General features: G+C 46.7%; 9 protein-coding genes, 1 long non-coding RNA gene and 2 pseudogenes across 19 annotated transcripts; 8 read left to right on the top strand and 4 right to left on the bottom strand.

Moving 5' to 3' along the window:
- Positions 1 to 4,475: 4,475 nt before the first annotated feature.
- Positions 4,476 to 37,152, bottom strand: TRIM62 (tripartite motif containing 62). Of its 2 annotated transcripts, none has more exons than XM_081224606.1 (6): positions 36,851 to 37,152; positions 35,889 to 36,413; positions 21,674 to 21,769; positions 16,718 to 16,974; positions 15,761 to 15,876; positions 4,476 to 6,270 (listed from the first exon to the last, which is right to left on the bottom strand). In XM_081224606.1, exons 2-6 carry the CDS (start codon positions 36,294 to 36,296, stop codon positions 5,720 to 5,722), a joined length of 1,428 nt encoding a protein of 475 aa, XP_081080732.1. In that variant the 5' UTR covers positions 36,297 to 36,413; positions 36,851 to 37,152; the 3' UTR covers positions 4,476 to 5,719. The 2 variants fall into 2 exon arrangements, with proteins under 2 accessions (XP_081080732.1, XP_081080731.1); XM_081224605.1 differs by having other exon boundaries at positions 36,857 to 37,152.
- A 52,761-nt stretch (positions 37,153 to 89,913) lies between these two features.
- ZNF362 (zinc finger protein 362) lies at positions 89,914 to 126,873 on the top strand. Of its 5 annotated transcripts, XM_081225616.1 has the most exons (9): positions 89,914 to 90,238; positions 103,532 to 103,657; positions 109,075 to 109,138; positions 109,305 to 109,551; positions 112,724 to 113,045; positions 113,764 to 113,988; positions 123,044 to 123,122; positions 123,239 to 123,397; positions 126,433 to 126,873. In XM_081225616.1, the coding sequence occupies exons 2-9, from the start codon at positions 103,620 to 103,622 to the stop codon at positions 126,547 to 126,549; spliced, it is 1,251 nt and encodes a 416-aa protein (XP_081081742.1). In that variant the 5' UTR covers positions 89,914 to 90,238; positions 103,532 to 103,619; the 3' UTR covers positions 126,550 to 126,873. The 5 variants fall into 5 exon arrangements, with proteins under 5 accessions (XP_081081742.1, XP_081081743.1, XP_081081745.1 ...); XM_081225617.1 differs by lacking the exon at positions 103,532 to 103,657; XM_081225619.1 differs by lacking the exons at positions 89,914 to 90,238; positions 103,532 to 103,657 and adding an exon at positions 90,395 to 90,414.
- A 4,406-nt stretch (positions 126,874 to 131,279) lies between these two features.
- A3GALT2 (alpha 1,3-galactosyltransferase 2) lies at positions 131,280 to 141,856 on the bottom strand (the record flags this gene model as incomplete). The annotated part of the gene is given in 7 exon segments (XM_081215397.1): positions 131,280 to 131,943; positions 134,738 to 134,872; positions 135,170 to 135,259; positions 135,461 to 135,518; positions 135,521 to 135,537; positions 141,683 to 141,719; positions 141,775 to 141,856. Coding segments are annotated over 7 exon segments (1,083 nt in total).
- Positions 141,857 to 142,610: 754 nt separating this feature from the next.
- On the bottom strand, positions 142,611 to 192,573 carry PHC2 (polyhomeotic homolog 2). 3 transcript variants are annotated; one of them, XM_081225832.1, is made up of 14 exons: positions 192,349 to 192,573; positions 189,291 to 189,449; positions 188,127 to 188,204; positions 187,514 to 187,678; positions 185,301 to 185,453; positions 183,868 to 184,180; positions 170,644 to 171,062; positions 170,208 to 170,373; positions 152,533 to 152,735; positions 150,704 to 150,833; positions 149,753 to 149,867; positions 148,527 to 148,668; positions 147,291 to 147,567; positions 142,611 to 144,041 (listed from the first exon to the last, which is right to left on the bottom strand). In XM_081225832.1, the coding sequence occupies exons 1-14, from the start codon at positions 192,520 to 192,522 to the stop codon at positions 143,887 to 143,889; spliced, it is 2,649 nt and encodes an 882-aa protein (XP_081081958.1). In that variant the 5' UTR covers positions 192,523 to 192,573; the 3' UTR covers positions 142,611 to 143,886. The 3 variants fall into 3 exon arrangements, with proteins under 3 accessions (XP_081081958.1, XP_081081959.1, XP_081081960.1); XM_081225833.1 differs by having other exon boundaries at positions 185,301 to 185,387; positions 192,349 to 192,553; XM_081225834.1 differs by lacking the exons at positions 170,208 to 170,373; positions 170,644 to 171,062; positions 183,868 to 184,180; ... (3 more) ...; positions 189,291 to 189,449; positions 192,349 to 192,573 and adding an exon at positions 165,723 to 165,945.
- Positions 192,574 to 213,629: 21,056 nt separating this feature from the next.
- On the top strand, positions 213,630 to 221,562 carry LOC308612977. Its single transcript, XR_014015197.1, has 3 exons — positions 213,630 to 214,763; positions 220,332 to 220,409; positions 221,186 to 221,562. It is a non-coding gene; the product is annotated as an uncharacterized lncRNA (long non-coding RNA).
- A 54,665-nt stretch (positions 221,563 to 276,227) lies between these two features.
- On the top strand, positions 276,228 to 276,862 carry LOC308612252 (large ribosomal subunit protein mL42-like). The gene is given in 2 exon segments (XM_081224604.1): positions 276,228 to 276,665; positions 276,668 to 276,862. Coding segments are annotated over 2 exon segments (390 nt in total). The 5' UTR covers positions 276,228 to 276,307; the 3' UTR covers positions 276,700 to 276,862.
- Positions 276,863 to 290,722: 13,860 nt separating this feature from the next.
- LOC308605403 (toll-like receptor 12) lies at positions 290,723 to 294,398 on the top strand (annotated as a pseudogene). The gene is made up of 4 exons: positions 290,723 to 290,747; positions 291,109 to 293,037; positions 293,526 to 293,593; positions 293,767 to 294,398. The product of its transcript is annotated as a toll-like receptor 12 (transcript).
- A 3,428-nt stretch (positions 294,399 to 297,826) lies between these two features.
- Positions 297,827 to 324,344, top strand: ZSCAN20 (zinc finger and SCAN domain containing 20). Its single transcript, XM_081223376.1, has 8 exons — positions 297,827 to 297,869; positions 303,813 to 304,337; positions 309,690 to 309,876; positions 310,298 to 310,374; positions 310,652 to 310,736; positions 312,156 to 312,842; positions 320,139 to 320,567; positions 321,142 to 324,344. Exons 2-8 carry the CDS (start codon positions 303,864 to 303,866, stop codon positions 322,398 to 322,400), a joined length of 3,198 nt encoding a protein of 1,065 aa, XP_081079502.1. The 5' UTR covers positions 297,827 to 297,869; positions 303,813 to 303,863; the 3' UTR covers positions 322,401 to 324,344.
- Positions 324,345 to 346,617: 22,273 nt separating this feature from the next.
- On the bottom strand, positions 346,618 to 1,022,033 carry CSMD2 (CUB and Sushi multiple domains 2). The gene is given in 71 exon segments (XM_081223918.1): positions 346,618 to 346,802; positions 346,992 to 347,130; positions 348,541 to 348,628; positions 350,702 to 350,814; positions 352,295 to 352,456; positions 353,685 to 353,747; positions 361,566 to 361,745; positions 362,319 to 362,430; positions 365,221 to 365,294; positions 365,624 to 365,797; positions 368,786 to 368,959; positions 369,345 to 369,524; positions 370,732 to 370,908; positions 375,016 to 375,198; positions 378,493 to 378,666; positions 389,306 to 389,494; positions 392,804 to 392,977; positions 399,129 to 399,309; positions 399,311 to 399,374; positions 400,914 to 401,091; positions 401,688 to 401,882; positions 402,916 to 403,101; positions 420,633 to 420,821; positions 423,510 to 423,656; positions 426,616 to 426,804; positions 442,195 to 442,308; positions 442,803 to 442,883; positions 449,723 to 449,868; positions 450,893 to 451,070; positions 454,731 to 454,919; positions 461,549 to 461,758; positions 464,636 to 464,752; positions 466,671 to 466,740; positions 467,245 to 467,363; positions 471,115 to 471,219; positions 472,333 to 472,429; positions 473,298 to 473,422; positions 473,797 to 474,000; positions 475,219 to 475,314; positions 488,133 to 488,246; positions 491,100 to 491,216; positions 492,228 to 492,422; positions 502,736 to 502,923; positions 506,671 to 506,809; positions 512,010 to 512,201; positions 517,496 to 517,698; positions 542,386 to 542,512; positions 547,949 to 548,140; positions 549,944 to 550,100; positions 559,639 to 559,808; positions 565,496 to 565,684; positions 567,138 to 567,353; positions 580,918 to 581,034; positions 581,227 to 581,415; positions 582,103 to 582,290; positions 583,203 to 583,341; positions 595,048 to 595,242; positions 599,386 to 599,712; positions 630,595 to 630,777; positions 648,220 to 648,332; positions 651,566 to 651,669; positions 666,858 to 666,979; positions 676,300 to 676,424; positions 677,124 to 677,211; positions 682,407 to 682,484; positions 697,140 to 697,252; positions 767,915 to 768,122; positions 786,473 to 786,667; positions 908,828 to 908,940; positions 958,646 to 958,862; positions 1,021,720 to 1,022,033. Coding segments are annotated over 71 exon segments (10,908 nt in total). The 5' UTR covers positions 1,021,919 to 1,022,033; the 3' UTR covers positions 346,618 to 346,642.
- On the top strand, positions 717,222 to 717,788 carry HMGB4 (high mobility group box 4; the record flags this gene model as incomplete). Its single annotated transcript, XM_081225358.1, has 1 exon — positions 717,222 to 717,788. The coding sequence occupies one exon, from the start codon at positions 717,222 to 717,224 to the stop codon at positions 717,786 to 717,788; it is 567 nt and encodes a 188-aa protein (XP_081081484.1).
- LOC308612706 (serine/threonine-protein phosphatase 1 regulatory subunit 10-like) lies at positions 821,690 to 825,840 on the top strand (annotated as a pseudogene). The gene has a single exon. The product of its transcript is annotated as a serine/threonine-protein phosphatase 1 regulatory subunit 10-like (transcript).
- A 1,310-nt stretch (positions 1,022,034 to 1,023,343) lies between the features above and the next one.
- Positions 1,023,344 to 1,072,179, top strand: LOC308605401 (uncharacterized protein C1orf94; the record flags this gene model as incomplete). The annotated part of the gene is made up of 11 exons (XM_081215379.1): positions 1,023,344 to 1,023,353; positions 1,023,542 to 1,023,606; positions 1,023,652 to 1,023,731; positions 1,034,860 to 1,035,015; positions 1,035,535 to 1,035,861; positions 1,052,712 to 1,053,409; positions 1,056,745 to 1,057,005; positions 1,058,058 to 1,058,233; positions 1,062,861 to 1,062,938; positions 1,066,593 to 1,066,789; positions 1,072,104 to 1,072,179. 11 exons carry the CDS (start codon positions 1,023,344 to 1,023,346, stop codon positions 1,072,177 to 1,072,179), a joined length of 2,124 nt encoding a protein of 707 aa, XP_081071505.1.
- Positions 1,072,180 to 1,153,433: the final 81,254 nt, after the last annotated feature.

Here is a 1,153,433-nt window from a genome sequence, read left to right as displayed (position 1 = left end):
GGCATTTTGTAATAGTCAGAAATATGATAGAACTGTCAAAATTTTGAAAGAAGATGGAAGACTGTTCTTTTCTCTATCTAGAGTAAACAAAAATCCACATAATTTAATCCAGATAGAAAAGAAAAACAAAGGAAAATGAGCATATTTCAGAATAAAAGTATCCCCCCCCCTGCTATTTTTTGGAGGCTGTGCTTCCGGAATGCATCTCTACTTCCCTCTCCTTCCTCTCCCTCGCCCCTCCCTCCCCCTCCCCCTCTCACTCCCTCTACTGATTTCTGCTCTGCTTCCCATCACCCCTTGTTCCCCAGAGACACTGGCTAGAATTGTAGGTGTCCCAGAGTAAGGAGAAATTATCATGCCCTGGTGGCCAATGACAATTCAGCACCTTGGCCAGCACACCACCCCTCCCCCAACCTCACCACTCCTGGCCACCTGCATTTAAGCCTGTGACATGGTCCTTTGCGACCGACATTCTGGTGGAGCATTTGAGGATAGCGAACAGGGCAAGACTCAGGCAGGAGGGGAAGAAGCCAGGAATTCTGCCCAGGTGTGAGCAGTCAGCCTCCCGGGATGTCCTCTCTGGCAGGAGGGAAGGCCCATCACTAGAGCCCCTGAGCTGAGACTGTGCTGTCAAGAGACCTTATCTCCTCTCTCCATCTTCTTCTCCTTCTCTCTCTCTCTCTTTTCGCCCACCCCACGTTGGGCCCTCTCCCCCTCTCCCTTTCAAAGCTGAGCTAACGGGAGACTGTTTAACTTCAGTGCTTCTATAGGAGTCTGTTGTAGTTTAACTCCTGCACACCAGTAGCTGAGATGAACAAAGGAGAGACTCGAGGTCCAACTATTCATCCTTTCTTTGCACTTAAAAAAAAAAGAAAAAAAAAACACACAAAAGAGACCTTATCTCTGTTTTTTGTTCCTACTGCCTGCTGCCACCCCAGAGAGAAAGACCCAGAGCTAATGGCCTTGTTAGGTGCTGAGCAGGCCAAGCCCCGGGACCAACATTAGACTTACAGAATCCTGGATCATCAGAGCTAGTACCTTGGCAATCAGTTAACTAGATCCCTAGCCCCTCCCTAATAGAGATGGAGAAACAGAGGTCCAGGAAGGGAGAGGGACCCGCTCAGGGTCACATAGTGCCTTCATGAGTCCACCTCTGACCTGGCAGGTACCTGAGGCGGAGTCTGCAGATGAGACTTGACTCACAATTGTGTAATACTTTTTTTTTTTTTTATGGCAACGAGTGTCATCTACATTTATTTTGGTGATCATTTTGCAATATATACAAACTTTGAATCATTATGTTGTACAGCTGAAAGTAATATAATGTTTTATGTCAATTATACATCAATGAAAAAATTATTGGTTTCTCAACCTCATGACAACTAGGTTTAATAATCTTAACTATTGGCATGAATCAACTATACCTAACATTTTAAAATGTCTGTACATGAGCAATCTTTAAAGCTATATTAGTCAGGCTCTGCCTCCAGTATTCATAATTAAAACGATGAGCAAGATCTTCAAAAACTAGGAGGCCCATGTAAAGCTCTGCCTTTTACTAAATCTTTGCTGAATATTGGAAGGCTAGCACCAACAGGCATACCATTCTCGACAGGCTTCTATTATGAGAAAAGGACAACGGAAGTAAGGCCAATCTTTCAAAAGTTCTTTACATTAAATAGATGAAGTAATCTTAATCGAAATAACAAACACTAGCTCTGCCCCCATATGGGCTTGTTAAGGTAGCAGAGCCTGGTACAATTGTGTAATTCAATGGTGTGGAGCCTGGGTTAAGCTCCCACCTTGAATCCCAGGGGGATCACAGTTCTGGTGGCTGCTGCCTGTCGCTGAAGCGGTCTTCGAAGTTGAAAAGCATTTCCAGGGAGGTAAGTGAAGAACTGGGTTTCAGCTTTGGACAGGCCTGGGTCTGATTTCCAGTTCTGCTGAGTACTGGCTGTGGGTTCCCAGGCAAGTAGTATTTCCCAGCTCAAACACTGAGATAATGATACCAACCTCATGAGCTTGTCTTGATGTTAGAGAAGGTGCAAGGAGTGCCAGCGCTTTGCTTGCTGACCACAAACAGGGATGCAAATGGGGGTTTCTGTCATTCTATCAATTCTTTCCTGCCCTGGGGAAGATCTCTCCTGATCCCTCCTTCCTCTCCAAGGCTGTGCTGCCTTTACCTGCCCTCTTTGCTTACCTGTTAAATGTGAGGTTCCTGGTATTAGCCTGATAATCCCAGATTCTTTCATTCAGGATTTCTCTGGACACTTCATACCTCTTAGAGGTACCCTGATTTCCCAGAGTTCCCAGTTGTGTGTTCAGATTAGGTCCCTACAGTTACTCCCAGACACTTGGAAACTGGGAGTGAAGACTGGGCAGCGACCAGCCTTTCTTGGACCTGGTGCTGAGACTGAGTGGGGGAAGGCGAAGGAAGGAGCGTGGATGGGGTGCTTCTCCTTCAGAGGACAGATCCACTGAGCAAAAATAGAGGGATGTGGCTTTGGGGGAGTCACAGGGATCTGAGAGCATGGAGCTGGGGGGTGGAGATACTCTAGTTCCAGTATCAACCCCTACAACTTCTCTGTGAACTGGGGTGTTCTCCATCAGCCAATCAGAGACCTCTCCCTCTGCCCTTGCCAATGGCCCCTCCCCCTCCTTGTTCATGTCCCTCTTCTTAGAACTGCAAACAAATCAATGACTGGGGTAGTTCCCTCTCTTCCCTTTCCCGCCTCCTGGTATAGGTGAAGGTCCACCTCAGAGAGCATCCAGTATAACCTCCCTCATTCTGCAGGTGAGGAGATTGTGGAAGGGACCCTCACGGTACAAAATGAGTCAGCACAGAACAAAGACTAGGCCCAGGAGTCCTGTTTCCAAGGCTGCTGCAGTGCACAACTGCAGGGGGTCCCAGTGGCCTTTCTACTTGCTGTGTGAACAGCCTTTGTGTCCACATGCAGGGCCCTGTCTCCTGGCCAGGCTGCTTCCCTGTGAGTCAGAGGTGGGATGGACCTCCTTCAACACAGCAGACCTGGGGACCTTCCTGGCCTAGGTGGTCCCACACCCCTCACAAGGCACAAGGAAGAAGATAGACTGCTTAGGGGCAGAGCCAGCCCAGAGGTTCAGAAAACCCACAGTTCCAGGCACTGATTCTGGGTGGCAGCTGGTGTGAGACGCAGGTCCTCCCTAAGTGCACTGCACTTTGCAGCTTCTCCTCCAGAGGACAGAGCCACTGAGCAAAAATTATGTGAGATTGGTGTGATTATTATCCCCATTTTCCATGTGAGAAAACTGAGGTCCAGAGAGGTTAAGTCATTTCTCTAAAGGCACCCAGTGACGGAGCCTGGATTTAAGCGTAGGTCTGTGGGGTTCCAGTGACTAGGCTCTTGCCACTGTCTCATAATCTCCCCTCTGTCTGCTCCCAAGGCTACCACCACGCCCTCCTCCAGGCAAAGACTGACAGTCTTCCCTGGCTGGTAAGTTCTGACGTGAGTGCCTTGGGCTCACTCAGTTCTAAACTCAATTACCAGGTGTGGGACATGGGACTGTAGGCAAGTCATGTCCTCTCTATGAACCTCATTTTTCCCCCTCTGTAAAATGGGCATAATACTTACTATCTACCTGGTAGGGTTGCTTTGTGGTTTAGCTATGCTGATGTATGTATGCTGCCTGGGCCAGGATAGATGGGCCTCTGTGTGTGTCAAAATGAATGGAACTGACCGCTCACAGCCTGTAACTTTAATTTAATACAAATTCATCATAACTCACAAAATGGGCAACATTTAAAATAAAAATACTGCTGGGGGTGGCCCAGATTCTGGTAGCTGAATGGGTGGGGTGAGACCGAGGATTCCTCCTGCCCAAGGGAGGCCCCAGTGGGCAGCAGTTGTGAGGTGGGAGCCCCCCAAGTTCAGCTAGTCTGGCTCCTTTGAGATGGGTGTGGTCAGAGACCCCAAGTTCAGAATCTAGGCCCCAGGACTAGAAAGAAAAGCTAAGGCCTCGGAGACATTTCAGCTTGGTCCTGCAGGCCCGCTCCTGGGGCTCCTGTCCTGGACAAGGACAAAGCCACAGAGCAGGGCAACTAGAGGCTCTGCTGCTTCAAAGCCAAGGCCTAGAGGTGGATTCCAATGGCAAAAACCGAAGGTGGGCTTGTTCAACATCCATTCTAACTTTCTTCTATTGTGCCTTTTTGTACGGATGAGGCTGGAAAGAAGAAAAGTACATTTCCCAGACTCCCTTGCAGCCCAGGTTCTGGATCTGACTTAAGTTTCCCCACACAGAATCCCTCGTAGACATTTGTTTTTTTGTGTTTTTTTTTGCGGAGCACAGGCTCCGGACGCGCAGGCTAAGCGGCCATGGCTCACAGGTCCAGCCGCTCCGCGGCATGTGGGATCTTCCCGGACCGGGGCACGAACCCGTGTCTCCTGCATCAGCAGGCGGACTCTTAACCACTGCGCCACCAGGGAGCCCCCCCCCCCCGCCGTAGACATTTGGATCTGGAAATTGAATTGAATGGGAGGCGGCCGCCCTCAGGACAGCCACTGACTGGTGCGGACAGTAGCAGAGTCAGCGCAGTTCTGCAGCCAGCGGCTTCTTGATGCAGGGGCTTCCTGCAGATGGGAGCAGTGTTCCTGGTCACAACAGACATGATGAATTTGGCGGCTGGGAGCTGTTCCTGGAAATTCAGCAGAGTCTGCTCCTCCAGCCCTTCCAATGATTTTACAAAGCCACTAGGGACCTGGTAATAAATCCTTGTCTAAAGCTAAAGCAGCTCTTGTTTTCTGCAACAGGATCCCAACTGAGACAGATGCCAAGATTGATGAGGGGGGCCCAGCTGACACCCACCCCAGTGCTCAGAGCCTGACTAAAATACTGCTCCCCACAGCCTCGCTACACCCTAGCCTGGTCACAGAGGCCTGGCTGGACCCTTGTTTGGAGCTGCTGGGGACCTCCACCATCCAGTGATGCTTGTCCTACGTCGGGGTGTGCCATTATCTGGCCTTAAGACCTGTGGGCAGGAAGGTGGTGGCACAGTGACTGTAACATGTGGGCTTAACTACTGACAGTCTTCCCTGGCTGGTAAGTTCTGACGTGAGTGCCTTGGGCTCACACAGCCTGTGCCTGTGGCTTCCACAGGCCACAACTGCATTTCTACCTGCAGATAAGTGGGGAAATCATGAAGCTCTTGGTACAGGGATGGAAGGAGTAGGTGGTTCTCAGGCAACCCTGGGACTAGCTACCGCCTGTGTCCACTGTGGGCTGGGATTGAGGCTAAAACGGCCCATCACTAGCTTGATCAGGGGCAAGTCTTAGGCCTGGAAGCATAAGAGGGTTCTGTGTCTCTTTCAGGCAGCCAACTGCTGGCAACAACTGACACATCCTGAGCTTAGGGCATGTGGGCAGGAGGGAGACATAGGGACGCAGTCCCCTGCCCCTGAGAGGAGGGGGATGAGGGTTGGGCAGGGGCTGCCCTGAGGAGAAGCCATGTCACACCCTTGGACCAAAGCTGCATCCCCAGTAAGGTCAGAGCTACAGAACATCAGTGCTGGAAGAGCTTCGGAATCGTGGAGCACAACCTCCATTTTACAGACAGGGAAATGAGGGTAAACAACTGGCCTGAGATCTCAGGTTGGCCCGGCTGGGCTGGAGTCCCGGCCTCCGCTCTCCGGGGCAGGGCTCTCGCTGGTGGCCATGCTCAGGCGTGCGGTCTCCCTCCGCAGCACTAGATGCGGACCGTGTTGATCCGCAGCGGCTGCACGTTCTTGCCATTGGCGTGGCTCTGCCCGGGGCTGAAGTAGGAGCAGAGCTTGCCGGGGAACTTCTCGCGGAAGGTGTACAGCCAAGACATGTCATCGGCGTTATAGAAGATGAGCAGGCCTTGGTCGTAGTCCAGGAAGACGCCCACCTTGTCGAGCTTGTCGCGGACGTTGAGCCGCGTCCAGGGCTCGGTGCAGGCGCTGTACTGGTTGCCGTCGTGCATGACGATGCAGTAGAAGCCGCGGCTAGGCTGGATCTGGATGCTGCCCTTACGGCTCGCGGCTTCGTGTGCCAGCCCGATCACCCACTGGGTCTTCTCCGCCACCACCACCTCCCAGTAGTGGACGCCGCCACTGAAGGCCTCAGAGCCCAGCACCGACACCTCCACATCGAAGCGCTTCGGTGAGTCCTGCAGCGGCTGTGGGTGCAGGTTGCCGTAGGCCACGATGGTGCAGTCGTCGGACAGGATGAGGCGCTGGTGGGCGGTGCCCGGGTCCAGGGTCAGGGCGGCTGGCACTGCCGGGGATGGAGGAGGAAGAGGAGATGAGTGGAGAGAAGGCGGTGGACCCACTCTATGGTGCCTCCCTGAGGACGGGTTCGGGTTGGCCCCCAGGAGGCTGTGTGATGCTGAATACAAGCCTGCCCTCTCTGGGCCTCAGCTTCCTCCTCTGTAAAATGGAAGGGTGACAGCTAAGGTCCTTTCAGATTTTAACCTGGCTGCAGGGGACAGAAGCTATGGCTGCTTGTTCACTGATGGTGTCCTGGGGCAAGGCATACAGTGGGCACTCCACAAAATTTGTTGAATAAATCTGAATAAATAAATCTCTATGTCCTCATAGAGAGGACATGACTTGCCTACAGTCCCATGTCCCACACCCAGAATTGGGTAATTTCAGAGCTGGGAGGGAGCTTAAAGATTATTCGGGGGTTGGATAATCACCCTATGGGGTGCTTTGGAAATTTGTTGGGGTGTTTGTGTTGTCTCAGTAGGTGGGATCCAGGGATGCTAAATGCCCTGTATGAAATGCACAGGGCAGTCCCATGCGCCCACCGATGAGTTTCAGACGCTCCACCAGATATTCATGTGGATGAAAAATCTTCACAATGACCTGAAGCTACAGCTTAACTCCAGTTTACATATAAACGTGAAAATTTTTTTTTTTTCGGTACGCGGGCCTCTCACTGTTGTGGCTTCTCCCGTTGCGGAGCACAGGCTCCGGACGCGCAGGCTCAGCGGCCATGGCTCACGGGCCCAGCCGCTCCGTGGCATGTGGGATCCTCCTGGACCGGGGCATGAACCCGTGTCCCCTGCATCGGCAGGCAGACTCTCAACTGCTGCGCCACCAGGGAAGCCCATGAAATAATTTTTGTACAGTTTTAATATATACTGAATGTTTTGAAATGCAATTACCATATAAACTGGGGGAAGACTGAATTTGTTTTGTCTGGAATGTCACTGAGAATTGTTCACTTTTTTGGAAATACATCTCTAAGAAGAACACCATTGACCAGTAAAACCTACCTATTTAAGACTGCATTTGAGGCAGAATGATGTTTTAGCTATGGTGTGAGCACCTGACTCGTTCATTATGTTTTCTAGGGTGGTTGTGAGTGAGCATCTACATATTGACATATACAATATTTTATTATAAATAATTTCCTTCTATTTTTCCTTTATATCATAGAGTATATACACACATATACATATATATGTATATGTGTATATATACTTGAAATTGTGAAAAGGCCATACTATCTTTGAGACATTACAAATTATTTGTTATAAAAAGTAGATGATGGGTCTGAAAAAGTTGAAAACCACTGATTCTAGGCCAACTCTCCCATTTGACAGATGGGGAAACTGAGACCCAGAGAGGAGATGTGACTAGTCTCAGACCACCAGGCAAACACTGGCAGAGCCAGGTCTAATCAAGACCATGTGCAATCCAGCTCTAGCCCTCTCTTCCTGCCTACCTCTCACTCAACACCCGCGACCCCACTCAGGCCCAGAGCCTTCGCCCAGACTGTTCCCTCCACCACCTCATCTCTGCTTGTTGTAATCACACCCCATGAGGCTCAGTTCCAGGTCCTATCCTCAGGGAAGCCTTCCTGGTTGCCCAGCAGGTATGCTCACTCCTTAATCTGAAATTCCTTAACCTTGTTTGTGCCCCTCTCCTGATACGTGGGGTAGTCTTCTGTGCCCATATCTTACCCCCATGTACACCAGGAGGGCAAGGACTGTGTACTCTCCCTGGTGGGCCCAGTGCCCAGCACACGGCCTGGCATGCGAAATGTTTCCAGAAAGGCTCACCAAATTAAAACTGACCCCACTTGTGTTGGTCTTTGGGCAGGCAGCACAGGCTGGGGCACCCGGCCACACTGGCTTAGCAGGTCTGGCTCTCAAAGTCTCATGAACTCTTGTCAAGGACTCTGTTTACTCCTGCCTCCCTGAGGGAGCTGATGCTCAGCCAGAAGGAGGAACCTAGAATTGGCTCTCATTAGCCTGGATGAGCACTTCCAGGGCAGAGTAAGGCAGAGGGGAGAAAAGGAGAAGGAATCCTGTCACTAGTTCCTTGGAGCAAAGAAAGGACTCCTCCAGCTGGCTCTCTGGTGCTTTCCTTATCTGGCGGAGCGGAGGCAAGATTATACATGGCAGGAGCATCATCACCTCCTATTTGAGCCACGTCTGCTGGCTGCATATACACAGAGAAGTAAAATGCCTCAACGATGGCAGTCATCAATAACAGGGGGTGACAGCCAGTCCCTGAACTGTGCTCCTGTTCACAGTCCACTGACAAAACTGGCCACTGACTTACAGCAAGCTCCTTCCATGAGCTCTGTCAGGAATAAATTTAGTCTTGAGTTTTACACTCTTTTTTCCTGTTCTTAGAAGTCAGAGGGCTGTATGGAAACAATTAGCCCTGTGACTAGAGGGGTCAATGGAAACACAATTTTCTATCCAGGGACATGGAAGAGGGGAGGCATGAGAAGGAGGACACTGAATCAGTGTATGAACGTTTCGCCCTGTCATCTGGTCACAGTGCAGCCTATCAGACCAGAAGGCTCCTGCCATGTGGAATGTGGGTATTCCCACAGTGGGATCCAGAGGTAGGAGGTGGAAGGGATGTAGGAAGTATGTGTGAGGGGGAGCCCGGGAGAGAAGAATCATCTAATCAGACACACATGGGGCCACTCCTACTGACTGTGGAATGTGGGTCATACTCAGGTGTCTATGGCAGAGGAGCAAGAGGGACAAAGCGGGCACATTGCCAAGGTGTGGGCAGCTGTGGTTGAGTGCCCCATGGGAAACTGGGCCTTATGTCTGAGGTGCCCAGGATGATTTGAGGAGACCAGCGACAGGCAGAAACCGAGGTTAGAAGGACCAGTGGGGAGACTAGCACGCAGGCAGGAGGGCTCAGCCCCATACTCTTAAGCCTAAGTAGGGCAACGTGGGCCCTTCCAGTGCCACTAATGAGTGGGGAGGACACCCTAGGAGCCAGGCAAGTGGGCTTTCAGTGGTTCTGAGATTGCGCCTGTAGGACGGAGGAAATCCTCACTGCACTGAGGGCTAACTCCTTGGCGTGGACCCACAGGCTTGAAGCCCAAGGGACTTGCCAGAGAGAGGACCTGCCACTCATTGGGTGTGCTTAGGGGCGGGGTCTGCCATTCATTGGTCAGTTCTGGCAATAGAGGCGGGGCTGGGGGTGGTTGGGACCTGATCCACAGGGGGCAGGGCCCAACAGCCCATAGGGTGAGGCTAGAGGCAGGGCCTGGCATTCTTCTGAGGCAAAGGGTGTGGCTTGATTCTTAGGAGGCTTTTACACCCCAAAGGGTGGGCTGAGGTCCACCTCCTCATAAACAGAGGTCCTGTCTTCGGGCCTCTCTCAAGTCCTCCCAGGGGCTAGGGCTGACAGGAGTAACAGCCTTTAGACCAGAGAGGTACCCAGCTGGGGACATGGCAATACCTTTTCCCCCTCTGAGAAGTCAGTCCCTGTGCGGGGACTGGCAATCCCTCCATCCATCCTTTATTCTCAGGAGAGGTGACAGACTCGTCAGACGCAAAACAAATCCCGTCCCCTGGGGTTCACAATTTTACAGGTCAGAGCTCTTTTCTAGGTCCTGGGACACTTTTATAAAAACAGAAAGCAGGCACTGAGGCAGTCCATCTGGTCTCCAGGTGTGCTCTCCAACCATTTAAGCCTCTCTGAGACCTCAAGGTCAAAAGGCAAGGAGCGTGGACTGCGGGGGGCCCAGGAACTGTCTCCTGGCCACCATCAGCCACATACTGCAGTGGCCCAAGTGGCAGAGAAACCCCAAAGTCCAGCACCATCACTTGGCAGCGAGTGGCTTGTGCCTCTTTGTTCTCAAGGACAATCAGCTCTTTCCTCTGGCCAGGCCTTTAAGAAGTCTGGCCCCTCAGTCCTCCTGCCTACTCAGGCCCTCAGCTGCACAGTACGGGCATTCGAAAAACATTTTCACACCCTCTAGCTCATGGGACCAGTACAGCAGCTCCAGGAGCACAAATTACTCTACCCATTTTTCAGAAGAGGAAACTGAGGCTCCAGGGAGATTTCTCTGAGTTAAGTGGCTTGCTCAAGTTGCCACTATGGGTGGAAGCAGAGCTGGCACTTGAGCTAAGATCTTTCACACCATGTCCTTTCCTTTATGTGGCCCTAGAAAGCCTGTTCAGCAAGACTGAGGAACCATCTGATGATTCATGATAATCATAAGAAACAGGTATCAAGCATTTACTAAGTTCCAGGATTATTATCACAAATAAATAATCTTATTTAATTGTCCTACCTACCCTGGGAGACAAATCACACCTTCCTCATCCCTGTTTTACAGATGAGGAAACAGGCTCAGAGAAGGCAGACATTTGCCCTGCGTCACACAGCTAGGCAGTGAACATGCTGGAACCCAGAATGATTGGATTCAGATAAGCAGGAGGAGGAGAGAGCAGCCCAGGAGAGGGAGGTGGCTGGAGCAAAGGAAGTAGTGTCTGGTGTCCTCTGGACAATGGCCACCTGGCCTGGGTTGGGAGGAAGTTTGTGCCTGGGAGCTGGGGCAATCAGGCCAGGCAGTTGGAGGAGAGTTTCCAATGTCAGCTGAGAGGTGGGGCAGGGGTGTGGGTGGTGGTGGAGAGTGGAGGTTCCAGATCACGGGAGTGACAGGTGCTACATGGAGTTCTCAGGTGACCCAATAGGAAGGCTGAACTGGAAGGGGAGCAGGCAGGAAGCTGCTAGAATCCAGGGCTAGGTCCCTGGGGGCACCTGCCCCTCCCAACTGGACAAAAGAGCCTTGGTTTTGGTAGAGGAGCCAGAGTGACTTCACAGGCCCTACAGACAAAGGAAGGGGCCCAGCTAACCAGGTCACTGTTCTCTGAACCCCCAGGGGCCGCTGTCCTTGGCAGGATGTTCAGGGCACACCCTACTGCTCCCTCAGCCCCTCTCCTACAGGCAGCTTTCCCTGGGGCAGCGGTTCTTAACTGGGGCTGATTTGCCCCATAGGGGACATTGGGCAATGCCTGGAGACGAATTTGGGTGTCACAGTGGGAGGGGGTGTGTGTGGCGTCTAGTTGGGTAGAGACCAGGGATGCTGTTAAACGTCCTACAATGCACGGGACAGCCCCCAAGACAAGGAATTATCCAGCTCCAAATGTCAATAGTGCTGAGGCTGAGAAACCCTGCCCTGGGGCAATCAGCAAATTCCCACATCCATTTGTTCACTTGTGAGGGAGTCAAGAAGGGAACACTAGCACCCTTATAATACAGAGGAGAAAACTGAGCTTCAGAGGGAGGAAGTGACTTGTCCAAGAATGTGCAGCAAGTTCCTTCCTTCAACAAATAATTATTGAGCACATACTTAATGCCAGGCCCTATTCTATTGGGTTGGCCAGAAAGTTCATTCGGGGTTTTCCACATGTAACGGAAAAGCCTGAACGAACTTTTTGGCCAACCCAATAGTAACAGAATTGAGAGCAGGACTCATTCATTTCTTTATTCATTCATCCACAGACATTTACTGTGCTGGCTGCTGGGGATGCATAGTGATGAATCAGACTCAGCCCCTGACCCTTCAGAGCTCACGGTCTAGTATGAGAGACAGCCATGCAGACATTAACAAAACAGTGAGACCAGGAAAGCCCAGGGCTACCTGGAGAAATCCAGGAAGGCTTCCCAGAGGAGGTGTTTATAAACTAAGATGTGAAGGAGAGTAGCAGTTAGTCATCAAAGATTAAGGTTTGTGTCGCGTGTTCTTGGCAAAGGGAATAGCATGTGCAAAAGTGTGGAGGAGAGGGAATATGGCTCGTGTAAAAACTGAAGATGGTTCAGTGTGGCTGAGTGTGATACAGAGGGGAGAATGAGAGAATGGCTGGGCCCAGATCTCATAGGGCCTTGACTGTCAGGTTGAGGTGCCTGGGTTGCCTCTGTGAGCTGTGGCAGCTGAGGTAAATAGAGCTCCTGAGACCATCTGCCTGAGGGGCTTCCCTGGGTCACAGGAGGGGACAGGACCCTTGGAGGGGCTTCTTGCCTCCTTCAGTTATGCTGCTTCACCCATGTGTGGCCCTCACCCTGCTGGGTCCCAGTGTGCAGGTCTCTCCAAGGCTGGGAGCACACAGAGACCCACAACCCCAGGAGGAGAGCCAAGAGCCCCGCCCAGTCGGCTGGGAAGTGGGCCCTTCGCCCAACTACCGCCCCCTTTGTCAATGAGGGCACAGATCCAGATTTAAGGGTTCTAGGAGATGTCCCTTCACTTTTGTGCGATTGGTCATGATGCATCCATCCAATGAGGTCTTCAGTCACCTGGAGGGGAGCCCCATCCCTGTTCAGCATTCACACCCTCAGTGATTGTCCTCAGTCCTTCTCCATCTGTACCTGAAGGCCAATCGTGAACATCCTGGGATCATTCATGCCCCTGCCCTCCCCACCGCCTCCTTTGCCTACACAGTTCCCAATGCCGAGGATTGTCTGAGGCACCTCCAGGCCCCACCCTTTCCTGAGTGGGAAAACCCTCAGTTTTCAGTGCTCAGTTCAAACATCGTCTACTCAGTGTTCCCCTGGCTCCTCCCTCGCCCCATCCAGAGCCTCCTGTTGTCCCTCTGGGCTCCCATGACCCCATGTAAGTCCCTCATCATGGCCCTGGTCCCACTGGACTTTCAGGGTCTGTTGTCCCATCTGTCTCCCCTGATCCTGAAAGTGCCTCGAAGGACTTTCAGTATTTGTAGATCAAAAGAATGAATCCAGATAGGTGGAAAGAACACTGATTGCTGTGTGATCTTGGGAAATCAGTGAGCCTCTTTGAGCCTCAGTCTCCCCAGCAGTCTTCCTGGGTTGGTAGTATGAGGCCAGAGAATGCCTGGTTAGTTTAGTAGGTAAGGGCACAGGCTCTGGGGTCTGACATGTCTGGGTTTAAATCCTGGCTGTACCATTTACAGGTTGTGACCACGACAAGTTCCTAACAGCCCTGTGCCTCAGTTTCCTCATCTAAAAAATGATAATAACAGTGTCTACCTCTTAGGGAGAAGTCTCCTCTATATCCTTGTCTCACCTCTAAAGGACATTGCACCTGACTCAGGAGCACAGAAGTTTCCCTGCTGCCAATACGTTCCACTCTGATGCCCTTGTGGGTTGTGTGATCTCAGGAAGGCGTTGACCTCCCAGTCCCAGGGTCTACTAACTACTAGAAACCCATTTCAGGCTTTCTCCTCTCTCGGCAGATTTCCCATGACCTCCTCTAGCCCATCCTCATCTCAGCGGATGACCTTGCTTCCTGCCTTACTGCGAGAGGTGAAGAGAATTCCCAGGAGCCCCCACCACTGCCCCCTCGGCTTCGGGGGGGCCATTTATTCTACCTTCTCCTGGCTCCCAGCAAAGGCAGAGGCAGGTCCCACTGGCGGTCACCCCGACAACTCTCCCTCCTTCACCCTCAATTCTGCCTTCTCTACTGGATCTTTTCCATGCCCCCCACCCCTCCCATATATGCTGCCATTTCTTCTATCTTAAACAAATAGCCACTGCCACATTCTCTCTCCTTCCCTTATATAAAACTCTTTGAAAGCACTGTCTCCACTTCCTGTCTCATTTTCTCTTGGACGGTCTCCAGTCAGGCTTTTGCCTCTATTGCTCCACCAAAGCAGCTCTTGTCAAGGTCACCAAGACCCGGAGAACAGTCAGTTCTGATCCTCCCACACTTGGGGTCGCAGCTTTGCCACCACTATCCACTTTCTCCTCCTCGAAACACTTTCTCCACTTGGCTTCCACGACAGATGCAGGTCTTCCTCCTATTCTCTGGCTGTTCCTTCTCGGTCTTCTTGGCTGGGTCCCCCTCCTGTCCTTGACTTCTAGGAGTGGCCTAGGGCTCCATGTGTTAGAGTGGCCCTCTCTCTTTTCTCTCTACCCCCACTTCCTAGGTGACCTCATCCCGGCTCATTCAATACCATCCACATGTAGACAACGCCAGCCCTGACCCTCCTCCCGTACTGCAGACGTGTCATTCCCACTACCTTCTCCATGTCTGCACTGAGACTTCTAACTGGCATCGCGAACCTCACATGATTACAACTTCATCTTCCCAGTCACCTCAGCCAAAATCGTTGTAGTCTTCCTTGTCATTTTTTTCCTCACACCTGAGATCCAATCCATTAGCAAACCCTGTTGGCTCTCTGTTCAAAATAGATCCTAAATCTGATCACTTCTCACCACCTCCACTGCCACCACCCTGCTCCAGGCCACCATCATCTCTCACTTACATTGTTGCAGTAGTCTCCTAACCTCCACCCTTTACCCCCTGCAGTCTATTCTCAACCCAGCACCCAGAGGGATACTTTAAAAACTTAAGCCGGGGGGCTTCCCTGGTGGTGCAGTGGTTGAGAATCTGCCTGCCAATGCAGGGGACACGGGTTCGAGCCCTGGTCTGGGAAGATCCCACATGCCACGGAGCAACTGGGCCCGTGAGCCACAATACTGAGCCTGCGCGTCTGGAGCCTGTGCTCCGCAACAAGAGAGGCCGCGACAGTGAGAGGCCCGCGCACCACGATGAAGAGTGGCCCCCGCTTGCCACAACTAGAGAAAGCCCTCGCACAGAAACGAAGACCCAACACAGCCAAAAATAAATAAATAAATCAGTAAGTTTATTAAAAAAAAGAAAACAAAACTTAAGCCGGCTTATGTCACTTCACTGCCCCAAACCTTCCCATCTCACTCAGCATAAAATTTAAGGTTTTCATATGGGCCTCCAGGCTCTCATGGTCTGGCTACTGCTACTGACCTGACCTCCTCACCTCCACCCTCCCCCTCACTCATTCCACTCCAGCCACGTGAGTCTCCTTACTGTCCCTTGAACATCCCAGGCTTGCTCCTGCCTCAGGGCCTTTGCACTTCCTATTCCCACTGCCAGGAACACTCTTTCCTCAGATACCTACATGGCTCATTCTTCTCTTTCCTCCCTCAGGTCTTTACTCTACTGCTTCCTTCTCAAGGAGGTCTTCTAACTGGATCCCCTACTAAACGTTCAATCCTACTTCAACATCCCTTAGCCCCTTTCCTTATCTTTTATCATTGTCTAAAAAACTATGTATTTTACTTATTTAATTTTGTTTTCTTTCTCTCTCACACCCTAGGATGTAAGTAAGATGCACGAGGGTAGGGATTTTTGCCTGTTTTGCTCACTGCTATATCTCTAGTACCTAGAATAGTGCCTGGTGTGAGGTAGGTGTTTGATATATCCTGTACTCATAGAGTGAATGAGTGAACCACCCAGGGCCTCAGTCTCTTCATCTAGAGAATGGGTACACTAGTAGAACCTACCTCCTCTTGTGCTGGTGCCCAGCACAGGCCCTGGAACATAGTAGGTGCTCAGCAAGGCACTCTTCTCATCCCTCTGCCCTGCACCCATGTCATGTGTAGAGCAAGGGGTGGGCTGGGCCGGGCCCCATCTAGCTCCAACCCATGATAATCCTTGCCTCTTCCTGAGCCCTACTGGAGAGTGGCAGGAAGGGCCTTACCTGGGTGGATGTCCTGGAACAGGGACTTCCAGATGGTGTACTGCAGGGGGCCTGTGTACTTGGAGGTTGGGAAGTCTTCGTAGGTCAGATTGGTCTCATGGATTTTCCCTTTGAGCCTGGAAGGAGAGCAAGAGAGCAGGCCACATTGGGGGCTGGATTCCTGTCCCAGCACCTCAGGGCAGCTGGCATAGGGTGAGGTCATGTGTGGGAAGTCTGCTGGACCCAAGTGCCGACTCAAGTGCCTGCTTGTGCCACTTCCTAATTCTCTAGCTATTGCCCTCAGTTTCCTCATCTTTAAAATGGGTACTATGATAACACCTTCTTCCTAGGCTTGTGAGGATTACATGGCATAATGTATGTAAAATGCTTAGCATGGTACTTGGCTCAAGGTCAACACTGAATACATGATGTTAGCTATCAGTATTGGTCATTAACGAACCAATAATTAAGTGTTATTATTATTAAAGGCAGGTATGGAACGAGAGAGACCTGGGCTTGAATCCTGGCTCCCCCACATACTAGACGAAGGGCCTTGGCCAATTGCTATAGCTTCTTTGTGTCTCATTTTCTACATGTGTGAAATGGGGATGGCAGTGGTAACTACCTCCAAGGGGCTATTAGGATTATAATAATTTACATATTATTATTTATTATATATAATATCAACGTTATTATAAATAATATACTAGATAATATAAAACACATATTTGTAATATAATATAAAGCACATAAAACAAGTAATATCCTATATGATTATAAGTATTATATATAAAATAATATGAATACATAAAGCTTTTACCCTAGGCTCTGGCACATAGCAGATGTCCTGTGTATTTGATGGAGATTTGAATGAATGAATTCTCTGCTAACCACCCTATCTGCCTCCAATCCCAGCATCCCACAAGGGCCAGGGAGGGGACACCCCCTGGAGAAGATCCACAGCAGGCGGGTACTTACCGCTCAGACAGCGAGGCCACCCCGGCCAGGAAGGTGTGCCGGTCAGTTTCAGCCAGCCGCTCCTGCAGGATCTGGGCCCCCTCCTGCACCTTGCGCAGCTGCTGGCTGTAGCGCTGGACTTTCTGCTCGATGTCAGTCAGTGTGCGGGCCGTGTCTACCTCTAGCTCCTCCAGCATGGCCTTCTGCCGTTCCCGCAGCAGCCGGTGCAGCCGCTCAAAGACCTCCCCAATGGTGGTCCGCAGGCTTTTGGTGGAAGACTGTGGAGACAGTCATCAGGGGTCAGTCAGGGAGAGTGGATGGAGTGATCCCTGGGTGAGAGGAGGAAACCGAGCATCTTGGCATGCACAGAGGAAAGGGTGGGAAAGGCATGTCGGTGAGGGGATGGCACATGCAAAAGCATGGTGGCAGGAGAGAACTGGCATAGCAGGGACAGCAGATAATTGTTCTCCATTAGGAAACCAATGAAATGGTCCAGGTGAGACAATGAGGCTTGAACTAGGGGAGCAGCAGATGGACACGGCTTGAAAGACATTTGTAGGAGAGCCTCTTTGACCCCGGTGACCAACTGGCTGGCTGTAGGGGTACAGGAGAGACAGGTGTAAGGATGATGTCCAGATTTCTGGCTTGGGGGTGGGAGGGATGGGGAAGCTGGCAGGAGACGTGGGGGGCAGGGAGAGGATGCTGAGTTCAGTCTGGGAGAGAGTGAAAATTTTATTTATTTATTTATTTGGCTGCGCCACATGGCTTGTGGGATCTTAGTTCCCCAACCAGGGATCGAACTTGGGCCCACGGCAGTGAAAGCGCCGAGTCCTAACCACTGGACTGCCAGGGAATTCCCTTAAATTTTTATTTTTAAAAAAGTCACTCATGGGGCCCAAGCAAAGATGACGAGATCACAGATGTTAAAGAGCTTTATAAATGGCAACGTGCTGGGCAAAGCTTGGTGGTCACTTGCCCTGTCCCGCCACCCCGAGACCCTCTGGCCAGGGAACAAGAGCTGGGGGGTTAAAGCCATCGTCACAGGAGATAAGCATGGACTTCCGTGTTTCTCTCTGCCCCGAAGGGCACTGCCAGGCCCAGGAGGGGTTGAGTGGTAAAGGGCACAGCTTTGGTGCCCAGTGGCTCTGGGTCTCCAGCTGTGGCAACCTTAGTTGCCTGATATCTCTGAACCTTAGTTTTCTTATCTGGGAAAAGGGTATACAACGACATTGCAGGGCTATGGTAAGTGAGGGAACATTCACAAAGTGCATGGTATTGTTTGAGGTGCAGACCCAGAGCCTGGTTATTAAAACACTGGAACAGGCACATCCTAGAAGTCTTCGTGGAGAGATGACTTCTGAGCTGGGGCCTGAAGGACGGGCAGGATGTCAGGTGGGGGGTGTGGGCAGCGGGCCGAGGGGACAGCAGAAGGCAGGATGACACGGGGTACACAAGTGCGGCTCGGCTGCAGCAGCAGCGTGTGGGGCCTGCCTCTGCAATTTGACTTTGTGGGATCCTGGCTGGGAGTTCACGGAGTCAGAGACCCTGCTGTGTTCAGTGCCCAGGGCTCTGTGGGAGGCTCCACAAAGGCTCAATTAGGGCCTGTCCCCTCCCAGTCGTCGTGGCTGCCGGCTGCCTGAGGCAGGAAGAGCTGCTGGCAGTGGGCCAGCCTCCCTGCGCATGCCCACCCAGCACGCAGGGCAGACAAAGGGGGTGGCGGAGAGGCTGGGGATGAAGGGCCAGGCTGCCTGTGGCCTCCCGGAGCGCCCTCACCCAGGGAGGGCCAAGGCTGTGGCAGCGGCAGGTCACAGTGGGGAAGCTGGGGCCTGCCCTCCCTGCACCGTCCGCCACTGCCCTCCAAAGAGCCCCAGATCTCATGGCCACCCCTTCCGGCTGCTCTTTGGTGAATCTGCAGCAGCATTTGGCCCAAGGGCCACCCTCTACTCATAGAAATTTCTGGTTTGCCTCACACCTCTGTGGCTGCTCCCTCCCTGCCACCCCTGTTCCTGAGGACTCGGCCAGGCTGGCTCCTTTTGTTCACACCCTGCAACTCCCACCGCTTTGAGGATGGCTTCCAAGGCCATTTCGAAGGTCTTACATGTCTCCTGAGCGCCACATTCATCTCTCCACCTGCCTCCTCCACACATGCCCCTGGGTCCCACCAACTCACTGGTTCCACGTGTCAACTCCACATCTTTGCCAACAAACTTGCTGCCAGAGTGATCCTTCTAACGTGCAAACTGGGTCACAGCCGATCTCGTCTTTAGGGACCCTTCTTGGCTCCTTGATGACTAACTAGTACAGGCTAAATTTCTTAGCCTGGAATCCAAAGTCCTTAATCTGATCCCTGCTTACCTCTCTAGTGCTGCTGCATCGTAATTCCACCTGCCTAGAGTGGACCCCTCCCCCAGCAAATGCTTTATTCAACTGACAAACTCCTACTCATCCTGCAAGACCCAGATCAAAAGCCACCTTCTCTGTGGTACCTTCCTTAACTTTTCCAGGCAGTTAAATAGTTAAATGTTCCCAGAGCATTTTGTAAATATTCTGAATATACTGCCCCACATTTTATGTGGCTTCCCAGTTAGTGGATGAACTAACGGACCGGTAGTGGATGAACTACTGGTCCTCCCGGTAGGAATGACATCTTCCTTAGCCCTGCATCCCAGAGCCTGGCACAAGGCTGATGGTCAGGACCTGCTTGAGAGGTAAAGGAGGGAGGGGTCTTGCCCAAGATTGCTCTGTAGAGGTGGGTGCAGACTCCATCTTCTCTCTCAGGTAGGGGCCCAGTGTCCCCAGGACAAGAGGAGAGAAAGAGGCTGGGAGAGGGCAGCTCAGAAGTGGAACATCAGCCACCCCAGGAGCCCGAAATATGTCCCTGATGGGTTCTCCAGGCCTACCCGGCTTGCAGCCCACAAAGCCAGAGATCTCACTGAGGACATTCCAGCGTGAGGCTGGAATATGCACTAGGCTCAGACAGAACTGGACAGTAAGGTCTCAATTAGCTACTTATTAGCTGTGGGGCCTTAGGCCTGTCCCTCAACCTCTCTGGGCCTCAGTTTCCTTGCCAATAAAATGGAGACAACAACTATTCCTACCTCAAAAGGTGTATCTTTTTTCCCCACTCATTTGTTCCACAACTATTTACTGTGTGCTAGACACCGTGTAGGTTCTGGGGAATCCTGCAGTCATAGAGGTGACATTCTGTGCAGTTCGGCGAGACAATGAATGGGGAACACAGTTCCCAGCACAGAGAAAGCTTCAGCTAAACTGGTGTGTCTCATTTACTCTAGTTTTTTCTAGGGCAGAGCCAGCCCCGCCCCACTCCCAATCCCTTCAGTCACGACTGGGAGAGCAGCTCCCATCCTGACCCACCACATCCCTGGGAACACACTGGGGTTGGAAGAGCTGGGGCCATTTCAGAACAACACCCTGCCAAGAATGCGTCACTCGGTCAGGGCCGACCAAGGAAAACATTGGGCTGGGGGAGGGAGATCAGACGGGCCCTCAGGCCGGGCCATTGGAGGGGCAGGCGCCACAGGAAAGCCGAGTCAGGCACCAGGTGAAATATGACCTCCAAAGCATCCATAGGCATTTCTTGTATAAACATCCCAGTCCAGACAGGAAGCAGGGCTGGGGGAACTGGAGGGGAAGGTGGCCCCAGAGGACAACCGAGAGGTAGACAGATGGACAGGAAGGCAGGGGAGGAAAAGGTCAGTGGAGAAAAACAATGCGGGTAGGGAGTGGAGAGAAGAACAGAATGCTGGGGAGAAGAAACAGACCATAATATTCCCCTCTCATACAGACAGAGGCTTCCATTTGCTTCTCTTCACCTGAGAGGTGTGGGATCACCAGGCAGGTGGGGAAAATGAGGCTGGGAGAAGCAAAGAGGCCAGAGTCCTGTGACTGCTTCCCATCTGATGCCCACTGAGGGTCCTGCCCGGACGCACTCCAGAGTGTTCTCTGAAGAAATGTTCGTCATGACCTCCCTAAGACCCCACAGTGTGTTGGTGGCCAAGCTGGGTCGCAGGTCTGGATCTCCAATGGCCTCTCCAGGCCCCAGGGGGACCTCTGGAGGCCCAGAGCATTCCTAAGGCTCTGCTCCAGCTGATGCTGGCAGTGGCACCCCTGCAAATGGAGTGGAGCCACACTGAAATCACCCAAGAGCTTAGCAGCCAGGCCTGGATCCCCAGTGCTTGGTTCCAGAAGGACAGCAGAAATCAGAGCAAGCCTTGCCCAGTTAGAGGTATCTGTGGGGGACTTGGAGGGAGCCCCTTGGAAGTGTGCTAGGATCTAGAACATCACGGCTGGAAGGAGCCTGGCAGAGTCCCTACAGCACAGATGGGAAGACTAGGGGCCCAGATAAGTGTGCAGTTTACCCAAAGTCACACAGCACGGTAGTGGCTGGATCAGAACCCAGGGCTTTCCTCTCAGGTCAAGAAAAAAGGCTTTTCTTTTCAAACCACTGTGGCCAGAGCCTGCAGGGTTTGACGCTACTTTTCAGAGTCTATATCTCCACAGTCCGAGTTGAAGAGGGGAGCTGATACCAGGGCTGAGCCACAAATCATCAGGAGGGCTTCGAAGGAACATTCTCAGGATTGGCTCCTTGGGCAATGCGTGTGTTTAGCAACGGGAGAAAAAAAAAGACTAGGTACATTCTTCCAGCCCCGCAGGACGCCAGGGTTTTCCAAAGGGTCCCTGGTCCCACCTCAACTTTCACCCAAAGCAGGAAGGGAGAAAGGATCCCACTTGCCCTCAGTCATCTTGGAGTGGGTCCCCGCCCCATTTACCTTCAGGGAAGCCCCAGCCTCCGCCCCACCCCCATGCCCCGGCCTAACACCTGGAGTTTGGACCCTCGAAGCCCCGCCCCCACAGCAGGCCCAAGGCCACGCCCCCCAACTTCCCAACTGGTCCTGCCCCCACGAAGCCCCGCCCCCACCACAGCCAGCCCCGCCCCCACGTCCAGGCCGGGCTCACCTTGGTCTCCGCCAGCTGTCTCTTGAGCAGCTGCAGCGCCTCCGTGTGCTCCCGCTCACTGTCCTGAAGGGCCTGAAGCTGCTCCTTCAGCTCCCTCTGGAACACAGACAAGATCGGGATGGGGGCGCGGGCCAGATCCGGCCCGGGTATTCCGTGGTGATGCAGAGCCCAGGCCCGTCCACTGCGGGCACTGGAAGCTATCCTGGCCCCGTCTGTCTCCTGCCCCAGCACCCGCCTCCCTTCACAGTTTAACAACCACCACGTTCCACAGAGTCTGTCTCCTAAGTATCTCCGGAGTCTGTTCCCATCTTCCATCTGGAGTCTTGCAACAGCCTCCTCTCTGGCCATCCTAGGGGCTCTGGTCTCCCTGTTTCCAATCTACCTCCACACACTTTCTGACCCACCCTGATTTGCTGGCCAAGACTCCTTGCTTAGAATCCTCTGGCAGGAACCAAGGCTGTACTGCTGTCCAGGGCTACGACTGACTGCCAACATCCTCTGAGCGCTTCCGGTGGGCTAGGCACTGTTCTTAGACCTTGGCTTGTCATTTAATCCTCTCAATAACCCTGAGGTAGGCACTATTATCAGCCCCCTTTTCCGATGGAGACACTGGTACAGAGAGGTCAAGACACTGGCCCAGAGGCATACAGCTAAGCATGCAGGGGTAGTGCCAGAAATGGAACTCAGGAAGTCTGGTTCTGGAAACCATAATCATGACACCAGGTGACATGTTTTCTATAGTGATGACACCCATGATGAACAACAACAAAAATCCATGATAGACAACAGGTCAAATTTTTAAATAAGGACAGGACCGGTATTACTCGTTTTTCCTTTGCATCTGGTTCCTATACGGCTCAGCATGACACTGCTAGTCATCTTGTCTTTATTTAAAAATTTGATATTTTGTTCATCATGGGGGTTTTGGCATTAATTTTGATTTTTAAAAATTGCATTAGGGCTTCCCTGGTGGCGCAGTGGTTGACAGTCCGCCTGCCGATGCAAGGGACACGGGTTCGTGCCCCGGTCCAGGAGGATCCCACATGCCGCGGAGCGGCTGGGCCCGTGAGCCATGGCCACTGAGCCTGCGCATCTGGAGCCTGTGCTCCGCGGCGGGAGAGGCCACAACAGTGAGAGGCCCGCGTACCGCAAAAAAAAAAATTGCATTAGATATTATCTTGATTACTCAGTTTTTGGGCGCCTGCTTCAATTTTGCAGCTGAAGCAAGTGCCTCAGTCCCCTGTCCCTAGTCCCACCTCTGTCTCCACCATCCTTCCCCCATCACTCCCATCCAGCCAAAGCGGTCTTCTTCCTGTGCCTCACGCTGGGCTTGTTTCAGCCTTATGACTTTGCACTTGCTGCTTCCTCTGCCTGGTGCACTTCACTCTCAGATTTTCTCCCTGTGATTCCTTTGTAGCATTAACGTATCAACTCAGATGCTGCCTCCTCGGAGAGGTCTTGCCTGACCAGCCCATGCACAGCAGCATCCCTTCCACCCTCCTGTTTAGTGGTCTCCATAGCACCTCCTGCTGTCCATGATCTTGCTTATTTATTTGACATTGTGTTTACTGTTCATCTCCTCCATTGGCGTGTGAGTTTTATGAGGGCAAGAATCTTGTCTGGCTTGTCCACTGTTCCATCCCCAATGCTTAGAATAGTGTCCAGCACACAGTAGGGCCTCAGTAAGTATTTGCCAAATGAATGAATGGGATAGGGAGGCTGGTGGCCCCCAGTAGTTCTGGACTTTTAGCCCATTGTATCACAGCTCGTTGTTCTTCTGGCTGTCCGTTATCCATCCCCATGCAGGGCAGGCCCTCCCTACCGTTTTCTCTCTATATCCCCCATACCCATCAATGGCCTGGCACTGAGATGGGGCTCAAGGAAGTTTGCTTTGGGAGTGAATTTCCGTGGAAACAGCCTCTGAGCAGGGCCCGGGCTCCCTAGTCAGCCTGGGCTGTGAGTGATGCCAGGGAGTTGACTTCCCTGTTCACACTCACCTCCTGCCCACTCATCTCGTCAGAGCAGGGAGGGCCCTCAGAAAACATCTAGTCCAACTAATTTTACAGACTAAATAGCAACATGAGAAAATGGTCATGATGACACACTAAGGGAAACATGTAGAAAACAAAATGATCTGTGTTTACTATCCCTTATTCACTCAACAAGTATTTATTGAGCAATTATGATGTACCAGGCACTGTTGAGGCACTCGGGACACAGCAGAGAACCAGACAGATGCAGTCCCTACTAAAAGGGATCTTCCAGTCTAGTGGGGAAGACAGATAATAACAAGGAAAATAATAAAAGAATCAGAGAGCTACCCATTATGGTCTATGCTCTAGAGAAAATAAAGCCAAATGGGATGGGTGGCGAATTTAGGTAGCGTATCAGGGAAGGCTTCTCTGTGGAGGTCACACCTGAGATGACAGCTGAAGGATGAAGAGGAGCCAGCCTTGAAAATACGAGTCAGATAGAAAAATTGGAATAGCTGGTTTTGTGAGAGCAGAGAGCTTACATAGACATAATGACTGGAACTCTGGTAGCCATCTCAGGCTGTAAGGCAGCCAGAAAGATGGATGTGACAGGCTGAAACCAGAGAAATAGAAGGAAGATGCAGCCTGGGTCCCTGATGGGGTAGCCACACCATCACTGCACTCAGTGATATGCGAGGAAGCTTGCCCTCTGGAAAAAAGAAAAACAGCCCCAATTTATAGTGTTGGCCAATTTCCTTGGTGTAAAGGTTCCCCCCAAAGCCAATTTGAAGCTCTCCATGTGAGGTCACCAGATGCAGAGCTGGGAAGAGATTTGCACAACTAGTTCTCAGGAACTCAGGTGTGGCTCTGGCACACCACTGCCTGGGGTCCTGTCCTATAGACCTGTGTTACATGGGAGAGAAATACACCCCTATTTAATTTCAGCTACTCTGGGCAGCTCTCTATTACTAACAGCTGGAACTCATTCCTAATAGATTCATGTGCATCAGAGCCACTGGAACAGACGTATCGTGTTCACCTAAGACTACTCCTCTCTGACTGCCTGGGGTCTGTCCAGCTTAGGACATAGTCTGCTCGAGACACAGATTTTGAGGAGATGAACCAAATGCTACAACCCTTCCCCTTGGTAGTCCTCATAGACCCAGCCACCCAGGCAGCTCTTCAGAGTCTCCGAGAAAACTGCCCTGGAGGCCATGTTCCTCATATCACTCAGGGCACCCCAGGGACACGGTCAAATTCCTCCCTGCTTTCAGGGCCAGGGAACAACGGGATCCCGGGAGTAATGGAACACTCATTCGTCCATTCCGCAAACATGTGCTGAATGAGGCCTCCTTGGGCCCCACGTGCTGCTGTGTCAGCGACAGGGAGAGGGATGGGGTACGAGTCCCAACCCATGATGCCTCAGGAGGTGTGCAGATGGGCTGGGGGGAGACAGGGACATAGACACTCACATCACAGTGGATGCTGGAATAGTGGTACGGGACCCCAAAACTGCCCCTCCTCCACATTCCCCATCACAGTGAAGGGCACCCCCCACCCCCGCTGCCATCCAAGCCAGAAATCTGGGGGTCACCCTTGACATGGCCCACGCCCCCAATCCAATCAGTCATCAAGCTTGCCCTGGAATTTATTCTCTCCTCTCTATACCCACCACCCCAGTTCAGTTTTCATCACTTCTTTTCTGGACTGTGGCCCCAGGCTCCTCCCTGCCCCACAGAGCAGCTGGGGTAATCGTTTGACAGGACAGATGTGTCCCTGCCTCTCCTCCCTGGGCCGCTCTGCAGGATTTCTACATTGTCTGGGAGGAAGGGCAGGAAGCCTGAGTGTGGCATTCAAGGCCCTTCACTACTGGCCCCAAATTTCTTCTCCAGCCTTTTCTTTCTTTTTTTTTTTTCCTTTTAACATTTTTTAAAATTAGTTTCTGCTTTATAACAACGTGAATCAGTTATACATATACATCTGTTCCCATATCCCTTCCCTCTTGCGTCTCCAGCCTTTTCTTTTCATCCAGACCTGTACTGTTCAATACAGTAGTTACTAGCCATATGCGGCTATTGAAATTCAAATGAATTTAAATGAAATACAATTGAAATTCAGTTCCTCGGTTGTACCCGTTGCACCAGGTTGCACATTTCAAGTGCTCAATAGCTCCAGGTGACCAGTGGCTACGGCATCAGCATAGATGCAGAACACTTCCATTATCCCAGAAAATTCTACTGGACAGCGCTGCTCCAGATGCACTAAACAACTTGCAGTGCTCTCCGCCAGGCCTTTGCACATGCTGTTCCCTCTGTCTGGAATGCTCACTCACATGGTTTTCTCCACTTGTTAGGCTCATGCTCATCTTGTAAGGTCTAGATCAGACATCACCTCCACTGTGAAGCCATACCCCAAACTCCATTCTGTCCTCAGACAATCCTCTGTGTACAGAGCCTTCCCTCACACTATCTGGCACACACTGTATTTTAACAGCAAGGTGACCTGTCAGTCTTCTCCATGAGATATGGGCTCTTAGGCCAGGGACTATGTCAGATAGATTTTCACACTATCAGTACCTAGGACAGGGCCAGGCACAGAGTTTGCGGAATGAATCTGCCCACAGAAGAGGCTGGGCTGGGTCAGAGCTCACCTCCAAGAGGGTAGGAGGAGATCCCAGGGAGGCAGCTCTCCTCAGGTGGGCTACTGAGCCTGAGGGAACAGCTAACTTAGGAAAAACAAAACCTAGAACCCACAGAGCAAGACCAGGAGGCAGCCTGCTCTTTGTCACCCCCTCTGCCTTCCCTCCTTCCAGGCCTGGGACCAGACCTGATTCCCTGGGTTAGGAGACTGGCTTTGCCACCCACTAGCTTTGTGATGTTGGGCAGGTACCCTAACCTCTCTGTGCCCCAGTCCCTCGTCTGTGAAATGGGGATAACAATACCTCCTAGGGTTGGGAGGGTGAAATGAGATAACAGTAAGAAGTGTTCAACCACAGTGGAGAGCCTGGCCACACTGGCTGCTCGGGAGACAGAGAGGTCACCATGTCCCCCATGAGGCTCCTGGGTCACTTCTCCACGTCCCCACCGTTCACTATGTCCTGGCCCCTTCTTTCCTCCTCAGATGGCCAGAGCAGGAAGGAGCCCCAGGGACCATCTGGTCCAACAATCTGGATTTCTAGAACAAGAAACTGAGGTCCAAGAAAAGTGACTGAGTGGCCCATGGCCACACAGCTTTACAGAGAACCAACTGGAAAATTTCCTCCCAGCAAAGACCGACAGGAAACAGGAAGCTGTTGATAAACTCCTAAGCAATAGAGCTAACTGTGAGGAAGGACACTGGCCATGCCGGAGGCTCAGAACCATGTCTGGAGGTGTTATGGTTTGGGTTTGAACTTCACAGGCATCATGTCACTTAATTCTCACAATTCTCACAACACCACTTAATTCTCTTAATTCTCACATGTCACTTAATTCTCATCATGTTACTTAATTCTCACTAATTCTCATGAGGTTAGTGCCTTTATCACCTCAGTCTTACAGAGAGGGAAATGGAGGCTCAGAGAGGTCAGGCAGGTTGCCTAAGTTCACACAGCTCATAAGAGTCAGAAGTGGGGATCTGAGTGACTCCAAAATCCATGCTGGAAACCACTCGGCCTCTCTGCCTCCCACTCAGTTCAATACAGCCATCATGTCCGGGCACCCACGGTCAGGCGGAGTGCCAGCCGCTCCGAGTCTGCAGGTTCTAGGGGAGGCAGAAATGCAAATAGGTAGACTGTAAGGGAGAGCAGGACAACGCGGAGGGAACACCAGGAAGCCGGCTGTGTGTGTGACACCCTCCCTCCCACCTCAGCTTCCAAACCTGTGAAGTGCAGCTAATGACAGTGCCGGCTCTGTGGTTGCTGTGAGGATTAGGTGACTTAATACCTGACCTGAAGTGAGGCACAGGAAATGCTCAGTCACTCGTAGTTATTGTCATTAGCATCACGATAATTATAATTGTATGTGAGGGCTTCCCTGGTGGCGCAGTGGTTAAGGACCTGCCTGCCAATGCAGGGGACACAGGATCGAGCCCTGGTCCGGGAAGATCCCACATGCCGTGGAGCCACTAAGCCTGTGCACCACAACTGCTGAGCCTGAACTCTAGAGCCCGCGAGCCACAACTACTGAAGCCTGAGCACCACAACTACTGAAGCCTGCGCGCCACAACTACTGAAGCCCGCACGCCTAGAGCCTTAGGCGCGCAATGTGCTCCGCAACAAGGGAAGCCACCGCAGTGAGAAGCCCCTGCACCTCAACGAAGAGTAGCCCCTGCTCGCCACAACTAGAGAAACCCTGCGGGCAGCAACAAAGACACAACGCAGTCAAAAATAAAAAATTTTTTTAAATAAATAAATAATTGTATGTGCAATAGGGACTAAGAACTGGGAGTTTCTTGGAGAGAGTTTATTTCTGATGAGAGGATCAGGGAAGATGGATGGATGGATGGATGGATGGGCACGGTCCCTTCAAGTCTCCAGGGCGGGGCCAGAGCATTCCAGGTGGAGCAACAGGGGCACACCTGGTGCGTGCAGGAAGTGGGGTCAGTTGGGGATGGTGGGAGCCAGGTATGTGGGTGGAGTCACAAGTTGGAGAGGCCAGTTGGTCTAGCAGGGGTGAGGGCAGTGTGGGTGGGATGGAGGATGCCTTGGAAGTCAGCCTGGGGAAGCTGGACTCCGCAGGCCCCATCAACTCTGGGGCAGGGCAGGAATGAGGGATGGGAGGAGGGCCCTTCTGAGGGCAGACTCATAGCTCTGTACCCCTCCCTCTGGAGAGAGGGCAGAGTCAGGGCTGGTGCAGACCTAAGCACACAATTATGCAAATATGTCAGCTGAGAGGCTCTGGGGCTCCCACAGGCATGGACAGGCCAGGACTCGGGCAGTCACTGAGGGGGAGAACAGAGACCCAGGGCCCACATGTCCCAAAGGCCAGACCTCCCCCCCTACAAAGCCATCCCTCTCCCGGCCCAGAGGAAAAAGCTGTTGCCGGAAGCCATCTCCCCTGGCTTCAGGGACCAACACCCCCTCCCCCCGACCCCCAGTCACTAAGCAGTGCTGCCCAGTGGAAATAGCATAAACTTGGGCGTCAGAAAAACCTGGGTTTGAATCCTGCCTGCGTGCCCTTGGGTAGATCATTTCCTCCCCTCTCAGTGTCCACCTCTCAGAGCCTTACCTATAAAATGAGGACCGGAGCCACTGGCGAGGGTGCGATCAGGATTAAATGAGAGGACACCCTTGAAGGGCCCAGCATGGCGTGGCACACAGTAGGTGCTCAAGGCCCCTCCCGTTCTCCGTGCCCAGTTACCGCCTTCCCTTCCCCTCTCTGCCCCAAGGGGACGCCAACTCTTCATACAGCAAACTGAATTTGCCTCTTTTCTCCTTTCCCCCAATCTCTCTTCTACTCGCAGCCCTCTGATGTCCTGGTCCTCCGACAGACCTGAACTCTCATCCATCTTCTCTGCCTCTGAGCCCCAACCCTGTCCACACTGAGCCTCGCGGTCTCTGGCAGGCAGCACCTCATGGCTGCTCCCCCTCCTCCAGGCTGGCCCCCACCTGTCCCACCTGCACGCTGCCCCTCAATGCACACCGACCAGGCCAGCCTCGCCTGCTCCAACCTGTTCCTGGCTCCCCCGAATCTCCAGGATCAAGTCCAAGCTCCTTGGGCAGGGGTGGCACATTCAAGGCGCTTTATGAGCTGGTCAAGCCTCCCTTTCCCACCCCTTCCCCTGCAGCTACAAGGAACCACTGGCTCCTCTCCATGCCTGCCCCTGGCTGACTCAGATCATCTGAGTCTGAGTTCTAGCTTCAGCGACACTTATTGGGTGTGTGATCTTAGGCACAGTTTCTGAGCCTCAGTTTCCTTATGTATAAAAGGGGGCAATGAGACCCACCTCCTAGGGCTGCTGTGAGGATTAAACGAGAAAGGGTGCCTGCCCCTGGCACTCTCTGCACCCAGGCAGTGGGGCTGTGGATGTTGTTATTCCCTCTGTCTGTAACGTCTCCTTTCTCTGCTCTCAGGATTCAGCTCAGTTGTCAGTTCCAGGGGGACCTGGGCAACGCTGACTTATGGCCAAAGGAGCCTAGGACATGACCTTGCAGCTTCTGGGCCTATCCCCCAAGAACCACTGCAGGGTCAAGCTTGTCCTGCTCTCTCCTGGGCCCAGGACCTGGCCCTCAGTTAGCTACAGCAGGAGTGTCGACTGAAGAAATTATTGAATGAATCCCTGAATCCAAGATAGAACCATCTCCAAATCCTCCACACCTGCCCCAGTGTTCAAGCAGAATTCAAGGTCCGGAAGGTAAATGATGCTGTGAAAATAGCACTGGACTGAGATTCCAGGGAGCTGGGCTCTGGACCAACCTCGGGCAAGTCAGTTTCCCCATCTGTAAAGTGGGGAGAGGATGGAAGTGGACGGTTTCTGAGGTCCCTCCCCATTTGGATGCTCCCTGAGGCAGTTAGGGTTTTGGTGAGGAGGTTGAGTTCTGAGCCAGACAGACCTGAGTCTGAATCCCAGCTCTGCCTCCTGCTTGCAGTGTGACCTTCGGCAAGTTACTGAGCCTCAACGTCTTCTTCTGTGAAATGGGGCTGATCCTAGTCCCACTGGGGCAGTAGGGAAAGGGAAAACGGCTGCTGTGAGGATTCAATGCCCGTAACAGCACCTGGCACATAACAAGTGTCCAATACCCTCTGACTACTGTTTTCTTTAGTGTTGTTACTGTTTCTGTTGTCACTTCCTACCAGATCCTTTTCTCTCTAGAAAATAAACATCCTGGGTCCCCAACTTCAATTCTGAGTTTTGACACCGTGGCCTGTGCTTAGCCAAGGTGTCCTGGATGAACAGGCTTTCCTGGCTGCTGACTGACAGACACCTGTGAAGAGGGAAGTAGAGATGCTAACAGCAGCCCAGGGTCTGACTCATTGCCAGCCTCGCCCCCATGGAGGCTGCTCTTTGCACACAAATCCTGCCCTCTCTTGGGAAAAGTAACATCAGAGGCCACTTCCCCAGGACACAGACAACCTGGCTGCCTCCCTGTCCACAGTACAAAATAAAGCGCCTTCGCATCAGTTGTCTCTGGATAGGCAGCAACTCTCTCTCCCTCTTTATACATTAAGTGGACAGTTCTGTTCTTATTTCCACTTCCCAGGTTGGGAAAGGGTGCAGAGAAGGCAGCACCTTCCACTCAGCTGCGAGAAGCCAGCGCCAGGATTTGAATCCAGTCCCCCAGCTCTGTTCTTTCCCCGTGTGGCTGCCTCGGCGCCTCTGGATCCCCCTGCCCAACTCCCCAGGGCTCCCATCCCAGGCTGATCCACTGCTGTCTCCCTTGGCGTGAAGGAGGCCTTGGGAAGGGCTCCAGTGGTCACATGAGACCTGGAGAGGGTGGCTGGGACTGCATCCAATCCCTCCTCTGGAGGTTAGGAAGCTGAGATGGCCAGAGAGCCGGATGCCATGCCTGAGCAAGATGCCATCCAGCACCTGCCCTCGGTGCATCAGCTGGCACAGGCAGACTGTGTCCTTAGCCTGACCCTGTGCTGAGTACACTTACAATACAAAGACAGGCAGCGTGCGGGGGAGACAACCACCCAGCCCTCAGAGGCAGCTCGGAGGCCATGTGTGGCCTGTTAGCTAAGCTTAAAATCCTGGCCCTGCCATTTACCAGCTGGGTGACCAAACAAGTCACTGAATTCCTCTGAGCCTCTGTTTTCTTATCTGTAAAAAGAATAAATTACAGTACCCACTCGACAGGGTGTTATGAAGATTAAATGAGGCAATACCAGAAAGGCGCTTAGTATAGTCCCAGGCAGTGGGCTCAGTAAGCATTGGCCAAGAAGCCCCCAAACCCTTCTGAGATGGGGCTCCTTCCATCCTCTTTGCTCTATGGTCCAGTGCTCAGCAGTGAAAAAAAAGGGAAGGTACATGCACACACACACACATACACACTCACACACACACACAAGACATGCTCACAGGCCGTTTACACAACAAAAATTCTGTAGAACTAGAAAGCAAATCTTTAAGAAAAAGACCATGTTTTTCCAAGGGGTAGAATTATGGGGGGATTTTAACTTTTACATTATATAGCTCTGTTTATTATGTTAATTTTATAATCAGAAAAAATAAAGATATTTAAAAATTGTCTTGTGCTACTGTGTGCCAGGCACAGCATCAGGCACTTTTGATACAGCCTTCCTAACCCCTACAACATCTGTCCCAGGAAGGTCATGTTATCCCCATGTTCTAGATGAGCAGGTGGAGGCTTAGAGAAGTGAAGTGATCTGACCAAGGACACACAGATTATCAGTGACGATGCCAGGATCTGACCCCAGTATTGGAATCTGGGGTACAAAGCGATTCTGCCTGGCAGGTCAGGGAAAGCTTCATGAAGGAAGTGATATCTGCGCTGAGCCTGGAAAGCTGAGTAGGACTTCTGTAGGCCTGGGTTCTCAGCCAGGGGTGAGTGATTTTGACCCTAGTGGACATTTGATGAAGCCTGGAGACATTCTTGGTTGTCAGAGCTTGGGGTGGGTGGTGCTACTGGCATCCAGTGGGTGGAGGCCAGGGATGCTGCTAAACATCCTACAATGCACAGGATTGCCTTGCATAACAAAGACTTATCTGGCCCCAAATGTCAATAGTGCCAAATATGATGTAACATACTAGAGCTGTCATTTATCGAGTGCTTACTATGTGTCAAGTTCTGTACCAAGTTCTTGCAAATGTCATCTTACTTAATTCAACCCCATTATTCCCATGCTGTGAACGAGGGACCTGAGGCTCAGAGATGATAAGGAACTTCCCAAAGGTCACACAGCCAGAAACAGGAGTGCAAGATTCGAGCTGCCTGAATACAAAGCCAGAGCCTTTAACCTTTCCGCTCTGCTGCCTCCAGGATTTATAATAAATGAAAAAAGCTCCAGGCCAACTGCTAAGCAGCAGGGTGTGAGGAGACTCGGGCTGAGCCAGGAGTAGCCTCCTCTGGCCGCAAGGCCTTGGGAAAGGTCCCCCCCACCCCAGGGCATTTCCCCATCTGTTAAATGAAGTTTGCATCAGGCTATCTCCAAGGCCCTGCCGGCTCTGAGTCTGTTATTCTCCAGGAGAGGGGTCCAAGCCCAGGCTCCAGGAGCCCTGGGGACAAACCACCAGCTGCTGGGAGAGGAAGGGGTGTGATGGGCAGGCTCAGCCTCATTTCCAGTGCATAACTAGCTAATGAGCCCCACTTCCCCGTGAAGAGAGGGGGTGGGATGGTGAGGGTGGGGAGTGGCTTGAACCTCACCCAGGAGCTTACTTCTCCAGTGGGAGGCATGTTTCTGTGCTACTTTCTTGCCAAGCCCAAAGGAGGCACCAAAGCAAGGCCTCCTGCTCAGGTGAGAGGCAGGTCTGGGCATTTGCCCAGCTGGGCACATGAGTTCTCAGAGGTAGAAGGAGAAAGAATGGGAGCACTTGCTGATCCAGCCCCTACCAAGTGCCAGGCATCTCAATAGCAGGTTCATCTCAGGTCAGCCTCATGAAAATCCTGGTAGGAAAGAATCATCCTGACCCTGGTTTACAGGCGAGAGAATCAAGGCTTCCATGAAGACATGTGCTGATTACACAGACAGTGCTAAAGAAAGGTTTGGAACCCAAGTGTGACTGACCCCAGGACAGTACACTAGAGGGTAAGTGAGTGGCAGTCCTCTTTTTCTTTTCACCCAAGAATGACAGCGTTTCAATAACGTTTGGGGAAAATATATGTTCAATTTCTCCTGCCTGCCCCAGGTCATGGAATGGACTGAAAAAAACCACAACACAATAATTTGGATTTCCTGGTTTGCAGACAGGGGAACCAAGCCTTGGAACACAGAGCTCTCTCCAGCTAGCAAGTCAGACAGGGAGAGGAGGGGGTGAGCAGGAGGGGTGGGATGCAGCCAGGGTCAGGCTGAGCTTTCTTGGCCGGCACTCTCACGGTCTGGCAGTGTGGCTTTGGGTAAGTCACATCACCTCTCTGGACCTCAGTCTCCACATCTACATAATGAAGACATTGGGCAGATGGTTTCAGAGAGAGTCCCTTCAAACTCACGACCTGCACCTAGTCCTGTCCAAGCTTCTCTCCTCTTCCCTGTTTATGTGATTTCATAGACGGGGAGATGGGGATACCAGTGCCTGGCACAAGGGGCTCTGGGGGTGGACGGTCAATGCCAACCTTGTACAAGCTCCCAGAGCCCCCAACTCTTGCTCTCCATCCTCAAACAGCCAAACTGGAAGGGAGTCAGTGGTGGTTGGGGATTAAAGGGGCAAGGAGTGGGTAAGGTGAACATGGAGTCATTTCTCCTAGGGCCAGGGCATCTGCTGGTGCAGGCTGGCTCACAGAGATTCATGTATAAGCGGGGGGGGGGTGACCCCCTACAACAGGGAAAATAGTTATTTAGCTCCTGCTTAAGGAGTCAAAAACCTTCTTCTTCCGAAGGCTCCACAGCCTGGGCCAGCTCAGGTCAGGACTAGTCATTCATTCAGCCTTTACTGATGTTCACTGTGGGCCAGGCCTTGTGGCAGGCTTTGGGGCCATAGATACGATGACTAAGAGACTTCTCTTGGGGACTGTGTGCTAGCCTGGTATCCCAAGGCCAAATAAACGGGGCTGCTAGATTTAAATGGTTTAGCTTGAGAAAAAGATTCCAGGCTCAAATAACCTTGGGAATCATTTTATTAAACACAGCAAAATGGGTTTCTTTGCTACAAGATTTCTCCAAGCCTTTAATATACAAATGTACATTGAGAATCCTCCAAGGAGGGTATAGAGAATATACTATATTTCCCAAATATAGCTAATCTTGGAACACTGTTTTTTTTAAAAAACATTATACTTATTAATAGAGATTGGGAAGATGCAGCTCTAATGCTATTGTTTTGGCCAGTGGAGCTTAGAGAAGGCTTACACAGAGAGGGCATTTGAGCAGGGCTTTGAGAGTTGAGTAGGAGTTAGTCCGTGAGGACCGGAAGGCTTAAGGGAGACCAATTACAGTCCTAGGCTGACTATGTTCAGGTTACCCTGCATGTACTGTTTCATTTAGTCCTCAAGGTCCTGATGCGGGTGACAGAGCTAAGGGGGTCACCAAAAGTCCCTGGAGACTTCTAGAGGTCCACCTCCCTCGCTTTTCTTTTCTTTTTTTTTTTTTTTTTGCGGTACGCGGGCCTCTCACTGTCGTGGCCTCTCCCGCTGCGGAGCACAGGCTCCGGACGCGCAGGCTCAGCAGCCATGGCTCACGGGCCCAGCCACTCCGTGGCATGCGGGATCTTCCCGGACGGGGGCACGAACCCGTGTCCCCTGCATCGGCAGGCGGACTCTCAACCACTGCGCCACCAGGGAAGCCCCCTCGCTTTTCTTGAATCACCTCACCTTCGGGCCTTATTCTCCAAATCTGGAGTCTTTAAGTCCTGTCCTCACTCTCAACCTGGCCTCTACTGTGATTTAAACCCAGGATGGTCTTTACAGTATCTGAACTTGATCCCAGCCTTAGCCCCTCATACACCTTGGCCTAGCCCCTGGCACCCAAACCTGCTCTCTCAGTAGTTTGCTGACACTCATTTAGACCCTCTCTTAGATTTAACCCTGACCTGCCCAGAGCGATCTAGCCCAGGTACTGCTCCCCAGGCCCTGCTGCATACCTGATTGAACCCCAGGTCAGCATGCCCCAAAGCCTGTAGCTCAGCTACTCCGTGTAGTCCAGACTCATCCTCGGATGGCGGCCCCACCTCCTGTCTAGCCCCGACTTTGTCGCATTCCCCATCTGTGTCTTTGTCTCCAACTCAGTCCTGAACCCTTCTTAGGTGGGTCCTGTCTCCAGGTCTAGCCCCATGACCCTTACAGTGGCCCTGCCCTTGCCCAGCTCTGATTCAGCTCCGTCCCTAACCTTGTCCAGGCGGTACCTGGTTCAGCTCTGATCTCATCTGTCCCTGCAGTTCCACTCCATTGGTGATCTCTCCCCAACTATGGACCCACCCCGCCCCCACTTCAGGTCTCTCTGAGACCCCGCCTGGTGAGCACGGACCAAGGCCCCACCCTCAACACCGCCTCCTCGCCTCGGCCCCGCCCCGTCCTAATTCTGATAGGGCCCTGACCCTGCCGGCGGCCCCGCCCCATGGCAATTCTGACTGGGCCCTGCCTGCGGTCCAACCCTGACCCCGCCCCCGGGCCGGCCCCGCCCCCGCCCCAGGCCCGCCAAGCGGCTCACCTGCAACTCTTCGAAGGCGTCATCGATGCCCGTGACCTGGTGCTGCTCGTGCAGCGCGGGTTCATCGCAGAAAAAGCAGAGCAGCGCGCGGTCCGTGAGGCAGAAGAGCTTGACCTTGTCGTGTGCCTGGCAGGGTCGCGCGGCACGGCGTGCACTGAGGATGGCGTCCAGCGGGAAGGCGCTGTAGCGCTCCACGATGTTGGCCAGCTTGAGGCTGGGCGCGAGCGCGGGCTCGGCAAACGTGCGCCGGCACTCGGGGCAGTCGCGGGCGCCCTGAGCCTCCTGCCTCACCCAGTGCTCGGTGATGCAGCGGCGGCAGAAGTAGTGCTCGCAGCCCAGGCTCACCGGGTCCTGGTAGATGCTCAGACAGATAGAGCAGAGCAGCTCGTCCTTGAGGCTGCACGCCATGGCGCCGGGGACGGCGGAGAGGGTCCCCAGAGATGCAGGGGGCCGGCTGGAGAGCGCGACGCTGTCGGGGGCAGCACCTAGGGATGGGTGCGGGGAGCAGGCCCGGAGAAGCAGGACCTACAGGAGAAGGAATGGGTGCTATCTGGGAGTGGGGTAACGCGAGTAAGAGGTGTGGGGTAGAGACTACCCGGGAAGCGAGCCCAGGAAGGTGGTCTCGAGGCAGAGGGTGACCCGGAGCGATGGGTGCTGGAGGAAGGGAGCCGTGGGTGTCTGAGGGAAGGTGCTCCTAGCAAGAAGCTTCTAGGGAAAGGGGCAGTCAGAAGGGACGTGTGCTGGGAGAAGGGGATCTAGGAGGGGGGCGGAGGCCTTGGGGGGCTGTAATACCGGTATGGGTGCGGTGGGGGGAGGGGGAGAAGCTGGGGATGGGGAGTTCAGGGGGAGGGGAAGCCAGGCAGAGCCTCACCTCGGCTGTGCCTGGCAGAGGAGAGGAGGGCTGTGAGCACGCTCAGCTGCCCGATCCCGGCCCCAAGACCCGGCCCCGCGCGGCCCCTTACCCCTACCGGCTCAGCGGCCACTGCTCCGGTCCGAGCGCAGCCTCTCAACCCGGAACCAGCCGAGCCTGAGTAGCCGGCGGAGGTGGCTCCCTCCCCGCCCCCGAGGGCGGGGCCTCAATGACTCCGCCCCCGCGGCGGGCGGGGGAGAGGAGGGGCGTGGTCCGGCCTGCAGCCAGCTGACCCCCCTCCCCGCCCCCACCATTCTCCAGCTCCCGGGGGTACGAAACCCAGCTGTTCCTTCAGGGTGTGCACTTGGAACAACATCCAGGTCTCGCTTGGGGTCCCTGCGGCGCATGGGGGCTGGGGAACAGCTAATTTGAGAGGATAACGAATAAAGGAGGCATATCTTGTTGGGTCATCAATGTGAAGATTTGGGAAAAAATATTTTGTATTAAAACAAACACGGATATGTTGTTTAATCTGCATAGAATACAACTTTTGCATAAAATATAAAGATAAAACTCGAGAAATACCCTGCTTGCTTAGAGCAATTTCAAGTCCCTCACACTCCGAAGCCCTGGGGTCCCATTTCCTCTTCACTTTCTTAAGGAGTGCTAGCTGGAGAAGTTGGAGAGCCCTGGCCCTGACTAATGTCTGACCCAAGGAGTTGTGTCCACTCAGCAGACATTTCTGGAGTGCTATATTGTGTGCCTGGCGGTGGAGGTAGAAGGGGGAGGAGGGAGCAGGAGAGAGGGAGGAAGAGTAATAGGAGACCTTGACTTGTATGCCAGATGGAGAGGGGATAAGGGATTTCTAGGCAGAGGAGGCAGCATGTGCAAGAGCATGGAGGCGTGAAAGGGGAAGGCACATTTGGGGAAGTGCAAGTGGTTCTCTACTGTTGGGGGTGGGGTGGGAAAGGGGCTAGGGTGAGGTGGAGGACATTGAGGGTCATGGTGATGGATTTCCTGAAAACAGTGAGCTTTCAAGCAGGGGAATGACCTGGTCTGATGTGGGTTTCAGGAAGCAAGGAGATGCTCATTATCCCATCAGCAAGATGAAGGCAGGGATGCTTTCTGATGTGTCTGCATATGTGCAGCGCTCTTTGAACAGTGAAGGTGTGTCCCTGAATAACAGTAGCAAAGATGTGGATTTCAGGAAGAGAGACTGGGCACCAGTAGATTACCATTGTCATAGTGCCTGCAGGAGACGAGACCTGAACTGGGGCCATGAAAGTGCATAAGGAGCGAAAACCAGGGCACTGAAAATATAGACACCACAAAATTTTGTAATGGATTGAATACGGGGTGAGAAAGAAGGAGGCATGAGGGTGGCTCCCCCAAGTTTCTGGCTCCTCCAGCAATATTCACTGGAGTTAAACTTTATCAAGGCATAATTTAAGAAAAAGCTTGAGGTTTATGCCTCTGCTATTTATGTGTCCTCCATCACATCATTATCTGTTTCCATGTCTCCATCATTGCCAGAAACAAGTTGGTAGCTCATGCAGCAACCATTCATTGACTTTTCCTTGCAGTCAGAGCCTTGATTTTGTTCAGGTGGCCCCCTTCCCCACGTGACCAAGAAATGGCTGACCTCAGCCCAGCTCTAGCGGTAAATCCCGTTTGGTCCAAGTCCATCATGGTGGTTGCATTCCTCTTACCAGTGATGGTTTGCATTTAGACCTGTGATGCAAGTCTGGCCTGAAAAACCAGAGGGTAAGCCTGTGGCAGGGAGGTGGCTTTTGCAAAGGGTCTTTCCCCTTTCAAAAACAGTCTGCCCCCTTGGCTGGATGTGGATGTGTTTGGTGGTGATACTTGGAACTGCTCCCAGTCTGAGGATGCAGCCAACACGTGACAGAGGTGGGGAGAATCCTGGGAAAGAGGAGCTAGTGCACTGATGCAGAGCCTAGACTTTTGGATATATAAGATGGTCCATCTTATTGCTTAAGCAGGTTTAATATCAGTGTGCTGTCTCTTGGCAAACATAAGAATCCCAAATGATGCACTGATATGCATGTCCAATTTTTTTTTGTAAAGAAGGCAGGGTCTAAATTATTGAAGCATTTGAAATGAAACGAAAAAAGGCTTGATGTTGGATGAAACAGTGGGTTTCATTTAATTCAACATGTAATCCATCCTCCTCTTCTATAGCAATATAGTACCTGGAGAACTGGCTAATCCACTAGACACTGCATTTTCCAGCTGCTCTTGCAGTTCAGTGTGGCCAGATACTGCACTAGGTGCTTAGTGTCCGTGGCTTTATTTAATCCTCACAGCAGCCCTCCAGACTTGTCATTTTTCTCCCCCTTTGCAGATGAGGAAACTGCAGCTCAGAGGAGTGACGTGACTTGCCTAAAGCCAAAGCAAGTAAGAGGCACGGGCTTCTCCACCCCCAGCTGCTGGAGAAGATTCCACAGTTGTGGACCTTGGAGCTGGGCCAAATCTGGGCCCTTGGCTCCATCCAATGGTCTTTATAAGCCATCCAGCTCGCCCCCCTTCCTCTTTCCCTTCCCCATCATGCCAAACCTTCGCCTGTCCCCTCAAGCCCCATAGACACACCCCTGCTTCTTTCTCAGTGGGGGACCTTGTGTCCCACACCAGGAAGAAAGTCCCTCCAAGGGGACTTCTCAATGGCCACTCCCCTTCAACCTGTCAATCCTTTGTGAAATGACGCTGAGTGTAAAATAAACAAATGGATGAAGTCAGTGCATTTATAACTTTATTCCTCCTCACCTCCCTTCCTCTGGTTTGAGGATGAAGTTGACTTCTGTTCAAAACGAATTCCTCCACCTGGGTCTGGGTCTAATCCTCTCAGGCCTCCTCTGGGACCTGACTTCTTCAGTTCTCCCCCTCTCCACTCTGTATTTTTGTTTCCTTCCTTGGCATTGGCTACTTGCCCTCAGCCTATAAACAGGCTCGAGTTTCTCCTAAAACAGCCCTCCCTCCACTTCCTCCTGCTTCAGCGACCACCTCATTGCCTTTCTCTAGCCCAGCCTCTTGAAAGAATCGTCTACACACCCTCCCCTGACATTCATCAACCACAGAAGCCTGGCCCTGCTCCCCACCACTCCACTGAACTCATTAGTAATCTCCTAATTGCCAATTAAATATAGTGGCTAATACATAGTGGTCGCTGCAGAAAAACGAAACACAGAGACAAATTAAAAGGAACTTTGAAATATTCATGATTACACCACCCAGAAAGAACTAGTGTTAATACTTGGTTTATATCCTTATAGGCCCTTTTCATGTATTATCCATGCTTGTGCGCGCGTGTCACACACACAGGGGAGGAGGGGAGAAGGGAGGGGGAGGAGGGAGGGGGAGGGGAGGGAGAGAAGGGGGAGGGGAGGGAGAGAAGGGGGAGGGGAGGGGAGGGGGAGGAGAGGAACACACAGAGGGAGAGGGAGAGAGATTTTTTAAAAATAGAAATGAGTTCACTCTCTAAATCATTGCTCCTTTTGAACCACATGTGTCTTTAGCATAGGTCCTTCCAGGAGCTGACCTGGAGAAAATAGCGTATTTGGGAGGTGTAAGTAACACTGCAGAGAAGTGGGAAAGTGATACAGGGAAGGGGGAACCAGCCGCCTAAGGCTGCACTATTAAGCCAGCTAGCACAGAGGGCAAGTGAAGATTTCTCCCACAGGGAAGCCCTAGGAAGTGGGATAAAACACATGCCTCAGAAGGATCCCAGCCAAAGGACAAGGGAGCTGGGCATTTATACATCACCTCTGAGTGTTGAGGCTGCTCCCCAGCACTTGTGACCTGTGATGTATGCAGTCAGCTTCCTGCAGTTCTGGGGAAAAGATCCCTCAGCCATGATGCAGATGCTGGCAGCTGGAAGTCTTGGGGGCACACTGATGGGTTTGAAGGATAAGGGGAAGGCAATGACAGTATTTGTTTCGGTCCTCCCTTGTACCTGCTCTGATCAACTTGCACCCCACATTGAGTTTCATGTCCTTCCACTGCTTCTTCAAGGTGGTGGCCAGTCACTATTTTTTAAAAAGAAAGACAATAGTAGGGTTAGTGGAACAAGCCAAAGTGCCACTGCTATAGTTGGTCCTGAGACTAAGTGATGTTCACCATCTTCCTTCTCTACCACCCATTCTAGATGCCCCTCACCTGGGCCAGCCGGGATCACTTACCCCTGCCAGTTCTGTAACCCCTTTCTTTGCCTGCTGGTCTCCTGGCATGAGAAGCTCAAAGTTGCCAGGAGGCACATATAATTTTAGATTTAGTAAAACCATTATTGTGTCCTCTGGAAGCAGTGTTCTCCCCTTACCCTCTGGGAACTAGGATCTCTAGTCTAACAGAGACTAAGGATGTGGGGAGAGGAAACATACATTTACCAAGTGGGACACTGGGATTAATGGTGAGAAGGGCCACTTCCATGGTTCCCAGAGCTGTATAGTCTACTGATCAGGAATACAGCATGTATATATATAATGGCTATTGGCTGAAGGTATATAAATATATCTTAAGGACAACACCTCGACCTTACCTCCTAGCTGATGCCTTAGTTATACCTTCAAGTGATTATTCCAAGATTTTCTCAGGATGGCAGCTTCTGGTTGATATGGCATATAGGAGGACCGGTGGATAATATGGTCATGCCCACTTCCTCCATGGTCGTATTATTGGGGGAATCCCATGATGAGAAATTAGACACTCTGGAAGCCTTCAGATAGTAGTGCTAGCCAAGACATTATGAATTGAGATGACAAACCTGTATCAATCCCATGAAGTCATAGAAGAATCATGGCCCCTCTGGAATGGTTGGGTTCTTCGTAATGAACCTGTCACCCTGTGGTTGGGTGCTCTCCTTCAGGGGTGGTACCGTATCAAGAGCTTGGCACCAGTCTTTGCTCTTACAGTCTGGACACTGAGTAGTGGTAATACCTAGATCAGCTTTAGTGAGGGGAGCCTATGCAGTTGGGCCATGCATGGTTTCCATCCTTGCCGCCATGGCTGCTTGGTCCACCAGCCCATTGTGCGTGCTCTGAGATGAGAGGATGGCTCATTTCCGTGGGATGAACCATGCTATCTAACTGGCTGTTCGGCGCCTCCTCTGCAGTGGGCACTGTCTGATAGACATTGAAGTGAGACCGAGATCCACACACTTTGTACCTACCCTCAGAGGTCAACCCACAAGCTTCTTCTCCAGATTTCCTTAACTCCAAGTTTTCAGTCTTGCCCTCTGCAGGTTCCTGATTAATCAACCAAACCACCACCACTGCCCAGAAGTGTCCTTTACTTGGGCCACTTCTCCTTTTGAACCAAGATCAGAACTCCAAGGTTTATTAGCGAAGCTTCAGATCCCTGGGTAAAGGCTCTTTGGTAGACTTTCCATCCACCTTGCCTCTGATGGTTAAGTGCTGCCGCCTGGCCTCTGCAGTTCTGGAATCCCACTGTCACACCATTAACAGACATGCGGGGGTCCATGCGCATAGCAGCCTCCCCTACTATCCTCTTAACTTAGAAAGGATAGCCACCACTGGGCTGCTCCATGATGCCTTCACACGCTCAGTTCTTATTGCTCCAGTGAAAGGAGCTTGCTGAGAACATCTCAGTTGGAGGGTCCTCTGGTTTTAGGTAATACTTTTCTTCTAGAGAGTCGACTTCTCTGAACCTTTTGAATGCTTCCTCCAGTCCTGGTAGTTCATGTGTTGCTACATCATTGATGGTAGCTATTCTTTCTGTCAGTTGTTAAGCTATTGCCTAAGTGCTATACCCTGTTGTTTAGTACTGGAGCCAGGACTCAGAAATCATATTTCAGCATCTCCAGTTGCTCCCTGTTATGTCCTGCCAATAAGGAGTGCAGAAGGGAGTTGATAAGGCTAAAGCACAAAGGAGGGACTTGCTTCTTCCTATTGGCTTCCTGTCGGCTTTCTGTTCCCACGAGCATCACCCCAGTGAAGCTTCTTCACCCTGGCACAGCAGTGACTTCCCTTCATGGCAGCTGAATCCATTTTGCAGTTTTCCCAGTACTCAGCAGCACCAGTTTCCAACACTTTGGTGCCCCTCCTCAGAGATTGGAGTTTCAGTTTCTTGGAATCCCTCCTCTAAGCTTTTCAATTTTGGTAATTCCACCCTCTTACCTTATTTCACCAGCCCTGGGTATGGCATCTGCTCCTGTAATTGCTGCCTTTGTGATAACTTAGCGATCACTCTTTTTACCTTTTCAGTTACCTAGTTAATATCGTTATACCTACTTAATACTTTACATTAGATTCTATTTAAATTAGTATTGTGGTTTCTGTCTCCTGATTGAACCCTGATCTTGTTTTTTTTTTTTTTTTCTCCAAGTTTAAAGGGGTCATCCCATCTCCAGGTGCCCTTGCCAGGATGATAAATCGAGAGACCCAGGAAAGTACCTCCATCTCAACAAACTTCTCTAATCCAGCCCCATGTTCCATTCCTCTCCTCACTCAACACCCTCAATATCCATTCCCAGGTATGCTCTCCAGCTTTCTCTTGCTACTTATTAGTCAGATCCTACGGTTCTTTTTGTAAAAATCCAATTTCTCTAAGCAGAGATAGTACCTCCTCAGTGGTGCCATGCTGGGACTTGACCTTAGTGATTAGTCTAGGAGTCACAGGAGAACGTAGTAGCAGGCCTTGAAGAGAGCAAGTATCCTCTCACAAGGTATCTGCCTTAGGTGAGGCCTTGGCCTGTTCTCCAGGCAAGGAGGGGGAGCCTCTTACCCTCCAACAAAGGGGAGTGGGACACTTCTGCCACTCTAATCTTTGGGTCCTGGACCTGGTTTTCAGCCCTTTCTTCCCTGCAGCTGCAGGAGATTAGGAGATTTTTTAAATGTTGTCATAGAAGTCTTCTGGTTTTCATGCCATGACCTAGATTGGTAGTTGGCTAGTTACAGCGTATCATTTTCTTCATTTACCACATTAATGGTACTTAACAACAACCAACAAACTCCACAAGTTCTTTTAAGTACCATTGCCTCCATATCTCTCAGATGTTAGAGAGGCTATATAAACCATCACATCCCCTTACACTTGTCTCCTAACCCCCATTCACCACAAGTGTCCTTATAACAGAGCTTCTATGACATGTCAAGGACTGTCAACAACAGGGTCTTGCTGCCATTGACTGGCAAGTGACCCAACTCTAGAATTCCATCGTAAGGACCTGCTTCCTAACACCACTTTTGGTACCAGCTGTCCAGATTTGACAAGGATTTGAGTTCACTTCGTTTATTTGAGAAGTGTCAGTTACTTTGGGAGAGAAGTGGGAGGTGACGAAGGAAAGGAAGACAACCAAGGAGAGTGTACTATTAAGCCAGCTACCGGGACTTCCCTGGTGTCGCAGTGGTTAAGAATCAGCCTGCCAATGCAGGGGACATGTGTTCGAGCCCTGGTCCGGGAAGATCCACATGCCGTGGAGCAACTAAGCCCGTGCACCACAACTACTGAGCCCACGCGCTGCAACTACTGAAGCCCACGCGCCTAGAGCCTGTGTTCCGCAACAAGAGAAGCCACTGCAATGAGGAGCTCTTGCTGCAACGAAGAGTAGCCCCTGCTAGCCGCAACTAGAGAAAGTCTGCGCGCAGCAACAAAGACCCAATGCAGCCAAAAAAAAAAAAAAAAAAAAAAAAGCCAGCTACCACAGTTGGTAATCAAAGCTTCATCCATCAGGGAGTCTCTAGGAAATGGTACCAAGCACATGTTTCAGAAATAACCCATGTGAGGGGTGAGGAGGGAACTGGGGTGTTTATATACCAACTCTGGGCATCATTGGTTAGGTGTGGAACTGACAGCACCTACATCTGAGCCACCTGATTACTTGGTTAAAATGCAGATTCCTGATTGGGGGAAACTATGAAGAGCGTACATGACTTCTCTGCAACGTCCTGAGGATCTATAATTATTTCAAAATTAGAAGTTAAAAAGATAGATAGGATGACCAGAGAAACCAGTTAGTTATATGCAATTAACAGACTACATATACTTAATGTGTGTTTTGGGGTTTCCTTTCAGTAAGTATGAGATACTATGGTGAAGAAGAAGCCCCTTTCATATCCTACTGTAGATAAATAGATAATGGTGGATAAAATATAACAGATGTCTTTTTAAATATATAGCTGAGATCAAAAGCTGTAGGTAGAAAAGAGTCACCTGAGAATAATTGTGATCACAGTTTGTAATAGTGTGGGTATGAGGGTCAAGTTGGTAATAAAAATACAGTGGTGGTGGTGGTGGTGTTTGGGGGAAACCTTAGCCAAGAAATTGAAAGAAAATTTGTCATGTAACAGGTTGAGCAAATGGAGCTTCTTGTGAAACTACCCATGGCACTCCTCTGCAATTTAGGGCACATGGGACTTCTTTAGAAACAACTCCCACTAGTAAAATATTACAAAGTATGAGAAGAGAAACACTTCTAGGAGATAAAGTCAGAAGATGAAACAACTTGGATAATTCACATGCTGTGTTAGTTGGGTCCTCCAGAAAATAAATGCAGGGATGGAGTTAGGAGTGCAAGGGGTTTATTGAGGGGTAATGCTTGTGAAGGATAAGAGAGGAGGAAGCAAGACTGGGCAGTGAGAGCCTTGGACGTGAGGCAGATCTGACAAAGTCTTAGCTAACCCAAAGGGGAATTACAGAGCAAATATTGCTCATTAGAGAAGTCCCATGTTGAGCAAAAATGGCGAGACTCTAGTACCCTGTTCGTAACCAGTCATTGCTTGGAGACTGTCAAGGAAGAGCTTGGCCTCAACGAAAAAGCTAAGGCAGATCCTGAAGGTACTAACATCCTTAGGTTGTCAGCTAACTGCACCCTTGTGGCTGAATGGCAAGTTTTTTAATGAAGGGAGATCTGAATGGTGCACAAGCCAAAAATTAGGGTAACAGAAGAATCTTAAAGACTTTAATAGAAGTATGTTTAAAGAGATAAAATTAGGAATAGAAGGCATATGGCTTATGAAAAAAAGAACCAAATAGACATAGTAGAAATAAACTATCAAAAACTCATTTGATGTTTTGAAAAGTAGACTAGACATAGGCTGGAGTGAGAATTAATAAACTAAAATTGGTCTGAAGACATCACCCAGATTGCAGCACATAAAGCAGCACAAAAAGATGAAATTATGACAGCTAGTATAGAATATTAGCGGAGTGCATGAGCCCTGAAGCCACACACCTAGGATTAAATTTCAACTCTATTACTTACTAGTTATAAGGCCTTAGGTGTGTTTTTAAACCTTTTTGGGTCTCAGTTTTTCCAAAGGTAAAATGAAGATATACTAGTACCTACCTCATGGTATTGCCATTAGGTTTAAATGAGTTTATAGCTCCTATCAACAAGTTATAGTTCTTATAGCACATAGTAAGTACTCAGTAAACATTATCTAATATTATAGAGGAATGGAAAATTTGAAAGATAAATTAAAAGTCATGGTGGAGAAAACGAGAAGTTCCAACACTTATCTAATCAGTCCCAGAAGGAGACACTAGGGAAGAAGGAGCATTTGAACAAATGATGGGGGAGAATTTTCTATACATGAAGAAAAATGAGCCCCTAAAATGAAAAACACTAAGCTCTGAGTAGGTTTTTAAAATGTCATCCCTAGAGATGTTGTAGAGAAATTAAAAAATCATAAAGATAAAGAAATAAATCTGAAAAGCTGCTATAGATGAAACAGATTATGCACAAATGAATGACATTTGCCTGAAGCCAATTTCTCATCAGCAACAATAGATGCCAATGGAATAATAGCCTCAGAGTGATCAGAAAAACAATTAGAATCTACATTCAGCTAACCAGCATGTAGGCATGAGTGTAAAATAAAGAAATATTCAGATATACACAGACTGAGAGATAAGGGAATCTTATCTCAGACTTTTGCTCTAAAAATGTATGAAGGATGAACTTCAGCAAGAAGAAAATTAAACTCAGAGGAAAAGACTCCTCTACCAGTCAAGATGGAATAACAGGAACCAGACTTACGTTCCTACCTGGAACAACTTAAAAAAGAAAAGAAAAGAAAAAGGACAAAATATATGAAACAGTGGTTCTCAAGGCATTGGACATCAGACAACAAAGGGCAGTGATCTCTGAGAGATGGGAAACAAACAAAGTGAGCCCTACAATTGCCCTAGCTTACTGCCTAGAGAAAGTTTCCTGGTCACAGTGCAGGGAGAGGGAACTCAGACAGACCCTGGAGGTCTTCCTGAGATAAGGAGACAGAGCTGGGAGTCCAAGGAGGCCAAAGAAGTTAGAGTTTGCAGGACAAATTACCAGGTGGGGACGAGATGCACAGTACTGCGTATGAGGAAATGACCCAAGGCTGGGGAAGAACCTCCCAGAAGGATTAGAGGAAAAAATTCTCAGTGTTCACATATAGCCAGGAACTGTGCCATTCCCACCAGCTAGAGTGGAAAATATCACTGAGTAGAGTAGTCAAAAGGGTTTTGCCTCAGTAGTGGGGAAAATTATCTCTAGACTAAATGCTACTCTGGTCCTGCCAAAAAAGTTTAAAAGCAAGACTTTTGAAAGAGTCAAATTAGTCCCAAGTAACTTAACCATATCCAGAACAAAGCTAAAGAATATTTATAGGAATACAAAACCTTTTCAGCATCCAACAAGGTAAAATTCACAACGTCTGACATCCAGTAAGAAAGTATCAGGCATGTAAATAAGCAGGAAAATGCTACTTATAAGGAAGAGAAAAATCAATCAGAACCACCCAGAAGGACTTCCCTGGCGGTCCAGTGGTTAAGACTCCACACTTTCAATGCAGGGGTTGCAGGTTTGATCTCTGGCTGGGGAACTAAGATCCCACAAGCCATGCGGTGAGGCCAAAAAAAACAAAAACAAAACCACCCAGAAACGACACATGATAGAAATAAGAGACAAAGACATTAAAACACCTACTATAACTGAATCCCCTATGTTCAAGAATCTAGAAGAAAGATTAAGCATGTTAAGTAGAGTCATGGAAGATATAAAAAAGACCCAAATCAAATTTCTAGAGATGAGTACTATATGTCAATTATATCTAGATAAAACCCGAAAAAAAAAGTTTCTAGAGATGAAAATTACAATGTTTGAGATGAAAAATACACTGAACAGGATTAATGACAGTTCTGATGTTGCAGAAGAAAAGATTTGTGAACTTAAAGACATAGCTATAGAAACTAACCAAAATAAAACATAGAAAGAAAAAAAAAGGACTGTAACAAATGAAATGAGCATAAATAAGCTGTGGGATAACTTTAAAGCAGCCTAAGATATGTATATTAGGAGGGAAAAGAGGGGAGGAGGGACAGAAAACAATTTGAAGAAATGTCTGAAAATTTTCCAAATCTGATGAAAACTATACACTCACATATCCAAGAAACTCAATAAAACACAAACATAAGAAACATGAAGAAAAATACACCAAGACACATCATATCAAACTGCTTAAGACAAGCGATAAAGAGAAAATCTTAATAGCAGCCAGAGTAAGAAGACGCACTGCATGCAGAGGAAAAAGAATACTGACAGCCAGTTTTGTATTTGGAAACAATGCAAGCTAAAAGACAATGGATCTTCAAAGACATTTAAGGTACTGCAAGAAAACTCTGCCAATCTAAGTTTGATAACTTAGATAAAATGGACAAATTCCTTGAAAGATATAAACTACCAAAGTCCACTCAAGAAGTAACAGATAACACAAACAACTCTACAAGTTTCAAATAAATGGAATTTGTAGTTAAAAACCTTTCCACAAAGAAAACTCCAGATCCAAATGGCTTCATTGAGGGATTCTTCCAAACATATAAAGAAGAAATAATACAAATTCTACACAAAATCTTCCATAATATTGAAGAAGAGGGAATACTTCCCGACTCAATTTATGAGGCCAGCAAATTGAATTCAACAATATATAAACAGGATGCTACATGATGGTCAAAAGAATAATACATCCCAGGAATGTAATCAATATAATTCATCATATTAACAGAATGAGAAAGAAAAGCCGTGTGATCATCTTAATATGCAGAAAAAAAAACATTTTACAAAAGCCAACATCCATTCTTGATTAAAACTCTCAGTGCTCTAGAAATAGTAGTTCCTCAACTTGATAAAGGGCATTTATGAAAAACCTACCATTTCTATCATACTTCATGGTAAAGGATTGAATGCTTTCCCCTAAGATCAGAATCAAAGTAGAGACGTTAGCACGCATCACCTTTATTGAACATTATACTAGAGATTCCTGTTAGTGCCACTGGAAAAGACAACTGAGTTTAGTAAGGTTTGACACAAGGTTAGTATGAAATAATCCATTTTATTTCTGTTTATTAGCAACAAATAATCAGAAATTAAAACTTAAAACATTATTTACAATATAATAAAATATATGAAATACTTGGAGATGAATCTGACAAAAGATCCATAAGACCTGTACACTGAATGCTGCAATGCATTGCTAAGAGGAATTAAAGAAGACCTAAATAAGTGGGAAGCTATGCCATGGTCTTAGATTACAGGACTCAATATTGTTAAATGTCAATTCACCCAAAATTCATCTGTAGACTCAACACAATCCTAATGAAAACCCTAGCAGGTTGTGTGTGTGTGTGTGTGTGTGTGTGTGTGTAGAAATTGAAAAGCTAATTCTGAAGTTTATATAAAAATACAGAGGACATAAAATAGCAAAAACAAGTTTGAAAAAGAAGAGGAATGTTGGAGGACTTACTATAAAGCTACAGTAAGCTAGAGAGTGTGGTATTGGTTTCAAGAGAGACAAATAGATCAGTGGGACAGGAGAGATATTCCAGAAATAGAGCCACACTTAGACAATTGGTTTTTGAAAAGATATGAAGGCAATTCAGTTGAGAAGGGATTATCTGTTCAAGAAATAGTACTAGAACAACTGGATGTCCATAGGCAAAAAACAAGAACATGAATCACAGACTTAAATGTAAGACATAAAACTATAAAACTTCTAGAAGAAAACATAGAAGAAATATTTTGTGTGTCTTGGATTAGGCAATGATTTCCTGCATACAATACTGAAATTTAAAAAAAATTGGATATAACACACAAGAAAAAATTGATAAATTGGATTTCATCAAAGTTAAGAAAAATTGATTCTTTGAAAGACACTGTTACAATAATGAAAAGACAAGCCACAGACTGGGAGAAAGTATCTGCAAATCACATATCTAATAGAGGACTTTTATCCAGAAAAGAAAGAACTCTGAAAACTCAATAATAAAAAAAAAAACATAGCTCCCCACCAAATGGGTAAAAGATTTGCACAGACACTTCACCAAAGAATACATGTGGATGGCCAAAAAGCATGTAAAAAGATGTTCGACATCGTTAGTCGTCATTAAAATGCAAATTAAAACCACAGTAAGATACTAGAGTGCACCTATTGTAACATCTAAGGCCATTCAAAGTGCTGGTGAGGATGTGGAGCAAGTAAACCTTTCTTATGTTGCTGGGGAAATTGTCACATGTACAACTATTTTGGAAAACAGTTTAGCAGTTTCTTAAAAAGTTAAACATACACCTACCACATAACTCAGCCATTCCACTCCAAGGTACTTAAGAGAAATAAAACCATCGTTGCATAAAGATTTGACCACACATGTTCATTGCTGCTTTATTTATAATATCCCAAATTGGAAATAACTCAAAAGTCCCAAATCAACAGGTAGATGGATAAACAAAATGTAGTATATCTCTACAATGGAATACTACTCAGCAATAAAAAGAATAAGCTATTTATATATGCAGCAACACAGCTGAATATCAAAATAATTATGCTGAGTGAAAGAAGATAGACAAAGAAAGAGTGCTTACTGTTATGATTCCACTCAAATAAAATTCTAGAAAATGAAACTAATCTATAGTGACAGAAAGCAGATCAGTGCTTTCCTGAGGATGGGGTGGGGCAGGGAGTGGAGGGAAGGAGGGAGAAATTACAAAGAGGCACAGGGAAACTTTTAGGGTGATGTTCATTATCTTGACAGTGGTGATGATTTCACAGGTGTATATATATGTCAAAACTTATCAAAGTTGCTCACTTTAATGTTTTTTTATATAAATTTATTTATTTTTGGCTGTATTGGGTCTTCGTTGCTGCTCGCGGGCTTTCTCTAGTTGCGACGAGCAGGGGCTACTCTTCATTGTGGTGCGTGGGCTTCTCATTGTGGTGGCTTCTCTTGTTGCGGAGCTCGGGCTCTAGGCAAACAGACTTCAGTAGTTGTGGCACATGGGCTCTAGAGCGCAGGCTCAGTAGTTGTGGCGCACGGGCTTAGTTGCTCCACAGCACGTAGGATCTTCCCGGACCAGGGCTTGAACCCATGTCCCCTGCATCAGCAGGCGGATTCTTAACCACTGAGTCACCAGGGAAGCCCAAAATTGCTCACTTTAAATATGAGCAGTTTATCACATGCCAATTATATTTTGATAAAGCTGTTAAAATACAATCCCAGAAGGAAAGTGTGGGAAGCAAGAGGTAATGATGAACAAAGAAACTGGCAAACGTGATAGTGAATCTAAATAAGCAATAATGATAATAATTATAAAATGGATTGAAAACATCTGATTTTGTATTGGTTGGTAGAAGTAAGGCAAGGGATTTTTACTCAACTCTCAATTTTAAGTGCGCATTATGTATGCTTCACTTCCATGCTAGCTGAGAGAACAAAGAAAGGGGATTTTTGAAAAATCAATTCAAAAGAAGATGTGAAATAAGAAAAATGAAGTATAGAAAAAGCAGGAAGTAACTGAAGTCACAGGAAAAGAGGTAGGAATAGTTTAATGCACTTCCTTAAAAATTCTTGTGGGAGTCCAGGAAGGCTTCCTGGAAAGGGGGACATTTATTTAAGATGATGTTTTAAAGAATGAGCAGAAATATTATAATACATAGAGGGGGTTGCATAGCAAATGCACGGGGAGGTAAAAAGACATGCTAGAGGAACTAAAAAAAAAAAAAATTCTAGAGTCAGCACATAGGCTGTGACCCCGGGGGAGGGCTGGAGGGGATGGGCAGGAGGCTGCAAACATGGTTTGGGGCCACTCACTGAAGGCCTTGAATGAGGGCAGTAGGGGACCACAGAAAGATTTTCCAATCAGAAGTGACTCTGTTTGAAGGGGTGTTTTTGATGCATCCCTTGAGGGCGGTATAGAAAATGAACTATCGCGGCTGTACTGGAGGCAGGGAGGGCGGTGAGGACAGTTGAGGGGAGGCCATGGGGACAGAGGGAAGAGGCCATTTCTCATTCCCCTACAGCTGAGCTTCCTGGTCACCATCAGTAACAGGCCTTTTGGTACAAAGATGTCCCCAGGGAGCTGTGACTTCCAGACTCACAGATGAGACTAAGTTAAAGAGGATTGTTCTCCCAGCAAATCAGTGGCAGCACCATATCTGTGGAAACATGTTGTTTAAAAGTGACCTAACTTCTGGGAATTCCCTGGCGGTCCAGTGGTTAGGACTCAGCGCTATCACTGCTGTGGCCTGGGTTCAATCCCTCGTCAGGGAACTAAGATCTCACAAGCCACGTGGTGTAGCCAGAAAAAAAAAGGTGACCTAGCTTCTGACCTCCAGATATGCTTTATGAAGTGAGCACAGCCAGCAAAGAGCCCTGGCCTTGAGTCTGAAGGCCTGCAGTCTGGTGTCTGAGTCAGCACTGGCTCACTGTCTAACCTTGGCCAAGTCCCTTACCCTCTCTGAACACCACCTAATCGATCAACTCCTGCCTCAAAGTGAGGGTGTTAGACCAGCAGGCCCTCCTTTGACCTCCACAATGGGCCAGCCGATCTGACCCCGGTTCTGTCTCTCCTTAATGTCCCAACCCAGTAGCATGCCCTCCTAGTAGCAAGACCCTCTCATTTCTTCCTTTCCTAAAATGAAAATAGCATTACTCTTTTCATGATAACAATGACATGGGTTCATTGTTAAAAATTTAAGCCATAAGAGAAGTATAAAGGAGAAAGTAAAATTCAAGTGCAATTCTATTACACAAAGTAGTTACCTTTAAGATTTTGACAGCAATCTTCCAGACAATTCCCTCTGTTCACACACACACACACACACCCTTTAAACACCCACACACATAACTATGTGTAAATGAGATCATAGTATTGATATTTTAACTATGTTGCAATCTAATCTAAAAAATCTAATTTTTTTCATTTAATAATGTCATGGATCTATGTAAAAATATTTTGTTATTAAAGTTTTAAAAAATGTTGATTACATACTCACATACATATATACCATTATATTTATGCAAATGCATAAATGGGATCAGCCCGAACATGGGCGAACCCTAGTCACCTCTTTATTTTTCGTGGCTCCCTATTTTTCTCTGTCAACGAATGGACCATGAACACTACTACAATGAACATCTTTAAACATATGTCCTTTTGCATTTTTAGGAGAAATATTCAGATGTGGAATTGTTGGGTCCAATATGTGAACATTAAAGTTTTTTACGTATATTGCTCATCTATCCTCCAAAAATTAGTACCAGTTCTTACTTCTACCAACAATATGAGTGCCCATTTCTCAACACCCATTTTTTTGGGTAGGTGGCAGTTTTCGTAAGCAATGGAACTTACATACGAGTCTTGCCTTGGTCAAAACCCTTTTTTAACAGAAGGCATTATCCATTTCTAATCTAATAGGTGAACATGTCACTTCATTGTTTTTATTTTCATGCCTTGGGTTATTAGTGAAGTTGATCATCTGCTTATTAACTATTTGGATGGTTTCTTTTGTGAAATGGCCTGTTTATGTCCTTTATCCATTTTTCTGTTGGGTTTGTCTCTTATTGTTTTTTAAGAGCTCTTTATATATTAGGGATTTAACCTCAGACCACCTGGTTTTTCAGGGTCCCTAGAGGTGGGCAACATGGTCCCCTGCAGTCAGATTCCCAAGAGACTGGAGCAATTCTGCCTCTGGTCAGTGGAGGGCAGCAGTGGGCAAGATTCACTTCCAGTCTGGACACACACACACACACACACACACACACACACACACACACACGCTCTCACACACCAGGAAGACCCTTCCAGAGAACTTCTTGGTCCACTGACTCTTAGGGGCCCCCCAACACAGATTATTTCCCCTCAGTCTCTGGAGACAGCTGTGAACACTGAAGAGAATCAGTCTCTAAAGACTGGAGTTCCAAATCCATCTCTGTCACCTCCCAGCTGTAGGTTGGGTGCAACCTTTGTGACCTCCCTACCTCGGTTTCCTCATCTGTCAAATGGGTCCAGTGATACCCACCTTCCCAGGGTGTGGTGAAGGAACAGTGAACAGAGGAATGTTGTAGTCTGGCTCGCGTAGGTGCTGGGAGATTACAGCCCAGCCCACCCAGCCCACTCCCCCCAATCCCCCCACCCCCACCCCCACCCCCACGCCGGGCCCATTCGCTCTCTGGCTGAACAAAGGGAATCACTGCCTCTTGCTGTCACGGCTGGGTTTGCTTCTTCCCAAGCCTGCCCCATGTTTGATCAGTTCTCTGTCTAAGGAAGATCCCCCGTGGGCTGGCTGTGTGGAGAGAGACTGCAGGAGAGGAGACCAGTGAGGAGGGGGAGAGCTAATGAGGACCCACCCCAGGGCAGTGGGGAAAGACTTGTGGGCAGGAGGGACCAGTGAGAGAGAGGCAGAAAACCTCAGCGCCTGGCAACCCGTGAGATGCGCTGGCCAGAGGAGGGGTGGGGTGGCGGCTCCCAGGTGTTCTACCTGAAGGACTGCAGTGACGGCTGGGGGAGGTGCGGTTTGGTCATAGAGGAGAAGAGTCCTGCTTGCATTGTGCTGAGTTTGAGGTGCTAGAGAGACTTCCAGGACCACCCCCACAAGCAGTGGGAAATCATGGCTCTAGCCTCTCCCCTCCTCCCTGCCTTACCTCCCGACCCATCAGGCCTGAAAAATCTGGGTTCATCCCTGTTCTAGATCTAATTCAGGCCAAGGGAGGGAATCATCTCCTTCCTTGCTTCCTTTCCCGTCTCTCCCCTCCCCTTGCTCTCCCAACTTCCTCTAGGTCCCAGGTCTGGGGAGAGGGATGAGAGGGAGACCTTTATTTGACTCAGGGTCCCGTACCACTCCCTTATGCTAGGAGCAAGGCAGGGCCCAAGGGGCCCCCAACTCGGGAGGGGAAACCGGAAAAATGGGTTTCTGATGGGAACAACTATGGCCTGGAGCTGGGATGAATCATCAGAGTCATTCGGCAGAGAAGGCAGTGAGCTGGAGAGGGCTGGACCCAGGCCCCTAAGCAGCTTCTGGGGGAGGACAGGTGGGCAGATAAGAGGCAATGAGGTCCTGGGACTCTACAACGGCGGCAGGGTTGGAGGGGGTCTCTTCAATCTCCAGCCTGGTCCCACGGCTGAGACAGGAATTACAGACTCTTATTCCTTTGTTTCTATTAATGATGATGGCAATAACATCATTTATAGATTGCTTACGATGTGCCCAGCCTCCTTAAACTCTTTACAAACGTTATTTTATTTAATCCTTGCTTACCTTATTGTCAATCTCCATTTTACAGATGAGGTCACCAGAGCTCAGAGAGGTTAAACCATTTGCCCCAGGTCACAAGTGCAGAGTCAGGGAGTTAGGGCACAGCCCTCTGTTTGACCCCAGAGGCAAAGAACTCCTCTCCTCTTTCCCCACCGCCCTCCACAGTCATGGTTGGACTGTGTCCTGCACCCATCAAGATCCGTGGGTTCCCACCTGGGTCCCGGGCATGCAGAGTCCTCGGAACTATCATCAAGGTGAAGACGCCCAGAGGGTGATGGGTACATTTGTCCACCATTAGGTCACACTAGGCACGGTTTCCCTAAAGCCAAAGGATTCTGAGCATGTTTTTAAAATATGTGGACTTGGTGCGGAGGAAAGGATGAAGCTGGTTGGTGCTACCTGGGGAATGTGGTGAGGCCCCCCCTCCACCAGATTGGCAGGGCCAGGGTCATCTGAAGAAGGGTGCTGGGGGCTCTTTGGGGCTCCTTAAAGCTGCACTGTCTGTGGTTCTGGGAGGAAGGGGCAGGGGCATGTGCATGTGGAGGGGCGTCCTGGCCAGCAGCCCCTGCTATGTGGAGGGGGAAGGCCTGTGCTCCTCTCTTATCCAGCCTGAGGTAGGCAGTGGGTGGTGGGCGTGGCTTCCAGAATCCTATCAATGCCTCAGGAATGCATGTGGCTTTAACAAGCCCCAGCCGCAGGCAGAGGAGTAGGGTACAAGCCTGGGCCTGTCCTGGCTTAGGGTGGGGACCCTGGAGAGTGTCCCCACCAGGCAGGCTTGGCCTGAGGCCAGGTTTGGGGTGGGGCTGACCAAGGAAGCTGCGCAGTGAGCATCAGGCATCCCTGCCTGCTGCCCCTAACTGGCTTCCCTCCCCTGCTCCCAGGCTCCACTCCAGCCTCACATCTCCCCACCCATTTCTCTAAAATCAAACCCAGGGTGGGTGCTACAGCCTTTGTTATGTCCTCATTTATCAAACCACAGAGTACTTGAACTATACCAGGCATTTCTCTTCAAGATCTTATTTATACATTTTTAATTATTAGATGAGGAAAAATAAGCCTCAGAGAGGTTAAGTGACTTGTCCAAGGCCATACAGCTACTAAATGTCAGAGCCTTGTGGCGTCCAGGTGTCTGACTCCAAAGCCGATTCACTTTTCATTTTACTAAGCTAGGGGTTCAGAGGGAATAAGATGTGGTCCTTACCCTTGAGGGCTGTCTAGTTTGTTCCTAGAGGGATAAACAGATAGGTAAGTAATCTCACGCAGTGTGAGCGATTGGGCAGTAGAATACAGTGATAGGAGCACAGGCAGTGTGATGGCTTCATTTTCTCCCGCTGTAGACAGTTTCCTCAGTGAGAGGGGCATGGCTGCAGTCACTCAAAGCTTAAATCATCCCTCAGAAGGAGGGGGAGGAAGAGGGAGAGGAGAAGGAGGAGGAGGAGGGAATAGAAAGATGGAAAGTGTGTGTGTGTGTTGATGACAGAGTGTCTGGATCCAGCTGTTCATGAGGGTATATTTCCCCAAGAGGGTCAGCCAACGATTTCCTATTTTTGCTTAAGCCAGTTTGATACTTGCAACCAAAAGACATCAACTTAATGCCAGTTGTATAGCATGTAAATGGCTTCAAAATGGAACTCTTGACTTTTATCCCACAAACCTATGCCTTACCTGTACTTCCCCATCTTGGTATATGGCACCACCATCCACCCAAGCCCTTGTCCTCCCACCCCATACCTAACCCAGCAACAAACCCTGTCAATCCTACCTCCAACATATATCTCAAGTCCATCTATTTCTCTCTATTTGCACTGACACCCTAGTCCAGGCCACCATCATCTGTCACTTGGATGACTGCAAATAGTCTTATCAGTGGTCTCTTTGCTTCAGTGCTTGTTCCCTCATATATAGCAGCCAGGGTAATCTTTCAAAAATATGAATGATCATGTCACTCCCTTGTGTAAAACTTTTCAATAATTTCCCATTGCACTTGGAATGAAATCCACTCTCTTTGCCAGGGCTGCTAATATCTGACACTTATCTACCTTGTAATGTCATCCTGTCTTCTTTCTATTTCACAAAGCTGCCAAATTCATTTCTATCTCAGGGAACTTGCATTTGCTTCTCACTCCGTCTGGAAGGACCTACGTCTTCACATGGCTGTTTCCTTCTCATCATTCAGGTTGGGCCCCAATATCACCTTTCACAGAGGCCTTCCTTGAGCACCCTAGCTAAGGAAACATCTACCTCTCACTCCAATCCCAAATTGCTATCATTCAGTTTACCTCCTTCATGGCATTTTTCATGTAATTTTGAGTGAATCAGAAATAGACTAGCCATCATAAGCACTGTAGACTATCTTTGGGTAAGCTCAATCCCTGATTGCATTAAGGTGATCTGCCTCTACTACTTGTCAAAATTGAAAGTATATTCTTTCTTGAGAAAGGTAACATGAGCCAGAACTTCAAATTATCTCTACATTTTTTATACATGATACCAATTTTAATAAAAAGTTTCCAAACATACAAAGAGATATGAATTGACCAACAAAATCAAGAGAAAAAATGTATATTAGAAAGAGACCCACAGGAGACCCAGTTATTAGCATTATCAGACTTTTCAATAACAGTGATTAATATGATCAACAAATTAAATGAAAAGATAGAGATATTCAGCAGACAAATGGAAAATTATTAAAAATAAATCCTATAACTTAAAAATATAAAAATTGAAATTGAGAACTCAACAGATGGGTTTGACAGCAGATTAGATGCAACTGAAGTGAGAATTAGTAGGCCAGAAATAGGCAAAAAGAAAACATCCAGACTAAAGTAAGGAGAGACTAAAGGATGAAAAAATACAGAAAAGAATGTAAGAGACATATGAAACACAGTGAAAATGTCTAAGTTATGTGTAATTAAAATCTCATGAAAAGAAAGAGAAAATAGGTCAGATGCAATATTCAAAGAAATGATGGTTGAGAATTTCCAAAACTAAAGAAAGACATCAAGTCACAGGATGCATGAAGCACTATGAACTCTAGACAGAATTAATACAAAGAAAACTGAATTCAGACACATAATAGCAAAACTTCTGAAAACTAAAGACAAAGAGAGAATGTTAAAAACAGCCAGAGGAAAAAATATTTTATCTTCAAAGAATATGCAATAAGACTTATAGCAGACTTCTACACAGAAACTATGGAAGCTGGAAGACAGTGAAATGAATGAGAATCTCAAATTGCTGAAGGAAAAAACTGCCAATCTAGAATTCTATATCCATTACTACTATGACCTCATCTTCTACTCTCCCCTATACTTATTTAGTTCCAGTCATACTGGCTTCTTTGTTATTCCTTGTATATTCCAGACATGTCCACACCATAGGTGCTTTGCATTGGCTGTTTCCTCTACTTGAGTCATTCTTCCATTAGATATTCATATGGCTATTGCCCTTATCACTTTCAAGTCTTTTCTCAAATATCACCATTTCAATGAGGCCTACCTTGAACACCTTATTTAAAACTGTAATCCACTTATTCCTGATCTTTCTTTCCTGAATTATTTTCTCTATATATTATTACCTTCTGACAGATTATATATTTTGTTTATGATTTTTTGTCTCCCTTGACTTAAATATAAGCTGACAAATGTAATTGATTTGTTTAAAAATATATTTAAAATAACTGCAGCTTTTTTTTTTTTTTTTTTTGCAGTACACAAGCCTCTCACTGTTGTGGCCTCTCCCGTTGCGGAGCACAGGCTCTGGATGCACAGACTCAGCGGCCATGGCTCATGGGCCCAGCCGCTCCGTGGCATGTGGGATCTTCCTGGACCGGGGCACGAACCCATGTCCCCTGCATCGGCAGGCGGACTCTCAACCGCTGTGCCACCAGGGAAGCCCAACTTCAGCTTTTTTAAAATCAGGAGGGTCATTAAGGATATTTAGTATGTCATGATGTCAGAAACAGAAGTCTCCCTTCATTGCTTGTTTACCCTTGTTCTGATTTTTCCATGTGTCTTTTATTGTAAGATAAGACTAATCCTCTCTGGAAGTAGATGGGAGAGATAGATAGACAGATGGATAGAAACTGATAGGTGTTTAAGTATGGATTTTTTCAGTTGCATGTTACAGGAAACCTAGCTAAAGTGACCTTAAAGAAAAAGGATATTTATTATCTTACACAAGAAGTCATCCAGAGGCCAGCCTTCTCCTGTGTTAGTTCAAGACTGACATCAATTTGCTTTCCATTTTCACATTTGATCACATTTAGCAGGCTGGTTGCTACAGTTTCACAAGAAGACATGAAAATATCTTGCTAAAGAGGGATAGTTTCTTCTTCTCCATCTCTTTTTAAGGGCTAAGAAACTCATCTTCTGCAGGACTCCCAGCAGGCCTCTTTCCTGTTTCATTGACCAGGACTGCATCACTAGGCCATTCCAAAACCATTTACAGCGAAGGACAATGAATTATTGTGATTGGCTTAGACTGATCATGATTTGTCTGCTATGGGAGGAGGGGTCCAGACTCATGAGGCAGATCGCTGCTTTGATACCTGATGAAAATCAAGGTTCTGTCACCAAGAAAGGGAGTGCAGTTGGATGGGCAACCCATAGGATTCCTTACATAGCATCTTTCAGATTATCATTTTAATAGTCACTTTACATCCTTGTGCTCACTCATCCTCACCGGTCCAGGGGTATTTTATCATTGTATTTTGCAGATGAAGGTCAGAGATGTTGGGTGACTTGCTGAAGGTCATAAAGCTAAGACATGTCAAGATCCTGTTTGGGGTCCACAGATGGATGTCCTGTCTGTGGGTCTGTGATGGTTTAAAAAATTGGCCACAAAACTCATAAGTGAATGTTCATGGCAGTATTATGCATAAGAGTCAAAGGTAGAAACGACCTAAATGTCCATCAGCTGATAAATGGATAAACAAAATATGGTATATACATATAATGAAATATCATTTGGTCATAAAAAGAAATGAAGTTCTGATACATGCTGCAACACAGATGAACCTTGAAAACGTTATGCTAAGTAAAAGAGGTAAGTCACAAAACACAACGTATGTGATTTCACTTATGTGAAATGTCCAGAAAAAGCAAATCCACTGAGACAGGAAGTAGATTAGTGGTTGCCAGGGGCTGGGTAGAGGGGTGGGAATATTGAGTAAAGTGAAAACTGAAGGATATAGGGTTTATTTTTGCAGTGATGAAAATGTTCTAAAATTGGTTGTGGTGATGGGTTGAACATATACTCAAAGCCAATGAATTTTATACTTTAAATGAGTGAATTGTATGACATGTGAATTTTATCTCAAGCTGTTACTAAAGAAATTGGCTGCAAATTGTTTGAAAAATCCTCCTATGGAAAGGTGGGGTCTATGTCACCTACCCTTGTGACTGCTTTGACCAATAGAGTACGAGGGAAATGACAACACGTGACTTCTGAGGCTCCACCTTGTAGCAGTTTCCACCTGGCTCTCTCTAGACACTGGTTCTTGAGATGTTCCCTCTCAGAACCCAACTGCCATGCTGTGAGAAGCCCAAGTCACATTGAGAGGCCACATATAAGCCCTCCAGGTGGCATTCCCAGTTAAGCCCAGCCTTCAGCCATCCAAGGCCAGGAGCCAGACATGTGAGTGGAGGAGCCTCCAAATGATTCCAGTCCCCAGCCACTGAGTCTCCCCAGTTGAGGCCTCAGACATCCTGGAGCAGGGACAAACCCTTCCCACTTGCTCTGTCCAAATTCCTGCCCCCGGAATCCATTAGCGTAATAAACATGTGGTTTTATCCTACCAAGTTGGGGTGGTTTATTATGCAGCAATAGAAAACCAGAGAGCCACCTTCCTCCTCCCAACTCTACAAGCCCCATCTCTGTCCCATCTGATTCCTTCTAGGTCCCTCAAGAGTCCCTCATTCAGGTGTCCTGGAGAAGCAGATGGTGCTCAGAACTGGGGAGGGCAAGGGTCCTTCTTTTCCCCGCACCCAGTTCTTTCCTGAGAGCGTTTCCCTCACATTTTGTATGGTTGACGGCTTCACCTGTGGGTTCAAATTCTTGTTTTAATCCCCGGAACACCGGCATTGACACCTGTTTGCCCTGGCTCTGGGAATTGGGAAAAGGGCTCAGGTTTGTATAGATTTGCATTATTTTTTTTATTTTTATTTTTTTTGCGTTATGCAGGCCTCTCACTGTTGCGGCCTCTCCCGTTGTGGAGCACAGGCTCCGGACGCGCAGGCTCAGCGGCCATGGGTCACAGGCCCATCCGCTCCGTGGCATGTGGAATCTTCCCGGACCGGGGCACGAACCCGTGTCCCCTGCATCGGCAGGTGGACTCTCAACCACTGCGCCACCAGGGAAGCCCAGATTTGCATTATTTTAATGTAAATTTACCGGGCTTCAGTTACCCTCTGTCTCTGTCTCTTGCCCAGACCTCTCTCCTGAACTCATGACCTCAAGACCCGACTGCCTGCCAGGCCACTCCCCATTCCTCGTGATGTCCTAGAGCCACTCAGACTCAGTGCATCCATAGAGAACACATCGTCTTCCCTTCAAAATCTGTTCCTCCTCCCGTGTTCTCCATCTCTGAAAAAGGAAAACCATCCATCCAGCAACCCAAGCCTGAAACCCAGTAATCATCTTCTCTATACTCACTCTTGGACCTTCTCATCCAGTACTTGGGCTTTAAACATCACCTGCACATTGACAACTCCTAAATTTTTGCTTCCAGCCCTGACCTCTCCTCTGAACTTCTTTCCAGCATGTTCACCTGTCTCCTTGACATCTCCACATGGATGTCTGAAAGGTATCACAAACTTAATGTGTCCAACAGCTGCTCCTGGTTTGCCTTCCACACATCGGGTTCTCTGGTAATGTCAACTCTATTCTCCCAATTGCATGGGCCACAAATTTGGACTTACCCTTGACTCCTCTTCTGCACCACACATCCAGTAAGTCAGGAAATGCTGTTGGCTCTAATCAAAGTATATTCAGAATCCAACGCTGCTCAGTGTGACTCTACCACCCTAGAAGCCAATGTCATCTCTCCTCTGGATTATTGCAAAGGTGTCCTAACAGGTCCCCTGCTTCCAACTTTGCCGATATCCATTTCCCACATAGCCGCCTCATCATCCTTCTGATGAAGGCCAAGCCTGTCACTCCTCTGCTGGAAACCTCCACTGGCTTCCCATCTCACTCAGAATAAGAGTCCAAGTCCTGACGATTGCTGACATCATTTGGGCCCCTTATCTCTCCCTCCCATCGCCTACTGCTGTTTTCCTCCCTCTTTCCAGCCACCCTGGCCTCCTTGCTTTTCCACGACACCCAAGACGCTCTTGTCACCAAGTCTTTGTGACTGCTGCTCCCTGTGAAAGAATGGGTTTCCTCAAGATATGTGTAAGGCTTCTTCTCTCGTTTTTCTTTCATTTCTGCTCAACTGTTTCTAAAAGAGAATCCTTCCCTAGCTGCCCCACACCCCACCTTCGCACTCTCTGTCCCCCTCGCCTGGCTTTGCTTTTCTCTGTAACACTTAACACCTGACTTCTCAGGCCCTGCTTGTTTATTACCTTCCTTCTCACAGTTGAACGGAAGCTCCATGAGCTTAGGGTTTTATCTGTCCTGTGCAAGCTGGTTCCTAGAACAGCTCGTAGATCACTAGTAGGCGCCTTAATAGTCATCTGTGGGATGAAGGAATGATCCCACCAGCTCCGTCACCCATATCCAGTCAGCCACAAAGTCGTTTCTATTCTCCTGGACCCACCGTTTCCTTCACACCCCCGAGTCAATGCCCTGGTTCTCCCCCGTCAACAATTGCAACTGTCTATTAACCAGTGTCCCTCCCTCTGCTCCCCATCCATTTAGGCTCTTGCTGCAGCCGCTTAAAACATTAATTTTGATTATTTTCCCCCAGTATAAAAATAATACATGTTGCCAATGGAGAACTTAGAAAACCCAGATCAATGAAAAAAGAGGGGAAAAAACCCCACCCATATCCCTACCATTTAGAGATAAGCACTATTTACATTTTGAAGTGTTTTCCTGCCAGTCTTTTTTGGTGTGCACAAGCGATTACATTTTGGACATATAGCTGTGCTTCTGCTGATTCTTCAGATGAATGCTCTACTTTGAAAAAACCTATCATCATGACAGCTAATTTAAATTTATTGTGTAACTTTTTTTTTTTTAATTAATTAATTTATTTGTTTTTGGCTGTGTTGGGTCTTTGTTGCTCTGCGCTGGCTTTCTCTAGTTGCGTCCAGTGGGGGGCTACTGTTCGTTGAGGTGTGCAGGCTTCTCATTGCGGTGGCTTCTCTTGTTGAGGAGCATGGGCTCTAGGCACGTGGACTTCAGTAGTTGTGGCATGTAGGCTCAGTAGTTGTGCCTTGCGGCTCTAGAGTGCAGGCTCAGTAGTTGTGGCACACAGGCTTAGTTGCTCCACGGCATGTGGGATCTTCCCGGACCAGTGATTGAACCCATGTCCCCTGCATTGGCAGGTGGATTCCTAACCACTGTGCCACCAAGGAAGCCCTATTGTGTAACTTTAAGCATGTTATTTCACCTTTCTGTGCCTCAGTTTCCTCACCTGTAAAATGGGAATGATATTAATACCTACCTTCTTGGTGGGTTGTGAGGATTAAATCTGGAAAGTGAAACTGGCAAGTGCTCAGTAAGCATTAGCTCTTATTATTGTTGTTGTTTCTGAGTGCTTATTCTGGACCAGGCACCTTTCCAAACATGCTGCAGGCACAAACTCATATAATCCTTACTCTCACCCTATGAAGTAGGTGTGGTTATAACATAACACAATTAACTAAAGAGGCTTCAGTGGCTTCACAAAGGGAAGGGAAAGCAAAGATGGTGAGGGCTCTCTCCAGCTTACAGGAAAGTCTGATGCTCCCACCATCTGGAGGGTATGTAATATCAAAAACAATAGCTGGCGTTCCCTGAACAGTTAACGTCCATTGGGCCCAGTGCTACGTGTTTGCATGAGCAAGCATCCCTCCACAGCGCTGGTTTTCATAACCTGAGCTGCGCGTAGCTTGGTGGATCAATTAGGGAACACAATTTGCATCCCGCGGCTTGCGATTGGTTGCACACCACTGCAAGCTGGAAGCAGCCCGGAAGCTGCAGCTGCGTCTGGCTGCTGGCTGGGTCTTGCTTTGTTTATCCTAACAATGGTTGCTTCTCAAGGTGTGTTACTGATGGTGCTGGAGGTGATAGAAATAGGAAGGCCAGTGCTCAGGAGGAATATCGGGATGTAATCAAACCCACAGATGCTCAGGGATGTTTAACATTCACAGCCGTACACATACTGCTAGGACAAACACCTTTATCATTAAAATATCAGTAAGAAAAATGACTTTGCATTGCTAGACTGAAAATCTCTAATCTGTCCATGTTTTCACATTCGTTTTTATGAGTAATTTCAAAACAACAACACAATAATAATAATGATAATAATAACCTTCATCAACATTTTTTTTTTTTTTTTGCGGTACGCGGGCCTCTCACTGTTGTGGCCTCTCCCGTTGTGGAGCACAGGCTCCGGACGCGCAGGCCCAGCGGCCATGGCTCACGGGCCCAGCTGCTCCGCGGCATGTGGGATCCTCCCAGACCGGGGCACGAACCCGTGTCCCCTACATCGGCAGGCAGACTCTCAACCACTGCGCCACCAGGGAAGCCCCATCAACATTTCTTGAGCTTACTATGTGCCAGGCCCTGTGATACGAGCTTTATATACATGATCTATTTAATCTTTACAACAACTCTATTTGTTATTGCTATTTTCCAGATGGGGAAACTGAGGCACAGAGAGACGTGGCAGTTGCTCAACGTCACACGACTAGAAGACGGAGGCAGAGCCGGGTTTCAAACACGTGCGGTCTGAATGGAGCTGGAAGCTTCAACCGCTGCTGTACGGCCGGATAGTTGAGAGCGTGAGGTTTCTGCATTACTGCTTGATGGTCGAAAGAGGCCACAGCATCCCATTTAGTTTTCCTATCCATCCCAGGGGATGGCCATTATCTCTGGTGTTTCCCAATGAAGACCAAGGCCTAGGGATGTCAAGCGAATTGCCTTTGAAAGTCACACTGCCAGTAAGTGGCTGAGCCTGGGCTCAAAATGACACCCGCTGAATCCAAAGCCCTTGACCTCCCTGCCTGGGTCAGGTCCTCCTGCTATTTCCTCTCTAGCATCATGTGCCTGAAACAGCTCACAACTGGATCGTGGTCGTCATTTTACACACACCTGTGTGGTTATTTGATTGTCTCCCCATCTAGAGGGTAAGCTCTGCAAGGGGAGGGTCTGTATTGAGTTTTGCTCATTATTTGTCCCACCACAAAGCAGGTGCCCAGTTAATATTTGTGTATTGAATGAATGAGTGATGGATTCTGGAAGAGGCACTGAGCTGGATGCAGGGGGCACAGACCCACTGAGGCTGTTTCTAAGACTCAGGGCATTGGGCTCAGCCTGTCCTGACTTCAGGAGTCATAAAATGATCTCAGCACCTGAGCCCACCAGCAAGTGTGGCCTGGAATTACCTTTTTGGCCCAGAGCTTGGACCCAGGTCCTTGGAGTCATGTTAATGCTCATGGCCTAGCCAAAACCATCCCTACTTCTTTCTTGCTGGAAAGGTCTGTTTTGTTTGGGTGCCACCCTCTTGAGGCCAAGCACTCAGGAGACAGGCCCCTCCTCAGTCCTGGGGCATGAATCATGATTGGCCTAAGCCAGTCGTGGTGATTATATTCCCTTTGCCAGTATTGGCTTAATGAAAATTATGTGATCTAATCCTGGCCAATGGGAACTGAGGGGAAGTCTAATGGGGGGCTTCAAATAAAGGTTTTCTTCTTTTAAAAATGCATAGGAGGAAACACCTTGTTCATCTAACACTGTCATGTCTGCAGATGATGACAGGCACTTCTGCATCCATTTTGCAACCATGAGGCAAGCCATTGCCAACAGGGGAAGGAGGCTGATGCATCTTTGAAGGCATCACTGAGCCACTGAATTTCCAAACTCTAGAATATCTCTCCCTTTTTATGTAAGAAAATGAACTCCTATGGCTTAAATCATATTTAGTTGGAGATTCTGTTCCTTGCTGTTCAAAGTCTCCTGATTGGCACTCAGGGAGCCTCTGGCTCCTGTGGCATTTGCCTAGTTGTTCAGCTGCATGTCTGCACATTGAGTCCTCATTTAGGGGGTGGAAACTAACATTTTTGAGGTTCCTACGACAAATGCATTGTCTCATTTATTTCATCGCAAAGTAGATTCTTTTACTTCTAACTTACTGACAAGGAAACTGAACTGCTGTCTGGTAAAATGACTTGTCCAGGACCACACAGCCAGGCTCCCTACTGCCCATGGGATAAAACACAAACTTCTTACCCTGGCATTCAGTGCCCGTCAGGATCCTTGGTCCCTCCACCCTCATCAACTTCAAGTCTCACTATTCTGCACTCCCCACCTCACTCCAAACTCTAGCAAGCCGAACATCCTTCAGTTTCGCTGGTGTGCCCTTTGCCCATGTTGCTCCATCTGCCCAGGATAATCTATTTCCTTTCTGCATGATTCTTTACTCTTTGGGCATTCGTTTTGCTGTCAGAAGCCCTTCTTGACCCCCTGAACTGGCTTTGGCCTGCCCTTTCTCTGCCCTCTCCTCACACTTTATAGAATGGCCTGGAGTCATGTTTGTCTTCCCATGAGACTGTGAGCTTCTAGAGGCTTAACAGGGCAGTGCTGTACAATTGTCATGAGCACTGACTTTGGCACCTGAGTATGACTGCCAGCTCCATCACTTCCTAGTTATGGGACTCTGGTACATCCCTTCATCTCTCTGTGCCTTAATTTCATTCCCCATAAGATGGGGATATTTAATAGATTCTACCTTGCACAATTGTGAGGATTCAATGAGTTCATTCACGTAAAATACTTAGAACAGTGCCGGGCACATAGCAAGTTCCCAATAAATCTTGTCTATTTTCATTACCTCTGTACTCAAAGCACTTGGCACCTACCAGCTATTCATCAGGTATTTGTTAAATGAATGAATGGAGCAGTTGTGATGGTGTTTTGTGTCAGCTTGACTAGGGATGCCCAGGTATATATTTAGACAATATTTCTGAGTGTGCCTGTGAGGGTGTTTCCAGAAGAGATTAACATTTGAATCAGTAGACTGAATAAAGCAGATTACTCTCCCCAATGTGGGTGGACATCACCCAATCTGAGGAGGACCTGATAAAAAAACACAAAAAAGGCAGAGGAAGAAGCAAATTTGCTCTCAGCCTGAATGCTTGAGCTGGAACTGTGGTCTTCTCCTGCACTCAGGCTAGGACTGATGTGATTCGCTCTCCTGGATCTTGGGCCTTTGGGGTTGGACTGGAAATGCACCATCAGCTTTCCTGGGTCTTCAGCCTACTGGGGAATTTCTCAGCCTCCATAATCCCATAATAAATAAATAAATAAATAAATAAATAAATCCCTTATAATAAATATCATCTGTCTACTATCTATCTCTCTCTCTATCTATCTACCAGTTCTGTTCTTCTAGAGAACCCTAATACAGAGGTGAAACTCAGGATACCCAGAACACAACCCTTTGGGCACTGATGTGGCCTGAAGTTAAACACTGCTAAGGCTCTTGCATCAGACACACTTGGGCTTCAATCCTAGCTGTGTGACCTCAAGCAAGTTACTTCACCTCTCTGGGCTCCATGTCCTCATCTGTAAAATGAGGAAACCAATCCCTACCTTGAAATGCTGTTATGTCTATGAAAGATTTGCCTGGCACAGAGCCCAGAATATAGTGGTGGCTCAAATACCTGAAGTTTCCTTGCCTCCACCCCATGTCACGACTTTTGCCAAGGGCCACATCAGAAGAAAGGATGTTAGGAAGTTGGCTCCGGGCCACTCAAAATCTCAGAAGATACAGTAGTCTTTGTGACTTAAAGACCCACTCCCCACCCTGTGTTGTCCAGGCCCCCCCAGCACCATTCCAGGAGCCTTTGAACTTACTCAGCTTTGACAGGAAATGGACGCCCACAGCAGAGAGACTGGAAAGAGCAGGCCCTCCCTGCTTGCTTCCCGCTGAGCTGGAGGAAGCAGGAGGAGCTTTGAGGGGCTGAGGCTGCCCTGGGTGAGCACTGTGTGACCTTGACCAGGGCCTGCACCTCTCAGGGCTCCACTGGACCCATCTGTCCAATGGGGTTGGGCTCCGTGACCTCTGAGGTCCCTTCCAGAGCAGGCATTCTGGGATGCAGGAAGTGGGACCCCTCGGCTGCCAGGGAGATCAAAGGGTGGTTCTCCAGAGGAGGCCTCCCAGCTGCTTGCCCTCTGGAGCAGCTCCTGGCTTCCTGCTCTGCACGGAGCCTGCAGTGCAGCCCTGGGAACTGCGGAGGCCTCCGCCCGAACATTGGGCTTCCTCACCCCCCTCCCACCTCCAGTCTTGAGTCATGGGTTTGAGATACTTGACTCCATTTTCCTCTGTTAGCCACCTGTGACGGAGTCACCATGCTGTGTATTCTTCAAGTATAATTCATAGGAAATGTCTGTCTGTTCCTTAGGACACTGGGGAACTTCCCACTTCACCCTTTCAGAACCTCCCAAGACTCTGCATGGGTAATGGATCCCATCCACACCCCTCATCTGGCCTTTGAGGCCCATGACACCTGCCGTACCTGGCCTCCCATCCTCTGGTTCTGGCTGGTTGATTTCACCTTACTCTGCTCAGTGTCACCTCTGTACCTTTACAGATGCTGTCCCTGCCCTGCACCACCCCATACCTCCCTCCCCAGGTACTCACAGCTAAGCACAGGGTTGGTGCTTTCCTAGGTCACCTCATTTCTTCCTGGCAAAAGCCTCTGAGGGAGACATTATTGCCACCTTTGTTTTCCAGTAGGATGCAGCAGAGACTCGGGAAGGTGAAATGCCCTGCTGAAGGTCTCTGGGCAGCTCCAGGCTGAGCCCAGTCTAGGACCCCACCTCCTTTCTCCACATCCAGTGCTCTCTCCATGCTTTCTCCTATCTGCTTCCATTGGTCAGGGCTCTTGGCTTTGCATAGCACCGAAATCCAACTTGAAGAAGCTTAAGCCAAAAGGGAAGTTATCAGCTTATCAGAAGGATATTAGGGGAATTCCCTGGTCCCTAGTAGTTAGGGGGACCCATGCTTCCACTGCAGGGGGCATGGGCTCGATCCCTGGTTGGGGAACTAGGATCCCGCATGCCATGTGGTGCAGCCAAAAAATAAAATTAAAATTAAAAAAAAAGAAGGATATTAAGGTACATTTTAGAGTGAGACCAGGAGCCAAACTAAAGGGGTACAAATATTGACTATGTCACTTCCTAACAATGCAACCTACAGCAAGTGAGGTCACTTCTTGGTGCTTCAGTTTCTCCATCTATAAGATGGAGCTTATAATACCTCCTTCAGTGGGTTGTTGGGAAGGGTCAAAGAATTAGAGGAGTAATTAGACTGCAACCCACAGTAAGAAAGATATTTTATATCATGACCCAGTACACACATACTATGAAACAAGTCTGTAAAACAACATTTTCTGTTGTAGCTTAGTCTAGTTCCAGTTCTAGTTTAGTCTAGTCTATTTTGTTTATTGAAAAAATAGTGATACCAACTCCTTAAAATGATTTCATGACTCCTCCCCTTGCCATGGGTTGTGGTTTGAGTTTGAAAATTATTAACATCTATTAAGAACTTAGCAAAACATCTGGCACATAATAAGGCCTCAATAAATGTTAGTTTCCTATTATTGTTGTTATTCATTGCAGACGAGCAAGACTGGAGAAGGACAGGTTTGACTGTAGCAGCACTTTGGTACAATCAGGGGTCTCTCTCTGGCCTCTGTCTCTCACCTCGGCTCCTCTTTCTGTGTGTCGGCATCTCTTCCTCACTCCGGCTTTCCCATTCAGTAGGAGCCATCACTGCAGCTGCTCTAAGATGACATCAGTGTGGCTTTACTACAAGTAATCATAGCTGACATTTATTGAGTGCTTTGGAGAGTCAGACACTGTTCTAAGTCTTTAAGGTTTTCTCTAACTCAGTCCTTATCATAACCTGGAGTCCAGAGCAGAGATTGGCTGGATGCTCATCAGATCCAGTTTCTCTTCCTTGACCCACAAGTGAACTACATTTCCCAGAACCCCTGCACCTAGGTGGGGCCACGTGACTAGTTCTTGCCAATGGAATATTAGTAGAAGTGACCTGTGGTCTAAGGCGGTTAAGAGTGAATACTCTTCTGCGCTCTCTCTTCCTTTAATTTGCCAGCTGACTGAAGACAGGGCAGCGTTGAAGCCGTGTTAAAGATGGTGGGAGCACATGGTAGAATGAGTGTGGGTCTCCGAATGACTTCACAGAGCAGAGCTGATACTCACTGTGCCACCCGTCTCTGACCATCAGCAGTGGACTATGAACAGCTTAAGAAATAACTTCTTTTTTGTGCTAAACCACTGAGATACTGGGGTTGTTTATTACATCAGCTGGCATTGCCCAGTCTGATTAATACAAAATTGTGTTTTTTTGTTCCATATTTTACAGATGAGGAAACTGATACACCAAGATGATAAATAATATACATATTTTTGCAAAGATAGCAGATGATGAAGTCAGGATTTGAATGGAGAAACCACATCATGAGCCCACATTTTATCTATCCTTCTATGCTGTAGATCAGAAGTCAGCAAACTCCAGCCCACCATGGGCCAAATCCAGCCAGGACTGTTCCTTTACATATTGTCTTTGGCTGCTTTCACCTGCAAGGACAGGGTTTAGCACAGATTTAATAGTTCTGAAGGCGACCATATCTCCCTTTCCCCCAAAGCTGAAAATATTTACTATCTAGCCTTTTATTTAAAAATTGGGATCCCAGATCCAAATTGTAAAATGAATTCCCTTGGAAAGCCAGTTTGAGTCATGTGCCTATGGATGGACCAATCATCATAGCTGAGGAGAACAAGGCACTGTGATTGGCCAAGCTTGGATCAGGTGCTTGCCCCTCAGCCAATTGATGCAGCCAACAAGGCAGGGTTGTATAAAACGTTATGTAGCCAGAGCAGAAGGAGGTGTTATGGACTGAAATGTGTCCCCCTAAAATTCACATGTTGAAATTCTAACCCCCTGTGTGACTGCTTTTGGAGATAGGGCCTTTAAAGAGGTAATTAAGGTTAAGTAAGGACATATGGGTGGGGCCCTAATTCCATAGAACTGATCCTTACAAGAGGAAGAGATAATGGAACTCACTCTCTCTTTCCATATGAAGTCAGAGTGAGAAGGTGCTGTCTGCAAACTGAGGAGAGAGGTCTCACCAGAAGGCAACCCGTCTGGCACCTTGATCTTGGACTTCCATCTAGCCTCCTGAAGCAGGAGAAAATAAATTTCTGCTGTTTAAGCCACCCAGTCTTTTTTGTTGTTTTGCTGTGGTAGTCTGAGTAGACAAATACAGGAGGAGTGGTTTTCCAAATGGTGTGTGTTGGTTGGGGGCTTGGGAACACAAACATGGTGAATTAGCACTGGGAGAACCATTGTGAGCCAAGTAACACCCACCCCATCCCCCCAGTCTGTATCTGTTGCATTATTATCAAATACTATTAACAATAGAGTATTATAAATGGTGGATAATTATACCACTGGGCAGAACAATGGCAGCAAACTCACTCTGGGGGGGACTTGCAGAAAAAAATTGAAAGGAGATCTCAGATTTGCTCTCTCCTGCTCCAGTATCCTTGGCAGGACCCAAGTGAGGGTCCCCAACATCCTCTCCGGAGCCCCTTAGGTCATTTTCCTAGTCCTCATACACATATTGGTACATAGACACCTAATGGTATACATACACATATTGACATGCATTATACATATTGTTACACAGAAAGTAAGGAAGTGCTACAAAGAATGAGGAGACATATCAAAAAGGACACAGGAGCTAACTTGAAGAGGTTCCCACTGGCCAAATCAGGGACAATCTGAAAATCAAAATAATAAATGATAGTAATGGATTATACATCATCGAATAAAATAGCAATCTATGAGTCTCTATTGATATAAATGAATGAATGGGTGAATGAATGAATGGGAAGGAATTTTTTTTTCTTATCCAGAATGTCAACTAATAAATTTAGAAAGAATGAGACATAGAAAATCATCAAGGGATGGTTGAACTAGCAGGTGAAAGTCTGATGAGGAACAAGAAACTAAACTAATGGGATCTCGGAGTATTTCCCCCATGTTATTTATTAGTTACAAAAGGAAACCTGGTAACTTTACAGTGGCCTCTATCTTCACCTAGTGATTGAGGTAAACTTCACTAATATTGGGATAAGATGACATGGTATGCTCTCTGATATGATGCCCTGGATCAGTGGTGTACCAAGGGTGGGGCTGTGTGGTGGAGAGTCAACTGCCCTGGGTGCAGGCAATAAAGGAATCAACTGTATTTCTAAAGAATTTAAAAATAGGAAAACTGATTAAAATTGATTCACTCTTTGTGATGACCATGTGCCAGCAATTTGGTGATGAAAATACCTAAGTTATTGCTGCCATTACTTTTGAGTTTTAATTATATATTTAGTACACACACACACACACACACACACACGGGTTTCATGTGAGCATATTTTAATTACTAATCTTTTAATAAATGTTGGGTTCAAAGCAGAAGCGTATTTGGAGAATTCCCGGCTATACACTTGACCCTGGCATATGTGGCCTCTGAAAAATGTGAGGTTTTTTCCACTTTTTTTTTTTAGAGTAAGTCAATATCAGTTCTTAACCATTCAAGCTAACTTTGGAGCAGTTTGTGCCTCCAACCTCTATATTTCCCTGTTTTTAAATAGTAGACTCAGAATAAGCAATAACAGAGTGATGGCAAAGAAAGTGATCCTGAGTTAGTTTAACTCTGACATTCTATGTGACTACCTGGAGTTTTTCCCACATGTGTGACATTTTTTTTGAACTTTAGAAAAAAATGTAGTCATCCTTTTCAGGCTCACTTCATTGATGGAAAACGCTGCAGAATGAGGAACAGTGAAAAGGTTTTCCCAGACAAAAACGATTGCTCCACATGAAGCTGTGCATGCAGTAGAAACAACGATGGAAAAGCTAACCTCAACCTTTGAAGAACTGTGCGATCCAAAGGAGAACCAGTTCAGATTTTGCTCTCTGCTATGTGTGACAATTTTCCCCTGAGTTATCTTTGATCAATGTGAAGTTTTCGATGAGGTCCATCAGACACAAAAATATTTTAATCAGCTGGAATCAGCTTTCATCCCTGTATAGTAAAACATCAAGCTTTAAAATTGCTTCTTGAAGGTTGGTGGACAGAAATGGTGGAGAAACTCATTAACTATGTAAAACAAATGTAAGGAAGTGAACATTTACATAGAAATTATCATCAGATTTCTAAAAAGAGAGCGGGAGAAACAACAGAAGATCTTCTTACCCTACCAGAAGTTATAAAAGGGAAATGTTTGAATGTCGCAATTGTTTTCACGAAGAATTGGATAGTTTTGAAAAACAGTGGATCATATAATGTCAATTTTCAGCCACTTTGTCTGTTTTTGCAAAAGAAGAAAAACTTTGGAAGTTGTTTTTTTTTTTTTTTTTTTTTTTTTTTTATGGTACGCGGGCCTCCCCCTGCCGTGGCCCCTCCCGCTGCGGAGCACAGGCTCCGGACGCACAGGCTCAGCGGCCATGGCTCACGGGCCCAGCCGCTCCGCGGCATGTGGGATCCTCCCAGACCGGGGCACGAACCCGTATCCCCTGCATCGGCAGGCGGACTCTCAACCACTGCGCCACCAGGGAAGCCCTGGAAGTTGTTTTTTAACCAAGTATAATAGAAACATTTGATGAATTTTCTGGTGAATATATTTTAGTGAAAATTTTTTTGACTATGGAACTTTTAGAATCAGTATCAATCTGAAAGAAACAAAGCCACGAGCAGCAGTGAAATTTCTTGGATTTATTGTGAAAGGGGATTTTTATGAGTGTCTCCAAAACTTCGCCGTTTTTCTATTTATTTATTTGTTTATTTGTTTGTTTACCTTATGTTTTGGCTGCGTAGGGTCTTAGTTGCTGCACACAGGATCTTCCTTGAGGCGTGCGGTCTCTTTGTTGTAGCGCTCCGGCTTCTATCTGGTTGTGGCGCGCGGGCTCCTGAGTGCTGAGCTCTGTAGTTTGCGGCACGCGGGCTCTCTTGTTGAGCTCAATAGTTGTGGTGTGCAGGCTTAGTTGCCCCGCGGCATGTGGGATCTTAGTTCCCCCACCAGGGATCAAGCCTGAGTCCCTTGCACTGGAAGGCGGATCCTCTACCACTGGACCACCGGGGAAGTCCCACCCCCACCCCCCGCCCCGCACCCCCGTTTTTCTGTTTATCTGTTGATTCATATGAAAGAAACTTTTCTAAATTAAAGTTAATAAAAACTATTCTTGGATCAACTATAAGGACAGATTTATAAATCTAGTTATGCTTTCCATTAAGCATGAAAATATGAATAAGATCAATTCTGATGAAGACATGAGAAATTTACAGCAGTTGAGACACAAAAACATAAAGTTATTATGCATTTCAGTGACAGACCAATATGTAGGTATAGGTTTTACTCCTTTCTTCTAAAAACTATACCAGTGTAATTAAAAATCATTAATCCATTAATTTTTTCTTTTGTCCTAGAATATTTTTTAATATTTTTATTTCCTCATATTTTCACTGGCATTTCTATGTTTCTTTTCTGGGCCATTATTATCATTCATACCATTTCATGAATATTTCTGAAAAGAATGGTGTCATATACAGGAGGAGAGTCTGTTCTGGGTCTTGGATGCCCTAAGTAGGACACTGAGAAGGATACAACCTTCAGTAGTATTCCTGCCCAAAATGTATAATCTGATTCTGATCATGAGGAAACATTAGACAAACAGAAATTGAAGCCATTTTACAAAATAATTGGTCCATGGAATCTATAAAAATGTCAGGCTCAAGAAAAACAAAGAAAGGCTCAGGAATTATTTCAGAGTGAAAGAGACTTAAGAGATATGACAGTTAAATGCAATGTGCCACTGTGGACTGGATCTTGGACTAGGAAAGAATAGTTATAAAGGACATTAATGGAATAGTTGACAAAATTTGAACATGGACCATGGACTAGACAACAGAATTGTATCAGTACTCAATTTCCTGGATTTGATGATTGTATTGTTGTTCTTTAAGAGACTATTTTTGTTCTTCAGAAATATACTCTGAAATATTTAGTGGAAAGGGGGCAGGATGTCACTATATGAGTGATTGTGTGTGTGTGTGTGTGTGTGTGTAGATATATGTACAGAGAGATAGATATAGAAAGAGATAGAAAAACAGAGTCAATGAGGCAAAATGTAAACAACTGGCGAACCTGGCTAAAGGATATTTGGGAGTTTCTTGTACTATTGTTGTAACTTTTTTGTAAATTTGAAATTATTTCAAAATTAAAATTTACCCCCCACACCAAACCAATAATACCTAAACAGGTTGAGCTGGACTCAGTGGTATGTGGTGTAAAGAAAAGCCAATGACACTGAGCTACCTATTATGGGTGAATAGAAAAAGAGAGAGAGAGAAAGACAGGGGGTGGAATATATCAATTCAGCAAGAAGAATTGGGGGAAGGTGATGAGGAGGCTGTGGACCAGTGGAATCTCAGACTCCTGAAGGATAGAGCAAGCTGCTGGATATGTGGTCCTGGTGCTGGAGGGACCTATCAGGGTGGAAGGAGTAACCTTGTGCAAGTCCTGGGAAGATGGAAAAAATTACACGGAGAAGAGAGAACTAGGGACGAACCCTAAGGAGACCAAGATTTAAGAGCTGGCAGAGGAAGAGAGGTCAGCAAAATAAATAGGAAAGGAGTGATCAGAGAGGTAAAGGGAGAGTTAAATGGCAGAGGTGTCACAGAAGTCAAGGGAGGTGAGAATGTCAAGCAGGAGAAAGTGGTCACTGGGGACAAATGTCATGAAAAGTCAAACAGGATAAGGACAGACTTTTACAGCGGATTCCAACAAGCAGTTACTGATGCACTCACGAGCATACCTATGATAACTCAGGAAAGGACAAAAATTCATTAAGACATCAAAAACCAGGATTGGAAATCAAGCCATGATTGGAATCAAGACTGCCTATTTATTAGAAAGGGATGGAGGTGGACTTCCCTGGTGGAGCAGTGGTTAAGAATCTGCCTGCCAATGCAGTGGACAGGGGTTCGATCCCTGGTCTGGGAAGATCCCACATGCCGCGGAGCAACTAAGCCTGTGCGCCACAACTACTGAGCCTGTGCTCTAGAGCCCACGAGCCACAACTACTGAGTCCGCGAGCCACAACTACTGAAGCCTGCACGCCTAGAGCCCACGCTCCGCAATAAGAAAAGCCACTGCAATGAGAAGCCCGCACACTGCAACGAAGAGTAGCCCCGGCTCGCTGCAACTAGAGAAAGTCCACGCGCAGCAACAAAGACCCAACGCAGCCAACAATAAGTAAATAAAATAAATACATTTATTAAAAAAAAAGAAAGTGACGGAGGTGGATTAAGAAGTGGGATTCGCAAGCCACAAGTGATATTTGATGGGAAAAGGTAAACCGTAAATATCCTTCCCTCTCTGTCCCTGGGTCAGGCACTTAAGGTATGTCGTAACAAGAAAAAAGGGGCAGCTGTGTTTCTAAGGCATGAATGCTGCTTTTGGGGGAGCCAGAGTGCTTCTCCCCTCCTCGAAATCAGTCCTTTAAAACAAATCCATACAAAAACTGCAAGTCCTAGAAAATGATCAAGTAGGGAAGTGGAAGGAGGGACCTGGGAGTGCATTGTTTCTTGAATTGGGGGATTCTGGTTAATACTTTTTTTCTTTCTCTTTTTCTTTGTGTGCTAATTTTAGTCATGTATTATAATAAGAAAAGAGGGATATTAAAAATAATTATACGTAAGTTTGGTAAAACGCCTTTGTGAAAATGCCTGGGCAAAAAAAGATTGGAGGAGCATACATCAAAATATTAGTTATCAAAGGAGATTTTTCCCCTCTTCCTTCGACTTTTATGTAGATTCAAATGTTTCTATCATAAGCATGCATTGCTTTTATAATGGAATGAAATAAGCATAAATTTTTAAAAGGAGAAGGAAGTTTAAAAGTGTCTATGAATTTGGAGATTGGTGAAAGAATTGTTAGTCAAGGGATAGGATGGGGGAAGCAGAAGTGTAGTTGCTATGAATAATCGCTGACATTTCTAGAGCACTTTCTGTTTTGCAAAGTGTTTTTACAAACATTATCTCACTTTGTAGACTGTGCTGGCTGGCTGTGCCCCCGGTCAACTCCATCACTGCCGCACATGGGAGACCTCCCTTGGGGTCTGCAGTGGGTGCTGCAGTGGGTGCTGGCCCAGCTCACGTATTGATAACAATAACCACTAAAGTGGCAAAAGTGCCTGGTACTCAGCTCATCCTCACACAAGTCCTGTGAAGTGGGACATATTATTAAGTCATCTTCCCGTTATGGATGAGGAAAGTGTGGCACAGAGAGGTTAGGGAACTCGCCCAGTGTCGCACAGTACAAGGATTTGGGCTCAGAGAGTGTGGCTCCATAGCTCTTCTGCACTCCGTGGATGCTCTAAGCCTCAGTAAGGCCTGCATCCCAGCACCTTCCTAGCCCCCCCAATCCTCCCAGCCCCTCCCTGCCCTGCTCTATTCCCAGGTTGTGCAGTGGTAGCCCTGAGGCTCTATTTCGTCCCCATCTGCACCATGCAGGGCACCAGGAACACCGGGGTTGCTCACGTGCCTCAGTTCTCAGATCCCAAGATCTCTCTGGGGTTCCCTTCTCGGGGGCCCTTAGCATTCTAAGCTTTGTTTTTGCTGCCCCTCTATGTGTCCTCTCCCTCCCCTCCTTCCCGGGGTGGTGGGTGCAGCAGGGATTATCACATGTTCTCTTAAATCTTTGGTCTTAGGTCTGGACCTAAGGTTTTGACACAAAAGTCCAGAACTTAAGTCCTTGTTATCCCTGTTATCACGTCATCCCTTCCCGGAGGCACTAACCACAGGAGTGCCCTAGCTAACTGAATTATTAAGCGCGACAAATATTTATCAAGTGCCAGCTATGTGCCAGGCACTGTTTTAGGTGCCAGACTTACAACTGTGAATCAAAATCTGATGGAGGAAGGACCGAGGGCACAAGGGCATTTTGGTGGGGGAAAACCCCTCAGTTCATGCTTCATAATGCTATCCCAGGACCTCCGTGGTGGTGCAGTGGTTAAGAATCCGCCTGCCAGTGCAGGGGACACAGGTTCGAGCCCTAGTCCGGGAAGATCCCACACGCCGCAGAGCAACTAAGCCCGTGTGCCACAACTACGGAGCCTGCGCTCTAGAGCCTGTGAGCCACAACTACTGAGCCCGCGTGCTACAACTACTGAAGCCCACATGCCTAAAGCCCGTGCTCTGCAACAAGAGAAGCCACCCAATGAGAAGCCCGTGAACTGCAATGAAGAGTAGCCCCCGCTCGCCACAACTAGAGAAAGCCTGCGCACAGCAACAAAGACCTAAGGCAGCCAAAAAAAAAAAAAAAAGAATGCTATCCCACCCTGCTTCTAAGCACCCCATGCCACTGTGTGTGGTGGGAAGAGATAGGCAGAGCTAATGGAGTCAGACCAGGCCCCACCATTCTCTTGCTCTGTGGCCTTGGCCACTGACTTCATCTCTCTGAGCCTCAGCAACTTTGTTCATAAAATGGGGATCACCAAAGCTGCCTCATGGGATTGTGGTGAGGATTAAAAGGGGTGGGGGGTGGGTCAATGGCCTGAGTGTGGAGCCTGGTTCGGAGGAGGCACTCAGTAGGGAACAGCTACCAATGTTGTGTTTTCCTTATCTCTGGGATTTCCCCCTGTGGCTGCAAACCTCATTTAATCAGCCTTCGGATTCCTGTCCTTCTACAAGGCTGACGGTCTTAGCAAGAGGCTCTAGCCCTCAGCTCTGCAGGAGCAGAGATTTGATTTTGTCAGGTCCCGGGGGTCACATTCTTGGGACCCCGATGGATAAACCAGGTGTTGGGCTTCCCTGGTGGCGCAGTGGTTAAGAATCCGCCTGCAAGTGCAGGGGATATGGGTTCGAGCCCTCGTCCGGGAAGATTCCACATGCCGCAGAGCAGCTAAACCCCTGCACCACAACTACTGAGCCCACGTGCCACAACTACTGAGCCTACACACCTAGAGCCCGTGCTCTGCAACAAGAGAAGGCACTGCAATGAGAAGCCCGTGCACCACAACGAAGAGTAGCCCCTGCTCGCCGCAACTAGAGAAAGCCCGCACAGAGCAATGAAGACCCAACACAGCCCAAAATAAATATATAAATAAATAAAATAAACCAGGTGTCAAGTGTCTCCTCCTTTGTGGTGACCTGCATACCGTGTCCACCATCAGGCCTGAGGAGACAAGCTCATGTGGAGTGTTAACTGTGGGGCCGGGTCTTGCCTGTGTCACTTCAATCTGCTCAGCCTCCCTGTGGACAGACAGATGGCCCCAGGTTTACAAGCAGAAAACAAACACTGAGGCTCCAAGAGGGATCACACTCCTCAAAGGCCTTGGAATTAGTTCTTAAAGTGTTGTTCAGAGTCCAGGACCAGAACAAAGGGAGGAGGACTGATCCATGGCTGACCCGAGGCACATATGAGTGAGGGTTCTTTTGGTTACAAGGACACAGGCCTGCTGTAATGGGTTAAATGGTAGCATGCCCAAAAGATAGGTCCCTGTCTGAATCCCCAGAACCTGTGAATGTGCCATCATTTGGAAAAAGGGTCATTGCAGATGTAATAAATTTAAGACTTTGAGATAAGATCATTCTGGAGTACCTGGAAGAGCCCTAAATCCAATGACAAGTGTCCCTATGAGAGACAGAAGGGAAAGAAGGTCATGTGAAGACAAAGGCAAAGATTGGACATCTGTAGCCACAAGACAAGGGATGCCTGGAGCCACTGGAAGGTGGAAGAGGCCAGGAAGAATTCTTCCCTAGAACCTGAGGAGGGAGTGTGGCCCTGCCCACATCTTGATTTGAGACTTCTGGCCTCCAGAACAGTGAGAGGATAAATTCCTGTTTAAGCCACCAAGTTTGCGATCTTTTTTTTTTTTTTTTTTTTTTTTTTTTTTTGCTGTACGGGGCCTCTCACTGTTGTGGCCTCTCCCGTTGCGGAGCACAGGCTCCGGATGCGCAGGCCCAGCAGCCATGGCTCATGGGCCCAGCCGCTCTGTGGCATGTGGGATCTTCCCAGACCGGGACACAAACCCGTGTCCCCTGCATCAGCAGGCGGACTCTCAACCACTGCGCCACCAGGGAAGCCCCTGTGATCATTTTTTACACAGCTCTACAAAACGAATACACGTGCCCAAGGGGAACTTGGTTCCCTGCAGCCAAACCAAGGGAGGGGCTTGCAGTTAGGCCAAACTTTGGGATGGTTTGGTGGAGGCATGAGGGTGCTGCCAGCACCTTCTTCTCTGCACTCTGCCCCTCTCAGCATGGGATTTCTATTCCCTCAGATGCCTTCTTCTGGGGCCATGTCTTTAGGTGCCCAAGGATAGCCCAGGAGAAGGCTCCTGATTGGCCTGGTTTGGGTTATGTGACCCTCCAGTCCCCACTGGAACCACCTGGTTGGAATAAGAGGCACAGCAATTCCCCCAAAGAAGGAAGCTGTTGCCGCCTGTGGAAGGTAAAGGCCTAGCAGGAAGCATGAACTGATGTCCACGCACAGGTATTTCATCCAGGCCATTGAGAAGCCTGGAAGCTGCTTCTCCCCAGGTGGGTGAAGTGTCCAGATAGGACTGGGTACCCAGCTCAGCGGGCTGGGGTCTGAAGTCAAGCCTGTAAAGTCTCCCCACCCCCTCCCGCCTCTAGTATTTCTGCATTCCTGGGGATTTATCCCACTGCTTTGGTTTAATGACATTCCTCCCCTTTCACTCTTCTACAGGCCATGTGCAGGGATTTTTGTTTTTAGTGAATGACCATGATTTTGCCTGCCTAGTGTCCCCTACTTCTCCCCGGGGCAACTTGCCCCTTCTCTTACTGGCTCTCTAACGCTCCCCTGGGATGCTATAGGTGCCGCCTTACTGGCTGCAGTTGATTGGTCCAAAGGTGGCCACCTGACTCAAGCAGGGCCAATGACAGCCGACTCCCTTAGGAGGATGAAGCTCTGATCTGCAGGCTGGGGTAGCTGCTGGTGCCCTTGCACTCTGGAGAAAGATTAACGCTTATGTGAGGGAAGCAGAAAGGAGGGAGGCCTGAGGTATTCTAGCCCCTGGTTTGATTGCTCCTGAGACCTCTGCTTCTTGTACAGCTTGGCTGTTCAAACTTGTCTTGGATTCTGTGAGCCAGTAACCCCCTTTTCCTGCTTATTTGCTAGCCTGAGGTGGAGTTCTCTTTCTTGCTCGCCGAAGTGTGCAAAAATAAGTGCTCGATATTATATATGAACAGAATAAAGCCTAGAACAATAGACTCACGTCAGGTCACGTGTTGACTCTGTCTCATTTTACCTATGGGACAACTGAAGCCCAGAGAGGGAAGTTAGCTACCCACAGCAACAAAGCATGTGAGCAGTGGAGCCAGGACCTCAAACACAAGCCCCCAGTGGTCTGCCACTCTGAGTCACTTCTTTAAGGATTTTTCCATGACTCTGGCACCCTGATTTGTGAGTGGCTTAGAGTGGCTGGCCTTATTCCTTTCTTTGTCTCAATTTCCCCATCCCATCCCTGTGGGCACACAATTCCTGGCAGAAGAGAAAGGAATCAGATGTTATCCATGTGGACTGCTTTGTGTTCTCAGGGCCTGCAAAAGACTATTATTATTTAATTTACTGCAAATGGTAATTATAAGGGAAGGTAATTGTCTGCCCTTTCATTATGGCCTGTCTGCCCTTTCCCCCTGGCAGCCCCTGGGTCAGTCATAAAAAAAGAGCTGTGTCCAGATCTGCTGTGACAACCCATCTCTGGAGGTTTGTGGAGACCAGCTAGGAGGAAGGGCTGAAAATAGTAACTGCCATCACTTTCTGAAGGTGATTTGTGAATGACAAGGCCCTTCCATATCCATGAACTCCTTAGATCCTGTAGGGATGGGGGAATTAACACTCCCTGAGCCCCTGCCAGGTCCTGGCCACTGTGCTGCATGCCCTACCTTCTTCATGTGAGATCATGCCTATAAAAAAAACCCAGCAAGATGCCTCACTTATAGTAATGCTCGGTAAATGGTGGCGTATACAATTTCTAATCCTGACACACTGCCCTGTGAAATAAGGATTATTATCCTCCTTTGATAAAGCAGCAGGCTGAGATGCCCTCAGGTCCTAAAGCTCCTGGGAGCCAGTATTTGAACCTTGTGTGTCTGCTCTCAAAGCACTCATGCTTTTCACTTACAACTTGCCCCAGGCACTGTTGACCCATTTCACAGTTGAAGAAATTGAGGCCCAGAGCTGCCATGTGGCTTACCCAAGCTCACTGAGGTTAGTAACAGAGTCAGGACGAGGATCCACATGTCCTGCCCTGCCTGGTTGGGGCTCTGACTTGCTTCTGGCTCTGCTCTCCCCACCCCCCCCACCCCTACTTTTCCTTCTGCCACCTCCCTCTATCCCACAACCCCCAGCTCACTACTGATGGTAGAGACACATAGACGACTAAGTCACAGTCTTGACCTCTGGCTAAGCAAGCACTAAACTCAGTTGCGGACCTGGAAACTCCTGAATAAGGCTGGCCCTGCCCATGACAGTCGTTACTAATGAGTCACATTCTTCCTGTTTAGAGGCCAGATTCCTGATCCTTTGAGATTTAAATAAAAATCGACTGGAATTTCCTACCTCACATTTGGTGGAAATCCAGTGATGTCCCCAAGGTTTCTTTACATTCCAGTGACTTACAGGGTCCTGGTCATTTCCAGCTCCGACTTTCTCCTCCCAGTGCACCTTCAAGCTCTCTCCTCTGCCTGCCTTTCCTCTCTGCTCTGTGCCAATCCAGGTAACCCAGAGCCAACCTACCATTCAGTATGCATCTCATCTTACTAAAGGCTTAAGGAAAGAGAATGGGGGTTGTATCACAGAGATGCAAAGAGCAGAAAGCTGAATAATAGCTATCACTGCTTTTACAAGTCCTGCAGCCCCCCCGTTCACTGGTCACCTCTCTCCTCAAGCTCTTGCATTTTTCTGATCATCCTCACATTTCAAGACAATGCTCATATATTTCATTTTCTGAACCCCCTCACCTTCAAAAATTCAACCCCCATCCTTTTTTTTAAAATATGATTTTTAAAATAAATTTATTTATTTATTTTTGGCTGCGTTGGGTCTTCGTTGCTGCGCCTGGGCTTTCTCTAGTTGCGGCGAGCAGGGGCTACTCTTCACGGTGGTGCGTGGGCTTCTCATGGTGGTGGCTTCTCTCGTTGCGGAGCATGGGCTGTAGAGCGCGCGGACTTCAGTAGTCGTGGCTCGCGGGCTCTAGAGCGCAGGCTCAGTAGCTGTGGCGCACGGGCTTAATTGCTCTGCAGCATGTGGGATCTTCCCAGGCCAGGGCTCGAACCCGCATCCCCTGAATTGGCAGGCGGATTTTTAACCACTGAGCCACCAGGGAAGCCCTCAACTCCCATCATTTTTAATTGAATGAATGAATGAAAAAATATGTATTGAGTATCCAATTTACCATCTGATGTCCACTGAAAGGATTAGCAATCCGAATGCAGAATTACAGCTGGGATAAGTGTGCAAAAAAGAAGAGGTCCATGGAGTTATGTGATCATCCTGAAGATAACAGAAGTTCCTAGTAGGGGTGGGTGTTCTCAGGGAAGATTTTTCCAGAGGAGATAAGGTGAGAGTGGGTCCCCGAAGTACAGGCAAGCCAACATTGCAATGGCCTAACCCACACATGATCTCATTTTGTACTTCCCCTGTGAAGTAGGTATTACCATGCTCTATTTGCTGATGAGAAAACTGAGGCCCAGAGAGAGAACAAAAACCCCAAAAACTTGCCTAGGGCTTCCCTGGTGGTGCAGTGGTTAAGAATCCGCCTCCCAATGCAGGGGACACGGGTTCGAGCCCTAGTCCAGGAAGATCCCACATGCCGCGGAGCAACTAAGCCTGTGTGCCACAACTACTGAGCCCGCGCACCTAGAGCCCGTGCTCCACAACGAGAGAAGCCACCGCAATGAGGAGCCCACTCACTGCAACGAAGAGTAGTCTCTGCTCACCGCAACTAGAGAAAGCCCGTGTGCAGCAACAAAGACCCAACGTGTGGCCAAAAATAAATAAATTAAATAACAAACAAACAAACAAACAAAAAAAACTTGCCTAAAACCACCAGCCTATAAGATACAAAGTTGAGGTTCAAACCTAGCTCTGTTGAACTCTTAAACCTAATCTGTTAACTCTAAGCTCTACAGCCATCTTGAGAGAAATAAAATAGGCAAAGGTAAAGAGAGTGAATGGGCAGAGAATTCACATGCTCATTCATTCATTCATTCACTCAGCTAACACCACATAGCACCCACCAGGCCCTGCAGCAAACAGAGCTCTGGACCAGGAGTTGGAGGACCTCAGCTGAAAACCTGGCTCCAAACTTAGCCAACCATTTTCCTTCTTTGGGCTTCAGTTTTCCCACCTGTGAAGTGGAGTATAACATCCCTGCCATCCGTCCTCCCAGGAATCCTGTCAGGGTGCAATTAGAAAGTACATGTGTTGATGCTCGAGGTTGTTTTTAGTTCTGATGGGAGGTACACCCCAGTCTGTGGGATGAAGAGGCAGCTAGCTTCAGCTGAGGGTAAGGAGAGGAAGATGGAAATCTCTTGGCATCAAAATCCCACTGTGAACAGGCTGGGGATGCAAGGCTATGAAGCCAGCCTTGTGCTTGCCATGATGGGGCTGCGGCACCTGGGAATCACCTGGACACCTCTTGTTTCTTCACTCCCCACATCTATTTGTCACCAAGTCTGGTGACACGGAGTCCTTAATATGTCACACATTTGTCCAGTTCTTTCCACTTCTGCTAGTGCCACCCTGGTCCAATCCATCACCATTGTTCACCTGGCAGACTTTGAAAATCTCCCTCCTGTCCTCCCTGCTTTCCTGCTTTGCCCCATTCCAGTCCATTCTTTCCCCAGCAGTCACAGGGACCTTTTGAAAAGGAATCTGACCACTTCTCTGCTTAATGCCCGCCTCTCCATGACTTCCTATTGCTCTTAAGCTAAAATGCTAAATCCTTGCCAGAGCCTGCCTGGGACTCCTGGCCCTCAGCGTCACTTTGCAACCCCCCTCATTCCATTTGAGCTCCACTGTCTTTTTGGCCTTGCAATACAGCAAGCTCCTCTTTGCCTCAGAACCTCACGTACTGTTCTCTCTGCCAGAAATGCTCTTCTCTCATCTCTTCTCTGGTCTCGGCTTACGTGGCCCTTCCTCTGGGAAGTTCTCCTTGATTTTCTCTTACCCCCTCCCCAGACACCTCCAACCTCCCCTTTGAAGCTGTTATGAGATGAATTACTTATTCGCTTGGTTATCTATTAAATTCTGTCTCCTGGAACAGACGGTGGGAGAGCTCACTAAGGTCCACTTCTCTTTGCCTTCCAGAGGAACACTGCTTCCCAGCCTCCCTTGCAGTTGGGCAGGACCATGTGACTAGTGTTGGCCAACGGATGGAGAGCCTCTAGCCTCTCTTCTCCTGCCATGGTAACTGAGAAAGCCACATGTTCCAGTGGGTGCAGCTTCAAGATGGCAGGGACTCCTCAGCCTAGGTCTCCAAGTGACTAGAGCAGAGGACCCAGGATGAGCATGTGGCACACGGGAGAGATAAACAACTCGTGTTATGTCACTGAGGTTTTGTGATATGTCACTGGAGTTCTTTGTTACTGCAGCATAGTCTGGTTTATCCTAACTAATGCTCTAACAGAGCAGAGCCTGGGTCTTGTTCACTGCCGCTCCAGAGTCTAGACCCTAGTGGCAACATAGAAGTAGGTGCTTTGTAAATACTTGTTGAATGAGTGGAAAAGTAGAACATGTAAGACATGGTTTCTTCTTCAAAGCATTTACTCTAACCCAAGAGACAGATACTTATATACACAACAGTTAGAATATAATCAGGCGCTAAATTGTAAAAATTAAAGAAGAAGGAGGGAGGTCAATGGGTTGGAGTGGTCATGGAGGGCTTCCTGGAGGAGAATAAGGAGGATTTGAAGAACTGGAGAGGGTAAGAGTGGGTTGCTGTTCACCCGATCATTTGTCCATCCATTCAGTAAACATTTATTCTAATGCACCATGATAAGTGCTTTGCCAGCAGTGTGGCCAGAGGACTATGGTGCTCTTGGAAACCAGAGGAAAGTGCCTCTCCCCACACAGAGGACCTGGAATAGCCTCACCGAGGAGGTGATGTTTGAGCTGAACTTTGATAAGTAGGTGTTCACTAGATAGATAAAAGATGGGTGGAAAAGAACTGAGGATCCCAGGCAGAGGGAACAGCATGAGCAGAGGCCTGGAGGCACGAAGGTGCACAGTGTGTTCAGGGAAGGGGCAATGTCCAGTGTGCTTGGATTTGGGGTAGAGGGGTCTGGGTGGCAGTGGCAAAGAGATGAGTTCAATTTCTTCACCTCTGGCTTCTTGCATCTCAGCCCACACCAATTCCATTCAGACCATATTAAAAGCCTCTTGGATGCTCCCGAAAGACTTTTTAGAACAGCTAAGTTAAGACCTGAAGGCTGAGTTAAAAGTGACCAGGAAAGGTGGGATGAAAGGATAAGGAAGGGTATTCCAGGCAGAGGGAACAGCACGTGCCTTGGAAGGTAAAGAGCCAGGCCTGAGACAGCAACTCACTTAGTCTGACTGAAGCATAGCTTTCCACGTGGTTAGACAGGAGGCTGGTGAGGCAGGGACAGATCATGTTACCCTCCCCCATAAATCCCTTAAAAAGATTCCAGCTCAGCAGCAGTCAAAGCCTTCGGGATTCTGTCTCCCATCTCCCTCTCCACCCTAAACTCCAGTGCCTTCGCATGTGCTATTCTAAGTACTTAGAGTTGCAATGATGATGATCATAATAACATAATAACACTCGTTGGGCCCTTAGAATGCGTTAGGTGCTATGTCAAGCACTATTTCATTGAACAACAATGATATCAACAATCACATGGGTTGGTGAATTTTTAAAGTATTTTTTTTCCTATTAGATTTTATTTTTAATTTTATTTTTTTTTAATGTTTATCTTTTTAAAAGTATTTATTTATTTATTGGCTGCATCAGGTCTTAGTTGCAGCATGAGGGATCTTTCGTTGCAGGGCGGGCTTCTCTCTAGTTGTGGCACGGACTTCTCGCTAGTTGTGGCACGGGCTTAGTTGCCTCGTGGCCTGGGGGATCTTATTTCCGCAACCAGGGATCGAACTGGCATCCCCTGCATTGCAAGATGGATTCTTAACCACTGGACCACTAGGGAAGTCCCTAGACTTTATTTTTTAGAACAGTTTTAGGTTTATAAAAAAATTGAGAAGATATTACAGAGCTCCCATAAGTTCCCCCACCCTCCCATTCAGTTTTCCCTATTAGTAACATGTTAGTATATTTTTTTAATTTGTTGCAATTATTGATGAAAACTTTTATTGATTTATTACTGTTAACTAAAGTCCATTGTTTGTTAAGATTTCCTTAGTTTTTAGCCTGACACCTTTTTTCTGTTCCGGGATCCTGTCTAGGATACCACATTACATTTAGTTGTTATGTCTCTTTAGGCTTCTCTGGGCCGTGACAGTTTCTCAGACTTCCCTAGTTTTTGATGACCGTGACAGTTTTGAGGAGTACTAGTTAGGTATTTTTTTCGGATGCCCTACTGTTCTATTTGGCCTGATGTTTTTCTCATGACAAGACTGAAATTATAGGTTATTGGGAGGAAGACCAGAGAGGTAAAGTGTCATTTTCATCACATACTGTCAAACGTACATACTGTCAATGTGACTTGTGACTGTTGATGTTGGGGTTGATCACCCGGCTGAGGTAGCTGGTGTCAGGTTTCTCTGCTGTGAAGTTACTCCTCTTTCCCTCCTTTTTCATACTGCACACTTTGGAAGGAAGTCACTCTATGCAGCCCACCCCCAAAGAGTGGAGAGTGATGCTCCACCTCCTTGACTATCTGCAGAAATTATTTCAAATTCTTCTGCATGAGAGATTTGTCTCCTCTCCCATTTATTATCATTTCACTGAACTTATCAACAGTGGGTTGCTATTTACCACCCCCATTTTCCTGGAAACTGGAAAACCCTCCCTACTTCCCAATCCGGCTCACCCCAGAACTAATTTCTGAAGAGCTTCTCCACCTCCCTGAGGGGAAAAAAAAATGGCCTCCTCTGTGTCATCTACATCCTCTTCCCCTTTATAATTCCACCTAATTCCCACTGCACATAGGTATTGTGCTCTGCTCTGTGCCAGGCACTGTGCTTAGCGCTTGAACACAAATGGTCCACGTGGGCGCTGTCCTCCAGTTGCTCACAGACCTGACATCCTGTGCTAGACTGGAATCTCCAGGAGGGCAGGGATTTTGTCCAACTTGCTCATAGCTGTGTTTCCAGGCAACCAGCACAGCGTCTGATAGGAGGTCCTTAATCACTATTTAACGAATTGGGAAATGCTTCCCAGAGGAAGGCAAACACTGGCAGGTGATTGTTTATGTGTGTGTCCTTCCCCGGGGGACTGGGTGCTCCCTGAGGGCAGGGCCAGCCTTGATTCATCGTGGCCTAGAGGCCAGCTGGCAGTGAGTGAGTGTCACAGGAGGTCTGAGCCCGGTGAAGGGACCCAGGGACTGGCCGCCTCCTCAGGTAGAAGTGAAGTTTGGAAGCTGACACAGCCCGGGAGGTCGAATCGGGAGGACTTGGTGACTGATTGGCTGGGGAGGGTGAAGCGGGAGGAGGAGTCACACACAGATGGCTCTGAGGTCTGGAGCTGGGGGACAGCCGGTGCCACCTCTGAGAGACTCGGCGAGGACAGCCACTGACAACCTCCGGCGGCCCCACCCTTTGGGGGCTCGGGCCTAGGGCCAGGGAGCGCCGGAGCTTACTGAGGGAGGGGGTGGCCTGGCCTGTACAAACTTCGCCCCCTCCCCCCATCCCCGTGTCCTCGACTTAAAAACAAAAACCTCAGCCTGGATTTTGAGCGCGATCGTTGGTTATCAGGTGTGGGAGCCCATCCTGGGGGTCCCCTCCTGCCTGCCGTCTGCGAGGGAGACCCCCAGGCGCGGCCTGGCCCCGCGCGGGCTCGGCCTGGTCGGGGCCGCGGCCCGCCAGGCCCAGGTCCCCAATCCGCCGTCGCCGGGGAGGGGGCCTGGGCGGGACAATGGCCGCGGCAGCCGGGGCCCCGGGAGCCCCCCGTGCTGGGGAAGGGGCTGGCCTAGGGCCGGGCGCCGGTGCCCTCCCCGCGCGGCTCGGGCGGGCGGAGGGGGGCGAGGAGTTCCTTTGTGGCTCTGCCTCCGGCGCTGCGCGGGCGGGGGGCGCCGCGCAACTTTGAGAGGCGGCAGCGGCGGCGGCGGCGAGCGCGAGACGAGGCCCCGGGGCCCAAGCGGGGCCCCCAGCGCGCGGCCCGCCCCCGCCCCCCGCCCGGCCCCCTCCCCTCCCGCGCAGTCGCCCGCGCCCGGCGCTGCCCACTCGCGGGAGCCCCCGGGGCCGGACGGGCTGCGCAGCCGGAGAGGCGGGGGCCCGACGCGGCCCCCCCGGAGCCGGGCGCCTGGCGCGGGGGCTCGCCGAGCGCACGGGGGGCCGCGCGGCGCTGCAGACCCAGCCTCCCGCCGCCGCCGCCGCCGCCGCCGCCGCCGCCGCCGCCTCGGCGCTTGCAGAACCCAGAAGTGAACAGCAGGCGACCCGGAAGGTTTGCGCGCGGCTCCGCACCGAGCCGGAGCCGGAGCCCGGAGCCGGAGCCCCAGCCCGGCCCTACTCGGGCCGCCGGGCGCGGGGCTGCGGCCGCGTCCCGGAGCCGCCGCCAGCACAGCCAGGTCCGTGCGGGCCCGGAGCGCGGGGAGCGGGCCCGGCGGCGGCGGGCGCCCGCCCGCGGGAAAGTTGCGCCGAGTTGCGGGCGGGGGGCCGGCCGCGCGGGCCGGGGCGCTCAGAGGGCCCGGGGCCGCCTGCACCTCGGGCCCGGCCCGGAGCGGCGGCGGTGGCGGCGCGCGGGGTAGGAAGTGTCTCCGGCGGTGTGTCTGGTCTGCTCTCCGAGTGTGCGTGTGCGCGTGTGTGTGTGTGTGCGCGCGTGTGTGTGTTTTCTTAAGCCGGGCTATTCAAACCTGCTGCAATTCTCCGGTAAACAATGATTCATGGGGCTTAATGCAAATAAACGGATTGCAAACGACGCGGTTCGCGCACTTTGCAGCCGGCCGGGTGGAGCGGCCAGTGCCGGATTTCTCCCTTTTTTTGCAGATCTGCAGAATATGGCGTCCCTGTCCTGTTTTAAAAATAAGCCAGGCTGCCATTTTTGTTTTTCTTTTGTCTGAAAATTTTAATAAAACTGTCTGAGAATGTGGGAGAGGCGGCTGGAAGCAGAGGGGGCACCCGAAGGGTTGGCTTTTTTCCTTTTCTTTGGCGAGAGCCGCGAGCCTTTCGGGGAGGTGAGACACAATGCAATTGCACTTTAAAGAGAGAGAGAGAGAAAAAAAGGAAGCCGCTGGGCGATTTTGGGGGGAGGGTTGGGAATTTAAAGTTAACTCCGAAAGTTTTCTTTTTTTTTTTTAGTTTTTTTTTTTTTTTTTCTTTTGGAAGGCGGTGAAATGCCGCGAAAGGATCTCGGGGCGCATTTCTCCCCCAAGCCAGCTGCCTCTGCGGGATTTTTGGGAAAAAGTTAACTGCCGATTTCCCCAGAGCTGCGGGGGGGGGGGATGTGGAGGATTGGGGACGGGGGTTTCGGGGGACTAGGAAATGTCTTTTGGAAGAGGCCGCGTAAAACGGCATTGTAAGGAACTATATTCTCAGATTTGGAGGAGAGGGTTGGCAATAGGGGCTCTGAGTGGGCCCTGGGTTTCCAACTAAGACCCTCGGCATGAGGAAGTAATCCTGCTCTCCCCAACCCTGCCCTGGAGCAGTGTGGAACCTTCAGAGCTCTGAGCTGGGGGTGGGGTGGGCCTGTCTCCTTCATGGGTGGCCAGGGCCCCACTGTAGGCGGAAATCCTGCCCTGGGTGCTGCGGTAGCTCCCTGAGCCCTTGGGCAAGTGTGCTCGGCAGTTGGAGAGCCCCTTCCCCGACCTGGTGGGCCTCCTGGCCCTGGTAGGTGGCTTCTGGTGGTGAATGCCCCCAGGTGGTTGGCTCTTGGCTGGGTGCAGGCCGGCAGCCCCAGTGGGACCTGTCTGAGGGGAGGGGCCAGGAGAGGTTGTCCGGTGGTGGTCGTCTGAGCCTCTTCCCTGGGGTGTGCTCTTACCCCCTCTGCCGCCCCTGCCCTGCCCTGGAGGCTCCCTGTTGGAGGCAGTTTGGACTTGGGTGAAGTTCCTGAAGTATTTCTCTGGACAGGTCAGGGCTTGCTGGCTTTGAGGCTACAGAAGTGTTACGAAGGCCAGGCCTGCGAGGTCTGGGGTGGCTGGCGCTGTCCAAGGCACCTGGGCAGCCTTGGTTGGGTGTGGTCTTTCCCTTTTGGGAGAGTTTGTCTGTCCTGGGAGGACCCTAAGCCTGTCTAACTCCTTCCTCAAGGTCTCCTGGAGGGGAGACCCCTCCAGTCACTCCTGGTCTGTGTCCTGGCTCCACAGGGCAGGGTGAGCTCACTTCGGGCAGAGCCAGGGGTTGAAGCCTGGGGCTTAGGGATTCAGGGCTGCAGAACTTGGCATGTCTGTGCCAGAGGGTACTAAGCCAGGCATTTTTCTGATGGTGAAACTGAAGTCTAGAGAGGGAAGTGATTTTCCCAAAGTCACACTGCCAGTTAGATGGAGAGCTGAGACAGGGACTCAGATTTCAGGTTTTTACATCTGGGCTCTCTCCACTGTTCTCTTTTGGGGGTCTGACCCCTGGAAGAGTCATTTTGGACAGAACTGGACTGGAATGGGACAGCATGTCCACCTTCACTCCTACCCCTGCCCACTGCCATCATAATCCTGCCTGGGTGAAGGGAACTTTACAATTTGCACAGTGTAGTGCATGATTGTTATCATATCAGGTTCTCCCAGAAACTCAGGTGAAATTGTCAAGGTGGGGGATACTTAACCTCATTTTAAAATTTAGGAAACTGAGGCTTGGAGAGGTTGAGCCAGTGATAGAGGAGGGCTTAAACTCAAGCTTCCGGACTCCTTGTCCAGGGAGCCTTTTCCTGGGTGGACTTTGGTACTTGTGGACAGGTGTCTTTCCCAACTTCTAGGTTTTGATCTTTCAAATTCTTCTGCTTACCCCAGTGACTGTGTAAAAAATCTAGAATCCCATCCCTTAAAGAATGTCAGATCTGAAAAGGCCCTGAGAGGTCACCTCGGCTCAGAGAGGGGCAGCCACGGGCTTGAAGTCACCCAGCAGTTTGGGTCCCAGCTAGGAGCAGAGCCTGTCTCCTGTCTCCTTTTGTCTGTGAGACACTCAGAGGGAGAGTGAAGCACTCTACCTCCCACCAGATTCCACTGCTTGCTGGTGGTTTTGGTGATGGGACCACGGGCACTATAATGGCCAGCACCTGGCAGAGGCGTGGCTTTGTCCCTGGGGGCTGAGGAATAGGCTGTTTGTGGTCTGGGGGATGGGGGCAAGATGGCCCCTGGTGTGTGGGTGAGGTGTGGACTGGGTCTGAAGCTAACCTGGCTCCAACCCTTCCCTGGGCAGACACTTCCCTGCCTCTCTGTAAAGTGAGAGTCCTTCCTTCCTTCCTTCCTTCCTTCCTTCCTTCCTTCATCTCCATCCATTAGTTCATTCATTAGTTTGCTAGATTATTCTTTTATTCTTTCATTGTACATTCATTAGTTTATTGGTTAGTCATTTCAGTAGTCATCCATCTGCCCTCCCATCCATCCATCCATCCATCCGTTCATCTGTTCATCTGTCCAGCCAGCCAATCCCTAGCTTACCTCCCCAGGTTGGACAGCCATGTGAAATACAAGGACAGTCCTTCAGGGCTCCAAAGCTAACAGGGTGCAGAAAGCACTAGCTAGGGCAGTATCCATGGGTGCCTACATGAGTCCCCGGGGAAGGTCTCTTGGAGAAGCAGGGGCTTGAAAATCCCACTACCATGATGGTGACTCTGGGTGCTGGGACCAAGATCCATTTGTCTTTACAGTTTGTACAGTGTGGTGTATGGCTCGTGTGGCTTTGGGCACATTCTTCCCCTCTCTGAGCCTCGATTTCTTGATCTTTAAAATGGGGTAATCTCTCATGGCTTGTTGGGAACGAACACAAGAGTGTCTGTGACGTCTCCCCGCTGTGGCCAGGCATGTAGTAGGAGCTCAGTGTACACCAACTGAATTAGAAGGATTGTTGATTACCACCTCAGGCCCTACCTTGATTTTGAAAACCATTGTGCTGGTTTCAGAATGAGCCCAATGATCTGGGGACCCTGAAAGCCTTGTCTAGCCTTGTCATTCCCCTGCTGAAACTCTTTTAATATTTCCTAGGCATTTTGAAGAACAAGAATCCAAAGTCCTTTAGGGGCCTACAAGGCCCTTTATGGTCCGGGCCTGCCCACCCCTCCACCTCAGCTCCCCCTCTACCCCCCAGTCTCACCACTTCCAGCCACACTAGCTTCTTTCTGCACCTCGAATTTACAAAGCCTGTTGGCAGGGCCTTTGCACATCCACCCCCGACCTGGAATGCTTGCACGGCTTCTTGTTTTACAGGTTTCGACTCAGCTGGGGCTTCCCTGGCCACCTGCTCTGTGATAGCGTCCCACTGTCACTCTCGGTCACATCAGCCCTTGCAACTCTTATCAGTATCTGAAACTTCCTCATGTATTTGTTTATTTGCACTTCTTGCCTGTCCGCACAGCTGGCACATGCTTAAACCCCATGCAGGCGAGTGGGCAGGTGGGTCCAGGACAGGGTGGCTGTGGCTTTAGTGGACGTGAGGAGATGCCGGGGAGCCCAGGTGTGGCAGAAGCCCTGGCTGCAGGGCAGCCCCTGGGAGATGAAGTGACACCAATCTCTGCCCTCTCCTCCCCTGGGAGGCTCCGGGCTGTTGTCAGGAAATAATGAGATGATTAAATCATGGGATCTAAGACTCCTAGTCTCTTTCAATCTCAGAACCTTAGCATCTAAGAAGATTTCTGCCTCAGAACCTTTGACACTGGAGTCTGCACTTGATCCAATCTGGGACTTAGACCCTTTACAAAGAGCTCTCATTGTGCCAGGCCGTGTTCCAAAAGGCTTTATAAATGTTGACATATTTAATCCTGATTGTTATTACCCCCATTTTACAGCCAAAGAAATGGAGGCACAGAGAGATTAGGTAACTTGCCCAAGTTCACAGAGCTCAACAGGCACATTATGCGATTTGAACCCAGCACTCTGGGACTCTGCCTTAGAATCCCACAGCTGGTGAGGGGAAGCCCAGCCTCACCTGATCCCTGCACAGAGCGGGAACTCCCTTCCCACATCCTTGACAAGAGGGCCTCTGATCTCCGCTAGAGTGGCAGGGAGTTCCCTCCTCACCAGGCCCCCTAGCCTCCCTTTGTCAGACAGTTGTCATTGCTGGAAAGGTCTTCTTTACACGGTGTGAAGTGCTGCACCTCCCCCTGTGAATAACACTTGGGAAGTGATGTTAGTGTGACGGTTTCCCAGTGCTTTTGACCTTACAGTTTCATGACTTCAGTAGCTTCTTTCTCCCCACTGGGTTGTGAGCTCCCTGAGGGCAGGCCTCCTTGGTGCCCGGTGTTGAATGTATGACCGGGCACCGAGCGTACATGCATCCCGAGCTCCTCCTGTCTCTGTAGCACCATGCTAGGCCCTTGTCCAGGGTATTGGAAAGGCTTGGTGTACTGGGGGAAAGAGGACAGTTATCTTTCCATGTAGCAGCATGTATACCCAATTCGTGGAGAACCATTTGAGATCTAAAGTCACACACTAATTGAGGAGAGGTGGACCTCACAGATTATCCAGCCAAACCTCAGTCTGTCCATTGGGGAAACTACAGCGGGAAAGGAGAGGAGTAGGCCTTGTCCACACCTCCCGGCGCTTTGCCTGGTGGGCTTTCCTCTCAGGTGCCGACAGGCTGCCACAATATGTGCCTTGGGGTTCAAAGGCAGCGACAGCCCTGGTTGGGGAGCTGCTCCCTCTGTTGCATCGGCCTCCTCGTCTTCACGATGGGGGTAACACTCCTTGAGGTGCAGGGCTGCAGAGGGCCCAGCGCCCCACCTGGACTTGGGTGGGATTGAGAGGTGGGTGGAGTGGAAGTGGGTTGGGGGCTGTGGGTTTGGCTTCATGGAACCAGGGCTGGCGCCGGGCTTTGGAAGCTGGTAGGATTCGGGGACGGGGCGGAGCGGTGTGTTGAATGGATAAGGTGTGGGGAAGGCCAAGGGATTTGGCTCTGGGGCCCAAAGCGTCCTCCCTTGTCCCTGCCTCATCCGTGTGGCAGGATATCCTTGGGGGGCGGTCCCTACCATTTGGGTCCTTCTCTGAGCTTTGGGCAAAGGCTTCATGTTCCTTGAGGGGACAGTTTAGCCATTTCAGGTTCTGGGGTTCAATGGGAGGACACCTGGCTGGGATGGGCACACCCCCGCCAGACACACTCAGATACACACACTTGCACATATTCATACTATCAGCCATTCCGCTTCCACCTTTGACCCTGCTCCCCCTGCCCCACTTTTGCCAATTTGAGGTGTTCCCCTGCTATTTCAGAAACACCACCAGAGGTGCCCCAAACTGGGCCTATAGGAGCCAGAAGTTCAGGAGACAAGTCCACACACGTGATACACACACATCACACAGAAGCACGTGTATGCACTCCTGCCACCCACAGCTTACACACATGTTCATATACCCGTGTGCACCTGCCAGGAAACAACACACAGCTGCCTGCCTGCCCCTCCTCCGGTACTTCCACACTCTTGTACACGCCATATTTATCACCTGCACACAGGCATACTCATGCACACGTGTGTTTTACACGTAGGTGCCTCTTACACCAGCCTCATGTTCTGGCCTTGCACACAGTGCCTCCTGCACACCCATGCAGCTGTGTGTGCCCACACCCTGCCCGGCTCTGCTTGCAGCCTGCCTGGACCTCCCACCTTCACTTAGCATGACTTCTTGAGCATTTACTATATACCAGGGCCCATGCTCCATGCTGGGGACAGAGGTGGGGAAAACTGATACCGTTCCTGCCCTGGTCGGGGAGACATTAGACAAACACAAGTGATGATATGATTACAGACTCTGGTAACTGCTGGAAAGGAACCACTTTCCTATGATGAGGAAAGTGGTGCTTTTAGATTTACTGTAACCAGTGATGATAATCGTGTGTGTAGGGGAGAGGGGCTTCTGGGAGGACGCGATAGCTGAACTGGCTTGAAGTTTTCCCGGTGAGGGCATTCCAGGCAGAGGGAACAGCTGGAGCAGAGGCCCCGAGGTGGGAAACCAAGGAACATGGAGAAGGCGGTAGCCCTGAGACCTGGGGGAGGTGGGCCTGGCCTGCCAGGACCTGTAGTAGGTCTTCCCTGGCCTCGACCCCGACCCAGGGGTCCGCATCAGGCCCTCTCCATCTCTCTCTCTGACCAGCTCAACCTTCCTTTTGCTGCCTTGCCCTGCTCAGGGCCCACTCTACCTGCTGGCCTCCACCCCGGGCCTGAGCCCTGTCTGTCCTGCCCCACAGGCTGCCCACCCCAGGGGTCCTGAGATACAGCATGACAGGCTCTGACCACCTGCTGGGGGTTCCCGGCCTGGGACCCCTAGGACCTGTCTAGAAAGCTCCTGGGGGCCAGGCCACAGCTGGGGTTCAGCAGCTGGCTCTCTTCCTTTGTGTAATCCCAGACTTGCCTCTCCAGTGGTCTGCCAAGCAGCCCCTGTGGGGTCTGAAAGGCTCCCCAAGCTGCTGCATCCACTGCCCCCCAGCCCAGGGGATGTCTCTGGTTGGTCACATTTCCATGTGGGTCTTTGAAATGTTGGGAAGGTCTCCCGAGTGCCTTGGGGAACCTAATGACAAAACAGCAACGACCAACACTGAACCCTTCCTGTGTACCAGGCACTGTTCTAAAGACTTCTTACGTATTCACTCATCGAATCCTCCCAAAGACACTGAGGCCATACCTTTATCATCCCAGTTTGGTAACAGTCTCTGGGGCTTTGACCCAGCTTGTCTTGTTCCAGAATCTTTACTTTTAACCCGTCAGTGGCCACATCGCCCCCTCAGAGGGTCCAAGAATCCAGGCTGTGATTTAGTTGAATCTCTTTGTTTTATAGAGGAAGGAACAAAGGCCCAGAGAGGAAATGGACTTGCTCAAGGTCACACAGCGAGCAGATGGCAGAGGCGTCCAACTCCTTCTGCCCTCAGCAGCCACACGACCTTGGGCAGGTTACATCTTCTCTGAGCCTCATTCCTGACCCCAAGCAAGGGAGAGATTGCCCTGGAAGCCAGCAGGGTGGGGCCTTTGGGGGATGCGAGGACTGCAATCGAGAAGGGACACGGGTGGGGGCTTTTGGGCCCCCTGGATGTGTGCTTGGTAATAAGTCATGGAGCTGCTCATTTTTGTTCCAGGCATCTTTCTGAATGTGTGTTGTATTTCGAAATGTTCACAGCATCCACCTCACAGGGTCGTTAGGAGCCTGAGAAATACTTGTAAGGCACCTAATAGTGCCTGATATGGAAGAAGTGCTCAGTGATGTATTATTATTGTCATTTCACCCTGGCAGAAGGAGTTCCCTGTGGGGATGGGAGCTGGGGGACCCAAGGGAAAATGGAAGCAGAGAAAGGCATGTGTTCAAAGCCTGCAGAATGTCCTCTCAGCCCTGAGAAGGCGGTCATGGCCCGTTCCCTGGTGAGGGCACTGGGGCTCCCAGAGAGGGTCACCTCCGCGGGTGTCTCTGAGTGGCTGGTGGTAGGAGAGGGGAGGGACAAGGAGGGGAAGGGACAACATCCCAGCTCCCATTGACCAGGGTGCACACAGCAGCCCCCTCCCGCTCTGATCAGCCCCGTCATCACAATGAAAATGGCCCTTCGCAGCCCTGCAGGGCTGTGGAAAGCCAGCCTAATTGGATCCAGGACCCTCAGGAGCCTAGTTCCTCACAGGAAGTTCCCAGGAACAAGTTTCCGAGGCTGGCCTGGGTCCTGGGGATGGGGTGGGGGGCAGCAGCTGGGACTCAGGGCTCTGGCTGTGTGGAGTTGGGGCCGCATGGAGGGCAGAGGGGTCATGGGAGGAAAACTGAGCATCTGGGGTCTCAAAGCGCTGGGAAGGTGGGAAACCTCAGCTTTCCTCTCCTAGACCATCTCCTGCTTGTCCCTTCCAGGCCATCCTTCTGGGCCCCTGATGACCTGTCTGTTGAAAACCTTGACCATGGCCTTTCCTGGCTCAGGGACCCCTGAGCATGGCCCCGCATGGCCTTTCATCCAAGTGCTTTCTCCTGGAACTCTGGCCCGTTATGAACGGCCCCGGCAACTTTTCCCTCCTTCCCCTGTGGATTCCTGCACTGGGTCCACACCAGACCAAACAGGAGGCCACATGCTTTCCTGCCTCGGGGCCTTTGCACGAGCCTTTCTTCCCACCCGGCCTGCCCTTCCCTGGTGTCTCTCTCTTGACATCTCCCCTTCCTGCCATCAGTAAGTCCCACCTTCATGCAGTCTTTGTTCATCCCTCAATGGGATGAGCTCGCCTTCCCAGGAGCACCCCCCGCCCCTAGCTCAGCCCTACCCCAGCAGTGCCTTGTTGCCCCTCCCTGGGGCAGGGGGCATTTTTGAGAAAGCTTTTCTGTCCTAGGAAGCTAGCAGCTTTCCATGTCTTTGCACACATGCCCCTCTGCTCTCTCTCTACCCTCTTGCTCTCCTGGCAGACTTCCCCATCTTCAAGACCCGCGTGGACAGACCCCCTCCTCCCATGGGTTCCCTCAGTGAACATTGTCGAGCAGCTAGGGTGAACTAGGCACTTGAGCACCTACTATGTGGCCGGTGCCAGGCTCTGGGGCTGCAGCAGTGGCCCTATCCTTGAGGGTCATGGCTGGAGGCAGTGTTTAGAGGCGTGATACAGAGGTGGGGTAGGGGGAATGCAGGGGGCCACAGGCGTGTGTAACAGGAGAGGGTCAGAGAGTGATCTTCAGCTGACACCTGAAGGAAGAGCTGGGTGAGCTGTGCCACTGAGTCTGGATGTAGGGTTGTAACCAAGCCCTGATCTCACTGACACCTGGGGGATTGGACAGATAAGTTATCAGGCAATTCTAGGGTAGGGGGATGCGTGTTTAGGTTAGGGGAGCCCAGGAGGCTGTGGGAGCTCAGGGGAGAGGCTGCAAATGTAGCCAAGGATGGGGCTGGCGATCAGGAAGGTTTCCTCTAGGCAGTGACACCTCAGCTGACTTCTGATGGCTGATGGGCATCTGACAAGTTTCCAACTGGATGATGGTCCCCCACGTGGAAGAGCATAGCCTGTACAAAGAAAGGCACGGTGGCATGAGAGCAACTTGTTTTGGGAACCTGCAGGTAGTTTAGTGAGGCTGGAGGGAGAGATGCATGTGGCCAGCAAGGCCCCCTTAGGAAAGGCCCTGGGCCACCCTGGGGAGTTTGAACTACACCCCAAAAGTTATGGCAACCCAATAGGGATTTTAAGCAGGAGAGTGAGTGAGTGGGCAGGCTTTCCTTTGTTTGTCTTTGGCCCCCAAAGTCCCCAGATAGGCAGGGGAGTCCGTCTCTGACTGCACTCCTGGCTGGGGTCTGGGGTAGGGCTCGAGGTTCACTGTGGGACTTTGAGCAAGCCCTTGACCCTCTCTGAGCCCCTCTCTCCTGGGTAAACCTGCAGGGCCTGAGGCCAGGATCCTAGTGGGGCCGTAGGCAGAGGCTGGGGTGTCTCTCTTGGCCAAAGCTGGCTGAACCTTTAGTTTTATTAAAAATATTCCTTAAAAAATCATGTAGCCACGTTTCAGAAAAGTCGGAGAATAGGGAAATGAAATAAACCAAAACCCACCCCCATTTCTGTCCCCACCCCAAGCCTGAAACACACCACTGCTAGCATTTTGGTGTTTCCTTCCTGTCTTTTCCCTCAGCACCCGGTTTTTATGTAGATGTCATTGCTCTATCTATACAAATAATTTTAAACTCTTCCCTTCCCCCCCCGCCCAACTAATGTTGTAATCATGAGTATTTCCTAAATGACTGCAGGGTGGGTTGTTTTTTTTTTTTTTTTTTTTTTTGCGGTACACGGGCCTCTCACTGTTGTGGCCTCTCCCGTTGCGGAGCACAGGCTCCGGACGCGCAGGCTCAGCGGCCATGGCTCACGGGCCCAGCCGCTCCGTGGCATGTGGGATCTTCGCGGACCGGGGCATGAACACATGTCCCCTGCATGGGCAGGCGGACTCTCAACCACTGCGCCACCAGGGAAGCCCTGCAGGCTGGTTTTAATCCCTCTTTTTAATGGATGTGGTGTCAGGGTGGAAAACATGGGCTCTGGAGCCCGACTTTCTGAGTTCAAATCGTATACACACTGCTTGACTTTGGGCAAGTTACCTAATTTCTCTGTGCCTCAGTTCCTTGTAAGGTTGATATGAATGTTAAATGAGTCATTGCAATGCCAGTAAACATTGGCTATTATCAACGACTGTAGACTATCACTGTGTAACATGATTTACAGAGCCATCCCCCTATTTAAAATTTTGGCTGTTCCAGGTTTTTGCTACTGTAAAAAAACCACTGAAGCAAACAGCTTTGTGCATAAAACTTTGTCTATATTTGGGGTATTTCCTAGGGACAGATGACCAAGAATAGGATCACTAGGCCAGGAAGTCTGAAAATTTTTATAGAGCTCATGACACGTTATTGCCAGATTGTTTTCGGAAATGTTTGTTCCAGTTTACACTCCCAGAAATAATGCATGGGAGTGCCATTTCACCATACCCTCACCAGCATTGAGTATTATCATTTTCTTATTGCTTTTTGCTATTTTAACATGTGAAGCTCATTTAATTTTCACTGCTAGGGAAGCAGAACCATTTTCTGTGTTTATTAGCTGTTAACAACTTTTTTGGTCTGCTAGTCTTTACAGCACACAGCCTCTTCTCAGATCAATTAAGAAGATAGGGCTTAGATACAGAAAATAGGGAAGAATATAACACAGGGGACAACAGTGCCAGAGTGGCGGGAGGGGACTTTCCTCTATCTAGACCATGACACTTTCAGTTCCCTCTACCTAGACTATTCATTCATTCAAACATTTATCAGGTACTTTTTGGCTTAAAGATAAATGACTCAGCCTTGATTGTGCCCTGACAGCATGTCCAACAGCAGAGATGGACGAGAAAACAGGCAGAAAATGGACTGCCAAGGGTCTGATGAGGAACATGCAGGGCACAAAGGGAGCAGAGAGGAGAGGCACCCAACATAGCCTAGCAGTCCTGGAAGGCTTCCAGGAGGAAGTGGCCTGTAAACTGGGGCCTGAGGAATAAGTTGTAGTTAACCAGTGAAATGGGGAGGGCAGAGGGTTCCAGGGAGAGGTGAGGAAGTGAGAAGGGAAGTGGAGCACTGGGGGAGCGCTCGGTCTGGCTGGGCAGAGTGGAAGGCAGAAATAACCACTGAGGCCAAAGAGGTCAGCAAGGGCCAGGCATGGAAGGCCTAAGGAATCCAGAGCTTGTCTGGAGGGAAGGAGGGAGCCATCAAAGGTTTTCAGTAGGGGAATGTTGTGATCTGATTTGTATTTTAGAAATATCACAGTGACTGCAGTAGGAGAATGGAATGGGTCGTGTGGGTAGAGGTGAGGGACCCTGGGAGGAGGCTCTTGGAATAGCTGAGGCCAGAGCAGAAAGGGGCCCGGACCAGGGCAGGGAAGGTGTGGAGATAATCCCTGTGGAACCCTGACCAGCTTCAAAGTGCCATTTGAATTTCATCTCAGCCAGACAGCCCTTGCCGACATCTGCCATGACCCACCAGGTCACGTGTGCCTGGAGGATGGGGCCTGCGCAGGGCCTGGCATGCGACGGTCAGTTGAGGGCCTACCATCCCTGACCCTGATCCCCCCTCCTCCTCCCTGCCTCCAGACCTTGCATCTGTTACCCCCGTCCCCTTGGCTACCAACCACTTTCTTTCTCTTTTTTTAAGAATAAATTTATTGTTTTCATTATAAAAGCAACAACAACATTGCAGAGTATCTGAAAATTAGAGAAACGAAGACAAAAACCCAGATCAGCTCCAGCTGCCTCCCCTAGCGCTCCCAGCCTCCCTCTGGGCGTGGTTCCCTGCAGCTTTTTCTGACGCAGGTTTTTATTTTTGCCTCCTTGTAATCATAGTATCCGGACAGTTTTGGGTCCTGCTCTCTCCCATTTGCTTTGTCGGGAGCTAGTCCCCCTGTGGCCATGGGGTCTGGGCAGATCTCATTTTTTAATGTCTCTGGGCTGGTCTGGGGATGTGGTAGGTGGGACAAAAGTTGCTGTCCTGCAGCGGGCAAGGCTAATCACATTCCCCTTTGGGCTGTTCATTTTCTTTTGTGTCTGTTTGTCTAGGCCTGAACCTCCCCAGGTGGCAGGGCCTGGCACCTGGTGTGCCCCTTCCTCAGTGCCCCTGCCCCTTCTGCCCCTTTGTGGAGCTTGCTAGGCTGGCCTCAGAGGCCACCGTCCTGGGAAAGGGTGATGGATAGACCTGGTTTCCAATCCAGACTCAGTTCTGTGACCTCAGGCAAGTTACTTAACCTCTCTGGACCTCAGTTTCCTCCTATGTATAGTGGGTCTATTGCAACAATAAAATAATGGCTGTAAAATGCCCTGCTGCCATTCCTGGCCTATTTTAGGTGTTCGGGAAAAGGTAATCGGTATTATTGTGCTTTTTCATTCTACAAAGAGTTTCTGAGACCCCCTTGGACTAGATGCTGGAATGGCAGAGGTGAATGAGCACCACTTCTACCTGTGAAGACCTCACAGTCTGGTGGGGAAGTCACCCAGGGGAACATGACCGCACCAGGGTGTGATCAGCCCTGTAGTGCTTCACCAGATCTGGGTGGCGTCCTAACTCCATCACTTGCTAGCTGTGTGACTTTGGGCAAGTTGGTCAACCTCTCTGAGCTGCAGTTTCCTCTTCTGTTAAATGTACATCTCACAGGGCCATTGGGAAAATTCAGTGACATGATGCGTGTAACATACTCAGCACAGTGCCTGGCAAGTAGTAGGTGCTGAAACCAATGGTAGCTGCCATTTATTATTATTATTGTTATTGTTATTCCCATATACAAGGTGCTGTTGGGAACACAGAGGAAGTGACTGACTGGGGGTTCAGGGAAAGCTCCGTAGAAGAGGGAACACTTGAGCTGGGTCTTGAAGGATGAGTAGAAGTTCACCAAGTGGGAAAGGACACTCTAGGTAAGGAGCCTGTGATTCCAGGTTGAAATCTGTCAATGAGGGGTTTGTTCTTTGGGGGAATAAGGCAATTGTGTTCATCCCAACTTCCCCGAGTGCCCCTCACTGCCTCCTTCCAGGTCTGCCTGAGGGCTGTGTGCGCTCACCCTCCTGTAATAGCATCCACCTGTGACTCTGTCCCGGTGGCTGTGGGGTCCCTTGCCCATGGGAGTTGCCATGTCCCCATCTGTCCATGTTTGGGACCACAGATCTGGCCTGTTGGAGTTTGGTGCTGTCTGTCTGCATGTTCCTGTGACTCTGTCTGTCTGCATCGGTGTCCAGAGGACCTCCTGGGCCACACCTTGGAGGGCAACCTGCATGCTTCCTTGGCCTCCAGCTCTAACCAAATAGCCAGGCCTCCTTGGTCACCCCTTTCCCTGGCCCAGGGTAGCCCCCGCCTCTCATCTCCGTTCCATCCCTGGGGGCCTTCGACCAGTTCCCTCTCACTGCCTCCTCTCCTGGCTTCTCCAGGCCCGCCTACACTCAGCAGTCAGAGGGGCCTCGCTAAACCACAGATTCTGTCCTGTCACCTACTGCTTCAAGTCCAGACTCCTGGCCTCAGATTCTGGAACCGCCTTTCTAGGTCTGACCCTGGCCGTTGGCTCGAGCCTCATGTCCTGTCTCCTGGTCTACACTGATCACTTTAGCTCGCCTCACACACTGTGTTGCTTCTCACCCCCTGGGCCTTTGCGCAGGCTGCTGCTTTTGCCAGGAATGCTCCCCACTCCTTCTTTGCCCGGCTAACTCCCACTCATCCTTTAAGACCTAAAGCACGTATCACCTCCGCTGGGAAGTCCTCCCTGATCCTTTCTTTCCATCCTGTGCTCTGGGCTGCTCATCCCTGACTTGGCGGGCAGGAGCAAGTGACTTGCCCAAGATCACACAGCTGGTGTTTTGGAGCCAAGATTTGAACCTGGGTGCACTGGGCTCCAAATAAAGCAGGTTGTTCCGTGGTCCAGGTGAGGGGATAGTAGCTAGGACTTGTGAAGATGATGGAGTGGATTTGAGAGAGAGTTTGGAAGTGGAATCCCGAAGACGTGGCTGCTGGTGTATCTGAGCTGGGAGGGGAGGGAGGGGACGTGCTGTGGATGAGTGTCCGTGGCAGGAGCATCTGGGCAGATGGCGATGCCCCGCTTAGAGGGGATCGCTAGAGAAGTACATATTCTAGGGGAAGAGCAAGCCCAGCTCAGGCCTGCTGAGTCTGAGCAGCCCATGAGTGGTCAGGGAGGTAACTGGAAGGTGGGCCTAGAGCTCCAGGGGGCAGCCTGGTCTGGGGGTGGAGACCTGGGAGTTGGCTGGTATTTAAAGTCCTAGAGTGGATGGGCCATCCAGGGACTGAGGCTAGTGGAAGAGAGGAGCTCCCGCCCACCCTGAGGAGCCCAGGCTGTGTGGGGTGGGAGCTGGGAAAGAGCCTGAGAAGATGAGGGACCCAGGGCTCACGGCACACAGATCTTCTCAAAGGGCCCAGGTGGCCGGGAGGCCCTGAAGGACAGGACTGGAAGGTAGCCCTTCGGCTTTGACCGCATGGAGGTCCCTGGTGGCATGTGGCAGGCCTCACAGGCAAAAGTTTTTTGCAGAGGCTTGCGGGTCACGTGTCTGCTTCCTTCCTTAGCTCAGGGCTCCCAGAGGGCAGGGCTCTTCTCTTTGCCTTCGGTTCCCCAGCACCGGTTCCCAGTTTGGCCCAGAGGATGTATCCAGAACGAATGGATGGGCAGATGGGGGTGGGTGGGCGGCTCTAGGAGGTGTTTCATTCATTGACCCATCCAACTTTTTTCACCTTTTAGAGCAAGAAAGACAGAATGACAGCTTGCTCGCCCTACTGCAAGGATCAGGGCTGTGAGTCTCGAGGCTCAAAGCACAGTCTTGGCTTCTGTCTGGGGCATGAAGCCCAGTCTGCATGGCCTCCCCAGCCTCCTGCACGTCTCCTCTGCCTGTCCGATGTGCACACTCAGCCCAGCCGGCCTGGCTCCTCCGCCCTAGGCGCTGTCCTCAGACTCCTCCCTCTAACCTCGGGCCTCCAAGCTTCAGGCTCCCCGGCTTGCACACGGCCTGATGCCTCCTCACCAGCAGCATTCAGGGCCCTGCTGGCTGGCCTCAGTCTCTCACCACTCTCCAGCTCTCTTTGGTGTCAGTGGGTGGCTGCCCACTGTCCCAAACCTGCCTTATACTTTCATACCTCCATGTCCGCTCAAACTGTTGCCTCTGCCTGCATGCCCTTCTGCCCTGTCCATCTGTCCTAAACAGACACTGACCAGTCTCTCTGCTGCTTAAAATCTCTCCCTCAACACGAGGTCTGCGTGGCTTAGCCCGGCCCCGGCCACCCTGTCACGCGGGTCCCAGGGCTGCACAGGTGCACACCCACCTAGAAGGCTCGTTGGGGGCTCACGTGAGATGCTCTTGATGCACACCTGGCAATGTGCCTGACACTCAGTAAGGGCTCAGCAGACGCTCCCCCCTGCCCCCACCTGCCTTCCCTGCGCTGACACAGGGTAGATGTACACCAGTACCTGGGTCACTGACCAAATCATTAAGGAACTTAAGCCCAGCCAGAGAAGGACACAGAGAAATGAAGCAGAGGCTGTGCGGATTAGATTATGTGACCCAGGGCAGACCCTTCCCCTCTGTGTGCCTGCTTCCCCAACCAGGGTTAGGGGTGGTCCCTGGCTGACCAGGGGCCTGATAAGTGGCAGAGAGGATGCTCTATCCCAGCTCTGGGACCCCGTACCTCCCTGGCCAGGGTGGAGTTTGGGGAAGCCTTGACTTGGCATTGAACTGAAGAGGAGGAGAGGACAGCTCCCCCAGAACTGTCTGAGGAACAGTCGGGTACAGTGGGCAGAATCCTGGGCCAGGGCAGGAATGAAGCAGCGTGGCCTGTTTCAATCCCATTTTACAGATGAGGAAAACCGAGGCTCAGAGAGCCGATGCCCAGCACTGCAGTGCAGCACTCCCTCCTGTTTCCCCATCTGTGTGGCCAGGAGCAAGTGCTTCCCTCCTGGTGCCCTACCTTCTTCCTCTGTGAAATGGGGGTGAAGATTTTCCCTGCTTCCTGGGGCCCTGGTGAGAATGCTGCTGGGTACTGAGGGCTCTGTACACTGTCCGCAGTGCTAGGTAACTGTGTGGGACTGTCTTTAAAATAATTCTGATTATTTATTTCTTCATTTATTCATTCTGTCACACAACTCATGTTGATCACCTTCTGGGCCTGGGTGCCGGGGATGCCAAGCTGGACGAGACAGATGTATCCAATTCCCAGGCCTCTCTGAGGCAGCTCCCCAGCTCCTCTTCCCCTCAGCCCTGGAGCCTCCTCACCCTGGCTTTACAGCTCAGACCCCTTCACGTTTTCCCCAGTGGACAACAGCAAGGGAGGGACAGGTCTGAGGCTGCTGGGTGGATGGGCAGTGGGTGCTATGCCATCCTAAGACAGGACATATTCACAATCCTACAGTCAGTATGCTTTGTCCTTCCCCCTGAACAGCTAAGGGACTGGTGAGCTGGACTTTGGAGTCAGGCAGATAAGAGTGAGAATCTCAGCTCTCTGCTTACTTGCTGTGTGACCCTGACCAAGTCACTCCACCTCTCTGAACTTCAGTTTCCTTAGTAGTAAAATGGGGATGATAAGAGTACCTGCCTCTTGGTGTCAGTATGCCTGGCACAAGGTGGGCACTTAGTAAATGGTAGCCTTCTCACGATTTTTATTGTGTTGAGGTCTTTCTTTGAAAGGAGAAGTTCCAGGGATCTGGAGCAGTCAGGGAGAACTCCAGGCAGGAAGTGCTTCTGGTATTGGGTTGTGAAGGATGGGCAGGGTTGGATGGGTGGAGAGAAGTGCAGCTTGGTCTCTGTGGGTGGCGGGAGCAGGAGGGCTTTTAGAGCTGCCCCAGCCACCCAGAGGAGGATACTCTTGAGTCCCAGCCTGGCCAGGCTTGGACCCCAAGCAGGCCCCCAGGCTGGGAGTGAGAGGCAAGGACTTTTGCATACAGTTATTGAGTCGTCTGCATGTGGATATTTGTTCCACCAAGGACTGGGGTTTGCAAAGCAAGTTCCCCAGAGGAACTGGCTTGAGCAAATCTGATTTCTAGTCTTGACTCTGGCACCCTAGCCCTACGGTTTTGGACAGGTCTCTTTCCTTCTCTCCAGGCCTCAGTTTCTTCACCTATAAAATGGGATAATACCTCCTGTGCCTACTTCTCAAGTAAAGATCACGAGAGATAACTTATATAAAAGATCTTTCTTAAAGTGTTCTGATTAGGTTGTATCCTTATTGAAGGCTTTTTCCTGAAACCCTCTGCCTGCGATTCCAGTAGGGGCTTCTCCCACTTGTAGGGCTAGGAAAAAAGCTTAAAGCCACTTCATTTCAGCCTTGCCTATCATAAGAAACAGTTCCATTTAAGCAACCAATACTAGTAGGCATTTAGTTAGTAATTTCTGTAAGAGAGAGATAAATAAGAGAAATTTGATAGGGAGCAAGACTTAATGGAATGCCTCTGTCCAGCATGGTCCCTATAAGTCACTTCTTGACTTGCTCTAGGGTCACAGAAAGACTTGAACCCTATGGAAGACAAAGATAGCTTTGAAGGCCCACCCTTCATACTGCCCTGGTTGAAAAGCCCTTTTAACTGCACAGGAACTTGCCAGAGGTGAGGGCTACCAGACGGATTTTCACATAACTTCTATTGAAGAGCCCCAAACTGCCCTAGCCTCAGGCCTCCTCAACCCCCTCCTTAAGCACAGTGTTCCGACACATCCTTGTAGGGAAAATGTTTCTGGCCATGCTTGTTTCTTGAGGATAACTTTCCAGAGGTACGGTTTCTTTGGTCAAAAGTCAATACTGTAATCATTTGGGTCCCTGTAAATCATCCTGCCAAATTGCCCTTCAGAAAGGCTGTATCTGATGACCCAAGTTGCCCCCTGTGTTTTAATGGGGCCAGAGGGCAGGGATCAGGGAGGGGCAGTTGCCTCTGCTCTGTGGCTATTTACAAAGTTGCCCCAGGACCTCTCAGTTTGTCTCTGGACAGCAGGCTTCTGTGTGGAATCCATAGGGTTGGCTCTGCAGCCCAGGGCCCTTGGGGGGCGGGGGAATAGGGATTGGTCTGCGGGCATCACGGTGATGGGAGCGGGGGGTGGGGGGAGCTGGGAGTACTCTGTTTTGGATATGACTTTTGCTCTCTGGGGCCCACCGTGGGACACCTGAATTCCAGACTTTTCAGCCTGGAGATGTGGTTCTCTGGGCCTGGTAGGAGGCCTGCTCCGCTGCGGGGTGAGGGTCCCACGGGGGCAGGGATCCCAGACGCTGGCCCAGACTTGAGTGGGTGTAGCTGATGGGGGCTCGCCCCTGGCCGGTGGGGAGGGCCCTCTTCCCTGTGACAGTCGCTCTCTCCCCGCAGGATGGCCGAGCCTCGATTTAACAACCCCTACTTCTGGCCCCCTCCTCCAACCATGCCCAGCCAGGTAAGACGGAGCGTCGCCCCTCCCGCCACCCTCCCTCTCTCTCGGAGCTGCTTTGCTTTGCCCCGGGCTTTGGCTGCGGCCTGCGGGGCGAGGGGTGAGGGGTGAGGGGTTCGCGGGTGGCCCGGCGGCCCAAGCGCCGTCAGTACCTCTCCTCTCCCGCCCGCAGCTGGACAACCTGGTCCTGATTAACAAGATCAAGGAGCAGTTGATGGCGGAGAAGATCCGGCCGCCTCACCTGCCGCCCACGTCGGCCTCGTCGCAGCAGCCGCTCCTCGTGCCGCCGGCGCCGGCCGACAGCAGCCAGGCCGTCATGTCGCTGCCCAAGCTGCAGCAGGTGCCGGGGCTGCACCCCCAGGCCGTGCCGCAGCCTGACGTGGCGCTGCACGCGCGGCCGGCCACCAGCACGGTCACAGGTACCGCGGGGCCGGGTCGGGGGTGCTCGTGAGGGCTGGGCGGAGACTACCTGGGAGGGGCGTGGCCAGTATACCCTGCGGCGGGGCGGGGCGGGCAGTCAGGGCCTGGGGCGGGGGTGGAGCTTCCAGACTTCCTTCCATCCTGTACCCTGACGTAGCGTCCGGCTAAGCCACCTGGATGGAATGAGGTTGGGTCACTGCCCGTCGGGGGTTCACCAAGGAAGCCAAATCCACGTAGCTATTTCAGGAATCCAGAGGAGAGCCCTAACCAGACTTGGGGGGTGAGGGTTAAGGGAAGACTTCCTTGGAGGAGTCCCTATGCAAGGAAGGGTTGGTGGTTGACTAGGGAAACGGAGCAGCAGGAGGAAATAACATGTGCAGAGCGAGTAGAAAGCAAGGGTAGGACAGTGTCCGGGTCGGGAAGATCAAAAGATGATGATAACCGTCATAATATGGCAGTTAACTCCAGGTGAGCACCTGTTTATGTTCACCAGTATCCAGTTATTACTCCCAGCCGTTCTGTGAGGTGGCTACTGTTAGGTTGACTTAAAGAAACAGTCGCGTGTGGTTCACCCTAACGTTTCCATTGAACAGATGAGCAAACTGAGGCCCAGTTTCACAGCCATTAAGAGGCAGAGGCAGGCAGTGTGGTTCCAGAGCCCATGTGTGAACCCTTTTGCTCTACCGGTTCTGCTGAGGCTGGAAAGGAAGCAGGCGCCAGACTGTGAAGGGCCCTGGGGGCCACCTGTGCAGCTTGGATTTCACCCTCCGGCAGTGGGAGCGTGGAAGGTGTTTAAGTAGGCGAGGGAAATGCTCAGATTTGGGTGAGAAAGCTGGGGCTGGCTATAAGGTGGAGACTGGCTCGGTGGCAGGGAGAGCTGCAGGAGAGGGTGGTGGCCTGGACAAGGCAGCCTCAGAGGGATGGAGAGAAGGGGACAGATGTGAGGTTTGTTGAGGGGGGAGAGCGGACAGGGCTTGGTACTGGGCTGGGTGTAGGGGGTGAGGAGTGGGAGGGGGCAAGGGAGACTCCCAGGCACTGCCAGTGAGATGGAGTCGTAGGAGGGGGAGCGGGGTGGGGGAAAGATGTGAGCCCAGTCTTGGATAGATTGAGGCTGGGGGCTAGGGGGACATCCTAGGCAGTGTCACGAGGCTGGGCTGCCTGGTGCCCACCTCAGAGCCTGGTGGACAGGCTTTCTCCAGTGGCCACTGTATCTGGGCTGTGGTTCCTCCTCTGGCTGGCCCCGCCGCCAGCCAGATGCCTGTGCCTCTCTCCGCCTCTCCCTCCTGCCTCTCGGAGATGCCCAAGAGCCATGGGGCCCCGTGAGCCTCCCCACCAGGCCACAGCCACCCTCTGCACATCCCTCCTTATTATGACCTTATTAAATTTATTGTTTCATTATAAAAGTAATATTAAAAAAGTAATATAAGCATATTAAGGGAAATTTGGAAAGAAGAGAAACTAAGAAAAAAGAAAATCACTCATAATCCCCAGCTCATAACCCAGCAGCTTAGAGAGCCTTTTAATCTATTTCCTTCCTTTTCCATCTTTTTTGTTTTGTTTTTTAACATGCGGACGTGTTCTGATGAGCTCGTGGTAGGGCTGTACCCATGACTTGAACTTTCTTTTCCTACTCACCATTCTATCGTAAACATATTTAGTGCATTTTTTATTATAAAGGTAACTCATAGTCATTATAGAAAATTTAGAAATTGCAGACAAGCTAAAAGGAGAAAAAAATTTAACCCTCGTCCTACTGTTGTTAGCATTTTCATATGTTTTCTCTATAATTTATTTTATTTTATCCTTTAATCACAGATGTAAAAAATGGATGAATTCACCAGGTAAAAAATTCAAATAATATGGAAGCAGATAAAGTATGAATATCTCCTTTTACCAACAAATTCTTCTCCCTCCCCACAGAGAACCACAGTTTATACACAGTTTACTTTGGCGTGTCTCTTCTCTGATCTATTCCTGTGCTTTCACACACACCTACATTATCTGTATATAAATATGTAGTTTGGATGCGTGTTTTTTTAAAGAGGTGGGTTCATACTGTGTGTGTGGTTTATTACTTTTTCACCTGGCAGCATGTTTTGGCATTCTCTCTACGTCACTGCACATCTCTCTTGTTTTCATGGCTTCCCTGTTCTCCGTATTGAGGATGGACCACATCTCTTTACATAGTCCCTGCTGAGAATAGCAGGTTGTGTCCAGTTTTGTCTGATCACAGTTTTGTATGGAAGGTCCAAGTACGCAGATCTTTGTGCTCATGTGCAAATAAATATCTATGGGTGATTTCTAGAATTAGAATTGCTTCGTCAAAAGTTTTGTACATTTGAAATTTTAATAAACTATTGCCAAACCACCCTCCATTAAGGTTGATAAACGTACACTCCCAGCATGTATGAAACACACACAAAATACTGATGCCAACTCTGGATATTATCTTTTTCAATGCACAAATTTTGGGTTTCTTTTTTTAAAAAAGCATAGTTTTAACCATGTGATAGATATCATTTTCATCTTTTTGTGTACTTTACCTGATGTTGTAAATGTTTCTAGTCCCCTCGTTTTTAAAAGAATAACTTTTATTACAGAAATTTTTAAAAAAGGAAAAAGTTCTTTGTCAAAGAATCAGCAAGTACAGTTAAGCCAAAAAAATTGTTTTAAAATTACTCCTAATTCTACCATCCATATCACATTTTGGTGCATCTCCATCTCCTACTTAACTTTTTCTGCGCCTTAAAATTTTCCTTTCTTTTACAAACATAATCTCCTTTTTAATGGGCAGTTAATGTTCAGTAGAGGAGATCACAGTTTATTGAGCCCTTCCCTAATATTGCATACTTCAGTTGTCTCTAATTTTCGCTATTATAAATAACACAGTAGTGGACATCTTTGTGCCTCAGGGTTTTTTTTGTTTGTTTTTTGTTGGAATGATTTCCAAATTGCCCCCGTTACAGATAATAGGACTCAGTTTAGTCCTTACGTATCTAAGGAATCTTACACATACACAGTTCTCATTTGTACCCCTGAGTAATAATTTACAAAGGGAAGGGGAGGCTCAGAAAGGCTGGTGACCTGCCAGAGTCACACAGCTGGGTGATGGGGACTGAGCCAGCCTCTGCAGCTGCCCCTCACCCCTGCCCCACCCCCGTGTCTTCGCAGGTCTGGGGCTCTCCTCCCGGACCCCGGCTGTGAGCACGTCTGAGTCGAGTGCGGGCACGGGTACCAGCACCCCATCCACACCCACCACCACCAGCCAGAGCCGCCTCATCGCCTCGTCCCCCACCCTCATCTCAGGGATCACCAGCCCCCCCCTCCTGGACTCCATCAAGACAATCCAGGGCCACGGCCTGCTTGGCCCCCCCAAGTCCGAGCGCGGCCGAAAAAAGATCAAGGCGGAGAATCCAGGGGGACCGCCTGTCCTCGTAGTCCCCTACCCCATCCTGGCCTCGGGCGAGACTGCCAAGGAGGGCAAGACATACAGGTGGGGGTCTCGGTGGGAGGGCGTCCAGGTGGGCTTGGGTTAGAGGCCAGTGCCTCAGGCTGCAGCAGGGGCCCAGCAGTGGGGCACTGCAAAGAGGGGCCCCACAGGCAGAGGGTGAGGGCTACGGTCCAGAGGGGCGGGGTCTCCTGGCTCGCCCCGCCCACAACCCTTCAGAGGTGGTCTCTGTCTGGGGCCGCCCTCACCACAGCCTGGGATGTCGAGAGTCTGTTTCCTACACTCTTCAAGCAGTGTTCTGAACGCTCAACGTTAGAATCATCTGGAGAGCTTTCCAAAAATGCCAGTGCACCCCCAGAAGTTCCGATTTAACCTGCTGGGGGTAGACATGCGGAGGCCCCCAGGTCAGGCTTTCTTGAAAGCTCCGCAGAGGATTCTAAAGTACAGCCAGGGTGGAGAACCTCTCATCAGGAGTGCTGGAGCCCCTCCCCCAGAACCATGAGTCACCAGCCGCTCTTCCCTGTGAGGTGTAAGCCTGCTCCCCAGCCTGCTGTAAATCTGTCTCCAGGGGGAAGAGCTTTGGCCTCCAGATTGGAGGGTGTCCAGGCTGGGGGCCTGCCCGTGCCCCCTGGGCCCTCCCAGGAGAGCTCTGTCCCTGGTGCAAGGTCTCTCTGACGTAGAGGGTCTCCCCTGAGATGTCCAGGCACGGGGCCGGGGGCGGGGGCGGGAATCTTCCCGGTATGAACCTGCCTCTTGCCCACAGGTGTAAGGTATGCCCGCTGACCTTTTTCACCAAGTCTGAGATGCAGATCCACTCCAAGTCGCACACAGAGGCCAAGCCCCACAAGTGCCCGCACTGCTCCAAATCCTTTGCCAATGCCTCCTACCTGGCCCAGCACCTGCGCATCCACCTGGGCGTCAAGCCCTACCACTGCTCCTACTGTGATAAGTCCTTCCGACAGCTCTCCCACCTCCAACAGCATACCAGGTGAGTGGCCGGCCTCGTGCTGCCCCGATGCAGCCAGTTTCAGCTCAGCACCTGCACCTGGTGCATGGACCTGGTGCAAGGAGGGACAAGGACCTTCTCTAGGTGCCCGTTGCCCTCAGGGTCAAGACCAAACTGCTTTGCTTGTCATTCGAGGCCTTTTATGATATGGCCTCTGTGGACATCACTTCCCTCTGTTGCTCACCTGTAAGGTCTTTGCACGTGCTGTGTCCTTTACCTGAAACACCCTCCCCCTCCTTTGTCCTGTTTTCCTGGCCCTCTCCTATCTATCTCTCAGTAAAGCTTCCTCCAGGAAGTCCTCCCTGGCCCCCCTGAGCTGGTTCCACAGGCCCTGGGCTTCCCCATCCCAGCAGGGGTAGACTGTCTCCTACTTGCCGGGTTATTTGCCCACCACCCCCAATATATTGAGGGTTCTTGAAGGCAAGGGCTTGGTCTCCTCCGTTTCTACATCCCCAGTGGGTGGCACATAATAAACATTGAGGCATATGTTTAATATTTGTGGAATAAATAGAACTGGCTTTTACAGGGCATATGATTCATCCATTTAACAAATATGTGCAAGAGATGAATTGTAAATATGTATGCCAGACACGCCCCTAGGTGCTAGGGCTACAGCACTGAACAAAACAGACACAGATTCCTGCCCTCTTAGGGTGTACCGTCTAGTCGAAAGCATGAAAGGGGGATGCAGAGATAGACATGCTTTAAGGAAAGAGGTTTTTGCAGGGGAGTACAGACATCAGAAAGACTGGCTCGCCAAATAAAAATACCATAGGTATTTAAATAAATAAACTAAAGGTTACCGAATTACAGTTCATCTCTTCAGAGGGGAAGAAACACAGCAGTTTTCTCACATGATGGTTCTCATATCTATAAGCACGGCTGTGTGTCTGCCAATATCAGCATTGGCAGGGATAAAATTGTTTTTGCTGTGGAGTCTGTAACTCACAGAAAGCGCTCAAGGCTTTCTTTATTTTGGGCACTAAGGCTAGACACAGGGACCTTAGGTTTTGTTTGGTGGTGTTGTTATTTACTCATTTCTCTCCATTGTCTTTGTTTGCTTTACCCCAGGGGGCAAGATGTTTTGTCTGTTTCTCTGACTTTGGGGCATGATCAGTAGGTTTGATAGTAAGGAACAAATGACAGGATAGCGGGCAGGGTGGCATCAGTCTGATTTTCTCCATGCCTCCTGAGGCATGGATTTGACCACGTAGATTTGTTTCAGAAACTTTCTGATTTTGTCATGAATTTATTTTTTGAAGTTTGGCTAGTTTTATGGACATAGGTGTGTGTAATGAGGTGCTGATCAATAAACAGAGTCCTCCTGGTTGTATAGGGCTTCCCTGGTGGTGCAGTGGTTGAGAGTCCGCCTGCCGATGCAGGGGACACGGGTTTGTGCCCCGGTCCGGGAAGATCCCACATGCCGCCGAGCGGCTGGGCCTGTGAGCCATGGCCGCTGGGCCTGCACGTCCAGAGCCTGTGCTCCGCAACGGGAGAGGCCACAACAGTGAGAGGCCCGCATACTGCAAAAACAAACAAACAAACAAACAAACAGAGTCCTCCTGGTTGTATGGTTACTAAAATTAGAGCAGGCGACCCCAGGGTTTGAGAGTTAACTTCTGTCAGGAGATTTTGTAAAGCCCCCAGGTCATAATTTTAATCTGTATGTGTGAAAAAATTTCTCTTATCATCTTATCTAATCTAAGATCTATCTAAGTTCCTATCTAAGATCCATCCAATTCACCTCTTGTCAGGTTGTGCCTATACAACCTGTAACGGGAAGAGTACCATCTTTCTGGAGAATCCCAAGTTTGTCAGTGTTTCTGGGCTAGCAGGAATGACTTTCCCCATAACCTGAAAGGCAAGGATTCCACAAGCCATGGAGTAGATTCAGTTCAGTTTCCTGGAAGCCTGGGGAGGCTGCATTCCCACTTACAAAGTACAGGCCTTGTTTCTTACTATCAGGCTTGTCATGCCTAATTAAATCAGATTTGTCTTTAAATGTGACATTTCTGGCATGGTCATGGTTACAAATTTGATTTACCCAATTATATCCTGTTAGGAAGGAGGACAGATTCTTAGTGAACCTATTTACAGAAACTAATGGTCAGAAAAAGGAAAAGGTCTCAGTAAAGGCACTTGGAATATTTTTTAGCAATTGTTCTGAGTAGTTTTGTAGACAAGGCCAATAGTGTTTTCTCAATAGGACCATTATTTAAAAATTTCCTTGGTAATTCATTAGTTTATATCTATGTTAAATTTGTATAGTCCTCCTGCCGTGCCCCGCCCCCCCCCCCCCCAAATTCTGAAGGTTTAGCTGGAGCAAGGCACCATTTAAGGAATATCCTATTCCAGTTTGTTCAAATATAGCTTCCTAAATTGAAGATTAGGGATAGATCAAAGAAAATAAAAAGGGGCTTTCTCACATGCCCGTTAGAAAATAGAACATTAACCACAATTAAATCACTTCCATCCAGTTCTAGGTCATAATTCCTGTTCCCCAGTCTTGGGGAAGTTAGTCTGCTCTGCAAAGTTGCCTGCTTCTGGACTAAAGACTTGGTTCCTGCTTTGGCCTTGCGCAGTGTCTGGTCATGGTGATGGGTCATCTTGGAAGCCTGTGCCCCATGTCTCTTCCCAAAGTGTAAAGAGCCAAGTGTACTGGTACAGTCCTCTGCTGAGGCTGTCAGCTCTTGATGTTTCTTTCAGAAGACTCCATCTCTGACCTGAAGCACAGGCCTTGAGGCAAGTGTGAGGGAGGGAACCAGACCTGTTGATAAGACTAAATGACTCTGGTCATTTATTATATAACCAACAATATCAGAGTGGAGGAGAATAGAGGCCTCTATTAAGGTATAATGTATGACCAGTTGTTCAGATTCAGAGCATATTATAGGCAGCAGGGGTGTTGACACATTGTCATGGTCTTTTAATTGATCTCATAAAGCATGTGTTATGATTGGCACTAAAAAGCATAGTTAAATCTAGAAAAGAAATCTTTTTAAAGACAGTTCTCTGTGGATACTAATGGTACTAGTCCCTGTACATGAAAACAAGTTGTTAGGTTTCTTCCCTCTTAAGAAGTACACATATATATTATATGCAATTATATATTATATATGATATTACTATATATTATATTTATGTGAATTATATGTAATTACATATATACACACACATAAAATTAACTCAGGGAGATTGAGCTTCTTTTCTTTTGATCTGCCAACCTTCTTATGCTAGACACTTCATAGGCCAGCTCTCATTCTAGTGTTTCGCTAATTCGGATGTGGAGAATACAAAACATGCCCTCACTGGGAGCTTTTGTAAAGCAGGGGAGCAAATCTTTGGTGTTGCCCAGTGGCCAGCTGGAAACTCCAAACACATCTGGGTGTAAAAGTTACCTTGATATTTTATTATTCTGAAGGTGGGGCCTGGGTTTGAGAAAGGCTATAGCACAGAGTTGGTAGAATAGGCAGAACAGGAGCATCAGTCTGGTAGGAAATAAACAAACACAGTAGCAAGTAATAATTAGTAAGAATCCCAGTGTTTTCAGAAGTAGACATTTGTTTGAAAATATTATTTAAGACCATGACCAAACAAGCAACAAAAAATTAACAGGCCCTTGAGGGGAGAGTGTTTTTACATTTATTTATTTAATTTATGTATTATTTTTGGCTGTGTTGGATCTTCGTTGCTGTGCGTGGGCTTTCTCTAGTTGCAGCAAGTGGGGCTTCTCTTGTTGCAGAGCACGGGGTCTAGGCATGCAGGCTTCAGTAGTTGTGGCACACGTGCTCAGTAGTTGTGGTGCACAGGCTTAGTTGCTGCGAGGCATGTGGGACCTTTCCGGACTAGGTCTTGAACCCGTGTCCACTGCATTGGCAGGCGGATTCCTAACCACTGCGCCACCAGGGAAGCCCAAGGGGAGAGTGTTTTATCAGAACGTTCCTTGTTCAGGGATTGCTCTCTGTTCCTGAGGGCACAAATTTTTTCTCCCTCTATTTTTTTCTTTTGAGTGAGTTGAGTTCATAGCAGTTGGAAACCAAACAAGCAACATAAGAGGGTCCTATCAACATTTAGAGACAAATTATTAGTCATTAGGCAGTGGCGTATATAATTAAACCAATGTGTCCTAACCCAGTGACAAAGAGGCTGGTGTCCCTAGTGCCCACAAGTCCCAGAATCCTTAAGACAAACAAACCAAAAAAAAACCAAACATAAAGAAGCAACCAGATTCCAGGTTGCTTTTCTCCCATTCCACAGAGACTCCTGTTCTTTGCCCCTTGACAGAGAACCAGACAGGGCATATAATCAAATCCATTTTCTCAACGTTATGCCAGTAATAAAGGGGGTAAAAGAAGGTCATGTCAAAACAGAACCAGCCCCGGTCAAGTAATAAAAATAGAGCTAGAAGCAGGTTGAGCAGGATCCCCCTAGGAGTCGAGACAGATGTGCCTGGGAGCACGTGGCGGTTCACGTAATTGAACGGCGCTGGCAGTTCTGGAGCATCTTGGTGGGACCTCTGTCTATGAACGGAAGGCAGCAAGACAAGAAAAGCAGGTGACTTGCAAAGTGCTTGCAGAAATCCAGACTTCAGAAGGATCGGCCCTGTAAATTATAAATACATGTATTTAAGGGGAAAATTAACAGGAATTTGTAGTGAGTCTGTTCACGGTAGAGATACAGCAGTAGTCTCGTGCAGTTAGCATCTGGATAAGATCACACATCTGTAGATATCACGAGGCCGAAGTCAGGGGATAACCCTGTGTTATGAAGGAGTTAGTAAGGTATAAGAAAGGGCTCAACGTTTTACCTGTTTGGGGAACGTATGTTAGACAAAGTGATCCTGGATTTGTTTGTTTATTCAGGCTGCGGAGTGGTTTTTGCCTGTGTTTTCCTTCTGGCTGTACGATGTTGTGTACATGTGTGGTGATAATTGTGGCAGGGGTAGGTTTTCTCAAGTGTGATGATGGTGAAAACATCCTAGCGACAACTGTTCCTTGTCAGAGAGCTCCTAAGTGCCCAGCCCTGTAAATAAGGTGTTTACATATGAGGTGTCCATAAAGTCCTTACAAATCTGAAATAACAAATCTGAAAAGTGCCACGGAGAGGCAGCCATCTCGAGGAAGGTCCACTGTCACTGTATCTACCATCATTTTAGTTACAAAGCACAGTGGGACTGAAGCCATTCAATATAATGTGCCGCTTATTACCTGGAAAATAAAGGATAAATGATAACTAATGAATCCTCGATAATTTTATTTAAACATTGAATAAATTCCCCCTTTGTGTTTTTCATAAATTGTTTGTCTTAAAGAGACATGAGTGTATTAAAAACTAACACTGGGGGGACTTCCCTGGCGGTCCAGTGGTTAGGACTTCACGCTTTCACTATCGAGGGTGCGGGTTCAATCCCTGGTCGGGAAATTAAGATCCCGCGAGCCGTGCGGTGCGGCCAAAAAAACCCAAACCAAACCAAAACCAACAGTGTGAAACTGTCTTAGGAACGCCCTTTCAGTGAGTTACAGTCCTTATTATTATCCCCGTCTTAGAGGTGAGGAAACTGGGGCTCGGGAGGCACAATCGCTTGGCCAAGGCCACACCACTAAGAGGAGGCAGAAGCGAGATGTGAGCCAGAGCACCGACGAGCAGCCCCGCCTTGGAGGAGGGAAGGGGCTGGGGATGTTGGCTGCAGAAGAAACTCAGGTGGGAGCGAGGTCCAGGCAGGAGAGCAGGGCTAGTCTTCGGGGCCCCGGGGTAGGGCTGGGACAGTGGAGGTGAAGGAGCAGCCCAGGGGCCCCGATTTCAGCTCAGCTTCCCTGCGCCTGGAGTTAGTGGTGAGCTCCCCGTCACTACAGATGTGGGAGTCAGGCCTGGGTGCCCCCCTAGTGGGGTGATGCCCTGCAAAGAGAGGACTCTGATGTTGGGATTGAGGGCTTGGCCTTGACTTGAAATTCAGTGGTGAAGAGCTCAGGGGCCAGTTATCAGGGGGGAAACTTTGCTCCCTGAAGCCCTTCTGAGGCCCAGTGCTGGCTGCCATGCATAATGACAGGTCAGTGGTCAGAGGCTGGCTCTGGGCCAAAGGAACTCCCACCATGCACCGGGAGGCTGGTGGATGTGAAAACTTCCATGAAAGGGGGAAGTATGTAATGGAGGTTGGAGAGGATCATCAGAGTTGAGTGTTGAAGGGTCCATAGCCCTCTCTCATGAAAGATGGGAATGGTGTTCCCAGCAGGAGGAGCGGCACGATCAAAGGCTCAGAGACTTGCTGGGGGGTGTGGATTTGGATTCTGTCCTGGAAAAGGGAGAGACAGTGGGGGAGACCATGACAAGGTCAGGTCCCTGCGCTGCTGCTGTGGTGGAGGGGAGAGGCTGAGGCCGGGAGCTGTGGCACTTGGGGAGGAGGCCAGAGGAGCAAGGTCCTGAGGTAGGGCCTGATGTCCCTCGAGAACCATCCGTGGGTCAGTCAACAAACACTTGTGAAATACCCTTGAGGAATGGGCGTTGTTGATTATGTGGAACCTATTACTATTGTCAGTAATTGACTTCAGGGGGAAAGAACTCACCTTCCTATGTACCGAGTCCTCTCTGCTGAGCCTGTGCCAGGCCCTGGGATGATGGTGGTGAACGAGACCAAGGGCATTCTTGCTCTCAAGGAGGGAGGCAGCTTAGAAAACAGTGACTAGACATTGACAAAATACGTGCCCACGCACAGACTTCTGCTCAGGGGTGGGCTGCAGGGGCCAGGTCTAGTCTGGGGGGTCAGGAAAGGCTGCCACGATCAAGGGGCTTTTATACTGAGGACAGGAGTCTGGGTTTTAGCCAGGCATTAGCTGGGGGGAAAATGTGCCTGGAAGAGGATCGGCCTGGATACCAGACGGAAGGTAGGAAGGGACTTGGAATGCTGGGGCGGGGGGTGTGGAGGGAGGTGGTGGGCCTGAAGCCTTGGGGCAGGGAAGAGGCATGACTTGGGCAGCAGTGGGAGGCGAGGATTCTGGGGTGGGCGTTGCGGAATTTAAAACAAAATCAGCACATGTCCCGGGGTCCCTCGGTCCCCTCCGCCACCGAGTTCCACAGCCCTGGAGGGGAATGAGGATGGAATGAAATGGAGGGGTTCTGGCAGCAGGCGGAGCCGGTCCAGATGACCCTTAAGGTCCTTCTGTTGTAGAGATGGGGTGCCGTAGCCTGGGGTGATGTCCCCAAACATGTGACACCCCCAAATGTGCAGGTAGAATGGGGTCCTCAGAATTGGGCCAGCCCATTTCCACCTGGCCTGTCTCCATGCAGCCTGAGATGAGCCATCCCTGCCCTTGGGGTTCCCTGTCTAGTAGAGGAGACAGAGGAGGGGCAGCCTCGCTGCTGAGGATGCAGCCAGGGCACAGGGGTGGCGGGCAGAAGCATCGATCAGCTGTGGTTGCCAGATGAGAAATGGTCCTCTGACCAGGACGCAGGGTGCAGGAGCAGGGAGGTGAGGCCGAACCACATGTGAAGGGCTTCGAATGGCACACTGTGGAATTCGGACTGTCACTGCTCATAGTGGGCAGTCAAGTTCGTGGGCTTACCGACGGCAGGGAGTGTTCTTTATTCCAGCCTGGCCAGCACGGGGCCTGGCCTGGGGGACCTTAGTTTGTCTGACAAGTCTGTTGATGGGCGGAGCAAACCCAGGGCGGGCTGTGGCTTTAGGGAAGGAGCCAGACCAGGTGGTCAGAGCTGGATTCTCCCTCCACCTAATGCTGATCGGCAGCTTAGGCAAAAGAAGTTCAGGTCCAGTCTGCATTTCATTACCTACCTGCTTGGCACAGGGTTTGCCAAAGCAGGTGACTGAAGACAAGCCTAGGAGAGCAGGGAGGGCCTCCCGCCCCGGTGTGTGCGCCTCGCTCCCAAGCCCCATTTCCACACCCCATCCCGATCCTCCTCCATCCTCACCTGGCTGCTAGATGAGCGCAAACCGCAACAGCCAACAGAAAACCCGGCCATCAGCCTGTAAGTCACTGCTCCCAAGTCTCCTTCTCAGTGAGGACCCCGACCACCCTATTTAACATTGCACCCACCCCATGCACTCACGACCCCCCTCACCTGCTCTGCTTTTTCTCACAGCACTTTTTACCTTCTACACGCACTTTACTTAACTTATTTCATGCTCATTGTTTCCACAGGGCAGTGGGGTTTTTTGTGTTTTGTTCACGGATATGTTCCAAGCACCCAGGGTGGTGCCTGGCACATGGGTGCCTGATATAATAATTGTTAAATGAATGAATAGTAGTAATACTGGCAAGTGGTGATGGAGTCCTGACTCTGTGCCAGTACTTGGCTAAGCCCCTTCCACATATTATCTAATGGAATCTTCACAAAGCCCAGTGAAGTAAGGACTGTATTTTTATACCCATTTTGCAGATGAGGAAACCGAGGCTCAGTGATTTGACCAAGGTCACCCAGCTAGTAAATGGTAGAGCCAGTGTGAGGACAAAAAGGGGCTCACAGGAAGGACACAGAGGCTGACTTTCAGGGCCACCCTGTCCTGCATTCTCTCAGTAGCTGGGGTGATCACGTAGCCATGTGGGGAAGAGGCAGGAAATAGAAATGGGGGGCCAATTAAGAGGGTGATGTCTCCTGAGAGAAAGAGGCAGGGTGGGCAGGGAAGGTCCTGGCAAAGCTGTGAATCTGCCCTTTTCAGTGGGTGGTCTGCAGGTGGCTTTTTTAGAAGAGGGGCAGAATGCTGTCAAAGCAAGACTGCCATGATTAGCCGGGGGCCTGGGCGGGCTCTCTTGAGTGGGTGCTGGCGGAGGGCCAGGTTCAGCGGGGCCCTGTGGGGAGCGTGGAGGCTCTGGTCACAGAATGGCTGTGGGAGGCCAGAGAAGAAAGGACACGGGTAGCCTTTGAAGTCCCAGCTCTTGCCTGGGGCTCACTCTGGGGAGAGTGTGTGGAGCGGGGAGCCTGGGAGGCTTGGGGGCCAGAGGGGTGTGCAGGCTAGCCGAGGGCTTGGGGCTGGAGCTGGCCTGGGGGACCTGTCAGGGACGCCACCTCACTGGGCTGCCTGTTGCAGAATCCACACAGGCGACAGACCCTACAAGTGCCCACATCCTGGCTGCGAAAAGGCTTTCACTCAGCTCTCCAACCTCCAGGTGAGTGCCAGCCTGCCTCCGCCAGGTGCACAGCCCCTCCTCCCCAGGGGAGCCTAAGGAGGGGGTGGGGCTGGGGGAGTCCAGCCAGCTCCCGACCCCTGCTGTGCTCCCTGCAGTCTCACCAGCGCCAGCACAACAAGGACAAGCCCTACAAGTGTCCCAACTGCTACCGGGCCTACTCGGACTCCGCCTCCCTGCAGATCCACCTCTCGGCCCATGCCATCAAGCATGCCAAGGCCTACTGCTGCAGCATGTGCGGGCGGGCCTACACCTCGGTGAGTGCGGGGGCCCCCGGGAGCCTCTCCCTCTTCCCGGCCTGCTCAGACCTGTACTGACGCTCCCATTTTCCAGACGAGGAAACTGAGGCCGGGAGAAGGGCAGTGACTTCCCAAGATCACAGTGAGTGGCAGAGCCAGGGCTTCTGCTTTCCAGTTCTGTTTTCGGCTGCCTCAGGCCGAGCTCTCCCCAGGCAGCCTTTCGCCTGGGTTCTGGAGACGTGGTTTCTTCCAAGCAGTGTGGGGTGGTGGGCGGGGAGGCGCTGGCAACCTGCTCCCCAGAGCCAGGGAGGGAGAAGGACCTTTCCTCACTGGGGAAGCTGCAACCCCCGTCATGCCCACAAGGTGGCACAGTGACCTGGCCCAGAGCCACCTTCATCTCCCAGCAAAGGCCCAAACAGGGCCAGAAAGGTGCCAGTCCTCCATCCCTGGATGGGAGTTTTCCTAAACAAGGGCCTTTCACACCCAGGAGAGGGAGTCCAAGTGAGTCATTTTTGTGTGTCCTTCTGGCTATGTGTATCCAAATATTCTGGTTAACAGACCCCCACGTGTACCCAGGCAGATCACCAAGCCTCAGTTTCCTCATCTGTAAAATGGAAGAGGTAATAGTCCTTAACTTCTAGGGCTGTTGGCTGGCAGAGTCAGCGCCTGACAGACCTTAGCTAACACAATGATTTATTCACCCAGCGTTTGCTGAACACTTGTGCCAGGCACTTGGGAATCAGGATGAATCAAACAGACATATTCTTTGCCCCCAGGCAGGTTAGAGTCCACTGCTGGAGACAGACATTAAACAGGTAACCACATAAGTGGATATGTAATGACAAGTCGTGGTAACTGCTCTAAGCAGGCTTTCTCAACCTCGGCCCATGTTGACATCTTTGCCGAGGGGCGCTGTCCTGTGCGTTATAGGATGTTTAGCAACATCCTTGGCCTCTACCCACTAGCAACCCCTCCCTGAAAATGCCTCCAGACTTTGCCAAATGTCCCGGGAGCGGGGGGAATTTGCCTCTGATTGAGAACCACTGCTGTAAAGGAAAAAAGGGAAACATATGTTTTGAAAGGCAGCTGCAGGGAGGACAAAATGGAGTTGGGGAAGGGAGGTGGGCTGGGATAGGTGTATGAGGAAGTAACATTTAGAGGAAGCCTTGAAGGTGACTGGCCAGGTGAGCAGGCGTGGAGCGGGAAGGACTTCCCATGCAGGGGAACAGGGAATGCAAACACCCCCGACGTGGAACAGTCGCGGTATGTTCCAGGAACTGAAGGAAAATTAGGTCACACGAGGCTGTCGGTCCCTGTTAGGGAGTCTGGATGTTTTTCCGGGTGGAGTGGGGACCCATGGGGAGGGGACTGTCCAGGAGGGTAGTTTTGAAAGTTCACTTTGGCTGGAGAGGGGCGCGTGGATTGCACCTTCCTCTATGCATCCCCTCTTAGAGGAGGGGCCGCCAGCGGTCACAGCCATGGTTCTTAGAGGGGATCTGAACTCTGGGGGGCAGGGGTTGTCACATCTCACCTGGCTTGAGGCCCCACCCTGAACTGGGCCTGACTGGGCTCCACACAACAAGAATAATTACCTTTTTTTAAAAAAAAGACATATTAATGGATTGACCTTTAAACTACTTTAATACATAAAAGAAACATTTTAGAATAGTGAGCCCTCGTGTTCCCATCAGCCCCCAGAGCCTGGCATCAGTCTATCCTGCCTCATCCATATCCCTGTGTTTTGAAGTAAAACTGACATCACATTGTTCCATCTGAAAATTTTCACTTTGTGTCTTTAAACATAAAGACGCTGTTTTGAACTTATCCACAATACCTTTATAATACCTTAAAATGATTCGCCCTAGTCCTTAATATCGTCAAATACCCAGGTGGTATTCACATTTTCATTTGTCTCATGGATGCCGTAATTTATAATTTTATTATAAATTTTATTTTTTAATCAAGATCCAAATAAGATTCTCACATTGCACTGGGTCAATATATCTTTAAACTATTGGTCCTCCACCCCACCTCAACAACACTGCCTTTATTTTCTTTGCAATTTACTCATTGAAGAACAGTTTCCTAGTTTGGATTTTGCTGATTGCTGCCCTTCGGTGTTGTTTGATAGTGCTTTGCCACCACATTTGAGGGCTTCCTCTGCCGGATTCTGAGCAAGCTGAGGTATGAGGCCAAGGAGTGGCAGGTGGGAACCAGAGCACCACCTTAGTGTGAAAGCCTGTGGGCCTGCAGGTGAGCCTTGGGTCACCTCGCCCACCCAGACTTGGGTGCCTCAGGTCAGACTTAGCAGAGTCTGTGGCAGTGCTCAGGGCATGAGGTGAGCATGCCCAGTTTAAGCTTCCCAAAGTCACCAATCAGATCAGGCCCCACTTCTTCCCAAAGGAGGATGGAGCATGGGGGTGCAGAGGCTGGGGCTCCCATCACCACCTAGAACGAAATGTAGAGACAAGGGAAGCAGTGGTCCCCTCAACCCTACTGCATGCTAAGAGCTTTACCCACATCACCATAGCAACCCTTTGAGGTTGTTCCTTCCCCATCCCTGGCTGCAGAGGAGGAAACTGAGGCTTGGAGGGATAAGATGACTTGTCCAACATTCCACTGCTGAGAAATGGCAGAGCCAGGGTCAACTGAGGCCTACCGCTTCGCCCCCACTGGGAGAACCAGCCAGATGGGGGCAGCTATGCTCAATCGGACAGGACTCCACTGCAGCCAGTTGGTAGACAGCAGCTGGCCTGGCCCTAGGGAGTTTTAGGTGGGCACTGCTGCGGGGTGAGCCTGGTGCCTGCCAGCTCTCTAGTCAGCACACTGTGGGCTCGGACTCTGGTAAATAAGCCAGCCCCCACTGCTGGCAGAGATGCAGCATCCCTAGAACCGATGCTGATGCCCATCTGACCTCCCAAAGCTGTGGCTGTCCAGCACTAGCCGGCCCACCTACCAAGGAGCCCTCCAGTGGCCGCTTGTGGGAACTGCAGCTCCCCCTGCACCCCTTGCCAGCAGTGGGTTGTAAGTTCGGAATCTCACCCCGCCCACAGGAGACCTACCTGATGAAGCACATGTCCAAACACACGGTGGTGGAGCACCTGGTGAGCCATCACTCGCCCCAGAGGACGGAGTCCCCCGGCATCCCGGTGCGAATTTCCCTCATCTGAGCCGATGCAAGGCGCCACCCCGCCCTGCCCACTGGCAGACACAGACCCAGGCAGCACCAGGCCCCGACTCCCTCCAGGGGCCCTCCAGGAACAGCCGAGCTCTCTCATGACCTTCCTGACCTTCCAGAAAGCCTGGGCCGCAGAAGCCCTGCCCAGTCCAGCTCCAGGGGCGGCCAGGCCAACTGCAAGATTCTGGACTGTTTTGGTGGCATCCAAAGACGATCTCAGAGCACTTTGAACCTCTCTGCTGGGTTTTCCTTTTGTTCCCCACCCTTCACTTGCTTCACTGTTCTTTTTTTTTTTTTTTTTTTTTTTTTAAGTTTGTTTTGGAAATAACAAAAAAGATATTTATTGGCCAAGAAGTTGGTGCTGCTAAGACCGAGAAATTAAAAGAACCGGACAGATGGACACAGAGAACCAGAGGGCAGCGTGGGACCTTATCTTGCCACGGCCTCAGGTCTTGAGGGGAAGGCTCAAGCCTGGGTTTCTGGACTGCAAAGGGGGCCCCCAGGTGGGAGGGGCAGGAGGCAGCTGGAGTGAGCCGCTTGCCCCTGGGTGCCAGCTCGAGCCTCCAGAGCTGCGCCCTGGGCATCACTGAGCAGAGGGATGTGGCAGCTACCAGGGCTACCCAGTCTTCAGGAGACGAAATGAGAGGGGCCGGGAGGTCCACAGGACCAAAGGGTGTAGTGTTGGCTGGGCTGGGTGCAGGCCCAGGGAAACGGGGTGGGGTGGGCTGGGTAAGACCTGGCACCCCTGCTGCCCTGAAGACCACCCCAGTCTACCTCGGTGCTGGCCAAGAAACCTATCGGCTACCTCTCCCACCATCCCAGACTGTGGGCAGGGGGAGGGAGTGGGCCTGGGGCAAGGACCCCTCTCTCCAGAATTTCCTCCAGATGGGGCAGTGCCCAAGGAGGGCTTACTTGTCTTCCCTGCCATGGAGGGGAGTCCCCAGCCCAGGCCCTAAGCCCCTGGGCAGGGAAGGGATCCTCGGGGAGGAGGGTCCCGGGAGCAGACCCTGCCCTCAGCTCCCACAGACACACCCCAATCTGAAAGCCATGCGTGTCCGTGTATATAGGAACCATGTACAGAGCCCGGAGAAGCCCCCCTACATCCCCTGGGGAAAAAAAAAAAAGAAAACTAGACAGAAACTCATCTATATATTCTGTATCTGGAGTTCCGTTTTCAATATTAACTGTGTTATTTTTATACACTTTTTAAGCCTTAACTCGCCATTGATTTACCAGTTTAACGTCTCCTGGGGTTTCTTTTCCCACGGGGTTCTCTGCCCCGCCCCCACCCCTTTGTTTGACTGGCGTTGTCTGATACTCAGTATTGTAGCTTTTTGTCCGCATGTTACTACCCTGTAAATACGCTGTTATACATACTGTTAACACCCCTTTGCTTTTTTCTATGGGACCTCCAGGCCACCATATTTAGAACTAGTTACCTTATTAAAAAAGAGAAAACAGTCTGTTGGCTTCTCAGTCTGCATCGTGATGGCAGGGAGGTGAGGGCAGGTGCCCCTCAAGGCTTCAGGAACGAAGTGTGCGTCATATTGAAGGAAAGGGGTGGGGAGCAAAAAAAGTCAAACGTGGGGGAAGACACTAAAGGGGGCAAGAAACAAAGGAATTCCAAACCCTCTGCTCTTTGTATTTCTCTGTTGTGAAGAATAAACTGTACCTGCAGCCGGGTGGCGGCGGTGTGTGGCGTGCTCTGTGCGAGGGTGGGGCTGGGGGGCACCTTTCCACTGCTCCTCTCCCCTCCCCCGCCCCCCCCCCAAGACTCAGGGAAGAAGGGAAATGGCCCTTCCTGCGTCCATCACTCGCAGCCAAGGACCATGAGGGCTCAGAGGAGTGAGTTCCCGATGGTGCTCATGGCTGAGTCACTTTCTCTCCCACGAGGCTGCTAGCACAGGAGCCTTGATAAACTCTGGGGGAGTTCCTGCATCTCCCTCCTAGGCAATCAAAACAGTGACCCCCTTGGGGAAGATGTATGTGCAGGGGACTTCTTGGTCCCCTCGATCACTGGACTAGCTGGAGGTTGTGAGGCTGGAGCTGCTGCTGCTGCAGGAGCCCGAGGATGAAGCTGAGTCTGAACAAAGCCAGGTGGAGAGCCGGAGACACATCATCGAGCCCTGAAGCTGTCCCGACCCCAGCACCGTCCTGTTACGTAAGCCAGTAAATCCTTGTTAGGGTTGATCTTTCGTTTTCCTCAAAGAGTCAGTTGCTAAACCTTTACTACACCACCACTGGCTGACTCTCCAATCAGATTCTTCATTCAGTGAGTTAAGAACAAGTTAGGCGACGGTGGGTACCTGAACAGGAAAATCCTGTCGTGGGGGGGAGTGGGGGGGTGCATGGGGTGCTGTGTTGGGCCAGACACAAGCAGAAGGACAAAGGAGGCAGAGAGAAGCGGAGACAGAGGAGACTGAGGGCCAGCCAGTGGCAACCTTAGCTCCTGACTGTCTCCATCTTCTGGCCCGCTCTAATTTCCTGCTTGTTCTCACATCAATGAATTTATTTATAAGTTACCGTGTGACCTCGGGTAAGTTAATTAACCTCTCTGTGTCAGATGTTCTCATAGGTAAAATGAGGGAAATAATAGTAACCAATTTATAGGGTGGATATGAGGATTAAATGAACCAATAGATATCTAAGGCTTAGAACTGTGCCTGGTACGTAGTAAGTACCCAACTAATGTAATTGTTATTATTTGATGTAGCCCTGATGGATCTATGTCCTTCATGACCAAGGAACCCTGACTAGACAGCTGGTGATGTTTGGGAATTTTGGGGGGTGACATCCGAGCTGGCATGGCAGGTGGGATGGCTGGACAGGTGAAGATTTTGCATGTAGCAGTGATACTCGGGGGACTGGGAGTCTGATTTTCACTGGCTCACCTGGAAGCTCTCAGGAGCTTACCCGGTCCCTGAGGGTCCCAGCGTGGGTGCTGAGGATACTGTTGATTAACAGGGACACTGATGGAAGCAGCGGCAGAAGGAGCTTATCCCCTGTTATTCCTGCTGCTGCCCTGAGTCTCTCTACACCTGAGCCTGCCCCACCCCCACCTTGGGCCTCTGGGGAAGACAAAGGAGGTCCTCCACTCTGTTCCGCTGTTTACCCCTCCCCCTCCTCAGGAAGGTCTCGACCCACAGCAATGAGGCTCCCCCAGCCCAGCACCTGGAAACCCCTGACTCGTGCCATCATTTCCTCTTTAAAACAGGAAATGGCTGTCCTTTGGCGACTCCTTTGCTCTTCACGGACTTGCTGGAGAAGGGGCAGGCAAGGAGAGGGAGAAGGCAAGTTATTTTCTGCAGCATCACAACCCCTGCAAGGAGGGTAATTGGCATCCCCACTTTACATATGAGAAAACTAAGATTCAGCAAGGGTAAGGAACTAGTCCACAGCCACACACAGAGTCAGAAGAGGAGCAGATTTCCATCCAGATCTTACTGGCCTGAGCTCAGGTCTCTGCTGGCCCAGGGCTCAGTGTGTGTGGCCCTTGGTGAATGATGCAGGCAGTGTAAGGTGGAGGACAGTCTCCCACCAGAGGAAGGGATGTCAGCCTATAGCCATCAAGCAATAACCTGTTCTTAGGCACACCTAGCCTGTTCTTAGCTCTAACCCAGAGTCCAAAAGGTCTTCTGGGTTCTGCTAATCTAGTTTAGGCAGGAGACACTGGGACCTTGGAACTGCTTGGGAGAGGGGAGATATCTCTTACATCATCAACAACTGGAAGTGTTTGTAAAAACTGTTACTATGCGAAAACCATCACAGTTGGTTTATAGCCAGAATTGCTGTCCTACCTGAAAACAGTGGAGCCTGTTAAAAATGCAAGGTCTATGAGAACTCTACACAAATGGGTCAGAAGACCTGGAGTTTAAGTCCCACCCTCTCCGGGCCTCCGTTTTTCAACTGTCAGACAATATCTCAGGGACTTCCAGCAGATAACTTGCCCGTCCCCGCAGCTATTTCCCGGAGGGAACCACCTTTCCTGGACAGCCTGATGACTTCACGCTTCTGTTCGGGCCATGTGTCTTTCCCTATTGAGGATCAAGAGTCTGGACAGCAGCCATGGATGAGGAAATTTATCTCCCAGACACTGTGGCCAAACAGCCATATGGGTCCCATGGCAAGGAAATGTCATTTTTTTATGGACTTGGATTCTCTAGGAGAAAGGGCCATAGAACACTTCGGAAAAATGTATGTTATTATCATATTACTTAAATATGTACAAACTTTGCCGAGGGCGGCGGAGGTGAACCGGATGCCACTGTGTTTCTCTATCTGGGGCTCCTGCCCAGTGGCAGCTCTATTTGACCTGAGGGCCAGTCCTGGCTTTCCAGCTGCTGACCTCACAGACTGACTCACAGATTCTCTGGGTCCTTACGTAGTTATGTTCCCTTTTTGTGCCTCAGTCCCATTAAAAAAAGTCGGGGGATATGGGGAAGGGGCTAAAACGTCTCTTAGGGGGCCTCCACTGAACTCAGTAAGGTCAGAGGTGACAAGTTTAAAGGCAGGTGGCGGTATCTGGGTCGCCGTGGAAAGTCAGGGAAGGGATGGATCGCCCGCCTCGGGGAGGCGCTCCCCAAAGGCCGGGCCTCCTCCTGCCACCCCGGGCGGGGGGGGTGGTATTTACGCAGTCTCCCCGCCCCCCCACCCCACCCCCCAGTGCCACGCTGCTTCCAGAAGGGCCCCGCCGGCGTTCGGGCCTCCGGGCCGAGGGCGTCGCTAGCCGCGCAGCAGGGCGTACTCCTTGGGCGCCCAGAGCAGTTTGGGGCGGCGGATCTCGGCCCGGCGACCGACGTCGGGGCTCCAGCAGAACTCGGGCGACAGCAGCCTGGCGGGCTTGTGCAGCCAGAAGGACTTGTTGAGGTGGCTCTCGTCGTGCCAGCGCGCCTCCAGGCCCCGCGCGCAGTAGACGGTCAGCTGCCGCAGAGCCGCCACGCTGCCCCCGAACACGGCCGCGTGGTAGTAGAAGTCGCCCTCGCCCGGGCCCAGCGCGGCGGTCGAGCGCGCGTCCCGCTCGAAGGGCAGCAGCCGCCTCCGCCAACGGTAGTGCCAGGCGAGCAGCTGCGTCACCGACTCGGCCAGCGCCTCGGACCCGAAAGTCCCGCTTAAGTGCTGGTCCACGTCCACGCAGAGCACGAAACGTGCCTCCCGGCCCAGCCGCCCGCCCAGCGCTGCGTGCAGCGCGCGCACGCGCGCCATCGACACGTCCTGCCAGCGTCGCTCGCGCGCCACGCACTCCACGCGCAGGCGGCGGCCCGGGCCCAGCGTAACGCGGGGCACGGCGGCCGGGCCCTCGGTGAACACGTAGTAGACCACGCGCTGGCCCACCATGAAGTGCTGCTCGGCCGTCTCCAGGAAGCGCGCCAGGTACTTCTCCAGGTAGCTGTCGGGCGGGGCGGGGCGCGGCCGTCTTGAGTCAGCCGGGCCTCAGCGCACTCCGCCATCCGCGGAGACGTCGGGCTTCTCAGGCCTCTCCTCGCCCGTACTTGTGCCCCTGAAACCCCAGTCCCTGGAACTCTGGAACTGTCCAGCCCTGGAATCGTCCGAGGTGGACTAAAAATAATTACCCATTGTTTGCCACCCCTGCCCCGAGAGGCCCTGTGTTCTCCGCTTGAACGTGGCTCTCCCTGACCGCTTCGATCAATAGAGTCCCGAGGAAAGGATGCTGTGCTGGCCCTTGGGAGGACCGGCTCGTTAGCCTTTGTCTCTTTAGAGCTCTGACCCTTCGCTTGAGAAGTCCCAGAGCTCACGGCTTCCCTGGTGGCGCAGTGGTTAGGAGTCCGCCTGCCAATGCAGGGCACACAGGTTCGAGCCTTGGTCTGGGAAGATACCACATGCCCTGGAGCGACTAAGGCCGTGCACCACAACTACTGAGCCTGCACTCTAGAGCCCGCGAGCCACAACTACTGAGCCCGAGCGCCACAACTACTGAACCCCATGCGCCTAGAGCTCGTGCTCTGCAACAAGAGAAGCCACCGCAATGAGGAGCCTGCGCACTGCAACGCATCGCAGCAACTAGAGAAAGCCTGTGGGCAGCAACGAACACCCAACGCAGCCAAAAATAAATAAAAATAAGTAAATTAAAAAAAAAGTGTCAGAACTCAGATGCTGCCACGAAGTGAGGGAGACCAGGCTAGCCACGGAGAGAGGTGCCCGCCAGTCATCCGCAGGACTTTTGGGAGGAGGGAGGGGTCCCCCCTGCTGCTGAGCCCTGTCAGAATTCCTGAGCCACAAAATCATGAGCTATGGTAATAATGAACTGTTTTCAGCCACTAGGTTTGTGGTGATTCCTTACATAGGTAACCGGGACGTTCAGAATACTGGAAGCTTTGTATGAACAGGCTTTGGGATGCCAGGGTTCTAAAATAATCGTACTAATGCCTGATATTTTGGAACATTTGTCATGTGGCAGATAGTGGTCAAAATAATGTGCATTATCTCATTTAATCCTCACCATTATTATCTCCATCTCTCATGTGAGGAAACTGAATCTCAAAGAGCTTCAGTAACTTGTGCAAGCAAGCATACACATAGTTGGTAAGTGAAAGCCAGGATTTCAACCCAGCTTGGCACTGGAGCCTGTACCTTTACCTGTATTTGCTCTATTCCGGGTGGAACTGTGAGAAACTGGAATCAGAGACCTTGGAAGCCTCAGCATCCCAGGGTGTTGGACTCATAGATCTTTGGAACTCAGGACCTCAGGACCCTGGAATTTCTGGACTCAGAGACTCTGACCCCTGGGGCTGGTGCAGGAACACCCTACTCAGCATCCAGAACAGAAGTGGGAGCACCAAGGTCCTGAAGAGGCCAGCAGTCCTGTTTGCCCCCGGCCTCTCAGGCGCCCTCCTGGCTTTCTCTCCCTTCTAGAGTGTGAGGGACGGAGTTGGAGGAGCCCTGAGCAGTTGTCTGGGGCACAGGTCCCCACCCCCCTGGGCCAGGCCGCACAGCAGGAGGTGAGTGTCAGGTAAGTGAGCGAAGCTTCATCTGCCCCCATCGCTTGCATTACCACCTGAACCATCCTCCTCCCCCCTCCCCCACCCCCTGGTCCGTGGAAAAATTGTCTTCTTGAAGCTGGTCCCTGGTGCCAAAAAGGTTGAGGACCGCTGGTCTGGGGTCTCTGAAGACAGAATTCCTTCCCCAGGCTTTTGGATATCTTTTCCTGGATGCAGAGCTCTCAGTGCCTTCCCAAAGCAGCCTGTTCCATTATTAGAAACTCCTCCGTAAGTTGCCTTGAACTCTACCTCTCTGTACCTTAGGACTGTAGGATCTGATTGCCACTCTAAGTCAGGAGTCCCATTTGCATCACTACTGGAAAGTGAATACCAGTTTGGACACCCTGACATCCATAATGGGGAGATGGGCAAGTCAGCCCCCTGAGGTTTCTTCTCCACCTCCCACTCTGGGTTCCTTCTTCATACCTGGGGCCCCCTTAGTTCCTCGATTGGCCTCCTCTCCTGTCGTGATTCTGTCTTCCCCGCTCCTCAGTCACTTGCCCCCATGGCCTCTCCCTCGACTTGGTCATCATCAGTCTGCCCCCCATCCGTCCCACTGTCTGAGCCCCCATCCTTCCAGCCCACTTCCTGTGATATCACCCCCAACAGTCCTTCCTCACTGACTCCTCTCGTCTGCTCACCCTACCACTCTCCGCATCCTCCTTTCTTCACATCCCTCTATATCCAGCCCAGATTCGCTCCCTTGCAAAAGCCCTCAGCTCCCCAGCCCCTCTTCCGCCTTCAGACTTTCTTGGCGAACCTCCCCCCGCCCCGCCCTTTCTGTGTGCCTGCGCCTGAGCCGCTGACCTCCACAGACGCTTCTGCAGCCGGGCCATCCCCTCTGTTTACCCAGTTCTCACCTCCTCTCACCTGAAAGACTCCATCATTTTCTCACTGCAAACCCAAGGCCTCCAGATGATCAGCCCCAGGCCCTGGGCAGGTTCCTTCTAGGTTGTGATGCTGAGCCCTTGGCTGTCTGGACTGGGTGGACTCTAGGGAGGAGGGGAAGGGAAAGGATGGTCCTGCCCTTATGCTGGGAGTCTGGGAGAAGGGGTGCTGTCTTTGCTTCTCGCTTTATCTTGGGATCCTACAGCCCAGGAGAATGGGCTGCTCCACCCTTACATCACGTGCACACCCCCTCCCACTCCCTGCTTGGATAGCACCGCTCCCCTCCCTGGGCCTTACCTGCCTACAGCAAAGACGGTCAGACCAATGGTGAGGTTCTGTACAGCCTCTTGCTGGGCCACATCTGGGTCAAAGGTGCCATCCCAAATAATGGGGGCCCCCCAGCAGGTACAGGTCAGGACTTCAGGCTGGGCCCTGGCCAGGGCAGGGATGGAGAGACAGGTCCATTCATCTACCTGCTTGATGCATGGTCACCGCCACCTCCCCCGTCCTGGGCCCTAGGGACCCACAGATGGGTCACACCCAGGCCCTGCCCCTAGAAATCTCTTCCCAGATCCAGCAGAATAGGGGGAGGTGTGTTACCTGATGGGGCCCCTGGGTAGAGTGCCTAGCCCTGCCAGGGTGGGGGATGTGAGGAGGGCAGGAACGCTGGGGCAGAGCTCTGTAGGGTGTGTGGGTGTCCGCGGAACGGGAGAGATGGCAGCTCCTTACCAAGGATGCAGGGGACCTGTGAAGTTACCTCTCGGCAGGGGCATTCTGGCCAAAGGGCAGACACCCATGGAGGGGAGGACTCCCAGGTGCCTGTGGGGTGGGAGCAGCGGGCATGCTGGCCTGCCCAGGAGCCCTGTCGCTTTGCTCCTTACAAGGAGGGAGAGCCCCCAAGGACGCTTGTGCGGGCCATGACAGGTGCCACTCTCCATCCCTCAAGGAGGCACTTGGAAAGAGCCACTTTAACCCTGCCCCGCTGGTCCCATCGTGAGTGCTCGGAGAAGGGGGTTGTACCTGACTACAGGGAGCCCCTGCAGGAGCAGCCCTAAGAGGCCAAGTGCAAATAGGGTCAGAAGATTCTCTTCCAGGCCCTGGGGGGTGGGGGGGTGGGGAGTGGGGTCGGCAACTCATTTCTGCATATATTTTTATACACACACACATATATATGAAAAATGAGGTAATTCAGTGTTTCATTTATTTGTTCGCTTTAATGTGAATGTATTATTCTGTTCACTTGGCACAGACATTCAAAGGTACAAAAGAGTATAGACAGTTCAGTCCTTCCTGTTCTCAGCCACGGCCACCCGGTTCCCCTGCAAGGGGATCGTTTACGCACATACAGGCAAATACAAATATGGTGGCAAATGCTCCCTCCCTTCCCTCTGTCCCTTCCTCTAATTTTCGCCCACAAATGGTAGCACAGTGATATGCTGTTCTCCACTGACCATTATGTCCTTGAGGTTATTCCACCTCAGTACTTGAAGCGCTTTCTCACCCTTTTTTCCAGCTGCCTAATATGCCATTGACTGGAGGTGGCATCATTTACTTGACCAGGTCCCTTGTGATGAGCATTTAGATGTATAATTTTTTGCTTTTCCTGGCAGCAAACTTGGGGGACAGTAAGTTAAGGGTTGGGGCACTTAGCTTGGGTAGGATTGACCTCGGACAGGGGAGAGTCTGGGAGGGGATGCAGGGAGGTTTGTGGCTTGGTGGCTGGGATTTGAGAGCGTCTGGGACTTAGGGATGAGTTGCTGGGCTGCCCGGAGGGCCGGCTGCGGTCAGGGACCACGTGTCTATGGCGGCTCCAGTCACAGGGCCGGGTCCCTCCAGCAGAGCTCAGCGACCCCACTGCTGGCTCAGAGGAGGTGGACTTTGGGATTTGTCCATGGTTGCTTGTTTTCCAGAAGGGCCCTAAAAGTTGAGAATTTTAATAAGCTCCTCTGGCGGGGGGGTGTCTCCTCCAACTCTCCTCAGCCCTTCTGGGTGCTGGTGTCTCTAGACAGACAGGACCCATATGGTGAGAAGCCTGGCCACTGGGGCCAGACCCCCAGGTTCGAATCCCAAGCCACCACTTCTTAGCTGTCTGACCTTGGGCAAGGTTCTGGGCCTCTGCACTTTAGTCTCCTTGTCTAGAAATGCAGATAATAAGAATACATACCTTAGAGGGCTGCGGTGGATATTGAGTTAATACCTACTAAGTGATTAGAACAAGGCCTTGCACACAGTAAAAGGTCAGTAAGCTTTAGCTATTGTTGATTATCATTAGTAGTATTATTCCTAAACAAGCCCTCAGGATTCTCTGCACAGCCTCCCAGCTCCCCTCCCTGCCCTATGAGTCCTTCCAAAATCTGCCTCCTCTGGTCTCTTTCAAGAAGCCTGCCTGATCAGACCCTCCCGCCCCTGCCTTTTCTGCTACCCCACCTCACCGTTCCTCAGCAGGTGTATCCAGTAAATAGCTCAGAGAGGCACCTTGCGGTTGTGTGTGTACGTATCTGCCTGTGCATGTCAGGGCAGACACCCCTTCTGTTCAGCTGGTGAAACCTGGGTGCACTGACCCCTCCCACTGCCTCGCCCACTGTCAGTCCCCAGGGATGGGTGGTTGGCTTGGCCTCCTTGATCTCCGTCCCCCTTTGCCCCTCCTAATTCTCCGGACCCCACAGTGATCCAGCCTGCTCATCCCCCACCTGGACCATGGCAGCAGCGACCTCCCTGCTCCCAGTCACTCCTGACACAGCCCCCAGAGTCAGCTCATAAAATGCCACCTGCCTTAACTGTCCATATCACATGAACAGGGAAATCCTCGAAGGGAAATGCATTTAGTAGGCAAACATGTGGAAAAATGTTCACCCTCACTAGTAATCAAAGACTTATAGATTAGAACTAGGTGGGATGTTTTGCCTATAAAATGAGCACTTTTTAAAAAGAAAGAAATGAAAATAGCCACACTGGGAGAATACAGCGAGACAGGCACTCTTACATCTGCTGGTGGGATGTAAATTGCTACAGCTTTTTTGGAAAGCTACTTAGCTGTGGGAATTGAAGCTTTCAATAGTCATCCCCTTTAATCCAATCACTGCAACTTCTGGGAATCTGTTCAAAGGAGATCATCTTCAGCATGGGAAAAGTTTATGCATCAAGATGTTCACTAGCTTCTGCTCATTCATGCGTTCAGCCTATACTTATTGGTCACAAGCTCAGAATCAAGCACTGTGCTAGGTCAAGTATTCAGAGGTGAGCGAGACACAGACCTTGTCTTTAAGGGAGCTGGGGTCAGGAAGATGTGGGTGGCCAGGAAGGGAGGGGAATGCGGTCACATGACAGACTGCAAACAGATGAATGGAACACAGCACAGCAAAGGCTGTGACTAGTGTAAATACAAGATACCATTATCTTGCAAATGGCAAGATACCATTGGGGAGAAGTCAGGGAGGCTTCCTGGAGGAGGTGACCCTTAAGCTAGGTCCTGAAGAACTAAAAGTTACCCACACAAAGAAGGCAGTGGGGCTTCCCTGGTGGCACGGTGGTTGAGAATCCGCCTGCCGATGCAAAAAAAGAAGGCAGTGGAGGGGAAAGGGAGGTCCATGAAAAAGAAACAGCACTGTGTAAAAGTGACGAGGTGAGAGTGCTTGGAAAGTAGAGGAACTGCAGGCCTGCCGCAGGGGCGGGGTATAGAGCGTGGATAGAAAGTGATAAGAGTTGAGGCTGGAGATGAGCCTGAGCCAGGTCACCCAGGGCCCACGTTCCAGGATAAGGGGTTTGGGCTTCATCTCGAAGGCCACGGGGGCCCTGAGAGCTCTTTCCCTCAGGGACTGACGCTGTCACGTGTTTACTTGGAAGATACTCCAGCGGCACTGTTGAGCCTGGACGTGGGGCAGGGACCGGGTGGAGGCGGGAAGACAGGTGAGTGTTGGCAGTGGGTTGGGGAGGAGTGGGTGATGAATGGCTGTCAAGGAGGTTGATGGGCAGGACTTGGTCACTGATGAGAGGCACAGGGCTGGGGGACCAGGAAAGGAGATGGTGGCTGATAGTCTGGTTGGGGGTAAGAAGCTGGAGCCCAGAAGGCAGGCAGGCAGGCAGGCAGGCAGGCAGGCAGGCTTGGGAGAGAGTTCTGGGATTCACCAGGAGGGCAGGGACGCTGTGGGAGAGGGAGAGAGCAGAGGAAGGAGAGCCAGCGCCCAGGCACCGAGGACACGGTTGGGGACGGGCAGGGGACTGAGTGAGCAGAGGAGGCAGTGGAGGCTGGGGTGGTGGTGGTGGAAGCGGCTCTTTCCGGAAGTTTGGCTGTAAAAGGAAAGGGAGAGGATGGTAACTGGAGGGGCTGAGGGCTTGGGATTGATGGAGGTACGTGAGTTTCTTTCACGCAGGGAGACTTGAGCTTGGTTGAACGTGGGCTGGAGGGCACCAGTGGAGAAGGCATTGTGCAGCCCTCTCAGATACAACTGAAAAAGGCCCCAGCGTCCAGCCGAAGGGACTGGCTAAATAAACTTTTTATGAAGAGTCTGCAGTCGCATGGAAAAAACTTGCACAAGAACCGTGAATGAGGAAAGCAGGATCTAAAATTGATGGGCACTGTGGTTACAATCTAGCAATGAAAACATGCCTCAGCAAATAAGACTGAAAGGAAAAACTTAAGTGACTGTGTCATAAGTTATGGGAGGGTTTTTCCCCTTTATTTTTACTCCCAGTTGTCCGTAATGTGCTTTTATTGCTTTTTTAATGAAGGAAAAATACAGAGTTAGCCATTTAGAAAAAACAAGTGTTTTTAAGCCTTTCTAGTGACTGCAAGGTGAAGTCCACCTCTGTTAGCCCTGCCTGAGGAGCCTGCAAAATCATTTCAAGCACTCACACCAGACCCAACTTTCCCACCTCTAGAAACGGAGACTTCACAGTGGGCAGGCCAAGGATGCTCTCCTAGCATTGCTGGAAAAAGCAAATGGAGATAAACAACCCCACTGTTCATCCTTAGGGAGTTGGATGAATGAATTATGCATTTCTATACAATGGAAAGCAACGTGGCCACTGAAAAGGATGAGGTAGATTTGTATGTGCTCTCGGGAAAAGAGGGCCTAAAGAATCAAGTGGAAGAGGAAGTAACAACTGTACCTAGAGGCTGGCTGCACTTCTGTGAGGGGGGAAGCCCCTATACCTGTGTACCTGTGCATTTACAGACATGTGTTTCTATGTCGTTTTATAAAAACGTAGGAAAAAATCGGGAACAGCATTGCGCAATAGAAGTATAATGTGAGCCAGGAACGTAAATTAAAATTTTCTAGTAGTAGCCATGTTAAAAAAGTGAAAAGAAACAACCGAAATTAATTTTAGTATTTTAATGTAACCTAATATATCATTTCAATATGTAATCGATATAAAAATTATTGAGATATTTTACAGTCGCTCCTGGAAGCGAGACTGCCCCCTGGAGGGATGGCATGGGAGGTGCCAGGGGCAGGAGAAGGCTGCAGCGGAGCTCTCTCTGCCCTCCCTGCCGTCTGACCCTCTTAGCCGGCCCCTCCCAACTAGGGCAGCCAGGCAGAGTTGTCCCCAAGTGGTCCAGGTGGGCTCCAGCTGTCAGTCCTGGGAGGGCGCTGACACCCAGGCCTGCAACAGGCTCCTGCCGCCCCCTCCCATGGCCCAGCCTGGGAGCCCCTAGTCCACAGAGGCACCTGCCTGACCCATTCCTCCCAGTTCCTTGCGATATTTTCAAAAGGATCCCCTCCCCTCCACCCCGCTTCCACCTGCAGAAGGTGGTCCCGCAAGGTGGCCTCATGCCCTGCTCCTGTACTCTCCTTGCTTTCAGGAAGAGGGTGAAGATCAGTCATTAGTTCCTAAGTGGGAACAAGTTTGCAATCCTGGACAGTCACTCCTGGTTGGAATAGAGGGCTCACAGTTGCAGCGGAAGGTGTGTCCCAAAGTCTTGTCCTCTGCTCACCAAGGGGGCTCAGAGTTTAGGGCAGCAGGAAGAGTCGCCGAGCTCTTCACGGGCTACGAGGTCTCCCAGGATGCAGCCTCCCCCCACCCCACCCCCCCATTCCTTGGACCGTCTCTACCCCTTGGGCGATGTCCTCCAGTCACCTTCTCCCAGGACCTGTATGGCTCAGCTGGTTCTCAGCAGGCCAGCCTTGGTGCCTCCTCCTTGACTGTTCTGGCCACCAGGCTGGACTCCTCTCAGGACAGCTGTCCCGCCTCATCTTCCCCCTGACACTGGCAGCGTCCCCGCCTCACCTGAGTCCTTGCCTGAGAGCCATGACAGGAAGCTGGTGGGACAACCTGCCAAGAACCTTCTCAGCTCAGAGCCGGGGAAGAAATGACCCATTCTTGGTGACTGGGACCAAGCAGTTTCAGGCCATCTGCCAGAAACCACACCCACAGGAGCAAGCAGGGATGAACTACCTGGAGAGGAGCCCCCTGGGGCCAGTCACCTGGAAGAGGGTGGATGGAAGGCCAGCTCTGGTTGGCCAGAGGCGCTGAGACATTTTGTACTGACTCTTCCTCCCCAGGGCTCCTCGTGCCCCTCTTCAGTGTCTTGGTCCTCGGGCCAGACTGTGGTGTTTGCCACCCAGGGAGAACCTTGTTCTGCGCAGAGCTTCAGCCAGATCTCAAGGGTACCGGTCACCTGAGTGTGACCTTGAACAGTTCACCTTGAGGAGCCCTTGATCTCTTCAGTAAAACAGGTATGTGCACCAGTCACACCCAGGACAGGGTAAGAGCCACACAAGGTAGTTACATGGAAAAGTTCTGGAAAGTTTGCACTAGGCAGGGTTTTTTTAAAGTGCAGGTTATGATCCAGCAGAGGGCCATGAAATCAATCTTACGGATCATGACTGAGATTTTAAAAGTATGAACAGGAAGGGAGTTGAAAATATCAGAATGTATTGTACATCAGGGTGGGTATTGTTTTGTGATTGTTTTGTTTCAGTTACATATATTCAAGTACATATACGAGGGTGGGAAACTTTTTTAAACTGTCGGTCATGATCAAAAGTTTTTCAAAATTCTGTGTAAGGTGTAAACATCAGTAGCAAACGCGTGTTGAAGGAGGCACTCTTCAAACTGGGGCCTTTCACCCAGAGTGAAGAAACAGCACTGATACTCACCTGTGTCAGGCAGCCCTGCAAATCCACCATATCCTCTTTCAGGAGTTTTAGTTCCCTTCTCCACCACACATATAAGGACAAATTCAGTTTGGGCCGGCGTTGTCCTCCAGAAGGGGGAAGTGGAGGTCCAGCGTGGACTCACCGAGCTGCACAGGCCACGGTGGGCTGGCCCGCCTGGCCTGGAGAGGGGAGGGCAGCGCAGGGGGCTCCCGAGGCGCCCTCTCCACCAGGCACCTTCCCCGAGGTTCTGAGGTCCTTGCCCCCTGCCACTCCCCCTCGGCCCAGGGTCCTGCACTGGCCTCTGTCCTGTCGCCATTCCCGACCTCTGGGACCACCAGACTTTCCAGTCCTGGCTCCACCCTCTGGGTCGTCCACTAACCAGTTTTGTTTCTCCTCTTCCTCCGGGTAGTGGCTTCATTTTAAAAGGCCTTCCAGAGAGTTCTCGTTCACATATGGTTACTGGCTCTTAAAAGGTCCCTGCTCATCTCCCTGGGCCCCGCGGTTACAGCATGTTACAGACTGAATGAATGGCGAGCGGTGTGCGCCTGGAAGGCCGTTCTCCTTTATTCGAGGCTTAGGCGTCACCTCCTTGAGGCAGAGACTCTCCTACTAGTTTGCTATTGCAGCATCCAGAAAGCGCTCAGGGGTCGAGTGAGCCAAAGCCACCCAAAGGGCAGTTCTGGACGCGGAGCTCCAGCCACCACAGGTGTCTGCGGCGGAGGGAAGGGTCTGGCCTCTGCCTCAGGTGTGCCGGATGTCCCTGGCTCAACAGCATCGTGTCTCCCTGGTGGCAGTGCTGGGTAGGGGGGCTCCGAGTTGAAGGGGCCCTGGACCTCACACTCCAGGGGACACCCGTGTGAAGGACAGAGGTGGGATCTGCTTTTCTCATGTGGACTGGGGCCAAGGGCACCCTCAAAGGACCCAGCCCCAGTGAAGCGTGGAGGGTATGCTATCCAGTTAAGGTGGTCGTCCCTCCCCCAACCCAGGGACCCACCCCTCTCCTGACAGATGAAAAGTAGCCATTCAGGACCACAGAAAGGCATCCCCAGGGGAGAAAGGCACAGAAGGAACAGATTTTACGGATTTATTTTTAAAAAACAAAAAGGTTAAAAAAGTCCTTCATTTCCAACCCTGCCTGGGGGTGTGAGTGGGGAATAGAACAAGCTCAGAAGGGCACACACACCCTCCCCCCAGGGAGAGTCCCACTCCCACCAGGAGTCTGCAGAGGCCCGGGCAAGTCAGAGGCAGGCCCTCGCCCTTCCTGCCCTGCCTCCTCCACGGGCAGCTCAGACGGCCGCCAGCAAGTTCCAGAGGCAGAGAAGTGTGGGACCCGAGGCCGAAGGCTGCCTTCTTCACCTCAGTGGTGGTCACTCCAGCTCTTCTGCCCTTGGACGTTCCCAGGGCCCCACCACTGGGCTCCCGGGGCGGGGCGGGCGGGCAGACGGGGAGGCGTGGCCTGGCCTAGCCCACCAGCAGCTTCCTCAGTGCCGCCTGTGACACAGCAGGGCAGTCAGGGGGACGTCACAGTGCGGGAAGGGGCTGCGGAGACACCTCGGCCACCTGGGAAAGAAAATCTCCTACTAATCTTCATCGCTTTCTGATGGTGCCTCTCTGCACTGAGGCGGCCCTCTTTCCTATTCCCCATCCTGAGGCTGAGTGGAGTCCAGGACAAAGCACTAAGTGGCTGTTTGCTACAAAACACCTGGAGATGCCAGAGGGTGGCTCTCGGCCTGTCAGTCCAGGCTCCCACACAGTCACACAGTCACACACACAGCGTTAAGGCGTCTGTGCCAGCAGGCGTGGCCAAACTGGGCCCAGCTTCTCTCCCTCCACCTGTAGAGGGTGAAGGGGGAGAACCCTTCTGGCTGCTTCAGAAACAGGCTGCGGTGAAAGACGCTGGCAGCGGGAAGGGTTAGCTGGGCCCGGAGAAAGGAGTGGAGGAAGGCAGGTAAGGGCTTCCGAGGCCTCTAGGCAGGCCTGACCGCTGCCTTTGGAAGTGACCCAACTCAGGTTGGGAGCCCTGACCGTATACCCCCTGGAAAATGGGGGACAGAGGGAGGGGAAGAGAGCGGGGCTAGAGTAGTGGGACTTTGGAGGAAGCCAGTGCTATCAATATGTACAAGCATAAAGCCCCATCTTCTGCGCCACCTACCTCTCTGCCCCTCCCACAGAAAGAAAGGCCCCTGAGAGCCATTGAGGAGGTGCCGAGACCTCCTCCCCAGCCATGCCCCACAGGGAAGGCCCCTTCCCTCAACTGGCCCCATTTCTGGGCCCCCAGGAGTGTCCGCTGGCTCTGCTCAGTCGGGAGGAGGAGCCCGGGGCCAGAACCCCGGTGCCCGGCCAGCCCTAGGAGTCCTTGAGCATGCTGATGCGCGCGTAGATCTTGAGGGCGGGCCCCAGCTTGATGTTCATGGCACTCATCAGGTGGTCCTCCTTGAGCAGCAGCAGAGCTTGCCCGTCGATTTCCTGGGCACGGAATTCCTCTGCTATCTCCTGGCAGCCTGAGGGGACATGACCAGAGACAGTATCAATGAGAGCTACCAGCGGTCACGCTTGGCAGTCACTGCCCTTCAGGTGCATCATCTCACTTGATCCTCACGAACGCACCTCAAGGAAGGTGTTGCTCTTCTTATTTTACAGCTTGAGAGAGGCTGAGTGACTTACCCAAGGTAGCCAGACTCTACGGTGGTCCTGGGACCCAACACCACCTTGTTCACCCCCCGCCCTGCCCAGTGAGCTGGGCTGACCCCGGAGACCAGTACAGTGTTGTGGGGGTGACAGCACGGGATTTCCAAGGCTGGATGGTACGGGCGCGGCGGCGTCGCCTTGGTCTTCTGGGTAATGTAGTTTGGAACATGCCAACCACTGTGTTGTGAGGACACTCAGGCAGCCCTCTGGAGAAGCCCACTTGGAGAGAACTGAGGCCTCTTGCGCAGAGCCAGCCCCCCGTTGCCATGTGAGCGCAGCACCTTGGAAGGGGGTCCTCCAGCTCCAAGCCCTCAGAAACTGCAGCTCTGGGTGCTATCGTGGCTGAGCCCTTGAAAGATACTCCGTGCCAGAAGTGCCCAGCTAAGTCACGCCACAGAACTCTTGAGATAAGAAGTGATTACTGTTTTAAGCCACTAGGCTTGGAGTAATCTGTTTGACAGCAGTAGGTAACGAATGCAGATCTGGGTATTTGGAAGATGGATGCTGCCATCACCACACCTTCACCATGTGGGCCTGGCCTTGGACTTGGCAGCGGGTGGGAGCTGGAGGGACTTTGAGGAGAGCGGCAGTGAAGGTCTAAGGTTCCCTGAGAGACGGGAGTAAGAAGCCTGATGGCCTTGGAGGAAACTGCTGGGGAGGCTTACAGGAACGGGAGGAAACTTACTGGAAACTGGAAGAAAAGGGATCCTTGTTATGAAATAGTAGAAAATTTAGCAACACTGTTGCTGGTGATAACCTGGTGGGTGTGAGACGCCTACTGAATGTTGCTTGGGCTCAGGAGACCTCAGGCAGGCCGCTGCAGGTGCCACCTGGCTTCCCACCGTGGCCGCGGGAAATGTGAGGAGGGACGAGGTCGAGGAAAACAAGAACAGGAAGGAGCCTGGATTTGCTGATTTTGAAACTCCTCAGCCTCTCCAGATGGCAAATGATGCTAAAATTAAGAAACGGTTTCTAGGCAAAGACCAAATCCAGGGCACAGTCAAAAAGACACACTCTAAAGACGAAACTGCAGGGGTGACTGAAATCTTTTGTTAAGACGGCAGAAAGCTCTAAGGTGCCGCCTCAGAGAACTGTTGGATCAAACGCGCTCTCAGGATTTTATGGGCGTGCCTCACAGAGCCTCTCCATTCAATGGCCCAGCTCCTCAGACTGTTAAGGGCACTGTCCCTCAGCTTCAGAAGAAACCTAATGTGGAGTAAGGCTTGTCTTGAAGACATTGTTGGATAACATTCATAAAAAGCCCACAAGGCGTAAGAGAGCATCGTCTGGCAGAAACACTGCTCACGTGGATGGGAAGGGTCAGAGGTAATGGGAAATAAAAGCAGCAGGAAGTAGGCTGAGAAAACAACTCCACAGGCTACCTTTCATGGGAAGGAAGGATGACTCAGGGTGGAACCAAGAGCGAAAGAGAATCACTCGGGGCTTTGAGTCCTAACCAAGGAAATGCCAGCACATGCCCTGGTATGGACTGGTGACCCCTGTAGCCTCCTGTGTTCTCCCTTCTCGAACGGGGCATCCTGAATGGGCACATCTACTGTGGTTACCCGATGCCCATCCCACCATATCCTAGGTCTGTGGAGGGAAGTGGATAACCTGCTCCTCGTTCTCAGGCTTGCAGACTGAGAGGAATCATCCTTGAGGAGTGGGACCCAGTGAGCCTCATCTGTGCCTGGACCTGAGTTAGATGCTGACATCCTGGACCTAGAACCTCCGCTGTAATGGGATGAGACTTGTGGGGCCTTGGGTAGGGGTGAGGGTAATTTACTCGAGGGAGGAACATGAATCACTGGGGTGAACTATGGTAGTAGCCGGCTCCAGGTAGCTCCCAATAATCCTTGCTTCCCTCTCATGCCTTCATGAGTCCCTGACAACGAATGGGGTGACCTGTGTGGTCAGAAAGACATTGTTGAAGTGACAGAATGTGATTTCTGAGGCTAGATCGTCAAGGGCATGGTGGGTGGCTTCCACCTTGCTCTCTTGGATCACCCCCTGGGGGGACAACTGGCTGCCACGTCACGAGAACACTCAAGCGTGAGCGTTCTGAAGAGACCCGTGGGAGAGTGACGGAGGCCTCCTGCCAGCAGCCACACGCTCCCTGGGAGGCGTGTGAGTGAGGCACCCTGGCAGAGGATCTGACGGCCCCAGGTGACCCTTCACGTGGCCTCGGCTGGCCCTGGCCGACATCCGCATCGCAACCTCCTAAGAATCCCTGTGGCAGAACTGCCCACCTAAACCGCTCCTGAATTCCTTACCCGCATTACCTGTGCGGTAACAAATTTGGGGGATGCAGCAATAGATAACTAATACACTGGCTGAAGTGGCAGAGCCAGGATTTGAGCCCAGTTCTGTTTAACTCCGAAGCCTGCTATCAACCACTATATCCCCCTTTGGTCTCTGAGTGAATGGGCTTATGGTCACCACTGCCTGACCTGGTCAGTGGCTGGGTGAGGCTGGCAGAAGAAACAGTGGAGAAGCTCTGGTCCCGACGAGCGCAGCCGTGCAGATGGGAGGTCTTTCAAGGCTCATTTCTAGGTCCTACCCTCGAGACCACTGGCACTGCGCACCCAGGGTCACGTGCAGCCGCCAGCTCCTTTACATGCTTGCGTGTCTTTGTGCCTCTGCTTAGGCTGCTCCCTGATGCCGTCTCTCCATCCGGCTCAGGCCTGCTTGTCCACTGTCACTCAGTGTAAACGTTCTTCGTTCTAACGTTCTCCTTGACCGACTTCCTCCACTCCCGCTTGACGCCCCTCCCGACTCGCCCCGGAGACACACAGGGTTGGTCACGTCATCACCTTCACACAGGCCCCTCACCGAGCCCACAGATACGGCAGATTATAGCCACGGAACGTTACAGTCGGCGCTCCATGCTAGAATGTAAGCTCTTACCGGCAGGCACCTCCTCGTCCTCGTCTCTGCACCCCCGTTCCTGAACCCGAGCCTCTCCCTGAACTGCCTGGTCTCTCCTGGTGACGGCAGGTGAGGTCTCTCACCCTCGCTTTCCTTGCTATTCCAGGCAGGCGTGGAACTTCCAAGGACCTTACCTGGCAGAGAGCGGATGAATTCGTAGACATCTTCCACATTCCATTTGGTGGGCTCGCTTGGCAGGAAGTGGTGCCCCATGCCCACCAGGTCCCGCATGTGCACGTCAGGGAGCTCCAGGTCCCGCTGGCCTTGTCGCCGGCGGGAGGTGGATGAGCTGGCTGAGATGGGTGACAGGGGCTCCTCGTAGCTTGAGTTGTCGGAGCAACGGCTGGAGTCTTCCTGGCTGTGTGTTAGCTGCAGTGCGGCAGCAACTGAGAGGGGTACAGTGCCTGCTGGCTGGGAGCACAGAGACACGGTTTTCTTCAGGATGGGGGCATAAACCACCTCTAACAGAGTGCTGGGCAAAGGCAGGTATATTCTCCCTTTTCTACGTGGTCTGCTACTATGTATCTTTGAATTCGAGATAAAAAAGCATCTTTTGCCATGTCCCCTCTCTGATCCTAAGCAGAGTCAGTGCCAGTACTGGAGCATGTACCACACTACACTGCAATGATCTGATTCTATGTCTATTCTTTCTTCTAGACGCGGGGTTTTTAACCAGGGCTCTGTGGGTTTAGGGGAATGGTCTGTAAACCACCTGAAATAGCATGTAAATTTTCTTGTGTATGTCCATGTTGGACTGTAGCTTTCATCAGATTCTTAAAGAGATTTATGGCCAAAACAGTAACAATAAACAGCAAAATACACATAAGGTCTGAAGCACCATACTAGGCTGTGAGTTCCTGTAGCACAACTTAAAGAGATTTAGTGCCTAACAGCTCGTGACGTACAGCCAGTGCTAAAACATATTTAATGAACAAATACCCACGTTCCTGGTAGAGACCTTCAAGGACTCAGTGCTCTGACGTTCAGAGAGGCAACAAGGAGGGGAAGTAAAGGGTGTCGGCTGCCTCTCACCCAGCCCTCCTCGGAAGGCAGGTGCTACCTGGGACAGCCTGTCTCTTCAGGCAGGGGAGCCCCGGAAGTCAAGAATGGAGGCAAACTGGAAGAAAGGGGTGAAGTCGGGGCAAGGTCACGGAGGAGGGAAAGTTGAAGCACCCAAGGGTCTAAATGAAGGGACCTATGAAGGGACACGGGGAGACGGCTTGACCTGACAGATCATGAGAGATGGGAGCATGCATGATGGAGCACTGACGCCAGCAGCGGAAAAGGACGGCGGGCGTCCCGGGTCGTGTTAGGAAGGGAAGTTGGTGGGGACCCGAGAGCACGAGCTTCAGGCTCCGCCAGCCTCTCACCTGCTTCTTGGTATCCTTGGTAAGTGTTGGCAGACTGGCTTTGCTGGCCCGACGGCGGTTGTGGGTTGTGGCTCCCGCCTTCTGCAGCTTGCTCCGGTCCGAGTGGAAAAGGCCCACTCGTTTGGTGCATCCCACATTGTACCTGCCAGAGCCAGGGGAACAAGGGCGGTCAGGGCAGTCGCAGGGCGAATGGCCCAGGAGGAGTAAGAGCAGCCAGGATACTTGGCAAAATTTGCGTCTGCCTCCTCGTTGCAGTCCTAAGCCCATCACTTAGCACTAGCTGTGTGGGTCTGGGCAAGCCACTTAGCCCCTCAGTTTCCTTATCTAGAGCTGGGGAGGAGACCACTCACTTTCTGTAACCGGTCTGGCAATAACATAAGCTAATGTGTGCAAAGTGCCTGGCACAACAACTTGGATCACGGTAAGAACTCAGGGCTGCCACATTCCACTCCACGTATCACCAGGGCTGGGAAACTAGTGTCCTCCGTCCTGACGGCGGACAGCTTGGCAGAGCTTGGCAGAGCGTCACAAAGGTGCGGGAGGCCCTCCAGCGCAGCTTGCAGGGAGGGAGGGCTGCAGACGGCCCTACTCCAGCTGGTGTGCAGGGCATCTCTGCCTGGGGCCTCGAGAGCTCCTCTCTTCTGGGGGCTCAGGCCTCTTCCCTCTTGGCACAAGGAGCACTCCGGGCTTAGAGTCAGACAAGTCTGGATCCCCAGCTCGAAGGCTTTAGGCGCGATTACTTCTCCTTGGTGCCTCGGTTTCCTAACAAGTATAAAGGGCACGACAGCAATACCTGCCCCACAGTATTACTTTGAAGATTAGATGACATAATGTATATTAACACCCAGCACAGAGACTCACACACAGCCGGCCCACAGTAAACAACATTGGTGTTTACTGTGATCATCTGTCTTCTAAGCTGGGTGAACGCTCACAAAGGAAACATCTGTAGCCAGCGCAGTGGCTCTGGGCAAAGCTTCCGGTGGAGGCTTCGGTAAACCCTAAGGAAATGGGAGCTGCCAAGGGCGGGTGTCAGTGGGACCCAGAAGGGCCAGACAAGCTAAATGCTGCTTCCTTCCCTTGGACCCTTGCCGCTTGCCCTGCTCTGCTCATGGGAGTTCTTTGGTGAACGAGTGACAGGATGCTGCTTCCAGGCAGGTCACAGAAATAAGGAGCTGGGTACCAAGGCACAATCCCAAGAAAAGGGAAGGGGCTGAGGCTCTTACCTCTTTGCACAAGCCATGGAGCAGAAGCGCTTGGAACGCTTGAACTTGTAGGCAAAGTCCACCCGGCCACAGAGCTCACACTTGAGTTTAAGGGGAGTACCCTCCTCTTTGGATTCTGAAAAGCATGAAAATCGGTAAGCGCAGACAAGGAGTAGTCCCCACAGGACTGCCCACAGCCCCACCCCGGGGCCTCTCTGCTCTGTGCTGCCTGCAGCAGCGGCTTGGAGTGCGCCAAACTGCTTTTGTCGCTATTTTTGGAAGGGCTGTGGTTTCACCCTTGGAAAGTATCCGAAGGTGTCCAGAGATGGCCCCTGGACACCCAGCAGTTTCTTCTTCTAAGGACTATGAGACAAAGCACGGGTGGGGAAGAACCAGTGCCCCTCTTTATGACCCTGGAAGAGAGCAGGCGGCTCAGAGGGAAAGCTTCAATGCTGTCACCACTGATCTAGAATTACCCCGCCCTTCCCTTGAGGTGTCCAGTGGGCTGCCGGCCGAGTAACAGAGCCCAGGAGTTCTGCAGCCTACGTGGGCGTCCCGTCCCGCCTCCACTTAGTCGGTGGCTCGTGTCGCAAGTGCAGCCCTCGCTGGCCCCCGTCCTGAGTGCAGGCTTTTGAGGCGGTAGAGGAAGGGCACAAGCCACCTGGGGCTGCTCCTGCAGGCCTACAACTGGCGAGTGACTCACGCGGGCAAAGCCGCTCTTGGAATCCTGGGGCTGGCAGGAGTGGGGCTGGAGGCAGGCAGGGCACACTCAGTTCCCCAGGGGCAGGAACTGCCGTCCGTTTTCTAGGGACAGGGCTGAGCGGGCACTGGGGGAAACGTCTGGTCAGCTGACATGTTCACACGCTCCCCGGCTCAGAACCCCTCCGTGGATACCAGGAAAGGACCTTCCAGCCTTGCTGAGTCCTGTTCAGCCCCGTCAGAAGCCCCAGCATCTAGGGTCTGAGACGCTACCTTGCAGATAGGGCTCCTCCATCTCTGAGTCAGTGGTTGTGGTATGGTCCTGCTGCGGAAGTTTCTCAGGCAAGAACCCCTGTGCATACTTCTTCTTGAGATTCCCCACCAGCAGGGATGAGCGTCCCACCTAGGGGACAAGGCAACATGGAGGCCATGAGGGTCAGGTGAGCATGCTTCCTTGCTATCCAGCCTCATCAAAATTACATGTATAAAGCACCCAGGCACAGATGCCCGCCCCTGTATCACCATCCAGGTGCACCCTGCTCAAGGCCTGTTTTGCTGTTTAGCTCAAGAGGCAAGATGCCGATGACCACCAAAGCACGGGGATGGAAATGGCTTCAACCCAGGACCAATGGATGGCTTAGGAGGTCAGGAGAGTATCTACTCTTCCAAGCGTCTAGGGGGCAGAGATGGAGGCAGGTATCAGGTTTCCCGCAGCACCAGGACAAGGGCCAGGCCCCAGCACTCACGCGTCACAGGGCAGGAACACAGCTGAGGCTGTGTGTGACTGTATGTGTGACACACAGACCCAGCCGCCATTCCTGGATGCCTTACTGTTCTCTCCCTTACCACTGCCCTACCCGAGCCAGAGGGACAGGCAGCCACGGAGGAGAAGAGGAAAACGCGGACGCTGGGCCACACCGGAAAGCAAAGGCCCTCGGTGGTGCCAGGATCCCAGGCTAGCTGATTCACTCTTTGGTGCACTCCCTTTGTTGCCTTTTGTGCAGGCAGCCTGGTTGCCGGATCTCTAGGGTGATGCTGGGGCTGCTGTCCAATCAGCATCGACCCTGTGAGATCAGCTGGGTTCTGGAGCTTCTCCAGGGGGCCAAAGGGAGGACCTAGTCTAATGAGGGAAGGGATGTGACAAGGCTAGAGCTACTTATAGCTAAGGTGCCCCAGGCCTTGACCGACCTCCAGAGGGAAAGAGGACAAGAACCTGTCTTGGCATTTTTGTTTTTTGGCATTTTAGAAGGGCAGTCCACCCATCTCCGTTAATCAAGCTCAGAGGCTTCGGCTGACTATTCAAACCACACATGGATCCAAAGAATGTGCAAAAAACAGATGGCCTCCCATGAAGATGTTGTGTCTCTAACAGCCAGTTAAGTTTATCACGAGAGAGGCTGGAGTGCACCTGGCTCTGGGCTCCTCCCACCTAGAGAGCAGGCCACCTGTCTCACCAATTCACACTGCGCACTACTGGCTCTGGGTGCTGTTCTAATGAGCCATTTTCTTGATTCCTCTGTGTTTCCCCTTGGTCTTATGCTTTAACTGGAGACACCTGATGAAGTGCCCCTTTCTGAAGTGCCCCTCATTCACTCCCCTTTCAAGGCTCTGTCCCCAGAAAAGAAGCTTCAGGCTGTAACTCTGTCCGCTTGTCTTCCATTCAGATAGATCTTGAGAATTCTCTTCTACACAGCTTCCTTTTGCTCTCTAACCAGCCAAAGTGTTGCCATTTGGGGGTTTTGGCATTCAAACCTGAATGCCAAAGTCCATCATCCTGCACCGAATACCCCAATGTGAACTCCCTTCTAACCAAGGGGTTCGCACTTCACCAGGCAGGGACACAGCTGAGTCTGTATGGAAACTTCTAACCAAGGGGTCTTGCCAATTATTCTTAATCACTGACCCCTTCTGGACCTTAGGAAGACACTCAATCCTAGAAAGAAAATGGCTCTGATATTCCTTTGGGGGAAAATTAGCAAGGAAAGAGCAAATTTTTCACATTTTCAGAAATTTTACATGGAAATGTAAAGCTATTCTAATACACATCCAAAGTATACTTATTAAAAAAATAAAAAAAAGAGGGGAAAAGAAGTAGTCCGTACCGGGAAAGGCTCCGCCCCCTCCTGGATCACAAACCCTTCGATAACATGCGTCAGGATTTGGGGTTTCACAATGGCCTGTGGTGGTTTATTCTCACCATTCTGGGGGGCAGTGCCGGTGATGCTGGAGGCAGAGTTTCCGTTCCCTGAGGTCATGCCGGGGCTGCTGAGGTCGGTCAGTGCATGAACAATGCCCTGCCCTGTCTCTGTACAAGGGAAAGCAGGAAAACACAAGCAGGGGGGGGGGTCAGAACCAGGTCTAGGCCAGTAGCAGAGCAGGGACTCAACACTGCCCGACGATGCAAACCAAGCAGTCCCCTCCCTCAGTGACCCATTCAAAAGTGGTACAGTCTCAGTGGACCCACTACCAAGTGAGACTACAGTCTGTTCTGCAACAGTGCAGCTCATCCGCCAGCAGTGTTTCTTAATTTCCCAACTGTGCTAAGAATAGTCCAACCAGGTTACACAGGCAAGAATTCTGCCTTTGAGGAGTTAAGACCTTGGTCAATATTGATCTGGACAAACAAGTTAACATTCTGCTCAAGGGAGAAAACGTATTCAAGGTGACATCTAAAACCAAGATGAAAAGCTGAACTAGGTATAGGGCTTGGGGCATGACGGGGTTTCGGGGAGAGAGGATAAATGAACCTTCTACGAGGTTCCTCAGGAAAGGGTTAGATTTTAAGCGTGCTGTGAAATGTCAAAGTACTGAACCCCACGTAAACATTTTAACACAGATCTGCCTAATCGGAGACTGGTTATTTGGGATCACTGCATTAAGGTATGCGTGTATTCTGTTTCTCCACCGAGGAAGCCCCTAGGCAGAGCTGAGGTTTTCTATGCTGTTCCTGCAGGTCTCCTGCTCCAATTAAGCCTCTTGTCCAGTTCTCAGCTCCACATCCAATCTGATTCTCAGCCAACCACAGACTCCTTCCCTCCAAGGAGAGCCTTGCTTAAGATTTCCTCTCCACGGGCCTGCCAGCCTTTCTCTGAAGAGCCTGACAGAGCTCCAGTAAGTATGAGGAGGTGCCTTTACAGAACCACACCACAAGGGACCCCCTTTCCTCCACTCCAAACAGTACCTCTCCTGAGTTGCTTCACTGTTTGAGAAGCAACTTTTCTCTCTTCCCTTTTTTAACTCTTCCCCCACCCCCCCTTCCCAGGGCCATTCTCTACCACCGCCAACTGTGTGAAGCTGAGGTTGCCTTTAACCTGGAACTTCCTAAAAAAGAAAGAAAGAAAAAAAGAAAGAAAAAGCCATTTCTTTATTGCAACAAGCCTATTGACAGTAAGCATAACCCCGTGTGAATGTATGTATTACACACTTTAAAAACAATTTCAGTATATTTATTAGCTAAGTAATTTTTGCACAAAATTTATATGAAGATGCTCTTATTTCATGTTGAAGATCTAAAAATCCCACCACAGAACAGGAATTCACGATGCCTAATTATGTGGCATGGAGAAATCAAAATAAACTCATTTTAGAAAAGGTTTATAACCGGCTCATTTTCTTACTAGTAGTCCTAATGTGCAATAAACTGGGATAAATCTTTTTTTGTTGTTAAGAAAAAGAGTTGGCCATGACACATGCCTTCAGTACTCAGACCTCTATAATTCAACTATAATAAATTTCAGAGCTGAGTGGGAGTTACCTAAGAGATGTGATTAATGAGATTTTTTAAAAATTAATTTTTTGGAGACACAGTCATACCAGCAAGTTAGAAAAATTCCTTTACGTGTTTATAGTCCTTTGAAAAAATTTTTTTTGACATTTTTGACCCTTCTATAGGGACGGAAAATTTCTCCTTTAGAATCAGTCTTTCTAAAATTGTAAAGGTGTTTGGGAACTAGAAAAAAAGATCTTTCCTTAACAATCCATGAATAACTAGGAGGACTGAGTTAATTATACAATCAATCGAATTAAGTTTCTCTGCTTTTAAATTTTAAATATTTCAGTCTGTATTTACATAATTACATTTTTGCTTTTATATTTTAAAGTATTTTAAATATGCAAAGAAACAAATCTGTATTTTATTTAAAGTAATGAATAAATGTTGGTAAAATAGAAAGCTTACTGTGTAAGTTAAAATCCTATTTTTAGATGATGGCTATTCCCTTCTAATTAGAGCCTAGTAAAATATTCCCTGGCTTCGCTAATGAGCTACTGTACAGATGATAGAATCACAAGATTAGAAAGTCTGGTTCAACCCCTTACCAACGCTTGACCCTTCCCTATAATAGCCCCACCCAGTGATTTTCTGGCATTTGTTTGAATACCTCTAATGACAAAGGAACTCACTACCTCCGAAGTAGTTTGTTCCCAACTTGGGCAGTTCAATTAATAAGTTCTTCCTTATAACGAGCCAGAAATCTATCTTCTGTTAATTTCTGTCCACTTACCCTGGTTCTATTCCTTAGGATCACACAGAACAAGGCTAATCTTATTTGTACAGTGGGCAAAAACATAGGCTTAGACCTGGCTTAGAGACTGGTCTCTCTCACTCAAGTGGATTAGGGACAAGTCCTCTTCTGTCTCTGAGCCTTGGTTTCTCCAGCTATAAACTACAGACAATCATAAGACCCACCCTTCAGTGTTGCTACGAGGACTAATCGAGAAAATGAATAGCAGTGCAGTGCTAGCACACTGGGAAACCCTCAAGAAACGCTCTTGGTGTCATGAAGGATGTCACCGACGAGCCCAGTTTATGTTCTCCCCTCCAGGCCACACTCCCTCTGCTCCTCTGACTACTTCTTATATAAAAGGTTGCAACTTCATCATCACCCTAGGTCTTCTTTGCCAGCATCTGTTAAAGTCAGGTACTCAGTCAGTACTAACATAATATATCAAGTGTATTGATCCAAGAGATCCTGTTGGTAAGCGTTTTGTTTTGTTTCTTTCAAAACCAATCTCGTTCCTCGCTGAGAGCACAGATGGAGGGCAATGAGTGACTCCCTTGTTGTAGTTTATAATACTTCTATGGAATTAATCCATTCTCCTCTGAATTCTGGGATCATGCCCACCTCCCTCTTTTCACTGATATTTATCACCAAGCAGCTGCTGATACCCTGTCTCCTTTTATGTGATCTCTCCAACCTTGTTCGACTCTTCTCCTTGCCCCCTCTACCGCCTTCCCTCCTGTCTCTCAGATCTGTGCCTACTAACGTACACTGCAAGACGAGGGGTGGGGGCTCCTGAGGTCAGAGTCCTCCCTCGTGCCAAATACAGGAGCCAACAGAGACATTCGCCAGCTCAGAGGCTACAGAGCCAATACTTAACTCTGGGAGGAAAAAGACTTTTTGGGAATCTAAGTTTTTAAAAAAGGATCTTATTAAGCAAGAGAACAAACTAATAAACCCCTTCACCACAACATTATAAACTATCACTCTCCATTATACCTCTGGGGCAGGCTACAGGAGACACAGAATCCAAGGGACGGAAGGGAGAGCGTTTTACGACTGTACAAAGGTTTGCAGCTATTTTGCTTTGCAGTCATCTTGTAGGCAATACGTTATCATGTGCTTTAGTCACAAAGCAGTTTGGGCTATTTCTGGAATGACCATACACAATCTCACCCCCTGCCAAGCTCAGCACACTGAGATTAATTTAATCTGCTTCCCATTCTCCCAGACTGCTTTGCAGCCTGCTTAGGGGAAAGCAGCTTAAACTTGCAGAAACCTGCCCTGTTGGCCCTGCGGCCAGATGGAAGACAGAGACAAAGAAATTCTCTATCTTTGGAATTCTTCCTTACTCAATTCCCTTGACCAGTCCCTAGGCTGTAAGTGCTGCCGGGATTCCCACAGGTCTCAAATGGCTTCATACAGAGTTAGCTACCTGGATCTGAAAGGTGGAGGCCAGGACACCCTGAGTAGGAGAGGCTGCAGGAGGGAAATAAAGCCAAGCTTCAGTGGTGGTGGTGGAAGGGGGAAGTAGAATCTAGCCTTCAATTGAAGCTGACCACAAAGGGCTAAGTATTTGGATCAGAATGAACAAAACAATGTGTTCTGGGGGAGTTGTTACATAACATAGGCCTCAACCTTGTAGGCTGCTTCTCAATCTGGTCTCACAGGCGCTGGCAGAAACAGCCCTTATAGGGACTGGATTAAAATAGGAAGGATCCCCCCCAGTGGCCCAGTTTGTGAAATTATCTGCTACAGGGCCGGTCTCCTCTGCTAGGCAAAGCAGGTGCCGTTAGGTGGGGGCTGTCTGGGTCTCATCTGTATCTTCAGGGCTAACCCAGTGTCCAATATATGATAGCCATTTAACGGCTGCTGAGCTGGAGCATGGGGAACCCGTGTGCTCCGTCTTCACTCTTGACCAGCGTACAGATCTCCTTACTCTTCCGACAGCAACCGGTCACCAGCTGAGACTGGCCCAGCACTTTCTGAGGTGATAATGACAAGAGGGCGCAGCTGGGCTGGTGCCTGCCTACGGGGGTGGCATTTCTGGGTACCTGGCTATAAAGAAGAATGAGAGCTATTCCTTAGCCCAGGGCTTCCTGTTTGAGTGAGGATTTCCTCAGCAGAAGGGAGATAAGGCATTAAATTGGCCCCAAAGGCTGCAGCTCTGGGTTCCCTGGGCCCTTTGAAACACTCCAGGCATTTGGAAAGGTGTGATGACCTCTAGAGGCAGAGGCCGGAGGCGCCTATAAAAACGGCCCCACCCCCGAGGCCAGGAGGTAGGTGCCCAGAGAGGCCGAGCTTTCCTGCCCACTGAGGACAGAGGTCAGGCTGGCCCCAGCTGCGCACCGTCTGGGGCACTTCGGAACCAGTTATGGTGCTCTTTATACGCACAGGTAAGGCAAAAATAATCAGTTATGCTGAAATATCGTTCAGTACTGACATTTATTGTGGGTATTTCAGATGACCTGGCCACTCATTCTATTTGCCCCTAAAATAAGTCGCCTTGAAGACCTGACTTCAGAGGAAATGAAGGGCAAGCAGAGCCTCTCCCTCTACCCTTCAACGTGGCCAGTGGCTATTTCCACTTTCTCCAGACATGAGGAGAAAGGGGTATTTTAATTTACAAGACTTCTAACTACCCTTGCTTGGCAGCAGCAGGAGAAAGACAAAGCTAATGAAGTTAATAAAGGATTCAAGGAAGCAGAATAGGTGATAACATGGATCATTTGCCTGCAACAAATTCTGCTCGACAAATGGCAAAACAAGGTCGCTTATACAACACAGAGCGTTCTCTCCAGGCCCCTGGCTCTGAAGTCCGGCTCACTGTGCCTGAGCTTAGCAGGCCAGTCACGTGGCCAGGAGGGGTGACAGCAGGATTCCTAAACAACTGCTTGCTCTAGAGAGACCCTGAGGGGAGCACCTGCAAAGTGACGCCCAGGGAAGCCACATCCCAGACAGGGAGCAGCTGACACAGACCAGATGCACCTGGTGCTAACACAGCATGGCAAGCTGAGGGTTGAGCCCTCTGGAAAGGCTGTGGCCTCCCTTTACAATCTCATTAGTTATATTTGGGCCCCTAAAGAAATCAGTGCTGCTCTGAAAGTGAGGGAGGTTAAGATATCTCATTAAGCACCAATTTGTTGAGAGAGAGAGACAGAGGGAAAGAAAGAGAGAGGGGGGGAGGGGAGGGGGAGGGAAGGAGGAATGGTGGCTCTATCCTGGGACCCTGACAGAGTATTCCATTAAAGAGATTCATTTGGTTAACAACCTGCTTTAAAATGCAAATATACACCTGTGGCCATTCACACCTGGCTGTGAATCACTTAGAGAAGCAGATAGCTTTCCTCCCAACTTAGGGATAAGGTTGGGTGGGAGGACTGGGGCATGAAGCGTGGACACTTTGGATCAGGGGCACTAGATCACAGAGGACTGGAGTTAGAAGGGCCCTGGGTCTAACATCTTAATTTCCCGGAGGAGGAAAAGGGTGCATAGTTAAAAATGTGCATTTCAGAATCAAGGCAAGAGTGGGTACCACCTAATTTGGAAGAGAGTACCTTCTAAAACAAGCACAAAAGGAGCCCTCAGAGAGGTGGGAAAATTGTAGGCCCCTTCCCACCCAGGGTCCCTCCTAAGAACCAGAAGGCTGGAGGTACCAATGCCAGATGCTTGTAGCTTTTGCCATTCTGCCAAGGACCGAGTTACCGTCAGACCCACGAAAAGCCCCTGGCTCCCGGACGCACAGCAGGCCGTGGCTGTCTCACCCAGGTGCCCTCATCACCCTGCCCCTCGGAGCACTTCTGCTCTTAGGGGCCTCTCCCGAGAGGGTAGAAAGGGCTGTGACGGGAGGATCCCTTTGGGGCGCTTTGCCGAGTCACAGGAGGGCAAGGCCCCGGCTCCATACCTGGTGCCTGCCAGGGAGGTGGCGGCCCAATGAAAGGGAAGCTGGGCCAGGTTGCCTCAGACGTGCCTCGGTGTCACTGCGGAGCGACCTTGTTGAGTCTGGGTTAAGAGGACTGGAGAGCAGACAGGCTTCCTGGATCTTAAGCATCTGGGCCTGGCAGGGGGAGGCTCCTCCTCCTCCCTGGCGGCCATTACCATACAGCTGACTCTGAGGCTGTCTCTTAGGACACAGGCAGAGGGAGCGGACCTTCTGACTCACCCACACTCCCCAGCTAAAGTGTACATAAGCTGAATTGTAAACAGCTGAACGTTTTCCAAGCGGCCACCCCCAGCTCTGGAGGAAAAAATCAATGGAGCGACAGCCAGCCGCCCCCGCGTGGCTCGGACCGGAGCCAGGGGGGATTTCCAAACAGCTGCAGCACTGCTGCCCGGCCCAGGCTGAAGACCAGGTCCCACTCAGCAGCAGCACCTGCGGCTGGTCAACGTGTGATGGCTCATTAGCTGCAGGGAGCCAGGGACAGCGTTCAAAAAAAGCTCTGCAGCCCTAGGGTCTCCAGGGCTGCGGTCGAGGGCTCCCAGATATCCTAACATCACAGTTCTCTAGCAGACGCTGTGATTTCACAAGCGTCTTGAGAAAGCGTCTTGTGAATCACCTTTTGTGATTTCACAAAAGGTCTGGAACCCACAGCAGAGGCTCTCCGCTAGAGACCTCAGGATCACAGGAGACAAGAGGAAAAATGGCAGAGTGGAAAGGCCACCAGCACTGGGGCAGACCTGGGTTCATACTCTGGTTCCATCTTTGATTACCTGTGTAGCTAAGCTTCAAGCACTTGGTACCTGCTCTGCACCTTAGTTTCTCCATCTATAAAAATGACAATCATGCTGCTTACCTTGCAGGGTTACAGGGAATGTTAGAGTTTATACATGTAAAATGCCTGGCACTGATTACATTTAGAAGCTGTGCTAGCCAGCAGTTAAGATTGGGATCAGAAAGACCCTAAGCTTAAATCCTAGTCTGTAATCCCAGGCAAGTTACTCTAGGCCTCAGTTTCCTCAACTGTGAAATGGGGTACTTATCTCTGTCCCATATGGCTGTGGTAAGGATTAAATAAGACACTGCAGTTACGACACAGTGGAAGAGTCCTGACATGGCCATTGGAGGGCTCCAATCACTGAGACTCAAGAGATTAGGAAACTGCCCCAGTCTCACTCGCACTGAGCCTGGCCTCTTGCAGCCCCAGAGCAGAGCTGTTCTTTCACTGGTCCAAACTCAGGCATCATTCATGTTCCTCAGGTGCTCTGGCTTACTCAGTGTGCTGTCCTTGCACTCCCGAAGTAAGGCTTCGGGAAGAAATCTTACTTCCACTTTGACAATGACTGCAACACAAGGGAAATGCACCTACCTGCCCTTTGGGGCAGACCACACATCCCAATTCACCTTCAACAGTCGTTAGTCCAAAGGACATGACAACTGCCAGATTCCCTCCCTTCCTATGCATTTCTTTCATAAAGAGTCCCAGGGTATTACACAAAAGAACCCCAGGAACCAGAAAAGAAAGAACTCAGGAACAAATAAAGAACCACTTTTCCTAGCGGTTCTTATAATGCCAGGAGGCGGTTTAGCCTGTGAAAAGAAACTACTTTAAAAGGCTGAAGAGAAAATCATGGAAGATGGATTTATAACAGTTAAAAAACCAACTAGAAATGTTTAGAAAATTCTCTAATTATTTTCAGGTTGATAGCAAGGAAAGGCCACCATATTGCCTGATATAATGCCTTATTTATTTACCAACTGCAGAAGCACTAATATTCTTAGAGAAATGGGAGAGGGAGGGAGGGAGGGAGGGGGAGAGAGGGGGGGAGAGAGGGGGGAGAGAGAGAGAGAGAGAGAGAGCGCAAGCGCACACGCACGTGCTAGAGAAAGCCAAACCTCAGTTGTCCTTGTCTATATAATGGGATAGATAATACTTTTCTTGCAAATCAAACTTCTTAATCATTTCTGCTCTTAGAAAACACTGCCCCCTTCCTTTAATAACCATTTTCTAAGTTTTCAATCATGCTACTTTGCTACCAATCAGCTGACAGAAGAGATTAATACTGATTACTGGAGGCCTGGAAATGTGGACTTAACCAATTTTTTTAAAAACGGTAGTTGATTCACATTAATTTTGTTTTAATTTAAAGTGTCATTTGCTTTGATTGTTTAAAAATGTCTTAATATAGCTGTGTGGATTTAGGCCACATATGGATGGTTTCAAATAGGCTAAAGATATCAGTAACTAGGGATAATTACACAGTATTTGAGACATAATAGCCATGCAACTAGAGCTTTAAAAATAACTCCCAGCAGTCATGAACTCTCATTTTCTTGCCAACGGTCTCAATATTCAGCATCAGGCCTGCTTCTCCTAATCTACTGGAGAAGAGTTGGTTATGACACAGCAGCTAACAGTCATCTTTTCTTAAGAGAAGCTATGACAAATTTCACTGCTGAGAAGATCATCCAAGAAACAGGTTTTTGCTTTCAAGAGAGTCTGACAGCAAACTGGGACTCTCTTCAACATCTGGATTCATCTTAGAACACTGGAAATCCCTATTTAATAGCAATCATTTCTTTGGCAGATGTAGAAAGAATGTTCTCTTTTGGATTTAACTAAAAAAATCATTTGGAAATTTCAAGTATAGGAAAGCACATCCCTTTTCACTAACTATAAATAAATTTGGAAGGGGAAGGAAAAAGAACAACAAACCATTAAGTTTATTATGCTGGCCTAGATGGTCTTACAATGAATCACATAGCAACAATTTATTATTTAAATTATATGCTATGTTTCTTACTATATTTTATACCTTCAAAAACTAATCATTCTTAACTGTATAACTCGATTAACTATAAAAGAGCCCATCTCGGGACTTCCCTGGCGGCCCAGTGGTCAAGACGCCGAGCTTCCAATGCAGGGGGCGCACGTTCGATTCCTGGTTGGGGAACTAAGATCCCGCATGTCGTGGGGTGGGGCCGAAAAAAAACACAACCATTTCTTGACCATGGCAATTATATTCTACTTTTGTTACTGATGGGGGAAAAAAGCCCTGAATCTGTAAGACTGTTGTCTTGGATAAATAAATGGTTGATTATTTTCCTAACAATTCCAAAATGTCATAAAGTTGAATTAAAGATGGTTTGTTTCAGAGTTTCTTTGCAAGCATCAAATCAGTGTTCTGATGTAGCTAAATTCAAACTGAAATTTTAAAATAAGTCAGTGCTTAAAATGAAACCTGCATCTATTTGAATTGTGAATAAGTAATTCAAGTTATCTTGAACAGGCCTACTTTAAACATTTTTTAACAGAACACATACTCAAACAGAGTCTTTTTAACTGGTGACTCACCCTGTAGTTTAAAGCATGCCATAAAAACACTGAAAACATAAATCTGTATATGTTCATACCTCTACCTTGAGGGGTAGTCCCAGCTTTGATTTCCACCAGACAAGGTGCTAAGTCACTGCAGAGAGTCATTTCTGTTACTGGTACAAAGGCCTCATGAGAGTAGATTGCATAAGGCAGCCAGTCCTCACCCTGCTTTTCCACGGGGGTGGAAAACACAAAAGAATCTCTACAACCACTTTTGTGAGATTCCTCCTGACCACAGAAAATCATCATCTTCATCTTCCAGTTGCAAAATGGCACAAAAGAAAGGGAATAAAAGAGAAACTATGCTTCTATGAAGGTGTCTCATTTCCCTACTCTCAACTCTAGTAAATGTATCTTTTCAGGAGAGAATCTTTTTCAGGGTGGGACCAAATCTGTCTGGAGAGTAAACGGCACTGCACAGCTGGGAGAACTTTAATATAAACTTGGACTGACCAAGAGGAAGAAAAAACCCTTGGTGAATGTCACACTAACACGGAGCAGCGTTACCAGAAATGGAGCCACCATCCTACTCCCTAGTTTTTTCGACTTAAATTTTATGTTGGTTTACTGATCCATGCTAGCTCAAAGTGAAGGACTTTGATAGGAAGGGGGTGAACTTAATTCAGCAAATAGTTACCGAATGCCTAGTGTGAGGCCTAAAGCCCAAAGGAGGGCAGAGACTTAGAGGAAGCGTCTAAGGCAGTCGAGTCATCCTCTTCATACATTCACAACAAGAAAAAACAGAGATAAAAAGACACTCAAAGCCTCAGGTAAAGGTTCTTAATCCTGAGATAGCAGTCATTTTTCCCCCCCTAAAACAAGAAAACCTCGGGAGGGGATGGCCTAAGTTAGAGCATGCAAGACCAGAGGCAAGAACAGTTCAATTTTATAAAATCGTCTATCTATTCCTCTTTTTCTCTTTCCCACTGAAAGATCCAAGGGATCCAAAGTATCTGAGACAGGAAATGAGTAAGGCAGGAAAAAGGATGTGGTCTGAAAAAGAGTGGATTCTGGGGCTGAGCCAGAGCAAGTCACAGGCACAGGGTCACAGATGGGGGAAGGGGCCTTGGTAGCAGGAAGAGAAGTCTCAGGGTCAATCAGCTTAGACTAGAAAGTCAGTGACAGAGGAGGTATGTCTGGAGAAGCAAGCATAACAACACCTTCCTAAAAGGTTATCCTCCATTGAAATGCAGAGGAACAATGGCTGAAGAGACCTATAGCCAGGAGCATCATTACTGGGACAGAAGGAAGAAGAGCTGGACTTTCCTCCTTACTTTGAGGAAGTGGACATAATATATGTTGAGTGCATCTGACAAAGGTAAATTAGAAATTAAGCCAGGACCTGGAAGAGAAGTGGACAGGGCTGGGAGGTGAGTGCATGATAAAATACCAACATTCATTACGTACCTATGTGCTACCTATTAATAAAACAACAGCTTAAAAGGGGTGCGGGGGGAGGAGAAGGCGATGAAAACAGAAGCTACCTCTCACAAAAATGCCGTTGGACAACTGAGAAAGCAACTCAAGAACAACAGAAAAGTGGCAAGATTAACGCTGGAGAAAAAAGGCATCTGTTCTTCCCGATGTGTATGGACAAGCCTGGAAACAGATCTTGGGTGGGCTGAGAGGCACAGCTCACGTGATAAGAGTGCCTGGAAAGGGCAGGTGCCACACGAGCACCACTACCCATCTGCCGGGCCCTCTGAAAGAAGCCAGCCCTTGTGAAGGAGCCAAGCCAGAAGCTCTGGTTCCCGCCTTGCAGGGACTGGAACTTAGGTAAAGAAACAGTGGGAAACACTGTATCAGCTGATTCAAAAATGTGGCCATTTCCAGATATAGATCCAGATGTTGGGGGCTAAGTGAGAAAATCACTTTTATATTCTCCACAGTGCCTAGGATAATGCTTTACATGAGGCAGGAGCCTAACGAAGGTGTGTGAAATCTGAGTGGAACCAAAACTACTTAGCTGTGCAGGTATCTTAAGATCCAAGACAGAACCTCCTGCCCTGTAACCAACACAGTAAGTTTCTTTCTTTCTATTCTGGAGTCAACATGATATGAAGCCCTGCATCCCATGTGACCTCAACTTAAGCCCTAATCAATAGACGCTGCCACAGGTCTGAGGCCCTCTACCGGAATAAAAAATGGGGAGGGAAGCGGGGCAGACATATAGGAGCAAGAAGGAATTTCCTTGCCTCATTAGCCTGCAATTTTCAGACTCATCTAGAAATCCTAGCAGTTCCAACATTTGGGTTGACTCGGGCGTGGGGGGGGATGAAAATTCCCAGGTGAATGATAATTGGATTACCCAGTTATGCCCCAAAGCCAAATGGCTGGAAAAGGCCAGGACAGCAGGGCCTGATATGGTTAAAATGACATTATTTTCTAAACCAAAAATTGAGACACTTGGTTGATATACAGTGTGATAGGATATTTTAAATTGGGGTTGTCCTAGAAAAATTGGGGACATATGGTGGATTTAGGTCGGTAGCTTATTTCACAACAAGGGATCCTCTGGGTCCAATATGCTAACGGAAGGGGATTAAAGATCTAGGATGGGAGATATCTAAGGGGAGAGCTGTCACTAAGTTGTTTAGCAGGAAAAAGAATAAAAGAGCGTGGGAAGAAAGTCAGCATTCTAGGTATGGAGCAGGAAGGAAAGGAAAGTTGATCAGAACTGAAAGTATGTCAGTGAAATCTGTTCAGGTCTAAAAGGCAGCCTTGGGGGAGGGATGGTGAGGGTTGGGATGGCGGGGGTATCACTGGCACAAACTGGTATCCAACAGTACAGGAGCCGGGGACTAGGAGTTCACACTGTAGGTTCACCATTAGTTTGCAACTTGATCTTGGGCAAATTATTTCCCTCTCTGTGGACTTCAATTTAAATAAAGAATCTCACAAGTCCCGATTTTAATGTAAAGAATCAACAATACAATATGCCTTCATTTGGCACGGGAAGGAGAGAAAACGCTCTTCTAAAAATGGAAGAGAGGACAGACACAGAACAGCTTGTCCCTTTCCATCCAATTAAAAGCTTCGTGAGACTGAACTAGATTAAAAACAAAACTCTCCAGCGAAGCCGCAGGCCTCCAAGATAGGCAGTCCCCTACCCAGAGAGTACAGCGGATGCCAGCAGCCCTGTCCCTAATCGGACAGTCCATCCCCGGTAAAGCGCCGCCCCGGAGGACCGAGGCCGGGGTGGGGGTGTGCGGGGACACACGGAAGCGTCTGGCACGCCGAAGGTGACACAGCGGCTGCCGGGGAAGTGCGGGGCAGGCAGGGTCCCCGACGAGGGGGGGAGGCGCAGGACACCTCCCCGGCGCCGGGAGGGCGAGAATCGCGGGCTGGCACGGCCTGGCAGCCGAGTAGGCCCGGGCCGGGAGTGGCACCGGAGGGCGGTGCCCGGTGTCCAGTGCGACGAGAGCGGGCCGCGGTACCCCTCCTGGCGAGAACCCCTCCCCCGCCACGGGCACTGACCTGTCCAGGGCCCGGCTGGGCCTGGCCGGGCGGGGCCTACGCAACCCCTCGGCCGGGCGCCGCCTCGCGCGGGGTCCCGGGCCCGGGCGGGCCGCCTCTTCTCCGCCGGGAGCCTCCGAGCCGGGGCCCGGGGCTGCCGCGGCGCATCCGACCGTACCGGCCGGGCCGGCGTCCACAAAGGGCGGTGGGGGCGCGAGGCCGGGGCGGGGGTGCGGGCGGCGGCGGATTGCGCGCGCGCGGCGGGCGCTCGAGGGCTGCAGCCGCCGCGGAGACAATGCGGCGCGTCCCGGCAGGGCTCCCGCGGCCGCCTCCGCCGGGGGCGGGGCGAGGCGGGGGCGGGGCATGGGCGCGAGGGGCGGGGCCTCAGGGAGGCGGGGCGCCGGCGCGGAAGCCGGGCCGCGCGTTTCCTTTGTGCGGCCGCGCCGGCTCCGCCCCGCGCCCTCCGGAAGGCGCAGGGGGTCTGGCGGCCGGTTAGGGACGTCAGGGTTCTGTTTAGGGAGGCGGACGCCGCGCCACGCCAATGTACGCTCTCGCCCCGTCAAAAGTCCCCCGTGCGGTGGTGGACTCCCGCCTCGCCAAGTCGGAGGCAGGAAGAATAACGACTAGCAGTAACTGAGTGCTGAATATGTGTCAAGCCGTACATGCACGCACTTCCTCTCAGTGTTCACAATAACCCCACAAGTAGTCGTTATCCTCCCCACTGGGAACTGAGGATCAGAGAGGTTAAGTAATGACCAAAGTGACCCAGTTACACCTCCATATACGGGGCTAATGCCTCCTCTTTAGGCTTACTGTGCAGGCTAACAGGGCATTTATACAAATTGCCTGCCTGCAGTGCTTGGCACACAGTTGGAGCCCAATAAATGTTACTTCTCTTTCTAAACCACGCTGGATTAAACTAAATTGTCGGGAAAGCACCTTCATTCAGTAGATACACTAGAGCTTGTGAGACTCACAAGTCTCACTGCACCCTCATCCCCCAGGCTTTATGCTGAATACTTGCCCCGAATTTCTCTCTCCACGCTTGACTTCTATTTCCAACATTTTCTCATATTCTTACCGTTCTTAGCATTCATATCCCCAACCCTTTCCCCTCAGGCCTCGTCCCTTTTCCTTTGTTTCTACATTTTACATTTATTTTATATTCCCTGATCGTTTAGTTTGCTCCCTTTCTCTTTCCCTCGTTCCCCACCCCCATTTTTCAAATTTTCAAAGCCTTCTTTCATTAATATTCACATTTCCTCCCCCTTTCTGCCTTTGCATTTCTTACACTTACATTTTGTTCTATGAATGCTCGGCCTCTCTGTCCCCCAAACATGCCCACACTCCTGCCTCCCTTCCTTTACTTCCTTTACTTCACTAGTCCCTTCTCCCCAATGCCACATGTCCAGGTCCTACCTATCCTTCAAGGTCTAGACTCAAGAACAGTGGCTGGCAAACTTTTTCTGTAAGAGACCAGATAGTAAATATTTTAGACTTGGCAGGCCATGTGGTCTCTGTTGCAACTACTCAACTCTGCTGTTGCAGCAGGAAAGCAGCCACAGACAACACTACATGAATGAATGTGGCTGTGTGCCAATAAAACTTTATTTATGGACACAGAAATTCGGATTTCATATAATTTTCATGTATCACAAAATATTCTTTTTTTGAGTCTTAAAATTTTTTTTTAATGTAAAAACCATTATTAGCTTGTGGGCTGTACAGAAACTGGTGATGTGATGAATTTGGCCCTCGGGACGTAGTTTGCCAACCCTCGATCTAGAACAATGCCATTCCTCCCTGCAATCTATCCTGATAATCTCTACTTGGCAGTAACTTTTCTCTCTTACCTTTTAAAGCATTTTACCCACAATTGTTCTATGCCATTTATCATATCTTAGTTTTTACTGTATTTTTTTTCCTGTGCATTTCTCATCTTTCCCAGAGGACTTTAAGCTCCTTGAAGGTAGGGTACAGACCTTATTTCTCTATGTATTTATTATCTCCCACCCCACAGTGCTTTGCACAGAGCAGGCATTCAAACATATACAGAATGAATATTTAAATCTTGGGTGGTTGACAATTGTTTCCACTGTGCAAAACTTACTTTTCTCATGAGATAGAACCTCAGGAGCAAGACGCTTTGTTATGTGTGTATCATCTAGATTAGATTTCAGAAAGAGATTTTTGAGAGCTTTCTAGACAAGATGAAGAAAGGGAGGCAAATGTCAGTTCATTCAGAGGTTGTTGGATAACAAATACTTGAACAAAGGCTGTTGATTATCACCAACCTGCAGACAGGGGATGTGTCTTCAGTCAGGTCCTATTCAATATTTCTATCAGCAAATTGGTTAAAGACAAAGAAAACATGCTGTATAATTTACGGATGGCAAAGTTAAGCAGAGGAGTTAGTATAATGAGTGACAAAATTCAGATATAAAACATTCCTGCCCCACCACTTATTCTTGCTGTGCCTCAGTTTTCTTATCTTTAAAATGGGCATGATAAAAGTTCCTGCTTCAGAGGGTTACTGTCAGGATTAAATGAGGACTTGCATGTAAAGCTGGCAGAGAGGACTCATTAAATGTTACCTGTTAACTATTACCATTTTCTGGCTAGCCTGGAACTGTGGGCTAAATTCACAAGATAACGCTTAACAGATAAAATTAATCATGTTTTGGCTCACAATATAAATTGTACAAGTTTGAGATGGAGGAGACCTGAAATGATAGCAATCCATGTAAAAAGAAACCACAAAAACAAAGACAGAAACAAAAACCGAACCCAACCCCTCTGGAATTCAGGTGACACAGTGCTAGGTGAACTAAGGGTATCATTCCCCTGGGTCAGGGGAGTTAACGTGGGGCCATAGGTGCAATGTCCTGCTGAAGGCAGGTGAGAGAATTACCCCTGGAGCCAGAATCATGGTGCTGCCCTTTCATAGCTGTGTGAACTGGAGCCTCTTCAAGCTTTTGTTTCCTCCTCTAAATAATGGGGACAATAATATTTATCTCTCAGGGTTATCATGAGTGAGTAAAGGAAAACTTAGAGCAGAACTTGGCACATAGGTGTTCAACGAATTTTAGTTCCTCTCTACTATACCATGCAGACCTCTGTCCCTTGAAGGGCTTATAAAGCTAAGTCTAGGTGCCAACCTAGGGTGACTAGTGGCTTTTTGTATTTGGAATTAATGTGCTTCATTTTGGGGATCACACTTTAAGGGAATTAGTGGAGAGGTGGAATGTAGCTAGACAAGAATGATCAGCATGGTGGGAATGGGAAGTCTGGATGTGTGATAGGTAGAAAATGAAATAAATCTCAGATATTTAGCCTGGAGATTTTCTCTTTTTTTAATGGGGGAGAGGAAAGAGACATGATAACTGTCTATACACACTGTAGGAGATGGACAATCCACAAGACAGAATCACAGCCAGTGGTGGGAGTTCCAGGACAGCAGATTTTGGCTTAATTTGAAGAGCAACTTTCTGATAATTAGAGCAATCCTACAACGGAATGGGCTGCTTTTCAAAATGGTGAGCTCCTTATCATTGCAAGTTTGCCAAGAGAATGCTGACCTCCTTGCTGTCTTTTAATTTTTCTAATGTTTTTTTTCTTCATATTCCTTTGCTTTCCTTTTCCTTGAGTCCACCCTCCATTCCTTATAGGACATTTATAACTACTTTGTCCCAAAGTACTTTTCTTCTCATTCCTCCTTCTTCCATTTTCCAAACCCCTTTTCTCTTGGCTCTCCCCACCCCACTCCCAGCACACATTTAGTCCAATGATGGAACTGCCTCCCTGAGTTGTAGGCAGCCCATGGCCCAGAATGTCTCTGAGATCTGGGCCAAGATTGCTGTGCACACTGGCAGAGAAGGAAAGGAAAGCGAAGGGATCACTGTGAAGGCAGAGGTACTGCTGTGATCCTCTCGTCAGGGTAGAGGGATCAGCAGAGTCTCCTAAAACCCAGGTCTAGGGGAAGCCCTCCTGTCACTGAGCACTCACAGACAGAAGGTGGGGATCCCAGAGCTGAGCACCGTTCCTTCAAAGATGCTTTCCGTGAGCTGAACCCACTCTGAATCCCCTCCTAGCTCCCCCTAAGCATTTCCCTCATCTCTGCACTACACAGCCACCTTGTCATATTGCCAACTTCAAGAACGCACTCTCATACCAAGCAGAGCAGAGGATTGAGACAACTGGATCCCTGGGTGAACCCTCAACCAGGCATACGGATATGCAGATACATCTGACAGCACTGACAGGCAAGCCTCATCTAGAACTTTCAATTCTCCTTTTCTTTCTCCTTTATGCCTTCTGGGTCCCCTTTCTTTGTCCTTGCTTCATCTTCTCAATCCTCTCTCTGTTTCCACCTACCCAGCTTCTTTCTTGCTTCTTGGGGGTTGGAGTAGTTTCCCTCCCATTCTAGATGCCCAAGTGAGATGTGCCAGGGGGTGGCAAGCAAGGCAATGCTCTCCCCTCCCCCGAGGGCCCCGCTACACTTCATACCATGAGCTGGGGACTGCTGGATGTTCGGGCTCTTGGGTACAGGCAGGCCACCTGGCATGGCAGTGACGATGGCTTGCTGATGCGGTGATGCGCCAGACCGAGTCTCAGGCCCACTCTTCTCTCTAGGTACCACTTCCTTCCAGTCATCGGGGGTGCACTGCTGGGGCTGTTAAAGGACAGGACAGAGATGATCTTCTCGTGAATTGCCTCTACATTCCTGGACACGTCCCCTGTTTCCATGGAGCTTGGGTAGAAGGCGAGGACATTAAGATTCAGCCAGCCCCAAATTAGGGAGAGGCCCCTTTTCTTTCCTGGAATACTCAGAGAGGACTTCAACACTCAGCCCACCCAGACACACGTCCAAATGGGGGCCACGGGATTGCCTGAGCTGTGTCCTCCCACTTTGTTCCCTGGACCTTGGGATTGGCTTACTCACCACTGGCGAAGCAGGTTGCAGCTGTAAGATGACAGCCGAGGCATGCTGGAACCTGTGTTGAGGGGTGTGAGACAGGCCCTCAGGGTATCCATTGTGAGGCCCGACATCTGGCGTGGGGGGGTGACACTGCTGAGCGCTGCCAGGCTTGTGTAGGTTGGCAGCGGGACACTGAAGAGGCAGGGTGGTTGGGACTGGGCCTAGCGGCATGGCATGGGCTTCGGGGCCAGGCTGCAGGGCCAGGCTTGGAGGGACCGAGGCCAGCTGGGGGTGGGACGGGGCTTGGAGCGCTGGCCGTGATGGCTGGGGCGGCGGCGGCTGTTGTGATGCTTGCTGTTGCTGCTGCTGGATCCCAAACTGGGGCTGCAGGTGCTTTGAGGACGGCTGGGAGAGGAGCTGGTGTGGCTGCAGCTGAGCATAGGCTGAAGAGGGGGAGGCCAGGTTAGGTGGCATGGCTCGGTCTCACCTTCTGCTGTGTCCCCTCCCACATCCACATAAAGAAGGCTTTCCAAACTTGGTGTTCTTGCTTTCATCTCTTTCCTCTTTCACCTAGAGCCTGGCCTGACCATTGCCATGGCCTGGCCTTCTCTCTCTGTTTTCTTGCTTTCTTCCTATGCTGAAACATTGGGCCCTTGGCTGTCCCTCAAAGGCCAATGCAAAGCTCACCTCCTCTGTGAAGCCTTCTTTGATCATTCCAACGGCTGAGAGAAACATTGGATTCTGCAGTGTGCTATGTTCTCTCTCCTCCATGTCCTTCACTTGCTTTTCTCTGGGCCTGCGACAGGTGCAGGCTCCCATCACCCAGCCCAGCCCAGTAAGGCTGGATCTTATTCACCCCACTGGCTCTGCTCAGGCTGGGCCCCCTCCAGGGAGTACCAGTTGCACACATGGTCCTCAGGCTCTGTGGGGAGGCAGCCTGGGATGGACCACTGGTTCCTTCTGTTACCCAGTGGGGGACCTTGGGCTAGCTGCTTAACCTCTCTAGGCCTCAGCTGCCTTGTCTGAGAACCAGAAACAAAAACAGCTCTTGCCCAGAAAGTTGTAAGGATGAAAGAAGAAAAATGCTGTGCGAATAAAACGAGAGAAAAATGACATAATGTGCACAGCACAGTGCCTGGCACATGGTCATCGTCAATCATTTAATTCATATATTCAATCAGATAATTAAAATTATTTTTCAGTCTTGGCTTAGGTTCTGAGTATCCTGGGCTCACCTCTACCATAATGACGTGTCTCGCAATGGATTATAATTGTTTCTTAGCTGTCTTCCCTTCCAGATCATGAACCCCTTGTGATCAGAAACTATCACATATCTCTTTATCCAGAACTTTGCATGATGCCTAATATTAGATGGGGGCTAAATAAACAAACAAACGTATTGTCCTGAACTGGAATTCATGTGTTGCCATTTGCTGCTTGTCCTTTCTTCTTCCATTTTAACCAGGCTAGCTCTTTGAGGTGAGGATCCTTCTACTTTTTAGTTATCCCTCCTGTGTCCAGCTCATGCCTTATAGACAGAAGGGGTTCAGGAAATTCGGCTCAGAGACGGATTGTCCTCAAGCCGCTCACTCTCTGTCTAGTGGCATCCAGGCCAGCTTAGCATGAGGGCTGCTCAGCTGAATCTGTCCTGCCTAAAAGCTGTCCTCTGCAGGGACTCCCACAGCTGGAGGGCCAGCAGAGAGACATTGTGCCATGCAAAAGCACAGAGGGCCACAGCTGGAAGCTCACAAATGGATTTTTACAACCAAAGGCTCCCAGCCCATGAGGGGAATGCAAATTCTGGGTCCTGAGCTAACATTTAAAAAGGATCCTGTGACACAGGTGCAAAGTAAGCAGATTTCAAACAGAGTTAGGGGAGGTACCTTTTTTCTTGAATTCTGTCCATTTAAAAGCAAGTTTCCACCTATCTCATCACAACCCAACACAGAGTTCCAAGCAGAATGCCAATAAGAATGGAAAGGAGAGGACAGAAACGAGGTGGTAAAGGAGACACAAAATGCTCCTTGGTGACCGACTGCTGTAGGCAGAGGAGGGAGTATGGTTGGCCCACGGGCTGTAACCTGGATGACAGGGAAAGATGGGAGGGGGAAACACGGACGGCCATGAGGTTTTGAGAGAAATGTGTGGGGCTTGAGGTGATGGCAGAATGTCCAAATGGAAATTGCCAGCAGGCATTTGGTGATTACGAATTGCCCCTGACCTCACCCTGAGCCTTGTCTCCTAATTTCACCTTGAATAGCTCAAACTTAACAATCAGGCCAAGGCTGTTAGTCAGGCAAACTTAGTAATTAGGGTTTTTTTTTTTTTTTTTTTTTTTCTTTTTGCGGTATGCGGGCCTCTCACTGTTGTGGCCTCTCCCGTTGCGGAGCACAGGCTCCGGATGTGCAGGCCCAGCGGCCATGGCTCACGGGCCCAGCCGCTCCGCGGCATATGGGATCCTCCCAGACCGGGGCACGAACCTGTGTCCCCTGCATCGGCAGGCGGACTCTCAACCACTGCGCCACCAGGGAGGCCCTAAATAGGGGTTTTTAAGATGACCGTTGTTAAGACACTGGAGAGATACCGCAGATGCCATGAAGTGCCTGGCTAGTCTCTAGAGGCTAAAAAGTTCTGCAGAATGGGCAGCATCACTGAAGACACAAGTAAACCTTGTTCTCCCTTATTACAAAACCATGAATTCCTGCCGGGGGGAACAGAGTCCCTCTAGGGGCTGCCGGTCTGAGCTGAGAGCTGGAGATGGTGCAGCTCAGAGAGGCTAGGAGAGTCAGAGGCTTGTCCCCGCTACCCACTGGCTGTGTGGCCTGAGACAGGTCCTTTTCCTTCCCAGGGCTTTGGGGTTTTAACTGTGAGACAAGAGGTTTGGACTAGCGATCATACAATCTGATGGGGGTGGCTATCATAGGAAAAGAGTTTAAAATTCAGGATTTATAAGGTGGAAAAGGGAAGGTTTGAGAAGAAGGGTCTAGATCTATAGAGCATAAAGAGTGTAGTTAGGCGCAGTACACCTTTGTTTACCAAGATTGGGAGAGGCAACTGTTGGCTTTGCGGCCCTTGATCCCGGGGCCTCCTCTCTGTCCCACTCTCTCCCCGACCCCATGCTGCGTGTGGAAACCCTAAGGCCATTGTTTTAGAACAAATGATGCTAGTATATGCCAAGGCTGGAAACAAAGTTCATGATGGCTTCGATAAGTTCATAGATCAAAGACCCCAAGGTATTTTGAGGGGAGTGTACATCCTTAACCTTTCAAGGTTAATAAAAAGCCAAGACCATGATTTAACTCAAGCATTATCCTGGGTCAAATTCCTTTCATTTAAAGTGTTGTAACAGCTTTCTAATTGGTCTGATTCCAGTTTCTTCTCTCTATAATCTGCCTTGTAGATAGATCACAAATTAATCTTCCGAGTGCACAGATCTGATCCCTGATTAAAAGCCATCAGGGACTCTCCTTTGTCTGAGGTTACCCAAAGATCCTGACATTCAAGATCTTCCTACAACATAAACTAACCTTTCAATTTTTATTATTTCTTTGATCCAAGCAATCTTTTCTGTCCACTGCCCCCTGTACGGAAGTTTGTGCCTTGTCTCATACTGTCTAGAGTGCCATAAATCAAATTCTCATCACCCCTGTCCTCCTGTGGGAGGCTGGGCAAGTCACTGGGCCTCCCTGGACCTCTGTGCCATCATCTTTAAAGTGGGAGTAACGAGGATACCTATACCTCATAGTTATCTCCGTAAATGACTTATCTCCCCTTGATAGGCAGAATTTAGGATTTGTTTCCTCCAAAGTACCTGGAATTTAGTAGATGCTCTATCAGTATTGCTGAATGAATGAATGAATGAATGACAACACGGTGGGACTCTAGCTTGTTTGTCCCGCAGAACTTTTCCTCTTCAGAGTCAGAATATGGATGAAATGGGGGTAACCCCACAGGCCATTTTGGTTTTTTTTTTTTTTTTTTTTTTTTGCAGTACGCGGGCCTCTCACCGCTGTGGCCCCTCCCGCTGCGGAGCACAGGCTCCGGACGCGCAGGCTCAGCGGCCACGGGTCACGGGCCCAGCCGCTCCGCGGCATGTGGGATCTTCCCAGACCGGGGCACGAACCTGCGTCCCCTGCACTGGCAGGTGGACCCCCAACCACTGCGCCACCAGGGAAGTCCGGCCATTTTGGTTTTATCAGCACTCTGGTTTATTGAAGCCTCTCCTCCTGTCCAGCCTCTGCTCACCACCTTCCTGCCTTCACCTTCACCCACCCTAGCTTCTCTGCTCATTGTCTGTACAACATCACCTCCCCCGTGCCTTTTTGGCTGTGATTTCAGTGCTTCCATTTTCTGGAATGCCCTCCTTCCACTTCAGTGATCTCAGTAAAGCAGAAGCTTCTTTGGCCCAGGCTCAGCTCGTGTTTTCTCTCTTTGTCTTAACCCTCAATTATGGGTTTTCCCTCAGAAGTCCTGAACACTTTGTTTCTTTGATTCATTTGTGATTTAACATGTACTATCTTGTATATGTATTTCATTGATTCTTAAAAATTGATTCTTACCCCCCCACACCTCCACTTTAACATCTTTTGAATTGGGATGCATATTACAGTTGATGATGTTGGTTTAATTGGTAGTGCTTTCCTTTCTTAGAGTTAAAAAAATAATGGTGGGTCTTATGATCAGTGGTGTCTTAAACTGGAATACTTTTATGCTTTTATGTGTTTATTTCCTATCTATCCGACCAGACTAGATGCTTTTTGACTTGTTTTACGTTTTTTTTAAACTTAAAAGATGTGCTTTAATTGAACTAGGTCTTTAATGTTTCTTTTCCCTTCCACATTGTCCAACATAATAATCTACGTCTGTGGATGCTTGGCAACTGTCTGCTGCCGATCCTGGTGAGATCGATGGACTCTCCTCCCTCTCCCAGGCCCTCCCGGCTCAGCGTGGGGTGGTGAAGGTGGGCACTTCCCACTGAAGCCACAATACCAGAGGAGGCCACGTCCCTCTTCACTACAGCTAGGATGGGGCATATCGGTTTATGAAATATGAATGCACAGAAGTCACTCTGGACCTTTATTTTTTCCTACAGTCCAGTAGCTTCATTTCTCGCTTGTACCTATTTTGGCTGCCCCATCCCCTGCAGCTGGAAAGCTTCTAAGGAACAAAGGGTTGGTTCCATGGGACCTCAGCCACGGCTTTGGAAGGCTTCATCAGCCCTTTCTGTCAGGGAACAGAGGAGGGGCAGGCCTAGGGCCTCAACAAATTAGGGCCCAGTTAAAAGGAGAGACTCCAGGCAATGCTCACCTTCCCATCTGGTGCTCTAACCTTGACGGCCTCTTTAGAATCTGAAGAGACCAATTCACTGGTCCCCAAACAGTTGGTTAGCAACAAGAGGATTAAGGCCCCCATGCAGGAGGGCTAGCTGTGATGGCTTACTGGCACGCCCCCTTCGCTGCATCCACTGCCAGAACTTGTGATCAGTAATGGATCTTGATTGATCCCAAGTCTTCAGAGATGCAGGAAACAGCTCACTGTCCAGAAATGCTGGGACTCTTGTCTCAAAGGACATGGGAGCTGCAGGCATTCCCAGTTGTAGGCTGGAGGTTTGCTCAAACACTTATTTTTCTCTGATCTGCAATACTTGACTAGAGTTTGGAGTTACCTGGACCATGGGTGAGAGGAGGGTGCCTGTGAGAGAGGACTGGCACAACTTTTTACAACCCACTACTCTTCAAGGTTTAGAGAGTTAAGTGAAGAGATACTTTCAACCATTCATTCACTCAACAAACATTACTAAGCACCTACTATAGACCAAGTACCATGTTTGGTGCTGGCTAAAACATGGTCCCTAGAATAGGTTACAGTTTGGTCAAAGAGATAGCTGGAAAACAGACACTCTCGATATAACTTGGTAAATGTTATGACAGGAGATAAGCACAGACTACTGAGAACACAGAAAAGGGGATTCAGCTTGGGAAGGAAAGCAGAGAAGGCTTTCCAGAGGAAGTAAGTGTTTAGCATGACTCAGAGTTCAGAAGATGCTGAAAGGAAGAGCACGTGGGAAGACTTGGAGGCATTGTATACCCCGGTGCTTTCAAGGACCCACAGGGCATCCTGTACAGCTGAACCCGGGACGACTATGCAGGAGCAGCCAGAGAACAGGCAAAATGATGGGTGGGTCTAAATGATGCCAGCACTCTCCAGAGGCTGCTCATCTCCAAAGATGTCTCATGTGATCAGGCCTCGGGGAGTGACTGAGACTGAGGCTGACTCTAGAGGTCAGAGTCCCACATACACATAACTAGACAAGAAAGCTCCTTTTAGGAAAACTGAAAGCAATAGCATGTGAATTTTCCCAGATGCAGTCCTTCCAGGCTGAGGGGTAGGAGGAATAGGAGAGGGGAAATAGAGCTAAGGGAATTTCCCCATAAGAGGAAACAAGCTTACAGAAACAGGTCTGCTGACCTCAGAGGCACTCTATGGTGGGCTGTCTATGCCTTAATGTCTTCAGACCTGCTGTGCAACTACCTGGCAAAACCACCAAATATCCTCTGTGAGCAGGATTCCTTATAAGACAGCTTGAAGCATTAGAAAAGAAACTACCCAGGCTTCCCTGGTGGCACAGTGGTTGAGAGTCCGCCTGCCAATGCAGGGGACCCGGTTTCGTGCCCCAGTCCGGGAAGATCCCACATGCCACGGAGCGGCTGGGCCCGCGAGCCATGGCCGCTGAGCCTGCGCGTCCGGAGCCTGTGCTCCGCAACGGGAGAGGCCACAACAGTGAGAAGCCCGCGTACCGCAAAAAAACAAACAAACAAAAAAAGAGAAACTACCCACCCGTGGTAGAGGGATGAGAATACAGCATAAGTGGCTAAAGGTGTCGGTTTTAGAGTCAGACAGATCTGGTTTGAATCTTGGTTCTGCCACCTACGGGCTGTGCAACTTAAGACAAATTGTTTAACCTCTCTGAATCTTGACTTCCTGTTCTGCAAATGGTGATATATACTTCATAGAGTAGTCGTTAGTATCAAATGGAATATTATGCTTCAACCACAAAGAGGTTTGCCTTTGTTCATACTGAGAAGATGCACAATAAATGGTGGCTATTCTTAAAATACTACCTGCTATTTGTATATTGTTTTGAACTTCTCAAATCATTCTCCTAATTGGAGTCTCATTTATTCCTTACAATCAGCCTCTGAGGCAAATGGGCGGTATTCCCACTTTATAAGCAATGAGAGAGAGCTGTTTCCGAGAGACTTCCACAGTGCAGCAAGTTCCGGGGAAGTTGGCTTCCCCTGACAGATGAGGCATGGTGCCCTGTATCGCACAAATGCTCAAAAAAATGCTGACGGGTGAGCGAATGGCGCAGTCAGCGAGCTCAAGTTGAAACGGCAGGCCTTCAAGTGTTAGTTGGGGGCTGTTGAGAACTTTGGAGGTAATCTTGGAGGAGCGGACAACGAAGGGGGAGTGTTATGCCAGAAGGTGGGGAGGTAGAAGGTCTGTGCAGATCAAGTAAGTTACAAAGGTGGGCGGGGGGTAGTGGGGAAGGCGAGGCAGACGATCTATGCGAGGGAGCTGGGAGCGATGAGAGTGGTTCAAGGGGCAGTTGGGGGGTCTTGAAGGCTCCCACCCCAGAGTCAGAGTCAGTCGGTCAGAAGTCGTTAATGTGCTGATTATTGAATCCCTCCTGTGACCGACAGAGTAGGAAATAAAGACCCAGCGAAGGTTTCTAAACAAGAAAGGAGTCTCTGAGGAAGGTGATTCTGGCAGCTATGAGCAGGATGTTCTCGTGGTCAGTTAAGCCTCGTATGGTCAGCAGGCCTTAAGCAAAGCCGGGAGCCGACACGTAGGAAATATGGTCAGAACCTGGTGATAAACTGGGCAGTGATGGAGGGTGGGAATAAGGAGGGAAAGGGAACGGACATCTACTGTGAGCCTACTCGGTAGGTATCTGATCACTTCTGCAGCCATCGCATCCATTTTTACAGTCTGTTGTAAATATAACCATCTTTGTTTTACAGATGAAGAAATCGAGATTTACAGAGATTAAGTAACTTTTTTTTTTTTTTTTTTTGTGGTACGCGGGCCTCTCACTGTTGTGGCCTCTCCTGTTGCGGAGCACAGGCTCCGGACGCGCAGGTTCAGCGGCCATGGGTCATGGGCCCAGCCGCTCCACGGCATGTGGGATCTTCCCAGACCGGGGCACGAACCCGTGTCCCCTCCATTGGCAGGCGGACTCTCAACCACTGCGCCACCAGGGAAGCCCAGAGATTAAGTAACTTGATGACAGTCATAAAACTAGTAAGTGATGAAGCTGGGGTCTGAAACCACATCTAACTCCGAAGTCTATGCTTTTCCCATTATAACACCCTGCCTCTCCGATGAAGGAAAATGAAGTCAAAACAACCCTGAGATTGTAAGTCTGAGTCTAGGAATACCTGATGACTGTGGACAGCAGCCAGGAACTGGGAAAGGGGGACCTTTCTGAAGAGGAAGACTTCCGGGTTTTGGTTTTTGTTTTATTTATGAATCTCCAAATTTTAAAAATGTGTATGCTGGTGGGGTGATATCCACGTGGGCATATCCTATAGACAGTTGGAAATCTCTGGGGAGAGGGGAGGAGGACAGGGATGGACATGCATCGAGAAGTCATCTGCGGACAGGTGGCAGGTGTCTGAAAACGTAGGTGTTGAAGTCAAACACAAGGGGGATGGATAGAGTGTTTTGGGAGTCTCACTGCTAATGGCAGTGGGGCCAGGGAAAAGCAAGGGGCAGCAGGGCCACCTACACACACAGACGGTCACAGGCACACGTGGCCGCTCTGGGCATAGTGCCTCCCAGTGCCAGCTGAGATAATCCCCCTTCAGTTCTGTTCTGGAAATGTACTCGTTTTTCAAGGCACGACTCAAATTTCCACAACCGCTCTTAGGCTATACACTTGTTCAACTCTAACGCCCATATGGTTGGCATCACGTTTGGCACCTAATAGGTGCTAAATGAATATCTGTTGAGCTGAACTGAACAATTAAAGAGAGAAAAGCTCTATGGAAATGGTAGTTAATTATTTTTTTCTGAGCCATATCTTCTTCATTTGTGAGATGAATAATTATTGCTAAGATTAAATGAGGTATGTAGGTTAGGCATTTAGTACAGTGCCTGGAACATGGTTGTTCATTAACTGGTAATAATTATTATTACTGGCAGCAACCATGGAAGTAACATAATAGGAGCTTAGGGTGAAGGATTTCAGGAAAGAAGGAATGTTCAACAGTTCCAAGGAACACAGTCTGCTTCTTCTCTCTCTCTCTCTCATCCACCCATACACCCACCCCCACACACACACCCATGGTGAGAAATGTTCAGCAAAATATAAAACTCCTCCTCTGACATCTGCTGGCTTTCCCCCCCTAGTATAAGGAGGAGATGGTTAGTAATCTAAATCTGATCCTACAGAGGATAAATGAAATGACTTTCATGGCTGGCTGCATGATTTTAACATCAAAATTGTAGGGGATCTGATTCCAGCTAGATAACAGGCCCACATGCGTGTTTTGGTTTCTGCTGGATTCTCTAAGTAAAAGTGCACCTACCCTACAGTCTGGCAGCTGCTTTGGGAGGGAAATATGGTACCCAAGAGTCCTGGAATCCGCACACATCACACTGTCCCGCCTATCACAGACAGAATCACCACTCCCTGACACAAAACCCTCTCTGTGATAAAACAAAGCCGATGTGTGGCAGGCCTTCCCAACAATGAATTCTCTCTCCTTCCAGAGACCTGAGGAGGGATGAAGAGACACAACAAAGACCTGGCATCTGGAGCACAATTGTGTGAAAAGGGCCCAGGCTTTTCAATGACGGGACAGTTCTCTTTTATCACAGCATCTCCCTCCTGGCAGCCACTTTCTCCTCACCTTTGAGCCTGCATGTGCATCCAAGGCCTTGAGTTTAGCCCCTAGAATGAGGACTCCAGGAACCAAGCCTCCTATCAGGAGCTGTGGCCCAGCTCCCCCAGGCCTTGGCGCCTCTGGAAGCCAGGCCCATGGGACCTTGCAGCCTGCGCCTCTTCTGTCCTCCTGGTTGGGTCCTCGGATCACCGAGAAGCCCAACCCCTCTGCTCTGCTTTCCGCCTCCTACTCCCCTCCCCCACCCACCAACCCACGCCTTTTCAGGGCATAAGGGACCTTTTCTATTTGTGGAGCCTAAAGAAGCCCGTTGCCAAGGTGACAGGAGCAGGAACAGCAGGGAGCTTGCCATGGGGGAGGGGCTTTGCCCCCAAACAGCTGTCAGTGGGAGCAGTCCCAGCTGGGACTAGAGCGTTTGCCTGCTCCGGGAGGAAACAGCCCCCAGGAGAACGCATTCCTCCCTGCTCTCCTCTCCGCACTGCCTCCGCCACAAGTCTCCACTGGTTACTTTCCCTGGGGGCAACCAGCCAGCCAGCTAAAACAATGCTCCAATAGCAAAAACCTGACACTCTGCTCCCCATCCCTCCCTCTCTCTCTCTCTCTCTCTCTCTGTCACACACACACACACACACACACACACACACACACACGCACACACGCATGCGCACGCACTCTGATCCCTCCGTTCATTCGCAGTCTGTTGGCTGGGCAGGAGGCCAGAAGTTACCTCCTCGCTGGGGAACTGTGGCACCCAAGGCAGGTGCTGCTCCAGGCCGCCCCGCATCAGGTCAGGAGGATTATTTCAGTCTTTTTTTGTTCTAGAGGCCCTGAGAGGGTCTGCAGCATCTTAAATGTCCCTGCTGCCTTCCGTTTGGGCGGTGGGGGTGAGGAGTGGACTCATGGAGAGGAAGGGGTGGGAGAGGAAGGGAAGAATAGGAGGGGATGGTGGGAGACAGGAACAATGCAAAGCCTACTGATTCATCTCACTGGGGAGACGGTCTTTGTGGTCTGCAGCTCACAGCGGCTCCATAGCAAGTTCTGGGGAACCACTGGTCTCTGTACTGCCTATAGCCACATGCTGTTAAGTCTCAGGCCACAGCTGGGGCCCTGGACCTCAGTCTGTAACTCACGGGCCTTCCCCTTTACCAGGCTCAAGAGAAGAGAGGCCTCCACTAGACTCTGTAAAACCCAGAACAATCTTAGAACTGTCAAGGCTCTTCGAGCTTTGGGTCAGGAATAAGAAAGGCTTAGGAAGCCCCACTGTAAGAACTGAGAGAGGCAAATATGGCTTGATGATTAAGAACATAGGATCTGACTCAGCCAGACGAGGAATTGGTTTCCAGTTCTGCTGTGTAATACTGATGTGACTTTGAGTGACACTTATAGTAAGTTCTTGGGTAACCGCTTTGAGCTTCAGTTTTCTCATCTGTTAAATGGATAAAAGCATCTACCTTACTGGGTTCTTTTGAAGGTCAAAAGAGGTGAGGTACATAAAAAAGCCCAGCATATTATCTAGTCTACATCAGAGGTTTTTATCAGGGCTTGTCCCCTTTCTATCCAGTTTTCTTGAGGTCCCAGGGTTGCCTAGGAGCCTTAGGAAGAACCCTAAGGACTGGTCTTTCCTTTGAAGGGTCCTTAGAATCTGGGGGGTTGGCTTAGATCTAGGGAGAGGTTACATTTTGGCCTGGGCAGAAATGGGGTTCTCAGGAAGTCCTGAAGCCCAGATGATGCTCTAGGGTTTGTAGGTTGCATGGGAAGGTAGAAGAAATGTTAATTTGGGTTCCTTGCTCTAGTCTCAGCTGTTATCAGCTCAGGGTAAGACCCTCCAGACTTTACCCTCTGAGCCTCAGGTTCTTTCTTCATAAGAGGAAGAGGCTAGACTAGTCTCTGGAGAAAGCAATGCCGGACAGTGAGAATCGCCTGGAGCCACAGGGCAGTCAGGCCTCTGCAGGGAGGTGTCTGCTTCAGCTCAGAGTGACCACTGGAGGCTAAGACCACATCTGTCCTTGAAGCCTCAAAAGGGTGAATAAAGGACTTGAATTCAGATTCTCCCCAGCACGCCTCCCACTGTCTGTCTAGAATACCTTCCCCTCCTCTGTCTGCTGGGGAAATGACTCCTGCTTCAATACTCAATGCCATTTCCTTGGAGGGACAGCATCTCTGACCCCTCCTGTCTGGCACTGAGGTGCCCACCTGGGCCCACACTTACCTCATACTTACTCCTACAATGGTATTTATGAAATCGAATGGATTTGCTTATATATCTGGCTCCCTCCTTTTGACTGCACACTCCTTTAGGTAAGAAATCACATTTTGACCATCTTGGTTAGTCTAGTAACAAGCATAAAGTAGGCTCTCAAGAAAAAAAAATGCAGGTTAGATTGGATGGTAAAATAGTCTGCATGAGGACAGAGGGTTACTGGTTATTTCAGGGATGTGACCAGGGTGAGTCTCTCTTTAATGCAAAGCCACGTGGTCCACCACTACATTTCTGTGCTGTAACAGCTTGGTCTTGTTCCCGAGACTGATAAGTCTGGCTTCTGGGGCTCTTGGCAGATTTTCTCATTAAAGATTGCCTACAATAGGCAGCACTGGGAGAATGTTAGCAGGCAGGGAAAGAGTCTAGCCCCAGGGAATACTGATTCATCCCCTTCACAGAATCTGCCTCACAAGTAATCTGCTGGATTATTACTTTTTTAATCTGCAAGATTTATTCTCAAGTGTCACCGTCACCAGCAAGCCTTTCTTGGCTCCTGTCCGCCAGGCTATGTAGTGCCTCTGTGATCACATCTATTATAGTACTTATCACCCTATATTGCATTGTACTTGTCTGTCTCTCCAGACTGTGCCCTCCTGGGAGGGCAGGGCCCACGTCTTATTTATCTCTGTACACCCAGAACTGGCAACATAACTGGCGAATATTAGTCAACAAATGTCTGTTGAATGATGAGAAAATAAGATTCCCACTTCTTCATCTCCCTGTGGGATCCTTACATGCCTCTGGCTAGCCCTTGTCCTTTTTGCTGACCCTTAGAGAATTTCAAAATAGTCTAACTGCCAAACCTCCACTCTCAGAGTGAAGAGCTATGATTGTGTACCCTGAGAATCACCATGATGCCCATTGTGAAGACAGTCTCATTTATTCCCACTGATGTGGCTTCCTTTAAAGCTAGGCTAGAAGCCTAAAACAGAATCTGGAGCTGATGAACAGAGGAGAATGAGAGACACATGGCTGACATCTTAGCATGTCCATGGGAAAAAGGAAAGTTTGAAAGTTTCCCCCTGACCCATAGTCCTTCTGAGTTTTCTGGGATAGGATCCTTCTTCCTGGAGCCCTTACCTGGTGCAATGAGGGGGTGGGTTGCCACAGCAGGTACCATTCGGCTGAGCCCAGCCCGACCCTCCAAGCTCCCTGGCACACTGCTGTTGCCATCTCCTTTCTTCAGTGGCTCCGTCACACTGTCAGTTATGCCAGGCTTGGCACCTGCAGGGGAACCCTGAGCAGTGTTTCTGCCTTGGGATGGGGTAGGCAGAGGCTGGCTAGCACCCGGCGTGGGCTTCAGGGCCAAGCTGGGCAGGACAGGCTGAGTGGGGGTAGGGCCCGAGGCTGCTGCAGTTGGTGTCTGCTGTGTTCGGAGGGTCAAGTTCTGTACCTGGAAAAGAGGGGTCTGTAGGAGTCCAGAGAATGTGGGTAGGAGCAATGCTGACACACAATTCATACAGGGAAGGAGTTAGGGATGGATCCATGAATGGCTGAACAGGAGAGTGGGTTGTTAAAATCAGAAAGAAAGAGAGAGAGAGAATGAGACAGGGGCTGAAAGAGGAACCAGGAGCAGAGTTTCTAAAGGGGACAGAAAGAGTGCTAGCGATTGGATTCATCAGCAGAAGAGCTAAATTCTGAGCAGGGATGTCTGCCCCTCCTGGGGCAGGCCCAGGCAGGGAGGCCGGGCTGTCTCTCCCTTCTATTACCTCCCCTCCCCGCCAAAACTATCAGGATGGGCTGCATACCACTTAGAAAGAATTCCCAGATACAGGGGGGCACGGGGATTCCCACACTGGAAAAGGCCAGGGCAAAAGTGAAAGTTAATCGACCAGCAAGGTCCCCCAGGCCAAGGATTATCCTGTCCTCAGGATCAGGTTTACGCCAGGATGAGCATGCTTACTCAACCTGGTCCCTGGTGCCCTCTGCTGGACACACGGAGGCTGTACCAGACTCACATCTGACAAATCTGATAATCTTGCTACCAGGTGGGTCCTCCCATTCTGTAGGTGGGGATGGTTCCTCTCCCCTGCAGCCCACAGAATCTTTACAGCCACCGCAGTGTCTGGGTGCTCCCAGCAGAAGGAAGGGACCCAGTACTCATCTTTGCTCCCTCTTCCATGCAATTTTTGCTGATTCCTAGAGGTTTTAGCATGTGTAACCAGAGTGGAATTTTCCTCTTAAAAGGCAACAACAACAGAGGTTATCCTGGGGAGGGTGTAAGGTAAAAAGGTAGAGATGACCACCGTTGTTGGCAATCACGACATGCTGCTGACTCCTGCTCTGTGTTCGGGGCTCGAAGCAGAGTCAAGAGTGGCCGAAGCCTTCTCAGCAGTGAATTAAGGAGCAAGTCTAGGAGCATCGGGACGGCCTGTCTCCCACCTGTTTTCCCAGAACATCCCAAACTTTCCAGACATTCAAAGCTCCTCCAGGGCTCGGGCCCATACCCATAATCAGTGCCCCTCTACGGGGGTGCCCACCCCCCTGCCCTCCCACAAGCATGGAATCCTCACCTGGGCGGGGGTGGGGGGCCGGGCGGGGGAGCCAGTGCCGAGCTCAGGCTGCACAGTAGCGACGGTGGCCGTGGGCGTGAAGATGAGCTGAGGGGACAAAGGAACAGTGCCGCCTAGGCTCCTAGCTACCTGCACCAGGTTACCTGGCTGGGCCTGGAATCACAGGAAACGAGCCGCCTTTTACCTGCCCAATGTGGGCTCAGCCACAGGACACAACAGTTTAGCCAGGGAGTGGACTGGGGAAGTGGGGAGGCACGAAAGGGAAAGAGCCCAGGGGGATCTCCCGAAAATCTCAAGAGGCTCGGCATGGTCTGACCCAGGCCGGGCAGTGAAGGGCCATGGGTGGGGGGCCATTCTGGGGCTGCACCCAAGTCAAGTTTACTTCAGAAGGATCTGCGAAGAGCTCACCCCAGAGGGACCAACAATCGCAGGACACCCTCAAGTCCCTCTCTGCAGCATCCCGGGGAGCAGGGCCCCTGTGCTGAGACAGATGCCCTGGGACCATGTTCTAAATCTAACCTGCTCTGGACTCCAGGTCTGGGTCAGAACAGGACTCTCCACCAGAAGAGATCAAATTAGATGTATTCTTTTGGCCATTTTTTAGTCAAATTCAGATTAGGATGTGTGTGTGTGTGTGTGTATTTATGTGCTTGTGTGTGTGTGTATGTGTTTGTGTGTGTATGTGTGTATTTATGTGTTTGTGTGTGTATGTGTTTGTGTGTGTATGTGTGTGTATTTATGTGTTTGTGTGTGTATTTACGTGTTTGTATGTGTATTTACGTGTTTGTGTGTGTATTTATGTGCTTGTATGTGTGTTTGTGTATTTATGTGTTTGTGTGTGTATGTGTGTGTGTGTACATGCGTGCGCAGAGACAACAGTGGTAGAGGAACCAGAGCCCCCAGAGCCGTACTCGTGTCTGCATCTCCTTCCGTGGAGCGCAGGGACTGAGGGTCTCTGCATGACACCCCCACCCCGGTGAGTCTAGCTCGGTGTCCGACGGGACATGCGGTGTCTGACAGCGTGTCTGCTCCTCTGAGCACAAGTACCCCACTTTGGGCAGGGACATGGCCAGGCTGCAGGGCTCCAGTGGGGGCAGTTAACTAGGACAAGGGTCAGGGTAAACTGAAGACAGAGCAGGTTTGGGCGGTGTCACATGGGCTGCCCGGCCCCCTGGAGAAGTGGAAGTCTAGTCCACACGTGTGTCTAATGGGCTGTCCCCCGGGAGTGGACCTGCACCTCAATGAGCTCAGAGTCAAGGATGCAAGTGCTGGAGCAGGACCCAGAAAAGCTCCCAGTGTCAAGTTCTGGCTGTAGGAGCCGAGGGAGGGATGGGACTGTACAGTCTTTAGGATAGTGTGTCGAGGAGCTGGAGGGAGAACTCTTCAGAATGGGGGCGGGGAGGCTGGACTCACAGTGATCTGAGTCCCGCGTAGAGCTAGATGTGCCTGCCTCCTAGGGCGAATGCTGCTACTTTCAGGGGAAGTTCTGCTAAATCTTAGGAACCTCTCAGCTTCCTATGGGCCTTTGCACCTTAGGGACAGGTGTCAAGGGGGGACTCTGGGTATGCGTGTGCAGGGCTAATGCCGTCCTGAGTCCATTCAGCCCAAGCAAGCCCACCTGATGAATGGCTGACAGGGTGACCCTGAGGGGAATGGGGGCCTAGCTGGGAAGGCAGTGGAGCAGCTGCATGTCCCGGAGCTGGCTGCCACCTTCACCACCTGGGCTGGAACACACTTTTGACCCTGAACTACTGGTGGCCAGTCCCTGCAAGGACTGTCCCAGTGGCGTAAGACCCCACTTCTGTAGGGCACTTGGATGTTTGTGTGCTTGCTTATCTTATGTGTCTGAGTGTACAGACCAGCTGGGCACAGATCCCTTCATTCTCTACCCTAATTAATTTTAGGGAGTGGTTTCTGATAAGAAGAGGATAGTTCTGTTTCACTCTAGGAGGGGAGGGAAAGGAGGCATCATGGGTAACTTTGTTTCAGCCTGGAACCCAACCTTTCCTTGAGTCATGGAGCTTGTACCAAAGCTCCCGCTCAGCCTTCCAGGCCGCCTTCTTTATGCCACCCCTTCTTCCCTGCCAACTGCCCCCCTAGTGCTTCTTCCCCACCCTTCTCTAATCCCCATGCTTCTCTAACTGCCCAGCTCCCAACTTCTCTGCCTCCATCCTCCCGGCCCACCTGAGCTGCGGCCCAGGCTGGGGACTCACCATCTGTGCCCGCAGATACATCTGTGCTTGGCTTGCAGTCAGGGCTGGAGAAGACGTGTTGCCCAAGAGTACAGCCTGCTGGGCGATGCCTGAGGCTGCTGCTGAGTTGACGCTTTGAGCCCGGTTGATGAGCTGGGCTGCTGCCGGGGAGGCTGCCAGATTGATCTGAGGAGGAAGACATGCCAAGTAGGAAACAGGAGGTTCTGTGGGTTAACTCTGCCCCCCTTCATCCATTTCTTTCTCTCTGCCTCTTCTGTCCCTTGGTGGATTCAGCCTTCTTTAGGACCAGCTCTGATCTGTGGGTCCTGGATCTTCCCCCAGTGCTGCTGCATCTCTGGCTTAGGTGCAGAGCTGCAGGGAGGATCCGATGGGGAGGGGACTGAGCTATGAACAGAGAGCCTTGACATTGGAAAGATGACGGGGAGTTATTAAAAGAAGTTAGAAAGCGGCACGCAATTTTTCTCTCTGGCAAGAGTAACAGGTTCCAGCCGTGGTTGCACACGGCTAAGGATTCACCACAATTGGGTCTGGAAGCCCAAGAGAATTTTGGGCAAAGAGGAAGGAGCTGGTTCTGGAGCTGTGGGCTCTGCCTGCTGTTCCCCATCTTACTCACCGAGGATGACTGGGCGGGGGGCTGTGCAGACACACTGCTGCCTGAAGTGCTCCCTTGTCTGCTGGCCACCAGGCTTGCCTAGGAAAGGAGAATTCTCATCACTGGAGGCCCAGACCTCCTCCAGTCATCCCGCTCCGGCTCTCACCTGCTGCAGGGTGCACTATAGGGCAGTGGTAAGGAGTTAAACCCTTATTCTGGCTCATCCACGTGACCTCAAGCGAGTGCCTCAGTTTCCTCTTGTATAAGGTGGGGATAACCACAGTATCTACCTTGTAGGATTGCTGAAAGGATTACACGAGGCGGAGCATTTACATACAAGCGCTCAAACCGTCAGCTGTGACTGTTACCAATGTTCCCAGCTCTCTTCAGCTCCCACCCCACCGCACCCACTCTATCATACCCGGCTCACCGGCCCCCACGTGGAGCACCGGGCACGTACTGTCTGGAACGTCCAGCCTGCGTCCTCCCCGTGGCCAGCTTCTTCTCATCCCGCAGTGTCAGCTTCACTGCTCCTCCAGCAGACAGGCTCCCCCCTCCCCACCAGCTGTACCCACCGTACGGTGGGCCTCCTTGTTACTCAGCAGCAGCAGGCTGCTCTGCTCTTCCGCAGAACTTATCAGCACCCTGGTAGCTACCTACTTTGTCTCCTCGTCTATTTGTGTTTCTGACTACTTGCTGTCTCCCCACCACAAGCTGCAAGAGGACAGGGTCCACGGTGTGCTCGGTGCCCAACATGGACTCTGGCAGGCAGCAGGTGCATTAAGACTCTGTCAAATGCATGACTGGGCTCTTCTCGGCCACTGAGGGCAGACAGGCAAGCTGAATGGGCAATGGCCTTCTTCTGTGGACACCTCCTCGCACCCTCGGCCCCCTCCCTGCAGTGTGGTGAGGTGGGGAGGCAGGCCCCCGCCAGTCCCTCCTTGCGCGAGGCAGGCGGAGAGGTCCAGCCGCCCCGCTTGAGAGCTGTGTGGCCTCGGGCGAGGCGCTTAGCCTCTCAGAACCTCTTTCCTCATCTGTCAGAGGACTCGGGATGACGATCACACCCACTTTGCAGTGGTTCTGTGAGGACGCGGTAAGAGAACGCACGGGCACACGCGTGCGGTGCTTGCTTTTCCTGCCCCTCCCTTCGGGGGCATCTGCGGTGCTCCTGTGACGTCGTCTTACCTGCTGCACGGCCGCGAGGCTCTGGAGCTGGGCGCTGCTGAGGTGCTGCTGCTGCAGGGCCGCCGTCTGCAGCATGAGGTGCTGCTGCTGGGCTGCGTACATCTGCTGCAGGTACTGGGCCGCCGTGCTGGGCTGCCGGTGCAGGGCTTGCTGGATCACCTGCAGAGGGCGGAGTGGGGGTTGGGGGGAAGAGCCCGCGCTGCGGCCAAGCCTGCTCAACACCGGCTCTCCCCAGCTGCTCAGATAAGGACCAGGCCTGCGATCCCCACTCGCCAGGGAGCTGGGGAGACGACTGTGTGCAAAGCTCCACACGTTCCTGCCTTGCCTATCTAGCAGCTCTTCTCAGCACACACGCTCCCTGTTCCTCCCCGATATGGGCTACACACGCCGCTCCCACCAACTCTCGGGGCAGTGGGAGCTCAGGAGACAGGAGTCCTTTAAGCCTCCGGTGACACTGGGTCCCACGCCAGGCTTGTTAGGTACCCCCTTCCCCGCCGTTCTGCAGCCTCAGGTGAGTCTAACTGGACTGCGGGGATGATGATGACAGAGGGAACCGAGTTCAGCAAGGCTGAGAGGAGGAAAGGGGTGGGAAGAAAGAGACGAGTCCGAAGCGCGGCCTATTGGAGCTTTGAACACACAGCCAGCCAAACTCAAACCTGCTCAAGGGCAACACCCTTCTGGCAGGGGCTGCCCTCAGCTGCTTGGGACGTCCTATCGGTCCCTCAGAAGACGGTCCCCCGGCCTTGCACGGCAGGGATGCTGCAGCTACAAGGATGCTGCCTTCCTCTTCTTCTCTTTCCCTCCTTCTCTCTATCACTCTCTTTTAAGCCACCATCTTCCATTCCCTGGCCTTACTGCTATTCCCTCTTTCCTGATGGGACTGGCTGAGCCACAGTCTCTGGGAAACAACAAAAGGCTTCTCTTTGATCCCTTCCCACTCTTCCATCCCTCAAAGCCTCTTCTCCACCCCCAGGAACAAGGAAAAGCAAATGCCTTTCCTCCACCCCTGAGACCCTCTATCTTCTTCTCCTTAGCCCCGTACATTTCTCCTCCCTTTTCACCTGGTCACCCTCCTGCTGTATTCCCATGGGGTGCCCTACATGGGCCCTCACTAGGCTCTGGCCCACTTCCCACCCTTCGCTCTGCTGCCCTGGCGCCAGGGCTGCTCCTGGCCTGGGTTCTGCCCCAGGCAAGTGAGCCTCTAGTCTAGCTCTCTCCAGCTTAATGTGACTTCTAGGGGCTGGCGGCTCTTGGACAGAACCACCTCTGGGCTCAGATTTGGGCTTCTGTAAAAACAGGCTGATATCACAGATTCTCCATGGGCTCTGGGGTCTCCCCAGATACCCCCACCCCATCCCAACTCCTCCACCCACTTCCTTCAGTGTACTTTCCCCTCTGAGGGTCCTGGTTTACATGAGCTCAGTTCTTTTTATTCCTTGTTCTCCCCGGAATTCTTTCTTCTTATTCCCTTTATCTAGGCGTCTTTATTTTCCTTAGACCCCTGAAAGCACCCCCAAGCATCCAGACAGCAGTAGTAGAGATGGACTTTTTCTCACTGGAGGATGTCAAGGAACAGAAATAGAAGGCACCCCAATGGTTCTGCTTGGGTGCGGAACACAACTTTGGGTCACTCCATTTGCCAGAGCAGAAACCTCAAATCCCTTTTGCCTAGAACTGCGGTGCGGGGCAGGAGGGCACATCCTAACGTCAGCTGCTAGAAATTGGTGCTAAAATACTCATGTGCAGAGGGGCCAGGAGAGGAGGCTGGGGGAGGCGGCAAGGATGGAAGCGTGGTTTTATTTATTTATCTATTTATTTATTTATTTATAAGTTTTATTTATTTATTAAGTGAGGCAGAGAGAGCCGGGCGAGGGAAGACTCCAGAGTAACTGATGGGGTCTCCTTTCACTAGACTTTTCAGGCTCTCTCACCATCTGCTGTGGCTTCTCCTCCATCCCCTAAGCCGGGCCTAGGGCCAGAGCAGGATGAGCTCACTCATCTAGTACATCCAAACTGCAATAGCAAAGCTATTAGAATAAACGCTTCTCGGCTGTGGTCTCTCTTTTCTGCCTAGTTTATCCAGGAGTCTCAATCAGACATCGTCGTGAACAAGAACACAGGTTTGGGGGGAATCAGGTTCAGCTTTTTTGTCTTTACCTGGTGACCCCTGGATAAGTCACTACCTTCTCTGAGCCTCAGTTTTCTCAATTACAGAATTGTGCCTAATAATCACCATCCTCACAGCTGGAGAAGAAGATAAATAAGCAAAATGCTTCAGACATTGCGGGGCACATGGCAGACGGCAAAACATGGTCATGACTGCATTTTGGAAGAGTGTGTAGTCACCTGGAAGGCCTCATAGATGACACTTTGCAAACTGCTGCTTTGGGGAAGAAGGCAAAAAGCTGTAAAGACAAAGGGTTGTTTGGGGTTCTATTCTGGTCCTCCATATGTAAGAAACTTAGATTTGGTACAAGGCAGTGGTCACTTAGGTAGGGGATCTAGGCTGTGGCTCAGCAGATTCTAGTCATTTTTTCTCTTTGCTATTTTTTTTTTTTGCAGTACGCAGGCCTCTCACTGTTGTGGCCTCTCCCGTTGCGGAGCACAGGCTCCAGACATGTAGGCTCAGCGGCCATGGCTCACGGGCCCAGCCGCTCCGCGGCATGTGGGATCTTCCCAGACTGGGGCACGAACCCGTATCCCCTGCATCGGCAGGCGGACGCTCAACCACTGCGCCACCAGGGAAGCCCCTATCTTTGCTATTTTCACTTGTGTGTCCTTTATGATTTCACATGTTTATCCTCCCCAAACGGCACTGTGGGATCTGAGTCACCAGATGAGAAAGGAATTTTCGGATCTGCTAAGTATTCCCACTCTCCCCAACCTTCCCTGATTGAATCCATCTAGTATCACTACTCCTCTAATGATGCACACATATTTACCCACTGACATAACACCCTTATGCCCATTCTAGATTCAGCACCCCGGTTGTCCTACCACACCATGCCAACACGTCCCCCTGGCTAGCCCTGAGATGATTAATCAGGTGGCGTCTTACCTGCACAGTCTGCCGGTCAGGAATGCCACTGTACACAGAAATCTGGGGCCCCGTGGGGCGGCCACTGCCACCGCTGCTGCTATTGTTGCCGCCACTGCTGCTACTGACGCCGCTGGTACTGCTGGCGACACTCGCGCTGCTAGACGTATGGGGGACTGGCAGCTCGTTCTCCATGGCCTACAGGATGGCACAGTCAGGGTGCTCAGGTGGCAGATGAGCAGGCAGGTGCTGGGAGGGAAGAAGCAGAAGGCAAATGCTTAACAAACGCATTCTAGAGAATACACACGTAGGCATCCACTCTCTACCAGCCTGTGTGGGACTACTTCTGAACTGAGGTCTTGAGCCACCCCTGCCATCAGGACAGGGCTAGGCTTGGCTCACTAGGGGAGGTGTGAAATCAGGTCAGACTGAATGTAAATTTTACGACTGTTATTTTGCTAGAGGAGATGAAAAACAGACAAGGAGGATCCCCTACGATGGGCTTCCTAGCAGTGGTCTTAGGGACTATACCTCACACCATCAAACTTTTTTTTTTTTTTTTTTTTTTTTTGCGGTACGTGGGCCTCTCACTGTTGTGGCCTCTCCTGTTGCGGAGCACAGGCTCCGGACGCACAGGCTCAGCGGCCATGGCTCACGGGCCCAGCCGCTCCGCGGCATGTGGGATCTTCCCAGAGCGGGGCACGAACCCGTGTCCCTTGCATCGGCAGGCGGACTCTCAACCACTGCGCCACCAGGGAAGCCCACCATCAAACTTTTCATCACTGGGGTAGAGAAACTGGACATCCAAGAAATTATTATTTGTCCATATTTATATAGACAGTTCTTGAAAGAAATGGGATCCAAAATCTAGAGAGAACAGAATGAGAGAAAGAGGCAATAAAATAAACTGCAGTGTTTATTTTGTTTCGTTTTCCAACCAGAAGAGCTTCGAGTATGTTTGGAGTCTGTTTCCTTCCTGAAGTACTCACTGAGTGCTCTCTGATCTAATGCTGAGCAGGGCACCACATTGAGCAATTTGGTGAAAATCACAGGTTTTGGAGTCAGAAAGACTTAGGTTTGAGTCCTGGCTCTGCCACTTACCAGCTGGGAAACCTTGGCAAGTCACACTTCTCTAACCTTCTGTCTTAATCTGGCAGACACAAGAGCGTATGGATTGTTGGGAGGATAAAGTAAATTAACAATACAAAGCGCTTAGTGGGGTGTCGAGCATATATTGAGTGTTCCTTATGCATTGGCTGTTGTTGTGGTTATTAAAACTGTCCCCAGCCTGTTTCCCACTGTCCGGTTCCAGTAGATCAATCCTCTTCCAAGGTGGAACTGGTAGAGCCTCCTGGAACTTCTATCCCAGTCACTAAGGGTAGAAGTGCCAGAAATTCCTTCAGGGACCAGCCTATGATTGGGATTCAGAACTGGAAGCTGCGCATCCCCTTGAGGCAAGGAGTGGAGAAGGGCTGGGAGAGAAGGAAGGAGTGGTGGGAAGGTCATGCCCATGTCCTAGGTCAAGTTCCTCTCTTTTTCTTCATTCATGCTATTCCTAAAATCCTAATTTATATATATATATGCTTTTCCTTCTACCCATTCCTTCTCACACCTAAAAGCAACACTTCTTTGTCATCCCATCATAGACATTCAGTTCTCTGCTTGCAGAAGATTATACCAACTTAATAAATGAAGAAAATAATACGATTTTTTCACAGTATTGAGAACATTAGTGCAAAGAACTAAAATAGTCATTAATGTCCTGCCATCTTCTTCCCAATGTGCTCCGTTTGGAGGTTGTCAGCATTCCTCAGGATGCCTTCCTCAGCCTGGGTGGGTTTTTACCATGGGCTGCAAAAAGTGTAGATGAAGGTTCAAAGACAGGAATGTTGGGGGTGAGGAAGTCCAGGTTACTCCCAGTGGGCAGGCAGCAAGTTGAAGTTCAGAGGCCTATGGCTTCCAAGGCAAAGCAAACAGCACTCATGACCTGGGTCCTTAAGCAGTGATTCCCCCTAATTTTTATATGTCTGCTTTGACTGCCACAGGGCAAGGCCATCCTCCATGAATTCTCTTTGTCCTGAACTGCACTCAGCTCTGGGCCTCATTTTGGCTACTCACTTGTTAAGGATGCTTATGATGATGATGGTGGTGCAGGCTGATGAAACAGCAAAGTCTGCAAGTATTTCCTGTGCCCTGCTCAGTTGGAATCTACCTTATCTTATGCTCCATGGAAGGAAGCATTGGCTGGATAGAAAGCAGTAGAAGGCATAATTCTGATCTTGCAGAAAGTGACAACCTAGTTTGTCGAGATGAGGCTCCCTTGGGATTTTGAGGCTCACCAAGCAACAAATCAGTAAATGGAAGTTATATTCAAGCTTGGAATACCCCACAGAATCCCAAAGTCTCTTCTTAGTTCAATGCCCCACCTTCCCTTTCCCAAACTGTTGATCAGGATTGGGTTTCAGTTCTTGCTTTGCATCCCACCCTAGGAAATCTCAATGGAAGTATCTGTCCTTATAACCATAAACAAATAAAATAAAACAAGGCAGCAGCCACAGCAAATTAAGGAGAGAGCGGTCTACATCCTGGATGATCAAGCCTCAGCTCTATTTTTTTCTTTCTTTTGCAGCAGCTAGGGCAGATCTTGGGCACAGTGTATACTCAATCCTTGATGAGAAATAAAACAAGACAACATTCTAAAGAAAGTATGGCATTTGTTTATGGAAAAACTGCACAGGCAAGACAGCAACTGCTCAGAGAGAGACAGACAGACAGACAGACAGACAGACAGACAGACTGACCTTAGTAACGTGGGGACACAATATGTTTCCTGAGGTCTCTTGCCCGCCTGCCCCCTTCCTTCTGCTAACAAGCATGCCTTTCCCTCCTCTCTTCATCACCTCATTCTTGGCTTCTGCACACCCTCTTCCGCTTTCCCCCTCTTCTGTCTTGTTAATTTCTGCCCCCAGCCCCTGGTTTTCCCATTCTTGCTGTTGCCTCCTCAGCCCTATCCTCTCCCACTCCTGTGCTCACGCCCACCCTCCCTTTCCCCACCCTCCTGTGTGCTCTCACTCACCTCTCTGTCTGATTCTCCTGGACACGTGCATATCCCCCCGCCCTCTAGCCCTCATTCCACTGACCCTGGTGGGCTGCTCTGGTTACTCAGATGAGCTCTCTCCCCACTCCTGCCCTCTTTTCTCTCTCCCAGACCCTCTCCCAGCTGCAGCCGGCTCACTCTGGGCCCCATTCCCTGGCTCCAGCTCCCTCCCCTCGCTCGTGGTCCCCCTGCCTGGCCATCTCACTTCCCCAGGCCTGATGAGGCACGTCCTCTCTTTCATTCCCATGCACATGCCCTTACTCTCCGGACAGCGCATGCTCCCTCTCCTCCCCTTCTCACTGGCTGGCCGGTTCTCTCGGTTCCAGCTCCCACTTTTGATGGCTACAGCTGTCTCTCCAGTGCACATGCACTCTCTCTCTCTGGCTCCCTCTCAGTCTCTCCTGCAAAGCACACAGGAGGGAAGGACAGACTCTACCTAAGAGACTAGGGACCACTTCAAAGGAGAAGTAACATTTGAGCTACCTGAACCCACGCTTTCTCTGCTTTCACAGCATAAAGCTGCCCTGTCCCACCTTCCACTCCTTGTCAACCACCTCTAGAACGTTCCCGAATAAACACGCTCCTAGTTTTTTGCAATCTGAACATCTACTGCATGTGGGGTATGTTTGCTAAGTACTGGGAATTGAAAAGAGGTAGATGACATGGATCCTCCTTTTCGGGTTCATACTTTTTTATTTTATTTTTTTGCAGTACACGGGCCTCTCACTGTTCTAGCCTCTCCCGTGGCGGAGCACAGGCTCCAGACGCACAGGCTCAGCGGCCATGGCTCACGGGCCCAGCCGCTCCGCGGCATGTGGGATCCTCCCGGACCGGGTCACGAACCCACGTCCCCTGTATCGGCAGGCGGACTCTCAACCACTGCGCCGCCAGGGAAGCCCCGGGTTCATAATTTTTGAAGGCATATTAGAAACGGTAAAACCTAAGGCCTCTTGCCCAGGAGAAAATGCACAGATGTATAAAAAAATGTACCTACAATTGTAGAGGTTCATGAATCCTTTGAAGCCTGTTCCTTACCTCTGGACTCTGTCTCTTAGTTGGGAGGGACTGGGCACGAAGTCCAAATTTAAAGATACAAATAATACTGCTGACCCTCTGCCAGATGAGCGATGAGACCACACCTACTGGCGTTCAGAAGCGTGGTGTGTTGAGGAGCGTGTGCCGTGTGACAGCGGGAAAGTGGAGGAGGTTACTGTAGGCTTTGTGAGTGCCGAGACTGACACTGCTGCTGGGTAGTTACTGCTGTAGGGGAACAGATGGCCAGCCTGCCCTTCCCTCCGCCCATTCTCTGGTCTCTCAATCTTCCCAAGAGAGGCAAAGTGCTGAAGGAGACAGAGCATGGACTGAGGAGTCAGGCAGTCCTCGCTCTGGGAATGCTAGCTCTGCTGTGACTAGTTGTCTGGCCTTGGGCAGTGCAGTTTACCTCTCTTAGTTTTAGTTTCCTAATCTGCAAAACTGGGTAATAAGAATACCTATTTGGGGGGTGGTATATATGGGTTAGGATTAATCTCCCACTTCATCCCACTTTTCTAACCTTATATTCTACAATGTGAGTCCACTGCTCTGGTTTGGTAGATCTGCTTTTTTTCTCCCAAAGACCACATACCCACGTGCTCGTGATTACCTCCTCCTCTCTTTAATTTTGCTGGGGTCCAATTTAACTTTTTCTTTATGGTTGTTGTCATATCTAAGAGGCCATTGGCTAATCCAATGTTTTGAAGGTTTACACCTAGGTTCTTCTCAAAGAGTTTTATAGTTTTAATTTTTACATGTAGGTCTTTGATCCATTTTGAATTAATTATTGTATATGGTGTGAGGTAGAGGTACACCTTCATTATTTCTTAACTTTTTTATCCTTGTAAAATATATATAACATAAAACTTGCCCATTCATAATGTTGTGAAACCATTACCACTATCTATTTCCAGAATTTTCACCACCCCAAAGAGAAACTCTGTCATCATTCAGCAATAACTCCCCATTCCTCTCTCCACACCCCCCCAACCCCCGCCCAGCCCCTGATAAATTCTCATCTACTTTCTGTCTCCATGAATGTCTACTCTAGAAATCTCATATAAGTGGAATCGTAATATTTGTCCTTTTGTGTCTGGCTTATTTCATTTAGCATAATGTTTTCAAGGTTCATCCATATTGTAGCATGTATCAGAATTTGATTCGTCTTTATGGCTGAATAATGTTCCATTGTATGTATATATCACACTTTGTTTATCCATTCATCCGCTGATGCACACTTGGGTTGTTTCCATATTCTGGCCATTGTGAATAACACTACCATGAGCATTGGTATACAAGTATCTGTTTGAGTCCTTGCTTTCAGTTCTTCTGGGTATATACTTAAGAGTGGAAGTGCTGGACCATATGGGAGTTTAATGTTTAGCTTTTTGAGGAACCACCAAACTGGCTAATTCCTACCTCTGTGGTTTTACTCATGTTGTTCCCTTCCCCTGAAATGCCTGCCTTCCATTTTTCACTTAACCAGCTCCCTAGATCATCAGAACAACTTGCGTCTCTTCTGTGAAACCTTCACTGAATGCAGCATCCTCTAACACTTCTCTTGCTTCACACTGGGTCCTAATTTCTTTCTTAAAGCCATCCAGTTGGTTGACTTACCCCAAGACACTTTGTGCTTACCTCTCTCCTAGCACTTGTCATCACAGGAAAGTGAATTACTTATATGTCTGTCTTCCCCACTAGACTCTGAACTCCTGGAGAGTAGGGATCATATCCTGTTTACCCGTATATACCTAGCGTTTCATTCCATAAATGTTTGTTGAACAAAATTGCTTGAAATACACCTTACTCCATCCTACTTCTCACTGGAAAGCTCTGCTTAATTTCTACCTCATCTTCAGAATTCTTGCCAACTACTTTAAAACATATAGCGCTGGTGGTTTAATTTCAGTACCTTCCATCAACGGTATCTACACTAATAATATTAATTATTTATTGAGCACCTATTATGTGTCAAGCACTATAGTGAGTGCTTTATATATACACATGACTTCCCTTATGGGGTAGGTATTATGCCAATTTTGTCAATGAAGAACTTACCAAAGTAACTTATCTAAGGTCATCACAGAACTAGGATGCAAAACCAAGTCTGACGCCAAAGCCAGAGCTCTTCCCACCCTACACCCTCTGAGACCTCACCCATGATCTCACCTTGAGCAATTATTTCAATGACATTGGCCAAAGTCTATATTGGAGCATACTAGATTTTCAGAGGTGTTAAGGAATTGCAATTGCTGAATTTAATCCCTAATTATTAATTAATGTCTATTAAATGTTGTATATTACAAAATAACCTCTCTCTCTATATAATATACAAAGGATAATACACAAGTGTACCCACCAGTCAATTTAGGAAACTGAACATTACCACAATCTAAGAAACTGAAGATTACCACAATCTCCCTTGTTTTTCCTATGCAAAAACTGAACCCTAGTTTTTGGGGAAGTGAGTCACTCAAGGAGATAGGGCTCCGCTGACTGTCCTGCAGCAGCATGAACACGGAGGCAGCCCCAGAAAACCGGCTGGACTCATGGTGGGGATTTGCTCAACCAGAGGGCTGGAGTTTGCCCTAAGGGGAAATTTGAAGCTAGGGTCCTGCCATATGTCACTTTCTCACTGGTCTCCTGGTGGAAGGGAACTTGTGTTGGAAAGAAACAGAATTAATTAGGAAGCATGGAACAATACAGCAGCTTTCAAACTTTTTATACTATAGTTCTCCTCTTTGAACCCAAGCTTTCAAGGCCTTCTGCCTCAAAGCTCTGCTCTGTGGGCTCAAGGCTCTGAAGGCTCAGTGAGGGCCACCGAGGCACATGTGGAGTCTCCTAACACTCCGACCTGGGGCCCCACGTTAGAAAATCTGAACACTTAAACTCGCTAGGTTTTAAGCCTTTTACACACCCCTATTCAATTTCCTTTTAATTCCTACCCTTATTCCTCCTTCTAACTAGTTCCTTACTTCTCCCCCCAAGGCCACCCATCCCTGTGGACTCCCACTATGAACCCAAGCCAAATCTGATTAATGGCTATAATGTCTAGAACTGAGAGTCTCTTTTTCTCTGGGTTCCAACTCACTGTGTGGTTTTGTGTGAGCCGGAGCTTGGAAGGCTGTGATTCATACATGCTTTAGTCAGTTTTCCCCTCCCAACCGCGAGGGACCACTTTGAGTGATGTGCTGACTGTAACCAGCTCCAGACAGCGATCTGATTACAGGTCTCTGCTGCCCAGAGGGCCTGAGACCGGCAGCTGGAGAAATGCTGATGCTTCTGCCCTCCCAGGAGCCACCAAGTCTGGAGAACACTAGGCCTTTGTCCCGAGGGTCAGGGAAATCCATTTGCTGCGGATTACAGCTGTGACAGAGGTTCCAGGGAAGTAGAGGGGAAAGAAACCGAAAACGGAGCCCTCCAAATGGAGCTTAAAGCCTTGGGGCAGAGTGGGGTGGGCTTCTCCTATGGAAGCGGAGACTGACGGGCGATGAGAGGTCTAGTCCCCCCCACAGAGGCTGCTGCTGTTATCACCCCTGTAGTGGCTCGGGGGACAGAGAGTTTGAAGAGGCAGGCGACGCTGTTCTTTGCTATGGCTCTGCCTCTCCTCTGGCTGCCTCTCTGTCCAGGAATAAGTCAGTATTAGCAAAGCGTTCAGGCTCTCTAGACTCAGGGGCCCGAGGGGAGGCCTCCTTATGCCTCCCTAAGTTACTGCATCAACCTAAGTGTCCTGATTTGCACTGATCTGATTATGCCTCTGGCAGCTGTCTGAGGTTACTGATACATTGGAAGCAGTCCAAATGGATTCAGCTCAAACCACCGCAGAAAGTTCCTTCTCTCTCCCCAGTCCTCTGCATGTTGTCTCCTTGAGTGTCTCTAGAAACCCAAGCAAATAAATGGGGGCTCACAAAGCAGAAATGAAGGATGAGAAGTTAAAACTGACCACACAGTCCTAGCCATCAAAATCGAACAATTTCATTGTGAAACAGAACCCAACAAATAAATTTAAAAAAATTTTAAGAAAGTCCTGGGATGCATTTATTTATTTTACTTTGTACTTTGAAATAATTTTAGACTTACAGAAAAGTTGGGAAAATAGCCAAGAGTTCCTATATACTCTTATGAACCACAGTATAATGATTAAAACCAGGAATGTCACATAGATACACTATTATTAAACAAATTACAGACCTTATTTGGTCCTTTTTCTGGTCCAGGATATCACATAGCATTTGGCTGTCACGCCTCCTTAGTCTCCTCCATTCTGTGACAGTTTAGTCTTGCCCTGTCTTTCATGCCATTGACATTTTTGACGAGTACTGGTCAATTATTCTCTAGACTGCCCCTCAATTTGAGTTTGCTTGGTGTATTTTTTTTTTCTCATGATTAGAACGAGGTTAGCCTTTTTTGGGGAAAAATACCACAGAAGTGATGTCATGTCCTTCCCAGCGCCTCATCTCAAGGGATACATGTTATCGATAGGTCTAACATTGGTGATGTTAACCACAGTTACCTGGTTAAGGTCAGAACCTCATAAATTTAAATGAAAAAGCTTTTTCTGAAAGCTCATTGTTTTCTTTGTAATTTAGCAAGTGTTTCCATAACAAGCTCGTGCTGGTTGGCTGAAGAATGTAAAGAGGAACAAGAAGGATTTGATCTCTTGTGGAGGGAACATACAGTTCACGCCACGTTAAGTAAACACTGAGTGTTTGCGGTGGAGGCACTTTAGTCTCACTGCTCTAAGACGGGGCAGCCGTACAGCCTGCATCACCTATGGCAGGGACTGGCACTTGTGTAACGGGCCTGAGAGCAAATATTTTAGGCTCTGCTGTGACCACGCAACTCTGCTGGGCAAAAGCAGTCACAGACAAGTCCTAAGTGGAGTGGGGCTGTGTTCCAATACAATATTAGTTACAAAAAGGGAGGTGGGCCGGGTTTGGCCTGCGGGCTGTAGTTTCCAGGGGCCCTGATCTGTGCACACCCACGTGGCTGACCGTGTACCTGCAGCAGCTTGGCTAACAGCATGGGCTTTGGTGTTGGAAAGACCTGGGTTCAAATTCTAACCAGGCCACGCATTAGCCGTGTGTCCTTGAGCACGTTAAGTCATCTTTTGGACCTCAATTTCTTCAGCAGTGAAATGAGACCCCATTTCCCTCATGGGCTGGTTAAATGCGATGTCTGTAAAGCACTGAGGACCATACTTAGCAAAGAGTAAGCATGTGATGAATGGCAAGGCTGCGAGCCTGATCTGGGATTTGGAAAATGATCACTTTAAGCATGTTACATAGTGAGGATCCCATAAGTTATTTTTATCATCGGTCACAGTCACGCTCAAAAGTCTCTTTATAAAAAAACATGGTCTGTTTTTTTTTTTTTCTCCCGGAACGCGGCCCTCTCACTGTTGTGGCCTCTCCTGTTGTGGAGCACAGGCTCCGGATGCGCAGGCTCAGCGGCCGTGGCTCATGGGCCCAGCCGCTCCGCGGCATGTGGGATTTTCCCGGACCGGGGCACGAACCCGCATCCCCTGCATCGGCAGGCGGACTCTCAACCACTGCGCCACCAGGGAAGCCCATCCATGGTCTGTTTTACCTGTTTAAATGTTTGTCTCTTTTTTAAAGGGCACTTTTCCAGAAGGCTCTTTAGGAACATAAGATTTAAAGGCAGCCCATCTCTATATTGAGCAAGAATGCGTGCACTAGAGCTGGCCTGCCTGGGCTCAACCTTCAGCTTCCCAGTTTGACTCTGAGCAAATTAGAAAGCCGCTCTAGGCTTCAGTCTCCTTACCTGTAAAACTGGGACAACGATACCACCTGGTAGGGTTATTTGGAGCATTAGATAGGTTAACACATAGACAGCAGTTAGAAATGTAACTGGCACTTAGTAAACACTTAAAAAATGTTAGCTGCTGTTGTCATGATACTATTAATTATTATTATTATTGACATTATTAAAGGTTCTTCAGTCTTTACTCCAGGGTTTAAAGAGGGATGCTATTCTACTGGTTTCCCAGAAGACAAACTTGGATCCAGTCATTATGTTAAGTTGGTGCCTAATGTTAGGACATCCATCTCTTTAATTTCCCAGCTAGCCATCATAGACTGTATCCATGTCCTTTCTTCTCTCACTTCAAATATTGCCTGTTATGGGCTGAACGGTGTGCCCTCAAAAAGATGTTCAGTTCCTAACCCCCAATATGTCAGAATGTGGCCTCATTTGGAAACAGGGTCATTGTAGATGTAATTACTTAAGATGAGGTCATACTGGCACAGGGTAGGCCCCTAATCCAATCTGACTGGTGTCCTTATAAAAGAATGCAATGTGAAGAGGCAGACATACACAAGGAGAAGACAGCCATGTGAAGATGGAGGCAGAGATTGGAGTTATGTTTTCATAAGCCAAGGGATACCCAGGGCCACCAGAAGCTGGGAGGAGACAAGGAAGTATGTCAGAGGGAGCATGGCCCTACTGACCTGGATTAAGACCTTGATATTGGACTTCTAACCTCCAGAACTATGGGGCAGTGCATTTCTGTTGTTTGAAGCCACCTAGATTATGGCACAGAAAGAGAGTAGGTTGGGGTAGGGTAAAAGAAGACTATTTCTTGAGAGAAAGATACTTTAATTTCCATCAATAACCTCAAACTTAGAAAAATCTTCTTTTGTATGTCTGGTGACAAAGTAAATTCTTCATGCTATGGTTTTAGTCAATTCTTCCTTGTTTAGTTTTAGTAGAGCTCTGCATTCCTGGGATTTATAGAGAGAAATCTCAGGAGTCAAGGCTATAAAAAGACCTCTATAGGGCTTCCCTGGTGGCGCAGTGGTTGAGAGTCCGCCTGCCGATGCAGGGGACGAGGGTTCGTGCCCCGGTCTGGGAGGATCCCACATGCCGTGGAGCAGCTGGGCCCGTGGGCCATGGCCGCTGGGCCTGCGCGTCCAGAGCCTGTGCTCCGCAACGGGAGAGGCCACATCAGTGAGAGGCCCGCGTACTGCAAAAAAATAAAAAAAAAAAAAAAAAAAAAAAAGACCTCTATAAAAAGCCTCTCCATACTAAGTTTCTCCACAGAGCACACATGCACACCTCCCTCCCCCATTTCCAGAGCATGCCATTTTCTGCTACTCCATCTCAGCCTTGAACTGGTCCGATGCTGGGTTAAACCATGGTAGGCTAGTCTTCCTGCCACTGCTACTTCTTGACAAGCATAACTAAGCCAGGACAGGGATCATGGGAAACAGCCAGGCTTTCAAAGTAATTGTTCAAGGGCATGGAAATTTATCTATAAAGTCTTCGCCAGCCTTTTTTTCCCCTCTTCTTCTTGTCCTACCCTCCAAACTGGATATACCTCAGACCTACCCAGTGGTTCTACAGGTATCTCTTGACTCCTTGTAGCACTTGAGGTTCAGAAGTTAGTTCACTCTGTGAACACCAGGGTTAAGAGTACCTTGGAGAAGGGGGGGCTACACTGAGGTGCTGCCACCTGAGCATGCTCCCCCCCAGAGCTTATTCCAAGGGTGAGGCTTCCTCCTTTAGAGTTTCCTTTTACATCCCCTATGAGGAGATTAGGAAATGGGGCTTTGAAAGATTATAGAGAGATAGGTTCCCTGGGATAGAAGTGGTACCTCCTGTTACGAAGACTCTTGGTCTGTATGTGAATGATCTTTTACCCACTAGGAGGCCGGTGGCTTTAGGCCTGGTGCTGGTAACCGATAATTCTTGCCATTTTGGGGGTACTTGCTCAGGGACAGGAGCTTGATATGCATGATTTCATTTATTCCTCACAACAAACCTATGACACAGGGATTATGTCTTCATTTTTCTCACAAGAAAACTGTGGTTCAGAGAGGTCCCATAACTTATGTGAGGCCATGGAGCTTGCAAATGGCAGGCGCAGGATCTGAAACCGGGGTTGCAAGTCCACACACAAGAGGCAGAATAACTTGTGCTCACTCCAGTCTAGGCCTCTCTGGGCCAGTGAGTTCTCATCAATTTAACTTGGTTCCTATTGCCTTCCTGAACAGACTGTCTCACAGGCGTTCGTTATCTCAAGCAGGGGGTCAGTCCACCGCGGGCCTGTCAACTGTAACTCTTCCAGGGCTTGCCTCGTACTCCAGAAATCACACCTGGAGTGATAACTGGGGCGTGTTTAACATTTGTAGGTCTTTCCTGTTCCTATTTTCAGATATATTATCTTACTTAGATATAAGCCTGGCCCTGTTGGCGGTGTTTACAAAATCATTTGCACAATCTAATTGAAAAGTAATACAAAACAAAAACAACTGCCCCACCGTCCTTTGGGGAGTAGGGATGAAGGAAACCTACCTTTCCCAAAAGCCCACTATGTGCCAGGCACAGGCTCAGGGAGGCAGCTCGATTTAGAAGAAAAAAGGAGGAGTTCCATATTCAGAGAAAGCTGCTTTGATTCCTGCCTCTGCTCTAGCTAGGAAACCTTAGACAGGTTACTTAACATCCGCAAGCCTCAGTTTCCTCATCTGTAAACAGTGCTAATGATACAGATTTTCAAGAGTTATTGGGAGAAGTGAATAATAAAATGCAAGCAAAACACCTAGCACAGTGAGTGGCACAGAAGAGGCATTTAATAATTATAAGCCTCCCTCTGCCTGCTTACTCTTTCTGGCGTTGGTTTGGAGTAGTAATTACTGCTGAGGAAGCAGGTGCTGAGTGGTCAAGTGACTTGCCCAAGATCACAAAGCTATTAATTGGCATAAACCAGAACAGTCTGAGAACAGAACTCAAGTCTGAACTGTAAATATGGGAAGTGCCTTGAACGTGGAGAAGGGAAAACGCTCGAAAATTTGGGCTTTTAATCCTTTACAATTATTGAACATATTCTTATTCCAGGCTTGATTATAAGTTCTTCCCCAGAGTCCAAAAAGCCCCATTCTCAAACTTTAGGAATTGCCTTCCTAAGAAAAAGGCGGGGGTGGGGGGGAAGGAAAAAACCCCCCGCCCCACCTACAGGTGAAACTGGAAGAAGTGATAACCAGGTAGACTTAACCATGGTGTGTGTGGTGTGTGTATGAGAGGGGCGTGTTCACGCATGTGCACTCATGCACATGTGTGCTGGGAAGGAAGGGGGAAAGCGAGAGACTAGAAGCTTATTAGCGTCTGCTGTTTCTAGATTAAGTGCCTCACACAGCTCCAAGCTCTGTGCGGTAAGAGTGCTTCAGAAATCCAGAGGGTAAGTGATCAATAAACACTGTTCTTGGAGCTACTTTTCATGCAGTGATTGGTTTGCCAGTTTGCAAGGTGTCTGGACTAGTTCTAAGCCTACATTACATTGTAAACAGGTGTACAACTTGAGATGTTAGCCTCCTTCCTCCACCCCTCTCTTCCCGTCTTCTTTGGGACAGTCCCCTCCTTAGGCCCTCACTGCTTCAGCCCAGCCCACCAGTTAAAGGACTCGGCCATTCCTGAGAGGCTTTCTCTTGCTGTGCTTCTGCCCCAGCGACTTGTCCTGGCAGCTGTTTCATAGCTTTGGGATCACAAAGCAATTGCAGAGTAACGCCACCCCCCCCAAATAGACACCCCCACCCCCACCCCCGGCCCAGCTCGGGGGCCTCCTTTCCCTCCTTTGTCCCAAATAATAGCCTCTAATTGCTATTAACATTCCTCTCTAGCACACACATAAGGCATGTCTGTGGTCAGCCTGTGATCTACTGTCACCACCAGTCTTTTGTTTCCTATTGTACTTGGAATGTTATGTTCTATTCCATTTTATACCCATGCGTTTGCTTTTCTTCTCTTGGCATACCTGCTGGCTTTTAGCTTCTTGTATTTCTAAACCATCTCACTACTGTTTGTGGAAGAAAACTATCTAAATGGGGTGGATCCCCCTCAATCTTCTACTCTTTCCAGTCAAGTGTACGTTTACCCTACTTTATTCCTCATATTTATAAAACTTAGGTAGCTAATTTTGATAGCTAGAATAGGACTGCAGAGTGGAAATTGTAAGGAGATAGATTTCAACTCAACAGAAAAAAGTGCTTACTAACAGTTGGAGTTGCTAAAAGTGAGTTTAGCAACTCACTTGAAGAAGTGAGTTTCCAGTCGGCGGAGGCAATCAAGCAGAGGGTGAGTCATGGCAGGTGTGGTTCGTGCAGTGTTTGCCTCTAGGGTCTCTTTTAACTCTGGTAGTGTATAGCCATGAAAATATTTTACCGGACACCAGAAATCCAAGTGAAAATGTAAGTTTTTGCTTATTTTTATAGTACCCTCCATTTATGAACGTTCTAAATGCTAGTCTTGTTTTTCAAGAGGCAGGTCAGCTCCTCACTGGTTTTCATCATTCTAGTTACCAACAAAAAGAATAAACTCCATTAGTGTGAACTTCCTGATTCTCATCATCTACTCAAATGAGAAACTATTGTTCTTATTTCATGGATGGGGCAGCCACAAAGTGGCTAAGTAGAGAAGCTGATCATTTCTTTTGTTGGACTTTCAGAACACTGGTTAAACACAAAACTAGTTCACCCAACCAACATCCATCCTTCCCATGTTTGTTGAGCAATTATTATGTGCTTGGTACTGAATGAAATACAAAAATGATTCAGATATTGACTCTGGAGTTAAAGTTTATGAGGAGGAATAAGAAAAGCACATAAATAAATATAACAGGAATTGGCAAACTTTTTCTGTCACGGGCCAGTTAGTAAATAGTTCAGGCTTTGAGGACCACTTACGGTCTCTGTTGCATACTCTTATTTGATCCCCATCCCCCAACCATTCCTAGTTTGCTGATCCCTGAAATGTAATAAGGTGTAAAGTGATAACCTTATTACATTTTGAATTAGCTGGAAGTTTCATTTGGGGTGGGCCTGCAAAGATGGGTTTGACTGGGACTTTGGAAGTGGGGAGGGGGCATTCTAGGTGGAAGGAGATCCTTCCCATTACACGCTGTCCTCCATTTTCTACTCTTACAGCAGGGGTTTTCAAAGAGTGGTCAGTATCATCCGGGAACTTATTAAAAATGCAAGATTTCAGGCCCAGAGTGGTTCGCAAACTTTAGCATACCTGAGAATCCACCTGGAGAGTTTGTCAAAACAGAGTACAGGCCCCACCTGCAGATCTGTGATACTGCTGGTCCAGGGACCACTGTCTCGGAGAGCATCTGTCACATCTGTGCATTGGGTGGTGATGTTGCCCTGCACCAGGTTCGTGCCATTTAGTGCACGTACTCAGAAAGGGGCTTTGAGCCACTGTAAGTTCAGGATGACTTTTTCCTCTGGGGCAGGGCCTTAGGCTCACCCACTGGAGGTAGTCAGTCACTGTGGAGGGCTGTCTGCTTGGGAGCCTGTTCCCTTCTGCGCTTGCTTATTGGCACACATTCTGTCTTGCTCCTGATACATTCGTGTATTTGTATCACTGTTACAAAATGGTCCCCTCCCATTGGGCAGGGGACTACCTCCACTGATCAGGCCCCAAAAAAAAAAGACAGTGCCTCTATTTTTGCATTCAAATTAAATGACTTCTAAAAACTCAGATGTCAAGCTCAGAGAGACTGAGCTGAGGAGGCGGGTAGAAGGGAAAGACAAGCCAGAGAGAGGACACAGAGGAATCTCAGAGGAGGCTGTGGGCAACCAGACACAGGAGGAGTCATTAATCTGGCAGGCATTGAATGGTACAAGGCAATTAGCTTGCCTGGGGTCGTAGCCAGCCAATGAAGTATGCAGCACGGCAATGGAGGGTCTAGTGTAAGGGCAGGGTCATTGCTAGGGAACTCAAAAGGAGGACAAGATAAGGGAGGTTAGAGGTGGGAAAGCCATCTGGGACTAGCGGGAAGGGAAAGGAAAGTACTAATAGTCTCTATGGATATTCATTACCCCGTGGAAGTGTCCAGGTGTAACTGTACACTTGTCAGGGCTTGCCATGCTGCTATTCGAGTATACAGTCTTGAAAATGATCTAAGTGCTCCAAAGTGCATGCGTGTGCACATGTGCCCACTTGCGCATGTGTACACACACACACTCACTCACACACACACACAAATGCTTTCTTCATGTTACTCTTCATTCACCTGCCAAGTCCAACCAGGCAGAAGGGTAGGCTGAGGACTGCCTGGCTGAAAAACAGTAGGACCACATGCCTAAACACTGGTGGAGTCATAACAGACACAATCCCAAACTTCAGTTTATGGGGCTTCCTTCCATATTTGAAAGCATGCTTGGATTTCCTCTGTCACACGCCTCTTTCACATGCACGTTCTCAGGTCTGTTCTTTGCAGGCATTCTGCAGCCACGCGAATGGGGTCTTATCTTCCTACACACACTCTCCAGACACATTCATTTATTCATCGTCACTTGGAGTCACTCTCATATATTAAGCACTACCTCCTGCTTCTAAAAATCACTTCAAATGTCAGAGTTGCTTCCATAGCTCCTGTTCCTGCTGTCTGTAGGAACTGCTAGCTTTGTCATACTTATAAGAAAGGAAAATGTACCAATATTGGCTTGACTGAGTAAAGAGCCCAACCCAAAGCAGATTGTCCTACCGTGGGATGCAGGTTTGTGGCTGTGGTGTCCCCGCCTTCAAGACCATCCCATTCATCTCTCTTTGTTCCACTCCCTCTCTCTTCCCGCACAACGCTGCAACCACACACCCGGGTTGGGAAAAAAAAAAAAGACAGCCTAATTTCCTGATGATTATGTTGTTACCTAGCAACAGCCAATAGGGGGCTGGGCTTTTTGCCTGCAGTATTTCATGCAAATAGTTTGGAGAAATTGCAGGGTAATCCAGGCTGCTTAGTCTGTCTTCTCAGGGGACGTATTACAAAATAAAACCAACCCAAAAGGGGACTCCTGAAGCCAGGCACATGCTTCAGATAGCAGGCCATCTGATCTCTTTTCCTCACCCCCTCTGCCCTGCACCCCCTGACAAAAGAACGCGGGTCCCACAGACAGACACTCAGGGAGGCCAAAAAGTTGAAAAGAGGGGCTCATTAGCAGCCATCCTTTACCCTGGATCTCTGTTCTGACAACTGGAGCCCAGAGCAACCTCTGATACTCTGGAAACCCTACTTCCCCGGGAAGGCAAGAACACTGCATTCTCAGTAGATGTCTGTGGAGGACATGAAGGAGGAGGCTCCACAGCCCTCCTGTTCAGAAAGGAGCTAAAATGTAGCACTTCTAGCCTGATTTAAGATCCTCGTCTATGCCCACTCTGGCCTGTCTCACGTGGGAAAACCTATTATTCACAACTGCATCCTTCCTGGTGCCCACTGGCAAATCCTTACTCAAATGGTCGAACAATGAGAGAAGCCACATCACTCAGAAGACCCCTTAAAGAGGTTTTTGTTGTTGCTGTTTTCCCAACAAGGATTGAGCATTTGATATACAACATTGTCAGGAGTCACACAAACCAGCTTTCTGTAAGGCTTAGGGGCTAGTTCACTCAGATCTGAACTGGTGTCATAAAAGGTAAACTCAGAAGACAGTGTCCAGGTCTGTCTCCCCTGGGGGAGTGGGCCAGGCTTCAGATGGTAGGGATCAGATTTCAGTGGTTTGTTTTGTTGTAGTTGTTGACTCAATGCTCAGTAATCAGCTGCTGGATAGCTCCTCCCTGTTGTCTTAACACCGCCTCTAGCCAGCAGTCTTGCAAAGGTGTGTTGCTGGTTCCATGGTGAATAGCCAGAGCAGCCCAAGTTACCACTGGATGGAAAACCAACTCGAAATCCTTATCCTACTCACATGGGCCTTTTACATATTTGTAAGACAAGAGATAACTACACTTCAATCATTATAGGGAGGTGGTGACAGCTCTTCAACCTCTGACATTCACAGCCTTGCCATCCATTAAGGAACCAAAGAAAAGAACTGTCAATCTGCCCTTGTTCAGAAAGGCAGAGTTAAGGAATCCCACTCATCTGGGGGGTTGGAAACTCTCTTCCCACCCCAATCCTATGGTGAATTTCAGAAAATGCTTTGAGCCAGGCACATTTATCCTCATAACCTTGGAAATCATACAATAAGCCCCATTTTATAGAAGAGGAAACTGATGAGTAACTTGGTCAAGTGATACAAGGTGGAAAACTGGGATCAGAAAGCTGGTCTTTTTACTCCGAAGTCTGCATTGTGACATCCAGATCATCCTAGACCATACCTAAGTCTTTACAGCAGTAAAAATAAAGGAAAAAAGGGAACAGCAACAGAAAGCCACTTTTCAAAGTAAAAAACCAAAAAAACACTAAACGTTTTGCATTTAATATAGTGAAATATATCTCCAGTGATTCTTACCTCTGGTTGCACATTAGAACCACCAGATGATTATGTCAGAAACAATTACACCTGGGCCACAATCCAAACTAATTAATTAATTATTTAAGAATTTCTGGGGATAAGGGGGAGGCATTGTATTTTATTATTTTATTTTTATTATTATTATTTTTTGCGGTACTTAGGCCTCTCCCTGTTGTGGCCTCTCCCGTTGTGGAGCACAGGCTCCAGACGCGCAGGCTCAGCGGCCATGGCTCACGGGCCCAGCCACTCTGCGGCATGTGGGATCTTCCGGCACCGGGGCATGAACCCGTGTCCCCTGCATTGGCAGGCGGACTCTCAACCACTGCGCCACCAGGGAAGCCCGAGGCATTGTATTTTAAAAGCTCCTCAAGCACAACTGCTTTGGAAAATGGTCTGGCAGTTTCTATTTTTTTTTTTTTTTTTTTTGCGGTACGCAGGCCTCTCACTGCTGTGGCCTCTCCCATTGCGGAGCACAGGCTCCGGACGCGCAAGCTCAGCGGCCATGGCTCACGGGCCTAGCCGCTCTGCGGCATGTGGGACCCTCCCGGACCGGGGCACCAACCCATGTCCCCTGCATCAGCAGGCGGACTGTCAACCACTGCGCCACCAGGGAAGCCCCTGGCAGTTTCTTATAAAAATAAACATATACCTACCCTATTACTCAGAAATTCCATTCTTAGGAATTTATTCAAGGAAAATGAAAACATCTGTCCATTAAAAAGTCTAATACAAACATGTTCCTGGCAGCCTTATTCATATTAGCTAAAAAACTGAGGTACATCCATACGGTGGAATACTAGTCAGCAATAGAAAGGAACAAACTATCCATCCATACAGGCAACACCATGGATGTATCTCAAAAATACTATGCTGGATGAAGGAAACCTTACACAAGAGTGCAAACTGTATGGTTCCACTTACGTGAAGTTTTAGGAATAGGAAAAGTTAATCTAGGGTGGGAAATATCAGAGTGGTGATTACCTCTGGAAGTGGAGGGATGGGGGATAACTGGAAGCGGGCATGAGGGGACTTCCGGGGTGATGGCAATGTTCTATATGGTGATAGGGGTTGGTTTACATTAATGTATATTATATGTATACATATACATAGTACATGTATCTGTCAAAACTTACAGAATGGTGTACTTCAGGTCTGTACATTTCATTGTACATAAATTTTACCTCAAAAGAAAAAAGAAACAAATATTGAACTCCAGTTAATGATATGCATGCTGAAGTGTTTAGGGGTGAAGCATTCTGATGCCTGCAACGTACTTTGAAACTGCACAAAAAAGAAGCTAGACTCATGAATGGATAGAGGGATGGATAGTTAGATAGATATGTGATAGGGCAAGCATGGTAAAATGCTAACTATAGAATCTAGAAAAATATACATATATAATATTCGCTGTATAATTCTTTCAACATTTTCATATGCTAAGAATTTTCATAAATAAATAAATATTGGGGGGAAAAGCTCCCCAGGTGATACCAGTGAGCAGACATTGGGATAAAAGATTCATTTTAATTGTCTTAGTTGAAAAGTACGAAATGAATAATGCTGTGTCCCTAATCTCCAGAGATGATTGCAATCACCCCCTCAACACACACACACACACACACACACACACACACACAGAAAAGAAAAAAAAATCTGAAACCCTGGAATAAATGAATAAATGGTCAAGTTGAAATAAGACTTCCTAGAGTCAGGCTAAATCTTATGAGGACACTATGGCCTACTTCACACTGGACTTAAGTAGGACACATCATTTGACATATTGTCTGATGAGACAAAATGTTTGAAATGAGGACAGCTCTGGAAAATCTAGGCAATATGGTGGCTATACTTAAGCTCTAGAACTGGAAACCCTTAAACCATGCTCAGCAAGTATGAGAGTGAAGTGCTATTCACTACTCAGCATTTGGCTTAAAAGCTCCTATTTAGCCCCTGATTCTCCTCCAGGGCTTGTACGTCTGGGCTTCTCAGAGTGTAATTTTCCCTCCTCCATTTTCTCCCGGTTGGACCACAAATCCATAGGGATCATGCAGGGTCGGGCATTAGAGAGGGAGAAGCTGGTGTGTGGTGCTCCAAAGGATCGGCATGGACAGTTGATTTCAACGGGGTGGGGAAAGGGTGAGGGGAGGAGTAATGGGGGAAATAATGCAGTCAAGTGCAACACGGAGCCCCTATTCCCTGAGCTGCCCCATTTATTCTGCGTAATTGCTTCACTTCCACCGGCGGTGCATCTCAAAATGAATTTCATTACTGGTGCCTTGGATATCATATTGATTACCAGTTTCATCGATTCTTATCTTGCTAATTAGCATATAAATTAGCCATTTGGGGGAGGCATTAGGCAAAATTGAATTTTCTCCTTAACCTTCTTTCAGAAGGTAAATGAAAATGGATGTGGCCTGTTAAGGCCCATGGCCTTCCCGTGACAGATCTAAGTGCTGTTCACAGCCAAGGAACCCTTTCCTTGGGGCGAGAGAGGTTCATGGGAGCAGCCTTCCTACCCTACCCATTGGATGATACCGCTGCCGTCAGAGGCCCTTCAGAGGTATCAAGAAAATTTGAGGCAGAGGGTAGACCTGCAAGCAGAGACATGTTCCCTTGGAGGAGACACTCTGCGCCGATGGACAACAGTGTCCGCTTCCACATACACATGATGCAGTGGTGTTTACTTCCAAGGCTGGAACCGAGAACGCCATTCTGCTCTTCGGTTCAGCAGTAAGATGAAGGCTCTGGAATCAGATAATCTGGGTTGGAATGCCTGCTCTGCCCCTTACCAGCTATGTAATCTTGAGCACTTTATCCTCTTGAAGGCTTACACTGTCCTCATCTGTAAAATGGGGACAATCACAGCACTGCCTTCATTGGGTAGCTGTGAGGATGAAGAGAGAGAATGTATTTGGAGCACAGAGCCTGGCACCCAGCAGAGCTCACAGAATGTCAGTGTTCTTCAGCAGAGAAGAATCTTAGGAAACCAGGTGCCAGGGTTCTCCAGAGGGAGCTCTCAGCTTCAAAGGAAATGTTACTCCGAACTCCCAGGTGCTTAATCCCTAGAACAGGTCATGGGCCATTAGTCAGGCCAGCTTGGTTCTTGCTACTCAAGACCTGAGCCTCAGACCAGCAGATGACATCACCCGGGAGCAGCCTTAAAACGAAGACTCTTAGGCCCCATCCTAGATCAGCTGAATCAGAATCTGCATTGTAACAAGATTTCTGGGTGATTCACATGCATATTAAAACTTGAGAAGTACTGTTTTAAGTTATCCCCTGTTATGGACTGAATGTTTGTGTCCACCCAAAATACGTATGTTGAATCCCTACCCCCTCAGTGTGATGGCATTAGGAGGTGAGGCCTTTGGGAGGTAATTAGGATTAGATGAGGTCATGAGGGTGGAGCCTTCATGAATGGGATTAGTGCCCTTATAAGAGCTACCAGAGAGCTTGCTTCCTCTGCTCTGCTCTCTGCCATGTGAGGATATAAGAAGTCAGCCGTCTGCAACCCAGAAGAGGGCTCTCATCAGAAGCCTATGATGCTGGCACCCTGATTTTGGACTTCCAGCCTCCAACGCTGTGAGAAATACATGTCTGCTGTTTATAAGTCACCAGTTTATGGTATTTTGTTATAGCAGCCCAAGCTAAGACATCCTCTTAATTAATCTTCCACGGTTAGAGAAGAAAGTGACTTGGAGGTCACCTAGTTAAAACGGGAATCTCAGAAAGGTGAGGTAACTTGCCTAGAGCCAGTCCAGGGCAGAGCCCAGACGAGGCTTTCAGTCTGCAGACGCTGAGACTGGTCCTGGATCAGTGGTGCCTCCAGTGGCACAGAAGGTGGCAGTTTTGACCCTGCCTCGAGATACAGCCACAGGGGCTTTGGAAGAGGGAGATTCTGTTTCGTTTGGAATATTGTCAGGGGCTTTGCATCCCAGTGACTCGGATGACCTCAGCGGAGGATACAGATGTGATAGAGGAAAATACAGAAGTGCATTCTTCTCACCCTTGATCCCCTCTGCACGCCCCTGCCCTTTGAACTCAGAATGCTTCAGGTGAGGACACACAAGAACTGCTAACAGGGATGCTCCGGAGAAGGTGACTGAGTGGCAGAGGAACGTGGGGGATGAGAGATAGGGTGGGGGGCTGTTTTCACTGTATACCCTTTATAGCTTTTAAATTTTTTTCCCTATGCATATAAAACATATTCAGAAGTTAGTCAAGAATAATTTTAAAAAGAACGCCTCAGATAGATATGCAGTTAAAAACAATATCCCATCTGGCCCTGACATTTGATCATCTAGCCCTACTTACAACTGTACTTTTTCTCTCTCTCCTCCTGAAACCTGAAACTTTAAAGCATTTGTGGAAGGATGGAATAAATAGCGGTGGAACGATTCTCAGGCTGGTATAAAGATATAAACACTGATCTTGCCTCTGCCCTATGACTCAGACTAAGTTTTTTCCTCATTAGGAGGTGAAATGCTTTACAAACTTTTAAATGGCATTAAATAAGTGTAATTATGATCTAACCCCATCTCACCCATTAAATCACAGCGAGAGGGAGGAGAGGACTTTTCTCTAACAGGATTTCCTCTAGATTTGGAATAACCAGTAAAAATGGAAGGGGATGAAGCAGGTTACAAACATAACATGCATAATATAAATTCATTTTTGTGAATTCCACACTACTGAATGTATAGCTAGCTGGGAGGACATGTACCAAAATGTTAATAGCAGTTGCTTGGGGTGGTATGGTTACTGCTGATTCTCATCTTCTTATTTGTGCCTTTACTTATTTTCCAAATTGCCTATATTTTAAAAAGTAACTGGGCTTAAACGCCACAATATTCTTAGCACAAAACATAAGTGAAAAATGAACATGTCAGGGAAAGAATGTTCATTCTCCATCTGAACAAGTCCTGGCCATTCAGAAGCTGGGGGTGCAGTAGGTGCAGACACCTGCTGACCAGGGCTGGGGGTAGTCCTCGCTTCCTAAGTACACATTCCAGTGGACCCAGGAACTACTGGCTGGGTGTCAGAGCTAGGAAGCACACGAAGATGGGAGGTGGTGGACTCCTGGGATCGTCTCCTAGCAGAGAGTGCAACTCCTGACCCAGACACTGACCCTGAAGTGTTCCTGGGCAGGTCACTCAATCCAGTTCACCTCGTCAGCCTAACTTAGTGCTGCTTGGGCAGTAGGTGGAACAGACACAGTTTCTGCCTGTAAGGACCTTGACAATATTGTAAGGAAAATAGAAATATATACAGGGAACTACAACACAAGGCAGAAAGTGGAGAACCCTACCATGGACATACAAAGTGAAGAGTGGAACAAAGCAGTGTGGGGTAGTGGCTTTGGGGTTACCCAGGCCTGGGATGGGATACACCTGTCACCTACTACCAGTGTGACTGAGGACAAGGTGCCGTACCTCACTGAGTCATTATTTCCTCATCTGTAAAATGGAATAACCACCCTTGAAGGGACACTGTGAGGGGCAGACAGGATCCCTGTAAAACTTCTAGAACAGCACTCACACAAGTAGGCGCTCACAGAAGCTACTGCAGTTGTCATTACTTTGGATGATAAGCTGACCAGGGCCACAAGGGCCACATTACAGAAAGTTAGGGTCACCACGGTCCCCATTTAGAAAAAGTTCTATGGAGTCATACAATTATAGGTGAACGGATACCAAAAAGCTCAGTCACTGGTGTCAAGGTTTCCTGGCTGACGCCACACAAACAGGCCAGTCTTTTTATTTGCTGTAATAGACTTGAACATTGCCCTTGGAGATATGTAAAGAGTTTGCTTTGCCTCTGGACAACCTTCTGTTTCCCAGGCCGTACATGACCCAGTGAGTGGTTTACATCCTAGAGTTGTGACTTAGTCCACGTTTTTGAAATTTCTGTAGCAAGCCTCCTCTACCAGTCATTGAATTTGGCAAAGAAGCTGGTGCTACTGGGGAATGGGGACAGGAGAGAATAAAGGAATAGAAGTCACAACCCTGACCCCAAGAACTTTTAGGTGGGAATGATCAGGATATGTGTGGGGGAGGGGAGGTGGGGAAGAGGGTAGCTTTAAAATATTTATAAGATAATAGTAAGTGGATGGAACTAATTCATAATTATGCCTAATTTTCCCAGTAACTATGTTTCTGAAAATTGATGTGTTAATATTTGTATTTACAAGGCCCTGGGGGCTCATAGAAATCAGTAAGAGGATTGGGCCAGATACTTTTTTGATGTAGCACTGGAATAAACCCTGCTCTTGAGAGCCCACTGTTGGCATCTCTTCTGAACTCTGCATTCTGTGACATCATGTTGGTAGCTTGAAACTGGTCATGGTGGGAGTATTTACACCCCACCAGAAATCAGCAAGTGCTACAAATCAGGGCTTTTTTGAGTGTATGGGAGAGGAGAGAGAGGAGCTGGTTGTTAAACATTTATCAGCACATCACTGAATGAAACCAAAGAGGGATTCCCAGAACAAATCCACACATTTATGAACACTTGTTATCTGACAGCTGGGTATGTCAGATCAATAGAGAAGGGATGGATATTTCTTTAAACAGTGCTGGGAAAATCAGGTATCTACATGGAAAAAAATGAAACTGATAGCCCATTTCACACCAAATTAATTTTTAAGTGGAAATATTTAAGTGGAAAATACAGAAATATAAGACTTTTAGAAGAAAATCATAATGACTTCAGTCATTATGGGTTTTTTAAACAAGAAAAGACTGATAAATTTGACTATATTAAAATTAAAAACTTCTATTTATTAAAAGGCACCATAAAGAAAGTGAAATTCAAACCTCACACTGATAAAAATATTTTCGACACACATCATCAAAAAAGAATTTGCATCCAAAATATTAAAGAATACCTATGAACCAATGAGAAAAAGGTACAACAGAAAAACAGACAATAGACTTGACTGGATTTTCTCTTTTGTGAAATACTACATGGCCAATAAGCATACAAAAAACATTCACCGGTCAGAATGGCCATCATTAAAATAACATCATTACAAATAACAAATGCTGGAGAGGGTGTAGAGAAAAGGGAACCCTCCTACACTGTTGGTGGGAATGTAAGTTGGTGCAGCCACTGTGGAGAACAGTATGGTGGTTCCTCAGAAAACTAAAAATAGACTTACTATATGATCCAGCAATCCCACTCCTGGGCATATATCCAGACAAAACTATAACTCAAAAAGATACATGCACCCCAATGCTCATAGCAGTACTATTCACAATAGCTAAGACATGGAAACAACCCAAATGTCCATTGACAGATGAATGGATAAATAAGATGTGGTACATATATACAATGGAATACTACTCAGCCATAAAAAAGAATGAAATAATGTCATTTGCAGCAACATGGATGCAACTAGAGATTATCATACTAAGTGAAGTAAGTCAGAAAGAGAAAGAAAAATCCCATATGATATCACTTATATGTGAAATCTAACATATGACACAAATGAAGCTATCTATGAAACAGAAACAGAATCAGGGACATCGAGAATAGACTGATGGTTGCCAAGGGGGAGGGAGGTGGGAGAGGGATGGACTGGGAGTTTGGGATTAGCAGATGGAAACTGGTATATATAGAATGGATAAACAACAAGGTCCTGCTATATAGTACAAGGAGCTATATTCAATATCCTGGGATAAACCATAATGGAAAAGAATATGAAAAAGAATGTATATGTGTATAACTGAGTCACTTTGCTATACAGCAGTAATTAACACAACATTGTAAACAACTATACTTCAATTAAAAGAAGTTTGCCTTATAAGGAGAAAAATGCAAATTAAAACCACAATGAGATAAAATTTCATAGCCATCAGGCAGGCAGCAATTTTAGAGTTTGACAATGTCAAACACTGGGGAGGATCTAGGGCAGTGGTTACTCTCACACAGAAAGGGTAGGAATGTAAATTGACACACCACTTTAGGGAACAGATGGACATATCCATATGACCCAGCATTTCCATTCCTATGTATACACCCATCCTAGAAACACTCTTACACAAGTTCATAAGGCAGCACATATGGTGATATTCATGATGGTGTTGCTGGTTACAGCAAAAATGGGAAGTGACCCAAATGTCCATCAAAAGCAGAATGTCAAAGTAAATGGTGGTATATTTATTCAACAGAATACTATATATAACAGTGAAAACAAACGACATACAGTCTCATCATCACCCCAGACAGATCAGAAAAACATAATGTTGGCCAACAGAAGCAAGACCCAAAAAAGTGGATACAGTATGATTCCATTTACACAGAATTCAAAACAGTCAAAACTAAAAAGTATATTGTAAAAAAAAAAAACCAGTGTATTGTTTAGGGAACCATTCATATGTGGTAAAACTATAAAGAAAAGCAAGGGGGCACTTATCCCTTAAGTACTGGCAGAGTGGTATCTCTGGGCGGAGAAGAAGTTGCTAGCAGGGAGGGGCAGACAGGTGTCTCCTAAGATTCTCTCAACTTGGGTGATCAGTAAATGTTGTTCACTTTATAATTATTCTTTAAATTCTGCACATACATATGATACATATTCCTGCATTATTAAACATTTCACAGTAAAATGAACAAATATATCCAGTGTCTACCCTGTGCAAAGGCACCAGGGATGCAAAGCTAAGACTGACTCAGATTCTACACTGCTCTGCTAAAACGACTTTCACTGAGGTCACGGGCTTCAATGTCACTAAATCTAATAATCATTTTCATTCCTTGTTCTCCTTGATGTCTCAGCAGCACTGCTGACCCTCCTCTCTCCTTGGAAAGGTGTCTAACTTTGGCTTTCATGAAACCACATTCTCCTAGCCATTCCTCTCAATCTCCTGCAGAGGCTGGTTTCCCACCGCCTAACCATTACATGCTGGAGTTGCTCAAGGTTCAGCCCTGGAACCTCGTTTTTTTCGTACTTTATCCTCTCTCTCTCTAGACATTCACAGCCACCCCCATGGCTTCAATTACCTTGTGTATATCAAAGAGTTAGAGCTCCAGCTCAGACCTCTCCCCTGAGACCCAGGCTGATGTATCCCATTATCTAGTCAACATCTCTATCTACTTGGATGTTTCAAAAGCCTCTAAATCTTAACCTGTTCAAAATGAAACTTATGATTTCCCTCCAAAATGAGCCTTCTTGTATTCTCTCTCAGTGAATGGCACAACCAGTAATCCTGGACAAATATTACACCATGAAGGCAAAGAGCCTTTTGTTTTTCCTCCTGTAAGATGAAAGAACTTGCTCTTTTCTTCCTAGGAAAGAGTTGAAAACAAAGAAAATTATTTTGGTTACAGCTGTAAGTAGAAATGAAACCTTTCAAAAAACATCATCTGGCAATTTAGGCTTCCTCCACAGAGGGAGCTCAACAAAGTTAGTTTCTTTCCCTCTAATTAAGAGCTTTTCTGAAACACAACAGTACTGCTATATGATTAAAGTGTTTTCCCCCCTCCTCCTTTCAACCCACTGTGCACATTTTCTTGTCCCTTCTTTCCCTTTTTAAAAAACACTATAGTTTTGTATACAATAGGTTCTTAAATAGTTTGATGTTTTTCTTCATTTTCTGTTTCTACTTTTTTCCTATTTCCCCTAGCTTACCTCTCCCTGACTGAATGAGAAGATGGTATTTCAATCAACATACATCTATTGAGCACCTATTGTGTGCACTCTGGTGAGCAAGATAAGATTCCTACTCTCACGTGTTTTATATCTGGGGCAGGGAGGAAATAATTAAGACATCAGATAATAATATGTGCTAATTAGGGAATTAAAATAGGGTCATGTGGGCTTCCCTGGCGGCACAGTGGTTGAGAATCTGCCTGCCAATGCAGGGGACATGGGTTCGAGCCCTGGTCTGGGAAGATCCCACATGCCGCGGAGCAGCTGGCCCTGTGAGCCACAATTACTGAGCCTGCGCGTCTGGAGCCTGTGCTCCGCAACAAGAGATGATTCGATAGTGAGAGGCCCGCGCACCGCGATGAGCAGTGGCCCCCACTTGCCGCAACTAGAGAAAGCCCTCGCACAGAAATGAAGACCCAACACAGCCATAAATAAATAAATAAAATTAAAAAAAAATTGGGTCATGTAATGGGGAATGACTAGTGGCTACATTAGGCTGGTGGTCAGGAAAGGCTTTGCTGAGGAGGTTATGGTTAAAATTGAGATCAAACTACAAGGAGACAGCCATTGTGTCCCAGAAAAAGTGATGAGTTAGAGCAAAGTCCCTAAGATAGAAACAGACAGCATGATTGATGGCTGCACAGTAGACTTAAGGGCCAGTGACATAAAATGAGAGGGTCTAATCTAAATGATCAGATCACACAGGGCTGTGTACCCAGGGTAAGAAGCTGGAGTTCACTTTTTTAGAAATATACTATTTTTATGCCTGTAGGTTCTATAGGGATGTTCTCATTTTCATTCTTTTTTTTTGGCCGTGCCACGTGGTAGGCGGGATCTCAGTCCCCTGACCAGGGATCAAACCCGTGCCCCCTGAAGTAGAAGCACAGAGTCTTAACCACTTAACGACTGGACCACCAGGGAAGTCCCTCATTCTTGAAATTGGTAATCTTTGTACTTTTTTTCTTCACTACTCTTTATAAGGATTTTGAATCTTATTAGTCTTTAAAAAGAACCAATTTTTGGTTTTGTTGATCCTCTCTATGAATGTTTTCTTTTTTTTTTAAATTTATTTATTTATTTATTTATGGCTGTGTTGGGTCTTCGTTTCTGTGCGAGGGCTTTCTCTAGTTGCGGCAAGCGGGGGCCACTCTTCATTGCAGTGCGCGGGCCTCTCACTATCGCGGCCTCTCTTGTTGCGGAGCACAGGCTCCAGACGCACAGGCTTAGTAGTTATGGCTCACGGGCCTAGTTGCTCCGCGGCATGTGGGATCCTCCCAGACCAGGGCTCGAACCCGTGTCCCCTGCATTAGCAGGCAGATTCTCAACCACTGCGCCACCAGGGAAGCCCCTGAATGTTTTCTCTTTCACTAATTTCTATTCTTGTCTTATTTCCTTCCTTCTACTTTTTTTGGATTTAATTTGCTGTTTTTTTCCCCTAACTTCTTGAGATGGGTGAGTTTAAAACTATAAAATCCCCTTTAACTCAGCTTTATTTACACCCCAGGAGTTTTTTTATATACGGTATTTTTCATTATCATTCAGTTACTTCTAATTTCTACTGTGATTTGTTCTTTGACCCATGGGTTACATAGAAGTGTACTGCTTAATTTTGAAATATTTGGGGCACAGTATGCGTCTCCAGTCACCTTTTTCTTATTGTTCTTAATGATACCAATGTCAGAGAGCATAATTATGTGCAATTTTAATCTTTTGGAATGTGTTGAACTAGCTGTATGTCCAGTATATATATGGTCAACTTTGATAAATGTTCCACGTGTGCTCTTGAAGAGAATATGTATTCTATAGTTAAGTACAGGATTCTATAAATGCCCATCAGTGAAATTAGCTGTTATTCAAATCTTATATATCCTGTTTTTTTGACTGCTTGTTATATCAAATTCCATGAGAGAAATGTAAACATAAAACACCTCAATTGTGAATTTGTTTTTGTCTTGCAAATTCTTGCTTTATGCATTTTGAGGCCATTTTATTGGGTAATTATAAATTTAAAATTCTATATCTTTCTGATAAATGGAAATTTTATTCTTTTGAAGTAATACCTTTTATCTCTAGAAGTGTTTTCTGACTTAAGATAGTTTTGCCTGTCATTTATATAGCTGTTATTGGCTTCCTTTTGTTGTATATTTTCATGGTGTATCATTTTTCCATTTTTTAATTCTTCAAATTTTCTCTTTATTTATATCAGAGTTATTCAACCTTGGCACTGCTGACCCTCTGGGCCAGATAATTCTTTGTTGTAAGGGGGCAGTCCTGTGCACTGTAGTTTAGCAGCATCCCAGGCTACTGCTTGTCAATAGTACACCCCCTCCTGCCAGTTATGAAAACAACAAAAAATCTCCAGACACTGTCAAATGTCCCTTTGGGGACAAAATCACCCTAAGTTGAGAAATACTGTCTGATATTTTAGGTAGTCTTCTGTAAATAGTAGACAACTGAATTATAATCCATTGTGACAATGTTTGTCTTTTAATGGGAACATTTAGTCTATTCACATTTAATGTAATAGTAGTAAACTCTCAGTTTTTGTTTGCCTCAAAATACCTTTAATTTTCCAGAGCTGTTTTCCTCTGCCTAGCTCCAATGAAATGAAGAACAGAAAGAATGTGTAGCTTCAAAATTAGAAGAGGCACATGAAGTTATTTTACTTTCTTCTGCAGACCCCCTGCTAGCTCATCTGGTGATTTACACAAGTTAAAACAGGGTACCTCCTGTGGGTAGATGCTGCCCCACTGGCACATGGCTTGGCAAGTGGAAGATATCTTTGTGAGAATTAGAAAAATGCACCCCTTTCTCTGGGCAGAAGCAGCTCAGAGTGAGGCACAGGTTCTGGCAACTGGAATGAGGACTAGATTTTTGCCTCCACTAACTTGTTGGCAGGAGGTCCTTGTAAAGCAAACAATCTGCAGAAAGAATTATGGAAGGCTTGGTCTTCTGGCTTCCATTGTTGATACTGAGAAATTAGCCATCAGCCTAACTGCTACTTCTTTGACGATAATCTATCTATTTATCACAGATTTGTCTTTGGTTATCTGCAGGTTTACAATGATGTATTTTAAGTGTGTATTTCTTTTCATTTGCTAGCTTGGGACTCATTAGGCTTCTTGAATCTATGGATTGGTGTTTTATGTCAGTTTGAGAAAATCCTCAGCCATCATCTCTTCAAATATGCCTCTGTCCCAAACTGCTTCTCCTCACCAACTGGGACTCTCATTAAAAGCATGTTAGGGCTTACTCTATCCTTTATGTCTCTTATCCTATCTTGTATATGTTCTGTCATTTTATCTCCTCTCTTGCATTCTGGTTACGTCCTTTAGATCCATTGTTCAGTTCTCTCCTCAGCTGTGTAAAATCTGTTGATTAATATGTTCACTGAGTTCTTAATTTTGGTTATTGTATTTTTCAGTTTTGGAAGTTCTATTTAGTTCTTTTTCCAATCTGTTACAACATTTTTTACAGATTCCTGTTCCTGCAGATATTTTCAAGCTCATTAAAAAAACCCCTTTAAATGTAGTCAACACAGTTGTTTTAGAGTCTGTCTAATAACTGCAATATCTGAAGGTTTTTTTTTTTTTTTTTTTTTTTTGTGGTACGCGGGCCTCTCACTGTTGTGGCCTCTCCCGTTGCGGAGCACAGGCTCCGGACGCACAGGCTCAGCGGCCATGGCTCATGGGCCCAGCTGCTCCGCGGCATGTGGGGTCCTCCCGGACCGGGGCATGAACCCGTGTCCCCTGCATCGGCAGGCGGACTCTCAACCACTGCGCCACCAGGGAACCCCTATCTGAAGTTTTTGTGGGACTTAGTGTTGTCTGCTGTCTCTATTGGTTATTACTCAGGGTAGCCTGTTGTTTTTTGGAACTAATTATCTTTGACTACTGGTCATTATACTTGGAAAAAAAATCATTTTTGAGATTGAGTCCTTAGGATAATGGCACAATCCTCCAGAAAGGATTTTCCTTTGCTTCTGCCAGGCACCAGGGGACATGACTAGTATTCATTCTGGTCTAAGTTAATAAAAGTTTGAGGGCTTCCCTGGTGGTGCAGTGGTTGAGAGTCTGCCTGCCGATGCAGGGGACACAGGTTCGTGCCCCGGTCCGGGAAGATCCCACATGCCATGGAGCGGCTGGGCCCGTGAGCCATGGCCGCTGAGCCTGCGCGTCCGGAGCCTGTGCTCCGCAACGGGAGAGACCACAACAGTGAGAGGCCCGCGTACTGCAAAAAAAAAAAAAAAAAAGTTTGAGGTTCTCTGGACCACCTGTGTCAACAAGTCTGAACTGCTCCAGGGCTGGTTTACTTTCACTTTACTCTTACTCTGAAGGTATAGCTCTTCGTGGTCCCAGCTTACAAAGGGGAGGGCTTATTAGATTTCTTACCTAGGTTTTGATTCTTGCCCTGTAAGGCTACCCACAACCCAGTTTGATTTCACAGATATTTCTTCCAGATTAGCAAATGTCTTTAGAGAAAAGGAGGCTTTGAGTGCTCAGCTTACATCTCTGGGTCCTTGCTTTACCCTAGATTTTGACTCAGGTCTACAAATCTTGCTATTTTGTTAGCTCTTCAATACATTTAAGAAAATTAAAAAGAATATTTCTCTCAACCTTTAGAGTTGTCCTCAGTGGTTCTAACTACCTAGCCCACCACTACCAGAAATGAAAATTCCTAGATTAAGAGGGATGAGAAGCCAATAGAGTACTTTTAAACAGAGGAGCAAGGTAATCAACTAGTTTATTTTGGTCACATTCTGTCAGACTCTGCTTATAAGCTTAAGGGATAACATATTTAAAACATTAACCAAAAAAGAAAATAACGGTTTGAATTGCGTGAATTTGGTATTTGCACAATGTCTGCTTTACAGGGATGTGTGTAATGAAAACGACTTTACATCAAGTTTGAGGATTTAATCAGAGTGCAAGGATGCACGAGTAGGTAAATACAAATACGGAGTTTGATACTGTTCAGTGATGTCCAGCTTACAAGTCAGGCTTCCCTCATATACTCGCTGAAGGATCTAAAATAAAGTGTTAACGGCATCACTTTGGGGTGGTGGGATAGCAGGGGTTTTTCCTTTGGCTTTGCTTATCCACACCACCCCCTACCCCGGCACCAATCTTCTAGAATGGAAATATATCTTTTTATAATAAGAAAAAATTGATTGATATAAAAGAGAGTTCCTTTCCCTTATGGATACATCTAATCCACCACCTCACACCAGCCATTTCTAGGTCTAATCCATCTAATTAGCAGAGAAGTCTACAGTCTCCTAATTCCATCTTTTTGTCATGCTTAGTCCATACACAGCTTTTCTCGCCACCCAGCATAAAGAATAGCATTTAGCCATCAGCAGTGGGTAGGTGGCTCATAATACATATATTTGTTGAACTGAAAACAGATTGCTAAAAGCCAGATTTTTACCCACATAACAGTAACAAAATATCACATATTTCAAATGTGATTATTTTCTACCAAATAATCTGCATTTTTTTTCTTTTTTTTGTGGTACGTGGGCCTCTCACTGCTGTGGCCTCTCCCGTTGTGGAGCACAGGCTTCGGACGCGCAGGCTCAGTGGCCATGGCCCACAGGCCCAGCTGCTCCGCGGCATGTGGGGTCCTCCTGGACCGGGGCATGAACCCGTGTCCCCTGCATTGGCAGGCGGACTCTCAACCACTGCGCCACCAGGGAAGCCCCCAAATAATCTGCATTTTAAACTATCCTTATGGCATTATATTATCTCTTATACCCAAACTAAATAAAAATATTTTGTGAGAATACCCAAGGGGAAAGTTACTGTTATGATGACTTCATGTATTGTTCCTGGAAGGCTGGTCTGTTCTATACTTAGTAATTCTGTGCAGTGCTGCTCAATAAGGCTTATTTGCCTCTCCTGCCTGGAGGGAATCATACCTGCCCCCGCTCCTTTACAGAGAAAACAAATGCCTGGAACAAGCTGGAATTTCCAGGAAAAACATCCAAGCTCAGTTCATGCCCCTGTGGGATGACTGCACTGATGCCATCTTCAATGCGTCTTCCTTTCCCCCTCTGGCTGGCATGGCTCCTTGTCTGCAGCCTCACTGACTGCAGCTTTGCCTTGGAGAGCAGACTGTCTTTGTGAATGACTCGCTCAGGGAGCATGTGCAGGACGAGCCCAGAGCCTCCCTCCATGGGAACGTGAGAGGAGAAGCTGAAGAATGGGCTGAGAGCAGCAGCTGAATGGAACGGGTCATGCTGCTTCTTGAGGCTGAAAAGGCCAATCCTGTAAAGGAGTCGATGAGAGCACCTCATTGGGTTTCACCCCTCGGGCCCTGTGTGTGCAGAGAGGGCCGGGAAACACTGCTCTGCACGTGAGCGGGGGCAGTGAGACTCCGGGGCTGCTCTCCAGACACACTTATCCACTCATCTGTTTCATTCAATTTTATTTGTACAAAAGGTCGGTTGAGGCAACGGCAGACTAAGCCTTTAGAGACCATGGGCTATGCAAATAGAACCTTAATGGAAGATTAAATCAGCCGAAGTCCCCCTCATTGCTTTTCCATTTGTGGGACTGGAACTGGCAGTAGGAGGGGATGAATCACTCTTACTATATTTGAATGGCTTCTTTACAAAAATAGCAGGCACTATAATAAAGCAGCCCCAGAAATACCTAGTAACAAACAATAAAAATACCTTCCTATAAAGAGAATGAACATGATATTATGGTCATGGTTAAAAAGCAAGCATGATAAATCAAGGCACCAACTATGGGGGTCCCCTTTTTCTTTATCACCTAATGAAGAACCAAGACTTTCTTTACTTGGAATCTTCTGTTTATTATGATTACTACTCCAAAATAATTTCTAAATATGCAGTGAACTACTTCTCAACAATTATGTATTACCCAGCTAGCTTCATTTTCTAGTATATTCATTTCTTTAAAAAATAAGATCTCAAAAGAGTTAAGATTATTTTTCTGTGGATTATGGGAGAAGTTAATGATCAGGAAGTCAGCATAAATATTATATTATCCTTACACTGATTCAGATTTCACTAAAATATATTTAAATCATCAATCAGGAAGACTCAATATAATCGTTTGTTTACCCCTCAAAAGGTGTATTACTGTTGATTATTATGTCTTTAACATATAGCTTTATAATTGAGAGACAACTAGGGAATAAGCCTAGAGATTTTAAATTACCTCAGGATATTGCCAGTTCCAAAAAAATGCACAGAAATATGTATGGAATATCTCTATTTCCTTGTTTTTACATTAAGAAAGAATTTAACATTCAAAAATCAATCAGTGGAAATCACCAGATTAATACAATAAAGATGATCATATGATGAGCCCTATAGATGAAGATAAAGCATTTGACAAAATTCAATACCCAATTGCAACAACTCTAAGCAAACTAGGAATAGAAGAAGACTTCCCCAATTTGATGAAGGACACGTAACAAAAAGCTACAGCTAACATCATATTTATTTAGTGAAAGACCAAATGTGTTCTCCCTAAGACTGGGAACGACAATTCAATTGTCTATTCAATATTATACTGGAGGTTCTAGATAAATCAGGAAAAAAGGCATAGAGGTTGGAAAGGAAGAAGTAATATTGTATTTATTTGAAGACAACATGATTGTATTTGTAGAAAGTCCAAAGGAATCTACCAAAAAAACCCCTATTAGAATTAAAGTGAATTTATCAAAGTCACAGGATACAATGACAGAAAGAGGTAAAGTAACTTGACCAAAGTGACTCAAATAGTAATAGAAGCCAGAATTCAAACCCAGGTAGTCTGGCCCTGGAGCGTTCCTCTAAACTATTACTTATATGGTCACTTAATAATCAAGGTGTTACTATACACAGATACCCAAATACTAACATCATGTCTCTTCTTCTATTCGATTAGCAGTAGCTTCACCCTAAATTTTCGTGAAGGGGTAGAAAAGATTAAGATGTGAATCCTAGTCCTCACTCTCTCTATAAAAAGCATGAATGTTGATTGTCTAATAAAATCACAGCTGTAGATCTAATCCTTATACAGGCTAGTGCATTTCACACTGGAAAGAACCTCGCTAATACAGCTCAGACATATGTACCCTACCCAGCCCCTACCCAGATAAGTTGCACATGCTCAAGTTCAGGGCAGCTTATCTCTAATAGTAGAAAACAAAACTTGAAAGACCATCAGGACCATCATTCTTGTATGTGAAGGACTGCATGTTCACTGACAAATTCAAAAACAGAATTTTAAAAACTGGTGTAGACTTCAAAAGTAAGGCACCGATATCCATAAGACAAACTAAAGACTGGTAGCATTTATGTCTTTAAAGGAGAAGCTTGGGTTATCATCAGGGACTTTACATATGGAGTTTTAAATAGTTATAATCAAAGTTGTACCAGAAATAGCATGAATAATAGGATAACTAGCATTGCTAAATTACAAGTATTTATTGAACCTACTATCAAATACTGAAGTCTTGAAATACAGCCAGTCTACCAACACTGGAGAGGGCATAGGCAGAGAAAACTACAGCAGGAGACTGAGGTAGCTTCATCATGAGCTAAATCAAGGAAACTGCCAGCAAAGCAGATAAAATTATATGAACTTGGTGTAGCTGGAAAACAACCACAGAAAAACCACTCCATGATAGCAATCTCAAATATGAAGGCTCTTTATGAAGATCATAAGTTTAAGAGACAGAGTTGCAAACACTGTTAGGCTTTGCTAATAGTGACTACAGCCTCAAACTAAAAGGTTTGTCTCTGAGTGACAGGTGGTGTGGTATTACGAATGTATCACGCTTTTTCGGTTAAATTGGCCAAATGGGAAATAATATACTGTCCTTATTGCCTTATTGTTGTTTTGTTCTACTCCATGTAAATTATGAACTTTAAATTCTTCTTCTAACGAAAGATACTGATTATCCATCGAACTCTGTCTTACAATGTCTCTTGTGGCCCAGAGTACATGATTGCAACATGAATGGCCCAAGGCTGTGTTTATGGCCTATTGACAACAGAATTATGGTGCTACTGAGGGGAATACAGTATGGCATTGTGAGAGGTAGCATGGTGTGGTGGAAAAACTTGAACAAGTCATTTGGTATCTCTGGATCTCAGCTTTTTCACTGAATACCTAATATGTAATACCTAAAACCCAAATTTATAGGGTTATTGTGAAGATTAAATGAGATGACTGGCACATGTAAGATGCTAAATAAATATGTGAGCATGTATACTTGCACATGTATTACCCCCACCCCTGCCGCCATGCTCGCTAGCGTGCTCTCTCTCTCTCTCTCTCTCTCTCTCACACACACACACACACACACACACACACACACACACGAAAGGTTAATAGTTGAGCTTGATTTATTGCCCATAACCTGGCCCAAGGATAGACTGTTGTAATTGGCTTCACTTATTTTCAGTGTGACCAGCAAGGACTTCGAGAAAAATATTAATTCTGGGTCAGCAGTTGGTGGAGGGTTCCACAGTTTAAACACTATTAGCGTTTTCTTTGTCTGACCTTCTCACTGTAGTTTTGATCTTTACCTCAATGGTTCTGACTGTTTTACTCCTTGTTTGAATATTGGGATGAGGCAGAAACTGAACATTTAAACACTGAAGACCACTGATAAAGAAGGAATTTAAACAGATAGTAGGGCAGTTAAAGGGCTTATTAAAGCCAAGACTGAGCTGGTTACCGCTCTGTACAACCATGGAACCTCAGTAAATCACCATCCGGGCAGCCTCAGCCCCATTTGGAAAGTCCTCTTTGACTCTCTGTCATTCTAATAAGAATGAATTAGTCTCTAAATCCCCTAAACACTATTTTGATTTATCTAGATGTATGACTTTGTTACTTTATTTTATTTTATTTTATTTTTTTTTTTCGGTACGCAGGCCTCTCACTGTTGTGGCCTCTCCCGTTGCGGAGCACTGGCTCCAGACGCGCCGGCTCAGTGGCCATGGCTCACGGGCCCAGCCGCTCTGTGGCATGTGGGATCTTCCCGGACCGGGGCACGAACCCGCATCCCCTGCATCGGCAGGCGGACTCTCAACCACTGCGCCACCAGGGAAGCCCCAGACTTTGTTACTTTAAATACAGCTCTGCTTTTTAACTATCCAAACACCATGTCTGAGGTGACAGAGTTTCTTTAAAGAAAGGAAGCTACAGTCAATAGGTAAAAACTGGAGAAACAGGGACCCTCCTGCCTCAAAAAACTAAAAAACGGGACAGAATACATAAAGCAATGTCTTTCGGACACTGGTTGACAGACGATACAGGCCTGTGATCTCAGAAAAAAGAAACAAAGTGAGCCCTGAGATTGTGTCAGCTTATTGCCTGGAGGAGTTTCCAGGATGCATCGCAGGGACAGGGAACCCAAACAGAGCTCAGTGGTCTCACTGGGCTGAAGAGACGGAGATGAGAGATCCAGGAGGTCAAAATGGCTAGAATTTGTGAAACAGAGAACCACAGAGAAGGGTGCTGAACAGAGGGAAGGAGAAAGAGAGAGAGAGGCACACACTCCACAGTTCTATTTATAGACAGGCCTCCTTGGAATCTTTGGCCGAGTACAGATTTTCACACACATGAGAGGAAACTACTCAACACTACTATAAAGCAGTTAGGAGAACAATTCCCAGAGTTCACACAGGGCTGGGAATAGTTTGTGTTCACATCAGTCAGAGTAGAAAGACCTTGTAATATTTAAGGAATTAGATAGAATCTTCAGAAGGGTATTGTCAAAGCAGTGGGAGCTATATTAGTCCTAGAATAAAGACTGCTTTGGACCCACCATAACAAAGCTTAAAAGCAATCCCTGAAAGGATCCAGCTGATTCCAGGTAACTTAACTATGTTCCAAAGCAAAATATAGCAACCAAGAATATAAAATTAACAACGTCCAGTATCCAATAAAAAATTACCAGGCTGGAAAAGAAACTCATTAACCAGGAGAAAACAATATAAATAAAAACATACCCAGAAATGACAAGGATGGAAGAACTAGCAGACAGGGATATTAAAACACCGTTCATAAATATGTTCCACACAAAGTAGAGGAAAACAAACATGATGACAAGAGAAAGGAAATGTAAAAAAACTTAAACATCTGGAGACTAAACTATAACATCCGAAATTACAAAAACACTGAATTAGATTAACAATAGAATAGGAACTTCAGAAGAAAAGATCAGTAAACTTAAAGACACCATATTAGAAACTATCCAAAATGAAGCAGAGATAAGACAGTAGGCAGAATAAAAATGAACAAAGCATCAGTGGTCTGTGGGACCATATCAAGCAATATAACATTCATGAATTTGGAGTTTTTGAAAGAAAAGAGATCTGGGGAGGAAGGGGACAGAAAAAAGATTTGAAGAAATAATGGCTACAATTTTTCCAAATTTGATGAAAATTATAAACCCACAGATCCAAGGAGCTCAAATCCAAGCAGAATAAATATGAAGAAAACAATTCCAAGGAACATCATAATCAAATTGCCAAAATGATAAAAAGAAAATCTTAAAAGCAGCCAGAGAAAAAAGACACATTACAGAGGACCAAAGATAAGAATTACAGCATATTTCTTATCATAAATTATTCAAGCCAGTGGGCAATGAATAGACATCTTTAAAGCCCTAGAGGAAAAAAACCCGTCAACTGAGAATTCTTTACTCAGCAAAAATCTCTCTCAAAATGAAGGTAAAATAGAACTTCTAAAACAGAAAAACACTGAAAGAATTAATTCTGGCATACCTGCACTACCAAATATATTAAAAGAAGTTCTTTTGGCTAAAGGAAATTGATAAAAGATGGAAACACAAAGGAAAAAAAAGGGTGTCCAAACAATAAATAAGGGGATAAATAAAAAAGTCATGTTTTCTTATTTTGAAAAGTTAACTGATTATTTAACACAAAAATAACATATTAAATAAAATATGTGATAATAGTGTAAAGGACAGGAGGGGGGGAAATGGAAGCATATAGTTTTAAAGTTCTACCCTATACATAAAGTGATATAATATTATTTGAGGATAAACAAGGATCAGTTAAAGATGTATATCATAAACATGAAAGCAACTACTAAAAAAAGATAAAACAAAGACATAGGCAATAAACCGATCATAAAGATACAATGAAGTCATAAATAAGAAATGTGAATAATCCAAACTTGGACAAAAAAGAGAAAAAAGGAACAAAGAAGAGATGGGATAAATAGAAAACAAACAGCAAGATGGTCAATTTAAACCCACACATATCAATAATTATAATAAATGTAAATTGTTTAAACATCCCAATTAAAAGGCAGAAATTTTCATACTGGATTAGAAAGGAAGACCCAACTAAATGCTTTCTAAAGGAAACCCACTTTAAAAATAAAGAGATATAGGTTGCTTCCATGACCTGGCTATTGTAAATAGTGCTGCAATGAACACTGGGGCGCATGTGTCTTTTTGAGTTATGTTTTTCTATGGGTATGTGCCCGTAGTGGGATTGCTGGGTCATATGGTAATTCTATTTTTAGTTTTTTAAGGAACCTCCATACTGTTCTCCATAGTGGTTGTATCAATTTACATTCCCACCAACAGTGCAAGAGGGTCCTCTTTTCTCCACACCCTCTCCAGCATTTATTGTTTGTAGATTTTTTGATGAGGGCCATTTGACAGACGAATGGATAAAGAAGCTGTGGTACATATATACAATGGAATATTACTCAGCCATAAAAAGGAACGAAATTGGGTCATTTGTAGAGACGTGGATGGACCTAGAGACTGTCACACAGAGTGAAGTACGTCAGAAAAACAAATATCGTATATTAATGCATAAATGTGGAATCTAGAAAAATGGTACAGATGAACCCGTTTGCAAGGCAGAAATAGAGACACAGACATAGAGAACAAATGCATGGACACCAAGGGGGGAAAGGAGGGGGTTGGATGAGTTGGGAGATTAGGATTGACATACATATACTAACTAATATGTATGAAATAGATAACTAATGAGAATCTGCTGTATAGCACAGGGAACTCCACTGTACAGTAGAAACTAACACAACATTGTAAAACAACTATACCACAATTAAAAAAAAAGACACATATATACTTATATATATATTTACACACACACACACACATACACACACACACACACATATATATAGGTTAAAAGTAAAAGGGTGGAAAAGATATATCATGTAAACAAAAACCATAGGAAAGCTGCAGTGACCAAATCAATATTGGGCAATGTAGACTTCAGAACAAAGAATATTACCAGGGAAAAAGAAGATTATTTTAAAGTGATTTCATCAAGAGGACCTACGATCCTAAATGTGTATACACTCAGCGTCAGAATTTCAAAACACATACTGCTAAAACTGATAGAACTAAAAAGAGGAAAAGAAAAATTTACAGTTTTAGAAATTTCAGTTCTCCTGTCCTAGTACTTGGTAAAACAAGTAGTCAGAAAAATTAATAAAGATACAGAAGTCTTGAACAACACTACTAGCCTAATTTAGATAGATAGAACACTCCACCCAATGACAACAGAATACACATTCTGGACAATAAAATAAGTCTCAATAAATCTCAAAGAATCAAAATCACACAAAGTATATTGCCTGAGCATAACAGAATTATATTTGAAATCAATAATAGAAAGCTATTGAGAAAATCTTATTATTTGGAAACAAAACAACACATTTCAAAGTAATCCATGGGTCAAAGGAGAAATCACAAGGGAAATTAGAAACTATTTTGAACCAAATGAAATGAAAAACATTTCATATCAAAATTTATAGGATATAGCTGAAGCATTACTCAGAGGAAATTTTAGAGCATTAAATATTTATATTAGAAAAGAAAAAAGATCTCAAATTATTAATTTCAGCTTCTACCTTAACTAGAGTGGAAATCAATGAAATAGAAAGCAGAAAAACTATAGAGAAGAAATCAACAAAATGAAAAGCTTGTTCTTTGAAAAGATCAATAAAATGGATAAACCTCTAGTCAGACTGACGAGAAAAATAAAACAGAGAAGGCACATTATCAATAATAGGAATGAAAGAGATTCTGCAGACATTAAAAGGATAATAAGGTAATATTATGAACAACTTTGTGACAATAAAGTAAACAACTTAGGGGAAATGGACAAATAACTTGAAAGACACAAGCTATTAGAGCTCACTCAAGAAAAAATAGATAACCTAAACAGCCCTTTATTTAGCAAAGAGCCTGAATCCTTGGTTAAACCTTTCCACAAAGCAAACTCCAGGCCCAGATGGTTTTATTGGTGAATTCTACTAAAAGATTCAAGAAAGAAATAATACCAATTCTATATAAACTCTTCCAGAAAATAGAAAAAGGAAACTCTTACCTACTCTTTTAGGAGACCTGAAGTACTCTAATACTAAAACCACACAGGGATAATTTTTAAAAAAGAAAAGATATTAAAGATAAAGGACATGGAGGAAGACAAACAACACAACACATGGAGGAAGACAAATGCAGTGAACACAGCAGAAAACATGGAGAGGAAGTGGCCAGAGGCTTGAAAAGGCTTTAGACATTGTCCCAGTGTCCTTTGTTGAATGCCTCCCAAGTGCAAAGTGGACTTTTGGAGCTAGACTGCCTGAGTTCAGGTCCTAGACCCACTGCTTACTAGTTATATAACTTTGGTCAAGTTACCTAACTTTTCTGTGCTTCAAAGCTCTCCCATTTATAAATGGAGATAATGATAGAAACCCCCTCATGTGGTTGTTATGAAGACTGAATGAGTAAATACATTTAAATGCTTATAATAATGCCTCGTACATAGTAAGCACTACACAAGTTTTTCCTGAAATTATTATCATACACACTATATTAGTTGGTTGTCACCTTTATTAAGTCATGATATTTGCCCTCAAAATGAACTAAGCAGTACAAGAGGTAACTATTCCCCTTATATTAATTCCCTGTGGCTGGCATAACAAATTACCACTCTGTGGCTTAAAACAACAGAAATTTATTGTCTCATAGTCCTGGAAGCCATAAGTTCAATATCAGTCTTACTGGGATAAAATCAAGGGGTTGGCAAGGCCACACCACTGGAAATTCTCAGGGAGTATCCATTCCTGGATGCTTCCACTTTCTAGTGGCTGCCAGCTTTCCTTTGCTTGTGGTCGCATCACTCTAATCTCTGCTTCTGTGGTCATGTTATCTCCTGTGTGTGTCAACTCTCCCTCTGCTTCTCTCTTGCAAGGACATGTGTGATTGCATTTAGGGACCACTCAGATATCTAGAATAATCCATCCATGTCAAGATCATTAACTTAATCATACTTGCAAAGACCCTTTTTCCTTACAAGTATTGCTTATAGGTTCCAGGGATTAGGACCTAATTATCTTTGGGTAGCCATCATTCAGCCTGCTACACTCATCACCAGGGGTAGATTGATCTTGTGTGGAAATACAACATAAAGAACATTTTTTTTTTTTTGGCGGTACGCGGGCCTCTCACTGTTGTGGCCTCTCCCGTTGCGGAGCACAGGCTCCGGACGCGCAGGCTCAGTGGCCATGGTCCATGGGCCCAGCCGCTCCGCGGCATGTGGGATCTTCTCAGACTGGGGCACGAACCCGTGTCCCCTGCATCGGCAGGCAGACTCGCAACCACTGCGCCACCAGGGAAGCCCATAAACATTTTTAACAACATTGTTAATCAACTATACTACAATAAAAATTAAAAAAAATTTTTTTAGAAAGGACATTTAGTTCTCTCTACAACAAACCTGTTAGGATATGCAAATATATTCCAAGGCACCATCTATCCACCTGGAGGTAGGTCCCAAAACTGTCAGCATAGCATCCACAGTGAACTATAACACCTCTATAACATAACATGCAAACTCAAACCTTTAAAATTATGATAAACATTACAGACTTTTTGCGGGGGGGGGGGTTACTAGAAACTTATTGTGCCGTTTTGTGATTCAAAGAAAATAGCTTATTAAAATGACTATTAAAAATCAAGAAAATTGGGAGAAACTAGATTTGATGATGACAGTTATGACTAAAGGAAGGTTGGAAATAATTGGCTCACTCTTAATGACCGTGGGTACCCCCTCTCAGACCCTGCATGTTTACCCTGCACTACACAGTAGTGAAGAACTTCACTTCTGGAATCAGACAGGCCTGAGTTCGAGACCTGCCTCTATTCTGTATTAGTGATATGACGGTGGAGGAATCATTTCACCCCTTGGAGCCAGTTTCTTCACCTGTAAAATGGGAGTAATAAGAGTACGTGCCTCCTACAGTTGCTGTGAGGATTAAATAAGAACTTACATAATGTCCTAGCATGGAAATTAGCATATGTAATAAGTACTCAGTAAATTATAATCATAATTTATTATTATGTAATAAATACTACTATTTCTCATAAAACTCTATCTTCTATTTTATTACAAATAGAAATATCGTCTCATCTTCAATTTATTAATTTTCATGGGTAGAGGAGTTTTCCCTTTTGGGACTGTGATCTCATGGGTGAAAGGCCCTAACACCACAAAGAAAAAGCAAAGTCAATAATGCAATCTGCAATTCTGGTATGTACATCTTTGAGGAAACAAGAAAAGAAGAATGAAGAAAGTAAGGATTTTATAAGCCAGTAAAGGACAGGAAGTAGGGCCCAAAGAGTTTAACGTGTGACCAAGAGTGCTAACATACAGCACTTGAGGTTTGGGGGAAACACGAGAAAGTTAAGAATTTAAATAGCAAAGTCTAAAAAAGGGATGTAATAGATTCATTTTCTACAGGAATTCATTAAATGATTGGAATTTTGCGCTCTGGAGAGATGAGAGGATTGAGAGGAAGGAGGTATGATGGGGACAGTAAATGATGAAGAGTACAGACAAGATAAACACACACCAACTCCTTTTTACACCCCAGACACCAGCACTGGGACTGAGATGAAGTAGAAGATAGACCAGGAAAGCTCAAAACTCAAGAAAGCTTTGGTTCAGGACAAAGAAAACACTGCAAGCAATTCCAAGATACGGATGGTTGTTGATCTTACATCCCTAGCAGTTAGCCCAGTACCCTGCATGTCATCAATAAATCTGGGTTGAAGGAACAAATGTAAATGTACATATGCAATAGTAAAAGTACTGGCAGTAGAGCAGAAGCTGAGCTAGAGGTTCCCTTCTCATCCCAGGGTTCTGTCTCCTGTCTCACTCCTGTCCAAACCAGCCTCCATACTGGGATGTGAGCCTCTGAAAAGAATCTGATCACGTTTCTCCTGAAATGCTTCAACAGCTCCCCATGGCCTCTGACACGAAGTCCAAATTCCTTAGCCTGGAAACCAGCCTTCTGTGTTTGATGCTGACCTACTTTTCAGCCTGTTTCTGCCCCTGCCCGAGTCATACGTCACGCTCCCGTCATGTGGGGTTACTGGAATCCCCCATGTGTCCTATGCTCTCACACACACGCCCCACCTTTGCACATGCTGCCCCTCCTCTCTGAGGTGCTCTGTCTGCCTGAGGGACTCCTCATCTCAAATGTATCTTTCTCCAGAAGGTGACACTTCTAAGCAGAGCTAAGTGATCCCCCCTCTAAGCTTTCAAAACACCTTGTCTATACTTCCGTTATGGCACTAAGTATAATACCATAATCGATATTTCCATGTCTGTCTTCCCTCATAAACCTCTGGGCTGCCAGGATTGGGTTCGAGTCTTCTTCATATCCCTAGCTATTAGTATGTGGGTACAGAAGCTTTAAAAATGTGTGTGGAAAAAATGAACAGATTTTGAAGACCAAAAGTAGAAATAAAGCTTAAATACTTGGGTGAACAAGACATGGCAGGATACTAAAAGACACTTAGGGATGGGTAGGTCCATCCCTATAATTAGAAGGTTTTATCTTTTTTTTTTTTTTTTTTTTGCGGTACGCGGGCCTCTCACTGCTGTGGCCTCTCCCGTTGCGGAGCACAGGCTCCGGACGTGCAGGCCCAGCGGCCATGGCTCACGGGCCCAGCCGCTCCGCGGCACGTGGGATCTTCCCGGACCGGGGCACAAACCCGTGTCCCCTGCATCGGCAGGCGGACTCTCAACCACTGTGCCACCAGGGATGCCCTAGAAGGTTTTATCTTGATGGCAGCTACAATACTCCCCTCTAACTGTCCCTTGTTACCATGATCAGAGACAGATTTTGAGGCTGGATATACTACAGGCCTGACCCAGTATGATATTCCCTAACTTATATTATTCCCAACCATTTCTCACACTCATTGTGCCTTTGAGAAAGCAATTTCATCTTCATACACTTTAGTGTCACCATCTTCTGTGAAGTAACCCCTATTTCAAAATGCTCCAAAAGCCAAGTTCCTCTCTCATACTCTAATTCTCATTTTCTCTGTCTCTTACTAAGTAGAATGGGAATTTTCAGTTCTAAATTAAGGATGAAAATAACCTGAGCCCAAATTTAGTGTACCACTTTAGGGAAGTTATCATACCTCTCTATATCTCAACAGTCTCCTCCTTGAAATGCAACCGACCCTGTATCCAGGAGGTCACAGGAAATAGTAAAAGGTACTTACTATGCACCTCACACGTATTAACCTGTTTAATTCTACAATCCTTCCAGGCAGGTACTATTATTATCTCCATATACACAAGAAGATGGAGCACAAAGAGGGTGAAGATTTGAAGAGGGCCGTGAAGATCACAGCTAATGAGGGGTAGAGGCAGGGCGGGCTCTCCTGTCTGTGCTGTTAACCATGACCCTCTACTGCTTCTCTGCAGCCCAGTGAAAGGCACCGTGTACAGTACAAAACTCCACTACATTCAAGTATAAAAAGAGACACTGAACAGTAGGCATCGGGTATGGGACAGTGTTGCACATTTCAATCCAAACTCATTTTATGGCCGAGAATAGACCCTAAACCACCCACCATTTTTAGCTAAAATCAGAAGGTTCTCTTGTGATCTGGGCCATCAAGGAGATGGATTTGTGGAGATGGATCTGTTCTTCACTGTACGACACCTACAATTTAGAGGACACTGTCACTAGATGACATCCACCTTGGGGTGTGGCTTTATGGATCAACGAGTTAGGTTTTTCTCAGGAGTGATCATATGGGAATAGAGATGCGGCAGAAGATACAATTGTGTTTATGCTTTTTCTACAGAAATTTATTCTTTAAAAAAGCATTAAATATTTAAGTCCATATCACCCTCCACTCAAAAAATTAATTTAGACAAAATTTAAGGAACATCCACTAGGTGCAGTACAATATCTTCATATTGTCCTCCAACTTTTATAAGCATATTCCCTACTGGATAAATATTTGTTGAATGAATGAAAACTATTTCACAGACGGCTTCAGAGAAGCTCCACATTTCCAGATGTTTCCTCAGAAGGAACGGGTGCCTTGTAATAGTCATCTTTCCCCTAGAGAAAATATTCAGTCCCGCTTCAAGAGGGAGAACTTAACTCCTCAAGTCTCTAGAAAAGCCTAAAGCCACCTTTATCTATACCCATGGTTTCTATGTCCTTCTCTTCCCCCATCAGAAAGAGAACACAGAAAGGTCAGGTTACATTGGTTTCTTGGGCCTGTACAAATTCCTGTGAGGTTCCCTCTTCTGTCAGGAAAAGTTTCCCTGGTAACCATATTTACACACTCACTTAATTCCCTCCCCTCCCTTGATTCGCCGGTTGGTATAAAAACTAATTTGCATTGAATTGCTGAAGCTTACAAGTTAATCATTTGAACAGACTTACAAAATCTTGGAACTTGGCTTTTGGCCAAAACTGAATGTAATTCTCTTCAGTTCAAAAATTTTAAAACCCATCAAATATGTATGCTGGATATTTCTGGCTATAGGTAAGAAAAAGAAGATTCTCCTAAAGGGCATCTGGCCAATATTATTAGTTAGGAAGATCAAGAGAGGAAGAGGTACCTTACTTAGTTCTGAGTTAAGCAAGATCAGCTGTGATAAGATGCAGGAAGAGATGAGTCAAGGGCCAACACAGAAAGTCTGGGCCCTGTGAAATGACGAACTCAGGCCTAAGATTCTGGGTGATCAGAGCACAGGACCTGGGTAAAGGAATGGGATATGAATATCAAGAATGGAGCATCATTAATTCATTCGCCAAGTATTTATTAAGCATCTAACAGTGCTTGGTGCTGGGAATATAGCAGTGGATAAGTCAGACCCAGATCCTGCTTACATAAAGATATTTAGCTAGTGAACCAATGTTGGCTTTGTTATTGAATCAAGTATCTTTGGGCTAGGGGCTTATTATATAATGTCCTACAAGGGCCAGAATTCGTTTCAGAGTATGGATGGAGCAGGGACTTACAGACAGAAACAAGCTCAAGAAGTCCTCCTTGGAGAAGGTAAGCTGGCAAGTCAAGAAGTCTTTGACTTCTACGATGTTTTCTTTACACCTTCAACAACCGTGATACATAAGCTTCTAGATAGGAAGATGAAGGTTGTATTCATCGTAGGGCACAAAGCCAGTTACTTCACAGTATACATATATTTTCTAAAGAATAGAGTAAAAAGTATATAAAGGTACAAGCCATTCTTAAGTATATTCAACAACTATTTATTGAGTACCTGATATGTTCAAGGAACAGTTTTAGGAATTGAAGCTATGGATAGGAAAAGAGAGTCCTTAGCAATTACAACAATGTGGTAAGTGCTATAATGAGATGTTTAAGTGTAGCGGAAGATCAGAAAGGAAGGATACTAATTCATTAAAAGTGAGCTGGGGGGCTTCCCTGGTGGTGCAGTGGTTGAGAGTCTGCCTGCTAATGCAGGGGACACGGGTTCGTGCCCTGGTCTGGGGGGATCCCACGTGCCGCGGAGCGACTGGGCCCGTGAGCCACGGCTGCTGAGCCTGTGCGTCTGGAGCCTGTGCTCCGCAACAGGAGAGGCCGCGATAGTGAGAGGCCCGCGCACCGCGATGAAGAGTGGCCCCCGCTTGCCACAACTAGAGAAAGCCCTTACACAGAAACGAACACCCAACATAGCAAAAATAAATAAATTAATTAATAAACTCCTACCCGCAACATCTTAAAAAAAAAAAAAGCTGCTATTTCTGTGTCTATAAAAAAAAAAAAAAAAAAAAGTGAGCTGGGGGCTTCCCTGGTGGCACAGTGGTTGAGAGTCCGCCTGCCGATGCAGGGGATGCGGGTTCGTGCCCCGGTCTGGGAAGATCCCACACGCCGCGGAGCGGCTGAGCCCGTGAGCCATGGCCGCTGAGCCTGCGCGTCCGGAGCCTGTGCTCCGCAATGGGAGAGGCCACAACAGTGAGAGGCCCGCATACCGCAAAAAAAAAAAAAAAAAAAAAGTGAGCTGGGAAATTCTTCTGAGATGTAACACTTGAATCTCTTCTTTTTAAATTTATTTATGTTTTTATTTTATTTTTGGCTGCATTGGGTCTTTGTTGCGGTGCACGGGCTTCTCATCGCGGTGGCTTCTCTTGTTGCAGAGCAGAGGCTCTAGGCGTGTGGGCTTCAGTAGTTGGGGCACTTGGGCTCAGTAGTTGTGGCTCACAGGCTCTAGAGCGCAGGCTCAGTAGTTGTGGCGCACGGGCTTAGTTGCTCCGCGGCATGTGGGATCTTCCCGGACCAGAGCTCAAACCCGTGTCCCCTGCATTGACAGGCGGACTCTCAACCACTGGGCCACCAGGGAAGCCCCGTAATACTTGAATCTTAAAAGACACAGAAGTTTGCTGTTTTAAGCTGATAAATTTGATAATTTGTTCCATGGCAATAACTACTACAGTGCCTTATGGAGGCTCTGCCAGCAGCACAAATAGGAGACCACAGAGAACACCTGGCTGTTTAGATGCTTTCATGATGTACACCATAGGGCATACTCTAAATCTCTTCATATTTTTATTTTATTTTATTTTTATTTATTTTTTGCGGTACGCAGGCCTCTCACTGCTGTGGCCTCTCCCGTTGCGGAGCACAGGCTCCGGACGTGCAGGCTCAGCGGCCGTGGCTCACGGGCCCAGCCGCTCCACGGCACGTGGGATCTTCCCGGACCGGGGCACGAAGCCGTGTCCCCTGCATCGGCAGGCAGACTCTCAACCACTGCGCCACCAGGGAAGCCCTCTTCATATTTTTAATCTCACATATTCTTAGGCTCCCCTGATCCATGATGGGGGCAGAAAGTGAGAGTAAGCACTCTTATTCTGGGATGCGAATGACGTTGGTGATGGCAACACAAACTCAGTCTTTCCTGATAACCTTTGCAAAGGAATCTAGGTTGGCTGGTGTTAGGACTTGGTCATGTGGTCAGCTGGTATCAAGTGGTGTCAGGACTTGGTCAGCACCTGGTCAAATGATTTCTCAGAGAGACCCAGAGTGGGAGCAGCCTGGGGATGAGTAAATGCTATTTTTGAGAGAGCAATAACCGTGAAAACCAGAAAAACTTAGTTTGTTGTCAGTTCCAAGTAGTGATTATAAAGCAAAAGTGAGAGACAATATCGAGAATTAAGTGTTTCTCGTTTTCATGATCCATACAGGTAGATGAAGGAATAGAATGGGCAAAAAAGGGAAGAGTGGGACATGAACATTCAAGGCAAATGTGGTGAACAGGGCCACATGGTTCAAACCTGCTGGACAGTCCCTGGTATGGGCACCAGTCTGGCTAAAAAGGCATCAGATCAGGGCAATTTGTATTATACCTGTTCAACCCCAATTTCTGTTTCAGTAGGTTGAGAAATGGCCTTCCTACCAATTGGGAACATCTGACTACCCAAGAAATAGAAATTAATCATTTCTTATTTAAATTGGGGTAACAACACAATCAGGACAGTAACTCTATCCAATAATTCTCTCATGATATGATGGGTGAGTTTCCAGAAGCCATTCTGGGTAAATAATTCCTTGCCTATTTATTCTCTGTTCTTTTCACACTGGCTCTATACTTGAAATTCCAAATATCCCCCTTTTGCCCTTTATACCAGGAGTCCAAAATGAGAAGACAGGAAAATGTGATCATGTACTATGACACAGCAAGGACTTTAGGCTATGCAACCGAAAGGAATTACACAGCACAAAATATTTTCCCAGCTTTAGGAGGGAATATTGATACCTTCGGGTAGAACTGGTTCCATAATTTGTGGGGCCCAGTGCAAAATGAAACAGCAGGTCCCCTTGTTAAAAAATTATTAAGAATTTCAAGACAGCAACAACAGAGCATTAAACTGAGTGTGGAGCCCTTATAAATGCAGGGCCCTGGGAGACTACACAGGTCACATACCCATGAAGTTAGCCCTGCCTTCAGGGACAGTATAGTATGGTCCTTTCGTTGAGCTTGAGAGTCAGAGCTGGGTCCAAATTCCATCTTTGCCCCTCATTAATTATGTGAGCAGGGACTTCCCTGGTGGTGCAGTGGTTAAGAATCTGCCTGTCAATGCAGGGGACAAAGGTTTGATCCCTAGTCTGGGAAGATCCCACATGACGCGGAGCAACTAAGCCCATGTGCCACAACTACTGAGCCTGCGCCCTAGAGCCCGCGAGCCACAACTACTGAAGCCCGGGTGCCACAACTACTGAAGCCCATGCACCTAGAGCTCCAGCTCTGCAACAAGAGAAGCCACCGCAATGGGAAGCCCGCGCACCACAACGAAGAGTAGCCCCCGCACCACAATGAAGAGTAGTCCCTGCTCGCTGCAACTAGAGGAAGCCCGTGTGCAGCAACGAAGGCCCAATGCAGCCAAAACTAACTAAATAAATAAAATTTATTAAAAAGATTACCATAGGCAGTTTATTTAGCCATTCCATGCTTCCAAGAGGTTGTATGGCTGTAATCCAGTACTGTGAGGATTAAATGGGATCATGTATAGAATGTATACAAAGTGCTTAACCCCCAGTAAGCACTCCATAAATGGTAGCTATCTTATTATTGTTAAATGAAATGTGCAGGTAAATCTCAAAGCAGTAAGTTTAAGAAAGGAATTGCTGAACTGCTATCAAGGATATGAAAGAATGAGAATGATATTTTGGGGCAACTAAATTAATGAAGCAGATAGGGAAGAGCAAATCTTTTGCTTGACTGTTCCGCCTTCTCTAAACTCTTTCTTATTTCTCTCTTTTTCTTTTACTGCCAAACATACAAAGGGTAATCTACATGCAGTCTCCATTTCTTACCCACATCTCATGCCCCCATCCTCTTTAATCTGGCATTTAATGGCCATCCCCCATGGAATTGAAGCTATTATTTTCAAAAAGTCACCAATGATCCCTGTTGGGATATAATGGACATTTCCCAATTTTTTCTGTAACATTTCATACTGCGGACCAATCCCTCCAGCTCGAAACCCTCTCTTTGCTTCACTTCTGCGATACTATACGCTCATGGCTAAGAGCATGTCTAATAGGCCTTGCATCTATCAGGTACATAAATAAATGATCGTGAAGAGAATGCATTCATTGGGTGAATAAATTAGATGGTTCTTCCGCTTCTCTGATATTCCTTATTTTCCACCATACTGACCCCATTTCTTCTTCCTACCTCCCTGCATGTGGGCAATCTCCAGTTTCCAGCCTTGGTCCTCTACACCTCTATTTCTATGCTGTTATACCGCTAACAACCAAGTGGGAGCTAAGCTAATCTCATGGCTTCAATTATCACCTACGTATAAGACTCCCTGACTTCTCTCTTTTGAACACTAGGCGCCCCCGACCAGTTCCAAATATTTTGGGGATCCATCCACTTATAAATTCCAGTATCACCTCAAGAGATCTAGCACTTGGCTTTTCCTCTTCTCTCCCGAACTGGCTTTTCTTTCTGTCTGTCCTATTTCTGTTGATCTTGTCACCTATGTTCAAGGCTATATTTGATTCTTCCTTATTTCTTGTCCTCCATATCAGTCAGAGTCCTTTCATGTTTCTTTAAAATACTCATTGAGGGCTTCCCTGGTGGCGCAGTGGTTGAGAGTCCTCCTGCCAATGCAGGGGACACGGGTTCGTGCCCCGGTCCGGGAAGATCCCACATGCCGCAGAGCGGCTGGGTCCGTGAGCCATGGCCGCTGGGCCTGCGCTCGGCAACGGGAGAGGCCACAGCAGTGAGAGGCCCGCGTACCGCAAAAAAAAAAAAATAAATAATAAATTAAAAAAAAATACTCGTTGAACCTATCTCTATTTTCACTGCCATCACCCGAATTCGACCCCTTATCCCCCTCATATCTAAACTATTCAAATAACCTCCTAATTGGTTGTACAGTTCTCTTTCTATCCCTACTAAAGTTTATTCTCCACATTGTTGTTGAGAATCTTCATAAAATACTTTTATAAGCACACACTTCCCTAACCAAACATCTTCAGACTTTCCATCATACGGGATAAAGTCCTAACTCCTTAGTTCAGCATTAATGCCTGTTAAAATCTGGCTTCAAGCAACACTTCCAATCTTACAACTTCTTTAGTGAAACCTTCTGATCTTGCCACATTGGTCAGTTTTATCAACTGACCCCTGAAAATGTTCTTCCATATTCCGGTCCTGTGTTTTATGAACATTTTTTTTCCCATCTAGAAACCCCTCCCACTTTCCTTCTCTGTATAAAAATCCACCATGTCTCTGAAAAAAGCCTTCCTTGATAATCATAGTCCACAATGACCTTTCTTTTTTTTCAACTCCTATAATATCATATGTTTAGCACTTTGAAAATTTACAGAAGAGTTGCTTTACATTGAATCCTCACAAGTATATGAAGTAGGTGGCATTATTACAGATGAAGAAACAAAGTCAAATAACATGTCCAAGTCACACAGCAAGTAACTGATAGAACTGGGATCTGAATCCTTGTTTAGCTGAGAATAATCCCCGGACTACACTACCTCTCTCATTTTCCTATCTCTTCCAAAGCACAAATACAGCACAGTATTTACACACAAGCAGGTGCTCAGTAAACATGCTGATTGAGAAGACTGCTTAAATAGCACCCGTGATTCTCCAGCACTTAGGAATTGTCGATCTCAGCAGACCACATTAGGCATATCCCCCCAGTGTCACGTTCTTTATGACGCTTGATCTGTAATTGAGTTCAGGATGGGGTATTTGCCAAAAATTCACCATGATACATTCTAAAAATAAATTTTGGTTTAAGCAAAGCGAAAAGGCTGTTATATGAATCAAACATTAGGTGAGTTTTGGGGATGAGGTCTACTTTACCACCTCTGGGCCCATCCTTGCTCTGTTTCCAAATGGTCAGGAAGTAAAAATAGGCTGGCTAAATTGATGGCTTATGAGGTAAAATGGACTATTTATAGTTCTAGAAGTGGAGGCTAAGGCAGCAGAACAGGGTTTTCTTTGCTCTGGTAGCTAAGACCTCAGTAAAAGAAGCCTAGTAAAAGTGAATCATGAGTGGAAACTGGATCAAAAGACGATAATAGGGCTTCCCTGGTGGTGCAGTGGTTGGGAATCCCCCTGCCAATGCAGGGGACACGGGTTCAGTCCCTGGTCCGGGAAGATCCCACATGCCGCGGAGCAACTAGGCCCGTGGGCCACAACTACTAGAGCCCATGCTCCACAACGAGAAGCCACCGCAATGAGAAGCCTGCGTACCGCAACGAAGAGTAGCTCCCGCTCTCTGCAACTAGGGAAAGACCGCAGGCGGCAGCGAAGACCCAATGCAGCCAAAAATAAATAAATAAGTAATTTAAAAATTAAAAAAAAAAAAGACGATAATAGTAAGGAGGGAAAGAGAACAGAAGGAAGGAAGTACTGGAAATATTCCACTGAAGAGATGGTGCTGTCCTTTCCTGCAGTTGCTTTAAGCTGTCAGGTCCAATCCCGTTCACCAGGGCTGGCACCACTATCAGCGAGTTCTATCATCTCTGCACGATTCATGGTCTCAGTCCCAAACTGCTTGTCCTGACCCATATCACAGTCCAGATCCTTCCAGCTTCTGATCTGATTACCCATTTCCCAAGGTCTCACAAATCTGACCTCACAGATTTGACATGCAGCATGGCTTCCCTGGGTATGACCCATATTACTCCCTTATTGTATGGTTTAGACTTGCCCTCCTGGGATGATGCCTCTAGCGCCACACCTATGCCCAGTTTTCCACCCCTCTACCTTGGAGCTACAGCCGCATTTTCACTGGAAAATGTAGTGGGAATTAGAAATTCTAGGTTACTTTATCGAGAAAGGAAAAAGGCCATGGCTGCACTATAAAGCCATTGCCTAGAGATGCCATGCTCCTTAAGTGTCTGTATTCACGGTTTCCTCTGCTTTGGCTGCCCTTCCTGTTCTTCCCAATATTCTCTGCAAGGCAAACTCCTATTTATCCTTCAAGACCTTAAACACATTTTTCTCTGGAAAGCCTTCCTGGATCCTCTCAGACAGCTAATTGTTCCCTCCTCTGTGCTTCTTTATGTACACATCTATTATGCTGTTATCACTTTTACTGGCAATTTTATTTCTGTCTCTCCCACTACTTCTTTGAGGACAAGGACTAATTATCTTATTCATCTTTGCATCCCCAAGACATAGCAGAGTGCCTGGCAAACAGCAAGAGTTGGTTGTTGTGTGATACAAGACATCAAGAGCAACATGAAAGTGCAATTTGCACTTCACTTGCAAAAATCAAATTGGTTCCTGGTACTTTGCATGTGTAACCACATTCTTCCTTGATTTAGATGAAAGGACTTTAGACTCATAAAGGAAATTCTACTGATATCACTGGCACATTAGCCAGTTTCTCCTCTGCACTGGTGATAGAAACATCCCCCCTCCCACACACACACACTTCCGAGAAGCTCCCAGGGAAAGCTTAATATTAGTGGCACATGGCCCATCCTACCATTTCTATTGTAGTGAAAGCTAAATTACACTGTAAGCCTAAAGCTGCCACCAATCTTAGTGAATTGGTGGTGAGGAGGGTGGGTAATTAAAAGAACACACTTCTGTAGCAGACCTCGGAGGAGGATGAGGGAGAAAGATGAATTTAATCCTGGCCTTATAAAAAATTTGTTAGAAACTCACGCAAAACAGCCGCTTCCTCTGGACATGACAGACCCGATCCAGGTGTCCAGCAGTGACCTTTTCCCATGAGTGTCAGGTCATCACCCAGCACAGAAAACAAGGGGCCAGTGCCTTTCTTGGGCATCCCTCCTTCTGAAACCTGGCAAATCTTGGGGCCTGCCTTTCCTTTAGGGGATTGTCCGCTCCGCCCTGCACCGACAATCCCCAGGTCCCTTGGCTGGTGGCCCCCAAGCACCACTCTTGCCTTCGTCCCACCGGGGCCCCAGCTTGACTCCGGGTCAAAAGTGCCGGCGGCTGGACTGTCAGGTCGCGGCTGGGGAGGGGGCGCCGAGGTCAGGCCCGACCCCTGGGTCTCCTCGCACTCTGCGGGATGCGCGGAGGAGACACAGGCCGCGCAAGGCCACGGGCTGCTGAGGCTCGGGCCTCTGCGCGGGAGGGGCTCGGCGACCCGAGAAACAGCGCGAGTGCCGGTACTTCAGCAGCTACCCCGCAGCCTCCCGCAAGCTCTGGCCTCGGAGCTGCCCCGCAGCCCTAGCCTCGGCTGCGTCCCGGCCCCCGGCGCGCTGCGGCCGGTCGATCCGCCGGTCTGGGCTGCTCGGCCTCCACCGCGGATCCCGGGTCGGGCCGCCGCCGCCTGCCGGCCGGTGCCCACGGCAATGACCCGCCCCGCGCGGCCCGGCCCGGCCGTGACAGCTGGGTGCCCAAAGGGTTAAGCCGGCAGAGCTGCGGCCCAAGTGCCCCGCGCGCTGCAAGTCCGCCGCGAGCCGGCCCCAGCGCGCACGCGCCCGCCCGTTACCTGCGGTCGCGTTCGCGCTCCTCCTCCACCTGGCCGCTCTCTCCCGGGGGCCGCCCCTCAGCCCGCCCCCTCGGCTCGGCGCCGCGCACCCTGCTGGCTACTCGGCCAAGGCCCGGGGAGGAGGGGCGTGGGGGCGATTACCATATATTAGCATACCAGCGTGCATCACGTGGCGTCTCCAGCCAATGGTCACTCTGGAAAGGCGGGGATTGGGCTGAACACGCCCAGGTGCTGCTCCGGGCCTGAACCGGTGGCCACGGCAACGGCTGGGAGGGCGGGGGAGTGGGGAGGCACAGAGCATCTTCCCTACCTGAGCTCCTTGTGGAGGCATCCGCACGTTTCCCACCCCGCGGAAGGAGAGGGGCTGAATTTGGCTCCTCTCAGAAGGATTCAGATTCAGCAGACATTTACCGTGCATTTACCACGTGCCTAAACTAACACTTTTCTGCAGAATATGATTCTCGGGATAACACTGTGATGTCGGTACTATTAACTCCACTTGATAGAAGGGAAAGAGGAGGCTCAGGGACGGTAGGTCACTCACCCAAAGTCACACAGCCACACTGAATGACAGAACTGGAGCTCTGAGCCCATTTCTGACTTCAGGCCCCCAGACTCTCCTGAGTTATTTTCTCCAGCAGGGGTCTCCCAGCACCTCCTCACAATTCCAGGTGTACCAAGTAGCTGAGAAAATCCTTATAGAAACTTTGTACAGTGTTTTAGTGTTTCCTTACAATGACCTTTGAGGTTAGTAGGCAGAACAATTACGGCTAAATAGCAGATGAGGAGAAATGTGGCCCAGAGAGGTGATGGTGACCTGTCTTTGGTCAAACAGCTATTAAGAACTAGTGCTTAATTACTATGATTTACACTCAAGCTTGCTACTTTATAAACTTTTAAATTCAATCTTCTCAACATGATGGTATTGCTATGACCATTTTACACTTTGAGAAACTGAGGCTTTGGGAAGTTAAGCAAATTGCCCAGGGTTACACAGCTAGGAAGTAGAAGATGAGGGTTCAAATCCAGGTTTATCTGGCTCCAAAGCTAGTCTAGTCGAGTCTCATTGTACCAGGTTCATTTAATTTAGACTTGGACTTTAGAACCCCTTCTCTAACAGAACTTTCTCTCCTCTTCTCTTAAGATGTGACCATATTCTCTCTTAAACCTGTAAAAGATCACATGACAGGTGATATGTGTTAAGGTCACAGAGGCTAAATATTTAAAGAAAATAGAGTCACCCCCGCAAGTGGGTTAAGGACACTATAGTTCTCAGCTCTTCATTTTACCCCTAGGGATTTGATAGTTCGCCTAAGACTGAATTGTTTCAAAGCATAGGCATCTGCATTGAGACTTTCCTTCTGCTCCTTCCTTCAGTTTAGCTCAGTGGTTCGCTAATTATTGGACAAAATAATAATGCCTCAAACCAAATATACTAAACTTCATAGTCATTTTAAGGGATTAACAAATGTGATTTTTGCATACATGTACATTTCACCTTACTGGGCTGACTTAAAACCCAATTTCCTCCTAAGTTGTGTTGTTGGGTGTTCAAGAGCCCAAACTTGGAGGCAGACCTAAATAGGTTAAAAACCTGACTTGGCTACTAACTAACTGTGTGAACTTGGGCAGGTTACATCTCTGTGCCTCAATGTCCTCATTTGTAAAATAGGATAGGAATGGTGTGAGAATTAAATGGATTAGTATGTAAAAATTACTTAGCACCAGCCCTGGCTCAGAGGTAAAACTTCCATAATTGTTAGCTGTTATTGACACAGGAGCTTTCATAGGAATAGATAACCCATGTACAGAATTTCTCAAGGTTTCCTAGCTGGCATTGGAATTCTGGAGCTGTCTCTCATCCCCTGTGGCATAGTAAACAGCCTGTTGTGCTGGTGAAGTCTTGTTATCTCTCCAAATGACATCCTCTCTTCTTAGGATCATAAATAATTCCTTGACTCAAAGGAGCTGGTTTCTCCTGCACATCTCCTAGCACCAAATTACCGGAGTGGCTCCTTGCAGAAGGGGATCTTGACAAACAGCGGAGCCATAAGTCAGGCTTCTTGAAACACTTTTATGAGCGCCTTAATGAGGGAGATGAGTGTCATCAGGAACTCGTCCGTCCCGTCCTTCCTGGCCACAGGAAATGAGCTCTTTGTGCTCAAAGGGTTTCCAAAGCTGAGACGCAAAGAGTTTTCAGGAAGTGGGCCAGAGATGAGAAGCTGTTGACTCAGAGAATCCTAGGGCTAAACAGCACCATCCTGCCATTCACCTTATATTGTCAAATTACTCAGGGCTTATTGCAGCAATAGCACCAAAGGGTGGCATGTGAGGGCGGGTGTTAATCCTCTCCCCTTTCTCCCATCCACACACTTCAACAGCCATTCTACCACCACCCTGAAAGGGCAGTGTAGACAGTGGTTAAAAGCATTGTCTCTGGAGCCGAAGAAGCAAGTGTGAACCCTGCTTCCACTATTCTCTATCTGTGTGACCATGGGAAACTTGCTTAACCTCTCTGTGTCTCAATTTCCACATCTGTAAAATGGGAATAATACAGTGCCCACCTTATAGGCTCTTGTGAAGATAAATGAGTTACTAACATAGGGTGCTTAGAACACCCAACAGGAAGCCCTAGAGATATATTCGCTAATTAAACAAAATAAACATATAAGCCTAATACAAACAACATACTTTCTGTAGAGGCAACCATAGCCTTAAGTGAAGTGCTTTGGGCCCTCTCCCAACTATATGCTGCCCCTTACCCCCTCTGACTTGCAATAGGAAGAATAAGTGCTTGGGAGCTCTAGTTTGAATGTGGACTCCACCACATTCCCTGTTCTGTGAACTTTGCCAAGTTATTTTACATTCCCAAACCAGAGTTACATTATTTGTAAAATGAGACTAACTTCCTCCTGGAGTTGTTCTGAGCATTCAATCAGATAGTATCTGGTAAGAGGTGATGAGGGCCTGAACTGGACAGAGGTCCTGCTTGATCATAAGCACTTTTCCTCTTACTGAGCTATTTCTGGTGAACATCTTTACTCTCCAACAATGAAAAGAACTAATATGTATTGAGCACTTACTCTGGCCCTGTGCTATATATACATCATCTAGCTTAATACAGTAAAATGAAGACCCAGAGGGATTAAGTAGCTTGTCCAAGATCACAATGGAAGTCAGTGGTGGAACCAGGATTCAAGCCTGGACCGTCTGATTCCCAAGTCCATGCTAATTACCCACTATGCCCCAGGCCTCCCACTCCAGCTTGGCTCAGAGAACTCAGGGAATGAGTGTTCTAATTCTTTAGCATTCCTCCCCCATCCATACACACATACTCTCCACTGGTACCCAGCAGTGCCCAGCACAGTAAGTGCTCCACATGTGTTTACTGAATGAGTGAAAGTAAGTGATTTGACATCCGCTTATAGTGATGAAAGCCCCCTTTTTTCTTGGGCTGTCCCCAGTGGGGAAGAAAAGCAGCTGTCAACCCTCCTCCCCACACCCTAGCATCCTCTTCCTGCTAAATAATCATGTGGAAAGCCTTCTTCCTTCCGCCATGGGGGAGTCAGGCTGATGCTTTTTTTTTTTTTCTTTTTTCAGAGATCCACAAGAGACACAATGATGTCTCATCTTTAGTGAACATTTGGAGAGATGTCAGGGCCAATGGTGCCTTTTAGGGCTCTATTAACATCCATCTGTGGGATGATTTCCAAATAATGGCCATATTAATTTCCAAGGGCTGCTGTAACAAAACATCACAAACCAGGTGGCTTAAAACAACACAAATTTACTCTCACAATTCAGGAAGCCAGAAGTCTAAAACCGAGGTGTCAGCAGGATGTGTTCCTTCCTGTGGGCTCAGAGGGAAAATCTACTCAGTGCCTCTTTCCCAGCTTCTGGCGGTTGCCAGCAATCCTTGGCTTGGGAGTGCATCACTCCAGTCTCTGCCTCCGTCATCACATGGCATTCTCCCTGTGTGTCTGTGTCCATACTTCCCTCTTCTTAAAAGGACACCAATCCTTTCCGAGTAGGGGCCACTCTAATCCAGTATGACCTCATCTTAACTTGATTATATCTACAAAGACCCTAGGTTTTAAAAAGGTGTCTGTGTTCTGAGGCTCATGACCAGCTCCTCCAAGCTTCCATAGGCTGGTCCAGTATTTGAGGTATTTTGGAACCTTAGACAAAATCTAGAATCATCCCCTCTCTGAACTGCCATCCTGCAGCCTTTCTTTTCTTCAGCCCTGTTCATTGGCTAATCTTGGAAGCATCATCTTCTCTGAATCCCACAGCAGAACTGAGCATAAGGGAACTCCCTGTGGGCAGACACAATGTCTTGCTCATCCTTTTTGCCCCCAGTGTTAACACAGAAAACACCATGGAATTGGCTTTCAATAACCATTTGTTTAATGAATGAAAAAACATTGTGACAGTTAGTACCAAGGGCTGTTTATTTCTTATTTTTTCTACATCTCATGCTCAGTGACAGTTGCAGATTTGGTTTGAGATACCTGAATCCCACTCTGAAAGTCACAGTTCTTTTGACATGAATATTCCATTTGTCACTACATTATTAGAAGAGATGGTAGCTTGCTCCCATTACTGATGGCTGATATGAATATTGTCCTGCCTCGAGCTGTCGTCACGTGAGCTCGCAGTCTGGAGCAGTGAGGCTGAAAACTGGGGCAGGCTAGGGTCAGAGATGGGGTCAACCCAGCAGGAGTTGTCAGATCAGAGCAGGGGTGAGAGGGAGGTCAGATGGGAGATCAAAGTCCAGGAACTAGGCAGGTACACAGTCAATCCCAGCTCTCCCGAGGATGGTGGCCTGTGGCTGGACCCCCTTTGGAAAATGTCTCATAGGCAGGTCCCCTGAGCTGGCCTTCTGCTCTCAGGTCCCTGGAGGGTTCTTTGTAATTGATCTGGGTTTGGGTCCCCTCCTCACAAAGGGAATACTATCAGTCAACATTATTTGGCAAGCCTCAGGTCCGTATGATCAGATAAATTAAAAAAGCCTGGCGGCAGCCTTATTTGTTTCAGTCACATGGCCCCGGGCTTACTGCTAATTTTCAGATTTACAGTTTTAGGTCTAATTCTGGCTGTGCATCAGAATCAGCTGTAAAACCTGTTCAAATACAGATCCCCAGATCCCACCCCCAGAGATTCTGATTCTCTAAGTCTGGGTGGGCTGCTGACACCTTGATAGGCTGTGTGGTGCTGTGGTCGAGCGCGGAGGCTCTGGAGCCTGCCTGCTTAGATTTGCAATGGTTCTGCCCCTAACCCAGTGAATATGGATGAATGTCTTCACCTTTCTGAGCTTCAGTATCTTACCTATAAGAGGGAGTAGAATAAAAGAGAATAAAAATATTCAGCTACTTGATTGGATGTGAAGATTAATGATTTAATACAAGCAAAGTCTTAGAATACTAAGTGCTCAATACATATTACTTATGATTGTTATCTTTCTTTGCACCAAGCTCTAGAAGTGATTTAGAAGCACAGTCCCTTCCTCCCTCCCTCCCTTCCTTCCTTCCTTCTTTCCGTAAATAATTACCAAGGACTCCTACCTGCCAGGACCCATGCTAGACACACACAGTCCTCCCCAGTTTATAGTCTAGAAGGGAATCCAGGATTGGGAAGCACTGTTCTACTCACTGACTTCAGCTCTCTGAACCCTTCTTGGAGTCTGAGGCTCTGGGCTTCACCTCTGGTGTTCCCCCACCCTGGGGCACAATGACCTTCATTTCATAACCCTAAAATGGAGCAGAATGGAAGGAACACAGGAGTCTTTGAACCCGGTGTGCCGTTTTCTAGCTAAGTGACATTGGCTAAATCATATGTAGAGGGTACCTTCTGTCTACTCTCTGCCCAGTATCCTGGTTCTAGCAATGGCCCCGCCCCTTCTGTGTCCACAGGGTGGGGAGCACAGCCAAACATACCTGTGATTCTGCTCCTCACCCAAGCCACCAAAGATTGGTCAGGGCAGGCACCTGACCCAAACTGAGCCAATCACATCCCATCTCCAGAACCCTGGAATGGCACCGAAGCCATGCTGCCTTGCCTGAAGCTGGCTGCTCTCATGAATGAAGGTGCTGTAAACAAAGGAGCTGTTGGCGGTGGGCATTTTTCACCATGCATACCAGGAAAAAGGGGCAGTCAGTCTGCCGTTGGAAAGAAAAGCAAAGCCAATGTTTGGATTTCTCAGAGCGCTGAAGTTCCTGATTACATTCCTACCGCAGTCCTCAGCTTTAGATTCTGCAACACAACCTCTATCCTGAAAATTCATCTTTATGTTGAGGTCAGATGTAGGGCATCTCTTGTTTTCACCTGGAAGGCAGGCTCTATCCCCAGCAGCTGGTCTCCCATGCTCAAGAAGTCCGTTTCCCAAGGGTTGCTCAAAAGAGAGAAGCAAGTTCAAGGGTCCTGGCCTGGATGAGACCAATGACCTCCTAGCTCAGCTCTGGAGCCTCTGCCTCTACTTTGAATGAGCTTTTGGGTCAGAGAACTTTAGAAGCACAGAGAGGAGGAAAGGGCCTAGGGTCCAGAATACTAGTGGGGACCTGGCCAGGCCTTTCATGGAGGGACCCTGATTTCTAACTTTCCTTAGTTAAGGAGGAAACTCCTGGAGAGCCACAGTCTCTCCTGCCACCTAGTCCTGTTCTGTTCTTTCTTTCATATTTGCTATTCCTCAGACACTGGCACCATTTGCAGATGGAGCTGGATTCCCCCCAACACTTGGCATTGGTTATTAGGATTTGTCTGTCTCTTGGGGCTGGAGGTTGGGGTGAGGAGCAGGAAGGTGAAGGCAGCTGTTTCTTTCCTAGTGTTTCCTAAGCCTCTGGTGTTCTCTTTGCCTCAGGCCTGCCTCTCCTAGCACGTCACAGAGCTGATGGATGTTACCTCTCCCGGCACCCCTTTGATCAGCTGGGTATCAGTTCTTCCATTTCACAGACAGGGGTAACATTTAGCTGGCTTGTACCAGTGCAGCCTCAAATGCTTGCTAATTTAGTGAAATGTTTTTATCGATTGCTGCTCCAAGACCTCTAAGTGCCCCTCCAGCTTCCCATCACCCCACTTTCTCCCCTGGGATCCCCCAGACATCTGTACCATCCAGCAACTGAAAGGTTAATACCTGACACAGCAGGGACCTCTGACATACTCACTGTTCTAGAACTTTGGCTTAAACACTTGGCATGCTTTTTTTTTTTTCTGCTTCAAAATATATCTGTATTTTTATTTTATTTTTTAAAATTTTAGTTTATTGAAGTATAGTTGATTTACAATGTTGTGTTAATTTCTTCCATACAACAAAGTGATTATTTTATATATATATATATATATATATATATAATTTTTCATGTTCTTTTCCATTATGGTTTATCACAGGATAATGAATATAGTGCTCTGTGCTATACAGTAGGACTTTGTTGTTTGGCATGCTTTCTTGTATGTTCCTGTCCCCCACCTTACTCGTTAGATATTCTAAATACCCTCCATGTTCATAGTGAAGTTTAGAGACATTAACTAAATAACTCATTCTTTTACTCATTTATCCATTCACTGAACACATGTTTATTGAATGGTAGCTTTATGCCAGGCCTGGGCTCAGTGCTGAAGATACAGTGCTGAACAAAACTAACATGGAGTGTCCAGGTTAGTGCAGAGACAGATGAAAAATTAGGAGGGAAGTTCATAAGCATATAATAAAAGCCTGACTAGTGCCGTAAAAAGAAAGATTAGGGTGCTGTGGGAGAGAATCACGCAGAGACCCACTTTTATCTGGGAGGCCTCTGAAGGATTTCAGGCATTAAACAAAAGAGGGAACTGTTCGGGCACAGAAGGCACAGTGTGAATGAAGAATGTGGCATTAGGTGAACTTGGCGTCAGGTCAAGGTCACTCAGCTGAGAAGGGACAGGGCTGGGTTCTGGGTTCTGTCAGACTCTGAAGCCTATGTTCTTTCTCTTCTCCTGGATTGTCTTGCCCCTGTTCCTCCAGCCACATTTCCTAGGTCCTTAGGTGTGAACCTTGGGTCTCCCGTAAACCACTGATGTCTATCGCACAAAATGATGCCCTTGTCATACAGGGCACAGCCTCAGCCAGGGACCTCTGGTCCCCCAGTAAGTGTATCTTTCACCAAACTAGGTCATCTCATCACAAGAGGTACAGGAGCATCAGAGATGTAGACATGGACGGTGGTGATGGGGGCACAGCGTTAGGAATGTACTTAATGCCATTGCACAGTACACTTAAAAATGGTTAAGATGATACATTTTCTGTTATGTGTATTTTACAACAATAAGAATATTTTTTAAAAAAGGAATATTAGAAAAACGGCATAAGGGGAGACTCCTACAGGCTAAACTCAGTGATAGGGGTGGGGAAAGGCTTTCACTCAGCTGCACGCGGTGTCTGCCTCTGGTACCTCTGAAGGCAGCTCTGTGCCTGATCCCCATCCAGCTCCTCTACCCCTGGGCAGAGCTGAGTAACCCAAGTGTGGGCACCTGGCCCCAGGGCAGGCAACCTCGAGTAAGGAAGGGGCAAGAACACGTGAGCTGCCCTCATGAATTTGAACCAAGGAGGACTTCTTATAGAGCTGAAGGTGAGGAAAATGCTGAGGAGTGAGAGGAAAAGGCAGCAGAGACACCAAGAAACCATGACCCGACTGTGGCAGAGTCTGCTGATTGCCTCCCAGTATCCATTACTCCCACTGTTGGCAAATGTTTAATAACGGGCTCTTCTGGCAGATTGGGATGGCAGAGTGGGGGGCGGGTATACAGATTTGTAGTGTTTGCCAGTTTCTGTGGTGTCAGTACTCCCACTAAGGCCGGTTTCAAATCATGTCAATGAATACGGAATTGGGAGAAAATTACATGCAAGTGGCTCTTGTGAGCCTCTGTGAGCGAGCTCCAGAATACCACCGAACTACCCCCTTCTTCCCTTTCCTAATAGAAAACCCCACTTGCATTTCATCAGAGCATAAGGCCACGTGGTTAGAAACTACTTTCGCAGCCTCCTTATACTGGCTATGGCCAGGTAAGTAAGATCTGATCAACAGGCTGTGAGCAGTACATCCTATGAACGAATACAGATCATCCTTGCTCTCTCTTTCCTCCTTCCTGCAGGCTGGAATGTGGTCATGGGGCAGATGAGGATAACACAATAAACATAGCAGAAGCAGTGAGTTGGAAGGAACCTGGACCTCTGGGCAAGTTCATGGAGCAGAACTGCCTAACAACCCTGGGTCAGCCACTTACCTCCGCACTGTTTTATGAGAGAGGTCAGTGTCAATGTGTATCTGATTCAAGACTTGTATTTTGGAGTCTCTTTATTATGGCAGCTTACCCTGATCACGAATTAATACTTAGCCCTAGGACTACTTGGGACCTGATTCATTTTGCAGTTATCTTTACCACATCCTCCCTTTTAAGATGTCCCCAGTGACACTATTTACAATAACCAAGACGTGGGGACAACCTAAATGTCTATCAACAGATGGATGGATAAAGAAGCTATGAGATATATGTATATATATATATATATACATATATATATATATATATATATATATAATGGAATATAATGGAATACTACTCAGCCATAAAAAGAATAAAATAATGCCATTTGCAGCAATATGGATGGACCTAGAGATTATCATACTAAATGAAGTACGTCAGACAGAGAAAGATAAATATCATATGATATCGCTAATATGTGGAATCTAAAAAAAAGTGATACAAATGAACTTATTTACAAAACAGAAACAGACTCACAGACACAGAAAACAAACTTATGGTTACCAAAGGGGAAAGGAGGGATAAATTAGGAATTTGGGAGTAACATAGACACATTACTATATATAAAATAGATAAACAACAAGGACCTACTGCATAGCACAAGAAACTACACTCAACATTTTGTAGTAACCTATTCGGGAAAAGAATCTGAAAAAGAATACACACACACATACACACACACACATATATCTATATCTGAATCTCTGTGCTGTATATCTGAAACTAACACAACATTGTAAATGTTATACTTCAATAAAAAATAAATTAGTTAATTAAAAAAAGATGTCCCAATGAGTCTGTCTATATTTTAAGCAAAAGATTATTAGTTGGCATTGGCTGGGCTATGCAGCAGAAACCACCCCGTAATCTCAATGTCTGACAAGAGCAAAGGTTGATTTCTCATGTTACATGACAGCTGCAGGGCAGTTAGGTTCTGTTCTATGTGTCTTCACATTCTGTGTCTCAGACTGAAGGAGCAGCTCCTATAGTAGTCTAGAGACAGAAGGAAAAAATGCTACAGCTGCATTGCAATGCAGCTTGCAATGGCTCTTAAAGCTTCTGCTGGGATGTGGCATACATCACTTCTACTCATGTTCCATTGGCCAAAGAAAGCCAATGACCCAGGCTGACACCAAGGGGACAGTGGGGTATCCTCCCCCCACCCCCCTCCCAGAGAGGCATTGCAAGTCTCAGTGCAATGGGCAGACACAGATAATCCTCTTCCTGAGAGTCCAGCAAATAACTGGGAATAGTAATATAACTTATCACAAGAGCCTAAAGTGAAAAACATGCATTTATGTCAGGGCAGGTGCTGTCATTGCTCCCATTTTGCAGATGAGAAAACTGAGGCTTAGAGAGGCTAGGGGCCCCACAGTCATATAGTCTTATACTTGCTCTTAGAACTAGAAATTTCTGAGAAGCTCATCTCAGTTTTTCTTCTATGGGTCACATTGTTGTTAATAAAACCTGGTAGATAGTGTAGCATATCCTCTGCCTTCTATAGTCTATTTTGGGGAGCCAAGCTTAGGAGTCTGTGAAGAGCTCTCTCAAGCTCAACATGTAGAAAGGGAAGAAAAGGCTGTGGATTATAAAGTTAGGAGATTTGGGGGCTAGTCCAGGGCTCTGCTACTAAATCACTGTTCAACTCCAGAAAGTTATTTAACCTCTCTGGGTCTCAGTCATCTGTACACGGAAGAGCTCCGAGTGTGCAATTAATAAGGTTAATCTAACTCTCAGACGCTAATATCTAATTCCACTATTCCCAGTAGAACTTCAGTGGTCCCTCTTAAGAAGCCCTGATCTTTATTTAGAAACTACCTTGGAAGATTCTCATCTATGTTCATTCATTTATTCATCCATCTATCCATTCATTCACTCATTCATTCATCAAAGGTTTAGGGCATATCCTCTGTGCCAGGCTCTGCTCTATGCTGTGAGGGTGCAAAGACGAATCAGATTTAGTCTTTTGTCTCTGGGAGTTCACAGTCTATTAGAGGAGACAGATGGAGATACAGATAAGGGTAAAACCTGCAGCAAGTGGTCCTCATTACAAAACAGCGTGGTCAGAGGTGTAAAGGAGGTGTACAAAGCCTCTGCACCAGGCCACGGAGGAAGGGGCTTCCTCAGCCTAGGTGTGGTGCCCACATGGGCGGAGAAGAGCAGCAGAGAGGTGAACGTGATGCGTTCAGATGGGGGCCTGTGGGACACGTGGGAAGGGGCGTCCAGCAGGCCATCGGATAGCTGAGTCTGAGGCTGGAGGAGCTGTAGGGTCAGGATGAGGATAGGGGCGGCTCATTCACAAGTAGCTGGTCACTGAAGCCATATGAGATCGTGATTTTCCTTTTGTACACAGTCCCTGAACTCCCGGTGGCCTGACCTCACAGGGTGGCCGCACACACCAACATTTCCTGGGGAGGGTCCTGCAGGGGGTTGACCTAAGCTGCGTGCAACTGTACAAGTCGGCCCTGATAGCAACAAACGTGCAGCGCCAATTCCGTTTTATGGCCTTGTCTGATGCCGGAACACGTAGAGGGGGCACCAGGTCATCCTCGGTGCAGCAGGGACATAAATCAGGCAGCACCCTGCTTCCTGAGGCCCCAGCCTGAAGACGGGGCCTGCCGATCTCTAACTGGGATCAATTACAGGCCATTCCTCTGCCTGCCCGAGCTCACGTCCACAGACCCGTGCAGGCCTGGCCAAGGAGGCCCTGCGGGACACAGCTCTTAGGTTGTGTCCGTGATAAGACACAGAGCTCTGACCTGGACAGGGCACAGGACAGAGAGCTATTTGCCTAAGTGAAGAAGGTAACAGTGATGAGAACAGAACCACAATCTCCAGCTTCAGTGAATGCCATGCACTATGCCAAGCATTTTATATGCAATCTGTCGTTTTAACCTCACAATAACCTTCTGAGGTAGGTTCTGCTGCTGACGTTATTTTACAGATGAGGAAACTGAGGCCCAGTGATTGAATGACTTGATCAGTAAGATTGAAGGCTTGGCTTCCACTTAGGAGGTGGTGGAGCCCCAACTTTCAACCCAAGTCTGTCTGCCTCGAGTATGAGTTCTAAGGAATGGCAGAGACAGCAGGCCTAGGCAGCCTGTCCTTTGACGTCAAATAGGGTTGGATTCAAATTTGGGCTCTGCCGTGCCTTAACTGTGTGATATGAAGCAAGTTACTAAACTTCTGTAGCCTGGGTTTCCTCATCTGTAAAATAGGGAAATAGAACCTACCTTGTGACATTGTTATGGAGATTGAGAATTACGTATGTAAAGTATATACAAAAGTTTTATAAGCGGTAGTGTTGTTCTCATCCTCATCCTCATCCTTGCCTTTTACCTTTGCTCACCACATTCAGGTAGATGGAAGAGTGTGCGCAGAGGCCTGCATGCATGAGGCAAGCAGCACCCTTAGAGACCAGAAAGTGATCTGATATGGCTGAAAGTGAAGGGAGGAGTGAAGGAACTGATAATTGAGGTTCAAAAAGTAGCTAGAGGCTGGATCATGCAAAGCTGCCTTTGAAACCATAATAAGAATTTCGGGCTTTACTCTGAGGTCAGTTAGGAGCCACTGAAGAATTATATGCAGGTAGAGGAGTGACATAGATGATTTTGTTTCTCAGAGAGATGCTTTAGGCTGTCTTTAGGGAGATACTTTTTTTTTTTTTTTTCCAGTACGCGGGCCTCTCACTGTTGGGGCCTCTCCCGTTGCGGAGCACAGGCTCCGGACGCGCAGGCTCAGCGGCCATGGCTCACGGGCCCAGCCGCTCTGCGGCATGTGGGATCTTCCCGGACCGGGGCACGAACCCGTGTCCCCTGCATCGGCAGGCGGACTCTCAACCACTGCGTCACCAGGGAAGCCCAAGGGAGATACTTTATTCTCCCTAGTACCCAGTGCCTACAACAGTGCCTAGGACATAGTAGGTATTCAAAAATATTTGTTGAATAGAGAGCCGACTTGTGGTTGTCAAGGGGAAAGTGGGGTCAGGGAGGGATGGATTGGGAGTTTGGGATTAGCAGATGCAAACTATTATATATATGTATAAGTGAATCACTTTGCTGTATACCAGAAACTAACACAAGGTTGTAAATCAACTATACTTCAATGAAATAAATTTTAAAAATTTGTTGGATAAGTTTACTCAAAGTTACTATTTTATCCAGGCCTTCCTGAATACGAGAAAGAGGTGTACACTCTTGCTAGCCCTGGGAAAGACGATGTATTTGAGGGATAATTGTAGTTGCCGTCTATGGAAAGCCAAGAGCAGAGACTGGAATGGGAAGGTAATCCTGGATCCAAGTGGCTGTGTGTCCTCAGCAGACAGGAAGAAGAGGTCCTCACCGGTGCGATCTGCCTGCACCTCACATACCTGCTTCTTTCCTATCTGCTGGCGTCTCTCATTCTGAGTTTTGGCACATGGTCCATTGTAGCCTCACTGGCTCCCTCTACACTGTGAACTTTCCATCTTAGATCCTTTTAATAAGTGGCTCATGATTTGTTTCTTAGTTCAAAAGCTAAGAGAGAGAATCTGATTGGTCTAAGCTCATCTTTTCATGCAGCATGAGTCTGAATGAGGGAAGTGTGAATACCTGAATAAAATCAGCATTCTGTGAGATAAAAAGAAGGGAAGGGAGATAGTTGCTGGAAAGGTAGTCAATAATGACCCCCCACATTACACAAACAATGATTTAACCACAAGTCATGGTAAGTGTTTTGAAGGAGAAGGACAGGGTGCTATAAGAGAGACTTAAATTAGATTGGGGGTGAGGTAGGTTTTAGGAGGTCCGTGAATTGCCTGCTCTTGAGTCAATGCTCTATTACTTCGAGTACAGGCTAAGCTGCTATAACAAAAACTTCCAAAATACAGCAGCTTAAATGAGATGTAAGTTGACTTTTACTTCCATGAAAAGCCCAGATCTGAGTAGTCCACGGCTGGTAGGACCAGATCTGTCCCAAGGAGTCATCTGGGACCGAGGTTGGTGTGTGGATGCTACTATCTTTAAAATGAGGCTCCCATTTCTGGGTCCACGGTGCCAAGGGTAAGACCAAGAAGTTGTTGCATCACTTCTGCTCACATCCTGGTGACAAGAACTCATAATGAGACCCCTAGCCGTGGGGTGAGGGGGCTGCCGGGGAATGGAGAGTCCAGCCGGGCAGCCTTGCTCTCTGTTACAAATCTGGGGGATGTTAAAAAAAAAAGAAAGAAGGAAAGGAGCTCACTGGGGCAACTCAGAGTCTCTGCTTCAGGTACCCTGCCCTTGAGGGAGGAAATGGAGGCCTCAAATGGTACTAAATAGTTAAACGCAGTAGGGAAGGCCAGTAAGATGAGGACAGAAGATACACACTGGATTTGGCATTTGAGAACTTTGTATGGTTCCAGAAGGGCAGGGTTGAGGATGAGAAGTGAGGTTATGGAGTTAGAAGTATAAGACAACCCTTCTGAATAACTTGGAGGAGAAGGAAAGAAAAGAGAGGCAGAAACACATCGGCCCTCCGTATCCCCTAGTTCTGCATCCGCAGATACAGAGGAACAACGGAATCACACCATTTTACATAAAGAACTTGAGCATCCCCGCAGTTTGGTATCTGCGGGTTGGGGGAGGGTCCTGAAACCAATCCCCTTTGGATATCAAAGGATGACTGTAGCCAAATCTAAAACAAAGAACTTTGTTTGTTTGTTTGTTTTTAAGTTGGGAGAACTTTGATAATATTTACAAGCAGAAAATATTTTAAATAGTAGAGGAGAGTTTGAAGATGTGGGAAAGAAGAGTTAGCACCCTGTATTAGGTAAGAGGCAGCTCTCAGAGCAGACAGCAGGGGCTGGGACCGAGAGCAAAGATGCTGAGATGAGCCTTGAGCAGAAAGAAAAACATTTTTTCTGAGCTGAGCAGAAGGCGGTGAGGATGAATGGTGAAGTGGTTATACTGGGGGATATGGGGCGGGGGTAGAGTCCACAGCTCCTGCCTCCCTGGCTCCATTTCCTCAGTAAACCAAGGGGAAGGTGTTCCTGGGGCAGAGGAGGTGTTGGAAACAAAACAACACTCTCTCTACTGGGCCACCTTAGGACTCCAGAAGTCCTGCTGTGATTTCCCCTCTAAGGGAGCAAGAGCACCATGGAGGGGGATCAGTGTCTCTCTCCTTTTAAGAGTGAAAAGGCAAAGCTCAGTGTGAGAGGCCCAGGCATTGACCAGCAGTCCAGCAGATCATTAAACGGTGGTCAGAGGCAGGCCCTGCAATGCGAGCATCTGCCCAAGCGATGTCCAGGGCAGAGCAGAGGAGGCAGCCTGAGTGGCGGCCTTGACCGATGCAGAGGCATGCCTGAGACAATGTTGGGACTCTCAGTGATGCCAAGGGCAAAGTAATCTTGTGATGATTCTGAGCCTGGCAGTCATCCAGGTTAGGGATGGCGCAGTACTGAGCTAGCAAAATATGTGTCCAAATGACACTGTGTCCTCTTTCGTCCTTGCAAGCTGGTGAGGCCCTTGGGTGTCCAGGTTATGCTTATAACACAAAGGGAAAAGACCATTCTCCCCTGTTCTGCTTCCCACCACTACATATTATCTAGGGAGCTCAGGGAACTGCTGAGTTTGAGAGGTCACAGGAAGGTCCAGGCACCAGATCAAAATGTAAGAAGTAGACAAAAGCCCAACTGCTTTCATTTATTCACCCAGCGAATGACAGCCTGCTGTGCATGCTGTGCCCAGCAATCAAGCAGGGGGCAGTGGCGTTCCTCAGGCCCTGGGCAGCATGGCTGCAGGCATCACAGACAACAGCTGGATTTGGCAGGTACAGCTGTGTAAATCTGGATCGGAAGGATAGGTCAGCTTGGCAGAGGAGTGTGGCAAGGGCCGAAGTCAGCAAGATTTCAGGGCTGCCATGGGAATACTCATTCCTGAACATAAGTGAGGGGTGTCCTGGGAACCAGTAGAACTTGGTGGGGATGCTTTGCAGGGATCTGGAGGTATTCTGATCACTCAAAACCACTTGCACAAATGCACACAGACCCTCGCCTCTCTTCCCCTCCGTCGGCAGCTGGGTTCCAGCAGCCGGTAGAGGCATCCTTCCACTTCACTCTTCCATCTTCTGGGACTTCATTGCCCAAGGGAGTGGGTCCTACATATTTCTAGGAAGTGACCTCCACATCTCAACAGGGAAGTGGGAAGAAGCTCTTCCCCACAGGAAGGTTTTGGATCCTGCCTTGGATAAGATCGGGTGAAGTAAGCCCCTTAAAGAGGGAAGGAGGCCTCTGGGAGTCAAGGTTCCTGGGATCCAGAGAGAAGAAGGTAGTTCAGACAGAGGAACAGTGTGAGAAAGAGCACAGAGGCATGGTTGGAGATAGCACGTTGAAGGAGTTCCATGGGGTGGTAGCAAAAGAGGCACCTGGTGGAGGATGGGGCTGGAGAGGAGGCCAGGGACCAGATTATGCTGCAAGATGTCACGTGTGGGGCTAGCTGCTGCTGGAGGGAGTCAGAGCCTGGCCTGAGATGACACCCAACTCAGAAGGACTTGTCACTGGAGTCATGAGACGCGTAGAAGCTTGGGATGTCTGCTGACTAATGATCCACTTCTGTAGATGGCTTTCCAGCATACACAATGCTTGCACGATTTCCTAGTGTTGTCACTATCTACTGCTGCAAAACATACCAACCCCAAATAGCAACATTAGTTTTGTTCAGACGTGCAGTTTGGGCAGGGCTCGGCAGGACCAGCTCTCTCTGCTCCACTTGGCATCAGCTGGGTCACCTGGGATCCTCTGAAGGCTCTGTCACTCACAGCTCTGGCAGTGGATGCTGGGACTTCAGTGGAGACTGTGAGTTGGAACCTCTCTGTGACCTTGCCTTGTGGCCTGGGAGTTTTCACAACATTGTGTCTGGGTTCCAAGGGTGAGTGTCCTCAGAGTCGAGCAGAAACTTTGCTAAATTCACCTTGGGAGTCAGATTTCAGTACTTCTTCTGCACTCTACTTGTTAGCAACTGGGTACAAGGTCTGCCCAAGTGCAAAGGGAGAGGAATGAGACTCCACCGTTGGTTAGGAGGAGTGTCAAAAAATTGTGAACATGTTTCAAAAATATTGGTTTGGTCAAAGAGTTCGTTCGGGTTTTCCCATAATATCTTACGGAAAAACTCAGACGAACATTTCGGCCAACCCAATACCACACCTTGGAAGTAGGTCTGATTAGGTCTACATTCCTGAAACTCTGGGTGACTTGCCAAGACCACACAGCCACCAAGAGACAGAACCAGGTTTAACCGTGTCATACTTGCACACGTAAATCGAGTGCCTTCTACACCTAGCACTTTACATCATTTGACATCGTCACTAGGATATGTAATAGTCATTTTTAAAAATAGATATTTATTGGAGTATAACTGCTTCACAATACTGCATTAGCCTCTGTCGCACAACAAAATGAATCAGCCATATGCATACATACTTCCCCATGTCCCCTCCCTCTTGAACCTCCCTCCTACCCTCCCTATCCCACCCCTCTAGGTTATCGCAAAGCACCGACCTGATCTCCCTGTGCTAAGCTGCTGCTTCCCACTAGCTATTTGGTAGTATATATATGTCGATGCCACTCTTACTTTACTCCAGCTTCTCCCTCCCCCCACCCATGTGTCCTCAAGTCCATTCTCTATGTCTACGTCTTTGTTCCTGCCCTGCCACCAGGTTCATCAGTACCATTTTTTTTTCTTTAGATTCCATATACATGCATATGGTATTTTTCTCTTTCTGACTTACTTCACTCTGTGTGACAGACTCTAGGTCCATCCACCTCACTGCAGATAACTCAATTTCATTTCTTTTTATGGCTGAGTAATATTCCATTGTATATATGTGCCACATCTTCTTTATCCATTCATCTGTCGATGGACACTTAGGTTGCTTCCACGTCCTGGCTATTGTAAATAGTGCTGCAGTGAACATTGTGGTACATGTCTCTTTTTGAATCATGGTTTTCTCAGGGTATATGCCCAGTAGTGGGATTGTTAGGTCATTTTTTAGTTTTTTAGTTTTTTAAGGAACCTCCATACTGTTTTCCATAGTGGTTGTATCAATTTACATTCCCACCAACAGTGCAGGAGGGTTCCCTTTTCACCACACCCTTTCCAGCATGTACTGTTTCTAGATTTTTTCTAGGTGGCCATTCTGACTGGTGTGAGGTGACACCTCATTGTAGTTTTGATTTGCATTTCTCTAATAATTAGTGATATTGAGCATCTTTTCATGTGCCTCATGGCCATCTGTATGTCTTCTTTGGTGAAATGTCTATTTAGGTCTTCTGACCCCTTTTTAATTGGATTGTTCGTTTTTTCGATATTGAGCTCCATGAGCTGTTTGTATATTTTGGAGATTAATCCTTTGTCTGTTGTTTCATTTGCAAATATTTTCTCCCTTTCTGAGGGTTGTCTTTTCATCTTGTTTATGGTTTTCTTTGCTGTACAAAAGCTTTTAAGTTTCATTAGGTCCCATTTGTTTATTTTTGTTTTTATTTTCATTACTCTAGGAGGTGGGTCAAAAAAGATCTTGCTGTGGTTTATGTCAAAGAGTGTTTTTCCTATGTTTTCCTCTAAGAGTTTTATAGTGTCTGGTCTTACATTTAGGTCTTTAATCCATTTGGAGTTTATTTTTGTGTATGGTGTTAGGGAGTGTTCTAATTCCATTCTTTTACTTGTAGCTGTACAGTTTTCCTAGCACCACTTATTGAAGAGGCTGTCTTTTCTCCATTGTATGTTCTTGCCTCCTTTGTTGTAAATTAGGTGCCCATATGTGTGTGAGTTTATCTCTGGGCTTTTTATCCTGTTCCATTGATCTATATTTCTGTTTTTGTGCCAGTCCCATACTGTCTTGATTACTGTAGCTTGGTAGTATAGTTTGAAGTTGGGGAGCCTGATTCCTCCAGCTCTGTTTTTGTTTCTCAAGATTGCTTTGGCTATTTGGGGTCTTTTGTGTTTCCACACGAATTGTAAAATTTTTTTGTTCTAATTCTGTGAAGACTGCCATTGGTAATTTGATAGGGATTGCACTGAATCTGTAGATTGCTTTGGGTGGTATAGTCATTTTCACAATATTGACTCTTCCAATCCAAGAACATGGTATATTTCTGCCTCTGTTTATATCATCTTTGATTTCTTTCATCAGTGTTTTATAGTTTTCTGAGCACAATTCTTTCTCCTCCTTAGGTAGGATTATTCCTAGGTATTTTATTCTTTTTGTTGTGATGGTAAATGGGATTGTTTCCTTAATTTCTCTTTCTGATTTTTCATTGTTACTGTATAGGAATGCCAGAGATTCCTGTGCATTAATTTTGTGTCCTGCAACCTTACCAAATTCATTGATTAGTTCTAGTAGTTTTCTGGAGGCATCTTTAGGATTTTCTATGTATAGTATCATGTCATCTGCAAACAATGACAGTTTTACTTCTTCTTTTCCAATTTGTATTCCTTTATTTCTTTTTCTTCTCTGATTGCTGTGGCTAGGATTTCCCAAACTATGTTGAATAAGAATGGCAAGAGTGGACATCCTTGTTTTGTTCTGGATCTTAGTGGAAATGTTTTCAGTTTTCCACCATTGAGAATGAGGTTTGCTCTGGGTTTGTCACATGTGGCCTTTATTATGTTGAGGTAGGTTCCCTCTATGCCCACTTTCTGGAGAGTTTTTATCATAAATGGGTGTTGAATTTTGTCAAAAGCTTTTTCTGCATCTCTTGAGATGATCATATGGTTTTTTCCCCTTAATTTGTTAATATGGTGTATCACATTGATTGATTTACATATGTTGAAGAATTCTTGCATCCCTAGGATAAATCCCACTTCATCATGGTGTATGATCCTTTTAATATATTGTTGGATTCTGTTTGCTTGTATTTTGTTCAGGATTTTTGCATAAGTTCATCAGTGATATTGGTCTATAATTTTCTTTTTTTGTGATATCTTTTTCTGGTTTTGGTATCAGGGTGATGGTGGCTTCGTAGAATGAATTTGGAAGTGTACCTCCCTCTGCAATTTTTCAGAAGAGTTTGAGAAAGATGGGTGTTACCTCTTCTCTAAATATTTGATAGAATTCGTATGTGAAGCCATCTGGTCCTGGACTTTTGTTTGGTGGAAGATTTTTAATTACAGTTTCAATTTCATTACTGTAATAGGTCTGTTTATATTTTCTAATTCGTCCTGGTTCAGTCTTGGAAAATTGTACGTTTCCAAGAATTTGTCCACTTCTTTGTGGTTGCCCATTTTTTTGGCATATGGTTGTTTGTAGTAATCTCTTATAATCCTTTATATTTCTGTGATGTCAGTTGTGATTTCTCCTTTTTCATTTCTAATTTTATTGATTTGAGTCCTCTCCCTTTTTTTCTTGATGAGTCTGGCTAAGGGTTTATCAATTTTATTTATCTTCTTAAAGAACAGCTTTTAGTTTTATTGATCTTTGCTACTGTTTTCTTCATTTCTATTTCATTTATTTCTGCTCTGATCTTTATGATTTCTTTCCTTCTACTGACTTTGGGTTTTCTTTGTTCTTTCTCTAGTTGCTTTAGATGGAGGGTTAGATTGTTTATTTGAGTTTTTCTATTTTCTTGAGGTGAGATTGAATTGCCATAAACTTCCCTCTCAGAACTGCTTTTGCTGCATCCCATAGGTTTTGGGTTGTCGTGTTTTCATTGTCTTTTGTTTCTATGTAGTTTTTAATTTTCTTCTTTGATTTCTTCAGTGATCTCTTGGTTATTTAGTAGCGCACTGTTTAGCCTCCATGTATTTATGTTTTTTACAGCTTTTTTTCCTGTAATTGATTTCCAGTCTCATAGTGTTGTGGTCAGAAAAGATGCCTGATACAATTTCAGTTTTCTTAAATTTTCCAAGGCTTGATTTGTGACCCAAGATGTGATCTATCCTGGTGAATGTTCCATATGCCCTTGAGAAGAAAGTGTATTCTGCCACTTCTGGGTAGAATGCTCTATAAATATCAATTAAATCTATCTGTTCTACTGTGTCATTTAAAGCTTGTGCTTCCTTATTTATTTTCTGTTTAGATGATCTGTCCATTGGTGTAAGTGAGGTGTCAAAGTCCCCTACTATTATTGTGGTCCTGTCGATTTCCCCTTTCATGGTTGTTAGCATTTGCCTTATGTACTGAGGTGCTCCTATGTTGGGTGCATAAACATTTATAATTGTTATATCTTCTTCTTGGATTGATCCCTTGATCATTATGTAGTGTCCTTCCTTATCTCTTGTAACAGTCTTTGTTTTAAAGTCTATTTTATCTGATACGAGTATTGCTACTCCAGCTTTCTCTTGATTTCAATTTGCACAGAATATCTTTTTCCACTCCACTTTCAGTCTGTATGTGCCCTAGATCTGAAGTGGGTCTCTTGTAGACAGCATATATATGGGTCTTGTTTTTGTATCCATTTAGCCAGTCTGTGTCTTTTGGTTGGGGCATTTAATCCATTTACATTCAAGGTTATTATAGATGTGTATGTTCCTATTACTATTTTCTTAATTGTTTTGGGTTTGTTTTTGTGGGTGTTTTTCTTTTCTTATGTTTCCGATCTAAAGAAGTTTCTTTAGCATTTGTTGTAAAGCTGGTTTGGTGGTGTTGAATTCTCTTAGCTTTTGCTCGTCTGAAAAGCTTTTGATTTCTCTGTCAAATCTGAATGAGATCCTTGCTGGGTAGAGTAATGTTGGTTGTAGGTTTTTCTCTTTCATCACTTTAAGTATATTCTGCCACTCCCTTATGGCCTGCAGAGTTTCTGCTGAAAAGTCAGCTGATAACCCTATGGGGTTTCCTTTGTATGTTATTTTTTGTTTTTCCCTTGTTTTTAATGTTTTTTCTTTGAATTTAATTTTGGTTAGTTTGATTAATGCATGTCTTGGTGTGTTCCTCCTGGTGTTTATCCTGGATGGGACTCTCTGTGCTTCCTGGACTTGGGTACTATTTTCTTTCCTATGTTAGGGAAGTTTTCCACTATAATCTCTTCAAATATTTTCTCAGACCCTTTCTTTTCCTCTTCTCTGGGACCACTATAATTTGAATGTTGGTGCGTTTAGTGTTGTCCCAGAGGTCTCTGAGATCATCTTCAATTCTTTTCATTCTTTTTTTCTTTATTCTGCTTCTCAGCAGTTATTTCCACCATTCTGTCTTCCAGCTCACTTATTCGTTCTTCTGCCTCAGTTATTCTGCTTTTGATTCCTTCTAGTGTATTTTTCATTTCAGTTACTGTGTTGTTCATCTCTGTTTGTTCTTTAGTTCTTCTAGATCTTTGCTAAACATTTCTTGTATTTTCTCAATCTGTGCCTACATTCTATTTCTGAGATTCTGGATCATCTTTAGTATCATTATTATGAATTCTTTTTCAGGTAGATTGCCTATTTCTTCCTCATTTATTTGGTCTTGTAGGTTTTTACCTTGCTCCTTCATCTGTCACATATTCTTTTGCTGTCTCTCTCCCTCTCTCTCTTTTTTTTTTATGAGTGGGATTGTGTTCCTGTCTTACTGGTTGTTTGGCCTTCCAACACTGGAGTTCGTAGGCTGTTGGGTAGAGCTGGGTCTTGGTGCTGGGATGAGGCCTCCGGGAAACCTCATTCCGATGAATATTCAGTGGGGTCTGAGGTTCTCTCTTAGTCCAGTGGTTCAGACTCGGAGCTCCCACTGCAGGAGCTTCGGCCTGACCCCCAGCTCATGAACCAAGATCCTGCAAGCTGCATGGAGTAGCAGAAAGGAAAAAGGGGGAGAACAATAACAAAGTAAAAAATAAAATTAGACTAGGAAACTAACAGATATGTTAGAAAGAATATAAAAATTAAAATATAGATGAAACAACAACCAGAAGGTGAAACGGAACCACAATAGTAAAAAAGAGGAGGAGAAAAAAAAAAGGTGGAAAAGGCTTTGGCTATGGAGGGCGGGACCTAAGCAGGGGTGGGGGTTAGGTGGTGGGTGGGGCCTATGTTTAGGACCCACAGGGCTGGAAAAGGCCCTGGGGGGTGTGGAGGGTGGGGCTTAGGCTCAATGGAACAGAAGGGGCCCAGGCATGCCTCCCACCTCTGGTCTCAGAGGGCAGGGGACCCCACCTGGGAGCTCAGTAGGTTTCCTGGGCTCGAGTAGGCAGGGCCAATGCCCTCTGCTACTTTCCTGCCTGCTCCTCTGGTCCTGGAGGGCCCTTCTCCCCACCCCGCCTCCCTCCTATGGCCCCAGGACCCACGTGGCCCAGAGGGGGCCTCTGAAGGCATAGGACCTGGCCCGAGAGCTGGGCAGACTTCTCTGCTGATTGGGTAGGGGATATGCTGGGCATGCTCCTCCCTGATCTGAGCCCCCAAGGGTCCATCCAGGTGTCGGAACACCTCCCACCTCTCAGCTGCCCCTCAGGGGCGTCAGTCCTCTCTGGCCTCTACTTCTCCTCCCCCTCAGTCCCCCCACGTCCTACCAGTTCACTTGGGAGTTCCTCTCATCACGTTGGGCATTGAAGTCCCCCACCAGCGTCCCAAGGGTGCCCTAGTTGTGGGGAGACATGAACTTTGCGTCTTCCCACACCACCCTTTTGACTCTGCCCCTCTAATAGTCATTTTAAACTTAACATTTCCAAAGTCAAATTCCTAATTTTCCTAAACCCATTCTCCCACAGTCTTGGCATCATCCTTGATTTCTCTTTCTCCCACATCCCACATGAAACCCATCAGTTAATGTTTTAAGTTCTGTCTTCAAAACACATCCAGAATCTATCCATGTTTTTCTCCATGGTGGTCCAAGCCAACATGACCACTCACCTGAGTTACTACAATATCTCCTTGCTTGTTTTTATGCTCTGGTCTCACCCACTGAGAGTGCTAGCCATTCTGGTCTCAACATAGCAGCCTCAATGATTCTTTAATAGTATAAGTCAGATTATGTCACTCTTCTTATGAAAACCCTGTAATGACCCTGCATCTCATTCAGAGTAGCCAAAGTCCTTACAACGACCTCTCTGACCTCATCTTCTACAAATTCTCCTGGATTATCCCCCCTCAGTCTTCTTGGCTTCCTGCTTTTCTTCTAACAGGCCAGGCAAGCTCCCACTCCAGGGCTTTTTTTTTTTTTTTTTTTTTTGCGGTATGCGGGCCTCTCACTGCTGTGGCCTCTCCCGTTGCGGAGCACAGGCTCCGGACGCGCAGGCTCAGCGGCCATGGCTCACGGGCCCACCCGCTCCGCGGCATGTGGGATCTTCCCGGACTGGGGCACGAACCCGTGTCCCCTGCATCGGCAGGTGGACTCTCAACCACTGCGCCACCAGGGAAGCCCCACTCCAGGGCCTTTGCACTTGCTCTTCCTTCTGCCTAGAGTGCCCTTCTCCAGGGAGCTTCATATGCAAATGTGCACAAATATCACCTCCTTGGAGAGGTCTTCCTGGTCCACCCTATTGAAAATTGCAGCTCCCTCCCCACCCCTGCTTCTCTCTAATCCCCTTTATTGCTTTATTTTTCTCCCTAGAACTCATTATTATAATACATACTATATATTTACTTTAAAAAGTGTCTTTTCTCTCCACAGCTCAGGGGTTTTATATTTTGTTTACTGCTTATTCCCTAACACTTAGAATGATTATTCTTATTCCCTAACAGCCTTATTCTTATTCCCTAACACTTATTCCCTAACAGTTGAGCGCATAGTAGGCTATCACTTGTTGGATGAATAAATGAAAACTACCATTGTGCTTCTGGCAACTTCTCTTTATCTTTGTAAAAGCTATGTTTGGTGTGTTTTGTTGCTCTAGTAATATAACTTTTATTGTTTCAACATGATTTGTTTAATCTCACTTAATAATTTGGTCTTAAATTCTATTTTGTTTTCTCTTCCTCTTCTACCTCCTTTTTGTTCTTCTTCTTACAAAGTTATTGTCCTTTCCCCCCGCCATTGTTGGAAAGACTTCAAAGTGTTTCTTTTTGTTTTAAGTTCCAAGTCATATTATCTGCTAAGAAAATAGGATGGGAGAACAGAGCTTCTAGGTGGCCTAGGAAAATTGTTTTGTCTCAGGTAAAAAGTTCCTATGGTGGTGACTCATATGTAAAGTGATTAGTATTCTAGCATTAACTTATGATTAGTAAAAATACACACACACACACACACACACACACACACCCCTTCCAAGATGGGGTAGAGCTTACTAGGTAAAGGGAACAGTTATTGCAAAAGCCCTTGGGTAGAGGTGGGCCTGGCCCTTCTGATGAACAGAGAGAAGGCCAAGTGTGGCTGAAAGGGAGAGAGAGAGAAAGAGGAAGAAAGACAGTTGTGTGTGCGACACCTGAGGATGGTGGTGAGGCAGGCAGGGCCAGCTCAGGGAGGACATTGTAGGTCAGAGTTAAACATTAAATTTTTATTCTAAATGTGATGGGAAGCCATGGAAAGGCTTAAGCAGGAGAGTGATGTGACGAGTTTGTGTTTTTAAAAGCTCACTCTGGATTCTGTGTGGAAACTAGATTGCAGGGGGCAGGCGTGAAAGCAGAGAAGCAAGTCGGGATGCCATTGCCATCATCTAGGTGAGAGACAATGGCCACGTGATCTAGGAGCCTAGAGATAGAGATGGAGAGAAGCGGGCAGATTCAGGATGGGTTCTGATGTGGCTTCCACAGGGCTAGCTGTGGGGGGCGGTGGGGGAGCAAAGAGAAGAATCAGGAACGATTTTCAGGTTTGTAGATTGAGCAACTAAGTGGATGGTGTCCTGCTATGTACTGAAACATTGCCTGAAATGGAGATACTTGGAGGGGAGCTGGTTTTGGGGCAGGCAGAGCAGGGCAGGAAATCAGGAGTTTATTTCGGCTAAGTTGTTTCAATTGCCTGTTTGACCTTCAAGTGAAGATGACAAATAGGCAATTGGATACAAGAGTCTGGAGCTGGGGAGAGAAGTCAGTGGTGGCGATAGAGATTTGTAAACTCATCGGCAAATAGATGATATTTAAAAACCGTGAGACTGGATGAAATCATGTAGGGAGAGAGTACAGAGGAGAGAAGGGAGCTTGGGAGTCCCTGGGAACAAGCCCTCGTTAGACAAACAGGAGCCTGGGGAGAGCAGGTCTCCCAGGGCTGGGGCTCCAGATCGGGGGTCCAGTGGAGCAGACAAAGGTGATAAGTGACAACCATATGAATTGGTGGAATATGTAAGAATTCTCAGACATCCTTGGGAAAGGGAGCTCTGTAAGAGACCGGATTTCCTGAAGTCTTGCAGACTGAGGGTTCAGTTTATTGCTGCTTATGCATTAAAAGGAAGTGTGACCTGCTAGCAGGAGAAACAAGAGGACGTCTGGTTCACTCCTCTTTTCATGGGCTGGTCACTCCCACCTACCATGAGCCTCCCAAGGGCAGGTGCCCTGACTCCTTTGCCTCTGTACTCTGTGCCCTGCTCAGAATAGCTGCGGCTTGAATGAGGGAATAGAATGAATGTCTAACAGGCCTTGTACAAATTGTCTAAAAAGGAGACCGTCTAAATAATGAGATCTTCAAGCCAACAGGAAAGGGGACGCTGAGAAACCAGGACCCTTGGTTCCTTACAGCCCAGCCTGCAAGCCCTCTTCGGCCATGGAACAGTGGCAGTCTTTGCTTCTCCTCCTGAGCGAGAGAATATTTGCTTCCCTCTCCAGAACGGTGGAGAAACCCATCCATCCCCAAGCAGAGCATCCTGCAGGCTCACAACATAGACGGGGAACATATGGAGCAGGATTTCTCAGAAGTCCCCAAGGAAGGAAGATGGTGGTTTCTCCTCCCTCTGAGCTCCCTCAGTGGATCCTGGTGGATGGGCAGGGGGAGCATCAAAACCAGTAGTGGGGGGGCCTGGGTTGAGAAGCAGATTTTAAAAGCAGTTTCTCTTCAAATCACCTTTCATACCACCTGATAAGCATCTTGATTCACCATGGCATTGGCAGCAGTAAAATGGGCTATATCAAGCAGAACTATCTTGAAACATTTATTTCCAATTCAAAATGGAGCCTTATATTGTGCTTGTCATAAAACTACGTATTCTTCTCTTCCAGATGACTATAATTGCAAAGTAGAGCTTGCTTTGACATCTGATGGCAGGACAATAGTATGCTATCACCCTTCTGTGGACATTCCGTATGAACACACAAAACCTATCCCTCGGCCAGATCCTGTGCAGAATAATGAAGAAACACATGATCTAGTGCTGAAAACCAGATTAGAAGGAAAAGGTGAACACTTAGAGCAAGGACCCATGACAGAACAACTTAGCAAAATGTTCTTTACTACTAAGCACCGTTGGTATCCTCGTGGACAGTATCATAGACGTCATAGGAAACTGAATCCTCCAAAAGACAGATGATATTGAGGTTTTCAGGAATCAAAGAGAAATGTTATCCTGCGTCTCATTTGCCATTTGAGAAAATACAATTGGGTATATTCACTAATATGTTATATAGTAAAATAATAAAATGTCTTCTCATAAAAAAAAAAAAAGCAGTACTGGGAAGGGACCTTGAGCAGATGTGGTTGGTGGTGGGAGTGGTGGGATGGGGTAAACTAGAGCAGGGAGGGTGGAGCTTCTGCCGCCTCCAAAGCTGACCTTTGGTTTAGTTCAGCCGGGAGTTCCCTTGGGATGAGGTGGCCTCATCAGCCATGAGAGCATAGACGCAGAGATATCTGTTTAGGAGGAAGAGGAAAGTTGAAGTAGAGATGAGAGAGAAACTTCTGGAAGTTCTCTGATGGCCCTACTTCCTGACTTCAGGCTTTCCCCAGGCCCAGCTGATTTAGGGTTCAATGAGATATCCCTACATCCTCCCAACAAATTGTGCCTGGGGTAGTCTGAGATGATTTTCGTTCGTGAACACAAACAGAACCTCTACCAAAACAACAGAGTAGCCCAGGCCACTCTTGGCCTGGCCTCTTTCACTTTCCCAGAAGGGCTGGTGCTACGGCAGTACTACAGGGAGCTCTTCTCCAAAAGTTCTGTCCAGGTGCCCCTGGCTGGATTCCCATTTGTTCTGTGTATCAGTAAAAATATCTCCTCATCCTGTAACCCTTGTTTAGACTCCACTGTCTGTCCTTGTGATGTTTGGAATAACAGGAAACAAGAGCATCCTTCACTCAAGGCTGTCTGGGAATTACACCTGAAAACACCAAAGCCACAAAGGCAATTACAACAAAGGAACTCACAGCCAAACCCCAACTGTCCCCTGGAAACCCAAATGGGGAAGTAATAACTAAGACATTCTCACCTTTGACAGAGGAAGAAACTAACTACCCTAGGGACCTTGGACGGGCCACTGAACTTCCTTGGGCCACAGTTCTCCATTTGGAGAACGTTGGTGGGGTTGGGAAAGCACACACAAACTGGGTCATGAGGATGAAAAGAGAGCATAGTGTCTGGCACATAGTATGTTCTCAATAAATGTTAATTCTTCTTCTTATTAAAAGGGATTCTGGATAGGCAAAAAAAGGGGATTCTGGGAAATAAAATACTTCCAGGTTTATATTGCCTGAATGCCTGGCATATAGGAAGGTGTAAAAAATGGTAGCTATCTGTTTAATGTCAGGACAAGAACCGAAGCAAACTCAGGCGGGCCAAAGCTGTTTGATTTGGTGGTGGTAGAGCTGGGGGTCAACTCTTTCTTCTTTCTGTTTAGAATTCTAGTGATGTTACCTGAATGTGGTTATGCGATAAAATCGCTGAAAATTTGTTTGATTAAAGATTGTATTTGCTGACCAGTTAACAACCCACAGAGAAGGCAGTCACCTGGGTTTGTCAGAAGTCCATCCTGCAGGAGAACAGGAGTGCCTAGGCAGGGGTGGGGATTAAAAGGAGGTGGTGGAGATGCGATCGAGGGAAAGTATGGAGAGTAAGGGTCTGCTGAGCTTGGAGGCAGGAGAGATGGGTGAATGGAGAGAGAAAGGAGAAAGTCCCTCCAGAAAGTGGCCCCCTGTTGAGGGCAAAGGCATCTATTTTATTTTACGCCATGTCACATTATTTCATTTCATTTATTTATTTGCAACGCTGGTTTCTCAGCTCTCTTTATTCCCAGAGCACTTCTCTGGGCAGTACTAGCCAGACCACAGCATGAGAACTGAGGTCTGACTTCAGGTTCCTTCCATAAACTCCTCACATCCCAGCCCAGGGAAGGGAAGCTGAGATCCCTGCCCTAAATGTGTGTGTGGTACAGTGGGCCAGGAGGATGGCAGGAGGGGTCTTCTAGACTCCAAGAGCTTCACTTCACTTCCCATGGTCGGGAGTGAAGGCTGCTTGTTGTCACTAACACTCCATCCCCACCTGGCTCGACCATGACCCTGGGTGCTGATCCCAGCTCTGCCATCTGCCCTCTGTTTGGCCCTGGAAAATCCCCTTCTTCTTTCTGGGTCTCAGTTTCCCCATCTGAAAAGGGAGGTGTTGGACTGAATGAACTCAGAGGGCCTCTCCACCTCAGTCTGTAAATCTCTGAGATGCTCAAATGACTAGGGAAAGGAAAGAGACAGGGGCAGGAATCTCAGAGCTTCTGATCAGATGCTGGCCCTCCAACCCCCACTTGGGGAATTAGGGTAAAGCAAGTTAATCTGTTTACTGTAACAAAGGGAAACTGAAGCAGTCCCATTCTAATAGTTCCTTTTTACCTGACTGCAAATTTTACTCGTCTCACTTTTAAATAGGAAAAAGCCAGGTGGACAATCACCTAAAGGGTGCAGTCTACAGTTTTGCATTCTAAAGGCTCTGGAGTATGACTGTCCTAAGGAGTGACACAGTCAAACGTTGACAGGGGTCATGGTATATTATAAAGATCTGCTATGTATCCCTCTCCCACTAGAGTGAGAGCCCTCCAGGGTCAGAGGCTAGGTCACATTTAGCTGCAGAACAGTAAAAAATATTAGTGGGTTGAGGGGCCTCCTTTTCATCCCTGACTCATGAACCAGTTGAGAAGTATGCCACAGAATAAATTTTCATCTTTCCTACTGTAGAGCTGTTATTGGAGACTATGTCTTAGAGCTGCAGACATAATAGTGAACACTAGTTTTATCCATCCATTTATAGACATTGCAAGGAATATACACATCTCCCCATGTGACGTCTGTTCTTATAAAACTTGGTGCACAAAGCAGATGTGAACGTGTACTCCCAAAGGGAAAGGAAAGAGGAAGGCACAGAGCTCCACACACTCATGTTCTCTCTCAAACTCATCAATAATGTAAGTCGTATTTCTTCCTCCAGGAGGTGTGAAGAGGGGAAGACCCAGGAGGGTTATACTAATGGGTTTCTCTACAAGGAAGAAGGAGTGGGTAAGAAGCATTCTTCCCTAAGCACTCCGTTCTAGGCATGTATCATGAACTCAGTATGTTCACGTGGGGCAGTGGATGTTTATCATCTTTTTGGCTGTCCAGTATCCAAGCCTCTTTCTATGTTTCTTTTTAGGGGAGAAAGTTCATCCAACCACAGATAGGTAGAGCCTGCTTCTCACTATAGAAGATAAAAAATACCAGAGGCTTGCATCTCAACCTCCCTTGAACTGTAGTGTAGACTCATGGACTATTATTTACTGATCTGATAAAACTGAGTTTAAATCATAAGAGAAGTGACATTAAAAAGTAGGGACCAAGAGATTGGCTCAAGATGGCAGAGTAGAAGGACGTGCTCTCACTCTCTCTTGCAAGAAAACCAGAATCACAACTAACTGCTGAACAATCATCGACAGGAAGACACTGGAACTCACCAGAAAAGATACCCCATATCCAAAGACAAAGGAGAAGCCTCAATGAGATGGTAGGAGGGGCGGCAATCACAATAAAATTAAATCCCATAACTGCTGGGTGTGTGACTCACAAACTGGAGAACACTTATACCACAGAAGCCCACCCACTGGAGTGAAGGTTCTGAGCCCCACATCAGGCTTCTGATGCTGGGGATCTGGCAACGGAGGAGGAATTCCTAGAAAATCAGACTTTGAAGGATAGTGGGATTTGATTGCAGGACTTTGACAAGACTGGGGGAAACAGAGACTGCACTCTTGGAGGGCACACACAAAGTAGTGTGAGCATCAGGACCCAGGGGAAGGAGCAGTGACCCCATAGGAGACTGAACCAGACCTACCTGCCAGCGTTGGAGGGTCTCCTGCAGAGGCGGGGGCTGGCTGTGTCTTACCATGAGAACAAGGACACTGGCAGCAGAAGTTCTGAGAAGTACTCCTTGGCTTGAGCCCTACCAGAGTCTGCCATTAGCCCCACGAAAGAGACCGGGTAGGCTCCAGTGTTGGGTTGCCTCAGGCCAAACAACCAACAGAGAGGGAACCCAGCCCCACCCATCAGCAGACAAGTGGATTAAAATTTTACTGAGCTGTGCCCACCAAAGCAATAGCCAGCTCACCCACCACCAGTCTCTCCCATCAGGAAACTTGCACAAGCCTCTTAGCCTCATCCACCAGAGGGCAGATAGCAGAAGCAAGAAGAACAACAATCCTGCAGCCTGTGGAACAAAAACCATATTCACAGAAAGATAGACGAGATGAAAAGGCAGAGGGCTATGTACCAGATGAAGGAACAAGATAAAACCACAGAAAAACAACTAACTGAAGTGGATATAGGCAACCTTCCAGAAAAAGAATTCAGAATAATGATAGTGAAGATGATCCAGCACCTCGGAAAAAGAATGGAGGCAAAGATTGAGAAGATGCAAGAAATGTTTAACAAAGACCTAGAAGAATTAAAGAACAAACAGAGGGCTTCTCTAGTGGCGCAGTGGTTGAGAGTCCGCCTGCCGATGCAGGGGATGAGGGTTCGTGCCCTGGTCCGGGAGGATCCCACAAGCCACGGAGCGGCTGGGCCCGTGAGCCATGGCTGCTGAACCTGCACGTCCGGAGCCTGTGCTCCACAACGGGAGAGGCCACAACAGTGAGAGGCCCACGTACCGGAAAAAAATAAGTAAATAAATAAAGAACAAACAGAGATGAACAATACAAAAACTGAAATGAAAAATACACTAGAAGGCATCCATAGAAGAATGACTGAGGCAGAAGAACAGATAAGTGACCTGGAAGACAGAATGCTGGAATTCACTGCTGTGGAACACAATAAAGAAAAAAGAATGAAAAGAAATGAAGACAGCCTAAGAGACCTCTGGGATAACATTAAACACAACAACATTTGCATTATAGGGGTCCAAGAAGGAGAAGAGAGAGAGAAAAGACCTGAGAAAATATTTGAATAGATTATAGTCAAAAACTTCCCTAACATGGGAAAGGAAATAGCCACCCAAGTCCAGGAAGCACAGAGGGTCCCAGGTAGGATAAACCCAAGGAGAAACACGCCGAGACACATAGTAATCAAATTGGCAAAAATTAAAGACAAAGAAAAATTATTGAAAGCAGCAAGGGAAAAATGACAAATAACATACAAGGGAACTCCCATAAGGTTAACAGCTGATTTCTCAGCAGAGACTGTACAAGCCAGAAGGGAGTGGCATGACATACTTAAAATGATGAAAGGGAAGAACCTAGAACCAAGATTACTCTACCTGGCAAGGATCTCATTCAGATTCGATGGAGAAATCTAAAGCTTTACAGACAAGCAAAAGCTAAGAGAATTCAGCACTGCCAAACCAGCTCTGCAACAAATGCTAAAGGAACTTCTCTAAGTGGGTAACACAAAAGAAGAAAAGGACCTACAAAAAGGAACCCCAAACAATTAAGAAAATGGTAACAGGAACATACATATTGATAATTCCCTTAAACATGAATGGATTAAATGCTCCATCCAAAAGACAGAGGCTTGCTGAATGGATACAAACACAAGACCCATATACATGCTGTCTACAAGAGACCCATTTCAGACCTAGGGACACATTCAGACTGAAAGTGAGGGGATGGAAAAAGATAGTCCATGAAAATGGAAATCAAAATAAAGCTGAAGTAGCAATACTCATATCAGATAAAATAGACTGTAAAATAAAGAACATTACAAGAGACAAATAAGGACACTACATAATGATCAAGGGATCAATCCAAGAAGAAGATATAACAATTATAAATATATATGCACCCAACATAGGAGCACCTCAATACATAAGGCAACTGCTAACAGCTATAAAAGAGGAAATTGACAGTAACACAATAATAGTGGGGAACTTTAACACCTCACTTACACCAATGGTCAGATCATCCAAACAGAAAATTAATAAGGAAACACAAGCTTTAAATGACACAATAGACCAGAGAGATTTAACTGATATTTATAGGACATTCCATCCCAAAACAGCAGATTACGCTTTCTTCTCAAGTGCGCACAGAACATTCTCCAGGATTGATCACATCTTGGGTCACAAATCCAGCCTCAGTAAATGTAAGAAAACTGAAATCATATCAAGCATCTTTTCTGACCACAATGTTATGAGATTAGAAATGAATTACAGGGAAACAAATAAAAAACACAAACACATGGAGGCTAAACAATACATTACTAAATAACCAAGAGATCACTGAAGATATCAAAGAGGAAATCAAAAAATACCTAGAGACAAATGACAACGAAAACACGACTATCCAAAACCTAGGGGATGCAGCAAAAGCAGTTCTAAGGGGGAAGTTTATAGCTATACAAGCCTACCTGAAGAAACAAGAAATATCTCACATAATGTAACCTTACACCTAAAGGAACTAGAGAAAGAAGAACAAACAAAACCCAAAGTTAGCAGAAGGAAAGAAATCATAAAGATCAGAGCAGCAATAAATGAAATAGAAACAAAGAAAACAATAGCAAAGATCAATACAACTAAAAGCTGGTTCTTTGAGAAGATAAACAAAATTGGTAAACCATTAGCCAGACTCATCAAGAAAAAGAGGGAGAGGACTCAAATCAATAAAATTAGAAATGATAAAGGAGAAGTTACAACAGACACCGCAGAAATACAAAGCATCCTAAGACACTACTACAAGCAGCTCTAGGCCAATAAAATGGACAACCTAGAAGAAATGGACACATTCTTAGAAAGGTATAACCTTCCAAGGCTGAACCAGGAAGAAATAGAAAATATGAACAGACCAATCACAAGTAATGCAATTGAACCAGTGATTAAAACTCTTCCAACAAACAAAAGTCCAGGACCAGATGGCTTCACAGGTGAATTCTATCAAACATTTAGAGAAGAGCTAACACCCATCCTTCTCAAACTCTTCCAAAAAATTGCAGAGGAAGGAACACTCCCAAACTCACTCTATGAGGCCACCATCACCCTGATACCGAAACCAGAAAAAGATATCACAAATAAAGAAAATTACAGACCAGTGTCACTTATTAGTATAGATGCAAAAATCCTCAACAAAATACTAGCAAACAGAATCCAAAAACACATTAAAAGGATCATACACCAGGATCAAGTGGAATTTATCCCAGGGATGCAAGGATTCTTCAGTATATGCAAATCAATCAATGTGATACACCACATTAACAAATTGAAGAATAAAAACCATATGATCATCTTAATAGATGCAGAAAAAGCTTTTGACAAAATTCAACACCCATCTATGATAAAAACTCTCCAGAAAGTGGGCATAGAGGAAACCTACCTCAACATAACAAAGGCCATATATGACAAACCCACAGCAAATGTCATTCTCAATGGTGAAACACTGAAAGCATTTCCGCTAAGATCAGTAACAAGACAAGGATGTCCACTCTTGCCACTATTATTCAACATAGTTTTGGAAGTCTTAGCCATGGCAATCAGAGAAGAAGAAGAAATAAAAGGAATGCAAATTGGAAAAGAAGAAGTAAAACTGTCATTGTTTGCAGGTGAGATGATACTATACCTAGAGAATCCTAAAGATGCCACCAGAAAACTACTAGAGGTAATCAATGAACTTGGTAAAGTTGCAGGATACAAAATTAATGCACAGAAATCTCTTACATTCCTATACACTAATGATGAAAAATCTGAAAGAGAAATTAAGGAAACACTCCCATTTACCACTGCAACAAAAAGAATAAAATACCTAGGAATAAACCTACCTAGGGAGACAAAAGACCTGTATGCAGAAAACTATAAGACACTCTTGAAAAAAATTAAAGATGATACCAACAGAAGGAGAGATATACCATGTCCTTGGATTGGAAGAATCAATATTGTGAAAATGACTATACTACCCAAAGCAATCTACAGACTGAATGCAATCCTTATCAAATTAGCAATGGCATTTTTTACAGAACTAGAAGAAAAAGTCTTAAAATTTGTAGGGAGACACAAAAGACCCTGAATAGCCAAAGCAGTCTTGAGGGAAAAAAACGGAGCTGGAGGAATCAGGCTCTTGGACTTCAGATTATACTACAAAGCTACAGTAAGCAAGACAACATGGTACTAGCACAAAAACAGAAATATAGATCAATAGAACAGGATAGAAGGCCCAGAGATAAACCCACGCACCTATGGTCAACTAATCTATGACAAAGGAGGCAAGGATATACAATGGCAAAAAGACAGTCTCTTCAATAAGTGGTGCTGGGAAAACTGTACAGCTACATGTAAAAGAATGAAATTAGAACACTCCCTAACACCATACACAAAAATAAACTCAAAATGGATTAGAGACCTAAATATAAGACCGGACACTATAAATCTCTTAGAGGAAAACATAGGAAGAACACTCTTTGACATAAACCACAGCAAGATCTTTTTAGATCCACCTCCTAGAGTAACGGAAATAAAAACAGAAATAAACAAATGGGACCTAATGAAACTTAAAAGTTTTTGCAAAGCAAAGGAAACTACAAACAAGACAAAATGACAACCCTCAGAATGGGCGAAAATATTTGCTAATGAATCAACGGACAAAGGATTAATCTCCAAAATATATAAACAGCTCATGCAGCTCAATATTAAAGAAACAAACAACCCAATCTAAAAATGGGCAGAAGACCTAAGTAGACATTTCTCCAAAGAAGAAATATAGTTGGCCAAGAAGCACATGAAAAGCTGCTCAACATCACTAATTATTAGGGAAATGCAATTCAAAACTACAATGAGGTATCACCAGTTAGAATGGGCATCATCAGAAAATCTACAAACAACAAATGCTGGAGAGGGTGTGGAGAAAAGGGAACCCTCTTGCACTGTTGGTGGGAATGTAAATTGATACAGCTACTGTGGAGAACAGTATGGAGGTTCCTTAAAAAACTAAGAATGGAATTACCTATGACCCAGCAATCCCACTACTGGGCATATACCCAGAGAAAACTGTAATTCAAAAAGACACATGCACCCCAATGTTCATTGAAACAATATTTACAATAGCCAGGTCATGGAAGCAACCTAAATGTCCATCAACAGATGAATGGATAAAGAAGATGTGGTACCTATATACAATGGAATATTACTCAGCCATAAAAAAGAAAGAAATTGGGTCATTTGTTGAGACGTGGATGAATGTAGAGAATGTCATACAGAGTGAAGTAAGTTAGAAAGAGAAAAGCAAATACCGCATATTAACGCATATATGTGGAACCTAGGAAAATGGTACAGATGAACCGGTTTGCAGGGCAGAAATTGAGACACAGATGTAGAGAACAAATGTATGGACACCAAGGGGGGAAAGCAGTGGCAGGTGGGAGTGGTGGTGTGATGAATTTGGAGATTGGGATTGACATGTATACACTGATGTGTATAAAATGGATGACTAATAAGAACCTGCTCTATAAAAAAATAAATAAAATAAAATTCCAAAAAAAATGTAGGGACCGAACAGAATCCCTTTTTGATAATGGGGTGGCCATAAGTTTGGTTCTCAACCCCCCACCCCCTAAAGAATCCATGAGCTACCCCAAATCCTTTCCATAAGCTTCTTTTCTGCTTTGATCAACTAAAGTCAGTTTCTGTTGCATATAAATAAACCCTGACTGATGCAGAGGTCTATACAGGGAGTGGGTGTAAACAACAGACCCTCAGGAAAAGAAGAAGAACCTGAAGATTGGTTATTGGGCCGGTTGGGATCAAGGGCAGTGAAAATCCAGCTTTAAACAATGGGACTCTGACAGATCAGACATACAATGGTGAAAGAGTCAGTTAAATGAAAACTTCCAGTCAGATAAAATGAAGTGCCCGTTGAAAGCAAGGCTCTAAGAGGCTGAGTGGCTATTCTATAGAACAATGAGGGGCACATAGACTTCAAGCTCATATACTAATTACTCAGCTCAAGTGTCCACCTAAAAACTAAGGACTTTTTATGACTGTGATGGAAGAATCTCACATTTCTTGCAGAGGCAGGAACAGGGGGAAGAGGTGTATTACTGGGGCCAAACAGGTCAATCAGTGGGAAGCCAGAACTATAGCAGGTCTGCTCTACTGGAGTTGGAATCATAGAAGTGTTGTAGCTGGTGGTGGTGGTTATACCAAAGCAGGGAAGGAGGGGGGAAAATATCCCAGCTACTCCCTTTCTCCTGCCCTCCAACCTCTTAACTCACACAGAAGTCAGAAAACATAAGTTACTTATATCAGTTTACCTGTGATATGGAACAGAGGAGGGGAAGGAGAGGAATGGACCTGAAAAACAGATTCAGACATGATACAAATGGAAGGTCATCTTTTCCACAGTCTAGAGATATATAACTACTGTCAGTTTCCAGTGTACCTAGAAGGCAGTTACAAAGTCAAACCCAATAGGAGAGGCAAATAAGGGTAAATTTTTTTTTGATTTGTATTGGCAAAATCTAAAGCATACATGTGGAAATAGACCCTGAGAGTGCTTGCTAGACCAAGGAGGGAGCAAAATAATTTTAGATTATACTGAATTTATTTGTATGGATCCTTTACCAGAGATCCTTCAATAGGTTAGCTTGAGTAGCCAGAAGAGTTCCAATTATTTGTTTGTTTGGTTGGCTGAATCTTGGACTAAACAGTGGTCTACTAAACAAAGTTAAAGTGTCATAAATTCCTTGGTATAAAACAGAGTTTGGAGAAGGGATAGAGAGGGGAGATTGGAATATTGAGGACATTTCCATGTTCAATGTTTTCTCCACTCACTAACTGAATTTCTAGAATGGTTCCAGAAGACAGTCCTTTATTGAAAGTGTTGAGAAATACATTGGTGAGGGAAACACTGTCATCTTTGAAAAATACTATCATGGCTATTCTCTGTTTAGGCCGAGGATTGTCATAGGACGCTGCAGTTGAAATGGGCTCCCTGATTTCAGTAGGGCTACCAGGATCCTAGGGTGGCAGACTCCAAGCAGTAGCACTAAAGGCAAGGTGGACATGGTTACCAAATAGGCACAAGAAAGAAATTCAGATGCTAGATGAATAATAAATGCCCACTACTATCTACCTCTTTGCCTGTCCATTGACATAACTCCTTTTCCTAATACTTACACTTCAAAATAAAGCTTCCCCCAACTATAACACAACCAACCATTAAAAAACAAAACAAAACCCAGTAATGTATTCCAATTATCTTCAAAAGATTCAATCTAAATCTCACCAGTAACTGCATGTCTACAGTCTGTGGGTGATGGTCACCCCTCTGATAACCGCTATTTTGTCTAAAAATTCTATAATCTGAGCAATAAATTATAAAATTAACCACCACCAACACACTATTAATAATGAAGGAGAGAAGAGAAAAATTATTTTAAAATAGATAAATTGCTGCATTTTATTGAATCTAAGAATCAGTTGTAAAATAAACCCTTATTTTATGTACCATTAAGGAAAATGATCCATTAAATGATGACACAATACTTTCTCATCACTTATCATTTAGAGCTATTTTATAATTATTTAATGCAGATATAGATTTTATCTTATATAACTTCATGCATATAAAAAATTAAAATATAAGAAGAATATATTGATTATGGTATTCCTCAGACTTCTTCATATTTATAGTCCTACCCTGAATTCCTCCCACATTATTTCTCCAACAAAGATTATTTGCCCTACTGCTTTCTTTCCATGCTTTTTTCTGAACATAGAATAACTTTTCATTTCAATGTGGAATTGTACTGTAATATTGTAGAAGGCATTTTAAAGGACAATTAAACTAAAATGAGTATTATCAACAATATCCATAACTCAAATGCAGTTATAATAATGTGAACTGCTATGACCAAGTAAGCATATGTGCATATAGTAACTATACCATGAATGTTGCCTGGTTACCAGCAATAGTGAGGTAATCAATTTTAGGATGCAGCCTTATTTCAAAGGTGTTGAAAACCTGAAAAAAATGAGCATCTTAGAATTGATGAAATACAATAGTTAATGTAAAACACACATGACACTAAAAGGAAGAAAATACAGATCTGTAGTTATAGTTCTTTCTTTTCTGGTGGTATATTTTACTTCTGTTCTCCATTAACCCTTTCATGTTCTATTTAGCTTAATCCAGCACCTCAACTGTTGTTGTTTGTTTGTCTGCTTGTTTGTTTTATCCAGTAGGGTAACCAAAATCTTCATTCTTGAGGATTTTGAGTCATTGGTGGCTCTACCAACATAGAGTTACCATAATGGCAATTCTTGTCTTTTTTTCTGCTTTTGTAATGGGTCACTTTATGTAATTTTCCTTTAGCTACCCATAAGATTTTCTCTTTATCAATTATTTTCAACATTTTGACATTCTTATTGTGGTTTTCTTTTTTTTTTTTTTTTTTTTTTTGCTGTACGCGGGCCTCTCACTGCTGTGGCCTCTCCCGTTGCGGAGCACAGGCTCCGGACACACAGGCTCCGCGGCCATGGCTCGCGGGCCCAGCCGCTCCGCGGCATGTGGGATCTTCCGGGATAGGGGCACGAACCCGTGTCCCCTGCATCGGCAGGCGGACTCTCAACCACTGCGCCACCAGGGAAGCCCTATTGTGGTTTTCTTTGTGTTCATTATCTTTAGGTTTTCTTGAAATTCATGGCATAATGGGTTAATAGTTTTCATTGAATTTGGAAAAATTTTGGTTATTTCTTCACATTCCCCCTCCCCTTTTCCCCCTTGGGACTCCAATTACACATATGTTAGACTGTTTGGTATTTTCCTACAGGTCATTGAGGTTTTGTTCCTTTTCTCCTGACTTTATCTTTCTGTATTTCACTTAGGATAGTTTCTATTTCTAGGTCTTCAAGTTCACTGACTATTTTCTTCTTGGTGTGGGATATGCTATTAATCCTATCTCATGGACTTTTCATTACAGATTTTGAATTTTTCAGTTCCAGAACTTCCTTCCTTCCTGTGAGGTCCTCTCATGTTGGATTTGTGACTTGACTGAATGTCATTGTTTCTCTCAAGGCAGCTGACCCTATAACACTCTCTCTCCTTCCAGGTTCTAGTAACTTCTCCCAGTCCTTATCCCTTCAGTTCTAGCAGTGTTGATAGCTTCTATGATTGCTAGCCCTGCGTTCCTACACTACCCCTTGTAGTATTCCTAAGCACTGCTAACACCTTGTGATTAGCCTCTTTGCATACAAACCTCTTAGAAGAATCCTCATTTAAGGTGCTGTTTCCTGTTGAGACCCTGACTAATGCACTGGTGTGTTAGAAAGTTTTTAAAGTATCTAGTTTCCAGTATCTTTGCTAAACATACTTTAGATTTAATAGTTTGTTTCTAGAAATTCTTGAATTTCCTATGTAGACAAACATAGCATCTTATAATTGGTGACCCCTTTGTTTTTTAAAATACTTATGATTTTATAATTTTATTTTCTGCTCTTTTTCTTTCTTATTTTCCTGGCTAAAACCTCCATTATCATGTTAAGCAGAAGTAACTATAGTTGTCTCATTCCTGTAATGTGATGCAGGTGATGGTTCACCATTAATAATTATACTTATTATAGATCTGGGGTAGATACCCTTTTATAAGTCAAGGACTTTTTCTTCTCTTTGAATTTATTATTTTAAAAAGTCATGATCAGGTATTGAATTGTATTGAATGGTTTACGGCATTGTTTGAAATAATCGTAAAGCTCCTTTCTTTTCCTTGTTCTGCTCTCCCTTGGGGTCTTGCCTCCATTATGGTAGTGGCAAATCAAGGTCAAGGACTCAGAGACTATTCTTCCTAGCTCCAGCCTGGAAGGGCAGGAATGGAGCCCTATGGGTCCTCTTGGGTAAATTCTGGGCTTCTTGGAATCTTCCATGTGGAGCATTACAAGATGCCCATGAAGGCATCATTTTGATGTATTATTTTGCTTACAAAACAACTGCTTTAAAAAAATCCTGATTTATTCAAGACCTCCTTTCTGTTGGAGTTAGGAGAGGAATTAGTAAAGAGAGTGTTGTGGAGAGAAACCCGTATGTATATTGCAGCAATCTTATGAAGTAGGTATCTGTATGCTTGGCTTACAGGTGAGGAAACTGAAGCCCAGAGAGGGGACATGCACTGCTCAGGACCATGGCAGAGTGAGATCCTGGACCTCTGATGCCATACCTTGTGCTCACAAACACTGCTTGCTTCCTCACAACAGGGAAGTGAGACGTAGGTCTCACCTCCCACAAGTGTGCTTCTGTTTTTCCCTGACCCTTGGATCCTCAGCTCTAAGCATCTCTGAGTCTAGCCCCATCCTCCCAGCAGTTCTTCAGTTTGGAAGCATTGTGGCCCTCCGACCCTGCTTCCAGACCCTCCTGGGGGTCTGTGTATCCTGTCAGTGTTATGAGTATTGTGTATGTATGTGTGCAGGGTGAGGATAGGGTCTGGGTTCCTCTCTGGAAAAGGGATGGGAGCAGAGAACAGGGTTCTGGTTCTGTTTTCTTTGTGGACCAGGCTTAGTGCTGAGATGGGATGGGCACTTGCTGTTGCCTGGTCTGCTCCTGTCCCTTCTGTGACCGCAGGCTGGACAGCTTCCAACTGCCTGGTGACTGAAGGCTCCCGGCTGCCTCTGGCCTCCCTCTTCTTCCTGATCTGCCCTTTGGACTCCAGCCTGCCCCTCCCTGTGTCATGCTCCTCAGAGACCAACCTGACACAGACCCTGGAGGCTGTGCCCCAGAGTGAGGAGGGGCTCTGTCTCTCTGGTTCCACTTCCATTCTGTGCCTGGATGCCTTCTCCCACTTCCCTGGGCTCAAGGTCCTGGGGCTGAGTCTGCATCTCACCCAGCTCCTGCCAGGCAGCTTGGGACAGCTGCAGCAGCTCTTCTGCAAGGGCCCCTACACAGTTTACCTCTTCCTATCCCTGATGGCAACCTAAGCTCCCTCCAGTCCTCGCTTTCTTGGGCCCCTGCCTGGATGGGAACACGGGTGTCCAGTTTTCTCCCAGTCTACGGCGGCTGAGTGTCAAGCATAGTTGCCTTCAGAATGTGGGGGAGCTGGCGGACATGTTCCCAGACCCGGTGCATGGCCCCTCCTTTGGCGATGCCTGGCTTCTGGAGATCTGGACCTGTCATTCAACAATCAGCTGAAGATGGCCAGTCCTGGGGCCCTCCAGGGGCTCAAGCTGGGGACTCTGTGTCTGGACCACACAAAGATGAAGGCAGCTTCAGTGGTGGGACTGGGGCTGCAGAGCCTGGACACCCTGTCTGTGATCAATGCCGACACGGCCAAGCTGCCTGCTGGGGCAGTTGCACACTTCGAGCTGCAGGAGCTGAATTTGGCATCCACTCTTGTAGGGCACATAGCTCTGGAGGCCCTGGCTTCCTGACACAGCCTGAAGAGCTTGGGTCTTGAGAGCAGTGGCTTGATGACTAACCTGCCACCAGGTTTCCTGGAGGCCATGCCCAGCCTTCAGAGACTGAACTTGAGTAGGAATCAACTGCAAGTGCCATGCTGGGCATGAATGAGACAGGGGCTATGTCAAGACTGCGGGCCCTGGGTCTGTCCAACAATGGGCTGCACACCCTGTCCCCAGTCACCTTCTCATGCTGCCCCAGCTGCAGGAGCTGCTACTTCAGGGAAACCAGCTGATTTGTCTGCAGGGCCAGGCATTCCAGGGCTTAAGGAGGCTGGGGAAGTTGGACTTGGCCAAGAATCCACTGGTAGACCTGAGCAAGGGCTGGTTGGCTCTTCTGCCTGCAGTAACTGCCCTAAGCCTGCTGGATACCAGCATGGTACTGAGCTCAGCCTTGGGCTTCCAGGGCGTCTGCATACATTGAACCTGCAGCTCCCCTCTGGCCCTTCCGGGGTAGTGTTATCCCTGCCCATGAGCTTGACCAGCTTGGAGTTTCATGCGGTCTCAGGCAGGAAGCCTGGGATGCTGGCTTCTAATGTCTTTCCAATCTTGCAATCTTGCAGACCTTGACTCTAGAAGGCTGGGGATTGCAGCTGGGGACCTAGAATGTCACCAAGATCCTTCCTGCCCTTTGCCAACTCTCCCTGCTTGGTGATAGCTTGCTTGCAGGCCCTCTGCTCCCAGGACACCTCCCACCTTTTCCTCTGGCAGCTCACCAGGCTCTGGTATCAGAGGGTAAGGGGGGACAGGCACAGCCCCAAGCCCTGCTGCATCATGGGGCTGTCCAGCCTATGGGAGCGGAAGCTGCAGGCACTTCAGTCCCACGCCCGGCCCTGCTCAGTGCTGCTTGCGGAGCTGCTGGGTGAGCTGCCCAGGGCAGGTGCTGCATCTGGTCAAAATGGGGTTAGAGACACTGTCTGCTGCTGCTTTCCAGGGCTTGGGAAGTCTCCAGGTCCTAGTGCTAGACTGGGAGACAGGCCTCATGCTAGATGGCAGCCTCCAGGAGCAAAGTCCCCAGATGCCCCAATACAGTAAGTCCCCTACATACAAACAAGTTCTGTCCCGAGAGCGTGTTTGTAAGTCCAATTTGTTCCTAAGTCCAACAAAGTTAGCCTAGATACCCAACTAACACAACTGGCTACATAGTACTGTACTGTAATAGGTTTATAATGCTTTTCACACAAGTAATACATAAAAAACAAACACAAAAAATAAAGAAAACATTTTTAATCTTCCAGTACAGTACCTTGAAAAGTACAGTGGTACAGTACGACAGCTGACGTACAGGGGCATCGGGTGAACAGGCAAGAAGAGTTACTGGCTGGAGAAGGGAGAGGAGGTGGGAGATGGTAGAGTTGAAGGACCGTCAGCAGTAGGAGACGGAGGGCAAGCTGCAATTTCACTCACGCCTGACGTCAATGGCACAGGTTCTGGTTCCTTGCTTGATTCAACTCTGTCTACCCTCTTGAAAAAATGATCCAGTGATGTCTGGGTAGTAGCTATTTTTTTCTCGTCATAGATGGCACAGTACTGCTGGATTGCATTCTGAACGGCTGCTGCAACCTTCGTGTACCATCCTATGTTCAGGTGCTGTGCCTCAAAAACTAACAGTGCCTCCTCAAATAAAGAAAATCCCCTTGCTATTTCCTGCGTTGTGAATCTCTTCGGTTCTTCAGTTACTTCTTCCTCGTGTCTCTTCGTCCTTTCTCTGGGCCTCCAATTCCATCACGGCTGCATAGTAAGCTCCTCGTGTTGTACAGCTGCTTCCACCAATCTCCTTGCCCTTCCTACAGGAAGCCAGGAACTCCTGGGTCCTCCATCTCCAGGCCTTGTTCAGGGCTTGGCTTCAGGGTCTGAGGAGTCATAGGGGTGAGGGCAGGAGGTTCCTTTTTATGATGTGTTTGTGTCCCACTGAAGGCAAGACCAGAGCTGGGTGACTGGGGAGCTGCTGCCTACTTTGGAGGGCCGCCCTCCAATGGGCCGGAGGCTGCACTTCCGTCTCCTTGAGTGGGATTTTGAGACAGGCAAGGACATGGATGACAAGGTGGCAGATGGCATGGCAGGGAGCTGGGTCACTCTCTGTGTGCTGAGTTGCCAGGCCCTGCACACCCCACGCTCTGGAAAGGCTCTGGAGGCTTTCCAAATGAATGAGAAAATTTGGGAGATGGCAAGTGGCAGTGCAATATGTGATGTGATCTCAAAATCTCCAAATCCTCAGTAAACCTACTAAATCCATGAAGTTCTTGGCTTAATTGGACTTTGTTTTTGATGGAAATCCACATGAGGCAGAGGGCAAGGGGGTTGGGGTCATGGAAACTGTAGCCCAGAGGAAATAAAGTTGGGAATTGATGGAGAGTATGGGGACGGAAGGAGGGCTCTGAGCACTCTTAAGCTGTGGAATGGGGTCCAGGCCAAGTTCAACTAGATCTTCAAGGGGCAAAGGGGCCCCTTGGCTTATAGAGGAATTGGCAGCTGAGGACCAAAAAGCTGGGATACTGTCCAGGAGGCAACAGATTGATTGCCTGTTCCCTCAATAAGAACACAAAGGCAAGGTCATTTCTATCATCTTGTTTGAGCCTCACAGCAGCACTGGGAGGGGAACCCGCCCCCTGACACTCTGTGCTCTAGCTGTGCTAAACTACTTGTACTCCCAGGACACCATGTGCTCTTGCCTCTGGGCCTTTGCACGTGCTGCTCCTTCACCCAAGAACACCTTTTCCCCCAATTTCTTTCCTCTGGGGAGAAAAGTATCCTTTAAGTATCCTTTAAGATTCAGCTCAGCCATGACCGGAAGCCACCTTGATCTCCCAACCTGGGTAAGCTGCTGCCTCTGGGTTCCCACAATTTCCTGCACCTCCCTTTCTCAAAGTACTGATCACACTGTACTGGCCTTCACAGGTCTGGGAGACTCTTTTTTTTTTTTTTAAATAAATTTATTTATTTATTTGCTTTTATTTTTGGCTGTGTTGGGTCTTCGTTGCTGTGCGCGGGCTTTGTCTAGTTGCGGCGAGCAGGGGCTACTCTTCGTTGCGGTGTGCAGGCTTCTCATTGTGGTGGCTTCTCTTGTTGTGGAGCACAGGCTCTAGGCACATGGGCTTCGGTAGTTGTGGCACGTGGGCTCAGTAGTTGTGGCTTGCAGGCTCTAGAGTGCAGGCTCAGTAGTTGTGGTGCATGGGCTTAGTTGCTCCACAGTATGTGGGATCTTCCCAGACCAGGGCATGAACCTGTGTCCCCTGCACTGGCAGGCGGACTTTAAACCACTGTGCTACCAGGAAAGCCCCTGGGAGACTCCTGAGCAGTGGTTTTCAAAGAGGGGTGCACAAGATGAGCCACTGGAGTTTAGGAAGAAAGTGTTAAAACTTCTATTTCTATTTTGTTTCTAATCTCACTTTATTCTGAAGCTAGAATGCCTGCTTTTTAGCCATATGGCTTTAGTAATGTGGAATAGTATTAGACCCTCTCTCAAAGGACTTTGAGAGGCTAAATGACTTAATACGTATAAAGTACAGAGAGTAGGACCTAATACTGCATTGTAAATGTTCAATAAAAGTTAGCTTTTCATGTAATTATATACATACATGTATATAATTTATAAGTAGATAAATACACATATATTGGGCGTGAGTGCTCAAAAATGTTTTTGCTAATAGGGAACATTACTAATTTACTAACAAGAAACTCGACTGGGCAAGTTTAGAGATCAGGCTCTGATGATAGGGACCAGGTTTGATTCATCTCTGCATCCTTAGAGCCTAATGCTAGCCCAGTGCAGAGAGGGTCTTGGTAGACAACTGTGGACAGAAAAAAATGTTGGTGGATGCTGGAGCAGAGAACTGGGATCTAGTTCAGGCTCTGTTGTTTATTTCTATATGACACTGGGCAGGGCGCTTGGCCTCTTGGGGCCTTAGTTTTCCTCTCCTGTAAAATGCCAGGCATTAATTAGACAGAGGCTAAGGGAGAGCTTGGAAAAAAATCCAGGCTGGATTTAGGGTGAGGGGCGCCCTCTTGTGTCCTAATGGTGTCCTCTCCCTGTGCATCTTCACCTCCATTCCTCCTCTTCAGGGCAGGTGAACCTGAAGAGGACATTCTTACCTGACCCTGCAAAGCTGCCTTTCCAGCTTCAGAGCCTGACGCTCTGAGTCTTAAATGTCTCCAGTTCTCCTAGCACCTCACACCGCTGCACCATCTCTCTCCCCACTCAGCACCCCGCTCCACCTGTGATCTTTTCCTTATGCAGGTATGGGGCCAAGAAGAAATCTTTCGAGTTATATGCCCTGAAGTTCAAATCCCAGCCCTGGCTCATATTAGCTATTTGATCTCAAGAAGGTCACTTCACCTGTCTAAGCCCTCATTTCCCCCTTTTAAATTGGGGATAATAATACCCACCTCATAGGGTTGTTGTGAGGTTTCAACAACAATGAGTGTTTGTAGGTTGCTGTTACATTCACTGAGTAAAATCACATGAGTTATTACTACCAATGAGTTGGAACATATTTCACAGGGGACAAGCGCTTTGAATTGGGTCTTTAAAATTAAAATATAGAATTCCCTTAATTTTAACAATAACTAACATGTGTTGAGCACTTGCCATATGCTAGGTACCGTCAATTTCCCCCAAATCTCATAACTATTAGTAAAAATAATAATAGCTAATGATTATTAAACTCCTTCTGCCAGACACATACCAAGCTCTTTACCTATTTTTCCCCATTTATTCCTCTCACAAACCCTAGCAGGTAGATGCCATTATTATAATTCCCATTTTATAGATAAGAAAACTGAAGCATAAAGAGGTTAAGTAATTTGCCCAAGGTTTCACAACTAGTGAGTGGCAAGGCCTACATCCTGCATTTGAAAGTAAGACGTTTCAAACACAGGCACCTTGACTTCAGAGACCATGCTTTACCTGCATTATCTTATCTAATCTTCACAATACCCTGCAATGTAGGTTCTATCACCTGCATTTTACTGAGGAAAAAACTGAAGACAAAAGAGACGCAATAATTCGTTCAAGGACACACAGCTATCAAGTCGTTGGGCTGGGATTTGAATCCGTTTCTGACTACAAAACCCACATTCTCAAACCCATTATTAGATTGCTCATACTCCAAAGTATTCACAACGGAACAAAGCAACTGCATTTATATTAAAATTGTTGTGATTATTATTATTCTAATAACGATTAACATTCTTCCAACACCCAGGAAGTGCCAAGTTCCATACTAACTGATTTACATAATAATAGCTAATATTCGCTATTAGGACCCAAATTCTGAGCTAATGTTTTAGGTGTATTATCCCTGTAAGCCTCACAAAAACCCAGCGACATGGATGCTATTATTATCCTCACTTCACAGGTGAAGAAAGCGAGGTTCTCAATTGATCCAAAGTTACGCAGCTTAACTGTGAGCTGGAAATTGAACCTACAATTGTTCAACTCTCTCCCGCCCACCAGTCTGGTCACCTCTAGTCACCCTCTCTCCCTTATTTCTTTCGGGCTCTCGCTTCGCTCCTTCAATACACCCCGACCCTTCTTCTTGAATGCCCGCCCACTGGGCGGTGACGTTACCCCGGAGCTTGTGGAAAGGACCGGGATCACAACAGGCCCGCCCTCACGCTTAGACTCTGTTCCGATTTGCTCCGGTGCCGGGGACCCGGAGGAGATGACGCATCTATTGGCTGACGGCATCTGAAAGGCGGCAAGCGGTGGGTGCCGCCCACCGGCGCTCCCGCGATTCCTTCTGGGAGTTGTAGTCCCAGACGCTCCATTCCCGGGGTGGCGCCGCTCGGACTCCGCGTCCCAGCATTCCCTGCGCGAGCCCTGGAACACTTCCGCCCTGTTGTGAAGTGGGTGTCTCGGTGGGTGAGTCCGGGTGGCGGGGCGGGGGCAGCTGAGACTCAAGGCTCTAGGCTGGAGACTTAGGAGGTGGTGGTGTCACGGGGGGCCGGGGAAGGTGAGAGGGGAGAAATAAGCTTTTATGTGGGGTGGGGGTGAGGGGCGGTCAGAGGATGAAGCGTCCGGAGATGGAAAGGGTCATAGAGGGGTCGGGGATGAGGAGGGAGATAGAAGGCCCTGGGAGTGGAGGTTCTTAGAAAGGTGTGTAGGTGAGGGGACCGGGAGAGGTTCTGAAGGTGGAAGGGTCTGGAGACCTTATGGGGAAGTATAGAGGATTCTGGGGACCTACAAGAAGTGAAGGTGAGTGGGCCTGAGCATGAAGCCGGACCTTAAAAATAGTGTTCCAGCCTCTACCTGCTCATCTAAAACAAACATCTGAGTTGATACCCCCGTACACTTTCTTTAATGGTCTTGACCTCTGGAACCCTGTGGGTGGGACTGGCTATTGTGTTCCTCCCCAAACCTGCACCTCTTTTCTTCTGCCTGATGGAAGTGAATGGTACCAACATCCACTTTACCAGGCGCCCTCTGATTCCTCTTGCATTCTTCCACATCCAGGAATATTCAAATCTTTCAGGTTCCTTAATGTATCTTGAGACATTTCTTTATCAGGGGTTTTGCTGAAGCCTACACCTTTTCACCTCCCCAGTTTGGACAGACACATTGTAGCTACCGTGATCTATTGAACCCAAATCAGATTTGGCCTTCTACTTAAAAAGCTTCATTAACTCCCATCACCTATGGAATTAAGTCTGAACACCTTAGCCTGACATTCAAGACCCTAATGAACTCCCTTCCCAGCCTGATCTTCGTGTTGTCAAGGTTATCCTCATATCTCGGGGAGGCTGTTTGGTTTTCCACCATTATACATGCTGTTCTGTCTGCTGAGAATACACTCCCCCACCCCCCATTCTGTGCTAAGAGAACCATTCTTTGTTCTAGAACCAACTCAAAGGTTACTTTGTTCAAGTCACCCCCCACCCCAGCTCCCACAGACCTCTTTTATTGCATTTACCACATTTGATCATCATTATCTGTGGTTTTTTTTTTGTCTCTTCCACTGTACTGTATGCATCTCCAGGATAGGAACGGTTTCTGCATCACCTCCATTTCCCCACTGCCCAGCCCAGAGTAGTAAGTACTTGATGTAAATCAAGTAAGTCAGTAGATGCTTGATGAATATGTGAATAAAGACCATCCAGGGTGAGCTTTGCTATACCAGGCTTGAAAACTGCTTCGTCCAGTGGATTTCCATGGGTGTGAGCTTTAGTCTTCTCCTGCCTGTCAGGGCCGTCTTTGCTGGAAGCTGATTCAGTGCCTATGGGAGTTTAAGCCAGGGGTGGCAAATACACGGACTGTGTGCTGCTACTCCGCCTCCTGTGTCTGGAAGTCACAACTCATTGGTCACAACACATACTCACATGGGATTCAGAATCCTTAGCACAGTTGACTGAAGTTGGTGCCTTAAATGAAACCAATTTGCTCTCCCTGGTTTAAGCCCGTAAGTGTAAGGTCAGGCTGCTTTAAGCAGTAGCCTGGACCGTCAGCCAAGTGAGTTTGATAGCCTTCGGGAACTCCCAGTTTCTTTCTTTTTGGAGGTCACAGACTAGTCTTGACCTTTCCCATGGGACTGGGGCAGAGCTTCTCTTCCAGCCCACTGTTCGCTGGCACCCCACTAACCATGTCCACATCCACAGGAGCCAGGATGCCCTTCAGCTTCTCTGGGTTTATGAAGGGATCCTGGCTTTGATGGCAGATCCCTCATTGCTGAGAGGAATCTGTACCCTTTCTGGGTCTTCCTGGCTATCGGAAGAGACCTTTGAGATCATTTAGCTGAAAGGTGGCAAAGTGACAGCCTATGCTGAATGAAGCCTATCATCATCCTCTATTTAATCCTTATGGTGTTTGAAACAATTTTGAGTTGGTTGCCAACATTTAGAATTGCAGAGTTCTAGCTTCTCTGGGAAAAGTTGGAAGGCCTGGGAACACTGGGCCAGTGTGCGTCCTGGTGTTCTGTGGTTGGCCGCAGTCCCCACTCCACTCGTGTACTCATTTACATTGCCTGACTCATAGCCATTTAAATTTGTAACCTTTGATTCTAGTCTCCCTGTGTCTTTGCTGTGTTCCCATCTTACTAATTGGGGAGCCTGGGGCAGCTGCTGAGTAGAGTCTGGCTGTAAGCTGCAGTCTAGATAGGCAGCTGCTGAGGTTACATGACCTGTACAAAGTCACACAGCTGGTAAAAGGCAGGAGTGGAACTGGAACCCTGATCTGCTCACTCCTGCCTTCATGTTCTTTGCACTCTCCATACCATCTTCTTGGGGGTTTGGAATACTGGCCAACCTAGAGGAGGCTCTGTGTGATGGTTAAGAAAAATGACTGGAGAAAACTGGGCTTAGATCCCAACTCTACCACTTGCTGGTTGTGGAACCTCACATGAATCTTCTTCATAGAAGCTCAGTTCCCTATATGTGAATTGGGGACATAGTGAAGTCATACCTTACGGGCTGATCATATTCTAATGTCAGCACAGAAGGTGAAAATCACATTTAGCCAAAAATCACAGTCAGCTTGAAAATCCTTTGGCTAGGAGCCATTTAGAAACCAACATGCTGTCTTTTAATAAGCTAATAGCACAGCTGGGGTTTATTGGTTGAACGTTAGATGAAAGAGTTGGCTTGTGTTTAGTGACCACAATGTATGAAAGACACTCTGCTCACTCTCAGTGGAAAGAGGCTGGGGGGAGCTGAATCAATCTGGGGACCAGCAGGGTCATGGGTTTCATCACCACGTGCTCTGGAATAGACACATGGTGAATGGAACTGGCTGCACTATTTAAATTATGTCCTTTCCTTCTCTTTCTGGTGTTTGTATGTAATTTAGTGTGTGTAAGTTACAGATCAGTGTAAGTGAACTCAACGCTAATGACTCTTCAGCTGCTTGCCTGGAAGATTCAGTGAGATCATGAATGTAGAACACTTAGCACCAAGCCTGGCACTCCATGGGCACTCAATAAATGGATACTCTTGGAGGTTGCTGATCCTAGTGAGCCCCCGTATTTCTGGTAGTCTCAGGACTGAGGAATGCCGCTGTCCATTTTTCCTCTGTCAGCTCTGTGTGAAGTCTGCTTTGCTGACTATGTTGACATCCCTCTGTGGCTAGACTGCTATTCATATTTGTCTAAGAGAGTAGCAGAAAGATCTTTCAGATTGTATTTGAAACTAACCTTTGCAACTTTCAAGTATTCCCAGAAGAAAATACCTATTATCTGAGACTCTTTGGGCCTGGTGGGGCTACTAATTGCCTGTTTTTGTTAGTGTCCACTCTGTGCAGGCGCATACACCTCTTTGCTTGCTTTATTGACTGTCTCTCTCATTAGACTGTAACTTTGATGAAGGTGGAGACTGTCTTACTCACTGTTGGCGCTTTAGCTCCCAGTACAGGGCAGGGTCCATAGTGGGACTCTGCAGATGACTGGCGAATTAGTCTTCATGTGAGACAGTGATGCAAATGTGTTTGGACTAGTGCATGATTAAGGTGTGGTTAGAAAAGAAATTTCCTGACAGGTTAATTCTTTAGCTCAATGTAAGTTATGGACCTTCCATAGCCCATTAGGCTTTTGATGTACCCGATTTACCATTTTAATAAAAGGCAAAATTTCCGATGGCCCTGCTATTTATTGGACACTGGGTTGGGCACTGTGGATACAGAAATGGGTAAGATACAGTAGTGGCTCTAGCAATACAATCTAATGGGACTGTCAGAAGTAAGAACAGGTAACTACAATAGTGTCAGGTAACACCTATGTTAGAGGTACGTGCCAAGTGCTTTGGGCACACAGGATGAGGGGGGTGATTTTTGGAGAGTGGGGATGGGAGCTGGGCATGACAAGGGCATGTCAAGAAACCCTTAACAGGTGAGGTGACATTGAGCTGGTAGCTGAAGGACAAGCAGGAAGTTGCCAGGTGGTCCTGAGTTGTGTTCCTAGCCTCTCCCTATGTGTGTGGAGGTCCTTGGGACAAGCCTTTATTTTTCATCACCCTTGCCTGTTTGCAGACAGTCCAGTCAGATGGCCTAAAATCAAAGTATCACCCTCCCTCCATTCTCAATTCAGCTGTGTCATTCCCACTTGGAAGCAGCTAGTAGCCTCCTGTGAGTAGGCGTTTCTAATGTTATCTATATCTGTTGGGAGTGACGCAGAGAGCTCATTTTTCCAGATAACCCAGCATGAGTGTCCTCAGAGTCTTCATCGTGTAAAAGAAGCAATCCCCAGGCGTTCACTCAACAAGCATTTACTGAGAGCCTCCTGTGTTAAGTGCACCTTGCTTATTGTGGGGTGGCGGAGGGGAGGGGTGTGAAAAAAAAGAGTGAGCTATATTCCTTGCCCTCAGTGAGGCTGTGATCTTTCTGGGGACACACATGTGTACACACAGCCCTCTAGTACAATGTAGAACATGGAAAGTGTCACAGAGATGGAAATAAAGAGAAAAGAATTCCTTTTGACATCAGCAAGAAGGTCATTCTCTGTTTTTTAATCTAGAAATTGATTAATTATAATCCTTGCTTCATGACCCATCACCGTTACCAGGTGACCATTATTTCACTGTTTATTGAGTGCTTCCTCTGTGTGTGGAGTGCTGTGCTAGGTCCCTTAGGAAGCGTATGATCTAGTGGGTAAGATAATTACAATAAAGTATATGATGAGGGTAATGGTAGAGAACACCTAAGGTGGCATGGGAGCATGTGGCTGAGGATTAAATCTTGTTTCAGGGGCACAGGGAGGGCTGCTTGGAAAAAGTACAATTTCAGCCGACAGCTACATGAAGAAAGGGACGAGACTGTTCCCAAAGAAGACGGTGGCGTGTGGGAGGGTTCAGAGGGCACCCCGTTGCAGGAGCTACGAGCCGTGCCTGAAACACCCTGCCAAGTGGGAGCGTGGTCAAGAGATGAGGTGGAGACTTGGGCAAGGCTTGCCCTTTATCCTGAGGGCAATGGGAGGTCAGTGGAGGGTGTTTAGCCAGGAAGTGACATGGTCAGTTTTTGATCTCATCTGGTTGTGTGAAGAATGAATCAGGGGTTGGGGTGAGGGGAGTGACGGCAGGGACATGAGTTAGGGGGCTGATCAAGTGAAAGCATGTTTTTTTGGACAAGGAGGTGACACTGGCTGGGGATGGAGATGCTGAGAAGGCCAAGAAGACCCAGCTTGGTGATGAATGGATGTGGGGAATTTGGAAAAATATGATGACCACGTTTCTGGCATCGGTACCTTGATGGAAGGTGGTGCCTTCACTGGATGGAGAGCTCCAGAAGAGGGAAAGGTTTTCAAGAGAAAATGATGAATTCAGTTTTTGACCCATTGAGTTGGAGGTGCCTAAGAAAGAGTCAAGTGGAAATGCCTTGTAGGTGGTTGGACTTTGGAGTCTGGAGACAGGTCTTGGCTGGAGTTTTGGGAGTCATCAGTTTAGAGATGGTGAAAAATGGCAAATGGGTGGGATGACCAAGGGAGAGTGTAGAGTGAGGGATTTTGCAAGGAGAGCACTCTTAGAGGAAAGCTTAAGGCCCAGGAAGAAAGACCTTATGGAGGGGGCGACATTTGGAACGCAACTTGAGGGAAGGTCAGACTTGGGACACATGTAGAGGGAGGAGGGCTGGGCTGGGACCAATCATGGCAGCCTTGATGCCCAGCTGAGACGTTTAGGGTGTCCCAGAGGATTTAATACTGTGCTGTCTTCCTCCAAGGTGTGCTGGCTGCTGGTTTGGTGGCAGATTGTGGACTAACTTCCTGCTTACGGGAAAGGGTGTTTCTTAGCAGTCCCACCCCATGCAAAGCAGTGGAAGGTGTGTGGGGAGTGGGGAAGGTGAGGCTCCTGGTCCTCTTGCTCACACTGTCCCTTGTCTTTCTGCCTTCAGAGCCTGGGGGAGCATTTCCTCTCTCAGGAGCCCCTTGAGGACACACTACAGATGCAGGAAGACGCTGAACAAGGACGGCCAGCTGAAAGGAGGCGTCCAGGAGAGACCATGGCTGTAGCCCTGGAAGCCCGGGCCCAGGCCTCCCCACTACCAGAGCCTGAAGAACTCTTGATTGTCAAGCTGGAGGAGGACTCAGGGAGACCAGACTCCCAACCCCGGGAGAAGGACCATGACCCTGTCCCTGGCCCCGAGGCCTCCCGCCAGCGCTTCAGGCAGTTCCGGTACAGGGATGCGGCAGGACCCCACGAGGCCTTCAGCCAGCTCTGGGCACTCTGCTGTCACTGGCTGAGGCCGGAGATCCGCCTCAAAGAGCAGATACTGGAGTTGCTGGTGCTGGAGCAGTTCCTGACTATCTTACCCAGGGAGGTCCAGGCCTGGGTACAGGCACGCCACCCTGAGAGCGGCGAGGAGGCGGTGGCCCTGGTGGAGGATTGGCACCGAGAGGCGCGGGCCGCAGGACAGCGGGTGAGGCAAATAGTCTGTTCTCCAAGGAACAGGTCAGGCAAGGTAGTGGGGCTGCAGCTAGGCTGATAATTGCCAAAACCACAATAATAATATTATCAAGCATCTGAGATTTATTGAACACTGCCATGTACCAGGCACTGTTCTAAGTGCTTTCCATGTATTAACTCATTTAATCCTGTCACCAGTTAAACGAGATAGATACTGTTAGCCTAATTTTACCCATGAGGAAACTGAAGCAAGGGAGAGAAAGGTAGTTGGCTCAAGGTCACTGGCTACTAGATGTTAGAGGCAGGATTTGAATTCAGGCAGTCTGATTCTGAAGCCAGGATTTGTAACCACTGCTCTAAGCTGCCTCTCAGTACCATATTCACAGTACATTTAATTTGTATTGTGTTTTATACTTAACAGAATCTTTTTACATACGTGACCTCTTTGGATGCCTACAGCAGTAATGTAGGTAGACAGAAATAGCATTATTGTCCTCATCTTATAGATTAAACTAAGGCCCCCAAAGTCAGGTGGCTCACAAGGCTCCATCAGTATGAACCAGAGCATAAACCCAGATCCTTAGGTTCCAAGTTCATTGTTCTTTCTACTACATGAGAGATACCTTATCTGCAAACCATGGGAATTGAAATATCTCTGAGTCATGAGGCTCAAACGAGATATTAACTGACATTTATTGAGCACTCACTGTGCATCAGGCACTGTTCTAAGCTTTCTGTATGTATTGCTCATCTATCTAATCAACCCAGCAACCCAATAAGGTAGGTGCTGTTATCATGGCCAGTTTTTCAAATGGTTCAACAGACCCAGGTAAGTAACCTGTCCAAATTTATAGAAGTTGTAGAGCTGAGATAAGGGAAAGTATTATGGATTTAACATTCACAGTTTATACAATTTGCAAGAGACCCTGAAAGCCCATGATAATAATTTATAATTTTGCTACAACACAAATTTTGAACCCTGCTTCGAAACTGGTACTTGTAGAACAAGCCCTTCAGCCGGCTGTGGGCTGAGCCAGCCACGTAGAACCTTCATCTCAACATACCCTTGGTGCTTCCACTTCTTATATAGCCAGTAATTCTTGTGGTATTATACTTAATCACATTTTTTGGGGGGAAATCATAGGTTTGAGGACATATCTCTGTGCACAGTAGGGGTTTTCTGTACGTTGTAAAAAGTAAAGCTCTATAGAGATGTGAGACTAGGGGCCAGAAAGATTTAAGGTCTGTGGCTTCGCTTTTTGGATTCCTTTACAAACTGATTGAAGATACAGAAAGCATAATATTTAAAGTTAGAGACTTAAATATGAGAGAGTATACCTTCTTTTAATATATTACCGCACCCTCCCAGATTATTTCTTTTAAAGAAACCAGCTATTTGTTTTAAGTGACAGTGAAGAAACATATGGACGTCTTAGGGCTTCAGAGCTAGAAGATGAAGAACTTGAAACCCGGAGACGAGAATTGTCTTAAATCAAGGTCTTTATAATTCTTCGTCTGTACAATGAGAGGTTTGGACTAGACCAGAACTTCTCAAATTATACCCCTGTGAACTGAGCAAAGGTTGAACTGCATCTAAAATTGAAAAAAAAAAAAAGGGTAACAATCTTCTCTATAATGTGTTTTTTTCTCCTGTGACTTTTATTTTCATTTTTTAACTTTTCTACCTGCTCCTGAGTACTCACAAGTGTCAAAACAAATGGATAAGTAGCAGAGAAGCTTGTTTTTTCCCCCTAGGCCCATATGTTGTAGCTTGTGATCTTACATTGCAAGGTTGGTTACAGTCTCTGCAGGTAAAATTTTTCCAGGTCTTAGTAATGGAATAAAATACATTAACTATGTTCCTCAAAGAGAACCATCACCTGAAAAGGGTTGCTGCCTAAATGGCCTCTAAAATATTTTCCTTAAAAAAATCTTTCAGCTTTGCTATTTTGTGATTTTGAGCTTGTTTATTCTGTCATCACCCTCTTGCACAGCCCCTCTCCCCATCAGGTTAAAAAAAAAGAAAAAAAGAAAAAGCTAATTTTTAGAGCAATTTTAGTTCTGTGGCAAAATTGAACAGAAAGTACAGAGTTCTGGGTTTCCCTGGTGGCACAGTTGTTAAGAATCCGCCTGTCAGTGCAAGGGACACAGGTTCGAGCCCTGGCCCGGGAAGATCCCACGTGCTGCAGAGCAACTAAGCCCGTGTGCCACAACTACTGAGCCCGCGTGCCACAACTACTGAAGCCCGTGCGCCTAGAGCCCGTGCTCCGCAACAAGAGAAGCCACCGCAATGAGAAGCACGGGCACCGCAACGAAGAGTAGCCCCCGCTCGCCGCAACTAGAGAAAGCCCGCAGGCAGCAACAAAGACCCAACGCAGCCAAAAACAAATAAGTAAATAAATAAATAAATTTATATTAAAAAAAAAGTACAGAGTTCTTATTCACCCCCTGACCCACACATGCACAGCCTCTCCCACTGTCAGCGTCCCCTACCACAGTGGTACATTTGTTACAATCCCTGAACGTTGTCATCACCCACAGTCCATGTTTACGTTAGGGTTCACTCTGGGTGCTGTGCATTCTATGGATGTGGACAAATGTTTATACATTTGTATAAACATTTGTATATACATTATATATACATTGTATATACATTATACATACGGTATGTGTCCACCATTATAGTACAGAATAGTTTCACTGCCCTAAAGATCATCTGTGCTCTACCTATTCATCCCTCCTTTGCCCCTAATTTCTGGCAACCACAAAGCCACAGATCTTTTTACTATCTTCATAGTTTTGCCTTTTCCAGAATGTCATATAGTTGGAATCATACAGTGTCTAGCCTTTTCAGATTGGCTTTTTTCAATTTGTAATGTGCGTTAAGGTTCCTCCATGCCTTTTCATGGCTTGATAGCTCATTTCTTCTCAGTGCTGAATAATATTCCATTGTCTGGATGTACCATGGTTTATTTGTCTATTCACCTACTCAAGGACCTCTTGGTTGCTTCCAAATTTTGGCAATTATGAATAAAGTGGCTATACACATCCATGTGCAGGTTTTAGTGTGGTGCACAGGCATTTTTGATGGATTCTTTTTTTTTATTGAAGTACAGTTGATTTACAATGTGTTAATTTCTGCTCTACAGCAAAGTGACTCAGTTATACATATATATACGTTCTTTTTAATATTATTTTCCATTATGGTTTATCACGGGATACTGAATATAGTTCCCTGTGCTATACCGTAGGACCTTGTTGTTTATCCATTCTATATATAATAGTTTGCATCTGCTGACCCCAAACTCCCAATCCATCTCTCCCCCAAGCCCCCTCCCTTTGGCAACCACAAGTCTGTTCTTTATGTCTGTGAGTCTGTTTCTGTTTCGTAGATAGGTTCATTTATGTCATATTTTAGATTCAACATATAAGTAATATTGTATGGTATTTGTCTTTCTCTTTCTAACTTACTTCACTTAGTATGATAATCTCTAGTTGCATCCATGTTGCTGCAGATGGCATTATTTCATTCTTTTTTATGGCTGAGTAGTATTCCAGTGTATATATGTACCACATTTGATGGATTCTTAATTCACCTTACCCCAACCAATATCCTACTGAATTTTTGCCTCCTGATTGTCACTTGAATCTACTTCTTTCTGTGTCTACAATGACCATCCATAGAATAAGAATCTTTGCTTAGGTGTAGCAATAGTTGGAGGAGCTAGGGCTGGGAGTGAGGATTATTGTTGGGTCTAGTCCACAGTACTTCTGTGGGTTATAAGGTTGTAACTATAACAAGGTTATTTTTATCTTGAACACAAAGTTATTATTTTCTTAAAATGTTGATAAACAGGTGTTTCTGTGAACCACACAGGACATTGGTGGGTCCCCTCACTGGGAATGGCTTTTGATGATCATGGCCCATTCTTATATATCTTCTCAAAGATAAAATTCCTCTCTGTGAGAGCGGATTTGAGTTTTCAGAATGGCCAAAAGATTTTTGGAGTGAAGTTTGGCAAACTCAATAATAAAGTTTGATGAATATGGATATTATTTTGGGTAAAAAAAATAAGGTTTAGGGCGGGCTTCCCTGGTGGCGCAGTGGTTGAGAGTCTGCCTGCCGATGCAGGGGACACGGGTTCGTGCCCCGGTCCGGGAGGATTCCACATTCCGCAGAGCGGCTGGGCCCGTGAGCCATGGCCGCTGAGCCTGCGCGTCCAGAGCCTTGCTCTGCAACGGGAGAGGCCACAACAGTGAGAGGCCCGTGTACCGCAAAAAAAAAAAAAAAAAAAAAAAAAAAAAAAGGTTCAGGGCAATGTATATATATAGTTGCTATCTTTTGTGTAAAAATGGGGAAAAATAAGAATATATATTTACAGCTGCGTGTATATAAAGAAACTTGAAAGGATACAGAAGAACCGTGTTTACCTGTGATGAGGAGTCCAGGAAGATACTGGGCAGGTGGAATGGAGACAGGTGGGGATGGGTATTTTCACTGATTATATCCTTGTGTATATTTTCTGTTTTTGAACCATGTGAGTATTGAAAATGCCTATTGAAAAAATTGTAATACTTTATTTTAAAGTTAGGCGTTTCTATGACACAATGAGATTGTTCTATTGTTGGGCTTTTAGGACCAAGAAATAACATCTCAACCACTACCTCTGAATTTGGAACCAATTGAGAGAGAGATAAGAAATTAGCTTTATGATTGATAGAGCTGAATTTGGTAATGTTATCTCTTAATTGATTATTTCCTTTTATTATATGTATATTCTCCATATCTCTGAGTGCTTTTTTGCCTAAACTTCTACATTGAAATTCTGTTTTCTTTTTGCGTTACAGTGCCTTATCTCTGCGTATCTTTCTGTTTTGAGATCAGATGTGCCTTTCTGAAACAGCACATTCTTTCATTTCATTTTAAAATTCCATCTACAATTCTTTGAATTTTCTTTGCCTTTCAGCAGGAATATTTAGAGCAATTACATTTAGAGTTATAGTTGTATCTGCTTTTATGCTTCCTTTTGACTTTTAACATATACCTGGTTAACTTTTATCTTTTTAATGTCACAAGAATTTTACATAATTTATCTTGTTATGATTCAAAAATGTTTTGAGTAATAGTGGCCTCATTTAGACACTTGTATAGCCTTTCTGTGTGGAATAGAAAGTACTCATTTGGTGGTTTAAATGCTGGTATGTTTACTGAAGTTAGTCTGATGGCTTTGTCGTCAAACGTTAAGCCATCTTTAGTTTTTAAAAAGAGCCTGTTAACCTCTGAACCCAGCTGTACTCAAAAGAGCATGCCCTGCCCTACCAGTTATTGAACTTACGGTTGGGAATTTTGGCTGTCTGTGTGTAGGAACTGGAACTGTGTGCAGAAGAGACCAGGTCCTTAAAGACAATGAAGGAATCTCAGAGCTTCCAGCTGTGGCCAGCAGATCACTGGTCCGAGGGACAGTCCCAGAAGCAGTGTGTGAAGAATCCATGTCCTGACCTTCCCAAGCATCTTGACACCAAGATGGCAGCACAGCCCTTGAAAGAGAGTGGTGAGTACCAAGAGTCAGGGACCATCAGGGAAGAGGGGTAAGGGGTGGGGGGTGAGGAAGTGGGCCTGAGGAGGTATATGCAGAATTCAAGGCAAGGGCTACAATAGTGTCTGATGGACACCCTGAGAAGTAAGAAGATGAAGCTCCCAATGGTGTTAGCATACCCCACTGTAGCTGAATCATGTAGCAGGTTCAGGCTGGGCCTGGGGCAGGCTGGTGATCGTAGGAGTTCAGGGCTGACACCTCACACATGGCAACTTAGGAGCTAGATACTCTAGAAGGAAAGAAAGTGGAAGTCTGCACTGGCTACAGGACTAGTCTCAGTTTGATCCAAGCAAGGCTTTAGCAAAGCTGGACCTGAGAGGGAGGTGGTTTTTTGGGAACCAGAGCTTGGGTTTCAGAGATATTTTCTCCTCCTCAGCTGTCCTCACTCCCCGAGTCCCTACACTACCAAAGATGGGGAGCATTGGAGATTGGGAGGTGACAGTGGAGTCCCAGGTAACCTGCTGTTTGTTCCTCCTTTCCTGTCATTACTTCCCCTGTGCCCTTGCCCTGCTCCTCTCTTCTCTCTCTGCCCTGCTGTCGGGTGCAGGGTGCGAGCCCCTGCCCCTCATCCCCCGTCCACTGGGCCTCTCCTGGGTCAAGCTGCTCCTTAGGATGCTAGCCTCACACATGGTATCGCTGTGTCCATTATATTTCCTGGGGCCTGGTGGGACTCCCAGGCTGTTTTGAAGGGTCAGTGACATTTGAGGTCCTTCTGTTGTACATCCCGCAGGAAGCCCTGGGTCCCGGCAGACACGCTGAGAGGGAGTTCTGCAAGGACCCCCCAGGAGACAGCTGTGGGAACGGCCTGCCCCTGGGTAAGGAAACAGTGCCCTCTGGATAAGATACGGTCGGGTTTCCGGTACACTCAGTTCCCAAGGAGTGTTTCGTCACTCCCTAAGACTCATGGCTCTGTGAAGTCTCTGGAATTTCAGACCTAGGGAGAAGACGTGCTCTTTGTGGCCAGCACTGTGGCAGCAGGCAGGGAGTGTGGGGAGTGGCTTTCTGGGCCGGCAGGCTGGCTGCCAAGAGCCTGCCCTCTCAGTGCTCATTATCTTTTATTTCCTCAGTACATTCACTACCGTCCCAGGGCTGCGCCCAGCCTGCTGGCCAAGAAACCCAGTCTTTTCAGCATCAAACAGGGTCCATCTCTCGGGGCAGAGTCAAGTGAACTAAGCTCAGGAGACTGACGTGTTTAAACCACAATGAGAAATAAATATCACAGGGCTCAAAATACTTGAAGCCCATATGACCAGCACAGACCCCTTTCTCTTTAGGCACATTTTCACAGGAAGTCAAACAATAATGAACATTTCCCCATGGAGCCTGGGATCAGTAAGAGGAGAGTTAGACGTGAGAGTGGGATAAGGTAGAGAGACAGTGGCGGGTCTGACTCACGGCAGTAAAGTAAGACACTAGGAGCTGTTGGCTACTTGCTGGGCAGTGTATCCTTTTTACACACAATGAAAAGTGTGCCCTTTTTACACATGATATCTGGGGAAAATAGTGTTCAATGGAACAACCTTTGGGAAATGCTGAACTAGAGGATCCTTAAGCCTCTTTTAGCTCTAAACTCTTTATCTAGTTTTCTTCAAATATTTATTTTAATTAAAGCCTTCCTATTTGCTGGGGTTGGGAGCTATTGGGACATCTGTCCTTTAAACACAGCTAAGTGTTTTGAGAAATATGGAAATTTATTTTCTCACAGTATTGGAAGTCCAGAGGTGGGTGTGCTCCAACCACAGTACAAATTGGCTCGGCAACTTCACAGCGGACCTGGGTTCTTTCTTTCTGTCTGCTCTGCCATTCTTTGTGTTAGCTTCATATTAAAGCTATTTTTTGTCATAGGCAAAAGGTAGATGCCAGTGGCATTTGAGACCTCGAGTTCCTAGCAAGAGAGACTCACACCACACACAACCTTTCCTCCAACTGTTAAATTTATTCTGATTTGGCTAATTTAGGGCATGCGCCCATCTGTGAACCAGTAACAGTCACTCTTTTGCATGATGTATTTCATAACACCAACAAAAAAGCAGATGAACAAAGCATACAGGTCAATATATTTCTGATGAGGTTACCTCTAGTTACCTCTCCCTTTCTTTCCAGACCTCTTAAGGGATTAGCTTGGGAATTTCTCTTTAGTTTCTTGCAGGCACATGTTTCAAGGACTTCTTAGACAAACGCTTTGCTCAACAGATAATTTCTACTTAATCATGTCTCTTCTTCCTTTTGTATAGGAGTTCCAAAACCAACCATCATCTCCCAGCAAGAGCAAGGACCAGAATTTTGGGGTCCAAGACTTGTAAATTCTGGACAAAAGGACCCTTCAGATTACAGCTGGGATACTGAGCAAACAAAACCAGCTCAGGCATTGGCCTGGAGGGATTCCAAGGCCTGGGAAGAACGATATCAGTGGGACATGGAGGATGTGAAAGTGTCAGGTGTGCACTGGAGCTATGAGGAGACTAAGACTTTCCTGGCAATTTTGAGTGAGTCTCCTTTTTCTGAAAAACTCCGGACTTGTCACCAGAACCGCCAGGTGTACCGGGCCATTGCAGAGCGGCTGAGGGCACAGGGCTTCCTGCGGACCCTGGAGCAGTGTCGCTACAGAGTCAAAAACCTCCTACGGAATTACCGGAAAGCCAAGAGCAGCCACCCGCCGGGGACCTGCCCCTTCTATGAGGAGCTGGAGGCCCTGGTGAGGGCTCGGACGGCCATCAGAGCCTCAGATGGCCCAGGAGAGGCTGTGGCTCTCCCCAGGCTGGGGGACAGTGATGTGGAGGTGGATGAGCAGGAGGAAGGGGGCTGGGAGCCTGAGGAAACAACTGACGACTGTAATGGTGATGACAGTCACCTGGCCACTGAAGAGTTCGTCCACGGACCCAGGATTCCAGGGGGCCCAGCTCTGCTCCAGAGTCGTATTGGTAAGAACATTGGGGCTTAATCGGATCCAGATTCCAACCCTCTTACCAACCAAACCTCTGCTCTCTAGTTCAGGGCACAGTCTGGAGTGATGCTGCTAGAGTAGGTCATCCTCAAGCTCCTCTTCTCTCTCCTATGATCAGTTCTGCTTGTTTGAGTTTTCTTAGTTATAGAAGCAAACACAATTTTTTTAAAATTTTTGTACAATTTTTAAAGGTTACTTTCCATTTACAGTTATTACAAAATTATTGGCTATATTCCCCATGTTGTGCAATACATCCTTGAGCTTATCTTACGCCTAATAGTTTGTACCTCCCATTCCCCACCCCTATATTTGCCCCTCCCCACTGGTAACTACTAGTTTGCTCTCTTGTATCTGTGAGTCTGCTTCTTTTTTTGTTATATTCACTAGTTGTATTTTTTAGATTCCACGTATAAGTGATAACATGCAGTATTTATCTTTCTCTGTCTGAACTTATTTCACTTAGCATAATGCTCTCCAAGTCCATTCACGTTGCTGCAAATGGCAAAATTTTGTTCATTTTTATGGCTGAGTAGTATTCCATTGTATATATATATTCCACATCTTCTTTACCCATTCATCTGTTGACAGACACCTAGGTCATTTCCATGTCTTTGCAATTATAAATAGTTCTGCTATGAGTATTGGGGTGCATGTATCTTTTCAAATTAGTTTCTTTGTTTTTTTGGATATATACCCAGGAATGGAATTGCTGGGTCACATGGTAATTCTGTTTTTAGTTTTTTGAGACACCTCCATACTGTTCCACAGTGGCTGCACCAATTTACATTCCCACCAACAGTGTACACTAGAGTTCCCTTTTTTCCACATCCTCGCCAACATTTGTTATTTGTAGACTATTTGATACTAACCATTCTGACAGGTGTGAGGTGATATCTCATTATAGCTTTGATTTGCATTTCCCTGATGATTAGCGATATTGAGCATCTTTTCATGTGCATGTTGGCCACCTGCATTTCTTTGGAAAAATGTCTATTCAGTTTTTCTATGCATTTTTAAAATTATTTGCTATTTTGACCTATGCTTTTTTATATATGTTGGATATTAATCCCTTATTGGTCATATCATTTGCAAACATTTTCTCGCATTCAGTAGTTTGTCTTTTCTTTTTGTTGGTGGTTTCCTTTGCTGTGCAAAAAGAAGCAAACACTTTTAAAACCTTAAGTGACCTTAAAGAGCTAATTCAGTATTTCCCAGAGTGTGTTACCGGTAGTATGGAGATGATCATAAGTGTTACCTGAGTGAACTTTTAATTTTAATGTGTATGAGCACATCAACAGGTGATTTCACAAATAGTAAATTTAGGTAAAGAAAGATGTTGAGTGAAATATTTAATAGATATAGCAGAAATCATGACAGTATATACTTGAACAACTGATGCTAGGGAAACACCCAGTCCTGTAAAAGTGGAAATACAGAAGCCCAAGCTGTGAAGTGTCGAGACCAGAGCCCAGGGATCCCACCTCCAATTTTATTTGCTTTTCCCTCCACCATGCTGCCTCCCTAGCTGCATCATTTAGATGCAGAGGAAATGAAAATAGACCACCTCCTTTTCTTTCTTCCACAAAAGAGGAAAGGGATCCTCAGTTAGACTCTATTGCAAGATTATCTGGAGTCCACTCATGTCTTTAGGGATTCTCAGTTCCCATGTTCATTAAAAAGGCAATTCATAAAGTAAGTAGAGAGGAAACTTGTACAAGCCTCTTAAATAGCCTAATCCACCAGCAGGCAGACAACAGAAGCAAGAAGAACTACAGTCCTTCAGCCTGTGGAACAAAGACCACATTCACAGAAAGACAGACAAGATGAAAAGGCAGAGGGTTATGTACCAGATGAAGGAACCAGATAAAACCCCAGAAAAACAACTAAGTGAAGTGGAGATAGGCAACCTTCCAGAAAAAGAATTCAGAATAATGATAGTGAAGATGATCCAGGACCTCAGAAAAAGAATGGAGGCAAAGATCGAGAAGATGCAAGAAATGTTTAACAAAGACCTAGAAGAATTAACGAACAAACAAACAGAGATGAACAATACAAAAACTGAAATGAAAAATACACTAGAAGGAACCAGTAGCAGAATAACTGAGGCAGAGGAACGGATAAGTGACCTGGAAGACAAAGTGGTGGAATTCACTGCTGTGGAACAGAATAAAGAAAAAAGAATGAAAAGAAACGAAGACAGCCTAAGAGACCTCTGGGACAACATTAAATGCAACAACATTCGCATTATAGGGGTCCCAGAAGGAGAAGAGAGAGAGAAAGGACCCGAGAAAATATTTGAAGAGATTATAGTCAAAAACTTCCCTAACATGGGAAAGGAAATAGCCACCCAAGTTGAGGAAGCGCAGAGAGTCCCATACAGGATAAACCCAAGGAGAAACAAGCCAAGACACATAGTAATCAAATTGGCAAAAATTAAAGACAAAGAAAAATTATTGAAAGCAGCAAGGGAAAAACGACAAATAACATACAAGGGAACTCCCATAAAGTTAACAGCTGATTTCTCAGCAGAGACTGTACAAGCCAGAAGGGAGTGGCATGACATACTTAAAGTGATGAAAGGGAAGAACCTAGAACCAAGATTACTCTATGTGGCATGGATCTCATTCAGATTCGATGGAGAAATCAAAAGCTTTACAGACAAGCAAAGGCTAGGAATCAAAAGCTTTACAGACAAGTGAAAGCTAAGAGAATTCAGCACCACCAAACCAGCTCTACAACAAATGCAAAATGAACTTCTCTAAGTGGGAAACACAAGAGAAGAAAAGGGCCTATAAACACAAACCCAAAACAATTATGAAAATGGTAATAGGAACATACATATCAATAATTACCTTAAACGTGAATGGATTAAATACTCCCACCAAAAGACACAGGCTCACTGAATGGATACAAAAACAAGACCCATATACATGCTGTCTACCATCGACCCACTTCAGACCTAGGGACACATACAGACTGAAAGTGAGGGAATGGAAAAAGATATTCGATGCAAATGGAAATCAAAAGAAAGCTGGAGTGGCAATACTCGTATCAGACAAAATAGACTTTAAAATAAAGAATGTTACAAGAGACAAGGAAGGACGCTACATAATGATCAAGGGATCAATCCAAGAAGAAGATATCACAATTATAAATATATATGCACCCAACATAGGAGCACCTCAATACATAAGGCAACTGCTATCAGCTATAAAAGAGGAAATCGACAATAACACAATAATAGTGGGGAACTTTAACACCTCACTTACACCAATGGACAGATCATCCAAACAGAAAATTAATAAGGAAACACAAGCTTTAAATGACACAATAGACCAGATAGATTTAATTGATATTTATAGGACATTGCATCCAAAAACAGCAGATTACACTTTCTTCTCAAGTGCATACGGAATATTCTCCAGGATTGATCACATCTTGGGTCACAAATCAAGCCTCAGTAAATGTAAGAAAATTGAAATCATATCAAGCATCTTTTCTGACCACAACGCTATGAGATTAGAAATCAATTAAGGGAAAAAAACATAAAAAACACAAACAAATGGAGGCTAAACAATACGTTACTAAATAACCAAGAGGTCACTGAAGAAATCAAAGAGGAAGTCAAAAAATACCTAGAAACAAATGACAATGAAAATACGACAATCCAAAACCTATGGGATGCAGCAAAAGCAGTTCTAAGAGGGAAGTTTATAGCAATACAATCCTACCTCAAGAGTCAGCAAACATCTCAAATAAACAATCTAACCTTCCAACTAAAAGAACTAGAGAAAGAAGAACAAACAAAACCCAAAGTTAGCAGAAGGAAAGAAGGAAGGAAAAGAAGAAGGAAGGAAGGAAAGAAATCATAAAGATCAGAGCAGCAATAAATGAAATAGAAACAAAGAAGACAATAGCAAAGATCAATACCACTAAAAGCTGGTTCTTTGAGAAGATAAACAAAATTGGTAAACCATTAGCCAGACTCATCAAGAAAAAGAGGGAGAGGACTCAAATCAATAAAATTAGAAATGATAAAGGAGAAGTTACAACAGACACCGCAGAAATACAAAGCATCCTAAGACACTACTACAAGCAGCTCTAGGCCAATAAAATGGACAACCTAGAAGAAATGGACACATTCTTAGAAAGGTATAACCTTCCAAGGCTGAACCAGGAAGAAATAGAAAATATGAACAGACCAATCACAAGTAATGCAATTGAAGCTGTGATTAAAAATCTTCCAACAAACAAAAGTCCAGGGCCAGATGGCTTCACAGGTGAATTCTGTCAAACATTTAGATGTTCTGTCAAACATCCTTCTCAAACTCTTCCAAAAAATTGCAGAGGAAGGAACACTCCCAAACTCACTCTATGAGGCCACCATCACCCTGATACCGAAACCAGAGAAAGATATCACAAATAAAGAAAATTACAGACCAATATCACTGATGAATATAGATGGAAAAATCCTCAACAAAATACTAGCAAACAGAATCCAACAACATGTTAAAAGGATCATCCACCATGATCAAGTGGGATTTATCCCAGGGATGCATGGATTCTTCAGTATATGCAAATCAATCAATGTGGTACACCACGTTAACAAATTGAAAAAGAAAAGCCGTATGATCATCTTAATAGATGCAGAAAAAGCTTTTGACAAAATTCAACACCGATTTATGATAAAAATTCTCCAGAAAGTGGGCATAGAGGGAACCTACCTCAACATAATAAAGGCCATGTACAACAAACCCACAGCAAACATCATTCTCAATGGTGAAAAACTGAAAGCATTTCCTCTAAGATCAGGAGCAAGACAAGGATGTCCACTCTCACCACTATTATTCAACATAGTTTTGAAGTCCTAGCCATGGCAATCAGAGAAGATAAAGAAATAAAAGGAATACAAATTGGAAAAGAAGAAGTAAAACTTTCACTGTTTGCAGATGACATGATACTATACATAAAGAATCTTAAATATGCCACCAGCAAACTACTAGAGCTAATCAATGAATTTGGTAAAGTCACAGTATACACAATTAATGCAGAAAAATCTCTTGCATTCCTGTACACTAATGATGAAAAATGTGAAAGAGAAATTAAGGAAGCACTTCCATTTACAATTGCAACAAAAATAATAAAATACCTAGGAATAAACCTACCTAGGGAGACAAAAGACCTGTCTGCAGAAAACTATAAGACACTGTTGAAAGAAATTAAAGATGATACCAACAGATGGACAGATATACCATGTTCTTGGATTGGAAGAATCAATATTGTGAAAATGACTATACTACTCAAATCAATCTACAGATTCAATGCAATCCCTATCAAATTACCAAGAGCATCTTTTACAGAACCAGAACAAAAAAATCTTAAAATTTGTATGGAGACACAAAAGACCCTGAATAGCCAAAGCGGTCTTGAAGGAAAAAAATGGAACTGGAGGAATCAGGCTCTTGGACTTCAGACTATACTACAAAGCTACAGTAATCAAGACAATATGGTACTGGCACAAAAACAGAAATATAGATCAATAGAACTGGATAGAAAGCCCAGAGATAAACCCACACACCTATGGTCAACTAAAATATGACAAAGTAGGCAAGGATATACAATGGCGAAAAGACAGTCTCTTCAATAAGTGGTGCTGGGAAAACTGTACAGCTACATGTAAAAGAATGAAATTAGAGCACTCCCTAACACCCTACACAAAAATAAACTCAAAATGGATTAGAGACCTAAATGTAAGACCGGACACTATAAAACTCTTAGAGGAAAACATAGTAAGAACACTCCTTGACATAAATCACAGCAAGGTCTTTTTTGATCCACCTCCTAGAGTAATGGAAATAAAAACAAAAATAAATAAATGGGACGTAATGAAAGTTAAAAGTTTTTACATAGCAAAGGATACTACAAATAAGATGAAAAGACAACCCTCAGAATGGGAGAAAATATTTGCAAATGAATCAATGGACAAAGGATTAATCTCCAAGATACATAAACAGCTCATGCAGCTCAATATTAAAAAAACAAATAACCCAATCCAAAAATGGGCTGTAAATAGACATTTCTCCAAAGAAGACATACAAATGGCCAAGAAGCACATGAAAAGCTGCTCAACATCATTGATTATTAGGGAAATGCAAATCAAAACTACAATGAGGTATCACCTCACACCATTTAGAATGGGCATCATCAGAAAATCTACTAACAACAAATGCTGGAAAGGGTGTGGAGAAAAGGGAACCCTCTTGCCCTGTTGGTGGGAATATAAATTGATACAGCCAGTATGGAGAACAGTATGGAGGTTCCTTAAAAAACTAAAAATGGAATTACCATATGACCCAGCAATCCCACTACTGGGCATATACCCTGAGAAAACCATAATTCAAAAAGACACATGCACCCCAATGTTCACTGCAACACTATTTACAATAGCCAGGACATGGAAGCAACCTAAATGCCCATCTACAGATGAAGGGATAAAGAAGATGTGGTACATATATACAATGGAATATTACTCAGCCATAAAAAGGAATGAAATTGGGTCATTTGTAGAGATGTGGATGGATCTAGAGACTGTCATACAGAGTGAAGTAAGTCAGAAAGAGAAAAACAAATATGGTATATTAATACATATATGTGGAACCTAGAAAAATGGTACAGGTGAACTGGTTTGCAGGGCAGAAATTGAGACACAGATGCAGAGAACAAACGTATGGACACCAAGGGGGGAAAGTGGTGGTGTTGGGGGTGGTGGTGGGATGAATTTGGAGATTGGGATTGACATGTATACACTAATATGTATAAAATGGATAACTAATAAGAACCTGGTGTATAAAATAATAAATAAAAGTTTTAAAAGCCAACCCCCCCAATAAATAAATAAACAAATAAATAAATAAATAAAGTAGAGCACATGTATTGAATGGGTATAGAGACAGTGTCTTGTATCTCAGTTACAGGCCTTTCCTTGAACCAATCAGCTGAAGCCAGGAACGTGGGTCAACTGGTATAATATGGCCACTTAAATCCTCCCCTTTAGCCAAGACTCTTAAATGTTAATAGAGTCTCTTAGAAGGGGGTGGGGATGGGAAGCCCTGGCACAGCCTTGAGAAACAAGGGTATATTCTTTGCTGGTGTGCCAGGCACCTGGACGATTTCCAAAGTGCCTAGGTGTTTAGCAGGGCAGGTGAACCCAATCCCTGATGACCTAGGCAAATCTCATCAAATCTCTCAATTCTGAACTCTTCACTCCTGACAGCAGGTGTGCACTGGGGCTACGAGGAGACCAAGGCCTTCCTGACCATTCTCAGTGAGTCCCCATTCTCTGAGAAGCTTCGCACTTGTCACCAGAACAGCCAGGTGTACCGGGCCATTGCAGAGCGGCTGTGTGCACAGGGCTTCCTGCGGACCCTGGAGCAGTGTCGCTACAGATTCAAAAACCTCCTTCGAAGCTACCGAAAAGCCAAGAGCAGCCACCCACCTGGGACCTGCCCCTTCTATGAGGAGCTGGACTCGCTGATGAGGGCTCGGACTGCGGTTCGAGACATGGGGACCAGCAAAGAGGCAGTGGGTCTTCCTACTTCTGGGGAGAGTGGTACCCAGATTGTCAACCAGGAGGCCTGGGATGAAATGGCAGGTGAAGATGCCATCAGATCTCCAACCCCAGGTCCTAAAACCCCAGACACTGGTAAGCTTGGAGTAATTAGATGTCCACAAAATCTGCAAGCATGCAGAGAGAGTGTGGAAGCCAGACTCATTTCTTTTCTCTGAACTAAAAGTGAGAATGAAATTGAATAAGTTAAGGATTTGTGCTTTGCTGAGATTATCCAGTCTCTAGCTTAGTGTAATCCCCTAAATAAGAAAAGCAGTCAGTCTAGATTTTACTTGGATTCATCTGGGCAGTTATAGAGTTTATTCAATCTCATATGACATAGGCTGTACTGAATGTACCAGGAGAAGAAAGTGTTCATTGTTCAGTAGTGGGATAGGGTAGCTGGCCAGGGAGACTGACAGCTGGCTGCTTGGGCTGGGGCTTATGGCTCCCTTGGTGGAGTTAGCATGTCCTAAACTCTGTTCCTAAGCTTTACAGGTCAGAAATGCATGTGTGCGCTGAAACTTGATCAATTTCATGTTAGTCACATTTATAAGCTGTGAGATATAAAATATAAGTACAAATTCATGTTAGCCAAATTCACAAGACACGAGATCCAGATGTATAAATAGACACTAACTAATGAATGCATTTCTGTCCATTCTTTCAGGTTTTGAGATGAGGCATGAGGATGAAGACCAGATTTCAGAGCAGGACATTTTTGAAGATTTGCCTGGAGCCTTATCAAAGTGTACTGCAGAGGATGATTGCTACCCTCATGATTGGGGGGAAGACAGTGAAAATGAAAACGAAGGTAAAGGGCAGTGGGGAAATCCATCCCAGGATCAGTGGGAAGAATGTTCTTCTGAAGAGGACTTAGAAAAACTCATCGATCATCAAGGCCTGTACCTTGCAGAGAAACCCTTCAAGTGTGACACGTGCGTGAAAAGGTTCAGCCGGAATTCGCAGTTAATCGCCCACCAGCGGATACACACAGGTGAGAGGCCCTACAAATGCCTTGAATGTGGGAAAAGCTTTAGTGACCGCTCCAACTTCAATACCCATCAGAGAATCCACACTGGAGAGAAGCCCTACAAATGCCTTGAATGTGGGAAAAGCTTTAGTGACCACTCCAATCTCATCACCCACCAGAGAACGCACACGAGGGTAAAGCCCTATAAATGTGGGGAATGTTGGGAAAGCTTCGCCCAGAGCTCAAACCTTCTGAAACATCAGAGAATCCACTTGGGAGGAAATCCTGATCACTGTGGTGAGCCTGGGAAAAACTCTGGCCACAGCCCATCCTTTAGTGCTCACTGGAGGAACTCAACAGAGGAGACATCTCCGGAACAAACTCAAAGTGCCAGTAAGAACTTGAATTCTCCTGGAGTGCAAAGCACCAACTCAGGGGATAAACTTTATCAGTGTTCCGAATGTGGAAGAAGCTTCTCCAAGAGTTCTGCCCTCATCAGTCACCAAAGAATCCACACGGGAGAGAAACCATATGGATGTGCCGAATGTGGGAAAAGCTTCAGTAAGAGCTCCACGCTGGCCAACCACCAGCGAACCCACACTGGGGAGAAGCCGTATGAGTGTGCGGACTGTGGGAAATGCTTCGGGGAGCGTTCCAAGCTTATCACACACCAGAGGGTGCACACAGGAGAGAAGCCCTACAGATGCCTCGAGTGTGGGAAGTTCTTCCGTGACCGTTCCAACCTCATTACCCACCAGAGAATCCACACAGGAGAGAAGCCTTATAAGTGCAGAGAGTGTGGGAAATGCTTTAACCAGAGCTCCAGTCTTATTATTCACCAGAGAATCCACACTGGGGAGAAACCCTACAAGTGTACGGAGTGCGGCAAAGATTTCAACAACAGCTCCCACTTCAGTGCCCACAGGAGAACCCATGCAGGAGGGAAGTCATCATAGGAGACAAAAGAGAAAAACATATATTTAAATCTCCCAAGATCCTAAGACGTATGCTAGAAAGAAACTGTCCCAATTTTTAAGATTAGCGTGTACCTGGGGAACTTACCTTGGTACATGAAGGTACTTTTCTTAAGTGTAATGTGTTTTTTCTCCTGCAAAAAACCCCACACAATCCTCAGGCTGCTCCTATATTTGCTGTCTTGTAAGAACTTTATCAGTGTTTGAGCCAGACTGGTAAATGAGGGGATTAGAGGTAAATCAGTGATCCTGAACAGTGATTCTAGACCTTGCTGTGCCTTCACACCATCCACATGTACACACGCCCCATTGGTGTACGTTGGCAAATTCTCATATGTGGCCATTTTCCGTTGGGGCGTAAACTCCTGGGCGAACTTTGAGACTCCAGTGATGGGGGCATAATTGAGAATCAGTGGCCTAGAGCAGGCCACCATGAGCTTATCAAAGGGTAGAAACAACAGTGACATCATTATTACATCATTATTAATAATAGCAAAAGTAGCCAGCATCTATCGAGCTCTTCAGCAGGCTCTGTGCTAAGCACTTTGTATACATCATCTCATTTACTCCTCACAGCAGCCCCAGGAGGTACTAATATTTTCCCCATTTCCCAGAAGAGAGAAGTGACTTGCTTGGGTCACACATCTGAAAATGGCAGAGGCAGGATTCAACCAGCTCTGTCTAGGGCCTGAGGTGCTCTCACCGCTTCACTGAATCTCCTTTCGCATTGGGGCAGGTAACTCAGGTGCCAAAGCACTTTGTAGACCACATTTTCTGTTAAAATTCCCTATGAATTCTGTTTTTAACAAATATGGACATTGAGAATCCCAAAAGATTGAAGGACTGGGGGTGTTCACAGTTGGCAGTGTGCTTTGAGCAAGGCTGAGCTCTCATCAGAGCACTTGATGTGAATTCCCATCTTCACAATGATATGGGTGAGAGACAGAGGTGAGTTGAGATTGGGAACAATATGTAGCCAAAGTGATGTTTCTTCCAATGAGATACAGTTTTGGCTAAGGAAATGGGGTTTTTAAGAATTTCCCTTTTTCTCAGGGGGTCAGCCCTGCTTCTTGTTAGACTTGGCTGGATCGTAGGTTGAACCTTAAGAAACCTGGGCTCTCTGGCCAGTGCTCACTCACCCTGGTGTGTTGGCCCCCTGGCCCTTTCCCTCCAGGCACAGCAGAAGCTTTGCACCAAGGCTGAGGCAGAAGGGGGGGTGGAAGGAGCGGTGTGGCGGGTGTGGCATGCCGCGGAGGGGGCTTTGAAGGCTATTGCTTAGTCCAGGTTCATGGTGCACTCTTACTCTAAGCCATCTCGGCCCAGACCTACCCAGTGCTGTCTAAATGTTGGCCGTAAAGACCTGCCTCCAGCTCCAACAGGCTCAATCAGAAAGGTTCACACAGGATGGTTTCCTGGTTCGCAGCACCTTGGCCTCCAGGACTTCTCCTCAGGAGGGTTAAACAATGTTGGCCAAGGACTATGGTTTCCAAAAGGATTTTAAAGGAGCATCCTTCTCCTGACATCCGCCAATGATACTGGGAATGCCATTCATACCCTGGCTCGTTCATCAACTTGGGAAGTACTATTAGATAGTAGATGTGAGGGAACCTTGAAGACTGGAACTCTGCATGTGAAGCAGTCCGTGGGGAGATTGGCACTCCCACTGACGCTGATCACTCCTTAGTCCCTTCCTCGGCTTCCCAAGCACCTGCTTACCTCGGATCACTGCCTGTCACCCCCTTCCTGGTTTACCTCTCCTGGCTCACCTTACCTCTGAGGAGCAGGGCCCGTGAATGAGCCCTGGCTTTGAACCACCAGGTGTCAGTAACTGCAACAGCAGGATGGTGGGTAGGGAACCACCTGAGCCACGAGGAAGGATCCTGGAGGAAGGGAGGGGAGGTCCAGGGAAAGACCAAGTGGTGTGAAATAGCATGGCTTCAGGGTGGGGCTGGGGCCATAACTTCTTAGCTCTATTGGGGTGTAAATGGGAGGTGAGGAGTCTTAGCTCAGATTGGAAGGGTGTGGGGGCGGGTCATGGAGGACCCGTGGCTGCTGAGGGGGACATGGTCAGATGCGTGGTGTTGAAACCTAATAGCTGAACGGAACCTGGCTATGTTGCAGTCAGGACAGCCTGTTGGGACACTGTTGCAATATTCCAGTTAAACGTGAGGGTCCGAACTAGAGCAGGGCTAACGTTGAAGAGGAGGGGATGATTTGAGAGGTTCCACAGGCAGAATTGAGGACAGCAGAGGAAAGCCAGGATGCCTGGGTGGCTGGTGGAGCCTGCTGTCATTCAGAACTGGGATCCCAGGAGGAGGCGCAGATAGGGCAGGAGGGCACGCAGATAGGGCAGGAGGGCAGAAGATCAGAAGTTTAATTTGGGCCATTTTGGTTAGGGACATCCAAGAGGCGATACGCTACGCAGCAGGCATTTGGATATCTGGGCCTGAAGCTGGAGGGAGGTTAGGACTAGACAGTTATCTGTATGCTTGGGAGTTACCTTCATGTTCAAGTCATAGAAAGGCTGGGCCTGGGACAGAACTGGAGAAGAACCACGTGTAGAGGAAGATGCCCCCCAGAGGAGATCTAGACTACCCCCCAGTGCCACCACCTCCTGCGCACTCCAGCCAACTTTCGGACACTGCTTCAATCTCTGCTGACACCGGAATTCTCAATGTAGTTCTGGATTTCCTGGAACCTTCCCTGTAGAAGCCAAGCTGAGCTCTGTGTAGAAGTGAGATAATGGCCCTCTCCCCTCCCAAGCATCACCCATTCCCCTGCTCTTGGAAGTGTGCTGGTGTCTCATGTTCTCAAGTGAACAGTTTTGATGTTTATTACCTATTGGTCCTTTCTCATAACTCAGGTTCAGCCATGAAATGGAGGGCATTGTGTGCCAGGAGAGAAAGTGGCCCAGGAGGACCTTCTCTCCTTGTGTACCTGACTCTTCCTTTGGGAAGTTCCCTTTCAGGTGGCTTCCATGTTTGGGGCCCGACCCATCACTCTGCCAGGGCACCCAGACATCCTCCAACAGGTCTTTGCTGCTCAAATAAACCGACATCTGGTTTGACACACCCCGAGCCTTGTTACCGTCAGTCTGCTCTTGGGAAGTAGATTCACGCAGCAGAATGGGCGGTTTCTCAGCCTGCGTGGCCACAGGTGAGACCCTGGTCGTGGGAGACAAAAGCAGCACCTGCCTCCCTGGGAAGGTGTTTTGTGTGAGCTGCATCTCCTTCCTTGATTTCTGTACCCTCCACCCCAGGAAGGGCATTGGCTCCTTGGAGGTGACTAAAGGGCACCACCAAGACTCTCATTCCAGAGACTCCTCAGCAGGCAGCAGGCCCTAAGGTAGCAGCAGGGAAAGGTGGGACCAGGCTGCTTTAGATACCCGTTTCTGTTCTTGGGCCTTGGCCCCAGCAGCTGAAGGCACGGTCCTGGCTGCCTCAGCTTTAACGTGTCCCCCAGCCCCCAGCCTGAAGGAGTGTCAGGCAACTCGGTCCTCCCGTGCTGGAAAATGTAGCAGCGGGTCCCCTGGGTTCTCCCTGCCTCATCCTGTCTGGGGCCCACAATGGGGATGGCTTTCCACCTTCGGGCTGCAGAAAAGACTTCCTTTAGTCAGTCTGTGGAGAAGAGTGCCACCCTTTGGGGCCGGGGGTGCGGAGGCTTTGAGGTATGAATGCAGTGACGTCCGGGGTGCGTGTGGGTGGTGGGCGGTCTCGTCCCCCAGGCCACCCTGGGTCTCTGTAGCCCAGCCTTGGGGCCCAGGCCTGCTTCTCCATTCGCTCCGTTCACTCCATTCCATTTGCATGTTTACCGCTGTGTAGATGCTGATAACTTCCATGTGGCCTGGCAGCCAGCCCTACTCAGGTCCCTCCTGGGCCCTCCAGCCCCGCGTCTACCCGCTGCTGTCTCCGGCCTCTTGGTCCACCGCTCAGCACGGGCGTTCACGTGCACACTTGGGCTCACAGAAAGCCTCCTCCGTCCAGCAAGACGTGCACATCCAGACGTGGCCCCCCAGACACGTGCTGTCCCTTCTAAGGGCATTTTCCAGTTGGGCTGTGGTTGCCCAGCGGCCTAGGAAGTCTTTTTCTGAACAGACTCAGAATTAATCAAGTGAAACATCACCTGACCTCAATTTTGATCCCACCCTTCCTTTGGATGTCCCTTAGCCTCCGCCTCTTAGTAGCAAACGCCCATCTTAAGCCCCTGTCACCGCCTACAAGAGGTTAGTTCTGCCTGTAGTGGGAGGTCAGGAAGGCTTTGCCAGCGAGGTGGGGTTCAGGCTGGGCTTTGGGGTCGAGGGTGACAGACGTTTGTCTTCTCCCCCCCCCCCCGCCTGTGGCTGGTTCTCTCTGCACACGCCCAACATCAGTATTACCACCACCTTATCTTTAGCACCACTTCCCCCCTCACTCTGGTTTTAGGCAAATCTGGAATTACTTCCAAATGCAGTTGTTTGGGGTGTCGAGTTTCTCACCTCACTGTGACTTCCCCCAGCTAACCCTGTGGCAGAAAGATAACCTCATCTCCCTCTGGGGCCTCGCTTCCCTGGTCCTTGTCATGAACCCCAGTGACCCCAGCCTATGCTGCTGGGAGGGAAGGCAGAGAGCTCAAGAGCCCCTCTTCTTCTCAGCATGCAGTCAGTTCTCCCACTTCTCAAGGCAGAAAGCTGCTTTGTCCTGGGAGCCACTAGGTTAAGTCAAGGCCAGAATCCAATGAGACCATTTTGCCGAAACTCACTAGGGATCGATTTCCTAGTCAGGCCATGGCTAGTGATTCTCCTTGCATGTGAAGATGATTATGATCTGGTCTGCCGTTACATTGCTTCTTTCTATAGTCACGTTTATTTTTCACATTTTCATTGTAGGAAAATACCCTATAATCTTGCCATCCAGAGGGTGAGGGCCATGGGAGGGAAGATGAAGAAAACAGGTCTACTGCTAAGGCTGCTTCTGGAGCAGCTTTATGGGTCCATCTGAGCTCAAGCAGGAGAGGAGCCGCGGGCAGGGGTTGACGGAGCTGTGGTCACTGGACTCTCTTGAGAGTCACTGGGGGTCAGGGAGCCCTACTTTCGTGCCAGACGACCAGTGTGACACAGAGGGGAAAGGGGTCTTCTCCCTCCTCCTGCACAGAACACAGCTTGGCTTTAGTGCTTTGGGGAATTCATAGACCACAGAGTCGCTTCTGTGTAGTTAGAGGCGGTAGAGACCAGCAGGAGGTGGGTCAAGGGGGCTGCTCTGGAGGCGGCTGTGAGGAGCTCTGCATGCAGACTGCACCCAGGGTGCCAGGCCAGGAGCACCCTCTATGGACAGCACCCGGTAAGGGCTTGTTCAGGATCACATACGAAGTCCCTAACCCAACCCCACTCCTTGAAGTTGCCCAGAAATAGACGGAGGAGGTGAGGCTACCTGGGCTGAAGGTCACGCTAAACCCATCCGGCGTGTCCTGGTGGGGGGAAGAGAAAACACCGGTGTTATCTCAGGGACCTTTCTTGAGCAACTAATTTCTTAGACATTTGTGATTGATTTTCGTTCCCTGTTAGTGACTATGGCGTTAAAATGGATTAAATTTTGGCCACTAGGAGGCGCAGAGATTTAAGGTCCAAGTCTAAAACCAGAACAGGCTCTTTTGATTTTCCATTTGTGCATCAACCCCGCCTTCATTATATTTGGCTTTGTTTTCACTTCCTGATCCTTTATTATTTTCTTCTTCCTGTGATATTATGTACATGTCTTAAAATGAGTCAAATCCTATTTTGGGATGAAATGAGCTGATAAATTAATAAATTATATTAATTGAACTGCAAACCATAAAAAAGAACGTGTCTTGGGTTCTTCTGGCATCTTGCTGGTTACACAAAAAGCATGGAGCAAAGGAGGAGGTGGGAAATCAGGGGGCCACAATGAGACCGTCAGGGAGGATTGGGGCCCAAGATCTCACGCCCCTGTGGTGGACTGCCATCTTTCACTTTTCTGTGGCTCTTCAGGCATGAGTGGATGTATGCAACGCAGGAGTCTGCCTTTTGTCCATAACACATTGCTCCTTGGTCTGCTGGCCTTCTCCACACATCTACTTTGCTGTGTGCCCCAGGGTCTCTGTGCTGGGGAATCTGAGGTGTCTGGGACCTAAATAACATAAGGGTGATGATGGATGAAAAGAAAGGAAGGCGTTCCCAGACGGCTGAATCTTACCTGATTCCCAATTTGCTTCCTTGTTCAGGACCAGAGCTGAAACACTTCATACGTGAGAAAGAGGGAAGAGCTGGAGGGTCTTCAGGGGGGTTCTTTCCCCTCCTTCCTCCACCCATTCCACTTCTGGTAACGTCCAGAAGACATTGTAGTTTAAGGCTGAGGTTTCCTTTGTAACCTTTTACTCTTTCATCCTGAACGGGGTATAGGCAACCCTTTGCCTTTTAGACTCTGTTATCCTTGAATTCTGGTCGTGAATTAGAGAGAGTGATATTTCAGTTTGATGTGACTCTGACCAGAATCCACAGGAAACTGTTTCTTCCTGTAGGAGTCAGAATGTCAAGTGTAGGTTTAGTAGTGGTTGGAATGCATTGATGTTCTGTACATCTTGGGACAAAGATGAGACCTGGGAGAAAATGAGTCATGGTCTCCCTGGAGAAGTTCTAGCTCTTGTTTACAGGTTTTCATGGAACTTCTTTTCAGCAGTTGCTCCAACAGTGACCAGAGCCACAGGGCTCGCCTTCCTGGAGACAGGTCAGAGGCCATAGATAACTCATTGTCATTCTCTTGCCGTTAGCAGGGCCCAGAGGTCAGTTACAAACGTTGGGGTCCACTAAGGCTGACCAGCCCACCGTGGCGGGGACAGGAACTCTTTTATCGATCTTGACAGAGAGCTGGCCAGTGCCGGCACAACTGAGAATGTACTACTAGGAGAGAAACCCTGCCTGAGGGGATGCCTGTGGGCTGAGCCGGCTCTCTGTTGGCCTCACGTCCACAGGCTGCTGGGTGCTCCTGTTGCCAGAAGTTCTAGGCTGAACCAGGAATCTGACTGGCAGGGCACCTGGTCCCCAGCTAAGCAGTGGGAATCACCAGGTGAGGTCCGGGCATCCTTGCGGTTGAGGTCTGAAGAGGAGGCGTGTGGGATCTGATGGTTACAAGGCTCAAGCAGCTTGAGGAAGGAGCCAGGTCAAGGTCAAAGGAAGGACTGAGGGTGGAGGGAACAAATCGGAAAGGATGGTGGGTGTATGGGGAGGGCAGAGAAACAGAAAGGGAAGAGGAGCCAAGGGGCAGGCAGGCGAGGAGGCAACCAAGACTGGGAGAGAGAAAGGGTAAGAGGTAGAAACGGGGGTGGGCTATCCTGGGTGTCCAGTGAGTGAGGTGGGGATGGGCAGGCAGAACTGAACAGGGAGGAGCCGGAATTGCAGCAGGTGAGGGGGAGGGAAGCAGGGAAACGGAAGGCAGCTTCTTCATGGTTCCCAAGTTAGACATGGAGGGCTGGGCTGCTTGGGTCAATAAGCTCTATCCTTCCCCTGTTCCATCCTTCTGTGATCCAGACTCCATAGTAACCGAGATCGAGCGGTCTCGGCTGCGCTGTCCTGTATGGTAGCCACCAGCTACACATGCTGTTGAGCCCTTCAAATGTGGCTAGTCTGAACTGAGATGTATTGAGATGTGTAATATATACACCAGATTTTGAGTGCTTATGTGAAAAAATGCAGACTCTCTCAATATTTTTTATTTTGGTTATATCTTGAAATGATATTTAGGATATATTGGGTTAAATAAAATATATTATTAAAATTAATTTCACCTGTTTCTTTTTGCTTTTATATATGGCTACTAGAAAAATGTAAAGTGCTCATGCAGCTTGCATTTCTGGCTTGTGCTATATTTCTATTACACAGCATGGTTCTAGGGCCTTTGAACTAGAAAAGACCCCTGAAAGCCTCATTTTATAGGTGAGGAAATCAGATCCCAGAGGCTTGTACATGGTCACCAGGCAAATGTAGCAGCACTTGGACTAGGATCCAGGTTTGTTGATCCCCGTCAGTGTGGGGTCTTCTCCATAAGGTCAAGCTGGTTAGGCACAGCCAGGCTTGTGCACAGGCATGAGGTCAACCCCCAGGTATCGCATGAGAAGCATGAAAGGCATACCTGTTGCCCCTCTATCTACCTCTTTTGCAAGCCCAGGGCCTTAAATGGCCCCATTATTGCTCTTGTCAGGAAGGCCACTGAATGAGGGGCCGTGTGCCCCAGGTGAAAGCAGTAGCACACCTGAGCTCCTCAGTGGGCTGTAACTGAGCAAAGCTGAGTCTGGATGCTGGGAACCGGGAAGAAGCTTCTGAAGCTGGAATAGGTTGAAGGAGAGAAGTCAAAGTCACAGTTTCAGCCTATATGTCACAACTCAGGTTTCAAAATCTTTTCAGAGTTTATCCCATTGAAATCTACTCATGTGAAGATCTCAAGAGAAGATGTTATGCTCATTTTTCAGGTAAGGAACCTAAGGCTCAGAAGAGAAACTTGTCCAGAAGTCTCCAATCCAATGAACAAAGAGATAGAATAGCAGATGCCTTTTAAGCAGGCTTCCTCATGTTACTTCAGTGCTCTCTCTACTTAATAGCCAAAGGCAGGTGGCTAGGATACAGAGCATTAAAAGGAAGGCCACTGGCTGCTGGTGAGTGCCTTTCCCACTCCCTTGGCCCCAGTGAAGATAAAGACTCTTGTGCATTTCCAGCAGACACTTTCCAATGATGATTTACTCTTGGTCTCTGTTGGATTCTGGGATGTGGGAGGAGGATTTCATTGGCTGCTCCACATACACAGGGCCAAAGCCCACCCAGTGCTGCCCATCCTAGAGTGCCGACTGACCCGACTCAGTCCTCTTGTTCCTTGCCCTCTGCTGTGTGCGCTTCTCAGGCGGCTGCTGCTCCACAGACTCTCCTGGACCTCCTCTCGCTGCCCATAGAATAGAAATAACCGTAGCTGAATTCTCTGAGGCTAAAGTGCCCAGGGTCAGGGCCACCTCTGCCAGGCCCCTTCTTACATCGCTGATTTTACTGATCAACCTCTCTACGCCCTAGGCAGCTGCTGCTTCCTTGAGCCAAATCTTCAGACATTTGCTCTCCCCCAAACTGTCCATCCAGCCCTTTAGAAATCCTGGTCTGCACTGACCAACCCCTAAAGCCTCCACCCCCTCTTCACCTAGCCCTTGCTGCGCCACCCGCCTTGTGAAAGTCCGCCGTTCTCAGAGGACGCTGCCCCCTCAGCCCTCTCAGGCAGGCTGCTCGCCTGCTCACGGAGTTCCTCTTGCTGGGGAGGTAGGGCTGCTGTCCTCCTCATTCCTTTCTGCTGCCTCCAGATCATCACTTCTGTTTCTCCCTTATGCATGTGACCAATCACTGAGAACGAATAGCTCTAAAGGCTCACATGTGTCCAGTACCCAAGAGCCAGGCACTCAGCTAAGGACTGTGGGTGATGTAATTTCAGCTTCGTCACAACTCCAGGAGATCATGTCATCATGCCTGTTTGGGGGCCAGAGGCAAATTCACAACTTGCCTTGGGTCACACACACAACTAGTTAAATGGGAAAGTCCAGAGTCCAAATCCAGTAGTTTGGCTCCCAGGCCTGCACTCTTAACCTTGAGGTCCTTTGAAGCTTGCTCCTTTGATGTGAATCCCATTCGCCTGGATCACCTGGTAGCCTCTCCCTGCCTGTGCCAGCCCCACCCCCTGGACATGCTCCCGCACTCACTGTAGACTCCCTCCTCTGCCTGGCGTCTTCCTCTGCACTCCAACTCTTGCCATAGCCCTGGGTGACACAAACATCCCCAGGAGGGCCACGCAGGCTTTGACTTCACGGCCGCCTCTGTCACGCCAGCTCAGCCACATTTGTCCTTGAACCCACCACCTCTGATGTCATCAATCCTACTTATCGGGACACTAAGCTCTCTCCTGAGCTCCAGGTGTGCACACCTCATTGCTTGGCCTCTGCTCTGGGCGGATTCCCCCAAGCTTGCTCCCCAGCCTCCATCCCTTTCTTTTTCATCCCAGGAAAGAGTATCATCATTCATCCAGCTGCTCAGGCCAGACATCTGAGAGTCACCCTTGAATCTTCTCTCTCCTTTGCCTTTATAACCAATCATTGAGTCATGTGAATAAATCTCCAAAAGATATCTTGAATTCACCCATTTCTCTCCACTCCCATTGCTACTGCCTTCGTCCTGGCTACCATCACCCCCACCTGGTTGACTGCTAACCTGCTGTCTTCTAACCTGCACTCCTACTTCTGCTCTTTTTTTTTTTTTTTACATTTTTATTGGGGTATAATTGCTTTACAATGGTGTGTTAGTTTCTGCTTTATAACAAAGTCAATCAGTTATACATATACATGTGTTCCCATATCTCTTCTCTCTTGCGTCTCCCTCCCTCCCACCCTCCCTATCCCACCCCTCTAGGTGGTCACAAACCACCAAGCTGATCTCCCTGTGCTATGCGGCTGCTTCCCACTAGCTATCTATTTTATGTTTGGTAGTGTATATATGTCCATGCCACTCTCTCACTTTGTCACACCTTCTCCTTCCCCCTCCCCATATCCTCAAGTCCATTCTCTAGTAGGTCTGTGTCTTTATTCCCGTCTTACCCCTAGGTTCTTCATGAACTTTTTTTTTCTTAGATTCCATATATATGTGTTAGCATACGGTATTTGTCTTTCTCTTTCTGACTTACTTCACTCTGTATGACAGACTCTAGGTCCATCCACCTCACTACAAATAACTCAATTTCGTTTCTTTATATGGCTGAGTAATATTCCATTGTATATATGTGCCACATCTTCTTTATCCATTCATCCGATGATGGACACTTAGGTTGCTTCCATGTCCTGGCTATTGTAAATAGAGCTGCAATGAACATTTTGGTACATGACTCTTTTTGAATTATGGTTTTCTCAGGGTATATGCTCAGTAGTGGGATTGCTGGGTCGTATGGTAATTCTATTTTTAGTTTTTTAAGGAACCTCCATACTGTTCTCCATACTGGCTGCATCAATTTACATTCTCACCAACAGTGCAAGAGTGTTCCCTTTTCTCCACACCCTCTCCAGCATTTATTGTTTCTAGATTTTTTGATGATGGCCATTCTGACCAGTGTGAGATGATATCTCATTGTAGTTTTGATTTGCATTTCTCTAATGATTAATGATGTTGAGCATTCTTTCATGTGTTTGTTGGCAATCTGTATATCTTCTTTGGAGAAATGTCTATTTAGGTCTTTTGCCCATTTTTGGATTGGGTTGTTTGTTTTTTTGTTATTGAGCTGCATGAGCTGCTTGTAAATTTTGGAGATTAATCCTTTGTCAGTTGCTTCATTTGCAAATATTTTCCCCCATTCTGAGGGTTGTCTTTTGGTCTTGTTTATGATTTCCTTTGCTGTGCAAAAGCTTTTAAGTTTCATTAGGTCCCATTTGTTTATTTTTGTTTTTATTTCCATTTCTCTAGGAGGTGGGTCCAAAAGGATCTTGCTGTGATTTATGTCATAGAGCATTCTGCCTGTGTTTTCCTCTAAGAGTTTGATAGTGTCTGGCCTTACATTTAGGTCTTTAATCCATTTTGAGTTTATTTTTGTGTATGGTGTTAGGGAGTGTTCTAATTTCATACTTTTATATGTACCTGTCCAGTTTTCCCAACGCCACTTATTGAAGAGGCTGTCTTTTCTCCACTGTATATTCTTGCTTCCTTTATCAAAGATAAGACGACCATATGTGCATGGGTTTATCTCTGGGCTTTCTATCCTGTTCCATTGATCTATATTTCTGTTTTTGTGCCAGTACCATACTGTCTTGATTGCTGTAGCTTTGTAGTATAGTCTGAAGTCCAAGAGCCTGATTACTCCAGCTCCATTTTTCGTTCTCAAGATTGCTTTGGCTATTTGGGGTCTTTTGTGTTTCCATACAAATTGTGAAATTTTTTGTTCTAGTTCTGTGAAAAATGCCAGTGGTAGTTTAATAGGGATTACCTTGAATCTGTAGGTTGCTTTGGGTAGTAGAGTCATTTTCACAATGTTGATTCTTCCAATCCAAGAACATGGTATGTCTCTCCATCTATTTGTATCATCTTTAATTTCTTTCATCAGTGTCTTATAATTTTCTGCATACAAGTCTTTTGTCTCCTTAGATAGGTTTATTCCTAGATATTTTATTCTTTTTATTGCAGTGGTAAATGGGAGTGTTTTCTTAATTTCATTTTCAGATTTTTCATCATTAGTATATAGGAATGCCAGAGATTTCTGTGCATTAATTTTGTATCCTGCTACTTTACCAAATTTATTGATTACCTCTAGTAGTTTTCTGGTAGCATCTTTAGGATTCTCTATGTATAGTATCATGTCATCTGCAAACAGTGACAGCTTTACTTCTTTTCCAATTTGGATTCCTTTTATTTCTTTATCTTCTCTGATTGCTGTGGCTAAAACTTCCAAAACTATGTTGAATAATAGTGGTGAGAGTGAGTATCCTTGTCTTGTTCCTGATTTTAGATGAAATGGTGAAAACAGTTAATTTTTTGCAGTTCATTTTGTCTTTAGTTCTATCCTGCTAAGGCTGTACAGTTAATTTACTGTATTTATAAAATCATTTGAAATAGTGCCTTTCTTGTGATCATTCCAACTCCATAAGAATGTGTGTTTATTTCATTTTGCTTTCAATTTGTAAATTTAGTCCCCTTCTTTATCATACAAGAGTACCAAAATATACTCTTTTGCCCTTAGTCTTTTTAATGTAATATTATATATTGAGAATCATTCCATATTAGTTCTTGACCAGCTTCCTCATTGTTTTTAACACTTGTGTAATACTTCATTACATGGATGTACCCTGGTTTATGCACAGATCTCCTACTAATATACATTGAGGTTGTTTCTAGTCTTTTGCTTTTATAAATAATGCTGCTGTGAGTAACCTTGTATATATGTTATTTCATATTTGAGGAGGTATATCTTCAGGAAAATTCCTACAAGTGGGATTGCTGGGTCAAAGGGTAAATAATTATGAATTTTGATATACATTGTCAAATTCTCCTTCGTGAGAGTTGGACCAGCAGAGCCTGAGAGTGTGTTTTCTCCCACATCTCTGCCAGCAGAGACTGTTGTCCAGCTTTTGGATCTTTACTGATCTAACAAGTGAGAAATAGTACCTCTGAGAAGTGAAACTGAGCATCTTTTCATATATTTAAGGGTCTTTGCTTGTGTTTCTTTTCATTGTTTTTGACTATTTGCCCATGGTAGTAACTTTAGTCTTTTTTTTTCTCAATTATGAGGGCTATTTGCATGAATGTGTCACACCTACTTTAAAAAGAAATATATTCTCTAACATGGGGTTGCAGAGTTGGACACACATTTGTTACAAACTCGAGTCCTTGGACACTTTAATCAATAGAACTTGATAAGAGGCGAGACCAGGAATTCAGGCAAGGCTTTACTGGGACTCATGATGCAGCAGGAGGGAGTGAAAACAAGTAATAGGTTCCCTTGTTTGCTCTCTGAGGAGGGCCAGCTGGTTCCTTAAATGAGGTGAGGGTAGGGGCAGATCAGTGGGTCAGACCAGAGTGGGGCTTAGGTGGTCTTCCCATCCCCTTGGTGGTGCTGTGTGCAGGGATCATGCACAGTACTCTGCTTTTGCTCCCAGCACTCAGATGTGGCAGTTGGTTTGTGGCCTTTTTCTATCTTATTGTTCATAATTGCCCCAACCTAGCATGCGTGCAGTTATTTTTAATCTCTTGTAGTTTCTTTGTATTCTGTTGCTCAAGGGGACTTTGCCTAGGGGCAAGCCCTCCAGTAAAGGGTCCCAGGTCCCAGCCTATTTCATATTCACAAAAACTTCCTTATGATTATTTTGTTCCTGTCTTCAACAACATTACTCTTTTTTGTTGTTACCTTGATCTATTGTGTTCAGAGTGATGAGTTAAAGCTCCTTTTATTGGTGTGTTTCTATTTCTCTTTGCATTTCCTAGATTCTGCTTTGTGGGAAAAAAACACAGTGGCTGCTTATTTGGTGAGTAGTTATGTCTTCATTGTGAATTGTGTCCTTTAGTGTCATTCTTTGTCTTGTTTAATGCCTTTGGGCCTGAATTCACTTTTCTGATACCAAGATGGTGATCCCTGGTTTCTTGTTTGCACATGCTTGCTGTCCCTTTGCCCACTGTTTTGTTGTTGTTGATGATGATGATTCTCCCCTTTGAAAGACTAACAGTAATAACTGTAGCAGCTAAGTTTCCTTACTTTAGCACCAAGCCATGCCTCAGGTAAGGATGTGTCCACTTGGCTCTAGTTCTCAGGGTGCCCATATCTGGCCCCAAAGTGTGAATGTGAGAGCTCCTCCCTCCCCACCCCTCCCCCACTAGAGGTTTAGGTTTCCAGAATGTGTAAATGTCTTGGAACATGCAGAAGGTGTGCCTCTTCATTTGTTTTTAGCTATTTTGAGTCACTTTATTTTAGGTCTGCCTCTTGTGACAGCATAGAGTTGAGCTTTACTTTGTGAGCTAATCTGAAATTTTATTAGGTGAATTAAACCTAATTACATTCCATGATATAAGGACTATGTTTGTTTTCAGACCTGTCATATTATTTTATGTTGTATTTACTTTGTGTATTTGTCATATTTACTGGTTCTTTCACAATGTGATATTTTGGGTACATTAAAAATACATGTATTGGGCTTCACTGGTGGCGCAGTGGTTGAGAGTCCGCCTGCCGATGCAGGGGACACGGGTTCGTGCCCCGGTCTGGGAAGATCCCACATGCCGCAGAGCGGCTGGGCCCGTGAGCCATGGCCACTGAGCCTGCGCATCCGGAGCCTGTGCTCCGCAACCGGAGAGGCCACAACAGCGAGAGGCCCGTGTACCGCAAACAAACAAACAAACATGTATTAATATTTAACAATATAAATATTTTTATTTTAGCAATTTCGTTTATACTAATATACTTATGTAGTGCCCTTAGTCCTCTTTTTCTCTACTTATGTCCTTGCTATTTTATTAGCTTTGTATCAGTGGTTCTCAATGGAGGGAGGGTGTGTGCATGTGTGTGCGTGCGTGTGTGTGTGTGTGTGTGTGTGTGTGAGTGTCAGTTTTGCTCCCCAGAAGATATCTGGCAATGTCTGGAAACATTTTAGGTTGTTTCACAGCTTGGGGAGGAGAGGTACAAGCATCTAGTGGGTAGAGACCAGGGATGCTACTACATGTCCTATAATGCAGAGGACAGCCGAGACCAGCAACAAAAAAGCATTCGGCCCAAAATTTCAACATTTCCAAGTTTGAGAGAGAGATCCCTCTTTATACCGTTATTTGACACCCACCTATTACTTATGTCACAATCAATGAGTCATTTTACTTTCCCCCTTTCTCTCCCTTCTCTTCACGTTAACAAAGTATGTTATTTCCACTTTGTCAGAAGTATGGCATTTACATACTATTCTTTATCTCCATCTTCATTTCAGATTTTGATATAAACAATTCTCAGTCCCAGTCATACCAGTCCTTTTGCTGAAGTTTCCCAATTATCACTTGGCTGGATGCAACTCGTCCTCCCATTAGATTTTTGAGAAGGGCTCTTGAGTAAAATATTCCCGAGTTTTTGAATTTTTAATACTGTGTTTTCATAGTCTTGATGCTTAATAATCGCTGTATATACAACCCTTGGCTTATACTTTCTTTCCTTCAGTTTGTTGAAAATGTTGCTTTACTCATTTCACTTTTTGTGTTGCTATTAAGAAATCTGATGACAACTTGATTTTCTTTCCTTGCAACTGATTTAATTTTTAACCTGGAGGCCCAGAGAATGTTTTCTTTTTCTTTAAAATAGAGTTTTACTGGGATATGTCTCAGAGTTGGCTATTCCAGGATAATTTCCCCTGGAACATGGTGGGACTTTCAATATATAGGTTAAATATTTTTAGTTCTAGAAGTTTTTCTTAGAGTGCCATAAATATCAATTCTGTTCCATTTATTTATATTTCCTTCTTCAGGGACTCCTATTTCACATAAATTAGTTTATATTTGTTTGTCTTCTATGCTTATCTTTTTATTTTATTTTTATTTTTTTAAATCTAATTTTTATTTTATACTGGAGTATAGTTGATTTCCTACGTTGTGTTAGTTTCAAGTGTACAGCAAAGTGATTCAGTTATGCATATACATATATCCATTCCTTTTCAGATTCTTTTCCTATATAGGTTATTACAGAATATTGAGTAGAGTTCCCTGTGCTATACAGTAGGTCCTTTTTGATTATCTATTTTATATATAGTGGTGTGTATATGTTAATCCCAAACTCCTAATTTATCCCTCATCCTTTTTACTTCTCTGATTTTTATTTTCTTAAGTGCTTTAATTTTCTTTCTATATGTCTTTATTATACTTTCTTTCTGTGTCTATTATCTCTAGGACACTTTGCAGGTTGGTCTTAATTTCTAAGCTATTGCTTTTTTTGGTAAGCTCTCATTGTACTTCTTTCTGTTATATGTCCATTTGTATTTCGAGTTTTTTAACTTATTTGTGTTGCACTGTAATATTTGCAATTGCCTGTTTAATTATAGTTAATTAATGTTGGAATGCTTTTAAAAATGATTCTTGTCCTTTATTTCTTAAGGGAGAATTTTCATTAGCTAAAACGTTTTACTAATTATTTTCTGTTTTGTTCTTATAGAAACATTGTAGGTATGTTGAGTGCCCCTTTTCTGTCCATGATAAAATAAATGTATAGGATTTTCCTAGACCAGGAATAACAGGTGATCCTATTGGAGTGAGGGATGGAGTAATTTGGGTTCTTATTTGATTTCTTAGTTCAAAGGCATGCTCTTCTTTTGGTGTTGGGTGACCTTACAGGGACTGTCTCACAGGCACTGTCCCTCTATGTCCTTAGGCTTATGAAAGCCTGTCCTAGCAGAATGTTTGGGAGTGTTCCTCACTTTAAGGGGTGTCTAGAAATTGTATGCAATTTATTATAAAGTGTTTCTATGTTGGGTGAATTTATATTTGGAACTTAGATTTAATACTTGCTACTTTGCGCTCCCAGCTCCTAATCCACCAGTTGCCTGTGTTTTATAACAGTCCAATTCCTGACCTTGAATCCCAGCCAAGGTACTGACATCCCTGATGGGAGGGCTGGGTCTACACATCTGGTTCTCTATGGCCAGGAGATAAATACAAGACATGATGTCCCAGATGAAATGCGATTTTTAAAACTGGGAAAGTTCATATAAATCAGGTTACTGAGGTGACTGTGGGACAATGGGATCCAGGATGCAGTGCAAAAGTGAAGGATAGTAGGAGTTGGGAACCTGAAGGCAGTCTGGATGAAATTTCCATGAAAATGATGACTTCTAATATATATATGCATTTAGAGAAGGAGACTCCTAGTTCTTGCCAGTCTTTCCTTTCCTTCTTCACCTCTCCTTTAGGGGCCTTTGCTCCTGGATGACCCTCCTGATTTGGCCTTTCTCTGCTATAGATTCCTTCTGCTTAAGCCACCTGCCCTTTAGACTGCAGTCCTTAGACCCTGACCTCCTCAGTTCAGGCCAGACCCCATCCTGAAGGGGAGCAGCTTCTTTGTCCCCAGGATTCTGTCCTGAGCTGACCTGGGCATCACTATAATTAAAAAGTTATTTATTATTATTTATGCCGTTGTGTGTATATATACACACACACATACATTATATAACCATGTATATATACACATACACATTTTCTTTACCCATTCATCCACTGACAGACACAAGTTATTTCCATACCTTGGTTATTGTGAATAATGCTGCAATGAACATGGGAGAACAGATATCTCTTCGAGATAGTGATTTCATTTTCTTTGGATATACAGAAGTGGAATTGCTGGATCATATGGTGATTCTATTTTCAATTTTTTGAGGAACCTCCACACTGTTTTCCATAGTGGCTGCATCATTTTACATTCCCAGCAACAGTGCACAAGGATTCCAATTTCCCTACATCCTTACCAACACCTGTTATTTTCTGTTTTTTGTTTTGTTTTTTTCATGTTTTTTATAGTAGTTATCCTAATGGATGTTAGGTGGCTCTCACTGAGGTTTTGATTTGCATTTCCCTAATGATTAGTGATGTTGAGCATCTTCTCAGGTGCTTGTTGGCCATTTTATATCTTCTTTGGAGAAATGTCTGTTCAAGTCACTTGCCCGTTTTTATTTGTTTGTTTGTTGTCATTGAGTAGTAGGAACTCTTTATATATTCTGGATATTAATCCCTTATCAGATATATGATTTGCAAATATTTTCTCCTGCTCCATAGGTTGCCTTTTCACTCTGTTGTGTCCTTTAATGTACAGAAGTTTTAAATTTTTATGAAGCCCAATTCATCTATTTTACGAAATCATTGCCAAGTCTAAAGTTACAAAGCTTTCCCATGTTTTCTTGTAAACATTTTATAGTTTTAGGTCTTTTGTTTAGGTATTTGATCCATTTTGAGTTAATTTTTGCATATGGTGCCTCCACTATCACTTTGGCTGAGAGTTCCCAACATGTACTGGAGGCAACACAAAGCCATTTAAGAAAGAGATTTCCACATTTCCACTTGACTTTTAGTCCCAAATATCTTTCCTCCCCTTCCCCAACAAACACTTGCCCCTAGCCATGAAAAAGGCCATAAAAAAGGTAAGAAAACCAATGCAAAATTTATATTTTATTTGAATTCAAAAATTTTAAAATTGCTTTCAAATTCAGGAAAGTACCATAATGCAGGACCCCAGGGGGAAGCCTCATATACAGAGACAGATAAATTAAATGTATATACTGCAGACAAGCCAAGAAGGTGTGTAGATTACATATTTACAGCACTTGATGATTTCTGAAAACCATATTTATACATTTTATTACATTTACAAAAAGGCTTCCACTACCATTTACCTACAATAATGAAAAAAAATTTACACCTTTCTTCTTTCCTTTTTGGTACTGTACAAACTTTGTATAATAAAAATATATCTCTGTACAAAAGATTTTTTTGTTGTTTTTGTTTTACTTTTTTTTTAGCCTCATGGGATGGCAGCGGGTATATGGTGTGAATGGTGGGTGAAGGGCCTAGTTTGCCCTGGTTGCTTCCAAGCCTCTGGAGGTGGAGAGAAAATGCCAGAGGTGGGAAAGGGTAATGCACAGCAGAGTGCTGGGCGCCGCACCAGCATGTGCTCCTTGGGCATCTCCTGGGACTTCACAAGGGGAGGGGTGGAGGCAGGGTTGGAGGAGGAGTCCACTGGTTGGTCTCAGAGGAGTGTAAGAAGGGGGGAAGGGAACAGCCAAAGAGTCTCCTGCATTTGCTTCCAGAGAAAGAGAGAGATGAGCATGTGAGTGTGTTTGTCTGGACTGGTCCTCTCCTGCCAAGCCCAAGGATGCTGTGACCCAGAGCAGGTGTGGGCAGCTGGGCTCCTGCCATTGCCAGTTGCATCTGCTGGAAATTGACACTCTCACTTCAGTCCATCTTCACGAGTCAGATCTCATGGTTTCAACTCAGAATCTGCTTACAAACCAGGTGTCCCTGCCACTCCACCCCTGTATGTTTCTATCTGTCATTCCAATACGTGATCTGAACATCTGAGGCCAGCATGTCACACATGCACAGGGGTTTAAGCCCACGGGGCCCTTCCCGAGGACAGAGAAAGGGCTCTAAATGCCACAGTTTGATTCCCAAACTCATTAGCTTCTCAACAATACTTAAATGGAATTCATCAATGACCCAAGCACGATGAAACTCAAAATTAATCAAACCTACTTGCAAGGAGCTGGAGAGAATATGCCTTATTCACTCCATTCTATTGATTCAGAAGTTCCTAGAGGGCTTCCCTGGTGGCGCAGTGGTTGAGAGTCCACCTGCTGATGCAGGGGACACAGGTTCATGCCCCGGTCCGGGAAGATCCCACATGCCGCGGAGCGGCTAGGCCCGTGAGCCACGGCCGCTGGGCCTGCGCGTCCGGAGCCTGTGCTCCACAACGGGAGAGGCCACAACAGTGAGAGGCCTGTGTACCACAGGAAAAAAAAAAAAAAAGTTCCTAGGGCCTCTGTCTGCTATGGCGAGGGGCTGCTGGGAGCCGAGGGACCAGCACCAGCTCCAGGAAGCCTGGGGTAATGGGTCCTTGCCCTGATGCTGCCAGGGTGGAGAGAACAGGACCCAGATAGGATACATGGGTCCCCTGCCTGGCCCACCAGCCTTGGCCACAGTCTTACTTAGAGATTCACCTACTCCTCCCCCTTCTAGACCCAGATTTCTGAAGCTGGTGTAGTGGACTTTGGAGTCAGACCCACACTTACTGTGTGGCTTGCATCTCTTCACCTTTCTGCCTTCTCATCCATCTGGAATACTATTTCCTACATTCTGGGGTTGCTGTAAAGTCTAGAAATGAACCACCTATAAAGTGTCAGGCACAGAGGAGGAACTCAGTCCACGGTAGCCATTATTTTTGGACCCTGGGGCTGTCTTGCTGTCCTGTCCCTTCCAGCACCTCTCCGATGCCTGCAGACTTGGTGTCCCTGTCTGGGCCACACACCTGTTTCTCTTTGTCAGTTAACAGGCAGACTTGACCTTGGGCTCATGGCCGGCTTCCTGCCCTTACCGCCCCTGACGTGCCCTACTTCTTCAGTGTTGCTTTCAACCTAGGAGGACTTTTTAAATTCACTGCGTTTAGAGCTCAGTAAAATTATGTTAGAAAAAATAGAAACTGATTTCCAAACGATGTCTTAAGATTGTTTTCGGCCCTTGGGGTTATCCTTGCTGTCGTTCTGCGGCTGGGACCGTCCACTTGCAGATGGCCGGTCTCTGCGTACCGACCGCCATGGGATGTGTCTGCTAACACATCCATTGCGTCTTCTTTACCTCTTCTCTGTGTTTGTGGGGAGCAGGGCATGGGGCATCTTTCACACACATTTCGCTTTTCAAGCTTCTGTGGTCTCTTCTGTAGGACTCCACTGAAGGAGAGGTGTGTGTTTGTGTGTGTTCAGGCCCCTATATACACGTGCACACCCACAGAATCCTTGGCTGTCTTCAATCCATAATGTCCTTCCTCTGATGGCAGCCATCCCTCTTCCTTTAGGGCCCCGAGTCGGGGCTGGGTGGGTGTCCTCTCCGGGGTGATGGGGGTGGATGGTGGCAGGGCAAGGGCCCAAGTCCCAGTAGTAGCAGACACGGGCAGAGAGACAGACGAAGATGGGCACTGGGCACTGTGCCAGGGGAGCTTACTTCCTGTCCCCTGGAGAACTGGGAACAAACCGATCACACCAGAGTTTGTAAAACAATAGGGGCAGTGGGTGAAGGGTGGGAGCAGAAGAAAGCAAGAGGAAAGAGGCAAAGCAAGGAAGGAATAAGGGGAAAGAATGAAAGAAAATCAGTTGCCTTGATCTTTACCTTTGAGTTTTAATCCTCCCGAACTAAGGGTGGAGGTGTAGGTAGGAAATACACACAGAAGAATATATATTTTCCTCATGTCATTTTCTTCCCCCGGGCAGGGCCAACTTACCTGTCAGCCAAAGGAGCCCCAGCGCCTAGGGGCTGCTACACTTTTAGGGGTCCAGGAAAGTGTTTTTAGTTTCTTTCAAAATCAGAAGGAAAAAGTGAAAATAATAATAATGGCCGTGTAATAATGAATCCAGCCTGGATTATATTCATCTGTATAACAACATAGTTGTAAAGTACCATTTTTAATTTTAAACAGAGGAAAGGGTCCATGAAAGTCATAACACAGCCCTGTCCCTTGCCCTCTACTTGCTGACCCCGCAGGCCTCGATGACTTCCCTGTGTGGGGTTTATTTTAATTTCAGCCATTCTTGTGAGGCATCATTTGAATTTATCACCTTGTCACTCATTTTAAATGTATGTGCGTCTATTCAGGGTGGTTTTTCATGCATCACCTTCCTAAGCCAAGCAACACCTTCTCTGCTCCAGCTCTGGGAGGGCCGGAAGCGAGCAGGGGCCTTCGCGGAGAGCTTTGTGCTGGGCGGGATGCTCCGAGGCCTTGGATGCTGGCCAGGGGCAGTGCGAGGGCTGCCTAGACCTGGAGCAACCAACTCCAGGTGACCCAGAGGTGAAACCTCGTGCACACAGGCACCTGGGACCCAGCGGAGCCCCAGATGTGGAGTGGCAGTGAGGGTGTGTGTGCAGGTCTTGGGACATTCTTGTTTCTTTCCTCTACTGTTCAATAATTCTGCAACTCAAAGTTTAGAGTCACTACAGATCACCTGTAAGGCCTGATTTATGTCATCAGAGGGGGTTCTTCTTTTTTCGTTTTTGCTTTCTATTTGTATGAGTAGGAAAAAGTAAAGATGGAGCAGAAAGGTGAAACCTCAGAACTAATTTGGACATATTAAAATGATCCCACTGGAAGAATTTCTCCTCCTTCTTTAAATATTTGTTTTGGTGCAGAAACACTCAATCAATTACTTATTTGTATTCAATAGTTGCCTTTATATATTCTGAAGATAATTTTTATTTCTTTATGTATAAATTATCTTAGTACCTATCATTTTAAGCTTAGACTTATGCAAGAGAGATGATCTAGAGAAAAAAAGTGGACCCAAAGAGGGGAGGGGAGGGGAGGATGGGGTGCAGCCTGGCAGAGCGCTTAAAGCTGGGATGTTTGAGGGCTGCAGCACCGACTGGGCGTATGGTCTGAGACTCAGGCTGAAGTGGTGAAAATGCTCCTGGAGTTGTTGTGAGGATGAAAGGAAGCAACGCATGCCAGAGACCGGGAAGTCAGTGCTGGTTAGTGGTTTTACAATCCCTTTCTCTCTCCCAGCATTTACCGGTCCCTCATTTCCCGCCAGCCAACCCCTCACACAGCCTGCTCCCTCCAGGAGCTGCATGCGTGTCGGGCCGGGACTGCCTATCGCATGCACTGCCACAGACAGGAGCATGGAAGGAGAGCTGTCCCTGCTTAGGGTCTGGCTGATGACTCCCTTGCCCTGTTGGAACCCCAGCTCTCTGGGCACTGGGGTGCTTCTCCCCAGAGCTGGGCTTACTAAGGTCCGGGAGGCACCTGAGAGAGGGCACCTGCCTTCCCCAGAAAGTGGGGTCTGCGGGAGATGACACGGTTCTCAGAAGGGTGCGGCTTGCACACCTTGTGGGGACAGTTCCTGCAGGTTCCCAGGCCCCAGAAGGAGGGCTATCGGTGAGGAAGGACACAGCGGGGAGTGGCCGTGCCTTCTAGACTTGTCAGCTCCTCCTGGCAGGACTGTGTGTGTGTGTGTGTGTGTGTGTGTGTGTGTGTGTGAGAGAGAGAGAGAGAGAGAGAGAGAGAGAGAGAGAGAGAGGGTGTCCAGTGGACCCATGGGAGCCACCGTGTGCGTCTGCCCCTCTGTCTGGGTAATGGGGGGCCCTCCTGTCTTGCCCAACGCCAGGGATGGCAACTGCCCATCTATTACACTCTAGGTGATGGATAGTTTTATATGTCAACTGCCTAGGCTCTGGTGCCCAGTTGTTTGGTCAAACACCAGTCTAGATGTTGCAGTGAAGGCATGTTTTAGATGTGATTAACATTTAAATCAGTAGACTCTGAATAAAGCAGATTACCCTCCATAATGTAGGTGGGCCTCACCAATTAGTTGAAGGCCTTAAGAGAAAGGACTGAGGTCCCCCTTGAGAGGAAGGAATTCACCTCCAGACAGCCTTTGGGCTCAAGATTACAACCTCAGCTCCTGATGGAATTTCCAGCCTGCAGGCCTGCCCTGTGGACTCCAGACTTGCCAGCCTCACAATCCTGTGAGCTAATTCCTTAAAATAAATCTCTCTTTCTCTATATCTATATATACAATACAAACATACACATAATATGTACATATATCTCTCTCTAGAGAGTTTATATATATATGTACATATATATGTATGCATATATTGTGTATATATATGTATCTCTCTCTCTCTGGAGAGTTCTGACTAATACACCTACTTGGATATTTTGCTGAGCCTAGTGGCTAAGAGCACAGCCTCTGGAGCTGCCTGCCTGGGATTGGATTCTGACCCTGCTTATTAGTTGTGTGGTCTTGGCCAAGTTAATTCCTTTCTCTGTGCCTCAGTTTTCCCATCTGTAAAAAGGGTGACAACAGTCTCCGACCCAGGTGTACGGAGGCCTCAGTGGGCAGCACAGGGCAGCACTGGGCACTCAGTCCCTCTCACACTGGATGTGTCTGTAGGGGTGTGTGTCTCACCAGCTGCCGGAGGTGGGGCTCTCAGTGGCGGTGACGAAGGCAGCCTGGCCTGGAGGCTATACCGCTGTACACACCGTGCTGACTGTGAGCTCCGCCTCGGTGGCCATGATGTCTGTGGGCTGGATGTTGCGGTCGTACATCGGGTTCTCAAACGTGGCCCGCACATTTGTGTTCTCGTGGCCAGCGTAGCCATTGAATGGAACTTTGGGTCTTCTCCTGGGAATGAGAGAGAGAGAGAGTGACCAAGACGTCAAGAGAGGAGACTCGGGGCCCTAAGAGGAGAGGGAGGCTCTGTGTCCCCTTCAGAAGGTCACAGCTCGCCTGAGCCAGGAGGGCTCTGGGTGGCTCAGGGAAAGGGAGAGGCCCTGGCACCCATCGTGCGACCCTCCTGTCCCTTCCCCGTACCTGTGCTTGTAGAGATAGAGCACAAAGCCCGCGATGATGAGCGCGATGAACGGCACCAGGATCGCGGCCGCCACCGAGCTGCTGTTGGAAGCAAAGTGGCGGCCAATGGACTCGGGGTCTGATTCCAGCAGCCTGAGGTCTGCAAAGTCCCAGAGCAGAAACCTCAGGTCACAGACACGGTGGCCACTGTGGTGGGGCTTGGGGTGCTGGCCGGGGCCCCCCACCTGCCTCCCCCATGCACTGGGCCGTCCTCCCTGGAGAAGGATGGTCAGTCCACACGAGCTGGTCAAGCCTGGGGAAGCCAGTCTGCGGGAGAACCTGAAACCATGTCCCAGAATAAAGCCTTAATAGAGAGCAGCCCTTTAGAAGCTTCCAAACTTCTTTCGGCCATAGAAATTTTATCCCATGAGACCTTACAAGGAAGCCAAAATATAAAGCACATGAAGGTGGACCTGCTCTGGAGGGCGTGGCAGCGGTGCTGAAGCTCCGGCCTCCTAGGGTCTCCCCTCCTCCCCGCCGCCCCTCGCCCCAGACTGGGAGCGCTCAGAAGACCACGGTGAGAGCCTCTGCCCCTGTCAGCGAACCGAGGGGGTGAGGCTCCGTCCAAGAGGGGACGGCTCTGCCCGGCACACCGGCAGTCAGCCGTGAAGCCAGAAGACGAACTCGGTTTCCTGAGGTCTCTCTGGTGTGTAAGGGGCCAGGGAACTGCTTTCAAGTCTTTGAAGGGCTGCTGTGTGGAAGAGGGAGTGCTTTTACTGCAGGCAGCTAAGAGGATAGAGCTAGGAATAACTCCAGGGCAGGAGCAGGGCGGAGTGGGAAGCACAGGGAAGCAGGTTTCCGCTTACGCCAAGGAGGAGCTCTCTGAAGGTCAGAGCTGGGAGAAAACACAGTGCACTGCCTCGGTAGACAGGGGGTCCCGGGGGACAGGGCAGTCAGCACCTGGGGTGTATCGAGCTGCCCATCAAGCACCTGGGCCTGCCTGTCTCCCCCTGAACTGCTTCCCAGAAGCCAGGACCCCTCCCCACATTAGAGGCTCTGAGTCAAGGCCAGTCTCTGGAGTGAGGATGCCCGACACTGAGGATGCTTGGTCCAGGGTAAAGATGCCGGGGAGGAAGTAGGGAAGGAAGCCTCCTTGACGCTTGGTTTCCCATCTGTAAAATGAGGACAGCAATACCACCCTTCTGGGACTGAGACTGCCTTGAGAACCCCACGTCGTAATGCTCGGGGGGTCCCGGGGATGCCCGAGGGCTGGCTAGATAGTGTTGTGGGACGATGCATCTGAGACCCAATGTCCCTTAAGCTGGGGGCTTTCAAATCCAGGGCTGAGCATGAAACTGTTTGGCAAAAGTTGAGGGTATTATGCATTGCGCTTCTTTCTGGGGAGATATTACACAGCTTTTATCAAAACCTCAAAGGTGTCCCTGATCCAAAAGAGGCTAAGAGCCCCTCTTGGACTGTTGAACTTTACCAACCCCCTGCCCTCCATGCCAACATACAAGTTTCTCCGCCACCCGCTCAAGCATACACTCCAGGGACAAACGCTAGTTACCAAGTCTTTGAAAGCCGAACTGCCCAAAGCCTTGGCCCTTGACAGCGCCTTGGTAAATGAAGGTGCCTCCGGAGAACTCTGGGGAGACCTGTGAGGGTGGGAGCAGACAGAGTGAGATGAGAGGCACGCCGGAAGGAGCGAGAGGTCCGGCCAGCCAGGCCGGAGACACGCCCACAGGCACAGGGTGCCCACAGCTGGGCTCACCCACCTGCCTGTCACCTCCACTGACATCGGCTCTCTGCCCACCCTCAGGCAATGGCGAGGTGCTGGGGATGGGGCAGGGGCTCCAACTGCTCGCGGGAGGGAGGGAGACATTTTTATTTCTACTGGTTGAATCACTTAATCTGTTGGTGCCTCAGTTCCTCATTTTAAAATGGGAACAAAAACAGTACTTATGTCATAGGGCTGCTCTGAAGATTTATATGAGCTAATATAGGTAAAGCACTTAGAACACCTAATAGGCCCTGAGTAAATGTTAGCTATTATTATTGTGATGAAAAACTGAGTTTTAGAGCACCGCGGAGCAAACCAAACCATGATTAAAATGTATCTAGCATGGGCTTCCCTGGTGGCGCAGTGGTTGAGAGTACGCCTGCCGATGCAGGGGACACGGGTTCGTGCCCCAGTCCGGGAAGATCCCACATGCCGCGGAGCGGCTGGGCCCGTGAGCCATGGCCGCTGAGCCTGCGCGTCCGGAGCCTGTGCTCCGCAACGGGAGGGGCCGTGGCAGTGAGAGGCCCGTGTACCGCAAAAAAAAAAAAAAAAAAAAAAAAAAAAAAAAAAATGTAGCTAGCAGATTGAACGTACTTTGGAAAGTTTGTCCCAGTTCCAATTTGGGGGTGGGTAGTTGGGGACATAACTCCTCCTGGCTCTCTCTGCACTTGCCTCTGTGATGTTGGTGTACCAGACACAGACACGCAAACTTGTGGGCTGGGGACTGCTCGGCCGAGGGCGTGCTTGCTTTGAGGATGCTTCTGCTACCGGGGTTCCTCCTGACTCATGCTCCATCCCCAGGTGCAGCCCTCTGTCTGTTGTGCTCTAGGCTGACCCCCGCCTCCTGTCCCCCCAAACACAGCCCGGGTGACAGAGAAGTGGGCCCGATTGTTGGCTGTAGTCCCAGGCAGCCCTTCCGGCTGTTCCTGGCCCTCCAGAGCGCCATTTACATGTAGCCCTTGGCCTGCACTCCAAGCTCCCAACTTTACCCTTGTTCTCTCCCCTCTGGCCATCCTCCCAGCACAATGGAGTCTGGTGTCCTGGCACAGCTTTTGGACTACTACTATTGACGCCAGCCAGGACCAGGATACCCAAGGGGATCCATAGAATACTCCCAAGAATCCTGAGGAACTAACCCCATGTACCAGCTCCTGGAGAAACCGCTTGCTTCTCATGTGATTATCATCAAAGTCGCTCAACCCACAGCCCTCTACCAGCTAGTCTTGTCCGTGAGGATCCACCTTGACCCCTCAGCTCTCTGCTCCTCTGGCCCCATGACCTCTTCCTCCTTCCCACCCCTCCGCTTCTAGCTTCAATAATCCAAGACAGGGAAGCTGAGGACGTGACAGATGACTGCCCCACTCCCCTGCCTGTGAGATTGGAAGGTATGGGCAGAGGAGTGTCGCTGCAGAACTCCCACCTGAAGAACGCCCTTGCACGGAACAAGTCTTTCCCACAAGAGAACGCAAGAGAGTTGTCTCCTTTCCCCCAGCTCCTGGTGTCTCAAGCTGTGCTAAATCACCCACAACAGGCATCCTCGAACGTGAGAAGATGCTCAGTGTGCATCTGGGACTCACCACCTTCTCCCAGCTCCCACCACCACACCGTGACCTTCAACTCGCTTGAATTTACTCATGTACTGCCAACCTCCAATCTCTTGCTTTCTGCTCACACATCAGAACCTACTTCACCTCGCTCAGATGCACTGACCTTTAGACTCTCAGCCTCCTGGTCCTTGCTATGCTTTCCTGTGCTCACTTTACTAGCAGATGAGGACTCCCTTGCTCCCAGTCCTGGCCCCGAAGAAACCCTCCTCCCAAGTTTCCATGTTGATCCGAAGAGTTTCCACCAACTTCTCCCCTCCTCCTCCCTACCAGTGATCTGGGAATCAGGGATGGGGCAAGGGCACAGGGAGGTCAAGGACTGAGTGAGGCTTTACTGAACTTACATGCCCATCTAAGGCCCAGTGATCATCTTTGAACTTATTCACAAAGACCTCCCCAGGCCCTGTAACCTGGTAAACTTGGAGGAGGAGATGGAAATCTTCTTTCTTGTAAATTCCTGGGAAAAGAAAGTTCAGAGGGTACACTTGAAAGATCCAGGAAAATTTCAAAACCCAAGTCTGTGGGTATGTGGGTGTGAGTGTCTGAGTGGGATTTCACAAGTAGATGTTGGTGTGTACATCCCATGTATAACGGGAGTTAGGTAAGTGTAGTGTGTCCTGTGAGTTTGTGCAGGCTGAATGTGAGGATACACAAGAATGGGCATATGGGTGTTAATAATCAACTGGATTACTGACCTGTGGTTGGGCTCCTGTCTACACATGCATGTGTGAGAATAAAGGGAATTGGATTTTGTATATGTTACAGGGTCAGTTAATGCATGGCTGTGCTTACAATTCAGTGGGTACAGGAATGCATGAGGGCATGTATATGGGAGTGTGTGACTGTGTTTAGGACTATGGCTTAGAGAAACTGAGTGAATATGAACGTTAGTTGTGTTTGTGTGTGTGTGCATGAGTGAGTGGCTGTGACTGCACGTGGGGTCGTGTACTCACGTGTACAGTCATTCACTCATGCATCCATCGTTCTACCCATCTATTCGAATACACACTTGCTTTCGAAGATATTCAGTTTTTCTGATTATAGAAAATTTGAAAATTGGGGAAATTTTGGAAAATGCAGAGATGCATGAAGAAAGAAAATTCACTCCTGATCTCACTTCTGAGAAATAACCACTGTTAATATTTTGGTGTAGTTACTTCCAATTTTCTTTCTTACGAATATAATTTTTTCCTTCAAAACCTGGAGTCCCATTTTAAATGCATTGTAGTAGGTGTATTTTCTCCCAAAGTGGCATAATATTTTATCCGGCAGACGTACTATAATTAATATATCCATTTCTTTTGAGGCAATTTTCTATTCCCAGGTTTTATGTTATGGAAATAGCCCTGTAATGTGAACATTCTTTATTGGTAAATGTTTGATTCCCTCTAAAACTATTTCTTATGATCAAAATTCGTAGAAGTGTAATTGATGGGGCCATTTTCATGGCTCTTGAGACAAGCTGACAAATTATTTTCTAGAACTATACTATTCTATACTTTGACCAGCACTGCATTGGTACCTTCACTGGACTAGCACCAGAGTTTATTGTTAATAAAATCTTAGTGGGATAAGTGGAAAGTGACATCATACGTTTACTTTGTTTTGATTATTGCGAAAAACGGTTTTTCCATTTGTTTATGAACTGTCTGTACTTTGGCTTCTGGGAGTTCTCTGCCCCCCATTTTTGGTTCAGTCTTTAGGGCTATACGTCTCTTTTTTCTTTATTTGTAAGGGTTCTTTGTATGTTCAATTTATTAATGTCTGTCATCTAACCATTTCCCTTTAGTCTGTGGTGCTTTTATCATGTAAACAAAGATGAATAGACACTTCCTCTTCCCCTGCCCACCAGACTAGCCCTGCAAGATAGTACAAGGAAGTGACAGTAGACTCGTTCTTGTGAAGCGCATGTGCCCCCGCCACCCATACACCCTTACCAGCCAAGTGCAGCTCCACTCCACTGTGGTCCATCACGGTGGCGTTGACCTTGCTGTTGATGACCTGGAAACCAGTCACTCTGAGCATGGCTGGCTGCTTCTTCCCCTGGTACTCATAGGTACCTTTCCATAGGGAATTCTTTGCAAAAACATCCCCAGGAACTAGAGGAATTGAGAAACAGATGTGAGAGGGGCTTTCACGTGTGCTGGTGGAATGGAGGCCACCTGATGGTTGACCCCAGTTCACTCCCTGAGATGGTTTTCCCCAACATCTAACACGCAGGAGGTGGTGGAGTGTTCTGGCCTCCTTGTTTTGCTCTGTGTCTCAGAGTGGATGGGTGGAGGGAAAGAGAGAGAGAGCGCGAAAGTGGATAAAGAGAAAAGAGAACATGAGGGGACGGGGGAATGAGCTAGAAGAAAGAAGAAAATAAAAGGAGGGAAGGGGTTGAAAAGACGGAGAAAGAGAAGAAGAGAGGAGAGAAAACCAATGTCATAAAATAGGAACATGGACTAATGGAGTCAGGCAGATCTGGAGTCTCATTTTGGCTGTCAATTATCAGTTGTTTGATTACATACAAGAGTCTCCACTTTCTCACCTGTGTAGGCCACATCTGTACTTCTGTAAATGGGGCTGTCCTGATTATCTCGTCAGGGGCTAAATGATTGTATGTCACATGATGTTGGGCACATAAAAGCATATAATGAATGATAGCAACCAAAATTGTTATTTATCCTTATAATAATTTTCTAGGGAGAGTATTACGAGCCTTATTTTAACAAAAGGTAAACGGAAGCTCAAGAGGTGAAGTTTCTTTGTCCAAGGACACAGCTGGTCAGTGACCAAAATGGAACTTTAATTGAGTTTGATGCCAAATCTAGTTTTCTTTCTTGTATAACACACGTGCTAATATGGTAAATAAAAGTATAAGGTTCCAAAAAGGATATGATACTCTAGAATAATTTTGCATTGCTCAGGCCATACCTGCAGTTCTGTGCCCAGTTCTGCACATCACACCTTGAAAGACACAATACCTGTTTTAAAAATGTAACCATTTCCAGCAAGCTCCCTAAGGCAGGACCTGGGTGTATGTGTCTGACCACACACTGGCCAGCCCTGTGCCAGAAAGGGTTGGCTCCAGAGCTTGAAACTCTGGACATGTTTCTAGAAGCCTTTGGCTCTCAATTCTGGATGCAATTCCTGCTTCCTTCAAGCTCACTTCCTCCTGACGTCTGCCTGGGGTTGGGAGGTAGGTGGGGAAATCTGTTCAGCTCTATAGACTGCTTTCACACCCCCCTATTGGGTACACAGAAACTCATGTGCAGGTTTCTGGGTAAGTAGGTGAAGGAAGAAATACCAGTTTCTTGAGCCAAAGATCTAGAGCGTACCTACCTGAAGCTTGAGTGAGCGGAGGCTCCCGGGCAGTGTTGATGGGTCTCCCACTGGGCCGGACCTCTGCTGGGGAAAGAGGATGGAAGAAAACAGGTTCACTCTCTGGTTTATGTTCTATTGGAAAAATAATGGCCAGCTCTCTGACATTAAGTCAGTGGGTTGAGATCTTGCTTTGGACTTATCCTCTTAGACCAGGAGGTGGGCTACTTTGTCTGGTGAGATGTAAAGAGTTTAAAGGAAATCCACTTACCAATTATAGTCATTGAAATATTAAGCAAAAAATTAGAATATAGCTATATATGTGATTTTTTATTACTGCATTAAATAACAGGATCTAGTAGTAGGTCCAGTAACTATTCTAATCTTGAAGTAGTCAGGAACATAAACAACATTTCTTTCTTTTTTTTGCCATGCCACACGGCATGCAGGATCTTAGTTCCCTGATCAGGGATTGAACCTGTGTCCCCTGTAGTGGAAGCACAGAGTCCCAACTACTGTACTGCCAGGGAATTCCCAACAACATTTCGTGATATCCATAACTATTGTAGTGTAATGTGGAAATCTCTGCAGTTTCTACTGGTGACACATTTATAGGTATTGCTAACACTACTACAAGGTTTTGTCTATATCCTAAATTAAAGAAATGCTAAATTTCAGTAAGAGGTAAAGGACAATAAAGATGTCTATTTCCCACCCTAGCACACAGGTCTGCTGAATGCCACTACGGAGGACCCTTGGTTGAAGGGCCTCTGCTTTCCTCCCAGAGGCCTGGCACAAGGAACGGCCTTCCGCCAATCAAGGGTGAAGCGCCTAAGTCCCGGTAAGGGTTTCAGTGGAGGGCTTCCGTCCCTTGGAGTCACGATATTAAGACGGAGAAGCCCTCACAGGCAAAGGCAAAGGAGAAGGCTTTGGGCCTGAGCCCGACAGCCTAGGTTCCGGTCCCAGCAGTGCTACTTAGTGATTGTGTGACCTCATCTAGTCACATCACCACTCAGAGTCTTGTCTCCTCATCTGAAACATGGGAAAATACTGAAACATATCTCACAGGTCTACGCTGAATAAATGTGGTTATGAATGTGAAAGTCACAGTCAATAAATATTAATGTCTTTTCTTCTTTTGCAGAGAAACAACAGAAATATCTGTCTTGTTGTCAAGTAAAGGGGGGGACTCCCCCTACTGTCTCCAACTCTGAAGTCAGCTTATGTTCGGGTGTACAGAAGGCTGTGGACATATTTTCCACAGTGACTCCATGAAGGCACACCTCTGAACAAAATGCCTTTATTGTCTTAGGGTTGTTTTTTTTTTTTTTTTTTTTTGCGGTACGCGGGCCTCTCACTGTTGTGGCCTCTCCCGTTGCGGAGCACAGGCTCTGGACGCGCAGGCTCAGCGGCCACGGCTCACGGGCCCAGCCGCTCCGCGGCATGTGGGATCTTCCCGGACTGGGGCACGAACCCGTGTCCCCTGCATCGGCAGGCGGACTCTCAACCACTGCGCCAGCAGGGAAGCCCTGTTTTAGGTTTTATAAGATGAAGGGAGCAAAGAGGGAGAAAGCATTTTATGTGCCAGACACTGTGCTAGGCACTTTATTCACGTTATTATTTCATTTACTCCTTCTCTTAGAACTGTGAAGTAGACATTATTGTCTTCATTTAATAGAAGAGAAACTTGTTAGAGGCAGAGAGGTGAAGGGACTTACCCAGGGTCTTATAGTAAGGGGTTGAGTTGCGATTCAACTGCATCTAAAGCATTTTGTATTTTTAAATGTAAGTACCTATTATAGCTTAAAAAATACTTAAGAATAAATGTAAACAAGGAAGTGCAAGACTTGTACATTGAAAATTACAAGCCATCATTGAAAGAAATTAAAGATCTAAATAAATGGAAAGATATCCCATGCTCATGGCTTGGAAGACTTAATATTGTTCAAATGGCAATACTCCTCAAATTGATCTACAGATTCAACACCACCCTTATCAAAATCCCAGCTGTCTGTTTGCAGAAATTGACAATCCATTCCTAAAATTCATATAGAAATAAAAGGGGCCCAGAATAGCCAAAACAATCTTGAAAAAGAAGAGCAAAAAGGAGGACTTACACTTCCCAACTTCAAAACTTGCTGCAAAGCTATAGTAATCAGGACTGGGCGGTAATCGTATAAGGACAGTTATACAGATCAGTGGAATAAAACTGAGGATCCTAATGTAAGCTCACACATTTGTGGTCAAATGGCCTTTGAAAAGGGTGCCAAGACAATCCAATGAGGGAAGAATAGTCCTTTCAACAAATGGTGCTGGGACAATTGGATATCTGCATGCAATAGCATGAATTTGGACCCCAAAACTCTTAGAAGAAAACACAGGTACAAATCTTTGTGACCTTGGATTAGGCAATGGTTTCTTAAATATGATAGTAAAAGCACAAGTAAACCTATAAAATATAGATAAATTGAGGTTCATCAAAATTAAAAGCTTCTGTGTTTAAAAGGACACCAACAGGAAAGTGAAAAGACCCAAACTCATCAAATCGCATACATTAAATATGTGCAGTTTTTGTATATCAATTATATCTCAATAAGGCTGTAAAAAAATCCACACCTGAAAAAAAAAAGAAAAAAATTAACACAGGACAAAATGGAGCTTAAATTTTAGGTGATGAACGAAGTAAAAAAGAAAGTACTGTAAATTAAAAAAAAAAGGCAGTGAAAAGAAAACCCACAAAATGGGGAAATATTTGAAAATCATGCATCTGATACGGGTCTTATATTCTAGATATATAAAGAACAGCTGAAGGGACTCTGGACCAAGATGGCAACATAGGAGGCTCCTGAATTCCCCTCCTCCCACGGATACACTGAATGTGCAGGAGAAAACAGATCAATTCTCTCCGAGAGAAATCCAGAAGCTAGCTGAGTGACACCTACACATTGGGTGACTGAGAAAATACCCACATCAAAACAGGTAGGAAAGGCTGAGACACATTCTTGAAATAAACCCCACACCTGGCACGGCACCATACAATCAGGAGGGACCCCCAACTCCCAGCTTTTCCCTGAGAGTGTTGAGTTTGTACTACACATCTAGCACCCTGACTTTTAAGGCTGCCACCTGAGGGATGGGTGCCCAAATCACCCAGCTCTGAAGGCCAATGGGGCTTGGGGCTTGTGTTCATGAGTCCCACAGGACTACAGCAAACAAGGAAGCAGTTTTTAAATGGACACAGTACAAACCCCTGTGGCTATATACCTGGTCTCACACTGAGGGAGCAGGTAAAAATGCAAATCTCCCAGGTTCTCCCTGGAAGGGGTCTGACTGCATACTTTTCCAACTGTTGCCTGAGAGTCTGCTTCTAATCAGCCTGCATCTAGGTGCTGACCTCTGTGGGACACTGATGGGTCTTGGTACACCCTCAACTACTGGGAGCCACTAGGAATAAAGACGACAGCTTGGACAATCACAAAGGTTTGGGAGGCACCAGGTGATTGGGCTGCACTGACTGGTGAGGTTCATTGCCTAAATGACAGAAGACTGGGTGGGAGAGCTGCCTGTTTTATCTAATGAGTAGAAACCAACACAGAGAATCAGGGAAAGTGAATCAACAAGGGAAAATGTTCCAAACCAAATAACAAGATAACTCTCCAGAAACGGATCCTAATGAAACAGTGATAAGTGATTTACCCAATAGAGAGTTCAAAATAATGGTCATAAAGATGGTCACTGAAGTCAGGAAAGCAATGCACAAAGCAGGAATTTCAGCAAAGAGAAAATATTTTAAAAGTACCAGACAGAAACCATAGAGCTGAAAATGTAATAATTGACCTGAAAAATTCAATAGAGGGGTTAAACAGCAGGGGTTTAAGTGGAAGTGAAAATCTAACATAAAAACACATGAAAGTATAAAACTCACTGGTAAAGATAAATACATGATTAAATTCAGAATACTCTAATATTGAAATGTTAGTGGGTAAATCACTTGTAACTCTAGTATAAAGGTTAAAAGACAAAAATGGTAACAATAACTATAACTACAATAATTTTTAATGGATATACAATATAAAAGATGTAAATTGTGACAGCAAAAACATAAAATGTGGGGGACTGTAAAAACGTGGAGCTTTTGTATGCATTCCAAGTTAGGTTGCTATCAGCTTAAAAAAAGACTGTTGTGGGGGCTCCCCTGGTGGCGCAGTGGTTGAGAGTCCGCCTGCCGATGCAGGGGACGCGGGTTCGTGCCCCCGTCCGGGAAGATCCCACATGCCATGGAGCGGCTAGGCCTGTGAGCCATGGCCGCTGAGCCTGCGCGTCCAGAGCCTGTGCTCCACAGCGGGAGAGGCCACAACAGTGAGAGGCCTGCGTACCGCAAAAAAAAAAAAAAAAAAAAAGACTGTTGTAAATATGTGTTATGTAAGCTTCGTGAAAAACACAAAGCATAACCTACAGTAGATATACAAAATATAAAGTGTAAGGACTCAAAACATTGCCCTTGTACCAAAGCCAGACAAGGACATTTCAAGAAAAGGAAATTCCAAGCCTGTATCCCTGATGAACATACACACAAACATCCTCAAGAAAATATTAGCAAACCAAATGAATGGTACATTAGGAGGATCATACACCATGATCAAGTGGGATTTATTCCTGGGATGAAAGGATGGTTCAATATACACAAACCGATAAATGTGATACTTGTGCACTGTTGGTAGGAATGTAACAGTGTGGAGGTTCCTTCAAGAATTAAAAATAGGTAATGTGTAATCATAAATGTAAAGGATCTAGTGGGAAGCAGCTGCATAGCACAGGGAGATCAGCTCGGTGCTTTGTGACAGCCTGGAGGGGTGGGATAGGGAGGGTGGGAGGGAGGGAGACGCAAGAGGGAAGGGATATGGGAACAGATATACATGTATAACTGATTCACTTTGTTATAAAGCAGAAACTAATAAACAAACAAACAAACAAAAATAAATGTAAAGGATCAACAGTCAAATCTAATGTATAATTATGTAAAGGAATAATATGAAATTTTTAAAAGCTGGACTGCTGTTATAGGAGCAGACATGAATAATAGATATTCTCTGTAATGAAGAAAATAATAATGTAAACCAATACAAGGATAGAGATTTTTTTCTATAAAAAAAGAATTAAAAATAGAAATACCATATGATCCAGCAATTCCATTTCTATATATCCAAAGGAAATGAAATTTTTGTCTTGAAGAGATGCTCACTGCAGCATTATTCACAATAGCCAAACTATGGAAACAAACTAAGTGTCCATTGATGGATGAATGGATAAAGAAAATGTGGTGTATACATACAATGGAATATTATTCAGCCTTAAAAAGAAGGAAATCCTGCCATTTGTGATAACATGGATGAATTTGGAGGACATTATGCCAAGTGAAATAAGCCAGACAGAGAAAGACAAATATTGCATGCTACTACTTAACATGTGGAATCTAAAAAGTCAAATTTATAAAAAGAGAGTAGAATAGTGGTTGTCAGGGGCTGGGGGGAGGGGGAAATAGGGAGAGGCTGGTAAAAGGATACAAGCTCTCAGTTATAAGATAAGATGTATATGTATAACATGGTAACTATAGTAGATAATACTGCATTGTATAATTGAAACTTGCTAAGAGAGTAGAACTCGTGTGCTCTCACCAAAAAAAAAAAAAAAAGATAAATATGTGAGGTGATGGATGTGTTAACTTGATAGTGGGAATCCTTTCACAATGTATATCAAATTATCATGTTGTATACTTTAAATATATTTCAATTTGTTTTGTCAATTATACCTCAATAAAGCTGGAAAAAAGAACATAAAAGGACATAAAGGAGTTCTTACAATTCAACAATAAAAAGGCAAATAGCCCAATTAAAAAATGGGCAAAGGATTTGAATAGACTTTTCTCCAAGGAAGATACACAAATGGCCAATAACAAATGAAAAGATGCTCCACATTATTAGTCATTAGGGAAATGTAAAGGAAAACCACAATGTAATACTACTTTATACCCACTTAGGATGGCTATACTCAAAAAGCTGGACAATAACAAGTACTGGCAAGGAAGATGTAGAGAAATTAGACCCCTGGTGACCCCTGGTGCACTGCTGGTGGGAATGTAAAGTAAATGTAAAGGCACTTTGCAGAACGGTTCCTTGCGCTGTTAAACACTGAGTTATCCTATTCCTGGATATATACCTAAGAGAACTGAAAACATATATCCAAACAGAACATGTACATTACGTTCAAAGTAGCATTATTCATAATGGCCCCAAAGTGGAAACAACTGAAATGTTCATCAATGGACAAATGGATAAACAAAAGGTGGTATATCCATCAATAGAATATTATTCAGGCATAAAAAAGAATGAAGTAATAACACGTTACAACATGGATCAACCTTGAAAAAATTATGCGAAGTGAAATAATCCAGACACAAAAGGACAGATATCATATGATTCCACTAACATGAGGTACCTAGAATCAGCAAATTCATAGATATAGGAAATACAATAGAGGTTATTAGGGGCTGCAGAGTAAGGGGAATGGAAAGTTATTGTTTAATGGGTACAAAGTTCTTGTTTGGGACGATGAAAAGATTCTGAAAATGGATAGTGGTGATGGTTGCACAATATTGTGAATGTATCTAATGCCATTGAATTGTACATTTTAAAATGGTTAAAATGGTAAATATTATGTTTTGTATATTTTACCACAATTAAACGTTAAATGTACTCTAAAAAAGAAAAATTATACCACTACCATTTGTGGAACACAAATATTACTTTCCCTAAATAAAAGAAATTTACAACAATTCATACAATGAAAATACATTATTAAATTCTAGCTCTGAACCTGAAGCCTTCTCTCTCTGAGGGGCAGGACAGCAGAGTACTTAAGAGCATGGATTCTGAAGTTAGACCTGCAGGGTCTGAATCTCAGCTCTCTCCCTTTACCAGCTGGTGACCTTGGGGCATGTTACTTAACCTCTCTGTGCCTCAGTTTCCTCATATATTAAATGAGGATATGAGTAACACCTGCCTCATAGGATGACTGCAAGGATTGAGTTAGTACACGAAGTACTTAGAACAATACCTGGAATGTGGTGAGGTGAGGTCAGCACCTGTAACAGACATCTTACTGAATGCCATCCTAGCACCGAACCCACCCTTTATCCTTGCTGGATTCTTTACTTAAGACTGGACTCAGATTACCTTCTCCAGGAAGCCTTCTCTGATTCTCCCCTCCCCCTTAGGCTGAATTAGTGCCCTTCCCATCATCCCCACAGCATTCAGTGCATCTCTGTGTTCCTGAAGGTACTGTTATATCTGATAATGTGTGTGTCTTCCACAGCTGAATGTGAGTTCCTTTAGGGCAGGGTTTGTGTATTTCACCTCCCCATCCCCCATGCCCGGCACAGCCACGCACAGTGATAATACTCAATAAATAGAGAACAAATGAATGAAGAAGAGGGGGAGGGAGGTCTGAGACATCACGGTAATCCTGAGGGATCTGTGAGTGGGTAGTTTTATCAAGGTTATGATAGGCATATATGCATAACGTGTTATTCCAGCTTAGTGGAACACAGAGCTTTTCTCCGTCTGATGATTAAGTATACTCCTTAGACTACTGTATACTTAACACTGGGCAGAGTGTTTAAGCTCAAGCAGAAGGTAGCAAGGTAAAACTTGGGATGGCTTCACTCTGTGCCTCTTTAGACTGCTCTGGTTTCATCTCCTAGACTCAACACCTCAGAAAATCAGAAGCAGGCTCCAGCTTCCGGAAATCACATTTCTTTCTTCTCTTTGGCCCTCTTTCACTCAAGCTCAGCTGTCCCCTTTGGCCCCCCCACCCTGGAGAAGCTCACCAAGGGGGCACACTCACCCAGGCAGACGGGTGGTTTGCCTGTCCAGCTGCCATCTGCTTTGCATGTGCGGTGCTCGGAGCCACCCTTGAGGGAGAAGCCCTCCTGGCAGGAATAGATGAGTGTGTAGCCCATGGAGGGCAAGTCCAGGGCCCCAACGTTGGCATGGGTCGGCATCTCCGGCTGCTTGCAGTGGTGGGCTGGATGACAGGGAAGACGCTGCTGGGAGACGAGGGTCTCCAGGAGGCCTCTCCACCACTCCCCTGTTCCTTGATGGACCACCCCCTTCCTTTCCCTTATGGGTCCCTTTCAGGTCCAGCATCCCCTCCCCAGCCCCAGCCCCACCCCAGCCTTGATGTCTATACGAGAGGCCAAGATGGAGATCCTGTGGATATTGGCTCAGTCAACCCTGGGGGAACCTAAACCTGCAGCAATTTTCCTGAGGGAAAAGGAGTAATTATGGTCAAAAGCCTGAAATCTTCCATCCTGAGGGCAGGCCTTGTAGTTGTTAGTATTTGCTGCCATGGGAAAGTTCTTTCTTTTTCTTTGCGAAGGCATAGGAATTGCCTTCAAATATCAGAAAGGCTTCTGTGTGTAAATATCTTCTGTGGGGCTCCAAGGGGTAAGGAGTACAAAGAAACCAGTACTGGGCCCAGTGAGGAGTTGTGAGCTCTGTCATTCAGAGCACTCAAGCATTGCCTAGATGCCCAGCTGGGGGAGATTATGAGTTGCCAGGAGGAGTTGTCTGGGCTGTAGGTGAAGTTTGAACTCACAGACACAGTCGGGCGGGGTTCCGCTCCAGGTCAGGTTGGGGAGACAGGTCCTGGTGGTGGAGCCCTGGAGCAGGTAACCTTTCTGACAACGGAAGAGCACGGTGCTTCCAACCTGTGGCCAGGACGAAGTTCCCACAATCACCTTCCATCCAGCGACGCTTCATACCTGTCACCTGACTGCTTACTTTCCCACGACATTACTCCTACCCACCTTTCTGTTTCTCTGCCTGATTAAATCTTATCTATCCCTTGAGGCAGCTTACGTTATGCCTCTTCCACAAGGCCTCACCCAATTCCCTGGGCCAGATCAACACTCTCATGGGATATATCATATTCTGCTGCGGGGGGCTGAGTGCCTGACCCAGAATCAGAAGACCCTGGGTTTGAGTTCTGGTATCTGTATTTACTCACTGGATGCCAGGCTGCACGAAACTCTCTACACCTTAGCCTTCCTGTGTAGAGTTGGGATGAGCAGCCCTGCCACACTACACTGGAATGTCGTGACACTCAAATGTGAGGGTAGATTTGAAAGCATTTTATGAAATGTGAAGAACTGTGCAAAGTAGAATATTACTGTGTGTGTCTCTTCCCTCCATGAATCTATAAATTCTTTTAGGACATGTCCCCTATAGAATCTGGAGCTATGCTTTGTGAAAAATCTCTTGAGCAGAATTGCTACCCTCCCTGCATCCCTCCCTCTGCTCCACTAGCCCCTCACTGTCTGACTTGACATTCCCTGCAGCCACCAGCTCCATCTCTCCATCTCTAATCCGTGCGGCACCACGCTGCCAGATCAGCTTCCTAAACTGCAACTCGGATCACACTATTTCCCAGCTCAAAACACTCACGCGTCTCTGTTACCTCTGGGAGCAAATTGAAACGCAAGGTGAAACCTAATTTCTCCTCCCTTCCTCCACACCCATCACCTCGTTCAGCAAATGGTACCCCTATCCACCCAGTTGTGCAAGTCAAAAACTTCAAGTCGTCCTTGATTTCTCCCTTTCCTTCAACCCCTCCATTCAATCCTTCAAGAAGTCTTTTTGGTTCTACCGACAAAATACCTCCCGGCCCCTTCACATCTCTCTATGTCCACTTTCGCTACCCCGGCTCCATCCCACCCTCATCTTTCTCTCAAGATGCTGCAATAATGTCCTATTTGTCTAAGCGCTTCCATTCTTAACCCCTATTGTTCATCCTCTCCTCAGGGTCCTGAGTGATAGTTCAAATGATGGATCAGATGAAGTCACCTTCAAATGGTTTCCTATGACATTTAGAATAAAATCCAAAATGCTTATCATGGTCTCAAGGCCCTATATGACCTGGTCCATGCCCTTCTCTTTTCAAAATTTATTATGTGATATTTGGTGCATAGAAAAGAATATATGGCACATATACAGACGTGAATCATCATAATAAAATGGACACCTTAAGTGGAGCCCAGCACTCAACCTAAGGGTTAGAACGTCATTGACAGGTTTGTCATCTGCCTGCTCCTTCCCTGCCCTGTCCCTCAGCTCCCCTCGGTGAAAACCAGTCTCTTGAATTTTGTGTTTTTATTTTCTTGCTTAGTTAAAAAATAATTCTATCACATATGCCTACATATATCTCTAAACAATATAAATTTTTCTTGGTTTTAATCTTTCTAGAAATAGTATCCTACCACTTTTGACGTTCAATACTATGTTTCTAAGTCATCCATGTGTGTGGAGCTATAGTTCCTTAATTGTCACTGCTGTGTGATGAACCCTCCTGAGACTACACCAGGATTTTTCTCATTTCTTGGTAACACGTATGAGAGCGTCTCTGGGGTTGCTTACTCTGGGTCATAGGATGTGTGAATATTTAATTTCACAAGGCAGTGCCAGGTGGTTTTCAAACCCAGCCTAGCTCTTCGGCTTCATGTCCTTCTCCTCTCTCTTTATGCTCCCGACCCGCTGGCTGGCCAGCTTTCTAGTCCTGCCACCTGCCAAGTTCCCTGCCTGAGCGCTCCTCTGCCCTGGCCGTTGCCTCTGCTGGGAACGCCCACCCAGCTCTGCACAGAGCTGGCGTTTCCCACCATGGGCGCCACAGTTCAAGTTTAGGAGGCCTCTTCCCTCACTCTGCTTCCTAAAACAGCAACCCTCCCCACCCCCGTCACACCCTTTTATATTGTGCCATGTGTAACGCCTATCGCTCACAGAAGTGATCTTGTTTATTTATTGTCACCAGCCAGGGAACTCCCGTAGAGCAGGCGCTTGGCCTGTCTTGTTCCCACTGTATTCCTAGCACCTAGAATAGTTCACGGCAGTAAATATTTGATAAGTCCCATTACTAGGTAAGATCCCAACCCGCCATTGCTGGCTTAGTCCCTGATATCCCCTGCGCACATTGGGGGCTCCAGTTCATTGTGCTGCCTTGAACACACCCATACTTTCCTGCTTCCTTCTGCTCAGAGGGTCCCATCCAGGCTGTCCACATCCTTTCCTTTTGAAGCGCATTCTGAGATGTGTCCCTGGAGCCTGTATCCTGCTGGGACGGGCCCACTGGGCAGGAGACTGTCTCCCATGTGGCACTTGCTGGCTCCCACCACCCTGTCTGAGCCCCGTAGCGTATGGGTGCCCTGGGGACAGAAGATCCATCTGTCTCATTTCCGTCCCTGCCCCAGTCACAAGGGGCTGCTGGGAAGTGCCTGTGGAGCTACACGTGAGTCTGTTCTTCCACATCAGCTTCTCGGGTTGGTGTAAACGCCTGCCTGTTTCTGAGGGGGCGTGCTGTGCAGCCTGGCTTGAAGAAGCAGGCTGCTTTCTCTCTCCAGCTTCCGAGGTCTCATGCCCCCTAGTGCTGTCCTGAGTCCTCTGAGACTGAGGACAGTGACAAGAAGGGACAGAAGGCAGAAAGGCCGGATCTCGGTTGACCTCGTTACCTGGTAGCCCTGGGAATTGTTCTGGATCCCAAACTGTGGCACGCCAGGGTCCGCACACGTGGTCAGCGTGGGGTCTGGATTGCAAAACAAAGAAACAGACCACGGTCACGGAAGCTTTCATCGCCCCTGCTCACTCTGAGAAACAGATGCAGGATAGAGGATGGAGTCACGCCCTGACTTCCCTGCCCTTGGGAATCTCCCCCCGGAGTCATGCCCCGGCTGACGATGATTCCCGGCAGCACATGAGCTCTGGCTACTTCACCTTCTGTTCTAAGTAGCTTAGAGGAGTGCTCACCCCTTTTTGCAGATGAGACCGATGAAGACCGGGAAGAAAATTCATCATCTCGGGACCCAAAGAAGGATGCCCACCAGCTGGGACACTCTGCTCCCGGTCACCTCTCACCTATACAGCTGGGCTGGGTGCCACTCCACGTCCCATCTGACTGGCAGAACCTCCGTGGAGAGCCCACCAGCACCCAAGGGGGCTGGCAGGAGAAGAAGACAGAAGACCTGTAGGAGAAGCCTCGGTCCTCTCTCCTGCCATGGGCCGGGATGCCAGGATCTCCGCAGAACACAGCTGGGAAGACGAGGGAGAAGGGCAGGTCCAAGTTGCTTTCTAGAACTCAGTCTGCTCGCCCCCCTTAACCCCCACCCAGCCTTTGGTCCTTGTACTGCTTTCCTCTTGGTTCCACTTGAACTCTGGCTGTGGGGCAGCCCTGGGTCAATGATTACACCTGCCTCAGCGCTGCTGTGTGTTTCCTCTCCTTTCCACATTCAAATGCTTATTAATAACCATATCCATGTAATAGAGTAACATTACAGGAAGTCTAGAACATGGAGAAAAAATAAACTATCATCGTACTGCCCAAAACATTTTGTTCATTTTTGTGCTCATTCCCTTCTAGTGTTTGCTCAGTTGTATGGAAACTTGTGCGTGGCTGCAAACCTGATGTCCAGGTGCTGTCACCCTTGCTTTGTTCACTTGATATTCTGTACACATTTCCTGTGTTTAGGACATCATTATCACTTATTGGCTACGTAAATTCGCAATGAGATGGTGTAACATGATTATCCTAACCCTCACATTAGGCATTTTCTATTATTATAAAGTTACTTATGGCTTTTCTTTAACTTGTATTATTTTCTTAGGGGAATTCTCTAGGAGTGAACTTACTATCCTTAAGGGTTTGAGTGTGTTCGCAGCTCTTGATGCGTATTGCCAAATGCCTTTCCATGGACTGTGTATTTACCCTGCAGTGAGCAGCATCTGAGTGTGCCCGTTTCATTTGGATCAGCAGAGAGCATCTTTAAAAATTGACTGTGGGGGCTTCCCTGGTGGCGCAGTGGTTGAGAGTCCGCCTGCCGATGCAGGGGACACGGGTTCATGCCCCGGTCCGGGAGGATCCCACATGCTGTGGAGCGGCTGGGCCCGTGAGCCATGGCCGCTGAGCCTGCGCGTCCGGAGCCTGTGCTCCGCAACGGGAGAGGCCACAACAGTGAGAGGACCGTGAACCACAAAAAAAAAAAAAAAAATTGACTGTGGAAGGCCAAGTTCCCCAAGACATCACTTCAAGCGTGAGGAACCTTCTTTATGCTATGGTGTGTGTGTGTGTCTTTACATAGAGTCATGAGGTTCACAGTCAGATGTGAAATCAAATGGAAGCCTGGCCCTGGAAGCTGCGGAGTCTGGACGGAGCAATCAGAAGTCAGTTAAAGGCCGAGCCAATTGGAAGTCACCACACCCAGGAAGAGGCAACTCAAAGAATAAGAAATACGAGTGGATGACAAAGAGCAGCTCAGTTTGGCTAAGAAGCAATGTGATGGCAATGAAAACAATGAGATATTTGTTTAAACTCCTCAGGCTGGTAAATATTAAGAATATTGGCAAAATCAACTGTTAGTGAGGGTGTGAGTCAAGAAATCTTCTCATCAACTGCTGGTGGGAGTGTAAACTGGGACACCATTTCTAGAAGACAGTTTGGCAACATGCGTCAAAATGTATAGTGTGCACACCAATTGGCCCAGCATCCTCACTCCTAGGACTTCAACACAAGCATAAAGAAATGCTACTTTCGAGGCTATATATTGCAGAACTGCTTCTAACATGATTAGATTGGAGAAACCCAACTTCATCACCAGTAGGAGAAGATTAAACCAGTTGTGGCATATATAACAAGGGAATTCTTTAAAGCCATTAAAAAGGATGATGTATAGATTAGTATGTATTGATAGAGCAAGGGTCTGATGGCCTGTGAATGAATACAAGTTGTGAAGAGCATGGTTCAATACCATTTATATAGAAAATTGCATACATACTGCTATACATGCAAAAACGCATAGTGATTGTGTGGAAGTATGACAAGCCTAACTATGGCTATCTTTGGGAAGGAGGGTTCAGTGAGAGTTCATTCTTCTTTGTATTTTTGGATATAGTACAGTTTTGGGTTTTTTTTAAAACAATAACCATAATTCATTGTTAAAAAGCAATTCAGCTATTTCTCAAGACAAAAAGCAAGGTTTCTGAGTCCAGACTCAACCTGGAGTCTTGCTCCCTTCCTAATGTTTCCCTGGAGGAATACGAAAGTCTAAGGGGTTAACCACACACCACATGCTGCCTTTCCTGTGTCCACTTTTACTGGCCCTTGTCTCTGCTGAAATTTCCCAAACTGAAGTAAATTTTCAGAGGTCTCCAAACAGTGTCATGTGTAGCTGATAGCTTTCTGCAGCATTAGACAAATGCCAAGTAGAAAGGAAAAACAGGTCCTACTGTTTGTCCAAGTTCCAGAGCCAGATTATGGAGTAAGGCAAGAATAAGTGACCTGGAACCTGCTTCTCTGGGGGACTCGGTAAGAAATGAGCCCTGGCATGGACCTGAGGCTCTCTGAGACACAATCGGGCCAGGTAGATCAGAAATAACTCTCTCACCACAAAATCACAAGGGCCCCAGCGTCTCTTCTGTGCAGGGTATTTTCCTTGAAGACAGGCATGTTTCTAGCACTGCCCCGCTTGCCTGTCTATCACCCCAACTTTGGGCTCTAGCGCATCCAGTTAACGACCTTTCAGGTTAAGAAACACCTCCCTTATCTCTGGCTTAATTTCCTTCCACTGTGACTCCACACAGTGAGAGGGGCCAGGGCTCAATTAAGATAGTCTCATATCCTTCCTTTAAAATCCCTTTCTTCTTTAATAGTGTCTTTTTTTTTTTTTTTTTTCTTTTCGGTACGCGGGCCTCTCACTGCTGTGGCATCTCCCGTTGTGGAGCACAGGCTCCGGACGCGCAGGCTCAGCGGCCATGGCTCACGGGCCTAGCCGCTCCGCGGCATGTGGGATCCTCCCGGACCGGGGCACGAACCTGTGTCCCCTGCATCGGCAGGCGGACTCTCAACCACTGCGCCACCAGGGAAGCCCTTTAATAGTGTCTTCGACAAAGCTCCTCCCTGATTTTGGGCCGGGGACCTCCATTCTAGGCCTCCTAGTAGCAGAGCTCTAGAAGCAGACCAGCAGAGGAGGGAAGAGGATGGAGCCAGCAGATGGGACGCCTCGGAGGCCCCCATGAGCGACTTACGGAAACACTGAGGCAGCTCTCCAGTCCAGGATCCGTTTCCCTCGCAGGTGAGCACTGCAGGCAGGGAGAGCTGGTACCCCTCCAGGCAGGCATACGTCACGCTTGAGCCCCACATGAAGTCGGACCCCACCACTTTCCCGTTGGGGATGAGCTGAGGCGGTTTGCACATGATAGCTGGGGGAGACCAAAGCAGGTTGAGTGCTGGGGCTGCCGGGGGAAACCAGGCCCTGGTGGCCGCTGGCATGGATGTCACTGGCTCCCTGTGCCGGCCGGGAGTCTGGGCTAAGTGTCAGGAAGCAGGAACGCCCCCTCTTCCTTTGGGAGCTTGGGCTTTTTGCACCTTACGACACCCCACTCCTCTCTGCACGGCCCTGCCCTCAATGTTCAAGGCCCAGGACCTTCCCACTCCCTCGCTGCAGATGTTCAGGGACCACTCCTCACCTTGCACACCCCCCGATAAGATGTTAGGGCTGTGCCTCATCACACCCTCCCTTCTAGATGTCCAAGACTTTTGTACCTTCTTTGTCCCTGTGTCCACATCTGAAGTCCCCAGACACACCTTTGCAGACCGGCTTGGTGCCGTTCCACGTCCGGTCCTTGGTGCAGCTCAGCACGGACACCCTATGTGACTCCATCATGTAGCCAGGGATGCACTGGTAGGTCACAGTTTTGTTGTACCTGAAGTCACTGCCCAGCCGGAGGCCATTGGCTGGAATCCCAGGGTCGCCACAGTTTATGACTGGGATGAGGAGATAGAGCATTGTTCATTCTGAGCACAGACCCCCCCCCTCTCCCCAGCACCCCAACGCCATCCCTATCACTCCCTGCACGTGTCTGGGAAGGAAAGCTGTCAGGGTAGGGATGTCCTGTCCCCTCCCCGGTTCCTAGTTGGGCACCATCCATTCTACGTCCCCGCAGCCAAGTCTGCTTGCAAAGGCTGTCCTACATCTCCCATCCTTGCCCGCACCATCCTTACACACCCCAGCAACTTGGGCTGGGAAACCCATCTTTTTCATTTAAAGCCCACACCTCTAAGAGGAAGTATCCAGAGGGCTCGCTTCATAAATGAGGCTGGGGTCCAAGGAGAGGGATGTTTCCAGGTTGAAGAGCTTAAGATGTGTTGACGGACCACATAAGACGATTTGTCGCTGGAAAGGGCATCTTAGTGCCTGCTCTTCTGCCCAGGAGACCTCTGTGGGTCCAGTGGCCTAGGAGGAGGGTCTTGTGACCGATGCAGTGGTCATACCGATGTTACGGTATCAAGTGAGGGTGGGGTTTGGTGAGCTCTGGCCTCAGAACAAAAGTGAACTTGACAGGGGATTTCAAATGCAGCCTGAAATCACAGCTAGGATTTTGAAAGGGAGAATGTTGTCAGATTCCCTTATCTTATCACTTCCTTCCATCTGGGCCCCACAGTGATTTGCTTTTCAAGGAAAAGGGTCTGGAGCTGCCCTTAAGAGAAGCAAGAAAGGGGAGCCAGGCTGGGGTGGGGATGGGTCCAAGGGAGAGAAGGAACTAACAAAGATGGTAGATGGCAGCAGCTTTAAGGTGGAAAGAGAATCAGGCTGAGCACTGGGGGTTTTCCCTAAAAGAGAAAAAGAAAGCCCAAGGAACTGGCTAGAGTCTGAGAGATAGCAAATAATTATATATTCTCAACCTCTTTGAGCTTCAGTTGTCTCATACATAAAGTAGAGCTAATAGTATCTACTTCATGGGGTTGTGGTGAGAATCAAAAGATGTGATGCATGTGAAACAAAGCACTTAGCTCAGTGGCTGTCACATACTATGTGCCCAGTAAGTGGAGGCTATTTGTATGATTCTCATTCAGGGTCAAGTCCCACCATGTCAGCCAGCCTTCCCAGTCTCCTCCAGACAACCTTCTTCTTTGGCACGGAGAAGCCCGATTGCCTTGGCCACCATTTGCCATGGAGCCCAGAGGTTCTCACCTATGCACTCCGGGTCGCTGCCTGTCCAGGTGCCATTGACCGAGCAGTGCCGGCTGAGCAGGCCTGTGGCGTAGTAGCCTTCCCGACACTCATAGACGATGGAGCTGGAGAAAACCAGGCCATCGCTGAACATGACTCGGGCATTGCTTGGAGTCCCGGGGTTCCCACAAGAGATCACTAGGAAGCCGAAAGGACACATTATTCATCAGAACAAGAGCAGGCATCCTCTGGGGGGCTGGGCCCTGCCCAGAGTGAAGACCTCGTGCTATGTAAGGACCCTGTGGATTGAAATGCCTCTTGGGATGCTTTCATGTCAGATCATCTCCCCCTTAGAAGGGGAGGAGAGACCTGTAGGGATTTTTTATGATTTCTAAAAATTAAAGACTATATCTGTTTTATTATCACACCTAAAATTTTAAACAATTCCTTAATATCACCAAATATCCAATCAGTGCTTAGTGTTTCTGTCTATCTCTTTTTTACAGTTGATTTGTTTGACTCACGATCCAAATAAAGTCCACACATGACATTTGGTTGGCATGTCTCTAAGACTCTGAATCCAGAGATTACTGGATTACCCTCTCCTACAATTTATCTGTTACACGAATCAGGGCATTTATCCGGTAGAATCTCCCACTTTCTGGATTTTACTAACTGCACCAATGAGGCATTGTTCAGCATCTTCCTCTGTCCCCTGTAGTTACTGTAGTCAAGTTCTACTTTTTGGCAAAGGTACTTTTCAAAGGTTTTGTGTTTTTCTTATCACATCAGGAGGCACAGAATGTCTGGTTGTTTCCTTGTTAGTGATGTTGAGGCTGACCAGTGGGTCGGGTCTGCCTGCCTCATCTGGCATTATAAAGTTCCTATTAGTTGTCACTTAATGGTTTTACCAGAAATTAAATATTGTCGACCAGATTCGTTATTTCATTAGGGGATAGAAATGGTGACATTCTAATTCTATAATTCTTTCTGCTTTAGCTGGTGTTTAAGAACTTGTCCATCATCAAATATTTGCTTACCCAGAAATAGAGTTCATATAGGACGGCTGGATTAATGCTTGATTTCTTTTTTTTTCCTTTTTTTTTTTTTTTTGCGGTACGTGGGCCTCTCACTGTTGCGGCCTCTCCCGCTGCAGAGCACAGGCTCCGGACGCGCAGGCTCAGCGGCCATGGCTCACGGGCCCAGCCGCTCCGCAGCATGCGGGATCTTCCCAGACCGGGGCACGAACCCGTGTCCCCCGCATCGGCAGGCGGGCCCCCAACCACCGCGCCACCAGGGAAGCCCTGATTTCTTTTTTTTTTAAATCAGACGTGAGAACAATGAGTTGGTTCCCTAGCAAGTTCCAAAGGACAATATTTGAATTCACAGATTTGAGTTTATTTGCTATGTTTCCATCTGTTGCCACTTATATTCTTATGGACGCTCAAATTATCCCATCTTTGACTAGTGGGAGCCCCTTCAAGTTGGCTCCTGAGTTCCTTTGACATGACCCACTTGTGTTTGGTAGATTCCTTGTTGTAATAAGATTTTCCATGTTCATCTTGCATATATCCTGTCCCAGTCCTGGAATCAGCCATTTCTCTAAAGAGCTCTGCTTCCTTTGAATGGGCAATGGATTTAAAAACTACAATCTGGGCATTAAGGGTACTCATTGCTACTGAGCTGGTCATTGATTCTAGACTTTTAGTCTGGGAAAATAACTTTTCAAATTGAAAATACATTATGACTTTATGCTGATATTGCCAAGCCAAGTTTAGAATTGAGTTTTTCCTTAAATTTTTGATTTTTTTTTTTTTTTTGCGGTACGCGGGCCTCTCATTGTTGTGGCCTCTCCCGTTGCGGAGCACAGGCTCCGGACGCGCAGGCTCAGCGGCCATGGCTCATGGGCCTAGCCGCTCTGCGGCATGTGGGATCTTCCCGGACCGGGGCACGAACCCGTGTCCCCTGCATCGGCCGGCGGACTCTCAACAACTGCGCCACCAGGGAAGCCCGAAATTTTTGATGTTTATATATCCCTTTTATGTTGAAAATCTTGGTTCTTAATGACAATAAATAATTTTAACTTGTTTTATCCATATATATTATGGTATTATATACATAATAGTTTCAGAATAGTAATACCAGTTTTATTACTAGCAATATGATTGCAAAAAACAGTTTAAGATTTCATTGTAGTTCTTTGTCCTTAGGATATATGTACCATAGTCAGATTTCATTTTTTCAAGTCAATTGAAATAATTCTCTGGGTTATTAAATCACCAACTTGATACATAGTTAAGTTCATTTGTTTCCATTTTGATTTGATATTCGGAGAGTACTTGTTTCTAATCTTTCATTTAATTTTATTTTATAAGTATGTACAACATTTACATAGTCCCAGAGTCAGATCTACAAAATGATTCCTATGTAATTAGCACAACAGATAGGCCCTATCATCCATCCACTCAACAAGTATTTGTGCTGCCTAGGTGCTGGATATGCAGTGGTGACCAAGCCATGTCCCCTGCCCTTGAGGAGCCCAGTCTATCTTAAGAACCTACCTATAAACAGATGAATTAAAATATGATGTAATAAGTGCTACACTTGAAGGAAAAAAAGCACTAAAAAGAGAGCAGTTTATTGGGGCTGGAGATAAGAATTTGAGTAGAGCCTTAAAAGATAAGTGGGAGCTTGTCAAGGGAAGTCACAAAGAGCTGTGTACATGTTACACATACACTCACTCAACAAATATTTGCTTCCAGGTCCAAACTCTCAGCTGCCCACTTTCTGTTCCCTGAACACTCCTGACATTGATGGCTGACTCCATCCTGGGACCTGAGTGGCAAGAAAGGGAACCTGGGTCACAGTGGATATTTGAGAATATACTAAAGTCTCCCCCTGCCAAAACACTCTCTCAGTACCACAGACCTCTCTTACTATGCCTAGGAAATCCTATAAAAACTAACTTTGCACCCCCAGAAAGACAGGACTTTGGACAGACAAGTGGGCGAAGGCACTGACTCCATTTCTATCACTGATGTCCCCTGATCATGGGCCAGAGCATCTCCCCTTGCTCTTCAGGACTATGCCACAATCTTAATTTCATGCAGCCCATTCTCTAACCACTGCCTTTTATTTCTTTAGCTCGCTCCCTCTGGAATTCGTTCTCTGGTGATTGGGACCTATTAATCCACGGATCCTACCACCTTTACACAGCCTCTTACTCCACTCATAAGCCCGTCCCCTCCTTACCCAGCTTAGATGCTAAGGTTTATCATAATCACTGCTTTGTGTATACCCTCATCTTCCTTGCCACTTTCTTTCAATGTCTTAGTTGCCTAATAAAACCCCAACCCTACACCTAATGCTTCACCTACCCTGTGCCTGAAACTATGTAGCTAAATGTGTTTGAACAAAAACCCAGACCGATGCTGACTACTGTCACGTTATGTTAATGGCTCTGACCTTAATGAGCCCTCGGTGCTGCCTGGCGATTATACATTTCCCTATTCCATTCCCACTCCTCCCTTGCTAGATGATGATTTCATATTGCGTCCTTCCTCTTCCAACACCTCAGCCAATCTCCCTCTTACTGTTAAGCTGCTTCCTAACTAGGAGAGTGCTATGCAGGTTGTATTTTAGAGAGGGGGGAGGAGAGACAGAGAGAGAGAGAGAGAGGGAGAGACAGAGAGAGAGGGAGAGAGGGAGGGAGAAATTTGGGGAGCAGGTACAAAAAGTGGGACTTTAGGGAGAGAGGTTTTAAAAAAGAGTTTTGGTTTTTTTTCCAGAAATTTAGGAGTGCGTGGAGAAATATATTTTCCCTACTGGGCATACCTCAGGAACCATCATTCAGAGCTTATATTACTTTTAAAGGATTTTTAAAAGCTGGATCTGTATTTCGTTTGGCACTTTGGATGCTATTTAAACACAGTGTTTTCCCTTAAACTGTAAGCTCCAAGAGGGCAAAGTGGGTCTGTCTCCATCACCATTGTGTCTCTAGCCTATACTACAGTATTTGGCACACAGTTGTTGAATGAAACTGTATGGAAATAAATGCACAAATGTGCTTAACTTAGTTTATCCTGGTGTCTTCCCTTCTTAGGTAAGTGGGGAATATGTTTGCCTTTGGATTACTAATGACATGAACATGAACTCTCTGTTGATGCCCGCTATTCACCATGCCAAGGGTTCAAATGGGGCCCTGGATTTTATCTGTGTATGTGAGGGCAGGCACTAGGGAGTAGGAAAATGGGGGAAGATCCTGGGGCCGGCAGAGGGGAGAAGCAGAATGGTCACATACATTACCTCCACACTCAGGCTGCGTGCCGCTCCACGAGCCGTTGGCTTGACAAGTTCGCTCTGATGATCCCCGGAGTACGTGGCCAGCTTCACAGCTGAAGCGCATCAGGCTGCCTGGGGCAAAGCTATCTCCCAAACGGATGCCACGGGCTGGGATGCCAGGGTCACCACAGATTCCCATGCTGGTTCCTATGGACCAGAACCAAAAACCCCGTTGTTTTTAGCATGGCAGGACAGGGAGTGGAGAACTTGGAGAGAGAAAGATGCTGGGCTGATGCTAAGGAAGGGCAGTGGGCCCTGAGAATGAGGGCAGTGAAACTGACCGTGTGTCTAGCCTGAGTCACCAGGACAGGCTCCTGCCTTAGTGCAGTCACCAGGACAGGCTCCTGCCTTAGTGATGTGGAATGCACCTCCTCGTGAATCCACATGTGTAGGCATCGATAGTAACATCTTGACCACAAGGGGCTTAAGCCATGTGTACCCCACCATTCACTGTTAATGTATCTTCCTCTCAGTTTTGGGATTATTTCCTTTTCCAGTCTAGTCTCAGAATATGAGAATACTATATAACCCCATGTTCCCCATTCTGCTCCTTACCATGGAAGGGGTATTCATTCAGCCTTCAACTCAAACACTTGAAAAAAGAAAGCCTATCACACTTGGCCAGGTTTTCTTATCTTTTGACGTTTTCCAGGATGTGGCTCATGCAACAGGCAGTACAGGGTCCCCTTGAAGGCAGCCCTGATGGTGAGTTGCTCTCTCTCCCTCACTGGCTAGCTGGCCTCAGCTGAAGCCAGCACTATTAAACAACAGGCCTGAGGGTGGACTCCCAGATCCTGGGCATTATCGGACAGAACAGTCCCCACTGCAGTGTTTGGCCTCTGTTTCAACGATATAAGGAAGTCTGGGACAGAATACTGTACCATGGGGGCAGGTGGCAACTGTTGACTCTTTACTGAAGAGGTACATCAGCAAGATGATGACACTGCAGAGGTAGGCAATGAACTTTCTGAAGTGTGTCTCAAATGCCAGAAATCTCTGCATGTCCTTTATGGCCCAGGGACTTATGACTTCTATTATGCACCATCTGGGTGCACTGACTGTACAGAATGAGGTTTGAAAATCTGACCCTGGAACTCCTGAATGTGTATCTTTTAAGACTGACAGGAGATGATGTTGCAAAAGATGATATCTGTATCACTGGTGGAATTATATCCCACTCACTAGTACAGATCTAGTGTTACTTCCTAATCACCTATTTTTCCACCTTCACTTTCTTATCTAAGGTATTTAAGATTCATTCATTCCTCAGCCTTAGTATTTATGGAATCCCTTCTACTCCTGTCCTCAGAGGTCTCCAGGAAAGCTCTGCCCATGATACTCTTCTCCTAAGTGTCTGTCATCCTTGAGGAAGTCAACAGGAGAAGTAAGATTGCAAACTATTCTTCAGAATATTCAGGATTGGGGATCAAACAGCTTAACGCAACATATCCCCTAATAAGTGAGGTCCATGTCTTCTGAAGGTTCTTTTCTGCTTCTTACTTTTTCATGTTCCCAAGGTGTCAGCTTGTTTCTAGTCTCCCCTTGACCTTTGATGTGGCCAAGGAAGAGTCCCTTCTTCCACATGCAGAACCAGGACTTAGGTAGTCACAAAATTATGAAATCTCAGGGTTGAAAAGGTTTTAGAGGTTTTCTAGCTTAGTTATCTATAAGAATTGTTTCTGTAATATTTCCAGTATGACATTTCACAGCCTTTGCAAAAACAACTTCAGAGAAGGACAATTACAGTTTGGGAGAAAAGACTTTGGATTCTGTGCTTTTGGGCCAGGAGACACACTGTGTGGTTGGGTTACATATGCTAATGGGTTGGAGATGCTGAAGCCTTTCTTTCTGATTTTTTCCTCCCCTACGTTGTACTTCCTTTTCCCATGGAGAACAAAGATCCCCAAATACATAAAACAGACCTTAAGAACACCATTAGTCCCATGTCCTAGAGAAACGTCTAGAGGGAGGACTTTATGCAAAAGGGACTGTTCACCAAAGAGACTGGGGCAAATGCATGCTTGGATGGGCATTTGGATGCGAAATGCATGCTTTTCTTCTGTGGAATACTTCTTCCTCCTGGAACTTGCTCTGTGGGCAACTCTGGAGGCCTCAATATACATGATCCTTGTCCCCATGCCAGCCTCCCCAGGACACTTCCAATACAAGTCCAAACAGACAGGAGCCTGGGGCCCAGCTGATAGGCTAAAGGAGTCCCAGTGGCTCATACACAGTCCTGCCAGTTCATGAACTGGGTGATTAATGAGATTAATGAGGGTGAGAGGCCAAAGTCTTGGGTGTTAACAGAGTGACGTGTCTGGGCTTGTCCCGGGCAGCCCACAACCCTTTGAAACAGTGGCCAGTGCTTTGGGAATTTCTTTCTTAGGAGCCCTAACTAATATCTGGTGGGTATTCTGGCAGTTCCCTAAATTTTGGAAGACAGGCTCATCTGGGAACTTCAAACTGCAAGAGCAGCTGCACATCTTGTGGGTGAAGTCCCACTTTGAGGAGAAGGCTTCTATATTAGGAGGAGGTCAGGATTCTTACCTCTAGAGGGCATCTGGCATGGGAAGGCTTAGGGGTTAATTTCAGTGCCATGGTAGGTCCCCTGAGGAACGTCAAGCTACATGAACAGCTACCCTCTTGTGGGCAACATCCCATGTGGCATCCCTTCTTGGGGCCAGGCAGGCTCACCCCAAAGAAAAGAAAGCTGTGGGGTGCTAACTTTTTTGCTTAGTAGTTTCTTCATTGGTGGGACAATTCAATTTCAAATATTTTGTTCTTTTATGACATTACAGATGAATATCTGGAAATATGGACACGGGAGCTTTGGCAGTTCCCTACATGTGCTACATGTGCTGTGTTGATAACATCTCTCCGTGACCCCATAGAGATTAACAGGAAAACAAACTCATTCATAGGAAACGTCTGGGGGCTGGTGTGTTAGTGCTAAAGGGAAGAACTGTATTCACTGGGCAGTCAGGACACAGGACAAACGGGAGAGGTGGTGATACAGAAAGGGAAGCAGGCTGAGGCCCAGGAGTCCCAAACAGGGAAGAAGAGAACACAGGAGGGGGTTTGGACCTGGGCTGAACAACAGGAAGGCTTGGACTATTCCTGGGACCTCATGGTAATAAGGTCTGGACAGGACTCTGGCCATAGGGTGACCTCACAAACTGCGTCTTCACTAGTTTTGCAATCTCTTGGCTGTATGGGCTTGGCCAGTGCTGACTAAGGGCATGAAGCTGGGCTCAGACCACCAAGGGCTGAAGTCCAGTTGGGACCTCTGATAGCTGTGCTCTCTGCCTGGGAGGGATGCGATGAGGGTTCAGAAGGTCTGCTTCCCTCCCGTCCATCTGTCACACTCACACCCTCGGGAGCTCGCTCGCCTCCCAGCCAGGTGTTCCTTTGGACCCCCTTCTCCCACACCAGAGCCCATACCTGAGCAGTGGGGGAGGGAGCCAGTCCAGTGTCCATCCAGCCCACACATTCGGGTGGCATTTCCCACTAGAGTCCGCTTGCTGGTGCAGCTGTAATGCACGACCGCCCCCGCAGTATAGTTGTCCCCGGACATCTGGGAATGGGGCGGGGAGCCCGGATGGCCACAGGACACCACTGTGGGGAAGGGCAAACATGTCAGCAACTCTGCACCAGGATGGATCATCATCACAGGACACATGCTAGGCTTTTTTCACGGCGACAGGCAGAGCAGAAGAGAAGCTGGGTTATCTACTGAAGCAAACTTCCTGCTGGCACACCCACTCAGCATCAGCAGACAATGCCTACCCACCTCGCTGTCCAGTTTCTGTATCTGTGAACTGCAGAGCGATACCTGTTGTTTTAAGAGCTGAATGAGATAATACATGTGAAACTGCTCAGCACATAGTAGGGACACAGTAATATCCGTTTCTTCTCTTTCTTGCCTCTTGTGCTCACCTCTCCCTATTTCCTCACTGCTGTAGGACATACCAAGAGGTCTCTGGCAGAAAGGTGGTACATATAGTATACGTATAACTACATATAAGTCAGACAGAGAAAGACAAATGTCATATGATACCGCTTATATGTGGAATCTTAAAAAATGGTATAAATGAACCTATTTACAAAACAGAAATTGGGTCACAGATGTAGAAAACAAACTTATGGTTACCAAGGGGGAAAGGAGGGGATAAACTGGGAGACTGGGATTGATATATACACAGCACTCTATATAAAATCGATAACTAATAAGAACCTACTGTATAGCACAGGGAACTCTATTCGGTGCTCTGTAATGACCTACGTGGGATGGAGTCTAGAAGAGAGTGGATATATGTATATGTATAACTGATTCACTTTGCTGTACACCTGAAACACAACATCATAAATCAACTATACTCCAACAAAAAATTAATTAAAAAAGGGACAAATGGGTGATCTGTCATCCTGAGACTGTCAGCATTGGCCACAGGATCCAGAATGAGGGCCAGTTAGAGTCCTCTCCAAATGCATCTCACAGCTGCCCACATCAGTTGTCTCCAACTTGTCCTCTTCTGTTCCAAGTTCCCTTTCCTGAGACACCAAAGTGTAACTGTGGAAACCAGTGATGGGGTTAGAGTGCAGAGCTGAGGTGTATGGGCCAGGGCAGGACAGTGCTGTCGACGTCGCTGGGTTTGCCTCGCGTTGTTCTTGCCACGGTTGATCCCAGGCTCTTTCATTTACTCAACACATATGTATTGAGTGCGAGGCACTGTTATATGTGTTTGGGAGAACAAAGTCCATGCTCTCGTGGAGGTTATGTTCTAGTGAGGATGAGGGACCATGAATAAGAAAACAGGTAATTCTAGGGGTTGCTATGAAGGGAAATAACGCTGCATCAGGAAAAGGGTGCTCAGGGTGGGATGAGCAGCTGTTTTTGAGTAGGATGGTGATGGTCAGGGAAGATCTCTCTGAGGCAACATTTGAGCAGTGATCTGAGTGATGTGAAAAGGCCAGCCATGTGAGATCTGGGGGAAGAGCATTCTGAGGGAAGGGACATCGAGTGGAAAAGCCCAGAGGCCGGAATGAGGCTGGGGTGTTCGCGAAACAGCAAGAAAGCCAGGGTTGCTGGAATAGAACGAACAAGGAAAGAACTGAAGGAGACATGGGTGGAGAGGTTACTGGGAGCCAGATTATGGCATAGAATTTGGACTTTATTACAAGTATGACGGGACCCCACTGGAGTGATATGATCTGATTTACATTTTAACAAGATCATTCTGGCTACTGTGTGGAGAACATTCTAGGGCGGGGCAAGAAAAGAGGGGGCTGATGCAGTAGTTCAAGAAGAGATGATAGTGATTTGGACTAAACCTTGGGGTCTGGCATGCAACTGGGAAGGATAGGTACTCTGGTGGCCAAAGGGCTGGCTGTCTGCGAAGACGGCCACCACAACTCTCCCCATCCCGGCACAGGCCTACCACTCTTCCCACTCCCAGATGTAGAGTCTCTTATTTCCTCCCTACTTGAACCTGGGTTGGCCTGGGACTTGCTTTGATCAACAGAATGTCTGGCTTAAGAGATCCTTTAACTTCCTCTTCTGCTCTAGGAACCCAGCCTCCAAGTAAAGAAGACCATGTCATCCTGCTGGAGAGAGTGGCCACGTGGAGAACAGCCAGCCGCAAGTCCTCAAACATGGAGACGGGGTCATTTTGGATCTGTTTTGGATCCTCCAGTCCTAACTGAACCACGTTGGGTGCAGATGAGCCAGCCCTGTTGGGATGGTTCATTTTATGTATCAACTTGACTAGGCCACAGGATGCCCAGATATTTGGTCCAACATTATTCTGTATGTATCTGTGAGGGTTTCTGAATGACATTAACATTCAAATTGGCAGACTAGACTGAATAAAGCAGATTGCCCTCCCCAGTGTGGGTGGGCCTCATCCAATCTCTTGAAGGCCTGAATAGAACAAAAGGGTGGGGTAAGAGAGAATTCTCTCTGCCTGTCTTTGAGCTCCTGCCTTTGGACTCAGACTTGGACTGGAATTTACACCGTTGGCTCTACCTAGTTCTCAGGCCTTCAGACTCAGACTGGAACTATGCCATCTGCTCTCCTGGGTCTCCAGCGTGTGCACTACAGATCTGGGGACTTTTCGGCCTCCAAAACTGTATGAGTCAATTCCTTATTATCTATCTATATATCTATATTTGTATCTCTATCTGTATCTATAAGGAATTGGCTCACATGATTTTAATATATATTATATATTATATTTAGAAGCAGATATATAGATGGCTCATGGTTTCTATAGGTACAGATATATAGGTATAAATCATATATCTAAATCTATATAGATATAGATCTTATTACATACCTATATATACTATATATTCTATCTATCTATAAAATATATGTAAAAAATATATATCCTATTGGTTTTTGATTCTGTTTCTCTGAAGAACCCAGATTAATATATCTGCTAAGCTTCACCTAAATTCCTGACCTTTAGAATTGTGAGAAAACAAAAATAGATGCTATTTTAAGTTTTGAGATGGCTTACTACGCAGCAATAGGTAACTGATACAGTGAGTTCCAAGGATTACACTATCTATTCCTTAAGACAACCCTATGAGGTAGGCACTGTTTTTATCTCCACCTTCCTGATGGAGAAAACGAGGCATGGTGAGGCAGAGTAACTTCCGCAAGGTCACAGGCCTGTTCAGCCGTAGAATTAGTTCTTGAAACCTGGCAGATTGACTCCAGAGGGCACACTCTCAAGCACTGTCACTGACTCCCTTCTGCAGTACTGCCTTAATACTGCTGATGAATTCTCTCCTTCTGGAAGGAATGGAGCCCCCAATTATAATTTAAATGATTCTATGACTGTTTACTAGAAATTTCTGGACTTCCAGAAATTGTCCAATTTTAACTCTGAAATGATTTTTCAAAAAAATTCTCTTTTAATGGAAATGCAACATACATATAGAAAAACACAATAACCATGAAAACAGAGCTTAATGAATTGTCACAAAGTGAATACACTACCTAGATCAAGAAAAGATATCACCAGTGCCTCAGAAGCCCCTTCATGCCCTCTCTCTATCACTATCTCTCTTCTTCCCTGCTCAAATTAAACTACTATCTTGACTTCATACACCATTAATTAGTTTGCCTGTTCTTGAATTTTATTTAAATGGAACCATATAGTATATATTCTTTTGTGTTGGCTTCTTTCACTCAACATTATGTCTGTGACATTCATCTATGCTGTATATAACAGTAGGTCATTGTCATTGCTGTATACCAGGGTCAGCAAACATTTTCTTTAATTACTGTCCAGACAGTAATTACTTTAAGTTTTGAGGCTACATACAGTCTGTGTTGCATATTCTTCTGTTTCTTTTTTTGTACAATATTTTAAAAGTATTAAAAATAAAAACTCTTCTCCGCCTGCCAATGCAGGGGACACGGGTTCGTGCCCCGGTCCGGGAAGATCCCACATGCCGCAGAGCGGCTGGGCCTGTAAGCCATGGCCGCTGAACCTGCGCGTCCGGAGCCTGTGCTCCGCAACGGGAGAGGCCACAACAGTGAGAGGCCTGCGTACCTCAAAAAATAAACAAACAAACAAACAAAAAAACCTCTTCTAAGCTCAAGGGCCATACAGAAATAGGCCATAGGCTAGGTTTAACCCAGGAGCCAAAGTTTGCTGACTTCTGCTATATAGTTTACCATTTGTGTTAGTTATCTCTTCCTGTGTAACAAATTGCCCCAAAGCTTAGACAACAATAAATGCATTACTGATCATGGTTTCTGTGGGTCAGGAATTTGGGAGTGGCTTGGCAGGTGGTTCTGACTCAGAATCCCTCATAAGTTGAAGCCAGGATGTTGACTGCGGCTGCATTCATCTGAAGCCTTGACTGGCTTCCCCTACAGGGACTGGTCCAAGAAAGCCAGGTGGAGGTGGGATATCTTTTATAACCTAGCTTTGCAAGTCACATCACTTTACACAGACCAGCCCTGGTACAGTGTAGGAGTATGCTACATAAAGGTATGAATAGGTTGACTGTCACACCCCTGTGGGAATATACCACATTTATCATCCATTTCCTATTGATGGATGTTTGGGTTGTTTCTGGTTTTGGACTCATGAATAATGCTGATGAGAACATTTCTGTTCATGTCTATTAGTGTACATATGTACACATTTATGTTGGTTACCCATAATGATTCCTGTGACAACAGCTGGTTGTTTTTTCTGATGTTCTTATTTGGCTTTAAAATGTTTCTTTGGGGAATCTGAGGATAGTGTTCAATTATGGTAATATCTAATAATCTCTAAAAATGTATATGCAATGCCAGAAATTATTTTTTCATTACTGGCTTGATCTAGGCTACTTGGGTGTCTCTAAAATTAGCAACTACAGTATACTCTATTGTTTTATTCCCTTCTTGTGGTTTGTTCTTTTAAAGGAGGAAAAGGTCAATAATAATGATGCTTGTGACAAAAGAAAAATTAATGACAATACAAGTTGCCTGCTATGGATAAGGAGAAACAAGAAAAGGACATATGATAACAATAAAGAGAAACAACTTGCATTCATTGCATATTTGCATAAAAATCTAGAAGGCGAAGAACAAAGACAAGGTGAATAGCTGTTGCTGCATTTCTCAATTTGTCGATACAAAAGATTAGTGTTTTTAATGTCATGCCCATGTCCAAATGGAATCTCTTTGGATCATTCCAGTTTCTGCAGTGGCTCTCTAGCTGCTAACTATGTATTAAGCTTAAATGTGTACATAAAAATCAGCAAGATAGATATTTAGCACTCCTAATAGTAGCAGATTTACTTGCATTACACAGGATACACATATAACAGGGGATTGAGAAAGTATAAACTTATAATTAAGCAAAAAACAATAATATAAATCAGCAATTCATGATTGGGTGTGGACTATGCTGAGTCCAATGGCGAAATGAAAAGGCCCCCCACCCTGGTTCCTAAACCATAAGTATGAGAGTTGGACTAATGGCCAGCCACCTCCAGAGCTTCCACTGTTTTTTAAAGCACTTTAGCAGGGAAACGGCATATAACATAGATACGGATCATGCATTTTCCTTGGTCCCTGCATGTCCACGCTAATTAAAGCAGTTTGCCTTCACCTGGAAGGAACAGCTGATTGACACGGTTGACTAGGGGATATATATAGTCATCTACAATTTGTCACAACCCTATTCACAGGTAATTGGATCTTCTAGGAGTAGAAATGCAATTAGTCCACTAAAATAATGTCATGATAACCATGAAACATCAGTGAAAATTATTTTACTGGGAGTCACCTGGGATCTAGAGCCTTACAGCCAGTGGAAGTTCCTCAGGGCTGGTGTTTCTGAAATAGTCTCACCAAATCTCAGGGAAAACTTCTCTGTTTTCCCCCTTCAACAAGTGAATAGGCTAATTGGATTCTGATGCTAGTATATCCCTTTTATGGGAATCTTGCTGAAGTTCATATTTAGAGGAAGTAATAAACATTGCTGTCTTTGAATGGGATCTGCTTTGGGAAAATCTACTCCAAAAAGAACTGGTCGGTCCTTTGGTTTCTGTGTCTCTAATAAAAACATAATGTGGTGGTGTCAGTAATTACTGTAAGTAGAGTTTGGCATCTTGTAAATCCCAATGAGAAAAAGAAGTGACCACTGGCTTTCTGTAGTAAAAAATATCAGCAATTGTTGAGCATTAGCCACTTTTTTTTTTGAGAGAGAGAATGCCTAGCCTGTTTTTAGGCATTGGCCTTTACCAGACTGAGAGCTTGGTTCCTGATTCCCACAGATTAAGATCAGTCAAACAAAAGATCATAATGTAAACATAATAAAACAATGAGAAACAAGTCACCAAGAGTGAGAAGCAGCAGAAATGACAGTAGCAGAACTAGACTTGAAAAGACACTGATATTGGAAGTATCAGATATAGAATACATAGTAAGTATATTTACTATGTTAAATATAAAAAAGAACACGTTTACATAGGAACAATACACTATGGAAATAATTAAGCAAATTTGAAAAACAAATATTGCATTCATTTCTCAAATGCAAAATAAATAATTGGAAATAGGAACTCAATGAACAGTTAAACCTCAGCCTAACTAAAAAGATAATTATTGAATGGTAAAACATCCAATAATTATCTAGCTAAAAAAAATAAATCTCCATAAATTTTAAAAGACTGAAATCATACAAAGTATGTTCTCCAACCAAAATGCAATGAAACTAGAAACCAATAACAGAAGGAAATTTGGAAAATCCACAAATATATGGAAATTAAACAACACTCTCCCAAATAATCAGTAGGTCAAAGAAGAAATCAGGGGAGTGATTAGAAAATACTTGAGGTGAACAAAAATGAAAACATAGCATACCAAAACTTATGAGATACAGTGAAAGCAGTGCTCAGAGGGAAATTTATAACTGTAATTGCCTACATTAAAAAGAGGAAAGGTCTCAAACCAACAACCTAACCTTCCTCTCTAGTAAACTAGGAAAAAGAAGAGCAAAGCAAATGGAAGAAAAGAAATAAAAAAGGTTAGAGTAGAGATAAATGAAATAGAAAAACAATAGAGAAAATAAACAAAATCAAAAGTTGGTCCTTTGAAAAGGTCAGAAAATTGACAAATGTTCTAGTCTGATGAGAGAGAGAGAGAGCCAGAGAGAGAGAGGGAGGAAGAGAGAGATAGATACGGGGGAGAGAGAGGATTCAAGTTCTAAAATCAGGAATGAAAGTGGAGACATTACTACCAACTGAGTTTACAGAAGTAAAAAGGATTATAGAATACTATGAACATGAACAGTTGTATACCAATAAATTAGATAACCTAGATGAAATGGAAAAATTACTAGAAACACACAAACTACCAAAAATGACTCAAGAAGAAATGAAATATCTGAAGAGAATTATAACAAATAAGTAGAAACAATCAATAATCAAAAAATTTTAACAAAGAAAAGCCCAGGACCAGACGAATTCTACCAAAATTTTAAAGAAGAAATAATACCAGTCTTTCTCAAACTATTCCTAAAAATAGAAGAAGAGGGACAATTGCCAACTCATTCTATGAGGCCAGCATTGTCCTGATACCAAAGCAAAAGATATCATAAGGAAAGAAAACTACAGACCAATATTCTTTATGAATGCAGTTGCAAAAATCCTCAAGAAAATACTAGCAAACCAAATCCAGTAGCATATTAAAATGAATTTTACCGTGACCAAGAATGATTTGTTCCAAGAACACAAGAGTTGTTCAACATATGAAAATCAATCAATGTAATACACCATATTAATAGAATGAGGGAAAAAAAGCCCCACATGATCATCTCAATAGATGCAGAAAAATCATTTGAAAAAATCCAATACCCTTTCGTGGTAAAAATGTTCAACAAATTAGGAGTAGAAGAGAACTTCCTCAATCTGATAAAGGGAATTTGCAAAAACCCACAGCTAACATCATACTTAATGGTGAAAGACTGAAGACTTTACTCCAAAGACTAGAAACAACACAAGAATGTCTGTTTTGCCACTTCTATTCAACATTGTACTGAAGGTTCTAGCTGGGCAATTATGTAAGAAAAAGAAATAAAAGGCATCAGGTTGGAAAGAAAGAAGTAAAATTATGTTTTTTTTTGCGGTAAGCGGGCCTCTCACTGTTGTGGTCTCTCCCCTTGCGGAGCACAGGTTCCGGACTCGCAGGCTCAGCGGCCATGGCTCACGGGCCCAGCCGCTCCGCGGAATGTGGGATCCTCCCAGACCGGGGCATGAACCCGTGTCCCCTGCATCGGCAGGCAGACTCTCAACCACTGCGCCACCAGGGAAGCCCTAAAATTATGTTTTTTCACAGATGACATGATATTGGATTATGATATGACATTGGATTAGGCAGTGGTTTCTTAAATATTCCTTCAAAAGCACAAGCAACAGAAGAGAAAATAGATAACTCAGACTTCATTAAAATTCAATACTTTCATGCATCAAAGGCCATCATCCAGAATTATCTTTGGGAGAAAAGTTTGCAAATTATATGTCTGATAGAGGTGTAGTATTCAGAATATATAAAGACAGTTAAAACAAATGATATTAAGACAAACAACCCAATTAAAAATTGGGCAAAGAACTTGAATAGACAGTTCTCTAAAGAAGAGATGCAAATGACCAATAAGCACATAAAAAGATGTTCAACATCATTAGTCATTAGGGACATGCAAATCAAAACCACAATGAGATACCACTTGACACCTGCTAGAATGGCTGTAATAAAAAAGATGGACAATAACAAGTGTACATGAGGATATGGAGAAACTGGAACCTTCATACAGTGCCCATGGGAATGTAAAATGGTGCAGCCACTTTAGAAAATAGTGAACCTTAAAAAATTAAACACAGAGTTACCATATGACCCAGCAATTTCATCCTAGGTATATATTCAAGAGAACGGACAACATATGGTCACACAAAAACTTGTACATAAGTGTTCACAGCAGCATTGCTCATAATATCCAAAAAGTGGAAACAACCCAGATGTCCATCAACTGATGAATGGATGAACAAAATGTGGTATATCCATACAATGGAATAATATTTGGCCATAAAAAGGAATGAAGTAAACAATACATGCTACAACATGGATGAACTTTGAAAACCTTATACTAAGTGGAAGAAGTCAGACACAAAAGGCCACACACATAATTTCATTTATATGAAACGTCCAGAATAGGCAAATTCACAGATGGAAAGTATGGTTACCAGGGGATAGAGTGGTGGTGGGCAATGGGAAGTGACTGCTAAAGGGTATCCTCCTGGGGTGATGAAAATGCTTTGGAATTAGATAGTAGTGATGGTTGCACAATTTTGTGAATATATTAAAATCACCAAATTACATACTCTAAAAGTGAATTTTCTGGTAGGTGAATTATATTTCTCTACAAAAAAAAAGGAAGAAAAATGGAAGTGGATTAAATCCTCCTAAGGAAATGATTATAGATAATATTGATATAATGATATATTAATTATATCAATATCAATATTAACATCAGATAAAGTAAGCTTTGGGGCAAAAAATTAACATAGATAGGGTCACTTTATTATGATAAATCTTCATTTTACCAGAAGATACAGCAATTTGAAACCACCATGCACTCTGAATCTCAGCTGTCACCACTGTACTCAGGTGGCTGTCCATTTCCAACCCCAGATGATTTGTCAGTCGTAAATGGGGCTGGACGGCCAGGTTGGGGTCCTCAAGCAAGTGAAATATGGGCAGGTGAGTAGCTGTACCAGACTCCTATCATACCTAGAGGCACAAGGGCATAATGAGATGGAGTCATCCAGACTGGGGGGCCTACAAAATATGTATGACCCACCACAGATAAGAAGACTACTGAATGGCACCAGCTCAATGTCCATCAGTCCCTCGGGACTGCATCTTCACCTCTACTACTGGGAAGATGGGGGAGAGAGTAACCCACAGGGTTCATCACTAGCAACAAGAGAAGAGATCAGGAGCCCAGGGAACTGATTTTCTCTTCAGGATGTGTGAGGCTAGCAACCAGATGTCAGGATTCTGAGTGCCTCCCCCATCCTTTTCTTCCCCACATGGTGTCCCCATATTTTTTCCTAATTACAGTTAAAGCAGTTATTGTTTATTGAGTAGCTACTATATACCAGACATATTGTACTAGGCACTTTAATCCTCTAATAACCCTATGGAAGAGGCATTAGCATCATTGTTACAGATGAAGAAATGGAGGATCTGAGAGGTTAATGGACTTCTTTCAAACCACACAGCATGTTTAGTGGCAGAGCCAGAATTCAAATCCAGGTCGGTCTGCCTCCAGGGTCGGTGGCATTTCTGCTTCAGTCTTTCAAGAGAAAGGGGTTCATGTGTTGTCTTTCTGGAAAAGTAAGGAGGGGGTAAAATGGGAGACAGTGTCCCGCTAGGCAGCCAGGACCCCTGAAGGAAGGGAACCCTGGAGGCTGAAGAGGTTGGTGGCAGCACTAGAGAGGCAAGAGGATAAGCCTGTAGCCAGGAACAAAGGAAGAGTGAGAATTGGTGTGGCAATCAACCCAACAGGGCCCAAGATGCTCTCTGACATCCGTAGAGCAGCCAGAGTGACTGTCATCGTGAACACACACACACACACACACACACACACACACACACACACACACAGAAGGGCTGTTTTTGATATGGACCATCCTGTCAGAAGGCACGGGTGATCATTGTGAGTAGATAACATCAACTTACAGAGACACTGGGGGCGGGGACGGTCCCATGTGCCATCTCCCTGGCAGCTGAGCACCGGGGTGCCCAGGAGGTAGAAGCCGTGGTTGCACTGGTAAGACACAGTGGTGCCGTAGCTGAACCTGTGCGGGCCATTGGCATGGATTTGACGAACGCTGTTTTCTTGGTGCCCAGGATCTGTACAGTTGATGACTGCAATGGAACGGGATGATTAGATGTAGAGACCTGGACGTAAGGATTATCTTACGCTTTTATTTATTTATTTATTTTTTTGGCGGTACGCGGGCCTCTCACTGTTGTGGCCTCTCCCGTTGCGGAGCACAGGCTCTGGACGCGCAGGCTCAGCGGCCATGGCTCACGGGCCCAGCCGCTCCGCGGCATGTGGGATCTTCCCAGACCGGGGCACGAACCCGTTTTCCCTGCATCGGCAGGTGGACTCTCAACCACTGCGCCACCAGGGAAGCCCTCCTACGCTTTTAAATGAGAATTCAGAATTCCAAACAGACATGTATTTCCAGTACAGCAAAATTTCCGGACCAAGACAGGCTACACAAAGGAGATCCTGCCTGGGAAGGTGAGCTTGTCCTGAGGCTGCTGTACTTCTCCCCTCACCTTTATCACCTGGTTAAAGGATTCATTCTTCCATGTCCAGCTAGACATCACCTCCCTGCAGAAGCCTTCCCACCTCCTCCCAGACTGGTTAACCTCTCCCTCCTCAGCGCTCCAGGTATAAGCCTGGATTGCTCAATTGTGATTTGTTTGAATACACGAATCCCTTGAGGGCAGGGATGCCTCCTCTCTGTGAGCAGATCCCTGATACAATGTCTCCCTCAGCAAAGCTGTGGAAGGGGGGTGGGCTCTTCTGGAAACTGTTTTAACCACTTTTACGAGTATTTCAGGGGGAGATTAATCCCGGGGGATAAATTTGACTTTTAAATCCTGAAGTGTTTCCAAAGCAGCTTAACTCAAAATCGAGTGAGATTTGAGAGTAATAACCATATTATTCATAACCCATGATGTGTACTTAAAAAAATACATTTATTTAATTTATTTATTTTTGGCTGCATTGGGTCTTCGTTGCTGCGCGCGGGCTTTCTCTAGTTGCGGCGAGTGGGGGCTACTCTTCATTGCGGTGCGCAGGCTTCTCGTTGCGGTGGCTTCTCTTGCTGCGGAGCACGGGCTCCAGGCGCACGGGCTTCAGTAGTTGTGGCTCACGGGCTCTAGAGCGCAGGCTCAGTAGTTGTGGTGCACGGGTCCCGCTGCTCTGCGGCATGTGGGATCCTCCCGGATCAGGGCTCGAACCCGTGTCTCCTGCACTGGCAGGCAGACTCTTAACCACTGTGCCACCAGGGAAGCCCGATGATCCGTACTTTTGCTTTCAAAACACTTTCATATCCATTATTTTACCTGAACCTCATATGCATCATAAGGGGGGGGGCAGGGCCAGTACTTAAAAATCTTTGATAAGCTTTTCAGGTGTGAGCAGTTTTGACTTCTGATGAGCCTCTCTGAGGCTCAGAGAGGTTGGAGTCATAAAACAGGTAAGTAGCCTCTATTCATTCATGTTGTTTATCGTGATATACTGAGTGCCAAGCATTGTGCTGGGCAGTAAGGATATGACAGAATTTACAGTCTGGAGTAGGGTTTCTCTACCTTGGTACGAAGGATATTTTGGGCTGATAATTATTTATTGTGGGGGCAGTCCTGTGCATTGTAGGATGTTTAACAGCATCCCTGGCCTCTGTCCACTAGATGCCAATAGAAACCCTCCAGTTGTGACAACCAAAAATGTCCTTCGACATCTGTCCCCTATTGGGACAGGGGAGCAGGTAAAATCATCCCCAGTTGAGAACTACTGGTCTAGAGAGAAAGGGACAAATGAACAATTATCCTCTTTGATAAGTGTTCTGATAGGGACAGCAGAGAATGTTCTGGAAGCACAAAGCAGAGCATCTAGCCCAGTGCAGGGGGTGGAGCAGGAAAGACTTCCCAGAAGGAGCAACATTTAAGCTGGCTCTTGATGACTGGGTAGAAATCACCCAGACAAAGAGAGGGTGGGAGGGGACAGAGAAGAATGCATTGGAGGAAACTGTGTCTGGTGCCCTGGGGGGTTTATGCGCACAGGGTACTGTGTGAGGACTCCGGAAGAGGGTCAGTGTGGCTGGGACCCAGTGGAGAGCTGAGGCTGGGGGTGGACGAAGTGGAGAAGAGTGGGCTGGACAGGAGGCTGGGCCAGGTCTGTGGGCCCTGTAAACCAGCAGAGGAGACTCTTATTATCTTAAGGGCAGTGGGAAGCCTTGGGAGGTGTTTTAAACATGGAGTGACTTGATCAGATTTGCATTTTAGGCAGGTCACTCTGTCAGAGTAGAGAATAGGCTGGTGGGGAGAAGGACCAGAGGCCATGATTTCTAAGGATTTTACCCCAGCCGTCTGTTTCTAAGATCGGCTCTTGAGTACAGCACCCCGGGAAGGGGCTGGGACGGGGGGAGCTGAAGTTACAGGCAGGACCTTGTGTTGGGGAGACAGGAGAAGGGGGCATGGGATAACAACACCCCAAAGCATCAGTTCTCAGCTTCTTCCTGCCTGGATAGGTGATGGAAGGAAGGTCAACTCAAGGTCACGACAATTTCCCCTGTGTTCTCTAGAACCTTGTCTCACTCAAAATGGCACCTTGAAATGTTGAGAGGAATGTTATTTTAAGGTTAGCTGTGAATGTATCTTCAATGATTTTAAAACATCATTTGAAAAATTTGGTTCTTTAATATCAGTTACAAATGACTTGTGACATACTGCTCAGCCAATCGCCGTGCACCCCCAAACACTGCGAGGAGGAGCCGTCATCCAAGGGAGTCTCAGCCCTCACACCTTATAGCTGTGAAGACTTGATCAACCTCTAGACCAGCGCTGGCCTCGCTCACTGTTCACTCTGTCTGACTCTCCATTCAAACGTCAGCTAGCCTGCCAGGCCACTCTTGGGTGGAGGCAGACAGCTCCATTGCCCTTCATTGCTGTGAGCAGCCTTTAAAAGCTTTAGAAGCTATTTCCTAAATAGACTGAATGGGGCTGGAATATCCTCTACTCAGAGTCTGCCTCTTGAGTCCGTGGTTTCTTTTCTTCCCTCCCTCTTCATCCCAACCCCTAGACTGTTTGCTTTTTATTTTTCATTTGAACCCTTGTGGTTTTTTTTCTTTCATCAAGAATGGGGCTCTATATGATAATGGTGAATTATTGGGTCTACGAAATGTAAACAGAAGATGGTTTTCCATTTCTATGTTGAAAGATGAACGTCCTTTGCTTTCTTTATATAACCAGTGAAGAAGTTTGACGTGGCTGTATCTAGAGGTTGAGAAAGCCCCCATTTATGGTTCTTTTCTGTCCCAAGTCTTGCCCATTTGGTCAAAGTAGCACCACAATGGAATCCACTGGCTTCCGCTTGTGGGTCACAGACCACAGATGGCAGAGGTACTGGGGGTGGGGGAGGGGAGAAAAAGGGTGACTCACTTCGGCAGGTGGGCAGCACGTCGCTCCACTGCCCGCTGGCCAGGCACTGGGACCGAACAGCCCCCTCAGCCACATACCCAGGGTTGCAAACAAACTTCACCACATCGTTGAGGTTGAACTGGTTGCCCTGGGTGAGGCCGTTCATTGGGTTGCCTGGGTGTCCACAGGTAATCGCTGTAATCAGAACAGAGGAGAGGTAAGCCCTCCTGTTATTCCATATCCCCCAAAGTCCATCCTCTCCTCACCTGGCGTTTAATCATACCCATCAGTGAAGTTCAGCCTTAGGTCTAACTTTAGTCTCTTTTGCTGGAAAATTCTGCTTTCCTGAAATCAGCATGTGGACTTTCCCTTTTCTTTGAAGGCATGTCCACCGCTTGGACAACACGAGAGAAGTCATTCTTGGACTTCCACAGGGTGTTAGGCTCACAGCGTCATTCTCTGTCCCTCCCGCCTCGTTTCCTCTCCCTTATCCCCTGGCTCCCCAACTCCACTCTTCTTCGCCAGGTACATTGGTAACTACCCCTCATGTGATGCAGACCCAGCCTAGTTCCTGGGCCAATCTGGACGGCGTCAGATTCAATACTAACCACGCCTGCGTGGAGGGACCGGTCACTCTGACAGACCAGTGGGAACCAGAGCTCTTAGTGGGGGCACAACCCTTCCCCCACTCCTTCCACGTGAAGGGAGTTCAATTCATGTAATTCCTGGCCTTGCTCTGTGCTCTTTTCCTTACTCGGCCCCGGGTAACGGGGAGCGGCCCATCTGTGCAAAGAATAAAGGCTCAGCCCTGCCTTCCTCCTCTTGGGATCCGGCAGCCTGTGGGCAGCGATGCTCCTCTGCCCGACTCCTCCAGAGACAGGCTCTCCCCAGCAATGGAGTGATGCCCGCCCCAGTGCAGTACTGCCTCTGACTGTGTGAATCCACCCCGTTCTGGGGTTTATTTAGCAGATTCCACTTGGCTCTCACATTAAGCTATGGGTTCCAACTTAGTCTTTATCAGGAATAAAAGTGATATTTTGGCTTCCACCCATGACTCTGTTTCATTTTGTAATTTGTTCAACCCTGGGCAGGGAAGGAAGAGTGCCCTGGTGCTTGTAGGGCTCAGGCTTTCCCCCCTTCCTCCCAGTAGTGGAGTTCACTCCACCCTGTGGCACTGGTCTCTTCGAGTTTTCTTGAACAAGCAAGTTCCTGCCCCAGAGACTTTGTACTTGCTTTCCTCTTGGCTGGAACATCCCTTGGCTCCTGCACTCATATCCTCAGGTGCCCCCTCCAATGTCACTAGCAGAGAGGCCTTCCCTTACGACCAGATAAACAACCTCCCCAGTACTGCCCAGCCCCCTTGCCCTGCCCGGCTTTTCTCCATAGCAATTGGCACACTCTGCATGTACTTCTTCATGTGTTCATTGCTTGTCTCCCTCTACCTGAATGGAAGCTCCCTGGGACAGGGACTATGTTTCGCTCCTTGCTCTATCTTTCGTGTATGTACCAGTGCCTGACATACAGGAAGAGCTTGATAAATATTTGCTGAGTGAACGAACAAATGAGTGAGCCATGAATGGATGGATGCCTGGCTTCTGCTCTGATCCCTCGTCCCTAGTTCTGTTTAGTACCTGCCTGGTACCTAGTCTCTTTGGGTTGAACTCCCACTTGATGGCTTTGAGGCCTCTCCCATGGTTCTGGATTTTTAGCTGTGAGGGGTTGAGGAGCCATGAGGAATGCTTTCTTATCCCAATACTTGGATTTATGAGGACCCCACCCCAGACCCAAATGGTATGGACGGAGGTCGGGGAACAAGGCCAAGTAGGACCCATGTTTGGCTGTGGCCACATCTGCTGTCTTTCTGGGCCCGTTCTCTTATGTAAATCCCAACAGTAGCATCCCTGACTCTAGCAGAGAGAGCTGGGCAGAGGCGTGCTGTTATAATGGACTACAGGGGTTCAAGACTGCCCGGTGTGGTGGGGCGAGAATGGACTAGGAGGCCAGCAGACCAGGGTTTATAGTTCAGCTCTGTCCTTTCCTTCCTTTGGACAACTCACTCTACACCTCAGCTCCTATATCTCTAAAGTAAGGATTTCAATATGCATTAACAGGGTTGCTTTAAAAACAGATTCATACATTTGCTCTTCATTAAATGTTTACCACGCACTAAGTGCGAGACACTCTGCTACATACTGATGATATGCAAGGAGCTCAGGGGGCTCACTTCTCAGCCTAGTAGGAGAGTAGGCAGGGATGCAGGCTCTCACAACACCATGGCTGGTGCCGAGACAGGCGGGTGCCCAGGAGGGGCACCTACCCTCTGCTAGGGAGGGAGTGGTTAAGGAGGGTCCACAGAGGGCATGGCATGCCCTCTGAGCTGGGTCTCAAGGCTGAGCAGGACTTTGCCAGGTTAGTGAAGTGGTGGGAGAATGGAGGTAAGCTTCGTAGGGTCTGTGAATCCTCTGAAATTATATGCAAAATATTGGGTGTTTGCGATCAGCTTGGGAGAGGATCCATTGCTCTCACCAGACTCACAAAGGGTCATGACCCCAAAAGCTAAAATAACCACTTGTATAGAGTGAGAGAAGAGGGCTGAGGAGTAATACCTTTGGGAGGAGTACCAGCTTTTGAGCTGCAGATTGACCGAAATGCCCGCAAAGGACACAGAGGGGTGGTCAGCAAAGCAGTAAATCAAGCTCACAGGAGGTGGGAATGTCACAGACCCATGGGGAGAGTTCAAGACTCATCAGATGGCCCAGAGGGCTCTGTTTCTCTGGAGAGCCCTGATGAATACAGGCGCAAAGGGAGAAGGAGAACACACCACTGGGAAGGAAAAGAGGAGTTCTGCTGGACTGGGGCTCTTAACTGGACCTCGAGCACATGCACCACTGGACCCAGATTTCCTGAGGGCCGAGACTACGGCACATTCAATTCATCTTTACCCACAACACCTAACACAGCACCTGGCACAAAGTAGGTATAAGGAAAGGTTTCTTGAATTCGGTCTTACAGGCTGAGGGAAATTAATAGAAATAGAAGGTCCACAGTTCAGAGGAGAGAAGTGAAAACAGACTAAGCTTACTAGGAAGGCAGAAGGGAAGGAGGTCCAGAGACCCATGGAGGGGTCTCCTTCTAGATGGGAGGGAAGGGACAAGGATGAAGACAGACAAGGACAGATGTGCGAGCCAGGGAAGCAGGAAGTGGAAGGGGCTATTATCTGATGGCTTCTATGGTCTCTGCACAGTAGAAAGTGAGATTATATGATTAGCTAATAATTATCGGGGTCTATATGCATTATTTCATTTAATCCTCACAACCCCGTGAGGTAGGCACCATCGTTATCTTCATAGGAAAAGAGAGTTTCAGAGGAGTCTGGGGACTTGTTCAAGGGGCACAGTTTCTAAGTGGCTCGTCTGAGCTCTCAACCTAGCTTCTCCGCTTTCAGGACATCTTCACTATTTGCTATTTGCTGACAAATAGAATACGGGTGTTCAGAAAGGAGGTGAAATTGTGAACTAGCTGTGAAATTGTGCGGAATGGACACGGGAGCTGACTGAGGAAATGTAGATGGGCAGCTGGAAAGTTCTGAGAGTCTGGTTGATATCATACACTTTGAGTCCATAGGTGACGGCAGCTAACACAGTACCTGCCACAGAGCAATCACCTTTAAATACTTGTTCTATTACTCTTGCCGTCCTACTCCAGATACTTCCCAAAACTCTGTGCTCCAGGAGAGAATGGAGCTTGGTACAAGAGATCCTGGATTCTGTGATGTGACAGGGTGGTGGCATCACCACCACCACCACACTATCGTCACAACAGCAACAGCAGCATCTGACCATTTCACATGTATTGATTAATCCTCGCAATAGTCTCTGAGGTACCTGCCTTTCATAGATGAGGAAAGAGACCTAGTGAGATAAGCTAGCTTGCCTAAAGCCACATGCTATGTAGTGGTAGATCTGGAACTTGAACCCAGGCAATCTAGGTCCAGGGTCCAAGTGTCCAGATGCTTTACTATACTGCCTTTCAGTAAGGACCAGGTGCAAAATTAAGTATCTTAGGTTCGGCAGACATCCTCCATTTTTTCAGACTCCAACATTCCCTATTATTCATAACCCAAATCTTTTCACACATATTCTGTGTCAATTTCTTAAAGGCATTTGAATTTGCATTTCCTGGATTAAACCAAACATGTTTTGTTTAGACACATCTAGAAGGCTGACTGAATATAGATAGGTCTTCCTTTCTGTAAACCTAACACTTAAGAAACTATTAAGACTAATTTTCACGCATTGCTTGTTGAGTAAGGCTCATTATTTCATTGTTCCATCTCATATAGGAAAAACCAAATGAAAAAGAATTAAAAACAAAAACCTGCCTTACAAAAATTAAGAACAAAACCTGCACTTTATATAAAGGCTCACTTTATGGAACTTTAGAAAGTAAAAAATTTTCCAAATTACTTCCAGGCAACTGAGAATAAACAGTGGCCATCTAAATCCCCAAAATGCAGACTAACAAGAAGAAGAAATAAAACTGTAGAAAGCCCAGGCCTGCAGCATAACTAGAAGACAGACAATGCTGTAAACTTTAAGTTACGTGTAAGTAGAAAAATAAACACTAAACCCAGGCAGAACTATTTCTCATGCTTCTGTCGCAAGCCTTTGTAGAGAGCAAGGCTGTATGGAGAGGACAGGAGAGGAGAGGAGCAGGGGAATGTTGATCTAAAGTCACTGCTAGAAAGAGAAAGTCTATCTTAAATGTGAACATATTGAAAAAGGATCCGGGTATGTCAATGCACTGATTACGGGAAAGGGACATACAAGTTAACAACCTTTCCTAAATATCAAATGAAAAAAAAAAAAAAAAAAAGCAAAGCAAAAAAAGCAAAGAGAACACATCATACAGAGAAAGAAATAAATATGTGTCTTATATTTTACACATAATAATTAAACATGACAATTAAAACCAAACATATAAGTTATAACAATATATGTGAATGAATTTGACTAACCTATTAAAAGAAAAAGATTTTCAAACTGGCTCAGAAGGCAAGGCCCAACTCTATGATGTATATAACAGACACATCTAATTTAAGTGATTCAGAAAGTCTAAAATGAAGGGTGGAATAAAGGTATACCAGGCAAATGGGCAAAGGATGAGAGTAGGGGCCATAAACCTAATAGTATTAGACACAGTACCATTCAAACTAGAAAATACTAGAAGTGATAATGAAGCCTTTTTTTTTTTTTTTCTTTTTTGTTGTATGCGGGCCTCTCACTGTTGTGGCCTCTCCCGTCGCGGAGCACAGGCTCTGGACGTGCAGGCTCAGCGGCCATGGCTCATGGGCCCAGCCGCTCCACGGCATGTGGGATCCTCCCGGACCGGGGCACGAACCCGTGTCCCCTGCATCAGCAGGCGGACTCTCAACCACTGTGCCACCAGGGAAGCCCGATAATGAAGATATTTTTAAAGGCTAAAACCACAATTTGCAATGTAGATATAATAGTTATGAATATCTATGTACCAAATAAAGCAATTATTGTTACATAACAGAAACTATAGGAAATGTAAGAAAAAACAGAAGAACACTAATAAAAGAAAACTTTGAAACACAAATTTCAGAACAAAACAGGTCAGGTGGACAAAAAAATAAGTAAGCATACAGAAGACATAAACAACAAAATCAATAAGGCATGTCTTATGATTATATATAGAACTTAACACACTAATACGCTTTCTTCTCAAATGCACATGGAACATTCATAACAACTGATCAAATATTAGGCCACAAAGGAAGCCTCAGTAAATTCCATGAAGTAGAAATATTATATACAGTGCAATAAATTAGAAATGAATATCAATGTAAAAATCAAAAAGGTTCTTCCATCTGGAAATAAAAACCACACACTCTTTTATTAAAAAGAACTTTTAGGTGAAAGGGGGAATTAATATCAAAATTACAGAATTTCTGAGAAATAATAAAACCCTAATTTTTATAATCTGTGGGATATGATTAGAGCAGTGATCAGAAGAAATTTTATAGCCTTAAACACTTACATCCATAATAATCAATAAAAACAAAAGACTGAAAATAAATGAACTAAATTCCTAATTCAAAAGCAAGAAAATGAACAAAGAAGTTAATCGCAAGGAAGAAAATATTAAAGGTGAAAGCAATAATTAATGATGCAGAAAACGGAAAACAACAGATGTAATTATTGTCTTTGAAAAACATTAACAAAACATACAAAAACCTCTAGCTAACCTAATCAAGACAACACAAGAGAAAGTCCCTGTTGCACCTGAGCCCGTGACTAGGGAGAGTGGGTACCATACTTACGCACACAGAAAGGGGTCTTGCCTGACCAGTGATGATCCTGCTGGCAGATGCGCACAGACATGCCGATCAGGCGGAAGCCGGCATTGCACTGGTACACCACGCTGCCCCGGTAGTTGTAGTTCTCCCCATTGATTTGCCCGTTGACGATGGGCTCAGGGGTCCCGCAGTGTCCAGCTTTGGTGGAATGTGGGAAAGGAGAGTAAATTGAAGAGGAGCTTATAGAAAATAAGGTGGGACTTGGTCAAATGAGGGGAGGGGGAGACATGGACGGTGGGGAAAAGGACCACCCATCGTTTTTCCCACCTCCCCCTGACTGCAGCATCCAGGACTGACTTCAGGAATCCTAGACGTGATAGAAGTGGTGTTGAAGACTTGGCAACCCCAAATCCCAAGGTTGCATTCCAAATGGCTACCCATCTCTGAGCTTTAGTTTCTGTGCCTGTACGCGGGTGAGAAATGATCACTGTTACTGCCCTGCCTCTGGGATCGTCCCCCTCTTTTTCTCATCAGCCAGCATTTCCAGAGCATCGACTGCATGGCGGGCACTGTGGTCTCATTAAGACAGTCAAAGCCTAGTTGTGAATGAGCTTATTTACAAAACAGAAACAGACTTACAGACTGACAGAACGAACTTATGGTTACCAGCGGGAAGGGGGTGGGGGTGGGCGGATAGTTAGGGAGTTTGGGATTGATATGTACACACTGCTATATTCTAAATGGATAACCAACAAGGACCTACTGTATAGCACAGAGAACTCTGCTCAATATTATGTAACAACCTAAATGGGAAAAGAATTTGAAAAAGAATTAAAAAAATGTCTGGTCGTGTTGAAAATAACTACGTAAGACCAGGTGGCTCAGCTAAATTCATCCTTCTTTCTTGAGTGGCAAGGAACACAGATAATATAAACCTATGTGAGTTATTTTTTTTAAATGGGGTTTAGGTAGAGTGTATTTCTAGTGTTTCCACTAGCATTTTTTGGCTCTGTGTGGAAATAACTCATGACTGTGTCTCTAACAGAGGCCTGAGACAGGGGGAGGGCAGCACTGTACACTCTGGAACAGACCGTCCAATCTATGCTGTTGGGTCTGTGTAGCTGGGACCCTCCTTTGGAGTTGAGGGGCCCAAGAAAGGTGTGAGAGAAGAGAGAACTTTAGTATCTAATGTTTAGGCAGGGACTGGATTAACCATGGGGGAAATGATAACTCTGCCCTCTGTAAGCCAGGTTGGTTTTTATGCTTTTGTCATACATGGACATATTTTTGTCATAAAACAAGCTAATGACAAAAATATTTATTTATTATATAATACAGTATATATAATATTGTATTTTTGTATACATATTTATGTAAAATTTGCTAATACATATTGGGTTGGTCAAAAAGTTCATCTGGGATTTCCCCTAAGATCTTATGGAAAAACCAATAATATAACTGGTATTTTAGGTGTGCTGCAGGAATGTGTCTCTGTAAAGTGTCCCTGGAGGCGGAGACGGGGGCTTCACCCATCATACAAGGGCCAATAAGAAGGGGGTGTCTTTTTGATCAGAATGAGAACCCCTCGAAGGTTTGTCTCCTCAGACTTGAAGTTCTTCGCATTCTTTTGGGTGCTCCAAGGGAAGCTAGTTCAGGATTTTGCTTATGGTAGATGCCAATAGCTGTTTGGATTAAGCATTTTATGACAGTAGGTAAAACAGTACTGTTCAAAGATTGGAATGCAGCTTTGGAAAGATCTAACCTGTCCTGAGGAGGGGAAAAGGGACAGGAGAGGTCCAGGGAGGTCACTTACCGAGGCAGCGGACTTCGGAGCCACTCCAGAGCCCGTTGGCCATGCACTCTCGCACCCTGGAGCCCACCAGCGTGTACCCGGAGTTGCAGGAGAAGATGGCCGTTGCCCCGTAGACGGACAGGGTTCCGATGCGGTGCCCATTGGGTGGGATGGGGAGCTCTCCACAGGAGATGACTACAAAGACCACAAAATGCTCAGGAAGCCAGCCCCGAGAGACGGGACACATGCTGCTTCTGATTAGCAAGAATAATGACAAAAATAAGATCTGTTTAACCTACTCTAATGGAACTCACGACCAGAATACAGGTCGCCACCGTGACTGCTGTGCTGTTTCACTGGGCCCGTGATTTTTTTTTTTTTGCGGTACGCGGGCCTCTCACTGTTGTGGCCTCTCCCGTTGCGGAGCACAGGCTCCGGACGGGCAGGCTCAGCGGCCATGGCTCATGGGCCCAGCCACTCAGCGGCATGTGGGACCCTCCCGGACCGGGGCACGAGCTCGTGTCCCCTGCATCGGCAGGTGGACTCTAAACCACTGCGCCACCAGGGAAGCCCAGAGGCAGCTTTTTGATAAGATGACAAGATGCTGAGAAGTGCTTCCTTAAAGGAATAGGCCTCTCCCCAGCTCCTGGTTCCAGGTGGGTGATCAGAGGAGGTTCACTGCAGTCCCTGGCTACACTCCTCCACCCCCCCCCCCAATTCAGCCCAGGTATGAGATGGCTCAGGGTGTAGGCACTGTGCCAAACTTGCCCACCCTGCCCTCCTGGGCTTACTTTGGCAGGTGGGCGTAGAGTTGCCGAGGCTCCACTTGCCATTGGCCTGACAGCGGATGACCCTCTGGCCAGTGTAGTAGTAGCCAGGGTCACAGATGAGCATCAGCTGGGCCTGGAACTGGTACTGTGTCTCAAAGATGAGCCTCCATCGGCCGTGTTCCACACTGACACTGCTGATGTCGGGACAGGTCACAGCTGGGGAGGTAAAAAGCAGAGAGGAGGATTAATAAATTAATTATGGAAGACACTGACAAGCCAGAGCTGGGGACTGGGAGACCGTAACGCAGTAATGATGAATCCAAGAGCCGTTAGTCCCCAGGCAGGTGTGGTCAATGAGTGAAGTGAGCTGGGTGGGGAATTAGCAACCTGGGGTGGGCAGATCTGCCAAATTAAAAAAGAAAGGGAGGGCTTCCCTGGTGGCGCAGTGGTTGAGAGTCCGCCTGCCGATGCAGGGGACGCGGGTTTGTGTCCTGGTCCGGGATAGGTCCCACATGCTGCAGAGCGGCTGGGCCCGTGAGCCATGGCCACTGAGCCTGCACATCCGGAGCCTGTGCTCCACAACGGGAGAGGCCACAACAGTGAGAGGCCCTCATACCGCAAAGAAAAAAAAAAAAAGGGAGGTGGCACTCAGTCAGTGTTGACTGTGGATGTGAGACTGCAAATTCCAATTGGTCAGATCTGCCTTCTTCAAGAGAAGCTAGAAATACGAATTTTTATGTAAAATTTTCTGATTTTAAAATGTTGGGAAGAAATTCAAAAAATTTTAATAAAGCACTGCATAGGCCAAAGAACCAAAACAAAACAAAAACAAAAACACAAAACCTTGTATCTTCAGACTAGATATAGCCCATTAGGCTGCCAGTGTGTGACTTTGGCCTTAAAACTGAAGTATATCTCTGTTATTTTAGAGTTTTGTGATCAAAGGACATTCATGCCAACTTTCTGACAGTTTTTCCATCTAAAAGGAAGTGGACCAGTCATTCCTACATTCTGTGATGGTTTATGGAAACATCTCAGGGAGCAATGGTCTATCAATGCTTTGAAGCAGTTTCAAATGGGAACCCAAGATGGTAGATGGCAGTACCCACTTGTCTCAGCTCTCTGAGTCCCCAGCTTCCATGGGCATGTCTTTTCCCATTACTGGATGTTTAGCTCGCTCCTTGCAGGAATCTTTTCAGCTGCTTACCCAGCCCTTTGACACCCCCGCCTCCCCTACCCAAGGACTCACGGACACACTGTGCGGGGACATTGCGGTTGCTCCATAGGCCTGTCTCCAGACATTCTGCTGTGGCCTCGGCACCCGCCTGGAGGTGGTAGCCTTCGCTGCAGCTGTACACAGCCTTGGTCCCCACCGTGTACTCTTTGCCAAACACCATTCCGTTCTTGGGGGCCTCAGGAAGCCCACAGGAAAGAGCTAGTGGAGGAAAAGAATGTCATGAGCATGTCTGCTTCAAGGATGGTGTTCTGAGAACATATTTTTATCTTTTCCTTTCCCTTGAGGCCCTAATAAAATGATAGTAAAGACTAACAAGAGGGAAAAGCCTCATAACAAAAAAGAAAATGGGAAGATCAGTAGAGGAGATGAAAATAAAAAAGCTTTGGAAGATGAAATGCAGATAGAAGTGTGTTGATGGATGAAATGGAGTTGAGAAGCTGCAGCACAAAATATACAGGAGGGAGCTATGGGGTGAGACCAGTTCTCCATCCCTTCCCACAAACACGGTGTAGAGACATTCAGGCAGCCATTCTCCAAACTAAACAGCTTTACCCACTGAAGGAAAAAAAAGAAAAAGAAAAAAAATTAAAAAAGGAAAGAACTCCCTTGAGAGAATTAGGGATGCTATGGTAGAAGTAGGCATCCTGGAATAAAGCTCTTTTAATCCTTAAATATAAAGACTTTCAGCCTAAAGCCTGCCCCTCTGTCTGCTTATCTCTGCCACATACTCAACTCAACTTCTTATTCATGGGAGAGACCTAGTGGGCAATGATAGTTGCATATAATAACAGCAAAGGTAACCCACATCTGTTACCTGGAAAAATCAACCTAGCCTTTACTTTGAAATATGAACAATTAAAGATCACTATACAAATGAAGAAAACCAGCAGCATGAAAGTGATAAACAAAGATAAGATTAAAAATAGAAAGAAAAGTCTCCTTTAGGAAACAGAACTAACTCAGGTAACAGAAGACACATAACTTTAAACTTCTGATCTTGAGAAAGTCAATGTGACGTATAATAAAATGAGAAGAGAGGGCTTTGAAAAGAGAACAACAAAAAGTGAACAAGGAAGGGCTCTGTTAAGTTAAAAATAGGATCACCAAAATAAGCATTAAATAGAAGGGGTGGAAATTGTAGACAAAGATATGGCTGCCTGCCATTTCAGCAAACAAAGGATATTGCAGTCATCTCAGCCCTACAGCCACCCCCAACTGGTGAGTGCTAAGGGAGCTCAGGATGGAGACAGATAGGCTGCCCCCTCAGCCACAGCAGCGGCCCACGACAGTGCACCCAGAGGGGATTCAGGAATGGAAGAACAGGATGCTGGCCCTAGATAGCTAAGGTGCATTTCAAAGGAATGATTTCAATGAGCCCTGACTCCGGCATCTTGCACAGAGAAAAGCGCTAAACTCATTAACCTGAGAGGTCTGGTTTTCTTTAATTAACAGTAATCTTTTGATGTCCTGACCACCTGGTTTCTGTTGCAAAAACTCCTATACATCCTGGCTCTTCCCTTGCCACTTCGGAGCAGTCCCTCAGGGCTATCTGAGAGGCTGTCTTCTGGGCTTAAGTCTGTTGAATAAAAACATAATTCTCAAATTTTAGGTTGTGAAATAAAATTCATATTTTATGCAAGACAAGAAAAACTTAAACAAAAAATTTTCTCTGCCCTTTGGCCTCCTCTCCCTGCCTAGCGTGCATCGTATATCCGCCTTATGTCTCGACCAAACCTCCCCCATTGTCAGACATACCTGCTCAACCATAAAGAGCAACATTCTCCTACCATCAACAAGGCAACCCCTTAAAAGATAACATTCCTCTTGATCTTGTAAGGGGCCACGATGACATTTAGGTCTGGATTGTGTAAACTGTCAATAATACGTCATTTAACGTAGAGCCCTCTGTTTCAAAAAACATATTAACTCTGACATCTAACAGGTGGAACAGTTCTCAGAGCTTTCTGAGATGCTGTTTCTGGGTTATAATCCTCAAATTTGGCTCGGATAAAATTGTCCACTTCTTTCATAGATTGACTATTGATTAATTTTTGTCGACAAGGTTGTGCATTTTTTTTCAGTCGACAGTTTTGGTGACTGATGAAGGGGCCTAGAGCAGACTTCTCTCCTTCACCTGAACTCTACGAGGATCTGGAATCTGGACCAGCAGAGGCCTCTGGTGCCCATCCGCCTCCTCGGAGAATCCAGACAAATTCCGGTGAATCTCTCCTGGTTCTTGGAGCTCCTGATTATTGGTCGAAGATCCTGAGTTTTATTAGGTGGTGTCTAACAGGTACCTGGCTCCGCATTTGAAAGATACTAGGAGAGCCCAGTTGAAAGACACTGGGATTTGCTCAGTCGAAAAATGCTAAGCAGTCTGGGCTGAGTGGTCAGGGAGGAGGCTGACCTGACATTTTCCCTCAAATCAGCTGCCTATACGAGAACGTGTTGGGATAAAAGTGAAAATATTACATGGGAGCTTTTAGCTCCGAAGAAGGGACATCTCCTCCTGGCCGAGAAGGGCTTTCTCAGGCAACTGAGAAACTTGTGGGAGTGGTGGAGGCAAGTCCTCACACTGTGCAGTGGTCCCACGGGGATGCAACAGGGAAGAGCCAGTTTTGCCTCCATGTTGGATCTGTTTCTTTGACTTTAGCCTCTGCTTTTCGTTGCTTTCGCTCTTATAATCATACGTCATGGCCTCTCTCAGGGCACCCTGCCCACCTGTGAATGGCTGCAAGAAAGAAGAAATGAACACTTCCCCTCCCCAAGGCTGGCCATTTCAGGAGATGTTTTGCAAGACTGATGGCCCTTCTTACTTTATTTCCTCCCCGCCTCTCCCTCTCTATTCTGCCTTCTTACTTTACTTCCCTCTCTGATTCTATAAAAGAAATTGGCATTCAGACTCTGATAAGATGTTTTTTTGGGGACCCTAGTCCGCCATCTTCTCGGTCTGCCGCCTTTCCGGATAAAATCATATTCCTTGCCTCAGCGCCTCGTCTCCCGATTTATTGGCCAGTTGTGCGGCAAGCAGAGTGAGCTTGGACTCGGTAACAAATTTGGCTGAGCCAGCTGGGAGCCTTGCTGCTCGTGGCTAGCAGGTCCCCGTTGGGGAATATCGGGGCGAGGCTCTAGCAGCTGCCAGGATCATTTGTCCTGAGGATCTTCCCTTCAAAATTCCCTGAAGCAGCACCGGCTACCCCAGCACTTGGCAGTGGAAGCAAGGAACCGACAAACGTCTACGAGTCGATGGACTTGATTTTGGAGGGTAAGTCGCTCTGGCGTGCACACAGGGAACATATTCCCCCCTCTGTTTGGGCTTTTCCTTTATGGGACAAGCCAATTTGGTTGGGGTACCCTGTTGGAGAGGGGAATTGTTGTTGGACTCTACCTGATTTTGGGAACTGGTCCGTTGGGAACTAGTTCGTTGGTTTCGTAGGGTAAGTCTACCTGATTTGGGAACTAGTTCGTTGGTTTTGGTCTTGGTTTTGTTTTGGTTTTGTGTGCATCGATGCTAGAATTTGTTTGTGCCTTTTGTGTTGGAATTTGTCTGCGCCTTTTGTGTTTTGGTGTTATTAAACTTATAAAAATGGGAAATACTCCATCTATCCTGAGAGAGAGCCCTTTGAGGCGTATATTAGATAAATGGGCAAAACATAGCCGTGAGCCTATGACTAAGAAAGACATGATATACTCTTGTAATAGGGTGTGGACCCAATATATGTTAGGATCAGAAGAGCGGTGGCCCCTGAATGGCTCACTCAATTATACCATCTCGCCGTTAGAAGTGTTTTGCAAAAGAGCAGGGAAAAGAGATGAGATTCCGTATGTAGAAGCATTTATGTTATTGCATCAGGAGGAAAAGGAGTCAGAGGGCTGCCACCTTAACGGTGCAGCGATCTGAAAGAAAACCTAAGAAGGAACCTATTCTACAGGGGGAAAAGGGAGAAAATGAGAGTGGGGACATGTTATTTCAAAACTTAACCCCCCCCTCCAGCCTATCCAGCTCCCCCAGTGGCTGAGCAGGCTGCACCAGCAGGTGTTCCACCTGCACCCCCCCCCACACCCCCATGCTGCCAACATATTCACCGCCTCCTTGTTCCCCTACCCATGGGGATCAAACAGCAGTTTCTATAGTAACCCCTGGAGCACAGGAACCTGGTTTAGCATCACCATCTAAGACCTGATAGAGCACCCAATTTGGACCGGGAGCCACTTCTGCAGCAGAGCAATTTCCCTTGTGCTGATATCCTGTAAGAGGCCAGGGGACTCCCTTAGACTTGAGGCGTCCAATTCTAATTCCCCCTCAGGAGCCCCGGGTAACTTTGACAGTGGGGAACAAGTTGATTGACTTTCTAATAGATATGGGTGCCACATATTCTGGGGTAAACACCAAGGTGGCACAGAAAACTTCTTAGCCTATCCCGGTCAAGGGAGTTTCTGGAGAAATATAAAACCGTTCATTCTTACAACCTCAGAATGCCAACTAGAGGACTTCACCCTACAGGGCCATGGATCCTGAACATATGTGGATCCCTCCTCCCCCAAGGTACAGGACCTTTTGGCTGTGCATTTCATGGCCCAGTCTGCCCCAGACATCAGGAACAAAATTCAGAAAGCAACTGCTGGTCCTCAGTCTCCAATGAACGATCTGTTCCAATTGGCTTATTCGGTTTTCAATAATAGGGATATGGCCGAAAAGGCTAAACGTACCCAGAGAAATATGAAAAAGGCCCGAAAGATTGTAATGGCTTTGTCTGCTGAGAGACCAACAAAGGGGAAACAAAGTCATCCTAGGAGAAACTTGCCTGTATCTTTGAGATGCAAATGTCCTATCTGGTCTTCTCAGGAACCCTTAACTCTGCCATCTTTTTAAAATGCAAATTTTGAAAAAGAGGGTAAAGTAATTTAGAACCTGTTTTCCATAAATATTAGTAAAAAGGGTTTAGCCATCTAGACAAGTGAGCTTGATTTGCTCCATCTGCCAGAAACCCAATTTTAATCCAACCTGTTTTGTAAATTGATGGGTTTTTACATTGCTGTACCCGACTCAGGGCTGAAATTTTGAAATGAGAGCTATGATGTCTCTCTGTTTGTTTGTATGTGTCTTTGTATAACATTGCTGAGGTTAATCTGTAAATGATCCCTATTTAACTGGCTTAAAGAAAAGTAAGTGCTTACAAACCAAACAATTCTAAATACAAGAGAAATTAAGATAAATGAGTTTTCAGGTTCACGTGAACTGGGAAATATTTAGTATTAAATTAATACCTGGTATTAATGTTTGTTTGTTGATCTAATTAATATAGACATGTCTTTAGAGCCATCAACATTAAGTATAATACTTTCACTGCACCTAGGTTTAGTAGAAGTTAAATAAAATCTTGTTATACCTGTTGCAAATTTGTCAGCAAGAGAAATAACTTGATATGATGAAACGTTAAAGTAAATGGAAACGAGATAAGAGCTTTTAGGTAAACTCTATAAGAATAATTATGTTCTAAAAATCATCTAAAATAGTTTCTCCAGATTTTGGTAACTATTACTTATCTCTTGGTTTTCACTAGAAATTAAGGTTTTTAAGAGTCGGGGATTCTAATTTAAATATATAATTAAAGCTATTGAAAATAATAAAACATTTCAGTATGGTAGAACGTGTGCTTTCAGTTAAGAAGGTATGAGGAATGGAATTACATTTTACTGAGAAATTTTTTTTTTGCCAGTACGCCGGCCTCTCACTGTTGCGGCCTCTCCCGTTGCAGAGCACAGGCTCTGGACGCGCAGGCTCAGCGGCCATGGCTCACGGGCCCAGCCGCTCCGCGGCATGTGGGATCTTCCCGGACCAGGGCACGAACCCGTGTCCCCTGCATCGGCAGGCAGACTCTAAACCACTGCGCCACCAGGGACGCCCTGAGAAAGTTTTATACAAGGTCAGGATTAACTAAATTTAGATGGAAGTTAACTAAGTAAATGGATTCTGTTAAGTAAGCTAATACAAGACGAATTTGATCTCTCTCTGTTAGAAGTGATCCTTTTTGATAACAGTTTGTATGAGTCTCTGTGCCCTTAGGTGATCCGTATTTGTTTTCTTTTAATCGTTTTGTGACTTCGGTTAAATGAATAAGTATTGTTTCACAGTGACCTATGATCCTGTTGTGTTTTAAAACATTTTTGATATTTTTAACAAACTTCCCAAATATCAAAATCTGACTAAAGCCTTTTAGCCTCCAGCTGACTCTGGGCTACTTCGAAACAGCATATCTGAGACATCTCAGAGAGGAATGTCAAACTAAGTTTATTTGGTCTGTTAAATTACTTCAAAAACATTGTCAAGTGATTGGAGATGAACCTTAGGTTATAGAATATTTAATATAGATATTCCAAAATTTATATGGAATCCCTAACAGCTGATATGATGTCCTGATATGTTATCAATCATAATTCTAGTTATTCTAAAATGTTATATGTCACAGAAATATCCGTTTCCTGCTATTTGCATTGTACTCAAATCTTTAACCATGCTATTTTAAGTTTTGTCCTGATGCTTTAACAAAATGAAGATTTTCAAGAAGACTCATAAAAAGGAACTTTTTGACAAATATAAGTTTCTGATAGCCTTCAGATAATATCACTGGATTGGGTGACAAATGACAAAACTAATGGAAAACCTGATAACCTCAACCGGATCAACAAGAATTAATCAATGAACTAGTAAATATGGGACTGAATGAACTGGTAAATATGATTTATAACTTTATGACTTTAGGAAATATACTGGCTTTAACCTTTGTTTTTCAGAAAAAAACCTTTTCTCTCATGCTATGACCTACAACAAGTTGATAAAGTATACCTTTGTAAACAAAGATGAAACATTTATCTTTTTCTCTCTACCTGGTTGATCCTGCCAGTAGCATATGCTTATCTCAAAGATTAAGCCATGCATGTCTAAGTATGCATGGCCAGTACAGTGAAACCGTGGATGGCTCATTAAATCAGTTATGGTTCCTTTGGTCACTCGTTATCGGAACTGGAATTACAACTAGTTATACTAATCGTTTTTTTTTTTTTTTTTTGGCGGTACGCGGGCCTCTCACTGTTGTGGCCTCTCCCGTTGCGGAGCACAGGCTCTGGACGCGCAGGCTCAGCGGCCATGGCTCACGGGCCCAGCCGCTCCGCGGCATGTGGGATCTTCCCGGACCAGGGCACGAACCCGTGTCCCCTGCATCGGCAGGCGGACTCTCAACCACTGCGCCACCAGGGAAGCCCTATACTAATCGTTTTAATTTGTTCTTTGTTTCCAAATTGTTTGTGCTTTGTGTGTCCCTGCTGCGCTATGTCTTTGTCAATGTTACTAGCTGCATTACTTATATCCTGTCTATTTCATAAGATTGTTGTCTCTTACAGTGCCTAGTGTGTAACCAGGCCCCCAGCAAAACTTCTCACGTTTATAACATAAAATAGTTGTAATAGTGTGATTCTACGTATGGGAAGAAGCAACAAGGGAAAATGTCTCCTGATCATAATTAGATAGAGGATCGAGAGAATCTTTAATTATCAATAGGGCCTAATCCAAAAATTAGCACCTGGAGTGGCATATCAACAATTTTTGCCTGACCTGGGATGAGCCTCCCAGGACTGTGGGACAAAATTTGATCAAGACATGTCTCCCAAATACTGGTCACATTCCTGACCAAGAGGAAAGGATCAGTCACCAGAGACTGCAGACCTCCAATGTCAGCCGGTGAACCCTGAGGAAACTCAGGAAGAAGAATACCTGCCATCTAGCAGGCATCAGATTGCAGCCATTTCCTATGGTGAGCCATGAAGAAACTCAGAATGTGAAAATACAGGATACAGACCCCAGATAGCTGTGGTACATAACAAAGGAATGATTTCAGTGAGCCCAGACACTTGCATCTTCTCACACACAGAAACACGCTAAATTTTTTAACTAGAGATGTGGCCTCCCAGGCTTGAAGACCTCAAAATTCCCGATAACTCTCAACTTTCTAGGTTGTGAATATTTTTTAAGTCTACAGGTGTAAAGCAGACACTTCCAAAGAGGAACAAAAGAAGACAAATCTCATTATTTGGAACACTGGCACCAATGGCGGACACTCCCAGAAAGATCCATCTGACAGAGCAGTTAGAATGGTTGTCACCCCTTTTCCCACAAGATTGTGGAACGCACATTCACAGTGGGGAACTGTAACAGGGAAGAGCCAATTTTGACTCCATGTTGGATCTGTTTCTTTGACTTCAGCCTTTGCTTTTTGTTGCTTTTGTTATTATAATCGTACATCATGGCCTGCCTCAGGGAACCCTGCCCACCTGTGAATGGCTGCAAGAAAGAAGAAATTAACAACACATCCCCTCCCCGAGGCTGGCCATTCCAGGAGATGTTTTGCAAGACTGATGGCCCTTTTTACTTTACTTCCCTCTCTGATTCTATAAAAAGAACTGGCATCCAGACCCCATAAGATGGTTTTTTGGAGACACTGGTCCAACATCTTCTCGGGCTGCCAACCTTCCGAATAAAGTCCTATTGTTGCCTCAGCACCTCGTCTCCTGATTTATTGGCCTGTCGTGCGGCGAGCAGAGCGAGCTTGGACTTGCTAGCAGGGAAACCAACTCATTTTAATTAAACAACTTTCTCTGCATGAAAAAGAACCGGCCATTCTGTGATCGGAGCACCCACAGTGCTCAGGAGGGAGAGCCCGAGACATGAAGAGGAGTTGAAATAACTCTAGGGGAGAAACCTAGAGGCATGAAGCTCATAAGCAGCACATTGGCCCACCACACAATTTCACCAGTAACTTTTATCCTCAAGAAATTCAGCTTTAAAGTGGGAAATAGAGTCTCTCAAACAGAAAAACAAGGGGCATAAGAAAGCCAAACTCCAGCTAACACCCCAGCCAGATTCATGTCTTATACTTGCAAGTACCTAATTAATTGGGAAAATTATATTAAAGGAGATCTCAACCTAAAATGGCCAATATGGGGCTCTTTTATTGTGTATTCAGTTAAGTTAAAAAAAAAGCCGGCTTGATAAAACATCTTTTCAGAATTCTGACCTTAAAAAAACAAAAGCTTGGGGCTTCCCTGGTGGCGCAGTGGTTGAGAGTCCGCCTGCCGATGCAGGGGACACGGGTCTGTGCCCCGGTCCGGGAAGATTCCACATGCCGCAGAGCGGCTAGGCCCGTGAACCATGGCCGCTGAGCCAGCGCGTCCGGAGCCTGTGCTCCGCAACGGGAGAGGCCACAACAGTGAGAGGCCCGCGTACCACAAAAAAAAAACCCCAAAAAACAAACAAAAAAAACACAAAAGCTCTTCTAGGGGGAACTTGCATTTCTCTTCCTGTGTCTGAGGTGTAAATCTTCTACCTGATCTTCCTAGGTGTTCTGTGTGTGTGTGTGTGTTTTCAAAAATTGGTCTCTGCCATCTGGAAGGTGCACATATGATACACACCTGGCAATCAAGTAGACTGGGATTCTGAGCCGTCTTCTGTCTGACTGTGCCGACTCTCAGCGGCTTTTGCCGTCTTAACCTTTGTTGCATCAGCCTGTACAGTGAAGACCTTTACTTTCTTAGACTGTTTTGGGGAGTAAACTTTCTAGATCTTGTGAAGGCTACATCCTTCACACTTTCTTATGGGGATGCCTCTTGCGTCTTATTGGTTTGAGTCCACTATTTACATATATCTCATTGATGGCCAGATTATGGATCCTTTAAATTGGAGGAACTTCTAAATTGATCAATTTTTAGAGAACACTCATTATAAAGCGCTGTTTTATTGGTACCTTTGGGGGTGGGGGAAACAAATTAGAAGGTGGAAAAAGATATATAATGGTTAACCTACGAACTCCTTTAATTTAAAACAGACAAACAAAAACTGGTCTGGGCAACCTACTGAAACAACCTTAGCCACTGGGGACAGACAACAAAAACAACGGGAACTACGAATCTGCAGCCTGCAAAAAGGAGACCCCAAACACAGTAACATAAGCAAAATGAGAAGACAGAAAAACACACAGCAGGTGAAGGAGCAAGATAAAAACCTATGAGACCTAACAAATGAAGAGGTAATAGGCAGTCTACCTGAAAAAGAATTCAGAATAATGATAGTAAAGCTGATCCAAGATTCTATTTCCAAGATCCCAAATCTTGGAAATAGAGTAGACAAAATGCAAGAAACAGTTAACAAGGACCTAGAAGAACTAAAGATGAATCAAGCATCGATTAAAAACACAATAAATGAAATGAAAAATACTCTAGATGGGATCAATAGCAGAATAACTGAGGCAGAAGAACGGATAAGTGAGGTGGAAGATAAAATAGTGGAAATAACTGCTGCAGAGCAAAATAAAGAAAAAAGAATGAAAAGAACAGAGGACAGTCTCAGAGACCTCTGGGACAACATTAAACGCACCAACATTCGAATTATAGGGGTTCCAGAAGAAGAAGAGAAAAAGAAAGGGACTGAGAAAATATTTGAAGAGATTATAGTTGAAAACTTCCCTAATATGGGAAAGGAAATAGTTAATCAAGTCCAGGAGGCACAGAGAGTCCCATACAGAATAAATCCAAGGAGAAATACACCAAGACACATATTAATCAAACTGTCAAAAACTAAACACAAAGAAATCATATTAAAAGCAGCAAGGGAAAAACAACAAATAACACACAAGGGAATCCCCATCAGGTTAACAGCTGATCTCTCAGCAGAAACTCTACAAGCCAGAAGGGAGTGGCAGGACATAATTAAAATGATGAAGGAGAGAAACCTGCAACCAAGATTACTCTACCCAGCAAGGATCTCATTCAGATTTGATGGAGAAATTAAAACGTTTACAGACAAGCAAAAGCTGAGAGAGTTCAGCACCACCAAACCAGCTTTACAACAAATGCTAAAGGAACTTCTCTAGGCAAGAAACACAACAGAAGGAATATGCCTACAATAACGAACCCAAAGCAATTAAGGAAATGGGAATAGGAACATACATATCAATCATTACCTTAAATGTAAATGGACTAAATGCTCCCACCAAAAGACACAGAGTGGCTGAATGGATACAAAAACAAGACCCATATATATGCTGTCTACAAGAGACCCACTTCAGACCTAGAGACACATACAGATTGAAAGTAAGGGGATGGAAAAAGATATTCCATGCAAATGGAAATCAAAAGAAAGCTGGAGTAGCAATTCTTATATCAGACAAAATAGACTTTAAAATAAAGACTATTAGAAGAGACAAAGAAGGACACTACATAACGATAAAGGGATCGATCCAAGAAGAAGACATAACAATTGTAAATATTTATGCACCCAACATAGGAGCACCTCAATACATAAGGCAAATACTAACAGCCATAAAAGGGGAAATCGACAGTAACACAATCATAGTAGGGGACTTTAACACCCCACTTTCACCAATGGACAGATCATCCAAAATGAAAATAAATAAGGAAACACAAGCTTTAAATGATACATTAAACAAGATGGACTTAGTTGATATTTATAGGACATTCCATCCAAAAACAACAGAATACACATTTTTCTCAAGTGCTCATGGAACATTCTCCAGGATAGATCATATCTTGGGTCACAAATCAAGCCTTGGTAAATTTAAGAAAATTGAAATTGTATCAAGCATCTTTTCTGACCACAATGCTATGAGACTAGACATCAATTACAGGAAAAGATCTGTAAAAAATACAAACACATGGAGGCTAAACAATACACTACTCAATAACGAAGTGATCACTGAAGAAATCAAAGAGGAAATTAAAAAATACCTAGAAACAAGTGACAATGGAGACTCGATGACCCAAAACCTATGGGACGCAGCAAAAGCAGTTCTAAGGGGGAAGTTTATAGCAATACAATCCCACCTTAAGAAACAGGAAACATTTCGAGTAAACAACCTGACCCTGCACCTAAAGCAATTAGAGAAAGAAGAACAAAAAACCCCAAAAGTTAGCAGAAGGAAAGAAATCATAAAGATCAGATCAGAAATAAATGAAAAAGAAATGAAGGAAACGATAGCAAAGATCAACCAAACTAAAAGCTGGTTCTTTGAGAAGATAAACAAAATTGACAAACCATTAGCCAGACTCATCAAGAAAAGAAGGGAGAAGACTCAAATCAATAGAATTAGAAATGAAAAAGGAGAAGTAACAACTGACACTGCAGAAATACAAAAGATCATGAGAGATTACTATAAGCAACTCTATGCCAATAAAATGGACAACCTGGAAGAAATGGACAAATTCTTAGAAATGCACAACCTGCCAAGACTGACTCAGGAAGAAATAGAAAATATGAATAGACCAATCACAAGCAGTGAAATTGAAACTGTGATTAAAAATCTTCCATCAAACAAAAGCCCAGGACCAGATGGCTTCACAGGCGAATTCTATCAAACATTTAGAGAAGAGCTAACACCCATCCTTCTCAAACTCTTCCAAACACTATCAGAGGAAGGAGCACTCCCAAACTCATTTTACGAGGCCACCATCACCTTGATACCAAAACCAGGCAAGGATGTCACAAAGAAAGAAAACTACAGGCCAATAACACTGATGAACATAGATGCAAAAATCCTCAACAAAATACTAGCAAACAGAATCCAACAGCACATTAAAAGGATCATACACCATGATCAAGTGGGGTTTATTCCAGGAATGCAAGGATTCTTCAATATACGCAAATCAATCAATGTGATACACCATATTAACAAGTTGAAGGAGAAAAACCATATGATCATCTCAATAGATGCAGAGAAAGCTTTCGACAAAATTCAACACCCATTTATGATAAAAACCCTGCAGAAAGGAGGCATAGAGGGATCTTTCCTCAGCATAATAAAGGCCATATATGACAAACCCACAGCCAACATTGTCCTCAATGGTGAAAAACTGAAACCATTTCCACTAAGATCAGGAACAAGACAAGGCTGCCCACTCTCACCACTCTTATTCAACATAGTTTTGGAAGTTTTAGCCACAGCAATCAGAGAAGAAAAGGAAATAAAAGGAATCCAAATTGGAAAAGAAGAAGTAAAGCTGTCACTGTTTGCAGATGACATGATACTATACATAGAGAATCCTAAAGATGCTACCGAAAAACTACTAGAGCTAATCAATGAATTCGGTAAAGTAGCAGGATACAAAATTAATGTACAGAAATCTCTGGCATTCCTGTACACTAATGATGAAAAATCTGAAAATGAAATCAAGAAAACACTCCCATTTACCACTGCAACAAAAAGAATAAAATATCTAGGAATAAACCTACCTAAGGAGACAAAAGACCTGTATGCAGAAAATTATAAGACACTGATGAAAGAAATTAAAGATGATACAAATAGATGGAGAGATATACCATGCTCCTGGATTGGAAGAATCAATATTGTGAAAATGACTCTACTACCCAAAGCAATCTACAGATTCAATGCAATCCCTATCAAACTACCACTGGCATTTTTCACAGAACTAGAACAAAAAATTTCAAAATTTGTTTAGAAAAACAAAAGACCCCGAATAGCCAAAGCAATCTTGAGAACGAAAAACGGAGCTGGAGGAATCAGGCTCCCTGACTTCAGACTATACTACAAAGCTACAGTAATTAAGACAGTCTGGTACTGGCATAAAAACAGAAAGACAGATCAGTGGATCAGGATAGAAAGCCCAGAGATAAACCCACGCACATATGGCCAACTTATCTTTGATAAAGGAGGCAGGAATGTACAGTGGAGAAAGGACAGCCTCTTCAATAAGTGGTGCTGGGAAAACTGGACAGGGACATGTAAAAGTTTGAGATTAGATCATTCCCTAACACCATACACAAAAATAAGCTCAAAATGGATTAAAGACTTAAATGTAAGGCCAGAAACTATCAAACTCTTAGAGGAAAACATAGGTAGAACACTCTATGACATAAATCACAGCAAGGTCCTTTTGGACCCACCTCCTAGAGAAATGGAAATAAAAACAAAGATAAATAAATGGGACCTAATGAAACTTAAAAGCTTTTGCACAGCAAAGGAAACCATAAACAAGACCAAAAGACAACCCTCAGAATGGGAGAAAATATTTGCAAATGAAGCAACTGACAAAGGATTAATCTCCAAAATTTATAAACAGCTCATGCAGCTCAATAGCAAAAAAACAAACAACCCAATCCAAAAATGGGCAGAAGACTTAAATAGGCATTTCTCCAAAGAAGATATATAGACTGCCAACAAACACATGAAAGAATGCTCAACATCATTAACCATTATAGAAATGCAAATCAAAACTACAATGAGATATCATCTCACACCAGTCTGAATGGCCATCATCAAGAAATCTAGAAACAATAAATGCTGGAGAGGGTGTGGAGAAAAGGGAACACTCTTGCACTGCTGGTGGGAATGTGAATTGGTACAGCCACTATGGAGAACAGTATGGAGGTTCCTTAAAAAACTAAAAATAGAACTACCATATGACCCAGCAATCCCACTACTAGGCATTTACCCTGAGAAAACCATAATTCCAAAAGAGACATGTACCAAAATGTTCATTGCAGCTCTATTCACAATAGCCCGGAGCTGGAAACAACCTAAGTGTCCATCATCAGATGAATGGATAAAGAAGATGTGGCACATATATACAATGGAATATTACTCAGCCATAAAAAGAAATGAAACTGAGCTATTTGTAATGAGGTGGATAGACCTAGAGTCTGTCATACAGAGTGAAGTAAGTCAGAAAGAGAAGGACAAATACCATACGCTAACACATATATACGGAATTAAAAAAAAAATGTCATGAAGAACCTAGGGGTTAAACGGGAATAAAGGCACAGACCTACTTGAGAATGGACTTGAGGTTATGGGGAGGGGGAAGGGTAAGCTGCGACAAAGCGAAAGAGAGGCATGGACATATATACACTACCAAACGTAAGGTAGATAGATAGTGGGAAGCAGCCGCAGAGCACAGGGAGATCAGCTCGGTGCTTTGTGACTGCCTGGAGGGGTGGGATGGGGAGGGTGGGAGGGAGGGAGATGCATGAGGGAAGGGATGTGGGAACAGATGTATATGTATGACTGATTCACTTTGTTATAAAGCAGAAACTAATAATAATAAAAAAAAGTTAAAAAAAAAACAAAAAAAACTGGTCTGGGAAGCCTTATTTCTGGTCTCTGATTCCCCTCAATGGGTCTAACAGATGCTAATAAAAACATTAGAATAACTGAGAGGCTATCTTCTGGACTTAATTCTGCCAAATAAAACATAATTCTCAACTTTTAGGCTGTGCATTTTTTTTCAGTCCACAAAATGAAAAGTAAATGAAATTTCCCAGAATATAGACCAAAAAGACAGAGACTGAAAATGAGAGAGAAAAGGACTGGAAATACAGGGAATCAGCCCAGGAGGTCCAGCAGGTCTGGGTTGCAGGAAAAGAGAACAGAGAAAGTGGAGGGGATGGAATGATCATAGATGGAAGTTTCCCAGAGCTGGAGAGAGACAGTGTTCAGATTGAAAGGTGCCAAAGGCAGCTCATCTCACTGCCCCTCCCTGGCCCTTCTCTCTTGGATAACTGAGAGGACAGAAGGTAACCTCTTAGCCTGAGAGACTACCAGGCTGTCTAGGGGTCTCCATCACACACCACAGTCCCCCAAACCCAGAGGGACACCTCCCGTGGGTAGGAGAGGAGTGGGGAGAATCACAAAGTACCTGAAAGCTTGTGGTGGAATGAGGTCTCTGAGGGAGAGGATGCGTAGTGAGAGAACGGGCAGGGGAAGGAGAGAGAAAGCATTAGGATGCATAGACTCTCCAATGTGCTGTGTTTGTCGGTGGAGAAGTCATGGTTTGGAAAGTAGCATCAGGGAAAAGGAAGCATGCCAGGCCTTTCGCCCTGAGTTCTATGGGAAATAGGAGATGAGCGCCCTCCCCTGAAAGGGCCACAGCATCTGTGTTCTCAGATGAGAGCCACAGTCTCCGTGGAGGACGGAAGTGAAGAGAGCCTTCTGGGCGGTGACTGAGGGTGTACACTTGTTGGCCGTGGAACCAGGATTCCAGAGAGCACGGAGGGAATGGCAGAGAGGGAGGGCATCGGAGAGGAACTTGGGCTGGGGCTGGGGCTGGGGAGAAGCAGCACAGAGCAGCGTGGGGATGAGTGGACAGAGCTTGGTTTTGGGAAGTGACAAAAGATAGAGGTGAGAGGCCTGGTTGCTTCCAGCTAGAACTTTGGGGAAAAGACTTGTCTGTGTGGATACAGTTAGAAAAATGGAAACTGAAGCCAAAAGACGTTTGCCGTTTGCGGACAATCAGTTCTCTGTGAACTTAGCTTAAAGCATCAAAGAGAATATCAATGATGCACTGCTTCTGGTCTTTGAGAAAGCTCAGGCACAGGCCTGAGAAGGTTGTGAGGGTCAGAGATGACAGATGTCATTAAAAAAGTACGTCACCATGCTGGGAACCAGAACACAAGAACCTCAACCTTAAGTGATTTCTTGTTTTTCTCTATATAATTGGTAAATTTTTTCTTTCTTTTTAAAAATGCAGTATATAATGTTGAGAATCTGGGAGGAAAGGCAACAAGCTGCTGGTGGAGGTATAAGTGAAGACAAACTTCGAACTTTCTGGATGGCAACAAATATCAAAAGCTGTAGACTTTGTATAGGTATGATTCAATAAGCTCATTTCTGGGAATTTATTTTAAGGAAATAAATATGGATGGTCCCAAAGATGGAATTATAAGGATTTTAACAGCAGCATTGTTTATAGTAGCAAAAAATACAGAAAGTCAAATGACCAACAATAGGATGATACTTGAATAAATGACAGTTTTTCTATAATGCTACACAACCATTGCAAATATTGATGAAGTGTATTTAAACATGTGATAGATGCTAACAAAATATGAAGAGCTTTGTACACCAATAATGCCATTTTTATAAACAATATATGAACGACCAAAGGAAATGTTAACAGCAGTGATTTCAGTTGATTGGGTTATAGGTCATTTTCACTTTTTCTTTGGCATTATCTATAGTTTCTTTTTTTTTCTTCAGATTTCTAGTCTGAATGTATATTACTTTAAGGAAAACAAAATCCCATAAATGATCAAAAGCAATGCATGCAAACTTCCTGGTATATATCACGTGCTTGATCGCTGATGACTGAGCAGGTGATGGTCACTGTTCACCCTGTTCCCTCTGCCCCTCGTCTCCTCCCACCTGACCTGGCACTTCAGCCAGCCCCAACTGCTTTGCATATGTTGTGATCTCTCTCAGAGTCTGTGGTTTTGTAAACGCTTTTGCTGTTGCCTAGAATGCTTTCCTTGCCAATGCCTGGCCCTCAACTTTCCTTGTTCTATGAGCCCAAGAAACCCCTCTTCTGGAAGCCCCCTAGCTGTACAGGAGCAGGTAGGTCCCCTCTTAACCTTGGGCTCCCACAGTACTGTTTGCGCTCCTGATATAGCACTTCCTTCCTCTGTCATTTGGCATTTTTGTGGCTACATATCCATCTCCCTCCCTGCTCTGAAAACACTGACGCTGTGTTTTACACATCTGTATATCCCCAGGGCTTCAGATATTATGGATCCTCAGTATATGTTTGCTGAAAGAATGAATTAATTATCTATTTGGAAGCCCACATTTGGAAGTGATTGGTCCTGGGACAAGCCCAAGTTGCGGGTAGGACCCAAGCCACCTGTCACCTCTTTCCCACCTGCTTCTCACCTTGACAGAGAGGAATGGCCTCGCTCCACAGGTGGTAGCCCTGGGGGTGCCGGGTGCAAATGGCCATGCTGTGTCCCACCAACCGGTAGCCAGCGTTGCAGCCAAAGTGGATGGAGCCTCCAGGCTGGGTGCTGGTCTGGCCCAGAAGGAAGCCATGGAGTGGAGCCCTGGGCAGGCTGCAGTAGGGAGCTGGACAACAAGATGAGGGTCAGGGGACCACACACAGCGGGAAGACAGAGGTGGTCCTTCATGCAGTCCCCGCCCCCTTGCTTCTCCCTCTCTTTCCCTATCTTCACCACTGCCAGGTCCACTGCTAGTGAGGAAGTTGATACTGAAAAGCAGCCAGTTTAGGAAAGCCAAAGAAAAGAAAGGAAAGGAAAGGAAAAGAGAAGAGAAGGGAAGGATAAGAAAGAAAAAAAAGGAAAGCAAAGAGAAGAAAACAGAAGAAAAAAACAGCTCCATGAAGCACTGGGTCCCCTTTGCACCTGGAGGCAGCACTAGTTGTGCAGCTGAGTTCAGGCTCTCGAATCCCACCATATCCCAAAGGGACACAGAAAATAGAACCCAATGGGGTTGGTTCCAGAAGGGTATGACCGCAGGGGCGAGGCCTCTGGAGTCAGGGCTGTGCTCAAGTCCCATTTCCCACCTTTCCACAGTTCTGTGACTTGGGACAAATCACTGAGGCGCTTTCAGCTCCACTTTCCTCACCTGTGTGTTGCGATTGGCAATGCCTCCCTCATAGGTTTTGGGACAATTTAAATGGGATCGTGTCTGTAAAACCTCCAGCCCAGTGCAGGGCACTCAGTGCTCAGTAAATGGTCCCTGTCCTGCTTTCTTCTGTGTGTGGAGGATGGGGAGAGAGAGCTGTGGTAACCCAGGGCATCAAATCCACAGTCCTAATTCCCCCTCGACATCTGGCTTCAACTTATTTCATTCATTTATTCAACAGACAGATAGTGAGTGTCTATTATATGCCAGGTGCTGTTCTAAGTGCTGGGAATACAACAGTGCAGAGAACAGACAAAAACCCCAGCCTTAGAGAACTTGGCAATAAAAACCTCTGCCAGGGATGCTCGGGGGAAGTTCTGTGAGGCTGGGAAAGAGGGATGACCAAAGGAGCACAGAGAGCAAGCCCGTTCATCTGCTCTAAGAGTCCCTGGCATGGGATCAAGGTAGGATGAAGATGACAGGACCCTTCTGGCATCCTCCCCATAGTATGGTCCTCTGGCCTCTTACGTGATCACATCCCTCTGCTGGTGAAATTGATGTTTTAAATACCTCCTTTCCAAGCCAGAAACGCTTCCTGACTTCTGCTTTGCCACCTGTGTCTTGTTTATGTGGTATCTACAAGTCTACCTCGGTCAAGAACAAGAATCTCAGTTATAAAATATACTTAGTCACAGTGATAGAGGCATGTGCAAAGTACACGACTCTACTGTATTTTCATTAAGGACTCATTGTTTCACCATGTAATTAATTCACTTTCTATGTGGCGTATGCATTGTAATTATAACTGACTCATTACCCACAAACAGGTGATTAATCTTTAAAAACATCAAGGGAAGCACAACTCCTTAATGGCTTTTAGTTCAGAGTTTAGCAACTAGCATAGTGAAATGCTGCTAAATTGCTTTATTTCTCTTTTGTGTTTGTAGCTTCTAGGAACTCAGCCTGAACCTCCCTGACAGATGGCTTAAGGTTTCTTTTCCATCATGAGGAAACCGAGGCCTGAAGAGGCTGAGTGACAGAGCCAACTGCCAACCCCGGAGGGCATGAAGGTACCCTCCTTCTTGTGTGTGTGTGGGAAAGGAATTTGGGGTCCACTTTGCAGAGGAAATGGACGCTGAGATAGTAAAGCTCCTTCTCCTCCCAGGCTCCCCTCAGCTTCATCTGGTTGGTCCCCCCCACCCCCAAAGCCATACCTAGGAGTTTCTTAAGACTTTGATAGCCCGCTAAGTTTGGGTTGGTCTTCCAAGTCGGCAGCCCATGAGAAGAGATGGACTGAGACAAGGGGCAACTCAGGCTATAATATGTATATCTGACATCCCTTCTAACCAATATTGTTTGAAAGTTTGTCCAACGTTTGTTTGGAACTCAAGCTAAAAGCAGCCAGGGTAAAGAGTGCTGCAGGGGGACTGGTGGAACTTGCCATGGTCTTAAGTAATTCATTTCTGCTCCCAAGCTCACAGAGCCAGCCAGCAGTTCAATGGACCCACTGCCCTGCAAAATGGGCAGCAAGCAGCTTTTTAAATTTTCTTTCCAGCGACAGACAGTAATCCCCGTGATGGGAGTTCAGATAACTTTGATTTTCTCCATCTCATTTTATTTCCAAGGATATTTTTGTGCTCCTTGTAGATGGCTGGCTGTTCAGCTATCTGGTTGGACTGGCCCTCAATCTGACTCTGCCTATGAGATACGGCTTGCAGAGCAGAAGAGAAGCTCCTGGACTTGGAATATAACCCATCATTTGCTGCTTGTCTAATATTTGCCAGTTGGGGACCCATATCTTAGGGTTTTTTGGTTTAAAGGACCTTTTATTAGCATTTCAACAGTGTTAGGGACAGGACCACCTATAGGCCTTATCAGGTCATATACAATAAACTTATCCAAAAGACACAGGCTAGCAGTATGAGCAGAAAGAGGGAAGAGCTTAAAAGTGGGGAGAGGTATAGAAAAAAGGGAGGTGGGAAAATGTCAAGGACACTGTGCAGCTAGAGGTGAGAGTGCCTACGAGGAGGACCAAGGCTGCCAGTCCCCAGGCCTGTGGAGGAGCTCGGCCAGGCACGAGGATATGGCCCATGGCTTATTCTTCTGGGTGAGAAACGTAAGGGGCTCAGGGGTTGTGGCCCTTCTCATGAGTCTTTATGTTTTACTCACCTGAATACCGAATCTTAAAGCCCTTCCGATTGTAGGCATGGTCAGACGACCAGCGCAGGAACACAGAGTTGCTTGAGCTGGTGACAATCAGGGGAGCTGAGTAATTCCCACTGAGGGCTTTCAGCAGAGGACTTTGTCCTGAGGGACCTGGGAGGAGAGTGTGGACACAGGATTACAGACTCTCACAGCTATCAGAGATACTAGATGTGATACCTTTAATGTAACCACCTCTGATTTTCCCCTCCTCAAGTGAAGACGTGAAGATTTGGGATGGTAACTCAGCACCATCACTGGTCCATCTGCTCCTCTCTCAGTATCCATAGGCTTTGCTCTAGGTGCTCTCCCCTCCTGAGCCCTAAAGCAGGGATCCAAGAAGTCCCTGACAACACATAGCAGTTGGCAGGTGAGACGACATCTATTTGCCATCTTGGGACTTGCCCACAGTCAAGCAGCGGGTTAAAAGAAGAGCTGGTTTTCAACCTGGGAACATTTTCTATCTCACCATCCTACGTGTGCATACTAAAAACAGTTCAGTCCCTGCCACATAGAAAAAATATTTATTAATGAATAGATAGTAATAAAGCTAGAGGAAAACATCATCATGTCTCAATGTCATAAATAACATAGCTCCCCAATGGTCCCTTCCAAGGCTCTTCCAGAAAGGTCTCCCTGTTCTTTCTCTCCTCCTTAGATGCCTGGAAGTGCATCCCAAGGGTACTGACTCAAGGGAGGCAGAGTACAAAGCTAGATAATCCAAAAACACAGGATTTATTATCCTGGAAAGAGCCCTGAGTGATGGTTCTCATATGCTGCCGAGACAGCTCTTGGGAGCTTGGCAAAAGTAATAGACCACATTAAACAAAGGAGAGGGCTTCCCTGGTGGCGCAGTGGTTGAGAGTCTGCCTGCCAATGCAGGGGGCACGGGTTCGTGCCCCGGTCCGGGAGGATCCCGCGTGCCGCGGAGCGGCTGGCCCCGTGAGCCACGGTTGCTGGGCCTGCGCGTCTGGAGCCTGTGCTCCGCAGCGGGAGGCCGCGATAGTGAGAGGCCCGTGCACCGCGATGAGGAGTGGCCCCCGCTTGCCGCAACTGGGGAAAGCCCTCACACAAAAATGAAGAGCCAACACAGCCATAAATAAATAAATAAAAATTAAAAAAAAAAAAAAGGCAAAAAAAATTTAAACAAAGGAGAGCCATCAGAACTGCTGTGACAAACTATGAAGGAAGGGGTCAAATGGCTCAGAGGAATGGCATGCTGGGATAGGTCTGCTGTATTAGACCAGAGCACCCACCAGCTGACCGTGACCTTCGGGAGGATCTGGGGGACACACCAGTTCCTAAAGCAATAAGGAATGCACTGCTGAGGGGGTGAGGATGAACATCATCAACAACCTGAGTATTGGCTGTCCTCTGTAGGCGGAAACTGATGGGAGGAGAGGCTGTCACCAAGCTGGGCTTCCTAGTATTGATGGGGAGGAAAGGAGCCTAAATACAGAGGCCAGGCAGAGCACTGGTTGGCATAATTACTAAAATGGGCAGCAAGGTTGGGATGGCAGCCAGGAGGGCCTAACCTGCAGGATCTATGGAGATGGCTGACACAACATGATATTCCTAAGGGCAAGATAGATGGGCAGCCAAAAAAAATGAACATATGAACAAAACAGATCATGAATATATAACCAAAAGGGTGTAGAAAGTTCCAATCCCTGGAGTAATTTGGAGACTTGAGCCAGGTTTCGTTTCTTACTCCAGAATACTTTGGCTGAAGGAGGGGCTGGGTCCTTATGAAAAAGGACCGTGCAAAGTAACACCAGTTGGATATGGTAGTGATTCCCGAGTCTTTATCCCAGAAGATCCACCACTATTAATTCAGGTAACTGAATATTGGGGAAAAGGGAATGTCTGGATATTTGGAAGACTTTTTTTTTTTTTTTTTTTTTTTTTGGTACGTGGGCCTCTCACTGTTGTGGCCTCTTCCCGTTGCGGAGCACAGGCTCCGGACGCGCAGGCCCAGTGGCCATGGCTCACGGGCCCAGCCGCTCCGCGGCATGTGGGATCTTCCCGGACCGGGGCACGAACCCGTGTGCCCTGCATCGGCAGGCGGACTCTCAACCACTGCGCCACCAGGGAAGCCCCTGGAAGACTTTTGTATACAGAGTGTGTGAATTGATGCTGATACCTGGGACCCAAAGCACTATCATGGCTCCTTTGTTACAACAGGGTTATATGAGGTATGGGATTGGTAATAAATGGAGTCTTGTCCCCAAAACTTAACCCAGTAGTAGCCTCAACTGCAGTAGCTATGCCAGATGTAGTATATTCATTAAAGCAGATTATCATAGCTTTGGTTATATGAAATGTAGTTATTGATCTAGCAGTGCATTCTTTTCTATACCCACCAGAAAGGAGGATTGTAAGCAATTTGCATTTACATGAGAGAGACAACAGTATACATCCATGGTCTTGCTCCAGAGCTATGTTAATTCTCCTGCTCTGTCATAATGTAGCATGAAGAGATGTGGACCATCTGGACATCCTGCAGAATACAGTGTATTGACTTACTATATCGATGACATTGTATTAGTTGGATCTGATGTGCCAGAAGGGACAATTAGTGTAGATGCCTTTGCAAGACACACGCTCCAAAGGGTAAGAGAGGAACTCTACAAAGAGTCAGGTGAATTTTTTAGGGTCCTGTGGTCTGGGGCATGCTGAGACATATCCTCCAAATTAAAGAGCAGGTTATTGCACCTTTCCCCTCCTACCACCAAGAAAGAAGCACAGTGTTTGGTAGACCTCTTTGGGTTTTGGAAGCAGCATACTCTTCACTTGGGAGTACTGCTATGACCCGTTTATTGGTTGGCATTCAAGGGGCTAGCTTTGAGTGGTGGCTAGATTAAAGAAAGGGTGCTGTAGCAGGTCTAGGCTGTAACATGAGCAGCCCTGCTCATACAATTCAACAGCTTCCATGGTACTGGAGTTTTTGTGGTAGGGAAAGACCTTGTGTGGAGCATCTGGAGAGTCCTAATTGGGAGGTTGCATCATAGACTCCTGGGGTTTTGAAGCCAGTCTGTGCTATCTGTAGCAGGGCACAATTTGATTTACTTACCATCAAAGATCTCAAACTCATCATACTGCTTCTCACTGAGAAAGTACTCCACTGTGAGGGTGATGTTATATTCGGGCTCCACTCTCACCAGCCAAGAGCAGGTCTGGAACTGGGGATAGCTTCCCGGGTAGCTCTGACTCAGGATCACACCTGTGGAGTCTGTCAGAAGCTCATTCGTTGGGCAGTGCACTTGGAGAAAGAAAGAGAAATACCAGGTACATGGGATGGAGATGGAACGTTGGCTTTTCCCTGGTGAAGAAGACAACCATTGGAAAACCGGATGGTATTTGAGCACATTCAAGCAAGACTCCAATACCCATCATTTTACTGCTCCATGGCATGAGTTGGTCTCAGATTCTGTGTCAATGTTACTATATTGCTGAGACTCAGGCTTGGTCACTTGGTTGGAATCACTTCTTAGCTCAGATATGGGCTTTGGAGCAGGTGGGGATGATACGTACATACAGATAACTGTAAGTCATCCTCAAATCCAAGAGTTAAATGAGTTTGATTTGTACAAGGACAGTATAGGGCAGAGGTAAGCCCATGGGATTTTGAGTCAAACACACCTGGATTTATAGTCCACCTCTGTCACTTACTACCTGTGTGGTCTTGAACAAATTATTTCCTTTCTGTGCAATAGCTTCACCATCTCCAACCCAAAAAGATAACACCTACCTTACAGGGCTGTTGTATTACACAAAATGTTATATAATTATATATTATTTTACATAATTATATATTAAGATTATATATTAAAATATAATATATTACCACATTATACTAAATAATATATGTATGGCATCCCTCCATAAATTATAGAGATGATGATGACAATTACACCAGGAACAGAAGGAAACAGCAGAGCGTGGCTGTGACCTGATTAGTAGTACTAAGATATCCAGAAAGAAATTGAAGGTGAGACAAATAAATGGAAAGATATTCTGTGTTCATGGGTTGGAAGAATTACTATTATTAAAATGTCCATACTACCTAAAGCAATCTACAGATTCAATGCAATCCTTATCAAAATACCCATGGCATTTTTCACAGAACTAGAACAAATAACTTCAAACTTCGTATGGAAGCACAAAAGACTCTGAATAGCCAAAGCAATCTTGAGAAAGAACAACAAAGCTGGAGTTATCATGCTTCCTGACTTCAAACTATACTACAAAGCTACAGTAATCAAAACAGTATAGTACTGGCACCAAAAGTGACACATAGATCAATGGAACAGAATAGAGGGAAATAAGTCCACATACATATGGGCAATTAATCTATCATAAAAGAGGCAAGAATATACAATGGGGAAAAGACAGTCTCTTCAAGAAGTGGTGTTGGGAAAACTGGACAGCTACATGTAAAAGAATAAAACTAGACTATTTTCTCACATCATATACAAAAATAAACTCAAACTGGATTAAAGACTTAAATCTAAGACATGAAACCATAAAACTCCTAGAAGAAAACACAGGTAGTATACTCTTTGAAATCAGTCTTAGTAATATTTTTTTGGATCTGTCTCCTCAGGCAAGGGCAACAAAAGCAAAAATAAGCAAATGGGACCATATCAAACTAAAAAGTTTTGGCACAGCAAAGGAAACCATCAACAAAAATGAAAGGGCAGGCATTTCCTCTTGGTTAGTAAGCTGAAAGTCTTTAACATTTAGATATGATTCCTGGTGACTTTGCCTAGGTTCCCAGAGCCGTGTGGCTGACAGGGACTTGGTGCTCTGGCCCAGTGTCAGGCCTGATCCTCTGAGGTGGGAGAGCCGAGTTCAGGACATTGGACCACCAGAGACCTCGTGGCCCCACGTAATATCAATCAGCGGGAGCTCTCCCAGAGATCTCCATCTCAATGCTAAGATGTAGATCCCCCCAACAGCCAGCAAGCACCAGTGTTGGATGTCCCATGCCAAACAACTAACAAGACAGGAACACAAACCCACCCATTAGCACACAGGCTGCCTAAAGTCATACTAAGTTCACAGACACGCCAAAACACACCACCAGACGTGGCCCTGCCCATGAGAAAGAAAAGATCCAACCCCACCCACCAGAAGACAGGCAGCAGTCCCCTCCACCAGGAAGCCTACACAAGCCACTGAACCAAACTCACCCACTGGGGGCAGACACCAAAAACAACAGGAACTATGAACCTGCAGCCTGCAAAAAGGAGACCCCAAACATAGTAAGTTAAACAAAATGAGAAGACAGATAACTATGCAGCAGATGAAGGAGCAAGGTAAAAACCCACCAGACGAAACAAATTAAGAGGAAATGGGCATTCTGCCTGAGAAAGAATTCAGAATAATGATAGTAAAGGTGATCCAAAATCTTGGAAATAGAATGGAGAAAATACAAGAAACGTTTAACAAGGACCTAGAAGAACTAAAGAGCAAACAAACAATGATGAACAACACAATAAATGAACTTAAAAGTTCTCTAGAAGGGATCAATAGCAGAATAACTGAGGCAGAAGAAAGGATAAGTGACCTGGAAGATAAAATAGTGGAAATAACTACTGCAGAGCAGAATAAAGAAAAAAGAATGAAAAGAATTGAGGACAGTCTCAGAGACCTCTGGGACAACATTAAATGCACCAACATTCGAATTATAGGGGTTGTAGAAGAAGAAGAGAAAGAGAAAGGGTCTGAGAAAATATTTGAAGAGATTATAGTTGAAAACTTCCCTAATATGGGAAAGGAAATAGTCAATCAAGTCCAGGAAGTGCAGAGAGTCCCATACAGGATAAATCCAAGGAGAAACACGCCAAGACACATATTAATCAAACTAACAAAAATTAAATACAAGGAAAAAATATTAAAAGCAGCAAGGGAAAAGCAACAAATAACACACAAGGGAATCCCCATAAGGTTAACAGCTGATCTTTCAGCAGAAACTCTGCAAGCCAGAAGGGAGTGGCAGGATATATTTAAAGTGATGAAAGGGAAAAACCTACAACCTAGATTACTCCACCCAGCAAGGATCTCATTCAGATTTGATGGAGAAATTAAAACCCTTACAGACAAGCAACAGTTAAGAGAATTCAGCACCACAAAACCAGCTTTACAACAAATGCTAAAGGAACTTCTCTAGGCAGGAAACACAAGAGAAGAAAAGACCTACAAAAAGAAACCCAAAACAATTATGAAAATGGTAATAGGAACATACATATCGATAAGTATCTTAAATGTAAATGTATTAAATGATCCAACCAAAAGACATAGACTGGCTGAATGGATACAAAAACAAGACCCATATATATGTTGTCTACAAGAAACCCACTTCAGACCTAGGAACACATATAGACTGAAAGTGAGGGGATGGAAAAAGATACTCCACATACAGAAATCAAAAGAAAGTTGGAGGAGCAATTCTCATTACAAGAGACAAAGAAGGACATACAAGAGACAAAGAAGGACATAACATAATGATCAAGGGATCAATCCAAGAAGAAGTATAACGATTGTAAATATTTATGCACCCAACGTAGGAGCACCTCAATACATTAGGCATTTAAATGTTAACAGCCATAAAAGGGGAAATCGACAGTAACACAATAATAGTAGCGGACTTTAACACCCCACTTTCACCAATGGACAGATCATCCAAAATGAAAATAAATAAGGAAACACAAGCTTTAAATGATACATTAAACAAGATGGACTTAGTTGATATTTATAGGACATTCCATCCAAAAACAACAGAATACACATTTTTCTCAAGTGCTCATGGAACATTCTCCAGGATAGATCATATCTTGGGTCACAAATCAAGCCTTGGTAAATTTAAGAAAATTGAAATTGTATCAAGTATCTTTTTTGACCACAATGCTATGAGACTAGACATCAATTACAGGAAAAGATCTGTAAAAAATACAAACACATGGAGACTAAACAATATGCTACTAAATAACCAAGAGATCACTGAAGAAATCAAAGAGGAAATCAAAAAATACCTAGAAACAAATGACAATGAAAACACGATGATCCAAAACCTATGGGATGCAGCAAAAGCAGTTCTAAGAGGAAAGTTTTCAGCAATACAATCCTATCAAAAGAAACAAGAAACATCTCAAATAAACAAACTAAACTTATACCTAAAGCAATTAGAGAAAGAAGAACAAAAAACCCCCAAAGTTAGCAGAAGGAAAGAAATCATAAACATCAGATCAGAAATAAATGAAAAAGAAATGAAGGAAATGATAGCAAAGATCAATAAAACTAAAAACTGGTTCTTTGAGAAGATAAACAAAATTGATAAACCATTAGCCAGACTCATCAAGAAAAAAAGGGAGAAGACTCAAATCAATAGAATTAGAAACGAAAAAGAAGTAACAACTGACACTGCAGAAATACAAAGGATCATGAGAGATTACTACAAGCAACTCTATGCCAATAAAATGGACCACCTGGAAGAAATGGACAAAGTCTTAGAAAAGCACAACCATCCTATAATGAACCAGGAAGAAATAGAAAATATAAACAGACCAGTCACAAGCACTGAAATTGAGACTGTGATTAAAAATCTTGCAACGAAAAAAAGCCCAGAACCAGATGGGTTCACAGGCGAATTCTATCAAATATTTAGAGAAGAGCTAACACCTATCTTCTCAAAGTCTTCCAAAATATAGCAGAGGGGGAACACTCCCAAACTCATTCTATGAGGCCACCATCACCCTAACTCCAAAACCAGACAAAGATGTCACAAAAAAAGAAAACTACAGGCCAATATCACTGATGAACATAGATGCAAAAATCCTCAACAAAATACTAGCAAACAGAATCCAACAGCACATTAAAAGGAACATACACCATGATCAAGTGGGGTTTACCCCAGGAATGCAAGCATTCTTCAATATACGCAAATCAATCAATGTGATACACCATATTAACAAATTGAAGGTTAAAAACCATATGGTCATCTCAATAGATGCAGAAAAAGCTTTTGACAAAATTCAACACCCATTTATGATAAAAACTCTCCAGAAAGTGGGCATAGAGAGAACCTACCTCAACATAATAAAGGCCATATATGACAAACCCACAGTTTTCAGTGAAAAACTGAAACCATTTTTTCTAAGATCAGGAACAAGACAATGTTGCCCACTGTCACCGCTATTATTCAGTATAGTTTTGGAAGTTTTTTAGCTACAGCAGTTAGCAAGGAAAAAGAAATAAAAGGAATCAAAATCAGAAAAGAAGACATAAAACTGTCAGCGTTTGCAGATGACATGATACTATACATAGAGAATCCTAAAGATGCTACCAGAAAACTACAGGAGCTAATCAATGGATTTGGTAAAATAGCAGGATACAAAATTAATGCACAGAAATGTCTTGCATTCCTATACACTAACGATGAAAAATCTGAAAGAGAAATTAAAGAAACACTCCCATTTACCACTGCAACAAAAAGAATAAGATACCTAGGAATAAACCTACCTATGGAGACAAAAGACCTGTAGGCAGAAAACTATAAGACACTGACAAAAGAAATTAAAGATGATACAAACAGATGGAGAGATATACCATATTCTTGGATTGGAAAAATCAACATTGTGAAAATGACTATACTACCCAAAGCAATCTACAGATTCAATGCAATCCCTGTCAAACTACCAATGGCATTTTTTCACAGAACTAGAACAAAAAAGTTCACAATTTGTATGGAAACACAAAAGACCCCGAATAGCAAAGCAATCTTGAGAACAAAAAATGGAGCTGGAGGAATCAGGATCCCTGACTTCAGACTATACTACAAAGCTACAGTAATCAAGACAGTATGGTACTGGCACAAAAACAGAAATATAGGTCAATGGAACAGAATAGAAAGCCCAGAGATAAACCCACGCACATATGGTCACCTTATGTTTGATAAAGGAGGCAAGAATATACAATGGAGAAAAGACAGCCTCTTCAATAAGTGGTGCTGGGAAAACTGGACAGCTACTTGTAAAAGAATGAAATTAGAACACTCGCTAACACCATACACAAAAATAAACTCAAAATGGATTAAAGACCTAAATGTAAGTTCAGACACTATAAAACTCTTAAAGGAAAACATAGGCAGAACACTCTATGACATAAATCACAGCAAGATCCTTTTTGACCTACCTCCTAAAGAAATGGAAATAAAAACAAAAATAAACAAATGGAACCTAATGAAACTTAAAAGATTTTGCACAGCAAAGGAACCCATAAAGAAGACGAAAAGACAACCCTCAGAATGGGAGAAAATATTTGCAAATGAAGCAACTGACAAAGGATTAATCTCCAGAATATACAAGCAGCTCATGCAGCTCAATATCAAAAAAAAACCCAGTCCAAAAAATGGGCAGAAGCGCTAAACAGACATTTCTCCAAAGATGATATACAGATTTCAAACAAACACATGAAAGGATGCTCAACATCACTAATCATCAGAGAAATGTAAATCAAAACTACAGTGAGGTATCACCTCACACCAGTCAGAATGGCCATCATTAAAAAATCTACAAACAATAAATGCTGGAGAGGGTGTGGAGAAACGGGAACCCTCTTGCACTGCTGGTGAGAATGTAAATTGTTACAGCCACTATGCAGAACAGTATGGAGGTTCCTTAAAAAACTAAAAATAGAAGTACCATATGACCCAGCAATCCCACTATTGGGCATATACCCTGAGTAAACCATAATTCAAAACGAGTTATGTACCCCAATGTTCATTGCAGCACTGTTTAAAATAGCCAGAACATGGAAGCAACCTATGTGTCCATCGACAGATGAATGGATAAAGAAGATGTGGCACATATATACAATGGAATGTTACTCAGCCATAAAAAGAAATGAAATTGAGTTATTTGTAGTGAGGTGGATGGACCTAGAGTCTGTCTTACAGAGTGAAGTAAGTCAGAAAGAGAAAACAAATACCGTATGCTAACACATATATATGGAATCTAAAAAAATAATGGTTCTGACAAACCTAGAAGTAGGACAGGAATAAAGACACAGACATAGAGAATGGACTTGTGGACAAGTGGAAGGGGGATGGTAAGCTGGGATGAACTGAGAGAGTAGTATTCACATATATACACTACCAAATGTAAAATAGATAACTAGTGGGAAGCAGCTGCATCGCACAGGGAGATCAGCTTGTTGCTTTGTGACCACTTAGAGGGGTGGGATAGGGAGTGTGGGAGGGAGATGCAAGAGGGATGGGATATGGGGATACATGTATACATATAGCTGATTCAGTTTGTTGTACAGCATAAACTAACACAACATTGTAAAGCAATTATAATCCAATAAAGATGTTAAAAAATAATGAAACGGCAACCTACTGAATGGGTGAAGATATTTACAAATGGTATACCTGATAAGGGTTAATATCCAAAATATGTAAAGTACTCATACAACTTAATATCAGAAAAAACAAACAATCTGATTAAAAATGGGCAGAGGACCTGAACAGACATTTTTCCAAAGAAGACATACAGATGGCCAATAGGCACATGAAAAGATGCTCAACATCACTAATTATTAGAGAAATGCAAATCAAAACCACAGTGAGATATCACCTCACACTTGTCAGGATGGCAATCATCAAAAAGACAAGAAATAACAAGTGTTGGTGAGGATGTGAAGAAAAGGGAACCCTTGTGCAGTGTTGGTGAGAATGTAAATTGGTGCAGCCACTATGGAAAACAGTCTGGAGTTCCCTCAGAAAATTAAAAATAGAACTACCATATGATCCAGCAATTCCACTCCTGGGTATTTATCTGAAGAAAATGAAAACACTAATTCGAAAAGACATATGCATCCCAATGTTCATTGCAGCATTATTTACAATAACCAAGATATAGAAGCAACCTTAGTGTCCATCGATAGGTGAATGGATAAAGAAGATGTGGTATATATACACAATGGAATATTACTCAGCCATAAAAAAGAATGAAATCTTGCCAATTGCAACAACATGGATGGACCTGGAGGGTATTATGCTAAGTGAAATAAATCAGTTAAAGAAAAATACTGTATGATTTCACTTACATATGAAATCTGAAAAGCAAAACAAACTAACAAATATAACAAAACAGAAACAGACTTACAAATACAGAGAACAAAGTGGTGGTTGCCAGAAAACAGAGGGATGGGGAGTTGGGAAAACAGCTGAAGGTGATTAAGAGTTACAAACTGCCAGTTAGGAAATAGAGAAGGCACAGGGATGTGATATACAGCATGGGGAATACAGTCAATAATATTATAATAACAGTGTGGTGCATAATCTATAAAAAGATCAAACCACTATGCTGTGTACCTGAAACTAATGTAATATTGTAAGTCAATTATAATTTGATTAAAAGAAAAGATACCTAAAGATAAACATATCACCCTAAGGAAGATGGTCAGTGTGGGACTTAGAAGAAATGGAGAAGCAACATTGGAATTATATAAGAATGGCTTCTAAGGAGGAAACCAGCCTGGCTTTTGAAATGTTCCAGATTTCACTAACCTGACAGCCAGCACAGGTCACTGAGGTGTGGTGATACTTAAGTTCCCCAGGCCTTATGGTCTGCTCCTTCCAGTAGCAGATCTCTTCAAGCTTTTTACCTTCTACTTGAATCTGCCTCCATCAGAGGGCAACAGGCATGCTCTCTCAAATGAGATGGGTCCATAGGTTTGCCTTTTTGTGTGCAACATTATCAGATTTAGGCATTAGTGTTTACAAGTTTTTTTGTTTTTTGTTTTTCCTATGCTTGAGATATCTGGCCTTTGAAGATTTAGTAGTATTCTTCCGTGAAACCATCTAGTCTTGATGTTTTTGGTGGGGCTTCCTCTGAAAACATTCTCCCCACCTTTTTAAAGAGAATATTGAAAGTATAAATTTTCTCTCTCTACTGGGGTCAATTTTATTAAATTATAGCTTCCTAGAAATTCATTCATATCACTATTTTTTTGGCATAGATATGTACAAAATAGTCTCATAATTTAAAAATTTCCTTGGTTCAACGGTTATATTCCACTCTTCCTTTTTTGTTTTTGTAAACTCCTGCTTTTTCCCTTTGTTTAAGTTACCTAATGGTTTGCTTATTTTGCTACTCTTTATTTCAGGTACTTCTTTTTACTTTACCAGTAAGCCTGTTTTTCTGCTTATAACTCATGAATTTCTTTTTAAAATTCAAAAACTTAGAGATATAATTTATGCACAATAAAATGCACATATATTTTAGGTACACAATTTAATGAGTTTTGGCTAATGTATATATCTGTGTGACCACTACCACAGTCAGGATATAGATTATTTCCATTGCCCCAGAAAGTTCTCTTATGCCTCTTTGCAATCAGTATGACCTGCCCCAATGCTCCAGGAAATCAATGATGCTATTTCTATAAGCATTAGTTTTGCATACCAGAGCTTCATGTAGTTGGAATCATATATGCATTTTTTTAATTAGTTTCTGCTTTATAACAAAGTGAATCAGTCATACATATTATGCATTATTTTTGTGTCTGGTTTCTTTTGCTAAACATAATTTTTGTAAGAGTCAACTCATGCTGTTTTATATATCACTATTTCCTTTGTTTTTATTGTTCTGTAGCAATCATAGGACACTTTGCTTATTTATTCTCCTACTGATGAACATTTAGGTTGTTTCCAGTTTTGGATTATTAGAAATTCATATACCAGTCTTTTTATGGATATAGGTTTTCATTTCTCTTTGATAAATAACTAGGAGTAGAATTGCCAGGTGACAGTGTAGGTGAATTTATCTTTAAAAGAAACTTCCGGGCTTCCCTGGTGGCACAGTGGTTGAGAGTCCGCCTGCCGATGCAGGGGACACGGGTTCGCGTCCCGGCCCGGGAAGATCCCACATGCCGCGGAGCGGCTGGGCCCATGAGCCATGGCCTTGGAGCCTGCGTGTCCGGAGCCTGTGCTCCGCAACGGGAGAGGCCACAACGGTGAGAGGCCCGTGTACCGCAAAAAAAAAAAAAAAAAAGAAACTTCCAATCGGTTTTCCAAAGTGATTGTATGATTTTACATCCCAACCAGCAATATATGAAAATTCTAATTGTTACACATCCTTTTTAACATTTTGTATTGTCAGTCTTAAATTTAAACTATTCTAGGGGGTGCATAGTAATATTTCATTATGGCTTAATTTGCATTTGCCTTATGACTAATCACGTTGAGCATGTTTTCATATACTTATTGGCCATTCATACCTTATTTTACAAAGTGTCTGTTCAAGTCTCTTGTACATATTTTCATTGGATTATTTTATTACGAGTTGTAAAAGCTCTTTACATAGTCTAGGTACCGGGCCTTTTAAAAAATACACATACTCTGAATATCTTCTCTTATTCTGTAGTTTGTCTTTACTTTTTACATTCAGTTCTGTTGATTTTTTCCTTCATGTGTTTTGAATCTCTTTTATCATCTGCATATACACTTGTATATCTTTTTTAATGTAGTTAGCCTATTTGTCATTTCTAAATATATCTATTTTCGGTAATACTCCTTGATTGCAGTATTATTTGAAATTTCTTTATGTTTCTTATGTTTACCATTTGTATGGCATATCTTTTTATCTTCTTTGCCTTGCAATCTATCTGGTACTTATATTTAAAGTACAACTTCTGTAGAAAATAAATAATTACTGTTTATAGCCTCTAAATTTTGGCATGGTTTTTTTGCAACAAAAGTTCATTAATATAACTATATTTTGCAAATATTTTATGTTAACTACTTATTCTTGGTCTGTGATTGAAAGAGATGTGTTGAAATCTACCACTGTAATTGTGAATTTGTCCCTTTCTCCCTGTAATTCTATGAATTTTCCCTTTATATATTTCAATACTATTCTTAGGTGCACAGAAGTTTATGACTATTATATATTCTTGGTAGATTATATTTACCAGCATGAAATATCCCTCTTTATGTCTTTTAATGCTTTCTGCCTTAAATTCTATTTTGTCTGTTATTAGCTTTGCTACACCAGATTTTAGAGGTTAGTACTTGCTATCTATTTTTTTTTTTAACATTTTGCTTCATACCAGGGATGACTGACACCTTTCTAGCTATGACCTTAGAGAGGCAAATGAATATATTCAATTCTAAGTTCATGGAAAGCTTATAATTAGACTTTTAAAATTTAACCAATCTGAAAATCTCTGACCTTTAATTAGCAGTTTGATTCAATTATATTTATCACGGTTGCACATATATTTGCACATGTTTTTTTTTTAATAAATAAATTTATCAAACATTGTCATCGTTGCTGTGCGTGGGCTTTCTCTAGTTGTGGCGAGCAGGGGCTACTCTTTGTTGTGGTGAGTGGGCTTCTCATTGCAGTGGCTTCTCTTGTTGCGGAGCATGGGCTTTAGGCACACGGGCTTCAGTAGTTGTGGCACGTGGCTTCAGTAGTTGTGGCTCATAGGCTCTAGAGCACAGGCTCAGTAGTTGTGGTGCACGGGCTTAGTTGCTCCGTGGCATGTGGGATCTTCCTGGACCTAGGGCTCAAAGCCATGTCCCCAGCATTGATGGGCAGATTCTTAATCATTGTGCCACCAGGGAAGCCCTTGCACTTAGTTTTGCTACCTCATTTTGTATTTTCTGTTTACCATGATTTAAAAAATTTTTTTCTCCTTCAATGTTTCCTATTTGATTAATCAAATTTACTTTATTCTCTTTATTTTTAGTTATGAATTTAGAACTTACACATACTATGGACATACATAATTTAAGAAAACTATGCATAAATTTAAACATTGTATTTAAATGTATATATTTTTAATAATGTACATGGTTAATCAATATCTATGGCTTTCCTCAGCAGGAAAGGGTCCTCAGCTGTTTTTCTTTCTTTAAAATAGGTTCTCCAATGTCATTTCTCCAGTTGTCTTCAGAGTTTTTATTTTCTATAGTCAGTATATTTTAGATTTACTACCATATTTTACTGATTTCTTAGCTTATTGTTAAGTTTTGCATCTGAATCATTCTACCTGTATTCACCTTTTTCTTGCTGAATGTGGTAGATATTTCTGGTGTTTACCAGTATCAGACTTTCTTTTATTTCCTGAGCATATAAAAAACTTCACTTTCCATCCATGTGCCTATTTCTGGCCAGTTAGATGTGAGTAGAATAATGTGTGTCACTTTGGGGCTGAGGAAGTGAAAAGCCCTTATGTGAATGTCCACTCTCTTTCTTCCTCTGCTGCAATGGAGGATGGAGGCAGGGGCCTAGTTTTCAGATGGCAGCACAAGATTGAAGCAGCCTGGATCACTGAGTTATCAGCTCTATAGAGTTACCTGGACTACAGAAGATTTTGCCTGAAGAAGATATAAACTTTTGTTGTGTTAAGCCACTGAATGTGGGGATTGCTTGTTATTGCAGCATATGTCTATCCTATCCTGACTAATGCACTGAAGTGTAACCTTTAATTATGCTTTTAGTAAGGTAGTAACTTAGTCCTTGTGTGTCTGAAGATTTCATTAATTCATTCTCACTCTTAATTGATAATTTGGCTGGGTTTAGAAGTTCAGTTTACAATTACTTTTCCTGCTGCATTTTATCTTTTGGTAGGTATTTCTGTTGATGCAATAATGCTATGAGTCTGATTTATCTTGTCTCCATGATGGTTTTAACATTTTATCTTTATCCTTGATGTTCTATAATTGCACTGTGATGTTTTTAGGTTTGAATTTCACCAAATTTTCTAAGTTGCTATAGCAAGCTTCTGAGCTGATAGAAAAATGTCTGATCTTTGTCATAGAAGACTAGGACATCATTGGACAAGGCATTAGCTGAGGCAGAAAAGAGAAGAAAAAGCCAAAATGTAAAAGAAAGTTGTACACTGAAGAGGTTATGAATGGAAAAACATCCTATATTCATGGATTGGAAGACCTAATATTGTTAAGATGGCAGTGAGACCCAGACTGGTCTATGGATTCAGCTCAATCTCTACAAAAATCCCAGCTGGTTTCTTTGTAGATGTTGATAAGTTGATCCTAAAATTCATATGGAAATTCAGCAGATCCAGCATATCCAAAATAATCTTGAAAAAGAAGAACAAAACTAGAGGACTCACACTTCCTGATTTCAAAACATATGACCAAGCTCCAGTAATCAAGATAGTGTGGTACTGGCTAAGGATAGACTTATAGATCAAGAAAATAGAACTGAGTATCAAGAAATAAAACCCCAAATTTATAGTCAATAGATTTCAACAGGGTACCAAAACAATTCAATTGGGAAAGAATAGTCTTTCCAGTAATGATGCCAGGACCACGGGATATCCATATGCAAAATAATGAAGCTAGACCCCTACCTCACACTATACATAAAAATTAACTCAAAATAGATACAGTCCTAAATGTAAGAGCTAAAATTATAAACTCTTAGAGGAAAACATAGATGTGAATCTTCTTGACCTTGGATTAGGCAATAGTTTCTCAGATATGACACCAAAAGCACAAGCACCAAAAAATATATATATATAAATTGGACATCATCAAAATAAAAAACTTTTGTGCTTCTGAGAACACCATCAAGAAAGTGAAAAAACCACCCATAAAATGAGAAAATTTTTTGAAAATCACACATCTGATAAAGGACTTGTACCTAGTATAAAAAAAACTCCTACAACTCAATAATTAAACATATAAATAACTTAAAGATGGGCAAAGGATCCAAAGAGACATTTCTTCATGCAAATGAACAATAAGCACATGAAAACATGCTCAACATCTTAGCCATCAGGAAGATACAACTCAAAACAACAATGAGATACCCATTATACACACTAGGATGGCTATAATTAAAAAGACAGTTAATAATAACAGAGAGGATGTGGAAAGATTGAAATGCTCATACACTGCTGGTGGGAATAGAAAATGGTTCAGCTGCTGTGGAGAATACTCTGGCAGTTCCTCAGAAGTTTAAATATAGAGTTACCATATGACCCAGCAATTCCACTCTTAGATATATACCTAAGAGAAATGAAAACATATGTTTCACCCAATAACTTGTACATGAATGCTCATAGCAGCATTATTCATAATAGCTAGAAGTAGAAACAACTCAAGTGTCCATCAATGATAAGTGGATAAACAAAATGTGGTATAGGTACAATGGAATATTATTTTCAACAAAAAGGAATGAAGTGCTGATACATGTTACAACATGAATGAACCTATAAAACGTTATGCTATGTGAAAGAAGTCACAAAAAACCACACATCATAGGATTCTATTTATATGAAATACCCAGGATAGGCAAATTCATAGAGACAGAAAGTAGTTTGGTGGTTGCCAAAACTGAGAGGGCTGGAAAGAAATGGGAACTGACTGCTAAAGGATACAGGATTTCTTTTGCGGGTGATTAAAATGTTTTAAAATTGACTGTGATAATGGTTGCAAAACTCTGAATATACTAAAAACCATTGAAGTATACACTTCAAGCAGATGAGTTGCATGGTATATGAATTATATCCCGATCAAGCTGCTATTATAAAAAAGACTATGAAGGGTCACACCTTGGGAAGCCCAAGTATGACACCAAGTCCCAGAAGAAAGCACAAGGCTGAGAATGGGGAGTGAAGCCAGGAAGACTGGAGCCATGTAGACATAGAAACGGAGCCAGAGATGATGAGAAACTTGGGCTGGAGCAAATTAAGGAGATTCTGGAGCAGATGAAGGTGAAAGTTCACTTTTACTGGGGACTGGTCATTTGGTATGTGGGTGGGTCAGCTCAACTGAAATAAATACTGTATTTCTCCGTGTCTCAGCAGCCTAATTCTGGGGCTTGTAGCCCCTCTCTTCCTCGTTAATAATCCATATTGCAGATTCTCCCTACTCTTGATTTCCTAGAGATGGAGGAGAAGCTGACCTGTTTCTCCATGGGCTACTAAATATCTGTTGGTAGCAACAGCACTAGAAGCAGTAGTAAAACTAATAACAATAATAATAGCCCACATTGAACAGTTACTATGTGACAGGCATAGTTTTCCAAAGTGCTTTACATTACTGACCCATTTAATTCCTCATAACAAGCCCATGGCATAAGTAATATCATTATCCTTATTTTACAGATGAGAAAACTGAGGTATAGCACAGTTAGGTATCTTGCCCCAGATCAGATGCCTCATGAGTGGAAAGAATTGTTTTTGGTCTTAGTTGGGATAACTTGGTGAAGCACATTCATTTTCATCAAGGCATCACACTGGATTGAAGACAACTGTGGTTTCTTGGTTGCCTAGTTCAGCACATAGGGTTTTGGACGCACCTGCACTCCCGTAAGGCAAGGTTGGTGTGTGAGTCCCAACTCCCACCAAGGTCCCACAACCTCCTGCCATTTCCAGGGAATGTCAGTTAGAAAAAAGGGAGACAGAAATAAATGTGGCCACTGCAGCCAAATCACAGCCCCGGACCTAGGGGCAGAGCAGAGAACCTATCTAGAGCACTTGCTCACTCACTCATTCAAACATTTACCAAGTGACCTCTTGCTTCATGGGCAGGGACTGGGAATATAGAGAGAAGGAAAACAGGGGAGAGGTTTTGGAGGAACTCCAAGGCATGGCTCAGTGTGATTACCTTCACATATTGGGGGTGGCCCTTCAAACTGCAGGTAAGTTCCAAGTTTGCAGGTCAGGATTTCATTCCCCACTAAGGTAAAGCCAGGGAGGCACCTGTAGCGTACGATGTCACCTGTCAAGGAAAGACCAATATGGAGATTCCCTGGAGAAGTCTGGGCAGGGCTGATTGGCACCCCTTAGCTGGAACCCACTTCCAGGCAAGACGATCAGTGGTGGGGTGTGTTCTGTTCAGACTAAATTACTAGCTCAGCTCCAGTCAAATGACCCAGATGACTGTGGCTCCCCTCTCACAGCTCAGCCCTGCTGAGCCTAACAGTGTTCCACATTCTAGGAACTTTTTATCATGTCTTGCACAGACTTATTTCTCAAAACATTCTGACTTGAATCATGGAAGAAAACTGCTTTCCTAGCTCCTCTGGCTACATATGGCTAAAAAGAAAAGTGGTTGTATTTTGGGTGAAACTCAGTTGACAGAATATCAACCCTCTTGCACTGGGCCTATTTCTCTCCATGGACAGGAGGTGGAGATAAGCCCCACTGGCCAGGCCCCACCCATCTCCGGCCCCTCCTCACCAGCCCCATCCTTGCTGGTTTGGGAGGTCTAACCTATGTTGAATTCTTCATTCTCTGTGACGACTTCAGCATTGGGGAGGATGGTGGGAGGAGGGCATTTGGTGAGCGGATAAGCTGAAAAGACAAAAGCAGACAAGTCGGTGTAAGAGCATCATTCTTGGGGCACATGGTCATCCATTTGTTCAGTGCTTCACGTACTCACTCGTCATCTATCCACACAGCAGATATTAACGAGCACTTATCTGTACCCAGGGCAAGATTAGCCAAGCACTATTTTGCTTATCTGCTGCCATCTGTTTTTATTTGCTTTTGATGCAAAAACCAGGAACCATATATCAAGACTAACAATAAAGGAGAGGATCTAAGAAGGCAGTGATGGTGCCAAACGCTGAAGGGAGGGCAGAGAAGCATTTACTGAACACCTACTATATGTCAAGCATTTTCAAACGCTGTCACCTTGAATTCTCACAATAGCTGATCCCCCTGCGAGATGTTCTCACTCTACTTATGAGGAAGCTAAGATTCAGAAAGCTTCACTTACTTCTCTAAGGTCACACAGGAAGTAAGTGGCACAGACAGGATTCGAATCCAGGTCTGGCTGCTCTCAAATCCCATATTCTTTCCACTACTTAGCATCTAAATGCTGTGTGTGGCTTACGTGGGGGACCAGCAAAGACAGCTTGTTTCTCTTCTGACCTTTGGCTAAACACTCTGGCTTCAGTGGATTTTCTAAACCAGAAGCCATCCCTCTGGGCAGAGACTGGCCTGTGTGGGGAGGGTGTTACCGAGGTAAAGTTCAGGGTGGGCTCATAACTTGGCTTTCTTTCATTGTCTGGTACGTGGTTGAGTGCTGGATGTGTTAGCTGCTGTTGCCACTGCTGTTGCTGTTATTATTTCCAAAGTCACTTCAACCCTTGCTATGTTTTTTGAAATAGCATTTTTTAAAAAAATTACAAATGTAACACATTATCATTAAAGAAAACCTGAGATTTTCTATGAGAAGAGTAAGAGGAAAATTAAACTCATCCATTGGCTTCTCAGAGATAACCACTTTACTGTAACCCTTTACTGTAAATTCTTAGGGTATATATTTTCTGCACATAGATTTTTCTTTAACAAAATTTGCACCATGTGACATACTTTGTGTTGGTCCTTGTGCACTTATTATATTGCAAGAATTTTCCCATGTCATCACATTCCTTCAAAAGTATAATTGAAATGACTTCATAGGATTTAATTATATAATCTACTAAAATTTATTTAACAGACACTCTTGTTAACCATTTAGATTTCCAAAGTTTTACAATTTAAAATGAAACTGTGATGAACATCCTTCTATATATGCATCTTTTATGAAGTTTTTTCTATTTATAAAACTAGGAATGATTAGAGTGTATGACTTTTTAAAAGTACAGGCATCTCCCACTGGACATCAATAATCCATTCCTGGAAATCAGACATTCTGTGTCAAGACGCTACTAGGAGTCTACTTCCCATTACTTTAAATGGGAAAAAATTAAAATGCATAACCCAAGACCCCAAAAGTACTGAAAACTACAAAATACCTATACATATGCAACAAACCACTATGCTAGAAGGTAAATACTTAAAGCATCACTACATGATCACCCAATGATTAGTACATTTGTAACAAAACAGCAGTTCTATGCATTGCGTATTGCACCATGAACATTGCAGACTTTTCAGCTTGAGACAGAAACCTTAGGCAGAAACAAAGGCTAAATACGAAAGGCATGGTGAGAACATGTTTGGGACAGTGCTGGGTGGTGGACCCTTCACAGCAAACATCACTTTGGGATAATCTCAGAGCCAGTGGCACCTGAAACACCTGTTCCAAATGTTCATGTGGCATTCTGACATTTTACCAATCGTATCTGGAATGTAACTTAAGATTTCTCCTGCATGTAGTTTTATTTAAAATGTTGTATTATGTTTTGAGGATTTAACTGTAATTTTTTCTACAGATGTGTCCACTGAAACACGTCATATTGAGTGACATATAGCTTTAGGAAGCCCTCTTGGGGTAACCAGACAGGTTTAATCTTGATTTAACATAAATCAGGGGGGACCAGGCCTGTGTTTGATACATACTTCCATTTTTCTTTCCAGGAAAATTGCTCCAACAGATACTGTCCACAGAACGACAGTTTCTCCAACCCTGGGTGCTTTCATTCTTCTTTCATCTGATCCTTTTAATGATTATCTACTGGGGGTTTGCCCTGGGTCAGGCTCTGTGTTAGGTGTGGATGATGCAAGAGTAAAGAGACACAGTCCTCGCCTCACAGAACTTAAAGCCATGGGGGGTGGGGAATAGTCATCAATTTTAATCTTTGTCAACTTGATAGACAGCCAACAGAGTACCACTTCTTTTCTTTTATTGGCATTTGACAACCAGTTAGGCTAAATATTTTTTTCATGTTAATAGACTCTTTGCAGTTTTCTTTTCTTTTTTTTTAACATCTTTATTGGAGTCTAATTGCTTTACGATGGTGTGTTAGTTTCTGCTTTATAACAAAGTGAATCAGTTATACATATACATATGTTCCCATATCTCTTCCCTCTTGCGTCTCCCTCCCTCCCACATTTTTCTTTTTAACTCTCTCTTCATGTCCTTTGCCTCTATTTTTCCTATAAATTTGAAAAACTCTATGTACAATATATTTAAGATTGATCTTTGCCGATTATTTCCCAATTTATCATTTGCTCCCATCTATTTATGGCACTCTTTTGACTTGTACAAGCATTAAATGTTTATTTAGCCAATTCTCAATGTTTTCCTTTATAGAGCTTAAAAAAATTTGATTCCTTCCATTCTCAGCCTCGTGCTTACCTTTAAAACATACCTTCTAAAACCTTCTAGGACACACTTAACCTTCCCAGAAAAAAAATCAATAAAAGAAATCTCCACCTAAACACCGTGAGGATATTTTATAGTTTGTGGTTATTAGTTTGATCGGGTGATTTCCCATTACATTTTTAAAATTAACTTTTTAAAAAATTACAAATTTCTGCTCAATGCAGACAGCTGGTGGAATACTAAAAAGCAATAAAATAAAAATTCCCCAAGTCCCACCACCTGGGCATAACCATTGCTAGCATTTTGGTGTACGACTTTTGATATTTTACAGATAACTTCTCTCCCCTCCCCACCCCCCAAAACACACTGCATCTACCATGTTACTGCTGCAGAACTCTAGGGCAGGGGGCCATTCAGGACTCCTGTTTCCTTTTGTCTCCATCTCCCTTGTTCCCCTGGGGGGGTGAGGCACTGATACAGCTTTGACTCCATTATGTGTTAACATGCTAACTAGTGGGCAGGGCTCATTTGCTTATGTCATCCAAGTTTTACCACTTGTCTCAATAAAGTCTTTAATAGCAAATGCATCCAGTTCAGAACGATACGTTGCATTTCGTTGTCATGTTTCTTAGTCTCCTTTAGTCTGCAACAGTTCTAAAGTCTTTCCTTGACCTTCCTGACTTCTACACTTTTGAAAATTATATGCCAGTTAATTTCTAGTATGTAACACTGTATTACATACATTACCTTCAACTTAGGTTTGTCTGATTCCTCATGATTAGATTCAGGTTGTACATCTTTGATGGGACGATTACAGAAGTGATCCTGGGTCCTTCTCACTGCATCCTATCAGGTGGGGTATGATTTCCCCTTTTATTAGTCTCTCAGCCAGATAGCTCTTATTTGGAGTCCATGTTACCTAGACTCTTATGCTGGAAGCAGATGCTTTCCAAAATTTCCTTCTATTTCCTAAACTATATGTTTCCAAGGGCATTTTTCTCTGCAATTCTAATCCTATTTTGTCATTAAAAAAATACTGTAGAATATTGCCATAAGTCTCCTTAAGGTATTTTTCTTCTTTTTGGTTCTCATATGAAAGGAAATTTATTTAGGGCTAATGTTTGGCTATAAAAAGGTAAACATTCTTTCCCTCATCCCATTCCCAATCCCTGCTCTTTGCAAGTTGGCCTCCTTCTTTTTCTTCAGTTCTAGTCTCAAATACCAACTCTTAAGACACATTTTCCCCAATTATTCTACATGAAGTAGATCCTCTACCTTTTCATTTGCTATCCTACTTGTTTCTTTCATAGCACATATTACAAGTTGCAAAGATTTTATTTGTCTACTTACTTGTTTGTTATCTCTTCTTGGGGGAAGAAAGCTGTATGGGGAGCAGGCATTTCACAGAGCAGGAAGCATGAATAGATAATGAAGATATGAAAGGATGCTCATCCTCATCTTCAACATAAAAGTGAAATGCTATCCACCAGGTTGGCAAAAATTTTAAAGTCCAATAAAGCCCAGCGTTTGCATGGATGTAGTGCAACAGAAGCTCTACCTCTGTTGCTAGGAAGAGTGTAAACTGTTATAACTACTTTGTGCGATCAATTTGGCATTACCTAGTAAAACTGAATATGTAAATACTTACAACCTCACAATTCCACACAGGCATGTACCCTAGAGAAACTCTTGTCCACAAGAAGGAATGTACAACAATGCTCATATTGTTTGAAATAAAATAACTTGAATGCCTATTAACAGTAGACTAGATAAATCACTATCTTCACGCAATGGAATATTAGATGGCATTGAAAAGTGAACTAAATCTAGTCACATGCATCTGCATGAATTTCAAAAGCTTAATTCTGAGTGAAAAAAGCAGGTCACAGAAGAACACTTATTGAACAATTCTATTTACATAACAGAAATAACATGTGAAATGTAACAGTATATATTTTTGGAGACATACACCTATGGAGTAAAATTATAATGTAAAGCAATGAATGGTTAACAGAAAATTCAGGATCGTGGTTAACTCTGGGGGTCGGGCAGGGGGAACGTGTTGGGGGCGGTACACAGGGCTTCAAAGGCACTGGCGTTCTTTTTCTTAGGCTCAGCCATGGGTGTTCATCTTATTCTTCTTTAAACGGCACATGTATGTTACACACAGTTTTTACACATTGCTATATTCCACAATTATCAAAAGCCCTATGAGTGGGTGGAAGGTGCCTTCTTGCTCACTCGGCCCCTTGCAAAGAGCTTGTCCCACCCGAGCCCGTTGGCCTGGGCCTAGCAGTAGATCCTCTCACCCAGGCCCTTGTCTGCTCTCTAGTCAATGAGGCCTTGGACCATGGTCTGAGCAAGCACCTAAGGGTCTCATGTCTCATCTGAGGGCATCAGGGGCACAGTGGCCAGGACACACACAGAAGCAAATGCTCTCCTGGGCAGACTTACTCAGGAGAACTTGGGAACAAGGACGCCCCAGGGCCGGGCTGGGCCTCCTTCAGCTGGTCCTGGCGTAGGTGAATGCTCAAGAGCAGGGACCAGAGATCTGGCCTAGGACTGAGGTGATTTCAATATGGATCCTGTTAATCTCTAAATATAATAATAATGATGATCATGATAATGATGATGATGATTATTAACACTGCCATTTATTGAGTACCTTTTATACTCTGTGCCTAGAGCTAGGCATTCCCATGCATGATTTCATTTAACTCTGTGAGGTTAGGTACTGATATGATTCCCATTTTGTGGATAATGAAATCCAGGCTCAGAAAGGTAAATGACAGACCCACAGTCACATAGCTAATGTGTGGCAGAGATTTGAACCCAAGTCTGTGTGACTCTGGAGTCCACACTCTACCACTCTATGGGCAAGTCACATGGAGTCAGAATGACATAGCCTTCAAGACCTGGGTCCCATTAATGGGGTGAGAAGTGTGCCCAACAAGAGGGGTGTGGGTACCAAGGCAGATTGAGATGGTGGGTTTCTCATCTCCATATCATGCCCACCTGGGCCTAAGCTCCTTGGGGACAGCGGCTGGAGCTGCCGACGCTCTCAACAATGTTGTTTCTGTCTTTCTGTCTTGATATCACTAACTCTCCCAAGGACTTAGGGCTGAATGCTTTCATGTTTCTATAAATGCACGTGTGAGGCAGTAACACCGTGCGGTCCCACTGGAGCAGTCAGCGCAGAGCTACAAGGACTGGGTTCTCCTCCCAATTATAGCCATGCAATTTGGGGAAGGCTCTCCTGCCTTCCTTGGCCCTCATTTCCTCATTTGTAAATTGGGGGTAATAATAGCTGCTTAACTACCTCACAGGATTCTTAGAGGTCACAAACTCCAAGCCCCTCATTCGCAGGTGAAGAAACTGAGCTCTCAAGCTGGGGAAAGACCTACACAAGGTCAGACATTGACTTGAGGTGGAGCCAGGAATAAAGTCAAGCCTTCCTGATTTCTAGTCCAAATAGATGCAATGTTCTGCAAATTGTAAACAAGGGGGGTTATTTCATGGCTGGGCACAAGCCCACGAGAACTTTTTATAAGTTTTTCTATGCTGTGTCCACTATAACAAAAATGAGGAAATACCTGGGTCCATAACCTTGGACTTTTAGAAGAAAGTAGGCTGTCGATAAGGACAGATGCACCCTGAATTGTTCATGCTCCTCTACTTGAATTCTCCCTGATTTTGTCTGTGCACAGTAGTTCCTGTGGGGTCGACAGAGGCCCTGGATTCCCTTGGAGTGGGACAAGCCTCTAGAATGTGCTGAGGGACAGGGTGGGGCACAGGTAAAGGGATAACACAGCCAGGGAGCTGGTGTGAATGATGGATAAGAAAGAAGCCTCACTCTGCTGCCTCTGAACTTGAACTTGGTGCCAAGGATCAGCGTCATGGGCCTCTCGCCCTACTAGTGTGGAGGGGAAGGAAGACTCACATTTATGGAGCCCTGTGCCGGCAGCTCTCACATACCCTACACAACGAATTCTCATAACCCTGAGGAGACCAAGGCAGAGAAGCTATGTTACTCTTCCAAGTCCCACAGCTGGCAAACGCGGGAGCCAGGAGTCAAGCCCAGCACTTGAGAGTCTGCCCACCCACCCCGCCCCCCCCCCCCGGCTTCCATACTGACCGGAGAAAGCTATGGCGAAGATCCCACCCGCAGCCGCATCACGGTGGAACTTGAGCAGGACCTGGTTGGATGAGCTGTGCATTGTCTTCTTGGCCAAGCTGTGGCTGAAGGCTCCGAGCTGTGGGGCTGTCTGCTGCGGCCCATCCCTGCAACAGGAAAGAAGGTCCTGCATGTCACGGGTCACCACGCCTACCTGTTCCACCTGGTGTGTCAGCGGCCTTCAGTGAGCAAAGAGACATCCCTGTGTTGCCTTCCCTGGAACCTTATCCAGTCCCTCCCATTTGTTCTTAGCCATTGTCTGGAAACTAAGTGAGAAATCAATCCAGGGCAGTCAGGTGACAGTTATCCAGCCCTGGAAATTTTGAGAAGAAATCTCACTATCTTCTGCTGATTCCCAGAACCTCCAAACAAAGAAATTTTTAAATTATATCTTTGTCCAAAGATTCAGTGGTTTGGAAAAAAAGCTGTCTAGGAAACTGCACTTATCAACTAATAATTCACATTCCCATTTTAAAATTAACTCAAGATACACTAACTATATAACTCAGAGCTGAGCTGTCCAGTTTGGTAACCACTAGGCTACATGGGACTATTTACTTTTAAGTTATTTAAACTTTAATAAAGTTTAAAAATCAGCTCCTCAGTCACTCTCGTCACATTCAAGTGCTCAATGGCCACATGTAGAGTGGCTGCCATATTGGACCTCACAGATATGGAATATTTCTCTCACTGCAGACAGTTCTGTGGTCAGCACTGGCTCAGCATGAGATGACCAGTGGGATTTCACAAAATTCCACTCCAAAGCTCTTTCATTAGTTCAGGTAGCTTATCTTAGGTAAATGTAGAATTTTGGTTTGGACTCTGGAAATACTGAGAAAAGTCTGTTCATCTACGTCCTTTCCCATTCCCATACCCGTTGGTACTTTGACTGACCCCCAGCAGGACTCCAGGTTGGGAACCACTGTCTTGCCATTCCTTTCCCTCCAAGGAGTCAAAAAGGCTAATTGAAGCTGAGTCCTCATTCCACTATGTTTTTTTGAGACCCAAGAGGCTGACAGTCATTTAAAACCATTCTGCTCGTGGTATTCTGGACAAATAGATGGGTGACCCAGTTTAGAGCCCAGTTAGTGTCCCTTTCTCATTGGCTGTTGACATGGCAGCTGGTCCTACCAGATGGTGATGAAGTCTCCAGAGGTCTCCGTCTGTAGCAGGCTGATGTTGAGGCGGATGCCGTGACCAATGGGTACGGTGATCAGCCAGACACAGTCCTGGGAGATGGAGTAGGGACTGGGAAAGCCCGGGGAGTACACGGTGCCATTGAAAGAGGTGACGTTCCCGCCACAGGGCACTGCCAGGGAGAGGACACAAACACAGATGAGTGCTGGAGATCACCTCCCCCCTGAGAATTCAGATGACTTCCTGATGCAGTCCCAGCCCCCAGCACGAATCATCCTGCTCCAGGAGGCTGGGCGGGATGGGGAGAGGAGATGGGGCTGAGGGAGGGCCAGGCCTGGCTTTCCCTGCTGTTCCCAACACACCACAGCCCGAGTGGCCCTTCACCTTCAGTGCAGGTCCTCTGTGGGCCTGCCTCAGCCCCTGGCCACCCTCTTTCTCTTTCTTGTGGAAGAGACCTGTCCAGAAGGAAGGACACATCAAAGCTACGCCCTCTCCTTTCCTAGGAATACTAGAGTCAGGGCTTCAGTACTGTTGCTGGGAAGAGGTAAGAAATTATGATAGTATCTCTTTCTTTCACTTTTTATTCTGAGATTCTTGGAGTGGCACTTTTGGTCTTAAGAGTTGTGGATTCTTGTGGTGAGGCTATGGTTGGGTTCAAATTACGGCTAAACCATTAACTGACTAGATAATTGACTAGATAAGTGTAGCCTCTCTTTCTTCACCTAGAAAATGGGACTAAGGCTTCCCTCCTCATAGGATTGAGGTAGCAATCAGATGAACTGCTCCGTGTAAAATGCTCAGCCGGTGCTAGCTCACGGAGGAGGCATCTGCTACATAGACATGATCCTCTCTCCCTCTCTTTCTGTCTCCCCAGAGCAAACGTACACTTAGACTCACTCTGATCTAGGCTTTAGGCAGGGGTATAAAGAGTCCTGGAAGTCTCCATGGTATTTGGATTTAATCACCATGGAGGAGAATAAAAAGAGGTTCTGGGCAGAAAAAAACAAAAAAAAAAACCCCAAAAAAACCCTGGTCCAGAATAATGAGTGTATTGATTGGCATGGGTCATCATGCAGAGATGTGGATGGAGCCGGACCAGGCTGAGAAGAAAGAGTCCCAATGCCTCCAAGCGGCGGCCAGGGTTCCTGCGAATGTGAACGCATCCTGAAGCTGGTGCACATGGGCATGCCATCCCTCCTCCATGTACTGAACCTCCATTCGGTGCCAGGCATGGCCAGGGGAGGCAAAGGACAGCAAGGATACCATGGCATGTGATTCTGATCTGTGAGTGTGTCCCAGGGGACTGTGAGTGCCCTGGGACACAGCTAAGTGTACCAGCATCTCCAGCCCAGGGTGGAGCACGCCATCAACATGGAATGCCACAGAACGTTTGGGGGGGGCCCTCATCTGGTCCTGTGAGGGGGTGAGGGAGTCCTGGCAGAATTCACATTTAGACTCAGACCTGAGGAATGACAAGGGCCAGACAGGTAAGGCAGGAGAGAAGAGCAATGTTCTATAAGAAGGGACCAGCATGCGCTCAGAACCAGGGGTTAAGAGAGGACAGCACACGGTGAAAATGGAAAGTATTTCAGCTGAGCTGGAGCGTAAAGTCTGAGAGAGTGGAGAACAGGGGGAGGTAAGTGGTGACCAGGCCCTGGGGCACATCATGTGCTACCCCAAGGGGACTGGACGTTACCCCAAGGGAGATGGGGACACCTTGCTAGCTTCTGAGCAGGGCAGAGTCTGGAGTACATGAATGGTTTCAAAGGCTCACCCTCACTACACTGTGAAAAGTGGATTGAGGAACACAGACTGAAGGCTGGAAGCCCAGTGACGAGCCTCATCTAAGTGGCCTGGATGAAGGTGGAGGCAGCACACAGAGAGAAGTGGATGCATTTGAAGGGCAATTAGGATGTAGAATTAGCAAGACTTGGTGACTAGGTTGGATAAGGGAGAGGGCGGCTGCCCAAATTGAAGGCTGAATAACCAGGGGACTAGAGGCACGCTTCACTAGATGAGGATCTCAATGTAAAGGCAGAAAGATGATGACTTCCATTTTGAATACGCTGGGACTTAGATGCCTCTGGATAGGAGAAGATATTCAGTAAGGAATTGGATGTACAGGTGAAGAACTCAGGAAAGAGATAAAGGTTGCAGATACAGATGGCATTTGGAGATGTGACGGAAAGAAGACAGTCTGGGAAAAAAATTCAAAGGACAGCAACACTTAAGGGACAAAGAAATAGATGACCAAAAAGTTGGCACAGGCAGAAAGGTAATTGGAAAAGCAAGAGAAGATGGCATCTAAGAAGCTAAGGGAAGAGGGCTTCCTTGGTGGTGTAGTGATTAAGAATCCAACTGCCAATGCAGGGGACACAGGTTTGAGCCCTGGTCCGGGAAGATCCCACATGCCGCGGAGCAACTAAGCCCGTGCGCTACAACTGCTGAGCCTGTGCTCTAGAGCCCGCATGACACAACTACTGAAGCCCACGCACCTAGAGCCCATGCTCCACAACAAGAGAAGACATCCTAATGAGAAGCCCAAGCACTGCAACAAAGAGTAGCCCCTGCTCACTGCAACTAGAGAAAGCCCGTGCGCAGCAACGAAGACCCAATGCAGCCAAAAATAAATAAATAAACAAACGAACAAACAAACAAACAAATAAATAAAAGAAGCTAAGGGAAGAACTTTCTTAGGAGGAAGAAGGGATTGTGGCTCAGGATGTCTGATGGAGGAAGCACTGCTCGTTCCTCTCTCCTGTGATGCCATAAAAAGGAGTAAAAAGGGAACAAAAGTCCACAATGAAGCTTGTCATATAGCAGGTGACCAGCCAACAATTCCAGAATGATGGACCGGTTATACACGAGGATGGTTTTGAAAATCTGAAAAACGAACTGGAGTTGAATAGTTTTAGAGATTATGATCTTATATTCCAACACCAGAACAGCTCAGTTGTGCAAACAAGGTCTCTTTATCTATGGAGAGTTAGCACTTCCAGTTTTAACTGTAAGTTTTTGGGCCAGTTACTGCGCTGGGCGCTTTACATGAGCCATCTTGCAACCCTCGCAGCTCTTACGAAGCAGAGGTGAGAATCCATTGTACTAAGGAAGAAACTGGAGGTCAGAGAGGTGAAGTGGTTCAGAGATGAAGCCCAGGGCGGTCTGATTCTGGAACTGGAGTGCTTTCTCCTGGACTATACTGTCCTCCTGACATATTTTCCCCTTTCAAGACAAATCCCAGCTTCTCCTCCAGGAAAAGGAAGGAAAATGGAACTGAGGTGTGCAGACAGGGGTAGGGACAGCATGACCTCTTGGTCCTCCTCCATCCTGGTTCTGGTTAATGAAGACCCAGGAAAGTGCCACCTCTACCTCCCCGATATCATCAACTCAGATTTCTCTAGGCTCGTGTAGGAGAGGGAGAATAAGCTGGGAGGTGTGGAGAGAGGAACAAGAATTTCCTAGAAAGATGCTTTATTCTCTTCTCCCTTTAGGAAAGTGCCACGATTATCTCTCTCTACCCCTCAGCACATCAGTGTCTTCCCTTCTGACTGGGGACATCTAACCCATGAGGTTGGCTATTCCCAAGGGCTGAGTATGTATTCCTTTGGCTGCGACCCACATCTCTTCCAGGTCCTCCCTAGTGCTGGCCCAGAACTCTGTCCCAGGACCCTCTTCCTGGATAGGCTTGGTCTCATCTCTATGGAAACAGGATGGACAAAGTTTGCCAGGACCTCCCAGCATGGGTGATCCCATGGAGCGGGCACGTGGAGGCTGGGACTGCTCTGGATCAGTGTCCCTAAAAAGAATCACCAGGGATGAGGAAGGGACATACCTTCACACCTGGGCAGGGGGTGGTCCCAGTTCCGGTTGGTGCCGTGTTGACATGTGAGGACAGGGTGGCCCATCAGTTGATACCCTGGGAGGCACTCGAAGGTCACCGACTGCCCAACATTGTAGCCAGCTCCCCGCACAATGCCATTTGCAAAGGGCTCTGGGTCTGGGCACTCTTGAAGTTCATAGGCTGGAAAAGATCATGAGAGAAGGTTACTTTCTCCTCTCTGGGCATTTTCTCCCTGACCAGAATACAGGCGTACCAGGGAGTTAGCATAGTGGTGGAGAACCAAGACATGGACTCAGATGGGCCCTTCCTCATTTTCTAGCTATTGGCTTTGGGCAAATGAATTACGTTCTCTATGCCTTTGTTTTCTTATTTAGAAAATGGTTATTGTGAGAATCCAGTAGGATCAAATATACACAGCTCTTTGCACAGTCCTGGCACGTGGTGAGAACATAATCAATGCTATCTGTTATTATTGTTTCCATGGGAATAGGGGACCCAAGGAAGACAAGGCTAGATTGAACCATTCTTCTTCTTCTTCTTTTTTTTTTTTTAACATCTTTACTGGAGTATAATTGCTTTACAACGTTGTGTTAGTTTCTGCAGTATAACAAAGTGAATCAGCGATTTGTATACATATATCCCCTCCCTCTTGCGTCTCCCTCCCACCCTCCCTATCCCACCCCTCTAGGTGGTCACAAAGCACCGAGTTGATCTCCCCGTGTGATGCAGCTGCTTCCTACTAGCTATCTATTACACGTTTGTGAACAATTCTTCTTTGAGCACCTCACTGGGGCTCAGCATTGACCTCCGCTCTTTCCTGTTGCTGACCTCATTCAACCACCAAGGTCACAAACACGGGAAGTGGTCAGGTGAGGACATGAGTGGGGCCCTTCTAACTCTGAGAAATGAGAGCCCATCAGGAAGGAAGAAATGAGGTGGGAGGAAGCCAAACCTGCGGCAAAGGACAGAATAGCTGGGGTAAAATTCCCTCTAAAGAACAAGGAAGTTGCTTCCCTGAGTATGAGTGTGCCTGCCTCACACTCCTTAATGGGAGTGGCTGAGTCCTGGCCCACCGGGAGAAGTCATTGAGGGATTTGCTGAGCATGTCACAGAGCAGAGCCTTCACTTAATTGGACAGTAACTAGGCCCACCAGACAGAAAGTCAGCCATGGGAGTAGAGAGAGCATTCCAAAAGTGGAAATTCTCAGGGGGAGTAGCTGAGACCCAGTGAATGCTCCATGCAAGCCGGTGCACTCATCACGTGCAATAACAACACAAGTAACAGTCATCATGAGAGTGCCGTTACCAAAGTGCTCCCTCTGTGATGGTGGCTATTATGTATTTCCTTTCAGTATCGTGCAGGGAGGTCTCTGTGGGAAGAAATGGGCAGGTTTCACTGGACATCATCAAGTAGTTGGCTGTGCTGAAAAATCGAGCAGTTGTAGAGAGAGTGGGTGGGCTGGTCAGCCAAAGGGAACATGGCTCTGTTAGCAGCAGAGGGTTTGGTCGACCTGGCAAATAAAGTCTTAGTAGAAGCAGGGAGCCTGTAGCTCAGGGAGGTGACTGAATGGATGAATTGGGCTTTTTTTTTTTTTTGTAAAATATTTTATTTATTTATTTATTTATTTATTTATGGCTGCATTGGGTCTTCATTGCTTGTGCAGGCTTTCTCTAGCTGAGGCGAGTGGGGGCTACTCTTTGTTGCAGTGTGCAGGCTTCTCATTGCGGTGGCTTCTCTTGTTGCGGAGCATGGGGTTCTAGGCACATGGGCTTCAGTAGTTGCGGCACGTGGGCTCAGAAGTTGTGGCTCACGGGCTCTAGAGCGCAGGCTCAGTAGTTGTGGTGCACCAGCTTAGTTGCTCCGCGGCATGTGGGATCTTCCTGGACCAGGGCTCAAACCCATGTCCCCTGCATTGGCAGGTGGATTCTTAACCACTGCGCCACCAGGGAAGTCCGAGCTGGGCTTTTAAAGAGAAGCCTCAGTGGGAACAAGGGGACCCAACGATGGGGAGGAGCCTGAAGACTGAGGCCTCGTGAGAAGCCAGAAGCAGCCTGGAGGAGAGAAGCTGGGTCTTTCTTACAGGAATTGTCTCCAGCGGAAGGAGCTGGGCTTTTCACAAAGAGAGACCCTGAAGTGAGGGTACCAGGACTGCTTTCACATGGAGAGAAATCTCAGAGCCCGTTCCACCAGAGGAAGCTTCAAAGGGAGAGGTTGATGAACTAGAGACTGTCATACAGAGTGAAGTAAGTCAGAAAGAGAAAAACAAATAGCGTATAATATCGCTTGTATATGAAATCTAGAAAAGTGATACACATGAACTTAGTTGCAAAGCAGAAATAGAGACACACATGTAGAGAACAAATGTATTGATATCAAGGGGGGAAAGGGGGAGTGGGATGAATTGGGAGATTGGTATTGACATAGACACACTACTATGTATAAAATAGATAACTAATGAGAACCTACTGTATAGCACAGGGAACTCTACTCAATGTTCTGTGGTGACCTAAATGGGAAGGAAATTCAAAAAAGAGGGGATATATATATATATACGTATAGCTGATTCACTTTGCTGTACAGTAGAAACTAACACAACACACTGTAAAGCAACTATACTCCAATAAAAATTAATTAAAAAATGAAAAAAAAAGGGAGAGGTTGGGCCTAGAGGGCAGACATGACCCCTAAGAGGTGAGCTCCTTAGGGAGACTAGTAGTAGATGCTCCAGTAGGAACAGATACAATTTCAAACAAAACGCCATATTAAAAATACTAATAATGATGATGTCTAACATTTTGGAACAATGTCATCATTTTGCTAAGTTCTTGTGTTCTTACAATCTCCTGAGAAATTTTAGTGGAATAAGTTAAGCCTGTCGGACTAGGAGACCTGGGTAGGAGTAGCTTATGCTGCTACTGAAAACTTGATGGGAATATTTACGTGAAGAAGGGAAAGAACCCCAGCCGAGGAAGTTCAGAGTGTCTAACAGGAGGGATTTTGAGGAAAAGTAAGGATTTGGATTTCTTCCAAAGAAAGTCAAGGGACCACAGAGAGCTAGGCCTGCTGTATAGAAATGGCGGCAGTGGTGACAGGTGGCTCTTTCATGAAGCAGGTCTTTTCATAAAGGAGAAACCTGGGGTGAGTGGTCAGGCTAAAGAATGTGGGTCGGGCTTCCCTGGTGGCGCAGTGGTTGAGAATCTGCCTGCTGATGCAGGGGACATGGGTTCGAGCCCTGGTCTGGGAGGACCCCACATGCCGCGGAGCGGCTAGGCCCGTGAGCCACAACTACGGAGCCTGCGCATCCGGAGCCTGTGCTCCGCAACAAGAAAGGCCGCGATAGTGAGAGGCCCGCGCACTGTGATGAAGAATGGCCTCCGCTTGCCACAACTAGAGAAAGCCCTCGCACAGAAACGAAGACCCAACACAGCAAAAAAAAATTAATTAATAAACTCCTACCCCCAATATCAAAAAAAAAATGTTAGCAATATGTACAACGTTCTGGAAATGACCTTCTTTGCAATGAAAAATTAAACTTACCATGAAGATTAAAAAAAAAAAAAAGAATGTGGGTCTATAGAGCAGGGAGGATTATTTGGGCCTGACACATTGGGAGGCCTTGGTGGGAGCGCCTGGGCCTCTGGCACTAGAGACAACCCAGTCGGGAGGTTGGGGTCATCATAAACGAGAAGGCTTAACGGAAGCTGAGGTCAAGTCTGAGGGGGGCAGCTGCCCTGACACCAAGAGTGGCTACGCAGGGGCCGTCAGGACTGGGGCAGTGGGTAGGCGCTGAGGAAAGAGCTGGGCCTGTGACCCAAGGGAAGCCTCAAGGGGAACATCCAGGCAAGTGCTGGGGTAAAATGTGAGTGAGGGGAGCTGGGAGCTGGAAACCCCAGGGGACGTCGCTGGGCCTCTCACACAGTTGGGCCAACTCAAGTGAAGGCGCTGTTCCTCTGAAGGCAAACTTACCACCCCTCCTCCCTGCTTCCACCCCTGCCCCCCGCCACACACACAGCGAGCATCCTTAAGAAACCGGCTTCCTCTCAACATGGGGAGCCTCGGTGTGTGTGGCACTAACCCAGAGTGCTGGCCTGTGTCTGGAAGCCTTAGTGCAGGGCCCGTGTGCAGAGGAGCCTCAGGTGAAGCTTCTCAGAGGTGCGGGCTTGGTGAGCATGGGAGGGGCTGAGACCAGGGCTCCGTGGGGGTAGTTAGGTCTCTTCTACAGGGAGGGAGTCCATGGAGTCTGCAGGACTCAGAGGGCAGCCTTGACAAGGACAAAGCGGACTTAACACGTGGGGAATGCAGCGGGAGGGTCTAGTCCCACCACACCAGCTGGGCGGGCAGGGCTGTGCCCGTCACAGGGGTGAAGGCACAGGGCACGGGTGGGCCCCAGAGCGGCTGTCCCTGTCACAATAGTGGCGTAATCAGACCTTGCATTTATCCAAGAGGAGGAGCCTCAGGGAGAGCCCCTGGGCCTGAAGGAGGATGTTACAAGTTGAATTGTGTCCTCCTCAGATTCACATGTTGAAGTCCTAACCCACCCCTGTATCTCAGAACGTGACCTGATTTGGAAACAGCGTCTTCGCCTGCCTTTACCTAAATTAAAATGAGCCTGTTAGGGTGGACTCTATTCCAATATGACTGGTGTCCTTATAAAAAGGGGAAATTTGGAAGCAGACAGACAAGGAAAACAACATGTGAAGATGAAGCCAGAGATGGGGGTGATGCTTCCACAAGCCAAGGAATGCCAGATGGCCAGCAACCCACTAGAAACCAGGAGAGAGGCATGGAGTATATTCCTCCTCACAGCTCCCAGAAGGAACCAGCCCTGTCCACACCTTGATCTTGGGACTTCCAGGCTCCAAGACTGTGAGAGATGAACTCTGTTGTTTAAGCCACCCAGTCTGCGGTACTTTGACAGAGCAGCCCTAGGAGACTAATACCTAGGAAGCCTGAGAGAGGCATGCGTCTGTCCCAGAGAGGCACCCTGACCTTGTATTTGGGCCTGAGTCTCTCCTGGGACAGACTGTGGCTGCGGGATGCATCGTGACCCATTGGGCAGGTCTCACTGCCCACCGAGGCTGTGTACACTTCACAGGCACAGGCTCCTTTAGTTAAGGTTGGCCTCTGCGATGCGCCCACATACAGCCCCTCTGGGTGGGCAGCTGTGTTACCACCAACGAAGTGGCACTTTCTGGGAAAGAGGCTCTGCTTCTCGCTGCTGCTGCCTTGGTGTGAGGGTCCCAGCTCCTCCTCCTGAGGCTTCCCAGGTGGTAACAACCCTGACCATACTCAGGGATGGTCCCCAGAGGGGGCAGCGCCCGTATAACTGGCCCAATGGTGGGGTACCCTTTAAGGCTTTCCCTCAGTGACAAGCCCAAATCCTTGGTCAGTATTCATCTCTGACAAGGGATAAAAAAGCCAAATGTCAGAATGGTATGTATATAGAAATTCTATATTACCATAGAAAACACAACCAAAAAAATCATGACGTATTACGTATTCTTCACAAGAAACATGTAACTAGGTGTGGCAACGTGTGGGAAAAGATCTGGAAAGATCACATCAAAACAATAGTGGTTATTTCTGGGGAATAATTCTGGGTTTGGAGGCTGTAGACAAAGAAAGCTTGGCCTTACCTGTTTTAATGTTTGTAATGTTTGTAATGTTTTAATTTCTTAATTCCTCCCTCCCTCCCTCCCCTCCCTTCCCTCCTTCCCTCCCTCCTTCTTTCCTTTCCTCTTTCTCCCTCCCCCTTTCTTTTTTAACACAGTAGGTGTGTTTGTAGACTGTGTAATTAAAAACTAACTTAAAAAAAGCAGATTGCAAAACAGTATCTATAGTGATCCAATTTTGGTTAAAAATATAGTTACATCAGTATATGTACAGAAAAAATGGGAAAAGCAAACTGTTACAAGTTGGTATCTCTGCATAAGCCAGGGTTATGGGAGAATTTTGACTTTCTGTGAGGTGCTCACAAAAACTTCTGTGATGTTTTAATTTTTTGACAAGCATGTACTAGCCTTGGAAAAAAGTCTAAACACATGAAAAAAAATTCAGTGGAAGAACCTGGGCAAAGAGGTTAGAACAAATGGTTCAGTCAGTCACACTAGGAAAGCCCCCGAGGGAGACGTCGGGTCCGATCAGGGCCCGTGTACCGCTGCACAGGTGGGCACAGCTGCACGGGCACAGGTAACAGCCCCTCCACAGGGGAAGCCTGAGCTGGAGTGGATGGAGCTTTTCCAGGAGGAGAGGGCCAGTCACAGGACTCCAGCTCAGAATGGGGGAGCTGCGGTGAGTGTGGTCCGGCCTCACGCAGGGAAACCCTCAGCGGGAGTAAACGCACTTGTCGCACCTGTCTCATTGTTAAGGCTCAGTGGGCCCTTCTGGGCTTGTTACAAGAATTGTTACTGGAATCCTCCATCATGTCAGAGGAGGAGCTTTGCCGAGCATAACTGACACACAGGGGAGGACCCAGAGGAGGAAGCGAGCCTCTCAAGGCCAAGGGGCAGTGGCTGGTTGGACACTCGGGGATGCCTGAGTGGGACTGATGGGTCACTTGCTCAGGGGAAGCTGCTGGCTGTTGGGCGGGGATGGGGATGGAGCCTGAGAAGGCGCTTTGGGGCTGCCAGCCTGGGAAGGGCTTGTCGAAGGGATTCAACAGCCTCCGTGGGCCAGAGAGATATGTCACGGTGGTCGGGCCGGCCCCCCACCTCCCCGCCCTTCCTGGGTTCCCTCCTTCCCTACGCAGAAGGCTGGGAAGACGGGTGGTTGTAAGAGGTGGGGATGGACGGGCCCTCCCTGTCCTCACCCTGATACTCCAGCTTGAATCCCGGCCGGTTCTGTGAGTGGTCACTGTGGAAATACACGGTGGTCTCGTGGGATGTGGAGAGCAGGGCGCTGGGAAGCTCACTTCCACTGAATCTGCCCATGATGCGGCTGGTCTCATAGGGGCCATTCCGGATTTCTATGAAGTCATGGTTGGGCTCGGTGGAGAAGTTCAGGAACTGGATGTGAGCTCCTGGGAGCAAGACAGAGGCAGACAGTGCCCAGAGCAATACAGTCCCGCATCCCATGTGCCACCTCATGAAAGCATCACCAGCCAGAGCCCACGGGTCCCCTCTACAGACTGCCCACCCAGTTAGGGTTCCCAGACCACATGTGGGGAGTCACTAGTCCAGCCCAGTCTCTCGTCTTCAGGCAGGACTGAACTTAAAAGTATTTATATTATTCATTCAAAACGAAAGGCATCAGTCATTTCAGAGTGCCGTCTTGAGTCTGTTTTATTTTATGGGAAACGAAGTTCAGGATTAACACCTGATTAAATTTAGGATTCATATGTGTAGTATCAGTATAAAGATAGCTTTGTTAAAATAAACTTTTTACTTAAAAATACCACCACTTAAACATCACTACACCCAATCAAAAGACATGAACTTCAATACTGGTATTTTCCAGAGCACTTAGGATGATTCAGAAATTAGAAGAATACATCGTCCTATTGGTTCTATTAAGATGCCAAGTGAAGTTTATACTTTGGGATCTTATTGGATTAATCAAGACCTCCTAGCAACCCAACAGGTTAAATGGATCTCATTAACATCTTAACTTACATATTAATATATTCTTTGAAGAATAAAGGTGGGACTACTGATATTTATTTATTGATAAGATTTCTCAAAATTAGATTACTATTATTGAAGAAATACATTTCTAAGCATAGAAAGAAGTCTGCAATGTTAATTATGAAAATCTGACTGCAAAGTAGTATGTAGCATACAGTTCTAATTTTTGTATTAAAAAACTGGAGGACTATTCATTGATTCACTAACAACATTTATTGAGCTCTTGCCATGCATCAGGGCTGTGCCAGGTGGGCACTGCATGGGGAGGAACAAGATCTACAAGGCCCTTGTCTTCATGAAGGTCACATTTTGATGGTGAGGACTAAGCTGTGAGTGATTATTTCTGCATGGTGGGATTACAGATAAATTGGAATTTTTATAATTTGCTCATCTGTACTTTATAATTTGCTTAGAATGAGCACATAGGCGTGAACTTTTTGCGTCTGATTATTTAAATAAAATAAAGACTTGGCATATACTGTTGAAGACCCTTCATGTCTCCTGCCCTCTCCCATTATCCTTCTCTCCGCAGAGGCAGTTGCTCCCATGAATTTGGAAGATAGCCTTCCAGTTCATGTTTTTAGATTCTTAAATACATATCTGGTTTGTTTTAAGCATTTGCATGAATCTTATTATACTGTACATAGAGTTCTGTAAACTTTTAAATTTAGCATGTGTTTTTCAAGGTCTGTCCTTGTTGATATGTAAAGATACAGTTCATTGATTTTAACTACATATTAATTAATTCCATTTAATGAATTATCCAGCCACACTATTCACTCTCCTATTATTTAACATGTATATTGTCTCCAAATTACAGATAATTTTACATTGAGCACCTTTGTACTTATCTGCGGAACCTATGCTTTCCAGCCCACCGCCCATGCGTCATCCCAGCACCGAGGCTGCACGTCCATGAAAGGGGCTCTTCAAGGATTGCAGAATTTCTGAATTGAGCTGCCTGACTGCCGCCATCTAGTGGCAGAAGTTTGTAAATGCAGCGGCTTTTAAACACAAAGCAGGTGTCATTAGGGCCTGTTTGGAGTCCAACACTAACTTGAAAGCAAGGGATCTGGTCTTGTGTGACTGGTCCCTGTAAGAGGATGACTTCCTGGAGGACTTAAAGATAGAGGTCTCTGGTGGCTGAACATCAAGACATACAAAGAAAGTGATGCACCTCCCACTTAAACTTCTGTTTTCCTCTGGATGTAGCCCTCCCTCCAGCCCTTTATCATCTGAGCTTCTTCTGACTCATGCCTGGATGCAGAGCTATAGGGTCTCCCAGCTCCTCTTTCCTCAGTGTCTCAAAATCTGGAGTTTCCCAAGGCTGCCAAAGTCATCATCATTTTGTACCCTGATCATCCATCCCCAATTTCCTTCAGGAGATGGTACTTAATATGACTCCATTTTCTGAGGGTCACAACCTCTCTCCTCCCCTCAGGTAAGATTTAGATCTTTAGTTAGATCACTTTCTCTTAAAAGCCTCTTCTCCATCAGAAGACCCACTCTAGGATGAAAAATAAAGGACAAAAGAGGTGGTCTTCACTCCTCAGGTCACAGACTGGGGGTTCACAGGCCTGTGCAGCAGTGATCTCCTCGGGACATTTCATTTGTAGGAGCCGAGAAATGACTTGGGCAAGATGACCTATGGGTACAGCCTATAAATTCCATTCAACATAAATCCTTTATCTCTTCAACAGAAATACTGGGGGTTAGATTACATTCCCAGTGCACAACACATGAATCTCCACTAATTTAATTTTGTACCCAGATCAGTGTCCTCTACACCACGCCAACCCCTGTGTCTACACACACACACACACACACACACACACACACAAAGACACCTCCCAACCTCTAAGGCCAGCTAGAAGGTGAGTATAAAGAACGCAAACTCAATTTCACGTTGACCTTGGCTCAATTTAATTAGGCTGAGAAATTAGATACCGGAATTAAAAGAACAGGCTGAAGTCCAGTCTCAGTAAAATAAGATTGTTTTTTTCTTTTTTAACCAGCCCTGAGTAATTTCTCATTCCACATTTTAGCCCACTGTTCAAATGATAAAAATAATAATGGCAGTCCCTGAATTTTTTCCCCTATTTTATGTCCCCAAGGCCCGTTAATCTCTACCATTCCTAACTGACCCTCACGCTTGCACAAGAGGTCGACCGCTGAGGAAGCAGAGAGGCAGAGAGCTAAATGGATTCAGCAGAGGTTTTGCTGACAGCTGCAGATAGCTGCTTTAAGCCAGAGGCCTGGGTGTGAAGACTTACCAAAGCCCACGGGCAGTGCTATTTGCCAGGAGCAGTCCGTGTTGCTGGGGTAGCTGCCCGGGAAGCCGGGGCTCAGGATCACCCCGTCCATGTCTTCCACTGCTCCTCCACACTGTGCTGTGACCGTGAGACCAGACAGAGCATTAGGGCTGCAGTGAGGTGAGTACGGGGCCATGCAGCATTTGGACTTTCCCAAGTCAATTTCCCTTTGAGAACCCAAAGGAACCTATAAGTCATCTCCCTAAAAAACTGCAGACAAGGGCCAAACTGAGTATGTAAATCCAGGAACGGAAGCATATCCTAGGTCTGCCCAGCCATCCACAAACCCAAGTTACGGATGCTTGACCTTGAGCATGCCCTTCAAAGTCAGTTTCCTTAGTGAGGTCATGCAGCAAAAGTGGTCTGCCCCAAGAGAAGTGTGACCATTTCCTACACTATCCCCCAAATCTCCCGCTCCTCACTGTCCAGTCAACTCTTCCAGGACTGAAAAATAGGAAAGAAGGGGACGGGGATGCACTGGCACGCCACCAGGCTCTTTACAAATACATATTCCATGGGACTGGGTGGTCAACAGAAGAGCCCCACCATGAGCCCACCCTCAGAGCGTGGACACACGCCCTGAGCCAAAGTGACTGTGATTATTTCAGCCCAGGAGGGGTTGGGGCATCTGAATCTCCAATCGAGGTGACTTCTGTCACAGTCCCCTGAAGACGCAGGGCTGGGGCACGACTGCAGCCTGGTCAGTTGACGTTGATTCTTTCCTTTTACATCTTATTAGGAAAAGGCTGTGTGAGCAGAAAGGGGTTAGCTTGTCATGGGAGGCCACAGAAAGGAGCGGAGGGGAGGCCATATGCCGTGTCTACACAAATGCCTTCTGGGGAGAGGACTACTCGAGCACACAGACCCGAAGGGATCAGTGCCCGGGTGCAAAGTGGGGACTTGGGCATTGACCCCTGGGGTCACAATCCCAATGCTCCCACTTCCTGAGTGACTTTGGGCCAGCTCTAACTCCCTCCACCCCAAACCCCCAAACCTCAGTTTCCCCCACCCAGCACTTGTGTCACAGGGTGGTTATGAGGTTACAACAGAAAGGGCTTCGCTTGACTTGGAACAGCGGCTGGCACACACAGTACACCCTCAGCCTCGGCAGCTGCTGTTCTATGAGCAGTTCCCTGGGCAAGGCCTTTGTGATACAGGATGGGGAAAGGGCCCTGGGCTGACCAGTCCCATTTCTGACTGTTATGCAGATGATCAGGTCTGTATCCTGATGAGATCACTGAAGGGAAATGTCATATACTCCACTGCCACGCCCTTGGTTCACCTTGTTTCCTACCCGAAGGTTAGCCTAGACTTGCACTTGACAGTTGGTGGGGCATCAGGGAAACCTAGGTTTCCATTCCCAACTTTGCCACTTTCTTCTGAATCCTAAAAGCCTTAGTTTTCCTATTTGCAAAAATGAGGGTGATGACAGCTGCCCTGAAGAGCTGTGGTGAGGAGACACGTAGCTTGGTGCCCGGCAGGTGGCAGACCTTCAGTAAAGGGATGTTCCCCCTACCCCAAGCTGACTACAAGCTTCTGAGGGTGGAGATCCTGTCTTTTCTTCTATCCAATGATCTCTTCATCACTGCTCGGCACAGAAACCAAACCAAGTCCTCGTTTCACAGGGAACCCTCAGCCTTCCTCTATCAGTGGACTCCATCTGTCTGTCCCACGAGAAGTCACAGGGGAAAGCCCAAAGTGCCCAGAGGTTCCATTTGGGGTTTGGTCGATTATCTGGAATCAGAATGGCCATCATCAGGTTTTCGAATGGGCAAGCCTCCTATCATGTTTCATTTGGTGGGTGAAGGTATCCAAAAGTCAGGAAAATCTTGAGAGTTAAAGCTTACAAAAACATCAGTCTAAAATACTGCCTGTGAGCAGACCGGGAATATCAAACTTCCTTTGGAGTCAAACTTGATCCCAGTGATATGTCACTGAACTCAGAGCCCTGGTAGAAATGGATTTGAATGAACTGGAAAAGTGGGGACTCTCTTACCAATACAGAGCGGAGGAGGGTAGTTCCAGCGCCGCACGGTCCCGGGCATGCAGGAGATGTGGGCGTGGCCCTGGAGGAGTCAAGAACAGGGTGGGCTAGCTGCCCCCACGGGCACAATTGCGTGTACAACCTGGAGCAGGGGGCTTGTTCTGGGACCTTGGGTCAAGGAACAAGACACATGGATCCACTGTGGAATGGAGAGTGAGTCAGAGGGAGAGAGATCTGGGGAAGGATGCTTATTAGCGGCTATTGCTAAAGAATTCTCATTACTAAAGGTTTCTTGTGAGACTCCTTTGATTTCCAGAGTCCCTCACTGCCTTCAAAGGAAAATTAAATTTTCCTAAAGTCTAATCAAACCGAAACTTTGCAGGAACACATTCAAGGCTGGCTTGTGTCAAATGGCTAAAGTCAGCACTTTGTCTTTTTCATGAACAGCTCCAAGAGGGGATAACGGTGCCTGAGGGATCTGGGGGGCTTCTCTCTGTTCTTTGGCGACTGCAGCTCTGCCTGGGGAAGGCCGGCTGACCCCAGCTCAGGGGACACCTTTCCGGCCCTGGGGGTCAATGGGAGGTACCTGGAGGGCATATCCCGGTTCACACTGGAAAGAGACCACATCGTTCACCAAGTAGCGCTCGCCAGTCTTCACCCCGTTACTGGGCACAGCAGGTTCTGGACAACTGCTCAGGCCCACCGCTAGACCAGACAGAGACAGACAACGGGAGAATGGACAAGCCCATCAGGTGGACGTAAGAGCAGGTCGAGGGCATGGCTGGCAGCGGGAGGAGAAGCTGCCTCTAAGCTGTGTCTTCTCTGCTTTGTCTCCTCGCAGCCTCTAGGCCAGGGTTTCCTAAGCCTTTCACCTCCCAGCACATGAGAAAATCAGAATGTTCATACGGCACAGAGGCTCAACAGACCAAAGCCTCCTGGGGCAGGCGGGTATCACCTGGGGACTCTGGCTGTCCAGAGGCCCTCGGGCTCAAAACTATACGACATTGGCTATCACCTCAAGAAGTTCCATCACGCTCTTCCCAAGCAACTTTTGTCCTACATGTGCTTCTAAGAAGTGAATGTGGTGCTTGGAAATGGAAGCTGTTTGGGCCTAAATCCACAAATCCCAGCATCTGGGCCAAAAGACTCCAAGGACAATATTAAAACAATCATCAAACTGAACTGAAAGTACGTCATCTCAACTGTTATCTTGGCTCTTTCTGCCCCACTCTTCCCTGCGGTCCAAGTAGAAGACAACTCAGTATTTTTTTTTTTTTTAATTTTTAAATAAAAATGTTTAATACAGCATCTATTTGGATCCATAACATAAATGTCTAGAAAATTCCTCTTTGGGTGACAGGAAAAAAAATTCTTCCAATACTTGTGACTTCTTCAGCAAGGAAATTAAAATGTTCTGGAAGACATTTTGACAAATAGAAACTGTTGTTCAATTTCTATGTTTTTCTTTTACTTTAAGAGTTAAATAAACACTCATATATTCTGCCTTGAATACCTAATTGACTTCACTCTGAAGACTTAGGCACCTAAGAAAAATGTGTGAATGGCTCATGGGTAGACATAACCATTTACCACCAGACTCTCTACTCCTGTGCTGGTTCTCCAGGATCTGGTTACTATGAATGCATAGATACTGCCAGCCAAGCATTCAAAGAGTTGCATTGTCATCCCTAAGTCAGATATTTATAGACCTCTGTGAAATACAATTCCCTTAATGTATGCAATCAGGATAACATTCAATTACTATGGACCCTATAGGTACCACTAGCTGACCAAACTGAGCTCTACCCCAACATTTTTGCCTAGCATGGTCTCTTGTACTGGACAACTCAGTATTTAGTGGGGGTGATCACAACTTAGTAACCTGACACCTGCTTACTGGAATGGCAGTGGTAGACAGAAGGAGGAGGAGGGGCAGAGAGAAAGAGAAAGCAAGAGCCAAAGCATGTGGTGGGAGAAGAACGCAATGGGGAGAGAGGTGAAGACCGAGAGAGGAAGATATAGGACACAGAGAAAAGTCCATTCTAATTTCTTTACATTGCATAGCTTGATTTTATTTAAGCCACGCTTACAACAAAGGAAGACTTAAAAAAATCATATGCAATTTATTACTTCTGAAAGCATATTGTTTCATTTCCATTTCAATTAAATAAATATTAAATATGAGTCACAGCAGTAGACAAGACTTTTCAGTACCCTTCAAAACCATTTGCCTCTACAATAGCAGTTAATTCTCCCCTTCTGTACCCTCTTTGTAGATTATCTACAAAACAAACACAACTACAGGGTACTGGCTCCTAGGAATTTCAGCCTCCAAATACGAATGGAGACCTCTGTTCTCCCCTAGTTCTTTCCACTGTGAGAGGACAGTGCATGATAAACACCAGCTACTGAGAAAACTACCCATTCTTTTGAACAACAGCAACAGCAACAAAAATTCAGAAAGGTGAATTTTTCCTGGGAATGAGGCAGTAGAATGGCAAAGAGATTCAGGAAAGTTCTATCGTTGGAACATGTAAGAAAAGAGGAGATTCTAGGGAACATTTAAGAACTCAAATTTAAATCCTGGATAAGGAAACAAAACTGGAGAGAACAGAGACGAGAGGGTCAAAGGAAACGTATGAATTATTCAAGAGCCCAGGATACTTCACCCTGCTGGGTGAGTGAGGCCTGAGAGGTCTGTGGGAGGAAGGTCTTGGAGGTCCCTGTCCTATCCTCCACCCTGCAGGGTCTCGGCTTCCAGCTGCCCCAGGGCTTTCTGACCAGCTGCACATTTCAGTTCTTCCAGGTGATGAACATCCTGGGATCCAGCTAATCCTCTTCCAACTACCTGGACAAAGCTCATTCATTCTGAGACCAGCTGGGCAATGCTGACCCTATCAGGCCTCTAGCAGCAAGTGGGGCTTCCATCTGCCCATCCTGCCCAAGATGGTCCAGCCAACCACACCTTCCCCCATTTCTTACTTCTCATTCCAAATCTAACTGGAAAGTCTCACGTGGCCAGGGTTAGCTCCCCTCTTCTGTACACCCTTAGCATATCAGGTTGAACTACAATTACTGTTTCCATGTCCATCTCTCCCCCTAGACTTTGTGCTTTGTGCCTTATTCATCTTTGTTCCACGGGCACTTAGCACAGGGCGTGCCACATTGCAGGTGTCCAAGGTTTCTTCATGACATTCACTTCTCCACCAGCCTCTGGGAGAAGTGACTGTTCTATCCTTTGAACCACCGCTGTACCTCCTGGCGACACCCCTGTGAGCACCTGGAAGGCTGTCATGTCCTGCTCTGTCCACGTGTCTGCCTCTCTCCCGTGCACTCAGAGGGGACTCACCCATCTTGATCTTACCCAATCCCAGCATCACACCTGGCACATTGTAAATACCCTGTAAGTAATTGCTGAATGAATGCATGGCAAACACTGCTGCCAGCATATTTTTTCCTGTACCCAGTGGGGATGGGGATGGGCAGGCCGTCTCGGGATGAAAGCAGCTACCCCAGCAACCTCTGTCTTTGTCGCCCCACAAGGCACAGCCCTTTTCCTTTTCTTTTTTTTTTTTTTTTTTTTTTTTTTTTTCTTTTTGTGGTATGCGGGCCTCTCACTGTTGTGGCCTCTCCCGTTGCGGAGCACAGGCTCCGGACGCGCAGGCCCAGCGGCCACGGCTCACGGGCCCAGCCGCTCCGCGGCATATGGGATCCTCCCAGACCGGGGCACGAACCCGTATCCCCTGCATCGGCAGGCGGACTCTCAACCACTGCGCCACCAGGGAGGCCCTCCTTTTCTTTTTTTAAAAATTAAAAAAAAAAATTAATACAATTTTTAAAGGTTACTTTCCACTTACAGTTATTATAAAATATTGGCTATATTCCCCGTGTTGTACAATACATCCTTGAGCCTATCTTATGCCCAGTAGTTTGTACCTCTCCCTCCCCCCGCCACCCTTTTTCTTTAAGAGTTTTTAGTTGTGACCACTTAGGGATGCTGGAAGCCAGGATGTAAGGTTTTGAGAGTGGGAGAGGAGTGAAGTTTGCAATGAGGAGAACTTCAAGGACAGTTGCATCATTGACCAGGGGTTGGAGAAGCTAGTTTTTAGGACTGGAGGAGGAGAGAACCTCCATTGTCTCACACCCCAAATAATTTACTGGGCCCAAGCCGGTGACCAGGCCCCTCCTCCCGCTCCTGTGTGGACACAGAGGAAGCACACGGGTTTTTGAGGAACGGACCCTTGGGTGAGAACCCTGGCTCCACCACTTCCTGGCTGTGTGTCTTGAGGAGGCTTCAGACCTTCTCTGAGCTTGAGCATCCTCATCTAGTTTGGCGTAAGGCTTCAGTGGGGTGGAGAATATATAGCCCCAGGATAACCCCTGCTCCTTGTGGGAACTTGGGCCCTGTCAGTTCCCACCCTGAACCCTGCAAGCAGCTGACACTCTGGATTCTCACTTTTGTACTCCAAGTGGAAGCCGGCTGCAGACACGCTGATGTCTGAGTAGAAATGCAGGTAGAGCTGGTTGGAGGTGCTGTTCAGCAGGGCAGGCACGGTTGTACCTGGCGAGGAAATGGAGACCAATCAGACTTAGTCTCTCCTCACCCCTGGGCGCCTCCCCATTTCGCCGGCTGTTGCTACCTGCTGACGTTCTGCTCCCAAGGCCCCCAGATGTCCCCAGTTATCAAACTCACTGAATGACAAATTAGCTTGCCTTAGTGTGCTGGGTCTCCAGCGGCTGAGGGAGGAGAGACTCCAAACAACTTCCTGCAAAATAGCAGTGGCAGAGCCACATGCCAGCAGCAGGGTGACTTCCCTCAGGTGGCCTATGAGTTTGGTCCCCTTCCAGGCGTCTTCAAAGTGACTCTGACGTGGATAATTCTCTAGGCCATTCAGGTAGTGTAGACAGTTTATCTGGGGCACATGACACCTCTTAGGTCTTGGCAGCATGAAGTTCTGGGGTCTACAAGACCCAGATAATTGCCCTGACCTTTGGGCAAAATCATACACCACACTTAGAAGTCCACTGCTGGAATGGAAAGTGGTGTGGCCACTCTGCTGACAGTCCCTCAAAAAAGTTAAATATAGAATCACATAGGACCCAGGAATTCCACTCCTAGGTGTATACCCAAGAGACTTGAAAACATGTTCCCAAGGAAACTTGTATGTGAATGTCCATAGCAACATTATTCATAATTAGCCAACAAGTTGGGAACAACCAAACGTCCATCAACTGATGAATGGATGAATGAAATGTGGTCTGTCCACACGGTGAAGTGCTGATGTGTGCTGTACATGGTGACCCTTGAAAACGTTACACTGAGTGAAAGAAACCAGACCCAGAAGGTCATATATTGTATGCCTCCATTTATATGAAATGTCTGGAACGAGCAAATCCATAGAGATGGAAAGTAGCTTAGTGGTTGCCAGGGGGTGCGGGGGTGCAGGACAATGGGGAGTGTGTACAAATGGGTACCTGGTTTCTTTTTGGGGTGATGAAAATGATCTGGGATTGGATAGCAGTGATGGTTGTAGACGCTTGTGAATATACTAAACCCCACTAAATTGTACACTTTAAAATGGTAAATTTTACGGCATGTGAATTACATTTCAATACTAATAATGAAAGTCCACTACTGCCCTCAGAGTCCAGGTCCCTAGAAGCCCCGCCTCACCTGAGAAACTCCCCAGCATGGTTACAGTGTTGTCTGCACCATCAAACACTTCCAGGGAGTCCCAGTTCTGCTCTGTGACAAAACTGACGACTTGAATCTGGAAAGGCAGGGGGATTGAATCATGGGTTAGGCAGCCCTCCCTCTTTTCCTCCCTTCCCATCTACGTGAAGGGAGGGGCACCTAGTCTGGACCCGACACTGTGCTAGGAACTCTGATAAAAGTAAGATGCAGTCCCTGTCCTCCAGCAGCTCATTGTCCAGTGGCGGAGAGAGGTGTGAGATCATTGCACGGCAGTGGGGTACTCTGTCAGGTAGAGAACGGGGAAAGGAAAGTCCAGGCCACTTCGGGCCAGCTGGCCTCCTCCTCACTTCTCCAACACTCCTTGGGTTTCCTCACTTTCCTGTCTCGACTGCACCAGACATCCTGCAGCTGTGAGCCAGTATAACCCGCGCCTGGCTGGACCTGTCCACCTTGAGTCCCTGCGGCTCCCCTCTGTTGGCCTTGCCCGCCCCGGGCCCTCCTCCCAGCCGCTGCAGCTGTCCTGGGCCTCCTCCAGCTGGCTGTCACCCCCGGGAACCAGTATGGTCCCGATTCCACTGCGGCCTCAGGCTGCAGGGGCGACGCCCCAGGTGTGCACCGGGCGCTGTCCCTGCTTCGTCTGTGCTTGCCGGTTTGCTCCCTCCCCCTCCCCTGCAATGCCTCCTCTTCCATCCCCCCACACTCTGAAGAACAGAACCCTTCAAGCCGTTTGAGAAACATCTACGATTCCTCCCCAGCCTTCACACTCCAGCTCCAGGCCCACCTCCTTCTTCTGGCTTCCCTAATGGCCGAGCCAGCGCCCACCCCTTGTCCTTCCTGATCCGGGAGCTGTTGTGTTTTTCTGTTTGTGGGCCTCCCCCGCACACCTGGCCTGAGGGGCAGGGACAGGATGCTGTGTCTGCCCCCGGCACCCCCTTGGCCCTCACCTGGATGCCAGCGCCTTCGGGGACCATGATCTTCCACACGCAGTTGAGGCTGTTGAGGTACGGCTCGGGGAAGCCGGGGGACAGGATGGTGCCCCTGCGCTCCGTGAGGTTGCCGCCACAGGGCACTGGGAAAAAGGCCGCTCTGGTCTCTGTGGGTCCCCAGGGGAGCCTCCCCGGCAGACCCCTCCCAGGGCCCCCAGCCTCGCTGTGACTCCACCCCAGGCTGGCTTCCCCACCCTGGGCCCCAACCCCGCCCCCTCCCGTGGCTCCTCCCCATACGACCCTCCTGAGGGACCTGGTTCCCGCTGCCCCGCCCCCATGTCCCTCCCCCAGCAGCCCCCGCTGCTCCTCCTCGCTGTCTTCACGCCGACCCACAGGACGAGGGCTTGGCTGGAAGGGGTCCCGCTCTGAAGTCACTCTGGCCGGCGGGGCTGCTGTGCGTCTTGCTGGGTGTTGGCCGGCCACCCTTGCCCCTAAGTCCTGGTTGTCCAGGACTCACCCACACACGTTGGTGCTGAGACATTCCACTGGGCCAAGGCCCCGGGAACAGGGAGGCACTCGATTTCTGGGGAGCCCTGCAGGGCGTAGCCGGAGTTGCATTCGAAGCGGACGGTGGCGCCCACCGAGAAGTCACTGCCCAGCCTCCTGCCATAGCGGGGTTCCGGCACCGAGCTGCACTGCGTGGCGCTGGTCCGGGGCACCGCTGCAGGGGACAAGGGCGCTGAGGGGCAGGCCGCACCCCTCTAGAAACTGGTCTGGGGATGGGCACACCGGGGGGCTGGAACTGGGTGGGACCCTGAGAGGCTCTGGGCACTTTCCCTCCGAGCAAGGGTAGGGGGCTTTCTAGGATAAGGCCCATCTTACTGAAACATAGCTGGACACACAATGTTGTAGCACAGCTTCTGGAAGCCACGGGACGCACTGTGAGCCCCCTGGGCCCAGACTTTAGGCCCAGTCATGCTCTCCGCCTTCCCAGTGAAGGCCCTTGTCCAGTAGGGTCCCATGTCCCCTAACAGGGGGAATGGCCCTTCCTTCTCCCCTGACCCTGCCTTTGCCCTCTTCACCCCCTGTGCCTGAAGACCCTACCCAGGGCCCTGCTCTCATGACCTGAATCTCCCTTCCTCCTACCTACAGGGGCTAATAGGACCTTTGAACCCAGGCCCCAGGGTGGGTGTCCCAGGGGCAGGATTACCCCTGCACAGGGCAATACAGCTCATCCTGGGCGGTGGAATGAACAGGACCATTCTTGGAACCTGAGCCCTAGAAGAGTGGACGTTCTGCTGGACAGAGGGAGGCTGGGGCCTCCAGGTGGAGGCCAGGGTGCTCCAAGACTTGGCCTTTCCGGGCTCGTATGGAAGGGAACAGACACTGATTACCTGCCTCATGCCAGCTACTCTGTGAACTCTTTTAATGCCATTGGTGAGGTAATATGATCATCCTCATTTTACAGGTGAACAAACTGTGGCTCCAAGAGGAGGAGTAGCTGGTGCCCAGTTAGAAATCGACAGAGCTGGGATCCAAATCCATGTCCAACTCACTCCAAAGCCTGTGTTTTCCCCGCACCTTTACTGGGTCTTGCAGACAAAACCAAGCTCCACGGGAGAGGGTCTGGGTAAGAGTCCTGGGCTGGTCTTCCCAATGCCATCAGGACTGTGCCAGACAATGGGCAGTGGGGGTATGTGTGCAAATTAGCTTCCCTTCTATGATTTCTTCCCTTATCCAGCGTGGAGTTTGGTCCAAGAATTGTCTGTTGGGTACATGAATGTATAAAATTCAACTGAATTTCAGGGAACTGCACCATAAACCAGTAACTGCCCCCAAACACCCTAAGAATGAGGCTCAGACTAGGGGGTCAAAGGTCCCTGTTTTCTCTGAAGAACTGAGACTGCCTTCACACCTCCCACGTCCACGTCCTGCATACCTTGGTAGACAAAGTGGAAGCCTCTGGCTGGAACTTGGCCTTTGGCACTGAACTTAATGAGGACTTGATTGGAGGTGGCCAAGGGCAGCGATTCTCCTGCAGAGATAAGGGGCAAGGAGGAGAGGAAGACTGTGAGTCCAGCAGTCGGACCTGGCAGGTAAAATCCTGGCCAGGATGGAGGGGCTGCCCACACCCCACACAGCAGCCCCTTCCACCTCCCAGGTCTTCCTAAAATGAAACCTCACTTTTTTTTTTTTTTTTGCGATACGCCGGCCTCTCACTGCTGTGGCCTCTCCCGTTGTGGAGCACAGGCTCCGGACGCGCAGGCTCAGCGGCCATGGCTCACGGGCCCAGCCGCTCTGCGGCATGTGGGGTCCTCCCAGACCGGGGCACGAACCCGTGTCCCCTGCATCGGCAGGCGGACTCTCAACCACTGCGCCACCAGGGAAGCCCGAAACCTCACATTTTTACTGCAAGTTACAGTTTAAAGTTTACAGAAAGCTTTCACATCCGTGGTCTTAACATTGACCCATGTCAATGTGAGGTTGGCATTCAGTACCTGCAGTTTATAGATCAAGAAAGATAGGTTCAGATCAAATGGCCTGCTTGGAAAGGAGAAAGCTTCTGAAGATGTGTTGACCCACATGGATGGGGGAGAATGGCCATTACCAAACTGACTGGTGGTTTACTTGGAAAACTGATATCAATCTGATAAAAACAAACAAACAAAAAAGGCACCAAGTTCTGGAAAGGAGGGTGATGTAATCACTGGTGAGTAACTGGCTTTTCCCAGGTGCCCTGTGAAATGACTTACAACCAGAGTGATCATATAATTTATTGCTCATACTAGGACACTTCCGAGAGTCAAAGGGCATGCTATTAATAGTTATGCTGGGACAACCAAGTGAAAGCTGGGACTATCCCAGGCAAAGCAGAGTGTACTGTCACCCAACCAATAACACAATAAAGTGGGGAAAGTCCGCACAGGCACAGGAAGCTAAGGAAGCCCAATAGCTTCTATGTCAGAAGATAAAGATATATCTTCTGCTTGATGTGGTGCAGACGGACCTGCAGCCGTGAGGTGGAGTCCTGCTCACCATCGCCTTCCTGTGGAAGCTGAGGGAGAATGTGGGGTGATGGGCAGTGGCATGACCACTCGGCATGCTGCCCCTCCATAGCCTTAGGGACCCCTGGGAATGTCTGCCGACCCCACTGTCAGAAGGGAAGTAGGTGTTACAGAAAGCCAGGCTACATCTCCACTTCAGGGAGGCTTGGAGTTGGAACCACCCAAGAAGCCATTGGGAGGCACATCTGGGGTCCACCAGTGCTTCCAGAAAGCCCATATGATGCTACTGGTCATGGGGGTTAGAGAACTTTTTTCACAACACACTTAGATTTACATAGATCCCAGGTGGCTGAGCCTAGGAGTCACTGCCCAGCTAAATTCTGGCTGCCAAAGCCAAAAGAAACTCATGAAGAAAAGCTTTTCTTGATTTTCACCACCATCTCTAGTTCCTCCTCTCAATACATGTGAGCAGAACAAACTCAACTTTTCCATTTTCCCATCATCTGGCCGGATATATGTGGAGTAGGACCCCCTGTAATCTCTCACAGGACCCATTTCAACTTCCAGTGCTGGACGTATGCAGCGCTCCCTCTCCAGGAATAAACACACAGTAAAATCACTGGACATAAGAAAAGATTCCAAAGTTTTAAGGTAGGAGACCTCTCAGAAGTCAAAGCAAGTATCTTTATGTGAACTACAACAAAGAACAGATAAAAATCTCAGAAGATTTTTAATAGCGGTTGTCACAAGATTAAATTTAGCATTGCGTCTCTGAAATTAGAGGAGGAAGATGTGTCAAAGAACAGATCTGAGATCAATAAAAGCTACAAAGAGATGAGAAACTCTAGCACATGGTGCTGGATTCTGCAGAAATTGAACAGCAAAGTGGAGATTAAATTTGGGAAATTCTTCCAGAATCCACAGAAAAAGGATCAAGAGATTAAACTAATGAGAGAAACGACAAGTGACGTGGAAGACAGGCAGAAAAAAAAATCTAATATGCATATATCAAGAATTCTAGAGAGAGAAGACAAGAGAAATTGAATGAGAAAAAATAATTTAAGAAGGAAGACAACTTTCTAAGCTTGAGAAAGACTTGAGGTTTTTGAATGAGATTGTTCACAAAGTGCCAGATCTAATTAATGAAAAGAGATTTCCACCACAACACATCCTAGTGGGCTTTTCAATTTTAAAAATAAAGAAAAAAATGTGAAAGGTTTTTAAAAGAGAAAAGCATGGGTTGCCTACAAGGACAAAGAATCAGGTTGAATTTCAACTCATCTATAATATTAACTATTGCAATAAAGTAACCTCTGCAGCTTTGAAATATTTGTGACCCATAATTTGATTTATAATCAGGTTGTCATTTATATGATACATCAAAGGAAAGGCATTCTCATACATGCAAGGTGACAGAAAGTACTGCAGTGAGGAGCCCTACTTTAAAAAAATGAACAAAAGTAGGGAAATCAAAAACTATCAGGGATAAAGACAGCTAGGAAAATATAGTTAAACCCAATTAATTATTGTTAAAGAGGTAACAAAACTAAATGCAAATGGAAAAACTTGTTCTTGGGGAAGAAGTCCATAATTATAAAATAATTACTAATAACATTGATAAAGTCCAAATGTATCAGCAAAGCTTGGAAATTAGAGATGGGTCAGGTATGAATGGAAACGTGAAGAAGCAAAAGCAAAACAAAACAAAACAAACAAAACCCCAGAACGAACAAAACAAGGTGACAGATAGCAGGCCACATGTTTCAATTATAAGTAAACTTCCTCTTAAAAGAAAAAGACTCTCAAAGAAAATGAGAAAAGATAAATCAGGCAAAGACAGATAAAAAATTGTTAGAAACACAGGAAGACAACAAAATATAACAATTGTGCTGGCAGATACTTTCACACAACATTCTCATTGATATATAAATAGAAAAACAAAATGAAGACTGTTGAGTTGTGGTCTTCAAGCTTTTCTTTTTCTCCCCCAGCCCAGCCTCAGGGACAGGGACACAGTTCACTCCCATCAGCACCAAAGGCTCATCATCAGTGTTTCTCTATATGAGGAATAAGAGATGATCTGAGGATATTGATATTAATGTACATAGATCCTATACTTCTATTTCTCTATCTATTTATCTATCTATCTATCCATCTATCTATCCATCCATCCATCCACCTATCAGTCATCTATCTCTATCCCTATTTCTTTCTATTTCTATTGGTCATTTACATTTCTATCTATCCCTATACCTATATCTATATTTATATCTACAGGTCCTAAGTGTATACCTATCTCTCTACCTGTACCTATGCTTATACTTCTATATCTATGGATATACTTATATCTATCTATCTATCAAGAGATTTTGAAAAAGCATCTTACCCTCCAAAATCCTGATTTACACTCTTGGATGAGTGTGTATGTGTGGGGTGTTCCATTTCATTGAGAACCCCTGATATAATGGGTTTGAATAATAAAAATGAGTAAGACTTATCTAATGGCTATTACAAAGCTTACTGAATCCTAACAGTAAATCTAGGAAGTAGAAGTTTTACTTTTTGCACTTTGCACATGAGGAAACTGAAGCTCAGAGTGGCCAAGGATTGTGATGGCAAGCACCTAGCATGCAAGTAGGAGAGCTGAGATTAGAGATCAGGCAGTGTGACCACAGGGCCTGAGCTCGCCCCTTCTCTCTACGTGGACTCTCTACGCAACAGAGAACACACATTCTTCTCAGAAAATTAAGGAATTAAAAAAAATGTCCTTGGCTACTGAGAGGACCTCATTGAATCCCCAGAGTAGAAATGGTACAGGCCGCATTCTCTAACTACCTGGCAATAAAAATAGAAATTAACACAAACGTTTAAATGTAATGGGAACAAAATCCAGGTTCTTGGGGAAAAAGAAGAGACATCCTTAAACAACTCTTGGGCAGAAAGAGTAAATCATGATCATGGATTATTTAGAAAGTAATGATGATGAAAACAGTACATATCAAAATTTTTGGCATGAAGCCAAAACTATGCTTAGAGGTGAATATACATATGCTGTAAACATGCTTCTTTATTACACAGAGAAAATAAATAAAACTCTCAATTCAAAAAGTTACAACAAGAAGAATAAAATAATCTGAAAAAAAGGGGAAAAGAAAGGGACTGAGAAAATATTTGAAGAGATTATAGTTGAAAACTTCCCCAATATGGGAAAGGAAATAGTTAATCAAGTCCAGGAGGCACAGAGAGTCCCATACAGAATAAATCCAAGGAGAAATACACCAAAACACATATTAATCAAACTGTCAAAAATTAAACACAAAGAAATCATATTAAAAGCAGCAAGGGAAAAACAACAAATAACACACAAGGGAATCCCCATCAGGTTAACAGCTGATCTCTCAGCAGAAACTCTACAAGCCAGAAGGGAGTGGCAGGACATAATTAAAGTGATGAAGGAGAGAAACCTGCAACCAAGATTACTCTACCCAGCAAGGATCTCATTCAGATTTGATGGAGAAATTAAAACGTTTACAGACAAGCAAAAGCTGAGAGAGTTCAGCACCACCAAACCAGCTTTACAACAAATGCTAAAGGAACTTCTCTAGGCAAGAAACACAACAGAAGGAATATACCTACAATAACGAACCCAAAGCAATTAAGGAAATGGGAATAGGAACATACATATCAATAATTACCTTAAATGTAAATGGACTAAATGCTCCCACCAAAAGACACAGAGTGGCTGAATGGATACAAAAACAAGACCCATATATATGCTGTCTACAAGAGACCCACTTCAGACCTAGAGACACATACAGATTGAAAGTAAGGGGATGGAAAAAGATATTCCATGCAAATGGAAATCAAAAGAAAGCTGGAGTAGCAATTCTTATATCAGACAAAATAGACTTTAAAATAAAGACTACTAGAAGAGACAAAGAAGGACACTACATAACGATAAAGGGATCAATCCAAGAAGAAGATATAACAATTGTAAATATTTATGCACCCAACATAGGAGCACCTCAATACATAAGGCAAATACTAACAGCCATAAAAGGGGAAATCGACAGTAACACAATCATAGTAGGGGACTTTAACACCCCACTTTCACCAATGGACAGATCATCCAAAATGAAAATAAATAAGGAAACACAAGCTTTAAATGATACATTAAACAAGATGGACTTAGTTGATATTTATAGGACATTCCATCCAAAAACAACAGAATACACATTTTTCTCAAGTGCTCATGGAACATTCTCCAGGATAGATCATATCTTGGGACACAAATCAAGCCTTGGTAAATTTAAGAAAATTGAAATTGTATCAAGTATCTTTTCCGACCACAATGCTATGAGACTAGACATCAATTACAGGAAAAGATCTGTAAAAAATACAAACACATGGAGGCTAAACAATACACTACTCAATAACGAAGTGATCACTGAAGAAATCAAAGAGGAAATTAAAAAATACCTAGAAACAAATGACAATGGAGACACGACGACCCAAAACCTATGGGACGCAGCAAAAGCAGTTCTAAGGGGTAAGTTTATAGCAATACAATCCCACCTTAAGAAACAGGAAACATTTCGAGTAAACAACCTGACCCTGCACCTAAAGCAATTAGAGAAAGAAGAACAAAAAACCCCCAAAGCTAGCAGAAGGAAAGAAATCATAAAGATCAGATCAGAAATAAATGAAAAAGAAATGAAGGAAACCATAGCAAAGATCAACCAAACTAAAAGCTGGTTCTTTGAGAAGATAAACAAAATTGACAAACCATTAGCCAGACTCATCAAGAAAAGAAGGGAGAAGACTCAAATCAATAGAATTAGAAATGAAAAAGGAGAAGTAACAACTGACACTGCAGAAATACAAAAGATCATGAGAGATTACTATAAGCAACTCTATGCCAATAAAATGGACAACCTGGAAGAAATGGACAAATTCTTAGAAATGCACAACCTGCCAAGACTGACTCAGGAAGAAATAGAAAATATGAATAGACCAATCACAAGCAGTGAAATTGAAACTGTGATTAAAAATCTTCCATCACACAAAAGCCCAGGACCAGATGGCTTCACAGGTGAATTCTATCAAACATTTAGAGAAGAGCTAACACCCATCCTTCTCAAACTCTTCCAAACACTATCAGAGGAAGGAACACTCCCAAACTCATTTTACGAGGCCACCATCACCTTGATACCAAAACCAGGCAAGGATGTCACAAAGAAAGAAAACTACAGGCCAATATCACTGATGAACATAGATGCAAAAATCCTCAACAAAATACTAGCAAACAGAATCCAACAGCACATTAAAAGGATCATACACCATGATCAAGTGGGGTTTATTCCAGGAATGCAAGGATTCTTCAATATATGCAAACCAATCAATGTGATACACCATATTAACAAGTTGAAGGAGAAAAACCATATGATCATCACAATAGATGCAGAGAAAGCTTTCGACAAAATTCAACACCCATTTATGATAAAAACCCTGCAGAAAGTAGGCATAGAGGGATCTTTCCTCAGCATAATAAAGGCCATATATGACAAACCCACAGCCAACATTGTCCTCAATGGTGAAAAACTGAAACCATTTCCACTAAGATCAGGAACAAGACAAGGCTGCCCACTCTCACCACTCTTATTCAACATAGTTTTGGAAGTTTTAGCCACAGCAATCAGAGAAGAAAAGGAAATAAAAGGAATCCAAATTGGAAAAGAAGAAGTAAAGCTGTCACTGTTTGCAGATGACATGATACTATACATAGAGAATTCTAAAGATGCTACCGAAAAACTACTAGAGCTAATCAATGAATTCGGTAAAGTAGCAGGATACAAAATTAATGTACAGAAATCTCTGGCATTCCTGTACACTAATGATGAAAAATCTGAAAATGAAATCAAGAAAACACTCCCATTTACCATTGCAACAAAAAGAATAAAATATCTAGGAATAAACCTCCCTAAGGAGACAAAAGACCTGTATGCAGAAAATTATAAGACACTGATGAAAGAAATTAAAGATGATACAAATAGATGGAGAGATATACCATGCTCCTGGATTGGAAGAATCAATATTGTGAAAATGACTCTACTACCCAAAGCAATCTACAGATTCAATGCAATCCCTATCAAACTACCACTGGCATTTTTCACAGAACTAGAACAAAAAATTTCAAAATTTGTTTGGAAAAACAAAAGGCCCCGAATAGCCAAAGCAATCTTGAGAACGAAAAACGGAGCTGGAGGAATCAGGCTCCCTGACTTCAGACTATACTACAAAGCTACAGTAATTAAGACAGTCTGGTACTGGCATAAAAACAGAAAGACAGATCAGTGGATCAGGATAGAAAGCCCAGAGATAAACCCACGCACATATGGCCAACTTATCTTTGATAAAGGAGGCAGGAATGTACAGTGGAGAAAGGACAGCCTCTTCAATAAGTGGTGCTGGGAAAACTGGACAGGGACATGTAAAAGTTTGAGATTAGATCATTCCCTAACACCATACACAAAAATAAGCTCAAAATGGATTAAAGACTTAAATGTAAGGCCAGAAACTATCAAACTCTTAGAGGAAAACATAGGTAGAACACTCTATGACATAAATCACAGCAAGATCCTTTTGGACCCACCTCCTAGAGAAATGGAAATAAAAACAAAGATAAACAAATGGGACCTAATGAAACTTCAAAGCTTTTGCACAGCAAAGGAAACCATAAACAAGACCAAAAGACAACCCTCAGAATGGGAGAAAATATTTGCAAATGAAGCAACTGACAACGGATTAATCTCCAAAATTTATAAACAGCTCATGCAGCTCAATAGCAAAAAAACAAACAACCCAATCCAAAAATGGGCAGAAGACTTAAATAGGCATTTCTCCAAAGAAGATATACAGACTGCCCACAAACACATGAAAGAATGCTCAACATCATTAATCATTAGAGAAATGCAAATCAAAACTACAATGAGATATCATCTCACACCAGTCAGAATGGCCATCATCAAGAAATCTAGAAACAATAAATGCTGGAGAGGGTGTGGAGAAAAGGGAACACTCTTGCACTGCTGGTGGGAATGTGAATTGGTACAGCCACTATGGAGAACAGTATGGAGGTTCCTTAAAAAACTAAAAATAGAACTACCATACGACCCAGCAACCCCACTACTAGGCATATACCCTGAGAAAACCATAATTCAAAAAGAGGCATGTACCAAAATGTTCATTGCAGCTCTATTCACAATAGCCCGGAGCTGGAAACAACCTAAGTGTCCATCATCGGATGAATGGATAAAGAAGATGTGGCACATATATACAATGGAATATTACTCAGCCATAAAAAGAAACGAAATTGAGCTATTTGTAATGAGGTGGATAGACCTAGAGTCTGTCATACAGAGTGAAGTAAGTCAGAAAGAGAAAGACAAATACCGTATGCTAACACATATATACGGAATTAAAAAAAAAAAAAAGGTCATGAAGAACCTAGGGGTAAAATGGGAATAAAGACACAGACCTACTTGAGAATGGACTTGAGGATATGGGGAGGGGGAAGGGTAAGCTGTGACAAAGCGAAAGAGAGGCATGGACATATATACACTACCAAACGTAAGGTAGATAGATAGTGGGAAGCAGCCGCAGAGCACAGGGAGATCAGCTCGGTGCTTTGTGACCGCCTGGAGGGGTGGGATGGGGAGGGTGGGAGGGAGGGAGATGCATGAGGGAAGGGATGTGGGAACAGATGTATATGTATGACTGATTCACTTTGTTATAAAGCAGAAACTAATAAAATAAAATAAAATAAAATAAAATAAAATAAAATAAAATAAAATAAAATAAAATAAAATAAAAAGGGGAGACGTTATGAAACACAAGCGGGGTTCAATTAATTAGAAAACAATAACAAAGTCTACAGAAGAATTGATAAGTTGAATATGAAACAGAATGAAGCCAACAAAATGAAACAAACTAAACAATATAAAACTTCTGGTCCAGCTGAGAAAAAAGGGCAACTATGAATATACCATTCAGTCTGTGGAGCTTGTTATTATTTTCTAATTAATTAACCTCTGCTTTTGTTTCATGACATCTCTCCTCCTATTTTTCTTCAGATTATTTTGTTCTTCTTGTGTATAACCACTAATACAAAAGAGATTAAACATCACCATAGGATATTATGTAAGTGATTTTGTTCCATTTAAAATAATCACAAAACAGATTTTTTTTTTTTTTGCTCCGCAGGCCTCTCAGTGCTGTGGCCTCTCCCGCCGTGCAGCACAGGCTCCGGGACGCGTAGGCCCAGCGGCCATGGCTCACGGGCCCAGCTGCTCCGCGGCATGTGGGATCCTCCCAGACCAGGGCACGAACCCGTGTCCCCCGCATCAGCAGGCGGACTCTCAACCAGTGTGCCACCAGGGAAGCCCCACAAAATAGATTTTTTTACTGACATATAAAACATTAACATTGATGTTAAGGTAATATACCTGAGTAGACCAATAACCATGGAAGAAAATAAAAGAAAAACTACTGAAAAGAGATAAAATAATGAGACAGATTTATTTTCAGACGATATCACTTCTTGCCTAGAGGACCCAGGAGAATCAGTTGGCAGTGTTAGCATTATTATGGAGGGTTCAATGACTTTACAAGATGAATATACCCCAAATATCAGTCTTCTAATATACTAGCAAAGACCACTTAGAAAATATAATGGTGGGGCCGGCAGGTGATGCCGGGGGGAGACTCATTTACAGTAGCAGCAACAAAAATTCCACCAAATATCTAGAAATAAAGTCAACAGAAAATGGATACTGCCTAAATGAAAATTATAGCACCTTTCCAAAGGTTTTTTTTTGTTTGTTTCTTTCAAAAGATAATAGAGAGACATACCATATTCCTAATGGGAAATAGAGTTACTATTATAAACATGTGAGTTCTCCCCCAATTAATTTATAAGTTTAATGGCATTCCAATGAAAATTCCAATGCAATTTTTTTAACTTGATATAATATTTCTAAAAGTTATTTGGAAGCAAAATTAAGCAAGAATAATCAATAAAAAATTCAAAATCAAGAATGACAATGGGGACTTACAGTACCATATGTTTAAAATTATTATAGTGTTAAACATTATTATGTTACACTAATTAAAGCTTTTTGATACTGATACAAGAATAAACAGAGGAGTCTAGAAACATACCTTTAACTTTATAAAAACTTAATATATGTGAATCTGGTATTTTGAAAATTCCATTTGAACAACTGATTAACTAAATTTGCAAGATGTTGGTTAGGTGTTCCCTAGTTCAAATAATAAATCAAAATAAATTCCAAAGGTATTAAAAGAAAAAATGAAACTAAAAAAGTAAAGGAAAACCCAGAGGAATATTTAGTCAGCAGAAAAGTAGAGGAGAAAACTATAACAGAAAACATTGACAGATTTAATACATGGGAAATTTAGATTTTCTGACATTAAAACATAACCTGAAGAAAAGTAAATGGCAAATGATGAACTATAGGGGAAGGTTTTTCATAGCATATACTATAGATAAGAGGTTTTTATGGCATGTAATATATATAGCTTCTAATAATATGGAGCTCTACTAAATACATACAAAAATAAATGCTAATAGAAAATCAACACTAATTTACAAGTAAATTCACAAATAAAAAATTCATGGGCCAATAATTACATTATACAAGGTTAACCTAAGTAGTAATAAAAAAAGGCAAATTAAAAAATGAGATACCATTTTCACTTTTCAAACTGATGATGTTTTTGTTTTCTTAACTACCTAGTTTTTGTGAGAGTAAAACATGCCCTTTTAAAAAAAAATACCTTTATTGGAGTATAATTGCTTTACAATATTATGTTGGTTTCTGCTGTACAACAAAGTGAATCAGCTATATGTATACATATACCCCCATATCCCCTCCCTCTTGAGCCTCCCTCCCACCCTCCCTATCCCACCCCTCTAGGTGTTCACAAAGCATCGAGCTGATCTCCCTGTGCTATACAGCAGCTTCCCACTAGACATCCATTTTACATTTGGTAGTGTATATATGTCAGTGCCACCCTCTCACTTTGTCCCAGCTTCCCCTTCCCCCACTGTGTCCTCAAGTCTGTTCTCTGTGTCTGCATCTTTATTCCTGCCCTGCCACTAGGTTCATCAGTACGGGTTTTTTAGATTCCATATATGTGTGTTAGCATAAGGTACTTGTTTTTCTCTTTCTGACTTACTTCACTGTGTATGACAGACTCTAGGTCCATCCATCTCATTACAAGTAACTCAGTTTCGTTCCTTTTTATGGCTGAGTAATACTCCATTGTATATATGTGCCACATCTTCTTTATCCATTCATCTGTCGATGGACATTTAGGTTGCTTCCATGTCCTGGCTATTGTAAATAGTGCTGCAATGAACACTGTGGTACATGTATCTTTTTGAATTATGGTTTTCTTAGGGTACATGCCCAGTAGTGGGATTGCTGGGTCATATGGTAATTCTATTTTTAGTTCCATACTGTTCTCCATAGTGGCTGTATCAATTTACATTCCCACCTACAGTGCAAGAGGGTTCCCTTTTCTCCAAACCCTCTCCAGCATTTATTGTTTCTAGATTTTTTGATGATGGCCATTCTGACCAGTGTGAGGCGGTACCTCACTGTAGTTTTGATTTGCATTTTTCTAATGATTAGTGATGTTGAGCATCTTTTCATGTGTTTGCTGGCAATCTGTATGTCTACTTTGGAGAAATGTCTGTTTAGGTCTTCTGCCCATTTTTGGATTGGGTTTTTTGTTCTTTTGTTATTGAGCTGCAAAACCATGCCCTCTTATTTGTTGGTGAACAAAGTGGCAAGAACTTTCTGGAGCGCTATTTGACAATCTTTATAAAAAGCCTTAAAGATCACACATTTCCTTTAACTTAGCAATTCTACTTCTAGATATTCTAAGGTAATAGAGATGTATACAAAGATATATGTATACTATATTGAATTACTATTCATGAGAGTGAAAAATAAGAAAACAATCTAAATGTTCAATAATAGAGAATTCATTACATAAATTTTAAATAACTATATGATAGACTTTTATGCAGCATTTAAAAATCCTATTACAGAGGAAAATAAAAAGAGAAATGCTCACAATGAACATTTTAATAAAAATGTATATTGTTGTGTTCAATAAAAAATGTAGGGCCTCCCTGGTGGCGCAGTGGTTGAGAGTCCGCCTGCCGATGCAGGGGATACGGGTTCGTGCCCCGGTCTGGGAGGATCCCATATGCCGCGGAGCGGCTGGGCCCGTGAGCCATGGCCGCTGGGCCTGCGCATCCGGAGCCTGTGCTCCGCAACGGGAGAGGCCACAACAGTGAGAGGCCCGCATACCGCAAAAAGAAAAAAAAAAAAAAAAAAATGTAAAAGATTAGGTCCAAGTAGATATAAAGACTGGAAGGAAATACACTCCACCTTTTCAGTGGTTCTTTCGGGGTGGTTTTTATTTTAATTCTCTATACAATTAATTTGTCTTGCCTCTAAGTTTTCTACAATGGAAGTGCAACACGTTTATCATTAGAAAAACAGGTTGGGTCTCAATATCAACCTACAGGGGAATGCTATGCCACTTGGGGGGGTGTAGACACAGCTTGGGGTGAGGGTAGCCTCTGAAGCTTCCTTCTATGTGGTGTCATCAGGAGCTGACGGCAGCAGCGTACGACAAACACAAAGGTGTGGCTCCACCTGTGGCCACGCCCTGCTCACAGGGCCTCCTTCCTCCTTCCCCTCGACGCCCCTGCCCACCACCCTCACCGTGCTGGCCCAGCCCTGGGTACCTGTGTGGGAGCCCGAGAGGGAGCCGAGGAGCTGAGAGTGCGGGTTGTGGCCATCATGCACCTCCACCACGTCGTTGAGGGCCGTGTAGAAGAAGGCAAACTGTCCAAACACCACTGCGGAGGAGACACGGTGCAGAGGGCTCAGGGGCAAGGCTGGGCGGCCATGCTGCGGGGGAGCCCTGGACAGCTGGAGGAGCAGGGCGACCTCCGAGGAGGTTGTCGGTTCATGGGGCTAACTGCTTGCTGAGCCTTTCCACTGGCTGATTAGACACTGGGCACAGGGATGCGGGGACCTGGGAAGGGTCGGGCTGGCATTCTCCACACAGGTCAAGATGCCATTGTGGACTGCACGAGCAGCCAGGCTAACCCTAGTCCTTTCTCAAGTTGCAGTGGCAGCAGCTACTCTAGGAAAAGGAATAGCTTCCCGTAACTTCCCCCATGTTCCATGTGGATCTCAGGACCCTGTATTTTCCTTCACTTTTTCTTCAAAGATCCAGCCAATGAGGGCATCCCCTGGATACAAGATCCCACACATTTAAGAGGAATGAGGGTGCTGAGTAGCAGCCTTCTCCTAAGGAAGGAGCGACTGTCCCTGGAAGAGGCAAACATCTCTACCTCATTTCCCTCTGGCAAATCCAAGGAAAGAGGCAAAATGACATGTATTGAGCACCTACTCTGTGCTGGGTACCATGCTTGCCATGCACGTCATCTTCTTCAACCCTGACTCTTCCAGATATCTGATTTTATAGACAAAGAAACTGAAGCTCAGAGGTTGAGTTCCCCAAGGCCACTCAACTAGCTCATGGGAGGGGGCCGAAAAACTGGTGGACCATGACCTTGAGGAGTCCCCTTTCAGACAAGACCTAAGGGCCCTGCCATTGGATGGCTATCACAGGGTCTTTCCTCAACTGTCCCATCTCTGCCAGTCACTGCTGGAGGGGGTGGGGTTACTGACCCTGTGGGGCCATGGGGGGGCACAGCTCCATTTCAGACCCTGGTACATTCTGCCTGCACTGGTCTCCCATTTGGCTGGGTGCATCTGAAAGCAAGTACCAGGGTAAGCCCTTCTCTATTTTGGCTTAAGCCTTGAGCACGTAGGAAGTCAGATGTGCATGCATGTGCGTGTGTGTGCACGTGCACACGTGCATGTGTGTGTGTGTGTTGAGGCTGGGAGGGACTTAGGCCATGGAGTTGACTGCCTGCGGAAAGAAAGCATTTACAATGATGAGTATAGTAGTGAGTGGAGTGAGAGATTTTTAGCTCTCAACTCACGGGCAGAGGAGAAGGAGGGAGAGCCTGTTTTGGTGCCCTGAAAATGGGCACTGAGTGAGGGGTGGTGGCAGGGATATTTTCACACTCTCCCCTACAGAGGTGAACAGGATGGGCAAGGTTCCTGATTTCACACAGTGTGCATTCTAGTGGGAAGAGACAGTCAAAAGTGAAAAAACAAAACAAAACACTTAAGCAAATAGATAAACAAAATAATTTCAGATAGTGTTACATTTTAGAGGGAGTGCGAGAAAAGTGATAAAGCAAGGCAGTCCACTTCAGATAGGGGATCAAAGAAAGATCTATGAGGAGAGGGTGTTAAGGCTGAGACACAGGCTGGGGACAAGTATTTCTGACCTGAGGCAAAAATCTGCACCTAGATCCCTGGGCTTAGCATCAGTAAAAAAGAGAACATGCTTGGGACAGATCACGACCCCTCCTAGAATCAGCTCTCCACATACAGGTTCCAGCCCAGTGAAACTGCCCAGCCTTGGGGCTGGCTGCCTGCAAAGGCGTGAGCTCTTTATTACTGGAGGAATTAAGTACAGTATGCAGCCCAGCTATCAAGGATTCGGCTCCGGGTGGCAGGTGGGATTGGACAACCTTTCAGTACTTTTCTACCTGTGATTCTACAGGTCAAAAGCTCCTGCCACATGAATGTGCTGGGGAGCGTGTGTGTCCACGCACACGAGTGTGCAGGTGCTGGTGTGGGAGTGGTGCCCAATGGCAAGAGCTGTGGGTAAAGATGAGGCTGGGAATTTACAGAGAGCAGAAAACACGTCTCTCTCATCTCTGCAGCTCTGGTTCCCAGCAGAGTGCGAGGTCCCTAGGAGGTGCTTAATAAACGTTTGGTGAATGATCAGGCCTTGCCCCAGGTTCAGTCCATCCTATCTCTTGGGAAAAAGCAGCCAGTTCTCTGCAGGCTGCCTCATCTCAGATGGTCAGGATATATAGATGACCTTTACCCCACTAATGCCAACTCTGTTTAGAAATAGTTGTTCCTCTTCCTACAAAGAGGAGATCCAGGGAGAAAGCAGCCCGGCCAGTCACTGATTGCCCGGGTACAACCAGCCTGTGCCCCTCAGGAACTTCCTGAATCCTCCAGAGCTGCCAGGACTCTTAACTGTCCTACTGCTAACCAGGTGACAAGGCTGGCTTATTTTATCGGGGCCTCTTGGAATCTGGAGGTTTCTCTGCCTTTCCAGGGCCCTGACCTGCTCCTCTCTTTTTTTCTTGCTCATCCTACCAATTGCTGCTGGACCAGGCTCCCGCTCACAGACAGAACAGTGGAATGATGGGGCGCCCAGCTCCCTCACCTGTATGTTCAAGTCCAGCTCAGTCCCACTCCTTCCCTTCTTCCTGGCCCTCCACCACCCTCCCCTGGGTTCCCAGTCGGCCTGGGTCTGCAGCACCTCTATGCAGACCCGGGCTGGGCTAGGGAGTCCCCGGTGCACCCTGCCTTCCCTCTGTCCTGGCTGGTCCCTTCCTAACCACCCTACCCTTGGTTCCAGCAGGTCTCACTGGTCCCTTCCTCCTGCGTGTATCAGGAGTGTGCTCTACAGCCCACTGCAGAGCAACAGCACACAGCTGTCCTCTGAGGGAGACTGCTTGGCCCATTGGCACAATAGGAGTGGAAACAATTTGGAGTGGAATTGGGAGGTGCTGGAAAACATAAACAAATATACACAAAAGCCATACCGTAGTCCTTGGGCACGGTGACAAAATACAGGCAGATCTGTCCACTGGTGTAGTTCTGGGGGTAGTTAGGGGACAAGACCACTCCATCTGAACCCACATACTGTCCCCCACAGGGGGCTGAAAAAGAAATCAGGTAGAGGGTCAGGTGACCTCATGGGTCTCTCATCAGCTGTCCACCCTCCGTCTCTGCTCACTCTCAGCCTGACCTTCTGGCCCTGGTGGGGCTGCTCTGAGGTCTGAAGCCACTAATGTGGAGGAGGGGAATTCTGGGGACATGCCCTGCCCTGCCCGCCCTGCCCAAAGACATCCATCCCTGGCCTGGCATGTGGCCTGAACTCCCCACCCCCACCCCCAATGCTATCAAGGGCCCTCCTGGGTGCTGGCCAGTCCTTGCCCTCTAACTAGTGACACTGGCATTGGTCCCTGGAGGCCCAGCCCTGGGGAGCACTTTAGGAACCTCTTCTGCCTACAGGTGGGACCCGGAGATGGTCTGCCACCCCACGGCTGATGTCTGTACCTCGGCACTTAGTGTCTGCACGACTAAGGAGCAGAGGTTTGCCCAGAATAGCCCGCTGGGAGCAAACAGCTCACGTGACCCAGCCATGGTCCCAGTCCCACGAGGGGAGGACCTCAGAGCCAGCCTCTCCCACCTGGACAAAGGGGCCTCCTTACGTTTCAACTTAGGTGGCCGCCATGCTCCTGAAGTTCCGGCACTCCATCCGATCCCTTTTGTCAAGACCCCATGGCTAACCCAGCTGCCCTTGGAGTTAGCCCACCCTGCTGGTCTTAGTTTTACACATCAGAACTCTCAGTGATTTCCCCTAGGACTGGGAACAATCTCAGGGTCACTTTTAGATTCCCCTCTCTGTGGTGTGGGCTGCTGGCGTGTCTCGGGCCACCGCTGAGGACATCTATTGGAGTGGGGATGAGGACACTATGTGCTCTGAGAGAGATGACCCATCGACGGGGACTGGTACGCCTGGGGAGTTTCCAGCCCTTCTCGTTCATGGCGAACCCAAGGAGCCCTCCTGTGAGGCCCATGTCCTGCCTGCCCCTTCCCCTAGCCTCCAGCCCCTTCTGCCTCTGGCATGCCCTAGTTCCCTCCATCCCAGCCCTGGGCTCCAGCACCTGTGCACACTGGCTGGGGATGATTCCACACAGGCTTCCCATCAGGCCCCAGGATGCAGCTCAGGGTGGAGGAACCCTCCACCTCATAGCCCCCCTGGCAGTAGTAGGTGATGGAGGAGCCCAGCTTTAGGTCGGACCCCACTCGCGTGCCGTTCTTGATGAGACCAGGATCGAAACATGACTCCCGTGGGTTTTCTGGAAAAAAAAAAAACACGTATATACACAGACAGACACATATACACAGAGAGCTCATAAGTGGCCTAACCCCAGGGCACAGCACCTATGGGGAGACCCCGACTCTGATTAGCCACAGAACACATGGGGATTTGGGGCCGATGGGTGTATTCTCTTCAGGTCTGGAAACCTCTCTAAATTTGGTTACAGACTAGGGCTGGAGAATGAAATAATGCCATTTGCAGCACCATGGGTGGACTTAGGGATTTTCATACTAAGTGAAGTAAGTCAGACAAAGAAAGACAAATATCGTATGATATGACTTACATGTGGGATCTTAAAAATGATACAAATGAACTTATTTACAAAACAGAAACAGATGCACAGACTTTGAAAACAAACTTATGGTTACCAAATGGGAAAGGTTTGAGGGTGGGGATAAATTAGGAGTTTGGGATTAACAGATACACACTATTACATGTAAAATAGATCATCTACAAGGACCTACTGTACAGCACAGGGAACTCTACTCAATACTCTGTGATAATCTGTATGGGAAAAGAATCTGAAAAAGAATGGATATACGTATATGTGTAACTGAATCACTTTGCTGTACACCTGAAGGTAACACAACACTGTAGATCAACTCTACTCCAATACAAAATAAAAATTAAATTAAAAATTAAAAAAAGAAAGAAACTAGGGCTGGAAGTCATTTTGGAGAGTGAAATCTCCCTTCTTCTCCCCACATTCTTGCCCTGACGCACAAAGGAGGGAGTTGCGGCTACACCTTTGAGGCTGTCCCTCAGCCCTGATTCACTCCTCCCGCCGGGGAGGCACGTGCTGCTCTGACTGGTGGGAGATGACAGTCCTAGGATTGTGTCTCAGTAGTGACCGGGTCCCTGTGGTGAAGGTCAGTGCTTAGGCACAGTCCACCTTTGCTCAGCTTTGATCCTGCACACTCAACATGGCGGCCTCCTGGTTTTCTGTCTGTGTGGGAAGCAGGGACGCTTTTGGAGATGTTTTCTCTTCTCTTTCTTTTGCTGACAGCTGTGTTGCTGGCTGGGTAGGTAGGTGGAGCTGATACCAGCTTTGCAGGCTGTTATATCCATGCCTTGCAGGCACTTCTGAGTGTATGGGTACTGATATTTAGATTTAGGAAGAAAGTAGGAAACCCCATTTTAGCCCCTGGGATGAGTCCAGACCTCCAATGCAGTTTTCCAGGGCTTTGCATTGGGGTACTGAGTGTTTGCCAGCTTATTAAAACAGCAGTATTTTTCCATTTGACTACTGATGCTTATATGTCTTCCCAATCAGGCATACCATGGCTGCACCTACACTGCATCCACTCTGTCCCTGGCACTGGACAACAGTGAACTTGATGCTGCCTGAGCCACTGAGAGTATTAGCTGGGGCTCCAAGTCTCTGGAGAAGGACACTCACTGCACAGCCTCCCTCCCCAGCAGCTGGAAATCCCAAACAGCTCTTGGGAGCCAATGTTCACATCCAGCCACTGCTGCCTTTCCTCATCCTCCTTGTTCCCGAACCACTGATGGTCAAGAGGTCTGTCGTCAGGGCTGGGCAGTGTCAGGAGAATGCAACAGAGTATCAGGATACCATCGAAACCCTGGAGGCTATACTGCAGAAGGGTCTAGAGATGGGGATTCACAAAGAGGTGCCGACAGCCCTTGCAGAAGGAACCAGAAATTCAAAGAGCAGATTTAAGGAGGAAAGACCCAGAACAGAAGGGATCAGAGTTCAGAGATGAATAGGTCAGGAGGAATTTTGCTGAGGTCTGTCCTTGTCACCTGGGTACCTTTAAGCTGCGTGTATAAGAGGCAGTCATAGCCTTGAGGGTGTTGCTCAGCTGCCAATCAGCCCATTGACTGATGGGATGGGACTCAGAGTCTGTAATTCAGTCAAGTCTATGACACCTGCGTTTGTGCCCTGATGGTGGGATGGCCCTGCTCGTTGTTTTTGCCTAGAGCTTATTTAGGATGGAGCAGTCCTGGATACATTACTAAATTTAAACTCAAGTGGGACCCAGAAAATGGCTCCTCACCTAACAGAGGACCCCTCAATGGTTTCCTCGTGTGCCCTGTGATGGATCACCTTGTCCCACTTCAAAGCTGTCCTCCCCCAAAGCTTAGTGGCTCTGGCCAGAATGCCAATGACCATTGGGTGGCCCATTTGTGAATTGCAAAGATACAGGGAACTGTCACCAGGTCTTCTATTTCATCTGGCTTTTTTATAAATTCAGATTGGGTCAAATCTTATTTGAAGTTCAGAAAAATTAAGTAACGTGGAACCAAGTTCACATAGCTCATAAGAGGCAGAACAAGCTGTGGCACTCAATATCCAGCCCCCCACTTCATCCTTATAATGGAACCCAGGTTTTATCTAGATTATCAAAGCCCCAGCTAAGATATGTACCTTCCAGCCTCCCAGGCAGCTAGATCTGGCCAAAGAGAAGTAAACACAGTCAGGTCAGGTGATTGCCTTTCATCTCACTTAGAGTAAAAGCCAAAATCCTTACAAGTCTCCAAGGCCCTGTACCTTCTGCCCCAGTCCTCCCCTCTATGACCTTGATTCCTATTGTCCCTTTGCTAACTTTGCTCCAATCACATTGACCTCTGTGTACAGGACATTTCCCCATCCGCACGGCTCCCCTGTTACCTCTTTTAGGACTTAGCTCAATGACACTTCCCTGATCAGCTCTTTAAAACTGTGATGTTCCTCTCCCCAACACTCCCCATCACCCTTCTCTGTTTTATTTCTCTGCACTGAGGTCAATATTATCTCATGCGCCATATAGTTACCTTATTTTCTCTATCTCCCTCCACTAGAATGTAGGTTCCACAAAGGCAGTTTTCCAGTTTTGTTCATTGCTGTGGTCCAGTGCCTGGCATATGATTGGCACTCAATAAATATTTCTTAAATGGATACGTGTGGGACTTCTAGAAAGGCTGCTTAAGGGAAGGTGACTCAGGTGAGAGAATGCTCAGTGACCCTTCCTTCTTTCCTCCCTTCCTCCTTCCCACAGTTTGGAACTCAGACATGATGGCTGGACCTCCAGTCACCACCTTGGATGCTGAGATAACCCTGGGGATGGGAACCACACAGCAGGGTAGAGCAGAAAGACAAGAGGAGCCTAGGTGGAGCCACTTCAACAGCCCTGGATGACAATACCCAGATTTCTTTTACAGGAAGAATAGACTTCTACCGCATATAAACAACTGTGCTTTTGGGTACCTGGCACACTAGTGTACCCAGCTGGGTATGACTGCCCCAAACTTTACACTGTGTCAGAAAGTCCTTTCCTCCCTTCTCTGTGTGGCAAACTCCTACACTTTTCAGCACCACCCTCTCCTGAGCAAGTGTCCTGAACGTTGCCTTCTCTCTGTCTGGAAGAATTCCATTTCTCTTTCTTTGATTATCTTGGTAGGTTGTCTAAGGGTATTTCTTTCTAGTGGGTTCTGAACTCCTAGAGGACAGAAATCAATCATCTATTCTTCTCATGACCCTGGCAACTAGCACAGAACTTGGCACTAGGGCTCTATCTGGCACATAATAAGGGCTTAATAAGTGGATTCTGAGTTGATTGGCTGAACAACTCCGGGCTTAGAAAATCAACAACCACATCAATGATCCAACTACAGATTCTATTCTACCATTGCTCACATGTCAGAGCAAGAAGAGCTCATCATTCCAAGCATCATCACATTAATAATAACGACAAGGCTAATGATAATGATGATAGCCCCTTACACAGGAATATCACTTCATAATTTTCAAAGCGCTTTCCTATCTGTTATCTTATTTGTGTCTCACAATAGCCCTTGAAGCAGGCAGGGCCAGGTATGCCTCTGTTCCGGTTATAGATGAGGAACGTGGTGATCAGAGAGGCTAAATGAGTTTTCCAAGCCATTCAACTATTAAGAGGTAGAATTAAAACCAAAATGAGGTCTTCAGGCTGCCAAACCAGAGCTCAGCTGTGAATGATAAAACTAAATGACTAAAACAGCATGATGATGATAATAAATAAACCCCAAGCCCTCCAAAATGGGAACATAAAAAGAACTAGATTCTTTTTGTCCTAATAGATAAGGCCCATTTCCAAACACCGTGACAGCAAAATACTGAAAACAACAACCCAAACAGGAAGGAACTTGTTCAAAAGGTTGGATTAGAGCCATCCACTGAAATATAAGCACCTTTGAAAAGAATAGCAAACGTCTTTGACTACTAACATGGAAAGATGCCCAAGATCTATTGCTGGGCAAAACCCAAAACAAAGCAAAAAAAAAAAGCCAAGCCATGTTACAGATTAGTATATATGGTGTGATCCCTATTCATATAGAACAGGGATCTGCAAACTGCAGTCCACTGACTCGCTGCCTGTTTTTGTAAATAAAGTGTTACTGGAACACAACCGTACCCGTTTGTTTAACATATCGTCTATGGCTGTTTTAGCACTACAACAGCAGAATTGATAGCAACACAGACCCTCTGGTCTGCTAAGCCAAAAATATTTACTCTCTGGTCCTTTACAGAAGAGGTTCGCCAACCTCTGGTATAGCATGTACATTATTTATATGTATATAAAACATCTGGAATGAGGTAACCGTTAATATTGGTACTGCAGGGGATGGTAGTATTGGGAGATGTTAAGTTTTTAGAGCATATCTTATATGCTTCTGTATCATTTGAATTTTTCCAACGAACGTGTTACTTTGAAATAAGCATAAATGAAGAGATCTTGAATTTAGAAAGACAGACCATGGGAGAGCTGGGTGGTGGAAGTAGTCATGGCAGGAGCAGATGTGGAAAGTCGGTGGTAACTCCTTGGCCTACAGTGTTACTTCCAAGGGCTTGAAAGAGAAAATAGGTACTTTTTAGTACCTTTCAGTAAAAGGTGACTCATCTTGGCCTTTCCTGAGTTATTTCCGATTCTCTAACACTTGATTTGAACTCTTCATCCCTCTGTCTGAAACCCTCCCCACTCTTGCTCTTACACAGGGGGTTTCTTCTCAACCTTTAGGTCTCTGTTCACGTGTTACCTGCTTGGCGAGGCCTTCACCATTCTGAAGTGGGCTCCCCATGTCTCTTTCTTAGGATAGTTTGTTCTTTCCTAACTTATGCTTCTTGCTTCTTGTTTGTCTCCTTATTTACTGTCTGTTTCCCTCACTCACCTTTACATTCCCCTCGGGTGGGGACCCTGACACTTTTGTTCACCGCTGTGTCCTCTGCATCCAGCACAGGGCATGGCATGAAGGAGGAGCTTAATAAGCGTTTGTTGAATGAATGAACATTTACTAGACACGTGTATGGATGTCCTAGCCTGTCCCTCCCTCCCCAAGAGGAGGCTACCACACCTGCTGCAAGATAAGAATAAAGGTCCCTCCCACCCATCCTATTGGTTTCTCTGGCCTGAAAAAAGACACTAAACCTCCCTGGGACTCATCTTTAATAACTGTGTTCAAAAGACAGGATCCTCCTCCTTCCTCTTGCATCCTTCTAGCAGAGGGTAAAACTACCCAGGAGGCTGCATTCAGATGAGAAGTGTGCCAGAGCATGGTGTAATAGAAATCCACAGTTGACATGACTGCATTCAGAATCATCTCTCAGAAGGCCTGCCCAGAGATGACCAACACAGCACAGCCACCTTCCAGGAGCAACGGAACAGAGACATCTACAAATCCACCCCACCCACCCATCTTTGCTTTGTAATCAGGTGGCTTCCAACATCCCATTTGTAGTAGAAATGCCTGTCAGCCTAGGATGTGAACTCCATGGAGGCTGGGACTTTGTTTTGTTCCCTGCTCTGTTCTTAGCCCCTATAGCAGTGTCTGGCACATAGTAGGTGCCCAATAAATATTATTGACTGAACAAATGAATCAAAATGCCTGATCTGCCTTTGCCCCTTATGCAAAAGCCTAATCCACCACCTAATCCACCTAATGACACCACTCAGTGGATACCTGACTTAAGCTTGTCAATCTGATGGTCCTTTGGGATTTGGAGTTGGGCTACAAACTGGGAAGTGATTCAAAGCCAAGAGTGAGGAAGCCCTACTGTCCTAGGAGAATGGAGAAGCAATGAAAATTGACCTGCAGAGAAAGGTGAATGTAGCATGTACTCAGAAAGGAGCAGGGAGCAGACGGAGTGGCCCTGGAGAGGGCGGAGGGTGATTTCAACCTCCGATTTTCCCATCCTGATTGTAATCCCCTTGGGAGGTCATGCTTCCTGTCCTTGGGCTCTTGTATTCTAAAAATGTATTCCCTTTCGGTGTTAAGTGAGAGTGAGTGTTTATCATCTGTATCGTTAAAATACAGAATGCTCTTTAGCTTAAATCAGTTTGGCTGTTAGTTGTTTTCTTATAATAAAGTCTTCTTTTTGCCTCAAGTTGGTTTAAGTGTTTGTTTTTCACATTTTTTAATAATAAATTGCTCTTTTTTCTGCTTAAGTTGGTCTGAGTGAGTTTCTTGATATGAACTAAATGATCCCTCACTAAGATGGGATGAAACTGTTTCTGCTTCCCCCTTGGGAAGCTGGTGGGAAATGGGGAAAGGCTCCTGGTCTGTTCACCTTGGGCCAAAGGAGGAGTTGACCTGGGTCAGAGAGTGGTTTTCACTGGGCTAAGCCCAGCTGAGTCTGGCAACACCTCTCCAAGTCAGTCCTCAAACACCTCCCAGAGCAGAACCCTTGAAGCCACAGCTCCTGGGAGACCCAGATCCTCAGCATTAGTGGAGCCCTGGATCTCTCTGCCTTTGGACAGAAGATGGCTTCTAGATAGAGGAGGTCAATTCTTCTTTTCCTAAGAATCCACACCTGCCTCAGTGTGCAAGTCCTCCATGGGCTACCATCTCTATCCAGGGTGTTCTATGGACTCGCAGGGAGTAGAGTGTCTAAATTCTTTGCCATGGATTGGAGAAGTATACAGGACACACATACACATACATCAGGAATATTCATATATTTCCCACACTCATATATATATATATATGTATATATATAAACCCCACACTACCATCTATATATGTGTGTACAAAACATCAAATTCATACTTTATATCTTCAACAAACAGAAAAGAAAATCTACTTCATTCTACTGGGCTAGCCCCATGAAGAGAGGTTTTCCCTTCCAAACAAGGGCAGAATGAATGAAATATCCATCACCCAGGAAAAAAAGGCAATGGAATGGAAGAAGTTGGATCAAAGTATGTGACAACTACCTACTGGTATGGGGCACGCTGCTAGGTGCTGTGCCTATTGACCAGCCTTCACAACAACCCCTTCATATGGTGTCACTGTCCCTCCTCTTTGACAGACAAGGAAGTGATGTCAGAGAAGTTAAGTAACTTGTTTAAAGCCATATAGGTGATAAGTGATGGCAGTTTCCCCTATACAGATATTGAACATGGGAGAATGTCGTCTAGTCCTTGGGATCCAGTAGCAGAGTAGACCCATTCCAGGAATCCAGGGATCCTGGGATATGGAGAAGGAGACCATGGGGTAAGACAGGGTGTCCCTGGGCTCCATCAAATGGGCTACCTGACCAGAGGCTAGGGACATAGTAGAGGGATCACCCATGTTAGGAGGTGTGTAATCTGAGAAGGAAGGAAGGAGGGCAGCTCCAGTTCTCACCAGGTACCTCCCACCCCAAGCAGACACATTTATTTGGCACTTGTACCACAGATCCTCATAAGGTGGTAGAGGGTGCGTGGGTGGGTTGTCCCTCCCCCCTCCCCTCTCCCCAGTAACTGGCCTCCTTCAGCTGCTTGCCTGGTTCAGATGGCAGCCCGGAAGGCTTTATTCTCTGGAGCTGTGTGTTGGATCTGAGGACCCCTCTAGATATGGGCTTGGGCCAACAGCTGAACGTGGAAGGGGCTTCTTTGGGAAAGAGGACCTAGAAGTGTAGCTCTAGCACATGGATTCATGGAGAAGACTTGGGGGAGAGGTGGCCACAGCCAGTTTTCCAGGAACAAGGTGACCAGGGAGGAAGCTGAGGGAGTTTCTTCCCAGTGGCCACTGTAACCAGGGATGATGAAATGCAGTCATCTTGTAAGAGGCTGGAAGTGGTGACATCTGGGGTAAAAGTTTAGAATCTCTGTGATGTAGAAGACCCAGGTGGGACGAGTCAGGTGTGGCTCTGGTCATTGCTAAGGCCTGGCTGGGGTTAAAGGATATCCCCTGTGGTGGCTCCAAGTGCCATGTTTGTGTGACTTCTGGCTGTGCTCAGCCACTTGAGTGTGCATTTAATAAAAGATGCAGTTGTGCAAGGTTTAGGCATTGGAAGGATCTGGGGGCAGGAAAATTGCGGGGACTGATGACAGTGTGATTAAAGAGATGAATAATAATGAAATGATGATGATGATACGGCAGTGGGGATGGTGGTGGGCGGAGCAATGGGGTTCCCAGGCTGAGTCTAAGTCATGCCTTCGGATAGAATTCCACAACTTGTGACTGTGTTTGTTCTGATATCAGCGTGTGGAGATTGAGTACAGGAGGTTTATCCAATGGCAGGTGTCTGGAGGAAGAGAAGATGGCAAAGTATCCACTTCCCAGGGCAGCCCCATGAGAAAAGATGACCACAGGCAAAACATTCTCTAACTTGCACACCAAGCATCTTCTAGAACTGTATCTGACACACAGCAAGTGATGGAGAGTTATGAGGATTTCGGTGAGTTGATGGATGTGAACTGCTCAGGACAGTGCTGGCAGTTGGCAGGCGCTAAGTTAACTGCCATTATGACTGGGATTGTTTGTGAGCTCGTGTGAGATATTCCCAGGAGTTGCCACAAATATTTAATTAAGGGACACTTTAAAAGGTTGCTGAGGTCTCACATTATGCAAGTGGGGGAAATGAGCTGGGAGCTTTTTAATTTTAACTGGTACTGTGACCCCATTTGTACACACAGGCTGATGAGACCTGGGTGAACTTGGGTTACAGTAGCAATAATAAAATCGATCATCTCAACAGGATCTACAGAGTGTTTAGTCCATATCGGGCATTATCCTCACACATTTCAGTTATACGTATAAAATATCTTCTGCAATATAACTATTATTACCACCATTTTATAGATGGAGAAATGGGTTCCAAGAGACAATAATTTGCCAAGCTCACAAATCAAGAAAAAAATGGAGCTAGGATTTGGATAATGGGGCCTGGGTTCGTTAGAGAAGAAGAAAAGGTCAAAAAGAGAATAGCAGAGCAGAAGAAAGTGGAGTGCTCGAGAGCCTGGGATACTCCCGCTGCTGCTACCATGTGAACATTACAAAATGTTTGGAAGATGCCAGAGCCCAGACCAAGGGCTTTAATGCATGGACTCATCAATTATGTTTCTGTGCTGTAGGAATTATTTGACCATTATTTTACAGATGAAGAAATGGAGTTTCGGAGAGGTTAAATAACTTGCTCAAGGCCACACAACAAACATAAGCCATGCACCCACTTGATCTGTCAATGCTCTTGACTGGGCAGGGACCAAGACCTGTTTTTGTAAGCAAATTTTTATTAGAACACAGCCATGCCCATTGCTTTCTGTTCAGTCTTTGGCTGCTTTCATGCTACAAGGGCAGTGCCGAGTAACCCAGATAGACTGCGTGGCTCACAAGCCTGAACTATTTTACCGTCTGGCCCTTTAAGAAAAAATTTGCCAGCCCGGCTCTCGACCCTCACACTCTTCAGCTTGCCTTCATTAATCTAAAAGTGGAATGAGAATAAAAGGATGGGATAGCTAGAGGGATGAGAAGATGTGATCAGGAAGTATCAGAAAGCATCCAGTCTATGACAAGGAGCTAGAGGATAGCCGAGGAAAGGCCTTGCGACAAAGGTCCAGGCACTTGTGACCCCAGGAGCTGGATGGTCTGTCCACATGGGTGCTGAAGTTATCCAGGAGGGTGGGACGCTTTGGGGTAGAGAGGAGGACTGAGCCTCATATCAGAACCCTCAGCAAATGCAGGGACGTGGCAATGAAGACGTCAGCGGATGGCATGAGCTGAGGCTATGAGACTCAAGAAGACCTAGGCATGATCCTCACAGAACAAGGAGCGAAGGGGAGTAGTGACGTGGCAGCAGAAATGAGGTGCAAGAAGAACGTGAGGCCCCTTTTCTCCCAGGCCTGGGGCACCTGGGTGTGAGGGACTAAGCCACCCAGAGGGCCACAGAGAGGCAGGGGCTCTGCAGGTGGCAGCGGGCTCCCTGTGATCCCGTCCAGCGCTCTCCTCGCCACATTACACCTTCCCCATCCCTGGCCAGGTCTGGCTGGCCCTGCTCTCAGTCATCTCTGCTCCCTGGGCCCTCGTCATCTCTGTTCCCGGGGCCCTCACCTGCGTAGTCGATGACGAAGCCGGCGTTGCTCACTGACGCATCGCTGCGGAAGGCGAGGAAGAGGCTGTTGCTGCTGCTCTCGATGCGGCCTGGGAGTTGGGAGCCATAGAAGCTTCCTATGAGGGGGCTGAGAGAGTCCCGTCCATCGTAGATATGGAGGAAGTCATAGCCAGGCTCCAAGTTAAAGCTGGGGAACAAAAACATCCCGCCCCCATCCCACTAAGGTCAAATAAAGACGGTACTGGCCTCGGGTTCGACTGAAGGACAGGGCCTCCATCCCACCAGCGCCCAACCCAAGACCTACTGGTGGGGAGGGGGAGGATGAAGCCCCCGTGACCTCCCAGTAGGGAGAGAAGATGGATAAGGCAGCCTCGGGCGGAGGAACCAGATTCTAGCATCGGGTGTCCAGAAAGCTGGAGTTGAAAACCTATTTTAGCTGGAGCTAAAATATTTTTAAAAATTGAAATATATTTGACATGGCATGTAAATTTGAGGCATACAACATGTTGATTGGATACATTTGTCCATTGTTATATGATTGGCATTGTAGCAATAATTAGCACCTCTGACACATCACATAATTATCGTTTCTTTTTAGTGGTTGGAATGATTAAGATCTAGCCGATTAGCAAGTTTGATGATGATAACACAATATTGTTGTCTATATTTACTACACTGTGCACAGAAGGGAAAATCAGTTACCAGCTCTACACAGAGTGGTCAGACCCAGGTCTCTTACCTGCCTCTAATGTCTTTATACTCTCCATGCTGCACCCCCTTTTCTGAGGGGAAAGAGCCACGCCACGAGCCATTCCCAGGCAGGAAGGGGCCTATTCTGATGAAGGACCCTCACTTTATTCCTTTACCCTGGGGCTGGTTCTCAGCTCTCCTCAGGATCTGCTCCCATCCCACTCCTGGCTCTCACAGGTGTGCCTCTTTCTCAGCAATCCTGACCCTAGTCTAGGAAAAAACTCATTTTACAAACTGTCTTAGCTTAGCAAATTGAATATTAGAGTTTTTGAGTGTAATTTACCCTGTTGGAATGGTTAGCATGAAAGTGATGGAAAATACCAAGGACTGTCAAGAACGTGGAGCCACTGGAACGCTCATATCCTACTGGTGGGAGTGTAAATTGGTTCAACCACTTGGGAAAACTGTTTTGCAGTATCTACTAGACCTGAACATATGCGTGCCCTATGATGCAGCGGTGCCACTCTTGGGTGTACATCCAACAAAGGCAATTGGTGCCAATCAAAGGTGTAAAGATGGAAACAACAGAAGTAAATGAGTTTGCAGAGAATAGAGTTCTGATGCAAACTGGTTCATAGCCCAACCAAGGGCTAGGATACTCAGACACTCCGCTTGGCAGGACTGAGAACAAAATGGCGGTTCTAACCTTTAGCTAAGACATGGCAGAGAGATGAGGCCATGAAATATCTAGGACAAAAGGGGTAGGGCTGCAGAGAGACAGGACGGGGATCTGGGAAGATTGGAGGTGGAGCCAGGTGTGCACTGGCCTCCCTCCTACACAGCACCCTCTCACACTGGTGTCAGCTGCAGGGTCACCCCACCATTGCTGGGTGGTATGGTCTTCTTGCTCCCATAGTTCAGCTTCTTCATTGACTCTTTCAAAGGGCACCAGGGAAGGGTTTGGGAGTGGGTCAATTTGGGTCACAAATTATGGCTCCATCGCTTCCAAAATGCCTTCCATCTGCCCTTGCTTTCCATCAATCATCAGGTTTTATCTGAGCACCCTCAGTATGCTGGGCACTGTGCAAGGTGCCCAGGATGCAGGGATGTAGCGGACATCACCCCGTCTTCAAGACGGTGACGGATCTGAAGGAAATGACAGACGTGAAGACAACAAAGTCTAGAGTCTGTACAGGCATGTGGGAACACAGCACCAAGTTTGTGGGGGAGGATGGGAATGAAGTTTGTCTTGGCATTAAAAGACCCTCAGTGATTGGACAAGGAGGGAAAAGGAAGTCGCTAAGAAGGGAGAAGCAGAAGCAAAGTCACGAAGGCATGAAATAGTTTTGGAGACTGTGAGTGGTTCAGTCTGGCTGAAGCTCAGGGGTTAGACGGGGTGGAGTTAGGACTGGGTGGGGGAACTGAGGGGAGAGGTAGGCTGGGGCCAGATGGCTTGGAATGAAACTCAAAAGACTGGACCAAAAAAATATCCCAAAACAAAACAAACAAAAGGTTTGGAACCTTAATTTATAGAGAAGAAGGAGCCATTATAGGATTCAGAAATAAAGAATACCTTTGTTTCTTTGCTTTTGAATGGAGGTATAATTTATACACCATGAAATAATCAGATCTAAAGTAAATCACTCCCAGTTTTGACACATGTATATCAAGATCCAGAAGGTTTCCACCATCCCCCAAATTTCCCAGGTGCCCCTTCCCAATCAATCTTCCCCGCCCCCAGAAGATACCACTGAACTGATTTTTATCACCTTGATTAGTTTTGCTGATCCTAAAATTTCATATTAGTGGAATCATACATTATGTACTGTTGTGTGTCTTCTTTCAGTCAGCGGGAGATTTTGAGACTCATCCACGTTGTTGCATGTGTCAGTAGTTCATTTCTTTTTATTGCTGAGTAGTATATTACCGTATGTTAAAATGGAAAATGAGGCGCATATTTCAGCGTTTTCCAGTGTCAACATCACACTGACAGCTAGCTAAAGACGAGACTGGCACAGAAGGCAAAGATGGGGAGGAATCAGTTAGGAGCCTATGGCAGTAATTCAGACAGAAAACAATAAGGGCTTCAACCAAGCCAGCAGCCGGGAGAATGGAGAAGAAGGGAAAATCGGAGGTTAAGGCAGCAGAGGCTCCATGCCTTGGCCACTAACAGAAGGAGCAGTGAAGGTGGATGATGGGGCCGCTCCCCCATTTTCAGAATAGAGCTCATCTGTGGGGAGAAGCAGGAGGCTTAGTTTTGTATGTGTTGTAATTGAGGAGCCTGCAGGCATCAGACAGAGACCATCCAACAGTTGGCTATGGGGCCTGCAGCCCACAAGAGAGTGTGGGCAGGTGGTAGAGGGGAGTCTCCAGTTTACAAGAGGAGAGTGAAGCATCCGAGTGGATGAGCTTGTCCAGGAAGGAGGTGTGGCGAGAAGACAAGGAATCTGTGACAGAGCCTGGCAGAGGGCAGAGGGCATGAAAAAGAAGCCACAAAGTCCCAGAAGGAGCTGGAGGGCCAGCGGGGGAGTAAGTCCACGAAACCAAGCGGAGAAGCCGGGGAAGGATGGACAGAGTGATGGAAAGGATAAAGCATGGAAAGTGCTAGTTGGTTTGGCAGCCAGGAGTGCGTGGGAGTTTCAGAGGCGTTTCCAGTGGAACCGTGGAGGAAGAAACCAGATGTCAGTGATGGGAAAGAGAACAAGAGGCGAGGAAGGAGAGAAAGGCAGAGCCAATTCTTTTGAAGAGTTCGCTTTTAAGAGAAACCAAGGAGCTCGCGCCGGATCTTGAAGGGGGAGCAGCTGAGAGACACCTGGGCTGTTCCTACACTGGGGAGGCAGATGGGAGGAGCCGGTGACAGCAGAGGAGGAGAAATCAGAAGGACAGGGGGGAAAGGACCCGGCAGTGCCCTACTTTCTGCATCTTAGCATCTTAGCATCATCAGAGGTTAAAAAGAAAGAAAGAAAGAAAGAAAGAAGAAAGAAAGAAAGAAATAATAATAGCTACTTCATAAATTACCCTAAGGATTAAATAAGACAATAATATGTGTGAAGCCATGGAGCACAGTGCTGGGCCCACAGGAGCTGTTCAATATATGTTGGTTTCTCTCCTTTTCTGGACCCCTTCACCCCCCTGGGATGAAATCCCGCTCACAGCAGACCTATGTATACTCACCCAGAGACCCAGGTTTGCACCCCTCACTGCTCTGAACCCTCCATCTCCCACCAGGGGGAAAGGTACATACATGTTAAATACCAGGGCGATGACGTAGTCCGGAGAGACGGTCACCTTCCAGTCGCACTCCTTGCCTGGCGGGTAGGGTTCTGGGTAATTTGGTGACAGGATGACTCCCGATGGTCCCGTCAGGTCTCCCCCGCAGGGAGCTGAGGAGAGAGGAAGATGAGGGTGAGACTGTCCCCTTCACTTGGTCACCTTTCAATGGGTATTGGTAGAGGAGGGGCCGAGTCTCATACACCTAAATTAGAACTTGGTTCCAGGGGCCCAGGGGAGGGTGGACTGCAATGGGCATGAGGTTTCACCTTCAAGTGATAGAGGTGTTTGGAACAGGATAGAGGAGGTGCTTGTACAACATTGTCAATGTACTAAGTGTCACTGAACTGTTCATTTTTCAATGGTTAATTTTTTTTTTTTTTTTTTTTTTGCAGTACGCGGGCCTCTCACTGTTGTGGCCTCTGCCGTTGCGGAGCACAGGCTCCGGACGCGCAGGCTCAGCGGCCATGGCTCACGGGCCCAGCCGCTCCGCGGCATGTGGGATCTTCCCAGACCGGGGCACGAACCCGTGTCCCCTGCATCGGCAGGCGGACTCTCAACCACTGCGCCACCAGGGAAGCCCAATGGTTAATGTTATGATACGGGAACCTCACCACGCGGTTATTAAAAAGTAAAACCAAAATACCTGGCTCTGCCACTTCCTGGCTGTGTGACTTTAGGCAATTTACCTAACCTCCCTGGACCTCAGTGTCCTTCCGCTATTGCACAGATAATACCTCTTTCATGGGGTAGTTGTAAAGATTTTAGAGATGTCTGTTAAAGCACTTGGCACACCGTACGTAGTCAATATATAGAGCCATCACTAGGCTTTTAGATATGAAATACACAGTCTCCTTCCAGGGCCTCACATCCTGTCTCTGGGCGAGCTTTGTGGGTATTTACCATGAGTCCCAGCGCACTTAATGTCAGGAGGAGCGGAAAGCAATCATGTGTACCTGCCAAGTGTGCCTGGCCTCCTACGCTGCCAGTGCTCTTAGGGCTGCAGATACCTTCCAATTTTCTCAAAGCCTTTGTCCAAGAGATCATGTGTTCCTCCGTTGTATGGAGATGTTACAAAACCCCAATTAGTCCACAGTGGTCCCCCTCCCCTGAAATAACGGGCCTTTCCAGGGGCAGGGAGTGGGGAGGTGGCCAGGGATACATCAAGCGATTCATCCAGAGCCCTCTGGGGGCACTTCCCAGATCCTGAATCAGGGTCTCCCCCAAATGGCTGGGTTATTGCACCATAGCATGAGGGTCTGGTAAAGTAGAGGCTGGGGGTGTATGGGGCTGCTAACAGGAAAAGATGGCTGAGACTCTAAACATGGCTTGGTCTGAAAACCTCAGGGCAGCACTGGAGGTTGGCGGTACTTTAGGCAAATAGTGAGCCCACAGGAACGGACGTGGAGGTGGGAGCCAAGGGTACATCAGGACTGAACTTCAGAGGGGCCATTTGCTTGTCCCAGAGCTGAGCTTTATTGCCTCAGTGTAGCTTTTACTCAGGGTGAGGTTAAAGGGCTGGATCAATCCCCAGCAGGGTCTCTTTACAAAATGGTAGGTCTTCAGACCAGGCCATTAAAGCCCTAATGTGGCTGAACATAAAACCTGAGGCGTCATGAGTAGTGTGGGTTTTTTTCTGTGGAGAATATATATCAAGTACCAACTTGAGTACCAGAAACACTCAAGTGGACACCTATTAAATGTCAGACACAACGTACAGCATTTTAGATTCATTACCTCATTTCTGTCTCATAACAACTTGCTGAGTTATGGATTATTCTTCCTGACTCAGAAAGGAGGAAACTGAGGCTCAGAGAGGTTAAGGAACTTGCCCAGAGTCATTCTGAGACTCAGACCCACATCTGCCGGGTCCCAAAGTCCGTCACTTCCCCATTCTTCTGCACTGCCTTGGAATCGTTGGCCGCAGTGGGAGTGGAGAGGGTTGTCCCTCCCTGCAAGCTGGCAGGGGAGGGGCCCCAGGCGAAGAGATTCTAGGAGCGAGGATGGTCCCTCGAGCCTGGTCTGCCTTGTATCTCACTCACTTCTTCTCCACTGAACCCTCTCTAGACAAGATGGTTAGATGGATGGGACAGACTGGAGGCCTGCCTGATAAGGATAAAACCTTGGACTTAACAAAGCAAGACCACACAGTGCAGTCCACAGAGAGTGGCCCTACCCAGTCTGGGCTAGAAACACAGTGATGCAGCCAGTGAGAGTAGGAAGCCCTGTCACGGCAGCAGTCCCAGCTACCGGGGCATCTTCCTAATGATGCCTCCATTCGGGAAAGGGCTGCTAAGCACGACCTATCTTTACAGCCCAGGGGTTCCTTCCCTTAAGCTGCCACAGGTGGGGTGAATCTGGGTGTTCCAAAACTGTTCCCGTTATTCTTCCGCCAACCCCCAAAGTGCCCTCAGCGTGTTTGGGTTCGTGGCCCCCGCCCTGGCCCAGCTCCCTGGCAGATGGCTCCTCAGTATCGGACAGTCAGGCATCTGCTTCCCACTCAGGACCCCGGCGTGGGCCTCACCGCCCTCCGCCAGTTGTCCTCAAGGCCCTGGCTGGACTCCTGGGCTGCTTCACCCACAGGACAGACAGGTCCCGCTGCTTGGGCGGGGCTGGGAGAGGGGCACAAAGTCCCCCTTCCCCTTCTAGGCCCAGGCACTGGCCAGCAGGACAACTGAGCTGTAGGAGACTAAATGAGGCCTTGGTGACATCCCAGTGGCACCCCATCCTTTCAGCGGGTACTCAACCAAGCTGGATCAGCAGCCAGGCCTCCCTTCCAATCCTGGTCACTGGCGCCCCCTCGCCCCACCGTCAGGCCCGGTCTGCTCCCCACTGAGTTAGAAGGAGAAGGCAGGCTCCATCCTCAGGCCCAGGCTTGACCTTACAAACCACGTTGCCCAGGTTGGAATGGCAACAGGTGATCATTCCAGGCGGCTAAAAAGTGGGCAGGCTGTGCCGACAGGTGAGAGTTGTGAAAAAGACCATTGATTTCGATGTTACACAGTCCTGGGTTCCAATTTTGACCCAGCTACCTCCTAGCTGTGAGTTTGTACGAGACTATCCCACCTCTCTGAGTCTCTGTTATCTAATCTATAAAATAAAAAAAAAGAGAAAGAATAATGACGATAATGGCCTCTAACATACACAGTGTTTACTATGAACCAGGCATGGTTCTGAGTGCTTTACAGCATTATCTTATTCAATTCTCAAAACAACCCCATGAGATCGGTACTATTATCTTCCCCGTTTTACAGGGCAGGAAAATGAGGCACAGGGAGATGAAGTGATTTGTCTAAGGCTACACAGTTTGTCATGGTGAAGTGGGACTCAAACCCAGGCAGTTGGAATCCAGAACCCAAGCTCTAAACTTACTGCACGGTGATTTCATTTGTGAATACGTAGGTACAACGTCTAGCCCAGCACCTATCCTGGGGATGACGCTCAATGAACATTTGTTATTTCCCTTTGCTTCCGCCCTATAATGAAGGGGGAGGACGACCAGCCAGACCCATCCTGGCAGACTGCCAAGGGAGCTGGAAATTAGGGGCTTGTCACTGGGATTTCCAGGCTGTTAGAGAGGACAGGCAGGGGTTCACTTAGCTGCGAGGAACATTTCCCCGCGCCGAGCTCAGAAGAGCGGGTAACGAAAGCTGAATTAGCCTCTCTGCTCTGCTGGCTGCCCGTTTACTGGGTCAGAGAGTTGAAGCAATTTCCCCAAGGCTACTGAACTAGTAAATGGCAGAGCAAGGAACTAAACCTGGATCTGTCTTCTTCAATATCCTATACTCTCTCAACGTATCACAACACATAGTTGAGAACTGAGCTTGCTCTGGAACCCAGGTCTCGCCTTCCTGTCTGCAGTACATTCACGGAGATCCAACCACACATACCCATGTGACTCCTCATTGCCACCGAGGGACAGGACTTAGTGTCAACACCAGGCCTCAGAGCATGCCCAGTAAAGGCCAGTCCTCAGATGCCTGGTCAGCGCCTCCCCTGAGTCTGTGTGCAAAGAGGTGCAGGGCGTCGCTGGGGTGGGCAATGCTGGGGTGCATCTCAGGAAGTCCCCTGAGCCCAGCTCCGGGGTGGGAATCAGTGTGGGAGTTAGGAAAGCGAAAAGCTTCGCATTCAGACTGATGTGGGTGTGACTCTTGGCTCTGCCGGTACCGGCTCTGTGATTTGAGGCAAGATACTCAAAGTCGCCTAAGCTTCAGTCTCCTCTACTGTAAAATGAGGGAACGGTACTCATTACAGAGAGCTGCAGGGAAAGATAAGTGAGGTTGTGTAAGTAAATGTCGAGTTGCACACAGTAAGGACTCCACGACTACTGGTCTCTTCTAACAGCCATCGCTGATACAGCAAAGAACTGCACTCAGTATTTTGCTTGAGGAAAAGAGCCATGTGGACGTGAGCCCCTGGAACGTTGGTTTCCATCAATTTCTCTTTCTTTCCCGTCCTCCTCTCCCTTCAAGTTCCTTCCTCCTCCCAGCCTTAAGGAACTGGGGAGCAGGATTGATTCCTCAGGCACCAACCCTTATGAGCTACATGACCTTGGACACATCACAGAGCCTCCACTGCTTCATCTGGCAAATGGGGAGATTTAAGGACTAAGGACAGATCTGGAGAACCAAAAGCCAGGCAACCAATAATTTCCTTGCCAAGAGGAAGAGCAAAGGTCTTTCCTTTACCTCCAGGTCTGTGGGTGCCCTTCTAGTGCTCCAGGTAATAGAAGGGTCATTTCAGAACCTGAAGACCCTTGCTACCCAAGGTGACCCATAGTCCTCCTTCCAGTCTATATGGTCTGGGTCAGGAGAAGAGGGACAGGCACACCTGGCTTAAAAATCTTTGGGACCGGGCTTCCCTGGTGGTGCAGTGGTTTAGAGTCCGCCTGCCGATGCAAGGGACGCGGGTTCGTGCCCCGGTCCGGGAAGATCCCACATGCCGTGGAGCGGCTGGGCCCGTGAGCCATGGCCGCTGAGCCTGCGCATCTGGAGCCTGTGCTCCGCAACAGGAGAGGCCACAACAGTGAGAGGCCCACATACCGCAAAAAAAAAAAAAAAAAAAAAAAATCTTTGGGACCATTTTGGAGAGTGAAGAATTCATAGTGTGTAGAGTGTGGGTGTGTGAATGCGAGTGAGTGTGTGTATACACAGACATGTGAAGCAGAGTGGACTTCGAGTTTTCTGCAACTTTCAGCTCTTCTGACTCTCCCGGCCAGGCTCAAGAGGCAGCTGCCACTTAAGGGGGTAGGAGGTCTGGAGCACACAAGTGGTGGGACCAGAGGGGAGGGTTCACACTGCAGCTGCTTTGTACCGATGCACGTTGGTGGGCTGGGCTGCCAGAAGAATCTGTTCTCGATCTTCACACAGCTGATCTCTGCACTTCCCTGCAGTGCATAGCCAGGGTCACACTGGAACACCGTGGAGTCACCAGCTTCCCAACTGTCGCCACTCCGGCTCCCATTCTGGGGGACCCCAGGGTCATTGCAGGATGTTGCTGTGGACACTGGGATAAGAAAACAGAGGAGGAAGTGGGGTTGCCTAGGTGTCTGCCAGACAGTGAGGCTCCTGGCTCACCACCCTCACTGACATCACCACGTCCATCACCAGGGCCACTGCTGGAATCTCCATCACCTCCTGCCGGTGTAACAGCGGGAGCAACAGCGCCACCATCTCCGTTCTCACGCCCATTACTGTCTCCACCTCTACCACTACTTGTGACCATCACTTATTCTACTGGTACCCTCACCATTACCATCATCCACCTGTCCTGGGATACTATACTATGAGTTAAGCATGACTGCACTGCTATGACTGTAGGACTGAGTTCAATTTGGTTTAACGACACAAGCCTTATTACATAGATTAGCTTTGCAATTTTGCAAAATGTAGCTAACATGATCCGCATGAGGGAGTGACAAGGTAATTAAGCATAAACTCCCATATTCAACCAGAGAGGTCTGCAAAGGAGTTTGGGAGTTGGCCTGCCTGAATGCTGAGCAGTCGTTGAGAAGATGCTTGGAGTTACTAAGGTCGGGTGAAGGTCATGTTCTCCCTCGTATGGCAAACAACCAACAACTCATCAGACAGAAACCCGAGAGATTTCTGGTGTTTGTAGCAAGTGGCAAAGTAGAGTTCAAAGTAAGTATAAGTAGTTGGGATGTATTAAAAATTCTAAAAACTCAGGGATTTGGGAGATGTTTGTAGTCTAATACTAGACAGCATAATACAGAGAAGGTGTTTTAAAAGCAAACATCAAATGAATGATGGGAGGGAGGAATAAATAATAAAAGCACAACTGAGGGAGCAAATGGACAAAATGCAGCGTGAGAAAACACACCAAAGGAAATGGTACAACAGGAACTCCAGAGAAAAGATGCTGAGGCAGCTGTATCAACCCTGGCTGCCTCCGTGGTCCCTGCCTGTGTCATCATTCACAGACTGTGGTCGGCAGGTCCCAGGGACAGGAGGTTCTGGAGGACACAGGATCCATAATGTTCACTGGCTTGGAGGGTCAGTTTTTCTCAGAAATTCTGGGAAAAATAACTTTTACACTAAGACAAATGAATTTATTATGGAGTAGAATGTAAGATTCACATTAGTTCTTAAGCAAACCAGGAAGCCTCAAAGAGATTTCATGCTTCCTACATCCCTCAGATCTCCTGGGGATATACATTCACTCTCCTCTGCTATTAGGATGACTTCGGTGGAAAAGCCCAGGGCAACTGTATACACCAACAGCACTAATTATACCATCTAGGATTGCATGGACGCATCTGGAGTTGGAGTATCTAATACCTTACACCCAGTAATGGCTAAGACAGTATGCAACAAACTGAGGCCCACAGCCAAATCTGGCTCTATGCCTGCTCTTACAAATAAAGTTTTATTGGAACACAGGCATGCTCACTTGTTTACATATTGTCTACAGCTGCTTTCATGCTCCGAGAGCAGAGTGGAGTTCTTATGACAGAGATCCTGTGGTCCACAAAGTCTGGACTTTCACAGAAAAAGGTTTACCACCTGTACTTTCACGGAAAAAGCTTACCGACCCCTGGTGTATGGTCTCTTAACACTCTCCTCTTTTGAGATCCCATTTTAAACCTACCCTTTGCTTTGATCCAGCTTGAAACCATCAACACCCTCAATGATCTGCTATCACTATGCTCCAGGCACACTGGTAAAATCTCCTTCCAATACAGCCAGCTTAGCCCCCTCCATCTTCCCCCTATCCCTGCCCCCAGGGGCCTTTGCACCTGCTGGCCCTTCTGCCTGGAATGTTCCTGCCATACACCTTCCCATGCCAGCTCCATCCTGTCATTCAGTTTTCAGCTCCAATATCCTCTTCTCAGACAGGCCTCTTTGATCGCCTTCTGGGCTCATCCCTTAACCCCCTTCCATCAAATTTGTCACATTATCCTGTTTTGTTCTCTTTATAACACCATCTGCAATCATCTTGCTAGTTCATGTGTTTGCCTCTTTATTGTAGATCACTTGTGCATCTCTACAGGAACAGAGACCTTGGCTGTTTTGATCTCAACGGTATCTCCAGGGCCTAGAGTGGTACCTGGCACACAGTGGTGTTCAGTAAATATTTCTTGGCTGAATAAATAAATGAACAAAGTATCACCATCAGATACTTACTGAATTTATAAAGTCAAACAAGAACCCATCTTCTTACTACCCAATTAAAAACAGACTTAGCTTTCATCTCTAGCTTTACAGCGTACATATGTAAATGAGTCCCTGGAAGAAAAATAGCTCACTGTTATGACCATACGCAGAACGATTATTTATAGGGGAGGCCATGGGGTGTGATGATTAAGGGCCTAGGTTTGGGAATCAGACACAGGCGTTTTGACCCAGGCTCTGCTACTAACTAGATGACCTTGAATGAGAAACCTCTCTGGGCCTCAGAGCCCACATCTGCAACATGGATTAATGATGATGCCTGTACTTTATGGTTTTTGTGAAAATTATGAGAGATAATGTCGTAGAGAGTTTAGGGTGGCGCCGGCTCTATAGATGGCAGTGGTTAGGCTTTCCTCTCCTTCTTTGCGCCCGTTCACCTTTTTTCATTCTCACTTTCTCCCTTTAATGCTCCTGAATATGAGCTGCTTGGCAAAGCCTCCAGGGAGAGGCTGGATCCACGTAGTACACACAGGATGTTAGATGTTACACGGTCATGTTTACTCAATAAAGCCAAGCCTGCACTAACCGTCCCTGGCATTTCTGTACAATCCCCCGTCAAACACACACTATAATGTTAACATGGGGTGAGCTGTTCTCTCTTCCCTAGAGCAGTGCTGGTATTTGCTAGGCGATGACAGCAACAGGGAAGGTGACCTTTTCCAAACCTCGGGTACACCAGCACACCAGGCCAGGTAGTTTTGCCCACTCTCCTCTCTGTGGGCCTGAGTGATGTTCAGGGTGGCTTGCCCAAAGCAACTCTTGTGTTAGAGAAAAACATCCTTTCATTTGTTCAAGTCTTCCTGTGCCCAATGGTCCAGTAAGTGGTGAGGGAGCTCCTGCTGCATACACACGCTGTGCAGGAGTCTGATGGGCATGAGGTGGTCCCTACCCTCTAAGAGCTTTCTGTGAGCTGGCAAATAGGTGGCCAGCTCCCAGGCAAGGCCGGGTGCCTGGAACTGGCAACGTGCCGAAGAAATAGAAGTTGAGTGCTGGGGGTGCCATCGGCGACAGCAATTTGTCCTGAATGGGGAGCTTAGGAAGAAGTGGCATCTGAGATGAACCCTGAAGGATGATAGGGCTTCTACGAGTTGGGCAATGCAGGAGAAAGCAGCTGAAGCTGCTGGGCGAAGGCCCGGCTCACCAGAGTGCCCAGGCACTCTGTCCCACGTGGCAACTGCAAGGACACATTGGAGGTCAGATAATGCAAATCCACGGGGGAATTTGCCGGTAGGATGATGGGCTCTTTTTTTTTTTTTTTCCTTTTTTAAAGCCATACCCATCAGCTTGAGCACAGAGAAGATACATGTCTGGCTTAATTACTCCCAATTCTCCTCCCCCCAGCGAGTGGACTGAGCTGTCTCTTTAGCATTCTACTCTCCTTACTGCTGGGAGATCCTTCTATTGCTTATCCCAGGAGCCTCCAAAGTTGGTTCCATGAAATGCTAGTCTCTTGAGATGGCCTAGAGAAAAGTCATCCATGATGAACTATGTTTGAGAATTGTGACCTACCAGACACCTTCCTAATGCATCTGCATTAGCAGAACAAATGTTCTCGGAGGCTCCGAATTACAGATAACCTCTTTAGGTCTGCCTCAACCTAAGCACCTTCCTGACATGACTTGATCACACAGACTCCCTTTTCCTTTAAATACCAATTAATTGTCCATGGAACACCTGGGAACAGATGCTGGGAAATGCTTATCTAAAATGACTCTCTTGTCGCCCCACAGTGGGACCCTAACCTTAGATGAGTTCAATGTTACTCACTGGTTCCCAGGGACCCTCTCCATGGGTGAATGGGTACGGGGATTTCCAGTCAGAAGACTCCCAATGAACTCCACAGGGAGCTATTCCTCGAGAGGCTGGCAGCCTGTATGAGTGTTAAGTGGGCAAGTTAATGAGTACACAGGAACATGATCCTGGAGACCCTCATTTGCCACACATGCTGCTAAATGCTCGTCTCCATGGGGAAGACAGAGGCAGGAAAGAGCTAGAAGTAGGCTCTGTAATGCCATTACAGCCTTACTGGTGTTAGAGCTATACCCAACCACCCTTAGCTGATACACCTACCAGGTGAGAGTGTGGAGGCAAAGCCATGGCCCAGGTGCCACACAGCCTCGCTCTGGCATCACCATGGAAACCCCCTCTCACATACACACAGTGGAGTAAGGAGATGGTAATGAAGACAGCTGCTGTATAATAAACATAAGCATAGACCCAGGCAGAGTCACTCGTGCAGGGAGCTGAGTGATGGAAGAGGCACTTCAGAGGAGATGAGATGATGCACGCAGGGAGAGGCAGGACCAATCATTGAAACGAGCCAGTATTGGGACTTGGATGTTTGAGCATTGCCCATTTTTGGTAGCTCTCTGTCATGCTCCTCCATAACTGGCTACCTCAGTACATAATTAATTGAATTTAGATTACTCATATTTGGCTTCCAGTCCTTACTGAGACGTGCACCAAACTAAGAACAAGAGTGTGTGACATGTCAGCTCAGCTCTTCTGTGACTGTGCTCCAAACCAGTGTCAGCTGTCCCTCCCCTGCCTCCCTCCCCACTCTCCACGTTTCAGCCACAGTGGACAACCCTCCACTTCCAGAGCCCGTTATCCTGCCTCTCACACATTCACACGCTCTTTGCGTCCAGATGCACTTTTCTCTCTTTCTCATCTAATAAGGACCCACGAATCCTCCAAGTCCAACTCCATGGCAACTCTAAATCCATGTCACAGTTGACTATGCCCTCCTTGAAATACTGTCTTTTCTTCTGTAACTTCTACTCATCCTTCCGGTTGGAGCTTGGGCATCACCTTCTCTGGAACATCTTCCTTGATGCTCCAAGGTGACCATTATAGCTCACACTTCTCCCTCCAGATACTTGTTGATTTGTATGTCAGTGTTTATTCACCTACCTGTCTCCCCTCCCCTCAGAGTAAGCTCGGCACAGATATCAGAACAAGCACTACCCATGGACCAGGCACAGAGCAAATGCTCAATAAATATCTTTACCCGAGTGGAGAGATGGAGGAAATGAGGGACTTGCGGGAGGAGGAAGGGGGGTTACATCAGGACTGATGGATGGAGGCTGGTGAAAGGTGGGCACAGACCTGAGAACTGAATGGCAAAACCCTGCTTGCTGGTGAAGAAGTCGGTGCTGAACTGCAGAACGACCAAGCTGAAGGTGCTGTGCAGGTCCTTGGGCAGGGCCGGGCCACTGAGCTCCTTCAGCAGCACCCCACTCTCCACAGGCCCATCCCAGATGCGCAACACGTCGTGGAGCTCCTCCGTGTCGAAGACCAGGAAGTGGAGTCTGAACGGACAGAAAGAAGCAGGTGGTCACTCGGGGCTCAGCCCCTTCTTTCCAGGGGCTTCCGGTCAGGCAAAGTCATACACCTAAGAAAGACTTGCAGGAAGGAAGAGGATTAGAGGGAATTATCCTCTCAATTTCCATCCAGCCTGCTCCACCCATTGGAGGTCACTAGCAAATGGGAACAAGGGTGAGGGAGGATAGATTTTGTGCATCCTGTGTATTATTATGGAGCTTCCTGTTGCCACTGTAAAACCCCACCCATCTCGTCAACTCTACACGGCAGTCCCCAGGCCTCACTCCTGAGCCCCCATCCATATCATTCTAATTGGAAGGGGATGCTGAGAAGGCAGGATCTGGGGATAAAGGATAGAGGTAAAAACACAAATACTCAGTCAAAAGCCCAGCAAGTTATTTTTGTGGATATTGACAAACTGTTTATAAAAGTTTATAAAGTTTATATGGAGAGGCAAACGATCCAGAAGAGCCAGCACAACGTTGAAGAAGAACACGTTTGGAGAACTGACACTACCTAATGTCAAGACTTACTATAAAGCTACAGTAATCAAGATAGTGTGATGTCAGTGAAATAACAGACAAATAAATCAAAAGTCCAGAAATGGACTCATATTAATATAGTCAGTTGATCTTTAACAAAGGAGCAAAGGCAATACAATGGAGCAAAGATAGTCTTTTCAACAAATGGTGCTGAAACTACTGGACATCCACATGCAAAAATGAATCTAGACACAGACTTTATACCCTTCACAAAAATTAACTCGAAACAGATCACAGACCTAAATGTAAACGTAAAACTATAAAACTCCTAGAAGATCACATAAGGGAAAACTCAGATGCCCTTGGGTATAATGATAACTTATTAGATACAATACCAAAGGCACAATCCATGAAGAAAACAAGTGATAAGCTGGACTTCATTAAAATTAAACATTGCTGCTCTGCAAAAGATAACAAGATACCAAAATCTGATGGTGCTCAAATTCCTCATACAGAATGGCATAGTATTTGCATAGAACACCCTCCTGTATACTTTAAATAATTTTTAGATTACTTATAATACTTAATACAATGTTAATGCTATGTAAATAGTTGTAAATATAATGTAAATGGTATGTAAGGAGTTGCCTTGCATGGCCAATTCAAGTTTGCTTTTTGGAACTTTGTGGATTTTTTTCAAATACTTTCCATCTGAGGTAGGTTGAATCTGTGGATCCTGAACATGCAGATATGGAAAGCCAATTCTATACAAAGAATTCTTAAAACTCAACAGTAAGAAAACAAATAACATGACTAAAAAATGGGCTAGAGTTTACCAGATACCTCACTAAAGAAGATATACAAATGACACATAAGCATGTGAAAAGATGTTCCACATCGTATGTCATCGAGGAAATGCAAATGAAAAAAGCAATAAGATACCACTATACACCCATTAGAATGGCTAGAATTCAGAACACTGACAGCACCAAATGCTGATGAGGATGTGGAGCAACAGGGACTCTCATCACTGCTGGTGGGAATGCAAAATGGTACAGCCACTTGCGAAGACAGTTTGGCAGTTTCTTACAAAACTAAACACACTCTTACCATACGATCCAGAAATTGTGCTCGTCGGTATTTACCCAAAGGAGTTGAAAACTGATTTCCATGCAAAACCCTGCACACAGATGTTTATAGCAGCTTTATTCATAATTGCCAAAACTTGGAAGCAACCAGGATGTCCTTCAGTAGATGAATGGATAAATAAACTATGGTGTATCCAGACAATGGAATATTATTCAGTGCTAAAAAGATATGAACTATCAAGCCTTGAAAAGACATAGAGGAACCTTAAATCCATATTACTAAGTGAAAGAAGCCATTCTGAAAAGGCTACATACTGTATGATTCCAAGTAGATAACATTCTGAAAAAGGCAAAACTATGGAAATAGTAAAAAGGTCAGTGATTGCCAGAGGCTAGGTCAGGGAGAGGGGATAAACTGGTAGAGCACAGAGGATTTTTAGGGGAGTGGAAATACTCTTATGATACTGTAATAGTGGATACATGTCATTACACATTTGTTCAAACCTATAGAATATGGGCACGAAGAGCAAACCCTAATATAAACTATGGATTTTTGGTGATAATGATGTGTCAATGAATGTAGATTCATCAGGTCTAACAAATGTACCACTCTGATGGGGGATGCTGATAATGGGGGAAGCTGTGCAGGTGCGGGGCAGGGGGTGAATGGGAAATCTCTGTACTTTCAGCTTTGCTGTGAACGTAAGCCTGTTCTAAAAATTTAAGTCTTAAAAAGTGTGTGTGGGGGAAATAAAGGTCAGGGGTTATGGCAGGATCTTCGGGAAGCTGGTCCAGCTGCAGTGGGGGCAAGGGTGAGCCTACACCTCCGCTTCCCAGAGCAGAACTTGGATACCAGCCTGTCTCTCTGTCTCTATCTCTCCTAATCAATTTTTTATTTCAGATTAATTTTAGGCTTACAGAAACGTTGCAAAGATAATACAGAGAATTCTTCTAGACCCCTTACCACTTCTGCCATTGTCAACGCCTTCCATTTCCCTGGTACATTTGTCACAACTAAGAAACCAACATGGTACATTACTATGAACTCAACTCCTGACTTGATTTGGATTTCACCAGTGTTTCCACTGATGCCTTTTTCTGTTCCAGGATCCAATCCATTTATCACTATATCCTTTTAAAAATGTCTTTTAAAATTATAAAAATAAGATATGCTCAAGGCAGAAAAAGGCTAAGAATATACAGATATTCTGAATTTTTAAGAAGTCTCTCTCACACAAACCAATCTGTTCTCTAGAACTTTCCACTTGATATTATGTTTGGTGCAAATACTTCCAGATTTTTTTCAATGTGCACACATACATTCTCCCCCCCCAACCATGGGACTATATTTTACATAGTTTTATGTAGTTTTCTTCACTTAATACTATATAATGGAGATATAGATCTACTTCATTTTTTTCCTGTAGAAATGTACATTGCTATATTTCATATAAGACTGCAAGGAACATTCCCATCTTTATGTAGTGTTTCACATTTATGTTAATGTTTCAGTTGGCTTGTAGGAATACTTTGGTCGGGGGGACGGGTATACAATATATTTAAAGTTGTTGGTAAATCCTGCTCAGTTATTCTCTTAAGTGATTGTGTCAATTTACATTGCCCCTGAACAGTATTCATATGACTGTTCTCTTTAAACTCTACCTTACCAACATCAAATATTACAATGTAAATATATTCTATATTAAAATACTTGCCCATCTGCTAAACCGAAATGGAATCTCACTAGTGTTTTAAATTTAGATAATTCAGTAAGGTTGTGTATCTCTGCATATATTTATTGGTCATTTGTATATCTTCACATCCTTTACCCAGCTTGAGTTATTTGTCTTTTTAAATTCTGTTCACACATTATCATTTTTATTTATTATCTTTATATATTTTTATTTCTCTTTTACATATTTGTTGCTGACATTTTCTCCCAGCAGCTGGTATCTCTTTTTCCTAGAAATTTTGTTTATGGTGTCTTTTCTGGTATAGAAGTTACTCATTCTATGTAATCAAATGTTAATATTTTCCTGTAAGGATACTGGATGTCATGATACATTTGGGCAAACCCTCTTCTTCCCTATATGATTAAAAAGCAAAACTTTAATACTTTCTCAGCAGTTGTGTAGTTTCATTTGTTGAGGTTTATTGGTTCATTATTTTTCCCAAATGGACTCTCAATTATCTGGCCACCTACCTAAAGTAGCCTCTTCCATGTTCTATCAAAATGCCCTGCTTCTTTCCTCCTTAGCATTGATTACAGTCTATACTTTATTTGTTTACTACTCCTCTCCCCAACTAGAACATGACTTTCACGAGCATGGGGGCAGGTCCTCTTCACTCTGGTAGCCCCACTGCCTGGACTATGCCTGACCCTTCTGATAGTGCTCACGAGTACCTGAATGAAGATGCCTGTGCCTGGATAATCCAGGCGCTCTCTCTCAACGGGTTTGAAACCTTGGCCATGGGTCTAAGTCTAGACTCTCCTCTGTTCCAGGGCTCCCTCCTTTGCCCTGATGGGATTCTAAATACTTGAGGTACCAGGAGCTCAGCTACTCGGCTGATTTCAGTTTTCAGTCTCATATTTTGATATTCTTACAGGGCAAGCTCCCCTTCATATTCTTCCCCCAAATTTCTTAGCTAATTTCCCAAATTTATCCTTTCAAATTCCTCCAAATCCCGTGGATACTATGATTGAAATTGCATACTTATTTATTTATTTTTTTAAAAAATTATTTATTTATTTTTGGCTGCATTGGGTCTTTGCTGCTTTGTGTGGGCTTTCTCTAGTTGTGGTGAGCGGGGGCTACTCTTTGTTGTGGTGCGCGGGCTTTTCATTGCGGTGGCTTCTCTTATTGCAGAGCACGGGCTCTAGGCGTGCGGGCTCAGTAGTTGTGGCACACAGGCTTAGTTGCTCTGCGGCATGTGAGATCTTCCCAGACCAGGGCTCGAACCCGTGTACCCTACATTGGCAGGCGGATTCTTAACCACTGCACCACCAGGGAAGCCCTGCACACACTTACTGATTGATTCGGGCAACTTGATATCTTTACGTTACTTATTTTCCCCAGCCAGGAACACTGTAGATGTTGTAACTTATTTAGGGGTTAGTTTAGGTAGTTTGGTAAAGTTTTATGGTTTTCCTCTTTGCATTCTTCCTCTTAAATTCAATTTTTGGCTTTCAGCTCCATTGTGAGTGGGATTTAATTATTAGTTACATATTTATTGTTGGATATATATATGTATATGTGTGTGTGTGTGTATGTATTTCTTATTTTCAGTCACTAGTTAAGTTCTAACAGGCTTCAAGTTAAGCTCTTGGATTTCCTAGGTAGACCTTTTTATAGATACAGGTGGAGCTTCCTCAGTACCAGAGCTGTGAGGGTTTCCTCAGTGGCTGTATTCTCATCCCCCTGGCAGGCCTCTAGTGATGTACTGGGAAATCGGCAGCCGCCTGCAGGTGCAGACCAAGCCGTAGCTGTGTGGTGCTGCCAGACGTGCTCTCAGGGAAGAGAGGTCCTCGTGGGCCAGGCTTGTCAGGGAAGGCAGGAGGAGACAAGGCTAGAAGTTTGGGTGGCGTGAAAGGGAGGGTGTTTTCTTTTTATCTTTTCTTTTTTTTTGCGGTATGCAGGCCTCTCACTGCTGTGGCCTCTCCCGTTGCGGAGCACAGGCTCCGGACGCGCAGGCTCAGCGGCCATGGTTCACGGGCCCAGCCGCTCTGTGGCATGTGGGATCCTCCCGGACCGGGGCACGAGCCCGTGTCCCCTGCATCGGCAGGCGGACTCTCAACCGCTGTGCCACCAGGGAAGCCCAGAGGGGGTTTTCTTTGGATGTGATAACACAAGACAAGACCCAGAGGCAGGGGGGAGGTTAAGGTACCTGGGAAGACAGGCGACACCCACACTGGAGTTGGGATGGCGTGAGGATGTCATGGGGAGAGAGCTGGAGTGAGAGAGGGACATTGGTATTAGCTAGCAGAGTTGGGGTTTTATCCTCTTCTGGTTAAGAGACCGACTGAGGTCCCTGAGGGTGAATAATGGAATGGATGAGTGAGTGAATTGAAGAATGAACAAATGAAATCCCAGAAGGACCAGACCGATGGGAAGTGTGGAAAGAGAATACGTACACTAGGTAGAAATGAAAGAAAACATATTTATACAACCCTGTGTACAAGGCAATTTCACCTTATCCCATTTAGTCCTCACAAGCATCTTTATTTTGTAGGTAGCACCATTCCCCTCTTTAAAAATGAGAATACTGAGGCTCAGAGAGGTTAAATAACTTGCTCAAGGTCAAGGGCCGGTCAGAGAGTGACACAGAATTACATGATATAATTCCAGTCCAGGTCAGACTTTGGCGCTTCCTCTCTCTCCCCTGACAATGCTGCCTGCACCTGCAGAAGGAAGAGGCTGAGGCCGAGAGCCAGGCCTGCTCCAGAGAGGCCCCATCAGTAATCAATAGTTTACATGTCAATCACACATGAGGTTAAAGGGCTGAGATTTAAGACCCTTAACTAAAAGTGCATTCAGCTTAACTGATCTGTTAATCAGACAAAGTCAAAGGCTTGGCATTGATGAGGTCAGCAGAGGTGGGAGGAGGAGGCCAGGGGCCAGAGGAGGGAGCCTGAGGTCCTTTGCATGCAGAAGCCATGCAGCTTGGCAGTGGAAAGGAGAGAAGCTGAAGTTTCCGACCTCTTACTGCCTTCGTTTATGTAAATGCCTTCTGTGTGCTAGGTGCTGGGAGATAACGGCGAAGATGACAGATAGGGTGTCATTTTCCAGCTGTTTCTGGAGATGGGCAATACTCCTGCACACACAACCCCGTCAGAAGACTATCAGCTGTGGGCAAATGCGATGAAGGAAACAGTAGACTGCTGAGATGGAGCCACCGGGTTAGACAGACTGGCCAGGAAGACCTCTCCATGGAGGTGACATCTAAGGAAGAGGAGAGGCTTAAAGGGAGCCAGTCACGTGGAGAGCAGGGCAGGGCAAGAGGTGGGAGGACGTTTTCTGTGGATAAAGGGCAGCATGAGCAAAGGCCCCGAAAGGGAAGCAGCTCGGAGCATCAGAGCAACAGAAAGGCCACTGAGGCTGTCCCTGGGCCAAGAGAGGTAGGCAGAGGCCAGGTCTCGTGGGGCCCGGGGGGTCGGGGAAGATTTTGGATTTTATTCTATGGGTCAAGGGATGTCACTGAAGGATTTTAAGCTGAGGCCTTATAAGATCCAATTTTCATTTGAAGATCACTCCTGCTGCCCGGATGAGAACAGCCTGGCAAGGGCAATGTCAGATGCAGGGAAATTAGCTAGGGGGCTACTACAGGTGCTAGTGACCTCTTTCATGATAAATCCTTGATGCTAGCCAGTGAAGCTTTGCCAATCTGACCACAAGGATTAAGACTCTTATTGAAGATGCTTTTCATCCCATAGAAATCAAAGTCTATAAAATGCTAATTAGCGGTTCACATTGATAGGGCTAATTCTGGGCCCAAGCAGACATTTGGGTTTGCCTGAGCAGCTCCCCTGCAGGTGACCATCCGGTCTTCTTCTGGCTTTTGAAATATGGAAAACCATTTGAGGATCCCGCGCCCACCATGCTGTGAGAAGGTGATCCTTCATCTTGACGCCTCACCCATTTGCGCTCTTGTTTCTTTGGGCCATAGACACAACAAAAGCCACGGAAGAGGGAGGGGGCCTGATGTGCATCACGCTCTGTGCTGAGAGCTGCCGAAACATGGAAGGCTGTGTCTTTGCCCTGGAGGCTGCTGCTGTTTATTGAAAGAGACACACACACAACACAATAATACGTGCAGGAGGTGCTGAAATCGTGGGATAAATAAAGTGCTATCGAAATAACTGGACGAAGAAGAGAACTAATCATTTGTTGGAAATCTACGTGCCAAGTACTTTATGTATATTGTCTAATATCCTCATAACAAGCCTGTAAGTTGGAGCCTATTTTTGCCATCTTGCTGATGTGGGAACTGAAGTTCCTGGGGTTAATTGGGGAGACTTGCTGAGGGTGAGGGGGGGCGTCAAACAGCTTGTAAGGGTCAGAGAGTGTATTCAAACCACGTCTGTCTGGGACCAAAGGCCTTTTTTTTACATCGTCATCTTCTTCTAATTGAGGGAGGCAAGGAAAACTTCAAGGAGGAGATGTCTTTGAAGCAGTTTTGGAGAAATAAAAGCGAAGCACAAGGCAAGTGAGAGAGGAAGATGACTGCAAGAGAGAGAACAGCATTACAGAGGCACACAGAGCGTGCACCCAAACTCCCCCTCGCCCTTTCAATCCACCTTTCCCACCAGGGCCAGCTGACCTTTCTGAACCACGTATCTGACCAGTCATTCCCCTTTCCCTACAGAATAAAGTCAGGCTTCCTAGGGGATGCTCCAAGCCCTCCATGAATAGCCCCAACTGCCTCCTCCTCTTCCTCTCACTCTTTACCCATTTTCTTCTCTTTCTCTGGCTTCGGAGACTTCTTCCCCCTGCCTGGATGTTTCCAACCCCGACACGTGCCCTAACACCACCTGTAGTGGCTTGAATGATCTCCCTCCAAGAGGTATGTTCAAGTCCTAACACTCGGTGCCTGTGAATAGGGTCTTTGTAGATGTCATCAAGTTAAGATGAGGTCATACTGGAGTAGGGTGGGTCCTGAGTCCAATGACTGAGGTCTTTCTAAGAGAAAGGAAAGGGAGATTCGGACACAGAGGCACCGAGGAGACGCAGGGAAGAGGACCAGGTGAAGATGGAGGCAGAGACGGGAGTGACGCATCCACAAGCCAAGGAAGGCCAAGGAGTGCTGGCAACTCCCAGAAGCTGGGAGATGAAACTGATTCGTCCCTAGAGGCTTCAGAGGGAGCGTGACCCTACTTGCTCCTTGATTTTGGACTTCTAGGCTCTAGAAGTGTGAGAAAATAAATTTTTGTTAAGTCATTTGGCTTGTTACAGCAGCCCCAGTAAACTAATATACCACCTGAATACCATGTCCCAGTAGATCCCCACCTCCAGTTGGTAAGATTTTCCATGGGCTTTTCCATGCCCTCCCCATGGCCCCAAGCTCATGAGATGCTCCTTCTGTGTGCTCTGTGTATCAGAGTCATCCACTGAATAACCTGTCTCACTGAGTTCCTTAACTGTTGTGTTTGTGTCTCCTTTGTGGTGTTTGTATCTTTGGTACCTAGCACCAGGCCTGACCCACACTAAGCTCCCGCTTTGGTTGAGTTGATGAATAAGTAAATGGCTCATCAGCTTTCGGGGATGCCCATAGTTCAGCCAAACTCACCCACTGTCCGTGCTGTGTGTGCCACTTGGTGACGGGCAACTTAAATCCTATGTGCTAAGGAAGATACTTCCTATTTCACTGGAGGTTCTGACATCTCCCTTTACTGCCCACATCCTGCCCCTTGAATCTATGTCTTTGGCATCCTATCGCCACCGTAGAGATAGGTACTAGCTGCACGGACCCTGGGCCAGAGATGGCTGCCTAGTTTAAAGCCAGAAGACAGGAGGATGCTGCAGCCATGGTCTCACACTCTCCAAATACAGCTCTACAAGTCTTCTGACCAATATTCACACATCCAATCAATGAATAGTAGGCAGTGGGTGCAGCTACCACACCAGGCACTGGTGATACAGACAAGAACATGGCTTGTTTCTGCCCCTAGCTGTGGTGTGATAAGTACTATGGTACAGATACGCACAGAGAAGGTCCCACCTCAGGCCAAGGGGTGAGGCAAGGTCCCCGGAGGAGGGAACAACTAAGCTGAGTCTTGAGAGATGCACAGGATTTTCCAGATGAAGGGGGTGGCGAGGAGTGTGAGAAGGAAGGGGAATGCCAGGCAGAGAAAAGAGGTTGTACAAAGACACGGATGGGATGGAGAGACGGGCACCCCCGGGACAGTACAGGTTCTTCAGGAGGACGAGAGCATGGGTGCAGGTGGGTGAGACCTGAAGCCATGGGTTTGGACAAGCCCATCCAACGAGTATCAGTGTGGGCGGCACACAGAGAAGGGTGTCCTGGAGATCCATGGCAGTAAGGATGAGCAGGGGAAGGAGACTAAGAATGAGGAGTGGAGGAGGTAGAAGGTAAACAAGAAAAAGGTGCAGTCCAAGGAGTCAAGAGAGGAGAGGGGCCTCCCTGGTGGCGCAGTTGTTAAGAGTCTGCCTGCCAATGCAGGGGAGACGGGTTCGAGCCCTGGTCTGGGAAGACCCCACATGCCACGGAGCAGCTAATCCCGTGCACCACAACCACTGAGCCTGCGTGCCACAACTACTGAAGCCCACACACCTAGAGCCCATGCTCCACAACAAGAGAAGCCACCGCAAAGAGAAGCCCGTGCACTGCAACGAAGAGCAGCCCCCCTTCGCCGCAACTAGAGAGAGCCCTCGTGCCGCGACAAAGACCCAACGCAGTCAAAAATAAATAAATAAATAAAAAAGAGAGAGAAGAGAGACTCAGGGCAGGGCAATGATGTCCAACTGTGGAAGAAGACAAGGCAGGTATGGCCTCTTCGGTCCTTTCCATGGTGCTGGGTCAGGGCAGAGAGGGGGGAGCCCCTTTTCCAAAAAGGAGGGGCCTTGAGTTGGCCTCAGTGTCCTAAATCTGTCTGGGGTACAGCCTGGGCTTTCACTACTGACAAGTATGCCAGCTCAGCTAATGAGCCCCGCTGGTCTCTGGTCCTCTTTCCCATTCCCCGGAATGGGAAAGGGGCTGCCCGGAACCTCTGCTTGCTCTCTCTGGAGCTGGGTCTTCATGTCAGATTGGCTGCCACTCCCTTTAACTGCAGGACACCCCGACCGTGGGGCCATTCCTCTTCTGGGATCTCTGTACACCTTTTCATCATGGTGTTTCCGCAGAGTCCCACTTTCCACCACAATGTCCCAACAGCAGCTCCCAAGGTGAGGGAGCCCTCACCTGGCCCTCACTCCCTTACCTCTGCCCACCAGCCCACCACTAAGAGTCCCCCCAGGCTTTGCAGGTAAGGCTCATGACACTCAGCTTCAACCACAGGAAGAGATTTCCTGCTAGAACTCTCATCTAAAAAGCTAGGAGAGCATCAAATTGTCATTGTAGGGGGCTGCACCCCTTAAGTGCTGTCCACAGACAAACTCGAATCTGGGATTATGGTTTTCAGTTCTCAGTCTGAAGGAAACTTTAACACATTGGGCATTTCTCGGGTACTGCCCACCTCCACACTTAGAAGTGGTTCATCTGTATCTGTCACACATTAGAAAAATGCCAAAACTAGAAAGGAAAAAAAATCACAGCATCTTTATATGTTGATTTCACTTGCCTTCTGACTGGGTCCCAGAATATGAAAAGGCTTTGGGTGCTTCGAAGCAACTGTCACCACTGCGTGAACACAATGGGTATTGCACCAGGAAGAGTCGTAACAGTGGATCTTTACATCAGGGGAAAATGGCCTGTGAACAAACAGCTGCTGCAGCAGGGGGAGGGGTCAGAAATCACTCCTGTCCCCAAATGAGAACGCAGCTTAAATTATCCTCAGTGACTTTGGAAATGATAATAAGAAAATAATATTTGTTTCAGAAAATGCCCCCCTCTGAGCCACGGTGCAGCAAACCAACAATTAAACCATGATTATAATAGCAGACAATAATAATTAAAGCATTGTGCCATCCAAAGAGCAAAAAGTGAGAAGACAGACCAAAGCTCAAAGCAAGCATTGGTGTCTAGAGCAAAAATAGAGGTTGGCCTTTCCTGGTGCCAGCTGGTATTGGGAAGACAGAAAGATACGTCTTCTTTTGTTATTTTCCTAAGTGAAAGAATAAACCTGGGCTTCCGTCACTGAAGAAGCTGCAGTGACTGATGTTCTGGGAGGCTGGGCAGTGTACAGATGCAGCACTGAAGCTACGGCCCTGTGTTTCACCCTTCCTTGCTGAGTAACCTTGCACCACTTTTTTTCTCATTATCATCACCCTGTAAATGAAGGCTCTGTGACTGCCTATTGTTCACCAGAACCTGCCCTGGAGGTGTCAGGAACTCTGTGAGGGGCAGAGGTGTCTTTATCCTCTTTGGAAGAAATGTTTTCCATGAAATGAAGCTCTGCCTTCCGAAGAGGCTATTTAACAAAATGGCTCCGGGGTCAAAGACTTGGGTTCAAATACTCATTCTTGATAGATAACTGAGTGACCTGACAGAGCCTCAGTTTATTCCTCTGTAGAATGGCAGTAACATCATCTATCCAGCAGTGTTGCCAAGAGGATTGTTGTAAACGAAATCACATACAAAGTACCTAGCACTGAGCCTGATACATAATATCAAATCAAAAGATGGTAAAATCACCTAAAACAACTTCCAGTTTAGTTCTATTTTTTTACAGTAAGTCCCCTACATATGCATCTTCAAGTTGTGAACTTTCAAAGATGTGAATGTGCGTTTGCGTGTCCAATCACATAAGTTAGTTCAGGTGTCTGGTGTACATTGTCACGTGCGTGCATCCTCTACAAGTGGTTGTGCCTTTGTGTACTTTACTGTACAGTACTGTATAGAGTACAGTAGTACAGTACCATCTCCCACCTCCTCTCCCTCCTCCGGTCAGTAACTCTTCTTGCCTGTTTACTTGATGACCGCCCCTGTATGCCAGCTGTTGTACTGTACTACTGTACTTTTCAAGGCACTGTACTGTAAGATTAAAAATGTTTTCTTTATTTTCTGTGTTCGTTTTTTATGTATTATTTGTGTGAAAAGTATTATAAACCTACTACAGTACAGTACTCTATAGCCGATTGTGTTAGTTGGGTACCTAGGCTAACTTTGCTGGACTTACGAACAGTGGGACTTAACAATGCACTCTGAGAACGGAATTTGTTTCTATGTAGAAGACTTACTGTATTTGTTTTACTCCATTAAGAGAGATATGTTAAAGTCTCCTATGGCTGTCAACTTCTTGTTTTTCTGACAGATTTTGCTTTAAGTTTTCTTGTTAGGTTATTTGGTGCATAAAGATTCATGACTGTTGATACACTTGTGGACTAAGCATTTTATCACGTGAAATAATTCCCTCTGTCCCTTTTAATATGTATATATATATTTTTAACCTTGAATTTCACCTTTATTTAGAAAAGCAATATTGCGACCCTTGTTTTTATTTATGTATGTTCTCATGCTATTCCTTTGCCTCAACTTTTTAATATTTTATTGTTCTTCTGTTTAGCAGCATTTTTTTTTTCCTTTACCTAACCTGAGACTCTTTTCCTTGAAATATGGAAATTTAACTTGTGGGCACCAGCTCAAGGCTCCCTACAGCTCCCTCCCTGCCCACAGGTTGGTCAGTGAAAGCTCCACACGTAACAGTAGAGGCTTCCGTTTCCTGTGTGCCCTCGTCTCGGGGCCTCCCTCTGGGATGCTCACACATGGTTCTGCCCACTCCTTTTGCAGACTCTTAGCTCAGCATTTTAGTCTTGCACTCTGCTCTCCCACTTGACCTTAGTTCTTGGCTGATCCTTCAATCCTCCCCCAGCCATCCTGAGCTCCTGCAACCCTGGCCTGCTCCAGGGACCACCTCTTCTCCTCTTATTTTCTTCTACCTCGCACTGTGGAGTGGCCAGACAAAAGTGAATTTATACTTATTTCAGAATTGATACGTTTGTTCTTGAAGCAGCGATGATGTTATGTATTCACAAACTCTTGTTTCTTCTTCCACCTAGGCACAACCTCCCTTATAATTAGGTGAGCTGGGAAATGTGTTCTGGTCAGTGGGATGAGGAGGAAGACCTGACTCTTAAAACCAGTTTTGTTCTACTCTCTGATGCCTTCTCTTTCCCTCCTCAGCTGGCCAAATGTGAGGACACACTGGAGGACTGTGAGGGTCTCACGTGAAAGGAGCCTAATATAGGGAGACTAATAGAAGCTTATCTCCATCAACCTGTTTTATGCTTTTTATTATGTTTTCTTGTTATTTCCTTTTTCTTTGTAACATGTCTTAGTTTTCACATTTCCTTCAGTGATTTGCAAAGTATACATTTTGTTTTTAATTCTACTTTAGGCATTTTTAAACATTTTCAAAAATATTCCTAAAGGGGTATTTTCTCTAATTACCAATTTTAAGAAAAATAATAAGTACAGGGAGATCAGCTCAGTGCTTTGTGACCACATACAGGGGTGGGATATGGAGGGTGGCAGGGAGATGCAAGAGGGAGGGGATATGGGGATATATGTATATGTATAGCTGGTTCACTTTGTTATAAAGCAGAAACTAATGCACCATTGTAAAGCAATTATACTCCAATAATGATGTTAAAAATAAAAGAAAAAGAAAAAGAATATACCATTTCACTCTCCTTTATGGAAGACAGAAAAGCTAAAAAGATTTTACTTTCCCTTCTGCCTTCCGCCAACTATCAAAACACTGACAGGGCTCCCCTGGTGGCGCAGTGGTTGAGAGTCCGCCTGCCGATGCAGGGGACGCGGGTTCGTGCCCCGGTCCGGGAGGATCCCACGTGCCGTGGAGCTGCTGGGCCCGTGAGCCATGGCTGCTGAGCCTGCGCGTCTGGAGCCTGTGCTCCGCAGCGGGAGAGGCTGCAGCAGTGAGAGGTCCCCGTACCGCAAAAAAAAAAACAAAAAACAAAACAAAACAAAACGCTGACAATACAAGCAGGGACTATAGACTCAAATTAAATATCGTTTTTCATGGTCATCAATTCTTTGTATAGTTTTTTCCTAAACATCTCAGTAGGCTAAAAATTATGTCTATTTTAGTTTCCTGTGGCTGCTGTGACAAAGTACCACAAATGTGGTGACTTAAAACAACAGAACTTTATTCTTTTGAAGTTCTGGAGGCCGGAAGTCTGAAATCAGTATTGCTATGAAATCAAGGTGTCAGCAGGGCTGCACTCCCTCCAGAGCCCCTAGGGGAGAATCTGTTCTTTGCCTCTTCCAGTTCCTGGCAACTGTTGGCATTCCTTGGCTTGAGGCCTCATCATTCCAATCTCGGTGTCTGTCTTCACATCACCTTTTCCTCTGTGTATATAAAATCTCCCTCTGCTTCCTTCTTATAAGGATATATATGATTGCATTTAGAGCCCATACAGGTAATCCACGATAATCTCCTCATCTCAAAATCCTTGGTTTGACCACATCTGCAAAGATCCTTTTACCAAATGAGGTAATGTTTACAGATTCCAGGCTTTAGGACCTGATAACTTTGGGGGCCTGCTGCCCTGTCTCTGCAAGTTCTTCAACAAGCCCGGGTGGGCAATTTTCTGTGGCTCTTGTGCATATTATATCCTGGTTGAATCAATGATTCTCCAAAGTCTCTGGTCTTTGATGTTACAGAGAAGAAACTTCAGGAGGATTGGATTAGTTGTGATTGTTTATCGTAAATGGCTGTTTTATTTGCTGAGGGCTGATTGTGTGCTTACCTGTGTGTGTTTTGTCAAATGCTTGTAGGGATTTTTTTGTTCTCCGTGGAACTGTTTCATTTTTCATCAAGTTGTATCTTATTCATTTTGCCTGGAACTCAGTGAGTCCTTTCAATTCACCAAGGATAAGAAGAGTTTGCCATGATGTGTTTTATTGCACCTTTTGTTAATTGTTCCATTTGTTAATTGTTCTTCTTCATTTATGCCACCTGGATTGGTGCTCTGTCTTCCACATTTGGCAACTTTTCTTTCATTACCGCCCCACCTTCACTCCTTTCCTCTTCAGTCTCAGAGAGATTCTCCAGCCTGTCTCCTATTTCAATGTTTTTATTTCTTACAAGACAACTACTGTGATTGTAATTTTCATTCTGTATTTAGTTTCTTTTCATTCTTCACTTGTCTTTGTCACTGTGTTTCTAGCTCAGGATCTCTCTCCCTCCATTTCACCATCCATTTTCTGCTATTTCTCATCCCTATTTCTTATATTTAAATGAGAATATTATCTATATACCCATTTCAAATTTCCTCTGCCTACTATGGTAAAATCTTTTCAGGAAATTGTTTCTATTTCTTTAGGAAAATGGTGCTCTCTTTTTAAGAATGGTATGTTTTAAGTAGCATCACAAGTTTTTCATTTAATTTAGTTTAATTTTTGCTTATTTGTTTACTTATTTTTTGAAAGGGAGAGATTTACACTGGTCCAATGTGGCCAACCAACAAGGTTTGCATTTCTTTGGCTGCACTGTTTATTTTCTTCCTAAGAGATGTTGGAATTCATTTCTGGGATTGTAAACTGGCAGTCAAATGGATGTATTCTGGCCAATTCAACTATCCAGTGTAGCTCAGCAAGATTATTATTCTTGGACAATTTGAAGTAGTTTTGTGTTTCTTTTTCTAGAGGTAACCTATGAAAAGCTAACGTGCCAGAGAGCACCACCACTCTTAAGGCTACATTTATACCTACCAGGTTACCTACATCCTCTCCTTCAAACACTTTTGAGCTCCTTCTTGTTGGTTTGTTGAAACTGTAAATCTGACAAAGCCATACCCCATCGTGTTTGTGCTTATCTGTTCAGTTCCTTCAGGAGGTCAGTTCTTGTGGTATGAGTACATGGACCTCCTCTGTTTAAGGTCTGACTTGCTGTCACTGCAAGAAAATCAACCTTCTGGAAGCTGCTAAACCTGCAGCCACAATTCCTGGCAAGAGCTATGAACAGAAGCTTCACTTCTGGTGCCTCCTCTGGGCCAGCTGCCTGCTTGCTGGGTAAAGGGAAGCCTCACTGACCTCAGTGGGGGAATTACTGCCCTCTGATTGATATGAAACTGCAGCGGGGCCATCTGGGCTTCAGGCACAGCCAGATGTTTTGTCTAGCCCGGCATCCTCCCAGGGAGACAAGTTCCACTGGGCAGGGGTTCTGGTTAATCAAAACCATGGCCCCCTCTCGCAGCAATCCTACTGCCTCTTAACCAACAGCCAAGAACAGAGTTCCCAGGTTGCCCTCGTGTTAATCATTAAGAAGCATCTCCACAGTTAAAAATCAACAAACTAGGACTATTAGCCAAACATGAACTTTATAACTAAATGGGCATTAGGAGCAGAAATCAGAGCTTCCAGGAACAATAAGTTCCCCATTCTCCAAGTGCCCCAGATCTCTTCATGGAAAGCCTACCAGCAAAGCACTGTGTCTTATCCCTTTCCCCCTTCCCTTCTTTATAGCCAGCCACATAGAGCTCTCAACCTCAACCTACTTTGTACTCAGTTCTTCTGAGTGTAACCAGGACGCCTCAAACAGTTATACTCAACTCCTCCTTGGTTTCCCAGTCAATTTATCCTCTGCATTGCTGCCACTGAACTTCCTGAAGTGGATATATCATCACAACATACCAGATAATGAGCTCTTTCAGAAGCAGCTACCCACCCCTTCCTCTCTTTTACATTCCTGGAAGGTCTTTACCTCCACTCTGCATGGTGAACTACTATTGTTCGGTAAAGTGTAGCTAGAATAGCACTTCCTGTCTGTAACACCCTGCCCCTCAGCTGCCACCTAAAATTATGAACTGGCCTTGCAAATGCTTTCTATCGTGTTTTGTACATACTTCTACTATAGCATTTATTTCGTTATATAAGAATCTAAGTAGGCACTATAGGTAGGCTTATCTGTACTCCATTTCCAAACCTCTCATCTGTCTCTATTATTGAAACTGTAAAAGCAAAACAAAACTGATCTCTCACTTTCCCTCAGCCAGTCATGGCAAGTTCAGACTAATGGAATGTAGGAAGATGTCTGTGAGGATGGTGGTTCTTCCTCAATACATATGTAAACCCTCACTAGAAGAAAGCTCTGCTCCCTTTCCTCTTCCCTCTTCTTTGAGACTGGAACACAGACACAATGCCTGGAGCTGCAGCAGCTGACTAGGTAACTGTGAGGACGAAAGCCTAAGGACGGCAGAACAAGAAGAAAAGCAATGGCATCCTGAGCAGCTGCACCAGGTCTGGATGGGATCTTCAGATTCTTTTTCCAGGAGAAAAAGTGAACCCCCATCTGCTGAAGCCAGCTTTAGTCAGTTTTTTAAATTTTCATTCCTAATGGATAAAATTTCTACCTGTAAGACTGAGACCTTCAAGGGAAAAGACTGTTTCTTATTTATATTTATACCCTCAGTGACTGGCAGAATGCCTGGCACTAAGTGCTCCAAGTTTTTAAATGAACTGAATGTCGTTACTGTCTTCAAATTGTTCCAGTGGCTGCTCGTTATCCTGAGGAATCCATGTAGAGTTCTCATTTTGGCATTCAGGGTCCCGCAGAGACCCGTCTCTACCCATGCAACCTTGTCCCCCCACATCCAGCCACATCAAGTGACTGCTTGTTCCTCCTTTGTGGACAGACCCTATACTTTCCCCTAGGTTCATGCCTTCACTCTCCTTCCCCTCAATTGGCATGCTTCCCCTCTACACCTCCAGGTAGAACTTGTCTTTCTCTTCCCCATTACTGAACTTGGCTTGCACTTACTGTCTTGGGGGTACCTGTTTATTTGCCTATTTCCCACTAGAATATGAGCCCCTGGCAGACAAGGAATGGCCATGGTCTGATCTTTGTGTTTCCCACCACACAGCATCACACAGTCTCTGGCACAGAGAAGGTGTTCAATGTCCTGGTTTGTTAAATGGAACTACACCAGGGTTAGAAGAGTAGACTGGGCCTAGACAGAATGGGCTTGAAATCTGTTTCACTGGGTAATTGTGAGACATTCATCCTTTCTGGGCCTCAATGATCCCATCTATAACATGGGGACAATAATAACTGATCTAGAACCTGGTATGCTGTAGAGACTGAATAAACACTAAGTAGAGGGGAGGCCCAAGAACAAAAGGCTTTGCCTCCTGCTCTTCCCCAGATGTCATCTGAGCTGGTCCACTGACTATCAAAAGGAAAACTCAGACCCAACATTGGAAACTGAGAAGAGGTCCCACCCATGTGGGCTGAAACTTCCATGTTCTATGAACTGACAACATAGTTAGGGGCGACATGAAGGGCGCAGTTCCCTCGTCTGTTCTCCTGCAGTTAGCTGCCAGGCCTGGACAGAGTTCATCAGTCAACCTGTCCCATTCTTGGCCCTCAGGGAGAAACACTTGCCAAATGCTGTAGGCCACCCCCCCACCCCCCCATGCCCACGTTCAAGGGCATGGTCTCACAGCCAGCCCACCCTTGTTGTGCACACCCAGGAAGGGTCCAGTTTCCTGCTTGGGCCCCACCCAGGGTTCAGCCTGAATGTGAATCCCTGTAGCCACCCACCGTCCCCCCGGGCACTCCTGGAAAGGGACTCTCTTTGCCCAGCTTGCTGGGGTGAGGCAACCATGGATCCCTCCCGTTGCCTCTAATGCTTGGTCGAGGCTGAGCAGGGTGCTGGGAGGCATCTGCAAGCCTTCTGTCTGCGCCCCCGGGGACAGTCTCATGGACTGGCCTGTGGGCTGTCGCACATCCCCTCCCATCTGGCACACCCAAGGGAAAGACCTGCTTGACACCTGCCCCCACCAACAGCACGGCACCCACCATCTGTGATCTAAGGGGTGACCTATCACCTGCTGTGCTCTGGGATGCCCATCTGGGTCAAATGAACAACCACCTACAGCTCATGGAGGGGGTTCTTCACATTTGGGAATTACATCCCAGGCACCGTTCTAAGTGTTCAGATACGTTAGCTCACTTCATCCTCACGGCAGCCTCAAGTGGTAGGTACTATTTTAATCACCGTGTTACAGAGAAGAGAACTGAGGCACACAGGGTGCCTGCTTGAGGAGCTTCCCAAGCTACAGAGAGAATAAGAGTGGTAGGTAGTGTGGTGGCCGAGTCTGGCTCTCAGCTGCAACTTGATACTGAATGAATGACAACTGGGAGGACAACTGGGACATAAAGATAGTCAGCTCTTCAAAGGAATCCAGCTGAATGATTAGCCCAAATGGCCCAACTGCAGGACGCAGTCGATGCGGGGAAAAACAGGAGCTGTTGTAAAACAAAACATAAGTACTGTCCTCAGAGAGATGCAAGATGGTAATGCATTGATAAAAACAAAAGTAAGCTGTCAAGAGCAATCTGAAAACAAAACGTGCAGTTTTCTTGAAATAAAAACGAAAACCAAAACAAGATTTCCAAAATAAAGAGGGAGGAATAACAGGGAGGAATAATAAATACTGTTGAAAGCAAAATTAATGAAAACACAAGACCACTGGCAGAATGCAAATGGGATATAGATCTTTCAAATCACCAGAGGAGAAACGGAGCAAATTAAATCAAATCAACTAAAAAAAGGAAGAGTTAAAAATAAAAAAAAGCAATAAAAAGCATAATATACTTTGTTTGAAAGAAAGCATAATACATTGGATGTAAAAGAAATGTATAAATCCCTGAACTCTTTTCCCTTTCTTCAAATATACATAGAACATAAGTAAGAAAAAATTCAAAAAGTAACAAGGGCACAATGCAGTAAAAGTGGAACTGATTTAAAAATCATACAAATTATATAACTTAGTAACTTTTAAGACATTCTTAAATACTCAGGTTGAAAAGAAATCTAACCTAAAATTATAGACTACAAATAAACCCAGCTGAACAGTCTATATGAGAAAAAATAAACTCCCCCATAGAAAAATATACAAAGAGCTTGAAGCAGCAAAGGCAATTAAATACCATCTTGCCCTTCAAACTGGTTAACACGGCCAGGATTGACAACATAAAGTGATGCTGGGTAGGGAAGCAGGCTTTTGGTAGATGTGTAAATTGCTGCAATAGCTAGAGGGAAATTTGAGGTCATGCATCAAAATTTGCCTTCTAAGAACATATCCTAAGGAACTAATTGGACAGCTGTTCAAAGCTTCATGTGTAAGGATGTTTACTGGGGCGAAAAACTGAAAATATTCACTTTATCAATAGGGAAGTAGTTAAATAAATTATGGTTGTACAGACAACAGAATTCCCTGTAACCATCAACCAGGATGAGGCTGATCTATATAGACTGAGAGGATAAGATGATGATATATGAGTAAAGGATAAGACAAAAAGCAAGTTACTGAGCCACTCAAGAGGTGATCTTGTTTTAGCAAGCATGCTTATTGCATTTGCTTTCTGTATACGATGGCATACAAAACACCTAAAAGAGGAAGTTGAACAAATGGATATCAATGGCTATCTTACGTAGGGTGTGCAGAGGAGAAGAGTAAGACAATGATTTCTACTTTATAAACTTCTTTATGGTTTGTACTTTGAATTTTTTAAAATGAGTGTCTCTTTTTTATAAAGAAAAATTCCATAAAGAAATTCTCACTTAAAAAATAATAACTAAGTCTTACTCTGAATAAGGGCACAGACACAAAAGGGGCTTTTTTGTGTTTGTCTGAATCCTATCTGATTACAAATTCCCTTAACTTTGTGGCTGGTGATTCCAGGGGTGGGGTGGCGGGGTATGGGGGGCGGTGAGGGAGAGAAAGGAGGGGAGGGAGAGAACACGCTAGAGCACAGATGTGCGTGTGGACGGGGCAGACGCTGGCTGGCACGGCAGCCTAGGGTGGAGGGACCGCAGGAGGAAGGCGAAAGTGTCCCATCACTCCATCCCCATCTTTTGGCCACTCTCTGTGCAGCCTCTGCTCATGTGGCATCGGCTCCTTTGAGGTTGTGTGGCTCCAAGAAGCCTTCCCAATCGAGGGCTGAGGTTACTTTCATCCTCTCCCCACCATTCCCCACCTCGGGGTCCTCACACACACACCCAGCAGGCCCCCTCTATAGTTCTTTCTATCCCTGGAGAGAATATTTCCTCTATTTGTCTCGATCCTCTCTTCCGGAGGGCTAGGAAGGGATGCTCTGCTGTCCCCTCCAGCCCACCCCACACCCATCATTCCTGTAAGTGATAACAGTCCTCACGTCTGCCCAGAAATGCCATCACTGAATTCTTGTGCTCTCCCTGTCAGCCGCTCTGAGATCTCTCGGTTCTCCTCCCACCCTTCTCCTAAACCTGAATTCCCGGGGACTGATGTCGCATGTCATGGGTGTGCTAAGGTTACTACGTCATGGAGGAGATGCACGCCCAAGTACTTAGGCAAGAAGTGACAGGATGTCTACAGTTACCTTTGTGTGATTCAGCCAAAAAAGAAAAAAAAAAAAGGGACAGAGAGAAAAAAAAAGAAAGAGGGCAAATATTCACAGTAGTTGAGTCTAGGTGGGAGGTAAGCAGGTGCTCGGCGTACTGTTCGACTTTTCTATTTTACATATTGTATGTTGCACAACAAAAAATAGGGAAACAGAAGAAATCTCAGTTTCCACATTTCTTGAGGGGAGTGAGACCGGCTGGGTGACTCCTTAAATGTCTCCTGAACTCGTCCCTTCTTCTCCATCCCATCGCCACTGGCAGGGTTCAGGTCTCCTCATCCCGACGACACTCTGGAGACGGCCTCCTCCTCACTGGGGTCCCAGACCCCATCTGTCCCCTTCTCCACAAGGCTGCCAGGACAGGGTCAAACCCAGCATCATGGCCACCACGGTCCTCTGCGCTCTGGCCGCATGCAGCCTGCTCCACCAGTTTCATCCCTCACCATGGCCCACCCCTCCACCAAATCTCAGGTGATGCTCCAGCCATGGGGACCAGCTCCTTGAGCCCGCACACCCTGCGTCACCTCTTCTGCCTAGTAGGCCCTTCTGTGCTGCCAAGCCTCTTCCTTGGCTACCCAGCAACTCCTCTCCATCCTACACGCTTCCTCTGGTGTTTTCATTTCCAGGATAGCCTCTCTGGTCTCCTGTCCTGTTGCTCAGTCCCCTGCCCCCTCCTTCCACCACCTCGCTCTGTGTACACGCACATCTCCTCTTTGCCAACAGCGGCCATGGTCTTATTCATCTGGGCAACGCCAGTGTCTCCCACAGGCACTGCCATGTATTCAACAGACAGCTATTACATGGAGGAACGAATGAATGAATGAGTAACGTGCAAGGTGGGAACGTGGGAAAACCTCCTGATGTGCATATGGAGACACCTGTGATGAATTCATTGTTCATTTACTATTTACTGAGGGACCTTCATGGATCTGCTAGTCATAAAACGACCTTTATATCTGGGTCCTGCTTGTTTCATTCATTCATTCATTCATTCAACGCTTGCCACTTGTTAAGCCTCTGCCACTGTGCTGAGAGCCAGGAGACTTGTGAAGATGAATCGGGCAGAGAGCGTGGCTCTGGCTGGGGAGCTAAAGCAGGAGCATAAATGGAGGAGAAGAGTGGTCAGTGTCACAAGGGAACTACAGGCCATGGGCAATGGGAACGCAGAAGCGGAGAAGGGACTCCTAGGAGTCTCCTGTGAGTGGACTGGGGGAGACTTCCTGGGTGAGCTGACATGTGCACTTGACTTTGAGGGAGCGAGAGTTGAAGACATAAGCCTTTGGAGGGAGGGGGGCATTCCGGGGAGGGCAGAGTGGAAACCAAGGCGCCGAGCACGGCCATGAGTACACCTACAGGGGCCACTAGCAATGCAGCTTTGTCATTGAAGAGAAGTGGTGGGAAATAAGGTTGGGAGGTGGGTTGAAGTCCTGACAGCCTTGAAAACCAGGATAAGATGTTCAGCTCCTGTAAGCATGGGTGCCATGCAAGGGTTCTAGTTAGAGTGTGAGCTGATCGGGCACGCTTCCAGAAACTGATTCCAGCAGCAGTGTGGGATGAATTTTTGTATTTAACACAAAACCCCCAAGAGCTCTGCTGACCTCATTTTGTACAGGGCCGAGCTCAAAAACTTGCACGTGGCAAACACTTCATACATTTCTTTAATTGGACTGGGTCTAAGACCATGTGTACATCAGCGAATGTGCAAACAGCTGTATCTCTGGCCGCAACACACCCGTTCAGCCAGTTCCCCTTCACGGAGACCTCGCCAGGGCAGGGAACCTCTCCTAGCCACACTTCTGCCCCTTGTCTTGACTCCCCACTCTTCCAAAGTCTCAACAGTTCATCCCTGGATTATTGTGACAGACTTTTGACTGGTTTTCTTCCCATGAGCTCTCCCCACTGTAAATAACCCTGCTTAGGAAACTTCCACGGCTCCCTCTTGTCTCCTGGCATTTAGAATCCTCCGTAAGCAGGCTGCTTCCTAACCCGGTCTGTCTCCCATTCCTTTCCACATGCATTCCCCACTCCAGCCAGACCATTCCCGCTCCAACTGCCTGGTTCAATTCTCTTTCCATACCTCATCCATCCTGCCACGCCAACCTCCTCTTTTCCTCACAGCTCCTTTGAACCCAGTTTGCCAGCAGCAGCATCTGGTGCGAAGATTCAGAAAGACCTGGATCCACGCCCCAGCTTTCTGATTCACTGTGTGAGCTTAGACACACTATGCATTCTCCTGGAATCTCAGTTCTCTCATCTATAAAATGGGAGTAATAAGAATGTCTATTTATTTTTAGGGCTTACTATTCGTATTACCAGGGCTACTGTGAAGAGTTAATAAGACATTACGTGTGCCAGGCCCTGTGCTCAATAAATGGTAAAGCTCCTTTCTTCTCTGACTCTTTGGAACTCCAAAAAGTAACTGCTGTTAGTCAAGCATGTACATGGAAAGGAAGTTACATTTTGAGGGAATATGTACACAGTACCTGACAGTATGCTGGGCTTTTCTGACTATTCCTTCCACAACTCTAAATCACAAGCATTTTTGTTCCCATTTTACAGATGTAGAAACTCAGATTGAGAAAGGGAAGCAATCTAGGGTCATACAGTTCTAAACTGACCTTTACTACCATCAGAGAAATAACCACCGAACCATGAATAAATAGTTAGTATGTTTCAAGCACTGTGCTGAGTACATTACCTGCAGTGTCTCTGTTAGATGCTTTACCCCGAGAAGCCAATATTATAACTCATACGCCACAGAAGGAGAGGAGAAGAAACTTACCCAAAGTCCTACAAATGGCAAATGGCTGGGCTGGGATTCATGCCTATGCCCTCAGCTACTGTGTGGACACCGTACTGCCTAGGCCAGTGAATTGTCTGAACTTGGATTGCAGCCCTGTGATGCCGAGGCTGGCCTTTTCAGGTTTTCCATGGGCCCCGGCCTGAGCCTGGGGTCATAGCAACCACTGTTGCTCACCAGGGCCTCCAGGTGAGGTGGGCAGGGCCAGCCACTGGCTGGTGGACTGATGATGATTCCCCTGAACGGCTGGCAATGGCTCCTCTGCTGGCCCTGGCACTTACCCGATGGTGCAGCCGGCATTGGCCTCGATGGTCCAGATGCAGTTGAGGTTGTGTTCATAGGGCGCTGGATACCCGGGTGACAGCACCTGCCCCGACTCCTCTCCTTTCACCGTCCCGCCGCACTCGGCTGAAAGAAATCCCAGAAGAGTGAGCTTCAGGGGGGTGACCTGTGCTCACAGCAGCCACCCACTGGCTCCTCCAGCCTGTGTGCCAGGGTCCCTCTCATTCATTTCAGGTGGCTGAGCGCAGCATAGTGAAAGGCCCTTGGACGAGACCTGTATCCAGGATCTACAAAAGCCCTTACAACTCAACAATGAAAAGACAGAGTTCAGTTAAAAAATTGGCAAAGCCTTTGAATAGACATTTCTGCAAAGAAAGTATACAAATGGCCAATAAACACAGGAAAAGATGTGTGACATCATTAGTCACTAGGGAAATGTAAATCAAAACCACAGTGAGATCCCACTTCATAACTTCTAGGATGGTTATAATCAAAAAGACAGACTGGGCTTCCCTGGTGGCGCAGTGGTTGAGAGTCCGCCTGCCGATGCAGGGGACACGGGTTTGTGCCCCGGTCCGGGAAGATCCCACATGCCGCGGAGCGGCTGGGCCCGTGAGCCATGGCCGCTGAGCCTGCGCGTCCGGAGCCTGTGCTCCGCAATGGGAGAGGCCACAACAGTGAGAGGCCCACGTATCGCAAAAAAAAAAAAAAAAAAAAGACAGACTAACTAACGTGTAGGTGAGCATGTGGAGAAACTGGAACCCTCAGACATTGCTGGTGGGAGTGCAAAATGGCACAGCTGCTTTGGAAAGCAGTTTCCTATAGAGGTCCTCAAAATGTTGCCCTATGACCCCAGCAATTTTGCTCAAGAGAAACGAAAACGTATGTTCAGATGAAAACTTGTACACGAATGACCATTGCAGCATTATTCATAATATCCAAAAAAGGGAAATGACCCAAATGTCCATCAACTGTTGAACAGATTAACAAATGTGGTATACCCGTACAATGGAATATTACTTGATCATAAAAAAGAATGAGGTACTGACACACGATACAATGTGAATGAACATAATGTTGAAAACATTATGCTGTGTTAGAGAAGCCAGGCGCAAAAAGCCACATATTGTGTGTTTCTATTTATATAAAATATCTAGAACAGATAAATCTACAAAGACAGAAAGTACATTTGTAGTTGCCAAGGCCTGAAGAGGAGTGGCAGTGGGAGGGAGTGCTAACGGGTATAGGGTTCCTTCTGGGGAGACAAGATGTTCAAAACTTAGATTGTGGTGATGGGTGTACAACCCTGTGAATACACTAAAAAGCACCGAGTGGTACACTTTAAATGGGCCAACTGTATGGTATGTGAAGTCTGTTTCATTAAAGCTATTAAAAAAAAGGTCCCCAGGGGTAGGGCTGATGGCCCACTCTGTGACCAGACTCTTTGAGGTCTCCTGAGAAGGTACAGACATTTGAACCTGGTCACTGACAGGAACTGGGCCTGTGTCATGTGCCAGGAGCACAAGGCATGGCGTCCTTCCTCTGGAGACCTGGAGGAAGAGGCGGCCACAGTGTGTGCCCTGCACCCTGACAGATGCACCTTCACGGCAAGTGGCAGCACAGAGGAGGAGGTGATCAGTTTCCTCCAGCGCAGGGCAGGGAGAGGCGGGCGGGTGGGTGGGAGGCGTAGGCTGGGGAGGCCGACAGGGAAGAGTACTGCGAACTTCCTTGGGGGTGGGAAACAGCACGGCAGCTTGGGGGACGGGGTATGAGATGGCGCCTGGAGGGAGGCAGGCTGGAAAGCTGGGCGAGCATCGTTCATCGAAGGGCACTGCACAGAACCGCCGTGTTTATGCACGAGAGTAATTGGATCACTTTACACACTAGTGCCCTTTACACATTAGAGAGAATGCTCCTGTAGTAGTGTGAAGGGGAGCAGAGGGGTGGACCTAGAGGCAGGGCACCGGTGAAGAGGTCCATCTCCCCATCAGAGCAGCCCTCCAGGTACAGAAGCCGGTGATCCTCCTGGCCTTCTTCCTCCCTTTGTCTAATCTGCCTCTGAGCCCCAGGGCCTGAACCTCTGGGATGCTTTTCACACCTGCCCCCCCTCTGCCCCCACTGGTAGAGTCGTGGCTCAGGCCCTTACCATCTCTAGGGTGGCAGAGTTGCGTCCCCCTCAGCAGTGCCACCAGAAGGACCTTTCTAAAATACAAACTGGCCACATCACTGCTTGCTTTAAACCCTCTTTCCCAGAGTGAAGTCCAAGCTCCTTAGGAGAGCCCATCAAGTCCCCCAGAGAGGCTCCCTTTGGCCTTTTCTGGCCCCGTTCTGGCACCCCTTGGTCCAGCCAAGTGTGATAAACTCCACAAGCCCAGGCACACTGGGCCTCTTCAGGCCTCTCCTTGGACTGACAAGTCGGCCAGCATCTTCCCCATGAAACCTTTGTGACACCCTCTCCTCCTCACATCGAGCTGACACTATCCTCTTTTGTGTCTCCATTATAACACGAACCAGTTTTTATCACAGACGTGTAACAGGTTATTAAAATCTATCTCCTTCACTCCTCAGCAGCAGGAAACTTGTCTTACTTATATTTGTACATCAAGTGCCTAGCATGGTGTCTGGCACATCACAGATGCTTTAACAAGTGTTTATTGAATGAACAGGTGGGTGGATGATCAAATGAACGAGAGAAGCTTACTGCTTCCCAGGCAAATTATTATGAAGGGTCTGAATCAAGGGAGCATGAGAGAAAATGAAGAGATTTGTTGCAAAGCTTTTTAGGAAAGATCTGATTAAGCAAGATCTTAGAAGTAGGAGATGAGGGGGTCAAAGTCACACATGGGAGACTGACCTTCATCTGTTGCTACAAAGGACCCATCAAGCGTCTCTTGGGCCCCATGGCTTGACCCGGGCCCACTAAGGCAGGGTGGGGGAGGGGTCCTCTGCAGTAAGCCTGCGCACGAGACCGGGCCCTTTCTTCCTGCGTAACTACCCCCCGTGTTGACGTTGGGGTGGGAGATGCCAACCTGAATGAGAGATGTCGGGCTGGACGGGCCAGTCGCAGGGAGCAGGGTGTGGGTGGGAGGATGAGCTGTAAGTTGTGGGGAGGAAGCCTTTCTGGCTCCACAAATAGCAGAGGCAGCTAGAAACGGGGCAGGACATTATCCCTGCCCTGGGCTGGAGCTTCCTTCTGTATTCCTGATGGAACAGCCCCTCCTGCTTCCCAGAGGCAAGTGTTTGGAGGCAGGGGCACCAGCAGCACTTCCTCGGGGACACGACTGCTCTTTCCTCAGTGGTCACTTTCTCTGGCGACAGAAAGGGGGGCAGGGGGAGCCAGGTGGCTGGCATGCAGCAGATTTACCAACAAGACCCTAAGACTCTCGTCTTTCTGGTCTTCTCCCTTATCTCCACCCTACGGCCCTGGCTGCTTCGTTTGGGCTGTAGCATCCACTCATCCACAAAGAAAACAGCTGGATGTTTCAGCTGTAGTAGTCATTTCTGGTAGACCACGATCAAATCCATCACAACACGACATGTGTAAAACTATACACACATAATCCCAACTACACAGCCTCCCTCCCCTGCGTAGGGCCTGAGGGAGTCTCGGTGGGGAAGCCCTCCGAGGTTCAAAGTATAAGTACTCTCACTAGCACTGCTTGAGTGGATTCTCTAAGTTTGGTCCAACTGGCAGATTAGATACTCAGAAGGACCTTAGTTAGGATGGAGCTTTTTTGCAAAGCAAATAATTGTCTTGCAGTGTGAATCATCACCTCCTTCACATTTCGTTTGCTTTGGCTTGCCTATGGCATCATGCTGTTGTCTGTTTATGCCTGGGTCTCCCTCACTGGCCTGGGATCTGCTTTTCCCTGTATTCCCAGTGCCTGGCAGAGGGCCTGGCACATGAATGAAACAAGGGGACAAAAACAGGGAAGCAGGGAGAAAGGGACGGGGCATGCCTGTGGATGAGGTCTACTTGAGCAGACAGAGGAAAATTCTAGAGGCCACTGTCCTGATCTATCTATCCACAGTCAGGTTTGAAATCCTCACCTTTAGACCCTCTGTTGGGTAACAATGTCGAAGGTCCTGTTAACATGCAGTCACCTGGGGGAAAAGAATATCGCCCTTACCTCCCCTACTGTGTGTGATGTTTACCCATCCTTTCAAGTCTCAATTGAAATATCACCTCCTAGGCACAACTTTCTCGTATTCTCTCAACACTTTGGCACTTACTCTTTTTTTTTTTTTTTTTTTTTTTTTTTTCTTTTTGCGGTACGCGGGCCTCTCACTGTTGTGGCCTCTCCCGTTGCGGAGCACAGGCTCCGGATGCGCAGGCTCAGCGGCCATGGCTCACGGGCCCAGCCGCTCCGCGGCATATGGGATCCTCCCAGACCGGGGCACGAACCCGTATCCCCTGCATCGGCAGGCGGACTCTCAACCACTGCGCCACCAGGGAGGCCCATGGCACTTACTCTTTTTACAGTGCTTATCTTGTATTATAATGACCTGTTTATGTGTCTCTTCTCCTTGCCAGGGTATGGACTCCCCAAGGGCAGGAAGAATGCTTTATTCTTTCCTTTTTTATTTCTCTGCCTCTGCACATACCCAAACATGCACCTGCGAGGATTCTGGCAGGTGGCGCTTAGTAGGCACTTAAACGTTCTCCCGGTGGATGTTTTGTCCTTATAAGATTAACCAGAGCTGCACAGCCATGCTGAGGTTGTGAGCCATGGGGCAGAAGATGGAGAGAGGGAAAGGTCTGGTGTTCGGGGCTGGGGATACAGGACGAAGCAGCGTGGTGGAATCCTGGTCAGCAGGGAGGGTCACAGCGCAGTGAGGCAGGGGGTGAGAGGTGGAAAGGCCACACAGACAGAAGGACGGGTGTTGCCTATTTCCCACTTCTGCCTTGGACCAGGCTTCTCTTGTCCTGTGACACATGGATGAAGCTTCCAGAGAGCCTGTGCTGACATTCTGGAAGCACCACAGGCTTAAGAAGGTGCTAGTTCATTATCTTATTCTTTCCTAAGTGTGAGATAGATGCTAGCTCATGATCTGACTCTTTCTCAAGAACAAGATAGATGTTAGTTCATGACCTGACTCTTTCTTTCAACATTCCGGAAAAGGGAGCATGAGCCCCATTTTGCCTATGGGGAAACTGAGGCCAGAGTGAGCTGGAGACTCATCTGAGACTTGGTGTTGCAGGAACCTCTGGAACCAGGCAAAAAGTCCACCTCTTCCTTCTAACTGACCCTCCCACCTCTCCGCCAGCAGAGGATTATGATTCTGAGGGCATGACCTGGCTCTGGTCCCGCTCACTAAATGTATGACAGTGGCAAGCCACCGCCTGGCCTCGCTGTCATGCGGGTGTAATAAGGTGTGAGAGTGAGGACATGGGGAAGGGTGGGCAGGGCCAGCCATGACTCCGGTGAACAGGATGGTTCAGACGGCCCCAAGGCCCTGGAGTGTGAGGGCCAACAGGAGACCCTTAATGAGACCAGAGCTGGGAACTCGGGATTAGGGGACATCCGAGGGGGGTCACCTGAAGAGCAAGAGGCCTCCTACCGACACAAGTGGGGAGCGGCCGGTCCCAGGTCCTGCGCTCCCCGCTCAGACACAGCAGCGCCTCGCTGCCCCGCAGGCTGTATCCAGGGTCACAGCCGAAGGACACAGAGCTCCCTGCGAAATGGCCTCCATCGCGAACCTTGTAGCCAAACTGGGGGGTTCCTGGGTCTTCACATTTGATGAGTTCAAAACCTGGGGACGAGAGAAGAGATAAGGGTGATCAAGATGTGTCATGGCACAAACCACACCCTGCCCTCCCCACCTCCCCACCAAGAGCACACATCCTTAAGGAAGCCACCCGGCACATGCCCCTGGGTCCTGATGGAGGCGCCCCTCGGGGTGTCACATGGCTGTGCTCAGGTAAGGGTCTGTTACTGAGTGTTCGTTCTCCCTGTTGCTATATGTAAGTGACTTCAGTTATTTCTCCCAGGTCAGCTTTTAATAGTTTTCAGGTATAGGGTCCGGATTTCCTATTTTTTTTTTTGTTGGTTTGACCCCATAGCATTTTGGTAGCGGGAGCTGCTCTTCCCATTTTGTTAACTGAGACAGTCTGATGGGAGAGTGTAATATGGAAAAGTCACTTTAAATGTATGTTTCAAAGCTCAATTTTGTTCTGCTTAAATACACTCTATTGAACGAGCCTGGAGAAGGAGACCTCTGTGAGCTTACACAGAGCTCCTAGGGCACGGTGGCCACCTGTGTTAACTAGCAGGAGTCTTACCGGGAGGGGTAAGTGTGCATTGCACAGCTGAGAGTATTGACTCGGGAAGGTCACACAAATTGTTCCAAAGTCACACAATCTCAGATGATAGAAACGGAATTTGAATATGACTCTGTTGAATCCTCTTCCACTTATGTGCCTGCTGTAACAGGCACAGACCCTACACAACCAGGCAAGAGGAATCTTGAGTAGACTCATTGGTTTTTTTTTATTTTAACAGCTTTATTGAGACATAACTTACATACTAAACACTCCCCCAACTAAAGTGTATAATTCAGTGTCTTTTAGTTTATTCACAGAGTTGTGCAACTAACATTGCCAAGGACTTTAGGACATTTTCATCACCTCAAAGAGAAGGTGATTTCCCTTCAACTCCCTCATCCCCAGGCAACTAACAATTTTCCTTCTGGCTCTATGGATTTGCCTATTCTGGACAGTTCATATAAATGGTTCATGCAATACATGTGTCTACATGTACTGTGACAGGCTTCTTTCACTTCGTATCATGTGTCCAAGGGTCACCCACACTGTAGCATGGATCAGAACTGGATCCTTCTCTATGGCCAAATAATATCCCATTGTATGGAGGGACATATCCCATTTTACTTATCCATTTATCAGTTGATGGATATTCACTGGCTTTTAAAGTAGTCTACAAAAGCACATTGCTCTGTAGCTACTGGGCAAGTAGAAGCTCAAATAAATGAATAAAATAGCTGTGAAGCTGAAGTATGGAGATGTCATCCCAAGTACTCTGGGGCTGTGTATGAACCTCGGTGCTTTCTGTTTTTGAAATCTCAGGAGTAAAGGAGAAAGTTAAAATCAGGAAAAAAGGGAAAGAATCAAGCCTCGACTCTTTAGGGAGTAGTAAAAAAGAACATAATTATACATTAGTGCTTGCATTTTTTACACCTGACTGTAGCTGAACATTAGTTTATAAATGTCACCATTAGGAAAGGCTATCTTTGGTTGCTTTAATTCAAAGGCTCAGCGCTTATTATTTTTAGTGAGTAAAAGGTGATTAGTGAGTCAAAGGTGTGCTGTGACTCTCAGCTAAGTTACTCACAGGTGTAACCATGGAGCTGTATGCCAAGTGGCAGCTTATCCAAATCACGGGCACAATGTCTTAGGGGAAACAGTCAGCTAAGCTCACACCAGTTAGAGAAAAATCAAACCCACTAACTGATGGGTGATGTCCCAGAGCCCAGCCTCCCTGTGTGTGGAACCGGGGAAAGCCCGGTTTCACTGTCCACTCCGATGAGAAAAAGACTTACTGGAAAACTGCAGCTCAAAGCCCTTGCTGGTGTTCTCAGCATCAGAAATGAAATCAAGCCACAGACTGCTGGATGTGCTGTTCAATGTCACCCCCAGCATCTCAGAGCGGCTGAACACCCCCAGCAAACGGGCGGAGTTGTTGTTGCCATCGTAGACCTGGACACGGGAGAGACCCCAACCCCACATCATCAGCATGGCCTTATCTTGAACAAGGGCTTCCCACCCAACAGCCCACATTCCCAGAGTTTAGCATTGATAACAACTGCTAGAGGGACAGTCAGTCATCAGATGCAAGAAAGAGGGCAGAGTGGAGTTGCCACCAGGTGAGTTATCAGCCCCACTAGCCTACTTGGTACCATTTCTGTGCCCAGCTCATCTCGGTGTGAATCATATCTCTAGGAACTGGTTGCTGTTCTAACCTTTCCAGAGGAGATCTGGTCTTAGCTCCCCAACCTCCAGATGGCACCAGCTTACTCTTCAGCAGCTTGGGGGAGACCAGGTTGGGGCTGCCTGAGTGCCCAAACCATGTGTTTCTGCAGACAGGCAAGCTGAAAGCATTAGACTTTTCTGCATTGCTAAACACTCCATCCTGCCCTTCCAGATGAGACAATCGTCCTCCTCCCTAATCCCACCCCACTGTGGCAGTGGCCTCAGTCTCACACTCTGCTGGACATGACCCCTAGGATCCAGCAGGATGGAGTTAAAATCTCCAGCGTGTCAGGTGTCATGGTATCTTCCCCTTCCCCAAGCTCAGTCTCTGCCCCTTCCCTCCTAAAATGAGGGCTCCAGCGAGGGACTGCAGGCTTGCCAGGTGGAATCGTGCAGGCATCTGGCTTCCCTGACTCCCATCTGTCCCCTGAACTACTGAGCACCACCAGCAAAGACAAGAAGCATCAGACTAATGAACTGGCTCCCCAGGTTCCGAGGTTGCTGCTCCTTTCCAGATAATTGTGCAAATAACAACAGAATTTGTGACTGAGTGAAGGACGCCCTGTTGCTTTGGTAAATATCAAAGATGGGATCTATGGGTGGGTGATGAATACTTGTGCATGGCACAGGATGTGGTGCCAGCTGCCAGCAAATTGGAACAATATTTCCATTCTACTATTTATGAAGCAAAGCTTTCTAAAAGAAGCCATCCTTCAAGCTAACAGTGCTTTATATTAGAGATTTGTTTAGGCCCCTGGGAGCTTCAAAAGTCTGTTTCCAGATCCTATGTGCAATTGTTTTATATCACTGATAGACTGGGAGAATTCCAGAGTGCCAGCAGACATAGACATGACACCAGTTCAAAGAGTTCAGCTCACCGCTGCATCCAGATTGTTATAAAAATAGTTTTACCCATTAAAACATATATTTTCTAATTAACTGATCAAGGCATTAATCATCAACACTTGCTAACATCACAATAAGAGAGACAACCAGACATCATGTGCTTGTTAATGGAAGACACACCAATACCTATGGTGTCATTTTGCCAAAAAAACATCAAACCTGAATCAGATCAAGCCATTGTATCCAATTTCCAACTTATAAGAAATATGGAGGACAGAGGAAAATATGAAATGAATACATTACAAATAAACAAGTTACAAATAAATTATAAGGGAGTAAAAAAGAAGAGATGGAGGTAAAACCTAAAGGCTAAAAAAATACTTGAGGCAACTAATCCAATATGTACAAGTTTTTTGGATCCTGATTTAAATAAACTGTAAATTTAAAAAATATTACATTTATGAGATAATTGGAAATTTGAACACTCACTGGATATATTATGGTATTAAGAAATTGTTGTTAATTAATAAAAGTATAATGGGAATAGGATTTTTTCCTTAATTTCAAAGCATAATTTATCTTAATTCATTAAGAATATTTTTGTTCTCAATATGTCACTATGATAAAATATTCATTGCAGGAAACTTATAACACAGAAAAGCATGAAGAAACTGAAAGCAACTTTCAGCACTCATAACATTTTGGTGACTCTCTTTCTAGGCTTCGTTCTATGCATATCTTTCCTTATATAGTTTTTAAATTTATTTTTTTATAAAAGCAAGATCAAACTATAGATACTATATGGAAACCTGCTTTTTCACTTAATGTGTATATTTTTCAAATCATTAAATATTTTTTCCACAACAGCACTTAAACAGCTGTAGAAATTACCATCATAAAATTAACCCAACCCACAATATAATCATTCGCATGTCATTGTCCAGAATATGTGGAATATGTGCCCTGGCACATAAGATGCACTCAACAAATGTATGATAAATAAATAAACCAATATTTTCTTTCAGTAATTTTGTTCGTAAATCCACCTGGAATTTTGGCATATGGTATAAGATACATTTTCTTCCTGGTTGATTAGCCATTTTTAACAAAACCCTGTTTGTAAATATTCCACCCATCACCAACTTTAAATCCAACTTTATCACATATATAGTTATATAAATTTTTTTTGCTCAACTTTCTATTCTACTGCAGTTATCTATTTGCCTATTCCTGTGCATGATCTAAACTGTTTTAGTTATTGTAGCTTTGTAATATATTTAAATATTTGGTAGGGCGAGTCCCCTCACATATGTCTTCTTTTAATTTAAAAAACTGTCTTCCCATGTTTATTCTTTTAGATAAACTCAAGAAGAATTTTCTCAAATTAAGAGAAACAACTCCCCCCAATCTCTCCAAAAGACCCAAAACAACTTGTATAATTCTGACTGACTAATATTAAATGCCTGGATTGATAAGAGAGAAAACATATCTATATGATATTAAATCTTCCTATCCACATACATGACATCTGGCTCCATTTAATCAAGTTGTCTTTTATATCTCTCAGTAAAATTCTGTACGTATTCCTGGGCATTTTTATTGATATTGGGAATTGGGTCCTTGTATACATTTATTTCCTAACAGAATATTGCTTGTCCATAAGAAAATTGCTTTGATGGTCCAGTTCATCATTATATACAGGTGATGGATTTACCCCTGACAACTCCAAGAGAATCTATACACACCCATTACATCTAACCTTCTTTCTTTCTTTTTATCTATTGTATGTTTCCACTTTTTTCAGCTTTATTGAAGTGTAACAGACGAATAAAAATTGCATATATTTAAGGTGTACAAATCAATTTTATTTATTTATTTATTTATTTTTGGTTGAGTTGGGTCTTCATTGCTGCACACGGGCTTTCTGTAGTTGTGGCACGCAGGGCCTACTCTTCGTTGCATTGTGCGGGCTTCTCACTGCGGTGGCCTCTCCTGTTGCGGAGCACAGGCTCCAGGCACACAGGCTTCAGTAGTTGTGGCACACAGGCTCAGTAGTTGTGGCTCATGGGCTCTAGAGCACAGGCTCAGTAGTTGAGGCACACGGGCTTAGTTGCTCTGCGGCATGTGGGATCCTCCCGGACCAGGGATTGAACCTGTGTCCCCTGCATTGGCAGGCGGATTCTTAACCACTGTGCCACCAGGGAAGTCCCATACAACTTGATTTTTGATATGCACATACCACTACATCTAGTAAGACAGTTCAGCAAGATGGCTGCCTTCAAAATGAATATGCTAAATGGATAGCTTTTAACACACAGTTTCAATGTAACATTCCTATGAACAATGCTACATGCATGTCTGCTTACACACAGGTGCTCAAGTTTCTCTAGGGCATATATCTAGAACTCAAACAGAGAAGAGAAGCGGGTTGCACATGGAAGGCACATCTTCAACTTTGTTAGATGTTGTCAGACTGCTCTCCAAAGAGTAATACCAATTTAATCTCTCACTAGCAACGTATGACAGCTTTCATTGCTGTATATCTTCACCAACACTTGATATTTTCAGGCACTTTAAAATTTTCCAATATGATGGGTGTGAAATGGTATCCCATTTTAATTTGTATGTTCCTGATTATCACCGAAGTGGAATATCTTTTTGTATGTTTATCAATTCTACTTTCCTCTTCTGTGAATTGCCTGTTCATAGCCTTTGTTCAGCCCTGAATATGAAACCTCCCTGCATTTATTTTAGTTTTATGTCCTTCAGTATAAAATTTTATAATTTTCTCAGTAAAGATTATACACATTTTTGTTAGGCTTATTCCTAGATGTCTTATAGTTTTTGTTTCTATTATGAGACCTTCTCCCCACCTCTGATTACATGTTTGAATTTGTTGTAGAAACACCAGCAGCTCTGCTAAATTGTCTTATTGGTCTGATAGGTTATCAGCTGGTTGTTCTATATTTTCCAAATAAGAGACAATCTGGATATTCCCTTCTTATTGTTATAGTTTCTTTGTTCTTTTCTTTGTATGATTGCAGTGGCTTGGATCTGAATACTATTTGTGGTAGCAGAACTGGTGTTTTTCCTGACTTTACTACGAGTCCTTAGGAAGTTGTCACTAAGTATAATGTTTGCTATACGTGTTGGCAGAAAATTTTTATTAGATTAAGAAAGTTCTGTCCATAGCTTTATGAGATATTTTTAAAAATCATGAATCAGTACTGAATTTCATCACATGATGTTTTGGGATACATTGGCAGGATCATGTATTTTTCTCTCCTAATCTGTTTATAGGATGAAACTGCTGATATTTGACTGCTCTTGACCTACAAAAATGGCAATTTCATATGGGTTGCCCAATAAAGAAAATTAGGAGTTTTTGTAATGTTGACACATCCTTACTTTCCTGGAATCCATCCCATTGGTCATTTCTGTTTTAATGCACAGCTAGATTCAACATGATACTGTATTTAGGATTTTTAGATCTATGATCATAAGTGAAACTGGACTAATACTCTATGCCGCCCTTATTCAGTTTGATATCAATATTTCTACTTGTCCCATTTAAGTAAAGTGAGTGGGGAGATGGATACTAACTTTTCTCTTTTCTGACACAGTTTGATTATTGCAGGGATTAATTGTTCCTTGAAGTTTTGTGAGTTTACCTGTAAAATAGACTAGGTCTGGGGACTTTGAGAGAGAATACGGGAGAATTCCAATTTTTTTTTTTTTTTTTTTTTTTTTTTTGCGGTATGCATGCCTCTCACTGTTGTGGCCTCTCCAGTTGCAGATCACAGGCTCAGGACGCGCAGGCTCAGCGGCCATGGCTCACGGGCCCAGCCACTCCGCGGCATGTGGGATCTTCCCGGACTGGGGCACGAACCCGCGTCCCCTGCATCGGCAGGTGGACTCTCAACCACTGCGCCATCAGGGAAGCCCAATTCCAATGTTTTAAATAGTTATTGGTTTATTCAGATTTGTATTTTTTCTTGATATTAGTACCTATTATCTATAAAAATTTCCTTTTCATTTAAGCTTTCAGATTTTTTGTCTTATGCTTTTTCCTAAACATTTTCTTATTGTTTTCATAATCTCTACCTTGTCTATGACTATGTTGCTTTTTCATTCTTAAAATTATATATTTGTGGCTTCTTTATTCCTTGATCAGTCCTGTAAATTTTGTCTACTTTACTATTTTTCAAAGAACCAGTTGGTTTTGTTGATAATTGCTATTTAAAAATTTTTTCTTTTTTCAGTCACTTTTGCTTTTATCTGTAAAAGTATTTCTTCTACTTTCTTTGGATTTATTCTGTTATATTATTCAAGCTACCTAAATCCTTATTTATTTTTAACCTAGGTGATACATCAGAGACTAATAGAGGTATATTAAATCTTCCACAATGACTGTGACTTTATTAAAATTTTTTACGTATCTAACAATTTTTATTTAATTTATTCATGCTATGTTATTTGGCACATAAAGTTTGACTGTGAATTGATTGTGCATTTTATTAATATAAAAGAATTCTCTTTTTCATTTCATTATGTGAGAGAAGTTCTCAAATTTATCCTATAATAAAGTGATTTCATTTTTCTGTGGTTTACCATCTTCTGTTCATTGCCTCCATTCCATTTTTTAATTGGGTGATCATGTTTTTCATCTCTATTCAATCTTTCCTCATCTCAGATTGCTCTGTTTTCATTATTGCCTATTTTTGTGTCATAAATATAATATTCTCTCAAATCCTGTTAAGAATACAAATTAGATGTTTTTAAAGTATTTTTTTTTCTTTGTTGCTTGCAGAGGGGCAATTAACTCTGACGCCTCAGACAGGTCCCCTTCTTCTGATCTACTGAATATTCACACATATCCAGTTCATTTTCCAGTTGGCACACCATGACAGAGGGAAAATAAAAATGGATAATGGAAAGAGCCAGTAGCTCCCCTAAGGGGGAGCAGAAGAGTTAAGCCAGAAGAGGCCATAGTAGGAGCTTCTCCTGCTCATGGTACTAAAGCCTGTGTGTGTGAGGGAGAGTGCATATACGTGTATGTGTGTGTACATGTGCATGTGTGTGTGTGTATGATTGTGGCAGCCTCTTCTCAAATGAGCTTGCCCACTCTTGTTAGGCGCCAGCCATGGCATTGCTCTGCTTTATCCAGCTTGCCAACAACAGCCAAGCAGAATCCAGAAAGTCATGTTGAGAGGGAACTGTGGCTCTGTGTGGTTTCTCAGACCCTGTACGCTTCCAGAAGAGCTAGTTGGATTGAGATCTGGCCCCTGCCAACAGCCCCGTGGTGTGTCCTTGGCTCCAGACTCTGCTGCTCTGAGCTAGGTGGTCTCAGATGCATTCTTTCCTTGAGGTTTCTAGCACTTAATCCACTGGCAGGCTTTCAATTCACTTATGTGAATTACACTTTGATCAGGCTCTTTCTCAAAATGGACCCCTTTTGGGGGGTATTCCATTTGGCAAAAATTCCTTTAAGTTGTATGTGAAAGGCACCCTTGCCTAATTTCCCGTTTTCATGTCCCTTTAGTCATTTCCGTGGGAACCATAGAGGATGCAGTTATATACATGGGCTTCGTGTGCCATCTTGAGCTGGGAGCTGTTGTCTTTCCACACTATTGCATTTAGAGGACCTTCTGTCTTGCAGATGACAGAGGTCAAAATTTTGGTGGAGGCCAAAACAGAAGAAATCAGGTAGTTCTAGGAGACAAGCTGGAGTATGTGTAGGGGTGAGGTCTAAGAAATGTTCAGTTATTAAAGGTAAGGAAAAGGTTGAGAGTCACAAATGCAAGAAAACAGTCATTTCATGGGTCAGAAATCCAAGCGTGTATGGAAGGTTTGGAGGGTTGGTCAGACGCAAGTGTGGAGGAAGTGGCAGGTCTCGCTGGGCGGGAAGGAATCCAGGTATGCACTGGGGTTCTTGGGAGGGAAAGGTACATCCTCAGGATTGGAAATACACCAGTGTTCTGGCAGATGGGTCAGTTACACCAGGGCAAGGGCAGGGTGCTCCCGGAGGTGACTCTGGGTGCCACCTTCTTTGTGTCGAGGTAGATCGGAGCGACAGGTGTAAAGAGCATTGCCACTGCAGCTGACAGTGGTTGCAGGGTGGAAACTATAACTGTGCATTTCTTTTCATTCCAAAATAATTCGTGTCCCAGGTTCTCCCTCGGGAGGGCAAGGGTCCTGAGGGGAAGAGTTAGAAGAGGAAACTACATGATCTCCCTGGATGCCTTGCCCTCCCTTCCCCAGACCCCCAGCTCCGGTGGTTACAGGATCGTGTGGATGGCCTTTCGGCCAGGTCAGCACCACAGCCCAACCTTCTGAGGAGGACACTACAGAGGCCTAGAAAGGGAGGAAGAGGCTTTTCGGCAAGAAGGTGGAGCCCAGTGTTAGAAGGCTGGTGGCAGGGCCAGCCGGGCAGGTGGCTGCAGAGACCAAGTCTGAAGTCTGGGAAGATCCCTCTAAGAAACACAGGAAATCATCTCCCTCTCCCCACAGCCCTGCAGGGCCAGCTGAGGTCCTGACCCCTGCCTGAGCCCTCCCTGACCTCTGACCTGGGGATGATGCCCCAGGTTCCTCCCTTCTTACCCTGAGTACCTCCAAAAGTCTCTCTTCTGTCTGTTAAGCTGCTCACTCAACCCTGAGGCAGAACCTTGATAGTGCAGTGGGGTATGCACACCTGCTGACTATGTCTTAGGTGCTACTCTGAGTCCAGACCACCCTAGAGAGGATGCTTGGGCACCAGCCATGCTCCATGTGGCCTCTAGCAACCAAGGCAGAAGGCCTTCTGCTGGTCCCGTCAGGCCACATTCACAGAACTGCTTCTCACACTCCCTTCAAAACCCGAAAATTGTAAGCCTCCAAAATGCCTTTTTCTGCAGGGTTAACAGCATCCTTCCTCCAAGAAGGTCTCTGCATCGTCCAGCTTTCCTCAATTCCGCCTGCAGCACTAGAGCACGGAAGTCCCTCTGGCCTTGTTGGCCCTGGGTGTGTCCTCTGAGGCTCTGTTGTTGATGATGAACAAATGGATGGAGAGAACTGAGGTCAAGGGAGACGCCTGAAGACATGGCCCTTGGAAAGTATAAAGTCCTGCCTATTGTTCACTTATAGGGAGATGCACACTGCATTTCTCTGTCTGTGGAGCTTAGAGGTTGAAAAGTAGAGCTTAAGGAGCCAAGGATAGGAACCCACTCCCTCCTGGGCCACTTTGCCATATTCTGTTCTGTTTCAGGCATATCCGGTCCCAACTGGTCATCTCATGGTACTTCCTCTTGGGTTCAAGAGTAATTAGGTAAGAGTGAGAAGTGCCTTCCAAACACACACACACACACACACACACACACACACACACACATGCCCCAGAGGGTGGGTCAAGAGTATCATCTTTGCATAAAAAGCACAGTGTACTCATCATATCTACAGAGTCCTAACAGATGGGGATTATTTAATGGTTTCTCTTTGGATTTTCTAGAGTGGTGACCTTTGGTTGTTTCTAATGTCTAGATTTCTCTGGCTACAGGGAATAAAACTATATTAGAATAAGATAAAAAAGTTTCTTGGCCTAGGATGAAAATGGACCTACTCAGTATGAGATTTTCCTTATAATCCTTTTAAATAAGGCAGCTCTTTGATAAGTTCTCCAGAGTCAACTCTTTGATTACACACACACGATGTGTTATGGGAGGTACAAATCACACACACAAAGAAACACAGTCATAAGTGTGTTCAATGTCTCAACAAGTCCCTCTCTATAACCCTTTCTTTAGTCCAAGTCCTTTCACTTCTTTCTCTTATGTAGATCTTGAATCCACTTTCTTCAACCCCACTGCTACATACAGGCCATCACCATGGCACACTGAAGCTACTGAAATAGCCCACCGGTCACTGAAACATAAACTCACAACATACACACATGCACACACACAGAACACAAGTATGTACAGACACAGATCACCCAAACCAAATACAGACCCAGACACAGATGCACACACATGTGGAAACGTACATATAAACATATTTATAGCCACACATATCTACACAAATGCACATATTCTATGAACTCTTCCTTATCTAGGTTGATGGTCACAGTTCACAATGGAAAACCTGATCCACTGGCCACTCCAACTGAGTTTATTATGGTGATTTACTATCCAGACAACCCTTACTCAATCACATACATATTTGAGAGCAGTCAGCTCCTAAGCAAACCCTAAAGCCACATTCTTTAGAATACACTCGCCTACCCTTCTCTCTTAGATTCTCACTTCTCCCAGATGAGTGAGGACAACATCTTGGGACTCAGGAGGGAAGAAGAAAGGTTGGGTCATTCACACAGAGATAAATGAGTGTGGTGACCATACTTTTGCATCCCGTAACATACATACTCTATAAAATCTATCAGTGTTACCTTGAGGACATCTCCTTCAGAGAGTTCAAATGCCCTGGCTTTGAGCTGAATCCCCTTCCCCGGCTGGGTCTGGATGGAGTAGATGCATTCGTGGTTGTTATTGTAGTTCACAGGAAAGTTGGGGGACAGCAGAGTGCCCTGAGTGCCCGTGACTGAATTCCCACACTCAGCTGGAAAGAGAATCACAATAATCACAGATTAACGCCCATCAGCTACATCCGGAAAACAACTCACAGCGCTGGAGTACCTTACAAAGATGACAAGTTGCTTGCCTCTCTACCTGCCAGAGTGCCTGTTTATCTGTCCATTTGTCTGTCTGACTATAGGAATGCTTATCAAAGTTTTTTTTTTTTTTTTTTTTTTTAACACCTGCCCACCTGTAGTTCTGCTACGTTCCTTTATTCCTCTCCTTCGGTTTGTCTGTTTTTCTTCCGCAGAAATAGAAATAAACCCACCAGGCACCCTTTACTTTCACAGTGTTATGAAGCAGCCATTCTCCCTTCCACCTGTTCATATAGTATCATAGCAACAGAAATGACCAAGGAGGGCATCAGGGGACGATGGGCGCAGCCAAGTGAGGAGGGATGAAGCCTTTCAGTATCAGAGGATACAAACGAAGAGGGGACAAGATTGCATAATAATTGCTAGCATCTTCCAAGCTTTACAAGGATCATTTCAGCCATTAGTCACAGCAACCGATCCCCACAGGCAGGCACAATTACCATCCCTGTTTTCAAGATAAAGACCCTGGTACTTAGCAATTTAGATCAAGTCTCAATTCAAGAAGAGGAGCGGGCTGACAACTCAGCCCTCTTGGTCCTGGAATTTAGGGCCTCTGAGGCTCTGAAGAAAGTTTTGGCACAGACCCATGGAAACCCTGTTTAATTCAACAGCTAATGAATTCACACCTTCCTCTCAAAATCTGTTTCTGCTCCTCCAGAATTAGTCATTCTTTCCCCATTGTTCCTATACCTCTATTTATAGTGGTTATCACATTTTACTTGACTTATTTGTTAACATTTCTATCTCCTCCACTGCCCTGTGGGTGCTTTAGGGCTTGGTCATATTTCTGTATCTCCAGCACCCACTCACTCTGCTCCATGCCTGGGCAGGACAGCAGCAGTGATGAAAGGGGTAGCTCAGTGCAGGGCATGTGCTGAAGGACCCTGTAGTTGGCTCTCTAGGGTCTTTGATAATTGTGAAGCCTCTTCCTGGGCTTCCCTGTAGCAGAGCGTCTACCAGATCACACCCTGATGGCTTGTTTCTTGTCTGCACCCCCTAACCAAACTGTGCGTTACTTGAAGGTAAAGGTCATGCTTAATGAATCCATGAATTTCCAAGGCTTAGCCCAGATTGTCCGTAAAATAAATATTTGTCAAATGAATGAATGAATAAATATGGAGGACACTGACCTCAGAGGATGGACAGCTCTAAAAATGATTAGGTTCTGGAAGGTTATAAATACATGTCCAGATGGTAGGCCCATTATTTGTCTGGACATATGGGGAGTTTGGAGCATATGCTGAATCTCTGAGGTTGGTGGTAGCACGTCTGCTTTCCCCGAACCATTCCCCAGTGTCCCTATTCTAGGCATAGTCATTGGCCGGAAGGACCCTGAGGTCACCACATATTCAACTTTAATTGCCCTGAACCTGGAGTGTCCTAGGCCACAGCAGTGTGGAGGGAGCATGTGATACAGGAACATTCAGAGCTGAGCCTCTAGTGGGCTTAGTTGTACCTCTGTGTGTTCTCTTGTCCCCAAGGCTGCTCCTTAGAACTTTGAAGAGAGTGACCATGTCCCACCAAACAGAGGACAAGCCCTCCTCCCTGGGCCCTTTCCAGTTCAGGACCAGCTTCAGGTTCCTAAGACGTCACATAAGTCATTACTATGGACAGCATGTTTGTGTCCCTCTGACAAATTCTTATGCTGAAGCCCTGATTCCCCAGTGTGATGCTATTTGGAGGTGGGGCCTTTGGGAGGTAATTAGGTCTAGATGAGGTCATGAGGGGAGAGCCCCCATGATGGGATTAGTGCCCTTATCAGCAGAGGAATTGACCAGAGCCTGCAATCTGTCTGCTGTGTGATGGTACAGCAAGAAGGCTGCCATCTGGAAACCAGGGAGAGGGCCTTTACCAGACACTGAATCCACTGGCACCTTGATCTTGGACTTGCCAGCCTCCGGAACTGTGAGAAATAAATGCTTGTTGTTGATGCCACCCTCTTTATGGTATTTTCTTATAGCAGCTCAAACTGAACAGGACAGCCATCATTTGTCTTGGAGGAGAAATCCTGCTTTGCAGTACTTTAAACTCAGCCTGTCTGCAGAGTGTCCGAACGTGCGTAATGAATGTGCAGAGCTGGGGCATAAAACTAACGGGTGGGTGGTGGACGGGCACCCTGGTGGCTGCTGATAATTTAGGTAGATATGTTTCTAAAGTGTGTAAGTATTCTGGGTGCCCTCTGATGAAGGTGGCCATTTGGGGAGGGGGTGCTGAGGGCTGTGCATATTTAGACATTTATTACTCAGTCACATCACGTGGGCAGCCCTCTGAAGCAGCTCTCCATCATCTCTGGGCATCACACAGTATTCTCTTCTGTCTAGGGAATGACATGTGGTGCAGTGGGATAAGCATGGATTTTAGACTCAGACAGACCAGTTATATCAACTCTCTGAACCTCGGTATCTTCATCTGCCTCCATCTGGACAATAACAGTATCCACATAAGACTAGAGAGAATACATATATGAAATTTTATGGTGAAAGAGGTGAATATATAGGAAGTGGCTAGCATCTAGTAGGCCCTCAACAAGCGTTATTCCTTTCTCTCCCCATCTAACCCGATGAATCTACGCAGCTTATCTGCTTCTATTTGGAGCCCTAACTGCCCAGGTTCCGGGAATGGCAGAAAGCCCAAGAAGCTTCTCGGGAAGCATGTGCTAGCTGCCTGACATTCACAGCACCCTCACTGTTCCTGGTACCTCTTGCTCTCTGCCTAGTTCCTAAAAGGTGGTTGTCCTTGAACGTGGGCTTTGACATATTTTTGCACCTCCTTCCTACCCCAGCTTGCTGCACAATAGCTATATGCCATCTCTGCCCCAGCATGACCCTATCCTCTTTCCCACATGCCCGACACCTTTATGGGGAGGGGAAGGGGGCTGACAGCTTCAGATGGGGCCAGTCCTTGGCCCCTACTGAGGCCTTTTTCCAGGGCACCGGGGAGTGTACAGGAGGTAGCGGGACCTGGCACTTGCTTTTGGGAGAGTTTCCAAAGTATCAAGGGAGGTGAGCAGATGCACTGAAAAGCCAAACACAAGCATAAATGGAAACAAATAAATGTTCCAGAGAAACAAACAGTCATCTGCACCGGAAGGTGCTGAGGCTAACTCGGGCATCTACGACTTCTGTCATCCCCATCAGAAGAGGTCTCGTTAAGGGCAGGGGCTGTGTCTGGGGCTCCCGAGGCAGAGAGGTAGGTCTGCTCCACCATGAGGGGCTCTCAAGGGCAGGGCCATGACTCTTGGTGCAGAATGGGGTCCTCTGGGATCAGGGCTGTCTCTCCACATCCAGCTCAGGGGACCCTGAGGTCAGGGGCTGTGTCGCCCTGTCACACAATGAATTAGAGCCCAGGACTGTTCATCTTCTTCTCAGCAGGGAACGTTCCTGGTAAGTTATTCAATTTACACCTCCAGTGCGTATGGCGACTGGGAGTATCTCCCGGGTGGGCATTCCCGTGATACCTCCAGCCTGAGGTTCTGTTGCGGGCTGGTGGTAATTAGAGGTGATTATAATTGCTATGCGTTATGAATACATACAAAACAGAAGACAAATGTAATAATGAAAATATCGTGAGGCGCCATGACCAAACAGTAATTGGAACAGTAAGTTAAAGAATGAGTTTATGTAATGAGATCAATGAGGCGAGAGCTTAGGGCGTGTGCGTCTCTGTGGTCCCGGATAATCCCATTCAGGACAAGTTCCCCTCAGAGCCACTTAGCTGAAGACGTTTCTCCAGAGCAGAAAACAGCTGCTAGCAGCCACATCGAAGCCGAACCTACACAGTGGGAGTTACACGTGTGTCTGAACGTGTGTCCAGGTCAGGGTGGGCGGATGCTCTGGGGGATGGTTGCAGGAAAAAGGGTAAACTTTGAGATTAGTTAATTGATCAAAAATGGAATGCTGCATCTATTTGTATTAATGTTTCCCCTCTGAGATCCTAAAGGGTTATTGGTTGTTGGTCATGTCATCGATAAATAGTGATAAAAAGGTTACTGGCAAAATGATGATAATTATACGGCACCCCGTTGGTTTGTGTAAATTACATCATCTAATCTGGAATAAAGCCTGTGAATTGGATATTGTTATCTCTGTTTTATAAGCGAGGAGGCTGGAGCGGCTGGGGTCTGGTGGCTTGCCCAAGATCTAACAGCTGGTAAGTGGCAGAGCAGAGACTCACCCTTGGGCCCAGGTGACCCCACAGCCTGAGCCCAGCCCAGCTTGCCATCCTATATACGACTGTCCTCTGCAGAGCCCCGGGGCTCCGTGCGGTCGTCTTGGGCAAGGCTGACCTCAAGGGCTCTCAAGACGCCGGCACCTGTTTCAGTCAGTGCAGTGCTGCTTTGATCTCTTTGGTATATTGGGGTTTTCTGTAATATTTAGCACTAGCGGATAGCAGTGAGCATGGAAGGTACTCCACTGATCCAGCCTGTGTTCCATCGAGCCCCATGGTGTGAGCATCGAGCGAGCAGAGCCATGAACCTTGTAAATGAGGGACAGCCAGCAACTGTCCCCAGTCCCTGGGATATCACCCCACTTCTCTTCACCCTCTGGGCCTGGAGCTCTGAATAGCCTGCTCCAGCACGCTGGCAAGGAGGCCGGCAGGACCTTGGGTCACAGAGCTCCTGGTCCCAACTCCATCAGCTGCCTCTTTAACTCACCATCCACTGCTCTCCCCCTCGCTCGCTCCAGACTGGCCTCCAAGCTATTCCTCAAACACCGAGCATCCTCGTGGCTTGGGGCCTTGGTACTCTGCTTCCTCTTCTCCCATGAATTGGCTCCTTGAATCCCTTCAGATCTCTACTAAAATGTCAGCTCATCAGAGAAGTCTTTCCTGACGACTTGTTATAAAAACCTCCAGCACTTTCTAAGCTGACCGTCTTTCTCTGTAACCCTCAACACTGCCCGACACACTACACATCCATGCGTTTACAGCTTATCTCCCCCCACCACAATGTGAGACCAGGAGTGCAGAGACCTTCTCTGTATTGTTCACCTTTGTATTCTCAGCATCCAGAAGCAGGCCTGACCTGCGGTGGGTGCTCTATAAATGAACCCAACTCCTGCTTCTCTCTCTCTTCCCCAGCGGAATGGAGGAAGTCTTTCTAGAGATCTCAAAAGCTAGCACCCTCATTGGACAAGTAAAATCAGCCCTCTCCTCCACCAGATGGGGATTCTCCATGGGCAAAGGTCATACCTCCTTCCTATAGGTGCACCCACACACCCCACCCAGATTTCTCCGCAAGAGGCATCAATTAGCCATGGGAATGTGTGTTAAGGGTGGGAGGTAACAGCATAGAAATTGATTTCATCCGAGTGCCTACTGTGGACCCGCTTTGTAAAGGTCCGTTGAGGCTACAGAACAGCTCATGAAGCAGGCATTGCCATCTCTCCTGTACCGATAAGGAGGTTGGCGTGGAAGGAGGGTAGGCCACCCACCCAAGGTAACCGTGTGCTAAGACAGTCCTTAAACCCAGTCCTGTCGGCCTCTTGGCCCAGGTGCGTTCCACCACCTCCCAGCAATTGACTAAAGTCCGGCCAACCCCATTAGTGAAGCAAAATGAAAGCACGTGACCACCTACCAACACACCTTGGCAGAGGCGAGCTCCACAGGCGCCGTCTGCCCCCCAGGCACGTGATGCGGGCCGTGCCCTCCAGACGGTACCCGGGGAAGCAGGAGAAGGTCAAGGTGTCGCCTACACCAAACTGCAAGCCCTTCCGGATGCTGTAGGCTGGGACCTCAGGCTCCTCACAGGGCTCCAAGTCATACTCTGGAAAGGCAGCAGGAGAGCTGGGGTCAGACACAGAGGACGGGAACACACAGACAAAGACACCACGGAGAAGAGGACGAGAGAGGAAGACAGAGGTACAGGATACACACCGATGCACGAAAAGTAAGGAGAGAAGGAGAGAGAGCCCGAGAGGGACAGAGACAGGTGAGAACAGGCAGGTGTGTTCTGGGTGGTCTGAGTGCCTCCAGACCATAAGCAGTGGGAGAGAGCACCGCCTTTCTGGAAACATGCTTCCCGGGAGTGTTTCTGAGGCTGACCCTTCCCTCCTGTCCCTTCATCTCCACATGAACCCCAGCCTCAGGCTTGTGGACTCTCCTGCCTCTTTCTCCCTGGGCACCAAGCCAGATCAATTCAATCAGCCTGGTTCTAGAGGTTCAGAATGCATGACCCAGCCTAGGGCAACTTACATTGGGAAAAAGAATCCAAGTGCTTCAGCTGAAGCTGTGTCTTGGTAACGCTGGCACTTGAGGCAGATGGCATGTGTGACGGAGTGGCATTTATGCACCAGGGACCTGACTCTAGTGACTTTTATACCTCTAGTGATGATATAGAAGTACCTTTTCCCTCATCCCCAAGGGCATCTCCCTTCTGGGACACAGTACCCCGGGGCTCTGTGTGGTGGGGAGAAAGAGGCTGGATGAGGCAGACTGGCTGGATATGTCCCATCAGCCAGGACATGGCAGGTGGCATCTGCTGGAGGGACACTGTGAGGCTGAGCTCGGCCATGTCCCATTTCCTAGAGGTCAGATAGCTCTCAGCAATCCCAGGGGAATCCATCTGCTGTCTCTGCTCCTGGCTGGTGGTGGGAGGGGGTGGTCTGGGAGCAATAGTATGAGAACAGCGGGAGGACTTGGTACTAGAGGAGTGAAGCGTCCTCTTTTCTCCCTGAATGAACATTAATGAGCTTTCTTTTCAGGATTCCTAAACACAAAGATAAATATCCATGGCTACTAAATTAGCATTGGTGAAGTAGCCCCCAAATGAGACCAAAACACTCCAAAATGTGAATTTCAGTCTCCCTTCTTTTTCTTTCTTTCTTTTTTTTTTTTTTTAGAAATTGCTGTGGTTGTAAAGTAGTGGAAGTGGAATCAGAAGAAGAATCTGGAATTACTAGGGTAGGATGGGACTCCTGAGGTCCTCTAGTTCAATCAGTTGGGTTGGTCATGTTCAGAGTGAAGCCTAAATACCTTCACAGAAGGAGATTCCCCAACAGACCTGCTAATTCCTTCCAAACCCACTATAAGGAAGTTCGTCCTTGTGTCTAACCCAACTATCTTCTGCTGCAGCAGTGAGGTCCCTCTCCCGGAGGCTGGGGAGGGGACCAATAGCCATCTGCTGGGAAGACCAGAGGCTGGCAGCAGGGTGGGGGTGGGGGTGGGAGGGACAGAGTGCTCAGCCATCACTTACCCCGAGGGACCCTCACATGCTTTACCTGAGAAGGTGATGTTGAAGCCTTCGTAGGACATGGAGAAATCAGAAATGAAGCGGACCTGGGCAGTGAAGTTGCCGTAGAGTCCAGCGCTGATGGGGGCTGGCAACCGGGAACCGGTCAGCTGCCTCAGGGGCTGGGTGAAACTGCCGTTCTCCGTGATGAGGAGGTAGTCATGGCTGCTCTCCAGGTGGAAGGTGTGGAAAGTGAAGAACACACCTGCCAGGAGACCAGAGGGTCAGGGTGATGACAGTGAGAGGCCTGAAGGGGCTCAGCTGCACGATGATTTCCCGTTTGCAAACATCTGTCGGTGTGCAGAACCTCAAGCTTGAGCATGATCAACACACACCAGCCAACCTGAATGAAGGAACCCAGGTGAACCGCACACGCCTCTGCCCTGAGGTCCAGTCAGGGAGAAGGATGCTGCTTTCTGGTTGTCCCAATTTGAAAGGGAGATTTATGGCTAGGTCATTCATTCAGTCAACAAGTATTTGTACATTTATTGGATACTTCCTATGGGTCAGGATCCAGGGCTAGGTGGGTGCAAGGGGATATAGCTACAGTACAGAGTGACAAATGCTGGAACCAATGCGGGTCAGACTGCGCTGGGGGGCAGAAGGGAAAGAGGGGAGGGTAGGATGCCCTCACTAAAGAGTGAGCATTTGATTGGGGTCTTAAAAGGAGGCTTAGGAATTAACTGGGTAAGAGGGGAAAGGGCACCCCAGGCAGGGCACCGGAGACAGAGCCGCTGTGGATTCCAGGGCTCTGTGAGCTGCACGGTGCGGTTGGACACACTAAGCAGGAAACATCTGGAAGAGGGGCTGGAAATGTAGGCTGGGGCTGGACTGGATATTTTTCTGGAGGCATTGAGAAGCCATCCTATCCAGAGTGTATCCGATTGCAGATTAGCAAGATGTTGGTTGCTGTGAGGAGGATGAAGTGGAGGGAGAGAGAACAGTTAGAAGGATGTCAGCCATGCACTGGGGGAAAGTGGATGGGGGCTGGCAGAGGGGGTGAGAGCAGGAAAGGGGCATGAGACTCAGGAGGTGAAGTGGACAGGGATCAGAGGCAACAGATGCAAAGGAGGAGATAAGGGATGATGGGGAAGGTTTTTTTTTATTTTAACATTAAAAAAAATCTTTACTGGAGAATAATTGCTTTACAATAGTGTGTTAGTTTCTGCTTTATAACAAAGTGAATCAGCTATACATATACATATATCCCCATATCTCTTCCCTCTTGTGTCTCCCTCCCACCCACCCTATTCCACACCTCTGGGTGGTCACAAAGCACCGAGCTGATCTCCCTGTGGTATGCAGCTGCTTCCCACTAGCTATCTATTTTACATTTGGTAGTGTATATAAGTCCAGGTCACTCTCTCACTTCATCCCAGCTTACCCTTCCCCTTCCCCATGTCCTCAAGTTCATTCTCTACATCTGCATCTTTATTCCTGTCCTGCCTCTAGGGTCTTCAGAACCTTTTTTTTTTTTTTTTTTTTTAGATTCGATATATATGTGTTAGCCTATGGTATTTATTTTTCTCTTTCTGACTTATTTCACTCTGTATGAGAGAGTCTAGGTCCATCCACCTCACTACAAATAACTGAATTTCGTTTCCTTTTATGGCTGAGTAATATTCCATTGTATATATGTGCCACATCTTCTTTATCCATTCATGTCTTGATGGACACTTAGGTTGCTTCCATGTCCTGGCTATTGTAAATAGAGCTGCGATAAGCATTGTGGTACATGACTCTTTTTGAATTATGGTTTTCTCAGGGTATATGCCCAGTAGTTGGATTGCTGGGTCATATGGTAGTTCTAGTTTTAGTTTTTTAAGGAACCTCCACACTGTTCTCCATAGTGGCTGTATCAACTTACATTCCCACCAACAGTGCAGGAGGGTTCCCCTTTCTCCACACCCTCTCCAGCGTTTATTGTTTGCAGATTTTTTGATGATGGCCATTCTGACTGGTGTGAGGTGATACCTCATTGTAGTTCTCCATTGTATATTCTTGCCTCCTTTATCAAAGATAAGGTGACCATATGTGCATGGGTTTACCTCTGGGCTTTGTATCCTGTTCCATTGATCTACATTTCTGTTTTTGTGCCACTACCATACTGTCTTGATTACTGTAGCTTTGTAGTATAGTCTGAAGTCAGGGAGCCCGATTCCTCCAGCTCTGTTTTTCTTTCTCAAGATTGCTTTGGCTATTTGGGGTCTTTTGTGTTTCCACACAAATTGTGGAATTTTTTGTTCTAGTTCTGTGAAAAATGCCATTGGTAGTTTGATAGGGATTGCATTGAATCTGTAGATTGTTTTGGGTAGTATAGTCATTTTCACAATGTTGATTCTTCCAATCCAAGAACATAGTGTATCTCTCCATTTGTTTGTATCATCTTTAATTTCTTTCATCAGTGTCTTATAGTTTTCTGCATACAGGTCTTTTGTCTCCTTAGGTAGGTTTACTCTCAGGTATTTTATTCTTTTTGTTGCAGTGGTAAATGAGAGTGTTTCCTTAATTTCTCTTTCAGATTTTTCATCATTAGTGTATAGGAATGCCAGAGATTTCTGTGCATTAATTTTGTATCCTGCTACTTTACCAAATTCATTGATTAGCTCTAGTAGTTTTCTGGTAGCTTCTTTACGATTCTCTATGTAGAGTATCATGTCATCTGCAAACACTGACAGCTTTACTTCTTCTTTTCTGATTTGGATTCCTTTTATTTCTTTTTCTTCTCTGATTGCTGTGGCTAAAACTTCCAAAACTATGTTGAATAAGAGTGGTGAGAGTGGGCAACCTTGTGTTGTTCCTGATCTTAGTGGAAACGGTTTCAGTTTTTCACCATTGAGGATGATGTTGGCTGTGGGTTTGTCATGTATGGCCTTTATTATGTTGAGGAAAGTTCCCTCTATGCCTACTTTCTGGAGCGTTTTTATCATAAATCAGTGTTGAATTTTGTTGAAAGCTTTCTCTGCATCTTTTGAGATGATCATATGGCTTTTCTCCTTCCATTTGTTAATATGGTGTATCACATTGATTGGTTTGCATATATTGAAGAATCCTTGCATTCCTGGAATAAACCCTACTTGATCATAGTGTATGATCCTTTTAATGTGCTGTTGGATTCTGTTTGCTAGTATTTTGTTGAGGATTTTTGCATCTCTGTTCATCAGTGATGTTGGCCTGCAGTTTTCTTCCTTTGTGACATCTTTGTCTAGTTTTGGTATCAGGGCGATGGTGGCCTTGTAGAATGAGTTTGGGAGTGTTCCTCACTCTGCTATATTTTGGAAGAGTTTGAGAAGGATAGATGTTAGCTCTTCTCTAAGTGTTTGATAGAATTCTCCTGTGAAGCCAACTGGTCCTAGGTTTTTGTTTCTTGGAAGATTTTTTCTTCCTTTCTTTCTTTTCTTTTTTTTATTTTTTTGCGGTATGCGGGCCTCTCACTGTTGTGGCCTCTCCCACTGTGGAGCACAGGCTCTGGACGCGCAGGCTCAGTGGCCATGGCTCACGGGCCCAGCCACTCCGCGGCATGTGGGATCGTCCCGTATCGGGGCATGAACCCGCATCCCCTGCATTGGCAGGCGGACTCTCAACCACTGCGCCAACAGGGAAGCCCCCTGTTAGAAAATTTTTAATCACAGTTTAAATTTCAGTGCTTGTGATTGGTCTGTTCATATTTTCTATTTCTTCCTGGTTCAGTCTCGGATGGTTGTGCATTTCTAAGAAGTTGTCCATTTTTTCCAGGTTGTCCATTTTATTGGCATAGAGTTGCTTGTAGTAATCTCTCATGATCTTTTGTATTTCTGCAGTGTCAGTTGTTACTTCAACTTTTTCATTTCTAATTCTATTGATTTGAGTCTTCTCCCTTATTTCCTTGATGATTCTGGCTAATGGTTTATCAATTTTGTTTATCTTCTCAAAGAAGCAGCTTTTAGTTTTATTGATATTTGGTATCGTTTCCTTAATTTATTTTTCATTTATTTCTGATCTGATCTCTATGATTTCTTTTCTTCTGTTAACTTTGGGGTCTTTTTGTTCTTCTTTCTCTAATTGCTTTAGGTGTAAGGTTAGGTTGTTTATTTGAGATGTTTCTTTTTTCTTGAGGTAGATTGTATTGCTATAAACTTCCCTCTTGCAACTTCTTTTGCTGCTTCCCATATGTTTTGGGTCATCGTGTTTTCATTGTCATTTGTTTCTAGGTATTTCTTTGATTTCCTCTTTGATTTCTTCAGTGATCTCTTGGTTATTATGTAGTGTATTTTTTAGCCTGCATGTGTTTGTATTTTTTACATTTTTTTTCCCTGTCATTGATATCTAGTCTCATAGCATTGTGGTTGGAAAAGATACTTGATACGATTTCAATTTTCTTACATTTACCAAGGCTTGATTTGTAACCCAAGGTATTATCTCTCCTGGAGAATGTTCCATGAGCACTTGAGAAGAAAGTGTATTCTGTTGTTTTTGGATGGAATGTCTTATAAATATCAATTAAGTCCATCTTGTTTAATGTATCATTTAAAGCTTGTGTTTCCTTATTTATTTTCATTTTGGACGATCTGTCCATTGGTGAAAGTGGGGTGTTAAAGTCCCCTACTATGATTGTGTTACTGTCAACTTTCCCTTTTATGGCCATTAGCATTTGCCGTATGTATTGAGGTGATCCTATGTTGGGTGTATAAATATTTACAATTGTTATATCTTCTTCTTGGATTGATCCTTTGATCATTATGTTGTGTCCTTCTTTGTCTCTTGTAAGAGTCTTTATTTTAAAGTCTGTTTTGTCTGATATGAGAATTGCTACTCTAGCTTTCTTTCGATTTCCCTTTGCATGGAATCTTTGTCCATCCCCTCACTTTCAGTCTGTATGTGTCCCTAGGTCTAAAGTGGGTCTCTTGTAGACAGCATATATTCAGGTCTTGTTTTTTTTATTCACTCAGCCAGTCTGTGTCTTTTGGTGGGAGCATTTAATCCATTTACATTTAAGATAATTATTGATATGTATATTCCTATTATCATTTTCTTAATTGTTTTGGGTTTGTTATTTTAAGTCTTTTCCTTCTCTTGCGTTTCCTGCCTAGAGAAGTTCCTTTAGCATTTGTTGTAAAGCTGGTTTTGTGGTGCTGAATTTTCTTAGCTTTTGCTTGTCTGTAAAGGTTTTAATTTCTCTGTCAAATCTGAATGAGATTCTTGCTGGCTAGAGTAATCTTCGTTGTAGTTTTTTCCCTTTCGTCACTTTAAATATGCCTGCCACTCCCTTCTGGCTTGCAGAGTTTCTGCTGAAAGATCAGCTGTTAACCTTATGGGGACTCCCTTGTATGTTATTTGTTTCTTTTCCCTTACTGCTTTTTTTTGGGGGGAGGCACATGGGCCTCTCACTGTTGTGGCCTCTCCCGTTGCGGAGCACAGGCTCTGGATGCACAGGGTCAGCGGCCATGGCTCACGGGCCCAGCCGCTCCATGGCATGTGGGATCTTCCCGGACCGGGGCATGAATCCGTGTCCCCTCCATCAGCAGGCAGACTCCCAACCACTGCGCCACCAGGGAAGCCCTCCCTTACTGTTTTTAATATTTTTTCTTTGTATTTAATTTTTGATAGTTTGCTTAATATGTGTCTTGGCGTGTTTCTCCTTGGATTTATCCTGTATGGGACTCTCTGTGCTTCCTAGACTTGATTGACTATTTCCTTTCCCACATTAGGGAAGCTTTCAACTATAACCTCTTCAAATATTTTCTCAGTCCCTTCCTTTTTCTCTTCTTCTTCTGAGACCCCTATCATTAGAATGTTGGTGCATTTAATGTTGTTCCAGAGGTCTCCAAGACTGTCCTCAATTCTTTTCATTCTTTTTTCTTTATTCTGCTCTGCAGTAGCTATTTCCACTATTTTATCTTCCAGGTTACTTATCTGATCTTCTGCCGCAGTTATTCTGCTATTGATTCATTCTAGAGCATTTTTAAGTTCATTTATTGTGTTGTTCATCATTGTTTGTTTTCTCTTTAGTTCTTCCAGGTCCTTGTTAAATGTTTCTCATATTTTCTCCATTCTATTTCTAAGAATTTGGATCATCTGTACTATCATTACTCTGAATTCTTTTTCAGGTAGACTGCCTATTTTCTCTTCATTTGTTTGGTCGGTTGGGTTTTTACGCTGCTCCTTCATCTGCTGTGTGTTTCTCTGTCTTCTCATTTTGCTTATCTTACTGTGTTTGGGGTCTCCATTTTGCAGGCTGCAGGTTCGTAGTTCCTGTTTTTTTTGGTGTCTGTCCCCAGTGGTTAAGGTTGGTTCAGTGGGTTCTGTAGGCTTCCTGGTGGAGGAGGCTAGTGCCTCTGTTCTGGTGGATGAGGCTGGATATTGTCTTTCTGGTGGGCAGGACCGCATCCGGTGGTGTGTTCTGGGGTGTCTGTGACCTTATTATGATTTTAGGTAGCCTCTCTGCTAATGAGTGGGGTTGTGTTCCTGTCTTGCTAGTTGTTTGGCATAGGGTGTCCAGCACTGTAGCTTGCTGGTTGTTGAATGGAGCTGGGTCTTAGCATTGAAATGGAGATCTCTGGGAGAGCTTTTGCTGTTTGATATTACTTGGAGCCAGGAGGTCTCTGGTGGACCAATGTCCTAAACTCAGCTCTCCCATCTCAGAGGCACAGGTCTGACACCCGGCCAGAGCACCAAGACCCTGTCAGCCACACGGCCAGGTACGTGGGCAGTTTCTTGCCTTTTGGGAAGTCTGAGGTCTTCTGCCAGTGTTCAGTAGGTGTTCTGTAGGAGTTGTTCCACATGTAGATGTATTTCTGATGTATTTGTGGGGAGGAAGGTGATCTCCAAGTCTTACTCCTCTGTCATCTTGAAGGTCTCCCCAGGTGATGGGGAAGATCTTGACCTGAAGGACAGTGATGTCTTTTGTGACCCGGGGTCGGACACATAGGAAGAAGAGGAGCAGGTGGTAGAAGGGTAATGGCCTTGGCTTTGAACACCCTGAATGTTTGGCATTCAAGCAGCGTTGAGCTAGTGGGAACTGGAAGTACAGACTTAGAGTTCAGGACTAAGGTCAGACTACAGCAGTAGATCTGGGATACCTGCTACCTGAATCCACAAGCATGAAGAGGACCAGGGCAGGGAAGGGCGGCCATCAGAGGAGGGGCAGATTGGAAACCTGGGGGAGGAAGGGCATCAAACAGAAGACAGGGAGGAGGGGGATTGGTGGGGGAGGGGACAGGCAGCCATCTCATCTGAGATGAGAAAAAGGGAGGGGACCTCCACTGAGGGGGAGGGGCTAAGAGCACTCAATAAAGACAATAACATTCAGCACTAAGTATGTGTGTCACTGTCCTGAGTTGCCCTTTAGTTGGCCCCTATCAATCAGAAGGGAAGATACAGAAATATTTCACCCTGCTAAGAACCCTCCAGCATGGGTATGATTATTCTCATTCCATGTTACACCTGAGGAAACCAAGGCACAAAGCGATGAAGTCATTTGTCCAAGGTCGCCCAGCTAGTAGGTGGGAGAGCTGAGATCTGAACTGAGACAATCTGGTGGCAGAGGCTGTGCAATAAACCACCCCACGAGGCAGCTTCTCCTGCTATGGAAAGAGAGCCCGCGGTAGGAGGGTCCAGGTGGCCGCAGGGGTCAGGGTTGAGCAAGGTTATGGAGCAGCAGAATCTTAACACCCAGAGCAACTCTTGAACTTGTCCAGATGGCAGTTGTGCTTGGGTGGGCAGATGTGTAATGCACGACCACCCACGGGTGAGTGTGCCCATGGGAATACATGCCATGGATGTACCAGGGCAGGAACTCGGGTAGGCGAGGAATGCTGCACCCAAGTGCTATTCAAAGTCCACAGACTTTAGCATCTGGGGCATTGTCTGGAAGCTTGTTGGAAATGCAGCATCTTGGCTTCCACCACAGACATCCTGAATCAGAACCTGCATGCTAACAAGATCCCCCAAGAGATCTGTAGGCACATAAAAGTGTGAGGAATACTTCTCTAATTACTGACACGTTTTTGATAAACGATGGTTAGATCCAAGGTCTTAATGCTTAAGCATTTTAGATGTTTTCATTTTTTTTTTGCCTCTCTGTTGATAGAAACTGGTGATCTGGAGTATTTGGGATTCTAGAGGTGGGGGTTGTGGGGACAGAACCCAGTAGAGGTGGGACCAGGGAAGCAGCTTGTGAATGCCCTGTGCCCGGGCAGCTGACATGCATCCATTTACCTGTTTACTCAAAGACATAGACTCTGAGCACCTACTAAGTGCCAGGCCTGTGCTAAGCACCGAATAAGATCTCCCAGTCTAGAGGAGGAGACAGGCACATCAGCAGCGAGAATACAGAGTGGGGAATACAGAGTGGGGACACAGAGGGAGAGTGGGCAACTACGCCTCCGGGGTTGGGAAGGCTTCACAGGGATCACAGTCTGGGACACGAGGGGTGTAAGCATGCTTGGAACCCCACGGGTATGTATGCCCGTACATATCCTGTACTGCCGATACATAAATGCGTATGCAACTGAGTAAACTGTTCTCAGTCTGCAGAGCTTGGGAAGAGGCTTGGTGGAATAGATGTCTTTCCCTCCTCGCTGGAACACAGGGTTGGGTGGAGGATGAGTCAGACACAGTAACGGGCAGAAACAAAGGTGAATGAAGCACTCTGCCTTTACTCTGTTTTTCCAGCATGCAAATACAGCCCCTCCAAAGGAGTAAACATTTGGCAGGGATTCTAAGGATGAGTAAACAACTGAGGTGAAACTCCTGAGTTTCCCAGCTATGCTGATTGCTTGGGGCTCTTTTGGCCATCGTGTGAAAATGAAGACATTGTCACAGAAATAGAAAGGCCCTGTGTTGGAGTTTGAATCCAGATTTGGCGTGACAGATGGACACACAAACGAAGACTCCACTGTAGTGAAACATGCAGAATCATGCAAAGGGCATTAACACCACACTGGAGCAGAAAGAGCAGGGCCATGGGAAAGGAGGGGATTTGGAGGGAGGCCGACCTGGGTCAAAAGCCCGTCTACCAGCCAAAGTGTCTGGGCCAAAGTTGCTCTGCGTCTTTAGGTGACATTTAATCTTTGGGGAGAGGAACACCTGGGGCAGCACATGCAAAGCCCACGGCACAGTGCCTGCACACAGTAGGCATTCTTAGTACTCAGTTCATCTAACTCCCAGACAGCCTTGTGGGTTAAAAGATGTCAGGCCCGGGGTCTTAGCAAGGGCATGTGATCTGGACTCCTGAAATGGCTGTTCCCTTGGGCTGGGCATGTGGTAAGTTGAACAATTCTGAATTTCACAGAGTTTTCAGTTTTCCCAGCTGGACTTCTACCTGGTAGGGAGCAATCGGAGTCAGCAGCCTCCATAGGTCTGTTAACCCGAGATACTGTTACAAGCAGAGCCTGAGGGGTGCCCTCTGGAGAAGGGTGTGAGTTCACTTTAATTCCATTCATATAGATATTTCTGGAGTTTCTTATGTGCCAGGCATGAAGCCAGCAGCTGAGGAAACTGCAGGAAGCAAGGCAGACATTTCTCTGAAAGAGCTTGGAGTTGGTCCGGGGGACAGATGACGAGGATGCCAAGTTCCGTACAGTGGGGAGAAGTCTGGGATTGGGAAGGTACAGGGTCACACAGGAGCCTGTGGAGGGGGGCCCCACCCAGACCCAGCGCTGGGGGCAGGGGGACGGGAAGGTTCGGTAGAGGAAGTGAATTCAGAAGGATGAGCAGCTGGCCAGGCAAAGGGAATGGTGGAGACGATGCGGGGACAGGCGGTGTTCCAGGAGAAGAAAATTGTCCCATTGTGCAAAGCTCTAGAGGACAACGAAAGCCTAAGAAGTTCTGGGAACTGAAAGAAGTTCAGTGTAGCTAGAACTTAGTGCTTAGAGGGCTCAGAAGGAGGCTGAGAAAGGTAAGACAGGGCTATAAGGCCATGCTAGCTAGTTTACAATTTGGGGCTCAATGCTTAGGGTCTGGTGAAGCCTTTCAGTGGTTCTAAGGAAGAAGTGTCCTGGTTATACATCAGTGACCTCTTGTTGATTCTCTGCCTGGAACACTTCTCATCCTGGCTAATTCCTGTTCATCCTTGAAGACTGGCCTAAGTCTCAACTCCCCACCTGTGTCTGCTCTATCCCAGAACTGACCATGGTACATTGAGAGGTCTCTTTAGGCTGGATCTCTACCACTAGACTACAAGGCAGGCAGCGCCAGAGGGTCTGTTCCCCTGTGTTTGCCTAGCACCTACAGCAAGCGCGAGTATCAAATAAGCATTTGTTAAATATTTGTTGAACTGCATTGACTTCTAAGGAAAGACACAGGTAGAAAGGCAAAGAGGAACATACACCCCTATAATTACAGACGTCAGATGCAGAGAGAATCATGACTATGGGGAGTCGTTACTCTAGGGGTCACAGGGGGCTTTCTTTTCCTCTCGATGCCACAGAGTAGCTTCTGGCTCTGGCAATGGCCAACTCTGGACCAGGCTTGGTGGAAACAGCTCTGCAGGATGAACAAGGACGCTGCCTCCATCCCTCCTCTCCTCGGGAACAATACTGTGGGAAAAAGGGGCCAGCCCCGCATTGCCCTGACTGCCGGAGAGTCCTGTCTTGCCCAAGGCTGTCTTAATCCCGGCTAAATACCAGGCCTATTAAAGGCAACAGTGACAGTGCTTAAATACATGAGGTGGGATTATAAGTGACTTTTCTTTCAAATTTTCCTTTTTTATACAAATAGTATACTTTACATGGAATACATATTTAGTGCTCAAAATTAGGAAAAAGCCAAAAGATGAAAATAAGAGACAACTAGTATTAACCTTTGGGGGCATAGCTCTTCAGACTGTTTTCTATGCACATATCCTTGCTTAATTTTTTATTTTTTAATAAATTAATTTTATTTATTTATTTATTTATTTATTTATTTTTGGCTGTGTTGGGTCTTCGTTGCTGTGCACGGGCTTTCTCTAGTTGTGGCGAGTGGGTGCTATTCTTCATTGCGGTGTGCGGGGTTCTCATTGCGGTGGCTTCTCTTGTTGCTGAGCATGGGCTCTAGGTGTGTGGGCTTCAGTAGTTGTGGCATACAGGCTCAGTAGTTGTGGCTTGTGGGATCTAGAGCACAGGCTCAGTAGTTGTAGTGCACGGGCTTAGTTGCTCCGCGGCATGTGGGATCTTCCTGGACCAGGGGTTGAACCTGTGTCCCCTGCACTGGCAGGTGGATTCTTAACCACTGTGCCACCAGGGAAGTCCTCCTTGCTTAATTTTTATAAACTGAATATATTACTTTGGCAAACTTCTTTTTTAGTCAACAGTGTATTGCAACCATCTGTGTAGGGCTTTAAATATTCTTTCACATTACTCCTTTCAGTAGCTGTATGGTAATATTGAATATTTCATTATTTGGCTATACCATACATTTAGTTAACATTTCCTGATTGATGGACATTGGAATAGTTACTAGTTTTTCAATTAATAAAGTGTTTTAGGGGACAACCTTGTAGCTAAATCTTGATGTACAGTTTATTTATTTTCTTCAGATAAATTCCAAGAAGTAGAACTGCTGGGTCCAGAGGCACGTACATTCTTTTTTTTTTTTAATTAATTAATTTATTTTTGGCTATGTTGGGTCTTTGTTGCTGTGCGCAGGCTTTCTCTAGTTGCGGCGAGTGGGGGCTACTCTTCGTTGTGGTGCGCGGACTTCTCATTGCGGTGGTTCCTCTTGTTGTGGAGCACGGGCTCTAGGCACACGGGCTTCAGTAGTTGAGGCGCGCGGGTTCTAGAACACAAGCTCAGTAGTTGTGGCGCATGGGCTTAGTTGCCCCACAGCATGTGGGATATTCCTGGACCAGGGATCAAGCATTGGCAGGCGGATTCTTAACCACTGTGCCACAGGGAAGTACCGGAGGCACGCATATTCTTAAGGCTTTTGATTCATTGCTGAATCATCCTCTGGAAAGTCTGAGCAGTTTCACACAATGGCAGCACGGAAGAATAGTATTCGTGTCTCTACACTGTCCCCCACACTGTTACACTGTTGCGATGTTCTCTGCTGACTTGAAAAGGGAAATGGCATTTCATTTACTGGGTGAACATGCATTTTTAAAATTGTTAGGGGCGGTCGAGGTCTTTTCATTTGTATTTCCTCTATTACAAAGTGTTTATAGCTTTGCTTATTTTATAGCCCTGTAGACCAGGCATATTTTTCTAAAAAAATTTTAAGAGCTCTTTATGCATCAGGTTCATGGTCCTTAGATGATTACATAGGTTGCAAATATTTTTGTCCATTAACTATTTGAATATTTTACATGAATATTTTGAATATTTATATCTTTATTTTAAAAAACCATAAATCCATTCAAAGTATTATTTAATCAAATCTAATAGTCTTTGCCTTTATGGATTCTACTTTTGGTGTTACTCTTTAAGTAAGTCCCACCTGAGGTTAGGCTTTCATATCTTTCTAGTACTAGAATTTGTGGATAAATGCGTGAGGTATGATTTGTTTTTTTCTTTTTCCCAAATGGTTAAGCCCACTGTTTTAAAACCATTTATTAAATAATCCATCCTCTCTTTAATGGATTGGAAATGACACTTCAATCATATACTAAAGACTGTCTCTCTCTCGCAGACACATATACACACACACTCTCTCTCTCTCACACACAGCCACACACACACACACACACACACACACACACACACACACACACATAGGGGAATCTATTTCTGGATCTTTATTTTCCCCCACTGATTTGTGTGTCCACTCCTATACTCATACCACATCATTAAAATTATTTTATCCCATAATAACATTTTAATATCTGGAAGGGTTACTCTTCCCTTTAAAGTTTTTCTTGGCTTTTCTACATGTTAATTCTTCAAGATCAGAGGTTCTTATTTAAAGGCACGCATCACAGTTACTAGTGAAGTGTTCTAAAAACATAGTTGCCTGGTTTCCACCACCAACGTAGAAAATCTAAACCTCTTGTGTAGGGGTCTAACATTAGAGTATTTGCCAAACTGCATTAAGAACCTTGACTCTAGATGAACTTCGGAGCAAGCTTCTGAGGGTAGAAGCCATCTCTGCCTGGTTACTGTGTATTCCCAGCCCCAGGGTCTGCCGCATAGGTGGAGTTCAATCAATATTTGTGGAGTGAAAGAGTATATTAGTTAATGTTTACTTGTAGTCAGCACCCTTACTTTGAACTTGGGACTCCCAAAGGTCATTTATGCCAGGGAAGGTAGGGCAAGAGTCCAGCCTGGTGAGGAATATGAAAACACTCCTCTGAGGAACAGTGTGAGTTCTGTGAGAAGAGGATTGCCACGTACAATATCTGAAGGCCAGTCGTGAGCAGAGGCAGCCTATGTTCCTCCAGAACTCAGTACAAGGAACTCAGTCTCAGGTTATCAGGAGGGGTCAGATCTGGCAGAAAATGAGAATAGGTGCCCCTTTGTTGAGTGGGTTGGTCACCTCTCCACCACGGGGGGTGTTTGGACAGAAGGTGTGTTGCCATCTTGTGCGGAGTGATTTGGAGAAGATTCCCGACCGAATTAAGTAGGTTTGAGAGCTGGTAATCTCTAAGATCTCTTCCAGAATGGAGATTTTAGGTTTGAAAACCATTTGTTGAATGAGTTCTGTGATTCAAAGAGATAGGAAGGTTCTGGGAGTTTTCTGGTTGGTGAGAAAAATTCAGACTAAGCCCAGAGGTCACTAGAGAGGGAGATCCCCATTGAGGTCATCTTGACCTGGGGACCTTGGGGCCCTGACCATGTTGCATCCCAATACCTGCCATGGGCCTAAACACTTACCCTTGCCATGTGATGTTTCGATAATCCAGGTGCAGTTCAAGTTGTTGGGGTAGAAATCAGGGAACCCCGGTGACAAGATGGTCCCACTGGAGCCTTGAATGAAGCCACCACAGAGAGCTGGAGAGGAGGGAAGGGGGCACTGAAAGACTGGAGCAGCCCAGGGAGCTTCCCCCACAGTCCCCCTGGGATCCCAGCCCCCATCTCGTCCAAACCTCCAACCCTCACTGACAGGGTCAGGGGGTCAGTGCCTGTGTTTTCAGGGCAGGAAAGGAGTCCTCTACTCTAGCGCCCCCTGCTGGTATGTCTCACCTTCACAGCTGGGCAGGGCCCGGCTCCACTGGAAGTTGGGCTCACACTCCAGGGGCTCCCCGTCGCTTAGTGTGTAGCCCGAGTCACAGCTGAAGGTCACCAGGGCGCCCACGTAGAAGTCATTCCCATGACGCTGCCCATTGACGGGGATGCCTGGATCCAGACAGTGGTCTGACTGCAGTGTGATAGCTGGAATAGAGAGCCCACAGCTGGAACAGCTCACTGTGAGCAGAGAGGGACCCCAGCTGACTCACAAAGGGAGGCGGGAGAGAGCCCTGATTGAGAGAAGGCTGGAGTTGTCATCCGCCCCCTCCTCAAATGTGGCTGTCAGTATCTGCTGAGGGTATCTGAAGACCCACCTCTCAGGGAGAACAAGCTGTCTTCATCACTTGTTCGTTCATCATTTGTTCAGTAACCATCAGTGAAGTGTCCCCTATGGCTTAGACGCCATGCTAAGGGTTATGGATACGAACACGGGTAAGAAAACGACCCTCTCCTCATGGTGCTCTCGGCCCTAAGTCACTAGAGTGGTCTGCAAAGAATTGAATCAACAGGCTCTTTCAACCGAGGCACCAGCGATGAATGCAGGTGATGAGAGAGGGTGAGGGAGCGGGAGATGACATCTCACTCCAATGTCACCATCTGTCCCCAGAGTGCCCAGCATGGTGGCACCCAGTCACCTGCACACAGAGGGGGACCTTCCATTCTTTCTAAAGTTGAGCTCTGAGAGATGCTGAGAACAAGCAGCACCTCCCGAGGAGCACAGCCTAACTGAGAATGCCACGGCGACGCGGCCGAGCGGGGCCTCTTGGTGGAGCTCAGCCCTTGGTCCTTTCCCCACATGGCCGACCCTGTCACTGACGCCCCGACACTCACTCTCATAGCGGAGCTGGAAGCCGATGTCCGAGTGACTCTTGTCGGTAGAGAAGAGGAGGTAGAGGTAGTTGCTGGTGCTGATGAGGAACTGGGGGACCTGCGTCCCGTGGTAAACTCCGATCAAGGGCGCCGAGTACGTCCGTCCATCTCGCACTTCCAGAGTGTCATAGTTGACCTCAGTTTTAAATCTGCCGAAGATGGAAATGAAGACGTCTTGAGAAACTTCATTAATTTGCAAATGACAAAAGGCCCTGCCTGACCTGGGCTTCAGAACAACTGGATTTTGGCAGGCTGGGATATTTTAGTATAATCTGCACACATTTACTGGAGATGTGGGAGGACCTTCCCTCCTGTATTGAACCCTCCTCCTCCTCCTCCTGTGGTTGGATGCGGATCTCCCAGTCCTCTCTGTGGCCTGGGCTGTGACCCATCTTCAGACCTACAGGAACAGTGACTAGCCTCATGGGAGTCAGAATGTTCTAGGCCAGGGGTCAGTAAACTACAGCCCCAGGGCCAATTCTGGTCTAGAGTCTGTTCTTGGATGGCCTAAGGGCTAAGAATGGTTTTTACACTTATAAAGCAGTATTTTTTTTTAAAGCAAAGACTATGCAACAGATATCAGCAAGTGTCCCATGAAAGCTAAAGTATTTACTACCTGGCCCTTCACAGGAAAGTTCGCAACGGCTATTCTAGGCCATGAACGCTTTGTCTAGAAGAAGTTTGTGTTCATACTTGGGTGGCTACTTCCCCCACCCGAGGGGCACAGCAAGGGTGGGAGTTAGAAGTGGGGCACATGAGCACGATTCGGGTCAGAGGTGAGGAAGACCGCCTTCCCACACTGGAAATGTCAGGGTTATGCTCCTCAGATACTAATAGTCCCCTACACATCACAGACCCCACTACTGAGAAGAAACCAAGGCCAAGGGCAAAGCCAGGGCAGCCTGCTCCCACCCCACCCAGGGCAGCCACTCGAGTGTTCTCTGACCTTGTTGACATGCCAGCATCGGTGCTGGTCCGTCGTCACCCACCCCAGCTTCCCTCCCACACCACTGCAGAGATATCACTCCTCATCCCCACCCCCAGGTTGTGGTTACAAGCACCTGTCGAAGGTGATTTTGATGGGGTAGCCTGGCTGGGCTTCAATCACCCAGGCACAGCTCAGGGCATCCTTGTAGAAGCCAGGCCAGCCCGGAGACAGGATGGTGCCACTGGGCGAAGTCAGATGACCACCGCAGGGAGCTGGGGGGACAGAAGGGAGAGAAGCAGGTTTCTTGGGGGGACAAATAAATAAACAAAAAAATCTCTCTATAAAACGTGTCTGCCAGCAAGTATTGTTTTTGTTTTTATGGAGAATTACATAAACTGTATAAACTGTGAGCTCTGTCTTTTGGGTCCTTTACGGATATGTCCAGTTATGTCACTTGGAGTTTTATGAAGGTCCAGAGGGGAGGAATGAAAAGAATCCTTTAAACAAAGTCCTTTGCCATTCTAGAAGTGTTGAAGTACAACTAATATTTGGGTCACACTGGTTCTCTCTTTGTTCCTGACTCAATCATCAGGCCTCTGGTAGAGGCATAAGCCCGGCCCACCCTGGCACAGCTGGCACCCGGTGCTCTGGCCCAGGAGCACACAGCCCGCTCCACTGTGAGCTCCCTGAGGGCAGGGGCCATATAATTTGTCTTATGCAACTCGGAACCCCCAGCCCTTAGCCTAGTGCTTGGCACACGGGTGTCCCTCAGTGACCATTGCTTGAATGAATAAATGAGTGGATGGAAGGATGAGCGTAGTCACGGCAGGTAAAGCCACAAGACCCCCAGGGTTCAGGCACCCCTCACGCTGGCTCTGAGCTTGCAAACCCTGTTATCTCAGTCCTTTGGTCTCTCTCTGCCCATGTTCCCACCCCTCAGTTTCCCATTTCATTCTCTCCCATCTTTCCCATCACTCCTGTCTCTTCCTGCAACCAGACCCTTGGCCCTGTGGTGGTCATTAGAGCTGCTCCAGTGCTCCGCCATCAGGCCACGTGGTTGGATTTCATTGTCCACCTTTTTGTGTCCATGTAGGCAAGGTCATGTGACTGCCTTGACCAATCAATCGAGGGTGGAAGTGATGCGTGTCACGTCCACGTGGGAACGTGAAGAGCCAGCGTGTGATCTGCAGCTTGTGACTGTGAAAGTCTAGAAGGAAGTACCATCAGCCTGGGCCTCTAAGTGACCCTGAGGAGAAGAGCCCCGTGACCCAGGTTACACATGTAGCGTGAGTAGTCTGTGTGAGAGTGAGACTCCTGTTTTTAAGCCACTGAGATTCTGGGGTTGTTTGTTAGTACAGTCTAACCTCGCCCACCCTGATAAGGCACCTCCCTCTCCGAGTCTGAGAATGAGGACATTGATCAGCACCAGCACCAAAGCCGCTGCCACTGTCACCACCACGGCCACGACTGAGAGCCCGCTCCCGTCACACGCTGAGCTTCACGTGTCTATCATGTTTGATCTTCACAAAACACAACCCCTGTGAGGAGGGTGCTATTATTTACTCCATTTTACAGCTAAGAAAGTGGAGCCTTATGGAGATTAAGTAACTAGCCCTTGTTAACCAGGGTTAGCAAGTGGTAGAACTTGGATTCAGACCTAGGAAGATAGCATAAAACCAGAGATCATACCCTAAGCAGCATCCCAGTTTTAAAAGAAACCCTGCTTCCTTGGGATCCCCTTACTGCGGTGCTACCAGGTACCCAAAATGCGCTGAACAAGACTGGAAAGGAAAGGGGATAAGGAGCTCCCAGCACTCCTATGTCTGCAAATTTTTGCAAATTTCCCCAAGTAATCAGTCTCATAAAACATAGCTAAATGTACCACACCTTTCCTCTCTCAATTCTGTAATCTTCCTGAAAATATCTAAAATAATTGTCAAGCATTCTTCACTGTTGTGGCCTCTCCCGTTGCGGAGCACAGGCTCCGGACGCGCAGGTTCAGCGGCCATGGCTCACAGGCCCAGCCGCTCCGCAGCATGTGGGATCTTCCCGGCCCGGGGCACGAACCCGCGTCCCCTGCATCGGCAGGCGGACTCTCAACCACTGCGCCACCAGGGAAGCCCAAGCATTCTTAATAGTAAATTATATTAGAAAGTTTAACTAACAAAGAAGACAAAAAGACTAATAATGATGTTAATAGTAGACAACTCGTACTGATGACTTACGATGCTCCCTGCTTTACACATGTTATCTCATTAAAAAATTTTTTTTTTATTGTGGTAAAAGTCACACAATATAAACCATACCATTTTAACCATATTTAACTGTTCAGTTCAGTGGCACTAAGTACATTCACACTGTTGTGCAACTCTCATCATCCTCCATCTCCTGAATTTTTCACCTTCCTAAACTGAAACTCTGTCCCCATTAAACACTAACTCCCCATTCGTCCTCCCCACACCCCCCACCCTCTTGCCCCTGGCATCTACCAAGGTATTTTCTGTCTCTATGACTTTGACTATTCTAGGTACTTCATATAAGTGGAATCAAACAGTATTTGTCTGCACCTAATGTATGTTGGAATGCATTTTTAAGGTTGACTTAATATATGTCCTGCAAACAGACTGTACTTTCTTTTTCTCCCCCTGTGCTATACAGTAGGCCCTCACCAGCCATCTACTTCATACATAGTAGTGTACATACGTCAATCCCAGTCTTCCAGTCCATCCCACCCAATCCATCCCACGTGTTATCTCATTTAAATGTGCACAGCATTTATGAAGTTATTCCCATTTTACAGAGGAGAAAACTGAGGCTAAGTAGGCTGACAGACTAGATCAAGAGCTAATAAAGTTAGAGCAGAGATTGAACCTCAAGACCTCTGTCTCCAAATCCCCCTGCAGCACATAATAGCACAACAACCACAGCTGATAGTTATGAACTCACTGCTACTGAGTTTACTATGTGTTAGGCTTAACGTGGATTATCCTTGTGACAATTGCAACATTAAAAGGTATATAACCATTATTATCCTGATTTTATAGGCGGGGATTATTATCCCATTTTCATTAAGTTGAGGCTTGGAGAAATGGAGAAATTACATAGCACTGCTATCGAACATTGAAAAGCATAAATTGTCTATAGGTATTGTTATTTGCTGAGTAACCTGTTTTCAAAACCCATCCATCCATGGCACTGAAACTACTAATACTTTGCTCTACTCTTCCAATGGACTTGTGAGACCTTGGAGGTGGGGAGGGGCATGCCTGCTGCGATGCGCCTGGGTCCCCAGGCAGGCACAGAGCCTCAGAAGAGAGTGGGGACTCTCTCTTGGCTCCCATTCAGCACAGGCCCAGCCTCTTTGGTTGCTGGACTGTGATGTTGTCACTCACTTTGCCGGAAGCCATAGATCACAGAGTCACTGTTGCCTGACAAGGCTACTCTCTATTCAGTCATATACATCAACAAAGCCCTATCTAAACTTTCCAGAGAAGGAAACTCAAATCTTTCCTTTGGTGTCCACCATTTTGTTTTCTTTCTCTGCTGTATCATTTTATCACTTTGGTTAGTTCCTCTCTTCTCTGCTCAGGTGATTGGCAAACAACCTCTCCATTCATTCAATCCTTCACTCTCTCTAGTTAATCTTCATATCCCAGGGTGGTGGTTGCCAGGCAGGGAGGAGGGGAGGATTCCTAAGTGCAGTGTCTCTTTAACATTTGAGATGATGCTCAACCTCCCTCTTACTGAGAAAATAAATACAAATCAAAACTATACTGAGAAATTATTTCTCATCCATCAGGTGCGGAAAATGCAAAAAGTCTGATGACTCGTGAAGCCGAGGGAAAGCAGGAATTCTAGTATTTTCCTGCTGGACATGCAAAAGAGCACAAACCCTACGCAGGGAAATTTGGTAGCATCCAGCAAAATTCATAGGCATTTATTCTCTCACCCAGCAACTCTACTTCTAGAACTCTATTCCAAAGATACACTGGCAAAAATATGCAAAGACATATATATGTACCAGGCTACATAACGCAGTACTATTTATAACAGCCAAAGAATGGAAACAGCCAGAATGCTCAGCAATAGGGAGCTGACTAAATGAATTGGGGTAATCAACAACATGGACTATTTATGCAGCTATAAAACAAGAATAAGGAATGTTCTATATAATGTCATGCAGTGGTCCCCAGAATATTTTATCAAGTGAATAAAAGCAAGATACAGCAGCAAAAGCAAGGGTAATGATTCCATTTATCTAAGAAAAGGGTGGGAGACACACACATATTTTCTCATATTAACAATCAATGAAAGGGCAAACTCAAAATGCAAAAGATTACCTATGGTTGGGGGGAGGGTCCAGGGTAGAGAGGATAGAGATAGAAGTTAGACTTTCTCAGAATATACCTTCTTTTAGAGGTTTAGCTTTGGAACTATGTAAATATTTCACATAATGAAAAAAGATTTAAATTTGATAAGCAATTTCTCAAAACTTAAAAGCAGTGTAAAATAAATGAATATAATACTGTATCAATTGGTAGCATAATCACACATGAAGAAACTAGTTAAAGAGATTTTAAAACACAGCAATTTGATAGTCCATCCCTAGTAGGATGTACAGACAAGAAGAATTGAAAGGAAAAACACATAAACGATTTTCAGTAATCGTACTGCTGTTGGTAGTATTGGTATTACAATTTGAGACTCCTGGGTGTATATTAAGGAATATGGGAAATTATGTTGGTGTTGAGAACTGGGATTACCAGCAAGAGTGAAAGAAGATATAGATACGACATCAAGGAAGTTCAGTGCAAAAGAAAAAATGTTCCTATATTTGAAATGAAATGAACCCATGATGCATTTTATCTTTCAAAAAATATTTCTTAGCTCCTTTCATTGTAAAGGCTTAGAAATGAGGACCTACTCAATAGTAATAAGCAGAGCCAGTGCCCAGATTCTGAATATCATTTCTCACTAAAAGGAACCAGGACTCCTTGGAGAAACAGCTGATTTTAGGTCAGGGACAGAAAACGTACAAGATGAGGTTGGGCCAATTTCAAAACGCTCCCGCCGGCTAATGGGACGATTTGAGCGTTGACTACAGTAATAACTGCAATGGAGTTAAATGCATAAAATATGTTTCAATCCTTTGGATTGTAATGATATTAAAAAAATGTTCAACTTTGGAAGACGTTAGAGTCAACCCATTAATATGAAAACTGGTAAATAAAGGAAAATAATGAAGTATTTGTCCTGTCTTTCCTGTATGAACTATACCACAGGGTAACCAAATAGTTGATCAGGGCAAGTTTTCCGTAAGTATTCCAGCTTATAAAAGAAGAGATAGAATGTTACCATTTAGTAATCTCTAGGCTATGATCACTGATGGCTCCTAACATCACCCAAAGAGAAACAACTAGACATTACATGCATCTGATAGAGGCACAGAGCCCTGCCTATAAAATATTCTGGCCAAACACCAGAACCTGAATCTGATTAGGCTTCTAGAACTTACTGCCAATTAAAGGAAATATAAGAGAGAGAGGATCATGTTAAACAACCTCCTAGGGACGTAATCGCCAAAATTCAGACTGCAGGAGACTCCTCAGGATAAACAGCCTGGCTTCCTCAACAAAAATATAGCAAGAGGGTGGGAAGACACCTACAGATGAAAAAGGACTTGAAACATATCAGCCTCACTAGGGCTCTGACTTCTTAAAAAATACTATGAAAGAAAGGGTTAGATAGATAATCATGGAAACTTGATTGTATTAAGTAATTATTTTCATAATTTTAAGATAACAGCATGGTGGTTCTGTTGTAAGGAGTTCTTTTCATCCATTAGAAATACACACTAAAATGTTGTGCATGAAATATCATGCCTGAAATTTGCTTCACAATAATCCAGAGCAGGGTAATGGTGGGAGATGCTGGTAAGGCAGAGGGTATGAATGAAATGAAATAGGCCATGAGTTTATAATTGTTGAAGCCAGGTGATGGGTACATGGGGTTCGCTACACTATTCTCTCTGTTTGAAATTTTCCATTAAAATTGTTAGGGTGAAAAGAAGGATATACACATAGATACACACACACACACACACACACACAAACACACACACACACACACGGAAAAGACAAAAAAAGAGGAGAGGGTCCTGCCTTGAACTGAGAGAAGAATTCAGCAATAAGAGAAAAGAGGTACCCAGTGCCTTATCCCAGTGCCTGGCACAGAGTAGGTGCTCAATAAATAGTTTGTGGAAGGAATGAAATACTGCATTTTGTGCCCCCTCAAATTCATAGGATGAAACCTTAACTCCCATGTGACTGGCTTTGGAGATGGGCCTTTAAGGCCATAACGATGGTGAAATGAGGGCATATGGGTGGGACCTAATCCAAAAGAACCGGTGTCCTTACAAGAAGAAGAAACATCAGGAGTGCACGTACACAGAGAAAAAGGCCATGTGAGGACACAGCAAGAAGATGGCCATCTGCTAGCTAAGGGGAGAGATGTCGGGAGAAAGCAGCCCTGCTGGCTCCTTGATCTTGGACCTCCAGCATCCAGAACCATGAGAAAACACATTTCTGTTGTTTATGTCACCCAGTTTGTGGTATGTTGTTATGGCAGCACGAGATGGCTAGTGCGCTGGGCTTCTGATGAGGGGCTGGTGTCCCCTGTGAGGGAGGACCCACCTCTCCTGACCTTGGATGCTATAGTTGTACGAGGCAAAGGGCAGTTGGGGGTGGTGATGGGATAGAGTGATGCTGGGAACTCATGCTTCCTGAGCCCTCACAGGCCGCATGCTAATTGATGTATGCTTCTGCTTTTCCTGTAAGTTCACCCTCACAGCAAACTTTACGGTGGGTACTGGCGTTAGCCTCATTTCCTAGTTGAGGAAACGGGTACAGAGGGCTTAGGTAACTGGTCCAGAAACACACAGCAGGGAAGCAGCAGGGCCAGGATTTAAACCCAGGCAGTCTGGCTCCAGAGCCTCCATTTCTAACCTCTACGGGTGGACGTGGGAATGCACACCCCCCACATACTACTGCCCTCAAAAGGGTCTCAGTGTGAATATGTAGAAGCAGTGGAAGCTTTTTCCTTGACTCCCTCCAGCGCTGCCTCCCCACTACCGCCCCCCGCCCCCCCATACCCCTCACCACCTATCCTCCACCATTTTGTGGTAGAACAAAAGGAGAATGAACTTTGGAGTCAGACCACATTTGGTGGTTCAAAGTGATTGTTTGGTATCAAAATATCTGGATCTGACTCTCCCATTCACTTAGCTGTGTGATCTTGGTCAAGTTACTTAACCACTCTGTGCTTCAGTTTCCTTATCTGTGAAATGAAGATCATAACAGTACCTCCCCTGTAGGGTCATCATGAAGATGTAATACAACAGTGTGTGTAGAAGATGTAATACAAGAGTGTGTGTAAAGCAGTTGGTGTAGTATTTAGCACATAGTAAGTGCTCAATTATTACTAGCTGGGTAATCACAGGCGAGCCAATTCACCTTGCTGGTTTGCAGATTTCTCATGCATAAAGCCTAATAATCTTTCTCACAAGAGTGACAAGAAGATTAAACGAAATAATGTTAGAAACTCAGTAACTACCCTTTTTCCTCAGAGGCCTAAATGAACTACCACCATCACTTAGACTCCTCTTGTGGGAGTGGGGAGAACTGACCTTTCTTTTTTAGAAGACTTTTTTTTAAATTATAAAAATAACACATTTATTTTACATACAGAGAGAAAAACATGTGGACGTGTCTACACCAAAGTGTTACGCCATTTTTCTCTGGGGAGTGGGATTAGGAAATGAATATTTCCACTTTCACTTTATTGCACTTGTGTATTGTTTACATTGTTTACAACTACCAAGTATTACTTTACAAATGAAAATACATACTCACTGTAGGTAATTTATCTCCTTTTTTCCCATGTATTTCTTTTAAACAGCATATTTTTTTAAACCCAGTTTGAGAGTCTTGGTCTTCTAATAGGGAATTTCATTACCTTTATTATCGTAACTGATATGTTTGTTTTACTGCTGTCGTTTTGTTTTATGTTGTCCATTTCTGATGCTTCCACGTGGTGTCCTGTCTCCTTTGTCTTTTGTGATAGGCAATATGTTTCCTTTCGTTTTAATTTTCCACTGGGATATAGAAAGTAGAAAACCTGCTTTTCATCCTATCTGTGGATGCTTTTAAGTCTTTTACAAATATGTTTGAAATTATATTCTCTCTAGTGATATAATTCAAGAAAAATACAGTAACAGGGTAGCCAAGAGCCTGGGTTTGGATTCTGGTTCTGTTACTTACAAGCTGGGAGGACCCTGGGCAAGTGACTTAGCTTCTCTGTTCTTTAATAGGACAATAACAATACCTGCTACCTAGACTGGTACCTGGCTGAAATGAGGTGACACCTGTAAACCACCTACCATAGTGATGTGTAATTAGTTCGTTCTTCCTTAAAAGAGACAAGGAAGAGATGAATGCGGGGGTGAGAACCATGCGTTCCTTTCTAGCTGTTTCACTACTTGGAAGTCTTTCTTAGGAAATTTCTGATTTTAAATATATGGATCTCTTATTATGTCCTCTGCTCTGTAGGTCAGGGGTCAGCAAACTACAGCCCAGGGGCCAAATGCAACCCATTCATTTCTCTTTTGTCAAAGCTGTTTTTGCATAACGATGGCAGAGTTGAGGGGAGATCTTAGGGCCCTCAAAGCTGAAAACACTTCCTAGCTAGCCCTTTAAGAAAAAGTTTGCCGACTTCTGCTTTAGATCAGCCAGATGATCATCCTTCTTTCTAAATTTAGGAGAAGAAGCCATTTTCTCCCTGTCCTTTTATAGCCTCTCCAAAGCTAAGAGGCTCTTAGCATATATTAAAAGATTTTTTAAAAGACCATTAGCTTCCACATTTATTTGTCCACAAGGTGGGGATACTTAATCAAAAACAAAACTAGAAAAAATGGAAAGACAAAGATGCTGATTACAAAGCAGGGTTCTTCCAAGGCTCAACACAGGAGGGAAAGGGGCCAAGGAGGGGCCAGATTCCAGGAGCTTCTTACCCTGTCTGCTCTACAGTTTCAAGTCCAGAATTGGCCACCCTAGGTGGTGTCTGGCTCTCACTCTGGCCCTCTAATCTGCTGCTCCCCAGGTCTCCGGAAACCAGATTGGTATCAAACGCCCATCATTCTAGGAAGACTGAGCAGACTCCCCTTGTGCCAACTCAGCACCTCTCCAACAGGCTGCCCCCTTATTTCTGGTTGTCCACTGTCCCCCAACCTAAGCATTTTCCCCTCCAGGGACAGAATGAATGAGACAGCTCTAATTTCAAAATTAAGACTCAGCCTATGAAGCAGTGAACCGCTTTAAGGTCCCTTAATGAAGGTCGAGCTCTCTGGCACATTCACTCATGGTCTGGAGTGGTTCACTGCACCGGCAGAACTATGGTCTAGGAGCACCTGATTCAGGAAAGTGGATGGTGGGGAGGAGGATTCTGTAGTTACCAAGTCCTGATCCCTCTCAGGGGGGTCAACTCCACTGGGGCTGAGCCCTGCAGGCTCAGGGGCACTGTGGCCTGGGCTTCTGCCCCGGAAGTCCCGTAGTCTTGGTTGGGAGATAGGGCCAAGACTCGTGGAACTGGTAAAGAAAAATGTAGTCACGGTGAGACCAAATATCGGATAGAGTGGTCCGGCGGTGGCCCACAGAGCAAGGGATCCAGGAGGAAGGGGAGATCAGGTGAGTGGGAGACAGCAGGGAAGATGTCCTGGATGAGACGGACCACGAGGAAAACCAAAGAAGACAGAGGAGGTTGACGGGCATGAGGGAGGATGGGGGGCCCAGCCTGAAGGAAAGGCGAGACCACTGACCGACAAGCCCCCAGACCCTGGGCTCTGCCTCACCCCCAAACAACCCCAGCAGACACGAGTGGTTACGCCCCTGCTGCCGACGAGGGAGCTACCCAGCCCATCGGGTCCACAACTGGGAGGGGGCAAAGATAGGAGTTTCACGGTTCCCTGACACCAAAGCTTATGCTGTTTCCAAAAGTGCTAGCTCTGCTGGGTAAAAATAGCAGAGGAGGTGGTGTGGACGTGGTTGTGTGACCGTGGAGGGCAGGAAGATGCCTGTTTGTGTCACGATTGGAGCAGGCACCTGGAAGGATGAACCCACCACATGATCCCCCGAAGTGGACCAATATGCATCGGATGGTGTCAGGGATGGTTAAAATTGGGTGAATATCATGCTCACAGCCAACACTGACTGAGCGCTGCCTCTCTGCCAGGCACTGCTCCAGGAGTGGTGTTTGCTCACGACCACCCTGTGAGGGGGCTCCCATTATGAGCTGCACTTTACAGATGGGGCAGCTGAGGCACAGAGGAGTCAAGTCACTTGGCCCCAGTGACTCAGCGGGTAAGTTTCAGGAAGGAGACAAAAGGCAGTCTGGTGAGAGTCAGGGCTCTGGAGGCCATGAGGGAGGCTCTAACCTAGTTAAAAAGTCATTCATTCATTCATTCATTCATTGATTCAGTGATTGATCAACCAGTATTGACTGAGCATCTTGTAGGCATCAAACAATATGCCAGCTGTGGGGATACGAGCCCAAGGAAGATCCCCTAACCTCACGGAGCTTACACACCAGCAAGAGCATGGCTAACACTTATGCTAGGAACTCACTCTCTGCCAGGAAGTGCCCTTTACATGTGCATCTTATTATCATCTCCCCACTTGTTTTTTAGCTGAAGAAAAACAAACAAACCAGAGGCTCAGAGGGAAAAAGGCGACTCGCCAGGATTCCAGCCCAGGTCCCTCTGACTCGACGCCACCCTCTCTGCCTCGGACCCTGTGCCCTTGGTGGTCTCTCCTCCCCGCTTCCCCTGCCTGTCAGCTCTGGGGCAGCGGTTGCCCTGAGGCACGCCCCCTCGCTCTCCTGTCCTTCCCCCTTGCTGGCCGGGGTGCTTGGATTTGGGTTTGGGGACTGCATATGGAGAGGTCCCTTAGGTCGCTACCCTCTGTCCATCACGCAAGGTAAGAGGAAGGCGCTTTCTGGGTCCCAGAAGCAGGGAACTGCAGCCCTTGCCTCCACTGTCACTGCCTTCAAGGGGTCTGTGGGAGACTCATTTTCCACCCATTATTCACAAGTATTTATCGAGGGCCTATTCTGTGCCAGGCATTGTGCTTGGTGCACAAGTTTTACATAATTTCTGCCCTTAAGAAGCTTAATTTGTGTTTTCCGTGCCTGCAGTTGGGGGGACCAGATGGCTAGCCTCTGAAACGGAGTCAAAACCTGTCTGCATGGCAAGGCAGGACCGAGGAGACACCATAACAACCCCTGTGCTTGCTTCAAGCTGTGTCTTTTTTCTGGCTGGTCTGCCCCTAGTCTCCTGGAGATTCACTGCAAGGCTATCAAGGCATCATTTAACAGGGACACCAAGGCCAAGCCTGGGAGACGTCCCAGGGAATTGGGGGAAATTAGCACGTGGAGAAGGAAAGCGTGGCAGGCAGCTTGAAAGACGCGCAGACTCACAGCTCTGCCAACACTGCTTCAGGCTGATGGAGCTCCCCTGTGCAGGAGCTGGGAGCAGGGCTCCTAAGGGCTGTGATATCGAGAGCATTCCCAGTTGAAAGAAGAGGTATTTTTGATGCCTGACAGTCTAGAACCAGCGTCTCTCCTGTTTAATCTCTGGTTATAATTCAAATTTCTGTGCACTGTGGTTCTATAAAGCCCCGGCCATTCCGGCGTGAGGGCGAGAGGGTGGTCCCATGTCCTGGGAGAAGAGGACGACTGGGGTTTGGGCCACTCGGTCCCCCTCCTCAGCCTCTCTGGCTGACAGCCCCGGACCCCGGCCATTCTGGCGTGAGGGCGAGAGGGTGGTCCCATGTCCTGGGAGAAGAGGACGACTGGGGTTTGGGCCACTCGGTCCCCCTCCTCAGCCTCTCTGGCTGACAGCCCCGGACCCCGGCCCGGCAGGCACGCACCTTCACACCGCAGCACGGCACTGTTCCAGACCACGCTGCCCTCCTTCAGGATGCAGGTGATGGTCTCTGAACCCTGAGTCCCGAGGAAGCCTTCATCGCAGAGGAAGGAGATGGAGCTTCCCAGCTGGAGGCTGTCACCAAACCGTTTGCCGTTGACTGGAACGCCCGGATCTGGACACTCATTGTGTCGAAAAGCTGTGTGGATACAGGTCAAGGATGGGATTAGACAGAGCTGACGTGCAGATGGACCCCCAGAGAAAATAAGCCTCATTATCCTGGTCAATCCTAGACCTCCCCCGCTTCCCCAAGAGCCTGGCATGCTGGGGGGAGCGCTACATACCCTAGAACCACACTGGGTACAAAGCAGGTGCTTGTTAAACTTCTCCTGAGCACCTAATCCAACTTCATTCTAAAGCACATTTATAGGTCAGGCAGCGGGCTGTTTCTCTTGTTGGCTCATTTACACCAAATAGTGATTCTGTGACGTAGGTATTATTACCCCAGTTTACAAATGAGGAAACTGACGCTCAACATGGTTAAGAAGCAGATCTGTGTTCGCAATGTCAAATCCACTCCATGCGTCCCTACCTTCAGACAGCCATGGGATCATTTATGTTGCAGGAAAACCGGGCTCTAAATCCTGTGACACTAATAGATACCAAGCATCATAAAGTAGGTGCCCTGGAATTAACCCTGTCTGAAGCCATTCCCTTCATTTCCTCGCCCCTTGTCAGGCTGCCTCTCACTCTGCCCAGGCAATTCATAATACCATGGTGCGGGTGTTGGGGGCGGGGGCGCGGTGGGAGGAAAGAGCCAGAACACTTGTGGGTTTAATCAAGCGCTGCCTCTTACTAGTGACATGGTTCTGGGCAACTCATGTAATCTTGCTGAGCCTCTGTTTCCTAACCTATACAATGAGCCATTCTCATGAGATGAGACAGGAATAACATGAAAGTTGATTTGAATTTGCAAGTGGCCAATGCTTGGGAAGCACCTGACGGGTGCTCAGTACCCCTGAAGTCTGTGTTCCCTTCCTTCTTCCTGTTCCCAACCTTCCTCCAACAGGGGTGCCCAGTTCTCACACTGTCCGAGGCCACGCCCTATTTGCATCCCTGCTGTTTTAAGGACGGTGGCTTCCCAGTGGAGCCCAGGCTCCACGGCTGCAAGGGCACGGGCCACTTTAGAGGCCTCTGAGATTCCCTAGTGACCGAAACCCTTGCACAGTCAGAAACAGAAGCAGCCCTGGAGGCTGTTAGATCATCCTGCTGGGAGCAAACCTGGCGATGCTTTTCCTACTGAAGCTGGGCTGAGGGAGCACCTGACACAGAGATGATCTGCATGATCCCAGCTGAGCCCTGACCCCCTTCCCTCTGAAATGCAATCTGAAGTCAGCGCAGACAGCAGTCTCCCAACCTTTCCTCATTAGGAACTTATGACCATGAGCTTGCCCTCACATTTAAAAAAACATGGGGTGGGAAGAAAAGTGGCACTTGGGTCCCAGAGGTCCAGGCGTTTGTCTGTTCAAAACCCTATCAGGGAATTTTGTGACCGCCTGGAGGGGTGGGATAGGGAGGGTGGGAGGGAGGGAGACGCAAGGGGGAAGGGATATGGGAACAGATGTATATGTATGACTGATTCACTTTGTTATAAAGCAGAAACTAACACGCCACTGTGAAGCAATTATACTCCAATGAAGTTGTAAAAAAAAAAAAAAAGCCACTGAATCTGTGGGACTGTCTCAGCAGCGACAGGAGATGCGCACACACACACACACACAAACCCTATCAGTCACACAGACACACAGACACACACATGTGTACACACTGAGCAGGGATATGGAGCTATTTCCAATACCTTGAAGCAAATGCTCTAAGTCAAGGATTTAAATACTGCCCAGTTCTACCCATGCACCTTTTCAATCTGTTTCCTGGCAGGTGAAAGGGGCAGATCTTAGCTTAGGAAGCTTCTGTTGTGGGGTTGGCAGTGATGCCTGCAGGATGCTCCCACAGTAGGTGCTCAGTAAACAGCAGCTACTCTCATCTTTGTCCAAAATACTCACATGGAAGAAGGATTAGGTTTCCTCTAAGGAGCCCTGGAGGTGGAAACGGGATCCCTGAGCCTTGTTAGAGGGACACAGATTTCAGGTCATCATGAGGGGAAGCCCCGAGTGCTCTCTAACTGTGGAGAGAGCTGTCTTGGGGGGGATGCGAGTTCCCTGACGTGGGGCAAATTCCAGCTCTTCCCAGAGGATCGTCAGTTGGGACGTGACTGAGGAGACGCATGTCCTGCGGGGGAGACTACACTAGTTCCCAAACACTTGCCCATGGACTGTGGTTTCACTAGCTACATCAGAATCACCCCAGAAGCCTGTAAAAAATGTAGATCTTAGGGCCTCACTCCTTAGAGATTTTGATTCATCAGGTCTAGGATGGGGCTCAGGTTTTTAAAAGTTATTGCTACCTATCCATCCCACTCTATCTGTATAAATGCACAGAAAATTATCTGTAATGTCTGTAATAGTGTTCACCAAATATTGGCAAGAATCATCTCTGGGTGGGGGGATCTAGGGTGGTAGTCAGCACTTCCTCCGTGACCTGCCCCTGTTTTTTGATTACTGACGTATTGGACGTGTATCACTTTTACAATGGCGGAGGAACCTTCGAGAGGAATGCTGGGTAAGGGCTTGATCAGCAGGTCGGGTTTGCTGCTTTCTGCCTCTTCCTCCTGAGGATTTGGCATTTGCTCCTCTCCTGGAAAGTGGGGACCTACTAGGATATGGTTTTCCTCGGAGACTATGAGTATTTGTTTCTGACCCAGGTCCTCCATCGGTGTATCCACACCTGCTTTGAACCTGTAGAGTCCTCGGCCCTCCCCATCCTGGATAAGTGGGCTTCCCTGGGACAGCTCTCACCCTTCTTTTTCCCACTCCCACCGGAGGAAGAAAGAGCATTTAGCCATTCATGGATCTTTCCATTCAATAAATATTTACTGATCCTCACCATGTACCCGACCCTGAACTGGGCAGAGGGCATAGAAAGATAAGTAATACATACTCCCATCTTTCCAGAGCTCATGACCTCATGGGAAAGTAGGGATGAGGACAGATAAACTAAAAGCCAGTGCTGCAGTGCTAGACTGGGAAGATTAGGGAAGACAGAACTGGGCTCTGCTTCCTCCTGCCCACAGATGACGGGAAGAGGAGTGTCCTGGAGGAGGCATCCCTGGGAAGAGGGATTGTTTCTATCAAGTCCGGCATCTTGAAGAAGGTGTTATGGGAAATATCAGGGAAGGGCTTTAGCTTGGAATCTGGGGTCCCCAATGACCCCTGTTTGGCACTTATTGTCTTCAGCTCCACTAGACCCTGGGGACAGATGGGACAAGGAAGCAAGACCTCTCTGCCAAGGGTGGGAGGGGGGCTGGGCGGAGATCAGTTTTATCAGAAAGTGCCAGAGGGACAAGCACTGCGTGTGTGCTGTGTGCATGGAGCGGAGCTTGAACTGGGGACTTGCATTTCACAAGCAGCCTCTGGGAAACGATCTGGTTAATCTGCTCAGACGGACCCAGCCTCAGCCCGCTCTGAAGATTTGCCATTGGCCAAGTTCACCGGGTCTGTAACTGGCTCTGCCCTGAACAGCACCTCTTGCTACCTTTGCCACTTGCCGTTTCTACTCTCCAAGCTTCTGCCCCGCCCAACCCCCGAGACACAGAAACAACAATCATCACTGCTGAGCTTCAGCTTGCTTCTAGAGAAGGGGCCAAGGGCTAAAACTGGAGGTGACAACTTTGGGACTGTGGCCCTGAGAGGGGCCATGAGGAAATGCCCCAAGAGTTGGCTCTAATGAGTCTCAGAGCCAAACAGAAACACTGCTCTAGACTTCTGTTGCTGATTTGCCTATGGGAATGGGAACTGGCAAAGCAAAGTGTGAGCAGCCCCACGGGGAATACACGAAGTTGGCAGTGAGTAGGCGTCCAAGGACGTGGGGGAGCACATCAGAGAGGCGTCAGTAGCTAGAAGAGGATGGGGAAGGCTTGCTCTCCCTTGGGCCCTTCCTGGTTCTAGCTGGGCCTTCCAGGAGGGGGAGGGTGGGAGGGAGAAATGAGGCCCCAGGTCCTTTCACATTATATGGCACATCCATAGGAAATGAATGCTCAAAAGCGAGTGACGCCACAGAAAAGAACGCTTTCCGCTTTTCCCTTCATGCTGGAGCCCCATGCCTGGCTCTGCAGCCTCGCAAGGCTTTTGGAACTGGTCCACCCACAGCAACACTCCTCTGCTGGAGCCCCCTCCACTGGACATCCCCAGAGGGACGGTCAGCTGAGGACACAGGGTGGACTCACTAGTAAAGGTGATGTTGAAGCCCCTCTTCCCCGTGGAGTGGTCGGTCTGGAACTCAAGACGGGCCACGTGGCCGCTGCTTGTGATGGAGGAGGGGAGTTGGTTTCCAGAGAAGGTGCCCAGGACTGGGGCCTCAGCCGTGGCTCCATCCTTGATGACCAGGAAGTCAAACTGAGGCTCCACATCAATGTCATTGAAGGCCAGGTGGATGCGGCTCTCGGGACGCGCGAGGATAAGCCAGACGCAGTGGAGGTGGTTGCCGTAGTCTTCCGGGTAGTTAGGTGACAGGACGACCCCAGAGGGGCTGGTGAAGTTGAAGAAGCAGGAAACTGCAAGAGAAGAGCCGTGGAGGTCAGTGAGCATCCCTGGTATTGTGCCTGGGCCACTGAGGGCTGGCGGGGGAGCATTTCTTAGTCTAAGAGCAATAGAGAGAAAGGGTGACATGAGGGTTGGGCTAGACTGGCTGGGCTCTGAGCTCTAGGTGGGAGACATGCTGGGTTCCATGCCACACCTGGTGCTGGGAAGGGTCCCTCTGGCAAACCACAGACAAGGTGGAGCTAGTTTACTCCTGGCCCTCTCTCCGTTTCGGTGAGCCCACCCCAGGCAGGGTCTGCATGCTTCTCGGTCCCTTGAGTTGGGGAAAAAACCCACCATTCAAGCTTAAATGTAGTCCCAGTGCCTGGCTCCTTTTAGCTGGTGGTGATCCCCTGGGTGGTAACCAGGGTGGAGATATTCCAAGTCCATTTCTATCTTTTAAACATTTTTAGCGGGGAAATGATAGGTGTGCCCCTGGGGATTCTGCCAGCCTCGAAGCTACAAAACTATGCTAAGGAGGCACTAGGTAGGCACCATCTTTCAGAGCCCAAAGCTTTGGAAGAAACTGGGGGAGAGAGGTGACGGCGCCTTATCTTGAGGCCCTGCACGCATTCCAAGGATCGACTCTTCTGAAAATCTTTATTTTAAACCCTTTCCATGCCAGTAACTAACAGACCCTGGAACAAGGCTGAGGCAAAGCAAAGTGCTATAAATGGAAAAACAAACAAACAAACACTAAACCACAATTAAAAAGAAAAATAACAGAATGAAAAAAAATTGCAACAAATATGCCAAAGGACAGCTATCAATATTGAATTAGAGCTTTTATAATTGTGTAAGAACATCACCAAGATGACCAAACAGTATGCTCAGAGGATTCATATGAGAGAAAATAGGATTAATATGAAAACACAGTCCATTTCACTAGAAAAAGAATAAAAATAAACAACCCATACTGTTGAGGCTTCATGAAAACTCATATGTATTTATTGCCAGTTGCACAGTAAAGTTGATATAACCCTTTTGGAAGGGAGTGTATGCATTCTTATCAGCAGCCACAACACTATACAAATATTCAGACTCAGTAATCTCTAGGAATTAATTCAAAAGAAAAAGAGCCACATGGACAAAGATGTTTACAGTGACGTAATTTTATTACAGAGGAAAAAATGTGAACAGCCTACATGTCAGCCCAATAATGCGAGGTAAATTATAGCCTTTAATGTGGTGCAGTTTGAACACAGTCATTAAAGTGATAAATATGACCCTGTAGAAAGAAGAATGTTAAACATTTTAAAGTAAAACAGTACATCATAAAATTATATGCATGATTTGGATTATAGCTATTAAATATTTGCTTATATATGGGTAAAGACTGGACATGAGCCTCCAAATAAAAATTGTATTAGAGTAAAAGTTTTGGGGGTGATGTTTTTCAAAATGAAAGCAATATTTAATTTTTCTGACTGCAAAAATGATACAGGCTTATTGAAACATTTTTTAATATATAAAAGTGTAAAGAAGGTAGAAACGAATATGGACAAACATTTAAGTGCCTTTACAACATTTACAGTGATGTTTGGTGTTAATTATATTGAAATTAAAGTAAGTATAATGTTTGACTTAATTATAATGAAGCTAAGGTGAAAAATAATAATAAAATCATGTTTGCAAAAGAAAAAAATAAAAACACAAAACAAAGGGATTGGTGATTCCTTCGGCTGAGTGTCTCTTTCCTCTGCCTGACTCTACCCACCTTCCCCTTTTCTGCATTAAGTATTACTTTTTCAACCTGCTACTCAAAGCCCACCCATCAAATTCAGCAAAGTGAACCTGGTCCCAAGGACACAATCAGTCTCATCCCTATAATCTCTGCATTTCATAAGTATTGAAAATTTGAGTCAAGGGGAGAGAAGGACATGAAAAAGCTTTTAGGCAACACAAGGTATAGTTAATAGTAATTACCATTGTATATTATTGGGCGTTTACTAAGTACAGGCACTGTTCTAAGCACTTTCATCAATTACTCAATTTAATTGTCACAAAAACGGCATGAGTTAGGTACTGTTATTAACCCCATTTAAAAATGAAGACACTGCGGCACACAGAGATTAAGTAGCTTGCCAGGGCTGCGCGGCCAGTAGATGTTAGCAGCAAGTTCAAATCCACGCAAATCCGTGCAAATTCAAATCCACCTGACTCCACGGGCCAAGCCCTTAGCCACCCAGCAACACCGTGTCCCAGTATGAGAACAGTACAGCTCACTAAGTCTAATAGTGGAGTCCTTGGGGGTGTTCTTAGAATCTGTTAAAGATTCATCTGTTAACCCCAAGCATTATAACAGCCCTGAACTGGAGGTTCTAGGCTGGACACAGATGCCCCCACACAGCTATCCCATCTATGGCTTTGTGGTAGTCCAGCTGGGAGCATAATACAAATAATGAGGAATCTGAAACCAACTAAGACCACTACCTTGAAGACAGAAGGGGAAAAACCACATGGCCTGTCTACCAGCAGAACAACACCAAGGCGGACCAAAGACAAAGAAAAGCTCTACGATTTCAAAGGCACTGAAAGCATGAGAACAAACGGATTTGCTGCAGAGAATTTAATTAACATCACCTGAGTCCCCACCCCGACTCCATCACTCTGTCACATTTTTTTCTTTATACGCTTTATGCAGAGCTGCCATGTTGTAAAGCTCCAGGGGCACCATTTTGAGCAGCTATACATGGCAGATCTACCTATCACTCTTTAAAATTACCTTGTTCACTGGCTTGTTTATGGTCTGTCCCTCCCTCTCCCCAGCACACACACATGTACTCCATGAGGGCAGAAATCTTGTCTGTTTGATTTCTCTGAATCCCTATAGCTCCCACAGTGCCTGGTACATTGTTGGTGCTCAATGAATATTTGCTGATTGAATCAATGAGCATTTAATGGTTGATACCATCCGAAGAGATGGTGACATGGATACGCGTGCCTCACATCCCCATCCCGTTCCAAGCCCCAACCAAAAGAACTGACCAAAGTCTGTAAGAATAGGTGGATACCTGTGTTAGCTCTGGAAACATGGAAAAGATACTGTGCTGTGATCCTCAATGTATGTCTCTTAGACACAGTACAGATCTGTCCCTAAATAATTTAGAGTAGAAAAGAGTATGACCCAGCCAAATTGTTAAAGAGCAAAGACAACAGAAACTGCTTCCAGTATCAAAGACCTCAAAAAGTATATTATCCACACAACACTAAAGAAATACTTGAAGATGTTATCAACCCAACCAAGAGATGAATCAAAATGCAGAACTCAAGTATGAGAAAGTTATGCTTAATAAAAAATGAAAAAAGATTGGTGATAAGCAAATAAACAATATAGTAAAGAATTAAATAATTGCTATAAACATAGTTAGAAAACAGATTGCAAGTGTAACAAATATTTGTTGGAAGAGAAGATAAAAGATATCACTCCTGCCTAAATCCCGGGGTAAAATATTTCAGATTATTCTGATGTAAAGTATAAAGTTGAAGCAAGGAGATATGCTAATTTCCTCATTTTGTAAGAAACTCTGTTATATAGTTTCTGTGGTTAATTAGAGAAATATAGGTTAGAGTGTGTCTTTAAAGATGTTAAGTGTAATTAGTAGTAGACTATAAAGTAGCTTATCTTCAAAATTACCAAAGGGAAAAAAGCAAAGCAGTCAATTTAGAAAAAAAAAATGGAATTCAAAGGAAACAACAAGGAATCATAAAGAGGGGAAATGTAAAGTAAGATGCTAAAAAAGGGGGAAAAAGACAAAACTTCATTTATGATAGTAAATGTATACAGGTTTATCTGTCTTAGAAAAATATAACCCTCATTTTGGGAAAAGACACACAACTTAAAGTGACTCAGAATAGTCAAGAATAAGGAAATGGGCCAAGATAGCTCAGACTTCAGATTAGAAGAGTGTTACAATTTACCAATGCCCAGGCCCCAAAGATTCCTGTTTATTTGGTGGAGTACACCCAGGGCATCAGAGGTTCTAAAAGCTTCCGGGTGATCTTAGTGTGCAGCCAGGGTTTGAGAACTACTGGTGAAGGCAAATGCAAACCACAAAAAAAGGAGTTTTAATACTAATACCAGACCCTTGGATGTTATAATATCACACCAGACTCTTGATGATTCTTTTTTTTTAGTACAAGAGTCCTCTGGACTGCTACCAAGAGACATTTCCTCTTGCACCTGGAAAGAGATGGAGCTGATAAACTGACACTAATAGAACAGAAATGTGGCCCTGTAAAGCTCAGTTTTCTAGCCCAAGGTATAATTCAGACTTGTTAAAATGAGGGCAGGAAAAGGGAGTGTGCATTGTCCAACAAAGGTCTAATCTCTCTTACTCTGGAAAATTAGGTTTATATATTACAGTAGAATGTTTCTGTTGGAGAATAGAATTTGCTTCTCAGTGTCCCAAATGAGGATAACAAAACGTATTGTGATTGGATCTCATCACTATCAATCACCCAGGTAAAAGAGAAACATGAGGCACCCTCTCCCTTTGGAAGCACATTGTGCTCATGGATCTTGACCTTGGATAAGCCTTTAAATGGTTCAGACTTTTGAAAAATAATAAAGATGGAAACCTCAATACCAAATGGATGTATCATTACTGTGTATAATATTTGATTATTATTCAATAGGACCTTGAGTAAGAAATAAAAGTTTTGTTGAAAAACCCTCTTTTACTACCTTTTCCTTAGGTGTTGTCACTGCTAGTTTCAGTGCCTTCAAAATGATAATTCAGGTACTAGGGACCCAATGAGACAAAACAAAATCTCAAATCCAAAGATGACATTTAAAAAATGGATGATGTGCACATTCCAAAATGAAGATATGACAGTTATGATACATTTTGCCCCAAAGAACTGAAACAGACAAAATAAACTAATTTTAGCACAGTGGTTAAGAATTCGCCTGCCAATGCAGGGGACATGGGTTTGAGCCCTGGTCCGGGAAGATCCCACATGCCGTGGAGCAACTAAGCCCATGCACCACAACTACTAAGCTTGTGCTCTAGAGCCCATGAGCCACAACTACTGAAGCCCGTGCATCTAGAGCCCGTGCTCCACAACAAGAGAAGCCACCAAAATGAGAAGTCCGTGCACTGCAACGAAGAGTAGCCCCAGCTCGCCGCAACTAGAGAAAGCCCACATGCAACAACAAAGACCCAATGCAGCCAAAAATAAATACACTTTAAAAAACCCCAAAAAACATAAGAGTTGGAGAAAAATATACTAATCTGAAGTCAAAAGTAAATAAAGTGGATCTGTAAAATACTGTGAGTGTGTACATGTTATATGAAACTCTGTAACCTTCAAACAAGGAACACCACCTTCTTCACAAGTGCCCTTGGAATATTACAGAAATGGACCCTCTATTGGGCTACAACGAATTCTCCATAAACTCCTCCACAAAGCAAAAACTGTTGAGACACATCTTCTATTCACAGTGCAAATAAACTACAAATCAATAATAAAAGAATGACTACGAACCTCAGCCTGTGAAAAGGAGACCCCAAACACAGTAAGTTAAACAAAATGAGAAGACAGAGAACTATGCAGCAGATGAAGGAGCAAGGTAAAAACCCACCAGATCAAACAAATGAAGAGGAAATAGCCAGTCTACCTGAAAAAGATTTCAGAGTAACGATAGTAAAGATGATCCAAAATCTTGGAAAGAGAATGGAGAAAATACAAGAAATGTTTAACAAGGACCTAGAAGAACTAAAGAGCAAACAAACAATGATGAACAACACAATAAATGAAATTAAAAATTCTCTAGAAGGAATCAATAGCAGAATAACTGAGGCAGAAGAACGGATAAATGACCTGGAAGATAAAATTGTGGAAATAGCTACCACAGAGCACAATAAAGAAAAAAGAATGAAAAGAATTGAGGACAGTCTCAGAGATCTCTGGGACAACATTAAATGCACCAACATTCAAATTATAGTGAACGCAGAAGAAGAAGAGAAAAAAAAAAGGGACTGAGAAAACATTTGAAGAGATTATAGTAGAAAACTTCCCTAACATGGGAAAGGAAATAGACAATCAAGTCCAGGAAGTGCAGAGAGTCCCATTCACGATAAATCCAAGGAGAAACATGCCAAGACATATTAATCAAACTATCAAAAATTAAATACAAAGAAAAAATATTAAAAGCAGTAAAGGAAAAGAAACAAATAACATACAAGGGAATCCCCATAAGGTTAACAGTTGACCTTTCAGCAGAAACTCTGCAAGCCAGAAGGGAGTGGCAGGCATATTTAAAGTGACGAAAGGGAAAAAACTACAACCAAGATTACTCTAGCCAGCAAGGATCTCATTCAGATTTGACAGAGAAATTAAAACCTTTACAGACAAGCAAAAGCTAAGAAAATTCAGCACTACAAAACCAGCTTTACAACAAATGCTAAAGGAACTTCCCCAGGCAGGAAACACAAGAGAAGGAAAAGACCTACAATAACAAACCCAAAACAATTAAGAAAATGGTAATAGGAACATACATATCGATAATTATCTTAAATGTAAATGGATTAAATGCTCCCACCAAAAGACATAGACTAGCTGAATGGATACAAAAGCAAGACCTGTATATATGCTGTCTATAAGAGACCCACTTCAGACCTAGGGACACATACAGACTGAAAATGAGGGGATGGAGAAAGATATTCCATACAAATGGAAATCAAAAGAAAGCTTGAGTAACAATTCTCATATCAGAGAAAATAGACTTTAAAATAAAGACTATTACAAGAGACAAAGGACACTACATAATGATCAAGGGATCAATCAAAGAAGAAAATATAGCAATTGTAAATATTTATGTCCCCAACACAGGAGTACCTCAATACATAAGGCAAATGCTAACAGCCATAAAAGGGGAAATCAACAGTAACACAATCATAGTAGGGGACTTGAACAGCCCACTTTCACCAATGGACAGATCAACCAAAATGAAAATAAATAAGGAAACACAAGCTTTAAATGACACATTAAACAAGATGGACTTAATTGATATTTATAGGACATTCCATCCAAAAACAACAGAATACAATTTTTTCTCAAGTGCTCATGGAACATTCTCCAGGATAGATCAAATCTTGAGTCACAAGCCAAGCCTTGGTAAATTTAAGAAAATTGAAATCATAGCAAGTATCTTTTCTGAACACATGCTATGAGACTAGATATCAATTACAGGAAAAAAATTGTAAGAAATACAAACACATGGAGGCTAAAGAATACACTACTAAATAACCAAGAGATCACTGAAGAAATCAAAGAGAAATTTAAAAAATACCTAGAAACAAATGACAATGAAAACACGACGATCCAAAACCTATGGGGTGCAGCAAAAGCAGTTCCAAGAGGGAAGTTTATAGCAATACAATCCTACCTCAAGAAAAAAGAAACATCTCACATAAACAACCTAACCTTACACCTAAAGCAATTAGAGAAAGAACAAAAAACCCCCAAAGTTAGCAGAAGAAAAGAAATCATAGAGATCAGATCAGAAATAAATCAAAAAGAAATGAAGGAAAAAATAGCAAAGATCAAAAACTAAAAGCTGGTTCTTTGAGAAGATAAACAAACTTAATAAACCATTAGCCAGACTCATCAAGAAAAAGCGGGAGAGGATTCAAATGCATAAAATTAGAAGTGAAAACGGAGAAGTAACAAATGACACTGCAGAAATACGAAGGATCGTTAGAGATTACTACAAGCAACTCTATGCCAATAAAATGGACAACCTGGAAGAAATGGACAAATTCTTAGAAAAGCACAACATCCCGAGACTGAACCAGGAAGAAATAGAAAATATGAACAGACAAATCACAAGCACTGAAATTGAAACTGTGATTAAAAATCATCCAACAAACAAACGCCCAGGACCAGATGGCTTCACAGATGAACTCTATCAAACATTTAGAGAAGAGCTAACACCTATCCTTCTCAAACTCTTCCAAAATACAACAGAGGGAGGAACACTGCCAAACTCATTCTACGAGGCCACCATCACCCTGATACAAAAACCAGACAAAGATGTCACAAAAAAAGAAAACTACAGACCAATATCACTGATGAACATAGATGCAAAAATCCTCAACAAAATACTAGCAAACAGAATCCAACAGCACATTAAATGGATCATACACCATGATCAAGTGGGATTTATCACAGGAATGCAAGGATTCTTCAATATATGCAAATCAATCAATGTGATACACCATACTAACAAACTGAAGGGGAAAAACCAAATGATAATCTCAATAGATGAAGAAAAAGCTTTCAACAAAATTGAACACCCATTTATGATAAAAACTCTCAAGAAAGTAGGCATACAGGGAACTTACCTCAACATAATAAAGGCCATATATGACAAACCCACAGCCAACATCGTTCTCAGTGGTGAAAAACTGAAAGCATTTCCACTAAGATCAGGAACAAGACAAGGTTGCCCACTCTCACCACTATTATTCAACATAGTTTTGGAAGTTCTAGCCACAGCAATCAGAGAGGAAAAAGAAATAAAAGGAATCCAAATCAGAAAAGAAGAAGTAAAATTGTCAGTGTTTGCAGATGACATGATACTCTACATAGAGAATCCTAAAGAGGCTACCAGAAAACTACTAGAGCCAATCAATGAATTTGGTAAAGTAGCAGGATACAAAATTAATGCACAGAAATCTCTTGAATTCCTATACACTAATGATGAAAAATCTGAAAGTGAAATTAAGGAAACACCCCATTTACCATTGCAACAAAAAGAATAAAATACCCAGGAGTAAACCTACCTAAGACTTGTTAGTACAGGTCTTTTGTCCTATATGCAGAAAACTATAATGCACTGATGAAAGAAATTGAAGATGATACAAACAGATGGAGAGATATACCATGTTCTTGGATAGGAAGAATCAACATTGTGAAAATGACTCTACTACCCAAAGCAATCTACAGATTCAAAGCAATTCCTATCAAACTACCACTGGCATTTTTCACAGAAAACTAGAACAAAAAAATTCACAATTTGTATGGAAACACAAAAGACCCCGAATAGCCAAAGCAATCTTGAGAGAGAAAAATGGAGCTGGAGGAATCAGTCTCCCTGACTTCAGACTATACTACAAACTACAGTAATCAAGACAATATGGTAGTGGCACAAAAACAGAAGTATAGAGCAATGGAACAGGATAGAAAGCCCAGAGATAAACCCACGCACATATGGTCACCTTATGTTTGATAAAGGAGGCAAGAATATACAGCGGAGAAAAAACAGCCTCTCCAATAAGTGGTGCTGGGAAAACTGGACAGCTACATGTAAAAGAATGAAATTAGGAAAACTCCCTAACAAACACCATACACAAAAATAAACTCGGGCTTCCCTGGTGGTGCAGTGGTTGAGAATCTGCCTGCCAATGCAGGGGACATGGGTTCGAGCCCTGGTCTGGGAAGATCCCACATGCCGTGGAGCAGGTGGGCCCGTGAGCCACAACTGCTGAGCCTGCACGTCTGGAGCCTGTGCTCCGCAACAAGAGAGGCCGCGACAGTGACAGGCCTGTGCACCGCAATGAAGAGTGGTCCCCACTTGCCACAACTAGAGAAAGCCCTCGCACAGAAACGAAGACCCAACACAGCTAAAAATAAATTAATTAAAAAAAAAAACTCAAAATGGATTAAAGACCTAAATGTAAGTTTAGACACTATAAAACTCTTAGGGGAAAACATAGGCAGAACACTCTATGACATAAATCACAGCAAGATCCTTTTTGATCCACCTCCTAGAGAAATGGAAATAAAAACAAAAATAAACAAATGGGACCTAATGAAACTTAAAAGCTTTTGCACAGCAAAGGAAACCATAAACAAGACGAAAAGACAACCCTCAGAACGGGAGAAAATATTTGCAAATGAAGCAACTGACAAAGGATTAGTCTCCAAAATATACAAGCAGTTCATGCAGCTCAGTAAGAAAATAAGAAACAATCGAATCCAAAAATGGGCAGAAGACTAGATAGACATTTTTCCAAAGAAGATATACAAATTGCCAACAAACACATGAAAGGATGCTCAACATCACTAATCATTAGAGAAATGCAAATCAGAACTACAATGAGGTATCACCTCATACCAGTCAGAATGGCCATCATCAAAAAATCGACAAACAATAAATGCTGGAGAGGGTGTGGAGAAACGGGAACCCTCTTGTACTATTGGTGGGAATGTAAGTTAATACAGTCACTATGGAGAACAGTATGGAGGTTCCTTAAAAAACTAAAAATAGAACTACCATATGCCCCAGCAATCCTACTACTGGGCATATACCCTGAGAAAAACATAATTCAAAAAGAGACATGTACCACAATGTTCACTGCAGCACTATTTACAATGGCCAGGACATGGAAGCAACCTAAGTGTCCATCGACAGATGAATGGGTAAAGAAGATGTGGCACATATATACAATGGAATATTACTCAGCCATAAAAAGCAATGAAATTGAGTTATTTGTAGTGAGGTGGATGGACCTAGATTCTGTCATACAGAGTGAAGTAAGTCAGAAAGAAGAAAACAAATACCATATGCTAACACACATATGTGGAATCTAAAAAAAAATTGGTTCTGATGAATGTAGGGGCAGGACAGGAATAAAGATGCAGATGTAGAGAATGTACCTGAGGACACAGGGACAGGAAATGGCAAGCTGGGACGAAGTGAGAGAGGAGCATTGACATATATACACTACCAAATGTAAAATAGATAGCTAGTGGGAAGCAGCTGCACAGCACAGGGAGATCAGCTTGGAGCTTTGTGACCACCTAGAGGGGCGGGATAGGGTGGGTGGGAGGGAGGTGCAAGAGGGAGGGGATATGGGGATATATGTATACATACAGCTGATTCACTTTGTTATACAGCAGAAACTAACACAACATTGTAAAGCGATTTTACTCCAATAAAGATGTTACAAAAATAATAAAAGAATGAAGAAAACCCCTAATCACCCAAAAAGTTATAAAACCCTTTCCTAAATAAGTTCTTGAGTTCAAAGAGGAAAGAAAGGCTGTCAGTACAGACTACTTATAATAATGCTGATGTTGATGATAGTAGGCCAAAGCTATATTTGAGGGAAAATTAATAGCCTTATTCATTATTAAATAAAAAAGAAATAAGTGAAATGAGCATTTATACTAAGAAAGTGACAAAGAGAATAACTCAAGAAAATTAAGGAGAAAAGGGAGAATAAACTTAATAAAGATAAAAGCAGAAAAAAGTTAACTGAAGAGACCAGCAAAAGAGAAACTTCTTATTGGTCTACTCAGGAAGTAAAGAGGGAAGATATATACATAGAGACAGGATAATAAAATTAAGGAGATAAGCCAATTATAAAAGAATAGTATGTATAACATACTAATAAAATTGAAATATTCACAAAATGGAGAATTTCCCAGGAAATTTTAAATTACAAAAATTGTGTGAAGAGAAAAACCCGAGGAGACTGGAAAACATCTAGGGAATAGGTATTTTTAGGGCCAGAGCTTTTACATTTTAAGCAAGCTATAGTAGCTATGCTATTTAATTAGTCTTGATACAAATATTCCCATAAGATAGTATGTATGATACACATATTCATGCTCATCTACTCACACATCAATACACCCACAGTGTAAAAAAATCTTATTTGTAAAGTGCTACCAAATCAAATTCAGCCCTAAAACAATAAGCAAACATGACCTATATAATAAAATCAACAAAACTTTATTGATAGGCAGAAAATTGAAAAATGAGAGACAAAGCTTTTTCTTGGATGATGAGTTCATATTGTTAAGATAACAATTATCTTCAAATCACTGTATAAATTTAACGTAATTCAAGGCAAAATTTAATGTAATTCCAGACAAGGCCCACACTGAGTTTCTTTTTCTGGAGCTTAAAACAACTATAAGATCAATCTGTTGAGAGAGACAAGGAAAAACAGCATATGAGGTGCTAGCTGGCATTGCAAGATGTCATATATCTTAACCCATCAACCCTCACAGCAGCCCTCTGAGGTGGATACTATTATTATCCCCATTTTACAGATGCAGATGCATCTGGGTGTTCAAGTAACGTGCCCACAGTCACAAGGCATGTAAGTGATGGGGCTGGGATGTGAACCCAGTCAAGCTGGTTCCAAAGCCCAAGCTCTCAACCACAATACTGATTTTCTCTAGTGGCAGGGAGGCTTATCAACTCAGATATTAAAACATATTATAAAGCTGCAATAATAAAATCTGTAATGTATCAACTTCAAAGGAGACATCAATGGAACCAAAAAAGAAAGTTCACAAAAGGATACAGACATCCAAAAATGTAGTATATGATGAAGGGGGCTTTTTAAATTCGCAGGGTAAAGGTTGATTGATCAATAAGGGATGCTTGGACAAATGGCTACCATTTGGATCTGGAATGGAGAAATTCGGTCCACATTTCACTCAATATACCATAGAAGTACTAGAAGAAAATATAAGGAATATTTGTATAATCTCAGAGGTGGGGAAGGACTTAGCATTATACTAACGTTAGAATCATAAAGGAAACAATATTTTAAGTTACAGAAATGAAAAACTTTTGGAGTTCAAATATCACCATAAAAGGTAAATAGTAAGGACCAAATGAGATATTTGCAAGATATTACAATTAAACATTTACTATGTTTAACATATGAAGAACTACAATTCCACAAAAAGAAAAACACTCAAAATAGAAGTATGGGCTAAGGTAATTAAGAGGCAACTAACAAGTGAATAAAGTTGGTCAATAAAGATTGGGGAAATGTACAATATTATAAGAAAACAAAAACTTCAAACAATAGGGCTATCAAGTTGGCAAAGAAAAAACAGACAGCATGGAACTTTGCAAGAGGATGGAGGGAAGCTGGCAGGGTAGATGGAGACAAAGCAGTTGAAGGTAGGAGGAAAAACAAGAGAGTGGTTTCCAGAAGGAGGGAAGGGCTACCTGTCCAGAAATAGAGTGGAGCATCTGGGTAAAACCCATTGGGGTTTAGCCACAGGAGGCTCATTGGTGACCTCGGTGAGAGCAGTTTCCAGGTGTGGTGGACACAGAGGTCGGAACGGACGGGGTGAGAAGGGACTGGGAAGTGAGGAGTGGTCACAGCAAGGAAAGACATCCCGTCAAAGGAGTCTGGACGTGAAGGAGAGTATTCCAGAACGGGCAGGATGTGGGAGGTGTGAAGAAAGAGTTTTACTTTTAAGAGAAGAGGGACCTGGGGAAATTTAAATGATGATGGGAAGGACGTGGCAGAAGGGAGAGACTGAGACAGAAGAAAGGATGAATTACACGAGGCATAGATTCCTGAGAAGGTGGGAGGCGAGGGGGAATCTATAGGAAAATTTTTGAAACAGTGACTCTTTGTAAAAGCAGTGTAGTGGGTCATGGGCTGCATGCTAAAATAAAAGAAAAAAACAAAAACAAAAGGAAGAGAATGGGAAATAACTGAGTGCATTATAGGGATAAAGGTAAGTACTGTTTGTGAATCTGTTTCAATCATGTGTGAGTGTGTGCTGCACGGCATTTCTTACTGTTAGTTTAAAGGTGTTTGAAGGTACCTGATCTAAAGCCAAAATGGGATGCATAAGCTACAGGGGGATTGGTTTTTGATGGGAGAGAGGAGTGAGCATCTCTGGTATTAAAGGTGGGAAGGTGAGAGGAAGGATGGGGATGGTGATGATCTGTAGGCTTGGTGTCTTTGGAATTTGGAAGTTGAGGATGTCATCTGCCAGGTGAGAGACAAGGTCATTCTCCAGGGTAAGGTGAGGAGGGGCGCTGTTCCCAGGATGGGTGGGGGGAGTGGAGAATGCTTGGCATAGCTTCCATGGGGAAGAGGAGAACAGACTGACTTAAGAAACACAGATGGGTGCTGGGCACTGTGGCAGGCTTGATTGAGACTGGTGACCTTGAATTTGTAGCAGCACCAATTTGCCTGGTTGGGCGATTTTCTCCAGCAGTGCTCACCCAAGCAGGAGAGGCCCAATCAGATTGTTCTTGCTTCACTGTACATCTCTGAACCAGTAAACTGAGGTAGCTCTGCTGATGAATGCTAGAACTGAGCTGGAGCCAGAGGCTTTACAAAGCCACTAATGAATTCCTTTCACCTCTTTCTGCTCAGAAGCTCAGAGTACAGCAGTTTTCATCTGAGGTTTTTCAACATCTCTGGCACTGGAGCTGGTGAGAGTTATTATTTAACTTCCTTGGGCCTGAGGAAGCTGGGCGAGGTTTTCAAAGTCACATGCATGTGGCTGAAACTGGTCGCCCAGCCGGGCTCATCCTTATCATAAACAAGATTAAGTTAATGCTGGGTTCTCTTTGAGGAGAACTGAGGATGCCTTCTAGAAACTCATACACATTCCAAAAGGAGCATCAGGCATAAACGGATGACACTGTCCACATATTTCCTGACCAAGGAACACGTCCTCTTCAATTCATATTTGATGTAATTTGATTGAAAAGCCATGAATTGTGTCAAGTTTTTGTGTTTCTTTGTTTTGTTCCATCCCCACCTCGCAGGCAGGCAAAAGCGCAGGCCCCCTGCCTTAGGTGAGCAGGGCATTCGACAGAGCTGAGCCCTCCCCCATTCCTGAAACGCTTCCTTTCTGTCTCCTGTGCAGGCCCCTTTGCATGGCCTTGGAATGTCTCCACCTAGCTGGAGTACTAACGGAGCATCTGCTGTGCGACAAACACTAATCTAGATATGGGAGGCAACCAACCAGACAGATCAGCAAGTCCTCAGCTGGCATGAAGTTTACATTCTAATAGGTGGCAAAGAACATAAGACAGAGTGAAGGGAAAAGAGTGAATGGGGGGGTGCTTGCTTTCAATAAGGTGGTCAGTGATGGCCCGTCTGAGGAGGCGTCTTCTGGGACGTGGCCAGCTGTCCTAAGGGAAGATCACTCCAGGTGGAGGGAACTGCAAGTGCAAAGGCCCTGAGGTGGGAGCGAGCTTGGTGTATGTGAGGGACAGAAGGGAGGCCACTAGAGCAGGAGCAAGGGGAACCATGGAGCTAGGAACATGACATGAGTAGGAGAGGATGGCAAAGATCTTTTAGACTCAGGAGGAGTCTGGATTTTATCAGAGCAAATTAAATGAAATGTGGCCAAAACTGAACTCCTAGTCTTTCTTCCAAAAACTGGTTCTCCTAGAATCTTGCATCTGGAACATTCCCTGGCATCAGGGAATGATTCAGCTCTGTCATCACCCAGTTATGGGCTTTCCCTTGGCCCCTTCCCGCTTCCCACCACTCTGCCTTATGCCCTTGCCTCCTAAATGATACTGGTAGCCCAGACCCTCCCACACATTCAGACTTGGTATGTAACTCTCTGATGTACATCTCTACTGGAGATCCCACCAGCACCCTGAATGCATGTCCAAAATTGATCTCTTTATCTATTTTCCTAAGTCTCCTTCATTCCTTATCTCCATGAATGACAATAACCAGTTGCCTAAGCAAATATATCAACTTCTTTTCCCTTGCTCCCAAATCCAGTCTGTAACTAACCTCTGCTGATTCTCTCTCTTCAGTGTCTCTTGTACTTGTCACAGCCCCATCACACCCTGTTAAGTGAAGGCCCTCTTCCTACTGCAATACCCTATCTGGTTTTCTGTCTTTAAATCTCATTCCTTTTTAATCCATCCTACCTATTGGCTCCAGAATGAATTTTGTAAATCACTAATTCTCATGATATTTCATCTTTGCTTAGAACTCTTTAAATAAAGACCCCCTGTTGCGCAGAAGATAAAGGCTAAACTTCTCAAAAGGGCACAAAAGGACCCTCAAAGACTGAAGGCCCTTGCCAAGCTCTTTTATCTTTATTTTTCCACCCCCCAACTCTCCCTGACATTCCAGCTATATTAGATTACTGCAGCCCTACAAATGTGCAAGGCTAACGCCAGGTCTTGCTCTGGCTATTTTCTCTTTCTACAATGTTCTCTCCTTTCCACCTGGAAAACTCTGTTATGCATCATTTCTGTAGAGTGCTGTGTGTCCCCCCCCCACCCATTTATCCTTCCTAGCTGCAGCCATAGAGTCTGTACACCAGGCTCATCCCATTCAGTGCCTGCTGAGGTCTGAATGTTTGTGTTCCCCCAAATTCATATGTTGAAATCCTAATGCCCAAAGGTGATGGTATTAGTAGGTGGGGCCTTTGGGAACTACTTAAATAATGAGGGTGGAGCCCTCATGAATGGAATCAGTGCTTTATAAAAGAGGCTCCAGAGAGAGCTGCTCCCCTCCTGCCATGTGAGGATACAAGGAGAAGACTGCGACCTGGAAGAGGACCTTTACCAACAAGGCTGGCACCCTGAACTCAGACTTCTAGCCTCCAGGACTGTGAACAGTACATTTCTGTGGTTTATAAGCTACCCAGTCTGTGGCATTTTATTATAGTAGCCCGAATGGACTAAGGCAGTACCCAAGCCACCCTTGGCTATAACCCCACCAGCCTGAGAGCTGAAGAATGAAATCCTGCATTAGTAGGCTCTGGGTTGCCAAGTGTCTTCCAGACCAGAGGCTCTCCTATCCCTACCATGTTGGCTTTGTCTACCTAATAATTCCAACACTAATATGATTAGTAATAACTATAACAAAACTAGGAAACCAGTACTTACTAAAAATTTGTTATCTGATTGGCACCATAGATACAATAGTGAACAAGACATATACTGTTTTGCCCTCAGGAAATTTACAGTCTAGGAGGGCACCAGACAATCAACAAATAACATAAGCATAACTTATTGTGCTAGAGTGTATTATTTATTCACAACCATTCCTTCCCGCCCTGCCCTCGCCTTGCTTCCTTTTAGGCAGAGCTCTCCTGACCACCCCACTGACATTGCGCTTGGCCTTGTGACTTGCTTTACCCCATGGAAGGTGAGTGGACACGGCATAGGCATGTCCAAGCAGGCACATCTAGAATAAGAGGTTATGAAGAGCTCCCCTGAGCCCTGCAGAGCTGCAACTGACCTACACCCTCATGCGATGCAAGTAAGAAATAAATATTTGTTGTTGCAATTCATTGAGATTTTTGCACTGTTGATGCCACAGCAAAAGTTGACTAATATGTTTATGAAATGGGATATGGAGAAGTCAGAAAGTGAAGGATAGCTCTTTCAGATAGGGTAGTTAGAGAAGGCCTCTCTGGGGAGGCCTTAGCGGTGATGAGAAGGATCCAGCCTCCTGAGGAACATTCCGACATGGTGAACCTTAAGTCAAAGGCATTGAGGTAGGAGAGTTTAGCGTATCTGAAGGTCTGAAAGAGGGCCAGCGTGTCTGGGAAAAGTAAGCAAGTGGAGAGGGGCATGGGATGAGGGTAGAGGGAGGAACAGCACCTCTTAGATCTTTGGCTCTGAGATCACCCTCAGCATCCAAAGCCCTCAACTGTGGCTCGATGCCTTTCTTGGCATAACGTTTGTTGGGTCATGGTTGGGGAGGCCACATAATATAATGCCCAAATTGGGACACTTTTGAGAATGAAAGATGGTACCACTAATAATTACCTTAGGACAAAAGATGTAAACAGGGAGAGCCCCAAGCAAGTATGGATGTATGGTCACTCCACACGTGGTCTTTTTATTTCCCTTCCACAAAAGTATCCTTTATCCTGAGAAAGTAGCTTCTGCCTCAAGTTCCTCATTCACAATCCAATCCCCTTCTGGAATGGAATCTTAAATCAAAGCTCACTGGGAGGGGCCTAACAATTGCTAAATTCTTGTCTCCTGCGATTGGACCCTGATCCCTGTACCCCCTTAGAGGCTTGCTAGGTTCTTTGTATAAACTGACTGCTTATTAGCAAAGACCAACCTCGGGGAATTAGCCACTGCCTGGACCTACCCTGCGGTCGTGATTGACTTTTGCCACACCTCTGGAATAATGCCCACCCAAACCACTCCTGGCACTTACCCTAGGCTTTAGACCCTCTTCAGACCTGCTTAGAGGTCCTTGCCCAGGCCAGGCTCTGAGCTGGGGTCTTATGTACTCCTTAGCTGCTGGCTGAGGATCTCCTGCCACCGGCTCAAAGGACAGTTTTGGTCCCTTATGGAACAAAGCATGAAGAAAAATCTCTGCTCTCCACTCCTGGGAAGGAACTGAGTCTACACTCCTGGGGCTCAGCTTTTACCTTGAAAACAGGCTATGAATTCTTTGGAAAGTATATGTAGCCAAACGAAGCCACCACCCCAAAGCTAGAGCAAATGTGGATCCTGGAAAATTTGGGTTTGCCTGTTGTTTTGAGCGGGGAGGTGGGGGGAAGCATTCTGTACCTTGCTTTCTACCTCCACATGCAGAAAAATTAGATTGACAACTTCTAAATCACACCTTTTTTTGTGACAATTCATTGTGCTGAAGCTTCTGAAGGCATGGGGTGTAGCCCCATGCCTGGGCACACGGGCGTTATACATTCAATCTTTGTTGAATTTGCAATGAAAGGCATGTCTCAGTGCTGCTGCTGGAGGCCACGTCTCCACACAGGCCTCTGCTCAGCATGTCTCCAAGTCTCAACCAGCCTGAGGAGGCAGCCAGAGTGGGGTCTCCTCACCCCTCTCCAGCATAGCCCATTCCTCAACCAAGCAAGACTTCAGATCGAAAGGTTTGCACTCTGGTCCTCAGTCCCTCTTCTCAGTGGATGAGCAGATAACTCCAAACCCAGAGGATTCTGACAAAACTCCTCCTTTGTGGGAATGAATGCTTGGCTGCTAAGACTCCGTGTGTCACCTTCTCTGGGAAGACCGACTTAGGAAAGGAGATGTATTCTGTCAGCTGCACGGAGGTGCCTGGAGCTGAACAGCTTGACACTTGAGTGTTGGCTATTCTGTCAGACTTGAGTTCTGTCTGGGATTCCGAGGAGCTGTGCCCTGTGGGGTGAGGAATGGGTGCCCTGAGGACCGGTCTTTCCATGTGCCAAGCAAAGGCTTCTCAAAAGCGCTTCTCACTGCTGTGAGGTCCTAAAGCTGCCTGGGCCCAGCCCCCAGGATCTCTGAGTGATACTCGTGGGGACCCTCCTCGCCACAGGGCAGACCTCAGTGGGCCTCTGTGCCCTCTGCTGGGGTTAGCTTCAACTGTTCTTAATTAACTTCATCAGCTAGACACAGGTATTAGCTGGCGAGAAAAGTATGCGGGCATGATGTAGCCCAAGAACCCAAGACTTCCTATGAGCCAGGGGAATTCAAGAAAGGGTGTAGACTACATCCCCCAAAGCTCAGAAGGTGCTTCTGGGACCCCTTGGAGAGCCCCACCATCTCCTCTGAGGCTGTCTCAGCAGAGCATCTTCACTCAGGCATTCTAGTGCTATCCATGGTCCTGGCCACCCTAAGCCCAGTCATAACCACAGACCACCAGTCACTGCAGACTGGACAAGAACACTTAGTGGTTGTTCCCCTGGATCGTAAGGGAGTATGTTTGGATTTCCTTCCAGGGGAATCCACGATGATCCAGGGGAGTTTACAGTTAGCCTGAGAGAGCTACCTTCAAGACCAGGAGCTTGACCTGACTCCCTGAGCAAGATGGGAGTTAACCAGGTAGCCAAGGGGAGCAGTCCTGTACTCAGCCCATCTCCTGAGACCCCCAGATTGCCTTTGTACATAGGACTGGAGGAAGGGTCTTTGTTCCCCCAAGAGCGGTAGCCCAAGGCTCTCCTTGAAAGCCAACCCCTAGAAAAGGCGAGCAGTGCCTTCCCCAGGAACCACAGAGCCTGAGGACACCCACAACACCCGATACTGATGGGGATGTACTTCTGGCCACGTGAGATGACAGGTTCATCCAGAGGCTCACAGGACGGGGGAGGGAGAGCTTTGAGTCCCAGCCCCTGAGCCAGCAGCTGTGAAAACAGACCCTGACTAGAGAGGCTGTGTCTCTCCCATAGCTCTCTTAGCAGACATCGCAGAGCAAGCACCATGGAGAAGGCACGGTCTGTGCTGCTGCATGGGGAATGCACTTGGCATACACATAACTTTGAAAATTTTATAAAGGGAAAAGAACCTGTTTGCTCTGATTCCAAAGCTGAAAGCTGAAGTGAGAATGGTAGGTATACCCATTCCCCACCGGCCCTCAAGCAGAGGTCATAGTCCAGGATAAGACCCCTAAAGCTTGGTCAGTTTTTTCAGCCCCCAGCCCACCCAGGTGGCTGTGGTCCCCAGATACCTTGGACCAGGACTCTTAGCTGTAGGAATATGGCCTTCAGACTCTTTCTGCAGTTTGGTTCTGGATATATCTCTGGGTTGGGCTGGGCTGAAATTTTGCCCATGATCCTCCAAGAAATCTTCTGAGAATCTTCCAACTGGAATAAATTTTTCTTCCTTACATACTGGTAGCACTTTGTGGCCACATCTATAAATTTCAGTAATTCAAAGATTGCTTTATAATAAAAGTATGTGCTTGCCACACTCACTAGACCATGAGCTCTTGGCAGACAAGAACCATGTTAGAATTATGCCCATCCCTTTCCCAGTTCCCTTTTCCGACTGTCGGGTGTATAGCAGCCCCTCCCCTCCACATTTTGCTGCATTCAGAGAAGTGAAAGGCAGGCAATCGCAACATCGAGTTGTAATGTCACAGTACTGAACTTTGCATCCCATGCCTCACTAGGATATCAATACTGAGGTCAACATTCCTTGGACCCCAGAAAGCCACCACCATCGTAACCACCCGAGTTATGGCAGCCTCAGCCTGGCCAGCCTCATAGAAACAACATATGATCACAACATACGACCACATACATCCTAGCCCCATGCCTCAAGAGGCTGCCATCTTGTCAGGGGACCAAGCCCCTCAGGAATGATCCCAAACACCCCTGCAAGCAACGGGCACACAGATGGTATCCCCTATTAGTGGGGTTCACTAATCTGATCTAGATCACTTAGGAAGGCTTTAGAACAGTCATTCCTGGACCCCATCCCAGACCTGCTGAATCAGAATTTCTGGGGATGAGACCACGATTCTGTATTTTAAAAAGCCTATGAGTGATTCTCACGATTAGCTGGGTTGGGTCTATTTTGTATTGGGCAGGGCCATCAAAGACACCTCCTTCCCCCATAATGTATGAATTTAAAAATAAAGGTAACAAGTGCTGTTTGTGACCCACACTGGCGTGGTAGGAAAAGCGCTGACTCTGCTTCCTTGGATGTGCTGGTGGCCTCTTTTGTGAGCCATCCCTTCACATCCAGTCTTTGCCTGATGAGACCCTACCCAGGTACACTGAACACTTTTATTCCACAGACTCACTTCTTACAGCCAGATCCTGAGCCCAGCCCGGCCACGCCTGACAGTCATGCGGAAGTCCTGTCCCCTCAAACCAGTGGGCTGACACGTGAGTCTGGTTTCCTACAGTCAGCATTTGGTGGGCTTGCGAGGAACCCAGCACACCCACAGGGTTTCAGGGCCCTCCCCACCTACCACCCCTGCCCCACCAGGTGTGCCCCAGCTCAGTGACTGAGCTTCTGTTCTGGTTCTTGGTTTCCTCTCCAGTCCCTGCTGTGAGTAAAGCTCTTAATGAAACTGCAGCCTCTTGCTGGGGCTGGGATACCCTGCACAGGTAGACCCTGTTCTCCTGGGTGAGGACCTGATTCAACCCAGAAGCCACCTTCACCCATCAAGTATCTGCCTATTTAAGAATAGGGGTGGGCTTCCCTGTGGCGCAGTGGTTGAGAGTCCGCCTCCCGATGCAGGGGACACGGGTTTGTGCCCCGGTCCGGGAAGATCCCACATGTTGTGGAGCGGCTGGGCCCGTGAACCATGGTCGCTGAGCCTGCGTGTCCGGAGCCTGTGCTCCGCAACGGGAGAGGCCACAACAGTGAGAGACACACGTACCGCAAAAAAAAAAAAAAAAAAAAAAAAAAAGAATAAGGGTAACAAGCGATGTATGACCCACACTGGCCTGGTAGGACAAGTGTTGACTCTACTTCCTTGGATATTCTGATTGGAAGTGCTGGCAGGCCCCTTTGTGAGCCATCCCTTCATTCAGGGTTAGTTCTCCGAGCCTCAGCCTCCCTCGACTCTGGGTTACCTTTCCCAGGCCGCCCCTGTGGTCCTGGTAGGCTTCGCAGCCATGACTGCAGTGCCCACTCCCCACTGCAGGAGCAGATAGAGATGCTTCCCAGCTCTTACCATCATCAGGACTTTCTGCTCAAGGAACTGACCCTTTTGGATTACTGGGGTCCTTCTACAGAGCAGGCGCCCCCACCTCTGCTCATCACTAGCACAGTGAGACCACACGTCTTCAGTGTCCAGGTGCTGGGGGCCTGGGTAACAGAGGAAGGGGGCCCAGAACTACACACGCTGGTTTTCAATTTCCAGGAATGGACCTGAAATGGACAAACTTGGACCAAAGCAATCCCCAGGTTCCCTGCTTCTCTCCCGGGGCCACGTGTGTGTTCACGGGACCTCTAAGACAGCCCAGAGAAATGAGGAGAGCATTACACCAGTGGAGGAAGTTCACACCGCCCTCGTGATCACAGCCCCTGCCCCAATCACAAGCAGTTCCCAGGAATATTACCCCTCACACCAAGGCTGACGTTTTCAAACCTCAGCTGATCCCGGTTCTGGCTCTGAACATTTGAAAGAGGCAATTTCCAAGGACTCTAGCTATTGTGATCATATTTTCTGGGACAAAGGAAAGGATGCTTGAAATTGCACTTGTCCTGGAAAATCTGGGATTATATATTTAGGGGGAACGCCAGGATTCAGCCACAGAGAGGAGGGAAAACGGGACATGCTTCATGTGTGCACAGGGCACTGCGGTCGAGGTGGGAGGGGAGTGAAAAAGCACCTGCCTGTTTAAAAATACAACTAGCAAGCGACGTATGTGACCTATGTGAAGAAAACCACAAAGCTGTTATATTTAGAAAAATGAAAGTAGATGAACAAAGAGAGTGACACACCAAGTTTCTGGATGGGAAGGCTGTGTAGTATAAAAATGCCTATTTTCCTCAAGTTAATTTATAGTTTAATAGGAGCACACACACAAAATCCCAATAGGATTTTTTTTTACTATGACAAAATGATTCTAAAATTAATCTTGAACAGCAAACAGATGAGAATAACAATGAATATTCTGAAAGAGAAAATAATTAAGGGAGGAAGGAGTAGTTGCCAGCTCTGCCAGATATTAGAACATATTATAAAACAACAATTAAAATTACTCAACACTGGTGCTAAGATAGAAATGAGCAGCAGAACGAAGTGGTGAGTCAAGAAATAGACAACTACATTTGAGGATTCAGAATGTGATAGAACAATTCATTTCTCTCAAATCAAAAGGGAAATGAATTACTTAATAAATCATGTTGGAAAACTGTGTAATAGTTTGGACAATATCATGCATTCATCTAAATAAACTCCAGATGGAATAACAAATTATATTTTAAAAAAAAATCAAATTACTGACAAATAACTAAAAATACAACAAGCTGTTTCTTAGATCTGTGGCAGAATGATAAGTTTGTCAGCTTTGAAAAGAAATCACAAATATCAAGAGATTTGTCTATATAAAAATGTAAAAGAACTGTACAATGTAAAATAGCAAAACAGAAAGAAAGAAAAAAGAAAGCTAGAGATTGGGAAGATATGTGTATCAAATAGAAAGATCCTTCAAACTGGAAAGGAAAATACCAACATGATACTCTCGTAGCCACACGTCAGGACAGACAATTGTTACACGGGGGTTACAAATAGCAAATGCCCCATGTCCTTGCTGGGCAGGACTGGACCCAGGCCAGCTGGAGAAAGGCCAGGACTGGAGTCTCTGTCCAGGGTCCTGTAATGGACATCCTGACATCACTTTCATACCTTTTGTTCCAACAGGGGCATGCTTCCAGCCATGGGTACCAACCAGTCTCTCCAGACCCTACTCCCATGGACCCCACCTCTCTTCTTTCACTCACCCACGGTCGGCAGCAGTCCGACCGCGGTCCAAGTCCTTTAGGAACCACTGCAAATCAAGTACACAAACTGTGCATGCGTGTGTGCACGCGTGTGTGTATGTGTGTCAATGTATCCAATGAACATCCTCCTTTTGCAGAGGTCCAGACCCCCTGGCCTTTCTCAGAACCCAGTACTGCCACTAGGGTAGCTCCCTTCCCAGCAGGGCTTCAAATCTGTCCTCCCCTCTTTGAGCCCCAACTCTTCTAATAGCGATGACCTAAGTCTATGCTGTAAGAGCAGAGGGGCTGTTGCTTCCCTGTTCCACACCCACTATGATGCCTGCCCCATCGCTGGCCCCCAATGAATATGTGTTAAATAAAAGAATGAATCTTCATGGGGCAGGTTCTAAATGCATCTGATTCACCAATGCTTTCTATTTGAAAAGCTAAATTTTGAACCACAAGAGCCCACTTTAATTTACATAATTATGTCTATCTTCATGTTAGAGCGAGCTCTTTGAAGTCAAGGGCTGTGCACAATTCGTCTCTACATTCGCAGCACTTATCATAATATTTGGCACTTTGCGGAAGTTGACAAGGGTGTGCTGGAGGGATGTGTTCAACTTATACCTATTAAATTAGCAATTTTTTAAAAGGCCGCACAAATACTTGAGGTTTGGCGATGCTGGTAGAGGTTACGAGAGATATATGTGACCTATATGAAGGAAACCACAAAGTTGTTATATTTAGAAAAGGGGAAGTAGATGAACACAAGAGAAATCTATGCCATATTTCTGGATGGGAAGGGCATGTATTATACGAATCTTATTTTTAACCTTAAAGCTTTTGCTGTTGACATTATGACCTGGCACAACATTTTGGGGGAGAAACATAGGAGTATACATCAAGAGCTATTTTTAAATGTTCTACTCTGGCCCAACAATGTCACTCCTGGAAACTTATCTTAAGAAAACAATTCAAGAGAAGAAAAAAAAAAAAGGCCATACACTTGAGGATGTTCATTATAGCCTTGTATAAAAATAATTGAACATCATTGGTAGCCTAAGTTATGGTCCACTCACTAGACAGAATATTCCAGAGGTATGAAGAATGATAACTACAAAAGACATGTAGTAGCACGGCAAGGTATGCAATATAATGTGAACTTGAAGAGACAGAATGCGAGACGGTATGTTCACTTTGATTAAAACCATACGAAATATGTGTGTACATGCATAAGAATCAAAAAGGAATGGCCAAATTTGAAAATGATTAAGGAAATGAATTAAGAGTATCTTATTCATTTAAACTTTTAAAATACTAGAATATACCAAAAGCCTGTGTTGAGTAGCGGCCCTTAAGCCCCAGATGCTTATCGAAAGAGTTAACAGCACATTACACAGGACATGGCACTACAAGCTCTCACCACTTCAAGCTGAGCAGGGCCATCCCCAGAGGCCCTCCTGCTTAGAATTTTACCAGGAAAAGCCATACCCTCTTATGCAGCTGACTCTGTGCATAGCAGGTGCTCAATAAATCAAAATGGATGGATAAATGGATGGGTAGAAGGAATGAGAAAAAGTAAAGATGAGGAAATGCCTTTGACACCAGTATGTTGCATACTGGTGTGCAAATACTGATGTAGTCCCAACAAGGGTCATGGGTCTAGCCTTCATGAACTTGTTTCACTCTTGTCAATCTCTGTCTCTTCATGGGGGTAACACAGACAACAGTTTGTTTCTGTAGTCTGGATGAATTTTGTTGTCCTAGGACTTCCTTGTTTCTCCTGCTGCAGATGACCCCTTGGATTCTGGATGTCTGGTGCCATAGAGAGACTACAGGATATGGAGTAGAAGCCTGCTCTGTCAATTAATGGTTTAAATTCCAGCCCATCATTTAATGGTTCTATAACCTCTGAGCCTATGTACCTTGTCTCCCTGAGCTTTGTTTTCCTCTGTAAAAACGAGAGAATAAATATTCCATAACGTTGTAGGGAAGATGCCTATCTTCCCAATGACATAAAACATGTAATAGGGGCTTCCCTGGTGGCGCAGTGGTTGAGAATCTGCCTGCTAATGCAGGGGATATGGGTTCGAGCCCTGGGCTGGGAGGATCCCACATGCCGCGGAACAACTAGGCCCGTGAGCCACAACTACTGAGCCTGCGCGTCTGGAGCCCGTGCTCCGCAACAAGAGAGGCCGTGACAGTGAGAGGCCCGTGCACTGCGATGAAGAGTGGCCCCCGCTTGCCACAACTAGAGAAAGCCCTCGCACGGAAACGAAGACCCAACACAGCAATAATTAATTAATTAATTAATTAATTAACTCCTACACCCAGCATCTAAAAAAAAAAAACAAAAAAGAAACATGTAATAAATGCTGGCATCTTCCCTTACCCCATGCTTCCTCACTGTCACTATTCTATAGATTTTAATCATCATCTAACACAAAATGCAAACATACAGATTTCATTGTATTTAGAATTTGACAAGACTAGGTTATCCTAGACTGGTGGTTCTCCATCCTGGGTGGCTTTTCCCCCAGAGGATGTATGGTGATGTCTGGAGACAGTTTTGGCTGTCACAACTGGCAGCGGGAGGTGGGTGTGTGTGCTACTGACTTCTAGCGGGTAGAGAATAAGGCTGCTGCTAAAACATCCTGCAATGCACAAGACTGCCCCCGACACAAAAGAATCATCTGGCCCCAAATGTCAGTAGTGCTGAGGCTGAGGATCCTGATGACCCTAGGACTCAATCTATTTCTCTGTCCAGCAACGTGTGTGTGTGTGTGTGTGTGTGTGTGTGTGTGTGTGTGTGTGTGTGTGTGTGTGTGTGTGTGTGTGTGTGTGTGTGTGTGTGTGTGTGTGTGTGTGTGTGTGTGAGTGTGTGTGTGTGTGTGTCCAGAGCATAGGGGCGGTTAGGGGGAGGAACATGGGGAGCAAGGGACAGGAGGGTGCTAGGAGAGGACCATTTCCTGTAGCATCCCTGTGTGGAGCACCCTCCTTTACCTCCCAACCCTTCAAGGCCCAGCTCCAGCCCTGTATCATCTGTGACATTATCTCTGAGCCCCAGAGGACCCACTTCTCCCTCCCTTGGTCTCTCAAGTTTTGGCTGCTGGTTTGTAACTCACACTGTATACATCTCAGTATATTCCCATTTCACACCTATGCCATATACATTAGGCACTTGAGCAGTTAGGATTCACACCTTCTCGTGGTGGTTTACAAAAGGGTGAGGGGAAGCTGGCACTTTTGCAGTCTTGGCGTTTCTCTGGTGAAGGCTGTTTTGAAACTTCTCCAGCAAGTGGCTGTTAATGGACTGATAATTGGTTTCCTGGCTTCCTTATGAAGTGTGAAGTATTCTGCTAGCCTGTCAACAAAGCATCAAGTGTTGTGCAAACCACCATCAGACTTATTTGTACCTTCCTTCCCTTGTATCTCTTGTTGTGGAGGAATAAGTGGACAGGCTCTCGATGTTCCTGTGAGGAAGGTGAAGAGTGTGTGTAACCTGTGGGGAGCTTTCTCACCAGGACCCCAGGCTGAGCATGTTTCCCAGGCAGAGCCCAAAGAGCTCTGACTCCAATGCCTGGTGCTTGGCACGGGGTAGACACACAGTAAATACTGTTGAATGGATGGAAAGTGGCACTGGTGCCACCTGATTTGGAGCAGTGATCCCTGGAGATGTGAATTAGCCAAGGAAGAAGAGAGAGCAAGAGGAGAGAAGCTGGCTCTACCTTTTCTTTCAAAATGCTTTTCACTGCAAGAAACATCATCTTCTTTAAAACCGAGTGAAAAAAAGACCATGTATCGAGCATCTACTGCTGTGAGGACAGATCGAAAGCCAACGAAATGATTCTGAAGTCTCTGCTTGCTACAGAAAATGCTTTGGAACATGAAGGCAACAGTGTACTTGTGTAGTCTCGGCAGGCAGGCAATTCCCGAGTAAGGAACTGTTTTGAAGAAAATGTTTCAAGAGAAGAACAATGCACTGCTGTGCACTTTTTGGACAACTGTTCAAAGAAATTTGAGCCATCAAAACCTCCCCCCAATCCTCTTCTAAACCCTCAGAAGGAAAGAACAGTGCTGTTTGCTAAATATTGTGTTAATATTTATTGTGAATAATGTGTGCTAACATTTAGGACACTTAAGCTAACGTTTGCTAGAGGTGCTTTTCTATGTACATTTATGATCACGTTATAAAACACAGAGGCTGACTGTACTATTTTATATTTTTATAAATGCTTACAGATGTTGTCCCTTTTCTGCAGATCACACACTATGATATATTTGATCTGGGATCAGGCAGAACGCCAAATTTTAACTTTATCCCTCGAAGCAGGAGCTGCTCTGTAAATGACCCAGTTTAGAAAGTGGTTTCCAAGTATTCACGATGGAACATGTGAGGACTGTCCATGTCATAGTTGTCTTTTTCTATAAATACGATCATAGAGGCTTAGAATTTGGGGACTGCCACCCCATCGGATAGATTAGTAAACCAAACTCCAGAGAGAAGTTGCCCTGGCCATAGTCACAAAACTGAGCCGGGACTAAGACACAGGTCTCCAGATGTTGAATCCAAAGTTCTCTCAGAGAACCCGGATTTTCTTAGTACCATCTTTCACCACCTGAGGGCAAAGCCCAGGACGTAGGGATGCGTCAGCTTAGGGGCTGGGTACTTAGTAGAGAGCGGACAGATGGTACTCACTCGTGACCTTGCTTGTGGTACAAAGGCCTGGGGCCAGCTGGCTCTCCCTGGCCTCCTCCACTGAAGCCAGCATCCCTGAGACTCAAGCTGTGTCTCTTACGCCCAAATGACCAGAACAGCCCTAGTAATGGGTGTAACTTGGGGATACCATCCCCCATCTCCCAGAATCATTCAGAAGAAGAAATGCCATCCTAGCCCCCCAGAGTGCCTGCTTCACAGTTCTCATCAGTAAGCCTGGGGCTCCTCTTCCTTATTTTATTATTATTATTTTTTTTTGCGGTACGCGGGCCTCTCACTGTTGTGGCCTCTCCCGTTGCAGAGCACAGGCTCCAGACGCGCAGGCTCAGCGGCCATGGCTCATGGGCCCAGCCGCTCCGCGGCATGTGGGATCTTCCCGGACCGGGGCACAAACCCGTGTCCCCTGCATCGGCAGGCGGACTCTCAACCACTGCGCCACCAGGGAAGCCCCTCTTCCTTATTTTAAACCACAGAGAGCACCGTCCCATATCTTCCAGGACTGCTCTGCCCTCATCTCTTCTCAGGTGATTGTAAGCAGTACCCAGCATCCTGTCAGCTTTCCTCCTGGAAACGAGGGGCCTGCTGAGCAGCACTTACAGAAGGTTCTAGAAAGATTTCCTGAAACTACTTCTAAGAGCCAAAGGGTCAAGTAAATTCCTGGAGGGCTTGAGTGACAGAACCCCCAACCCCGGTAGCGTTCTGCTCCCCGCATCTCTCAGCTTGTGGCGCAGGGAACTTTATCCTGGTTCCAAGTGGCTGGCTGGCTCTGCTACACACTTCACTCCTGCCAGCTCTCTGCCCCAGAGCCCTGACCCTTTCCAGTTCTCCCTGCCTTGTCTCACCTAGATGGATTTCAGAGATGGAACACCCATACTGCCTGGGACTCCCACAGTCTGGACCTTTGCCTTCTGAGGTCCTGCCTCCGACCCACCCTGTGGAACTCCATTCCACCCACCCACTCTGCCCTGGGCTCGTTTCTAGACTGTCAGGCCCTTTGTTCCTGCCTGCCCGGAGCTGCCCCCTGCTAACCTCCCCTGCCCCTCTGGTCCCCTTGGCTTTCAGGGTACACATATCTAACCACACTGGGCCAGAGATGGGCAGCCAATTTCATGCAATTTTATTTTTTTCAATAAGGGAATGTGTAATGCTTAATGTGTATCTAAGAACGATTTGATCTTTAAACCTCCGCCAAGAATTTTTACATAAGCTCGCAAGTCATCAAAAATGCTTTGTCAACTACACAAAGTGATTTTTTGTTTGAAAAGTAGAATCACCGTGGTATGACCCAACTCACCAACTCACCTGCCAAACTCTCTGTCACCACAGATACTCCCTTATAGTCTCCCATGTCATTCCTCTCCCCGGCCCCAAGGGGCAGCCACTCTCTATGAAGCAGCACTCCAAGGCTCTGAGAAGCCCACTGAGATGGCAAGAAAGATCAGAGGGTCAGTCTGTCTGCCCTTCCCGGAGGGAAGCAGATTGTAAGAGACGGAGAGGCGCAGTGGCACGGGCCGGGAGAAGAAGAGGCGACAGCCCCGAGAGGTGGAACCTTTGATTTCTCAACAAAGACCAAGCCTGCTCCTCTATACACACTCCCCTCACACTTGCCAATTTCCCTGGGAGCCAGGACTTAAAGTATTCTTTGCGCCGGAAAGTGAGGTCAGACCATCCCAGAGAAAGGAAGAAAGGATTCCTTGTTATCTCTGGAGCACAGAGCACGCAACTCCAACCCTTTCTCTGAAAGATCAACAATTCAAAGACAGCTTGATCCCCATCCCTCCCTAAATCCAATGCAGGAGGAAGCAATCTGATGACGCTTTGTATATATCCCCGCAAGGCCACGGTGTCTCGTGGTACCCCAAGGCTGGCACAGAGTCTACAGTCTCATGAAATCGCCAGCACCTTCTGCCCTGGCTCGACTATATGGCGTCAATGACAGCAAGAAGGGTGAGGAGGAAATGTCGGGGTCTGACGTTGCCCTCAAGGGTCACCAGGGAGAGTAAGACGGCGTTGAAGAAGGCCCCCCAATGTCGAGAGCAATCATTCTCAGTGCTATGACGCACGTCACTGCCAGAAATGAGGACTCAGCCAGCAACGTTTTGAGAAGGAGAAGAAACCAACCAGAGTGAAGCTACGGTTACGACCTACGCGGTTCCCAAGGATGGGGTCCGGATTAGCTAGGAAATGGGCCCCCGGCCTCTCGGTGGAGACCCCGAAGCGGCCCCCTCCCCGCTCACTTACACACGCAGCCTGGCTTCTTAGCCGACCACTGGTTATTCTTTTGGCACGTGATTGCCTTCTGCCCCACCAGCTCAAAGGCCGGCTGGCACTCAAACTGGAGTGTATCACCGTGGCGAAACCAGGAGCCTTCCCTCCAGCCGTAGGCAGGTATGCCAGGATCTCCACAACTGCCCTGCTCGATCTCTGCAAGACAGGAAAAGAGAAAACAGAGACACGTGGTGACTCCATGCCTCTCAGAGCTGGAAGGCCATGCTGCACCTCCGCCACGAGGCTGGGCTCGGAGGGACCCAGGTGGGCTTTTGATGAGAAGCCCTGCAAGGTCGTGTTTAAAACAGCCTCTTGGGAGGATCAGGCCCTCCTGCTCTCAAATGCCTGGACTCTATGTCCACATAGAGTGTTCCAAGTGCTTGGATATTTTCATTCAGGGAAGGTGGGTCTACATTCTGTGTGAGACACCTGTCCTAGGAATTCACAAGCTCACAGTTCGGAGAGATCTTTACTGACTTGACTTGCATTCAGATTACTCACGTCACTTGATAGATTTTAAGCTCAGTCCCTTCCTGAGCAGGCAAGGCAAGCGCAAGATGAGAAGGTGGCTGACACTTTGCTGCTTGCCTTTCCCCCAACCAGAGATTAAGTGAGAATCAATATTCACTGCCTTCTGATATGGAAGCACTTTCATGAAGATACATTTTTAATTCAATTTAAGACGGGAGCAGGTAAAGTGGAACACATGACTCATTAAGTATGCCTTTAAAGTTCATTTGATTCAGTAGTGGTGAATCAGACAGGGAGTGGGTTCCCTGAGACAGCTCTGAGGGTCTGGGATCTGGGGACATGATGGGCTGGCTGCCTCGTGGTAGAGACCATCAGGACCCCGACGTTCCAGGAAAGGAGTCTGTCCTGGCCAAGTCCCTGGAGTTTCCCCCCGAGTTGCCCCTGCCTCCACCAGCCCCGTGCTTGGTGCTGTGAGAGATGAAGGCCAGGGAGGCAGGGAGGAAGAAGCAGGAGAGAGGGCAGGGAAGGAGGAGAAGCTCTGCTCCCAGAGAGGAGGGCACCCTGCAGGAAGGACGCGTGTCATGGCTGCTGTGACAGATGGTGAGGTGAGGACGGCAGGAGTCCTATGGTTCGGGAGAGAGGCGGCTGGAGTAAGGGGAAGTTTCTGGACACCTTCCCAGGACTGTCAGGCCAAAGGAACCCTGCGTTTTCCGTAGGCACCATTATGGGCTGCCAGGAGCCATAGTCCCCGAAGTTGCTGTGCATGGCCCTGACACGGGTGATTCTGCAAAAGCTTTCTTACCACAGCTGTTGGGTCCTGTGGGCTGGTCAGGTGAGCCCCGAGTACTGCCGCCTTACATGGATGGGCTGTTGACTGTCACATTCATGGTTCCCTACTACTGGCAGAACAAGGCATTCTTTGGCTGGGATTGTGGGAGAGTGTGTGTGTGTGTGTGTGTGAAAGAGAGCGAGAGATCTGAGTCAAACAGCAAGAGTCCTTGGGTTCGGGGGAGAAGAGGGGTCTGTGTGAGCAGACACCAGGCCTGAGGACGCAAGGGCGGGTCAGCTCACCCGCTTCTCATCTCACATGTGCCCCTGGCCTGTCCGTCTACACACAGCCTGAAAGCACACCTCAACCCTCCTCTGAAGTTGGCTCTTCTCCGGCCAGGGCTGGGGGAAGGCAGCCACTGAGGCATTCCCAGGAAGGTGGCCCCTTGGTTCCAGGTCCCAGAGCCCCAGGGGATCAGAAGGAACGGAAGACAGGCCCCGGGACAAGTCAGCCTGCAAAAGTGAGCAGCGAGGCCCTCTTTCTTCCGGTGTCCCCAAACACGTTCTCTCTGGGGCGTGAGGCCCTGGCGAGGACTGTCACTGTGGGCACCCTGAGACCTGGAAGAAGGTACCCAGTGTTTGAAGACAGAGCTGGGGCTCACTGCCTGGGACAGGACCCAGGTTTAAGGTGTCCTGGTGAGGCTCCAGCATGCTGTAGAAGACGTAAATGTGGGGTCCACCTGCCTGCATCTTAGACCACAGCAGCTACTCTGAAGGTGTGATCAGCTCCAGAGAACAAGCATCCTGAGCGGGAGGAAGAAGCTGCCCAGCCCTCTCCACTGTGCAGGCCTGGCTGTTTCCACACCCATCCAATTTCTCCTGCCATCAGTGTGATCAGAAGCATTTAATGAGCACCTACTGTGTGCCAGTGGCTGTGCCAGACACTTGAGACCTAGACGTGGGCTCTGGTCTCAAGGACCGAACAATCCTGACAAGGAAGCAAGTGTTTATGACACAGGGTGATTTGTGCCATGGATGTGCCCAGGAGGAGCAACACAACTCAAACTTGGAGGGTGGGGCTGGAAACAGGGTGCGGGAAGCGATGCACTAACCTTGCACACAAAATTGTAGGGAGCACAAAAACTCAGCCATCTAGACAAATACGATCTTAGTGCAATATTATGTTTTTAGACAATCAAAATTGATGCATATAAATCAAATCCAACATGAAGAAAAGCACCAGAACTTAATAAAAAGACCAGATCCAACCCAGCACTTGCACAGCTCACCTCACTTGTCTCACCCTAGTCCTGGCCATCAGAGTCTGTCATTATTGAAATGTTTTTTTTTTATCATAGATATTTTGCATTAATCTTGGTTTTTAAAAAATACTACATTAAAATATTATTTAATTACTGAGTTCTTTGGTGCCTCCCTTAAAATTATGCCCAAGGTGAGTGTCTCTCTCATCTCAGCCCAATCCCAACCCTGGCATCAGGGAAGGCTTCTTGGAGGAGGCCTTCTTGGAGGATTTTTTTTTTTTTTTTTTTTTTTTTTTTTTTTGCGGTATGCGGGCCTCTCACTGTTGTGGCCTCACCCGTTGCGGAGCACAGGCTCCGGATGCGCAGGCTCAGCGGCCATGGCTCACGGGCCCAGCCGCTCCGCGGCATATGGGATCCTCCCAGACCGGGGCACGAACCCGTATCCCCTGCATCGGCAGGCGGACTCTCAACCACTGCGCCACCAGGGAGGCCCTTGGAGGATTTTTAAGCTGAGGTCTGAAGTCTATGTAGGAGCCAGCAGGTGAAAGGGGTATGTAGGATTCACTGCAGTATTATTTACTAACAGCCAAGCCATGGAAACAACTTACCTGTCCACTGATGGATGGACAGGTAAAGAAAATGTGGCACACACATACAATGGAATATTTTTCAGCCACAAACAAGAAGGAAATCCTGCCATTTGTGACATGGGTGAAACTTGAGGGCATTATGCTAAGTGAAATAAGTTGTACAGAGAAAGACAAATACCGTATGATCTCACTTATATGTGGAATCTAAAAAAAATGAACTCATAGAAACAGAGTAGAATGGTGGTTGACAAGAGCAGGGTGGGGGAAATAGGTGCAGGTGGTAAAAGGATACAAAGTTCCAGTTATAAGATGAATAAGTCAGGGGGACATGATGTACAGCATGGTGATTCTGGTTAACGACAGTGTATTGTATATTTGGAAGTTGCTAAGAGGGTAGGTCTTAAAAGTTCTCAACATATACACACACACAAACTGTAAGGTGAGGTGATGGGTGTGTTAAGTAACCTTATTGTGGTAATCATTTCACAATATGTACATATATCAAATCAACGCGTTGTACACCTTAAATTTACACAATGTTATATGTTAATTACATCTCAATAAAGCTGGGAAAAAGAGAAAGGCGTTAGTGGGAGGGAGAGGAGAGGAAGGACCCTTCAGGTGGGGGAGGAGCCCATGCAGAGCCTCAGAGGCTGTTTGCAGGACTGCAATGACAGCAGTGATGATAACTAATCGTTACGATCATAACGAACTTTTAGTTATAGAACTAATCACTCTAGCGCTGACTATGTGCTGGCAGCCACTCTGAGAACTTTACATAGAGTGAATCATTTCATTCTTACGGTACACTGTGACCTAGGTGCTATTATCTCCATTTGAAAGGTGAGGAAACTGAGGTACAGAGAGGTGATGTAATCATCCAAGGTCACAGAGTCAGGAAATGGTGAATCTGAGGTCCAAACCCAGGTTGTATGGTTCCAGGGCTCTTCACCACCATGTCACATTGTGTTTCCACAAGCATGAGTACTTTCTGCCAGGTGATGAGAGATGAGGCTGGAAGAGGCAGGCAGGGCGAACCCACAAAAGGGCCTGTTCGACCTGCTAATGAGACTGGACTTCAGAGTGTAGGCAATGGGGGCTCAGGAAAGGGTTTCATTCCACTTGGCATTTCATAGTGTGGATTTTAAAAGGTCACCCTGACTGCTGCCTGGAGAACGGTCTGGGGGCAGCAGTTCTGGAGGCAGGGAGATCATTCATTCATTCAACAAACATTTGAGTGTCTCCTTAGCATGAGCCACTGTGCTGGGCACTGTGGGTGCGACAGAGAACAAGGCAGACACAGGCCCTGCCACCATGGAGGTTCCGTTCTAGAGGGAGGCTCCCAATGATCTGGGAGCTTTTTTTTTTTTGCGGTACGCGGGCCCCTCACTGCTATGGCCTCTCCCGTTGCAGAGCACAGGCTCTGGACGCGCAGGCTCAGCGGCCATGGCTCACGGGCCCAGCCGCTCCGTGGCATGTGGGATCCTCCTGGACCGGATCACGAACCTGCGTCCCCTGCATCGGCAGGCGGACTCTCAACCACTGAGCCACCAGGGAAGCCTATGGGAGCTGTTTTGACAGCATCCTGCACTGGGCACAGGCAGAGGGGATGGGGAGAGGCAGAAGGACTTGGGAGGTCTAAAGCAGGAAGAAGCCACAGGCCACACTGAGAGTGAGCAGACGGGATAAAGGGGAGGCAGGGGCTACGATGACTGCAGGGCTTGGCCTGGGTACTGGGTGTGCTTCCATCTTCACCAGATGCAGGAGGAGCAGGGCTGGAGGGTCACTCGGCACCTCCACGGGGACATACCTAGTAGAAAGGGACTACGTGGGTCTTACGCCCACGAGGAGAATCTGGTCTAGAAACACAGAATTTGGATTCAGCTCATAGAGGGTCATGAGAAGAATGAGACCACCCAAGGGGAGACATCAGTCCGGACAGAACAGCTAGGGACACTGCAGGGACCAGCAGAAGGCGAGTCTAAGATCCTGCAGGGAGCGGAGCCCCAGAATCTTAGAGGAGAATGAGTTTCAGGAAGGAGACCAACAGCATCGAATGTGGCAGGGAAGTTTAGAAAGGACTGGAAGGCAGGTCAGTGGAAGGAGCTCAGTGGATACTGGCGGGAGACTGAGCGTGATGATGGGGCCGGCCCGGCACTGATGGGAGAGTAGGTGACTCATAAAGAAGGCACTTCTAGGGGCTTCCCTGGTGGCGCAGTGGTTGGGAGTCCGCCTGCCGATGCAGGGGACACGGGTTCGTGCCCCGGTCCGGGAGGATCCCACATGCCGCGGAGCGGCTGGGCCCGTGAGCCATGGCCGCTGAGCCTGCGCGTCCGGAGCCTGTGCTCCGCAATGGGAGAGGCCACAACAGTGAGAGGCCTGCCTACCGCAAAAAAAAATAAAAATAAATAAAAATAAAGAAGGCACTTCTAAGAAGTGAAGCAATAGGGAGAATTCAGGTGGCAACTATGAGGAATATGGCCTTGAGGGGGCAGCTGAAGAGGCTTTTTAAAGTCGAAGACACTTGACCATAATTAAATGCTAGGGGAGGGCAGAGAGAGAGAGAGAGAGAGAGAGAATGTGAATGGATATAACTGAATGAGAGACACTGGTTAGCTGAAATGGGCAGTGGCAGCACGAGGCTATGGAGAAGCAGGAGGCCGGGGCCCAGCGCACGCTGTGGGGCTCAGCTTAGAGACCGGGAAGCTCCCCTTCCCTCGTGATGGGGGGAAGAGGGAAGAGGTGGTCACAGCGAGCTTTCAGGTAGGAGAGCGGGAGGTTGAAGAAGATCTTGTGATGACACAGGCTCTACTTTCCTAGTGGAGGAGGAGGCCGTGTCATGATGTTTGCTGAATGTGAGGGACGAGGTGTGGGGAAAAGGATGCGACGTTGACGAGAACGTCTGCAACAGTCACCTGGAGAAGAGGAATCATGGCTGGAAGGGCCGCCATGCACCCTGGGTTCCACGGAGGGTGGAGACAGCTCATTTACAGGGGCGCTGCCACCGAGCAGGGCTGTGTGGCTTGTCCCAGATCCCTCAGAACCTGGTTCACGTGCACGTGGAGAAATGGCAGGGCGGTGGGCAGGGAGTCAAGGATACTGTTCAAGGAATGGCTGATGTGTGATGCAACGGTCTCAGGCTGAAGGAGGAAGGAAGTGAACAGAGGAGGAGGGGGAGGGGACGGGGATGGAGAGGCCAAGAGAAGGATGGTGAATGGAGTAGAGGGAGGCACGGGTGGGGGAGCGGAAGGGACGAGGGGCCCCAGAGCAGGTGGGCGGAGCGAAGGCTTCAGAGGTGCCAGAGAGCAAGGTCCGCACTGACAGGATGGGAGAAGGCTGAGAATCGAGAGGCAAGGTGATGGCGAGACCCAGAGTGGAGAGGAAGAGGCTGGTGACATCCACGAGGAGGGTAGCGAGTGGCAGAGGTGGAGACAGCTTAGGTCAAAGGAGAAGGGTTTGCACGTAGGTGGAACAGCACCGGAGAGCGAGCGCACGAGCCCACCGCTCAAATGTGAAGTTCACGGGGCCTGTGGACGGGAGCTGCTAGTGCCGGAGAGGGCTCCTGGGTAGGGGTGACCTCGGGGAAGTCAGGTTTAAGGGCGCACTTGGCAAAGAGGTCCAAGGTGTTGGAGAGGGGCATGTGCAGACCATGGAATCAGGACCAGGTCGGGGGAGAGGAAGAACAGAGCAGGATTGGGCTTCCCTGGTGGCGCAGTGGTTGAGAGTCTGCCTGCGATGCAGGGGACGTGGGTTCGTGCCCCAGTCCGGGAAGTTCCCACATGCCGCGGAGTGGCTGGGCCTGTGAGCCATGGCCGCTGAACCTGCGCGTCCGGAGCCTGTGCTCCGCAACTGGAGAGGCCACAACAGTGAGAGGCCCGTGTACCGCAAAAAAAAAAAAAAAAAAAAAAAAAAATGAACAGAGCAGGATGGTTCAAGAGTTTGAGATCTCCTTTCAGGAAGGCCGTGGGGCTGGGGGCTGGCCCTCAGACACCCTTGTCCTGGTCTGGATCTTCCCTCCAAGCCCAGCGCCAACCCCTGCTGGGGACACAAGGGAACCAAGTCCCCTTGCCCTCCTGCAAGGGGACTCCCTGGGCTCCACAGCCCTGCCTGAAAAGGCATGTGACCTTGACCCTCCTGACCAGGTGCCGACCAAATCTGACATCAGGGCCCAGAACTGCAAATCCATAAGCCAAATTCTGACTTGGAGGAAATCACGCATGCAGCTTCCTGTTATCTGGCCTAACAGAATTTCCCTCTATAAGTGTTTATCTTTCCCTCTCTCTCCTTCGACCAGAAGCAAGCTGGCGAACATGAGATGCGTGCTTCAAAGACCCTCAGAATTCCATCACGACTGGGCTCTGCATACGTGCTTTCCCCGTTCTCCGCTGTTTTATTCCTATCATCTGTGATCAACCTTACTGTCTTCTCCCCAGGTTTTTCAATTTGTGATACCAAATTGGAATCCTTTTTATGACAATGTCTGTAGAGAAGGAACTGCTTCTCGTGTCTGGATAAATTCACCGTTGGATGTGCTCCAAGAAGAGCAGTGCCGTGTAGAGGGAGAGGAGAGTCTGACCCTGGGCTACGATTCGCTGCCTTTCCAACTGGGTGGGACTTCATTTGTTCCTTCACTGATTCCCTGTTCCCTCAGCCCGGGCTGCAGCTTCCTCTCCTCCCCAATGTCACATGGCCAACTGCTCACGCCACAGACTTTAGCTTAAGACGTCACCTCCTCAAGGTGCTTTCCCTGACCTCTCTTCTTAGATGTTTCCCTTTTCCTTTGCTCTCTTGGCACCCTGGTCTTTTTCTTTGTAGCACCGATTGTAAGTATTCCTCTATTCATTTCATTAGTTCCTGTTCTAGACATTGCACGTAGAGCGGCGGAAAAAAGGGCAAAAATCTCCACTCTCCTGGAGCCTACTGTCTGTTGGGGCATCAGGGACAACTTGGTTCACCATCTCAGCCCCCACTGGTGCCCCGCAGGCTGCCAGGTGGCTTCCTCGTTTCTCATCTCCCCACCCACTGGAAGGGAAGCCCTATGGAGGCAGGCGTCAGTTATGTGTTGTTGATCACTTAGCACAGCGTCTGAAGCACAGACAGCACGCTGCTCAGTGTGTGAGCACAGCTGATATATGTTGCACGGGGAGTGTGTCAAATGCCACGCCCAGTGCTAATGATACAGAGCTGCCTGACCCAGGGCCCCTGCCCTTGGACAACTCACAGTCAGGTGGCTCTAGAGATAGTTACAGAGTAAATGATGGGGGCCAGGATGGGGTGTGTACCTGACCACACAACCTCTGGGGGCGAAGGGGAGGCAGCTCCGGTCTCGGGCTGGGGCTGGGGGAGGCAAGAGGCTTCATGGAGGTTGCCCAGGCAGACACAGGGATCAGCCTGGGTTCTGCCCTCCCCTCCCCGTCGCAGCCCCCGCTAACCACCTCCTGGCGGTTTCTCCTCCCGGACATCCCTGCACCCTCTGCTCTCCATTCTTCCCCTCACCGCCCAAGTCCACCCCTTTTAATTCCTCACCTGGGCACGGCGTTAGGCAAGAGCCGTTCCCCTGCCCCTTCCCTCTACTCTGTCATATTCTGCAAAGCAGCACGAGATCGCTCAGGAACAAACATCGGATCATTGGTGTGCCCTGCTCATTGATTCTTCCATGGCTTCCCAAAAATCCACAGATGAAAACCCCAACTCCTTGGCATGGCAGGACCTTTGCCTGCCCCCTCCCACCCCAGCCTCCTCTTTGTCCATCTCCGACCTTGAGATTCACCACAAAACGGGGCCACCTGCAGGGGGCAAAAGAGTGTGAAGGTGAGGACTCTGAGAAAGTCCCGGATCTGTATCCTGGCTCTGACACTGAGTAGTAGACCTTGGGTACCTTTCCTATCCTCTCTGAGTCTTAGTTTTGTCACTTGTAATACAGAAATGGTAATAAGAACAGCTACCTTGCAGGGTTGTTTTGAGGATAAATGAGCTTATGTATACAAGACAACTGTCAAAATGTCCAGCACGGGCTTCCCTGGTGGCGCAGTGGTTGAGAGTCTGCCTGCCGATGGAGGGTACACGGGTTCGTGCCCCGGTCCGGGAAGATCCCACATACCGCGGAGCGGCTAGGCCCGTGAGCCATGGCCGCTGGGCCTACAAGTCTGGAGCCTGTGCTCCGCAACGGGAGAGGCCACAACAGTGAGAGGCCCGCATACTGCAAAAAAAAAAAACAAAAAACAAAAAACAAACAAAAAAACCCAAATGTCCAGCACATGGCACATAACCAGTAACCAGGAGGTGTTTCCTCAAGGTCATTATTGGCCCATTGTTGGCAGAGCCCAGCCAGCTCTCACGCAGCTCCAACTTGGTACCTGCTGTGCTCTCTTCCTAATGAACACCCCCCACTTGTCAACTAGACAAAGAATCATCTCTCAGTGTCAGCTCAAGTGCTTCCTTGGGGCTGTACCCTTGGATCACCCAGGCAGCCTTAGGAGCTCTCTCTCTCGCTCTCTCTCTCTCTCACTCCCAGCCCCCTTGGACAATTATTTATTTATTTAATTCTGGAGAATAGTTAGAAGTTCAATGTGGCAGGATGTGATGATGAAAGGAGATGAGGCTGGAGAGATGGTCTGGGAGACCGTGAAGAGCCGGGATCAGCTCCTTATACACGGGGGTCCCACCCCTTCTGCTCTTTGTACCTCCAGAACCAAGCGCAGTGCCTTATGCATCCTGAGCCCTCCAGACCAATTGTTCAACCAGCACAGACTCCTAATGAGTGACCAGGACATCTTTGGTGCATTAAGACGACCTCTGGGTATGCCTGGATCTCATGGATTTCCTGGTAACCACATCCCACTCTACGTTTCTACTGATGATGGGAAGGGCACAAGCAGGCAAGCGACAGAGGGCGGCTGTAGTACCTCTGGGAATCTGTGCATCGATCTCTGCACACAGTTTTCATGAATGGGATGGAGATGTGGGTGGATGAAGTGGGTGACATTCGTCCCTCCCACCTCTTTCCTCCCTCCCATCCCTTTCCTCCACCACACTGTCATGGGTGTGTCACAGACCGAAGGAGGTTGGGAAACAGGGATGAATATGGTGAATATGGGGTGAAGACAAACATGTAGAACTTCCAGGTTGCCCCCAAGCTGTCTGTATCAGCTCCAAACTGGAGCTTGCCATTTGCAAAAGCCCATGTATTTAAAGAGTATATCTCATTGACAGATTACTTCCTGCCAAATTTTAAAGGTGCAGTATCCTTTGTTGCTTAGCACCCCTGCCTCCCGGGGGCCAAGAAAGACTCGTGTGTAGCACGGGTCCCACTGGGCCTTCCTGAGAGGGGTAGCTGCTGCCTGTATCTAGCAAACCTCTAGGTCCCAGTGCCTGAGGAAGCTTTAAGGGTATCATGGAACCTCAGTGAGCATCTTAGGAACATGCCTGGTGTCATTCCTGGTTGAAGTTGGAAAGTTTGGGCCTCTGAGCTTATGGGGATAAAGTAAGAAGAGACAGAGGTCCTGAAAATTGCAGACTGGAGGCTGAAAATGGCCACGTGCTTAACGCTCTGATTGGAGGAAAGGCAGGGTCCAAAAAAGAGCAGAGTCAGGATGCTGGGCTGCGGCCCTCGGTCTCCTTTCAAGCTCAGCTCCAACACCATCTGTTTCAGGAGGCCTCCTGGTGCCACCACCAGAGTTCAGTTCTGGAGAAGGGGATGCAGGCACCGCCTGCAGAAGGCTAGACTTGGCCATCTTCCCCCTACTTGCTCTCAAACTTTATTCTGTGGAAGTTTTAGCTTCAACCCTAAAGGCAACCAGGGGATCAGGCTTTCTAGGTCAACCTGTTCTCTCTGGGATGTTGACCAACTCCTCTCCATCTTATAAACGAGCCTTAGCTTCAGACACCAGCTCCTCCAGGGAGCCTTCCCTGATGCCCTCAAGTAAGGTTAGCTGCCCCTCCTTGATATTTCCCCATTTTCTCATACTTCCTGGACTCTAATGAAGACAGACTAAGACTTGGGTGAAGGCACAGAATGTCTTGTTATCCTTGTATCCCCTTGTGGTCTGAACAGTGTCTGTAACACAAAATAGGGGCCTAGATGATGTTGAATACGCAGGTGACCTTATTTCCAACACAAGTCCCCTGGACTCTTGGGCATCCTTTCTGCATGATCTCTACCGCCCTGCTTCTCCATATCTCCAGGGTGAGGGTCCCAGCTCCTTCCTCCCTTAGGCCGGCCTCCGAGATTTAGCATTAGGCTGCCAGATTCCAGGCTCCAAGTCAGGAAGTGAAGAGACTCCGAGATTGACGCTAAAACTTGTTAGCAAGTTGTATGTAATTTTATAATGTTTCTGGTAAGTGCTAATTGCCTGTTCCTTAAATATTTCTTATTCTGCTGGGAAGCACAGCAATTGCAAATATGAATGCTTTCCTACAGCTGGCTGCCCTCATGGAGGGGGCCTGAGTTTCTAGGTGCCAAAGACTCAGATACTGACAGAGATGGAGGCCCCTCCCCCACCCTGACCTGGGATTGTGACAAGCATAATGAGAAGTATTTCTGGGAAATAAATCCCTCAACTTTTCCCACCCAGGACCTCACACTTTTAATGGGCGTGGTGGTGGGGGGGCAGTGATGATGCTGCAGTGTCACCTGCCTGCCCTAAGGAAGCTTTTCTCTACCTGAACAGGGGCAGATGAGGTACTGATGCTGATGGGGCCAGGTATGCCTGGGAGTTTCTGCCTTCAAATGCCTCATGCCACCTGTGGAACACATGCATCCCGGCCACCCTCCCATCCCTGAGCCAAGCTGTCTGTCCTGCATGGAATTCCCCAGGAGCTGGGATAAAAGAAGGGCTAAGATGGGGGTGGAGATAATTCTGAAGCTTTGGGCCATGAGTGCAGGTTAGAAGAACTGCAGGACTAGGGAAGCAGGGGAGGGGATCAGGCTTTTAAACTGAGTGTGCCATGCCCCATGCTGGAGGCTTCACTGCACGGAAGCCTCGCAAGACCCGTGTGAGATGAATGTTTATCAGCCCTTCTTCACAGATGAGAAAACTCAGGCTCGGGGATGTGGAGGGATTGGCTGAAGATCACACACAGAGCCAATGACAGAACTCGATTATAAAGTGGGTTTGTCTGACCCCAGAGTCTATGGGGACAGTGAAGAATGTGGGCTCTTGGCACCTGAGTGCCGGGAGGTGGTAAAGCGGGACAAAAGGGGATTGAGAGGATGTAGAGGAAGGGTGCCTGATTGTGCCAGGCACTGGGCTAGGCCCTGTAGGACCAGATAGATTAATAAACTGTAATCTGCCTAGAACGGGTTCATAGGAGCCAGAATTTGGCTTGGAATTATCATCGAGGGCCTTGGATGCCACATGAATGACTGTGCTTTATCCTGAAAGCAGTGAGAAGTTGTCATTAAAGTTTTTTTTGTTTGTTTGTTTGTTTTTTAAGTAGCAGGGAACTGTGCCAGATTTGGATTCTAGGAAGATCACTGAGCTGCAAGAGGCAGATGGGTGGGGCTGGGGGAGGGGCCTGGAGTCAGGGATGCTGGGTAGGAGGACTGTGTGGTCATCAGGTGATAGGTGACGAGGGCCTAGCCACGTCAATGACAGAGGAGCTGGGGCACCGCAGAGGGAGAACTGGCAGAATCTGGGGACTGAGTCAGAGGTGGGAGAGGGAGAAGGAGGAGGTGGAGATGAGGCTGAGTGATGGTGTGGATGGTGGTGCTGTTCACTGGGATGGGGACATGGGAGCAGGGGGTGTGGGGGCGGAGATGGACAGCTTGGTTTGGGATGGTGTTAATGCGCTGAACGTTTGTGTCTCCCCCAGATTCAGATGTTGAAGTCCTAACCCCCAGTGTGGCTGTATTTGGAGATGGGGCCTCTAAGGAAGTAATAAAGGTTAAACAAAGTCCTAGGGTGGGGCCCTGATCTGATAGGATTAGTGTCCTTATAAGAACAGACAACGCACTTGCACTCTTCTTCTCCCTCCATGTGCACACAACGAGAAAAGGTCACGTGAGGATACAGTGAGAGGACAGCCATCTGCAAGCCAGAAAGACATCTGGCAGCCATCTGAAGCCAGCCCGGACCAGAAACCGAATCAGCCAGAGCCCTGATCTTAAACTTCTAACCTTCAGAATCGTGAGAAAATAAATTCCTGTTATCCAGGCATCCCAGTCTACGGTATTTTGTTATGGCAGCCAGAATAGGCCTAAGACAGGTGGGGTGGGCTTGAGATGTCTGAGGGGTAAGCTATGTAAGATGTGTCACAGGTAGACTGACACGCAAGTGGGGAGTAGATCTGAAAGTCACCAGGGCTCAGGCTGAGGTTGAAGTCATAGGAGTAGATGTGATCAACGGTGGAAGGTTCTAGAAAAAGAGGATGAAAGCTGAGAGCCTGAGAAGTGCGTGCCCTGAGGGGGCAGTGGGGAGCCATGCAAGAGCTTAGGGAGAGTAGCTATGAGGGTGGAGGGGACCTAGAGGCTGCAGGTAGAGAAGCCCAGAGCAGATGGAAAAGGGCACAGTCATATCGGGGCCTCAGGGAACTTGACCACCCACGTCTTCCACAGAAGAGGGCATCTCGCCATGAAGGTGTGAGACCCATGGGTGTCACCCTCAAACAAAGGTCAAAGGTGGAAGGACAGGAAGGGAAAGGCAGGCCCATCCTGACATTTAACCCTTCCCAGGCCCTTCTTCCCGCTGAACAAAGTGTGAACTCCTTACGAGGCCTTGAGGCCCCTGGTGACCAGGGTCTGTCTTCTGCCATGTCTGCCTTCACACTTTACACAGTGGCTATCATGAAACACCTCCTTTCCCAGCCAGTCTGGGGAGTGAGGGTGAGGCGGGGGCCTAGGACCGGGGCTATCAGAGCAACCACGGGCCACCTGGGGGACAGGCAGGGAGCCACGTGGCCCGCAGAGGAGGGCACAGCCCGGAGTGGAGGGCAGTGGTCATCACGGAACTTTCTCAGCCCCCAGGGGACAGCACCTCTGTGCCCGGCACTGTGCCAGGAGCCTTCGTGATCTCATTTCATAACACTGCACAGCGATGCCATATAGTCAGCATTATTACCTCCATTTTATGAGTGGGGAAACTGAGGTTCAGAGAGACCGTATAATTTGCCTGAGGTCACACAGCTGGGGCCAAGCTGGGATTCACCAGCTCTGGTCCAATTCCAGAGTCTGTTCTATCTTCACAGAAGCTTCTGCCTCTGTGCACAGAACCCGTGTAGCCCCTGTGGGTTAGTGAGGGGTCTAAACGTCCAGACTCTCTTCTCTCTTCCTATTTTGTCATGGTTCCGAGGAGAAGTCCGGCCCACACCTAGTCTGTGACCAGCAGTCACACAGCGCATGCTTTTAGGCCAAGTCTATGTTGTCTTCTATTGTCGCCACAGTACCTAGCCTCGTTCTGGTCACATAACAGGAGCTTAATCAATACTGGCTGAGTGAAATGGCCAAATGACCTAATCCCAATCTCTAGTACCAAGGAACCCAGGCTCATGACTTATTTGACTGGGCTCATGGCCCACTTGACTGGGGCAAAGCTTCGGCTTCTATAAAGATTTTATAAGGAATTGAAATTCTGTAACTTTGGGAGGCTCCCAGTATAAGAGAAAATCGTGGGCTTTCAAGCTATAGAGACCCAGCGTCGAATCTTGACTCTGCCAGGTCCCACTTTTCTGTGTGGCCCTGGGCAGGTCACTTACCCTCTGAGGCTCTGATTCCTCTTCTACAGAAGAGCAGTCATCATCACCTAGCTGTGAGCACTGCATGAGATGAAGCGGTACTATTCAAACTCGTGCTTAGCTACAAATCCCCTCTTAGAAGAAGGTTTCCAGGAGGAGAGGAGGAGACGGAGGCAGGGTCAGAGGCCTCCCTGCTGGGCATCCCCTATCCCACCACCTTGGTGGTCACCGAGGGTACCCCAGGACTTTGTGTGACACTGTTTGAAAACCCTGAGACAATGAACACGCAGCTTCCGGCACATAATAGGCTCTCAACAAGTGATGTGTCCCTTTCTTTTCCAATGAAATCACACCAAACAAGCCTAATTCCTCTTTCCCACAGAACAGCCCTTCAAATATTTGGACACAGCTCTCAAGTCTCCCCTGAGTCCACTTTCCCCTGAATAAACATTCAGGGGGCTGTTAACCTTGCTCACTGGGCTTGACTTTAAGTCCTCTCCTTATCCATCTCAAGCTGAGGTCCCCACGTCTATGCCCAGTTCTCTGATGCCTGATCAGAATAGAATAAAGCAACACTCCCTCCCTGGGCTAAATTCTAGCAGCTAATGTTTTTGAAACTTCAAACAGGGCTTGATATTTATTTCCCCTTCGTCTTCTTCTGGTAATTTAGCCAGTTACTCCACTCCATCCAGATCTGTCTGCACGCTGTCTGCTGACTGCTGTACCGTCACCCCTCTCAAGCTCATGGGACTTTTGTCTTATCCAAGCCATGAATAAGATATGGAAAGATCAGGGAATGTGGATGGCACAGAATCATTCCTCCCCACTTCTGGAAACATTCACTGCTGAATATCGGTAGAAGTTCTGAAATGGGGAAACCTTAGAAACTTTTGAGTCTAAACCCAATCCCATTTCCAGAGTAGTGAGGGCCAGGGCTTGGGCCTGAAGCAAGGTCTCCTGATTTCTCGTCTGGGGCTTTTTCCATTGCCTCACAGATGCGTATGTATAACTATGTGCCAGAAGAGCCCATTCACTTAACTACCTAAGTACTCACTCACTACTCACTAATTAATTACCTTGTAATTTGCAACATTTTAATGTTCACATTCTTTATCGAAACTTAATCTTCACAGAAGCCCTGTGCCCGAAGGTGTATTATTATCTCCATTTCACAGATGAAGAAACAGAGCCCCAGACAGGCTCCCTGACTCACCATGGAGCTGGAAAGTGACAGAACCAGGATTTGAGCTCAGCACGTTGTCACCCAATAGGTGTTCTCTGTCTGCTGTCCTGTCTCACTTAGATGCATGTTTCCTACTCTTCGAACAGTACATCCATCATCCTTACCCCAGTGGGCATATCATGGTTGGACAGTGTTCCTGCAGGAAATAAGGGCTAGCCTCCCGTTATGAGTTGAATCGTATTCTCCAAAAAGATGTGCTGAATCCTCACCCCTGGTCCCTGGGCATGTGACCTTATTTGGAAATAGGGTCTTTGCAGACGAAATCAAGTTAAGATGGTGAGCCCTTAATCCAACATGACTGGTGTCCTATGAGAAGAGGAGAGAGACACACAGGGACGTGTGACCACAGAGGCAGAGATGAGAACGATGCAGCTATAAGCTAAGGACTGCTGGCCACCAGCAGGAGCTAGAAAGAAGCAAGGAAGGAGTCTACCCAGAATCTCAGAGGGAGCGTGGCCCTCCTGACACCTTGAGTTCAGACTTCTAGCCTCCAGAACTGTGAGAGAATAAACTTCTGTTGTTGAAGCCATCCAGTTTGTGGTGCTTCGTTAGGGCAGCCCTAGGACACTAATACATGTCCTGTGTACCCAGTTTGGTGACAGAATCCAGGTCCTGGTACAGGAAGAGCCTTTGGTCCACTGGGGGTGTGAGTCACACTGAGCAGAGTGAGAGTCCTTTGGACCCTAAATAGTCCCGTGTAGAAAGATCACGTCTCCAAATGGGGTGGGGAAGGATGCTTTCTCTCCCCCTCCACTGCCTCCTGTCTCTCTAGTCATTTGAAAGACTTAAAGCTCACTTTCTCGACAAAGCTTTTCCCGATGCCCCAGAAAGGATGGCTGCCCCTTCTCTGTGCTCCCATTGGTTCTGTTTGCTGCAATTATGTTGCTTTAATAACAGCTCATTTGTTTTCTCCTCTGTCTTACCGTTGATAGCGCAGGCCCCTTGCAGCAAGGGACTAGATCTGATGCATCTGTTCCCCCAGTGTTGGTCTAGGGTCAGATACCTAACAGGGTCTTCACAAATGCTCAGGGGATGGTCTCTGCTCCACCTTCTGTGAGGATCTGCACTAGAAGTCATCAGGAGGCTTGGCAGTGCATGGAGGGGTGATGGTAAAGGTATCTCTTGGACCCCAGACTTTGCCGTTCCCTTAATGCCTGTTCCCACCAAGAGATGCAGGTCACCCGCGTCTGCATCCTCCTCAGGTCACCAACGGTGTGTGTCTGTCCCTAGCCCTGTGCACATAGTCACTAATCACTATGACACCCGAATAGGGTAGCTTGGGAAGCTACTGTCTCCAGTCTAAAGATTTTATAAAATAAGCAAGCCTCAGAAAGTTTATGGGGCTTTTCAAAGGTCTACACAAGCCAGGTATGAACCCAGGATGGAACTGATGTGTGTGATTGATCCCAGATAATCCTCAAAACAGCCCAGGAGACCCACTGGACAAAGAAGGAGGCTGGGACTCAGAGAAGTTGAATCACACGCCTAAGGAGAGGAAGCTAGTGCAGGGCGGAGCCGGGATTCGAACCCAGGGCTTGTTGACTCCAAACCAGACCCCAAGCATCTGACTCATTGGCTCCCCAACAGCAGTTACCTTCGTAAGAAGCCTTGAAGCCCAGGGAGCTGCCACTGCTGTCGGTCTGGAAGAGGAGCCACATTTGATGGTTGGTGCTGACAATGAGATCTGGGACCGATGTACCTGTCAGGCTGTCAGGAGAGAAAGATTCAGAGGCGTGCACCCCACTGTGGCACCCCAAGAGAATGACGGTGTGACTGATGACATCTAAAGGAACATCTAGGTGCCAGGCCCACCAGGGCAGGTACTGAGCCCCACAGTGTTTCTGGCACTGAGCCCGGCAGCACGTGCTCATGTGCTGGGAGACTCAGGACCACTCCCCTCCGGCCACAGGCAGAGCTTGCATCTCAGCCACGACTCCCCTGCCCAGACTCCAGGGCTTGGAAGAGAGATCTGTGTCCTCACTTGCACAGGGGAGGGATGGCTGGAGCCAGATCTAATCAAGGGGGTGTCTACATCCCTGCAACCTCCTGTCTTTCGTGTGAACTGTATTGCAGAAAAGACACAGACCGAAACCCATTTCCCCAGTCGGAACCCAGCCAGTCCTTTTAATGAGGCACCTCTTTCCACTCCAGCATGAGAACTGAGGCTTAAAGCACAGCCACCACCCTGGGCAACGCTCTTTCTGAAGAAGAGAGTTTAGACATGGAGAGGATTCTGATTCAACTCACACTTACCAGGCACCTACCCAAGTCAGACCATGTCCCTTTCATTATCTTATTTAATGTCCCCAATAGCCCAGTGAGGTAGAGGTTGTGTTATCCCCACTGTACAGATGAGAAGACAGAGGTGCAAAATAGGCAGTGGCTTTCCTGAGGTCAGCTTGCTGGAGTGGCAGAGTCAGAGTCCACGGCACAGCCTGGGGCTCCTAGAAGAAACCTGGCTTCCTTTTTCTCTGAGACCAGACAAACTGCCAGCGCAGATGGGGTGTAGGGGGTTGTGAGGGGGTGGTTGGATTAATGGACCCTACTCTCTGCTCTACCCTGGGGTCTCAAAGCTTGAGGAGGGCCGTTGAATTGGCTGCAGAGAGGTGATCAGTTCTCTGTGAGCACCGTGTCTGTGGAGCGGGGAGAGACCACCTGGGATACACCAGCCTGGTGTGTGTGACATCCCTGGGCTGGGGGCTCTGACATTCTGTAATGAGTAAGGATGGACTCCAGGGTGGTGGTGAGCAAGGGTGAAGACCAAGGCCTCTGCTCTTCCTCTGTGTGACCCAATTATGACAACTAAGGAACCCAAGGATTCTGCATGTGTTTCCCTGAAGTTTTGAAATTGATGTTGGCCTAAAGAGATCTGAGGGTGGTGGGAGAGCCCCTGGGCTGCTGCAGAACTTGTTGGGATCTCACTCAAACTAGACTGGTCCAGAGACCTGGGTACAAGCCCTGGATCTGCCATTCATTTGCTGTGGGACCTTGGGCAAATGGTCGAGCCTCTCTGAGCTTTTTCACTCCATATAAATGAGGGGTTGAAATGTATGATCCCCCAGAGTCTTTTCAGCTCTGCTGTTCTATGGTTCTCTCTATGACAGAGCACAATGGAGTCATGGGGGAGACAGAGTGGGATCCTGGCCTCTTGGACACATCGAGCTGATGTACCACACAGGTCAGCATGCCAGGACAGGTGAGTGACGGGGATGTACAGAGAGGAGGGGAGGGGTTGAGTATGATGGGTAATTCATGTGTCAACCTGATTGGGCCACAAAGTGCCCAGATATCTGACCGAGCATAATTCTGGGTGTTTCTGTGAGGGTGTTTCTGGATGAGATTAACATTTAAATTGGAAGACTGAGTAAAACAGATTGCCCTCCCCAATGAAGGTGGGCCTCATCCAATCATTTGAAGAACTGAATAGAACAAAAAGGCTGACTCTCTACCAAGTAAAAGAGAATTCTTCCTGCCTGCCTGACTTCCAGCTAGGACAGTGCTTTTTTCCCACCCTGAACTTGAACTGAACATCAGCTCTTCCTGGGTTTTGAGCCTGCTTGCCTTTGCTCTAGAACTACATCATCAGCTCTCCTGGGTCCCCAGCTTGTTGACTCAGCCTGCGGATCTTGGGACTTGTTGGTCCCCATTACCACACAAAATGATTCCTTATAATAAATCTCTTTTTTTATATACACATCCTATTAGTTGTTTCTTTGGAGAACCCTGATTAATACAGTGGAGAGTAGGCAGCAAGGAGGATACCCTTCAGGCTGACATTCCACTCCTTTCTCTTGAGAGATTCCAAGTCCCAGCCATGTCACCCGACATGGTAGGTAATGTTATTCAACTGCCCTAATAGGATAGTCCAGGTAGATGTGAGGAAGGTATGAGAAGCACCCAGAACAGAACAGCTCCTGGACAAGCCAGCTATTACAGAATGGCCATTTTTTATTCAGCATTAAGACCAGAGGGTATTAGTGTGGTTGGGAGGGGGTGTGGCATGGGATGCTGTCCTTGATGGAAATCAAAAGACATGAATTCAAGTGCTGGTTCTGCCACCAACCATCTTTGCACCCTTTGGGCCTCAGTTTCTCCACCTGTTAAATGGGTATAATAGCACCTTCCTCACAGGGCTGCTGTGGGAATTAAATGAGATAACTGATGTGAAAGTTCCCATCACAGTGTCTGGGCACATACTAGGTGCCCAACATACGTGAAATCTCCCCTCCTTCTTGGCAGGGGAGGTGGATGAGGTCAGGCCTGTCTATCTCTCTAACGCTGGGCCACACACCCTGAACAGGAGCATTCTCCTGCTTTCATGTCAGGCTAATCATGGTGGGTGAAGGAGGAGCTAAAGAGCCCCCAAGAGCTGAGACCCAGTGTAATGGAACCCAGGAGAGCCTGACATCATCCTCTCCCGTGACTAGGTCATGTCAAACCAGCCTTTCTGGCCTCAGAAAATGTGGTCCCAATTCTCTGAAACCATCCTTTTCCCAGACAGTTATGAGCATGGAGGGAAATTAGCAAAACACTTCCACTGTCTCTGTCTGAAGTTAGACCACCACACATGTACGTGGCCTTGAGGAAAAGCTCCTGGGGGCAGAAGCAGGGTCTGCATAGACGCAGACCGTCCAGTGGAATGCTCCAGGCGCACGCAGCAAACCTCTACTTCCCCTGCTCCCTGAGAGGCTGTTCCTTCTGTATACTTGCCCCGTGACTTCCTAGCGAGACTCTGGCCCAGGGCTGTTTTCCTTGGTAGGAGCAGAGGGAGACGGAAGGATTGTTGCCGAGACAGTGCTGCAGGACACCTTTCCTTGTCATAGCGTGGTGGCGGGGGGTAGGGTCAGGGGGACCAAGCAGGACTCGACAAGCCCATCCCCCGCCCCCAGCCAAGGTGCCCGTGCTCCTGCCCTGCCCACCACGTGCTCTGCTTCACTCACATGTAGAGAACGGTCTTCTGGTCCCCGTCCTGACCACCGTCCCCGACCGTCAGGGTGTCGTAACCCCTCTCCAGGTCAAACTCCTCGAAGGCCAGCTTGATCACCTAGGGAGGGAGCAGGGGTTAGGGAGAGGGCAGGGGCTGCCGGGAGAGACTCCCACGGCCTTGAAGACAGCAAGGATCCTCACGTCGCCATGCCCAGAGCGCCCGCGACACCACCCCACACAACCCTCAATCTAAACTGAGCGTTTCCATGCCACCTTTTTGAGCGTGAACTTTTTCTCTCTGGGGCCATACAGTCTCTGGGGTCCCCTGACGTTTTCTAAAGATGATCATGGTACATCTGGCCAATTCTGGAGGCTGTCATGGCAACACCAGGCACATCTGGCCAGCTGTGAGAGGATGAGACTCTTCCTTCATGCTTTAATGCACAGAAATCCTCACGGAACTGGAGGCAGATTTTCAGGCCACATGTGGACTCTGAGCTATGTGGTCCTCAGGGACCTGCAGACATTTCCCTCGGCCTCTCCTCTGCCTGCTTTTCTCCATCCACTTTGTTTGTCTATTTGTCGAATAAATGAACGTTCCAAGAAAGGGCTTTCGACAAGATTCTTTTATCTCGTTTTAGTCCTGCCTGCTGCAAATATTTACTAAGCACTCACACCACATGCCAGCCTAGGAGGTAGGGTTTCAATGGTGAGCATCACACGGTCCCTGCCCTGGGTGAGCGGGGAGACAGAACAGTAAACTGATAACCAGAACCCCAGGTGACAGATGCTAGCCTATGGTGGGGGGAGGCGGGGAGGCTGCTTGTGATTGGCGTGGGGGGGCGGTGGTCTGAGAGTTCTGAAGGCTCTGGAAGACTGTCGGGGTCAGAAGGGGATGACGGGAGAGGCAGGGGTCTAGCGCACAAGGCCTGAGCTGTGGCAGAGATGGAACATTCCGGAGTGGTCAGTGTCTATCAATGCAGGTCCACAAACTGAGCATAGCCGTCAGCTGCCTCATTCTGGGGGACAACATGGTTGGGCCTTCTGTGCAAGGAGGTGGCTCCAGAAGGTCCAGAACTTGAGACATCTGCCTGGAGCGAGGTCCAAAGGGCCTCATAGCCTCCCCTGCCCCGAAGAGCTGGGCTTTATCCTGAGGGAGGAGAGGCAGGAGAGTTTTAAACAGTGGGTGACTGGGACAATCAGGTGTTGGAGAAGAACATGGGTCTGGCTGCTCGTGTGGAAACTGACATGGCAGGAGAGAGGCCAGAGCCGGTGGGGCTGATTCGAGGCTTCAGTGGCAGTTAGGTGAGCGATGCAGGAGGGCCACACAGTGGAGACACAAGAGAGAGATGGTCCTGCAGTCTTTAGGGCTTTGTGACTGGATGGATGTGGGGACTGAGGGAGAGAGGGAGTCTGGGAAGACCTGCAGCTTCCCGGCTTGGGCAATTGGGTGGTGGGTGACAGTGCCGTTCGTGAAGACAGAACACACAGAGTCCCCTCCCCTAACATCTTGTCTGGGCCACTTTTTGCCTGTTTCAGGCTGGTTTCAGTCCAATAAAGATCTTCAGTCTCCCAGTAGGGAGGCTGCAAGTGCTTCTTTGTTTTCTATTCTGTCACTCAAGGAGTAGAGAATTCCCATGGATAGTTTTTCCTAGTGGTGCAGGCTTCCTCTGTCCAAACCAAACAGCCCAGCAGAGCCTCACCCCAGCGTGCCTTCAGGTGCCTCAGAAGGAAACGGCTGCTGCACTTGTGCCTGAGGCCGGTACCGCCTGTGCAGTGCCCTCTGCCTGGGCACGGGACTCACGGCGAGAAGCCGTGAGCGTGGACAGACAGGACAGGGAGGACGGGTGCCATTGGCTGGAAGGAGGCTGGAGGAGGCTTCCTGGAGGAAATGAAGCCCAGGCTGAGTTTGGGAGATGGACTGGGGTCCGATAAATGGAGAAGGAAAGGAAAGTGATCCAGGCAGAGGGAGAAGCAGGTGCTGGGGCGAGTAGATCTGGAGTTGTATGACTGAGAGGGAAGCAGAGGGTGGTGACGCCAGAGAAGTGGGAGGAGCCAGGTTAGGAAGGGCTGTCTGTCATGCTAAGGATTTAGGCTTTGTCCTAAAGACAAGGGGGAATCACGGAAGAGTTGTAAGAAAATGTACGGCATGAGACTTTTGTTTTAGGAGCAATAGCATTGAGGGCTGGTGGAAAACAGACCGATGTCGGGGCTGTACAACAGTGTGGGTGAGGGAAGATGTGGGCCCTTAGCAGGCAGCAGTTGGGGCCTGTTAGAAAACGGGATGGAGGAACTGGGGGTACTGACCTTGGAGAAGAGAGACTCAGGGGCAGAGGCAGGAGCAGCGGTAACCCTGGCTGGCTCCAAGGGCAAACGTGGAGATGACGAGGCACTGAGACCCAACTCTGTGACTGTCAGAACTGTCCCACAATGAAAGGGACTGCATTCAGAGGTAGTGAGCAGCCCGTCACCAGTGGTATGAAAGTAGAGTGAGGAAAGCATTCCTGCTTGGGGCTCTCAGATAGTTTCGACAAAACTACTAGACCCTACTGATAAAAATCCTTGTTGGCTACATAGACACATATTACAGTGAGCAACCTACAGTGAGTGGGGAAGCCTTAGCCCCCTCTTGTTTTCCCACCGAGCAGGCAAACTCGCCTCCATGTTCCCTGATGACCCATCATCACCATCTGCTTAGGCTGGAATCGCCTTCCCATCTCTTACCCTCTCCAGTCCTGCCCTACATAATGATGTCGCCATTTCCTAGCCCAGTACGCAAGGAGGGGCCCTCGGCACCTGCTCCCCTCTGCCCTCCCACCGCAGGACCTGTGTGGTCTCCCCTCACATCGGCCCATTCACGACCCCGGTTTGCACAGTCCCCTCCCTCGCCCGCAGTTTCCCTAGCAACGTCTCCGCATCCTTGAGCTCTTGTCCAAGTGCTCCCTGATTGCCCTTCCTCTCCTCTCCGTGTCAGGACTTACCTGCTGTACTGCGACTGATCTGTTTATCTGGTCCTCCACTACACCATGAACTTCCTGGAGGACAGGGGCCAGGTCTCATGGCCTCTGAACCACCAGCGCCTGTCGCCTGTCGGTGTGCCAGGCACATGCCACGGGCTCAGACAATGCTGAATGGGAGAACGCTTTCCAAACGTTTCCTGGACTTATCTCCAGGCTCTTGGACCCCTCACAGGAGCTATCATCAAGAACAAAGGTCGGCAGACTATTCCTGTAAAGGGCCAGGTAGTAAATATTTGCCCCTGTGCATCCCATAAGATGTCTGTTGCAATGACCCACCTTTGCTGTTGTAGCATGAATGCAGCCACAGCTTCATACATCCATGTAGCCATAATCCATGTACATTGATATGTGTACGAATGGCCATGGCTGTGTTCCAATAAAACTTAGTTTACGAAAACAAACAATGAACTGGATTTGGCCCAAAGGTGTAGTTTGCCGACCTCTGGTCTAGAAGATTCTTTGAGACACTTAATCACAGGTTTTGATCTTCCCTTTGATCTTCTCTTGAGAGATTTTGTCACTACAAGAGCTGACACCTAAAATGTACTCGACTCTGTTCTGAGCACTTTACATATATCAACTCATGTAAGACTCACAACAGCCACTATGAATACCTCCATTTTACAAATGGGAAAGCCCAGGCACAGAGACATTAGGCGACTCGCCTAAGATTACACAGCTAAGTGGTAGAACTGGGACTCATCAGGCAGCCAGAGGCCAGGCCCTTACCACTGTGCTCGACTGCCTCATAGCATCCCAGGGAGGTCTCCGGTCCACAAGGTAGGGACCACGACTTATCCTCTCAGTCTTCCCTAAGCTCATTTTCTGTATCCCAGCAGCTCAGTTAACACTTGCTCATAAAATACTCCAAGGCCAGTTGTGCCTTCTGCAGACCCAGGGGCCTGGCCTCTGCAGGGAGTCAGGGTCCTGCCTGTACATTCTCACCACCGTCACCCCTTCCAGCTAGCCCCCACTCACGAAGCCACCGCCAAAAGACAGAGCATGGGATTACTATGTCTACAATGGGAAAACATTGCTTTGAAGGCCAGAACCCAGAGCCATAAAATGATTCACATCACTGATTAGAGAACCATTGATGTGAGCTGCATTTTAGAGTGTCTGACCCTAACATGGGAGCTAATTAATTACACCAAGCAGACAGCACAACATACACAATGTTGAAGCTATGGGATGGGCCCCCAGTGCACAGTGTACTGGTGCTTTCATGTTTTTTTCGCTCTTCTCTTTGGCCTTTCTTTAAAGACAGGATCCTATAATGATTCATTAACTAACATGCAGATAAATCAAGCTGGCAAAGTGTCTTTCTAAGGCAGGAGGGTGGCAGCACATGAAGTAGACATGATTAAAGAGGCACGTGTATATACAGCTCAGACACCCAGTTGCACCCATTAGGTAAATGAATAAACAAACCCTGAACTAGGACATGACTACTGAGCACCTGCCTTGTGCCGAGCACCGAGCTAGCTGCTTCCCATAAGTTATCTCACTTGTCCTACAATCTACAGCAGAATCTAAATGCCAAGTGCACAGTGCAGATGGTGAGTATTGGAGGATGGCAAAGGAGGGAGAGGTGAAAGGCGGCCGCATGGAGGAGGTGGGTGTGCAGGGACCCGCAGGATGGAGAAGGGTGTGGGCTCCGTCCTGGAGATGCTCTGAGCAGTGAACAGGGGAACAAGGAGCAAGGAGGGCAGCCGAGGGGTCAGCGGGGAGGGGTGAGCAGCATGGCTGAGTCTGCATTTTGCCTGGCAGGCCAGAGCAAGCAGTCTGGATTTGAGGGTGAAGATGGGGGGGAAGCTATAACTCAGCAGGGAGGGAGGGCTGGAGGCAGAGAGACCTGCCAGGAGGTCGGTCCAGGGCCCAGGAGCGGGACGAGGACTTAGGGGAGCCTGAGTCTGTGTTCATTGCAGAGAGCGGGTGGGGGAGGGAATCCTGGAGACTGTACCCCTCAGCACACAGCCGCCTTTCTGGAGAATTGTGGGCAATGGGAGTGGGACCATGGAGGGTGCCCACCCTGGGCCCAGAGGACATTCCTTGTTTCCTGAGCACCATCCAGGACCAGCCGAAGGACAGGGATCCCAGTCCTGCCAGCCTGTGCCCGAGGTCTCAGTGAGGCTCCAGAGGCCCTGACAGCTCTCAGGCATATTTTGGGAAGCTGGAGTCCCAAGAGATCTAGCCTGAGATTGTTTTGTCCAGTGACCGCATGTCTATAACTGCCTCCTAGCTGGGCTCTGGCCTCTGCTGCCCATCCTTCACTCTGTGCCCCACGACCCCTTAGAGCTGGGGTTGGATAACTATGGTCCTTGGGCCAAATCAGGCCTGTGGCCCATTTTTGTTTGGCCCCTTGAGTTAAGAAGTGTTCTTACTTTTTTAAAGGGTTAAAAAATACATAAACCACTACAAAGAAGAATGTGCAACAAAAACCTTACATGGTCCTCAAAGCATAAATTATTTATGATCTGGCTCTTTACAGAAGGTTTGCTGACCTGTGGCCTAGAGCAATGGTTTTCAAATTGAGTTCCCAGGCACCCCGGGGTTCTACAAAGGTACTAAGGGGGCACAAACAAAGGTGGGAAAAGAGCCAGAGTGGGCAGGGCCTTGCTCCAACCAAAGCAGTTCCTTTTGATCTAGTTCATGATTGGGACTCTGTGACAGACATAGTGGTTCACTCAATGTTCCTCCCACCACTTACCCATACTTAATAGAACGCTGGCTTTGTTTGGAGTGTGGCAATATACCTGGTTAACCTCAGAGCTAAGGATAGTGAAGTGACAGGATTCTGGGCAATGAGACATGAGCTGAGGAGTCCTCAGGGCATTTTCCCACCTTTCTCCTTGCTTTCCTGGAATACAAATGTGAGGATAGAGGTGAAGCAGCCTTCTTGTGATCATGAGGACAAGAGCCACATGCAAAGCATGGCAGAGGGAAAAATAGGAGGTGTTCAAGACACTGAGAAAACTACTAAACCAGCCCTGGAGTCTTCACTTCTGGACCTTTGGGTTATGGAGAAAATAATCAGTGTTTTGTTTAAGCTTCTGTGGAGGAGTTTTCTGCAACTCACAGCCAATCAGAACCTAATGACTATGGGTTCTGAAGAAAGGCTTTCATCACCACAGAAAAGTTTATCAACTCTTGAGCCTCAGGAGAGAGTTCCGCTTCTTGGCATGGAAACCCTAGGCTTTCCATGGCCTGCCCCTGCCCCTTCCCAGTGAGTCAGAGCTCCCTCCACAGCCCTCGGCTCCAGGCCTGCTTCCCTATTCCTCCTCAGAGCACTTCTTTGAGCTCCTGAGGGCTGACTTTGGCTTCCCCCAACCCCCCGCCTCGGGATACTAATGCTGCGAACAGCCTGACTATTAGCTCCATGAAAGGAAGGGAACACCCTTTCCCTGGGCACAGCCTGCAATGGTGACTCCTGCCTGGGTCTTGCTGAGGGCCCAGGGCAGGGCTGGAGAACTGGCTCTTGGGGTGGGGCTGAGGGGAGTGTGGTGGAAGGGCTGCTCTGAACCCTCAGGAGTTCAAGCAGAGAGGCCTCCAGCACCTTTAAGGAAGGTTTTGGAGGAGGTTGGGAAAGAAAGCCCAGGGGCAGAGATTGAGAACTTTCAGAGGTTCTGGAACTTTGGTCACTACCTCAGGTTTAATTTTGCCGGCTCTGAGAGTAGTAAGCCCTTCATCCATTCATTCACTCATTGGTTGATGGATTCATTCATTCAATTATTCACTCAACAGTTAATACGTCCTTTTGCCAGGTGCTGGGCTTTGGAGAGGCAACAGAGGAAGACAAAACATGGCCATTGCCCTGAGACCTCACAGTCTAGAAGGGGAGACACACGGGTATATGCGAAACACAGCGCAGTGTGATGAGTGCTGAAATCAGAGGAACACGGGGATGGGGCAAATGCGAGGGGCACAAAATCCCGGCTAGAGGAGGGAGCAGGCCTTGTCTTCACGAATAGAGGGGGGTGTGTGGGAACAGGCCACGGCCAGCTCTAGGGGAAGAGGAATGCCAAAATACACCGGGAACTGAAAACAACTGTAAAAAGGAAAGGGATCAGGGTCAGGACTTGGAAGAGGCCATGGAAGAGTCCCTCTAGAGCCGCCCAGGTGTGAGGAATGAGCTGTGGGGGAATTTAGGGAAAACCTCTCTCATCACCAGCCAGCATCTTGCATGGGGCGCAGCACAGAGAGTGCAAGCGTGAATGTTTGCTCAGTGAATAAGTGAGTGAACAAAAGGGCCAACACATGGCTGCCTGACATTTGCACGAGAGAGTCATTGCTGGCTGGAGAGTTATTTCTCTGTTCTTCAGATCTACAAAGGGAAGAGTGACACTGGTAATCCCCAAGGAGTGAGTAATCAAAACGCTGTTACCTTTGGCTTTGAAGTTCATAAAATCTGCTTTCCTCTCCCTCCCCCTTCCAGGCCCCCTCCTTCTCCTTTGCATCCTCATCCCTCTCCCACCCATATCTCTCTTTCTCTCCTGCCTGCCTTTTACTTCTTTTCTAGCACAGGTGGATTAACTGTCCTGATCAAATCCAGCGAGGATCATATGCAAATTGACTCCTATGTCTTGAGTTCATACGGAGAAGCTGTAAAGAAAAAGCAGATGTGCGCCGGTAGGGGGCACCGACTCAGGTCTGGGTTTCAGTCCTGACCACGGAAATTTCATCAGCTACATCTTCCCTGAGGCTGAGCTGAAAGGTCCTAATAGGAGGAGGCTCTGGGGCCCAGCATGGGCGGGGCCATACCTGAGGAGCTACCTGACCCAGAGATAGGTCTCTTCCGTCAGTTGTTAAGTAGTCAAACATCTGCTGAGCTCCTCCTCTGTGCCGGGCACTGTGCTAACTGCAGGAGAGATAAACAAAATACCACTCCTGCTCTGGGGGCTCGCATGAGCTATGGAGGAAAGAGATTCCCAACACAGTGCAATGTAACTTGCATGCAAACGGAAGGGGCTGATGAAGTGCTGGAGGAACAGAGGCAGGACTAAGACCTGGTGGAGTTAGGAAGGCTTGTCTGAAGAGCAGGGATCTGAACTGTGTCTCAAAGATGGGTAGGGATTTGCCTGGAGGAGAAGGGAAGGCACACTGGGATAGGATGTGCTGGACAGAGCTCTTAAAGGGCCAGCTGTGTCTGAACCAGGAGTTCAGTGTGGCTGAAGCCAGGGCTGCCTGAGGGGGCGGTGGGCAGGAGGGCCTTGTGTGCTTTGCTGGGAGAGAAGGGGGTTGTTATTTATCACATACGCCAGGTTGGTCAGAACCACCAGGATGCTCTTTAAAAATGTAGGTTCCGGGCTTCCCTGGTGGCGCAGTGGTTGAGAGTCTGCCTGCCCATGCAGGGGACACAGGTTCGTGCCCCGGTCCGGGAAGATCCCACATGCCGCGGAGCGGCTGGGCCCGTGAGCCATGGCCGCTGAGCCTGCGAGTCTGGAGCCTGTGCTCCGCAACGGGTGGGGCCACAACAGGGAGAGGCCCGCGTGCTGCAAAGAAAAAAAAAATGTAGGTTCCAGGTTCCCATCTCAGACCCACTGAATCAGACCTTTGAGGAAAGAGCTTTGGGATTTGTGTCTTTAAACATTCTCCAGGTATTTCTGATGATTGACCAAATTTGGGAAATGTGATTGTGGGCAGAATGACTACAAAAACTAAGATAGCCCATCTGGCCAAGACGGGGCTCGCATTTCTCCAGACCATCCCAATCAAAGGGAGAATGCAGAGCTGCGTACCTAGTAGGCCAGCATCACTTGCTCTGAGCCGCCTTCTCTCTTTTCCCTGAATCTGCCCAGCTTCCGGGAGGATGCTTCCGGGAGGATGGACCAAGGTGGTTTTAATTGTTTTATTCTTTGTTTATCGAGGAGAGACATACCCTTCACCTGCCTCTGCAATGAGACCGTCAGTTCTTGTTCCCACGGTGCAGGGCAGCACAGCCCACGGTGCTCAATCAAGGCTGGCATCTTGACGTAGGTTCTCGGCCATTCCCATGTCAGACCATTTTTGGGTCTTGTTTGGACCTTCCAATTGCCCTTGGAGGCCCTAGTCACTGAAACATTCCCAGCTCCCTCTCAAGCTCAACCAGGAGAGGTCCTACAAGGGGGATGAAATGGCAGGAAGGGTCCTCATGCCCACACACATACGGGTACTAGGGATGTGTAATCATTCCATGATTATAAGGAGACCTGCTCTACACTCCTGCGGGCAAACCTCTCAGCTCCTTCTCATGACAGCATTTTTCTTCACCTGCTCATTGTGAAAGGAGGCCCTGCATTCTCAGTCTAATATGCCTCTCACTCACTCCAGATCCTTCACTCACCATCCTCTTTCTCCTACATCTTCGTTCTCTTTCTCTGTGCTTCTTTTGCCCACAGCCTACAAAAGGGCTCAAAATCCCAATATCCTAAACAAACACCCTAAGTAGCCCAAAGCTTTCTGTCCACCTGACCTCCCTCATGTGCCCTTTCTCCTTCCCTCACTTCACAATGAAGTCAAAAAGGCTGTCTACATGTCTGGCCTCTTGAGCATCCCCCCCTCCCCATCCATTCACTCCCATCCCACTGCTGTTTCTGCCCCCCAAAGCTCCACTGAAAGGTCTTCTTCCAAGACCAAAGCCAATAGTCTCTTTCCAGTCCTTTTCCAACAAGACGATTCTCAGCGTTGCCATTATTAGACATATCCTGGTTGGAAACTCTTCCTGCTTTTGCAGCTTGATTTCCCTCCTACCATGTTGACTGCTCCTTCTCTGTTTCTTTCACTGGATCTCCTTCATCTGTAAGGATTGTGTTCCCAGGTCCATTCTAAGTCTTTTCATTCTCTTTGCTCTCTCCAAGAAGGGTTATCCATTCCTTATACTTCTGTTCCCAACTGCGTATTGATGAAATGACCCCCAAATCTCTCTCTTGAACCCAGATTTATCCAGTTTCCAACCAGTGTATCCAAATGTCATTGGATGAAATGCAGGCACTTCAAATGCACATGCTTCCCTCTTGACTGCTGCCAAGCTTGTTCCTCTTCTTGTATTTCCTTTTAAAGTCACAGATTGGTCCACGTCAGAAAACACTGAGTCATCATCTATTTGTTCATTGAATAAATGTTTACTGAGTGCCTACTATATACCAGGCATTATGGTGGTCACTTCGGACACAATGTTGAATGAGACCTCTCCTTCTTCCTCCATGTCATGCCCAATCAGCCATCAAGTCCCATCCCATTCCCTAAATTCCTCTTAAATCTGTCTCCCCCTTCATGTTTCCAAAGCCTTGGTTGATGACCCCAGATTTCTTACTTGGGTAACTGCTTCAGCTTCCTAACTGGTCTCACTCTCCCCAGTATCCCTCTCTAATAGCTCTACTGATGCCAGAGTAATCTTTCAAAAATTCAGACCTTCCTCCTATTGCTCTGGTTCAGAAGAGAGAATGGCCCTCATCCTTCCCAAGGCTGATCCCAGTGCTACCAGTCCCAGCCCCTCCCATCTATTCTGACACCTTGTTCCATCCAGTAGCACAGCATAGCTACTGAAGTTCATGGGCAATAGACCCAGGAAGACGGTTTAAATCTCAGTGCTGCCACTTATTTCCTGGGTATGTGCTATGAGTAAGTTTCTTAACCTTCCACCTGTCCACGATTCAGTTTTTTCATCCTTCAAATGGGTCTTTTTAAAACCTAATTAATTGTGCTATGAAGAGAATGAAAGAAAGTCATTTACACAGAAGGCCTAGCTCAGTTCTTGGCACATGACAGGCATACAATGAGAGATAGCTATTATTGTTATTACCAACAGCCTAACACTTCTACCCTTAAAAATCCGTTTCAGGATAAAACTCAAGCCTTTCTACCAAGCATGTGTGTTCACCATGATCTAAATCTTGCTGACCTTTCCAGCCGCATCTTGATATAGGCATGTTGAATTATTTTCAGTTCTAAGAGACTGTTCCAAACCTTGGTGCCTCTGCACATGTATCCACTCTGAAATATTCATTTCTAAGCCTACTTGTCCTTCAAGACCCTGTTCAAATGTCATCTCCTCTGTGAAAAGTTCCCTGACCTTCCAGGTAGTGGCTCCTTCCTAGATTTTCCCATCGCACTCTAGACTCATCTCCATTAGCACTTATCCAAACTCTAGCTTTACATTTACTTACATGACTTCTCTCCTATGTGCATGCTTCTGTGAAGGACAGAGATCATATCATGGTCAATGAACGAATAAATGCTCATCTCATAAAAAATACTGTGAACTTGGAGAGGCTGTGATTTTTGCTGAAGGAGATGTTCCCAAAGTGACCAGACAAGCAGTCCTTGGGCACACTTGAATCTCTCCTGTGGGCCAGTGAACAGGGGTAGGAAAACACTATGCATTTTCCCTGCTATTTGCAGGAAGGCAGCTCCGAGTCTTCAGTCTAAGATCTTGAGTTTCTACTCTTACACCCTCCTTTCGGCACTGTATGCTCCCTGGCTGTCTTCCTGGGTGGTGTCAGTAAGGAACTCCCTTCAGCCTTTCTGGGCTCCCCTAGCACTACCTGAAACCCAGTAAGAACCCATGAAGCTTCTAAGAACACCCTTCTGAACAACTTGACTCTGAGGGAGTGTCCTTCAGAGGGGCTGGCTTCAGGAACCCAGGTTGGAGTGACCTCCTGCAGGGCATGTGGGGTAGTGACCAATATGGGGCCATTGACTTCCACACATGAGCCAAGGCTAGGCCTTCTGAGGGCAAATCAAATTGTTTCTCAGAAAATTCTCACACCTTACCTACACTTCCTCCTGTACCCCACCTTTAGATTCAAAAGCAAACAGAGATAAGCATTTTTAACAATGCCCAAGAAAGAGTCCTCCAGTCAGCAACTTAATAACTTCATGGTAGTAGGTCCTTCTTCTGGTTTAGTTGCCATTTCCACCCTCATGTGGCTGAAACATCCTTCTCCATTGACTAGGTTCATCATCAAGTGGTTTGATAAAATATGAATCTTTCTTTGTAAAATGCCTTGCAGAGCTAATCTGTTTCCAGTGTTCCAAGTATTATGGTCCTAGGCACTCCTGAGCAAACAATTTTAAAATGTTGAATAAAATTTAAAAAGAAAAAAAAAGCTTTTTACCAGTTAGTAAGTGTTATGAACTTGATTATATCCCCCTAAAATTCATATGTTGAAATCCAAACCCTCAATGTGATGGTATTTGGAGATGGGGCCTTTAGGAAGGTGATTAGGGTTAAATGAAGTAATAAGGGTGGGGCTTTAATCCAATGGGTTTGGTGTCCTCAAAAGAGGGGAGGAGATACCAGAAAGTTTCTCTCTGAATGTGCACAGAGGAAAGGCCATGTGAGGACACAGTGAGAAGGAGGCTGTCTATGAGCTGGGAAGAGTCCTCACCAGAAACCAAATTTGCTGGCATCTTGATCATAGACTTCTAGCCTCTATAACTGTGAGAAAATAACTGTCCCTTGTTAAAGCCACCCAGTCTATTATATTTTGTTATGGAAGCCTGAGAAGACTAGTATAGTAAGAATTCTCAGAGTCTAAAACCCAGGCAATGTAGAGATACAAAATGTGATTCCGATCATGAAGTTGGCTTTGGCCTTGAGTGCATTTTTAAAAACTGGTGAAGTAGAGCTTTGGTTTTCAGGGCCTTGTGGAGAAGAGGGAGAAGGAGACAAAGGCCAGGGTCCACCAAAGTTAGGGTCTCTCGATGACACCCCTGAACAAAGCTGAGCTAGTTAAGGCTGCACCCTTAGTGTGAGGATGAACTAGAAATAAGCCTACCATCCTTCTCATACAGCACTGCTACCCTCTGGGTAGATCTCGAGGCTGATTGTTTATCTCAGACCTTGACACTGAGTGAACAGCAAACAGAAAACTTCCCCTGAGACTCCATCATGCTAAATCTGTCTTCACATGGGTTTTAAGCCTTCAGATTACTTGGGTGGTTTGAAACCTTCACACTGAGAATTTAGTCTGAAGAGGTTTCTGGCTGGTAATGCCCCCAGGCACTGAGCAGAAGCAAACACACCAGCTTCTACCCAGGTCTCAAGGAATTCCCACAGACAAAGTTTATGATTCTAACCACATAGTCAAAAATTACAAAACAAAGAAAGAAACATGGTTCTGGGGGCAAGAGGTGAGAAACAACAGACAACAGAGTGAAACTTGCGAAGATTTCATATACTGAGATTCACAGACACAGAATATAAAATAAATGTGTTTAACATATTTAAATAACTTAAATATATGTAAGGAGCAAGAGATTATAAAATTACCTCAAAAAGCACCTGAAAAAAGCTAAATAGGACTTTATAAACTAAAAATAATGATATTTGAAATTAAAATAAATCTCCAGTGAATGACTTCAATGGAGGTTAGACATAACTGAACAGATAATTATTGAACAGAATGAGAGAAAATGATAGAAGTTAAGAATCAAAGAAGATAGAGTGAGAAACATTAACATGCCTTGTCAGACTTTCAGAAGCAGAAAAGAGAGAGAATACAGGAGAGACAACAGTCGAAATGACAATGGCTAAAAATTTTCCCAAACTGATGAAAGATGCAATCCATAGATTCAAGAAGCTTAATGTTATCAAATAGGATGAATACGAAAATATCCACAACTAGATATATGACAGTGAAACTGCAGAACACCAGAAACAAAGGTAGGATAGAAAGAGGAAAAACTCCAAATCATTTTATGGGTTAACAATATTTTGACACAGAGATCTGGCAGGGGTGTGTGTGTGTATGCATGTGTATGTATGTATGTGTGTGTGTGTGTGTGCATGTGTGTGTGTATATAATATATTCTATTTTGTTATATATATAATACATAACAAAATAGAAGCAAAATCACTATGCAAAATATTAGTAAATCAAATATAGGCATGTTTAAAAATGATAATACTAGATGACCAGGTTGGGTTTATCTCAGGAATGCAAGGTTGGTTTAACATCAGAAAAATCAACCAGTGGAATTCACCACACAGGAGAATAAAGGAGAAAATCATACGATTATATCAATAGATATAGAAAGATGCTTAATAAAAGTCAACATCCATTCACAATAAAAGCTCTTAGCAAACTAGGATTAGAAAGGAACTATAAATTTAAGAAAAAGACTTCAGCAAACATCATACTTAATGGTGAGGAAGTAAAACATTGTGTTTAACACTGAACAATGGTAAAAGTGCCTACCATCATCACAATGGTGTGACATTACACTGGAGATTCTAGGCAGAACACTGGGGCAAGAAAAAGGTTGAAGAAAAGGTATAAGATTGAAAAGGAAGAAATAAAACCATAATTCTTTGCAGATGATAACTGTCTTATGTAGAAAACTCCAAAGAATTCACAGATAAATTATTATGGAATAGTTGCTATATACAAAAATCAAAGTATAAAAATTAATTGCATTTCTAACCACCATGCAAGAAAAAGGTAGAAAATAAAATCTTTAAAATATGATTTATAAAAGCAACAACAAATATATCTAGGAATAAATATATTAAGAATTGTACAAGATTTACAATGGAAAAATTACACAAGTGTACTGAAAGCCATTAAAGAAGCCCTAAGTAAATAAAGATATAGCATATTAATGGACTGGAAGACTTGGTCTCATAAAGATATCAGTTCTCCAATTTATCTGTAGTTTTGGTATAATTAAAATAAAGATTGCAACAGGTCATTTTGTGGATCTTGGCAAGATACTTATAAAATTTATTAGAGAACAAAGGGCACTTCACAGGAAACAAAGTACTAACTGGGAAATAAAGATGTGAAAAGATGTATATAGCAGTGCAAAATGATACAAGATAACACAGATAAATCTTAAGGACATAATTTTGAGTGAACTTGATTAACACTATATACATCATGATTACATTTATATGAAGTTCAAATGTTGGCAAACTAAATATTTTTATGGATACACACTTATGTGCTAACTATAAAGAAAAGCAGAGGAATAATAAAGCACACAGTCGAGGTAATGGTGACCTGAGGGATAGGGAATGGAATGAGGTTAGTGAGGGACACACATCACTAAGATATCTGGTTTGTTTTTTTTTTTCTTGAGTGGGGAGATGGCTACACAGGTGTTTGTTGTATTGATGTTCTTTATATCTTACATTTTACAAGTATGCTTTTTATCTACTTGGTATTTAGTAAAAACAATTTTTAATAGTTGTCTGCAGAGAATCTACCACAACCAAGTTCTGGGTTTGAAATCCCTGGTAGAACAACTGTCCCAAATCCAGTCCTGCCCATAGGACACTCCCCATCCTCCCCAAGAGCCTTACCTTGGCGGGGTTGAGTGCTGTGATGATCCACACACAGTGTGCGTTGTTGTCATATTGAATGGGGAAATTAGGGGAGGTGATGATGCCCGAGGGGCCTCGAAGGTGGGCATCACACATACGGGCTGCAGAGAGGAGATGGAAGACAAGCATTTTAGTTTAGGTTAGGATGAGTTCCCATCCCACCTCCCACTCCCAGCCCAGAAGAGACTGAAGTTTGTACATCCCACCCCAGATATAATTTCCTACTTCCTGTTTCCTTCCCCCATGGTTCTTAGTGGGCTCAAAGGAAGTCACAGTTCCACAAGCACTGGGAGAGGAGTAGGCTCCATACGCCTTGACCCGCTGCTCTCTAGGCAATGATGAACTTCCACCGTCAGGCTAAGCAAGCCCCCTACCCTGACTCCACTGTTACCGAGCAGCACATCTCTACCAAGAGGGTGTGGGCTACTACACACCTTGACCTCAAGCTAGGTGGACCCCATGCACCTATGGGCCTGCTAAACTGCTCTCCTCCTGCTCTGCTGACTTTTCTGCATTCCCCCATTTGCTCTCAGGCCTCCTGAAGTAGAATCTCAGGGTGTCCTTGTCAAGGCCACCCCACTAGGTATCAGAATGTCTGAGCCCAAGGACTCTGCTGGGGCCTCTGGCTCAGCCCAGTGCCAGGCACCTAGAGTGATTTTCAGTGACTTCCCCACACTTAGCAAGTGCCTGAAATAGGCTTTTGACTGGAAGCATAAAGATTCAAGGTGAATTAGAAGTGCTCTCCTCAAGTAGATATAAAGTGTTATCAATCACAACTTAATCTAATTAAGCTCTTTAAAATAGCTTCTAAACTAATTAGATTAAGTAGTGATTGATACCAGTTAAGGTACTACATTGTATCTAGGTGTTTGCCTTCTTTAAAAACGTGTTCTTTAGTTCCAACCACTTCATTCTTCAATGTTAGCGCTCAGCTACTTTAATAAAGAGTTCTATGAGCCTGTTCTGTTGCTGCCCACATGGCAATTTATCTTAATTGTAGGCAAAGTGCCTAACGGTAAAGAAATAGTGAGCAAACTCAACAAGCCTAAGTATATAAAATGAAAGTGGTGTCAAACCTGGTTTCCTCTGGTGGGGCAAAATATCCTAGAGCTCCTCTACGTGTGTGGACAGGGCTGTGATAAACCTTTCCCAGGAAACCCTTCCTAGGAGGGCCTGGGGAAGCAGGCTCCCCAGCTCCGGACATAATTAATCTCTTCTCATTTCACACACTCATTCCTGTGCTCATTCATTCCCGCATATACTGAGAGCCTAGTAACAGGCCAGGCAGAGTGTGGGGAGAGAAAAGTGTCTAAGACACAATCCCTCTTCTCTGAAGGGCCACCGGCAAGTGGAGGGAACAGATGTGAAAAAGAGTTACAACTGAGTGGAGCGAGTGTTGTCAGGGGTTACGTGCAAGAGACCCGGGGTCAGAATTGCTGGCCCTCCCAAGTCCTGCACCTGAAGGATCTTCTCATCCTGACCTCAAATGTTGAATCAAGTTTGAACAAAGCCCTAGGGGAACCCTCTCCCGCACTCCCCTCCCGTGCATCTGATTGCTCCTGTAATTCTGTGCTGAGAAACACTGACAATCACTGATTCCACTTGATACAACTGGGCCTGAAGGCAGCACCGCATGGGGAGGAGAGAGCAGGCTGTGGGGTTTACCAGCTTGGCATTCTGGGTTTTAAGTCCACTTGCTGTTTGTTTAAGTCTGGTAAGTTAGAAAACCTCTCTGATTCTACTTCATCTGTGAAATGGGACTAGTGATATTGCCCCACTGAGGCATGGTGAGGATGAAATTCTATGAGATTTTGGATATGAAGGCTCACCAAGGATCCGGGACATCGTCAATATTTAACAAAGGGGGGCTGGGACTGTCAGACTCTGATATTATGTTCATTCCATCTCACTATCCCCAAGATTTCTCAAGGCCAGGGATCTTAATTCTACCCTTCCTGAAGTTTCTTTATAGGATTTTTTTCCCCTGACCACACTGGAGGCTGACAACATCACTAAACAAATTAGAATACGATAATCAAAACCCAAACCCTGATCCCAGCCCACCTTTGCAAAGAGGACCTGTGGATTCAGAATGCTAGGCCTGCAGGGAATCCTGACAAATCTCTACCAGCACTACCTTACACCTATTCTGGAGACTCAGGTTTTGCTGCCAAAAGCCCTCAGCTTCAGACTTAATTTATCCTGCACTTGTTTCCAAAAATTAGATGGTATTTGCAGTTTGTTGAAATGTGCTGAAGATAAATTAGAGAGAACAGGTCAAAAAGGCATTTACCACTTTAAGGGCTTAGAGGGGTTTTAATTAAAATATTACAATCTGCAGCTAGTTAGCATGGAGCACCTAAAAATAGGTTCAGAATGGAGCATCAGCTTCTTTTTTCCTCTGCTCTCTGGGTAAGGTCAGGGGGTCTGCAGACAGACAGACTTCTCCCTGAGCAGCCAGCCGCTGGGATCCCACCAGCAGATGGATAGCTCATCGCTGTGACCCACAAGGGCTGGCGAGATGGCTGATGCTCAGACAGTGACTGAATAAATGAATAAACACATATTTATGTTTCTCTATTTGCCTTTTCCCATCAAATGCCTTGCTGGATAGTTTTCAGGAGACTTTCCAGGACCTTCCATGCCCAAGCTCTGCTGCAAAGTCCCATTCTTCCTCTGAACATCACTACACCATATAACAGGGGCAGTATTCCAGGGGACTTTAGGGAGATATCATTTAGACCCACAGCCAGTTCTGGCATCACAGAACTGGTGCAAGTGCCTCTGGTCTTCTATCTGGTCTTCTATCTGGTTCTGGTGCAAGTGCCTCTGGTCTTCTATCTTCTCCCCAAGTCTTATTCCCACCCTGCTCCATGCTGGCTTCCCTCACTTCTCCTACTACTGACCTCCCTCCTCATCCTTTCCTTTCCACAGCTCTCTCTCTAGAATCACCTCCTGGCCACCAATTCTAATGCAAAGAAACTCTAACTTGTAGCTGCAATGTCTTTCAGAACTGCCTGCTCCAACTTCTGCCGTGAGTGAAGCCCTTCTCCCCCTCCTGGGTCCGCAGCACTCCGCAGTGGAGAGCTTTCTCCTCCCCGCCAGTGTTTTGTTCCACAAACAATTGCTAACCCCCTGGAGGAAGTCTTCGCTGACTTTCATCTGTATCTCACTCCACTGACACCAAGTTTCTCTCTACCATCAGCTCCCTGTCTTCTCCTCCATCCTTACCCAACTTAGATCCCATGGTCCACCATTATGATAATTTTCTTGCAAATTCACCTAAGTCCCTTGCTCCTTTTTCCTTTAAATGACTGCCCAAAAGACGTCAATTGTGGATGAACTTCTCCACCTACATTCTCTAGCCCTGCCCCCATGCAGTAGAGCCTTGCTGGAGAAAAATCACATGAGTAGGAAGATTGGTGTCACCATAAATTCATGATCACCCACCTCAAAAAGTCCTGGATATTGTCCAGCAACTCTGCCATTTAGCCCTATTAAGCTCACTCTCCCACTCTGCTCAAAGACCCTTTCATGCTTCCTCCATGTCCCTCGGACCTCTCACCTTTCCCCTTGCCTCCCCTTACTCTCAGGTGATGACCTTGCTTCAGTCTTTGTGGGTGGAACAGAGGACATGTGGCAGGCGTGCCCTCTCTCTCACCCCCCAAGTCTGCAATCCCGTCTGCTTATGTGCTCATCGTCTTCCTTTCGTTTCCAACAGAGGGATGGCTCCTTCGCCTTTCAGAGGTCAGCGCCTCCTCCTGAGATCAGGTGTCCCTGACCAAGGTCAACCACGTCCATGGCCACACCCAGGGCCTGTTGTTCTGGGACCCAGGAGAGTCCATCTGTGAGATCTTAAACTCCATCAACCCGTTCCTTTCCCTGCTGCCTATGCATCCAGCAGAGTGACTTTGGTCTCGATGCACCACCTGCTGTCCTAAACCCTAGGTCTCTCCAGACCCCAGGCTTCCTCATTTCTCCCCATCTCTCCATCCCCTCCTGACCCTTCTTCTCTCACTACCTAGTCTGGACCTCAAGACCCTCACCAGCAGCTCCTGTAACACTCTCCTATCTGCCTTTGATTAACCATCTCTATTCCTAATCCTGGGTGCCCGGGGGCTGCCAGGAGAACCATGGCACCACCACGGACTTGTGGTTTGCCATTGTAATGGAAGCTTTGGCCCAAGTCAGTCCTCTCTCTTGTCTTTGTTCCGTTTCCTTGACAGTTCCTTACAGGGGCAATTTCAAACATCCACCACTTAGTTGAGCCACTTAACCCCAGGGGCGGCTTTCCAGTCTTTGTTGTACTCGACCTCTCTAAAGTGTCTGACCCTGCTGACCCTTCTCTCTCTGTGAAACTCACATTCATTGGCTTCCATGATGCCTCTGGCTCTTCTCCTACCTCTGTGACTGATCCATCTTATCCATTAACTCCCTAAAAGTAGCTGTTTAAATCTGGGCAAAGAACATATAATACTTTGCACAGTTCCTGCCAATTTTCTGTGAGTTCACAATTAGATCAAAATAAATGTTACCAAAAAGTGGGGGCAAGGGGGAGGAGAGGTTGTTCTACGTGGTTCCATCTAGTGTATTTACTCCAAATTGGTGTCCAGGTGCAATTTTCAAGTGGAAGTAGGATAGAGCCTTTGGACTGCGGTGGAATCTCAGTTCCAAAGATTAGCTTTGGGCCTTTGGGCAAGTTGGCAGACCACTCCAAGCTTTAGCTAAACATAAACCATGGATGTTGCCTCTTTCCTTGTAAAGAAATTATGAAAAATGTTTACTGTACTGCTTTATACAAGTATAAATAGCTTAATGAATGGGAGCTTTATCATTAGTACATACGTATAGGTAAGGGGCTCAGGGAGCAATGGGGCATGTATTCTAGTGAAGTCAGTACATCACCCAGGGGAGAATAACTACAGAGGAGAGGAGAGGAAGGCGGGGGTAGCTTGGGGGAGGGACAAGGGTATGGGTGAGGGGGTGGAGAAAAGAGGAGGGGAGGGAGATGAAGACAAAACTCTGAACAACATTAGTGTTTAAGGGGGAGGCCCAGGAAGCTGACCCAAGATGGAAGACAGCCACCTGTAATTTTCACGGCATTAAATTAAACTTTTTTGTGCAATATTTCCCGCATTTCACTCCCACCTTAGGAGACTGAGCGAGAAGATTCAGAGCATTTCAGTAATTTGCCCTGTGCCATATGGTATGTTACTAGCAAGGTTGGAACTTGAACTTAGGTCTCTGAGTCCTGAGTCTGGTGTTCTATTTACCAAAAAAGCTCTTATTCTAGGAAGAAAAATAATGTACGACTTTCTGTTGATGATCTACTCTGTGACTCAGTGACTGTATTTCACCTGGGGCTGGTACTCCATCCCTATCCTCTGTCAACACCAATTTGTGGTCACAAGAAACCGGATCTCCTGGTTGTCAATTTGGTCCACTTCACTCCATCAGTGGTTTACAAACCGTGTCCCCCAGAACCTCAGGGGTTCCCTGGAGGTGGCTTCGTGGCTGCTGGAAGTGGTGAGAAGGGGGTAACTCCAAATCCCCCGCCCCTACTTCACTGAGAGAAGCTCCACGGCATCTATTTTATTTATGGGACCTCTGCAACGCGCAGGCTCAGTGGCCATGGCTCACGGGCCCAGCAGCTCCGCGGCACGTGGGATCTTCCCGGAACAGGGCACGAACCCGCGTCCCCTGCATCGGCAGGCAGACTCTCAACCACTGCACCACCAAGGAAGCCCCTGCAAAAGCTTTTTAAAAAATATTGGGCTGCCTATGTGAAATAAGTTTGACAAGCCCTATACTATACTGCCTGTATCTGGGCCTGAATAGAATTAGTTTATCAGCATAACAATGTTTCATGTTGTCCTCAATTCCTTTGGACGATCAAAATTTTCTAGTAGTTAAATGAGAAGCTTATTTCTTCTGGTGGGAAGGGAAGAAAAAAAAGGCCTGTGAATATCTAATTTCAAATTCCAAAATGAGGGCACGGTCCCCAATTGTTCATTCATTTCAATCACTGATTCATTCAGGTTGTCCTCAAACATTTGTTGAAAACCTATCATTTTCCGGGTCCCATGTTTTGGTAGAATTAATTGTGTGGAAAATGAATGTTTAAAATCAAATCATATTTTAAATGCATTAGAGGAAAAATAATACCACTGTGTGTGGCGGTGAATCCTTTTCAGACTGTGATCTTTTGGTAACCTGCTTATTAGTGGAGCTATTGTAGAATTCAAAGAGTTTTGTCCCTTTCCGTTTTTAAAGTGGGCTTCATTTAAACTCTCTGTTAAAAAATCACAATTAGAATAGTAATTCTGACTAATTAAAAATAAGAGATTTTAAAAGGAAAACTTTCAAAACTGCCAAAATTAAAGAACTCCCCCCCTTGAATTTTTTTTTTTTGCAGTACGTGGGCCTCTCACTGTTGTGGCCTCTCCTGTTGCGGAGCACAGGCTCCGGACGCGCAGGCTCAGCGGCCATGGCTTACGGGCCCAGCCGCTCTGTGGCATGTGGGATCTTCCCGGACTGGGGCACGAACCCGTGTCCCCTGCATCGGCAGGCGGACTCTCAACCACTGCGCCACCAGGGAAGCTGCCCCCTTGAATTTAATATCTAACTCAGCCCTTGACCTTTGGGGAAGTCCAGGACAGATCATCCAAGTCCAAACCCAGCAACCTTTGCTTTTCTCTTCCTCCCTCACAATGACCTTGGGAGAGGGAAAAAGAGGAAGAGAGTGGCAGGAAGGTGAACCTGCCCTAGAGGCCCCTCTCGACCACAGCTAGTGCTGGTCACTTTCTATAAAATGGCTTGTTTCAATTTGGCAATCACTAGGCACTGGAGGTTTTGTTTTCCCAGTTCACAAATGAGGGACTTGTGGCTAAAAAAGAGGAAGGAAGCTGCCCAGGGCCAGCAAGCCAGCAGGAGGTAGAGTTGGTCTCTAGATCAAAGTCTGTGGGCCTCCCAAGGTGTGTGATTGCAACAGGATTGGACAGGACAGTGAGAAAACAGGCTTCTAAAAGATCTGGGGCCACTAAAGGCTGAGGGTGCGCTCTGAGGTGTGGGGAAGCTATATCCCGACAGGCCTTAGTTGTTTAGTTTAATCTAAACATGCTGCACACGAGACTCACAGATACGCTGGGGTCACTTCTAAATGAGGCCTTTCGTGTCCACTGTCTCCTCTAGTTCTCGCAGTAATGTCATAAAGCAATGTTCTATAATCACTGCCTTTTATCAAAAGAAAAGAGATTCACAGAGGTGAAAAGACAGGCCTAAGGACACCCGGCTAAAAAGTGGTAATTGTTGGATTTGTACCCAATTCTGCCTGGCTCTGTTTTCTGTGATTCCCCCCGCTCCCCCACTTCCCAGGGGCAGAGGATGGGATGAAAATGGATGTGAAAAAGCTTGGCCCGATGCTTAGTCAATAGTGTGGCAGAGAATGCAGAGTCCAGTGGATCAAAATCATTGGATGGACTTGACTGGGGCACACATGTCCGGAAAAAAAGACGAGCACATTATTTGACTGTGAACTTTCTTCTGAAACACCAGCCCTTCCCCACCCTGGACTTATTCACGTAAACAACCACCATTACTAAGAGAACTACCTGCCTCCAATGAAAAGGTCTTGGGGAGAGATCAGATCCCACCACCTCCTGAAGGCATCCTTGTTCTGGCTCCTCAAAAGGAATTTTGAAATGACAGACAGGCAAAGGGTGCCTTGGTCCTCAGACTTGGTAATTCTATGCCTGTCTACTCAGCTGGTGTCTTGGTTCCCTGGAAATGGAGTGTTGTGCTATTCAATTATTCATTTATTAAATCATCCATTCAACACATGCTATTGAGCACCTACTATGTGCCTGGCCCTATTCAAGGCAGTGAACAAAACAGACATCCTTGCCCTATAGAGCTTATATTCTAGCACAAGGATGTTTGCTTTCTTGTCCAGCACTTCCCAATTCATAAAGTGTTTCCATATCTACAACTCCATTTGACCCTCACATTAACACAGATGGGTAGGGTAGGAGCCATGATCTACATTCACCAGTAAGAAAATAAGCCCAGGGAAGATAGGGGCTTTGCCAAATTACCCATGGCCAGCTGGTGGCAAAGCTGAGAGTAATACCCAAGAATTCTTCTTTTGTTTGATTTTTTAGAAAAATATTAGCTAAGTGGAATCTTTGAAATAATATAACTAAAATCAGTGGGGATGCAAAGCACATTAATTGTGGATCGTGGCCACCTCAAAGTTGAGTGAGAATGAATTAATCTAAGGCTTATTTGAGAGAGATTTTCATGACCCTCTTCCAGAGTGCTTATCAACACAGTAGAAAAAGGGAGTGGGTCTCAGCTCCAACTTGCCCCTTCCTCAGTGCAGCAGTGATCTAAGTTCTTTACCCTGGACCCATCTTACTCTGCATGAATTTCATCTTGATGCATGTGCCTGAAGAGAGGCAAAGAATCTCCTTCTTAAACTGGAAGGATCTGGAATGTAACTTTAGTGGGCAGCACACTTTCTCTTCCAAAGGGTCACTCAAAAGGACAACTGCTGTCTTTGTTTACAAACTCTAGAGTGACTCCTTACTCTTGTACCAAGAACTCTTGAGTCCTGGTCATGTGTGCAAACAATGGAAAAAGAGAGATGAATGCAGTGTAGGACGTGAAAAGCCGTCTAGTGGTGCCCTGCGAGATGAGGCCAGGGGCTTCTCTACCATAGAAGCTGTCCTGTCCCAAAGAAAAAATACATTCAGGTCTCATATTTTGAGATTATTTGGGGGATGGGGACTTGGCCAGCCCAGCCTTGGTTCTTGTGAAGCCTGGGATGGCAGGGCCCCTGAGAATAAGATGTCCAGGTGTGAGGTTAGAGGAATCCCACAGAGAGGCCTTTTGTGGTCATGGGCCCTGTTACTCCTGCATAGCTCAGAGCATTCTTTCAGAAGTGACAGGTCTGTTTATTGCTGAGTATGTGGAAAGACACAAGGGCATTGAGATGGAGGGTTTGGGATGTCTGTGTGCTATAACAGAAGGATTCAAGGTGACATGATACAAAGTGACTTCCCTTCCCATCTAGGTGCAGCTGTAATATCTTGGTGCAGCGGGCCAGAAACCTGCTCACGTGTGACTCCCTGACCAGACTGTCAGGTGCAGGCAGGGCAGGGACCGTGCCTCTCTTCCCCATCTCTGTTATCTGTTATCTCTGTTATCTCCTGCTCCCCTATAGGCCTGGATACAGAGGAGGTGCTAAATAAATGTGTTGGGTTTGTTAGTAAACGGGTGCAGGATCTGAGGTGTGGGGAACAGCGAGAATGAGGTGAGCCAGTCTGGATGAGAGCCTGGACTCAGGCAACAGGAGCTGGGCTCTGACCTCCACGCCCAGCCCAGCTTGCTGGCCAGCCTCCCTTTCCAGGGGCACCCTCACCTCGGCAGACCGGCCTGTGGTCACTCCAGGCTGCAAACATGTCGCTGACTTTCATACAGGTGATCCGCTTGGACCCTTGCAGGTCATAGCCCTCGTTGCAGGTGAACTGGACGCTGGATCCTAACCTGGGAGACAAGGCGTATCTGTGAGCTCCACCCCTGGGCCTGCCAGGTACCCCCTGAGTCCTTCCTAGGTCCACAAAGGAGCACCATGCCGAACTTTATTTCTCCTCTGGCCCTTAATCTCCACTCCACCATTTATCACTTAAAACCTCCACTGGAAGGAACACCTGCTCTTCATCTTCTTTTCTGGACCATTTAATGGTTTTAGGACTGAGTTAAAAGGTGACTTTGTGAGCGAAACAGCAATCCCCTGAGATAAGTATTAGGACAATTGGGACAGCTAAGAGTGGGTGGATGATACCCATAAACTTTCATGAAAGTGGAGGATTATGAGAAGATGCCTCGATAGTTAGAAACTTTACAGAATGCACTGTCTCGGGGCCCTAGGGTGTCCTAGACTATCGGAGGTGTGAGCTGCCTGCTGGCATGTCATTCCTGATGATGGCAGCCCTTTGAATCCTGGGTATAGGTCTGCTGGGTGACACTGGCAGTCTACAGCCCTCTCTTCACCCTTAAGGTGTGGGTACTAGTTCCAGGACTGGACCAAGAGAGAATGTTAAAGGCCAAAGCTCTTCTCCAGGAAGTGATCCTGCACCCACATGGTCCTCTCCACTCTACCTCCAGGAAGGCCAGTCCCTGTCTTCCCCCCAACCAGGCCATCACACCCTTCTTGCAATAAGAACATTCCCAAACAGATCTTACCTGAAATCTGAGCCTAGTCTTTTGCCCCTTTCAGGTATGCCAGGGTCTGGACACATATTATGCCCTTGGGACACACCAACCTGAGTTACTACAAGGCAAAAAACAGCACATACAGAGATGGATAATCACAGGAAGAAACCAGTCGGGGCAGTGTCGCAGGGTGGGAGGTGGACGCAGAGACAGAAAGAGGCCCTGCTCTGCTGGGGCCTGTGGGGTTGCTGGGGTCTACTGGGCTCGGGTTTCCCGAGTGTGCAGATGGGGAGCTGCTTTTGACAAATTCCTTTGGGAGCAAAGTCCAAGTGAAATTCATCAAGAGCGTGTGGGCTCAGAGGCACCCCAAACCCACAGCCATCCCGTTCGTTCCCTTATCCCGCACCAGCGGCCAGAGGTGGACAGTCCACAGCCCCCGGTGACCTCCCCACCCTTCCAATCTGCTGATGGCGGCTCTAGATGAGATGAGCCCCCCAACCTCAGCCCCCAATGGAGAAATGACTCAAAGAAAGTTAAATAAAAGGTGGATGTGTGGTCAGAAACGGTAAAGAATGTAAGAGGAAGCTGCAGTCTGAAGTTCAAAGCAGGGACCTGAGCTCAAACACGGATATTTCTGCTGAGAAACCTCTTCCCACCGGACAGTTCTCAATGCAGAGTAAGCGGTAACCAGAGCATCCCCCGCCTATGCCGCTGGCTGAGGGCACCGAGGTAGCACCTGCGGTAGTTCTGGCAGGTGCTGTGATGCCCTCACGTTCGCCAACACCAGAGTCCTGTTTTTAAAAGCCACGTGCACGGTCCTCTAGGTTAAAGGAGAAGCTTGGTCAAAGGGCGGCGGATACACACAAAGTCAGTTTTCTCCCGTCTCCAGTGGAGAAGGTGGAAACCCTCCGGCCCCTGCAGTTCATTGCTCCTGAGATGCTGTGAGGCTAGAACTCCCTCGCACCTCTGGAGTCCTGGCCTTGGCAATGACCAGGAGCCAGAGTTCCAGTCAAGCCCTCACCAACCCCACAATCCCGACAACCACCTCTAGACGAGGGATGACGGGGAGTCTGGAGCAACGTTCCCTGAGTTGGCCCATTTCCCTCTCACCCAGTCAATGTCCCACAATATGAGCAACGTGCTCCATCACTCACTCACTCACCCACTCATTCCTGCACATGGTACACAACAAGCATTAATTGAACACCTACTGTATACAAGACCCTATTTGGATACGGTGGGAAATGACAATGTCAGGTATAAGATATGACCACCCCACTGTCCTCAAGGAGTTACATGAACTATGGAAAGAAACTACAGAACCACAATGGGAGGTGATGAAAAATACAGCTACAGGGAGGTTCAGAGAGAGGACCCATCTCATATTGCTGAGAGAAGCATGGAAGGCTGCCTGGAGGAGGCAGCATTTGACATGGATCTACTGAGATAGTGGGATTTAGATACATGATAACAGAGAAATGGCATTTCAGGCAGACAGATGGGCCTGGGGAGCAAGGTGGAGACACAGAAACCGAACTGTAAGTTGTTCGGTGTGCCAGAACAGGAGGGAGGGTATGAGTGACATGGAGGAGTGAAGGTGAGGTTTCAGAGGTCAGACTTTGAAGGGGCTCGAGTCTGATCCTAAAGACGATGGGAAGAGTCCTGAGTGGGGAAGGGCACTGTAAGATCTGGATTGCTCAGAGGGAGGCCAGTTACTGTGAAAGGAGTTAGAAAGTTTTGTGTTCATTCAGGTAAAGGACAACAAGAGCCTGGTAGTGGGGACAGACATGAAGTGACGGGAATGGACGTGGCAAAGGAAGAGTCATCAGGGCTTGCGGAAGAGCAGGGCATGGGGAGAGGGGGCAGGGGACTTCCTGGCCCAGGGACCTGTGAGGATGCAAGTGAGTTGATGGAAGTGCAGCAGTGGGGAATCCCATTTTTGACTCATTTAGTCTCATTTCAGACCTGAGTTTGAAGCTCATTGCTACTGTTAGAAACCTGCCCAAATCTCCAGGGAGCCCCGGGTGTGGCTGGCCAAGGGAACCTGGGCATTTGGACACACTCAAGCCAGTTGAGTTTGGACAGTGCTCAAGCCAGAGACCAGTTACCCTCTTGGTTGTGTGCTGACGAGTACAAGGCCTCTTGGGCAGCCTCCTTTTCTCCAACATTCCACAGTGCCAGGCTCAAGCCAGTCGCTCCTACTGGACGCTCGTCCCCTACTCCCATCCCCTTCCTTGCCAAACCTCTACTTCTGAAACTTCCACATCCTCAACTAAGCTACGTCAACATTCCCCCAGTCCAGGACCCTTCAGGCTCGGCTAATAAGACAGAAGCGCCATCTCCAAAAGCAGAGCGAGCCCCTGCCTCCTGGGGCCTCGGTGTTTTGAGAGCAGCGGGGAGGAAAGAGAAAACTGGGGCTTCCAGGATCCCCAGGGGCAGGAGGGAGAGAGGACCCCTGAGCTTTACCTGCGGGTCCATCTGTTGACAAGCCAGCCTCACCGTAATCCATCCCTACTGCGGGTTTCTGAGCTAAGCGCCCACCTTCTTTAGGCCCTGCCTACTCAACCCTGTGCACCGACCACCCCCGTCCAAAGGCCCTGCTGACCACCACATGGGGACCACACGCCACCTTGCCGCGTGTTAAGAATGCACAGCAGATTCTTGCCTCCTTCTCTCGCCCTCTCGTTCAGGGCTGACACTGCTCAGCATAGCATAGAGGAAGGCTGACCGATGAGGATGTGGCTGGACGGGAGAGCCAAGGCCATGGCGAAGCCCACCCACCGAACCGCAGCCCCTGACATGTATGGCAAACCTTGCTGTGTCCCCTTTAATCAGCCAGCCCGAAATGAGGCTCAGGCGCCATCCAGGAAATTGCAAGACCAGCAGTGAGTAGCTCATACACCCCCAGTACCCTCTCTTCCTGGGAGGACCGAACAGGTGACGGCATCCCTGTGTGAGCCTTCAAGGCTCCCCGGAAACAAGCAAACTCAAATCCCAGTGAACAGTTTACTGTCAGAGTTACAGAGACAAAAGGCTTCTCCCCTTTCTTTCCTGAGTTCCAGCCTCCCCTGCCTATTCAAGACCAGCCGCTTGTGCTTGTAGCATGAATTTGCTCTTGGCTGCAGAGGGAAGAGACTGGAAGGGGATCCTTGCCCCGGTCCCTATGGTGAGGAAGAAGCCGCAACACACTCAGAAAGACAATGCCTTCTACTCAAAGTGAAGGGAGCCACAGACACATGGGTGGTCAGAACCAATGGCCAGGGACCCATGGTGCCCACAGACTGGTAAAGGCAGTAAGTAGGATCCAGGAGATGTAAGTGTGGCCCACTCCTCCCCTGAAGTTCAGGACATCTGTCCACAGGGAATCTGGGCAGAACACAATGGGCCAGACCCCTGCACACATTTGGTGACCTGCCTCCGAGGCAGCTTGAGTCACAAACCCATTCCTCCCTGAGGGAATCTCAGAAAGGAGACCAGTACCTTGTTGTAGAGAAATGTATATTTTTTCAAAGAGGTTTTGAATTTTTTTTTTAAATAGGGTTTCTTCATCTTTCTGAGGGAGCTTTTGGTACCTCTGAGAACTAATGAAAACCACAGACCCTTCCCTTCTACCCCAAAACGCACCCACAACATCACATGTGATTTTCTAGCGAGTTCATGGACCTCCTGAAGTCCTAGGTCAAGAAGGCCCATCTCAGATCCAAAGGAGAAAGGGAGGATAAGGTTTTGCATCCCCATTCTACAGATGGGGAAACCGAGGTGTTAGGGCCTGGGGTATCACAGTTACCTAAGGATACAACTGGGATAAAAATGTGCTCTCCCAAGTCAGAGCAGTTTCCTTAAAGTTTGCCTGTGGCCCCAGGGCAAACTCTGAAGTTGAATCGTGCCTGCCTCGGCTCCTCTGGTTTCCTGTGGCTGCAGAAAGAAAGAGCCGGGGAGGGCCCGGGCCATGTCTTGAGCCTTCCCTGCAGACTCCTGACCTAATGCTCTGTTCCTTCCTTTGGCTCCCTAGTCAAGCACAGAAGCAGGGCCTTCTGGCTGCCCTCTGCCATCCAGGCCCCTGTGGCAGGGTGACCAGACAATGGTCCCCAGAGGCAAGGAGTGGTATCTGTCTCCAATTGGAAAACTTGAAAGACCAGAGAAAGCCCACAGCCAGGCTCAGTTTCGTCACGGCCTTGGGACCAAACTGCCTCTCCCCCTGCTGCTCCCTGCCACCCAAGCACGGAGCTCTGGACCCACCCATGGCCTCTCTCTACCTCTCTCCAGCAATACTTCCAGCACCTCAGGGGAAGGGAGCACATGGAGGTGAAAGAGGAAAGGAGAGGGTCAGCGGGGAGCAGAGACAGAGAGAAAAAGAGGGGGAAGCAGATAGGGTGAGGGAGGAGGAAGGAGAGGAAAGTGGAAAGAGGGAGGACGAATGGAAGGAGAGAGAGAAGGGCGTGAGAAGCAGAGGGCAACGGGAGGCAGAAGGTAGACCAGAAGGCCAGGTGTTTGGGGGACCAAGGGAGGCTCCCTGCCACCACCTCCAGAATGAAAACGGAGCATTTCTTGGAAAAATCTGCTCTGCTTTCAAGTCCAGCCTCCTGGAGTGGCCCAGAGCCTTTGGGAAATCCTTCCTATGCTCTAGCTCAAAAGCCCCTTAGCACAGGCTCTGATCAGGTGCTTCTGGAGTGACATTCCAGACAACTGCCCAGCATTGGACATTCTCCTTTTGATCTTTCAAACATCAATGGCAGGAACACGTTTCCATGGACAGAATCTGCCCCATGTCTAAGCAGGGAGCCCCCGGCACTGCCCCATCAGCTCAAGAAGCAGGACCACCCCCCACTTCTAGTCCACCTTTTGCCCAGCCAGGTCCATGGACCCTGGTGGAAGGTTCTAGGCATTCCCCTCTCTCCCCTTCCCCAAATCCTGCCTTGGAAGCTGGAATCAGGGACTTGAAGCCTCAAAAATCCCAGCTGGAGTTTACTGACTCCTAGACGAGCCAGAAAAAGGATTGTCTTAGCAGGTGGAAGTGATTCAAAAGGAAAAATAAAGAAAGAAATGTAGCAGTAATGACTCCCTGGACTGCAGTTAGAATGGGAAGTGAGGGAGAAAGGAGAGGCAGGAGGGGAATGGGAGGAGGAACACGAGAAGACAAAGGGCAGGCCCCGGGGCTGCTGACTGGGCACCAGGTTAGTGTGTGCACACGCAGACCCGAGCGGAGGGAAGCCGGGCTGAAGGGACATCAGCGCAGCAGCATCTGGCTTCCCCGCGGTCACAGCGCCAGCGGTTCTGGCCTCGAGCGAGAGGCCTGGCCGGGCGGACACTTACACACAGACGTCTTCTGGCTGTTATCTTTGCTGGGCATCAGCTTCACGCCTCGAGACTTCAACTCAATTTGCTTCTTGACTAGAGAAGAGGTGAAAGGAAAATCAGGCTTAGTTGTCATATGGGACTGGGGATGGGTCCCTCTAGAATGATCCCTCTCTTAGCTTGGGACATTCCATGGTGGGTCAAAGCCAGAAGCCCCTCCGGGCAGGGATATACTAAGGGTAGCGTTCAAGTGCAACAGGGTCTCAAACACGGAGAAAGAGCTGCTATCAAGGCTGGCTCTCTGGGGTGATCTCCCTGCAAACTGGTAGTGAGTGTCCACATGCGAAGCCCCGCAGCCCGCCCTCTGCAGCTCAGCTCCCTTCCCGATCCAGTCCTGGCCAATTTCTGAACCAGCCCTGGCCAGGTGTGTTACATTGCATTAGGGCCCCAAGTTGTCACCCTCGCTGTAACCACAGCTGTTGCAATGAAATGTGACTGTAGTCCTTCCTGTTCAAGAGGTGGAGTATATTTCCTCACCCCTTGACTTTGGGTTTGGTCATTATGGAGGCCTTGACATGTCCAAAGACTTGAAAAGTGCCTGCCAGATTAGGCTTGCCCACTTGAATCTCTGCCATCATTGGGAGAAGACATGGCTGGTCCTGGGAGGATGAGAACATGAGAAGCAGAGCCCACCATCCTAGCCGAGCCCAGCCCACACCAGCTGACCTATTGTGAGCAGGCGCAGCCGAGTCCGGGAGGTCCCTGGGGGATGGTCTGATGGATTGAACTGGGTTTTGATCCCAACACTAAGTCCAGTCCGTAGCTCATCAGGACTTGGCCGAATAGCATACAAAGGGCCCCAGAGCCAGAACTCCACAATTCCAAAGGCTATTCCTCTGAATCCATCAACCTCCTTTGGGTCTGAGCACCCCTATGCTCCAAAGCATTCTGCTGGTGGCCAAGGGCTTCATCCTGTCTCTGGTTATATGGTTTGGTTTATCTGTCCAACCCCAGAACCCCCTGCCGGGTGGCTCAGCCCCACTCTTACTGGAACCAGCAGCGGTAACAACTGTGACCAGCACTTCCTACGTGTCAAGCCCGGGGCTGAGGGCCTTACAAGTTCTTTACTTAAATCAGCATCACTGACCCCTTTCTTTCTCTCACACTCACACACGATCTATCAGTAAACCCTTCCAAGTTTATCCCCAATGCAGTTTCTACATCTGCATCTCTGGTCCAAATCTCCAACACTTCTCCCCTTGTTGCCATGGCCTTCCATCTTCCACACTTGCCCCCATCTAATCTGTTCTCAACACGAGATCCAGAAGGATCTTGTTAAAACACAAGTCAGACCAAATTACATCTCTCCTCAAAACTCTTCAGGGGCAACCCAACTCTCCTATAGGAAAAGCCAACGTCTTTAAAAGGGCCTGCCCAGACCAACTGGCCCTCTCCGTAATCTCTCTGACCCCATCTTCAACTTTGGTCACTCTTCTGCAGCCACATGGGCCCCCCTGATATTCCAACAATACACCAGGCATGCCCGCTTCAGCCTGCCAGTTCCCTAGAAGGCTCTTTCCCAGATATCTTCATGACTTGCTCCCTTCTCTCCTTGAAGCCTTTGTGAGAACGCCACTTCCTACGGCAGGCCTTCTCTGACCACTCCACTTAAAACTACACCTCCAACCCCAGCTTTCCCTAACCCCTACCCACTTTCTAGCTTACATATAATTTTCTTAGTGATTTTTGTCATCCTACGTTGCAACGTAAGCTCCACAAAGACAGAGATTTTTGTCTGTTTTGTTCATTGCTGTGGCCTCAATGCCTAGAATAGCACCTGGTTCATAGCAGGTCCTCAATAATCATTTCATTTGGTCCTTATATATGTTCAACAACCTTGATTGGTAGTTATTATACCTACTTGATCGATAATAAAATTGGGGTTCACAATGGTTTAAGTGATTTATTGTAGGTCACACAGCCAGGAGGCAGCTGTGCTCTTGGTGGGACCTCAGCATCTTCTCTTGTGACCTGTCCCCAACGTCATCCCAAGGGCATGGTCAACCTTCTTCAGCATCTGCCCCCTCCCCAGCTCAGCCCCTGGAGACTCATATATTCACTCTGTACTTGAGATAACATGTCAACCCCAGAACTAAAGCCCACAGCGATCAGGTGTGCAAAGGGGACCAACTCCGAGTATTCCCCCACCCCCTGTTCATCCCTGCTCTGCCTATATCAAAAAGCTCCCCAAAGGTTGGTCCCCCAGCAAGTTGCTGTCTAAGCTGAATGCCTGACAAAATTCAGTTACTTCCATGGAGTCACCACTTCCCAACGTGCATTCAAATCCCTTTTATAAATGTGCATTACTCTCCATGTGTATCCAGCAGGAAAATTTCCAAGGAACACTAACGTGGGCCCATTATCAAACAGACGGTACTCATAGGGAAACATGCATTATTCAAGCCTAGCTGATAACGGTGAGGCAGGGGAAAAAACGTCCTCTGATTCAGCATCCCTAAGAGAACAGGAATGGTCCCAGCACTGCGAAACAATTCCAGCTCTTCTCCCAGATGCCCCACCAATGGGCAGGGATCAGGAGAGGGGTCTCTAGGACCCAGTACAGCCCATCTGAGGGCAGGTCTGGGAAGATGGCTCAGGGCATCCAGCGAAGGAGGAGGAGGTGAGTCAGAGTCTTCCCAAGTCCCTTGTTCAGGTTCTAGTGTCCACTGGAGGAGGGGGTGGGGAAGGGGGTCAGTGCCCCGTGGATGCCATTCCCAGGGGCAAACACTGCTTGGGTTTTCCTTGTAGCTGCTGAAGGGGGACTGTGAGATGCAGGTGGATATGAGGGGGTGGTTAAGAGGAAGCCCTCTTCCTCTCTTCTCAAGGTTGCATCGAGAAAGAGGCTCCTGCCCCTCCCCTATCTCCAGGCCCCAGAGGGAATCCTTCCAATGTCTACGTCCATCCTGTCTACTCAGTCCTCTCCACGAAGGACTGTCTAACCTGACTCATCAGTGCTTAATAGTCGCTGGATGACGTCATGATGCCTCCCAGCAGGAACTAATTCCGTTCTTCCTCTTTTGCACCCTGCTACTCACCACGGGATGGAGTTTGTTAAGGTGATGAGAAGAACTGGTTGAGAAGGAACCTGAAAAGCTAGAGGGGGCTCCTTAACTTATATGCAAACTTTGGGACCGTTTACCCCTCTGAGCCAGGTCTGAGAGGCTGTGTCACCCACGCTGTTGGTGGGTCCCCACATTAGCTTGGGAAATGCGGGGGCCACAGCTCTGTGGGCAGGGGTAACTCACACTAATAACACAACCTCTCAGAAAACATATGTCCAGGCCCAGCTGGCCTATGCCATCCCCAGAACTGATGAATGGGTCAGAAAGCGACCTGGCTGGGGGGGTACCCACCTGGCAACATCCACATGGCCAAGGATCTTAGTGTCCAGAAACCACCTCCATATACCGGGGTCGCAGTAGTTTGGCTATCCCAGGGAAGCACTGGCACACGGAATTACAGACAGCTAATTTGTCTTAGTCTGACCAAGTGTGTGGTGGGTGACCATGGAAGATGGAGCACCATGGGAAATCAGCCTTGAAATGAGCTCGTAGAAGAACTAGCTGGACAGACCAGGGCAGACCTGGTGTGAAGGGTCAGAGAACAAGGGCACTTCTCTCTCTAGGTCTCCACAGCGCACTGCTAACAGACCTAAGCAGAAAGCAAGGGCAAAACAGCAAGGACCCGGAGAATTTCTGAGGTGTATTTGTTCTTGTTGGAACATTCATTCACGGAGCGCCCACTCGCGTAGCACCTATGGTATTACACTGAAGCACTGGTCTCTAAAGAAGATTCTGTAACTACTGGCGCAGTGGAGAAAAAGTGGAGCCTGGGGCTGGCTCCTGGGTCCTGGCTACACTTGAATGCACACCCCCGGCGCATGTATGCACGCCACACATCCAGGCACGCATGCACATCTGTGTCTACAACCAGTGCACCCACAAGAACACATTTACGCCCCTGTGTATGTATGGCTACAAACCTTTACATACAAATATAATTCACACTTACACATGTGTTTGTACTGTATGTAAACAAAGTCAGGACACCCAAGAGAAAAGTGCTGGCTTTAACTGGTTGACATGTGAAATCTTAGTAGATACACTCATCTCCTCTGAATGATAATGACTACAGGAGACTGCCAGGCTGCTCCATTCATCCTTTATATTCTGGTTAAATATAAGACATTTCCCCACTGTTGTAAAGGTGAGCGGAACACATGGTACACATTTAGCTGGAAGAATCTGGTGATACAAATGCCTCTCTAATCTGCAGCATCAGTTATTGGGTGGAGCTAGTGGGAGACAAGGACCTGTTAGTGGAGGAGACAGGAGAGGGAGGCCTAACCTGCCTCCGTGGCTCTGGGAACCAAGAAGGGCATGGAACCTATGGCTTCTTCTCATCCCAGTGGATTCAGACTTCCCTCCACAACAGTGAGCCCCTGCTCTCAGCCTGATCACTCGCCTTTCCCCACCACCTGGCTGTCCTGCTGGCTGGACCATCCCTTCATGTCCTCCCACATCCACATCCACACCAAATCCAGTTCATTCAGCCTCAGAAAATTTCTCCAGTGTGTATCCTTCTTTCAATGTTCTAAGCCATTCCTGCCCTAAACTCATCCTTTTTTTTGCTTGGTTTTGGTTCACCGATTCACTGTCTCTGGCCCATCTTAAAACATGCTGCAGACAGTGATCTTTTAAAAATGGCAATCTGATTGCCACTTCGCAAACTTGGGTGTGCATCCTGCACTCTGCCCTTCCGTTGTCATTGAGGACCTGCCTCGCTGCCTGGTCACCAGCCCTGCAGAAAGGCTTTTTTAACTCACTGTCTTTTGCTGGACAAAGCCAGGTTCTGGCGCACTGGCTCCTCATCTCACTGAGATTCATGCCAAAGACATAAAATTCGGTGCAGATGCCTAAGACCTAGTGCTTCAAGCTGTAGACCTTCTAGCAGATGGGGAAGCCCTTACTACGGAGAAGAACAGTGGGAAGAACAGTGATTACAGAACAGAGCTGAAGATGCCTCAGAGTAACAAAAGATGAGGTATCTGTTGCCAGGTCGACTGACTGAAAGGATAAATATAAAACTATCGCACCAGACTTGATCGGGATGCTGCCAACACAAATGAAGAGGCTGGAGCGGCACCACCACTGCTACTGCACTGGCACTCTTGATTGCCATGGAAGGCTTCAAGAAGATTAGCTAAGGTGCTAATCTGGTGGAAACCAGGAATGGTGCGAGGCTGCGTGTTGACGCTGTAACTGCTGAACTAAGGAAGCAGCCCAAACCTGTGCTAAACCCCGAAGAGACTGCTCAATTTGCCACAATGTCTAAAAATGGAGACAGAAATCAGCAACATCATTTCTGATGTAACCACAAAGGTTCAAAGGGTGTGCTTACAATAGAGGACAGGAAAACACTGTATGATGAATTAGGAACTGAAGGCACAAAAGTTGACTAAGATTACGTATCTCTCTGCTTGAATAATACATCAAAAGTTCAGAAATGGGGATTCCAGGATAATGATGGTTTCTGGTATCCACTCTTGAACTTGCCAATGTCCAGTGAAAGTCTTTGGTTATAATTGTTGAAAATGCCCTCAGTACACTCAAATGGAATAGGATGAAAATTGGCTTTTGGGTTATAAGAGCCCAAGCTCCAGGTTTTGGTGTCACAGAATGAACGCAACAAGGCTGATGCTACTGATGGTGTGGTATTTGGAAAAGTGAGTTGGACCCTCAATCTTTAAGAGGTTTTGCTTTATGACCTAGGAAAAACTGGAGAGGTTATTGGGACCAAAGGTGATGCTACATTCTTGCAAGGAAAAGGGGACAATATTGAAATGGAGAAACATAGTTAAGAAATCACCGAGCAGTTAGAATGTTACTGTTAGTGACCATGAAAAAGAAAAACTAAATGAACATCTGGCAAAACTTCAGATGGAGTAACTCTGCTGAAGATTGCTAGGACAAGTGACGTGGAAGAGGATGAGTCCCAGATGCTCTGAATGCCACAAGAGCTGCTGTTGACAAAAGCGTCACCTGGATGCTTTGCTTCAGTGCATTCCAGGCTTGGATTCACTGATCCAGCTAAATGAAGAGCAAAAACTTGGTACAGAAATCATTAAAAGAACACTCAAAACTCTGGCAATGACCACTGCTAAGAATGCAGGTGTTGAAGGATAATGGATAGTTGAGAAATTTTTGCAAACTTCCTCTGAAGCTGGTTATGCACCATGCTGCGCAATTTTTTTTTTTTTTCGGTACGCGGGCCTCTCACTGTTGTGGCCTCTCTCATTGCGGAGCACAGGCTCCGGATGCGCAGGCTCAGCGGCCATGGCTCACGGGCTCAGCCGCTCCGCGGCATGTGGGATCTTCCCGGACCAGGGCACGAACCCGTGTCCCCTGCATCAGCAGGCGGACTCTCAACCACTGCACCACCAGGGAAGCCCCCATGCTGCGCAATTTTTAAAATATGGTGGCAAAAGGAATCATCAACCCAACTCAGGTGGTAAGTAGTGCTCTGCTGGGAGATGCTGGTGCAGTTTTTCGGTTAACCACAGCAAAACTCGCTGTGCCGCTGGAATTGCTAAAGGAGAGGAGGACCCTGGCATGGTAGATGGGGGGCAGCGTAGGGGGTGGTCCACGTTCTAATTCCTAGGACCGTGTTTGCTATTAAAAAATTTTTTTGTTTTATATTGGAATATAGTTGATTAACAATGTTGTGTTAGTTTCAGGTATACAGCACACTGATTCAGTTATAACCCTAACCCTAACCCTACTGTATAGCACAGGGAACTCTGCTCAACACTCTGTAATAACCTAAATGGGAAAAGAACTTGAGAAAGAATAGAGACATGCTTTGCTATTAATTATAATGGACTGTGCAGTGGTCTTCACGAACAACTTCCCAGAAGTCAGCTGGAGGAAACGACCGGAAGAAGGATGTTTAAGGGATCACTATGGCCATCAGTTATTGGTTTCAGTTGCCTTTGCAACACTTTCCTCTCTCCCTGGAACATCCTTTCTCCTCTTTTCTGCTTGGCCACCTCTTGTTGGAAGGCCTCACTCAGAGGTTACTTCCTCTCTGCCTCTCTGTCTACGTCTCAGGGAGTAGTCAGTGCCCTCTCCAGGCTTCATTCGGACCTCTGCTGAAGCCCTCATTACACGGGAACAGCAGGTCTGCTTCTAGCCATTTGCCTCATGAGCTCCTATGTCTGCATCCAGGGACTGACACAGAGCCAGGCACATAGAAGGTTCCCAATAAGGGTTTGATGACTGAGTGGATAAATGACCCAGTGTTACAGAATATGTACTTTGAATTAATTTCTGGCCAAAGGAAGGGGTTACACGTGAAGCCTGGTGAGGTGAGGGGCATCACATATGTGTTCACGCCCACTTTTCAGTTCAGGCCCACTCTTTTTTTTTTTTTTTTTTAAGAGTTTTTTTTTTTTTTTGATGTGTACCATTTTTTAAAAAGTTTTTATTGAATTTGTTACAATACTGCTTCTGTTTTACGTTTTGGTTTTTTGGCCGTGAGGCATGTGGGATCTTAGCTCCCTGACCAGGGATCGAACCCACACCCCCTGCATTGGAAGGTGAAGTCTTAGCCACTGGACTGCCAGGGAAGTCCAGGTTCCCTCTTGATTGAATTCAGGAGCTTGGCTTTGTAGGTAGCCGGCCCTGGGCTCCTGAGACTTGTGCTGAGGCCCCCAGAGGCCCAAACCTGGAAATGAGGCTGGTAAGGGTCTGGCAGCTCAGAGGGCCAACAAGAATAGGACAGATGAGTCAGAGCTTGGGCCATGGGATGCCTGAGGCATTTTTGCTCTGGCCCAGGACTGTGGATCAGTCACAAGTAAGAACGCAACATGTTCATGTGAAAAACAGAAGCTTCAGCTTGTTACCTAAAAAGCCTCAAGCATCTCAGTAAATGCAAATTGTTCTCAAATGGAAAGTTTATTTGGCAGACAACGGAGACTCAGCACAGGACTTCTAGAAAGCAGAATATCTTCCAGTCTCCTGGTCACCAGGGTTGACTTGACAAGAGAGGCAGTGAGAAGGGACAGTGGGGCCAGGCTGGGATCTGGCTGAAGGGAGGGACGGACACTAGAGGATGATCATCAGGTCAGAGTGGCAGCAAAGGGAGCCCGTGTGAGAAGGAGCCAGAGCGGGCAGCTCGCTGTCACTGCACAAGGGTTTCCCAGATAACAAACAGGGGGTCAAGGTGACTGATGGGGTAGGAAGCTTCAAGTTTCCATTTCTTGAGTGACTGCCACGTGTCCGATATTCTACCAGGAGCTCCTTTAATTTCCAGTAGCCCTGTGGGGTTAATATTATTCCCTCTACAGATGAGGAAAGCAATAGTGAGGGGTGCTATCCTCCCTGCCAGGGAAGCCCCTCACCCTTTGTGATCATTGGCCACTGTGGGCATTTTAAAAAAGGCTCTTCTCACTGTCATCCCTTTAGGCTTAAAAAAAAAAAAAAAAAAACCAAGAAAGCAATTAACACTCTGAGAAGGACTGGAAATATTCCTCGCCTGGAGACAGAGGGATTGATTATACAACCTCAGTGGCCTTCCAAACCGGAAGGAACCTTATAGAACCTCAAGTCCTGGGGTTGCCAGGTACAGGAACCTATTTTAATCTGCTTAGGTAAATGCCTGCTACAGATAGGTCAAAGAGAGAATTCTCTGGTTGAAGCTGGGGTGGAAATCCCACCTGCTCAGCCCCTAGCAAAACAGCTGCTGGAAGAACCCCTTGGCCTCCAAGGAACCCACTTTAAAAGCACACTCTCTTGGGCCCATATTACACACATGGGGAGGACTCGTGCCCTAAGAGGGGATTGGCGGCCTTAGCCTCTACTTTCTTTGCCTTGAACCGTTTACGTCTTTATCTCTAGACTAGACCTTTCTTCTCTGAGCTACAGATGGACAGAATAGCCAAGTACTTATTAGATAGTCTCTCAACCCCTGTTATCCCAGAATCAATGTGTCTCAAGCAAAACCATCCCCCATCTCCCTGTGCCAGAGACTACCTTGGTGAATAGTACTTTTCTTTTCTTTTTTTTTTTTTTTTACTCACTTACTCAAGCTAGAAACCTAAGATTCACCCCTGACTCATTCATCTCCTTTCCCCCTCCCCCCTCACTCCCAAATCTGACGAGTCCTGAGTCCAGGGTGGTTTGCCATGGAAAGGTCTCTTCTGGTCTGTCTCCCCCTCTCCCTCTCCACTGCCTCTGCCTAAACTCTGGATCCTCATCATCCTCTCATTCTCCGAAACTCTTAACTGTCTCCCACTAGTTTCATTCTAGAGCAAAGATTTTTCTAGAATGAAAACATGATCACACCTCCCCTCTTGTTAAAACTTCTGATCACCTCTCATCACCATGGAACCAAGCCCAGCTTTACTGCAGCTTTTTACGACGAGACCCCCACCTCTCTTTCCGGCCTCATGACCCGCTACCCCTCACTGCTGTGGACTGCAGACTTCGCTCTAGGTCGGCAAATGTTTTCTGTAAAAGGTCTGTGAGTAAATATACTAGGCTGTGGCCCATCATCTCAATTGCAAACTACCCAACTCTGGTAGCACTGAAGCAGTTGTAGACAATCTGTCTACGAATGAGTGTAACTGAGTTCCAAGAAACCTTTATTTGTGGACACTGAAATTTGAATTTCACGTAACTTTTATGTGCTATGAAATATTCTTCTTCTTCTGATTTTTTTCCTCCAACTATTTAAACATGTAAAACCCATTTTTAGCTCAAGAACCATATGAAAACAGACAGAGCGCTAGGTCTGGCCTGCAGGCTATAGTTTGCTGACCTGTGCTCCAGACACACGCAGATATTTGTGGTTCCTTAGACTTAGCACTTTCACGCTACCTTGCTTTAGCTCTACCTGGAGTGCTTCTTTCCACTGTCTGGCTGGCATCTTTTTGAGACTCACACTGAAGTCACTGCCCTTTTCCGGCTCTCCTTAAGTGTGTGCAGCAAAACGAAGTGCTTCTTTATCTCCAGTCCTAGAACCCTTCATCAGGCCTCAACTATAGCTCTTCTCATGTGGCACAGAAGTTGTAGATTCATGTCTGTTCCGCTCTCGAACCTGCTCTCCTTGAGAGCAGAGACTGGCCTCGTTGTGTTCATCTTTCTGTGCTGTCACGTGGTAGTGTCACATGGGACACGCTTGTTAAATGAGATACAATTGCCCACCTTCCGACAGCCAGCTCCAGGCAAAGCAAGCCTAGAACTCAGATCCTCTGATACCATGTGGTATTGGTTAAAATTGTGTCTGGCTACCAACAGCCCTAAATTCTGATTGGATTGAGACAGGAATGGAATGTGCTGTGTTGTAGGTTAGTTAGATTTATTTTATTTTATTTATTTTAATTTTATTTTTTGTTTCTCTGGGACAAAACATCCATTGATATAATCAGGAGTTGGTAACTGTTGGCTCTGAAGCACCCTACATCCCTTGAGACTCTAATGCCATAAAGCTGAGCACGGGTGAAGCTGATCCCGTGCTGATGACTCCTCAGGACCATTCTTTAAACTTCTCCCCGCTGCTCTGTGCCCCCAGAGCCGGACTCCTGTGGACGGCTACAGAACAAGGGGGCCCACTGGTCAAACTGGTCAGTCTCCCACGGCATAGAGCAGACTGTTCTCTTGTTGCTGGTTTCCTATTGGGTTGGCAGATGGGAGGCACAGCAGATGTGAGGGAGGGAGAAGGGCAAGGTCTGGTTACAGATTCCTGGGGCCCCCTCCTCCTGCACTGGTTACTGATTCCCAGGTCCCCTCCTCTTGCACTGGTTAGTGATTCCCAGGCCTCCTCCTCTTGCACTGGTGACAGATTCCCGGGCCCCCTTCTGCTGCACTGGTTACTGACTCCTGGGCCCCCCTCCTGCACTGGTTACTGATTCCCAGGCCCCCTCCTTCTGCACCGGTGATATTTCCAGGTCCCTCTTCCTGCACTGGTGACAGATTCCTAGGCCCCGCTTCTGCACTGTAGGTTGGCAGTGGTCAGGCTCCTCAGTTGTGCCAGGCAGCTCCTCTTCAATGGCTCCAGCTCTTGCTCTTCTCTCCCCTGGCCCTTTCTCTACTGTGGTAAAGGCCTCTCTGTTGTTCATTCTCTGGGTAATCTCATTAAAAAGAAACCCTCTGGGGTTTCCTTTAATCTCACCTTTACCTCTGTAATTGGACCCTTCACTAAACCTTCTTCAGTTAAAGCCATGCAATAAGTATGCTCCTGTCTCCTACTAGACCCCTGGCTGAAACCTCTCTCTGCTACTCTTTGGGACTGAACTTGCAAGTAGCAAAACTTAGAATGGTCTTTAGTGGTTCCAAAGTTTTCACTCCTTTAGAGCAATGGTTCTCATTCGGGGGTGATTTTGCACTCAGGGGACATTTGGCAAAGTCTGGAGACTTTTTGGTTGTCGTGTGTGTGTGTGTGTGTGTGTGTGTGTGTGTGTTGCTGGCATCTAGCATCTAGTGGGTAGAGGCCAGGGATGCCGCTAAACATCCTGCAGTGCATGGGGCAGGTTCCCACAACAGAGGATCATCCAGGCCACGATGTCAATTGTGCAGAAGCTGAGAAACCCTGCATTATAAAGTTACCAAATGAGTTTCCAAATGATTATTGTAGACCCTTGCACTATAAACCCTCAGTCTGGAAAACACGAGAGAAAGTTCACAGGGGAGAATCATGTATTAACACAATCAGTATACACCACAGTATATTAGGATGCCAGATCCAGATGAACACGGCTGGGGTTCAAACTCAGACTCCGACATTCTATCGAGGAGACCTTGAGCCAGATACCTACCCTCTCTGCAGCTCTCATTCCTCATCTGTAAAATGGGGCTAATAGTAGTACCTGCTTTACACAGTTGCTGTTAGGTCTGAATGAAGTAATAAATGTCAAGTTCTTGAAACCCAGAGAGAAACACTGGCACACACCAATGTGCAAATCCTGTTCTGGGCTGTCTTGGGGGGAGTCAGAGAGAGAATAAGAAAGGGCCTGCTTTTGAGAAGTTCATAACTAAAACAGCTTTTCAGATTGTGGGTTGTTCCCTGCTACAGACTTGTGAAATTGATTTCGAGGTTGCAACTAACATTAAAAATTGAAAAAGAAATTTTCAGGGTGCCTCACCCCTACTAAGGGTAAATACCACTTGGTGACATTTTCCTTTTAGTTCTGCAGATATATATGTGTGTCCTGGGTTGGGATGGAAAATGTATTTTTTTATGGTGGGGTGAGATTAACAAAACAAAGTTTAAAAGATACCAGTCAAATAGAAAATGTGAGGCACCCAAAGCACCATGAGAAGGCCCTGTGATTTTGCAGAAAAACACACATAGGCCTGCGAATGAATTCGAGCTTCACCATGTATAGGCTGTGTGATCTGTGCGTGTTGGGCAAGTTACACACCTCTCTGAACCTCAGCTTCCTCCACTGAAATACAGAAATTAAAAACATATTCGCCACTGCACTGTGGGGAGGATCGAATGGGGCAACACTCATACACTGCCTAGTACAGGGCCTGGTGCACAGTAGGTGTGCAATGGATGTGTGCTCCTGACCTAGAGACTGCCTGGCCTGGGTCCTCATTGTCTGTTGTCTGGCAGAAAACCCTCATCTATGACCATGACAAACGGGCCCTCAGAAACTTGAAATATTAGAAACACTTGGCACCTATTTAATCAGATGAAACAATAACATTCATTGCGTCTTTCCTATTTCGGAAAACACAACAGAAAGATCCAGAGAGGTGCTTCATTCCCACAAAGGCCCAACCTCAGCGGCGGAAAAAATGTATCCAGGAAAGTTCTTGGAGCCAGGCTTGTCAGACCAGGTTGGTTTCCTGTTTATTTATTTATTTATTTTTTGCGGTACGCGGGCCTCTCACTGTTGTGGCCTCTCCCACTGCGGACGGAGCACAGGCTCCGGACGCGCAGGCTCAGCGGCCATGGCTCACGGGCCCAGCCGCCCCGCGGCATGTGGAATCCTTCTGGACCGGGGCACGAACCTGTGTCCCCTGCATCGGCAGGCGGACTCTCAACCACTGCACCACCAGGGGAGCCCCTCCTGTTTATTTTTCAAAATATTTCAAGGGACTCCTGCTACCCAAGGCTAAGGAACTGAGGCTATTCATAAAAGATTCAGATTTTCAAGGTAATGTTTCTGCTCCCAGTGCTGCTTTTATCCCAGTGTCCAGCCTGAAAGCCTGGTCTTGGGGGGCCCCTCTCTGCCGGTGCCACCTCCCGGGTGAGCAGTGTGCTCAGAGCCTCCGAGGTGAGGCTTGGAGGGACAAGCTGCCAGGACCTCCTCCACTGGAGTCAGTGCTCCCTCCTGACCCTCGGCGGTGAGGTGGTGATCACAGCTCACTCTTCCATCAGGCCTGTGTCCTACGCACACCAATATACCACACTCTCTCACTCACAGCACAGCCCACTCTATTCCCCAGGGTCTTATATAGGGCCTTCTGCTTAATGGGTGTGCAATACAAGTTCACACTGAATCCATTAGAACCAACCTCAGTTTGTAATTGGTGATAGTAATGGCTTAAGGAGCAACTCTGAAGCCAACCCTTGGTGTTTATCTCTGTGGATAAATTTTGTGTACTTTGAACAAACTCAAGGTTGGAAAGGAATGTTGTCATCTACTCCCAGCCATCCATTGGATTTTGGGATCTCCTCTAGGCGTGGGGAGCTTCCTGCCTCGGGGTCAACCCACTCTTTTTTTTTTTTTTTTTTTTTTTTGTGGTACGCGGGCCTCTCACCATTGTGGCCTCTCCCGCCGCGGAGCACAGGCTCCGGACGTGCAGGCTCAGCGGCCATGGCTCACGGGCCCAGCCGCTCCGCGGCATGTGGGATCTTCCTGGACCGGGGCACGAACCCCCGTCCCCTGCATCGGCAGGCGGACCCTCAACCACTGCGCCACCAGGGAAGCCCCAACCCCCTCATTTTTAGGGGCGGCTCTCGGGGTTAGGAAATTCTTCACGATTGGAGCAGAAATCTGCTTACCTGCAGTTTCCACCTGCCATTCTTGGTCTGATCTCGTGCCACCAGACAGCTCTTCACAGATCTGAGCACCTAAGCTAGAGAGCTCCCTAGAGCTTTTTTGCCTATCGTTTGTCAAACGTCTGTGTTCTACGTGAAATGAACGAGAGGTGAAATGTGGGCAGCTCTCCCACTTCACACCAGGGTAGGCTAAACTCTGCCGGTTAAGAGGGTGGGCTCTGGATTCAAAAGGCAGGAGTTCAGATGGTCTTGGGAAACTGCCTTAATTTCTCTGGGCCTCAGGTCTCTCGTCCATCAAATGGGGATGGTGATGGTATTTACTTCACAGGGTAATGATGAAGATTAAGTGAGATGACGCTGACCAAGAGCCTAGCACAGTGCCTGGCTCTCAGGAGGCCCTTGGTATAAACTAGTATGATTCTCCTGGCCTGAAGACGGGCAGCTCAGGGTACACCATTCTACACAATTTGAGAAGTGTCCTCCCTTGGACAACAGACCACAATGGCAGATGTAGAGACGCAGATATGCAGACCTCTGAGTCTGCAAATAAGAGCAGGACAGCAGAGGCAAGTGTACCCTGAAGACACACTGGACCCAGTCCAGGGACAAGATGGCCCCAGGCATCATCTCTGCCGCCCCCCGCCCCCTGAGGAAGCAGGGCAGCCCGGCCCCGCCTACCTTGGTACTGGGCGCTGAAGCCGCGCTGCCGGTGGTTGCCGTCCGACGTGAAGTGCAGCCGCAGCCAGTTTTTGCTGCTGATGACGGGGGCTGGGAGGCTGGCTCCAGTGAACCTGTGGGGACAGGAAGACGGGGTCAGGGACCACAGCTGCCTGAGACCGGGCACCCGGGAGTCTCCCCACTGCCCATGTGTGCTGGGGCCTCCTCCCAGGCCTGGCAGAAGGGAAGGCCGTGCTGGCCCGGTCGCCCACCAGTAGCCTGCAGCCTGGGCCGCTGGAGCTGGTTCCCCCAGGGGCTCTTCCCACCGCTGAGTTGCTGAGAGGAGGGGGCGATCCTTCAGGCCTGGAACAGAGGCCTATTTCTCCACCTTCAGCAGAGGTCTAGCTGCCCAGGAGAGAGGTCCAGCCCTCCTAGCAGAGGCCCGTCACCCCAGCAGATGTTCACATACCCACCCCCAGCAGAGATCCAGATTCCCCGCAAAGGTCCAGGCCCAAGCAGAGGACCAGCCCAGCTCTCCAGCAGAGGTTCAGCTCCCTACTCCCGGGCAGAGGTTCAGCTACCCCGAGCCAGCCCCTCAGGGACGCGAAGGAGTCAGGAGAAAGGGCTCAGGCAGCCACTACAGGCAGCACAGCCCTTCCCAGGTGTGAGAGCCTGTTTTGGGGTCATTAACTAGGCACTGGGTCTCCTCTGGCTCCTGCCCCTGTCTCTGCTCCTCCACAAGATGCCAGCCCCCACTGCTGGGCCACCTCTCTGCCCTCAGATTAGCCTTGTCTGCTTTCAGCCAGTCCGGCTCAGTGGGTGGGAAACCAGGATATCCCCAACCGTCGCCAGGCACTGCCCCAGCCTCTCGACCAGCTGTGTCCTGAGCCAGCTTTCAGGTCAATCAGATCTTTCCCCCTAGAGTTGCTCAGAGCTCAAGAGCCTTCCATGGCTCCCCAGTGCCCACGCAAGACTGGCTTCCCAAACTTTCCGCACTGTCCCCTGCTTGAACGGGTCTCTGCTCAGTGCTGGCCCCTCCGCCACACCCAGGCTAAGCCCTGGATGCCCCTCGTCGCTCTGCTCGCTGTCCTGCACCCCAGGAGCCCCTCACCCTTCTCTCCTCAACCCCACAGCCTCCAGCGGGCCAATGCCCAGTGTCTCTCCGCTCCTCCTCCCTGCGTCTGAATCAGGGACCAAATCTCCTGATGTATCCCCTTTGGCACCATCGCTCCCACCCCGCCTGGACACCCTGCTTACATCAAAGCATTCCAAGCTTTCTCCTTTTCTATGCCTTTGCCTTTTCTGCCTGGAATGTACCCACGCGTAACCCTCTCTCCTGCACCAGCCGTATCACTTGAGACGACTTCGGGATGCCCTCAGATACCATGTCCCCAGGAAGGCCTTTCCTATTCTCCTTGGCTCTGAAGCCACACGGACTTGGGTTCAGATCCAGGCTTCACCACTTCCTACCAGTGTGACCTGGGACCAGTTGATATTTCTGAAAATGGAGGAAAAACACTGGCCCGGAGAGTCTGTGGGAATATGTGAGATGCCTTAAGGGCAAAGAACCTAGCCCAGTATCTGACACATATTAGCTCAATAAACATAATTTTCCTTCCCCCTCCTCTGTGATGCCACACAGCATGTTATTAAAATTATAATTCATTTATCTAGGTGTGTGTCTCCCTAGGATAATGCCTCAAAGAGGGCAGTGCAGACTGGTGGGTGGGTGGGGGAGGGGAGAAGCTGGGACTCTAGAGGGATCGGCTGTGTTATCTTATGAAAATTACTTAAATTCTCTGTAACTTCATCTGTAAAATGAAGATAATAATCCCTCTCCCAAAGGGCTGCCCGGATTGAATGAGATAATCCACAAAAAAGACTTTAGCACGGTCTCTGGAAAATAGAAAACTCTTGGTAAATGGCAGCTGCTATGTTATTCTCCATCATCTTTATTCTTCATCTTCGTACTAAGCACCTAACACAATGCTTGATACAAAGCAGGTGTGTCAGGATTCCAGCAGAAAACAGGTGGCTCGGTGATATGAGAATAATTCCAGTTGAACGAATGGCCTCTTCACCACCAGGGATGGGGCAGTATCCTGAGGCTGTTAACAGGGGTCTGGTTTCCACTCACAGGCCTGGAGAGGACACGGTTATCCCTGAAGGAGAGTGTTGCATAGAAAGGGCCACCATGCAGGACCCAGATCTCAGTCAGTGGAGACGACAGCCAGTTTGTGAAAATCCCACAAGGAGGGAGCAAGACACACTCTCCTCCCTCCCCTCCCCTCCTCCAATCTACTGCTGATGCTTCTGTTGATCTAGCCCAAATTGGAAGCCAGAGGGCAAGGGAGCATACTGATGTAGTCTCACAAGTAAGTCTTCCTAAGTATGGAGCAGGGTAGACAAGGGAGGGGAGATGATCTGGAGGGGTGAAAGGAAGAGATCCAGCATGGTGGGTCTCCATAAACGCGTATTAGACAAAGGAACTAACTAAGGAGCTTCTCACCCTGCAAAACTGAGTTTTTACTATAATGAAAATGCTGACATACACCAACCTCCAGGAATATCACCCATATTGCTATGGTAAGAGCTATTACAGAAACCAATTACTGTATTTCACCAGCCCCCATTTAAAATACTTTATTACAGGCAGAGTCATTTAAGTTTTCTAAGGAGCCACAAACAGTATTGTGGGTTTTTTCTTCCCCAGGCCAAATTCAATTCTATCTCAGTGACAAAGCCTGGAGGCTATTTACATAAGGGAAGTAGAAATAGGGAGAATTTACCTGAATAATTCATAACCAAAGGCTGTTCACTGAAAAATGGAATGAGGGGAGGATGCTGGGGTCCCAAGAGCAGGAAGAGAGTAATGATCAAGCTTGTAACCGGAAGTCAGAAAGTTGGTATCCTCCAGCCCTGGGATCTGCCTTAACCCCCAATGGTACAGGCTGCAGGAGCCCGAAGGGACATGCCCTGCCTCCCATTTCTCCCACACCGTCACCTGCTCCCAGGAATCCTGATGATGGTTGTTCGTTCCCAACGCTTAAACTCAGGGCGCTGTGCATCTTTACTCTGCACTATTGCCTCCTTGGACATGAATGCGCATTTGAGAGTTTTCTTGGCATCTATCAGAGAATGGGAGGCTTAAATGTTGGAATCATCACATTAAACTCTGCCATCGCGATGGTATCATGCCTCACTCAAAACTCTCCAATAAAAAGAACAAACTACTGATGCACACAACAACAGGAATGATTCTCAAAAGCATTATGCTTAGTGATAAAAGAGTATATACTGTGTGAATCCCTTTATATGAAACTCTTTAAAAGACTAATCTACAGTGAGAGAAGGCACATCAGTGGTTGCCAAAGCTGGGGGTGAGAGGTACAGGTGGGGATTGCCTGGGAAGGAGTACAGGGGAACCTTCTGGGGTGATGAAAATGTTCTATAACTTGAATGAAATGGTGGTGATATGGCATATACACATTGTCAAAGGCCCCAGAACTGTACATTTAAAATGGGTAATTTTAGGGACTTCCCTGGTGGTGCAATGGTTAAGAACCCACCTGCCAATGCAGGGGACACGGGTTCGAGCCCTGCTCTGGGAAGATCCCCCATGCCGTGGAGCAACTAAGCCCGTGCGCCACAACTACTGAGCCTGCGCTCTGGAGCCCACGTGCCACAACTACTGAACCCTGCACGCCTAGAGCCCGTGCTCTGCAACAACAGAAGCCACCGCAATGATAAGCCCGCACGCCACAACAAAGAGTAGCCCCCGCTCGCCCATGCACAGCAGCCAAGACCCAATGCAGAAAAATAAATAAATAAAATAAAATGGGTAATCTTATTTTATGTAAATTATACCTTAATAGAGTTAATTAAAAACAAATATTCAGTGGCTCTAATCCTTAGAGTCAAAGACCATACCAGGGTCTACAGGCATTAAAAAAGCCAGTGTGTCTTCACCTCTCCTGTCTCCTCCTCTACTTATGCTTTACGCTCCAGCCACACGGGTCTCCATGCTGTTCAAAACTGGCCAGGACCGGGCTTCCCTGGTGGCGCAGTGGTTGAGAGTCCACCTGCCGATGCAGGGGACACGGGTTCGTGCCCCAGTCTGGGGGGATCCCACATGCCGCGGAGCGGCTGGGCCCGTGAGCCATGGCCGCTGAGCCTGCACATCTGGAGCCTGTGCTCCACAACGGGAGAGGCCACAGCAGTGAGAGGCCTGCGTACCGCAAAAAAAACACCCCAAAACAGGGCAGGACCGCTCCTGCCTCGGGGCCTTTGCACTTGACAGTTTCTCTGCCTCCTGGCTGGGTCTTCTCCCAGACTGCCACCTGACTCACCCTCTCACTTCCTCAAAGCCTCTGGTCAAATGCCACCTTCCCAGTGAAGCCTTCCTGGTCTGACGTTTGCCTGCTTTCCCTCTCTGAGCACGTCACACAGACTTGCAGAAAGACAGACACCGCCCCCCATTCTCTAGTCAAACAGAAGACCTACATGAACTGGAACACACACTGCTTTTTAGTGTTTCTCTGCCTTTGCATGCTCATAATGCCTTTTCCCCTTGCACCACCTGGCTGCACAGAGAGGTTAAGAAACTTGCACAAGGTCACACAGCTATTAAGTGGCAGAAGTGGGATTCAAACCCAAACCATCCCACTCATGCTAGATAGAGCCTCTGTACTCAGGGAAGGCAGTGGAACAGTTCAGGCTGAATTCTATCCTGTTCCTTTACTTTCCCTCCCTCCTCCTCCTCCCAGGATCCTCTTTAATTTTGCTCCCTGTTAGAATCATAATTAAAGAAGAGAAACACAAAGAGAGATTCTCCCCTTCAAACCTTTCTGTCCATATTAACTTCACTATGGGGGGCCTGGGGAATTCCAAGTTTGCCCAGGAAATTGCTGCCGTAGTACAACATAAAATGTATTTAAGCAATTATGCTCAATTTTTTTTCTTTTTGGTAAATTGACTTCCGTTAAATGGGGCCTCCTTAATGGAATCTGGCTTGGGGAGAATAAAAAAAAAATCACTCCCTTTAATGCATGTAGTTGATTATGGAAAAAGTGGCTTGGAGTTCCTCTGCAGAAAGCTCTAAGCTCTGCTTTCAGTAATAGGAGAGCTCAGAGCAGACTGCGTGGATAGCATTTCTTCTTAAGAAGCTTCTCGTACAGTCAGGATGTTTGGGTGCTGAGAGACACGCCCCACAAGATGACAATAGTGATCTGCAAGGAATTGCTGCCTAATTTTAAATTGAGAGGGAGGAATATTAGGAGATCTTGGTTTAAATCTCAGCATCCCTGAAAATGGACATCCTCAGGGGAACTTTCATTCATTCATTTACTCACCAAGCACATACTGTGTACAAGGTACTGTACACTGCCTGCCGGTGGGTACCACTCCCACTGTGGTTCCCTAGATACAACAGTTCCTGCAAAGCCTGTCATCTACAAGGTTCGGCTTCACCGTCTCCTTCTCTGTGCAGCTCCTCGGTCGATAGCCTCTGGCTTCTGTGCTCCCAGCACACCTTCTGTGGGCTTTATCTCTTAACCAAGGTATGTGCAGAGCCTGGATCTGATTCAGGCTTGAAGAATCTTCCAGGGCCAAGCATAAACCACCACTCCACCCCCGACCCACCCGGCCGGGGAGAAAGTGACATACAGGAGGTGCTTGCCGCCCCCTCCCAAGCCCTCTGCCCCTCCCACCTGCTGTCTGCTCTCCCCGCTGGGGAATGGAGAGAACACCATGATGCAACCAGGGGAAGCCTTCTGGAAATGTCTTGCTGGTGGCAGCAAAGGACACCGAGGCCCTTGCTGGAGGCTGACTCCTGTTCCCCCGCCCAAGCTTCCTCTCACCCCTGAAGTGAGCCTTTATTGACTCAGCCCTGATGCCCAGTCTCATCACAAATGATTTCCATATCAGTTTTTCTTTAGCCAAACACCTATGACTCTTGTTATATTGAGGAAAACCCTTTTCCCAAGACAAACCTGTGGTGTTACATATTTTCCAGGAACTGGGTGAACGTCTGGGGTGAGTGCAAGTCCCTTTTGGCTGTGGGCTGCTGGAGCCCCCCGGCCTCTAGACTTATCTTTGGAAAGAGGCCCTTTGGCTTCCCGAGGTTCTGGTTCCCAGCAGTGCCTGCCCACCCCAGGTATTGAGGCAGTTCTGAGGGGCCTGAGCTACCCCACAAAGATTCAACTCATGGCTACCTAACTGTATGTTCTGGGGGTTGTTTTCTATGCTCTGAACAAACCAAAGCTTCTTCTCTTCTTCTTCTGGAACCCCTATAATTCGAATGTTGATGTGTTTAATGTTGTCCCAGAGGTCTCTGAGACTGTCCTCAGTTCTTTTCATTCTTTTTTCTTTATTCTGCTCTGCAGTAGTTATTTCCACTATTTTATCTTCCAGGTCACTTATCCGTTCTTCTGCCTCAGAGATATTCTGCTACTGATCCCTTCTAGAGTATTTTTAATTTAATTTATTGTGTTGTTCATCGTTGCTTGTTTCATCTTTTAGTTCTTCTAGGTCCTTGTTAAATGTTTCTTGCATTTTCTCTATTCTATTTCCAAGATTTTGGATCATGTTTACTATCATTATTCTGAATTCTTTTGCAGGTAGACTGCCTATTTCCTCTTCATTTGTTAGGTCTGGTGGGTTTTATCTTAATCCTTCATCTGCTGTGTCTTTTTCTGTCTTCTCATTTTGCTTATCTTACTGTGTTTGGGGTCTCGTTTTCGCAGGCTGCAGGTTCGTAGTTCCTGTTGTTTTTGGTGTCTGTCACCAGTGGCTAAGGTTGGTTCAGTGGGTTGTGTAGGCTTCCTGGTGGAGGGGACTAGTGCCTGTGTTGTGGTGGATGAGGCTGGATCTTGTCTTTCTGGTGGGCAGGTCCACGTCTGGTGGTGTGTTTTGGGGTGTCTGTGGACTTATTATGATTTTAGGCAGCCTCTCTGTTAATGGGTGGGGTTGTGTTCCTGTCTTGCTAGTGGTTTGGCATAGGGTGTCCAGCACTGTAGCTTGCTGGTCGTTGAGTGAAGATGGGTGATGGTGTTGAGATGGAGATCTCTGTGAGATTTTCACCGTTTGATATTACGTGCAGCTGGGAGGTCTCTTGTGGACCAGTGTCCTGAAGTTGGCTCTCCCACCTCAGAGGCACAGCACTGACTCCTGGCTGCAGCACCAAGAGCCTTTCATCCATGTGGCTCAGAATAAAAGGGAGAAAAAGTAGAAAGAAAGAAAGAAAGAAAGAAAGAAAGAAAGAAAGAAAGAAAGAAAGAAAGAGGATAAAAGAAAATAAAATAAAGTAAGGTAGAATGGCACATATATACAATGGAATATTACTCAGCCATACAAAGAAACGAAATTGAGCTATTTGTAATGAGGTGGATGGACCTAGAGTCTGTCATACAGAGTGAAGTAAGTCAGAAAGAGAAAGACAAATACCGTATGCTAACACATATATATGGAATTTAAGAAAAAAAAATGTCATGAAGAACCTAAGGGTAAGACAGGAATAAAGACACAGACACTAGAGAATGGACTTGAGGATATGGGGAGGGGGAAGGGTAAGCTGTGACAAAGCGAGAGAGTGGCATGGACATATATACACTACCAAACGTAAAATAGATAGCTAATGGAAAGCAGCCGCATAGCACAGGGAGATCTGCTCGGTGGTTTGTGACCACCTAGAGGGGTGGGATAGGGAGGGTGGGAGGGACGGAGACGCGGGAGGGACGGAGACGCAAGAGGGAAGAGATATGGGAACATATGTATATGTATAACTGATTCACTGTGTTATAAAGCAGAAACTAACACACCATTGTAAAGCAATTATACTCCAATAAAGATGTAAAAAAAAATAATAAAACTCATTTAAGAGAAAAAAAAAAGCTTCCCCTCCCCCGTCATTCCTGCTCGTTAGTGTTCTCTCTCCCCACGATGTGCACCCTCCTCCCAGCCACCACACCAAGGCATCATCCTTAACTCCTTCCATTCCCTCGCTCCCGTGGCCAACTGTGGCCACATGGTCTTTACCTCACGACCGCATCGTTCCTCACCCGCGCCACAGAGACAGCCTTCTGATCTGCCCTCGGCCTCCATCCATCTTCCATACTCTGTGCGGGCATTTGCTCAAGTCATTGCCTTGCTGGAAACCCAGCAGCAAAGGTCCACTGGCTCCAGGATAAAGTCTAAGCTTTTTCATGTCTTCCCTCTCCCGTGACACCCACTTTGAGCTCCAGGCACTTTCATGTCTCCATGCCTTTGCATATGCTATTCCCTCTGCCTGGAATGCCTTTTCCTGCTGCCCGACCTGGCTACCTGGGAAAATATCACGGATCCCATGAACCTAACAAAAGGCCTCCTTTCCTCCACCTCTCCCTCTCCCTGCCCCTGTGGGAGGAGCAGTGCCCTCCATGTGTCCACTTTGCACCTTGGACACGCCCCACTGCTGTCCTGAGCACAGTACACTGTAATCATCTTTTGACTTGAGGACCACCTCCCTGACTCGAAGGCGAGCTCCATACACGCAGGGACAGCATTTTCTTTGTCTCTGTGTGTCCCGCAACACAGCACAGTGCCTGGCACACAGAACAAATCAGTTCCATAGAACCGGGCTTGGCAAACCACAGTGTGCTGCTGTCTCTTTTGCCAGTAAAGTTTCACTGGGTCACCACCGTGCTCATTCATTTACATATCGTCTGCTTTCAGGTTACAAAGGCAGAGCTGAGTAGTTGTGACAGTAAGTATAACCTGCAAAGCTGAAAATCTTCACCTTCCCCTTTACAGAGTTTACTGATGCCAAACGTAGAAGCCTTGCCCATGATGCAGTTGGTTGGTAAAAAATAATTTCTAAGTGGGGAATGATAAAAGAATATACTCATAGCTTAAACACTTCATTATAATGTAAAAACACTTGGAGGGACATGTTTTTTTTTTTTTTCTTGCCAGTCCATGTAACTCAGGAGCAAGGTCTTTCCTTTGACCGTGGGTTTCTTCTCTGCATTGTCTATCTTGCATAAACTCCACCGAGGATGCATCGCTCACCATTTCCAATTCTGCCACAGCTCCTCCAGTCAACAGATGATTATGGAGCACCTGCGATGTGCCAAGCATTGTGCTAGGCACTGGGGATGCAGCAGTGGGCAAGACAGACCTGGCCCCCGCCCAGAGGGAAACAGCTCAGTGGCGTGCCATTCTCTCACTCACTCACACCTAATATTTAGGAAACAATTCTTTTTAGAGCATCTCCTTCATGGAACCATGCCAAAGCATTCAAATTAGTTTCCAGAGATGCAGCTATACTTCCTTTCACACTCCTATTTCATCAGTTTATGTGATGTTTAATAAGTCACATAATTATAATAACAAGTATGACTGGCATCGAGAGAGTTGGCAACGAACCCGTCCAATTCTCAGAAAGTGCAAGGCTCAGCTGGTGGGAGCACGGAGTGCACGGGCATTGGGGGTGGGGGAGGGAGACAGCCCGCAGGCAGCCAGCGCTGAGTGCCACAGGGCCTCGAGCAGGAAGAGCCATCAAGCCTGGGAGTGCCAGCTACTCCAGGGAGCTGCATGGGGGGAGATGGTTAAAGCACTTTTATGACACATGCTTTGTGAATGAATGAATGAATGAATGAATGAGCGAACATGCAGATGACAGTCTCTTGCTTTCAACAGTGGGGCATCTTTTCTAATGCTATCCCCTCTGAGATCAGAAGAGTGGGAAACAGCCAGTCTTAACATCATAGTTGAGAATTTCAGAGGCTTTCCAGGTCTGCTGCCTGGCTATGCACGAATCCCAGCTCCAGCATTCTGGACACATGGTCAGTCAAGGTGTGCTCTGAATGTTTCTAAAGATCAAGAACTCACCTCCCAGCCAAACTCTCCCTGTCCACTTTGACCCACCCCACCCTTCTTCTAGCGACTTCCTTTTCATCCATCCTGTGTCGTCTCACAGCCACTGGCTCCAGGAAGCCAGGTGGGCTTCTCCCTGGTACCTCCTTTTCTCTTGCAAAGAGTCCTTACGCTTGGTCCATCCCAGTGCTTGTCTCATCATGCATCGCTCAGGGATGTGCTTCCCCACCAAACCGCAAGCTCCCTGAAGTCAGGAGCTCTTCCTTTCTTGTTCGGTTCTTCCCTCAGTACCTTGTGAGTGCCTGACACATGGGAAAGGCTCGAGAAATAGTGCTCACGGGAAGAAGGAACACAAATAAATGAACGGTTGAATGAGGTCCTGAGGGAGGAAGCAGAGGGCATACATGGGGAGAGCAGAGGAAAAGGCAGGTGAGCAGGGAAGCCTGGGGACAGTGGGGAGGGGCTCGGAGGCCACGCGGGGTTCCATCTTGGTCTCCCGTGAAGACGTGCTGCCCCAGCCCCTTGGGCCCTCAGCCCTCACTGTGCTCCCCATGTTCTGGGCAGCTGCTGGCACCTTCTGGGGAAACTCTTCTTGTGGTGATGTGGCCCCAGCGCAGCAACAGTGGAGTCTGATAATCAACGTGGGCAAATGTTCCCTCTGTCCCAGAAGTAACTCAATAAACTCAACAAATTATCATCGTTCTTCCCTGCTCGGCTAATTGTGAGCTCCAGGGAACCCACACAAACTACATCAGGTACATGCTTGTCCTCCAGACGCACTGCTCCCTGGAGGGCGCGTGTCTGAGCCCGGGAGGGCTGAGGGACAGAGCTCCTGGCTGTGTTTGCTGTCGGGACGAGAGTGTTATCACGATGTCCTGGGGCTGTGAGTTGGGGGAAACACAGTGGGAAGGTCTGGGGAGTGGCTTGGGGTGTTGGTTCCTTCCATTCCCAGCTCAGCTACTCACCGGGCAGGGCTGCTGGGTGAGGGGTGTCCTGCCTCTGTGGAGAGACCGTGCCCATGATGCTAAAGTGAATGGGGTTGGGTCTGGAGATGGGCACTGGCGCTGGGGGCCAAGCTCTGGGCAAGGGGGCTTGTGGTGGTTTCCCAGCCTCCCAGGGGATGCCCAACTCTCTCCTTTTCTGTCTCCAGGTCTAACTATCAGGCAGTTCTACTCTTTTCTGAGTGCTAGAAGCCTCTGAAGATCAGTCTCCCTCCCTCGACACACAGCTCTGGGAAGGGGCAGCCTCGTGACACTAGGCCACAACTGAATGGAGTGGGGTGGCCATGTGACCCAAGCTGGGCCAATCAGCTAACGGGACCGTGCACGCACAGTGACTGACAGATGGCCTCACAGGCCTAGCTCTCCCAGAGGAGATTTGGGAAAAGGGTGTCCCAGCATCATCTCTCCCACTTCTGTTCCTGCCCCCCACCCCATCACTCTTATAAGATCCGTCCTGCTCCAGGTCCCGCTCCAGTCTGACTGGGACAGAATCTAAGAGCAGTCCGGGTCCTGACCAGCTGCTGGGCCCTCGGCTGGCCATCCCTGCCCCCAACCCGAGTCTCTGTTGCCATGGATTAGACCTGAGATCCAGCCTGCAGACCTGATGGTCCCCATGCCGGAAGATGTCAAAGCCTACCCCCACCAGGCTTCACCCAGGAACAGGGTGCTGGCCTTAGGAGTCTCGTGACCAAGGTGTGCTCACACGCTACCTGGACCCTCTTCCCTTACTGGCTCAGGTCTCTGTCTAGGTGGAGACACCACCTGTCTGGTTCATCATCTGTCTTTCTCCCCTACCGAGGCAATAGGTTTAAGAAGGTCAGGGTTAAAGGCCAGGTCTCTAAAATCAGACAACCCTGTATTTGAATCTGGGCTTGACTGTTATCTAGCTGTGAAATGTGGCCATGTGCTATGAATTCTCTGAGCCTCGGTTTCTTCATCTGTGCAATGGGATTCTGTGCTGTTGCATATAACGTATCCAGGACTGTGCCTGACACAGTAGGTATCTCACAAATGTGAACTATTTTACTCCCTTGCTTAGGTCTGAGAAGAGAGGAGATGGGACCTTATCAGTGCTTTGAACACTAGCCTCCAGAGAACACAGGGATTAAGGAGATCCCAGAATAGTGTGGCCTCATTTCCCTGGGGAAATACGGATGCCTGCATCCACTCTGGTGAGAGCACAGTGCAGGGGTGAAAGGGCAGGGCGCTCTGTGGCACCCAGCATAGCCAGTACACTTGGCAGTCACCTTCCTTCCCATCCTCAGGCAGCCCCAGCCTGGCCTCCACTGGCTCGTGCTTACTCAGCCTTGCCCAGCTTCCGCCTTTCACTGTAACAGGAATCGGAGAAGGGACCTGCCCCCATTCCAGGGAGGGTGGCAATGTATGTCTTGCAGAGGCCTCTGGGGATTAAATTCGGATAATACTGCTCATCCAGAGGAAATGTTTGCAGATGGCTTATCGAGGAGCCTCCCACGCCAGCCTTTGCCTGCCACTCGACTGCCATTAGGAGTTTGAGCATCCTCAACGTTCCCTCTCCCCCTCCAGGAGGCAGCTGGCCAGCCCCGCCTGACGGTTCAGCAGCTCTGAAGCCCTGGCTGAGGAAGTGAACCTCCCAGGCGGCTGGAGAATGGATAGGTTAAACCATCTTGGGGATCGGGGTTGATAAGGTCAGTGAAGAAGCTATCCTAGAGTCAGATGGAGCCTGATTCCCATCCTGCCTCCACAACCATGGGCTCTGTGACCTGGGGAGGCTGCTTTCCCTCTCTGAGCCTCTCTTTCCCCAGTGTGCATCTCACAGTGTGACTATGATGATTCAAGGTGATGCAGTGATGCTCATAAACTCCTGCTGAGGCTTTAAGACACAGCAGCCCTCATTCTTGGTCATGTCATAGCTCCGTGCAGCAAGGGAAACTCATGGGCAAAGGATCTAACACTTACTGAATCCAAAGCAGTTTGGGGCCGAGATTAAGCACCTGGGCCCTGGAAGGCACCTGCCTGGGTTCAAGTCTCAGCTCTACACTTCCCAGCTGTCTAACTTGGGGCCGATAACTGACCTGCTGTGCACCTCGGTGTCCCCATGTATTCAATATGGATAACAACGGCACGCACCTCATAGAACTCTAGGAGGTTTACGTGAGATAATGGGTTTACAAGCTCTGAGTACAGGGCTTGGCACATAGCAAGTGCTCAAGAAGCATCCGCTGTTACGGAGGGCCCACCGTGTGCCAGTGCTGTCTGTACGCTACCTGAACAGCACACCAGAGACCCAGCCATTAGCATGGTGGAGCAAACACAGCAGAGGGGAGAAGAAAGAGACAGGAAGGAAGACTTGGAAGTGGGGGAGGGGAGAGGTCCTGTCTTATATCACTCACCCCCAGCACATCTAAGTTAACGTCTTATATTCGTGGTTTCAAGTGGCGGAAATCCTGATTAAATGGGCGTGGAGTAGAGAAGAAATTATCTGCTGCCATAGTCACAATGTAGCTGGCCCCAGGGATGACTAGACCCAGGGACTCAGATGCCACAGGCCCCTGTCTCTGGGTCCGTCTGTGCTGTGCTCTGGCTTCATCCTCGCTCCTGCAGATGGTGCTGCTAGAGGCTGGGACTGTGGCCATACTTAGCAGCTCCCTGATTCATTCTCCCAGCTTCACCTCCAGAGAGAAAACGAAGATCTCTTCCCTTGGGTTCAGTTAGGAAAAGCTCCCTGGGAGCCTCTGATTAGTCTAGCTGGGGTTGTGTCCACTCCTGGGGCCGAGGGCATGGGCGCCTAGTAGAGCTCCATGACTGGACTTGGGGACAGTTCTCCCAAAGAAGGAATGGGCTCGAAAGAAGGGAGGGGTGCCAGGCAGATAAAAGATGCCCACTGTGGTTGAAAGAGGCAGGGGTTTGGACAGAAAGATCAGGGGCCACTCTTCCTACTCTGTGGTGTCAGGGAGGGGCTTTGTCAAGGCCCGTGAGGGGTACCCACAGCTGGCTGTGGGGGTTATCTCCTCAGAGGTGGTCTTGTTCTAGCTCTCATCCTCTCCCCCTTTGCCACAACCTGCCAAAGGTAAACACGTATGCCTGGTCCCCCGCGCGCTGACCCTATTCTTACACCTGATCATCTGTCCCGTTTCCTGTCCACCTGTTCACTAGCCCACTGGGCTAGGTGCTGACCCCGTACTTGGCTTTGGCTAGCCTCTGCCCATGAGAGTGGACCCAGGCTCCGTGTGTACCTGCCGAGGGGTTCAGTGGGCCATCCAAGTCAGTCTACATGCTGAACTCGGGGCGTCTTATGACCTGGGGATAACTTCACCAGATGCATCTGGAATCAGGATCAACCCAGATGGGAAAAGTCTCCCCAGAACCCCGTAAGTGTTGAGTATTTAGACACCTTCTCTCTTTCCACCTGCTCTCCTCCTGCAGTATTTGGCCTTGTTCCTTGCCAGCTTCCCCTTCTCCTTGGCCCCCAGGGAGTTCCGAGACGCTCAGTAGAGCTTAAACACATAGACTTTGGAGTCAAACCAACCTGAGTTTGAGGCCTGGCTCTGCCACTCTTTGCTGTGAAATGAGAACAGAGTTGCAAAGACAGTAAAGATATTTCCTGTGTACCCCTCCCCCAGCTTCCCCTGATATTAGCATCTTACATGACCACGGTCCATGGATCAAAACTAAGAAATCAACATAGGTACTGTACTATTAGCTCAATGGAAGACTTTATTCACAGTTCCCCAGTTTTTCTGCTAACGTTCCCCAGTTTTTGTTCCAGGATCCAATCCAGTGTTTCTCATTTGCCCTGCACAAATTAATCTCTCTCTCTCTAGGCTTCTGGAGGTGATCTACCTAAAGCATTATCATTTTCATTAAACTATCATGGTCACATCTGATTGAGTAACATTTCTTGGCATAAGGTCCATGCCAAAGAGCCTAGCCCTGCTTAGGACCATGTCTTCCCCACCGGTCTGGCTTCCAGGAAATTTCAGATGCCTCCTACCACCACCAATCCTGAGACATATCCATCCCTCAAACACTGCTTATCGATGACCATTAAAGCAGCAGCCGCAATGCTCCAGCAACTCAGCTACTGGCTGCAATGTGTGTGCGTGTGCGCGAGCCCACATGTGTGCACATCAGTGTGGAGTGAGTGAGTGAATGAACTTAAAGAATAAAAGAGTGAATTAACTGGTAAGCCGGTGAGCGGATTAGTGACTTAATGAGTCAGCGAGAGAGTGAAGTGTGTAAAATTGACTAGGTCACGCTCCCTACTCCCTCAACTAATCCATTAAGGGGGGGCATACATTTCGCATCTTTGTTAACACAAGCAGGGGTTAAGAACAGTACAGGAATAGTTACAGACCACCAGTTGGATGAGAAGGATACTGTGTTCATTTCTTATTGCTGCTTTCACAAATTACTGCAAATTTAGTGGCTTAAAACAACACAGATTAATTATCTGACAGTTCTGGAGGTCAGAAGTCCAAAATGGGTATCACTGCGCCGAGGTCAAGGTGTCTATGGGGCTGCACTCTCTCCGGAGGCTCTAGGGGTGAATCCATTGGCTTGCTTTTCCTGGCTTCTAGTGGTTACCTTCATTTCTCGGCCTGTGGTCTCTTTCTGTATCTTCAAAGCCAACCGCGTAGCATCTTCAAATCTCTCTCTGACTCTGACCCTCTGCATCTGTCATCACATCTCCGTCTCTAACTCTGAAACTCCTGCCTTTCTCTGATATGGACCCATGTGATGACATCAGCCCTGCTCGGATAGTCCAGGATAATCTTCCCATCCCCCAATCCTTAACATAAGCATATCTGCGAAGTTCCTTTTGCCACGTAAGGTAACATATTCATGGGCTTTGGGGCCTAGGATGTGGACATCTTCGTGGAGCCATTCTACCTGCCACAGATGCCTTGCTCAGAGGGCAAGTGCAGCACTGATTCCCACCCTAAAGGAGAAAGGGCAGCAGGGGGATGGAGAGAGCATCACGGCATCTATCATGTGCCCCTGCCACGTACTTCTCTTCATGTTGTTGTCGTTATGGCCTGGGATTTTAAAAATTTCCCCAAATTTGATGCTTGTGCCCAAACTTGAGAAACACTGTGACAGATGATATGCCAGGAGCATATGCTGCTACAGTTGAGGGTAAAATTTGCCCTAGGATTCCTGGAGAAGGATTAAGAGTGGGGTGCCTCAACCCTGGGTGCACATTCCCATCAGCTGGGGAGATTAAAAAAAACTTATTTTGAAATGAGCATGGAATTGCAAAGACAGTATAGAAATTTCCTGTATACCCCTCCCCTAGCTTCCCTTAATATTAGCATCTTACATAACCATGATCCATGTAGCAAAACTAAGAAACCACACTGGTACATTAATATTGGCTCAATGGAAGACTTTATCGCATCTCCCCGGGTTTTCCACTAGGGCCCCTTTTTGCTCCAGGATCCGGTCCAGCATTTCTCTTACATGGGGGCATCATGTCTACAGAGTCTCCTCCAGTCTGTCGGCTTCTCAGGCTTTCCTTGTTTTCTCAAGACCTTGAGACTTTTGTCCTGGTCAAGTATTTTGTAGACTGACCTTTAATTTGGGTTGGTCTAACATTTTCTCACGATTAGACCAGGGTTATGGATTTGGGGGAAGAATACCACTGGGTGAGATGCTCTTATTATCGCATCATCGAAGTGGGTGTGTGATATCAGCATGGCCTATTACTGATAGTCTTTGCTTTGATCCCTTGGTTACAGTGGTATCTGCCCCCTTCCTCCACTATAAGGATGTCGCTTGTCCAGTTGGTGTTATCGCTGCCGAGAGAGGCTCTCACCACCTCCGAGGTGGGGGGAGTCCATCCCAGCCTGCCTAAACAGTGTTTTCCAAATCCACCCATGGATTGTGACCCATTTGCAGGTCACAAGATCAGACTGTGGGGTGCATTTTAAAGAAAAAAATAAAGTAGAGGAGACTATAACAGCATAGAATGGAGAAGAAAAGAGTACGTCACACACATAGTAGGTATAGTTTCATAAAACTTCTGTTTCTGAAAACTTTATGTGCTCAGAGACCTTATCTTTACAGTGGGGATAAAAGTACCATGCCCCGACTTGCATCCCGCACACAGGGTTGTCACGAGGATTAGATGAGCTGATACGGGTGAAGTGCTTAGAACAGAGGCACACATTAGGCATTGTATCAATTATTATTATGAAGTGTGCACGTGCATAAATGGGTCATGGTGTAAAATACATTTCTTATTGTAGACTGCAATCCACAAGTTTGCAAATACTGAACTCACATCTCTAGACTGGGGTGGGCAGGCTTATGAGCCCCAACCCAACGCCTGTGTTTGGGAAGTTTTACTGGTGCACAGCCACTCGTTCGTTTACGTGTTGTCCTTTGAGCTACGATGGCAGAGCTGAGAACTTGCAACAGAAAATGCATGGCCCACAAAGCCTGCACTATTTACTACCTGGACCTCCAGAGCACCACCCCTGCCTGGAGGTCATCTCATGGTACAAAGGACATTAGACACTTCTTCCTAAGCCATGTGGCCTTGTCCTGCCACCACCCGGCAGGCACACTGGCCCCTGCAGGCCCCTCTGGGCTGTGTGACTGCCCAGCACTCAGGCCTCCAGAAGCTCAATACCCTTCTACTTTGGATGGATGCCCACACTTGCTTTATTTATCCACCTCTGCTGTTCACGGTGGAAGGTTAGAAACACAGCACACTGGTCAGGGTCCCAGCAGGAAACAGATGGCCACTCCAATTAGAATAATTTGAGGAGTGTTTAACAAAGACGCTATTTACAAAGGGATGGGCAAGGTGTTGGAAAGCCACAAGGGAGAGCTGAATCCTCAGAGGCTAGTAAAGGTGGAGCTCTTACCACCCTCAGCAGGGGGGACAAGGAGAGGGAACCTGGAAGGAGAGTCATTTTGAGAGGATGCCTTAAGAGGAGATGGGGCTTTCAGTCTGGGGATGGGGAGCCAGCTCCAGGCAATCCCGCGGGGAGGGAGCCAGAAGAGTAACTGCCTTGACCTCACCTCCCTCCCTCCCTGATCTCCTGTTAGGGTCCCCACTGGTCAAACTGAAGTGGAAGCCAGAAGGCATAGGAGCCACTGATGTGGTCCCTATGGGTCAGCTTCCCAAGACAGGGAGCAGGCTGGGGAAGGATAGAAAGGAGCAAACCTCAGATGCCAGCGCACACAGCATCGATTTAGAAAGTCTGGTATATTTACTTCTCCCGCAGCTCCACTAGACAAAGGGGTGCCCTGCTTCACCCCGCCAAGTCGAGAATGTGGCCCCAACACCAAAGGACCGTCATAGGTTTCACCTTAACTGTCTTCTCTTCCTAGATCTGCTAGGCTCCGGATGGCTATTCCTGGATCTTATCATCCTGAGAGGGGGTACAAGGTTGTGAACAGAGGCACAGATGAGCTGCTGGGTGTTTTGTGCGTCTGAGCTGAAGCTGATTATCATGTCTGGATGTTAGGCAAGTTCTTCCTCACAACCCAGCCTTCTACCTCAGGAAGAAGCTGTGTCTCATTCATCTTGGCAGCCCAGCTCAACTCCAACAGACAAGACGAGCCAACCTCTGGCCACCGTGGGACAAAGAACCTGAGTGGCAAAAAGCTCCCTAGGCTGAGAATTGTCCCCAGATTAAACTGTTCCCACTGGCCAGACCTCTCTGCCCCCACCACTAGCCCAGACTCCCTGAGCTGGTATCTGGTATCTCACGGGCTCCCTAGTCCGGCCACAGAACTAAAGCAAGTCACTGGGAGGGTCTTTCCTGGCCAGTGGAACACTGATTGCACATCACTGATTTCATAGATGAAACATGATAGGCTTACAGGAAGGAAGGGACTGGCTTGGGTAGCCCAGCCGCCTCGTGGCGAGCTGGGACTAGAATTCAGGATTGGAGACTCTAGTCAATATCCATCTTTCTTTTATGTAAGATGGAAGGTGAAATCGGTTGTGGAGCCCTGGAAATGGCCTTGACCAAAATTCAAAATGTGGTCTAGCCTCAGGCAAGTTTCAGTGTCAGACTCAGTTCAGCTGCTGAGGCCATGCACCCGGACCCTAGGCCCCCCAGGCAGCAGCTCTGTGCAGGTGGGATGAAGCAGAGGCTCCAGTCAGGCAAATCGGTTCAAATCCAGATCCAACCTGTTAGTGGCTGTTTTACCTTAAACAGGTTAATTTTATGTTAATGAGGCTCAGTGTTCCAGTCCTGTAAACTTGGCTCTGTTGACAACCACTGAGTGGTGTCAACTCCATGACCAGGTAAGCAAGTACTTCGCAATGTCCAAAGGTCAATAAATGACACTTTTCTTTTCTTTTCCCTCCAGTTGGAAGACTGACGGAATATTTGCAACTTTTTTCTCAGAAAGCCAGAGGCCGGCTAGCTTGAGTGTAGCTGCTAGAGCTTTGTGCTCTAGCCCCAGGAAACGGGGACCCCTGGGATAAAGGCAGGGGGGCCTCCTGATAGGCCAAGGATTCTGCCTCATTTTCATGGGCTCAGGCGTAATTAGTAAAATCTTAAGGTTCTCCTCCCTTCTTCCCTAACCTCCACCCCACCCCCAGTTTCCTCAGAGAAACGAAGAGCTCAGGCGTATAGGCCAAGGGCTTGGGTTTTAAATTAGACAGCTTTGTCCTGACAGGAACCGAGTCACAGCGGTCATACCTGATTATTTTTAGAGTTACTGCTAAACTCTTTGTACAGGATGAGCTGCCACTGTTCAAGGCAAACAGAAAGACTTCACATTTTATCATGACAGCTCTGGAGCCATCCACCTCCTCGTGTTCATTATTTCCAACCTGTCTTTGGAAGGGATGAGGCGGCATCTTGACAATCGTACGGCGGGGAAGGCAGACCCCGTGGCTTGTTACTACATCTGAGGGATGGAAAGCTCCCCAACTGAGCAAAGCCCACTGCCTCCAGGAAACCAAGGAGAAACATTCCGGGGGGGGTGGGGGCGGGTACTGCTCCAGAGCCTTCTCTGGATGAACCATTATCTTTCACGAGAAGCAAAATTTGACGCCAAGTAGCCAACCAATAAGAGCACCTGTATGCAAATGCCACCAGCACTGGCCTGGAGTGGCCAGCTTGTGAGTGATGTCACAATCCCCTCTGACCCAACAATGCCACCACCACTGAAAAGGCGACCCCTGCCTGCAGCTCTTACAGAGAGAAACATTCACCGCCAGCAGAGCACCTTCTAACTGCTCCTGGAGTGTGGCGGACAAAAGTCTCTGAGTTACTAGATCAGAAAATAAAATGACCTTATGAACATGGGAAGAGAAGTCCAGCTAAAGCCCAAGGCCAATGTCTCTTCTTACATCCGCTTTTTGATGAATTACAGAAACAAGTTCAAGGAGCAGCAGCCAAATACCTACCTTGGCTTTAAAGAGTTCTCTAGAAAGTGTTCGCAAAAATGGAGGTCTATCTCAAAGCACGAAAAGGCCACATATGAAGACGTGGCTAAGCTCTACCAAGCCCGATACCAGGAAGAGATGATGAATTACCCTGGCAGGAAGAAGAAGCAGAGAAAGCGGGACCCCCACGCACCCAGACGACCTCCATCGTCCTTCCTACTCTTCTGCCAAGACCACTATGCCCAGCTCAAGTGGGAGAATCCAAACTGGTCAGTAGTGCAGGTGGCAAAGGCCTCGAGGAAGATGTGGTCAGCTGTGACTGACAACGACCAGCAGCCCTATGAACAAAGGGCAGCTCTCCTGAGAGCTAAGTACCAAGAGGAACTGGGTATCTACCGTAATGCCAGGAAGAAGAACCTCCAAGGGTCGGCTAAGAACCAGCGCAGAGGGTTCAAAAAAACTGTCAGACACAGCTGACAGATCCAATTGGAAGTAAAATGCCATTCTACCGTACTGCCTGTCCCTGGTCTCGTGTGTAGCGTTAGAGGGTCCATCGCTGCCGCTTTGGGCAACAAGTGAGTGGCATGGTGGAGCTGAGATCAGGGTTTGGGAGCTGATCCCAGGAGGGGCTGGCTTTGGGACAAGAGTCTGAAGAGTGTGTGGTCCGTACTTACCGGGCTTGGCTTGGGCAGGCAGGGTGGGGTGGGAATTTCCAGGTGTAAAGAAGCTAGGAGTCCTGGGGGTGGGAGCAGCCTGGTCCTAAGTGGTTCTCCAGGGTGGAGGACCCTACTCAGAGTGAAGTGAGCAAACGCCAGCCCTGCCACCCTCCTCGCCAGGAGGGCAAAAGGCCTGGAGTCCAGGTCAGGCTCCCAATTCAGGCCCCAGCAGAGGCTGGGAAACTGGAGTTGAGGTGGGCCTTAAGGGACTCAGTGTCTCCAGGGATTCCAGAACTGGTCCTCCAGCAAGGCTTATTAGATACTATTAGTGGGTCAGGATGAGGCTCCAGTGGTGGTCCCTAGTCTAGTCACTAGGATGAAGCATGGGGCTGATTTTACAAAAAGAGGCGTCTGACTCTGCCCCAAGTACTATAACTTGGAAAGAACCCTTTTCTCCACATTTTGGTGAGCATCTCCCCAGTCATTTTTCTGTGGACGTAAGCACAACACACAGAGTGGACATTTGTTGCCTGTATGACCACCGCGGCATCCATTCCTTTTCTCCTGCTCACAGCACACCAACTCCATCCTGACCAAGGCTGGATCAGATGGAATCCCCCTGGCTAGAGTGATTGGCTCAGTGACTGGCTCAGTGACGGTCATGTGACCCAAGTTGGTCCAATCAGAGTAGATCTCAGGAATTATATAAGGAATCCTAGGGGAGGATGCAGCCCCGGGGGCTGTTGGCAGCCATTTGCCTCATTCTCAGGCCAAAATATTAGTCCCTTTGGCATCCTGGACCTTTCATTGAAGATAAGCCCACACGTTTTGGATTTTGTCTAAGATAGTTTGAGTTCGGTTTTCTGTCACTTAAAATGAGTCAAAACTTGTCATTTGATACAAATGGGATTGTTCCATCTACTATAACTGTATTTTTCAGGCAATAATACACTGTGGGCAACGTTTCATACCAATCTAGATTGATATGGAATATTTTGAAATGGCTCTTGACTTCTGATATCAAAGAGACTGGGCCAAAATGCAAAATTTTTTTGTCACCAGGTTCTGCATGCAAAAGACTTCCCTAATTCCAGCTCTAAACCCCTATTCCATGAGGGATCTGCATCTCTGTAGCCTGCTGTTATTTCAAATTTTACTTTTGGAACAAAAATAAAAATACATATTTTTGAATAGCCTTTTAGAACGGGGTCAGCCTTTAGGGGGTGAGAGGTAATAGAGTGGAGTGATTTAGAAATTCAGGGTCTGGAATCAGGCCATTTACAAAGGGATCCCATGCGCCAGACCCTGTGCTGGGTACCAGGAGGCCCAACGCGGTCTACTGTTAGGTTCCTGCCCTGATGAGAGGGATGGACACGGGCATAAACCACAGCCCTACAAGACCTGAGGAGAGTGTAGACCGCACAAAGAGCTGGGGGTGGGAGCGAGTACCACCTACCAAGGCAACTGCTAAAGTCTTCACGGAGGAAGCAGCTTTATGCTCCTCGGCAACCTTGTACACATGCTGGCCCGATACCTGCTCCCCCTCTCCCATTCCCCACAGGTGCTGTTCCAACTTGGCTCTGCTTCCCCTACAGCCCAACCTCCAATCTCTCAGGAGATACCCTCATATCCTGCTTCACTGACAATATAGAGATCATCAAACAAAGCACTGTTGGTTTTCTTCTTTCTCAACGCGAAATCCATAGCCATCTTCCCTCCTGGTCTCACGCCTCATAGCCAGAACCCTCTCACTATCCTTTTCCCCACCAACCTCAGGCCCTTGCTCCTCCTGTAAAGATGCTGACTCTCCAGCCTGTAAGCTTGCCGTCCTGACACAAGTGGTTCTGCTCACTGGCAGGACCTTGGGCAAGTAAGTTCTCGTTCCTCTGTCTCAGGTTTCTCATCTGTGCAAAGGGGATGATGCCTGCCCCTCAGGTTGTTTTAGTGATTAAATGATGTAACGCATGCAAAAGCATGTGGCACAGTCCTCAGCACATAAAAGGTACTGTGGTTGACCCTCTAGGGCAGCTGTCCTATGATTTCCCCCTCCTGGTGTTCACACCCTGGTACGACACCCCCTCCCATTAAATGTGGGCAGAACCTGTGACTTCCCTTTTTTTTTTTCCTTTTTTGGCCGCGCCACACGGCATGCGGGATTTCAGTTCCCCGACCAGGGGTTGAACCTGCGCCCCCTGTAGTGGAAGGATGGAGTCTTAACCACTGGACCACCAGAGAAGTTCCCCTGTGGCTTGCCTTTAACCAACAGAATAGGGCAGGGGAGATGGGACATGATTTCCTCTGTGATTATGCCATGGTATATACAACTCTATCTTGCTAGTGGATTTGTTCTATAGAGATTCTTCCTGCTGGCTTGATGAATTAAGTGGCCAAGCTGGGGAAGCCCACGTGGCAAGGAACTGTGGGGAATCTCTAGGAGTTGAAGGTGCCTCGGACCAACAGCCAGGAAAAAAACCCCAAAGCTCTCAGTCCTACAAACACAAGAAACTAAGTGCTGCAGCAACCACATGAGCGGGGAAGTGTATCCTTCCCCAGGTGAGCCTCCACATGAGAACTCAGCCCTGGTTAACACCTTGACTGCAGCCTTGTGAGACCTCAAGTGGTGGACCCAGCTAAGCTGTTACCGGATTCTGACCCAGAGAAATGAGGAGATAATGAACATGTGTTTTTTTGTTTGTTTTTTTTGTTTTTTTTTTGCAGTACGCGGGTCTCTCGCTGTTGTGGCCTCTCCCATTGCGGAGCACAGGCTCCAGACGCGCAGGCTCAGTGGCCACGGCTCACGGGCCTAGCCGCTCCGCAGCATGTGGGATCTTCCCAAACCAGGGCACGAACCCATGTCCCCTGCATTGGCAGGTGGACTCTCAACCACTGTGCCACCAGGGAAGCCTGAACATGTGTTGTTTTAAGCCAACAGGTTTGTGGTAATTGGCTACACAGCAATAGATAACTAATACAGTACTCAATAAATGCCAGCTTCCTTGTCATCTTAAAATAAACCATCTTTAACTTTCTTTCTCCCTCCAGCCTCGACCCCACCTGCTTAATTTCTTTTCCTTTGCTACCAACCTCTGGAAGGTGGCGGACGCCCCCCAGTGCTAATTAGATCCTGACTTGTACTCTGCAGTGGTTCTAGTGAGGCTGTCGTATTTCCAGCCTTGCTCTTGGTGGGCAGCGGCTGTGTGTTACATGACAGTCCCCTCTGGGAAGAGGGCCCACACACAGCTGGACCCCAGCCCTCATGCCACTCTTTTCTGGTTTCCTCTGTGATTAATTATGTGGATGTGGGTGGCTAAGTCAGAGTTTTGACAACAGTTTGCAGCGCCCCCGCTGAAAACTAACTCTATTAACAGTCCTTTATGAAGAAGCCAACAGGAGGTTGTGAATCTGCTGGCTTCTAATGACTGTAATGTAATGACAGTGAAGGGGGAAGGAGGGGAGGAGGAGAAGTAGGGGGAGCCTGGGTCTAAGATAAAGGGTGAGAGGAAAAGCAGGTAGAAAACCTGGTGTGGTACCAGCATTCTACGCAGACCCACTCGGCTGGGCTCAGAGGCCCCTGCCCTCGGGAAGAAGGAGGCTGAGCCTTTGGGCCCATGGCTGTCTTAATGCCTGAATCACTCCACTCTGACCCTTCTCTCCCAGAGCCTTTTCCTGTGTTCATTTATTCAGCAAATATTCATGTCAATCTTAAACCTGCAACGTACCAGGAACTGTTCTAGTACCAGGGAGGCAGCGAGGCCCCTGATCTCTTAGAAATAAACAAGTCAACACATAAACACACCAGGTCATTTTTTGATAGTGTCAAGTGCTCTGAAGAAAATAAACCGGGCTAATGAGATAAACAATGACAAGTGGGGTTGAGGGCACTTTAAATGGGTGGTCAGAGAAGATGACATTTGGGTTTTGATTTAAAGGACAGGAAGGAGCCAGGCCTGCCAAGGCCTTAGGGAAGAGTTGTTCAAGTAGAAGGACAGCAAGTGCAAAGATCCTGAGGCAGGAGTGAGCTTGGCACATTAGACAGAGGGAGGCCAGAGTGACTGGAGGGGTGAGTGAGTGGCTGAGATGCAGTTGGAGAGGGACAGGCCTTGGCAAGGAGTTTATTTTGAAACCTAAGGGCTGTGGGAGCCAAAGAGGCTTTTCTGCAGGGGGATCCATGTGCTTCCATTTCCACTTCCGGTTAATGGTCATTCTAGCGTCTTCAAAGACTACCAAGGCCAATAAGGGGATGCTAGTGCCTCCCAGGTCTGCAAGAGAAAGAGGCAAGGCTGGCGAATACCAAATCCAGGACCTCCTTCCCTTTCGGAGGGGTGATAATCAGGAACCTCCACTTGGTCCTCCTGGGAGCAGCTGTAAGCTAAAAATCAAATGTGGAAGCTGTGAAACGTCTCTCCCTGTGATTTGTTTTCCCAGAGATGGGGGGAAGGACAGGCACGGGTGGCAAAATATTCCAGGAGCACACTGCTTCCCAGGCCTCAGATTTCCATGTGGAGCAGCTCCCACTAGACCGGTGGTTCTCAACTTTGAGGCTGCATTAGAATCACCTCAGACCTTATGAAGATACAGAATGCTGGGCCCCACCCCTAGAGTTTGAGTCAATTCTTCTGGGAGTTGGGCCTGTAATTTGCATTTCTGAAAGTTCCCAGGTGGTACTGATGCTGCTGGTCCCAGGACCACGGAGGAGTTCTTTCTCCTCGCGCAGCCCTGGCATTTACTCTGAAGAGGAGGCATCACTGATCTGCCTAGTGATGTTGAGAGAGAGGAAGGGCTGACCTGCTCTTCCCTCCTCCCCGGGCCAATGCCAGCTGCAAAGTGTGTTCAGGTCTGCTCTCCAACCAGTTCATCGGTAATCAAGGTGAAAGGCTGATCCTCATCCGTCTTTCTCTTTCATCTGCCAACTGATTCTGCACTTGACAAAGGAGTAAGTATTTGTTTGTTTGTTTATTCATTTTGGGGGCTTCCCTCAAATCCCAACGGAGAAGTCGATCCCAGTTGCAAACAATCGATGAGCATCTGGGCCACACAGCCGCTCTGGGATCTTAGAGTTGATTTCAGCCTCCACTAAAGCATGTTTGGGGACAAAAAGGTCCAGTTTCTGGGCCTATAAGACTGAGGATCAGGCCCCTGGCCAGGGTGAGGTCATCAGGGTGAAGTCACAAAGCCCTGGCCCCTTTGTGTCTTGTCATGCACCTCTAATCACACGCCCACAAACAATACCTGCCCTCCAGGTGTGCTGGAGGATAAACGAAATGTCTGGGACATCCTTGTAAATGAAGTCTGATGTGTAAGAAGTGCCCAGCGGATGGGGGTGCCTGCCCTGGTCTCTAAGGGATGGTTCAAAGAAGGAGAGAACAACACACACAAAGGCAGTTCAAGCAGGAGAAAGAGCTTGGCTAAAGCCCAAAAGGGGGTCATGTGACCCTGCAGACTGGCCTTGACCTCTGGGTGGATCGGCAGTGACGCACTGAGCGTTCCCGCCTGGCCATCCCCTTGTAACAGCTGCCTTGCAACAGCTCCCCCTATTGTTGCTCCCTTTCCAGTCCTTTCTCTGCTCCAGCTGGCTGAGCGATATTTGAAGGCTCCTCCCGTCAGCAGTGAAATATTTCAGCGGTTGCCCCTCACTACGGGAGTCTGACACAGGATAATCAGGCCATGGCTGCCTCACGAGTTGCACTGTCGCCCACGCTCAGCTTCTGAAATGGCTCCCAGTGAACCAGGCCTTCTGGGATTCACACCCTTGTGTGATTCCTCCCTTTGAGTGTGGGCTGGACCTAATGACTTCCTTCTAATGCACAGGATAGGGCCGAAGTGATAGGATGTCACTGCTTCGGAATGGACTAGGCTATGAAAGACTCTCTCTGGCTCTCTCTCTTTCTTGCTTGCTCAAAGCAAACTGACATGTTGAAAGCCACCCTGTAGAGAGGCCCACATGGCAAGGAATTGAGGGTGGCTTCTGGCCAATGCCCAGCAAGGAACTGAGGCCCTCAAACAGCTGGCAAGGACCTGAATCCTGCCAGCAACCGTGAGTAAGCTTGGAAGTAGACACCTTTATTGCAACTTTATGACAGGCCCGGCTGAGCCGTACCTGATTCCTGACCCGTAGCAACTAAGGTGATAGATGTGGTTTCATGGCACTGAGGTTTGGGATAATTTGTTACAGACTGAAATAGATAATGAATACAGATTTTGGTATCAAGACGGGGATAGTGCCATGAAAAATATCTAAAAAAGTGAGATGTCTTTGGAACCAGGCTGTGGGTAGAGGCTGGGAGTATTCTGAAGACCTTGTTAGAGAAACCTGGACTTGGAGGATGTTGCTGGTGAAGGCTCAGAAGGAAGTGAGAACACGTTACTGGAAACTGGAAGAAAGGGATCCTTGTTATGCAGTGGAAGAAAGTTTAGCGACAATGTCATCTGCAGGGATATGGAAGGCAGGACATGCACTGAATCAACTTTGTGATCTAGCTAAGGAGGTGTCCAAGCAAAGGGTTGAAGGTACTGGCTGGTTTCTTCTTGCTGCTTATGTGAGAAGAGAGATAAATTGAGGGAAAGGTGGTTGAAAGGAGCCAGACTTCATAGTTTGGAAAGTTCTCAGCCTCCCAAGACAGCAAAGGATGCTAAAATTAAGAGGTGGCTTTGAGCAGTGTCGAGAAAAGGTGGTCTGGAGATAAAGCTGAGGGTGTGACTGTGCAGCCTTTGGCTAAGACCTAGGAAAAATCAAAGGACTGTAGTGTTATTCAGCCACATAAAGGCCCTTTAAAGAGATTAGGGTGGGCCTTACAGATCCTCAAGATCAAACAACAGGGCCTCTGGGAAGCATATGAGCAGCGTCCCTTGGCCTTCTTAGCGGAAGCCCAAGGTAGAGAAGTTTAGTTCAAAGAAATCTGTGGTTGTGGCTTTTGTGTAAGAGAGCGACTCTCAATGAAATTTACAGAAGACCCACAAAGTTTTGGAGAAAACTTTTATCAGAAGAAACACTGTCAGCTTGGACTAAAAAGGACAGAGACAGTACAAAACAAAAAGAGGTCACTGGACTCCCAAAATTCTCAGCAGGAAGCAGGCTGAGGAAAAGTCAGCTTCAAACATGCACTTCCTTTCATGGAGGCAAAAAAAAAAAAAAAAAGGAAGACTCAGAGGGAGAAACCAAGAACTCAGAAGGTGGAGTTAAATATTCCCAGATTTTAAAACTAATCAAGAAACTTCCAAGATATTCCTGGATGGATTTCAGAATTGTTATGGACCAGGGACTATTTTCTGCCTCACATTGTCCACCCCTTTTGAGTAAGAATGTCTAGAGCCATTACCCTGTACCTATCCCACCACTGTATGTCAGGTGTGTGGGGACAGAGAACTTGTCTGTCTAGTTTTGCAGAGCTACTGATCCAGAGTAACAGTACTCTAGGACCTGTACTCAAGGAACTATACCCAAGAGCCTCAACCACACTTGAACTTGATTTAGATGGTGAGATTCTGGACTTTGAGCTGATGCTTTCATGGGATGAGGCTTTTGGGGGCCTTGGGAAGGGGTAACTGTGTGTCTCATGTGTCAAGGACATGAATCATTGGGGGCCGAGGGCAGCTGGCGGTAGGCAGCTTCAAAAGTGACTCAACGGTCTTTGTCTCTTGGCATTCACACCCTTGTACAGCCCCCTCCCCTGGTGTGTGGGCTGGACCTAGGGACTTCCAACACAGGGAATACAGCAAAAGTGACAGTCTGCCGCTTCTGAGATTAGGCTATAAAAGACTGTGACTCCTGTCTTCCTCTCTCTCGGAGTCGCTCTGACGAAGCCAGCAGCCATGTTCTACCCTATAGAAAGGAACGGAGGTAGCCTCTGGTCAACAGCACTGAGGAACTCAAAATCCTTCAGAGCACCCTGGGAATAAGCTTGGAGCAAATCCTTTTCCCCAGCTGAGCTTTGAGATGATCACAGCCCTGGAATACTCCTTGATGGCAGCCCTGTGAGAAACTCTAAGCCTGGAGAACCCAGCTGAGCCACACCCAGATTCCTAACATGCAGACAAGGTGAGAGAATAAATATTGCTTCAAACCATAAGTACTGGAATGATTTGTTAAACAGGAATAGATACTTAATACACCCACCCTAAGGTCCTGCCCTACAGTATTTCTCCCAGAAACACTATACTCTCCTCAGGGCCTTTGCACATGCTACTCCAGGGTGAACTCATCCTACCTTTTAGGTCTGATAAACTTCCACCTTCAGACAAGACTCAGGTCAAGTGTCCCTTCCTCCAGGAAGCCCTCTTGGACCCTCCCCCACCCTCTTCTGTGCTCCCATATCACATCACCATCTCGTTCATATCACATCTTAACTAGTGTTTGTCTTGACTAGTGAAGGAGGGCAGGTGCCTTGCCTTATTCATCCTGGTACCCTTAAAATCTAACACAATGCTTGACATGAAGTAAAATAATAATAGAAAACTTATTTATGTACCTATGCCATGCCTGGTAGCGTTTGAGGCAATTTACATGTACCGATCTTATTTACTAATAAACTGAATGAGGCAGAAACTTTAAACACCCGCATTTTGCAGATGAGGAACTGAGACTCTAGGCAAGGCGCTTGGTGCTGGAAAATGAGCAATGGAACCCGGAGAGGCTCCTCCCATCCTGGGCTTGGCAGTGTCAGTTCCCTCCTCTCTCTCGGGAACTCTACACAGGCAGAGTTGGGCCAGGAGGCCTCCTGAGCACCCAGACACACACTCTGTGTTTGGCATTTCCGGAGAAATACCTGGATCTTTCCCTTGGTGCCTCCAAGGAAGGGCTTGGCTGTCACCCAGAGAGTTTGTTGGGCACCAGAAATCACACCTCCAGCTCTCTGCTCACAGCTGTGCCTCTGGCCCGCAGGCAGGATAAGCGTTTCCCCGCCCTCACACCCTGTCATTACAAACCATGTAAATTCCTCGATACTCATGTTGAAATGAACAGATGCGGCTCTGTATTTTTAATGCATTATCTGCAATTAGCAGCAATGGGCATGAAAGAACTCTGCGGTCCCTGGGGCTGCCCCTGGTGGATGCAGCTGCGAGTACATTTGCGCTGAAGAATCCAGCCCGGCTCCTCTGGCCCACGCGGCTCTGGCGAGTGGGTGAGGGAGCGTCCATTCGCACAGCGTCTGCTCTGCCAGGAAGCAGAAGGGGGCCTGCCGACACCTGATGGTCACTCCACTGCCGACCTGGCCCTCCTGCCATCCCCCCCACCACGCTGTCTAAACACCCTGAGAGGATGTCCTCCACCTGGATATCACGGGTGATAAAGGTTTTTACGGGCATGGGGTCTGCAGTGTGGAGTAAAGGTCTGTGAGAAAATGCAAAGGGGCGCGCTGCCGTGCCCGGGGCAAATGTAAGGGGGTGTCCGCACGGATTTCAGAGAAGAAGGTGCTGGTTGGTGAGAGGTACGTGTGCACACCAGCTCTGTCCGAAGGAGGAAGATATTTTTGGTAATACAGGAGTGGAGCTTTGCTCTGGATTGGATGCTGTCAGGAAGTCAATATACTTCTACCATTGGGTACTTAATAGATTTTATCTAGAAGGTGGGAGGAATGAAGCAAGACTAAAGTTGGAATTGGTAAAGAAGCAGCTGTCACTCATGTTAGCCAAGAGGGAGGGGGATAGTCGGTCACTTTTGTTTTCGGTAATGTCCTTGTTTGTGTCTGAGTTCAGATGTGGTTACGAAGTAGTCTTGTTTTTGTCTTAATCCATCACAGTCGTGAAGCGCTCACATGCCAAAGTCTAGGTGTGGGGTACAGGCCAGCTCCCAGCACCAGGCCAGCCTCTGGTCCTCAGGGGCTGCTGTTCCCTTTCCCAACAGGCCCTGTTATTGTGCCAGCTTACAGAAATAAAGAAATAGAGGCTCAGAGAGTTGCCAAAGCTAAGAAGTGGTGCTGTGATTCCAGCATCACTGGAACTTCAGTGGGTGCTGAGGGACTCAGGGGACAGGAGGGGAAGGGGTATGACTACAGGAAGCCAGGCTGCCCATGAAGGGGACTGGCTACGATGGTGAAATAGAGAGAACATAGGATTTGGAGCCGGAGATCTCCATCTTCGAAATCTTTCCCTGCCACTTACTAGCTACCCGGCCCTGGGCAATTTTCTGGACATCTTAGATCCAATTTCTTCTTTTGCATGATGGGAATATAAAAGTCTGTTTCCCACAGTTATTGTGAGAAAAAAAATGGAAGAGACACAGTATAAGGCACCTATGCAACACTGGGGGACAGAAGAGTCCCCTCCGAGCACTTCCTGTGTGCCAGCCACTGTTCTCAGTATCTCACATGTACAGACTCATCTAACACAGCCGCCCCGTGAGAAAGGTTCTATTAGAGTCCCTGGTTTGCAGGAGAGAAGATGGAGGTACAGAGAGGTTAAGCAACTTCTCTGAGGTCACACAGCTATCAAGGAGCAGAACTCAGGCATGCTGGCTCCAGCACCCTCACGGTAGCTGTTGGATCACAGCCCCTTCCCTTCCCTTATCCTCAACGAGTCTAGTCACATTTTGATGGTGATTGCGTGCTCTGGAACTCCCCTGGTCCCAGACTTTTGCTCGTGGAAGGGTCTAAGCTGCTCGCTTGGCTCTGGTTCAGAGAGCACTTGTTTCCTTTTGGAAGGTCAAAACACTCTCGGCATGACAAATACTGTAGATTCAGCTCACCGCAGCGGATCAAATAAAACAGTACTGCCTTATTGGTATTCCTGTGCCTTTCAGTAAGTAGTAAAGCCAGAGAGAAAAACACTGAGAAATGGGTAAAAACTAAAAGGGGCCCGGGGTGGGGTCAGGGGAAAAGACTCAGTGCTGCAGCCAAAGCCCTCCTGTGCCAAGGCTGATGTGTGGGAAGAAGGCTGCCCGAGAGGAAAGGGGTCAGAAGGGGCCAGTCGGGCCCCTCCCATCCCACAGCAGCAGGCAGCTGTTCAGAGTGGCCTCAGCGCCACAGTCCAAGGCTGAATCAGCTCTGGTTAGTCCTAAGCGGTTGAGTAGGTTAGTAGTTTGTGTCCCCAGTTCTGGAAGACGGGGAGGCAAGGACTCCTGGGCCCAGGGGCACCAGGCACTGGCGTCCTTCCTGCCTCCGACGCCCTCCAGGCCGCGTTCCACCACCACTTGAGGGAGATGAAGTCCTGGAACTCCCATCAACATTCCCTCTGCTGTTTCATGCAACCCCACATCATTGTCATCAACCTTCTTGAGGCTCATCTGTTCTTAATTATGTCTCTAAATCCCGAGGCATTACAACTGTGCGAATTGCGGGAATTTAGCTGCTTAGAGGATTCACAGTAATCGCAGTAATCTCTGGTATTTACAGAGCTTCCCTTTGTAGACTGTGAAAGCCAGATAGACAACATTGTAGTGGTGAGGGCCCCATGAAATTGCTCTCAAGTTTTCTTCGCAGAGTGCCAGACCCTCAGCCGGCCTGATTTTGTTTTGCTCAAGGAGGGAGATGAGAAAAGTAGTTTTCTCCCTTACCTCCTGAGGGAGACCGAAGAGAAGCTGGAACGGTGAAACCCACGTCGAAGATAGGCCTTGGGTTGTGTGCCCAGCCCGAGCCCTCTGCTCAGGACTGCCGTGCTGCCCCTCCTCAGCTCACCGCGGAAGGGGTGGGCTCCTTCCCGCAGCTGTGTATGTTCCAGTTGAGCACCCTCCTTCTTGGTATCAGCTGATTAGACAAGAAGTTGACACTCGACTAATGGGCTGAGCCAACCAGATCCTCTCTCTTGCTAATTCAAGGCAAGAGATGTGGAAACTGGGAGTCAGTCAGTTGGTCCCTAAAGCTAGAAGGTCAGGCAGACTCAGGGATGGGAGTGACCATCGGGGACTGTGTGTACCGCTTAACAATCAGAGAGAAGGGGAGTAGACTAGGACACCTGAGAGAGTTGCTCTGCAGCACTTTCTGTCGCATGTATTTAGTCAATAAACCCTTTGGATTCCTAAGCCAGGAGCCATCCCCATGAGGCCATGACTGCATGAAGGTGAGGCATTGGAAACAACCTGAAACTACTGCATTGTCTTCTGACACTCCATGCCTTCCCTTCAGCTTCAGTGGAAGACGAGGCCAGGTCCCGTTGGTACATGAGATGGGAGCAGCCACACGTCCTCTCTAATGGAGACACCATAGCCGGTACCACAGGTGAGTGGGAGCCGCCCATGGACCATTCCAGAGACCCCTGCTGACCTTTATCAGAAGCCAGCATGGGCCTCCCCAGAGTGCTGGGGTGTGAGGCATGGCTGCCCTTGGACTCCCCAGCTTGAAGGAAAAGGACTGAGAAAAGTCCCTGCAAAGAAGCCATTGTTATGACACAGCACAGCCACCTGGTCCCCGCGCTGATCGGACAGCGGCAGCAGGGGTGGAAGGCAGCAGACACGGAGGCCCTGGGAGCACAATCCAATGCAAAGCCCTCACCGATCCACGTACCTGCCTGAGGCCTGGCCAGGCTCTCTGCGTTTAAAAGACACTCACGGAAGGCCAGGGCTGGAAGGGCACCCTAGGGAGGCCCCAGGACAGCCCAGTGTTGTCACAAATGGGAAAAGCAAGCCCCAAAGACACTACTGAGATGTGACCTTTCCACTTCAATCAAGGGGGTTCAAATAGCATTCGCTGTGTATTGGGCAGTTTTGTGGGGAAAGGGGGCGGGTATTGTTGTGCTTTGTAGCCCTATGTTGCCCTCCCACAAGGAGAAAAGCGAAGAGAATATATATTTACATGGAGTCTGTAGGACTGAATCGTAAGTACTTGGCCTACAAAAAAAAGCACATAGTTACCACCCAGGTAAGCAATGTGTTGTCACTAATTCAGAGGTCCCATTCTCCCCCATCCCCTGGCCCCTCCCCCCACCCCACCACCCTGCTCCGTGGGACACAGAGCAGCAAATCACAGATTTATCTCAGCCGGAGGTTCAAATAGAGTATGTGAGACAGTGGCTTCTGTGAGGCCCGCCTTTGCTTAGCCACATATTCTGTTTCAACCTGCCCTGTCCCAGTGCCAGTGAATCTCTAGCAGAAAATTCATCATGAGGCCCTTGTCCTCGAGTCAAGTGGATTCTGGAAATAGTCTGTTCTCCTCCCGCATAATCCCCACCCCAATCCAAGATGCCATGGGTTCTGTGGGGTTCAGCCCCCAGAGCCCCTGCAGACTCTGTAGTTAACCATACCACTGACTTGTGGCCTGTCTGCCTAACTGGCCTGCTGTAGTCTCTGGTCTCCACTCCTGCTTCCTCATGGGCTAGGAGCCTGGTGAAACCCTCTGGCATTTCTGGGGTTTGGCCCCGTTCTCCTGAGTGCTAGGATTTATCCTTCCCTTCTCCATCAGCCCACAAGTGTCCCTGACCTAAAATTCACACAAGTACCTAGGTCATGTGGCCACCCACTCTCTCAGAATTTTCCTTTTCAAAAATTCAGGCCCACATGAGGGTAGAATTTGCCTTTTTCCTTGGTTGTTAATATGGACAGTTGGTCTGTTTTCAAGTCCTGCTCTCATCAGCATCATCATAGTTATAAGCATTGGCTTTAGAGTGAAAAGAGTTGGCCCTGAATTCTGTCCACACTACTGACCAATGGTACGAACTTGGGCGACTAATTCTTCTAACTCCATTCTTCTGAGCCTCATTTTCCTCACCTGTGTAAAGTGGTTGTTAAAACCTAGCCCACATGACTGGTACAGAGTAAATGAGAGCATACATGAAATAATGGATAGAAAGAACATAGCATAATGTAACACATAATACTAACATGTAACATTCGCTGAGAACTTTGATATGTTAAATTCTGGGCAAAGTGCTTTGCAAACGTTACGTTAGTTAATTTGCACAGTAATCTTGTGAGATCCTATTTTCCCAAAATTTTAAATGAGAGCTTTGAGCCTTGAAAGGTTAAGTAAATTGCCCAAGGTCAACAGTTGGGTCGTGGTTGAGCAAGCACCAATTGTGACCTCGTGGAGACCAAAGATTATGATTTATCTCATTCAGTGTCTTAGTACAATGCCTAATATATAGTAGGCACTTGAAAAATGTGTGTTGAATTAATGCATGGCTCCCAAGTCAGTGCTCCTTCGCATAACTGGGTTGAGAGCTCAGCTTTATCAACTTATTTTTTCTGTCTCTTTTTTTTTTTTTTTTTTTTGCAACTGGGGACACTAAGCTGTTCATTTGTGTTTTATTTCTGCCAGTATTTGTGTTCTTATCCTTAGTATGGCTATTATTGGATTTTTAATGCATTCAAACCTTCTATCTGAATGGAAACATAATTTCTATACCACCTACTCTTAATCAGAGAGTACCCACAGATTCAGCACTTTGGACAGAGCTAGGATTTTTTAGCTAATGGCTGTTGGTATTGTATTTGCATTTAAAAACTATTTCCAATAAGTGTGTGACCCACATATGAGAAAATACTGCATTCCCCACTCAGTGGTTCTGGCTCTCTCTTCCTTTTCATAGTCTATCAGATGAGAAAAGATTGTCATAAAGATTTTATGAGTCCAAGAGAAGCATTACTCAAACAGGATTTATTCAAAGGCATCATTCTGAAACCATGGCATGTTGTCTAAAAGGGAATCAAAGCTCATATTGGTGAAATTTTTATACTCAAATGAAGTCCAAATGTTGCATAAGATCCTCTTAATGTCTACCAAGTGAGCAACTTCTTCAATTTGGTTCCAATCAGCAGACAATTTATAGAGTATGTATTTTCAGCATCTCTGGGCCCATACTTGAAACCAGTGATAAGAGACAAGAATACGATCTTTGCCCATGTGCACTCACACAAGGAGAAAGGTAATTACGGGTTTGGTACTTTCAGACCTTCATACTCTGGGACAAAAAATGTCTTTACGACGCCCAGTGTATGTCAGGCACCCTGCTGAACACTGCAAGGAAAACAAGGCACATTTTCTACCTTCAAGGACCTACTGTCTGGTTGGGGAGATACACATATCCTTATGCAGCACACTTTGTAGTGAGATAAGGGTTATGCTAGAAATAGGTACAAGAACTTGTCAGCTGGGAGCTGGTTCTAGAATTGTGTGAGATGTCCATCATCCTTTGTCTAGCTGACAAACTCCTATTCGTTCTTCAAGAACCCAAATCAGGGAGAGGCCACAACAGTGAGAGGCCCGCGTACCGCAAAAAAAAAAAAAAAAAGAACCCAAATCAAACATCTTCTCCTCTGAATGCTTTCCTTAATGTCCAAGACAGAATTGGCCTTCCCTCCTTGGGGTTCCCACAAAATCTTGAATAAAGGGAAAGTGGGGGTGACAGACACTAAATAAGTAACTATTAAAAATATCTATGTCTATATCTATATCTGTACACACACACACACATTTCTGCAGGGGTAAAGAGCAGGAAATAATTAACTGTCAAGGAAGAGGTGGAGATACTTGAATTGATTCTAGAAATTTGTGGAGAAGGTCACTCCAGATGGAGAATGCAGGAAGGATAAAGGCATGACAGGATGCACGGTCATGATGTATTTACAGAATGGCAAGTAGCTACGGTGGCTGAAGCAAGGCAGGGGAATGGTGGGCGGAGCTGGTGATAATGGGGAGAAGTGGCAGAAGATGAAGCTGCTGTTTTAGGATGGGGTCAGGCTATGAAAATCCTCTGCTAAGAAGTTTGTTCCTCATCCTGCAGGTGGTAGAAACTATCAAAATGTATTTTAACTTTTACTGATTTTTCTGCACCCAGAAAGTAACATATGCTTGTTGTAGAACTTTAAGAGAACACAAAAGAACATAAAAAATACATTAGCACCCCATTCTGAGCTCATGGTGTTACTACTTTTCTTGTCTCCTTTTTTTAGTGACTATTATATACGTATGTGTGTAAAAATGTTAGTTCATACTATATACATTGTTTCGTATGTTGATTTTTTTCACATAATATCATATTAAGCATTTTCCAATTTCTTTGAACATTCTTTGAAACTAATTGCTACACGTTTTATCAGCCACATGTACCACAGTTTATGGAACCATTAATGCTGGAAATATACTGTTTCCTTTTCCCCACTATAATAAACATCACTGCAAGGAACATCCTTGTGTATCCATTTTACAAAGATCTCTCACTATTTCCTCAAGATAAAGTCCTAATACTGGCATGCATTTTTTACATTTTAATCATTATGTACTGTCAAACTACCTTCCCAGAAAACGTTCTGCCAATTTATAATACCACCAACAGGGCATGAAGCTCAAAGAGGTTAAATGACTCGCCTAAGATTAAACAGCTGGGGAGTGGAGGGCTGGAAATCAAATGTGGGCACCGGTATCCACAGGGCTATGGCAAAGCTTTGGTGGGGAGACGGAGGATGGGGTGGCCAGAGGTAATTGAGTCTGTAGCACTGAAACTGACTTGGGTGAAGATAGATGGTCTAATGAGACAGCTTCAAAAGACAGGCTGTTCAACGGACAACACTTGCAATTTCATACTCTCTATAAAGCTGCCTATGTCATGACTCTTCCCACTTGAGAGTGTTCAGACCAAAGAGGAATAAAACACATCTCCCTTTCTCTTGACTGTTACTCCTTTGTAGACCCAGGCCTTGGGCTGGCATTAGTGCACATGGCACGTGTGAAAACTTGCCTGGTCATCTGAAGTATGATTCAAGGAGGATTCCTCCTTCATGTCTGAACAAGTCTACACTAGGCATCCCCTTCCTTAAGCCATAAGGAAATCAGGCACCCATCTCTCTGGGGATACAGCATGTCTTCTCAGTTGTCTCATAACTAAGAAATGACTTGATGAGGGATAAAAGATTCAGGATCCGAGCTCTTTCAATCCTCATACCTTGATCTGCCAGCTGACGTCTTTCTCCCCTCCCTCCCACTCCTTCCCTTCACAGCCATAAATTCAGTAATATAAGTCTAGGCAGAACATGAGGACCAAACTCAGGGAGTCATCTCATCAAAGTACCGTATCTTAGACACTACAGGCTTGAAAGGGATTCAGAGTTGCACTGCAGCTGGCTCCATAAATCCCCACTATGACACCTCCAACTAGTGTTTGTCCAGCACATACTTAACTCCAACAGTCCTCCCGCAGAAAGCTGTTCTCTTTTAACTATTAGATCTTGCACCAAGTCAAGGTTTAACTCTTGCAACTACCCATCGTTTCAGCTTCTGCCAATTAGCTAAACTTTCTTCCCTATAATGGACACTTAACTGCCTGAAAATAGGTGCCATTTTCCTCTCAGTATGCTGGAGGTGCTGGAGCATAAGCGTCTAAGGCTTTGGAGTCATACAGACCTGGGGTTCTGCTTCTGACTCTAGTAAACAGCTGTGCTTCTTAGAGCAAGTTGCTAAACATCTCCAAGTCTCCAGTTATTTCCTGGACCAAAAATAATGATGCATTTACCTCACTGGAGAGTAGTGAGGACTGAGTGAAATGTCAATAGTGCGGCAAGTGGTGGGTGGTTGATAGATGCTGGGTCCCCTCACAATTGTCTCTTTCTAAGTCAGTATTTCTCAAAGGTGCTCTCTGACTTGTTGCATCGAGATGGCCTAGGGTGGGTATTTAAAATGTAGATTTCTGGGTCATAGCCCTAATCCACTGAGTCACATTCAGTGGGCGTGGGATCTGGGAACTTCTATTTGTTTAGTTCGGGCAGTATCCATGTGCTGAGAAGTTGGAAGGCCTTAAGACCTTTGGGAAGTCTCCAAAGCTGCTCAAGGATCCACACTCAAGGGCTGGTCTGTCTGATCCCTGAGTGAGACCCCACAGAGGACACGTGCCTCTGAACTGGGAAGCAAGGCCTTGTTTTCAGGGAGTCTCACTCTTTTCTCACTCAGAGGCCTTCCCTCTGTATTCTGGGATCTGGAATGTGGAAGTGGGGGGGATTGGGAAAGGTGCTGCCATGTAGATCAGGGCTTAAGCTATTTTGATAATCTTCATATTGCCCAAGGGAGAGGGTCAGACCTTCAGAGGGGGAGAAGCAGGGCAGGGGCCCAGGGGTCAGCCGAGCAGATTGATATTGAGGGCACACTCCAGGCCAGGCCGGGAGCTGGAGGGCCAACACAGTCAAGCAGTGGATGACAGAACGCCCTGGCCTTTCCTGGACATGCTGCATATCTGTGCAACCAACTCCAGACCTGCCCTCTGGTGGAGTGGGGCCCCCAGTGAGTCCTCACACTTGGAACAGTTTACATACTTACCCTCATGGGCCCCCTCGTCATCTCGGCTCCACTCTCTTTCCCTGCTGTGAGTTCTCCCAGGTGTGAGTTCTCTCCTTGTACCCAATTTTGTGCGGATGGCTCCCAAAAGTCTATTTACAACCCCCGCCCCTCCCCCAAGTTTCAGATCCTTACATCCATCTACCTTAGATGGCCCGTAGGCATCCAGTGCTTAACATGCCAGCACCCTCTTCACCACCTCTTGCCATCCACCTGCCACGCAAACCAAGAGTGGGAGCCCCCTCTATTCCTCCTCCTAATTAGTCCCCCGGGTTCGCTGGATCACTAACCAAGTGATGCTGTGTGTATGGTCTTCCACGGATCACTAACCAAGTGATGCTGTGTGTATGGTCTTCCATGGATCACTAACCAAGTGATGCTCTGTGTATGGTCTTCCAGTCTCTTAAATCCACCCCTCCATACAGTCTCCACTGTTACCACCTGTGTTTATTCAGGCCTCATCATTTCTCACCTGGGCTACTGCAACAATGGGCAGCTTGTGTCTGAGCCTGGATCTGTCCCTGCATCTGTCCCTCCATCCTGTTCTCCAGCAGCATCCAGAGTGGTCTTTCAAAAAGGCAAAGCTGGGCCTCCCTGGTGGCGCAGTGGTTGAGAGTCCGCCTGCCGATGCAGGGGATACGGGTTCGTGCCCCGGTCTGGGAGGATCCCATATGCCGCGGAGCGGCTGGGCCCGTGAGCCATGGCCGCTGGGCCTGCGCATCCGGAGCCTGTGCTCCGTAACGGGAGAGGCCACAACAGTGAGAGGCCCGCATACCGCAAAAAGAAAAAAAAAAAAAAAAAAAAGGCAAAGCTGATCACGTCATTCGCCTGCTATAAACCTTTCAGTGCCTCCCTACTGTCCCCAGAATAAAATGCAAATAATCCGTCCTCCCTCTCCCTCTTTAGGCTCATCCCCTCTCCGTTTTCCCACATCCTTCAGCTACATTTCCAGGCACGGAACCTGAGAACTCCTCCTCCTTCCAGGGCCGCTGGGCTGACCAGTCTCCCTGAAGACCAGGCTTCTGACTACCTGCCTCTGCCTTTCCCCTACTGTCGCTGGCCCCATCCACGTCACTATCCAACTCAGCACAGACAGGAGAAATGGGGAGAAAAGAACAGTTATTATAATTATTATCAAAACCTGTGAGCCCTTCTTATGCAGCACTGCGCATAGTAAGTGCTTTACATTCAATTTCTCATTTTAAGCCTCACAATATTCCCACGGGACAGAGACAGATGAGGAACCAGAGGCTCAGAGAGGTTAAGTAACTTGCCCAAGGTCATGCAGTGGTACAAGTGGTGCAGATGATTCTTCAGCCCAGGTTGTCTGACTTCTGAGACGTATCAGAAAACAACATCAAAGAACACAACTCAGATCTATTTCCAATGGTCTATGCAGAAAAATCTACCCTGCCCAAACAGAGACCCCTTAAGATATACTATCCTCAAACACCCAAGTGCTTAGCCTGGCTTATGGAAGAGGCAGTGTTACTCTACCACAGGATGATTAGGACAGCCATGAACTTAAATCCCAGCCACTGCTAGAGAATATCTGCTTCTGAATTCAATTTGGTTCAATTCAATCCAATTTAATTCAGTGCAGTTATTGAGTGCCCACTATTCACCCTGTAAGGGCTGGCTACGGAAGGTCCAGAGAGAAAGGCAGAGATCCCTCTTGGGAAGTCATAACTAGCCAGGGCATGGGACACCACATGAGGAGGCAGGAAGTGGGGTGTTGGAACCAGGCAGGCATCTTGTGGTCAGTCCTGGAGCACTCAGGAGGTCGAGAATTTTCCAGGTTCTTATGCTAGCCCCTGGTCAGTGGGAAGTTTTGTAATTTTGCTAATTATTTCTTATCAAATATGAGTATAGAGAAGATACCACCAGTTTAGTCTAATAGGAAGTCTCAGGTATAAAACATATGAAAGAAACTGGGATTTTCTTTCTTTCATATGAGGGCGGGGGCTCCAGTGACAGAGAACTTAGCTCTACTACTTACTAGCGGAGGCACCTTGGGCAGCCTATGTTAACTTTCTGAGCCTCAGTTTCCTCATCTGTAAAAGGGGAATGGAAGTAATCCTGTCTCATAGGGTTACGGAAAGGGTTAAAAGAGATTATGCATATAAAGTGCTCATTAGCACAGCACCAAGTGCCTGTAAGGAGTGTGAAAAGTGTTAGCCATTCAATAAACAAACGCACGAGTGGAATGCACATCTCAGGAGTGCTGGCCAGCTGGAAGAGCCCTGGATGAAGAGCTCAGAGTTTGAACTATACTCTGTGGGGTAACAGCAACCACTGAAGGTTTGCAGGAAGGAAATGGCAAGGCCAGATAGGACCACACCGGCCAGAAGAGAGGACAGATGGGAGGCGGAGATACTGGAGACTAGTGGGAGGCTGCCTCAGTGTTCCAGGAGCGAGAGCACCTGAGTGAGGTTGGGATCTTGGTGTTGCAATAAAAGGGACAAATTGGAAAGACATTTAGGAGGTAGAACTGGCAGGACCTGGCAACCAAGAGATGTCAGCAGATGACAGCTGCCCTGCTGCCGAGCAGACTCAATGCCCATGAAAGAGAGGATCCAGTTAGGGACTCAGGGGAGAAGCAATGCCCTCCCCAGAAGCCCCTGGCCACTGTTTCCGTTGGGAATGCTGGCCTTGCTGCTCTTTCTCATCCCCAGGTTCATGAGGCTCGTGAATGGTCCATCCACAGAGTGGGGCACAGTGGGCAGCCCATAGGAAGTTCTTTTACAAAAGAGGTGGTGGGGCTTACAGCGGGGGCCAGTGGCCTGCAGCAGGAAAGGACTGCCCTCTTGACAGATGGAAAGGGACTGAAGTCACTCTATTTGCAGCCTGTTTTGCAGGGGAAGCCTCCAAAGCTGGTTAGAGAAGAAAAACCTCTCAAAGTAGTCCAGAGAAAGGGGAAAGGACTCTCACATGTTTATAGCTACTTTGAGCCAAGCACCATCACCTATTTCTTCTCATTCAACCTTCAGCACGGCTGCAGAAAGGATTAGCTGTCTATTTTACAGATAGGGAAACTGAGGCTCACAAAGCTTTTCCTATAGTGTATACTTGTAACTTACATAATATTGTACATGAACTATACTTCAATAAAAATGTAAATAAATCAAATCAAAACAAAACAAAAAAACGATAGCAAATATAAAAAAAATCTAACCCAGTTTGTCAATGGTGGAACCGGATTCAAACCCAGCTCTCTGACTCCACAGCACGTTCTCTTTCCTCTGCGACATATTTCATAAATTTTAATTTTAAAAGTCCCATTTCTTCAGACATTCACATAAGGCTGTTGGCAGTGCAAAATGATCGAATGCTTTTAGAAAGCAATTTGGCAATAAGAATCAAGAGTCTTAAAAAAATATTCGTTCTGGGAATCGCTCCTAAAGAAATCATCATAAATTCAGGAAAAAAAAAGCTTTATACACTACAACATTCTTCACAGCAATATTTATAACATGAACAATTGGAGACGATCTAAATGTTCTCAGAAGGAATGGTTGTGAATATCCGTTTAATGGAATATTTGGGGGCTGAGGGTTTATAATAATAAGGAAAATACCAACATTACAAGTGGAACGTCATCAGGATGCAAAATTACACATAGCATCATCTAGCGATGGTGCTAGAGAGCCACACGGGGTTCCATTTTTTGGCACTTCCCCTCCAATCTCCATCAGCCCCTTCTAAATCACTCTAGATTTTAAAAATTAATAACATTACTTAATATGGAATAATGCATGACTGATCAACCTTATACAAAGTGGGAGTATAATCATCTTTAGAAATTTTGCTATTTTTGTTGATCTGTAATAAAGAATTTAGAAGAATTATGATTGCCTTTAAGGGTCTCCTATGCAGAAATAATGGGGCTGCCAAACCTACCATTCTTCTTGAATACAGTCTGGAGGCATTAGCCATGTAAGAAGCCAGGGGAACAAAAAGCATACATATTGGAAAGGAAGAAGCAAAATCACATTACTTGCAGCTAATATGATTTTCTAACCTAGAAAATCTGAAATAATCAACTTTAAAACTATTAGAGCTAATGTGAGAGTTCAATAAGATGGTTGATTACAAAAGAAATGTACAAAAATCAATGGTTCTCTTAGTTACAAGCAATAAACAATTAGAAAATGCAATGGCAAAATGATACTCTTCACAATAATAATAAAAGCTATAAAACTACCTAGGAATAAACCTAACAAGAAATTTACTAGGCCTAAATGATGAAAACTATAAAATTTTATTAAATAAACAAAGATCTGAAAAATGGGAGACATACCATGGTCCTGTACAGGAATATTCACTATCGTAAAAATGTCAGTTCTTTCCAAATTAACCTGCAAATTCAGTGAAATTCTAACCAAAATCACAATGGAATTTCTTGCGAGAAATCTGAAAATCTTATTCTAAAATTTACCTGGAAAAGTAAATGCACAAAAATTGCCAATAAAATGTTTTAAAAGGAATAGTGAGGGAGAACTTTTCCTACTAGAAAACAAAAATTACTGTATAACTATGGTAATTGAAACTATGTGATTCTGGCACATAAGTAGAAAAACAGATAAATGAAATAGAAGAAAAAATCCAGACATAGAACCATGGATAGACATGAACTTAGTTTATGATAAAAGGGCCGTTTCAACTCAGAAAGGACAGGTTTGGAACAATTCATTATTCATTTGGAACTAAAAGTTAGATCTATATCTCACACCTGGCACAAAATATAATTCAGGCAGATTAAAGAGCTGACTGCAAAATATAAAAGTCTGAGAGTTCTAGAAGAAATAGAGAAAATGTCTGCTATGAGGAAGAATAAAATAAAGCTGAAAGACAAGTTATTTACTGAGGAAAATTTTACAACATATAGGACAAACTGGTATAGACTGAATGTCTGTGTCCCCGCCCCCAAATTCTTATGTTGAAACCTAACCCCCAATGTCATGTTATTTGGAGGTGGGGTCCTTGATAGTTCATAAGGTCATGAGGGTGGAGCCCTCACAACTGGGATCAGTGCTCTTATAAAAGAGGCCGCAGAGAGTTCCCTTGCCCCTTCCACCATGTGAGGACACGGCAAGGAGATGGCCAACTATGAACCAGGAAGCAAGCGTTTACCAGACACAAAGTCTGCTGGCACTTTGATCTTGGACTTCTCAGCCTCCAGAACTGTAAGAAATAAATTTCTGTTTATACGCCACCAGTCTGTGGCATTTTTGTTATAGCAGCAGCCTGAACAGACTAAGATATAGACAGTTTTAATATTCAAAATATACAAAGAGCTCCTAAAAATCAATAGGAAAAACACATACAACCCAATAGAAAAATGGATAAAGAATATAAATAGGTAGTTCAGAAAATAAAATAGAAATGACTATAAACAAATGAAAACGTGATCAATTACTAATAATTAAAGGAATGGAAATCATAAGAATGAAGTGTTATTTTTCACCCATCAAGAAGGATAAAAATAACAAAATTTTAATTTGGGAAGGATGTAGGGAAATAGCCAGTCTCATACATGGTTGATGGAAATATTAAGTTGGCACAGCTTTGGGGGAGTATACTTAGGCAGAAACTAAATTAAAAAGACACACACTTTGACTCAGAAATTCCACTTTAAGGAAGTTTCCTATAAATGCTCCAAGATGTGCACTGAGATATATGCATGAAGGTGTTAACTGTAGCACTGTTTGAAATGATGAAAAATGGTAATTATTAGCCAATTGTTTAAAAAATAATGAGGTAGATATAGGTACTGACATGGAAAAATATCTAATATGTACACTTAAGAGAACAGAAACAAGTTGTAGGATAACATGTTTAACTCCCTATCCCGTGTGTGTGTGTAAATGCATAGAGACAGGTCTACATAGCTACATACCAAATTTATTAATAGTGTTTGCCTCTGGGGAGGAGAGGAGACTTCTGGTAGGGGGTTGACAAACAAGACTCGAATATTTTATTCTGTACCCTTGGGTATGTTTTGCATTTTCCACAATGAGCATGAATTGCTTTGGTGAATAACAAAAAAGGATAGATATATAAACTCCCAGAACACAGATCTTTAAATGAAAAACAAAACAAAGCCATGCCTAGAAAAAAAAAATAGAAGGAAATACATCAAAATGTTCATGCAGGGACTTCCCTGGTGGCATAGTGGTTAAGAATCTGCCTGCCAATGCAGGGAACACGGGTTCGAGCCCTGGTCCGGGAAGATCTCACATTCTGCGGAGCAATTGAGCTCATGCGCCACAACTACTGAAGCCTGTGCGCCTAGAGCCCGTGCTTGGCAACAAGAGAAGCCACCGCAATGAGAAGCCCGCACACCACAACGAAGAGTAGCCCCACTCGCCACAACTAGAGAAAGCCTGCGCACAGCAATGAAGACCCAACGCAGCCAAAAAGTAAATAAATAAATAAATAAATAAAAATTTAAAAATGTTCATGCATGAGTTTCTTTATCAAATTTTCTCTGTTTTCTAAATTTTCTTTAATGACCATGTGTTATGTTTATAATGGAAACAAAAAAACTAATGGTCTGTATTCTTTTAAAGCTGTTTTCCTTTTGCTGGAAACCAGCAAAATAATTGTGCTTTTACTCTTTTCCGCTGAGACTGGCTGGGTGATTTTGAAGCAGAAAGTGGGAATTTGGAATCTCTGGGCCCCAAGCACAGACTTCAGAGCATTTGTAGGAGGTGAATGACCAAATGCAGACAGGAATCAGAGAAAATGGGATGGTGAGAAGGCTTATGTCAATCTCTTAAAAATGATTAAGGGAATGTTCCTAGTATAGCAGTAGGTGTGCAATAAGTTGGTGATGCTTTACTGTGACTTGAGTGGATCATCACACTAACCATCCAGCCGCTCCCCACATCAATAGAAACACCGGGGTCACATCTCTGCTTGGTACAACCTGGATGACCGAGCCAGGAAGAACAGGAATTAAAGCAAAGAGAGAACTAAAATTACTTATAAGGAAGGAAGTGGGGTGGAAAGTAGCACCTACTGAGCATCTACTATGTTCCACTTGTCTCTCGAGCACCATTTTTGACAGTATTATACCCACTTGGCAGGAGGGAACATTGAGAGATTAGTCCCTGCCCAAGGTTGCCCAGTAGAACTCCGTTTATCTGACTCCAAGTCCTGGGCTCTGTCCAGCAACCTCCCAGCCAGAGGGTGGGAGGGGAGGAAGGGTGGGGAAGTAAAGCAAGAAGGAGATCTCTCCCACATACTTTAGAAGACTAAATGGGTCACGGATGTGTTTGAACTCTGAGCCCTTTTCCTGCTCTCCAGGCTGAGTTCTGAAACTTCTCATGGTACTTCCAGAAATGACGAAGTGAATGCTGGGGGAGTGTCTAAATAAAGCCCCCATGTGGGCGTCCCTGCTCAACTATGCATGAGCTCTTTGTGACTTCACCCCTGGTGCCTCCAACTTGTAGAATAAGCACGACTTCACTCAAAAAAACAAAACAAAAAAAGTGCAGCCAGGAAAAAGCAAAACTTTCCAAAAATATGTGAATGTTGACAGCAGATTCTTGCATCCCAGTGAATAACTGGTTTGTATAAATGTGTATGTGTATGTGACCTAAATTCACAGAACTTACAATTCTGTGACCCCAAAATAGGTTTCATGTGCCTGATTTTTCAAATCTCAATGGCTAAGTGCCAAGCCAACAGGCAGCCTAGCCTTTCCCAGGACCCTCGGGTGGTTGATACTGGTCCCTGAAAGGGTCCTCTTACTTGCTGGCTGCAGCCTGCTCGAAGGGCAGGAGATCCAAACACACCCTGATATGGGGTCTCCCCCTCCTCCTGTCCTGGGAGGTCTCCAGCGCTGTTGTCTGACAGTGGTGGGGGGTTAGTGTCACAGCAGTGGGGCTACTTGGATAATGGGGTCCTGCTGTCCCCTGTACCTGCTCTCCAGAGCCTCTGTCCGCTCTGCAGATTTCTGTGGATTTGCCCAAGTCTCAGTGGTTTCTCAAGGCTTAAGGGAAGATGCTCCTTCCCCAAGGTCATGCCCAGTGAGCTGGGTCCCACCACAAAGCTGCCTAAGCACCAAGTGTTTCAGCTCTTTCAGTTCACCTCTACCCTGCCCTTTGGTAGTGTCTCGCCAATAATAGCAGGTGCTGTTAGTGTCTGGCCAATAATCCTGGGTCTTTCAGAGTGGGCCAGCTGACTGCCAACTGCCAGCACAGGTACCCCTGCGCCCAAGGGCATTTTTCCCCATGTAAGGCCACTTTGTTCACGTGCACAGTAGGCTGGAAGGACCAGGCACTACTAAACCCCCAGGAGCAGCCCTCATTCAATGACTTTTGGGAATTGGTGTATAAATACCCCAGCTCCCTTGCTCCTTGGGTGGGATAATTCTAAGAGCTGGGTTCTGCAGATCTGGGTTTCCCAGAGTATCCCTGTGGGATTATGCCCCAGGCCCCTACTGTGATAGCTGGCGTGATCACATACCCCTTATAGGCTACTGTCCCTTCCCCTATCATGTCCACCTCCTTGACTGGTGTTATCTGCACCTCTCAATAAACTATTGCCCTTGAGCCTTTGTCTCAGGTCTGCTTTTGGGAAAAACCAAACTAGGTCAATACCCTGATTCTAGGGGCAAAAGAATACCAGCATCAGACACAGATGTGCCAAGCAGTGGCCTTTCACTACTGGGACCACCATCTTGTTGGGGTGTCCAGGTCATTGACTGCGTCCCCATCTCTTACAGGGCAGGTCTCCTCTTGGGAACTCCCATCAAATCCTTTCCTCCCAAAGGCTCCAGGTACTTCTGTGGAGAAAAGGTACTGCCTTGCTCCCCTCAACCATATCCTGACCTCAACACCTTTGAGCTTCCATTTCCACATCAGAAAAGTGGGCGTACCTGTCCACCTCAGTCAGCAGCTATAAAAATCAATAACAATAACAGCTACTACTCAATCGAGTGCTAGCTACATGCCAGACATGCTGCTTAGTACTAATATGAAATTCACAACAGCCCTAAGCAGTATCAATTATTATTGCTGACAGCCCTATTTTAAAATTAAAGAAATAGAGGCTCAGAGAGGTGAACTCCTTTTCCCAAATCCTGGAGCTGAGGTATGAATCCATGTCTGACTCTAGGCAAACAGCGTCTCATGAAATGGGTGGCCACAGCACCTGGCAGGAGACCCTGTGGGGTGGGGGTGGGCCTATGGGTTTGTGGGTCAGGGATGAGGGTGGTGGAGACAGGCAGGTTGGCCCTACCTGGGGGTATGAGGCACAGTCTGAGTCAAGGAAGCAGGAGCAAAATTGGTACAGTCTGGGCCCCCAGCAGAATCTGGTAGGGGAGAGGCGGGGATGCATGGCGGGCAAGGCGAAAGAGGCTGGGATGGAGATCTTAAATGGAAGGCATCTCAGGTATGATAAGACTGAGCGGCAGCAGGGCCTGCTCCAGGGGCTGTGGCTGTGGAAGGGAGGCTCAAGGCTGCTAGTTGAGCCTGAGCCTGCCCTCCGGAGAGGCTTGGGGACATGGTACCGGGATCAGGCTTAGATGGCCTTGGATGAAGGTTGGCTGGGCACACTGGCTGTCCCTGCAGAAAGGCTCAGAAGGGGGCTGCTGCATCTCCCCCAGGTTCCCAGACATGGGGTGTGGGCTATTCCCAGCCCCTACAAATCTGTGGGCCCGTGAATGTTGAACAACTTTGCAGCCAGGGCTCTCTGGGTGATGAGACCTTGGGCCTGAGGCTGCAGTGTTATGCATTCCGGGGCCTGACCCTGGGCAACCAGCACCCTCTCAGCTGAGGTGCCTGCGGACACCTTGACCCAGTCCCCGATAAGCTCCTTGCACCATCTCCAGGGTGAAGTCAGCAGCATCTCCGGCACTCCCCAGAACCCCACAGGCTGGGAGCCATGCGGGCCCCTAAAACCAAGCTGGATTTTCTCTTGTTAAGTCACAGGATAAAGCACTTTACATATTAATCAGGTTAGGAATCTGAGAGCACATATCAGGGGATTGAAATATGTAGATTTTGATGATGAATTCATGCTCATCAGAAAACCAATGAATCATCTTAACTTCATTATCAGGAATTATTTGATGGGGGAATTGGCAGGGGGGATAGGGGAACGAGGAGGGGAGTGCCAAGGGGGAGAGGATTTCTTGATTCTCAGCCCAGACTGTGTTCTCTTCTAGCAACACATTTCTGCAGCAGGATGGTTTGTTTCCAGGATGTGTGTCCTGAACAGGGCTGCCTCTTGGAGGCCTCAGTGAGGCTCAAGGGCATCACTTAGTGAAGTCAGACCCTGAGGACCCAGGCAAAGCACGTAGACAGACGCAAATAACCCTGAGAGCACAACTACCTTTACAGTTGCTTCAAGATCAACCAGCAAGTCACTCCTGTGACACTAACTCCCTCGGTGACCTGGAGTAAGCCACCTGTCATCTCTCTGTGCCTCAGTTTCCTCACCTGGAGAATGAGGATGATGCCTATTAAGGATCAGAGGTTCCAGGGATGGAACCAAGGGCTGGAACCCCCAAATGCCAGCCCTCTTTAAGGTGTGGGGATCCAGCTGAGAAAAAAACAGACACTGAAGAATAGAAAGAGGCACTTGTAATTTTTAAATAGGTGGTGGGGAAGGCCTCACTGAGAATGTGACCTTAGAGGTGACACCTGAAAGAGGTGAGGAAGTGAGGTGATGTCTGGGAGGAAGAGCATTCCAGGTGGAAAGGACAGTATGTGCAAAGGCCCTGAGATAGGAAGAGCATGTCTGGTGTCTAGGGAACAGCAAGGAAGCCATTGTGGCTACCGGAGTGGACAAGAGAGAGAGTAGGAAGAGGTAAGGGCAGAGGGGTCATGGTGGAAGGAGTGGGGTCAGAGGGTGCAGGGACTTTAAAAGGGGGCGTTGAGATCAAAAGAATATTAAGGAAAGGTGAGAAGAGGACACAGAAGACAAAGTGGCTCCTCTATGTGGTAAACTGAGGCACTGGGTGGGGCACAGCAATGAGTCAGGACAGGCAGACGGGAGAGGAACATGGTGTGAAGTCTGGCAAACGCTGGTCCAGTGGTAGGGAGCCTGGAAATACCACAAGTGGTAGAAATAGGGCTGGATCAGACTTGGAGAGCCTGGATTCCACCCTGGCTCTGGTATGTGCTTGCTGAGTGATGCTGGGACTCAGTGTCCTTATCCATGGAATGAAGCAGGAGGGCAACAGCATGCTTTCTACAGAACTTTCTGGAAGCCTCAGATTCTGTTATTCCTCCTAGTCTTCTCTTCCATGGAAAAACAGGCTGTGGCTGCTCTCTTCAACAATGCAAATAAAATATCTGTGGGGTTTACATGGAGCGTGTCCACATCATATGGTCAGGTAGACTTTGGGCATTGGGTCCCAGGCTGGGAGTAAAGCAGGGTGACCACTGAGGTCAACAGGTGACCCCCTCTCCTGTCTGAAGTGCTTTCTTTGGGACCCAGGAAGTATCAGCCCCGGTGTACTTTAGAACCACCTGGGGAACTTAACACCCAAGCCCCACCCAGGACAAAAAGAGCTCCATTTCTTCCGGGTGGGGAGTGGGAACAGCTCTTCCGAGGGATCCTCACTGGACTTTTTTTTTTTTTTTGCGGTACGCAGGCCTCTCACTGTTGTGGCCTCTCCCGTTGCAGAGCACAGGCTCCGGACACGCAGGCTCAGCGGCCATGGCTCACAGGCCCAGCCGCTCCGCGGCATGTGGGATCCTCCCGGACCGGGGCCTGAACCCGTGTCCCCTGCATCGGCAGGTGGGCTCTCAGCCACTGAGCCACCAGGGAAGCCCACTGGGCTTCTTTGAGGGAAATACAGAATGGGTTGATTCACATCTGAGAAACATGTATTAAGCACCCTCCATAGGCAGGGTGCCTTCACCTATTCTCATTTAATCCACCCAGAGCCTTGGAGGAGGGATTTCTCTCCCATTTTGCAGATGAGGAAACCAAGGCTCAGAGAGGTAAACTGGTCCAAGGACTCCTGGCTTGTAAATGTAATGAAAGGTCATCCCAGTCAAGAGCTGGTTCTTAGTCACTTTATTATATTGCACCAATTTACTCCTAATCCTCTCCCTGGCCCTGGGAGATAGATTCAGAGAGGAGACTGAAGCTCAGAGAGGTTAAATGCCTGGCCCAAGGTCGCAGGGACAGAATGCGGCAGAGCCGGCATTTCCTGCCAGCCCGTGAATTGGGTTGCTAAATAAACGCTGTTTCTCTTGCAGCCATCCTAACCAAATGTCCCACTCCCCAAATACCCATCCGGGGCCGTGGTTCTTGCTAAAGGGATATAGTGGGGTCATTACTAGACTCTGAGGAGATAAAGCATTGTAAATTGAATGAGAAAATCTATTTTCACATCCTGATGAAGACATAACTGACACTGAAAGAGTGAATTGTTTTAGAGGAAAACACAGTCCCTGGTTTTCTCCTTTTTTTTTTTTTTAACTTGGAGTTATGGCTTTAGAAAAATAGCAGCAGCTGACTATCACAGATAAAAATGCCCTTTTGCCTAATTGGATCTTTAATAAGGAATCCTAATTAATTCCCCTGAACAGAGAACTTTCACACTGGTGTTATCTCAGCCCTGGGCTGATGGGACTGGTTATTTCCAGATACAGAATAATGAATCTTTCCCAGTCGGGCTAGGAGTCGCCAGAGACTTGTCAACTTCCCTGTGAAAGCAATTACTTGCCAAGGCACTGGCATGGGGTTACGGGTAGAGGGGAGCTGGGGGAGGGGCTGGGGGAGGATAATTACAAGCAGAGGGATTGGGGGGATTTATGGGAGCTTAGAAGGGCATCGTGGGGCAAGGGTTGGGAGAAGATGGGCAACAGTGAAGGAAATCGCTGGTGGAAGGATGGAGGCCACATCAGCATCCGGGATGCCATCCCCAGCTCAGAGCGTGGCCCAGGGAACATTTGCCTTTATGTGAAAAATGTCACTTGATGGAGCTTGACAGATTCAGATAATTATGAGAGCCTAACAGGCAGCACACAGAAGTCAGGAAGCAGGCCTGCCTGCGTCTCCTCTTGGTTGGGGCAATGGCTAGGCTGTCATTGCCCGGGGACCTTTGTGGCATCCGTAAAGATAACATCAAATGAAAAGAGTTATCTGGACAACTCAGGCCACAGACCAGCAATGGGGAGGACCTGGCTGGATGACACGGGCCATTTGTCTGCAGTGACAGGGCTGTCCTGCAGGGGAAGGCTGCCGGCAGTCTGTCCTGTGCTCATGGGGCGTCCGCTAGGGAGCTGGCCACACGCGGCAGTTGAGGCCTTGGTGAGCAGGGAAGCCTGCCCAAAGCTCCTACCAAGTACAGCTCAAAAGACAAGGACCGGGCTTCCCTGGTGGAGCAGTGGTTGAGAGTCCGCCTGCCGATGCAGGGGACACGGGTTCGTGCCCCGGTCTGGGAAGATCCCACATGCCGCGGAGAGGCTGGGCCCGTGAGCCATGGCCGCTGAGCCGGCGCATTCGGAGCCTGTGCTCTGCAACGGGAGAGGCCGCAACAGTGAGAGGCCTGCGTACCGCAAAAAAAAAAAAAAAAAAAAAGACAAGGACCACACCAGGGGAAGGAGAGGGAGCTGAGGCTGTAGGCCTAGGGGCATCCTTCCAGGACACCCAAAGTCTCTTCCCGGCTGGAATTCCCACCCCAATCCAGAGGGGCACAAAGACCAAGAGGCTGGAAGGCAAAGGGCCCTGGCTTCAGTCTGCGACTTGCCAGCTCTGTGACCTTGGCCACATGACCTTGCTCAGTCTCAGTTTCTCATAGTTACTTGAAAATGCGAAGGAAATAATGAGTGTAGATGCGTGGAACGTAGTTGACGCTCTACCAAGAACACTTGTCTTTTCTTCAAACCCTCCCAGTTCCAGAAAAATCACTGTAGGGGGCGGCTCCTGCTGGAGGGGAGTCTGTGGTGCTGCGTTTATACGTGAAAAGTTAGAAAGTCTCTGTACACAAGCCACAGGTTCCCAGCGGGCTGGGGGGGAGAAGGGGGAGTGGCTGGGGGGAGAAGGGGGACCCGCCACCTGCCTTATAGAACTGGGGCCGCTGAAGTTCACAAAGCTGAGCACCCCGCTCAGAGGGAGAGCCAAAGCCATATTGTTCATTCCTGTCTGTCTCTGCGTGCCCTTGAGGGTCCTGCCAAATGGCCCTGGGACCTCAGAGCTGTCTAGCCCAGAGGGTCATGAAAACCTCTTGCTGTGGCCTCCCGCTGGGGGCCAGCCTGCAGCTGCCACCCTGACCAATCAGCTGCAGAGGCTGAGACCCAAAGCACCTTGGAATCTTTGAAGGGAGCCTGTGCAGCTGTCTGCTTGGAGCACCTGCTGGGAGGATCCAGAAGTGGGGGAGAGGGAGGGAGGCCCTTCCAGGTACTTCAGCCATGCAAGGTCAGAGGAAAGACAAAAGCAGGGTTTAAAGGCTGGGAAGCTGGGCCTGTTCAGTCTGTCTTGCCAAATGTTTCTTGTAACTCTATGCAAGGCCCCCAGAGGGTAAGTTAACTGAGGTCACGTGGTTTATTGGCAGCAGAGCTGGTATTTGAACCCAACACTGACTCCTAAATCCCAGATCTTTCTCTTGCTCAACTCTGCCTTTCTTGAGGTTCAGGGGTGAGCAGGGAGTCCTGAGGATCTTTCTCGGGATGCTGAAGGGGAGACCCTGATACATGGTCCCTCTCTCAGCCAGGCCTGCAGATCTGGGCTTGGGGACCAGAACTGGAGGTAGAACAGGCTGAGAGCCCTTGCTACCTCCCAACTTGGGCCACGGACACCTGGAGTTGTGGCATCATGGGGGAAGGGCAACAGGTATCCAAGTAGGAGGATCAAGCCTAATTGGGGACCCAGCATGGGGCTGCGGGTACTCAGCACCCAGCTTGGGAGTTAGCAGCCCACACGCCCTTTGGACAAGCATTCTCCATGCAACCTGCCACAAACATCCTCCAAGGAGGTTTCACATCTCCTTCATGGAGCTGGCAGTATAGAATGCAGGAGGGAAAACTGGGAGAGGGGAGAAGCATTGGGCAGAAGTCGCATTACCCTTACCTTCTCCATGGGAAGCAGCCTGTAAGTCTCAATGGCCTGTCATAGGAACAGAGCAAGACTCCAGTGTAATTCTAGGGAAAACTCAATGCTTAGCTCAAGAGCCAGGGGCTTGCTGCAACTGGGACTATCTTGGGACAGGAGGAGAACTGAGTGGGAGATGCAATTCTGGAGGCATCAGCAGTGCACAGTGGGTAGGGGCCGCCCTCTGCTGGCTGAGACCCAGGACTGACTCTACAGGCCTGTAGAGGGAGGAAAGAGAGGACCCCAGACTCAAAAAGGGAGACCCCAAAAGCCACTTGAATGATGGGATCAGAGCAGAAAATGAATGAGTTCAAGGAGCAGAAGAGACGGGAGGTAGAGCAGAATTTAGAGTCTGGCACGGGCAGCGTCCAACTCCTGGCTAAGGTGCTTACTAGCTGTATGACTTTTGACAGGTGTCTTAACCTCTTGGAGTCTTAGTTTTTCCACCTGAAAAATAGGGATGATGCTACATTCTTTACAAGAGTTTCATAGGGATTGAATGAGACAATGCATGTGAAACCCTTGGTACACTGCCTGACACCCTGTAGCCCTTAAAGATCATTACACCCCTGAAGGTATATTAAGGCAGGAGGGAGCAGATAATCAGAGACTCGAAAGGGCCAGATAGAGAGCACCTGAGCCCGCTCTAAGGGCAAGGAATTATCCCAAGAGTGGTGTGCACAGAGAATGGAAAGGGAAGAACCCAGATGGAGAGGAGAGTGTGTGGGGAGAGGATGCTGAGCCTCTGAGGCTCAATGTCTTCTTCTGCAATATGTGATACCTAACTTGTAGATGCTGATGAAGATTCAAGGAGACAATATATGTAATGTCATTCAGCACAGGAACCTACTGGCTCACTGAGGCGAACAAGAGATATTTGCCTGCTGATTTATCGTGATATCTGTCCCATTGCCAAAGACTCTGAGACCAGGTAGGTGGGACAAAGTGCTACCTGCCTTTCTTTCTGGTGGGGTGAGATGGGGCTTTGAGGAGGGTGCTGAGATTCTACGATGTCAGAGGCTCTATTTATTCAACAAACTGTCAGCAAACCTTGATGCCTGCCTGTTGCCGGGACTTTGGCTGAGCACTGAGGATTCAGGGATGCTGGGGCAAGTTCATGCTCTTCAATAGTTCATGTTGGGAGGAGGACGCTAGAGAAGAAGTGGCTGGTGCCAGTACAGCAGGAGTCCAGGTGGGTGGGTGGGGAGGGAAGGCAGAGATGCTATCCCATCTCAGGATTTCCCACACAAAGGAGACAGTCTCTGTGTGGGCCTCCACCAGGTAGATAAGAAGGTGAGGCTAGACTTCAAAGCCAGAGAGCTGAGACGTTCTAGTTCAGCACTGTGAACACAGGGCTTATCACAGAACCCGGCACAGAGCAGACAGGCAAAAACATTTGTTAAATAAATTCATAAAGTCAGTTAGGAGTCAGTGTGCTTTGTTTTAGGTAATAGATGTGCTCGCCTGGCCTTGTGCATAAACCATAACCAAACATATAAGTCAAACATAACCCAGGAGGGGCTTCCCTGGTGGCGCAGTAGTCAAGAATCCGCCTGCCAATGCAGGGGACATGGGCTCAAGCCCTGGTCCGGGAAGATCCCACATGCCGCGGGGCAACTAAGCCCGTGTGCCACAACTACTGAGCCTGCGCTCTAGAGCCCACGAGCCACAACTACCAAGCACGTGTGCCATAACTACTGAAGCCCGCATGCCTAGAGCCCGTGCTCCGCAACAAGAGAAGCCACCGCAATGAGAAGCCCTCACACCACAACGAAGAGTAGCCCCCACTCACCGCAACTAGAGAAAGCCCGCGTGCAGCAATGAAGACCCAACACAGCCAAAAATAAACAAATAAAATAAATAAATTTATTAAAAAAATATATATATATGGAAATTCTCGGGTGTGTGTATATATATATATATATCTGGGAATTTCCATGGCAAGAAATTCAATAACGGAGCCATTCATAAGAAGACGGAGCATTTCTTAATGGGAAAAAATCCACCCACACCCTGTTATTGCCCTGGCAAGAGTCCTGTTTAGGCCCAGTGTGGCCCTCAAACTTTCATCTACTTCAGAACACCTGAGAGAATGGTTACAAATACTGAATTTGGGCCCAATCCTCAGAAATTTTGCAGTTAGTAGTCTGGGGGGTAGGACTTAGGAATCTGCATTCCCAAATGCCTTCTAGGCAAGTTTTTTGATTCAGGGAGTTGGTTGGTGCATCACAATTTGGGAAACGAGGTGTGCATTCTAGAGGGTATTTTTTTTTAATCGGGGGTAGAACTGAGAGAAATCAGGAGCTTTGGGGCTCCTGGAAGCTCCTGTGTCTTGCCACCTCTTCTCCCCTCACCCTGCCCATCACAAGACAGAGAGATGTCCCTCTATTTCTGGGGAAGACAGTCAACTCCTGATCAGCCCATTTCCTACTTCATTCTTTGATGTCCTTCATAACCTCTTTCCCCAAAGCTTCCTACCCTCCACCCGCTTGTGGTCCCCCACTTTAGTGCACATGGGGATCCCATGGGAGCTTTACAAATACTGATGCCCAACTCCCACCCCTGGGCCTTCTTTTTTTTTGCCCCGCACTGCTGTGGCCTCTCCCGTCGCGGACCACAGGCTCCGGACGCACAGGCTCAGCGGCCATGGCTCACGGGCCCAGCCGCTCCACGGCATGTGGGATCTTCCTGGACCGGGGCACGAACCCGTGTCCCCTGCATCAGCAGGTGGACTCTCAACCACTGCGCCACCAGGGAAGTCCCCACCCCCTGGGCATTCTGACTTAGTTGATCTGGGTGTTGGTTCTAACGGGCATCGGGGTTGCACTAACTGCTCTAAATCCTATATCCCTGGCTTTCCTCTGGCCCAGAGAGCAACGTCAACGGATCGCTCTGCTTTCTCTGAATCTCCCCCTTGGCCATGGCACCAGTGACCAGAAGAGAAATCTGGAGGAGAAAGATGTAGCCACACGCAAGACATGCAGGACCAGCCTTGGAGGATGAAGGCTGCAGACTGAGGATAAAAGGGGTCCCCGGCGGTCACTGGGTTCACTCCTGCAGTGGGGAGCCTGTTCATCAGCCTGATTGCCTTTTTTCCTGTCTCCCTGGGGTTTGTAGGCAGGAGGCAAAGAACACTAGAAGGACTCCTGGTGCGACAGGTTGCCAGCAAATCGATTCTGCCCCAACCGAGGGGCAGGCGGAGTGAGTAGCGCTCATCAAACCTCTCTCCTCCTTCCTGCCAGGCCCAGTGTGCTGCCTGGTCAGAGGAAGTGAAGGATAGCTGAAACTGACGTGGCTGCAGAAATTGACATCAGGCGCCAGACAGGCATCTGCTTAACAAACTGGCTAATTTTAACCTCTGTCTCCCAGACCCAAACTCTTTTGAAGGGAAGGAACAAAAAAGAGTGATATTTAACACATTTCTATTTCTGTGCTACACAGTCTCTCTCTGAGGTGGCAAGTTTGAGCCTAATTGATTTCTTAGTCAAAAGGAAAAAAAAAAAGACAAAAAGGGAAAACAACTGAGAAAACTTAACCTCACTCACGTTGCAATCAAACCTCTCCAGTTCTGCGGACTGCTGAGCTTTTTATTTTTTTAAGACTGGCCAAGTGACTTGCATAATTTAAGATCCTTTCTAGCACTGATCAGCCTGCTCTGGCCAAGCAGTTTGCTGATTAATTATTAATCAGACTGAGTTTAGGATGAGTAATCAGCCAGAGTCAGGGCTAATTTGCAAATGTCCCCCAGGAAGGTTATTACTTAAAATACTTGGTGGAGAGGCTCCATGTTAACCTTTGCAATTAGCCCCAGGACACTGTTACGGGTGAGGCAGAAGCAAGTTTCTCCTCCAAACAAGACAGTCTTGGACACCTACTAAGTGCCAAGCCCTGCCTTTGCAGCTTTTCAGGGTTCTGCAGGCAGTGGTGGGGGTAAGGGAGGGAACAGAAAGCAGACAAGTCCATAAGTAAGCCAGAAAATACCAGGGACAAATACCTAAAATAAAACAAGATGTTTTGATAGTGAGGGATTCCTTTAGGTTGCATGAACAGGGTAAGCCTTTTTAAGGAGGGGAAATTTAAATGGAACTCTGCATTTCAAAACAGCCAGGTCTTTTCTGTGTTTTTTCTAGTGGTTTTTTTTTGTTGTTGTTTGTTTGTTTGTTTTTGAACTATGAAGGAAGAGGATCTTAAACCCTGGGAACAGCTAGTGCAGGCCCCAGGAGGGAATCTGCTTAGCCCATCCAAGGGGCAGGAGGGAGGCAAGTGGAGCTGGGGTGCAGTGAGTGGTGTGGGTGATAGGATGGAAGTCAAAGAGGTGGGCAGTAATGCCATATAGTCTTGTAGGATTTTATTCTAAGTGTGATGGGAAGGCATTGGCAAGCCTTAAACAGGGGAGACATGATGGGATGTGTAAATGTCAGTCACTCCAGTTGCTGTGTGGAGAATGCACTACAGCAGGGGTAGAAGCTGGGAGACAAGGCCCTTGAGCAGCCAGATGCTGGTGGCATAGAATGGGCAGAGCAGCTTCTTCTGGGGAGTAGACAGAGGTGGAGAAGCCTGGGAGAGGAGAGACTGGGGGAGAAGGGCATGTCCTATGTCCATGGACAGATGAATGAATAAACAAAATGTGGTATATACAGACCGTGGAATATTATACAGACCGTGGAATACTATTCAGCCCTAAAAGGGAATGAAATTCTGATACATGCTATAGTATGGATGAACCTTGAAAACATTATGCTACCACAAAAAGAACAAGTATTGTATGACTTGTAGTCAAATTCACAGAGATAGAAAGTAGAATGGTGGTTACCAGAGGATGGGGGAGGACGGGGATTTATTGTTTAATGAGTACTGAGGTTCGCTTTGGGAAGGCGAAAAAAGTTCTATAGATGGATAGTGGTGTTGGTTGCACAACAATGTGAATGTACTTAATGACACTGAATTGTACACTTAAGCATGATTTAAATGGTCAGTTTTACATTATGCCAATTTTATCACAATTAAAAAAAAAAAGTCTGTTTCGAAGTGTTCATTTTGAGATCCTGTTGAGATTTTGAGATTCCTGTTCATATATATGGAGCCCAAAAGGTCCCTTAGGGCTGGACATTGAAAGTCAGAGCCATTGGCGTATAGATGATTTTGAAAACCAACCTGTGATTCATTGAGCTTACCTGGGAGGGAGGGTAAATGGAGAAGAGGAGGGTCCCAGGGCCCCCTGGGCAGTCCACATGTAAAGGGTAGACAGGGGTTGAACAGTGGAGGAGACAGCAAACGAGACAGAGAAGGAATGGCCATAGACAGCTAGCTACGTGGTTTAAGTCAGCTAGGAGAAAGAACTAGTTTAAGGACACATGGCCAGTGTTATGTTCCCAAGAAACCAAGTCAGATGAAGATGGAGGAGTGACACTGGTCACCAGCAATCTTCCCAAGGCTGTAGCTGAATGGGGCTGAGCGATGGGGAAGTTTGGTGCGTGCTGTTTTTGTTTTGACTTCAGATGGTAGATATCAGAACATGTCTCTATGTCCTTTAATATTAAGCAATGTTTAAGAGGGAAGAGAAAAATGATGAGTGCAAGAAAGAGGAGATGTCTCTAGCAGGGAATCCTTGGAGAAGATGAGAGCTGGAGCATAAAGGGAGGGACAGGAGCCAGGGCATTTGTCTACTGAAATGTGAGGTGTGGCGGAGATATTGGCTCACTAACCATTTCATCTGCTATCATGTTTCCAGGCTCCCTTATGGCTAGGCTGAACCATGTGACTACTTTTGGCCAATGAAACATGAGTGGGAGTGATATGTATCATATCTGGGCTGGGGCAGTGAAAAGCCCATGCTAGATTCTCTACTCTCTTTGATGGTGGAGCTATGAGATCCTACAGCCTGGATACCAGCGCTCCCCCACCGCCGCCCGCCCCCGCATGACTATGTGGTTTAGAGCCACTCCCATGATAAATGTGTAGAATGAGCGAGAAATAAAACTTTGTGGTGTTATACCAATGAGTGTTAGGGTTAATGAAGTTCAAAGAAGGAAGTGGCAAGAGACAAGACTGGGGTGGGAGGCAAGGGCTGGATCAAGAAGGGCCTATCAAGGGCTGGAATTTTATTCTGTAGACAATGGAAGATGATTGAAAGCTTTTGCCTGGGGCTTAGCACGTCAGATCTGCATTTTAATTAAACCATTCTGGTAGCAGCGGGGAAGATGAATTAGAGAGCCCCAAGAAGCTGAGCAATCAGCAAGGAGGCTATTACAACCCACAAAGAAGAAAAGATGATGGGCTGAACTGGGGGAGTGGTAGTAAAGACGGCAAGATATGCTATAGGAGGTACATTGGGAGAATTTAGCAATTAATTGAATGTGGCTGGTGAGAGAGAGGGATTAAACAGGGATGATTCTCAGAGTTTTGGATGACTTGGTAGAGGGTGGTGCCATAAACTAAGAAAGGAAACAAACCCTGACCATTTTAGTCATCGATTATGAGTGAAGTTGGGACCTGTTGAGTTGCAGACACTGGGGGGACATCAAGGTGGAGCTGTCCAACAAGAGTTGGCTCCACAGTCTGATGCTCAGTGGGGAGGCCAGGCTAGGGAGCCAGATTTGAGAGTCGTAAAGAGACAGGTGGTTTATCTGAAGCCACAGGAACAGATAAGTTTACCCAGGAAGAATGTGTGGAATGGACAGAGCAGTAAGGCAAGAGCAGAGTCTCGGAGGCATCAAAGAAGACAGAGAAGGAATGGTCAGAGAGGTCAAGAAGAATCACAGACAGTAGCTTGAGAAAGAAAAAAAAGAGAAAGGAAAGTTCCAAAGGGAGAAATAACCAACAACGTAAAGGAATGTCGAAGTATCCAGTAAGATGAGACCTAAAGACGATCTTTTGGCTTTGGCATTGGAAGTGGTACTGTTTGGAGTGGGGGTTGGTTCTCTCATGATGATCTTAATTGGAATGGTTTCAGGGCAAGGCTGGGGGTAGAAGGCATGGTGAAGTAGGTGGGAATTATTGGCGACAGAAGAATTAGAGGCAGCCAAGATTGAACACTCTTCCAAGAACGTAGATGAGAAGTTCTCAGGGACACTGGAGTTCTACTGTTCCGTGAAGCCTCACCGTTTTTTTCAAACCAAGCCTGCCCTCTCCTTTCCCAAATGACAGAATCTGTTGAGCTCAACAGTGACCATCTGTCATTTTATCAGACTGTCAAATGCTAGTTTTCTCTGTGAATATTGCTTCCCTGGTGAGGCTGTGGGTGTCACACACCAGCCACTGGATGAGGAGAAGCTGGGATTAAAAGAAATATAAGCTCAGGGTTACAACCAGGGAAGTAGGGCAGTCTTAGGAAGCCAGAAGAGATTGTAAGAGCAAGGGACAGGCAAAAGCCAGCGTGAAACATGGGCTAGGTGATGCCAAAAGTGAGTAGAACAAACATTTGTGGCCAAGTGCGAAGAAGGAGACCAGGACTGGGGCCTTGAACACTGTGAACGAACTCACATCATCCTGGAAGGCAGATCATGCCAGAATGATGGGCCTCTGGAAGGGGACAGCTCCTTCCTTCTGACTTAGCGGCACCATCAGGCATCTGGCAGCTCCTCAAGAGAGGGCGGCAAGAGCATCTTGCTGTCTGGTGCCCTTCATGGTCCTGGCACGGGCCGCCACGCAGACGCCGTACTTATTACCAACCTGTTGCATGCAGTCAGACCCACGGGGTACAGGCCAGCTGCCCGACCTCAGCTTCCCACACACAGAACTTGGCTAAATCGCCAGCTCTAGAGGAGCCACTGTGCCAACAGCGAACAACCCTGGCTCACTTCCTGCCCCTTCCAGCTGCGGCTTGTGTTCTCTTCCTGAGAACAAGTTCTCAGTGATGCAAACAAGGAAGTCACATTGATACCCTGTGGCATGTGCAGGAGCCCCAGCCTCACTCCCCAGCTCTCCAGGCCTGTTCTGCCAGCAGCACGCTGGGGCACTAATCCTCTCCCACTGCTTGGCTGCGGAGCCAGTAATGCTACTTCCATCTCTGATACGGGAGATGAGATTTTAAAGGGCTGGTTATTTATGGCCTGGCTCCTGATGGAGACAACAGATGTAATTTCATGGGCTCCATGAGAAGAGAACCGCTTCTTGGGCTGACTTAAAGCATTGTGATGTGGCAGGAAAGGAGAGGGAAGCAAGGCTGTCACAGACCCACAGGAAGGCAGGAGGTTCTGAGTCTTGGCTGGAATAGGCCCATCCCCTTGCCAGCTCAGCTGCTTCCTGAGCATCTCTGCCAGCCCGAGACCTTGACCCTGCCTTGCTCCTGGCATTCAAACAGTCTGAAACCCCAGAGGACAGGCATAGGCCTACGCCACTTCCCTGTATGAAGTTCAAAGGAAAATAGGGCATTGTGATGATGGGCCTTTACATGTGCAATTGCCTCTGCCTGAAATGCTGATCCTGAGGTTCCTCCCATGGTGGCTCCTTCTCAGTAGTCAGGTCTTAATTTTAGATCCTACCCCCTCAGAGAGGCCTCCCCTGCCCCCTTTATCTTAATAAGGTCTCCATTGCTATTATTCCCCATCCTGTTCATTTCCTTCATGGTGCTTATCACAAGTGTATTTTACATTTATTTTGTGATTCTTTTATTAATGTCAGTTTCCCCCCCAAGTAGACCAGAAGTCCCACAAAGACAGGGGCTTTATCTGTCTCTTCCACCATTGTATTCCCAGTGCCAAGCTCAATGTCAGACAATAGAAGGGCTTAAGTAGTTTGTTTGAATGAATGATGATGGAAAAATGATGGCAGTAAAGATGGAGATGGTAAGGCTGACCGAGATGTTGAAGGAGACACCCTTGGTGAAGATGATGCCGGTGCTGATCCTGAAGATGACTTCTCAAGGCCCTGCCAGAGTATTTATTTAAATACCGAACTTTTCAGCCATAGCTATTAATTGTCCCATGACCATCTCCACTAGTCTTATTCCAAAGACTGTGTATCAGTAACCAAGGGCACCTGTGCCCCTGTATGTCCTTCCTTGCTATGGCCTTAAGTTCTCTCTCTGTGCCCATTTCATGCTGGGGAAGCCAACGAGAGCATCACCGTCCCTCAGTACTGCTCCTTCCACTGTGTTCCGCTGGTAAATGATCCTACCACAGTCATCTAGCCAGAAACTTGGGATTCACTCCAGACTCCTCCCCTGCCTTCATTCCTCTTTTCCAATGAAGCTCCCAAGCAGTTGATTCTATATCTGAGGTGCTCTCTGACATCACCTCCTCTGCTCCGTCCCTTTACAATGGCCATAAGTCAAGGCTGGATGATCTCTTGCCTGAGGGGTCACAGAGTTTTACAGCTGGTTTCTGAGGCTTCTAGTTGAACCCAATTAAGATTCAGTGTGATTATGTGACTTCTCTGCTTAAAATACTTCAATAGCTTTCTGCAGTCTGTGGAATCCTCTCCCAGCTTATGAACATGGGGACAAGGTTCTTCATGACCCGTGCTCTTCCTGTGCTCATCTCAGGCCTCAGATCCTGTCCTTGCTTTCTTGCACCCTGTACCCCCGACTTGCAAAGCTCCAAACACACCAAGGCTTTCCTGCTCCATGCCGGTGGCAAGCTTTTACTCACCCCTCAGTTCAACTCAAAAGTCATCCCAGCAGCCCCTCCATCGTGACGGAAGACTGAGACCTTTTTTTAGAGGACGTCCTTTGTTTCCGTCTTCCCAGTGACCCTGTATTCCTTTGGTGACCCACCTCTTCTCCATTCCCAGTCAGAGGTGTGGGCAGGACAGATAGTCATGTGACCTGGGAGTGGCCAATGAGAACATTCTCTAGCTATACTGATATTGAGGGTGGAGCACATTGGACCAATCTGGTCCAATCAAGAATCATCTGAGGGCTTTTGTGGAACCATCAGGAAAGACACACTTCCTTTCTGCTAGGATTGCTAAACCAGTAGGATGGAGGAAGCTGATGGCAGTCACCTCTGCTACTTCATGGGTAAAGCTTGCCTGAGACTGAAGCCAATGCATGGGAGAACAAAGTTGTGGGAGGGGGAGAAGCAACTGTGGACATCTGCAGTTGTGGACATCTGCACGCCTTGATCCAGCAGTGCTTGTAGCCAGTCCCTGGACTTTTCAGTTACAGAAGACAACATATTCCCTTTCTAGCTTGAGTCAGCTGGAGGTGGGTTTCTATGTCTGGAACCAAAAGAATCCTAGCTATTACATTTATTTTTTTAGCCCCTATGGGAACTTCTGTATACCTCTCAGAAAAGTACCTAACACATGAGATTGTAAAGCACTTAATTATATGCTGCCTCTTCGCCCTGACGGTGAGCTCCAGGGTCCTGTACAGTGCATGGCTATTACATAAACATTTGTGGAGTAAATAAATAACTCCTTGGGGATGGGACTGTGTCTTTGTCTCCCTAGCACCTAGCAGAGCCTAGTTCAGAGAAGGCTGGCAGTAAATGATTACCAAAAATAAACAGGGGAAAAGTAACAAAGAACAAAAATGATCTAAACCAATGGTTTGACAAAGTATATGTGAATGAATAAATAAGTGAATAGTTATTATTAACAAATCCCCATTGGTATGCTGTTCTCATTCTAATTATATCTGAATCTCATGACTCCTGAATGAAATATCTAGTTAAAAGTCATTGAGATCAAATGGTTCTAGTTGGCTCAAATACCATGTGTAAAATGCTTAACAATTAAAACTCGGTCTTTCAAGAGGATTAAATGTTACTAGCAAAATTTTCAAACTGAATGTCTCTAAAGTAGATGGGAGTTTTTGTATCCCCACCTATAAAAACAAAAGCAAACAAGTGAAGGGAAACAAGGTAAAGAAAACTCCTCAAAGTTGAATTCAAAGAGTAGGTTGAACCTGCTTTCCAGGGAAGCTCTGTTTTCAAAAACAGCTGAAGTCTACTGGGTGGCCCTGGGGGCAGGACCTGGGAACTCCAGACAGTGGAGTCAACTTTCTTCTATTCTTCTCCAGGTGGAAGGGGCCACCAAGGCTCAGAGGTAGATGTCAGAGCCCCAGGGTGGGTGCACGGTAGAGAAAATCTTCACTAGAGAATCCCTGGGACCACTTCCTAGATCAGGGAAGGGAGCTCTTACATTGGCCAGGAGGCCCAGGCAGCACTCCTAGAATGATGCCCACCCGCCCCCTCATCTCCATTTCCCATATCAAAATGGTACCCACCCTTCAAGGCCCAACTCAACTGCAGGTCCCGCCTGGAGGCCCTGGTCTCCTGCCCCAGGACAGTGTGCTCCTCTGAAGCCCTGCAGTGTGTTCTCCTTCCTTTTCCTACTTTACATGTTTGGTGGAGGCAAGTCTGTCACATAGAGATCTGTGGGGGGCTTGGCTTGGGGGTGTGGGCACATAGAGAATGGGCAGCAGATCCCAAATGACTAGAGTGAAACAAAGAATGAAAATTGAAGTATATTGAAGGAAGCAAGGAAGAGAGGCTGGGAATCACAGCAGAGACTGACCCACAGGAGATGGGAGAGTGGTCCTGGGGTCTACATGGAAATCCCAGATGTGGGAAGGAGCCATACACACCCCAACAAACACATGCCGGTGGCTGGCACTTCTGCTGGCCCCCAGGAAAAGGGTGGCTTCAATTCTGAGTGCAGGTCATGCCCTGCCTGCCCTCCCTGCTGTAGGAGGAAATTGCCAAAGGGGTGGGGGCAGACAGCGGAAGGGAAGGAGCAAAGTAGGGAGGAAGGCCCTACAAACTGCATCCTCATCAATCAGAGACAGCGAGCGGGTCCCAGGCAGAGATGTTCCTCCCCTCTCTCTGCAGTGCTCTCCTGGATATCCTTTCCATACTCTCTGCCCCTGCTCTCCAAATCTGCAGGCCACTGAGGGCAGGGGCTGTACCAGGCTCCGGGGGAGCGCCCCTGCTTCCAGTCCTGCACAGAGTAGCCATTGGTAGCTGAATGAGTTGAACCTTCCTCTGCTTTTCTAAAAAGCAGCTAATTGGCCAGCCTAGGGCTGGGTCCAGGCAGAGAAGAGGTGATGCTGCCCGCAGTGTGCTCACAAAGTGCAGCTCTGGGAAGACGGTTTCAACAAAATCACCCTCCACCTTCTGACCTTTGCAAGGGCATCCTCTAGTCTGACCCAGGGGTTCTCTGCCAGTCTACCTTACCTGGTTTCCAGGCAATTTCCCTGGGAGCTGGATCAGGCAGAGTGACCAGCCTGTGTGTGCCTTTCTGCCTGGTAAGATGCCACTAGGCTGGCAGGCTGGGAGATGGCCTCATGGGAGGCTGCGAGTGGCTGGAGATGCCTCTTCTTACCCTTTTCCCCTCAAAGAGTGAGCCCCTGCCTCTTGTCCCCATCCCAGGACTATTATTCCTACTATAAACCAGGCAGCAGTTTGCATGTTTGTCCCTTTCCATATGCTTTGTAGGTTGGTAAAATGAGCCCCATTTTTCAGATGTGGAAACTGAGGTTAGTAAATATCCTGAGATTACACAACTGTTAAGAAGTGGATCTGGGTTTTGAGCCCAAGTCCATCTGACTCTCGAGCTTGCTATCTCCCCAGTTAGATGCCAAGGTGCAGGCTTGACACCTAATCTTGGAGACACTGTACAGACCTCACTCCTGTTCTTGGAGGAGTGTCTGGCTTCCTCTCCTTCCCTGTAGCCCAGAGGAAGCGTCTGGTGAGACTCCAATGGAGAGAGTCCAGCATGAGGCAGACGGAGAAGGGGACAGATTCTGGGTGGACTTTAACTCACTGATTTTCTCCTTGATGGAGAGGCCGGCTCTGTAATGGGCTGGCAATTATTTCTCCTCATTATGATAACGCGATCCTGATTCCCTCCAGGGACCCAGAACCCCAGGTTTTAAGAGTCTTCTGCAGCCCCAGCCCTCTGAAAATCCAGGGACCTCACGAGGAACTGGAGCAGTGGAGAGAGTATTTATCTAGAATTGGAGGGGAAGGAATGGGGCTCCGTGAAGGTCATTGCCAAGACTGGGTCAGAGCAGAACAAAGACCACCACCTACCCCCGAGGAAGATCAGTGACAGAAAATCTGGCCCCTAAATTGAGTTCGGTGAACTAGAACTAGAAGTAATGTATGTGTCAGGGGGTTTGACCTGGTGATGTGTATATGGTGATGACTTGGAGGGGTGTGTGTCCTTTGGCTGTGTGTGTGTGTGTATGTGTGTGTGTAGTGGGGGAGTAATACCAAATCTACGATGTGGATTGTAACTCTCAGTCAATTCAAACCCAGCTTTTGCTCCTGGTCAATCGCACACACAAAAAGGCAATTAACTTTAGGGAGAGTAAGTCTAAGATGCTTGAGACCCTCTCAGCATGTCAGAGTTACAGGGTTCAGTGCTCACCATAGTAACAACCTTTTCCTGCTCAAAACATGTACGGTTGGATTCCCAGAGGCCAGTGATGGACAAGCACAACAGGAAGCAGCGATCCACTGACTGATGTATATACATCACAGGACTTCATAGTTAAGGGCAAACGCCGCTATTATGTACACTCCTCCCACCCTGTCTTTCATTATGGCAATGCAATTGATTATATCCTGCTGGTTTTTTTGGCTTTGAATTGTCCTTTGTTTTATGGAATAATGTTCTGAGGAGTTGGCAGGTTTTTTTTTTTTCTCTAATATCCTTACTTGGCAAAATAAAAAATTATCAATCCTATTCTTCCCCGATTGTTTGGAAATTTTACTAGTCCATGAAATCCAAACCAGAGGAACCCCTAATTTAAACTCTCCTGTTTATATTCCCCCTTGGGGTAGGAGGAGAGTGTGGAAACTGAGTCAGGGACAGTCTATGCCACCACCCTCTTCTGAATCAGCACGAATCTGCTACCCGATAAGGGAGATAGTGGATTTTTTTCTCTCAAAAGTGTCTCTGTTTTCTCAATAGATAAAGGGATTCCCAGTTGTTCAAATTCATCTTTTCTAAGATCTGCTGTCTTTCTATGCTTGGTACAGAACTCAAGAGAACAGCCTAAAATCGTAACATATGCTGATAAAAGCAGTATACTTATAAACCAGGAACATCACATTTTCACAGGAATCCAGGGATACATAAAGGAGAGGGGCTGGGGAAAGAGCAGGTTCTTTGCACATACGTCCTGAGCCTCCAAGTTTGCTTATCCGTAGTTGCTATGCAGGTATAAATTAGGACAACAAATGCATCCTGCCTGGCAATTTTACTAGTCCATGAAATCCAAACCAGAGGAACCCCTAATTTAAACTCTCCTGTTTATATTCCCCCTTGGGGTAGGAGGAGAGTGTGGAAACTGAGTCAGGGACAGTCTGTAAAATAATTATAATTTAATCTTATAGCAAAGAGTTCTGAATGACTCCCTTAACGATTTCATCTGCTTAATTCCTTCCCCACTGAGTGACTTAATAGGAAAAGGAATCATCTTTCAGATTTGCTTCACTCCAGAAGTTTGGACAACCATGTAGACCCTCACCTGAGGGGGAGAAGTTGTGGGAGACCATTTGGCCCGCAGACAAACAAGTGAGTGGAAGAGGCCTTGGGGCTGGAAGAGAGGGAACCCGCAAGGATATTCATCTTCTTATCTGTTTATAGAAGTGAAAACTTGGAAACAATCTATCAAGAGATCTGATTGAGTAAATTGTGTCAGTGTCACAAGGGAATGCCACACAGCCGACAATCCTTCACAAACGTAGCATGACTACTGTGCTGGCTGGCTAAGAAGATGGGCTTTCAAGTCCAACTAACCTGGGCTTGAATCTCAGCCCTGCTCCTTACTACCTGTGTGACTTCAAGCAAGTGACATAACCTCTCTGGGCCTCGTTTTCCTCATCTGTAAAAGGAGGAAGATTATGCTACCTACTTCATAGAGGACGAAATGAAATTATAGCTGTAAGAGCTTAGAATTAGCCTGCCAAATATTGATAACAAAAGCTCGATTAATACAGTTTATTTACTAAATAAATACTATTATCACACCTATTATACTTTGGAGACATCCGTAATGACACAGGGAAAAATTTTTCTTGATATAACGTTAAGTTAAAAGTACATAACTACTGATCTATTTTTAAGTTCCTAATTTTATAATATTAAAATATATATAAATGGCCAGCTAGCTCGATCTAGGAAAAGCAAAAAGGCCAAAGGGGAATATATCAAAATGTTAATACTTGTTATTCATTTCCTTATACCTTTTAATATTTTCTGTGTTTTCTATAAGGAGCATATGTATTACATTTATGATCAGAAAAATAGGTATTTTACAAAAAGAGGCAGGGGGACAGGAGGTCTTTAGGCTGGGCAGGTCCCTGGGAGTGCAGTTCAGTGAAGAGTCATCTAGAGTTCCACCCCAACTCTGAGCACCAAACGTCTAGCCACTGGCCCTGGACCAGCCTCCACACAGCAATTAGTCATCAGCTCACTGATGTCCCTCTCAACACCCCATCCGGGGTAGCAAATGACCTGATGTGGCCAAGTTCACGCGACGAGCTGATGACACCAAGGTCTTCTGACTCCCAGGTCAGTGTGCCTTCCACTACACCAGGAGATTTGAGTTTCCCGGTTCCCAAAGCTCTAAGTCCATATTTGGGAGGAGTCTGTTACCACTTTATCCCTCTCAAAGAGTCATACTTGGCTCCTATTGTGGGTTTGTCTGATTTTCTCACCCTCAAAGGGCCATGTCCTTCTCAACTGGCGTTTCTACAACAAGCACGAAACCTGGTACAAAAGAGGTGTTCAATATCTGCGGACACCTGTTTTCTTCCTCTCCCACCCTTCCTCCCCATCTCTGCCTGCGTCCCCAGCCCAGTGACCACTGTGTCTGTCTTTCCGAGGCACTATCTGCCCCTGACTTTTGCAGCTACCATTTTCTGCTTCTCTCAGGGCCCTCGGTGACACCTCCTTTGCCTCCGTCCCAGGCACCGAGCCCTGCTTCCCCCAGCACCGTGCGGCAACAAAGGCTACAAAGAAGCACACCTAAGTGCATCCTTCTCTTGGCTCCCGATGTGCTGACCCAGGTCCCAGTGGTGCCCTTATCCTGATAACAGAGCCACCAGGAGAATACGAGAACGTGTTCTGAATGCCACACCACCACCCTCACAGCTTGTCACCCAAACAGGAAGGTAAACACTCCCAAAGCCGACCTCAGTTCGGGCACGTCTCTGGGAGACCACAGGCAACTAAGGCTGGTGAGTCCTCATCACTCCTCTCTTCCCGAACCTGCCAACACTGGGTCTCCATGGCAGCGGAGTACACCTCACAAAAGCCCCGCTTTGTGGTAAAGCCAGAATGATAGGAGCAGGCTAGTCCTTCCCGCAGAAATCGACACACAATGCCTGTCCCATCTCAGAGCCCTGGGGATGGGAAAAGCAACTGCCACTCAGGGTTCTATTCCCTTTGTTGGATGCTTCCAGAAATGGAACAATATTTCAAATCACTTCACTGAGACCCTGTCCATGTCCTGAGACCAGAACACTGTTAGCCTTACTGTAAGTTACTCGACCAAGGCCCCTCCTGTAATTCTTCAGCAAGGACATGCTTCAAATCAGATACCAAAATCACTGTAAAAATTTACCCCAGCTCTAAAAATACGTAGGGACTTCTCATTAGGATGAGAGGAAGGCTCTCCAGCAGTGGGTGGAGGAAGTGGCAAAGGGGCCTTCAGTTGCAGGTCCAGGCGCTGAGGGGACCACATCCCAGTAAGCCATAGTTGCAGGGGACAGGGGAGGGGGCGGACAGGCACACTTACCAGAGGGAGGAGCCTTCAGTCCCCGTGACTTCCAGAAAGTCGTAACCGTCCTCCAGCTGGAAGTCAATGAAGACCAGGGCGATGGTGTCCCCCAGCTCGGCCAGGATGGTCCAGGTGCAGTCGGCATTGTTGTGGTACTCCGAGGGGAAGTGCGGGCTGGAGATGATGCCGCTCTGGCCCCGCAGGGTTCCGCCGCATGCGTCGTCCGCTGTGGACAGAGACAGGAGGCTCACTGTGAGTCGGTCGGTTCCCAGGCCCTGGTACTCGTCCTGCGCTTCACCCACGAGAGGCAGGGAGGGTCCTGGGACACAACGTGCAGAGAGGGTGCCCCAAGACCCTAGTCTGAGTTGGCCTCATAACAATGATACTAAGCACTTCCAAAGCTCTTGTCACGTGCCAGACCCTGTTCTGAGAATTTTAGTTATTACTGTTGTCAATGAACAGATGAGGAAACCAAGGCACAGGGAGGTGATGTAACCTGCCTGAGGTCACACAGCCAACAAGCTAGGCTAACGAGTTGGGTGAACTGTGCCCTTTGGAGCACGTTTTTAACTACTATACCACACTGTTCTGCAACGACCAGGAAGGAAGGAGAAATCAGTTGTCACATTTATTTCCACGGTCACGACTGTGGTGACCAGGATGTTTTTTCCCACCAGATCTTGGTACACCTCAGATCTGAGGGAACAAAACAAAAACTCAGCACAGCTCCCTTGGGCAAAACTCAAAGGGCGTTCCAGGCCCGTCATACATTGGCCAGACCTCTGCAATCTTCCCTCCTGCCCCTTGGGCCCAGGCCAGCTCTGTTCTAGTGCTGTGTGTGGTCAGACCTCCTGGGCTCTGCTCACATCGCTCCCTCTGCCCGGGATGCCCCTTGTCCACAGCAAGTCTTCTGATGCTTTGAGACCCAACTCCAAAGCCACGTCTCGGTAAAGCCTCGTTTCCCCAAGCTTTTAGTAACGGCTCTCTCCTCTGTGCTCCTGGAGCAAAGTGTCCAACTTCAGACACGGTACTTGGCACTGTTTGAATGACCTGTCACATGTCTGTCTGCCACTCTAGGTTCTGAACTTGCTGGGAATCCCCAAGGGCTGGGACCACGTCTTACTCATCCCTGCAGCACATCCTGGTGGAGTGTCACTGCTCCAGCCTAAATCCCAGCTGAGGCTTGATATTCAGAAACAATGATCCAAGGAACATGCTCTGACATAAAATAATTAAGAGCACTGGCTTTTCAATTATTGCAGACTCAATGTGAATTCCTCCTCTATGGCTTCCAGCTGGATGACTTAGTGGAAGTTATCCAAATTTCCTAAGCCTGCCCTCCTGGAGCTTGTATGCAAGTAAGTGATCATAATCCACTTAGCATATGCTGTATTAGAGATATGGACTAAGTTGTAAAGAAAGGAAAAATGCAATATCAGGGTTCAAATGTGTATTAGAGGCAGTAGAGTAACAACAATCAAAGCTACTGCTTATTAAGCACTTCCACTTTGTGCCAGGTGCTGTTCTAACTACTCTACATATTTCATGACCCTACGAAGTATTATTCCCATTTTACAGGTAAAGAAACCAAGGCACAAAGAGTTTCAGTTATTTGCCAAAGGCACAGCTTATAGTGATTAAAGGAACTGGGATTTTTAAGCCCAGCAGTCTGTTTTCAGGGCCTATGCTCTTTTTTTTTTTTTTTTTTTTGTGGTACGCGGGCCTCTCACTGCTGTGGCCTCTCCCGTTGCAGAGCACAGGCTCCGGACGCGCAGGCTTAGCGGTCATGGCTCACGGGCCCAGCCGCTCCGCGGCACGTGGGATCTTCCCGGACCGGGGCACGAACCCGTGTCCCCTGCATCAGCAGGCAGACTCTCAACCACTGAGCCACCAGGGAAGCCCAGGGCCTATGCTCTTAACCAACACATTCTTGTCTCCCAGGAGTACAATTCACACTTAGAGGACAGAGATAAAGCAGTACATTACTTTGCTTGGGTGAGTCAATTTGGGAAAGCTTAATGGAGGAGGTGCCATCTGAGCTGGGGTTTTTTTGTTTGTTTGTTTTTTGCTATACACGGGCCTCTCACTGCTGTGGCCTCTCCTGTTGCGGAGCACAGGCTCCGGACGCGCTGGCTCAGCGGCCATGGCTCACGGGCCCAGCCGCTCCGCGGCATGTGGGATCTTCCTGGACCAGGGCACGAACCCGTGTCCCCTGCATCGGCAGGCAGACCCTCAACCACTGTGCCACCAGGGGAGCCCTGAGCTGGGTTTTGAAGGATGACTAGGAGATCATTAGAGAAGAAATGGAAAGGCATTTACGAGAAAAGAGAACCAAAGGTCATAAGCATGGACGCCCCAAAGCACAAGGCATATCTAAGATAAGTAGTTCTAGATGGCCTAACACAGAGTGAACAGAGAGGAATGATGGGTGATGGTACGGGAAATGTAGAAGGAGCCTCATGACAGAGAGTGCTGGGCCCCAAAAGATTGGAAGCAGAGGACCATATTGGAAAGAAAATGGATCTTAGGATCAGGAAGGTGTAGATTTGAATTCAGGTTCCACAGTTTGCCAACCATGGGACCTTGGGTGATTTATTTCTCTGAGCTTCATCCTGCTTTTCTGTAGAATGGCTTCTTATGACAACTGAATGGCATAATTAATGTCACAGTACTGAGCATTAGCCAGAGACTAGCATGTGTTAGATGCCCAACCGATGCCAAGTTCTCCTTTTCTTTCCACTTCATCTTGAGGATCAAAGGCAGTGAGGAAACAGGATTCAATTTGCGTCTCAGAAAGACCACTGTGGCTGTGGCATAGACGAGGTCTGAGCTGGGGGAGCGGGCAGGATGCCCTTGATACTGCAGAGTCACCAAAGTCAAGGTAAGGCCAGATGTGATCTGAGCTAAGGCCCTGGAGGGTGGGGGGAGGACCTGATTGAGAGATAGTTAGGACGTAGAATCTACAGGACTAGTGGTCCGGAGGGATGAATTCCAGGCTTCAGCTACGAGCATCTGGATGGATGAAAGATGCCGCTTCCTGCAGCAGGGAACCCAGGAGGGGGGCACCTTGTGGTGCGGAAGGCAACCAGGGTTCAGTTTTGGACACCAGGGCTGAGTGTGTGCAGGGGATGAACCAGTGGAGAGATGGGGCTGACAGTTGGATAAACAGAAGCAGTGTGGGATGGAGATAAGAGTGAGTTTACTCAGCGGCCCTGAACTGTTCTTACGAATGTCGTACTACAGGGTCACGGTCTATTTCAAGAGAATGAGCCCATTTCTAAATGCCAGCTCCTTGGTATGTACGAGCACAGAAATGAAGGCACCTCACTCAGTAGGTACTCATGAATGTTTCCCTCCCACACTCATTAAGTGAGCACCTACTGTGTGCCAGACACTGGGCCAGGACCAGCACTACATCATGAAAAGCTTGACTTCTTCCCTGCCCCAAGTGTTTCTCACACGCAGTGGCTCCCCAGAATTGTTATAACCGAGGTGTCGAGGCACAGTGATAGCAGATGGGACTTAGGGAAGGCTTCACACAGGAGGCCACATTTGTGTTGAAACATTCATTCATTCAACAAATGTTTACTGAGTGCCTCTTATGTGCCAGGCACTTTTCTAGGTGCTAGGGATTCGTCGGCAAATAAAACAAAAGAAAATCCCTACCCTCATGGAGCTTACATTCCAGTCAGAGGGAAACAGACAATACCCAAGATAAATAAGTAAACCCTATGGTAAGTGAGGTGGTGATAAACGCAGAACGAGGATGGGGAGTATTCTGCACTGGAAGTGGGGTATGGACATTGCAGAAAGGTGGTCAGGGAAGGCCTCGCTGAGAAGCTGACATCTGAGCCAAGACCTGAAGGAGGGAGAGGGAAAGCCAGATGGCTACCTGGGGGCTTGCCTCCAGATGAAGGTGCAGGATGCAGAGGTGTGCGGTGGGGTGGACATGGAAAGGAAGGTAGCGGTCAGCTCAGAAAGGCCTTGGTGGTCTTGCTTAAGGGATGGATTCTACCCTGAAGCTGTTGGGTAGACTTGCCAGTTTGTCAGCAGGGAGTGAAAGCCCAGGCCTGCTTTAGAAAGATGACTCTGGTCCCCGTGTGATGGATGGATGCTGTGGTTTGGGGGTGGCGAGTGTGCCCAGTGGGGAGACAGCAGTGAGGAGAACGGTGAAGAGGCTGTACCCGACGTCAGAGCCTGCACCCGTGGCCGTGGGAGGGAAGAGAAGGAACAGAAGAGATTCAAGAACGAGGCTGGTGGAGAAGCAAGAGGATGTGGCTTCCACCACCCAGGAGTGGGCTGTGAAGAAGGGGAGGAGGGAAAGAGCATGCTGAGGTCTCTAACAGTGCGGATGATGACAGTGATGCGGGACAGTGATGACCCCTTCCCCGCCCCCACGCTGAATGTGAGTGCAAGAGGGATAGGCAGGTGGGCCTGGAGCACAGCAGAGAGGACCTGGAGCCTAGAAACCAAGAGGCCAGGAGTGGGCTGGATGAAGAGGGAGCAAAGAAGGCCAGGGACAGAAGACATTTAACATGCAGCAGGCAGAAGCAGAGGCTCCTGAAAGGAGGCTGAGAAGGAGCAGCCGGGTGGAGGGCAGAGGGGAAGCCCTCAGGGGAAAGGCAAGGGAGCAGTGTCAGGAACACAGGGCCCCTGAGCCAGCCCCAGCTGCCACGATGTGTGCAGGGGTCTCCAACAGGCCCGTGGTCCACACGGTCTGCGCGTCTAGATGATGACGCAGCAGCAAGGAAGGCTGGAGGGGAAGCAGGTCTTCGGGGAGAGAGAACGACTCCTCAGCCTCCTGCCTGGTTCCTGTTCGTAGAACCCTTCTAGGTATCCATCTTATGTCGTTCCCAACACACCCTGACCAAGACCGTCCTCATCCTCTCCTCCCACGACACTCAGCCTTCTTCCAGTTTCCTGTCTTGGAGGGAGGGTGTCAGCACTATTCACCCCATGCCTCATGCCAGACCTGGGGGACATCCTCAACCCCTCCTGCACCCCACACCCAACAGTGACCAAAGCCTATCTGTCCTTCTAAGCGGCTCTTGATTCGGTCTCCTGTCTTCACTGCATCTGCTCTACCCTAAGCCACAACGTGGTCCAAGCCCAGCCATGAAGTCTCCCTCCTGTGTCTAAGCATCCCTCCTGTCCCAGCACACCCGTTCCTCACACAGAAGCCTGAGTGATCCCAAACAGTACAGACCTGATGATGCCACGCCCTTCTGCAGGGACCTTCGACAACTCCACTGTCACTCAGAATATCCTATCCAGGGGCTGACAAGGACCTCATAGGGCCTCGCCTCATATCAGCCTCTACCTGCCCACTTTCTGTAACCACACCGGCCTCCTCCCAGCTCTTCTGTTGCACCAAGTATCTCTCTGCCCAAGGACCTTTGAAAGTGCTACTTTCTCTTTCTGAAAACTTCTTCCCTGCCTCCTTGGGTCTGGCTGGCCCCTCCTTAGCCTTTAGGTCCCAGTCTAAGTGTCACTTCTCAAGGATCGTTCCAGAAACAGAATACCCCTTCTCCCCATCATATACTTTTAGAGCACCACATACTTTCCCATAATCAATTGATCAACTTAGTAATTTATTTAACGTCTAGACAGTAAAGTCCATGAGGGCAGGGGCCATGTCTGTTCTGTCCCCAGCAGCTACCACATTTCCTAGTGTATAGCAGGCACCCAATAAATACCTGTTGAACAAATAAATGATACAAGAAACTGAAGCTCAGAAAGGTTCAGAAGGTAACTTTCAAAAGGTGATGCAGTACGTGGCCAACTCAGGATTCCAGCTGAGTCTCTCTGGACCAGGACTGTGGTCTCCTCCATTACATCACACTTCTTGAAACCAAGCAGGAGCCTGTTGGATATTCCCAGGGACAGACCCTTCCCTTCCCACCCCCAGTATCTCCCACCTCTTGTTTCTAAAATATCTTTAGCCTCCACCATCAGCCTCCTTTGGTATCAGCCTCCACCATGATACCAAAACCAGACAAAGATGTCACAAAGAAAGAAAACTACAGGCCAATATCACTGATGAACGTAGATGCAAAAATCTTCAACAAAACACTAGCAAACAGAATTCAACAGCACATTAAAAGGATCATATACCATGATCAAGTGGGGTTTAGCCCAGGAATGCAAGAATTCTTCAATATATGCAAATCAATCCATGTGATAAACCATACTAACAAATTGAAGGAGAAAAACCATATGATCATCTCAATAGATGCAGAAAAAGCTTTTGACAAAATTCAACACCCATTTATGATAAAAACCTTCTAGAAAGTAGGCATAGAGGGAACTGACCTCAACATAGTAAAGGCCATATATGACAAACCCACAGCCAACATCATTCTGAATGGTGAAAAACTGAAACCATTTCCTCTAAGATCAGGAACAAGACAACACTGTCCACTCGCACCACTATTATTCAACATACTTTTGGAAGTTTTAGCCACAGCAATCAGAGAAGAAAAAGAAATAAAAGGAATCCAAATTGGAAAAGAAGAAGTAATACTGGGCTTCCCTGGTGGTGCAGTGGTTGAGAGTCCACCTGCTGATGCAGGGGACACGGGTTTGTGCCCCGGTCCGGGAGGATCCCACATGCCACGGAGCGGCTGGGCCCGTGAGCCATGGCCGCTGAGCCTGCATGTCTGGAGCCTGTGCTCCGCAATGGGAGAGGCCACAACAGTGAGAGGCCCATGTACCACACACAAAAAAAACAACGATGTTTCAGTAAAAAAAAAAAAAAAAAAGAAAGAAAGAGTCATGTACCACAATGTTCATTGCAGCTCTATTTACAACAGCCAGGATATGGAAGCAATCTAAGTGTCCATTGACAGATGAATGGATAAAGATGTGGCACATATGTACAATGGAATATTACTCAGCCATAAAAAGAAATGAAACTGAGTTTCTGTAGTGAGGTGGATGGACCTACAGTCTGTCATACAGAGTGAAGTAAGTCAGAAAGAGAAAAACAAATACCGTATGCTAACACATATATATGGAATCTTAAAAAAAAAAAGTTCTGAAGAACCTAGGAGCAGGACAAGAATAAAGACGCAGATGTAGAAAATGGACTTGAGGACACGAGGAGGGGGAAGGGTAAGCTGGGACGAAGTGAGAGAGTGCCATGGACATATATACACTACCAAATGTAAAATACATAGCTAGTGGGAAGCAGCTGCATAGCACAGGGAGATCAGCTCAGTCCTTTGTGACCACCTAGAGGGGTGGGATAGGGAGGGTGGGAGGGAGATGCAAGAGGGAGGAGATATGGGGATATATGTATATGTATAGCTGGTTCACTTTGTTATAAAGCAGAAACTAACACACCATTGTAAAGCAATTATACTCCAATAAAGATGTTAAAAAAAAGAAAAACGTTTAGCGTTGTAGGTCTTCCCTTAATTCCAACGAGTACATTTAATTAGAATAGTGAAAAAATGTAGAAACAAGGAAAAGAGTCAAGCAAGACAAAATAACAATAGTTTGGCCATAAAGCAAAGTCAAGGGCCTTTAGTTCCTCCTTAAGGGCTATAGACAATATCCTGAGCCATATCCTTGTGTTGTTTTGCAGAGACTAAAACCCTCACCAGGTGAAAGAAGTTAACCGCATGCTGACCACCAGCATGTAGAACCCATATCTGTTGGAACCAGAAGGTTGATGATGTTGACTCCCAATTACCTCATCACCAACCAATCAGAAGAAATGTCCGTGAGCTGATCTGGCACCCTGTGACCCTCTCCCTCGCCTTGCTTTTAAAAACCCTTCGTGAAAGCCATCAGGGAGTTCGGGTCTTTTAAACATGAGCTGCCTATTCTCTTTGCTTGGCCTTGCAATAAACGCTGTATTTTCCTTCACCACAATCCTGTGTCAGTAGTTTGGCTCTGCTGTGCGTCAGGCGAGCAGACCCAGGTTTGGCTCAGTAACACTCCCTGCTTGATAGCAGTTTGGTAAGCCATCCTGAGACAGTCAAACTTCCCAATTTTAGTCAATGACTTCCAGATTGTGCTGGAACTGAGCACTCGGAGCTTCAGACCCTCTAGCCAGAGGCACCTGTCTACTCTGAAGATGGCACCTTTGCCGTTGGAGTCTTCCCTGCCTCTTAGGCTCCTTTGACACCCTTGTTCCTGCACCATTCTGTTTTATGTTATTTATTTATTTTTTTGGCGGGCCTCTCACTGTTGTGGCCTCTCCTGTTGTGGAGCACAGGCTCTGGATGCGCAGGCTCAGCAGCCATGGCTCATGGTCCCAGCCGCTCCACGGCATGTGGGATCCTCCCGGACCGGGGCACAAACCCACCTCCCCTGCATCGGCAGGCGGACCTCAACCACTGTGCCACCAGGGAAGCCCACCATTGTTTTGATTGAAGATGCTGTAAAAGTTGTTTGGAGGTTTTCTCACACTTTAAACAAGGTATCATATTTCATGGTTACAACTTCAGAGTCATAAAATATAACCTTCAGCTGACACCACACTCCTAAAATATTAATTTACACTTTCTCCTTCTGTGGCGATGGGCATTCTCCATTTTTATTAAGTCATGTATATTCTAGGGTGCAGGTGTGTTATGCTGATAGTTGCCTTTCCAAGTTTATGACTTTATTTATGATTGTCTTTAAGTTCCACTGAAATTTCCTCAGTTAACTATTATTCTAGAGAACTATCCCTCAGCTCCCTTTGATGTCTGTTAACTCTCCAGTGACTCACAAATTTCAGGTAGGAATGGAGGAACCTACATTGTATTCCTCCCCTCCCCCCACCACCATTTCAGGCCAATTCCAGGGCACCATCTTGGATGCCTAGAATCTTTGGGGCCCTTGGCATTGGGGTTCTACCCATATCCTCCCTCTCCAGGGCTACTCAGCCTCTGAGGAAAGGAAAATTCCAATAGGCCCCCTACTGGGGAGAAGCTACCATCTTACAACTCAAGTGCAAGGCTGAGAGAGCCAGGGCATCATTGCCCCAAACCCACCAGCAGTGTTCCCCCCTTCCTTGTACTGTGCAGCTCAGTGTCCCTGCTCAACCTCATCAGTCCCCTCTTCTGGGGCCTCAGGATTCTGCCCCTTTATCCTTGGTTTTATCAAGGACACCCCTTCTTAAAATTAAGAAATTGCCAACTGCCCGAGAGCACTGTTATTTCCGTCACCCCCAGAATTCTTCGTGGATACTTCCCCCGAGGGGACCTTCTGAGAGGATGAACGTAAACAGGACATGGTATTCGGCTATGTACCTCTTCTTTGTTGCACTTTCATTACAGGCCAGGCATCGGGCTAAATGCTGTACCTGCATTTTCTCATTTAATCCTCAAACTGCTCAAAGAGATAGGTGTTATGTCACCCACATTTTACAGATGAGGAAACTGAAGCTCAGAGAGTTTTTAAAACTTGCCCACGGTCACCTGGCTACTAAATGTTGGAGCCAGGATTTAATTCCATAACTCGCTGACTCCAGACCCACGCCATTATCCACCTATTTCTCTGCCTCTCGGGCCTTGGTCACTGCAATGCCAGTCTTGACATGGGCTTCCGGAAGCCCCAGATCCTGGAGGGGGTTTTTCCAGGCGGGAGAAGCCTCTTCCCACTCCCCCTCTTCTCTGCCTGAGGGGCCTGAGGCAGAGGCTTTGTGCAGTCTCCACAGCTAAGACCCCACCACCCATGCTCAGGTAGAGGTGGGTGAGTCTTGGGTCAGGTTTCTTCATAAGAGATCCTGGTCCCCCAGACCCTGGCCCCCACCCCAAAGTGGCATCTGCCCAGCAGAACCGTCTCAGGCCCCTTCCCTGGGGCTTCTCTCCTAAAGAGCTCCTGGTACAAGTTAAAGAGGAAGGTCAAAGGGAAACCACAGCAGACGGGGCAGTCCCTGGCCTGGTGGACCTGTGCAGGGGATGTACCTATGAGGGGACCAAGTTGTTGGGTCCCGGACCAAACTGCAGGAGCTCTGGAAGTAACGGTGCCATCATGAGTTTCTTGCCATGGGTCACAGGCCACTGTCCTTGTCTACAGTGGACGGGGGTGGCCAAGATCGTGGCTGGTAGGCACAGGGACTTGGGCAGAATCACCCTCTAGCTGTGCGACCACAGGCAAAGTACCTCACCTCACCAGGTCTCAGTTCCCTCACTGTAAGATCTTAACCTCCTGGGGTTTTTGTAAGGATTAAATTAGATAACGCAAGGTCTGGCATATAGTTAGTGCTTGATAAATGCTGGCCAGTGATGGCCATGGCTGTGAGAATCACGACAGCTAACTGTCATTGAGTCATTACTGTGAACAAGGCCCTCTGCTGCGAGTGGAGCATTGATCAACTTGAGCCTCACTTCACCTTCTGAGTTAAGTACTACTGTTATTATAATTCACAGGTGAGAAAACCAGGGCACAGAGAAGGGCACTCACACCCACAATCACTCAGCTAGTGGGTGTGAGTGGCAAGGCCAGGATTTGAATCCAGGTGATCGGACCCCAGAGCCCATGTTCTGCGTGGTTCTGTAATAGTAACGGTAGTGATGGCAAAGGCGACAGGAGAAGGACTAGTGACCCCAGTGGTAGTAGAGGGACCCCGTAGTTAGGAATGCCCTCTGGGAGCCATGGTCCATGCCAAGTCCCTGTGCTTAGAATCACTCAAGGTCCACACTGTCTGGCATGGTATTTGGTGCTTTCTGTATGTTGTATAATTTGAACAGCACAAGGGGGCCCAGCATGCGGTCCCCAGACCCTCCTGGCTATCTCCATTGCCACGTAGGGTCTCTCATCCCTCTCCTGATCTCTTTCTAGCTTGGAACTGCCCCCAGCCACAGAACTGATACCCGCTACTTGGAGATCTCACAGGCATCTCAAACTTGACCTGGACAAAATGAGCTCTCTTGACTGTATTTAGGGCACACACTTCCTACTCCCTGTCCCAGTCGTCCCCATCTTGGTCCCTGGCATCCCCACCCTGCCAGCACTCCAGAAAGAGCCTAGGAGTCAACCCTGACCCTTTGTTCCATCAGCACCTACATGCCTTCCATCAGCAAGGCTGTTGGCTGTGTCCCTAAACCAAGGCCCCAACTTACCCGCTTCCCTCCACCTCTACCACGGCCACCCTTGACTGTGATGCATCGTCTCCAGCCTGCACACCTGCAATAGCTGCCTCCTAACTGGCCTCCCAGTTGTGCCTCTTGCCAGCTACAATCCCTCTCCCTTCTAGCACCCAGGGTGATCATTTTAGAAAATGCTGAAAAGCTTTTCCTGGCTCCCTCCTGAATTTAGAACCAAACCCACACTTCCGGTCCTGCTCCACCACAGCCCCACCCACTCCCCTCGCCTCCCCCCACAACTCTACGTTGCCCGCTGTGGGTCTGTTTTCTGTTCCTCTAACAAGCTCTCTCCCACCTCAGGGCCTTTACGGCTGCTGTTCCTTTTGTTGGGAATGCCCAGGTCATCCCATAACAGGCTCCTTCTTGTCACTCAGGACTCAGTTCAAATGCCACCTCCTCAGACAGTCCCCTCCTGAGGGCTCCCTCTAAAGCAGGCTTCCTTGTTACTAGTAACTTGATTTCCCTCATAGTTTCTATTATGATCTGAAATTTGTTTATTTGATTTTTTGCCTGTTTTCTGCCTGAGGATGCTAAAACGTAAACGCCCTGAGATCATGGAACTTGGTCTGACTTATTCATCGCTGCAATTCTCTGCATCTAGAACAATGTCTGGCACTTAATAAATAAGGCAGTTAATAAATAAGGACTGAGTCAGTGACTGGCTGGCACATAGTAGGTACTCAACCAAAAGGTGTTAAATCCTGAGTGAATGAACAAGTAAGCAATCACCCTTTAAGGCCACTACTCATGTCCCTACTTTAAAACTCAACAGGGTTTAGCCGGTGACCCACAGCTCTGAGCTGGCATGGCTAGGGTTGAATGGAGGCCTGTTTGAATCCATGCTCTTTCCATGCCTGACACTGCTTCTGTCTCAGATTTCACAGGTTCCTCTCCCTGGGCCCAAAAAATTTGGAATGCACCTGGGCACTGGCCGCCCAAGCTGCTGCAGACCAAATCCCTGTCTCCCTGGGTTTGGGGGCAGCCTGCAGTGTTGGGCTTGGACCTCAGGGGTCAAGTCTTTCTTGTTCAGGATGCTTTCTCTCTATCACCTGCCTCTCAGCCCTCAGAGCATCTGAACCCGATTACTTCCCCATGCGGTCCTCTTTGATCTAGGGCCAATGTCCCTCACAAGTCAGGGGCCTGTTGCTGAAATCCACATGGTCTCCCTTCTTATGGATCAAAGAGGTTCCGCAAGGTTCAGGGCTCCCAGGGACTTCTCCCTTTGAAAAGGTGCCGAAAGTGACACAAAGTGAAGGGAGACCATGTGGTCTCTACCACCTGTCACCTCACTGCAAAGCGTCTCCAGTCACCCCACCTCACTACACCCCACCTTTCCTCCTTCCCTCTGCCACCTGGGCCAAGCCTTGACGGACTAGTAGCCTTGGGCTGGGCCTCCTTCGAGGTGAGACTTGCACCTGCTCTGCCCCCAGACCCTAGATGGCCCCCATTCCCTCTTGGTCTGGGCTGTGTCTCCAGACTGAGCTCACCTTTCAGCCAGGCGGGTGGCGTTTGCTGTTAGAGGCAGAGGCACCACCCTCCAAACTGCTCTGTGAAGCCTGGAACTCAAAGAGCTTGTGTCACTCCGAGCTGCCAGGCAGGTTGGCAAAGCCAGGCCAGTAATTTCCCTTTTGGGCTCGTATGCCTACATAATCCTGATGGTGAATTAGACCCATCCAGCCATCGGTTCACTCAGCAAGTATTTACGGACAGTATTTACGGACCACTGCCCAGCGGATGAGGTTTATCCACTTACAGATGCCAGCCCTTGCGAGTTCTACACGAGAGAAAGAAAGGCCAAGAGGCTTTAATCCTCCTGAGTCTGAACTCATTAACCCTGGCATGACCACAGCCCCTGGTACCATGAGGCACGCGAGGAGGACCCTTCTCTGTTCCTTTCAGCTCAGCCTACTAAGGAAGGGCAGTTTGGAAAATCACTTTCAGAAAATCACAGACATTACTGAGGATGCTTCTCATGCTGTTCTTGCAGCATGTGGTGAATTAGAACAGAAAAATGGACCCAAATCGCAGGGAGTGGAGGGCCCTGGGGGCTCAGAGAGTGGGACAGCATTTTGTTCCCTCCCAGTTTTGAGCAGAGCTTTGTCTCAGGCCCCTCAGGCCCCGGGGAGTCTCCGGGGCCCGAAGCCCTTCTGAAAGCAAGATTTCACATGCTCGGCTGGCTTCCTTGGTGTGTGCATTCTGGAAGGGAACACTTTTGGTGTGGCTAATTGCAAGCTACTTAGAGAGGACTTAGAAAAGTCGGCCTCAGCCTCCTTCTGGAAGGGCCTTGTGCTCCATGCTAAGGAATCTGAACTTGACCCTGTCAGTGATAAAGGGTCACTGGCGGGAGTCTGAGCAACGTGTGATGCTCTCCGATCTGTCTTAGGAAGTTCACTCCTGCAGTGGAGAATGCATTGGGATGTGTGTGGTGGGGTGACTGGAGATGTTTTGCAGTGGGACAGGTGAGAGCTGAGAGGGCCTGGGACCATCACCCCTGAAGAGCAGCAAAGGCGTGGAGGGCAGTATCAGTGCAGAGATGGATTTGCCAGGTCGTGGTGACTAAGGGTACAGGGAACGGTGAGGAGTGTAAAGATGCCACTGTGGTGTCTGGCTTGACCACCTTGGATGGTGACACCCTTCACCGAGCTGGGGAAGGCAACAAAAAGAGCAGGTTTGGGAAAATAGAAAGAGTTAGGTCCTGGGCGTGCTGCATGTGAAGCACCCTCCAGGGAGGGCTTCAGGTGAGTTTGATATCACTGTGGGCCTGAAGCTCAGGACAGAGGGAGGGTTGGAGGTAGAGACTGAAGAGTCGTCCCCAAGCAACAGTAGAAGCCTCGGAGTGGATGAGAAATTCCAAGAGAGGCAAGAAGTTCCCAGAGAAGAGGCCATGCTGGACCCTCTGGCTTTAAGGGGAAAGAGGAGGAGAAAAGTCAGTGGAGAAGAAGTGGGGAAAGAATCATCGTCATCTGAGAGGTTGAGAGAGAATCAGGAGCGACTTGGGAGAGAGCTGTGGCCCCCAAAGGCTCTGCACGTCCATGAATTACTGCTGTGATGTGAACACTGGGGGAGCACTGTCACCCCAGCCCACTCTGCCCACTGAAAGGCCAGCCCTCACTGACCGCATGCCAGGACGTGCAGACCCTGCACTGCGGGGCCATGGTCTGACCTGGCAAAGGAAGCCCTCCATGAGGCAGCCCTCATCTTATCTTTGACTAGCGGGTTAACAAAAAAGATATTTTAACAGCCAGCCCCAGGGTTTCTTCCAAGTGAAAGCTCTCTGTGTTAGAGACAATATCACCCTATACCTAAAGAGCTTGGGTCGGGGAGGGAGACATCAGCCTGTAAGGAGATGGCAAAGCCAAGGGCAACCGGGCTCTTGTGCCTAAGAAGCTGACAGAAGTCCTGAGACGGGGCCGAGGTCGAGAGGCAGCAAAGTGGAGGAGGCTGGAGTGAGATGAGAGGGGGCAATGCACATCACAGGGAAGCCGGGGCTTGCCAAGACAGAAGCCAGGGAGAAGCTTCCAGGGGGAGGGGCCGAAAGGCTCTGGGGTTCCTGACTGCTCCAATTTTCATTTCAAGCCACTTGCATTGTTGAGATGTGACATCCCTGCATTGCCACAAACCTCCAATAAAGGCTGTGCTGCATGCAAACACCTTTGTTAATGGTTTTGTTTTTGTTTGGGGGCGGGGGTCAGGAAAAATGGGCCAAGTTTTCAACCTAGGTTGGCAGAGCAGAACCAAGAGGGGTGAGGCATGGCAGTGAGTTCAAGGTTCAAAGGAAGCTAGAGCTGACAAAGGTTCCTGAAAATACTTAGAGGGATTGTAGATTTCCACCTCATTAAGATGGGATACGGAGGTGAATTGTACTTCAGAGGACAGGGTGATAGTCCCTCTGCCTCTGATATATGGGCTACATTTGTCTTTACTTTCCATATTGATTAAAAAAGTATGATATTTATAGTTCTGTAAAAAGAATGAAAACTGTGTTTTCCGTTTCACAGCTTAAGTACTTAATTTCATTTACTATCATGTTTCACATTCTATTACCATGTCACAACTCTGAGGGCTCTCCTTGGAAGATCAGTGTGTTAAACCGTGACATCCTCTGGGTACGGAGTGGGTAGAGGTGCTATCAGGAAGAGTGGAAACAGCAGATTCAGACCACAGTTAGGCCACTCAGGGCCACACACTTGTGTGTAGGGGCCAAGGTCTCACGTGATTGGTTTGGACATTCCCGGTATCAATCACATGAAGAAAGACATGTCCCAAGTTATCCCATGTTAGAAAGGGGGCCTGAGAGGAGGGGACTTAGGAAGGCGAGAAAGGAGACTAGTTTCCCCAGGCTCCATCAAAAAGGACCAACAAGGCTGAGGCCAATTCTACTGGCTGAGGAGGGCTAAACAAACACGGAGTCAAGCGGCAACTCAGATTGATTGCTTGTGGCTTGCCTGTTTGAAAGGAATTCACAGCTACCTCCGGACTCAAGCAGGAAGCATGCTATGATCAATTAATTATGCCTCCCATGGGAATGGTAGAAGAGAAAGGGATCTATGTGCCAAGTATTTTCCATCGCTCATGCAGACAGTAAAATGGGTGTGAGCACATGGTGGAAGGAGGGAGCTGCTTCTCCTCGAGCTAGTCTTCTGATAGTAATTACAGAAAACCTTCCTCTAAACTTGAACCCAAGGAGAGCCACTTGTTCCAATCACTTCTCAACTCCTTGAAACAATCCTCCTAGACTTATACCTGGGTGTTCGGAGATCCATGGGATTTCAAGATGAGGGTTTCAAGAAGGAAAGAGTGGTCAAGAATGCAAAAGCCTGTTGAGACATCAAGGAATATAAGGGCCAAAACAATTCCCATTTGACTTGGCAACGTGATACAAAATATTTGCGGCAAAGGCCAGTTTGCAGGGGAGTAAGTGGGAGATGAGGATAGACAAGGCTGGGTGGAGCTTTCAAGATGCTGGGCATTGTTGGTGTCAAGAGAAAACCCTTCTCATGATGTCACAGTTTGTATAAGGTGGTTAAAAATATCTACATGTATTATAATCTCAATCATATATATATTCACAATATATGCATGTATGCAATATGTATTAGACAAAGCTGGAGGCATAACCCTCCCAGACTTCAGACAATACTATAAAGCTATAGTAATCAAAACAGTATGGTATTGCACACAAAAACAGACATATGGATCAATGGAACAGAATAGAGACCCCAGAAATAAACCCACATGCCTACAGTCAATTAATCTTCAACAAAGGAGGCAGGAACATACAATGGAGAACAGTCTCTTCAGCAAATGGTGCTGGGAAAGCTGAACAGCCGCATGTAAATCAATGAAGTTAGAACACTCCTTCACACCACACACAAAAATAAACTCAAAATGGCTTAAAGACTTAAATAGAAGACATGACACTGTAAAACTCCTAGAAGAGAACACAGGCAAACCTTCTCAGATATAAATTGTACCAATGTTTTCTTCACTCAGTCTACCAAGACAAAAGAAATAAAAGAAAAAGTAAACAAATGGGACCTAATCAAACTTATAGGAAACCATCAACAAAATGAAAAGACAACCTACAGAATGGGAGAAAATATTTGCAAACAATGCGACCAACAGAAGACCTAAATAGGCATTTTCCAAAGAAGATATACAGATGGCCAGCAGGCACATGAAAAGATGCTCAACATCACTAATTATTAGAGAATTGCAAATCAAAACTACAATGAGGTACCACCTCACACCAATCAGAATGGCCATTAGCAAAAAGTCTACAAATAATAAATGCTGGAGAGGAGGGAAATGTGGAGATAAGGGAACCCTCCTGCACTGTTGGTGGAAATGTACATTGGTGCAGCCACTATGGAGAACAGTATGGAGGTTCCTTAAAAAACTAAAAATAGAGTTGCCATATGATCCAGCAATCCTGCTCCTGGGCATATATCCATAAAAGAGGAAAAATCTAACTTGAAAAGATACATGCACCCAATGTTCATAACAGCAGTGTTTACCATAGGCAAGACATGGAAGCAACCTAAATGTGCATCAACAAAGAATGGATAAAGAAGATATTACACACACACACACACACACACACACACACACACACACACACTGGAATATTACTGAGCCATCAAAAAGAATGAAATAATGCCATTTGCAGCAACATGAATGGACCTAAAGATTATCACACTAAGTGAAGTAAGTCAGAGAAGACAAATACCATACATCATTTACATGTAGAATCTTAAAAAAAATGATATAAATGAACTTATTTACAAAACAGAAACAGATTCACAGACAAAGAAAACAAATTTATGGTTACCAAAGGGGAAGCCAGGGGCAGGGGGAGGATAAATTAGGAGCTTGGGATTAACAGATATATATACTATTATAAATAAAATAGTATCTTTTAAAATATACTATTTTATATACAATAGTATATTTTATATACTATTGTATATAAAATAAATAACAAGGTCCTACTGTATAGCACAGAGAACTATACTCAATATCTTGTAATAACCTATAATGGAAAATAATCTGAAAAAGAATATATATATATGTATATCCATATCACGTTGCTATACACCTGAAACTAACACAGCATTGTAAATCAACTATACTTCAATTTTAAAAAAAGAGGAAGAAGATGGGAAGGGAATATATGAAAATCGTGGTTAAAATGGGTAAATTTTGTTTCTTCTTTATTCTCTTCTGTATTTTCTAAGCTCACTTAAAATGATCATGTGATATTTTTTATCATCAGATAAGAAGCATGGGAAATTATTTTTGAAATAAGCTTGATTATTATGAGGGGGCAATAAGAAATAGGCTGGGAAGGGGGTGACCAACTGTCTCGGTTTGCCTGGGACTGAGGGGGTTTCCAGGATGTGGGACTTTTGGAGCTAAGAAATGGCAAAGTGCCAGGGAAACCAGGACAAGTTGGTTACCCTAGCTGGGAGGCTGAGACCCATGTAGCACTGAAGGAAGTTGGGTTTTTCTGGGGAGCAGTGCTGGGGTAAAGAGGTTTTGAGCATATTTGAAGACTGGGAGGAGGACACCATTATATAGGGAGAGAGGTTGAATTTATAGAAAAGAGAGAAGAAGAACTGCCAGGGTGAGATCAATAGGAAAACAGCTGGGAGAGAGCCGTGCACAGGAGACACATTGGTAACAGGAAGAGAAATGATGTATCTTCGGAGATAGGAGGGCAGGAGGGAAGGGCAGACCGACTAAAAATAAATTAGTCGATGCAGGGGAAGCAGGTTGAGGGAGTGCACACCTGAGGACTAGGAGGTCCAGGGAGGCCTAATAGCCCCTAGAATACCTGGGGACCCTGAGGATCCTTGGTGGCCCCCAGACATGGGCTCCCCATAATGCGTACCCCACCTCCTGCTGGAGTGGATGGAGACTGGGTCCCATTGGAAGCTGCAGCATCCCTCCGAGGTGCTGCCCACCCCTCAGGCCCTCCCTGGCCACCTACCTCTGCAGGAGGGCAGCGGGAAGTCCCACGTGGCACTGTTCTCAGAGCCAGCGTGGCAAGTAAGCACGGCGTGGCCCTCCAGGAAGAAGCCGGGGTTGCAGCTGTAGCGGACCTTGTCGCCGAGGTTGAAGGTTGAGCCCTGCTGGACGCCGTTGGGCAGCCGCCCAGGGTTCCCACACGTGTGGCTGGGGAGAGCTGTGAGCACAAGGAGAGACACGCAGCCCGTGAGCAGGTCGCCAGCCCTGACACCTGGCCTCTGAGCAGCACCTCCCTGGGTGACCCTCCTCCCCGGACCGCCTTTCCTCCGTAGGACAGGGCTGCCCCTGAAGGCTGCCTGGCCCCCGAGTACTCGCAGGGCTCACACGTTCAGGAGGAGCCACACACGCCACTTATACCTGGACATCCAGGTTTCCTGCCTTTTCTCATGTGCAGCCCTGGATGTGAAGTATGTCTGAACTGTGGGTAAGCATCAGTTAAATTCATCTCACCTGTATCCTGCCTTCACCAATCAAGGTCTTTTTTTTTTTTTTTTTTTTTTTTGCGGTACGCTGGCCTCTCACTGCTGTGGCCTCTCCCACTGCGGAGCACAGCAGGCTCTGGACGCGCAGGCCCAGCGGCCATGGCTCACGGGCCCAGCCGCCCCGCGGCATGTGGGATCTTCCTGGACCGGAGCACGAACCCGCGTCCCCTGCATCGGCAGGCGGACCCCCAACCACCGCGCCACCAGGGAAGCCCTCAAGGTCGTTTTAACTGTTGCTACAAAAGACTTGCATGTCTTCCAAGTGGCACGGAACCTGAACAATAAGATGTTTGCCTGAATTGTTTTCCAGGAACTTGTGTCTAGTTCGAATTAAGCCAGTTAAGACTAGCTCTAACTGGACATGCACAAGTGTCTGCTTGTTGACTTTTGATGTCAGAGGGCCCAAAACTCCACCCTCAGATGGTGTTAAGCACCCCCAAAATGGAGGCCTGCAGCTTAGTTACGCCTGAGCAGACTGATGATTACTGCACCTTTTTCCAATCACCTTTCCCCATGTTTCCCAAGCTCCCCACACCTCAGACCACACTGCTTCTTTAGTCTCTATCCCACAAATACCCTAAGCCCTTTGCCTTTGGGAAGGCCGATTTGGGACTTGTTCTCCCATCTCCTCGCTTGGCTGCTTTGTGAATAAACACTCTCTTTGCTGCAAACCCCGGCGTCTCAGCGCTTTGGCTAAAACGAACCTGGTTCAGTAACACGTCCATCCCATCACTCGAGATGCCCCAGGGAAATCACTTTAATCTCTTGGGCTTGGTTGCTCTGATCTCAGACTCCACAGTCCTTCCCAATAAACGCCATGGAAGAGACAGACAGTGGCACGGAGTAGGTGCTCATTAAACCCGATGTCCTTTCTTTCATGCGTATCTGCCCCAGCAGCCAGAGCTGTACTTTGGCCCAGCAGGTTTGGGGGAGTTGAAGGGGTCATTAGTGCTGGAGTAGGCAGTGAGGTAGGGAGACAAGAACCTGAGTTCTGATCAGACTGACCCGTTTCAAGGGGAAAATGGGGAGCCAGAGAATAAGATATACAGTGTGCCACCTGAGCCAGAGCAATAATGCCAGCTGCCATCGTGTACTCATTATCCAGAGGAAATGGTCTTGGTGAGGGTGCATAAGCATCATGACCCGCCAATCAGGAGGGAGAAAGGGAGGGTGCAGCTCCTCTGTGCCCGAGTCACTTGTTCAGCCTGATTCAGCTCCCCCTACCCTCTGCCTTTCTTCCTAGAGTTGGAACTGCCTGTGCCCAGAAGGTCCCACCTCCTACCATTTCACACCTCCCCATAAGGCAAGGACAAGTGGTCACAGCCGTGTCCAGATTGCCATCCAAGTACCTCTCCATTAATTTATCTGGCGGTGGTTTATTGAGGCCAATCCTGAGAGGCCACAGAGCAGGGTGGTGGAAAGTACAGACCCGAGAGCCTCAGTGCTTGGGTTCGCATCCCAGCCTGATGGCTAACTACCTGTGGGACCTTGAGCTAGTCTCTTAACCTCTCTGTGCCTCAGTTTCCTCCTTTGTAAGAGGCAGTTCGCAATAGTACCTTCCTCTGGGGTCACTGTGAGAATTGTGTGAGTGGAGGTATGTAAAGCCTGGATACAGTGAGTACCACACAAGTGAATCTAAGCTCCCAGTCCATTGGGAGATGCATACGATTAAAGGTATGTTAAGTGTTATGATGAGATAGGGACCAGGCAGGGGAACAAACCCAGTCAGTGGGTAGTCAGAGCCGGCTTCTTGGAAGAGGTGATGTCTATGCTAAACCTTGAGAGATTAGTAAGAATTAGCTAGGTCAAAGTGTGTTCCAGGCAGAGGAAATATCATGTGCAAAGGCCCTGAGGCCAGAGATAACCTAAGAGATCAGAGAGCCTGGAACAAGAGGGTAGGGGTGGCAGTGATGAGGAATAAAGATGAAGAAGTGCAGACGGCCAGCCTGGATTCTAGAGAGCTTCCCAGGCCCTTGCAGTACCCTCTTCCAGCCCATATTGCTGTCTTCCAGGACTCTCTTTGCCAGCCTTGCTGATCTCAGAGCCCTCAGAAAGAAGGCTTTCTCTCCCACTTCTCTTCTCCTCCCAGGAGGAGACAGCTTGTTGTAGAGGGAAAGGGCAGACTTTGGTACTAGCTTGATCTGGTCTGAAGCCAGGTGCTGTCACTGTCTTACTCTGTGGCCTTGAGTCATGTGAGCTCTCTGAGCCTTAGTTTCCTCAACTGAGAAAGGAGGACAGCAATATCTAGTGGTGGATGAGGTTACTGGTAATAACTGATGCATGGCTGGCACAGTGCCCAGCACAGAGTAGGTGCTCAAAAATGGCAGATGTTATCCTTCCACTGTACTGTAGGGCCATGCAGTCCTTGGGTGTATCCTGGGAGCCTGACACTGTAGTGTGACGCTTATAGGGACATATTTGAGTGCTTGTCAATTAGTCATTTGGAAGGGTTACCCATTGATGCATTAATTCCTTCATACAACGGAAATATATTGTGGGCCTCCTGCACTCTGTGCTGGTAATACAGAAATGAACTAGACAAAAAGGGCCCCTGCCCTTATGTTTTTGTGGGAGAACTATCTTAAGGGATGAAGAGCTCTTCCAGGCCCATTCTCTACCTCTGACAAGTGAGATAACCCAGATGAAAGGATTGACTTCCGTCACCCTATTAGCCTAGCTTAGAATAGTCCTTGGGCTGCTGGCTACCTTGGCATTTCCCATGATCCCACAGTGCTGGCTTCCTTGGCATTTCCCACGATCCAATGCTACTGGCTTCCTTGGCATTCCCCACGATCCCGCTCTGTTGGCTTCCTTGGCATTCCCCATGATCCCACAGTGCTGGCTTCCTTGGCATTCCCCACGATCCCGCACTACTGGCCACAGTGGAGGCAGAAACTGCGATGTGAGTACGTTTGTGAGTGTTGGGGGTGGGAGGGGCAGGTCAGGTAAACATTTGGAGAAGACAGCAAGCTAAGGTGAGGGGAGGGAGCCAACCGGGGAAATGGGCTGAGAACTGGTGTAGAACTAACGTTTCATTTTCTGCAATGAGACGCAAAGACCCAGTTTAATTAAATTACTAATGTTATATTTTTAATGAACCTGTTTCTGCTTTGGGCTTTCTTCCTTTGAAATTAATGATTGGAATGTCACTATAAATAAAGCCCGATTCTTTTTAAAAAGTCACTGTCAAACGCTCACTGCTTTTTACTTAATGAGCGCTTATAGTCAGATCACTCTGACCTGGCACCTCCACTGGGACTTGGGTGTGATGAGTCTCAGTTCCAACCCCACCTCCTTTTTTATCTTTGCTCCCGAAAGGTCACACAGGGAATGAAGAGAGGGCAGACGTTGGGCTCAGAGAGGACTGGATTTAAATCTCAGCTCATCCACCTCTGGCTGAATGATCTTGAGCCATAAACTTTACCTCTCTGGACTTCAGTTCTTCATCTAAAAATGAGGATACTTTCTTTTTCTTCCTATGGGGCTAGAAGGTGAATTGTATTAGTTTCCTAGGGCTGCTATAACAAAGTACCACAAACAGGGTGGCTTAAAACAGCAGATATTTATTGTCTCACAGTTGTGGAGGCTAGAAGTCTAAAATCAAGGTGTCGGCAGGGTCGTGATCCCACTGAAACTTGTAGGGGAAACCTTCCTTGTCCCTTCCGAGCCTCTGGTAGTTTTTTTTTTTTAGCAATCTTTGACGTTCCTTGGCTTGTCCATGCATCCGTCCAATCCTTCACCTTCACCTGGCATTCTCCCTCTGTGTCTCTATGTCCAAATTTCATCTTTTTATAAGGACACCAATCATATTGGATTAGGATACACTCTAATGGCCTCATCTTAACTTCATCATCTGCAAAGGCTCTCTCTCCAAATGAGGTCATATCCGCAAGTACTGGGGTTAGGTCTTCAACATATCTTTTTGGGCCAGAATTCAACTCATAACAGGACTGTTGTACAGATTAAATAAAGCTAGACTTTTGAGTTCCTCGTATGTTTTGGGGACTGGGCTACAAATTTATTTTACTTAATCCTCAAAACAATCATGTGCGACACCTATTATCCTCATTTTACAGATGAAAAAAATGGAGGCACAGAGAGCTTAAGCAACTTCCCTAAGACCCCAGAGCTAGAAAATGGCAGAGCTACGTTCTGAATCTAGGTCTTTCTGGCTCCATCGTTCAGCACTCTTAATTTTGGAATACAATACTGCTTCTGACAGAGACAGTGCCCAGGACATAGTGGGTGTTTAATGACCAAGAGTTCCCTTCCTCCCTTCATTATTCTAGACACTGAGACAAAATGAAGGGTGATTACCTGATTGTCCAGATTTAATTGTCTGTCTTTTCTTCTCCAGTCTGATTTGCCAATCTTGTACTTTTTAATAGTGTCAAGGGCAACATTTAAAGTTTGCTCTTTTGTAATGTGTCTGAGGCACAACTTGCTGGACAGACAGAGATCAGAGATAAACCACAAAAGCCAGACTTTCTAAGGCACAGCGTTCTTTGATTTCTGGATTCTGCCCATGTGTTTTTTTGGCACAGACATTATAATCGTTCGTGCTCTCCCGTCTAGAAAACTTCCCTTTGATTGCTTACAAAATGAAGAGTGGGATATTTACAGCCAAGGCAGCCCAGAACAATATTATTAAAGCTGTGCCTGACATTGAACAATTCCATTGTAGATTAGCTGTGGGGAATTCTGTCCCTTTTACAAAGCCCGGCTCTTGCCAATCAACAAGATATTCTCAGTGACTGTATGACAATGAATCTCCTTTGTGGTTGGAGTGCAGCAAAAGCTACATGATACCTTCTTTTATTTTTAATGTGAGACTTTAGTTCCCATATTATAATGAAGAGTCGTTTATGCTCTCTGGACAAGCACCCTCCATATGTTTTGATTTCTAATCTTCCATCAAGTAACTTGTTTCATGTTCATGGCCATACGGTTGATACAAAGTGGCAGGGTGGCTGGGAGAAAGGATGCAGGAAGAAGGATTTCTTCTTCCACAGCCCTCAACATGGAAAGGGGAGATGGCGTGTGTGTATGTGTGTGTGTGTGACTTGAGGGGTAGTGGTCATGGACAGGGAAGGGGAGAATAAGATCCATTATCTTTTGAGTACCTATGCTGTGCTAGGCACTTCTGCATCACACATTATCTTAGTTAACCCTTAAAACTCCCTTGCTTTTAGCTGTTTGGCCTTGTAAACATAATTTATTGCACACTTACTATGTGTCATCCCCATTGTCAAGTGCTTTGCATATATTTCCACCCCAAAGAATTGTCTATACTTGTTGTCTCCACTTCCTCTCACATCTACATCTGACATAGTATATAGCTGATGCATTCATTTGTTTATTGTTTGTCCCACTCTGCTACAATATAAGCTCCATGAAGGCAGACATTTTTTTTAATCTATTTTGTTCCCTTCTGTGTCCCAGTTTCTAGAACAGTGCCTAGAACAGTGCCTGATGTATAATAATACCTTGATTAGAGTTTATTGTGTGACTTAATGATTTTCCTTAATCCTCCCAATAACCCATTGAGAGAGGGGCTATTATCTCTCATTGAGATGAGTGTGATTGCCAGAGGGGTTGGAGCATTACCCAAGGCCCCATAGCTCACTGGGGGTAGAGTTGGGTGTCCACAGCACTGCCTGGCTACCGAGCCCATGTACTTTCCACCTGCATTAGGCCATGCTTGCACTGACCGTCCCATATAGAGTCCACGGTGACTAGTGTACCTTGAAACACCCTCACAGGGGACTCACACTCATTCTCCTTGTGGGGATGACTTGGGTTGACAAGCAGACAAGTCAACCCTTAGCCTGGTCCTCTACATTTCCCGCTACCTGTCAATCAAACAAAGCAGGGGTGCCAGGACCTCAGATGGGGTATGCCACCCACGAGTCCACAGGGCCCTGTCCTTTTTTTTTTTTTTTTTTTTGTGGTACGCGGGCCTCTCACTGTTGTGGCCTCTCCCGTTGCGGAGCACAGGCTCCGGATACGCAGGCTCAGCGGCCATGGCTCACGGGCCCAGCCGCTCCACGGCATGTGGGATCCTCCCGGACCTGGGCACGAACCCACGTCCCCTGCATCGGCAGGCAGACTCTCAACCACTGTGCCACCAGGGAAGCCTCCTCCTGCCCAGCATCTGGCATAAGCTCTCCACTGTGAGCCTGTTCTCTTGGCTCACGTTTGCAATTTTGCAACCTTCAGCATCAGGGTCACGTGGGGAGTTTTATAAAAACACCAATGCCTAGACCTATCCCCAAACCTATTGAATCAGAATTTCAGAGGGAGAGCCTAAGCTCCTCTGGGTGACTGTAGGCAGAGCTGAAACTGAGAACCACTCACAGTAACCTATTCATGTAGGTTATTCCATTAGCCTGGTTGGGTTATCTCTCTGAGCTGTGAACTGTTCAATTTCCAGTGCCTTTCCTGTTACTGGGCTTGACTTCTGGGAGCAGCAAGCCTGGCTTCTCCCCGGGATGTTGCTGCCCTCCGTAAATCACTCTTGCCCTCGCCTTCCTTCTCATTTGAGGATCCTCATCATCTCTCTCCTGGACCTCTGCACCCAACTCTGATCTCCCTGCCGCTGGCCCTGCACCCTCCAGTGCATTGTCTGCACTGACGCTGGACTGAGCCTTCTACAATGGCAAATTCACCACGGTCCTGCCCTGTTCCACCCTCTGGAGCACACGTGTCAAAGCAGGTTCCCTACAACCAAGGTGCGTGGGCAAAAGACCTCTGGTCTTTTGCATGATGAATGTAAGACTAAATAATGATTTGAAAGATCAACCACAATAAATAAAAGGGAAGAAAAAGAAAACCATGAGAACGCTCCTATTGCTGTCAGGATTAATCCAGTCTTAGGTTCATGCAGCCCCATCTTTCTATGATCTGACCCCTGCTGACATTTTCTGCCTCACCTCCTGCTTCTCCAATCTTTCCCCCGCACCACTTCCTCTGTGAAGTCCTCCTTGATACCCTTAGCGTCTTGTATAAACTGGAAAACCCCAGGAGAAGACATCCTGATAGAATGTAAATTCAGGTATAATGTCATTGGCAACCAGCTCCCAGAATCCTCGAACTTCCAGCCCATCAACTACACAGGCTTGCTCTGGTCATTTGGTTAATTTTGCAATCTCACAGGCCCACATTTTACATGACAGGATTTTTTGGACCCCACTTGCAGATTTAAGTCAGGATTTTACTTGCACTTCAATTCCTGCATTTGTCATACAACATTACAATTCAATCATTCATTAATTTACAAAACCCCAGCTTCCAAACGGGAGCTAAGCCTGCCTGTAATTGTTTGTTTAGGTGTCTATTTTCTTCTCAGGACTTCCCTGAGGGGCAGAAATGACATATTCTTTTTTTTTATCTAGTGTTTGCTTTAATGCCTGGCAGGGAGGGAGTACCCTGATGGAATGTGTTTTATATACACACACACACACACACACACACACACACACACACACACACACACACATATAGTTTATACTATGTGCATATAAAGATATGCATCATATATAGGGAGCAACAGAGTAAAGCAGGGTTGGCAAATTTTTCTGTAAAGAACCAGAGAGTAAATACTTCTGGCCTTGCCTAATGGTCTCTGTCCCAGTGATTCAGCTTTTCCGCTGTGCTACAAAAGCAGCCTTAGACAATACATGTTTCAACCAAGCTTTACTTATAAAACAGGTCCCCAGCCCACGGGACACAGTGTGGTACCCCTGAATTCGTGTTTATTCAGTTACGTACTTATCCCAGGTGTACAATCTCAGGAACCGCCCCCCATCTCCCACAGTAGAGAAAGAGAACTAAGAAAAGACCAGTTTTGCTGGGAGTCAAGGAAGGGAAGGGGCTGTGAGGGGAGTGGGCTGCACAGGTGAGAGTCCTGGACAGATGACTGGCAGGAAGAAGACAGGCAGCTGGCACCTGAGCACTGAGACCAAACTTAAATTTCCTTTCCCCTTCAATGTGGCCCTGGAGACAGGGGGCATTGTGCTGGCTGGCTGCAGGGAAGGGCTTGTGTGCGTATGTTCGGTCCACAATCTTTCCCATTAAAATAGAATTTATGCTAGTGCTCAGAGCTACTCTTTAGGTTGGTATTTATGAGCCCCATTTTACCCCAAAGAGCTGAATTTAAAGAGCTGAAGGGTCACACAGCTAGTTGCAATAATAATAATAGTTACCTTTTGGGTGTTTAATATGAGCTTGGCACTCTGCTCAGTACTTTATCTGGACTCTTCTATTTCATCTTACCCTGCCACGAGAGGTACTCTGACTGTGCCCTTTCGGGGGCAGGGGAATGAAAAACAATGAGGCTACTCTGACCCAGGGTCACAGGGCTGGTCGGGATCAGGGCCAGGGTCGAAACTTGAGCTGTTTGACTTCAGTGCCTGTGTCCTTATCAGGCTGTAACCTTGACCTTCAAGGCCTGTGTTTCCCAGCATGGAGGCAGTGCTCTGGGCTTGCACACAGTCCCTCTCCTTGCCAGGCCTAGAGCACGCCTGACCTACACCCAATCAGACCCCTCGTTGGCCCCATCCCCCCACCTGGACAACCTGGGGCTGCACAGACATCCATCATCCCACCAGCAGGGGCCACAGAGGGGCTTTCGGTGGGAGTTCTCCTTGATGCTTCATAACCATAGGGCCCCATGGCCTCCCTTCTCTCACCTGAGATTCTTTTTTTTTTTGCGGTACGCGGGCCTCTCACTGTTGTGGCCTCTCCCGTTGCGGAGCACAGGCTCCGGACGCGCAGGCTCAGTGGCCATGGCTCACGGGCCCAGCCGCTCCACGGCATATGGGGTCCTCCCGGACCGGGGCACAGACCCGTGTCCCCTGCATCGGCAGGCGGACTCTCAACCACTGCGCCACCAGGGAAGCCCTCACCTGAGATTCTTTAGAAGCAAAACCGAAAAGGTTACATCCTAGGCCCCAGAATAGAGTTGCCAAGTTAAAATCCAGGACACCCAGTTAAATTTGAATTTCAGAGAAACATAAATTCTTTTTTAGTATAAGTATATCCCATACAACATTTGGGATATACCTATACTAAAAAGCATTTGTTATTTGAAATTCAAATTTACTGGGCATCCTGGATCTTCATTTGCTAATTTTATCAACTCTGCTCCAGAGGGCAGTATTCTCTACATCAATAACTTCAGCTTCTTAAGAAAATGGGGGTTTCTCTGAGGAAAAGGGGAAGAGGACAAGGAGAGAGACAGCCCAGCTTTAAGGAACTCAACATTGAACCAGAAGAGAGGCTGCAGAGAGCAAAGTTCAGAGCCCCCAGGGAGGGGCCTGTGGAAGTTTAGGGTCCAGCAGGATTACAGGGGAGCAGTGAGCTGGGCGGCCTCCTCCTTCCCCCAGTCAACTCTCTAAGGGAAGCTCCGTGTGTTAGACTGCACCCACTTGTCCCTCTCCTGTTTCAGGAGACTGTGGTATGCCTTAGCCCCTCTGATGAACAGCTTTAGGCTGGCACAAGGTCCCCTGTGATGCAGCCTCTGGTGACCTCTGCAGCCCTGAGCCCTGCTGTTCCCTGTTCAGCCCTCCCTGCCCCCATCACACACTAGCACTGGGATTTTCCTTGTCAAGACGGGCCAATGCATGGAGCATCAGTGGTACCCTATGGGGCAACACAGAAAAATACTGTCAATGTTAGGCTTAGAATAGCTAACCATGCAATTTGGGGCTAAATCTGATTAATTGCAGAATGACGCCTAGAAATGTTTCCCGAAGTGCATTCCATAAAACACAGGCTGAGAAATAAGTTCCACGAGAAAAGCATTCAGTGGGTCAAGCAAGTTTGGCAAATGCTGCAGAAATTCTCTCCTCTGGAAGAAACAAATGCTTACAAATTTATCTCAGAGGTTCTGCAGGAGAGAAACCTATTAAACCTTGCTTCAACCAGAATCTCCACAAAATTGACTATAGAATCTCTCCTCACCCTTTTTTAAATTTTTTCCTCAGAAACACCTATTAGCTTCTGAACTGTTCTGTGGAACACACTTTGGGAATTGCTAGATTCTAGATAAGATAAGCCTGATTTGCTTTGTTTTCCTTATTAATCATCATAAAACAAGAACAGCGATGATAGTTGACATTTATGCAGACCTTTCCAGGTTAACACGCGTTGTTTTTACAAACAATGTGTCCCTTTGGCACGTCTGTTTTTCTGTGGGGTGGGATGGTCAGTAGCTTTGGGGATTGGGATCAGTTCTTACCAAAGAAGCCAATATCACTTCCAGTTGAGAGCAGCCTATGTTACAGAAGGGCAAAGGTGTAGGTTCTTCCTTTTCATCTGACAACTTTTATAGCACGGCACAGTTTCTGCTTGGCTGGAGCAGAACGATCCCTGACCTGCTGCACCTGGACTTCCAAAGGCTTGTGGCCAGGGCACCAGCCAGGTTTGGTCCTCAGCCCTGTCCAGCTGCAGACAGGAAGTCATGAATCCTGAACCAATCCTAGCAAAGGGGCTCAAAGAGGAGGCAGTGACCTGGGTCAGCTGGGGGTCCTGTCGTGAGGCTGGGACTCCTAACCCTGGGTGAGGCTGCCCATAAGAAAGGTCATCCTATCTCTTGCTAGGGCTACCCCACTGCTGCATAACTGGCTTGCTTTCCCCTTAGCTTCCCTCAGACTCTGCAGCCCCCTCCCCAAGGCCGGGTGTTAGCCCCCCTGTATCCTGCTGGCCAGCTGGGAAGTGCTGTCTCTGTGCGCCATTTGCGATGCCCTTGGCGATACCCCACCCGCCAACTCCAGCCCTGTGGACATGGAACCCCAGAGCCCCTGTTTCCTCCGTGTGGCCCCCTGTCCAGGACCAGGAAGCCCCAGCATACCTCACACCCATCTCTCTTCTTAAGGCAAGAGACAGTTTAACTCGCATCCCATGGCAAGAAGCACAATATTCCAAAGGCTCCGGACCCCTCGGCTTCCCGCTCTCTAAGAAAAACTAGACAGAGGGGCCTACAGAGGAGCTGAGAAGTGAGGCTTCCAGCCACCATCATCCACCTACTTCTCGTACCTTATGCAAAGGATGGGGGATTCTGTGACTACAAAAGACCCTAAGTAAAAGGTGCACCTGAGTCCCCATGGGATCTCTGTAAATCCTCTTGTCCTCACTTCCTTCTTCTGCATCAGCCCCATCACTTACTGACCACGTGTATGGACTAACTTCTCATTGAACCCTATCTCATTTAATCCCCATAACAACACTGTGAAGTGGGTACTATCCCCATTTTACAGACAACGAAACTGAGGTTCAGAGACGGTGAGCTTCTCCATTCACATGACTAGAGCTGGGGGAGCTGGGAGGTACGCCCAGTGGGACGGACTCTTGCACCTTCTTTCTTAGCTGCTGCATTCCAGTAAAGAGGCAGAGGAAGGGTTGGTGAGGCTGAGAAGTTGGCTTCGAGGCTCCATTTCCTGCAGGTCCCCCAAAAGATGGTGCCTGGTGTACATTTTGCAGCTTGAGAATCAGGAATGGGGGGAGACAGAATGGCCTGGCTTCTTGCTTGGCCGTTTATTTTTAGTCCTGTCTGAGCCCAACAACCTCTCCAAAGCCTTTGTGGAGGCACTGGTGCAGGTGGGGACCATTGGTCCAGGTCCTCCAGGGTCAGGAGGCAGGAGGGAGGACCGGGTCTGCCCAGGGAGTTTCCTTACTTGGGGGTCCTCACACTCTCTCCATGGAAACAGACACAACAACATACTTTCACAGCCAATATGCACCAATCCATCCACTCTGATACTCACCTTCCCATACACACGCCCGCATGTGCACACATGCACTTACATCCTCATACACAAACATGCACGTGTAAAACCAGACCTCCAGAATGCATCTGTGCGAGCTCCTGCCTTCACACATATGACAACAGACACGACACCTACGCCCACATGTACCAGTAAACAACCCAAGTTTATGTAGCCAAATGACGATTCCCTTCTGGAGAGCCTCTGGTGGGCTGATGACCCTCTCTCACCAGAGTCCACTTCTGCACCCAGAGCACCTCTTGGAAGCCAGTGTCACTCTCCCCTACACTCAGGGGCCTGCCTGGCACCTGCATTTAAGTTCTTGTCATTCCAGGCACAGTATGAAATGCGGGGGTGGGGATGCAGATCTGACCCTGGAGGGGCTCCACGCAGCTGTTGGCTCAAGCCATGCTCTGTGAGGTAGGCGGCAAAAGGCGTATCTGGGTCCAGGAGGCACAGAGCGTCACAGGTCAGAGAAGGGCTCCGGCATCCCACAGACATGGGTTTGAATTTGCCCGTGCCCCTCCTAGGCGGGGGTTAGCAGTTGTGACATAAGGGGCAGCAGAGTGCACTGGTCGGCAAAGGGGGCTCTGGAGACAGATGGCCCGGGTTCAAATCCCAACTCTGTTACCTCATGAGCAAGTTACCTTCACCTCCTGCACCTCAGTTTCCTCACCAGTAAAATGGGGGTCATAAATGCACCCAGCTCAGAGAGCTGTTGAGAGGATGAAGTAAGATAAACCAGGCAAAGGGCTTATCTCAGTGTCTGGCACATAGTACATGCTCGATAAATTTGGGATATGATTGTATATAAGTCCCTAGAGCTCCCTGGGAGAAGATGCTGGAGGAGTAAGAAAGAGAAGCAGCTCGGGGTAGCAGCTGGAGAGAGCAGATGGGCCTCTGGAGCTGGAACGCGGGAAGCCACCCAGGCAGGGGGCATCGCTTGGACCCACATGGCTTTTACTGAGCCAGGCAGGGGCCTGCTGCTTCCTGTCTGAAAGGCCTCCCCTAGATCCTAATAAGAATAATTCGCAAATGGTCCTACTAAGCCCCAAAGCAACATGAGAAAGGCAGGCGACACAGAGGCCCAGGAGGTGACGGATACCAGCCCAAGACCCTGCCCCTTCTCTGCCCCTCTCCTCACCACCCTATGCCACCCTACCTGCCCTTGGCACCCAGCCTCAGGGATGATGGGAAGGACTAACTCAGAGCCATTTCCTGGAAGAGGCGTTCGGGGTAGTCTTGGCACAGAAGGGAGAGGGGCAGGCACAGACACAGGAGTGCCCAGCCGCCGTGTGTGTTTCAGGCTCTTGTCCCTTGTGTGATTGATTCAGAGTCCCAGCCCAGACCCTCCTCCTGACCACAGACCCAAGTCCCAGCACCTCTGGGTGGCTCCCTGTGGAAGCCTGACACGTGCCTCCAGCTGCACACGGCCCACCGCAACCCCTGGCCTCGCCACCAGCCACCTGTTCCCTGGGCTCCCAGAGCCTGGCACTGACCTGGAGTCCGTCCAGCCCACTCAGTCTCTCGAGTCGGCTTCCTTTCGTCCCTCCTATCTGACCCCCCACCCCCAGTCCCGCTGCTAATGCCCAGGGCCACTCCCCCATCTCCCCTTCTTCTTGGGGACTTGGAGACAGTCCCCTCCTCCTCACTGCTCCCGCTTTAGACTCGCCCCAGTCCAATGCATTCTCTAAACAGCCCCAGGGACCACAGCGCTTCCCACTGGAAGCCCTGTGGTGGCTCCCCATCTCTTCCAGGTCAGTTCAAATCCCTGGAATGTCACTCAAGGTCCTCCACAAGCTGGCCTGGCCCCTGCCTCTATCTCCACCGTTTCCCCTCACACTGCTGTTCCTGCAACACTGAACTCCTTCCATTTCCTCCAGCACGCTATGTGTGTGTGTGTGTGTGTGTGTGTGTGTGTGTGTGTGTCACCAAGGTACGGGTTTCTATAGCCGAGCTTTTGTGTTGGTGTTACATGTGCATGCCTGTGTACCTGTGTGTGTGTACATGTGTGTATATATACATGCATCTACATGTATTTATATGTCATGTGTATTTCTGTGGAAGACTCTGTTGGGGATGAGGCCCAATGGTTGGCACAGCTGGGCAAGACTAGATATTTACAGCAGAGCCAGGGCTGCTGATGGCCCCAGGGAACCAGGGACTGGGAGTCAGGTGCTACCGGCCCCCACCCCTCTCCACGTGGCATCAAGAGAGCCGCACCCCCTCCAGACCGGGCTGGGGTGCAGGGCATGTGTGTGGAGATGGAGCCATGCCCCGGTCCCCTTGCACCACTCTGTAAGGATGGAGGCAAGAGGCCCCGAGCGCCTGAACCACGCTCTGTCTCCCACGAGCTGCTGTGGACCCGACGGCTCTGTCGCTGGGACTGCTCCCCAAAGAGAGACAAGCTCTAAATTCTGGCTCCAACTGCTTAGAGCCTGGAGTCACCACTTCACCCAGAGCCTCCAGTGTTTTTCTAGACACCTGAGGACTCCACCCTCTCCTTCTCCTTTGTCCTCTGTCTGAACTAACCCCACAGCCGCTCCAGCCTGTCTCTGACCTTCCCGCCCTCTTTTCCTTCGGCCAATTGGTTAGGGCTGGAGGAGGCTCCGGAAGCAGGCCTCGTCCTCTCTGCCCAGCCTCGAGCAAAGTGACAAGAATCTCTAAACGCTAGGGCCGCTGTCCCTCCACACTGTCCTCTGCCCAGAAGGGCCACTGGCTTACAGTAAGAGCTGCTCATTCGTTCATGTATTCAACCACCACACACGCGTGGCGTGCTGGCGGTCCCACAAGGAGCACCTTCCCATCCCGCATTATGCTGACACTCTGGAGATGGTGCCCTTTTAAGAAACTACCAGAGCCCACCCCAGACCGCAGCCCCCATCAGGAGGTGAGGCAACGGCATTTGAGGGCCTGCTCTGTGCAAGCGCGTTATGCCTTACTTCACATGCCCGGCAGCCAGGAAGAATGGATCTTGTTCCAGGCCTTCTGCTTCTGACCCACCCAGCCTCCCCTGAAGGTCCCCTGCCACCCCCACTCCCTCTCCAGTCCCCCACACTGCTCCCACTGTCACCTGCCTAGAAGACAAATCCGGTCACCATCCTTAAGCTTCCTGTGGCTCCTGGAGGAGCCAACTGGCAACTTCTCAGCAGGGCATTCAGGGCCCTTCCTAGTCAGGACTCAGCAATCTGTCCAGGCTTTGCTCCCACAATTTCCATCCCTCACCCCCCTCAGCCATGCACACCCCAACCCCTTTGGAATTGTCATCTCTCCTCCCCTGACCTCTCCCTTAGGGCCCTTCATGCTCCAGGGCCTTTGCATTTGCTGTCCCCTCCTCTGAAGTGTCTTCTGTCCTTCCGATCTCATCCTACTCCACTTATTAAGACTCAGTTCAGGGCTTCCCTGGTGGCACAGTGGTTGAGAGTCTGCCTGCCGATGCAGGGGACACGGGTTCGTGCCCCGGTCCGGGAAGATCCCACATGCCGCGGAGCGGCTGGGCCCGTGAGCCATGGCCGCTGAGCCTGTGCGTCCGGAGCCTGTGCTCCATGACGGGAGAGGCCACAACAGTGAGAGGCCCGCGTACCACAGAAAAAAAAAAAAGACTCACTTCAAATGTCACTTCTTCCCAAATGTCCCTTTCTCCTCCATGGAGGCAAACAGTCCTGCATGCTCGGCACTGGCCTCTGTGAAGACACGCAGCACAAGCAGCTGGTAGGGAGGCCATGGGAGCAAAGGCAGAGAGAACAAGAAACTTGGATGAACAGGAATGGGTGGGCCAAGGGAGCCATGGTGCCCAGGAGGATCTTGAGAGGACAACATGGCCAGTAAAGCATGAAGTGCCACTGAGAGCTCGAGGCAAAAGGAGAACAAACTGAGTCATTGAATTTGGTGGTCCAGTTACAGAAGCATTAAACAGAGGAACAGCAGTGGAACATAGAGTTAGAGGTCTGAATAAGCATGATCCGAGTGGCGGTGGATGATCCTCAAGCAGATCAAACTCTTTTCTGCCCCAGGGCCTTTGCACAGCTTTCCCTGGCCCAGAGGTGCTCTGACCTCTGCTCTTTGCATGGCTCATTCATGTTCATCGATCAGAACTCAGCTCAAATGCCGCCTCCTTGGAAAGGTCCTGACCCCTAACCCAGCCTCAATTACCTTCTGTCTCACCATCCTTTATGTGACCTTCAGAGCACTGGCTGCAATGTGCAATCTTTTTATGTGTTCTTAATTGTTTTTTTCTCCCCACTTCCTATGGAAGCTCCATGAGAACAGGGACCTTATCTGACATTTTCCATCTCTGTATCCCAGCATATAGCACAGCGACCAGCACAGAGCAGACACTCAGAAACTCTGCATTGAATGAATGACTCTCAGAATGAATGGAGGAATAAATGAGTGGATGGATGGCAACCTCCACATACCTGGTTTTCTGTGAGACTGTCTGCTGTACCCTTATCATGAACCCCTCTTCAGTGGGCTTCTGTTCCTGCAAGACTTCCTGAAGCAGCAGGCAGCAGAAAATGTTTATCAAATTGACTGCATGTGACCGAACAAAGCTAGCTGTCCACCCAAATTCATTGTCCCTTCTCTGGTCGCACAGCTAGGTGACACTTCCCAGACTTCCTTGCAGTTGGGTTCTCTCCAGTAGAATGTGGGCAAAGGTGATGTATGATATTTCCAGGCTTGGCAGCCTCCTCCAGGCCCTTCCACGTTGGCTGGATGTGGGTATCCAGACCACAGGGGACGCCGAGGCTCCAAGATGGACGAAGGCTTCATCCCTGAGTTACCACGTGGAGGAGGGCACCCCACCAAACTGAACACCTGCCCAGGACTGATACAGGAGTAGGAAACGGGCTTCTATTTGCTGGCCATGGAAATCTGAGTGTCTCTTAGTTACCATGGCCTGGCTGACCATTCTCAGTTCTCTGACCTGGTCATCCTTAAAGTCAGGACCAGCTTCTCCCACATGACCTGGGTCCTGGCTGGTTCTGTCTGTCCTGTAGCCGTGGTCTGCGCTGCCTTGCCAGGTTCCCATGATGACTGCAGCCTGGCTGACTCAGGAGCTTGCCTCCTCTGAGCTTTCAGCATAACATCATCTCTGCTGCTCATAAAAACCTTAGAGCCTGTGGCCCCTTCTGGGATCCATGGGCTTAGAACCCAAGTGCGTCTTTACCACTCTGGGGTCAGGAACCTTTTGAGGAATGATGGAACACATGGATCCTCCTCTTCCCAGGATCATAGGATTCACAGGTCCCTGAGGTTAGGTATAGATCTCTAGTGCTTTTGCCCAGCAAAGCAGACCTGTCAGCCCAGCCCCAAGTTCAAAATGTCCAAGCCAAATAATGGCCTTGCCTGATAAAGCCAACTCTGCTCCCTGGAGGATACAGGTTGATTTCATCAACCCAGGAGCCAGCTATGGCCATGTCCAAAATTTATCACACTGGTCCTCATTTGCTGGCCACTTCCTGTGGACTAGACCCTGTGCTAGATGCCTTCCAGGCACAGGAGGCAGGATAAGGTATTAGACAAGAGTGCAAGCCCAGTGCTCAGAATCCCAGCATCACCACTTACTGGCAAGGGCTTCACCTCCCCAAGACTCAGTTTCCGCATCTAGAAAGCAGATAACTTTATAGATAAAGTTACACTACCTTTAATTAAGGGGATAACTGCCATGTAGGGTAGTTGTGGGGTCAGATAATCCATGCAGAGCACTAGCACGATGCCTGGCACAGAACAAGCGCTAGTACCATTTTCTGCAACCCCTCCTCTTAGCTGTGAAGCAGGTCCTACTATGATTCCAGCTCTATAGGTGAAGAAACTGAGGCCATAGACAATAAGAGAACTTGCCCGACGTCACCAACCTGGTAAGTAACACAGCCAGGACTCAAACCACTACACTTGACTGCCTTTCACAGCTGATTGACATAGGGTTGCTATGGAAACCTGCAAGACCTGGGGTGAGATCTGGTGAGGCGAGGTGAGGGGTACATGGGGGCACTGTGCAGGGTGGCAGTCCTGTGGGGGACACTGACTTAACCTGGCCACCTCTACACCCAGATTATACAGTTATGGTCAAGCCTAGGGTGGGAGAGGAGGAGGCATGTTCACAGCAGGATTATCCGTACTGGCCAAAAGGTGGAAATAACTCAGGTGTCTATCGATGGATGAATGGGTAAACCAAATGTGGTCTATCCATGCAATGGAATACTTCTCAGCCTTAAAAAGGAAGGAAATTCTGTAGCATGCTATAACATGGATGAACCTTGAGGGCACCATGCTAAGTGAAACAAGCCAGTCACAAAAAGACAAATGGCGCACATTCTACTGATATGAGGTCCCTAGAGTAGTCAAATTCACAGAGAAAGAGATGGAAGGGTGGTTGCCAGGGGCTGGGGGGAGGGAGGAATGGGGATTAGTATTTTATGGGTACAGTTTCAGCTGGGGAAATGAACATATTCTAGGGATGGAATCTGGTGGTGGCTGTAGAACAACATGAATATACTTGATGCCACTGATATGTACACTTGAAAATGGTGGACTTCGTTATGTCTATTTTATCATGATTAAAAATAATAATTTTTTTAAAGGAAGAGGAGAAGGTGGCTGCTCACCCCCGCCGTAGACCCTGCCTGCCTAGCTGCCCTGGGAAGCAGAGAGCGTGATCCCAAGTGGAAACGGTCTGCAGAGCCGCTCTGCCCAGATCGCCATCTGCCTCCCTCCTGCATCATTTCCAATTCCAGACTATTTATCATCAAGGAGCTGCCAGAGATGGAATGTGAATTAGGAGCTCAGCTTAATTTTGTTTTATCTTGTTTCCCCGTGAGGTGCTGTCTGAGTGGGGCGGGGCGGGTGTGGGCCCAGCCTTGTTGTGACTTGTCGCCAAGCAAAGGCGGTGTCAGCTTCCACGCAGGAGGCTGAGTATGGAGGATCCTGGGGCCTGTGCAGAAGATGCTCATTCCAGGAAATAATTATCTGTGTCCCTTCAAGTTGGCCCCAAAAATAGAACGCTGAGAAGCAGCACAGTTATACCTTCTTAATTAGCCTCCTCATTTAACCTGGGCCCTTACTAGAAAGGCATCTGGAGACAGGCCAAGCTTTGAATTTTCACTCCCACTGACTGGCAGGCAGCTTTGGGTGAGTCTTTAAATCTCGTTTAGCCTCAGTCTTCTCATCTGTAGAATGGGATAATGAAAGTGCACACATAGGTCATGGAGAGGATCGATAAAATGTTATATGGAAAGCGCATGGCACACATATGTTCATGTGTGGGAGCTGACATTTTCATCATTTTGTTATTGTCATCGTCATCTTCATCACCACCAGCACCAGCATCATCGTTTCTAAAGGGCTGCTTTGGAAAACACACACACACACACACACACACACACACAAACACACACACGCACACGATTATTAGACAAAATGAAGTGTTGAGACTGGTCTGCTTTCTGTTGTTCCCCTCGCCTTTCAAACATCAACAAGTAGGCACCCAATCAGCCACATGTAGGGTTGGCATCCTCGCTTGGTGCCCACACAAGGTGGGGTGACCCTCGCCTTGGCGCTGGGGAGGTAGGTGAGCTCACACACAGGCTGGGGCCCTGTGCTCCCTGGGGGCAGTTCAACACACCAGATGTGGAGTTTGCTGGGCCCAGTTCAAAAACCTGGCTTGACCTCCTACTAACAGTGTGATCCTGGCTGGGCCTATTTTCCATTTTTTTTGAAATTGTGGAAAATACACATAATATAAAATTTACCATCTTGACCCTTTCTAAGGCACAGTTCAGCGGTATTCAGTACATTCACCTTGTTGCGCTGCCCTCACCAGCATCCATCCACAGCACTCTTCATCTTGTGAAAAGAAAACTCCATAACCATTAAACACTAACCCTACCCCCTCTTCCCCTGGCCCCTGGCAACTGCCACTCTCTCCCTCTGTGAATTTGACTACTTCCTTTTTTATTTATTTATTTATTTATTTATTTTTGGCTACACTGGGGCTTTGTTGCTGCGTGCAGGCTTTCTCTAGTTGCGGTGAGCGGGGGCTACTCTTGGTTGTGGTGTGTGGGCTTCTCATTGCACTGGCTTCTCTCGTTGTGGAGCACAGGCTCTAGGTGCGTGGGCTCAGTAGTTGTGGCACACGGGCTTAGTTGCTCTGCGGCACGTGGGATCTTCCCGGACCAGGGCTCGAACCCGTGTCCTCTGCGTTGGCAGGCGGATTCTTAACCACTGCGCCACCAGGGAAGCCCCAATTTGACTACTTCTTATCATTTAGCGTAATGTCCTCAAGGGTCATCCATGTTATGGCAGATGTCAGGTGATTGTGGGCCTGCTTTGTTAACTTATGAAATGCAGATAACAGTGTACCTTAGAGTTATCACGAGGATGGAATCTACCCTGCTGCTCACCCCCAAAGCCTAGGAGTAGTCCAGAAAACTTGTCTCCACCCCCATATCCAAATCATCAGCTAGCACTGCTGACCACACCGGAATGCATGTCCTTCTCTCCCGCTGCAGTGCGGCCTCCATGGTCCAAGCCATCAGCATCCTTTCCCTGGCCTCCACAGACGTCTACTAACTGGACCTCTGACTGCTCTCTTGTGCCCACACAGCCATTCTTCGAGAAGCAGCCAGAGTGATCTCTTAAAACACAAGTTAGAGCATGCATCTGCCTTGCTGAAAATACCTCAAAGGCACTTCATCTCCCTTCACATAAAACCCATATGCCTCACCTGAACCTACAAAGTCTCCTTGGCCAACCTCCGCTCCTGCCCTCTATTCCTTACTCTCTGCGTTCCACACACACCGGCCCTTCCTTCTGTTCCTCAGGCTCACCAAGCCAGTTCCTGCCTCAGGGCCTTTGCATCAGCTGTACCTTCTCCCTGGCACAGCCTTTTATTCTGATGTCTGCTTAACTTTCACCTCCTCAGAGAGGCCTCCTCTCACCACACAAATCAAAGAAGCCCTCGGGCCCTCCCTCCAACTATTCTATTCTATTTATTTATTTATTTTAACATTTTATTTATTTTATTATTATTATTTTTTTGGCCGTGCCGCACGGCCTGCAGGATCTTAGTTCCCTGACCAAGGATCGAACCTGTGCCCCTTGCAGTGGAAGCATGGAGTCCTAACCACTTGACGGCCAGGGAAGCCCCCAACACTGTTCTGTTTTAATCCTTTTTGTGTCACTTACTGCAATGGGTCATTTTTCCCCTTTTGTTTATTGTCTGTCTCCCCGAACGAGAACATAAGGTCCAAGTCTCACCGTTTCACACGTGTAGACCCAGAGCCTGGCACAGCCATTGTGTGATAAATATTTGTTGGATGAACTGACAAATGAGCGATTAGACACAATGGCTACAAAGCACTTTGTGTGGGGCCTGGCAGAAGTCAAACTAGCTGGCAGTCACTAGGATCATAGCTGTCGACATAATCATTACCCTGGACATCCTGCCTCCTTGGTCTGCTGGGCCAGCCCTCACTTCAAGATTTGGGACAAGATCAGTTAGTGTCCAGGCCTTGCTGTGTCATGATGGGAGCTGAACTCCTCAAAGGGGCTTAGTGAGCAGCTTTGGAGCCTTCCTGAGTCCCTTGTCTGGGCTTGACTTCCATGAGTTCTACAGTGGTCTCACCCTCTCCCTGGTTGGGCCAAGGCACCAAGACTGCTGCTATGAGCCGCATGGCACAGGAAGATCAGCTCGGTGCTTTGTGACCACCTAGAGGGGTGGGAGGGGGGGGAGGGAGGGAGACGCAAGAGGGAAGAGATATGGGGACATATGTATACGTATAACGGATTCACCTTGTTATAAAGCAGAAACTAACACACCATTGTAAAGCAATTATACTCCCATAAAGATGTTAAAAAAAAAAAAAAAAAAAAAGACTGCTGCTATGAGAAGGCCCAGGAAGGATGTGGCCAGGATGGGGCCAGGAATGTAGGCCTGGTGGGAGGAGAGAAGGGAGCAACTGGGAGATGGCTCCCTCTGGGCGCACAGTCAGTGAAAACTAACAGGACCTGAATGGTTCCCCAGATCTGGGTCCCCGCAACAGGGACGTTCAGCAGGCCCTGATCATGCCAATGAGCATATTCCATTATCAGTGGACCTTCCGGACCTCCTGCCATGCGCCTGCCACTCGGCCCATGAACTCAACCACGGTGTGTATGTGTGTGTGTGTGTGTGTGTTGGTGCTGCTGCTATGTGCTTGCAGATGCCGCCCTGAAAAAATAATCAAACAGCACTTTAAGTGATGCTTCATGCAGGGTTTCCATGGCAACGTTTTAGAAACAGCAATGGGAACTTTGGCGGGCTCCCCTCCCCTCCTCCTTCCCTGAGTGCCCCAGGGATCCTGGCTCCAGGACACTGTGCTTTGCCAAAGCACGAGCTTCTCCTGAGGTCCTAGCTGTGGACCTCAGGCTTCTTACTTGCCCTCTCTCTGCCTCACATTGCTAATTTGTAAAATGGGGCCAATAGCAGTATCCATCTCATAGGATCGTTCTGAGAAGTAAACGAGCTGATGTGTGTACAGCACTTCTTACGTGGCTCGTATGGTAAGTAGAGTTCTGAGTCCCACCTCCATAATGCCCTCCCCTTGGTGTGGGTGTGACCCATGAATATGATGGGACGTCATGCCCGTGATTAGACAGAGTTATTTGGCAAAGGCGAAGGAAGATTTTTTTGCAGATATAATTAAAACCCAAAACAGCTGACCTTGAGTTAAAAAAAAAAACAAATCTTCTGGGTGGGCCTGACCAAATCAGGTGAGCCTGAGGCTTTGGTGGTCAGAGACTTGAAGCAGCAGAAATTCTTCTGCTGATCTTAAAGAAGCCAGCAGCCATGGCTCTACAGCTGCAGGGAAATGAAATCTTCCCACGGTCACGTGAGCTGGAGCAAGGACCCCAAGCCTCTGATAAGACCCCAGCCTCAGCAGACACCTAGCTTCCAGCTTTGTGAGACCCTGAATAGAGAACCCAGTGGAGCCATGCCCAAACTTCTGACCCAGGAAACTGTGAGATGATAAATGTGTTCTAAGTGGCTCTGTGTGTGGCAATTTGTGACATGGCAATGGGAAGCAGACACAGTCGGTGTTTAGTAGACGTTCGCTGTTGCTGGTGTGGCAGCTCCCCACTCACACAGCCACCACGGCCCTCACCAGGCTGCGCTGAAACTGTCCCCTTATCTCCACCTCCCAGCTGCCCTGTGCCCTTCCAACTCAGGTGTGCAAAGTGAGCCTGGATTTGATTTTCAGGTGGCCTGGGCTGCAGCGTGAGATCAGATAACACGCTCTTCCTTCTCTGTAACAATGAAATGATGTCTGGAAATAGTGTCCCGGTGATCTGGATGGGAAAGGAAAGCACCTGCTCTGATCGCTACAGATGTTTTCCTTTGTTTATCTCAAGCTTAGTTGGAAAATGCCAAAGAGAAAACGTGTGGCAACAGTGACTTCACTGCCAGTGTGAGAGACCACAAAAGCCCCAAATCCGTGAAGGCAGGACTGTGTGCACCCCACCCCCGCTCACTGTTCAGAGCAGCCCTGGGCACAGAGGAGGCACTCAGGGGTACCTGTCACACCAGAAAGAAGTTGCTGTCTTCCATTCCCCTCAAACGCAGAATAAAACCCAAACCCCTCAGCGCGGGCTCAGAGGCAGCAGCCTTGTGTGTTCCAGCCCCCGCCCTCCTCTCTGTTTTCCTGTCCTGCCTCTAGGTGACCAGCTCAGTCCCAGTTTGCCTGGGACCAGGTTTAGTACAGAAAGCCCCATGTCCCGGGAAAGCCTGGGTCAGGACACAGCAGCACAGTTGGTCACGTGCCCCCTCCCTCCCCACCGAGCCCGTCTCCTGCCACTGAGGCCTTCTGGCAGCTCCTCAAACGTGCCAAACCCAGAGCCACCAAAGCAGGTGCATTGGCATCACTCAGGTGTCTGCTCAAGTGTCAGCTCCTCGAAGAAGCCCTCTTGGACGGGTCTATCCACAATAATTCAACTCACCGCTCTCTTTCCCTGGCCCTGTTTCTGTGCACTGCTTATCCCACTCTGAAATTCGATTATTTACCTGTTGACCTGAATCCACACTAGAAGTCAACCTCCTCAAGGGCAGCGACCATCTTTTCACTGCTGGGTCCTAGCGCCGAGGACACAAGTTGAATGAATTAATGAAGTCTTATCTTCTACCTGGACTTCCAGCCCCTCTCCAAATACTGGTCACCATAAGACGGCAGCCCTCTGGGTCTCAGGGTCCACCTACCCTGCCCCTGCCCCTGGCCCCTTCTGTGGTCCCTGGTGCTCCCAGCACCAGGATCACCTGTCCACTTCCTCCATCTGAAGCTGTGCCCCTCACCCTACCCTTTCCTCCTGATGAAGCCCCAGGAGGGGTCTCGACCTCACCCCGGCCTCCTGTGTACTGAAACTGTCTTTCATCTGTCAGGTCCGAGAAATCTCACATCTCCTCTGCCTCTGGCATCCCTCGCTCAATTATTCAACACACAAAATGCACAGGAGCCCGCTGCACTTGCACAGACATTATCAGACCACTGGTTCGGAAGCTTGGAGCTCTCCCGCAGACGTTTCTTCCTAATTATTCATTAATTTATTTTAGAACTCTATGGAGCAGCCTGTGCCAGGCATCAGGGGCAGGGCGATGGATCAGACTCAGACCCCACCTTCCAGGGGCTTGTGGCCTTGTTAGGGAGACAAATGTATAAGCAAATAATTACAGGAAGACGAGGGGGTGCTGGAGCAGAAGCCTGCACCGGGTGCTGGGGGAGCCGGGGGGCCACAATCACTTCGCGTGGAAATGGAAACTCATTTGCCAACCATTCTGAGCTCGAGAATCAGATGCTTCCTCTCCCAGCTAACAATCTTTCCGGAGAATGAGACTTTTGCAGTTCTTTCTTGGTGTTTTGCATAATCTATGCATAGGTGTTTAGAAGTCGCTCCCAGACTGGGGACAAATCTGGTTTGAAGGTGACTCTGGAATTAGTAAGATATTGGGGGGCAGTGCTCCAGGGCGCATGCCCATGGGGGACAGGGTCTGGAGTGGGCCATGTCGCCCATCCTTTCTCTGATCTCTGTGTTGGCTCAGACAAGCCTGGGTCAGGGTTTCTGTCTCCGTCTCCTGTCCTTCTCTCCCATTCCCAGCTAGCACTGGACCTTGAACTAAATCCAGCCCATCAGTGTGACAGAGAGCATCACTGTCTGCCAACCCCTTGCTGGCCAGCTGGAGTCCTACTTTCAAAAGACAGAGTACCCAGAACTCTCTGGCTTGGAGCGCCCCTCTGCCTGGTCTCCCGCACTGGATCAGACCCCTGCAGATAGGTCAGGGGACGTTTGGGGCTCTGCAGTTATGTTGCTGCGCACCCTCATTACGATCAGCAGCTTGGCCCCTTCGCCCAGTTCAAGCCCATCCTGGCCCCCAACCCCACCCCTTCCCCACAGCCCGCCACCGATGTCCCATTATGCTGCCGAGGGCTGGACGGCTGTGTTCACTGGGAATCGGGTCTCCTGGCCTGGTGTGCCCTCTCCTGTTTGGAAAGCAGTGGCCGCCAATGTTTCAGTGACAGGTGGGACAAGTGGCTCTAAGCAGGCTTCTGGAGTCAGACAGACCCAGGCTCCAGTTGAGCTGTGTGACTTTGAGAAATCTACTGCACCTCTCTCATCCTCAGGTGCCTCATGTGTGAAGTGAGAGTTATTAAAACTCAGGGGTGTTGAAAGAATTAAATGAGATAGATCATGTAAAGTACTTATCACAGATCCTGGCACATAGTAAGTGCCCAATAAATGGTCCATAGCTGTTTAGGCTGGGATGGAGAGCATTCAGCAAGTGCATGCGGGCTCAGCGAGAGAGAGAATGTTCAGGCTCTTTCGTTCAAGAACTCTGACTGCAGGGCCCAGCAGCCTCACTCTCATGATTCCCATCTTCTTTGCATATTTCCTCCCCTCCTTGCAGGCTTCATCCACTTTTAATGAGGGTGAGCGGATCTGCCTAGAAGCAGTCCCCGGGGCGGGGAAGAGTGAGTGCTATAAGTGGGCAGTGTTGCTATTTGAGGGTCTGGTTCTCTCTCCCAGAAGGGTTGAGGGGGGCGGGGACATAAAGATTTAATTTGGTAAAAGCAGGACTCTGAAAATGCACCTGCTCTGTGGGAACCAGCCACCTCCAAGCAAGGACTGTTAGGTCAGCCTGGGTTCTCGTAGGGGATTTTAAGCTGGATTCACTTGACAAACATCTGATTGACAAACAACCCTGCAGTAATCAATTTATTACCGCTCCTCTGCTCGAATGCTCCAACAGCTTCCCCTCTCAGAGTAAATGCCGAAGTCCTTGGGAAGGCCTGCAAGGTCCCACACAAACTCTTCCTCGTCTGCCCTCCTCTCTACTGCTCTACTCCTGCCTCAGGGCCTTTGCACTTGCAGTTCCCTCTGCCTGGAACCATCTTCCTCCCAAAGGTCAGAAGGTTCACTCTCTCACCTCCAACAGCTGTTTCCTCAAATGTCAGCTTTTCTGTGAGATCTTTCCTGACCATCCTACTTAAAATCGCAAGCCCCACACCTCGCCCCACCTCTCCGCATCTAACACATTCTGTAGTCATTTAACTTGATGGTTTATATTCTCTAGAATGTAAGCTCCTTGTGGAAGAGGTTTCTGATTCGTTCCTTCCTATTCTTAGCACTAGAGCAGTGCCTGGCACATAGATGGCCCTTAGTAAATATCCGCTGAATGAATGAATAAGTGAAGGAAGGAAGAAAGGGCAGGCACCACCCACCCGAGAGCCCAGATCCTGCTGTCACAGGGTGAGAGTCCAGATCCTGCCCTCCTGCCTTCCTCACTGTGGCTCCCAGAGTGATCTCTCAAAGGCATCCCTGACCACATCACTCTCTTCCTTAACGCCCTTTATCGAGTCCCTCGCCCAATAATCTGTGCTGCACCCAAGCCTTCCCGGGAGAGGGAGAGCCACGTTTGGGAAAGGGTAGTGTCATCATTTGATGAACTTTTCCCTTATCCCCAATGAGACCTTCAAGATAAAGGCCAAACTCCTCCGCAGGGCCTGTGTCCTGCCTCTGTGGCCTCTCCTGCGTTCTTTGCTTTACAACCCCAAGCTGTAGGCAATGGACCACCAAGATGTTCCCGTTCAGACGCTGGTCTATCCATCCTCTGTGTCTTTGACCTTGGAGCTGCCCATTTTGCCTGGACCACTTTTCCTGGCATCCTCCATCCTCCTTACCCTGGAAAACTCCTGTTAGGCTTCTAAATGCCATTGCCTTGTGTGTGATCAGCTGTCTCCTGGCTGAGACATTTCCCCTGACTGCGCCCAGGCTGGGTCTGGCAGCCCTGCTCTGAGCACACCTCCTCGGAACACCTACCATCCACTGCTGCGTGTTTTCCCACTGCATGGCACATCTGCAGCTTGGCACCTCATAAATATTTGCAATTTATCTTTTAATATCTACACTTCTGGTGGCTAGTAAAACTTGCCTGGCACATGTCGGGCTCTCTGGAAACGTCTGCTGGATGGAAAATAAAGCAACTGGAGTGGTGCAATGACAAAGGTTCTAGAATCCTCAAGGTGCTGAGGCTTTTTGAGATAATTCTGGGACTCACACCTCCCACTCCCAACAAGACTTCTGCTTTTGTGTTTCTATTCCTGAGGATGGGGACCCAAGCCTCCTCTCTCCTCTGGCCCTGTCCAGGGGGACTGATGTACGACCCTTCCCCTCATATGAAAGCCCCTCCTCTGGACCCCAGAGGCCACTGATGTAGAGCAGGGGCTCCCCAGTCCCTGGTGGGGGAGGGGCAGTGAGCTGCGGCATGAGATAGGTCTGGGTTACAACCTTGCTTTGCCCCTAACAAGTTGGATGACCACGAACAGGTCATCAGATCTCTCTGGGATCCGTTTCCTCATTTAGAAAACAGTGACACTCCTAACACTTCCCTCATAGGACTGTGGGGGGTTGAATGAGAACTTGTACTTTTTCACATAAGCATTCAGCAGTTTCACAAGTGGCACGTGTAAAGTGCTTAGGAAACTATTATTCTTTAACCTCTAAGAGGTAGAGGCAGAGGGCTGCTTGGTCTCGGCACCTGCGCTGCCTCTGTCCCCCTTGGTCACCTCTATTTAGCAAGCAACTGCTTGGTAAATCTCATAGGCTTGAATCAAAGTCACCTAGGATGGAATTAGAATTCTTCTCCCCACTCATCCTCTTCCGCTTGACCATGAAGCTCAGGCCCCCATGCTCCCCGCTTCCCCTACAAGTCCTCTTGGGATGAGGCCTGATAAAAAGGCCTATGGTTTTGCATCCTACCTGATTTGTGAGGCCTCATCAGAGCCCAGCATCCCTGGCTTTACTGCCATTTGGCTTTGAAATAATGCCAGAGGACAAATGCCTTCCATGCTTAGCGCCCTAAACACATGATCTTCAGGAGTAGGTCCAGGGTTCACATTAAAGAGGCTCCTTGGGTGCAGGGAACCCTCTCCTCATTTTCAACTTGCTCCAGCCAAGGTCAGTGGGTAAAGGCCATTGGATGGATGCCCCTGTGCCTAGGCCGATGCTGGGTGCTGTCAGAAAGTGCTGGATAACTGTGGTCCCTGCCCTTAGGGATTCTCATCTAAGGTCTAGGCATACCAACCCTCCAAAACCACTGCCTGGTCACCAGTATATTACGCATGCACAAACAGCTACATAATGTGCAAAGCCCAGTGCAAAATACAGAGCCCCTTGTTCAAAGCATGGTTAAGAATTGCAAGATAGAAGACTGGTTCAAGATGGCGGAGTAGAAGGACGTGTGCTCATTCCCTCTTGCGAGAGCACCAGAGTCACAACTAACTGCTGAACAATCATCAACAGGAAGACACTGGAACTCACCAAAAAAGATACCCCATATCCAAAGACAAAGGAGAAGCTATAAGGAGAAGGTAGGAGGGGCGCAATCACAATAAAATCAAATCCCATAACCACTGGGTGGGTGACTCACAAACTGAAGAACACTTATACCACAGAAGTCCACCCACTGGACTGAAGGTTCTGAGCCCCATGTCAGGCTTCCCAACCTGGGGGTCTGGCAACGGAAGGACGAATTCCTAGAGAATCAGACTTTGAAGCCTAGTGGGATTTGATTGCAGGACTTTGACAGGACTGGGGGAAACAGAGATTCCACTCTTGGAGGGCACACACAGAGTACTGTGCACATCAGGATCCAGGGGAAAGAGCAGTGACCCCATAGAAGACTGAACCAGACCTACCTGCTAGTGTTGGAGGGTCTCCTGCAGAGGTGGGGGTTGGCTGTGGCTCACCATGGGGACAAGGGCACTGGCAGCAGAAGTTCTGGGAAGTACTCCTTGGAGTGAGCCCTCCCAGAGTCTGCCATTAGCCCCACCAAAGAGTGGGGTAGGCTCCAGTGCTGGGTTGCGCAGGCCAAACAACCAACAGGGAGGGAATCCAGCCCCACCCATCAGCAGGCAAACAGATTAAAGTTTTACGGAGTTCTGCCCACCAGAGCAACACCCAGCTCTACCACCACCAGTCCTTCCCATCAGGAAGCTTGCAAAAGCCTCTTAGATAGCTTCATCCACCAAAGGGTAGACAGCAGAAGCAAGAAGAACTACAATTCTGCAGCCTGTGGAACGAAAACCACATTCACAGAAAGACAGACAAAATGAAAAGGCAGAGGACTATGTACCAGATGAAGGAACAAGATAAAACCCCAGAAAAACAACTAAATGAAGTGGAGATAGGCAACCTTCCAGAAAAAGAATTCAGAATAATGATAGTGAAGATGATCCAGGACCTTGGAAAAAGAATGAAGGCAAAGATCAAGAAGATGCAAGAAATGTTTAACAAACACCTAGAAGAATTAAAGAACAAACAAACAGAGATGAACAATACAATAACTGAAATGAAGAATACACTAGAAGGAATCAATAGCAGAATAACTGAGTCAGAAGAACGGATAAGTGACCTGGAAGACAGAATGGTGGAATTCACTGCCACAGAACAGAATAAAGAAAAAAGAATGAAAAGAAATGCAGACACCCTAAGAGACCTCTGGGACAACATAAGACACACAAACATTCACATTATAGGGGTCCCAGAAGAAGAGAGAGAGAAAGGACCCCAGAAAATATTTGAAGAGATTATAGTTGAAAACTTCCCTAACATGGGAAAGGAAATAGCCACCAAAGTCCAGGAAGCACAGAAAGTCCCAGGCAGGATAAACCCAAGGAGAAACACACCAAGATACCTAGTAATCAAATTGGCAAAAATTAAAGACAAAGAAAAATTATTAAAAGCAACAAGGGAAAAATGACAACATACAGAGGAACTCCCATAAGGTTAACAGCTGATTTCTCAGCAGAAACTCTACAAGCCAGAAGGGAGTGGCATGACATACTTAAAGTGATGAAAGGGAAGAACCTACAACCAAGATTACTCTAGCCAGCAAGGATCTCATTCAGATTCGATGGAGAAATCAAAAGCTTTACAGACAAGCAAAAGCTAAGAGAATTAAGCACTACCAAACCAGCTCTAAAAAAGTGCTAAAGGAACTTGTCTAACAGGGAAATACAAGAGAAGAAAAGCACCTACAAAAACAAACCCATAACAGTTAAGAACATGGTAATAGGAACATTCATATTGATAATTACCTTAAACGTGAATGGATTAAATGCTCCAACCAAAAGACACAGGCTTGCTTAATGGATACAAAAACAAGACTCATATATATGTTGTCTACAAGAAACCCACTTCAGGCCTAGGGACACATACAGACTGAAAGTGAGGGAATGGAAAAAGATATTCCATGCAAATGGAAATCAAAAGAGAGCTGAAGTAGCAATACTCATATCAGATAAAATAGACTTTAAAATAAAGAATGTTACAAAAGACAAGGAAGGACACTACATAATGATCAAGGGATCAATCCAAGAAGAAGATATAACAATTATAAATATTTATGCACCCAACATAGGAGCACCACAATACATAAGGCAAATGCTAACAGCTCTAAAAGAGGAAAACGACTGTAACACAATAATAGTGGGGGACTTTAACACCTCACTTACACCAATGGACAGACCATCCAGACAGAAAATTAATAAAGAAACACAAGCTTTAAATGACACAATGGACCAGATAGATTTAATTGATATTTAAAATTTATATTTTTGTTCCATCCAAAAACAGCAGATTACACTTTCTTCTCAAGTGCGCATGGAAAATTCTCCAGGATAGATCACATCTTGGGTCACAAATCAAGCCTTGGTAAATTTAAGAAAATTGAAATCATATCAAGTATCTTTTCTAACCACAACGTTATGAGACTGGAAATCAATTACAGGGAAAAATATGTAAAAAACACAAACACATGGAGACTAAACAATACCTCACTAAATAACAAAGAGATCACTGAAGAAATCAAAGAGAAAATCAAGAAGTACCTAAAGACAAATGACAATGAAAAAAAGATGATCCAAAACCTATGAGATGCAGCAAAAGCAGTTCTGAGAGGGAAGTTTATAGCAAAATAATCCTACTTCAAGAAACAAGAAAACTCTAAAATAAACGATCTAAACTTAGTGGAAGGAAAGAAATCATGAAGATCAGAGAAGAAATAAATGAAATAGAAACAAAGAAAACAATAGTAAAGATCAATAAAACTAAAAGCTGGTTATTTGAGAAGATAAACAAAACTGATAAACCTTTAGCGAGACTCATCAAGAAAAGAGGGAGAGGACTCAAATCAATAAAATTAGAAATGAAAAAGGAGAAGTTACAGCAGACACCGCAGAAATACAAAGCATCCTAAGACACTACTACAAGCAGCTCTATGCCAATAAAATGGACAACCTGGAAGAAATGGACACATTCTTAGAAAGGTATAACCTTCCAAGACGGAACCAGGAAGAAATAGAAAATATGAACAGAATAATCACAAGTAATGAAACTGAAACTATGATTAAAAATCTTCCAACAAACAAAAGCCCAAGACCAGATGGCTTCACAGGTGAATTCTGTCAAACATTTAGAGAAGAGGGGCTTCCCTGGTGGCGCAGCGATTGAGAATCTGCCTGCTAATGCAGGGGACTCGGGTTCGAGCCCTGGTCTGGGAGGATCCCACATGCCGCGGAGCAGCTAGGCCCGTGAGCCACAACTACTGAGCCTGCGCGTCTGGAGCCTGTGCTCCGCAACAGGAAAGGCCGCGATAGTGAGAGGCCCGCGCACCGCAATGAGGAGGGGCCCCTGCTTGCCACAACTAGAGAAAGCCCTCGCACAGAGAGAAGACCTAACACAGCAAAAATAAATTAATTAATTGATAAACTCCTACCCCCAACATCTTCAAAAAAAAAAAAAACATTTAGAGAAGAGCTAACACTCATCCTTCTCAAACTCTTCCAAAAACTTTCAGAGGAAGGAATACTCCCAAACTCATTCTATGAGGCCACCATCACCCTGATATCAAAACCAGACAGAGATACTACAAAAAAAGAAAATTACAGACCAATAGCACTGATGAACATAGATGCAAAAATCCTCAACAGAATACTAGCAAATGGAATCCAACAACACGTTAAAAGGATCATACACCATGATCAAGTGGGATTTACCCCAGGGATGCAAGGATTCTTCAATATACAGAAATCAATCAATGTGATACACCATATTAATAAATGGAAGAATAAAAACCATATGATCATCTCAATAGATGCAGAAAAATCTTCTGACAAAATTCAACACCCATTTATGATAAAAACTCTCCAGAAAAAAGAAAAAAAAAAAACGGTCATGAAGAACCTAGAGGCAAGACGGGAATAAAGACACAGACCTACTAGAGAATGGACTTGAGGATATGGGGAGGGGGAAGGGTAAGCTGTGACAAAGTAAGAGAGTGGCATGGACATATATACACTACCAAACGTAAAATAGATAGCTAGTGGGAAGCAGCCACATAGCACAGGGAGATCAGCTCAGTGCTTTGTGACCACCTAGAGGGGTGGGATAGGGAGGGTAGGAGGGAGGGAGACACAATAGGGAAGAGATATGTGAACATATGTATATGTATAACTGATTCACTTTGTTATAAAGAAGAAACTAACACACCATTGTAAAGCAATTATACTCCAATAAAGATGTTAAATAAATAAATAATAAAGTAAAATAAAAAAACTCTTCAGGAAGTAGGCATAGAGGGAAACTACCTCAACATAATAAAGGCCATATATGACAAACCCACAGCCAACATCATTGTCAATGGTGAAAAACTGAAAGTATTTCCTCTAAGAATAGGAAAAAGACAAGCATGTCCACTATCGCCACTATTATTCAACATAGTTTTGGAAGTCCTAGCCACAGCGATCAGAGAAGAAAAAGAAATAAAAGGAATACAAATTAGAAAGAAGAAATAAAACTGTCATTGTTTGCAGATGACATGAAACTATACATAGAGAATCCTAAAGATGCCAGCAGAAAACTACTAGAGCTAATCAATGAATTTGTTAAAATTGCAGAATACAAAAGTAATGCACAGAATTCTCTTGCATTCCTATACACTAAGAATGCAAGATCAGAAAGAGAAATTAAGGTAACAATCCCATTCACCATTGCAGCAAAAAGAATAATATACGTAGGAATAAACCTACCTAAGGAGGTAAAAGACCTGTACTCAGAAAACTATAAGACACTGATGAAAAAAACCAAAGATGACACAAACAGATGGAGAGATATACCATGTTCTTGGATTGGAAGAATCAGTATTGTGAAAACAACTATACTACCCAAAGCAACCTACAGATTCACTGCAATCCCTATCAGGTTACCAATGGCATTTTTTACAGAACTAGAACAAAAAATCTTAAAATTTTTTGAGACAGCCAAAGCAATCTTGAAGGAAAAAAATGAAGCTGGAGGAATCAGACTCCCTGACTTCAGACTATACTACAAAGCTACAGTAATCAACACAATATGGTACTGGCACAAAAACAGAAATATAGATCAATGGAACAGGATAGAAAGCCCAGAGATAAACCCATGCACCTATGGTAAACCAATGTGTGACAAAGGAGGCAAGGATATACAATGGAGAAAAGACAGTCTCTTCAATAAGTGGTGCTGGGAAAACTGGACAGCTACATATAAAAGAATGAAATTAGAACACTTTCTAACACCATACACAAAAATAAACTCAAAGTGGATTAAAGACCTAAATGTAAGACCAGACACTATAAAACTCTTAGAGGAAAACATAGGAAGAACACTCTATGACATAAATCACAGCAAAATCTTTTTTGGCCCACCTCCTAGAGTAATGGAAATAAAAACAAAAATAAACAAATGGGACCTAATGAAACTCAAAAGCTTCTGCACAGCAAAGGAAACCATAAACAAGACAAAAAGACAACCATCAGAATGGGAGAAAATATTTGCAAACAAATCAATGGACAAAGGATTAATCTCCAAAATATATAAACAGCTCATGCAGCTCAATATTAAAAAAACAAACAGGGCTTCCCTGGTGGCGCAGTGGTTGAGAGTCCGCCTGCCGATGCAGGGGACATGGGTTTGTGCCCCAGTCTGGGAAGATCCCACATGCCGCGGAGTGGCTAGGCCCGTGAGCCATGGTCGCTGAGCCTGCGCGTCTGGAGCCTGTGCTCCGCAACGGGAGAGCCCACAGCAGTGAGAGGCCCGCGTACCGAAAAAAAAAAAAAAAAAAAAAAAAACAATCCGATCAAAAAATGGGCAGAAGACCTAAATAGACATCTCTCTAAAGAAGACATACAGATGGCCAAGAGGCACATGAAAAGATGCTCATCATCACTAATTATTAAAGAAATACAAATCAAAACTACAATGAGGGCTTCCCTGGTGGCGCAGTGGCTTTGAATCTGCCTGCTAATGCAGGGGACACGGGTTCGAGCCTTGGTCTGGAAGGATCCCACATGCCGCAGAGCAACTAGGCCCGTGAGCCACAGCTACTGAGCCTGAGCGTCTGGAGCCTGTGCTCCACAACAAGAGAGGCTGCGATAGTGAGAGGCCCGCGCATCGCGACGAAGAGTGGCCCCTGCTTGCCACAACTAGAGAAAGCCCTCGCACAGAAATGAAGACCCAACAGAGCAAAAATAAATAAAATAAATTAATAAACTCCTACCCCCAACATCTTCAAAAAAAGAAAGAAAAAAAAAGAAATAGCAGAAAATTTCGAATTAGGCATGAGCATGAATTAAAAAAAAAAAACTACAATGAGGTGTAGTTTCTAACTGGTATTACCTCACACCGGTTAGAATGGGCATCATCAGAAAATCTACAAACAACAAATGCTGGAGAGGGTGTGGAGAAAAGGGAACCTTTGCACTGTTGCTGGGAATGTAAATTGATACAGCCACTATGGAGCACAGTATGGCGGTTCCTTAAAAACCTAAAAATAGGGCTTCCCTGGTGGCGCAGTGGTTGAGAGTCCGCCTGCCGACGCAGGGGGCACGGGTTCGTGCCCCGGTCCGGGAGGATCCCACATGCCGTGGAGCAGCTGGGCCCGTGAGTCATGGCCGCTGAGCCTGCGCGTCCGGAGCCTGTGCTCTGCAACAGGAGAGGCCACAACAGTGAGAGGCCCGTGTACCGCGAAAAAACAACAACCTAAAAATAGAACTACCATATGATCTAGTAATCCCACTACTGGGCATATACCCAGAGAAAACCATAATTTAAAAAGACACATGCAGATTCTGGGGTTCGTTTAGAGGTTTGAATTTTCTCGGAGAAAGATGGGCCGGCCACGAGGAGAAAAGAAACAAGCCGCAGCAACATCTAAGCCCTTGAAAGGATCCTGAGAGAGGGCGGAAAGGGGAAACAGCAGCCACCAGCCCAACCACTTGTGTCTTCTGCCCCTTCCCACCTATCTTGCCCACCCCACCAGCCCACGCTGCCTGGGACTTGAAATCTGTGGCCGAAGGACCGTCACCACATAACTTCAAAAATAATCAACCACCCTCCCTTCCCAAAGCCACCCAAACTCACTCATCCAGCGTTTACTTTTTTTAATCCACTCAGAAGTTTTTTTCTACGACCCCCCTCCCTACATGGAGGGGGGGGAAATGAATAGTGAGTTGGCCTTTATTTTTTTTAAGGAGACTTTTTGATCCAATGAGGCCCCCCAGATAATTGAGTTTTGGATCCTGGTTGGTTGTTTTATTTTTTTTTCTCCAAAATTTTAACCCTCTCCCCTTCTGAGCCCGAGGTGCTGACGTCGCAAAAAAATTGGATAAAAACCTCGATCATGGGTTCGGGTCCCATAGACCCCAAAGAGCTTCTCAAGGGCCTGGAAAGCTTCCTTAACCGAGATGGGGAAGTCAAGAGTGTGGATGGGATTTCGAAGATTTTCAGTCTGATGAAGGAAGCACGAAAGATGGTGGGTCGATGCACTTACTTGAACATTCTCCTGCAGACCCGTTCACCAGAAATATTGGTCAAGTTTATTGATGTTGGTGGTTACAAGCTTCTTAACAATTGGCTGACATATTCAAAGACAACCAACAACATTCCCCTCTTGCAGCAAATTCTACTGACACTGCAGCACCTACCACTCACTGCTGACCATCTCAAGCAGAGCTCCGGAAATTGGCCTCAGTCCTTGTCAGCGACTGGATGGCTGTGATCCGCTCCCAGAGCAGTACCCAGCCTGCTGAGAAAGATAAGAAGAAACGGAAAGAAGAGGGAAAGAGTCGAACCACCCCTCCTGAGTGACCGTTGACTGAGGTGAAGGCTGCGACTCGGGCTGAGGAGGCCCCAGAGAAGAAGAGGGAGAAGCCCAAGTCCCTCTGAACCACGGCGCCCAGTCACGCCAAGTTCCGCTCTACCGGACTAGAGCGGGAGACCCCATCTTTGGTGCCTGCGAAGAATGCCAGTGCAGTGGTGGTTTCTGACAAGTACAACCTTAAACCCATCCCCCTCCAGCGTCAGAGTTCCACAGCTGCCCCAGGAGATACTGCGCCCTTGCAGAGAAGAAATACAAGCCACTCAACACAACACCCAATGCCACCAAAGAGCTCAAAGTGAAGATCATCCCGCCACAGCCTATGGAGGGCCTGGGCTTTCTGGATGTGCTCAATTCAGCCCCTGTCCCAGGCATCAAAATTAAGAATAAGAAGGTGCTGTCAGCCACAGCTGCCAAGCCCGGCCCATTTGAAGGGAAAATGAGCACAGAACGGAGCACAGCCAAACCTTCTTCCCCAGAGCCAGCACGTCCGTCTGAGGCTATGGACACAGAATGTCCAGGGACCCCAGATCCCCCTGTTGAAGTCCCAGAGCTCATGGATACTGACTCTTTGGAGCCAGGAGCTCTGGATGCAAAGCCAGTGGAGAGTCCCGGAGATCCTAGCCAGCTGACCTGGAAAGGCAGGAAGAGGAATACTGTGACCTGGCCTGAGGAGGACAAACTGAGAGAGTATTTCTATTTTGAACTGGATGAAACTGAACGAGTGAACGTGAATAAGATCAAAGACTTCGGCGAGGCAGCTAAGCGAGAGATACTGTCAGACTGACACACGTTTGAGACGGCCCGGCGTCTGAGCCACGACAACATGGAGGAGAAGGTGCCCTGGGTGTGCCCCCGGCCCCTGGTGCTGCCCTCGCCTCTTGTCAACCCTGGAAGCAACAGCCAGGAGCGGTACATCCAGGCTGAGCGGGAGAAGGGGATGCTTCAGGAGCTCTTTCTGAACAAGGAAAGTCCTCACAAGCCTGATCCTGAGCCCTATGAGCCTATCCCCCCAAAACTCATCCCCCTAGATGAGGAATGTTCCATGGATGAGACCCCATATGTTGAGACCCTGGAGCCTGGGGGGACCGGTGGCTCACCTGATGGGGCAGGCGGTTCCAAGTTGCCTCCTGTTCTGGCCAATCTTATGGGAAGCATGGGTGCCAGGAAGAGCCCCCAGGGTCCTGGAGGAGGAGGCATCAATGTGCAGGAGATCCTCACCTCCATCATGGGTAGCCCTAACAGTCATCCCTCAGAGGAACTGCTGAAGCAACCAGACTATTCAGAGAAGATCAAGCAGATGCTGGTGCCTCATGGACTCTTAGGCTCTGGTCCCATCGCCAATGGTTTCCCACCGGGAGGCCCTGGGGGCCCCAAGGGCATGCAGCACTTCCTGCCTGGGCCTGGCAGACCTATGCCAGGTCCCCATGGAGGCCCTGGGGGCCCTGATGGGCCAGTGGGTCCACATCTCCTGGGTCCCCCACCCCCTCCCCAGGGGGGTGATCCCTTCTGGGATGGCCCAGGTGACCCCATGTGGGGTGGCCCGATGCGTGGGGGACCAGGTCTGGGGCCATACCATAGAGGCCGTGGTGGCCGAGGCAGGAGTGAACCACCTCCTCCTCCTCCTCCATTCCGAGGGGCCACAGGAGGTCGCTCTGGAGGAGGACCTCCAAATGGACGAGGGGGCCCTGGTGGGGGCATGGTCGGAGGTGGTGGGCATCGTCCCCATGAAGGCCCTGGTCGGGGCATGAGCAGTGGCAGCGGACATCATCCCCATGAAGGCCCTGGCAGTGGCATGGGCGGTGGGCATCGCCCCCATGAAGGCCCTGGCGGCGGCATGGGTGGTGGTAGTGGCCATCGTCCTCATGAAGGCCCTGGTGGAGGAACGGGTGCTGGTGGCGGACATCGGCCCCATGAAGGCCCTGGACATGGGGGGCCCCATGGCCACCGGCCTCATGATGGCCCTGGTCACCGAGGCGACCATCGAGGGCCACCCCCTCATGAGCACCGTGGCCATGATGGCCCTGGACATGGTGGAGGGGGCCACCGAGGGCATGATGGAGGCCACAGCCATGGAGGAGACATGTCAAATCGCCCTGTTTGTCGACGTTTCATGATGAAGGGTAACTGCCGCTATGAGAACAACTGTGCCTTCTACCACCCGGGTGTCAGTGGGCACCCCCCTGCCCTAGGGACCACCTGCCTGCCCCGCCCACACCCCTGTGGACTGCAGCCTTGCTCCTTCCACTCTTTTATGGCTTCTGTGAGGCCCATTTTCCCCTTTACCCAGCTGATGAGGAGCCGGCCCCCTCAGGGCCCACCTGCCTGGGTTCCTGGGGGTTTTCTGATCACTGGTGCTCATTGATGTACATATTTTCCTCCAGTCTGGGGAGGAGAGAGACTGGACACATTCTGTACCCTGGACTGCTGAAGAGGAGACCCAGTTGGCTTCACTTTTTGAGGAGATTTGCCCTTTATGCCAAGCGCCTCTCCGGTATTACCACTTTATGCCTGAGAACCTAAAGCTGGTTATCCTGGAGAACACATCTACTCTCCTCTTGTAGGTCCTCCACATGCACACAGAACTCTGACACGGGATCAGCTGCACTTATGAAATCATCCCAGCCAAATTCATGCTTCCTCGTGGGGTGGGGAGATGGTAAAAGGGGTATTGTGTATCCCACTGCGCTGAGAGGACTCAGTCAGGCTGGATTTGAGTTCTGGAACACATCAGCCCCACTCCTCCCCTGACACAGGTTTTACATTGAGTCCTTTCTCAAGTAAGACATTGCAATCTTCTGTGAACACCCAAGTTTTCATCATGGGTCTGCTAGGTTCAATGATGGCAAATTCACATTGGCATCTGGTGAAAAGTTTTAGCTGGCATAGGTGAGGCCATTGGGGGTGGTCCACCCTTGCCTGCAGATCATTCTGGAAATTAAAACACTTCAGTGAGACCAGCTTGTCATCAACAGAAGCCCGACGTGCTGGGCATGCCAGTCACACTACACGCACTGCCTCTGGGAGTTAGCGCGCTCCTGGCCCCCACCTGGAACCTTGTGGGTGTGAGGCCTCCAGCTCCCTTGCCCTGTCAGCCACCTCTGAATCCCCACCAGGTGCCTTCCTGGGTGGATTCGATAAGATGACCTGCCCTCTCCCAGCCCTCTCCTTCACCTGTCTCAGCATCAGTTGTTTCCTATGAAAACAGTGGATTGGTTGGGTTTTGTGCAGGGTCTTGGGTTAGAGCCATAGTGGATTTGAGGATGAGTATTTTCTTTTTTCTTTTGGGTTTGTATATTTTGTACTTTAATAATAAACAGTGGAAAGAGAAGTATTTAATAAAAAAAAAAAGACACATGCACCCCAATGTTCATTGCAGCACTATTTACAATAGCCAGCTCATGGAAACAACCTAAATGTCCATCGACAGACGAATGGATAAAGAAGATGTGGTACATATATACAATGGACTATTACACAGGTATAAAAAGGAATGAAATTGGGTCATTTATGGAGACGTGGATGGACCTAGAGACTGTCATACAGAGTGAAGTAAGTCAGAAAGAGAAAAACAAATATCATATGTTAACGCATATATGTGGAATCTAGAAAAATGGTACAGATTAACCAGTTTGCAAGGCAGAAATAGAGATCCAGATGTAGAGAACAAACGCATGGACACCAAGCGGGGAAAGTGGCGGGGGGATGAATTAGGAGATTGGGATTGACATATATACACTAATATGTATAAAATAGATAACTAATAGAACCTGCTGTATAAAAAATAAATAAAATAAAATTCAAAAGAAAAATGAATTGCAAGATAGCAGCAGCGGAGCATGAAACCACGCAAGGGGACCTGGTACCCTGTGTGACCACACAGGCCTTACACCCCTGAAGCTGGTCCTGAATTCAGGGAGCTATGAAAAGGGCACATCCTCTCCATGGGCCGAGAAGCAGCAAAATGAAGGTTGGGCTGAGGAGGATGGAAGAGAATTCTGGCCTTCAGGGGTTCACAGTCTCATGGGGGACGCAGAGAGAAGCCAGCAGGTAAGCCCAGCACAGAGCCACAGGCCCAATGGCCAAGGCATGGCAGTAGCGGCATGAACTTCAGGAAAGCAGCTATCCTGCTGTGCAGAGGCCAGGGGGAGGTTAGGGATGGCTTCCAGGAAGAAATGATTCAAGATCTGGATTTTATAGGACAGGAAACCTACAAGGGTTCCTGAACTCCCAGGGAGTCCCTGGTCCATTGAATTGGACCTTGGATCTCTCATCTTGACCCCAGACCCCAGCTAGCCCACTAGCCATGAAACCTTCAAGACCTCACCTCCAGGCCAACCTTGGTCCCACCTGCACATCTAAACCACAGCCACAGAAGTTTTCTGCCCTTAGGGCTGAAAATCCTTGAAGGCTCAGTCTCCATAAAGAGAACTTTGACCCAGGACACCATTCCTAATGATACTGAGGCTTAGATTTGAATCACATAGTGGGCAGACCTGCTGACTAGGGGACATCTCTGGTTCTCTGGGGTTCTCTTCTTGGGTTTATGCAGCTATTCCTGTGAAGTGATGAAAATCTTTATTTTATTGTGAAAAATCATTTCCCCAAATAAGGCCAACCGCCCAAGGTGGTAATGGAAGTGAAAAGCAAGTGAGGAGTCTAAGGAAGTAATGGGTTTTAGCTAGAAAATAGAAGCCATGGGTGAATTAAGGAGTGGATGTTGAATTTGATGGTGGCTCCGATTTGTGAGTGTTTGAAAACAAGGAAAAGATTTATGAAATCATTTCAGCAAGTGCTTCAGCCAGGGCAAAAATTGCTCATTGAGTGGGAATGAATACTTTGGTGACTGCTCAAAAGGCAGCTGAGTATTGTGAGAATTTGCCCAGGGAACCCAGGATTCTCCATGGAAATGCCCTTGGAATACAGCTGGGAGCTCCATTAACATTTCCATAAAGCACTGGGTGGCAGAGGCAGTCGTGTGGCTATGGGCTGACTCTAGCTAAGCACAGGAAAGGTTTAAAAGTTCTGCAAAGTATTTTCCCTTTGCCACAAAAGTTAATAGGGGCATGGCATTATCATTCATCATGACCTCCTTTCAGCTTAGAAGCTTTGCTTAAACTCTGCATGAATGCTGGTTGAGTAATGATAGGAGGCAATGGAGAGGGGAGTTTATTTTAGTGGAGAATTAATTTTAATATTTTATAAATGGCTCTGGTCTTTAGTTATGGAATTATTAAAGATCTGAAGAGGTCATCAAAATACTTTTTTTTCAAGTACACACTCTACTAATTTAAGGGGGGAAATATGCTCTAAAGATACTTGAGGATTTGGGAATGTCAAGTTCTGAGAATACACCCTGCTTGAATTTCAAGGATCTACACACAAAAGGATGCTCACTCACCCTAGTGGGAACATACCCAGGTATACTCTTGCTTAATCAGGCAGCACACCTGCACTCACAAGTTCAAGTGTGCACACACCCCTTTCCCTACATCATGTAGATATCTCTACAGACTTCTTTCTCTTTCTATGGTGATGCCACGTCCTCCTCTTTCTACTCCTCAGGTCAGATCCTAGCCAAAGGTCCATAAACGTCACTCAACAGGTGTTCTAGAGGTATCCCGAGGAAAACACATGAGCTCTTTGTGATCACCCTCAACCGCCACCCCACCACAGGTACTAACCTGAAAGTCAGGGCTTCCAAGTTGGAAGAAACATCCCATAGGGCCTGCCCAGGGATATTGGGGCCAACTGGCTTACAGCAACCTGCTAAAAATACCTCATTTGGGGCAATGGGTCTCTGAGAAGATCCCAAGTCACACTCTGCTTCATTCCTGTTGTACTTTCAGACCTCCAGTCTGTGAACAATAGCCTTGCAGCAGGACAAACACTCGAGATAGAGGAAGGAGGGATGGTTTGAAGGGCTCCATCCTCTAGGATAACAGAAACTCAGGATACCAAGTCTTCCTTGGATGGTTTTTTGCAAGGAGGTCAGAAAACCACAGGTGAAGGACCACCCCGTTGGAGCACTCTTAGATGCTAAAGCACGGGAACCGTGCACACCTGTTATTTTCTCAACCCCTGGCCAACTGTAACAAGCAAGGTAAATGTGATGGGACATATTCTGAGGGCACCCACGCTGGTTCGGCACCTAGCTGTTCTCGCTATGAAATTAAGTCTTTGCTAAACTTTCTCTTAGGTGGATATAAAGAATAACAGCAGATGTAAGTAAGAGAGAGGTTGAGTTGCTCTGCATTGTCTTCAACCTGTGGCCAGCATAATAGACAGTGGAAGGGGGACTAGATGGAGAACCAGAAAATTTGGTTTCAAGGACCGGCCATGCAACTGGTCAGCGAGGTCATGTGATCACTCAGACTTTCAGCTTCCTCATTTCTAAAACAGGCATGATAATCCCTGCCTTGACTGTTGTTATCAAGATTCAGTGGGTCAGTGAGAATGAAAGTGTTCAGGAGACTACAAATTCCACTGCACATGTTAGGAGTTATTACCTAGCTGTGGGCCTGGCACTTCTTCCTGCTTCAACATAATTGTAAATTCCTTTTATGTTTATTGAGGGCAGGTCCTTACCTCTCTTCTATAAAGGAGAGGCCATTTCTGGCTTCTTTCCCTACTCCCTTATTTCTTCCTCCTCAAGAAAAGAGGAGGAGCACAACTGATTATTGAGAGCCCAATATTTATCAGGCCATATTTTCAAGAGCAAAAGGGCTGAGTCTTGTGTTTGCTCTGATTTAATCTGCCTTCTAAAGGAAAGCACACCATTCTCTTCTTCTGGTCCACCTTTCCTGTGTGTGGCTGGGAGGGTAAATCTGGCCAGCCTTGCCCCTTGAGCCTGCCTATCTTTTCTTTGAGAGAAAGATGGGCAACTCCACCTTATTCTCCAGTCTAGCCCTCTCAAGTCCCCCACTTTGGGGGACTTGTCCAGAAATTAATAAAGCTGGTTCTTTGACTCCTATTTGGCAAGTTATCTTTGCATCTCTTCTTTCTTTGACTTAAAATTTAAATGGGAAGAGGAGTGTCTTAAGCCCCTTGAACTCTTGTTACTCTTTACAGTTTTTCACAAATCCCATGAGGCGGATGGACCCCAAGGTGATCCCCCCAAAATCCCTGCCTTCTGATGTTCATATCTTTGTGTAATACCATCACCTTAAGTGTGGGTAGAGCCTGTGACTTGCTTCTAACAATAGAACATGGAAAAGGTGACAGGATGTCACTCTCATGATTATGCCATATTAGCAGACTGGAGATAGAGACTCCCCTTGAAGCTTCATGAACTAAAAGGCCACGCTGGAGAAGCCCATGTGACAAGGAATGGAGGTGGCCTCTAGGACCCAGGGCTTCCTCCAGAACCTGAGGTTGGCATCCAGCAGAAAGCTGAGGGTCCTCAGTAATTGAGCTGCTAGGAAACAAAATCTTCCAGCAACCTGAATGAGCTTGGAGGGGATTCCTCCTCAGTCGAGCCTCCAGATGAGAATGTAGCCCAGCTAATATTTGAGGGCAGCCTGTAAGACCCTGAGCAAGAGGATCCAGTTAGCCCATGCCCAGCCTCCTGACCTATATGATAACTGTGTTAGTATTATTAATTGTGAGTTAGTGGATGTGAGTTGTTTTAGGCTGCTAAGTTTATGACAATTTTGTAATTAGGATAATCTATACTTGTGATCATTGATATTTGTGATGACAACTATTTCACTCATTTTCCGTTAGGACTTTACCATGCCAAGGCTACTTTCTTAGGCCTCTGCTAACACTCACCCTTGTTGGTTGCATGCCCCTCTTGGCATGTTCTGTGCACATCCTGTCTGTTCCCTGTCAGATTCTCCCATCATCATTCACTTAGAGGTGATAATTGAAACTGTGGGAGTCAGTGAGGTCATGTGAGAAAGAACATGGAGAGGAAAGAACAGAACAGGACCACACCCTGGGGAATGTGCACATTTCAAGGCAGCTGGTCCAAGTCGAGATGTGCTATAAGTATAAAATACATGCCCAATCTCAGAGACTTAGTATGAAAGGGAAAATGTAAAATATATCATTAGTATGTTTTACAATGATTACATGTTTAAAGAATAATATTTTGGATATGTTAGCTTAAGTATAATATGTTATTAGATTTAATTCACCTGTTTATTTTTATTGTTTTAAGATAGCTACTAGGAACTTAAAATTACATATATGGCTCACATTTGAGGTTTACATTATATTTCTATTAGATCAATCGATTGATAGATACTTTGGAATTATTTGGAATTATTTTCTGCTGCCAGGCACTGTGTTAATGATTTATGACACTATGTCATCTGATCCTCATGTAATACTGTATCATTTCTGTTTTACAAATGAGAAAGTTGAGGTTCTGAGAACTTAAGTGACTTTCCCAAGATTGCATGAAGAATTCATCAAGAGGCAGAAATTCAAAGCCAGGCCTCGTCGACTCAGAATTCTTTGCTGGTAACCACTATGCTCTGCTGACTCCTTAGATGAATGAATGAGTGAAGGAGTGAATGAATGAGCACGTGTGTATGTTTCTGATGGTGATGCAAGGTGGAATGATTGGCTCTTGCCACTAGGCTCTCTAGCCAAAGGCAAGCCTTGTTGCAGAGATGGCGCCCCGGACTCCCTCCCGCCTACCTCCCCTGTGTGAGGCTGCCACACAGCCTCCCTTGGGAATCCCTGTGTCTGCAGTCATTCGTCTGACCATCATTCCAGATCTCCCCCTGGTCTCTGCTCTCAGAAAGCGAACCCAGCTTTGCAGAATCGCAAGGTGACATCTGATGGCATCCGAGACTGAGCTCAGGCCTGGCACTTGGGAGTGGGCAGTTCTATAGAGGCCCCCTGGCAGAATCCCAGTTCCTGCCCTGCCTGGCAGGGAAGAGCAGGTGCCCACTGGACAGAGCAGCCCTTCCTGACAGCCCGGACCTTCCCAGGAGGGAGGTGGCTTCCCGTGAAGCTCTTCCCTGCCTTTAGGGATGGAGCTCACATGTGTGGGTACAGGGCTGAGACCGTGGGGAGGTGGACCCATATGTGCCCACCCGCTTTCTTCTGCCTCCCTGAAACCCAGAGTCGGGAAGTGACTTGCCAGGCCCCTTAACTGGTAAGTGGCAAACTCTGGATTCTAATCCATATGTGTTTAACTCTAAAAGGTTTGTTCCTTTTTCCATAACCCATGCTGCCTCCCTCCTGAACTTTCCATCTGCATCATTCATGGTTTACTAAGCCTCAGTTGCCTCATCAGTAAAATTGGGATGGTAATAATTGCGCTGCTGGGAGGATTCATTGGGGTAATGCATGTGAGGAGCTTAGCATCGGGCTGGGCACAGCATAGACACTCTGGAAATGAGTGCAGTTATCATCATCAGGATGGCCATTATCATTATGGTGGCCCCTGGGGTGTCTGCAGGGACTTTGGGGAAGTGGCTGGCAGTTAAGAGCATCTCTTCAAGGCTTCTGGAGTGGCCCAAGGATGCCTTCCTGGACAGCATGACTCAAGATTAACAGGCGGTGGATAAGCACAGTGTTTGTCCTCCCTGGAGGCCCTGCCTGGGCCACATCCGTGGTGACTTCCCGAGTTCCCAAGGCCCCGAGTGCGTGGGTGAGCTAGCGTCAGCAGCCTCATGGACACTCACGACTGACCTTCCTTCAGCCCCGTGGAGACAGCAGCCGCCCAGACAGCCCTGATGGGGCAGCTCCTGGACAGGAAGGTCTGCAGCCCCCTGGAAGCAGTGTGCCTGTCTTGGGTCATTTGCCTGATCCCCATCACTTCAGCTTTTGGGTGACGCCAGACATATTCCGATGTCCTTTCTATCATGTGCGTGAGTGAGAGCGGGGCCACCAACTGCCAGCAGCTCTGGGAGACATATCGTGTGACATGTGAACAGAGCTGAGGTTTCCCAGTGGAACCCCCGTGGCAGGGAGGCTGATTGCTCCTTTGCCTTTTCCGGAAGCTTTGGGAAGGCCAAGTGGGATGTGCAAGTGCCTTCAGCAGGACGGCTGGGCTCTACTCTGGGGGATGAGTGAGGGAGAGTGTCTCCAGGAGACCAACTCTGACCCCCCTCACCTTCCTGCCTGGCTCCTCCTGGGCCCCGGAGAGCCTTCGAGGGCTGGTGCTAAGACCGGCTCCTGGAGGACTTCCAAAGAGGCAGAGTCTACTGTTCACAGAGATGCCAAGGACTTTTTTTCAGAGGATTCAGGTGGGTTGGAGTTCACAAAATGAATCAGAGCTTGATACTGCCATCAGCCCAGGAGACAAATATTTATACTATTTATGTTTATATCACTGACACTCCCTAGGGAAGCTGATCTGTATAGAATAACATGCCGTTTAGGAGGTAAAAACATTTTAAAGTTTCTGCGGGCCACTTTTATGGTTTGGCAACACTTATGACTTACCCAGCCAGGGACAGGGATGGGGGTAGGGGGTGGGAGTGGGGAGGGAAGGTGGAGGGGATGCGGATGGACGGAGGGTGGCGGCAGAAATGCACTCCCTGGGGACTTCTGCATGCAAAACTGTGCAGTGAGAACTGACCCGCCTTGAGAAAAGGTGGGGGAATGCGACCCAGCCCTCACTGTTCCCCCATTATATGTCTCACAGCACAGAGAGGGTAAGCCATCCACCCAGGGGTACACAGCTCTAAGTCAATCTTGGCCTCTGATCCCCAGTCTCAGCTCCCAGGCACCCATCCTGACCCAGGCCCCGTCCGCCTCTAACTCCCTCCTCAACCAGACTCCAGGCCAGGCCCAGCCAGAATCCAGCCCCACCGGGCCCCACTCTAGCCATACTGACTTCCTCCAGATTCTCCGGGCCTACTGCCGTGCTCCCTTGCAAGGCCCCAATCTTCATAGGCAAGGGCACCACTGTGTTTGCTGCACGAAGTTCTCTCAAGCCAGGCAGGAAGCAGACCCAGAGAAGGGAGCAGAGAAGCCAACCAGGAGGGGGAACATTCCTTCCCACTGGGGGGCCGGCCAAGGGGGAGATGGGGTCTGGAATGGTTTGCTGGTCAGCAAGGAGGCTGAAGAAGAGCTTCATTATTCAGGCATTCATTCAGGCATTCCTGCACTCCACCGACTGCCCCAGGCCCTGAGCAGGAGTTGAATGAGACAAGCTTCCTGCCCACAGCGTCTCCCAGGTCAGCCAAAAGAGGAGGCAGCTGGGAGAAGTGCAGTGAGGTGAGGAAAGCCTTGGCTGCCTGAAGGCAATTCCCCTCTGCCCTCAGCCAGCCTGATGCAGGTGGTGAACTGTGCTCCATGGAGGCCGAGGAAGCCTTAGAGGAACGGCCCTGCACACTGCCCTCGCGGACTTAGGACCTGGCGCCGGAGACAGGACTCCCGCAGCGGGAGGGTCTGAGCCCCCAGGATGCCAGGGCCCAGGGCGGATGTTCCAGACAGAGGCACACAGTGCAAGGTCCTCTCTAGTTCAGGGAGGGGGAGTGACACGGACAGACCTCAAGGAAAAGGCTGGATCTTCCACAGGAAAAACTTAGACCACCTGAGAGGAGCAAGGAGACAAGGGATGGCTCAGCAAAAGGTGCTGCTGCAGTTTTAGTGGGAACTGCCCCTGCCTGCACGTGGCCTCTGGTGCCCTTCCTCCGCCCCTGCCCCTGCGAAGCTGACAGCCCTGAGCAATGGCTGGGATGCTGTAAACACACGTCATTCATTTGCCTACCTTGAGGGAGGCCTGTAAGTCTTTCTCTGTGTGTGTTTTCATCAAGAAGTAATCTTTACGACCACAAAAAATGTCCAATAACATTTCTCTCCCCTGGCAAGCATGCCCCATATATCAAAGGCTCAAATACACAGTGTGAAAACTCGCAGGGACAGGTGCTGGTGAGAGCTTTACAGCAGCCTGCTGGAGCTGTCTGAGCGTCACATGGGCTCATACAGATCTCACGTGGCTCTGGGAATGGACAACCGGCCCGCAGAAGAGATTCCTCCCACGTGTGTTCATTCTGCCTTTCTTCTGGAAACGCTTCCCCAGGCCAGGCACTGGGCCAGGCACAAGGGACACAGACATCACCACGTCAGTCTGCTTGTCCCCGAGGACCTGGTTTTGCCGCATGCTGTTCTAAGTGCTTTGTATGTTGTAACTTGTTTAATCCTTGCAAAAGCCCCAGAAGGTACTCTGACACTCCCCATTTTACAGATGGGGAAACTGAGCCCCAGGGCAGTTGAAGTAACTTGCCCAAGGTTACGGGGCTGGTCAGTGGCAGAGCTGCTTTGCTTGCATGTTTCATCTACTGGACTGTGAACATCCCAAGGTCAGGGCTGAGTGTTGTTCATCTTGGCACCGGGCTCAGCGCAAAGGAGTTCTCAGGAAAATGCTGGCAAATGTATGAGCATGAACATGAGAGCCAGAAGGGAGCACAGGCCCGTCTTAGAACCTAACTCCTATATTGCACGTGAAGCCACTGAACCCCAGAGAGCAGAGGGAGCTTCTCTAAGGAGTGACCTTCTTAGGACCAGAGTTTTCTGGCCCCTTCCACACCAGTGCACTTGGATGTTTGCACACTTTTTATCTGTGAGTATCTCTAATAAGCAAAGGGAGGAAGACATTCTATGGATGAAGCAGCCACCGTGAGCCAGACACGACATCAGGTGCTTGATACGTCCACCCAGCTCACCTCTCAAGTGAGGAGTGGGGATCGACCCTGCTTGGGGGACTCTGGAGCTGGGTACTTTCCACTGAATGGAGCTCCACTCAGCCTGCCCCTCGCTGGGCAGGCTCTATCCCTCCCTTCAGGGGCCTGGCACGGGGCTAGGTGCAGGAAGGAGGCTCAGGAGAGGTCTCTGACTCTCTGGGGTCCATCCTCATGACCAGAGGACCTGGCTTCCAAAGGCAACCAGCTCACACCCAGACCTGTTCTGTAAGGTGCAGTGGATCTAGGGACACAGTTCACATGGACTGGAATCTACTACTGTCTCCACCAAGGGCTCCTGAGAGTTTCAGGGTCATGCTTTTGTCCATACACTATTGTCTATCCCTCTCCGTTTTCCTCACCAAGCTCTATTCTTCATGACACAAAGACCCATCAAACAAAGTACTGTCATGTATTTGTTCTATACTATTGGATTTATTTATATTTTATAGTAATTTATATTTTATACTCCTGGATTAGAACATCAACAAACTGTTCACTGCTATACCCCAAGTGCCTAGAACAATGCCAGGTACATATTAATTGCTTAATAAAACGTTTTTAAAATAAGTAAATGACAACAAAAGAAAACATAAGACATCAACAAAAGCAAAAACCACATGATCATCTCAATAGATGCAGAAAAAGCAATAGATAAAATTCAACATCCACTCATCATAAAAATGTTACCAAAGTGGGTATAGAGGGAACACATCTCAACATAATAAAAGCTATTTATGACAAACCCACAGTCAACATAATACTCAACAGTGAAAAGCTAAGCCTTCCCGCTAAAATCTGGAACAAGACAAGGATTCCCACTCTTACCACTTCCATTCAACATAGTATTGGAAGTCCTAGCCACAGCAATCAGATGAGAAAAAGAAGGAAAATATATCCAAGTTGGAAGGGAAGAGGTAAAATTGTCATTAAATTCAGATGACATAATACTATATATAGAAAACCCTAAAGACTGCACCAAAATTACTATAACTGATAAATGAATTCAGCAAGGTAGCATGATACAAGATTAACATACAGAAATCTGTTGCATTTCTTTACACTAACAATGATATATCAGAAAGGGAAAGTTAAAAAAAACCCTTTTAAAATCACATCAAAAAAATAAAATAATTAGGAATAAACCTAACAAAAGAGGTGAAAGACTTATATACTGAGAACTATAAAACATTGATAAAGCAAATTGAAGGTGATTCCAAGGAATGGAAAGATATCTCATGCTCTTGGATTGGAAGAATTAATATTGTTAAAATGGCCATATTACCTAAAGCAAGCTACAGATTTAATGTGATCCCTACCAAATTACCTATGACACTTTTCACAGAACTAGAACAAATAATCCTAAAATTTATATGGAACCATAAGAGATCTAGAATTGCCAAAGCAATCCTGAGGAAAAAGAACAAAGCTGGAGGCATAACCCTCCCACACTTCAGACAATACTACAAAGCTACAGTAATCAAAACAGCATGCTAATGGCACAAAATCAAACATATGGATCAATGGAACAGAAGTGAGAGCCCAGAAATAAACCCATACATTTATGGTCAATTAATCTTTGACAAAGGAGGCAATTATATACAATGGGGAAAAAGTCTCTTCAGTAAGTGGTGTTGGGAAAACTGGACAACCACATGTAAATCAATGAAGTTAGAACATGCCTTCACATCATACACAAAAATAAACTCAAAATGGCTTAAAGACTTAAATAGAAGACATGACACCATAAAACTCCTGGAAGAGAACACAGGCAAAACATTCTCAGATATAAATCATTGTAATGTTTTCTTAGGTCAGTCTCTGAAGGCAATAGAAAAAAACAAAACAAAAAAAAAGACATGCAGAGAAAGCTTTTGACAAAATTCAACACCCATTTATGATAAAAACACTCCAGAAAGTAGGCATTGAGGGAACTTTCCTCAACATAATAAAGGCCATATATGACAAAACCACAGCCAACATCGTCCTCAATGGTGAAAAACTGAAACCATTTCCACTAAGATCAGGAACAACACAAGGTTGCCCACTCTCACCACTACTATTCAACATAGTTTTGGAAGTTTTAGCCACAGCAATCAGAGAAGAAAAAGAAATAAAAGGAATGCAAATCGGAAAAGAAGAAGTAAAGCTGTCACTGTTTGCAGATGACATGATACTATACATAGAGAATCCTAAAGAAGCTACCAGAAAACTACTAGAGCTAATCAATGAATTTGGTAAAGTAGCAGGATACAAAATTAATGCACAGAAATCTCTTGCATTCCTATACATTAATGATGAAAAGTGTGAAAGTGAAATTAAGAAAACAGGGCTTTCTTGGTGGCACAGTGGTTGGGAGTCCGCCTGCCGATGCAGGGGACGTGGGTTCGTGCCCCGGTCTGGGAGGATCCTGCGTGCCGCGGAGTGGCTGGGCCCGTGAGCCGTGGCCACTGGGCTTGCACGTCCGGAGCCTGTGCTCCGCAATGGGGGAGGCTGCAGCAGTGAAAGGCCCACGTACTGCAAAAAAAAAAAAGAAAGAAAGAAAACACTCCCATTTACCACTGCAACAAAAAGAATAAAATATCTAGGAATAAACCACCTTAGGAGACAAAAGATCTGTATGCAGAAAATTATAAGACACTGATGAAAGAAATTAAAGATGATACAAATAGATGGAGAGATATACCATGTTCTTGGATTGGAAGAATCAACATTGTGAAAATGACTTTACTACCCAAAGCAATCTACAGATTCAATGCAATCCCTATCAAACTACCACTGGCATTTTTCACAGAACTAGAACAAAAAATTTCACAATTTGTATGGAAACACAGAAGACCCTGAATAGCCACAGAAATCTTGAGAAAGAAAAACGGAGCTGGAGGAATCAGGCTCCCTGACTTCAGACTAAACTACAAAGCTACAGTAAGCAACACAGTATAGTACTAGCACAGAAACAGAAATATAAATCAATGGAACAGGATAGAAAGCCCACAGATAAACCCACATACATATGGTCACCTTATCTTAGAAAAAGGAGGCAAGAATATACGGTGGAGAAAAGGCAGCCTCTTCTATAATTGGTGCTGGGAAAACTGGACAGGTACATGTAAAAGAATGAAATTAGAACACTCCCTAACACCATACACAAAAATAAACTCCAAATGGATTAAAGACCTAAATGTAAGGCCAGACATCATCAAGCTCTTAGAGGAAAACATAGGCAGAACACTCAATGACATAAATCACAGCAAGATCCTTTTTGACCCACCTCCTAGAGAAATGGAAATAAAAACAAAAATAAACAAATGGGACCTAATGAGACTTAAAAGCTTTTGCACAGCAAAGGAAACCATAAACAAGACGAAAAGACAACCCTCAGAATGGGAGAAAATATTTGCAAATGAAGCAACTGACAAAGGATTAATCTCCAAAATTTACAAGCAGCTCATGCAGCTCAATATCAAAAAACCAAACAACTCAATCCAAAAGCGGGCAGAAGAGCTAAATAGGCATTTCTCCAAAGAAGATATACAGATTGCCAACAAACACATGAAAGAATGCTCAACATCATTAATCATTAGAGAAATGCAAATCAAAACTACAATGAGATATCATCTCACACCGGTCAGAATAGCCATCATCAAAAAATCTACAAACAATAAATGCTGGAGAGGGTGTGGAGAAGAGGGAACCCTCTTGCACTGTTGGTGGGAATGTAAATTGATACAGCCACTATGGAGAACAGTATGGAGGTTCCTCAAAAAAACTAAAAATAGAACTACCATACAACCCAGCAATCCCACTACTAGGCATATACCCTGAGAAAACCATAATTCAAAAAGAGTCATGTACCACAATGTTCATTGCAGCTCTATTTACAATAGCCAGGACATGGAAGCAACCTAAGTGTCCATCAACAGATGAATGGATAAAGAAGATGTGGCACATATACACAATGGAATATTACTCAGCTGTAAAAAGAAACAAAATTGAGTTACTTGTATTGAGGTGGATGGACCTGGAGTCTGTCATACAGAGTGAAGTAAGTCAGAAAGAGAAAAACAAATACCATATGCTAACCCATATATATGGAATCTAAAAAAAAAAAAAAAAGTCATGAAGAACATAGGGGCAAGACGGGAATAAAGATGCAGAACTACCAGAGGATGGACTTGAGTATATGGGGAAGGGGAAGGGGAAACTGGGACAAAGTGAGAGAGTGGCATGGACATATATATACTACCAAATGTAAAATAGAGAGCTAGTGGGAAGCAGCCGCATAGCACAGGGAGATCAGCTCAGTGCTTTGTGACCACCTAGAGGGGTGGGATAGGGAGGGTGGGAGGGAGGGAGACGCAAGAGGGAAGAGATATGGGGACATATGTATATGTATAACTGATTCACTTTGTTATAAGGCAGAAACTAACACACCATTGTAAAGCAATTATACTCCAATAAGGATGTTTAAAAAAATAAAATAAAATAAACAAATGGGACCTAAGCAAACTTATAAGCTTTTGCACAGCAAAGGAAACCATAAACAAAATGAAAAGACAACTTATGGAATGGGAGAACATATTTGTAAATAATGTGACCAACAAGGAATTAATTTCCAAAATATACAAATAGCTCACACAACTCAATAACAACAACAACAAAAAAAACCCAGTCAAAAAATGGGTAGAAGATCTAAGTAGACATTTCTCCATAGAAGACATACAGAGCACCAACAGGCACATGAAAAGATGCTCAACACTGCTTACTATTAGGGAAATGCAAATCAAAACTACAATGAGGTATCACCTCACACCAGTCAGAATGGCCATCATTAAGAAGTCTACAAATAATAAATGCTGGAAATGCTAGAGAGGGTGTGGAGAAGAGGGAACCCTCCTATAGTGTTGGGAATGTAAATTGGTGCAGCCACTATGGAAAACAGTATGGAGGTTTCCCAAAAAACTAAAACTAGGGTTGCCATATGATCCCGCAATCCCACTCCTGGGCATATATCCAGAGAAAACTCTGTTTGGAAAAGATACATGCACCTCAACATTCATTGCAGCATTATTTACAATATCCAAGACATGGAAGCAACCTAAATGTCCATCGACAAATTAATGGATAAAGAAGATGTAGTATATATATTCAATGGAATACGACTCAGTCATAAAAAAATAAAATAATGCCATTTGCAGCAACATGGATGGACCTAGAAATGATCATACTAAATGAAGTAACTCAGGTAAGACAAATATCATATGATATCACTTATATGTAGAATCTAAAAAAAATGATATAGTAGCTCTATTTTTAGTTTCTTAAGGAACCGCCATACTGTTCTCCACAGTGACTATACCAATTTACGTTCCCACCAACAGTTTGGGAGTGTTCCCTTTCCTCCACACCCTCTCTAGCATTTGTTGTTTGTAGATTTTTTGATGATGGCCATTCTGACAATTCGACTCCTGGGCATATATCTGGAGAAAAACATTGTTTGAAAGAATATGCACCTCAATGTTCATTGCAGCATTGTTTACAATAGCCAAGACATGGAAGCAACCTAAATGTCTGCTGACAGATGAATGCATAAAGAAGATGTGGTACCTGTATACAATGGAATATTACTCAGCCATTAAAAAGAAATAAGTCAGACAGAGAAAGACAAATATCACATGATTATATGTGGAATCTAAAAAAATGATACAAATGAATTTATTTACAAAACAGAAACAGACTCATAGACTTAGAGAATGAATTTATGGTTACCAGAGGGTAAGGTTGGGGGGAGGGGTAGATTGGGAATTTGAGGTTGACATGTACACACTGCTATATTTAACAACAAGGACCTACTGTATAGCACAGGAAACACTGCTCAATATTCTGTAATAACCTAAATGGGAAAAGAATTTGAAAAAAATAGATAAATGTATATGTATAACTGAATCACTTTGCTGTACACCTAAACTAACACAACATTGTTAATCAACTATATTCCAATATAAATTAAAAAATAAAGTAGTATTATCAGTTGAAAAAATTTTTTAATGATATAAATGAACTTATTTATAAAACAGAAATAGACTCACAGACATAGAAAACAAACTTATGGTTACCGAAGGGGAAAGGGGGTGGGAGAGGGATAAATTAGGAGTTTGGGATTAGCAGATACAAACTACTATACATAAAATAGATAGATAATAAAGTCCTACTTTATAGCACAGGGAACTATATTCAATATCCTATAATAAACCATAAAGGAAAAGAATATGAAATATATATATGTATGTATATACAACTGAATTACTTTGCTGTGCACCAGAAACTAACACAACATTGTAAATCAACTATACTTCAATTAAAGAAAATAGAAGACATTCTTAAGAACGTTTGGGGGCTTTCACATAAAAAATTCTGCCATAAGAGAATTGACTAGAAGGGGCATGAGGGTAATTTTGGGGGTGATAAAAATGTTCAATTCTTGTTTGGGGTGGTAGTTAACGGGGTGTATAGAATTGTCAAAAACTCATTGAATTGAACACTTAAGATTTGTTCATTTTATTGTAAAAATTATATTTCAATTAAAAGAGAAAGAATATTTATGAAAAAAAATGAGTGGACCCCTTTGAGAATCTGAAGAAATTCAATATATCTATGGATACTGCCTCTCCCAACACTACACACACGTACACACACACACACACACACACAGCTACATAAATATCTGAAGGTCATGGGTTAGGGAATTCCCCACAATGTCTGGTCATCCAGGTTCCTCCCCTGGTAAAATTCCTGGCAGCCAAAATCTGATTTGCTCTAAGCAGAAACAATGACACACAGGTGCCATCTTTAAGGGATCAATCTGGGGGTCTCCCCTCCCAGTGGGACAAGGAGATTGTGAAGCCATTTGGATCTCCTTCCGATGCTCCACCATGGCCCCCGGAGATGCTCTCTGTGTGCCTAGCCATGGCCCTGCCTAGGGGATGCTGAAGTGAGTCTCAGCTTTGTTTCCCTCCTAATAGGGAGAAACCTGGCTGGTGGAACCGATTTACTCTCTATTCCCTCTGCCGCTGCCTCTAAGCATGGCTAATGAGTACGCTTGACCTCACAGGCTCACCCCAGCAGCTCCGCAAATGTCACCCAAGATCCCTCCTGACATCCAAATGCAGAGGGCATGGTATTTTAAATTAAAAGTTATATCCTCCCATGTTTCGTTTCTCTACTCTTTCAAAAGCAGCTTGCTGATAATTCCGGGCCCTTTGATGCCGAGCCAAGGGGCCAGGGTCGCTTTCTCACCTGAGTAGAATGTATTAATTTAATTTTCAGAGGAAGCTCAGGCTGTGGATGGCTCAGGGTTTCCACCAGCCGTGGTGAGGCCCAGAACAAAAGCGTATCTATCCTGGCCAAGGGCTGTGACTGGGACATGGAGACATGCATAGGGGCAGGGGCTGGAGATGCCTGAGGACATGGTGACATGGATCCAAATGGAGGGGATGCTAAAAGGGGGTCTCGAGGCCCATCAGAGCATCCCTGGCATAAGGTGTAGCCTTAGCCCTGTGCTGCATCTCTGGGGTCCTGGCCTCTGGCCTCATTGCCACTCTGGCTCCAACACCATCTTTGCAGCTCTGCCTGAGTTAGATGCTCATCCTGTCTGGGGCACCCTCTGACCCAGGGGAGCTGATGGTCTACTCCAGGCTCAGACCAGTCCTGCTCTGACCCAAGGCAGAGGGAGAGGCATCACAGCGGGGGCGTGATGTGAGTGATCTGGGAAGGTCTCCCTGCTCCAAAAGCTCTCTCCCACTGTCCCATCATAAAGCCTGAAGTTCCACCACCATAGACCCTTTCTTTGGATGAAACCTCTGGCTCTGCCATAAGGAGACACTGGGCAGTGTTGAACTGCCTTGACTCTTATTTATAAGATGGAGACACTAATATCTACCTCCTTGGGTTGATTTAACAATTAAATGAAGTAATCCATGTAAAGTTCCTAGTGTGGTTCTTGGCATAGAAAAGGTGTGCAATTGACATTGGTTCTTTTAGCCCCTCCCTTTACCTTCTTCAAGTGTGTCTGAGTTCAGAACTTTTCCAACAAAGAGGTGGCAGATGATGGGATGAGGGGAGGGTGGGGAGGGGAAACAGGAGAGAAATCAGTTCACAGCTCAAGCCATTATCAAGGAAAGACGTAAAGAGGGAGGAAGGAAGGTAAGGAAGTGAGTTAGGAGGAAAGGAGTTAGGAAGTTAAGAAAGAAAGAAAGGAAGGGGACTTCCGGGTAAGATGGCGCAAGAGTAAGACGCGGAGATCACCTTCCTCCCCACGGATACACCAGAAATACAGCTACACGTGGAACAACTCCTACAGAACACCTACTGAACGCTGGCAGAAGACCCCAGACCTCCCAAAAGGCAAGAAACCCCCCACATACCTGGGTAGGGCAAAGCGGAGAGATCCCCACACAGAGGATCGGTGCCGAGCGGCACTCACCAGCCCGAGAGGCTTGTCTGCTCGCCTGCCGGGGCGCGCAGCGCTGGAAGCTGAGGCTCGGGCTTCGGTCAGAGCGCAGGGAGAGGACTGGGGCTGGCGGCGAGAACTCAGCCTGAAGGGGGCTAATGTGCCACAGCTAGCCGGGAGGGAGTCCGGGAAAACTCTGGAGCTGCTGAAGAGGCAAGAGACTTTTTCTTCCCTCTTGGTTTCCTGGTGCGCGAGGAGAGGGGATTAAGAGCGCTGCTTAAAGGGGCTCCACAGACGGGCGCGAGTCGCGACTGAAAGCGCGGAGCCCAGTGACGGGCGTGGGACGCTGGGGCTGCTGCTGCCGCCGCCAAGAAGCCTGTGTGCGAGCGCAGGTCACTGCCCACACCGCCCTTCCGGGAGCCTGTGCAGCCCGCCACTGCCGGGGTCCCGGGATCCAGGGGCGGCTTCCCTGGGAGAACGCACGGCGCGCCTCGGGCTGGTGCAACGTCACGCCGACCTCTGCCGCTGCAGGCTCGCCCCGCACTCCGTGCCCCTCCCTCCCGCCCGGCCTGAGTGAGCCAGAGTCCCCGAAGAGGCTGCTCCTTTAACCCTGTCCTGTCTGAGCGAAGAACAGACGCCCTCCGGCGACCTACACGCAGAGGCGGGGCCAAATCCAAAGCTGAGACCCAGGAGCTGTGAGAACAAAGAAGAGAAAGGGAAACCTCTCCCAGCAGCCTCAGAAGCAGCGGATTAAAGCTCCACAATCAACTTGATGTACCCTGCATCTGTGGAATACATGAATAGACAACACATCATCCCAAATTGAGGAGCCAGGAGTCAGTGCTGTGCCTCTGAGGTGGGAGAGCCAACTTCAGGACACTGGTCCACAAGAGACCTCCCAGCTCCACATAATATCAAACGGCAAAAATCTTCCAGAGATCTCCATCTCAACACCAGCACCCAGCTTCACTCAACGACCAGCAAGCTACAGTGCTGGACACCCTATGCCAAACAACTAGCAAGACAGGAACACAACGCCACCCATTAGCAGAGACACTGCCTAAAATCATAAAAAGTCTGCAGACACCCCAAAACACACCACCAGACGTGGACCTGCCCACCAGAAAGACAAGATCCAGCCTCATCCACCAGAACACAGGCACTAGTCCCCTCCACCAGGAAGCTTACACAACCCACTAAACCAACCTTAGCCACTGGGGACAGACACCAAAAACAACGGGAACTACGAACCTGCAGCCTGCAAAAAGGAGACCCCAAACACAGTAACATAAGCAAAATGAGAAGACAGAAAAACACACAGCAGGAGAAGGAGCAAGATAAAAACCCACCAGATCTAACAAATGAAGAGGTAATAGGCAGTCTACCTGAAAAAGAATTCAGAATAATGATGGTAAAGATGATCCAAGATTCTATTTCCCAGATCCAAAATCTTGGAAATAGAATAGACAAAATGCAAGAAACAGTTAACAAGGACCTAGAAGAACTAAAGATGAATCAAGCATCGATTAAAAACACAATACATGAAATAAAAAATACTCTAGATGGGATCAATAGCAGAATAACTGAGGCAGAAGAACGGATAAGTGAGGTGGAAGATAAAATAGTGGAAATAACTGCTGCAGAGCAAAATAAAGAAAAAAGAATGAAAAGAACAGAGGACAGTCTCAGAGACCTCTGGGACAACATTAAACGCACCAACATTCGAATTATAGGGGTTCCAGAAGAAGAAGAGAAAAAGAAAGGGACTGAGAAAATATTTGAAGAGATTATAGTTGAAAACTTCCCTAATATGGGAAAGGAAATAGTTAATCAAGTCCAGGAGGCACAGAGAGTCCCATACAGAATAAATCCAAGGAGAAATACGCCAAGACACATATTAATCAAACTGTCAAAAATTAAACACAAAGAAATCATATTAAAAGCAGCAAGGCAAAAACAACAAATAACACACAAGGGAATCCCCATCAGGATAACAGCTGATCTCTCAGCAGAAACTCTACAAGCCAGAAGGGAGTGGCAGGACATAATTAAAGTGATGAAGGAGAAAAACCTGCAACCAAGATTACTCTACCCAGCAAGGATCTCATTCAGATTTGATGGAGAAATTAAAACGTTTACAGACAAGCAAAAGCTGAGAGAGTTCAGCACCACCAAACCAGCTTTACAACAAATGCTAAAGGAACTTCTCTAGGCAAGAAACACAACAGAAGGAAAAGACCTACAATAACGAACCCAAAACAATTAAGAAAATGGGAACAGGAACATACATATCGATAATTACCTTAAATGTAAATGGACTAAATGCTCCCACCAAAAGATACAGATTGGCTGAATGGATACAAAAACAAGACCCATCTATATGCTGTCTACAAGAGACCCACTTCAGACCTAGAGACACATACAGACTGAAAGTAAGGGGATGGAAAAAGATATTCCATGCAAATGGAAACCAAAAGAAAGCTGGAGTAGTAATTCTCATAGCAGACAAAATAGACTTTAAAATAAAGACTACTAGAAGAGACAAAGAAGGACACTACCTAATGATCAAGGGATCGATCCAAGAAGAAGATATAACAATTATAAATATTTATGCACCAAACATAGGAGCACCTCAATACATAAGGCAAATACTAACAGCCATAAAAGGAGAAATCGACAGTAACACAATCATAGTAGGGGACTTTAACACCCCACTTTCACCAATGGACAGATCATCCAAAATGAAAATAAATAAGGAAACACAAGCTTTAAATGATACATTAAACAAGATGGACTTAATTGATATTTATAGGACATTCCATCCAAAAACAACAGAATACACATTTTTCTCAAGTGCTCATGGAACATTCTCCAGGATAGATCATATCTCGGGTCACAAATCAAGCCTTGGTAAATTTAAGAAAATTGAAATTGTATCAAGTATCTTTTCCGACCACAATGCTATGAGACTAGATATCAATTACAGGAAAAGAGCTGTAAAAAATACAAACACATGGAGGCTAAACAATACACTACTTAATAACGAAGTGATCACTGAAGAAATCAAAGAGGAAATTAAAAAATACCTAGAAACAAATGACAATGGAGACACGACGACCCAAAACCTATGGGATGCAGCAAAAGCAGTTCTAAGAGGGAAGTTTATAGCAATACAATCCCACCTTAAGAAACAGGAAACATCTCGAATAAACAACCTAACCTTGCACCTAAAGCAATTAGAGAAAGAAGAACAAAAACATCCCAAAGTTAGCAGAAGGAAAGAAATCATAAAAATCAGATCAGAAATAAATGAAAAAGAAATGAAGGAAACGATAGCAAAGATCAATAAAACTAAAAGCTGGTTCTTTGAGAAGATAAACAAAATTGATAAACCATTAGCCAGACTCATCAAGAAAAAAAGGGAGAAGACTCAAATCAATAGAATTAGAAATGAAAAAGGAGAAGTAACAACTGACACTGCAGAAATACAAAAGATCATGAAAGATTACTACAAGCAACTCTATGCCAATAAAATGGACAACCTGGAAGAAATGGACAAATTCTTAGAAATGCACAACCTGCCAAGACTGAATCAGGAAGAAATAGAAAATATGAACAGACCAATCACAAGCACTGAAATTGAAACTGTGATAAAAAAACCTTCCAAGAAACAAAAGCCCAGGACCAGATGGCTTCACAGGCGAATTCTATCAAGCATTTAGAGAAGAGCTAACACCTATCCTTCTGAAACTCTTCCAAAATATAGCAGAGGGAGGAACACTCCCAAACTCATTCTACGAGGCCACCATCACCTTGATACCAAAACCAGAAAAGGATGTCACAAAGAAAGAAAACTACAGGCCAATATCACTGATGAACATAGATGCAAAAATCCTCAACAAAATACTAGCAAACAGAATCCAACAGCACATTAAAAGGATCATACACCATGATCAAGTGGGGTTTATTCCAGGAATGCAAGGATTCTTCAATATACGCAAATCAATCAACGTGATACACCATATTAACAAATTGAAGGAGAAAAACCATATGATCATCTCAATAGATGCAGAGAAAGCTTTCGACAAAATTCAACACCCATTTATGATAAAAACCCTGCAGAAAGGAGGCATAGAGGGAACTTTCCTCAACATAATAAAGGCCATATATGACAAACCCACAGCCAGCATCGTCCTCAATGGTGAAAAACTGAAACCATTTCCACTAAGATCAGGAACAAGACAAGGTTGCCCACTCTCACCACTCTTATTCAACCTAGTTTTGGAAGTTTTAGCCACAGCAATCAGAGAAGAAAAGGAAATAAAAGGAATCCAAATTGGAAAAGAAGAAGTAAAGCTGTCACTGTTTGCAGATGACATGATACTATACATAGAGAATCCTAAAGATGCTACCAGAAAACTACTAGAGCTAATCAATGAATTTGGTAAAGTTGCAGGATACAAAATTAATGCACAGAAATCTCTGGCATTCCTATATACTAATGATGAAAAATCTGAAAGTGAAATCAAGGAAACACTCCCATTTACCATTGCAACAAAAAGAATAAAATATCTAGGAATAAACCTCCCTAAGGAGACAAAAGACCTGTATGCAGAAAATTATAAGACCCTGATGAAAGAAATTAAAGATGATACAAATAGATGGAGAGATGTACCATGCTCTTGGATTGGAAGAATCAACATTGTGAAAATGACTCTACTACCCAAAGCAATCTACAGATTCAATGCAATCCCTATCAAACTACCACTGGCATTTTTCACAGAACTAGAACAAAAAATTTCACAATTTGTATGGAAACACAGAAGACCCCGAATAGCCAAAGCAATCTTGAGAACGAAAAACGGAGCTGGAGGAATCAGGCTCCCTGACTTCAGACTATACTACAAAGCTACAGTAATCAAGACAGTATGGTACTGGCACAAAAACAGAAAGATAGATCAATGGAACAGGATAGAAAGCCCAGAGTTAAACCCACAGACATATGGTCACCTTATCTTTGATAAAGGAGGCAGGAATGTACAGTGGAGAAAGGACAGTCTCTTCAATAAGTGGTGCTGGGAAAACTGGATAGGGACATGTAAAAGTATGAGATTAGATCACTCCCTAACACCATACACAAAAATAAGCTCAAAATGGATTAAAGACCTAAATGTAAGGCCAGACACTATCAAACTCTTAGAGGAAAATATAGGCAGAACACTCTATGACATAAATCACAGCAAGATCCTTTTTGACCCACCTCCTAGAGAAATGGAAATAAAGACAAAAATAAACACATGGGACCTAATGAGACTTAAAAGCTTTTGCACAGCAAAGGAAACCATAAACAAGACCAAAAGACAACCCTCAGAATGGGAGAAAATATTTGCAAATGAAGCAACTGACAAAGGACTAATCTCCAAAATTTATAAGCAGCTCATGCAGCTCAATAACAAAAAAACAAACAACCCAATCCAAAAATGGGCAGAAGACCTAAATAGACATTTCTCCACAGAAGATATACAGACTGCCAACAAACACATGAAAGGATGCTCAACATCTTTACTCATTAGAGAAATGCAAATCAAAACTACAATGAGATATCATCTCACACCAGTCAGAATGGCCATCATCAAAAAATCTACAAACAATAAATGCTGGAGAGGGTGTGGAAAAAAGGGAACCCTCTTGCACTGTTGGTGGGAATGTGAATTGGTACAGCCGCTATGGAGAACGGTATGGAGGTTCCTTAAAAAACTACAAATAGAACTACCATATGACCCAGCAATCCCACTACTGGGCATATACCCTGAGAAAACCATAATTCAAAAAGAGACATGTACCAAAATGTTCATAGCAGCCCTATTTACAATAGCCCGGAGATGGAAACAACCTAAGTGTCCATCATCGGATGAATGGATAAAGAAGATGTGGCACATATATACAATGGAACATTACTCAGCCATAAAAAGAAATGAAATTGAGCTATTTGTAATGAGGCGGATAGACCTAGAGTCTGTCATACAGAGTGAAGTAAGTCAGAAAGAGAAAGACAAATACTGTATGCTAACACATATATATGGAATTTAAGAAAAAAAAATGTCATGAAGAACATAGGGGTAAGACAGGAATAAAGACACAGACCTACTAGAGAATGGACTTGAGGATATGGGGAGGGGGCAGGGTAAGCTGTGACAAAGTGAAAGAGCGGCATGGACATATATACACTACCAAACTTAAGATAGATAGCTAGTGGGAAGCAGCCGCATAGCACAGGGAGATCAGCTCGGTGCTTTGTGACCGCCTGGAGGGGTGGGATAGGGAGAGTGGGAGGGAGACGCAAAAGGGAGGGGATATGGAAACATATGTATATGTATAACTGATTAAATTTGTTATAAAGCAAAAAATTTAAAAATAAAAATAAATAAAAAATAAAAAAAAAAAAGAAAGAAAGGAAGAAGAAAGAAAACACCTCTACTTACCCTAGGCCAGGCCCTGTCCAGGGTGCTGAGGGTAAAGAGGCAGGAATGACCTGCCCTTAGAAGTACCCGTCTGGTAGTAGGGCTGGGTAGGGAGTGGGGCAGAGTAGCAAACAGGCCCAGTTGGTACGGGGTGGTGAGTGATGACTGGGGAAGCAGGAGACTCAGCCGGGTTGTTCAAAGACACCCCCATCCTCACCCAGCAAACTCTCCTCTCTGGCTCCCCTCCATTAGGGTGAATTCAGTGGCATGCTGCTTTCTTCCTGCTGGATTTCCTACCCTCACCATGACCCCTCACCATGACCCACCATAATCCCCCCAATCAGGTCCCCATCCACCTCTCAGCCCCTTCCCCTGCTCCCCTGGCAGCAATAGGACCAATGAGCTGTGGATCATATTTACATGCTTCCCGGCCTCCAGGCCTTTGCTCCTGCTGGCTCTTCTGACTGAAACACCCTTCCCCACCCCAACCCTCCAACATGGCTGACCCTATGGAAGAAGAGCTCAAGAAACAGAACCTATTATTATGGATCGGAAGTCTCAGTGCAGACATCCCCTCCTCCCCATGGCCTTCCTCTCTGCTGCGTTTCCTCTGCTGTGCTTCCTCAGCACCCGATCACCTGCCGGTTATCCCATGTCTTGCTCACCATGGTACCCGCTGCAACTAGCTCAACGCCTAGTGGTGCACAGCAGGGGCTCAAGGAAAGTGTGTTGATGATGAGCACTGGCTAAGCTCCAGGGTGAGTAAGCAGATCAGGCCTTGCCCTCAGGGGGCTTCCCACGAAGTCTAGTGGGAAGATAGGCACTAATCTAATAAAAATGCTAATTAATTAATAATTATAAGCAATGATAAAGCTGATGGAGAACAGATTATGGGAACCATGGGAATGGGCAGCAGGGGGACTGTCGTGGTGGTCTTGAGGGTGTCTCTGAGGTGTGACCTTTGAGCTCAGAGCAGGATGAGAGGAGACTACAGAGGAGGGGGTGGCAGAGGCACAGTACTCCAGGTGGAGGAAGCAGCATTACCAAGGCCCTAGGAGGCAGGGGGCATTCCAGAAACTTAGGGAAGGCCAATGTGGCCAGGATGCACAAAGCAGAGGGAGAATCGTGAGAGTGGGGGCTGAGAGCTAAGCACCAACCCTGTCTTCCGGACCTTGTCGGCCATGCCTGGCTTTTGGTCTTGATTCTGAGTCCTAACTTTTGTAGGCGTGGCTTTGAGGCATGCCTGCCTTCATGGGAACTGGTGCTGCTTCCAGATCTGAACTGGGGAGGCATTCATGCTAGATTTTTGGGTGATTTGGGGTGGAGAAGTTGCCAGATGTGAAGGAGGCTGAGCTAGCTGCTGAAGGACTGGAGAACGAATCCAGCCCTGGGGAAGGGGCTGGTGAGAGCTATAGGACATTGGGACCCAGACAAGCAAGCTGAAGGACACAGTTAGCCTCAGCCAGAAACCAGATGAATCAGGAAGTCCAGAAACAAAGACTGAGGCCAGACGGAGGGCCGTGAAGCAAGGAGAGAATGGCGTGGCCCTCCCCCATCACCCCCGCCATCGGCATTTATTCACAGGGCATCCAGCTGAGGACAACCCAGCCAGTCCGCGATCTGGTGGCTTTCAGCCTTCTCAGCCAGCCTGAGATGCCTGAACAGGGCTGTCCTGGGCCCAGGTGGGGCTGAGGACTGAGCCACATCAGAAGCCCAGCCACCCAGATGGGGCCCGGCAAGCCTTGTCCCACTGACCAGGGCTTAAATTAGACACCCTGCCCCGTCCTAACCAACATGGCTTTCATTTCTCTTTTTTGAACCTTATACATTTTTTGTTTGCTTTTGGTTTGGACATGGAAGGATATCAACATTAAATTAGGAAAATCACAGCAGCTTCCACAACCTACTAAAACAGTCAACAGAAGAGGGAAAGGGACCCGCAGGGGCAGACACAATTCCCCATGTGGGCAGGGGGTGTTGGGTGGAACGTCTGGTCCAAGATGACTAAAGCTTACTCAGAGCTCATTCTAGGCCAGCCCTGTTCCAAGCAATTTTAGTGTATTAGCTTGTTCATCTTCCCAATGACTCTATTATTAACGGTTTGTGGATAAGGAACTTCAGGAAGAGAAAAGTTAAGTGACTTTCCCAAGGTCACGCAGCTACTAAGGAAGGAGAATTCAGAGTCCACAGCCTCTGCTCTTGACCACAGCACACTCAGCGTCTCAGTATGTCTTCAAGCTGCTAAGAGACGTGCCAACTTGGTCTTCAAGAGTCACTCAGGTTTGATAGGACAAGATCTGACACGAGTGGTTCTTTCATTCATTTCCAACATACTTATTTAGCACTCACTGTAGGAATGAATCCAGAGAAGAACCAGGAAAGAGTGCTCAGGTGGAGGGAACAGCATATTCAAAGGCCAAGAGAGGGCAGCACAACTAAAGAAACTCAGGGTGGCTGGAGTAATACAAGGATGCTCAGAGCCAGCCTTGGCCCTGGCACCGTCCCTTCTATCGCTCCTTTCCCAGCTGCATCCTCATCACCCTCCTTATTACCATAATAAGAGCTAACATCCATTGCATGCTTAGGACATGCCATACTAAGCTCTTTGCAAGATTATCTCGTTAAATCCTCTCCACAATCCTTAGGGGTGAGGACTATTGCCATCTCTATTTTACAGGAGAGCGAACTAAAGCACGGAGGTAAGTAACTCGCCCAAAGCCACGCGGCCCGTCAGTAGTGGAGGCAGGATCCACAGCAGCTGCTCCCACCCTCCCGTCTTCCCTGGCTGCACCCTCGTGACATGTACGTACCTGTTTTAGAAGCTCCCAGCCCTCGTCCCCACATTCCCATTGCTCTGTGCACCTGTCTGCCGCGCTCCCATCTCTCCCGCTGGTTTGCTCTGCCCCCTCTAAGTCCTGGTCAGGTTTCCCCTGCCCACCAGTCCCCCCGATCCCTGCAGGTCAGATTCTGTGCCCGGCAGGGCCCGGGCATCTCACAGCCGCCGGGTTCCCTCCCTCGCTGTGTCTGATGCAGGGTGGAGGAAAGGGCGGAGGGCAGTGCAGAGGGTCAGCAGACCGATTTTGGTTTTTTCCTAACAGGTTTCCTAGGCATCTCTGAATTAATGGCGCAGAGATAAAGGAGGCATTTCGGCTACTATCCAAAGCAGCTGTCAAGCCAGGCCAGGGACCCGCTGAGAAATAGCCCTACCCCTTCCCCTCTACTGTGGGTACCTGTAACCAAGGGAACTGCAGGTTCAGTGCTTCCCGAGCCTCATTTGCAGCCTGGCTGGCAGAGAGACCAGGGAAGCCAAACCATCTGAGAGAGGAACCTACCGGTAACGAGAGCCCCTTTCCGGCTTTGTGCAGAGCTTCTAGCCAGCGGAGCCCCAGTGTGCTTCAGGAGAGGAAAGACGAAGAAGGCAGGAGCCATTTTGTTGGCTTCTCTGAAAAAGCCTGTGTGTGTTTCACATGTGTGTGTACTTTTGTGAGCTGGTGTGTCTGGCAGTGGGTGTGTCTAGGTGTCTCAGACTACGATGCAGGTGTCAAGAGCAGGGGCTCTGGAGCTTACCTGCCTCATTCCAAAGCCCAGCCCTGTTACTTACTATCTGTGTGACATTGGGCAAGTTCCTTAGCCTCTCTGAGCTTCAGCTTAGAGTGTCTAGCTAGTGCTTTAATGGTTGAGTATTGTTATTACTTAGGGTCTCTTAGTGGGTTTATGTGCCTGCTTGAGTCTGGGCTCTGTGCCTGCTTTATGGATCTGTGGGGTTCTTGTAGCCAACTCAGTGGATAGAACATGTGGCCTGGAGCCAGGAGAGCTTTCACTGTGGATCCTTTCCTGGCCAAGGCCGTGGACATTGGTAGCCGGACTCTTTCATGTCTGGAGTCTAGGGGCTGAGACTCTTGGGAAGGCCTGGCTCGTTCTAGGATGAACATATAGGGAGGTCCCAGAGAAATCAGTCCCCGACTCACACTGTCACACCTGGCACAGTCCTCAGGGATCACCTAGGAGCCCAAATCCCTCTCTTAAAGATGGGGAAACTGGGCTTCCCTGGTGGCGCAGTGGTTGAGAATCCGCCTGCCGATGCAGGAGACATGGGTTCGTGCCCCGGTCCAGGAAGATCCCACATGCCGCGGAGTGGCTGGGTCCGTGAGCCATGGCCGCTGAGCCTGTGCATCCAGAGCCTGTGCTCCGCAACGGGAGAGGCCACAACAGTGAGAGGCCCGCATACCGCAAAAAAAAAAAAAAAAAAAAAAGAAGATGGGGAAACTGAGGCCTAGGGTCCTTGCTTCCTTCCTTGCTGTGTCTCAAGCAGGGAGGGTGGCTGTCAGTGCAGAGAGTCATGGGCCTATTTTGTTCTTTCCCAACAGATTTCCTATCAGGCCAGGTCCTCAGTGAAGCAGTAGCCAAGACGAGGTAGGAATTGAGGGCTTCTGCCACCCTGGAGAAACACACAAGCATCCCCAGCCCTAGCGAGAAGGGGACAACTTATCCCAGGACTAAGTATACTGTAGGCACTCAATAAATAGCTTTTTTTTTGGCCCTGCCTTCAAGGATCTCTCCGGTGCCTCTCAGCCACCACTTCAGTCCCTCCATCCATCCTTGCACCCATCTCAGAGTTAAGAGCACCTACTGTGTGCCAGGCTTGGGGCTAGGTGGTGAGTACAGTCATGGCGTCTGCTCTCTAGAAGCTTATGGCCTAGTAGGGGAGATGGGCTTTCATCAGAGCACCCCACAGGTATATGCAAACGAAGGAAGAGTAATCACTGTTCTCACTGAGGAAGAAGAAATGAGGAAGGTGCAGAAGGAGAGCCCAATCCAGTCCTTCCGATCAAGTGACATTGGAAGTCGGATCTGAAGGAAAGGGTGAGGGCCACTCAGGGGAGGAACAGGCACCCGCAAAGTATGTGAGAGGGTGGCATGCCTGGGGCACAAGAGTGGAAAGAAAGAAGTCACCCAGGTGATCAGACACAGACGGCGCACCGGGGTTGTTTGTAGGCTCACAAGAGACCCCCGTGGAGCCTCGGCCCCCTCTCTTAGGAGAGAGGAGGATGTGAGTGTGTAGGAACCGGGGTACTATTGGCAGATGGCAGGTGTGGGAGAGCGGGCCGCACCCACACGCATGCGTGCCTGTCCCCATGCTGTTCTGCTCGCCAGTTATTTGTAGCCTCCCCTCCAGCTGTTTGCAGCTCTTCCTCCCAGGCATTTGCAGTTCAACACTCCAGCTCCTTGCAGTCGCTCCCCGCTTATTTGCAGGCCTTATCCTCGGGAGTGTGCAGTCACCACCCCAGCTGTTCAGTCACCTCTCCAGCTGTTCGCAGCCACCTCTCCAGCTGTTCGCAGCCACCTCTCCAGCTGTTTGCAGCCACCGCCCCTGTGATTTGCAATTTGCACCTGCTTTGGGCATCAGGTAAGGCTTGCTCAAGATTAGTTCTAACAACAACAGCAGTTAGTATTAGCTAATAACTGAGTGCCTGTTTTATGCGAGGGACTACCACGTGCTTTTTTTTTTTTTTTTGCTGTACGCGGGCCTCTCACTGTTTTGGCCTCTACCGTTGCGGAGTACAGGCTCCGGACGCACAGGCTCAGCGGCCATGGCTCACGGGCCCAGCCGCTCCGTGGCATGTGGGATCTTCCTGGACTGGGGCACGAACCCGTGTCCCCTGCATCGGCAGGCGGACTCTCAACCACTGTGCCACCAGGGAAGCCCCCACGTGCTTTTACATGCACTCTCTGGTCTGATCTTACAGCAACCCCGTCATTTGTTCATGAACTATTTCTGGCATGTCTACTAAACATCAGGCTCTGCCAGGTGCTGTGTATAGAGTGAAGACCAGAACTAGCATGGTCACTGTCCTCCTGGAGCTTTTGGTCTCATGAAGGAGACAGGTGTGAATAAAGTAATGACACCCATTAAGTGTGTAATCATAAAGCGAGGCAGTTCCATGCAGAAAGCAGAGGTACTGGAGCTGAACAGGTGATCAGAAGAGGTCCCCCTGGGGCGATGAATCTTGAGTTGGGAGCTGGAGAATGAGCGCGATTAGACATGGCTGGGGTGGGGGTGGGGTGAGGGATGAGAAGAGCCTCCAGGCAGATGGGGATCCACGTTGAGTAACCTGGTCAGATTGGCTGTGAAACTGTTGCTCTATGTAAAGAATGACTTGTAGGGGTACAAGAGTGAAAGCACCAACCATCCAGGTGAGAGACGAGGGAACCTTGGACTGGGAGTTGGCAGGCACTAGAGAGAGATTTTAGGAGGCAGACAGACAGGACCGGGTGATGGGGAGGGCAGAGGCCAAGATGGCTTCCAGGTTTCTGATCTGGGCTACTGGATGACCAGTGGTTCTATCCTCTGAGCTGGGAGCAGGGAGGAGGACCAGGGCAGAGGAAGGGGGAGCAAGAGGACGAGGGATGAGGAGCTGGATGACACTGGCAAGAGGCCTTTGCAACAGGGCTGCTCAACGGCGGGCACCCAAGCCTCAGGCTCTGAGACAGACTCTGTGTTCAAACCCTAGCCTTCCTCCTAGTTGTTTCTCCTGAGCAGGTTCTTGAACCAGTCTGTGGCTTGACTTCCTCATCAGTAACATGTAGGGGGTGGGGAGAGATTATCCCGAAGCCTATGGGTCTGTGAGTACTTTAAATTAGTTGTTGTCGTTTATACCCCAGACCGTAGCTTGGTGCATGGCACGTGGTAGGAACTCACTGAATTGTTGTTGAATAACTGAATGAATGATGGACCAATGAGGTGGGTCCTGGGGTGAGTTGTAGGAGACTTGCTAGTGGGTGGGGAAAGGGTGTCCCTGGCAGAGGGAACAGCCGGTACACAGGCAGAGAGACGCGGAAGGGCATGGTGCACTCAAGACACCAGACATAAAGTATTCTAAGTGGAGCATAGGACACGTGGAGGGTCAGGCAAAGGCTCAGGCTGGGGAAGCAGGCAAGGCCTAGGTCACAAGACCCTGTAAGTCCTGCAGAGGCATTTGGACCAGACCCTGAGAGTCCCAGGGAACCACAGAGGTCTCAGAGCAAGGAATGGCAGGGGGTGGGAGCCCTAAGAAGGATGAATTAAAGCAGGGGAGACTGGGGGCTGAGGGCTCATTAGAAGCCTTCTACAGCAATCCAGGTGAGCGATGGTCTTTTTTTTTTTTTTTTTTAATTCAGTGTTTTTGTGCACTTAGCAGGTACCAAGCAGTTGTTAGGGCTTCATCCTCCAGGATATGGATAATCCAGTTTGTCTGATCACCTGTCTCTCCCCTCCCTTCCACCCACCTTGGGACATTATCTCTCTCCCAGGGAACACTTTTCCCTGTAGGAAGGTCAGGCCAGAGCAGGAAGGGCAGGAAAGAACCAGCATCAACACCTTGGTGAGTGGTTCTGGAGACCATAATTAGGTAGAGTCTGCAGATCTGGTCTGAGACCATGGCTGCTCCTTTTGGGGACAGGCCTGGTTCCCAGAGTGTCCACTGTCTCAGTCCTTCTCTCCCTGCAGCTGAAGAATGTCTCCATGGTCAAGGCCAAAGTGAGAATGAGTGAAGTTGTGGGTCACAGGTGTGTCTTCCCCCAGGCTGAGCTTGTAGAGGCTGTCACCCATCCCACTGCCCCTGGGGTCAGGGACCTCAAGGGAGAGTGTCCCTGGGAGGAAAGAAAGGAGTTTCACAGGAAAGCTTGTTTCTGTGTTTTTGCTCGCCAGCCTGCCTTCCTGATGCTATTAGCAGAGCACGACATCTCTGGGGGCAGATCAAGGGCTTGCACCATGGTCAGGATGCTTTGAAACATGTAGACTGCTTGGGCCCTGCCCTGGTTCTGAATCAGAATCTCATGAAGCCAGGCCAGGGAGTCTGCATTTCACAGACTCCCCCAGTGAGTCTGATTTACGCTAAGGCAGTGCTTCTCAAACAGCAGAGGACTTGCCTGTGGATCCTCTAAAGCCCAGGTTCTAATCCACTTGGCCTGGGATGGGGCCCAAGATTCTGCATTTTAACAAGCTCCCAAGTGAGGTCCATGCTCCTGGTCCACGGACCACACCCTGAGCAGCAAGGCACTAAAGGATGAAGCTTCTAATTCCCCAACTTTTTTTTCAGGGAACAAACCCCTCTCAAAAGAAACCTTGCACAGTGTCTCAGATGACATTAATATAAAACTATCGTACACATACAAATGTGTGATGCTCACTTATTACAAAACCTGTCAATGAAACAAGGCAGTTTTGATGAAGACAGAAGTCTAATGTTGAAGATTTCAACTGCTATTTTACATGGACTTCATCATCCATCATATTCGAGCCAAATATGTGCAGCAGCCCCAGTGCTACAGCATTGAGGCTGCACCTGCAGGTGATGGAGGAGAGGCTGGCCCGACACCCCCTTCTCAGTGTGGGGATCAGGGCTGTGGATTTCGCTTTCCTTCTTCCCCTCTCTATCCACCCTGTCCCTCCCTGCCAAACAGCTGCTGCTAAATATAGCCTGAGGTGGCCAGGTTTTCTAGGGGAGGTGTGATTGGAGGGAAGCTGCGAAAGCAATCGCTAGTGCGCACTGGAGTCCACGATGTCAGGCCCACTAATTTGGCAGCTGGGGAGGACAGGAAGGGCTGGGATGGGCCACGCCCCGCGGCTGCCCCGGCTCTTCTGGAAGAAGGCAGGACGTGGCTGCGTCTGCAGGATTTCGCAGAAGCGTGGGAGTGGCTCATCTGTTGGGAAGGCACGAGGCTGGCAGGAGGGGTCATGTGGGAAAGATCAGGCTGGTGGAGCTGGAAGGACACCAGTGGGAACCTTGGAGGTGCCACTTGTTCCCTGTGTAGCTCTAGGTAAGTTGTTTGAGCTCTTCAGGCGTCAGATAAATGAGGGATACATTAGGGATCCTCTGTGCATTAAGGGGTGATAAAGTGGGATAATGTTTGTGAAAGTCTCTGCTCCCCATAGATCTTGTGCTCCTGTGTTTCCCCAGCTGGAGGTCAAGGTTCTCAGGACACTGCCCAGCTCAGTGCTGCTGGTACAAACCCATGCTGCCTTTTCAGCATCCAGTTTATACAGTCTCTCTGACCGCACCGCACCCTTAGGGGAACGCTGGGGTTTCAGTCCACCCACAGGCCGCCAGGCCATAGCAATCAATGCGGATAGAAGCCCAGGCAGAAGCAATCGCTCTTTCACCTGAGCTCTGTGGTCTTGGCCCACCCCTTGATCATCACCTAACACCTTGAATGGAGATGCCCCGTTACTTAGCCTGACTGTCCCACCACCAGGGAGCTTCTTGAGGGCAGAGGTGGCACCCCATTCACCCTGGCACCACCCAAGTCCAGCCCAAGGGCAAGGCCAGAGCTGGCACCAGTGAGGATTTATAGACTGACAGTAGCCAGTTCCTTCCCTCTTTATGTATGGATGCCTATTAACCCCTCCAATCATAGCGCCCTACACACAGCTAATTCCAGGGCTGCAAGGTTCATACCCTTGAGCGATACCCTCCTCCCTCTGCTCTCCCAATCCACCTCCTTCCTTGTTTCCCAAATACTGCTAAAGGTTTCTCTTCTGTAGGACGTCTTCCCTCCCTGGGGAGGCAGGGCAAGGGAAGGGAAACCTACAAGTAACCCCCATGGCACTGCACAGAGTTCTCACAGCAACCCTGGAAGGGCTGTATCAATGTCATACCCATTCTACAGTTGAGGAAACTGAGGCTCAGGGAGGTCGGGCGTCTTGTGATAGAGCACGTAAGTAGAACCAGGCTTCCAGCCCAGGTCTGCTGGCTCTCAGGGTCCTCCCCCGGGGCTAGCTGCCTTCCTGCTTCCCCACTGGACCATGACTCAGGCGGCTTCTTAACCCTGTGGCGCCTGTCAGAACTCCTGGACTCTATCTGTGCTTTATTTGCTAACAGCCTCAAGTCCTTCCAAGTCTGCTCTCTTGGCTGCAACCCGAGGCCACCAGGCTCTCTCAGCCAGGGCCCCTGACGAGCTCTCTTCTCCAAATGGGCACCCGGAGCATAACGCAGGCCACTGGGCATGGAGAACAGACTTCCGGCAGCACGAACTCAAAGGCGCCTCTCTCCCTCTGTTCTGAGGCTGAGGTAGGGGACACACAGCATCTGACTCAGACACAGCATCATAGGTACAAGAGGAACATCATGCCACAAAATGCCAAAGGTTGTCCAGCACCATGTGTGTGCACATCCCAAGTGAATGGGCAGGGCTGTCAGAGCTAAGGGTGCTCAGAGGAGGAGGGCTCCTGGGAACTGGAGTGGTCAGGGAAGGCTTCCTGGGAGAGGAGGGAGGGATCTGGATTCTAAAGAGTAAGGGCAACTGGAGGTGGTAAGAAAGGCAGTGCCCTACTCATGCGTGCATAAGGCCTGCAGGCTGGTCTGCTGGGTTGTCGGCCCCAGGCTGGGGTTGAGAAGAAGCTGGCAATGGCTGATGGCACAGCAGTGATGCGCACTCAGCCAAGTGTCGGAACTTCTCTGCCCAGAGGAGCTGAGTTAGTCAAGAAGCCAAAGAATGCCCAGGTCTTTGTCCACCATGGGAGACAGGCTTGCATGGTAGACTCTGGGACCATGCAGACCTGGTTCAAATCCTGGTTCTTCCACCTCCTGATTCCATGACCTTGGGCATGAACCGGTCAGACCCTGGATTCCCCTATCTGTAAAATAGGGAATGATAATCCCTATTTTATAGGTGTCCTGTGAGAATTAAAGGGCATTATAATTAACTAACATTTATCGATCACAAAGTAAACCACTATTCTCAGTGCTATACACATTCTAAATAATTCCATCCATGTAATACCCCCAGAGGGTGATTTTTTTTTTTTTTGGTTCGCGGGCCTCTCACTGTTGTAGCCTCTCCCGTTGCGGAGCACAGGCTCCGGACGCGCAGGCTCAGCAGCCATGGCTCACGGGCCCAGCTGCTCCGCGGCACGTGGCATCTTCCCGGACCGGGGCACGAACCCGTGTCCCCTGCATCGGCAGGCGGACTCTCAACCACTGCGCCACCAGGGAAGCCCAGGGTGAATTTATTATTACCACCCTTTTGTAGACAAGGAAGTGGAGGTATAGAGACAGGAAGTGAGTTGGTGGTAAGTGGGAATGAGGTTTGAATGAAAAGAGTTGAGTGTCAGAACCCAATGTTTTAACCTCTGTACTGTGCATTTAGCAATGTGCTGGGTGCAAAGGCTGCCACAGAACAAGTAATTATTTAGATACCTCCTGGGAATATCTCATCCACCTCTGGCATCAACCACGATCTCCGTGTGGATGACTCCCAAGGCTTGACCTCCATCCTAGACCTCCTTCTTGAGCTTTAGACCTTCAAGTGCAATGAAGTTCCAGACATTTCTACCAGGTGTGCCTCACTCTCAACAGGCACCGCATGGGCTCCTCATCACCCCAGCCACCTATTCCAAACCCGATCTTCCTCCTGTGTCCCCTCAGACAATCAATGGCATCACCAGCCCCCTTTGTTCAAGTCAGAGACCCGGAGTCACCCTAGAGTCTTTCTCCCCATCCCCATCTCCACTGCTTTAACTCATACCCACAGCACGGCCTGCCTGGCCTATTGCAACACCTCCCAGGCTCAAGCCTACTAGTCCTCCATTTCCCTCCACCTCCAAACTCCCAAATCTGGTACCTGCACAGCAGCAAGAGCGGTCATTGGCTCAGACGTTTCACGGAGCTCGCCTGGCTCCAGAGGACCTAGTGCTCTCCGCACATTTAAGACTCTTCTTCAACTGGCTCCTGCTGAAGCCGTGACTTGGGCCCACTCTCCAACCTTCTCCTCTTTATTCGTTCATCTCTGTCTCCCCAGGGTTAAGCACAGTGCCAAGCTCACTTAGTGTACTTCATACATGGCCTTCGGTTACAGAAATGGATGAAGGAGTGAAATCTGCTAAGGTCAATCCCAGCAGATTGGGCAGCAAAATCACTTCTTTAAGATGCAGCTTTGTGAGTGGTGGCTGGAGCAGCTGGGGCGTGGAAGAGGCCTGATGTAGCTTCTGACGGGACACAGGACTCTGCAGAGGGACCTAAGAGGGCTTCTGAGAAGCTGAGTGGGCAATGGAGGGGAGGGGTGTTTGAAATGAGGCTTTTCTCTTAAATGCCCGTCTGCAGAGTTCCTGGTCCCTGCTCCCTCCATCCTTTGGGCCTCTGTCTCACTCCAGCACGTCCTGCTGCTCTCTGTTTCCAAACCCTATTTTCTTTTTCTTTCTAGTACCTGGTTCGCTATTATTATCTTTGGTTAAATTGTTGACTGTCTCCTTCCGCCTGACTAGGACCTCCATGAGAGCAGGGTCTTATTCCACCTTGTTCACTGCTGATGCTCAGCACTTAAAACAATGCAAGAAACTCAACAGGTGTTTGTTGATTGAAAAAAAAGGTGAAAAAATTAAAGGGCTGGTATGGAATTAATCATGTTGCATCTTAATTAAAAAATGATCTTGGGGCTTCCCTTGTGGCACAGTGGTTGAGAGTCTGCCTGCCGATGCAGGGGACATGGGTTCGTGCCCCGGTCTGGAAGGATCCCACATGCCGCGGAGTGGCTGGGCCCGTGAGCCATGGCCACTGAGCCTGCGCGTCCGGAGCCTGTGCTCTGCAACGGGAGAGGCCACAACAGTGAGAGGACTGCGTATCGCAAAAAAAAAAAAAAGATCCAATCGTCTTTTCAACCAATGGTGCTGGACAACTCTCTAGATATATTTATTATTCATTCTGTATATTTATTATATATTTATATGTAGACACATATGTATATTTTTATATGTATGTATATGTGTTATGAATATGTATGTATATGTGTTTTATAAGTATGTATATGTGTTATGAATATGTATGTATATGTGTTATGAATATGTACATAAAGTCTTATGACTCACTCATAAGATGAACAGCTCAACAACTCAATTAAAACATGAGCAGAAGACTTGAACAGACAATATCCAAATGGCCAATAAACACACGAGAAGATGTTTATCATCACTGGCCATTGAGGAAGCGTAAATTAAAGCTTCAATGAGATACTACTACACACTTATTAGAATGGTTAAAATTCAAAAACTGAGGATAACAACTTTTAGCAAGGTCATGTCCATCACATGTGGCTGATGAGAATGTAAAACAGTACAACTACTTTGGGAAATCGTTGAGCAATTCTTTATGAAGCTAAACATACTCCTTCCAAGTGACCTAGCAATTTCATTCCTAGGTATTTACCCAAGAGAAATGAAAACATGCAAAGTTTTCTATACAAATATTAATTCATAGTTATTTATAATGGCTCAAAACTCAAACCAAATTGCCATCAACAGGTGAATGGATAAACAAATTACAGTATAATAATACAACTCTTTATTATTCAACAGTAAAAATGAATGAACTACCGATACAGGTAACAACACAGGTTAATCTCAAAATCATTACACTGAAAGAAGCCAGACAAAAAAGACTATGTATGTTGTGTGATTAGACTGTCTCATTCTCTTACATGAAACTCCGGGAAAGACACATCTAATCTGAAGTGGCAGAAAGCAGACCAGTTAGCTGGGGTTGGGGGAGGGAGGAGAATGACTAAAGAGACACAGAGGAAGTTTTCCTGGTGATGGAAACATCTGTGTCCTGATTGTGGTGGTTAGTGAGGCAGATGCACAAACTTGTCAAAACTCATCCAATTGTACACTTAAAATTAGTGCATTTCACTGTAGGTTAATTATATCTCAATAAAGGTAATTTTTAAAAAAAATTTAGAAAAACTATATAAAAAAAGTGTAAAATATGTAAAAATCAGAGGCCCAGAAATGCATACATGGGCTGTGAACTCACTTCTGGAAATGGAGTCAGAGCCAATTAAATTCTTATTTAATTTGAATGAATGTGGATTCACTCCATTTAAGGTAATGAGAGTCTTGCAGAAAACACACATTACTCTCTCTCTATCAGTTCCCTCCATATTATAATTGGTCTGTCTCTTCATACCTTTTGCTGCTCCTGGACCTTCTGTTGCCCTTCATGGTCACAGGCCATAAAGAGGAGGCTTGGCCTCCCCAAATTCAAGGCATGTGGGAAAAGTCCTGGGCTCTTCTCTCAGAAATGTCTGATCCAAATCCCAGCTCTGCCAAGTCACTTGATCCCTTTGTACCTTAAATTTCTAAATCTAAAAGTCAAAGACATTTAAAGTGTTGCCTTTTGCAAAACATTCTCTGACATAAATTGTACCAATGTTTTCTTAGGTCAGTCTTCAAAGGCAATAGAAATAAAAGCAAAAATAAACAAGTGGGACCTAATCAAACTTGTAAGCTTTTGCACAGCAAAGGAAACCATAAACGAAATGAAAAGACGACGTACGGAATGGGAGAAAATATTTACAAATGATGTGGCCAACAAGGGATTAATTTCCAAAATATACAAACAGTTCATACAACTCAATAACAAAAAACAAACAATGCAATAAAAAAAAATGGGCAGAAGGCCTAAATAGACATTTCTCCAAAGAAGTCATACAGATAGCCAACAGGCACATGAAAATATGCTCCACATCGTTTCTTATTAGAGAAATGCAAATCAGAACTACAGTGAGGTACCACCTCACACTGGTCAGAACGGTCATCGTTAAAAAGTTTACAAATAACAAATGCTGGAGAGGGTATGGAGAAAAGGGAACCCTCCCACACTGTTGGTGGGAATGTAAATTGGTGCAGCCACTATGGAGAATAGTATGGAAGTTCCTTAAAAAACTAAAAACAGAGTTGCCATATGATCCAGCCATCCCACTCGTAGACATATATCTGGAGAAAACTAGAATTCGAAAAGATACATGCACCCCATGTTCATAGCAGCAGCACTATTTACAATAGTCAAGACACAGAAGCAACCTAAATGTCCATCGACAGATGAATGGATAAAGATGTGGTATATTAGGGCTTCCCTGGTGGCGCAGTGGTTGAGAGTCTGCCTGCCAATGCAGGGGACACGGGTTTGTGCCCCGGTCCGGGAAGATCCCACATGCCACGGAGCGGCTGGGCCCGTGAGCCATGGCCGCTGAGCCGAGCCTGCGTGTCTGGAGCCTGTGCTCTGCAACGGGAGAGGCCACAACAGTGAGAGGCCCGCGTACGGCAAAAAAAAAAAAAAAAAAAAATCTCTCTCTTTGATTCAGTTTCTTCATCTCTAAAATGGGCCTCAAAAAAAGTCAAAATACAAGTTACAGAAAAATAGAAAAAAGTCACAACGTGTATAATGGACAAAAGAGTTTTGCCCAGAATATATTACAATCTCCACAAAATAAGAAAAAGGCAAAAGTCCCAATGTGAAAAAAAAAATGGGCAGGAGATACAAGCAGGTAATTCACCGGGGAAAAAAATACAAATGGAGGATAGCATATAAAAAGAGGCACCTGATTAATAACCAGGAAAATGCAAATCAAAACCACAATGAGACAGCACTATTTGACAATCCGATGGGCAGAATGAAAAAGACTGATAAAATCTAGTGTGGGGAGAAGGTAGGGAAATCAACCTAGGTCGCTGGTGGGAATGTAAATTAGTATGGCTTTGGGGAAGACAATGAAAGATACAAAAATGAGAGCCTGCTGACTCTTTGACCGGGCAATTCCACTTCTAGCTTTGTATCCGATAGATACTCTGACATATGCACAAAAACACGTGTGGACAATAGCCCTCCCTGCAACACTGCTTTTCACAGAGGTCACTGCAGCAACTTCAATGTCCATCAATTAAATAGATAACTCATGGCACAGAAATCCTGACAGCCGCCAAGAAGAATGAATATGAATGTAGAAAGAGCTCTAAAGACATATGTCTTCTGAAAAAAAGAGCAAAGTTTCAGCAGAGTACATTTTGTACTGTCCCATTTATATAAAAAAGTACAACTATATCTGTGTCTGTACATCTGTGCCTATGTAGATGTATAGATCGCTAGATATATGTACAACGGCATAAGTGTTTAGAAAAGATCTAGAAGATTACAGACCAAACTGCAAAATCGCTGAGAGGCAAATGGGAGAGAGGGCTAGTGAAGGGGGGGTACTCTTTCTCCCTCAGAGACTTCTGCACTGTTTGAAAAATTTGCAGCAAAATATTATATCCACCTATTTACTTTTATCCTTTAAGAACTTGGTTTGCAGAATTGGGTGGGGGGATTCTCCCTCCCTCACTCTGCTTCTGTCCATCACAGTGTCCCATACATGGCTGACTTCTGCTAGCCTCCTGTCTTGGAAAAAAGCCTCCCTGTCCCTGTCCATGCTGAACCACTGGACCTGGGCTCTCCACCCCATCTCGGCCACCTCTGTCCATCCTGCTTCTTCTGGGCCCTTCCCTACCAGCCGGACACTCTTGCATCCCCAGCGTCCCCACCACCACTTCTTTCCTTCACTACTTCTGCTTCCTCCAGCTGCCATCTCACTTGCCCCTCTTACAGAGCAAACCTCTTGAAAGAGGACTCCCTCCCCTTGACTCACAATCCCATGTTATCTAGCTCTTATTCCTGACAAGTAAGGCAACACTGCCCTGGATGTTCCCCTAAGTTGCCTTCTCTCGACCCTCATGCCCCTGGACCACCACCGCCCCCCAGAAACATTTAACATCGCTCTTTGCAATGGCCTCCTCCCCCAGCCCCTTATATTAGGAAACCCAACCCCTTCTTCCTAGTAAGTCCCGTGGCCTTCTCAGTGTCTAACGCATAACCAACTTTCAATGATTAACAGAATAACAAACATGGTCTGTGAAGAAGGCTTTTGCCAATGGATGGAGGCAAATCCCTGCCTCCAGGATGTGTGAATAACTGAAGGGAGATGCTGGAGGACAGTACATGAGGAAGCAGATCCTTAGAGGAAATCGGGGGAGAGATATACAAAGATGAATATAAAGTGTGGGAGCAGATGAAAAGGGGGTTAGATTCGAGGGACCGCTGGGAGGCAGAATAAACAGGACGTGTGACCAACTGGATACAGTAGGTGTGCTTCGGGTTAAGGAAGCGGGCAGGTGAGCAGGAGGAAGGGGAGGATGAGGGATGGGAGGGTGTCCTCACGGAGCTTGGAATGCCTGCCCTGCCCCGGCTGAAGCCCATCTCCCTCCAGCTCCGGGCTCAGCCATCTCCACCTCCCGCCAGGCCAGTTCTTCTGGCCTCCTGCTCGCAGCGCCAGGGCTGTGCCTCAGTGGTCCTTCCCACACTTGTCGTGTACATGTATTTATGAGTTCTTTGATTAATGTCTGCTTTAAGATCCACCCAGAGAAGGACTGCACCTGGTTTTCTCTTTTATTATATATCTCCAGAGCCTAACCCAGTAACCAACACATGGTAGATACTCCATCAATAGTCACCAGAAGAAACGAATTTAGTTCATTGTTCATTCAAACTTCTTTCACCCTGGAACCTCTTCCCCAAAGCCACTTCCACTTCTCACACACTGATGCACCCAGGAATCTCACCTCACGGACTGGATACATCAACTGGCTGGTTTATGCACTTAAGAGATAATTCCAAGAGCTCCCATCAGTCCTGCACGCGATAGGTGACTGGTAAATGTGTTTCCCGATGATGAAGAGAAAGAGAAAAAAAATTCTCTAATAGGGCAAGTTCTCATCGTGGACCCAGGTGGACTTCTTCAAAATTCATACTCAGACTCCTCTGTGCTGTCCTGGCTTCTCACAGAATAAGCACCCCAAGCTGTACACATATGGCGGGGGGTGGGGGGTGGCTTTGGCGTTACCAAGGCTAGAATCGTCCATTTTAAACCCACATCTGCAGGACTGCTAGGTGGTCACCATCAGAGCTGCCAAGTGGCTGATTCAGGCAGAGCGGGTGGCTTCAGGACTGGGCTCCAGGACATGAGCCCTGGTCCCCTTGGATGTCACTTCTTAGTAGCCTGGCAATCTAGGACCAAGAGCCACTGCCCACCTCACGTTGTAGGATTTTGCTTCTGTAATTGGCCTCCTGATCTCAGGCCCGTGTAGAACTTTTGTGTCCCCCAGAACCCTGAGGTGAAGCTTAGCTCTCAGGAAACAGGAAAGTGTGGCCGCTGTCTCACCAGTACCAACTCCTGGATTATTCGCTAATCATTTTGTCCTCACTTGGTTCCCAGGTACAGCAGGACAGTGAGAGTTCACTCTGTCTCTGCTCCCTTGTCACCTGGGAAAGAAACTGACTTTTTTCCAAATAGGAAAAGCAGTGCTTTAAAAATTTCAAAGTCCAATTGTGTTACTATCCAGTCACCTGGAGCAGCACTCCATCTAGATTCTTCTGTTGATGTACACCCGACGGTTCTTATTCCCATGTGTGACCCCAACCATCTGCAACTGTGCCCACCCTGGGGCCGGTGCACGCCTCGCTGAGGTCATCGGAGTGATGTGTATGGTGAAAAACACAATTGGCCAAGTTAGGACGAGCAGTCAACTGGAAGAAGATATGCAGAGTCAACTGGAAGAAGATATGCACGATGTACATAACAAACAAAGAATGAATGCCTGAATATTATTAAGAGCTCCTGCAAATTACTGCAAAAGGAAAAGAAATCCAAATGACCCAAGAAAACAGGCAAAGGAAACACACAGAAAATTCACAGGAAAGGTATTACAAATGGCCCATAAACACAGACAGAGGCTCAGGCCCAGGGATCATCAGAGCAGTGTGTAAGGACCACACCCTCCGGCTAGGTGGCCACCCTTCCCTCCCACCCCCATCCAGACACACTCTGCCCACCAAAATGAAACGCAGCACGGAGGGATGAAAAAATGTCAACGGATGATAAGAAGCCACATTCTGTCAAGCTTTGAGTTCCTCTCTCCTAGCTGGTGGCTTTTCCACAAAAATCTCTTTGTCCACAGATCCTGGCACAGATGTGAGGATTCTGTACATATCAGCTGTCGGTGCACAACAGGTGGGGAGCAAACAGAATGTACTGGCAGTGGCTCCTAATCGTCCCGTAGCAACTGAGAGCTGGGCAGACAAGAAGGCTGAGCCCATCACACCTCCCCTCCCTGAGAAGGGGGACAGAGAAGCTTGCAAAGACTGGTAGAAAAGGGGGTACCTGCCCTAGGGGCTGCTCCAGGCAGGCAGTTTCCAAAAGGTGCCCTCTCTGAGTGGGAGGGTTTGTGCACCTCCCCTGGACGATCGAATGAGAGAAATCGTGGAGTCGGTTTTATGAATCAACCTAGAAAACTGGAACCGATTCCATGAATCAGAAAAGAAAAAGGAAGTGAGAGAGGGAGGGAGGGAGGAAGGAAAGCATAGCTAATATTTAGTGCACCTGACACTGTGCTTTGCATATATAATCTCATTTAATTCACAGAACAACCCTTGGAAGAAGTTATCCTTAACACCTGCAGAAACTGAAGTCAGAGCGATCAAGTCACTCTCCCAAGGTCATGCAGTGGGCCAGTGACAGTGCCAGCTCATCAGACTCTGGGTCTTGTGCTCTGAACCCTCAGACCACACTGCATCTCTGAAGCCTGGCCTGTGTGCAGCACTCAGCCCTAGGCGTCAAGAGGGCAGTGAAGAAATTGGAGTTGGATTTCCTGCTCATCGGTGTCTTGGAAGCTGCCTGAGCAGACCAGACCCAATGGGAAGGCAAGGCAGGGATCAGTTGATGGATTTGGATGCAGCTGAATGGCTGGGTCATGACCCATCACCCAAAGATGACTTCCAGTCCAAGTCCAGTTCCCATGCATCCCTGCGGGTGCCCATGTGTCCTTAGTAACGGCATTATTATTCTCCTCTTTTGGAGTCCAGTCTGATTAATCTAATTTGCACATGTGAACGAGAAACTGCTCTGATCCATTTAATATGTGGGACCGCATCCCAGCTCATTTGCATGATGGGTCTGGCCAGCAGAGGTATCTCCTGTTCCCTGCCTTCCTCCCCTCCCTCATCCTGCCCTCCCACCAGGCAAATTCTTGCTGAGCAGGCAAATGGTGATCCATGCTGTTGCTTTTAAGTCTTAAAACCCATTAGGAGTGTATTAGCAGACATGCTGAGAGCTCATTTGAGTAATAAAAATCTTTTCTTGTTTGTTTGTGCAGCTAATAAAACAGAAGAAAGAAAAGAGAGAAAGGGAGAGACTTGGATGGGGAGTGAGAGGGAGGCTGTCTTCCAGCCACTGTGAGGTAGGAATAATGGGATTTGTCTGCACGATTATTAAAACTGGCTCCTTCACTTTGGTGCTGCTACTGGTGATGGGAGAAAAATGGAGTGAAAACCTAAAGAACAACTTCTGTGCTAGCAGCCTCCTTCAGCAGGCTGTGGTCCGGGAAGGCAGAAGAGGCAGCTCATCTGCCCTGCTGGCGCAGCCCTGAGACCCACCCAGTGGTGCTCTTTGCCATATGACCAGGTGCAGCTACAGGGCTCGAGAACTGTCACCTTGCCCAGGTGTTCCTCCATCTGCACAGCTGCATTAGCCTCGTTACTGCTCTCAACGCCAGGTCGCCTGCAGGATTTGAAGACTCTCAGCCTAACAGCTCTCAGATCCAGGTCTCTGCTGCTTCCCAGGACAGCCTACCCAGATGCAAGAGCTTGGTACTGTATCTGGCACATGAAGGACCAGCTACATAATCAGTGTCCAGTGCAAAGTGAAAATGGAGGGTCCCTTGTTCAAACATGATTAAGAATTTCAGGAGGGCAACAGCAGAGTATTCAACCAGACTCGGACCCTTCTAAGGGCTGTGCCCCCTGCAATGGACAGGTGGCATGCCTATGAAGCTGGCCCTGGGTACCTGTTAGGTACTCAACTATTTGTCATTTGCATGTGAATGCCTCCAAAGAGTCGATCCTCAATTTAAGAAAGTCCAAATATCAGGATCACATAAACAGCCCAGACTCCCAGAATCTGCCGTTAAAGAGCACACTGAAGAAGAGGCTTTGGAAGGCCCTCCCCAGGCATGCCCCAGCCTCCCTGATTCTTCCTCTGGTTAGAGCTGGCCCCAGATGCTCCAGTCTCCCCTAATGGCCCATTAGGGCCCCATAAGCCAAGACTTATCTAATTCCTTTTGTGTGAATCCAGGAGAAAAGCTGCACAGAAATCCTCTTACAGTTAATCCCTATGAGAACAGGGGTTAAATCTAAAAGAATGTGGAGCTGCAGGAGACAGTGAAACATGAGAGGGCAGGCGGTGGGAAGGGTCCTTCCTGGATGAAAGGAGACACGGACTTGTGGCCGGTGGACAGCTTCCAATGGGGGTCTCCCAGGTAGGCTTACATTCACAGGTCCACTACTAACTAGATTTTTGCTCTTGGACAAACCCCTTACCCTCTCTGAGGCTTTCTCCCAGTTCTTTACAGTGGGATGAGGGCAAACGGACAGATATCCAAGGACAGGCATCACGGCATTGTTCATATTCAAAGAAAAAATAAAGAAGAAAAGGAAACATAAATGTCCTTCACAGAGAATTGTTGTAAATTTAATGTTGCTAATTGGCAGAGTAGAATTCTGTGCAACCATTCAATGATCATGCCACAGAAGATTTCTTTTTAAAGATGTCAAGTAAAGCCATTTTTTTCTCCTGAAAACCACTGACAACGACAACATAAAGGACGAAAATATAGGGGAGTAAAAGCTGCATCTTTGGCAATGAAATGGTCACCAGCACAAGCCATTAAGCATATTGGCCAAATACTGCAGAATTTTGACCTAAATGAGGGGGAATGCTGACAGCATCCGCAGACCTTCAACCAAATGCAGATTTCCCTAAAATCACGTGCCTTAGCCCCCGAAAGGCTTCAATGAACTTTTTTTCTTTTTTTAACATCTTTATTGCAGTATAATTGCTTTACAATGGTGTGTTAGTTTCTGCTTTATAACAAAGTGAATCAGTTATACATATACATATGTTCTCAAATGCCTTCCCTCTTGCGTCTTGTCTCCCTCCCTCCCACGCTCCCTATCCCACCCCTCTAGGTGGTCACAAAGCACCAAGCTGATCTCCCTGTGCTATGCGGCTGCTTCCCACTAGCTATCTACCTTACATTTGGTAGTGTATATATGTCCATGCCTCTCTCTCACTTTCTCCCAGCTTACCCTTCCCCCTCCCCATATCCTCAAGTCCATTCTCTAGTAGGGCTGTGTCTTTATTCCCATCTTGCCCCTAGGTTCTTCATGACCATTTTTTTTTCTTAGATTCCATATATATGTGTTAGCATACGGTACTTGTTTTTTTCTTTCTGACTTACTTCACTCTGTATGACAGACTCTAGGTCCATCCACCTCACTACAAATACTCAATTTCGTTTCTTTTTATGGCTGAGAAATATTCCATTGTATATATGTGCCACATCTTCTTTATCCATTCATCTGTTGATGGACACTTAGGTTGCTTCCATGTCCTGGCTATTGTAAATAGAGCTGCAATGAACATTGTGGTACATGTCTCTTTTTGAATTATGGTTTTCTCAGGGTATATGCCCAGTAGTGGGATTGCTGGGTCGTATGGTAGTTCTAGTTTTAGTTTTTTAAGGAAACTCTATACTGTTCTCCACAGTGGCTGTATCAATTTACATTCCCGTCAACAGTGCAAGAGGGTTCCCTTTTCTCCACACCCTCTCCAGCATTTATTGTTTGTAGATTTTTTGATGATGGCTAGACTGAATGTTGTGAGATGATATCTCATTGTAGTTTTGATTTGCAGTTCTCTAATGATTAATGATGTTCAGCATTCTTTCATGTGTTTGTTGCCAATCTGTATATTTTCTTTGGAGAAATGTCTATTTAGGTCTTCTGCCAACTTTTGGACTGGATTGTTTGTTTTTTTGATATTGAGCTGCATGAGCTGCTTATAAATTTTGGAGATTAATCCTTTGTCAGTTGCTTCATTTGCAAATATTTTCTCTCATTCTGAGGGTTGTCTTTTGGTCTTGTTTATGGTTTCCTTTGCTGTGCAAAAGCTTTGAAGTTTCATTAGGTCCCATTTGTTTATTTTTGGTTTTATTTCCATTTCTCTAAGAGATGGGTCAAAAAGGATCTTGCTGTGATTTATGTCATTGAGTGTTCTGCCTATGTTTTCCACTAAGAGTTTGATGGTGTCTGGCCTTATATTTAGGTCTTTAATCCATTTTGAGTTTATTTATGTGTATGGTGTTAGGGAGTGTTCTAATTTCATTCTTTTACATGTACCTGTCCAGTTTTCCCAGCACCACTTATTGAAGAGGCTGCCTTTTCTCCACTGTATATTCTTGCCTCCTTTATCAAAGATAAGGTGACCATATGTGTGTGGGTTTATCTCTGGGCTTTCTATCCTGTTGCATTGATCTATATTTCTGTTTCTGTGCCAATACCACACTGTCTTGATTACTGTAGCTTTGTAGTATAGTATGAAGTCAGGGAGCCTGATTCCTCCAGCTCCGTTTTTCGTTCTCAAGATTGCTTTGGCTATTCAGGGTCTTTTGTGTTTCCATACAAACTGTAAAATTTTTTGTTCTAGTTCTGTGAAAAATGCCAGTGGTAGTTTGATTGGGATTGCATTGAATCTGTAGATTGCTTTGGTAGTAAAGTCATTTTCACAATGTTGATTCTTCCAATCCAAGAACATGGTCTATCTCTCCATCTATTTGTATCATCTTTAATTTCTTTCATCAGTGTCTTATAATTTTCTGCATACAGGTCTTTTATCTCCTTAGGTAGGTTTATTCCTAGATATTTTATTCTTTTTGTTGCAATGGTAAATGGGAGTGTTTCTTTAATTTCACTTTCAGATTTTTCATCTTTAGTGTATAGGAATGCTAGAGATTTCTATGCATTAATTTTGTATCCTGCTACTTTACCAAATTCATTGATTAGCTCTAGCAGTTTTCTGGTAGCATCTTTAGGATTCTCTATGTATAGTATCATGTCATCTGCAAACAGTGACAGCTTTACTTCTTCTTTTCTGATTTGGATTCCTTTTATTTCTTTTTCTTCTCTGATTGCTGTGGCTAAAACTTCCAAAACTATGCTGAATAACAGTGGTGAGAGTGGGCAACCTTGTCTTGTTCCTGATCTTAGTGGAAATGGTTTCAATTTTTCACCATTGAGGATGATGTTGGCTCCGGGTTTGTCATATATGGCCTTTATTATGTTGAGGAAAGTTCCCTCTATGCCTACTTTCTGGAGTGTTTTTATCATAAATGGGTGTTGAATTTTGTTGAAAGTTTTCTCTGCATCTATTGAGATGATCATATGTTTTTTCTCCTTCAGTTTGTTAATATGATGCATCACATTGATTGATTTGAGTATATTGAAGAATCCTTGCATTCCTGGGATAAACCCCACTTGATCATGGTGTATGATCCTTTTAATGTGCTGTTGGATTCTGTTTTCTAGTATTTTGTTGAGCACTTTTGCATCTATGTTCATCAGTGATATTGGCCTGTAGTTTTCTTTCTTTGTGACATCTTTGTCTGGTTTTGGTAACAGGGTGATGGTGGCCTCGTAGAATGAGTTTGGGAGTGTTCCTCCCTCTGCTGTATTTTGGAAGAGTTTGAGAAGGATAGGTGTTAGCTTTTCTCTAAATATTTGATAGAATTCGCCTGTGAAGCCATCTGGTCCTGGGCTTTTGTTTGTTGGAAGATTTTTAATCACAGTTTCAATTTCAGTGCTTGTGATTGGTCTGTTCATATTTTCTATTTTTTCCTGGTTCAGTCTCGGAAGGTTGTGCATTTCTAAGTATTTGTCCATTTCTTCCAGGTTGTCCATTTTATTGGCATAGAGTTGTTTGTACTAATCTCTCATGATCCTTTGTATTTCTGCAGTGTCAGTTGTTACTTCTCCTTTTTCATTTCTAATTCTATTGATGTGAGTTTTCTCCCTTTTTTTCATGATGAGTCTGGCTAATGGTTTATTAATTTTGTTTATCTTCTCAAAGAACCAGCTTTTAGTTTTATTGATCTTTGGTATCGTTTCCTTCATTTCTTTTTTGTCTATTTCTGATTTGATCTTTACGATTTCTTTCCTTCTGCTAACTTTGGGTTTTTTTGTTTGTTTGTTCTTCTTTCTCTAATTGCTTTAGGTGTAAGGTTAGGTTGTTTATGTGAGATGTTCCTTGTTTCTTAAGGTAGGATTGTATTGCTATAAACTTCCCTCTTAGAACTGCTTTTGCTGCATCCCATATGTTTTGGGTCATCCTGTTTTCATTGTCATTTGTTTCTAGGTATTTTTTGATTTCCTCTTTGATTTCTTCAGTGATCTCTTGGTTATTAAGTAGTGTATTGTTTAGCCTCAATATGTTTATATTATTTACAGATTTTTTCCTGTAATTGATATCTAGTCTCATAGCATTGTGGTTGGAACAGATACTTATACAATTTCAATTTTCTTAAATTTACCAAGGCTTGATTTGTGACCCAAGATATGATCTATCCTGGAGAATGTTCCATGAGCACTTGAGAAGAATATGTATTCTGTTGTTTTTGGATGGAATGCCCTATAAATAACAATTAAGTCCATCTTGTTTAATGTATCATTTAAAGCTTGTGTTTCCTTATTTATTTTCATTTTGGCTGATCTGTCCATTGGTGAAAGTGGGGTGTTAAAGTCCCCTACTATGATTGTGTTACTGTCAATTTCCCCTTTTATGGCTGTTAGTATTTGCTTTATGTATTGAGGTGCTCCTATGTTGGGTGCATAAATATTTACAATTGTTATATCTTGGATCAATCCCTTGATCATTATGTAGTGTCCTTCTTTGTCTCTTGTAATAGTCTTTTTCAATGAACTTTTGATGAGAGTGGCAAGATGTCTGAATGTGGACCAGCCAGGAGAGAATTGGGAGTGTCCTGCAGAGAACCCCGTCAGCACTAGAGGCAGGAAAGGAGGTGAGGGAGCTGAGGAAGAGACTCTGTTGCCTTTCTGCTTAATGACCTATATCCCCATCCCTATCCTAAGAAGACTGCAGAACAAGGCAGAGAATGAGCGAGGAATCCATCACCAGACCAGACCACCACACAGAGAACTTTTAGCCCAGAGTCAATAGAAATACTGGCTTTACTGAGAGGATATCTGAGCCACAAAACCTGACCTGCAGTGCAGAACTGATCAGTTCATAATCCCTCACTTCACAGGCCCCAGAGTTCTGCACACTATTCTTCAGCAAATATTTGGTCCTATTCAAAAAACAGAGATAATTAGTAGGGAACCATCCAGAGAAGTACAAGTAGAAATCACCAAATAAACAAGAAGGGAAGGAGTTAATGAAGTGAAAGGCTATGGAGAACATATACCTCAGAAGGAATTATCAAAAGAAACAATATTAGTTCAGAAAAACAGGGTTCTCTAGTCTTAATAATTATAGATTTTTTTAAAAAAAGGAATTCAATGAAGAGTTTCAAGTATCTAAAAGGGAAACTGTAAGATGAGCAAAAGGCATGGAAAGTGAGCATGCAGAGCAGGGTAAAGAAAAAGAAAGATTGCAATGAAAGTAATTGAAGAAGGAGTGGGAGGGGGAAGGAGGGGGGAGGGAGAGGGGAGGAGGGGAGGAAAGAGGGGGAAGGGGAGGGGGAAGAATCAATCAAGCATGTTTGAAAACCCAAATCAGGAACTTGGCAGGCAAGTTTGAGAAAATTAAATAAATAAATGGCAGCACAGGAAACCATACACAAAACAAAAAGATAAGCTATGGAATGGGAGAAAACGTTTGCAAATGATGTGACGAACAAGGGATTAATTTCCAAAATATACAAACAGCTCATACAACTCAACAACAAAAAAACAAACAAACAACCCAATCTAAAAATGGGCAGAAGACCTAAATAGACATTTCTCCAAAGAAGACATACAGAGGGCCTACAGGCACATGAAAAGATGCTCAACATCACTAATTATTATTATTATTATTTTTTTTTTTTTTTGCGGTATGCAGGCCTCTCGCTGTTGTGGCCTCTCCCGTTGCGGAGCACAGGCTCCGGATGCACAGGCTCAGCGGCCACGGCTTACGGGCCTAGCCGCTCCGCGGCATGTGTGATCTTCCCGGACCGGGGCACGAACCTGTGTCCCCTGCATCAGCAGGTGGACTCTCAACCACTGTGCCAGCAGGGAAGCCCATCACTAATTATTAAAGAAATGCAAATCAAAGCTTCGATGAGGTATCACCTTACACCAGTCAGAATGGTCGTCATTAAAAAGTCTACAAATAACAAATGCTGGAGAGGGTGTGGAGAAAATGGAACCCTCCTACACTGTTGGTGGGGATGTACATGGGAGCCGCCACTATGGAAAATAGTATGGAGGTTCCTCAAAAAACTAAAAATAGAGTTGCCATATGATCCTGCAATCCCACTCCTGGGCATATATCTGGAGAAAACTCTAATTTGAAAAGATACATGCATCCCTATGTTCATAGCAACACTATTCACAATAGCCAATACATGGAAACAACCTAAATGTCCATCAACAGATAAATGGATAAAGAATATGTGGTACATATATACAATGCAATACTACTCAGCCATAAAAAAGAACAAAATAATGCCATTTGCAGCAACATGGACGGAACTAGAGATTATCATACTAAGTGAAGTAAGCCAGAAAGAGAAAGACAAATACCATATGATATCACTTATATATGAAATCTAAAATATGACACAAGTGAACCTATCTATGAAACAGAAACATCGATTCACAGACTCAGATAATAGACTTGTGGTTCCCAAGGGGGAAGTGGTGGAGGGGTGGCCTGGGAGTTTGGGATTAGCAGATGCAAACTATTACATATAGAGTGGATAAACAACAAGGCCCTACTGTATAGCACAGGGAACTATATTCAATATCCTGAGATAAACCGCAATGGGAAAGAATATAAAAAAGAATGTGTATATATATGTATAACTGCATCACTTTGTTGTACAGCAGAAATTAACACAACACTGTAATTCAACTATACTTCAATTAAAAACATAAATAAATAAATGGAAAACATCAAATATATTAACATGATTATAGAGAATATCATAGATATGAAATAATGGCAAAAGTGATCCAACATATCCATTGATGAAAATACCCAAAGATATAATCAGTAAAAACATCCTGAAATAGAAAGAGCTGAATTTGAAGATCAAAAGGGCACATGACGTGTCCACAACTTTTATATATAGTAATCACCTGGTGAACTTACTCAATTTCAAGGAAAAATGATGAATCATACAGGCATCCAGGCACAAAAACCAAGCCAAACAATAGAGGAGTAAGTCTGGTTAACCTTAGAGCAATCTAATTGAGCTCTGAGGAGAATGATGGCTTAAGAATTATATACCCAGTGAACTTATCACCTAAGTATTTAGACAACAAGCAGACATTCTTGAGCATGTAGGAACTCAGAGACTAGAGCCACCCATGAGCCCTTCTTGGAAAAGGTACTTGACAGTGAACTTCAGCAAACCAAGAGACCAATCAGAATACAGAACTCTGGAATATAAAATAGGTGGTCAGAAGATGGGTGATGAGTGTTAAACCCTTTTATAAATATGGAGTTTTTATAAAGGTTTTGTGTAAAATCACACACTTGTGAGAGTGATTGTACAGAACAGAATATAAATGTTATAGACTTTGCCAGGTAAAATAGTGTTTTAAGAAAACTGACCCAGGAGGTTAAAGAAACGAGAACAAGTATAAATGCGCTAACCTCCTCATTTTTCAAGGCAGGGGGTTAACAAATATTGCAAAAAGAATAATAATAAAAATAATAGTAAAGGGCTTCCCTGGTGGCGCAGTGGTTGAGAGTCCGCCTGCCGATGCAGGGGACACGGGTTCATGCCCCGGTCCAGGAAGATCACACATGCCACGGAGCGGCTGGGCCTGTGAGCCATGGCCGCTGAGCCTGAGCGTCCGGAGCCTGTGCGTCCGGAGCCTGTGCTCCACAACGGGAGAGGCCACAACAGTGAGAGGCCGCATACCGCAAAAAAAAAAAAAAAAGTAAAAATGACTGCCACATCTCAACGTGTTCTTTAATCTCTGTTCTTCACTTTAGAGGTATATTTTAGGAACTAATGTCTATTTATTTGAAATTTAACAATTCCTTCCATTTTTCTTTAATTTTTCCCATCTGTTGAATTCAAGTAAAATTTTCAAAAATTAAAAATATAATGGAGAGACTGCGGCAATTTCATTTTTTTTTTCTAAAATTCTTTCTTTCCAGCCATCTCATTAGCTGGTTTTCTCCCCAGGTAGCTGGATGTCCAGGATGATGCTCTCAAAATGTTAACAATGCTTTAGTTTCAGATTGTTGGAACTTTGTGCCATTACAAAATGCACAGCTGATATGTATTCATAATGTTGCTGTATCTCTTTGATGTTGATAATAGACATGAACCATGAGGTGCCTCCATACCTGGCCCTGTCTTAGGGCAGTGGAGGGCACCAACTCTGAAGTCAGACTGTCTGGTTTCAACACTCTGCCAGTCTATTAATCTCTTGGTGCCTCAATTTCTTCATCAGTAAAATGGGATAACAACAGTCTATAGCACATACCACAGAGGATAGTTTGGAGAGGGAAGTAAGTTAATGATCATAAAGTGCCAGGCAATGTAAGTGCTTAATAAATGTTCTATTCAGAGCAGCCTCAGAGTCTCCCTGCATGCTAATAAGAGGTGATTTGTATGCTTCCTTCTATTGTCCATATAAATTTAAAATGTCCCCATGTTCTTTGGGGAACAGTGGCTGTCTTTAGGTCTTCAACTGTTGTTAGGCAGAGCTGTTATTAAACAAATAATTAGCAAAGGACCTAATCTCGCGCATGGGGACTTCCTAGCCAGTCTGAATTGCTATATGGGTATTGCCACATAAATATGTTCTTTTTAGCTCTGTTAACTGAAAATATAACCATTTTAAAAATTGTTTTAAGTAGTTCTAAAACTGTCTATGTCACTAGATGGCAATGGGTAATGGGCCACAATTTTGTCAAATGGGTCCAGGCTTAGCAGTGGGCAAAGTGAGGCAGCTGAAGGCAGGTGTGGCTGGGGAGGGGGTGAAAGGGAAGGGGAGTGGGCAGGGTGGTACAGCCTCCCCAACCAAAGGAAACGGATTCCCGTAAACATCATCTCTGGTCTTTGCCCTGAGCCTGTAAAGGCAGAAAAACTGGAGCCAAGGCCTGTGGTCTCCAAGGGACACTGCTGCCTCTGCACATCTACGCCCCCGCCCTTCTCCAACTCCCATTCCCTCCAACCCACAGCCCCCAACACCCCAGACACACACACAGCCTCCCAGGTACTTAGGGGCTGGAGGAGAATTATCCTACAAGCAATGCTGAGATCTATGGGAATTACATGCCCTCCTCCTGGACATCTCAACAGAAGAATTGGATTTAATCTCTGAGAACAAGTGCTCTTGTTTCCTGGAGGAAAAAACAGAAGCTTTTGATTTCCATGAGATAAGATCCCTCTCTGGTAACACAGTTTTGTGCCTTTCTGTCATTGCTTTTTACAAGGTGACTAATAAATAATGCCCATTACACAAACACAGCCTGCATCCATCACGCCCAGACTGCAGGCGCTGAGGGATGATCTCTAATGGGTAATAATAATAGCTACCATTTATTGATTGAGTGCTGGGTGCCAGGCACCTGGCTAAGCATTCTCATGCATTATCTTCACGGAAGATGCAATCTCCCCTCTACCTCCTCCTTCCTGTTGGCTCGGCTTAGGCTGCCCTAACCCTCTTCAGTTATTTTGTTTCTATATAGACACTCATGTCCCCTCTATGGGGGTGCGCCCAGTGGCAGCCCTGACCTGGGAGGACACTGAAGCAATGCCACCCTCTGCCTTTTCCTCTTCATGTCCTCTGTCCCTCTGATGGGCTATTCCAGACTGGCCTTTTCTCAAATAGAGGTGGTAAGAGTCAAGTCTCAGATGAAACTTGGGTAGAAGAGGTCTGGTGCTAAGCACTCAGGCTGACCCAAGAGTAGACAGCTACAGCTTTTACCTGACCAGCATTTCTCTCTTCCCACTGAGGAACTGCCCTGCTTCCATCCCAGGTGGCTCTGTGCAGACTGTCAATCAAATCACAACATCCTGCCTGTCTTCTAGCCACATACGGCTCACCAGTATGGCATCTCAACCCCAGCCCACTGTGATTTCTCTTGGAGATGGTACATGACCCAAGCATGGCCAACACCAGTTTTTCCATATAGATTCCACATGGATGTTGGGAGAAATAGGATCTCTCTCTCTTTCTCCAGGATCGTGTAAGCCCAAAGCTACCAGGGCCATTTTGTCACCACATAAAAGACATAAAGCAGAGCTGAAAGATGAAGAGGGTCCCAGTATCACTGGATCCAGCTATTCCTGAAGCCATCCATCTATTGGACTTCCTTGGAACCTAAGCCAATAGATTCCCTTTTGTGCTCAAGTTTCTTTGACTTGGCTTTCTCTCATGGACCACTGAAAGAATCATGCAGTTAAGCTAGTTAAAGACAGTTTCATTGGAATCCAGCCAGCTTACAAGAGCATTTGGAACCACAATTTTATCTAATAATCAAGGGTTCCTTTGCCAGCTTCATTCTTTGTATATATACCATAATTCCTTGATTCAAGCATGCCATCAGTAATGACATGAGCTGTCAATTTAATTAGAGCTTTTTTTTGGAAAAAGAAAAAAGAAAAATACAGCATGAATTGCATGTGATGATTGTTTTAAGGTTTGTTTTGATTTCAGAAGGGTTAAACTTTTGGGTGGAATGTAGAAAGGCAACATCTTAGAATCAAGGATAGAGCTTCCCTAGAGGATTTTTCAGGAAGGGATGGTCTAAGGTAGGTTCCAGGTAGTCCTGTGGCCTAGGCAAATACCATCTTAATTCCATTCGATTCTATTATTTCCAACTCTCTCCTGCACCTGGGAGCATGGTGTTGTTCTGAGGTGGGGTTTCCTGTCTGGCTCTGGACTCCACTCGCCAATCCTCACTCTCCCTCCCTCTTCTACAGCAAACACTTCTGCCTCCATCCTTTCTGGGCTGGGCTGGGCAGCCCAGGTCCTGCTACTATTGGTCATTCGCCAATTACCACTGAAGACAGGGCACATGGTGAGGCTGCCAAGGGAGCACAATCTCCTACCACTTTCCATCAATGGCTTTTCCCACTGACATGGGCAACACATGAGCCAAGTCCCCATTTAGGGAAAAACGATCTCACAATACGGAAACTAATCAGAGCTGAGATGGAGAAATCTTCCCAGAAAAATACAACATTTCCAGACAGAAGCACTTTAGGCTAGGGGTGCCCTCTCTGCCTTGGTCAAGAGGCAGAGGGAGGGTAAGGGATCCACTTCCTGGACAGTGATGGGTCATGTGCTCATTTCCAGAGTGGACATTTTATGGGACCACCTCTGATGGTGAAAATGAAGACAGTGCTTAGGACACAGGAGAGGATTTCATTGGGGAAGAAAAGGAGGCTTTTCAATGTTCCTAAAACCTCACTTGCCAGGACTCCTCCTAATTCCCCTCTATATGGCTGATTCATGACAGGTTTGTGATCAGATGTAACCCATGCAGCCCCTGCAGGCTCAGTCTTGCCCACGTCCTGATTTAGTCCTGAATGGAGCAGGGAGGTCATTAGAAGGTAGAGTCCAAATTACATATATGGTCACAGGCCCAATATCATAAGTCGAGGGGAGCCCACTGAGCTGGAGCTTTCCTTGCCCTCAGCACGCTGGCCTGGTTATGACTGGGCTCCTGTCTCAGTTTCCCTGACTGGTGCTTCAGCTCCCCTAAGACTGGAATCTTATTTGAATCTGGTCACCAAGGCTGGGACCTTGATGCTCTGCTAAGCTCAGACAATCTTTCTTCCATGGATGGCTCCTGCTCCTCTGCCACCTGGAATTTGTATTTCTGTGGGGCCTATGCAGCCCCCTTCCCAGGGACAAACATAAATCATGACACTGTCCTCTCTGGCATCCAGAAATATCTTCTGTGATGCCTGAAATCAGGGATGATGAAAATAGTATACACGTCACCATTCCTCTCATCCACTCCCATGCAGACATCACTAACTGATCTCCACACTCTTCTCTGTGAATCCAGATGTGGCCTCGATACATGGTCCTTGGCAGCTACCATGAATTGACTGATACTGGCATTCAAGGTGAGACCCATCTGCCCTCTCTGCCAGACCCTTCTGTCAGCCCATACGTGGCTCTTTGTCTTTTAGGCTCCAAACCATCTTGGTCCTTTGCTGAGCCCATCCTGATTCCCAGCCAAAGCAGACAACTTTGGGGCAGTCCTTCCAGGCCACCTGCACCTGATTCCCTAATATCCTGCTCCTAGGAGGGAAACCCTTTACACTGCACCTGGGGAATTCTGTGGCTGCTAGACCCTACTCACACCTGATCTTATTATTCCAGGAGCTTCAGCCAAGGGCTGCCAATAGGTCAGCTGCTCATATCCCACCCATCCCACCCCAGTCCTCATTACCTGACTCTGGTTCACCATCCCACACTGGCTTCCGGAGGAATCGTTTTCTAAATGGCAAATAATGGATGAAGAAGATTGGTGAGCAGCCTGAGCCTCCAGAGCCTCAGGACCAGCTCCTCTGGGCTCACCATTCATGCCCATGTTTGTGAGTGCTTGTTACGAGCTTGTCTGTCTTACTTGGTTGTGAGCTCCTAGAGGCACCAAAGGACCCAGTCCTGTTCATTTTCATTTTTCTCCTACTACCAGCTCGAGGAATGGATAGATGAATGCGCCCCAGTTCATTCTTGGGTACCAACTCGGGAAGTTTCTACTCTTTGCCTCCTCTTCTCCCCTGGGCCTCCGGTCACATCCAGGGTGGACACATGACCATTCATAAGTGGAGCAGGGCACCGCCCCAGCTGTGGGAGAGTGGAAGCCCCCAAGGAATAACAAGAAAGCACTGAGGAGGAGGAGGGTGAGCATCCTCCAGGGAACCAGCTGGCCAGTCTCCCTCCTGCATGGGCACTCAGAACACTCTGCAAGCCCACTGCCTCCAGAAGGTCTGCTTCTAGTCCGGAAAAAGCCAGGCTTCGTGAACAACAGAGCATTCTGGAGTACGGGTGGAGCCCCAAAGAGCATCCTACTATCTGAGCCCATGCAGAAGTACATCCAAGATGATATGCAGGGGACTGGCCGTCCCCCACCTGAAATGCTTTCTCTCTCCAGGACTCAGATGCCCCTGAGCATTACTACCCCATCAGGTCTGACCTCAGCCTCCTGGGAGTGCCCCACTCTGGGGCAAATGCACAGATGCACTGGCTCGGTCCTCAGTGAATGGGTGGCAGACCCAGAGGCCCAGGCAGTGGCCATGAAACAACAAGCTCCTGAAAAACAGGAGCTCTGCTGCGATTCCTCCAGCTGTTGGGATACAGGCGACCCCTCAGGACTGGCCTCCTCTAACCCCTGTTGGTGAACCATCTTTTACGTGTCAAATTGGTGAACCACTGTTTAAACATGTTAATACTCAGTGTCGGGGAGGGTGTGAGGACTTGGGTATACACTGCTGGCAAGAACATAAATCTTTCCCGAAAGCAATTTGAAGCTGCCTCTACCAAAAGTCTCTGAAATGGCCATGCCCTTATGGATTTATTCTAAGGAGATAATCGGATTCACCCAATGATTTATGTATAAAAATTTTTCACTGCGGCATTATCTATCAGAGGGGAAAAGTGGAAACAATTTAAACACAAGGGATTGGTTAAATAATTATACCAATATAGCTATATTATATATATTAAAAATTCTAATTTTATGCTCACATATACACACAACGCCTGGAAGAATAAATACCAGCATATTTATTGTGGTCCTATCTAGAGGGTCAGATCATAGTTACTTGTAATTTTCTTTGTGCTTTTGTGCATTCCCCCATTTTCTCCCATGAACATGTGATACGTTTATAATCTGTAAAAGCAAGACACGTGCTCTTGATAAAAAGACTAGCATCTCCAAGTCTGGCTGTCAAGCTGCAGTTTGAATATAAATCGTTTGACTCTAAAAAAGCCTAGAGATCTCACTTAAACTAACAAATGGTTATGCTTTATAAAGCATGCAGAACCAAATCAGCGTTCTCAATTGTGCTGCCATGTCTGTGCTCTTACCAGTCAGTGGCTCAGACTCCGAGTGGGCACAGGTGAGAAATAAAAACCACAGCTGTGCTCAGCCCTTGACGTTTTACCAGCCGTCTGCCCACAGGATCCCTGTTTAACCTTCCCAAGCACCGTGTGAAAAAGGCATGGCAGGTATTAGTACTAACCCCATGGTCATACAGGAGGGAATGCAGGTCCTGAAAGGTTCACTGTTTCATTCAAACGTGTCGCTCTAGGGAGGAGCCAGGCTGGGGCTTTAATCCAGGTTTCCTGACGACTCCAGCTCCTATACTCGTGCTGCCCTTTGTCACCTGGAGCACGGTGGATGGGCAGAAGTTTCTGTGAGTTGGTACAGCCACTATGGAGAACAGTATGGAGGTTCCTTAAAAAACTACAAATAGAACTACCATATAACCCAGCAATCCCACTACTAGGCATATACCCTGAGAAAACCATAATTCAAAAAGAGTCATGTACCACAATGTTCATTGCAGCTCTATTTACAATAGCCAGGAGACGGAAACAACCTAAGTGTCCATCATCGGATGAATGGATAAAGAAGATGTGGCACGTATATACAATGGAATATTTCTCAGCCATAAAAAGAAATGAAATTGAGCTATTTGTAATGAGGTGGATGGACCTAGAGTCTGTCATACAGAGTGAAGTAAGTCAGAACGAGAAAGACAAATACTGTATGCTAACACATATATATGGAATTTAAGAAAAAAAAATGTCATGAAGAACCTAGGGGTAAGACAGGAATAAAGACACAGACCTACTAGAGAATGGACTTGAGGATATGGGGAGCAGGAAGGGTAAGCTGTGACAAAGCGAGAGAGAGGCATGGACATATATACACTACCAAACGTAAGGTAGATAGCTAGTGGGAAGCAGCCGCATAGCACAGGGAGATCAGCTCAGTGCTTTGTGACCACCTAGAGGGGTGGGATAGGGAGGGTGGGAGGGAGGGAAACGCAAGAGGGAAGAGATATGGGAACATATGTATACGTATAACTGATTCACTTTGTTGTAAAGCAGAAACTAACACACCATTGTAAAGCAATTATACTCCAATAAAGATGTTAAAAAAAAAAAAAAAGACGGAGAAATGCCAGTACTAGGAAAATGACCTAGATTTAGTCAGGTGACTTTTATCCATCTGAAGGCAGTCTCTAGTGGTCTGCCACAGGACTCTACCATCGCCCTGCCCTGTTCAACAGGAGAACTAAGCAGAACAACAGGTTTAGGTACCAAAAAAAAATCTTTCTCAACTAACCACAGAGGATTTCATTCATCATCTCTTTCTCTCCCTTCCAGCAAGCTCCTTCTCAGTTTTCGAGCCCACTCTTGTCTCTCTTATAGTAAAAACAGACACAAACAGACTCAGAACCTCGCTTGGCTTGACATCTCCCCTGATCATTCAAACGTCTCTAAAGAGGTGCCAAGGCACTCTGGTCTCTCCTTCCTCACCTCCCCTTCATGCTTCAGCTCCCTGCATTGGGGGTGGGGGAGCCCTGCCTGGCTAACCCCGCTCACCCTGGAGCCATGTCCCGAGAGCCACGTCCAGCAGACATTGTGCAACCTTGATCTTCCTGGACACTCGGCTGCATTGACCACTACTGTTCCCCCTTCTCTCAAATGCCCTGACCCCTTGGGATCCATGCACCTAACTCCCAGCTGTCCCAGGGCCTCAGCGATGGTCCTTCCATGGAAGCCTCTTCCTCTGCCTACCCTGGGTATCTCCCAGGGCTCCCAGCTCTGCCCTCTGCTCTCCCCACTGTGACTGACTCCCCCAGGTGACCTCATGCTCTTTCACGGTGCTGACTACCACACTGTGATAGTTAACTTTATGGGTCAACTTGACTGGTCATGGGGATGCCCAGATTAAACATTATTTCTGGGTTTGTCTGTGAGGGTGCTTCTGGATTAGCATTTGAATTAGTGGACTCAGTAAGGTAGATTGCCCTCCCACTGTGGGCGGGCATCATCCAATCACTGAGGGCCTGAATACACCAAAAAGGTGGAGGAAGGAGGAATGAGCTTTTTTTCCTGCCTCACTGTTTGAGCTGCAACATCACATCTCAGACTGGGATTTATACCATCGGCTACCCTGGTTCCCAGGCCTTAAGACTCAAACTGAATCACAACACCATCTTTCCTGGGTCTCCAGCTTGCAGATGGCAGATCCTGGGGCTCCTCAGCTTCCGTAATCATGTGAGCCAGTCTCTCATAAGAAATATACAGCTATTGTATATTTATATATTGTAAATATATATTTATATTTATATTAAAAATATGTTTATATATTGTAAATATATCTCCTATTGGTTTGGGATCTCTGGAAAACCCTGACTAATACACACATATAAACTCATTAACTCCTAAATCCATCTGGAGTGTCTTTCCTAAAACTACTCGGCCTCCTGGAATATTCTGGATCTTCCTTTTCTTTCATTGTCTCCCCGCCCGCCCCCCGCCACCAAACTTAATAAACATTAAATTCCGCTGATTTCACTCCTCTGTGACTCATCTCCCACCCCTCCTCTCCATCCCTCTCCTCCCTGCCATTATCCCAGCTCGGGTCACATCATCTCGCACCTGGACCAACGCATTGTTTTCCTAGATGGACCCCCACTTCCTGTTTTGAACCCTTGCAACCCACCCCGTGTGATCTTTCAAAACATCTGATCATGCCTCTTCCTCCCTTCTAAGGGCTCTTCAATGGCTCGCCATTGTCTACAGGACAACATTCAGATCCTTAACATTCAGACAGGCCTCTATGCTCCCCACCCTGCCTCTTTTTTACAGCATCATCTTACCTCCTTCCTTCCCTTCTAATTATTATTAATTCATTATTTGACCACATGGACTTTTTCACACTCACCATGCTGGCCTTGGCCTCCAAGTCTTGGCTCAGGCTGCCCCTTCTGCCTGGAATGCCTTCCTCTCCATGCCTTCACCCCTCCCCAACTCACTGGCTCTCTCTCTTAAGGCTCAGCTACGATGACACCACCTCCAGGAAGCAGAGGCCAGGCAGGGAGTTATGGTCCACCCTACCATACTGGATTATAATGATGATATATACCATCTACTGAGCATTTGTAACGTAACGTAAGCATTTTCCTGCGTTCTCCTATTATAGCCTCATAATAAGTCCATAAGGTAAGTTCTATTGTTATTCTCATTCTATAAATGAGGAAAGTGAGGCTTAGAGAGGTTCAATGACTTCCCCAAGGTCACAAAGGTCATGAGCAATGGAGCTGGACCTGAATCCAGGCTGATAACTGCCAGAGCCTGCCACATGACTCTCGTTGATTTGTTTACAAGTCTCCCTCTGCCCTGGGAAGGCCTGGCATCTCCTCGTCCTTTGGGTTTCTTCTTTCTCTAGGAGACATTCTCTAACCCACCCACCTTAAATCCAGCTCAACACCCATCCTCTACAACCCCACAGCTCCCTATCAACCCCATCACAGCCCTGGTCACTGTGCGTGACTACTGGCCTGTCCCCCAACTGAGCTTGGAGCTCCATGAGGCTCAGGTGAAGGCTGCTTTGGATCGCCAGTGAATTCCCACCGCCTTGCACTATGCCAGTAATTCCTGATCAAATTACTACAGGCTTTACTTCTTTTCCCACTGGAGGCTGAGCCCTAGTCTAATAACTCCATCTAATAACTTTGAGATGTAAAGGTGGGTAGAGGTGAACTAAAGTCAAAACTCCAAAAGTCCAGAAATTAGCCAGGGAAACTGGGCGTCTGCTCTGGGGTGATGTTTTTGGATGCTTTCAAGATGGGAAATATAAACAGAGTTGATGAGCATCTTCTCATGAGAGTCCATCCTTCCCCCATCCTAGTTCTCTGAGCCACTCCACCAGTTCTGTGTATTGTTCATTTCTACTTGTGAATGAAATGTCTATAAACGTTTTCTGAATGATGAAATGAGTTGAATGAAAAGGAATAATCTGGATGTCAGGGGACCTGAGTGTGAGAATCAGGTCAACTCCTGACAAAAAGACAATGGACAAACCACTTTGCCTGGCTGGGGTCAGTTTCCTCATCCGAAAAATTGGGAATTTAGGCGGCAAGGCTCAAAGTTTTCTTCTAGTTGTAAAACAGTTTATCAGGGACTATGGCATCTGTGGCCTCTCTGATTCTGTCTCCTATTCATCTCATGCCCACTCATCCCCTCCAGCCACCCTTGACTCCTTGCTGTTCCCTGAACATGTCAGGCCTACACCAGGGCCTTTGCACTTGCTATTCCTGCTGCCTGGAACACTCTCCCCAGACATCCCCCTGGCTCACTCCTTCCCCTCTTTCAGATTTTCACACAATTATCACCTTCTCAAGGAGGCTTCCTGGGTTACCCAGTCTAAAATTATAACCTCCGCACCCTGGACCTGTCCTATCTCCTTTCTCTTTTTAGTTTGCTTTGCACTCATTAATATCTATATACTATATATTTTACTCATTTAGTTTCTCCATTATCTGCTCTATATTCTAGAATGTAAGCTCCATAAGGGCACTTCTTTTGTTCACTGCTTTAAGCCCAAAATTTCAAATTGTGTCTAGCACATAGTCAGTGCTCAATACAAATTTGTTGAATGAATACATGATTCTCCATCAAAAATGCACAATCCCCATCAACGAAGCCAGTGAACCATTGCCAAATCCCAAACAGCTCTTTCATTATAGCTGTCAGGGCTTGGGAATAAAGGTGACACATCTGCCTCTCTTGAGCTTGTGTGCATTTCATTGTAGCCAGGACTGGCCATTGTTTTCCTGGGGCCCCGACCTATGATGTGTCCCCAGTGCCTCACTTCTGTAAACCAATGTTTAGCCTTTAGAAAAAAGCCCAACACCAAGGCCAAGCCACAGCTTCATTAATTATTCTCGGCGGGCTCACACCAGCAAGCTGGCTGAGCATTCAGGGACATTTCCAAAGGCACAGCTCCAGGAGCCTAGCTCAGATCAGCATTCCGGGGAACGTGGCTTCGAAAGCAGACGTCACAGACTTCCTTTCAAGTATGATCATCACTGTCATGCCCGTTATAGATTTTTCAATCCAAAGTTCCCCAGGCAGCAGGTGTCCGCCAGGCAGAGATGAGCTTCTGCTCCCCGTGTTGTAGGCGATCCACTGTCTGTTTTGTCCCCAGCCCCCCAGCACCCAGGCGCGCACACAGCCTGCCTTGATGCCCAGAGGGGTGTCTCCTCAGCACCACAGGTCTCCTCTTGTTTCTCCCTGGACCTCAGGGTAGAGCCCACGAGCTCTCCCACTCTCCTGAGACCCTGCGTTCTCTGCTCAGCCAACATTTCCTGAGCTCCTGCTGGGTGCTGGGCACCTGCTTCTGGAAGATACAGAGCGTGCCAGTAAATCCCTCAGGGTGGGGACCAGCTGTCCTTTACCAAGGCCAATACTGTCCTCGGTCCTCGGCGCTCTGCAAGCTGGCCTGCCCTCTCCTAGACCTCTGGAAGGAACTGAAGCTACAGCCGCCGCAAGAACCAGGAAACAGACATAACTGGTTCTCAGAGGCACACCTGGGAAAAAGGGGTGACGGGACTTCTCTGAATATCACGGGCAAATACAGTTTTGGGGAGTAAAAAGAATCTCCCTTTTTTATCTCCACTCCTTCTCAAAGTCATCTCATCTAACCTCATGGCTTTAAATACTGTCTACATGCTGGGGAGGCTCCAACTTACACCTGCAGACAGGCTCTCTCCATCCAGCTGCCTACCCACCAGGTCCTCCAGGTGCCAGGCAGGCATCTCCCACCTAACAGTCCCAGCAGAGCTCTCCACCTCTGCCCCTCCAAGCCTGTCCACCCATGGGCTTCTCTGCCTCGGTTAAGGGCAGCTCCACTCTGCCAGAAGCTCCGGCCAAAACCCTAGAGCCACGCTGATTTCTCCCTGACACCCCACACCCAATCCGTCAACTGACTCTGTTGCCTCCACCTGCAAAATCTACCTGGAAATGGCCCACTTCTCATGCCCTCCACTGACACTGCACTTGTCTAGGGCCCCTCGTTTGTCACCTGCGTCGTTGCAGCCGACTCCTGCCCCCACCCTTGCCCTCCTTTGTAGGTCAGATCAGACCAGCCTCTGCTCAGAGCCGACCAGTGAGCCCATCATGCTCAGGGTAAAAGCTGAGTCCTTCCCGTCATGTAGAAGCTGTGCCTGGCCCAGTCCCTTCTTCTCTCTGACTTTCGTAACCCTTACCTCCCCCCACCACTCGCTCTACTCTGGCCACACAGCCTCATCTCTGTTCTTCAGATGCACCAGGCAAACTCTCACCTTGGGGTGCGGGGATGGAGGGTGCTGCTGACTCAGCCTGGAGATTTGCCAGCAGGTGGTGGTATGCAACCCACCTTGAGCCTAGGCAAGCAACCACCGTGCCCTGGGCCCTCATCTCAGGCAGTGATCACACTGCATCACAGCTGTTTGATTTCTTATCTGTCTCCCCCAACTAGATCATGATTGTCCAAGGTCAAGGACTGGGTCTTGCCCATCTGTGTTTTCCCCAGCCCCATTCAGAGTATGTATTCAAGGCATGGATACCTACTCCATCCATCTATGGATAGATGGACGGATGGATACATAGATGAACCAAAAAGCTAGGTTTTCCATAACCTTTACACTATTGGGGACATTTTCTCCCTTTACACTGTTTGGTACATTTTCTCCTGTTTGTGATTGATTACACAGTGAGAAACCAAGAAATATACTGTGTCCCAAGAAGCCTCAGGCAGAAGCCAACCAGTCCACATGCGGCCTCGCAGCAGAGTCCGTGCTGTTGTCCAAGACAGCGGAGTGCGCAGCACAGAAAAGAGAATACTCTCCCCGGCTCGTGAAGGGTGGAGTCACTGAAACCACAGCCTCCCAGACATATTTCCCAAGACAGGAAAGAAATCTCCCCACATCTCACCCTCCATTTGAGATGGACAGTTCCCTTAGAAGAGTCACATGTGGTCCCAGAACAAGAAAGGGCCTTAGAGGAGAAAGCAAACTCTACCCCCTTCAGACTTGGCTATGGATGAGCGTGGCTGTTATCTCACTGTGCTCACGTATGCAGTCCATTTTACAGATGAGGAAACTGAGGCTCTGAGATATTGTAAAGCATTCCCCAGGTAACACAGTGAATGGCAGATTAACCCAAGAATTATTTGGTTCCAAGATGCAAGCTCATTCTACTGTCCTGGCTGCTTCCTGCTTCCCCCACTGGCTCCAGAACCAGGTGGACTAGCTAGGTGAAAGGCATGGAGCGGACACCATGGGCACTGGGTCTAGGCTTACCTGTGCCTCAGGAAGTTTCATGCCCTCTCAAGCCCCCCACAGCTCTGGGATCAAACAGGGCTGCCGCAGTTCCACAGGTGCTGGAATGTGGGTCAAGAGAGGGTTGTGGGATGGGGGTACCGGCCAAGCGCCTGTAACACTGCAGTCTCAGCGTCAATGGGACTTGATTGGCAGGGCCAAGAACAATACTAGAGATTAGAAAATGCTTTGGAATCAAAGTCAATCGAATTAATGGATGGGGAGTTGTTGATTTCAAGTAGTGAGATACAGAATCGCGGAGCCACTGAATTAGCGACTCTTAAGATTTGTCAAGAATTTTAGAAGGCATCTAGGAAAACAGCCTATCCAATTCAGCTAGGCTGCTCACACCAAAAAAATCCTCATCAGGAAAAGAACATGTGTGCATGCACCTGGGGACTAGAGACTCAAGCTAGTGTGCAGGCTACCATCAGGACCTGTCTCTGAAGTTTCCTGTGCATCTTACCATTGATGGACTATTAAATTGATGAAATCCAGTACATACACTAGTTTGAGAAGTATGCTAACAGCATCTCTGGCAGATCTTGATCAATCAAACCCTTGCTTGATAACCTCCAGAGATGGGGAACTCATTCCCTCACAAGGCAGCCTACTCCAACTTATGATAATTAAGGCTACATAAAATTTCTTCTTGATTATTGGCTGAAATTCACCTATCCCTAACATCTATGCATTGGACATTGCTCGGCTCTTTGGAGCAATCCAGAAAAAAACATTTATTTGTCTTTTCTGTGGCAAATTCTCAAGTCACATCCAGGTCTTCTCTTTAATTTTTCTTTGTGGGATCATCACTACTTCTCTCATTCATTCCTCCCAAACACCTACTCTGTGCTGGGTCTTATGGGAGATATAGTCCCTGTTCCTCAAAAAACACCTGATCATTGCCTTATTATGCGGGGAATCCATATTTCTCTTTATCCAGCCATGTGGTATTGGGCTCACCTCACTCACAGCCAGCTGAAACCCCTATGTAGTTTTCATATAAGCCAGGACTTCACTGCTGTTGATTTTGGTTTACTCTTTGATTTTGGATTTTCTCCTTTTTGCTCTTTACCACACAATCAACACTAGAGCAGCCATAAGGAGGAACTTTTAAAAAAAAAATCACCCACAATCTCACTGCCCTCCCATATCAATTGTTTCCTTTTTTATTTCCATCTAGTCCCTGTCCACATAAGACCTAGTTTCCATGGTTGTAATACATATGGGGAAACAATTTTGCATTCTGCTTTTTTCACTGAAAAGTAATATCATAAACATCTTTCTAAATTGCTAAATAATGCTATTATAATTGTAAATGGCTGCATAAATCCATTAGGTAGATACACCATAATTTTCCTAGTCATTCCCCTATTGTTGGACATTTTTACAGTTTCCAATTTTTCATCATTATAAATAATGCTGAAATCAACACTTTCATGCATATAACTTTCTTCTTCTGTTGAATTATTTCCATAGGATATAGTCCCAGGAGGGGAATCACTGGGTCAAATGACATGAGTACTTTATGACTCTTGACACGTGTTGTCAAATTGGATTCCCAAAGGACTAATTTCCATTGCCACCAGCAACATGTGAGCACGCCCGTTTCTCTGCAAACACCCCAGCACTGTATTGTGTCCTCACAAGGCTTTTAGAGCTAATTGACTAGGGATGAAGTGTAGTTTCATTGCTTTAATTGGCATTACTTTCATTACTAGCAAGACCCGATAGCTTTCCTATGTATTTACTTGCTGACTCTACTTCCTTTGATGTGAACTCCAGAAAGCTTTCTTACCACTTCAGATGGGCTGGTTACATAATATTGAGATTAACCCCTTCCTGCCATATTTGGCATAAAATTATACAACAGTCAATTGTGTTTCTTTCCATTTTTAGATGTTTTTTATTGTACAGAACTTTTACATTTGAATATAGCCCGATTAGCACATCGTTTCCCTCTGTTAGATCCTTTAAAGTACAAACCTTGGCATTGCTCTCTACTGTAGTGGAATATTTTATTTTGATCCAGTAGTCCCAGCTGTGTGAAACTATTTTATTCTTTTTTTCAGGCTGAAATTGAAATGCCTGGTTTCAAACCCACATTCTACCTCTTAACTAGCTGTGTGACCTCAAGCAAGTTACTTAACCTCTCTGTGCCTCATCAGCAAAATGGGGATAATAATAGTGTCTACCTCATAGGACTGTTGTAAGGATTAAATGTTAAAATGGAAGGCACTTGGGACTGCCCTGGTGGCACAGTGGTTAAGAATCCGCCTGCTAATGCAGGGGACACAGGTTTGAGCCCTGGTCCGGGAAGATCCCACATGCCACGGAGCAACTAAGCCCGTGTGCCATAACTACTGAGCCTAAGCTCTAGAGCCCGCGAGCCACAACTACTGAAGCCCGTGCGCCTAGAGCCCGTGCTCCGCAACAAGAGAAGCCACCGCAATGAGAAGCCCGCGCACCACAACAAAGAGTAGCCCCCGCTCGCCGCCACTAGAGAAAGCCTGAGCACAGCAACGAAGACCCAACGCAGCCAAAAATAAATAAGTAAAATAAATAAATTTTTTAAAAAAAACACAAGGCACTTATAAGAGTACGTGGCACCTGGTAAGAGCTGAAGTGATGTTAGCTTTCATTGTCATCCTTGCAGTCCTCATGGTGCAATGCATTTGCCCTTCCTCCCTGATCTGAATCCTCTGCAAAGTTTCCAAGTGTGATCTCAAGGGCTTCATCCACATCACTTAGCATCAGAGACCCCAGCACTCAAACATTCATCCATTCATTGGGACTCTAAAGGTGAGCTTGTTCAGTGGGTTACAGTCACATCACAAATGTCCGTAGAACAGAAAAGAATATCATAAATATTTTTGTTTAAGCCACTGGGCAAGCCAAGCTGCTCCACGTGTGGGGCATTCCTTCTGTCCCAGCAGCTTAGATACCCAGAATGTGGGCAGTGTGGTGTGAGCCTGGGCTAGCTCTCCCCTTGTCCTGGCACCCTCCCCGGTGCGGACAAAGGTCCAAGCACGTTCTGTGCTGCACAGCGGTCCCCGCCTGTGACTGGCTCCCTTGTTTCCAGTCTCTCCCCCCTGCCCTCCTCACCATTTCTAAAGCAGAAATCTCACTGCATCACCTCCCTGCCTAAGACCCTTTGGTGATGGGCGGGCTCTGTGAATAAAGCCCAGATGCCTTCCGGGGTCTCCCAGGCCCCGCATGAGCTGACCCGCGATCCACATCCAGCTCAGCTCCAGCTGTTCCAGCTGCCCCCACTTCTCGTACTTTACATTTCCATCCCTTGGGATTTCTTGAAGGTGCTCAAATACATACATTCTTTCTTTCTTCTGGCCTTTGATTTCATTCATTCATTTGTTCACCAAATATTTATCAAGCACCTAATATGGGTCAGAACCTGTTCTAGGAACTGAAGATTCAGCAGAGAACAACAGTAACAATGCAAAAGAGACAAAGGCCCTGATCCCAGGAAACTCACATTCTGATAGCGGAGACAGATAATAAGCAAATAGACAAATAATTGTATTATATGTCGGGGTGGGGGTGACAGGGAGTGACGGGTGGGGCGGCTGTGTCATACAGTGTCATCAGGAAAGGCCTCTTTGATACGGAACGTTTAAGCAGAGAACTGAACAACGTGACGGGGAGAGCTACGCGGCCACCAGGGCGGAGCAGTACAGGCAAAGGGAACAGAATGTACGGAGGCCCTGAGGCTGGAACGTGTTTGGCTTGCCCATTCCTCTGCCCCCCTCCACTTCACAAGACTAACTCCTGGTAATTTAATGCATTACCAAGGCCAGTCTGCATTACTCCTAAACTGTGGCTGGATAAAGGTCTTGAGGGAGGGGCAGGACAGGAAGAGCTGGAAGAAAGGTTGAAAAGCAGGGAAGGAAAGCCATCACCCACAAGACAGGGTCTTGGGCAGCAACAAGGTCCTCAGCAAGGTCAGGCTGGGGATGGCCAGACCTGGGAGGTGCTCCAGCGTCAAGGGCTAGCCCCCCGCCTCTCCACGGCCCCTCCTTTCTGTGGGCTTGGAGAACTATATGTAACTTATGTGGGGAGGCAGCACCTAGTGGAAAGAGGTGGGCTTTGGAACCAAACCGATTTTCAAACTGTGCACGACCCTTAGGTGCTGTGTAACCTCAAGCAAGGTAACTAACCTCTCTGGGCCTCCACTTCCTTCTCTGTACAGCGGGGATTCTTGAGGCCTTGCTCACCAGGCGGTGTGTCAGTGTCTGCAAAGCTCCCACTGCATTGCTGGACATGTCATGCAGTGAGCTGGTCCCTTTGTTTCCTTCATCTCTGAGGCCCTGGGCTCAGGGATCCAGGGTGTGAATGAGGATACAGAACTGGGAAACAGTGCCCATCATTCAACAGTGGAAAGGGGAAGGCTAGAGGTGACCTGTCCACCACCAAATCTCCAAATCAGAACCCACCAACGTCCTAAATGCTTTTCTCTCCTGCTGTTCCAATGAAATGGCAATGGGTTCAACCCTCAATTATCCACACTAATGAAGGAAAGGGCTGGAAAGAATAATCCAAAACAGTGGCTAATCACCCCCAAATTATCAATTAATGGGAAGATGTGGGATGGGAATACTCAGTCTGATATTCTACTTGGAAGCTTTCTCTCCCCGCTGATGCTCGGCTCATGGGTTGGGAGATAACTTCCCCCAAGGAAGAGACGGTAGAAGGACATGTGTCCCCTGAACCTCCAGGGTGGGGGTCAGTGGACGAAGCTCTGATGGGGTCACCTGACCCAGGTCCACAGGAAGGAGACAGGTGAGTGTGTCCAGCTACAGTCATGACCAGAGCAGTGGCCGAAGGCTGACTCTCCCATCTCCCATCCAAGTGGGAGAAATCACATTCAGGTCCCCACCCAGTGGTATTCCTGGTGCCTTGGGAGCTATTATAGGAGGGGCTGGCATTAGGATGGCAGGGGTCCTGAGGGACCCCTATTTGCGTTCTATGGGCTCCCCTGCCTGGGGCACAGATACGAGACACAGAATCAAAACTGGGGCATCTTGCTGCCTCCCCCAACAAGGTCGTTTATCAGTTGAAGACCTGTGCTAATAGGTGTTAAATAGAGTTCAATGCAGAAAATTGAAAAGTAATGAGACTTGGAGCCGAGAGAACGAATTAAGAGGTGATCACACGTCCAGCGAGAGCCACGACCTGAATGATGAAAAGGAGGAGCCCTGACGGTCAGAGAGCCCTGGGCTGGAGAAGAGGTCAGAGCGATGAGCCCACCCCAAACAAGGTGAGGGGTGGTCAGAAGCAATTAGGCAGTTACCACACTTCGTCAGTTCTAGGGAGCACATTTTTCCATATTTTAATGTCTTTAAAATTGGGATGTATCTTAAAATCGACGGCATGTCATACTTTAATTGGCAGCATTTTTTTTTTCTTAGTGGTACATCCAATAAAGCTGCATCTTTTAACTGAGGACATCTTGGATTCAATGGAATACGGTCCCAGGTACCTTGAGCAAATCTCTTTCTGTTACACTGGGTGAAATGATCCCTTATCCACGCACTTATTCAATCATTATTTACTGAGCATCTACCATGCGTCAGATCCTGGGCTAGGCGCAGCTGTGCACAGTGATCATAATAGCCCATGCGTCTGCTTTCTGAGTGTTTGTTCCACACTAGGCACCGTTAGGAACCCTCGACACGTGTTACCTCATTTGTCCCCGGTGATAATCCCACAGAATAGGGATTATTATTATTATTGTCCCTGTGACAGCGGAGGTCAGAGGAGGTTAAGTGACCTGCTCAAAGTCCCACCCTGGCTACTAACTGGCTGAGCTGAGAGTCGATTTTTCCTCCAGACCCTGAGCTTTCCTTTTGGTTCTCTCCACTGTCTGGGAGCACATACCGGAGGAGAGAAGGCAAACAAGGAACAGGAAATACACGAGGCACGCATGTAATTGGAGGAAATGCCTGGGGACCTAAGAGGGAAAGTAAAGGGAGCATCGGGCACCAGGGGCAGCCTCTGGATTCGGTTTAAGCAGAGATTGGAAGGAAACAAAGAGGCAGAGAAGAGTGGCCAGGTGGGGGAGGAAGGTTCAGAAGAAGGGACTCAGCGGCGTGTCTGAAGGATGGGTGGGGAGACAGTGTGGCGTATCTGAAGACCAGACAAAGGCCAGTGTGGCTGGAGGAGGAAGCGGGTGGAGGTGAGGCTGATGCCCAGTTTTGATGGCCAGGTAAGGAGTTTGTACTACATCTGGGAAGTAATTAGAGGGTTTGTTTTTTTTTTTTTATAAATTTATTTATGTATTTATTTTCGGCTGCATTGGGTCTTCGTTACTGCACACGGGCCTTCTCTAGTTGCAGTGAGCGGGGGCTGCTCTTCGTTGCAGTGAGTGGGCTTCTCATTGCGGTGGCTTCTCCTGTTGCAGAGCACAGGCTCTAGGCGTGTGGGCTCAGTAGGTGTGGCACGCGGGCTCAGTAGTTGCGGCTCGCAGGCTCTAGAGCACAGGCTCAGTAGTTGTAGCGCACAGGCTTAGTTGCTGAGGCATGTGGGGATCTTCCCAGACCAGCGCTTGAACCCATGTCCCCTGCATTGGCAGGCGACTCTTAACCACTGCGCCACCAGGGAAGCCCCAATTAGAGGGTCTTAAGTGAAAGCACCCCAAGATCCTTGCACCCTGCCTCTAATGACTCGCAGTGGGTGACTGTGGTTAAAACCCAGCCTCTACTCCATGCACTAAGCCGAACGCTCACAGGGCTGTGTCCCCTCAGGGTGGCCACTTGTGCTAATTTGTACAAAAGCCCTATATGGACTAGCAAAGATCCAAGTCAGGAGAGGCAAGCAGTGGCTAGTATTGCAGTGTCCCTACTGTATACCAAGCCCTGGACTAAGGCACCGCAGTGACAGAAGAAACAAAAAATAGGTGACATTCCTTGCTCTTGGAGACCCACAAGACTTGACCAAAGATTTTGTCATAGGAAAGAATTTCTTTTTTCATTCCTACAAAACACACATATTATAAGAGCTTCCTTTGACTGAGTGTCTACTATGTGTCAAATGTCATGCTAGGTGCTTTCTGCACCTTACCACTAATGCTCACTCCCCCCTTGAAAGGAAGAGATGATTATCCCATGTCCCATAGGAGGGAGCTGAGAGGCTCAGTGCCTTGTCCAAGGTCACACAGCGGGGACATGGCAGGGCTCAAACTTGATCTCCAGACACCCAACCAGGCATGAGAGTAATTTTCTCCACGTGGTCGAGGAATGGGTGTTTCTTGAACAGAGACTCTGTACCAGTCACTTCCCAGCCATTAACTCTTTAGCCCTCATTACAAACCACTGAGGTGGGTGCTGCAGTTCCTCTTTTGCACAAAATCAGCTCGGGGAGGTCGGAAGATGTGAAAGGTGTCACAGCTAGCCAGGGTTGAACCTACCTCTTCCTGGACCCCATTCCCCTGCTCCTACGCACTCCTCTCCAACAATTTTAGGTCTAAGAGCTCCTTGAAGCTGGAGGCCACTTCTTTTTCATTCATATTCCTCACAGTCTACCTAGGGACCTGGAGTAGAGTAGGTGTGCAGTAAACATTTGTTGAGTGAATGAATGAATGAATGAATGAACAGTAGATGCACCCCTTACCCACAGGTCATCCAGCTACCTGAAAATGCTCCTTTGCCTTCATCACCCTGTCTTCTGACACCCTGAGGTGAGGAGGGTCAGGGCACTAGAATTTGCTATGATATCATCTTCAAGCTATGTTAATATTCTTCCCCAAAGGAGGAAAATATCACTATGCATGATGAACCGTTTGTGGGATTATTGAGGACGTGATACGAAATTCATCCTGATGCCCCACTTATGGAGAAGTGCTGCCCAATTTGTCTCAAATGTCACATCTCTGTGTATTAATTTGCTACTCCACTGTACTGATTAAAAGGAATGTTCTCCAACTCCCAAGGCAGAGCCCTCGGAAATGGAGCAGGTTGATTCAGGAAGCACACAGCATCCCTTCCCAGGTAGAGGAAATGGACATTTATCACCTCCCCCGTCCCCCGAAGGAGGCCTCGCCAGGCCTGCCATGCTGGCCTGAGTGGCCTGAATGGTGCAAATTGCATATTCAGTGTATATATGTATATGGTCAAATTGCTTCCATTAGCCCAATTTTGAGATGTCTGCAGAATGTCCCTGAATTGGGGAACTCTTTCAAATTGAGGAAATTATCTGAGAGGCCGGGAGAGGGAAATCAGCAGGTCTAATTACAGGAGGGAATAAAGCCAGGAGGGGTCCATTTCTGGACCTCCATTTCCCTGTGTGACACGCTCACCTCTACCCTACTTCCCCCTCCAAAAGCCAGGAAAGCACACTCTGTCCCAAGCCTGCCTCTCCTGATAGAATGACAACAGGGAGCTCCATCTCTGTCCATCTGTCCCTCACAGATGTGTCTGTCTGACGCTGTTCCACCATGCTCTGGTCCAGAGGCAGAGGTGACATTACTGACCTTGCACTGGGAGCAAAAACTCACCAAGATGTGGCACTGAATTGAGCTCTTCCTCCCCCGTTCTGTTCCCTTTGGGAGGGCAGGTGGGTAAGGGTAGAGGAGGAAATCATGATGGTGAGGATGGGACTTGGCTGAAACATCAGGCAGTGCACCCAGTAGGCTGTCAATTATATCAGCTCAATGAATGAAAGAATCTCTACCACCCACTTAATGTGTGATCCCTGCCTCTCTGGGCTCAGTTTTTCAGGTGGACTAGTGGTTCATGGGTGGGCTTCAGGGCATCTGAATTATATGAAAAATAACATGGAAAAGTGTTTGTGTGTGTGTGTGTGTGTGTGTGTGTGTGTGTAGGTCTGGAGATAGTCACAGCTTTCAAGTCCATGACCCCCAAAGTCTAAGGTCTGCTGGACTTGTCACTAGCACCATTAGCCCTAAAGCCAACATCTCTGATACAAAGAGAAGAAGACATGAAAAGACCGAATTCCCGGCATTGGCCTCATCAGCTCCAACCCACCAGGGGACAGGGCCCACAACCTCAACCCCATGTGGTGGGCAGTCGCTCCGGCAGTGCTGGAGCTCACGAATATGGAGACACTTCTGCTCCTTCCCCACAGATGTTATGGTCTGTTTGTAAGCCCAGACATACCACGAACAATTGGGTTGAGAATTTTAAGCAAACTCAGGAGCCAGCGGGCTGGGGTGGGGCTGGGATTGTGACCTATGAAGTAGACATATCTATTCTTCCATCTCCTGAAATAATCCCAGTCTGGTGAGGTTAGGAGGAGGGTGACTTCATTCATTAGCTGACATTTATCAAGCACTGACAATCTGCTAGTCCCTGTGCTGAGCACATCATGTGACTTGTGTGTTCTCTCCTTAATCTTCACAACTCTATGAAGTATTATTCTTACCCTGATTTTACAGATGCAAAGGCCAGAGCTCAGAGAAATGAAGTAACTTGCCCAAGGTCACACAGCAAGTGAGTGGCAAAGATGGGATTTGATTCCAGATCCGATGGAACCCAGAACCTGAGGTCTTAATCATTGTACTGTGCAGCCTCTCCCCTTGTGGTGATGAGGGAGTTTACAAAAATAAGCGTTCCTCATGCTTCTAAATTCCATGTGGGGATAATAAACGATTTTGATTTTTAAGGAAGCCTCTTATAATTTTGAGAGTGAGAACTCAAGGTGATAGTTAGAGTTAACTAAACAGAAATACCTGTTTTTAGATGTAGATGATTAAATAGATCTAATAGACTGAGACCCAGCAGTCAGAGACGGGCTCTCTTGCACGCAAGTGTCAGAGTGACTGCTCAGGATTGATGCGGCTAAAATGCAAAAGGTGCAACCAGGATTAGGCATTAAAACCTGCAGAGACTCTTCTCTAACTGACATTTCTGATCTGCTTACAACTCTTGTTTACCTGCTGATCAGCCTGTCAGAGACAGAAACAACCCCATACAATCTCTGAGAGTCGTGTATGGAGAAGGTGCGAAGCCCAAGGGCTCGGGTGGGAGAAACAAAGTCTAAACACAGCAAGACTAGAAACATCAGGGAGAGACACAGTGCGGGGGCCGGGGAAGTAACAGGCTTCCACACATTGAAAGACAGACAGAAGCACACAGCGAATGTTGGAGAATCAGAGACAGGGTCACTGAAACAAAGACAAACATAGCTGAATTCCAGGGGGATTTAAAAGTGAAATGGAAAAATAAAATGCTAAAAGAATGACAGGAATATCTAAATGACCAGCTGATCTAGGCATGGAAAAGCCCTTTCTAAGCATAACAACAAAGGTAGATTATCAAAGAAAAATTAATATTAAAAAATGTGTGACATAAAAATTAAAATGACTGCACATCAAAAGGAAACTCCTAATATTCATAGCCTTAATATGCAAAATCACTTACAAAAGGGATAAGAAAAAAATACTAACACCCCAAAAGAAAAGTAGACAGAGACAGGGACAGACAACTTACAAAATGATCTACTAAAGGCTAGAAAGTGGTGACAGGTCCTCAACCTTCCCGATCATCAGAGAGATGCAAATTATAACCACAAAAGAGATTTCATTTCACCATTTTAATCAATGAAACTGACTTAAGACTCCCCAATGCGCAATGTAGGTAAAGGGGGTGAATGGGCCCTCTTACACCCTGCTGGTAGAGGTGTGCCCCAGTAGAATCTTCCTAAAGACACTGTGGAATTATGTAATAAAATGAAAAATCGACACACTCTTTGACCCAGCAATTGCACTTCCAAGAATTTATTCTAAGATAATTAGATGAGGGTTAAAGCTGTATGTACAGGGATGTCCTTCACTTAAATGTCCCCATGACTGGTTAAATAATTGTGGTATAGGCAAACCACAGTGGCTCCCTCACTGATATTCATTAGGAAGAACAAAGAAGGGCTGCTTTTATTAACACAGAAAAACGTCAGCCTCGTCAACCAGACTACAGAACTACACACACAGTGTAACCCCAAGTGCACATGGATCTGTGTCTCTCTGCATGTGTGTGGGCGTTCAGAGAGCTGTCAAATGGATACTCACTGGAAGGGCAGAGGTGAGCCTAGATCCTCTGTAGTGTGTGGGCAGCCCGAGCTGGGCAGAGCAGGACAGGGGCGGATCTGGGCGTCAGGAAGAGGAGGAGGAGGAGATGAGTGGGGTCAGAGCTCCTGGGGATTCAGTGCTGGGAATGAGGATGCCACATGTAGCAAATAAAAATACAGGATGCTCCATTAAATTTGAATTTCAGACAAACAACAGGTAATTTTTTTTTAGTAAAAGTATGTCCCATGAAATATTTGGGATATACTTACACTTAAGTTTTTTTCAAATTTTAAAAAATTGGAATAATTTAAAAATCAAATTAACTGGGCATCCTAGATTTTATCTGGCAACCCTAGCTGAGAGGCTCTGGACATATCTCTTATTGATTCCCTGAGATGACCCAAGTCATCCGGGAGGGGCACTGAAGCCAAGGCAGGCTTCCTGTGTCCACCCTGCCTCTGACTTAGTTCCAATCTACCTGCCCATGAGAGGGAGTCACCAGTCTCTGCCTTCCTCCAGGAGTTTTGCAGGGTGTGCATTGCAGGAGAAGAGTACAATCTTTAGAGCTAGAAAGGTCACGTTAAAACCCCTGGCCAGGGCTTCCCTGGTGGCGCAGTGGTTGAGAGTCCGCCTGCCGATGCAGGGGACACAGGTTCGTGCCCCCGTCTGGGAGGATCCCACATGCCCTGGAGCGGCTAGGCCCGTGAGCCATGGCCGCTGAGCCTGCGCGTCCGGAGCCTGTGCTCCGCAACGGGAGAGAGGCTACAACAGTGAGAGGCCCGCGTACCGCAAAACAAACAAACAAACAAACAAAACTCCTGGCCATCAAGTAGCCTTAAAGCTAAACACAAAACTCCTGAGTTCCAGCTCCAGCATCTGTCAGATGGAGATAGCAACGTCTGTCCACCTCCACCGGGCTGTCTCGGGGATTAAATGAGATAATGTATGTAAAGTGCCTGGCATACAGTCAGTGCTTAATACAAGTTGATCCCCTTCGCTCCTGTCCACGGCCGCAGCCCACACTCTTGCCCCCGGGGATTACAAATCAAGCATCTCCTGTCATCTCGGGCTTTGACGATCGGCCTTTTTGACCTTTTCCTTGAAGCGGCAGCAGCTCTGAACTGACACCCTTCGTCTGACTTCACCTTTCCCCAAAATCCCTAGCAGCAGTTCAGTTCCTTATCTGCACTTTTCACTCTCCCAAGGAGGGTGGAGGAGGATGAGCCTCCCTTTGATAGCAGACTTTCAGGGCCGTCAGCCAAGGGGAGCTACCAAGAGCGGGGCCCCGATGGCATTTAGAAACAGGTCCTGTGACACCCAGAAGACGGGATGCGAGGAGGCTGTCCTGACTGGGGTCAGCCCGGGCTGATGCGGGGCTGGGGGGAGGGGAGTTCTCTAGAGCCTGTCTGTCTGCTTGCTGTCCAGCCCTAGTGACTAAGGGGGGCTCTGCAAAGGAGGGAGGGGCTGACTTCTTTCCCTGAGAGCCAAATCTTTATCGTCTTTTTGACCACTGGATCGCCCCTTCCCCCCAACAGAGGGCCCAGAGAGTTTGAAAAACTCTGCCCAAGGTCACCCAGCTACTCAGTTATAGGCCCAAGAAGTTAGTATGTATCAGTAAATCCCTAAATGTGGGATCATCCTGTGTCTTGTTGAGAAATCGAGTGAGAGAGAGGGCCCAGGACTGCTGTGGATGTAGTCTATCACATGGTTCATCCGCAGCAGTGGCCGCCCCTGCTGACTCCTCCCACCTGCCCTCCTTGCCCCTCCACTGTGGGCGTCCCAAAAGTCAGTGCGACTCACACTTTTCCAGATGCACACATTGCCCCATGGTCCAGTCCTGAGCCAGATCGTCAGGGTTTGGTGATAGCCCCAGCCTTGGCTTCCCGCACCTGCCTCTCCTGTGAGCCATTCAGCCAGGCAGCACAAAAGGACACGAAGACCACGGAGCTGGCAGAAACCCTGCCCACGTGACTCCAGAGAGAGTCACTCAGCTACAGCAACCTGTTTGCACCATGCAGCGCTTGCCTGGGCCTCGCCTGGAGCCTTTCCCTTCTTAGTGCTGATGACTTAGAGACCTGACACCATGAAGTGGCTGACGGAGGGCGGGCCCTTCCTTCTGTCCCGTTGGTCCTTCTCCTGTCGGGGCTGCCACCCCCGGGCCAGGCAGCGGGGAGGAGGGACCCACTGGCCTCCACTTTATCTTAATGATTAGTGACCTCATGGGAATCACAGACCCTTCGTGAATCTGATAGAAGCCCGAGCTCAGCCCTGTCTAGAAGGATTTTCTGCAGTGACGAAATGTTCTCTGTCTGTGCTGCCTAATATGGTAGCCACAAGCCACAGGTGGCTACCGAACACTTGACAGAGGCTGGTGCAAGTGAGAAATGAAATTTTAAATGTGACTGAGTTTTTTTTAATGTAAATATAAATAGTGGCATGTGGGTAAAGGCTACTGTTATTGGATAGCACAGCTCTAGACCAGGGGTCATCAAACTTTTTCTGAAAAAGGCCAGATAGTAAATATTTTCGATTTTGCAGGCCACGTGGTCTCTGGGGCAATAACTCAACTCTGAATTTGTAGTGCATGTAAACAGTCATAGACAATGTCAGAAACAGGGCTTGGCTGTATTCTAATAAAACTTTATTTATAAAAACAAGCCAGGAACTGGATTTGGTCAGGTAGGCCATAGTTTATTGATCCCTGATCTAGACCCTTTCAAGAAAAAAATACATATACCCTTATACACTCAGAATGTGGTTCCTAATTATAAGGGGTTTGCAGACCTTTGATGCCCTACTGTAGACCTCCCCATGAATTCCAGGCTAGAACCTCTGATTTTACAAGGCTCTATGAATGTACCTTCAGCTCTGCTCTGCCTGATGGAGAAGCACTTGGCATTGTTCCCCAGAGCAGGCAACGCGGTCAGGGATCAACAGGACACTTTTTTCCTAAAACCTCATAAAAGTCCAGGCCTCAGACAAATATCCACAAAGATTGCTAAATGAGGACACCATTAGGGCCCAGCTGGGTCCTGCTGTGTGTCAGCCCCTCCTGGGATCTCTGCAGCCACCAACTCTAGTGTCAATGACTCATCCCCCCCACCATCCCCAAACACAGCCAGTCCCCCCAAGGCCCACATATTGTGGAAGAAGCTTCTGAAGAGGCCTCTCTTACTTAATCAAGAGGTTGTAGCTCAGACTCAAAGAGACGTAGTCTGAGTTCAGAGTCAAAGGTCCAGGCTGAGGACAGAACCAGGATGACCAAGATCACAGGCTTGCTTTTGGGAGGAACTGACTGTTTTTTTCCAAAGAAATTGGATTATCCCAGGAGACTTCACTTTAAAGACAAATAGGTCTTTTCAGAAGCCCTCAGTTAAAGCAATCTGGAGTTATGTCAGAAGCCCCTGGTTAAAGGCATGTGAAACCTTCTCTGGAGCCTTTTTAGTACCTTTAATTAAAAATAACTAAGACCTTCTCAGGAACTCTCAATCGCTTAGGTTAAAGCACCAAACACCCCTTACCAACAGGCGTGAATTTTGCCGAGGGAGTTAGGATTTGCCCTCTTTCTGTGGTATACTCCTAGCCAAGACAAAAGTGGTATCTATTTGTATATTGCTATAGCTCCATTCAAGAAAGCATCACTTATTCTTTAAGTTCTTAGAGGCAAGAGGAAGAAAGCTTTCAAATAACTGGCATGCTTTACTAGGGTGTTATGTCATTATTGTTATTAATTATAATTAACAGTCTTAAAATATGCCTATGAATGATCTCAACACAAAATAGCAGTGTGGGTCTTAGCCAAGAGCAGCATAATTACCTATTAATGAGATGTAAATTTCCCAGGAAAATGACAGTGATCTAGACGTACCACCTTCTGAACTAACATAATAAAGTTAATAATAATAATAGTGTATAATCTGAAGATATTAGTGTTAATTTGAATGCTAACACCATATTTAAACAGGCTGAGAGAAGTGGAAATTATTTGCATAACTCAAACCAAGAAACCCTAATCTGTGCTATCAAGGAAAAACTGATTGTTCTTCTCTGAATGATATAAAGCTGACACTTTGCAGTCACTATAGTGAGCAAAAAATTTTTTCAGCTACTTATTTTATGTCTTTTACTTAGGGTTTATATCTGCCTTATTTCCAAAAACAAGCCAAGGTACCTCATAATACCATGAAGCCCAAGAGAAAACAGAATTTAAAAAATAAAAACACAACAAAATCCAGTTAAGGAGAGAGATGTTACCAGGCCCTCAAGATAAACGACTGCAGCTCAGCTCTGATTTCAAGTCTCAGTTTCCTGGAAACAACACAGCAGGGGTAATTTAAGTAACTGAGTTACTGGTTAGTAACCAGCCTTGTTAGGACAGGCACAAGCTCTGAATCTGAAGAAGCCCTTCCCGGCAGCTAAGAGCAGAGCAGCCCTGCCTGCGGCTATTACAACCTCACACATAAGGCTCCTGAGGCCAGGCCGAGGCACCTACCTTCATAGCTGGCATGGAAGCCCTGTGCGCTGACTGCGTAGTCACTGATGAGGCGCAGAGAGAGGGTGGTGGCCGCGCTGACGACGGTGGCCGGCAGCTGAAAGCCTGTGAGCCTGAAAGACAAAGAGGTGAGATGGAGGGAGGATGACCCCCTTGGGAACTGAACATGCCTTAAGCATTTATTGAGCACCTGCTGGATGCACGGTGCTGATCTAGGCACAGGGAAGGATATGAAAGAAGTCGAACGCCAGGCATATGCAAGGTGTTCAAAGTTAAAGTAATTTCCAGCAAAGGTGATGGAGACCAATCACAGAAATGTGGGGGGCTACTCCCCCGAAGCCATGGGCTACCCGACCTGGATGCTTGCTCATTTATGGCTCTTCTCTTTCTCCTCCTCCAGTTTCTTCTCCTGATGTATCCAAGCAGGACCCTATGGGGCCTTCCCTGAACAGACTCACCCCACCCCATGTCCTCCACCTGCCTCTTGTCCATAGAAAACTGTAGCCTCCTAGGCCTTCTCTGAGTTCCAAAGAGTAAATTTAATCAGAGAAGTGAGAAAATGAAGAAAGAAAGGAAAACAGTCGAGCTAGACAAAATAATAATAGCTTAGCCATTAAACAAAGTCAAGGACCTTTAGTTCCTCCTCAGGGGCTACAGATAATATTCTGAGCCATGTCCTTTGAGCTGTTTTGCAGATGCTGAAAATCCCATCAGGTGAAAGAAGTTAACTGGATGCTGCCCACAGCACGTAGATCCCCAGACCAGTTGGAACCAGAAGGTTGATGATGTTGACTCCCGATTACCTCACCACCAAACAATCAGAAGAATGTCCACAAGCTGATCACTTACCCCACAACCCCCCTCCCTCACCCTGTCTTTACAAACCTTTCCCTGAAAGCCTTCAGGGAGTTTGGCATTCTAAGCACTAGCTACCTGGGCTCCTTGCTTGGCACCCTGCAATAAACCACAACCTGGTGTCAGTAGATTGCCTTTATTGTGTGTGGACAAGCGGACCCACATTTCGTTCAGTAACACTGACTCTTCCCTTTCTGGCTAAGGTCCTTTGAGGCTCTGGGTAGACTTTGCCACAAATTTATAATGAATAATCACCAATAGACAATATTTATTCACATACAGAGGAAAATATATCCAACTCTAAGTAGCAGAATGTGGATGCTTCTTATCATAGACTTTATTCTTTAAAAGGAATAGGTCCACTGCTTTTATAGAAATGATAAGTGCTTATTATTTTTAAAAGATGAAACCAGAAAAATAAAAACCCAATACAATCTAGAAATAATTGTTCTTGACAGCTGACATACAAAGAGATGGAAGAAGGAGTAGTTCAGATCATATTCAGTGAAATAATTTCATACAAATGGGATCATATTGTATGTGCTTTTAAAATTAAAATGCTTACATTTTTTTCCTGCGAGTTAGGTAAAGAAAAAGAAACAGGGGTGAAACAAAAGGAATTGTTGAAACTGAAATAATGTTTTTAGCACAAGAGAGTCATTTTTAAAAGATTCTTCTAATTTTAAAAGGATAAAATAATGAAGCTTTCACTGAACACTTGGGAACATATTTTAGGAAAGGAGTTGTCCTCTGCTGGGTGTCCACACATGGTGGCCCCCACAGGTGACGTGATTGTGCACAAAGGTGGTGGTGGGGTGGCCAGGCTCCTGTCCACCTTTGTCGTTTGTCCCCTATCCCGGCCCTGTCCCAGCAGGGCTCAGGGAGGAATTCAAAGTGTACTTTACCTCCATTTTTTTTGAATTTTGTAATTTTTTAATTTTTAAAATTACTTAAGGTGTACAACATGGGAATGTGATATGTGTATACATAATGAAATGATTACTGTGGTCAGATTTTGAAGGAACAAGGGAAGGCCAACAATAGCAAATACCTCACAGCAGCATTGGAAGGTAAATATTATTGACTTTGGCAACTATGTATCTGTTGGTGGCATCTTAGAGTAATTTTCCCTTGAGAGGGGGAGACAGATACCAAATTATAATTCTCAAAAATTTTATTTAAAATGTTCTTTTTCTTTGTCCATTTATTTTGTTTTCTTCAAATGCCTTGTGGTTTTGAAATTGTTTCATTATACTGTAGGAAAAAATGTTTTTAAAAATCAATTTAATTTTCTGTTTTTTTCAGGAATGTTAATTTTTTATCACCACTCTTTTTTTTTTGGTGTTCTTTTTTTTTTATTAGTTTCTTCTTTATAACAAAGTGAATCAGTCACACATATACATCTGTTCCCACATCCCTTCCCTCTTGCGTCTCCCTCCCTCCCACCCTCCCTATCCCACCCCTCCAGGCAGTCACAAAGCACCGAGCTGATCTCCCTGTGCTACGCGGCTGCTTCCCACTATCTATCTACCTTACGTTTGGTAGTGTATATATGCCCATGCCTCTCTTTCGCTTTGATGAATGGATAAAGAAGATGTGGCACATATATACAATGGAATATTACTCAGCCATAAAAAGAAACGAAACTGAGCTATTTGTAATGAGGTGGATGGACCTAGAGTCTGTCATACAGAGTGAAGTAAGTCAGAAAGAGAAAGACAAATACCGTATGCTAACACATATATATGGAATTTAAGAAAAAAAAATGTCATGAAGAACCTAGGGGTAAAACAGGAATAAAGACACAGACCTACTGAGAATGGACTTGAGGGTATGGGGAGGGGGAAGGGTAAGCTGTGACAAAGCGAAAGAGAGGCATGGACATATTTACCTCCATTTTTAAGTAGTTTGGGATATCTGTGGTGTTCCTGGATCCATCTCTGTACCTCCCATTGCTATATAATATCTGGATGCCCAGATATCCCCTGGAGGGCATGAGTACTGGGTTCGAACAAATTAAATCAGATATTTGCTAATGCCCGCCATGAAAATCCCTATGCTAGGTGAAGCCCTTGCCCTTCCCATCATCCTAATCTTACAGGATTTATGTTAACTCAGAATAAACTGAAGGAAAAGTAATCCAACTGTAGAAGGGGGGAACAAATAAGTTTCAAGGTCATCTTCTCTTCAGGTATCAGAACACCCAGCAAAGGATCCCTACATCACTCCATCTTCTCTTCCCACCCCTGTCCCTGTCTTTTTGTCTCTATCTCCCTCACTTTCTCACACGAGCAAAAAATTTATATGTCAAATATTGAAACCATACATATTAGAAGGAAACAAAGTATTTTTAATCCTCTTACGCTGGTGAAGGTCTTTCTAAGTGTGACGTGTTTAAAGAACCCCTTTGGCTTCTACCTGCCCATCATTGTATGGGGTTGTGACAGATACCCCACCTGCTCGCTAGCCACAGAACTGAGCAACTGACCAATCATGGCACATCTCTCATCTCTATGGACTGGTTCAAGGCAGGGAGAAGGGGGAGGAGGACATATAACCCCAGCAGAGTCATTCTGAGTCCTTCCATGGGATATGATATACAGACTTCGAGAGTCTTTTATTTGGGGATTCTAAATCATTAGAATGTAAGCTCAGAACTGCCAGCAGTTCTTTTTATCATTACACAGAGATTATCTGCTTTAGAGAAAATGATATCTCATATAGATATAGACAAAGCTGAACAGTGAGAAGAGAGACAGAGCCCTGATGATATATTGTGGAGATCCTCATCCAGCCATGCAGAAAGAGCTACCTCTGTAGCATCCAGTTACATGAGCCAACATTCTTCACTTCCTTCCTTCCTTCCTTCCTTCTTTCTTTTCTTTTTCTTTTCTTTTCTTTTGCTTAAGCTAGTTTGATTTGGGTTCTATCTCTTGAAATTGATTGAGTACTGACAGATGCAGCATGAAACCCCACATGCCTTAAAGGAAAATATTGATTGATTTAATTACATGAAAATTAAAAGCATGTATGTGGAGCAAAAAAAACTGTAAAAAAGATAAAGGGAAAACTGGGAAAATTATGTATAATATATATGACAGGAAGAGGGTTAGTATTCATAATCTATAAAGAACACTTACAAATCAATATGAAAAAGGTAAACAGGGAAGGAGGAAAAGAGCAAAGGATACATATGGACAGAAACAGAAAGATGCTTCACCTAATTAATATAAAAAATATGAAAACTCAACCCACGAGACTCATTTTTCATCTTTCAGATTGGCAAATATCCAGAGCTGGCAAAGGTTAGGGAAAACGAAGCCTGTAGTTATCAAAATGATAAGGAAATGCCACAAATTACACACATACATTTGACAAATTAGAGAAAATGGACCAGTTCCTTGAAAAACACAAACTACCATAAATTTCTCAATATGAAATAAATCATTTGAAGAGCGATATAGCTATTAAGGAAATTGAATTCATAATTTAAAAACTCCCCCAAAAGAAATACCCAGGCCCAGAAGGTTTCAATAGAGAATTCTACCAAATGTACAAAGAATTTACAGCAATTCTTTACAACCTCTTCCAGAAAACAGAGAAAGAAGGAGCACTTCCAAACTCACTTTATGAGGTATTACCCTGATACCAAAACCAAAGGTAGTACAAATAAAGAAGACTAAAGACCAATATCCCACAGAATATAAATACAAGATGCCTTAACAAAATATTAGCAAAGAGAATTCAGCAAAATAATAATTTTGCTGAATAATTATACACCATATACACCACAAAAATTCATACACCACAAAAATAATTATACACCATAGCCAAGTGGGGTCTAATTCAAAGGATGCAAGGCTGGTTCAATATTTGAAAATCCATCAATGTAATTCACTATCCTGATAGACCAAAAGTAGAAAAATCACATGACCATATCAATTGATGCAGAAAAAGCACTTGACAAAATTCAACACTCATCCCTGATTTAAACAAAAACCTTTCACAGACTCACAGACTTAGAGGGTGGGCTTGTGGTTGCCAAGGGGGAAAGGTGAGGGGGACGGATGAATTGGGAGGTTGGGATGGGCATATACACACTACTACATGTAAAATAGGTAATTAACAAGGACCTACTGTATAGCACAGGGAACTGTACTCAACACTGTAATAACCTATATGGGAAAATAATCTGAAAAAGAGTGGATATATGAATATGTATAACTAATTCCCTTTCTGTACACCTGAAACTAACACAACATTGTGAATCAACCATACTCCAATATAAAATAAAAAGTAAAAATAAAACTTTCATAAAACTAAGAATAGAAGGAAACTTCCTGACTTGATGAAGAGCATCTACAAAAATCCTATAGCTAACCTCACACTTAATGGCGCAAGACTGAATGCTTTTCTCCTAAGACTGAGAACAAGGCAAGGATCTAACAATCCAATTGAAAATAGGCAAAAGACATGAAAAGACATTTCACTAAGGGGATACGTGGATGGCAGATGAGCACAAGAAAAATGTTCAACATCATTAGCCATTAGGGAAAGGGAAATTAAGCTCATTATGAGATATTACTACACACCATTAGAACAGATAAAAATAAAAATAGTGACAACACCAAAGACTGACAACGATGCAGAGCAACTGGATCTTTCATACGTTGCTGGTAGAATGTAAAATGGTACAGACATTCTGGAAAATGGACAATTTCTTTTTAAAAAATACTACACATACACTAGTCATACAACTCAGCAGTCACACTCCTGGGCATTTGTCCCAGAGAAATGAAAACTGGTGTCCACACAAAAATCTGCACATGATTGTTCAGAGCAGCTTTGCTTGTTTGTTTGTTTGTGGAATAGCCCCAAATTGAAAACAACAAAAATGTCCTAAAATAGGTGAATAATTAAACCAACTGCAGTACATCCATGCCATGGAACACTACTCACTAATAAAAACGAATAGATCGGGGCTTCCCTGGTGGCGCAGTGGTTGAGGGTCCGCCTGCCGATGCAGGGGACACGGGTTTGTGCCCCGGTCTGGGAAGATCCCACATGCCGCGGAGCGGCTGGGCCCGTGAGCCATGGCCGCTGAGCCTGCACCTCGGGAGCCTGTGCTCCGCAACGGGAGAGGCCACAACAGTGAGAGGCCCGCGTAACCACAAAAAAAAAAAAAAAAAGAACGGACTATTGATACATATAACAACTGGGATGGATCTCTAGGTTATTATGCTTAATGAAAAAAAAAGCTTACCTCAAAAGATAACGTAGATGATTCCATTTATATAACATTCTGGAAATGACAACATTAAAGAGATGGAAAACAGATGAGCGGTTGCCAGGGGTTAGGTTTGGTGAGAGGAAGGGGAGTGGGGTGATTATAAAGGAGTAGCACAAGGGAGAACTTTGTGGTGATGGAACAATTCCACATCTTGATTGCACTGGTGGTGACATGAATCCACACGTGATAAAATGACATAGACGTACGCACACACATTGCACCAACGTCTATTTACTGGTTTTGATGTTGTACTGTACTTACATTAGATGTACCCATTGGGGGAATCTGGGAGAAGGGTACATGGAACGTCTCTGTACGATCTTTACAACTTCCTGTGGATCTATAATTATTTCAAAATTAAAAGTTTTGAGAAATCATATATGTGGCTCACATTATATTTTTACTGGACAGCACCTCGGTCCTCCATTAAATGTGACATAAACTCAGTCTACCTAGATTGAGCCTTGAGCTGCTACTTGGTTCTTGGTGGGTCCCTCTGTTCAGCTGCCTCCTGTTCATTTCAACCCCCAACAATGTCCCCACCCACCACCAAACACACACACGTGCATCTCTGGCTGGGTCCTTGCTGGAAATGGCTGACCACCAGAACCACAACCCTGGCCCCCAGCCCACCACTCTCTTGTTCACTGGTTTCCCACCAACTTGCCCGTGCACCAGACATCCTTCTCCACCCTCAGACAGTCATGTATGATAATGCCAGACTGCGGATCCCAGTGGACCCTGATATCAAAATACCAAATTATCCCCAAAGGGCTCAGACCTCTATCTGGATCTGAACTTCAGGCCCCATCCCCCCGTTTTTTGTGTGATTTTTTTTGCGGTACGTGGGCCTCTCACTGTTGTGGCCTCTCCCGTTGCGGAGCACAGGCTCCGGACGCGCGGGCTCAGCGGCCATGGCTCACGGGCCCAGCCGCTCCACGGCATGTGGGATCTTCCCAGACCGGGGCACGAACCCGCGTCCCCTGCATCAGCAGGTGGACTCCCAACCACTGCGCCACCAGGGAAGCCCAGGTCCCACCCCCTTTTTGTCTCTACCCCTAAGCGGGCCCAGTTCACAGCAGCTGCAACTTGCCTCTCACCCATGTGCACCAGCGTCATGCCTTGGTGCCCTTCCCAGACACCCAACAACATACAGCTTCATGCAGAAGTTTCACACCTCACCAAGGCATGACCACTTCTCCCCTGAAGTTGTCTCTGGAAATGACATTCTTCCCAACGAGTAAAATTTGTTGATTTTTATTCCCCTAGCTAGTTCCACAATATTTTTGAGCTGCCATTAAAACTTCCTAGACCCTAGTTTTTTGGTACTATATTGACACAAGCTGCAAAGAGCTAATGTACACTGTCAACAAACAATTACACTTTTATCACTTGCAATATATGGAATTGCAGCTTACTAGGCATTTTCTCTAATCAGATACTTACCACTGCTCTGCTCTTTACCAGGCTTGGGAGATAAATTCTAACATGGAGGGTTCCTCAAAGGTGCTAAAGCTCGAGGGGGTGGGCAAGCTTGAGTCTCCCCATTTGGATACTTGAATCATTCCTCTGCCCTGCAGCCTGCTCTCCCCTCACCCACTCCTTACTGTTGAATTGATTTCAGACGAGTTGATGACCCCGCAAGCCAGGAGGAGATATCACATTGCATGTCGGAATAAGCAAATAAAACTTTCAGATTTTCACATCTTTTATCTGACAAGTCTAAATACTATATTGAAAGGAGTGAGGTATTGTTCAATAGTGCAGTCCAGACTTATTAGAGAAAAGGGGTAAAATGATGGCAGGAAAGGCAAGAGGCCCCTATTGCTGTTGGCTATCTTCTTGTTGACTCTAAAATGTGCGGAGAACAGCTTTTTTTGTTGTTTGTTTTTGTTTGTTTTTGTTTGTTTTTGTGGTACGCGGGCCTCTCACTGTTGTGGCCTCTCCCATTGCAGAGCACAGGCTCCGGACGCGCAGGCTCAGCGGCCATGGCTCACGGGCCCAGCCGCTCCGCGGCATGTGGGATCTTCCCGGACCGGGGCACGAACCCGTGTCCCCTGCATCGGCAGGCGGACTCTCAACCACTGCGCCACCAGGAAAGCCTGAGAACAGCTTTTGCAAACAGATGGCATGGCCATAGATGTAAGCCAATACTCTTCTTTCGCTTTATCAAGGCTTCTTGGATTTTGCACTTCCTCACGAGCCGTTTTTTGGCTTGTCTCCCTGCCCAGAGGAGCCCAGAGTCTTGGAAACTGGTGATGCTCATGACCCCAAATTTCTCACTGTCCCAGTTCAGAATCCATCAATGGCTTCCAACTGTCCTTACGATTAAAACCAAAATCCCTAAGGAGGCCCACAAAGCCTGCCTGGCTCAAGCCCCTCCAGTCTCCTTTGGTCAAGGGTGGGGGCAGCAGTCAGCCCAGAGTGCAGGCAATACGGGGTGTATTTCCTGTGGAGAACTTGAAAACAATAATAAAGCAGACTTGAAAAGTCTACTTATTATCACCATGAGTCTGCACCCCAGTGTCAGTGATAAAATCCTCTTCCCCGCCTCTCTCCCACCCTGCTCCTTGATACACTGCTGGTTTCAGTTCCTTCAATTGGCCAAGTCCCCATCCTCAGGGCCTTTGCACATGCTGTTTCCTCTTCAGAACATTTTCTCACATCCCCTCCACCTCTTTGATTAACCCCTTCTCATCATTCAACTCTCCTCACAAAAGTCAACATTATTTTCAGAAAGGTACATTCCTGACCTTCCAGACTAGTCTGTCTATTTTGCATTCTCGAAGGTCCCTGTGGAGGTCACTGCTACTCTTCATGTATCTCCAGCTTTCCTTCCAGACACTGGTGGAACCGTCCCTCCGCACCTTTGCTGAGCTCATGCCTGGCCATGGCACTGGCTTTGCCAAGGCTGAATGGGTAGCAGCGAAGTGTGCTGTTTCAAGGAGGGAGCCTCGAGGACCCTGGGTTCCTTTCACGAAATTCCCCTCTTCCCTTTTCCCTGCTGCAGTGACCCTGGGTCTCTGTCAGCGGGGGTGTCTGAGTGATTTCACTAAGCAGCCAACCCCTGCACACCACCTCTGAACATGTAGTATGGCAAGAAAGAAACTTTTAGTGAGTTAAGCCTTGGAGATTTGAGGGTTGTTTGTTACCATAATGTTTCAAAGTGTAGATTTTTATTACTATTCAGGTATGGTGAGGGCAACAGATGAGGAGGCAATTGCCATTGAAGAGATAGTTTGTTACAGCTCCCAAAGGTGGGGGAGGGAGCATGCCATGCCACACAGGGCCACACGGGGAAGCACCAGGGTTGGTCAGGATGTAGAAGGGATAGGAGGAAAATGTGAGCAAGAGCCTTAATTGGGGTTGCAGGAGGGGAAGGAATGGGTGAGGCAGGGTAAGCAGGCGACTGCCCGTAGTTGTCTGACATCTGACCCTGGGGTGCTTAGGGCAGGGGGATGGTGGCTTAACAGGTAAGAGCTCAGTAAAGGAGGTAGGTGGGCTCTGAATTGGTTGGTTTGCATATAAAAGGCTCACTCCCAGAAGAGTAGTTTGCTGTGTCTTAGAATTGCTAACCCTGAGAGGGGCTGCCTCTCCTGGGTCAGCAAAGTCCCAAGATGTCAAAGCATCAGAAAATATTTGCATTATTTGTGTGATTAACACACACAGCCATACAGGGCCCATCCTGACAATTACCCCTTTTTTTTTTCATTGCTAGCATTTACCACATTTCCTAATAAGATGTATTTTGGGGTAAATATTTTTATTATTTTTGTGATTATTTTGTTCAGGTCTCCATGAAAGCAGTGGATATGTTTGCTTTCCCCATCCTTGTCCAGTTCATTGCATACAGTAAGTTCCCTACATATGAACAAGTTCCGTTTGGGGAGCGGTTTCGTAAGTCCAATTTGTACGTAAGTCCAACAAGGTTAGCCTAGGTACCCAACTAACACAATCGGCTATATAGTATTGTACTGTAATACGTCCATAATACTTTTCACACAAATAATACATAAAAAACAAACAAACACAAAAAAATAAAGCAAACATTTTTGATCTTACAGTACAGTACCTTGAAAAGTACAGTAGTACAGTACAACAGCTGGCAGTCAGGGGCTGGCATTGAGTGAACAGGCAAGAAGTTACTGACTGGAGGAGGGAGAGGAGGTGGGAGATGGTAGAGCTGAAGGATCATCAGCAATAAGCGATGGAGGGCAAGCTGCAATTTCACTCACGCCTGACGTCGATGGCACAGGTTCTGGTTCCTTGCTGGATTCAACTCTATCTACCCTCTTGAAAAAACGATCCAGTGATGTCTGGGTAGTAGCTCTTTTTTTCTCATCATAGATGACACGGTAGCACTGGATTGCATTCTGAATGGCTGCTGCAACCTTCGTGTACCGTTCTACGTTTAGGTGCTGTGCCTCAAAAACTAACAGTGCCTCCTCAAATAAAGAAAATCCCCTTGCCATTTCCTGCATCGTGAATCTCTTTGGTTCTTCAGTTAGTTCTTCCTCTTGTCTGTCTTCGTCTTTTCTCTGGGCCTCCAATTCCTGGCACTTCTTAGCAGTACCAGCTACATCACCACTGCTTTTATGCTTGCTTCCAGACACCCTGGGCTTGAAATAAAGACACTTTACTACTGTACTCTATACAGTACTGTACAGTAAAGTACACAAAAGCACAACCACTTGTAGAGGATGCACACAGTGACAATGTATACCAGACACACGAACTAGCTTATGTCACTGGACATGCAAATGCACATTCGCATCTTTGAAAGTTCACAACTTGAATGTTCGTATGTAGGGGACTTGTATTTATTTTTGAATGAATGAATGGAGGGTTATCTGTCATTTCCAGGGGCAGCCACCCAGTGTCACAGTTCATCGTGATGCTGCCAGGATAGACAACAGGAGGGGGAGACAGCTGGACATGGTATAAGGAACACTTACTGACTCTGGCCATCTCCCTACACCCACGAAACAGGGTGAGGTACAAGGAAAAAGCAGGCTGTTCTGGACATCTCCAGGAAGAGGAGGGGCTTTTAATGGGGCTGTCAGGAAGAAGAGACAGAGGGAAGTGGAGGGAGGGTGGAGAGGAAGCAGTGAGCCCAGGTGGGAAGGTGAGACTGCCCCAGGCTCAGAACTGCACCCTCCCTGCTTTGTGGAGACTGAAGAAGGGAGAGACCCTTAGAGGGGAATTGCTCCATGGGGCACCCGGCAAGGCTGGACTGTCCACAAAAGGGCTGGTACATCCCCACCCAAGTTTGGCCCAGATGCAGCTGAGTTGGTGCTGCCCACCTGCAAGAAGCACTGAGGCCTTGAGCATATCAGCAGTGGCCAGTGTGGCCTGAAGACCAGGGGGACCCTCCTGAAATGTCGAAGTCTGTGAAAGACTTGCTTGGGGGAACCACAACAATGGCTGAAATGAGATTTCTCACCTTCATGAGTGGAGGCTCTAGGTCAAAATTCTTTTTAAATGCAATGATATGACACTTTTTCCACCCAAGAGAAGCATTTGCATATTCCTATCTGTAAAAATAAAAGGTAGTCTTCTGACTCCAGGAGATAGTACCCATGTCTGAGAATTCCAAGGCTCTCAGTTGACTGACTACCATCTTCCCAAGCTGGGGCCTCTGGGCTCTGAGGCACAAGGGTTGGGGTGAGACCTTGAAGGGACCCTGTCAAGTGAGGAACAGTTGAAGGAAGTGGGCATGGAAAGTAAAAGAGAATTGGTCAGGAGAGAACTGTCTTCAATTCCCTGAAAGTCCATGCCTGACACACCAACGTCCTCATGAAATGATGAGCGAGAACCAGGACCACAAGGACGGAGGTTCCGGGGAAGCTACTTGGGTCCATCGACATACAGAAGAACATGAGCAGTCACACCTGCCTGGGGAGGCAATAGGCTGCCTCTCAAGGTCAATCCAATTTTAATTCCTCAGTTACTTATTGAGGGCCAATGGGTGTCAGATGCTGAACCTCAGAGACAGGTCAGAGCCGTGGGCCGAGCTCACCGGGACATGGCTTTGTTTCCACTAGTCAGAGGACCCATGGGAAAGACCAGAATGAAACTCTTATCTCCACGAACTCTGATCTGGAGCCTTGGAGTCCATTAGTACAGTGAAGTGACTCCATTACTGGAGTGTGTGTAAATCCTGATTCCTGATGTCTAGAGAAACAGGAGGATAGGACAGACGGAAGAGTAAGGCTTTATTCGAGCGTCTCCCAGGCACGTGGCGGCCTTCTGAGATAGGGACAGAACAATGAGTCGTCCCCGCGTGAGTACTGCTGTGGCTGGTGCTCTAGGCCTCAAGTGAAACCAGAGATCTAGCCAGCTCTAAGGGCGTGATGACTGGGAATGACAGAGACCGACCACCCCTTGGGTGATGTGGCTCAAGGCTTTGCCTTTGCAGTACTTGGCCTGCCTTTCAGCCTCCGCTCACATCTCTCTCCCGTTTGCTCTCTCCCCTGCACCCACATGGGCCTTTACACTTCCCTCGAATGTGCTGTATTTCTTCCCACCCCAGGGCCTTTTCATATGCTGCCCCCAGGGCTGTGTGCACTGCTCTCTCCCTTAGCCACCCAGGCTGCCACCACCTCCCCTATCCATCTCCCACTAGCTTCTGGGGTCTCAGTTTGAATGTTACTTCCTCTGGGAAAGAGTTTGGAAATCCCTGATAAACCTCCTCCAATAACAGAGTATTTCTCCTTTATAATATGCATTCCAATCATAGTGAATTGATTTTCTTATTGAATTACTTGTGATGTATCTGTCTTTCCTTCTTGATGGTAAGTCCCTCAAAGGTAAGGACGTTTAACTTCTTCTCTGCATCACTAGCACATATAAGATGGAATACTGTTACGGACTGCATATGTCCCCCCAAAATTCATATGTTGAAATCCAACTCTCCCCAGAGTTAATGGTACTAGGAAGTGGGGCCTTTGGGAGGTAATTAGGAATCAAAGAGGTCAGGAGGGTGGGCCCCTCTTGAATGGGATTAGTGCCCTTATGAGAGTCATGAGAAAGCTTGCTTCCTCTCTCTGCTCTCCATCCACCATATGAGGATACAATGAGAAGGTAGCAGTCTGTGTGCGACCCGGAAGACAGCTCTCACCAGATCCTCACCGTGCTGGCACCCTGATCTTAGGCTTTCAGCACCCAAACATGGGAAATAAATCTCTGTTGTTTATAAGCCACCCAGTCTATGGAATTTTTGTTACAGCAGCCCAAGCTGATTAAGACAAATATGTAGGGAATGAATGAATGAATATTCAACCATTAGAGAGTCGACAGAAAACTTGTGCATGGGATGAAGTCCAGGGGGAGAAAGCAGTCACAAGCTTCCAAAAGACAGAAAAAGCGTTGACTGTTGGCCTTTGAAAGGCCAATTTACCAGGTTGGCCCTTGGCTGGAATCTGGGATCATGGATTTCAGGAGGGTCCCCACCATTCCCAGAACTGATAAGAGTGTTCTAAAATATTTGTATAAACACTATAGTTTATACTGAACGCCTGCTTTCCCTCTGAATCTGGAACTTTAGTACAGGCCAGGCAGAGGGTGCCCATGCAATCTGCCACCAAGAAAAACTCTGGGCACTGAGTCTCCAATGAGCTTCCTTGGGTGGTAACATTTCACTTGTCACAGTTCACTGCCGGTGGGGGAGTAAGCGCATTCTGTGTGACTCTACTGGGAGAGGACTCTCGGAAGCTTGTGACTGGTTTCTCCCCCCGGACTTCATCCCATGTGCAATTTTCCTTTGTTGTTTTGCTTTGTATCCTTTCATTTTAATAAATCATAGCCAGGAATGCAACTAGATGCTGAATCCTGTGAGTCTTCCAGTCAGTCATTGAACCTAAGCTAAGAGTGATCATGGGGACATCCAACACAGAGGGTGACAAATAAACACAACCAGATTCTTCTGCAAAGTACAAATACTAGATTATTCTCCGAAGGATATTCTAGGTGGTCAGTGGTTAAACAGAAATGGGAAATGCTGGGTTAAACAAAGTGAAGCAAGGATTTTTCGAAAATAAACAAAAAATAGGGTGCTTATGGGAGCTTTTAGTAAGCTAACAGCAAACTTCCAAGGCAGGGATAGATTATGTAATAGTTCCCCAACACATTTGATCATAAACACTTTTATTTTTAAAGCAGCATATGGGCCAGGGTTGTGTGGAACCCTCTCTAGGAAATGATATGCCCAGAGAAGGCAGGTCACAGCTTGGGCTATTGCTACGTTGGCCAGGAGGCTGCTGATGATCTGGGTGTCAGAAGCCCTGAAACCCATAGTGACACCAAAAGGCTGAAGAGTGCCCCAAGATCTAGAGATCCTTGTAAGAAATCCCCACTTCTGGGCTTCCCTGGTGGCACAGTGGTTCAGAGTCTGCCTGCCGATGCAGCGGACACGGGTTCGTGCCCCGGTCCGGGAAGATCCCACATGCCGCGGAGCGGCTGGGCCCGTGAGCCATGGCCACTGAGCCTGCGCGTCCGGAGCCTGTGCTCTGCAAGTGAGAGGCCCGCGTAACGCAAAAAAAAAAAAAAAAAAAGAAATCCCCATTTCTGAGGGTGATGCATGCATGTCTCTTGCTTGCGATCTTAAAAAGCCCAACAAATACAGAATTATCCAGGAATAAACAGTAATATAGCAAATTGGGCCTTTATTGAGTGGCTCTCATTTAAGGCTCTTAGCACTTCAAACAGTGATATTTAAAGAAGACATGTCAATTGACCTTGGGAATAAAAGAGTAAATGTAAGCAACATTTGTCACACTGACAGGCCTGGCAAATAGTGTTGATTTGCCAGCAGCCCTACTCCAGACAGCAGCCACTAGTTAGACACATAAACCATTAAGCTAAAAACAGAACTATCATTACAGGCATCGTCTAGTAATTTTCAGGTAATTGATGGACATTAGTCATAATCACACACAATACACAGACACACAGAGACACCCTTACAGACACATGTTCTCTCTGGTAATTCCCATTTGCATTTAATCAAGAGCTTCTAAAACTGGGAAACTTGGAAAAATCAGGCCTTCTGTGCTTTTAAGTATATATATATCATAAACCCTTTTTTCCTCAGAGCATCCTGTGGGCTGGGGTTCCATGAAATACTCTGGGAAATGAAATGCCCATGGCAGGCAGCTCATGGAGATCATGCTGCTGCTACACTGGATATAAGAGCACTGACACTCCTGGTCTCAGAAGCCCTGAAACCCACAGTAACCAAAAATCTGTAGAGATGGTTCTTGTGCTGCCCCAGGATCTGGGGATCTTTGTAATAAACCCCCATTTCTGAGAGCGACCTGGCATTAGCCAGATATCTGCTGAAAAACCCCAGCTTAAGTCCAAAGGATCTTCTCTCAAATATTCCAGTCTATCCAGAGAACATTCACTGGCTGTACAAACCTCTCCTTTCAGCTGCCCATGTCCATTTATTTTTCAGAGGCCAGGATATCTTTCTTAAGTATCTGGTTGGATGGGAGCAATGCTAGGCCTCCAAATCACCATATATACTTTCTAGAATGCATGCAGGCTTTAGAAGCAAGGTCTGGTGTCATAGCAGGCCCACCTGCTGAGGTCTAAAAATAGGGGAGCAAAAAAAAAAAAGGGGGCTTCCCTGGTGGCGCAGTGGTTGGGAGTCTGCCTGATGATGCAGGGGACACAGGTTCGTGCCCCAGTCCGGGAAGATCCCACATGCCACGAAGCGGCTGGGCCCGTGAGCCACGGCCGCTGAGCCTGCGCGTCCGGAGCCTGTGCTCTGCAACGGGAGAGGCCACAACAGTGAGAGGCCCGCGTACTGCCAAAAAAATTAAAAATTAAAAAAATAAATACATAAAAATAGAGAAGCAGCACTGTATGTTCAAAATGCAAATCCTCTCAACACACTCTGTCAACACCTAGGAGTATTTCCCATAGGACTGTAGCTTCTGGTTCTGCAGCAGGGAGTTCTGGGTATTCCCTCTTTTTGCTCTCTGCCAACAGTTCCCAAAACACAATCCATGGAATATTATCCAGTGTTATGTTAATAGGTTTGCCTAAGAACATGCATAAATAATTTTGGAAAATGCTACACTCAAAGTAGCACCATAGTTCCCAAACTGTGTGCTGAGGTACCCTGGGGTGCTGCAGGGAATGTACAAGAGCACTGAGGGATATTTTAAATGTTCAAGGGAAACTGTGATATTCAATATCTACTGGACACACAAAGTATTAGCTAGAAGTAGTTCCAGTTTCAACTTGAAGCTACATTCCATTCAATGACATCATTTCTTTTCAGACCTGGGTGTTTGGTGGTTGGTGTGAAATAAAGTAGGTGCTGTGTGACAATCAGCACAGAACAGGACGTGAGGGTAGTAGTGCCCAATCGGATTCCAAGGTTTGAGAAGCTGTGCCGAGCCCAACAAGTACACATAGTCCATTAGTAAGTATTTGTGATTAGTTAAGGATGAAATAAACATATGATTTTTTTTCTTTCAATTTATATTATTTTTTCAAAGAGCTACAAAGTTGTTAGGATATAAGTACTTATTCAGCTAGTCAGCCCTGACTACTTAATAAATGGAGCGGATAGGTATTTCTTTTATCCATGGAGCACGGTGGAAATATTACTGAAGCACTTAATGGTACCTCAAACTAAGAAATGTTGGGATCCTGAGTATTACTGTATTAAAGGCTCTGAGAAGTCCTTCAGCAAGAAAGATAGACAGAGTTTGAGCCTTACACTTCTCGGTTCAGCACACGCATGAACAACAGCCTTCTTTACAACATCATCTCAGGAAATCTAGGTGGATGTTGCCCAGGATTTGCTTTATGACCTGACAGGTTCAAAAAAGAGACCAGAGTCTTACTTATTCCCACAATTAACATTTAAAAATTATTTCTCCTCAATCATCCACTTAAGAAATATTAATTGTGTGCCCTATGATACATCATGTACTATGCTTGGCTCTAAGGATAAAAATTTATAAGACACGGACCTGGCCTTCAAGGAGTTCACCCTCAAAAGGAGGCATTCACATTAATTTATCTGAAAATTCAGCCACTTCTCATCACCTTCATTACTGCCATCCATCCTTGTTAAGGGCACATCCATCTCTTGCCCCGGTTATTGCAATAACCTTCCAACTGGTCTCCCCACTTCCCCCTTGTCCTCCTACAGATCATTCTCAACAAGGCAGCGGCATGATTATATTAAGTCCCATCATGTCACTTCTCTGCTTAGAACTCTTCTAAAAGTGCCTTAGTTGATTTCATAACAAGTTAAAGGCCTTGGGCAATCCTCTGACACCACTACCCACTCCCACTCCATCGCCTCTTTCTGTATTACCAACTTGTCTCCCCCTGCTCACTCGCTCCAGCCATCATGGCCTCTTGCTGTTCCTTGAACACATCTGGCAAGTTTCTGCCTCAGGGCCTTTGCGCTTGCTGTTCCCTCAGCTTTCCCCAACTACCCCATCTCTTCCCCGACATGTACATGGTTGGTTCCCTCATCTTCTTCAGGTTTTTGTGCACTTTTACACTGAGGCTTTCCCTGAACACTCCATCTAAAATTGCAACCCTCCCCACCACCATTTCATGGCTTCTGATCTTTGTCCAGCATTTTCTCCATAACACGAATCACCATCTGACGTATTATATATTTAATGAAGCCTTATTTATTAAGTCCACCTTTCCACAACAGCATGTGAATTCCATGAGAGCAGGGAATTTCATTCATTTGATTCCCTGGACTGTGCTCAGCATTAGAGAACAGTGCCAGCTACACAATAGGAGTTAATAACTAATTTTATTATCGCTGAAGACGCAATGATAATGCAACACAGTAAGTGCAGTGATAGAGATGTGCCCAGGGATTTCAACATCACCAGCCTGAGCTGATGGAAAAGATAAATTATTAGTCAATCATCCAAAGGATACAGAGGGTAGTGGGAGGACAGGAAGGGCATTTGAAGCAAAGGGGATGGCATGAGCGGAGGAGAGACAACACCCAACTTTACGTGTAATTTATGAAATTGTTCTCCAACCAGTGCCAGGAGAACACATGGAGACCACCAGCTGTTCCTCCTTCACATGTTTGCCACGACTGCTTAATTACCAGTCTCCCTGAGAGAGGGGATTTTTCTGGAGGCTGCTCAGGTGCAGACTTTACTTGCTCCTACAGGATCCTGGAAAACCCTAACCCAGCTTGGTCTTCCATGACAGAGGCTGAAGCGCCCCGCACCATGGGTCAGGAGGGCGTGGTGGGATGGCAATGGGGAAGGGGGCCTTTGAGGAAGAGGGGCCACCGTGTTTCAGAAGACTGCTGCTTCTGTAGCTACCCACCCCCCAAATCGGGCCAGTGACATCCCCCATTTGGGAAGGAGGCTGTTCTCTCTCCGTCCAGGCTGCCCTTAAAGTCTGAACCACCTCAAGAGGCTCCATGGAACAGCTGGGACCTACCTAGGCCCTTAGATGGTGCCACCCTAGGGTTGGCATTACCCGGAACAGCTTTGCATTTCCTGTTCCTCACATACCAGGGAGACACAAACAATGGTTGTCCAAATATAAGTGAGTGGTCAGCAGTGTCTCTCCCTGGAGATTCTCCATCCTAAGGACTTGTGCCCACCTAGCCTCTAGCAGCTGCTGAGGCCACTCTGGGAAGACAGCAGGTGGGGTCTCTGTGAGCTCTGGGTGGCTCAAGATGCTGAAAATATCTGCAAGAGGGCAGGGAGGCTGTACTGAGAGAACTGGGTGGCCCACCTGACCTGCCCCTGCACCACTATGCCCTTCCTCTCAGCCACCAGAGCCTGTTCTGAGCACGGTACCTGGTATGAAGCGTCAGGGTCTCCATATTAGAGACCGAACTTCCAGTGTGCAGCATCCGTGCCCAGGAATGACAACTCTCATCGTCCCCAGCTGCGGCAAGCCCTCCTCCAGCAGCTGCTGGATAGGAAGCCAAGAGCTCAGGCACCATCCCTGTGACCTGGGCAGTAATGCCCCTTGGACATGGTTGAGGGCAGGGCCAGGAGGGCCAGGCCCAGGCCACACAGGGTACCATGTCCACTGTTTTCCCATGCTCCGGGGAACCAGGATGCACAGAAGCTTCCAGAACCATGGCCTTCAGGAGGCACTGTGCAGATTCCCTTCCAAGCAAGAGGACTGACTGGGGTTCTGCTCAGGCTGGGTTCCTAGGCCAGGCTAGAATGTGGCAACAGGGCAAGCAGGACCCACAGCTGTGCAGCATGAAGCACAGCGCCGAAGGCCAGGTCATAGGTGATGGGTGATGGTGGTGATGAACAGCGGGGGGTCAACCTGACTTATCATATCCGAACAAGAGAGGTGTGTAGTTGATAGTAAAGAGCCCTTCCCTGTGCCCTTACCCGGAGACCTGAGAGGAAGAAGCCACAGGGGCAGTGAGACGGCTTGGTTACCTGGGATTTTTTTGCAGGGGGTTCGGGGAATCTCTCAGGCTCTATCTACCAGTGTCTGTATGGTTCTCTAACTCCATGTGGCTTCCAGGGCCACCATGGAGCACAACTCCAAGGGGTGCCATTCATATCACGGTCTATGGCCCTGGATTTGGAACTGTTGCCTTATCCCTGAATTTTGTCTCTTTGCCTGGAGGCTCAGACTTAGTCAACTGGCAGCTTAAATTTGGAAATGGGTTTTACGCCCTGGATGCCATCATTTTGGTCATCTTTGGTGTCACACTTTGCAAAGCAGAGACTGATCCAGAGCAATCCCTTAATCCCCAAGATTCTGCCCAAGTCTATGGAGAGTGAGATGATACACAAGAAGGCATGGGTGGGATAGGGAGGGTGGGAGGGAGGGAGACCCAAGAGGGAAGAGATATGGTAACATATGTAAATGTATAAATGATTCACTTTGTTATAAAGCAGAAACTAACACACCATTGTAAAGCAATTATACTCCAATAAAGATGTTAAAAAATAAAATAAAAATAAAGAAGGCATGGGAGCCTGGAGACAGCGGCAGGATTTAAGGGACTGATGTGCGAAAGTGATGGAGGTACCTCGTCCACAGAGAGGTTCCCACTGGCCTCGCCTCCCATGTGATCATCATCCTCCATCAGTCACTCCATCTATTTCCTCATAACCCTGAACGGCTTCTTGATATGTATTTATTTGTTAATTGCCTATCTTCTTCGGCTTGAAGGTAAGTTTCATTTAGAGCAAGGACTTTGTCCATCTTGGTTAACTTTATGTGTTCAGGGCCCAGCACAGTGCCTGGCTCAGAGGAGATGCTCAGTAAATCCATGTGAAATGGAATGAATGGGCGAGGAGTTGGTGGTGTCAGAGAAGCTAGAAAAAGAAAGTGTTCCAAGAAGAACAAGGTCAACAGGCAGCGAACACTTTTGAGGGGTCTGATGAGGGAGGATCAGAGGGTCGATGGATGTGGCAATTAGGGTGGTGGTGAGTTTTCCCAGAGCAGTATGGTGGAGCAGTCAGACTGCAACTGGGTTACTGTGGGGAAGCCGCCCCTACGAAGGGAGGAAGTGGGGACACTGAGTCTAGATGGCTCTCTCAAGCAGTGGGGTTGAAAGGAAGAGGGTCAATCAGAAGCTAGTTTTAAACAAAAGCCTTTTTTGCCCCCTAATCAGAAAATGCTCATTTCCACCTTCCTCTCCTGCCCACCCCTTCCTGTGGCTCCTCTCTGGGCACACACCATTCATCATCTTTCATTACTTTATTTTTTAATAGAATAAGCAAGTTCATGGGCCTCCGTTTCAGTCTAATAGTCATTCTCTTGGCAGGATAATAATTGATACCTTAAGTGACCTCACTAATCAGCAGGGACAATTAGAACGATATAAGGGGAGGATGATTTGCCATGTCGCCTGTCTAGGAAAGACGGAAAGGTCCCCGCTATCTCTAGGTCAGAATGGGATACTTCCATGGGTGACTAACTCCTCATTAGTCCACCTTCCTGGGTCCCTTTGAGCAAAGCAGAGACAAGAAATCTCCAAGGAAGGTTAAAATGTAGTGGTACACGTAGGGTCACAATGGGCCCATTTTCATTGCTGGGCCCTGCCACCCTTGAAGCCCTCTTCTTATCTTTCTTCCTTGGGGAAGAAAGGTCTGCCTTGCTCTAGAGATTTCTGAAAAGGCCAATGAAAATATAGCTTTAGTAGATGAACTTCTTCAAGCGTGGCAAGAAAACATGCCATTTCAAGGCAGCCTTGGATAAACCTTTTGATCAAGTGGCATGCTCTCTCCAAGTGCATCCTCATCACTTTCATTCCCTTTGGAAAAGAATTACCAGGTGGGAAACTCAGGAAAATGTGACAGGTATGGAGTACCTGCCTTTCAATAAGGCATCAACGCACAAGAAAAGGAAAGGTGGGCTAGACATCACCACATTAATACAGATTCTTTACCTGCTCAACCACCATGCCCAGACGTCAGCTGGGAATAGGGCTTTGTAATGGAGTCCAGCCCTTGGTCCTGCCCTGTTCACCACAATTTTTAAATAAAGTCCTTATATTGGAGTGATTTGAAGTTTATAGAAAAGTTGCAAAGATAGTACAGAGAGTTCCCGTATACCTTTTATCCACTTTCTCCGTAACCATGGAATTGGCCAAAATGAAGAGATGAACAATGACATTTTACTAGGAATGAACTACAGCCTTTATTTGGATTTCACCAGTGTTTCCACTTCTTCTGTTCCAAGATCCAATCCAGGGTACTACACTGCATTTAGCACCATCACTTTTAACGTCTTGTACGGGAACACAGTTGGCACCCTGGTCAACTTATGACTGGTATGATGGAGACCCAAATCCAAAAGGTCCCCCGAGGCTTAATATAGAGAACTTTCATTGAAGACAGATAAGGGTAAATTTTTGTCCTTGACCCCTAGACCCATACTGTAAAAGTAGTTGCCAAACATTCCTGGAGCTCGAAGCTGACTCTGAGTGTGCGCTCTGGTGCTAAGAAAGCTTATGAGACCTTGGGATACCTTCCCAGGGCTAGAGTGTCGGAAGGGAGAGGGCACTGATTCTGGTCTATCCATGTGGGTTTGTTTACCTCCTAACTGCTTTTATTTTTCTCAATTGTATTTAAAAGTCAGAATCTTTCAGAAACACAAGAAAGTCCAGAGAAGAATATAATAAGCACCTTTGTGTTCAACACCCACTAAGGAAAAGAAGCACTGTAAACACAGTCGTAGCCCTGGGGAGCTCTCCCTCCCCCTGGCATGGCGACAGGACCCTCCATAATCTGGCTTCTGCCTCATTTCCCATCAGTCATCAGCCCCCACCGCAAACAACAACAACAATAAATAAATACGCAAAGGACCAACTCACCCCCAGCACTCCAGCCATACAGAAGGTCGAGCGATTCCCCAAATACAGCCATGGTGTATACACGCTGGCCCCTTTATGCCCGCTATCCTCTTTGCCTGGACTCTTCCTGCACGTTCATCCCCTGCCATTTCCCAATTCCAATTTCTTCTTTAAGACTTGGCTCAAGTGGCACCTCCTCAGTCGTGCCTTCCTCATCCGTCCAGGTGCTCTGCCTCTGAACCCTCCTTGCTCTGGACACATCTCTCCAAACTGCACTGACTTGTCTATTTCCTTTATGTTTCTGCTTTGACTCTCCAAGGTCCGGACCCGTGTCCGGTTCGTCTCTAGATCCCAACATCCAAGCCTAAGGCCTGGAATAAAGAGGTGCTTGGGGAATATTTGAGAGGCTTGCAGTTTAGTGTGATAATTAAGAAAAAAATCTCTAAAGCTAGCAGTGCTTGGGTTAGCATTCTGGCTCTGCTACTAACTAGCTGTGTGATCATGGTCAGGTGCCTTCACATCTCTGTGCCTCATTTTCCCCTTTGCCAAATGGGGATTAATCATGGTATCTCTCACACAGTGTGTTGAGATGATTCTATGAGTTAATATAGGTAAAATGTTTAGAATAGTGCTTGGCACACTGTAAGTGCTCTATAGCTATTATTATAATTATTTCTATCAAAGTTTTTAGCACCTGGTAGCTATAGTCACCTGGATCGGGTTTCCACAAAAGCAAGACCTAGCTTAAGTATTCGTGTGCAAGTGAGCTTATTTGTGAGTTGATTCCAGGAAGCACAGTGAAGGAGAGAGGAAGTGAGTTGGAAAGGAAATGCATCCCATAAAGGGGTGCTAGTCACACAAGGTGTCATTGTGAGTCCCACTGGGGGATGCTGGGAGTAGGTGTAGAACAGGCAACTCGGTAGTCATACCTGAAGGGAGAGGAAGCTGGGGTATTGATCTACCAACTGCCTTCCTTTGCTGGTTGCTCCTGGAGACTTTAGCTCCAACCACTGAGCTATGGTCAGGGTCTCTACTGGCTCTGCTGCGTCTCCCTCCACGCCCATTGGATACTTAAGCACATGATCTGTGGGGAGGTTGGGGGGCAAATGCTCAAAAAGGACTTCTGATTGTGTCCCTGGCTGCCTGCCTTCCTGCTCTGCTCAGGTCTGTTGAGTGCTGCTGGCCCCCTGCCCCGTCTCTCCCCCTGACTCCATCCTGATCACAGCTTCCCAAGGGCTGGCACCACAGAGAGGCAACAGCACTGAAAACTGATCAGGGTAATGGGCCATCAAGCCGTGCCATCCTCAGCACCAGGCTGATGACTCGCAGAAAGCAGCCCTTCTCCCTCTCATGGACCCCTCATCCCTGGGCCTCCCACATCAGTCCCATTCTGACAATTTTTTCTGCAGCTTTAGTAGCAGCTCCTGGCACTGTGGCAGGACCCATAGCAACACGTACAGCCCATTATGGTGATTTGTGGCCAGGTCCCCGCCCTCTCCCAGCAGGTGGCTCAGAGGCTGGGCCTGAGAGAGGTGGGCTGAGAGAGGATCCAGCTGCCCACTCCTGCCCTCCACCCCCTCCACCTCCTCCTCCCTGGCTGCCAGCTTCCCATTACTCCCTTCCATAACCCCCTCGCTTGTTTGTCCCTGGTGCCTGGTAATTAGGCTGTGTTTATTAAACCATGGGCTCTGGCTCTGCTCACGCGGGCTCTGCTTACCGTAGATTTCCCTGCTAGGACTGCAGAGATCGTAAAAACAACAACCCACCTTGTCTCTCAGGCTTATTTAGTAACTTTGCCATAAATAATCAGGGCAATTTGCGTATTACTACTTGGCTTTTTATAGCACCACACATCTGAGCACTGGCAGGCAAGCTGGGAGCTGGGCAAGGAGGTGAGCCGTGCTCTGGATTGGCAGTGACATTGTCCAGAGAGGCCTCTGACTTCCTCCTTTAACCCAGACTGTCCGGCAGGCTTGGCTTCTCCTGGCCTGAAAGCAGAGGGGGACCCAGTGTAAGGTGGGAGGAGGGGGAGAGGGGGAAGCCAGACATAGCCACCTGGTCAGGGGCAGAGGTGGGTGCAGCCGGTGGGAAGTGAGAACTCCAAGGTGCCCCTTGGCAAAGGATGGCCTTTGTGCTGAGGGTAGAAAGGCCCCCTCCCCAGGGTCCTCCATCACATAGGAGCTGGTCCAAGCAGAGCACCTGCACACTTGAATCAGACGCTGGCTCTGTCATCTACTCACTGTGTGACCCTAGGCAGGTCACATCCCTTCTCTAAGCCTCATTTCCTCACCTGCGAAATGGAGAGAATATGGCACCTCCCTCAGATCTTTGCGATGACTCAGTGAGTTAATATAGGGAAGGCGCTTAGCAGGATGCTGGCAGAGAGGAAGGGGTCAATATGATCATGAGAATGATATAGAAACAAATCCTCTACATTCCTACAGCCATCAGACAGAATTTATGAAGAAAAATAAACCAAGATATACTCTCAGGAAAGAGAAGGATTTAGCTGTCAGGTCACAGTCTGGATCAGGATGGAAAGATGTAAAGGGCCCGCAGCAGCAGAGGGACTCCGTACCCACCGAGGCCGCTGAGGGGGCAGGGAGAGGCCGGGTTTAGGGCTATAACTGAAGGCCGGCAGGCATCGGGGGTGGGTGTCAGCCCTGAGGGGCCACATATGCCCGCAGGGCCACTCCGCCCTGGTTCCCAAGGCACACAACTGGCCTTCAGCTCTGCTCATCCCGCCTTACTAAGCTCTGGTCAGCCCCCTCCCCCGGAAGACAGGACCCTGCTCCCCACGCCCCAGCCCTGAATTGCATTCTTACTTCACCCCCTGACAGACGGGAAGCCTGTTACAAACTGCATGCTACAACCTTAGATCTTGACTTGTTCTGAACCTTGGCAGGGGAACCCCAGCCTGGACCAGCTTTAGAACCTTCTGCCTCTTGGGCACTGGTCAGTGAACATCCCAAGCAATGAAACCCAGCTCCCCACCCCCAATGCCACCCCATCCCATATTTGAGGTTCCTGCAGATCTGGAGACTGGGCTCTTGGCTTTGTCCCATGGAACAGAAGCATGAAGGTCAGGCATGACATGAAGAGATGAGCGACAACCAGAGTAATGTGCCTGACTGGGCCCTGCTTGAGTCAGGAGGGCTCAAGTACTTGGTAACATTGTGGCCATCAGGTCGCTGCTACACGTGAAAAAGGACGAAGCTGTCAATATCACCAGGGGTCAAGGTGCTTCCAACGACCAGCGGTGGCTATGCCCCAGTGGCTGGGATGGGCAAGTGGGCCTTTCAGGGCCTTTTGCCATGTGTGCCTCTGCCTGGCACCCTCTCCCCTCTGCTCTGCCCACCCGACCCTTCGGATCCCTGAGGGTCCTTCTGTGAAAAGTCACACCAGTGCTGCCCCTCCCCCGCCCAGGCGCACTCTCTCTCTGCTAGCATCCTATTTATTTCTATCAGAAGGCTTACTGAAAGCTGTAATCCCTGTTTGTTTCTTTGTTTACTTAATACTCTCTCCTCCTACAGGCTAAATTTGGGCAAGATGGGAATCTGTGTGCTTTGTTCCCTCACTGTTTTCCCAATGCCTTGTTCACCCCTGAGGGGTAACCACGTGGCCCATTATAATTAACACATGACTCGGCCCCCTCGGTGCCTGGCCCCAATAGGTGCTCAGTGACTATCTGGGGAATGAATGAATGAAGGCAGGCAGTGGGAGCAGTGGAAGCCACTACCGTGGTTACCACAGCACACCTAGGTCTGAGGGGTGTCTCTTAACTGTGTTCATTCACACGCCCACCCTTCCAGCCCCCCACCGTGCTGCACCATTGGGCATCTTCACATCTTCACCTCTGGGCTGCCAGAAGCTACAGGCATGGCTGGAATGGACCCCTTGGGCTTCACCACCTCTGTGAGATGGACAAGAGAGGGAAAGAAGAAAGGCAGGAGAGCACAGAGTGCCAGGAGCTGAGGGTGAGGACCAGACAGGCAGGCCCGACAGACGTGATACCTCAGAGGGCAGGGAGTGTGAGCTAAGACCCCTGGGTCAGGTGCTTGAATATCTGCAAAGAGGCTGTGCAGGTGACGGGGTGCAGGGCTCAGAGACACGACTTCAGGAGATGACATAGACATAGACAAAGAGAACAGAGATTTCTTAGGGGGCTGTTTAGAAGTGGAAGGAGGAGAGAATGAGGACATTTGGGAAGGAAGGGGCAGGTAGGTGTGCAAAAGATGGATTTTTTTAATTTGCTTTTGAAGAATGGTAATAACCAAGCCTCTGTGCAGGCTGAAGTGAAGGAGCGGGAAAGGGGCGAATGAGAGTGCAGAGAGACAATCAGTGGGGAACAGTCCAAGTGGGACTGGCCCTGAGAGCCAGGGAGAAGGGTGGCCTCAGAGCAAGAGGGACCGATGGGAACCTGGCAGGTCTCTGAGGCAGAGGGGCCTCTAAGAGGACCTCAGTAAAATGAGAAGTGACGCCTTCTACCGAGTGCAGGACCAGTCACGTAACACGTGGGGCCCCAAGCAAAATAAAAATGCAGGCCCTGTGAGCGAGCCGCCCAGATCCAGCATGAGGACGGACAGGCTGCGCCGGGCAGCTCTGCCATTCGCATGATGGGCAGGAGAGCCGGCCATCAGGAAACACTGAAGACACATATGGCGCAAACCTTGTTGTGTGTTTTGTTCGAGGATAATGGGTGAAAGTGTTGGTTTTTTAAAAGCAGCAGTGATTTGGGTTTTGTTTTTTGGTTTTTTGTTTTGCTTTTTCATTCCATTCTTGACCAAAGCTTCTCTTTAAGTAGTTTATTATGGAAAATTGTCACACTAACTTAAAGGAAGGGGTGGGGGACGTATGTAAATTGTCTGCTACAAAATTAAATAAAAATACTGAAAAAAGAAAAGGAAAAAGAAATGCAGGCCCTGGTTCAAAAATGATTAGGAGTTTCAAAATCGTGACAACAGAAGGTTAAACCAATTGTGGGTCCTTTCCAAGCCCAGGTCACACACCAAGAAGTGGGCACTGGCTATGCACCAAGATGAGAAGGGTGGAGGATGTCAAGAGACCAGAGGTTTGGAGAGACCAGCAAAGACATGTGATCCCGGATGCAGGATGGAGATAACCGAGGCCGTCTAGACCATAGGGAGGACCCAGGTAGCCACTGCAAACTGAAATGGAGGGGACCAGACACTGATGCGCCAAGGACCCCTGAGGCAGATGGTGGGAGTTATCCAGGAACTGTTCATCCTCAACGCGCTTGGCAGGATAGAGTGCTTATTTCATGTAAGGTCTGAACCTCACTTCTCAAGATCCGTGCAAACCTGACTGGGCTGGTCCCTCCCCCCAGCCACTGCTCACACTGTAGCCTCTCCCTGGCATGCCCTGCCTTGTCCTGTCCTTCCAGCCAAATCGGATTGATTCTTTGAAGCCCAGCTTGGGTCCCTCCAGGAAGTCTTCAAAGATAAGACACTGCCTTGTGACAATGCTCAGGCCATCAGTGGTCCTGTGTCCCTTTCCAGCCTGGGAGGGCTCAGGGGAGTTGGGATGAGGCCGGGGGTGTCTGGGGCGTTCTCATCCCCATCTGTCCCTGCAGCACTGAGCGCCGTGGAGTTCATCGCTGATAGGATGAGAGCAGGGGGACCCCAGAGAGGCTGGATTCCTCCCATTGGTCTAGGACACATTAAATGGGGAAAAAAGAAAGCAGTTACAAAATAGGATATACACTATGATCTAATTTTGGTGAACTCAACGTCTAAGTGTATGGGGGTGTTATCAGTGGTTCTTTTTGGGGTGGCAACGTGACAGCTGATTTTTTAAAAATTCTCCTTCATAATAGTCTGCATTTTCCAAGTTTTCTATAATTAGAATATGTTTATATAATGAAAGCCTATGTATCAAAGGAAGGGAAGGAGAAGGGCTGGGAGGCGGAGGATGGGAGGCCTGGAGGGAGCTCTGATGGGTGGCTCCTGACCCCTGCTCCCCGGTGGGCGCACCCCGCCCCTGGGTGCCCCAGAATTCCTTCTCATGGGAAGACACGCTGTTCAGCTCCCAGGCAACAAATGTAGGATTTGTGCAAGTCACAGGCTCCCTGTTTCTATTTTGTTCCTCTCTCTTCCACTCTGTATTTTGTAAGAAGCTAATTTTAAACTCTCCAGATGCCATATTTTTTATCTTTTCAATTGATTCTTTGCAGAAATGGAGTAACAGAAGTGCCATGCATCTGGCTAAGGGGACAGGAAAAGAAGGCCAGGAAGGCTTGGGAAGCAGTCACTGTCCGGCCCGCATCTCACTCAGGCCTCACCTTCGTGTCCCCGGCTTCCGCCTCGAAGCTGAGATGCACAGAGGCCCCACCCACCTGCATCCCCGGGGGCGCGAAAAGCGGCTTTTGGCCACGACTGCAGGCAGCTAATTGCACGAGAGACCATAACCTACAGGTATGGAAGAGACCTTGGGACAGAGAGAGAGCTCACTTTCTCTGACCCCTAGAGCAGTGGGCCTCAGCCAGGGGCAATTTTGTCCCCTCCAGGGACATCTGGCAATGTCTGAAGACATTTTTTGGCTTCTCTAATGGGGGAGGGGGGCTCCTAGCAGGAGAGGGATGCTGCTGAATACCCTAACACGTGGAGGACAACCCCCCGCAATAAAGAGTTACCCAGCCCCAAACATCAGTGGTGACACCGTGGAAGAAAGGCTCCGTGAAGGCCCTTTCTTGTGCACCTTCTCATCCTGGCAGCAGGGTGGCCTCCATCTCTGCCCCATCCTTGGGTTATCCAGACACACATCAAGGCTCTCACAGAGGAAGACAAGGCCCTGGGCTCTCCTGGGCCCTGAGGGCCACCACTCACAGATTCTGTGCCATCTCACTGTTAAGAGTGGGGCTCAGGGGCCGCCTGAGTTCAACTCCCAGCACCAGCATTTAGGAGTCACTTAATGTCCCTGTGCCCCAGCTTCCTCATCTATAAAATGGGGACACCTGCTTCATTGGGTTATTATAAGATGTAGAGTTAATACAAGCAGCGTGCTTACAGCAGTGCCTGGCACCCAGCAAGTGCTCAGTAAAGAGCAGCCCTGGGTGTAACTCAGGTGAGTGAAACTGATCCCTGGGCACCATAACTCACCATAGCCACAGAGCGTCCCCCTCACACACACAGGAACACACACTCTGGCTCTGGTTCCCACAGACTTCTTGGAGGCCTTATAAACTGTTACTATGATTGCCATGCATATGCATAGCCCAAGTATTACCCCCATTTTCCCAATAGGAGATTGTTGGCTCAGCTGGGTGAGGGGACTTGCTCTAAGCCTCTCCATATCTGGGTGTAGGATCCCCACAGCAGGGGCCAGGATCAGACAAAACCCCCTTCTGGAGAATTTGCTGGCCTCCCTTCCAGTGTGGACTCAAGCAGGACAGATGTACCTCTTAGGACCCTCGACTCCTGACCTTGATGAATCTGAAATCAACCAGAGCACCTTCTAGCATGCCCTTTGACCTCACCGGGACCCAGGAGCTGGCCGTAGCTCAAGACTTGACCCAGAAAGCACCCACCAGGCCCTCCGAGGTTCTGTAATGGCATTTTCAGCCAGTGACATTTGGACCCAGCCTAAAAATACACCCTAAACCCTTCAGCTATTTTTATTACCAAGTAATGCCTGTCATTGGCATCTACCAAGGGTGTCTGTGGCACACATGCCTGGTAACAAGAGTGGCCTGTACATCTGACACTGTCACCTTAATGTGGATGCTTTAAAATGTCTAAGCCAGGAGGTCCTGCTGGGGCCACGTTTCAGGATATATGTTTGAGCTGGCCTGAGCTGGCCATGCGGAAGATAGGGGACACAGAGCACAGGGAAGGTGGAGGAGAGGGCAGAGGGAGGGACGGTGGCGGCATGACCATGAGCGTGAGAACAGAGAATCAGGGCCCATCCCAGAGGGTGGGGCAGTGGGCACAGGAGGACAGCCACGGGCAACCTCTAAATCTCTGCTTTTGAACCTGCAGCCTGTCCTGCTTGATGGCCTCCAGTCCCACCCTTGCTTCTGCTGGTTTTTAAGACCCTTCTCTGACTCCACAACTGACAGCCAGTGGAAAAGCAAAGCAAAAAAATTGGCTGCGGAAACCAATTCCCCAGCCCTGCTCTGCGAGATGACGTTCCCCGAAACCCTCCCCTTTCCCATGACCCCCCTCTCTCCCGTGCCCAGTTCTGCCATGGGGTCCCCCAACTCTTTCCTTCTTTTTCTCCCACTGTCTTCCTGCACTCAAAGACACTCTGCAGGATGTGCACAGAACCCATCAGGTCTGTGCTGGGGTCAAAATCTCCAAGAAGCCCCTGTTAGACACCATCCCCCAAAATCTCCATTTCTCTCCTGCAGGTCTAGGTCAGCCTGGGTACAAGGGCACTGCCCAGCCCTCTGCAGGGTGGCTGCAGGGTATACAGGGCACTGGCTTTGGAGTCAGCAGACTTGGGTTTAAGTCCATCTCTGGGGCTTACCAGCTGCTGGAGCTTGGGATGGTGACTCAGCCTCTCTACCTCAGTTTTCTTTACTGCATAATGGGGGTGAAAATTCTTCCTGGAATTATTATGGAGAGTAAAGGAGATAATTCCCAGAAAGCCTTTAGCACTGTGCCCAAAACATAGTAAATGCTCACAAAGTATCAATTTCTGTTATTATTATTGACATTCATGTGCACAGCCTCTAAAGCAGGAGTTCTGAACCTGGGGCTCAAAGGTGGGCCCCAAGGGGTTTATGTGTCCATCCATGAAATTAAATGCACATTGTTAAATGAGTGTGTATGTACCTGGGGGGAGAGGAGAATCCATTGCTATCACCAGGAGTTCAGAGGGGTCCATGACCCCCACCCTGCCAAAGTAGGAACTTGGGACAATATTGCATAGTGGTTAAGACTATGAGCTCTGAAGTCTGACCACCTGGGTCCAAATCCTAGCTCTGTCGCTTACTAGCTACGTGACCTACTCCACTAGTCCTCACTCCGATCTCCATCCATAATACAGGGATAATAATAATACCTCCCTCACAGGGCTGTTGAGAGCACGAAATGACATGCTGCTTGTCAGGCTTAGAAGAATGTCAGGCACATTATGTCCATGATCTGTGTATGTTTTATACAAAATTATACAGATATAATTTTACTGTTATTTTTTACTCTCAGGAACCACTGTCCCAAAGCCTGCTTCTGATTTTCCTACTCTCTTCCTTGCTTGTTCGCTCCTGCTTCCCACTCTCTGCCTTGGAATTGCCTCTCCCTCCACATTCCCTTCTTGTTGGCATCATAAAATACGCCCTAGGGCTTCCCTGGTGGCGCAGTGGTTGAGAGTCCGCCTGCCGACACAGGGGACGCGGGTTCGTGCCCCGGTCCGGGAAGATCCCACATGCCGCGGAGTGGCTAAGCCTGTGAGCCATGGCCGCTGAGCCTGTGCGTCCGGAGCCTGTGCTCCGCAACGGGAGAGGCCACGACAGTGAGAGGCCCATGTACCACAAAAAAAATAAAAATAAAAAATACGCCCTAAATCAGTAGAGGGTAGGGACAGAGGATGGCAGGGAGCGGGGGAGAATCAAAGCTTGGGGTTCAGCAACCAGCCTGGTAGAGGTGGAAGCGCAGTGAGGCTGGAGGCTCAAGACCTGGGGGCTGGTAGGGCCCTGGGGACGCTGTCTGACGTGGAGTCAGGAGTCCGGAGCAGAGTCCAGCTACTGGGACAAGTGGGCTAGTGAGAGTCAAGTGGAGTCCAGCCCCAGCCTAGGGAGCCAGGGCTCAAGCAGGCTGGGGCCCAGCAGGCATGGACTAGCCAGGGGGCCTGGTGCACCGCAGCACAGCAGGTACCAGAGTGTCTGGGTCCCCAGATCCTGGGCCCAGGCTGCTCAGCCCTGAGCCACCCTCTGGTAAGGATGGGGTCTCTCCACAGTCAGGTTGGGGCAGGATGGGTTGGGGTAGGATGGGTTGGGGTGTGGGGAACAGCATCACCTGCAGCTGAGCAGGCATGGGGCAGTGGATAATGATACTGAATGATCACGTTACAGAAGTCACAAATTCCTGGAAACAAAGTGAAACGACTGTGCTCTGAGGGACCAGTGATCAGTGGTACTGGCAGGCCCATCAAGCCCAGGGAGATTCATGGAAAAAGTCACGCTGGCTCCGTCTGCCAGCAACGAAGGCACTCTGGAGGACGAACAGGCTCACCCCCACTGGGCCCATGGTGGGCAGCCAGGGAAGGCTGGCGTGAGGGGATGGGCTCCGGAAACAATGCTGCGATTAGAGGGGAAAATATTGAGAAATATATGTTTACTCAAATTCTACACTTGATCAGAATGAAACACACATCCTTAGCCATAAAGGCAGGATTAAGACAACAGAGCATTATTTGCAAACCATCAGCAGCCATCGGCACAGACATAAACATGTGCCGAAGATGTAAATCTGAGCAATGAATGCCTAGTTCTACTGCTATTAAAACACAGTTCTTACGTCCTGCCTGGATTCATTCATGCCTGGGTCTTCATTCTTATTTGGTTCCTCTCCATTTAACAGACTCTGTAAGGGATGGGCCAAGGACTTGTATGTAAGCAACCAATATTCTGTCGTCCCAGGGAGCCAGGGCCCCAGGAGCTGCTGGGAAGGGCTCAGAGACCCTCTTGAACAGGCCATGAGCCAGGAGCATTGGCATCATCAGGACCCTCACTGGGAGATGCAGAATCTTGCCCTTCCCCACCCCCCAGAGCTGCAGAATCTGAACTGGCACTTTCCCCCAAACCCCAGGCGACTTGCATGCACATTAAAGTTTGTGAAGCACCCATCTAAACCACTGTGTGTCAGTCTTTGAAAACCTTGGGGCCCCTTGTGTTCCACATAAAATGATCACTTCCTTCTTTAATGTGCTTTAAAATTTCAAAATAAAGTGAATACAAACAAATCAAAGGAATGGTTATTCTGAAGATGCATGTATGCCTCCACTCCGTCTCCTTTCTAGAATATTAGATGCAACACCATTGCCCCCACTCTAAGGGTCTGGGTTGGGGAGAGGCATGTCCCTAGATGGAGCATCACTGATCTACAGACCAATGGCCCCCACTGTACAGGTGAGGCATCTGTGGCCCAGAGAGAAGCAGCCCTAGAAGCCTCAGCTTCTGCACTGATTCTTGCAGAAGCTGGAAGTTCAGTGCCCCTTGAGGCAGGGAACCCAACTTCTAGATAGATACCACCGTTCCAAGTGACCTGAAGTTTGCTCCCCCAGTCCCTTGCATGTCACAGCCTGAGTGCCACCATCTGGTGTCAGCTTTTGATTCCTTTCCCCAGGCCTTTGACAACAGCCATCATTTCCCTAAGAGCTTCTTCCTCCAAGTAAACACCTTGGAGTCCTTCAGCTTCCATCTTGCAATAGAAATGACATCCGTCTTCATCTTTGGTCATTCTCCTTTGGACCTACTTTGGTTTGTCACTATCCCCCTGTGGCTATGCATGGAGAGTAATCGAATTGCTTCCTTTTCTTCTACACTGAACTTTGTATTAATTGAAAATGCATCCTTACTATAAAAATAACACCACCATGTTAAAAAAAATTAAATAAAGATTACAAAATAATCTATAATCAAGCATCCTAATACCTATATTATTAGCATGCTGTTGTGTTTCCCTCCAATCGTTTTCACCTGTGTATATGTTCTTACACAGTGATATATATAATGCACAAGCAAGTCTAGAGTGTGCTTCGCTTTTTTTTTTTTTTTTTTTTGCGGTACGCGGGCCTCTCACTGTTGAGGCCTCTCCCATTGTGGAGCACAGGCTCTGGACGTGCAGGCTCAGCGGCCATGGCTCACGGGCCCAGCCGCTCCGTGGCATGCGGGACCTTCCCAGACCGGGGCACGAACCCGTGTCCCCTGCATCGGCAGGTGGACTCTCAAGCACTGCGCCACCAGGGAAGCCCATGCTTCGCTTTTTGAACTCCAACTTTTTTTTATGCTGCAACAGTCGTGACAGTCATCCTTAGCATCCCCTCCCAGTGTGTAAAGGAGAAGTAAACTCAGTCTCCCAGCCTGGTTTGGCCAGTTCAGAAGAAAAGGGACAGTTTCTCTCACTGACACTCTCCAAAGGCAGCTCCCACCTCACTCTTCATACTGTGTCCAATGGGGACCAAGTCTCCTCAGGGTTTCATGAATGGTGCCCCCTCTTCTACCCTGTACTGGTGTCACCTATTTGGGGGGGGACTTAAATACACAGGGTATTCATTCATTCATTTGTCCACTGGACAGATATTTGTTGAGACCCTCCATATACAAACAATGCACCAGGGGCTATTTTGCAATGGTGAGCAAGATGGCTCTGGTCTCCTGAGCTCATGGAGCTTCCGTGGTGATACTTCAAAGGGGCGACAGAGCACAGGAAGGGGAAGGGTCTGACATTCAGTGAGAGCCCATTACAGGCCAGAGCCTAGATATGCATGCATCAGCTCATCTGTTCTTCTCAACAACTCTCCCGTTTTGCAGGTGAGGAAAAAGAAAAGGTACTTACCCAAGGTCACAGGCTAGATTCAAACCCAGGGACTGTCTGACTTCAAAACCCCTTCTGAGTTCCCTAAATTCACACTGAGATTATGAGAGACTGTCTTTCTCTCCCAACCCTCCATGGGCTCCCACAATCTCAAAAGGCCATTATGAGCCACTCCCAAATGTGTGCTTCAATTATTTCACAAAAGAAAGACAAAAATAACAGAATATTGCCTGATCTCAGGGGCGTGATTACGTTTGGAGAAAGGAGGGGAAAGGGAACTTTTCTACAGGAGCACATCAGCCAGGAGCACGATTTAGACAAAAATGTAATTTAGAGACCTTATTTTTTAACCGACTGGCTAACAAACATTTGTGCAATTTAAACCTTTTCAGAATCCACTCTGACAACCAAGTATCCAGGGGTCGACTCAGTCTGCTTCTCATTGCCACCAGACTGAAAACTCCACTTCCCCCTTCATAATTACTCCAGGCAATCAGCACCAACTGATCAATCAAACAAAGAAAATTGCAGGTTTGAAGCTTTAATTAAATCTATCTGGCACTATCTAATTAAAGAAAATCTTTACACTTCTACATACTCCAAAATAGAAGGAACCCGCTCCTTTGGGGTTCTACAAATAATTCGTCATGTCGAGGTCTTCACCTAGCTTATGTTGGAGAGAGAAGTACAGCAGAGAGAAGACAGTCATTCCATTCTTCTGTCTTTTTTACCCCAGTTCAGGTAAATTCTAATATCGGTGGGGGGCAGGGAGCTGTGGAAGAGGAATCACATCTCTGGTAGTTTCCCTCTCTTCCATCGAGGCCCTTGAGGATGGATGGCTCTGTGTTCAGGCTGCCTTTCTCCCATTCCCCACTGCATCACGGTCTAGATGGCTGGAGGACACTCACAAAGAGCAGGGATAAAAAGCTGAGAACTCGGCCACTTCTTGTTAACATGGCACTTATTTGCCATTCGGAACCTCAGCTTTCTCCTCTGCAAAATGGGGCCAAAAAAGACACTTTGGTGATTGTTGAGAGAAGTAAATAACACAATGTGTCTGGGAAGCTTAAACAACCAGAGCTGGGAGAAGCAATACTAGGCACTCAAAGGTGGATGATTCCAAACCTGCCTTGGTTTGCAAGAACTCCTCTGGTCTTCATTCCTCTACCTACTAAGGGCCTTGACAGCCTTCTGGCTTTCTGCATTTATCTGTGGACAGGGATGTATTCCTGTTATGATTGAAATACAGTTGGACTCTTGGAGCCAGAATCTGTCACCTTTCCCCTTTGCTGTGTAGGGGTTACATAAGCCTAAGATCCACCTTGTCTGTGATGTGTGGCTGCAGGACTTTGAAGAAGAGAGAAGTTGAGTGTGCCTCTACCGATCGGCCAGGGGATCACAAAGCCCCCGGATCACTCATAGAGAGCCCTTTGGGATGAAATAATCAAATTGGAAAGGTGGAGCCAAAGGTATACACTTCCTTCCTTGATAAGGCTGCTTGATAAAACCACCACTGCTTTAGGGATGAGTGGCCATGGTCATGGGGAAGACCAAATCAGGAGGGGACAGGGAAGACCTTCCAAGGCGCAGAGGAGCCTGCTGATATAAACCTTTGGGTGGGATTGAAGACACTGCCCTGCCAGCCTCCATGATGCTCAAGGGCAATGTGAGGTGCTATGACATCACCAGCCAGACCAGTCTACACTGTCTTCATTGCCTTCATCACACTACCCTGGGAGCCTGAGTCAGTGCAGCTCTGGGAGACAGATACCATAATGTGTGCCTGGGTGTCTATCATGTTATCTGAAGCTACCAATGAATATATGTTTCCACTCCCTTAAATCTCCATAATAAAGCCTGCTGGGCCCTGAGAAAGGAAACACATGTAAGGCACACAACTCAATACGACAGGTGTCATAAAGCCAGCTGAAGACAGGTGGAGACACCAAACTCACCTTGTTTCAGGTTTTTTACTCCAAAGTCACCTTCTTAGTGACAGTTTCCTTGGCCATCCTATTGAAATCTCACCCCTTGCACTTCATTCTTTCCCTGATGTGTATTTTCTTCATAGTGCTTATCTAAGTAACTTTTCAGATGAGTGGAAACTGTAAGGCTAAAGGCAAAAAGAACTGCACATGATCACTGTGCTCTAGTTGAAAAGTTATTTTTCCAAGGGGTACGGGTTAACAATTCTGATACCACTCTACATCCTGGAAATGAACAATTCAGTCAATGGATGGCAGATGGTGGGAGCCAGGTGTCTCACTGTTGGAGTGGAAGTTTCCAGCTAAGTAAGGGGAGGAGGCTAGAATGATCCATGTGGTACTGGATTAGAGTTGGAGACTTCAATATGAACTCGTGTTTAGCTGAACACAGATACACATGATACATATAAAAATATTTATAGATATGTGTATACACATGAGTTAGTGTACACACACATATTTCCTTGCTCTGTCAGCTGAGAGGGCCTAGAAGCAATGATACCTCAATAGTAATGAGCACACTCGGGGCCAGATCTTGGTTTCTAACACCATTTCCCAATTAAAGGATGCAAAGCTCATTGCTCCAAAGAGCTTTGGTGAAACAATAACAGTCACAACAATAACATCAATGACAAAAGCTCATAATGATGGGGAACTGTTAAAGAAAACAGGGGAAGCCAACTAAAAGAGTCCCCAGTGGCCAAAGCTTTCCAATTTAAGCAACGAAATAAACAAACTAGTATTGAATTTTAACCCAAAGTATAAAATAAATGTCCATGAATCCACTGATATAAATACATTAATAAGCAGAGGAAAATAGATGTCTCCTACAGAAGAATTCCAAATAATTTATGTAGCTACTCTGCCCTCAAGATGAAGCATGACTCTCTACTCTGTAGGTGTGAGCTACACATAGGGACTTCCTTCCAAAGAGGACAGTACGGAGTGGGCAGTAACTTTACAGTGGAGAAGCCTGACATATGTGAACTCAATCAGGTGATCAAAGCCAACATCAGCAGAGACAAATCATGTGGATGGTATGTAACCTTGAGATGATGTGATGAAAATGTGACCTTCCTTCAAAAACACATTACTCCAGTCTAATCATGAGACGAACATCAGACAAAGCCCAACTGAAGGACATTCAACACAACACCTGACCACTACTCCTCAAAACTGTCAGTCATCAAAAACAAGGGAAGCCTGCAAAACTGTCACGGCCAAAAGAGCCTAAGGAGGCAGAAGGACTAAACATGACGTGGTTTCCTGGATGCGATCCTAGAACAGAACAAGAATGTTAGGTAAAAACTAATAACTAACTCATGAGGAAATCTGAATAAAATATGGACTTTAGTTAATAATAATAAATCAATATTCGTTCATTAATTGTGCCAAAAGTACCATACAAATGTAAGATGTTAAGAACAGGGGAATCTCGGTGAGGGGTATTATATAGGAATTCTCTGCACATCTTCATAACTTTTCTATAAGTCTCAAACTAGTTCTATTTATTTTAAAAGATTATTCTTTTTTTTTTTTTTTTTTTTTTTTTGTGGTGCACGGGCCTCCCACTGCTGTGGCCTCTCCCGCTGCGGAGCACAGACTCCGGACGCACAGGCTCAGCAGCCATGGCTCACGGGCCCAGCCGCTCCGCGGCATGTGGGATCTTCCCGGACCGGGGCACGAACCCATGTCCTCTGCATCGGCAGGCGGACTCTCAACCACTGCGCCACCAGGGAAGCCCTAAAAGATTATTCTTTAAAAAACAAAAAAAGACAAGATCCCTCTAGCTCTGGTATGAAGGACAGACTGAAGGTGACAGAGGCAAGAGCAGGGAAACCAAGAAGGAGGCTGCTGTGATAATCAAGGCAAAAGATGATGGTAGCCTGGACCACAGTGGTGGCAGTGGAGGGAGTGGGAAGGGATGAGCTTTGGAGAGGAAGCAATGACAAGATGACTAACGTTTACCTGGTGCTTACTGTGTGTCCAACATCTTCTACACACTTTATGCCTTGTAGGGTAGTTGAATCTTCACAACTTCCCTACAGGGTAGGTACTACTCTAATCCCAAGTTTGTTGACATAGAAACTGAGACTCAGAGACAAGTGACTTCCTCAGCATCACACAGCAAGTAAGGAGCAGAGGCAGGCTGGCTCCAAAGCCCCTCTCTTAACCACCAGCCCACATGTGTGCTCAGCCGGGGCAGCAGGAGATGTGAGACAGAGAAGGATTATAACCAGAACCACATTTTGTTGCCAAGAAGAATCCTCCAAAAGTCAGGAGCACACACACACACAAAAAAAAAAACGTTGCTTTAAAAAATATTGTACTTTATGGGTCAATGGCCTAATTTTTAGGCACCAGGGCCAGACTGTCCAGGAGCTTCACCTCCCCAAAAGCAAATAAAAACAAGCGTCAAGTCTGGAAAGCTAATGGGCTCTGCTATATAGAATCCTCACCTACATCTAGGTCCTAAATGCCAAGACTCGGAGTTTGCAAGAACCAAGGAAGCACTAGCTACAGTGATAGACAAACCCTGGACTCTCAGAGGTCCAAGTGTGTATACAAGTTCATGTCTCACTTATGTAAAATCCAGTCAATCTGCAGCAGTCGGGGGAGGGGGTGGCTTCTACTTCATATGGCCAACCAGGCATCCAGGCTTCTTATATCTCCTGTTTCCAGGGAAAGAGATGGAGCAGGTTGCAAGGGAGCTTTTCTGGGCCATGCCTGGGAGGGGTGCACATTACTTCATTCACTTTATACTGACCACTAAGTCACACAGCTCCACCTCGATGCAAAGGAGGCTGAGAAATATTGACCCAGGCTGGGCAGCTGCTTCCCACAGACAACGCTGCCCTGCGGAAGAGAAGCAAGAATGATCGTGGACAGTGAGCCTTCTCTGACACAGTGCTTAACAGGCCACTGGGAAATAAACCCTTAGGCCAGAGACAAATGGGGAAATAGTTGAAAACGCCAAGAGCGGTTCCTGAATATGGCAGAAATAGTCCAAGAAGATCAGGAGTATTTTATAGCCCTTCTACATATACCTCCAGCAACACTTAATCACACAATTTCAGAGCTGTAAGAAGCTTTGGAGTTCTCCTAGATGTAAGTCCTCAATTTATAAATCAGGAAAATTCAGCTGGCCCTGAGAAGGGATGGGACTTGGTGACAGTCACAAGTACACCAGTGGCCACACTGGGCCAGAACCCAGATCTCCTTGCCCCAGTCCTGTTTCCTGGCACCACATCTGGTAGCAGCTCAGACTCACCCAAGGAAGCAGTAACTTGGCTCTCTGTTCACTTAAAAGCTGAGGATTGGTTTTCTTTTATATTTACTTAAACTCTAAGGGAACGAGGAGCTCAGTACTTGGGAGGTGTTTATTCGGGTACCATTTCTGCTGACAAATGGAGTAAATGCTAAAATTACAGGTTCAAAACCTGCCTCTACCCTGAGGACAACATCCCTGGGTTACCAGGGTCCCTTGCACCTTGATTTCTGCTGCCCCAAAGGTTCAGGGACTGAGTTGAGGATAAAGAAGGGGATATACTCCTATCTCAGCAACACACCTGTTGGCCACCACTTGCAAGAAAGGGGCAGATGAGAGTCAAGGGGAAGCCAACTCCATTCTGGGGTAATGTCGCATCTTTGACAACACCTGGTGACACGGTGGGCAGGACCGATCATGGGGAGGGATGTAGGCAACACAGCCTTTTGGCACAAGACTCAGGCTCCGTGGGGCCTTACGTTTTGGCCGCTATTAAATGGCAGACTTGGCGAATGAGCAACATGAGGCTTTGCCACAAAAATTCACTTTGACCTTGAACCACAGGGTCCTACTGTGAAGGGAGAGATTGCTCAGGACCCCGACACTGCTGCCCACCTGGCTTTGTATATCACCGGCTGCCAACCCCTGCCCCACCACGTCCGCCCAAACCCACCCTTTGGCATTAGATGATGGAGCACATGGCTGCCTGTGGGTCACTGCAGTTGGCTTCCTGAGCCCCAAGCTGGGCAGACCCTGCTCCCTCCCTTCTGCAGCCCCCTTCAGACCTAGTGTGGTTGGGCCGACCTGTGTGAAAATGGGCGTTTGAATACAGCTCGCCCAAGGCGCGCAGCCTCTTGGAGACTCAGTATTTTCTCGCGATAAAGATGGAGGTGATAAAAAAAAAAAAAAAAAAAGATGGAGGTGATAATTCTTATATCTGGGAAAACTGTGAAGACTGAATGAGATGTGGGACATCAAACTCTTGGCACACAACAGGTAAATATTTTTATTCCAACCCCCTGACCCTCCTCTATGTCCATTTAAGTCATCAGAACTCATCGTTCAGGGGATAAACAGAATGGTTCCCCCAAATGTCCTACAGTGTTTCTGGGCCCAGTATTGTCCCCAGATGCTCTGGGCCCACAGTAGGGGTCAGTGATCTCACTGGGACCTGTGCAGGTCTCCCAAAGCTTGCCTGGGGAAAGGTCAGGAACAAAGCTGACTACGGCAACCCAGAAAGACAGGCTGCTGCCCTGTCCCCGCAGCCCCATCCAGCTACATCCGCAGGCCTTGGCTTCTGCACACTTCAGCTGACTCCTTATTAATCAGAGATAAATTTCCCGATTACATATGAAGCTCCTACCAACAGGTTTGCCTCCAGATGGCAAATTTGCCTGCATTTAGGATGAATCAAACGTATTTACTTTTCAGATGTTAGGGGTTTAATAAAATCCATAATGCCTTTGGCCTCAAGCCCTCTTCCTATTAATTATTAAACCCTTGTGTGTTTCGAGGGTAATTGAATCCATGTTTCTAATTAGTTTACACTTAATTCATTAGAACAATTTTTAAAGGGCTGATGGATGTCCCAATAAGCCTCATGGGCAGTTTAATGAATCTTTATTTAAAAAGAAATTGGACACACACCAAACTGTTAACAGTGGTTACCTCCAGGGAGTGAAATTGGAACAAGGGCCTGGGAAGGAGGCACTTGTGTTTTTTCACTCTATACATTGCTGCACTGCTTGACTTTTTTAAAAAGATACAGAGTTCCCATTACTTTTACCATTTTAAAGAAACAGCTTGAAAAGGAAAATGGCATGAATTTTTTAAAGGGAAACGGAGTGAATGCAGATGAGTCCCAAGCAGTCAGAAGGCATTTTGGAGTGGAGAAGGAAGGCTGGTTTCTGGCTCTAGGAGACCCATGGTCTCCTCCTCCACTAGTCATTTAGTATCTAAGAGACCTCAGCCACTTACTCAACCTCTGCAAAGAAAATTAATCCTACCCATCTCATGGGGCTGTTGTTGAATTATTACATAACACGTGTTAATGCCTGTTTAGGACCTTTTGGTGTGTCCCCACTTCCCTTAAGGTACGTGCGAGCTCCCCAGCATGGCATACAGGGGCCCTGGTGATCCGGCCCGGACGCCCCCATCTCCCCACAGCACTTCCACCCCCAGCGGGCCCTCTGCACCACGCCCTTCTCTCTCTTTTGCCCTGACCTGCGCACACACTATTCTCCTGGCTTGAAACACTCTCCAAGCCCCTCCTTCTGCGCCCTATCAGGGATCCCTTCCTCCAGAGAGCATTCATTCATTCATTCCATAAATATTTTGTTGAGCGCCTCCTATGGGCCAGGCCCAGGAGATGCAGTGGAGAATAAAACAGTCAAGGGGCCTACAGTCTTGTGAGGGAGATGGGCAGAAATCCAAGAATCACACACACGCACACGTAAAGCCACGAAGCACAGATGCAGAGTAATCTCAGGGGTATCACAGGAGGGTGTGACCAGGTTGAGAAGTAGGGGTGTCTCAGAGGATTCCCCGGGGGAGAAAGTGCAAGTGAGTTGACATATAAAAAATGAGGGAGCGGTAACTAAGCAAGGGGGCAGATGGAGGGACAGCATCCCAGGCCCGTAGATCCACATCTACAAATATCTCCCCAAGAATAGGTCAGGTTCCTCAGTCATGCCTCCTGGACTACCTTCACCTGCTTATTCATGTTTCCCTAAAAAGACTGTAAGTTCCTTGAAAGCAGAGGCTGTCTTGTTAACTGTTGTATCCCCAACACTAGGCATTCAATAAACGTTGAATACATGACAATGAATGAATGAATGAAGGAAGGAAGGAATATGTCTAGTACGGTGGCTGGCCCACAAGAGGTGCTTGGTGTCATCACTTCTTTTTCCTTTCCACTATCCTCCCTCTGTTTCAATCCTTAACAGGAATGCTCCCTCATCCCCATGGGTCCCTCCAGCCACCTCCTGACCACAACAGCACATTCTCAAGGCACTCTGGGGAGAGGATCCTCCAAGGACAATCCTATTGATGTGTAAGGCACACTTTTTAAGGAATCCAACAAGCAGGTCCTTTAGGGGCCTCTGCTGCAATACAGAGTCATAAGAAGACAGTAAATCTCACAAATTTGTAGATTTTTTACAACTTCCAAACAGGTGTCTAATGCCAGTTGAGTGAAATCTGCAAGCAGCCCCAAATGACTAAAACTGCATTCCACCTTAGGCTGATGACAGAATGTGTATTGCCAGCAATGGAGGGAACCAGCTGCAGTGTTTCCCATAACTTGAGCCCAAATGTCTCAATTAAGGGATGCTTAGCTGTGCTTAACTGGTGCAGTTATCACCAGTGCCCTATAAACCCTCCAACGCACAGTGATGTCGTTTATTAGCAGCATCGCCATAGATTATGTTTGCTCGTGTTCCATTAGAAAACTTCATCCCACATTAAACTGCAATGCAATAGGATGTTTGCCAGCACGGAAAGGCCACTTAATTGTGCAAAAGCAGAGATGTGGGGATTGTTTCAGTAATTCATCCAGGCAGGGCTGACCCTGCATTATCTGGGAGGTTCTTTGTTCTTTTCTTGCTAATTTCCAAACTCCTCCAGGCTCCCCAGCCTTCAGGACCAGCTCCTACTCCCATTTCCCACCCGGATCCACTATGGGAAGAATCTGATCAGCTTCTATTGTAAATTTAATTTCAAGCAGCCAGACGCTGCCTTCTGGCACCCTGGGATGTTGCTGCTTATGAATAGCTCTAGATGAAATGTGAGATGCTCTCAAGAAGGTGGCTGTGAACTCCTGGTGGAGAAAGGGAGTTGTTGGGAGATGAATGGCATCTGCATATAGAACAAGCTGTGTGCAGTGTGCCTACTGGTACCTCTTCTTTAACGATGCCAGGTGCAGCTGTCAGTACCTAGCATCACTGAGACCTCCCCACTTTGCAGAGGAGGAAACTGAAGCTCAGATGGGTTGACTCACTTGTCCAAGGTCACTGACACAGAAATAGGATCAGCACACAGGTATGTCTGATGCTAGAGGCCTTAACTTCTCCTTAATCACCTACCTCAGGATTTCTCAACCTCAGCACCACTGGCATTTGTTGCAGCTGTCTTGTGCATGGTAGGACACTTGGCAGCATCCCTGGCCTCGACCCACTAGATGTCAGGGCCCCTCTCCAGTTGTGACAACCAAAAATGTCTCCAGACATTGTCAAATGTCCCCTTGGGGTCAAAATCACCTTCAGTTGAAAACCACTGTTCTACGTCATGTCATATAAATGTATTGGGTTTGTGTGTGTATGTGTGTGTCTCTTTTTGCTTAATTGTGTTTTCTAATTTTTTTTCTACCAACATACAAGTATTTCTTTTGTTTATACCTCAATACAGTTCAAAGCAGTTTACACACATTATTTAATGTAATCCTTACCAACCAACCTATGGAGTAGATACTGATACATCCACTTCATGGATGAAGATACGGAGGATAAGAGTCAAAGTGGCCTGTCTACGCCAAGCAGCCAGCGAGGAGCTGGAACTCATGTCTTGCAGGTGCAAGATGTATATTTCACTGCATGGCTCAGCCACAGCCAAACGTGGTAGAAGGCTTGACTCCCAGCCTCAAGGAGCTTAGAATCTAACTAGGAGGGAAGCTTGTTGCTCACACCACCACCCATGAGCTAGCAGCTGGAGAAAGATGAGTGTAAAGAGGGCTGAGGATTGGGGTGGGGAGGTGACTCCAGCCTTTTGCTGGAATGCATCCATAAGTAAATTGAAAAGGACTGAAGGTAAAGGGAGAAAAGAGAAATGCATTAAAATGCTCAAAGAGCAGAATTACAAAACTTACGCCTGTCAAGTCTGAGACGAAAGCCCCAAGTGATGCAGAGAGAACCCCACTGCAGGCTTCTTGTCAGTCCGGCCCCACTGCTGGGCTACCGTGGGACGAGCAATGCCACCCACAACGAATGACTTCCCCTGAGCCCAGTCTCTTCTTGGATGTCTGTCCTCCACATCTGCAGCTCCCAGATCTAAAAAGTCTAATGGGCAGGCCACAGAGCAAGCGTCAAGACAGGCATAAAAGCGCTCCAGAGCAGTCTGAGTTCCTAAGAGCAGAAGGCCAGGAAAGATGCAAATAATGTTTATGGAGCAGCAGGGGATCCTAGGAGGTGGCTCATATACACAACCCTGTGAGGTGGGTCAGTGTCACCTCTATTTTATAGATGAGTCTCAGAGAAGCCAAACCTTGCACAGGTCAAGGCGTAAATAAATGTAGAAGCCAGCTGGGTATAAATCTTGGCCTGTCATCACCGTACCCTCCTGTCTCACGGGAAAACACTGTGAGAGGAGGTGACCTACCTGTTCTGTTAGATGAATGAAGAAAAACATCAGTGCACAAAATACCCTGGGATGCCTTGAGAACACATTTTCCTGGAGACTGGAATTCACGTCAGGCTGACCTAGCTTGTTTTCTGATTCCAAGCCAGACAATGTGGAGTCATCCTCCACCCCTTTCTTTTTCATACTCCCACTCTACAATCCCTAGAAACCCACCCTTAATTCCAAGTACTGCACTGTCCCAGAACATCATACAAACCCCCGCCATCTTCTCTCTTCATTATTCTAGCTCAGGTTACCTCCGTCTCTTGCCTGGCCTGGCAGTCACCAGTCTGGCCCCTACCCTAACACATTTTCCACACTGCAGCCAGACCACGCCAAAATCCTCTGCTTAAACACATTCATTAGAAGGACATCTACCAAACACCTACAGCCAACATCACGCTTAATGGTGAAAGACTGAGTATTTTAAGATCAAGAACAAAGTAAGGCTACTGAGCCTGCGCGTCTAGAGCCTGTGCTCTGCAACAAGAGAGGCCGCCATAGTGAGAGGCCCGCGCACCGTGATGAAGAGTGGCCCCCACTTGCCACAACTGGAGAAAGCCCTCGCACAGAAACGAAGACACAACACAGCAAAAATAAATTAATTAATTAATAAACTCCTACCCCCAACATCTTCTTAAAAAAAAAAAAAAAGAACAAAGTAAGGATGTCCACCCTCACCACTTCTATTCAATATTATATTGAATATTGAGTATAGTCAATATTCTATCTGCTGCAATTAAGTATAAATAAATAAATGGCATCAAGATTGAAAAAGAACAAAAACTGTTTTTATTCACAGATATTTTTTAACAACTATCAGAACTATTAATAAGAAGCTCAGCCAGGTCATGGGATACAAGATCAATATACAAATATCAATTGTATTTCTACATATTAGCAGTGAATCATCCAAAAATAAAATATAATGAAAAATAATTCTATTCATGACAGCAAATCAGAAAAGAATAAAAATCTTAAGAGAGATTTCCAGTTCAAGATGGAGAGCCAAGGCAACATGTTATACTCTCCTTCAACCTGACCTCCTAAGTTGTCATGGAAATAGTCTGAGGTATATAAAAAGAGAGACTATATATATCCATGTGGGAAACTAGGAAAAAGAGACAGACACCTACATGCTACAAACACTAAGGAATTTCTACAAGATACAGTGTGGTGAGACCTGACTAAGAAAAAGGCTCACTAGACAGGATGCTGACAGGGAAATACAGCTTAAAATGTGTTCTCAAGAAGTAACTTCAACCACTAGCAGAATAAAAATCAGAGACGAGGCAAAGAACACTTGTGCTTAAAGATGGAGAAACGGAAATCATAGTAAGGAAGCTTAAAAACAGAAAGTATTAAATATTATCCAAGAACAAATACATCAGTTATCACCAAAAATTGTGAGTGAATTAAACCTTTCTGTTAAAGAATAAAAACTCTCATGAAAGATTTAAAAACAAAACTCTAAAAGACACATACAAAACAATGACACAGAAATATTAAAAATAGAGAAATTAGCAAAGATGGGTGATAAATGCAAACCTAAAAGATAATAAAAGTGGTAAAACTAGTATCAAAGTAGAATTTAAGGCAAAAAAGGGGGATAAATATAACTTTTATATTGGAAGAATTATGATTCACTCTGAAGATCTGATGTTTACAAATACTGACATACTGAAGAGAATAACATCAACATATATAAAGTAAAAACTTAGAAATAAAGGGAGAAAATGATAAAAATAATAGTGAAAATGTGAAAACAATAAGTTGCTTATCCTTGACAAAAATCACTTAGACAATAAATAAGAAATTAGAAAAGTTAAACAATACTAATAACATGAATTTGTTCACTCTTCCACCACAGAATACATGTTCTTTCAAATACTCAGAACGTTTACCAAAAATGATGTTATACTGAGAAAAAAAGGCAACAAATTCTCCAAAGTAAAAATCATAATCTGAACATAATGCAGTACAACTAGATAATAACTTCTTAAGTATAAAAAAATATTACTTGGAAATTTTGAGGGAAAAAACCCTAGAGTCAAGGAAGGAACAAAACTGCAGTTAGAGCCTGCAGTTAGAATTATTTATTCTAAAAATAACAACTATCCATCAAAATTTATGGAATATGGTCAAAGTTGTACTTAGGGAAAAATACCTCAATGATTTTAATATCAAACAAGAGGTAATGAAACTAATTCAGTTCATGAAAACAGCAAAAGAGCAACACCAGCCCAAGGTAAGTCAGGTAATAGGAAAGGGATAAAACTGATAGCCCTAGAGTTGGGACTTTTAAAAGACCAATAAGATAGGCAAACTTCTAGCAAGACTAAATAAGTAAAAAGAAAGAAAATGCAAATGCGCGGGAGCAGATACAAGAAAGTGGACGTGATCCCAGATAGCGTGGAGGTAGAAATGCTGTATGGGGAAACTATATAATTCTGAAACGAACCAAAATGAGCACATCAGGCAGATGACAGGGATGAGGAGCCCGAGCAGGGATGACCTTGTGGAAGTACAAATCCCAGGAGGCTTCTGCTCAAACATGGCTGGTTGGCCAGAGTGGGCTGTGCCCTGGCTGGGAATACATCCAGGGACCCCCTGCCAGGACCACCTCCTTAGGTCCCAGAACCCCCACCCTGCCCGGCCAGAGCCATCCCACCTCTGGGGGTCTTCCACACTTCACTCTCAGAGCCAGAGAACTCAAATGGCAGAAGATAGAGCTTTGACCACACGTGCGTGGACCCTGCCTAAGGAGAAAGAAGAGCTGGAAGAACTTCAGGACGCAGAATAGGCCTCCAGTCATCTGCACCCCAACTAGCCACCCCACTGGGCTGATCTGACTTTCTGTCTTTCAACATCCCTCAAGGGTCTGTGCCGGTGCCCCACCGATGGGGTCATTGGAGCTCTACATCTGATGGTGACCTCGTCCAGTCTCCTGGTTTTAAGCACTAACCAGTCCTAGTCTCCCAACTTTATATCTCTAGCCCCGATGTCCTTGAACTCTAAACTCACATATTTAAGTCCAGGCCTGCCCCCTTCCCAATTAGCATGTCACGTCCTTGAAGACAGCAGCTTTGTTTTGCTCACTGCTGCGTCCCCAGCACCCAGGCCAGTGTCTGGAACATAGTAGGTGCTCATGAAGTATTTGCGGAATGAGTAAGTGAAGTCCCTCCACGCAAGTTTCACTGAACACCTACTGTGTGCCAATCCCTGTGGAATGTCAAGGGCAGATGGACAAGCCTGGTCTTGTCTAAGAGGAACCACTAGTCAGGGGAGCCCCAGATGCCCATCCCAGCTGCAGACATGGCAGCTCACCTCTGCACTGCCCTGAGAGGGCAGGGAGCAAGCAAGAAGAGGGCTGGCTCAGTCCTGGGAATGTTATCTGTGACTCTGATCCAAGAGCATCTTAAACAAAGCCTTGAGGACCCCGGGGTCCCCAGGGCTTGGCTGGTAAGCCATTAACCCTTTGTCTCCCTGGGAGCCCAAAGCGTATCTTGCAGGACCAGAACAAATCTTGCAATGGAGGCACGGCAGGCCACCAGGTCAACAAAACCTGGAAAGCTATGACCCTGGGGCCTTGATCTTTGCCCCCCACCCAAAGTCTGCTCTTCCTGCAGAGGTGGGAGTCTTCCTCCCTATCTCCCGCCTTGATGTGAACTCTCCCACTGGGAGGTAGCTCAGGAGCACGGGAAAGCAGTCTCGTCCTCCCCATTGTTTCCTCTTCTATCAAGCATGCTGCGGTTTAAAAAGGAGAAACTTCCCTAAATTCTCAATTCTGTACCCACAGCCAAAGTCATGCAAATGCAAGGCAAAAACCAACAAAGTATTGATGGTTTTCAAGTCGGGGATGTAAGACATAGTTGCTACTAGCCTTCAGTTCATATCTGCTGGGTCCAAGGGATATATTTCTGTGTGTGCAAAGAATATACACCAACAGATATGCACACAAACACACATATGCATGCGAAATCAGTTGTAATAGAAAGACTTGAATTGCTCTGTATGTTGTCTATCTAGTCTTCCCAAATGTCCTACAAAAACTCCTGCCTACTGGGAATTTCTAAGCAGGAGAAAGGAATTGGGAAACGTAAAGAAAGCAGAGGAGTTCAGGGCACGCCTCATAAAAACAGAGGCCTTTGTTGATGACAATTCACCCTGCCTGGTTCTTCCTCTCAGCAAGCTTGGCTCAGGCCCAGCTGCTGGCCACGGGGAGGAGGGGGTGATACCTGATTCGCAGGTTCTCTGGCTGGGGTGGTCCATCAAACACCGACAGGACGTCAAAGTCCTCCTCCAGGGCGAAGGACTGGAACACAAGCTGGATCCGGTGCTGGTCCTCCGCAGTGATGGTCCACGTGCAGTTGGCGTAATTGGGGTAGCCATACGGGAACCCTGGGCTCTCAACGGTGCCATTGGGACCCTGCAGTTGGAACGTGCAGTTCTGGCCTGGGAGAGAGAAAGGGGGCTGTTCAGTACGGCCAGAAGAACTCTGATAATCTCCCAGAGAGATGGGAGCAGTGTCTTAGAGGATCATGAACCCCCTTATCCAAGTGTTTCCTCTAGACCAGCCCATGCTCAGTGCAGAGGGAAGGAAGGTGGGTGACTGACACCCTAAGTGCCAGCTTGCTTGTGCCGTGAGCTGTCCAGGTGATAAAATGGGCATCATTGTACTCAAGCCTTAGAACAATGCTGTGAGGTAGGAAACAATGCTCAGAGTTTGAACTAAAAGGCCAGCAGACCAGGTGGAACTTCCTCTTTACAACATTAAATGCCAGACTGACGATTTCAAATTTTCTCCATTTTCCACGGCCTCCTGACCCTCCAGGCTCCTCTTCTCAGCCCCAGCCCCCTCTTCCCATCTCCACAGAGAATAAAAGCCATCAGTGGGGATTCCGTTGTCTTCCCAATTCCAAATCCGTCTAGCCTACCCCACCATGGTCTTCCTTCCTCCTGCAGATCAACTAGCCCTCCTGCAATCTAAACATATCCCTTCCATGTGCCCTTTGGATCCCATCCTTCCCTCATCTTCAAGAACCTTATACACGTTTCTCTCTTATGTATGTTCCAAGTGTTCAATCATTTCCTCTCCACTGGAACTTTCCCATTTTAAATGTGCTCAAGACTCTCCTTAAAAAACCAACCCCCCATTCCACTTCTCTTCTCCCTCCAGCCTTGTCTCTCTCTTCCCCTTCTCAGCCAAAGTTTTAGAAAACACAATCTGTCTGTCCTTTCTGTCTCTATTTCCTTACTCCCAGCCCGTCAGTTCTGTCTTCTGGTCCTGTCAATCCACCCAAACAGGTCTAAGGTCACCGATGGGTCCAGTGGATATTGTTCAGTCCTCATTTTAACAGACCTCTCTCTCAGCTGCCTCTAACACTGTTGCCTCCTTTCTGGAATCACCCCTCCCAGGCCAGAGCATCTCAGACTACACTGCACATGAGCAGCGCCTGGGGACCTGGCTGACATTTAGATTCTGATGTACAGCACCTGGGAGGGGCCAGAGAGCCTGCTTGTTTACCTGGTGCCCTGCAGATGCAATGATGCTTTGAGTAGCCTGGTCCCCGGCTTCCTCCCATACCGCTCACTCTCCATCTTTCCTCCCATGGATCTTTCTCTGGCTCCTTTCCAGGCTCAGTGTTGGGGCCTCTTCTCCTCTCTGTCTGGTCTAGAGGACCTCCACTTGTGCACTGATGACTCACAACTTCACAGTCCAGGCCAGACCTCTCTCTGAGCTCCAGACCTGACACCTCCTTTGGGATGTTCAGGCTCGTGATGTCCTCCACCTACCCTTTCCTGACACTTTCCTCTCCTTCACAACCCCATGGACAACCGATCACCCTGTCTCTGTCTCTACTTCCCTTGACCCCACAGCATCTCTCCCCCAGACTGCCATAAAAACTACCTCCTAACTGGTCAACTGCGTTTACCCTGGTCCCTGCCAACACTACAGCTGGGGGTGTCTTTTCAAAACAGAAATCTGATCAGGTCACCTTCCCTTTCCTCCACCGACATCAAACCTCCCATAGCTCATCATTGCTCTCCAGTAAGGAAAAATCACTTGTAGACCTATGAGGGTCTCTGCATGGTTTGGCCCTTAGTGACCTCTTACCCTTGTGTCCGCTAGCTTTCCAGCCAAACCCCACCCTTCTAAAGGACTTGAACAGACATTTTTTTCCAAAGAACATATATAAAAGGCCAACAGGTACATGAAAAGATGCTCAACATCGCTAGTCATTACGGAAATGCAAATTAAAAACACAATGAGATATAACCTCATGCCTGTTAGAATGGCCATCATCAAAAAGACAAGAGATAACAAATGCTGGCAGGGATGCAGAGAAAATGGAACTCTTGTGCACTGTTGGTGGGATTGTAAATTGGTGCAGCCACTGTTGAAAACAGTATGGAGGATCCTCAAAAAATTAAGAATAGAACTATCACATGATCCAGCAATTCCACTTCTGGGAATATATCCAAATGTAACAAAAACACTAACTCGAAAAGATATCTGCACCTCCACATTCATAGAAGCATTATTTACAATAAACAAGACATGGAAACAACCTAAGTGTCCATCGATAGATGAATGGATAAATTAGTTGTGAGATACACACACACACACACACACACACAAATATTATTCAGCCATAAAAAAAAAAGGAAATCCTACCATTTGCAACACCATGAATGGACCTCGAAGGCATTATGCTAAGTGAAATAAATCAGAGAAAAAAAGATAAATACTGTATGATATCACTTATACGTGGAACCTGAACAAACAAACAAACAAAACCCCCAAAAACTCACAGAAAAACAGATCAGACTTGTGGTTATCAGAGGCGGGGGGTGGGGAAGTGGAATTGGAGGAAGGTGGTCAAAAGGTACAAAGTTCCACTTGTAAAATAAATAAGTACTAGTGATGTAACGCACAGCATGATGACTATTGCTAACATTGCTGTGTGATACCCAGGTAAGTTGTTCGGAGAGTAGATTCTAAGAGTTCTCATCACAAAGAGAACATTTTTTCCTTTCTTCTTTCCTTTTTATTGTTTTTATATAAGATAATGGTTGTTAGCTAAGCCTATTGTGGTAATCATTTCACAATATACATAAATCAAACCATCACGCTGTATGTCTTAAATTTACACAGTGATATGTGTCACAGATGTGTATCTGTCAGAAAAAAAAACACCCCGCCCTTCTCAGTCCTTTGTACTGGCTACACTCTCACTGCACAGCCACAGGGCCTTTGGGTATGCTGTTCTCTCTTCCTAGAATACACTTCCCTCCCTTCTTGGCATATTTTTCTTTCAGATGTCTAGTCAACTGTCTCTCCTTGACTAGTTCAAACCCCCTATTATATGCTCTCAAGATACCATCACCTCTGCTTGGTAGCACTTATCACAGAAGCAAATGTCCATGCTTCCATGTGATTAATTCATAAGTACCTGTTTTCTCGCCAGGCTGTAAGCTCCATGAGAAGACAGACCATACTTGAGTTTTCCCATCTTTGAATGCATAGCCCAAGCTCAGTACCAGACACATGGTAAGTTCTCATTAACTTAAGATAGTGCTTGTATTTAGTGAGTGTTTGGCTAGACACTCCTCTGAGAACTTCACATATATTAACTTGTTTAATCCTCACAACAGCCCTAGAAGGTGGATACTATTCATATCACCTCCATTTTACAGATGAAGAACTAAGGCAAAGAGAAATTAAGGAAGGGGTCCAAGCCACCCCGTTACTCAGAGATGGGATTCAAAAGTAAGCAGTCCACTTCGGATCCACCTTAACTACGATGCTGATAAATTGACTCAACACTAATTTTTTTAAAGCCCACTTTAGGGATTAACTGACAAAGGACAGTTAATCTCTAAAATGACTTTAATATTGAAAAATCTCTTTTAACAGAAAAAAAGAGGGATAACACAAAGTATCCCATTTAAAGAGAAAAAAAAGCTAAGGTCTTATGAATAAATGCTAAATGGGCATTTAATAAAATTAGACATGTAACCCTGATTAAAATAAGCATTTGGAAGTAGGAGAAAGAATATTTCCTTAGCATGACAGAGCATCCATTTTAAACCAATAACTTACATCCTACTTAGGGTGAAATGCCTGAGTAAGGTCAGGAGCGGGACAGAAATGCTATTATCACCTCTGGGATTTCACGCTTCATTGGAAGAGCTAATCCATGTGATGCAAGAGAAAGAAATGAGAAAGGAGCAAGCAGAATTATGGTTTGCAGATGATATGTTAATATACCCAGAAAACCCGGGAGAATCAAGTAGGAAGCTATTAGAATAAGAAATTCCAGTAAAGTAGCCAAACACAAAATAAGTATACAAAATCAGTGGCATTTCCATATGCAAGTGACAGATAAAAATATAAAGAAAAAAGGTCTTATTTACGATAACTACAAAGTGCGTATAATAAATGGAAATAAACTTAATAAGAAACAGGCAGTCACTGTATAAAAATAACATTTAGAGAAGGATAAAAAATGGGAATAATGGGAGAGACATATGTCATCCTGAGTGGAAGACTAACTTCTGAAAGGTTAATTTGGAATATTAACCTTTTGAAAAGTTAATTTATAAGCTGAATGCAATTCTGATCAAAAGCCCAATAACCTGTTTTGAATTTAGTAAAAGGGTGCCTAAGTTTAACTGGAAGAAATAGACAGTTGCAGACAGTGATATTTTTTGTAGTATTCTCTTTCTACAGATACTAAACAAAATCACCGAATGATGCTTTGAAAATAGTGTGGAGGTGGCCCAAGGGTGGACAGGCAGAACATGACACAGTATTACAGCAATAGCTTTAAATAGACATAAAAATTAAAATATACATAAGCATTAAAAATCAGTGAGAAAAGAAAAACATTTTGCAAGGTCAACTAATTAACTGTTTGAGAAAAGAATTAAGTTATCTTGTCAATTCACACCATATACTAAACTAAGTTTTTTAAAAAGTCAAAAAATAATTAGAAGAACATGTACACAAATAATTATCTGACTGTGATTTTCTGAATGTAAAAGCTGTGGAAGGACTTCCCTGGTGGCGCAGTGGTTGAGAGTCCGCCTGCCGATGCAGGGGACACGGGTTCGTGCCCCGGTCTGGGAAGATCCCACATGCCTCAGAGTGGCTGGGCCTGTGAGCCATGACCGCTGAGCCTGCGTGTCCAGACCCTGTGCTCCGCAATGAGAGAGGCCGCAACAGTGAGAGGCCCATGTACCGTAAAAGTAAAAAAAAGCTGTGGAAGATACTACAAGACTGATAGTTTATACAGAAAGTATGTAGTATGTGTAGGTCAAAAATAGAAACAAAATCAAAAGGCACACAAAAAGGTTAGGTAGAAAAGTATCAATAAAACAGTTAATACAGAAAGAACTATTACTAACCAGTAGGAAAACAACAAGCACTGTAATTAAAAAGCTGGACAGGATCTTGAATGAGCTAGTTCATAAAGGAAGACATAAATGGCTCAGAACCCAGAAAAAATATTCAACTACAGTAATAATGAAATAAAGCTCCTATCTCCACAACTATATATATATATATATTTTTTTTTTTTCTTTTTTTGCGGTACGCGGGCCTCTCACTGTTGTGGCCTCTCCCGTTGCGGAGCACAGGCTCCGGACACGCAGGCTCAGCGGCCATGGCTCACGGGCCCAACCGCTCTGCGGCAGGTGGGATCTTCCCAGACCAGGGCACGAACCCGTGTCCCCCGCATCGGCAGGCGGACTCTCAACCACTGCGCCACCAGGGAAGCCCTCCACAACTTTTAAAGGAGCCCCCTGGTTCATGTTCCTGAACTTCACCTCACTGGCACCGGCACCAGATCTACTCAGCTCATGTCTCTGAAATCTGTCTGGTGATGTCATTGCACCATGTCATTCACGCACTCATTCATTCATTCCTCTAGGTTAGACCCTGTGATGGGCCTTGGGGCCTGGATCATAGACCCAGACATAAGCAAATACTTCCACATGGCAATACTGTGCTACAGGGCTGCACAGAATGATCCTGGAGTATAGACCCAACAGGGGTCACGCCTTGAGGACCACCCTCATTCGTGTCCTGGTCAACCACTGAGACCAACATTCACCACCATCCCCAGCATCCCAACTGCTGTGTGGGTCTGCAGTTTCTGATTCAGAACCTGGGTATGAACAGCATCTCATGCTGCGGAGAAAGAAATCAGGTGGGGGCTCTAAACAGAGAGTCTGGGAACACTTTCCGTGTACAGGGACAAGAAAGATGACAGAGTAGGAGGCAGGAAGGCAGGCATAACGGTGGGAGGAGAACCAGAGTGCAGTTCATACAGGAGAAGGTGACTCAGGGCACTGAGCACCACAGGGAGGCTAAGGTGAGGGTCTGGGATGAGGTCACTCGGTTTGATGTCTAAATGGTCCCTCGGGAAGTAAGGATGCTGAGAGCGGGAGCTCTGTCCTGGTTCCTGTCGCATCCCCAGTGCCGAGAACTCAATAAGTATTTGCAGAATGGATGCATGAACTTCAGCAAAGACAGGTGGCAGGTGACACGGTGGACAGAGGCCAGATTGTAAATAAGTAAAGGCAAGATTGGCTGGTGAGAAGGTAGAGGCCATTATATTTTAAACAATAATGTATATATCTTCCTCCTTGAAGAAAATTTGGAAAATATAGGCAAGAATTAAAAAAAGAGGAAACGCTACAATCTCGCCTTCCTCTCAGAGGCAACCGATGTTAATATTTTCTTTTTTTTCTAGATTTTTCCATGCATATTTCACATCGTTGAGATAATATTATATATATAATTTTGTGGGCTCTTTTTTCAGTAAACTATTCTTCAGTTTTAAGTTGTAAAAGGCAATGCTACTTGTAATATGCATGGCTATGCATACATGCAACACAAAGATGTATAAGGACAAACGGGTCCCCAATCTCTCTCCCTTCTACCCACTCCAAAGCTACCAAAGTTAACCGGCAGGTAACTCTCTCCTCTCCAACCTTCATGCAAACAAAGACACATTCTGGAAGAATTTTTATTATTTTTTTAAAAAATGAAATCGTAGTTGCACTCATTTCTCTGCAACCTGCTTTCTCATTTAACACTACATCGGGGACACCTTCCAGGTCAGTGGAGCCATATCTAACTGATTTTTTATATAAATGTGTAATATTCCACAGCCTGAATGTATCTCAATGTATTCAACCACTCGCCTGCTGATGGCCGTTCAGGTCATTTCTCGGTTTTCTTTTGCAATAATTCAGTAAACATGACAACATAAGCTCTCCCGCCCCAAGATACTGAATTCATAAACAGCATTTTAAATGGACGTGCCACATTCTAGTATATGGTTTTACTAGAATTTACTCAACCATTCTCCTTCTGTCAAGCATTTGTCTCTGGATATTTTTTTCTGTTATAAGTAAGACCTGGCCTCTTAGTAAGGTCTGGTGACAGCATGCTGGTCAGTGTGGTGGAAAATGCTTTTCCATGGCCAGAGTCCCAGACCGAGTGTTCACTTAAGCGGTAACTGCATCCAGCTTTGGTTTCTGGGGGGTGTGCTGTCCAGTTGGAGATGGTTAGACAGGCCTGGAACCCCGACTCATTTGGAAGTCTCCTGGGAATCAAACGTTGGTTAGTGAGTTGAGAAAGTGATAACCCAGTATGGAGGTTCCTTAAAAAACTAAAAATATTACTACCATACGACCCAGCAATCCCACTACTGGGCATATACCCAGAGAAAACCATAATTCAAAAAGACACATGCACCCCAATGTTCACTGCAGCACTATTTACAATAGCCAGGACTTGCAAGCAACCTAAATGCCCATCGACAGATGAATGGATAAAGAAGATGTCCTCAGTAATTTTAATTCCTCCCTTGAGGAACTATCTGATGAAATTTTGGGCTCATTTTCCACTGTGGTGTTTATTTTTTCTCACTGAGTTACATATTTATATCTTCTATGCATCACATGTGCTACATATACATTTGTAGTCGTTTTGGCCTTTTAATTTTATGATGACATACAAAGGTATCTAAATTTTATGTTCTTAAATATTCCATGAGTTCTTACTATTTTTCTTATTAATTTGTGCTAACTCTTTAGAGAATCGGGATTTCACTCTTTTGTCATATTTGCTGAAAAGGTTGTTTTTCACCTGTTGTGTGCTTTTTGTTTCATTCAGATTTTTCATGTAGAATGAAATGTTTGGTTTTTACAGGCAGCCATCTTTACCTGTCTTTTTCTTGGTAATAATTTTTTTTCCTTTATTGACGTCTAGAAAGATTTCTCTCTGGCTTCTCATCCTACCCAACACAGCAGCCGAAGTCCTTGCCACACCCCAGAAGCCCTACTTGAACGGACACCTCGCTGCCCCGACCTTCTCTCCTGTCGCTCATCCCTTCGCTGTGATGGGCCGTGATACCTAAGCCCATCCCATGCCCACCTTGGGACCCTGCACTTGCTCGACCTCCAGCCCAGAAAGCTCTTCCCCAAGAGCTGTGTGACCCGATCCCTCACTTCCTTCAGCCTGAGTCAAGTAACATCAGCTCACAGCCCACCCTAAATGAAATCCAAGCCTCCCTCCCCTCACGCCAGCCCTCCAGGTTCCAGCTTTATTTTTTCCACAGCACTGAGCATCCTCTGACATCTATTTTCTTGTTTATTTTCAGTGCCCCCCTACCCCGATAGAATGCCATCTCCATAAGAGCAGGGGAGTTATTTTGTTTCTACTCTCTCTCCAGCTCCCAGACCTGTACCTGGCACACAGCAGACGCTCCCAGAAGAGTTGTTGGTTGAATGAATGATTCATGCATATTCACTGCCTACCCAGCTCTCTGTGTTTGGAATGCTCTCTCTCTAGTTCCCTCACCCAGCTGACTCCAGGCACACTAAGACTCATTACCTCCTCCAGGGAGCCCTCTTGGAACCCTGGAGATAATGGCAAGTATTCTTCCTTCGTTTGCTCACCCTTAGCGAATGAATTAGTGAACCAGTGAATATCACTGCTTTCTCCAATGGTGACATAATGATATGTTTATGTGGCTTCTCTAGCCATAGACTCCTTGAGATTTCATTCATAGTTTTATCTCTAGCACCTAGCTCAATACTTGCCCATAGTAGTCACTCCATAGACATTTTTGGAATGAATGGATGAGTGAAATGAATTAATCTTTTTATAATACCCAGAAGACACCTACCAACCTACCATTTGTGTATGTATGGCGTATTCTGAAGGTGGCTTCGTGAAAAGGTTAAAAGCTTGGGTTTTGGAAACAAAAAGCCTTCGGTTCAAATTTCAGTTTTGCCACTTAATACTTTGTGGGCAATTTATGTAAACTCTTTAAACTCTCATTTCAACACCATTAAAATTAACAACCACTTCTAGGATGGTTGTACAGGTTAATGTGATGATATCTGCTAAATTGCTAAATACTCAGTACAGTACCTGACACACTATAAGTAATCAGTAAATACCAGCTAATCTTTCAGTAAAGGTTTGTACTTTTCTTTATATAGGTCTCAGTCACATCTTGTTAAGGTTATTCCTAGACATTTTATGCCCTTTTTCTTGCTCTAGTGAATGACATTTTTCCCATTATTTTTTTTCTAGCTGGTTATTACTGATATACAGAAAACCTATTGATTTTTATATATTCATCTGGCATCCAACTGGGTCTCTGAACTCTTATGAATTCTAAAGATTTCTCAGTTGATTCCCTTGGGTGTTTTAGGTCTACAATCATGTTGTCTACAAATAATGATAATTTTGAGGAGATAACTCTTTTGAGAGGTTTGGCAGGAAAATTCAATTCAATTCTGCAAATACTTGTTGACTGATAAGGTCAGTTTTGGACAAATTTAGTTGGAGAAGCCACGGGGACATCCAGACAGAGATGGCCAGAAAGCAATGAGGGCTGTAGACTGGAATGTGGAAGTGCAATCTGGGTTGGAGAGATGGATTTGTGGAAACCATGCAATTAATGAGACTGCCCTAAGAGGAAACACAGAGGAGTGTGGTAGATGCCAGGTAAGCCATGCCCACTAAAGACATCTCACCTGCACACAGGGAGCCCACTGTACATCTCACTTCTACAATGGGACTCTGGCTTATCTCTGTGCCTGCCTTCTGCAGGGGCACCTTGTCTGGACAGGTGGGAGAAGCAGGGGTCAAACAGTATCTTTGGCCTCTGCAGTCACCCTTTAGTTGTGAACCAGAAGCCAGGGTCATAGAGATGCCGGCCCTGGGCCTCATCTTAGCCCCTCTCCCCTGCACATTATGTTGGTCACACCAAATAGCTCATCATCTACAAACCTACAAACACCCCACAATCCTGCAGGCCGTACAATGCTTGGCCCATTGCCTGGAATGCCTTTCCCTTACCTTCTCGACCTAGGAAACCTTACTCACTGTTCCAGATTCAGTTCATACAGCACCTCCTCTGAGGAGCCTCCCCTCGTTTCCTGGGCAGTTACTAAGTTTTCTCTCTCTCTTTCTCCCTCTCTCTCTCTGTCACTGCAACAGCCATCCACCAAATTCCATGCCTCTTCCCTCCCAATCTATCCCTTTCAAAAAAACAAACAGGGCTTCCCTGGTGGCGCAGTGGTTGAGAGTCTGCCTGCCGACACAAGGGACACGGGCTTGTGCCCCAGTCCGGGAAGATCCCACATGCCGCAGAGCGGCTGGGCCCGTGAGCCATGGCCGCTGAGCCAGGGCGTCCGGAGCCTGTGCTTCGCAACGGGAGAGGCCACAACAGTGAGAGGCCTGCGTACCGCAACAAACAAACAAACAAACATACAAACAAAAATTGGCCTGCCATTCTTGCTTAAAAACCCTTCAATGGCTCCTCTGGGAAAAGCCCACAGTTCTAAACATGGCACCCAAGACGCCCCCTTGAGCCACCCACTGCTTCTCTCCCAGGCTTTGCTTCTTGCCACTCTTTCCCTTAAGTGACACTCCAGCCCAAGCCAGGCTCTCTCTGTTTGGTTCCTTTGATGCTCTGTGCTCTTTTGCTCCCTCTGTCTTCAAACTTGCTCTTCCCTCTGATGGAAGCATCCTTTCTTCATATCCTCTGATCTTGCTAACTCCTATTCATCTCTTAAGTCTCAACTGAAACTTCAGCACCCCCAGGAGACCTTACTGACCACTGCACTAAGGTGTACTCCCCTCACCCCAACATACACCCAAGCACACACCTCACTGTGTCCCCACAGAGCCCTGCACCTCTGTCATCACTCAGAGCACACATCATGGCATCACTTATTGTCTGTGTTCCCTGGGAGATGCGGATTCTGTCACATTCACACTGATCCGCAGCACCCAGCATGTTGCTTGGACAACAGGTGCCCCGTAGAGATCTGCATAATGGCTGCACCTTGCACACAACTCTACTGGGTCACATATCCAACTGAACTGCAGACCCAGAGCTCCTCCAGGGTCGTACCCCTGCCTGTAACCTTGGTGCCCAGTGCCTGGTATATGTTGTAGATGTGCATTCAGTGTTGGATGAGAGAATGATCACAGGTATTTCTAATGAAGACGTGCATTGATTTTTTTTTTTCCCTAGAAGTCTTAACAATCTGAGAAATTTCCATTAATGTGCCCAGGGTTTCTCAACTCAGCACTATTGACATTTGGGGCAGGACAATCCTTTGCTGGGAGGGCTGTCCTGTGCATCAGGATGTTTAGCAGCATCCCAGGCTGCTAAACACCCCTGGCTGCTAAACACCCCTGGGTGCCAAGTAGCACCTCTCCGTTGTGACAACCAAAAATGTCTTCAGACATTGCCAAATGTTCACTAAAAAGGAAAGTCACATATACAGAAGAACCTAGCCTCTCATCTTTTTTCATTCATTTTAGGGGACTTGCAGGCCAAAGAAGCCCACCCATGGACCTCCTAGACCAGGGGTTCTTCACCTTTGTTGTGCCGTGGCCCCCTTTGGCAGCCTGGTGAAGCCGTCTCAAATGATCTTTTGAAATGCATACAACAAAATACATAGAATTACAAAGGAAACCAATTATATTGAAATATAGTTTTCAAAATATTTCTAAAGGTTGTCATAGAGTATTATAGGTGTTCCTTTATTAATGCATTATGAACAAGACCTAGCAGTGGGCCTGAAAAATACTGTAGTTCAAAGCACAAATGTTCTTTCTAGGTAGCTGCAACTACTGTAATGTTCTATGAAAACACCTGTGATCTTATCAGTAACAAATTCACAGGTACTGCTAGGACTGCTGTACTTTGTTGCTTATATTCATGATTAATAGAAATGCTAGGTTTCAGTAGAAGATTAGTGAAAATAAAGATGCAACTTTCTCCATCCAAGTTAGAGATGCCCTGGATTCTACCCAGAACCTCAGAGGTCCAAGCCAAATTCAAGCTTTCATTCAGCAAGTCTGGGGAGGGCTGTTTAGTTCCAGGCTCTACGTATGTGGGCATGGGTGTGTGTGGGTCTCAGGGGGTGGGATTGGGGGTTGGGAAATGGGAGGGGTGGATTGTGTATAATACGATCCATGCCCTCAAGGAGTTCACAGTGGAGTATAGGAGACAGACAGACATGGCCCATCTTCCTAACCGTGTCTCCACTTGCTGAGTGGTTTGAGGACACCTCACTGTTGGATCCCAGGGGCACAGCGGAGAGCACATACAAACACACCCAGAAAGACGGGTTCTTTGGGGCAGGTCTAAGAAGGGGACCAACATTTATCCACGTGCTTCCCTAACATCACCCCCCTGAATTTAGCAATGACCCTTTGAAATGGCTGTCATGCCCCCACCTCCACCACTTTATAGGTGAAGAAGCAAAGCTCCTCAAGGCTTGAGAACGTGCTCGAGGTCAAACAGGTAGCAGTGGAAGAGCTGGGATTCAAACACAGATCTGTGTGAAAGCAAAGCTCAGGCCCCTCCCTCTGCCAGGCTACAAGATTCACACACCACCTGGGGACACACTTCCAAAGCTACGGTGCTGTTTCCACTCTGCACCCAGCTCTAGCGGCAAAGCCTGGGATTTATTGAAAAGAGTTTAGCACAGTTGCTGTGCCGCAGGGACAAGGAAACAAAGCAGGGTCTCCTTCTTCCTCTCAAGCTGGGGATGCATGCAGCAAAGGCACAAAACAATGCATGGCAGACGGGGTAAGGCAGCAAACCTGTCCCTGTGCCACGTCCAATTACTCTGTGGGAATAATCCCGTGCTGTTCAGCTTCCTAATTCTAACTCCAGGCTCTCTGATTCTCCAGGACATGCTGAACACAGAAACCACCACAGTGGACCAAAAATGATTTTCCCTGCCTGGTGATACAGATGCAGCTCTTTTGTCACCATTTTGAGCCAATACCAGCCAGGGGTTGTTTATCATGTTGACAGGGAATCCTGGACCAGCAGAGGTATCTCTGCATTGCTGACGGCAGAGCTTCTCACTCTTTGGGTTGTGCTACATCCCTGGATCAGCACCAAGAGAAGAGGCCAGGTGTGTCTGGGAACAGGTGCCTCTGCCGGGCTGGTCGTGCTCCTGGCTGGGTCTTTCAGAGCAAACATAGGGAGATATCACTGAGTTCTCCTCAGCTGAGAAGACACTTGAGCTGTGGCTTTGGTTCAAGGGACGGGGCTGAGTACAGGGAATGACACGCAGAAGTTCAGGTCTTAGCAAATTCATTCATTTATTCATTTAAAAAAAAGTATTGAGCACTCACTATGTCCCAGGCACTATCCCTGCCCTTATGGACTTAGTCTAATAATAATAGGTCATTAAACATTTTTTCCTCTGCCAAGGGCTGTCTTATGTACTTTACATCTAATAAGTCATTCCATCCCCACAATTGTATTAGATAGGTACTATTATGATTCCCATATCACAGGCAAGAAAACTGAGGCCCAGGAAGGTTAAGTAACCTGCCCAAGGTCAGACAGCTGATAAATGGTGGAAATGGGATTCAACCCCAGGCAATCTTGTGTCATATCCTGTCTTCTTAACCACTACTCCATGGATGGGTGGATTGATTTGGGGGGGTGAGGGGAGTGGCTAGATGCCTATTTTGGCCAATGTGATAAGCCATTTCTCTTTCTAGACCACTCTGATAGACAAAGAATGTTGCCTTGGGGAGCCCTTTTCTTAAGTATCAATCATCTCAGCTCACACTCCTAAGGCTTCTGCCCTATTGCCTGCCTTTTGGGGGTTGAGCCCACTATGGTGAGGCTCAGTGTGGCAACAGAAGAGAGGACACATGGGAAATTCTGTACACATTGGACTTCCCAGAAGGAAAAAAAAAATAACTTGGGAAATGGGAGTGAATTGTCAAAACCAAGCCCGCGTTGTGGAATTGAGAAACCAAGCTTATGTCTCTGTCTCTACCACCAGAGCACCTCATGATGGCAAGGACCACATCTGATTCATTATTAAATCTCCAGCACAGAATTTGGCATTTCATAGACACTCAGTTAATATTTGTTGAGTAAATAGATTAGCTTGTCCAGTTGTCATCTGTGCTTCTTTTGTTTTGTTTTGCTTTTCATTTGTTTCTTTATCCATCAAAAGCTCATGGCTGCTATTTTTTCTAATGCACACACCCATGGTGGAACTGGCCTCATCTCTAAGAGACAGAGGTAACTTCAAGCCCTTTGGTCTCGTGTGACCCAGATGTGAAAATTAATTTAAAAATGTGTGTGTGGGGCTTCCCTGGTGGCGCAGTGGTTGAGAGTCCGCCTGCCGACGCAGGGGACATGGGTTCGTGCCCCGGTCCGGGAAGATCCCACATGCCGCGTAGCGGCTGGGCCCGTGAGCCATGGCCGTTGAGCCTGCGCGTCCGGAGCCTGTGCTCCGCAACAGGAGAGGCCACAGCAGTGAGAGGCCTGCATACCGCAAAAAAAAAAAAAAAAAAAATGTGTGTGTGTGGGGGGAACCTAACATGGTGAAATGGGAAGAATCTGAAAACCTGGGTTCTTAATTCTGCTTTGCCACTTCATAGCAAGGAATATGGTCAAGTCCCTTAGTCACTAAGGCTCCCACCCCTCCATCTTATAAATGGGGTCTCAAGGTCACCTTCACATAGATGCCCTGAGTCAGGTGACCCAAGTGAAAGGTTGGTGCTGCCTGGAGCAGAAGAGCCCTATCCATGGTCCTGAACCATTAATGTCCTCAGGGACTGTTGTTTCTCCTGACCCTGGGCCACTGAGATGCCTGTCCAACCTCTCCCAGGATTTCTGCCCAAGATGAGAAAGGAAGAAAGGAGTTGGTGAGATGAAGAAGCAGAGAGAGAGAGGGAGAGCTGGGGTAAGGGGCTGACGAGGCAGAGGTGAGGGCAGAGAGCACTGGAGCTCCAGTCAGGTCCTGAATGCCTGACACAACGTCCTCCAGCCTTAGGCCAGACAGAGCAGAGGCCACACTAGAGATGGTCTCCCACAGGAGGCCTGGGGTGATGGAAAGGGGGGTGGTCCCTTAGGAGTGTATTCCTGAGATGTTCCTAACACTTAATCCTCAGCAACCAATAAGTAGGACAGGTGGGAGACTACCTCTCTGGAGATGAGGGGTGGGGAGACTTGAGCTACAGAGTAAGAAACAAAATCAGACATCCTAAAAGCCAGAGTAAGGGAAGATGTGACATGTGGTCACCAGCAGTTGGGTACAGCCTCTTCTTCTGCTGTAGATGGCCTACCCCCCTCATTCCTCCGGCAGCTTCAGACTGGACATCTGCTGGGAATCCAAAAGGCTCACTCATGGAGACTTTCGCAGCAGACTTTCCTTTAAATTAGGCATTCAAAGGTCATCTGTAATTTCATTTTGTTTTTTCCCACTCTTCAGCAGATGTGCTGTTCTTTGTACATGCTAAGGAAAGGTCTTTGTGTTTTGATGCCCGCAACTGCACATTTAAATTTTATATGAGCTCTGTTTGGTGATTTGAAAATTTTTCCTATCTGAGAGCTTAAGTCAGCCCTCTCTGTTCAAGAAAATTAGTGATGGGTTAGTTCTGGCCTGGCGCAGCTTGGACCAGCCTGGATGCCGGTAAAAATTCATTCATTCAACCAATACTCACTGTACGTCTACCATCTGCCAGGCACAGGGTGGACACAATCTCTGTTCTCATAGAGATTCCCTGTCTTGCTCACCCCTCCCCAACCATGCTTGCTTCCCTCCTGTTCTTCCCACAAGCTGCCATGCATTTGCTTTTCCTTCTTCTTGCAAAGTTCTTTACCCCAGATAGGGCAAACCCCTTCTCTTCCTTTAAGTCTTTGCTCAACATTCCCTTCTCAATGAGTCTACCCTGACTACTCTTTAGAAAATCATATCCCACTTCCCCACCTCCATCCCTAGCACCTCCAAGCTCCCTCAGCTGTTCATATAATCCTTCTCCCACAGCATGTATCACTCTGTAGCATCCTACTAGTTTACTTATATACTGTGTTTATTGTTTATTGTCTATTTCCTCTTGCTAGAACATTCACTTCACAAGAGCAAAGTCCCTGTTTAATTCACTGATGCATCTTAAGTGCGTAGAACGGTGCCTGGTACAGAGTAAGGCAATGAATGTTCAATGAATGAATGAACTACAATCCAGTGCACTCACAAATGTACAGCTCATATAAACCCAACTCCCTAAAGGCTCAGGAAGCCAAACCAGCTGGTGTGGCTCTGTCTGAAAGCAGTTTGGGGTGGAAGAGCCCACAGATCCAGCCCACAGTGGAATTAGAGCTGGGGATGGGATGCCATTGGCCTCCCAGGGGCCACTGCCCACTGCTGCCATGGTCACCTCCCCACCAGACTGAGCTCCTTGAGGGCAGAGAGCATAGTCTGCCTTTTTCACCAACACATTCTTGAGGGCCCAGCCCAGGGCTGCCAAAGGAAGCAAAGGTCAGTAAGCACAAGGTTGAAGGAATTTCAACCATCATTTATCAAGCACTGACTCTGTGCCCCACACAGTGCTGAGCTCCGTACTCACATTATTTCTTTCAAACCTCACCGCATACCAGAGAGGTGGGTATTATTTTTCACCCTGTTTATTTAGCAAATGAGGTTTAGGTTAAGTAACTCACCCAGGTTCACATATACAGTAATAGATGACTCAGCGGGTTTTCAAACGCAGGTTTGTCTGATGCCTGAGGTTGAGATCTGAAAGTATATGCTCTACCTCTGCACTGGGATGAAAGAGAGGGAGCGAGAGAGAGCATGAGAAAGGGAGAGAGGGATGGAAGGAGGAAGGAAAGAAGAGGGAAAGATGGGGGGGCAGGCCATATGCCATAGGTAGCATGGAAGTCTAAAAGAGCTGACCATGGGCTTCCCTGGTGGCGCAGTGGTTAAGAGTCCGCCTGCCGATGCAGGGGACATGGGTTCGTGCCCCGGTCTGGGAAGATCCCACATGCCGCGGAGCGGATAGGCCCGTGAGCCATGGCCGCTGAGCCTGCGCGTCCGGAGCCTGTGCTCCGCAACGGGAGAGGCCACAACAGTGAGAGGCCCACGTACTGCAAAAAATAAAATAAATAAAATAAAAGAGCTGACCAGGGCTAACGAGTTTTCCTCTTGGCTGGACACGACTCCATTACAGCCCTGTACCCCGCCCCCAACCCAGAGGAAGTACAGAGATGACACACCTTGTCCTAGAAGAGACTTTATTTTAATTAATTCTTTTATATCTTCTCTCTGTTTCTCTGAGCTTGAATGAACTGAGGGAAAAATATATCTGAGTGGGAGACAGATAATGTAAAAATTGTGCCAGGGAGTAATAGAGAAATGTACTTCCTCTTAAAATCTCTATAAAAGGAAATCACAGCTCCACTGTTGCTCCATAACACATACACATGCAAACCATGGTGAACAGGATGACGAGGCTGGTCATGTGGAAGCATCTGATTCAGAACCCACCCCAGTGACCTCAGACTTCTGCTTAGAAGACATCGCTATGGCTGTTTCCCCAGATGCCCAGTGCTGGCCTTAGAGGTCTTCATTCACCCGGGGCCTCCTCCAACCTGGTCAGCCACAGCCCCGGTCTATATACTTGCCTGCTGTCCCAGTCGCATCCATGCTCCAGTGAAAGCCCCATCCACAGACACTCAGCACCTGAGGTCACTCAAAGGGTGTCCCGGAGGACTGCTGGGCAGAGTTCTGTGGATGAGAGCCCTGGAGACAGTTTAGGGCCTCCAGAAATCCTGCCAGTGCTGTATCCCTTCTCCTGTGGACACACTAAAATGGTATCAGGAATTTCCAGGGCCATCGGCTGGGTGGCCTTGATAAAAATCAAAAGTATATGTTGAATGAATGGATCGGCCTTCTAACAGGAGAATCTGTAAGGCCCCTAGGAGATTCTAGAGGCCCCTATCTGTAGGTAGGGGCCTCTAGAATCTACTTGGTCCCAGTGCTGGGGATTTGTGGCAGGAAACACACTGGCTTGAGGAGTAGCATGGGCCTATGCGAAGAACAGAAGTCGAGCCAATTCAATGGATATTTACTAGCGCCTTCTGCAAGACAGCCTGACCCTCCCCTGACAATGCTGTTGGTTGAGTGGCAGCTGGAAAGCAGATGTGTAACAGGGAAGGACAGAGAATTTATAGAAAGGAGAAAGAGAGGGACCTGGAGGTAGAGGTGGAAGCCAGCTTTATCCTTACTGCTGTGAGCTAAGCTCCGCTCTGGCGGGACCACCCCTTAGCTCCAGTCTCTTAGCATAGGCTGGAGAACCTGTTCTGCCCCTGTTTCCTGTACCCTCCTGGTGACACTTTCCTTGTGGAGTCTTAGGATCTAGAGGTACCCATCTCCTTGTGCCTCCCAAGAGGGATGTGTGACTCTGATCATGCATGACTAGAAAGAAACCAGAAGTGTCACATTGATTGGGGGTGGCAGATCTGAGACCCAGGATCTCTGACTCCTGACAGATCCCACCGATACAACATCCTCTCAAGACACATCTATCCCTGAAAAAGCTAAGAGCACATGTTCACCTGCAGTATGAAGACCATGCACGCTGCACTTGGTCAGGAAAAGCAGAAACACACGTATGTTCAACCATCACATGCCCCGTGATCAACTGCTGGGTGGGAGAGCATTTACTGTGGCACAGTGTGGCCTTTACAGGAGAAAGGTCCTGGTGCCCCCACACCCCGTACAGTCCAGTGGCCTTTGCTGGGGGCAGTGGGGAAGGGTGCATGGAAGAGGTGCCATTAAAAAGAGGCTTAAGGAATGACATCAGCCAGATGGCAAAATAAGAAGCTCTGGACTTCACTTCCCCACAGAGATGCCAACTTAACAGCATGTGACCCAAAAACTCTTTATGAGAATTCCAGGAACCTGTTAAGAAGTCACAGTACCCCAGGCAAGTTCAAACTCAAGAACAGTCACATTGAACCAGGTGAGAAAAGCCATTTCACACCAACCACAACAGCCCCAAGCTAGCATAGCTCAGCAAGACTAAGAAGAATAGCCCGACCAGCAGCTTTTCCCTTGGGAGGAAAGAGAAGAAGGGAACATAAGTCCAATGCTCCAGACTTCCAGAGAACTGCCTGAGGAACTGGTTTCTGTCTTGTCTGACCTGGAGTGCAAACAGGGAATCAGCATACTTTAGATGCCTGGGAGCCACAGAGAACAAGAGAGCTTGGTGCTTGGTGCAGCACCAGGGAAACTGCAGAGACACAGACAGACACCAGAGGGAGCAAGAAATTACAAGCTCTTGCAAAAGAAAATGGCAAGCTTCTCTGAGAAGCTACAGGCACAAGCCCAGAGGAGACACATCCCTGGAGAAGGTTTGAGTTGCCTACAGAGGCTCTAGCCAGGCTAGTTGGAGGTCTTCCCCTGTATGAAGCCAGTCCATAAAGATGAGGATAGGTGACTATTTTTTCAAATGCACAAATCACAGCAAAAAATAAACAGGCACATGGAGAAACAGGGAAACATGGCTCAGTCAAAGGAACAAAATAAATCTCCAGACACTGAACTTGAAGAAATGGAGATCCATGTACTACTGACAAAGAATTCAAAAGAATCTTCTTAAAGAAGTCCAATGCACTACAAAAGAACACAAATAGGCAACTAAACGAACTCAGGAAAATGATGCATGAATAAAATAATATCAGCAAAGAGACAGAAAGTATTTTTTAAAAAAAGAACCAAAATTTCTGTAGTAAGAAGCTAAAGAATACAATAACTGAATTAAAAAATTTACTAGAGGGTTTCAACAACAGACTTGGTCAAGCAGAAGAAATAATCAGTGAACTCAAAGACAGGTCATTTGAAATTATCAAGTCAGAGGAACAAAAAAGAAAAAAATAAAGTGAAGAAGCTGAAGGGACTTAGGGGACATCATCAACTGGACCAATATATGCATTACAGGAGTCCTAGAAGGAGAAGAGAGAAAGGGGGCAGGCAGTTTATTCGAAGAAATACTGGCTACAAATTCCCAACTCTGAGGAAGGAGATGGACATCCAAATTCAAGAAGCTCAAGGGGCTTCCCTGGTGGTGCAGTGGTTGAGAGTCCACCTGCCAATGCAGGGGACATGGGTTCATGCCCCGGTCCAAGAAGATCCCACATGCCGCAGAGTGTCTGGGCCTGTGAGCCATGGCCGCTGAGCCTGCGCATCCGGAGCCTGTGCTCCGCAACGGAAGAGGCCACAGCAGTGAGAGGCCCGCGTACCACAAGAAAAAAAAAAGAAGCTCAAAAGACTCCAACTAGAATGAACCCAAAAAGGCCCACACTGAGATAGATTATAATCAACTGTCAAAAGTCAAAGACAAAGAAAGAGAAAATCTTGAAAGCAACAAGACAAAAATCAACTTGTCACCTACAATGGAGCTCATAAGATTATCAGTGCTCATAAGATTATCAGTGGATTTCTCAGCAGAAACTTTGCAGGCCAGAAAGGAGTGGGAAGGTATAATCAAAGTGCTTAAAGAAAAGAAAAAAACCTGCCAACTAAGAATACTATATCTGACAGAACTGTCTTTCAAAAATGAAGAAGAGGGCCTCCCTGGTGGCGCAGTGGTTGAGGGTCCGCCTGCCGATGCAGGGGATACGGGTTCGTGCCCCGGTCTGGGAGGATCCCATATGCCGCGGAGCGGCTGGGCCCGTGAGCCATGGCCGCTGAGCCTGTGCGTCCGGAGCCTGTGCTCCGCAACAGGAGAGGCCACAACAGTGAGAGGCCCGCGTACCACAAAAAAAAAAAAAAAAAAATGAAGAAGAAATAAGAACCTTCCCAGATTAAAAGAAAAAAAAAAAAGCTGAAGTAGATCATCACCACTGCCTCACAAGAATTGCTAAAGGGAGTACTTCAGGTTGAAATGAAAGGACACTACACAGTAAATACACACACAAAAAGGACACTACAAAGCAACACTACACAGCAGTGCAAAATTACAAAGCTCCAGGCAAAGGTAAATATATAGAAAGTAAAGAATCCTGTAATACTGTAGTGGTGGTACAAAAAATCACTTTAAATTCTGGTATAGAATTTAAAAGATAAACATAAAAAAACTAAGTTAATGGATACAAAATGTAAATAAATATAACTTGTGACATTGATAACATAAAGTTGAAGAGAGATGTAAAGCAGTAGAGTTTTTGTATGTGACTGAAGTTAAGTTGTTATCAGTTTAAAATAAATTGTATTAAATATAAGATAGTTTATGTTATCCCCATGGTAACTACCTATAAAAGATTCACAAAAGAAAATGAGAAAGGAATGAAAGCATATCACTGCAAATGAATTAATGAAACACAAGGAAGGCAGTGAGAGAGGAAAAGAGGGACAAAATAACTGCAGGACATACAGAAAACAATTAACAAAATGGTAATAGTAAGTCCTTCTCTATCAGCAATTACTTTAAATGTAAATGGATTAAACTCCCCAGTCAAAAGAGTGGCTGAGAAGAAAACAACAAGATCCAACTATATGCTGTCTAGGAGACTCATTTCAGATGTAAGGACACACATATACTGAAAATGAAACTATGGAAAAAGATATTCTATGCAAATGGTAACCAAAAAGAGCAGACGTGACCATACTTATATCAAACAAAATAACCTTTAAGTGAAAGACTGTCACAAGACACACAAAAAAGGATATTATATAATGATAAAAGGGTCAATTCACCAAGAAGATATAATAATTATAAATATATATGCACCTACCAGCAGAGCACCCAAATACATGAAACAAACATTGAAAGAACTGAAGGGAGAAATAGACAATAATACAATAATAGTAGGAGATTTCAATACCTCACTTTCAATAAAGGATAGATCAGCCAGAAAGAAGGTCAATAAGGAAAGTGTTTAATTACAACACTATAGACCAATTAAGCCTAACAAACATATACTGAACACCACACCCAACAACAGCAGAGTAAATATTCTTTGCAAGCACACACAGAACATTCTCCAGGATAGATCACATGTTAGGCACAAAACAAGTCTTAACAAATTTAAGAAAACTGAAATCATATTGAGTACCTTTTCTGGCCACAGTGAAATGAAACTAGAGATCAACAGCAAGAGGAAAATTGGAAAATTCACAAATGTATGGAAATTAAACAACACACCACTGAACAACCAATGGGTCAAAGAAGAATCACAAGGAAAATTAGAAAGCATCTTGAAACAAATGAGAATGAAAACACAACACACCAAAACTATGGGATGCAGCAAAAGCAGTATTAAGACGAGAGGGAAGTTTTTAGGAGTAAATGACTACGTTAAAAAAGAAGATGTCAAATCAACAAAATAACTTATATCCCAAGGCAACAGAAAAAGAATAACAAGTTAAACCCAAGGTTAGCAGAAGGGGGAAATAATAAAGATTAAAACAAAATTAAACAAAATAGGGAATAGAAAAACAATAGAAAATATTGACAAAACTAAGAGGTTTTTTTTTGAAAAAGTCAACAAAATTGTCAAACCTTTAGCTAGACTAAGAAAAAAGGGAGAAGACTCAAATAATAAAAATCAGAAAATAAAGAGTAGACATTACAACTGATGCCACAGAAATAAAAAGGATCATAAGAAACTTAACAATTATATGTCAGCAAATTGGGTAACCTAGAAAAAAAAAGGAATAAATTTCTAGAAACATACAGCTACCAAGACTGAATCATAAAGAAGTAAAAAGTCTAAACAGACCTATAACTAGTAAGGAGATTGAATCAGTAATCAACAAACCTCTCAACAAAGAAAAGGCCAGACCCAGTGGCTTCACTGGAGAATTCTACCAAACACTCTTATCTACCAAATAAGAATTAACACCAATCCTCCTCAAATTCTTCCAAAAAGAAGAGGGAATACTTCCAAACTCATTTTATGAGGCCCTATTATGATTTTGATCTGATATAAAAATCAGACAAATATACTACAGGAAAACTACAGACCTATATTCTTGCTAAATATTGATGCAAAAATGCCCAACAAAATACTAGCAAGCTGAATTCAACAACACATTAAAAGGTTTATATATCATGACTAAGTGGGATTTATTTCTGGAAAACAAGGGTGGTTGAACATGCAAAAATTGATCAAGGTAATACACCACATTAAGAGAACAAAGGTTAAAAAAAACCTGATCATCTCAATTAATGCAGAAAAAGCACTGACAAAATTCAATATTTCATAATAAAAACACACACATAACTAGGACTACATCAACACAATAAAAGGCATATATGGAAAACCCACAGCTAACATCATACTCAATGGAGAAAAACTGAAAGCTTTCCCTCCAAGATCAGGAACAAGGCAAGGTACCCTCTCTTACCATTTCTATTCAACGTAGTACTGGAAATCCTAGCCAGAGCAATTAGGAAAGAAAATGAAATAAAAGGCATCCAAATTGGAAAGGAAGAAGTAAAATTATCTCTGTTCACAGATGACATAATCTTATATGTACCAAAGCCTAAAGCCTAAAGACCTGAAACACACACACACACACACACACAAACACACACACAAGTTAGAACTAATAAACAAATTTAGCAAAGTTGCAGGATACAAAATCAACACACAAAAATTAATTGTGTTTCTATACATTAAAAATAACAATTCAGGGCTTCCCTGGTGGCACAGTGGTTGAGAGTCCGCCTGCCGATGCAGGGAACATGGGTTCGTGCCCCGGTCTGGGAGGATCCCACATGCCACGGAGCGGCTAGGCCCATGAGCCATTGCCACTGAGCCTGTGCATCCGGAGCCTGTGCTCCGCAACAGGAGAGGCCACAACAGTGAGAGGCCCACGTACCGAAAAATAAAATAAAATAAAATAAAATAACAATTCAAAAAGGAAATTAAGAAAATAATTTCATTTACAATAACTCCAAAAAATAAAATACTTAGGAATACACTTAACCAAAGAGGCAAAAGACTGACATGTTGAAAACTATAAAACATTGCTGAAAGAAATTAAAGAAAACACAATAAACAGAAAGACATCCTATGTTCATGAATTAGAAGACTTAATATTGTCAAAATGACCACACTACTCAAAGCAATCCACAGATTCAATTCAATGTCTATCAAAATCCCAGTGTTTGGTTTTTTTTTGCCAAAAATAGGGGAAAAAATCCTTAAACATATAGTATCTCAAAGGACTCCAAATACCCACCCCCAAAATTGTGAGAAGTAAAAATAAAACTGGAAGTTTCACATCTCCTGATTTCAAACCTATTTCAAAGTTACAGTACTCAAATCAGTATGGTACTAGCATAAAGGCAGACATATAGACCAATGGAATAGAATAGGGAGCCCAAAAATCAACCCTCACATATACAGTCAAGTGATTTTCAACAGGGGTGCCAAGGATACACAATGGGGAAAGGATAGTCTCTTTGACAAAAGGGTGCTGGGAAAACTGGATATCCTCATGTAAAAGATGATTTTGGACCCTAACCTTACACCATATACAAAAATTAACTCAATATGAATTAAAGATATAATGTAAGACCTGGAACTATAAAACTCCCAGAAGAAAATGCAGGGGAAAAGCTTTATGACACTGGATTTGGCTGTGATTTACTGGACATAACAAAAGCAAAAATAGACAAATGGGACAACAAATGTTAAAACTTCTGAACACCAAGGGAAACAATCAACAGAGTGAAATGGCAACCTACAGAATGGGAGAAAATACCTGCAAACCATGTATTTGACAAGGGATGAATATCTACAATATATAAAGAACTCCTAAAACTCAGCAACCTAAAACCAAATAATATCATTAAAAAAATGAGCAGAAGACTGGAATAGCCATTTCTCCAAAGATATACAAATTACCAATAAACATATGAAAAGATGCTCAACATCACTTATCATCAGGGAAGTACAAACCAAAACCACAGTAAGATAGCACCTCACACCATCAGCATGGCCACTAGGGGGAAAAAAAAAAGGATAATAAGTGTTGGTGACGGTATGGAGAAACTGGAACTCTTGTGCAGTGTTGGTAAGAACACAAAGTGGTGCGGCTGCTATGGAAAACAGTAGGGAGGTTCCTCAAAAAATTAAAAATAGAATTACCATATGATCCAGCAATCCTACTTTTGGGTAAGAACTGAAATCAGAATCTCAAAGAGATATTTGCACACCTATATTCATTGGAGCATTATTCACAAGAGCCAAGAAATGTAATCAACCTAAATGTCCAGCAAGAGATGAATGGATAAATAAAATGTGGTATATACATATAATGAAATATTATGCAGCCTTAAAAAGGAATTCCTGTAATATGCTACAATATGAATGGATCTTGAGAACATTATACTAAGTGAAATAAGCCAGTCGCAAAAAAGCAAATATTGCAAGACTTCACTTATATGAGGTATGTAAATTAGTCAAACTCTTAAAAATGGTGGTTGTGGGCCTCCCTGGTGGCGCAGTGGTTGAGAGTCCGCCTGCCGATGCAGGGGATACGGGTTCGTGCCCCGGTCCGGGAGGATCCCATATGCCGCGGAGCGGCTGGGCCCGTGAGCCATGGCCGCTGAGCCTGCGCATCCGGAGCCTGTGCTCCGCAACGGGAGAGGCCACAACAGTGAGAGGCCCGCATACCGCAAAAAAAAAAAAAAAAAAAAAAAAAAATGGTGGTTGCCAGGGGCTGGGGGAAGGGGGGAAAAGGGAGTTGCTGGTCAATGCGTACAGACCTTCAGCTTTGGAAGATGAAAAAGTTCAGAGATCTGCTGCATAACAAGGTGGTTAACACTACTGTACTGAACATTTTCCAAATGGTTAAGATGGTAAATTTTATGCTATATGTTTTTTACCATAATATAGAAAAGGTGGGGGGCTTGGGAGTTTGGGTAAGATTTATACGGACAGTGAGGAAGGCAGGACAGCCATCAATCAGTGACTAATTTCACCCCTTCCAACTAGAGAAAAAAAGGCAATGCCCTCCTCCTTCCATATGCTCAGAGAGGCCTTTCCAACCACCTTTCCCCTGCTTTATTTTTCTTCAGAGAGCTTATCCCCACTTAACCTAATGTTATATATTTACTTACTTATCTGTTTACTTATCTGGTTGGGCTTATGGAGGCAGCCAGACCAGCTTCCAGTGTATGAGAGATGGGGAAGACCCATCCACTAAAGGGTCTGCTGCCCCTGGTCCCTTCTGGTTCAGAAAAAGAAAAAAGACTACGCCCACTAGCTCTTGCCAGTTTGACGTAACTGTTTTTCCTTAAAGGTGCTGAATCAACAGACTCCACCTGCCAGGCTGAAATGTCCTCAGTTTTCCTACTTTTCATACCCCAGGTCAGTGCTTCTCAAATTTTCATGTATGTACGAACCACTCGGGCAATCAATAGGGCTGGGTGGGGCCTGAGGATCTGCGTTTCTAACAAGCTTCCAGGTGATCCTGATGCAAAGCCTAGCTTACAGTGGCTGGTTCTCAACCTTGTGGCACTTGAGAAGCTTTGTAGACTCCTAATTAATGCCCAGGCCCCCCACCCAGACCATGTAAATTAGAACATCTGCAAGTGGGACCACAGCAATGTGCAGCCAAGCCTGAGAACCAGAGCTCAAGGACTCTCCAAGGGCACTAACTCACATGGAAGCAGAGCCACTGCTCTGGACCCTGCAGTCCTCACCTAGCTGCTGTGCCCTCCCTTGACTGCCTTGGGGGCCACTGAAACTTCACTACTGCTGCTGAGGGTCTGCTGAAAGCCATGTGTTGACACTGGCCCACCCTGCTCTGGGATGTGTAAGAGCGTGAACACTCATAGGCAGCTGGAAGGAACCTTTCTATTTTTCCCACCTCCTGACTTCCCCTTCTCATTTCTCTTCCCAGCTGGGAGGGAGCTGTCATCCTCTAAAGGTCTAGTAAAACAGTGGTTCTCAGATGCTTGTGATTTTGCCTCCCAGGGGACATTTCGCAATGTCTGGAGACGTATTTGATTGGCCTTGATCCAGAACCCCTGCCTTCTCTTGACCCTCAAGCTATGGGTCCCTGTCTGCTCCCTTACTCATTCACAGTGAGTTTTCTCTCTGGTACCACTTTATCTAACCCAGCACTTCAATATTCATGGAGCTCCCCACTTCCCACTGGACTGGGGGCTACATATCTCTAAACCCCATCTGTGCTCAGGATTCAAGTTCTTCCTCATGAAATTCCTAAACCCCACACAAACCAGAGTGTGGCCAGTCACCCGAAAAGCTCCATGAGATGTAAGGAGACATCTGAGCAGGGGACAGAGAGTCCCACTAGAAAGGGTATAGCCTGATTCCTAAATGCTTTTATATCTGAATCTCAGCTGTGACTCAGCCAAGATGCTCTGTCACACATGTCCTGGGCACTTGCTATATGCCGGGCCCTGCTTTAAATGCTTTGCCTCATATAATCTTCCCAACGTCCCTGAGAAGTAGGTACCACTGTTACCCCATGTACACAGATGAGCAGGCTGAGGCACACAAACTAAGCTGCCCAAGGTCACACAGCTAGGAAGTAGCTGAGTGAGGATGTGAACCCAGGCAGTTTGAGTCCAGAGCCTATGAGTTTAACCACTACACACTATATGGCCCCTCGTGCATTTCACCTCAACAACAACCCAGGCAAGCTTGGATTCTGTTCTTGATATTATAGATGGAAACCAGCTTCTCAAAGGCAAAAGAACCTTCCAAAATCACTCAGCTAGTGTGCAGGGGACCTAGGATTCAAATCTAAGACAGACAACATTCCGTGCTCAGGTCAGGGAAGGAAACAACATGCTATAGAAGACAGAACCACTCATTCATTCTTTCACCCATTCAACCATCCATCCATTCACCCATCCATCCATTCATCATGCACTCAGTACACATGTATTGATGCTTTTTGTGGTCACATGTTGCATGCCAAGGATCCAGAGAAAAATCAGCCATGAGCGCTCTGTTTGAAAGCTCATGTCAAGTTTGGAAGACACACTGCAGACTCGTGGGTGGATTGGGGAGGAAGAAGAGGGCACAGGAGGGCAGGGCAGGGGAGTCCTCTGGGAGACTAAGCAGCTGTGGGGAGGAGGTCTGGGGAAGTCCAGGTGGGCACTGCTCATGTCCTCCGATGCAACCTGCGTCAGACGATCTGTGTGACACCCCTCCCCCAGCACACAGTCACCCACACACATTCACATGGCCTTATGTCCTCCCCATCCATCCTCCCCTGGCTTGCTCAGAGCTCCAAATTCAAAAGCACAGAATGGGGAGAAACCCAAAGGGGCTATATGCTCCCTCAATGGATCAATGCAGGCTTGGCATCCCAACTTATCATCCTGAGGTCCCAGAGAGAAACCAAATTGTAACTGTCAGGAACATGACAGAACTGTCAAAAGCAGACAAAATCAGCCCCGTAAATTGTGAAACCGAAGTCACAGTTCTATTTGTTCTGCGAGAGTGAACACCTTTTCTTTTTTTTTTTTGTCAGGATGGAAAATAAAAACAAAGACTAGGAGCCTTGCAAGTGTTTCATCTTTGTGGAAAAACCCACCACTACTACCTCTCAGTTACCAGCCGTACCCCTCTCCCCATAAACCTGAATTCACTTCCATTCAGTACTCAGGGAGTCTTGCTACGGGAGTGGGTGGGTACATCATCAGAAATGGTTATGACCCAACCCCTGCCTTTAACTAAATTATGGTCTATTGCTCAAAGGACAATTCTATCTTCGGCTAACAAACTTGAATATAGTGCCAGACCAGACACAGTAAAGCAGGAGAACAGCTCAGGGGGATGATTAATGCCACTATGGTGGAATCAGAGACGGCTTCTCGGAAGAGGTAACATCAGCACTGGGCCTTAAGGGATGAATACAATTTCACCTGGAGGAAAAGGGAGGGAAGAAGACTCCAGAGGCAGGGGAGGAAAGATATGAATGCACAGAGGCTGGAGCAGGGTAGGGAAAGGGACAGAGAATCAGGAGATCCTTTGGAAGCTGAATCTCTACTCTGTGGCAACCAGGCTAGGAAGAGTCATCCTTGCCAGGGATGTTGGGCCATCAGGCATCCAGGACTCCCTGGTTTGGAGAGGGGGTGCAGCCTTCCCAGGCACCCCCAGGCACATGCATGTAGGCTGTGTCCAGGCGGTGCACGCACACTTCCCATCAGTCCCAGTCATGCACACGTGTGGGCATGTGTGTGTAGGTGCTGGTGGCGATCTGGCAGGCCATTCTGCAGAAGCCCTGCAGCACCGTTGCTGCTTACCAAAATAGCATCGAGCAATTTAGGTCAGCAAGCAAGGACTGTGTTATTATTACTAGTTACTGGTGAAGTTATTTAATAAGAATGTCACGTCCAGTTGAGACCACGGTGGGAACTGTCAGCAGGAAGAATGTAATTACGCTAAATGGAAGTGCTCCAGGCCCCCGCCGTTTGCACACCTCCACAGAGCCACACAGAGATGCACTCTCTCCTGGCCCCATTGCTGCCTGGAGGGCACTGCCTCCAGGAGGGTCACCGTGTCAGGCCCCAGAACAGCCAGACCTATGTTGCTCCTGTCCAGGCCCCAGGAGAGTCTCTTGAGGGGGCATCTCAGGACCCACTGGGACCCCCTTCATCTATGGCCCGACACCATCTATGGCCTGACACCCCAGTGAAAGGTAGAAAGACAATGACAGAGAAAACCAGAGACTCAAAGGGAAAACGGGTAGAAGAGAGACGGGCAGATGGAAAAAAAGACTCAAAGGCAGACCCAGCGAGGGAGCGCAAGAGAGAGGGAGACAGAAGAGGAGAAAAAGACAAGAAAGGATGGAAGTGACAGAGACAGACAACGCACAGGGAGACCAAATCAGGGGCAGAAAAGGCAACAATAAAGAGAGGGATGTGGACTGGGAAGCAAGAGGAGCCACGGGTCCCCAGCCTCATGACAGAGGCTGTCAGCATCACCGAACACACAGGCCCCGCGCGAGGTAATTGGGGAGAACTGGAGACTGAGTGTGGCCGTTGGGAGCAGCTTGGCCTTAAATGGGAGAAGGAGAGGGCAGTAGCCAGAGGAGTTCAGGGCCCAGAGACAGCCCCCTTTTCCTCTTGAGCATATTTTAAAGAGTAAAGTCAGTGGAGCAGAAAAATAAAATGGGAGCCGTGAAGGGGAGAGAAGAGTGGACTCCCAGAGGTGAGAGAGAGAGAGAAGGGTGGGATCACAGGTCTGAGAACTGGAGACAGCAGGAGCGACGCCCCTCTTCCCCAGGGAGTGGGGGGAGGGGGAGAGTGGCCGCAGGGGCAGGGGACAGGCAGGAAGGGTGGCAGGACTTGGGAGAAGCCCATCCTTGATGGTCTGTATGTTCTCAGTAGGGTACTGGCCGGGGCATCTTGTGTTGGACCCGGGAATTTGTGTCTTGGAACATCCACTCTCAGGACTAAGTCAGGAGCTGATAGGGCAGCCAGAGGAAGGAGGGCTAAGCCGGGCTGGGCTCAGGGCTTGGACGCAGTAGCAGCAGGATTTACAGTCCGAGAACTGAAGTGTGCAACTCAACCCGGGACGAGCGTGTGCAGGCGGGGCGGCAGAGGACTAAAGGTTGAGGGTCTCGGGGAAGCGTCGTTCAAGGGCTGGACATGGAATGAAAGGGGCTGCTGCAGGGCGGGAGGTCTCCAGCTTCTAAAGAGGCCTCGCAGGGCTGAGCGTTGCCACCATTCCACCCACCCCCTGTGCCTTCTGGTTCCCAGGCTCTCCTCTGCCCAGCCCCGGCTGGCCAGCCGTTACCTCAGTTTGCCCTTGGCTGCGGTTCTTGGTTCGTCCCTCTGGGGAAGCGGCATGTTTTACCACCTTCTCAGCAGCCGACCTCAGCCGCTCCCTGGCCTCACTTCTGCTCCACGCCAGGGCGTGGACATCCTTTCTCCCACACTGTCTTGGACTCGGAGCTCACATGTTTCTACCATGTGCACACAGCTCTTCAGTATACAGGTGCACACCCCACACCCTCAGGCTGTCTATCCACCATCTCAGATGGAGGGCTCAGGGGGCCCCCTCCCTCCACCAGAACCCCCGCAGCCTTCTGGAAGAATCTGTGCATCTCTTCCACCTGGTGCCCTGTTTGTGAGTGGCAGAGGGCTGTGTGTGTCTGGTGAAATTGGGTTTACACACATAGATGAGAATACATGGATGGGGGAATTTAAAAGAGCCCATGACAGTTACAATTTAATCTGCACTGCCCCCCCACTATCGCAGATACACACACTTTCCAAGGCCACTCGAGCCCACTCCCTGCTCCCAGCACGCACACACCAAGCATCCCGCAGCACAGCGGTGAGGATGAGCTCAGCCTATGGGGTCAGACAGACCTGAATTCACAGCCCCACTCTACCACACTGGCTGTGTGACACTGGGCACCCTGCTCAACCTCTCTGAGCCTCAGCTCCCTCATCTGTAAGGGAAGGATAATAATAGCTCCCTCACAGGCCTGCTGGGAAGATTAAATGAGATTATGGATGTGAAACACCAGGCACAGGGAGCTCAATAGACATTAATTACCACTCACTTTTTCCTTTCCACCCACCCTTGTGCCTTTCATTCATGCAATTGATAAGTATTTATTGAGCGCTGTGTGTCAAGCCCGCTGTAGGCACTGGCAGTGCACATTCCCCATGCGCATCCTCACACAGCTTGTTTTCTAGTGCGGAGACGGACAGATGGAAGCAAGTCAACAGTAAGCAAATGATAGAGCGAGCGTGATCAGAGCTATGAAGAAGGTGGTGGGGCGGAGCTTCATCTGCAGTGGTCCACCTCTGAGGGCATCACTCGGGGAGCAGAGAGCCGAAGGCGGAGTACGAGTGAGCCATGGCAGATATGGGGGGAGAGCATTCCAGGCAGAGGGAAGAGCAGGCAGAAATGCCTGAAGACAGGAACAAGCTTGTTGTTTTCAACGTAACAGCACTCCTGGGTGGAGAGAAGGCAGCAGGAGTGCTGGGAGATGAGATGGCGTAGATCAAGGCCAGACCAAATCAGGATGGGTTTAACTGTGTGCACGTGGCGGGAGGGGTGACCTAGTCTGATCTGCATGTTTTGGGTTCTGTCTCTGGCTGCTGTGTGAAGAATGCACACAGGTGCGCACAGTGGGGAAGCAGGCAGAGCAGGCAGGGAGCTATTTTCCCTGGGGAGAGACAAAAAGGGTTTTAAGGACTCACGCTGCCCCACTTCTACCCCCAAAGCCCTCCCTGCCTCTGGACTATCTCCTACCCTCCCACCCATTCACAGGATCCTCTCTCAAGAGGCCTTCTCTGATGATGCCAGACTACAGAGGCCACATTCCAACTCTTAGTGAGCAATGTTTGCAAAGGCCACCTCCCCAGGAGACCCACCCTGGGCCCCAGCTCTGCATATCCACAGCGCTTGGTTCCTGGTGTAAAAGACAAACAAATGTCATCCTACCTCGGACTCAAGAACAGGCGTGGTTTGATTCTTCATTATGTACCTACCCACTAGATACAGCACATAGTAGGTGCTCAATGGATGCATATCTGCAATATGGCACCTGTCCTTTTCTGCCCAGAGTTTTGCACCCCTCCCCCAGTGTCCCCCTACCTCTGACTTCACCAGTGGATGCTCCGCTTTTGTTAACAAACACTGTAAGCACTTGCATGTGCTGAGTCTTTCCAAGCTCACGTTCTCATTTCACCTTCCCAACCGTCCTATGAGACAGGGGCTCTTATAACCCCATTTTACAGATGAGGAAACTGAGGTGCAGAAAGAGTAAATAACTTGCCCTGGGTGACACAGCCAGCTGTGTGGTAGTGGCAGTACTTGACCCAGAATCAAAGTTCTGCCTGCTCCATTGGGGCAGTGGGGGGGGATGGGGGATGGGGGAGGTCATGTCTTAAATTTTTTTAAATAAACAAATGAGTGACTATATCTTGCAAGTTATTTACACAGGTCGGCCTGGCCTGGGGATGTCTCCATCCTGCCCTGTCCAGGACTGCGCCTAGACTAGGCTTGGCCTCAGCATCCTGAACTTTCTCCCTCCACTCCACCTCCAGCACCCAGCTTGGAGCGGCCTGCCCACCACCAGGAACAGCAGAAAGTGAAGAGCAGGTGAAATCACAGACTCACTGTGCCCCCACCCCTAGCTGCCCGGCCCAGGCCTCCCTGTGAGCGAGCACAGCCCAGGGAAAAGTGGGTCCAGGAAGCCCACCATCACCAAGCTGCTCATTCCCTTTCAGGCCTAAACCGTCCTTCTCATTTTCAGATGGGCCAGGGTGCGCCTCTCCGTCTTTGCACAAGCTCATCTCTCAGCCCAGAATACCCTTCCCCAATGTGACGCAAGCATCAGGATTTTCTGACAACATCTCTGGGTGCTCACTCGGGGTCCCCTGAACCCTGAGCTAGCTGGGACCAGGAGCATCCAAGCTCGGCTTCCCAAGGGACAAGGGGGACTCCAACTTCCTACAGGTTGCAAATTCCCCAGGTGCAGGACAGAGGCCTTCCTAGACAAATCGTATAAACAGCCCACTCCCAAGCAGCCTGTCCCTTCACTGATAAGGTGGCTCACGTGCTTGGCCTGTAACGAGGAAGAGCAACAGACAAGGGTGGCCCCCCCCTCTGGAACACAGACCCCCACTGATGTCAGGCACAGCACTGTGGCCCCTCTTGCTGACCCTGACTCTGTCAACATTCCCTTTCCCCAGTAAAGTCTATACCTTCACCCCTGCCACGTGACATTATAGAATTCACCCTGAGCCCTGCTGAGCAGGGGGTGGCACCCACAGAGACCCACCTTGCTTATTACCCACTTCTTTCTGTAACACTTCCTCCTGTTAAGACTCAAATACCTCCTCCTTTGTTACCTCCCCGGGCAGTTCTTTGCTCACTCCTCTCGGCCCCCAAACTTATTCATTCAGTCATCAAACATTGGTTGAGCCCCTACGTGTCAGGTGCTGTGCTAGGTCCTGGGACAGAAGGATAGATAAGATGTGGTTCCTGCCTTTGTACAAGCTAGCACCTTCCATTAGCACCTCTCTCCCTTTTTGTAAGTATCACTTGTGACCATGTCTAGCTGCCCACTAGGCTGCCAGTTCCTCTGAAGCTGGTACAGTGGCTGGCTAAGGATGTTGTCTCAGCATCCAGGACCTTGTTCTAAAACCCTGCATGTGAAGTTGTGTGAAAAATAGAAAAGGCAATCCTTTCCAAACCATGATGGTTCCATGAACTCAGTCAGCCCACGATTATCGTTGCATACATTATTACAGGTTGTATAAAAGGCTGTTTCACAATCCCTCATTCCTGATCCTCTTTTCCAATGGAAAGCCTTGCAGCTCAGTGGAAGAAGGCATGCCCGGGGACAGGGGTGTTTCACAGGAAAGCCGCCAGACTGTCAGAAGGGGAGGGAGATTTTGTTTGCTCTGTTACCTCATGCTTGTGGCCTCCATGGTTTTCTCTGTGCCTCCATCACTTTAGAAACATCTGTTTGTCTGAAAACAGCCTATACACTTTGCCCTCAAACTTCAAACTCTTTTTTTTTTTAATCTCATCTCATCACAGCAATAGCCAAAAGAGGAGGAAATCATCAAATGGGAGTTTCTTTTCTCTCTTACAAACCCAAGGGATGAAGAGGCTGAAAAGATCCCTTCAGGTTAATTCAGAAATGTGAAGACTTCACATTTTCATTTTTAATTAAGTAATTACTACACTGCCATAGTAACACTTGCTGCCCTATTTTAGATTAGAAGTAAGAAAACAAGCATTAACACATATTCATTGTTAACTTTTATATAATTTTTAAGCGAGAAAGACCTTTCTCTAAGTATAACACAAAAGTAGAAAGCCAGAACATTGACAAATCTGATTGCATAAAAGTGTAGAACCTCTATATGTACAAGGAAAGAAAGAAAAAAGAGAAAGAGAGGAAGGAAGAAAGGAAGGAGGGAGGGAAGGAAGGAAGGAAGGAAGGAAGGAAGGAAGGAATCACAGAACCTAAAAACAAACTCCAAACTGGGGGAAAGACTTGCCACACTGTTACAGATAAAGAGCCAATGTCCTTCATATGCAAGAAGTTCTTATAAATCAATAAGAAAAAATATGAACAATGCCATAGAAAACTAGCAAGAGGAGCAAAGTCCATGAACAGGCAATTTGCACGAAAAGAGATAAAGTAACTTAGAAACATGAAAAGATGATCAATTTCATTTATAATTAAAGAAATATAATAATCAGATACCTGATATATATCAGATTGGCAAGTTTTTTAAAGTTGTTGGAAAGGTACAGAGCAGTAGTTCCTGGACCAGCACATTAGCATCACCTGGGAACTTGTTGGAAATGCAAATTCTCAGTACTGTACCCGATATACTCCATCTCAGATCTACTGAATCAGAAAACTCTTGGGCCCAGAAATCTGTACTTTTACAAGCCCTCTAGCTGATTCTGATGCACTCTAAGATGTAGAGAAACCAAGAACTCTCCAATACTATTTGTAGTATTTAAATTAATGTCATTTAGCAGTTTTATCAGAATAAATTCATATATCTATTGAGGCACTAAATCCATTCTATAGACTAGTTCATTCATGTTGAAATCACTCTCTCTCTCTCTCTCTCACACACACACACACACAACTATTTTATTGTGGTGTTATTTGGGGGAGCCAAAAACTAGAAAAAGCCTAAATAATAAGGGACTGATTGAGTCATTTATGGTAATTTGTGAAATACTGTGTAATCATTAATAAGAATGAGATGAGTTAATATATGCCTACCCAGAAAGATGTATGAGAGATATTGTCAAGAGAAAAAGCATGGTACAGGATAGTATATTTGATATACCTAGAATGATCCCATTTGTGTGTGATACAAAGAGTTTGTGTCATATTTCTACTTATGAATTTGAAAATCTCTAGAATAAGTGGGACTAGGGGACCTGTGGTGGGGAGAAGACCTTTTTCACCAAATGCCCTTCTATGCTGTTTGAATTTTTGCCCTGAGGATACACTACTTTAATAGTGATTGAAAAGTAGTTATAACTAATTAAATTACAACAAAGAGAAAGAGCAAGTAAGCAGCATGGCTGGGAGAAGAGGAAAAGTAGATTATTTGGGTAACTGTACCCTAGAGACTATTCAGACCCCCAACTGAGAACCTGGGAGATCTCTTATGTGTTTTATCTTTAGCCACCCAGCTTGCTTTGATAAAGAACAACTAAAAACTCTGTTGTGCTGAACTGGTGGCCTTCAAAATAAATTATTTGTTTAACAAAGAATAAAACCCCACATCCACTGAACAAGGCAAGGGCCCCTGGTCCACTTGATTTTCCTTCTTCTTGGCCCACCCCACCCAACTGGGTGTGCTGTGGACTGTTAGCCATTGAATCTCATTTGGTTTCCAGCAGAGAACAAACAGACCGTCTCCATTACAAATTATATATGAGTGTAAACGCCAGTGTGGACATATCTCGTATTTGCATGTCAGAGTCAATAAAACACTGTGTGTGCATTAGAAGAGACACAGAGGTATGTGAACATAGTCTATGTTGGTGTTCTAGGCCTGATACAGTCTTCACTAAGGACATCGTGCGAATTGATAAGAGAATGATGCAGAGGAGTCCAGATTCCTATCCCCAGGCAGTCCCTCTAAGAAGCCAAGGTATTTTATTCTCCCATCAGCCTTTATCTCCACCTTCAACCAGACAGTCCCCAAACAGGTTTGCTTGAACAATAAATTACAAAAACCCTGATTCAACCATTATCCAATCATCCTTCCATCCACACATCCTTGGGTCCTTTCTTTTATCCATTCATCTATCCAAACACTCTTAAATCTACCCATCCCATGAATCCACTCATCATCCATTCCCTCAATCTTTTCATTCAACCATCACATTTCATCTGTATAATCTATCAAGTCAATCCTTCCATTTAGTCATTCATCTTTCCATTTATTCATCCAATCCATTCACCAGCCCATCTATCCTTCCACCTTCCACTTTACCAGCCTATCAGTCAATCCTCACCTTTCCATCCTAGCCATCTATGCATTCATCCACCAGCCCCATATAATAGCCCATCTCTCTATTCATCCATCCCAAATGCCCATCCATCCCATCTAGCTATCCGTCTCATCCACCCATCCACCTACCATCACCTACTATCTTATTCATCCATCCATTCATCCATCCACTCATCCATTCATCAACTGCATCTCTTCATTCCACTCCATAGCCTGGACCTGGTTATGCCTCTGGAGGTGTAGAGAATGGGTCAACCAAAGTCAAATGACTTTACAAGAAAAAAAAGTGATTGAAACCATGCTACTTTCCTCAAGGCCTGATAAGTTCTTTTCACCCAGGACATATCCGAGCACTCTCAACAGCAAGTCTTTATCCAAATGTCACATCCCTCCTCTTTCTTTCATGCTAGACTCTCTCACTGGTCTTTTATCAGCTGTGACCTCTAAGTACCAACAAAAGCAAAAATGTCAGACTCAAAAGCTGCCTGCAACCTCCAGTGCCCATCCTGAGCCCAGGTAAACACATGTTCCTTTCCCTGCTACCCTGCACATCGCTTTCAACTCTAGCCTGGGGTTCTAAAGCTGCAGCCATAATGTTTGTACCCCTGGCCCAGCTTACATCTTGCTCTGGCCTGGTCCAACCTGGCCTAAAACCATTCACAAAGCAGTGCCGCTCAGCAAGGTTTCAGCTGAAGAACATACCTTCCAATTGGAAAGGCAAGCATCCTAACATTTAATAAACATCCTCTACGAGGCAGGAACCATGTTAGGCACTTGTTATTTGACATCTAATTTCATCGTCACTGCAATTCTCGGAGTCAGGCAAAGAGGATCAGAGGAGAAACTGAGGCTCAGAGAGGTTAAATAATTTGTCTGGAATCACATAGCTGCTGAGAGGCAATACCAGAATTCAGACCCAGATCTGACTCCAAAGCTTTGACTATTTACACTCCCATGGGCTGCCACTAAGAGGACAATTTCCAAGCTAACCCAGAGAGAAGAAATTAGAATGACAAGGAAGAAAAAGACTTAGTTTCCTAACTGCCTCTCTAACCAAGGAAAAATGATGACGTGAATTACAAGTTAGAGTTTATAATGAGTGCTAACTCTGCGTCAGGTGCTGACTAAAGGCTTTCTGTATATTATCTCATCAAAAAGAAAGTGAAGGACTTCCCTGGTGGTGCAGTGGTTAAGAATCCACCTGCCAATACAGGGGACACGGGTTCGAGCCCTGGTCTGGGAAGATCTCGCATACCGTGGAGCGACTAAGCCGGTGCGCAAAAACTACTGAGCCCGCATGCCACAACTACTAAAAAGCCTGTGCACCTAGAGCCCATGCTCTGCAACAAAGAGAAGCCACCACAATGAGAAGCCCATGCACCGCATCAAAGAGTAGCCCCTGCTCACCGCAAATAGAGAAACCTGCTCACAGCAATGAAGACCCAACGCGGCCAAAAATAAATAATAAATAAATTTTAAAAAAAGAAAGTGAAGTCACTTTGATGATCCTTCTGGGGTCCCTCTACACGTCATGGTTAAACAGGTCCCAGCTCAAGTGTTTGGAGCAATGAACTGTACAATTTCCTCCAGGGGAAGGACTTGAACAGCAGATATGCACCTTGTTGGCAAGCCTACCCATAAGGCAGGAATTCTCACGTTTTTGCAAACGCATAGGGGTTCGAATCCTGCTGCACCACCTACTGGCCAGTGACTAAGGCCAACTTGCTTCCCCTTCTTGAGCCTCTGTTTCCTCCATCTGTAGGAGTCGTCCTGTCTACAGGACTGTCATAAGACTGTAATTTAGTTTTTGACATAACGTTTTGTTTCGCCTTTCTCTTATTGTTGGCTATTTAGTTCATTCCCATTTTTCCCTCTCTTACCAAGAATGCTATGCATTTTACACATAAATGGTTGACTGCAACTCTGATTATTTCTTCAGGGTAAATTCTTTGAAGTCAAATACTGAGTCCAGACATATAAATATTTTTAAGGCTGTTGGTAATTTATTGCCCAGTTGCTTTCCAGAAAGTTTGTAACAATTTACACTCCCACCAGCAGTTTATGAAAGTGCCCACCATACTGCACCCTTGCCGGCATCTAGTACTCTTTTCTTTCTGGAACAATTTTTCTATTTCTTTTTACATACACATTCATATACAATCTTGCCTGAATACCTAAGTATGATCTTATTATGCATACTGAGTTTTTAAGTGCAATTTTACTTTTTACTTTCCCTTTTTTCACTTGGCTTTTTCTCCCTCACTCCCCCACCTCACCCACTCAAACTACCCACTAGCCAAAACACACCCCTAGGTAACCCATATTAACAATCCAGTTTGCATGTTTCCATATTTTTACTCTTGCTCATAAAACCATATGCAAACAGAAAATTACATACTCCCATATACACATTTACATATAGAGTGGGGGACTGACATTGTTTATCTTTTTTAAATTGGATCACATTCTACACACTTCTCAGCATCTTGCTTTTCTCACTCAAAAATAATGACGTTTCAATTAAATGAAGTAATGTCTACAGAGTACTTAGCATAGCGGCTAGAGCGCTGAGTATGTGTTTATTATTGTTGTTGTTGTAAATTTTAAAAGAACTGGGATTCCTCCTAATGCTGCGAGGTTCACGGCTCAGGTGCCTCCCTCAGTCTTCCCAGTCTTGTTTGGGGAAGAACAGGATAAGAATAAGACAAGGTCGCTACAGTTGTGCGTGTCCCTTCCACCTTCCCTGAGTCATTCCTCATCTGAACTGAGAACCTACTATTTGCTAGGGACTGTCTATAGCCCAGAGATAAGCCAGACACAGTCCCTGCCCTCCTGAAGCCTACGGTCTATGAGGAGAGCGCTAATAGTAAATGAATGACTATGATCAATGTATAATCATTACCTAAGATAAGCTATCCAAGGGCAAGGAACACACTTCTATGAAAATGAGCTAGAGGGAGGGTCCAGGAGGAGGAAGTGAACCTTGAGCCAAGATGAGCCTCGGTTAGGGCTTCCCCGGTGACGCAGTGGTTGAGAATCTGCCTGCTAATGCAAGGGACACGGGTTCGAGCCCTGGTCTGGGAGGATCCCACATGCCGCAGAGCAACTAAGCCCGTGCGCCACAACTACTAAGCCTGCGCGTCTGGAGCCTGTGCTCCGCAACAAGAGAGGCCGCGATAGTTAGAGGCCCGCGCACCGCGATGAAGAGTGGCCCCCGCTTGCCACAACTAGAAAAGCCCTCGCACAAAAACGAAGACCCAACACAGCAAAAATAAATAAATGATTTAATAAACTCCTACCCCCAACATCTTCTTTAAAAACAACAAAGATGAGCCTCGGTTAATGAGGTGAAAGGGGGCAGGAATAGTCCAGACAGAGGAGTCAGTATGTGCAAAGGCCCAAAGGCAGGAGGGGGCATGGTCCTCTAAGGACCTGAAGGGAGGAGCGGGCTGGAGGACAGGGTCTCTGAGCAGAGGCGTGGGCCCTCGCAGGCGAGCAAGTATCTGGAGAACACCTGAGGCCCACCAAGAGCTTAAAGAGCAAGTTTCCTCCCAACGCTCCTGATCCCACTGGGTTCAGCAGGCTCGTTGCCTTGGCAACCATGACCAAGTACCAGGCCAGGCCTAGGTAAGTGCTTCACGTACATCATCTCACCGCATCGTTACAAAGGTTTTGTGAATTAGGGGCTATTGCTCTCATTTTAGAGATGGGAACTGAGGCCGAAAGAGATTATTCAGTCTCTTATGCAGGCTAGGACCAGGCAGGGCCAGGATTGAAGCCTAGGTCTCTCTGAAGCTCCAATTTGTGCTTCTGAGAACACGCCAGCATTGTGCTCTGAGATCCTGCGAGATGATTTAATAGCACCTCAGATGGTGACTTAAGAGATTTCCCTGCAGGGCTGGGATGTGAACCCAGCCAGACTGGCTCCAGAGGCCGGGCTCGGCTCCACTCTCCCCTCCTCTGCCACCTGCCCCGCTCCCGGCTCCCAGCTGGATGCGTGGCCTCAGCCACAGCACAAAGCGTCCTCCCTCCACAGGAACTTCTCCTCCGCTCCTGTCAACAGCCAGCCCCTTGAGGTCTGAGGGTTTTTCCTGGGGTCGCATCCCCTCTTTCTTCCCCTGAAGATTGCCTGCTCCTCCTATACGTCCCACCTCCCATGTCACCTCACCCAGTGACCCCCATCCACTCACCCAGTGACGCCCCTACCAACCCACCCACACATGGGGTTGTTTGCTCCATCTTCTGGGCTTCTGTCAGCCTTGATTCTCTATATATATATTCATTCATTCAATACCCAATAGTCACTGAGCCCCGACTATGTTTAAGACACTATTCTAAAGTTGGACAAAGCCGACAAGCTCCTTGATCTCATGGAACTTACTTGTGGAGACAGACACTAAATGGGGGGGAAATGCATATACAATATGTCAGGCAATTAAAAGGACTATGAAGAATACTAAGGCAGCGTAAGTAAAGGATAAGGGAATCAGGGAGGCTGCTCCAAGGAGGTGACATCTGAGCAGGAGTTGATGAAAGCGAGGGACTGAGCCCTGTGGCTATCTGGGGACGTTGAGCCCAAGACCACTGAACCACAGCCAGTTTGTCTAACAAACAGAAGGGGAGCCACTGGCCAGAGCAGAGTAAGCCAGGCAAGTGTCAGGGGAGATGAGGTCAGGGAGGAAGCCGGGGCAAGAATGTGGGAAGGACTTTGACTTATTTCTGACCGTGATGGGAGCCACTGGAGGGTTCAGCACAGAGGAATGAATGATCCGATGACACTGTTCAAAGCGTTCCAGCTGCTGGGCTGGCAAGAGTGGACGGAGGGAACCCGCAGAGGGGGCGCCTGCAGGAGTTCAGGCAAAGGAGATGCCAGCTCGGACTCCGGGCTGTGATGGAAATGGTAGGAGGGGGTGGATCCTGGGTGTATTTTGAAGGTGCAGCCAGCAGGGTTGGTGGCTCATGGCTTGACTGTGGGGGGGAAGGCAACAAGAAAGGGAGGCGTGGAGGATGCCTGCCGGGTTTCCGGGCATCACGCTGCACTGTGTGCTCCACGTGTGCCTCCCCACAGCGATGTGAGCTCCTCAAGGCAGGAACGGCATCCGAACACCTTGGCAACACTGCACAGAGCCAGGCCCATTAGTGTGAGCCCTGAAGTGGCCCCGAGCAGCCTCTCTGCACCTTCCTTGTGCTGCCGTGGCCTTTGGGGAAGAGACAGGGGTCATCCTGTCCCACCTGCCCCATCTGCCTCCAAAGATGTTCTTAACCTTCCACATCTGGTGTCCACGTCCAAGAAACGATGGATCTGAACGATCAGACCAGACAGATCAGATCAGAGAACTTATCCCTGGAGCCGGGGCCCACAGGTGGCTCCTCTCCACCCACCCCAGTCTCTCCCCAGACAGACATCCAGCCCTCGGGAGATGAGAGCCCTGAGCTTCAGCTACAAGCGTCTTACAGGTCCAATAAAATAGGCCTTTACAAGGCCCTGGTGAGCCTGCCACCGTCTCTGTTCAAGGCAGGCAGGAATGACTGTCCCCTTAATACAGATGAGGAAACTGAGGCTTGGAAAGTGGCAGGAACATGTGCAGGGAGTGAAATAAGACAAGAACGGCCCCTTCCCTCCATTCTTGTGTAAAATTGCAGAGGGGGAAGTGAATAATGTGCTGTTCAACACCATGAGCTCTGGGGTCCTGCAGTTCTGGGTTCTCATTTAGCTCTAACATTTACCAACCGTGTATCACCTTGAGCCATTAGTAACATCACCGAGCCTCAGTTTGCCCATCTGCAAAATGGGGGTAATAATGTCATTTATCTTACAAGCCTGTTGTTAGATGTATATTAGATGGTGTAAATAAAATGCTTGGCACAGTGGCTCATAGTAGAAACTGCAGACATGAAGATAATGTTATCACCACTACTATTATAAAAACAGTTTGTGATTCGTGCCAGTGCAGGACTCTCTCCAGGGATCCCGGGTTGTGTGCTGTGGTGGAAACTGCTGTAGAAACACTGTCAAGAGACTCCGCATGGGTGGCGCTATGTGGTAGCAATGGTCGCAGCTCCAGCCTCTACCCGCTATGTGATCTTTGGACAAGTAATTTCATTCCTCCAAACCTCAGTTTCTATTTCTATAAAATGGGAATAACTATACGACCTAGCTCAGTGGGGTCTTGCTGCCCAGTGACTGTGTACAGCGATGTGCCCAACACAGAATCAGAATCACACAGACGTCCCACCCAGGCAACACACTATCACCCCCAAGAAGTAGCCTCCGGCCCATTACCACCATCGCTACCAGGTCAAGAAGCCACAGGTTACTCTCCTCTGTCTTCCCTAGACCAACTCCCACTGGACCCTGTCGGCTCTACCTTCAAAATCTATCCAGGAAGTTATCCCTAGTGGTCCCTGGTTGGATTCCTGCCATTACCCCCATCCCAGTCCCATGCTAAACTCTATTGTGGTACTCATCACACCGCATTTAAGTTATGCTTAGTTATCTGTCCACCCCAGTGGTGATCACATTAGAAAGAATGAAAGCTTAGGGGGTGGGGCTGGGGGGACAGAAACTATACATGTCATCACCTCTAGGTACCAGAACCCCATAGAGTCCAGAACAGTGTGGGAGCTCAACACAGCATGATTGAATGGACGCACAGATGGCTGGATGCGTGGAAGGAAGGAAAAAAGACAGAAGGGAAGGGAAGGGGAGGGAAGGAGAGGGGAGGGGAAGGGAGGATGAGACAAGGAAGAAGTCTTGGTATTTCTACTGTTAGGCTAGTAACTTTCCCCGTCCTACCCCAACTGCTCCTCTCGCCTTGGACCTATTATTCCACTCAATTTTGGTCCTTCATCTGCAAAGCAAATGTATGGTGCCTGGCCCTCATCTGACATCAGTTTCTATCAAGGAGTTAACCAAGGAGAATCAGGTCTGACTCCAGAGCAGAGGCATTTTAAACAGCAGTCCCGTTCCCTAAAATTCACCTGGATGAAGCACATTCTCCATCTACTCTGCCAGGAGACGATGAAAGGAAAAGAAAAATGAACAATTTATTTTCTTATTTAAATATGTCACAGAGATAAGCGGGCCAGACGATCGATGTCTTAGTCAACATCTGCTCTAGGTCTGGGTAAGGGCTTTGAGAAAACTCCAAGGCTGGCTGGCATCCATAGCTGCGCCCAAAGTGGAAGGGGCTCCAACCAACCCTCCAGGGTGGGAGGGACAGGCATGCTTGCCCCCCCCTCAGCTGCAGGCGATGCTGACCTGCTCTGGCCCAGATCCAACACGGCCAGGTAGGAGAGCATGTGCTCGCCCAAGCCCCAACTCCATAGAGGGGTGAACGTTCCCACTCCATGCCCCAGAGGACAAAGTACCGCACACGTATATTTCTCTGGTCTCCCTGACCCCTCACTCTCGCCCCCTGCAGGAGGGGAGGGACTTGTCTAAATAGTGAGTTGTGGGGGAGAATTTGGCGAGCTCAGCTCAGCCCCACCCACCTCGCACCTCCCTAAACTTAGTCCAGCAGGCTTGGCCCCTGTGAAGGAGGTCCTAGGTTGTCCCCTTTTGCCCCTGAATGGGTGGGTAAATTTCTCCCATTCAAGAGTGATGTATAGGGCTTCCCTGGTGGCTCAGTGGTTGAGAGTCCGCCTGCCGATGCAGGGGACGCGAGTTCGTGCCCCGGTCCGGGAAGATCCCACATGCCGCGGAGCGGCTGGGCCCGTGAGCCATGGCCGCTGAGCCTGTGCATACGGAGCCTGTGCTCCACAACGGGAAAGGCCACAACAGTGAGAGGCCCGCGTACTGAAAAAAAAAAAAAACAGAGTGATGTATTAAGAAGCCACTTTGGCTGCATATCCAAAGCCACATTCTCCAACCAGCTTCGTCAGTAATGAGCTGACATTTTGATCTCTCCATTTGACTCCTCTTGTCGTTTTTCACTCTGTCTGGTTCCAAATTTGAGAGGGGAAGAAAGGCGTGGCAGGGAGGATGCAGAGGAGGCACTGGACAAGATCAGGGCCCTGCCCGGGGTTCCCAGACCCCTACGGGTCTTCAAAGGCAGTAATGAGAGTTTGTGAGCTACTTTCAATACTTCAAAGAGCCTAACAGAAACTGCATTTATCCACCATCAAAATGCACAGGCAAATAAATGCCAAGTGTCTGCTTCGGGCTGGAACTCGTCCCAGTCAGTGAGGTCACGCTGCCCTTTGTCCATTCTGATTGGTGGGATGGAGCCCACAGGCTTGACAATTAAGGGATGTTGTTTTTCCCCAGCCTCTCTGCCTAGGGCCTCCTGAGAAACCTTAGCCCCTTGGCAGGACTGTCTGCTGCTTTGAAAGGAGAAATGCAATGAGGTGCATTTGGGAATGAATGGGAGTGTCTCAACCATAGATAAAGGGAGTAAGAGTGAGTTCCCAAGAAGAGGCCTTTTCCCAGGGCGGAAGATCAGAGCCACCCATGTTAGAAATCAGGGCGTCAACTCAGACAACGTGTGAGAAATGAAGGAAGGCTGAGGCCATGAGAAGGTGGGAAGGAGCCTGGGACTCTGGAACAGAGAGCTGAAAGGTAGGAAGGAGGGGCTTTCCATAGGTTGGATGTGGCTTTGCCCCCCTCTGTGTGCGGGCGGAACGGAAGGGAAGCCTGGGCCTCCTGCACTTGTTCTGACCCCATGGCACAGTTTCCCTGTAACTGTTTTGGGGTGGGTGGGATGTGGAGAGAGAGCCGATCAGGGCCAACGGACCCGAAACAACTGGCAGTTACATATTTCTTTTAGGAATAAAAATGGGGAAAAGAATCCATGTCCCTTTCGATAAATGCAGACTGGTGGAAACAGTGCCTTGATATACAAGTTTCTTGGGAGGAATTCGGAGAACAGGAGCGCGTCCCCAGTCGTAAGAAAGTTGGGCTGTGTTGGGAGAGGGAGGCGTTTAGGAGCCTGGTCCCCTGCCTCTCACCACGCAGCCTCAGCCCGCAGAGGAGGGGGTATCTCCCTTTCCCCCAGGGGGCAGGGGCACTGGACTAAAAGGCAAGGCCTGTCCACCAGATGCCCCCCGTCCTACCTAAAACCCCTGCGTAGAGCAAGCCCGTCATTCTCATGCTGAGAGCTGGCTGGGAAAGGGGGCGCTGAGTGTACGCTGTAGACCCTTTCTCAGTCCTGATTCTGCCAAGGATCCTGAGTGCTCAGTTCCCAAGACTTATCCTCACAGTGGGACGTGAAAAGCACCACTGGGCTCAGGCCTGAGCCATGCTCTCCAACATGATGGACCAAAGGCCAGTGCCTCGAGGGGTGTCAGGCACGTGCCCAGCTATTAATAAATGAATCAGCACTTTCCCTTCCTCTCAACTGACACTCTTTTTCCTTACACCCCATCAGTCAGAACCCTGGAAGGGACGGGGTGATCGAAACAGCTGTCCATGGCATATCAGCTTAAATTCCTCCCAAGACCCACTCTTATCCCAAGAGCTTCAGAATCTTTGCTACTTCTTTAAGAAGCGCCAACTTCTCACTGATCTTTGTCTTGTCCTTCCCCTTCCATCCAGAGAGTAAAGCCGCTCTCCTGTGTCTCTCTTACCAAACCGTGCACCATCGACTGGAGGAAGACAAGAATGGCTGTGGGAGACCAAATTGTTGCCACTGTCAAGGCCAGAATGCTGGGTCCCAAGTGTCCAGGAGCAAAGATTGAGGCCTGTGCCTCAGCAGCACTAGTGAGACCGTGGGGAAGCTGGAGAGCTATTGGGGAGGTAGAATCCACAAGACTGGATGAGTGAAAGGGAATGGGTAGGGGTGGAATTCAAGGATGATGCCCAGGCTTCTGGCTTAGGAAGATGCATGGAGGTGAGACACAAAAGAATATGGGGTGGTGAGACTGCTGGGGGTAAGGGGCGTGACACAGGTGACAACAGAAAGGAAGAATTCAGTAGATGGCCTGCTGACTGCGGGGCCATGGATTGGCCGGGTGGTATGTGGCTCTGGAGTTCAGAGGCAAGGTCTTCAACTAAATGTGGATGTGGAGATTATCAGCATTTGGACAGTGGCATAAAGCCACGGGAAGAAATGAACGTAGAATAAAAAGAGAGGTCAGCTAAGGCCTGGGAACACCAATATGACAGTCAATTTTAAATGGGAGGAAATGATGAGCAGTGTCTGATGCTGAAGAGGGGAGAAGGCAGATGGAAGGGCAAGAGACAGGCTGTGGAAAGACTGAGAAAGGTCTAGAAGTGGAGAGAGAGGCTTAGATTTGGAAAATAGGAAGTCATGTGGTGCCCTGAGCTGGAGCACTTCCGCTGGAGTGGGGCGTGTGGAAGCCAGATGACAGGGGTTGAGAAGTACCTTGGCAGACACTCTCTCAAGAAGCCAGACCAGGAAAGGAAGGAGAGAGACGGGGTGACAGTCAAAAGCAGGTGCAGAGTCAAGGAAGGGGTGGTGTTTAGTGTGGGTTGTTTTTTTTTTTTTTTTTTTTTTTTTTTGCTGTACGCGGGCCTCTCACTGCTGTGGCCTCTCCCGTTGCGGAGCACAGGCTCCGGACGCGCAGGCTCAGTGGCCATGGCTCACAGGCCCAGCCGCTCCACGGCATGTGGGATCTTCCCGGACCGGGGCACGAACCCATGTCCCCTGCGTTGGCAGGCGGACTCTCAACCACTGCGCCACCAGGGAAGCCCTAGTGTGTTTTTAAGATGAAAACAAAGTGTGTTTCTGGGCTAATGGAAAGGAAACAGAGGAGGGAGGGGTTAGAGAAATGGGAAGCAGGGACACCAATTAGCCAATTACAACAGCAACGTTCCTGGGTAGCGCAGGGCACAGCATCCTTGGAGCTTCCTACCCAAGTTCAGCAGCAAGGTTCATGCAGTTGTTTCCTTTAGTGTCAATTTTTCTGTGATGTAGGAAACAAGGTTGTTCAGGAGGATGAGTGGGTGAGGCTGCCCCAGAGGTGAGAACAGTCCCAGATGGAGCCTGTGGTTCAGGCTGGCACAGAGCCAGAGGAAGGACACACCAGGACTGAGCTGAGTGGGAGAGGCCAGCAAGAGCCGGATCAAGAGAGGAACAAGGTTGGGTCAGATTAACTTCTAGGTTCAAAATCTGAGGCCTGGGGACATGGGGTGGGTCCCGATACACACAAAGTTACCCTTTACCACCTTATCTGACCCTAATCGATCCAGACTGATCAGTTCATTTTTTTTACTAAGGTGTTAATAGCTAACACTTCTCAAAAAATTGACTTTTAACAATGGCTTCCAACTCAAAGATTCCAGCAACATCAGGATCCTCCTGAAACACAGGCTGGCACAAAGCAGCTATCCCATTGCTCTGCATTAAAAATTTCCACCGCCCCCTTGCCCAAGCCTCTCAGCAATTCTTCACCTTAGGACATCAGCTGTATCTGATACAGCAACAGAAAACAGAAAGGAAATCTGCACTGTGTCTCTGCTGCTCAGAAAGCAGCTTCCAGGGTGTTCAGTTGGACCTGACAATCACCTGGTGAGCATTCCTTCATTCAATCAATATTGACTGAGCGTCTACCATGCTCCAGGAATGGTCCTAGGTGCTAGGGACACAGCGGTGAATAAAAGAACCCAAACGCTTGTCAGTGGGGCACAGATTTATATGGACAAGGGGTAGGAAAGCTGCATGCTGAGAGTCAGGCAAACACAGACCTTTACAGGCAGGACAGTGAAGCTGCAATTCTATGAAGCTTCCTGGCAAAGCCTTGGACCACACATTGGAAACCAGAGGTCTAGTGATTCCCAAATTCATCTGATCATGAAATCTTTCTCTCTCAGGGCACTCATTTAATAGTTCCTATCCGACTTCCTGAAACCCAAGAAACACTTGGCCGAATGAATGAATGAATGAATGACCCCCTCCACCCCTTCCCCCCGACCCCCTGGCCTCCCAGAGTCTCTGTACTTCTGTACTTCCTGTCTTAGCATCCCTATTTGCATAACTGGCCCTTTGCCTAGGTTTCTCTGCAGAGTCCCTGGCTCCTCACAGGGACAACAGACTCCCTAAATGTCCATCCACTGGGCTAGAGCCCCTCCCCTGGCAGCTGAGTCCTGCTCCAGCCAGGAACAAACCTGGACGCCTTGGCCTCACCCTTGGGAGCCCTCCCCGTCTGCCCTGACCCTGACCACGACTGGCCACCCCGCCTTAGCCTGCCTGTTTCGCCTCTGTCCTAAAATACAGCTGGCTCCCAGCAAGAGGCCCCAGGAAAATGGCACTTCAGTGCTTTGTGTCTGCTCTTCAAGTATTAAATCTGGAATAATAGGAGTTAGTACACAAGGAAGTTGAGGGTAAGACTCCCCTGAGTGTCCTGCTTTCTCATCTAACAAATCAGGGGCTGGTGGAAGGACGTGGTAAATCAGGAGCTCAGAGCTGTCAGGCCCACCCTGACCAACAGGCCTTCTGTTAGGTGTGCTAAGCAGTTCAGGTATGGGATGCAGGCCTGTGGGGCTAGTATGCTTCCCCAGCCTCTTCTTGGGGGCCACCGAATCTCAGCAGCACTAATCTGCTCACCTCCGGAGTCCCAGCTCCACTAGGGCAGAGCTGAGAGGAAAGGAGTGGGGAGGGGGAGCAGGAAGCCCTTCCTCTGTTGACTCCTGGGTGAGGAGTCATTGCACAGTCATTGCAGAGGAGTGGATGGCTGAAGGCCCATCTCCTCTGGGCTCCACCTTCAGGTGTCCGGAGCTGTTTGCCTAAGAGGTTCCTAGACAGACTTAATGTGCATAATAATAACAGGAATTTATTAGGGATGTAGCTTCCACACCCTGCTCAGAGATACTCTGATTCAGAAGATCCAGGGAGGGCCTGGGAATCTACATTTGTAACTGAGAAACCTGGGTACAACAGTGGTTGTTAAGCCTATGGGTGCCAGAATCAGACCAGGTTTAAATCCAGGCTCTCTCCCTCCCTGTTGTCTAGTCTTGGGTGAGTAACTTAATCTCCTTAAATCTCAGTTTCCTCAACTGCAAAATCATCACCTTCTTAGGAGTGCCACAAGGTTTAGGGAGGGGAAACTACAGCTCTCAGCATCTCCCGAGTGTTCCCTAAAGGACCGATTCCAGCTTCCATGATAATGATGCTGATGGAGGGGCATGCAAACTTGACATCCCCCGACACAGCTTCCTGCCTCAAGCCTTTGTCCAGGCCACTCCCTCTACCTAGGACCTCCTACCCCCATATTATCCTCCTCCGAAGGACACCTGCTCACTCTTGGAGAGCCTGCTTACACCCCTAGGTGAAGCTTGCCCTGCTGCACCTCTCCCTCCTCTATTCTCAGAGTTCCCTGGGCCTCTAGGAGCCTATAACTGTCCTTGAGGAAGGCACTGGTTTTAAATGGTATTTGTATCCCTGACCCCCAGGCCAGGGCCACTGCACTGGGAGCTCAGTGAATGTTCAAAGGACCCAGCCCCACTGGTCCTAAGCAGATGGGAGCAGCTAAAAGCCTTGAAAATCCTCCTTGCTGACAGAGCTGGTGGGCTGAAGCCTGGCTAAAGGAAAGGCCATGGAGAGGGCAGGTCCTAGCTGAGGAGGGGGTGGAGGCAACAAGGTCAAAGGTCAGGAGGAGGCTCAAATCGATGGTGAGGCTGGGGGTGGGAGAAGGATGACTCTACAATGAGAATGAAGAGTTTTGGTGTCAGGAAAATAACAGGACTGGGAAAAGGAGGGAGCAGGAAAGGAAAGGGGCAGGAGATAACTGGAGAGGTCAGAAGAGGAGAGGAGGTGGACCAGGGGGCGCAGAATGACCAAAATGTGGAGGGGCACACACGACCTGGACAAGATAGAGTACAGCAGGTCTCCGCAGGAGGTGGGATGTTGAAACGGCCTGTGGAGTCATCCCCGAGCAGGTAGATGAACAATTTTAACTTTCTTTCTTGCAGAAAGTTGTGGGACGTTCTCACTGAGGCAGGATTAACAGAACTGTGATTTACAATCCACAAGTTATTACGTGGGTTTCATGGACTTTTGACAGTTCTGTGGATGTTTTACCCTCTCTGGGAAGGTGGGGAACAGGGTAAAAAAAAATGAGGAAGGAAGAGGATGCCCTCATATCCTCCTTGCTGACCTCTCCCCGAGGGGCACCAAGACCTGCCTTCCCCAGCAGTGCCCTGGTCCACACCCTGCCCTCATCATCACCGCATTCCTTGAAGACCTGCACCAGCCAACCAAGCTGATGGGGCCACACCCCTGCTCCAAACCCTCTAGACTCTTCATTGCCCTTACTCGTCACACTGAGCTGCTTCCAGACCTTGAACAGGCCTCACTTCCACCCAGCCATGAGCCTGTACGGGTATGTTTCCATTGTTGGAATCCTTCCCTCTGCTGCCTCTCTTCAGCTGCTCTCTGCTATCTATCCTGCGAGTCTCAGCCTAAACATCACTTGCTCTAGGAGACTTTCCTGACCCCTGGAGTCTGGATAGTTACCCCTCTTTTTTTTCTAACTGTGGCAAAATATATATAACCTAAAAGTGACCACGTTAACCATCTTTAAGTGTACAGTTCAGTGGCATTAAGGTGCTTCACATTGTTGTGCAACCATCACCACCATCCATCTCCAGAACTCTTTCCAGCTTGCAAAACTGAAACTCTATTCATTAAAAAAACAACCCACCCCCCCGCCCCGGGGCTTCCCTGGTGGCGCAGTGGTTGAGAGTCCACCTGCCGATGCAGGGGACACGGGTTCGTGCCCCGGTCCAGGAAGATCCCACATGTCGCGGAGCGGCTGGGCCCGTGAGCCATGGCCGCTGAGCCTGCGCGTCCGGAGCCTGTGCTCTGCAACGGGAGAGGCCACAACAGTGAGAGGCCCGCGTACCGCAAAAAAAAAAAAAAAAAAAAAAAAAAAAACCCATTCCCTTCAATCCCCCAACCCCCAGCCCCAGCGACCACCATTCTACTTTCTGTCTCCGTGGATCTGACTACTCTGGGTACTTCATGTAACTGGAACCATACAGTATTTGTTCTTTTGTGACTGGCTTACTTCACTTAACATAATGTCTTCAAGGCTTATCCAAGTTGTAGAATATAGAATCTCCTTCCTTTTTAAAGGTGAATGACATTACACTGTATGTAGATGCCGCATTTTGTTTATCCATTTATCCATCAATAGACACTTGGGTTATTTCCACCTTTTGGATATCATGACTAATGCTGCTATGAATATGTGGGCAGTTGTCTCTCTTATGTACCCTTATCTTTGAAACTTGTCTATGATCCCCAGTGCATCTGAGAGCTCAGGCCCAGCACAGGCCCTCTATGAATGCCTGCTGAAGGGCTAAGTAATCCCTCATATTCTCTAAGTGTGGCACCCATCCAGTAATTTATTTGTAGTTTAACTGGCGCCTTCTAAAACACAGTGCCTTGAGCCAGAATAAAGACCTCCTATAGGAATTGGGGTCCCAGTATGGACAGGAAGGCTCTGGGACTGCTCAGAGCTCTCCATACAGAGAGCCAGCCCTGTAGAAGGATGGACTCAGGTGGGCCTGGGAGCCCACCCTGCCCCTTAGCTCATCAGTGCAGCCGTATATCCCAACTTCTGCCTTCCACAAAACACTGATGAATCTGACTACCTCAAAATGAAGCATCTCTGTCCAAAGAAAGACATCATAAACAAAATAGACAGATGAAAGATTGGGAGAAGTTATCTGTAATCTCTAAAATTGACAGAGGGCAATATCTGAAATATAAAAGGAACTCCTGAAAATCAAACCCAGATTTTTCTAAATTAAGACAGGAAATCCCATTTAAAAATAGGAAAAGAGGGCTTCCCTGGTGGCGCAGTGGTTGCGAGTCCGCCTGCCGATGCAGGGGACACAGGTTTGTGCCCCGGTCCGGGAAGATCCCACATGCCGTGGAGCGGCTGGGCCCGTGAGCCATGGCCGCTGGGCCTGTGCATCCGGAGCCTGTGCTCCACAACGGGAGAGGCCACAACAGTGAGAGGCCTGCGTACCGCAAAAAAAAAAAAAAGGAAAAGAATATGACTAGGCAATTCACAAAAAGAGAAGCTCAAATAGCTAACAAGCATATAAGAGATATTCAAACTTACTAGTCATCAGAGAAATGCAAAATAAAACAACGAGATGGTGCTTTAAACTCATCAGAATGGCAAAAATTAGAGAGGTGGACAATATTAGGTATTGGTAACGACATGGGGAGACAGAAACTCTAGTGCACTCTTGGTGGAAATGAGCCCTAGCTCAGCTGTTCTTGAAAATATTATGGCATGTCATAGAATATCAACATGTTAACTCAGGGATCCCAATCTTCCACTCTGTATAGCCCAGAGTTATTCTTACACGGGGTCCCAAGAGAAAATGTACAAGGATGTTCTTCAGAACTCCATGTGTAGTCAGGAGGAGTTACAGACAAGCCAGGGGTTTATCCCCAGGGGGAGTGGATGTATACAATGTGATGGATGCACAACTCATAATGCAGTGAGGGACTAGACACATACAAGGAGCAGGGCTAGATCTATAAAATATAGTGCTAAGTCAATAAAGCAAGACACTTGATGAAATTTATAGTTCACTATCATTGATGTAAATTTACATATGCACACAAAACAACCTTACATATTTTTTAAGGATCCATGCATATTTCAAGATACACATAAAAGATATTAGAGTGGGTACTGATGGGAGAAGGCAACAATTGCCTTGGGATTGGGGATAAAGGAAGGAACTTTTTTAAAGTAAAACAAGAAAGGAGCCTTTCATAGATAGATGATCATAAAGTGTCATGATCTGAGGGTAGGTTAATTCCATGTCATGCTCAAAGAAAAAAAAAAAAAAAGCAGAAACCAAAAAACACCCAGCAGTGCCTTCCACATGACCAGAAAACTATCCTTGTTACATTTTCCTCTTTCCATGTTTCTTGGAACAAAATGCCACAGGAGATGTGAGTCCCAGGGGTCCTCAAACACAGGGAATTTCCATCTTGCTAGAGTTAAAAGGCCTCGGGGCAAATCTTGTCCCCTGGATGGATGTCTTAGTGAATATGAAGCCCTAGCAATCACCTCTCCCAGCCTGAGCTCAGTGATGCTGCCCGGGGGTAGGTGGGTGGGTGGGAAGGGGGGAGGCTGCAGCAGATGTCTGATGGGCGGTGTCCTCCCTTTCAATTTCTCAGGATCAGCCACTTGGAGGGTAAGAATGGATAAGGGCCAGGAAGCTGAGTGAGTTCACCCTCCTTCATCCACTACCCCTGCGCCCTGAAGCACAGCCAGGCAGGCTGTCTGCAAAGGTAGTGAGATTCGCATCCCTGGCATGCCAAGCCAGCCTGGCCACTGGGCAGGATCTCCCATTGGGTGGGGCTTACACTGGTGACCTACTCTAAAATCTCTGGATGCTTTTTGTTTTGTTGATTAAATAATGCCAAGTTCAGCATTACATAGACAAGGTGGGTATTATTATCTCCACTTTACAGGCAAGGAAGTCAGGCCCAGGAAGAAGAAATGAGATGTAGAGGAATGACCGAGGCTGGAAGACTAGTTTCCTGACTCTCAGGCCAAAGTTCAAGAAACATATCAAACATATCAGAATGTGTTCCTTTCAGCTATGAATCTGCCATGGCTCAGCCCTCCTTAGGACTGCACAAATGACAAAGGCCAGGAGAGCAGGGCAACACAGGTCCCTGGGGGGAGGGATGCCATCCTTGAAGGGGCAGTTTTCATGCTAGGAACATTCTATTTTATTTTTTAATTTTTATTTTATATTGGAGCATAGTTGATTAACAATGTTGCATTAGTTTCAGGTGTACCGCAAAGTGATTCAGTTATACATATACATGTATCTATTCTTTTTCAAGTTCTTTTCCCATTTAGGTTATTATAGAATATTGAGCACAGTTCCTTGTGCTATCCAGTAGGTCCTTGTTGATCATGGATTGAAAATAAATCGTTAAACTTTTACCTACTTTTTGTTGCCAAGTAACGTGCCAGACGTCCCATGCACCATCACCAAGCCTCACCCAGTCTCTGAGCCTCTCTCCACCTTTGACTCCTACCCCTGACAGGGTGATGGAGGAGTGATGGGGGCAGGAGGTGGTAAGACTCAGGCTGGGGTGGGGAGTGAGGCAGTAACCAGCAGACGAACCTCCCGGGGCCTGAGCCGACTCTAGCACACTTGCTCATCTCAGAAAGGGTTATCAATCACGCTGCACAAAGTGCCTACACATTCTCTGATAATTCGCTTGTATCTCAAATGGTCTATTTCCAAGTTTCTGCTTTCTCCCTTTCAAGTTACAACTGTCACACCTGCTTACTTTCAATCAATAACTACATGTAGCTACTTAAGAGTGGACCTTATTCTATTGCCTATTTGAAAACCAAGAAGATGGACACATAATTTTTTGAGGTTTCTGGATTATAACTGCACTTGAGTATAAATGAGACACAGGCAGGGAGGAAGGCTATTTGTGCCGCACTATGAGCCCCTATTTTCTGCTCCAGACCACATGGGAGATTCTCAAATAACTTTCTAAGAGTTATCTTGGTGCTGCCAGTAATTTAACTACACAGACATTATTTTTAGCATCACAAGAGTTCCTTATAACGATGATTTTTCAAGGGCAGAATTGACATCTCTTTCGAGCTCAATTCAGTTTAAAATTTTCCAACAGTAAGAAACAAATAGGTAGAAAGTGAAAGGCAGTTTCCAGTGGGGAAACTCCTCAAAAGAGGGGACCACAGAGGTGAACCCCTACACTACCCAGAACTTTGCTTTCTGTGGGTACAGCCACCCCGCTAGCTCCAGGGTGGGCACAGGGCCCTTCTCTGATGTTGGGCTTGACAAGGGCTGCACTGGGGCTCCTGCCTTGTGCCTGGCATATTTCTCTGCTAGGGTTCATGGTGGTGGCCACACAGGACTTCCAATTTCTCCCTGAAGAATGACCCCTAATACCAGAGAGTGGAGCCACCAGCATTTTAGAATCTACACCAGTGTGGAACCAAGGGCTGATGGGGACTTTCTATCTGCTAGAAATTTCACAGTTCAGGCAAATGAGGAACTGAGGAGTTCTGGGGAGGAAGATGAAGATGCTACAATAAGGTGAAGCAGGTTAGGTTGTTTCTGGTACCCTCCTTAATCTCCCATTTCCTCACAGTGCCCACTCAATTGGTTATATAATCCCACTACATCTTCCAGTATCCCCTCCCAATTCACCCAACCTAAGCCACCCCAATACATCCTAACTCACCCCCATCTCACCCCATCCCACCACAACTCATTCACTCCACTCTACCATATCCCGATTGTCCACTCTACCCCAACCCAACTCCACCCAACCCGTCCCAATCCATTCTGACCCAATCCTATCCCACTTCACTCCGTCCTATCCCAGTCAATCCCCTGAACACTCTATATCTCCCAATTCCACCTCAAACCATCATATTTTACTCAATCCTATTCCATTTCATTCCACCACCCATCTCAGTCCATCCCAGTTCATTCTATCTGTTCCATCCCAATATACATCCCAACCCATGCTTGATCCTACCCCAACTCACTCCTTCCTACTTCACCTCAGTCCATCTCAAATTATCCTGTGTCTCCAATCCCACCCCATCATATTCCATTCCATCCGCTCCCATCCCATCTCCTGCTTGGCCAAAGTTCTCATTTTTTAATGTATACAGGGCATGACCATTCTTCATGTCATGTGAAACTACATGAGAAGGCCAAAGGACCCCAGAGATCTAAGAGTTAAGTGTGTATTGGGGTGGAAGATGAGGGGAAAAAAGATACAGAATCTCATCTTTATTTTTTTTCAAACAACTTCCAAAATGCTTAATCTATTGATAGGGAATCAGAAGCATGCTCTAAAAAGAGTATGTAATTCTTATTATGTCTTGAATTTGTACAGGCCCCCCAAAAAAGAATCTCATCTTTAAAGGTGGGGTATGAAAAGATAGCCCAGGGGTTTGAGCTCCCACATCCAGAAAGAAAATAAATATGAGTTTCATGTTTCTCTTAACTTACAAGAACCAGGAAAGAGCTCTAAGAACCACACCACTATTTTCAAGTTGAGAAACCCACATTGCATAGCCTACCTTTTGCTTTCTGTGGGCCCAACGGGAAGCCGAATTCTATTCAAAGCCGCTGAATCCTGAGACAGTGTCTCTGTGAGGTGGAAAACTCTGAGGTAACCCTCCATTTTCAGGTTTACCCAGATGTTCCCCTGTTATCGTGGAAAATCTCTGTAGCAGACAGAGAGGAGGGATTGGGAGGCCATATCCCACTCAGAGTGAAACCCAAGGAAGGCAGTGTCAGTGACATTCTCCAACCTCCAGGGGGAGCTAGAGGGTCTGCCCTCTTCACCCCTCTAGGAAGAGGTGTACTACCATGGCCTGATAGGTGGGTGAGTCTGCCATGTTCTAAGGAGTGTGCTTTCAGTGGGAGGAGCAGAGGAAAGACTCTTGCTGATGCATCTGGTGGCATCTTAGAGTGGCATAGGATGAGAACTGCTTCTCTTATAATTCTAAGAGGCTGGTGCAGAAAGCAAGTGGACAACAGTAGTAGCAGTAGAGGTAGTGGCAGCATTTAACATACACTGAATGCTAACGACAGGTCCGGCACTGTGACAGTTGCTTTCCATGAATTAAAAGGATGGGCCCTAGAGCCAGGAAGCCCTGAGGTTCAATCCTGTCTCCTCTCCTATCTGCTCTATAATCTTGGCCAAATTGTTTAATTTCTGAGTCTCAGTCTCTTCAAATGTGATACTATAGTACCTGAATTGTTGTGAGAATTGAATATGAATGTCTATAAAGCACTAAGCCAGCACTCGGTAAAGGAGAGCTATCGTTGGTAATATGTAGAAGGACATAGGGCCGCCTCCCACCTGGGGATGCCCCTCCATCGCATCCCACTCCTCCAAGCCCCTTGCCTTGGGAATGTCCAAAAGGACAGTCATAGAGAAAGGGAACCCTGGGCTCCAGAGAACCTGCCTCTGATCCCTTCAACAGGTATTTATTGAGTGTCTGCTATGTGCTGTGATCTGGGCTACACTGCTCACCTGAGTTCATAGAGCCTTAGGGAATAACGGTAGACATTGTCTCATTAAACAAGAAATCCCGATATGTCCTGATGAGTTTTACAATACGAGGAGTTTTACAGCCTGGGTTGTGAGAGTTCAGAGCAGAGTTCAGTCGAGACTGGCGCCTGGGACTAGAAGCAAATCAAGGACGGCTTGCTTTGTAGTCACCCTCCAGGAGCTGTGGTGGAGATGGATGGACCATGGCTGCTTGAGGAGTTGGAAGGTTGAGATCCAGGCTCAAGTGCTAAAAGCATCACAGCCTAACTGATGGGCACAGCCCAGTGGGAAAAGCAGGACAGAGAAAGGCAGCCTGTGTGGAAGGATTCCAGGGGTAGCACCAGCTGGGTCTCCTTAGACATCAGACAACAGGGTGGGTACCATAAAGGATTTGGAGTCAGGCGGGCCTGGGTTCAATCTCTGGCTGACTAGTGGTGTGGTTAAGGTATGTGTCCTCTCTGAACCTATTTCTTTGTGGATAAAATGGGGAGAATAATATTACTGGCCTCACTGGGTTGCTGTGAGGGTCGAGTTAATACATGCAAGTGCTTGGCTTGCCATCAGCACGTGGTGAGGACTCAACAGACATCAGCTGTTAGTGTCACTCCCCTGGGTACCCAGACAGCTTTCTGAGCGGTGGAGGAGGATAATGGGAGGGTGCACAGACTTCCTGGCCAAGTCCTCTGTCCTCACTGTTCCTGTTCCAACCCCAACTTCTATTCAATGGGCACAATCAATATGTATGTGCTGGGCCTGTTGCATCTCTGATTTCTAATCCCTTCCAAAACACAGGGATGCCTTGTCCCTTTTGCAGGCAGGCAGCCTGAGCCTTGGGGAGGTCTGAAGATCAGCTAGTTCTCCAACAAGGAACATCTGGCTCTGCTGAGCCATCAGAGTCCCTAAATCCTGCTGGCATGACAATGATGATGAAACAGAGGCAGATAAGACACATGAGGCAAGTTGGTGTCGCTGAAGCCACCTGCTGGAGTCCTCTGGACACACCCAAACCTTGCAGTGTCCGAGCCCTGGCAATCTGGTTCTCCAGTGCCTTTCCACATCATTCTAGCCTCACCTTCAACAAAGCTACACTGTCACCAGTCCAGGATATGGTCAACACTCTCTGCTGTGGTCAGTTTCTTTTTTAAAACCATAAACGCACAGCTCAATTGCAAATGGAAGTTCAAATCCATACACTGGTGCCTTTCCTGGGGGGGTGGGGGGGTGGGTAATGCTTACGGCTTGTTCTTGCATTGGTTCTAGAACTTAAGGAGCTATCTTACCAATCTGTGACATTTGATTCTGGAGGGAAAGCAACTGGGGATCAGGTGGCTTTGTTGTCGCATTACCTCTGCAAACCAACTGGCTTCTTTGATCCCTAAAACTCTTGTTTTAGGCTTATCAGCCCCTAAAACACTGTCCAAGAAAAAAATATTTTAAAAAATCATCTGCTGAATTAACAACCATCTATCAGCCACCAATTCTATGCCAGGTCCTGAGCTGGGTGCTGGGGATGCCAAGAGAAATAAAGCACTGTCCCTGCCCTCAGGAAGCTCACAGTTCAATACGTGAGGCAGATAAATAACTACTTTGAATACAATTCAGTTAGTACTGTCATCAAACACTGGGTATGGTCAGTGCTCCAGTTTTTAAGAGGGCTCTGAAAACAAGCAAAGAAGAGAGAAATTTTTTAAAAATAATTTGATATTTGATTTCTTTTAAAGCAATGAAGTGGTTAGCATGGGAAAAATCAGAACTTTAAACTGTAAGTATAAAAATCCTTATACTTACGGTTTAATATTGCCTTTATTTTAAATTACTTATTAAGGAAATGGGAAGCATAACAGTCTTTTCAATGCTCAGAGCTGCTTAATTCAGAGAAAAGTAGCCAGGTTTGAGACAGAACTCGACGGCCACCTGATAAGGAAGGAGTTGAGGATGATCCTAAGGTTCCCGGCTAGGTAACTGGGAAGCTGCCAGTACCACCAGCCTGCATGGAGGATACTGGAGGTTAGGTGCAGAGCTAATGAGTTTGCTTTGGAAGGGAAACATCTATGTGAAGATGTCCAAGAGTCAGCCGGTTATACGGGCTGTCTAGATCCAGAGCTTCTGTGGGCTAGGAAGCCAATAGACATATCGGGAGAAGCATCTTGGCAGGAGAGATCTGTCTGGAAGCTTCAGAGTGTGGTAGTGGAAGAAATGGGCCTGGATGAGCTCACCCAGGGAGGAGTGAAAGGAAATGAGGAAAAGCATACGGAATGGAACACTGCAGGAAGCCAGACTTTCAAGAGGGGAATAAGTGCTACTATTGGAAACTGGGAAGGAACAGCCAAGAGGTAGGAGAAAAATCAGCCAAGCACAGTGTGCCGGAAGCCCAAGGAAGATAAATTTTAAAAGAAGTAATCCAAAGTGTTCACAGTTCAGAGAGGTAAAGAAAGAGAAAGCAGATGGGTTTGGCGATTAAGGTGGTCATTAGTGATCTTTCCTAGAGAGTTCCAGTCCTGGGGACAGAAGCCAGTCAGCAGGGAAGTGAATGGTCGCAGAGAAAGTGAGTTCAAGACTCATCTGAAGAGAGTTAACTTGTAAACGAGAAAGAAAGATGGGATGGGAGCTAAAAGGTCAATAGGGCCAAGAAGTCTGGTTGGCTTGTTTTATGTTAGAGATTAAGTTGTTTAGGGAAAACAAAAGACAGGAGAGTGATTGAGCTATCATCTAGGGGGAGGAGGTAACTGCTGGAAGGTCTCTAGGGAGGCTGGGGGTAGGGGAAGTGTGAGGGCACAGATGGAAGGGGTGAGTGTCCAAGTCGAAGGCAGGTTCAAATCCTATATTCATTTTATCCAGTCATCACTGGGCCAAGGAAGGGAGACAGCGCAGTCCTGAGCATCTTTTAAAGTCAACGGCATGAAGAGAACACAAAATAAATGTGCTTCCCCCTCTAATGTGTCAAATCCTGCCATCATCTGTCACCAAGTCCACTTCCAAATCTCTGCTGCTGGCAAGGTCAAACACCACATGTAAATGCGGGACGGGAAGCCAGAGCACGCCCACCAGAGAGCAAGCGCCCCCTCCCCCAAGCCGTTCAGCACTCCCACCCCCAACTTCTCTGCCAACCAAGGAGCTGCAAGCCAACCGATCTCTCCAAGGCAGGATTCCAACACAGCCCAGCAGTGTGCAAGCTCCCGTAGTCGGCCTTCTTCTTTCCCTGGGGGCATGACATGCCCAAGGGGCAGGGACAAATCGAGCCAGAAAACCAGCTGGATCATATTAGGGGTAATCTCAGGTCTGCTAAGCCAGAGCAGGGGCCGCACCAGGACACACGTCTGAGAGGCCTGACAGCCGGTACCAGCGGTACCCCCACCTCTCATGTGGCAAGTCTGGTGACCAGCGGCGTCGTTGTGAACTGTGCAGCCACCCAGTGGGTGTGGGTGTGCGCGAGGCCTGAGCTCCTAGGCGCGCGCACCGCGGGCGCCCCTCTCTGGGTGTCGGCCGCTATGACTCTTAGGGGAACCTCAGAAAGTCCGGTCAAGTAGGCAAGGGAGAGCTAGGGCTGGCTCGGGGCGCCCTTCCCGACCAGCAGCCCTAACATTCCCGGCTAAGGAGCTGGCGACACGGTCTGCGGGCACCGGCTCACAAGATGCTGGAGCCCAGAGTGGACAGAAGAGCTCGCCAGGGAAGTGTCGCAGTTTCCAAAAAGGGACCACCTAGAGGCTCGGATGGCTGAGGCCAAGCCTTCAAAGGTTCAATTGGTGGTTTAAAAAAATAAATAATTAATTAATTAAATAAAAAACCCAACACAGCTCCAGGCCGGAGGTGCTCTCAGTCAAAGCGTGGGCAGCAGGTGTTACAGGTTTTCTCCCCCCGTGGGTGTCAGCTTCCAGGCTAAATAAAAATGCGGCCCCAGGCATCGCCCGTAGGACCCGTCCCCACACGGGGACACAGAACTTTCTAGGCTGTGGCTAGAGCTGAGCCTCGGAGAGGTGCAGGGGGTAAAGCGGAAGGGCAGCAGTCGAGGCCAGTGGTTCCCAGTGGGGACTGGGTTCTCTCCTAGGTCCGCGTGCCTTCCCGGTCCGCAAGCTGCAGCCACGCATCGGCGAAGTTCCGGGACTCGCCACACCCGCCAGGTCTGTCCCCTCCCCGACTCGGTCGCCGGGAGCAGGTCCCGCCGCCCGCGCCGCCGCTGCCGCAGACCCGGCGCTCGGCTGCAGCAGGGCGCGGGAAAGGGCACTTTGGCGCGGAGTGAAAACCGAAGGCAATGTGGCGGCGCGGAGCCTGGCGGCAACACTCCCTCCCCTGCCCCCGGGCGCAACCCCCGCCCCCGCCAGCCCGACGCTCAGCACCCTCCAGCCCCCACCTGAGTCCTCCAGCTCGGCGTGCTCTGGGCCCTCGCCCAGGGAGGGGGACACTTGGGGAGGGGGGTGGCGGCCGCAGTCTCCGGGCGGCTCCGGCGGGGGCGCGGGCTTCAGTGCGAGGAAAATGGGCGGGGGCAGGGAAAGGCAGACCCTGCAGACGCGCAAATGGGGAGGGGGCGCGCCGTTCCGCTCCAGCCCCCAGGACGGGCGTGCCAACGAGGATCGGGAGACGGGGAGGGCTCCAGGAAAGTTTATCTGGGAAAAGCCTAGCACCTTGGGGGCTGGGAGGCTTAAGAAACTGAAGCCACGGTCCGGGAGCCCCGCAACCCCGGGCGGGCATGGTCTGTCTCCCAGGCCCCCTGGCCGGATCCGGCCAAGTTGCGGCTGGGGGTGTGGGTAGCAGTGAGGGTGAGGGTGGCGGGGAGGACGGGTGAGGGTGGGGGGAAAAGAGGGAGGGCAGAGGCGAGGCTGAGCAGGAGGGTCGGCGTTTGGGAGGGCGGGAGGTTAAGGCGGAGGGCGGGGGGAAGGGACAGGGACCGGGTCGTGGATGGGTGGGCTCGGGGCTCGGGTGGGGCGCGCGGCGGCCGCCGGCTCCCCGGCGCGGCCGGACTTACCCGCGGCGGCCGAGGCGCTGAGCAGCCCCCAGCCCAGCAGCAGCAACAGCGGCGGCGGCGGCGGTGTCGGCGGCGGTGGCGGCTGACGGCCCCAGCGGCTCCCGGCGCCCGGCACAAGCGCCGAAATCCCGGCTTCGGCGCGAGACCTCCCCGCGGGGCAGCCGCAGCGCCCCTGCTTCCATCCCCACGAGCGCGGCATGGCGCGGCCGGCAGCGCCGAGGGAGAGGCTCCCCTCGCAGTGGAGGAGAAAGGAGGTCAGGAGAGCTCTGGAGCTTTTTTCTGCTCGGAAAAAATCCCGGTACGCGGGAGCTCTGAGCTTCTGCGGCTGGAATGAACCAAGTGTCCGCCCGGCCGGGGAGAGGCGCGCTGCGCTCTCGGAAATGACTCGCTCCAATCCCGCTTCGGGGGGTTCGCGCCGGGGGGCGGGGGGGGTGAATTATCCCCGGATTAATCACTCCGGAGCCGCTTCTCCGCCGCTCCAAATGCTGGGGGTGGAGGCGCAGCAAAGGAGAAAATATTGGGAGGGGGCGGGTGTTCCTCTTCAGCGCCACCTCCACCTCCAGAGAAACCACAGATTACATCTAAAGGGTTGTTTATTCCTGTTTGTTTTACAATTGACCAGTTTCTTTTAAGTTCAGTTCTCTCGTTTCCATTTATAAGATCACCCGTAATACACCCCCCCATACACACACACACACGCGCACACACACAGTGATACTGACACACAGGCACTCACAGGCGCGCGCGCGCACACACACACACACACACACGTACACACACGCCTCTTCCACGGTTGGAAATTAGAATACTGTCTGGGAAAAGGTAACCAAAGAAGGACGCGGTTCCCCAAGTCACGGCTCTTACGCGCTGATCTTGGGTGGTGGCTTTGAACTTGCAATCTGGGGCGTGGGGCGATGCTTACCAGCCCCAGTGGCAGCAGCCTCCTACCCCATCCCAGGAGAAGGGTGTGTGTGCGTAGACCCAGGATTAAGAACTGGAGGGAAGGAGGGGCGGGGGTGGGGGAACCCGCGGGTTTGGCTCCGTTCCGTCCTTCCCCTACCCTAAGGCAAAATCTCGGGATGGAGGGAGGCGTGCTTGTGTCCGTTGCGGTGGGGGAGGGGAAGTGAGGTTGGTAGAGGAACGGTGCAGGAGTTACTTGTGCAATTTATCCTCAAAATTAAATAACCGGACCCGGCTTCTTCTCATCCTTACCCTCCTCCTCCCAGCCCTGGCCCCAAACCAGACGAGTTTCTCCCAATGGCGCGAGCCCCTCCCCACTTCTTTCCCGCCGCCGCTGCCGCCAGGCCCCAAGGGCTCAGCGCCTGTCCCCACCCGATCCCCCACCCCCACTCGGTCGCCGTCTGTCTCGTCTCTCCTAGGCTCCGCCGTCAGTCACGATGGCTCCTTAGCTGTCTACGCCAAACTCTCCGCGAGAGAGAACAGACGCTACGGGGGGAAGCAGGAGGGGCAGGGCCTGGGGAGGAGGTCCCCCCGGCGCGCGGGGTGGAAAGGCACTAGCGGGGGAACACCCTCCCCCTTTGCCCGAGGCACCCGGGAGAGGCTGCGCTAGGGGCTTAGGGGGGTTGGCAAGCGGGAGCTCTAGTATCTGCGAGCCCAGGGGGCAATGGCCCGCGGTCGGTGGGAATTTCCGGGAAAGAGCGTGGAAAGGGCTATGGGGCTGACGACCGGAGTGGGGAAGGCGGCGGACAGGGCCGGAGGAGTGGATGCTCGTCCTTGCCCCCCAAGAAAAACTTGCTGTGCGGAGCCGCGATTTCCCCATCTCCCAGCTCCCTTGATGCCCGGCTCCCTCCTCCACCTCAAGTTGTTCCGGTTTCCCAGTATGAGCTCATCCCGCAGCTGGAGAGCCAGCCCGGTAGCCCCGGGCCGGTGAGCGGCCTCAGAATCGCTGGGCCCCTTCCCCACCGCCAACAGACTGGCTTTCTCGCCCCTCCCGACGCCACCTCGCTGGCTGCCAAGAACCGACTGAAACAGCCAGAACTCCACAGTGAAAGGCCTGCTTTATGTCCCCGGAGCAGCGAGGAGGGGGCTTGTCGCTTCCCATTGTCCAGGCCCAGCCCCCAAAAGAGAGGGCTCAGCCAGCCAAGCCTTGGCCTTCCCGCCAGCGCTGGAGAGAAGGGAGGGACTGGCTGGGCCGTAGGTGGGTGGCAGCCTTGGGGGTGCTCTTGGTGGGATCTTCCCTGGGGGGAAAGCCCTGGCTCCTAAGCTTGGGCCTCTCCCCTCTCCTGCCAGAGGGGTCCTCAAGCTCCAGCGGGCAGAGCCCTCCCCTGCAGCCCACAGCTGGGCAGGAGAGAGTCTGGGCTGCTCTATAGTTCTGGGGCTCCAGGCCAGTGGGCTTCCCCCACTCCCTCCTCAGCCCCAGAACTTTGCTCTGTGGCTGCAACTCACAGCTGATGTTTACCCCAGAACCCTCCCTGGCAATAGGGCATTTGTCATCCTTCTCCCTGGGGGCTGTGGAGGGCAGGGACACCCTTTTAATTCCTGACACTGGCCCAGCTACTCACTTCCTCCACCATTCCTCCCTCTCTCTGATCTATCTGTGTCCACATATACTTACTGAGGCCTCCTGAGTTCTGGGCCCTGTGCCAGCCTGTGCTGTGGGCAGTGCAGAGATGCACAGCGTGCGGTCCTGCATGGGAGGATGCGGGGCCCAGATGGAACCCCCCCCCCGCCACCACAACCCAGCAGTGCTAATCGCCAGGACAGAAAAGGCATGTTACAGACAGTAACAAAGGCATATCAAGACAGTAAGCTTTTCTTGGACTTGGGGGATCATAAGGCCAATTTAAGGAGGGAAGTAGAATTTGGGCTGGACCCTGAAGCCTGGATACATTGACGAGGTGAAGATTGATTTACTCAACAAATAGTAATTGAGCATCACTACATGGCAGACACTGCGCTAGATATATACACCTGAGTGGACTGTCCCTGGCTTGATGAAGGCAGATGATAAATAAACAATTATATATAAGGTGACTAATTAAAGATGCTATAAAGAAAAAGTCCATAGTTGCTGTGACAAGGACTACACGGGGCATACCTTAAATAGGTGGTCTGGGAAGGCCTCTCTGAGGTGGTGACCTTGAAGGTGGGATTGAAAATTAAGATAAACAGCCATGCAAAGAGTTGGGAAAAGGAAGGGCAAGGCCCTGAAAAGGGAGGGGGACTGGGAAAGGCAGCTGGGTCTGGGTCAAGGTGAATAAGAGGGGACACCTAAGAGAGGAGGGAGGGGATGGGACCAGAGCCAGATCATGCAGGGTCTTTTAGGGGATGATGAGGAGATTGGATTTTAGTCTTAAAAAGGGGAAAGTACAAGGTGTATTCATTTGCTAGGGCTGCTGCCATAACAAATAACAAAGGACCACATACTGAGTGGCTGAAACAACAGACATGTATTGTCTCAAGGTTCTGGAGGCTAGAAGTCCGAGATCAGGGTGTCTACAAGGTTGGCTCCTTCTGAGTTTGCTCTCCTTGACTTGTAGATGGCATGTCTTTTCCCTACATCTTTACATTGTCTTCCCCCTGTACATGTCTGTGCCCAAATTTCCTCTTCTTATAAGGACACCAGTCATAGTGGGTTAGGCCTCACCTCACAGATTTAGTTTTAACTTAATCACCTCTTTAAAGCCCTGTCTCCAAATATAGTCCCATTCTGAGGTCCTAGAGGTTAGGGCTTCGACATAGGGAGGGACAGAATTCAGCACATAACAGGAGGAGAGGTCTTTACAGATGGAGGGAAGAGAGAGAAGAAAAGCATGACAGTCAGAAAATAGATTTAAAGAGATGCCCATCAGGCTGCATGGAGTGTGACTGCTTTATCAAGAAGTACTCTGAGTGCTTCCCTGGTGGCGCAGTGGTTGAGAGTCCGCCTGCCGATGCAGGGGACACGGGTTCGTGCCCCGGTCCGGGAAGATCCCACATGCCGCGGAGCGGCTGGGCCCGTGAGCCATGGCCGCTGAGCCTGCGCGTCTGGAGCCTGTGCTCCACAACGGGAGAGGCCGCAACAGTGAGAGGCCCGCGTACCACAAAAAAAAAAAAAAAAAAAAAAGTAGTCTGAAAAGGTGCACGGCTCTGAAGACTAAAGATGGGGACCCTGAACATTTGCAGGCCAAGAGAGAGGCAGGGGTCCAAGAGATAATAATAGCCCTCCCCTGTCTAGCCTAGGAGAGTGTGACTCAGCCCAGCCCCCAGGGCTGGCTCCCTGCCTACCCACTCCTGTCTCCCCAGGAGCAAGAGGCAGCCATGGGTCAAGGCCTCTCCACAATATCACATTGCAAAAAGCCCAATGTGGTGTGGTGACTCGCCAAGATAAGCCTAATATCCAGATAAGATCAGAGTTGGTTTTAGAAAGAAAACAAGGCCTGGTGCTCTGGAGAACTTGGCCTGATTCAAGTAGGGGCTGCACTCTTGATGCCCTGAAAGTTTCATTCTGACCTAAGAAGAAAATAAAAGAACCTGCTGAAGCTGAGAGAGAAAATGAGCTGGCAAATGGATGCTCTAGTAACGAGGGCAGAAATGGAGGCTGAGGGCTGGGTAGGACGGCAGAGAAGGGCTACAGAGCAAAGGCAAGGGCTCAGCGGAAAAGCCTGGGGTCTGAGTGGAGGGTGGGGATTTTAAAATGACGAACGCGATGGGACAGAAACTAGTATTTCCCAAGAGCAAGGCTGTCACCGTAGAGATGACAGTGATCTGCTTCCCAAGGAAAGGTGACAGAAACGGTTCAGGAAGAAAAAGCCCAGGACAAACTTGGGGGAGGCTGTGAGAGCCCCACAATCAGGAGGGGGATGTGAGAAGGGCCCACAGTCTGGACCATTCCTCCAGTGCTACCAAATGCTGGGACCATGGAATTCTAGCATTTCCTGCAGAAAATCCTGTGTTTGTGAAACAAAGAAAGGGACAGAACTCGAGTCAGTGGCAAAAGAGGTCGAATGTTTCCTCTGCTTGTCAGAGGCCATGATCCACAGGAGAGGGGCTATGCTAGGCTCTCATCTCTACTTGAAGTTCCTCCAATCAGCTCTGCTATTGTAGCCCCAACGCCTTCACTCACGCTGCTTCCTCTGAGTGCAATACCATTCCTTCTCTCACTGTGCAGAGGAGATGATTCCTAATCACCCAGCTCAAGTGTCACCTCCTTCAGGTAGCTTCTCCTAACCAGCACCTGCAACACACACCCTCTGCTTAGTTAGATGCCCTTTGCAGCATGGCCAGCTAGCTGGACGTCAGAACGGTATGCCTCCCCTTCCACTGTATCGAACAATGGTTCTCCACCAGGGGTGATTTGGCCCCCAGGGGCCATTGGGCAGTGTCCACAGACATTTTTGGTTGTCACCACTGTAGGGTGCTACTGGCATCTAGGGGGCACCTTACATGCCCAGGGAAGCCCCCTTCACCCCAAAGGTTTATTTGGTCAAAAATGTCAATAGTGCCGATTTATCACTGAGAAGTGGCTGCCTAGCCAGGACTACACTTTCCAGCCCCCTTTGCAGTTGGGTGCAGTCAAAAGACAAGGGTTCTAGCCCAAGGAATGTAAGCAGAAGTGGTGTGTGTGTCACTTCAAGGCTTACCCCATAAAATCCTCCCACCCTTATTCTTCCATTTGCTGGCTGGATACAGAGCATTTGGGGTCCCTAGGGGATGGCAGAGCCATGAGATGGAAGAAGCCTGGTTCCCAAATCACCCTGTAGAGAAAAGTCACCCACCAGTTTGGGACACCTGAATTGAACTGTTAGGTGAGAAATGATCTTTAACAGCAAAAAGACACCAAAATATTGAGGTGTGTTACAGCAGCTAGTAACACCCTCGTACACTCCTCCATGTTTTTTCTTCAGTATCATTTGCTTACTCCTCACTCATTCTTTTATTTGTGCAGCCACAAACATTAATCTGCACACCAGGCTCTGTGCTAGGTGCTGAGGAAACAAATATAAAGAAGAATAAGACATGACCAGTGGTTCTCGCCTTCAGGCTATGGATAGTTTATTGGGAAAAGAGTTAAACAGCAAAACATAATGACTCTGGGAGAATTACAGGATGTTATGGAAATGAGAAGGGCTTGTAGCTCAGCCTGGGGAGAGGGGCAGGTAAGAAGTGGCACCTTCCAGGAAGAAAGCAGTGTGGGCAAATGCAGGGAGGTAGACCCAGCAAGAAGAATCTGCAGTTCTCACAGCGGTCCAGGGTGCTGGAGGGCAGGCAGCAGGGGCACCGTACCTCTGCTCTGCGACTCCCCAGTCTCTCTGTAATTGACAGCTTTCTCTTTGGCTGCCCCCGCAGTGGACTGGGAGTTCCCTACAGCAGAAATCTTCTGGAGGTCGCCTGAGTCCCTAGTGCCTGTGTGGTGTCTGGCATCCTCTGCTCTTGGATGTCCTGCAGGATGCTCTGCTCCAGCCTGCTCACAGCTGAACTCACCTACTTCTGACCCTGCACCACAACCTGCCCCTCTGCTCGGTCCCCCATCTCAGGAACCAGGTTCCACTCCACCCAGTTCCTGAGCCAGAAACCTGGGGGGTCATTCTGGCCTCCCCTCTCACTCAGCCCCCACATCCAGGCAGCTCCCAAGTCCTCTAAATTCTGCCTCCTTAGCATCTCCCAGGTCCTAGCCAGGTCCCCACATCTCTCTTCTGGGTTTCTGACAGCAGCCGCATAACAGGGGCCCCCAACTCCGCTCTTGTCCCATCCAACATGTCTTCCGTTGTGCCGCTTTTCTTTTAAAACACTAACCTGATTTCACAGCTTCCCTGCCTTTCCCCGGATGTTTCTCCACGGCCTACAGGGTGAAATCCAAGTTCTCTGCTAGACCCTCCCTTCCTGCCTCTGGCTTCGCCTCTCTCCTGTGCCTCCTGTCTCCCTACTGTCCACCCACCACGCTCGCTCCAGCCATTCTGAGGCCCCTGCACTCCTGAAATGAGCCGTGCTTTCTCTCTCCCTTCACTCTGGGCCTTTGTGCACGCGGCTCCCTCAGCCTGGAATGCTCTCCCCTCCTTCTGTGTCTGGCGTTCTCCTATTTGTCCTTCAAAACCCAGCCCAGACATCAGCTCTTACAAGCAATCTTCACCAGTGCCATTCAGAGTACCTGGTCATGGTGGGCCTTCAGTAGATGTTTGCTGGATGGATGGATGGATGGATGGATGGATGGATGGATGGATGGTTGAGTAGGTGCTCGGTAATGTTTGTGGAATGGACCCAAAGGTGTCTCTCCTAGACTCCATTATCTGAATTCCTTAAAGAAATGCCTTCTCTGGGTTATGATTTAATGTTATGTTGTCTTCAGAGAACCCTGATGTGAGAAACTGACCAACTTAATGGCATTTCTGTCTTTATGAAAACAGAATTGAATATATGGCCCACTATGTCACTCAGTGTCCTTTATACAAGGACTCATGATAAATTCACGCTTGGGGTTATTTCCAGGAAACATTTTGTCTCTGCAGATGAAGATGGGTATTCTCTGCTGTCAGAAAATAAAAACCCTGCCTTCCGACGTGTTTCCGTTTTTGCTTTAGCTGACAAATAGGGATACCCAGTTTTATTACCTTATTACCTCCATGCCTGCTGACCAATTCAGGGACCTGAGAGCAGCAACTCTTTCTGCTTTCTTTAGATGGAGTCAGTTCTTGCTTTATCCTTCGATGCTGTAATTTTTACTTTTTAATCTGAAAGCTGCCTCAAATCATCTCTAGTCTAAATCTTAAATGAATGCATACTGGTGACCAACGTCCAGGCCTGGAAGTTAGGGATGGAAGGACAGAACACCAAGCTTCTAGTTGAGTGGGACCCCATACAGAGCCTCTCCAGGGATTCTTGGGGCTCCTCTCATGACAGGGGTCTGGCAGGAAGGCCAAAGCAGAAGCGGAAGACCAATTGCATTCCAACTCTGGTGCCACCTAACTGGGCCACTGCTGACAAGTCATATCCTTTTCCTCCTCCAACTATGGCTTTCCTTTCCCCTGACTTTACATGGAGATCTCATCATCCTCCATTTTTACATTAATAGCTAATAACAAGAACAATAATCGATATCTTTTATGGAGGGCACACCGTGCACCAGGCATTGTGCTGGGAACGTTCATAGATGTCCCTCTTTGAAACTCTCCCCCTCCACACCTGTCTAGTGTTTCCATCCCTTTGCAGATGATGAAATGCCAGAGAAGTTGAGCATGCGCAAAGCCACCCTTCAGTAAGTAGCAGAGCAGGAATTCAAATTCAAACGTGTCTGCTGCCACCGCCCAAGCTCTTAACAGTCTCCTCACAAATGGGCAAGGATTGGAGGCAATAATAAGGGATGAAATCCCCTGTGGAAATGGTAGGGATCGCTGATGGCGCTGCCAGGAAAGAGGAATCCAGAGCCACAGCTTTGCTTCTAGCCTCCTCTGGTGTCCTTTCCAAAGTCCTGGGAAGGGCTGGCTACTCTAGTTTTTGTTTTGTTTTTCCTTTTTTGGCCTCGATGCTTGACTTCTAGGATCTTAGTTCCCCAACCAGGTATCGAACCCAGGCCCCCGGCACTGAAAGCCCAGAATCCTAACCACTGGACCACCAGGGAATTCCCAGGGCTGGCTGCTCTGAAGTCAGGTTCAGTTCCTGGGACAATGTCCAGGGGAGGCCCATTCACGTGACAGATGGCTACACCCTCCTCTCTTCCTCCTGTTCTGGGGTTTGTCCCTTAAGAAGCCTGCCTGCAGTCTCCCTATGCATGGGCCCCCTCTGGGCGGTTTGACCCTTCAGGCATAATCCACTCTAGGCAACACGTCGCTTTAGGCATCATGTCACTGTATTTTTCAGGGTCCTGCAAAAAGTCTGAGGCCTGAAAGTGTTATTATTAGTAGCTCCACAATACAAAGAAGAAAACTGCAACATTGAAATCAGTAAATATTTAATTAAATGCTAAATGTACCATTATGTCAACTTCATTAACTGTTGAATTTAGTAGTCATAAAAATTTCATTACATCTGATAACAATTGATAGGTTGGAGTTTTCTCACCGCACAAGATCTCCCAGGTAGGCACCAAGATTGGTGAGAAATCATAGCTGACCATAAATTAAATAAATTATTCATGGCCAAAAATTTGCAAAAGCAAAATGGCAAAAAAAACCTTTCAATTTTCTTTTACATCCAAAAAGAGATATTTATGGTGAGAGCTGGGTGTTGAAACTATGTTAGAGAACGGACAGGGCCTCCACGAGTAAGCTGTGAATCACCAAAGAACGTAGGCCGTGCCCACCTTTCTGAGTTCTCCATCCTAGCCGTGTTTGTGTCCGTGATGGAAGGAGAGGCTTCGGCTGGAGAATAGGTAGGGAGAGTTGTCTCCTCCTGAGTCTTTCCTGGTTTCAAATAGAAAAGCAAGAATCCCAGAATCGTAAATAATGATAGCTAACATTCACTGGGTACAATGCATGTGCCAGACTCACTATTCTAAGCACAGCTCGTGTATTATCTCAGTTGCCACAAAACAACTCTATGAGGTCAGTGTTTTATTCTCCCTATTTCACAGATGAGCAAACTGAGGCATAAAGAGGTGAAACAACCTGCTCAGGGTAATAGGGGTTCACAAATTGAACCCACTGTTCAAGGTGCTGAAGGTAGAATAGTGAAACCTGGTGCCTGCCTATTTTAGAGCTTGAAGCGAAGCAGTCAATGGCCCTGGACACCATTTCACGTGCTGGGCACAGAGTATATCAGTTTTCCCCACACCTGCTGTGTAGCAGGCACTTCTGGAATGCTTTGCTCCCTTCCTGTGACAATGTGTAGGCTAGAGGTGTTATTCATCTCCTAGCCCTGTGCCTTGCACAATTTTGGCCATGGTTGGTGCTAAAAAAAGGACAAAGCCTAGAAAGGCTTAGTTGATGATTCGAGTCCATTCCTCCATCACAAAGCAAATTTTCCCACTCCAGCTAAAGTTCTCCCTCCCTACTCATAGCACAGAAGCTGTTATTGAGAAACTCCAGTGGCATGCACTTCAATGTAATCAACAAGGAAACTAATATACAGCACTTTTAGGTGTCTCTTGTGTGCCAGGTGTTGTTTTAGGGGCTTTCGTTTGTTAAATAATTAAGTAGTAATAGGACATTTACAATAATTCTACAAAATAGATATTCTTTATTGTCATCCCATTTTACAGATGAGGAGACCAAGTGTTATGAGCTCATGGTGTCCCTCCAAATTCAGATGTTGAAGTCTTAACCCCTAGTGCCTCAGACTCTGAGGTACTATTTGGAGATAGGACATTTAAAGAGTGGTTAAGGTAAAAATCGGGTCTTTAGGGTGAGTCCTAACCCAACATGACTGGTGTTCTTATAAGAAGAGGAGATCAGGACATAGACATGCACAGAGCAAAGACCATATGAAGACACAGGGAGAAGATAGCCGTATATAAGTCAACGAGAGAACCTCAGGAGGAACCAATCCTGCCAACACCTTGATCTTGGACTTCTAGCCTCCAGAACTGTGAGGAAATAAATTTCTGTTGAGTAAGCCACCCAGTCTGTGGTACTTGGTTATGGCAGCTCTAGAAAGCGAATACACCAAGGCATAGAGTAACTTGCCTAAGGATACATTGCCAGGAAACATGAACTCAGAATTTGAACCCAGGTCGTCTGGTTCTAGAGTCTATGTGTTTTTCAATAATGAAAGTGTTCTCTGTGCTGTCCAAAATGGTAGCCACAAGCCACACATGGTTCTTGAAATGTGGCTAATGTAACGAAGGAACTGAAATGTTAATATTACTTACATTAAAATTAAAATAGCCACATGTGGCTAGTGGCTACCAGATTAGATGTGGTTTGCTTATACTAGCTCTAAGTACTCCACTTAAGTATTTTTTCATTAAAGCATAGTAGATGTATAATATTATATAAGTTACAGGTGTACAATATAGTGATTCATAATTTTTAAAAGTTATACTCCATTTATTGTCATAAAGTATTTGCTATATTCACTGTGCCATATAATAGACCATTATAGTTTATTTTATACCTAATAGTTTGTATCTCTTAATCCTCTACCCCTATAATACCCCTCCCCCCTTCCATCTCCCCACTGGTAACCACTAGTTTGTCCTCTACATCTTTGAGTTTGCTTCTTTTTTGTTATATTCACTAGTTCATTGTATATGTGCTTTTTAGATTCCACATATAAGAGATATCATAAAGTATTTTTCTTTCTCTGTCTGACTTATTTCACTTAGCAAGATGCCGTCCAAGTCCATCCATGTTACTGTAAATGGCAAATTTTCATTCTTTTTTATGGCTGAGTAGTATTCCACTATAGATAGATAGATAGATAGATAGATAGATAGATAGATAGATAGATAGATATCTTCTTTATCCATTCATCTGTTGATGGACACCTAGGATGCTTCCATATCTTGGCAATTGTAAATAATACTGCTATGAACATTAGGGTGCATGTATCTTTTTGAATTAGTGTTTTTGTTTTTTTGGATATATATCCAGGAGTGGAATTGCTGGGTCATATGGTAGTTCTATTTTTAGTTTTCTGAAACACCTCTATACTGTTTGCCACTTAAGTTTTTTGCAGACTCTTCTAGATACCTCAGCTCTGTGTTCCAAGAAACACACCCCCGTCTTTGTTCTCTATTCCTGGTGTATTTCGTGTTTGTTTTGTTCTGTTTTGCAATCCTTGGCCCCTGTTGCCTAGTCTCCTGATGAAGGGGAGAAAGAACAGAAGGAATGAGTGAGCTGGCTAACTTTCCAGAATCCTGTGGCCTGGGCAGTACAGGGTCGTTGGTGTTCTGCTCTAAGCATAGGTGTTAGCCAACCAAATGCCAAGCAGCACAAACACTGAGTGACATTTTCAGAACTATTAATATTTCATCAGAAGTGATCACTTTTCCTTTAAATGCACTATCTTAAAAGGTTTCTACATTCTTAACTATAATTTTATTCAGTCTAGGTCCTCAGAATTTTCCCCAAAGGAACACATCTTCAATTTTGTAATGAAAATCAAAGGGGAATCAAGCTCGGATTTTAAAATTTAGAGTCAACATTTCCAGGAACTCAGGCCCTCTGCCACCTCTTCTCTCCCCATTGCCTCACTTTGTTGGTTAGTTTCCATCAGAGCCCTTATTTCATCTGTAATTAGTACTTATTTACTTGCTCTGCTAGTTGGCGATCTATCTCCCTCCACGAGAGAATATAGGGTCCATGAGAGCAGGGACCATGGCAGTTTCCTTCACCTTCATGCTTTCTCACTGTCCTGCTACTCACCAGCACAGATACTCATCAGGATCTGGGGAATGAATGAAGGATGGGAGAAGTGAAGACAGTTGTTAGGGTCACACAGCAAGTAAGGGGCAGTGTCAGGATTCAACCCTACATGTACAGACTGCCATCTCATCTGTTCACGTCCAGGCTTCTTTCTTCTTTCCCGTCCATCCTCTTGCTCATCCTTTACTGGGGAAACACTGGAGGAACAACCATTGACTCCTGGGGCCAGAGAGGCCCGGGCAGACGGAGGTCCTATGTTGGTTCCGAGTTTAAGGAAGCCCCTCCAGTGTGGGGCGGAGCCCACTGAGCAGCAAACAGTTAGCTTAGACCTCCTCTCTGCACCTCCACCCACCCACCTTGGGGACCGCTGAGCCCAGCGCTGGAGAAACCAGTCTGTATCGGTAGCCTGGGGTGCCTGGGTTTGAACCCCAGCTCCCCGCTTCCTAGTGGGCCTTGGACACACCCCTTTAGGACTTTGAGACTCGGTTTCCTCAAATGTAGAACAATAATACATAACGGTACTAACTTCAAAGCCGAGCGCTTGGCACATGGTAAGCGCCTGGTCAAAGGGCAGTTAAATCAGTGATCCCCCGGCAGGGACCGGCTGGCGTCCAGGTGGGTACTGAGGAGCCCGCGGCGGGGCGAGCCGGGGCAAGGTGCCCTTGACCTCTAATGGGGGAAAGCGCTCTTGGGTCCTCTGGCCCCCGCCCCCACCCCACCGGGGGGCCTGGGGCACAGACCGGATGCAGAGCGCCCCGCGCACCGAGCCGGAGCCGTTGAGAGGAATTCCAGCGCTGGCCGGGAAGAGGGTGGGAGCCACCGGCGCTGCAAATCGGCCCCAGCCCCCCGCGGAGACAGCGCCTTTTAAGGCCTTGGGACCCTTTCCCGGTCCACCCCGCAGTCCAGGGAGGGGACCGTGCCAGGTGTCTGCTGGGGGCGCTGGGGCGGGCACTCGGGACTATTCCTGTGGGCGGTTGAGCGGCCAGGAGAGGGGGACCGGAGGGGGCGTTGGGGCGAGCAAGGCGGGGCTCGGCCGGGCGGGGGCCCTTGGCCCTCGGTGGGCGCAGGGTCCCTGGGAAGGCCCAGTGAGAAACCGATGGCGGGATCCCGGAGCCTGGTGCCTAGCAGTGTGCCAGGCCCTCACCAGGTCATCCCCCAGGCTTAGCCAGTGATAACGGGCTGAGCCCCGGGCGCTGCCAGGAGTCAGGGGCCAGTGGCAACGGGAGAGTGCCAGGGACTGTGGGGAGAGCCAGCCCTCCCCTTCCAGCTGTTCCCACATGTCATTCTGCCCGCCCAGGGGCCTGGTTCCTGAGCTCAGGGGGATTCCACGGTTACTAAACTACTGTATTTTGTTGACTTTTAAATATTTTCTTCTAAGGGAGAAGGGGGTGGGGGGCAGAAGTCAAGAAAGAGCAAATAAAAACAAATCAAAATAAGTACCCCCTCCCCAAAAGAAAGCTGTCCTCCATCCATCACTTACACACAAATCGAAGGCCTCTGGACATAGTCACCTGCTGGACCAACAGCTGGACAGAACTGACCTCCTGCCCCATCCTCACCTCCCTTTCTGGTGAAGGAGGGGAGGTGGTGGACGGTCCCCCTGTCTTCGAGCCCTGGGTGGACAAAGGGGCTTCCAAAAAGAGAGGAAGAGGATGGCCAGTGGGCATGGGCAGGCTTTGTCCTCAGCCCTGGTGGCCAAGTGCCCCTCCGCCCTGGGCCCGTTCCCCAGGTACATCTGGATCCACCAGGACACACCCCAAGACAGCTTAGACAAGACTTGCCATGAAATCTGGAAGAGAGTTCAGGGCCTGCCCGAGGCCTTGCAGCCCAGGACCTCCAAGGAGCAGCTCTCTGCCCCCATGGCTGGCACCCCAAGAGACAATGGCCTCAGCTTCCAAGAAAAGTGAGTGTCCCCTTACGTGACCCAAGGGAGGAGGGAGAAGATGAGGTCTAACCCTCTGGGGGAGTGTTTTGACCTGTTGTTCAGTCTGGTTAAACCCTGAAGGCTGTGTACTTTTCCTCCACCCACCATGGTCCTCTGTCCAATAGGAGCGTTGATTGGGATGCTGAAGTTACCTGAGTGAAGGGCCAGACCAGGGCTGTATTTCTGCTGCCTCTGTACCAGCCCACTCAGGGGACATTTCTTGTCTAAAGGCATTGGCAACTCCAAGGTAGATCTGACGACCTTGAAAAACCACCCTAGCCGGGGCTGAAGGCTAGAAGTCCGTAGCTTTCCCCAGAGGCAACTAGAAGATCCTTCTCCCCTGCCGCCCTCAAAGGCTAGGCATTGGCACAGATGAGTCTGATGATTTTAAACCACATCTGGAATTCCCTAATACAGGGAGCAGCTGTCCCATTCAGCCTCCATAGAAGCCGCTGCGAGAGTGCACATCAAAATATTTACTGGGAAGGCACTGACATATTCAGAGGACATAACAGAAAATTAAAGCACAGGAAGATGGCTGTAAATAGCCCATTTCCTGGATGGGAAATCCTGTGTCTGGGAAACACAGAGCTAAAAGTTTCTCCACCAGGGCAAAGTTGAGTAGATGTTTTGGGGGATGGATATTAGAAAGGAGAGGGAGGAACAGGGAAGAAGAAAGGACCTCGTTAGAAAAAGCGAGTAAATCCGGCGAGTTATTAATGCCACCATTGAGCACTTGTTTACTGCTTTGCGTCTTCAAAGTGGGCTGCAAACATTAATTAATCCTCCCAGAGTCCCTATGAGGCAGGTATTCGCATCCCCATTTTACAGATGGATTAAGTGTTAATAATTAAGCGCTAATTAAAGACTAAGTGATAATTAAGTGTTACCTCTTCCAACGCATGCTCCAGCTCAGCTCAGAGATGCTCTGGAGTGGGGGAACCCTGCAGGCAATTATGGGCTGAGTCTGGTTTCAGGGATTTCTACACAAGAGCTAAGAAAGGCAAAGCGTAACTGCTCCCCAGTTCTGCACTCCATGCTGACCCTTTTTGGGCTTATTTACTTGCTACACATGAAGGCGAAAGGCATTTTGGCTGTTATTGCCTCCCCTGCCCCCTGCTCAGCAGTGCACAGCTGCGATGGGAATGGCCTGTCTACAGCCAAAATCCTGCTGTCCTGCCCTCCAGCGGCACTGAGACCCTCTCCCCTGCCCACTGCCATCTGCTCTGGGACAGGGCCTTAGAGGGGGCCTGTGGGGCTCTGCTCAGCTCTCAGTGGCCAAGGAGCTGATTGGCCACTTTGTGGACCAAGGGTCAGTGGCAATTTCCAGTAGATTGCACCCTCTCTGCCAGGTCACACAGAGTTAATGGAAACAGACTCTATTTCCAGTCTGCACTTGGCTGAAAACTGAACTGGCACACCTTTGGCCAGTCGCTTAACTCCATTTGGCCTTAATTTTCTCATCTGCAAATGGAGGATGATATGCCCTGCCTTGTCCATCTCAGAGTTGATAATGAGGATCAAATATAATGGGGACAGGAAACTGAAAGCTACATTATTCCAGTGAGGCTGTCCCTAAATGCAATTCTCAGGGTTCAGGGGTTTTGGTTGCTGTTTTTGTTGCCTTCAATCTGGGGTTTTCACATTATGCTCATAGACCTTAGGGTGCTTCAGGGGCAACCTGGAGTCGAGTGTCCTGGTTGCTGGGTACTGATCCCCACATCAGCCAGAGCTGTTCGGCTTTTATGGGTTTTTACTTACTGAAGTTCTGAGTAAAGGCTGCATTTGAAAAAAGGGTTCTGCTATGAGAAAAGAGGTAGGAAACCATTGCCTTAGATGAATAAATGATATCATAATCGTGCAGATATCAACCAAGTAGAGCACAGTGAGCTGTTCTTGAAATAAAGGCAGCTGCAATGGTGGAATCATAACTCTGGTTGCAGATCGCATTTCAGCCCTGTGCCAGCTGTGGGATTCGTTTAATTTATGTGAGCTTTAGTTTCCTCATCTGCCAAGTGGAGATGATTACTATGCATTTCATCGGGTTGTTGGGACGATTAAATGGGATATTTAAACATTCCCGGTAATAACTAGGATTTGTAAAAATTCCTTGTAATAAAGATGATGATGATTTCCTTAAGCCCTACAATTATTACATGAAGTGGGTACTATTTTAAACTCCCCCTCTTTTTACTGCTTGTTATGCAAATGTTCAAACACATAAAATAGTATAATGAATGTCTGTCAATCAGTTTCATTAATTATTAACTTTGGGCCATTCTTGTTTCGATTCCTCCCTCCCCTATTTTTCAGTCAGATCCTTTTTACAGATGAGGTAACAGGTTTGGTGGGGTTCATTTCTTTGTCCGAGGTCCTACAGTTAAGAAGTGGTGGAGTTTCAGGAAAGAAACCCAGGACCATCTTAGCCACTACGTGATAGAGTTAGCTGCCTTCTCCTAGAAATTAAGGCATCTTTTTGGAGAGTCAAAATATTCGGCAGTCCCATGTTCTGAGTGATCACACATAGATAACAGATTTCAAATCCAGGGAGCTGTCCAGCATATTTGTGGGATGGCTTCAGGCCCACAAGATAACCTCTCAGCTAACCTGCCTACTGTTTAATTTTGTAAACCCAGTTTGGGTTTTGGAGATGCTGACTGCTATCAGGGAAGGTAGATAAGTAAGCTCTAGAACTCTTGTTAGCCAGATTTTTTTTTTTTACTTTGTCCCCATATATCATAGAAACCCAGACATTTCAAGTTTGAAAGGGATCTTGAAGGCTATCTTCTGTTGCTTGAATCCCTTCCTCAACATCCTTGCCAAGTGGTTATCCACTTGTACACTTTCTTAGATGCAGAGCTCGCTACTTCCTAAGGTAGCTCCTTCCTTTGCTATGAACGCTGACTGTCAAAAAAACATTTTCTTCCTTGCTGAAATCTGTCTCTATCAAACTAATACCCATTGATCTGGATTCTGCCCTTAGGGCTCCAAACCAAATCTATCCCCACTTTCCTCTCAATAACCCTTTAGATATTAAAAGATGGCAACAACACTCCTCCTAGGATTTCTTGTTTTCACAAGCTGAGTACCTCTGTTTTTCTAAGTTTCCCTTCATGTACCAACTTGGTCAGTATCTTGCCCACACTGCTGGTCCCTGGGGCAGTGCAGCAACCAGAACCAAGTACAGTAATCCAGGTATGATCCAATCCAAGCAGACTGGATTCTCCCGATCTATATTCTGTATTCCTGTTAATGGCAATTAACACCGCATTCACTTTTCTCCACAAGCCAACTTCAGCCTATAGACACATTTTGAGTTCATTCATTCATTCATTCAGTTATTCATTCAACAGGTATTTATTAAGCATCTACTATGTGCCTGGCTCTGTGCTAAGAGCTAGTAGAATAGAGCTGTAAACCAGATGAGATCCTGCCTTCCTAGAGCTTACATTCAAGTAGGGGAGAGAAACAGAAAATAAGTAAATAAAAGAGTATGATCACTTTAGAATGGGAAAAGAACTGGTATTCTAGTTGGAAGAAACCAATAATAAACACATAAAAATAAACCAAATAATTTCAGCTAGCAGAGAGTGCTCTGATGGAAATAAAACTGACTAAAGTACTAGGGGGACCTCCTTTAGACTGGGTGGTCAGGGAAGGACTCTCTGAGTAGAGGCGGTCATTTGAGCTGAGACCTGGACACCAAGAAAGAGCCAGTCAGGTGAAGATCTAAGGAAGGATGTCCAGGCAGAAAGGAGAGAAACCACAGTGACTCTGAGATGTGAGTGGGCTTGGAGAGGGACAACGCGGCTGGGGTGTGGTGAGTGATGCGACGTGGCACAGGGTGATACCAGAGACAGTCAGGCAAGGTCTCAGAAGGCCTGGAGGACCACAGTAGGCAGTTCACATTTGATTCTCCATGTTATGGGAGACCTTTGGAGGTTTTTAGGAAGGGGGTGTAACACGATCACATTCACTAGTTTTTTGTTTGTTTGTTTGTTTGTTTTGCGGTACGCAGACCTCTCACTGTTGTGGCCTCTCCCGTTGCGGAGCACAGGCTCCGGATGCACAGGCTCAGCGGCCATGGCTCACGGGCCCAGCCGCTCCGCGGCATGTGGGATCCTCCCGGACCGGGGCACAAACCCACGTCCCCTGCATCGGCAGGCAGACTCTCAACCACTGCACCACCAGGGAAGCCCAACATTCACTGGTTTTTAAAGATGTCTCCAGCTGCTGTGTGGAGATGGTTTGTTAGACAGGTGAGAGACCAAGTTGGGAGACCTCTGGGAAGATGCTACAATAGTCCAGATGAGCATGATGGTGATGGTGGCTAGACCAGAGTGATTGCAGTGAAAATGGAATAAGTGGGGGATTCGGCGTGTATTTTGAGAAGAGTCAAAAGAACCTGCAGATGGTTTGGGGCACACAGATAGTGACATCACAGCTGAATTGAGGTTTTTGGCTTGAGCACTGGTTGGACGGTGGTGCATTTGTTGAGGTGGGGAAGAAATGGGGAGAAATGGGCTATGGGAGAGAAATCAGTAGTTCTGTCTAGTGTCAATTAAACTCCAGACTCTTGTTCAGTTATCTTTTAATTAGTCTTAAATTGGGGCTGAGAGAATTGTGGAAAGCCACTTACTGACTCATATTCTAGGGTTACCTATTCATTCTATCCCCCTGTTGCTAAAACTTCACAGCCTTAGAATGGGGGTTTTGGATTTGCTGTTGACTCCATTGCCCTGACTGTGAAATGGCATTTGTTCATTCCCTCATTTATGGATTCATTCAACAAACATTCACAGTTGCCTTCTGGGTGGCAGGCCCTGTGCTGGGTCCCAGGGATACAGAGTTAAGTAGGACAGAAGCCCATCTCTCTGAGAGCTACCAGTCTAGTGGGTGGGATAGACACAGGTCCATGTGACAGCAATGATGTTCAACAAATATTTATTGTGCATGCCTGACAAAGTGTGAAAGCAATACAGTGGTGAAAAAGATGGGGACAGTCTCTGAGCTCCTACCTGGACCTTCAGTGTCTTGAGGAGAGCAGATCACACATATCAGGATAAAGGTCAGGATGAAGTGCCAGTGCTGTGGGAGCACCCCGAGGGGACACATGGCCTGGGCTTGGAGCTCAGGGAAGGCTTTCTGGAGGAGGCTGGGGGAGGCGAGCTGGAAGGTCATCCTGAGCCAGACCCAAGTAGGAGGATAAGTCTACAGAAAGAAAGGAAATCTATTTAAGCATTTAAAAAACAGAAATGATTTCCTGACTGGCAGCCTTCTGAGGTATTATCTGTCGCATGAAGGAAGAAGGCTGTTTTGCACTTGCTCCAGTAAATTTTCACTGTTTGCACCCATCGGCCAGTCCCCCAGACAGGAGAGCCACTGGGACTTGGAACCCAACGTGCTGCCTTGTTTGAACGGTTCTCCCAACAAACCAGTCCTTTGTTGCTACAGTTATTAAAACAGTAAGAGAGCCACCTTTCTGCTCTCATCCACCCCCACGCGATTCCCCATCATCCCAGGGAGCTTCCCGTTCTTCCCTGTGCTTACAGGACTCTTTCTGGAGGCTTTCTTCTCAAGACCCAGCTCAGGAAAAATGGGATGAATCCTGCTTTTCTGGAAAAGTTGCTTGGACTACATCCCCACTTTTATTTATTAAAAAATTTATTTTTTAAAAAACTTGAAACCGAGTGATGGGAGTGATGAGGCAAGACTCACACGTGGAAACTCGGACTGATGCCCTAGAGCAGAAGCCAGTTCTGGAGACCCTTGGAGTCTAATGCTCACTCCAGGCTAGCATTTTCTCCCCTTGGAGGGGTCAAACCCCTCTTTGAGAATCTGAGGGAAGCTGCCATACACCCTTTTGCCTGAAACACATCCTCACATCCCTTGACATTTTAGAATGTCAGAAAACCCCAGGCCCCAGGTTGGAATCCTTCTCTCATGGACACTTAAGTGTCCCCTTCCCTTAAGCTTCCCAGGGCTGGGTCTCAGCAACTACTATGACCCCAATCACATTGACATCAATGCATCCTCCATCCCGGTTGTCAAGTGAATTAGTGCATAAATAGTGCTGCAGATAGAGGTTCAAGGCCCTTGACCCTTCTCTCCTCCAGTCTCCTTACACGTCTGTCAATTGCCTTCATGATGGTTTTTGTTTCCTTGCTTCCCTGCAGTTCTCTCTTCTGCCATTTTCAGATCGTCTCATCTTACTGTGCCTGGTTCCTTTCCCTCTTGGATGTCCTTCGCCCTTTACCAGCTTCATCTTCCTGAAGCACACCAACAGTACTGCTCAGGCATCTTCCATGGCTTCCTCATTGTCTTCTGAACCCCCTGACCTGGTCTTGAAAGAGTCTCTGCAGTTGGCCCTACCTACATCTCTAGGTGCACACCTGGCTGCTTTTCTCCAGAGTCTCTGCCACAAGCAGGTGCACATTCCCTTACCTTTGCTCAGGTTATTTCACTACCAGGAATGCCTTTCTTCCATCTCTCTCTGTCTACTGAAACCTTACCCACCCTTAAAGACCTGGAATTAGTGTATCATTCTGTAAATTTTTCACTGCTCACCCCATTTAACATTTCTCCTTCCTCCCTCTTCCACGTTCCTTTTTTTAAATTTAAATAAACAATTATATCCCCTCTCTTTCCTAAGAGTTTAAAGGTGGCTCAGATAACAATAAAATAAGGAGTATCCCAGTATACTTCCTAACTGTCACCAAGTTGCTCAAACTTTCTGTGCCCCATTCTCCTCATCTGAAAGATGGAAAAAGTCATAGTGACCACCCTGAAGGACTATTGTGGAGGTTAATGAAAGAATGTGTGCAAAGTTCATACAGCACCTGGCAGAAAATAAGGACTTCAAGTTCATCATCTTCATCATCCCCCTATTATCATTACTCTCAAGGACAAAATGACAAGGGTTAAGTAATCAAGAGTGGTATGGGGAGAGGAGACTTATATACCAGAAAAGCTAAGCTAAGGAAAAGTATTCAGTGGAGGCCAGCATGTTGCTTTGAGACTCTTGGCAGCTGGGGCAAAAAGTGGGAATATACCAGTTAGTTTCTATAACTCATATCATCTAAGAAGAGAAAGCAGGAGAGGTCATCAGGAGAGAGAAATCCTTCCTTAGCTCTGAGGACCCAATGGTAGGGGTCTTTATAAGCGGGTAATAGAATGGAAGAGTCAGTTTATAACCAGCTCTTTTGTTGACCGTTGGCCAGAGTGGAGGACACAAAGTTCCAGTGGGATGCGTCAACGCCATTCTGGCATAGAGTTTCTGATGAGGTGGTCATCTGCCGGTAGCAACAGTCTTTCTTCCCCCACCTGACCACGGCTTCTCAAGGGCAAGGACCATGTCTTACTCATCATTGTCACCCCGGTGCCCAGCCGAGTGCCTGGCACTCAGTGGCAATGCAATGTGTATGAATGAATGAGTAAGTGAATGATGGATTAACCATAAAAATGTCACTACAAGGAGAGTGAGGCCCAGAGGTTGCCAGGATCCAAACCAGAGGTCACAATCATCAGAGGAGGCATTGAGTGACGTAGGGACAGGATATCAGGAAGCCAAGACATTGCAAGGTCTTTTCCTCCTTCTGCCTTAAGCTTAAGAAGGGAACTGACATTTTCTTGAGCACCTAATATGTGCCAGGCTCTGTATTTCAATTTTCTGTGTATCACATTGTCTTAACAACCCTTCCCAGTTGATGGTCAATATTATTCCCACTTTACAGATGAGAAAGCTGGGGCTCAGAGAAGTTAGGCAACTTGCCCAGAGTCATCCAGCTTGGAGGGGGCTGAACAAGGATAGGGACCTGGTGAAGCTTTAAGACCAGAGCTCTTTCCCTACCCCAGGAGCCATTCAGAATAGCCCTTCCTCCTTTCGCTAATACCGGGAGCCATGAGCAGTGAAGGGAAGATGAATCATGATTAACATCGCATGTCCCGTGTCCCCCTTTTTAATTTAATTTTATGGTTTTGGGAGTCGTGTCGCAGGTTGTGGGAGCCTGCAGAGACGGGCCACCGGTGGTTTGGTTTAATCCCCTTTTTAATATCTTTGTTGCAACGTTCTTTCCAATTCAGCTCCCAAGTCACATTTAAAAAATACCTCTTCCTTAGGGTAAGCCTCCTCTTATTAAACAGATTCAAATGAAAAGTTTTAAAGATAATTTGAACAATAAGAATCACTCTGTAGCTCCCAGCCGAGGCTCCTTTATTGCTGTATTTATTCCCCAGTATTTCTTGTCTCATTCCCCAGCTCACTGAATCCTTCATCCCCCAGCCCTTCCAGTCCGAGGCTCAACGCCTGCCCGCCTCTGTGTACTCCCTTCTCTCCCCTCCAGACAGATGGAGGGTCAGGGAGGGAGCAGAGTGGAAGGTCTCACTTCCACCTGCCAATCTGTCTTAGAAGACTGTCCCACCTGCCCTGAGGGACAGGCGGGGGTGGGGAGGGGAGCTGAAGTGTCTGAAGGGAAATTCACACCTGGATGTGTGTCCTCAAGTGAGTCATTTGTACCAGAACTGCAGGCCTTGGGGCAGAGGGTGGAGGAGGGATCCTGGCTCAGAATGCAGATGCCTGGGCCCCCTTTTTGACCAACTGAACTGCCATTTCCCCAGGAGTGCCCAGGGAATCTGCATTTGAAACAAGCACCACAGGGGATTCCTGTGCATATTTGTAGGAAGTTCTCTGATACTTAGGGGGTGAAAGATGATGGAACCTTAGGCTTCAAAGGGACACCGCTTTGTGAAAGAGGTGTTCCAAAAAAAGCATGAAGGAAGGAGATTGACTGTTTTTGTGCTCTAAGAGGATGCCAGGAACATTGTAAAAATGGACTGTACTCTGTGTGAAGGCCTTTGCTAAAAAATGAGATGAACATCTAGCCCAGGCGTGGCATTCGGGCAGCTGAGGGATTTCACAGTGTCGTCTCCCTTAACCCCGGGCGATGTCAGCATCCCCACGGTGCAGGTGACTGCAGTTTCAGCCACTTCCCGGCTTCCCACCCCCAGCCGGCCAAGCCCTGGGCTGTGAAGGGTCAGCGGGCCTCTGGGCACCGCACATCTCTCCGTCAGAGCTGCTAACATTTGCATAGCGCCCGTTACAGTTTACCGAGCGCTTTCACATTCATCATCTCACTTAATCCTCACGAAGCCTGGGGAGCGGAGGGACGGGGTGGGAATCACAGTTTTCTGACGGCCCGCTGCCCACCACACCCCCACCAGAGAAGGGCCGGCAGGTGGAACTCAGTGGCTTTCCAGGTACCTTTGGGACACAGGTGCACAGGCCCTGGGATGGCGACTGAACCTGCAGTTTCTCTCAACTGCCCCCTTCCTCCCCCGCCGCCCCCCAGACTGAAAACAGTCGGCCCAGTCCCCTCAGGCTGTGAGATAGGGGAATCCGCCCTCCTTCCCCCTTTCTTTCTTCCTGCTGGGTTTCTACAAAGCTATGGCGGTGGTGTGTGCATGTGTGCCTGGGTGTATGTGCACGGTTGTGAGGTGTGTGGGCATGGCTGTGGTGTGTTTGTGTGTGGGGGTGTGTGCACGTCTGTGGTATGTGTGTGGGCATGGTTGTAGCATGTGTGTGTGTGTGCATGGCTGTGGTGTGTGCATGGTTGTGTGTGTGCACACAGGTGTGTGTGGTTGTAGCACAGCTGTGTGCCTGGCTGTGTGTTTGTGCATTGGTGTGTGTGTGTACATGGCTGTGCTTTGTGTGTGTATGCATATGTGTTAGTGTGTATGTGTGCACAGCTGTGGTATGGGTGTGTGTGTGCACATATGGATTGGCATATGTGCATGTGCATGTACGTGACTGCTGTGTGTGCACACATAAGTTGGTGTGTATGTGTGTGCATGGTATGGTGTGTGTACCCAGGGCAGTTCAGTGAATCCTAGCTCTGGAGGAGAGGAAAGATGAAGACAGAGGTCTTTGACAGAGGTGGCTGTGTCCCTTCCCTCCACATTGGGCAGGGACAATCCTGGGTGCTGAGACATATGCTCCAGGGGCATTGAAGATGTGTCCCTGTTCCCCAAGCAGACAGGAAGACCCAGAAATGTCCACCAGCCTTGGTCAAGTGAAGATGGGGGCCAATCAGGAGATGGTGACTTTAGCTTCTTCATTTAAAAACTGCGATAACTGTATCTCTCTGTGCCCGTTAGCTTTTGATAAACAGTAGTCCCTTGGTATCTACAGGGGATTGGCTTCAGAATGTCCATGGATATCAAAATCTGCGGATGCTCAAGTCCCTTACATAAAATGGCATCGTATTTGCATATAACCTACACACATCCTCCCGTATACTTTAAATCATCTCCTGATTACTTATAATAGTTCATACAATGTAAATGCTATGTAAAGAGTTGTACAATACAATGTAAATGCTATGTAAGTAGTTGCCAGTGTGCAGCAAATTCAAGTTTTGCTTTCTGGAACTTTCCGGAATTTTTTTCCGAGTATTTTCCATCCATGGTCGGTTGAAGCCACCAGTGTCGAACCTGTGAATACGAAGGGCCAACTGTGTAACAAACCACATCAAAGTTTAGCAGTTCAGCACCACAGCTTCCTACGTAGCTCCCATTTCCGTAGTTGAGCAGTCTGGGCTGGGTTCTGCTGGGTGGTTCTTCTGGGAAAGGCTTGGGTGGGCTTGGCGGGACGTGCCTTGTGCCCACCCACACATCTGCAGTGTCTGTCGTAACCCAGGTCTGGCTAGTCAGCTGAGGACCTCGAGGTTTTTCTCCACAGGATGTGTTATCCTCCAGCAGACTTTCCTGGGTTCGTCCATGTGGAGGTTGCTGAGTCCCAAGGAAACAAGAGGTTAAGCCCTAATGCCCAAGCACTTTCCAAATCTCTGCTTTGTTACTGAACCAAGGTGGTTGGGAACTACCATAAGGTCAAAACTGTAATCGGTCCTCACACCACCCCACTGGAGCTGCTGTGGGAATTAAAATGAGAGTTTTGCGTGGGGAGCATTTTGCACAGTGCCTGGCTGGTTAGTTCATTCTCTGTAGATGCTCATCCTTCTGATTTTGTGAACTAGAACCTGAGGTTTAGACATATTAGACAGCTTGCTTGAGGGCTGGCCTCCTTTAAGCAGTGGGAATTTGAATCCAGTTTCTGCCTCCTTCCAGGCGCTGAGCTTTTTAGCCGCTCTGCTCTGCTGCCCCACCCACACAGACACTTGAAGTCAGCCTCAGCCCCAGCCAGGAGGCCAGTCTCCCGATGGAGCCAGAGCCCTTCCCTTGCTTCGATCTTCAAGCAACCATGTTGCCTGGGCACCGGGCCTGGGTACCGTGTTTGTCATCAATCTGAAATGCCGTAGTGGGAAGAAAATAGTTGTTTTGGTGTCCTCTTCCAGCACTAACAATTCTCTGCTTGCGTTTTTCTGTTGTTTGGCTCAGATGAATAGCAGTTTTCATCTTTGCTCTGTGTTATCGTGAACACAGAACTGCTGTCGGGGAGCTAACAGCATGCTTGCTTAGTCATTATTCTGGGAAGGGGTGCCAGCCAGTCAATAGCCTTTATTTTTATACGACTTTGTACACTGCAAATGCAGAAATGATGTGTGGTGCCCATGTACAGAGTCGCCATCAGACACCTATCATTTCTGGAGGTGAGCAAAGCAGAGGTAGTGGCAGCAGCTGGAGCCCCAGCACCAATTCTGACTAGCTTCCTTTGTCAGCGCCCGGGAGTTGGGTTAACGGCCCTGAATGATTCACTGTGATAGAGTCTGTGGCAGATTTTATGCTCTTTACCAACTCAAAGCAGAAAGCAAATAGCACGGGAGAGGTTCCAGCATCGGCAAAACTTCTTAAGAAGAGAGGAAAAAAGATAGATACCAGGAAATGCAGGCGGGCAGGCTCGATGTGGAACCCTGCAAAGTTGTTGGGAGAGGGGAAAATCTGTGAGCCCCAAAGTGGCCGCTAAGAGTTGGGCAGGGTCTGTGTGGGTTCTGCCGTGGGACTGACTTACAGGGGTGGAGAGTTCTTAGGACCTTGCCAAGCAGGCTGGTCAGTGTCATCCGGTCAGCTCACAGGGGTGCCAGGCCCAAGGTGGCACATGAGATGGAAGGCCAGAAATAGAATCAAATGCAGGCAGGTTGCAAACATTGAAGGAGTTGGGCAGTCTTTGGCAGCACAACGCCTGATTTCAAGAGTTTCAAGAAATGGACAAGGGGGCTTCCCTGGTGGCACAGTGGTTGAGAGTCCACCTGCCGATGCAGTGGACACAGGTTCGTGGCCCGGTCCGGGAAGATCCCACATGCCGTGGGGCAGCTGGGCCCGTGAGCCATGGCCGCTGAGCCTGCGCATCCAGAGCCTGTGCTCCACAACAGGAGAGGGCACAACAGTGAGAGGCCCGCTACCGCAAAAAAAAAAAAAAAAAAAAAAAGAAATGGACAAGGGTAAAGACAAGTTCGTGAGCCAGTTTATTCATTTATTCAACAAATCCTTACTGAGCTGGAGGTATGTGCCCGACACTGCTCAAGGTCCTGAGGCCTCCATGGTGAACAAGATACAGTGTCTGCCCTCAGGGAGGATGAGTTGTTGTAGCAAGTAAAGACATAAAAAAGTACTATATGATGGTGATAAACACTAGGAAGAAAATAAACAGATTGATGGAGCGTAGAGTGCCTAGTAAGAGTCAGTCAAGGGATGATCTAGCATCCAAAGGAGGTGCAAAGGCCCTGGGGTTGGAATGAACATGACATGCCAAGGCATATTTATAAGACCAGAGTGGCTGGAAGAAGAGGAGTCAAAGCAGGAGGGGATAACAGGGCCACTTTGTGGGGTGCCCTGGGGGGTCAGAAAGGAGTTTGGATTTTTAGTCTTTGTGTAGTGAGAATTCACATAAGGGTTTAAGTGGGGGAATGGTTTGATCTAAATTCTAAGAATGTCTTAGCTCTGCAGGCATGCAGTTTTCTAGAACAGAAAAGAGCAAACGAATCTTGTTTTCTTGGGGGTGGAGAGGGCAGGTAGGGGAGACCCTTGCTCAGAGACTTGTAATTGTGTGCTGAATCTTGATTGCAGCAAGGTATTTGATAAAGGCTGTCTTGGAGAAGTGGAGATGGGATGATAGTGACTGGATTGATTTATTCCCCCAAAGTGTTGATCCAGGATTACTGTCAGACTGGGGGGGGAGGGTTTCCAGCAATGTCCCTAAGGCTCAGCCCTGGACTCTTTCCCCTTCAACATTTCTATCCATAAATTGGTGGGGGACCCAGAAGGCGTGCTCATGAGACATGCAGCTGACACAGAGCTGTCAGGGACAGCTAATGCCACGGATGACAGGCTCAGTATTCACCGTGATGATCCTCCACAGGCTGGAGTGATGGGATGATCCTAGCAATATCCCTGATTGCATTCAGATTGGGGAACAAAGCCCAGCCACGGAAGAGGGGCCGGTGGACCTCGCTGGAGAACTATCCCTGGAAAAGAAGCCGGGTTGGGGTAGGAGGAGGTCAGGAAGTCAGCCGGACCCGGCAGCATCCTCACACCAGTCTCTTCACTTTCTCAACAACAAGCTCCTTTGCCTCTTTCAGGCTCACTTTTCCCATCTGTAAAGTGAGAATGATATTGTCTATTGCCCAGGGACGTGGAGAGGGTTAAATGCAAGCATATATATGGATGCCTGGCTTCCAGTCTGGTCTGTAGCGGATTCATGGCAAATACAAAGGAAATAAGAGTTCGTAGGGGCTGTCTCAGGGAGGGCCGGGTGCTCTGGGTCAGCCTTTCAGGGACACATGGGGGACCCACAGCCAGGGTGGGCCCCTCTGTTCTTGGCACTGCCCTGCCCCTTCTGGGAATGCCAGCTTCCTAAGAGGCCCATTGACCCCCATGATGTGTCCAGAGGAGAATGACCGGGGAATATGAACAGGGGTTCACACTCAGCCCCTGCTGGGTCCTCTCTGCCAGCCTGGCTCCTGGGTGGAGGAGGGGGGGGGAGTATCCTCTCAGGTGCAGAGAAGGGACTGCCTGTGGGACGGCTTTTGGTACCGGGACCTCGGGCCCTGTGGGTCTTTTAGAAGCTGCTTTGACTTCTCCTTGGAGCTGATACTTTAAAGGATTCAGTGGTGAGACTTTTGTGTGTACGTCTATTATAGAACATTTTTATTTTAGAAAAAAAAAACAACGAGAAACCAAACACAGACAAAAATAGAACAACTAGTATGTGATGAACCCATGTACCCCTCACCCAGCCTTAGCCATGATCAACATAGGGCCAGTCTTATTTTATCTATTCCCCCCGCCCCCATCTTTTCCCTCCCCTTGCTAGATTAAGTTTAAAGCTAATCCCAGACATAATGTTATCTGTAAATATTTTAGTATGTATCTATAAGAGATAAGGACCCTTTTTGTTGTTGTTTAAGTATAAGTACAATACCATTATCCCAATTTTTAAAAATTAACATAGTTGAGGAATTCCCTGGCTGTCCAGCGGTTAGGACTATGCACTTTCACTGCCTGCCAAGCACCCGGGTTCAATCCCTGGTCAGGGAACTAAGATCCTGCAAGCCTGGCGCAGCATGGCCAAAAAAAAAAATAACATAACTGTGGTGAGTCTTTCCAATTCAGAAGATCTGTTGGTACATAACTTGCTTTGCAAGTTTTGGGGCAGGCACGGGAGAGACAAAAACTGGTCCCTCAAGTATCTGGTTTTTATGACTCGAGACTCCCCTGTTCCTTTTGAGGGTGATGATGAAGAGGAAGACAGGGGATCAATAACTCGGGGCCATGGATTGATTGGCAGTCTCTTTATTACAGGTGTTCCCAGGGACACGGCAGGAGAGGGGGGCCAATTTATAGACCGAGTCTAGAGTGAGAAGGAGGAAAGGATGGGAATAGGAGAGAGGGCAGGGAAAGAGGGCGAGAACGGAGTGGACCGCCTTGCTTCATACACGGCTTTGATGGCCTCCGGGAGCTTCCAGGGCCAGCCTGCTCCCCCTCTGCCGCTCACAGCCACCGTGTATCCAGGACTTCCTTGGTGCGTGTCCATGCTGAGCCTGCACAGGGGTTACTGCACCAAGTTCTCATCCCACCCAGCATCTGGGCACTTGTAGTGTCATACCCATGTCACAGGTGTCATACCCTCATCACAGGGGAGTCCCTGAGTTTCCAGGATTTGACGTGAAAGACGCAGAGGTGCCCAATTCTGACCTCGGTCTGTTTGGCTGGAGTCTGCTTTTCCTGGCACCTCTCTCAGCCTCCAGGCCTTGGGAGACCACATGGGGGGCTGGTGGTCAGGAGGCATTGGTTGCCTCGGTTGTTAGAATAGTGACAAACTCCCAAGTTTTAAACTCTTCCCTGTGCTTCCCAAGTGCCCTGGCTACCCAAAACCTTTTCCAGGACTCTCTGGGCTTCATCAGGACCCAGCAACTGAGGGGCTCATGCCCGGCACAGTAGGCAGTGGCTGGTCATCAGATGTGGAGACTGTCCCCTGGTTCTACGTGTGATGACTGAGTCATTTTGTGCCTGCACTGCATGTGTGTGTGTGTGTATGTGTGTCCACGTGCGTGTGCCCATACACAGAGCATTACCAGGAAGGCCCGTCCCTGCTGGGCGCATTCCCTAGTCATTATTTTAGGGGCTGACTCCACCCACAGAATGGGTCGTCAGAGCAGGAATGTGCGCAGGGCCTCCCCAAAGCTCCTCTCACAGGGAGCTTTCGTTTTTCCCTCTGCCTCTTTTTTGCCATTTTCACCACCTTCTACCAGCGGTAGAGCATTGAGCAGTTTCCAGAATGCTCTGTGTAGACCACCACATCCACCCTTCATGGGGACCCATCCAGGAGGGATAGCAGATGGTTCTAAGCTGGGTGACCATGGTCCTCCTGGGGGTGCCAGGGAGGAAGCATCCCCCTTACCAAGGATGCTGGCGTGGCAGGCTGGGCCACAAGCCGGGCCAGCAGGATTGCTACCCTCTCCCACACCTGGAGAGAGCCAGCAACCAGGAGTCTAGAGTCCATGGGACCGTCAGGCCCCATCAGGCTGGTGCTGGCCGTCAAGGGTCCAGGCTGGAACCCCTGGGGTCTGAGGTGCAGGTAGAGGCCTGTGTTTAGATACAGGGAGGTGCTTGTGAATCTGTTCAGGGATCAAGAAATTGTTGGTGCTCCCAGGAAGTGGGGCCCAGTCTGTGCTCTGGTCAGAGGGCCATGCCAGCCAAGGTGGACATGAGCATCCATGGAGCCACTGTGCAGATTTCAGGACCAGGAGCCCAGCCAGGCTGACAGAAGTGTCGACATACTAGCTGACACTTGTATTGCCCTTACTGTGCCAGACATGGTCTGAAGTGTCTCTATGATATTCCTGTTCACCAAGAGAGGAGACCAAGATGCTGAGCAAGGGGCCCAGGATCACATAGCTGGGAAGTGACAGAGCCGGGCTGTGAGGCCCTGAGGTCCCCCTCTCTCACTCAACCATCCTACAGTGCATCTGGGGGCCTCCTAAGACTCAGCCCCAGCACTCTGGACGCCACGCTCAGAGCTGTTGGCTCAGTCCTGTCCCCTTTGCTGCTGGTCTTTTATTGCTTCGGGTCCTGAGCATGACTGAACAGGGAGAGATGGACAGAAATTAAGGCTCAGCTCACTCAGCAAGATGTAGTATTGGGAGAGGACCCAGGCATCCCAATTCCCAGAATCAAGCTCTCGGTACTATGCCCACTGGTGTGGTGTAGAAACCCCTTGGAGTCCACTGATGGTCCATTTTCTCTCTTAAAAAGCAATAGGTTTCTTACAGCTGGAGACATGTTTCCTCCATCTCCTTTCCTTGGGGCCTGTGCCCTGCTGCACAGCCGCCCTCAGGGAGCTGGCACTAAAGCCATCTGTCTTTCTGACCTGTTTGCAGGACTCTGGAGCTCACCAGTGGCAGAGATGAGATCTCCTTGCTGGTGGAACAGGAGTTCTTGAGCCTCACCAAAGAGTACCTCATCCCGGTCCCAGAGAGCTCTGGGGAGCTGGAGGCACCCGGCAGCTCCCTCGAGGGGCCTGGGCAGCTGGCTCCCTGCCTTCTTGTGCCTTCGCTCGTGGTGGGCAGCAGTGAATGCCCAGAAGCCTCCATCATTGCCAGTAACAAGCTTCTGGAGCCAAAGGTGGCAGTGTCCGTTATCGGCAGCCAGCAGGACTGCCGTTCTGCCATGTCTATGGTCACAGGCACCCTGCGTACTGCCAAGGTCAAGAGTGCCAAGTGGACAGAGGACAGGGGCAACAGCCTGGGGGCCTCCAACTCGGAGATCAGCAAGTTCCTGGCTCAGTTCCCACTGAAGTCCACGGAAACGTCCAAGGCCCCCGACAACAAGATGGTGTTCGAGGACACCAGGGTCATCAAGGACTTCCTGCAGAACAGCATGTTCAGTGGCCCTGGACCCAGGGAGCCCGCAGAGCTGGGCCCATTCCTGCTGCCGCCTTCCCTGCCTCCTCCAGCGCCTCCCGACAAGCTCGACAAGCCCCCCAAACTCCCTGCTCAGAGGAAGCAGCTCCCAGTGTTTTCCAAGATCTGCTCCAAGCCCGAGGCTGACCCTGCCATGGAGGGGCACAAATTGATGGGTGAGTGGGGCTGGGGGCAGGGCTAGGGAATGGGCCCGCAGGGGAAGAAACAACTCACCGGGCTGCATCAGGCACATGCAACGTCTTTGCACAAAGTAGGACGGCGTGGCCTCACTGGCGAGCACAGTCCCCCGGTACAGGCTGTTTTCACTCCCCACAGGCCTCCTCTGCTGGATGCCCGTATACAGGGCACAGCTCTTGTAAGCAGATACAATGGCTCTGAATCCAATGTGGTTTGGGAAGAGGGAGAGGCCCATTTGGTAACTGACTGGGTTTTTTTTGTTGTTTTTTTTTTTTTAATTTAATTTAATTTATTTATTTTTGGTTGCATTGGGTCTTCGTTGCTGTGCATGGGCTTTCTCTAGTTGCGGAGAGAGGGGGCCACTCTTCGTTGCTGTGCGTAGGCCTCTCATTGTGGTGGCTTCTCTTGTTGCTCTAGAGCACAGGCTTAGTAGTTTTGGCTCACGGGCTTAGTTGCTCTGTGGCACGTGGGATCTTCCCGGACCAGGACTCGAACCCGTGTCTCCTGCATTGGCAGGCGGATTCTCAACCACTGCGCCACCAGGGAAACCCCCTGACTGGGTTTTTAAATCCACAGGCACCCAGAGTACACTGAAGGAAACATTTATCCTCGCTGGGTCCAGGGTGAAAGTGCAGTGTGAGGACTTTAAGCTGGATAGGAAGGAAATTTGATTGGCTTCTCATGGAGGCTCCTGTTTCAACCATGAGGCTTGGTCCCCTCTCTGTGGGGCAGGAGGGTGAATGTGTAAACTCTCCAGGTGCAGTGCAGACTGCTGGCCCTGGGATTTGTTCCCAGGTACTGCAGGGCTTTAGAAAAGTGCATTCCCACTCCTGAATTGAGGAGTTCGCATCCTCCCCAGGAAATCCAGCCACCTCCCAAGTTTCCCCCACCCCACTCCCAGGATTCTGCATTTTGTGCATGTTCCAATCCAGCCATTCAGACTGGATGGGTCCAAGAAGGCAGACTGATGGCAGTGTCATTTGCCTGCTGTCAACAGTCACTAGGAGAAAACCAAAAGAAAAAGTCCCCCCAGGCTGTGAGCATGGACGGGTAATGGAGAGATGCCTGTGTTGGGAGGGCCCAAATCCATCTTCCTAAGAAAATGGGAACACGGTCACCCTAAAGAACATTCTGTGCTCTGGAGCATTGGAGGAAGGCCAAGGACTCTGGGCTGTGGACAGCATGCTGTTCTCTGGGTCTTGGGCAGGCCTCTAGAAGCCCGAGGACTCTGGGGACGATGGGCTGTACATGAGAGAGGATGGCGGCCTCCCTGGGGGAGGGGACGTTCCTCCCACCTCCTTCTGCAGGAGAGAGGCGTGGATGTCTCTCTGTCGGATGAAGCTGCTGGGCTGGAGGCCGTCCTGTCCCCTCCACCCTCCCACCATTTGTGTGTGTTTGTGTGTACAAGTGTGTGGGCAAAGGTGTGCCAAGGAGAGCTTTGCAGGTGTGAGTGTATTTGTTAGAGAAAATGCAGGGTGGGTGCATCTGATTGTGACCGTGTGTATGTGTTTGTGTGTGTCCATTCTCTGTGTGTAGCTGTGTGTGCGTGTGAGTGAGCCAAAGGAACAACAGGCAGGAATGTGTGTGGGTCTGTGTACACAGACGTTGGAAGTGGGAGCTTTGGAGATGAGTGAGCAGCAAGCCTGTTTCAGGCAGCTGGGTGTGTATATGTGTGATGGCAGGTGCGGGGCCTTTGGGGAGGGGGCTGGGGGCTACACTCACAACCAGACAAACTCTTGGAAGAGACTCTAGGGACATGTTTGATAAAAATGTCATTTTCTCCTAAATTGGCTCAGGCTAGAGCAGCTGTTTCCTTTGCTGGGATGGCACTAGGAGGTCAGGCCCTGTCCTGTCCAGACTCAGCCCCAAGGCCAGTGGGCTAATGGGGCCAAGAGTGGGTGGGATGACATCCACTCCTAACAGGTAATACTGGGCACAGGTCCTCTGGTCCTGCCGCTATCAGAAAGATCTGAGGTGCCTGCTGTGTGTCCAGCGCCATTTCCCAGCCAAGCTCTATGGAGACCAGGACCTCCTGGCTGGGAAAGCTGTGAAGATGTTGAGGACAAGGCCCTCTTCCCTGCTTCAACCAAGCAATGCCTTAAAAAATTTATATATGTATATAGATTATATATGTGCATTTATATATATATATACACACACACACATATACATATATATATATATGTATTTTCCCCCCATCATACTTAATTTTGTTGGAAGAAAGAGTTCCATTGCTCAAAAGGAAATATGGATGAAAACCACTGCTGTAGAGGATCCCATGGTGGTCCAGACAGTGTCCTAGCACTAGGGGGACATTCGGTCTGTTTGGAGAAAGATCTGAGCCTGGCACTGACCACATCCATTGCCTCACTGTGTCTCTCCAATGCTTCTGTGCCTTTGCCCACAATCACCCATAGCCCCTGGTGTAAGGCCTTGCTGAAGACCCTCTTCCTTCTGGAAGCCCTCTGGTCCTCTCAGACAGAAGCTGTCTTAGCCACCTTCTTCTCCCACGGTGTCCCTCTGTTACCTCATGATTCCCATCTGCCTTGTCCCAGAGCTATTTCTGGGTCTGTCTTTCTCTTCCTCCTTGTTTTGAGCTCCTGCAGGGCCAAGTCTGGCTCTGACTCATCGCAGTGTCCCCAGGACTCAGGTCAGAGCCTGGTGCTGACGAGAGTGCTAAATTGCCATGACGATTTAGCAAGAGGAGAGTCCATGATGAGGGACCAGACGTGTGTTCTGTAGGAGTATGTGTTCCCCCACTAAGCCAGGTGCTCCCTGAAGGCAGGAACTGTGTCCAAGTCAGCTTTGTATCTGGGACCTTTGTATTCCAACCTATGGAGGGTTGGAAGGAAGGGAGGGGAAAAAAAAGAAGAAAGGAAAGAAAAAAGGTAGAAATGAAGGATGAAGGGAGGAAGTCAGGGAAGGAGGGAGGAAGGAAGAAAAGAAAGAAAAGAAGATAAGAAAAGAGAGGTAACTGGAAGGAAGGAGGTTTGAAAGGAAGGAAGGAAGAAAGGAATTCTGGAAGGAAGGAAGAATGGGTGGATGGAAGGGAGGATGAGTGGGTGGATGGCAAGAAGATAAGAATGGATGAATGCATGCATGTGTGCATGGGATGGGGAGACCATAATGGGCATTGGTCCATGAAGCCTTCAGGGATTGAACTTGGATTGAACTTGGCTGGGAGATAGAGCCCAGAGTGGTTGGGGCCTCAGATGTGCTCTGGAGGACCCATCACTTAGTCCACAAGACAGTGCTCCCCTCATCCAGCACTTGGCCTTCCAGAGTCATTGACTCAGTTTCCCTTCTGCTGTAGAATGGAACCCTGGCGCCAAGGAGCTGACCAAGGGTCAAGAGAGCCTCTTTCTCAGTCAGTGGTCCCAGAGACGGAAGGATACCTGTGGTAAGGAGGGTGGCAGTGACCCCATGGGCTCTATGTCCATGGCCCTGCCAGCCAAGAAGCCTGCCTGGCCGGCCAAGAAGAATCTGCTCTGTGAGCTCCTTGGGGCCACCAAGAACCCAAGCAGGCAGCTGAAGTGTCGCAGCAAGGTGGAGGTGGATGAGCTGGAGCTGAAACGTAAGCTGACCCTGCTCAGAGGAAATCTGTAGAGGAAGGGATTTCAGAAACCCTCAAATGTCCCTGGAGTGGCTTTGCCATCAAAGGGCTGTCTCATCCATGGGCAAGTTACTGTCTTTCCCTAGTCCCATAAAATGGGGGAAATGACTTCCGTGTCCCCTACAGGGAATACTATTGCTAGAGAAGTGCAGTTGACTTTCAGGGGTCACATGGGCATTATTGGTGGTCAGTTTGAATATAGCCTTGACTCAGCATGTCTTATATCCCCTCAAGTGGCCCAAACCAAAGAAAAATCCGTTCTTTGAGATTATTTCTACATTGAAGTTATTCATGTGCCGGCTTTCTCTCCCTTGTACTTCTACAACTGTTTTAGTCTAACTGTCTTTCCCCAAAAAATGTGCCAATAAGGGGAAACTGACACCCCAGCTCAGACTGTATAAGCCCACAGAGCATATTGTACAAGGAAAGAGTCCAGGATCCATATCCTAAAACAACTCAATCGCATCTCATTCATTCAGACTAATGTTGGGTCCCATCATACTGAATTATGTAATATTTTTAAGTATTTTTAAAAAAATGATTCCAACATACAACAACCTGCACCAGGTCCTCACTGTTGCCAAGTACATGTCCTCAGGGGGTTGCTTTAATAATTTGATAAGAATGACTTCCAGTGGCATAGCAATTGTTTATACCAAACTGGATTTTTCTAAAGCACTCGAAAGAACATAGTTTTGTAAGTCGGTGAGATACAGCCCCAGCAATCTGGTTTGTTGCGTCCTCTTGCTAAACTGCCTCCTTGCTAGTGAATGACGGAGATGCTCCCTGCCAGACCATGCTGGGATTTTCACCCCTTCCAAATTGGCAAGGTGTGAACTAACAATGTTTTCCTAGAGTTGGAAATTCATCCAAAAGTTGAAGAACCCTCTGGGAGCTTTTAAAAGACCTAACCTCTGAGAACATTTACCCCTCAGGCAGTCATGGGGTAGAGGGGGTCCTGGCCTCTCCCTTCCTCAATCGCGGAAACGCTCTACCTCTCCTGTGACTTACAGTTAACCCGCCTGTGACGGGGGCCGACAAGAACAACCTCAAGAACACAGGGAATGTGTTCACCCCACGCTTTGCCACCACCGTGACCTCAGCGACCCTGAACCAGCCGCTCTGGCTCAACCTGAACTATCCACTTCTGCCCGTGTTCACGAATCCTTCCACCTTCCCCCAGTACCAGGTGAGTGAGCAGATCCTGGGCCTGGCTCTCCGGTGACCGTCCACGGAGGAGCCTTGGCTTGCAGGAAGCCTAATTCACAAAGAGCCATAGACTCATTAGTTAATTTTTTCATCGGGGCCACATCAGACCAACCACCCAGTACATGTGTGCGCACATGCACGTGCATGTGCGTGTATATTTCTCATTTTCCTTTGTCTGAATTTCAGTTCACTCTGTGCCGTGTCTTCCAGAGCTTGGCTAGTTTTGGCCTGTGAAGTACTTGGGCTCCCGGGAGAGAATGATAGCATAGTCTGTGTTTCCCACCATCTCCTTTACAGTTGAATGACATGTGTCCTAGGTTACTTGGGACAGTCCCAGTTTAGGTCTTTTGTCCCAGCATAATTATTAATTGCACCCCCTTTCACTCTCAAGTGTCCTGGTGCCGATGACAAATTATGTGGCCATTTTATTTCAACTACAACCCAGCAATCTTAGCTTCTACCAGCTAAGATGGCTTGACACACATTCTTGGTCTTGGGCTCACAGCTAAGAGGGGCCAGACACAATGGGATGGAGAAACACTTGCAGGGTGGGAAATTTTACTCACAGACTTATTTATGCGGGGAAAGTGTAGTTTCTTTAGTTTGTCTATTTAATTTAATCTCCCTTAAGAGCTGCCACCCACTGGGTAGATAGAAGAAAAAAATCAAATAAATGTTCACTCTGGTTTAAACCATAGTCTAAACCAAGAGCTTAAATAGTCCCTTTAGATAGGCTCATTTCCTCCAGGAAAGGTGCTCAGTGTCTAAGATTTCTCAGTGTTCTGTCTCCTCTGTGGCTCCTTTCCAGAATGGTGTGCAGGTGTATGAAAGGGCCAGGTTCCTGGGAACCTGCTAACCCAGCCAAGCCCAGAGAGGGCAGAGAGAAGGAAATCCACCTGAAAATTGACTCATCCTGTCTCTGTGCCCCTCCCCCTCCCCCTGACCCTCCGGTCCCACATGTCATCTCCTCCTTTACAACAGAGTGGCAAGCCTCACAGCTTAGACATCCTGCACAGAAGGTGGATCTTCTCTGTTCCACATAAAGCCCCTCTAAGCTGGCCCACCAGGCTTAGCCCCTGATTCTTTTTTTTTTTTTTTTTTTTTTTTGCGGTACGCGGGTCTCTCACCGCTGCGGCCTCTCCCGTTGTGGAGCACAGGCTCCGGACACGCAGGCCCGGCAGTCATGGCTCACGGGCCCAGCCGCTCCGCGGCATGCGGGATCTTCCTGGACCGGGGCACGAACCCGTGTCCCCTGCATCGGCAGGCGGAGTCCCAACCACTGCGCCACCAGGGAAGCCCCAAGCCCCTGATTCTTAAACAGGAACTAAAGTAAAGGAGTTTAGCATGGTCTCTCTTTTCTTCTGCAAAGTTTTGTTTTCAAGCCTTTTCTTGCTTGCTAAACAGAGCAAGTGGCCACACTCTCCTCACACCCCACCACTGAGGTGAGACGTCATAAGGAAGCATGATCCACAGGAAAATCCAAGTGCGTCCCTCCCATGTCTATGATATGTTGTCCTGGCAGAGGTCTCGAGAGAAATGCTCTGTTCACGTCCTCATTGATTCACCAACTCCTTCACTGATGTCCCTCCACCCTTACTCACTCACTGTGCAGTCGTTTATCACCTAATCCCTGATGCACTCATTTGTATTTATTTATTTTCTCATTCATTTAAGTAATTAAAACAACAAAAAAAAACCTTGCTTCACACTGAGTATAGGCCTTGACTCAGGTGAGGTGATTCCAAGATGACTAGGAAGCTCGGAGTCCAGTACAAGTCAGGGACAAATCAAAAGCCAGCATGGTGTGCCCCCCACCCCTGAGAGGGAAACAATTGCATAGTTTTATTTCGTGTAAACCGATTCACTCTGAAATGCACTCACAGGGCTCACCATGTAAAGCTAATTTGCAATGGTCTGTTTTGTAGAGAGGGGCTAGTTTCTCTCTGCTACGTTAACTTCTTCTGACTTGACTTTTGGAGTGGGTGAGATTTGGACGTATTTTTCCCGCATGAAGTCCTTTGTCTTTAGAGATGCTGATGTGTGCATCACAGGGCTGACTCTGAGCTTCCTGGGCCTCTGGGCAGAAGGGCCCTGGCTGGTAGGGCCCCTGGGTCCTATGCAGCAGTTTAGACACTGAATCCTGGCCCAGCTGAAGTTGGCTGCACACATGGACACTCCCAGGTGGTCACAAGGGACAGGGTAATTTACCTTCTCCCAGGTCCTCCTGATCTCATAATGCCATCAGGCTTCAAGTCGGCTGATCAAGGGGCCTGATATGATAAAAAGAAAGCAGGTTTTAGAATCGTCAGACTTGGGTTTAAGGGAATTGCCCTGCTTCCAAGCTGTGTGGTCTTGGGCAAGTTAGTCAAATGCTCTGAGCCCTGGTCTCCTCACCTATGAAATGGCCTCCTAATAATTACAGCTGCAGCAGCAAACACTTGAGTCAGTTGTCAGGTTAATGGAGTCCATGCATGGGAAAGGGCTTTGTAAAATCTCAAGTATGATATAGATATTGGTTATGATTACTTTTCAGCCCTGATCTTCCTAGGAAACAGTGTCAGGGAGCTCAGCCGACCTTGAGAAGGCACAGAGGAGAAATGGGGAACAGTCTATCCTAGCCTCTTTTCCTGCTCGGTGTTAAGAATAAAAATGAATCCCAAATCCAATTTACTCAGAGCTCCACTGTGGACGGACGCAGAGCCGTGGAAGACTAAGTCTCCAGCGCACGGGAACTCTGGGGGCTCCTGGGCTGCTTGACACAAAGGAACTCTGCTCCCAATTAGGGAGGGAGGGCACGTAGGAAGAGGCCGTGGCCTCAAGCAAAGAGGAATGAATGTGTGTTTACCCTTGCTTGTGATTTTACAGAATTGCAATTTGAACAACTAGAAATCTCCTTCAAGTCATACAGTGTGGCTCATACTGATGAATATGGCATCATCTCCTGAAAATCCACCCCAAGACAGAGCAGGGACAGGCGGGTCATGGATCCTAGGGGTAGCCTCACCTAGGCGGACGTGGGGAGGACAGCGCCCTGGGGGAGTTGGCTGTGGAAAACAGAGCTGAGCACTGATGGGGAGGGAGTGAAGCAGAGGAGGGACACTTAGAACGCGGCCTTGGAGCCCACTGGGGGCTGGGAACAGGCAGGGCGGCTCCATCCGGCTGACACCTCTGTCCCAGTTCAGGCCACGCCTGGGGTCACAGGCTGGTCGTGGTGGTGAGTGGGGCTGCCCTGGCAGCAGGGCTTGGAGAAAAGGCGAGCAGGTGCACTGGTTTCAGGTGAAGGGGTTGGTGGATGTGGGAAAGGCCCGGCCACGGTCAAGTGCAGGTGCATGGGAGCAGAAAGCAAGGAGGGCCCTGAAAGGATGTGCTCTCTCGGGGACATGGGGGGTGGGCGCTGAGAGAGGTGGGGGGCTTCCCCAGGACCCCACATCAGGGATTCGGAGCCTTTTAGGAGGAGCCCATGGGCTCTGAGGAAGTCGTCAAGGGCAGCATCTGCCATCAACACTTAGACGATTGGCACAAGCTGAGCCCAGGATGGAGGTAGCATCTTGGGGCATGGCATCTTCTGGAAAGACATACGGTCTGAGGGGAGCGTTGGGTTTTGAACTGCATCTTAGGGGGTAACTCTGGATTGGCAGATAGAGGCAGCCTGGGACTGGAGGGGTCATGGGCTGACCCCATCACAGTGGCAGTTCTGCTGTGTGTGTGTGTGTGTACACATGGACACTTAAGGCCACCCCGGACAGAGCTGTGAATAAAGTTTCTACTTCCCGTTGGGCTGAGCTGCCAGGCAGCCTCTTCAACTGGTGGGAGTAGCAGGGGCAGGGGGTGGCAGTGAGAGATGGTGGCAGAATCCTTACTACGTGCTGCACTGTTTTAAGCCCTTTAGATGGATTCATTCATGTATCTTCACGTCAGTCTTCATCATCAGGTACAGACACAGGTGTATGTGTGAGCAGATAGATGCACAGCAGCAGAGACCAAAACTAATACATCTAGGTTCATAGTTGCACATTTGTACATAGAAACACACAGCTGCAGACACAAATGGAAGCACACGTGCAGATGTGCTTAAATAAACATGGAGGCAAACTAGCACACACATGCACACAGACATACCTGGGTACTTCACGTCTTGGGACAGGAATGGGGTTTGGGGAAAGGCACTTAGGAAAGGGGTATAGACAGCAACAAAGATAATCTGGCTACCTTCACAGGCTTTGCAGGCTTGAACACACATAATTTTAGAGACAAGGGAAAAGGGGCTCCGAGAGGTGAAGTGACTTGCTCAAGGTCACACAGACACTAAGAGGGAAGATCTGGAATTCAAGAGGCAGGTGGGTTCCTAAAGCTCTTGCCTTAAATATTCACCAAAAAGGCCATGAATCCTGCTAACCAGGGGCTTCCTGTGTGGTGTGAGGCGTGCTGGCTTGACCTGACTCCAGCTGGACTAGGCAGCTGGTGGGTCTGGCCAGTAGTGTGGAGGGACGGACTCGAACGTGTCTGGAGGTCCAGGCAAGGGAGCTGGAAGCTGAGTTGAGTGACTGCTGTTCTCTGACTGGGAGCCCACTGCCCCACAGCACTGAGCATCCCCCTTCTCTCCCCAGGGCCTGTATCCGCAGCAGGCAGCCATGATGCCCTACCAGCAGACCCTGCACCCCCAGCTGGGGTGTTACTCCCAACAGGTGAGTAGCTGACCTCCTCGCCTCTGTCTCAGCTCCGCAAAGGCCTTCAGGTCAGAAGGTTGTCTGTTCCCCTGTCTTTGTCTAGCTGGTCACCAGCTACACTTTCCGGCCCGTGCTTGACCCCACAGTACAGACAGAAACACCAACATGCATGTGGACACAAACTAGTGTCCCCAGGTGATAATACCAGCTGGCACTTACAGAGCCCTTACTGTGTGCCAGGCCCTTCTCTAAGGGCCTTACCCACATTAATTTAACCTTCAGAGCTACCCTATAATCTACCTTATGGATTAGAGATGAGGAAATGGAGAGAGATTAAATAATTTGTCCAAAGTTATAAAGTTAACACATAAGTTAGCTTTTACTGTGGCAACAAATGGCCTCAATGTCTCAGAGGCTTTCAGCAATAAAATATTTATTTTTTTACCCACGGATCTACAGGTTGGCTGAACAGGACTGGGATTGGGTTCAAGCCTGTTTCACATGTCCCCCTTTTGGGCCTGTGCTGAAGATACAGTCACTTTTGCTCCTGCCATGTTGGATGGCGGAAGGGCTGAGCAGAAACACCCAATGTCTCTGAGGGGCTCAGCTCAGAGCTGGGGCGTGGTAATGCACACCTGCCTTCCACGGGCCAAAGCAAATCACATGGCCTGCCCAGCATCAGTGGGGCTGGGAGTCATATCCCTTCCATGTCAGTTTGTCAGTTAAAATACCAGACACCTAGCTAAATTTAAATTTCAGATAAATGGTGAATAATGTTTTAGCAGAGCTATGTCCCAAATACTACATGGACCATACTTATACTAAAAAAAAAACAAAAAACAAAAAACCTTGCTGTTTATCTGAAATTCAAATTTAACTGCGTGTTACATATTTTTGTTAGCTGAATCTGCACCCTCTACTCCCACGGATAGGTCGGGGGTCAATATCTACTTGACAGTAACACAATGGCAGATTGGGGTTTGACCTTGAGCCGCCTGGCTTCAGGGTCCATGTTCCCAATAACCGTGCCTTACTGCCTCTTGTATACAGACACACAAAAATACAGTATCAAAAGAAAGCAGCAGAGACAAAAATACAAACACACACCCAGACACAAATAAAGGTACAGTTATAGACACGCATGCCAAACTGCATGCGTGTGGGCCCACGCACACACACACAAAACACAAAACAACACTTCCAGAGGTTTTGAGTATCTAGGGGCAGGGATGGGGGTGTGAGGAAAGGAGCTGAGGACCGGCTACGTTCTCAGGCTGGCCTTGCAACCCCACAATCAGGTGGACAGATCAAACCCACACTCAAACCCACAGACTCCTCCGCCTCTCCTCTCTCCCCGGGGAGCCCTACCCTTTCTCTGCAAACTGTACCTCTGACCTCTGAAGGATGATAGAATGTTCCAGAAGGTAGCGAAGGGCCCATAAGTGTAGGTTACTTTCTTACATGGGCCAGGACTGCTCTTTCAGCAGTAGGAGCTTTTGCATCCTGCGATGAAGTTGAGATGAGAGAGTCAGGCTCACAGAATCTCAGTCTCATCCCCTCCACCCCACGAGCAGTGATTCCATCCACCTAGCTCCAAAGTGAATGCTTTTAGACAAAGTTATGTAAATGCGTATATTTGAAACAGTAATATAAAAACCTGGTACAAAATTTTAAAAATCTTAGAGGCAATCACTGTGATTGGTTTCTTAGATATCCTTCCAGTCATATCTATTTATACAAGCGTTTTTATACAGATGTGGCATTCTGGGCACACTGCTCTATCATTGCTTTTGTCAGCAAAGAGGATACCTTGGAGATGGTTCCAGAGCCCTATACCCAGCTCTGTTTTATGCATTTTATCAGTGACATGTAGTTAGGACACAGTTTTGCATAAAGCTTGTATAAGCTCTAGGACCCATATCTTCTCTTTCATGTCAGTTTCCTCCCAGGTCCAGGACTGTCCCCTCACTGTGAAAACTTGTTTTTTTTTTTTTCTGCCACGCTGACCCTCTGGTGTCTGTCTTGGGAGGTGCCTTCCTGGGGTCTCTCTGTGAGCTCTTGGCACTTTCTGACCTTCAGCTCACCCTCCTGGGGATTTGGTGCCCATGTCCAGTGTCACCAGATCCTATCTGTCCACTGGGGGAAAGATGGGGAGGACCAGGAGGGAGGGGCTCAGGCTTCCAGGGGGAGCAAGCATAGCAGTGCAGTCCAGGGCCATGGGCTCTGGGCTTGCCACACTGGGGATTCCAACAAAACTCAGACGCTTGAAACACTTACTGAGCATGTTGCTTAACTTCTCTGAACCTGTTTCCTTGTCTCTAGAATGGGGATTCTAATGGTCCTACCTCACAGGGCTGTTTGGAGTTTAAATGAGAGAATCCACATGAAGGGCCTGGCACACCCTTGTAATCACTTAATAAGCACTAGCCTTTGTCATCTTTTTAAATTAGATAAGAGTGTGCAGGGTGTGCAGGGTGAGTACGTCCAACCCCTGAGCAGCTTGGACTACAGACTTGCTATTAAAGTGGAAATCCAGAAATTTCCCGAGTTTTGACCGAAACACACAGGAGGGTGGATGTCAGCTCCACACAAGACATTTGGAGCTGTCAGTAGTGGAATACAGTGCTCATGATGTAATGAGCTCCCTGTCATTTTAGATATTCAAGCCGACACTTAGTAGTCTCTTCTTTCCTCCCTCCTCCTTCCTCCTCTCTCTTTCTTGCACTTATCCATTTAACATATATTTATCGAGCATCTACTGTGTGACAGGCACCCGTCTCAGGGCCAAGGATAAATCAGTAAATAAGACAGGTGGGGTTCCTGCCTCATGAGGGGCAAGATAGTATGAGCCCTGCTTCTTGGTGGGGGTCTGATCTAGGTGGTCTCAAACCCAATGAGTTCCTACTTTTCTTAGGGTTTGAGCTCAATCCCAGTGCCCCCATTTGGCCTTTCTCCTCACTCACACTGCCCAGTACCATAACCACCAGCCACATTTGGCTGTTTACATTGAAATCAAAACTGAGTAAAATTTGAAATTCAGTCCCACTAGCCACACTTCAAGTGCTCAATAGCCACACTTGAGTCTGGTGGCTACCATATTGGGTGGTACAGACCCAGAAGATTTCCATCATCCATCACAGGAATTTCCACTGGGCAGAGCTGTCTTGGACTTGGGGTCTGTTGAGATCATGAGCTAGAAGCCAGGGATGTATAAATCCTAGCAATCTTTACTGAGATTGTAAAAGACTTAAAAATGAACCAGGGGCTTTTGAGATGGTTATTGACTGAGGGTGAGGCAGGGGACAGAGAAGAGAATGGAAATAATGCAAATAATATTCCTTTGCTATTTATTATGTGCCAGTCTCTCTACTTATTTCAGCTGACTCAGTCCCCATTCAATGGAGATAGCATTTGCCCATTTTATGGATAAGGAAACTGAGACACAGATAAATTAAATAACTTACCAGTCTCACATATAGAAGCTGAGCCCCGTGCTTCATCCCCGTCCAACACATTGCCTCCTATGCACCCCACAGTGACTGAGGGGCACAGGGGCTGAGGGGTGGGGCCTCAGGTTAGGGTCAGGGTTGGGGGACTGTGAGGTTTAGTGGCAGCGGGCTCTGCTGGAACTCTGTCCTCTCCTCTAGCCCCTGTCTCCTCTCTGCCATGCAGGTGATGCCATACAACCCACAGCAGATGGGACAGCAGATTTTCTGCTCTTCCTCCACCCCCCTGCTGAGCTACATCCCCTTCGTCCAGTCCAACTATCCGTACCCTCAGAGGACACCTCAGAAGCTGGCCAGAAATCCCCGAGACCCTTGCCCCATGGCAGGAGATGGGCTGCAGTACCTCTTCCCCGAGGCGAATGGGTGAGTCCTCAGCCCACACTGGAAATCCACCTCGTATCCCGAAAGCTGCTGGAGGGGAGAGGTGGGCGCACTGGGCCTCACTGCTGCTCTCTTGGTACATATATTCCTTGGCTGTGGGGAGGGCAGACCCTGTGCCTTGTGGATCCCAGTGGAGCTGATGTGGAGGTGAGCCTGATCTGGGCCTGGGGGGCCCTTTGGCAGGCCCAGTCAGGGCTGGGGTCCTCAGCATGGTGCAGAAATGCAGCTGCATGGTCAGTAGTGGATGAGCGCACCACCCATAGCAGGTGGCAGGTAGTGGAGTGGGACGCATATGCCTTTCCGCATTTGCCTGGTTTCCAGCAGGCCACGGCCAGGTAATCTTCTTACAGCTCTTTCCCCCACTTACTGCCTCCTGAGCTCCTTGCCGGGCTAATCCTTCCAACAGCCCAGTGAGTTCGCACCCGGCCCTGCTGAAGGGCCTCTCACTGCTTATCAGGCTGCTCACACTTTTCCCCCAAAATACCCCAAACAGCAGAGGAGAGGAGCTTAGCAGCCAGCAGCCAACACAAACTCAACATTTTAGCTGACGGCTCCATACAAACTTTTCATGCCGGTCAGTAAGAATTGGTGTTTGTTGTTTTAATGTAACACCACGCAGCTGCTCATTCCCACCCACCAAACCTTCATGGCTGATGCCCTGCAAGGCGGGTGGTGCTGTGTCAGTCCTGAGAATCCAAGTGTCCCAGGCACATCCCGGGGAACGTGTGCTCCAGTTTGAGAACCTCCCTTTACAGGATTAGGGCCAAACTCCCCAACCTGACATAGATTCCCTTCCTTCCCATCACAGCCCGTCACTGTAGTGTCAGCCGGGTGTCCTGGACTGGGACCCTTTCAATCAGTGTTTCCCATGAATGTCTTGATAGAGGGATAAATGCTGGAAAGAGGTTTCCATAGTCAGATCTGTTTGGGAAAAGAAAGGTAGAAACAAAGATAAACAGATTTCTTAACTGTTGGAATTTGCAGATTATTTAATTTACTAGGGCTCATGGAGAACATTCAAGAAGCTGGTCAATAGTGTCATTTGAATATAAAACCCATGACCCCTTATTTCTTTAGTTCTCTTTTTCTTTCCCTTCCTCCATCCCTCCCTCCCTCCCTTCTTTCCTCCCTTCCTCCCTCCCTTCCTCCCTCCCTCCCTCCTTCCTCTCCTTTTTCCCCTTTTCTTGTAGAGCATATCATGGTGTGTTCCGCCAATGCAGCCTGGAAAGCGCTGCATCAGTTCACATAGTTACGGTGAATTTAGCCTGTGGGGCACCGTCCATGAATAGGACATGGTTCCTCCCTTCAGAGATGAGAGTGGATGAGAGGGGACACAACGATGTTAATGCCGTGACAAAGTGAAGACCATCCGAGTGTCCCGAGGACAGGGGGAGGATCCCTGCTGGGTGGACAATGAGAGCTGCAGGACGGGGAGGGTCCAGTGAGCAGTGACTAGGGGAATGAGGCCCTCAGGTGGGAAGGTGCGTGGTGGGCTTGAGGCCTGTGGAATAAAGGCGTCTGGTTGAGGTATTAGATTTATCCCTGACCAAGGTGGAAAATAGGAAACGGGAGGCTGGGCTTGGATTATTAAAGGCTCTGACTGGTAGGCCTGGGGATCCAATGCAGATTTGTGAACGTTGGAGTGAATTGATGGGCTGGAGGGGAGAGAAACAGGAGGGAAGAGAGGGCATAGTCTGGAGGTGACTGCAGGGTCTGTAAGAGAGGTTCTCACCTCCCCGGAGGTGAGAGTAGATGAGACCGCAGAGGGAAGACAGCCTACCTGCAGGCCAGCAGACGTGCCCCTTCCACGCTGTGACTCTGGGCTCGAGGGAAGAGAGAGTTACTGCAGAAGCCAGGACCTGATGTCCTTGGGAGGCAGCGTGGTTCCAAGTTCTCACCAGTCAGCGGTCGGGGAAGCACTGATTGGGAGCCATAAGAGCTGAGGGTTGGGACCTGGTCTCTGGCTGTCTTCCGAGGAGCAGGAGAGGAAAAGGAGTGAGCAGGAGACTGAGGAAGGAGCAGCCTTAGAAGTGGGAGAGAGCCTGCGGCCAGCTGGGGACACGGTGGGCAAAGGAGGAGAGTGATGGGGAGTAGCAGCAGTCAGCAGGGTGGAATGGCGGCCTAAGAGGGTGGAAAGACCAGGTAAGTGAGGTCGGAAAAGCGAGGCGAGGAGTGCAGGCCCATGTCCCCCAAAGGGATGATTCGTTCATTCACAAAACGTTCGTTGCCTCTTCTGTGGGCCCGGCACTGCTCTAGGCACTGGTTACTGGAGTGAACAAGACAAAGTGTTTACTTCCATCATTCCAGGAGGAGAACTAGACAATACGGAAGTAAATAAGCATCATACCTGTCAGGTACAAGGGATAAGCGGGGAGGGAATAAGGGACCTCTCTGGAGCCGAGATCTGAATAAAACGAGAGAATGAACCATGTGTATATATGGGTGATGAGCACTCTGGGCAGAAAGAATCGAAAGTGCAGTGGCCCCGAGGTGGGAAATGTAGCTGGAGCACAGTGAGTGGAGGAGAGAGAGTGGAGGAGAGAGAATTGAAATCGGAGAGGTGGCAGGGCCTGGGAGGCGAGGGAAGGAAGAGCAGCGGGAGGCCATGAATGTTCTAATTCTCCGTGTAAGGAAGATGGTGTTGATCGACCTACGAAGAGTGGGCTGACTGGTAGGAGCTGATGGAGGGGACCAGGATGGGAGCCTTTTTAGCTATCCAAGCAAGAGGTGCTGGTGGCGTAGACTAGGGCAGTGACCACGGGAAGGAGGTAAGAGAAAAGATGTGGAGCATTTCTTTTCTTGGTAGCATTGATGGGAATTGATGATGGTTGGATGTGGAATGAGGAAAAGAGGGGAGTCAAGCGTGATTCCTAGGTTTTTAACTTGAGTGTCCAGATGACTGGCAATGCCAACATTCTAGGGTCCAGATGATGATGGCAAGGATCTGTTGATCAGGAGTTTGGTTTTGCATATGTGAAATTTGAGATGCCCGTTAGACACTTGCGTGGAGCAGTTGATAGGCAGGTGGATATCTGAGTCTGGGGCTCAGGGGAGAAGTGGTGGCTGATAATATAAATTTGGGAGTCATTAGCATATAGATGATACTTAAAGGCATGGCATGGGATGAGATCGCCCAGGAGCACATGTACATGGAGAAGAGAGGAGGCCCAAGGACTGAGCCCTGGGTCTCCAACATGTAGAGGGGTTGGGGAGATGGGGAGGCACCAACAAAGGATCTAAAGGGTGGGAGGAAAAGCAGGAGAGTGTGGAGTGTGGGAGCCAGGAGAAGAGAGGGAGGGATGACAGTATGGCAAGAAAACCTGGGCACAGTAGGATGGAATGTAGGGAGCACTGGGCACAGGGGTAGAGTTGAGGTTTACCAGCTGTGCTGGATGGAACAAGGTCCAGGAGAGGCTGCCTGGGTCGGGGAGGGGTACAAGGGCGTAGGTGGAGAGTTTAGTCTGGGAGACCGGGGGCCTCAGTGCTTCCTCTGGGTCAGGAACCAAGAGACTAAACTGTATGAGGTGGGAGAGGAAGGAGTAGGTGGCCTCCGTGTTCTCAGGAAAGGAGGAGGGGAGCCCTTCCTGCCCTCTGCCAAGTCCATTTGCATACATCCATCAGGGCAGGATAACAGTACCATATATCTTCCAAAGGACAATAAGTCTGAGCGTTAAAAAGAGCACAAATGATAATTACACTGGAATTATTACTGGACAGTGTAGAAACTGTCCCAGGCAAACCAGGACCGTTCACCATGCTCGTGAGGCAGGTTAAGCCCCTCTTCTTCCTCCAGGGAGCCTTCCTGGATAACTATAGTCCACATGGATTACCTCTCTTCCTGGCCCTCTAGTTTACATCCTGTCTAGACCACGCCCTTGGCAGTAGATCTGATCAGAATTTCTCATCATGAAGGGCTCAGATGTGTGGGGTGTGGCAATCAGATACAAGGTGTGTCATGAGTAATTGGTTACCGGTAATTATTAAATACTCCAGTATGGGTTACAGCCTTTATTTTATAAATCAGAGTAGAATTCAGAGTGTCCTTATAATAACATCACTTTTAATCGTTTCTTTTCCAATATGATTTTTGAAAAAAAGAAAAAGAGGTGGGATTACCACTGACATTAATTGCTTATTGGGCACCTACCTGGTGCCAGGTCCTGGCCTGAGTGCTGAGTGTCAAATGGTGAACAGTCCAGACAGTGTCCCTGCTCTCATGAAATTTATTTTTGTGAGAAGGGACTCAAACAACCCAAAGCCTCGCTTGTCCATGGCTGCTCACAGCGAGCAACAGATACACATACCAGCTGAGGCATTACAAATTAATGCACTGGTTTGTTCCCATCACTTCTTCCCCTCCCCGCCTTTTTTGTTTCATCAATTCATGGGAGGGCGCCATGAATGTGAGCATCTTCTGTAATATGCTTCCGCCCAGCTGAAAAGTGACGGAGAATCCCTGGATTAGACTATATCTAGCTATTTGCTCTGCAGCAATTTGTCTTGAGCTCTGTTCCATTCATTCAAAGTATCCTAGCAGATGGGGAAAGAAATTGCAGTAGGATCTCAAGTGTGAGTAAACGATTCCATCTGGAGAGGTTGGGGAAGGCTTCACAGAGGAGATGGCTTTTGAACTCTCTTTTGAAGTATGAATTCGCAGTGTGCCAGGGAGAAAAAGCAGAAGGGTGTGTTTTCCTGCTCTCGGGAGGTTGAGGCTCAAATCTTCCCGGCACTTCCTTCCCTGAGGGTCTAGCAGAGCTCCAGGCAGTCAGGGATGCCTCAGGGCTTACTTGCCAGATTGGGGTGAAATGGAGGGTCTGATCTAGCTTGGTGCTGAGAAGGGAATCAGGAACCCTGGGATTGTCCGGACTCTGAGATCTCACCCTAGGACGTGGCTATGAGTTCTCTGATGTTGTGGAATTTCCTTAGGGACACACAGGGTCCTCTAAGACAGGTAGAGGGGCTACAGACCCACAGGTAAGGTGCTTAGATCCAGAGAGGCTCCTTAGTCTTTGGTCTTGGATATGGAGAGAGCATAGGCTGGGTGGAAATAGCCCCTACAGGCTGCCAGGGCTTTCCTGACCTAAGGAAGAAACTCTTTATTATCCTCCAATTTTATCATTTCAATATTTTATTTTCCCAGAGCCAAAACTTTTTACATTATTGCTAAAGCTTTCAGCTTCCAAACCTGTCATGATCTTCCCAGTTTTTGACAGCCCCAAAATTAATATACTACTTTCCCTAATATCTCTGCCGACATCAGGAATTCTATCACAATGTCATTTTCTTTCTCCTCCAGGTTCGGCTCGACATCCGGTGGGCCCCTGATGAACAGCCCCTATTTTTCCTCTAGTGGGAATGACACACATTTTTAGATCTCCTTCTCATCTCCCTCCTCCTACCTTAGCCCTTGGAGCAGGGCTAAGGGCTCTGGAATTCTGGATTCTGCAACAGCTTGGTATGAAGTTTGGAGAGCCAAGGTTCCAACCAGGTCACAGACAGAAAACAGCAAGGCCAGACGCATCCATGGACCAACACTCACACACACACACACACACACACACACACACACACAGAGCCAGCCCTCACACACAGCACAGACTGCACACACACCCCTCGGATTCATACTCACTTGCTCATCCACATATGCATCTGTATTTAGCTAACATGAGAGATTTGGGGTTTTGTTGTTGTTGGTAAAATAGACATAAGACACTTAAATTAGAAAGTCTGTATTTTCTGATAAAAGTATGAGCTGCTTGAAATGGAGTGTGCCTGTTACTTTCTGTAATGTTCTGTGTGATCTTCACTGCTCCTTTTCCCCCCATGAGGCTCAAAGTTTACTGAGGACATGAAGAGACACCACTGGCTACAGTCCTCCAAGTGCTGCTCTGTAAATAAGGGATCCCAGGGATTATACACTAGAGGGCTTATCTCTTCTCTTCTGTGATCCACTCACTTCTCAATAGCCCAGTTTATGCATCTCTGGAATTGATGTAAAAGAAGTACATCCTGCTCTGCCCTATCCAGGTGGCGATTACAGAAAAAGTCTCTCTTGGACATGAGATGGGAAAAAGTGACCTGAAAATCAATTCTAAAAATAATCCTGAATGTGATAGACTATAGCCAGTCATTGTAGATTGATGCCAAGCTAGAGGTCAGTCTCAGAACTGCTCTCAATGGCACTGTCCCTGGATCATTCTCAATCAGCTTTTATCAGTGACTTTAATGAGGACATTGAGAGCATCTTGATCACATTAATGGAGGACGCAAATCTGGGAAGAGGAGGTGGCATGAGTCAGTGATGCACATATACCGTAATTCTCCTATTCAACACCCATGGCAGGCATCATTAAGCAGCTGATCCCCTGAGCCTGGGCAAAGTCACAGAATCATTCTCTCTATGGTGGTCCCGGCAGCCATCACTGATCAGGGACAGTCTATGAAATGAAACTCATGTGCTATCCTTAGGCAAACCATCATAAGATGAAATTAAACAGAGGTTTAATGTAAAGACCTCCTCTTGGATCTAAAAAATGAGCCATGCACGTACAGATGGACCAACATTGTCAGTTCTAAGTTGCTGTATTACCAGTCCTGTTCCTCTCATGAAAGCTCGGGCCCACCCTGGCTGAGGCCAGTGAGGGCTAGGTCTGGGGAACGTTAGCAGCCCAATCCTGATTGCAGCAAGAGGCTAGGACTCTGTAAGCCACCAGTGTCTTGGGATGAGCTTAAGTCCAGGGCTCACAAGAGCATTTCTCTTGCCTTCACAGTGTGACACAATTGACCTTTCTTCCTGGGTCCCTGGAAACCAATTTCTCTCCCAAGTTCTCTTAGGACTTATGCCTTCTCCTTTCTCCATGGTCTAAGTCTAAGATTTCCCCCTGAATTCTTCAGCCCCTTTCCCCAAGGCTCACCCCACTTCTAGCACATCGTGTTTCTTGTTGATATCCTTGGTTAACAGTCTAGACTCTCCACTGACTGAGAGACACTGGTTAGAAGTTCTCACCAATGCAGGACCTCTTTTGTTCCCCAAAGGGCTTCCTCATGTTGTACCTCTAGGTATTAACCCAGGCTGGGCCATAGTTTACCACCCTCTCTGGATCTCAGAGTGCTTGGGGGCAGGAGAGAATAAGGGAGTTGCCCTTGGCCAGACAAGTGTTCTTAGCCACTTTCCAACTCTGATGTTGGGCAGAGAATTTAACCACTCTGAACCTCAGTTCTACTAATGGTAATGTTAATAGTTCTGAGGATTAAAGGAAAATGTAGTCTTAATAGAGGCCTAATGTATACTTCACGTACACTTGTGGTTTCAAGATGGTGAAGATGTTTCTGCCCTTTTTCTCTTGAAATTTACCCCCAAGTAAGAAGGAGAGTAAAAACATCTATACGAACTCCATTCTCAATGAAATCAGGAGAAGCCAGCAATTTCATCTGCTATATAAAAGGGCAGAAGTGTGGTGGAGGAATGGTAATGCCTTAGCAGAGGAGGGGAAGATCACGTTGAAATGTCTGCCAATCAACAAGAAGCAAACCATTTCCCCCTGCAGAGCCTGAAGTTCTCAGGGGGTGCCAGATGCCGAGGATGGAAGATGGGGCTGAAGAGAGATGAAAGCAAGGGGCTGTTATGAGAAGTAGCTCCTATCCTGGCCCCACAAAGCCAGGGGCCACAGACAGTTCTATAGGAGATAGGAGGTACTTTCTCTGGAGAAACATACAGACCATGCATAAGGATTGTGGAGATGAGGGTACTGATGGAAAATGGGCATTAAGTGAAATACACATCCACACCCAAGGCCAGCAGCTAGACTCTACACAAGAGGCAGGAATTTGGAGGGTTCTCTGAAGAAAATGAAATGCCCCAAAGGCACTTGGAGGTACCAATGAAAATTACCCTACGATCATGCCCTTTCACAAAGAGCTTCCAATCAACTTTTAAGACTTAATGTTTAATGGAAATGGACAATCTCCAACAAGAAAGACACAGATCAAAACAAAGGTAAGGGAGTTCGCTGGTGCCTAATGGTTAGGATTCTGGGCTTTCACTGCTGTGGCCTAGGTTCAGTCCCTGGCCAGGGAACTGAGATCCTGCAAGTCCCGCAGCGTGGCCAAAAAAAAACAAAAACAGAAAACAAAGGTAAAAACAGAACGAAAAAGAGAGAGCATAACGTTTTCAGGGAACTAAGAGAAGCCACTCTATTTTAAAAATAAGACAATATGCCTTATGATCATTTTTAAAAATCAGAACAGAAAAGTGCTTTTGAAATTAAAACAGTGATAGCTGATTTAATTTTTTCAGTGGAAAGGGTTGGAAGCTAACATCAAAGATCTTCTGGAAAGGAGAATTTTTAAAAGACACAGGGATGGATTATAGGAGATAAAAGGTAAGAAAATGAGAAGCTCAGTCCAGGAGACAAAATATCTGGCTAATAGGGGTTCTAAGCAGAACAATGAAAAGAGAGGGGAGGGAAGTATCAATAGAAAAACATAAGAAAATTCTCCAGATTGAGTGGTCCAGACCCATGCTCAGAGAAATGAATGAAAAAGATCTCCATCAAGGCATATCATTATGAAGTTACAGCGTATCAGGGATAAAGGCAAGACTCTAAGGTTTTCAGAAAATCCCACTCAGATACAAGTGTTCATGAATGAGAATGGCATTAAATTTCTCAACAGTAACATTGGAACCTAAAAGCTCCTGGGACAAAGCTGTCAGAGCTTTGAGTGGAAATGGCTTTTAATGGAAAATTCGAAAACTAAACTCTTAGACTGAAGATGTTTTCAGATGTGCAGAGTCTCAAAACATTTGCCTCTTTGCACCTTTGTCAAGAAGCTCTGTGCCCCACGAAGACAAGAGGGTAAACCAAGACAGAAGATGTGGAACATAGAAAATAGGTATCATCAGTTGGGGAGAGGCCGAGGAAACTCTTGGGGTGATGAAGAAAGATCTTAGCTCAAGAACCATGAAGCAAAGCCTGAAAAGCCACTACCACCACCAGTCCAGAATAGAGCAGGAAGTTGGAGACCTCAGATAGGAGGTGTCTGGGGGTGGGGGGTGGGGAGTGGCTAAAGAAAAAGAAAATGACAGATTATTCTGACAGAGTTGACTGTGTGGAAAACTGTGTTGAGAATTGTTTTACAGTGGTTGGTGGGGGAGGGAAGATTTAGCTATAAATTCAAATAAGAAATGAAACAATTGTTATTAACTTGGCAGTGAACAATATTTACGTGATCATAATAGTAAAAAGCCCAAATATGGATTTAACCAAAATTAGTGTGATAACTATAGTGGGAGGATGGAGGTGAAGAAAAGGGTATGAATAGAGCTAAAATCCTTTTATCATAATAGAAAATCAGTAGGTGATATCCCAAATGGATGATTTGAGAGATAGCAGAATTCCCATAATTATCTGGAATTCTGGAGGTTAATCCCAGAGTTAAAGGGCCAAGAAAGTTGGAAGAGTTTTCTATGAGAAGCAAGATTGGTTTGTGAGGGATGGAAGTGTGGGGTTCGCTGCCTTGTTTATGACTCTTAGCACTATTTGGCTTTTTTTTTTTTTTTGAAGTAGAGTTGATTTACAATGTAGTGCCAATCTCTGCTGTACAGCAAAGTGACTCAGTTATACACATATAGACATTCTTTTTTTTAACATTCTTTTTCATTATGGTTTATCACAGGATATTGAATATAGTTCCCTGTGCTATACAGTAGGACCTTGCTGTTTATCCATCTGATATATAATAGTTTCCATCTGCTAATCCCAAACTCCCAGCCCTTCCCTCCCCCACCTGCCTCCCCCTTGGCAACCACAAGCCTGATCTCTGTGTCTGTGAGTCTGTTTCTGTTTTGCAAACAGGTTCATTTGTGCCATACTTTCGATTCCCATGAGTGATATCATATGGTATTTGTCTTTCTCTTTCTGACTTACTGCACTCAGTATGATAATCTCTAGTTACATCCATGTTGCTGAAAATGGCTTTAGTTCATTCTTTTTTATGGCTGAGTAGTATTCCATTGTATATATGTACCACATCTTCTTTATCCATTCACCTGTGGATGGACATTTAGGTTGTTTCCATGTTTTGGCTATTGTGAATAGCACTATTTGGCTTTTAAAATGTGTGTGTATTACTTTAATAAAAATAAGCATTCATTTTAAAAATGAGAAAGGGCATGCAGAACACCATCTAGTATGGTGCCTGGCACATAGTGGGTGTCAAAAATGTTTGTTGAACTGTACTGAGCTGTATTCGGACACAGCTGGAGCTCACTGCCCAAGCCCCTGTCCCGGGATGTCTAAGAATCAGACTCTCAGAAGCCTCTATGGATTTTTTTCTCTAAGAAATTCCTTAGGAGGAAACTTAAGGGAGGGCTGGAGCTAAAGCCCAAAATCTTTTTAACATGTTGCACTTCCTGACTCTGTTCACCTCTCAGAGAATTCCAGAAACAGATAGAGAGTGGTGGGCACTGGGACTCAGAACTGGGATCTTGAAGTCTGGGAAGGGATTGAAAATCCCCATCTCTTCTCTGTGTTCCTTCCAACCAACTCTCCCCTCCATTCAGCACACTCGCATTGGAACTTATTCTTAGAGATACAGTAATGAGCAAGTCAGACATAGTGCCTGCATTTTATGCTGAGACATTAACTCATACTTACTACGAAAGGTGAGTTTATTAAGGGGATATGTGAGAGCAGGACACCCGCCCCAGTTCAGACTGTCAGATGAATGATGTCTGCTCTTTTAACTTCCCTGGAGTTCTGAAGCTAATTCTCATCTGATATGTTTTCAAGTCCCATCCCCCACCCCCAGTCTCTTTCCTCAGAACATACTTTATTTGCAAATCTTAAAACTAATGATAGTCTATGCATGGTTTAAGCGACAAAACTGAGGAGTAGCAAAATTTTGGGTCCCAGAAATACTTAATAAAATAAAAGCAGCTATTAGTCATTGAGCACTTATGCTGGAACAGGCACCGTGCTGTAAACATCACCTTTATTATCTAATGTAGGGGCAGGACAGGAATAAAGATGCAAACGTAGAGAATGGACTTGAGGACACAGGGAAGGGGAAGGGTAAGCTGGGACGAAGTGAGGGAGTAGCATGGAATATATATATATATATATATATATATATATATATATATATATACACACACACACACACACACACACACACTACCAAATGTAAAATAGATACCTAGTGGGAAGCAGCCGCCTAGCACAGGGAGATCAGCTCAGGACTTTGTGACCACCTAGAGAGGTGGGATAGGGAGACGCAAGAAGGAGGAGTTGTGGGGATATAGGTATATGTGTAGCTGATTCACTTTGTTATAAAGCAGAAACTAACACACCATTGTAAAGCAATTATACTCCAATAAAGATGTTAAAAAAATAATAACATTCATAATAACCCTGTGATATATATATATATATTTATTACACGTGCAGAAACTAAGGTTCAGAGTGATTAAGTAACTTATTTAAGGTCAGGTGGTAAGTGACTCAAAATCAATATTCTTACCCCTTTTTCCTCCCACTTCCCTGTTTCTAGTAACACAGCCCAGAGTGAATGAACTTTGTTGAAACACACGTCACATGGTTAATGACTATTAAGTTTTCAGGCAACTAAGACCTCTAGGTCATTTTCCAGCATTAAGCCATGGTGGAAGAAGTGGGAGGGGAGTAGCCCTACAGAAAAGGGGTGTCATCTGGAGCAACTCCTCCCGGACTTCAAGTTCTCCTCCAAGGCTCCCTCCTTCAGTTCTGTGTTGTTCATTCCTCACTATGTATGACAGGGATTTCCAATTGGCATCAAATATACATTTCTCCCTTTCCCCCCTTGTAATAGAACTCCCCTTTTCAGATTGGCACGTGACCACCCAGAATAGGCTACCTAGTTCTGGCCAGATGGGATGTAGGCAGAAGTGTTATGTGTGATTTCTGGAGATTGGAGCTACATTATGAAGTTGGTGGAGCAACAAGGGAGAAAGCTGAGCCTCTGGTGACCATGGTGGTGCCAGGCCAGCCCTGGAGTTCCTGTCCCTGGACTTTGTTGACCTGAGAGGAAAGCAAACGCCTTTGAAAAGCTACTGTTATTTTGGGTTTCTTTCACACATAACCAAACCTAATCCTATGTGACATGCTCAAAAATGAAATAACACCATTCCTTCAAGAAGACCTTCTTCTTTCTACTACTAGACGTTCTCAAGATTCGCTAACATCATCCTTCCATCTACCAATCCATTTATCCATCCATCCATTCATCATTCCTCATCCATCCACCCACCCATCTTTCCATTTATTCATCACTTAGTAGACACTTATTGAATGCCTCTCTTGCACCAGGCATTGGATTAAGTCCTGAGTAACATAGTTGGACAATTTTATTCTCTGCCCTCACAGAGCTGCCTATAAAGAAAAGCTTTCAACAAGGAAGGTTTTCCTTCCATAACCATAGTGCCCAGCTGCTACTTAAAGAAAAGGAAAAAATTGGCTTAATGGAGTCAGTCTCACCCATGAAACATATTTACCACTTGCTTCACTTTACAGGGAGAGAAATAGGCCTAGAGAGTACAAGAGTGGCCTATCTACTTTTGGGGGATTACATCTTTCTGTCAAATGAAAGGGGCCAAGTTCCCATTCTCAGTCAGGAGGAGACAGAACCACATTACTTACTTTAACAGAAATAATTTAATATAAATAAATCATTGTTAAATCTATATTGAAAAACTGAAAGGAGGAAAAAATAATTCCAAGGGTAACACAGAAGTAGCAACTACAAAAAGCAGCTACCATCCAAAAAGAAGAGGGTGGAATTATTAAAATGTAGAGGCCTGGAGGAGGAGCCTTGAGGAGGTGAAACTCAGACACAAGGATCTGGGGAACAGGAACTGTTTTATTGGTGTTGGTGTCTCTGGGCCCAGAAAAGGTGCTCCATCAGGGTAGGAGCCCAGACCTTTAAGAAGGAAGCATCAGACTACTGGTGTTGATATTCTAAGAAGGCACAGTGAGACTGGTTCTGCAAGTGTTGGAAAAATAGTAAACTGACTGCAATTGCTGCTATTGAACAAAATTGTCATTGCTACAGTGATGCTGATCAGAATAGGAACCAAACAGGAATGAACAAGTCCCTTCTTCCTCCTCCAGCCGTGGGTCTCCCTCTAGTGCCCCTTCTTGACAGGGTCAAACAGAGATCCAGCAGGCAAAGCAGAAATGTGGTTTTCAGAGTTTAAGGATTATTAGGAGTGGATTTGAAGCCAGGTAATGAAGGCCTAATAACTGGTACACACCTCCTATTATGGATGGAATGTTTGTGTAACTACCAAATCCATATGTTGAATACCTAGTCCTCAATGTGAAGGTATTTGGAGAGGAGGCCTTTGGGAGGTAATTAGGGTTAGATGCGATCAAGAGGGTGGGGCCCTCATGATGGGATTAGTGCCCTTAAAAGAAGAGACATCAGAGAGCTGGCTCTTCCTCTCCACATGCACACAAAGAAGAGGTCACGTGGTCATATGGCCAGATGGTGGCCCCCTACAAGCCAGGAGAAGAGGCCTCAGAATGAAACCTACTTGGCTGGCACCTTGACCTTGGAGGTCCCTGACTCTAGAACCATGAGAAATAAATTTCTGTTGTTCAAGCCACCTAGTTTATGATTATTTGTTATGGCAGCCCAAGCAGACTAAGACATTCTGCAGTGACCTTGACACGGAAACTTTTCAAGGTTGGTGAAATGCTCTGAAGTTGTCAAATATGGAAGTGACCACATCAAGAGTTATCTTCTGAGACTCACCTCAACCAGTTCTCCAGCACCCCAAGTCTTAGAGAAGAATGTGAGGGTCATCCCAGAGATTAAGCTTCCTTGGACAAGACATTTTTGCACAATGTTTCTCCAAATCTTCATTCTTCAGAAATCACCCATTGTCCTTCAGGAATCACCCCAGGAAGCAGGGGGGTTGGTTGGGGGATGATCAGGAGCTATTAATCAACAATCGTCTTCTTTCTGCTTCCACCATAAGTCTCAAGGCTTAGCTTCAGCAGTTTATTAAATTACCAGAACGCCAAGAAAAATAGCTTTAATAACACATTTCTATGTATTATTTTTTATAAGCCAGAGTGCAGAATAAAAAGGCTCCCTACCATTTAAAAGAGCATTTTTAAAATTAAAATGAGCATGTTAGAGGGATTTTTTTTTAACTCAAAAAATAAGCCATTGATTCAGGAGGTGATTACTCTTAGCTGAAATTTTAGAGCTAAATCTTTGTTTGGTGTAAAGGAAGGAGGAGAAATGGTTTTCCTTGAGAGGTTTAAAAGTATATTCATTAGAACAGGTGGATGGGCAGTTCACTTTGTCCTCTAGTGTGGTTTAGTGTTACAAACATTGGTTTCAAGAATTATGATGTTAAAGAAGCTGAGGTGTGGGCTTCCCTGGTGGCGCAGTGGTTGAGAATCTGCCTGCTGATGCAGGGGATACGGGTTCATGCCCCGGTCTGGGAAGATCCCACGTGCCGCGGAGCGGCTGGGCCCGTGAGCCATGGCTGCTGAGCCCGTGCGTCCGGAGCCTGTGCTCTGCAATGGGAGAGGCCACAACAGCGAGAGACCCGTGTACTGCAAAAAAAAAAAAAAAAAAAAAAAGAAGCTGAGGTGGAATTGCCATCTAGGGGACCAGCTGGTCACCCAGATGGGGCCTAATGGGGGACACAGCTATGGTGAAGAGCCCACAGTTCAGACTCTGCTTCTGAGCTTTGCAAATTCAAGAACATTATCAGGGCCCTTAAATCTGACCAAATTCCTAGGTTGATGTATAAACCCAACTAAAATTTATTTCTAATGAGAAACCCCTCAGTAATTTTTGACAATCACTTACTGAGCTCCAGCTATGAGAGAGGTACCATGCTATGAATCCTAGATAAAATGGTAAACTAATTACAGTCCCTGCCCAAGAAGAAAGAGCTTATGGTGTGGGTGACGGGGAGGGTGGAAGATATAAATAAATATAACACAAAATGTTTTTTATAAGAGTAGAACATAGTTGTGGAGATACAGAGGATCAAAGTATTCATTTCGTATTGTTATGCAACAAATTACTCCAAAATGTAGTGGCTTAAAACAACAACACTTATCTCAGTTTCTGTGGGTCAGGAACGTGGGCATGGCTTAGCTGAGTCCTCTGTTTTAGCGTCTCTTATAGGCTACAATCCAAGTGTCTGCTGGGGCTGCAATCTCACCAGAAGGCTCATCTGGGGAGGATCCACCCCCAAAGTGAGCATTCATGAATTTGTTGGCAAGATTCAATTCCTTGCAGGGATTTCCTTGGTTTCTTGCCACAGGGACCTTTCCATAGAGCATACCACAAAGACAGAAAGCAAGCAATAAGGCAAGAAAGAGTGCCAGCAAGGGTCCACTAACCTAATCATGGAAGTGGCAGCCTGTAATTTTGCCATATTTTATTCATTAGAAGTGAGTTACAAGGTCCAGCCCACACTCAAGAGGAAGGGAGTACACGAAGGCTAGGGAGCTTCCTGGAACAATGAAGCCAGAAAACAGAGTCATTAGTAGCAGTTCTAGAATCATTTGACTTGAATTCAAAGCCTGGATTCAAAACTCACAGTCTCTTCCTAAGTCTCTTCTCTAAAACGGACGTGTTTTATTCAACATACGTTTATTGAATACCTACCATGTGCCAAGACCTGTTGAGAGATATGAGGATCAGCAATGAACAAAACCAGGTCCCTGCTCTGATGGAGTTTGCAACATAGTGAGGGAAGGAATGAACCTTACTACTCTTATCAGAGGCATCTGAGTGGAGGGCAGCAAGGGAGTAAGGTGCAGAGACCTGGAGAACAGAGCTTTCCAGGCAGAAGGAATTATAAAGGCAAGGAACAGTAATAGTACATATTTCATATGGTTGTTGTCAAATTAAATAAAATACATGTTATAACCAGGGGTGATAAGGGCCATGCAGAAAAGTAAAACAGAGTAAGGGTTGAAGAGTGGGGAAGTGAGTTATTCTTATCCTATTTTCTTTTCTTTTGGTAAGCTTTATTTTAAAATTATTTCAAATATATAGAAGTTGCAAGAATAGTTGACAAGAAGCTCCAGTATACCTTTCCCTCAGGACTCCTAACTGTTAAACTTTTACTATTTTATTTTATTTTATTATTTATTTTCAGAACCATTTGACAATAAGTTGCAGATGTGGAGCCCTTTTACCCCTAAATACTTCAATGTATATATTCTAAGAGCAAACACATTTTCTTTACATAGTCACACAAGACAATTATTGAAATCATGAAATTAATACTATTATCTTTTTTGCAGACCTTATTACATTTTTAACAGTTGTACCAATCATGTCCTTTATACTTAAAAAAAAAAAAAAAAAAAAAAAAAGCTGCTTTTTCTGGTCCAGGATCCAAATCCAGGATCACATGTTCCATTTAGTTGTCATGTCTCTTTAACCTCCTTTAATTGGGAAGAGTTGCTCAGCTTTTCTTTGTCTTGACATTTTTGAAGAGTCCAGGCTAGTGATCCCTCCATTGGGGCCTATCTGGTAAGACAGGAAAACCACGGAAGTAATATATCCTTCTCAGTGCATCATGTTAGGAGGCATGTGCGGTAGCATTATTCCACTGCTGGTGATATTAACTCTGATCATTTAGATAAGGTGGTGTTTCCCAACTTTCTTCATCATAACGGCTCTAATTTTTCCTTTATAATTAATAAGTATTTTGTGTGGAGATACTTTGAGCCTATATAGCTATCCTGTTCCTCAACAAAATTTTATCCACTAATTTTAGCTCCACTGATGATTCTTGCCTGAATCAATAACTAATACGATGGTTGCCAAATGGTGATGTTCTCATTCCGTCATTCCTTCTGCATTTATTAGCTGGTCATCTTCGATGAACTATGTTTAGGCAGAGCCATCAGGGAAGGCATCTCTGAGGAGGTGACGTTTGAATGGAAACTAGAAAGGAGTAAAGGAATGAACATGAAGATTATCTGGTGGCTTCCCTGGTGGTGCAGTGGTTGAGAGTCCGCCTGCCAATGCAGGGGACACGGGTTCGTGCCCCGGTCCGGGAGGATCTCACATGCCACGGAGCGGCTGGGCCCCTGAGCCATGGCCGCTGAGCCTGCGCGTATGGAGCCTGTGCTCCGCAACGGGAAAGGCCACAACAGTGAGAGGCCCGCATACCGCAAAAAAAAGATTATCTGGAAGAGTGTGAGGCAGAGGAAACTCTAAATGCAGAGAATAAAAATAATATGTACTTCATGTGGCTGTTGTGAAAAGTCAATACAAAACTATATGTAAAGGGTGGTGCACAGATTTTAGAAATAATTCCATAAAAAGAAATTACTATTGTTATCAAATAGTGACATCTAAGCTAAGAGATCCAAAAGGGAAGAGGGCCAGGGTAGTAAAGTTGAAGGGGAGCTGGGGGAGTCCAACTGCAGTGGACAGAATTCTAAGATGATTCCCAAAGAACCCCATCCTTGTATAATCCCTTCTATCTCGAGGTGGGAGGAACCTGTGTATAGGATGGGATATTGCTTCCATGATTAGGTTACGTTACGTGGCACAGTTGACTGAGAAAGGAAGTTTATCCTCAGTGAGCCTGACCTCATCACATGAGCCCTTCAAAGGGACAATGCTCTTCTTGAAGAAAGAGATCAAAGTCAGAGAGATTCGAAGCATGTGAGGTGTTTGACGTGTGAGAAGTTCTCCATGGCTGGCTTTGAAGATGGAGTTGCCCATGTGACAGGGACAGGAGAGTGGCCTCTTGGAGCTGAGTGTGACACCCTGAGTGCATAGCCAACAAGGAACTGAGCTCTGATAACCACCTGAATGAGCTTGGAAGAAGACCCGTGAGGTCTGATGAGAATGCAGCCATCTGACACTTGGATTTCACACTCACGAGAACCTGAGCAGAGAGCCTGGACTTCTGACCTACGTAAATCATGAGATGATAAATAGGTGCCATCTTAAGTTGCTACGTGTGTATTCATTTGTGATGCATCAATAGGACACCAACACACCTAGGGAACAAGGTTAAGGAAGATCTTGAAGAGAAAGAGGGCATGAGAACCCTGAGGAAAGAAAATAGCTCAGCTCAGCCAAAACACAGTGTTGGAAAAAGGAATGGGGCTATAGAGGTAGGCAGTCTGTTCAAGCAGCCCAAGTGTTCACATCACTCTAGTTCCACATTTACTGAGGACCTTGGTGCCAGGTCTTGTGCTGAGACAGACTGGAGACCCAGAGATAAATAACACACAATGATGCTCTCAAGGAGCTCGCAGTCTGGTGGAGAAATCAACTCAGTGGGTCATCAAAGGCATGGTGATTGGCATCTCTCATGGAGATTTTGTTCACTCAGGTAACTCAGTGCCTAAAAGAGTGCCTTGCGCTTAGCCGGTGATAATAACTCTTTGTTGAGTTGAATGGAATTAAAATGATATTTCACCTCAGCAGGTGATTTTCAACCAGGGACCAATGTCTGTAGACATTTTTCGTTGCCACAACTAGGGAGGTGTTACTGGCACCTAGTGGGAAGAGGTCAGGGATGCTGTTAAACATCCTGTAATGCACAGGACAGCCCTCCACAACTAAGAATTACCTGGTCCAAAACAGTGCCAAGGCTGAGAAACCATGATCTAAACAATGGTGAGAGCTGATGAAACCTTTGCTCTTCCCAGCAGAAAACAATTCTCTAATGCTTGTTATTCTAATGCCTTTATCCTCTCGCTTGGACAAGATAGGATCAACAGTGAAATTCCCCTTTGCTGGATCCTCTCAGGGCTTTGTGAAGTTCAGCTTCCTTCCACTGGCATTTCTTGCAATACTATCAATGTCATTGATTAGAATCCAGTGGACCCTTGTGCTGTTATGCTCAGTCCCCAGCTTTGATTTGGGAGGTACCAAGTTGTATACTTGTCAATATTTGACAACCAGCTCTCAAAAAGATACACATATACTGTACATATGTACATACCTTTATTAAAATTCTACTGATATAAAGGATGTGTTTCACACAATTTGCAAATAATTTAATATACAACACTAGTTATCATAAATTCCATAGGGCCAATTGATTCTCATAGAATGCTTTCATTGTTTTTGCTGAACACTTGTGTCTATAGCCAACCTAAGGAAGCTTTGGTGAATGGGTGTAGTTCTGACATGAATACTGGCTGATATTTTCTTTTACATTCATGAGTGAGATGAAAGTGAAACCACAAAGGCATGCCGGAACGCCATTCGTTCATCAACGATGTGAACGACTGCTTTGCTGAACCAGATAATTATTTTCAAATACTGGAAGAATATTTCCTCAATTTTTATGCCATTCACAATGCAACATTTACAGACATGACAGGCTTTTAAGTTTAATCTGCATTATTGACATTTTCTTCATCACTTTCTTAAGTCCAGACAATCAACAGAACAATAAATCAAGTCCTGATTTGTAGCATTTTCTGATTTACATGGGTGTAAAGACTCTCACCTTGGCCGATGTCAAGCCACCAACGTGATGTCACCAAATTGGGAAGAGATCGTAATCGCACACCTTTATATGGTATTTCCACCATACAGGTATAATAGAAGTAAGTAACTTTAAAAGAATAGATGGTAGTAAAATGCAAAATAATTGGGAAGTATATGAGTCCTGAGTATTTGTTATCTTTGTTTTTAATAAAAATGTATTTAATTGTAGGTTTAGAGAATTGAATTTTTAACAATGTCTGTGCTTAACAACCGGTTCACAAAATTCCAGAAAATTTAACAGTTGACTTTTGGAAGCTGGTATGGGCTGGTTCTAGCATATCTCTGCTTTATTACCTAGTTAGGGCCCTGTGCTGATAGTAAAGCTTACTCTCTAATTAACACTTTAAACAGATGCACTCATGAAAAGTTATCTTATGTCTGAGTTCTGGGGATCATACACTGACTATACACACACAGCGTGAATGTAGTGACCACATAGGAGCCCATCCTGTCACCATTTCATGTCTGCCGGTCCTGTTGGCCTTATCAGCATAATAAGAAGAAAATAGCTGACTTTTGTTTTAAACTGGTGGAGACTCTTGGCTTTTCCTCGCCCATCTCCCTGTGGGGTTCCCTTCCAGGCAGCAGTAGTGGTGAGCAGGACAGAGGAGGAAATGTGGCTTCCCAAATCCTTAATATATTAACACCAGCTGCCACATTCTTGCAGGAGAAACATGCAAGAAATTACCTCCTCAAGACAATTTCAAGGCTCAGTATATTCTTTTATTAATCACCCCTCAGTGTCATCCCCATATGCTCTCATGTTTCATCCTCTCCCTAAACCCCGCCTATTGCCACCCAGTTCCTCTTCAGGGTGGAGCTAGCTTGACTTCTTGTGGTAGCGGTCCCATTTGAAGGAGGATTTTCCATTTCTGTTGTAATTAGCAGGAGGGGCAGAGCAAGTGGAGTGGTGCCCACATTGTTGAGCCTCTGCTTTGAGGTCCTCTTTTCTACCTATTTGGAATCCAGCCATGTCTGTGGCTCACTTCACTCCTGTGGTCTCAAGGAGGTAAACACAGCATCCTCTGAACTATCCTACCTGTTTTGTCCAATGCCTTAGTGAACTCTTCATGTTTTCTTGAATTCCCTGTCTTAACACATTTTAAAATTTTCCACCAGCTAAACACAAAACACAAATCATCCCTAAACGTATTTAGTCACATAATTATACCTTATCCCCTACCAAACCTCTTACTAAATGTATTCAATACACTTAATGCTTAACCTACAAATTCTCTTCTTCTAATGCAATGCATTTCCCTCTTAGCCAGTTTTAGACATTAAGGACATTATTTGCTTTATGGAAAGTATTTATTTATGCTTTTTAACAAACTTGAGTGAGTGCCAGGCTCTGGGCTAATGGTTGGGGATGTATCAGTGAATAAGAAATACAGACCTGCTTCCTCCTCTTATGGAGCTTTTAGTCTGATGGAGGAGAATGACATTAAGCAAACACACACACAAATATGTAGAGTTAAAACGGTGGATAGTGCTTTAAGGGCAAAGCGTGGAGCCCTGTGATGAGGGGATATAGTTTGTACTGGGGGCTAGAGAAGGCATTCCTGAAGGATGAAAAGGAAACAGCGAGAGAAGTAGCAGCAGAGTGCGGGGAAGAGGGCTCCAGGGAGAGGGAACCTCTTATTCAGGACCTTAGGAAAAATGAGAAATCTCCAAAGCAGGGATGGAGGAGGTGAGGAGAATGAGGTTAGCTGTGAGGTGGGCTCAGGTAAGCCTTGCTGCAGCTTTTATTCGAACCTCAATAGGCCGTTGAAGTCTTAAGGCAGGAGAGTGAGCGTTCCAATTCACTTTCTAAAAAGAGCCCTCTGGATGATAGGAAAATGGATTGGGGAATTAGGGCAAAAGGAGAAGCAGAATGAGAGTTAGGAGGCGACGGTATTCGTCCAGAATGGAGGTAATCGTGGTGTGAACTGTGGTGATGGCAGTGGGGAAGAACGGAAATGGACAGATTTGAGGAAATATTTAGGAGGTGGAAATGACTGAATATGTGGGGGAAACTGTCGTGGTGAAGGGGATGAGTGAACAGGAGGTGTACAGGATGGAGGCTGGCAGAAAGAGGGGTTGTTCATTGAAAAGACGGTGTAGGCACCAGCCTAGAAGGACAGCGTCTGACACAGAGGAGAGGCAGCTCTGCAGGAAACAAGGAGAGAAACAAGATGACTTGGACTAATTCCTTTCATATCTCATTGGAAAGGACCAAGCAGACCAAGAGGTAATTTTCTGTTAATAAAATGTGCTGTTTTGCCTCCCAATCCCTCCACTAGCCAACTAGTCCTCAATCTCACTCTCTTTGGCCATTCATTCAACAATTTTGACCAAGTTCAAGCACTCCAAGACAGTGCTGCTTAAAGCGTCAGGCAGGGAGCATTAGGTGTTTACCGGATGGTTGCAAGTAGCGCGGAAAATGACTTTTCAGTGCTATATGGATATGGCATCACATCACATTGAATCACAGAGTGAGAAAGTAATTTCCTTTTCAATGCTTTCTTAGACTTTTTGATTACATCAGGGAGAAAGGCTCAGTTTGGTGTTAGCATGTCTTTACACCTCTCTAAGACTTGATAATCTCTCTTTTTAACAAAGAGAGAACAAGGCCACAATCTCAAAGCATTTTTGCAGGCCACAGTCTCTCGTTGGAATTTAATAATATTGTTTTATTTTCACTGTAAAAAAAAAACGTTTAAGATTACCTCCTATTTATGGTAAGTAATACTCATTTTTCATTTACAGCAGGGATATAAATAAATTTATTTTAAAATAAGGCTGAGAGTACAAAAAGGGAGTGGTGATAATGCACATTAAATAATAGCGCAAGTGATACAGGAATATGGCAAGTGTCAGGGAGGAGCACAGTGATCAAATTCTGGAAAACATAGCATGACAATGGAGTGACAATTTTTATTCCTGCATCTGCTTTCCCCTCTTAGGGGAACAGTTCTTGATTTGCTTTGGTGAATCATCTCTCCCCTACTCTCAGACCACCATGCTTTCAGTAAAATTGATTTCATTCCTGGGTCCCAGGGAACAGCACTGGGTGTTCCATCACCTTGGCCAGTGACTGGCTTATAGATAGACACCTGATCCAAACCAGGCCAATCAGGCCCAGAGCTGGGATTTGAAAACAGGCAGTTTGGTTGCAGAGGTCATGCCCCAAACCACTGTACTCCCCTCTCTCCCATATACTGTGGCTTTTGAGCTGAGAGCTGAACGATGAATAGCAGAGTTAAAGATAGCAGATGAGGGAGGAAGGGACAATGTGATGAGGCTACAGATGTCCTCAGGGACCAGACTGCAGATGCCTTGTAGACTTTGGTAAGAACCCCATTTTGAACTCCATCCGAAGGGCAATGGGAAATCCTTGACTGATTTTGAGGAGGAGGGTGGCAGGCCTAGATTTGTGTTTTTAAAGACCACTGTGGTTTTTGCATAGCACTTAGCATGGAGTCCAGCACCTGGTAAGTGTGAGTATTAAATTGGAGAATGCCCAGTATGTGTAGCAGGTACAAAACTGGGGCTCAGTAAGTGTGCATCTCCACCCCCTTTGCCCTCTGCTTGTTCCTGAGGCTGCTTCTATCAGAAGGAGCCTCCAGGGAAAGTGGAGTCTTAAGTAGGATGTAGCCTTGCCCAAGGGCACTGAAGTTTAGATGGAGCCTATTAGCTGAGGCCAAAGGCAGGAAGCAAGGCGTGTGCTCTGTGTACTTTGAAACTTTCATAGTCACTGAACTTCGACAGTTAAAAAAAGAGGGACCTTTGGGCTTCCCTGGTGGCGCAGTGGTTGAGAGTCTGCCTGCCGATGCAGGGGTCACGGGTTCGTGTCCCCGTCCGGGAAGATCCCACATGCTGCGGAGCGGGTGGGCCCGTGAGCCATGGCCGCTGAGCCTGCGCGTCCGGAGCCTGTGCTCCGCAGCTGGAGAGGCCACAACAGTGAGAGGCCCCTGTACCGCGAAAAAAAAAAAAAAAATAGGGGGACTGTGGAGTGAAGAGTTAATGAGGCAAATAGGAATTTTAAAAAAAAGGAAAGAAAGAAAAAGCAAAACCGGTGACTGATGGTTAAGGGAGGAAGTCTGACTTAACACAGGTTACTAGACTCAGGAGCACCCCTTCTCTGGGTCATGGCCAAAAGGCAGACAACATGCTTCACCTACAGGAAGCAAGCAAGGCTTGTCGGCTTGCCATCCCTGTCTGCACGTGGAAATGAATGCACAGCTACAGGAGGAATATGAGAGTGTAATTTGGAGATAGAAGTAGTCAAAGGAATTCAACTGAGAAATAACATCCTGGCACAAACTTAAGACATAAAAATAAAATCAATTTCACAGGACCCAGAAAGCCTGATTCTTGTGAAGTGCCCTCATAGAATCTCAGCAAGCTTAGGCATCTCCAGTCTCCTAACCCCTCCCACCACCATGCCTTTGCTCCAGCCTCCGTGGAAATTTGCAGTCTCTCCATCCCTCACCTGCCTTTGTCCAGGGTGGCCTGGGGCCATCAGTCCTGCTGCTGCCTCCTCCCCATCCCAGGCCCTCTGGGTCCAGAGGTCCACCAGACCCACCTCACTGAGTAAAGGCATCTCCCGTGTGCCAACCCACCCCTCCTGGTCTCTGACTGCCTGGAACTTGGACTGGCATCACCATCTCCTCTGACACCTGGACTCTCTCCCGTGTCAGGGCAGTGCGGCTCAATAGTTAAGCATAGCGTCTCAACCAGTATCTGGCGTTGGACAGACAGACCTAGCGTTTTGAGTAGTGGCCAAGAGGGCAAGCTTTGGTGCCAGGTTGTCGGGGTCTAATTCCTAGCTTCCCCCACTTACCACCATAAAAATAAAATCAGTGTGATATCTCGGATAGGTTGTCTCACAACTGTGAGCCTCAGTTTTCTCATCTGTAAAATGGGGATAAAAATGTTACCTACCTCTGGGAGCTGAGGGGTTTATGAAATGAATTCATACGTGTTAAGAACTGAGAACAGTTTTGGACACCTAGTAAGCATTCCGTGTACGTTAGATACTATTATTTGAATCCTCTCTCTACCAGGTGCCAGCTGTGAAACCTCGTGCACGTGATTTAGTCTAAGTTCCAGCTTCAACACTTACTTCCTTGTTCCCCTGCAGCCGCGCATTCATTCCCATGAGCAAACAGGAGTGGTTAACAGACAAGCCTTGTCCTCTAGGTTCAGAATGTTTTCTGTTGGTTGGGCCATGACCCAGATAATGACTACTCACCTGTATTTAGTAACTTGTGTCATTCAGTCTCTTTTCTCCCTGAAGGATTTGTCAGGAGCTACACTTTTATACTTCATTCCTTTTGCCTCCTTCTGTCTCAAACTTTTGGTCAAGATTTCATGCCTGTTTTTTGTTTTTTTTTTTTGAATGCAGAGTTTTGTGATTTCCAAATGCAAAGCCCAGGCCACCTCACGAATGGGGTTAATCATAGGATTACAGGAGATATTGCAGGCAGCCTGGATGAATGGTCTCGGCAACTATCAGGGCTGCAAACAGGGAGCCATCCTGGACTCCCTTTCCTTCACCTCTGACATCCAGCTGGTCACTAAGTTCCATCAATTTGGACTTTTAAACATTTATAATTTTTTAAGACAATTTTTAAGAGCAGCAAAATTGCCAGGAAAGCACCAAGAGTTCTCATTTCCCCTCTACCCACGCTTCATTATTAATGTCTCCCACCAGAGTGGTACATTTGTTACAACTGATGCACCTGCATTGACACATTGTAATCACCTAAAGTTCACTCTTGATGTTGTACATTCTATGCACTTGGACAGATGTCGAATGACATGTATCCATCACTATGGTATCATTCAGAGAAGTTTTACTGCCCTAAAAATCCTTGGTGCTGCACCTATTCATCCCTCCCCCAACCCAAGTCTGACTTCTGAATGCCTCCTGAATATGCCTCTCTCTGCCATCTTCACCACCATCTGTCTAGCTCAGACCACCTGTATCTCTCATCCCATCACTGCAAAAGTCCCCAGAGACTGATGGCTCTGTCTCCAATGGGGCTTCCCTTCTGCAATCCATCCTGCCTCTGTGGTGGCCCATGTGACCTTTCCAAAACAGAAACCTGACTCTGTCCTTCCCCTACTTCAAACGGTCTCATGTCTCCTCATTGCCTCAGAGAATGCCCAGACTTCGATGAGGAGGACCATCACTCCTCACCTTTCACATTGAAAATGTTTCTAAACACCTCCCTGCACCTCAGCCCATGACAGAGACTGTACTTTTAGTCACTGTCAAAAGGGAAAATGCATAATGCCCAAACATACTAGGACCATTAAGTGCATCTGAATTATAAAAATCATGGCAATATTTATTTACATTTAAAAATAGTAGCATATGTATTTACAGTCTTTATTCATTCCACAGGCAATATTTGGTGCACATAAGAATTTGAGAACTCCTTCCACATCACTTTGTGATTCTCCCAAAAGTTCTCTGGGGCTCACAGGATAAAAATAGTTGGCCTAGAACTTAAACTCTAAGCTCTTGTTCCCTCTAGCTCTCCTAAAAGGCTTTTGTGCACACTGCCTTCCCATGTACAGCCAAGCTCCAGTTGTGGGAATCTCTTTGTTTCTTCAGGACACCCCAGAACCTTTTTTTTTTTTAATCAAAATTCCTTTTTATTGTTCCTTCAGTGAAATTTAAGTATTCCCAGAGTCTCAAATCAAATGTTTTTTCTTAGTTTACCAACAGCTGTGATTTGTCTTCTTTTGGTCCATTCAGTAGGAAGTGAACTATCTGAAGTAAAACATCATCATTAAAACCTTTCACATTATTATCTTCGATTGTTTCATAAAGAGGCTTACTTTGTGTCCCACAGCATATGTTTTTACAAGGGTTATTTTGATCAGCTACCTTTTTTTTTCAGTATAATCTTTCTTATTCAGGAAAAAACAAACAAAAAAAGTTTTCCAACCACACACAGGAGGGGTATGGGTTGGGGGAAGTGTCTCTGTCCATCCAGCCCAGGCCCCCAGCCCATGTGGTTTTGACAGCAATAAGGGAGTGGGGTGGGGTAATGGCCCCCAAAATAAAAATGGTGTATGTGTGTGTGGGAATGAGAGGGGTGCAAAAGCAGTGGGGAATGACAGACGAGGTCAGTACTGGGAACGCCGCAGGTGGCAGGCCATTTCATGACACTTCTTGTTGATCGTACCACCGTGGATACCTTCTTTGCCCATCAGCAGGACTAGCGTCTTGGTAGTCAGGGTGACAGTGATATTGAAGGTGCGGGCTCCGCAGGTGCTCTTGGTACGAAGATCCATGGTAAATTCCCCTTCCTGCATCAGTGAGTCCCGGATCACAGAACATTTCTGGCCCCCAAGCATTATCAGTTATTTTGATCTCTGCCTCCAACCTTCTCTCTGGCAAATCCCTACCCCTTTTAACCCCATCTCAAATGTCATCTCCTCTGACATTTTGCTACTTTTCCCTCTATACAAAACTCAATTAGCACCAAGCTTAGTGTGTTGGAATTATATGTTAATATATCTTTTTCTCCCTTTATAAACTTTTTATGGGAAGATACCTTGCCTGCTTCATCATATTTGCACTTCACTCACTGACACAGCTCCTACAATTGGTAGGTGCTTGATAAATGGTGGACTAATGAGTGGAGGAAGGAACAGTCTCTAAAGAGATTGATCTCATTGGTGCAGATGTGCTAATGGGAGAGAGCCAACAGGCTGTCCAAGGTAAAGGATGTGCATTTTGATACAGCCCTGGAGGAGTAATAGATGTTGGGTCTCTCATGCCATCCAGGAGGATGGGTGGCACATGGCACCTTTGTATCAGAGGTGATTTTCTGATTGTGGCTTTAGAAAGGAACCTAGTGGACTGCTCCTCATCTTATGGAGGATTTGCCCCTGAGATCCCAGCTGCCTCAAGATAAAATGAACACGTGCTGGTAGCCAGCACCTTCACTGTCCATTACTTCCACTAGAAAAGTCCCCATGTGACAGGGATCTAACCTGTGTAGGATCTAATCTATTGTCTAACATCCTACTATTCAGAGGAGATATTTGATGGAGAGAAGAGGCAGATGAGATTAACAATATCCATGGATGATGGAAATGGCAGGGTGAAGGCTGTTTCCCCAGACAGCTACAGCACTGCCTGCCACCCCAAAATTCAACTCCAACCTGGAAGCAGGATGGTAAGATCTATTCTGCTCAGGGTCCATAGATTCAGGGGTCTCAAGGGTCAAGAGGTTTGGGTTCAAGTTCCAGTTCTGCCATTGAAATGTTATGTGATTTTAAAATTTTATATTCACAAATATTATATTCATACAAAAGAATAATTATAATGTATGTTTCCAAAGAAGAAGAATAAAAATCGATGTTACCATCATTCAGCATAAGTAGAATATTGCCAACACCTCTAACTTTTTCTTCATGCCTCACTGCAAACCCATATTTCTTCCTAACCTTCCCAGAAGTAACCAGTTTATTGCATTTTATGTTTGTCATTCTCTTGCTTTTCCTTATAGTTCTCCCACATACATAAGCACGTAGATGATATATATGTTTATGCACTTTAAATATGGACTCCAATCTGTTCTTCTTTTTTCAATCGATGTTATTAATTCATGTTGATGCTTTTAATAGTTATTCATTCATACTGATGTATGAATATACTACAATTTTCCTGAAGTTGGGTCTTTGGGATGTTCCTAATTAATAGCTATTATGAATAAAGATACTAAGAACATTTAAGTATCAGTCTTTGTACAGGAAAATGTATTCAGGTCTCTTAGATAAATATGTAGAAGTGGAATTGCTACGTTTATGGAAAATATAGGTTTAACATTATAAGAATCTTCCGAACTGTTTTCCAAAATGGTTGTACCATTTTACATTCCCACCAGGAATCTAGGAGAGTTCTGTTGTTGCATTTCCTTGTCAGCACTTAGCATTATCAGTCTTGTTAGTTTTAGCCATTCTAATGGATGTTTAGAGATATCTCATTGTGATTTTCATTTTTATTTTCCTGATGATTAATGACATTCAGTATTTTTTATGTACTTACTTTTCATTCATACATCTTCTTTGGAGAAGTGTCTGTTCAAATCATTTGCCCATTTTTTATTGTTTGTCTTTCTATTACTGAGGTGTAAGAATTCTTTATATACTCTGTATACAAACCCTTTGTCAGATACATACAAATGACTATTTTCTTTTAGTCTGACACTTGCTTTTAACTTTTTAATAACATCCTTGGAAGATCAGAGATTTTTAATGTTTATGCAGACCCACTTGCCAATTTTGTTTTTATAGTTTGAATCTTTTGTGTCCTAAAAAAATGTTTGCCATCCTTTAGATCATAAGGATTTTCCTCTAAAATTTTTATAGTTTTAGTTTTTATGTTTAGATATATGGTCTTTTTCAAGAAAATATCTGTGGGTGGGTAAGGTAATGGTCAAGGTTCATTTTTTTCTGTATGTCTATCCAATTGTACCAGCACCATATGTTGAAAAGACTACCCTTTCACCATGGAATTACCTTGGCGTCTATGAAAGAATAATGCCCCTACCCCCCAAAAGAAGTTCATGTCCTAACCTAACATAAGAATATGTTAGGTGAATATGTTGCTAATAGAGTGACCTTAAAATAGGGAGATTATCCCAGATTGCTTGGGTTGACTCAATGTAATCACAGAGGTCCTTAAAAATGGAAGAAGGAAGCAGAATAGAAGTTAGAGACATGAAATGTGAAAAGTACTTGACCCACCATTGTTAAATTTGAAGATGGAGGAAGGGGCCACAACCCAAGGATTGAGGGCAGCCTCTAGTAGCTGGAAAAGGTAAGGAAACATTCTCCTCTAGATCTTCTAGAAGGAACAGAGCCTTGCTGACACGGTGACTTTTGCCCAGTGGGACCTGTGCTGGATTGCTAATTTACAGAACTATAAAATAATAAATTCTTATTGGGCTTCCCTGGTGGCACAGTGGTTGAGAGTCCGCCTGCCAATGCAGGGGACACGGGTTTGTGCCCCAGTCCGGGAAGATCCCACATGCCGGGGAGCGGCTGGGCCCATGAGCCATGGCTGCTGAGCCTGCGCGTCCGGAGCCTGTGCTCTGCAACAGGAGAGGCCACAACAGTGAGAGGCCCGTGTAATGCAATAAATAAATAAATAAATAAATAAATTCATATTGTTTTAAGCCACTAAGTTGGTGGTAATTTGTTACAGCAGCAATGAAAAATTAATACAGTGCTATCAATTGACCATATATATGTGGATCTATTGCCATACTATTCCACTGATCAGTACATTTCCCTGTCTTGCTTACTGTACCTTTATATTCAGCTTTATATCAAACCTTGAAATCAGACAGTATAAAAGTCCTCCATTTGTTCTTCTTTTTAAAAATAGTCTTTGTTATTCCAGTTCCTTTGCATTTTCATATAAATTTTAGAATCCCCTTTTCAATTTCTGTATAAAAGCCTACAAGAGTTTTGATTGGGATTGCATTGAATCTATAGATCAGTTTGGGGAAAACTGACAAACATCATAACAATATTAAAACCTGATCCATGAACATGATATATCTTTTCATTGTTTAGTCTTTTACACTTTCTGTCTTTGTTTTGTAGTTTTTAGTGCATAGGTCTGAATATATTTTATTCAATTTATCCCTCAGTATTTCATGTTTTGTGATATGACTGTAAATGGCATGGTTTGCTTATTCCAATTTCCAATTGAAAGCTGGTAGTATATATAAGTACAATATATTTTGTATATTAACCTTGTTAAACTTGCTTATTAGTACTGGTGACATTTTTGGGTACGTTGCTTAGAATTTTCTACTTAGAACCTTTTAAAATCCTCTTCTTGTCATTTTCTACTGCCTAGGACTGCCGGTACAACGTTGAACAAAAATGGTGATAATAGACTTCTTTGTCTTTTTCCCAATTTAGGTGGTAAAGCGTTTAGTCTCACTACTAAGTTTGATTTAGGTTTTTTTTTTTTTTTTCTGTAGGGTATTTTTTGCAGATGTCCTTTTTCAGGTTGAGAAAATTCCTTTTTATTCCTAGTTTGCTGAGAGAGTATATCATGAGTAGGTCTTGAAGGTTTCAAATGCTTTTTTCTATCTATTGAGGTGATGGTACCGTTTTTCTTTTATTCTGTTAATGTGCTGAATTACACTGATTGAATTTTTTAATGTTAACCAATACTGCCTTCCTGGAATGAACCCCAATTAGTCAAGATGTATTATCTTTTTATATATTGCAGGATTAAATTTACTAATGTTTTGTTAAGGATTTTGTGTCTATGTTCACAAAGGATATTAGCTTATAGTTTGCTTTCCTTGTAATATCTTTGTCTAGATTTGGTTCATGATCATTCCAGACTCATAACATTATTTGGAAAGTGTTTCCTTCTATTCTATTTTCTGAAAGGTCTTGTGTATAACTAGTATTATTTTTCCCTTAAATATTTTATAACACTCAAAGTCATCTGGACCATGTGTTTTCTTTGGGGGAAGACTTTAAGGATTCAATTTCACTAATAGGTATAAGACTATTCAGATTCCTTGCTTCTTTTTAAGGGAGCTATAGTATATTTTGTCTTTCAAGGAATTAGCCTATTTTACCTAAAGTATTGAATTTGATAGCATAAAGTTGATAACAATATTCCCTACATGGTATGTAGTGGTGGTCCCTCTTTCATCCCTGATATTGGTAATTTGTACCTTCTTCTTTAGTTCTTGATCAATGTCACTATGGTTTTATCAACAATTATATTGTTGATTTTACTATTTTCTCAATTTTCAGTCTGCTTCCTATTTTATTAATTTCTGTTCTTATCTTAATTATTTCTTTCCTTCTATTTACTTTGTTCTTAATATGTTATGCTTTTTTATTTTCTGAAGATGAAAGCTTAGAAAACTGATTTTAGACTTTTCTTCTTTTCTAATGTAAGCATATAAATTATACATTTTTCTTGAAGCACACTTTTAGCTTCATTTCACAAATTTTGATATGTTTTGTTTTTGTTTTCATTCAACTCAAAATACTTTCTAATTTCTCTTGTGATTTCCTCTTTGATATGGATTATTTAGAAATGTTGCTTCAATTTTCAAATATCTACAGATTTTCCAGGTATATTTTTACTACTAACTTGCCATTTAATTCCCTGTATTCAGAGAACATCCTCTATCTGATTTCAATTCTTTTAAATTTGTTAGGATTTGTTTTATGGTCTAGCACATGGTTAAAACTTGGTGAAAAACCCATGTACACTTGAAAGAATGTGTGGTCTGCTGTTGTTGGAAAGAATGTTCTATAAATGTCAATTATCTTCAGTTTTGTTTTTTTTTTTTTGCAGTACACGGGCCTCTCACTGCTGTGGCTTCTCCCGTTGCGGAGCACGGGCTCCGGACACACAGGCTTAGCGGCCATGGCTCACGGGCCCAGCCACTCCACGGCATGTGGGATCTTCCTGGACCAGGGCAAGAACCCGTGTCCCCTGCATCGGCAGGCAGACTCTCAACCACTGCACCACCAGGGAAGCCCCAATTATCTCCAGTTTTTTGATAGTATTGTTCAAGTATTCTATATCCTTCTGCTTTTCTATTTGTTATATCAGTTATTGAGAAAACAATTGATACTTTCTCAATCAGCAAATATAATTGTGGATTTGTCTATTTCTCCTTTCTGTTTTGTCAGTTTTTGTTTCATGTATTTTGAAGCTCTGTTACTGTGTGCATGCACATTTAAAATTGCTATGGCTCCTTGTTTAATGTTCCCTTTATCTTTGAGAAATGATCCTTTTTATTTTGTCATAATTTTTGTGTGTGCCTACTTTGATATCAGTATAGTTACTTTAAGTTTCATGTTTAGTATTTACATGGTATATCTTTTTCTGTCATTTTATGTTTAACCTACTTGTGTTTTTATATTTAAATTGTGTTTCTTATAGACAGTAGATAATAGGGCCTTGTTTTTTATTTAAAAATATTTTTTGTTTCTAAACACCAATTTGTTGATGTATGCTTGACATTAAAAATGCCATACATTGGGCTTCCCTGGTGGTGCAGTGGTTGAGAATCTTCCTGCCAATGCAGGGGACACTGGTTTGAGCCCTGGTCTGGGAAGATCCCACATGCCACGGAGCAACTAGGCCTGTGAGCCACAACTACCGAGCCTGCGCGTCTGGAGCCTGTGCTCCGCAACAAGAGAGGCCGCGACAGTGAGAGGCCCGCACACCGCGATGAAGAGTGGCCCCCGCTCACCGCAACTAGAGAAAGCCCTCACACAGAAATGAAGACCCAACACAGCCAAAAATGAATAAATAAATAAATTTTTAAGAAGCCATACATATTTAATATATACAGCTTGATGAGTTTAGAGATAAGTATATATTTGTGAAACCATCACTACAATCTATGCCATAAACATATCCATCACCTCCAAAAGTTTTCTCTCTATTTATTATTATTTTCTTTTTGTGATAAGAACATGTCTACCCTCTTAGCAAAATTTCAAGTATTAATTAATAATTATTGTTAACTATAGGCACTATGTTGTACAGTAGATTTCTAGGACTTATTAATCTTGCATAACTGAAACTGTACCCTCTGACTAGTACCTCCCTGTTTCCCTTCTCTCCAGCCAAGCCATCCACCATTCCACTTTTGGCTTCTATGAGTTTGACTATTTTAGAGTTCTCATATAAGTAGCATCATGTAGTACTTGTCCTTCTGTATCTGGCTTATTTCACTCGGCATAATGCCCTCCATACATGCTGGAAAATGGCAGGATTTTCTTCTTTTTTAAAGGCTGAATAACATTCCATTGTATGTATATATTATTTTTTTAATCCATTTGTTTGTCAGGAAACATTTAGATTGCTTCCAAATCTTGATTATTGTGAATAATGCTGCAAGGAACATGGGAACGCAGAGATAGCTCTTTGAAATCCTGATTCCAATTCCTTTTATTTTAATTTTAATTTTAATTTTATATTGAAGCAAAGTTGATTAACAATGTTGTGTTAGTTTCAGGTGTACAGCAAAGTGATTCAGTTATACATATACATGTTTCTATCTTTTTTCAAATTCTTTTCCCATTAGGTTATTACAGAGTATTGAGCAGAGTTCCCTGTGCTGTACAGTAGGTCCTTATTGGTTATCTAATTTAAATATAGTAGTGTGTACGTGTCAATCCCAAACTCCCAGTCTTTCCCTCCTCCCCAACCCTTCTCCCTCAGTAACCATAAGTTTGTTCTCTAAGTCAGTGAGTCTATTTTGTAAATAAGTTCTTTTGTATCATTTTTATTAGATTCCAAATGTAAGTTATATCATATGATATTTGTCTTTCTTTGTCTGACTTACTTCACTTAGTATGATAATCTCTAGGTCCATCCATGTTGCTGCAAATGGCATTATTTCATTTTTTTTAATGGCTGTAATATTCCATTTTATATATATTCCTTTGGATATATACCCAGATGTGGGCTTGCTAGATCATATGGTACTACTATTTTTAATTTTTTGAGAAGCCTCCATACTGTTTTCCATAGTGGCTGCACCAATTTATGTTTCCATCAGCCACGTCCAAGCATTCCCTTTACTCTACATTCTCACCAACACTTATTATTATTATTTTTGATAATAGCCATCCTAACAGTAACAGGTGTAAGATGATATATCATTGTAGTTTTCATTTGCATTCTTCTGATGATTAGCAATTTTGAGCACATTTTTACATGTACCTGTCTTCTTTAGAGAAATGTCTCTTTAGTTCCTTTGCTGATTTTCAAATTGGGTTATTTGGTTTTTTTCTATTTAGTTGTAGCAGTTCCTTATATATTTTGAATATTAATTCTTTATCAGATATATGGTTTGCAAATATTTTCTCCATGCTGCAGTTTGCCTTTTCATTTTGTCAATTGTCTCCATTGCTGTACAGAAGTTTTTTAGTTTGATATAGTCCCACTTGTCTATTTTTGCTTTTATTGCCTACATGGTTGGTGTAATATCCAAGAAATCATTGGCAAGACCAATGTCAAGAAGAATTTTTGCTATGTTTTCTTCTACAAGTCTTATGGTTTCAGGTTTACATTTAAGTTTTTAATCCATTTTGAATTGATTTTTGTGTTTGGTGTAAGATGAGGGTCAAATTTTATTCTTTTGCATGTGGCTATCCAGTTTTCCCAACACTATTTCTTGGAAAGACTGTTCTTTCCCCATTGTGTATTCTTGGCACCCTTGTACATGTATGGGTTTATTTCTGGGTTCACTATCGTGTTTGTTCATCTACATGTCTGTTTTTACTGTCAGTACCATAGTGTTTTGATTACTGTAGGTTTGCAATATATTTTAAAATCAAGAAATGTGATGCTTCCAACTTTGTTCTTCTTGCTCAAAATTGCTTTGGCTACTCAGGGTCTTTTGTGATTCCATACGAATTTGAGAATTGTTTTTTTCTATTGCTGTAAAAAATGCCATTAGAATTTTGATAGAGATTACAATTAATCTGTTGATAACTTCAGATAGTACAAATATTTTAACAGTACTAATTCTCCCAATTCATGAACATAGTGGAACATCTTTCCATTCATTTGTGTCTGCTTTATTTTCTTTCATCAGTGTTTTAAAGATTTATTTCCTTCCAGTTTTATTGAGATATAATTGACATACAGCACTGTGTAAATTTAAGGTGTATAGCATAATGATTTGACTTACATACATCATGAAATGATCATTACAATAAGTTTAGTGAACATCCATCATCTCACATAGATCCAAAATTAAAGAAATAGAAGAAAAAACTTTCCTTGTGATGAGAACTGTTAGGATTTACTCTCTTTGCAATTTTCATATATAACATACAGCAGTGTTAACTATATTTATCATGTTGTACATTATATCCCTAGTACTTATTTATCTTATAACTGGAAGTTTGTACCTTTTGACTGCCTTATCCAATTCTCCCTCCCTTAACCCCCATCTCCAGTAACCAAAAATCTGATCCATTTTCTATGAGTCTGTTTGCTTTTGAAGTATAATTGACCTACAACAATATGTTAGTTACTGGTGCACAACATAGTGATTTGATATTTCTATACATTTCAAAATGATCACCACAATAAGTCTAGTTACTACAGGTCACCATAAAAAGATATTACATAGTTACTGACTATATTCCCCACACTGTATACTTCACACCCGTGGCTCATTTATTATGCAACTGGAAGTTGGTACCTCTTAATCTCCCTCATCTATTTCCTTCCTCTCCCCACATACCTCCCTACTGGCAATGACATATTTTGTCCTCTGTGTCTATAATTCTGTTTCTGTTTTGTTATGTTTATTCATTTGTTTCATTTTTTTAATATCACACATAAGTGAAATCATGCTGTATTTGTCTTTCTCTGTCTGACTTATTTCACTAAGCTTAATACCTTCCAGGTCTTTCCATGTTGTCACAAATGGCAATATTTCATTCTCTTTTATGGCTGAGTAATATTCCATTGTCTTTATCCATTCATCTATTGATGGGCATTTAGGTTGCTTCCATATCTTACTATAAATATGCTGCAATGAACATAGGGATGCAAGTATATTTTGTAATTAATGTTTTTATTTTCTTTGGGTAAATACCCGGGATGGAATTCCTGGATCATATGGTAGTTTGATTTTTAATTTTTTGAGGCATCTCCATACTATTTTTCATAGTGGTGGCACCAATTTACATTCCCACCAACACTGCAGGGGGGGTTCCCTTTTTTTCCACATCCTCACCAACACATTATTTGCTGTCTTTTTGATAATAGCCATTGTGATAGGTGAGAGCTGATATCTCATTGCAGTTTTGACTTGACTTTCCCTGATGATTAGTGATGCAGAGCATCTTTTCATATGCTTATTGACCACCTATAAGTCTTCTTTGGAAAAATGTCTATTCGGATCCTCTGCCTATTTTTTAATTGGGTTGCATTTTTTAAAATATTGAGTTGCATGAGCTCTTTTAATATTTTGGATATTAACCCCTTACCTGATATATCATTTGCAAATATCTTCTTCCATTCAGTAGTTTTGTTGATAGTTTCCTTCACTGTGCAAATAGTTTTTAGTTAGATGTAGTCTCATTTGTTAATTTTTGCTTTTGTTTCCCTTGCCTGAGGAGACATATTTTTTAAAAAAATACTAAGACTGATGTCAAGAGCTTACTGCCTCTCTTTTCTTATAGTAGTTTTATGGTTTCAGGCATTACAACATTTAAGTCTTTAATCCATTTTGAATTTATTTTTGTTCATGGTGTGAGAGAGTAGTCCAGTTTTACTGCCTGTAGCTATCCAGTTCTCCCAACATCATTTATTGAAGATGTTGCTTTTTCCCCATTATATATTCTTGCCTCTTTTGTTGTAGATTAATTGCCCATCTAAGTGTGGGTTCTCTTCTGGGCTGTCTATTCTGTTCCATTGATCTGTGTGTCTGTTTTTGTGCCAGTCCCATACTGTTTTGATTACTGTAGCTTTGCAGTATAGTTTGAAATCACAGAGCATGATATCTCCAGCTTTGTTCTTCTTTCTCAAGATTGTTTTGGCTATTGGGGTCTTCTGTGTTTCCATACAAATTCTAGAAGTATTGTTCTAGTTCTGTGACAAATGCCATTGGTATTTTGACAGGGGTTGAATTGAATCTGTAGATTGTCTTGGGTAGTATCGTCATTTTAACAATGTTAATCATGTTAATCAATGAGCACAGTATACCTTTCCATAAGTTTGTGTCATGTTCAATTTCTTTCATCAGTGTCTTATACTTTTACAAGTACAGGTCTTTACCTCCTTAGACCTTTATATTTCATAGTGTCAGTTTAAGTTCTCCTTTTATTTCTGATTTTATTTACTTGAGTACTCTCTCTTTCTTAGTATGGCTAAGGTTTGTTGATTTTATCTTTTCAAAAAAACAACACTTAGTTTTGTCAATTTTTCTATTGTTTTTCTATTCATTTATTTCTGCTCTAATCTTAATTATTTCCTTCCTTGTGGTAACTTGGGGCTTAGTTTGTTTTTATTTTGCTAGTTCCTTGCAGTGTAAAGTTAGATTGTTGACTTGAGATCTTTCTTCTTTGTGAATATAGGTTTTTATTGCTATAAATCTTCTTAGCACTGCTTTTTTTGTCCCCAAAAATATGATATGTTGTGTTTTCATTTTTGTTTGTCTCAAGATATCTTCTAATTTTCTTTCTGATTTCTCTTTGACACAATGGTTGCTCAAGAATGTGTTGTTTACTTTTCATGTATTTGTGAGTTTTTCCATTTTCCTTTTTTTATTGATTTCCAGTTTTATACCATTGTGGTTGTGAAAGATATTTGAATGCTCTCAATCTCCTTAAATTTGTTAAGAGTTCTTTAGCATGTGATCTATCCTGTAGAATGTTCTGCGTACACTTGAGAAGAATTTGTACTCTGCTGCTGTTGGATTGAATGCTCTGTTTATGTCTGTTAGACCTATTTGGTCTATAATGTTGTACAAGTCTGCTGTTTCCTTATTGCTTTTTTTTTTTTTTTTTTTGTGGTACACAGGCCTCTCACTGCTGTGGCCTCTCCCGCTGCGGAGCACAGGCTCCAGATGCGCAGGCTCAGCGGCCATATCCCACAGGCCCAGTCGCTCCATGGCATGTGGGATCCTCCTGGACCAGGGCATGAACCCATGTCCCCTGCATCAGCAGGTGGACCCCCAACCACCGTGCCACCAGGGAAGCCTCTCCTTGTTGCTTTTTGATCTGGGTGATCTATCCATTATTGAATGTGAGACACTGAAGTCTCTTACTATTACTGTGTTGCTACTTTTTTTCTTCTTTCAGATCTGTCAATGTTGGTTTTATTTATTTAGACACTCTGAAGTTGGGTGTAAAAATATTTATAATTGTTATACTTGCCTGCTGAATTGTCTCTTTCATCACTATGTATCGATAATTACCTTCTTTGTCTCTCATGATAGTTTTTGACTTAAATACTATTTTCTTTGATATAAACATAGCCACTTCTGTTCTCTTTGGATGTCATTTATATGGAATATCTCTTTCCATCCCTTCACTTTTAGTTACATGTGTCCTGAAATCTAAACTGAGTCTGCTGTAGACAGCGCGTAGTTGGATATTGCTTTTTTTAAAAATCAGTTCAGCCACTCTATATTTCTTGATTATTGAGTTTAATCCATTTTCTTTTAAAGTAATTGTTGATAGATTAGACCTTACTATTGCCATTTTGTTGGTTGTTTTCTGTCTGTTTTGTAGTTCTTTTGTTCTTCTTTTGCTGTCTTCCTTTGTGATATGATTTTTTTTTGTAGTGATATACTTGGTTCTTTCATCTTTATTATTATTTTTAAATGTACTATAGGTTTTTTTCTTTGTGATTACCATGAGGTTTTCATGAAACTTCTTATACTTATAACAGTCTATTTTAAACTGATAACAATTACATACCAAAACTCTTCAGTTGTAACAATTTGTAGCAATTCATGCAAAACTCTCTACACTTCTACTCCCCCTGACATTATATGTCATTTATGTCAGAATCTATGATTTTTATATTGTGTATCCTTTAATAAATGTTGTGGCTATAGTTATTCTTAATACCTTTTTCTTTTATCTTTTATACTTGAGTTCAAAGTGGTTTGTGCACCACCAATACAGTATTACATTATTCTGTATTCGTCTATATATTTGTCTTTACTGATGAGATTTATACTTTCATGTTACTGTTTAGTATCCTTTCATTTCAACTTGAAGAATTCTTACCACCTCTTCTAAGACTGGTGTAGTGGTGACAAAATTCCTGTCTTTATTGGTCTGGGTAAGTCTTTATATCTCCTACATTTTAAAAAGACAGTTTTGCTGGGTCTAGCATTCTTGTTTTGCAGGTTTTTCTTTTAGCACAATATAGTATCCCATTTTTTCCTGACCTGTAACGTTCCTTCTGAGAAATATGCTGATCGTCTTATGGAGGGGAGCCCTCTGTATGTGATGAGTTGCTTTTCCCTTGCCACATTCAAACTTCTCTCTTTATTTTTGACTGTTGACAATTTAAGTATAATGCATCTTAGTGTAGACTTCTTTAGGTTCAACATATTTGGAGTCATTTAGGTTTCATGGGCCTGGGTGCCCATTTCCCTCCTTAGATTTGGGGCGGTTTCAGCCATTGTTTCTCTAAATAAGCTTTCTACCCCTTTCTTTTCCACTTCTCCTTCTGGGACTTCCATGATGCATATATTGGTTATCTTGATGGTATTCTATAACTCTTACAGGCTTTCTTCACTCTTTTTCATTTCGTTTTGTTCTTCTGACTGGATAATTTCAAATGACTTGTCTTTGAATTCACTGATTCTTTCTTCTACTTGATTAAGTCTGTTGTTGAAGCTCTTGATTGAGCTTCAATTCAGTTATTATATTCTTCAATTCCAAAATTTCTGTTTGATTCCTTTAATGGTTTCTATCTCCTTTTTGAACTTCTTGTTTTGTTCATGTATTATTTTCCTGGTTTCATTTAGTTGTCTGTGTTCTATATAGCTCATTGAGCTTCTTTAAGATGATTATTTTGAATTCATTCTCAGTCAGTGATAGATGTCCATTTCTTTAGGGTAAATTCCTGATGCTTTATTTTTGCCCTTTGGTGATTTTTGTTGGTATCTGCACATTTGAAGAGGGAGTAACTTCTTTCAGTCTTTACAGAATGGCTTCAGCAGGGAAAACCCTTCACCATTCAATGTAGCCAGAGATTCTGGGTGGGCCAGGTGACAGAGCCCATGGGCAAGGTAGAACCGTAAATGGGGTCTAGAGGTGGGCAGGACTGACACAGGGCTCCACACGTGACTTGCTATCTATTTCATGGGAGAATTCTTGAGCCAAAGGGATCTCTCTTGGTGCTGCTCTGTACCAAGTTGGGGGAGGGGTGATGTGGGTGCAGTGAAATTGTTCTTACCCTTTTCAATGCATCTTTTCTCATTCTGTACTTCACTGGGGTGCTGTAATCTCTCATCTGGATTCCAGAGCTCTCATAAAGTATTTTAACCTGTGGATGGCTATTAAATTGACATTTTTGTGGAGAGAAAAGGACTGGAACCTCCTATTCCTCCATATTGCTGATGTCACTCCAGGCTTTGTTTTTTAAATCCAGTCTGACAATTTCTATCTTATAATTGGAGAGCCTAGAATATTCACACTTAATGTAATTAACAATATGGCTGGGTTTAAATTTACCATTTGCAATTTGTTTTGTATTTGTCCCATATGTTCTTTATTTTTTTTTCTCCTTTTCCTAACTTCTTTTATATTGAGTTTTAAAAAAAATGTTCTATTTAATTTCCACTTTGGCTTATTAACTATGTTTCCATGTTTTTACAAATTTTTTAGTGGATGCCCTGGGATTTACAATATACTTCTTTAACTTACTACATCTGATTCAAGTAATATATAACACATGACCTTTCCACATTGTGGGTTGATTGCCTTAAGGAGACTGTTAGTATATATATGGATATTAAAGGAGATTCTGAGAGGTCAGAAAGAAAAGAGGAGAGCTGAAGAGAAAGATTCTATTGTCTTAGAGAGTACATATAGCATCATGAACAGAATTTTGCTAGAAATATGAATGTTAAAGATGCTTTTGGTGAGGTCTCATACAGAAATGAAGGTCATGTTATTGAAAATTGGAGAAGCACTTGTAAGTAATAAACTTGGATATTTAGCTGAGGAAATCTCTAAGCAAAGTGTTGAAGGTGAAGCAGGCTGTCTCCTTGCTATGAGTGGAGAGAAATAAATTGAAGGAACTAATAGGCAACAACAAACCAGCACTTGACAATTGGGAAGAATCTCAGCCTATCCAGATATGATGCTCTGGAAATGGAGCTAAGGGTGTGACTGGACAACAGTTGACTAAAGAGACTAGGCATGGGACTCATGGATCCAAACAACCATCTCAGCAGAATCCAGGAATAGAGATGTAGTTATTCAGGAAGGATATGGGAAGACTGTCTTGTCTAATGACTTGATCTTTCACAGATTTCATGTTAGGCTAACATGAGTTTTAACAATTTTTTATCAACAGAAACACTGCAGACCTGGACTGAAAGAGACAGTGGTAGGATGAACTGAAGGAAGAATTACTTCAAGGACAGAGCCACAAATGCTGAGGCCAGTGAGGCTGCCACTGCCACCACCAAAGGCCCAAACAGCAGGGCAAAGCTGCCACCCAGGATAGAGGGTGGGTCTGAAAGGCAAAGCATCAGGCCAGAAAGGACTGTTGACTAGTCTGAAGTCATACAATTTAATGGAATTTTCCCTGCTAGGGTTTGGACTTCATTGGGACCCATGACCTTATATATTTTTTCCTTCCAATTTCATCCTTTTGGAATGGAAATGTCTATCCTGTGCCTGTGCCTCCATTGTAGTTTGGAAACAGATGATAGGTTCACAGATGGAGAAGAATTTTGTCCCAGGATGAATCATATCCCATTTCACCCATAACTGATTTAGATGATATTTAAATGAGATTTTAGACTTAGATGCTGGAATTGGTTAAGACATTTGGAGATGTTGGGATGGGGTGAATGTATTTTGCATAAGATACGAATTGGGGAGCTCCAGAGGGCAGCAGTTATGAATTGAATTGTGCCCTCCTCCCATATTCATAGCTTGAATTCCTAACTCCCACCACCTCAGTATGTGACCTTATTTGGAAATAAGGTTGTTTCAGGTATAATTAGTTAAGGGGAGGTCATACTGGAGTAGAGTGGGTCCCTGATCTAGTATGTATGACCAGTGGGGAAAATTTGGACACAGTCATTATGAACGCAGGGAGGACAACATGTGAAGATGAAGGCATAGATTAAAGTAATGATTCTACAAGCCAAGAATGCCTAAGATTGCCAGCAAACCACCAGAATCCAAGAGGGAAGCATGGAATGGAGTCCTCCTCACAGGCTTCAGAAAGAACCAATCCTTCTGACACCTTGTCTTGGACTTCTAGCCTCCAGAACTGTGAGACAATACATTTTTATTGTTTAAGCCACATAGCAGCCCCAGCAAACAAATATAAACAGTATGTTTTTATTTTTCCTTTCCCTTTCTTTGTGTTACTTATGACATACATTTCATTTTTATGGGATTAAAAATCCCACAATATGTTGTTATTAATTTTAGTTTAAAGAGTCAACTACCTTTTAAAGAAGTTACCTTCACTTTTTGAAAGTCTTAAGGGTGTAAGATTAGAATTTTTTTCTAATGCCTTATGAAACTGAGCATCTGCTTTTTCATGTTGTTCCTTTTGGTTTCCACATCTGTCAAGTGACTAACTCCTCATGCCTTTGCCTATTTTTCTATGAGGTTTTTCTGTTTTTAAATTTTCCTTATTGATTTGTGGAATTACTTTATATATGCTGAATACTAATCCTTTGAGGCTTTCCTAATTGGTGATTTTTTCTTCTTTATGAGCTCTTATAATAAACAAAAGACTTAATTTCAATGAGTTGAATTTATCTATATTTTCCTCTATGATTTGTGCTTTTGGAGTCTTAGAAATATTTTGCAACTCTGAGGTCTTATAGATATTATTTTCTATTATTTTTCTAAAAGTTTTATAGTTTCTCCTTTATACGAAATATGTAATATATCTAGAATTGATTTTTGCATGTTATTTGAGACAAGATTTCAGCATATAATTTTTCTGCAAGACTATAATTCTCCCAAAAAGATTTAAGGAAAAGACCTTCCTTTCTCTACTCATCTGCAATTCCAGTTCTTACATATCAAGCTTCCAAATATTTGTGGGTCTGTTACTGGGCTCTCCAATTTGTTCCATTGTCCTGTTCAATTTATTTGTCCCTGTAATAAAAGGACATAATTATGATAATTTCACAACACATTTTTTATCTGTTGCAATAAACCTGCCACACTAATTTTCCTTTTCAGGATTATCTTCTGGTTTTTCACATGAATTTTAGAATCAACTTGTCAAGTTCCATGAAAAACCCCATTGGAGGCATTCACAGAGCCAGACCCCCAGGCTGCAGGAGGAGAACCTGAATGCAAAGAATCACAAACTTTGCACAAAAACTTGTGAGAAATAGGACATTTAAAAACACTTCTCAGGGGCACCTTCAAGATGGCAGGGGAGTAAGACATGGAGATCATCACCTTCCTCCACAAATACATCAAAAATACATCTACATGCAGAACAGCTCCTACAGAACAACTAGTCAACACTGGCAGAAGACCTCAGACTTCGCAGAAGGCAAGAAACACCCCACGTACCTGGCTGTGTGGCAGACAGGGTCTTGGTGCTCCGGCTGGGTGCCAGGCCTGAGCCTCTGAGGTGGCAGAGCCGAGTTCAGGACATTGGTCCACCAGAGAGCCCTCAGACCCATGTAATATCAAATGGTGAAAGCTCTCCCAGAGACCTCCATCTCAATGCTAAGACCCAGCTCCACTCAATGACAAGCAAGCTACAGTGCTGGACACTGCATGCCAAACAACTAGCAAGACAGGAACACAACCCCACCCATTAGCACAGAGGCTGCTCAAAATCATACTAAGTTCACAGACACCCCAAAACACACCACTGGACATGGTACTGCCCACCAGAAAGACAAGATCCAGCCTCATCCACCAGAACGCAGGCACCAGTCCACTCCACCAGGAAGCCTACACAACCCACTGAACCAACCTTACCCACTGGGGGCAGACACCAAAAACAATGGGAATTATGAACCTGCAGTCTGTGAAAAGGAGACCCCAAACTGAGTAAGTTAAACAAAATGAGAAGACAAAGAAATACACAGCAGATGAAGAAACAATGTAAAAACCTACCAGACCAAACAAATGAAGAGAAAATAGGCAGTCTACCTGAAAAGGAATTCAGAGTAATGATAGTAAAGATATCCAAAATCTTGGAAATAGAATAGAAAAAATACAAGAAATGTTTAACAAGGACCCAGAAGAACTAAAGAGCAAACAAACAATGATGAACAACACAATAAATGAAATTGAAAATTCTCTAGAAGGAATCAATAGCAGAATACCTGAGGCAGAAGAACGGATAAGTGACCTGGAAGATAAAATAGGGGAAATAACTACCACAGAGCAGAATAAAGAATAAAGGATAAAAAGAATTGAGAACAGTCTCAGAGACCTCTGGGACAACATCAAACACACCAACATTCAAATTAAAGGGGTCCCAGAAGAAGGAAAAAAAGGGGGATTGAGAAAATATTTGAAGAGATTGTAGTTGAAAATTCCCCTAATATGGGAAAGGAAATAGTCAATCAAGTCCAGGAAGCACACAGAATCCCATACAGGATAAATCCAAGGAGAAACGTGCCAAGACACATATTAATCAAACTATCAAAGATTAAATATAAAGAAAAAATACTGAAAGCAGTAAGGGAAAAGCAACAAATAACATACAAGGGAATCCCCATAAAGTTAACAGCTGATCTTTCAGCAGAAACTCTGCAAGCCAGAAGTAAGTGGCAGGACATATTTAAAGTGATCAAAGGGAAAAACCTACAATGAAGATTACTTTACCCAGCAAGGATCTCATTCAGATTCAACGGAGAAATTAAAACCTTTACAGACAAGCAAAAGCTAAGAGAAATCAACACCATCAAACTACCTTTACAAGAAATACTAAAGGAACTTGTCTAAGCAGGACACACAAGAGAAGGAAAAGACCTACAATAACAAACCCAAAACAATGAAAAAATGGTAATAGGAATATACATATCGATAACTACCTTAAATGTAAATGGATTAAATGCTCCAACCAAAAGACATAAATTGGCTGAATGGATACAAAAACAAGACCTGTATATATGCTGTCTACAACAGACCCATTTCAGACCTAGGGACACTTACAGACTGAAAGTGAGGGAATGGAAAAAGATATTCCATGCAAATAGAAACCAAAAGAAAGCTGGAGTAGCAATTCTCATATAAGAAAAAATAGATTTTAAAACAAAGACTATTACAAGAGACAAAGAAGGACACTACATAATGATCAAGGGATCAATCCAAGAAGAAAATATAACAATGGTAAATATTTATGCACCCAACATAGGAGCAGCTCAATACATAAGGCAAATGCTAAAAGCCATAAAGGGGAAATCAACAGTAACACAATCATAGCAGGGGACTTTAACAGCCCACTTTCACTAATGGACAGATCATCCAAAATGAAAATAAATAAGGTAACACAAGCTTTAAATGATACATTAAACAAGATGGACTTAATTGATATTTATAGGACATTCCATCCAAAAACAACAGAATACACTTTCTTCTCAAGTGCTCATGGAATATTCTCCAGGATAGACCATATCTTGGGTCACAAATCAAGCTTTGGTAAATTTAAGAAAATTGAAATTGTATCAAGTATCTTTTCTGATCACAATGCTATGAGACTAGATATCATTTACAGGAAAAAATTTGGTAAAAAATACAAACACATGGAGGCTAAACAATACGCTACTAAATAACCAAGAGATCACTGAAGAAATCAAAGAGGAAATCAAAAATTACCTAGAAACAAATGACAATGAAAACACAACAACCCAAAAACTATGGGATGCAGTAAAAGCAGTTCTAAGAGGGAAGTTTATAGCAATACAATCCTACCTCAAGAAATAAGAAAAATCTCAAATAACCAACTTAACCTTATGTAAAGAAATTAGAGAAAGAAGAACAAAAAAGCTCGAAAGTTAGCAGAAGGAAAAAACTCATAAAGATCAAATCAGAAATAAATGAAAAATAAATGAAGGAAACAATAGCAAAGATCAATAAAACTAGACACTGGTTCTTTCATAAGATAAACAAAATTGATAAACCATTAGCCAGACTCATCAAGAAAAAGAGGGAGAGGGCTCAAATCATTAAAATTAGAAATGAAAAAGGAGAAGTTACAACAGACACCGCAGAAATACAAAGGATCCTAAGAGACTAGTGTAAGCAACTCTACGCCAATAAAATGGACAACCTGGAAGAAATGGTCAAATTCTTAGAAGAGCATAACCTTCTGACACTGAACCGGGAAGAAATAGAAAATATAAACAGAACAATCACAAGCACTGAAATTGAAACTGTGATTAAAAATCTTCCAACAAACAAGAGTCCAGCACCAGATGGCTTCACAGGTGAATTCTATCAAACATTTAGAGAAGAGGTAAACCCTATCCTTCGCAAACCCTTCCAAAATGTAGCAGACAGAGGAACACTCCCAAACTCATTCTATGAGGCCACCATCACCCTATACCAAAACCAGAAAAAGATGTCACAAAAAAAGTACAGGCCAATATCACTGATGAACATAGATGCAGAGATCCTCAACAAAATACTAGCAAACAGAAACCAACAGCACATTAAAAGGATCATACAGCATGATCAAGTGGGATTTATCCCAGGAATGCAAGGATTCTTCAGTATATGCAAATCAATCAATGTGATAAACCATACTAACAAGTTGAAGGAGAAAAACCATATGACCATCTCAATAGATGCAGAAAAAGCTTTTGACAAAATTCAACACCCATTTACGATAAAAACCCTCCTGAAATTATGCATAGAGGGAACAACATAATAAAGGCCATATATGACAAACCCACAGCCAACATCGTCCTCAATGGTGAAAAACTGAGACCATTTCAACTAATATCAGTAACAAGACAAGGTTGCCCAATCTCACCCCTATTATTCAACACAGTCTTGGAAGTTTTAGTGAAAACAGTCAGAGAAGAAAAAGAAATGAAAGGAATCCAAATCTGAAAAGAAGATGTAAAACTATCACTGTTTGCAGATGACGTGATACTACACATAGAGAATCCTAAAGTTGCTACCAGAAAACTATTAGAGCTAATCAATGAATTTGGTAAAGTAGCAGGATACAAAATTAATGCACAGAAATCTCTTGCATTCTTATATACTAAAGATGAAAATTCTGAAAGAGAAATTAAAGAAACACTCCCATTTGCCATTGCAACAAAAAGAAGAAAATACCTAGGAATAAACCTACCCAAGGAGACAAAAGACCTGTATGCAGAAAACTATAAGACACTGATGAAATAAATTAAAGATGATACAAACAGATGGAGAGATATACCATGTTCTTGGATTTGAGGAATCAATATTGTGAAAATGAGTATACTACCGAAAGCAATCTACAGATTCAATGCAATCCCAATCAAACTACCAATGGCATTTTTCACAGAACTAGAACAAAAAATTTCACAATTTGTATAGAAACACAAAAGACCCCAAATAGCCAAAGCAATTCTGAGAAAGAAAAACAGAGCTGGAGGAATCAGGCTCCCAGACTTCAGACTATACTACAAAGCTACAGTAGTCAAGACAGTATGGTACTGGCACAAAAACAGAAATATAGATCAGTGGAACAGGATAAAAAGCCCAGAGATACCCCCACGTACATATGGTCACCTTATATTTGACAAAGGAGACAAGAATATACAATGGAGAAAAGACAGCTTCTTCAATAAGTGGTGCTGGGAAAACTGGACAGCTACATGTAAAACTCACTAGCACCATACACAAAATAAACTCAAAATGGATTAGAGACCTAAATGTAACGCCAGACACTATCAAACTCTTAGAGGAAAACATAGGCAGAATGCTCTATGACATAAATCACAGCAAGATTTCTTCTGACCCACCTCCTAGAGAAATGGAAATAAAAATAAACAAATGGGACCTAATGAAACTTAAAAGCTTTTGCACAGCAAAGAAAACCATTAACAAGACCAAAAGACAACCCACAGAATGGGAGAAAATATTTGCAAATGAAGCAACTGACAAAGGATTAATCTCCAAACTATACAAGCAGCTCATGTAGCTCAATATCAAAAAAACAAAAAATCCAATCCAAAAATGGGCAGAAGACCTAAACAGACATTTCTCCAAAGGAGATATACAGATTTCCAACAAACACATGAAAGGATGTTTAACATCAGTAATCATTAGAGAAATGCAAAGCAAAACTACAATGAGGTATCACCTCACACGGGTCAGAATGGCCATCATCAAAAAAATCTACAAACAATACATGCTGGAGAGAGTGTGGAGAAAAGGGAACCCTCTTGTACTGTTGGTGGGAATGTAAATTGATACAGACACTATGGAGAGCAGTATGGAGGTTGCTTAAAAAACTAAAAATAGAACTACCATATGACCCAGCAATCCCACTACTGGGCGTATACCCTGAGAAAACCATAATTCAGAAAGAGTCATGTACCACAATGTTCATTGCAGCTCTATTTACGATAGCCAGGACATGGAAGCAACTCAAGTGTCCATCAACAGATGAATGGATAAAGAAGATGTAGCACATATATACAATAGAATATTACTCAGCCGTAAAAAGAAACGAAATTGAGTTATTTGTAGTGAGGTGGATGGACCTTGAGTGTGTCATACAAAGTGAAGTAAGTCAGAAAGAGAAAAACAAATACCGTACGCTAACACATATATATGGAATCTAAAAAAAAAAAAAGGTCATGAAGAACTTAGGGGCAAGAGGGGAATAAAGATGCAGACCTATTAGAGAATGGACTTGAGGATACGGGGAGGGGGAAGGGTAAGCTGGGACAAAGTGAGAGAGTGGCATGGACATCCATACACTACCAAATGTAAAATAGATAGCTAGTGGGAAGCAGCCACATAGCACAGGGAGATCAGCTCGGTGCTTTTGACTGCCTAGAGGGATGGGATAGGGAGGGTGGGAGGGAGGGTGATGCAAGAGGGAAGATATATGGGGATATATGTATATGTATAACTGATCCACTTTGTTATACAGCAGCAACTAACACAACATTGTAAAGCAATTATACTCCAATAAAGATGTTAAAAAAAAGTAACCCTATTGGAATTCCAATAGGAATAGTACTGCATTGATCTTCTTATAATTTTGATTCCTTCTATTCATGAATAAGATATATTTCTCCATTTATTAGATATTATTTATATCCATTAATTTAGATATCTTTAATATATTTTAATAACATTGTATACTTTTCTCTCATGTCTTGTATGCTTTTTTAGATTTATTTTACTTTTTTTTGCAATTTAATCTTGTGTATAGAAACAAAAATTTCAACATCCATATTTATTGATTTTCTACCCACCAACCTTATTAAATTATCTTAATTTGAGTAATGTGCATATTCTTTTGTGTATTTGTCATCAATAATCATAACACTTATGAATAATGATAGCTTTCTTTACTCCTTTCCAATCTTTATGACTTCCATTTTTTTCTTGTATTCCGAACTGTTTAGAACTAGAATATAGAATTCAAGTAGTGACAGCAAGCACCCTGCTTGTTCTTAATTTTGAAGAGAATTTTTAAAAATTTAAACTGTTCAGTATACTCTTTGCTGTAATGTTGTTGTAAATACTTTATGTCAGCTTAAGGAAGTTTCATTCTATTTGTAGCTTGCAATAGTGTATTTTTTTAAAAACTCAATGGATGTTAAATTTTACTGTATGCTTTTCTTCATCTCCTGAGATTTTAGATTTAGGTATCAAAGTATACCAGTCTTATAAAATGAGTTGGGAAGTGTTCCCTCTTTTCATAGTCTCTGAAAGAATTTCTGTGATATTGGAATCACCTCTTTTTTAATGTTTGGTAGAACTCATGGGTGCAACTTTCTGGGCCCTGTATTTCTATATAGCAATAGAACAATTTTAAACTAGTGATCGTTTCTTCAATTGTTATAGAACTCTTCATATTATCTCTTTGTTTTTAATAACTTTAGGCATTTTTCCCAGGTACTTATTTTATCTATGTTTTCTAGTTTACAATAAAGTTGTTCATAATAATTTCTTATTACCTTTTTATTCTCTGTTATATCTGCATTGTGTGCCATCTTTTATACCTCATAATTTTAATCCCTCTAAGAACCCTGGCAGGTATCTGATAATCATTTTAGTCTTTTTGAAGCATTTACTTTTGACTTTGCTGATTATCACTATTGCATATATTTCTAATTTTAGTAACATTGCTTTTCTCATTATTTCCTCCCTTTCACTGTCTTTGTGTTTATTCTACTGTTTTCTGTTTCTAAGTAACTAAGTTGGAAAAAGCTTAGTTCAATAATTTTCAATCTTTATGAATATAAGTATTTTGCTACACAGATTTTCCTATAAGTACTGTTTTAGCTGCATCCCACAAGTTTTTATATTTTGTGTTTTCAATATTATTTAGTTCTAAGTACTTTCTAATTACCATTGTGTTCTACTTTTTGACATATGAGTTATTTAGACATGTGATTTTTGATATTCAAATGGATTTTCCTAGTTATTCATTTGTTATTGTTATCAAACTTAATTGCATTATGGTCATTAAACACAGTCTATGCAATACAAATTGTTTGAAATTCATTCAGATTTTGTTTAATGTTCCTTATTTATGAGGGAAGATTATTATTCTCCAACAGTTGCTATAGATTTCGATTAGATCTAACTTTTAAATTTTGCATTTACATCTTCTATATCTCTACTGATTTTTGCTTTCTTTGTCTATTTGTTACTGTGCTATGAGAATATTTTAATGTCTCCCATTGTACTATGAGAATATTTTAAACTCTCCCATTACGGAGGCAGATTTATCAGCTCTCCTTGTGGTTCTATCAGTTCTTGTTTCATTTATTTCAAAGTAATATCACTACATTACATGCAAGTTTGGAATTTTTAAGTCTTCCTAGTGAATTGAATTTTTATCAATATGTAGTGACTCCTATTATTTCTACCAATGCTTTTTGTTTGTTTGTTTGTTTGTTTTTTGGTTTTTTGGGGGCTTTTTTGGCTGTGCCACACAGCTTATGGGATCTTAGTTCCTGACCAGGGATTGAACCTGGGCTCTCAGCAGTGAGAGCGCAGAGTCCTAACCACTGGACTGCCAGGGAACTCTCTCTAGTAAAGCTTTTTACTTTAAAGTCTTTTAAATTAGATAATACTAATAGAGCCACGAGCTTTCTTTTGTTTAGTATTTAAATGATGTATCTTTCCTCATTTTTATGCTTTAATCTTTCTGTGTACTTTCTGTCTTAATTATAGTATATAAGACATTATTTTCTCTGATAACCTTTTATTATTCTGGTAACACTTTAAAAATTCTGGTAACCTTTTAATTTTAACTGGAAAATTTAGTCATTTTATATTTATTGGGATCACCAGTAGAGTTGGAGTTTATTTTTCCATTTTATTTTATGCTTTCCATTGGTCTTGTCCTTTTATCTTCTCCCACTTTGTTCTACTTTTTTGCCTTTTTTTAGATTGATTCTCCCTAAACTTACTCATCATTCCTCAAATAGTATAGAAGTTACACATTTTATTTTTGTTCTTGTAGTGTTATGTTAGAAATTATATTATGCATATTTAACCAAATAAGTTAAATATATGCTTTCCACCAAAATAATTCAAAGAATTTTAACTACATTTCACTTTACTACAATTATTCTCCTCCTGACTAAAGGCTACTGTTGTTCAGTATTTTTTAACATCCCAAATTAGACATTATTATAATTATTTGTAGAGTCAATATTTATTTGGGTTTATCCACATGTTAATATGTTCCTTTATCAATTCTGGAAAATCCCAAGTTACTATTACTTTGAGTATTTCCACTCCTCCATTCTACTATGAAAAATGGCCAGAGGGCAGAAAAACCCATAAAACAGGTGTCATATACGTTGTAGGGTCTTTTATCTGGCATCCTATTCCCAGAGAAGGGAAAGAACCTCAGACTCCAGGAGAGAAGCTCAACTTTGGCCTGTGGGAAGCTGATAAGTTCAGAGGATAAGGGGTAGAGTCAGGCTGATGGTCATATTGGGCCGACTGCAAGCTGAGTACTCAGAGAGAAAAAGAGATGAGAGGGACTGTGAGGCTGCTGAGAGAAAGAACAGCCTGGGTCCTTGATTGGCCAGTTTCTGTCCCTGCAAGACTCAGCTGTACTCTAGACCCAGGCCTCTCATGTTCATTAGATTGTTCAACCAGAGCTAGCTTGAGTGGTTTTTGGCTTCTGCAACCAAGAATCCTAGAACTAGAACTATAACACCTAGAACCAGAACACCTGAGACTTACCTTTCTGTATCTGTAAGATGGGACAACATCTGCCCAATCAACTTCATAAAACAAAGTGCAATGGTAAGAAATAAAAACACAAACAATAAATGAGAAAACACCTTCACCGTGCAAACAGAACTGGCCTGTCCACAGGAAGCCATGTCATAGGGCATGGTATCCATGGGCAACAGCATGTTCCTTGCCTAAAAGGGAGGGACCTACCCAGTTTTCCATTATCTCTTTGAGAGACTACTGCCACTCATATATGTTAGCTAAGGTTCTCCCTGTATAATTATTGCATGTACCTGGTATTCATATTTTGTGAGGCTTTAAAGTGGATGGGACTTTGAAAGGGAGCTAAAACTTATTGAATATTTTATAATGCGTGGTCCGCTTTTTACATACATGATCTCACTTATTCCATCCTCATAGCAACCCATCAGGATCAAATTAATATGCCCATTTTACAAATGAGGAAACAGGCTCAGAGAATTTTATGACTTGGAGCTAGAATTTGAGTCCAGGTTAATTTGACTCAAAATCCATATTCTTGCAAGTTTAACATCATCCTAAATGTGAACAATGAGGGTTAACATGGATGAGTTAATAAGGAATGCTCCAAAGGTAAATAATATCAACGGCCTAAACAAGACCATTCACTGGACCTTTGGGATACCAGTCACCCTGGCCCCAAAGTCATTATGTGACCCTCTCAGCACTGAATTGAGTGGGAAGTTTGGAAAGAAGGGTCAGTCTTTTGCATTGTTTGTGGAGAAGGTCAATGAACAAGGAGAATAAATAGCATTTAGAACAGTCCTTCATTCACAGTAGGCACTTAATAAATAAGGAGTTGAAAATGACAGGTACCCACAGGGTCACACGAGTACTGTAAATGAGTGAAGCAAGCTAGAATGTGTAGGTAACTACACATTCAGACACTGGGGTGTGGTTCTGTCCATCTGGAGACCAGAGCTTATGACCCAGTTAACAGGGGCAGCCATTGCTCAGCTGCACCATTGCTCAGCATTAGCCAACCATTGCCGTGTGGGAAGGCAGGCTAACCTTGCTTCACCTTCCAGTTTTTCTAGGGTCCAGAATTATGGATTTTTTGAGTGATATCTCCAGATATTTTTCATGTTGCCTTTCACTAGTCAGAGTCTAGTTTGCAGACATTAGTCCCTCTCTGACTTTCTTCTTTTTCCCAGCTCCTTAGGGAGTCAAAATGGCTCCCAGATACCACATGGACCTCAAAAAGGCAGACCATTGAGGGAAGAAGGAAAGTGAGGGCTATATCCCTGAGGAGACAGGTCACCTCTCAGTTGGGTGTTATTGTCATAATCTTGGCTTGAGTTGTAGGCATCAACTCTGTACAGCTCTTTATATCACTTTATATTTTGTTGCTCATAAATGTAGACTTGGGAAGAGAATTGAGCTTATGTTGTGTGTGTTTCCTATTATTTCTATAAGCATTGTGTTTTAAGGACATGGTTCCCAGAGGGGAAAGAAAATGTATGATTTCATGAAACGTGCTAGGATTGCCAAAAATGCATGAAATCAGTTATGGAAGTTGTCACACTTAAGTCTTGGTTCTACTTGTGCTACGATGGTGTAAATGTTGCCAATTTTTCATCAAGATGGAAGACAGGGCTTCCCTGGTGGCGCAGTGGTTGAGAGTCCGCCTGCCGATGCAGGGGAAACGGGTTCGTGCCCCAGTCTGGGAAGATCCCACATGCCACGGAGCGGCTGGGCCCGTGAGCCATGGCCGCTGGGCCTGTGCGTCCGGAGCCTGTGCTCCACAACGGGAGAGGCCACAGCAGTGAGAGGCCCACATACCGCAAAAAAAAAAAAAAAAAAAAAGATGGAAGACAAACACAGCTTTTTCAGAAAGGTGTCATGATGATTCTTTACGACCAGCCTGCCCCTCTACATCTGGATCCCTCCCTTTTCCTTATTTCCTAAGGGTCAAGCCTTGGAAGGGGCTTCTAAGCTAGAAGGCAGGTGCAAAGCAAAGACAGGCCAATTTGGAGTCGCATAGTCCTGGTGTGGTAGACTGTTTCATTCTACTTAACTGTTCCCTGAAGGACGGCTGTTTGTCTCCTCTGCCCACCTACTTTGGGCTTTGCCACGGCTTTGGCCAATGTAATGTAAGCAAACTTGACATACAATATGTCTGAGCAAAAGCTCTAAGTGTGTGCTTTGTGTCAGCTTCTTGCTCTTCCCCTCTGCCCTGAGAATGGGTGTATCCCACACAGGGGATGCTTCTTTCACCTGGGTCCCAGAATGAGAAGATACGTAGAGCAGCTACACAGCTGTCCTGCAGCTAATGACATGCAATGTGAGTGTAAAGTAAATGTATGTTGTTTTAGCCTTGAGATCGGGAATTGTTTGTTATAATTCCAAGTTAACTCATATACCTGGCTTTGCCACTTCTCAGGTGTGTGATTATCAGAAAGTTGCTTCCTTTATTCAACCCCAAAATTCACTGATGCTTATGTGATAGGCCCTATTTTGTGTGTGTGTGTGTGTGTGTGTGTGTGTGCGGTACGCAGGCCTCTCACTGCTGTGGCTTCTCCCGTTGCGGAGCACAGGCTCTGGACGCGCAGGCTCAGCCACCATGGCTCACGGGCCCAGCCACTCCGCGGCATGTTGGATCCTCCCGGACCAGGGCACGAACCCATGTCCCCTGCATCGGCAGGCGGACTCTCAAGCACTGCGCCACCAGGGAAGCCCATAGGCCCTATTTTTGACACAAGAGATCAAAGAGGAATAAGACAAGTCCCCACCATGGGGGAGCTCTCAGTGTAGAGGGGGAGATAGTGAGCTAAGGGCTGTGTGAGGGGCCAGCACATGAGTCAGGAGGACCTCTGACTCAGTGAGATCATGGAAGACTTCCTGGAAGTACTCATGCTAAATCTTGAGAAAGAAATAAGCCTCGAAAAAGGAGTGAGGGTGGGGGAAGTTTTTTTTGCAAAGAAACATCGCGGCAGAGGCTCATGACATTTTCACACTGAGGGCTGCTTAGGATGGGCCTGCACCCAGATGGCCTCTGAGACCCTGCTCCCTCCCTCCTCAATTTCATCCATCCCTGCACCTCGTTGAGGAAGCTCAGACTCACATCCCAAGTCAGTAGTCGTTCCTGGTTTGTGTCTGGGGTTACGTCCAGACACCCCAATGACTACCATGAATCATGAATTGCTTCACTTCGGGAACTGACAGAGGAGGAAAGTGGTAGCTCTCAGGACCGAACAGTTTTGGAGAAGCCCCACGACCAGGCACCAGGAGCCAGGGCAGGAGGGGGAGAGGCTGGAGCCTGGGCTGCTGCATTCTCACCACGGTCACAAAGAGTGACTGATTCTGAGTGAATAATTTACCTGCGTTTCCACATTCATCAGCCCAAATGGAGAGTTCCCTCATCTGAACAGAATAGATTGCCCAAGTTAATCCCAGAGTCTGTCTGAGGGAAGTGAAGCATGGTAGAAAAGTAATATGGAAGGCTTGCTGCTGGGAAATATATTGAGTCCAAGTGGCAGAGAGGTGAGAAAGGGGCAAAATAACAGTTCAGAAGAACAAGGTTCCTAAGTGCTGAAACCTATATTAGCTCCAAACAAGTTCAAACTATTTCATTACAGTCCTGACTGTACTCAGTAACACTTTTTTTCTTTTTCTTTCCTTTTTTTCCTTTTGTTATAACTGAGAGCAAAGGATTTCAGCAGTATTAACACAGACTCATTTGATTTCTGTCTCTCTCATTCTTAACTAATAACAAGTAACAACATTTGGCTTTCACTGACTACTTCCCTTGGGTCTAGAGTGCCTGCTCTTTACCAGTCACTGTTCTAGGCAGTGGACACACAGCAAGGATAAAACAAAGTTTCTGCTCCATGGAGCTTGCATTCTTCTAGAAAGCCTTTGAATGTTCTCCCTTTTTTTTTTTTTTTTTTTTGCGGTACGCAGGCCTCTCACTGTTGTGGCCTCTTCCACTGCGGAGCACAGGCTCCGGACGCGCAGGCTCAGCGGCCATGGCTCACGGGCCCAGCCGCTCCGCGGCATGTGGGATCTTCCCGGACCAGGGCACGAACCCGTGTCCCCTGCACCGGCAGGCGGACTCCCAACCACTGCACCACCAGGGAAGCCCCTGAATGTTCTCCTTTCAAGTGACGCTGATAAACACGCCCAACAAGGCAGCACCTGAAAACTCTGTCCCTGCTCCAAGATTCTAAAGGATCTCAGTACAAAGTTAGCTTCAAGAATGTTCTCTCATTTTATCCTGAGATAAATAGCTACCCCTTTGAGGTAGCTGTTACTGATCCCATCTCAGAGCAAGGACACCAAAACTCACGGTCAAGGGATTTCCTTGGAGTAAAGGATATAAAAGCCTGATGGGGACCCCTGCTGCTCTGAGCTCTTGGGCCTCACACATCCTTACTGTTCTGTTTTTTTCTTTTCCATTATAGTTTATTACAAGATATTGAATATAGTTCTCTATGTTATATAGTAGGACCTTGTTGTTTATCTATTTTATATATAATAATGTGTCTCAGCTAATCTCAAACTCCTAATTTTTCCCTCCTCCCTTTCCCCTTTGGTAAGCATAAGTTTGTTTTCTTTGTCTGTGAGTCTGTTTCTGTTTTGTAAATAGGTTCATTTGTGTCACATTTTAGATTCCAACATGTAGGTGATATCATATGATATTTCTTTCTCTGACTGACTTACTTCACATAGTATGATAATCTCTAGGTCCATCCATGTTGCTGCAAACATCATTTCATTCTTTTTTATGGCTGAGTAATATTCCATTGTATATATGTACCACATCTTCTTTATCCATTCATCTGTTGATTGACACTTAGGTTGCTTCCATGTCTTGGCTATTGTAAATAGTGCCTTTCTAAACATTAGGGTGCATGTATCTTTTCAAATTAGAATTTTCTCTACATATATGCCCAGTAGTGGGATTGCTAGAATCGTTACTTTTCTAATTCTTGCTGCTCTTGGCTGTGAAATAAAGTCTGTGTGGGCACCCCTGCACACTTCAAAAGGTCCCTTCTTAAATCCTGCCATATGTGACGATATGGATGAACCCTGAGAACATTATGCTAAGTGAAATAAACCAGTCACAGAATGACAAATACTGCATGATTCCACTTATATGAGGTATCTATAGTAGTCAAACTCAGGATGAAGAAAGTGGAATGGTGGTTGCCAAGGGCTAAGGGGAGGGGAGATGGGGAATTGCTGTTCAGAGGGTATAAAGTCTTGGTCATGCAGGATGAATAAATTCTAGAGAGCTGTTGTACAACATTGTTAACTTATAGTTAACGGTACTGTACTGTGCACTTAAGATTTGTTAAGAAGGTAGATCTCCTGTTATCTGTTCTTAACACACACACACACACACACACACAGAAGAGTACCTTCTATTCTCTCAGGAGCTGGAAATGTGGGCCAGGTAATTAAGACCCAGAGTCCTGATGAGTGGGGAGAAGGCGAAGGAGAGGAAGACCACTGGTTTTTCCCCCCATATGTTGTGGGGTGAGGTTACTTATTCAATCAGTCTACAAGTATTTATTGAACACAGACTCTGTGCCAGGTTCTCACAGAGGCAACAGCAGAGCAAAGAGACAAGATTCCTGGTTTCCTGGAGATTAGATTCTAGTGAGAGAGGCAACAACTAACAAGTAAACAAACATCCAAAAAGATGGTTTGGGACTAAGAGAAGGGCGCGGAAGGAAACAGATGGTGTGGTAGGGCTGTAACTGGGGGCTGGCTTGTAGATATGGTGGCCTCTGTGAGCAGATGCATTTGAACTGAGACCTGAGGGGTGAGAATAAGTCAATGGTGCAAAGAACCGGGACCAAGGCATTCCAGGCAGAGGGAACAGCAAATGTGGAGTCTGGAGGTTGGCGAGGCCCATTGTATTCAAAGAATAGAAAGGACCCCAGTGTGGAAGGAGCATAGTGAACAACGAGAGTGTTGCAGGATGGGGCTGGAGAAGTGGGCAGCAGTCAGGTTATTCCAGGCCTGTATGCTACATCAGCACTCTGAGCTTTATTCTAGGAGCCATAGAAAGCTAAGGGAGGATTTTGAGCAGGGAATTTCAGGATAAAACATGAGCCCCATCTTTCTCTTTAAAAAAAAATCACTCCAGCTGATGAATGGAGAGTGAGCTATGAGGGGTAGGAAGAGAAGTAAAAAGAGTACTTTGGAAGCTATTGAAAGGGAGGATGATCAGGCTTGATGTGGAAGTGGAATTGGGGAAGAAGGCAGGAGAAAAGACCTGAGATAAATTTTGGAGGTGGAACCGATTCAGACATGCCAGTGGGTTGGATGTACAAGGTAAGGGAGAACAAGGACTCCTCAGATTTAAGTCCGAGCCATGGAGTAATTGAAGGTGACATTTTAATGCTGTGGAAAACTGGGGGAAGAACAGATCTTGGACCCATGGCGAGTGGAAATCAAGAGATGTTGATTGAACACCCACCTGGAGACAATCGTCTATGTGTACCTGGAGCTGAGGCCAGTGGCTTTAACCAGACCGTGTGGAATGTCTGGGAGAGACGATCAGTATAGAAGTGGTTGGGTATTGTTAGAAATCTACTTTTCCGTGAGCAAGATAATTTATTTCAGGATGGGTGGAGTCAGAAGTAGGTTTATTATTTTCACAGATGATGTTTTCTTTTCTTGAACAGTCACCATCTCCCCTCACCTTAGGAAGCTGTTTTTCCCCAAAAGGCAGAGGAGTTGTTAAGAAAGACAAGGCTTTGGAGCCAGGCCCTCTGTCATCCCTATATCTCCTCATTATCAGGCTGTCTCTGGGATCCAGGAGCTGCAAAAGACTTAGAGGCCACGAAGCAGAAGAAAGTGACATTAGCTGGAGACTAAGGCCCTTGTTCTCGCCAGCTAACTCCTCCACTGCCATCACCAGCTACTTGTGTGTAGGAATCGCATTCAGTGAGCTGCAAGCACACTGTCCTTGAGATGCCTCTGGACATGTCACCATCAGGTTGAGAAAACTGATAGCCCAACCCAGGGGTCGGCAACCTATAGCCCATAAGCTCAATCCAGCCTGCACCTGTTTCTGTAAGTGAAGTTTTATTTGCTCACAGCCATATCCATTCATTCACACATTGTCTATGGCTGATTCAAGCCACAACAGCAGAGCTGAATCATTGTGACAGACTATTTGGCCCTCAAAGCTGCAAATATTTATTATATGGCCCTTCACAGAGGAAATCCGCTGACTCCTGGCCCAACCAATTAGACTGGAAAGTATATTTGTAGAACTTGGTGGTCATTTCCCTCCATTGTTGCTTTGGCATCCCTGTCCCAGAGCAGCTCCCTCGGCAAAGCTGCTTGTCCTTCCAGCAGACGCCAGGTTGTAGGAATGACCCTAAGAGACACCTCCGGACAAGGTACCCTAGGACCAGCCACACAGCCTCACGATCTCGAGACTGGACGATAACTTGGAAGATCCTCTAGGATCCCAAACCACTTAACCATCAGTCATTTTAGTCCCACCCATCCACCCTCAGAAGCAAGAGTGTGTCCAGTGCTCTACCATGACCATGACTGAGATACGCTCTCATCTCAGCTCTCCCCGTGTGTCCTCCTGCTTCCATTCTTGCTACCCACTGTCTAATCTCTGCCTTGTGTGAAGGCAGAGATTACCCCCACTAAGGAGAGTTACCTCCTTGCTACCCACTTACCCCCACTATGGAGAGTTGGATTCGACTTTTAAGATGAAGTTTTCCTTTGAGGAGAGCTTTCTGGCTAGACTGAGTCAGAGGTTACTCACAAGCCTGTAGCTCATCCACCCCTTGGCCTAGTGCTCTCCTGTGTGGTATCTGTGGGGTCTGGGTGAGAGTGGTTGGGTCAATCAGCATGGCAATTTTTGTAGAAGGACTCCAGAGTGATGGGCTAATGGGCATGCCTGTTTGGAGACTCCATCTACTCTGTATTTTGACGAATACCGACCTGGGCATTGTTTCCTTCAGGTGGGTTGGAACAATCCTCAGAGCTTCTCATATTCAGAGGTGGGGGTCCACAGGACCTGGCAAGACAGAATTCCTGCCCTATAAACTCAATATCTGTCACCAGCTAAATGGTTCGCTCCCCAAGAACCATGTTTCTCACCAGGACCTGAGGTAGAGGGGACTGACCAGAGCAATATCTTTCATCCAATTTTCTTGGGAGCCTGTATCCATCCCTCTCATACTTTTCCTCAATAAGGACATTGCCTTCCACAGAATTTCTACATAAGTCAGCTTCTCCATGAAGCTCCCAAGCTATTCAGAGAGATCTGTCCTCCCCATTCCTCAAAGTCTTCAGTGAGGCATGAAAAATTCAGTCATTTGGCTCATTCAGAATTTCCAGATGTCTGATGTTGGGCAAGAGATGTGTGCTGCTGACAGATGGCACTTTTTTACCTTCCACCCACGTGTTCGACATCGTGCAGATGTAGGCATTTGAGAAGGAAGATCAATTTGTTTTATTAATGAAAATGTGATGAACTAACACTGGAGAAAGTTTTGACAAGTCACACACAATCCTACTGTTCTAATACAACCAACGTTTCTGCTTTTGCATATTTCCTTCCTGGTTTGGTTCATCTCAGATGCATATAGGTAAAATTGCAAACACAATGTTCCCACCATTTGGTAATCTGCTTCTTTCATTTATTATTTCATCATATATATTCTCCCTCTGTTTCCACATTATCTTTGAAATTATTGATCTTGATTTCAGAATAGTCCTTTGGAGTGGATATAACATTTCCTTACTGTAATGATTAATGGTCTTTGCGTTAGCCTGCCTCATTCAAAACCTTGCTCTGTGACCTTGGGAAAGTTAGCAATTTAAGTTCCCTGAGCCTCAGTTTCTACATCTATAAAGTGGAGTCAACACTAATACTGAGGGACATTATCAGGGTTAAAATGAGATAATATGTATGTATCAGTCAGTGTAGGTAGGTTGTATGTTGCATAACCAACAACCCCAAGTCTCAGTGGTTTAAAACACAAAGGTTTCTTTCTTCTTCCTGTTACATGCATATCATGGGTTATTTGGTGGTGGGAGGGGTTTTTGATGGTGTGGTTCTGCTCATTGCAGTTATTTAGGGACTCAGAACGACAAAGAAACCATGTGTCACCTGTTTACAACTCTCTTGACAGAATTATATGGCACCACCCACCAATGAAGGGGACCAGAAGTATAATCTTACCTTGTTAGACAGGGAGAACTAGAAGCATTTGATAATTTCCACAACACATGACTGTGGAATTCTATGTTATTATGCTTATTTCCACAACATATAATTAAAATGGAACCATACATGTGAGGTTCTTAGCACCGTGTCCCAGGAACATAGGGAGCACTCATTAAAGGGTAGACACTATCATTAATGTTATTATTATTATTGTTATTGTGTTTTTCAACTTTTTTTTGGCAATGATAGGTAGTGCTTTGATGAATAGCCTTATGCAGAAGTTCTTTGCTTCTACTGAATAGTTACCTAAGAATTAATCATCCAAAGTAGTATTAAATGCCTAAGCTTTGGGATCAGGCAGAGAAGGATTCAAATTCTGGCTCTGAAACTTACCAAATGGGGAACCAATGCCAGAAGGTATGTGAAATCAGTGAGAACTAAATCACTGCTTTGGTTTCATTGCTAACCTGATTTACAATAATCTGATTTACAATTTTTTACTCTTAGCATAATATCTTCCACTTGTGGGGGTTAAAAATTTCTAATTTATATTCTTAGGTACTAGAGAGTGTTAATGAATTTTTTATGTTTTGTATAGTATGCCACACTCTCTACAACTATAGTTTAATTTCCATCTCATGATGCTAATATATACAAACTACTCTGTGTATCTGAGTGGTGGGTGATCTTGGTCTTGCTGAATTCTTATTGATTGAATGTACTTGAGGTCTGCCACCTGGTGATGTCATTCACAAGACCTGAGTTTAAAGAACTTCTTTGTGGAAACAAGAGTGGTGTGCACATTTTATATGGCATGTGGTGTCAAGGTCTAGCCCCAGACACAGGGTCTAGCCTGAACCCCCAGGTTATGATTTGTGTAGAATCTGCCTCATGGTGGGTGGATTTGCTTCTGACTTTGGACAAGCTACTTAACAAATATGTGCCTTCATTTATTCCTTGGTAAAACAGACACAGTAATATCTAGGCATCTAATAGGTGCAGTGAACTTGATCTCCCTTCTCTTGCACAGACAAAATATCTTTACCACTTTTGCTAAGCACATTCGTATTGGAAAGAGGATGTTTGTGGATTTGGCTATTAAATGTTTAGGTCAGTGGTTCACAGCTTTCAACATCTATATCAGAATCACCTGATAGAATCACCATTAAAAACACTGATGTCTGGGTCCCACCCTGAGGCATTCTGGTTTAATAGGGCTGGAGTGTGGCCAGGTCATTGGGATTTTAAAATTCCCCAGGTGATTCTAATATTCAACAAAGTTTGAGAACTGTTGACTGGACCAGTGGTTCTCAAACTTGCACATGCTGCAGAATTCCCTAGAGGGCTTATTAAAACCTAGATTGCAGGGACCCACCTTCAGAATTTCTGATTCAGTGTTTTCGTAGATGTGGGGTAGAGCCTGGGAATTTGATGTCTAACAAGTTCCCAGGTGATGCTGATGCCACTGGTCCAGGGTCCGCTCACTGACAGGCATTGATGGATGCTACCATTTGCTTTCTGTGCATTTCCCTCCTGTGAAGGGCTTTGAAAGGGGAAAATGGGACAGGCCTTTTGCAGGCCGGAAAAATGGACAGAATGTCCTCTCTGCACCCTTCCCAGACCCGAGGACTGTGGGACTCTTTCCTGAGATGCTGTCACGACAGGCAGCCTGGCTCACCGCTTTTTTCTTTGAGGAGCTAGCAGCTGGCTGAAGTGCTCAGCAAGCCCGTGCCACCAGCCCTCCTGTGAACCAGAGACATCAATCTCCCCACTTCCATTACCTCCATTAGCACGGTTATTTGTGGCAATTCCTCTTCCTGGCTGCTCAGGATATAAAATACTGACTGTGAAGTCACACTTGCTGTTTGAAGCTTCCAGGATGGAAAGGGGGGATAGGATGGTCTCTGACCCAGGGGACGAGAATGGCATGAGGCAGAGGTGGGGGGACATGATGTAGTAGCAGCCCCTGCTTCCTGGGGGTGGGGGAGGGGATGCTCAGGCAGAAGAGGAGCCTGGCCAGAGTCACTCTGGGTCAAAATATTCCCAAATGAGCTGGCCTTAAGATACCTGGGCGATTTGAGGACAAAGCAGGATTTATTTCTCTATTATTATCCAGATAAAGGTAGTTATGAGGAGGTGGTTTGCATGCATGTTGGGGTGTGGGATGGGGGGGAGAATGGGGGGAAATAGTGGAGAAAGGATAGGGTTGAGATATAATATCTTTGCATATCATCTGAGTGACTGGTGTTTACATTCTGTGGCATGGCTAAGGGATAATTTAATCATCCTGAGTTTATAGAGGGAAAATGTTCAGTCCTACAGACTTTCTACTTTGGCAGACAAAAGCATCTCAGAATGAACAATAACAAAAGCAATAGTAAAAGCTAACACTTACCCAGTACTGCCTCTCTGCCAGGCTCTATGCTGCACACCTTCTATATATTAACTCATTTCATCCTCACATCAACCCTAGGAGGTAGGGACTATTATGATTCCTGTTGTATAGATGAGGAAATTGAAGCACAAGGAGGTTAACTGACTTGCTCAAGGTCACACAGCTAATACGAACTTGGTCCCAGAGTCCATGTTCTTTGTCCTGGAGGGGCTACATATGAGGGATTCCATCGTCAGGTAGAGATGTACATTGTGAATCCATTTGAAGTCTGTGGTCAGGTTCTGTGGACTGAGAGCAGGGACCTGGCTCCTTTCTGGCCCAACCCTTATGAAATCAAGTGCGTAACCCGAATCTCACTCCTTTCCAGAGTTGTTTCTTTTCGTGAAGTTTCCTTGCACAAAGTGGTGCCTGGTGTGGCTTAGGCAAGAGAGCAGATCTTTGGTGCGAGCAGGCAGAGTTTACCTCTTTGCCTTCTCTTTCCGTGTCCCATCTCTCCATCCTCTGGGTGCCCTCAGGATGCCCCAAGCCCCTATCATCATGCCTCCCCAGCCATGCCTCCTGCACCCCTTCCCAAAGCAGCCTCTCCTTCCCATCTCCCAGGCACCTCATAACACCCTCAAATAAATCCAAGAGGTGTATCACTAGAGGGAGAAAACAGTAATTCATTTTCTTCCCAAATTCCAACCACCTCAAGCGCAAACCCACTCTGCCTTTTATCTCTCATGTTCCTTTTTTCATTCTTCCATCCTTTTGTCATTGCTCTTTTCTACTTGGAAGATACAGGAGGAAAAAAAAAATGGATAGCTGTTCAGGCCAAGGTCTGGTCCAGCTCTGACATTTATCAACCATGAAACTGATGACAAATCAGGCAGTGTTGTTAGTGGTTACAAGCAATGACTATGGCATTAGACAGACCTGGGTTCAAATTCTGGCTCTGCCGTTTTGGGACCTGGGGCGAGTGACTGAATCTCTCCTTATCTCTGGTCCCTGGTCTGTATGGTGGGGCCAATAACTCTGATCATGTGGGTTATTGGGAGGAACAAATGACTACACACCGTGGAGTGCTGACAACAGTGACTGGCACAGAGAGCGAGCCTTCAATTCACGGTAATTATGAGATCTGTTAATATGATTACTCTCCTCCCTGGCCTCACTTTCCTCAGGGTTGGACTGCTTGATTTCCCAGGGCCGTCCCAGCTCCGACATCCTCTGACTCACCGGCATCCTTCTCGTTTCGGGTTTTTTATTAGATTTCTCCAACTGACTCATCTTTCTCCATATCTCTCCCTTATCATCACCTTCCATGAAAAATGAACCTTCCTTCCCTTTGTGCTCAGGCTACTGCCCCATCATCTCTGCCCAGGGCTGGGAGTAGGGGGTCGAAGAATCCAAGCCAGCCAGCCGCCTCTGTGCCACCACTTCTCTGAGTCAGATTCCTTTGGATTTATAAGGCACCGGAGGAGTAGGTAGTCGATATGAATAACCATTACATCGGGGAGGGCTTTTTCTTCTCCCTCTGACTGATGACAGCTAAATTACTGCTAAATATAGGCCCTGAATTTGCATGAATCTGCAGCTTGCCACAGCCAGGCTTGGGGTTTTATTGACAGGCAAGGCACTGGAGGCAGGCAGGCACCTGCTCTGATACACCTCTTCCAGAGGATGCGAGGAGTCAGGCAAGGCACACCCTCCCTTACCTCCTCTCCAAGGCACGTACTCTTCTCTCCAAGCCTCCAGGCCTGTAGGTTCCCAGGGAAGAGCCTGGGCTTTGGGTTTGAATCCTAGATCTGACCTCTAGGTGTGTGATCCTGAGCAAATGACTTAACCAATCTCCACCCTTCCCCCAGCCTCAGTTTCCTCACTGGCACAATGGGTTAATAATAACATAGAAAGGTTAATCGTCATCTCACAGAAAGAGAAGTTTGAAACTAGGCTTTCTACGTTTCTATCTCGCCACACCAGCATGTTTGCTTTTTCATCCTTAGGTTACTGTTTCAAAATCCCAACATGACAGTTCCAGGTATCAAATCTTATCACAATCAACTTCAAAACAGGAAAAAGGGGGCTGCCTTCCTTGTCACCTCCCTTTTCATCAAGGAGCATAGTCTTGCATAGAAACTCCCAGGGGACTTGCATGTTGTAGCTCATGGCAGCAACAACAATAATAATAACCACCACAACAATCGTAACATTTATGGAGCACTTAGGACATGACAGGCACCTTCTAAATACTTACATGGGTTAACTTACTTAAGAAAACAATCCCAAGAACTAGGTGCTATTTCTAACGTTCAGAGAGGTTTAAAAAATTTGCCCAAAGCTATTCAGCAGATAATTGTCAGAGGTTACATTTGAACCCAGGGAGTTTGTCTATAGAGCTCAGGCTCTGTAACTGGAGTTGAATGAAGGTCATGTCCATTTGTTCAACCTTCCACTCTGACTGGTGAAATCTGAGATGCTGAAACTGGAGAAGGGACCTACCTTCCTGAACATGTTAGACTTGCTGAATACAGAGGCCAAATTAGGGCTCTATAAACTAAGGAAGAAGGGGGAATGGCTTGGCTCTACCTCATAGGGTTGTTACAGAGTTAAAAGGCAGAATGCCCCTGTCCTAGTCTGCTCAGGCTGCCGTAACAAAATACCATAGACTGGGTGGCTAAAAAAAGAGACATTTATTTCTCATGGTTCTGGAGGCTGGGAAGTCCAAGATCAAAGTGCCAGCAAGGTAGGTTTCTTCTCTTGAGTGGTAGGCAGCTACCATCTTGTTGTGTGTTCACATGATCTCTCTTGTTGTGTGTATGTGGAGAGACAGAAAGAGAGAGCACACTCTGATGTTTCTTCATATAAGGGCACTAATGCCATCATGAGAGCCCCTCCCTCATGACCTCACCTAACCCTAGTTACTTCTCCAAGGTCCCATCTCCAAATACTATCACATTGGAGTTTAGGACTTCAACATATGAATTTGGGAGGGGACACTACTGAGTCCGTGGCAGTCCCTTAGTGATTTTCTCAAAGTAGGTGTCCAGTAAATGAGAGTTTCCCTCTCCTCCTCCTCCAATCATTGATTCAATTCGTTATTTTGAGCACATGGTCTGAGACTAATGTTAAGACACTACAATCTATTCGGGAAGGGAAGATAAGCAGTGAAGTCATGACTCATGATGGCATTAGTTTAAGGGCCGAATGCTCAGGCTTGTTCAAAGATGTACCAGATGGAGCAGCTGGTCCAGCCTCTCCTGTTGATCACTGTGGCCAATCCACTGAATGTCCAGATCTATCCTGGGCTGAGATGCAACAGAGAAGACCTCAGTTAACTCAGAGACAGATTTTTTTGGACATCCTGGCCTAGACCATTTGAGGATAGATAATCTCAGCTGGCAGAACGAGTTTTGGAGAAAGATGCTTTTCTCTGGCTGGGGAAAACTGGACTAAATGTGGGTGAGGCTCAGGCTTAAAGCCTCTGACATCATCAGAAGATATTTCGGGAGGGATCACGTTGAGGGGGACACAAAGCGAATGGGATCAGGTCCAGCTGGCCTGCCCCTCGTGTCTCAGCTGGCAGGACTGTGGGTGGGTTGATACTCAAGTGAGGATTAGGCAGAGCAATAGTGCCGTTGTGAAGTTTGGAAAAAACATTACTAAAGGAGGAACATTGACATTAAGGGTCAGTAGCATGGAGGTGCCAGTTGCCAGGTGGCGGAAGCCAGAGTGAGGGTGGAAATGCGGGGGTGCCAGGCACCTGGAGCTACTGCTGCCCCCTGAGGAAGAAAGCCAGAGACCTGACCATCCAGAAGCAGAGTCCAGATCCTCACCAAGTAGGAGTGTGGTTGTTGTGGCTATTGAAATGCCAAAGTATGAAAGGCCATGCAAAAAGATGACCCGGGGGCATCACTGGAGGAGCCAGGCCAGAACAAGTAACAGGGGGGCAGGGTTGCCCAGTGCTACAGCTCCCAGACTGACCGGGTCTGAATCCCAGCTCTACCATGACTAACTTGTGATCTTGGCCAGTGACCCTTCACTTCGCTTGCAAAGACAATGATGGTTGTCGAGGATTATGGGAGAGGCATGTGCAAAGTGGCCAGAAGCATCTGGCACTGAGCAGGAGGGAGATTGTGGGCTCTGTCTTTTTGAAGTTGATAGAGGGGTGGATGGAGACAAGTTGTCTCCATCCTATGGACCTTTCTGCCAATGAGAACAGCCACCCCAGACTTTCATGATGAAAGACTGGTGTCGGAAAAAGGTCACCCAGGGAGATGCTCTTTGAACCCCTTCTTGATGGGAGATGAATCGATGGCCAGCTTCATCTCAGAGGCAGGCCCTCTAATCTCAGCTTCTCATCTGGTTTTCTGCTTCCTCCAAGGCCTCTCCAGGGGAGGTCCCAGCCCCTTTGTTCTCCAGGACTGACCCTGAGAGTGGCCCCAGCCCTCTTTTCCCCATATGACCTGGACTGATCCTGGGGCTTGGATCCTGGTGGCGTTTCTGAGGGCTCTGGGCAGCATTCACCCATTCTAGTTCCCCCCCTCTGGAGCTGTGGCCAGCGCTGACCTCCCATAGAGCCCAACAGCAAGAGGTTTTTTCCTGGAAACAACAGTGAGTTAGAAATAGTCTTGACTGCTCTTTGCAGAGCAAAACCAGAAATCCCTGTGGGAGACCGGTGTCACTGCCTGGCTCTTCTTTGACAGTATCTCTTGGATTTTTCTCTTCCCTTCATCTAATCCTTCAAAGCACTGGTAGAGGACTGAGGGTGCTCTGTTTTCTGCCTGGGTCTTCACCTTTCCCCTCTGCCAGAATGAGCCTAGTTTGGTTTTACTCCTGGAACTCCAGGAAAGCCCTGGCTCTGAGTCTCCCTCTCCCCTAGTCCCTACACTGCACTTCAGAAACATCTTTGCCTGCTCGTCCTGCCAGAAACATTCATTCCTCTTGGATCTTGATCTGCTGGAGCAGGTCTGCTGATGCCCTCTTAGAGTTTGGATTCTGTCACCATGGCTGGCTTCCCTGGACACTAGTTCAGTCTGCACTTGCTCTGCATCCTTGCTAGCTCTGTATCCTTGTCTGCGGATGTGTCTGCCATCTTCCCAGCATGGCCAGCAGCCAGCCAGCCCCTGCTCAGCTGTGTGAGCTTGGGAGCTAAGAGGTTGGAAGCACAGACTCTAGGAGGCCATCTCTCATTCTCCTGTGGACTTCAATTTTGGATATAAAATATTGTGTAGGTGTGCATGTCCAAAGCTTTCTTTGACTCACTAAAAAGTTACAACTCAGTGAATGAGAGTCCTCTGAATACCCCTGATACCACAATATACCTTTGTTGTCAAAGGAAGGGCTGTGTCTTGTTCACCTTTGCATCAATTTTTCCTAGTCCAGTGTCTGACACATAGCAGGTGCTCATTGGGTGAACAAATGGTCAATGAATGAATGGACTAAGATGTGGTACACCTTGAATCCATTGGGGAAGGAAGGAAATTCCTCTCCAAGCCCCTGTAGATGAACATTCATCTCTTCAGAGACACTTTCAGCTATGGGGAGTCCCTTCCTTCCTAAGATAACTCATCCTACTGCTTTTCCTGCACAGAGCTGGGTTCTGTCCTTCTCTGACATTTCCTCTCAACTCATACTTAGGCCTGGGAGGCTGCCCAGGATTCATTCCACCTCTTGGGCCCTTTGAAGGACCATCACATCAGAGGTGCAGCCATCACCTTCTCAGCCTTTGTCAATGTTAATGATGTTTGCTGTACCCGGCGAGGCCCATCCAAAGATAATTAGAGGGGTAGTCTCCACCCTCTGGGAGATGTCAGCCTCAGATGACAATCCATGACAAGTTGCCATCCCCAGATGGACCATAATTCTCCTAATACAACAAAAAGTGTCAGCACGAAAGAGAGCTTTAGAGCTCATTTCAACCGATCACCTTAATTTATGGACAAGAAAACTGATATCTCCAGAGAGGAAATGATGCTCTGTGGCTCACACATCTGGAACCAGAGCCCAGTTCCCCTGGCCCCCAGAGCCATGCTCCTCCTTCTGTGCTCTTCAGCCTCCTTCCTGCAACACATAGGGGTGACCAGAGTCTTGCACCTCCTGACTGGTTCCAAGTATATGCTCCTGATGGACTGCCGAATTTTCCTGGGTCTCCCAGGGTCTGGGCACATTCTTGCTTTGTGGAAGTGAAGAAGGCCCTGGGGGTCCATCCTTTGCCCTCTGTGGATGTACTCTGGGCTGCCAACTTCAGACACAGTTTAGGGTGGTGTTTAAGGTATAGCCTCTGGAACCAGACTTTCTGGGGTTCAGTCCTGGTTCTGTCTCTTCCTAGCTGTGTGATCTTGGGCGAGTTACTTGACTTGGCTATGCCTCACCTTTATCATCTATAAAATGGGGTAAAATAGTACCTAATTAGTAGGGCCATTTGACACTTAAATGAGGAAGAAGGGTTTGACACAGTGCTGGGTAAGTGTTATTAGCTCTTATGAGCACTGATTCCTGTCCTGATTTCCCTGCGCTCGCTGGAGCCAGCTCACCGATACCAAGGACTGACCTTACAGCGACCTCAGGAAAGTAACCTTCTGTGCCACAAAGAATGGTCCTGAGCATACCTGAAGTGGAGCTCTGTCTGTCTCCAAAGAAACCTGGTGTGCAATGTTGCTTCTAAAAACCCATTCGAAGAGGCTGCATTGCTGGGCAGTGGAGTACAGGGTTTAGAGTAAAAAATGGGCTCTGGGGCTTCCCTGGTGGCGCAGTGGTTGAGAGTCCGCCTGCCGATGCAGGGGACACGGGTTCGTGCCCAGGTCTGGGAAGATCCCACAAACCACGGTGCGGCTGGGCCCGTGAGCCATGGCAGTTGAGCCTGCGTGTCCAGAGCCTGTGCTCCGCAATGGGAGAGGCCACAACAGTGAGAGGACCACATACCGCAAAATAAAAAAAAAAAAAGGGGGGGGGCTCTGAACCCAGCTCCCTGGGTTCACGTTTCACCCTACCACTTTCTAGACATCAGACCGTGGGCAGGTTACTTTGGTTCTCTTTGACTCAGTTATTTTATCTGCAAAGGGGGATGATAATACCTGCCTCTGAGCACTGTGTGAGAATTAAATAAGATAACACATGTGAAGGACGATGTCTGCTGTTCAGTAGATCATTGTTAGTAGTGATATTCGCTAATATTTATTGAGCACTCAGTGTGTGCCAGGCATTGTTTTAAGCGCTCTTAGATTAATTCATCTAATCTTCACAACAACTGTATGAAATAATACGAGTTTTATCCTATTTTGCCAGTGAAAAAAACTAAGTCACGGAGAAATAAAGCAACTTGCTTGTGAGTGAGATTTGCAGCTAGGTGCTCTTGCGTCAGTGCTCATCCAGTGAGTTACCCCTGGACACATAGGGGGTACCACACATGATAGCTGTGGCTGCAGAACTTCCCGATTGGTGTTATAATTTGTGAAGTATCTCAAACAGGTATGAGTCTTTCTGGAGCCATCTTTCTCCAAAAAGCCTGAGTCAGCATTGTGGATACACATTAGCATGGGGAAGGAGTGGGAGAGAAAATGGCCCCTGGCAGAGAATGACTATTAAATTTGCCATGCACTAACCATTGACCATGTGCCTAGGTTGGCAGCCCAGGGGCAAACCAGCTGCTGATGCCATCTCCTAGGCTGCCCCTGGCAAAATCTGCTATCATGATTGGGAACGGTTTAATTACAACTGTGGCCTAAACTGTTGGAGGAAGGGGTGGGCTGTGCAGGGGCCAAGACAGGAGAAAGGGTCTTGGGTATTACGACATATCCTGGGCTCCCCAGCCTCTGACCCATAGGACATGCATGGGTTTCCCTGACCCACACTGGGACTAACTCGGCACATCTTCCGCTCCAATCTATCAGTATTCACAACCAATCTCAGATCTTCTGACCTCTCCTGAAACGAAGTCAATCCATCTTGCTAGCCCTCAGCTTTCTGGGAGCTTGGCCAACCAAGATCTATATCCTTGTTGCTGAACTCACTCTGAGCAGCCTAGAAAACTGTCAGACCACCTTGCATGCATCTAAGTGAGATCTGGTCAAGAAAGCAGGTCCTGTCCATTGCTACTACTACCAATCCTGTAAGACTTCCACCGTACCCAGCACACAGTCGCTATCAAGGCATTGCTGCGCCCAGCACATGGTTGGTGTTCAATAAATATGTTACTGCATTTGCAGGGTAGAGCTACCCTGGGGAAGATGCTGAACAGGAGGCCAGATGGCAGGAAGAAACATAACCTGGTCTGAAACAGTAGTGGTTCATGATGAGGTAGTAGGGGTGGGGGCAGGGATCCCTCCCAGTCTGCCAGACACAACCATCACATCTCTAAGAGACAGTGCCCAAAACTCTCAGCATACGCAACCCCGAGGTCCATGCATGTAGTACTCAGCCCTCGGAGGCCCTGCTCAGGTCCCTAGCAGCAAGTGATCAGGACTGGAGCATTCTGAACTCCAGGAAAGCAGTGCTCTGTATTCAAGACAAGCCATCAGGGCTTCCCTGATGGTGCAGTGGTTGAGAGTCTGCCTGTCAATGCAGGGGACACGGGTTTGAGCCCTGGTCTGGGAAGATCCCACATGCCACGGAGCAACTAGCCCCGTGAGCCACAATTACTGAGCCTGCGCGTCTGGAGCCTGTGCTCTGCAACGAGAGAGGCCGCGATAGTGAGAGGCCCGCACACCGTGATGAGGAGTGACCCCCACTTGCCGCAACTAGAGAAAGCCCTCGCACAGAAACGAAGACCCAACACAGCCATAAATAAATAAATAAAAGTTAAAAAAAAAAAAAAAAAGAAGACAAGCCATCAGCAGTCCAGGCAGAGAACTCAGGACCCCGGGAGGCAACACTGAGCACTGTGGGCATCTGTTGGGGCTGATGACTCAAGGTGGGGTGTGGTACCTAGTTTACCTGAGGGGAGAGTCCAGCATTTCAGGAAGCAGTGCCTGGTACTCCAGATGCAGTCGTAAATACTCCAGGAGTCAACATTCATGCAGGAGGTACGACTCAGGACTCTAGGAGCTGTGCTTGGTATTCTGTTCAGACTGTACTCCACACGTCAGGGGCAATTGGTAATGAAGACACGTATCCTGGGAATGGGTTTCTGGCTCAAGACTCTGAGTTAGGGGTCTGGCCACTGCACCCGCCGCATGCAGACCCACTCCGTCCTTGCTCGGGGGCTGGTGATCAAGCAGATTTTGGATGATGAATAGCTCTTTGCTTCTTTAGAGTTAGGATGAGGTTGGCCTGCAGTGGAACAGAATGATCCATTTTACTGTATACTTTTTGTACTGGCAATTTTTCTTCTAGATATATTCTATGCATATATGGATTTTTTTTACATCAAGGTGATGGTGGCCTCATAGAATGTGTTTGGGAGTGTTCCTCCCTCTGCTATATTTTGGAAGAGTTTGAGAAGGATAGGTGTTAGTTCTTCTCTAAATGTTTGATAGAATTCGCCTGTGAAGCCATCTGGTCCTGGATTTTGTTTGTTGGAAGATTTTTAATCACAGTTTCAATTTCAGTGCTTGTGATTGGTCTGTTCATATTTTCTATTTCTTCCTGATTCAGTTTTGGCAGGTTGTGCATTTCTAAGAATTTGTCCATTTCTTCCAGGTTGTCCATTTTATTGGCATAGAGTTGCTGGTAGTAATCTCTCATGATCTTTTGTATTTCTGCAGTGTCAGTTGTTACTTCTCCTTTTTCATTTCTAATTCTATTGATTTGAGTCTTCTCCCTTTTTTTCTTGATGAGTGTGGCTAATGGTTTATCAATTTTGTTTATCTTCTCAAAGAACCAGCTTTTAGTTTTATTGACCTTTGCTATCATCTCCATTTCTTTTTCATTTATTTCTGACCTGATTTTTATGATTTCTTTCCTTCTACTAACTTTGGGGTCTTCTTGTTCTTCTTTCTCTAATTGCTTTAGGTGCAAGACTAGGTTGTTTATTCGAGATGTTTCCTGTTTCTTAAGGTAGGATTGTATTGATAAACTTCCCTCTTAGAACTGCTTTTGCTGCATCCCATAGGTTTTGGGTCGTCGTGTCTCCATTGTCATTTGTTTCTAGGGTTTTTTGTTTGTTTGTTTGTTTGTTTTTTGTTTTGTTTTTTTTATGGTACGCGGGCCTCCCACTGTTGTGGCCCCTCCCATTGCGGAGCACAGGCTCCGGACGCACAGGCTCAGCGGCCATGGCTCACGGGCCCAGCCGCTCCGCGGCATGTGGGATCCTCCCAGACCGGGGCACGAACCCGTATCCCCTGCATCGGCAGGCGGACTCTCAACCACTGCGCCACCAGGGAAGCCCTGTTTCTAGGTATTTTTTTATTTGCTCTTTGATTTCTTCAGTGATCCATTCGTTATTAAGTAGTGTTGTTTAGCCTCCATGTGTTTGTATTTTTTACAGATCTTTTCCTGTAATTGATATCTAGTCTCATAGCATTGTGATCAGAAAAGATACTTGATACAATTTCAATTTTCTTAAATTTACCAAAGCTTGATTTGTGACCCAAGATATGATCTATCCTGGAGAATGTTCCATGAGCACTTGAGAAAAATGTGTATTCTGTTGTTTTTGGATGGAATATCCTATGAATATCAATTAAGTCCATCTTGTTTAATGTATTATTTAAAACTTGTGTTACCTTATTTATTTTCATTTTGGATGATCTGTCCATTGGTGAAAGTGGGGTGTTAAAGTCCCCTACTATGAATGTGTTACTGTCGATTTCCCCTTTTATGGCTGTTAGTATTTGCCTTATGTATTGAGGTGCTCCTATGTTGGGTGCATAAATATTTACAATTGTTATATCTTCTTCTTGGATCGATCCCTTGATCATTATGTAGTGTCCTTCTTTGTCTCTTGTAATAGTCTTTATTTTAAAGTCTATTTTGTCTGATATGAGAATTGCTACTCCAGCTTTCTTTTGGTTTCCATTTGCATAAAATAGCTTTTTCCATCCCTTTACTTTCAGTCTGTATGTGTCTCTAGGTCTGAAGTGAGTCTCTTGTAGACAGCGTATATATGGGTCTTGTTTTTGTATCCATTCAGCCAATCTGTGTCTTTTGGTGGGAGCATTTAGTCCATTTACATTTAAGGTAATTATTGATATTTATGTTCCTATTCCCATTGATGATGGAACATTCAGTACCATGCTCTAAAAAAATCAATATATCGTGGATTCATCTATATCGGCTGTCTCACCCTTTTTCATTACTGCCTGATTTTCCATTGCATGATGGCCTATAATCTGACTAGTTCTCTATTGATTGATGTTTAAATTATTTCTGTTTTTTGCTATTACTACCAAGCCTATAATAATACATGTATCAGCATACTTGAAAGATAAATTCCTAAAAGGTAGGTTGCTGGGTTAAAATGTGTATTTCTTTGGGGAGAGCTACAAGATTCCCTTTGTAAGGAATAGTGGAAATATTCAAAGAAAACATGGAGGATGTTTTGGTACAGCTTATACATGGTGGAGAAGTTGGTTCCATATTCACCCCGTTCTTTGATGGATAACAAGTACACATCAGGTAATGGACCTCAGAATTCACAAAGTGAGGATCATTTGGGTCAACAGCCTGTCTGTGCAATTCCTTTTAACAACAAATTCACACTCTTGTTCAAGCGTAATGCACACTTCCCTGCATTAAGTCCCACTCTTATTTGCCATGGGCTGCTTTCTTGGTTCTGAAGGAGGATGGCCACCTTGTCGCTTCTGCAGTTCTTTTGGTTTCTAAGCATGTTCCTCCCTTAATGGGATTTGAGAAGAAAACCTTTGGCAGAGTTCTCCAAAGCCACTTCATACTGGTCAATGTGGTAAGCCATGGACAGTAGATTCAGGAGGCACAGAGCTCCAGGTTGGTCTGGGGTTGAGGGAGGTCTCCCAGTGCTTGTGGTGGTTCAGGGGGATGTGAGGTCCTGGCAGGCAGCTGAGGAGAGGTGGCCTTGGGGACCCTGAGGAACTGGTCAAGGTTCGGCCCAACCACTGCTGAATCAGGAATCTGCATCCACTGAGCGTCTGACCCACTCTTTTCATTTTGATAGATGTCACCAAATTCCCCAGCAAAAGCCTGCACTAATTTAGTTTCTACCAACAGGCATGAGAGTACCTGTTTCCCCACCTCCTGCTACCATTGTGTCTTATCAGATTTCTGAATCTTGCCCATCTGAAAGATGAAACATAATTTATCATTTAAATTTGCATTTCTTTCATTATGAAAAATGCTACAAACATATTTAAAACATATTATTAGCCACCTACAGGCCTTTTTTCTCTGAGTTGCCTGTTTCTGGTTTTTATTTTGGTTTGGGTTTGCCCATTTTTTTGCTGGTGGGTTATTTGCCATTTTCTTATTGATCTGCAAGAGCTTTTGATATATTAAGTCATTCGGCCTTTGTGTGTCATATGAGTTGTAGATATTTTCCCCAGTTTGTTCGCTGACTTTTGAGTTAACTTACAGTATTTTTTGAAGTTCTGAAAGTTTTATTTTTCTATTCAAATGAATCCATTCTTTACTTTTTCTGTTCAGAGTTTGTGTCTTACTGAGAAAGGCTGTCTCCACTCCATAGTCATAAAAAGTCTTCCACATTCCTTTCTAGTATTTTTATGAGTTTATTTTTTTATGTAGAAATCCTTGCTCCATCTGGAATTTTTTGGATGTGATAAGTGAAGACAAGATCCAATTTTACTTTTTTTCCAGATGGCAAGCTGGTTTTCTCAACACCCCTTGTTGAATAATCCCTTTTGCCTAACTGATTTGAAATACCATATTCATTATATACAAAATGCCTGTGTCTTCTTGGATTTTTATCTGGATTTTATTTTCCTTTACTTGACTGCCTTGTCTTACTCCCAAATACTTTTAAGTATTATCGATTTTTATTATTTTTTAACATCTGGTTAAGTCTTGTCATTTTCATTTATTCTTTTTTTTTAATTTCAGAATTTTTCTGCCTAGTATCACATGTTTATTTCTCCATGTAGACTTTATTTTTTTAATTTCCTTTTATTTTTTTAACATCTTTATTGGAGTATAATTGCTTTACAATAGTGTGTTAGTTTCTGCTGTATAACAAAGTGAATCAGCTATACGTATACATATATCCCCGTATCCCCTCCCTCTTGCGTCTCCCTCCCACCCTCCCTATCCTACCCCTCTAGGTGGTCACAAAGAACGGAGTTGACCTCCCTGTGCTATGCGGCTGCTTCCCACTAGCTACCTATTTTACATTTGGTAGTGTATATATGTCAATGCCACTCTCTCACTTAGTCCCAGCTTACCCTTCCCCCTCCCTGTGTCCTCAAGTCCATTCTCTACGTCTGTGTCTTTATTCCTGTCCTGCCCCTAGGTTCTTCAGAAACTTCTCTTTCTTTTTTTTTTTTAGAATCCATATATATGTGTTAGCGTACGGTATTTGTTCTTCTCCTTTTTTTCTTTTTTTAGTTTTTGAATTTTCTTTTATTTATTTTTTTTAAAGAGCATGTTCTTATTAGTCATCAATTTTATACACATCAATATATACATGTCAATCCCAATCGCCCAATTCATCACACCACCATCCCCACCCCCCCGCGGCTTTCCCTCCTTGGTGTCCATACATTTGTTCTCTACATCTGTGTCTCAACTTCTGCCCTGCAAACCGGTTCATCTGTACCATTTTTCTAGGTTCCACATACATGCGTTAATATATGGTATTTGTTTTTCTCTTTCTGGCTTACTTCACTCTGTATGACAGACTCTAGGTCCATCCACCTCACTACAAATAACTTAATTTCGTTTCTTCTTATGGCTGAGTAATATTCGATTACATATATGTGCCACATCTTCTTTATCCATTCATTTATGGATGGACACTTAGGTTGCTTCCACGTCCTGGTTATTGTAAATAGTGCTGCAATGAACATTGTGGTAGATGACAATTTTTGAATTATGGTTTCTCAGGGTATATGCCCAGGACTGAGATTGCTGAGTCGTATGGTAGTTCTATTTTTAGTTTTTTAAGGAACCTCCATACTGTTCTCCATAGTGGTTGTATCAATTTACATTCCCACCAACAGAGCAAGAGGGTTCCCTTTTCTCTACATCCTCTCCAGCATTTGTTGTTTGTAGATTTTTTATGATGGCCATTCTGACTGGTGTGAGGTGATACCTCACTGTAGTTTTGATTGGCATTTCTCTAATGATTTCTCTAATGCTGAGCATCCTTTCATGTGTTCATTGGGAATCTGTATATCTTCTTTGGAGAAATGTCTATTTAGGTCTTCTGCCCACTTTTGGATTGGCTTTTTTGTTTTTTTCATATTGAGCTGCATGTACTGCTTGTATATTTTGGAGGTGAATCCTTTGTCAGTTGCTTCGTTTGCAAATATTTTCTCCCATTCTCAGGGTTGTCTTTTCATCTTGTTTATGGTTTCCTTTGCTGTGCAAAAGCTTTTAAGTTTTCACTACGTCCCATTTGTTTATTTTTGTTTTTATTTCCATTTCTCTAGGAGGTGGGTCAAAAAGGATCTTGCTGTGATTTATGTCAAAGAGTGTTCTTCCTATGTTTTCCTCTGAGAGTTTTATAGTGTCTGGCCTTACATTTAGGTCTTTAATCCATTCTGAGTTTATTTTTGTGTATGGTGTTAGGGAGTGTTCTAATTTCATTCTTTTACATGTAGCTGTCCAGTTTTCCCAGCACCACTTATTGAAGAGGCTGTCTTTTCTCCATTGTATATTCTTGCCTCCTTTATCAAAGATAAGAACATATGTGCGTGGGTTTATCTCTGGGCTCTCTATCCTGTTCCATTGATCTGTATTTCTGTTTTTGTGCCAACACCATACTGTCTTGATTACTGTAGCTTTGTAGTATAGTCTGAAGTCCAGGAGCCTGATTCCTCCAGCTCTGTTTTTCTTTCTCAAGATTGCTTTGGCTCTTTGGGGTCTTTTGTGTTTCCATACAAAATGTGAAATTTTTTGTTCTAGTTCTCTGAAAAATGCCATTAGTAGTTTGATAGAGATTGCGTTGAATCTGTAGATTGCTTTGGGTAGTCATTTTCACAATGTTGATTCTTCCAGTCCAAGAACATGGTATATCTCTCCATGTGTTTGTATCATCTTTAATTTCTTTCATCACTCTCTTATAGTTTTCTTCATAGAGGTCTTTTGTCTCCTTAGGTAGGTTTATCCCTAGGTATTTTATTCTTTTTTCTGCAGTGGTAAATGGGAGTGTTTCCTTAATTTCCCTTTCAGATTTTTCATCATTAGTGTATAGGAATGCCAGAGATTTCTGTGCATTAATTTTGTATCCTGCTACTTTACCAAATTCATTGGTTAGCTCTAGTAGTTTTCTGGTAGCATCTTTAGGATTCTCTAGGTATAGTATCACGACATCTGCAAACAGTGACAGTTTTTTTCTTTTTTTTCTAAAATTATTCCAAAGCTTTGCATGTGTGTGTGTGTGTGTGTGTGTGTGTGTGTGTGTGTGTTTGCAACAGTGACAGTTTTTCTTCTTTTCCAATTTTGATTCCTTTTATTTCTTTTTCTTCTCTGATTGTTGTGGCTAAAACTTCCAAAACTATGTTGAATAACAGTGGTGAGAGTGGGCAACCTTGTCTTGTTCATGATCTTAGTGGAAATGGTTTCAGTTTTTCACCATTGAGGATGTTGGCTTTGAGTTTGTCATATATATGGCCTTTATTATGTTGTTCCCTCTATGCATAATTTCAGGAGGGTTTTTATCATAAATGGTGCTGAATTTTGTCAAAAGCTTTTCCTTCATCTATTGAGATGATCAGATGGTTTTTCTCCTTCAATTTGTAAGTATGGTGTATCACATTGATTGATTTGCATATATTAAAGAATCCTTGCATTCCTGGGATAAATCCCACTTGATCATGGTGTATGATCCTTTTAATGTGCTGTTGGATCCTGTTTGCTAGTATTTTGTTGAGGATCTTTGTATCTATGTTCATCAGTGACATTGGCCTGTAGTTTTCTTTTCTTGTGACATCTTTGTCTGGTTTTGTTATAGGGTGATTGTGGCAGCGTAGAATGAGTTTGGGAGTGTTCCTCTCTCTGCTATATTTTGGAAGAGTTTGAGAAGGATAGGTGTTAGCTCTTCTCTAAATGTTTGATAGAATTTACCTGTGAAGCCATCTGGTCCTGGATTTTGTTTGTTGGAAGATTTTTTATCACAGTTTCAATTTCAGTACTTGTGATTGTTCTGTTTATATTTTCTATCTCTTCCTGGTTCAGTGTCAGAAGGTTGTGCTCTTCTAAGAATTTGTCCATTTCTTCCAGATTGTCCATTTTATTGGCATATCATTGCTTATAGTAATCTCTCATGATCCTTTGTATTTCTGCAGTGTCAGTTGTTACTTCTCCTTTTTCATTTCAAATTCTGTTTATTTGAATCTTTTCCCTTTTTTTCTTGATGAGTCTGGCTAATGTTTATCAGTTTTGTTTATCTTCGCATAGAATCAGCTTTAGTTTTATTGATCTTTGCTATTGTGTCCTTCATTTATTTTTCATTTATTTCCGATCTGATTTCTATGATTTCTTTCCTTCTGCTATCTTTGGGGGTTTGTTCATTCTTCTTTCTCTAATTTCTTTAGGTGTATGATTAGGTTGGTTATTTGAGATTTTTCTTGTTTCTTGAGGTAGGATTGTATTGCTATAAACTTCCCTCTTAGAACTGTTTTTGCTGCATCCCATAGTTTTTGGGTCATTGTGTTTTCATTGTCATTTTTTATAGGTATTTTTTAATTTCCTCTTTGATTTCTTCAGTGATCTCTTCATTATTTAGTAGCATATTGTTTAGCCTCCATGTGTTTGTATTTTTTACAGATTTTTTCCTGTAATTGATATCTACTCTCAGAGCATTGTGGTCAGAAAAGATACTTGATACAATTTCAGTTTTCTTAAGTTTACCAAGCCTTGATTTGTCACCCAAGATATGATCTATCCTGGAGAATGTTCCATGAGCACTTGAGAAGAAAGTGCATTCTGTTGTTTTTGGATGGAATGTCCTATAAATATCAATTAAGTCCATCTTATTTAATGTATCATTTAAAGCTTGTGTTTCCTTATTTATTTTCATTTTGGATGACCTGTCCATTGGTGAAAGTGGGGTGTTAAAGTCCCCTACTATTATTGTGTTACTGTCGATTTCCCCTTTTAGGGCTATTAGCATTTGCCTTATGTATTGAGGTGCTCCTATTTTGGATGCATAAATATTTACCATTGTTATATCTTCTTCTTGGGTTGATCCCTTGATCGTTATGTAGTGTCCTTCTTTGTCTCTTCTAATAGTCTTTATTTTAAAGTCTATTTTGTCTGTTATGAGAATTCCTACTCCAGCTTTCTTTTGGTTTCCATTTGCATGGAATATCTTTTTCCATCCCCTCACTTTCAGACTGTATGTGTCCCTAGGTCTGAAGTGAGTCTCTTGTAGACAGCATATATATGGGTCTTGTTTTTGTATCCATTCAGTAAGCCTGTGTCTTTTGGTGGGAGCATAATCCATTTACATTTAAAGTAATTATCAATATGTATGTTCCTATTACCATTTTCTTAATTGTTTTGGGTTTGTTATTGTAGGTCTTTTCCTTCTCTTGTGTGTCCTGCCTAGACAAGTTCCTTCAGCATTTGTTTTAAAGCTGGTTTGGTGGTGCTGAATTTTCGTAGCTTTTCCTTGTCTGTAAAGGTTTTAATTTCTCCGTTGAATCTGAATGAGATTCTTGCTGGGTAATCTTCATTGTAGGTTTTTCCCTTTCATCACTTTAAATCTGTCTGGCCAGTCCCTTCTGGCTTGCAGAGTTTCTGCTGAATGATCAGCTGTTAACCTTTTGGGGATTCCCTTATATGTTACTTTTTGATTTTCCCTTGCTGCTTTCAATATTTTTTCTTTTATTTAGTTTTGATAGTTTGATTAATATGTGTCCTAGCGTGTTCTCCTTGGATTTATCCTGTATGGAATTCTCTGTGCTTCCTGGACTTGACTGACTATTTCTTTTCCCATATTAGGGAAGTTTTCAACTATAATCTCTTCAAATATTTTCTCAGTCCCTTTTTTTACTCTTCTTCTTCTTGGATTCCTTTAATTCGAATGTTGGTGTGTTTAATGTTGTCCCAGAAGTGTCTGAGACTGTCCTCATTTCTTTTCATTTTTTTTCTTTATCTGCTCTGTGGTAGTTATTTCCACTATTTTATCTTCCAGGTCACTTATCCATTCTTCTGCCTCAGTTATTCTGCTATTGACTCCTTCTAGAGAATTTTTAATTTCATTTACTGTGTGTTCATCATTGTTTGTTTGCTCTTTAGTTCTTCTAGGTCCTTGTTAAACGTTTCTTGTATTTTCTCCATTCTATTTCCAAGATTTTGGATCATCTTTACTATCATTACTCTGAATTCCTTTTCAGGTAGACTGCCTATTTTCTGTTCATTTGTTTGGTCTGGTGGGTTTTTACCTTGCTCCTTCATCTGCTGCATATTTCTCTGTCTTCTCATTTTGCTTAATTTACTGTGTTTGGGATCTCCTTTTTGCAGGCTACAAGTTCATAGTTCCCGTTGTTTTTGGTGTCTGCCCCCAGTGGGTAAGGTTGGTTCACTGGGTTGTGTAGGCTTCCTGGTGGAGGGGACTCGTGCCTGTGTACTGGTGGATGAGGCTGGATCTTTTCCTTCTAGTTGGCAGGACTGCATCCTGTGGTGTGTTTTGGGGTTTCTGTGAACTTAGTATGATTTTAAGTAGCCTCTCTGCTAATGGATGGGGTTGTATTCCTTTCTTGCTAGTTGTTTGGCATGGAGTGTCCAGCACTGGCACTTGCTGGTCATTGAGTGGAGCTGAGTCTTAACGTTGAGACAGAGATCTCTGGGAGAGCTCTTGCCAATTGATATTACATTGGGCTGAGAGGTCTCTTGTGGTTCAATGTCCTGAACTTGGCTCTCCCATCTCCGAGGCTCAGGCCTGACACCTGGCCGGAGCACCAAGACCCTGTCAGCCACACGGCCATGGATATTCTGGGTGTTGATCTGTCACGAGCCTCAGGTTTCCTTCTGATAAATTAAATATTGTGGTTTTAAAAGTCTATATTTCTTCAATCATGTTTCTTCATAAAGCATCGTTGACAGTAATGACTTGTCCACTTAATTGTTTGGAGAACTTTTGATAAAGTATTTTTTTAATGTTATTTTCCCAGGAAATCTCATTCATTCTGCCTACTGCTCTCATCATACAGTTCTTAGAATTTTCTGCTCTTGCTGCTCCATAGAAAGAAAGAGAGAAATTTCTGTGATTCTGAGTCATCAAATCCCAACCAGCTTGTCCAGCTTCCCCGGGTTCCTGCCTGGGAGCCTGCTGTCAGTGCCCACCCACGATGGTGTGAGCGTCAGTGAGGCTCAGTGGGCTTGAGCCTCAGCTCTGCCTCAGGGCCTCAGATGGAGTTGGAGCAACTTCCACGTGGCTCAAGTGCAGCATCTCGATGACTGGGAATGGTGTCCCCAGCTGATTGGCCCCACGTCCTGTGGTAAGCCCTGTGGAGGTACTGGAGGAGGCTTAGAGTGGAGGGCTGGTGTGGCCCACTCATGGCTGGTCTGCGTCCTCTCCATGTAGACTTTAAATCAGTTCATCTGCTCCTCCTCACTCTTCAAATCCCATAGGTATGCTCATTGGGTTTACATTGGCCCATGATTGTCTCCTTTTCCCAAGGAGAAGCAGACTCCTTTGGCCCAGGAGGAGAGGGAGGTCTGTAGTCAAACTGGCCTCAGGGGAAAACAATGTCATCAGCCCAACTTGTTGGCAGAGACCCCCACCTTTCCCCAAATCTGACTTTCTCAGGTACTATAGGGGGAAGGGTTTTATGGTTAAATAAGTTTTTGACCAGGGGATAAGGGGGTGGGGGAGGGATAAATTGGGGGATTGGGATTGACATATACACACTACTATATGTAAAAGATAATAATAAGAACCTGCTGTATAGCACAGGGAACTCTACTCAATACTCTGTAATGGTGTATATGGGAAAAGAATCTAAAAAAAAAAGAGTGGATATATGTATACATATAACTGATTCACTTTGCTGTACACCTGAAGCTAACACAAAATTATAAATCAACTATACTCCAATAAAAATTTTTAAATTTTTGCTGTACACTTTGCTGTACACCTGAAGCTAACACAAAATTGTAAATCAACTATACTCCAATAAAAAATTTTAAAACCTATTAAAAAACAGTTAAATAAGTTTGGAAAACCTTGGATTAAATTAAGTTAAATAATTTTTTCTTGATCATCCATTCAGCTGATATTAATGGGTTCCTCCCATGTACCAAGTGCTGGGCCCAGAGCCAGGAATGCTGTGGAGAAGAAGTTGGACACATTCTGCCTTTCATGGAGCTATGGTCTAGTTGGGGAGAAAGACATTAAACAAAAGACAAACTCCAATGTTCATTGCAGCACTGTTTACAATAGCCAAGACACGGAAGCAATGTAAATGTCCATCGACAGATGAATGGATAGAGAAGATGTGGTACATATATACAATGGAATATTACTCAGCCATAGAAAATAATGAAATAATGCCCTTTGCAGCAACATGGATGGACCTAAAGGTTATCATACTAAGCAAAGTAAGTCAGAAAGAGAAAGGCAAATATCATAAGATATCGCTTATATGTGGAATCTTAAAAAATGATACAAATGAAAGTATTTCAAAACAGAAACAGATTCACAGACTTAGAAAACAAACTTATGGTTACCGAAGGGGAAATATCAGGGTGGGGGAGGGATAAATTAGGAGTCTGGGATTAACAGATGCACTTTACTATATGTAAAGTAGATAACCAACAAGGACCTACTGAATAGCACAGGGAACTCTACTCAATACTCTGTAATAATGTATACGGGAAAAGAATCTGAAAAAGAATAGATATATGTATAACTGAATCACTTTTCCATACACCTGAAACTACCACAATATTGTAAATCAACTGTATTCCAATATAAAATAAAAATTAAAAAATAACTCCAAATACACATTTTCTCGGGCTGTGATTGAAAGTGCAAAGGAAGGAAGCCCAGGGAAGGTGCTATGAGAAGAAACTGCTGGGCTGAGAGCATGAGGACAGGTCTTGCTGAGGAAGTGAAGGTTAAGAAGGTTTTGTGGAGTTTCACCACAAACGCTAGCAGAGAGGACCTCCAAAGCAGGGCGTTTCCCAGCTTTTTGATTATGGAATTCTATTCTTTCTGGGTGCATCTCGGCAGGTGCTCTTTGGAAAATGCTATCTTTTGCTCCACTCTGAGTTCTATAACCCAGATCTGTCTCATCTGAGCCAGGTGTCCTTAGAGAAGTTGCTCACCCTCTCTGAGCCTCATTTTTCTCATCTATAAAATGGTGTAATATGGCCGCTGTACAAATTACTACAAACTCAGTGGCCGAAAACAGCAAAAATTTATTCTCTCATAGTTCGGTGGGACTGGAGCATGAAATCAAGGTGTCGGCATAGCTGTGCTCCCTCTGAAGGTTCTAGGGAAGGATCCTTCACTGCCTCTTCCAGCTTCCGGTGCCTCCAGGAATTCCTTGGCTTGTGGCAACATCACTCCAACCTCTGCCTTCATCATCATGTGGCCTTCTCCACTAAGTCAGTGTCTTCTCCCCTGTCTCTTATAAGACACCTGGCATTGGATTTAGGGCCCATCTGAAAATCCAGCGTGATCTCATCTCAAGATCCTCAACTCAATTACACCTGCAAAGAATTTTTTTCCAAATAAGATCGCAATGTCAGGTTCCAGGACATACCTGGTTGGGGGCCACAGTTTAACTCACCAGAGATGGGAATCAGAGAACTCGTTTTAGAGAACTGTTGTCAGGGTTTGACAAGGCAATGTATGTGCAGTTGTCTGCCTCAGAGTGGCGTGGATGCTAAATGTTCGTTTGCTCCCTGCTTCTCCCTCTCCAGGTGTCTCTGTTCTCGAGAGGGTTGAGCATGACTAATTCACAGTGAAGCAGAAGGGACCAACGGGTTTCTTCTCCCATCCCACCTCCACTGGAGGGAATTTCCTTTTAAGTGAGGAGTCAGGGAAGGGGAATTACTCCTCCTCTTTCTCTCAGAGCTTCCTTTTTCTGAATTCGGAGCCCCTGCAGGAGACCTTTATTACCTTTCCTCCCAGAGGGTCCTTACCAGCTGCTCCTCTGCAGTCCTGGTCATCTCCAATCTGGATCTATCCTTATCAAGACACCTCTCCTTATCAGGACATCTCTCCTTATCAAGTCATCAGTGCAGATGTTTCTGGGACCAGAGGGTGGGAGAGCTGGCAGACCCTGCCTGAGCCATTTCTCACTTCTCTGACAGCTCCCAGGAGACTCCCATCTTCAAAGAGTAACTCAAGGCTTTTC

The sequence above is a fragment of the Mesoplodon bidens genome (assembly GCF_964165515.1).
Source record: "Mesoplodon bidens genome assembly, chromosome: 2".
Lineage (NCBI taxonomy): Eukaryota > Metazoa > Chordata > Mammalia > Artiodactyla > Ziphiidae > Mesoplodon > Mesoplodon bidens.
The sequence above is the reverse complement of the archived record's forward strand: the minus strand, read 5'-3'. Positions and strand labels throughout refer to the sequence as shown.

Excerpts from the sequence above, each read along its gene's own strand:
- TRIM62 (XM_081224606.1), bottom strand. The coding sequence starts at position 36,296 with ATGGCGTGCAGCCTCAAGGACGAGCTGCTCTGCTCTATCTGTCTGAGC. Across the intron at positions 21,770-35,888 it reads ACGCCTTCGAAGAGTTGCAG|AGGGAGCTGAAGGAGCAGCT; the intron begins GTGAGCCGCTTG and ends TCTGTGTTCCAG. Across the intron at positions 15,877-16,717 it reads GTGGCCTCGCTGTCTGAGCG|GCTCAAAGGGAAAATCCATG; the intron begins GTAAGTACCCGC and ends CTCTCCTTCCAG.
- ZNF362 (XM_081225616.1), top strand. The coding sequence starts at position 103,620 with ATGAGTAGAAGTTCACCAAGTGGGAAAGGACACTCTAG. Across the intron at positions 113,046-113,763 it reads AAGGAGGGCAAGACATACAG|GTGTAAGGTATGCCCGCTGA; the intron begins GTGGGGGTCTCG and ends TCTTGCCCACAG. Across the intron at positions 123,123-123,238 it reads CTCAGCTCTCCAACCTCCAG|TCTCACCAGCGCCAGCACAA; the intron begins GTGAGTGCCAGC and ends TGCTCCCTGCAG.
- PHC2 (XM_081225832.1), bottom strand. The coding sequence starts at position 192,522 with ATGGAGAACGAGCTGCCAGTCCCCCATACGTCTAGCAGCGCGAGTGTC. Across the intron at positions 185,454-187,513 it reads TGTATCTGCGGGCACAGATG|GCCCAGCCAGGTAACCTGGT; the intron begins GTGAGTCCCCAG and ends CTGTGATTCCAG. Across the intron at positions 170,374-170,643 it reads TGCAACCTGCTTCGCCAGTG|CCCCAGCAGTGCACCCCCGA; the intron begins GTGAGTAAGCCA and ends GTCCTTTAACAG.
- ZSCAN20 (XM_081223376.1), top strand. The coding sequence starts at position 303,864 with ATGCAGGAAGACGCTGAACAAGGACGGCCAGCTGAAAGGAGGCGTCCA. Across the intron at positions 312,843-320,138 it reads TCTGCTCCAGAGTCGTATTG|CAGGTGTGCACTGGGGCTAC; the intron begins GTAAGAACATTG and ends CACTCCTGACAG. Across the intron at positions 320,568-321,141 it reads TCCTAAAACCCCAGACACTG|GTTTTGAGATGAGGCATGAG; the intron begins GTAAGCTTGGAG and ends CCATTCTTTCAG.